The sequence below is a fragment of the Mesoplodon mirus genome (genome assembly GCF_964341445.2).
Source record: "Mesoplodon mirus genome assembly, chromosome: 2".
Classification (NCBI taxonomy): domain Eukaryota; kingdom Metazoa; phylum Chordata; class Mammalia; order Artiodactyla; family Ziphiidae; genus Mesoplodon; species Mesoplodon mirus.
In genome coordinates this window covers 29,505,679-30,659,111 of record NC_138977.1, presented here as the reverse complement: position 1 = coordinate 30,659,111, position 1,153,433 = coordinate 29,505,679, and the positions used below count along the sequence as shown (strand labels likewise).

At 34.9% G+C, this 1,153,433-nt stretch overlaps 2 protein-coding genes and 2 pseudogenes across 6 annotated transcripts; 1 reads left to right on the top strand and 3 right to left on the bottom strand.

Annotated features, from left to right (window-relative positions):
- Positions 1–189,503: 189,503 nt before the first annotated feature.
- On the bottom strand, positions 189,504–190,578 carry LOC309815655 (securin-like; annotated as a pseudogene). The gene is made up of 2 exons: positions 190,543–190,578; positions 189,504–190,028 (listed from the first exon to the last, which is right to left on the bottom strand). The product of its transcript is annotated as a securin-like (transcript).
- A 5,791-nt stretch (positions 190,579–196,369) lies between these two features.
- On the bottom strand, positions 196,370–739,252 carry FSTL5 (follistatin like 5; the record flags this gene model as incomplete). Of its 3 annotated transcripts, none has more annotated exons than XM_082611409.1 (15): positions 196,370–197,072; positions 229,834–229,958; positions 234,023–234,130; positions 255,639–255,788; positions 274,867–274,985; positions 283,981–284,007; positions 308,617–308,751; positions 313,063–313,224; positions 368,940–369,060; positions 401,083–401,249; positions 471,299–471,419; positions 484,017–484,213; positions 592,852–593,100; positions 704,966–704,999; positions 739,127–739,252. In XM_082611409.1, 15 exons carry the CDS (start codon positions 739,250–739,252, stop codon positions 196,370–196,372), a joined length of 2,544 nt encoding a protein of 847 aa, XP_082467535.1. The 3 variants fall into 3 exon arrangements, with proteins under 3 accessions (XP_082467535.1, XP_082467536.1, XP_082467537.1); XM_082611410.1 differs by having other exon boundaries at positions 704,966–704,996; XM_082611411.1 differs by lacking the exon at positions 283,981–284,007 and having other exon boundaries at positions 704,966–704,996.
- On the top strand, positions 491,679–492,305 carry LOC309798788 (AP-3 complex subunit sigma-1-like; annotated as a pseudogene). Its single transcript has one exon. The product of its transcript is annotated as an AP-3 complex subunit sigma-1-like (transcript).
- Positions 739,253–831,384: 92,132 nt separating the features above from the next.
- On the bottom strand, positions 831,385–833,394 carry LOC309795407 (splicing factor 1-like; the record flags this gene model as incomplete). Its single annotated transcript, XM_082607720.1, is given in 3 exon segments — positions 831,385–831,620; positions 831,623–831,951; positions 831,953–833,394. Coding segments are annotated over 3 exon segments (1,905 nt in total). The 5' UTR covers positions 833,293–833,394.
- Between the last annotated feature and the right edge of the window lie 320,039 nt (positions 833,395–1,153,433).

Sequence of the window (1,153,433 nt, the reverse complement as noted above, 5' to 3'; positions counted from 1 at the left end):
ATATAATATACTACTAAATATAGCTGATCAATATTTTTATAAAATAAACTGTACAAAAATGAAAGTATAGAAAATGAAACATTTCTATAAGTCGTAACAGAGCAAATCACAGCATTGCTTCCTTATTACCCACCTGGCTAGACAGGACATAGGTAAGCAGTGTAAGTGCTGGTCCTAGGGAGACGATAAAGGTGCTGTCTTCTTTCAATGGTTTGGAGCTGCAGAGCTGGGAGAGAGACAACCAAAGCTGGGATAGCAAATGCTGGTGCTGTGTTGCTCACCAGCACATACAATAGACTATTCCTGACTTTCTGGATCGCCATTACAGAGATAATAATAGGCTTAGCCAAGATTAATAACCGCTTGTCCCTGACTCCAGAGCTGGCTCTGAAATTACATCCTACTCTGCCTCTCTTATCGTGTAGCTTTATGAACACGTACATGTTACGACTGAGGGGAACTCACGCAGGAAATAAGTGGAGCCTTTCAGAATTGTAGTAGAAGAGAGAGGACAGGGCTGCTACATTCATAAAGGGATAATATTTTATCCATATAATACAATACTATGATGCTCTATAGAGTCCCAAGTTTACATTTCGTGCAATTTGTCCTTATTTCTTAATCTAAATATTTGAAAGTAAAAGTATACCTTCAACAAATTTATGGAATTTAGAATAGCTTCCTTGGGGACATTTTGCCAAACATCTCTGGGGATACTCTTGGGAAAATATTCACTTAATAGTTTTTTTGAGAAAATGAAGCAGAAAACCTTTTTTGTTCTCCCTTTGATCTCATGTTAAATATCCCTCCAGCAACTGAAAGTATTAGTGATTTGACAGCTAGTCTTTCTTTTTCTAAATTCAATGTTGTAATATCTTCTTGCATATGTTTTTGGGCAAGCCCACGTTAAGTTATATTCCTGCTTACATATGTGGTTTTAGGAAAGTCCATAGGTATAATTGGATGAGCACTGTGTGGATCTAATTAGACTTTTCAGCAAGTTGAGCGGGAAGTGCTTCTACTCTGATATGCATGTGTAATTTCCACTAAAGTGAGCAAGCATAACTAAGGATAATATTTTCCCCTCTGAGCACTTTGAATTTTGTGCACTCCAGATGCTACAGAGACTCCCTATGACTATTCCCTTATTCAAACTGTTGATTTGTTATGGCAAGAGAATTCCTTATGAAATCACTTTTGTTGGTTTTAATGAAGTTTTAGACCCCTCCAAAGTAATATAAGTTCTGGTATGGAGGCGTTAACTTTTAAGTGATGGAAGAAATATTTGCTAAGTGAAATGAAAACAGTATTTGTCAAGGCCATCATGCTTCTAGTTTGATGATTCTGGATAGGATGCTGATACTAGCTGGCAGAAAGATAGGAGCATCCCTGCAGATTAAAATGCAAATTTTATTGCAGAAAACAGCAATACGCAGAAAGGCCATAAAGCCTTTCAGCTTCTGACAGCAGCTTGCAGAGTCTGTGCACTGAATCACTCAATATCTTTAAGTGTTTATCCTGTTTTGGAACTCTCATAAACATCTGTTCACACTGTACCTGTGCCAAGTTCCAGTTTTAAGAATATACAGACTTCAAGATTAAATAACTGTTGGACTAAGCACTTTCTCTAGAGTAGATTGTGATCGAATATACTCTTAATTAAAAAGAAGAGTGTGGGGTAAAGTAAAGGGTGAGAGTATAACATCATATAGAGATCTAGGTCTTAGATATGTAATTCCTCTTCTAAAAAAATAACATGAGCTTGATTTTGCTGAATTATAATGTTATATCACATGCAAAAAATGAAGTATTTTAATTCTGCAGTGGAAAGAAGAGACACTGGGATTTATTCAACAAACACTAAGGGATTCTTAGAGACCAGAGCCTCCCCTAGGCTGAACTGATACAGAGGGAATGATAAAATAGTCTGTCCTTCAAACACTTAGAGTTCGGCAGGGCCTTAGCCTCATAAACAACTAAGTCCAGTAACCTTGCTTAAACAGCAAGTTCTATGCTCAAGATTGATTTTCTTGTAATCTCTCAATATAGAGAAGCCATCCTTTTCCAAATGGCAGAAAATCTGATTTTAAGTTGGTAATATACATTCAGAAAAAGCGGCAGTTAGTAGATGATCATGAATGACAATGCTGACAGTAATTAGTAGTTAACTTGTAATAACCAGTTGTCCTTTGGATTAGGGCTACTAAAAGCACCAAATTGGATCTTGGCCAATGTTGAAACCATAGTGATGAACATGGGGCTCCTTTTTCTACACTTCATGTTGACTTAATGTGTTAGAGTATAGACTGGGATCACTTACAGATTTATTTAGTTTTACTCAGATATTACTTCTAAAGATCACTTATCTCATTCTTTTCATTTCCCCTAATTAAATTCTTAGAAGAGGGTTTTAGTTTTATATATGTGAAATACTTTATTGTTGCCCTGTGTTCTTCAAGTAAAGTCAAATTTTGTTTTTGCCTGAACTATGCATTCTATAGTCAAGTCTGAGTCATCTGTAGACATTTAATATGTAGCATAGTTTATATTCAGTTTTCTCCTATGAACCAATATAATTTTAGGTTACTGTAAACCATCTGCATATTAACTTAATATGCCTGGGAAATGGATAATCCTGAATGTACATATGTAAAAAAAAACTTGGTATGTGTTTTGAATTTAAATTAAACAGATTAAGGAAGGTTTTGTTTTATTATTTACTTTTAAAATTTATTCATGCCTCTATTTTCCTTTATCACCTTGAATAACCTAAAGTTAATTGTATTTGCCTTATATTTAATTCCATTTAAGTGTGTTTTAATCTCATTCTTTTCTCTTCTGCTCTCTTTAACTTTGATATACGATTTTAACAGTATTTTGCACAACATAAATAATAGCTCCTAAAGCACAGTTCTGACATTTTCTCACGGTATTCTTTGTTGCGAATATTTTCGTATTCTATCGTTACTTACTCTGAATATTATGAAACCTGCATCAGATTTTACATGTGGTATAAATCATTCTATGTAGTGAATAGCCCAAATAGCGAGTAGAAAACAAATTTGCATTCACATATTGTTGTTTATTACCTAAGGATATATATCTTCTCCTTAGAGGGGGAAGTATGTATTATGAAACATGAGAGGGCTGGGTATTGACCTGTGATCTGAGAGCAGATAATGACATGAAAGAATCATTGTAAACCAGTGTTGATTTAATTTCTCATTGTGAGAGAGTTCAAGTATTAAAAATTAACTAATGCCATTCTTAGACATTGCAGAATATAGAAAGACAAATTATGCATGTATATATTAGATGGTTTCAGGATAGTCCTGCTGTTTTAATAGTTTTGACAAATACAGTTGTTGAACAAGGGGAGTGACTTTCAGCAAATGGCCCTGCAAGTCTATGAGAGCTATGCTTACTGATTGGGAGAAAAGGTCTCAAAAGGATAGTCTCTCTTCCCACAGATCCTTCTATGAAGAGAAACTGTCTCATCTTCAAGGATTAAAAATGAGAATTTGAATCCAATTTAGGGATTCACATATGTTTTCTATTTAAAAATGGTAATGTATGGAAGAAGTGTCTTCTCTCAGCTAATTACTTTTTCTTAGGAAGCCAAACTTTTATGTGTCTATTCTAATCTGTGAGTTGGAGCACACACACACACACACACACACATACTACAACACATCTACTTAAATTCTGATAGTAAGGGCTTCATTTAATATTTTTCCTTCCCCAAGTTTTATTAATGATTTTAAACTCAGTATAATGTTCTCTTTTATCCAGTTGATCAGCTTGAAAAGAGGACAGAGACCAAGCCCACCATTACTCAAGCCTTCCTGCTTCCCAGGCCACCAGAATAAGATAAGAATGGTCATATTCCACAAACTGTAATTCTCATCACACTGTTGTTACAAGTCATTGACAGGGAGTAGTGAGCTCACGGCTGACAGGTTTTGAATGATAATTCTTTCATTTTTGTTTTAGGGATCCAAAGGCAGTTTATTCCCTCTGGCAAAGCTTCCCTTACAAAATTGTGTGGCTTTAATATTTTATTTGAAACCCTATGTTATTATATTTGACATGAAATGCATTCCATATTTAAAATTGAATACGGTGGGTAGAGGTACCATTACAACATTTTATCAAAATTTTATCATAATTTTGACATATTTGATACATTTTGAAGACATAGGAATATTCATCTGATCAAAATAATCTGCAGTTGAGTTGAAAACACAAGATGAACATGGGTGTGAAAGATACATACTTATATATTTTTTTAAATGGAATGAAGAAAGAGCAATTTGTCAAAAGACAATGCATGAGTCAATTGTTATGCATAATTAATAAATAATGATACTATTTATCATATTTATATATATGTATTGTATTTGACATTTATTGAATATTTACTGTTTACCAGGCATAGGCCTAAACTCTTCATATTATTTTATCCTCTCAAAAATGTCAAAAATTAAGTAATAAGTCCTATGAGTCCAGAATGTGGAGAGATTTCCCTGTGATGAAAGACCTGAAATTACCTTTGAAAGGTGGAATATTTAAACTGTGTCCCTAAGTGTCTAGTTACTAGTACTTAAAATTTTATCATTCTAAAGTATATTAGAAGACATTATAAATAAAGAACATCATTTTGGGAAAAAGTGTGGCAGCAGATTTATGATAACATAATGTGAAAAATAAAGAGATCAGTCTGACAACTTGGAAATTGTGGCTACAATGAATGGGACTTACTATAATCTTGGAATGAGGTTTTGGAGAATTTTGTGCATTTGGCTAAGATTGCTAATCTTATTAATTGCTTAATATATGTCAGATATTGTATGAAAAGCTGTACATATAAGAAATAGAAACACATTTTATACTTACAAGAGCCATATGAGATAGTACTTTTATTATCTAGATTTTGCCTTTGACGAAACTGAAGCACAGAGTCTGACTTGCCCAAACTCACACAAGGAATGAATAGCAAAGTGATTGTCTTGTATAGGAAATGGGGAGTCATGGCATCTAAGTTGAACAGGAGAGAAATTAAAGATTTTTGGGTTTTCGGGACTAGTAAAATGGGAAAATAATATTGCCATGGTCAAAATAGGAAATCAAAAAGGGAATATAACAGGGAGGACTTAAGTGAAATAACATGCTGTCTTCTGCATTTTCAAGACATGAAGGAACGAGGATAAATTTCTCAAGGACACTATTATGAAAATTGAATCAAGACCTACTCTTTAAAAAAGAATATTACTTGACTTTCTACAAAGACAGAAGCACCACAAGGATGTTAAAAATCCTCAGAGGGATAGTTCTGGATGATATATTATCAGAAAATAGCCTATAGTTTACATGTATTTGTCAGATCTTGGTACTCTGCCAATTTATTTATATATTCTCTAGTTATAAAGTGAAAGCATGGTCTCAGGAAAGGGAGAAGAGGAAAGCCCTGGTAGTATACATACACTAAAAACAGTAGTGCCAATGACAGGTCATGTGTGTGTTATTTTTCAGTTGTTTAAAGGATCATGTGCTAGGGGATCAGGGAAGGATCCCTGCATTCAGGGATCAAGGTTATCATCTGTGGAGAGAGAAACTCTAACTTCAAGCCTGGTTCTAAGACTTACTAACTGGACACCAGACACATCTGTTTTATAATCTCAATATTGTCATTTAAAACATGAATGAACAGTTTTAGAGATTGTCAGATTATTGATTCAATTAGATAGTATGTGTAAAAGTACTTTGTAAATTAATGCATAAATGTGAAGGTTTTGTCTTATAAGCCCAGTTTCCATGGGTGACCAGTATAAGTGGCAGACAGAGCCTTTTAACAGCAGAGGAGAACACAGCAACATTGAGTTCTCTCTGCTGCATGAGGGAAACTGGTCTCATTATGCCCCAGGGTCTGTTGGATTGCCTGGGCTTTGAGTTACACATTATAGGAAGTAGATGGTATTTGTTGAATCAACAGCCAGATTTAATTTTCATTTTGAGAAAGTTTCCTAGATCATTCCATGTTTTATTTTAAAGAAAAACAATTAGAAACAATTTATCTTCTACACTGACCTAGCTATCAAAGGGGAAACCAAAACGAAAATCAAAAACATTTGTGTGTGTGAAGTTCCTGAGAGTCTACTGAATTTGTAGAATTAATTAATTAATCTAAATGAATAATAAATTAGTTCTGTAATCTCATTCTATCAGTCTGGCCACCCATTTACTTAATATTTAATTTCCTGCTATTTTTAATCTTTTACTGCAGCACATTCTGGATTAGACTTTGAAATAGTCATTTGGCTATTTTAGTAATTTCTGTCTGACTGAAAATGTTTCATTATTTATCTAATATTACTGGCCATTCAGAGCTCTTCAATTTGGAATCTCGATAATTCAGAATTAATTATAAAGCAGATATTGTAATGTTGGAACTTCAGCTTTAAAAACTCAATGCCTAGCCAGACAAGAATGCCATTGGAGAAATATCCTTGACAACTACATTATCAAGAAACCTCAGTTGGGCTGGTAAAGGTTAAGACTGACAATTACCTCTGGTTGCTGCTCAAATGGTCACTCTGTATTCTGGCATTTTATTCATCTTATTTCAATGGAAGGAGAGTTTAAGTATACAAAGTAATTACCTGAAGGCTGAACAGATTGGATTGGACATTGCATCCTCATCAGAATTCAGCAGAAGTGTAAAATAATGAAAATGAGCATAAAGTGGAGAGGAAATCAAAGACTGGCAGAGAGAGAAAAATCTATGTTGTTCCTTAATTAATATGAGGAGTAAAGAGTGTTCTTCTGACCTTAAATTTTGTTTTTCCACCACTTTTTAGGTTGGCATATGACTATAAACTTAATTGCATTGAAGATTTCCAGTTATCAATCATGCAAACTTAAAGAAGTAAGCCTGATCAGAAAGGAAACAGATGGAGAGGTCACTGCCATATACCCTTCTGTGAGCTTTGTCACACCATTGCCATTCAAAACATAGTCCACAGAATTAAAATAACATCACAAAAGGATGCACCACCCATAATAACTTAGCAATATAAACGTGTCATAAAATATAGATATATTTTTAAAAAGATCCTCAACATATTCTGTTAGGTGACTTTTTATTAAATGTAAAAGATCTCTGGAATAAACTCAGTTTATATTAAAAGAAAACAGATGTTTTATTTTATATTTACTCAGACTTGGATTGACACCTAATTATTTTACATGTCAGTCTTGAAATAAATATGTACTGCCGTTAATTTCACAGAATAAAAAAAAGAAGTTGACAAGTAAAACAAGTAATAGACATGACAACTTCTCCTTATAAGAAATGTTTTGGAGTGGTCATGAATTTCAGTTATGAGATGCTGTCACTAATTTAGAAGACCAGAAATAGTTCGGATAGATAACATTAAATGTAGCCGACTATTGGGGGAGAACTTCATGATTGAGCTAAATTAAATGTATTTTTAGAGTGTGAAATTGCTCTCTGAATATACACATAGCTGTGGGAAAAAATCAACTTGAGACATGTGGTGAGTATGGGATTCACAGAAGAGAAGCAGTGTGAAATAGAATAATAAAGTTATACTTCCTAAGGATACAGTTGCATAAAAAATGATAGAAAGATATACATGTACAATTTTTTGAGGGATTCTTGGTATTAGAATGAAAATAAAACTAAAAATGAATAAATATCCATTAAAACAAAATTCCTAAATAAACTCTCAGACTCATATAAGTTGAAGTAATATATATATATATTCTAAAATGAATGAAGGCAATTCATATGCAGTTAACATAAAAAGCTCTTTATGATATATAACTATTTTAGAATAAGTGTTTAATAAAATCTTATTTTTTTCTAAATAATAAAGGTAAATTACTAAATTTAATGATCGCAAATTTAAATATAATTTTTGGAAGAAAAAGCCAGACACTGCAATTACATCTAGGAACAAATAAGTGAGAGTAAAAGGAGTGAGGCATCTTTTAATATTTTCCTTATGCTCTTTCATTCTGTTTGAAATTATTTACATTATAAAATATTATATGTATTAAAGTAGAATAAAATGTACTTTTAAAAAAGATGACTGCTCCATCTCACTTTACCCCTAAAGTGCCCGTCTGTCCTACACCCTGGCTTCATATATCTTTGGTCATTCAAAGAATCCAAAATACTCTTTGAGGATATATTCCAAGGATTTCATATGTGGTTCTTTATATTACTTTGACAATAAACACTTTTTTGTAAGATAATTTCTATATCTAATTCACCTCATTGAGAAACGGATTTTTGGGTAAAATGTTTAGGTTCTTGTTTTAAATCAATCAGAACATGGTAATGATGTACCATTCAATTTAAATCTCTCTTGGAAAAGATGTATAATGATTTTTTAATGACTATCTTAAAAGCATTTTCAATATTCTAAATGATTTAGCTTAATATTGTTTCAAATTTAATAACCATTTTTATGATCCATATTGTAGAACACTGTGTATATAGGAAGTTGTTTATGTTTTAGATGAAATATTTAAGCAAATGGAGATATAATTAAAGTGTGTATGGATTTCCCTTTTTAGATGGAGCTGTAGTTTTCTAATTTGTTCCTCTGATTATAAGCCTTCAAGTATTTAATGATGAAGCAATAGTATTTATTGAATAGTTTCTAAATCTAAATCTATATTATATATAGAGAGAAACGTAGTTTTCAAACATTAAAAATCGCTTTGAAAAAACATTCAAATTCTAGAAAACATACCAAGCGAATGTTGTCTATCTTTTATTTATTTACTTTTCTCATAAAGATTGAGAGAACTAAGTGAGTAGCTTTATACAAGAAATTGCTACAAAAATTACAGTCAAAGTGTTAGAGATATTAAAGATGTAGAATCAAAGCACCTGGGAACTAATTTGGGTGACCCCTGCCTGACTCTTGGAAAAAGATTGATAGTGATGCATTACTTCAAAAGGGGAAGTTTGAGGGAGACTGGTTTTGAGGTTAATATATTTTACTTTGTAAATCTTAGCTTTTGAGGGCCCTGGGTAAGTGGAAACATTTATTGAATATACATAAGCAAAAAAATAAAAAGAAAAAAGAAGGAAATTGAAGTCAAGTAAAGAAAACTAGACTTGAGGTGTACTGCAGCCCTCAGTGTGTTTGGACCACACCAAGTACAGGATATAAAGGAAAGAGTAGAGGAATAAGATGACAACATTTCAAAAGCGACCCAAGAAGGGGACTAAGAAAGGAACCCAGTGAGTTTCCTCATAGAAAGTGAGAGGAGAATATTAAGAAGGTGGGGTGGACAACAATGCAAAATGCAGCAGTGGATTGTGGATATACACTAAAAATATTTGTTGATGATGTCTTTCCACAAACCTGTATTCCTGTCAAGTTTCTCTTACTAGGTAATATTTGTGATGCTCTTAGAACATTGGCTTGGCCTGTGCAGAGTAAACAACATAGAAGTTTTTGCTAAAGTTGTAGTAGGCTTAGAATTGGATCACAAGTCATCTCCATGTTACACAGATTCAGAAGTCAGATTTCAATGGACTGAGAGCTAAAAGCAGAGTTAGCAAATATGCTCTCTTCCTTCGAAAATATCCTATATAAAAAAGAAAAGAAAGAGGGGTATTTGTGGGCTAAGACTTTTAGAAACAGAAAGGACAACCTTCCTATAATCAATAAGGGGCTTCAGATCTGTTCACTTCCATCCTCCTATTTTTTCTTGAAAGGTCTGTGTGTCCCTTGTGAGGTGAGTGAAGGAGGGGATTCTCCAGTCCCACTGGTGGTAATGCATGGTCATCTTAGCCTATTCTCTGTTAAAATGGAAGTTCCTGTGTCCTCGGTTAACAGGAAGAAAGTCAAAGAAGGCCAAAAATATTTAAAATCTTTATATCTGTCTCAAACAACTGCAAATAGTAGTCTTATTTTTATGGTAGAAAAACAGATAAAAGAGATTTAATATGTAACCTAACATCAAGGTTCAGGGCACAGGCCTCCAGGGTTCCCTAATAGAGTAGTTTTCCATGCAGCCTGTATGCATAAGCTGTTTGGTAGGAAAATGAGTCACCTATGCTTTTGCAGGGTTTTTTTTGTTTGTTTCTTCTTTCAGTATTCAAAAGTTATATTGATAAGGGAATAGGAAGGAAGGAATTTTAAATACTTATAAAGCAATGATTAAAGACATTTTGGTAGTAATGAATCTTCCTTCACAGAATCTGTTTACTTAGTTTTTGATGCACTCAGTATTCATTATCTGCAACTCTTTATGATGAACGTAGAAAATAAAGGGAGAAACTCTTCCGAATCATGACTTATTACTGAGTGGAAATATAATATCAGAGACAGTTGAGGTGAAAGTGCCAGAATAGGATGGTCTTCTACCTCTCTGTTGATAGCCTGGGTTAGAAACGATGCAGTGTAACACAAATTAGACAGTATCATTAATTTAGAAGTAGTCAATAAAAGTTGCATATTACTTCATGGAAGGCTAGAATGAAATCCTATCCATGACTTCAAGGCAGAAAACCCTAGTGTGCTTCATTGTCACATTGAATACTGGGGGCACTTCTTAAAAGCCTGACCTTCCCTCAATAGATGATCTCATAGAAGAACATACATCAACCTCTCCATAACCCTGAACACGAAATGAGAAATCTTATTAAAAACAGCTGTAGCTGTTTTCTCATGAGAAGAGGAGGTGATGATGTGGGAACAGATGTTCAGCTTCTCCCTCAGTGACAAAGCATATTGGTGATTTCAGAGAGGGCTGGCATCTTGAAGAAAGCAATTAGGTGCTTTGCAAGTGATGGTGGTAAAGAAACCAAAGTAATTAGAACAGATTAAAGCAAAGAAAGAGAAATACCTTGTCCAAACAGAGGTCGAAGCTACATGACCACAATTACTTTGGCAGGAAACAAAGCAGTATATATGGTCATGGGCAGCAGTGTCTCAATATCCCAACTGTATTTCATATAACATGATTATTAAAGGCCTTTAAGATGGCATATGTGGTCACATCATGATAGTATATTTGGTAAAAATATTTTCTGATGTCTTTTAAAACCTTAAAGTGGTATATGGGTATGTTTCAAAACTGCTGTTTTTGAGATGAACGTTTACATTTTATACCATAACCACACTTAGAACAAACCCTAGGAAATAATTTACAAATTTGGAATTTATTCTCTAATTTTGTATGGATATTACATAGTTGGATTGTAGAAAGCTCATTTTTTCAAACACACTTGCCTATTTCTACATTGTCGCTGATCTGCCATCAGTATGTAGTGGACTAGAATCCTGAATAATATTTGCTTGCAAAATACAGGTACACAGGCAATAATAATTAAAATTACTCAGCATAGGTATTGCAACCAATAAATACATCTAAAAGAGTGGCTTAGTCCTAGATATTTTTTCAGTCAAGTCCTAGATATTTTTTCAGTCATCTTTAGAAACAAAATTAGAAGTGAGATTGATTCTGTGGATCTAAGATTAGAAAACTGAGGAGTTAAATAAGAAATATATAAGCTAGTATAGAAGGCACAGGTAAGAAATATATAAGCTAGTATAGAAGGCACAGGTTAATAAACAAGCCTCCTTCAACAGGGATTGAATTGCCAGCAATACTCTATCAGTCAGTTTTATGTTGATGAGAATACTTTTTACATGCCAGACAATACCTGACCCTTCTCTGCTAACATGCCCCTTCCTTCCCCACTGTTCATATGGGATGTATCTGAAGATCCTAGAAAATAATAAGTAATCCAAGGATTTAGGAGTTAATCCTGAAACTACTTAGAAAAAAGTGGACTAATAATAAAGTGATAAACAAATTTCACTGCTAATAACTCTTCTTGCTTCCCTCATCTATGCATATATTTTAGATGTTTGCACCCTTTGGAATCCTAAGAAAATAGAACAAGAATGAGGTATACATCTACTTTACCATGGGATTCAGAGGATGCCAATGTCCAAAGTTGATTCTATGAAACCACACTCAATTTATATAAATTCTAAAAATTTGTTAAGTCCTCCAGTCTCTTCCTAGCTCCATCTCCTGCTAACATCATGGCAACCTTCACAGCAACAGAGGCTAAAGGTAAGGTTTCTGATGCTGTCTATTGGAAAGCCTCTTTAATCTTTCCTTTGACAATTCACTATTCACAGTGCTTGAAAATGATTTAGTCATTGTACGCTGAATATTCCAAATTACATCTTTTTTTAGTTTTAATTTTTCAGAGTATTGAATTGAATCCAAGTAACTGAAATAAGAAAAGCATGTAAATATATAAAGCAAACATTAACAGACCTAAAGGGAGCAATAGACACTAACACAATATTTGTAGGGGACAGTAACACCCCACTTATATCAATGGATAGATCATCGAGACAGAAAATCAATAAGGAAGTTAGATCAACTGGAATTAACAGATGTATATAGCACATTCCATCCAACAGCAGCAGACTATACATTCTCCTCAAGTTCACATGGACATTCTCCAGGATAGATCATGTTAGGCCACAAAACGAGTATGAACAAAATTAAGCAGCTTGAAATCATATCAAAGGTCTTTTCTATCCACAATGGTATGAAACTAGAAATAAATTGCAAGAAAAAAACTGGAAAATCCACAAATACATAAAGATTAAATAACATGCTACTTCACAACCAACTGATCAATGAAGAAATCAAAAGCAAAATAAAAACATACCTTGAAGCTAATGGAAATGAAAATGCAGCATACCAAAACTAAAGGGATGCAACAAATGCAATTCTAAGAGAGAAGTTCATAGTGATAAATGCCTACCTCAGGAAACAAGAAAAATCTCAAGTAAACAATGTAAATTTACACAACAAGGAACTAGAAAAATAATAACAAACAAAGCCCAAAGTTAGTAGAAGAAAGGAAATAACAAATTTTGGAGCAGAAATAAATGAAATAGAGACTAAAAGATAATAGAAATGATAGTTAAAACTAAGAGTTGATTCTTTAAAAAAATTAAAATAAATTGACAAAATTTTAGCTAGATTCATCAAGAAAAAACTGTAAGGGACCAAATAAATAAAATCAGAAATGAAACAGGAGACATTACACCTGATACCACAAAAATACAAAGGATCATAAAAGACTACTACAATTATATAACAAGTTGGACAACCTAGAGAAAATGGATAAATTTCTACAAACATAAAAACTTTTATGACTGAATCATGAAGTTATAGAAAATCTGATCAGATCAATTATTAGAAAAGAGGTTGAATCACTAATTTAAAAATTCTCTACAAACAAACATCCAGGACCAGACAACTTCAATGGTGAATTCTACCAAACCTTCAAAGAAGAACAAATACCAATCCTTCTCCAAATCTTTAAAAAATTAGAAGATGAGTGAGCACATATGAACTTATGAGGCCAGCTTTACCCTGATACCAAAACTAGATAAGAGCATCACAAGAAAGGAAAATTGTAGATCACCATCCCAGATAAACATAAATGTAAAGTTCCTCAACAAAATAGTAGAAAACTGAATTCAACAATATATTAAAAGGGTCATACAACATGATCAAGTGGGATTTGCTCCAGGGATGCAAGGATGGTTCAACATCTGTAAATCAATCAACACAATACACCACATTAATAATAAAAAAATCAAGAATAAAAAAATTATATGATAATCTCAATAGCTGCAGAAAAAAAGTTTGAGAAAATTAATCATCAATCTATGATTAAAAAAAAAAACTCCCAAGAAAGTTGGTGTAGAGGGAATGCCTCAAGATACTAAAGGTCATATATGGTAAGTCCACAGCTAACATCACACTCAGTGGTGAAAAGCTGAACTTTTCCTCGAAAATCATGAACAAGACAAGGATGCCCACTCTTGCCATTTTTATTCAACAAAGTATAGGAAATCCGAGCCAGAGTAATTAGGCAAGAAAAAGACATAAAGGCATCCAAATTGGAAGTGAAGTAAACTTGTCACTATTTGCAGATGACAAGATACTATATACAGAATATCCTAAAGACACCACCAAAAACCTGTTAGAACTAATAAGTGAATTCAGTAAAGTTGCAGGACACAAAATCAATATACAGGAATCTGTGTATTTCTACACACTAATAACAAATTATCAGAAAGATAAATTAAGAAAGCAGTTCATTTACAATTGCGTCAAAAATAATAAACTACATGTGATAAAATTTAACCAAGTAGATGAAAGACCTATACAATAAAAACTATAATGCATTTATGAAAAAATTGAAGAAGACAGAAAAAAAGTGAAAGATATTTCATACTCATGGATTAGAGGAATTAATATTGTTAAGATGTCCACACTACTCAAAGCAATCTATAGATGCAATGCAATTCCTATTAAAATTCCAGTTGCATATTTTTACGTAAATAGAACAAATAATTCTAAATTGTGTAGGGAATCACAAAAGACCCTGAATATTCAAAGCAATCTAGAGAAAGAAGAACAAAGCTGGAGGCATCATGTTGTCTGATTTTAAACAATATTACAAAGCTATAGTAATTAAAACAGTACATTACTGGCTTAAAAACAGACTCATAGACAAATGAAACAGAATAGAGAGCCCAGAAGTAAGTCCACACATATATTGTCAATTAGTTTATGGCAAAAGAGCCAATGTAATGTGGAAAGAACAGTTTCTTCAATAAATTGTATTAGGAAAACTGGGCAGTCACATGCAAAAGAATGAAGCTGGACCACTACTTTATACCATACATGAAAACTAACTCAGAATGAGATTAAAGACTTGAATTTAAGACCTGAAACCATAAAATTCCTAGAAGAAAACATAGGAGGAAGCTTCTTGACATTGATCTGTCTTGGTGATGATGTTTTTGGATTTGATATCAAAAGCAAAGCCAACAAGAGTAAACATAAATAAGTGGAACTACATCATACTAATGTCTTTGTACAACAGAGAAAACCATCAACAACAAAAAAGGCAATCTACTGAATGGGAGAAAATGCTTGCAAATCATATATTTGAAAGTAAGGGGTTATTATTCAAAGAACTCAAATATCTCAATAGTAAAAGCAAACACTCCAGTTAAAAAAAATAGACAGAGGATCTGAATAGACATCTTTCCAAAGAAGACATGCAGATGGCAACAGGTACATGAAAAGATGCTCAACATCATTAATCATCCAGGAAATTCAAATCAAAACCACAATGAGATATCGTCTCACACTTATTAGAAGGGCTATTATCATAAAGGCAAGATGTAACATGTTGGCAAGAATGTGGAGAAAAAGGACCCCTTGTGCACTGTTGGTGGTAATGTAAATTGGTGCGGCCACTGTGAAAAATAATATGGAGGTTTCTCAGAAAAGTAAAAGTAGAATTACCATGTGATCTAGCATTCCCACTTCTGGGTATGTTTTCAAAGAACATGAAATCATTAACTCAAAAAGGTATGTGCTCCCCTCTATTCATTGCAGCATTATTTTCAACAGCCAAGATATGGAAACAACCTAAGAATTCATTGGCAGTGAGTCGATAAAGAAAATAAGGTGTATATACATACAATGTAATATTATTCAGCAATGAAAAGAATGAAATATTGCCATTTGCAACAATGTGGTTGGACCTTAACAGTATTATGTTATGTGAAATAAGTGATAACAGAGAAAGAAAAAAACTGTATGATATCACTTATATGTGGAATCTAAAAAAGCAAAAAGAAAAACAAAAAACTAAGCTCATAAATACAGAGAGCAGATTAGTGGTTGCCAAAGGTGGGGGTTGGATATGGACAAATGGGTGGAGGGAATCAAAAGTTCCAAACTTCCAGTTATAAAATAAATAAGCCCTGGGGAGTTAATATTAATACATCCTGGTGACTATAGTTAATATGATTGTATTGAATACTTGAAAGTTGCTAAGAGACTAGATCTTAAAACTTCTATATCACAAGAAAAAAAATTCTGTAACTATGTATGGGAACAAATGTTAACTAGACATATTGTGGTGATCATTTTGCAGTATTACAAATATCAAACTATTATGTTGTACACCTGAAACAAATATAATACTGTATGTTATTTATAGCTTAATTTAAAAAAAAAGATTAGTGTCAACCATCCTAAGACAATTTGAACATGGATTAAAAATTACACAGACATGAAATTAAGAATGAATACTATGTATTAAATGTAGAAAGGACAATAAGTTGGTCATCCTTTCAAAATATGAAATGGGTTTAATAAACAGATGATGGAAAATAGTGGATAATGTAGAAGATATTAAGAGAGAGATGAAAACATTAATTTTTATATACATTTTACTCCATATTTATTAGAAGAGAGAGTTGTGAAATGAAACTAGTATTTTTTTCAAGTCTAATGTGCATTTGTTTTATTTTAGAAATATGTGTCTTATGGTGAAATAAAGTAGGTATTAAGCTAAAAGTCTGTCCTTGTAATAAATCCATCTGCAGAAGATTAAAGCCAAGACCAGCATGGGTTGAAGTCTGAACAAAGATGAAGTAACATACATGAAGCTTCACTAAAAGAAGAAACAATTTATAAAAAAAACAAAGCACATCCACAACTCTATAGATTTTTGAAAACAAAAGTAATTTTGGTCCTCTTAATAGCAGAAATGATTCCCAAGTCAAACCACGTACTGACAAGCATCATCTAACATAGTTTACCCCAACCCTTTATAAAAATACTTCTGTAGGTAAACACAAAGATAAAAAAATTGATGTCAGTCCTCAATCTTAATTAATAGAAAACTATGAACCATATTCCAGAGGCATTTTCCACTAATTTGCAACTCATGTAGGTGGATTACAAAGCACAGTTTTGTACTAAACATATACTTTATGCTAAACTCCAAGTGGATCAATAACCTCTTAAAAGGTAGGGACTTTTTTCAAATGAACCCGTTTATATACTTTTCACTCAGGGACACAATGACTTCAATAAGTAGAAAAAAAATCTAAACAAATTGGGAGCCTTTGTCCATTTCTTATTTGCTGAGCTTGCTTGACATAATTTATACTTTATCTGTCATTCCACTGCCATCAACTTTCTGATTTTTACATTCATAGGATAACAAACAAAAAGTGCATGATCCAGGAGAAGGTAGAAGGTCAAGGGGAAATTTGAAAACATCTAAATTTCCTTGGACACTGAGTAGAAAATATTGACACTCTTTGAGCAGAACTAGGAATAACAGCAATATGGATACATGATAAGGGATATAACCTTTGAGGCAATCCATATTCCAAAGCACCCAAGATGCATGGAGAGCCTACGTGATGACAGGAGAATGGGAACTCTGATCTCAGTTCCTAGATCAGCAGTGAAAGAAGCGCGTGTTAAGCATCACAAATTAAGCCAGGTTGCTCTCCATCAATCTAATCTGATTTTAAACCCTAAGCAAATATGAAAACATTAAGCAAATATTTTATGATACTAATTTTATCATCTCAAAATGGTGTCCACAGAGAATAAAAGTTACCTGCACACATAAGTTTTTAAAAATACCTTAACCATAGTATAGAAGGTGAATAAAATGAAAGTAATTATGTATAATAAAATGTATTTAACATGCAAGCTGAAGCAGAGTCCACCAGAGCAAAGGTCTATAAACTGGAGTAGACATACCTCTGAAGATTCACAGAGACTTTCTAAAGATTTTAGTGTTTAGTTTAGAAAAAAGTTAATCATGATCCAAAATAAAATTAATAAAATTATATCTAAAGTTTAATTATGCTCTCTAAAAGATAGTCTCAAATCTAAGCATCTGATCGTTGTATGTACTCACTCAAAATTGCTGTAAAATAATGTGCATTTTGGGACTTCGCTGGTGGTCCAGCGGTTAAGACTCTGCGCTTCCACTGCAGGGGGTGCAGGTTCAATCCCTGGTTAAGTAACATGCATTTTGATATTATTCTTATTAAAAATACATTGTTTTAGCTACTCTGCATTATCACAAATTAATTAATGAAAAACAACAGTTTAATTGTTCTTATATAATGCTAAATAAGTAACTTATACAAGATCTATGTCATGTTAACCTGACAGATATCTTTGTTAGTCCATTTTATGCAATGCATTCAATAAAGATTTCCTTTCCCTTATATAACATGAGTGGTTATATTAATGCTTAAGAATACTTCATTATCTTCATTTCTGCAGAAAACTACAGTAAGGTTTATATTTTAACAGAAAGTAAGTTGTATTGGTTATTTGGTTCGAAAATGCAAACTGCGTTTTCTTTTACAGCATGTGATGGATATTTTCTGTATGCGATGTGAGCTAAATCATCAGGTCCAAGCAAAAACAATGATAAGAGCATTTTATCAAGAATATTTTTATTGGCAGAAGAAGTACATTAATAAAGAATAATTAAGTTCTCCAGCTTTTCTGAATTAGTCTAAGTGAAAGAGTGACAGGCAAAATTAATTGTTATAATTCTTGATAAAGCCTTTGGTTATGTTTCTGAGAAACAACAAAAGTAGCTCTCATACTAGTAAAAAATCCTTTGAAGTCCTGTGGTTTACAATCTTTGGTTTCAAAAGTTGAAGGAGAACATATTGAAAATGTCAGCTTAAAGATCATTAAAAATCATCAGTGCTTCTAGCTCACTTTTTGATTTTGGTGAATTCTAGGGAGTTCAAAAAATTGTGTGACATTGCTATGAGAAAGCAAGTTTCTCAAAATAATCATCCATAAAAATGCAACATAAAAAAAGAACTTATGCTAGTTTTTTTAATCAAAAGAATAATTGATAATCATCCAAGAAAACAGCTAAAATCATCTATTGAAGATATATAATTTCTACAAATTTTTTTAGTTTAATATAATAATTAGTTATCCAAATCCAAAATATATTTAAGGTGAATAGCTATCTTTATATTTAAGAATAAATAAACATAAGAAAGAGCAAATGAAAAATATACACTACAGAGATTATAAAATGTTAATATAGCATAAGGAAAAAGCAACATTGCTTGAAAATTCAAGGAAGATCATCTGTAAATTGAGATTATTTTTGTAACAAACAAAAAATAAGATAAAAGCCATGTGCTTGGTATATTCAAAGAGATGTGTTCTTATTTTTTAATTGTTTAATTGAAGTATAGTTGACTTATAATGTTGCATTAGTTTCAGGTGTACAGCAAAGTGATTCAGTTATATACATACATATATATAACTGAATTATATATAGGATTTTCAGATTCTTTTCCATTATAGGTTATTACTACATATTGAATATAGTTCCCTGTGCCAAACAGTAGGTCCTTGTTGTTTATCTATTTTATATATAGTAGTGAGTATCTGTTAATCCCAAACTCCTAATTTATCCCTCCCCACTCCTTTCCCCTTTGGTAACTAACCATAAGGTTGTTTTTTATGTCTGTGAGTCTGTTTCTGTTTTGTAAATAAGTTCATTGATACAAAGAGATGCATTATTGAATAACTTTCATGAAACAAGAGAAAGTTTCCATAATGAGGAAAAAATCTGACAAATACATTTTTACTTTCAAGCCAAAACAGAACATTAAAATGAATACATTTTTAGAGCAAAAAGAGAACAAACTATAAAGTACTTCTATTACTTATTTTTATTTATATATTAACATATATTTAATAAATATGTAAAAAGACATGAAAAAAACGTGAATTAAACTTTAAAGATATTATAATGAATAAAAACAGAGAGAATTCCTGAATCTAAAGGAAGAGGAATCTTTTCATCAATTAATGATGGAATTAGTGTAAATTACAACTCATTAGTTTTGGACAGTAGCAGCACATGGTGATCTAATGGAATGAAATAACGGGATTTTACTGGACTTAGAAAAGTTTCCCTGGAGTGATGATAGAGCTGAGAGCTGAAAGTTTAAAGCAGAAAACATAATGGGAAGAAGAACCAAGCTAGGAGAAATAGCATTTGCAGAAGTCCTATTGTGGTGACTAGATGACATGTACACAGGATTAAACAATTGAGCATCAAATGTATGATACAAAATTACTAAAAATAAACAACTGAAAATAGGAATTATTAACAGATAATTACATATAATTATTTAAATAGATATGATGTATATATCATACACACATTGTCTATCTCTATCAATCTACCTACCTATAAATAACCTGGGTATTATAATTTGAGAAATCCAGCCTTAATTTGAATCTTTCTGTTTTATGGATATACCACAGATTACACTGTGACCGGACATTTAGCTTGAAACATATAACTTGCCCCACAACACACCATTTTTATTGTAAGCTGTAGTAATAGTAAACTGTGAAGCACTCAGTTCTGGGTAAAACTTCTGGTCCTGAAATTTGTAAATATTTTTAAAATTTTTATTGGAGTATGGTTGATTTACAATGTTGTGTTAGTTTCTGCTGTAAAGTGAATCAATTACACATATAAATATATCCACTCTTTTTTAGATTCTATTCCCATATAGGCCATTATAGAGCATTGAGTAGAGTTCCCTGTGCTATACAGCAGGCCCTTATTAGTTTTCTATTTCATATATAGTAGTTTGTATATGCCAATCCCAATCTCCCAATTTATCCCGCCCCCTCCTTTCTATGTATAGGTGACATGATACTATACATAGAAAATCCTAAAGATGCTACCAGAAAATTACTAGAGCTCATCAATTAATTTGGTAAATTTGCAGGGTACAAAATTGATATGCAGAAATCTGTTACATTTCTTTCCTTTCTTTGTTTCTTTGTTTCTTTCTTTCTTTTTTTTTTGGTTGCACTGCACAGAATGCAGGATCTTAGTTCCCCAACCAGGGATTGAACCCACACTCCCTGCAATGGAAGCACAGAGACTTAACCACTGGACTGCTAGGGAAGTCCCTGTTGCATTTCTATACACTAACAATGAAAAATCAGAGAGAGAAATTAAGGAAATAACCCCATTTACCATTGCATCAAAAAGAGTAAAATACCTAGAAATAAACCTACCTAAGGAGAAGCAAGAACTATACTCAGAAAACTATACAATACTGATGAAAGAAATCAAAAATGACACAAACAGGTGGAAAGATATACCATGTTCTTGGATTGGAAGAATCAATATTGTCAAAATGTCTATATTATCCAAAGTCATCTACAATTCAATGCAATCCATATCAAATTACCAATAACATTTTTCACAGAATTAGAATAAAAAATTTTACAATTTGTATGGAAACACAAAAGACCCTAAATAACCAAAACAATCTTGAGGAAGAAAAATGGAGCTAGAAGGATCAGGTTCCCTGACTTCAGACTGTACTACAAAGATACATCATCAAAACAGTATGGTGCTGGCACAAAAACAGAAATATAGACCAATGGAACAGGATAGAAAGTCTAGAAATAATCCCATGAACCTATGGTCAATTAATCTATGACAAAGGTGGCAAGACTATACAGTGGAGGAAAGACGGTCTCTTCAATTAGTGGTGCTAGGAAAACTGGACAGCTATATGTAAAAGAGTGTAATTATTTTAACTTATTTTGAGCATTTTACTTTTTCTGTTATATTTATTTGTGTTGGTTTGGATTCCTTTTCTTCCCTATTCAAATTTTTAATTTTCAATGGTCAGAAACATCCACAAATCCAATTAATATTATTTTTATGTCTCCATTCTGGTTTTAGGTGTTAGAATAGTAACCAGCATATAGATCTAAAACCTCCAAGTGTATCACTAGAGTTTTACTTCATATACACCCAAAGGTCAGTGTTCTTAAAGCTTACCATATTTTTAAAAATATCATACTAAATAAAAGCTGGGATAATCAAAAAGTTTTCAAGAGAAAGTAGAATTTGTGTTGTGTTTCCACTTCTTGCAAAAAATTGGAATGGATTTTCATGTTAGGCATGAAAATTATCTCCAAGATATCCAGCCTATGGTGCTGAAGACAATTCTCTCTCTCTGTTTCTCTCCAGCTATGGAAAATTAAACTTGGAAACTAATAAAAGTGAGAACACCTCAGTTAAAAATGGTCAAAGTCTTGGTTTCAGTGTACATGTGATATTCGAGAGAAAATTTAAGTTATTTATTAAATGAAGTCTAATATAGAAAGATATATTTAGAGCTTGGATGAAATTACTTTTACTTTTTTTTTTTTTTTTTTTGCTTTTGACCTCAGCTAGGAAGCAATGAAAAAGAAGCACAGATGATCAAATGTACATAAAGATAGAAATGCAGGTCTCCTCATCTCTCCAGGGGATGCTTCTGAAATTCTATGGTCTCAGCAGCTAAGATGCAGAGAGACACCTGTTGAGAGAGATGAGCCCAGAAATGTCGCCACTTGCTGTTTTCTTTTCCATTTATGTCCAGATTAGGGCGGGACCCATGTCAGACTATCTAACTCAGTCTTAACATCTGAGGTTTATAATTGCTTACTGGTCCAATCCCATGACCCAGTTTGATAATGCTTACAAAATATCACATATCGCCCATCCAATGAGAACTCTGAGGTTCAGAAAGACTACAGAATTGATCTGGAGCTAACAGTTGTTTGAGTCTATTCTAGACCAAAGGTCCAAACCAGTAATCTCATTATAATTCCTGTTGTAGCTCATGTAATTCTAATACTTTATGTAATGCTAATTATTTCATTAGAAAAGTCCTTTCAGAAAGACTTTTTTGACAGTGCTGAATGTGTTCTAAGAATACCAATGATTACTTTATAATCTTATAGCTCCCATGAGCTACTTTTAAGCCTGCATCTGATTTAATAAGGATAAAGAACTATTTATAAAATCTCAGAGAAATCTTTTTACAATTAAAAGAGTGAGTAGGTTTGTACTATTCTTATTAACTAATTAAAATCAAGTGAAAAAGCATGTATTAACATAATTGGAGAAAATGTTAAGCTAAAATAATTTGATTTCATTTAAAATAATCTAGATTTACCCTGCTTATGTGATATGGCTTGGATTTAATAAATCTACCATCTCTTACAAAATGTAGAAAATTAGTTGAGAAATAAAATATTCTTTTCTTTCAAATCAGGGAGAGTCTAAGTTATTCCATATAAAATATGCACATATAGATTCATATTGAGAAAATGATCTTTCTCAGTCCTTTTCGTTTAGATCTCCATGTGGTAAACTGACAATTTTTGCTTGAGTATCTGTTCATAGAGCTGCTTTGCCAATTCCAGAAGTTCTCTATTGCTGGAGTCAGCATGCATAAAATGAAACATAGTTGACAAAAAGAAGAGCAAGTCCAAAGCACAGACTACACACTCAGAAAAAGCAGCCTGTGGAAGAGATAAGGCAAGAGAAAGAGAAGTGAATATCTATACAGAGTTCCCTGAGCTGCATAATGAATTAGTATGAGCCATTGCTGAGCATATTAAAGGTAGTCCAGGTCTTCAGCTCGCATAAAAGGGAACACGGTGATGCTGTCCTCCAGAAAGAAGAGTAGGCTTACTTTCCCATTGTTTTTCTTTAGACCCTGTTGAAGAGGTTTTGCATCTTCTAATGTCCCTTAAGTTGTTGAAACTACCAATGGAAAAGATGACAATAGGCGATAGACAAGTTGAAACCCCTGACTGTGGTTTGAACAATTCCTGGCTTCTCCACCCCCGGTCATTGGAGTAGACATTCAATCTTATGTAGCAGAGGCCTCATATTGCAGGAGAAAAGGTACATAGAAAATCTGAAATTTTGTTTTTGCTCTAAACCTTTTCTCCCTCTAAAGTATATGACTTATAAGCTAATGACTGTGTGTTAATCATATAGACAGAGTCCCGAGGTGGTTATTTCATAGCCTATATATAACAAGGACAAACGTGAACCTATACCTCTTAAATTATTGGCTTATATTTCCACACACTTTTACTCTGCTCTTTCCTCATATTCAAAAAAAATGCCTAGAATTCTATTTATCTCTTTCCCACATAATACTTATCTCTCTATACTCTCTCTCATTATCTTCTGAAAACTTTCCCCTGCCTTGATCCATAAAGGATTGCTCAGAGAACTGACAGCTTTCCTGACCCATTCAGGGAAACCACTTTTGTTTACTCCTCTAGCTGTCCCTCTTGTAAGGCACATATTCTATATCCATATATTGTATGCATGATGTTACAAAAGCACTATTCTAAGACTCCTATGAATGGGAAATAACATGGACAGGAACACAGTCAGCTGTTTGCTCCATTAGCCTATTGTTAAAAACAAAAATAAAAACTCAACACAGTGTTCAATTCTGTAAGCATACACACATGGTAGAAATCTGGCCTCTAACAGAATATTCACCACTGTCACATACTAGGTGAGAAAATTACTTTTAAAATAGCCTGAAATATTGACAAGATGGTGATGAAATAAGCTTAAATTTTGTTCTTGCCTAGTGACTTTTCATTCAAAAATTTTCTTACTTTCATCATTGGAAATTTGTACAAATAAGAACAGTGTGTGGGAAACGTGCAAAATCCATATGGTAAGTGGGATGATAGTGTATACGTTTACCTGCTTTCATTTAATTACATACTGCCTTTCCAGTGCAATAGTATTGAAAGGGGACTCTACTAACTTATAGAATAAAAAGAGAGGAGAAACATTGCATTCCATGTGAGCAATAACTTATCCCTTTAGACATTATGCATAATGTTTATTCTTTTCTGTAGTGTAGCAGAATTTTAGGAGGTACAATACAAACATTGCTAAGCTGTTGTTAATTTTTCTTCTATTCTCCTGAACATTGTTGAAGGCAGTTCACTACTGTCAGGTTGTTAAACACATACCTAAGTGCCCTCATCACTCTGAGGTGACAAAGTGCTTTTTAGATTTCGGAAGTGTTAGCTATGAGATTCCAAAGCAAGATTTATACTCAAACCTCAGTCTATTATCATAAATGAGAACCACGTAGATCTTTGTTACTCTGAGAGTTACTGATCCCTTCTTGACAATATTAAAATCAATGAATAGCTCACAAATTATTCTTTCAACAAATGGTTATTAAGACCCTACAATGTGTCAAGCCCTATTCTGGGAACTGGGATTGTAACACTGAAAAGAGAAGTTACATGCCATCAAGGGAGACAGCTTATAATTCAATAACTACATAAATGCCTACACAAGAAATTAGACTAGATGTTCAAGTGCTATATAGAAAGAGAATCAGGGTGATATGGTACAATGGCAGTGTGGACCCATTAGGCTGAACGGTTAAAAAATGCCCACTTGAAAGGGTGACACACATACTCCAAATTAGAACTATCCATGGGAAGATCGAATAGAACAATATTCCAAGCAAAGACTCTAAAATAAGAATGTGCCCCATACATTCAAGAAACCAAAAGAAGCGTGGTGTAACTAAACCACAGAAGCAAGAGAAAGAGAATTATAGGGTGAGGTCATCTTTCAGGCCTTGTGAAGGCAGATAATGTAGAGCTACTTTAGCTAGAAGAAAGTTTAGAGCTTATGTCAAGCACCAGTGGAAGACACTGAAGAATTTTATGCAACTGTATACAGAATAGTACTTAAGGGCAAAATGTAAGTCTGTAGAGACACACCAGAGGCTAATTAATTAGTCCAAGAAGGAATTATGGTGATTAGCACAATGATAGTAGAGCCAGTGCAAAGCAGAGACACTGGACATTAAGATAGATTTTGAAGACAGAGAAGACTAAGAATTACTAAGTTACTTGGGTGAGGGGAAAGTGGTAGTCAAAGACAGTGCTTCAACTTTTGACTTGAGCAACTGATGGGAAGTTATGATCTGTATTTAGCTGTGGAAATTTATGAGAGAATGAGATGGGAGTGTCAAGAGCAGGAATGAAGACATTTTTCACATGTTAAATTTGAGACTACTATAAGGAAGTCTACACAGCCATGTTGAGTAAGAAGTTGGAGGTTCAGAGAATTCAGATATAAATTAGGGATCAACAACTTACAGTCCATCTTGATGAGCCAGCTGAAATAGAGAAACTGAGTGTAAGAGAGAGTAGGAATAACTTTTTGAAAAAAAAGAAGGGAAAGATTTCTAGCAAGGATATTTCAACCATGATAGCAAGATGGCAGGCAGATAATTGTATTTGCTCTTGAAAAGAGGAAATTAGTCCATTCAAATTCTTTCTGTTTTCTCAATGAAGCATGTGTCAAGATAATTAGCTGAGAATGAAAAAAGAATAGGGAAAATGAAAAGTAAAAGGGATATAGAAAATGAGCAATAGAGATTTGAGATAGGAGGAAATGAAAGAAAGTGTAAAAATAGAGTCAGATTTTGAGTAGTATAAAGTGTTTATTTGAAATTTGAAGCCTTGAATTTTAGGTGAGATAAATCAGTTCTGATGTGTGCAGTCATGGAGAAGACAGAAAACTGAGTTTAATTAGGTATCAGGTAAAACAGATGGAGAAGGGGAAAGGGAGTTAAAAGTCTCACAAGGGTGTTATAATTATGGAGCACTGAATCTAAGTTGAGTAGGGAATGAAGTGAAAACATGGGCTGGAGAAAGAGCAGTTCATAGAAAAACATCAATTGGAGTTTTCAATAAGGTCAAAATATTGGTAGAAAAGAAACTGAACTAGAATGATAGGGAACATGTCGAGAGAGTAGTGTTTTGTTTTGTTTCATTTTGTTTAGTTTTCACCCACCTCTGAGTCCTAAATTAAGTGGTAATTAAACAAAAACATGCTCATTTGAGAGGGCTTTAGAGATAGCAGTGTTGTCAGGATATCACTGAGTTTCTGTTATAAAGAGGTAGATGACATGCAGAAACAGTTTGAAAATTTGAGAAAATTTGCTGATTATAGATGTTATCAGTAAAATATATCATATGATGGTTTTTGAGGTTGTGTAAGTATAGGGAAGTATGGCAGATTAATGGATGTGTATGATGTGAAGTGGACCTGGAGGCTTGGGTTTCTAATTGTGTGCAAGGTGAGTGATGAGGTATCTATGGTGCATGGTTTTCTAATGGTGTAAAGGGTGTAAGAGGCTCATGAAGTCCATCATGGTGGTCTCTTGAGAAAAGGCAGGAAACCTGTGCAATATGGATGGTGTGGAGTCTCTGAGCAGTTTTCATTCTAGTCCTAGGAGAGTGGTAGCCAGTGAGTGTTCCTAAGGACCTGCTTAAGGGATGACTTCTTTGGGTGACAGGCTCTCTGAGGACCTTTTTTCTTTTCTTTTTAATTTTTATTGGAGTATAGTTGCTTTACAATGTTGTGTTAGTTTCTGCTGTACAGCAAAGTGAATCAGCTATATGTATACATATATCCCCTCTTCTTTGGATTTCCTTCTCATTTAGGTCACCACAGAGAATTGAGTAGAGTTCCCTGTGCTACACAGTAGGTTCTCATTAGTTGTCTTTTTTTTTTTTTTTTTTTTTTTTTTTTGCGGTATGTGGGCCTCTCACTGTTGTGGCCTCTCCCGTTGCGGAGCACAGGCTCCGGATGCGCAGGCCCAACGGCCATGGCTCATGGGCCCAGCCGCTCCGCGGCATGTGGGATTTTCCCAGACTGGGGCACGAACCCGTGTCCCCTGCATCGGCAGGCGGACTCTCAACCACTGCGCTACCAGGGAAGCCCTAGTTGTCTATTTTATACATAGTATGAATACTGTAAAATGTCAATCCCAATCTCCCAATTCATCCCACTAGCCCCTTTCCCCCTTGGTATCCATACGTTTTTTCTCTATGTCTATGTATCTACTTCTGCTTTGTAACTAAGATCATCTATATCAATTTTTTTTCAGACTTCACATATATTCATTAATATACAATATTTGTTTTTCTCTTTCTGACTTACTTCACTCTGTATGACAGTCTCTAGGACCTTGTAATCCAACAACCTTGGTCTGTGCACACAGCTTCTCCTTCAGTAGGAGATAAGGAACTTCCTCTTCTTTAAAGTGGCAGAGTATTGTTGTGGTCAGACTGGGAGGGGCTTTTAGACACTGTTTCTCCTCTGTACAACAATGCCATAAAGAGAAATGAGTATATATATATATATATATATATATATATATATATACACACATATGTATGAGTTAACATAATTTAATGTTTGTCTATGGGTATCTTCAGGCATGGTTAGCTCACCACTTATGAACTAACAGTGGATCCCAGCTCTTTTTCATTGTGCAAAAGAGAATTAAGATGTAATATGTATACATACTTGCACAAATAAATGTACATATATTTATTATACATAAATATATTTATTTATAAATCATATGTGTGCTCATGGACCTATATATATTTTTAAAATATATACAAAAATAAATATTAAAAAAAGCAAATTAAGAATATATATAGGTAGAAATTCTTATAGTTTCCTTCCCACAAATAGCATGCCTGTCTAAGATTTTGGAGCATGGCTGTTTCATTTTGCGGAGCACTCAGAATATATAGTTTACAAAACCCACTATCAAACTTAAAACTAATTCAGAATTAGAGTCATACATTCTAAATATATATAATAAAGATATATTTCATTTTCTGAAAAGTCATAGAAAAATTCCTTAATTCACAAATAAAGTGTAAGAATGAGTCTATACCATAAAATATATATTTTTTCATGAGATTCTGCTTGCTTTCAGCCTTGTGAAACCTGATTTCTGGATTTACTGTTTAGTACAAGATTTTTTTGTTTGTTTGCCCCTGACTGCTTTCAGAGTTAGCACGTATGCAAATTTAAATGTTTTCTAATGTTCTAATTTTTACGTGTAAACATAAATCCAACATGTGTCTTAGTATGGCACCCAATTTAATTCTCCGAAGTCTTCAAATTCACTTCCTCTTTATCCCCATTGTCCCTACTTGATCTGAAATCCAGTCACCCCATATTTGGTTTGCTTCAATAGTCTTCTTTTTTGTCTAATCCTAAACCCTTTCACCTTTGACACAATCTGTGACCCACCACCACATTTCTATTCTAAATTTACTTCTTGTATTTTGTAGCTGTCATGCTTACTAAGGTGCTGTTGATGTTTATCACACTGGATTTTAATCTTTCAGCAAAATATTTATAGTACTCAAATTTTTTAAAAAAATCACCTGTTTTCTATTATCAACTTAAATTGTTCTTCTTTTATATACCAAGATAAGAACTTTATTCCAAAAGTTCAACTTCTTATTTTACCCTATATAGTTTATTTCTGTTTCTTATTCTGCATTTTGTTTGATCTTGTTCGTTCAGTCATCTCCTTTTATGACTCAATCTGTATATTATGGTAAAAGTACATCGCTGCAAATTCCTCTTTGAGAGAGCAATATAACTGTAAGAAATTAGCTTAAGTAGAACCATGAGTATTCTCAAAGACACAAAGGCAGACTTTAAAACTGTACCCATTGGAGGATGGATTCTGGAAAATGGAAGCACTTTTGTTTGAAGTGGGATAAGAACACTTAAAGGTAAGACATGGGCTCAGGCTGAGATATTCTGCATCATAAAGAGGAGAATATGAATGTCTCTGGAAAAATCCGGGGGAGAGAAAAAAAAATCTATCAAGGTTGTAACTGTATAGGAAATACGTGAGAAGAAATCTGAGTAGGGTTGTCGGATATTGGAAAATAAAAATGTCTAAGGAGATTGTGTATTAATTTATTTTGTAGAAATATATATTTTTTCCCTCTGTACACACACTAGCCATTGTCACTATTTTCTTCTTGTTTTTTAATTCACTGAACAATGATAAAGAGGATCATAGAGGTATCAGTCAGATTCTAAAAATACCACACAGAACCTAAATATTTTCTACTGAATCAATACCTATGGATTGCTACATTCCATCACTTGGTTTTACTCTCTTCCTTTCTCACAAGTTGCTCTATAGTTATAAGTCCCAGGAATGAGTTTAAAATGGATTAACATTCTTCTTAAATAATTGCTGATATGAATTGGTAGCCATTTTTCATTTTTGCCTTTAGAAGACATCTTTTAAAACAAAACATCAACAATTTTATACTAAAACTAAATTAAGCAGTAGTTATTTGAAAGTCACAATTTGGTTTAGAAGAGAAATTGATCACATTCCTAGAGAGTTGTGACATATCCTGCAACTAATAATTGTCAGATAAATGAATAATGAATTGTACACAGATACAGCTACTGATGAAAACATTCACCAGTATATATTTACTAATTATAAAAATACCTATATTATTTTCAAGTCTTCTATATCTAATAAGAGAACACAATCAATATAAAGCTCTTGAATTCCTGAGTGATGACTTTTTGATGGAAATTTTATGATTTTGATTAAAAAAGTTATTTATCACTTCTGTCAAACATTTATAAATTGCATACATATATGGGAAACACTACGTATATGTGTGTGAATGTGTGTTCTTGTCTATCTATCTATATCTATCCATAAAATCAGCAATGACTGATTTAGAAAGTGAGAGGTATTGAGTTGAATATGATAGTTTCATTACTGGCCGAATTATTCCATCATTATAGAAAACAATCAGAGTCTTTTAGAAAGACAAACAAATAAATATTTTGAAATGCTTACTATTTACTGACATTGAAATAAAATACATTGAAAAAATATGAAATTGTTCTACGTATGAACATAAAACAAAAGTCCTCAAGGCAACTGACATAACACACTGCTGATTTTGACTGTCCTATTTTTAGGCTGAACAGGCTGAAACAACCTCTAGATACCCAGGATTGATCTGGATGGATTAACCTTGGCAGCAGGTAGTAGCACTGTCACAGATCAGACACACCATCCAACGCTGTGCAGTGGAAAGTCTGCCTGAGCCACATACGTAAAAAACTGCAGCACTACTTAATGCTTTGAAATGTTAATGGTTCTATAGGCTTTGCCACCATTACATACTTCCTTCTAATTAATGCTTTTTAAAATTTGTTTTAATTTTATTTTTTAATTTTTAAATTAATTTTATTGGAATATAGTTGATTTACAATGTTGTGTTAGTTTCTGCTGTACAGCAAAGTGAATCAGTTATAAATATATATACATATATCCACCCTTTTTAGATTCTATTCCCATATAGATCATTACACAATATTGAGTAGAGTTCCCTGTGCTATACAGTAGGTCCTTATTAGTTATCTATTTTGCATATAGTAGTGTGTATATGTCAATCCCAAACTCAAAATTTATCCCCCCCTTTTCCCCCTTGGTAAACATAAGTTTGTTACAGCCACTATGTAGAACAGTATGGAGGTTCCTTAAAAAACTAAAAGTAGAGCTACCATATGATCCAGCAATCCCACTCCTGGGCATGTAACCAGAAAAACCATAATTCGAAAAGATACATGTACCCGAATGTTCATAGCAGCACTATTTACAATAACCAGGACATGGAAGCAGCCTAAATTTCCATCTACAGAAGAATGGATAAAGAAGATATGGTACATATATACAATGGAATATTACTCAGCCATAAAAAGGAATGAAATTGTGCCATTTGCAGAGGTGTGGATGGACCTAGAGACTGTCATACTGGGTGAAGTAAGTCAGAGAGAGAAAGACAAATATCATATGGTATCGCTTATATGTGGAATCTAGAAAAATGGTACAAATTAACTTATTTACAAAACAGAAATAGAGTCACAGATGTAATCAATACTTTTAATATTAGATGATAATGCTGTTTTCAGCACTGCATGCTTTATGGCCATATATTGCTATATGATACTAAAATCATTAACATTTGGAAATATTCATGTTGACTGTATTTTAAGATTATGGTGAGAAATTACCTCAGGTCAGTGTATTCTTACTGCTTTGTGACCTAATTAAATAGACAATGTCACCTTTTCCTCAATAAATAACCAGTCAGTCTCTTGTGTCTGCACATCCAATCTCCTTAACAAAAGCTGCTGCCTGTATCATTTAATTTTTTGGTAATATGCAAAGTGTCTTCTACAAAAATTGTACCCTACAATCACTCTCTCAGCGCCTTCTCATGAGTTTATGGCTTCAGTCTTCTAAGTCTATCCTGTAAGTCTTTCTAAGTATCTAGGGTTGCCTCTCCTTTTTACTCACTATGGGAAATATTAAAGTCTTCTCCAAACACTGGTGCACAAACCATATTTATTAATTAAATTAAAACTTTTTTAGCTAAAAAAAATTCTAAGTATCTAGCACAGTTTAGGCATTAAGAAAGATAATAAATACATTTAAAATCACTCCCAAATCTAAATTTACAATACTGACCTCATAAGGTTTAGCCCTACCATGTATTTTCTTGATATTTCTAACTTCTTGTCAGTGCTTTGAGTTGTTTACATATATGCATTAGCACACATCTTCTTTCTCTACAATTTTTTCTTCTTTTCCTGATATTTTAAAATTTCAAATCTAATACAAATTATTTGTCACCCTTATTTAGTAGGGGTGGGAAAATTCTATTCTACTTTAATAAAGCCTTTTACTTATTTGTTTATTTTTAAATTTTTTTGGCCACAAGCCGTGTGGGATCTTTGTTTCCTGACCAGGGGTGGAAACCGTGGCCCCTGCATTGGAAGCACAGAGCCCTAACCACTGGACAACAATTGAAGTCCCTAACAAAGTCTTTTAGAGCCACCCTCTTGCTGATCGTGCCAGTGGACAAATTCAGGCCCTCTTCTTCTCTCACCACTGGACATAATTAGACACCCCCTCAAGAGTTTCCTTGCCCTCATGCTTTTCTTGGTATAATCCATTCTAAAAACCCACCTAGAGTGCATTTGGAGTTCAAGTCACTACCTAGCACCTAGACAAGCTTATGGCAAAAGTAAATGTTTAATAAATATCTTTCTTATGATTAAACAGACTTTAATTGTTAACTTGACCACAGGGTCAATTTACACCAGCTTCATCACTGACAGGCACAGTGCTATGTACATTAACACGACAGCCTGTCTACCCCCATTGCCTACACTGTCCCTAGCCTAGACTGTCTGCATTGGCTTTTATTAGCTCACTCATATTCTCCTGGTCTTTTCCTCTCTTGACTTTTGGGACTCTAAATATACATGCTAGGCCATATCATGTCGTTCCACAGGCTAATGAGGACTTGTTCATTTTTTTCACTCTCTTTTCTTTCTCTACTTCTATTTGGATAATTTCTATTGCTATGTTCTAATTATCATTAATATTTTCTTCTGCATTGACTCTGCTAAGTCAATTCTGTGAATACACATATATATATACACACAATATCATTTGTATCTATCTATCTATCTATCTATCTATCTATCTATCATCTATCTATCTATATCTATCATCTCCAAGTTCTAAAGGCTCTATTTGTTTCTTTTTAAAAATGTCTTCCATGTCATCCCTTATCTTCTTCACAGTTTACTTTAAATCTTTATGAATATTATAACAGCTGTTTTAGAATCCTCATTTACTAATTCTACCACCTCTGACTTTTTTCTCCTTTGGATGTTTACTGTACAGCTCTGACTCAAGGAATCTGGCCTGGCTCCGGAGGCTGTGGCGGGTGTTCTGGGAGATGTAGTCCCAGATTTATGTAGAAATTGAGATTGTATGTTAACCCTGCAGCCAGAGTTCACTTTCTAGAACACAGATGTTACTCTTTCACTTAAAATTCCTTAATGAGTCCCTATCACATTCAAGGAAATTTCCAAAATGCTCGACACACCTCATGGTTGCCTCTCCAACCTCACCTATTTTGCAAAATCTTTGCTGTATTTTCTTACCCTCTATTTACTAAAACACAAATCAAACAATCTGAGACTCATAAAATGAATTTTGGGGAAAAATACAATGGGTTTAATATACATCATCAATGATCATCATCATAAAAACATATTTCTTTGGCATTCTTAGAACTATTTTAATTACATTTGCCTCACATGAGTAGTACAGAAAAGGTTGGGTTTTCAAAAGTAACTTGTTCACTTGGATTAATGAGTTTTAATAGAATTCATTAGAACCTGCCTTAGAAGTTCTGAATCTTAGTTTCTGAAAGTGGGGTTAGTTGTCCTTATTTTAATAACTCCATTAAGTAATAAGGAAACAGAGCCAGGGTGCAAATCACTGCACTGGGAGGTAGGGGGTTCTATCCCTACGTTCCTATCATCTGGCATGATGCCTGAACTTCAGTAGGCAGTCAGGAATTCTCTACTGAAGAAATTTACAAAAAAAATACAGTCTTTTTGCATTTTACATATATACAATTTACATAGCTAACATTTGCTTAAATTATATTGGCATATAAATATATTTGTTGTGACTCACTATCATTTTAAAAGGGGATCAAATCTAAAGTGGAACAATCAAGATGCCTATCCATTTGTGATGCCCAGTTTGGTGCCAATTAATTTATTTTTTCAGTAGTTTACTTGCACACAAGATACCCAATTGCATAATCTCTTACCTCAAATTCTTTGATTTTGTATAAGGGATGATGAAAACATGTTTATATGTCTTCTTATAAGTAATCATTTAGCCTGAAATATTTTTGCAAATATAAGACATTATAAAAATATTGTGAGAACTTTGTGTTTGGCTTTGTTAAATGCACATTAGCTAAGTCAACATGACCAAGTTGTCGCTAGAGAATAAATCAAGAATTATAGAACAAAATAAATATTCTCATATTTAAAAGAATACCACCATCATTACTCAAATTAAATGGTAGATATAAACCTCACTGTACTTTTGTCATCTCTTTTTATTTTAGTCTGGTGATTTGTGATGTAGACATATTATTCTAACTGATATTTTTTATTTTTATTTTATTTTGTCAGACTTGCAAGCCCTTCAGCCAGGGATTTAACCTCAAAGAAAACAGAGTTTAAGAACCAGTCATCCAACATCAAAGTACTAGGCAAGCTGTGCTATGTCTGCTTTGATAAAATGCATTTTCAGAAATTCAAAAGCTTCAAGAATAATATATTTTAGAGGTAACCATGTGTTATACACTGGATTTGGGTGACCTTGTTTTAGAAAGCCGCCCTTGCTTTACTTTCAAATGAGAAAGTCCTGCTGTATTATTTTGCATTCTTTGCCTTAGCACAGATAAATTTAATAATTTGAATGAGGGTTTTCTTGCTTTTCAGTGTTGGTTATGTTAGATCATCATCTTATAAGCTGAATTATTTCCTTCTCAATCATTCATGTTTTCCATGATCACCTGTTGGGTGCCTTCAATGTGAAATATTATTAGAGGTTATTTGAAATATTCATAATGTGGACCATGATCCTTGCCCTCCAGGAGATTTAGGGTGGTGGTAGAGAGCAATGCTACAAAAATAACCTCAGAAAGTTAACAGACAATGAATTCATCATACATTTATTCTAGTCTCTTCAAAACTATTAATTGGATATTAAGCAAAGGTGAGTAATTTAATCCTTCTGCCTCTCAACTTTCTCACCTAACGTATGGATCACTTGATCACAATTTCCTCATCTATAAAAGAGAAGGCAGGACTGACCTTTCTCACACTAAGTAGCCACAATCCTAATACATGCTGTGACCACAGTAGAATAAATTGTTGTGAAAGAGAAAACACAGTGAAGGCTTTTCTACAAGGACAGCATTTAAGATATATAGACATGCCTAGCTTCTATTTCAGATGTAATATGAAGAGAGATCCTGAATTTTATTCTGTAGCCATCACATAAAACCTTTAGTTGGAAAATTATTCTCAAAATTAGTTTTTTCTTCTATAATCGTGTCTATTCTATTCATGAATAAAGAATTCAAAAGCTAGTTAATGAAAATTACCAGTGTATGGGGTCTTTGTTAAGATAATTTGGGAATCAATTTTTGATACACAGATTGAAAACATACCCAGCTATCAACCATCATTTAAAACATTGTAAAAGAAGAATTTCTCAACCTTGGTATTACATTTATTCCAATATTTAATCTTGATATTTCAAACCTCTATCCTTTTCACTAGATACTTTCCTGGGGGTCTTCAGCCCAAATAACTGTAAACCCCTTAGCCTGGTCATATGTGTCCACCAATTATTACTGGTTAGTAATCCTTATTAATGATGGAATGAAAAATAAAATATCCCTTTTGAGGGTGGTTTCTACAGTCCCTCCCAGATGGTTTGCTCTCTGGAGCCACCCAAATCTTGTGGCCTCCACGAAAATCTCCTTCATTTTGTTCATGTGACAATGGCCTTACTAGTGAGATAAATAGAAGTTCATCTCTCCATCTGATACTAATTCACAGATGACTTGAACAAAGTATTCTGGTCCCCAAAATTGTAAAAATGCTTAGAGGAAGTGGTATTTCATTTTGCACATATGTACTGATACATGTGCATACACACACATGCACACACACACACGCTTATTGCCCCAAGTCAATTAGAGTACTTGGGGCTTTTCCATCTGGATGCATTCTGATGTAACTCATCAGTGCTACTCCCAGAAATATCAGTCTTCTCCCCAACTCCATACTCTCAGTTTTCAGGAAATTTCCAAATGGAAGTGTATCAAACACACTCTGAGGTGTTCTTCAGTGATTTGCACTTTTGTATAATTCCATCCCCTTGTATGCAGGTGGAATCTGCGATTTGCTTTTAGCCTGTAGAATATGGAAAAAGGTGAAGGTGTTTTTCAAATGTACTGAAGGTACTAAATCAATTGATTCTAAGTTATGCAAAAGGGAGAATACTCTGCCCATGTGGGCCTCATTTCATCAGATTTAATCTCTTAAAAGAGAGATTGGTCTCTCCCAACAATAGTGTATTATAGACTTTAAAGTTGTTAAGACACTGTATCTTAATTGTTCTCACACAATAAAGAAATGATAAGCGTGTGACAGGATAGAGGTTTTATCTATGCTATGGTGGTCATCCTATGGCAATATATATGTGTGTCAAGTCAATGCATTGTACATCTTAAGTTTATGTAATATTATATGTCAATTATATCTCAATAAAACTGAAAAAAAAAACACAAAACAAAAAAACCAAAGTCCTCCTCTCAGCAGACATAAGTGACTCATACTTATGGAAAGAGACAAAAGGATGGAGGGAATGGTGATGTCTGTCTCTTCTAACCAGAAGCATCTGAACCAAGATTCCTGCTCAGACAAGAGGCTGAAGAATCCTTGTTTTCTCTAGGAGAATTATTGAAAGAAAAATCATTATCAATACAAGGAAATCTAATTTTCTCTTTGTCATGCTCAGTGGAATATTTATTATTTACATAATTAACTTTTAAATGTACATGCAAAGTCCTTTACCTTTTACATATTACATTGTTATGGTAAATTAATAATTATTTACATATGATACTGTTATACTTATAATAACTACATTATTATATATTTGTGTTATAAAATTGAATTCAAGAACAGACATCTCTCATTTTAGATATATTAGTTGCTCTCGGAAAGAAATGAAAAGGGCCATATCTAAGTTAAAAATTAGTACAAAAATATCATGAAAGACTTCTTGATTCATGAATTTGACACTTTGGTGGTGTTACCTCTAAATTAAATGTAGATCTATGTATATGTTATACATATGTGATACTGATAGTCTTGTTATGTCATGCAGATATAATCTGAGAAACCCAGATAAACCTCAAATTCATTCTCACATTATTTTCAGATGACGTTTATACTTGGTTTTATGCAAATATTGTTTATATATTAATAGATTTATTCGATTTTATCCTTGGGAGGTGACCTTTTGTTACTGCACCTTTTAACAGGAAAGGAAGCAAAGGTATTTGGAAATTCAATGACTGCAGTGCATTTACACAGCTAGTAAGTAATGGAGTCAGGGTGGTTTTCTTGATATAGCCACCATATGTCACACTGCACCTGGACTTACAAGGCTTATCGCTATTATTAAAATGTGTCTTATAATCTATACAAGAATTTTATACAAAATAAAAATGTATTTTCTAAGTGTTACATATAATTATCAGTCATTTATCCATGTATCTGTCTCTTTTATAAGGCTATTTATCAATCTATCCATGAGCAATCTATTGATATTTCCTATCTATATTACTACTTAAGAAGATTGAGGTCTACTTTCATAACTATTAATTATAAATAATTATAATCATAGCTCATGCTAAAAGTGGAAAAATCAAATCTCCCAATCAATCTAGTCATTCTTGTTTTGGCACAAGTGTATCTGGACCCTGCTTCTGCCAGTTACTAGCTAACTTGGCAAATGGTTTAACCTCACTGAATCTTAGCTTCTTTTCTCTTTAATCAGTGTGAAAAGAGAACTCTATTCATTGGTTGAAAGACAATGTATAAAGAGTTTATTTAAAACAATCCTTGGAACATTGTAAACCCCGATTCAATGAGAGTTTATATAATTATCATTATTATTATTATATAGTAATATTATTATGTATTGTTATTATTAAAATGGTATTAGGTTAATTCCAGTAACTTTTGGCTTTTGGAGATCTACACAGATGTGTAACATTGGCGTCTGTAGCTGTCATCCGCTGATGCCTTTTCTTATAAATCTACTTTTCTCTCTTTCCTGAGGAAAAAAAAACTTTTTTGTCTTAGTAAATTTAAGAACAGTTCAAATTGAGTATGATATCCCTGAGACTTTACAAAATTTCATCTTGTGCAGGAGTTACTAAGTCACCAACTGATGTGAAAATTTTGAACTGGTGAGTTCTGTTCTTTCAGGTGGAGACTTTCTTACACTGAAGCAGTTGCGTGTGAACTGTAAGTGATGTCTCGAGACAGATGCAGGTGACAAAATGTGTCCTATGACTCAGGGCACACCTGGACTGACACAATAAGGGTAATGAGAAGGATACAGTAAACTTTTCTATCTTTTCTGAACGCTGAAGAGAGTATTAGAAAAGCTACACTCTGGTTTTTCCATGTGTTTAAGTCAAAGTGTTTCAATGTAGTCTTGCTCAGAAGCTCAAGCGAATTATACTATTACACACTGCACACACAAACACAAATCTTGATCAGAAAAGGGTTTCACTCATCAATATGCATGAAGGTATTGAGGTGATACGGCAGGCGCTAAGGAGCCTTTATTAGCCTTGTCTTATCATCTTCAAGAAAAATACAAATAGCTCCGAGGAGAATAGGGAAACCTGGTTAGAAGTGTCAGAGTGGAAGATATGACTGAATTTGGAAGATTAAATTCTGTCGAATTACCAGTAATTCGAAAGAAACATTCACTGAGATTCAGATATTCTGGTTCTGGTTCACTCTCTTGTGACAAATGATGTCTTTTTATTTTGACTATAACTCAGAAAAGGTTCAAGTAGCTCCAGGAAAAGTGAGTATAAGATCATCTATTTAAGTTAATAGCATATGGGAGAATAATAAAATATAACAGAGCAGATCAATTAATTATTTTCCACTCAACATTGAATACAGTTTATTTCACTTTTGATTTAGCTAAAATGCCTGGAACGAATTAGCTTTGCCATGGTTCGTTCTTCTCTTTTAATATAAAACATAGCCAAGACAATTGAAAAATTAGGAACTTGTAATTAATTCTATAAATTTAAAATGTAATAACACTCAACATTGCTCATTGTCCTGTTGATAAGTAACCCTCAATTGAAAATCAAATCAAAATTGGAGACTATGTTGTTGTTTGCATTATTATACATATTTTGGTGATATATTATTTAAACAGGTAGCAGAAGGGAATTTTGCTGATAATGGGACTTCTTTACTTACCTGAATTAATATTTTGAAAACATTAATCATTATGGAAGAACTTATGTCTCATAGGAAACTAAGAGATTCTAAACTGCAAATTATTTTGAGTTCAGAATCATTTTACTTTTGTTTGCATCATTTACAATACATGTTTTTCCTATATTTACAAATTCTTGGGGTCATTTTGAAGTTGGCAAAAAACATCTTAGCAGTATTTTTTACTCAAAATAATAAAACAAGTAAATATCCCTAAGGACTCTTTCCACAGTTAAATTATAGAAATGCATATGGGAATTTATCAGGGCATCAGGGTGGAACAATCCAGGGGAAATGAGTTACATTCCCAACTACATTGGGTCCAATTACTTAAAGTGTTCATTGGAATATCTGGGTTTTTTTCCAGGAAGAAAAGAGGTATTAAAATTGCTTGGAATGAGTAACCCCACATTGCCCAAGTATGTTTAAGTACATACTAAGTTGTGAAGCAACTTGATTTACTTGCAGAAAAACTTGGTTGGATATTCTATGTGTGCTCTAAGCAGAAGCAGTCCCCCTGACAGAAGGTAAAAGCCCAGTGAGGGTACTGGTGAGCAGATGGCAGTCATCACACACAGCTCTGGTTCACTCACTCAGGGGTGCTACTGTTCTTCCTGCTTTGTGTGCAAGTTATGTTTAATTTAGCAAACCCAAAAAAGGTAGTTCAATCAGCAGGCCAGAAAAAAAGAGATGGGAGTTATTCTTCAGTACTTTTGTTTCAAATATCATGTGATTAATTTTTTCTCTAAGTGAAGAAAGATAACGTGCTCATTTCCTTTCCTTTTATCAATAACACTAACACTAGGGCAGGGGATTTAGTGAGTTATTTCTTTCTAAGAGTGCAAATGTCACAAACTATAAGTAAGTTAAAACAATAGAAGAAGGAAAAAGGAAAGAGAATATTTTCTCATGTTTTATCCTTTCATTTCTATATTAAGCTAGTCCTTTAAAAATTATTTATATATACTAAAACAAAAATATAAATATAATATTAATTCATATATATTTTCTATGATATATAATTTCTATTTAATATATTATGAAGACTGATTTTATTCTGTGGTGTTACTGAAAATAGCAGAGTGTGTTTTCTTTGCTTTGGACATGTACCAAAATTAAATCCTTCCATTACAAGAAACTTAGTGAATTCCTGCCAACCCCAAAAGAAATCAATGATGTGTAAACTTGTAGTCATGGCTGTTAACACAAAACGCAGTGATTTAGAGAACACATGCAGTATTGCAGTAATTTATTGTTTTGAAAAGAAAATTGTTAAAAACTTTGTACTAAGGGAAAATGGATTGGCAGGGGATTTATGTTCTTCATAGACAAAGAGTTTTCAATGATTGTATAGACATTAATGCCTCTCTACCTTATGATGGGCATCTCGCAGTCCCACTCAAAAGAATAATTAATTTACATTCCCACCAACAGTGTAGGAGGGTTCTTTTTCCACTGCACCCTCTCCAGCATTTATTATTTGTAGATTTTTTGATGATGAGAATTCTGACTGGCACTAGGTGGTACCTCATTGTGGTTTTGATTTGCATTTCTCTAATAACTAGCGATGCTGAGCATCTTTTCATGTGCCTCTTGGACATCTGTATGTCTTCTTTGGTGAAATGTCTATTTAGGTCTTCCACCAAGACTTAGACATAGAGAATGGACTTGAGGACACAGCGGGGCAGGGAGGGGGAAGGTGGGGTGAAGTGAGAGTAGCAGAGACATATATACACTACTGAATGTAAAATAGCTAGTGGGAAGCAGCACCATAGCAAAGGGAGATCAGCTCAGTGCTTCGTGATGACCTAGAGGGGTGGGATAGGGAGGGTGGGAAGGAAGCTCAAGAGGGAGAGGATATGGGGATATATGTATGCATATGACTGATTCACTTTGTTGTACAACAGAAACTAACACAGTATTGTGAGGTAATTGTACTCAAGTAAAGATCTATTAAACAAAAATAAAACAAGGTGTCATGTGGACACATTAAAAAAACAATTAAATAGTGTGATAAAGATTAACTCACTCTGAGTGTTAGAAACTTTATCCTTTTAAAATTTAAATTTAGGACTTTTTAAAAGACTATTAAAACAAAGTTTTTGAAGAAGAATATTTTGCAAGCTACTTTCTACATAACCAAAGGTGTGTTGTCATATTTGACTCTATCCTAAAATGTATTTTTTCCATAATTGTCATAATTGAAAAAGTGAGACAAATATTTTCTTATGGGATATGCAACAATATTAAAAATTAGCCCTTAAGTGGTTTTGTATCATTGTTTGCATGCACGGATATATAAATTACAAAGGTGAATAAGTAGAAAACAATTACTATAATCATTTGTCTTTGTTCAAGCAACAGACTGAATCTGTGGACTATGTTGGTATTTTATCTGTTGTCAATATAATAGAGAGAGGCACATGGGTGATATATGTGACATATGATAAAATAAAGAATAATGGGTGAAGATTCAGAGCAATGCTTTGGAGACTGATTGCTTGGGATCAGATTTTAACATTTCTTGACTACATGACAGTAGACAAATTACATTCTTTACATTTCTTAGTTTCTTCAACAGAAAATGGGGCTTCAAAGGGTCCCTTTATAGCTGAATACTGTATGGAGTAATGGCTGGTGCATAGTGACCTCTCAATAAGTTTTAGATATTTATAATATCAATGTGGTATATATTTTTGGCATCAAATAGTCTTATTCCAGTCTTATGTTATTATACTTATCTATAATTAGGTGCAATGGAGTATAGAGATTTATATACACAGTGGGTCACACATATAATAGGAATTCAGATGACATGGAAATAATACCTTGCCCTTTCTGGTGTCTTTTCAACCCATTAACAATTACTTATATCATTAAAGATTCAAAATAATGATAAGACAAAAGCTGAAACAGAAAGGCAAAAATTGTTGTAAGGACGGATCAAGGAAAAAATAATTATTTGGCCCATTAAGTGTTGTGCCTTCTCCAGAGTGTAACTGAAACCAGGTTCTGCTTCTCTCTGCTCATTAGCCAATAATTCAAGAGGCAAGTTTCAGTAGAAAGGAAAGGTGCTTTAATCAGAAAAGCTGGCAAGCTGGGGAGAAGGTGGACTTGTGTACCAAACCAACTCTGAAGATCCTGCTCAGCCATGACAGTTTTTAAAGGGAAAAAAGGGGGAAAATCTCAGTGAATCATAGAGAGAGGAAGTTTGGTTCTGCATCATTCTCCATCGCATACAAGCTGGCTGACTCTTCAGATGTTATCTTGCCCAAGTGATCTGCCGGCAGGATTCCTTAGGGGGCTGTTGGGGGTAGAGAGCTAGTCATTTTTAAAGTAATTAATTCTTCATTCTTCTTTTTATCTTGGAAAAGAATCAGCAGGTTAGGCAATGGTGTGCATTCAGGAGAGCATAAAGCAGGGGTTAGTTTCAATTGCTTAGTCGTCTCATTCCTATAATTAGGTTTTTAAGGTGAGAGGGGGACAGAAATGGGTAGACAGGGAAAGGGCAAAAGAGCTGTGTTCAAGAAGACTTGAAATAGGGAAAGGGAGGTTATGATAAGAAAATGTAGCCTTTATGTTTTTAATTAATTTTTATTTGATATAGTTGCTTTACAATGTTGTGTTAGTTTCTACTGTACAGCAAAATGAATCAGCTACAGAAGTACATATATCCCCTCTTTTTTTGGATTTCCTTCCCATTTAGGTCACCACCGTGAATCAAGTAGAGTTCCCTGTGCTCTACAATATGTTCTCATTAGCTGTCTGTTTTATACATAGTATCAATAGTGTATATATTTCAATCCCAATCTCCTAATTCTTCCTACCCCCTTTCCCTCTTGTATCTATAAATTTGTTCTCTACATCTGTGTCTCTATTTATGCTTTGCAAATAAGATCATCTATACCATTTTTCTAGATTCCACATATATGTGTTAATATATGATATTTGTTTTTCTCTTTCTGACTTACTTCACTGTGTATGACAGACTCTAGGTCCATCCACGTCTACACAAATGACCAAATTTCATTCTTTTTATGGCTGAGAATATTCAATTGTATATGTGTACCACATCTTCTTTATCCATTCATCTGTTGATGGACACTTAGGTTGCTTCCATGTCCTGGCCACTGTAAATAGAGCTGCAATGAATATTGTGGTACATGACTCTTTTTGAATTATGGTTTTCTCAGGGTATATGCCCAGCAGTGGGATTGCTGGGTCGTATGGTAGTTCTATTTTTAGTTTTTTAAGGAACCTCCATACTGTTCTCCATAATGGCTGTATCAATTTACATTCAAGTTACTTACTTTAACCTTGATTTCTGCACTTTCACATGTATTTATTTGAGTGTGTGTGTGTGTTTGTACCTAGTTCTAGGCAACTTATCACATCTATTTGTTTGTGTATCCACTGCCACAGAAAATACAGAGAACAATTTCATCTTTACAAGGATCCCTCACATTACCTTTTCCTAACTGCATCTTCTTTCTCCCCACTCCTAACTCCATCCCTAATAATTGACAACAAGTAATCATGTCTGCATTTCTATATATTTTTTTCATTTCAAAAATGTTACCTAGGGCTTCCCTGGTAGCACAGTGGTTGAGAGTCCGCCTGCCGATGCAGGGGACACGGGTTCGTGCCCCGGTCTGGGAAGATCCCACATGTCGCGGAGCAGCTGGGCCCGTGAGCCATGGCCGCTGAGCCTGCACGTCCGGAGCCTGTGCTTCGCAACGAGAGAGGCCACAACAGTGAGAGGCCCGCATACCGCAAAAACAAAAACAAAACAAAAATGTTACCTAGTGAATGAATGGATAAACAAAATGTGGTATGTACATGCAATGTCATTCAGTCTTAAAAAAGAATGAGATTTAGACACATGCTAAAATGTGGATGAACATTGAAGACATTGGCACAAAGACAAATGTATAATTACATCTACATGAGGTAACTCCAGTAGTCAAGTTTATAGAGAATGAAAGTAGAGTGGTGGTTGCCAGGAGCTAGGGAGATGTAAGTGTGGGGTTTAGGGCTTAATGGTGTGTTTGCGCCATTTCAGTTAGGGAAGATGAAAACATTCTGGAGATAGCTGGTTATCATGTTTGCACAATAATGTAAATGTACTTAAAGCCACAGAACTGTACACAGTTTAATAATGGTTAAAAGGGCAAATGTTATATTATGCATATTTAACCACAATTTTTAAGATGTTACCTAAATGAAATCATATAGTATGCCAACTTTTTTTTTTTTTTTTTTTTTTTGCGGTACGCGGGCTTCTCACTGTTGTGGCCTCTCCCGTTGCGGAGGACGCGCAGGCTCTGCGACCATGGCTCATGGGCCCAGCCACTCCGCGGCATGTGGGATCTTCCCAGACCGGGGCACGAACCCGTGTCCCCTGCATCGTCAGGCAGACTCTCAACCACTGTGCCACCAGGGAAGCCCTATGCCAACTTTTGATAATGGATTTTTTCACTCAGCATAATTCTGTGGTGATGCATCCAAGTTGTGTGTATCAATAGTCCACTGATTTTTCAGTGCTGAGTAATATCCCAAGGTATTCACATAACATGGGTTTTTAACCATTTACCTATTGAAGGGCATCTGGGCTGATGCCAGTTTTTACTTATAAAGTCCCTGATAAAAAATTTATTTACAATTTTTTGTGTGGGCTGAGTTTTTATTTCTCAGGGATAAATGCTCAGTAGTAAAATTTCTGAGTTGTACAGAAGTGCACATTTATTTTTTTCAGAAACTGCTAACTGTTTTTCATAGTGGCTGTACCATTTCACATTCCTGACAGCAATGTATGAGTGATAGAGTTTCTCAGCATCTGCTCCAGGAGGATGTGTGTGTCTATGCCTGAGGGGTTTCTGGGTTGCACAGCACTGTGCCACCCAATCTAGAAATCACCCATGTGTTGTTCTTTATGTTTTGATGTCTCTGGCTAGTTCAGCTTCCTCTTTTTAAGTTTCAGAGTCTTTTTATGATTGTGTTGTATTATTTCTAGAGTATTTAGTTGTATATAGAGGGAGGGACAGGGAAAAGTGAATCTATGTCATCATTTCTTAGAACTAAAAGTTATGAATTTAACAAACTCAATTTGCTACTGCCCTTCTAGTACCATGTGGGACACTATAAATATTAGGTAGGGTCACCTGAACAAGGCTGGAACTTCTAAGAATGAGATGCTTAGGACTGGCTGCTACCACAGAAGAAACATCCTAGGAATGAGATGAGAACCAGCAGGGATACATTAACACCTGGCTCTGGGGAGATGCTCTTAGCTGAGGATGCTACAAAGGACCAGAATCTCCTGGACTCAGCTGTATCTGCTGCTGCTGGACGGGCAGTACCAAAACTAAATTGAAACAGAAAGAGTACTCTCCCTCTTCCTAATCTCCAGCACTCTGAGACTTACCTTCCTTTGGTAGGGTCACCCAGAAGCCAAATGCCAAGAACTTGTGAATAGAACATTGTGAGGGTCCTAGTTTCCAAATAATAAGTAGCATTAAATAGAAGAGTGGAAATGGGGCCCCTGAGGTCCCGAATGTAAGAAATATCTGTTCAATCATTAAACAAAACTTTTGGAGACGATGGTGCTTTCACAAGAGCTTCACAAAACTAGAATTTTAACTGTGTACCTTTTCATTCGCCATTGTTATAGAAACTCAACACAATACCATTACTTTTAAAAAAGACATAATTCAATTGATGGCTTGTCATTAGATTATTTTTTGAGAAATGGTGTAATTCTGAAAGCATTGCAAAGTAATTTTCTTTGAAAATTATTTATATATTGATGGAAAATTAGGAGAATGCATTTAAAAACATACTATGAAATGCTGTTTCATAATCTAAATTATTCTGCTTTATATGTTACTGTGTGACAAGATCTATGCAAAATGCTTTTAAGGTTAATGCTTCAGACTGTTATTACCCCCAAAAAATGTTGTGACATTAACAGTAAAACAACTTTGATTATTCTTTACTCATGAAAAAATAAAATGTGTTATTTTTTGAATTATTGATAAAAATAATATCAGATATTGAGTATTAATTCATTTATTTCTGCACTCAGAATGGAAGTACCAAAATATCAGTTGAAATTGATCAATATAAATAGAAAAAAGTAAACTATTAATTCACTTTAATATACATATGGAAATGGAAGAGATATTCATGTACTATATCTTACAGGAACATTGTTTCCAATGAATGGTGGTTCCATATGGAATGCGGATACTTGAACGGCAATGCCTCAGCAGTATGTTTGCTTAGAGGAAGTTTAATGATGCTGCACAATAGGAGACCCTTTTTTCAAATATGACTACATGCAGGAGGTGACTTCCCACTTATTGAGTCTTAAATATTTTTCTTATAGTTCAACATACAGAACAAAGCACAGTGTGCCTTAGGAGAGCCAGAGGCTGTAGCATCAGGAGACTGTAATTGTTAGCCAGTAACATGGGCATCCAGAATTTCAGAGCACACACTGGAGAGAAGAAAATTTCCTATGGAAGTCAATGTGCAGACACCTTGAACACGAAGATTCTTTTTGGGATCATAAGGGAATATCACTAATTTCAAGTCATTAGTAAAAAGGGCCAGATAAAGAGGTACCAAATAAGTATCACCCAAATAGAATCCCAAGGTTTCACTGTAAGGGGTACTTTTCTCTTGGATCAGTAGTTAAACACTATTTCGTGTTCCTTAATGAGGAGAAAATACAGATGTTTATGAGAGCCACTGTGTTTTCATTATATGTAATAAACTTATTCACAGTTCTCACAAATGCTATTTTTAACTATAATCTCAAATAAAAAAATAATCTACACAGTATGCTCATACCTGCAGATCTGCATTGGCTCTGACATTTATCTTAACCTGAGCTTATTTCTATGTAGATATGTCCAATATATGAATAAAATGTTTAATTTTTTACAGACTTCTATATTTTATATGGTTTCAGCAAATTATGAAAAAAAAGTTTTAATTACAAAAGTTTTATCAATAAGAATTAAATCATTCAAGTGTCTGCTGAGTTTTGTATCAACAGTGTATTCTTACTATAAAGATTGTAGGGTAAAAATTCAACATGTGTTAATAAAAGAGAGTGATCACAGGTGACTTTAAATTAATATCACTATGAAATACAACTGCTCTAACCATACCCAAGGCCTTGAGTAAATTCAGGATGGTGTGTATCCAGACCCAAGCAGAACTAGGTGTAAAATAGTGAAAAACTCACTTTTATTGTTCTAAGCTACTGAGAGTCCAGGGTGGTTTGTTACCTCAACTTAATCTTACCTAATCAGAAGATTAAATCCAGTAATATATTCTTTGCAAAAAATAGACTAATATACAAATTTTTGTATTATTTCATTAGGAAGATGGGGCAAAAAAAGTAAGAATGGAGATAATAATAATGTCAAGCAAATGTAAGTTCAAGTAAAAAACAATAATGAAAATAGAAAGAATATATAAGTATATTATATGTATAATAATGATGAGATGTATGATGAACATATAATGATAATAAACCTCAATGTGCATAAGATGTGAAACAAACACCTAAATCAAATATAATTAGACATTTAAGGTTATCTTAATAAAATATACTTTTATGTGAAGTAGGAGATCTCACTATCCTTGAGACCTAATAATAATAATAATAATAAATTAAAATTAAAAATTGTTATACAGAGCAGTTAATACAGTGATCAAATAGACATACAAAAATCTTTACAATATTTCAATCCAGTATAAATTTAATATCAAAATGAGGCAAATTTTTCACATGGAAAGGAAGTTTTCTGGTTTTAATATTCAATTTATACTGGATTAAAATATCTTGATTGGGTTCTGCTGGCTAAACTTTAGATTATTTTCCTTTTTATTCACGGATGCAATTTATTTTTATGTACTAATTTTATGTGAAAAAATTTGCCTATGTACTGAATGTATACCAGATATGGTTTCAAATATTGTAACATTATCTGTATGTATATTTGATTACTCTCTTAAATGCTTTGTCTTTGGTTGGAAAGAAAATATTATAAAAATATAAATTCTCAGAAAATGTCTATCCATTAAATTAAACTACACTGTATATCCCCTAAGAGTTACATTGTTATTTTTGTTTTTCTGAATTCTGTTAACTATTCTTGAATTTCATCTGAAAGAACAAATGTTTTAGTGTAGTCAAGAAAAGGATACTAAAGTATAACAATAATTGGAGAATATCTCATTAGAGGAACACACTATGGACTCACTGTAATTAAATCAATATTTATTAGACTAGCAAGAAATTAATAACCCACTAGGCCTCATTAAACAGGAGAATAATTAAAATGTGATAAGTTGATGTGAAATATATTATTTAATTAATGGTTCAGGTATATCTTGCCATCATCTGATTTTTTTTAAAAAGATAGGTACTCATCTCACAGTATTTTAAAAATAAAATTCATAGAGAAATAGTCTTAAAAAACATCAGTATGTGCACCTTAAAAATGAATAAAAATACATACACATTCCAGAAGTAGAAGATACATACTTAATCAAGACTTTAAAATCAGGAACTCAAAAACAAATTTCATTTACGTATGAATGGGTACCTAAAATTCCATACATAAATATAATATAAAAGTTAATAAAATATTATTTGGAAGTTATTATTAAAATGTATTTCTAAAGGGCAAAGATCTCTGATAACAAGCAAACATGGAAAGAAAGTACGTGCACTCCAACAGAAAAATGACTGAAAATTATAGTGTATACAAAGCAGGTAGATTTTAGTAGACATTAAAAAGTATGACTAAGTGGATTGATACATAGCACGTATGGATTTCCATCTCATGCTATGCACGAGAATAAAAAATTCCAAGAGGGCCAAAAGTTATGCAATGATATGTTATGTTTGAACACCATAACAGAAATTTCTCTCCTATATACTTATGACTGTATACCTATTTACAAATATACATGCCTCTACAGGGTTATCTGATCATAAAAATACAATTCCAAAGTATAAACATCAAGGTGTTAAGAATGAGGACAGATGTTAAGATACAGAGTGGAAGATAAGAGAGGAAAGAAAGTGGGAGTGGAGAAATAAGAAAGAAATAAGTCATTAAAAATAAAAATAACTGTTTAAAGGTAAGAATACAGTTGCATTTATGCATTTAGAAAAAGTCATGCATGGATGTGTCTTTATTTAAAACAAATTACAATTGAAGCAATTGAAAGATAAAAGGAAACTTAGCTTTAAGAAATATATGCACATACACACTGAAATTTATCTGTTTAACTTTGAAAGAAATCAAGGTTTTAGATGGAAAAGACATTGTCATGATGCCACCAAAATCACCCTTCCACGGTCCATTTTGAGCCTTTCTCTTCCACTATAATGCTCTTGCTTGCTGAAGGCAGAAACAGCCTAAAATCTTTCTTTATGTAGTGCTTCAGGTAACTAATAACAATGCACAGGTTTAATCCCTCTCAGCCCTTCTGGATTAAGGCAACTCTGACTCAAATGTCTCAGTTCTCTGAAGCAAGCTGACATGATGAGCATCAAAAGATAAAATGGGGAAAAACTTAATTTCACATCTAAAATATTTTATTTTTAATTCAGTTTTAATGAAAAATGTATCTAACCTTGGAGGAGATATTCCTCTTCTCTAAACTTTGTTATTCATAAATTCTTTCAGGTCTCTGCTGTCACACTCTGCCTTAATGATATAAAAATTAAATATTCTGTATAGTTAAGTTGATTCTCATAGTTAAGTCGAGATCTGCAACATTTTTCTCCCTTGATCATTTTATTTACGTGATTTGGCACATTATCTTTTTCCGTCCTAATAGGCCATTCTACAAAATTCAGTGTATGTTCATTATAGCACTTGATTAAAAGTACACAGAGACTCCATGAGTCCCACCGAGCCCTAGAGAAGAATCATGCAGTGTTCTACATCATTAACGTTTAGGTCACAATCTCAGATTTTTATGACTCAAGGTAAACTCCAAGCTGTGAGAACCTGATGAGAACAAGATACTAAAAATCGAAGCAGCAATATAACAAGGAACATTACATGCATTAATGAACAAACATAACCATAGAAACTTTTAGGAACCAGGAATAGATCTCCATAAAATAAAATGAAGAACCATTACAGGTAAAGACAAAGGGTTTCCAGTGGAGCTAGAATAATATAAGTACCAGTAAACTACCCAAGATTATTTGAGATTATGTTTTTAGGCCTAGTAATAAACTCAGGAGAAAAAAGAAAACTATCTCATTTGGTACCTCGTAAGTTCTGAGAGCTTGTTGTTGTTGTTTGCTTGTTTAAATTTCAATGTGTTGCATTTTGAATCTGCATATCTAGGTATGTGAAATATTTAACATATTTTAATATTTGAAAGAATGAGTTAATGGATAAAAACAAAACTACAGGGCTTCCCTGGTGGCGCAGTTGAGAGTCCGCCTGCCGATGCAGGGGACGCGGGTTCGTGCCCTGGTCAAGGAAGATCCCACATGCCGTGGAGCGGCTGGGCCCGTGAACCATGGCTGCTGAGCCTGCGCGTCCGGAGCCTGTGCTCCACAACGGGAGAGGCCACAACAGTGAGTGGTCCGCGTAACGCAAAAAAAAAAAAAAAAAAAAAAAAAAAAAATCCACAAACAGACAAAAAAAGAGGATGCTTTAAAGATGAGTGTTCTAAAGCCTTACTATTAAAAAGTACAAGGATGTCAGGGGAGATGTGATACCTCAAATATTAACTCAGGAATTTTGATGGTTATAATTGAAATTATAATTCGAAAGTAATGATAAGGTAAATAAAATATTAAACTGAATAATGGAAAAATTATATTTTCATTTTCAAACAATATTAGACTTAATCACATAGTTAGCTCATAGAATTTATAACACATCTTTACATATATTAACATACAAGTTAACATAAATTCTATATATTTATTATATATTATTAGTCTTGATTTATATTCAAGGAAACTGAAGTTTAATGTATATCTAATACTTAGTGTTGAAAACACACCCTTGGTATGACTCTGAATGCACTTCTCTTTTTATTAGACCATATTGCTATTTCCATTAGATATAAAGCCAGTTCTCATTTTTGTATTTGTAATTTGAAAAAAAGATAGGACAACTCTTAAAATATGGGCATATTAAAATGTTACACTTTTTAACACTTTGAAAAGAACATGTCTTTATTAAGAGGAAGGCAGCTCTAAGAAACATGCCAATCATTTGTCTTATGTCCGTAAGTTTGTTACAGTTGTACTTTCACAGATATATAAAATTTTAAAAAAAATTAACAGTAACAAGTAGTAAATAGTATGAAATAGAACTTTGGAAAACAGCCACAATAGTTTACCAACTATGACGTGTTTTCATAAGTACTATAGAGTACTCTTTCTAAATAACCTTCTGCCACCCTTTCGAGAAGTACTTCCTTTATACACCTGCCTATCAATGCTAGCCTCCCAGTCACCAAACATATTTAACAGTAACAATTTTTGTCTGTCTTCTGTTGAATTGACCTTTATACAGACTGTTTATCCTTTAAATTACTCTATTTCCAGGATCTGATTAGACATTCAAGTATGGCCACAGCTTTTAATGATCTTATTCCTCCCACCTCCCCAGCACTTGGTACCTCACGCTTTACCTCATAGGATCTCTGCTTCAATTATTCCTGTTTATCACAATCCAAAACCACCGCTTCTATTCTGCTACACTCTGAAAATAACTGATTCTCCCAGTTCATTGTAAAACCATTTAAAATGTCATTCTTTACATTCTCCATTCTATCCATCAATTACTTTCTAATTCCCAACTCATAGCATTCCAATTTCTGCTTTACTACACTATTGAAATTAATTTTCTCAGGCTACTCTTTTATTTCTTAATTATCTCTGCATTGTCCATATCTCAAGGTATTGTGAAAAAAAAATAAAGAACAGGCAAATGGAATGTTACTCAGGAATATGGATCTAAATAGTAGAGTTATATAAAAGATAGACATCCTTTATTTAAAAACATTTTTGGTTTTTCCAAATGAGAAACTGTATGTTTTAAATTGCTATGGACTGAGTCTAAAGCATTTTTCTATTATTTATAAGGAGGGGAAAAAAAAGTGGTGGCAATTTAGATTCAATGATCATTGTTTGATAAAAACTGAGATATTGTTATAAGACAAAAACAAAAAAGGATCTAATGTGTTAAATTTAATTAAGAGTTCAGATAATATATCAATCTAAAGATACTTAAATGTAGTTTGAATTGGTCAAATTTTACTTTGGAGAAAGCTGTGTCAACAGAGGAACTAACGGTACATACAAGTTGTTTCCATACGTGTGCTAATATATAGATTATATATCAAGTAGGTTAAAAAGTGAAATCTACCAAGAGAACACAGGATAAGTAATATTAAATTTTAGTTATGCCTCCAGCTGGGAGGGTGCTCCCCAAATGTGGTTGTGTACAATCAGGGTGAAAAAGACAATCCACTGTAAAGTAAGAAAAACTTACTCAAATTTCTATTTTTTCTACATAGAAATTAAAAAGAAAATAAGTCCAGCTTATTAAATTACATGAAACTGTTTAAAATATATAAACACCTCTGTACTTATCTCTACATATGTGTATTCATTTGATATCTACACCTGTTCATTTACTATCTGTATTTCTATAACAATAACTTCAGCTCTTTAGTGAATAGTGGTTGTTGATATTTTTATTTATTCTTTCTTAGATTTCACTGATTTCAGAAAAATTGCAGTTTATCAGTAACTGGACATTTGGATATAGATTATATTACATTGTTATTACATAAATGTAAAAGGATTATTTTAAGAAATAATTACTAAGAACACTAAGAATAAAAACACAACAAGCAACAAGCAAATAAAGGACTCAGCTTCTTCTACACTCAAATAAATTCTCCTCAACAGCTTGTGATAAGGAGAAATAATAATTATATAATTGACAATAAAGCAATAAAAATCAATATTAGAAGTAAGATTATTAAAAAACTTGCATTTTTCTTTTTTTAATTTTTATTGAAGTATAGTTGATACTTCAATAAAATGTTGCTGTAGTTTCTCGTGTACAGCAAAGAGATTCAGTTATACATACAAATATATTTATTTTTTCAAATTCTTTTCCCTTACAGATTATTACAAAATATTGAGTATAGTTCCTTATGCTGTACAGTAGGTCCTTGTTGGTTATCTATTTTATGTATAATAATGTATATCTGTTAATACCAAGCTCCTAATTTATCCCTTCCCCTCTTTCCCCTTTGGTAACCATAAGTTTGTTTTCTAAATCTGTCATTCTGTTTCTGTTTTGTATAGAAGTTCACTTGTATCATTTTTTTTTTTTTAGATACCACATATAAGCAATTTGCAGCACAATTTATAATAGCTAAGACATGGAAGCAACCTAAATGTCATTGACAGATAAATGGGTAAAGAAGATGTGGAGTATATATATATATATATATATATATATATATATATATATATATATATATTTATTTATTTATACACATATATGAACAATGGAATATTACTCAGCCATATAAAGGAATGAAATAATGTCATTTGCTGCAACATGGATGGATCTAGAGATTATCATGCTAAGTGAAGCAAGCCAGGCATTTTTTTTAACAGTGATAAACTATATGTGTATGTGGTGTTCAGGTATTAGCTTACTATGGAAATTCTATCATTTTTTTATTCATATTTTGTTTTTATTTTTTAAAACACATGACACTTTAGCATAACAGTACAGGCAGATGGTGTACAATACAAATGTTTCATATGTGTTTCTAATGCTGAAAACATTTTACTGATAATTGAGTAATATGAAAATTTGAGAGATTATTTAATTAAAGTGTTATTCTTGTTACTGTCAAATGTACAAATTCTTTTAAGAAGCACAAAGGTAATAGATGAAAAATTCAGTGAAGGCTTAACCATGTTCTTCACTGTGAAAGAGAGAGCTTGAGACCAATAAGTATCATAGATCTAATTAGCAAAAGATTTATAAACATACAATGGAAAATTTATGGCACATTCAAGAGTTTTAAAATAATTTAATTGAAATTGAATGTCTGTTTTCCCAAATTTATAGTGTGTCATTTAGAGTGCATATTGAACTGAGGGATAGACAATTTATTGATATCTTCTATGATAAGGGATTCAACTTGAATCCTCTGAGTTACAGAGCAGTGAGTCTCACATATTAAGCAAACTCACAGAATCTATAATTGAGGGAAGAGCCATGAAGTGAAAGGAAGAATTTATTAAATGACAAGGAAATGATTTTATTGAGAGAAAATCACATTTGGTATTTTTAGCAAGCTCATAGTTTTGTTAGCAAAAGTTGCAGCATAGCAAGGCGATTCTTATCCAATCCCCATTGCCCTTTCTTCCTGTCTTTGTTGGGACAGCCATGTGCCAGCTAAATAATCACTTAGCCAAACTCTTTGCAGCTAAGGATGGCTATTCCATTTTACCAATAAGATGATAAATGGGATGCTGCTGAGTAACTTTGGGAAATTATTTGTAAGATAACTTGGGGTTGAGACATCACTGATTGTTCTATATCAAACGCAGGAGAGAATCAAAAAGAATATTTTACTGATAATCATATTTTATAAAAGTTTATTGATGTACCTGGTACCATTCTTAAGTTCTTTTTTTTGGTAGGGGGTCTTTTCTTGGATTGAGAATCTATAGATTTATCAGAATTCAGTACATTCACAAGATGACAGAAATGAAGATGAAGGCCAATATTCTAAGACTGGCAGAGAGAAGAGACAAATAAACTGGTTTATTAAAGGGCTTTTTTTTACAGCAACCAGTTCCAGCTTCCATATACAGCTTCCATGTATTGTAATGTGAGATATAAAATAGATCCTTTATCTGTTTAGTCCACCAAAAGCTTACTTTTCATTACTTGCAGCTGGTTCTGTTTTAGTATGTAATAAAAGAATGGTTTATGGTAAGCACTTCATGGGAAGTATTTGCATATTCAAATAATACTCAATTTGGAGCTCTCCAATTTCTACACATTCCTAGAAAACACATGCACTAGTCACATTGAATTGTCCTGTGCTTGTCATTTAATATCCTCTTTATCATTTATATTCAATATAGCATGTCAGATTCAATATAAATCTGTTATCGATATTTTCTCCAAAGATACAAATATCATGTTTTCCTGGCTGATCATGTTTTGCTGTTGTTGCTGTTTAATGCTTATCATATTATATTCTTATTTGTTCTTTTCACCTGTAAATTCCTAAAAGGCAATATGTTGTATTTGCATATAACTTTATTACAGTTTCATAATAGTTAGTTGTAAGAAAATGTTAAAAGAATAAAGAAGTGGCACTTTCATTATTTTTATACCAGGGAGAGCTTTAGGCTTATTTTTTCTTAACTGTGAATGTGTTTAACTGAAAGAAAGACTTAGGAAAGCATCTAAAATAGATGTGAGATCAAAAGGACAAAGAACAAAAGAAAGTCAACTTCTCAAGTGCTTTTTTTCCCCCCCAAGGGCTTTTTTATACTCTGTAAATTTTCGTTTAGCAAACAGTTACATAACAATTTAGGACAGACACTTTTCTCAGAGCTTTACAAATATTAACTCATTTAATTTTTATAATAACCTTGTTATGTATATACTAATATTATCACCACTTTTCAGAAGGCAGGATGAAGGAATGAGAAGGGGGATATATAATTTTAAAAATGGTGCTCTGTCTACATGAGTCCACTGACCAGGAATACTGAATCAGTATGTAATTTAATTTCGCCTCCTCTTGACTTGATTAGTTGACTGAAACATGGACTTGGATGGAGTTCTCTAATAACGTTAAGGTATCAAACATTACGTGTTTTAATGTAGAGACATGGATAAAATGACTTAGAAAGATGGAAATGTTGCAGGGGATTTATCATGTGATCCCCTCATATTCTTTAAATTTATTCCCAAAGATGACTGGGACCATGCTATCGAGAAAGTTGATGAAGGAAACACCAGTATCATTAAAAAACATTGAAATTTCTACCTACTGAAGGTTGGAGTAATGTAGGAGATACCACTATTGATATCCACTCCTTGATTTTATTGAAAATGATGTGCTATCAGATTGGAAGAAGACAAATAATAGTTTTTTTTTTTTTAAATTTCCAGATTTAAACAACAGTGGTTCATGGCTGTGGTTAAGTGATATTGAGATGTCAATAACTAATATAACTGGATACTAGATTAAGGGACCACTTGACTTATACAGCAGAAACTAGAGGTCTTTCAAACAGATACAGTTTTGGTTGCCATGAAAATTAATGGTCCCTCCTTTGATTCCTAAACATGAGTGAAGTTCACAGATCCTGCACCTCTTAAAGAAAAATCATATGATCTCAAGGAAAGATTTTCCAATCACAAAACAAATAGGCACACACTATAAATCTTATTCCTAACCTTTCCCAAAAGGACCAAAGACTCTCTACCAGGGTAACAGGGCTCTAGCAAAAGAGAAATAAACCAACTGTAGAACTTTTTGGATCAAGTAATAAGTATGATTTATTCCAGTAATCTCTTGCAGTGATCCCAATGCATACAAAGCCGTCTTATGTATATATGTGCTGGCAGTGAATGCAGGATCAGACCAGATATACTCAGAAACTATCAGAATCCTCCCATTGGATTCCTAAAACTTTGAATGAGATTTATTATGGAAGAAAAGACCAGGTACATGGGCCAAGTGCCAATGAGTTTCAACTCCATACTAAATTTTAAGTCAAAAGCAATACCGCATCCCTAAGTGAATGACAATATTTGTCACTACCATTATCAGTCTGAAAGATTCTCATCACAGCCCCTTCTAATTTGCTTCTTTCACCTTTGCAGAACATAACTCTGTGTGTGTGTGTGTGTGTGTGTGTGTGTAGATACACACGCTGCTCTAAAAGAAAGTTTTTAGAACACTTATTGTAAAATGGAATACAGATCTTCCTCAACTTACAATGATGTTATGTCCCAATAAACCCACTCTAAGTCAACGATAGTGTAAGTTGATATTTCATGTAAAACATTTAACCTATTGAACAGTATAGCTTAACCCAGCCCACGTAGAACATGCTCAGAACACTTACATTAGCTGACTGTCGGGTAAAAATCACCTAACACAAAGCTTATTTTATAAGAAAGCATTGAATATTTCATGTAATTGATTGAATACTGTATTGAAAGTGAAAGACAAAGTGGTTGTCTGGGTACAGGATGGTTTTAAGTGTATCTATTGTTTACCCTTGTGATCGGGTGTGTCACCAGGAGCTGTGGCTGCTGCCACTGACCGACATCACAAGAGAGTATCGGACCACATATCACTAGCCCAGGAGAAGATTCAAAATTCAAAGTATGGTTTCTACTGAATGCATATGGCTTTCACACTACCATAATGTCGAAAAATTGAAAGTCAAATCAGTGAAAGTCAGGTACTATCTGTACATAAACATTGTATTTAAAAAATACTTCTTTTAAGCATGTGTTTTCAAGAAGCTAAGGACAAAACGTCAAGACTTAGAAAAGACAAACATATTCCCAAGGAAGTGTGTTAGGTAGAAAATCGCATAAAGATACTATATAAAAACTTAAAGATACAACACAGAATGGTATAAAAATAAAAGTTTAATGTGAAATCTTAGTATTCCAGACAGACAATGGATTTCATTTTAACTCAAGTATGTATGTTTTATATTATATACTGAAAACATATCTATTTTTTGATAGGGAGAAAGTAACAAAATTTTATGGAGGAAGTAGACATAATTTTAAAGACTTTGATTAAATTACAGAAATTATGTATATTTAAGAAAAAGTTAAAGATAAATTTAAGGGTGGTTCTAGCATCTTCACTGTCTAAAGCATGCACAGAGGAAATAAGTTAGAAAGAAATTATTTGGACAGAAGTTTTGCTCTGTAAAATGCTGGAACATTCTCAACCATAGAATAAGATTTAATACAAGCTATGGATATTCAAGTAACCATTATGTGAAATAGCCTAAGAAGTGCATTGTCCTTATCTTTTAGTCACAAGTTTATTATTTGCACACAAGGAAAAATACTTTGTATTATTGTGTTCTAAAATATAGTGGATAAAATAATGATTTTTTGGAATTTTGTAAAAATAAAATTACAATTTCAAAACCAAAGCATGAAAAACCGATTGCTAGGTGCTCTGTAAATATTTTTAACCATAAGAAGTTTCAAATCACAAGTAAATTCAGACTGAGACCTAATTACTTTGATTTGACTCTGATGAGACCTATGATTATAAAATGCTTTTTGTTTTTCTTATTCTTATTAATATAATTATTATTATTTAAGAGTAGTGTGTAACTATGTTACATCACATAAAACCAGGATTTGGGCCTTGTTATTCTTTTAATCTATAATATTCTATAAAACAGTCCTTTGTTGAATTTCCCACAACCAAAGTACTACATTATAATCTGATTAGAATATGCTTCCATTACCCTTCTGTTTCCTGTGATAACATCCTATTTTTTCCTCATGTTCATGTTAAGGTATGATATTGAAAAGATTGTTACACCATAGAATAAATATTTCAATTTGGAGATTTGTGTCCCCTGTGATGCTTTGTTAAGAACTAGAATATCTGGGACACATCCCTTACATCAACTCTTATTTATTAATTTCTTTATATTATTAGATATAATCTTTTGAACTCAGTTTTTATGGGTTAAATTGTTTCCCCTCAAATTCATATGCTAAAATCCTAATCCCAAGTACCTCAAAATATGACCTTATCTTAGATAAAGTCTATAGAGTTGTACATTGGCGCCTTTGAGGGATTGGTTTCAGGGCCTCAGTGGATACCAAGTCTCTTATATAAATGGTGTAGTATTTGCATATAACATGTGCACTTGCTCCCACATACATTAAATCATCTCTAAATTACTAACAATGCCCAATATAATATAAATGCTCTGTAAATAGCTGTAAATACAATGTAAGTGCTGTGAATAGTTGCCAACATGTGGCAAAATCAAGTTTTGCGTTTTGAAACTTTCTGAATTTTTTTCCAATATTTTCCATCTGCAGTTGGATGAATCTGCAGATGCAGATCCCATGGATGCAGAGGGTGGAATGTACATAGAAAATCAAGTTAAAGTGCAGTCAGTAGGTTGAGCTATATTCCAATATAACTGATGTCCTTATGGAAAGAGGAATTTGGACACAGAAAAGCACACAAGAAGAACAACATATGAAGATGAAGACAGTGATCGGGGTGGTGCTCTTACAAGTCAAGGAATGTCAAAGATTGCCAGTGTCCTATCAGAAGCATGGACCAGATTCTAACTCACAGTTTTCAGAAGGAACGAATCCTGCCCACACCTTGATCTCAGACTACCGCCTCCCAGAATGGTGAGAAGATAAATTTCTGTTGTTGAAGCCACCCAGTTTGTTCTCTGGAGTCTTTTTTATTTTATTTTATTTTTTATTAGTTTCTGCTTTATAACAAAGTGAATCAGTCATACATATACATCTGTTCCCACATCCCTTCCCTCTTGCGTCTCCCTCCCTCCCACCCTCCCTATCCCACCCCTCCAGGCGGTCACAAAGCACCGAGCTGATCTCCCTGTGCTCTGCGGCTGCTTCCCACTATCTATCTACCTTACGTTTGGTACTGTATATATGTCCATACCTCTCTTTCGCTTTGTCACAGTTTACCCTTCCCCCTCCCCATATCCTCAAGTCCATTCTCAAGTAGGTCTGTGTCTTTATTCCTGTTTTACCCCTAGGTTCTTCATGACATTTTTTTTCTTAAATTCCATATATATGTGTTAGCATACGGTATTTGTATTTCTCTTTCTGACTTACGCACAGCAAAGGAAACCATAAACAAGACCAAAAGACAACCCTCAGAATGGGAGAAAATATTTGCAAATGAAGCAACTGACAAAGGATTAATCTCCGAAATTTATAAGCAGCTCATGCAGCTCAATAGCAAAAAAAACAAACAACCCAATCCAAAAATGGGCAGAAGACTTAAATAGGCATTTCTCCAAAGAAGATATACAGACTGCCAACAAACACCCAGTTTGTTATAGCAGCCTTGGCATTTCTAGTACATTAATCTTCAGAAGATAAATTTCTCATACTATTAATCTTTATATATTTCCCTTTTTTCCTCCTGGTAATCATTACAAATCATTCCTTCCTTCATTCAACTATTTACCTAATATTTACCTACTCTTTTATGCTTGAAATATGTACAGATTCTTGAGAGACTGGTAAAATTTCTCTAAAAACATAAACTTTCCAGAATTACAAGTTAATAGAAGAATATAAAGCAAAGAAAAAAACATAAAAAAGACATGTAAAGATATAACATTAATGCTTGGTAGAGTAACAGTAGAGAATGTCTAAGTTGTGGGGAATAAAGGTACACTATGATAGGGAAACATGAGTCATAAGGTTAACTTTGCATGCTTTTCTTATTCATTTTAAAACCAGGACATGAACAAGAATGTTTAAGGGCTGGAAACGTTCAAGTTTCCACCAGAATAGAGAGAATTAATTAAGCATGTAGGTCATTTAGTAGAAGCCGCAAAAAGTCAATGCCTTGGAAGCAAGATTAAAAAGCCATAGAGTAAAACATATTAAAAGAAAAACACCTTAGAAACAAACTTTGAAGAAGTCAAAGTGATCCAGAAATTAAAAAAACAACTTCATAAAACAAAAGTCAATACTCATTAAAGACAACAAAATCCAATATACTGAATAGGAATCTAACCATACTACATATTAAGTATAAATATATGGGGCTTCCCTGGTGGTGCAGTGGTTGAGAATCTGCCTGCCAATGCAGGGGACACGGGCTCGAGCCCTGGTCCGGGAAGATCCCACATGCCGTGGAGCAGCTAATTCCATGCATCACAACTACTGAACCTGCACGTCTGGAGCCTGTGCTCCGCAACAAGAGAGGCCGCGACAGTGAGAGGTCCCCACATCACGATGAAGAGTGGCCCTCGGTCGCCGCAACTAGAGAAAGCCCTCACATAGAATCGAAGACCCAACACAGCCAAACATAAATATAAATAAAAATAACTAAATTAAAAATAAATAAATATATGAAACACACCAGTTAGAGTGCAGAGATTGCAAAACTAAATAAAAGAGTGATATTCACCAATATGCTAAATTAGAAGGATGAAAAAAGTTAACCATGCAAGGATTAATCATACAAAATTGAGCCTATATAAATATAATTTAAAGTATACTTTAGAATGAAGAATTTTAAATTGCTGTAAAGGAACATTCATAATGAGGGGCCAATTAAGTTAACAGAAAATAAAATAATACACGTGTATGTTTTTGTTGTAAAATTGAAAATACAGAAGCTGGACCTGAAAGAAAAATAGAAAAATCCATAATATATTTAGATATTTCAACAACTCTTAGAAATAGACAGTATTTAGTAAAATAAATAAATAAATTAAAAACTATTAAAAACATCAGTGTGACCTAATTGTCATGTATACTCCCGTCCACCCAATGAAAGCAGAAAAAACATTTCTTTCAATTGCACATGTGAATTTATGAAAATGCACATGACAGAACAGGTGCTTTTTCATAAAATATAAAATGATTGAAATCATTCAAGACTATTCCCTGAGCAAAAGGGAATATATTAAAAACCAATAACAAAAAAGTATCTGAAAAATACACGCATTTTTTTTACAAGTTCCCACCACTCTTTACTTATTTATTTATCTTTTTAAAAGGTTTTTTTTTTTTTTACATCTTTATTGGAGTATAATTGCTTTACAATGGTGTGTTAGTTTCTGCTTTATAACAAAGTGAATCAACTATACATATACATATATCCCCATATCTCCTCCCTCTTGCGTCTACCTGCCCCCCACCTTCCCTATCCTACCCATCCAGGTGGTCACAAAGCACAGAGCTGATCTCCCTGTTCTACGCAGCTTCTTCCCACTAGCTATCTATTTTACATTTGGTAGTGTATATATGTCCATGCCACTCTCTCGCTTTGTCACAGCTTACCCTTCCCCCTCCCCATATCCTCAAGTCCATTCTCTAGTAAGTCTGTGTCTTTATTCCTGTCTTACCCCTGGGCTCTTCATGACATTTTTTTTCTTAGATTCCATATATATGTGTTAGCATACGGTATTTGTCTTTCCCTTTCTGACTTTCTTCACTCTGTATGACAGACTCTAGGTCCATCCACTTCACTACAAATAACTCAATTTCATTTCTTTTTATGGCTGAGTAATATTCCATTGTATATATGTACCACATCTTCTTTATCCATTCATCTGATGATGGACACTTAGGTTATTTCCATCTCCTGGCTATTGTAAATAGAGCTGCAATGAACATTTTGGTAAATGACTTTTTTTGAATTATGGTTTTCTCAGGGTATATGCCCACTAGTGGGATTGCTGGGTCATATGGTAGTTCTATTTCTAGTTTTTTAAGGAACCTCCATACTGTTCTCCATAGCGGCTATACCAATTCACATTCCCACCAGCAGTGCAAGAGTGTTCCCTTTTCTCCACACCCTCTCCAACATTTATTGTTTCTAGATTTTTTGATGATGGCAATTCTGACTGGTGTGAGATGATATCTCACTGTAGTTTTGATTTGCATTTCTCTAATGATTAACCATGCTGAGCATTCTTTCATGTGTTTATTGGCAGTCTGTATGTCTTCTTTAGAGAAATGTCTATTTAGGTCTGTCCATTTTTGGATTGGGTTGTTTGTTTTTTCATTATTGAGCTGCATGAGCTGCTTATAAATTTTGGAGATTAATCCTTTGTCAGTTGCTTCATTTGCAAATATTTTCTCCCATTCTGAGGGTTGTCTTTTGGTCTTGTTTATGGTTTCCTTTGCTGTGCAAAAGCTTTGAAGTTTCATTAGGTCCCATTTGTTTATTTTTGCTTTTATTTCTATTTCTCTAGGAGGTGGTCAAAAGGATCTTGCTGTGATTTATGTCATAGAGTGTTCTGCCTATGTTTTCCTCTAAGAGTTTGATAGTTTCTGGCCTTACATTTAGGTCTTTAATCCATTTTGAGCTTATATTTGTGTATGGTGTTAGGGAGTGATCTAATCTCATACTTTTACATGTCCCTGTCCAGTTTTCCCAGCACCACTTATTGAAGAGGCTGTCCTTTCTCCACTGTACATTCCTGTCTCCTTTATCAAAGATAAGGTCACCATATGTGCGTGGGGTTATCTCTGGGCTTTCTATCCTGTTCCATTGATCTATCTTTCTGTTTTTTGTGCCAGTACTATACTGTCTTGATTACTGTACAGATTACTCTTAAAACTCAAAAATAAGAAAGCAAACAAAGAAATGGACCTTCAGGGATACCTCACAAGGGAAGGTATATAGACGTTAGTAAGCATGTGAAAAGATGTTCCCTATCATATGTCATAAGAAAAATGCAAATTAAGACAACAATGAGATTCCACTACACAGTATTAGATGGTCAAAATCTAGAACACTGACAACACCAAATGCTGGTGCAGATGTGGAGCAACAAGAATTCACATTCACTTCTGGGGGAAATGTAAAATGGTACAGCCACTTTGGAAGACAGGAAAAGGAAGAAAAACGTATATAAGTATCTAAGGAGATGGCATGAGTTTAGTTTAATTTCAGTAAATCTTGGGTACATTTACTTTTCCAGAAATCAGCATTATGGATCAGTGAATATTAGTATCCTGCTGTAAAATAAAGGAGATAATTTAGTTTTTCATCTTTGAATGATTTCAAGGTGTAATTTTATATAAAGGATATTAAAAACCTAAAGCCATTTTTAAAGCAAGGCAATTCATAAATTTCTTTTGAAAGTTAGTTGTAAACAGAGTAAAACCTCATTAATTTAAATAATTGAAGGAGAAGCTTTTTTAAAGTCAGCCTGGAAATTATGTTGGCAAAATGTTCCCTATTATAATTCCTCCTGGACTTGCTCTAATAAATAAATATGAATCATGCAATTATCACATTGTTTGTATGCAAATGAATCCTGCTAAAATGTTTTAAAATGATTAAACAAGTTCAATATTCTGTTTTTTCCCTCTGGCACTGTTGAGAACCACCTGTTAAAATTTGAAAAAGTTACACACTTTTCTGGGGCTCAGTTTACTCATTTGCAAAAGGGGCTGAAGCTTGATGATTTCTAATTCCATTTCACATCTACCCAGTTATTTTCTGTGATCTACTATATTCTTTACAATTTTAAATTACTTTGAGAAGACGTTTCAAATTACTTGAAAATAAATACTTGAGTTACTTGTCTTGTGCCATCTCCCTGCCCCCCGCCACTCCAAGGAGAATAAATAATAAGCAACCTGGGTGATGTAGTCACCTGCCATAGCATGACTCTCTGTTCATGCAGTACATATGTACTCAGCAGCTGGACTTTGTTTATTTGAGCCACCTGGCCAAGGAGGCAGCTACTGTGTTTCAAGACAAAACATGAGTCAACCTGGTACTCAGCTCTCAAGTCTTATGTTGTGTGACCTTATGGATGAACACCAGGACCATCATCAATAAAGCAAGATTGGGAGTGGTGAACAATAAAATCTACTTTACTGTTTTGTTTCAGTTTTTTTGTTTTGCACAGGTTAAAGAAAAGTGCTTTGCATCTGGATGTACTCAATGACAATTAGATTTTTTATCTGTACTCAGAAGAGTAATTCAGACACCTGAATTAGGACTTCTTGCCTCGGTATACATAAGAGAATTGAGACACTGCAATTGTTTCAATATTTCTTCTCCTATCCACTGAGAATTAGAAAAAAATAAAGGGATAAATCTAAAAAAGACTTCATCTAAGTGTTAGCTTACCAAAACCACTTTAAACCATGAAAAAATTTGAGTGTGATAACACAAGTTAATATGAAGACAAACTAGATATAGGGCATAAATATATTGCAAACATTTAAAAAATGTTACTATTCCCAGAGTATACTTATTTTATATTATTTTTACTTATTTTTTACATTGCTTTGCATCCAGGGCTTAACATAATGTCTTGCAATAAAACATATCTAATATGTATTTCTTGAATGAATAGAATGAACAAATGAATAGGTATGAGGGTAAAACAATATAGTAACATAAATTATATACAATAAGTTGATGAGACTGAGACAATGACATGATAAGAGATTTCAAATTCCAATCTTCTCATTTCAGAAGAGAAAATGAAGAGCAGAGCTTTTAATTAAGATTGCCAGGGTCACACTCAAAAATAACTACCAAATTAAAACACTGGTTTTCCAATGTCAATACTATTTTATTCATTTAATTTTATTATAAAATATTACACATATAGAAAATGCACATAAAATGTTCAGTATAATGAATAATGATGAAAGAGACATCTTTGGAATTATCAAATAAGTACAGAAATGGGATGTTGTCAGCACTTTAGAAGCCACTCATGTGTCCTATCACATATACAATACCAGCCTCCCACAAGTAACCAATATTCTACCATTTTTTCTATTACTTTCTTGTTTCCATCATAGTTTTACCAAGTATCAATGTATCCCTGAATAGCATAGATCTTTTTTTCTAGGATTTAATAGCACATAAATAGATATATACAGTATATTATTTTGTGTTTATCTTCTTTCACTCTATATTATGTATGTTTGCCAGTTTCATACATGTTTTTGCTCGCAGCTCCTATGTATACTTCCTACTTGCTGTATGTAATTCTATTATGATAAGAATCACAGATGTTTAATTCCTTCTATTGATGGGCACATGGCGATTTTCTCATTCAGGGCAATTATAAACAATGGCGCTATGAATATTTTTTCTATGTCTCTTGGCACACGCTTGCATGCATTTCTCCAGGACATATTCCTAGGAATGGAATTGCTATCACATGAGTTATTTATATATGCAAACTTACCAGATCCCCAGACAGAATCTAGCTCTTTTACAGAGTATGTATACCTATTTATACTCCTAATGGCAGTGTTTAAGAAAGTGTATTATTTTACATTATCACCAAAAATAGTATTGTAAGGTATTTTCATTGTTTTTCTGATTTGTGTATCTACACCTTATTTCTTTCTCTTTCCTCACCATGTCCTACCACATAAAATCTTTCACTGTATCCTTTTGGAATTCAACGGTCCATTAACAGCAAATAGTTCTACATCCTCAATCTTCTTGAGTTTTCTTTTCACCTGTCTTTCCCTCAAGAGAAGAGATTCCTGTTCATTTCCGGAGTGATGGCATTTTTCTGCCACAACACTTTGGCCTCTGGACTTGGATATAGCCATGTTTTTTGTTCCTAATTACTTACAATTTTCAGATCAATTTCCTCCACTCACACTAAAAAAAAAAATCTAATCTCTTATCATCAGATTAATCTACGAATCTGTCATTTATCATCCCATCTCTCAATACCTGGTCATTCCCTGGAATTTCTAAATGAATTGAACTTCTGTTCAAAGTACTGTCTAATTCCAAAATTAGTTCTTGTCTATTTCAGTGTACATATAGTCTTGCCAACAACTCGAATTTAGTTCCATAAATTCCTCCACTTAACACCAGAATCACCACAGAAGTGTCATCATTACTTATAATTGCAATGCCTTATATAGTCACATTTTCCTGCATAAGACCCTAGCCACTATCTGTTAGCTTTCCAGGTTTGTTTATGCGCTCCCTAATTCAACCAGGATGTCCAAATCATTGGCCATCTTACAATTTTATGCTCCTTCACCACTGGCGGTGATTTTCACCCTTCTCATCCTACTTCAGTTCGTGGTCAATCATTATAACTATTCCCTTGCATCTACCCTTGAGTTCTAGGCACCTGCCTCACCTTTTCCTACTATTGGCTAAACAATAACCATGGTTTAATTCAATCTCTGATTTCTTTTAGCTTGCAACCCAATGTTACTCTTTGTGATGAAAGAAAATGCACATACCTATTTAAATACATGATCGAAAAGAAAAATTGGGTTCTTAATGCTTCTGGAGGACAGTACTATATTTATCTAATCCATGTCTTCTCCTAATGTCCTAGAGTATCATTTCACACTTTATTTTCTCTCCTAAAACCTTCTACATTCTCTACCCCACCTACACTCTTATGTAAAGACCATGCTTCTGAATTCACTGGGGAAATTGAGGCACACAAAAGAATATGGACACTCTACCCAGGACATCTATTCACATACAAGCATCTGTACACATTTGAAGAAACTTTCTGCCCTTTGTGAGAAATGAACTTTTTGTTTACCTAATGCCCATTGTTCAGTCCATGTTCTTGATCCCCTCTTCTCTTCCTTGCTCAGGCATTGCTCCAACACTATTCTCTTCTCTACATCATTAAAAACTTCTCCCTCTAATTGATTATTTCAATCAGCATAGAAAACTATATATTTTTAAGTTTTTCCTTCTTAAGTAAAACTTTTTGACCCCTCTTCTCTAAAGTCCTTGGTCTCCTTTGCAGCAAAACTCTGTGGGAAATAGTTGTCAACATTCACTGTCTTGAAATGAGCATTTCACATTCTCTCCTAGGTTGAGGATTTGCCCTTGCCATTTAGTCAAAACTACTCTTCTTGCCAAGGTCACCAGTGTACTTAACGTATTACACAAAACTGCAGTACCTATAGTTGCCATTTGACACAATTAACACTCTCTCCTCTTTAATACTCTTTCTTCAGTTGGCTTATAGCATAGCCTGCCCTCTTGGATTTCCTCCTGCCTCATTGGCTATTCTCCATGATTCTTCTTTGCATCTTTCCCTCTCTTCTGTAAGACTTTACTACTGGAGTACCTTAAGAATATCACTTCTTGGTTCTCTTCTCTGCCTAAACACACCCTATAATAATCTGATCGTATGTAATGACATTAGACATAATATAGAAGATCACGTCATCAACTCAGACTCATATGAGTCAGAAATATTACCCAGTATGAAAAATTACTAATAAATGTTAAGGCATGGTTGAAGTAGACAGAGGTCCATGACCGTTAACACAGATCCGCAGTTGCTTTTATCTGCCTTGGACCTACTCTGAGCCAGTTTAACACAAGTGGTCTCTAAGCGATGCATTTGCTTGAGATCATTTACAAAGAAAGGGTTGTTTTGATCAAGAAATTAAATCATTTTATACCCATATAACTAAATAAGTTATATAACATATTCCAGGGACCACTCACATAAATTCAGATTATAGGTACACTGTAAGCAATTTTAGATCAGCTGTGTCTGTTTAAAACCACTCTAAAGGTAAAGAGTCTTCTGCTAGCAAACAATGTTTGTTTATTTACCAGTAAGATTCCAATTAGTATATTCATAAGGAGATTTGAACCTTCTTTATTTATTTATTTACCTTCTTTATTTTCCCTGGTACAAGGAAAATGATTAGAGAGCAAAATAGCTGTTTTTACACTTCCCAGAATTGTATCATATTTTTATACTAATGACTACCAATTTATATATGCAAATAGACCCACCTCCTGATGTGCATAATATTTTACCCAAGGGCATTCTCAATATCTCTATTAAGATGTTAAATAGACAGCTCATATTCAACATGTCAAAAACTTAATTCCTAATAAACTGCTCTTTCTACAATCTCCCCCGTAGCGACTGATGGCCATTCTTTACTTCAAGTTCAGGAATCATCACTTTAGGGCATCTGGGTGTAATTCAGCCCACCCCACACTTATTTTTATAAATGAAATTGACTGGAACACAGCCTCACCTTTTGTTTATATATCTTCTAAGGCTGCTTTCATGATACAACAGCAGATTTGAATTGTTTTAACAGAAACTGTAAAGCCTGGAAAGTTTAAAATGTTTATGTTAGGGATCTTTATAAAAATAGTTTGCTGATCTCTCATATACAGTGATATATAATTGTCCTTTCTTCTAATCTCATTGTTAGGTTTTCACAGAAAAGTATCACTGTCTTCAAAATTGAGTTGTGGATTGCACATTCCTTTTAACTTCTTAGGGGTAATATTGTAATTCCAAATGTCTTCCTATTTCTATTAAGGTTTTTCTTTGATACACTTAGTATCTCTAAGTTTATTTCTTATTATTCAAGTATGTGAACATGCTCAGCTAGTTACAATGTGTATAGCGAAAATATATGGTATGCTTTTAGTCCTTTGATATTTTTTAGACTTGTTTTAAAGACAAGTCTTTTTTTTTTTTCTTTTTTTCTTTTCTTTTCCTTTTTGGCCACACTGTGGTGTTCGTGGGAACTTGATTTCTCAACCAGGGATCGAACCCAGTCCCGCAGCAGTGAACCCGCCAAGTCCTAACCACTGGACCACCAGGGAATTCCCACAAGTCTTCTCTTTCTATTTATGCTTTAGTTTAGATAGTGTTGTGTCCCGATCCCCCACTTCATTAATTTTCCACTCATCTCTGTTTAATCCGCTATAAAACCCATCCATTAAGTGCTTACTTTTGATCACTGTGTTTTTGTGTATATACGTATCAGTTCATTTTTGAAATATTTATGCCTTTTAATTTAACTTTTTGAACGTTATTAAAATAACCAAGTTTAACTGTTATATCTTATAATATAGCAATCATAAATTGAATTTGTAGTTCATGTGGGACTATTTCAGTTGTCTGTGGATTCTGCTCATTCTTGACCATAATGTCTTGCTTCTTTGTGTACCTGGTCATTTTTGACTCCATACTGGACATTGTATTGGAAACATATTTCTAATTATACCTGTTTATTATTCTTTAGTGTGATTATATCTTCTCTCAGTGATGATTTGTTTTGCTTGTTTCTGATGCAACCTCAGAGCATACAAATCCAAGTTCAGAATTTATTTTTAAGTTCAAGGTTTGGAAGACAACTTAAAACAGCTGCTTTAGTTCAGTTGAAACTTAACTTTGATGGCAAAGACCTTTGGATCCAAGGTTAACATACTGGATGGTTAATCAGAATCCCAACATTTTTCAGACCATGGCTACTGTTTAGAACCTCGGACTAAAAACACAGATTATTTTGAAGGTCTTTCTTCCCTGGTATAAATGTCTTCATTACTGGGATCACATTTTTCTTTTCCCTTTCTCTCTCTTTCTTTCTTTCTTTCTTTCTTTCTTTCTTTCTTTCTCTCTTTCTTCCTTTCTTTCTTTTTCTTTCTCTCTCTCTCTCTCTCCCCCCTCCCTCCCCCCTCCATTCCTTCCTTCCTCCCTTCCTTCTTTCCTTTCTTCCTTCCTCTCTCTCTCATTCTTCCTCAGGTCATGGCCCAGAAATCCCCCATTTTATTGCTAACTCTTTCATTCTTTTAAATAATCTTTAAATTATATGTTTGCAGGTGTTTTCTTGTCCTCGAGGAGAAACTTGATCCATGTTAAATAGTCTTATCCTCCATTATATGAAGCAAGGATTACCAGCACTCCTCTGAATACATGACTACTTCAGGGAAATTATATTCACAAATACTAGGGGTCAAATCCAGGCTGCATTAATAACTGCATGGCCATAGTCAATTTTGTTAATTTCCCTGAACCTTCATATCTATCTATCTATATTTTGGCAAATAACAGTGATTTTGCAGAGTTTATTGTGAGAATACAAACAATGTATATATAGTAACTAACATACACATATGTCACATATAGTGGGTACCAAATAAATTACTCATTGATGTAACAAGTGCTACTGTGACTATTATTGTTCATTAAAATTGTAATTTAAACTAAATAAACCAGTTATCATTGTCATGTACTGATTGAATATTTGTAGAGAATACCTACATAGGAGGCAAAGTGTGGGAGAGAGAACAAGAGACAGAGAGGGAGACAGAGACCAGGAGTCAGGGGTAGGAGCAGGGAGGAAGAGAGTGTGGGAGAATGTATGGTTATATAAATATTTAATAGAATCTTAAAGTGATCTATTATACTTAGACATTTGGTGAGTAATTTTCTTCTCTTTTGGGTTTCTGATATTACAAATCTAACATGGAGACATAAAGTAGATTAAGGGGTTAGAATATAAGATTTACAAAAGAAAGTAAAGAAATGGAAACATTTTAACCTGTTTATAAAAAATATCTCTTGTCCTACACCTGAAAAAGTACAGTTCAGAGATTTATTCTTCATGTTCGCTGAGAGCAAAATAAGAAAAAGAGATTTAAGAAAAAGTGGGAGAACTTTGGAATAACCACAAAGAAATGTTTTCTGAATGTAAGTGGTGGTAAAAAATGAAACAGCAATTTGAAGAATGTTGCAGCTGCTCTTTCCCTGTAGAGTCTTCAAATATGATGGATAATCACATATTAAGGTAGTTTAGAGCCTTTTTGGAAGGTAGAAGACACATTAGATGACCTCCCTGAGGTTCTTTTAATTTAATTCTGTTTTTCAAGACCACAAAATTATAACTGTGTTCCAAGAACAAAATGGCCATTTAACGATACATCTTAGGAGTCCTCCCCACAACCCAAAAAGCTGCCTCGTACAATGATTTGAATTTTATCTACAAATATTGTCAAGCATAAGATTTGCACTATAGTATCCTAAAGAATTTGTTTTGACTCAGGACAATCCTAAACAATAAAAATTTAAGTGTACTACTTAATTAAGCTATCAGTGTTTCATCTTTCTCATTTATAAAATGGAACTAGTAATCACATAACCGATCTAAGGATTTAATAAATAAAAAATATGAATCAAACTAGCACTATGCCTAATGAGCAGTAGTTTCTTAAGAATACTAAGTTATGGGCGTTCTCAATGCAAAAACAAAAACAGGGAGTAAACTGAGAATGGACAAGCTCATGATAACATTTTGCGAGACCCCCCCTAAGTTTTGTTAAGCACAGTCAAGGAAAAGTGATCCAATGTAAAGTTGAGTAGTTAAAAAGCAAAATTATCTACTTTTGTTATCATTTCATGTGACCTTGATTTTTTACTTCCAATATTTGGCATTAGAAGCATTTTTATAAACTGCCTCAAAATCTCCTTCCTTTTCCCCTTCGTCCTACTCCTCCCCCTCTCCCTCCCCTTCCCTCTCTCTTTTTCTTTAGTTGTATTTGACTGTTTCTTTACTCTTATTTGATTTTGCAGCCTGGGGCACAAAACTACTCTGTGTCAGTGTCCTCATATTGTTGTTGTAAAGATTAAACTATTTAACACATTTCGAGCATTGAAGATAGTGCTTCACATATAGTGAAAAAATAAATCATCAGTTGTTTTCACGGTCTGGATTTTGCCTTTTATAGAAAGCAATGACTCTACTTAACCCCAGCTTAACACTGTAAAGTCTGTTCAGTCGTTATTGAAGTTGTTATAAGATATGAATGTGCTAATATTTGTGATGCATTACAGTGTCTGGCACATAGCAAGCATTAAATGTGTGGTTTTTTATTTAATTGATATACCAGCACAGTAATCATACTATAGAGTGTTATATTGCAAGAAGCCTAGCCATCTAACAAAATATGTATATATATGTTTATGTCTGTTTAAAGCAAGACATGGATGTTTGGGAAGTATTAAAATTTCACAGAATATGCTAATAATTCTAATGAAAATTCATCCTATCAGATGAACTAAGGCGTGTTTAGAAAAATAAATCTAATTCAGGAAAAAAAATTAAATCTTAATTGCTAATAAAATTTACTCCTATAAGGTTAAAACTAACAACTACACATTAAATCACCAAATTTATTATGAGTAACTTAGAATTTTTAAAAGTTATTCTTTATTTCAACTTTATATTTGTATATGACATGTCTATTGTTGCCAAGGAACAGGTGACAATCGGTAGTCAACCTAACATTTCTGGAGAGAGATGAGGCAATAATAATAGTAGTGAGTGAAATTTCTTGCATGAATTATCTGCTATATACTTAAGAGAAATCGTGCATGCTTGATTCAGTTTGATACTCATAACAGCTTTATGAGACAGGTACTATGGATTTTTATTAGTTTTCACTCTATGTAGGAGGAGACTAAGGCACAGAAAGATAAATAGTTCAAGGCAAAGGAGCTAGGAATGGCAGAGCTGGGATTCAATGTAGGAGACATGGGGATATATGTATATGTATAGCTGATTCACTTTGTTATACAGCAGAAATTAACACACCATTGTAAAGCAATTATACTCCAATGAAGATGTTAAAAAAAAAAAAAAAAGAAAAAGAAAATTCAGCTCAAAGCCAACCCAGGGGTCCAGGTTGGTAAGCAATGCTCATCTGGCACACCTCCCTTGGCCTTTTCCCTCTGCACAGAATCCATTTCTGTCAAAGGTAAACTTGACTCCATTCATGTAAGGTTAGCAAAGACCTCAAGTAGTTTTGATGTGTGCAACTTCAAGCTATTCCAATAATTCTTTGGATTAGGAAGGGTCTTTGCTGTCAATGAGAAAAATTGAAAGGAGCTCTTTCATTTCTTTCTATTTTTCTCAGCAGCAAAGAAATTGACTACCCCAGATGATTGATTTAACTCTTAAAAACAGAGAAAAAAAATGAAGATTTCAACTTACAATTCTCTTCTCTCTTGAACTCTACACAATGTATCTTCCTAATCAATATTTTAAATGTCTTTAAATCCATATATTTTAATCCATCCTTAAATACAAGCAGTTTGATTTCCCCTCTTCTGTCTAGCAAACTCTGCAAGGACAACTTTCTCAAGCATATTATAGCATTTTGTAGAATTGATCCTAATGACATGGCCATTAAGTGAGAAGAGTCCAAGTGAAAAGCATAGGAATTTGCACCTCTGGTAAGCTTCACACATTTTGTTCCTTTCCTCCACCTATGGTAACCACCAATCTCTTGTCTGTATGTGTGAGTTCATTTTTTTTTTTTAAACAACTTGACTTATTGTGATGATCATTTCACAGTATATACAAGTACCTAATCATTATGTCGTACACCTGAAAATGAATATAATTTATATGTCAATTACATCTCATTTAAAGAAAGAAGCCTCGGAAACTATTTGACACCACAAGGTACCCAATTGTTCTAAGTATCTTTGCCCATGAGAGGTAACAATTGGTTCAGTTTGGAGAATTATGACAGTTTCATTAAAGTGCTGAGGAAGTGGAACAAAATGTGGGAATTTTAAGAGGGGGGGCACAAAACTCTTTATGATATTGAGAAAAATTTTTCTAAAAGTAGGTCATTTCAGTAAATCTTACTCATGTCTTATTGGGCAGATATGGTGCCACTAAACTATTATTACAAGTGAGAATGGGATTGGCTTAGAATAATGATTTTTCTCTGGAAACTCTTGTCCACCAGGAGAGAGATAAATGAAATCATTGTTCCCCTAAGAAAGAGAGATGGAAATAGGTAGAGCTAGAGATATGAGAGAGATGGTATTAGTGGGGTAGCCAGCCAATCTCTGGATTATCTACCTCATAACATATGTAAAACATCTCAATTTATACATATGTTGTGCTCCCAGTAAGCTAGTGCTGATAGGGCCATAGCACCACATCTCTGTGAACAATTTGTCACATTTTTATTAGGAAACTTTCTAAAGAGAGTTCATTCATTCTTTTTCATCTTGAGTTCCTATTGCCTCTGGATTTCTCTATTCATAGACAATTTTTACTTCTGTACCATGGAGATTCATGCTTTGCCATTTATTTAACATATAACCCTCTTTTCAAGAAAAAATATTTTTATCCCTTTGTGTTCACAATCGCCTTAGCTAATTTCTAGCTGAGAGTATTCTTCAGGTCCTGGTGTCTGGTCCCAGGAGTACAGTTTTCTTGCCAAGTGGTCTTCTTAAGACCTTGTCTTACTCCACCTTTGGAATTTACCAGACTTCAAGCATATTGTGCTACTTCTGTAACAACAGGGCCATTCATTTCTGTTCTTTATTCTTAGTCAGCAGTGGGATATGCCAATTATGTTCCATTTCCCATTTATTTTCTCTTATATCTATAAGTGATGTTTTTTAAGTTATTAAAATATTAACTGTTTCTTAAGATTTCTCCTTGTTTGCAGGCCAAAATCTGTGGTCCTCTTTCATTTCTCTCTCTCTGATTTCAGGCACAGACATTTGTTTTCCTAAAAATCTTCCCTATATTTTTTATTGGGCATTCCTCACAGTAAAACCTATGGATTCTACAAATTCTAATTTTGATACAAACATCCATTCTTCAAACAAATATTTCCTATCCTTTCCTCCTAAGTTGGATAATTCTGCCCATGAGGTATCATTTATCCATTTATTATCTATTTCCTACAGGACACCCATCTGTTGTTCTGCTTTCCTTATGCAGAGAAAGTTCCATCTTTGCTGAGACATGACGTATACTTCTAAATCCATAAGTTTCCCTCAATGTGCAGTTTTGCCTCTTACATCAAGTCTTCGGATTTGCGTCTCTTCTAATAGCCTACGTGCATCTTATTTTGAGAACTCTGGTCTTTTCCCAGGATAGCCAACTTGATTTGGGGAATCTGTATGAGTTCTAAACTAGGAAGAGAGGGATGTGGCATTTGTCAGATAAAACATCAGTAGCCTTTTTCTTTGATGATCTATAAAATGAAAACGCATGTAGGAGTTTTCTTATGGGAGAAGTTTCTCAGGGAATAACTATAGTTTCCTCTCAGTTTTTTTTTTCTTCTTTCCTGTTTTCAAACACCTTGGAACTGTTCTCTCCTCCTGCCCGTACACTATCAAATCTCTGAGCTTCCAATTTTGCCCAGTTCCCTAATGGAGAGCAATTAGTTATGAATATTTCATTTACTCTTTTGTACATGTTTATTCTCTAAGATAAGCAAATCCCTCACTTCTCACAGTGAAATCTAAACCTATTAATTGATTGATTTTTAACATAAGGTTAATATCAGGTTAAAATAATTGAAGCTTTCAGAAAGTTGCATGAAGTAATATAGCAGATACACAGCTATCCATCCTCAAATGCTGACTTTATATCATATTTACTTCATAACACTCTTTGAATGACTCCTATTACAAATAAGGCTAAAGTCCCCATCCAACATTGTCATCGCTCTTGTGAAAGTGTTGTTTGGTGGTCCCACAAAAAATTTTCTACATTTACTATGTGTATATTTCCTGTAAGCACTATATATTGATGTTTGGGTTTCAGATGTCTTTCAAAAATAGCTTCTGACATTCATTTTGGAAATTTATTTATGTTGATATATGTTAAATGGTCTATTATTCTCAACTTCAAAATAATGTATATTCTATAAATAAATTTGTTCATCCAATTACCTCCTGAAGGAAATTTATATTATTTTCACTTTTTTTCTGTGAAAAACAACTTTACAATGAACATACATATACATATTATGTCTACTTGAACATATTTATGTCTACTTGGATACGTACATAGCTAGGATAAAGCTGAATTTTAGGTTTTCTGCATCTTGCTAGGTATTGCTGTTGGCATCAAAAATTACCAGCTTAAACTCCCACAATGTATACCATATAATTTCTTGATGTTACTAATTTATACTGGATCTCATTAGAACATTTAATTTTTGAAAAGCTGCTGATGACTAAATTATGTATTTATTTTATATGATTTATTGAGGTGCACTTTATAGACAATGTTATTTATTAGTTTTAAGTGTATAATTAGGTGAATTTTAACAATTGTGTACATTTAGCCAAAGTATATATTACAAACTATGAATTAATTAAGGTAAAAATGTAACTACCGCTAAAAACATAAGAAGTATTTCCACCATCCCAAATGTTCACTTGTGTCCCTTTCCCCACACTAGCGTTTGGCCACCACTGAGGGACTGAGGTGACCATGTCCGGGTCGTTCTCTCTCAACTGCTTTAGTGAATAAAAGAGTAGAAATATATACATATATATGCTACTGATGTTGAAAAACAAATGTATAATATTCTGTGCTTTGCTGTTTTCACCTCTCTTTCAAGTTCCTAAAAGGGGTTCTTTCACATTCTTACAGTGAATTCTTTAAAGATAAATTATCTTATTGCCAATGATATGCCCACAATTTCTAATTAATTTTTCTATGGAGGGTGGCTCGTTGGTCTAGGGGTATGATTCTTGCTTAGGGACTTATTTTAAATGAGAGCTCTTGGTATGAGGCCTTTGAGAATACCATGAAGAACAGGGTTATACTCAGTGTCAATATTATTATTAATGTTCAATAAATTTCTCCAAACCATAAAAGACTAAATGTTATTGTTTTAAGCCACTACATTTGTGGAAAATTTGTAACAGTAGAAATAGGTAACAAATGTACTAAGCACTTGCTCCACTGCCAGGTCAAGGAGGGTTTCAAGCTCTGCCAGCTGATTTTATCATTGCTATGGGCCAGGTACTGCTATATAATTTCAATTCTCCCTTTTGCCAATCTTTTTGTTTGTTTTTGTTGTCATGTTCTGGGCTCATGATTTTATATGTGTTGTGGTGGGGACAGATACCTCCTCTTTCCATCTCTAGCCTTCATGCCTTTCACTCTCAATAAATGGTCCAAATTTGGATTGAGATCACCTTTTTCTTAAACTACTTTGTTAAAAGCAGGTAGAAATAAGTAATACACATTACTATTCTGAGCTGCTTTCCAGAGAGCTACAGGCCTCGTAGGTATGAGGATGTTCTGTCAAGTGACCATAGACGACAATTTACCAAACACTTTGCTACAGCATAATAAAGGACACGAGAATTCCTAGTTTCAATATCCTTTTCCTTTCCTCTTATCATCTGTGTACTAAACAAGTAGCCCATATATTTTAGATTTCTGTGATGGAAGCACCACATTCTTGTTACAGATTTTTACTTTAGTTAGTCTAAATGTTAACCTTCCATAGCAAAGAAGTTTCCTAAGTACTCAGCAATTAAAAACATGCTTGCTTAAATTATAATAATAATAAATGAGAACATCAGGAGGAAAAAATTATTATGTTATCTAGGAAATTTAACAGAGCATAATTTCAAAAGAAACAGAATTAAAAATGTAAAAGAAAATCTAATAGACATAGAGGATGATTGTAAATGTCAAATACCTAATTAAGAGTCCCAGCATGCTAGATCTGAGACAATGGATGTCAGATATCATCCAAACTATTAATAATAACAATAATAATAATGTAATAATGATAGAAAAGTATAATATCAGTGTTTAAATGTAAAATTCTCAGAGTCATAAAGAAGATGTGGTATATATATATATATATATAATGGAATATTACTCAGCCATAAAAAAGAATGAAATAATGCCATTTGCAGCAAAATGGATGGACCTAGAGATTGTCATACTAAGTGAAGTAAGTCAGAAACAGAAAGACAAATACCTTATGATATCACTTAACTGCAGAGTCTAAAATACAACACAAATGAACCTATCTACGAAACAGAAACATACTCATGGACATAGAGAACAGACTTGTGGTTGCCAAGGGAGAGGGGGGTGGGGGAGGGATAGAATGGTATTTTGGGGTTAGCAGATGTAAAGTATTATATATAGGATGGATAAACAGCAAGGTCCTACTATATAGTATAAGGAATTATATTCAATAACCTGTGATAAACCCTAATGAAAAAGAATATGTATATATGTATAACTGAGTCATTTTGCTGTACAACAGAAATTAACACAGCATTGTAAATCACCTATACTTTAATAAAATTTTAAAAATAAGTAGGTAAAATTCCCAGAGTCCTTGGAATACTCAACAAAGAGAAGCACAATTAATATCATCATGACTTTCACAACAACGAAGAAAAAGACGATCTCCAACAAAACTTTCAGAAGTATAGAATAACAATGGCAACAAAACAATTAATTTGCTAAGCCTTCCCTTTGCCCAGGAAAGTATTCAGTTGTTCTGTTTTTTATAACTGGGTAGGTAGGCTCAATTCAAGGAAGAAATTAATAAATGGACCATCTATAATTTGGATCAAGTTGAAATACTTTAATGCAGCTTTTCCAAGAACAAAATAGGTATTCTGATTTCTATTTAATGCCTATATTTACTTCTCAATTGACTTAGAACTTAGACAGTGGAGATATAATTAATTAGAAAATTTTGACCCTATAACATAGATTTATATTTTGGATTGTTATGTAAAATAGTGATCATATGCATGGACTATTGAGTCAGAGTTCCTGAGTGTGAATCCTGGTCACACCATGTATTGACTCTGTCTTTGTGCAATTTATTTTACCTGTTTGACCTTAGTGTGCTTCTCTGAAAAATAGAAATAATAATAGTACTGACCATATAGGTTGTTATATTAAATAAGTCAATATAAGTAAAGCTCTCAAAATAGTGTCTGGGGACTAGAGTGTTCTGCATGCATTAACTGTGTTTTTTATTACAGTACCCAGGAATTGAAACTCACTTGTGTGAAGAGATGATATAATCATCTCCTGTCAGTATAATGCTAAACTTTAGGTTCATCAGATGGAAGAAGGACAATGTCTGTGCCACATAAATAGAAAATAGATCCCAAAACAGAACTATTAGTGAAAGTGATTGAAGTTTTCTTCTTGCAGTGCCTCTTTTCCCAATTTTATCAAAGAGACAAGCAATTCCTTCCTCCCCCAAGACGAGTGGTAAAAGGAAGGCATAGATGGAAGTGTGGGAGAGAGTGAAAATCGTTTCTAAAGGGGCTGACTTGGGAAAACAGGGAAAGGCAGTTGTCTGACTTGTCAGAGTCGCTTACGACCACAGAAAGAATGCTTTCCACCCTGCTCTTCCAAATCGCTATCCAGATCCACTGCCTTGGCTACAGTCTTGCTTCTTTTCCATTTCATCTTAGTAAAGTTTGAAGTGTTATCTAACAAAATCATACTCTGACATGTTTCCATCAATCTCTGATGACACTCTCATCAACAGGCAAATGATTGCATGCTAAGACACAGTATCTTACGGTATCAACTTTAAACAGCTTCTTCTTTACAGCAAATAGCAACAGCTCCCCACAGCTCTATCCAGGGAACATTTCCGATCTTTCTCCCCTTTGCACCACCACCTTCACATTTCATGACATCACTTGCAATATTTGTAGTCACCGATTTTTATTAAGTAAGTCTAGGAAATCACCCAGAAAGAAAAATGCACATCTATTTGTTTCTTCATTTGACATTTGTTATCAGTCATCATATTCTAGTACAGCTTAGTGTTCCAAACTCAGATTGTTCTCAGGCCCAGTCTCATTCTTGTAAACAGGAGGAGGGGCAGGAGGGCAGAGAGAGATGATCAGAGTTGAGGTTTTCTTTTCTTGAGTTGTTTTATACAATGCTGTTACAGCACGAAAATTCCCTAAAGTCTGGCAAATAAGACAGCTTTCTTTTTACTAATGTAACTGATTACAGCAAAGGGGAAGGGATTCTGTTCCTATCAGTGAAGCAAATTCACAGCAGCCTGGTGTCAACCTGACAGCTCTTTAATGGACATTGTCATATGTCACCAGCGCAACACTGGCATCAGCTATGGAAGCAGCGTAGCAGGCCCTGCAGGCAGCTCTGAACGCCTTTAAAACACTGAACTATTAGCTGGGGAGTTTACTGGCCTTTAGAATGAATTTTATCAAAGATAAGCAGAGTCAAAGCAGAAGACAAGATAAAAGGTGATGACGGTGTGAGTTAACAGCTGCGCTGTGATCAGAGCACCACAACCTCTGAGGATATGAAGGAATAAATAGGCAGAGGCTTGAAAGGCTCCTTTGTACAGAGACATATAACTTCCCTTAGTCACACAAATTGTGACACTGCATTTACATCCAGTTCTTAAAAAATGGGTACCGTATGCAGTATGTGTCAACTATGTCAGAGTGGTTGTGAAGACTTATACAAAATTATGCACTATGTTGATTCCAAACAAAGTATTCTACCAAAATAAAAGATTTAGTCATGCCTTTCTATTTAGATGCTACATGGGAATTATAGGATACCACCTTAGTTAATGCCATGTCTCTATCCTGAAGGTAGGTAATAAGATACAGTTCAAGAGAGTGTGGAACCTGTTCCCTTTTCTCATAAAGTAGATGGAATGGAGGAGAAATTAGAAAATCACAGACTTTATGAGTCTCTGACTTGCAAAAGTGTTTTAAAGAACCAAGCTGTCTTATGTTTGATGTATTCTCCTTTGGGGCTTGAGTAATAAACACAGATATATGGAAGGAAGAATTTTATATCAAGTTTTAATGAAAGGTTAATCACTTCACCATCAATAAGTCATCTACTAGGAAAGACATTCTAATTCATATCTGTAAGGTTTGATGTGTCTCCATTTATTAGGATGTAAGCAGAGAAAAAAATGAAAAGAACCAAACTTAAAATATAGTGATTAATTGCTTGATGTTTCTTGATGATAATAGATTCTGTCAAAGTGGAAGCTGACTCAAGATGACCTTGGTGGATGTTGACTAGTACTGAAATTCAATTAACTGCTGCATTAGAGTAGCAATGAACACATTTTATTGCAGGTTAGTAACATCCAGAGGAGACAAAACCCAAGGGTACAAGATTTTAAGTATTTCACAGGGATAGCAGAAGAGTGAAATTATATGCAAGCAACTGGAAACTTCATATAATAAATTGTTTCTAATATTATAATGAAATAGATGAAAATCTCTTGGTTCCTTTGTAAAGCCATAGAGCAGCAAGTTGCTAAGGAAATTTGCTAATAGTTTCTCTACAAATATGTTAAGGCCACTCGTGGTAGATTGAAAAAGTAGCCACAATTATTCGTGCTTTCTTACATCCATGCTCTTTGCAGAGGGCCTTTGCAGGTCTTTTTTAAAGGGGTAGAGACTCTTTCCTTACTCCTTGAATTTGAGCTGGCTTTGGCTAAAAGACAAGCAAGTGATGTGATATTACTTCCAACCTTCAGCCTCAAGAGGTCTTGCATGTCTCTGCTTGCTTTCTTGGACTCCTGAAGCCTCCATACTGTTAAAAAAAATTCAACAAAGTAAACTTGAAGATCTAATTACCTTTGTTCAAGGATTCATGAATCAGGCAACATCCCACCTAGAAACTAGAAGAGTGTTCCAAGAGGTTGTACAAAATGGAAAGTTTTTATAGGAAGAAGAGTGGGGCAAGGGAGCTATCAGCAAAAGAAGAGAAAGAACTATTTTTAAGCCAAGACATTTTATATTGGGGGGAAAGAGAATGACAAGGGTTTTATCACACAGATGACCTTTTCTTCCTCTGGGGATGGAGAGGACCCATGTGACACATGACCTCATTGGTGCTGACCAGAAAATTCCAAATGGGTTGATTAAAATTACATTTCTGGGAAGGTTAAAACCGCAATTAGGTTAGGTACTAAGTTGAGGTTTTGTATCCTGGGCTTTAGCACAAGTGACAACTTTTGAACCTGTGGTTTTCTCTTTAACAACATGAATAAGACCAGACTAGACTCCTGGAAGGTGACAGACCAAATGGAGCAGAGTCAGGGCTCAGTCAGCTGATTCATCTCAGCCAAGGTGCCACACATGTGGAAGAGCCCACGGAGAGTTAGTAAAGCCAAACCTCAGCAGTCTGTCCAGCTAACTGCTGTGGTGGGTACATAACCAAGGCCAACACTGACCTGCCAGTTTCACAGCGACTCAGTGATTCATGAGTTAAACAAGCATTTATTATTTTAAACAAACAAGTTTTGCAGTGGTGTGTTACATAGCAACAGATAACTGATGCACTAGTGATTATACTATGTTGGAAAAATGTAACAAAAACTCATTTTTAATACATTATTGTATCTTGTTTTCTTACTACTGCTATGAAAACATCCTCCAGCATTATTATATAGGCACGTCTGTCTATAAACATGCATACATATGTAATACTTTTTACCAGATTAGTATATTAATGTGTGACTGGCACAAGTGTGTGACTGGCACAGTGATATCAATAGCTGGTCGTTAGCAGGAGTGAATAGAATCAGGGGATGAAAACTTCGGATTAAAACTTAGTGTAGAAAAGGTTGGGAAATCAGCCAAGTTAGGCTGTTTAACTTATTTCACCCTCCTGTCAGTTGAGATGGCAATATATCATCAACCTTTGCTTCTCCCTTTTTCTCACAATCTAGATGAAAATCCGACAGAAGTTTGTAGGTCGGAGCAGTCTCTGAGCTTTCAGAAACTGTCTCTTCTATGTCCACTGGCCACTGCTTGATAGAGCAGCCTTATGATCACATGGCAAAGACATGCTTTGGCGGTTTTCCTAGACCAAACCACTTTCTTTTTAAGCCAAGTTTTACCAGGAAGGCCTTTCAGCCTGAACCAAATTTTAAAGTTTCATTCTTCATTTTTTAAAAAAAAATTTGTTGTAGTATAGCTGATTTACAGTCTTGTGGTAGTTTCAGGTATATAGCAAAGTGAATCAGTTATACATATACATATATCCACTCTTTTTAGATTCTTTTCCCATGTAGGTCATTATAAAATATTGAGTAGAGTTCCCTGTGCTATACAGTAGGTCCTTATTAGTTATCTATTTTATATAGAGTGTATATGTAAATCCCAATCTCCAGTTTATACCCCCCCCTTATCACCTGGTAATCATAAGTTTGTTTTCTACATCTGTGACACAGAAAGACAAATATCATATGTTTTGTTTATATGTGGAATCTAAAAAAAGAAGGATACAAATGAACTTATTTACATTTTTCATTTGTAATCCCTCAAAGGTTGATTTATAGCATCTTCCTAATATTCTTTCATAACCCCACAGCATCCCAGAAACACTTCCTCTTGTCTACCTCTCCTCATTCACTGCCCATGAAACACACACCCTAAGTACAGCATCCAAATGAATCTTTCACCTTTAATTTTTTTTTAATCTGACGAACAATGAGCCATAGGAATGTTCATGTTTCCTCTTTTCACAGAATGCTAAGAAACTCAAATATATGTTTATTATTTAAAAATTTACCCCTATATATTTTTCTTATTTGTCAAAATTAGATCACTGCTAGGAATTTGGAAAACTCCCATTTTTTTCTTAAAATAAATAGAAGCAAGAAAAGTAATCAAATAAATAAACCTTCAAAATAAGAGACACGAGGTGATTAAAAAATATTGTAGTTGGTGAAAAATATCAGTTTTGGTTGAGAAAGATGATGCTAGTTTCATGGAAAATGTATAAGGGTCTCAGATATATCTTTGTACCTGAAATGGTGTGAAGATATTGAACAAAGTGTAATGAATATGGAGTATATTTCAAGTATATGAAAGTCATGAGCTTAGTAGTGGAGGCTCCAGTTAAACAGGGACCTTACAAAAGCAGTTAGTGAGTGGTGAAAGAAAAGAATGAATAGGGTGTTTATATATTTTGGAGATTAATCCTTTGTCTGTTGCTTCATTTGCAAATATTACAGGAAGCTCAGCTCAGCGCTCTGTGATGATCTAGATGAGTGGGAAGGTGGGGGGAGGAAAGTCCAAGAGGGAGGGGATATATGTATACATATAGCTGACTCACTTCACTAGAGAAACTAATACAACATTGTAAAACAATTGTACTCCAATCATTTTTTTAAGTGAATAAAACCACTAAGAACTTTAAAAAAAAAAAAAAAAAGAAAGACTAGTGTGTAAGCAGTCCATAGTGTTGTAGCTATCAAAGACTATGGATTCAAATCCAAGTTCAGGCATCTACAAGATGTATGACCTTTGTCCTATTACTAGTGTGCCTTTTTTTTTTGATCATCTGTAAGAAAGAGTAAGTGATAGGGCTGTTATAAAGATCAAGTTAATATTTAATCTTCTAAAATCCTTTTTTCCTCATATTCTGCCACATTCACCTCCCTGCCTCATTGCATTTTGAGCCTCTGTCCTAGATCATTCTTTCAACAGATCCCCTGGTCTAGTCTACTATTTCATTCATGCCTCTTCAAACGCCAGTTCCTCAGAGTGTCCCAGAGGTGAATACCATCCATGTGAAGCCATATACATGCTGCTGTGTCCCTGCCTTTGAAGTAACAGCCTTTTTCTTTAGTCTCCCAGGCCTCCCCTGAGTCTCTAAAGGCTGCTCCAGAGTTAATGATTAGGAATGTGAAGACGTAGAAACAAAGAATAACTGTTGGGTGGAGAAACTGGTAACGATTTAGACTTTAAATCGGCCACAGAGCAGACTCACCGAACTCCCAGTTCCCTGAAAGATACAGATAAAGGCACGACACATATTCATAAGTTGTTTTTACAGGAAGCAGACCCACCAGATGAAAACTGCTGAGCACAAGTACATAGACCCTAGACCGGTTGAAACCAGAAGGATGATGATGCTTGAAACTTCACCTTGATGCCAGTCATCCCAGAACTGTGCATGAACTGATCACACACACTGCAGCCCCTCCCTCACACTGCTGTTAAAACCCCTTCCCCAGAAGCCACTGGGGAGTTGAAGTCTTTTGATTATGAGTTGTCCATTCTCCTTGCTTGGTGCCCTGCAATAAATGCTGCACTTTTCTTCACCACAACCAGTATCAGTAGTTGGCTTTCCTGCATATAGGCGAGTTGACCTAAGTTTGGTTCGGTAACACCTGCACTTAAAGTAGAACAACTTCCCACTCAACACTCTTTCTCTTCTTACTCTGCTTTATATTTCTTCATAGTGCTCATCAACATCTGACATCAGAGTCTACACTTAGCTGTTTCTTTCTTTCTTTCTACTAGAATATAATAAGTTACACAAGAGTTGAGATTTTGACTTGGTTGTTGTTCACTGATTTAAATACCTCAACCTAGAAAATAGGTGACTTATAGTTGTTTCTCCCTAAATATTTGTTCACTACATGTTGAGTAAATAAATAATGTTTAAAGACACTTCTGTTTATTCTTTCAACACAGAGTTTTTAAAAGACTAATAACAAGATTTCTTTTGTGTGCAAAACCTGTATTTCAATAAGAGTCTAGTACCTACAGAAAAAAATATTTTATTTTATTGTTATGTTTTCAAGAAAGGATAGAAGTTGTAACATGGCTATCACTTTTAGTTTTTTCATGTAATTAACTTACCAAAACACAGCCTACTTTAGATTATAATTCATACATGCTAATTCCTCAGAGCAATTTTACTTAATAGAGTAGTTTGGAAATATAAGTCTATCATGTTTCCATTAAGTAATATTTTTGAATTCCTTACACAGCACTAATACCAGCTATATTCTTTAGTTGATAGCTATCTTTGATGGATAGCTAATTGAAGCCTACATTTCAAATTTGAACAATGTTTCCAATTTGAAACATAAAGCAAAATTAATTCCTACCATTTTAAAAACAACTGCTAAGTTTTTCCAAAAAAGCATTCTTTGTGTTTTAGACCTGGTGGGTGGGGGCAGAAACCAGTGAGAGAGCATCAGGAAAGTCAGCCTGAACCGTTCTTCCCCATCTATCCTGTGGAACAAAAGTCTTAATTTCCTTGGCGGAAGGTCACAAACACTGGTCCTTAGGGTCCTGTGTAGCTGGGGCAAAGGAACTAAAATATAGAACATTGTTCTTCTAGGAGAGAGACAGGATGTATCTAGAAATAGAGCCTGAGAGTGCCAGGGCACCTAGGAGAACACCGTCCCTGACACCAGGTACCCCATGCCTGCTTACGACGTGGCTTACTCAGGAAAACAGAGAATTCTCCCTCCACTGCCCTCTATCAAAAAACACTAGGAAGTAAGAGTAGGGCACTGCTGGGGAAGGCACAGGAGGAGAACACAAACATAGGAAGTGACCTTCTCTGAGGCACCACCAGAATGAAAAACCTAAAGCTGAGGATGCCACAGCCTAAATGTCAAAAGCAATGTGGCAGGATATAGGGGATGGGTATAAAAGAGAAAAGGCTTCAAGAAGACTCACAGAAGGTGATATCATAAGTCATAAGGTACATAGAAATGGAATATGTACCTGCCCCCCCAACACCACATGGAGAGGTGGTCTGTGTCTACAGATACAGGTAGAAAAATGAGTGGAACATTTTTTTAACCTGGGAAATATGTTTCGGGAATCAGAATAGGTTATGTATTCAGAGGGTAGTTTTTCATGACCCTGACTTCTGCCAGAACAGCTTTGGTTATTTAATGTGTATGTGACGAATGTGAAACATGCTCCCTTGCACTTTCAAAGACCAAAGTTTGAGCAACTGTAATGAAGAAAGAACAACAGTCTACATGACGTTTAATGTTTACCCAAGTTACAAGCCACTGCTACTGACTGCAGCATGGTTTGAATTAAGGGCAAGATTTGGCCTAGTCCATCTCCCAGCTTAGTGACCCCACCAACTCTCTGAATGGTGTGTATTAAACAGTTCTTCATACTCTTGTATCTTCAGCACACCATGGTCTCTCAGGCTTGGACATATAAGTAATGAAAACTAAAACTTTGTAGTGGAAAAGAAAATATATTATTCAACAGAAGACCAAAGATATTAAACATATTTTAGAAATGACTAAATGATATAGATAATTCAGTATCTTTGAATGTTAATGGTCAAGGTACAGTTTTTCATTTAAAATGTTTTGAGCTTGTATAATCATAGTTTTCCTAATGGTCAAATAACACATTTTATTAAACACCTACAGAAACACTATCCAATTTCTGGAATTATAGTGTTTAATTTTGTGGGCTTTTTAAACATTATTTTTATATAAAAATAGATGGCTATAGTTTAGTTTTTATTTGGCACTATAACATATGTAATTAATTATGTGAATTATATATATTTGAAATATAATAGTAATAATTAAATTTTCAAATGAAATAAGGACCTTTAAGAAAATAGTGGTCTTTTTCTGTGACTATCAATATCAACATTTCAAAACTAAAATTAAAATATACTTGATATCCAAGATTTTTATGACTTTAATCTTTCAGCATGCCTGCTAATATAAAAATTTAAGTAACCAAACAATTAATAGGAATAGATTCCTCTGAAATTTATAGGTTTTTTTCCTACTGATAATGAAGCACATACAACACAAGGAAAAACTTTCTTCCTGTGTCAGTTTCCTGTCAACTGAAACAGAAAATTGTTTAAAGTAAAAAAGATTCAGTTGAAATCCATTATCTACATTTTACATAAAAATGGTTATCCATATTATGATTTAATAAACTAATGAATAAATTTGATATTATACTCTGAAATTGCCCTATGCTATCTACTCCCTGGGTCAGAGTAGAGATTATAGTTTATGGCAAGGGAGACAATGCAATCCTAGATTCAAACCACCTCACTTTTCAGACTCAATGGTGGTGGGACCAGGAGAGTAAACCAGAGGGGATACTGGAACCACAGGCTAAATCAGAATTGTCTCCAGCAAACTGGGACCTATGGTCACTACAGTTAAATATCTGCTATTCCAGCTCAGATATTCTACTGAGACCTCTGTTTGCTCTTCCTGTACCCACACTTTTGGAGCTCACTTGGTAGCTAGAAAGCAGAGATAATGAATATAGCTAAAGAAGCAGCAAGGAGCAAGGTAGTGAGCTTGTAATAAAAGTTACAAAGAACTGGCAAAGAATAGGAACAAAAGACTCTGAATAAGCTTTCTTTATAGACTTTACTGGCTTGGCATCTGAGATGAAATATCTCAGTGAGGGAATGAAGCACTGGCAATTTACCTTTGCACACTGCAGATTGTGGAGATTGATGGCATTGTGTTCTTCTTGTATAGCACACTGGATACATGGAAAGGGTACATGGCCTGCCTCACTACAGCAAGTTCACATCTGATTTATAAGCTGCATAGGGCTTTCCATCAAAATAACAGAAAATATTTTAGTGTTGCTTAGAATGGCATTCTGACTTTTGTCTAAGAATAAATTGTGACTTAAAGTGTATCACCTCTTTGATGGGGAAATCAAACTCCTCCTCACTGCCTACTTTACAACTTATTTCAGATAAGGCCCTCAGTCTGGTTTGTAGCAGGTATGATTTCTTCCATTTCAAAAGATTTATTTTGATTCTGACAATAGCATCGCCAAATAATGGTCTGTTCTAAAAGGGAAGGTACTTACTTTTGCCTTTGAAGACTTAACAGCTTATCAGGGGGTAATGTTGCAACTATTATAACGTACATTGCTTGACTGAGGAGGGAGCTTGCACTTAAGACTTCCCTTAACACTTGAAGAGCCTAACCAATGTAGAAAGGTATAAGAATGGCAGTCTGCCTAATTTTACGTTAAAAAAAGAAAATTGACATATAATCAGACAGGAATCTCTCAGTGTTTTCATGAATTTGACATGAATAAATGCTCTACATAGTGTTTTGAATAAGTGCTTCTTATGAGCGTACAAGTCTCAAAACTTCTTTCTAAATAAGTCCAAAAATAAAATAAATATATGTTGAAAGAAGAAAAGAAAAGAAAGGAAGAAAGAAAGAAAGAAAAAAGAAAGAAAGAAAGAAAGAAAAGAAAAGGAACCTTAAAAATCTTAAAGGAGCTTTATTCAAGATGATATCTGAGGTCTATAAAAATACGAAAAGTTGATCGACCATTTGTGGTCAGGAAATTTCAACTTAAAACTATAATGAAATACCACTGCATGCTCATCAGAAGGGTGAAGATCAAACATTCTGAAAATAGCAAGTAATAGAGAATATGTGGAGTAAGTAAACGTTCCTACACTGCTAGTGGGAATATAAAATGGTACAATTGCTTTGAAATTCAGGTATATATTAGATTTGAAGGGACACATACCCTTGATCCATCAATTCTAATTCCAGGATTATGCCCAAAACAAATGCATGTTTATGTACACCAAGCATAAACAAAAATATTCCAGGTATTATTTTTCATAATAAGCAAAATCAGAAACAAATCACATTTCTAGGAAAAGAATTGTTAATAATGCAATATAGCATACCACTGAATACCATACAATAACAGACATGAATGCAGTACAGCTACATACATAAACATGGATGGATCACAATTGTGATGCTGAGTCAAAGAAGGTAGTCCTCAAGGATATACCCGTGAATAAATACATTTAAAAAGATAATATTAATGCATGACGTTTATATAATGACAGGAAAAACAAAACTCTACTTTGAGAGATAAAAGTAGGGTTAATATTTGGCAAGGGATTAGGAGATTATGTTAGGGAATGGACAAATAAGAGTCTTCTAGGTGATGGTACTATTTTATTTCTTGATCTGGGTGGTGGTCAACCCAGGTATTTCCTTTGTGGTTATTTGTTGAACTGCATATTTACTGAGGGTGGTTCTAGTATTTATCTGGTTGTATTTTACACCTCAAAAAGTAAAACAAGTTCAGTAATACACCAAAAACCTCCATGAATAACAATGACACACTTTATCAAATCAGGCTAACTCTAGATATTCATAAGTACAGTAGAACAGATTTGACGGTGTTAGTGGATAACAACCTGCATCGAGACTACTAAAACAATCAGAGGTATAAATAAAATTGTTTGACATGGAAACAGTTTAACAGTCTTTAAGTAATGACCACCCTATATTACTCCATCTTCATTTGTGATGTGAATCAAAATTTCCCAGGTCTTTATTAAAATTAGCACAGCAAATTTGAAATGTGATGGGGAGTTTCATGAAGATGATTAGAAGATAATAGAACACTTAGAATATTATTTTAAAAAATAAATTTTGAATGAAATATTACTAAAATTATTTTATCATTTAAATAAGAACGTTGCAAAATGGAAATTTACATATAGCTATTTACATATATTTATTGTTTGTAGATTTTTTTAAAGTTTTATTTCTTTATTTACTTACTTATTTACTTATTTATGGCTGTGTCGGGTCTTCGTTTCTGTGTGAGGGCTTTCTCTAGTTGTGGCAAATGGAGGCCACTCTTCATCGCAGTTCACGGGCCTCTCACTCTCGCGGCCTCTCTTGTTGCGGAGCACAGGCTCCAGACATGCAGGCTCAGTGATTGTGGCTCACGGGCCTAGTTGCCCGGTGGTATGTGGAATCTTCCCAGACCAGGGCTCAAACCCGTGTCCCCTGCATTGGCAGGCAGATTCTCAATCACTGTGCCACCAGGGAAGCCCTGTTTGTAGATTTTTAGATGATGGCCATTCTGACCAGTGAGGTGACACCTCACTGTAGTTTTGATTTGCCTTTCTCTAATAATTAGTGATGTTGAACAACCTTTCATGTGTTTACTGGCAATCTGTATATCTTCTTTGGAGAAATGTCTGTTTAGGTTCTGCCCATTTTTGGATTGGGTTGTTTGCTTTTTTGATATTGAGCTGCATGAGCTGCTTGTATATTTTGAAGAATAATCCATTGTCAGTTGCTTGGTTTGCAAATACTTTCTCCCATTCTGAGGGTTGTCTTTTCGTCTTGTTTATGGCTTCCCTTGCTGTGCAAAACCTATTAAGTTTCATTAGTTCCCATTTGTTTATTTTTGTTTCCATTTCTCTAGGAGGTGGGTGAAACAGGATCTTGCTGTGATTTATGTCATCGAGTGTTCTGTCTATGTTTTCCACTAGGAGTTTTATAGTGTCTGGCCTTATATTTAGGACTTTAATCCATTTTGAGTTTAGTTTTGTGTATTGTGTTAAGGAGTGTTCTAATTTCATTCTTTTACATGCAGTATTCCCAGAACCATTAATTGAAGAGGCTTTCTTTTCTCCACTGTGTATTCTTGCCTCCTTTACCAAAGATAAGGTGACCATATGTGCGTGGGTTTACCTCTGGGGTTACTATCCTGTCCCATTGATCAATATTTCTGTTTCTGTGCCAGTACCATACTGTCTTGATTACTTTAGCTTTGTAGTATTGTCTGAACTCAGGGAGCCTGATTCCTCCAGCTCCATTTTTCTTCCTCAAGACTGTTTTGACTATTTGGAGTCTTTTCTGTTTCCATACAAATTGTGAAATTTTTTGTTCTAGTTCTTGTCTGTAAAATTTTAATTTCTCCCTCGACTCTGAATGAGATCCTTGCTGGCTAATCCTGGTTGTAGGTTTTTCCCTTTCATCACTTAAATATGTTTTGTCACACTCTCTGGCTTACAAAGTTTCTGCTATGAAATCAGCCATTAACCTTATGGTGATTCCCTTGTATATTATTTGTTGTTTTTCCCTTTCTGCTTTTAATATTTTTTCTTTGTATTTGATAGTTTGATCCATATGTGTCTTGGTGTGTTTCTCCTTGGATTTATCCTGTATGGGACTCTCTGTGCTTCCTGGACTTGATTGACTCTTTCCTTTTCCATATTAGGGAAGTTTTCAACTATAATCTCTTCAAATATTTTCTCAGCCCCTTTCTTTTTCTCTTCCTCTTCTGGGACCCCTATTGTTCGAATGTTGGTGCATTTAATGTTGTCCCAGAGTCTCTGAGACTGTCCTCAATTCTTCTCATTCTTTTTTCTGCTCTGTGGTAGTTATTTCTACTATTTTATCTTCCAGGTCACTTATCCGTTCTTCTGCCTCAGTTATTCTGCTACTGATTCCTTCTAGAGAATATCTAATTTCATTTATTGGTTGTTCATCATTGTTTGTTTGCTCTTTAGTTCTTCTAGGTCTTTGTTAAACGTTTCTTGTATTTTCTCCGTTCTATTTCCAAGATTTTGGGTCCTCTTTACTATCATAACTCTGAATTCTTTTTCAGGTAGACTGCCTATTTCCTTTTCATTTGTTTGGTATGGTGGTTTTTTACCTTGCTCTTTCATCTGCTGTGTATTTCCCTGTCTTCTCATTTTGCTTAATTTACTGCATTTTGGGATTTCCTTTCACAGGCTGCTGGTTCGTAGTTCCCGTTGTTTTTGGCGTCCGCCCCCAGTGGGTAAGTTTGGTTCAGTGGGTTGTGTAGGCTTCCTTGTGGAGCACACTGGTGCCTGTGTTCTGGTGGTTAAGGCTGGATCTTGTCTTTCTGGTGGGCAGGACCGAGTCCAGTGGTGTGTTTTGGGGTGTCTGTGACCTTATGATGATTTTATGCAGCCTCTCTGCTAATGGGGTTCAGCTTTGGATTTGGCCCCGCCTCTGCGTGCAGGTCACCGGAGGGCATCTGTTCTTCCCTCAGACAGGACGGGATTAAAGGAGCAGCTGCTTTGGTGGCTCTGGCTCACTCAGGCCTGGGGGAGGGAGGGGTATGGATGTGGGGGGAGCCTGCGGCGGCGGAGGGCAGCGTGACGTTGCACCAGCCCGAGGCACACCGTGCGCTCTCCCGGGGAAGTTGTCCCTGGATCGCGGGACCCTGGCAGTGGTGGCCTGCTCAGGCTCCCGGGAGGGGAGGTGTGGAGAGTGACATGTGCTCGCACACAGGCTTCTTGGTGGCGGCAGCAGCAGCCTTAGTGTCTCACGCCCGTCTCTGCAGCTCGTTTAGGTGGAGCTCTGAATCCCCTCTCCTCGCGCACCCTGAAACAGTGGTTTCTTGCCTCTTTGGCAGGTCCAGACTTTTTCCCGGACGCCCTCCCAGCTAGCCGTGGTGCACTAACCTCTACAGGCTGTGTTCACACCGCCAACCCCAGTCCTCTCCCTGCGCTCTGACCGAAGCCCGAGCCTCAGCTCCCAGCCCTGCCCGGCCCGCCCGCCCCGGCGGGTGAGCAGACAAGCCTCTTGGGCTGGTGAGTGCCGGTCGGCACCGATCCTCCGTGCGGGAATCTCTCCGCTTTGCCCTCCATGCTCCGGTGCTCTCCTCTGTGGCTCCCAAGCTTCCCCACCCCCACCTAAACCAGTGAAGTGGCTTTCTAGTGTGTGGAAACTTTTCCTCCTTCAAAAGCTCCCTCCCAGAGTTGCAGGTCCCGTCCCTATTCTTTTTTTTTTTTTTTTTTGCGGTACGCGGCCCTCTCACTGTTGTGGCCTCTCCCGTTGTGGAGCACAGGCTCCGGATGCGCAGGCTCAGTGGCCATGGCTCACGGCCCAGCCGCTCCGCGGCATGTGGGATCTTCCCGGACCGGGGTACGAATCCGTGTCCCCTGCATCAGCAGGCGGACTCTCAACCACTGAGCCACCAGGGAAGCACCGGTCCCTATTCTTTTGTCTCTGTTTTTTTCTCTTTTTTTTTGCCCGACCCAAGTACGTGGGGAGTTTCTTGCCTTTTGGGACGTCTGAGGTCTTCTGCCATCATTCAGTAGGTGTTCTGTAGGAGCTGTTCCACTCGTAGATGTATTTTTGATGTATTTTGGGGGAGGAAGGTGATCTCCACATCTTACTCCTCTGCCATTTTGAAGGTCCTCTATTGCAAGTTTCCATCCTTGACCTGTCCATTCAAGTAGCTCCTTTTTCTTTGTGTTTCCCTTTTAATTTATGATTTATTTGACTGAATTTAAAAATATATTTTTTTTGTAGTTTTGTAGATCAAAAAGAAAACTCTTCTTATATCTGTTACTTTGTCTACGAGTCCACATACAGTTGCAATTTAAAGCCATATATTTCTGCATGTTATAATTAAAAATGTGTTCATCTGAAAATAGGAATGCAGCTTATCTATATAAATCTTTTCAGGTGTTTGTTGTGGGTTCCCAATTCTCAAATGAGATTTATGGTAAAAGGTTCTTCACCCTTTACAATGTAAAGTGCATGTGTGTTAGTGGTTATGATGAGATTAAAAGAATTCCATTTTTTTAAACAGCCAATTATGGTTATATTAAGGTATAAAGATCCAGACCACAAATGGTCAGGTCTACTACATCTTAAAAACCCATTATCTGAACATTATACAGTCATTATTTATTATAACAGTTGAACAAGATAGCTTCATGAACATGATCAAATCTGTTCACTATATAGTCTTAGCTCTAATATCTATATAGGCAGCTGCTTCCAAAAGGACTGCAGGGCTAAGACTGAAGATACTATGGAGAAAGTAGCTGCCTTGTCACCTGATGTGAAGTATTCCTCTTGGAGGGGTTAGATGAAGACCATCTTAACCAGTGAGGCATGTGCCAGTTTGCAGAGCGCTACAGAACCTTGCAGATACTTGTGACTGATGATCAAGGGGGAAGAGATGGCTAAAACTTGTACAAGGGAGCCTTTGCTTAATGATTAAAAAAAATGTATTGTAAGACATTTGGTAGCATAATGTTCTGTTAACAACCGTGAGATCCAGAATTATTTAGACCAGGGCTTGAAATTCACCTCTGCTTTTTATTAACTGTGTGAACTGGGCAAAACGCCTAACTTCATTCTCCTTTTATTTTTCATTAAAATGAGAAACATAATCCTTCTCTTCTGTGCTTGTTCTGAGTATTAGGAAAAAAAGGTGAATTAAGTAAAACGAGCCTGGGAAATAATTTACATACTTAGATTAATCTATTCATTGGTTTGTCTGTACAATGATCATAAGTGTAAAGAAGTAAAACCTATAGAAATAAAACGTATTCATTTCATGGAGATTATTATGGAAATTTATTGTTATTTGCTTGGTGCTAATGAATAGTGTTAATTTTAGTTTACCTTCAGTAAAACCTGATTATTTTGTTTTGCTCAGCCAGCATTCTTCACACTAGGGGTTGATTTCCACATACGCCTCTAGTCCTGCCTCTCTCCTAAGGGGACCTGTCTTTCCTTTGTGTTCAGCCTAAATCAGTAATGTTACAAATTTCAGTCACCTGTACTAGAAATTCAGAGACACCTTCAAGTATTTCAGTATCTATATAGAAATCGTTTTTTACAAACTTCTGAAGTTTACCCAACACAGTTTTTTCTTGGACTATTCTTGCTCTATATTTACTGTTCTTATCAAGGCCCTCCTGTCTTCTCTGCAATTGTTGCCTGGTCGATAACACACCACTTTTCTCTGCCTTTCCAGTTTTGTTCTGTTGTGAATAAGCTGCCCAGACTTCTATAAAAGCTGGTGTCCACACTCATACTTTAGATTCCTTTCCCTCTCTCCTCTGAAAGGCGCAATTCTACCAGTTTTATAGTCTTTCTCCAGCAGAGTTCTACTTTTTCTCTCTAATAAATAACTCAGACTAGCTATGAATATACTAGAATTTCTCCACCATATATATATATATATATATATTTATATATTATAGATATATATATTTACTATATCTATACTATATCTATACACATACTTGCATAAACACATAGATAAATAGATTCATATCAAACTAAATATATATCTATACATGTGATGTATATATATAGATATATAAGTATACACATCTAGGTATACCTATATCAGATCTATCTACTACCTACTGATCTATCTTTCTATTTATCTATCTCTCTATCATTTTCTCTATTATTTTGCCTGTATCAGTCAGCACAGGCTGGATTATGATCTGGCATATAGGAATGCCAAAATCTCAATGAGTGGCTTAAAACAGCAAAGACTCCTTTCTGCACACACCACCTGTCTGCCACCAGTTGGGAGGTGTCTGTGCTCACTGAATTTCTTTCGGGTGATGAAGCAGTCTTCACCTTGAATGTTGCTGGTTGCTATGACAGAGCAACTGAGATCTCTGAAGAATCTCAAACCAGCAATTAAATATTTTCACTCAGAAATAATATTCATATCTTAATATCATATCTTGGGCACCACTCAGGGTTAAGGAAGCTAGGAAGTTCATCCATGTGCCCAGAAGGCAGAGTCAAAAATATCTGATGAATGCATTATTTCCACATACAATCTACCTCTTTTTTTTTTTCAGATATTTTCCATGTTAGAGGTTTTTTTCTTTTTTTAGTTGAAGTATAGTTGCGTCAATCTACCTTTCATCAATAAATATTCAGTTCTCCCTATAGGCAATATATACTCACCCGATCCCCAAAGGAGACAACCCAAAAGCTCAGTCCAGTAAAAACATCATGATATCCAATTTTAATTTCAGGAGCTCTGAAGGATGCTCAGTTATGTCTTTATCAGACCCAAGTGGTTCCCCTTGATCTAGAAACCTATGCAATAAAAGGATGAGCTCGCTTTCTCCTCATGCATTTAAATTCCATAGGTGGAATGGGGATTATATGATTACAATAAATTCCTGTATTCAGATAAGTGAAGAGGAAATTAAGCACTTGGTCTATAGTAATTCTGAGATGTCTTTGGGCGACTAAGTGGGGATGGAGGCCTCCCCTGGGATGTAGCTTCCTTGTTCCTGGAAGACCCTGACTCTGCCTTCCTGCAACTTGTCCCTTTTTTATATCCTCTTTGCTCTACCTGAAGGGATTTGTGAAATGTGTATTTTGTGGGTTCTGAAGAAATTTTTAGCCCACAGTATGGACCTAGACACCTGGGCATACAAATTTTGTTTTAGGTCTTCAATAGTTTTCTATTTTCTTTCAGGTAGTTAGAAAATATAGTCCTCTCAAAAATGTAATGAGCTTTTCGTCTGTTTAATTCAGATGGCCTCCAGGTGCTAAGAGCCCAACGAAACTGATAACATAGTAAACAGAAGGACCAGATTCAAACTATGCTGTGGGGTCCAGTGTCTGTGTTTCTGCTTACAACGCTGCAGTGACTTTGTTTCTGGACACTTAACTTTCCCACCTGTAATCATTTTAATGGGCAATGATTGCAACATCACCATATATGTAAACCTTAAAATATTTAGAACATACTAAAGGCCTATTCTTTGTATATCAAAAAGACCTAGTTTATTTTATTAAGTTTATATATCGAGGTTTTGAGATCATAGAGTATTCCAAGCTCACTCCATTTTATCAATTTTTCACTGTCACATCTTACCTAACAATCAATAATGTATCCTACAAGCGCTATTATCACCTTCAATCATGTCAACTTCCCTAATAAGGATTTTACACAATTTAAAAAAATTATAACCAGTAACATTGCCTTGGTTTTATGTTTTAGCAGCACCTCATATTGTCACGTTACTTAAAACAATGATAGTCAGTATACAAGTATTTTTGTCGTTCCCATATCCAATTCTTGTGACTAATCTTACTTTACTCTGCTCTTATATATTTACAAATACAATATTATTTTGCAGAATATGTATGTTGTTATATTGCTTATATTTTTCTGTAGCAATTGATATTTGTTTTCCACCTCTTAAAAAATGCCTTGTATCTTGATTCTGTCACTCACCAAATTGATAGCCATATCTCAGAGGTAAGAATCTTCTGCAGATTTGACCGGAATCTGCCATGTTACCAATGAGATAACTGCTAAAAATGTTAAATAGGTCAGAAATCACATAGTACAGACCTCTAAATGAAGAATTCTACATTTTGGGGGTCTGATTATTTAAGCAACAACAGAATAAGAAGCTATGATCATATGAATACTCCATGTGCAGCTTATCTTCAAAGTTAGCACTGGCTCAGAGGTATATTGCCTGGGACTGTGGTGGAGGCAAAAGGCACAAAACAGAGGCTAGAAAACCAGTGTCTCCTCAGTATTCTGATACTTACAAGCTAGGAGACGGACAGTCACCCAAGCACTACAAGTTTTAGTTTTGTGTATTGATAATAAAATGACTGTCTTACGTACATTACAGTCACATTGTAAGCATTCTTGTGCAAGGACGTTAGACATTCTATCGCAGTCATCATATTATCATCAGCTGCAATATCACGAATACCATTTATTGAGTGCTTTCTATATGAGAAAGGTACTTATTTGTTTGTTTGTTTTCTAATTTGATCTTTCCAATAAGCCTAGGGTGTAGGTACTGTTAAATGCACACTATCTTTTTAAAAAGAGAAAACAGAGGTCCAACGGAAATACACAAGTTGTTAGTTATTGACAAAGTTTAGTTTGGGAATGAGATCTAACTTGACATTATGCAATTCTGTAAAATACAATGGATTTAAAAACCCTGTGTAAAGTGTAAAATTGGTTAAATATAAAGCATTATGCTTCCGAATAGAGTGTAATTAAATAAACCTCAATAATTTGACACTAATTTTTATTAGATTACTTTACGTTTTCCTTTGTTTGTAAAAGATTATGCTTAATTCTATTAACCAATGTGAAAATCTTACTTAAATGAAAGTTCTCTGAGAAAACTAAAACTGCATTAATAAAATGAAATCTCCGGAAAAACTTATAAAGAAGCAATAGAGCAATTTTCATTAAGTAACAACAGAGTGAGAAACTGATAAAGATTTAAAAGATGCAGTAAATAGTAATAGGACTAGAAATGGCTGATGAATATAGAAAAAATGATCAACTTCATTGATACAAGCAAACATTGAAAATTAAATTACATAAGCTACAAAGTATGCAAACACTTAATAAGGATGATAAATAGTATTTTCCAGGGCAAATTAGGCAGAAATTCACATTAACCTCAGATAAAGTTGGAATAAACACAAACTTTCTTTATAGCCCGGAGATGGAAACAACCTAAGTGTCCATCATCGGATGAATCAATAAAGAAGATGTGGCACATATATACAATGGAATATTACTCAGTCATAAAAAGAAATGAAATTGAGCTATTTGTAATGAGGTGGATAGACCTAGAGTCTGCCATACAGAGTGAAGTAAGTCAGAAAGAGAAAGACAAATACTATATGCTAACACATATATATGGAATTTAAGAAAAAAATGTCATGAAGAACCTAGGGGTAAAACAGGAATAAAGACACAGACTTACTTGAGAATGGACTTGAGGATATGGGGAGGGGGAAGGGTAAGCTGTGACAAAGTGAGAGAGTGGCATGGACATATATACACTACCAGATGTAAAATAGATAGCTAGTGGGAAGCAGCCACATAGGACAGAGAGATCAGCTCGGTGCTTTGTGACCACCTAGAGGGGTGGGATAGGGAGGGTGGGAGGGAGATGCAAGAGGGAAGATATATGGGGATATATGTATACATATAGCTGATTCACTTTGTTATAAAGCAGAAACTAATAAAAAATAATAATAAATTAAAAAAATAATATATATGTTAAAAAATGTGTATATATACAATGTTCACATATCTTATTCAGTTATTTCTACTTCCAAAAAGTTAGTGAAATGATATAATATAAATTATGCTCAAAGCTATATACTTACAAATATTCATTAGATTGTTTCATGTAATACCACAAAATTTAAAACAATTAAATATTTAAAAGCATGAAAATCACATTAGGAAATTATAGTTTTCAAAAAGAATGTTATACTTCCACCTGATAATACCTTTTCTAAGAATATAGAATAACCTTGGAATATGTTCAAATTGTTAAGAATAAATGTAGAAAGCTAAGTATATAATAATGCCCATTCTTTTTTATAATTTTTTTATTTTGCAATAGTTTTAGATTTACAGAAAAGTTGAGGAGACCAGGCAGAGAATTTCCACATATCATACACCAAGTTTTCCCTGTATGAACCTTCCCCAAATACCCTATTTTTAAAAATTCCCTATATGAACTATATATGAATTTCCCCTATAATACGCTATTATGCATATTAGGCATATTCCACTGTAATGGAAAAAAGATGGTGGGAGCAAGATTTCTAACTGTTGCAGTGGTAGTTCAAAGAAAGCAAGAGGATTAGGCTAGATTCCCCTAGATCTGTGTGGTAATTGATAAGAGTTAGAGAAATCACCGTGGATTCAAGTTTAGCTGAATAAGGATATAGATAGTTTCATATAGAAATATTTACTCTGCATATATACAAAGGTTAGTATACACACAAACATCATTACTCAATCAGCTGAGAGGGCCTAGAAGCAATAACACCTCAGTAGCAAGGAACACATCTAACACTCAGATCTTGGCTTCTAATACCATTCTCCAATAAAAGGTCCAATTTTCCTTGGAAAAATGGCTGATTATGGGACTGGGGCAAGAAATATACAACATGAGCTTAGAGCAACGTATTGTCAGAAAGTGAGGAAGTCCTAAACAAATTAAATAATAAGGTTATCTCAAAAAGACTCGAGAGTCGACTGAAAGAGCACCCAATGCCAACTATGGGACAATTTGAGCAAAATAATAATAGTAGCAATAGTAAGAATAATAATGATGATGATAAAGAATTGCATCATAAACCAAAGTATAGCATATGTGAGTTCATACTGGCTTGTCTTTTCATTCTCTTAACAGAACCTTCTATATAGAGAGAGCAGACAATTTTAATTTTAATGAAGTTCAATTTATAAATCACTTCTTTCATGGACTATGCTGCTAGTGTTGTATCTGAAAACTCATCACCAAAACAAAGGTCACATAGATTTTCTCCTCTGTTTTATTCTATAAAATTTCGAGTTGTGCATTTTGCATTTGGGGCTGTAATTTCAATCAATTTTTCTGTAAATTGTAAGGCTTTGTTGATGTCAAGTTCTTTGCTTATGTACATCCAATTTTCCAAGCACCATTTGTTGAAAAGCTATTCTTTCTCTATTGAATTGTCTTTGCACATTTTTCAAAACTCAGATAACTATAGCCCTGTGGTCCATTTCTGGGCTTTCTAGTCTGTTCCTTAGAGCTATGTGTCTGTTTTTTTTTGTTCGTTCCATGTTGTCTCTATCATTGTAATTTTATGTATAGTCTTGAAATTGGGTAGGATGAGTCCTCCAACTTAGTTTTTCTTCTTTGGTATTAGGTTGACTATTCTAGGTCTTTTCCTTACCAAATGTCCATGTGGGCTTTGCAAATTTATTAATTTTTTAAATCACTGGTAAATGCCTTTCTGTATTGAGCTCATTTGCTTTGTTCACCTCACTGTATTTTCCTGTGCATTCCCGTCTGTGTTGTGATTCTTGCTCAGGCCATCCTGCTGTTTCTACTGCTATGAAGTGATCTGCTCTAAGAAGACAAATATTTCTTGCACTCTTGTTAACTTTGTTGCTCTTAGAGCTGCTACTGTAAATCACTTTCTTAATCTAGCAGGCAATCTTCCTTGTCTGATCACTTCACCGCTCCTTCTGGGAGCAACTCCAAAAACTCCATCCTGCCTTGCTGTAGCTTCAGGACTCTATTCTTAATAAAGAATATTGACAAAAGGAACTATTTCTGCCACAGGAGGGCCAATGTAATAGCGGAAAAGAAAAAGAAAGTAACATATTTCTGCCCTTTCTCTGATTACTAGATGCCATCTTTTTTTCTCTCCGATTAGTCAGAGATTAACCCATGATGGTCCTCACCCGTTGCTTTGATTTCTGTTCAATTTCAGCTAATATAGGGGTTATTTAAATGTATCTGGTTTAGTCATACTTATGTGACAGTGCAAAGCATTCATTTATTTCTCATCCGCAATAGCCTCCTTTCTGAGCTCCCAACCCCCTGCCCCTTTCATGCTGCACTGCTGAACGATGTGTTCTCTGCTTCAAAGTGATCTTCCAGGATTACCTTCCAAGACTAGGCACTTGGATTATATTAATATATCAAGAAGACACGATGTTTTCCCTGGGCTAGTTCATTTTCTACTTAGGATTGAGAAATGAACTTAAAGGACCAAATAGAATATTTACACATGTGACAAATGCTAATAGGAAACAACCAAATTACTAAATTATATAATAAAATGATGGAGTGCAACTTCTGGTCAGATAGCATTGAAGTAAAGTCCTGAAGAATATTCCTGACTAGATTTTTTTTTTTTTAAACAAGAGCCTGCATGACAAAGGCACAAGCATGAAAAAAGTCATGAATGCCGTGTCGAGAAACAAAGAAATCGTATGAAGTTTCCTTGCCCCGAGATGTAAAAAAATCTCGTGACAAACAAATAGTGGTTTTAAAATATCAGTCTGATGAAACCATTATAAATGATTAATTGAAGCACTTTTGCATTTGGGGCTTTTTTACTTCGTTTCTTCTGTGCAATGCGTATTTCTGTTCGAAGTGAAACTTGGCCAGTGTTTGCGTGAACTTAAAGAGAAAACCTGAAGTTGTGTGGGTTAAACAATTAGTTAAAGTAAGTTCAACGCTGTTAGAGATAAATCTTGACACTCACTCAGGGCCTTCGGTGAGTTAGTTCATCAATACTGAGAAGTGTGGCTGAGCCTGTCACACAGAAATTTTATTCAAGGGAGAGTCTCCTCGGTGGAGTTACCAGGAACCCAGACTGACGTTGGCTGTGTCTATTCAACATTTGACTTCTCAGATCATCTTAGATTGAAACAAAGCCAAACAAAACAATAAAAAGCATTGTCAAATGGGTGGAGAGGAAGAGGAGAAAGGAAAGAATTAAGCAAGCAGTTGTGGGAGGGACTTGGCCTGGAAGTGGATTTCATCACCTTTTCCCACATCTCATTCATTGAAAATTCAGACACATGATCACACCTAATGGCAAGGAATCATAAAATATAGTCAACTGTGTACTTAAAGGGAAATGTCTCTGACCTAATAAGCAACACTAGTTTTTTGTTGTGTTTCGTTTTGTTTGTTTGTTTTTGTCTTTAAATGCAGCTGGAATGTTTTCTGTGGCCAATAATATTTTTCAGGATATTCTGTATTAAAAAAAAGCAAAAATAAAATTTGTATGCATTCTTCTAGGTTCAGAATGTTATTAAATGTTACTCAAAATCATCAATAGATATGGAAAGAAACAGTTTATGTAAAGTGCCATGGATTAGTCATACAGACATGCTGTGTCATTACATTGTGTGACAATGAAAATATTGAGCCTGTATCATTTTTTCTTTTCCAGTATGGTTTCTTACAGGATATTTTTTTTAACCTTTTCTGAATTTTTTTTTGACTATAATAAAGACATGGTTTATTTTTGTTGGAACTACATTTTTTTTTACATCTTTATTGGAGTATAATTGCTTTTCAATGATGTGTTAGTTTCTGCTTTATAACAAAGTGAATCAGTTATACATATACATATGTTCCCATATCTCTTCCCTCTTGCATCTCCCTCCCTCCCTCCCACCCTCCCTATCCCACCCCTCTAGGTGGTCACAAAGCACCGAGCTGATCTCCCTGTGCTATGCGGCTGCTTCCCACTAGCTATCTATTTTATATGTGGTAGTGTATATATGTCCATGCCTCTCTCACAGACTTACTAGAGAATGGTCTTACAGGATATTGAATATAGTTCCCTGTGGTATACTATAGGATCTTGTTGTTTATCCATCCTACATATAATAATAGTTTGCATCAGCTATCTTTACATGTAGCTGAATTCATTTTTTGTCTCAGTTGTGAGTATCTGTGTTTGTGTGCTCACAATATTGACTCATTTGTGTTATATATAACCATAGGAATAGAAAGGTGAATATAGAGTAACTTGACAAAGGCAATTTTTCTCCTCCCTCTTTGTTTGTTTCATTGGAACAGATCTTATTGTTTACAGGTTACAAAATTTATATCAGAAAATGTACCACTAGGAAACGCTATCAAAGATCCCTAGTTGGGAGAAGGAAATAACGAGTATTATTCAGATCGCATCCCTAGCAAATACAGTTAGGTATTTCATTTCTCTTCATCAATAGTCTTGACCTGGTTTCCCGTGATATGTGAGACAGTCCAAGTGTTGTATTTAGTTGTATTTATTTATAGAAATCAAATGTGTAATTAATGTGCCTCAAGGAGGTGAAGTGTGTCAGTTTGAGCATATTAAGTGTCATGTAATCAAATTTCATGCATTAATGTTTTCAATGAGCCGTGTTTCCTGGAGGTATATTGGCTAAGGTGAAAAGTAGAGATGCAGACTAATTGAAAATCAATTTTTGGAACAGATAATGGGGTTTTAGGTAGTATCCCATTGGCAGGTAAGCAAAAGGAAAGTAATGATAAATACACAACATTCTTAGCCATCATTCATATGTAAGTCTATAATTTCACAATTATTCCTAGGCCTGTAATTATTTGTGTTTATGTTGGCAAATACATTATTTGGTTTTGAAAACTATGCTACTAATTATGAGATTTCTGAATATTTATTTTGTAGTATCTATCCAATTGTTACTATTTATCATTTGTAGTTCTGACCCTGTAAATCAGGATTTCTATATCCTCCTGGGAGTATTCTCCTTTTCATGAGACATTTACAGTGGAGGGGCATTAAGATGAAACATTTCACTGAAAGGGTCATTAAACATCTAAATTCGTAAGCAAGTCTATTTATAATACTATAACCTCATATTCATAAGTATTAGAAAAATCCTTAAAGATGTATTATTACTAGAAGTAACAAGAAATATATGTTTAAAATGAACTATTTTATTCAATGAATTAGGATGTAAGACCTGCAACAGAAACTGAAGGCCATCGAGTTTTGTAATTTTCATACCTAGTTGCACATCAGAGTATGTTGGTTCCTGGAAGGTTTTATTCAGTAAGACTCTTTTCGAGGCCAGAAATCTGTATTTCAAGTGATGACAAAAATTCTTCGGATAATTCTGACATAGCCAGTCTGTGTAATTACATTCAAGAATGGATGTTCAAGAATAAATCTTTCATTTTACCTACAAGAAAGCAATATCCAAAAAGAATAAGACCCCAGGTCAAAAATCTATTTTTAATTTCGACCAATTTCTTAAAGCTTTAGACCTGGGTAGGGGGTGGGGGCAAAGTTGGGTACCAGCTACTTCAACAGGGATGACAGCTTATATTCTAAAATATTTTAGTGTGCTACATCTTTTCTTTATATATTTGTTAAGTCAACGTTTTAAAAAAATTTACTGCTTGTTTTAAAGTTGAAAATATGCATTATTAATTTATGAACAGGTGTTTAGGGTCAAAATTATATTATTCCAACTTTACGCTTCACACTTCATCCTTTACACTCCCTACTTCACACTTCATACTCGTCAATTTTTAGTTCCAACCTCCCAGTTTTGATTTCTCAAATGAGATAATGTTCCAGGAGTATTATTCCTTTTATCTACCCTCGTATCTACATGGAAGTGTGATCCCTAGTGTTGTCATGTCTTGTATTTCCATGTGTATCATAAATCACATTTTATATTTTATTAATTTTTGGCTTCCCTGGTGGCTCAGTGGTTAAGAATCCACCTGTCAATGCGGGGGACACAGGTTCGAGCCCTGGTCCGGGAAGGTCCCACATGCCATGGAGCAACTAAGCCCCTGCACTACAACTACTGAACCTGCGTTCCAGAGCCCATGAGCCACAACTACTGAGGCAGTGCACCGCAACTACTGAAGTCCACACTCCTAGAGCCTGTGCTCAGCAACAAGAGAAGACACCGCAACGAGAAGCCCGCACACCTCAAGGAAGAGTAGCCCCTGCTCACTACAGCTAAAGAAAGCCCGCGCACAGTAATGAAGACCCATCACAACCCAAAATAAATAAATAAAATAAATAAATTTAAAAAATATATATGTTTTATTAATTTTATTTTTGTTAGTTCCTTCCTAAGAATGCTATGAAAAGAAACAAAAAATACACAGTCTTTTACAGTTACACACATACTTGAATTTCTGGCACCTTTTTTCCTTCCAGTAGATCCACATTTCTGTTTGGTCTTGTTATCCTTTAGCTGGAAAATATCTTTATCATTTCTAATGGTGCAGGTCTTTGGGCAACCGGTCCTCTTAGTTTTCATTTGTCTGAAAAGGGTTTTATTTTACCCTTGATTTCAAGAATATTTTCACTGTATATAAACCTCGGGTGGACAGAACCGGGTTTGTTTTCCTTTCTTTCTTTCAACTTTCAAAATATCATTTTATTTTCTTTAGGCCTCTATATTTCTGATAAAGAATAAGTAAGATTCTTATTATTGTTTTCCTGTATGTAATATTTCCTTTTTCTCTCTGAATGCTTTCAGATTATCTTTAAACCAGGACTCTGTTTTATTGCTGAATTATTGTTTCTTGACTGCTTTTTCTTTGTTCTTGTATTCCCTGACTTCCCTTGAGATCATGGATTACTGAGACCTATTCAAGTCCAGCACTGAGGCTGGGCTTAGATCACAAAATAGCTTAGGTCAAAATGGCTCCCCTTATGTCAAGAAAGCCATTCCTGGTTCCCTTTCTCTGGCCACCCCCTAACCTATCTGCTTGCAAAATCACTGTATCATATTTGGAAGTGAAAACTCTGTGTTGATATGTAATGTGTGGTATTAACAAACAGAAAAAATACCTAAGACTTGATTTTAGCTCTAGAAGAATGTAAAAATTGTTTTCAACTCTCTCAAAATAAAAGTAAAATTATGGCTCACATAAATTCAGGACAGAAAGAGCACAGATTTTTGTATCTTCATCTTACAAGAAGATGTCAATGGATGATGTTTACAGTTATCTAAAATTAATAATGTAATTAAAAGTCAACTGAAGTTTGAAAATAACATAACTATTCTGTATTGAGTGGAATAAAAAAGGATGTACAGAATGATTTTGATAAGATAGACTGTCATTTTTTGTTATAACAATAGTTCCCATCTAACATTGATATCAGAAACTAGAACTCTGGAATTCTTTTTCATGGAAGTAACCATGAGAGTTATTCTTCATTAACTGCTAGAATAGAATATTAGTGAAGGAAGATGGAAAAAATAAAGAGGACACTCTTGCTCTTCCTTATAATGAATTAAAATGTTATAAAACACTGTAAAAACCTATCCAACATTGTATATTGGATAAGCATAACCATTTTGGCATCCATTTATCACATAATAATTTGTTACTTCTGGGTTAGATGGTGTAAAGATACTACATTTATTTCCTATTTTATTTTTTTGAATAATTTAAAATTCTCTGGATGCATGACTTATATTTATGTTCAGAAAAAACAGAGCCACACAAATCTTAAGCACAGTGTTTGGTTTGGACTTTTTCGATCTCACTTTTTGTTCATTAGCTGTCTTTTAAGAGTGTATATACAGGATGTAGGTCTGCCCAAATGTTCCTCAACCACCCCAACACCCTAGTAAGTCACTGTCCCCAAAACACCCAAGGGCATTAAACTAATCTCTCAATGCTTCAGTCAAATACTTATTGATGACCTTTGTCTGTTTTTACTGAGGATTAAAAATTCTATGTGCTGCTAGTGAAATGAAAATGACTTCCTTGGCGTGGCATCCAACTTATATCCCCAGCTAGCTCGCGTGAGCCTCTAGACTTACTTTACATTTCCACGTTTGACTCTGGGGTTATTTTGTAAAGGGGACTCCTGGTGGCTGGCCATTGCATCTAAGAGAGTGCTATGAATCTGAGTTCCATCTTGTTTACCATAATGAATTAAAATTGACACATACAGGAAATATTGTATAATAGGTTAGTGTCTGAGGATACCATAAGTCCTCATTACTTTGGGGATACTTTCTGCATCTGAAAAAGGTGGTAAAAAGAGCATTCTCTGTGAAGATGACTTGTGATACCATCTGGAAAACGGCACGCTGAATCGTGCTTCAGAGCTCTGTGGATTGGCAATTATTCAACTACACTTGTTCTACTATAGTGTATGGTCTCTGTGCATAGATGGGATTAATTGGGGGACAGATAATTCATCCAAGAATAATGAGTTGTTTTGGAATTAAGTCTTAAGTGCTTAGTATCGCTGTGAGGAGAAAAAATATCACGATACAATAAGGTAAACATTTTTAAACTGTGTGTCCCTTTCTTCAAATGAATGTTCACTTGTAAGTTCAAAGTGTACGTCAGCTGCTTTGTCTGAAACACGGATGGGATTTCTTTTACCTTCCTCACTGCACCTCTTAAACTTTATCAGTGTTCTCTGAGCATAGTAGGACCCATAAGGGAAAGGAATCTGAAAAAGTACATATATATATATATATATATATATATATATATATATATATATAACTGAATCACTTTGCTGTACACCTGAAACTAACACATTGTAAATCAGCTATACTTCAATTTTTAAAATAAATAAATAATTTATTTTAAAAATCACGGTAGAAAAACATGAACATTAATTATTTAAATGCTCAGTTTTATTTCCATAATTTTTAATAAGGAGATAATAATAGATATTTCCTAATGTTAGAGTGAAAATTAAAATAAAAAATGAATTTTAAATGTCCTCAACAATTCCTTAAAAATAAAAAACTCTAAATAAGTGTTAGTTTTCTTCTTCATGTATTTGCTGATGTAGAAGACTGCCCATAATACAATCACACAGGATCACAAGGTAAAATATCCTCATTCACTGAAAACAATGAGGTAGACTCTAAGAAGTACGAGCTTACAGTTTCACATAGCTCCAGCAATACATTGTAGTTATTTATTTGAGCAGGTTAGACCCTTGGAAGAACTAACAGGCACTCGGTCATTCAATTATTCATTCATTTATTTATTCAGTAATTCATTCATTCAACAGCTATGTATGGAGAAACTGCTACCTGGAAGGCACTGTGTGAAGTTCTGGGGATAAAGCAGTGAACAAGGCAGACTTGCTCACCATTCATAGAAAAATGAAAAAGTAGATTAAACATACGCTTTAAAGTGTGTACTTACTAAACAAAAATAGTGTACCTCATAATTCACAATCTGATTCATGATTTTCAATTTTAAACACAAGTGGTCACATAGAAAGACAAAATTGAAATAACTCAAGTCCTTTTCTTTTGTCTTTATAATCACTGTGCTATTGCCGTTTACTTCAAATCCACTGTTTAAATGCAAGAAAATGTAGCACCACAGGGGCTAGAGGCAAAATTGAGCCTTAAGTGAGCTCAAACAAATGCAGATCTTGATGAATTTACTCTTTAAAAAATGTGTATACTTTTAGAAAAGCAAAATCTGTGTGATTCAAGCATAACTGTATAACTGACAATTTTCCACATTAACTTCCTTGAAGATTACGTGTAAAAGAGTGTTTATTAAAGCATTTATAATAAAATAAGTGTTATTTTAAAACACATACATATATATGTATGTGTTTTAAAACAACACATTTGTTTTATCACTGACTTTATTTAAAATCACCAGTTACTGACTTTATTTTATTTATTTATTTATTTATTTATTTATTTATTTATTTATTTATTTATTTGCAATATGCGGCCTTCTCACTGTTGTGGCCTCTCCCGTTGCGGAGCACAGGCTCTGGACGCGCAGGCTCAGCGGCCATGGCTCACGGGCCCAGCCGCTCCGCGGCATATGGGATCTTCCCGAACCGGGGGACGAACCCGCGTCCCCTGCATTGGCAGACGGACTCTCAACCACTGCGCCACCAGGGAAGCCCCACTGACTTTATTTAAAATCACCAGTGTATGTTGATAACATAAAGACAAGCAATGTTCAGTTGGTTTCATTTTTGTTCATGAATTTTCTATAGGATTTGTGCTATCTTGTTGCCTGAACCCAGGAAATATATCTCCCATCACCTCAGTCTTGGCATGCCACTGATGACAGGCACTTAAGAACCCCTCTTTACTGTTGAGAAAGATATGGGATTGACTGGTAAATGCTTTAGTATGTCAGCTGGACCCAATGAGCCTTAAACAGCAATAGGATTAAACTTCCCTACTGACTCTAACCCATTCCCATTAAACTGTTGTGCAGCAAAATGATTTCCTTTTCTAACCTTATCTAACACTAAATCATAATTTGATGATCTCATATTGTATCAGTGGTAAGGAAACAAACCTGGTCACGCTCCTTATTTTCTGTTTATGCTCAGGATGAAAGAAAAAAGTCTCAATTCATTCATTGTCATTTCTAGTCATTACTTTAGCATTTATTGCAAGGCTGGTCTGGTGTTCCTCAATTCTTTTAGCTTTTCCTTATCTGTAAAACTTTTGATTTTTCCATTTTGATTAATTTTGATTAATTCAGATTAATTTGAATGAAATTAATCTGGGTGGAGTATTCTTGTTTGTAGGTTCTTCCTTTTCATCACTTTAAATATATCATGCCACTCCCTTCTAGCTTGCAGAGTTTCTGCTGAGAAATCAACTGATAATCTTATGGATGTTCCCTTGTATGCTTTTTGTTGCTTTTCCCTTTAATATTTTTTCCTTGTCTTTACTTTTTGTCATTTTTGCATACTGCTTTTCAGAGTTTTCCTCCTTGGGTTTATCCTGTCTGGGACTCTCTACACTTCCTGGACTTGGGTGACTCTTTCTTTTCCCATGTTAGGGAAGTTTTCAGCTATTATTTCTTCAAATACTTTCTCAGGTCCTTTCTCTCTCTCTTCTCTTTCTTGGACCCTTATAATGTGAATGTTGGTGCACTTAACATTGTCCCAGAAGTCTCTTAGACTGTATTAATTTCTTTTCATTCTTTTTTCTTCATTCTGTTTTGTGGCAGTGATTTTTCACCATTCTGTCTTCCACGTCACTTATCTGTTCTTCTGCTTCACTTATTCTGCTATTGATTCCTTCTAGTGTATTTTTCATTTCAGTTATTGTATTGTTAATCTCTGTTTGTTTGTTCTTTACTTCTTTTAGGTCTTTGTTAAATATTTCTCACATCCTACAGATACTTGCCTCCATTGTTTTTCTGAGATCCTCGATTATCATCAGTATCGTTATTCTGAATTTTTTTTTCAGTGGGTTGCTTATCTCCACTTCACTTAGTTGTTCTTCTGGGGTTTTATCTCGTTCCTTCATCTGGGACATATTCCTCTGCCATCTCATTTTGTCTAACTTTCTGTGATTGTGGTTTCTGTTCTACAGGCTGCAGGATTGGAGTTCTTCTGGTTTCTTCTGTCTGTCCTCTGGTGGATGAGGCTATCTAAGAGTTTGTACAGGCTTCCTGATGGAAGGGACTGGTTCCTGCTCAGTGATGGGTGGAACTGGGTCTTTTCCCTCTGGTGGGCAGGACTGTGCTCACGAAGACTTTAAGCTGCTTTTCTGCAGATGAGTAGGGCTGTGTTCCCTCCGTGTTGGTTGTTTGGCCTGAAGTGGTCCAGCACTTGAGCCTACAGTCTGTTGGGTCAGGCTAATGGTGGCTTCCAGGAGGGCTTACACCAGTGAGTACTTCCCTGATCTGCTGTGACCCATGTTTTTGTCCCTGCAGTGAGTCAGAGCTGCCACCCTCCAACCTCTAATACTAGAAGGTAGGTCTGGCCTAATCACTTATGGGGTCCCCAATTTTTTTATCTGGGTCCATGTGCACACAGGTTCTTTTGTGCACACTCTAAGATTGGAGTCTCTGTTTCCCCCAGTCTTGTGTAATTCCTGCAATCAGACCCCACTTGTTTTCAAAGCCAGATTCTCTGAGAGCTTCTTCTGTTGCCAGACCCCCAGGCTGGGGAACCTGATGTGGAGATCAGAACTTTCACTTCTGTTAGAGAATTTCTATGGTATTTTGCAGTTTGTGGGTCGCCCAACCAGTGGATATGGGGTTTGATTTTATCTCAGTTGTGCCCCTCCTACCATCTTTTTGTGGCTTCTTCCTTATCTTTGGATGTAAGGTATCTTTTTTTGGTAGGTCTCAGCATTTTTTTTGTTGTTGGTTGTTCAGTGGTTAGTTGTGATTTTGGTGTTCTTGTGAGAAGAGTTGAGCTTACTTCCTTTGACTCCCAGAATTATCATTATTTTCATCTTCATCTTCACATTAGTAGCCAGAAACTAGAGAAATAAATTCCTCAGAAAACCGTGAAGTTGAAATCACATTTCTGAAGAGCAATCATACTGAGCAGACATTTATTCAAAGTCTCTGTTATTTCTTTGTCATTTATTTTTGAATAACATAAAGATTATGATGTTGTATCCCCTAAACATTCCAGTTTTGGAAACATTATCAAGCTATATATAAACAAAAGTGCAGTGTGTTGTAACAGCTATGAAACTACAGATATAAAACCGATAAAGTCTTGGTTTGTGGCAGGATGAAGTTTATTTCAATCAAAATTACAAGTTAAAATGTAGCATCTCAATATCAAGCTATATTTAGCTAAAATTTCCTAAAGATGAGTTATTATTAGGGGTTTTAAAATACTGAAATATCATAGGAGTCTTTTTTTTTATTCCACTATGGAATATGGTTGTCTTTCTAGAGCAATTTGGAAACCTAAATATCTCAGGAAAGTCCATTCTCTCTGGCCTCTTTATAGAGTTGCATAGAAATCGTTGGTCACTGTGATATTTTGTTTTATGTTTTAATAACAATTGTGAAAGCATATGTATCCCAGCTGACTTCTTGGATTACATCTTGTTAAAAAGCAAGAGTGCTTTACACCCCACTTCATGCCACAGGTAATTTCCTTTGGATCCATAGAGAGTCCAGCAATTTTACACTTTTTGCTTGAGGGAGTCACTTCTGGTGTTAAATTTAAACAAAAATAAAGCACCAACAAAAAAAGTCCACTCCTTATTTTTCAAAGTTACATCCATCCAAATACTAGCTCTGGTCAAACACAGAACAGCTGTAAAATCTAAATGAAGGGCTAGAGTCATATATTTCCTAATTGCCTGTTTTTCAATACCATCTGTTCACTTGCTGCATTTGGTTATGTGCCACTAAATATGTAAAAATAAGTTAGTTACACTATATTACTCCAAAAAGATACCATGTGTTTGTAAAGATCATGGAAACTTGTTTATATTGGCTTCCAGAAATATGTTAAAGAAATAAAAACACATTTATCTGTGAATGAATTTTAAATGCCTCCCATTTCTCTTTATTTTCTGCTTTATTTCAGTTTATTAATACGTAAAGTATTGGAAATAAGGAGGTTTACTTTGAAACACTGTACAATATATGACATTATCTATGATAGAAAAATAATCATTGACACCACTGTTGCACAATGATGCTTTATTGACCCTCAGAGGCTCTTGTAGTGTTCTGTTCATGGCTACCACTGGAAAAAAGAGTCCTTTCAGTTCAGGTGTGACCAACCCCTGACCAGTTGAAGTTGGAAAGTAAACTTGAAACTAGTGTTCGTCTCCATGCAGAAGAAATAGTTGATGCTTGAACCACTCAATTAATTCATACATCTTTGTGTGTGCATACAAACAAGTGATTAAAACAATGTTTATTCTGCCACAGAAATAATGTTTTATGTTGTACTTTTCTCAAAGTAATGAGAGATCAATTTTGTTGCAACAATCGCAGGAGACTTGTTTCCTTTTGTCTGGACTGAAATTAATTAGGGAGAGGGGAAAGCTGATAAAAATAATTGAGTGCTTACCAAATGCCAGCTGTTTATCTAATATCAGGTATAGTGCTAGAAATGTATAGAGGGATTAAACCCACAGGCTTTGGAGTTAGACACCATTCAAATTAGAGCCAACTTGTATGGTGAACTTAGGAAGTTTCTTATTCTCTACAGGCTTTATTCCCTCAAGTGTAAAATAGAAATAATACTGTCACCTGTTTTAAGTGATTTCTGTAAGAATTAAATAACATACAGAAATATTGTGTCTAAAATGTACTCAATAAAGTGTTTACTATCATTACTTCATTGTTATTTGGTTTAATTTTCACAGCTAACCTCATATACATACACACACACATACAGAGTCACACGTGTGTGTGTGTGTGTGTGTGTGTGTGTGTGTATCTTTATATACAAATTAAGGAAAGTGAAGTCCAGAAATTAAAATGACTTGACCAGGGCTTCCCTGGTGGCACAGTGGTTGAGAGTCCGCCTGCCGATGCAGGGGACACGGGTTCGTGCCCCGGTCCGGGAAGATCCCACATGCCGTGGAGCGGCTGGGCCCGTGAGCCATGGCCGCTGAGCCTGTGTGTCCGAAGCCTGTGCTCCACAACGGGAGAGGCCACAACAGTGAGAGACCCGAGTACCGGAAAAAAAAAAAAAAAAGACTTGACCATGTTATGCAGCTATAAATGATTTGAATCTGAATCTTTAAAGCCTATTGGTTTTTCATTGCATTACATGTTTGCCCACTTTTCATTTTCTGGTGTCTGTTAGGCAAGGATTGTTCTCCCCACACCACTGTGCAGCTCATTGTGTAGAAAATGAGCAGACTCTTCACAGAAGGAACATTAAGCTCACAATTTTAGTGCAGCTCACAATCAAATTATCATTTTATAGTTACTTCCTCTATCTGCTGGACACAGTATAGGAATAAAAAGAATTATCCCTACTTAATTTTTAGAACATACTGAAAAATAGATATTTTTTCTTTTTATTTTACAATGAGGATCACAGAAGGCAAGTGAGTTGTTTATGATCAGACAACCGATGTGTAGAATATCCATTACCGGAAGCCATGTCCATCATTTTATAAAGTTTATATTATAATCATGAAGCAATACTGTCCCCCATGTGGGTCAGATTTGTATTTTCAGAATTGCTTCTGCCACATGAAGTGTCACATTCAACTCGGAGAGAAATTTTACTGGTTGATACAACATAGAATTATGACTTCCAGCTTTCCTGGCTCCAGTAAAACTATTAAATAAATGGAAAGATTAAAAGACTATGTCCTTTTCTTTTATCTCATTAGGAGCAATCACAGTAAAACTGTGGCAGTTTTCTGATAGCTTTGAAGTAAACTAGCCCGAAGGATTGAGGTAAACAGCATGAAATGCTGGACTCGCACAGCTTCAGAGAAGTATTATCTATAAAAAGCAAAATCTAAGCTTATCATCTATCTATCTATCTATCTATATCTATATCTATATCTATATCTATATCTATATCTATATCTATATATATTTTTTGCGGTACGCAGACCTCTCACTGTTGTGGCCTCTCCCGTTGCGGAGCACAGGCTCCAGACGCACAGGCTCAGCGGCCATGGCTCATGGGCCCAGCTGCTCTGCGGCATGTGGGATCTTCCCGGACTGGGGCATGAACCCGTGTACACTGCATCGGCAGGCGGACTCTCAACCACTGCGCCACCAGGGATGCCCTAGGCTTCTATTTTGAGATATGATTACATACAAAGAATAAAGCAAAGATTCCAGTCCAGATACAGCCCTATGAATTCTGGATTTGTTTAGCCAGACGTCACAATTGTATATGCCAATTCCTTTCAATAAATACATGTAACATTGTAACATTGAATAACTAACTCATGCATGTCTTAAATTTCTATCCCATTAGTTCTGCTTCTCTGGTTGAATCCTTCCCAATACTCCAACCCCCTTTTTACTCAGTTGAGACTCCCTAGTTAGAAGAAGCAAATTATAAAGAAATTTGGTACAAAAGAGAGTCCTCATAGTTGTTTATTGTGTACAGAATAGTGGATGGAATTCCCAGTTGATGAACATAGATAACACCCAGACAAACTAGCTACAGATGTTATCTTCCTTTCCAAATGTCTAGTTTCCATTGGGTTATCAGCTATTCTTCTTTAATGGAGAAAACACAAAATGGACTTTCTGTTCTAAATAATCATGAAAATGTCATGCTGAATAACATGGCACATTCAATGAGAAATAATCAAAAAGAGGTAAGTTTTTTGCAATTACCAGATGTGGTGGTGTCATTTTAATTTATACCCATTACATAAAAAAATAAAGTTGACATTGTTTACAAAAGATAAACCAAAATAAAAGTTAAATTAAGTTGTAAGGAATGATTTAACATTTAAAAAGTGTTCTAAAAATGCATAGAGAAATATATAAAAGTGTAAAATCATTGTGCCTATATTCTCTCACCTTAAAATTAATCATATTATAAGAGATGAACACACACACATAGTCATATATAACTACTAGTGAGTGATGAGATCCAGTTGTCCACATTTTTTTGTCATTTAAAGTAAATTATTTAATAGTCCCCATTTTGTCAGGTATCTACATTTTTATTTTTAATTTTAAAGCAAGCATTACCCCGTTTATGTTTAGACTGTGCAGAGAATAAACTAAACATTTATTTTCATGTGTGTGTTAAACAAAAATTTTCCCATGTTGCATTTTAAATCAAAGATCCCAGAGAATTCCAATCATTTGACTACTATTTTTTATAATATTATTTTAAAATAACAACCAGAAGCTGCTTAGATCATTTACATCATCTAACATTTCTAGAATAATCTATGTAATAGGACTATCACTAGTTCATTTCCTTCTTGTTTAAAATTATTGAAAGATCATGTGGATGACAATTCATATCTAAGAAATTATTTTTAATACTCAACATAAGTATAAGCTATGTATATTACTGTTTTATTTGCATTGTTTATGTGTATTTAGTTCATGATAAGGGGAAACTGTGTATCCTACAGTAGTCTGATTTTAAGTAAGTCTTTTGATATGCTTATTATTTTCATAAAGAATTACTAGTTGGCACAGAATGAAACATCTGGAATCACCTTTGGCCCTGTGATGTTCACATTCCACCAGGTGTAAGACATTTGAATAACTTTCTCCATCAGCACACTTTTCCATGTGTGAGTCTGCAAACACAGAGATGTTGCATATTGAAAAGCATCACCCAGGGACTATTCTATTCACACTCCAGCTCCTCCTCTCTTTTCTCTTCCTACTGAGTGTTTGTATGATTTCTCTTGGGCACTTCTAACAACACTACCAGGAGAAATTTGACTGATCCATGAGAATCACTTATATAAAACTTAGAGACTTGTGAAAGGAAAGAGGTTTTCTGAGGAATACAAAATAAATCTATAAAATTTATGCATATACACTTTCCTTCTAGAAGTAGGCATCTCAGCCATAAGGAGATAGGTGGTTCATGTATCACTGGTCATTGGATAATCTTCTTTACTTCAATAAAAGCAAGAGCAAAACCAGTCTCCAAAGAATTGATGAGTACATGATACTGGTGTCCAAATAACTTGGAGTTGATGTGCCCAATAGCTAAAGCAGTCCACTGTGGCATCATATCCTGTTTATGGAGGGAAAATTAATGATCACATTCCCAAACCCCAACTCTTTACTGGATATCAAAGATTTCAGATCAAGACCATGGATGATGTTTCTTTCCACCCAAAGTCCTTGCCTTTGGGAATCCAATGGGTGAGAGTGGGGGTTATCTGGTTTCTAGTGTAGTAACCCAAGGTCAGCTAAGTACTTCCACTTTGCAATCCCTCTAAAGCTGGGGGTGCTGAGGACTGTCCCTTTGGTAGTACATTCCTGCTGTCTTGCCTTAGTCCTCACAGCAATGCTCCCCAGGGACTTGTTAATGACTTTCTTTTTTGGGGAAACACATGGGAGCCAATGGGTCTGGAAGGATACATCAGGAAATTGGATGGGCCTAAGGAAAGTTTCCAGAATGATCCTTAATGTGGGAGCTTACCAATAGCTAATTCTCTGGGACAGAGATGCAGGAAAGCTAGAGAAATAGGACCAAAACCCAAAATAGAGGTAGAATTTTTATAAGAATGGGACATATTGTTGAATATAGTAGCAGAATAGATAGTTTTTAGAAGTAATCAGCTAGGAGATTGGAAAGAGTAGTCATCTGGAGAGAATTGCCTCTTACAGATCAAAACTGCTAATTCTCATTCCAAACATCTGTCATGCAAAGTTCCTTGGACTGGAAGAAGAGTACCGTTTTATTGGCTCGGCGTAAACGTGCCAAAATAGCAGTTGAAATTATTTATTGTAACCTTTCCTGATGGCTTCTAAAGACTAATCATTGCAATCAAACATGTGGATAGAAAAGTCCACCAAAAAAGGCAATCAACACTCAGATCCTCCACCCAGACAAAATTAGAAAACTAGGTGTTTGAGAGGTGGAGACCTTGAGGAATCGTGCACTGCCCTCTCTATGATTTCATAACTGATTTTAACTTAGTAAGCAGATGGATGGTTTCCATTGCTTAGATGAAGGGCATCTAGGTGGTCACAACTTGAACAATGATTTCATTTCAGGTTGTTCCAGAGCTACTCTCTTATGTTTCTAGAGATCACATATGGTGACAACACTGTCTGTTGGGAATGAGAGAAGGTTAATAGTCAATGAGGAATAAAAGCTCAATTGCTGGTTATAAAACACTGCCAACCCCAGGAAGTGGATGGAGGATATAACATCTCTATTGCTCTATTCTTATCCTTGATTCAATTAATTATATCTCCTGATAAAAAGGGCTTATATTTGAGTATTCCTTAAGATGAAGGGTTGACTGGGCAAAGGCAAAGAGGATTTTCTGCAAGACTAATGACCATGACAATTCTCTCTGCATTGCTCAGTAAACAGTCAGCTTGTCCTGTTACCAGGAGAATCAGTAGGAAAATCTGTGAATAGTCTCAACATCCTTCAAGGTTTTCCAGTGACATCAGTGCAACGAAGGAGCATCTGGTGCCCAAGCTCAGACTGTTATTTTACCATTTTTAAGGACATTCAAGTAACTCTCTGCATAAAAATACAGAACATATTTTGGGAAACTTTCTTTCTTGGAGAACAGTGTTATTTTTAGCTCTGTCTGGTCCAAACATTCCTCTCCAAAGCATGCCAAGAGAAAAAGGAATTGTTTTCTTCATCCTGTTGGTAACTTTCTTCTTGTAATTCTAGTTTCTAAATATGACACTGAAGTGTTGTCTGAGCCCTTCCCTCAGCATGTGATAATAAATCCATCATTATATTACACAAAAATTGCGATGAATTTCTCTTAGCCTCTCAATTCATTTCTAGACAGTAAGAAGAAGGAGAATGATGATGAACAGTATAATGTATTCCCTCACACTTTTTTCATGTGCTTTGACCTTAGCAAAATGATACACATTTATAGATATCTATATATAGATACATAGATATATAGATATAGATAGATATTTCCTAGACCAGTGAGTAAAAGGATTTACATATAAAACACATTTTGTGGCTTTGAATCTGTAAACACCTACTAATGTGGTCTTTACAAATTCTTACAGTCTGAAATTTTATGTTCTAAATTAGCTCATATTTAAACAACACTAGCATAGTGATATATGTATATACCAATTCATACAATTCATAGAACATGACAATAAAAATTACTCAAATTTCTAATAGCAAATTATTTATACTAGTAACTTCATCATGATTTCCACAGCAGGTTCGCAAATCCTGGAATCCTACCATGGGGTGTACAAGTAAAAGTGCAGGTGATGAAAGGTGAGATGTGAAAGTGGAAATGTGGGAACTTGTACCTCAATGATAGCCTCGTCTTATAAAGTGGAAAGACAAGTGATGCCGGTAAATATTGACCTTAACATAATCGGGATTTCATATATATTTTAAAATCAGAAGTGTAACTAAAAGATTAATTTAAATAATATGTCATATATATTAAATACCTCTCAAAAATGAAAGTAAAAATATATATTGGACATTTAAATTTTATGGAGCATATTTTTATGTATTGATGCAATACATAAGGTAAGATCTTTTAAAGGAAATAAATATAATAGGACTTATGAAACAGATATCACCATGGATGGACCTAGAAAATATCATACTAAGACAGAGAAAGACAAGTACTATATGATATCACTTATGTGGAATCTAAAAAAATAATACAAATGAATCTATATACAAAACAGAAACAGACTCACAGACAGAAAGCAACCATATGGTTACCAAAGGGGAAAGGGAGTGGGGGAGGGATAAATTAGGAGTTTCGGATTAACAGGTACACACCACTATACATAAAATAAATAAACAACAAGAATTTACTGTATAACACAGGGAATAATATTTAGTATCTTGTAATAACCTTTAATCGAAAATAATCTGAAAAAAATACATATAAATGAATCACTTTGCTGTATACCTGAAACTAACACAATATTAACTATACTTCAATAAAAAATAGCAATGGCACATTTTTTTTTGCCCATTATACTGTAGGATATGTTTATTCTCTGTTTTTTTTTTTTTTTTTTTTTCTAATAATATTTCTCTGAACTCACTGCAGCCACTGGGAGATTTTGTTTTGTTTTGGTTTGATTTAGTTTGGCTTGGTTTTATGTAGTGATAAAATCAAACATAGTCCAATGTAAAATCCACTCTGCCTTGGTGTTCTGCTCTTCTCAAGCCTATAATTATTGATACTTTGATTCCTGGTTCAACGTGATGGCACCACACTAAATACTCTCTCAACAAAAACAGTCAAGCATAAAATAATTAGGATTTTATTTACCAGCAACAGTAAATTTTTAGATGTGTAGGAATTAGATCCCACCTTCAAAAGTGTCCACCCACTTATACAGTCAACTATTTCAGGTAGACCAGTTATTTGTCGATCAGATTCTTCGTACCTACAAATGTATCGTACAGGCCATCATGCTCATCATTTTAAATCACTCTGTGTCATAAGGATGTCACCATAAGACAAACGTCCCATTCTCAGAGAAAATGGTGTTAATGCACAGAGATAATTTGGATTTGGAAACTGAAGTTACATTTCAAATAGTCAATTTTAGTAAAGACATGAGAAAGTCTTTTTTAACTTGGCTGCCCTTTTGTGGTAATTTTTTTTTTCCAGTCCTGAAGCTCTCTTATTTCCAAACACTTGGTTATTTTCTCACCATGGGAATTTCTGTCACAATCTACATATAACAGTGACTAATTTAAATTCAGTCCTTTCATCTTTTTCTAGGCTCCTGATGTACTCCTCTAAGATCATTAAACCGTTTTGGCAAAACTACATATAGATTTCTGTTTTACTGTAACACGTTTCCACATTCTCATCCTCAATGTATCTCCAAATTAGAGAAGAACATCCTATTACCCACACTTTGAAAATATGATTTGATGGCTGGCCAACATTTTAAAATCTTCTCTACAGCCAACAAAATTGATAACCATCATTTTTGCCATCTCTTTACTTTTCTATTAAGGTGAAATTTCATTAAGTGCTTCTACATTGTCTTAAGAAAACTGAAAAGTGAGAAAGTGAAGAAAACCTTTATTAAGAAAGCCTCAGTATCCCAAATGCTACTTCTTGCTGACAGTGTTATGTACAAAGTATGCAGAATATTTAGCACGTAAGGTATTTTCATTTTATTTGTTAAGAAGTTTACAGCAAAAATGGAATTTGCCAGAATTTACATTTGCATTGTGTGCCTGCCAAACATGCAGATGGATGAACAAAGTCTAGTTTGTATTTGGACAAGATATCAACAATCTTGTGTCTCATGTTTGCTGTAGTTTTATTATAATCCTCATAGAAATCAAGATTACCTGAAACTCCACATTTCAAATCAAAGAAGCTAAAAGCAAGAGGATAACTTTTTTAAATGTCTTCCATTTTTTGGCCATGATTCAACAACAAGCCTAATAAACTCTAGGGAACATGGTTATGGGTAAGAACCTCAGAATTAGTGCTATACTGTAAAGCGCCAAAACATCGGTATGAAAATGTGTTTTGTTGCAACACAGAATGTTTGTTGCAACCTCTGAATTAGGAAATGCTACTTTACTAAATTTCTTAGATCAGTCAAGAGAACGATATGATAAATATTTATTGGTTCCTGTGGTACATCCAAACTAATTCAGCAGCCACTATTTTTGACAAGCAATTAGTATCTTTAGGGAGATGAAAAATCTTTTGATTGATTTAGAAGTGCTTTTGTTTTTCTCATCCTGGATTTGTGAGTTTCCATGTGTGCTGTCATATGCTCTGCTCCACCAGGGCCTGTGACAAGTTCTGCTCTGTAGCTTGTCTAACATGTTCTGCTGTGGTGACTTTCCTCCCTAATCCAGTGGTCTATGTCGTTCCATCTGCCGTTAGTATAACACGGTTGTTTAGTCTTCTGTTTAGTGATGTCTGAGTCATCCTGGTGTTAGTGTTGGAATCATTCATTTTGATCATCTTAACTCTTAGGAAAACGAGTCAAAATATTCATTGTTAAAATTTAATCTAGCATTCTAATGATACAAAGCATTACAGTTTATCCACAGGCTAAGTCGAAGATGAACTATTAATGCTCAAAATTTCAACACATTTCAATCGTCCATGTAGTCCTGTAATTTGGAGTGAGCAACAATTCTCATAATCCGTTGTTAGGACCCACAGCTCATGGTTTCCAACATCAGAGGTCAGGGAAAAAAGGAGTAAGAGAGACTGCAGAAGGCAGATAATCTCTGTCATATCCATTTTACACTAAGAAGAGTATTGCTTTTAGCTTCTATTTTGGGGGCAGTTATACGGCTTCTGTACTTTTCCCCCAAACTTCCAAACTCATCATCAAAAAACAGAACTTTTCAAATTCTGGAAAGGGTTTTTCCAAGATGCAGCACTTTTAGTGCAAAAAACAGGGGCAGACAAACTAGATGGTTTTTCACCCTGTGATGCTAACTTGTAGCAACTCATATAAAACAGTACATGGAACAAAGACCTTGAATAGAAAGCTAAGTGATGCACTGAAAAGGAGAAGACATAGAAACAGTATGAGGACTGGGACATGAGCATCACACACGTTTTCTGGGAAACAGAAGAGCAGTTTGTTAAAAAAAAACAAACACACGATAGTCAAAAAGATTGCCACCTGAATAAACGAGGGTCCTTATGAGTAAAGCCAGAAGAGCATGGTTATGTCTCTTTCTTTCTCTTTCTCTCTCTCTCTCTATATATATATATAATATGTGTGTGTAGGTATACATGTCTGCACACATATATACAGGTACCAAATTTATTTTCACTTATAGTTTAAATAAAATTATTATACATACATATACATATATATGCTTTTCTTACTCTTACAGTAATGCCTACCATTTAAGCCACAGGATATCACATTTGACAAATAAAAAATGTACACTCCATACTTATAATATGGACTTCTGGGAGACAGCAATATTAAAGTAAAGAGGGGTAGCCTGCCGATGCAGGGGACACGGGTTCGTGCCCTGGTCCGGGAAGATCCCACATGCCGTGGAGCGGCTGGGGCCGTGAGCCATGGCCGCTGAGCCTGCGCATCCGGAGCCTGTGATCCGCAATGGGAGAGGCCACAACAGTGAGAGGCCCGCGTACCGCAAAAAAAAAAAAAAAAATTAAATTAAAAATAAATAAATAAATAAATAAAATAAAGAAGGGTAATCGTAAGAGAGAGAAAATATAAGAGAAGAGGAGAAACCTGTTCTGAAAATCAATTTTGATTAGATGGAAAAAAATGAAAATTAGAAACAATGAAGATGTAATGATATAGTAAGTCCCCTACAGATGAACGAGTTCCATTTCGAGAGCACGTCTGTAAGTCCAAACTGTTCCTAAGTCCAACAAAGTTAGCCTAGGTACCCATTTAACAAAATCGGCTGGATAGTACTGTACTGTAATAGTTTTATAACACTTTTCACACAAATACATAAAAAACAAGCAAACACAAAAAATAAACATTTTTAATCTTATAGGACAGTATCTTGAAAAGTACAGTAGTACAGTACAACAGCTGTCATACAGGGGTTAACATTGAGTGAACAGGCAAAAAATAAAGATACTGTGCTACTGTACTCTATACAGTACAGTAAAGTACACAAAAGCACAACCACTTGTAGAGGTTGCATGCACATGACAATGCATTCCAGACACGTGAACTAACAACGTGATTAGACATGCGGTCTCATGCTTGCATCTTTGAAAGTTCGCAACTTGGAAGTTCGTATGTAGGGGACTTACTGTGTTTGAATGGAGCAAAACGAAATAACAGAATACCTTAATATTTACTAGAAAAGGCATCAGAATTACTCTGATAATTTAGTAGTTTTTATGACTGTTTTTTGTTAGTTTTAATGTGGCTTACATTTTATTAAATGTGACTTTGTTATGGTAGTTCCTTTAGATATTCTTAGTAAAGCCTGACATTTTGCAAATTAAAAAATATATATTCATATAATTATATTAATTTATATTCAAATACTTCACACATATCTATTATGGTATCAAAATATGTTTGAAAATCTTACAAGTGTAGTTGCAATCACCGTTTTCTTTACCATTAATATTATTTTTATTTGAGGAAGTAAGTGCTAGCATTTTCTATTTAGTACCTCAGAATATGTTATTTTTACATTGTTTTGTCTTTTCAGTGTAAGCACATTATGTTTTATTGGTTTTATTCATTTATGGGAATTACAAATGTCATTAATTCTTATTTTCAAAACACATAATAGTGACCTCTTGAAAATTTCTAGTAGATTAATAAATACTTTATTATTAGAACTGCATGGAATCTATTCAAAATGTTACTGCCATGCAAGTATTCACTACTACAGATTAGATATTTGCATTGCTTTAAAACATTTCTATTCTGTACCTAAGTCAGTAGTTAAAAGTTAAATGATGTCTGTATACTTTTCTAATAAATTAGTTTGTATTACAGGCACAATTTTCAGGATGTTATGTAAAATAAAGAAACCTGGTAGATATTTATAAACATTGGTGCTAAATGCATTTTTAATATAATTTATGGATCATTGTTTAATGTAATTTGCAAATATATCATGTTACGTTTTTCATAAATCATATCCTTAATGTGTGGAAAGCATAAATCCATGGTATAAGGAGAACTACGGGTGTTGCTTCTGTAGATAATACAAACAAACCTCAATACTTTGAGAGATTTATAGGCAAATATCATTGTAAAATAGAAGAGAAACCCCATGTGCGCTAAATTAGGAGTATAGTACAAACTGAAAGTGAAAACCTGCGCTTCCTTTGAGATTGGTGAGAAAGCTAGCAGGCCTAAGGAAGAGGGAAGGGGAAGGGACTTGGGATTTGGAGCACGTGATCACAGACAGGAGAGAAATCCGCAGAGATGATGTACTGAATCTTGCATGCTAATCGCACTGATCTGAATATTCAACACGCATCCAATGTCATTCTCTTTAAATGACTGCCCAAATAATTTTTCCTCAAATAGATCATAAACCTTTTCTGCTGCTTGTTTAAAATAAAGATGAGATGAACTTCTTTCTTCCTGTGCATTCTCCCTTTGTTTCCTTATTTTTTATAAGCTTTAATGTTGTGTACAAGAACTATATTAATCGGTAATGACTGATTCAAAGATGTCATGGTTTCGTTTTGTTTTAAATGTTATTTTTAAATAAAATTTGGATATATTTAAGGTGTACAACATAATGTAATGATACATATATATATATATGTATACATAGTGAAATAATCGCTACAGTCAAGCCATTAACATATCATCTCACAATTACATGTTTTCTGTGGTGAGAGCACCTGAAGCCTCCTATATTAGCAAATTTTCAGTATTCAGTACAGTATTATTAACTGTACACATCATGATATACATTAAATCTCTAGGCTTCTCCATCTTACATAACTGCAACTTTGTACTCTTAAACCAGCATCTCCCCATCTCTCCCACCTCCCCTCCCCTGATAATCACCATTCCACTCTCTGCTTCTATGTATTTTTTAGACTCATCTTATAAATGAGATCATGCAGTATTTTCTTTCTGCATCTGGCTTATTTTGCTTACTAGTCCTCCAGGTTCATCCATGTTGTTGCAAATGGCAGCCTCTCTTTGTTTTTTGAGACTGAACTAGATAGGTAGATAGATAGATAGATAGATAGATAGATAGATAGATGACAGCTAGTTAGCTAGCTAGATAATAGATAAATGATAGATAGATACATAGATAGATAGATGATAGATATAGAGAGAGACAGGATGTTTGGTTGTTTCCATGTGTTGGCTATTACAAATTGTGCTGCAATGAACATGGGGGTGCAGCTATTTCTTCAAGGTACTGATCTCATTTCATTTGGATATATAACCAGAAGTGAAATTGCTGAGTCATATGGCAGTTCTATTTTTTATTTTTTTGAGGAATCTCCATACTGTTTTCCACAGTGGTTGTTCCAGTTTACATCCCCGTCAACAATGTACAGGTTCCCTTTTCTCCACTTCCTCACCAACACTTGTTATTTCTTGTCTTTTTTTTTTTTTTTTTTTTTTTTGCAGTATGCGGGCCTCTCACTGTTGTGGCCTCTCCCGTTGCGGAGCACAGGCTCCGGACGCGCAGGCCCAGCGGCCATGGCCCACGGGCCCAGCCGCTCCGCGGCACATGGGATCCTCCCAGACCGGGGCACAAACCCATATCCCCTGCATTGGCAGGCGGACTCCCAACCACTGCGCCACCAGGGAGGCCCTCTTGTCTTTTTGATACTAGCTATCCTAGTAGGTGTGGGGTAATGTCTCACTGTGGTTTCATTTGCACTTCCCTGTTGATTAGTAATGTTGAGCACCTTTTCATGTACCTGTTGGTCATTTCTATGTCTTTTTTGCAAAATTGTCTATTCAGATCCTTCTCTGATTTTTAATTGTGCTGTTTGCTTTTTTGTGCTTGAGTCCTGTTATGTTGCTTATAATTTAAAATCTTAAATTTATTCAAATGTACTCAATTAATTTTATATGTATTTTCACATTTAATCTGATATTTAAATTACAGATAAAAATGTTCACATGATCATTCTTTATAGATAAATCACACAGCAATGACTTTCTACTGTATGAAGGGTTTCATCCTATGTTTGCAGTCACTTCTCTTTTGATAAATTGATGGAACTCACAGGTATGATTCAAAGGATGAGCATGGTGAATTTTCCCAGGGATCATTACCTTATTTCTCTCTTATTTTATTACCAATATTTATAATATGTTGTGTTTGCTTTATCATGATCTTATTTCTTTTGTAAGACCCCAAAGAAGTTAAAATGAAAAATGGGAAAAATAAGCTTTAGCTTGATTCCCTCCAGGCCTGCATTTGAAAAGGAGAGATCCTGATTCATGGGTTACATTGGGGTCTGCTGAGCAGTTTCAGCCCTGCTTTCTCTTACTGAGGGTATGTGATTCCTTTAGAGTCTCAAAATTTAAAATCTTAATCTCTGAATTTGCACAATTTAAAAAAATCTATAGAGTTAATAAAACATACAGTATCACACTACCAATATTACAGAAAACTATATATAACTCCCCAAACTATTCCCAGAACTTGGAAGGTTAGTGCATCAAGAACTCAGTACTCAGGTCTGTCAAAGGCCACAACAGAAATTCAGTGGTAATTGATTGAAAAGGGGAGAGAGAAAAATCATCCCTGAGATGTTGATCAGTCCTCTTCAAATGTCCAGAATCCATAACATCTGAACTCAAGTCAACTGGAGAGAAATCAGTAAAATACAGAGATTAATATGAACTCTCATTATACATTCACCTTGTGGGGCAGAAAATTTAGTTTTCAGTTCTTGTTTCAAAGTTTTTTTGTTTAGTGGTATTTTCTCTTTGAAATATAAGTAAACGTGAGAAGGACAATATCTCAGCCTGGAATGTGACAATCCCACGATTCCTCCAAGCTCTTTCCACCTTTTGGCTTTGTGATACAGCTAATCTCAGACTGACCTTGTGGGAACACAGGTTACAGATGTCAGAGTATATGAGTGTGTGAGACCCCAAACCCTTTGCCATGCTACTGATGAAGGCAAAATGTAAACATAGCCCTTATATATTTGGGGACCTTTTATGAAAGGACATTAACTTTTTACAACTATTACATTATTCCTTCTTCCAAATGGAAATTTTAGTAGATTTATTATATTTTTGTTCTATCCTTGTATATTGGGCAGATATGTTTATTTTTTAAAGTTATCATTGAGAAAGTAGCCACAACATGACCTGATAGAGATTACTTACTGCACATCACTAAGAGATCCTAGAAAGTGAGCTGGTTATAGTGCAGAGGGAATATGTAAAATATCTCTACTTGCGGGAAAAAAATGGAGTGCAGGAATACTAGGTTAACCAGATGGCTGATTTTTACCTATAGCCTACTGTCTGATCTTTCTTTGATTATTTATTTATCTATTTATTATTTTATTTATGTATTGAATTTCATTTCATTGAAGTATAATTGATTTATAATGTATTAGCTTCTGGTGTACAAGAAAGTGATTCAGTTATACATAATATATATATTTTTTATTTTCTTTCCATTATGGTTTATTACAAGATATTGAATATAGTTCCCTGTGCTACACAGTATTTCCTTACTGTTTATCCATTCTATATATAATAGTTTGCATCTGCTAATCCCAAACTCCCAACCAACCGTACCCCACCCCCTTCCCCCTTGGCAACCACAAGTTTGTTCTCTATGTCTGTGAGTCTATTTCTGTTTTGTAGATAAGTTCATTTGTGTCATATTTTAGATTCCACATATAAGTAATATCATATATTTATCTTTCTCTTTCTAACTTACTTCGCTTAGTATGATAATCTGTAGGTCCATCCATGTTGCTGCAAATGGTATTATTTCATTCTTTTTTATGGCTGGGTAGGATTCCACTATATATACATACTACATCTATATATAGCATAGATGTAGTACAGTTATCCATTCACCTGTCACCTAGTATCTGATCTTATATTATTTTATTTATAAAATCCCCTGAGTTGTAGTTGGTAATGTGGACATCAAAACAGAGACTACAGTTCCTGGCTGTAGATATGGCATTGTGCCTGGTGTGAGATGAAGGGAGTGAGAGGGACAGATGTGTGCTTATCCTATGTTTCCTTTTCCCATTTCCACAGACTGAGACCCAGAGCAAGAAGCCAAACATCACACTTAAGATGGCAGAACACATGTATCCAATTGGCCTTTGGAGTAAAACTCAACCTAGACATTTCTGTCCATCAACATTTGAGGAGAGAGAATGTAATTTCCACCATATTTAATTAAACTGAAAGGTACACACAAAAGTCATTTCAAATACATTGCCTGAAATTAAATAATATGGATATATCTGACTGAAAAAAGACTGAAGAACAGATTGGTGGTCGCCAAGGGCGGGCTGGTGAGAGAGAGGTCGGAGTTATGAATGAAGGAGGCCAAAGGGTACAAGCTTCTCATTTATAAGATGAATAAGTCCTGGGGATGGTGACTACAGCTTACAATATTACAGTGTATATTTGGAAGTCCCCAACAGAGTAAATTCTAAAAGTTCTCAAACACACAAAACTTGTGACTATGTGAGGTGATGGATGTGTTAACTTTATTGTGGCAATTACTTTGCAATATATACATATATCAAATTATTATGTGTACACCTTAAACGTATGCAATGTTATATGTCCATTATATCTCAACTAAGGTGGGAAAAAAAAAGATTGGGATACATAGTCAAGGATCTCCTGGTGCTATCTGCATACTTTAGAGGTTAAAATAAACCCACAAACTACGTACTCTAACATTACATGTAAAATGAAAGTTAAGTTCCCTCTTTATCTTTTTAACACATTCACTTCCTCCTACCCAGATTTAATTTCTCTATCAACATTGTTTTGTATTCTCACCATGCATTAAAATTTTTAATCAGTCCAAGCTGACAGAATAAAAAAGCAGTTCATGTATTTCTTAGATCTGTTTGAACAGATTTAGACTTGCTTTGAAATTGGCATACAAAGATATTTTGTTTGCTGTATTCCTTTACACAATGTTTTGCAGTTACTATCTTATACATGATTAATATTTTTATATAGAATTATTTCCTGCTTCTAGATGCAGTCAAATGATAAAAATACATCTGCTGAATTCCAGAAAATCTTCTAAAATACCCAGAAAATGATTTATCTGTTTTTAAATCTGTTGATCAAAACAATGGTGATGGTGTCTTTTTTTAATTAATGAAATTATAGATTATTTACTACAAACATATCAATGCTAAATCTTTACTGAAAGAAAAATTGTACATAAGTAAATATATTTAAGCCAGCAGCACCACGTAGTAAATCAGCCAGAGTATAGTTTTAGAACATTTCTAAATTGGTAAAGATATAACATTCAGATGCCTAAATAAGGAATAAGAACACTATTTAAGAAATAACCTACATAGTCTCAGAAGACTCTCAGAAGAGCCTGTTTATAAAGAGGGTTTGTAAGGCCAGTTCCTTAGTTACAGAAAAATTGACTAATATGTCTATGTGACAGCAGGACTTGGTCTACACATTTTAATTGCAAAGCTTAATAAATAAAAGGGAAAAATTATTTTTTATCCCTCAAAACATTTTTGTTTATAGCTCAAATAAGCCAATAGAAGAGGTTAATAGTCACTGATACAATGATTGCAAGAAAGATTTAACCTTGGTAATCATAATATTTTACAAAAATAATTTATTTCCCCTGACACAATAGTTCTATATAAACAGCATATACCTGGTATATAAATCATATACCTGGTAAATCATTAAATGTTAGAATAAAACATTCATAAATATTTCTGTCCAATTTTTCTTTCAATATTAAAGACAGTAAGAGAAAGAAATAAAAAACAAAGAGTTGGCTTAAAGGAGGTCTGAATGTTTTAAACTTTGTTATCACGTCTGTGTGGTCGTGAAATAACCAGGAAGCATGACACAGGCAACTTTAAAAAAGATGAGTGTAAATTTTCTTAATACAAAATCAGTAATAGCTAAATATTACAGCATTTTAAGTAGTCACATTCTAGTAAGTATAGAAAGAATGTTCATTATAATTAGACATATTACTTTAATATTTGTTTATAACCATACACAGGTAAGGATTTTGTATCGCACAGAAAATTAAATTTAAACTAGGCTCTTGGGTTCATTTGCATTTTGACCTTGGCCACATTATTGGCTTCTGTGAGACTCAGTTTTTGTTGCTGTTTTTAATGTAAAACGTAGGGAAAACAATCTCTAACCTGCAGCATTTATTTTAAAATGCTTATTATCTGCCAGATACTCTGCTAGATGCTAAGGAGATACAAAATGAAAGACTGATCCTGACTTAAAAAATATTATATCTCAGAGAGAAACTATGACTGCAGGATAATGTGACATGTGTCGCCGGATAACACTACATACTCTTCACTGTGTGTTCAGGGAGGGAAGGAAGATCTGCCATCAGACTGGGTCAAGGCGAGTCGTGGAGGAAGGTTCTTTGAAGTATAGACTGAAAGCAGTGGGATGAAGAAGGAGAGTGTATTCCAGGTACAGGAAAGAGCATAGGTAATGTCAGGGAGTTATAAAATGACATGGGACATTCTTCTGGAATGAGCAGAGAGAAAAGAAGGAGAGGTAAGGACCGATGATGGGAAAGAAAGCATAGGGAGAAGGCGCCAGCCAAATGTTGAAAGGCTTTACGTTCTAAGTCAAGCACTTAAAGATTACCATGATGGACTGCTGTTAGAATATGAAGGCATGTTTGCATTTTACAGAAATGATTTTGGTACAGTGTGGTGATTGTTTGAAAGATTGTGAAAATAAAAGCAAGAAGTGCGATTGAGAATCAAATCTGGATATTTAGGCTGAAATAGGGAGTAGAATAACAGAACTAGGGACATTGGGAAGGGAGAGACGATGAAGAAAGTGAAGTTGAACAAACAGGTGAATTATCAGACTCTGGTGGATGATCAGGCGGGGGGCAGAAGGAAGGATGGAGCTTTCTGAGTCTTTAGCTTGGCTGACTGCAGAAACAGGGCAATTCACAAACATTACAAATACAGGGAGAGTGGACATTTTGGAAGAAAGATCATCTGGCTTCAGATTTAAGTATATTTATTTTAGCTTTTAATCAGACAACTCAGTGGATATGCCAGATGGGCTTTGGCTCAGAGAACAGAATCTGATGTAGGTTTGGAGCTGTTGGGAGTTTTGGTTTATATGTGCTAATCAAAAAATCGTCCAGCTGATGTCATCCAGGATGAACATATAGAGAACGCAGAGCTCTGGGGAGGAATGGTGAATATGAGACAAGTAGAAATAATAAAAAGATTTTTTGTGATGAATATTTTTTAAAAAAACTTGGTTTATATCATAATAAAGAATAAAAGTATCCATAATTGGGCATATATGTAATTGGTATATATGAGTAAGCATAAAATACTATTAATATATAGTATATTTATTTATAATATATAAATGATATGGTGTGTGTGCCCATGCACACGTGTGTGTATGTGTGTGTATTATATATATGTTATAATTTACATATGTATAATCACTACATTGTTACAGGTCTAGAGTAACTAAAAAATGTGCTTGTAATGGTCATACTTTTTTTAAAAACAGAGAAAACTTTTTAGATGTTTCATTTTATAATGAAATATTAATTTAAAAACAAATATAAATTGTATTTGGAGAAATTATTTAGACTTGCCATTTCATTTCTTTAGTTAGCTATAGATTTGCTCTATCTTTACTCTCCTAGCCTCAAAATTATTTTGACTCACTATTCCCTTAAATGGAATTCTCCCTTTCTTCATTCCATTTCACCTACTTTAGTCATCTTTGAAATATATATTGTCGTAAACATTCCACTGATCAGAGCAACTATCAGACCAAATCAGATCTTATTTTACAGAACATAAAAGAAAAATCTGGCATAAATAGAAATTAAGTCTATTATTTGTTTGTATTTGACTTATTTTTTAAAAAGTCAAAATAATCAAAGTTTCCCAGATATCATAACATACAGTGATGAATTGTCACTACATTTGCCAAATAAATAGAACAAAAGAAAGTAGTATTATTCTATAAGTGCCTTTTATGTGCACTGAATGAAGATTTACTGCATGATGACCAACAAATGACTACTTTGTGTGTGTGTTATGATCTAATAGCCATAGACATCTGAGTGCACTGTTTCAATAACTGAGTGATAAAGGCAGATTTGCCTGAAGTCTTCAATTAAGGGAAAAAACATATCCTTCAGGTAATTTCTGGAAGAACAGAAAACTGAATTGCAATTAGACCTTTCACTTTGAGAAATAGCTCAATCTAACTTCATTTATAAATAACAAAAGGAGCAATGATAGCAAGTTATCATCCGTCTGTGCCAAGAAAATACAATGAAGAAGATGACCAGAGAGATTAAAGACAACATTGGTGTGTGTTCTAGGATGCCTAAATGAAAACCAAGTACTGCATGGGCTGTGGACACTTAGACTTAGTTTCTTTCTCATTAAAAAAAATCAAAAATTTTGAGGATACTTTTTAATGACAATATGGTATGTTACATTTACCTTTTAAAAATATATTCCTTAATTACTTTGATTTAGCAGAGATATAAAGAGATAACATGACTCATCTCGTGTGACTCTCAATTTCTGCCTCAATTTTTTTTGGTATTACTGATGTACATTTTACTTTTTACATATGTAAACACCAGTACATTACTACTGTTTTGAGTTTAGCAGTCGATTAACTTTTAGAAAGATTAAAAAATTTAAAAATAAATTTATCCCAACTTTGATTTTGCCATTCCCAGCACTTTCCATTGCTTGTGTAGATGAAGTTTCTGTCTATAATATTATCATATTAATATGATATGTTTGTAATATTCCTTCAGCCTGAAGAACTTCCATTAATTTCCTTGTAGTGTAGTGCAGGTCTGCAGGTAATGAATTCTCTCTGTTTTACTTCATTGGAAGAAGGCTGTTTTTCTCCTTCAATTTTGAAAGGTAGGAAGAAAGTGAAATATGAAAATTTGAAAGAAGAATATAGGTTGGTAGATTTTATTTTTTTTTCAATGCAAAATGGTTCAGTCCACTCTCTTCTCATATAGTTTTTAACAAGAAGACTTCTGTAATTCTTCTGCACCATTATTTTTCTATTCTTTCTGAAATTTCAGTTGCATGCATGTTAGACCATTTGATATACTGGCAGCAATATGATCTATTATTTTCATTCCTACTTTATTTTCTCTTTTGTTCTAGTTTGGGTAATGTTTATCAGCATTTCTTCAATATCACTTATTTTTCAAACTTCTTCAAGTTCCCTGATTAAGTTTATAATAATCTGAAAGAATTTCAGGAAAAGAAATTGAAAAAAAGATTGTGGCTATTCAATCTTTAAAAAAGTAGGATTGAAATTTGATGAGATACAAAGTCAAAAGAAGCAGAATATATTCCAAACAGAATATAAAATTAAAGTACACCCATACATATTTCATAGTATGTAGAATTCCAAAGACTAGCAGAAGATCTTAAAAACGTCAATATAGAAAAGAGAGATAGCATTCCAATAAAAACAAAATAGGGGAAATATTATAGAAATTATTAACAGCACTATCTCAACAGCAACAATGAGTATCTTGCCTTTTATCTCACTTCTATAATATAGATTCTAAATCTTGAGAAAGGACATTTTTGGCTTCGAAATACTAACCAAAAAAACCCCACAGAGATGAGAAAGCTAAATATATTCAAAGAAACTTTTTTCTCTCAAATCAAATTTGCTCTGACAAGACTATGTAGTACAGCTTTAAAAAATGCCATTGTAAATGGGTCTAATGTGATATGACAAGACAAGAGAAACTGGATGTAAATTTACATTTTTGAAAATGTTTGTTGCTTCGCATGATACATTTAGTGTGTACAACTCCTTTTGTAGTTTTTATTTTTACTATTTAAGTTTGGAAATGATGTCAAATTTTTGTATTTAATCAGTGTGTTTTCTTCAGTGATATATACTGCATTACACATTGATGTGTATATCAATATTTACTGATATGTGTTACACTTACTCATATAAACACATAAATAATAGGGGGTGAAAACCATAGCCTTTGCATTCTCTATAGCCTCTACAGACAGATCTGATCTTAAATGCAAACTTGTAATGTTGTGATGTACAGAAATAGAGAAGAGTATTAATACAAATTTAAGGAATTTTTAAAAACTAACTTTTGGGTCAGAAAACCTATGTTTGAAATAGCTGTGTTGATAGAATGTAAGTTGGTACATATTGCCCAAACAAACCCTCTGGGCCTCTCTATCAAAGAAGCAAGCGGAGTGATGGAGGCTGTATAAGGATGAGGTCGAATAGCTCTTCCAGGATGGACTTTAGATTCATCATGTGAAAAATGAACGTTTCTTTTCCTTTCAAACTTGCTTCTCCTTCCTTGTGAAATATTTTACAAATCTAGACAACCATTCATTTAGTCAATCAAGCTAGGGGTTTATGTAATTCACAAACTGTTCCTGTCCATTCACCTGCTCTTGGTAAATCTTAATTATTGCCCTGTCTACATGTATAATAGGTCTCAGAACTGTTTTCTCCCCCTCTCCATTTCCATGTATAGTATACTGCTTTAGTTGAGGTTCTGGTCTCTTTCAATTACCCATAGATATCTCTCTATAGTTCAATTTTCTTTCCTCAAACATTTAATCTTTATTATGCTTTCCGGGTGAGTTTTCTGAATTAAAATTTTGACCATTCAACTCACCACCATAAAATCTCTCATGGTTTTCTACTATCTACAAGATAGAATGAAAATCTGTGGCATGCTTGGGCATTTCTCTTTTATTTAGATTATTTACTGATATTCAAAATTTTAATTTCTCCCATTTTGGACTTAGTTCGTTATCCTAGAGCACTGAGTTTCCTCGTTGTGTTTTTTATTTAGAATGCACATTTTGCTGTTGTTAAATTTGAAATGAAGGTCAAACCACCATAGATAAAATTACAGAGAAGAAACCAAGTAGGTGTTAAATGAATGTAGATAAATATCTTCATTTTTCAAATGATGAAAAATGCCTGACTATATGAGCACATTTGTATGGCCATCATTAGGGACCTCTTCCAATGAGGTGCTATTTTTAGCTTTACCTTATCCATCTTTGCCTGAGGAAGTGGAGCATAAGATGGGAACTAAGACCCCTCAAAGTAGAGTCAGGATGTATAATGTTTAGGAAATGTGTTTCTGGAGTAACACTTCTGATGTTTGCCCACACCATTTATTACTTACGTGAACTTCACTGAGTTACTGAAGCTCTCCTTATACCTTTCATAACTGTGACAATAATAGTATCTGCTTCATAATGTTGTTTTGAAGATTGAATTAATACATGTAAGCAATTAGAAGGTTGCCTGGATGGTAATAATTGCTCAGTAATGTGACATATTATCATCACTATTATATTTTAAAACATTACACATAGCTACTGTATCAGTCAATTGCATGGGTAAAATAAGTGCATTTTTTTTTATGTGTGTGTGCTGTACTTGGGCCTCTCACTGTTGTGGCCTCTCCCGTTGCGGAGCACAGGCTCCGGACGCACAGGCTCAGCAGCCATGGCTCACGGGCCCAGCTGCTCTGCGGCATGTGGGATCTTCCCGGACCGGGGCAGGAACCCGTGTCCCCTGCATCGGGAGGCGGACTCTGAACCACTGCGCCACCAGGGAAGCCCCATAAGTGCATTTTTAAGATTTAAAAGGACTCAAAACAGTTCATTTCCTAAATTTATTGCAGGAAGATAATAAGGAGATGCTGCAGCAAATGACAGGATGGACCAAAAAATAAAAAATAAAAAATACTAGGATCCAGAAAAGTGTGGAACTAAACTAGAAAAGCATCCCAAATGGCAGCTGAATGACTGAGAAAATAAATATCATATTGAAGCAGAAAAATGGATGGTGAAAGGAGATTAGATTCATCCAATAGAGAAGACTCAATAGGAGTTCATTAGTTGGAAAGTTTGGGAAAATATTTGGCTATGTAGATATGTATTTCATGAAAAAGGAATGTAAATTATTAATTTTAAAAAAGTATATCAGAGAAGACATTTCTAAAATATATTACTTGGATCCATGATGAAAACTTTTTACATAAATATATTGTAAACTCTGTTTATATTTTCTTACCTTTACACTAAAACTAAAGATAAAGATATTGTTATGCTGTGTTTGAAGGGCATGATGTAAGTCACCAACCTAGAAAATATAACATTATAATATGGATTGCAGAAATTAAGAGCTGGGAGCAGGGGAACAAAGCTTAAAAAAAGAGTAGTGTTCATATTGCCCTAATCTTTCAAAATAGGGAGTCAAATGATAATTGATAGAACTTAAAATATAAATGAAACAAATTATTTAAAAATTTAAAGCAACCAATAAATAAATTAAAATAGGGATATAAATATGATCAGAAGATGGTTGGCAGGAGACAGGGTGAAAGAGAGGATAAATGAGCTAAGTTCTCATCTGTTATACCAGTAAAGTAATAGCTAGTATCTCAGATTGATAAATCAAGCACTTATGGGAAAGCATATTACTATGATATATAGTGGTAACTAACAGAAGAGTGACCTAAAATAGTCAAAAGAAGTTGGAGGGAGAACCATAGAAGGCATTGGAAAGTGATAGTAGCAGGAAATGGCTGTATCTTGTTAAAGACATTCTGTTTTTTTAATGTGACTGTATTGTATACCAAAGGATAATAAAGCAGATAATATACTAAAAAATTAACACCATATGAAAGTATATTTATTCACACCAGCAATCAAATAATTATTAAATTTAAAAATTACAGTGAGATTCTTTTTTGTATGTTTTTAAAGGTAACAAAAATTTAAATTATAATATAAATAAGGGGCTGGAAGTGATAAGATGAACATCCCCACACAATGTGGTGGAAACATGTCAAATAATCACTTTCATAAAACCTTAGTATTAAATATCAAATATTTTAAAATTACCTTTATTTAAAAATCTATCCCAAGTAAATAATAGAAACTTGAAGTCAAACTAAAGAACAAATATTAATTGGATTTTCATTTTTATTGCACTTTCAATTTTAAAATTTATGCCTTGATTTCAAAATTTTGAAATATAAAAATACACCATAGAGTAAAGGAATTCAGATTACACATTTGGAAATTGAAATATAATAAGAAGTTAATTTTAAATAGAGAAAATCCAAGTCAATTAATAATTTGTCAAATATCAGTATCATCAACTCTTCCCTCTTCATAATAGTTATAACAAAATAAATAAAACCCTATGATTCTTAAGTCATTATATTTCTTGGGATCAAGAAAGTCATTTGTGTAGATGATGGGTTTCCAGGATGTACTTAAGCCACAGCAAGTAGTTATTAAGCTACTCTTTTTATGTGGTAGAATATAATCTCATGAGGAAAGAGAATTAGTTATTCTGTTCTCTCTGCTGAACTCTCAGGATCTAGTTAAGTGTTTTCCTTGGCAGGTGTTCATTAAAGATTTGGTAAATCAATGAGTTAATTAACATATCACTTAGAACTACTTCTTATTTTTCCTTTCACACTGGGAAGAGTGTTTTAGCGACCAGAGAAACAAGGAGATGGTCATTCAATGTATACTTTACTACGGCTGCCAAATCATTAAGGACACCTATGGTACCTACAGTATTCTTTGAGTGGCTGGCTTTCTTTAGTCATTAATGTTTTAGATTCTAAGGAAACCATGAAAATGTGAGGCCCCAAGAATTTACTGAAATCTGGGGTATTAGTTGTGACACTTAGTTGACACTTCCACAATCCATGGGCTAGGTAGGAACATGAGAAAGTTACATTTACATCTACATTTGTGAATAAACAAACAAGTTGTGAATAAACAACATGGGTCTCAGGCTGGTTTTAGTTAAAAGGTGACAGAAATTTTCCAAATCTTCAGAATAATGGTCTAATAAATTAATGCATTCATTTTATTTTTTTGCCATTTAAATTCTAAACACTTCAAATGTATTTGTGGTTTTTGTGCACATTCACTTAATATATTAGCAGCTTTATGAAACTCTGTATTATGTTGAAATCAGAAAATTAAAGTAGACTCTGGAAACTGTCACAAGGAAAATTTAGAACCTGCTTAAACTGGGCAGGCTTTGTGAGATATGATGGAAAATAAGACATTTAATGTACTATATATTAATCAGTTTTATTATTTGTAGTCACATATTGCATATTTACTAAAAATCTCCATCTACGTTTACTAAAAATAAGTTGGAATATTAAAATAAATGTGATTGATGCATTTTGGATGCATGTGATATTATTTCATCATGATGCATATATATTTGAAAAGTTATAATGTCAGAACTCTGCATTTATCAGAAGACTCTTTTCATATCCTGTGGACTTTTTATTCCTTTTCCTTTTTCAAGACAGTTAATAAAAAGCAAGAGAAAATTCACAGCCAGATATATCACAGCAGCTAAGGAAAAGCAAACAGCTGGTACATAAACATGGTTATAGATTCATTAGATCATGAATATATATTCACACTTATCTGCCATTTCAAGGTGAGAAAACTTTTAGTTATTGTCAATGCCATAGTGTTGCAATAGCTCATTGGGCTGAAACTGCTTGAAATATTATAAACAAAACATCGAAGTCATCCTTACAGGGAAAAAGGAAACAACTGCAGCTGAAGCCAGGAGAAAATAAAGCTACCCATATGGCTCTAGGAAACAACTGACAAAAAAAAAAAAAATTCCCAGAAAATGTAATTTCTTTGTTATAGGGGTTGATTATTATTCTAAGTACTCTGAAAATAATTCTCCTTTATCTGGAAATGGTTTAAGAAAATACTTCTTTTTATCTGACTCAATAATAAGCCCATACTCATAGAACTTAAGTATTATATGTGCTAGAACTTAAAGAGGAGGAATAAGCATATTTAACTGAACTTAAGACAACAAGAATGAATAAATATTTACTTAAATGCCCACATATTTTTGGAAAAGTGGAAAAGACATGGTCTTTTAACATATTATGTACATATATTTTTGTATGCTAAAAATAAAACATTTTTGTTAAATCCCTAACTAATACAAGGTGTACAATGTTCATAGAAATTAATAAAGAACATAGTTTTAAATGAAAATATGAATCAGTATTAGTTGCAAATAATGATTGGATGACCCTTAGAGAAATTTATATTATAGAGTAATTTCTTGGGAAATTACTTTTTCTGACTTTCCACTATTTAACAAGAAACAAATCACAAAAATGTATGTAAGCATATTATTTTAATTTATTTTTCAATACATAGGAGGTCCCATATTTGTTTCTAAACATCTATTGATAAAATACATAACAACTTCATGATTTCTAGAAAAAATATAAAATACCATGTCATGTTTTTGGGTGAAACTAGGCTCTGTCTACAAGTTTAACTGATAAAGCTGGTCTTAATTCTACCATATCTGAAGCTACTACATATTTACTTAGGTATTTGTTTCAGTTCCCTCCATGCTTTCATTCTATTCTTTATACCATGTAAAATAGATAAATTCACTATGATCCTTATTTACTTATATTCTAAAATTGACTCCTACAGGTTTCATATTTATAATATTATAAATACAAGAGTAAGAAAGGTAATTAGTAAAAAAAATGCAGTTGTATATTGAGTGAGATTCAAGGAGAACAGTAAACAAAGATAGATAAAAAGAATGGTAAATAGGCATAGAGACTCTTGGAATAAGATAAAGAAATAAAGAGTTATTTAGGTTTAGATAAATTTGGCAGATAAAAACAAGCAAAATATAATTCTGGAGAAACAATCTCAGAGAAAAATAAGAAGTCAGTGAGAGACTACGTAGATACAGAATTGATTTACATTCATAAAGGTTAATATTTAAGTAATTGAATTTTAAAAAATTGAATATCCCTGATTATACAATTACTTTAATGCAGATTATTTCCATTTTATTTCCATTTATTGTGAGTGATCACAGCCATAAGTCTAGTAATCATCAGTCCCCATACAAAGTTATTAAAATATCATTGACCATATTCCTTATGCTGTATATTATATACCTGTGGCTTATTTATTTTGTAACTGGAGGTTTGTATTTCTTAATTCCCTTCACCTATTCCATCCCAGCCCAACTTCCTCCACCCTGGAAACCAACTTTTTGTTCTCTGTGTCTATTAATCTGTTTTCATTTTGTTTCATTTGTTTTGTTTTTTAGATTCCAAATATAAGTGAGATCATACAGTATTTATCTGTCTCTGACTTATTTCACTTAGCATAAAACCCTCTAGACCCATCCATGTTGTCACAAATGGCAAGATTTAATTTTTTATGGCTGATATTTCATTATATGTGCATAAAATATATGCACATTTTCTTTATCTATTCATCTATGGATGTACAGTTAAGTTGCTTCCATATCTTGCCAACATATCTTGGTGAAAAAATGTTACAATGATGGTTGGTTAGCATATAACTTTTTGAATTAGTGTTTTTGTTTTCTTCTGGTAAATACTCAGAAATGAAATTGTTGGATCATGCGGTAGTTCTATTTTAATTTCTTAAGGAACCTCCATGCTGTTTTCCATAGTGGCTGCACCAATGAACAATTCCACAAACAAGGGAGCGTCCCCTTTTCTGCACATTCTCACCAACATTTGTAATTGTTGCCTTTTTGATGATAGCCATTCTCACAAGTGTAAGGTGGTATCTCATTGTGGTTTTGATCTGCATTTCCCTGTTGGCTAGTGATGCTGGACATCTTTTTATGTGCCTGTTGGCCATTGGTATGTCTTCCTTGGAAAAATGTCTATTCAAACCCTCTGCCCATTTTTTAATAGGGTTGTTTGGGGTTTTTTTGTTGCTGAGTTGCATGAGTTCTTTGTATATTTTGGATATTAACCTTTATTGAAGAATTATCTGTAAATATCTTCTCCCACTTAGTAGGTTGCCTTATTGTTTTATTGATGGTTTCCTTCTTGTTCAAAACACTTTTTGTCTCTTTTATGGTTTCAGACCATACATTTAAGTTTTTAATCCATTTTTAGTTTATTTTTGTAAATGGTGTGAGAAAGTTGAGTTTGATTTTTGTGCAAGAAGCTGTCCAGTATTCCCAACACCATTAGTTGAAGAGGTTATTATTTCCCCATTGTATACTTTGCCTCCATTATCATAGGTTAATTAGCCATATACTTGTGGGTTTATTTATGGACTCTCCATTAATCTATATGTCTGTTTTTGTGCCAGTACCATACTGTTTGATTATTGTAGCATTGTAATATAGTCTGAAACCAGGGAGTGTGGTACCTCCAACTTTATTCTTATTTCTCAAGGTTGTTTTGGCTATTTGAGGTCATTAGTGGTTCCTAACAAATTTTATAATGATTTATTTTAGTTCTGTGAAAAATGACATGGGTATTTTGATAGGGATTGCATTAAATCTGTGGATTGCCTTGGGTAGTATGTACACTTTAACAATATTTTTCAATATTAACAAAGTGCTGATAGTGGGCTTCTTGTCTTGTTCCTGATCTTAGAAGAAATGTTTTTAGCTTTTTGCTATTGAGTATAATATTATCTGTGGGTTTGTCATAAATGGCTTTTATTATTTTGAGGTATGTTTCCTTCATACTCACTTTGTTGAGAATTCTTATCATAAATCCATGTTGAATTTTGTCAAAAGCTTTTCCCACATGTATTGAGATTATCAAATTCTTCAATTTGTTTATGTGGTGTACCATGTTGATTGATTTGTGGATATTGAATCATCCTAGGATTCCTGGGATAAATCTCACTTGATCATGGTATCTGATCCTTTTGATGTATTGTTGAATTCGAATTGCTAATATTTTGTTGAAACCTTTTTCATCTATGTTTTCCATCAATGTCATCAAGGATATTGGCCTATAATTTTCTTTTTTAGTGATACCTTTCTCTGATTTTGGTATCAGGATGATGCTGGCCTCATAGAATGAGTTTGGACGTGTCCCTTCCTCTTCAAATTTTTGGAATAGTTTAAGAATAGGTGTTAAGTCTTCTCTAAATGTTTGCTGGAATTCTCCTGTGAAGATTTGTGGTCCTGGACTTTTTTGTTTGGAGCTTTTTGATTACTGGTTCAATTTCACTACTAGTAATCATTCTGTTCAGATTTTCTATTTCTTCCTGATTCAATCTTGGAAGACTGTACATTTCTAGGAGTTTATCCATTTCTTCTAGGTTGTTCAACTTTTTGTGGTATAATTTTTATAGTAATATCTTATATATTTGTATTTCTGTGGTATTGGTTATAAGATTTCCCTTTTCATTTCTGATATTATTTATCTGGGTCCCCTCTCTTTTTATCTGGATGAATCTAGCTAAAGGTTTATCAATTTAGTTTATCTTTTCAAATAAAGATAACTTAGTTTAATTTATCTCTTCTATTTTTTAAGCTCCATTTCATTAATTCCCATTCTTTTCTTTATGATTTCCTTTCCTCTACTAACTTTGGGTTTTGTCTGTTCTTCTTTGAAATAAATATTTTTAAGGCAAAATGATATTTAACAGTATATTTAAAGATTACATTTTCTTTTAAAACATATATTAATTTACTTAGCTAATTCCAAAATAACTTGGACTATTTCAAAAAATAGCACATGCTGTAATGTGCTTCAGCTTATGTATCTTTGCAATTAAAAATTAAGCCACTTTGATTTGTAATATATAACAGGAATAATTATGACCTCCCAACAAATACTTGTATCTTGTGAAAAATAATAGCTTCCCCAACAACACTGCTTCACTATCATGCATCTATGATAAATTGGTTTTTTTCTTGTTTCAGAAGGAAAGGCATATACTACAGTGACCTCAGAGGGAGATAAGCACAACTGCAGTTCATACACATGACTCCTCTGTGTGCCTACAGATAAACCTCTGCCAAGGTGAAGTAGGAAGGAAATAGAAAAGGAAGAAAAAAGGCAGGAGAGACCAATTTTTCTTATCAATTCCATTAACAAAATATAAAGATCAGACTCTGAAGTCGGTAGACAGTAAATCACTTGTTAGCTAACTTCAGGCTCACAGAAGCTCTATGAAAGATTAACATACAAGAATTCCTTTTACTGCACATACACAGATTAGAGATAAAGATTTCTTCCAACACTTGCTGAAAAATTAATGAGCATCCAGATAATAAGCCCATTTTCCCTCCAAAACCAAATCAGGAAGTTATTTTCTCTCACATTAGGAATACAAATTCAAAGTGGAACCAAATATTTAAACTACAGCTATATGATTCCAATTCTGTAAGTATTCCAATAACTTTATTATTATGAGAAAAACAACAACAAAAAACCTAGGAATATCTCCTTCATATAATGTTTTGAAAACACTGTTGAATAATTGACTTCAATTCTAACTGAGGGTTAACAATTTTGGCCCTTACATTGAAATATTATGGTTGTTATAGTAAGATCAGTAATGCTTATCAATGGAGAATTAGGAATCCTAGATTTCTTAGGAAATTTAAAAAAATATATAAATGAGGTCAAGTGACATTTAAATAATATTGAAGAAATTTGAAAATAAACTCATAAGATTGTCTCCACAGCAATTGTTAAGGAAGTAGAGAAATTCATTGTTTTGAAAAATTTAAGGGGAGAAAAATATAATGTTTTGACATCTAAAACTTTGATCACTGTATTTCTCAGAAACAATTTGATATCTAATTATATGTTACATTTTTGTTACATTATAATCTTTTTACTCTTTTTGAAATATATAATTCCTTATTTTTTATCTCCTCCTTGAAACATTTGTACTTTATATATTTTAATGCTGCATTGCTCATGATAATAGTAAATATTTTAAAAGAAATTGTGTTCTAATTTGTCCAATAACATAAAGTCTAAGTCTAGATTCTTTATAGGAAGTATTATTCAAGTGACCTGATTCTTTCCCTTGCACTAGAGGTAGGCACATGATCCAAAATGGGCCTCTTGTACCTTTGGTCACAGTAAGTTTTCAGGGATTGGAATGAATTGGGTCATGGCCCAAAATAATTCTTTGTTCCTTTACAACATTTGGAAAGTGGTTCTCTCTTTTCGATCAAAGATATGAACAGAAAGATAATTCTAGACCTGATGCCAAAATATTGACCAAAATTCATCTGTACTTGAAACCAGAAAACTGGATTTTCAGTTTAACTAAGTCACTATATACTCTATTTATGTAAGCAAGATTGATTTGTCTCTTATTAATGAAAATCATTATCTAATATAAGAGGAGTTAAATGTGGAATTCCAGGATCATCAGCTGAGAAGTTGGAAAGCTAACTTTCGTGGTTTGTTTTGATTTAATAAATGGGTGTGTCTCCATCCTGAACCATCTAAATGAAGTCATCTCTATGACAGATAAAATTTTTTAACGTATTATTTTATAAAAAAACTGATTACCAAATTATCATTCCTGTTAGGCATCATCTATATTTCCATATGAGAATGCCATTGTACCTTACATATTTTGGTAAGAACAGCTTCCTTCTTAGAGAGAAAAGCAAGAAATTTTGCTCCAAGAGATCATCACGGTCCTTGCACATCTTGGCTTTTGTACAAATGCACTCTTTGTAAAAATAGCATACAAGAGACATGTTGTATATGTATCTGATTCCTCTGATCAAGAATCTTCCAAACCACTCTTCTCACATAGTGATAAATATAGTTGGTGAGCACAGTATCTTCTTTAACTTCCTGTCAGTGGATTTGCCAACCCATATGAATTGTGGTAGATTTACAGTGTATCAGTAAATGAGTATAAACGACCATCAGATGATTCATGTTTATGGGGCCGGAGTAGTTTGTTATGAAAATATAACAAAGGCCCTTGCTTGATTGCTTAATATTCACTTAGTACCAGTATGAGCTTGGTTATATACTTTACTACTAAATTTAGAGATCTCTATGTTACAATTGAGCAGACCATACCCTGTTTATACTGCTTCTACTCTCTTGCAAAAGAGCTTAATATATGGATCAATGTATTCTTAGATATTTGTTGTTTATTTCAGCTGGCAAATGCAAGCACATTTATATCATTAGAAACAAAGTTAAAATAAACATATGCATAGAAATCTCTCATTGTCCCTTAAGCATATCTGTGTAGAAAAACTTCAGGCAATAAAGCTGGAAAGAGTTAAGTGCTTTTTATTACTAAAAATATTAGGCTGTGTCAATAGCAACGGGAAGTCAAGCTATGTATATTTTGGAATTATAAAAAAAGATGAATATTCTAGGTGATTTTGTGTATAGTGATTATTTCTCACTATGCAATTCTTAGAAAGGGGAATGGATTAAAAAGAGAGATTCAAAAAAATTTAACAAGTAAATAAAGTGATAAAACATCATAAAGAAAGTGATCTGATGTTTCTGGAGCTGTCAGTCTTAACTGGAAGTTTCCTTACCATGCTTTATTGTGGAATCAAAGTGAGTTGACTTTCTGAAAATGTTGCAATTAAAGATGAAATGAGTCACTGGGACTTAAGCATCTGTGTATACAAAGAGCTTATATCAATGAAGATGTGAAGTCATTAGGATGAGGCTTATAATAGCCATGAATATAAACAGGTAAGAACAGTTCATGTATATGGTTTGGAGAGAAAATGAGATATTTTAGGTCATTAATACTATGTTTTCACTACCCCGTTTTTTTTTATCAGGATTCAGTCAAGGAAACAGAGTCACTCTGAGTGTTATGGGAGAAAGATTGTACTATACTAATTTGACCTCTCCTATTTGTGGATGGAGCTTGGACAGCACAAGCCTAGAAGGGGATGTAGGGGAACAAAAAAGATTCTAACCGGTCCATGTGAAAAGATTTCTACCCCCATATGTGGGTCAGGAATGGAGAAACTCATAGTGAGATCTATGGGAAGGTGCTGCCTCAGGGTAGCTTTATCTCTGTGGGTCCACAGCTAAGCATATGGTGGTGGGTTTGGGACCCCTGTTGGTCAGCAAGTCTAGCAGTCAGAAGGAAGGGCTGAAGAGATAATGTAGAGGCTGGAACCCATGGGTGTGTGGTAATCTTCAGTAGCGGCTCCTGCTTCACTCCTGTTTTCCAAATCTCATGCACATTTCTCTTTGGCCAACTCTCACCTAGAGTCTTCCGAGGAAGGGGCTTCTGGAAAACACACTTCCAGCTTAACCAAATAAACAGAATGCAAATTATGACTAATGTTCTGGTCTCTTAGAATATCAAGTTGTCTAAAACCCAGCCTTTAGAGCAGGAAATCAAAGAGAGTATACAACCTTGAGAAATGTATACATAATGACACATATTCAGTAGAGGAGTTATACAACATCTTAACTTGACTGAATAAAACCCATTTTGACCAATATCTTGGTGTTTATATAGGCACGGCTTTTGATTGTGACTAAGAAAGGGTGGCCCATAAAAACTGACTCCAATATAGAACAGTGTGTAACACAAGAGCAAATTACAAATGATTAAAGGGGAGCAGTTTTCCTAACTAGAGAGAGAGAAGCTCTGGCATTTAGCAGTGAAACGTAAGGGATGAGAGAACAAATACAAGGAGACTGAAATAGATGAAAGATACGATCATTAGCAATAGCAACAGGAACTAAAGAAAAGTAGCAGCCATTACAGTTTAAAGACATTAGTGCATAGGGAATCCAGGAGACCCTGGGACCAATAAACTTTTAAATATCACTGCCTCAGGAGAAAATTTCTAGCTTGGGAGGACAATAAAAATTCCAAGGACAGAATAACAAAACAGAAAATCGGGGCAGAGCAGGACATTGCCTTTAGATACTTTTTGCTAAAATGCTTGAACAGTTCTTGATAAAGAGAAATGAGCAACTCAGCAAGAGGAGGGCTATTAATATATCATAAAATAAATATGCATATTAATTAATATACATATTAATCTTTTGTTTAACATGATCATTTCATTATAGCGGTATTGCAGGTTACTTCAGAATTTGCATTTAATTGCTAAGCACAATTTAAGTCATCCATTTGTTGTTAAAATAGAAGTCCTTTCATCCAAGTGGAATCAACTATTTGGAAATAATCTTGGCATCCTTATTGGTGACTGCTCAAAAATTGGCACATTTGCAGTTTACTGAGCTGACTCTTAAAAATGAACTGGCCATAAAAGGTGTTTCTCCTAGAAAAGTTTAATTTGTGGTGCTGCATAGCATCAGTTGGAATTTGTCATACATTCTCAACTCTTCAAACCCTGACACCCCTTTATCACAGTGGTTGGAAGGCTAAAACTACATTTGTCAATCTCCCTTGAAGCTAGCGTTAACTGTTTATTTAAATTTTAGAAATAAAGAGCACTCTCATGGGATTTGAAAGTTTAGCTTAGGCCATTTTCTTCCATAATTGATGTCTAGTAAGGAAGACCTGACATATATGAATATTTGTAGCTGGTTTCATATTTTTGTATTTAGCTATAAGGTTCATGGCTGTGAAACAAAAGTATAAACCTTCAGGATTTATACCTGAAGATTCCTTACATTCTGTGTATCCAACCCTTTAACCAATATTGTAACCACAAATTCTTGAAATACCTGAAGTGGATTCTTACACTGTTTTTCACATTATACTCTGACAGGTACCAAGGTGCCTCTTAGAATCATTACTTGATCACATCTATACTAGAATCTAATAAAACACCACAGGAGAAACTGAATTATAAATTTTTAATATAACCACTTGATTAGGAAAAGAAAATATGTCTTGTTGGATTGTAAGATTGTGACTATACAGTAATACATTTTAAAAAACAGAGGGACCTGAGATCATTGACATCAGGGTTTGCCTTAAACCTTTGTGTGATCTTACCTTAATCGCTCTAAATCATCTGCACTTAAGAAATAAGATGAGGCATGTGCAAACATATTGGAGCCATCCTATCAGCAACTGAGTTACTTGTAATTATGTTTGAAGTTATATAAAAGTAATGTGATAGTACTTCACACCCTAAAAAAGTACAGCATTTTGATTCTGATTTTTTTAAAAAAGAAAACAAATAAGGAAAAAGTAGTTAAAATAAATCAGTTATTTGTGAAAAACTGATCTATCATCTGTATTTTTCTTATCCCTGTAATGTTTTATTTATGCTTAATATTAATGACTCACTCATTTTATATTGTGGATGGTCTTTTTTAAAGCAGAATATGGTATCCAAATTTGCCTTACTCCCTGGCTTTGTTCAGTTTAAATTAACCCTAACTCTATTCAATATTCTGTTATAACCTAAATGGGAAAATAATCTGAAAAAGAATGAATATGTGTATATGTATAACTGAATCTTAAGCTGTACACCTGAAACTAATACAACATTGTAAGTCAACTCTACTCCAATAAAATAAAATCTAAAAATGTCAAAAAACCCTTTATTAACTAAAGGTTCACTCTGCCCATATCCTGAATGAGGTAGTCAATACAGTGACAATGTCATACACAGCAGCTGACAGGCTCTGAAATTTGTCTTGCTGACGATCTGGTTACACATAAATGCACTGCCTTTTCCTCCTCTCCTTCATCACTGCCCCTTCTACATACATGTGGCCACATCAGCATGACTGGATTTCATCCAGCCTTGATATCCTTGCTCAGCACTTATATGCTTAAATTCTGCCACTGCACCAAGCAGAAGAAAGCTGGCTGGAGCCCTGACACACAATCCTTATTTTCCAATCTCCCCCAAATTTCATTTGTTTGGCAGCTGCACTGTTCTATGCGGGCAGATCCACCAGCTCCTCTCTAATTCCAAGCTTTGCTTGCTGCATTCTCCCTGTACCATATCTCACCCATCTTAATGGGCCTCTTTAGTTCTCTAGGACTGCCTGAACCAAGCCAGAGTTAAGCATGACCTCTTAGAAACAGCACAGCTCAGAAGTGCCATATTGTTCTGCTAGAAAGGGCCTCCTTAGTCAAGGTACCTTTATCTATCTTTTTGCTACTAAATCCAATCTACTTCAATGTCTTTTTTTTCCCCTTCTGTTAACATTGCAGTCTGAAAGCCAAGCTTTTCTTTGCTGGACATGATGAAAGCATTTTAGTTTTCCTTTTCTGTCACACTCCACAGATCTCATAAATCTTACACACTTTTAGAGCAAGATAAGTGACTTTCAAGCATATTACAATTTATTTAGGCAGGTTTTTAGTATGTGTAGCCTTTTATTCTGAAGTTTATATGAAGTTAAATAATTATCAACAGAAAATATCTGAGTATTTCACATGCTAGGATTAAAAGAAATATGGATTGAAAGGACTTCCAAGCTGTTCTACGACATGCAAACTCTTTATAGTTGTCGATTTCTCAACAAATCTTCCTGCTCTGCTATTTCAATGAAAACAGCCTCTCCAGAACTTTTACATAGATCAAAAACATGGGATAAAGAAGTGTTAGGTGTTTTCTTGTCTGTAACACCTACTTGCTTCACATATTTTTCTTTCTTAAATTATTTTTAAAGGAAACAAAACTGAAAGTTAAGAAGCCTTCCGAAAGGCTGAGCACATTTTGAATGTATTTTTTAATGGAAAATTTCCAAGAATAATTGATCTATGTAGTGGTGTGTAATGAAAAATAGATACTCTGAAATGTGAATCTTTAAACCTAAATTCTACTAACTTGAAACTTGAAGTTAAAATTCAGAAAGCATATTTATTGTTTAATCTATTTTTTATTACCATTATGACTAGGCCACCCATATATTTTATTCCTCTTCAATCCATACCTAAAAGTCAAATAAGGAAATGCATAGGTAATATAATGTAATTATCTATAACTTGGATTCTGCAGCAATCTAAAAATAAGTTAGTTTTAGGCAACAAAAGCAAAAATATCAAGTGGAACTACCTCAAACTAAAAGGCTTCTGCACAGCAAAGAAAACCATCAACAAAATGATAAGGCAACTTACTGAGAGAAACTATTTGCAAATCATATATCTGATGAGGGGTTAATATCCAAAATATATAAAGAACTCATATGACTCAATAGCAAAAATCCAAGTTGATTAAAAAATGGTCAGAGTATCTGAATAGGAATTTTTCCAAAGAAGACATACAGATGGCCAATAAGTACATGAAAAGATGCTCAATATCAGTAATCATCAGGGTAAAGCAAACCAATACCACAATAAGATATCACCTTATACCTGTTAGAATAACTAATATAAAGAGACAAGAAATAATAAGTGTTGGCAAAGATGTGGAGAAAAGGGAACACTTGTGCACTGCTGGTGGGAATGTAAATTGGTACAACCACTACGAAAAACAGTATGGGGGTTTCTCCAAAAACTAAAAATAGAACTACCAAACTACCATACAATCTAGCAATTCCACTTCTGGTTATCTATCTGAAGAAAAAGAAACACTAACTTGAAAAGTTATATGAACTGCCATGTTCATTGCAACATTATTTAAAATAACCAAGACATGGAAACAACCTATGTCCTTGAATGGATAAAGAAAATATGGTGTGGACCTTGAGGGCATGGTGCTAAGTGAAATAAGTCAGACAGGAAAAGATAAATATCATATGATCTCACTTACAGGTGGAATGTACAAACAAACAGCAAAGAAACAAAAACAAAGCTCATTGATACAGAGAACAGATTGGTCATTCCCTGAGTCAAGTGATGGGTAATATGGGTGAAGAGGGTCAAAAGGTACAAATTTTCAGTTAAACAATGAATGAGTCATGAGTATGTAATGTGCAGCATGGTCACTGTAATTAATAATATTGTATTGCATATTTCAAAGTAGCTGGGAGAGTGGATCTTGAAAGTTCTCATCACAAGAAAAAAAATTGTAACGACGTATGGTGACAAGTGTTAACTGGACTTAACAGTGGTGATCATTTTGCAGTAAGCACACATTTTGAATTATTATATTATGCATCTGAACCTAATATAATGTTATGTCTGTTATACCTCAATGAAAAATAAGCAGTAAGTACAGTACACTGTACCGTTTGCACACCTTACAATAAGCATTCATTCATGATACAACGTGTCAAATACAATGTAACAAAAAGTTAAGAAAAATGCAGACAATACTATACAATTAAAAAGAAAAAAAGTTTTTGCTGAGAAGGGGCCATGCATGGATGGAGGGGTATGAAACTTGGGATATGTAGACAAAAATCTGGTTTGGGTACCATCTCTAGTTGTCTACATGAACCTGATTATTCTTTTAAGAATAATCTTCTATAATCTCAAATCTTCTATAAAATGGGTGAGCTAGACTGAAAAATCTACATAGCCCCTTTCATCTCTAAAATTCTGAATTCCTATGAATCTAAGTCCTACAGATGCTTTGACATTACTATCTAAACCAAAAGTCATGGGACCTGATCACATGATGACATTCTGTATTCTTTTCATTTGTAAGATGTAGTTTAGGAGGTATGGTGAAGATGCCATACTGGTGTATGTGAGAAAAGTGGTAGCACCATGCCTGGAGCATAAGAAGCACTCAGCGGGGTTTCCCTGGTGGCGCAGTGGTTGAGAGTCCGCCTGCTAATGCAGGGGACACGGGTTCGTGTCCCGGTCCAGGAAGGTCCCACATGCCGCAGAGCGGCTGGGCCCATGAGCCATGGCCGCTGAGCCTGCGTGTCCAGAGCCTGTGCTCCGCTATGGGAGAGGCCACAGGGGTGAGAGGCCCACGTACCGCCAAAAAAAAAAAAAAAGCATGGTGATACTAGGAGACACTATCAAAAATTTCGTGTACTCCACACCTACTCTTTCCTACCCCCATTGTATAGTAGTTTCCCCCTTTCCCTTTGGTAATCAGAATAAATCACTTTGAGCAGTACAGTCACTCCTTTCATTGCCCACTGATTAAGAGACATGAGGATCCCAAAGTGGCCAGGTGGCAGACTTAACTTCCAGTTCAAAGGAATCATTGTTGTGTCTCTTGGTGGAAGCATTCTTTCCTTTTGAAATAATATTCCTAGACCAGAAAAGTATATATATTTGTAATTTGAAAATAATATGCCTAGGTATAACTTTTTAGACATTTATCTTGCTTAGTGTTCTCTTAGCTCCCAGTATATTGTTTAGCATCTGATGTTAATTTAGGGAAATTCTTGGTCACTATTGTTCCATTTTTTTTTCTGTTTTTTACTGTTTCTTCTCCTGGTATTCCCTTTATATGTATGCTACATGGTTTAGAATTGTCCCATGGTTCTTGGATAATCTGTTCTGCTTTTTCAGTCTTTGTTCTTTTTTACTGTTTAGTTTCAGCAGTTTCTATTGGTATATCCACAAACTCAGAAATTATTTCCTTAGCCATGCCTACTCTACTAATAATCCCATCAAAAGCATTCTTCGTTTTTGTTACAACGTTGTTGTTGTTATTTTTCTAGCATTTCTTTTTTGCTCTTTCTTAGGATTTCAATCTCTCTACTTACATTGCTCAGTTTTTCTTGCATGCTGTGTACTTTATTGATTAGAGACCTAGCATATGAATCATTGTTATTTAAAATTTTGCTCTAATAATTCCAACATCCCTGCCATATCTGGTTCTTATGCTTGTTCTGTCTCTTCAAATTGTTTTTATTTTTTGCTGTTTATATTCCTTAAACTTCTTTCTTGATAGCTGGAAATTGTGTACTGAGGAAAAGTCACTACTACAATGAGACCTATAGTAAAGTGATGGTAAGCTGTGGAAAGAGGAGAAATGGTTCTATAGTCCTATAATTAGCTTTCAGTCTTTGAGTCTATGCCTCCAGAGTGTGAATTTCACAAGAGCCTCCCAGTCTCCCTGACTCCCACTTTCTTAGAAGGAATTGAGTAGGTTGGTGCTGCGTATTTTCCTGCTCCCAGGTCAGTTATGCTTTGATAATACCTCAAATAGATTAGACCCTGGTTAACTATTTTGTCCTGAGAGCAGTGCTTTTTAAGAAAAACTGAATGCTCTGGCATATCTCACAATGGTTCCTTTTCCCCACTCCCTGCTGAAAGCATGAGATGTTTTCCCCAATGTTTACTATGAAATCTTGGTCAACCATTTGGAGGTAAACTCACAAAAATGTGGGGCCCCCTATGGCTGGGTCTCCCTGAAGGTTTTAACTCTCAGACTTGTCCTTTCTGAGCCTCCAGCAATTTGTAAATTCCAGTTCAGTTTATCCTATCCCAGCAGTGGTTCTTCAGAGTTTTTTGCTTGTAAGCTCTACTTTGGTGATACATGACTCCCTGTCTGTCTCTCCTATCTTGGGTATAGTGGTTTGCCCAGTTTCCTCACCTCCATTATAGACCCAAAAAGCAGTATTGATTTTTCAGTCTGTTCAACTTTATTATTAGAACAGAGTGGCAACTTTCAAGCACCTTACACGTGGAACTGAAAACTGGAAGCTCCTATTTGGTTTTTAAAAATTATTTTTTCCTAGATACTAATATAACCAAACCATGTTCATAGAAATTAATATTTTCAAATTTTTTATTAATCATTCTGTAACAAATGGTTCACATAGATTTGATCAATGCTGCATTCTATAACCTTACCTAAGTTATGTATATGAGATGCTACACTACAGTAGGAACACCTGCTTGAATTTTGCTACCTTAACCACAAAAAGATATTGACCATAACTATTATTACATCTTTTCAACTCTTTTTAATAGTTGAGAATTTCTGCTTCTGAATTTTTCTAGGAAAATAAACATAATCACCACATGGATATTTGAAAGTTTTGTCAAGGTTATCGATGCTGGGCAATAAGTGCTATTCAACACTTAAGGTATTTATCTCCAGTTAACTCCCCACCATGTTTTCTCCAATCTCCTTTTTTCTCTTAATATTAGCCACAAACTATTGCAGGAAAATACTGTTAGATCTTACTTTAATTGAGGCTCTGTTTTCCTATTCACAGAGTCTATTAGTCCAGTAAACATTTTATTTCTTTTTTCTCTTTAGCACAAATATGCAATCATAATCACTTTGGATCTATTGCTTTAAAATTAATCTCTTGTTCATTTTTATTTTTGATTTTCAATTTCAATGCCAATTTTATTTTTTTTTCTGAATTTTAGAGCAGTCTCTTTTAATTTAATTTTATTCATGTTAAAGTACTGTATTCCATTATCCTTCTTAGAGGACTATTTTAGTTATAATTATAATACAGACTATACAAAACTTTCAAAAATACCATATTGATTACTGTAAAACATTATATCTCCTCATCTCAAATTAAACACAACTGCTATATGTTCCTATTTATCTCTCTGGTGCACTTTTGATGTCTCCTAAAAAACAACAACAATGACAACAAAAAACAAACAAACAAAAAATCCCTCAATTTTGTCCATATAATCCTTCCACTGTTTCTGAGTATTCTTTCTTTTCACATAATTTTTATTGTGTTTAAATTCCTCTTAATTTAATGTGATTTTACATATGATATAAAATCAATAAATTTTAGCCAGACTAAGAACTTAAATATGACAAACAATATTTTAAAATCTCCCCCAAGTTTGGACCTAGGGAAGAATTTCTTAGACTTACTATACAATCATAAAAATAAAGACTGATACATTTGACTGCACTGAAGTATCTTTTTATTATAAAAAATAAATAAAATGAACATGAGCTGGAGAAAATATTTGGCTCACACATAAGCAAAAATTTTAGTACTTATATTATATTGTATTCCTACCTATTGGTAAAACACACACACACACACACACACACACACACATGCATCAAAACAAAATATTGAGGTAAAGTTATGTTCAAATATTTCACAGTAGAAAAAAATAGTTAATAAAGATAAAAATTTTCAACTTTATTATTAATCTGGAAAATACAAACTTAATACCCTTTTATTTCTACAAAATTGAAAAACAAAACAATACCCACTGAAAAAAAATGGAAAAATAAAGTTGTTAGTAAAGGATAAGGTAATCGATAGTGTAGGCAAAGTATAAATTAATATAAAGAATTTTGAAAACAATGAGGATTACAAAGTAAAGTTGCAAATATGCAATTTTTTTCCTTAAAATATTCTTCCACCTCTGTGCCAGTAGATATGCACAGAAATGCACATATTAACAATATTTCTAAGCACAAACACTACAAAGAACTCAAAGGTCTATTAGCATTTGAATGCATAAATAAGATTTTTATAGGTTCATACTACAAAATACTATTGAACAGTGAAAATTAATAAATTGCCTTTATATTGGTCAACGTATATGAATCTTCAAAACATATTTAATAAAAATATCAAGGCACAGAAGTTACATATACATTATTACATTGAAATAAAGCTTGGTGATGCAACATTTTATATTAAGTAAAGATATATTCATATGCCATAACACTATGAAACATTATCCAGATTTTTAAAATATTATTTATAATGATTTTTTGTGTGTGTGCAGGAGGAAGACAGAGGATCTTTTAGAACAGAACCAATGAGGAATTTGATTGCAATGGTAATATTCTATTTATTAAATCTGCTGGGTATTCATTTTGTTATTAAGCCTTGAAATGTTATAGGTACTTTTGGCATTCTTTTTATGTATATTCAAAAACAGAAGAAGGAGAATGAATAGAAACATTGGAGCCAGATGGACTGCGTTCAAATTCTGCCTTTGCCACTTGCAATGGTAACTCTGGGCAAGTTACTGAACTCTTCTGGGTATTTTCCTTATGTGTAAAATGGGTCATGACAACTGCTATTCTCAGAATTTTCATAAGGAATAAATGAATTAAAATATATAAAACAATTTAGAACAGTGTCTAGCAGGTAGTATGTACTGAATAAATGTCAGTTTTCATATTTAATTATGGAGGAAAAATCTCATCTATATATGTTATATCATTTATCTACAGAAACAGTAACTTGAACATAACAGAAACATAAAATCAACAGTTATTGATTTTTAATAACACTAGTTAGAACAAGAAAATAATCTACACACACACACACACACATACACACACACAAAAAAAGCCAGGGATGCTTTGTTCTTGCTTACCTCTCTGAACTCTTCAAAATAAGGACATAACCTCCTGTTAGTCCTTGAGACACAGCTTCTCTGCCTTTCCATGTGCAGCTTCATTTGTATAGTAATCTCTTCACTTAGTTTTTACATCTTTGGTTCACCTCATAGATTCATTCTAAAGAGTGTCCATTCCTAAGGCAGGTCTGCACAACATCCCTAACCAAAAAGTCAGTCTGTATGACTCTCATTACTCATAGGATTATTTGGTTATTCACAGAAATTCATAGGATTACTTTCTTGGTGTCTCCTTCCTCCCAACACACAGTTATCTAAATTTTATGGAGTCAGGAGCTATTCCATCTTGTTTACCACTATATTCCCAACACCAAGAAATGCATCTAGTACAGAGTAGGTGCTCGATATGTATTCATTAAACACATGAATGAATCTATAACAAAACAAAAGAATCATTTAATATATCCTGCTCTTGAATATTGTTAGGTATTTAACTGATGCTTTATAATTTAATTACTTAAATTGACTGATTATTTTCCCTTCAGTTCTTTAACTTATGTGCAAGTCATGGCATTTTGTTCCTGCTTTGCAAAGAATTGACAAAATATGTTGACAAATACAACAGTGATTGTGTTAGCAGAAGGTTTCCGTAGGATAGATCTAAAAGTCCTCATTCGTCTGCTTTTATGAAGCATCACAGTACTGTATTTCAGGTGAAATGTGTAATCATTTTTCTCTCTAGTTCATGAAGAGTCATTCAGAAGAATAAGAATAATTGGCACACTACAGCTTGAAGAGTGGTTCCCTACCTCAGGTATAAAACTGTTTACACAGAGACATCACTTGATATAAGCAATACTAAAGCTTTTTGCAAAAACCATATTAAAGACGTCTAGGGAAAAAAAAACTGGCAGAATAAACCTTTTGAGAAACAGTTATTAAACACAAAATGTACATTTCTAAACTACTTTTCTATGATAATCTAACTTTTAATGCGACTAGTGATCTTGAAACAAGGTTAAAACACTTAAAAGGAAGTCATGAATGTTTGTTCATATTGTAAAATTGAAAGTTTAAAGCTCCTTAAAGAAGTCAAATTTGCCTCAGTGATACAAAATTAGGGTGGAACGTGAGAAGTAGTTATAAGCTGATTCATTTTACATTACTGGCAGGTTCTGCTTTCCATATTTTCTCATCTACCTTCACTTTATTCTCAGGGAAGCTATAACTGCATTCTCCAATTACTGGAAGGTTCTGGTTTCCATATTTTCTCATCTTGCTTCACTTTATTCTCAGGGAAGCTATAACTGCATTTCCCAAGTCAGTGCTGTCCTTACAAAATTTGGATTGCAAGGGTATGAAGCACCTTCACTTATTTATAGTATCGTACACGGAATAGAAACATCTTTTCACAAGGAGGTTAAATGGAAATAGATGAGGTATAGAAGTGAAAACTAACTTTAAGATGTCATACCAAAAAGTAAGTAAATAAGAGAACCGCTTTCAGATTAAAGAATCCAATAAAAATAAAGCTACTCAACGATCTGTTCAGTCTGCCATTGTTTTATTATTTTTTTGAGACACACTTCATGGACTCTAAATAAAACTCTTCTATAGCAAACCAGTGTTTAAAGAACAAAAACAATTTGATGAATCAAAATCCTGAGTTCCAACAATCAATATAAGAAACCTTCCACACGCAGTGATTGTGTAATTTTGTCAGCTGTTTCAAATGGTCTTCTTCAAGAAATTTTGACAGCAGGACACTCAGTGGGGCACCACACCAAATGCTGGCAAATCATTCCCACTCATCTAGTGGTGAGAGCTAGTAAAATGAATCACAGCATTTAAAATGATTTGAGCTGGGTATATCCAACTTGGAAGACTATAGTTTTTAATGGCTACTTATCAATTACAAGTATCTTGAACTATCCAAAACAATTGAAGGTCATCGGACTTTTAATTTTCACTGATATTTTACAACTCATTATTTTTAGCATAAGGCAAGTATGCTTGTGGATTACAGCAATGTGGGGTGCTTATCTTTTGGTCATATCACATTATTTATATGAAATTGCATATTTATATGAAATTGCATTTCCACTTTTAATTAAGGGTTGGGCATGTATAGATTCATTTAAGGGTTATACTATAATGCTAAATGTTATAAATATTAAAACTCGTGAAAGGTTTCTATAAAAAATGCACTGATTTAAAAAAATAACAGTAGATGGCTTAAAAAACAAATTTATTTTATAAAACAATAGAGCTGTGAACCTAGCCACTCTGCAAGTGTAATGACCTCAAATAACAAAATATTTGACTGATTCGTCAACCTTACGTATAGAGCCTGCCACCCTAGGAATAAAAAAGAATAGTGCAATTTCTTGCCTTAACACATGTTCTAAAACAGAGAATTGTTGTGAGGTCTTTAGTTTGAAAAAGTATTAAAACTCCACCCACATTTTGGTGTTTAATACTGACGAAATATTGGACATGAATAAAAATGATTGGAAATGCCAGTTTGGCGTTCTCATTTAATGGGAGGCAGCATCCTATAGTGGATAATGTTTAAATAGCACAAACAACCTTAGTTTAAGAGCAGCTGCAACATTGATAAACTGACTTTTTGATCAAGTACTCTTATTTAATCTCTCCTCTCGGTGCCTTCATTTCCCCTGGTTTAAAACAAAAAAGAGGGGCTTCCCTGGTGGCACAGTGGTTGAGAGTCCGCCTGCCAATACAGGGGACACGGGTTTGTGCCCTGGTCCAGGAAGATCTCACATTCCGCAGAGCGGCTGGGCCCGTGAGCCGTGGCCACTGAGCCTGCGTGTCCGGAACATGTGCTCCGCAACGGGAGAGGCCACAACAGTGAGAGGCCCGTGTACCGCAGGAAAAAAAAAAAAAAAAGGGGTCTACTTCAAAATGTTATTTATGTAATACTACACAATGCACTTAGAGTTGAGATAGGCATCACTCTGTAGACACATATATAATGTAATAGAATTTATAATGTATATGTGTATAAGTTTATATATATGTGTGTGTGTACATACTTCTCCAGATTATGTTGAACTTTTATAATTTTGATCTTACTTAGGAGAATTTACTTTATTAATAAACTTAATACAATAGACTAAGTGTTATTGTCATGATCACATCTTTCAGATTTTCCAGGATTATCTTTATTTAAAATATTATTTTCTATCGCTCCCACACTTGTCACCATTATAGTCACACCAGTGAGATTTTTAAGTCTTGATTATTACAAACACCAGTGCTATGATGGAATAAAAATTAAAATTCAGTTGAAAAGATAACATGTAGATAAAATCAATAAGACTATAGTGTAGCCCTATTTATCTTTTCTATTACAGTTTGTAAATGGTAACATTTTGTCTTCACAGAACACTGAATCATCCAACACAAGGATTTCTAAGAGCTTTCATTTGAAACAAAAAGAGCTCCGCCTATCACGATTCTAGTGTCTAAAAAGGATTACTGGGATGAAATAAAATTAAACAGCTTGTTCCGTTGAGTATTTAAGAATGTCTATCATAGCACTGATAAGAGTTAAGTATGAATAGGAAGAAAATCTCTCAGGTAGTTTTTAGAATAAACAAGAAGGAAAGCTCTTGAGCTGCAGTACTGAATGCTATCCTAAGGGGCCTTTATTTTTGTTCAGGGACTGTCAGAAACACTTCATTCCTGCACATACGATAAGTCAGATTTAATAACACTCTTCCTATAAGAAATGAACCTAGAGAGTGAATTAAATAAAATAAAGATTGCCTATGTGCTGAAGCTGCAATGTAAGACAACACAGAAAATATCCGCATGCTTTCCTGGGTCTTCTACACCTGCATGCTTGGCAGGATATCATATATAAATGTAAATGAATATTTAAATCAAATCACAAATTGTGAACACAGTTAATTTAGTTGCTGTCATATCTGCTTCAGAAAAACATGTGGGAATGAAAGTTTCATTGTCTTGTAATTAAATAAAATTAATTGTTATAACATATTATCATGGAAACATGTTATTCTAATTATTTGTTAGTAATTGCCTTAAAAAGTGTGTGTTAGAAAACATTTCAGCTTCCACTTGAATTTTTATTTCTAATTGAGAATTATAATTTTCCATTTCTTCTTAGTTATCTATGGTTCAAAAGATGTTTTTCTCTTCTAGTTTGGGTTATACTTGAACACTCTGGGATACAACAGACATTCAAACAGAGTTGAAAATATATTTTCCACTGAGGGTTATCAACTTAAGAAAAAGGGCAGATCGTATTGCATAATAAAAAATATTTTAAAAGCCCAGAAAACTAAGTAGGGAATATAAATAGCACTCTTCCCCACCTGATCTGACTACATTTAAGTTTTAAAAAATATTTTATGACAAAATTTATGTATCAATTAGTGTAAATGTTTGAAATATTAAAATAAAATTAGAAATAAGAAAAAAATTTAATTTCTAACACATAACTTAGAAAAATTCTCTAAACAGTTCCATGTACATACTTTTTCACTTTTCTATGAATAGAGATGGCATACAAGAAAAACATAAATTTCAAATGGTCAGGTTAAATTTTGGTTGTTAGTATCAATGAGGTTATCTCCAAAAATAGTTTGCTATGTTGTATATTTGTTTTTCAAAATAGCACTTATAATAAGTGTAAATTATTAAAAATAAGCAAGTATAAAGTAATGAAAATATATAAATTTCAGTAAATAAATAAACTGAATGTAAATAAATATATTTTTACCCGCTCTCAACTTTCATTTAGGAGACTGATATTGCTTATAGTGGAATCTAAAAAAAATGATACAAATGAACTTATATACAAAACAGAAATAGGCCCACAGACAGAAAACAAAGTTATGGTTACCAATGTGGAAGGGGTGGAAGGGACAAATTAATAGTTTGGGATTAGCTTATACATGATATTATATATAAAATAGATAACCAACAAAGACCTACTGTATAGCACAGGGAACTATACCCAATATTTTATAATAACATATAAGGAAAAAGAATATATATGCATATTACAACTGAATCACTCTGCTGTACACCTGAAACTAACACAACATTGTAAATGAACTATACTTAAAAAGAAAAAAAGGATGTTTTTCTTGTGGGCCACTGGCACTATATAATGAAAAATATTAATTGTCCCTACCTAATTTTTGTGAGAGCCTAGCTTGATAAAATACATTTGAGCTTTTATATGCCTTTGAGACTTGACTGAGGACAATCTCAAAATAGGTATTCTTAAAGTACTTAGCTTAAACTCTTTGCTTTATGAATAAAATGACATCTTGTAAAGAACACTGAACTATAGAGAAAAACAGCAAGGTGAAATGCCAGAAGTGGAAACGGAGAGGGGATGTAAGAGAGTTTATGGAAGATGTCATAATTGTTCCCATCCTTCACTGCCTCTCTGTAATGATTTACACATTCACCCAACTTTTCCATCTGTCTTTGTAGTGGATACCAGTACAGTAAGCCGGGTTTCTATTACCACCCCCTTGACCATGTGACTTGCTTGGACAATAAGATGTTAACAGTTATGATATAAACAGAGGTTTTAAATGTGTTTCTTTGTTTGGCTTAGTCACTTGGGCTTCTACCACCTGCCATGAAAAGAGCATGCCTTGGGGTTAGTCCCCAGAATGAAGAAGATAAACTAAGAAGAAGCCTGGATCTAGCTGAGCCCCGCTAAGACCAAATGAGCCTAGGTGAGATCAGCCAAACTGCAGCCAACCTAAAGATCCATAAGCCAGAAAAGTTAATGTTTGTTGCTGCAAGCCATTGGGCTTTGGGATTGTTTGTTACACAATATTACCAGAGCAAGAGCTGAGTAATACAGTTTGTAAGCCTCTGCCTGTGTTTGAATTCTAACTACACTATTTTTGAATTGAGTGATATTAGTTAAATTGCTGACATTGTACATTAGGGTACTTTTTTAAGAGAGAGAAGCAATAAGGGTATCTATAAGTAAGATAGATAAACTTAGAGGATTGTTGTGGTAATGACATTGGTTAAGGCATATAATGTGTTTCAAATAATACCTGACATGTAATTGCTCATTACATGTAAATAAGTTACAATTCTTAATAAAGTCTAAAATTTCATATAATTTCACCTAGACTGGTGATCCTTATGTAAAAAAGAAAACATATATTAACCTTTATTGTGTAAACATAAATAGAAATGCTAACAGTTTTTAGATTATAAACATGTGTGTGTGAATCTCTAAATCTCAGATATAACTGCTATATAATTGAATTACCTACAATGGCTCAACATTTTAATATTTTCTGACATTATAATCTTATAGAGAACATTAAATTAGATGGCCACAAATACTTGGGTAGAGTAGGATTTTGAAAATATGAATGGAAAGGTATCCAAATCTGTATTATTTTCCTATTGCAGCTGTAATAAATCACTATACACTTAGTTGTTTAAATACTACAAATTTGTTATTTAATAGTCAGGAGGTAGAAGCCCCAAATGGGTCTGACTGGACTAAAGTCAAGGTGCCCTCAGGGTCACCTTCCTTCTGGAAGCTCTACATCAAAATCCAATTCCTTTCCATTCCATCTTTGAGAGGTGGCCTGCATCCTTTGGCTTGTGCACTCTTCCATCTTCAAAGCAGCACTCACAGCCTCCATCTTTCTTGTTCTGATTCCCTCTCCCACTTTAAGGTCCCCTGTGATTACATTGGGCTCACCTGGATATAATGCAGAATAACCTCTGTTTTAAGGTCGGTTGATTCGCAAACATAATTCCATCTGCACCTATTTGCCTTTGCCCTGTAATCTAATATTCACAGGCTCTGGAGGTTAGACGTAGATATCTTTGAGGTGGGAGACACCATTCTGCCTAACAAAAATACTCAGTTTAACTTCTAAGGATGAAATAGCAATAATATCCAATTCTACCTATTACCTGTTGTGAAAAACAAACTCATTGTCACAACAAAGTGTTCATTTTGTAGCAATATAATATTTCTCTGTGTTGCTCTATATTTAAATCTTCATATGTGATATTTTCTGAATATCTTCATACGTGTTATTTTCCATTGGTGTGCCTGTGCATATTTGTCTGAAAAAGAATGTTCCAGTGTGCAAATCTTCACATCATTTTCTACTAATAAAATCTTTCAGAAAGTAACATTATATGTTTTATGTATTTTATATATAAATACATATATATTCCTATTGAGAAAACTTCCCCACAAGAGATGTGTTTTTAAATGGCTGCCTTGGGATTAAAAACTCAGTACACAATTGGGAGATTGGAACTGACAAATATACACTATTGATACTACGTATAAAATAGATAACTAATGAGAACCTACTGTATAGCACAGGGAACTCTACTCAATGCGCTGTGGTGACCTAAATAGGAAAGAAATCCAAAAAAAAGAGGGGATATATATATATACATATAGCTGATTCACTTTGTTGTACAGTAGAAACTAACACAAATTGTAAAGCAACTATACTCCAATAAAAATTAATTAAAAATATTAGTACACATCTATTCTTTATCATGGCTGTCCTGTTATACAAGCTTGTATTTTCAATCCAATATTTTTTACCCTCTTATTCTAATACTAATCATCCTACATTGTTGTAATGAAAACCCCTTTTTTATAAACTAATTAAAATTCCATTGGGTAACTTTTGTCCAATTATGGCATTTAGAATAACCCATATGAGCTTCAGTTGAAATGTGAAATCTATTAAGAACCTACATTTTTATCCTTTTATTTTCTTATTATTAGCAAAGTTTGTGTTTTCATATAGATTTTCCCCTTTGAATTCTAGATAAAAAGTATTTTACAGAGCAAGTAGTGAAATACATTTTAATTTGTTTTTAAGACATAGTTAAATATGAAAGTAAGATACAATTATTTTTACATATATGTGATTTGCAGTTCATCAATATGCAAAGAATCAAGGAAAAATCTTAAGACATAAATCTTTGCTTTCTTTCAATCTCTTAATCTTCTTTTTAGGAATGTGTTATGGGGAAATAAAGTTATTGAAAGTTGGAGAGATCCCTTACTATCACAATCACTATTAGGCTTTTGAGTTCTGGGCACCACCTGACAGCAAGATTTTGTAACGCAAAATCCTCTTTTCCTACCCTCATGTAGATATTTTGCAACATGTCAAAAAACTATTAGATTTAATATGCAGCTACAGTATCATTTAGTTCTGAAATGCTGAGAGAACAGTTGACTAAAAATTGTTTATTAGCGTGACCATTCCAAACAATGTAAGGATAAATCCTGCTGACAAAGGGGCTTTGCTAAAGAAAATTAACAGTGCCAGCCACGTCACCTCGGAGATGAGAGACAAAGACAGGTAGCTGTGACTCTGAAGGCCATAAAACACCAGTTATCCTGAGTTTCTAACAGCCTGGGCCCCTGAAAGTGGCAAAAACAGCATGACTTAAAAAGAACGCTAAAATCACTGAGAGTAGAACAGAGCCCTTTTGAAGTCAACAGGGTTTTAATGCCTAAGGTGGCAAAATTGGGACCATTATTGCAGATTTCTGCCCTTAAGGTCATTCCACTTATTTCTTTTTAAAGGCAAAGAATAACTTTTAAAGAAGATGGCTACCAAAGTTCAACCATAACATTGTTGGTCTTCAGGTTTCAAAAGGACAGACCCATTTTAAAAATATCATAGTTCCTCAACTTGTTCTTAAAAGCAAAATGCTATAATCATTTAGGTGACTTTGAACTTATTACCATTATTTCTTTATGCAATTGTTCCTCTTTGCTATTAAGATCCTCTAAGGGAGAGCTTCCTTCCTCTGCTCTCAGCTAGTTCTGATCTATCTTGCAATTTTCAGTGTTCTCAACTTTATAGGGCTTACATTTATGGCTTTAATTTTCAGTGTCATGTTCTTCTCAAATACCAATAAAAACTAGCTTTAAAAACACAAAAGCAGGAAATGGTTGACTATGCTACTTTAACTGGCCTATCTGAAATAGAAATAAAGGAGTTACCAATAATTGCTCATTTTTGGACCAGGAAAATAATAAGAAAGAGAAATAGTTCTGATGGTAAGCTGTTCATGCTACCTCCTAATAAAATTGAAAAGATATTTTAATTCCAAATGTATCTGAAGGAAATTCAAGCTTTACGAGCAATGGCTGTCAATTAATCATATTTATTTTAATGAGAAGAGCCTGGATAAAGCAGAATGTAAAATACAATGTAGATGAAAATGAATAGTCAGAGCACAGGCTATTTTCCTGTTACTCCCTTGGGCAACCTGAAGTGAATTATGACCAAAATAACTCTCCAAACATATTATTTTGAGAATGAGAAAACACAATCGTTTGTCATTGCATGTTTTAGTTGAGAAAGTTTTGTTAGATGACATCATTTGAAATTAATAATGACAGTAACAGTAAATGAAAAGCCCTGGAGCACTCAAATTTTTCTGTAACTTTTAAATGTGCACGATCATGACAGTATTCACATGTAGAGTTGGAGGAAGGATGTATTTTGACAAAAGACAATGAAGTATCTTTGCTTTGAAACTATCCTTCAAATAATACCACTCAGGCATGCCACCTTGTATTTTTTTGAAATATATGATGAATAAAAGTTTAAGGTTTTGCACGATTTATGTCACAATATCCACACACTCTTTCCATCACTTATTTCAGTTTAAGTCCAGAACCACTCATTTCATCCTTGAGTCAACAAAGCATGTGCATGCATAATGCAAAGATAAATTTGAATAGAATTGAGTTCACTGGGTCTAAAAATATGCCTCTTATTTCACAGTTAATTCTTTAATATTTTTCTAAAATAAAAAAATCCAAACCAATTGACACATCTTAGTGTCAAACTGTATCTAGAAGGATTTTTGTTTATTCTTTCCCTGAATATTCACTTTTATTAGTCAAAGAATTATGTTGATTCTCCTGACACACTTTCTTGACTAAGGATGTAATTTATATGTCCATCAGCACTTGGTCAAAATTTCTTACTTGCCAGTTTACTTCTACAGGTGCAGCTGTTGTATCTCAAGATACAATGGCCTCAATTCTTCTATGACCAAAAACACCTTTCCAAAATCACAGGTTTTCCCTCCCAATATTATACAAGTGGTATGTTAGAAAAGCAGAAATCCCTCTCTGCAGGAAATTTGAAACTATATTATCAAATCACATATGAGTAAAAATCAATGATAATATAAATAATATAAATAAAATACATAATTAAAATAAAATAATAAAATATACTTCTTCTGTGTTACCTATGTGTTTTGTGTTCTTATATATGTTTATTTATAATCTTCCATTTTTACCTTAGCTGATTTATGGAGGTCACTGCTAGACATATGAAATTCAAAGATATATAATTTGTGGTTACATCAAAGTTATCTCTTATGATATATGTATAGGTTTAATCCAGTTTGTTATTCCATAGGTATTTTCAAATTAATCCACTCAATTACACAAATGGTTCTGATTTGTTATTTATGTGTGATACTGGGCTAGCATTGGAAATCAGTGAATAAGACCAAAATCTTGTCTTGAAGGTTAGAACTTAATGTAATTCAGATAAATAAAAAATAGTGTGCTTTGTGACCGCCTGGAGGAGTGGGATAGGGAGGGTGGGAGGGAGACGCAAAAGGGAGGGGATATGGGAACATATGTATATGTATAACTGATTAAATTTGTTATAAAGCAGAAAAAAATAGTAAGAGAATGAGGTAAACAATTGATAGATAAATATGCTTAGGCTGGAAATAGGTAATCAAGGTCTTCAAGTTTCTGTCATGGCATTACTCACTCAGAGAAAACAGAAGGTTGAATTAGTTTGGGGTACAGACAACAACTTAAGTTTTGGATATACTGTGTGGAATTATGTATTAACATTGGAAGTACTAAATGGAATTATTTTGTAGTCTCTCTGGAACTCAGAAATTGATCTTGACTGAAAATAACTATGCACCAGAAATGAGTGCAACAAGTACACAGAAAACATAACATAAAAACTTGCATAAGGAGGAGTGACCAAGATGATGGAGTACGAAGACCCTGAGTTTACCTCCTCCCATGGATACACAAAAATTACAACTATTTACAGAAGAACTATTAATGAGAAAGACCTGAAGACTAGCAGAAAAAATCTTCTACAACTAAGCATATAAAGAAGGAACCACAACAAGAGAAGTAGTATGGGAGGAGATACAGTATAGTAAAGACCCATAACTGCAGGTGAGTGACCCACAAACATAAGGATAATCACAAATGCAAAGTTTCTCACCAAGGAGGGAGGGGTCTCATCTCCACATTGGGCTCCTCAGCCCAGGATTCCTGAACCAGGAAGATGAACCCCTAGAATATTATGTTCTGAAGGCCAATGGCTTATTCTCAGGAGGACCTAATGGCTATAAGAATCAGAGACTCCAACTTAAAGGGTACACACAAAATCTTACATTTTTCATTGTTTTCTATGGCTGAGTAATATTTCATTGTGTGTATATATATATATCTCACATCTTCTTTATCTATTCATCTGTTGATGGCCATTTAGGTTGCTTCCATGTCTTGGTTGTTATAAATTATGCTGCTGTGAACATTGGGGTCCACATATCTTTTCAAATTAGAGTTTTCATGCTTTCCAGATATATGCCCAGGAATAGGATGTATGATAACTCTATTTTTAGTTGTTTTTTTTAAGAAAACTCCATACTGCTTTCCATAGTGACTGCAGTAATTTACATCCTCACCAACAGTGTAGGATGGTTCCCTTTTCTCCATACCCTCTCCAGCTTTTATTATTTGTAGACTTTTTTTTTTTTTTACAGTACACGGGCCTCTCACTGTCGTGGCCTCTCCCGTTGTGGAGCACAGGCTCTGGACGTGCAGGCTCAGCGGCCATGGCCCACGGGCCCAGCTGCTCCGCGGCATGTGGGATCTTCCCAGACCGGGGCACGAACCCGTGTCCCCTGCATCGGCAGGTGGACTCTCAACCACTGCGCCACCAGGGACGCTCCTCTACAGTATCCTTTTTAAGACGTTCTGACAATCTTTCTGTGCTTCCTGTGATATCATTTCATTTCCTTCCTTATTGAACGTGTATATGTTGACATACAGCTATGTAAAGTGGGCATACAAATAGGAGTAAGATATTGTTTTTGCTATATGCAAACTGGGAGATTTCAAACAAGTTGTTAAAATACTGTTCAATATAGAAAGAATGATGAAAACCTTGCCTTTTTCTGTGCCTACTCCATTTAAGCCTGTCACTGAAATTAGCATATGAATTTATGAGTACTATTTCCTTGATTCTTTAAGGTGCAATCTGTATTATTTGAATTTACACCCTCAAGATAGCATTTGCCTATCACATAGTACATGACCCATAAATATTAGTTACTTGACCTAATCAACCTGCAATAAAATAAGTTTCTATCTTAAATATGATGAATACATATCTTGAACGGAAAGGAGCAAAATATAGGAGAAGGTCAGTCTGTGCTGAAGGAATATTGTGTACAAAAGAGCAGTGGCTATAGGAGTATTAACAAGTTAACACTGAAGAGATATAATCTGTTAAAAACCTAAAGTAATAGTAAGGATGGCTACTATTCCAACATATTTGGAATAAATTCAACCACAGAAAACTTCAGAATATTTTTTTTCTCCAGTCTCAAAGCGTTTAACACAATTTTCTATTTCTATTTTCTTTTTGTCTCTCTTTTTTCCCTTAACAGCTTTATTGAAACATCCCTGACATATGAAAATTGTATATACATAAGGTGTACATAAGTGTATATGTTGTGAAAAGATCACCACAATCAAGCTAATTAACATATCCATCAACTATACCTAGTTACTGTTCTGAGCGCACGTGTGTGTGTGAGACATCACCACTTTCCTAAAGTATTATGCAATATATTTAATATGTCAAATGACTCTTTTATGAATTGTTTCCTCTTGTTAATGTAGGGCAGTATTCTAAAAACATTATAAGAATTACTTTGCTAAGGACAGAAAGTTTTTTTTTTCCTTAAGGAGAGACAAATTAGAATATCAAACTAATTATGGTTTAGAAAATGTAGATAATGTGAAAGTTTTGATGTATGGTGGAGAATAACTAGAAGGTTGCCTGTGATCCATAGTTGGTGTTACAAAACATGAAAAGGCAAAGAAAGAAAAACATCTTGGAATTAAGAAAAGAAATCTTCCCCCACTTTTTAGAAGGGTTTGCCATGATGGGTGAGAAGAGTTTTTGGAGGAATCTAGAGAAGATAGTATCATTCTCTGACAAATTTGGTCCTTCATGTGACATTTATGGGTATGGTGTTTAGTAAATCACCAGTAAAATTTTATTATATTAGCTAGAGAGCCTCTACCTCCATGGTACCACCATATTCTAAGAGTTAGAGATATGGGGTCAGGTGTGGGCTACAAAACAGCATGACATTTTCAGAAAACAGCATGGTGACTTCAAACCAGTTAGATTTACTAGAAAAAATTATTCAAGGTGTAAAGAGTGAGAATATAAGTCAGTTGCTTGATGGGTGTGCAATGGGTGTGCTATGGATGGGTGTGCTGTGGATCCATGTTATGTGGATGGGTGAGTTATAAGTGCATGTGCTGTGACAAGGAGTTTTGTTTAAGTTGACACTTTAACACTGGGTAGGAACTTTTCAGGAAAAGAAGATAGAGACGGGCCACATAGAGAAGTTGCCATGAAGGAGACTACAGACAACAGAAATCTTTAGTTTCTCCCAGGTTAATTTCATTTTTGGGAGTAGTCTAAAATTAATATTTTGCAAAAAAGACTAATAGCCTCCAAAATATTAGCTCATATGGTTTTCTCCATTGTTGATTGTTGTAGATACACTAAGAGCTTAAAAAATGCTACAAAGTATTTTGTTACCAACAAAGTTTTCTCTATAAAATTTTAAGCTCATTGAAGGCACAGACTCAGGCAGACTATAGCTGTTTACCCCTTACCTGACATAATATATAGTACATATTATGTACACATATATTAGTATATATCTGCTCAGTGAATAAAACAATGGCTTTTCAATGGTGAGTTAAAGAGAATATGACAAAAGTCAGTAGTGTACAGTTTGGCTGTACTTCAGTTTTGTTTTGTTTTGTTTTCTCATCTAAATCCTTGGACCTAGCCCCTGTATTTAACCTTACCTCTGCACTTACAATTCCTTATTGTAATCGTCTGTTAATTCATCTCTCTTCTATTTTAGACTCTAAACTACTTGAGGAAACCACTATACATTTTTGCTGTTGTAGTTTCTAAACAAAAGAGCTGACATTTATTGTTAAGGTAAATAAATTATAGCTAAGCAATTATAGTTTAAATCATAACTAAGTAATGGAATGAAGACAGTGAAAAGCAAATAGTTCTTAAAGGACTCTTAAGCTAAACAAATGATTTGATTTCAAAAAACATAACTTAAGGGGGGAACAGTTTTGAGAGTCCAAGGGACAGGAGATTAAATAGTTTGAGTCTTAGTGTATAGTGATCCAATCTATGCTCACATGTCGTAGCCACTGAGCATCCAGAAGTATTTGAGGAATTAGAAGAATTTATTTTTTTTATTTCCTATGAGAAAATTTAAACCAACAAATGATAGCAGGAAAAACATTACAGCAAAATTACGTGCCATTAATGCATATAAGGCCAGTCCTATGCATACAAGAACACAAGTACATGTACACAAGCACACACAATAAAAATTTCAATGAATCAGATTTCAGCTGACTCAGAGGCAGCTGGTTTTAGAAGAAGTATGGGACTTGGAGTCAGAACCTGATTTAAATTCTGGTTCTACCATTTTTTTCAACTTTATTGAGGTATGGTTAATATGCAAAAATGTGCATATTTAATGTACACATTTTGAAGATGGTTCTGTGGCTTTAGTAAGATATTTAGATATCTTGAACCTCAATTTTCTCTTCTAGAAAATGGAAATCCAAGTACTTCTTGGATATTTATGGGGATTAACTATAGCAATATAAGAAAAGTTCTAATATAGTGGTTGAGTTAAAGAAAGATCTCACTAAAAATTAATTCCAATATCTATCCTCAAATAGACCAGCCTATTAGTATTTGTAGATACAATAATTTGTTGAACAGAACTTGAAAACAACAAAATTGAAAAGTTGGTGACACGTGTCTAAGAAAACGTATCCTGATGGACCTCTTAAACTAGGCAAAGTGTGTAGACACTTGTGCACATATAAATGCCCACCAGAGGCCATCCACTGTGGAGAAGACTATCGATGTATAATGTGGCTTTAGAGGCAGGGGTGGAGGCTTTGTGTGTGAGCTTCCCTCCCTGGAGCTGTGTTGTCTACCAACACTGCTGAATGAATGCATGACCTTCCAAGGGCCAAGTCCAGCCCTGAGCTCCAGATAGGTAGCCAGGGGGCTGCCTGCTTCAAGTTGATTATAGTGAACCCCTCCTACCCCCAACCCCTTAATACCGTAGACAAATATTCCAGATAAGAATAAGTCTCCCCTTTCCACAGAGCTTCTATCAGCTTGATGATCCCTTATCCTTTGCTATATTTTCCAGGACAGAATCCTTTGTGCTCAGGAAGCATGTTGTGTGGCAAAACAACAAGGCAATCACACCGTGTTCTTAATTTCATTGACAACACATGCCCCATTACCCAGAAGCAGTAGCCTTGCTCTTGTCAGTGAAATCCCCAATTTAATGTCATGTTCCCTAATAGGCCTTGATGAATAGTATATAATGGTATAAAACATGATAATATATATAGTATCATATATAATGATATAATAATATGTATATATAATAATATATGATATTTGATATAATGTATATATAATATCAAATTATAAGTCATAAATGAAGGATTCCAATTGTACTTCTTCAGCCCTACTATTTCTTCAAACTGCAGAATGATACTTACAATACCTATTAGACATTCAAACATTTATATCTGAATGACCTACCAGCAGCCCACATTCAAAATTTTGAAGTATGAATCCAAAGGACACTGTGGAGCCACAAGGCCAAGACAGAATTATCAGCACAGGCATGAACCTCCCACTTTTCTTCCATCTGCACGTCCCAGGTACCTCTCTTTTTCTTCTTCTAGCAGCCCCAATTGAGTAAACCAGTATAAAATGAATTAAATAGACTCCTGTCTTGTAATACAGAATATTTTGATTCAGAGGGTCTCTTCCATCTAAAGATGCTTTCCAATTTCTTCTAAGAATTCAAACAGATATTTTGGGAGATGATAACACTCCAGGATCGTTTCATGTTTCTACATGGTCTGGTTCCCTGAGAAAAATGTATTAAAATCTTCCTCAGAAGCTAGAGATAGTGTCTCCTTCCAGTTCAAAGGACATTTGTTTGCTGACTAATTTAATAAAGATAGAGAATTTATTATATTTATTATATTTTATATTTTTTTCCAGGAAAGTAAAGTCTCCTTTTCCTTCTCAGAGAAAATATGTTTACCTTTCAGGGTAAAGATGCCTCTTTTTCTCATTTGTGGGGAGACTGGGTAGGTCATGGAAGCCCTAGGTAAAATCCACATTTTCTGGTTTCCGAGTTCCTCTATGTCAGGCTCCCATGGCATGTGCAGTTACCTCCTGCCCCTCACTGTGTCCCTGTATGGGGATCAGGGATTAGGAAACTGCTACCAGATATGGCCCTGGCTGCTGTTTTGATTGTGAGTTATAACTGGTCTTTGATACAAGGATTCTCAAGTTTTCTCAGGATGTGTATGCAACACTGGCAGGCTCGCAAGTTAACTTGCAAGTAAGGAGAACTCTCAGGCCCTTCACAATTTCTGACTCAATGCTCACCTTCAGGAGGCCTTCCAGATCCTTCCAGATGTCATCTTTATGCCCTTAGGATTTTGTCTCTCTTAATTCTCTAATCTCTCTCTTTTTTTTAAATTATTGTCATTAGCATACTCACCTAATGAGTATCTTAGGCTTATGGCCTGATGAAACTCTTCCAGCAACAAGCTACTGCACACAGTGTCTGGTCCTTAGGAAACATTCAGTGGGTGCTGAGTTTTATTCATTTAAATCAAAGTAGACTTTGAAATGTTTTTTAAAAGTCTGAAATTTTCTCCTACTTTGATATTTCCCTCATTTTCACATTTCTTTGAGTTTTGGGCATTCCAAGGTTATATTTCTTTATATCCAATTCTTTTCCCCCATACAGTCTGTCATACAGAGTGAAGTAAGTCAGAAAGAGAAAAACAAATACTGTATGCTAACACATATATATGGAATCTTAAAAAAAAAAGGTCATGAAGAACCTAGGGACAAGACGGGAATAAAGATGCAGACCTACTAGAGAATGGACTTGAGGATATGGGGAGGGGGAAGGGTAAGCTGGGACAAGGTAAGAGAGTGGCAATGACATATATACACTACCAAATGTAAAATAGATAGCTAGTGGGAAGCAGCCACATAGCACAGGGAGATCAGCTCGGTGCTTTGTGACCACGTAGGGGGTGGGATAGGGAGTGTGGGAGGGGGGATGGGATAGGGAGTGTGGGAGGGAGGGAGATGCAGGATGGAAGAGATATGGGGACATATGTATATGTATAACTGATTCACTTTGTTATAAAGCAGAAACTAACACACCATTGTAAAACAATTCTACTCCAATAAAGATGTTAAACAAAACAAAACAAAACAAAAAGTTTAAGAGCAAGGAGCTTTGTATTTACTAATAGTTATTCCAAAAACATCATGTTTTCCAAATATTTTCTTGTTTTAGATCAGAGTTAATGGTTTTTCATCCTAATCAGTCTTTTCTGCTGTAGCCATAATGTGGAGCTATTTTATCAAATTTTTATTGTCTAAACAGGTTATTTTTTCTGATTCATGTTTTTATGCATTGCTTATATATGTTTAAAGGTATACTGTGCATAAATATCCTCTTATTAACAAATATATTTCTATGAAAGGGTTTGAATGAGGCACCTGGAAGGATTAATACAATATTTATTGACTAAATGTTTTAGTAGTTACATCTGACCAGTAGTTTGCTTTGTATAAAAGATTATGTCATCAAGCATATCAGTTATACCACTTGCTTAGATGCACATTAGACTGGAAACCTTATGAAAAAACAAGTATGGGGCTTCCCTGGTGGCACAGTGGTTGAGAGTCTGCCTGCCGATGCAGGGGACGTGGGTTCGTGCCCCGGCCGGGAAGATCCCACATGCCACGGAGCGGCTGGGCCCGTGAGCCATGGCCACTGAGCCTGCGCATCTGGAGCCTGTACTCCACAGCGGGACAGGCCGCAGCGGTGAGAGGACCGCGTGCCACAAAAAAAAAAAAAAAAAAAAAAAAAGTATGTGTAGTTAAAAGTATTATAATTTTCTCTCAAGATACTTTTTCTTCTGTTTTAATTTTAAAGGAACCATTCTTTGTATGTTTGACTTCCTGCTGTTTAAATAGGCTGCTTAATCAAAAATTTAAAACACAATACACATACTGAAAATAAATCTGTAATAAATCTTTGAACTTCATTCCATTTATGAAATTTTATCCATGCTGTAGTTTTTTCATAAAAAACAATATCAATATTCTGAAAACGAACATATTTTAGAGTTAGAGTTTGTTGTTGTCATTTGGTTTATATATGAGAAATACATTTCACTTTAAGAACAAGTCACTAAAAACAATCCTCACATAATCTAAAAAATTACTTATTTTTGCTGGATCAAGAAAAATGTCACATTTATTAATGACACTGCAATAATAATGTTAACCCTTTATTTGGCTGGTTGTATCTTGTGACCTAATAAAACTGTCTTTTCTCTCAGCTACTTAGGCTGCTGCTGTGCCCTTGTGTCTTCTATACAAGCACTTTCTTTCCTGATGAAGTTTACCCAAGCTCAAATGTCCACTACTTCATTTTCAGAAAGAGAAATAACTTACTCTTAAAGTTCAAACTTAAAACTTACCATTAAATCCCGGGAGTTTTCACTGATTTAAATAATAATCAGATATGAGGTGTTAAATTTGGGTAAGAAAAAAGTCATCCACAATTTAATATGAATTAAATTAGTATAATTTATAAGAATAACTCACTGAAATGCTTTTGATATGAAAATTTATTATCTTACAGTATTTACTTGCTGTCTTCTCTACTATTCTCTTTGGTTTAGTTTGATGATAATATATAGATTTAAATCTCATCTAAATTAACTTTTCCACCGAGCTGCCATAGCCTTAGGCTATTTTGTTCTGTCCCATTAAGGTGTCATTCCACCCAGCATGCATCCCTTTGGCCAAGGAGTCAACATCCAACCTGCCCGCTCCCATACACCCAGCTCAAACCCATTCTCCCCCTGCTTAATTTTCCTGTTTCTATCAATAGCTCTTCTCTTAACAATATTTGAACATTTTCTAGGTTGGAAAGCTTAACTGCATCCTTATACCCTTTTTCTTAATTGAAACGTATCTTCCAAGGGCAATTTTTACTCCACCCTCCTTTGGAGTGGACATCTCTTTTCAGTCCCCTATCACAAGACCTGGAGAGACTTGCTAGCCTTATGTTAGTTTCCTGATCCATGAACACGGTGAAAGGGAAAACTCTTTTGTTTCCCCTCTATTCTCAATGCTTCACTTCTGAAACCAGATGTGTGGATTCTTCCACACATCAAGTCATTCTCTGATATCAGCTGGTTGTTTACTAATTCCTAAATTTGCCTCAGTCCATCCCTGTTGAATCCTCATTTCTAGCAACTTTACCATGAAAAACTTCTGCTCCTGTAAATATTAAAATCAAGGAAACTCCAAGAGTTAGTTTAAAAAAAAAAAAAAAAACAGAAGAAATGGTTCTGCTTTATTCTGTTGTGTTTTCTTGTACTTTTTAAATGAAACTTAATTTATCAATTCAAGAGAGGGTAGAACATAAAAGTAAAGGATGTTGCCATAAAAGTTAGAAATATATCCTTTATAACAGCTTCTGGGGCCAATATGCATAGCAAGTTCTTGGTTGTTTATTCAATATGAAAGCTAATAAATTTATTTGTGAGAACTCCTAAAAGGCAATCATTTTCAGAAGAGCGAATTCTGGTAAAAGCTATTGTTTTTGCAAATCCAAATGACAAGAGCTTTAATATGACAACATTTACAGTTCCGGGGGCACAGTACTTTTTGGAATCATAAAAGTAGCAACACATTGTGTGTAGCAAAACATACTGTGTTTAAATCTGTCCTACTGAAATGTGCTGCTAATGGTTATACACGCTATATTAAGAAGAGGAAGGATGACAAATTATAAACCAACACAGATCTAGTCATTTTGCAAGAAAATCTTTATTTTCTTTACTTATTTTTTCTTTTTATCCATCTGTTTTGGTTGCACACACCCTCCAAATTCAGTTAGAAAATCTGTCTCTCAAGAGCTTTCTCACACTGTGTTTATATTTAGAAGGTATGCTTTAGATTTTCCAATAACACTCTTCAACTTTATTGAAAGTATCGAATAAAATATAATTACTATTAAATTCAATAATTAAAATAAACATTGTATTTTTTTGCTACATGTAAAATGTAATGATTCATGATGCCTAGAAAGGTGAAATGCATTTCTATTTAATTTACTTCTCGAGTGTCTTCTGTTTGTCACTGGGATACAGGGCAACGAACATTGTGGAAAATGAAAAGTTGATAGTCTTTGCCCTGAAGCTTACAATCTTAGAGTAAAAGCTTGAGACAGGCAGAGTCAAAATAGGAAACCTGTAGCAAAGTGAAGTAAACATTGTTAGAGTTAAGGCAATAGGAAAGGAAAACAATATGCTGTGAACTTGGAAGTAGAGACAATATTGTGTTTATTTAAGAACTGCCAGTCTCTCAGGCTGCATGCTGCAAGCTGGCCCCTGTTATAGTGGGCTTAGGGTTTTTTTGTTTGTTTCTTTCTTTCTTTTAGATTTATAGAGATACTTCTGGTTTGGACTCTCTGATTACTGCCTCAATCCATACTTCAGAGAATTGCCAGGAAAACACCAAGTTTTTGAAGGAATTTCTGCACACACTGTAACCTGACTCCCTTTTCTTGTGTTATATGTCACATTTAATCTAAACCTGTCAATCAGTCTTTTAAAGTTCCCTATTAAGTGAATCCAACATTCTTTTTTTTTTTCTTTCTTTTAATTGTCACACAAACTGAAGTTTTTATTTGTAGCAAATAAGGAGAACACAGGGAATCATTTCCTAAAGCCGTGGCTCCCCAGTAAGAAAGGTTAGGTCTTTTGTTAGGGCAGCAGATGAATATTCAAGCAGGAAGGTTTTGTCAGTACAAATAAAGGCAGACATAATCTTGTTCACGCAGTTTTGGAACATGCTTCTTCATACATTGCATGTTACATTAATGGGGCTTAAGCTTCACCTGGGGAGGAGATCTTAGCACTGAAATCAAGCAGAGGTAACTTTGGGACACTGGTTTGTCTGAGTAGGCTCCACTCTTGTGGTCGAGTGTAAGGCTTAAAGCAGTTCCAGGGTGCTCTTGATGATGTATCTTCTTGGAGCTGTCCATATCATGAAAAGAAACAACTCAATAAACAGCACCAGGGACTTTCTGCACTGATGCTACCTAGGAACACAATGGCCTCTCCTGATCTTATTTTTTGCATGAGCTAGTCAAGGCCAGGGTCTGACTGATGACACTTTCCCTTCGAAATAGACTTGTGAGAACACAGTGAGACGCTATTTTCACCGAAGCACTTTTTTTTAGGAGAATTGGGATTTCTCATGACTGATGGATTTTCACAAGGGATCCTCTAGTAGAGAGATCTGTACTCATTTCAAAGAGTAAAAGAAAATGTGTCCAAGCATGAGAAATCCAGAACATTACTGCCCAGTGGACCCCTGAGGCCCTCGAGTCTTAATTTTGCTTTTCCCAGTTGAGGACACTGCTGTTCAGGAGCTGGTCATTACTTAAAGCGTCCACCTGAAATTGTGTACAAGCCCGTGTGTCCCTTTTTACTTTGAAGTAGACAGCTTTTGCTTTAGTCTCCAAGCCTCTCTTGAGTGTCTAAAGGCTGCTCTAGAGCTAATGATTAGGAATGTGAAGATGTAGAAACAAAGAATATCTGTTGGGCTGGGAAACTGGTAATGATTTAGACTATAAATCTACAGAATAGCAGAATCACCAAACTCACAGTTCCCTGAAAGATATAGAAAAAGGCCTGACACACATTCATAAGTTGTTTTTACAGGAAGTAGACCCACCAGATGAAAACTGCTGAGCACAAGAACATAGATAGACCCTAGACTGGTTGAAACCAGAAGGTTAATGAAGCATGAAACTTCACCTTGATGCCAACCAATCCGACAATTGTCCAGGAGCTGACCACACCCTTCTCCTTGAACACTATAAAACTCCTCACTACCCCTTCCAGGGCGGGTCACAGTCTTGAGGGCATTAGCCCCCTGTGGCCCCCTTTGCCCAGCAAAGCAATAAAAGCTACTTTACTTCTTTACACACCCTGCAGTCCCCTCCCTCACCCTGCCTTTAAAACCTCTTCACTGAAAGCCATAGCGGAGTTGGGGGTCTTTTGAGCATGAGCTGCCCATTCTCCTTGCTTGGCACCTGCAATAAATGCTGTACTTTCCTTCACCACAACCCAGTGTCAGTAGATTGGCTTTACTGCACACAGGTGAGCAGACCCAAGTTTAGTTCTGTAACACACACTTCCAAGCAGATATCAGGTCAGATTCCTGTGCCTCACTTTCTTGATCTGAGGTGCTCAGATTTCTCTGCTCCATCTGTTCAAATCCTAACTATCAGTGAGGTCCAGATCCACCTCTTCCACCATCCTGCTACTATGTTCTTTTACAGATCTCAGTTACTAAATTATACAGAAGTTTGCCTCTTAGACGCTCAGCTCCTGTTTCTGTTGTTCCCTCAGTTGGAAAATGTGCTGCTTGCGGAAATCTATGATGTATTACTTCCCCACATCTTTCAAAATGCCCTGAATAGAATAAGTCTTTGCTGTATTCTCAAAGCCAATCCTGTGTGATTAAATGACAAATGAGCATACTGTGTTTCTTAGACAAGTTGTTCCATCAATAAATATATTAAATATAATGATGGGTTAATAAAAGTAGGTGTGATTTAATCTACTTTAAACCTTAAAAAAAGTAGTCAGAATATAACATCTGACTCTAAGATAGATTTCCACTCTAATGCTTTTCCTAATTTTTCTCCACTCAATTCAATCCTAATTAATGTGAAGAGAAGAATGGGGTTCCTCTCCACTAATTTTCATTTGAAATAATACAAGTGAAAATAGCACATTTTCTCTTGAATACAAGCAGACACACATACACACATATTGAATTCAGCTAAAATATTTTAATGATTAACAGGCTTTTATTGGGTTATAATTAAAACAGCAATTTATCAAGCTCAGCAAACCTTTTCTCTTCATAAATGACACTCATATGCAGACAAATGATGGTATTTATTTTCTATGAACTTAAATGACAAGATAGTACTTAAGTTGATTTTGGCTTAAATTCAGTAATATTATTTGGTAAATAATACAATATAGGTTAATGAAAGTTTTCCTGGAGTAATTCTACTACTATAGCTAATGTTGTTTCAGAAATTAATACAATCTTGCAATATGAAAGGAAGAGTCACAGTTTCCCTAGGTATGTCTAAAGCAGAAAATGTTGTAAAACAGAGTTAAGATTCAAACCTTGATCTCTCTGCCTTCTAATATCATTTTTCCACTTTGCAATCTACCTTTCTGTTTTTATGTGCTCAAAGTGGTGAAGTCATAATAAAAAGTATCTTATGGATGTTGAGGAAGTTCTTACATAAAATAAAATTACCCATAAGCATTTGTTAGGTTATTTTTTTCTTACAGTGAACCTATGTTAAATAATGAATAATATTATTTATCTTTCCCTAACTCATAAGAATTATTCTTATCTCAAATATATTTCTACAGCAATTCTCACATTTCACGTAGAATACAATTCACATTCATTAGTTGTCTTTTTTATACAACTTTTCTATTGCCATCCTCAAAGGCATCCTCTACTGGACTTAAATTTCTTGCAGCTTTAAAAATGTGATCTGATCTTTCTCATCAGTCTTGTCAATCTTTTCCCATCTCTATGCCTTGGATTCTTCCTATTTTCCTCCTGATTGCTAGCTTCAAAGCTCTGCTCAAGAGTTGCCTCTATTTGCAGATGTCACGATGTACTCCTTTGCTCAGTCTAGCCTCTATCTCCTCCTCCTGGCGTCCTGAGGTCCCTGAGTACCCTCTGACACTGCACATAGTGGGCTATGATGTGGGTCATACAAAGAGGATGGGCTTAGTTATCTCTGTGGATTAGAGACTAACACAGTATTGTGAAGCGATTATACACCAATAAAGATCTATTAAAAAAACAACAACAACAACAACTGAGAGTAAGCCAGGCACTCAGCACATCAGTGAGGTTTGAGCATTTGGTTGTAGTTCCCACACCACTGCCTTGTAATCTCAATACGTCATAGAACAGAGCTCATTCTGAACCTTTTTAGCTTCTCTTTCATCTTTGACTGCTCACCGCTACAGCCCCACATCTGGTCAGGGTTACAGCAAGCCTCTTGTCTATGTTTTGAACTAATGGCATAATCCATAGAACCCAGAAGCCTCCTCCATAGTATTCCTGAAAACTCTGTTGTCTCAATATTCTCCAGAGCAGTCACCAAGGAAATGCAGTAATTCTTTCTTTTTAAAGTTTACTATAATCTAATGAGCCAGGTCCCTAAGAGGTAAGTCTTCATACTCTACCGGGAATTCTACTCACCATCATATCTCCTAATGTCTGAGTCACAGAAGAGGATCAGTTGAATCAAGATTACGTTGCTCTTCCCACCTCCACTCCTTTTATCACCCTGGTATCTTTTCACTGAGGTTTGCCCTGAATGGTCTACGGTTTCCAAAGCAAATCATCTAAACTATTCCTATGTAAGTCTGTGCAGTCAGAATACGTGACAGAGAGAAGCCCCCTTCTTCCTAAGTGATAGTGGTATAAAGTTCTTAAAAATCCTCATGTGCTCCAGGAAATAATAACATGAGAGAGAATGTTATATTATCACCAAGCTATTCAAATGAGCCATCCAAACTCAACTTTATCTCTACAAGACTAGAGCCATTGCAGCATGCAGCAGGATCAGAAGTAGGCTGTGAGCCACATCAGTGTCAGTATTGGGTAGTACTATACACCAAATGGCTACAGAGTGAGGGAGTGCACAGAACACAGGCAGGAACATGATCCTCAGTTGTCATTTGTAGCCTCCCAGGCTAATAAAGCCTAGCACTGTTACCCAGTCCAAGCTCGTACTGTTCGCCACACAGCAGGCCAATAAATCAAGAGATGAGTTGTTGGGCCATAAATAGAGACTTTATTCAGAGAGTGGCAGGCTGAAAAGATAGTGGATTCATGTCCCAAAGAACCATCTTCCCTGAGTTAGAATTCAGGCTCCTTTTATACTAAAAGGGGAGGGAGTAAAGTCAAACATTTCCTGGTTCCCATCAGCCTCCGCAGGGGATGTGTTAGTTTCTTACTTCCTGCAGTCATTGACAGGTGAGCCTGGTCAGGATGTTTCCTGTGAGCTAAACTAAGGTGTTTTATTTTAATGGTCATTACCTGGGAGTCAGGGTTCCCAGAGATGGGACATTATGTATAATTTAAGCATACAGGCGACATCCTTTTAATGAATAACTTGTAATAGAATACAGAGCTTCTTCTCTATTACAGCACAAGTGTGTTCTTGAAGTCAGAGCTGTAGAGTTACAACAAGTCTCATATTCACATGTCTCTGGGTGTCTGGCTCACAGCCCCTTAGGCAATCACATGGCCTAGGTTTACTGCTCAACACTTTAAAGTAAACTTGTTCAAAATAAGATTTTCAAACATGCCATATGTGATCAAATTATTTGTAATGACTCATTTGTGCTGCAATTTGTAAAAAATAAGTAAAGAGTGGAAAGTCATACTAGTGTCTAATGATTTTAATGAACTCGGATATGAAATTGGCACTTAGAAGATGCTCAGTGGCTCTGAGTTGTATTGAGGGCAACGTGACAAGCTTAACAAAAAGGGCTTTGTTAGCAAACCACACTTGGGTCCACTGACCCATGTGCAGTAAAACCAATCGACTGGGCTGTGGTGAAGGAAAGTGCAGCATTTATTGCAGGTGCCAGACAAGGAGAATGGGCAGTTCATGTTCAAAAGACCCCAACTCCCCAATGGCTTTCGGGGAAGGGGTTTTAATGGCAGTGTGAAGGAGGGGCCTGCAGGGTGTGTGATCAGTTCATGCACAGTCTCAGATTGGTTGGCATCAAGGTGAAGTTTCAAGCATCATCAAGCTTCTGGTTTCAATCAGAATAGGGCCTATGTGCTTGTGGTCAGCAGCTTTCATCTGGTGGGTCTGCTTCCTGGAAAAACAACTTAGGAATGTGTGCCAGGACTTTATCTGTATCTTTCAGGGAACTGGGAGTTCAGTGATGCTGCTATGTGGCTGGTTTATAGTCTGAATTGTCACCAGTTTCCCAGCCCAACAGCTGTTCTTTGTTTCTACATCTTCACATTCCTAATCATTAACTCTGGAGCAGGCTTTAGAGACTCAGGGGAGGCCTGGGAGACTAAAGCAAAAGGCTTTTACTTCAAAGGACAGGGACACAGGAGCTTGTATACGGGTTCAATCCTCCTTTTTTTGATAGTCCTCAATCCTGAGGGGAACAGGCTCTGGAAAAGAAAGGGAGTAAAGTTTTGGATAGAGAGACTAATCATAAACTCAGCAGAGGAACTTAGTTTCAGGGGGACAGAGTTTCAGCATTGGTAACTGGGTAAAAGACCTCAGGCTAGGTCTATGAAACTTCATGCCTCCTCTCTAACTAGGTTTTAACTTAACATCAGTATGTTTGTGTACATGTGACATTTCTTTCCCCCAGAAAGTCCTGTACACCGTTATTGAGAGGTGCAGTGATTAAAAGGGAGGGATGATAGAATCACCCGGAAAGGGATAACAAAGCACAGAAAACAGAAATGGGAATTGGCCAAAACACAGCTTTTGAAATCACCAAGAATAGCAGTGGGCACAGGACAAGGAGTCAAAGACTTAGGAGAGAAGAATTTCGTTCTCCTGGTTCCTTGCCTCTCCCCCCACCAGAAAGTAAGCCCCGTTTCAAGAACAGTCTTTGCTTGTTTTGTTCCTATATAACCAATACCTAGAGCAGAGCCTAAAAATACTTGGTACTTAATAAATATTTCATAAATGGATGAACCAAGGAGTAAAATGAGCATAGAAAAAGCAGAATTTGAAGATTAGAAGATCAGTGTAGCTATGAACACAGAGACCTCTTCTACTAAAAATGTCAACTTGCTAACATATGCCATGCCCATTTATTCCTAAAACAAATATTTATCAATTTGGGGAAAGCTATGTTGCTGTATAAAACACAGTAACATTACACTCATATAACACCTTCTTGGCTAGTTCCCAAACTAACAATGAAGCAAAGCACAGATGCAAATGATTGCATTGAGAAAGATAAAAAGTTGCCAAACAACAACCTAAAAATATTTGTTTTATTTGGTTGTTTAGTCCTCACAGAATTGGAAACTTCTTACGGACCACAGTAGTGTCTCATTCATCTTTGTTTCCTGGTGGTGCACGGTATCTGATTCAGAGAGCACACATTTATTAATGTAATTGAACTAAATCCCAAGATATTTTCTCAGTAAAGCAGATCAAATAAACACTGCTCTAATCTCTGCAAGCAAAGGATGCACTGTTGTTATCTCATTAAATTTCCTGCAAAACAGGGAATGCTAGGCAATTCCTCCTCTAGTTGGAAAGAACCACAGTGTTGACACTGACTTGATTTTTTAATGTTTTTCTCTCTATAATCCCATCACTTGAGGAATGCACTGCAAATCTGTCCTGTCTGACAACTTGCTGCCACCCACAGCCTGTCAGCTCTCCCAGAAGATGGAGGCTCTGAGAAAGTGCATTCACACCTCTGTGATCCCATGAATTGGTTTAGAAAAGCACCATTTCTAACACAGTATGGCTTCCACACCACAAGGGAGCCCCATTCTCTTGTCCCTTGGGCTTCAATCTGATTTGTGTTATCAATATGAACCAACTGATACGTGGAAAATGGTACACCAGGCAGTAGAGGCAGACATAAATATTTTAAATAAAACAGTAGCAGTGGGAGGTGAGATAATATACAGATACATGGGGATTTAAAGTGTTCTAATTCTTTCCTTTTAAAGATAAGTAAACCATTCCAAAGAGACAATGGACCAATCAGGATTACACAGCTAAAAAGTGGTATGAATAAGAATGTAAATGAGAAGCCATATATCCTATGTGTTGCAATAAAAGGATCGTTTCCACTAAGTTAATGGTTTCAAACTAGAACTTGGAAGAACTATTTCTGTCAAATGTGTAGACACTAGACACATGTAATTGAAACTGAGATTTAAATTAATTAAATATATTAAATTACAAATTCTATTCCTCAGTCATACTAGCCACATTTCAAGTGTCCAATGACCACAGGTGGCTTGTGGCTCTCTGTTGGACAGCAAAGATATAGAACTTTCCCTCAGTGCAGAATGTTCTTTAGGACATCACAGCTCTGAAGATCCCATTTGCTGATGGCTGCATACTCATATCAAATTCAGTATTTCTGCAAGTTTCTCCAAATTAACATATTTGACTTTGATAAGAAATTTCATTTAGAAATATGCTTTAAAATATAATGTAAATATCACAGCAACTTCTTGCCTTTGTTTCTGTTCCTCTAGGAACATGGTGACACTTCATAGCAACATTTGTTCCCAAAGTGACATCACAAAATAAGAATCCCTGGACCTGGTTTATTAACCAAGTTTTCCATAACTGGCAAATATATAGTGTATTCACCACATACATAAAATTGACATTAGCAGTATTCTATTTCAATAAAAATGTGACTTTTCATAACACTTATTTTGAAATAATTATAGGTTCACATAAAATCACAAAATATATACCAGAAAGTCTTACATACTCCTCACCCAGACTCCACCAGCTTTAACATTTTGCATGCTATAGTACAATACTGAGACAAATAAATTACCTTAATTCAAAATGTCGAATTACTTCAGATTTCAGCAGTTAAATATAGACTTGCTTGTGTGTGTATATGCAGTTCCATGCAATTTTATACATGTGTAGCTTAGTGTAACCACAATCATAAGGATATTTAATTGCACCATCACAGGCCTCCCTTGTGTTGTAGCCACATCCACTTCACCCCACCCTCTACCATTGTTACCATGTTTGAGCTCATACTGCTCTCTGCACAACAGGCCAATAAATCAAGAGACAAGTTGTTGGGACAAGGAATAGTGACTTTATTAGGAAAGTCAGCTGATCAAGAAGATGGTGGACTACCGTGCCAAAGAACCATCTTCCTCGAGTTAGAATTCAGGCTGCTTTTATACTAAAGGGAAGGGCATGTGGCTGGTTGTTGCAAACTTCTTGGTGTTGGAATCCTTTGTTCTTGCAGCCATCCATGAATGTCAGGTCAGGATGTCCCTCTAAACCTCCAGGACAGATGTTACTCTGTGTTCTGCAACTTTTTATCTCTACATGAGTGCAAAAGTGTTACACCTTTAAAGGTCAGAGCCTTGAGAATGGGCTACCCTGTATATTTCAGGCTATAGGTAACATTCTTAACTTGTAGCAAGAGCAAAGGAAAACAAAGGTTAAAGTAAAAGACACAGATCCAATATGGAGTCAGATTTGTTCTTCCCTGTTACACCATGGCCATCAAGATTCATCATCATCTCTACAATTATGTTATTTAACAAGTGTTGTATAAATGAAATCATGAAATATGTGTTTGTGATTGGCTTTTTTCACTCAGCTTAGTTTTCGTGAAGGCCACTCAAGTTGGGCATATCAGTAGTTTGATCCTTTTTATCGCTGAGGAATATTCTTCCACAGTTTGTTAAATCATTCATCCATTGAAGAATATTAAAGTTTTCTGTTTTGGGCAATTATAAATAAACCTGCTATGAACTTTCATGTATAGATGTAAAAAGCTTTCAGTTCTCTGGGATAAATGCCCAAGAGTACAATTCCTGGGTAATTTGTTATGATCATTTTTAGGTTTAAAATAAACTGTCAAATCCTTTTCCTGACTTACTGTACAATTTCACATTCAAACCAGCAATGTATGAATCATTCAATTTTGACAAATCCTTACCAGCTTTTGGGGTTATCACTATTTTTTAATTTAGCCATTCTGATAGCTGTGTAGTGATCTTATGATTTTAATTTCTATTTTCCTAAACGCTAGTGATGTTGAAGATCTTTCCATAGGCTTATTTGTCATCTGCGTATTCTCATGTTTATCTTAGACTGTTCATTTGTCTTTATTTTCTTTTGTCTCATTCTTAGTATTGCATAATCATTATGAATCTACTTTCAGTGAATGTTTTTTTAGTTACTGTACTTTTCAACTCCAGAAATTCAGCTTTTTAAAAAAATTTCTATCTCTTTATTGATATTCTGTCTTTGACAGGACATTGTTACTATCTTTTCCTTTGCTTTTTTTAAAGCATAGTTTCCCTTAGTTCTTTGATCATATTTATAATGGCTACTTTGAACTATCTGCCTGTTCAGTGCAACAGTTGGGGCCACTCAAAAACATTTTCAGTTGTTTGTTTGTCCCTCCCTATGTATCTCATTTTCATTTTTCTTTGTATGTACAATTTTTTGTTGTTTTTAAAAGCAAGGTATTTTAGGTAATATATTGTAGCAAATACATATACCCTCAACAGAACTTCTTGTTGTTTGCTTATTTATTGATTTACGACTTTATTGAACTATTAAAGTGAAACCCACACAAGTTAAAGCCTTTGATACTACTACACAGAGGATGTGGCCTTTAGCATTTCCACAATCATCCTCGGATGACACTGGTTTCAGCGGGGATCTCTTAGACTATTTCTTTGTTTAATCTCTGTGTTAATCTGTCTGTCTCCATTGTATCGCACCAGGCTATTAGGCTCTACTAATTGCTGGCTGAATTCACTATTTTTTTTTAACATCTTTATTGGAGTATAATTGCTTTACAATGGTGTGTTAGTTTCTGCTTTATAACAAAGTGAATCAGTTATACATATACATATCTCTTCCCTCTTCCCTCTTGCATCTCCCTCCCTCTCACCCTCCCTATCCCAACCCTCTAGGTGGTCACAAAGCACCGAGCTGATCTCCCTGTGCTATGTGGCTGTTTCCCACTAGCTATCTATTTTACGTTTGGTAGTGTATATATGTCCATGCCACTCTCTCACTTTGTCCCAGCTTACCCTTACCCCTCGCCGCATCCTCTATTGTTTCAACAAACCCTGGGGGCAACTTGCTCAAAAGTCTGCTCAAATTACATTCAGGGTTTTTTGCAGAGGCAGTTTCTGATGTTCATCTTTGCGATTTGCTCTGAAACCAGGAGGGCTCTTCTTAGCTGTGTCTTTCTCTGATTCTCTCTAGTAAACTTATTGGCCTACAATTTACCTTGTAAACTTTTTTTTTTTTAGGAAGAGTCTGTTAAACAAATAATTTCTTTATTAATACAAACTATTAATACATACCAACAAACTATAAAGTGCTAAGAAATTTAAATATCTAAGTATAGCAAACTGCTGGCAATTCAACATCCAGGGTCAACAGAATGCCTGAGGGAGACTGCAACAGATGAGGCATCCATGGTGGAGGAGGCATCTTCAGAGGTGAAGGGGTCCAGGTGTAACAGCTTTTCAAGTTCCCTTGCCTCACTGAGGGTCATGAGAGGAACTCCATTCAAGGGGAGGTATGTGATCTAGTGCTCTTCAGGCAGGTCAAAACTCTCAAAATCTAGTGGATTGAAGGGAAAGAATTTTTGTTTCTAGATAAGTGTCATTTGAGGTAGGAAAGGAGCTTTTTGCTTTAATGATCTTCTCAGTCATCTTTTTGGGAGAGAAGTTTGTCTATTTGTGTTTGAGGGATCCATTAGTCTTTACTGACTTTTCTGTAGGCTTGTTGACCATTCCCAAAAGCCTTTCTTGCAGCTTTAGGTAACGTCATGGAGCATCAAATATGTTGCCAACATGTGGTGTTGAAACCTGAAGTCTCCCATATAAAGTTTACTGAAGACCCAGACCTCAGCTTCACCTTGTAAGTTGTAAGTGGGGCTACCAGCCCTCACTAAATTGCTTACAATTCATAACTTCATTATTATTATTATTATTATTTCTGGTACATGGGCCTCTCACTGTTGTGGCCTCTCCCATTGCGGAGCACAGGCTCCGGAAGCGCAGGCTCAGTGGCCATGGCTCACGGGTCCAGCCGCTCCGTGGCATGTGGGATCTTCCTGGACCGGGGTACGAACCCGTGTCCCCTGCATCGGCAGTCAGACTCTCAACCACTGTGCCACCAGGGAAGCCCATATCTTCATTGTTTTTAAGAGTGCTCTTTAACCTCAATTTCCTCACACTCTGTTTCAAACAAAGTCAGTTCTTTTGTGGGTGATTTTGGAGTTATATCTGTTCTTATGGCCTCCTTCTCCTCGTGTGACAAATATGTGGTTACTTTCTGGAACTGGGGGTGGGGACAGTAACTCACCTTTCTTGAAGTGACACTAGGCTGGTGGTATGGTCTCTAGTGTTCTTGATTTTTTTTTCCTTGCCTGAAACTCCAACTTGCAAGTAAGTTGGGCCAGCATTGATCAAGGTCCCAGTATTGTCAGCTTGTCTAGATTAGGGTAGATTCTCTGCCCTATGAGTGGGCTCCTATGGACATTCAGTTCTTTTGTTCAATATATCAGACAATATCCATTTTATAATATGTAACTTATGTTGTATAGTAATTTTGTCCAGCATGGTCAAGAGTTTAGTCTCTACTTGCAGCCAGTGGCAAAGAAGAAATTACTTTTCATCTAAAGAATATTTTTCTGGCCCTATATAACATCTATATACTCAAAAACCCAGTAGGACTTATCAGAGGCTCTTCTAATACCACCTTATACTGAAACCCAGTTCTTTTATGAATCAAATGAATACCTATCCCATTCTCAATAATGCTTATTTAAGATCTTTTCCAATGATATTAAGCTCTGAAATTTAAATGTGCTTACCGTAAGGTCTATATGTTACTGTCCCTCATACCTAGATATATTCTACACACTTCCCATAATATAACTTTTCCCACAGTCCCTTGTGTTATGTGTATTTCTCCTAGACTTGGACTATTCAACATAATTTGACAGCTTTTACAAGTTAAAAGAATACATAGTAATAATAGGTCTTATGAAAAAAAAATCCTAAGAGGGTTTAAAGCAGTAAATATTTTAAAGAACAAAAATTGAGCCTAGATATTTTCTGAGAGAATTCAAAAATACAATTTCTAAATAACATACTTCAGCATTTCAAGTATAATAAGTACATGTATTTATTTTTCTATTATAATTTTCTTTAAACACTGTAACTTTTTAGGATGATGGTACTCAGTCCAAATAATTATAACTAATATTAACAAAATTAGAAACTGAGCTAATAATGGAAGGAGACGTTGAATATAGTTGGTAACATAGTGAAAAATTTATGCACAATACCTACAAATAAGATAAATCAAAGGCATATTATTTCATGTTGGATGTTGGGGTAAGCATAAATTCATCACACAGTTAATAGATATTTAAATAAAGTTGTAGATATTTTCAGCAATGAATGGTATACTTCTGATTTGATGAATTAATCTCAAAACATACATGCAGATTATCCCCAAATACACTGATATTTTGGGGGGATGCTATAGATGCAACATCTTTTATTTATTTCATATAAACATGCTTCTTGGGACAAGGTTAATATAAAATGGACAATCTGCCTCTATAAACAACTAAAACATAATGTATATTAATTTAGAGTTTAATTATATATGAAAGGGGTTAATCTTTAACATAACAAACATCATGTTTACAAAACCAATTACATTTAATTTGAGATGGCAAATGTTTAAAAGACACCATCTATCCAAATGTTCATTATGTCTATTAACTCTAATACTTTAAAGAATTAGAGAATATTAAATAGAAAACACCTGCCTGACTAGTGTTCCTTTCAGTTATCACAGTTTAATAACATTCAAGGCATACATTTTTGCCAGAATGATTTGAGATTCTCAGGAAGTTAAACATAAGCTCTACAGAGACCAAAAACTAGTGTGAGTCCAATTAAACTAGTAATCCAATCATCTCCCATATGTTTAGTTACTGCCTAATATGTGCCCACCACATACAAGTCCGTTGTGGTTTGCTCTCCTTGCTCTCATTTGGTTGCATAATGTGTATGTGTCAAATAGGGTTACATAGATAATAAACAGAAAATAAATTGTATATCATATTAGATATCAATTCAATTATGGAAATGAATATCAACAAACGTGATAGCCACATTCTGGAAATTCTGGAAATTTTAAATAGGGTATTCAGAAAATCTCACTGGCAAGCAGCCGTCTGAAGAGACATGGCCTGTGAGCCATGGCCGCTGAGCCTGCGCGTCCGGAGCCTGTGTTCCGCAACGGGAGAGGCCACAAGAGTGAGAGGCCCGCGTACCGCAAAAAAAAAAAAAAAAAAAAAAAAAAAAAAAAAAAATACGGACTAACAAATCACGCTCATATGTTAAGATTTAGTCTTCTCAGAGGATGGGGAAGGTTACCGTGACTCAAGTCTACAATCATGAATTTCTATAGCATGATTTTCAGAACAAATTTCTGTGCATGAAGATTCCAAGGGGAGATAAATGATATTAGAGTGTGTTTGGAAGAAAAGTGAAAATAGGCTTTTGATAAGGTGCTGCTTTTTTTCTCTTTACCCATTCACACAGGAACTGCTAAATGGTAGATGTATGGACAAGTGAAATTAGAAGTGGCCCCTTATGAGTTCGTAAGGTTGTAACATTGGGGTGTACATTTTCATACTATTTTAGAATTGTATTAATTTTCATGATAGCCATATTGTTCTTAATTTTTTTTCTCACTTTTAAGATATACATAATATGACAAGCTGTCAGATATGATTAAACATATCGTTTCATCATGTAAAATCTAAAATACTTAATGTAAAATCCAGTCAAGTTCACTTATTTTTTAAAAGAAAACCCTGTGAAGAACTTTTGTGTGGGAGTTTTAAAGGTGATAAGGTTCTAAAATTGCACTTTTTAAAAAGTGCTTTTACTTTACTTTTATATCATTAAACAGGAGGTGGAATAATGCCTGAAAATTGTATTGGTTTGCTACATAAACATGATGACACTACTCTGGAAATATATTCCATGTCCAGTGTTATTTAATTTGTCTTTTATCTAAATCCTCCTTCTCACACTCAAATCTGCTTCTCTTTCATGACTTTCTTATTTTTACCACTGATGTCCTATTTGAGACCTGCTGATTTGTTTCTTTTTATCATACACACTTATTCAGTTGCCATCTCAAGTCTGGTTCCTTAACACGCCCTGCCTTGTAATATATACTTTCAATTTAATTGTCATATATTAAAGATCACAAACTTACATTTTTTTGCAGTAGCCTCCCAAATGATACCTCTTTCCCTAATTTCCCTTCAGTCAAATCTTCATTCTATTAGAAAATAATGAATGTTGAAAGTGTTGTTTTCACTGTTATTTCTCTTTTTAAAAATTATTGCTGAGTTCCTACTGTCTGGATTAAGTCTAAACTCTTTAAATTCGTTTCATTCTTCACTTCCCTCCCTCTAAAATCTGATCATAACCCGTTTTTCTTGAGTTATGGGTATCACCTTCTTTACATAAATGTTTACTTTTTCTAGTCAGTTTTGCTCAAGGACCTCTCCACATCCTATTTCTGTTCTTGGTTTCACACCTTTTCTTACTTCATGCCCTTCATTGCTATCACAAAATTATCACCAGATAATTTGCAAGAAAATCAGATTATTATTATTTTTTTTGCTATCACTTCACTATTTTCTCTTGCCTATTAGAAATCTACTCTTTGAAGTTATAGCTTCTTTTTAGAGCGATGGCCTTATCATTTTTATCTTGGTTTTTCTTAACGTTCAGTTTTTACACATACCCACATTATTGATGAGATCATTATTTTCAACACACTTTTATCAAGATGTGTATAGAGTAATGCTGATGCCCTGTATGCCAGCTCTTATTCTGTTGAAGAAAGAATTATCTACTTTAGAAAATATTATATTATTGCATTTCCTTCTTTTTTAAAAGAATCACAAATGTCAATATTTTAAATATTTCATTGTTAAAAAAGAGGGCTCAGTATTTGTGTGGTTGAAAGTGTAAGGATGTTGAAAGGAAAGGATTTGAGTCTACTTTTATGTTCCATTCTGATACTCATTTCTTTAATAACAAGAAGGGATTCTAAAGACATAGACACCTTAAAAGGATAAATATCTTGCTTTACACATGAATATGAAGGCATAGAGCAACTTAGAATTGATATAATAAAGCTAAATTGTCATTCCTTGATTGGTCTCACTTTACCTGCCCTCTACCCCAACCCATCACTTTAAAAATAATGCAGAACAGTAGACTATGTTTGAAGTACAGGGAGGAAAACAAAACAAAACATGGGCATTTACATTAAAACACTGACTGAACTCTCAAGAGTTAAAATGTAAGAGGTTTATTCTCCTTTTATCAAGCAATGTCTACAGACAGAGCATCCACATGGTGTAGGCTACCAAAGAAGGATATATGAGACAGACTTAACATTAAATCATTAGGTCACAGACACTTTATGTGGATCATGATTACAAAGGAGAAAATTGCTAAAAAGGAAAACAGATAAGTAGAAACATAAGCTGATTTCTGTTGTTTATTAAATCTACCTCCCATAATGCTTCCTTAAGCTAAGAAGTAATCTACTGTATCACACAGTTCAGGATGCTATATACACATAAGATATTACACACTATAAAATTTCAGGTTTCTAAGCAGTTTCACAGAATTTAAACTTGAGTAAAATTTGTATTTAAAAAAGACCTTATTGGATTACCTTCAGGAAATGGAGGTCATTTCAACAGCTCATTAGCATTTTTAGCAACAATAAAACAAAAATAAGTAAAAAGATTCTCCAAACATGTAAGCTATTACTTTAAGCCTGGATAATTATCTGCTTATTTTAATAAACCAACTTGCTAGTTTTAATCTACTTCTACCAGCCTTTTCTTTGCCCTGAAAAAGGAAAGCAATAATTTTTACTTCTATGCAGTGTCTCAAATAAGAGGATTAGTCAGGTTTCAAACTACGGCACATAGTGAGAGAGTTGTTTAAGGATTCTGTAGGAGTCAAACAGAAGTCATTTAGGAAAGTTATTAAGGAATGAAGTCCTGTGATGGGTTACATTTAAATAGCAAAGGCAATGGAGAAGTACATCTTTCCTCACCACTGTGGTGCTATCCCCTAATTCCCAATTTCGGTTACTAATTCTCCTAAACCACTAATACTCATCAGTTCTCTAGCCAGTTTTCTCTCCCTGTTATTAATTTCCCAACATGTGGTTTACTCTAAGCAGACACAAATAATGCTTCTGTTTTAGAAATGGAAGTTCCTGCTGATGCAACACTGGACTACATGAAAAGACAAACTCTATTCCACTAATTATAGACATTTGAAGGAGTTGACATCACAAACTTGCATTAAAAATATAATGCACTCTAGTGATTGAAAGCAAAATGAGTTGAGAATACACTGCAAACATTTCACCATAATTATTTTCCTCTTTTCCTCCCCATTTTCCATAGCATGCTGCAGATTATACAGTGAGTATCAGAGTTTGTCACCTGTGTACAACCTTAGGCCAACTTATGCCTTCAAACGACATTTCATTGAGGGTTAGACAAATGGCTGAAGACTGGGCTTGTTGCAAGAGATATTCAACTTTTCTCTTTTAAATGACAAGAAATTTGCAGTGATGTGGGTGGTCAGTATGCAGCTTTTAGCCTTCCTTTTCTTCTTGTGACATTCCCTTCAAGGCACAAAAGATTATAAACAGTGGATGGGACAGAATATTCTGAATTAAGAATTTTAAGGTTCCATAACACCTTTTATTTCTGATGTAAGCATACCAAAAGGACAGAGAGAAAAATAGATAAATCACCCTCAAAATGAAATGATGCTTACAATCATTTCAAATTCCCTGCAGTTGGGTTATTTGTAAGTATTTAAATTCCTATTTTATTGGCTTAAAACATAACTATAGATCTGATTCTTGTAATTGATGTATAATAGCTTCTCATTAAATATTGTGTTAAATATTTCTAATCAACCAATATTACTAATTGTGTATTTCTTTGCCAAAAAAAGAAAAAAATCTATTTTATTTGGGCCACCCAAGTAACTTATGTTTGCCTAGGATACAAACTTGAAAAGTTAAGCAATGTAAGTTGTAAATTTAAACCACAGATTAAGTGCAGTGTACTGGAAAACTCTTCCTTTAATCATTGTTTAATAGGGCTCCTAGGCATCTCCAACCCAGACGACTGTATTTCCTTGCTCAACTTCAGTGATCTCACAGTTTAACTTATTGAGTCGTCCATCTAGTATAAAGAGAGAGTCCTTGGAAGGGGTCATCAGATATTGACCAAACAAGCCACTGTCCTGGATTTGCCTGTTCTTCCGGTTCCAAGGCCATTCCTCTGACTTGAGTGGTTCCTTAAGACTCTTTATCATCTTCACCTTCCCAGAGGCGAGCTCCACAAAAAGCACATCAGTCTGTGTGCTTGAACTACCGTAGATGTTGTACTGATGGGCTTCCGTAAAGGATGGCTGAAAGGCCACGTCAGATATGTGCAGGTTTGTGTGAATATCAAAAGCCTCTTGTATTTCTCCTTGGATGGTGATGTACTGGACCCTCACAAGACCTTTCACGTCACTGATGCTGACGACATAGTGTCCGTCTGGAGAGACATACGGAGTGCCTGTCACATCACTGTTGAACCCAATGACCGAGTCAGTTACACTGTCTACCAAGAGCTGTGGGGGAACCGCCCCAGTGCCATTGGGTTTACAGCCAACAAAATAATATCCTCCCAAGTGTGTATACGCCAGCGACTGAGGGACACACTTATAGTCCTTCAAGTTAATGGTCTTGACGTATGACATGGTTTCAAGATCAATCTTTTGTAGTACAGCTTCATCTTTATGAAGAATAAATCCAAACCTGCAAAGATGAAACCAAAGTTAGACAGGAAACTCTGGGGTGGTCACCAGAAGAAAATGCACTGTGGGCAGGTGGAAAGGGCCATCACAGCCCAGGCATGAATTGTCAGGCTATGCAGCAACTGGTGGCCCAATGGTGTTAGAATTAACTTTAAATCTTGCTGCCCTCCTCTTTTCTCTAGGTCATCCTTTCATTACAGCCGAACAGTTATAGCTCATGCTGTAGAAAGCAAAATAATTAAAAGTGATATATCTAGTTAATTGGAACAACACATCTTATTTTTACTCTAGAGGTTCAAAAAGTAAACATTATTTTGCATGTCTCTAAACCTACTGATATTGAATCAACTTTGTTTACTGCTAGAAAGCCAGCAAGAATAAAAGCCTTGAGTATATATCACTTTCACTCACTTCATTTACTTCTTATATTGTTTATGACCTTCAAATAAATCTGACAGTCATCACTATTTAGATAATTATCCCCATTTTTCTCATTTTAAGCTGCCTCTCTACCCTAATAGGTGTAGATATTTTTTCGGGAGGGGTATAAAACTATTTTCCTTCTATTTATTACATTTTAGGATCATCTTGATTAACTACCTTTATGCTTTTAACATTTATTTTATTATAAATTTCAAATACAAGTTAAATTTTTCATCATTGCCAAGCAAATACTATTATAATTTTTAATGATACACCTGCATTGTATCGGTTATTTTACATTGAACAATGATGAACTTTGGAGATTTATAGCATTTTTCTATTAAATTCAATTAAAAAAATAAATATATTTTAAAATATGTTTTGGTGACCTCTTTGATAACTTCAGTGCTTTTGGTCCTGAATGCTAGCTGTAAATTATCAAAAGTCCCTGTGACAAGGGTAAATATATTTTGTGGGGTTTTTTGTTTGGTTGGTTTTTTGCAGGGTATAAATACAGTTTGAAACACTGACCCATAACATCAGTGGCTTCCTAGCAAAAATAAGTAGGTTAAATAAGATAAAATGAGATAGAAACTACTATACACAATTATATCCAAAATGCACATTGGACAACAGAATTGTAAAGGACTTTTATTTTGTTTTTGTTAATAATATTGATTAAAACACGTCCTAATATTTCCAAAAATTCCTTAAAAATAAAGATCAGAAAAGTATTGTTATGTTACATTGACTGTACTCCTAAATGAAAAGAAATTAAGATGACTTTACTGTGAGTATTAAAACAAAGCAAAACAAAACACACTATAAAGAGTCATTTTTATTGTCACCTGTGCAATTCATTTTCAGTATACTAATTCTTACACAAAGTTTAATTTTTGTAAAAAAATTACCATTTCCACACATAATACAGAAATATGGTGCATTCAGTGTAATAATCCCTAAAATTTTTAATATAATCACATGGCAAACTCAAAATATAAATAAACACAGATCTTTAATATCATAGAAAAAATAAGGTGAATGTTTTCAAAGAATCAGTCTTATATTATGTAAGGCATGAAGTACATAAGCACAAACATTTTACTAAAATAGACATAAGACTGCAACTGATTCTATGTTATTGCATTACGTAGACTTAGGAAACTATATTATAACTTTAGATATATTTGAACATTTGTCAAGAGACTGCTGTCACCGGAGAGAGTACAAATTCTTCTATACAAAATAAAATCTACCATGTATACCTACTCCTTTAAAAAGATATCTTAAATATTTACTGAACAACCACTAAACCCAAAGAACTGGGAATATATTGGAGGTGAACATAACTTGCCCTGCTTTCAATGAGTCTAGAAATTTTGAGTGAATTGAAAAACTGTTAGTGATTAATGCTTAATTATAGTATTCTGCAATACTATTACTTAGTAACTATTACTTTATATATATATATATATATATATTTGAAATGGAATAAAGTAATCATTTTGAAAGTAATATTTCTATTGTATTTCAAAATGACATGCAACCTTCCTGGTTGACTTACGGGATCTTCATTTTTTCTTGTGTCCCTGATAACTGTGCTTGTGTCCTTTCAATAAACAAAGCTCATACTATACCTATTCAGGATACAATTTCAGTCCTGATTACAATGGTATGAAGAGAACTTTTTAACAATCACTTCTAAATTCTCCCATTAAAATATGAATACCTAGTGCAGGTTTTAAATACTACCTGAATGTTAAAGAATAAGCAAACAAACAAAAAAAAGCCCTCAAACTGAAAACTGAGTCTCATTATTTTTGTGTTATTGGCATCAAAAATATCATAAAATCCTAATTATCACTACCTACTGTCATACTTGTCTTAATAAATAATGAACTTGGGCTACTGGAAAGGGATGTACTTCCATTCATTGACAGTCATTAAGGACATATAAGTGTGGAGATGTATCATTGTGTCTGGTGTCATTTATGGAATTGTTAATTATGATGGAAGATACTGTCGTTTTTTTGTTATATATAGTATAATTGGCCAGAGGCAAAAGCAGTAATTTGCACATTTAATAAAAGCCATAAACCAGTCAAGTCTTGGCATTTCAATTCTCCTCTTAACCTGGGTTCTTCTGCTCCCTTTAGACAATGGTCTTTGAATGCTAAAGAGGAAGAAGGAGACAGGCTCTAACCACTCATGAACTAGTTTAACTCCGATACTGAAGAATGCACTCAAGTTTCCTGTGATACAATCCAGCCTCTTTTGGAGGTAAATACAATTTTTTAAAAATGGTTCCATTAAAAATGCAAAAGCCCCATGTGGGGCAATAAAATTACATCCCTTTGGCATCCATACTGTATGCTCCTTTAGGACTAGAGATCTAGCTACATAAGCAGATGCATTGAGAAAGCCTTCAATTTTTCACTACTGATTTATAGGTAGGAAGTGGTGTCTCTAATTCAAAATTTCCCCCAGTACAGATTGATATTCTGAAGTCTCCCACTATTCATTAGTCTGTGATTAATATTTACAAGGCTCTCAACTTTCATGCCTGTTTAGTATAATAAAATCCTGCATAGCACTAGGCCCAACATAGTTTGTCTAATATTTGTCAGAATGTGTGTAGGAAGTTGCAGACTATGAGAAATGAGAGAGTTAAAACTTATTCTTGAAACGACTTCGTGTATTTGGGAAATAAAGTCACTAGGAAATTGTAACCTCTCGGCACGGCATTGTGTGGATTTGTTGCCAGATTTGGTGAGGCGAGTGAGAGCCTTCTTTTCTTTACCAAATTATTTTTTTCTGAGTGTTTAATCAATCTAGTTCATTATAAATTTTATAAAAAGATTCAACTTTAATTACTGTTTTTATGCTTTAAAGTGAGGTCATGAGGTGATTCACATTCAGAGAACTTGTTTGGATGAAGTGTTTTCAATCTGAGCTGATTTAGTTTCATGACCCAGTTTTTCAGTATAATAGATATGTGACCTCATATAAAGTTCTTGACTCATATAAAGTCCTTGACTTCCATGGGTTTCAGTTTCCTCATCAGCAGGAAGAGGATAAAAGTACCTTGTTTTGAGAATGAGAATAAATGAGTGTTTATTACCAGTAAAATAGTATATTCTCGACAAATAGAACTTGTCCATGCTTTATACGTTAAGTAGCATCATTTTCCCATTATGTATCAAATATAATATTTCCTATGGGACAACAGACTATTATAATCCATGGATGGAAAAACAAAAAAAATGATTAATTTTTTTGTATAGCCAGTATTCCCACGTTAAAAATAAGCATACGGTATTACCCAAATGTGATGAGATTTATCCATTTGTGAATTCAACAGTGATCACTTTTTTAAAAATTAATTAATTAATTAATTAATTTTTGGCTGTGTTGGGTCTTCGTTTCTGTGCGAGGGCTTTCTCTAGTTGGGGCAAGCGGGGGCCACTCTTTTTTTTTGTGGTATGTGGGCCTCTCACTGTTGTGGCCTCTTCCATTGCGGAGCACAGGCTCCAGACACGCAGGCTCAACGGCCATGGCTCATGGGCCAAGCCGCTCCGCGGCATGTGGGATCCTCCCAGACTGGGGCACGAACCCGTGTCCCCTGCATCGGCAGGCGGACTCTCAACCACTGCGCCACCAGGGAAGTCCGCGGGGGCCACTCTTCATCACGGTGCACGGGCCTCTCACTATCGCGACCTCTCTTGTTGTGGAGCACAGGTTCCAGACGCGCAGGCTCAGTAGTTGTGGTGCACGGGCCTAGTTGCCCCGTGGCATGTGGGATCTTCCCAGACCAGGGCTCGAACCCGTGTCCCCTGCATTGGCAGGGAGATTGTCAACCACTGAGCCACCAGGGAAGCCCAACAGCAGTCATTTTGATAATAGAAATTCACCTTTTTATTCTTGCTTTCACTTGTGTCAACAGGATCTACGTCCAGTGCACACCTTGCCCAATCACCAAATTGCTCATGTTAGGAACAAAGGCAGCCGAGTTCACTCCATCATCTCTTAGAGATGCTGTTTCAGTTCCTAGGGAGGGTGTGGAGCAGGTGGCCATGGAGTACTGGGTGGCTTTGAATTCTGCACAAATGATGGGATTTGGAATTGATACCTGTCTTACTCAAGGACTTTCACTAAAAGTAACAGAAAATTTTGTGGCTGACTTTAGGACCTGGATCTTTAAGGACATGGAGAGGTGCAGTCAGAGTGTATGTCATGGCAATTCAGGAGAGTTGCAAGGGAAGTGATTTGGCAGAGAGGGGGAAAAGATCAGTTCCTTAGAGAGAAACATGACTGAAACATCATGAAGCCTAATAAAGATTAACTGTGCCATGACCTCCACATCCCACAAGACCAGGCTACAGTTCTTGCATTTGAGTAATGAATGACTTCCCCATATCTTTCACTACACAGCCCCCTAATAGAATCTCACAAAGCAGCTTTTAAGTCACTCACCGCACAGCATCTGCAATGATATTCTGCTCCTGTCCTGCTTTCAAATCCATGACCTGAGATGCTACTGAAGGAATCTCATAATTGTAATTAATGACCTGTATTAATTTGCCATGGTCAGTGCCAAGAGTAGTGATACCTCAAAGCTTAGAGTGAAAGATGCTCCAAAGATGTGCAGAAAAACAATTATTTTATCTCCTGAATCATAATATAGGACTGCCTCTCCCCAGAGTCCTCACAGATCCCCACCTGGACAGTTCTCATTAAAGCTGACTTCTAATACTTAACCACTAAGGACCAGTCCCCATCCTACAAGCTAGGAAGTGTTTCTTTTTATGTTTTTATTGGATTGTAGTTGACTTACAGTGTTGTGTTAGTTTCAGGTGCACAGCAAACTGAATCAGTTATACATATACATATATCCGCTCTTTTTATTTTTTTGATTCTTTTCCCACATAGGCCATTACAGAGTATTGAGTAGAGTCTCCTGTGCTATACAGTGGGTCCTTATTAGTTTTTTATTTTTTATATAGTAGTGTGTATATATTAATCTCAATCTCCCAGTTTATCCCTCTCCGCTTTCCTCCCTGACCATAAGTGTATTTTTTACATCTGTGCCTCTATTTCTGTTTTGTAAATAAGTTCATTTGTACCCCTTTTTTAGATTCCACATATAAGTGATATCATATGATATTTGTCTTTCTCTGTCTGACTTACTTCACTCAGTATGACAATCTCTAGGTCCATCTATGTTTCTGCAAATGGCATTATTTTGTTCTTTTTTATGTCTAAGTAATATTCCATTGTATAAATGTACCACATCTTCTTTATCCATTCCTCTGTTGATGGACATTTATGTTGCTTCCATGTCCTGGCTATTGTAAATAGTGCTGCAATGAACATTGGGGTGCATGTATTTTTTTGAATTATGGTTTTCTCCCTGGGAAATGTTTCTGATGCTCCCTCTCCATTCCTGTATGATCTCTTACCTCAAACTTTGTCATCTGCACCTCCCCAGATTTTAAAACTAGTCTTTCCATGTATATCAATGGATGCAAATGGAAAGCAGTAAGTGAAGATTGGGTGTATCTGAGTATTGGTTTTGCCAGACACTATGCCTTATTAAGTAAAAAAAAAAAAAAAAAAAAATTTGCTGCAATCCACATCTAAATAAAAGAATTTCCCCAAACTTTTCTGATGTCTCAATTGTAGAAAGCATATTCTTTGAAATAAAATCTCAGAACAAGAAAATTTGAACAGCCATAGGAATTTGTTGTATTGAGATTTTACTTGTGAAAATCTAAATCCAAAACATAGGATCAAGTAAATAATTAGTACTTCATAAAAAGTGACGAGCAGGATTATTAATACCTTGTTTTCCTAACTAGATGATAAGTATCCTGTTTTTCCAACTGGAAGGTAATAAATGCTTAACAGATAAGAAACTAAAATGATAATCTCCTCTCCTTGCAATTAGTATATAAACCTCCACACACAATATGCTGTTGAAATATCCCCCAATGTGTTACAGCTAGCACAGAGTTTTCATGGACACAAACCATAAAGCTGACATGAGCCATCATTCACTTGTTTGTGAATTCCTTTATATTTAGTTGTTTTCTATTATCCCAGACTGACCCTTGTAAGAAAAGATTGAATGCTGTTCCTACTCAAGTACCAGAGGATTTAGGTTTTTTTTTTTTTTTTTTTTTTTTTGCGGTATGCGGGCCTCTCACTGTTGTGGCCTCCCCCGTTGCGGAGCACAGGCTCCGGATGCGCAGGTCCAGCGGCCATGGCTCACGGGCCCAGCCGCTCCGCGGCATATGGGATCCTCCCAGACCGGGGCACGAACCCGTATCCCCTGCATCGGCAGGCGGACTCTCAACCACTGCGCCACCAGGGAGGCCCGAGGATTTAGTTTTTATCTGAATTTCACATCAACAGCTCAGTAAAATACACCTGCTCCTAAAGAGTGGTCACATTCACATTGAAAAGAGGTGAAGCACAGAAGAAGTTGAATTGACATATTTAGTAAAGATTTATAACAAGAGCAAGGACGGTTTCTGAATTGGCCTAATCCTTAGATGTGTTTGAGAAATGATAATACTTTGAAGTTTTCTGTTTTCAACACACAGGTTGAAAAGCTGAAATGAACACCAGGATGCCCTCCTTCCTGACTGTTATAAGTATATTGTGTGAATTCTGTATTAAAGATTTTAGCTACATTACTTCTTCCCTACTTTCATTTTTAATTTTTTTTCTTAAAAAATGAAGTAGAATGTATTACTGATCACTAAATCCCCTGTTGTCTTCCTTCTCTGGTATCTTATTTTTCTGTTGTGTAGGCAGTTTGGTTCTTCTAGGAAAAACTGAGACATAAATACATAACTTAATTTTATTATATTCAGGATGTCTAACCGCTTGACAGAATTAATATAGTGTCTAAAGTTCTATCACTTCTAGTGAGTAACCAGGGCATACAGAAAAAAAAACAGATTTATTAAGAATTTTGTGCACACCACATGGACTACAGACTGTATTTCAAGTACCAAAGCCCTCCACTTTTTTTCTGAAGAGCTTAACAGCTTAAGGAAAAACATGACAACTATGCATTAAGATGGCATTTTAAAAGATTGGTTGCTCTCCCTAACTTTTTTTAGAAAACAACATGAAAATCTGAAAATAGCAGTTTCCCTGAGCTTACCTGTTCTTCTGAAGAGGATGTGTTTCATGTAAGAGTTGGTAAATGGATCAGAGGTGACATAACAGAAGTGGAGTTAGTAATTAGAAGAGTGAGAAATAATTTGTGAGCACAGAGGTGGGAAGAGAAAAGGGAGATAAAACAAAGACATGAACAAATTAGAATCTTATTAATCAATCAAAAAATATTACCCAAGTGTCCATTGTGTACCTGTAAGACAGAAAAGGAAGTGAAAAACAGGTTCCCTGAGGAACCAGGTTAGGCATGATTTGGGTTCTAGAGGCTATGTGATCACATTCAGTAGTAATTCACAACCTACTGTGTGCAGTACACTTCATAAAACCTTAGGGAGGAAATGGAGAGGAAATAAATGGTTTCTATCCTTAAGGTAATTATGTCAAGTACTGGGGTGCTTATAATTATGTGCCTTGACTTGCAAAGAGTATTTGGGGAAACTCTTCAAAGAAAAGATGGGTTACAACTACTAATTTGCTACAGCTACTCACTTTTGTTATGCTAGGCTTTCAGTGGAAGAGAGAGCTCATTTCAGTCTGGATCCCAGAAGGAAAAGTGCAAATTCTAATTAGAATAAATCAAAGAGACTGTTTACAAAGCAATGTAAATTGACTACAAGTGATAGTGCAGTAATATGTGGAGAGCAACAGTAAGGCTGTTGTCACTGCTGTGACCTGGAAGGAAGGAGTCAGGTGTGGAGGTATGTCTTGTGAGGATCTGGGACTTTCCATTTTAAGAAACATCTGGTTTCCTAGAAATCAGCAGACAAGGTGCTGGGCGGGTGGGTAGTGGGGATAATACACTCTGGTCCCACCTTCTGCATGCAACCTCCAGCAACCTCCAGTCCCACTGACATTAAAAAATGATATAGCCAAGCCTAGAGTCAACGTTTCAGGGGATTACCCAAAACCATTGATACTGGGAGACTATTCACTGGAGACCATTATTATAACAATATACTATATACGGTAATGGTTCAAATGTTGTTGTTTTTCTTGACATAGCTATCTATTAGTACACAATTTATTGAATAGTCCATCACTTCCCACTGGTTTGGAATGCCGCTTGTTGGCTGACATGCATTTAGTCTATGCCTGAATGTTCTATTTACTTCATCAGCGTTTCTCTTCACATATAAGTTTTGCACTATTTTATTTATTGGGCCTATAAATACCCAAGAAAATGAATCTTTCACAATTTTTTCTCAAAATTTTTTGGCTACTTTTTTTATGTGTGGTGTTCCATAAACTTTGCAGTTTATCAAATTAAAACATGATTAGTATTTTTATCTTACAGTTTAGAATCAACTTATCTAATTTAAAAATGTTAATATTTTCAGGGGATTTATTAAATTTATACATTAATTAATTGAATTTTAACATTTGTAAAAGGAATACTGTATGTATTTCTATTTATTTGATTCATTTTAATTGCTATATCATGAAAAATTAGTCTCTTCTTGAACGTATACATAGATATTTTACCTTTTTAGATGTTAATGTTAATCAATTCTTTTTTCCATTACATCTCCTGATTGATTTTTGTTACTATATATAGAATTACTAATTTCTTTCTTTCTTTTTTTTTTTTTTTTTTTTCGGTACGCGGGCCTATCACTGTTGTGGCCTCTCCCGTTGCAGAGCACAGGCTCCGGACGCACAGGCTCAGCGGCCATGGATCACGGGCCCAGCCGCTCTGCGGCATGTGGGATCTTCCCGGACCGGGGCACGAACCCGCGTCCCCTGCATCGGCAGGCGGACTCTCAACCACTGCGCCACCAGGGAAGCCCTGTGAGGTTTTTAACAAGGTACTTTATCTGAGCTTTGGTTCTTTTCTTTGCTACACATTCTAATAATGCATAACCAGTGAGGATTACAGAAATACATGTACAACGAAGTCTGGTATATTTAGGTGCTTAGTAAATTACAGCTATTATTATTAATGGTAATTGTAAGACATCAAGAAAATATATTAAAATTACAAATAATGCAAATATCAATCATCAGTTTATTCAGTTCAAGAATTTAGATCATTTCCCTGAAAAAGGAAGATACAATTTTTCCCCTCAGCAGGTTTTTCCAGTCTGTTCATTTGTTTTTTAAAGCTGACTTAGGACTTTTGGCTTTAAAATAATTCCTTATCTTTTACCTACTGAAAAAGATGCATGTTGAATTATGAGGGCTAAATATCTAGCATATCAGAGTACCAGCTGTTAATTTGTTTTGATGTTGTTCTTTAATGTCTACAATGGGTGGGTGAGTGATGGATGGCCTGTATAAACTGTTTCTTTATTCAGAGAACTGAGCACTCAGATATTTAGAAATGCCATATGGAGAAGTATGTCTGCCTAGCACAATCAAGTATATGAGCCTATGTTTACTTTAACCTGGTTTGGTAACATTAATTTCTGCAATAGTTTTCATCCTTTTCTAACTTTCTGATTTCCTCTTCTTATGTTCTATTCAAAAAGTGACTTAGGTACTAAAAATGCATAACTGAATGTGAAACAGTCACTATTCTTAGAGCATTTATAGCCTAGGATTAATGATGTAGGCCTGGGTGACAGGCAAGCTGGTTTCAAATTCTACCACATCCTGTTTGTGTGGCCGTCAGTGATCTAGAATGCTCATCTATAAAATGAGAATAGCAATAACATCTGCTCATAGGGCTTTTGTGAAGATTGGATTAATTCATGTAACACAAACAACTGTGTCTTGCACATACTCATCGCCATATGTTTGTTAAATAAATATTTAAATGTGTACTAATGAATACATGGATTACTTTAATACAATGTATTAAGTGTTATAATTAGGTATGGAATTCCATTGGAAAATGGGCAGTTCACAGAGATTGATAGAGATCATGAAAGTCTTTCTCAAGGAAATAAAGCAACGGTTGGAAGTCAGTGGTTGGATGAATAAGGGGGAAAACCCATCTCAAATGTAGGGGACACAATAAGCAGCATCATCAGTGACCACGAGGAAAGCTGCCTTGCAATAAAAAAGTGAAGTGCATAAAGCAGAGATATTTATTTCCTTCTATTTCTCAGCTCCTTGAGAGGTGGGTGTTGAGCCAGAGTATCTGCTGTACTTGTATCTGTAACACAGCGCTTTACACATAAGAGCCACATCATCTCATGCATTATTCCTGAGATCGCTTCCTAAACTTCTTTCAAATACTCCTCTCAATCACATTCCAATCTACTTCATGTAGAGCTTCCAGGATAACCCACAGCACACACATCATCCCTCAGAAGAAGAGTAGGCAAAAGAACTTCAGGGGCTGCCTGTAACGAACGGCACTGAAGACACACATTGATGTTCCAGCACTGGCCAGATTTTTTTCATACCTTCTCTATTCAGTCCCTCTGTCCTTCCATCTCAATTATATGTATTTGCCTACACACATGAAACAAACATAATTTTTCTAACTATAACATATATATTTTTGTATTGCATTCTTTAATCTAGAGGTTAAAAAATAGTGCAATGGGAAAAGCAGGGAAAACATAAGAAAACAAAAAAGAAAATACTCCTGAAGGAAAGAGATTAAGTTCCTGAATACTGACCAGTCCTTAGTACCACATCCTTGAGGACTCACTGTGGTGAAGGATCTGTCCTTGGATTGAACTCCTATATTAGTTTCCTAACTGTTTTCCACCCCAGTCCGCTGGGGCTATAACCTCCACACCCACTACAGTGACACTTTCTCAATGAAAATCAGGATTTCATCTGATCTCATCTCTGATCAAAACTTTTAATGGCTTCTATCGCACTTAGAATAAAATGTAATTGACTCTCCTTCCCCAAACCTGTCTCCTCTCTCTAGAGTTGCAGTGGCCTGCAGACTGTACCTCAAACATGCCAGAAGGATTTCTGATCAATAACTGAGCTCACAGTTGCCTCTACCTAAAATACTTGGCTTGATTGTTCTCTCATTTTTTTCAATTAATATCTTTTCACAAATACCTGTTAAAATTCTCATTGTCAATAACTTCACATTCTATTCTTTTCCTCAATCTTTTATGCATTTTAGTGGGGTGGGCAGTGTAAGTTACTGGGATTCTGACCATCCCTGGGTACTTGTAGATACTAACCTCTAGTCCTTGAACTTAGAAGCCTGGTCCTGAATTCTGTGATCTCATCCAAGAACTGCTTGGTGAGGTTCTGCTCAGTTCCAACAGGCTGTCCTTTGGTTGGCATTATATAATTCCCATGCTTCATTCTCTATTAATGCCTATAAATTCCTTGTTTGAAGGACTATTGAGAACACTTTAAATGTATATAAGGTACCCAGTAGACTGCCTGGCAGAATACTAAAGACTATCTACTATTACTGTTATTGCTGTTCTAATTAATGACGCTCATGAGATTTCTGAACAGGAAAACAAGATTTTCCTCCGTGTTAATGAGAATTTTCTTAAGAGTCCAGAACCAATTTTCTTATTTATATTGCCAGAATATTCCAGAAACGAGCTAGATTTGGAATTACTCCAAAGAAAGTAAAGCTAGGCATCCAAGGAGGCTAAGCAAATATGTGGAGGTACCAGCATAGCTCACGGAATCTGAGCTTTTACACAGGGCCTTAGGGAAGCCTGTATTGCCTGCTCTCAATTTCCTCTAGCTGACCGTATTAAAAAAAAAAAAAAAAAGCAGGCAATCTGAGTATAGCATTCCCTGCAGGAGGCCTAGATGCTATTCTCTAAAGTGCCCTAAGGAGTTTATTTAATTTTTTGAAAAATACATCACACTATAATGCAACCTGTTTCTTTCTTAGAGAACAGAGTATGAGTTTTCATATGCACAGCTTTTTAGCCATGGTGCTGCCTTGGAAAGGACCTGTGGACTGAAAGCACATAACAGTGTGTTATAATCCAATCACAGCTTCACTTATCTACTAGGTAAGGCATTTGTATTGCACTTATTACCTACTACCTGTTAAACCTGTTTATGAAGACCACAAGGAAGAAATAATTTTTATGCTCCTTTTAGTTTAATATAAACTCAGAAACAATTTTGCTTGAACAGCTGACCTGTGAATTAATAATGAGGGACTATAATTTATTTTCACTACAGCATGTCGAGTACTTCCTTTGCATTTAAAAATTGATGAGGCCTAAAACTCCATTTCTTTTCAGGAAACAGATTTCAAAGGCCTATGGGGCAAACACCACTTTCCTCACATGGACATTTCCTTCCAAGACCATGTCTTGGCTAGTAAAAGATAAATAAATAAAAACAGTTTAGCTTTGAGTTCAGTATGACATAAAGTGTTATATTCTTTATTAAGGACTTCCTGAAAATATTCTGTGAAAAACCATGTGAAGAATAATTTCTAACCAAATAGATCATGCTTTATCTCAGAAATGCTGTCTACCTAAAGAAACAGTTAACTGAGTCTTTTCATCATGTGAATATCTTCCCAGTTGTTTTAATTGGCTCTATGTTTTTGGATTTTTGTATCTACTGTTGTTGAAGTAGAATCATTCTCTCTTCTATGTTTTTTATTCAGCGTTATCTTGAATTTGCCAAGACTAAGACATTGGTGAAATGAGCATTTCATCATTGGGATCATTGTCCAGATACATGATGAAAATACACTCTTCTCCAGATACAATGCCTTACTCCTGCACATAGATAGCTGTCATAGAGAGCTTGTTCACATATGGAAGCTGAACCAAAGTCAACTGAGGGTAAACTAAGGCAGCAAACAGGGCTTCACCTTTTCTAGTATTTTATATTGTTTATCAACAGATGGAAGTAGGAGAGGGAACAAAGATTTTGCTAAGGTTCAAAGATTGCCCAGATTATCCATGTAGTAAGAGTAATTCTTAAAGTAGTTTTAACATAATTATTTTGTCATTGGAAATAGATTGTCCATTTATTCAAACTACTTACTTTTTACTGGGGACATAGGACATGACAGTGAATGATATAAAGTCCTGAAGGGAAATAGTTCACCCTTCTTAAGGTTTTATTTTTGAGAAAAAGGGAGAATATTTCCTGAATAGTGTCTGTAGAAGACCTGCATTTTCCTTTATATAAAGAAAAGCTTATATCTCTTTTTTCTACCTTCTCTAAATTAAAAAAAACAATTATTGCTTTTATTTTGTTCTATCCCCATTCTATCTCTTTATATATTTATTTTCCTATACAAAGGGAATCTTGCTTCTTTCCTTTTTTTTTTTCCCTAGGACTCAGTAGGCAGTTAAGATTTTGTAAATATCCAGTCTCTAAATGCAGAGATTAGAAGGTAGGTCAGAAAGTGGCAAAACACTACTTTGGATTCTTGCAGATAACAATCCACAAATGAACTACAATTTTGAGAAGCTTAAAAATACAGAAAGATTATATGATGTTGGAAGAGTTTTAAAAGGCAGACACTGATATTAGAGAGAAACTATACTTGGAAAAAATATTTTTATACCATAAAATGTTGCTATCTTGATTAATGTTCAAGTTTTCTATATTTAGATATTATTTATGTCAGGGTATGAAAAATACTAAATCTAATGATCATGGGGTATATCAGCTTTTGCCTGAATGTCACCCAAACAGGCTGAGTTTATGGTTTATTTGTACTTAAGTCTCTACTTGGTAATGTGGCCAACTGAGATGTTACAGATATCATAAGCGTTTGGATGATTACGTATTGCACTTTAACAGCTATGCCGCTCCGCAGCATGTGGGATCTTCCCGGACCGGGGCACGAATCCATGTCCCCTGCATCGGCAGGCGGGTTCTCAACCACTGTGCCAACAGGGAAGCCCCATATGGTGCCTTTTAATTGTCCTTTTATCTCTTGCTTATGATAAAGAAAATAGGTTGCCCAATTAGCATCTTATATGGCTATAGAATGGTAATTTTACAATGTCCTATGAAAAAACTATTCATTAAAGTCTAAATAACACCAGGGATTATTTTTCAGTTCTCCAATTCATAAATCTAAATGAACAAAAGATAACTGTATCAAATTAAAATATATCATTACTGGACAAAGATTCAAAAGTAAAATTAAATTGATGGATCTATGTAATGAATTAACTACTATAATCCAGACGTTTGAATTTTTTACAGAATATTTAATTATCATATATGAAGCACTGTTCTGAAAGAGATAAGCATTCTACTCTGATATAATAGATTAGAAACAAAAATCTATTTTATAGTCATTCCTTTCTCTCATACATGAAATGCATCCTTTCTAAAGTTTATGCTAGTAACTTTTGATAGTGAGTACAAATATTGTTGATCACAGAGTATTTAACACACAGGCAGCTATGAAGGGAGCTCCCAGATGATGATAGAAATGAGGAAATGACTAGGCTTGTTTTCTTCTGGAAATGATTTAAGCATTGAAATCACCAGAACATAGCATGATCCAATTATTATTAAACACACCTTATAATCAATATAACTTAATTGATTCAATGTCCTGTAATATGCTATTTTTTTGCAGATTAACAATGGACATATATCCAAAAATGTTCCATAAAACACGTTTCAGAAATATATCTGATCAGGGCTTCCCTGGTGGCACAGTGGTTGAGAGCCCGCCTGCCGATGCAGGGACCACGGGTTCATGCCCCGGTCCGGGAAGATCCCACATGCCGCAGAGCGGCCGGGCCTGTGAGCCATGGCCACTGAGCCTGTGCATCCGGAGCCTGTACTCTGCAATGGTAGAGGCCACAACAGTGAGAGATTCATGTACCGAAAAAAAAAAAAAAAAGAAATATATCTGATCAAATAATAGTTTCAACATCTCTCCACAAAATAGAACAAGAAAAGTTTAGTAGTTAAACCAAGTACAGGTAAACTGTAAATAGAGGTCAGTGTGAGTATAAGTGTGTTGGGGAGTGAGTAGGTTGGGGGCTTGGAGTGCCATCAGCAGAACCAAGTGTTTAAAAACACTCGGACACAGCACTCAAACAAGACTATGTCCATATATATCCCCGTTCCAAAATTTAATAGCAGTGTGACATTGAGGAAGCCATTTAATTTCTCTGTGTCTCTCTTTCTTAATTCATGAAATGGAACTAGTACAGTTGCTATGATTAATAATAGGTTAAAACATACAGAGGATAAAACATTGCCTTGTACAATTAAACATTAATGAAGATCAATTATTTGTGAAGTGATTTAAAAAATATATGACAACTGATAGGGCAAAGGCACCAATCCATTAGAACATGTGACAACCTGTGTACACCCCTTAATACAAGCCCTGATTATTTAATACACACACATCCGTGCATATGTAAAATATATGTACATACAGGGTAAGTTGAAACCAACTGACACTTTCAAATTTGTATTACTTGAAAATTAGGTTAGACATGCACTGAGTTGTAGAGATAACCTTTTGTGCATCTAAGGATTGTGTCTGGAAAGTTCTCTAAGTAATGGCCAGAGTGAGTTGGTTCAGGTATATATTCTGTAAGTGATTGAAGATTATTGCCATATTCAGAAGCTACAGGTCCTGACAGATACAGATAATGTCAAACAGTACAATCACTGTTCATATTATTAGTCTTGGAGAAGAATAAGATGACTCTGCAGGTCATCTCACAACGATAAGTTTACTTTTTCTTTTATTTTTCCTTTTTAAGTAGAAAAAAAGAATAGCTAAATATTCCAGAGGAAGCACTGAAAACAAGCATGTCATTATTGAATGTGTAAGTGATTCACCAACATACAGATCTTTGCTCCATCCATTTTTTTTTGCAGAGAATGCAGTGAGAGTAACTGCATATCTGTACGTCTCGATAATGTATTTGTTTTCTTTCTCCCTCCACCTACAGAAAGTCTCTGATGACCTCATTTTCCAACAGAATGGGGTTCTGTCTTGTTTTCCTCATGTTGTTCTGAGTTTTCTAATAAACATCTTCTGTGCTGGTGATTTATTCATTTTGTTCAAAACACTGACCTCCTTCTGGACCTTCCAGATATCATATCTTCTTGCTTTTACCACATTTTCCTTTCAGCCTTGAGGAAATAAAAGGTCTCTATCATGTCTGTGATTTCAACCACTAATGGTTTTATTTTCAGAGTTCTGAGATGACTTACACTATAGGATTGACGTTTACAGTGGTGCACATTGATCATAACAGAAATAGCTGTGAGAAATTATTTTTTAATTTGTTTTGGGTATATACTGATATTCCTAGTAAACTGAATAATACATTTTGAGAGTGTTCAAGCATTTACCTGCTTGATACTAATTAGGAAATACGCATACAGATTTATCATTGACTACTTTGAGAGTGACATTTCAAAAATTTCTCCAGTAATCCATTTCACAGGTATTTATTTAGAATTCTTCCAAGTCATCTTTGTTACAGAATGTTTTTTCTCTAAATTTTTGTGGCTAAAGATAAGGCCTTCAACAGAGCTCATCACAGGAGTTGTGTGAGGCATCATTGCTCAAGATTGACCAAAAATCTATTCTTGGTTTTGAGCCTCCTCCTATATCCTGTTGGCTGAAGAATATGATTTGATCTCTGTACAGAAACAATATTAAAATTTCAAATTAAAATAAACAAATAAACAAGACTTCCCGAGTTTTATAAGTTCTTTAGTAAATATACCAAATGTCAACTGCAGATGGCTTTGTTCTTCATTGTGTTACAATCTCATAAATTCCATCTTTAAAAAGAATTACACTTTTTGGAGAAGTATTAGTCACGGAGTGAGTAGGGTTCTATCTTACTTATAAACCTACTAATTATTCAACATTCCTGTCAAGTAAGTTGATACTAAATTGAAACTGAGAAGCCTAATGAAATACACACTCCAATATACATTGTTTTGAACTAGATAAAAAATTAACAGAGTAAATGTCTCTAGAGCATTTGCAGAATGGCATGAAAGACTTAATCTTAAACAAACAATCTAGGAGATTTATAATGAAATCTACCAGAGAGAGAGAGAAAAAATAGAGTCTTTAAACCATAGAAGAATTGCAATATTCCCAGGGTTCAAGGTCTTGTTCAATAACAAGTTTCAATCAAATCCTAAATGACATAAAAGTTTCCCTTGGAGGAAAGTCCTAGTGAGTTTTCTCTTCTTAGCACTTAGAGAAGATGTGGATTTGTGCAAGCTGTAGAGATGGATGCCCAGATTGAATAAGCAAATAGTCCCATCTATAACTGTCGTAACTTAAGGATCTCTGAGAAAACTTCTGCAGATGGCAATCTCATAGGTTCGGTGTTACCTTGAACTGACTTAAGTCATCCAAATATCTTGAACTGTGCTGTCTCCATACCATGTTACACAAGTGGTTGATAAGTGGTAACTCTGTCTCCACAGCACCCAAGGCCACGGGGAAGTTTTCAGCAAACTACAAACTGGGACTTAGCTCAGGGCACTTTTTTCTTTTATGCGGAAACACTATGCCAGATAGAAACTCAGAGAAACATTACTAAGTGCAGTATTTTTTAACAAATATTCACGGAGTGTTAATTAGTGTAACTGCTATAGGAGATGCTATGACAAAGAAAAATTAATCATCCCAAGGGAAAAAGAAAATAGTATTTGTTAATCATGTATTGTGTGCCAGGAACTGTACAAGATCCTGCAATGAACCAAAATAGTGTGAAGTGAGTAATATGTATATTTTAGACATAAGGAAACCCAATCTCAGACTCTTTCATTTTATAATAAGATATCCAATTCAAACTTTTTTAAACAACAAAAAAATGGAGAGTTCATACAGAGGAAATTCTAAAACCAGCTAATTATAGCTGAAATTTTCTCTACAGTAATATAACAATACCTCATTTTTTCCCCTTAATCTATTGGCTCTGCCATCTCCTGTCTTGGTTTCAGATCTAAGCTTCATGTGGTGTGAAAATTACTACAGTAGCTCTAGATCCTCTAGACAAACTACACAAAAATCAGAAGTATCTTTCTCAAAAGCCCCAGCAAAATGCTTATCATAGGGGTTCTAAGTGGGTCACATGCGCATGTTTGAACTAATGATTGTGGCCAGAGAGAATTCGGGGATCTATTTGTCTAAGCCTTTGTCAGGTATTCCACCATGGCAGATAGTAAATGAAAAAATATATGCAAAACTCTGTATCTAAGAAGAGGGCAGGGTGAACTGTTTGCAGACAAATGAATGTGCTTGGAATCACAGTGTAGTAAGTGTGATTCACTAAATTTGAAACTATGTCCTTACAATTCCAAAGTATGAGTTCTTTTTAAAAAATAATTTTTAATTGTAATTAACTATATATATATATATATTGCAGTATAGGAAAATAAAGCAAAATATATCCTCAATTTCCTGTTGGAAGCTGGAATACTGTCTGGCATACAAATAGTTGATGCCTAATACAACTGTATGGAATAAATAAATAAAATATACTAACACTTGATGTGAGGTTGAATGCCCTTAACAAGAAGTAAATTCTGAGGAGAGTGCTATCATTAAATGACAAAGGAATAGAAAAAGTTGCATGAATTAGAGAGTGTTTGAGTTTAGCCAGGAGATTGACACAAATTAAGAGGATTTAAATCAGAGTCAGAAAGAGCACTTTAGACAACATGAATAGTTAGGTGGAAACTGCAAAGTACAGATCTTTCTCAACTTACAGTGGGGTTATGAGGGTAAATAATGCAAGTCAAAATGCACTGAATACACCTAACCTACGGAACAGCATACCTTAGCCTAGCCAACCTTAAATGGGCTCAGAACACTTACCTTAGCCTACAGTTGGGCAAAATCATCTAACACAGAACGTATTTTATAATAAAGTGTTGAATGTTTCATGTAATTAATTGAATACTATACTGAACATGAAAGTGGGAATGGCTGTCTGGGTGCAGAATGGTTGTGAGAGTATCGGTTGTTTACCCTCAATAATGGTGGGGTGAACTGGGAGCTTCAGCATCACAAGAGAGGATCCCACTGTGTATCACCAGCCTGGGAAAAGATCCACATTCGAACTATGGTTTCTACTGATTTCCTATCACTTTCACTCCATCTAAAGCCAAAAAATCATAAGTCAAACATTCATAAGTTAGTCTGGATAGGGGTTACTCAGGTTCCCATTGGCTGGACCATAGGATGTCTCAGGATCAGTCTTAGGAGCTAAGCGTCCTCAAGGAGGTGGGTTCAACACAGCCTGGACTTCATCTATATGCAATAGAAACTATGCTAAGGTAGTTTTTTTCTTTCCAATGCAGAGTTGTATCAACACAGCCCTCCTAAAGTTAGGAGAAATAATCCAGTGGTTCCCTGGTGAATGGAAGTATGGAAAAAATAAGAAGTATGGAGAAATAGTAAAGGGTTAGTTGTAGTAGCAAGGTGAGAGGTGAGAGGGATCAACTTAGGGCTGTGTCTAGAGAATGGAGAAGAACAGATTAATAAAGAGACACTACAAGTTAGACAAGAGCAAAGAACAAAAAACGAGTGCAGGGTCTGTTAGGACTGTAGACACACCATATTCTTCTCTGTCCTCTCAGAAATCATTTACCTTTTCTTTTTCATACTCATAGCCTAGTTTATTTCCTTGTTTAACAGAACTTACATTTCCTTACTCCATTTAAACATCTAATAAATTAAATGACTTGTATATTTGTTTCTGATCTTTTGAAAAGGTGCACAAAATTTTAATGTAATATATATCAATATCATCATGAATGACTTCAAATTTAGATTAAATCAGTTATGAAAAACATCTATGTCTAATTTGGTATCTTACAAAAATAAGGACAGACGTAAAAGTAATCTTGCAGTGGATCTAAAGGATACTGATAATGGAACTAGTAAAAACATAATATATTTAGCTGGTCTTCTTATTTATCATTTGTTGGTCTTTAAAATTTTATTTTTATTAAATTTTAATTTTATATTGGACTGTAGTTGATTTACAATGTTGTGTTAGCAGAGAATCAAACTAATCTGAATGATATTAAATACTGTGGCCCCAAGGGGCTAAAGAACTAGTTTCCAGACTAAGTCTGTGTGAAGCTCAAGGACAAGTGAAAAATGATGAAAATTCAAAACATCAAGGGGACTCCAATTAAGGAGATTATAACACATTTTTTAAAAGGTGGCTTTGAGAGAAGACTTGAAGGGTTGTTAAGTGAACAAGGAAGAAACCAGACATTTTGCAAATAAATGCAGATTGGCAAGAAATGTGTAGGTCTGTAGTGAGGAGTCACGCTTTGCTGTAGCAGAGGTACACAGAAGCGAGAGACGGGAATGCTTTAAAGGTGGCATTAGGATAATTTGTAGAGCACACTAGTTGTTAGGTTTTACCCCGAAAGTGAAAAAAGGACTTGAATACTATAATGTATTGAGCGCTAAGACACTGAATTTAGACAGAACTGAGTTTATAGCTGGTTCCAACACTTATGAGTTAAGTGATTCACCATATGTAGAATAGGGATAAAAATTTATGTAGCTGTTAGTTTTAAATGAGGCAGTGCATAAAAATTCTTAGCTCACTGTCTGGTAGAGTGTAAATGCCCAGTGTTTCTTAATTACTATTAGCATATTGTAAAATAACCATAGTAATAAGAACAAAAACTACAACTAAGCGATACAACCTGAAGAGATGTATATGATATAGCAACTCAGACTTGACTTCAGAAAATCAGACTGTAGCTTCTACATTAAAATAAAAAAAATTATAGGGGAACACTTTAAATGACTATTGTATGTAGGACAATAGGAAAGTTAGACATTACTGATGAAACTGTTAGTATGAATAAATGGTAGTGAATTTCCTGCATTTCCAGAAATTTTCTCATACCTGGTCCACTTTCCCTTAACATTCTCATTCCTTTATTTCTTGCTAAAACTTGAACTCTTGATTTATTTCTGTGCATGTCTTAGGAAATCTTCTGGAGTTTATCAAAATAAAAAGAGTGAATATTTTAAAGTTATTTATATTGTAGTCTTACAAGAAAAACTTAAGGTTACTGTTTATATTTCACTTGTATAAATGAATTCCCTGATGAAGTTGAAATTTTAATAATGCATTTATGAATCAGAAGAATAAATACAATTTATTTCCCTCCTGTGAATCCAAATATTACGGTGGTTCGAAAAGTGTTTTCAAGTGCTTTGAAATTTTACAAGATGGTAAAATGGATCACTTTGAAATTAAATAAGTGGTAGAAGTACCAAAAGGGTTATCAATGTATCTTTTTATTTAAACATAATTATTGGAGTATAATTGCTTTACAATGGTGTATTTGTTGGCAGGGCACAGATTGGATTCAGGATATAAAAAATGTATTAAATAGGTTAATGTAACTCTAGTTTCATGAGGTCACTGATAATGATGATACCCATAGAGTATATTTCTTAATTCACAGAACATAAAATATTAAATTATAAAAATAATATACATCTCAAATGACTGTTGGAAAATGGTTTATCTTCCACTCTATTTCTATTTATTAAAAAGTCATTTGTGTCCAACAAAATTTCTTTGAATTAGATTTTATTATTTCCCAGTGTGAATAAAAATTTGGATGGAAGTAGAAGTTTTTTTATGTCAAAAAATGGCAAGCAAATTAAGGCTTATGCAAGAAATCAGGAAGGCATATTCAGTCAATATTAAGATACATGTAACTATGATCTATTAAAATATTTCTTTACATCATCTTTCTACATAAACTAATAATTTATATTCAAGCCATTGTCATGTATCAATTAAATGAGTTTGGTCAAGCTTTTTTTTAATTAAAAATTATTCAGGGTTCAAATTACTCTGTGTATTTGATATAAATACAACAAAGTTTTAAAGCAGAATTTAAATAATGTATACTTTAATTAAAAACAAAAGCAATGTTTCTTTTCACTCAAATTGATGAATAATCTTGATTTACATTATTAACGAAAAAAATGTAGGTTATTTTAGGATTTTCTTGGCTTAGTGACATAAATCATCAGCTACTTCCATAGCATATGCAAACCCTGATTCCCTTTTGTTTCAAATAAACTAAAAGGTATATTTATGTATGCAAAATTACATAAGCATAAAAGTAAGTGACTACATCATGGCAAAAAACGAATTACTATAATTTTACAGTGTTTTTCTTAAAAATCAGTTGTCAATATAGAAAAAAATCTATATATTTCATTATTCCCTCTCCCTTCAAAAAAAAAAAAAAAAAGGAAAGAAAGGTAACGTTTCAATAGTATTGGAAAAAATTCAGCTAACCTCAGCCTAAACAAATATAGAGGAGATTTTAAGCATACCTAACCCAACAAATAGTTTTAAGAGTTTTTTAAGGCAACTATCATCTTTATTTCCCCTGAAGCTATTTCTATTCATTTTGTGAAGTCTCTATACCCTATATCACACTGGTGTAAACACCGAAGGATAAAACCCTGGCACTGTGATGTCTGTTGCCTAGCATTCTTAATATACTCACGGGATTATGGTGAATATGTCTACTCATGACATGACAGATTAGACTCAATAGGAGATTTCTCCATATATCTACTAATTTGGTAGGTTTTTCCACTACAGTTAAATGTAAAGGCTCTCTGACATCCTTTTCATGTACTTCAGTTTTGCTTGAACCATATCTTAAAGAACATTAAAACCTGACATGTTGCTGCATAATCGTTTTTCAAGAGATAGAACACTAACGTAACAAGTGAACATCCTTAATTTGAAGGGGAAAAAAATAGGAATCCATTTGTCTACTTATTCTTTGATTGACCCACACTAATCAATTTCTTTTTCCTACATGGGTAGCCATAGTGAGGCTACAGCTACAGATTTACAACTAAGTTAAAATGGTACAAAATATTAACTCAGGCGGATTCACAAGGAATAGTTTTTACAACCTCAAATCGCTGTAAAGACAGAGAATATCAGTGTCCCTAATGCTGTCCATCTAAAGAACCCTCACAACTATCACTAACTTTACATTTAAAATAACTTTGCTAGGGACTTCCCTGGCAGTCCAGTGGTTAAGACACCATGCTTCCACTGCAGAGGGTGCAGGTGCAATCCCTGGTTGGGGAACTAAGATCCCACATGCCATGCAGTGGAGTCAAAAAGAAAAAATAAAGTAAAATTAATTAACTTGCTTATATGGTAAGAAAAAAGAAAAGAATATGATGTATATATGACATGAGCATTTTAGCCACATTCACAGAAACTTTCTGAAATGTTCTACTGACTTCTATCATTAATTTACACATGTGTTCTCAAAGATAAAATTATTTATTTAATAGCATTGCTTTGTAGAGCTACAGTAGGAGTCTTTCATTCAAAAGGGAGGTTTATTTGGTATGATACTTGTATTTAAAATTTAAACATTTTAATAAAACATTTCTTCAAGAAAAATTCATGAATTCATAAAATTAAATGTATGGTAAAAAATATCTTCTTCCTCCAACAGAAAAATAATATATCCACTTAAAAATAGACAGAATTAGAAAGCTCAATATGCATTATTGATATCTATACACATTTTATGAGAATTAATATTGCTTTATCTGCTTGGTTCAAAATATCGCAGTGTAATCTATTGCATATACATATGGAATAGGTCCTGGCAATGTGCACATTAGATTCACGTAAGAAATTCTTTAAGTTCTCAGGATGAGCTCTGCCCCCCTCTTGTGAAGTAGTGCATTGTATAATAACTTTTGATGTATTTCTTCATGCAACTTAATTGTTATCTTAGTCTGTTTTTACTACTAAACAGAAAAAACCCAAGTAACTTAGGCGGTTATACTGTTTACTCGTTTAGGGTAAAATAAGTTTGATTTACCATTTCCATCAAAATCCCAAATCATATGTGACAGAGGGGAAAAAAGTACGTGGAAATGTGCTATGTATACACCACAGCTGTCTCCTAAGGAGAAGGCTGCCCTGTGTTTTACTGAACACTTTGGTGAGTTAGCTTAAGGACCTCTGAGGGCAGAAGCAAGAACTATTTTACTTTGCATAATAAAACTCAGGAGGCAGATCTGCAATGTAGAGTGTTTCTAAATTACATGTTATTAGTGCTTCATTGATTTCTTCAGTGAGAAATGCCATAGAATGAATCTAGTTAGAGGCTTTTATTAAATCCTAGAGCTTGGAGTCTACTAATAATACCTGTACAAACTTTTTATTTTTTAAAAATAATGAAATCCTTATATTTCAAACACAGCTTGCTTTTAAATCCACCCTTATTTCCCATACAACAAAAATATTACATAGCTAATATGGGATAGTAATCTGACCAAGTGAACATTCTGTCAAAAGAGGGGCTAGCATACTTGATTCATCCACTTTGGGCTCTTCCCTTACTAGGCTCACATAGAGCCTGTTAATACTGGGCAGAGACCAAGTGGGGAATCAGACGAGATTCTTTAACTCAAGAAATAATGAAGATAACAAACTGAACACACACACACAACACTAGGCTACAAGCAGTCGGTGATTTTCTGTCTAAGCATTTTACACTCCATGTGTGGTCTGTACCAATATGCTAAAGAAGGTGGGAAGTATTGCTTAAGATAAAAGCAAATCCAGTAACCATAATGAAAAAAGAAGAATGGCATGGACAGGTCAAAGCTTGAAAAGTATAATGTGTTTACTTCTTTAGAAATAAGATGAAGAAAGTTAGCACGTGTTATGTAGAAGAAGCTTTGCATCCTTGTAAGAATGCTGGAGGGTTTGCCAACGATGAATTGCATATGCGTGTGCATCCACACTCTTAAAAGTATATAATTTCTTTAATAAACAATCTATGACTGTCTTGTTTTTTAAGATAGTGCACTAGGCTCTGAGAATTTAGGGAACTGAGAGGTCCTGGCAGTCTAGAGTTTGTGTTTTCGCAGAGTGGAGAGGGAAGGAAGAAGCTCAGAGAAACTGGAAAAGTGAAGGTCATGGTTTCAGGATTTATAAGTGCTTCAGATATTCACTATTTAAGAGCATAGCTAGAGAGAAAAAGTTGCAACTCCTGGGATATTTAAACCCTATTTGTTTGTTAGTTTATTTCCCTGTGGGAGGAATTAGCATATAAGCATGAAGGGAGCAAAAAAATAATTGAACCTCACTGAACTGTGACTTTGCCAGATCTTTATCTAGGAACCGTGTTTGGAAACAATTTTTTTTTTTTGGAAACAATTTTAATTGCTGCTCATCATCCTGATAATATACTTTTCCTAAAAATACGTGAAACAACTCATATTTTCAATTTCTGATGTGTTTGGGCTTCACTGTAACCAGATAATTTTAGTGCTCCATCCACCTGGCCTGTCCATGAATCAAGTCACTAGTGTAGAATTGTCTTGATATATGGCCAGCCATATATGTAATTTTGCTTGAACAGATTTGATAAATTATGAGGGAGAATGATATACTTTACTAACTTTCACTTTCACGGAATGTTTATTTTTTCCCTTAGAGAAGCTTTAAGGAAACATATATCAAACCCAATCCCCTCTTAATCATTTTCTTGCTATAACTTATAAAGAAAAAGGAGTGCTAGAGACCTCTCTCCAGACTACCATGGTGCCAGCTACATGTTATTTCCTCTTTCTTCACCCCTTGAGTGGCAACATAGCCATTGGCTGTGCAGGGCTTATGGCAGATCTGACCCTGGATAATCCCTTAGCCACTTATTGCCATATTTGATTGCAATCACTCATCGACTTTTGAGGGTCCTAAAAGAGTGACTCCAGTTACCACCTTCGTCTTTTCCAGCCCACCCACATTGAAGAACAACACTGATGTCCACTTTCCATAAGATTCCTGAACTATCCAATCTGACACATTCACTGGAACCACCTTCACCTCAGGGTATGTGCTAGGGAAGAGAGGAGTATATCAGGAAGAAACTCTTGGAACATTATTTGTTTGTTTATTTGTTTGTCTTGGTTAGCAAGTCAAGCTCAGAAGAAGTCAGAGCGTGGAAACGGACATTTTCAGATTTTTATAGAAGTGCCTGTTGCTTTCAAGGTCTCCCTGTCACTGTGATTTACAGATACACTCTATTCATCTTATTGTTTATCATGTAATCATTGATTGAAACACACACACGCACACCGTTCCAACTACAACCATTAATTTTAAGACACTATACAGTCAACCAATCACCCCTAAAGAAAAATGACAATAATAAAAATATCATTTTCCCAACTGCTCCATTTTCCTCTCAAGAAAAAGGAGTACTTTAAAGGTAGATTTCTAGAGAAATGTAACCCAAAGGAACAGGAGAAGTAGTTTGAAATTCTAGACAATAAGATCAAATGTGGTGTCAAGGGTGATTTCAAGGGTAGGCAAACCTTTCAAAACATCTCAGATAGCTATAATGTTACCTAAGTTGCCATCTTCCCTTTCTATATATAGAACTAGTCCTGGGGTAGGTACGTAAATCAGAAATGATTACCTTCTTGTATTTACTATAAGCATCCTCTGTGCCAAGTTACACTGACCTACTTGAACTGGATGAGATTAAACTCCAGTTGCACTCCAATTTGAGAGTGGGCAAGAGATGAGAGAGGTGTGATTTACAGATGCTACGAGGGTCAGACTGTAAATACATCTTTTTACATCAACTGACACCCGTATTCAATTGTATCAAAGGTATTGTTTTAGTCAGTGAAAATTTTAAAGAATTTCTATTTACAGCCCTAACTAGCCCAAATGTTAGCTGTACCCTTGTATTTAGGTAAAAATATCTTGACAGTAATATTTTTTTTACCTTCCAGCTATTTTTATTCATGACAACTCGAAACCTCTAAGAAAGACTTCTGCTAACTTTTGGATTTGTTGTTGCATTACTTTGTGGCCTTCTTAGGGTCTTGCACAAAGCTTTGTCAAATCTCCCTGCTCTGAACCACACTGCCTCCTTCTAGTTCTTGCTTTCGTCCCCCCCACTACCAAAAATAAACCATTTGTGGGAGAATTATCTAAGATTTTTTGAGGGAGATCCAGTGGAATTGTTTCTTCACTCATTGCTTGACTACCTGCTACCCATGTTTCTCTTCCTATTCTGTCGATTTTCCTCACCACTCCAATCTTCATACAGAAATGTTTAAAAAATATGGTAACATGATAAATTACTGCCAAACCTATTGTTTTTCACTTCTTATAGGCAAATTCTAGCAGCACCTGCACAGAAAGTTGTAATCTTTACGTATATTACAAGAAACTGACATTTAAATTTTTCTCTCTTCAAAATGGTGTCAAAAATAAAACACAATCAATTATGTAGATGTCCGTTCCTTTTGAGATTTGATCTTTAACCCAACCATTGTAACACAACCATTTTTCTGAAAAAAATAAACTTATTTTTAAATTATTTTTAAATTTCTGGCTAGTTAAAAAATTGATAACAAAAATCATTAAATTCCCATGCACTGGTCATATCATAAAAATTTTAAGAGTAGTAGAACTATAATATTAGTCAAATATATCTATGTACATGTAATGATATAATAACTTAATTCTTTGGATTCAAATTATGAGTAAAATAATGAAACATGTTGCTTTACATTTGTAGAGCACTTTTGATTAAAAAGATAATGAATTATTTCAATTTCTATGACATTAAATAGATATAATTGACTCTTCTAAGAATTACACATGCATTTTTATTTTTAATAGTCTCTTTTAATCTTACCTATCTGGATATTTTTGTACATAGAAGATAAAATTATAAATTAAAATTCTTCTTATAAGAAATTTATATTTCTCAGGTCATTATAAAACACTCCTTTTGTAATGCATAATCTCTTCAACTTTAGAACTATGATTCATGGTTCATTAATGACTTGTTGAAATTTAAGATTTTTTCAAGAAAATTTTCTATTAACTGCCAGTCTGAAAAATGTCTGTTTAGTATACATTGCCAGTTAACTGAATGCACAATGAGTTATTAATGTGAAAAATACATCATTTATTACATATTCAATGACCTATTTTAGTTTAAAAAAGTAAGATATAAAATGTTTTATTCTTAAAAGCAAAAAGGCATATAATTTACAGTGATTTAAATCAATGTATTTCAATAAGCATCAGAAAACCATTTGTGTTATTAACTAAATTTCAAGTAATTTATATTTCCTCTAAATATTTAGGGGGTGGATTAGCCAACTCACACTCAGATGTATTAAAACTATCTAATATGGAGTTTTAATAACCTTTTAAAAATGAGTCAATGAGTATTAATCAGTCCCTTTCAGAAGCTCTGGAACTATGGGGGAGACAGGAGATCTCTCATCTTCCAGGAAGTTTAGTTTAGTTAAACTAAACTGTATTCACAGATGGAGCTAATAGACAACAGGTTTAAAGAATGGTTGCATGCTGGTCTCAAGTTTTTCTGCACCATCTCCTGGGCAAGCGGTCATATTCAAGAAAGAAACAAGGACGCCAGCTTGGTTCATTAGCCAGAGCTCAACACTTTAGTGACCATTTTGATTTAGATCAAACATATGTTGCATTGGTGTGTCTGGTTGAGCTCAGCCTAGGGCTCAAGTAATCTTCTGTTGTCTAAAGAGAAGGAATGTGTAAATATCAATAAAACCCAAAGAAGTTATTTTCATTAATAAGCTCTTATGCTATAGTATAAAATAGAAATAATGGTATGTGTCCTGGACTGTGTCACGCGGAATGGGATGGAATTCAGCTGAGGACCTGAATGAATCGGTGGTACCAGGCCATCATTCTCAGGCATTTTTAAAGTGAAAATTAATCTCCTGAAATTCAAATTCCTCAGGACACTCAGAAATGTACCTACATTAGGCTCTGAAGAATTTCTACAGTGCTGAGAACTTCAAACTGTCTTAAAAAGTGAAAAAAAAAGATTCACGTTATTTTTAAATAATGATTTAAAAATAAAATCCAAATAATGATTGATTCGTTTTTTTAAGCTACAAGTTTATCTTTTAGTATAGATATGAAGTAATTTTGTTTCTCTTAAACTCTTCAGTTTTGATTTACATTACAGACTAAACAAACCTGAAAATTATAGATAACAGAAAAAAGAAAAGAAACCAAGCAGAGGAAAAAAAAAAAACTTTTAGCAAAACTGTAGCTAATTGCAGGGTAGCCCTTTCTCCAGTGTAGATTATGAGTAGTTTTGACACTACTATTATGGTCAGCTTAATTTTCAAACGTTATGTTACTGCAGTCCCTAGAAATAATTGAAGTAAGCTGGCTTAAGTCACATTTACCAATGGCAAATGGTGCTGCTGGGGCATTCAGGCTGAGATCTGCCTAACAGGAGATATAAGTCCTTCTTCCTATTTACTGCTTCCACACACACCATTCCTGTGTGCTTGATGCCGTGCTGGCAGCCTGTCAAATCTTGTGTTAGACGCTGAGAAATCAGGTACATAAGAAATACCTTCTTCCCTCAATGCTATGTAGTCTGGTTTAGGAAAGAGTGTAACACTTCCTTCTTTATTTCCATTCTTGTGAGAAACATGAATTAAGTGCCTACCAGTTTTGAGGCACTAAGTATATAAAATCCTGATGCATGTCCAGAAGGTTTTCAGACACAGGAGATATAAATTATTTGAAATGAGAGAGTAGCAACTGTATAAATTATTTGAAATGACAGAGTAGCAATCTGAGAGAAATGCAGATTAATGTGATGAGGGGTCAGAGGAAGAAAACTAATATTAATTAAATGCATATTATGTGTCAGACCTTCTGCCTGGCCTGGAATATACACTCAACACAATAGTCAGAAAATAGTCTCAAATTCTGTTCAAGACAATTCTTAAAGAGAGCAATCTCAGGACACAAGCCACATTTAGGTAGGAAAAAATGTTCCATGAATTGGTAAGAGAAAAGACCATATCTATCCTTCAGGTTTTCCTGATGTGGAAAAGATCCCCATTATGTTAAAAATACTTTTCATATTTAACAGTTTAGTTTTTGAAACGCATGCTAATTTTTACTCTTACTTTTCACTTTAGCAGTAGGGATAATTACTGTGAAATGTAATAGGAATTATGATGACCATTCACATTCATTAAAATGGAACTCTATATGCTGGTAGAATTGCTATAATTTAATATAGAATTCTGACAAGTATTGGCAAAACACCTATACATTTGACTATATATCCCTAAAAGAAATAAAGACATTTAAAAATATCCTCAAGCATACTTTTCAGTGTTTCTCACAATATATATAAATAACTGAAATAAAATTTTGCCTTACGTGTGTTCAAATTATTTGCATGTTCCTCTAATTATTATTAGCTCCAACTTCAGCTCTGTAGTAATCATTTCGACCCTCAAGAGATGTTATGTTCTGACAGCATATTATACAATACATACAAGCCCAGAATCACACATGGTATTCACTGCATCCAGACAAAGTTAAACTCCTGCCTCTAGTAGCAAATTTACCCTAATGATCCAATTTACCTGTTATAGGGGAAAAGAAATACCTCAAATGGTATACTATTAACCATATGTGTCATAGATATAGGAATTTTGACCCAAATAATTGTGTTAATAGTGCATTTAAAAAAATAAGCAAAGTTGATAATAGTATATTAAATACAGTAATAGGGAATAGGAGAATGAGATAAATAAAAGCAAATGTTACATATTAAATTATTTATCAATAATAATTTATCAGTAACTTGAAAATAACAAAAAGATATTTATTAAACATAACACTCAATGCCAATTAAATAAAATTTTATCCTCAACAGATAAGTAAAAGAACAATATATATATATATTTTAGATATTACCTCAAGAGGAGCCATTTTCAGTTTCTCTGCTGATTTCTTCAGTCTCTTAACTATTATAGTGCTTGCACTCAGACCTAAAGATTATTACTTTTTTTTTTTTTTTTTTTTTTTTTTTTCTTTTTGCGGTATGCGGGCCTCTCACTGCTGTGGCCTCTCCCGCTGCGGAGCACAGGCTCCGGACGCGCAGGCCCAGCGGCCACGGCCCACGGGCCCAGCCGCTCCGCGGCACATGGGATCCTCCCAGACCGGGGCACGAACCCGCACCCCCCGCATCGGCAGGCGGACTCCCAACCACTGCGCCACCAGGGAGGCCCCCTAAAGATTATTACTTTAATGCAAATGTAAATACTTTTCAAATATGCTGCATTTTCAATAAGTTCTACTTATTTTCCATAAAAACATTGTGACAGTATATTATAATTTTTAATCACTTTATTGCTGAGCACGTAATAGGTGTTCTGAAAATAATAGTTGCTTGACAAATATATTAAACTCTTTGAAAACATATACTTGGCTGTCCAAAGAACAGTTTCTATATCATATCTTGACTGTGAGCCCCGATTCTAATTTATGAATCTCCCTTTTTATTTTTGCAAGTTGAATTTTTCACTCTTTCAGAATTCTTACGACTCCAACTTTTAGACAAGAAAATTTTCACGTTAATTCAAGAGAAACAAATATACACAAGAACCAAATAATGGCTCATATAACATATCTGAAGCAGTTTCCTCCCCTCCAAATTCCCTTGAAATAGAGAATAAAATATTAGTTTGGTTCAGATTCACTAACATTGCTAAGCAATACTTTAAATACTTCAATAAAGTATCAGGAGACACAGTATTAGAAATTGTGAATATCCAAAGTTTCCCCCGTTAAGTATTTAAACCACTTCTGTGAACCTTTAGAGTGATGTCATTAGGAGTTATTACTTTTTTACCTCTTGTGAACACATAGAGAGATATAACACACCCACACATTTTCTCAAAGTGCAGACCTCACACATTTCATTTCAACGTACTATACTCCCTGATACAATGCTATATTCATTTCTCTATGGGCAAAACAATACAAGAATGTTCTTATAATATGTTGAATAGATGTTGATGCGAGTGGCCTGCTTCTCTGAAAGGAACTCAGGCTAAGTTCGAACATCAGCATTTTGCAAAAGCCTAATCCGAATACCTTAAGAGCAATTTGCCAAAGTATTAACCGTAAGATTGATTTAAAAATGCAAGCATAGCTTTATAGATTCACTTCTCAATTACACATAAGAGGGAAGAAAAGACAGGAAATTCATCACTAATGTTGCTCAATAAAAGTTCATCAAGCAGACGAGACAGAGCTACAGTACAATTTTGTGTATATTTGTGGTATAACTGAATTTTTCTTTTGGCGATTTCCTGTGGCTTTCTACCAAGATTAGAGAGAAATGTACAAGTCAATGCTCGTCTGAGCACTCACCTCACGTGGGTGATGAGGAGGGTGGCGGTGGGGATGAAGAAGTCATCAGCTCGGTCGAACTGCTTTCCCACAGGCTGGGTGTGGATGGTGTGATGTGGCGCATCCCCGCTGGCCAGGGTTATCACCTAAACACAACACCACATTTAGATCTTGGCCGTGCAGGCCCTTAATGGGATCAGAGATGAAATAAATCTCTGGAAGTTGTTTGCACAGGCTCTTTGTTTTCAACCTCAAAATTAGTACATTGTTAAGCACATTGCAATTCTGCGTTTGCTTATTTCCAGTGTAAAAGTTTCTAAAAGAAAAAAATGGGAAACATCTTTTTCTTGAACAATTTCTGCCTAAAAGATAAAATAAATATACATATAGGTAACTTCTGCATTATAAAAATGTTATTGCTATAATAAGAAATATGAAATCAAGCGTACACATGACATAAATGAGATGCTGGCTTTCTTTTCTTTCTTCCTTCTTCCCTCCCTCTCTTTCTCTCTCTCCCCCTTCCTTCCTTCTTTCCTTCCGTCCTTCCATCCATCCTTCACAACTTGATTGAGGAATAAATGATATATTAAAAAAAAAACCTCCCCCTCCTATACAACAGAGTTGTAAACATAGGACAGAAAACTCTAAAATATATCATTTGAAATACTTTTGCTCTTAGAAATCTTAGAATAGATTATATATTTTAAAATTTTCCCTTTTATAAACTGAAAATGATAAATTTGAGTAAGTTTTAATCAAAGAGGTCTCTTCTAACTATTGGTCATTAATTGGTTTTTAAAACTTTCATAGTTCATTAAAGAAGAGATCACTACATTTAAGCTCTTTTATCCCTTATATCCCATTTTGCATGAAATTCTATCAGTTCTTTCTTCTGATTTCTCATACCTTCACAGCTGTCCTATTGTCCCTGCTGCACAGCCACTGTGCTGTGTTAGCTTTTTAAAGTATTTTCCTGCCTTTATTTTACCCCTTTTAAATCCTTTCTACATATGGGCACCAAATCAAACTTCTTAAACTTTTGACTGCCTAAGTTAAATAGACTTTCTTCCCTCAAAACGGAGTGTCTTCCTTTGGTTTTTAGGACAGAAGGAGATAGCATTTTTAGTTTTAGATATTTTTTTACCCTAAAAGGTTAATTTTTGTTAATTGCAATAAGCATAATTTCGTTGAGTTACATTGGGAATTGCCAAGTTCAATAAAATAGAGTAATTATTATAATAGTCAAGAAAGGCTCAGTCATGTTACAGTCACAAACCAAAACAAAGCAGAAACAAATCTTTACTTCTTTACTACTTACTTCTTTACTTTTTAATAATAAAGACTTTTGTTTCATACCTCTTACTTTCCTAGAGGGCTTTGGCAGGATATCTATTGTTTTTAGTGTTTTTAATTCCATTTTCCATGAGGAAAGAGCAGCTAACTACCTTGAATGTTTCCATTCATGAAAGACCTCTTTTGTCAAAACTAATCATATGGCCTCACCCAACCAAAAGAAGCCCCCCACCCACCATGTGTCCAGAGGAAGAGAGAACCAAAGTATGTGATAACGCTTTAAAGACACGCTACCTATTTTATTAATGAGTAACAGTGAGAAAGTCCTCACTGGATTTTAGCCATTCATAATTATGCCTATAAGACTTTAATAAAACTCAACAGGGGTAATAACAATGGAACTCCCCAAATTTTCTTCCCTTTAGGTTGTATAGAGGTACATAATTCTCAAGCTGCATGTACATGTATTTGAAATTAATAATACTTAGACTGATGGCAGCAATAATAATACTTATTGAGAGCTTGCTATGGGCCAGGTAACACACTATAATGTGTGCATTGCATCCCAAACTTACTGATGCAAAAATATTTCACGCCACTGAAGGCAGATTAACTGGACCTCTCTTCTGTGCTTGGCACCGTCCTAGGTTGTAAAAAATACAAAGCCACTTCCCCAGTTCCCTTCAGTCTGGACTTTGATGGGTTGAGGTCCTTCTTGCTGCTGGAATTGAGCAGGGAGTGGTGAATTGCCAGGTTTGGGACTGAGCTCACTGAAGGACACAGATTGATCTGTGATGCACCTCAGTCAATAAGTCCAATCTTGCAACAATTCTGAACTCATTTCTAACAGCATCCTGCTGCTGGCCTGTCATTATGTGATGCCTGCTGCAAACCCAGAGCTACCACCTCCCACTGTCACCCCATCTGGCTGGGTCCTACTTCCTGGCCAATGGAAGAACACAAGGACTTTATTCCAAGTTGCATCCTGGGGATATTTTCTTCTCTAATTGTTGTGCGTTTACAAGACATTACATACAGGTTGCAAAACTGTGCAGATGACAGACTAATGAGTTTTAGAGTTTTACAGAATTTCTTAAGCTTTCATAAGATATAAGTGCCCTTTATAAAGAAAAACATACTTATAGGCATAATTATGAATGGCTAAAAACATACTATAATTAATTAATTATAATTAATTATAAATGTCACAGAGAATAATACATATTGCTTTCATAATCGACAAAGATGTACAGATTTAATTATACTCAACAGGAAAACACAAAGGAGGGCTTTCAGATCCTTGATAAAATGTTTTGCACCTTCAAGGGTAAGAGGGTCCCATTATAAAATATAACATAGTAGGGCTAAAAAGTTACTCCTAGCCCTCAAGACCTGGCATCAATTTCTCTTTCCAGTCTAATCTTTCACCATCATGGCACAGGGACACTCTAGCAAAAATGAGAACTTGACCATGTTTTTGGTTTCAATTCAATTTCTCCAGAGGAAAATCTGTTCCTCTTTCAAACAAATCTCAAATCCCATTTCTTTCGAAGATATTTTCTGGTAATCCTGTTGGGAGACAATTATCCATAAATATCTTGACATTTCCGCAGAGTCAAGTCTCTCTGAGCAAAAAAAAACACGCCACCTTGGTTAAAGGATGATGGTGCAGCAAAAATGCCTTTGGAAGCTAGAGATAGAGTATTTCTCCTGAGAGATTTAGAGACTTAATTCCTCTGAGCCAGTTACTGAGGTGCCAGGGTACTGACCTTCCCCTCTTCTCCCTGGAGAAGATTTGCATGCTTTCCAGACTAATAATCTCTTCTCTCTCACATGAGATGGTGGGTTGAGGTGCTAGCAGTCAAAAATAACTTAGAGACACATGATTCCAGGCTCCTCCTGCAGTAGGACTGTGCTGGTCATAAAGGGTGACACTAGCCTCACCACATCACCCCATAGGGGTTGGGGTCAGAGAATAAATACTAACAGGCTGCATGGGTAAGAAACGGTCTGTTCTCTGATCCAGAGACCCTGTGTTTCCTGTCAGTCTGTCTATCATCTATGATCTATCTATCTATCTATCTATCACCTATTTATCATCTATCCATCTTATACATACATAAATACCCACACACACACTCTTCATGTAAATAAGTCTTGTTGTATGTCGTATTTTAAGAGTAATTCTCAGTTCTTACATTTTATTTTATATTTTCAGTTGTGAAACTAACCTTTCACTTCCACCCACCAAGAATTTAAAAAATTCACTAAATCTTATTAGCATAATTTTTATTAGACATTCAGAGAAAAAGAACCTGTTTTTAGATGGCTGGACAATGTGTGGGAAATTTCTCATCAACTCTACAGATAGTCAGTGTCAAAATGTGTATATATGTATATATACCTCTATCTGTCAATTTCTCATGTAAACAATTTCAAAACATAAGCCAATTTCACAAAAATGACAGTACATATTCCCAATTAGAAATGAACCTGCACTCAGATAGTAAAGTACTATGTGTTTGGAGAATACTGGGGACCTGCTTTGAGACTCTGTCTAACTCTCCTGGTCTCTTTCTCACAGGACCCACCTTCCAGGCCCCATTTAAAAGAGATGGAAACAAGGAAATTCTCATGAAAATTCGAGGGAGGTAGGAAACGTAAATCATAATATTTTTTTCTTAATGGCTTTAGCTTTGTCATCGTAGGTTATTCTTTTTGCATATAAATCTAATGTTTGGAATGTCTGAACTAAAATATTTTCCAAGAAAAGAAGTACTTGAGAATCAATATTTTTTTCCCTTACTGTGAAGATCTAGGTGGAAGAATATCATTGTTAAATGGTTATGTGTCCAATTAGATACTGAAAGGTTTAAAGATCATTATTTTCTCTAATATACTGAAATGTACTTACCTGTAGCATTGGAGAAGTCTTTTCCATGGTACCCCAGCTTAGCACCCAGACCTGATCATGTGATTTGTCGTAGTGTAGTTTAACAGGGATGGGATCTGTGCTTACTGCCTGTAATAGAAAGAAGTTGAAAAAGTTTTCAGATGGAAATATTAGTTTAAAACTAGGCCAAAAATTATAGAAAAATCCAAGAGTTTAGATGTCAGATTAAAAAGGTATGTAGCCAATTATCTAATTTTCTAAACCTTTATTTGATTAATTTGGAAATATGATACTTTACTCAAATATATTTTTGCACAATTTTATATAGTCTTACATTCATTCATTACCTATGCAAATTGTGTTTAATGGAGAAGCTATTTAGAAACTCAAGATATAAATGATTAATATGTGCATTTTAATCAACTGTTGAGTACAGGTAAGAACTATATTTATACTGTTAGATTTTTCTATCCCACTGCTGGTTATGAGATTTGACCATTTATAATGCTAAAATGCCAACAATCTGATATATGGTTGTAACTCTAATAACAGATTACCTAATTTAGTTTCCTTAATGAGAAGTCTAAAGCCACAGAAAAAGAAGCAATTTTTTGTATCGTACTTGATATGGTAAATGTATTTTTCTGCTAATATTTATAATATCTAGCATTTACTGAAAACAAAACTTCCAAAACGCACATTGCTGCCAGAAAGTTATTTCACTCACGTTAATTCCAAGCTATTTATATCATAAGCTAATACCTTTTTGAAGTAATTTCCTGTAATATTAATAGTTGCACATTTTCTAATTTAATAACATAGAACAAATTGTTTTCAATAAAACAACCTTTATCCAATATTGAAAACATTTCTTTCCAAGCTCTATTGAATATCCTTAGAGAATTTCCCAAGTCCTAGTTTATAATGTAATTCTCTTCTCAGTGGATTAAATGTAAACTATAGTTGTAGTTTATATAGAGATTCATATTTTAACTAACACTTTGGCAATTTAGTCTTACTAAAGTATTTCTTTTCTGAAATCTTGCCCTATATTTTATCTATTTAAAATTCTCAATATTCTTGGATTAGAATTAATTACTGGATTTCTGAAAAGACCTATTTAAGCATTTCTGTATTAGTGTCCTCACCCCTTTCTTTCTGGCTAACAGAGCCACGATAACATTTTGGGTTCAGGTGGGCAGTGATATTCTCAGGGAAGGTAGCCCACCTGAGGACCAGCAGAGATTTAAGACAATGACTAATCTTGTTCCCTTTTGACAAGTGTGAAATTTCCCAGACTCTCTAGAGGTGAGGGATAGTCACATGGCATATCCTAGTTTACACATTGTGAAGATTAAGGTGATGAATAATTTCTGAGAGTGAAGCATTTCCATCGAAAGAGACAATAGCAGTAGGAGACCTCCACGCACCACACTTTCTCCTTCTTCCTGCTTTGAATGCTGTCAGATGAGGATATTAAGCCTCAATTTCTAAAGCCATTTTGAGGTCATGAAACAATAAGCTTAAGAAGGAAAAAACACCACTTTGAGGATTTAGCAGGAGAAATATGAAAAGAGACTGAATTCTCCATGATAGTCTTGAATTGCTGCACAAACCTAGAATAACTATCCCGAGACTTGATGTTATTTGGGATAACTATACAGTTCTATTGCTTGAGGAATAGCTGGTCTGGTATTTGGTGAATCGTACTCAAGTGAATGCCAGACGTTTCATTTTGATTCTTCATGTACTGATCAATAATTTCAACGGGTATATAGCAAAAGAGCCATCATTAATCATTACACTAATAACAAAGCAGTAAGATTCCTTGGATTTTTCATATTTTTCCCTTTATATGTTAAACCTGATCCATGTAGGATTATAATAGCCTACTTTGCGTGCAACTTAAAATGGAATAATCTTTAGGCATTTAAAATGTTAAAGACAAAATAGTTCAATAGGCAACAAAAGCAGCAATAACAAAAAGACCTCATTGTTAATCAATTGTTAGGATATGGTTATAAAAATAGCAAAGATCCTTAGATAACTTTATAAAGTAGGGAACAATTTGAATAAACATTTTCAGTTTGCTAGCTCTCATAAATTTATTTCCTTTTCACTTGGCCCTTCATAAATATTATCTTGTAAGGACATACTACAATCCATAGGTTCTGTTAATGTCCCCATAAGACGTGATAAGAAAACTGAGACACTTATCTTACCAGTAGTCATCCAGCCAGTGAACAGCAAGCCTGGGATTTGGGTCTGTGTTCTTTCCCAAAGTGGGAACCTCCCTACCTATGAAAGACCGTTCTTCCTAGTTGACAGTTTCATTCCTGACAATGTGTGCATATGTTGCCCTCTTATTTATGCTTCATAGATAAGAAACATTCTTTTAGGTTTTTTTCTTTTGGAGGGTGAAGAGAAACCCATGGGACCCAAGGATATGCAGTATCATTTGTATAAGCAGTACAATCCCAGGGGAGAATCACTGACAGGCAGTATACACCATGCTTATGAGCATGTATTCTGAAGCTGACTTCAAATCTTAGCGTCTTCATTTAAATTTAAATAATAATAATAATAATAACAACTTGGGAACTTACTAATGTTTTCTGTGGCTCAGTTTCCTCTATAATAAAATGGAGACAGTAATAACACCTACTTCAAAGGGTCGTTGTAAATATTGGGTGAGGTAGTAAATATAAAGTGCTCAGGTATGCCTGATGAATGCTAAACATGATGGAAATACCACTGCTCCTACGGTTAGAAAAACTAACTGAACTAGAGTATTTTCATGACAGCACTATAGTGTTTTAGAGATGTAATGCCCGTATTTAGCAAATGAAGAAACTAGAAGAGGATATTTACTTTAATAATCACAGTCTCTGTCCTGGAAGAGTTTATAGGTGAGAGGGTGAAAGAAGAATTTAAAATAACTTGATGCATGTCACAAAATAAAAATAAGGGTCAAATACCTTGGAAGATCAGAGGAAGAAGTACAGAGCAGGATGGGGGAGAAGAGGAAGTGATGCTTTAATTGAGCCTTAAAGTATAAACATTTTCTTTTATAAATGGCAGGACAGAGACAATTTTTTATTTACCTTATTTTTTTTAATTGGGATATATTTGCTTTACAATGTTGTGTTAGTTTATGCTGTACAAAAGAGTGAGTCAGCTATATGTATACCTATATCCCCTTCCTCTGTGTCTCCCTTCCACCCCTCCCATCCCACCCTGCTAGGTCATCACAGAGCACCGGGCTGAGCTCCCTGTGCTACACTGCAGGTTCCCACGGCTATAACTTGACAAATGGTAGTGTATTTTTTAAAGTTAAGTTATGAGAATATATTTCAGGAGGTGTCAGAAGGCAGTTCACAATTAAATTCCTTCAAATAAGTGAAGATATACGTTTTTGAAGGAAGAAGATATCAATTTTCAAAACAACTTCAGAATTTGAAAGGAAAAATCTATTTACAAGTTTTCAAGTGTGCAGATACAAAACGTTTTACGGAGGAAATGCTGACATGGTTTTCAGCAAGGAAATCATACAACAATGACAAAAATATGTGCAAACAACCGTACTCAGGGTCATCTTTCTATAACCCAATTTTCAGTCAAAAACCAAAAATTTTCCTGGTGTATACTTAAATGGCCAATGTTTTGAAAGGGATAAATTACACGTGTTGACTTTTATAAAATATCTTCTGCTCTACTTTGGAAATTACTCTAAACGTTCAATTTAGAACATTAGCTTCTGAAAAAGAGAAAGGCACTATATTTGACACACACAAGAAATTCGTGCCACAAGTAAGCCTGTAAGCCTGTGTTATAAAACAGATCTTATTTTTGAAAAAGACTGTATAGAGTCTATTATCCTTAATGGTCCTCTTTCTCCTCTACTTCCCATCCTCACGCCCCGGCTGGACCTGCCTTCCAAACGCTGAGCCCTTTGCAGCTCCTGCCCTGCTCAGACCACACAGGGGGCCTCTATCACCTCCAACCTCATCTCCTGGTTTCCACCTTTCAACTTTCTACTCGTCCACTTTCTCGACAGATTTGTCAGAGTGCTTTGTTTTCTTTTCTTTTCTGGTGAGCATTAGGCAGATCATGGCACCAATTGGCTCAAAACACAATGTCTTCTCATTTCCCTCAGAGTAAAAGCCAAAAGCCCTTATAATGACCTGTCTCTCCAGGTCTTCTTTCTCAGATCCTTCACCTTCCAGGCTCCCCACGATGGCTCCAATCCAGATGCTGTGGCTTCCTTGCTGTTCATCCAACATGCCGATCACGCTTCTATTTTTGGAGGCTTTTCCCCAGAACCAACCTCCTTCTCCAGATAACCAAGTGTCTACTTCTTGGACACCTTTGTTGAGAACTCACCTTGTGGGCGAGGCCAGCATGACCACTCTATTTAATACTGTAACCAGCCTGCCCTTCATCTTTAACTTTCCCAATCCCACCTGGTCTGCTCTGCCATTTTACCTTTTCCAGTGGCACTGACCACTTTCCATACTGTAGAATTTACATATCATTTTTAGTATTCTTATTTTTTGTTGTTTGTCTCTATCCAGTGGGCTCTAGGTTCCAAGAAACCAGGCCTTTTGTGTTTGTTTAGCTCAATGGTATCACTTATGCACTTAGAACAGTAACTTGTAAACTGTAGTATTCAATATATAATTAATGAACATCTACATCTACTTCATTGGGAAAAGCAAATTGCAAAATTGAACAACATGACAAAAGGCATTATAAGTAAGATCATGATTATTACTTTATATAACAAAGACAACTACACTCTGCACTAGGCTTGTTATGAACAAAGTTTTTCTCTAAATATTTTACAAATACAAATTAGTTTTTTAATCTTCTTGACAGTTGTTTTGTTGACGTGTACACTATTGATATTTGTAAAGATAAAAGTAAACAAAAGACTAAGGGTGCCAATGTCCATCCCTACAGACTATAAAATTCCCACTCTCCTCTCAAGATAACTTCATACCCACCATCCAATATACAGATAAATTCAGGTCTCCAACTTTGGTCCATATGTTAAATATTTATAAAATGTAATATGATTTTTTTAAGATAAAAATTAAAATAAACAATGTCTTGGGATTCCCTTCCCACAACTAGTCATTTTTCATTGCCCTTGTGTTGCATACATTTTGTTTGGAGACCATTAGTGTAAATATTTTTTGTTTCTGCAGCCATCAAGCATTTATCAAGGAAAACGATGTAAATGTTCAAGAATATGTGATTGGGAAAAAGCATTGCACATATGCTTATCTTTCACCTCAAAATTACCTTCTGTGCATAGAATCCTCAATTAGTACTTAGTATAATTTGCATTTGAGTACCAATATTATTTTGCTAGAAAAATTGTTTTCAATCTTTGCCTTGAGAAGCTCACAGAAATGAGCCTTATTCACAGCAGGTGCTTTGAACTGCCCCATAATAGAACAAAGGGGCTCATTTTTGATCTATTGAATGATTCTGTGAGACTTTGTTTAAATAAAATTTTCTGATACTATAGTTTGGAAATTTCTCTCCATCCCATAAACACTGTAATTTTCTGTACACAGTAGCCTTTGCTTGGCCTGGTGATATTCAGATAATTAAGCCACAATCTTTCTTCCAAAGATTTATTGATTTATGAGACATATTCAGAAGTATCCTTCAAATAACTTAATATTTTGTTATTGTAATTAATAGTAGTCTAAATATTCAGATCCTAGAATATTTCTTATTTTCCCATGTAAGTACCATTTTCAGTGTTATATTATCATGATGAATTATCTTCTTATCCTATTCCTTTGTAAAAATGTGTAAAATATACTACACAATGTAATAACAAAAAGGTTTTATCTGTTGTAGCTTTATAAAGATATTGATATTTTTAAATATTTTAAAACATTGTTTCAAACACTGAATAAGGATACAACTTACTTATAGTATGAATTCTTTTTTTTTCTTTGTAGATCTATAAATTTTAACTCCCTCATAATCCCAACATACCTAGTGTGATACAAAGTTATCAGTATTAGAGACCTTCAAGATGGCAGAATAAGACATGGAAATCACCTTCCTCCCCACAAATACATCAGAAATACATCTACACGTGGAACAACTCCTACAGAACACCTACTGAAAGCTGGCAGAATTCCTCAGACCTCCCAAAAGGCAAGAAACTCCCCACGAACCTGAGGAGGGCAAAAGAAAAAAGAAAAAACAGAGACAAAAGAATAGGGACGGGACCTGCACCAGTGGGAGGGAGCCGTGAAGGAGGAAAGGTTTCCACACACTAGAAGCCCCTTCGCGGGCGAAGACTGAGGGTGGCAGAAGGGGGAAGCTTCAGAGCCACGGAGGAGAGCGCAGCCACAAGGGTGTGGAGGCCAAAGCGGAGAGATTCCCTCACAGAGGATCGGTGCCGACCAGCACTCACCAGCCCGAGAGCCTTGTCTGCTCACCTGCCGGGGCGGGCAGGGCTGGGAGCTGAGGCTCGGGCTTCGGAGGTTGGATCCCAGGGAGAGGACTGGGGTTGGATGCATGAACACAGCCTGAAGGGGCTATTTCGCCACAGCTAAATGGGAGGGAGTCCAAGAAAAAGTCTGTAACTGCCTAAGAGGCAAGAGACCATTGTTTCCTGGTGCGCGAGGAGAGGGGATTAAGAGCACCACCTAAACGAGCTCCAGAGACGGGTGCGAGCCGCAGCTATCAACGCAGACCCCAGAGACGGGCATGAGACACTAAGGCTGCTGCTGCCACCACCAAGAAGCCTGTGTGTGAGCACAGGTCACTATCCACACCACCCCTCCCGGGAGCCTGTGCAGCCCACCACTGCCAGGGTCCTGAGATCCAGGGACAACTTCCCTGGGAGAACGCACGGCACACCTCAGGCTGGTGCAACGTCACGCTGGCCTCTGCCGTCGCAGGCTCACCCCGCACTCCATACCCCTCCCTCCCCCTGGTCTGAGTGAGCCAGAGCCCCCGAATCAGCAGCTCCTTTAACCCTGTCCTGTCAGAGCGAAGAACAGACGTCCTCAGGCGACCTAATGTAGAGGCAGGGCCAGATCCAAAGCTGAACCCCAGGAGTTGTGTGAACAAAGAAGAGAAAGGGAAATCTCTCCATGCAGCCTCAGGAGCAGCAGATTAAATCTCCTTAATCAACTTGACGTACCCTGTATCTCTGGAATACCAGAATAGACAACAAATCAGTCCAAAAACTGAGGCGGTGGACTTTGGGAACAACTGTAGACTTGGGGTTTGCTTTCTGCATCTAATTTGTTTCTGGTCTTCTGTTTATCTTAATTTAGAATTTAGAGGTTATTATCACTGGTAGATTTGTTTATTGATTTGGTTGCTCTCTTCTTTATATATATATATATTTTTTTTTTCTTTTTCTCTTTTTGTGAGTGTGCATGTCTATGCTTCTTTGTGTGATTTTGTCACTATAGCTTTGCTTTTACCAGCTGTCCTAGGATATGGTCTGTCCTTTTCTTTTCTTGGTATAGTTTTTAGTGCATGTTATCATTGGTAGATTTGCTTTTTGGTTTGGTTGCTTTCTTCTTTCTTTCTCTTTTTTTTCTTTTTTTTATTATTTTTAATTCTTTAATTTTTAATATATATTTTTTATTTTAATGACTTTATTTTCTTTTTTTCTTCCTTTCTTTCTTTTTGTCTCCCTTTTTTTTCTTAGCCATGTCGCTGACAGGCTCTTGGTGCTCTGGCCAGGTGTCAGGCCTGAGCTTCTGAGGTGGGAGAGCCAAGTTCAGGATATCAGTCCACCAGAGACCTCCCAGCCCCATGTAATATCAAACAGCAAAAGCTCCCCAGAGATCTCCATGTCAATGCTAAGACCCAGCTCCACTCAACGACCAGCAAGCTACAGTGCTGGATGCATTATGCCAAACAACTAGCAAGACAGGAACACAACTCCACCCATTAGCAGAGAGGCTGCCTAAAATCATGATAATGTCACAGACACCCCAAAACACACCAGCAGACACGGTCCTGCCCACCAGAAAGACAAGATTCAGCCTCAATGACCAGAAAGACAAGATCCAGCCTCATCCACCAGAGAACAGGCACCAGTCCCCTCCACCAGGAAGCCTACACAAGCCACTGAACCAACCTTAGCCACTAGGGGTAGACACCAAAAACAATGGGAATTATGAACCTGCAGCCTGCGAAAAGGAAACCCCAAACACAGTAAGTTAAACTAAATGAGAAGACAGAGAAACACACAGCAGATGAAGGAGCAAGGTAAAACCCACCAGACTAAACAAATGAAGAGGAAAAGAGCAGTATACCTGAATAAGAATTCAGAGTAATGATAGTGAAGGTGATCCAAAATCTTGGATATAGAATGGAGAAAATAAATGTTTAACAAGGACCTAGAAGAATTAAAGAGCAAGCAAACAGTGATGAACAACACAATAAATGAAATTTAAAATACTATAGAAGGAATCAGTAGAAGAATAACTGAGGCAGAAGAATGTATAAGTGACCTGGAAGATAAAATAGTGGAAATAACTACCACAGAGCCGAATTAAGAAAAAAGAATGAAAAGAATTGAGGACAGTCTCAGAGACCTCTGGGACAAAATTAAACACACTGAAATTCAAATTATAGGTGTCCCAGAAGAAGAAAAAGAGAAAAAAAAAAGGGGACTGAGAAAATATTTGAAGAGATTATAGTTGAAAACTTCCCTGAGAAAGGAAATAGTCAATCAAGTCCAGGAAGTGCAGAGAGCCCCATACAGGATAAATCCAAGGAGAAACACGACAAGACACATATTGATCAAACTATCAAAAGTTAAATACAAAGAAAATATATTAAAAGCAGCAAGGTAAAAACAACAAATAACACACAAGGGAATCCCAATAAGGTTAACAGCTGATCTTTCAGCAGAAACTCTGAAAGCCAGAAGGGAGTGGCAGGACATATTTAAAGTGATGAAAGGGAAAAAAACTATAATCAAGATTACTCGACACAGCCAGGATCTCATTCAGATTTGATGGAGAAATTAAAATCTTTACAAACAAGCAAAAGCTAAGAGAATTCAGCACCACCAAACCAGCTTTACAACAAATGTTACAGGAACTTCTCTAGGCAGGAAATACAAGAGAAGGAAAAGACCTACAATAACAAACCCAAAATAATTAAGAAAATGGTAATAGGAACATACATATTGATGACTACCTTAAATGTAAAAGGATTAAATGCTCCAACCAAAAGATACAGACTAGCTGAATGGATACAAAAACAAGACCCATATATATGCTGTCTACAAGAGACTCACTTCAGATCTAGGCACACATACAGACTGAAAGTGAGGGGATGGAAAAAGATATTCCATGCAAATGGAAGTCAAAAGAAAGGCTGAGTAGCAATCCTCATACTAGATAAAATACACTTTAAAATAAAGACTATTACAAGAGACAAAGAAGGACACTACATAATGATCAAGGGATAAAATCAAGAAGAAGATATAACAATTGTAAATAGTTAGCACCCAACATAGGAGCACCTCAATACACAAGGCAAATGTTAACAGCCATAAAAAGGGAAATCAAGAGTAACATAATCATAGTAGGGGACTTGAACACCCAGTTTTCACCAATGGACAGATCATGCAAAATGAAAATAAATAAGGAAACACAAGCTTTAAATGATACATTGAACAAGATGGACTTAATTGATATTTGTAGGACAGTCCATCCAAAAACAACAGAATACACTTTCCTCTGAAGTGCTCATGAAACATTCTCCAGGATAGATGATATCTTGGGTCAGAAATCAAGCCTTGGTAAATTTAAGAAAATTGAAATCATATCAAGTATCTTTTCCTAACACAAAGCTATGATACTAGATATCAATTATAGGAAAAACTCTATAAAAAATACAAATACATGGAGGCTAAACAATACACTACTAAATAACCAAGAGATCACTGAAGAAACCAAAGAGGAAGTGACAAAATACCTAGAAACAAATGACAATGAAACCACAACAACCCAAAACCTATGTGATGCAGGAAAAACAGTTCTAAGAGGGAAGTTTATAGCAATACAATTCTACCTCAAGAAAAAAGAGACACCTCCAATAAACAACCTAACCCTAAACTTAAAGCAATTAGAGAAAGAAGAACAAAAAACCCACAAAGTTAGCAGAAGGAAAGAAATCATAAAGATCTGATCAGAAATAAATAAAAAAGAAATGAAGGAAATGATAGCAAAGATCAATAAAACTAAAAGCTGGTGTTTGAGAAGATAAACGAAATTGATAAACCACTAGCCAGACTCATCAAGAAAAACAGGGAGAAGACTCAAATCAACAGAATTAGAAATGAAAAAGAAGTAACAACTGACACTGCAGAAATACAAAGGATCATGAGAGATTACTACAAGCAACTATATGCCAATAAAATGGACAACCTGGAAGAAATGGACAAATTCTTAGAAAAGCACAACCTTCCGAGATGGAACCAGAAAGAAACAGAAAATATAAACAGACCAATCACAAGCACTGAAATTGAAACTGTGATTAAAATTCTTTCAACAAGGGCTTCCCTGGTGGCACAGTGGTTGAGAGTCCGCCTGCCAATGCAGGGCACATGGATTTGTGTCCCGGTCCGGGAAGATCCCACATGCCATGGAGTGACTGGGCCTGTGAGCCATGGCTGCTGAGCCTGTGCGTCCGGAGCCTGTGCTCCGCAATGGGAGAGGCCACAACAGTGAAAGGCCCGTGTACCACAAAAAGAAAAAAAAAATCAACAAACAGAAACCCAGGACCAGAGGGCTTCACTGGCGAATTCTATCAAACATTTAGAGAAAAGCTAACAGATATCCTTCTCAAACTTTTCCAAAATATAGCAGAGGGGGGTACACTCCCAAACTCATTCTACGAGGCAACCATCACCCTGATACCAAAACCAGACAAAGATGTCACAGGAAAAGAAAAAGAAAACTACAGGCCAATATCACTGATGAACATAGATGCAAAAATCCTCAACAAAATACTAGCAAACAGAATACAATAGCACAGTAAAAGCATCATACACCATGATCAAGTGGAGTTTATGCCAGGAATACAAGGATTCTTCAACATACACAAATCAATCAATGGGATAAACCATATTAGCAGATTGAAGGAGAAAAACCATATGATCATCTCAACAGATGCAGAAGAAGCTTTTGACAAAATTCAACACCAATATATGATAAAAACCCTCCAGAAAGTAGGCATAGAGGGAACTTACCTCAACATAATAAACTACATATATGACAAACCCACAGCCAACATTTTTCTCAGTTGTGAAAAACTGAAAGCATTTTCACTAAGATCAGGAACAAGACAAGGTTACCCACTCTCACCACTATTATTCAACGTAGTTTTGGAAGTTTTAGCCACAGCAATAAGAGAAGAAAAAGAAATAGAAGGAATCCAAATTGGAAAAGAAGAAGTAAAACTGTCACTGTTTTCAGATGACATGATACTATACATAGAGAATCCTAAAGATGCTACCAGAAAACTACTAGAGCTAATTAATGAATTTGGTAAAGTAGCCAGATACAAAATTAATGCACGGAAATCTCTTGCATTCCTATACACTAATGATGAAAAATCTGAAAGAGAAATTAAGGAAACACTCCCATTTACCATTTCAGCAAAAAGAATAAAATACCTAGGAATAAACCTACCTAAGGAGACAAAAGATCTGTATGCTGAAAACTATAAGACACTGATGAAAGAAATTAAAGATGACACAAAGAGATGGAGAGATATACCATGTTGTTGGACTGGAAGAATCAACACTGTAAAAATGACTATACCACCCAAAGCAATCTACAGATTCAATGCAATCCCTATCAACCTACCAATGGCATTTTTCACAGAACTAGAACAAAAAGTTTCACAATTTGTTTGGAAACACAAAAGACTGCGAATAGCAAAAGCAATCTTGAGAAAGAAAAATGGAGCTGGAGGAATCAGGCTCCCTGACTTCAGACTATACTACAAAGCTACAGTAATCAAGACAGCATGATCCTGGCACAAAAACAGAAATACAGATCAATGGAACAGGATAGAAAGCCCAGAGATAAACCCACACACATATGGTCACCTTATTTTTGGTAAAGGAGGCAAGAATATACAATGGAGAAAAGCCAGCCTATTCAATAAGTGGTTCTGGGAAAACTGGAGAGCTACATGTAAAAGAATGAAATTATAACATTCCCTAACACCATACACAAAAATAAACTCAAAATGCATTAAAGACCTAAATGTAAGGCTAGACACTCTAAAACTCTTAGAGGAAAACATAGGCAGAACACTCTGTGACATAAATCACAGCAAGATCCTTTTTGACCCACCTCCTAGAGAAATGGAAATAAAAATAAAAATAAAGAAATGGGACCTAATGAAACTTAATAGCTTTTGCACAGCAAAGGAAACCATATCAAGGCAAAAAGACAACCCTCAGAATGGGAGAAAATATTTGCAAATGAAGGAACTGACAAAGGCTTAATCTCCAAAATTTACAAGCAGCTCATTCAACTCAATGTAAAAAAAACAAACAACCCAATCCAATAATGGGCAGAAGTTCTAAATAGATATTTCTCCAAAGAAGATATACAGATTGCAACAAACACATGAAAGGATTCTCAACATCACTAAGCATTAGAGAAATGCAAATGCGAACTACACTGTGGTATCACCTCACACCAATCAGAATGGCCATCATCAAAAAATCTACAAAAAATAAATGCTGGAGAGGATGTGGAGAAAAGGGAACCCTCTTGCACTGTTGGTGGGAATGTAAATTGATACAGCCACTATGGAGAACAGTATGGTGGTTCCTTAAAAAACTACAAATAGATCTATCATATTACCCAGCAATCCCACTACTGGGTATACCCTGAGAAAACGATAATTCAAAAAGAGTCATGTACCAAAATGTTTATTGCAGCTCTATTTACAATAGCCAGGACATGGAAGCAACATAAGTGCCCATCAACATATGAATGGATAAAGAAGATGTGGCACATATATACAATGGAATATTACTCAGCCAGAAAAAGAAACGAAATTGAGTTATTTTAGTGAGGTGGATGTACCTAGAGCCTGTCATACAGAGTGAAGTAAGTCAGAAAGAGAAAAACACATACTGTATGCTAACACATATATATGGAATCTAAAAAAAACTTGTTCTGAAGAACCTAGGGGCAGGACAGGAATAAAGACGCATACTTAGAGAATGGACTTGGTGAGGGAAAAGGGTAAGCTGGGACGAAGTGAGAGAGTGGCATGGACATATATACACTACCAAATGTAAAACAGATAGGTAGTGGGAAGCAGCCACATAGCACAGGGAGATCAGCTCAGTGCTTTGTGACCACCTAGAGGGGTGGGATAGGGAGGGTGGCAGGGAGACGCAAGAGGGAGGAGATATGGGGATATACGTATACGTATAGCTGATTCATGTTGTTATAAAGCAGAAACTAACAAACCATTTTAAAGCAATTATACTGCAATAAAGTTGATGAAAAAATTTTTATCAGTATTCCTTGAGGGGGTGCACCAACTACAAATAATTTAAAACTGATTCTACACTGGTTATGGACCAGTTGTGTCAACTTATATAAAGATGGGTTATTTTGTCAGACCGAAGTAGTGAGAATACCAATAAAGATACCCTGAACTTGAAGTTTAGCCTTGACATGAAGGAGCAGTGAAACACAGCTTGTGTATCAGTCTGACAAGGAGAATACCAGCTGGCTAATTAAGTGAACCTAATTTAAACTAATGATGTAGATTCTCAGGATAATGTGCTAACGGCTAGAGGAGACTGCTGATGACACTTAACAATACCCAATGTGTTACAATAAGACACTTCTGCATCCAAGCAGAACCTGATTTTGCTCCACAGAAGACAAAATGAGGTCAGTTGTTTACTAGTTACTCTTTTATGCAGGAAATTATCACCTGCATGCCACTCTTACAAAAAAGTATTAATGGCAAGAAAAGTAATAAGCATTTGATGTTTAGAGCAACACCAAGGTGATGGATTTCATTAAAAATGTGTTATCTTTTATTTTTAAGCTGCACATAGAAATGATATTAATGTGTCCACTGAAAACAAATATACCCCTATGGTAAGAATTTATCATGAGGTTTGTAAAACATGTTGTCAAGAAAACATTTGCCATTTAAAAGTAAAATGTAACAATGTTCAAGTTTTTAAAATGTTTTGTGCTAAAATTACACACTTAATACCAATTCTCACATTCAAATATATACAAAAGAAAAAAGAAAGTCAGAAATATAATTTCATAGATAAGGTCAGTATAAAACACTAGGGATCGACTTTAATTGGACTGAAAAAGAAAACTTGAAAGAGTAAATTTAAATAAGTTTACTGTTCTTTTTTTCTCTCTTTTTTTTCTACTTTTTTTTCTGTTCAAAAAGAGGACAATTTGATTTTGGACTTCACTGTTCCATCTCTCTGTCCACCCTATAAAAAATTCTATACTAGTTTCTATCATATTTTGGAGATGATTAAATTTTGATTATAATTATTATTCTTAGTTGCCACTGTATAATATACTTAGGCTAAAATAAAGAAACAAACAGAGGTACAGCACACAACCAGGAAGTATAACTTCATTTGGATACAAAAAAGGCTGACTTGAGTTAGCCTCTGTTGAGAAAAGGTATCAGATTGAGAAAGGATGCTTTACTTTTCACAAAACTAACTTTGCACCTTGCAGGTGACTTTGAGTGTACTCCGTCCTTGCATATAAATAAAGCTTTAAATCACAAATGAAGCAGTTTACCTTTATTTTTTTAAATAGCTAGAAATATTCTTTCCTTAAATAGTTTTAAAACTTGAATTAATTGGATTATTAATTTATAAATCATAAGTCTCAACACCTACATCTGTTAAATCTATCATTTACATGTTGTTTTTAAATTAGGAAAAACTTTGAGGGAATTTAGAATTCTAAGAGATGGCCTATTTTCAAGTATAAAAGTAGAGTCATTAGGATATTCGTAATTAACCTTTAAGCATGTACTTTCAAGCATTAAAATTCACATACTCTAAGGTCATGTTAAGACAAATATAGGGATGTGTTATTTCAGCCAACAATGAGTAGACTTATGGAATTTCATCAACTAAAGAGGCTAACAGACTGAAATTATACATGGTTACAAAAAAAAGAATTTAGAGAAATTCAAAGATAGAAAACTTTAATTTTTTAAAAGCTATTTTTATGGAGTATATACGTAAAATTTTAGGTTGATATTTATAGTCAACAATAGTTCTCAGAAAATAATGTCCCTTTCAGAAAGATGGCTAGACTGAATATACCCAATATGGAAATTTTCATTTTCTAAACTAATTTGGTCTCTAAATATCTATAGAATAGATCATTGCAGAACGTCCCAAATCATTGCAGCTGCTACTTCACTCTACTTCTTTCCAGGGAGGTATTCAAGCACCCCTATAATTCAAAATGTTTCTTTTTATTGACAGAAGGGCAATATTCAATACCATCCCATACCTCCCCAGAGTTGTGTGGGCAAACCCATGACACAGTACTGCCTTTTTGATCCAAGGATTAAGTGCCCACATATTTCCTACAATAGGGAAGTCTCTGTTATGTTACTCTCCGTTGTACTATTCCCCAAATGGAAGGCAGCTATAGAAAACTGAGGCAATAATGTTGATAAATGGTGGCACGAGGCAAGATGCATGAAGACAGGGTTCAGATTTGTTTTTGATAGCTGACAATCTGAGAATATGCAGAGACTGTATATAGAGTGGGTAGAAAGGGTAAAACAGGAAGTCAGCCATCAAGACAGTGAAAATACACATTTTAAATTACTACCTCTCATCAAATTGCTTGCTAAAATGTTACTTTAAAGTTTGGAGGAACTTTCACCTCTAATTCCATCTGGGACAGAATTTTCTGTTTTAGTACTCTTAAATCAGTTCATTTGTCATAAAAGTGTTCCTTTTTGATTACTTCTTGGATTTTATGTTACTAACTTATATTATCTCTTTAATTCGTTCTTTCTCACTACATTTCCAAATTTACTACCATGACTTTTACTTTAATGCTTTCTTAGTTCCTTTTACTCTCTGCTAGCATTGTGGTTATTGTTATCTTCTTTTATTCAATTTTAATAGCATTAACCATGACTTTTGTCCTTGTTCTTTGGCAAAATTCTGTTTCCTTTTAATTAGTCTTTTTTGAATAAATCAATTTTTACCTTTTATATATTCATTTCATTGTACCTGTATCTACATATATTTTTACTTTCCTTCTTTCATTTACGGTATTGTGATTTTCTTCAGCTAAATTCTAAAATTATATAGTTAAATGTTTTATTTTCAATCTATTATTTTTTTTTCATTACAGTAACACAATTCCTTCAAAGACAGTCTTACTTGGATTCAACATGTTTAATCATGATTATCAATATTACTTGTTATTGATTTTGACATTTCAAATTTACTTTGCAGTTTTTGATAGCTTAGCACTGTGTCAGAGAATCAGTATGAAATGATTTCATTAATATTTCTTCAGGCTAAATTTATAACCCAGCATGTGTTCATTTTCAAAAATGTTTCCTTTAGTGAATGCTATAGTTTGAAGGTTTGTGTCCCCCTAGAATTCACTTGTTGTAATCCTAACCCTCAAAGATGATGGGCATCTGGGAGGTGATTAGGTCATGATGATGGAGCCCTCATGAGTGGGATTAGTGCTTTTATAAAAAAGACCCCACAGAGATTGCTTGCCCCTTCCTCCATGTGAAGACACAGTGAGATGGCAATGGCTATGAAACAGAAAGATGGCCCTCAGCAGGTCATGATCATGCTGCCACCTTGATCTTGAACTTTCCACACTCAGAACCTTGAGAAACAAATTTCTGTTGTTTATAAGCTACGCAGTGTGTTGTATTTAATTAAAGCAGGCTGAACGGTGATATGAAGTGATACTGAAAAGGTTTAGAAAGTGAAATATTTAGTAATAATGTATATTTAATTACTGCTGGATGCAAAAATTAATACATGTATCTGTTAGTTCAAGCATAGTAATAATGTTCAATTTGCATATAGTATTAATTTTGTCTGTTGACTTATCAAGAACAGAAGTATCAACTATTTCTCACTTACATCAGCTTTTTTGTTTTGCTGTTAGTATATGGCTAAATTATCTGGAACTGTCCTTAAATTTCAAATTTTATTTTTTCTTATTTTTGGGGTATATCTCATAATCTCCATATGGCTAGATTTTCATTATTTGGTCCATTACTTTTTATTATCAGCTATTCCTTTACTCCATTCTCAGTTATTATAATTATAAACATATTTGGTTTTATTCTATAATTTTGTTTAAAGCTTTTTGTCCTGATTTTTCCATTCTTACTGTTTTCTCTTTCTTAATTCTTCTTTTCCTACTGTATTTAGGAGTAAGTTGTCCATTTAGTTCTATTTTTTTCACAGACAAATACAGTACTTAAGACACAGTTTCTTGAAATATTAATAAACATACTTAATGTGCATAGGTAATCCATAATTACTCCCATTCTTAAATAATACAAGAAACCTTAATATATATATTTCAAATAATATCAGCCCTTTCCCTGCTTACATATTGTTGTACAATATTTAAACATTTTTTTTACTATTTTAGTCCTGTGTTTTCACTCTTTTAAAAATTTCAAACTTAAATTCAGGGAATATCATTATTATTGACAGTTAGTATTTTAATAGATCCTATGTTTACCAGTTTACTCGCTCTCTATACATCAAGTTGAACTGCTTAATTTTCCTTATTCCTGAAGCATATAGTTTTCAGTTTCAGTTTTGTTTAAATTTATTTTGTTGGTAAAGTCTATTTTTTTGTATCTGATACAGTAAATAAATTATATACTTTTTCCCACTGACCATATAATATCAGAGTATATTTTATTTCCACTTAGTCCTTTAATAATATTATTTCACTTTCTTTTGGTGTCCATTATAGCTATTGAGAAAATAGCTGCTGTTCTCATAGTACTTTATCTCCTATTTTTAGATCTTCCTTTTGGCTTTATGTGTGGCTGTGTCATGTTAATATATTCATGTACTGATTTATTTCCCATTTGTTTCATTGTCCTTTCTAAATCTGAGAGTTTACTGTATTATATTTTATAAGTTGTATAATAAAGAATAATACATAGTATATGTATATAATAATATATACAAATATATACTATATATAATATATTACATATACACATATGTTATATCTATTATTATATACATATACTATGTATTACTCTTTATTATATTACAGAAAATTCTCATTCATTTTGACCTAATTACCATTTCCCTTTTCTTTCTATTATCTCCTACCAGAATTTATCCTTTCTACTGTTAATGTATAAATAAAGTCTGATATTTTTAAATACATTTGCTTCTCATTATTAATGGCATTTGTTCTATAAAGTCACCACAAACACTGAATTTCTGAACACTGAACCACTGCTTCCATAGGAAATGCATAGTTAGGTTCCTATCAGTTTCTGGTCACAAGATTTTCATCATCTGATCAATACATATCCTAATTTCATGAGTGTTTCTGCACAGAGAAACGTTATTTAATACATATTGTTCATTAATTAACCGTAACATTGAGGACTTCCCTGGTGGCACAGTGGTTAAGAATCCGCCTTCTAATTCAGGGGAAACGGGTTCGAGGGCTGGTCCAGGAAGATCCCACATGCTGCAGAGCAACTAAGCCCGTGCACCACAACTACTGAGCCTGCACAGGCTCTAGAGCCCGCGAGCCACAACTACTGAAGCTCACGCTCCTAGAGCCCATGCTCTGCAACAAGAGAAGCCACCGCAATGAGAAGCCCACGCACCGCAACAAAGAGTAGTCCCCGCTCGCCACAACTAGAGAAAACACGTGCACAGCAACAAAGACCCAACACAGCCAAAACTAAATAAGTAAACAAATAAATAAATAAATAAATTTATATTAAAAAAATAAACCAGTAACATTGAACTCAGGACCATACAGCGTTAGGACTCATGACTGAATGAAGCCCACCGTTAGGCACACCACGGCCTTCCTTCACAAGCGTTTCAACACGACACTTGCAGGACGTTTTAAACAGCAAAATTGTCCTTGAAAACACAATAGTAAATAGCCCGTGAAAAAAACACTTGTTCACAGTATGAAAGCTGAACCAAAATAGTCAGGGTGTCTCCTTGTCCAACCTGAGCTGGGAACATTTACTTCAGGTCACACATTTCTCCTCACTCTGCACAAGTCCCTGAGTGTCTGCAAAACACCATATGTATTGATTTTGTGGTTCTAAATAAATTCAAGAGAGTGAGTTTTCAATACAATATCATCAAACAATGAGTATCAACTGTAATCGATTTTTCTGCAGCGAAAAAAAAAAAAAGAATAACACTAGCTCCATGCAAACAAAATGACCTCACAATTATCATGTAGCCAGACACAGACAGTGAATACTGTATATTTCCATCTCTGTAATATTCAAAATTAGGCAATACTGACTTATGGTGACAGAAAGCCACATAATGATTACCTTTGGATAGGTAATTACTAGAAGGGGTAATAAAGCATAATTATTATTTTCATAACAAGATCACATGGAAAACCCATTTGGACTGAGGCTCAATTTTCTAACTTCTAAAAATGTGTTAGATTCTTATCTGAAAATATCCACAATCATAATTATATTGTAATATTGTTTTAATATTTTAAACTTGTATAATGTCTTTTATATTCTACTATTTTATAGGCATTATAGACACTTTGAAAAATAATATAATTGATGTGATTTTTTTACCATTGCATGAATGTTTCATTATTGATATTTTCTATTAATTTTAAACTTTACTTCATTGTCTGAAGATGGAAGTTACATGAATAATAAATGATGTTAACTTTTCTCACCTTTGAATATCTAGTAGGTAGTACATATTCAGTCAGTGTAGGTTTCTAGTTTGAACACTGAATTTAAAAACCAGCCTGATTATTCCTGAAAGAACATCTAGTAGCTAACACATGCTAACTAAAGAGTCTTAATAATCCCTGACTGAATGCCTATAATTCGCTGGCCTATGTTGCAGCTGAAATCAAAGTAAAATCAACCTGGTCAAAAATCAAGCAGTCTCAAAGACAGATACATAGGAAGCAAAATAGACAGAAAAAATATGTTCTCACAGAAGATACTGGACCATTAGATTGGATGTACAGGGAACTGTGTAACCCTGGAGGCCTTAGAATTTTCTAGTAGACAGTTATTTATCCTTCTACTCATGACTCTTCTGTTCATTCTCATATTAGAAACTGAACCACTGGACTAATTATCCATTGTAAATTTGTAACCCTGGAGATATCAGAGCTTTCTAATAGAAACACTTTTGATTCTTTTATTTGTAATACCAAACATATCTTATAAAAGGCAATTAATGAATGTATACAGAATGGATAGATGGGTGGATGAATTCATGTGAAGCTGTTAAGAACTCTTAGAATGAGAGGCCCTGATTTTGAACTTCTTAACACTTTTTTTTGGTTCTAGTCAGGAATCAACATTAGAGGGACTAACAGCTACTCCAAATTCAAACCAATATTGATGCAAAAGAAAAAAAAATCTCTGTAAATATAAGAAATGGTTAGATTCCTGTGTCTGTCAGAATTTTGATAGTAAATAGCACTTCTATATTCCAGACTCTGCCACAAATGCTTTGTATGCATAAACTGGTATAATCCTTAATATAACTTTCTGAGATATGTACAGTTATTATTCCATTTAACATATTATACATATCTCACAAAACTATTTAAAGTTTGTTTCCTTTGAGCTAAGAAGCCATAGATCCTAACAGTCAAAGGCTGAGATACTGGAGCCAGACTGCCCGGGCATAAATACTGCACTGCCCCTTGATTGTTGTAAGACTGAGTTCTAGTAGACTGTCCGAGATGGACAGTCTTAGAAAGAGCAGGGCATAAAATAGGTGATGGCTCAAACCAGAATAGTTTTTCATAACCATGACCATGGCAACATGGAAAAATGACATGGCAAGGCATGTTATAGGTGTTGTCCTCTGTCATTGACCTATGCACATATTACTTGTTTTACTACTATAGTAAAACCTACTAAGTTAATATTATCCAGTAAGTCTACTATTGTCTCAGCCTTTGTTAAGAATCACATGAGAAAGATATATTACTCTTACTGTGATGGTAACTAGGAATACCTTAATTGGCCTTGGACTGGGACGCTCTTTGCTCTAGACAGAATAAACAATTGTGAGGATGTTTTTTGTGTAACTGGTCATGTGGGAATTATGAGATATTCATGGAATCTAATTGTTGAAAACAAAAGCTATTTCAATTATTTCTTTAATTCTTTAGGCTCAAGGAGCAGAATGAGAGGACAGTTTGTAGAAAATGTGTATATTTTCTAGTTATCCAAGTAATGAAACAAGTTATCAATGGCAATCAACTGGCAATGCACGAGTTACCTGGTAAAGTCTATTACATTAAGTTAAATAGTCTTCAAAGCCACTTTCAAAAGGAGGAGTCATTCATACCTGAGTAACTTTTTGAGACTGCACATCAACAAGAAGGACTCTGTCCAAAGTTGGCTGTGCTACATAAATGAACTTGTCCTTGACATTGACAGCTGTGGCCCACACACACCTCTGGACTTCATCTCCTTCAGCTTTGGGACAGACTTCATCCTGTAATTTAGAAAATAAAAATCAAATGAATATCTTAAATGATAACATGGATATAGCCATATTATGAGTAACATTAATGTTTGATGCTCTACTACTTTTAGCATCAAAAGTTTTATATATATATGTTATATATTCATATGTTACATATTTATATATTTAGATTTATGTCAAATATATAAATATATAAAGAGTTAAATCAAATAAAACAGTATATAGTGCATATTTAAATTCATTAAATTTGTATAGGAATCAGTGTGAAATAACCCTTAAAATACATTTTATTAAGCCTTTCAATGCTTATTTATAGTAACATATAGTCATTTCATTTGTCACTACCTATTCTTAGCTCAGTAACTGCAGAAGTACATAATAAGTCGACTGTTTCCTCCCAAATCCCCCCAATCTCAGACTTCTTTACCAGACATTATATGCCACACTAAAGTATATTTAGAGCTTCTCAAAACCTCAAGAGCTGCCCTCATAGCATATTCATGGACTTTTTAAAAGCTACCAAACCCACTACACAAGACTGAAGGAGTCTTCTACTTTGTGGAGAACCAGAAACTTAGAAAAATGATAATAAGGTAGTTACTCGAAATGGTTATTTTATTTTCAATTTGGTATCAAGGTCAAATTTTATAAAGTCCTTTAAGCTGCCTAAGCCCTTTTCATTCTGCTCCTTTACCCTAGAACTACCTTCTGGTTAATATTGTGTAGTTTGTGCTATATGGTCATAAAGGAGGCAAAAATTATATTCTATTTCTTCCTTCCAACATTCAGTAAGTGAATGTTGAAGGGATACGTAAGGCTTTCTGATTTGTATGTGCAGACACATGGCGATTAGAAGAAATGTCATTTAGCTTGTTATTTTTGTTTCAGGTTTTTCTTTTATTCACTGGTCTGTTGGTTTTGTAATTCTCTCAATTTATTTGTAGCTAGAGAAACCACTGAGAAGAGAGATTTCTTGAACTATACATGAACTATATGTGTAAAGATAAACACTTACTTATATAATGATAATAATAAACACTGATTCCAAATATGTCACTTGTTTTATGGTTTACGCCTGATCACTGATTATCATGTTTAATTCATTGATTTGTATACTCCAGTTAGTAACTCATGAGCTCAATTAGAATACTCTCTTTGATCTCTAATTCAAACCAAAACATTTATTTTTCAGCAGATATACCATCCACAATATATATTTAATAATCATAAAACAAAATCAACCAAATTTTCATGGTCAACACCACTTAAGCATTTCTTTCAATGAAAAGATAATACTGACAGCACATAAACCACATTTGTCTTTTAGTAACTAAAATGACTACCACAATACTCTTCTAAGGCAGCACAACCATAGTAGGTGTTTTTTCTTGCTTGCATAAAACTTGGAAAATAATGCAAAACCCAGAACACTTTGGAATGATAAGCTTAGGACGTAGTTTGCTGGGGTTTTTTCCCCCGAAACTTCAGATCTAATTCCAGAGGACCTGGAGGATCCACTCATTTTTAAGATCCAGTCCAGAAGTTACCAGATTCACTAAAATATCAGGGACATATAACACCAGGGAATTGTAGTGTTCTCTGAACAGTTCAAGTGTGACAGGCTTCCAGGACATAAGCAAAAAAAAAAAACCGGAAAACTAAACATCAGGTGTATATTTCTGGTAGTTCTGGGGGGTTTGAATGAACTGCATTTCATAGAATGCACCACAATACTACTAAGATGACCACCAGTGGTGTCCATGGCACTCGTCAGCAGGCAACACAAACCTGAAGGCAGAAATCTGTCCTCAGCACATGCCCAGAACACAGTACAATATTTTACCTTCATTCATCAATTCACTGAAACATTTTCTACACCAAACATTTTTCTTCAGAAGTATTGGGTTGGTCAAAAGGTTCGTTCAGTTTTTTTCTGTAAGATGCCTCTAGTAGCACTTAGTTGTCTTTAACTTCATTCAAAACAATTTTGTTAGATTGTACTGTGACAGCTGTCATATCAGCGTGCATTTTAAAAAAAAATCAAAATTGGCGAACTTGTGTGGAGCTGTTTTAATATTGAAGATGTAAGAAAAAAACAACATTCTTGGTATATCATGCTTTATTATTTCAAGAAAGGTAAAAACGCAACCAAAATGCAAAAAAAAAAAAAAGATTTGTGCAGTGTATAGAGAAGGTGCTGTGACTGAACGAACATGTCAAAAGTGATTTGTGAAGTTTCATGCTGGAGATTTCTTGCTGGACGACGCTCCACAGGTAGGTAGACCAGTTGAAGTTGATAGCAATCAAATCGAGACATTAATTGAGAACAATCAATGTTACAACACGCAGAAGATAGCCGACATACTCAAAATATCCAAGTCAAGTGTTAAAAATCATTTGCACCAACTTGGTTATGTGAATCGCTTTGATATTTGGTTTCCGCATAAGTTAAGCAAAAAAACCCTTCTTGATTGTATTTCTTCATGTGATTCTCTGCTGAAACGTAATGAAAACGTTCCGTTTTTAAAACAATTTTGACTGGCAATGAAAAGTGGATACTGTACAATAATGTGGAATGGAAGAGATCTTGGGGCAAGTGAAATGAACCACCACCAACCACATCAAAGGCTGCTCTTCATCCAAAGAAGGTGATGTTGTGTATATGGTGGTATTGGAAGGAAGTTCTCTATTATGAGCTCCTTCCGAAAAACCAAACAATTAATTGCAACAAGTACTGCTCCCAGTTAGACCAATGGAAAGCAGCACTCGATGAAAAGCATCCAGAATTAGTCAGCAGAAAACACATAATCTTCCATCAGGATAACACAAGACCTGATGTTTCTTTGATGACCAGGTAAAAACTGTTACAGGTTGGTTGGGAAGTTCTATTTCATCTGCCGTATTCACCAGGCATTGCACCTTTGGATTTCCATTGATTTCATTTTACAAAATTTTCTTAATGGAAAAGATTTCAATTCCCTGGAAGACTGTAAAAGACACCTACAACAGTTCTCTGCTCAAAAAGATAAAGTTTTGGGAAGATGGAATTATGAAGTTGCCTGAAAAATGGCAGAAGGTAGTGGAACAAAAGGGTGAATACGTTGTTCAATAAAGTTCTTGGTGAAAATGAAAAACGTTTTCTTTTATTTTTACTTAAAAACCAAAGGCACTTTTCGACCAACCCAATATCTTGAACATCTTTGACAAGAACCAATTTCACGAGACTCAAACACTACCTAACATAAGTACTTGAGAGGCATGAAAAGGTGGGAAAAAGTGGGACCTAAGGTTGATGAAAGGATCTGAATATAGGAAAATTGTTTACAAATTCTTTGCCGTTGTGTAAAAGCTCCTAACAAAACCTGTCAAAATAACAGAAAGCGTGAGTAACCTGACACTAAACTGTCAGTCAAAAAACAACTGAACCAGGAGAAATTTCCACCCCTCTGTTTGCTACAAAACTGTTCAACAGTAAAATAAACTGCTCTGCTGGGAATTATTTCCTATTTGTAGGCTGTCCCTATAAGATGCCCCTGACCAGACTCACAATCATTTTTACAAAGCCATTAAAATTTCCTGACAGTCACCCTGAATTTTCTTTGCTTTGCTTCAGGCCATTATTGCTGATTATAGTCTATTAGGTCCCATTTTACAATAGCACCTCTCTTTTTTCAGATTACATAGATTAGTATTTATTTCTGTGGATAGGAATAGTAGGGGAATATTTTTCACATGCATTAGGCATTCAGTGGGATAAAAGGAAACTAAAATATACAAGAGATGCAAAAGAAGATTAAGATAATACGTACTGATGAGGAAAATTGTCAGAAATTATATCAAAGAGTATCACTCAATCATTTTTATAGAAATGTATACTGCCTTTGAGAGTTAAAGGATTAATAAGATTTTAGAGCTAATGAAGATGAGTCAATAATAAAAAGGTAATTCTAGCTTATAATTAGAATTTATTTATTTCCCTTTGGGTTACTTCCATATTTCATTATGCAGTTCCTATTTATGTATTATCTTCTTCCAAAATTTTAAAGAGATTTAAGATTAATCTCTAGTGATGATGGAAGTTTTGATTTAGCAATTAAAATAGTGTTGATGCTGCCTGATTTGCTAAACAGAAGTTATAGTTCGAGTAGATGGATATATATATACTCATCTTCTATAGGACTTGGTCATTTTCATATATTGTATTGATGGCCTATTAAAAACACTTTCCCCTTAAATCTCCAATTTCCCATCTTTCTTTCCTCCTTTTCTTCATAGTCCACCTCTGTGCCATTCATGGTGAGTATGAATGAATTTGTCACAAGCACATCTGTTTACCTTGCATCCAACTCAACAAGTTTCTGTCATTATTCCTTCCTCGCATCCTTCTCTCTAATCATGGTTTGTCCACTATCTTTTGCCTGAAGACAGAATCTGCCAACATTTAAATTATAACTTTAGTTATGTCTCCAGGTGTGTTGGAACATGCACATGCCCTTGTAATTTAAGTAAACATTATTTGGATTCACCTGCTTTCCCTTTCAATAATCCAGTTAATTCTCTTTAGACTTTCAACAAGCTGTCAAGAACCTTAATTCCATTTCTTGACCTTTCACTCTAAATTGCTCATACTTCAAACTTGCTTTCCAGATCCTGTCTCTTCCAAAACAGAGTTCTTGAAGAGTCACAGAGAGCTTCAGATCTTCATTTCTTGTTGGGGAACATTTATTGAACACTTATTATGTGAAAGATATCATGCAAAGCTCTGTTTGGAAATAAAAACATGAATTTGAGTGAATGCCTGCTCTCAAGTTGCTTATAATTTCTGCCATATTTAGCTGTTTCAGACTCTTGATTCTTCCTGGAATGTTTTTTCAGTCTTGTAAGGCGAGGATCAGCAAACCATGATCCCAGGCCAAATTCAGAGCACTGCCTATTTTGGTAAATGGCCTAGGAACTACGAACACTTTTTGGTATTTTTTAACAGTTGAAAAAAAATCAAAAGAAGAGTACTATGTTGTGATGTGTAAACATTATCTGGTATTCAGGTTTCCATAAATAAAGGTTTATTGGAACACATCTGCACCCATTCGTTTAAATATTGTCTATCTCAATATCAAAAAAGCAAACAACTCAATTAAAAAGTGGGCAAAGGACCTGAATAGGCATTTTGAAAACATACAGATGGCCAACAGACACATGCGAAGATGCTCAACATCACTAATCAGCAGGGAAGTGCAAATTAAAACTACAATGAGCCATCAAATCACACCTGCCAGAATGGCTATCTTCAAAAAGACAGCAAAAACAACTGTTGGCTAGTATGTGGAAAAAAAGAGAACCCTCATGTGGCGTTGGTGGAATTGTAAGTTGATTCAGTCACTATGGAAAATCATATGAAGCTTCCTCAGAAAATTAAAAATAGAACTACCATACAATCTAGGAATTCCACTTCTGGGTATTTTTCTGAAGGAAACAAAAATTATGTTAATTTGAAAAAATATACACACCCCTAGGTTCACTTCAGCACTAAGTGCAGAAATAAGTATACAACAAATCAGGTGACCTAAGATGTACACACCCAATTTGGGTACCACATTGTGGGTTCACCCAAGGATAGTATACAGATGCTCCTAGATACAGAGTGAACTACTGCGAATGAATGTTGTGTTACAGGTGGAGAGAGAGAGGGTTTGATGTTTGATAAATATGTAAACATACCAGTAAATCTGAAAACTCCTAGACGTATTGTCAACCTGGTTCTTTCACTGATTGGGACCGGGTCATTAACTATTGAACATAAATTGGTTTCAGTAGTTCTCATTGTTTAACTTTACTGCTTCTCTACCTATCAGGTTCCTAAGACTGGCAGGAGAGTCTGCTTTCTTGGAAGTAATTGAGAATTGGGAGGAAAGAGAACTTTTGCAAAAAGGAAAAAATAAAAAATAAACCTTACTTAAAATGTATAACTGTATTCTTTGTTGTTTTCCAACAAATGGCCTGTTCTCCAGCTAGAGCGTTCTTATCAAAATTTTATTAAAAAATCAATGATTTTCCACAGCAACTAAAGAACGCATCATGCATTTTATTAATCAAATTCTTTTTAATCTACATTTGGTAGCCATATTTCCAAAACCTATATGGCTCATCCTAATTACTATGGGTCTTACTAATTTTCTTCTTGTCTGAATTTTTGTAGCATTTATATTTGGTGCCACATAATTTGGCCTTTAATCAGGTACTATCATTACTGCCTAAAAAGTTAGCCTTTGCTATTCCTGTATTTCTACATTTTATAGACATACTGGGGAAGGTACAATATTTCCTCAGTAAATACAAGTTTAAATGTCACTTATCATAGAAAAAAAAGGACAGGGGATCAAAAAGTGTATATTTCTCAAACATGTTGTTAAACACTATTCCATGTCATCCAGAATCATTGAGAAACCGAATTCTAGAGCGTCTTCAAAATATGGCCTGTGGATAGCTGCCTGTTGGCATATTGTTCCTTACCAAGCTGAGAATAGTACAGAAATGGAAAATAACCATTTAGAATCTTTTCTAACAATTTGCCATTGCCGTAATAGCCATGAGCATGATCAGTGGACCCATCTCCTTTAATAGGGTTTAGACAAGCTTGGGTGTGTCAGGCGTGCCTGGAGGGTTCTTTTCCACAAATGGTTTAAGAAGCTCTGATTTTGAGCTTTCTTTTCTTTTCTAGCTCTCTCTCTCTTTTAAATAGCTTTAAAATACATAAATATCGAAAACTGTTGCAATCTGAGTCTACTGAGATAAATAGAAAAGTGAATGAAACACTTGACAAAATAATGTTCACTTTAATAAATGCAATGTTCAGTTTATCATGAACCAAAGAAATGAAACAACGGTTCTTTGTACTGAACTGGAATGTTTAGATTACGATTTCCAGGATATTTTTTTGATAATCATGAAGAAATATATATATATATATATAAGGTTGAGCTATTTGTGAATACACTAGATATAATGTATTCTTTTAATCTTGCTTTGCAATATAAAAAAAAACCCTAGGTCTTACAATAGCACGTTAAACAATTTAATATCCATTGTTATCTCCCTTACTGGACCATTTCTTTTAAAGGCAATGAGGTTAAGTTACTTTCGTCAATTTTTAGTCAAGATCACTGCTTATAACCCAAGTGATACAACTGCTTATTTCTACAGTTAGATATATTCAATTTATCTAATTCTATTTCCCATTTCATTTATGAAAATGTCATAAAAAAATCTAGTTCATATTAGTCAAAGCATAGGTAGTCATGGAAATTTAGGGGCTGATTTGCCTTAATTTGGCCTATATAAGAAAACTGTCAAATAGTATGATTTTGATTCTAGGATATCAATGGTACAAAGACCACAGTAAAGAAATTTTCATCCTTTCTTTTAACATAAGGAGAATGCATTTATATCCTCCAGTGTTATAACAAAAATGGAGCAGATAACACTATACAATCATAAACTGAGGACTGATTTCTCTTTAGCAGCAAAATATTAGAAAGATTAAAAACACAGGCTTTGAGGTCAACCAGAATTAGATGTAATCCAGTTTTACACACATATTAGCCATGTAAATACTCCTTTTAAGCTTTGTTTATGTCACTGGTATAATATCACCAATCACATAGGATTATTATGTTTGTTAAATGAAATCATGTTTGAAAAGGTCAAATGGTCAATAAATGTTACCTGTTACTTTCCTATAGAAAATTCACTATGGGATACATTTCATGAAAACTATAATAGTCTACACATTTTTCATCCAAATATATTTTTTTTCAATTTCCCAAAATGTTTTGGAGGGAAGTTCACTGTGTATATTTAAGAATTTCAAAGAGTTTCTTTAAATACAGAATGATGGTTGCATTTGTGGTCAGGAGAACTTATTTTTCCCTTTATCACTTGGCAGTTCTATGATATTGAGCTAATTATTTGTCTTTTCTCATTTCCTTATCTAGAAATTGAGAGGATTAAATTAGAATTTGTCCATGGTTTCAATAAAAGAAAAAAACAAAAACAAAGCTATCTGAATTACTTCTACTCTGCTTAAACAGAAAATATTTTACCAGTTTATAGAAATATTATATTAAGTCAACACATGTTGTTGCAAATGGCAGAATTTCATTCTTTTTATGACTAATATTCCATCATAAAAAATATAAATATACCACATCTTCTTTATCCATTCATCTGTTGATGGGCAATTGGGTTGCTTCCATATCTTAACTATTGTAAATAATGCTACAATGAACATAGAGGTTCATATATCTTCTCAAATTAGTGTTTTCATGTTCTTTGGATAAACATCCAGAAGTGGAATTGCTGGATCATACAGTAGTTCCATTTTTAATTTTTTGAGGAGCTTCTATACCGATTTCCACAGTGGCTGCAGCTATTTACGTTCCCACCAACAGTGTAGGAAGGTTCCCTTTTCTCCATATTCTCACCGGCATTTGTTATTTGTAGACATTTTAATGATGGCCATCTTGACAGTTGTGAGGTGAATAGCCAATTTAAAAGTAAATAAATTTGTAGAGTGTTAAATTTCAAATGTCTGCAAAGCATGAGAGAAAAAAGAACTCTAGATCTTTTGTCAGTGCAGGACTGAATGATTTGTGTTTCGATTCTCCTGGTTCTTGTAAATGAGCCCGAATCCTGGCTGGGGGTTGGTCCAGGGGTCAGTGGGCACTGAGAATCCAGGGGCAGGGACTTAATGACTTTTGGAAAAGGCATAAACTTGAATAATGGCGAGACAAATTAAATATCAAGACCATAGGTTTCACATTAGGTCCAAGAACAAGTAAATAGAGTTTGGCAAAATGTCCTTTGAATTGAAAGCTAACATTAAGCACTAAAGAAATTAGACAAATATGGGGAATATCAGGAAGTGTAAATTATATGGACCCACAAGGTTCATGAAGGATCAACTCAATTAAATGGCAGTTTAGATAGTTGGAATTAAAGAATTAGTTGTGTTTAATTTCATTCCCCAACGTGTTGAAGATTTGATTTGTACAGGAGCAATGGTGATCTTTCCTAACTTTATTTAACAAAGCACAATTGGTAAGTTGGTTAGATAGGGTGAAAATTTATTATTAAAATAATCTTTTCTTATCAGATAACGCATGAAGTTAAATGACCACACAAGAAAAGAAGAAGAAGAAAAAAAGTATGTAAACCTCTCCTTAAAATGTTGAAAAGCTCATCAAAATTATGACATCACTATGAACACTGATGGATATCATGGAAAGATAGAGGTTACTTCTTTCAAATATGTTCTGTACTCTAGTTTCCTTAAGTAACAATAGAGAATATTTGCTTAAATGGTCCTTTCCAGCTATTGATTAATAGTCAAAATTAAGAGGACTACTTTAAGAAGACTGTTTGGATTAATTTACCTCGACACTTCTTCATTTGAAGCATCAAGGTAAACTAATCCAAATAGATTCATTTAAAATGAGTCATGTACCACAATATTCATTGCAGCTCTATTTACAATAGCCAGGACATGGTTGCAACCTAAGTGTCCATCAACAGATGAATGGATAAAGAAGATGTGGCACATTATATACAATGGAATATTATTCAGCCATAAAAAGAAAGGAAATTGAGTTATTTGTAGTGAGGTGGATGGACCTAGAGTCTGTCATACAGAGTGAAGTAAGTCAGAAAGAGAAAAACAAATTCCGTATGCTAACACATATATATGGAATCTAAAAAAGAAAATGGTTATGAAGAACCTAGGAGCAGGACGGGAATAAAGATGCAGACCTACTAGAGAATGGACTTGAGGACACAAGGATTGGGGAAGGGTAAGCTGGGACGAAGTGAGAGAGGGGCATGGACTTATATACATTACCAAATGTAAAATAGATAGCTAGTGGGAAGCAGCCACATAGCACAGGGAGATCAGCTTGGTGTTTTGTGGCCACCTAGAGGGGTGGGAGGGAGATGCAAGAGGGAGGAGATATGGGGATATATGTATATGTATAGCTGATTCACTGTGTTATAAAGCAGAAACTATCACACCATTGTAAAGCAATTCTACTCCAATAAAGATGTTAAAAATAAAATAAAATAAAGTGAATACTGCAAAAAAAAATAATAAATAAATAAATAAAATGTATTTTAAAAGGAAGCAATTTTGTTTTGATAGATTTCACTTCTCTATGTTCTGATCATATTACTAAAGAAAATACAGATTTTGAAATAAATAATACCAATGAAACAGATTATCAGGCAGGCAAAGAAATTACTTCTACAAGATAGGATTGAAGTTAAAACTTGAAGTTTAGTTTGGGGGGACCATAAACCACATTAACAAACTGTCATTAAACCTTTAAAGGACTTTCATGTAGATTCTATTCCTTGATTCTTTGAAAGCCTTATATTAAAATAGAGTAAATTAAATTATTTCTTATTGGTATATATCCGTAGGACACAAAGGAAACAAAGATAAACTTTTAAGGAAAAGGGTCAAACAATTTGAATGACATGGAATATCAGAAACTGTAAGTTCCCCTTTCTTTCTTTAAATTCATGAGTTTTGATAAAGCACATTTTACAGATTTCTCTTTTTGGGGACATTAGTTGAGGACCAAGAGAGGTTTTATTAATTACCTTTCTAAGAATGCGTTATGTAATCTCTTGCTCTGAATGGCTTATTCTGTCTTGTAACTTTTAAAAATGTTGACATACAGCATGAATTGAGGGAATTTTATGATTGTTGCATTCTCTATATTTGTTCAATAGAGTGTAACATCACTTAGGAATTGAACTTTTTTCATGAATTGAGGGAATTTTATGTTGTTGCATTCTCTATATTTGTACATCACTTAGGAATTGAACTTTTTTCTATGCAACATAATCTCACAATGAAGATGGCAGTCATTTTGATGGAGTTCTTCATCTTCTCATATTGTCCGGCAGAGGGCGCCTTACGTGGAAGGCAGGCTTAGTTGTTTTTTCAAGATTATTATGGACTGAAAAACATTCTCAAATGTGGTAGATTTATCTTCAAAAATTATAAGGCTCTAGAGAGGATAATTATACGCATGTGTACTTTTAAACTGTATTGTAATTCACACATTAATTTGTTCCACATAGGAACGCCTACACTGAGAATCATTACACTTTTTCAGGTCAACATTCTTTAAAAATTATTTTAGCTTGCTTTACGTCATTAACTAGTTAATTATTATTATTGCAAATGACCTTATATTCTCTTTCTTAAAGGTATGAAGTGAGCGGATTCTGGCCAAATAATTTATACACATAAGTATTTTGCTATGTTTGTATCAATTAATATAAAAACCATAAAACACACCAATTTTAAAATCATATCTTGTAAACCTTTAGAAATAAATGTTACATAAAAATAATTTACTCCTGTTCCTATCTTCTTTATAGGTAAGAAGACAGACCAAATTTACAATTTCTTTGCCCTTTTTATTTAAAACTATATATTTATTTTATTGCCTGCAGAATTACATTTTCTCTTGCCTCTTTTCACTGACAAATCTCATAGGGGTTCTGCCACACTATCCAGCTCAGAAATATCCTTGAGTAATAAAGTGAAGACAATATTGAATAAGAATTCACCAAAACTGCCTCTGTGATTTAGTTCAATGTAAATCCTTTATGTATGCAGATTATATAATCTGATATGCTATTTTTCTTTTGCATCTTTAAGCTTTCTAAATAATTTCAAAAGTAAACTATCAGACATAAGATGATATTTTGCAAAATTATATTCACAAATAACTATGCTGAAAGTTACATATTAAAGAGTGACTTTTTAAATGAAAATGATACTAGTATGTGGATTTTTAAATATGAGGAAAAAAAGGAGTTTTAATGGGCAAAAATTAGCAGCTTAAACAGTAATGGGATGAACAATAATTTTGAGGTTTGAGTTTTGTTTTCCTTGGGATTTTTATTATATAGTTGTATCTTAAATATAGATTTAAGAAATTTAGAAAACATATAACATCATTATATGATAAAGTATATGGAGAAATGCAAAACTGTTATTGCAAACGTTTAGCAATATTTAAAAAAATGTTATTCAAACATTTAATAAAATAAAATAAAGGCATTAATTTACTGTATTGTTTTCCTTCCTGCACAGCCTCTCAAATTATTCAAACTGAGATTAATGACCTATCTAAATATGAAAAAGATATTAAAAAATGATAAGCCTTCAGTATTAAATTACAATTTTGACAACTATTGTTGAAATATAAAATATAACCAATGAGAAATCAAGCAAGAGGTCAGTTAAATAGAAATTTTAAGAAAGAAAAGGAAAAGAAAAATAAGGACTAAGGTTTAAATAAATCAATAAAATCATAAATCTAATCCTCAATATAATTACAATTAATCTTGTTACAGTAACTTTTCAACATATTTAGAAAGAAGAAAATTTGGAAATTATCATTCTTCAGAGAGGAACATCACTAGAAAATATCTAATATTGATAATTCAAGAAATATCATTCCTGAGCACATTACTTAAAGTGATTAAATGTAATTGGTTGCATGAAGTCAGACTGGGGATAGTAAGGCACAGAGTAAGAAACGACTACTTCTGTATTATTTTATTTTTACCATGCTAATCTATTACCTTGAATAAGTCAACAGGTGCTTTTTTTGTGAATAAAACTCAATCTTAGACCAGAAACTGTAGTTTAAGAGCCATAGAAGCTAGATTTATGTGATTTTTGTAAGTCTCAAGTAAAATGGTTTTATGTTTAACGATATTTGTATGAATAATTTTTATGTTAAACTCTTCAATTTTACTCTTAAGAAGTTTCTCTTGAAATTCCAAATTACTATAAGTACATTTCTTTCTCAAGTACAGAAAATGTGCTCCTAGGTGTGTATAGTGAATCCTTATATTTCATTAAAAAAATGTGATGGCAAGAGATTGTTTGAGATACATACATAATTCTGGTCACATTTACCAGATAACTTGGCTGGTTCTTATTAATAATCTCTTAAAAACCTAATATGCTTTCTTAGATAAGATTACTTGGTCCAATTAATATGCTATACAACTCCATTAAGATGCTGTTGCATGATTTACATGCTCCCCGCGGCTATCCCCCTAATGTCAGCCTTGCCTACTTCAAGCGTAACAGAAGCACAATAAGAGAATTTCATGAGTGTGATTTTTAATGAAAGATTACAAAGCCCCTTTAAATCCAGGGCTTCAAAGACCAATTTCATAAATTTATTTCTTTTAAAATCAACAGCATAATCTTCTAAGGAATAGTTAGAGGTAGTTTGCATTACTCTCTTTAGGCAGCTCTTTGCAGGATATCACTGTAAGTGCAAAGGAAGCTCTTTGCAGGATATCATTGTAATGAAAGCTTAAATTTTTATCATTCTAGAACTCTTTGTAAGTTAAGCCATGTTTGAATAGAGACCCACTGAGAAAAGAATAAGTGGGGAAAAAATTCGATTACCTTTCTGAAATATACAGTGGTATTGAATTCAAAAGGTTGCTTGATGGCTTCATGGAGAAATGAATTGTCTGCATCATATAAAGCGGCTGGCGTTTTAACAATTATTTTTCTGGACAGAGTTTGGAGAAGTAGTAATTGGATTAGAAACAGAAGGAGCTGCTGAAAAGGGGGTTTGGAAGTATTAACAAGGAAATTGATAAATGCCCTTAAGGCTGCACTGCTTGAGAAGAGGGGAACGTCAGCAGAGAGAGAAGTGTGGACGCAGCAGAGAGAGCTGTGTTTCCCCATTTCTAATCTGTTTCAATTTCTTGATACCTGAGAATTCTGCACACTATGGACACAAACTCTTCTGATGTAAAACCTCCATTCTAATAGAGTACCAATCATATTGATTTATAAAGTCTAGGTAATTTTCTTATATGGAAATTCCAAGCCTAGAAAATAGACATTTTAGAGGTGATTCATATCAGAAACTATGATCCTCTGGAGTTAGCATCATTTAAGTTGCATTAAAACCAGTAACAGAATCTTTGCATCTTAAAATATAAGACCCGTGTATGTGGGACTTCCCTGGTGCTCCAGTGGTTAAGACTCTGTGCTCTCACTGCCACAGGCCCAAGCTTGATCCCTGGCTGGGGCACTAAAATCCCACAAGCCACGCAACATTGCCCCCCAACCAAAGTACACACACACACACACACACACACACATCTATATACTTAACACCCACGCATGATAAGATTTGTGTGATTTTTCTTTCAAGCTCTTCTAGTCCCCACGAAAGAATAAATAACACCATGGTATGTATGGAGAACAGCAGCTGGATCTTAACAAGCGAACAGAGAAGGAAGTGAAGTAAAAAAGCATTGAAGATTAAAAGAGTTGTGGATATGGTTGACCAAATACTTGAAAACCAAAAAGTGAAACAGTTGGTAAACTTGCAAAAGCCTAATAATTGAAACATTTTTCCAAACCCATTTTAGTTTGAGTTCTGAAGTTATAAGTCTGGGATAGAATCCTATTTGCTTGAAGTACATACTTACTGTATGTGACAAGATGAAATCATGTATACAACTAGGATAAATATAGCAAGAATCCTGTCTAGTTAGGCTGCATCACAAAAAAAGGAAAAACAATAGATGAAAGTATAAATAAAAGCATGTTCTATGAATCTTCAACCAACTCACTACCAAAAGCTGAAACCTGATGTAATCTGACATTGTACCAAAACTGAATTATTTAGAGCAAGCAAACAGCAACTTCTGAGAGATTTGATCAAAATTCTGTATTCTAAATATTTCAGGTTTTATCTAAACTTTACTAGCCAATGAGTTGTATTGGGAATTGCAATTCTCTTAATATCAACAGTGACTTTGAAAAATATTATTTTTATGTTTAATCCTTTTTTTGTGGGGAAAAAATGATGTGAAAAGACTCATTTCCACTACTCACAATCAAATGATTTATCTTCTAAAATTCAGAAGAACTAGCTTTCTTTTTTCTATAATAGAACTCTAAACTGTCTTAGACTGGGCATTTGAACAGTATATTTTGACTGTGTGATCTTGAATTAATAGACCCATGAGGTTATGTTTACCCTGAAACAATTCAGTGATTAATTATTTTATGAAACATTTTTCACAAGAACACTGTTTTGTGGGAATTGTAAAGTAAGGAGAGGTGAGGAGGGAATTAGATGTATACACCTTTAAATTCTGGCAATGCATAAAAGAATGAATAGCCTAAGGCTAAGCAATGGAGTTTTCCTTAAATTCATTTCACAAATGTTACTCGACTACTTGCCATGTGTAAGTACATTGGGAATAAAAATGCTAATCAAAGTCTTGACTAATAGAGGTAGTAAGATGTGGTGGGTTGTTTCCTATGTCAGCTTGACTATGACTAGGCTATGTCGCTCAGCTGTTGGTCAAGAACTAGTCTGATAGAGAATGGATAAACAAGACCTACTGTAAAGCACAGGGAACTATATTCAGTATCCTGGGATAAACCATAATGGAAAAGAATATGAAAAAGAATATATATATATATATATATGTATAACTGAATCACTTTGCTGTACAGCAGAAATTAATACAACATTGTAAATCAACTATACTTGAATAAAATAATAAAAAAAGAACTAGTCTGGATGTCATTGTGAAAGTATTTGTGGAGGTGATTAACATTTAAAATTAGTTGTCTTTATAGAGACACAGATGTAGAGAACAAACGTATGGACACTTAGTGGGGAAGGGTGGTGGTGGGATGAATTGGGAAATTCTGATTGACGTATATACACTATTATGTATAAAATAGATAACCAATGAGAACCTAATGTAGAGCACAGGGAACTCTACTTAATGCACTGTGGTGATCTAAATGGTAAGGAAATCTCAAAAAGAGAGGATATATGTATACGTATAACTGATTCACTTTGCTGTACAGCAGAAACTAACACAGCATTGTAAAGCAACTATACTCCAATAAAGATTAATTAAAAAGTAAATTAAATTGGTTAGCTTTAAGTAAGACAGATCATCCCCCGTAATGTAAGTAGGATTCATGCAATCAGCTTCAGGCCTTCAGATTTAAGAGTGAGGTTTCCCACGGAAGAAGGGATCCCGCCTTAAGCTTCCACACAGAAATCTGTTTGAGTTTCCAGTCTGCCTATAGATGTCAGACTCAATACCCCAGTGTTGACTTGTATCAGCACTCTGCTGGCCTAATCTGTGGATTTTGGATTCCAGAATTTCCTACTGCCTGGACTGCCCTACAGATTTCACACACTTGTGTGCCACTCCACCCACTAGTTCCGGAGACAATTCCTTAAAATAAGGAGATGGAGACAGACAGTGCTGGAGAGATATAGATCCAGATCCAGATCCAGACATGGATATAGATACTAATCCTATTGGTTCTGTTTCTCTGGAGAAAAATGTTCTCTTGACTCAACAACAACAATTCCCTCATGAAATTATTTTATAATTAGAAATGAAATCTAGTAGAATGTGGCACCAAATAGCTTACACACTCTGAAATGAACATCTTCTTGTACTTAAACAGAAATAAAATAGCTTCACATAAGAAACACATTTAATTCAACATTTATTCTCAAAGCATACTGCCGTCAATTTTTCTTTTTTTTCTACTGCTGTATACTTGTGTATCATGAAAGTGTCTGTGTATACATATTTCAATTATTTAAGCTTATCTCACGTTAAGGAATAACAAAATAACAAAGCAATATGAAGTAAAAGCTTATCTACTCTAGCCTTTATTTCATATATATGGGCTATAATAACTGCATGAAAAATATGTCTCTCTCTTTTGGTATAAACAAATGCCTGTATTCTGCATTTTACAATATAATCAGGATGTAGTTTTAGCCAATTATCCATTCTCTATATTATTCTTATTGCTTTAACAAATATATTGGTCAGCTAAAATGTATTTGTATTTTAATTTCAATTTGATAGTTTCTCTTGTCTTAAAAATACAAATCTAACTTTTCTTGTACTTTTTGCTTAGTTTTCCATTAGCATATAGAAATTTTTGTTTTATATAAGAATGCTAACTTTCTATCCTTATATTTCTTTTTATTTTGCAATATGAATTTCTAGCATAACCCCATGTGTAAGATGGCTATAAGATTTCCAAGGGCTATGATTTGAAAAATCTGATGCAGTCAATTACTAATAATCCTTGCCTTGTCATTGTTGTGGATAAGGGTTCTCAGGTTGAAGGAAATGAGTTAAGGCTGTCACCACCGATGTTTAGTTTCTATCTCCTCTTCAATTTTAATTTTTTATAGAAAAGTATACATAATTTATATATGTATGCATATAATTTCTCACTATATATATGCGTGTGCGCGTGTGTGTGTGTGTGTGTGTGTGTATATATATATATATATATATATATATAGAGAGAGAGAGAGAGAGAGAGAGAGAGAGAGAGAGAGAGACCTACTTTTTTAGGAGGAAGTCTAAGTAATCAAAAGTTTCAAAAAGAGACATTCAGGTAAGTAAACTTCACATCCCTATTTTCCAGACATGTCACAAAACTATCACATCAATTTTTCCTTGCTTTTTCAGCTTTAGATTCCAAATAGTTAGCCACAACACTGCCAATCCCATAGGAATCAGAAACACTCTTTTGTTAAATGATTTTGCTCTGATTTAAATAACTATTTTGGTGCCACATTTCCAATATCTGTGTGTTAGCCCAAATTTCTCATCCATAATATTTTTATAAAAATATACACATGCCATAAAATTGAATGACTTGCTTTATCAGAGGCAAATATTTATATTTTTATATGTGTTTCTTTACATACACACACACCTTATTCAAAATGGATTTAGTCAGCATTGATATCATCTGACTATAAAACAAAACAAAATTGCACGTACAATTTAAAGTGTTTTCATACTTGTTAAACTTATAGTTTAACAAAATGGTAATGGTTCTATTCCGTAATTTAGCCTTTAAGTGAAACATTTTTAAATTAAAAATAGTTTCTTTTGTTTTAAACACTCATAAACATATTGAGTTAAATTATTTCCTTTATTTAAAATAGGAGGTCATTAGATTGCTTTGTCCTACAGAGTGTCTGAGAGATGCTGGCCTATCTTATCTCACTCTCATATTTTTTTCCTTCTTCTCATTCTAGGACATGGCTTTAATTTGTAAATTGTTGTCTCCATAATTCAATATGTGACAACACTGGCTACTGGTAGGCTCAAAATAGGAGTTGAAAGTAAAGGATCTAAACCAGGCCATTAATATCTATTTTGCTCATACCTTGTCGCCATGCCTACCTTAAAATGAGTATCAAGACAGGGTTGCATTCTGAGGTCTACCAATATCTTACCTTATTTTGGGTGTCCGGTGCATGCCTGCACTTGTGTGGGAACACAAAGGTAACATGAGTACCTTTAGTATTACATATTTTGGTGTACACATATTTATGTGGAGATATACATAGCCATAGCAATATAAAATTAATTATTATTTCTTATTATCCTGCACAGAAGTACAGTCCCTAATATGTATAAGCAATACGCATTTTGTCATGTATTCTTCTATTTTCTGAAAGCTGAACAAAATTTTACAGAAAATAAATATTTCTGTTAAAGGTAAGTACATGTAAATAAATAAAGGTACATGAAAAAAATAAGATGTAGAATAAATGGGCATCAACATTTATAAAGCATCTAATATACCTCAACTTCCCATCAGATTATTTATAGGTTATTTTTTTTCATTATGTTAAAGTAACCATTGCCTGCCAAAATGGGAGACATTCTAAATTAAGGAATGGGTGAAGTTTTTATGCTGTGTTCAGTTTTGATATTTCACCTCTAGTGCCTTTATTTTAATTCCAAACAAGTCATTACGAATACACAATATATTATCTTCCTCTTTAAGTATAAAACCTGCATAGAGTAACAGACAATATCATAGTTTTAACACTGTCCTACCCACACGTCTCATATATGTGTAGATTTCATTGTATTTCCAAAATACAATTCTACTTAACAAAATTACTGTATAAAACTGTAAAGGAATTTTTAAAATACTTGCCTGAAATCCAAGGAGCTTTTCACTAGGCTTAATGTGCCTCTGAAATTCACATTCTATGGGTTGTATCACTTTGATTCCATCTTCATAAAAAACATAGAACATGTTCCCAATTCCCAGACCTTAGGAGTAAAAACACAAAAAAGTTCAAAATAAAATTATCAGAAACATTTACAACCAAAACTCAGTGCCCCTCACATTGCTGGTGAGAGATCAATTTGTGAAGTCCTATAATGCTAATAAAGCAAACCATGTGAGACCTTTACCATATGCCCAAGCAACTCTGCAATATTATGCAGACATTCTACTTCATCTCTCTGATCTGCAAGTCAGTGATTTCCTTAACATAATTCAAAAAATGTTTCATATATTTAAAAATAATTATAAATGGAGATAAACTCTTTGATACATAGATTATGTCTGCTACCATCCCTACTTAATTTAGGTGCTGATTAAGACATAAAAGTACTTTTTGAAGAATCATATGTATCCTATTTCTATTAGAGTTTCCTAAGGAAAATAAAATGGCATTCTTTGCAGGAATTTAGCTTATATAGAGACTTTTAGAAACAAACAGACCAAGTCCTCCAGATTTTGGAGAATATGTATTTTCCTAAAATAATGTTTGTAAATATAATCCTACTAGAGGTCTTACATATCAGTTTTCATATTGACAAAGTTTGGGGTCTATTTCTCCAGTTAAAAATTTGAATTAATTTAAGGTCTTGCAAAAATCTCATTTAAATCATACTTTTAATTACTTTTCACAGTATGGGTTTGGGTGTATGACATCTCAGAAATTCATCTCACTTATATTATACACCCACACCTCATGGATATGGGATGCTACAGATTAGACATCTGGAATGCCGTGGAGTTAACGGTGGTGGTCTGCACATGGGGACTTGTCACGTATGATTGCACACCTGTTCTCTTTGTTTCCTCTGCTTCTGCTTTGTTCCAACATGTCCAGACTAAGAGCATGTAGTTCTCCCTTTCCTGATCCTCACCTGAGTACCTCATCCAGGGGTACTGGTTTGCACAACCATATTTATTCAGTATAACTATACCACACATAATTCAGTGAGAGTCAACAGATAAACAATTATACTGAAATCTTGATAGTTTGAAAAGCAAAACAGTGTTCTTTAAAATGCTTAACTTTAAAAAAAATCTACTTTTAATTTTTACTTCAATTGAGGACAGCTGCAAGGCCCATGAAGTCAAGCCTGAGGATTACAATAAAAGTTTATTGATTTGTTAAAAAAAATTGTTTATTCAACTTAAGCCACATTTATTTTTGTTAAATATGTTCCTAGTTAATTTTAAAAGTCACCATCTATTCTTATGATTCAGAGGAAAATGTATTTGATCATAATTATCACTTTATTGCTGTTTATACAGAGTGAAATTATTTCTAATAATGCATATATATTTTAATGATCCAGATTATTTTGACACATCTTATTGTTTTATAAATATTTACAGTCCTCATATTTTAATACATGCAATCTTTATCAGTTAATTGTGCATTTTAATTCCAGAGTGCACAATGTTACAATGAGATATTCCAGAACAGTAGCAGAAGTAGCAAGAACTAAATTCAAGTTATGTTTTCATAAAATAAAATTTAAGAGTTATCAGCTACAATTTATAATTATAGCTTTGAATACAGAGGGATCAATTCCATACCAAAAGGATAAAACTTACAAAAATTGCTTATGCAAAAAACTGATTTGTATTAGCAAGCTTCTGTGTAAACATTGTCAGAAGGTTGATGTGTGCTATGTATCAGTGACTAGCAAATTAACAATACTGGTAGTTGAAACTTGGATCTGATTTTCAGTTGTGTCAGTTACATACAAAGCTAATAACATTTTTTAATGAACATCACTATATTCTCCTTCAGGTATGCACAATTCTGCTCCACAGTCAGGAGTCTGAATGTGTTTGAACTTGACAGCTACTCTAGGTCCAGACAGTTTGCAAAGTTTCTTGAAGTATTCCCTGCCCTTATTCCTATGGATATTTTTTATTGTTATTTTACTATATTCTGTGCACACTACAGTCAGTGGGATTCCATAGATGAAATTTCTTGAGCTGTATTTTCCTCTAAAACTCGCTTAATCCATCCAAATCACTTTCAAAACTGAAAGTCCATTTTCTTGCTTTTTAAAGTATGAGTTACATACACATCAGCATTTTTACAGAGTATAAGCTACTTTCCCAGTTACAAGTTATTGAGAAATACAGATAAAGTTAGGCAAGGTTTAGTTTGCTTTTGCATTTTATTGTTTTTGGTGGGAATATAACTCCCTAGTGTTTATGAAATAGCAATGCCAACAAATTATCATGTATAAATATGTTAAAATAACAAGATAAACTGAACACCTATGTATCAATCACTCCGCTATGAAATAAAACTTTATCTTCAGAGCCATCTATGTATTCCTCTCTTCCCTACCTACACGAGGGATATTTTGCATTTATTTTCTTGCTAGACATATTTTGTTCATCAATTACTACTTAGGTTTTAGCAGCAGAATTTATAATCTGAATATATGATGCAGATATATATCATTTTAAATTTGCTGCTATAATATTATAATTTATTTTGAATATACTAGGCATAGAATGATATGAATTACCTTATTCTTGAGATGTGGTAATTGAAAACACATGCTGATTTTCACTTTGGGGCGTTTGTTAGCTTAATCTGTATAGGAAGCAATAACATATCTGTGTATGTTCATTGTAACTATTAAGTTTCCATGCCCTAACCTTTATTTTGGTGTGGGAGAATATAACAAAGAGAGATAAACTTTATTTTCTTAATTCAGACAGCTCAGAGGTAAATCACGACTATAGAACTTATTGTTGTATCGTGGGATACATGTAATATCTGTGCTGTAATTTCTCCATCTCAAATTGGGAGATAATAATTAGATTTATGCAGCTATTGTAAGAAGTAAATGAGATAGACAAAGGAAAACATGTAGCAGAGTGACTTGAACTCTTACTATGAGTTCAAGAAATGTTAACTGTCTGTCTTTTTATGACTGACATTATGTCTTCTTTGAAACATCAGTGGAAAAAAAATGGTGAAATGGCACCTAACCAAAATGTGATTACTGTCCTGTTTTCCTCAAATTTACTCTGTGAGATATACTACTAGTACATTTCAGCTTTCTATGAGATTGAATTCTACGGATGTGTGAGCCTGCTAAAAGAGCAACTTGATTTTCTAGTAGAGCAGTTCTCAAAGTTGATCCTTTCAGAGGGTCTGCAAAGTCAAAACCATGTTCATAATAATGCTAAGATGTCATTTGCATTTTTCTCTCTCATTCTCACAAATTAGATGTTTCCAAATATGGAGTGTAGTTCTCAACAGGCTACTTGACATATGATGTTATGAGTGATATCAAAACAGTTCAATGCAGAAGCAAATACAGGAATCCAGCATCTTTTATTCAGCCAGATATTTTAAAAATTTGCAAAATGTACAACAGTGAGTCTCATTTTTTTAAAATATAACTTTACAAATAATGTGGTATTTATGCCTACATGTAATGGGTTATTTATTATGGTTATTTTAAACAAGTAAATAAATACGTATTTTAAAATACATATTTTAATTTTCTCTGTTTTAATTTCTTAAATGGTAAATACAAGTGGAGAGGAAACCCACATAAACAAAAGCTCTTGGAGTTGTCAATAATTTTGAGTCCCCCAAAGTCCGACAACCATGTAGGTTTCAATTACCATTCTCTCCTCATTGATGTTTTCTATTGCAGTTTATTACAAAAGCTCTTGACTTCAGTAAAAGCTTTACCACTCTAGTCACGGTAAAGATTAGGAGTATGTACTATTTTGTCTTTTTTCATCCCCTGTGAAGACAGACACAGGTACTTTGTCTTTTCCAGGTCGACTGTTAATCTAACAAAGTATAGTAGCACAAAAAAGTGATCCATAATTTGTTTTTTCTTTGTGAGCTCTTCTTCTTTGTTTTTCTTTCTATACTGAGAGGACATGGCAAGAATTACTTGCAGTCTCATAAGAGAGAAGTATTTCCCAGAGGGTTTTTCAACCAATACTGCACCTTTAAATACATGAGATGGACTGAGAAAAAAATGTACGTAATTCACATTCCTGTCTCAATCCTTTGAGGATTTCTACTCAAGAACAATAGTGTATTATGATAATATAGTTACCTTATGTATTATAAATTACATATATATTCCATAGTTTATATCAAGAATAATATTTGGTTAATGTGTGATTACTGGATGAATATTTAAGTCAATAACAAAAATATTTTGTGCTGATGTTTGCCTTCCTCTGACTTAAACCACCATTACTTTAGCATTTAAATTATGATCAATGGCAAATTATAATCCTACAAAGCACTGATTTGGTAACCAATCAAAGATAATTCAATGTTTGGTGTTAAAGTTGATTAGTTGTTGATTATTAGTTGATATTATATCATTCTTTTCCCTTTCAAGTGATCCTAAACTTACTCATATTTTTAATATAGAAGAAATCTTTTTTTTTTAGCTAAAGAAAAATATAGGCAAGAATAGATGGTCTATATTGCATCTCTCACCTTGAATAACTCAGCAGGGAGGGATTTTTGTTTCATGAATGTTCCCATTTTTGTATCTCTGTCTTTGGAATTAAAATCCTTTTCACACACATAGCAATACCAAACCATCACACCTCAATGAGATTTCTATGCTATGTTCAACTAAAATTAGACTGACTTCCTCTCTCATTCTTCTAGCAGATATTCTGGGAGTGATTGTGTTAAGCTCTTTATTAGCCACTATTAATCCAGGAAAGTGGGTACTGTCTGAACATTATATATATTGGTCAGAGTGATATTATCTAAAACCAGTCCTTTTAAGTCAGAATTCAGCTTCCTGAACTTCCAAAGATATGCTGAAAAACTTGAATGCAAATTTACGAGATTCATTTCACATTTAATAATTAACATAGCAAAGGTTATAACATAATAGAGTATTTGTCTGCTATGTAGTTAATATTAGGTGAAATCATATGTATAATTATAAATTACACATGTATATGTGTGTAATACATGCATATGTGTGTGTATACACATATATCTGAAAATGGTTATCTCTTGTCAGATTCATTTTTGACTTGAAAACAGGTTTATGAGATAATTTGAAGCGCTAAAATGTTGACATTTGTTTTCATCAGAGAAGGTAGGGAACTTGCAAATGAAAATATTGACAGCTTTCATCACTTTGGCAATGGCATTGCAGCCAGCCATTAGAAGGCGTGGTCTCTGCCTCACCCAATTATATGACACACTAAGTCTCATGAATTTAGAAGCCTTACCCTCTGAAAACTCTTTTTCATTTTAAGTATTTCACCAATATTATTGTGAGACAGTAATCTGGTCCTGAGAACCTTAGCAATTTTTTTACTCTAAAAATAATTATACAGGATGCTCAAGTAGCTCATTAAGCAGGTATGCATGCTCCTGTATTTCCAATGCTACCCGGCAGCATATAATGGTATGGACAACGAAATGTGAAAAATCTCAGGCTAAAGGAGTTAAGAGCTGACCTGTTTCCTATTATTCCTTTTTCCCCACTTTGGTGATATTATAGTTCACAAAGCTAATCAGATGATGTAATATGTAAACTTTTTTGCAAGATTTCACTGTAATGTCTACGGTGCCTGGTGTTGGTTGGTGTTAATTAGCCCAACTAATACAGAAATTTATTTGAACCATTTCTATACCATATTTATGTATGAATAGATTCATAAATATTAACAAAGAATAGAAGAGACAATTTTTACAAATATGGAAAATATCAATATACATATTTTTGCTTTCAAATCATTGGATGTCACATCAAGCCAGTATTTCCCAAAGTAGCTTCAGTTAAATATTGATTCTATAGGTATTCATCAAAATAATTTCATGTTATAATAAATTTAGAAAATTCTGTGTCATATAATGAACCACCCGACATCTCTCCTGAAAGTAGTATATTTAAAAGTTTAGCTTAATCCTGCAATGAATAAAATGTTTTAAGTTCCTTTAATTCAATGCTTATACAAACATTTATTATTGTTAGACTTTACAACATACACCCAAACTGTTGTCTACTAAATAAATACTAGGAAATACTTTATTATATTATATTTGATAACAAGATCATAAAAAATATTGTAGAAGAGACCCAATCCTACTGAATTTTTAATGTTGTATTTTGAAATCATATAGGTAGTAAAATTAGTTGACAATAAGAATGATTTAGCCCTTAATTTACTAGATTGAAAACATCTTTAGAGTAGATACTAGTTCTTATCTTTATATTTCCAGTGCTTTCAAAGTGTTCTACATACAGTAGGCTCTTTAAAATATTTGTCAGTAAATGAGTGAGATACTTCTTCTCTTTGAAAACATTGTATTTTTACACTCTTGCTAACTTGAATCACAGCTAGAAAAGAACTGAAAGGTGAACTCAGAAACAGAGGACACTGTTTCATGCTTAAATATCGTGTGATTAATAAGATAATATACACAAAATTCAGTAAAGTTGATTTAGCTCACAAAGTCCTGGGTAAGCCAGATTCTGAGGTATACATTTAAAAATAATTTTTCAGTTAAACAAAATTTTATAGATCTTACACTTGCATGTAAGTCATATGACATTATGAGAGGTATTATCATTTTAAACTCTCTTTCCATTGTTATTCATCTAAAAATGCTTGAAATTCTTCAATGGGTTCTCCCTGAGATAAATTTCTCTTGGCCATGGTAAGAAGACAAGCATACAAATAGAAAGCACTGCTAGAGTGGAAATAGAAATGGACCACAGAAAAATGTTGTTCATATTAGTTATTATCCTATCTTTTAAAAACAGAAGTGGAAAATTGCTTTGGAAACTTTCTTTATTATTTTAATTATTTTTTATGAAATAATTGTACACACAGTTGGGGTTCAGTGATTCCTCAAGCTGGTCTATTATCTCTGGCCACCATTATTATTACATGCAATCGTTTCTAATTGTAATGCCTTGCCGATAACTGTGGCATTATAAAAAGTAATTTACAGATTCCTATGAATCTGAGTCAAGTATATTATTTTCTCAAATGTATTATTTTAAATCTTTTTATTTCAAAAAACAAAGTGCTCTGATGATAACTGTACATGAAATAAAAGATTTTAAAACTTTCCCCCAAAACATTTCTTGTATAAGTCTTTAAATTATCTGCAAAATGTACTAAATAGCTATGATTTCTCAAGCACATATTCTGTGTCAAACAAAGTCATGAAGAGTAAGCACATCACTGATTGATGGAGAATAATTATTGAGAACATTCATCTTCAAAGACTAACAGAAGAAAAATTTAAATAAATAAAAATGATTTCATATAATGAATCTCAGTGTGATTTTAATTAATCTGCAGGTCTCCTATACTTTTAAGGGTTGTCTGAAGAATATTATATTATTATTACATATCAATGAGTATTATAAACTAATAATGTTAATGACTTTTATCAAGGTCAAATTATAAGGAAGAGTTGTTTCACATATTTTAAGGAGATATACACATCACAAATTTTCAAGTTGTGTCCCAAACTGTATTTCAAACATTGTTTTAGAAAAGTCTGGCTCAGAGAGGTAAAATGACTCATTCAAATTTTCCCAGCAATTAGCCAGCAAAGCTAGATCTGTGATACCCAGAGAAATATTTGTTTAATCTCAAGAAGGAAGAGAGTATAAAGAAATGTCTAACGCATATGTTAATCATGGCATATCTGTTTCAGTAATGATTGCATTTGTACGTTCAAATGTGAAATATCCAAGAGGAATAAAATGAGAAGGTAAAGTTACACTAGAACCTCTTTAGTAAACTGGAGTTTAAAGAAGCCTTTACAGGGGCTTCCCTGGTGGCGCAGTGGTTTAGAGTCCGCCTGCTGATGCAGGGGACGTGGGTTCATGCCCCGGTCCGGGAGGATCCCACATGCCGCGGAGCGGCTAGGCCCGTGAGCCATGGCTGCTGAGCCTGTGCATCCGGAGCCTGTGCTCCACAACAGGAGAGGCCACAGCAGTGAGAGGCCCGCGTACCGCAAAAACAAACAAACAAACAAACAAAAAAAACACTCTTAAAGAAGCCTTTACAAAAGATTTGAGGAGCAAGAAATACCAAGGACAAAAAAAATATAAAGTGTTATGTTCATCTTTTGGTAATTTTAATGGATCTAATATTCTAAGATACTTGGTACAGTATCTAGCACATTATAAGGGCTCAATAAATGTGTTCTGGTTACTGATATTGCTATTATTCTGCTTTAATAATTTTAGGAAGCTATAACTGGGGAAGAGAAAGTTTTTCTAGGATGGATCCTGAAGGCAGTTATTTTGGCCATTGCTTGCCAGGAGTGTAATGATGAGTTATCGATAGTTTTCTCCTAAGAATTTAACTAAAGCACTTGGGTTATTTGAATACCTGGGCAAACACATTCCTCTTGGCCTTTGTGACTAAGAAAAACAAAGACAATAATAAATGACCGTGGATGGCATTTATTAAGTGCAGACTATATTTAAGGAGTTGATAAAACAACCCTATTGAGAATTAACAACTACCCTTACTTTTGAGATGAGGAATTTGTGACATAGAAAAGCCCTAGGTTACATAGCAGTGCAGACTGGATTAGAATCCATGTCCTTCAAGTTTATAAACCATTTTCTTAAATAATTTATTATAGTCCCTTCATAAGGCAATAGTTTTTATAATTTTTCTTTTTCTAATCTAAATCACAGTTTATTACATAAATTATGTTTAAGCTTGCTTTCATTTATTTGACTAATTTTAATTTTATACTCTTAAAAGCATTTCCATATAATGTAATATAACTTCCTGATTATATACCAAAAATAAATCAAGCTGATGAGGAGTTATAAATATGTTTAATGGTAGCAGGTTTACAGAAGAATACTGATTTATGATCAAATAAAAATATTGAGTCAAAATAAAAATGAATAAGGCAATTATTAGAACTGATAGTCAATACATCTAAAAGTTAAGCAAAATAATCACAATAATATAAAAAATAATGGAATTTACTACCTTCTTCTCTCCATAATATGTTAGCTACTGCAGCATGTTTAAAAGAAAAAGGAGAAAAAGAAACAATGAGTAAAGAGTGATTCAATTACATAGTAATATAAATAACTATTAAAGAGGTCACAATCTCTAAGACAGAACATGCACATAAAAATAGTGAGGATGAACTCAACAATCTATATTAATAAAACAGTAAAATGCTGGGAGTATAATAATGTTCTATTCATGTCTTGAAATAGCCAATTCTTCTTTGGAATAAAGATTTTGTTAATAAACAAAAAAAATTTATGTATCACTGAAAATAATGGTATATTTAATTTTAATAAAATATATCTTTAGAACACACATTAGTAAAGACTTTATTTGAAAGCTTAGTTAAAAGTTAGTAATTGAAACAGTTATAATTTTAGAATTCTCATTAATTATAAGTAATGCTTCAACATAATATGCAATATTCCTGAGCAAGTTCTTGTAAACACAGGATTTTGAATGCAGAAATAGCCTATTTTTAAGTAGTATATGCTTTCACTTTTTAATCTAGCATAATAAAATATATCTAAATATATCTTGTTTATTTCAACGCACAATAATGCTTCATATTAAATTATTCCTGGACAATAGGTTTATTAAATACTGTATAGGGACTAAATCAACATAGAGTTAAAATATTAAGACAGAAATAAAGAAAAATACCAATTAAAAATATTCTCAACATAATGCCTGATTCCCTTACTAATCCAAATTTATCTAATTCTATATAATTTCTCTTTTTTTGAAGTATAGTTGATTTACAATTCTATTAGTTTCAGGTGTACTTATATACTTTCAAGCAGAATAATACTGGCGAAAAGGAAAATGTAAATAAAGGAACAGCTCATCCACATCTAATTACTTCCTGCATATATTAACCATGTTAAACATAATCACTTTTTTAAAACTAAACCCTGATCGTCAGTGTAGCAGAGCCAAAACTGGAATCTAGCACTCCTAGCTGGAGGGTGGAGGCCCAAGTCATGCAGTTTTCAGCACCTACCATAGTATAAAAAATACTTTTTTGTAGAGTGAGTGTTTTTTTTTTGAGATTCTTGGCATTTTTAATTCTTTAGGAATATTTATTCAAATATGAATTCATGGTACTTGCATCCCTTCAGCACATTTTGTGTTGCTGTTCTTGTTGCCTATGGTGTGCTTGGAATGAATATGTAAAAGGACAGATCCTAGTCACAAGGAAAGAACATGGGCCTGAGAAAGGAGAGAACCATGATAAAAATGATTATACGCATGTGATAAGTGCAATTAGAGAAACAAATATCAGGTTCGGTGGCAAAGGACAGGACGGGATAGTCCCCTTCAAGAGGCAGAAGCTGGGCAGTGGAGGGACCACTTCATTGGGCTGCTGATGCTCAAGCACGATAATGCCACCCAAGCTTACAAGGGGATGTCGGGTGCAGGAGGCATGAGATATTCAAGGTATATCAACGGGACACGTTATAACATATTCAGCGAAATTTAAGTAATTGGATATATTTGGAGGGCAAAACTGATAGAAGATACAGCTGGAGAATTTGACCCTGACAAGGTCAAGAAAGTCTTTTATATTACATGGTACACAGGAGATTAAATTTTCTTCTGTAGGCTCAGGAAAGATGGAGCCATGATTAGACTAATTTTATTTTTCCGGCTTATAAACAAAGGTAAGTAGACCTAGGTTTACTCATATCTCCACCAATGCAACTTGGTGTGCCAATCGTGTGCCAGGCATTGTATTCAGTGCTACCATACACAGAATAAAACAGACCCAGACTCTGTGCTAATCGAGTTTATACACTAGTTGAGGGGGGAAAAAAACCGGATTCAAATCATGTAATTTCAAAATTACAAATTTAATATGTTATGAAAGAAAGGAACACAGTAATGTGAATGTTTTTAATGAGTGGATTAGGCATGATCATGAAACTGGGGGAAACATCCTTAATGGTGATGGTGAAGGTGAAGTCTGAAACATGAAGAAGAGGAACCCAGGGAGGGTTGTAGGAATCAGACTCCCAGACATAGGAAAAGCATGTACAAAGCCTAGTGGGTATGTCAAAGCACTGCCATTTTATTATTACTATTATTGTTTCGTCCTTCCCCTTGTGGGATCTTAGTTCCCTGACCAGGGATTGAACCCGGCCCCTCAGCATTGAGAGCACAGAATCCTAACCACTGGGGCGCCAGGGAATTCGTAAGCACTGCTATTTTAAAGGACTAATGACAGATATTTTTAAGACATGCAATCATTTATGAGAAAGTACCAAAAATACATGGTTTGTAATATTAATACCAGATAAGGTAAAATCCAAAGCACTATATAATGAATTTAAAATTATATAAACTAAAAACATAGTATTAAAAAATGAAACAAAATTATTAGGACTAGATACAAAATTTATAAAACAACCATCATATTCTGTTTCTTTAACTCATCACCTTCGGTATTTGAAAAATGAAGGGAAAGAACACAAAGTTCAATAATACAGTTATTATGACTAAATTAGTGTTTTCATAATGAATGTTCTGTGATAAAAACAGGAAGTGTTTTCAAGTTTTCCTGAAAGATAATCAAGAGTAGTCACAAAGTAACTGGAAAATAGAAAGACTTTCTGTATTCTGTAAGTATATTCCAATAATAGTAAATTGTTAAGACACTTTCTGACAACAATAAAGTAAATATGAAAATGTATTACAAGTATTTAAACCCACTAAATCCTTCAACAAATTAAATATTTAAAAAATCAAATATAATCATAATTCATATAAAACAACAAAAATGGAAAAATAAAATTCAATATGTGGACCCAAAGACTTTTGGCCAAAAGATAATGCACAGGCTTAATCAATGCATCGCTGAACAAAATATATGAGCGAGGGAGAGAGAGAGAGAGAGGAAAAAAGTAGAAAGAGGAGGAGATGGGAAGTTGGGAAAGAGGGAAGAAAGAAGAAATGTTTGTAGCTATGATAATTTTAAATCAATGTAGAATCTTTTGGTAATAAATTTGATAATCTCTATATCATAAAAATTCCAAGGAACTATAAATATCCAAACTGAACGTAAAGAAGAAATTTGAATAAAAATAACCATGGTGCTAATTAAACCACTTTCAAAAATAGTTTCTTCCCAAGATGCTCTTAGAGTCTAAGGCTTATATAAAAAGTACTTAGTTTCAAGAATTATATAATTCCAGTTGTATTCAGTGTTGTTAGAATATAGATCAAGATAGAAATGTTCTCATTCAGTTTGTAAAGTCAGCAAAGGGATGCCAGTAAGTGATAATAATAGCAAAGCAAAGAGAATTACAGGATACTTTCACTAATGACAAAAATGACAAATAAAATACAAGTGAAATTCACCAGGATATTAAAAGTTTAATCATAGACTGGAAGCCTCTTGGAATGAAAAAAAGGATTTGGTAGAAATTTAGTTAAGAAATCAATTCATCTGATATAATATATTAGAATATCAAATGAGAATGACAAATATTATTTAAATTTAAAAACGTAATCTGATGAAATGTATCACATATTACTAAGTGTAATATACTCTTAGTAACCTGGCAAACTAAGAGTAGAGGCATATTTTATATTATTATAAATGTGTTTGTTAAATGTTAAAAATTAACTAGAAATTTATTTTGACAAACCAAACACTTTACTAAGTCCAGAAACAAATATAAATTATATAAGCACTGTAAACTTGTAAATAAAATAATCAAAATTTGAAGCTAAAATGAGTCACAAAGGTTAAATTAAAATGACACATAAAAATTGCAAGAAAATTCAGTTAGGTGACAAGACATAAGATAAATACCCCAAATTCTATATTCTTATGTAAGAATTAGAAGATACAATAGAAGATTTCATTTACAATAGCCTCAAAGTGTAATATATCAATGATTTACTAAAATATAAAAAATACAGCAAATCAAGTATAACATTCACTAAAAATACACTAGATGGGACACTATATTATCCCTAGATCAAGAGAATAAATCTTATAAAGATAAAATTTATTCTGAAAATACTTAATTTAAAAATGTCATGTATTGTTATTGTCTGTTTAGAACGTGTTTTATATATTTATTGTACAAAGTCAGAATGTGCATTACATTAAAAAAGTACTTTGAATTCAATTACACAGGTAAAATAACCAAGTCTATTTTCCTTATATGACTTTTCATTATTTTTCTAATTTTTACACAAATGTGTACATGAAAGGGGGAGTTTCTGACACAATATATAAATATGTGACAGATAAAAATTCATTTATCATAACCTGGCTAGTCCAATCTTAATCACTGTGCACTATTCCATCATATGGATTTCTACTTTTTAAAAATACAATTGTTCATTGTTTGTCAACTTAAACCTAGTACCTAAATCAAAGACTAGTATAAGTGATAGGGACTCAATAAATATTTTTGGTTGATCAGTCATATAGATGTATGCATATATACGTACGTGTATGTTTGTGTGTGCACTGCAATGACCCTCTTTCTAGCTACTTTGTTCCGTTAGCATACAGCTCTACAAGACGTCTGGCTATGTTTAAAGCCATTGACACCTGTTGCCAGGTCGATTTCCGAAAGGTTGCTGTCAGCACCACCAGCTGTCCAGGAAAGTATTCATCCCACCACACTCAAGGTGGACTATTAATGTGTATGTGTGTATGAGCATGCATGTGTGTGCAAGCTTACCAAGTGTGAACAAATATCATCTCTTACTTATATTAGTTTGCTTTTAAATTATATTGACTCTGCTTGCACATATATAAATAAAACTTTCCTCTATTTATATCCTTAATTGCTTATCTATTGGGATGTAACTTTGATAATTTTTACATTTTTAATAGCTGCTTATAGATTAGAATGACTCTATTTTGTCACATTAATTTATTCTTTATAAAATATTAACAGCAACCTATAATAAATGCAGGCTTGATGATGCCACTCATTTGCTGAAAAACATAATGCATATATCTGTGTGTTTGTGTGTGTGTGTGTGTGTGTGTGTGTGTAAGCTCAAAATCTTTAGCATAGCACATATGGTCTTCCATGATATGCCTGTGTCATCCTAAAGTCACATTCCAAACATCAAGTCATTTTGAATCTCTTCATTGTTACACATGTATTACATTTGCGTAAATAGCCTCACCAAAATTCTTCACCTAACTTGATCTTAATTGTCCTTTAAGATCCAACTTAGCTTTTACCTATAGTTAGCCAGTCTGGAACCAGGAGTTGGGTTAAATGACTCTTTTTCTCTACATTTGAGATCCTGTGAAACATCTGTGGCCTTCCATAATGTACCATACCTACATTACCTGTCCTGAAATCTTTCATTTATAATTAGATAATGAAAACCTCAAAGTTACAGACCTCCAGTATTCAATACTTATCCACAACTTAACTGAAATGTAAATTTCTTTTTGAAGATAACATATGTCTTGTAATATGTTATAATATAATATGTTATGATAATGTGGCTCAATGGAACAGATGCGTAGACACCAGGAACTTTTATTAATGCTCTTTTCATAAATTGCTTTATTTTGTAAATTAGGGACTTGCAATTATATTCAAATGATGGATGCCATATTAAGTATGCTGCCTCTATGAGAAAACACATGTGGAGGGTGAATATTGCATAAGCAAAAGCAATTACATAGTTAACTACGGAGCAGCATGCTATAGCACTGGACAGCTATTTTCCTTGGCTACTCATGTGTAAATTGCTTGGCCTTTCAACTAAATAAGTTTTTTGCTCATCCTTGTCTTTGTCTGAAAGTGTAAGGTTGGTACCAGTGCAAAACATTTTTTGATAAGCTACATTTATGTAAGTGTAACATTTTAGCTAGATGTCTTATTGACTGTTTCTCCATTTGGACTTAAAAAATTGACTTAACTTCAGAAGGCAAATGAAAAAGGGCAACGGCAAAAGAAAATATAGATAAGAATTTAATGTATCTGAAAAAATGTGTGGTTTGTGTCATGGTAGTTGAAATTTCTTTGAATGTACATATGGAGAAGGAAATGAGACATTAAAACATTCTATTTTGGGGATGGAAACTATATAAGATATGCCAAATACACTGCCTGCCATATGCCAAATTCAAAGCCACTTTTAAGTGAAACTGTCACTCTTTTAGCACTGACTGAAGACAATTCTCCCAGGACTACAGATTCCTAACCTAGTGTTTAGAATTAGCTGATTAGGCTATAGTGCCAAGCTTACATTAAATCATACAACCTGAAACTAGCCATGACTCCATGGTTTTAAATTCTATGAACTGATGACATAGATAATAATATTCTTTTGGGGGTGTAATTTGAATCAAGAAATCATGTTAGAAAGCCACGAGTACAGAGAACTGGAATTGTAAGAATGCATAGCAAAAGGCACCATGACATAGAATTAGGGCTGTGATAATTTGTGATCATGCAGATCAGGATTCAATTAGATGTGAACAGAAGGAAGACCTATGCAACGCATGGGAGAAGCAAGATTCTCAGCTGTTGTCTGACTATGTAAAGTTGGTTTCTGGGTTCTGAATGCAGACACATCTCTGACTGCTTCACATTGCCAGTTCAACGTTCACACCCATTTTAAAATAACCTATACTTAACCAAAGAGAGAGAGTCTACTCCTGGCAACAAAGTGAGTCAGATTGAAATCAAGACAATGTATGAATTATTCCCATGTCAAGAGGTAAAACTGTCATTATACACAGGTGATGTGAAAATATATATAGAAAAACCTAAAGACTCCACACAAAATACTAGAACTGATAAATGAATTCTACAAGGTAGCAGGATACAAGACTAACATACAGAAATCAGTTTCATTTCTTTACACTAACAATGAAATATAAGAAAGAGAATGTAAACAAACAATCCCTTTTACAATCACATCAAAAAAATAATAAAATAATTAGGAATGAACCTCACCAAGGAGGTGAAAGACTTATATGCTGAGAACTATAAAAACAGATAAAGGGAATTGAAGATGATTTAAAGAAATGGAAAGATATCCAGTGCTCTTGGATTGGAAGAATTAATATTGTTAAAATGGCCATATTACCCAAAGCAATCTACAGATTTAACGCAATACCTATTTTAAAAAAAACCTATGACATATTTCACAGGACTAGAACAAATACTCCTAAAATGTATATGGAACACTAAAAGACCCAGAATTGCTAAAGCAATCGTGAGCAAAAAGAACAAAACGGGAGGCATAACCATCCTAGACTTCAGACAATACTACAAAGCTACAGTAATCAAAACAGCATGGTACTGGCACAAAAACAGACATATAGATGAATGGAAGAGAATAAAGAGCCCAGAAATAAACTTACACACCTATGGACAATTAACCTTCAACAAAGGAGGCAAAAATATACAATGGAGAAAAGACAGTGTCTTCAGCAAGTGGTGTTGGGAAAGTTGGACAGCCAAATATAAATCAATCACTGAGGTTAGAACACACCTTCACACCATACATGAAAATAAACTGAAAATGGCTTTGAGACTTAAATATAAGATAAGACACCATAAAACTCCTAACAGAAAACATAGGCAAATAATTCCCCAACATAAATCATAACAATGTTTTCTTAGGTCCATCTCCCAAAGCAATAGAAATAAAAGCAAAAATAAACAAATGGACCTAATCAAACTATAAGCTTTGCACAGCAAAGGAAACCTCCAAACGAAAAGACAACCTATGGACTGGGAGAAAATATTTGCAAATGATGCAACCATCAAGGGCTTAATTTGCAAACTATACAAACAGCTCCTATAACTCAGTAACAAAAAAACAAACAAGCCAATCAAAAAATGGACAGAAGACCTAAACAGATATGTCTCCAAAGAAGACATACAGATGGCCAATAGGCACATGAAAAGATATTCATCAACACTAAATATTAGAGAAATGAAAATCAAAGCAACAATGAGGTACCACCTCACACCAGTCAGAATAGCTATCTTTTAAAAATCTATAAATAATAAATGCTGGAGAGGGTTTGGAGAAAAAGGAATCCTCTTACACTGTTAGTGGGTTTGTAAATTGTTGAAGCCACTATGGAAAACAGTATGGAGGTTCCTCAAAAAACTAAAAATAATTTTTAAAAGAATTATTCCCATGTCAAATATTTAAGCTATTGCATGAAACAAATGAAAGTGGTACCAATCTCTCCTTCCAATGCCAAACCAAGTAAGCACAGTGTCTGCAGTGGTTATAACATGATGAGTAAGAAAGTATCTCAAACTCAGCGGCTTAAAACAACAAAAAGCATTTATGTCTTTATGGAGGTTTTTTGGCCAGAGGGGGTGCTCTGGTTTGGGGTTTCTCATGAGGCTTCAGTCATCTGCAGGCTTGACTTGGGCTGGAAGATCCACTTCCATGCAGGTTCACTTGAATGGCTGGGAATTTGGTGCCAGCTGTTGGCAGGAGGTCTTAGTTTACTCCTTGGACTCACCCCAAGGCTGCTTAAGTGTCCCTCTATGCTGGCAGTTGGCTTTCTCCATAATAAGTGATCCAAGAGAGCAAGGCAGAGCCATATGCCCTTCATGAACCGTCTTCAAAAGCCATACACCTTCCCCTGTACCCTACTTTATTTATTATAGAGACCTGATCTGTTTCAATGTGGGAAGAGACTACAAGGGTGAGTGAAACAGAAGAGGAGGAACATTAGGACCATGCTGGACACCACTCAATGTTAGTGTAACAGACTGCTTACTAAGCAAACATCGAGAAAATCTAACTTCCTCTTAGCCAGATTGCCAAGACCTAAGCTTCTCTTAATATAGAAACTCTAAGCCTACTACTGTCAGGAAGCGACTCGATTTTGAGAATTCTTCACACAAATGACTGGCTGTGGTTTTTACATGATAAACAACAAACAGTGACATTATTAAACAACTGTGGGTAATTAGTTGCAGATATATAAGAGAACAACTTTGCCTTCTAATTCACTTATATACCCTGCTATTTTAGGTAGATGGCAAGCAAAGTTGCTTCCTCTTTTGCTTTGACTTCCTCATCTAGAAAATACAACACATGGTGAATTAGAGAATTTGAAAAATAAAATGATTATCACACATTTTAAGTAGTACATGGCACATAATGTTATATCTATCTATCTATCTATCTATCTATCTATCTATCTATATATATATATATATATCTCCTAAGTAGAACTCAAGATCATCGTACCTATAGAAATTAAATTAATAGAGAGGTAGCCAAAAAAAATAGTTGCATAAAAGTATATTCTAACCTATCATTAGGGCTACCAGAGGATTCTCTTTATTATCATTTGGGAGAACAAAATTATTAGAAAAATAGAAGACTACTTGGATGTTAATTAGCATATGTGCAAAGAAATAATTAAAGATGGTAGACTTTAAAGCTAGAGCAATGAATATCAGTTTTTATAAAAGGGTATTATTTCTAGCAATTTTTATCCCTCTCATATTCTGAACTCCCCACTATTTAATATGTATTCAAATATACATATTTAATATATTTATATTACATACAATGTTAACATATAGATCTAATTATATTTAAACATGGTATAAAATAAAAGATATACATTCTCTGAAGGAAACTGGCTACATTAAAAAGTTATTTATCATTCAGGTAAGTGAAGATTTTTAGATAAGTATTTTGAGAGAGAAATTACACATTACAATTACAATCCACAAATAAATTAAATATCATGATATTTAAGGCATTCTGGTTAAATATATAGTTTATAATTCGGTTACATTTGCTTATCTCTAAAGACATTATAAAACAGATATAAAACAGGGCAATGAAAGTCAGCAGACACCTTAACAGCATAATCACTGAAGTAGGCCATAACCGTAGTATTGGAAATTTCGTCACAAGATTAGTCATCACAAGATTTAAAAATATATTGGACTTTACACTGCCTGAGAAAGTGTTCATGTAGAAGATGACATAATGTCTCATAAAACAAGCTGATTATAAGTTAACAGAGGTTAACTTCTTCTTGGAACAGATTTTTAAAGAAACTGCATGACATAGAACAGAAAATCAGGCAGTATGAAGATTTTATGAGCATTCAACGAGCTAAAAATGTTCAGTTGCTTAGAACAGTGCCTGGCATGTGCACACACACACACTAATGTATGTATACACACAACACATATGTTTATATACATAAGTGCACACGTACTTTTTTGAAAATGAATATGTATTTTTGCTAAACATACATATAAACATAGCTTCAAAGATAAGAACTTTATATTATAACTCAAAAATGAAGCAACTTGCAGCAGTAATATGGCTTATATATCTTGTCTTGTAATGCAGAGAAACAGTATAACATTTGAGTGTACACAGTGTGGAGGAACAGATATTTACATGCCCCTTCAGACATTCTTTCTCAAATATGAAAAGCCTTATTAGCAGGCCAATGGCAAGTTCCATAGTAAATTCAATTTGCTTTGTAAAATTGGTTCAAGTGTTTACATTGTGTGGATTAACATGAATTCCATATTGCTTTTGATTTGCTTTTACAAAATAGTTCCAGGCTCGGCACTGTTAAACAATAATGTGAAACCTGACATTCTCAATCTGTTAAACCCCCATCCTATAGCAATAAGGTCACGTATTGTTGGATTAAAAGGATGGCTAACCCTAGAACTGAAATTTTCGTCTCCAAAGTACATTAAATATGTCTTTGTTCTCATAGAATTTTATGATAGAGAACCCAGATATATGTTGTATAGTAAGAATTTTGATGTAAAAATATTAAATGGAGAATTACAAACTAATAATGACATTCATAAAGGAATTTCAGCTTAGTCATGGAAGAACTTGTGATCTTAAATTACAAAATATCCTGATGGTTCCAAGATGAGTTAGCTGTACACAGCACATCCAACTTGTTCATTGCGTCATTTGTTGAATAGGATTAGGTCAATTCAATGTTAGCCTGATGTCTCTCTTTCTATTTTTTCTGGGATAATTTTTCTTCTATCTGACATAATTCTGAAAGTAGTATTTACTCAAAAGACGTTAGTCTCTTTGTTTTGCTCACATTAGTGGAGAGCAAATGGCAGGTCCTGCTTAAAATGACATCATAAGCTGTTAGGTTCTCAACTTTTCAGGGCATTGTCACTTATTACTCTGTTTTCCTAAAATTCTTGATGTATCCTAGTTATTAGGATTTTTTTAAAATATTTTTTTGATGTGGACCATTTTTCAAAGTCTTTATTGCATTTGTTACAATACTGCTTTATGTTTGGATTTTTGGCTGCGAGGCCTGTGGGATCTTAGCCCCCCAACCAGGGATCAGACCCTCACCCCCTGCACTGGAAGATGAAGTCTTAACCACTGGACCACCAGGGAGGTCCCTAGTTATTATAATTTACCTACCTGTTTTAAAAGCATGTTATTTAGATGAATGAAGTGAGACGCATGGTGTTTTAATTTGCAAATGATATGGCCAATTAGGGATTAATATACAACATATAAAAATAGTTCATACAACTCAACATCAAAACAAACAAACAAAAAACAAAAAGCAACCACATTAAAAAATGGGCAGAAGAACTGAATAGATAATTTTCCAAAGAAGACATGCAGGTGGCCAATAGGCACATGAAAAGATGCTCAACGACTCCAGTCATTAGGGAAATGCAAATCAAAACCACAATGAGATATTAACTCACACTTGTCAGAAAGGCTATCATCAAAAGGAACAAAAATAACAAATGTTGGCGAGGATGTGGAGAAAAGGGAACCCTTGTGCACTGCTGGTGGGAATGTAAATTGGTGCAGCCACTCTGGAAAACTGTACAGAGATTTCTCAAAACACTAAAAATAGAACTACAAAACAACCCAGCAATTCCACTCCCAGGTATATATCCAAAAGAAACAAAAAGGAATTTGAAAAGATACATGCACCCCAATGTTCACAGCACCATTATTTACAGTTGCCAAGATATGGAAGCAACCTAAGTGCCTATCAACAGCTAACTGGATGTGGTGTATATATACAATAGAACAGTACTCAGCCATAAAGAGAATGAAATTTTGTCACTTTCAGCAACACTGATGGACTTGGAAGGCATTATGCTAAGTGAAATAAGTCAGACAGAGAAAGACAAATACTGTATGATGTCACTTATATGTGGAATGTAAAAAATACAATAAACTAGTGAATATAACCAAAAAGAAGCAGACTCACAGGTATAGAGAACAAACTAGTGTTACCAGTGGGGAGAGGCAACATAGGGGTGGGGAAGTGAGACGCACAAACCATTGGGTGTAAGATAGGCTCAAGGGTGTATTGTACATCATAGGGGATATAATCAATATTTTGTAGTAACTGTAAATGGAAAGTAACCTTAAAAATTGTTAATTTTTAAAATTTGAAATAAAAAAAAGATTCAATACTGTATTTAAAAAGGGATGACAATATAGTAAAACCAGAAAAATGTTTGAAGTCATCCACAGTTTTTTGTTTGTTCGTTTTTGTTTTTTCTATGCTTCTTACGTTGTCCCATTAAAACTCCGGGTCATAATGCTACCTGATTTTATTTATTTATTTATTTATTTATTTATTTATTTTTGCGGTATGCGGGCCTCTCACTGTTGTGGCCTCTCCCATCGCGGAGCACAGGCTCCGGACACACAGGCTCAGCGGCCATGGCTCACGGGCCCTGCCGCTCCGCGGCATGTGGGATCCTCCCGGACCGGGGCACGAACCCGTGTCTCCTGCATCGGCAGGCGGACTCTCAACCACTGCGCCACCAGGGAAGCCCGCTACCTGATTTTAAATCTCTAATCTTTTAGGAGACTTCTCTGTGAGACATTGTCATCTCTGGTTTTAAATGCCTGAAGATGAGATTGAGAAACAAAATTCTACCTCATCACGTTAGAAGGGAAAATTAAAACATGAAGAAGTGACGTCAGTGTCTAAAGCCAGGTAAAGAAACCAACGCTACACATTAAGATTAGAAATTTGGAGTTAGTGCCCATATTACTTTAACATGTATCGTCCTCTTAATTTGAAACCTTATTGCTACTCCTGGGAGCTGCTACTCCAAACTGTTACACTGGAGAAACAATGGTGGAAAATCATAAAAGGAATAAACTATTTTTTAAATTGGGGTATAGTTGCTTTACAATCTGAAACTAACACAATATTGTAAATCAACTATGGTTCAATTACAAAAATGTTTTAAAAAGGAATAAACTATTCTGTTCTCCTCTAATTCTTTCCTCTCTCCCCTCCTTTCCCATCCCCACTCCCACACAACACAGATTCTGTATTAGTAAGAGAGAACAATGCCAGCTGCCTGTCTTCCTTCCATTGTCAGAACTGAAAAAAGGTCAGAACAAACAACAGTGATACTCCAGGGGCTGTAGTGACTGCAACAGAGTAAAAGAGAATGGGGTCAAAGATGCTCAGAGAGAAGTGACAGGAAGAGAAATAAACTAGGCCAAGTAGCAGTAGTGTAGCCAGCTGTGCTGTGGGAAGAGTGAACGCTGGCACTGAAACATGAGAGCATTTTCAGTTGAAGCCTTCTGATACCGCAGGGACTCCACACGTGTAACCTTTGATTATTGTTCACTCTTGAAAATAAGATGCAGTCAGGCATGACTTCCAGAATGTGATATAAAAACAGTTTCCCTATATATATGTATTAGCATACGGTATTTGTTCTTCTCTTTCTGACTTACTTCACTCTGTATGACAGACTCTAGGTTCATCCACCTCACTACAAATAACAGACACGGGGAGGGGGGAGGGTAAGCTGGGACAAAGTGAGAGAGTGGCATGGACATATATACACTACCAAACGTAAAATAGATAGCTAGTGGGAAGCAGCCGCATAGCACAGGGAGATCAGCTCGGTGCTTTGTGATCACCTAGAGGGGTGGGATAGAGAGGGTGGGAGGGAGATGCAAGAGGGAGGGGATATGGGGATATATGTATATGTATAACTGATTCACTTTGTTATAAAGCAGAAACTAACAGACCATTGTAAAGTAATTATACTCCAATAAAGATGTTTAAGAAAAATTGGTTCCCCTCCTATCTATGTATATATATTTTTTACTAACATTCCATATGAAACTTACCTTTCCCACATTCTACAAGAAAGAACATCAAAGGAAAATGATCAGATTTGAATAAAACTCTGAAATGTTTGTTCCAAGGGCATTTTTTCCAACTTGAGCATACAATTTTTCATGTGACTAGGAGATTCAAGAAGGGAATTTAGCTTCGCAGGAGTAACAGACTATGTAAGATACAAGAGTAAACAAATCGCCAGTTGCGATACATGTTAATAAAGGTATAAGCAATTCCTAAGTAAATCTGAGCCTCAAAATAGTTTGCTGTTAAAAACAAATATAAAATATTTAATCTGTAACACTTTCTTGAATAGTCCTATTCCTAGCATTTCTCACTTTTACCCATTTTTACCATTTACATAATTTTTATCCACTGTTCAACATAGTTAAGAAAAATTTAAAGCTAAAATTATTGAAGCAAAATAACAGTATCAGTAATCAGAAGCATTTACTGAGTCCTTATTATATGCTAGACATGGTGCTAAGTATCTTAGAATACAGTAGCCATTAAAATTTTATTTCTACCAATATCTCTAATTGAGTTAATTTCTCTAATAATTTTTTTTTTTTTCGGTACGTGGGCCTCTCACTGCTGTGGCCTCTCCCGTTGCGGAGCACAGGCTCCAGACCTGCAGGCTCAGCAGCCATGGCTCACGGGCCCAGCCTCTCCGTGGCATGTGGGATCTTCCCGGACCGGGGCACGAACCTGTGTCCCCTGCATTGGCAGGTGGACTCTCAACCACTGCGCCACCAGGGAAGGCCCTTCTTTAATAATTTTTAAAAAGCAATTTGCTGTACAGTGGAAACTAACACAGCATTGTAAAGCAACTACACTCCAATAAAAATTAATTTTAAAAAAGCAAAATAAAGCAAGCATATGCTAAAAATGAGTCTAATCAAATAGTCTGGAGTAGAATAATAATGTTCTAAAAACAAATTAATGAGCAGAGTATCCACTTATTTATGTATCAAGCAAAATGTTTTCAGATTAGTTTCTGTAGCCAGAATTGTGTCCTGGCCAACATTGTACCCATTGGTATGAAGTAAACATTGCTCAGGGGCCACAAAAGCATACAGTCGGCAGTAGATTATCTCTTATCTATTATTAAAATAGAATCTTTTCAGTGTTAGCTTTGCTCTAATTTAATGGATACAAATTAATAGACACAAGCAGCCTAAGGCGTAATTTTAGTCCTTGACTATTTTAATATGATTATTTATTAAAAATAATATTTTATGAATGTTTTCTTCTTAGAAGCTCAAATAGGCTGATAAATCAAGTAACACTATCTTTTGGGAAATGCCATTATGCAAAATAGTGTTCAAAAGATGAGTAGAGGAAGATGGTCCAACCTCATAATGAATGCTCACATGGGTTGTATCCAGCAGCACAAAACATATTCTGTCTTGAGATTAAATAGTCAACATAAAAGACTGTTGGTCTTATATACCATGTTGGCAATTTGAATTTGGTTAATCCTGCTCAGGTAAAAACAACAACAACAACAAAAAAAACACCTCAAATGTCTACTATATATTAATAATGAGATACACAACAAAAAATGCTTATTGTGATATTTATCTAAACACTAGATAATGACTATGTAGAAAAGAATTTTTACTTTGCAGAAATATAGCATGTAAGTGACTCCTCATTTGACTTTTTCTATTCACAAAGTTCAACACCTCCCTTAATCTGGTTCTACCCAATAATTTATTCTCACCATGTATTGCAAATTCCCAGCAAATCTTTTTATGAGTATATTACACAAAGTTAATAAAACACACCATGTGGGTTCATGACTCTTCCCTGAGTTGATATACTTTTAAGTCTCCGGCTGTAGAGGTATCGCTACAGCCACCAAATATTCGCTCAAATGTCATCACCTCAATAAAGATTATGCAATCCAGCTCAGTTGGAATTTGATGATTCTGTGGTTGCAATCCTATCCTACTTGGCTTGTATGTCTGTTACAACAATTATGTTATTCTACCATGTATTATAGTTGTCCTTTACTTCTAACTGAATTAAACTATAGTCTTTCTGAAAGTACAGAGTTGTCTTATTCAGTGCTAGCCATATGCTAGCAGCATGTTTGTTTGCGTGTTTGTTATTTCCTCAGTGAATATTTCATAGGTGAAAACACAAATGAACAAAATTATTGTCCCCTGTAGATTTTTTGTTCGCCTTACAATGAAAACTCTTAACTTTATAAATTTTGTAAATATCCTTTTTCTAACAGACATTAGAAAACAAATAAATGAGTTTGGATTAATCTTGAAATAGTATTCACGCACTTGGGAATGTAACAACTTCACACACATTTAAATTACATAAATCAAATTACAGCCATTGTAAAAAGTATTTAAATTAAGCTAGTTCAGTTACCATGGAAATACGGAAGTAATTAAAAGACAAATAAAAATGAAACTAAATTATAGCAAAATATTAAGTACATGTCAGGTTCTTCTTAAATAACTTCTGAATGTACGGCAATTCAATATTTCTCTAATACGTGTGACTGCTGGGTTCCAAGGCATATGCAAATCTGAACACAAAATGTTAAAGTGCTTTCCAAAGGGAGGTGAAACTGACACTACCTCTAGCAGTGGATAATGAGTCCTATTTTTCCAAATCACATCAAGTCTTGGTGTTTTGTCGCTTTTTAATTTTTGGTATTCTGGTAGATGTAAAATGGCATTTCTCTGTGATTATAAAGTGTGTTTCCTTGAAAACTAATGAGGATTAGCAACTTTTCATAATATATATTGGCACTTCATCTTTCTTTCTGTCTGAAAAGTCTTTTTAAAACTACTGCCTAGTTTTCTTTGGTTTGTTTCATCTATAACTATCTATCTATCTATTGATCAACCTATGATAATAAGTTCTTATTAGTTTTTTAGATAGGCAATATCTTGAGGGAAAATTCTTATGATTAGAACTTAATTTTAATCTAATCATACTTTTTTCTGATGTTTATTCTGCCTCTGAAAGATACCCCTAAAATTATATTCTAATATTAATATTAGTATAATCATAATTAAGACAAAATTGGATGTGATATATATGTATATGTATGTATATAGTCTTTACTTGAATGTCATTATAATAATTACATTAGAAAATAATACACCTTTTTTCTTTACTGTATGGTATAGTTTTAGTCTTCTGAATCCAAACTACATCTAGAAACACATTTTGACTTTCTATAAGCATATGTTTCAGACAAAAACAAATATTTTATTCACTAATAATTTATTTTCTATTCAAATTGTACTATTGTTAGGATGTTTCCAAAAGCTTTATTATTATTTATACCAGAGTTTAGTATTTATAAAGGTATGCATTAGACAGACAGTAGATCAATTTAGGGGAAAGATACTGTATTTAAATTGGCACACAATTTTACTGCATGAGTTAGAATAGTGACTTTTAAGAAATGTCATATTTAATAACATTTCAAATGTAAAGTAATATTTTGCATGTAACATAAATATGGAAATGAACACAAAGCTGGAAAATAAAGCAAAAAAGGAAGATAAACAGTAATCAAAATGTCTGACTTACTCTTTCTGGCATATTCGTACAACAATTAGTTCTTATCAGAACCGAGATATCTGGGCAAACAGAGGATAACAGGCACACGCATGTATAATCTGGGCTCTTTGTACCCAGTTGATAAAAATGTATGGCATCAATTAGATTTCAAAAAATGTTAAGAAGGCACCTCCCTTCAGCACCTCACGTGGGAGCCTGGGAATTTGAAGAGCACATTTGTTTTATTAACTCTTCACACATTGACATCATTTTCTGACAGAATCCCTATATCAGAGAACTCTAAGAAAATCATTGAGTGATAATTCTCACCTCTTCTTGAACTTAAGTACAGGTTTCCCCACTATCCAAAAGTAGAAGGTTCCTGTGAAACCTTTCACAAACCAAAATGCTATAAAGTGAAGAGGCAATTATCTTAGGACACGTCTTGCTAAGGGATGCACAAAATAAATGGAGGTAAAGCACAGATGCTCACAGACACCGTTCACAGCTATGAGGGATTAATGCTGAGATGCTGAGATGATGCTGAGTGTGGTTCCAGGGAAGGAGCTTGGCTGTGCCAGTCTTCCAGCTCAGATGCTCCTAACCTCTACAGGGCTGCTGCAAAGCGGGCTGGATGTGATTTTAGCTCTTCACCTTTCTTACTAAAAAAGAATATCCTCTTAGGATTTCTTTTGGTTAGCAAAAGCTGATACTAATGTATTTGTAGGTCTTTTGTAAAAGAAAGTGGCATAAATAGAATTTATGAAAATCGGGGGCTACCTGTCACAGCTATTTTGCAAAGGACTCACCAAGTGCAATACCTCTGGAATTCTGGATTATCAAAGTGAATCCTAACGTTTTCTCCTGAACACCACCAACAAAATATTAGTATATAGGTTTTCTAAAAGTTTCATAGAGACCTTATACTCAGCACTGTCACTGTATATAAGCTTATTTAGTCTGCATGCCTGCAGAAATATAAATAAAATATCATCATTACTTGACTATTTCTATCGTAAAATAAATTAGGCAAATTGACATGGTGTAATATGAGATGAGATATAGGAATATTCCACTGAAGGTATATAAGGTCCTGTAGACAAAATGGAGGAAATAAATCAAAATAAGAAAGCTTAGAGTCATATTTTGTTTTGTAGGCAAGGGATCCCTGATTATTGATGATTGTTGTAAACTTGTCAGTTTGATGACATTCAGATCACGTAGCATCTTGATAAATGAGAGACAGGCCTCCACTATTGGGCAAAAATGGCAATGCGTTAGAAACAGGTCTATTTAATGACACTGAAAAGCATGCTATTTTGAAAATATAACCTTCAGATATGGAAATCACAAAGCAGATCATTTCACCATGTTCTGGGTCAACAGATGAAAAGATTTATGAACAAGTTACTTAACAGGATGCGACAATGTCATTGGCCAATTTGAGAGCCTGAATATGAGAATTTAAGATAAGTAATGAAAGCTCATAAAATAATAAATGCTTATCAAGCATGATTAACCTCAACATGAGTCTGATTATTCTAAGTGTGTTTTATTTCACAATAAGCTTACTAATATGTAAATGTCTGTGACAAATATTAACTAAATAGTTTTTTGGGGTTTTCAAAAGAAATATGCATTGTTCACTCTGCTTTAAAGTTCTATTAAATAATAGGTCAGTGAATGTTAAACAAAAATTAACAATAATTTTCATTTATTGACTTATTTCATTTTTCTCAAATATCTGTTTTTATTTGGTTCTTTTTGATTCCAGCACTTAGCTTATAACTATCAGGATTAAATATCACCCTGGCTATGATGTCCACACCATATCTTTAACTATAGATTTTCCAAATTCCTATTTATTTTACCTAACTCATATTGGTTGAGTATAAAAATGATTTTTAATTGATAACTGGTGCATTTGGGTCCATCTATACCTGATAGACTATGCTATTCTTTGTTTATACTATCTTCCTAGCCTCTGTAGACATTGATAAGATCCTACATACATGATCTCATTAAACCTATACAATTGCTCTTTGGAAGTAAGTATTTTCTCTACTCTTTAAAAATAGAAAGTAAGTGAAGACTAGAAAGGTTAATTAACTTGTTCATATTACCAGAATATGTTCTATTTCAAAAGTTTGTGATATCATATTTAAACTTCCTTTAAATGTAAAAATACCATATTTTAACCTATTTTAAGACCCTTTCCTCTACTTCTAAAATAGGCAAATACTTCTTAAACATTCATATATCTTTTGAAATATTTAGGTACAAGTGGCTACATTTCACCATATTTCTAAATCCGTGTATTGTGAATTATACTCATCATATTTTTATAATACTTATTAAACTTATATGAACATTATATATTTATATAGTTTGTTCATTCTTGTAATCTCATTGCAGAGTCTAACCCATTTAAAATACTCACTTAAAGAATCATAATGAATTTTAGTTCATAACAGTCAACAAATATTAATTTATTGAAATTAATTCTAAAGTAAGGAATGTAGCAATAGCTGAATATTTCCAATGTAATACTGCCTGTGACAATTAAAAAAAGAAAAAAATACATATGTACTAGTCTAACATATTCAAATATTATATTCCAATATTTCTGAGAAGCTAGATTAAATGTATCCTTTACTAAAATCCCAGCAAGGTGTCATAAAACCTGTGCCCAGGGCTTAATGTGCATAGAGGCTTAAAAGCTTTCCAGAGAAGCCTACATTCACACTGCTTTTAATTTACCATAATTCTGAAGATAAATTGTTATCATCTGGGAATTGACTCCCCTTGGAAATGGAAGTGTATTAAGTGCTTATGCTATGTGCAAGATGTTTCCAAATAAACAATGCTCTACCTCTACCTAAAATCCCCTCACATTATTTCAAATCGTCTTCTACTCCCTGTTACAAGCACCACTCTAGGGCCCATTTCTACTGTTCTTTGCATTTAAATCCTCCCTGTATACCACTCTATTCAATCTTAGTTATCAAACCCTAAGCCTAATATAGCTGGAGATTATATTATTTTGTAGCACTTTCTTGTAGTTCAATTTGTCACATGAGAAAAATTCCAGTAGGGTTTGCCAACAAGCCTGTAACTCAAGGTTTTCCAATTCTAAGATTCAGGTAAAACAAAAATCAGCTCCCTGGCCTGTGATGCTTTGCATGATTTTTTCTCTCAACAGCATCATATTGCTGGGAAATTTAGTATAAGGAAAAAATGTGGCTGATGCCACTATCAGAACTCAATTATACAGAAAATAGCTGGATGATTTCTCTGAAGTTGTAGCCAAACAAAATCTGTGTTGTGTCATTTGACCCAAAAGTTGTAAATCTTTCCCCTTTTTTATTGTTGTCTACATGGGATTCAATACTTCTCTGCATCTTTCAAAAAGAAAACAGAAGAAAATCACCTTACAAAATAATGTTTTAGTATAATAGGAATATAAATTGACCAATGTAAAGGGGAAGTAAAGTGTAGCTTTTGCTTTGACTCTGGCAAAAGTGGACCCTGGCAAAAATATATATTATTTAAAATATCTTAATAGCTATATTAAGGGGAAAATTATACTCTTATCAGCAGAGTCAATTTTTTAGTATGAAGATATATAATATTTTATGTTTGGATATATAATATTATAGATGTCAATATACACTCACATCTCCATCTCCATCTATCTCTATACCTATATCTCTGTATATGTATCATTCATTTTGGAAACTCATTTCTAACAATTACTAGATTTTCCAGTCTTATTAAAAATGATTTGTCAATGTTTCTAGCAAGAAGTAATTATTTTCAGAAAATTAGTAAGAATCAGTATAATGTCTAGCATTATGGTGAGTGCTTTACAGTATCTATACAGAAAACCCTTAGTGAGTTAGTATTTATACTCTATTACAGATAAGGACATTAAAGCTCAGAGATGCTAACTAGTAGCTCCAAATCACAGGACTATTATGTGGTGGAGAAATTATTCTAACTCATGTCTTACTCCAATCTGCTTTTTAAATATACAGTTGACACTTGAACAACATGCGTTTGAACTGTGTGGGTCCACTTATACAGGGATTGTTTTCAATAAATACATACTACAATACTACACGATCCGCCGTTGGTTTAATCCATGTATATGGAACGACAGACACATAGGACAGACTGTAAAGTTCTACTCAGATAATCGACTGCAAAGGCGGTTGGCACTCGTAAACACTGCATTGTTCAAGAGTCAACTGTATGTTGTATCCTAACACAACTAAAAGGAAAAAAGATCTCTGAAATTATTTTGGATAAGTCAGTAATTTTTAGTATGTGTAAATAAGAAGAGTGAAGTCATCACTGATGGGTCTGTGACTGTTTTCTCTGGCTTTCTGAGAATATCTGTCAACATACAAATGTGACTTGCATAATTAATATTATTAGTCTTTTTCCATGGAATTACTAGAAGACAACCCAGAGCAATTCTTATATTAGGACTTACAAAAGGCTATAGTTTTCTCTGATGTGCTCTCCACCTGATTTTGGTACTGTTATACAGAATTCTGACAATTTATTGAGTACTAGGAAACATCCCAAGGAAAAGGAAAACTGCCTTCAACTAGACAGTCTCACATTTTCAATTCATTCTCTTTTATCACTACTAATATTCTACTCAATTAGTTTACTTATTTAGCTTTATTCTGGTTTTAATTATGTGCTTTAGTTTCTAAAAATGGCTATTTTCACATTAACAACTATATATATATATATGTTCTTAATAATGGTGTCACAAATTTGTGGAAAACAAATTTAACAAAAATTAAATTAGTTTAGGGAATTCCCTGGCAGTCCAGTGGTTAGGACTCGGCGCTTTCACTGCAGGGGCCCAGGTTTGATCCCTGTGTGGGGAACTAAGATCCCCCAAGCTGCATGACGTGTCCCCCCCCCAAAAAAGGTCAAAGTTGTAAATTTGTTATTGCAAAGAAACTGTATTTGCATGCCTACAAAATAGTAGAATATAAACATGAATTAGTGATGCTTGAGACTTCTGGGTTACAACTAAAATACTTTTTTTTTTTTTTTTTTTTGCCAAAAGCAATGTCATGAAGTTTTCCCTTATGTTTTCTTATAAGAGGTTTACATTTTCAGGTTTATATCTAAATCTTTAGAGCCCGCGAGCCACAACTACTGAGCCTGCGGGCCTAGCGCCCGTGCTCTGCAACAAGAGAAGCCACGGCAAGGAGAAGCCCTCGCACTGCAACGAAGAGTAGACTCCACTTGCTGCAACTAGAGAAAGCCCACACACTGCAACTAAGACCCAACACAGACATAAATAAATAAATAAATAAATATTTAAAATGCATTATTTTGACCTCTGAGAGTTTAAGGTGATAAGTAAAATAAACTGAAAACATGATTTCATAAACAGCTTATGATTAAACTAACACATTTATATGACAAAATTATATGAAATCTTCCAGTAAAGTGTTTCTCAGATATACATGCTGGTAGATAGTGATTCATTGATTAAAGAAGTTATAGCTAGGTGTTTCAATTTTGTAACGGAGAAATATATTGAAAACTACATGACCAATATTAAAAGAAAATTAAAATACAGAGTTGAAAGCAAAATCTGCCTCATCAGCACCATCATAAAGGACAAGGAAAACTAAAGTTTTCAATTACTTGTCACCCAAAATTAATTTTTAACAGGAAATGAATTGCAAATTGGGGTAAAGAAACTATGGTGGTCCTTATCTAGGTCATTAAATCCAGTTTTCTTTTCTCTTTTTTCACCTTAAGAATTTTATATTTAAGTATTTGCTTATAATGATGGTTGTCCTAGCCAGATGAAATATAGATACAGATATACCAGTAGTCAGGGCCTGGGTAAGACCCAACTTCCTCATTGGATCCACTCATATCTACATGCACTCACTGATTGAAAGAGAAATGAAAAGATTCCTAGGACAATGTTTTAACCTCATCCAAAAACTGGGCTCAGAGAATTGCACATGTAAATGGTTGTCAAAATATAGGGATCCCTGCAAAAACGTAGACTGACAGGAGGTACAGACAGGTGCAAGGCTTTGGAACAAGGAGAATAGCCATTCCAAGTACATCCAGACCCAATCCCAAAACAGCCATCCGTGGCACATGTGCACCAGGGGAAGAAAATGTCTGAGTGTTTGCCTATAGAGAGCTCACTTGATAAATGCTACAAGAGTACTCTGAGTTCTAAATAATTCAGCTGTAACCAAAAATCCATCTTTAGCATCCCAGGCCACCATATCCCTTTCACTAAGTACTAATTTTTAAAAAGGACAGTACATTTTTGTTAAAACTTCATGAAACAACGAGGAGACATGTACAGCAATGACAAAGGATTTCTAGCTATAAACGGAGAATAGCCCATGGGGTGGTGTTGGTGCTGGGGCGATGGGTGTCTCAAGGTGGCTTACTTCTCTGACTGCTGCAAAGAAGGGCTGATGTACAGCCATTGGGCCATGACTACAATGCAACTTCAAGAAAAAGAATGATTGATGCATTAAAACTATAGAATGCTCCTTGGCTATACTGTTGGACCTTGAATTCCAAATCATTTGGGAGAAGGATTCTGCAAAGGATTTAATTTCCTATATGAGCAAATGGGAGGACAGGACCCAACATATCTTATGTACACTTGCCAAAGAAACAAAATCATTTTAGTTGTCGTATTGAAATTTTCACAATCTTGTATTTAATCCTTAAATCTTTTAATATTTCAAGAATTCCAGCCTTCCTATATATGAAAATTGCTCTTGTTTGCTTGTTTTTTCTTTTTATGCATTGCTCTTTTCACAGCATTTTCTGATGCCTTTGTTTTTGGAACAACTTACTTGTAAAGTTGAGTATCATGTGTGTGTGTGTGTGTGTTTGTGTGTGTGTGGGTATTCAATACATACGGGTCTTTCTAGCAGAATCTTCCACAAAAAGAGAAGAAATGTCCTCATCCACTCCCGCTTCGTTTTTCGCGATACAAGTGTACGCCCCTGTGTCTTCATAGCGCACGTTGCTAATATGGACCTCGCTGCCATTTGCTGAAAACAGAAGGCAAATGCAACCTGTAAACTAAAGTTCAGTTTTGGTACAGTGATTTCTGATTACACAGTCAAACAGTTCTCTTAGCTTACCCTAATTAAACTGTTTCCCTTCATTCTTCCATGCTTTGGAGACATGCCAAATTATTCCAAATGCATTCAGGTGTTTCATAAATTGTGCTGTCACGCTATTACAGAAATCCCAATACTCTGTATCAAGTGCACACACACCATATTTTATATTCATTTCCTATTTCCTACCTTGCATAGGAAGTGTTACATATTGAAAACCATAATTCCATTTCTATATTTATTTTTAATATTCATAATCCACGTGGTCTTCAGCTTTTACAGCAGTTTTAATTAATACCAATATGGTTCATTTATAGGAGAATACTTGTGGAAAGACATGTCATAAAGGAATTAAGTGAGCTACATCATGCAAGTAGAATACAATGCCATTTAGCAAGCATATTCTTGAGTCTGAATTATATATCTGGAATTATTAGGTATAGGGGACAGAAAAAAAATAACACATGATTTTTTTTGTAAGATTTGCAGTCGTTTGCAAGAAATATACCTAAAGTAAGCAGTATTATAATATGGAAATTGATATAGTCAGTGTATAACCAAAGGGTTAAGGGAATGATTAATCCAATTTTTAAATTTTGGTAAAATAATATTTGCAGCTAAACTCTGAATGAGTTGCATTCCCCAAAGTGGAAACCAGGGAATAATTAATTATTTACTGTATGTTGGAAATACAGGAGGTGCTTTTACATATATTATTCCTTAATTATCAAATGAGGAATCTGAGACTCATGGAATTTATGCAGGTCACTCCCCTCAAAGGTAAGGGCTGGACTTCTGTTCTATCAGACCCTAAGATTCAGTGTTTTAGTGCTCATTTGTTTAGGTTTGCATCTTTTTTTTTTTACTTTCTTTTCTTTTTTTTCTGTATGACTCTGTGTGCATGTTGGTGGTGTGTTCCATGTTATCCAATCACAAGGACACCATGAACTATGCGCAGTAGAAAGGGGCACGACTCTTTGTGACAGAGAGGAGACTAAATAATCAGAGCTGCTGTTTGAGGAAGCAAGGTAGAAAACCAAGGGGAAAAGAGCATAAATGTCATCCCTAGGAGGATATGGAGAGGCAGTGAGTGTCTGGGAAAGGCTAGTCACTGAAATCACTGGAACCTCTTTCTTGATTTACAAATATCACTGCACTCCTCCATTCCCCTTATCCTTTGTTGAGAATCACTTCCCCAAAACAGTTGGCAGGTTTTTATTGGCAGGGCCGCTGAAAACGGCCAGTTGGCTTTGTGGGCTACACAATTTCTGTGCCAACTTCTCACCTCTGCCATAGCAGCATGACAGCAGCCACAGACACTATTTTTTTAAAATGAATGTGGCTGTTCTAAAAACAAGCAAAAAAATTGCTTTATTTACAAAAATAGGCAGCTTTCCAGATTTGGTCTGTGGTCCTTCATTTGCAGACCCCTGCTCTAAAAGATGAGAAGAAAACAATGTATTTAAGCCCAGATCAGCTTCTTGTTTTATGTGAAACATGGCCCTCTCCAAAGACCACATACTTAAGGTAAATTCTCTAGAACTTTTTTGAAACTTCAATTTATTCCCTCTTCAAATTCTCTCTTCTCAATATTCTTATATGTTCTTCTAACCTATGTGTCCCACTATCTTTTCCTCCTTTCCCACATAATCTAGCATATCTAGATGTTTTCTACTCTATGTCCAGAACTACCAATTTCCGGGTGCATTTATCAGCCTGACACATCTGCTTTCAGAACTAGAAAACATTCCCTGCACTTAAGTTTTTAATTAAAGTACTAGACTATTACATAAGCAAATTTACAAATTTTCAAATTCACGATCTCCAATTTTCAAGTAACAGGATGTTACTTGACCTTTACGGTTAGTTGCATTTCATACCCTACTCCACTTTTATTTCAAATCTTTAGTCTTTGTTTGATGTTTCCCGGCATAATAATAACATCTCACTCTGAGCAGGTTGTCTTGTTCTTTATATCATGAAATACATAGAAGTGATTAAAAAGTAAATCCAAATCATTTCACAATATATGTGTAAAATATCATCACCTTGTATACCTTAAGCTTACACAATTTTTTATGCCAACTGAATTTCAATAAAAGCTGGAAAAGAAGGAAATTAATCCCCAAACCTCCTGTTTCCATTTACATCTTCATTTTTATTGAATTCTCAAAGGAAATTTTGTTTCTTTCCAAGGCCAACCTCCCCTCCTTTTTTGTTTTGTATTTGTCCCTCCTTCCCCTGTTGCATTATTCATACATCTTTCTCTTTACCGATATCCTTTTGTCCAAGAAGTAAGAAATATCTTCATCAGTCCTAAACCTTCCCACCCGCAGCTACTACTGTTATTTTTTACTCTTTCAATATTTGGAAAGAGGTTTTTATACTTCTTCCCTCCTTTTCATTTCTAAGCCCACTGAGGACTGATTTTCTAAATGTCACAAGGACAAACTAATCACTAACCCATGAATATATTTTAATGATCTTCCTTGACCTTCCTATGCCCCCAGCATTGTTGAACTTATTCCCATCTCTGGCTTTCTTTTCTTCCATTCTGTAATCACCTTGTTCTCCTGCCTCTTTGCTAATTATTAGTCCCTTCGGATATTTATCTTGATTTGCCCACCAAAATATTTCTGCTTTGTTGAATTTTACTTCTCATAACCATATCATCCCATCTATTGCCACAGTTATCAATTAGTGCCTAGACTTGGACCTCATATACAAATGCTAAATAAGCATCTGAAGAATAAATGGATAATTAAATAACTATGTAATTTGGTAATATGTGATCATATACAAAGCCACATGGAATTTCACACTCCTGTGTACCCAGATTTATCTCTTAGGTTCTGCTTCCTACTTACATTTTATTACTTGTCATAGTCTCTCAAAAATTAACTTATTTTCTCTTATTTTAAAAAATGATAATAGTTATTTTACAAATGCCCCAATCTTTCAAATGTTGAGTCTAGAGTGTAACCAACTCCCCAAATTTGCCTTCCTGTATATTTCTAAAACAAAAACAAAATAAGTTAATATAATATGGTTTGTTGCTATCAAATAGGTAAGAGATGACAAAATCAGAAGCTAATTAGACTTTCATTCAAGTTAACTTCAGTTTATCAGATCAATCCTCATCTCAGATTATAGACACCATGATGTAATCAATAGACGTGAACATGTAAATTTGTTGGACCTACTTATATTAACATAGAGATTGCTAGGATTCAGCTTTGAAAGGTCAAAAATACTTTCACATGTCATTTTTCATTTGCAAAAATAAATAAGTAAATGACTTAAAAGATTTATTTTAAGATGTATACTGATAAAGTGTATTCACTCTCTAAGTTGAATAATAAGAGCAGTCTATTCTTACAGAAATAATTTTAAAAATGAAAATATAATCATTTCTAAAGTATGAAATGAAGTAATTTAAAAGCATGGAACAAGGAATGTAATGCCATGCAATAGATACTCCAGTAAAATGACTGTCCCAGGGCCACTCCTGACAATGGAATTAAGATTTTTACATTTTTTTTGCTTACTAGTATAATCAACATATATGAAACTGCTTTTGCATTATTTAGATTAGTTGACATTAGAAAGATTGCCTGGTTTGCTTTTCACATACCACTCATTTGTGATTATAATCTGTAAAATAATTGATTAATGTCTGCACATTAGACTATTAGAACATATAGAATATTGTATATATGAGAATGCAAGAATTTCATAACTGTAAAACTACATAAATGTGGAACATATTTAGTAGCATTTTGAATTTTTTCTCTTTTCATTTCATGATGCAAAACATTTCCTAAAGAATTTCTTATTATTGACACCCTCTGTAATATATATTTTAACATATGGTTTAAGCATTTAAAATTGTCTCTTCAGAAATGTATTCGATGAAGAGATCCAATTATTCTGTTCAGCATATCTGCTATAATTCAGAGGATAAGTTTTTAAAAGAAAAAATTAATATTTTACTTATGACAGAAATAATGACATAATTAATCATTATGAGAAGACTATTATTTAAAACATTAAAAATATTAAAGGACTCTACTTCAAATATTATGTCTTAGGTACAACCATATCTTTTTTCATATTCATGATATTCTTTTGCCACCAAGACTTATTTACTCTTTCTCATAATAATGTAAAATGTGTTATAAATTTTAGAATAAAATTTTTACATTGTCATTTAAGAGTAAAAATGCAAGTAAAAAGCACCTTGAAGTGTGAGTTGCTTGGACAGCTTTGGTGTAATATCAATTCCATTCTTCAGCCATCCAAGCTGAGGATTTGGTATGCCCTCAGCATGGCACCTGAGACTTGCAGTTACCCCAGGTTCTCTGGCCTGACTCTCTGGATACACCCGGATTACAGGAGGGACTAGAAGAAGAAATGGAAAAGAAAGTGAATGAGTGATCTGTATTTGCCATTTGATTTTCCAAAACAAAGAAAAATTGCAATAAGAGAAAATTACAATTATATTATTTTAATGATGATAATTCAATGAAGGATATTTCTAAAGGTTTTAGTTTGTAAATAATAGCATCCACTAAAATGTACCAGTTTCCCCTGGATAAAAGCTATTCTGAGACTGCACCAGTGGAAATATAAGCTGAGCCTGGGATATCTTGATTCAATAACTAAAGAAGTCCTTAAGGAATGACAGAAACATATCAAAAAATACAAAACCAGTTTAAAAGGGCTCTCATTCACCAAATCTGAAATAATTTGAGCATTGAGATAATTATCAATTATAAAGGAGTATAAAGAATCAAAAAAGACTCTATGAATTCAGTAACATAAATAAATGAACAAATATATAATTGGGAGAGAAGAAAAAACTTTTCCTTACTATAGCATCTTTTAGAAATTAAGATAACAATTCCACGTACAGTATAACCAAAAATAAAATATTTAGGAATAAATTTCACCAAGAAGGTGAGAGACTTTTACATTGAACAGTACAAAACATGTTGAAAGAACTTAAATAAAACCTAAATCAACAGAAAGACACCATGTGTTCATGGATTGAATAATTAATTGGTGAGATAATAAGATTTGGTAAGATGACACACAATACTGCAAAATTGATTTATAGATACAATGTAATCACTATCAAAATTCCTAACCGCATTTTTTTTTTTTGCAGAAATGGAAGAGCTAATACTCAGAGTCATATGGAATTACAAGGGGCTCCAAAGAGCTGAAACAATACTGAAAAAGTAGAATGAAACTGGAGTTCTCATATCTCCTGATTCCCAATCATATTACAAAGGTATAGTAATCAAAATAATGTGGTACTGGCAATAAGATAAAAATATACTTCTATGGAATTAGAATAAGGAGCACAGAGATAAACTCATACATCTATGGTCAATTGATTTTTGACAAGGATGCCAGGAAACAGTGTAAATACAACTGACAAAACAGGAAAATATTGCAGATGATATCTGATATGAGCCTGGTATCCAGAACATACAATGAACTCTTACAACTCAGCAACTAAAAGACAAATAGCCCCCTTCTGCACAGCAAAGGACACCAACAAAGAAGTGGAAAGGCAACTTACAGAATGGGAGAAAATATCTGTAAACCACTATCTGATAAGGAGTTAATATCCAAAATATACCAAAAAGTCATACAACTTAATAGAAAAAGAATTTTAAAATGGACAAAGGACGAAAATAGACATTTTTCCAAAGATATACAATAGCTAACAGGTTCATGACAAGGTGCTCCATGTCACTGATCGTCAGGGAAATGCAAATCAAAACCACAATGAGTTACCACTCTATATCTGTTAGGATGTGTATTATCAAAAAGATTAGAGGTAACAAATGCTGGTGAGGATGTGGAGAAAAAGGAACCCTTGTACACTGTTGGTAGGAATGTAAACAGGTGCAGCCACTATGGAGAACAGTATGGAGGTTCCTCAATAAATTAAAAATGGATCAATTTCCAAGTCAATAAATTTCCCCTTTATGCTTAAGTAAGCCTTAACTAATATGGATTCCTTCTGAACTTTAGCCTCAATATTCTCATCAGGAAAACTGAGATTTGATTTATGTCTCTTCTGGAATATGCAGCAGTTACTCTGGTGATAACGTCAGTAGCAGTACCTTTAGAGTGAAAATTATAATATATTCATAGATGTTATGGAATGTGCTGAATGCTTTGTAGCCATGTTGATTTGAAGATGAGTCACAGAGAGGTTAATGGCATCCCCAAGTCACAAAGCTTATTAGAGTCCAGAGTTGAGGCTAAAATCAAGGGAGGTCTGACTCCTGGGCCAATGATCTCTACATTTCAGTTTACCCTAAACCAACCTGGCTGATTGTGGTCTGTAACAGCCACTGAATTTAGCCAATAAGAAAGAAAATCTGATGGGTACTAAAAACAAGTATGTTCCAAATTTGACTTGTCTGCACTTCCTATGGCAAAAAAATTATATATATATATATTTATATTTATATATATATATAAATATATATATAAGATTCATAGTATACATATGAATATACTATGAATTATATATATTGATATATGAATTATTTATATAATTCATATATGTATAATTATATTCATATAATATGAATTATATATATGATTCATATTCATATATATATATATACACACATACATAAATACAAATACATATACCTTATGATCCAGTGATCCCACTTCAGGGTATATATCCAAAGGAAACAAAATTATTATCTCAAAGAGATAGCTATATGTATGAACATCTTCCTTATGTTTATAGTAACATTATTCACAGTAGCCAAAATATGGAAACAACCTACATAAGTTTCCTTCAATTGATAAGAGAAAAGAAACTATTATATATATATATATATATATATATATATATATATATATATATATATATATGAATATTAGTTAGCCTTAAAAGAAAAGGAAACCCTGGGCTTCCCTGGTGGCACAGTGGTTGAGAGTCTGCCTGCTGATGCAGGGGACATGGGTTCATGCCCTGGTCTGGGAAGATCCCACATACCATGGAGCGGCTGGGCCCGTGAGCCATGGCCGCTAAGCCTGAACGTCTGGAGCCTGTGCTCCACAACGGGAGAGGTCACAACAGTGAGAGGCCCACATACCACAAAAAAAAAAAAAAAAAAGGAAACCTTGTTATTTGCAACAACATGGATAAACCTGGAGGGCATTATCCTAAGTGAAATAAGCCAGACAGAGCAAAAAAAAATACTCCATGGTATAACTTATATGGGGAATTAAAAAAAGTTGACCTCATAGAAGCAGAGAGTAGAAAAGTGGTTGTCAGGGGCAGGGAGGTGGAGGGAATAAGGAGAGGTTGGGAAAAAGGTACAAATCATCAGTTATAGGATGAATAAGGTCTGAGGATTTAACAAATAACATGGTGACTATAGTTTATAACACTGTAGGGTATAATTGAAACTTGCTAGGAAAATAGAATTTAAATGTTTTCACTCAGGAAAAAAAAAAGGCTAAAAAAACACCACACAATCCAATTCAAATGTGGGCTAAGGACTTGAGTAGATATGTCTCCATAAAGAAGGCATGCCAATAGCCAATAAGCACATGAAAAGATATCAAAATTCACTAGTCATCACTGGAAAGGCAAATTAAAATCACAATGTGATACCACTCATACCCACTAGGATGCTATTAAACAACAAAACAAAAGGCAGAAATTGGAACATTTGCACATCCGTGGTAGGAATATAAAATGATGTAACCACTGTGGAAGACACTGGTGGTCCACACATGGAATCATCACGTGATCAAGCAATTCCAAGCCTAGGTTTGTATACATAATTGAAACAGGTTTTCCATAACAAACATGTACCTGAATGTTTATGATAACCAAAAGGTGGAAATTACCAAAACAACTATCAACTGATAAACAGAAAAATAAAATGTGGTTTATCCTTATGATAAAATATTATTTGGCAATAAAAAGAAAGAAGTACTGATATATGCTACAATATAATATGCTCAGATATTACCCTAAGTGAAAGAAGTGTGACACATAAGGCGACATATTGTATGAGTCCATTTACATGAAACATCCAGAATGGGTAAATCCACCAGGATAAAAAGTGGATTAGTGGTTTTCAGGGGCTGAGGGGAAGGAGAAATGCAAAATGACTGCTTGATGGCTATGAGGTGTATTCTGGGGTTGATGAAAATGTTTGGGGAGTAGATAGTGAGATGGTTACATAACATTTTAAATGTCCTATAAACTACAGAATGGTACACTTTAAAATTGTTCAATGTTATGTGAATTTTACCTTGATAAAAAAGAAAAGAAAGACAAAGAAAGGCTGAAGAAAGTTTCTAGCTTAAAAGACACTAAACAGGAATATTAACTGAATGCAATGTGAAATCCAGAATGGATGCTGCACCAGGAAAAATTAGTTATAAAGCTATTATTGGGAAGGTTGCCAACAAGTCAATATGGACTGTAAACTAGATAATGAGATTCTATCAATGTTATGCTTACTGATTTGATAATTGTATTTTGATTGGGTAAAAAACTTTCTTTAAAAAACACACATGCTGAATTAATTTGTGGTAAAAAGAAAATTTATCTCAAATTATACACACACACACACACACACAACATTAACTTTAAAAATGTGATGGCTTGCAAGCCCTAGCCAGGGCAATCAGAGAAGAAAAAGAAATAACAGGAATACAAATTGGAAAAGAACAAGTAAAACTGTTACTCTTTGTAGATGACAAGATACTATACATAGAAAATCCTAAAGTTGCCACCAGAAAACTACTAGATTGAATCAATGAATTTAGTAAAGTTGCAGGCTCCAAAAAAAAAAAAATACAGAAATCACTTGCATTCCTATACACTAACAACAAAAGATCAGAAAGAGCAATTAATGAAACAATCCCATTTACCTTTGCAACAAAAAGAAAAAAAAAATACCCAGGAATAAACCTACTTAAGGAGGCAAAAGGCCCGTATACAGAAAACTATAAGATACTGATGAAACAAATCAAAGATGACACAAATAGATGGAGAGATATACCATGTTCCTGGATTGGAAGAATCAATATTGTGAACATGACTATATTACCCAAATCAATCTACAGATTCAATGAAATCCCTATCAAATTACCAATGTCATTTTTCACAGAACTAGAACACAAAATTTTACAATTTGTATGGAAACACAAAAGATCCCTAGGAGCCAAAGCAAACTTGAAAAAGAAAAATGGAGCTGGAGGAATCAGGCCTCCTGACTTTAGACTATACTACAAAGCTACAGTAATGAAGACAGTATGGTACTGGCACAATAACAGAAATATAGATCAGTGGAGCAGTACATAAAGCCTAGAGCTTAACCCAAGTGACTATGGTCACCTAACCTATGACAAAGGAGGCCAGAATATACAATGGAGAAAAGGCAGCCTCTTCAATAAGTAGTGCTGGGAAAACTGGACAGCCACATGTAAAAGAATGAAATTAGAACATTCCCTAACACCATACACAAAAATAAACTCAAAATGATTGAAGACCTAAACGTAAACCTTACAGACACTATAAACAGACACTGTAAACCAGACACTATAAAACCCTTAGAGAAAAACATAGGCAGAACACTCTTTGACATACATGGCAGTAAGATCTTTTATGACTCACCTCCTAGAGTAATGAGAATAAAAACAAACAAACAAAAAAAAAACAAATGGGACCTAATTAAACTTAAAATCTTTTGCACAGCAAAGGAAACCATAAACAAGACAAAAAGACAACTCTCAGAATGGGAGAGAATATTTGCAAATGCAGCAACGGACAAAGGATTAATCTCTGAAATATACAAATAGCTCATGAAGCTCAATATTAAAAAAAAAAAAAACAACCTAATCAAAAAATGGGTGGAAGACCTAAATAGATATTTCTCCAAATAGGCCAACAAACACATGAAAAAATACTCAACACCACTAATTATTAGAGAAATGCAAATCAAAACTACGATGAGGTATCACCTCATACCAGTTAGAATGGCCATCATTACAAAATTTACAAACAATAAATGTTGGAGAAGGTGTGGACAAAAGGGAACTCTCTTGCACTGTTGGTGGGAATGTAAATTGATACAGCCACTATGGAGAACAGTATGGAGGTTCCTTAAAAAACTAAAAATAGAACTACCATTGACCCAGCAATCCCACTACTGGGCATATACTCAGAGAAAACCATAATTCAAAAAAGACACATGCACCCCACTGTTCATTGCAGCACTATTTGCAATAGCCATGACATGGAAACAACCTAAATGTCCATCAACAGAGGAATGGATAAAGAAGATGTGGTACATATATACAATGAAATATTACTCAACCATAAAAAGGAATGAAATTGTGTCATTTGTAGAGACGTGGATGAACCTAGAGAGTGTAATACAGAGTGAAGTAAGTCAGAAAGAGAAAAACAAATATGTATATTAACGCATATATGTGGAATCTGAAAATATTGGTGTAGATGATCTTATTTACAAAGCAGAAATAGAGACACAGATGTAGAGAACAAATGTATGGATAGCAAGGGGGAAGGGGGTGGGATGAATTAGACACAACAGAAGAGAGAATCAGTAAACTAAATGTGATGTCTGGATCAGTTGAGAACTTTCTGCTTCTAATAATGTTGGATATGTAATTCTTATCAATTCTGTTCAATCATCTTTCTGAAGAGAACTTAGATTTCTGGTCACCTGTATACATTATAGTGAAACTGTAGAACAACAAAGAAAAAGAGAAAAATCGTAAAAAACAATCCCAGGAAAAAAAAATGACACACAAAAGAAGGAAAGTCAGACTAACAGCTAAATTCTTACAGAAATGCTGGAAACTAATGAAAAATTATAATCAACTTCATGCTAATAAGTAACTTTAAATAAAATGAACACATTTCTAGAAACATAAACTTCTGGCCAACCTTTACAAAAAGTATTATAAAATCTAGAAAGTCTGATTACATTAGAAGAAATTAATACATTATTAAAATCCTTTTTTCAAAGAGAACTGTAGAATGACCCAATCTAAATAAGAAATAACACCAATCTTATATAAACACTTCTAGAGAACAGAAAAAGGCGTGGGGTTTCTTTGGTAGTTTAAAAATATCTGTACAAATCCACTGATACACCTCTCTTCAAAAGGTGGAGACAAATCCTCCTCATCTTACATGTGTGTTGGATTTAACAACTCACTGTTAATGAAAGGAATATGGTCAAGTGATGGTGCAAGGTATGCAATATTATAAAATGTACTGCGGCATCTTTCTAGCTCTTTGCATCACTTGCTATTGGAGAAGTTAGCTGTCATGTCTTAAAGATATGAGTATCTTTACCAGCCTTATGGAAATTCTTATATGTCAGGTGACAGAGAAAGGTCCCATGCCAACAGCCAGCAAGGAACCAACAGTCATGTGAAGGTGCCATCTTGAAAGTAAATCCTCCAGCCCTCAGCAAGCTTTCAGATCACTACAGTTCTGGTCAAAATGTTGACTACAACCTCAGAAAAGACTTCATGCCAGGGCCACCTAGCTAAGCTTTTCTCAATTTTTAAAAAATCTAATTTCTCTATTTATTACCTCATCTCTTTTTATCTCAAAAGATAATAAAGGTTTGTTGTTTAAATCCACTAAGTTTTACAGTAATTTATAATGTGCTCATAGATAAATAAAATCCCCAACAGTTGAGAGCAATATAAGCTTAATACCAAAATATGACAAGGGTATTATTTAAAAGAATATTTATTGGTCAATTTCACTTACAAAAATAGATTTTAAAAGTCTCCAGAATATACTGTCAAACAAAATCCAGCAGAATATAAAAATGATAATAAGCCATAAGATATTTGTTTTATTATAGATATTGAAAAAATCTCTCAATATAATTTACCACATAAATAGTCTAAAGGAGAAAAACTGGGTGATCTTCTCAATAGCTGCAGAAAAGTCATTTACTTTTAGCACACAAAAATGAGCAAGTATTTTCCTTATTATGACAAAGGATTTCTTAAAATATATAGCCAACATTTGTAGATGATTGAGTAAAACAAAATGCAAAAGAATCTACGGATGAATTGTCAGAACAAGTAAATTTAGTAAACTTGCATGATACAAGTTAATTATATTTGTAAGTATCAGCAACAAAGTATCTTAAATAATGTGATTTTGTAAAGCAACAAACATGTTACATATATATGAATATATCTAATCAATAAATGCTGTCCAAGTCCTTTGCAAGAAAATTCTAAAATATTCTTTGAAAAAATACTGTTAAGAAAAATGAAATAAGACCTAATTAATGGAGGAATAAAACACATCTGTAGCCCCTTTAGTTATCATCTCCTCTAGTTTTCATTATGTTGATTTCAGCCATCAGAAGTTCTTTACTCATTTGTCTCCCCATTCCTCAATCAGTTAAACCAATTTGTGTAGAAATCTTCTAAATAGCATACCTCTTACCTGAATTCTTTTATTTATTTTATTAAATAGTCATAGATAGACTACGTAATATCTGTGACAAACTGCAAAGTGATACACTGATGCAGAATGAGAAGACAAGGCTCATACTCTCAAGTATACACTGCTCGATAATGGAAACCAAGGAACAAATAACGCTAAGACAATACTTAATGTCATGCAGTCAAGCTGATAAGGATGGCTACAGAAAGACAGGAGGAATCAACACAGCACACCTTAGGAGAGTGTTTGAATTGGATTTTGAAGAGTTTTTAGGAGTATAACAAGAGGACAAGGGAATGTGGCTGTGAGGGAGGTATTTATAGCTGAGGCACAAGGGTGAATATCATATATTATTTCAATGAGTGCTTCTTGAACTTGAGTTGTGTCATGGGTAGTTAGATATATGTCATATACATTAGTTTTGAGAGTCAGTTACTCAATTTGCCGCCAACAATGCTGTGAGAGAAATTCTGCATTCATTCAATAAACATATGTGTATCGATTATCTACACTTTGTGGAAGGGTTCAGGGATTATGCAATTATTGACTATTAATTATATAATTCTCAAATGATCTTGTAACTTAGATTTTTGGGAGTTAGACGAGAATGTGAGTACATTAGGACAAATGATTTAGACACTTTAATTCTAATATGCAAAAGCATAATGTTCTTTTTAGGAGAAGCTATTAAATTAGCTCTGATATAAATATTAAATGTATTCATACCGAAAACAAGCTATTCTAGATAGGTAAATTTTCTAAATAATGGAGAGTGAACCATTTATAACACAATATTTAAGTTGTATATTTGCTTTTTATGAAACTCTCAAGTGAATTACAGACCTCATATTTGGAAACTTCTATGATAATGAAAACATTGCTTTATGTGGTGTCACTCAATGACATTTAGACTGAGACAAATAAGTTTGCATCCTCACACTGCTACTCAATATTTATATGATATTGAGCACATGCTCAAACCTTTTTGAACCTTCTTTTTCTTATATCTAAAATGGATATTGTATCATATTATAAAGGTTTTGAAAATCAAATGGAATAATAAAAGTGAAAAGATTCATATCTTGCAAATCATGTGTATATGTTTTATATATACATATGTAAAGAACCATAGCACATGGGAAAGTAATTCACAGGGTGTGTGGTACAGGTTTATCACACCTATCCCCTCTTCACACTCAGACTTTGACATTTGTTATTCAGAATGACCATGAGAGCACATGTACCTGCATTAGCCTTAGTAAGAATATGGCTTGGCAAACAAGAAAAAAGATTGCAGTTCTCAAAAGACTTTTTTGTAGGATCTATCTTAGCAAGAGACAATGGACAGAAAGGTTGTGTTCACCATGTTAAAATAAAAAACAAATGGAGACCAGTCGTGAAAACTCACTGAAAAGACAAAACCACCTTAGTCATTACAAGCAAAGTTTAATTTAACATATTTTGCAACACTAACTTGACTTGGATCATTTCTTGCTTATGCCTCTGGAAGTCATAAGCAAAACCCAAATTGTTTCCCAAGGTTGATATGAGGTAACCACTAACCAGTTCTTTATCATTTAAGAAAACTCTAATGTTATAACTAATCACTGTGAAGAATAAACAGTCACTGCTTTCTCACTATATAAGCTGCTTTATAACAATATACCCTTGAGCCTCATTCCATATTTTGGTTTGAGTGTTCCTGGTTTGCAAACTGTCTTTTTGGTGTGTGTATAATAAACTTTTACTTATTACTATGTGGGTGATCCATTCTGTTATTTCTGAACTTCTGACAGCCTACACCAACCTGCTGTTTGGTTAATGTGTATACTGTGAACTACCTGATTTATTTTGTTTTACCCATCAGAATGCCAGTCAAAGATGCAAAGTCGGTAACCAACCTGAGACTCTCCCTAGGGCCTCAAATTCAGCCCAAAGTTAATTTCACCACTCTTTCTAGTGACTGGAGGACCTATTGCACACACACATTTTATTGACTAACCAGTGAATGTCAGAATTTAAGATCTACTGAAACTATAAAAGCAATGCAAACCAAGAGACTAGTTGAAGTCACCAGATCAGAACTATCACTCTTCTGTCCCCTTAGTTCCCTTTTTTGGCTATAGATACTCTAGACATCAATAAGCCAGACTCATGTCAACTATAACACAGAGACAAGAAAGGGTGAGGGAGGGGTCCTCAGAGACCCAATAATCCTTAGATTCCACAGCTGGGACTTGACCATGTGTATTGCCTTTCATAGTCTCAGGAGTAGACAAAGAATAGACTTCCAAAGCTATGAGTACCAGAATTCTGCTACACCCCTCTTTCTTCTCATAAATATTTATAATTCAACACACACACACACACATACACCAGCATGGGCAACAACAATAGGGAGTAAAACTCAGTTCTTATTTTTTCCCTTGATGACTACTTAAATGGCTTATTTTAAAATAGCATACATATTGGTAACCACCAAAGGGGAAAGAGGGGGAAGAGATAAATTGTGAATTTGCGATTAACAGATACACACTACTATGTATAAAATAGATAAAGAAGGACCTACTGTATAGCACAGGGATCTATATTCAATATCTTGTAATAAACTATAGTGGAAAAGAATCTGATAAAGAATATATGTATATATATATATACATATATATATAGATATAGATATAGATATAGATATGGCACAAACTGAATCACTTTGCTGTACACCTGAAACACTGTAAATCAACTAAGCTTCAATAAAATAAAATAAAAAATAAATAGGGCTTCCCTGGTGGCGCAGTGGTTGAGAGTCCGCCTGCCGATGCAGGGGACACGGGTTCATGCCCCTGTCCAGGAAGATCCCACGTGCCGTGGAGCGGCTGGGCCCGTGAGCCATGGCCGCTGAGCCTGCACGTCCGGAGCCTGTGCTCCGCAGCGAGAGAGGCCACAGCAGTGAGAGGCCCGCGTACCGCAAAAACAAACAAACAAACAAACAAAAAAAAAAGAGAGAAAATAAATAAATAAAAATATAAAATAGCAAATAAAGTTTCAAAACCAACTCTCATAGTATTTCTGTACCTGCTTTACTGATGACATAGAGCATATGTTTAAGCTCTTAATATACTTAACTCTGAGTAGTTTTTGTAGCATTTTATTTTATTGGAGGTTCAAACAAATAATGTTTTAAGGAGATATTTTAATATACTCCCCAGCAAACCCACATTACTCTAAGATCTGGAGTAAAGAGACTCTATCAAAACTCAGATCGAATCCCTAATGGCTTAACAACAAGGGAGTTAAGAAATAAGCCTTTTAAAGACTTATATAGAAAGCCAAAAATGGATAAGTACTCTCAATAAATATGTAATACAAGAAAGTGTATCTTGTCAAAACCAAGGCTCAATGCTTCTTGCAACATTCTTTGGAATAGCAAAAACTTGAGACAACCTAAACATATTTGAAAATTAGATTGAAAGGAAGCACATTAACGAACTCAGTGATAACAACATACACTTCATGATTCATGTTAGAATACCCAGATATTATATGGGTCATCTATACTGTCTCTGATACTCCCTAATGGACAACTTTTCAAATCAGATGTTCAATTTCCCCCTGCATTCCGGTTTTTAGTTTATTGATACATGTGTGCATGAACTGAAAGGGAAACAGTCAATAATATTTTTTTTGTCATATAGAGGTTTTATACTCAAATAGGTAATATATACTTTGGAAAAATAATAATACTCTCATATAATATGGTTCTCATTTAGTGCACTGGTATCAAATGATGGTCTGAAAAATATCACCTATAAACTTGAAGGATAAGTGATTGGCATAACAACTATTTAACCTCAGTGACAAGCTACACATTTAAAAGTAGTTGATTTTCCTGGGATACATATTATGAAATATAAATGAGGATTGCTGGCAGCCTGAATTAAAAAGTCAGTACTCCCCCAGAGAACATTTCAAGCCATTCGCTACAATCGTTTTTAGTTAGGAAGTGCACTCTATGAACTTGTCTTTCCTTTATTTGGGCAGTGCAGGAAAACGAAATTTAGGGGGCACCAAAGGTTTCCCACATTGTATTGAGAATCCAATTTCATGCACTACCATGAAAATCCTTAAAGTTCCCCATATTTTAAACAAAAGGTAATATTTAAAGGTGTCTACTCACTGAAAATTTCCTGATGATATTGGATGTTTCACAAAAATATCTCAGCAATTTAAATGGTTGGCTTTATTTGATATCATCAGATAAAGTTAAATAATATCAATATTTAATAATATAGTATATGTATATGTATACAACATGTTAAATGGTTGAGATTATATATTGTTCAGTTTTATTCTATAACTATAACCAAATAAGTTTCTGTCATTTAAAATGGAAGGTATACAAGAAGATCCAAATATATGAATTTTGTTCAGGAATAAAATTTAAGAAAAGTACCAAATCTGACTTATTTTGAGTCTTAAGATAATAATTTACAAATATTTACTGAGCAACTTCTGAGTGTAGCACGTTGTTCTAGGTGTCATTTTCTCTCCATCTCTCACATGTTGTTTTACATATTAACATGTTGAATGAATGCTGAAACCAGGTTTGGAAATTAGCCTAATGGAACATGGGAAATAATTGGCCTAAATTGTCTTATCTGGTAGATCACAAAATAAGTGGTTCCAGAGAAGTGTCTAGTCGAATGTGACTACTTGAAATCTAAATCTAAATTCTGAATTGGGCTTCATATATTAATAGATAAGGTGTATTTGAGATCCTTGAAAAATTGTATTTTAAAATGTAAAAGTAAAAGAAATCATCAGTGCATTCAGAGTATTTTTGGAGAGGTATTAATAATTCATTTCAAATAGATGTAACTTCTCAAGGAAACTGAATTATTTCTATCACTCAGTTAAAATAACAGTATCACCATGAGACTAAATTAAACTAATATAGATAACATTTTATTTAGTTTAATAGTTATTAGGGGATAAAGTATAAATAATTGGATGCTACATATGAAGGACTAGTTACCCCAAGAATACATACATAAAGCTAATATTTTAACCAGTTATAGAAATTAGAAATGGAAATGGGGTTCTGATACTAAAAAAAATATTAAATTAAAAAACAATTTAAATAAGTTAAAGAACTAGTTTAATTATATTCCTGGAAACTCTGAGTCTACATAGAATCAGTTATAAACATTTATCAGCTCAAAACCATGAAGTATTTAATAATAATAATGGGCGTAAAACTGGGTAATAAAGGTCGATGGATATATTTCTCAAAAGTCCATAATAACTTTATTGAACTAGAATAAATCAGTGTTTTTCTCAGTATTAGCAAAGATCTAAGAGAATCTTTTTAATCTAAAAATCTTTCTAATGATAGGATCTAATGGAAAAAATACATATCTTATAATACTGAACTCTCTGCCTTTTTTCATCCTTCAACTTTCATTCTGTGATCTTTCTTTAGAAGTTGCTGCACTATAGCACATCGGAAAATATGGCACATCCCGGGTATTTTGGAAGTCTGATTTTAGAGTTAGGCAGAGATCAATGACCCAATACAGTGACTGCATTCTAACTGAAAACAAAAGTGAATTTAAGGTGAATTGTCAGGTCACAGGAATGTAAACAAATAAACGCTGGATATTTTTTTCCTTTTCTTGATGCCATTATCTTGTATTCTTTTGAAGGATTCTATCAGTGCTCTTCCACAAATTATTCACACAGCTGCACTGTTAGAAAAGGTTGTAAGAAAGCTTGCGGGTAAGAATATAAATGTCTCTGAAGTAGTGCTGACTCACAGTGGCATGTGGATTATTCTGTTTGTATTATGACTTCCTTTGTCATTAAAGCAACTTTCCGATGAAAAATTACAGACTGGGTTTAATAAATATTTTAAATGCTACTGAGCTTGTCCATTGCCTTTTTTCTCTGACATTATTAAAGCCATCAATTTCTCTTTAACTTTACCCCAAAGCAATCTTTTTATATTCATGACTTTCACACTGCCTCTTGTCAATATTACAAAACTCTCTGATCACATTATTGCAGTCTTCATAAAAGTGTAGAGGATGCAACAAATGTTAGAGGCAAAATATAAATTAACAGCAACACACTTATGGTCATAAACTTTTCTGATTTTTTTATTATTAGATCTTCCTATTTTCCTACAGTATTGTAATAAATCACAACTGTTTAAGCCATTTTGAAAGGGACAGCAGTTCATCCTAGTTTAATTAACTTAGATCTATTATACTAATCTTTAAAATTAGTGTCCCTTTTAATCCCCAATTTCAAAGTCTCAAAAGCCACCATTTTCAAAAATGCTCTCTGAAACACAAAATATAACTAAAGTATTCAAAATAATAATACATAGGATGCTGTGTTTCTAAATCTATGAAAAAAATAAAAGAGGAATTAGTGAAAAAAATTAATTTAATGCTGTCATGATGGATGCTTTTTTTCTTAGACTTTATTTTCTTTGATTTAATATATACATAATATAAATAATTTGTCCAGAGATCTCAAATTAATTATTTGAGGCAGGGACTGTACAGTGGATATATTATAGTAACCCCACCCAATCTGAAAATTTGAATGCATTTCTAACACTTACTTTATGCTCTAAGGAGTAAAATATCATTTCTGTGAGTCTCACTTTCCCCATTTAAAAAATTTGAAACCATTTCTAGGATTACATGGATTAAAGAAAACAATGTATGGCAAGTACCCAACCCACTCCTAGACCCAAGTCAGAAGGAAAATGTTAGGTGTCTAAACCCACACACTTCACTTCCCAGAAATAATTTTTTTTTGCCTGTTACAAACAGAATGACCAAAGCTTCATAGGAGAAATGGCAAATGCATATAATTTCGCTAGTCAATACCAAGTGATTGCACTTCTTGGAGATCTAAACTACAGGTAGCCTAAATCCATGTATGAGTTCGATAGAGTGAAAACTATAGTCGATCAGCAATATCTGCCAAAACTAGAGAAAAAGGAAATGAAAGCAAGACAACATTTTGCCAACCTGCTTAATGTTAAAGATGCAAATATAAACCCTATCTAAATACAATACAATTTATCCAGAAAAATTCTAAACAGATCAGGTGTATCTTCTAAGCTTTTCCTCAATCACATTTGCACCCCCTTAGTCACAGGAACTAGTAAGTGTATGTACACCCTGCAAAAAAACATTTTTTGTGTGACTGGGAAGTAAAAATCAATTGCGTTAGTTAGAGCTTAAAAAGATAAGGAAAATGTAGGTCATTCAATATAATTAAAATGTGTGGCAAAAATATATATGATTTTGGAATTTAGAAAAATTCATAATTTTTCTTACAGCTATTACTCCAGCTAGCCTTATCTTCTTCTGTCATTTGTGTAAGAAATTAAAGAATTTGAAGAATATGGTAAAATTCTAAAATATAAAGCACCTTGCATCAAACAGGATTACTCAGGAGACAGATTTTAGATCACAACTTGGAACTAACCAGCTATGTCATTTTGAGAGACTTAGTCCAACTCTTTCAGTTCCTGTTTCTTCATTTGAAAAGTGAACATTACAATAAAGTAATGTGTGATGGTACTTTAAAATATAAAATGTCTTTGCAGGTGGAGAAATGGATTCATGATAACACTGTTAGTGCAAGAGTGGATGAAAATCTTTTCAATAGAGATGATGAAAATGACAAATATTAAATAATTTTGTTCAGAGTTTTTTATTGAAAAGTAATTTATATAAAAACTTAGCTAGTCTATAATTCCATGTAAGCTATATATTTTTACTATAAGTTGAACTCCAGTTTTATCAACATGAAGTAATTTCTTAAGAAACTACCTAATTGATCTTAGAACAATTTTTATATATGCTAACATACTGAGGATTATAAATATAATTTCCTAACTGCAGGATGAGCTTTTGGAAATTGTAAATGAAAATTACCTGTAGCTGGAGATAGTCATGTAAAAGTAAGACAATGTTAATTTATTAAAAATGTGCAGATACTTCATTTGAAAAGACACTCTTGAATAAAGCAGCAGTAAACTTTGTTTTGAACAAGTATTATGTTATGTATAGTTTAACCATGACAAATGTCAAAAGAAATCCTTAAGTTACAAAATTACAAATAACACTGTAGCCTTAAAAATTATGTAAGAATCATAGTGATCATGATGCTTATTAAACAAAGAGAATATACGTGACTATTTCTTTTAAAACAAGTTATTATTTAATTTTCATCAGTTTTCTTTGTTAAGTTGAATAGGATTTTTGTTTTAATTTTTCGTGTGTAAAACAAAATCGTGGCATACATATAAATTTGCTAACTCTAAACAGAAGAAAATTATGCTCTTAGACAATGCCTTTAATAATTTTCAGAATATCCCCTAACTTAATGGACAGTGTCCTAGTTTTGTGTTGTTTATCCCCTAGTATAAACCTGTTGATTTTACCCATAGAGCCACAGTCAAACTCCATCCTTGTCTTATCCAAGTCCATGGACCACATGAAACCAGACCAATAAGGGCTGGAGGTCCACGTTCAACAATACAGCCACGTGTACCACGTGTACCTGGAAAGATCCTAAGGTTTCTGAGTCTATTTCTTCAACAATCAAATTAGCATACTAATAAAAATTACCTCCAAAGATTTTTGAGTTAAACAAACAAAAAAAAAGAGATCACATATATAGAAAAGTCATTAAAAAATGCTGAAAAATATAAATTACTCATTCATGTTAACTATAATTTATCTCTTTTTAATTTGTTCCATATTATTGATTTCCTAATGTACCACATATTTATTTTTTAAATACATAATATAGAGAAGCATGTAAAATGTTAATTGTCTCCCTCACCACAGATTTCTGATACGAACAGTTTTAACTTTCCAATGTAGTCTAAGTTTTACTTCTATCCTTATACAATATATATGCACAATTTGGTTTCCTAATATGAACTTATTCTCTAAATATTTCTTTGGATTTCTTTCACGTCAGATATCTTAGACATATTTTCGGACAATATATGTAAATTAGCTTATTATATTTACTATATTAATATTTCACATTATGACTTTATCATAATTTATTCATGAATTTTAATATTGATGATTCTGGAGTCACAGTTTTACACTATTATATGCAATTGTACACAAAGACCATCCTTCTACTTATATACTGTTGCTTTCATTTTTTTAGATTAGCTGAATCAAATAATTGCTACATTAAAAAATACATGAATTTAAAATTGGATAGCTAATGCTAGGTTACTAAACTAATGTTTGTAGGAATCCCATCTCCCAAAAGTAACCAGTATATGAGGGTTCAGTTACCACAAATCTATCTTAAGTAGATGCTAGTTTATTTTTAACATCTTTTTTGGAGTTTAATTGCTTTACAATAGTGCATTAGTTTCTGCTTTATAACAAAGTAAAGCAGCTATACATATACATGTTTCATATCCCCATATCTCCTCCCTCTTGTGTCTCCCTCCCACCCTCCTATCCCCCCCACTAGGTGGCCACAAAGCACCGAGTTGATCTCCCTGTGCTATGCAGCTGCTTCCCACTAGCTATCTATTTTACATTTGGTAGTGTATATAAGTCCATGCCACTCTCTCACTGCGTCCCAACTTACCCTTACCCCTCCCCGTGCCCTCAAGTCCATTCTCTATGTCTATGTCTTTATTCTTGCCCTGCCCCTAGGTTCTTCAGAACCCATCTTTTTTCTTTTTTTTCCTTTAGATTCTATATATATGTGTTAGCATACAGTATTTGTTTTTCTCTTCCTGACTTACTTCACTCAGTATGACAGACTTTAGGTCCATCCACCTCACTACAAATAACTCAAATTCGTTTCTTTTTATGGCTAAGTAATATACCATTTTATATATGTGCCACATCTTCTTTATCCATTCATCTGTCAATGAACACTTAGGTTGCTTCCATGTTCTGGCTATTGTGAATAGTGCTGCAATGAACCTTGCGGTACATGTCTCTTTTTGAATTATGGTTTTCTCAGGGCATATACCCAGTAGTTGGATTGTTGGGTTGTATGGTAGTTATTCTTTTAAGTAACCTCCAAACTGTACTCCATAGTGGCTGCATCAATTTACATTCCCACCAACAGTGCAAGAGGGCTCCCTTTTCCCCATATCCTCTCCAGCATTTATTGTCTGTAGATTTTTCGATGACTGCCATTTTGACTGGTGTGAGGTGATACCTCATTGTAGTTTTGATTTGCATTTCTTTAATGATTAGTGATGTGAGCATCCTTTCATGTGTTTGTTGACTATCTGTATATCTTCTTTGGAGAAATTTCTATTTAGGTCTTCTGCCTATTTTGGGATTTTTTTTTTTTTTTTGATATTGAGCTGCGTGAGCTGCTTGTATATTTTGGAGATTAATCCTTTGTCAGTTGCTTCATTTGCAAATATTTTCTCCATTCTGAGGGTTCTCTTTTTGTCTTGTTTATGGTTTCCTTTGCTGTGCAAAAAGCTTTTAAGTTTCATTAGGTCCAGTTTGTTTATTTTTGTTTTTATTTCCATTTCTCTAGGAGGTGGGTCAAAAAGGATCTTGCTGTGATTTGTGTCATAGAGTGTTCTGCCTAGGTTTTCCTCTAAGAGTTTGCTAGTGTCTGGCCTTACATTTAGGTGTTTAATCCATTCTGAGTTTATTTTTGTGTATGGTGTGAGGGAGTGTTCTAATTTTAATATTTTACATATAGCTATCCTGTTTTCCCAGCACCACTTATTGAAGAGGCTGTCTTTTCTCCATTGTGTACTCTTGTTTCCTTTATCAAAAATAAGGTGACCATATTTGAGTGGGTTTATCTCTGGGCTTTCTATTCTGTTCCATTGATCTATATTTCTGTTTTTGAGACAGGACCATAGTGTCTTGATTACTGTAGCTTTGTAGTATAGTCTGAAGTCAGGGAGCCTGCTTCCTCCAGCTCCGTTTTTCTTTCTCAAGATTGCTTTGGCTATTCGGAGTCTTTTGTGTTTCCATACAAATTGTGAAATTATTTGTTCTGGTTCTGTGAAAAATGCCAGTGGTAGTTTGTTAGGGATTGCATTCAATCTGCAGCTTGCTTTGGGTCGTATGTCATTCTCACAATGTTGACACTTCCAATCCAAGAACATGGTATATCTCTCCATCTGTTGGTATCATATTTAATTTCTTTCATCAGTGCCTTATAGTTTTCACATACAGGTCTTTTGTCTTCTTAGGTGGGTCTATTCCTAGGTATTTTACTCTTTGTGTTGCAATGGTAAATGGGAGTGTTTCTTTAATTTCCCTTTCAGATTTTTCATCATTAGTGTACAGGAATGCCAGAGATTTCCGTGCATTAATTTTGTATCCTGCTACTTTACCAAATTCATTGTTTAGTGCTAGTAGTTTTCTGGTAGCATCTTTAGGATTCTCTAGGTATAGTATCATGTAATCTGTAAATATTGACAGCTTTAGTACTTTTCCCATTTAGATTCCTGTTATTTCTTTCTCTTCTCTGATTGCTGTCGCTAAAACTTCCAAAACTATGTTGAATAATAGTGATGAGAGTGGGCAACCTTGTCTTCTTCCTGATTTTAGTGGAAATGGTTTCAGTTTTCCACTATTGAGAATGATGTTGGCTATGGGTTTGTCATATATGGCCTTTATTATGTTGAGAAAAGTTCCCTCTAGGCCTGCTTTCTGGAGGGTTTTTATCATAAATGGCTGTGTAATTTTGTGAAAAGTTTTTCCTGCATCTATTAAGATGGGTATATGGTTTTTATTCTTCAGTTTGTTAATACGGTGTATCACATTTGATTGATATGCAGATATTGAAGAATCCTTGCATTCCTGAGATAAACTCCACTTGATCATGGTGTAAGATCCTTTTAATGTGCTGTTGGATTCTGTTTGCTAATATTTTGTTGAGGATGTTTGCATCTATGTTCATCAGTGATATTGGCCTGTAGTTTTCTTTCTTTGTGACATCTTTTTCTGGTTTTGGTATAAGGGCGATGGTGGCCTCATAGAATGAGTTGGGGAGTGTCCTTCCCTCTGCTAGTTTTTGGAAGAGTCTGAGAAGGATAGGTGTTAGCTCTTCTCTAAATGTTTGATAGAATTCGCTTGCGAACATTTCTGGTCTCAGGTTTTTGTTTGTTGGAACATTTTTAATCACAGTCTCAATTTCAGTGATTGGTCTGTTCATATTTTCTATTTCTTCCTGATTCAGTCTCAGAAGGTTGTGCTTTTCTACGAATTTGTCCATTTCTTCCAGGTTGTCCATTTTATTGGCATATAACTGCTTGCAGTTGTCTCTCATGATCCTTTGTATTTCTGCAGTGTCAGTTGTTATGTCTCCGTTTTCATTTCTAATTCTATTGATTTGAGTCTTCTCCCTTTTATTCCTGATGAGTCTGGCTAATTGTTTAGCAATTTCTTTTACCTTCGCAAAGAAGCAGCTATTAGTTTTATTGATATTTCCTATTGTTTCCTTCATTTCTTTTTTTCTTTTTTTTTTTTTTTTTTTTTTTTTGCAGTATGCAGGCCTCTCACTGTTGTGGCCTCTCCCATTGCAGAGCACAGGCTCCGGACGCGCAGGCTCAGAGGCCATGGCTCACGGGCCCAGCCGCTCTGCGGCATGTGGGATCTTCCCGGACAAGGGCACGAACCCGTGTCCCCTGCATCGGCAGGCGGACTCTCAACCACTGCGCCACCAGGGAAGCCCTGTTTCCTTCATTTCTTATTCATTTATTTCTGATCTGATATTTATGATTCTTTCCCCTTGCTAATTTTTGGGGTGTTTTGTTCTTGTTTCTCTAATTGCTTTAGGTGTAAGGTTAGGTTGTTTATTTGAGATGTTTCTTGTTTCTTAAGGTAGGATTGTATTGCTGTAAACTTCCATCTTAGAACTGCTTTTGCTGCATTCCATTATTTTTAGGTTGTTGTGTTTTCACTGTCATTTGTTTCTCAGTATTTTTTGATTTCCTCTTTGATTTCTTCAGTGATCTCTTGGTTATTAAGTAGTGTATTGTTTAGCCTCCATATGTTTGTAATTTTTACAGAATTTTTCCTGTAATTGCTATCTAGTCTCATAGCATTGTGGTCAGAAAAAATACTTGATATGATTTCAATTTTTAAAAATTTATCAAGGCTTGATCTGTGACCCAATATATGATCTATCCTGGAAAATGTTCCATGAGCACTTGAGATGAAAGTACATTCTGTTGTTTTTGGATGGAATGTCCTATAAATATCAATTAAGTCCATCTTGTTTAATGTATCATTTAAAGCTTGTGTTTCCTTATTTACTTTCATTTGGAATGATCTGTCCCTTGTTGAAAGTGGGGTATTAAAGTCCCCTACTATGATTGTGTTACTGTCAATTTCCCCTTTTATGGCTGTTAGCATTTGCCTTACGTATTGAGGTACTCTGATGTTGCATGCATAAATATTTACAATTGTTCTATCGTCTTCTTGGATTGATCCCTTCATCATTATGTAGTGTCCTTCTTTGTCTCTTGTAATAGTCTTTATTTTTTTTTTTTTAATTTATTTTATTTTTTTGCTTTATAACAAATTTAATCAGTTATACATATACATATGTTTCCATATCCCCTCCCTTTTGCGTCTCCCTCCCACCCTCCCTATCCCACCCCTCCAGGCAGTCACAAAGTACCGAGCTGATCTCCCTGTGCTATGCGGCTGCTTCCCACTAGCTATCTACCTCACGTTTGGTAGTGTATATATGTCCATGCCGCTCTTTCACTTTGTCACAGCTTACCCTTCCCCCTCCCCATATCCTCAAGTCCATTCTCTAGTAGGTCTGTGTCTTTATTCCTGTCTTACCCCTATGTTCTTCATGACTTTTTTTTTTCTTAAATTCCATATATATGTGTTAGCATACAGTATTTGTCTTTCTCTTTCTGACTTACTTCACTCTGTATGACAGACTCTAGGTCTATCCACCTCATTACAAATAGCTCAATTTCATTTCTTTTTATGGCTGAGTAATATTCCATTGTATATATGTGCCACATCTTCTTTATCCATTCTTCCGATGATGGACACTTAGGTTGTTTCCATCTCCGGGCTATTGTAAATAGGGCTGCTATGAACATTTTGGTACATGTCTCTTTTTGAATTATGGTTTTCTCAGGGTATATGCCCAGTAGTGGGATTGCTGGGTCATATGGTAGTTCTATTTGTAGTTTTTTAAGGAACCTCCATACCGTTCTCCATAGCGGCTGTACCAATTCACATTCCCACCAGCAGTGCAAGAGTGTTCCCTTTTTTCCACACCCTCTCCAGCATTTATTGTTTCTAGATTTTTTGATGATGGCCATTCTGACTGGTGTGAGATGATATCTCATTGTAGTTTTGATTTGCATTTCTCTAATGAGTAAAGATGTTGAGCATCCTTTCATGTGTTTGTTGGCAGTCTGTATATCTTCTGTGGAGAAATGTCTATTTAGGTCTTCTGCCCATTTTTGGATTGGGTTGTTTGTTTTTTTGTTATTGAGCTGCATGAGCTGCTTATAAATTTTGGAGATTAATCCTTTGTCAGTTGCTTCATTTGCAAATATTTTCTCCCATTCTGAGGGTTGTCTTTTGGTCTTGTTTATGGTTTCCTTTGCTGTGCAAAAGCTTTTAAGTTTCATTAGGTCCCATGTGTTTATTTTTGTCTTTATTTCCATTTCTCTAGGAGGTGGGTCAAAAAGGATCTTGCTGTGATTTATGTCATAGAGTGTTCTGCCTATGTTTTCCTCTAAGAGTTTGATAGTGTCTGGCCTTACATTTAGGTCTTTAATCCATTTTGAGCTTATTTTTGTGTATGGTGTTAGGGAGTGATCTAATCTCATACTTTTACATGTCCCTATCCAGTTTTCCCAGCACCACTTATTGAAGAGACTGTCCTTTCTCCACTGTACATTCCTGCCTCCTTTATCAAAGATAAGGTGACCATATGTCCGTGCGTTTAACTCTGGGCTTTCTATCCTGTTCCACTGATCTATCTTTCTGTTTTTGTGCCAGTACCATACTGTCTTGATTACTGTAGCTTTGTAGTATAGTCTGAAGTCAGGGAGCCTGATTCCTCCAGCTCCATTTTTCGTTCTCAAGATTGCTTTGGCTATTCGGGGTCTTTTGTGTTTCCATACAAATTGTGAAATTTTTTGTTCTAGTTCTGTGAAAAATGCCAGTGGTAGTTTGATAGGGATTGCATTGAACCTGTAGATTGCTTTGGGTAGTAGAGTCATTTTCACAATGTTGATTCTTCCAATCCAAGAACATGGTACATCTCTCCATCTATTTGTATCATCTTTAATTTCTTTCATCAGTGTCTTATAATTTTCTGCATACAGGTCTTTTGTCTCCTTAGGTAGGTTTATTCCTAGATATTTTATTCTTTTTGTTGCAATGGTAAATGGGAGTGTTTCCTTGATTTCACTTTCAGATTTTTCATCATCAGTATATAGGAATGCCAGAGATTTCTGTGCATTAATTTTGTATCCTGCAACTTTACCAAATTCATTGATTAACTCTAGTAGTTTTCTGGTAGCATCTTTAGGATTCTCTATGTATAGTATCATGTCATCTGCAAAGAGTGACAGCTTTACTTCTTCTTTTCCAATTTGGATTCCTTTTATTTCCTTTTCTTCTCTGATTGCTGTGGCTAAAACTTCCAAAACTAGGTTGAATAAGAGTGGTGACAGTGGGCAACCTTGTCTAGTTCCTGATCTTAGTGGAAATGGTTTCAGTTTTTCACCATTGAGGACGATGCTGGCTGTGGGTTTGTCATATATGGCCTTTATTATGTTGAGGAAAGTTCCCTCTATGCCTACTTTCTGCAGGGTTTTTATCATAAATGGGTGTTGAATTTTGTCGAAAGCTTTCTCTGCATCTATTGAGATGATCATATGGTTTTTCTCCTTCAGTTTGTTAATATGGTGTATCACGTTGATTGATTTGCGTATATTGAAGAATCCTTGCATTCCTGGAATAAACCCCACTTGATCATGGTGTATGATCCTTTGAATGTGCTGTTGGATTCTGTTTGCTAGGATTTTGTTGAGGATTTTTGCATCTATGTTCATCAGTGATATTGGCCTGTAGTTTTCTTTCTTTGTGACATCCTTGCCTGGTTTTGGTATCAAGGTGATGGTGGCCTCGTAGAATGAGTTTGGGAGTGTTCCTCCCTCTGCTATATTTTGGAAGAGTTTCAGAAGGATAGGTGTTAGCTCTTCTCTAAATGTTTGATAGAATTCACCTGTGAAGCCATCTGGTCCTGGGCTTTTGTTTGTTGGAAGATTTTTTATCACAGTTTCAATTTCAGTGCTTGTGATTGGTCTGTTCATATTTTCTATTTCTTCCTGATTCAGTCTTGGCAGGTTGTGCATTTCTAAGAATTTGTCCATTTCTTCCAGGTTGTCCATTTTATTGGCATAGAGTTGCTTATAGTAATCTCTCATGATCTTTTGTATTTCTGTAGTGTCAGTTGTTACTTCTCCTTTTTCATTTCTAATTCTATTGATTTGAGTCTTCTCCCTTTTTTTCTTGATGAGTCTGGCTAATGGTTTATCAATTTTGTTTATCTTCTCAAAGAACCAGCTTTTAGTTTTATTGATCTTTGCTATCGTTTCCTTCATTTCTTTTTCATTTATTTCTGATCTGATTTTTATGATTTCTTTCCTTCTGCTAACTTTGGGATGTTTTTGTTCTTCTTTCTCTAATTGCTTTAGGTGCAAGGTTAGGTTGTTTATTCGAGATGTTTCCTGTTTCTTAAGGTGGGATTGTATTGCTATAAACTTCCCTCTTAGAACTGCTTTTGCTGCATCCCATAGGTTTTGGGTCGTCGTGTCTCCATTGTCATTTGTTTCTAGGTATTTTTTAATTTCCTCTTTGATTTCTTCAGTGATCACTTCGTTATTAAGTAGTGTATTGTTTAGCCTCCATGTGTTTGTATTTTTTACAGCTCTTTTCCTGTAATTGATATCTAGTCTCATAGCATTGTGGTCGGAAAAGATACTTGATACAATTTCAATTTTCTTAAATTTACCAAGGCTTGATTTGTGACCCAAGATATGATCTATCCTGGAGAATGTTCCATGAGCACTTGAGAAAAATGTGTATTCTGTTGTTTTTGGATGGAATGTCCTATAAATGTCAATTAAGTCCATCTTGTTTAATGTATCATTTAAAGCTTGTGTTTCCTTATTTATTTTCATTTTGGATGATCTGTCCATTGGTGAAAGTGGGGTGTTAAAGTCCCCTACTATGAGTGTGTTACTGTCGATTTCTCCTTTTATGGATGTTAGTATTTGCCTTATGTATTGAGGTGCTCCTATGTTTGGTGCATAAATATTTACAATTGTTATATCTTCTTCTTGGATCGATCCCTTGATCATTATGTAGTGTCCTTCTTTGTCTCTTCTAGTAGTCCTTATTTTAAAGTCTATTTTGTCTGATATGAGAATTGCTACTCCAGCTTTCTTTTGGTTTCCATTTGCATGGAATATCTTTTTCCATCCCCTTACTTTCAGTCTGTATGTGTCTCTAGGTCTGAAGTGGGTCTCTTGTAGACAGCATATAGATGGGTCTTGTTTTTGTATCCATTCAGCCACTCTGTGTCTTTTGGTGGGAGCATTTAGTCCATTTACATTTAAGGTAATTATCGATATGTATGTTCCTATTCCCATTTTCTTAATTGTTTTGGGTTCATTATTGTAGGTCTTTTACTTCTGTTGTGTTTCTTGCCTAGAGAAGTTCCTTTAGCATTTGTTGTAAAGCTGGTTTGGTGGTGCTGAACTCTCTCAGCTTTTGCTTGTCTGTAAACGTTTTAATTTCTCCATCAAATCTGAATGAGATCCTTGCTGGGTAGAGTAATCTTGGTTGCAGGTTTTTCTCCTTCATCACTTTAAGTATGTCCTGCCACTCCCTTCTGGCTTGTAGAGTTTCTGCTGAGAGATCAGCTGTTATCCTGATGGGGATTCCCTTGTGTGTTATTTGTTGTTTTTGCCTTGATGCTTTTAATATGATTTCTTTGTGTTTAATTTTTGACAGTTTGATTAATATGTGTCTTGGCGTATTTCTCCTTGGATTTATTCTGTATGGGACTCTCTGTGCCTCCTGGACTTGATTAACTATTTCTTTTCCCATATTAGGGAAGTTTTCAACTATAATCTCTTCAAATATTTTCTCAGTCCCTTTCTTTTTCTCTTCTTCTTCTGGAACCCCTATAATTCGAATGTTGGTGCGTTTAATGTTGTCCCAGAGGTCTCTGAGACTGTCCTCTGTTCTTTTCATTCTTTTTTCTTTATTTTGCTCTGCAGCAGTTATTTCCACTATTTTATCTTCCACCTCACTTATCCGTTCTTCTGCCTCAGTTATTCTGCTATTGATCCCATCTAGAGTATTTTTTATTTCATGTATTGTGTTTTTAATCGATGTTTGATTCATCTTTAGTTCTTCTAGGTCCTTGTTAACTGTTTCTTGCATTTTGTCTATTCTATTTCCAAGATTTTGGATCTGGGAAATAGAATCTTGGATCATCTTTACCATCATTATTCTGAATTCTTTTTCAGGTAGAGTGCCTATTACCTCTTCATTTGTTAGGTCTGGTGGGTTTTTATCTTGCTCCTTCTCCTGCTGTGTGTTTTTCTGTCTTCTCATTTTGCTTATGTTACTGTGTTTGGGGTCTCCTTTTTGCAGGCTGCAGGTTCGTAGTTCCTGTTGTTTTTGGTGTCTGTCCCCAGTGGCTAAGGTTGGTTTAGTGGGTTGTGTAGGCTTCCTGGTGGAGGGGACTAGTGCCTGTGTTCTGGTGGATGAGGCTGGATCTTGTCTTTCTGGTGGGCAGGTCCACGTCTGGTGGTGTGTTTTGGGGTGTCTGTGGACTTTTTATGATTTTAGGCCACCTCTCTGCTAATGGGTGGCGTTGTGTTCCTGTCTTGCTAGTTGTTTGGCTCAGGGTGTCCAGCACTGTAGCCTGCTGGTCGTTGAGTGAAGCTGGGTGCTGGTGTTGAGATGGAGATCTCTGGAAGATTTTCGCCGTTTGATATTATGTGGAGCTGGGAGGTCTCTTGTGGACCAGTGTCCTGAAGTTGGCTCTCCCACCTCAGAGGCACAGCACTGACTCCGGGCTCCTCAATTTGGGATGATGTGTTGTCTATTCATGTATTCCGCAGATGCAGGGTACATCAAGTTGATTGTGGAGCTTTAATCCGCTGCTTCTGAGGCTGCTGGGAGAGGTTTCCCTTTCTCTTCTTTGTTCTCACAGCTCCTGGGTCTCAGCTTTGGATTTGGCCCCGCCTCTGCGTGTAGGTAGCCGGAGGGCGTCTGTTCTTCGCTCAGATAGGACAGGGTTAAAGGAGAAGCCTCTTCGGGGACTCTGGCTCACTCAGGCCGGGCGGGAGGGAGGGGCACGGAGTGCGGGGCAAGCCTGCAGCGGCAGAGGTCGGCGTGACGTTGCACCAGCCCGAGGCGCGCCGTGCGTTCTCCCAGGGAAGCCGCCCCTGGATCCCGGGACCCCGGCAGTGGCGGGCTGCACAGGCTCCCGGAAGGGCGGTGTGGGCAGTGACCTGCGCTCGCACACAGGCTTCTTGGCGGCGGCAGCAGCAGCCCCAGCGTCCCACGCCTGTCACTGGGCTCCGCGCTTTCAGTCGCGACTCGCGCCCGTCCGTGGAGCCCCTTTAAGCAGCGCTCTTAATCCCCTCTCCTAGCGCACCAGGAAACCAAGAGGGGAGAAAAAGTCTCTTGCCTCTTCGGCAGCTCCAGAGTTTTCCCGGACTCCCTCCCGGCTAGCTGTGGCACATTAGCCCCCTTCAGGCTGAGTTCTCGCCGCCAGCCCCAGTCCTCTCCCTGCGCTCTGACCGAAGCCCGAGCCTCAGCTTCCAGCGCTGCGCGCCCCGGCGGGCGAGCAGACAAGCCTTTCGGGCTGGTGAGTGCCGCTCGGCACCGATCCTCTGTGTGCGGATCTCTCCGCTTTGCCCTACCCAGGTATGTGGGGAGTTTCTTGCCTTTTGGGAGGTCTGGGGTCTTCTGCCAGCGTTCAGTAGGTGTTCTGTAGGAGTTGTTCCACGTGTAGCTGTATTTCTGGTGTATCCGTGGGGAGGAAGGTGATCTCCGCGTCTTACTCTTCCGCCATCTTACCCGGAAGTCTCTCTTGTAATAGTCTTTAAAGTCCATTTTGTCTGATTTGAGAATTGCTACTCCAGCTTTCTTTTGATTTCCATTTGCATGGAATATCTTTTTCCATACCCTCACTTTCAGTCAGTATGTGTCCTTAGGTCTGAAGTGGGTCTCTTGTAGACAGCATATATACAGGTCTTCTTTTTGTATCCATTCAGCCAGTCTATGTCTTTTGGTTGGAGCATTTAATCTATTTACATTTAACATAATTATTGATATGTATGGTCCTATTACCATTTTCTTAATTGTTTTGGGTTTGCTATTATAGTTCTTTTCCTTTCTTTGTGTTTCCTGCCTAGAGACGTTCCTTTAGCATTTGTTTTAGAGCTGGTTTGGTGGTGGTGAATTCTCTTAGCTTTTGCTTGTCTCTAAAGGTTTTAATTTCTGCATCGAATCTGAATGAGATCCTTGCTGGGTAGAGTAATCTTGGTTGTAGGTTTTTCCCTTTCATCACTTTAAGGACGTCCTGTCTCTTCCTTCTGGCTTGCAGCATTTCTGCTATAAGATCTGCTGTTAACCTTACAATGTTTCCCTTATATGTTATTTGTTGTTTTTCACTTTCTGCTTTTAATACTTTGATTTTTTTGTATTTAATTTTTGATAGTTTTATTTATTTGTGTGTTGGCGTGTTTCTCCTTGGATTTATCCTGTATGGGACTCTCTGTGCTTCCTGGACTTGACTGACTCTTTCCTTTCCCATATTAGGGAAGTGTTCTACTGTAATCTCTTCAAATATTTTCTCAGTCCCTTTCTTTATCTCTTCTTCTTCTGAGATTGCTATAATTTGAATGTTGGTGCATTTAATGTTGTCCCAGACGTCTATGAGACTGTCCTCAATTCTTGTCATTCTTTTTTTATTCTGCTCTGCAGTAGTTTTTTCCACTATTTTATCTTCCAAGTCACTTATCCATTCTTCTGCCTCAGTTATTCTGCTATTGATTCCTTCTAGAAAATTTTTAATTTCATTTATTGTGTTGTTCATCATTGTTTGTTTACTGTTTAGTTCTTCTAGGTACTTATTAAATGTTTCTTGTATTTTCTCCATTCTATTTCCAAGATTTTGGGGCATCTTTACTATCATTACTCTGAATTCTTTTTCAGGTAGACTGCCCATTTCCTCTTCATTTTCTTGGTCTGGTGGGTTTTTACCTTGATCCTTTAGTTGATGTGTGTTTCTGTTTCTTCTCATTTTGATTAACTTACTGTGTTTGGGGTCTCCTTTTCGCAGGCTGCACATTCATAGTTCCTGTTGTTTTTTGTGTCTGCCCCCAGTGGCTAAGGTTGGTTCAGTGGGTTGTGTAGGCTTCCTCGTGGAGGGGACTGGTGCCTGTGTTCTGGAGGATGAGGCTGGATCTTGTCTTTCTGGTGGGCCGGACCACATCCAGTGGTGTGTTTTCGGGTGTCTGTTACATTATTATGATTTTAGGCAGCCTCTCTGCTATTGGGTGTGGCTGTGTTCCTGTCTTGCTAGTTATTTCACATAGGGTATCCAGCACTGTCCCTTGCTGGTCTTTGAGTGGAGTTGGTTCTTAGCATTGAGATGGAGATCTCTGGTAGAGCTTTCACCATTTTATATTACATGGGGCTGGGAGGTCTCTGGTGGACCAATGTCCTGAACTTGGTTCTCCCACCTCAGAGGCATAGGCCTGACACATGGCCAGAGCAAAAAGATCCTGTCAGCCATACAGCTCAGAAGAAAAGGGAGAAAAGAAACAAAGAAAGAAAGAAAGAAAGAAAGAAAGAAAGAAAGAAAAAATAAAATAAAATAAAATTTATTGAAATAAAAATAATTACTAAAAATAGAAAACATTAAAAAGTAGGGCTTCCCTGGTGACACAGTGGTTGAGAGTCCGCCTGCCGATGCAGGGGACACAGGTTCGTACCCTGGTCCGGGAAGATCCCACATGCCACGGAGCGGCTGGGCCCGTGAGCCATGGCTGCTGAGCCTGTGCACCCGGAGTCTGTGCTCTGCAATGGGAAATGCCACAACAGTGAGAGGCCTGCATACCACACACACACAAAAAAAAAGTAATAAAAAAATAAAAAAGAAAGAAAGAAAAATGAGGGCAACCAAACTGAAAAACGAATCCACCAATGATAACAAGTGCTAAAAACTATACTAAAAGAAGAAGAAAAAGAAAAAAAAAGGAGAGACAGAACACTAGGACCAATGGTAAAACAAAGCTATACAGACATAATCACACACAGACCCATACTCATACACACATAAAAAAAGAGAAAAAGGAAAATATATATATATATCGTTGCTCCCAAAGTCCACCTCCTCAATTTGTATATTCATACCTAAAATAATTTTACACATAACCGAATTACATCTCTTTCTGGTATTCTATCTACCCTATGAATCTATATCATATTCTTTGGTTAACGTAACTTTAAAATAAGCTTTAATATTCCTTATAACAAGTTCATTCAAACTAGTGTTAATTTTGTCAGTTCTGTTTTGGTAATTTTCCCAAATTTATTCTTTTATTGGAAGAAAGGGTAGGGGGAGAAAGAGAAAGAAAGGAGGATATGTAGGGAGGAAGAGAAGAAGACAGAAAAGAAACAAAGAGAAAAGGAAGGAGAGACAAACCCTTTGGAATTCTGGCTGAAATGGCCTTAAACTTATAATTAAAGAAGGTGTTATATTTTAATATACCCCAATCTAGGAACATGGTATATTATTTTATTTATTTACATTATTTTTAAGTCTTTCAATAACATTTTATGATTTTCTTAAGTTAGAGTCTGAATTTTTCCTAAACATTTTTTTCCTCGTACATTTTCTTTTTTTCCTGCTAAGTATGTTTTATATACACTCACAGTTATGTGGCTGAGTCCTATTTTTATTATAGTTACAGTACTTTTAGATTTTGATCTCTTGAGTTTCAGAGGTAAACCTTCACATCATCTTCAAATATATATTATTAAAATTTTTCTATTTTGTAATATGTATGTTTTTCTAATCCTAAACTATTTAAATAGTAGTGGAGAGGGATGATAAACTATAGCCTCATCTTATTTTAATGCTAAAGAAAAAACATTTATCATGTCAAAAGGATGTCCTTTATGATATTAGTTATCATTATAAAAATAAGCATTATAAAGTATAGCCTGATTCCTTTTATACCTATTTTAGAATATTTAAAATGGTATTTTAATTTTATCATACTTTCAGCATCTACTATTGTAAAATTTTTTTAACACCAATCTTATTGTGGTCAAATATATGTTGTAAAAAAAAGGGTAAAAGTACAGCACTAATGTTACAGCCATCCAGCCATCATCTGTCGGTAATCTAAATACAACCTACATACTTCAAACATACTGAATTATTAATATCTTTTTTCTTAGATTTTATTCAGTTTATCTGTCAAATTATAAGTATACATTAAAGTTCTCACCATTGTTATAGTTTTATCAGGAAATCCTTTGATTCTTAAATTTTGCTTGATGCAATTTTATTCTATACATTAGGTACCTAAAAGGTTTTGACACTTACCTGATCTGCATATGTTCATTACCATCAGAAAACATTTTTCTTTTTTCCAGCCAATAGGTTTAGCATAAATAATAGTTTAGCTAATATACAGTACCAGTGATTTTATTTTTATTTTCTACATATGCATTGACTTTATTACCAATGTATTTTTAGGCATTTTTTGTAACTCTTACACAGATTTTTTTTTTGTACAAGAGTTTTTGATTGATGCAGAAATTCCACCCATATATATCAATTGTAATAAACATATTTGTTTTAATTTTTCCATATTATTTTATACTTATAATGCATTACATACACATTGTTACTGTTTACTCCTTTTTTCTGACTTTTTCTTTACTGCACTCATAAAGTTCCTTTGTGTTCCTTCCACTTCAATTCTGCTATTGTGAACAGGAATTAAATAACAGCTACTTGCAACTCAAGATATGAAAACATCTCCATTCAAAACAGAATTTTAGAATTTCTTTGCTTCCTCATTTCTTTTTGTTCCCCATATCCACTTCTAACTTAAATGTGGGAAATGTGAAACAGGACCAGCAAAAACTCTGACTCAATTACATACTGGAGCTGAAAATACTTTTATTTTCCTGTTTTACCAAGGGCTTAGAATTTGGAGATCTACAAGTTGTCCAAGGCAGAGGCAAATATGTTACTGTACGGAGAAGTGATGAAATTTGTAATCACACTGACTTGTGTCATCCCTCACATCTCATGCTACTTACATGGTCACACCCATGGATGGAGGCTTCTATTTCTCCTTCACTCATGGAAGAGGAATTATATATTATCCTTCTGTCTTAAAATTATTGATGACTTACATATCACACCTTATGAAAATTAACTCAAAATGGATTGTAAACTTAAGTGCAGAATGTAAAACTATAAATCTTTTAAGAAAATATATAGGAAAATTTCTTCAGTATTTATGACTCAGCAAGTAATTCTTAAACTAGACACCAAAAACACTATCTATAAAAGAAAAAAATTGATAAATTGGACTTTAGAAAATTAAAATCATTTGCTCTGGAAAAGACTCTATGATGTAGATCAAAAGATAGGCTGCAGAGTGGGAGAAAATATTTATAAACCAGACATGCAACAAAAGTCTAGTATATAGAATAAAGAACTATTAAAACTCGACAGTTAAAAAAACACAACTAGTCCAGTTAGAAAATGGGCAAAAGACATGAGAGGACATTTTACTGCAAATGATATCAGATGGCAAATAATCGTATGAAAAGGTGTTTGTTTAATTAGCCATTAGGTAAGCGCAAATTAATATGAATATAAGACATCATCACACGCCTATCAGTATGGCTAAAATAGAACTAGTGATAATGCCAGATACTGCTAAGGATGCAGAGAAACTCAATCACTCATACATTGCTAGTGAGAATATACAATGGTGTGAGTGCTTTGTTAGTTTCTGAAAAACATCTAAACATGCAACTACAATATAACTCAACAACTAACCATCTGAGTCTTTATCCCAGAGAAATGAAATTTATGTTCACATAAAAAATTGTGCATGAATATTTTTTGCAGCTTTATTTGTAATAGACAACAGCTGGAATTATCCTAGATGTCCTTCAACAGGTGAATAGTTAAAGAAATTCTGGAACATGCATATCATGGACTACTATTCAGCAGTAAAAAAGAACAAATTATTGATACACACAACAATGTAGATGAATCTATAAATACACGATACCTTCACATGATTGAATGTTTAAAAGGATAGAAAAAATATACTATGAAAAGTCTCCCTCTCATGTCTATCTCTCAGGTATCGTGTTTCCCTCTCTCTAGAGGCACCTAATAAATGTTACAAGCTTCTCATGCATTCTGACAGAGATATTACATATGTGTGTGTATATATGTGTGTGTGTGTTTGTGTGTGTGTGTGTAGAGAGAGCTACTTATATATATAGATATATAATTATATACATTATATGTAGATTCTATCTATCTATCTATCTATCTATCTATCTATCTAACCTATCATCTATCTATCTATCTACCTGGATTTGTTGCAGGATTCTGACCTTACACAGTTCAATTGTATGAGCAGAGTAAAGAGGCTCTGTTAGACTGTTGTCTTCCTCTCTGATTCTGTAGCTTAAGTTCACAGGGCAGACAGTTAAGAAGGGAAGATAGATGTAAAGTGTAAGAATAGGCAAATCCATAGAAACAGAAAATAGATTAGTGGTTTTCAGGGGCTGGAAAGTTGGAGGTGAATGCCAAGTGCCTGCTAATTAGCACAGGGTTACTTTTTGGGTTGGTGAAAAAGTTGTGGAATTAGTGATGATGGTTGCACAATTCTGGTGATACCCCCAAAACATGCTAAATTGTACACTTTAGAAAGGTTAATTTTATGGTATGAGAATTATAACTCAAAAAAATAAAGAAAAAAAAAGAAGAAAAGAAAGGAAGAACAGTGAGAACAATATATTACATTTCTGTGGATAAAAAAGTAAAAAAAATATTAATAGTGGCTTCATAATATCTCAGTTTGGCTGGGCTGAACTTCATTTCCAAGAATTCCCTTTCTTGTATGTTTCCAGTTAGGATGTGGCAAAAGAGTAACTATAATTTTAGTTTTGTCCAAGGTTTGGTGGGCAGAAGCAAGCAAAGGACATTTTGAATATTGGAGCAGCACACTGTGTGATCTTTTAGCTCACACACAGGGCAGCAGAACTGGGGTGGGTGTGGCTAGTGTGGGGTAGCAGCCAGGCCTGCCACGGCTCGGCCCCCCTCAGCTTCGTTGGTTCCTGGGCATGGCGTGCATTTCGTTCTGTACAATCTCAGGACACTCACCCCATCAAGGATGGAGCAGTGAGCATTGACGCGGGTACCAGGCCAGTATCCTGGGTTCCCCTTCATGCTCACAGGTGTGTGTTTTCCTTGCTCTTCCCAACTTTACATCCATTTTACCTTCTCCAATTCTCTCAGTTCTGGTCCATTGATCTTTGTGTCTATCCTATGCCAGTATCACACCATCTTGATTATTGTAGCTTTGTAGTACCAGTATATTTTGCTCATCATACATTTCTCTGTTTAGGATAATATCTGACCAATGGCAGCAAAGTGTTTTGAGGGAAAGGCAGGTTGTACTCAATATATGGGAGGCTGGACATCAAAAATTATAGTAAACTCCTCTAGGAAGAATATATGTCATTTGTTCACTACTGGGTTCTCAGCATCCAGCATGGTATATAATAGATCTCAACCTGCAGTTATAAAGTAGATAAATTACATGCATGTGAGTCAGTGAATGAATGAGAGCTTGATATCAGCTTTATGTTCTGTCACCATCATAACATGCTGGGGGGGGGGCAGCTAATGTCACCTCAGCCTTCATTTTAATTCCTCCCTGTTAAGTCTGTGCTTGACTTTATTGTTTCTGCTCTTGTCAGTCACATTGCTTCCTCTGCTGCTGTTAATCCTTGGGCAATTGTCACCTGCAACATATAATCTGACCATACCCTAGAGGTCAGTAGTTATCAGCACTGCTTTCTGCTCCTTTCTTCTCTGTAAGCTTGTCACTTATTAGTAGATATATATTTTAACCTAACTCTTCTAAACTATTCAATTTCACCCTGATAATTTAGCCAGACAGCATATAGATTGTTCTAGTCAGTTGTACTGTATTGAGAATAGCCAATCTAATTTACGAGTTTTCCAAATAGTAGGCTATTATTATATATAATAAAATCAAAGTTATAAAGAAAAATAAATATTAAAATGGTCAGAGTGTGTCCTAAGAAGTACACATGCAAATTTTTACATCTTAAAAATATTCTGTGCATATTAAAAGAGAATAAAGACAATATTTCCTCTTTCACTACATAGGTATTTCTTGCTTAAAATTTTTAGCAGAAAATAAATATTTAATATTAAAGTTAATTTTCTTCAATGATTAAATAACAACCCAACTACATTTAAACCCATAACCAATATTTACGAACACACATATGCAAACACACATACACACATATTATTTTAACACAGTTCCAGTATTTGATGTGACACAATAATAATTTAAAATAGTCGTAACAATAAGGAATTATTATTTTTGGAGATATATATTCCAAAGTAAAAGTTTTCATTTTCTTTAAGAAGAAACTGTAGTTTTCAGTTTTATCAATAGATGGCACTACTATTTACTGTATTTTTTGGAGACACTATAACAAAACACTTGCTAAAATACATCAGTTGATTAAATAATATATTTTCTTCCTTCTGCAAAACTTACCTTCAATAAAAAATGTATTATTTCCTTGACATAATGATGTGTTATTTTAAAATATTCACTTTCAAAAGTGATACAATTTAATGTAATTTCATTTTATTTTTTTAATTAATTTTTATTGGAACACAGTTGATATATAATGTTGTGTTAGTTTCTGCTGTACAGCAAAGTGAGTCAGTTATACATATACATATATCCACTCTTTTTTAGATTATTGATACTTACAATTTTAATACATGATAATTACTGTCAAATGCATTGTTATCATCCACAAAATATGCCAGATATTTTCTAAGAATTTTTTTATTATTAATTTTTTAAGACATTCTGACTCATGGTGGCATTTGTGGGGGAAATTTCTGTTGTAGTTGTAAGAGCGGGGTTATTATTGGATGTTTTGCTTGCTTATTACTTGTTTTTATTTTCAAATAATCAATGGTCTTAAGTCAAAAGTGAGTTGGAGGAAACTCTTAAAATTTAATAGCATAACTTATCTATTAATAGCTATAGAGCACTACTGATAGTCACAAATAATATATTTTCTATTTTTAATCTACCATGCAACTACATGACAGGCAAAATTATCTGTATTTTGTCACGAAGCATACTTCCATGTCACTATTATAGTTTCCAGTATACTGTATAGCAAACTTTCTACTCTCCTTCTGGCAAAGCTTATTTAAACGAATTTGTGTTAACTGGAAATGTGGAGCTGGAAGCAAAAAGAGCTTCTCAGGCTGCCGTATTAACAATAAAATAACCAGAGCCTTCCAGTGCATGCTGGTCTCTCATTTCCTTTTGGCATACCCGGTCTGTCCTCCTTATCATATTCATCATAATTAACAACACCAATGACAACATTTTTAGCACCTGATCAATATGGAGTCTTCAGTGGCATTAACTTTTAGACGTATGCTTGCCTAGTAATCTCCACCAAATAAAAACTGCCTTGTACTTAATATAATGTCAATAAATACGTTTAAAAAATACGTATGTAGGTTTTTGAGGAAAAAATGCTATTTGTAGGACCACTCTTTCTCCCTGACTCTCACCTACAATTATCTATCTACATGAGTGGCAATCCTGGTATTAAAAGAAAATTTAAGCAAACCAGATGTCTCTTTGGCCTGCATTGAAACAGTTCTTCCTTTGCATGCAATTTTTTTTTGTGTACAAATTTTTGGATTTGCCTGACACCTGAAATTTCAAAAAGGCTGTATGGGTAAGAGCTATGTCCTTGCTTATGCCATCAGAACATTTAATTAGCGACCTAAACCGCTGTGAGATTAGTCCAATGGCTGATTTCATCACTGTGAGGGTGGCATATCTTGAGTAACAAATCTCATGGTTACAATATAGAGTGGCTGACTTTTACCAGTCAATGCACCATTTAGTTGATCATTTAATTTAGTATATTGAAACATTTTCCAGTTCAGTAAACAAAATAGATCAATAAATATGTGTTTACTTTCACTATTTGCAAAATACAAAATTATGCTTATAGAGAAAGCAAAGAATTTATGAAATATGGCTCTTGTTCTTCAGACATCTAACTACAATATTTCATATACATTAAACATCTAAAGGAAATGTACGAAAATCAAATTAATAACTTCTAATGAAAAATAACTAGTAATGCAGGATGCCTGAGGTGGAATTGATTACTGTGAGCTTCAGTGCTCATTGGTACATTCATGTAAAACATGCAACATCATTTGAGCCTTAGAAAAGGATCTGACTTAGATCAGCCAGAGAAAACGAGAGATCCCTGTCATGCTAGTACTCCTGTCTTGATGGTTTTAAGATTAATACACTACAGAGGAAACTGCATTTAAAAAGGAATAAGGAATGATCAGTAAAAGTCATGTAAATAAATTGTATATCTGCAGGAAATTAAATAAATTGTAGCATCTTCTGACAATGTCATAGGATACCACTGTTAAAATGACTTTAATAGAGCTACATTTATCAGCGTGGGTAAAGTTTCTGAAGGAAATGTTGATTTAAAAGCATGGCTCATAAAAAGAAATGAAACTGAGTTATTTGTAGTGAGCTGGATGGACCTAGAGACTGTCATACAGAGTGAAGTAAGTCACAAAGAGAAAAAAAATACCGTATGCTAACACATACGGTAGCATGGAATTAAAAAAAAAAGAAAAATGGTTCTGAAGAACCTAGAGGCAGACAGGAATAAAGACGTAGACATAGGGAATGGACTTGAGGACACGGGGAGGGGGAAGGGTAAGCTTGGACGAAGTGAGAGAGTGGCATGGACATATATACACTACCAAACGTAAAATACATAGCTATTATATATATATGCGGAAGCAGCCGCATAACACAGGGAGATCAGCTCGGTGCTCTGTGTCCACCTATAGGGGTAGGATTGGGAGGGAGACACAAGAGGGAGGGGATATGGGGATATATGTATATGTATAGCTGATTCACTTTGTTATACAGCAGAAACTAACACACCATTGTAAAGCAATTAAAGTCCAATAAAGATGTTAAATAATAAATAAATAAAAGCATGGCTCAAGTATGTATTGTACAACATGGGAATATAGCCAATATTTTATTTTAACTGTAAATGGAAAGTAACCTTTAAAAATTGTATAAAATACTTTTAAAAATTAAGAAAAAGGATAGAGGAAGATTATCGTTTCCTTTATGTACCTCTGAATTGCTTGACATGATAAAATAAATACACATTACTTAAAAACAAAAGCATGGGGTAATATACCACTTATATGAAGCTTACAAGAAATAAAGCTTATAATTATGAAAAAGTAAATTGTAATGATCACTTATGAGTATAAACAAAGCATAAAAGGTGTTAATTTGGAGAACTCATGAACACCTATATGCAGAATGTGAATGTATAATTCTTTATTTCCCAGAGCACCAGGAAACAACATACTGTTGATTGCATTGCTGCTACAAATGAATGAGTGAAATGAATGAAAAGAAATGATATTTTCTTTCATTGTTAAATTAATTTCTAAAATGTTCTTTCCATTTGGCCAAGTTTAAAAATGACACAGGTGTCAGATAATGAAATCAAATTTACTGATATACTGTATGGTGCAATAAAATGTGCTAAATGACTAAAGATTAGTTAAAAGAGTCACGTCATGACTTGTCATAACTGCCTGAATTACGCTAAGGTGTTGTTTTGCAATTTTAAAATGTTATACTATTTTAAAGTAAGCTATAACTTAAGCATAACATAGAAGAAAACAATCATAAATAATACACATTAAGTGCAAAACTCAAGAAAACACCATCACTGATAAGAGTAAAACAACACAGGGAAAGAGATTAGATAAATTCCTTAATTTAAATGAAGTAAAATGTATTTTTAGAACATATGGATTAACAAGTACACATGCAAATTGCAAAAGGTGCTTAAAACCTAATTAAGCTATTTTGAGAGTGCCCTCATGCTAAATCTTTAAGATCAAATAAGCCTCATTATCACATTAACCTTCTTTCCACTCTCTTGTTATACAAGTGTCATTACATTAATTAGTCGTTATACAGTTCTTTAAGTGCTGGCTACCTCATGAGTGTTTTGTAATATTACCCAGTCCTTGTATACACAGAAGTAGTCTAAGAAATATCAGTCCTATCGACCCATGTAAACTAGTCTAGTAAACCATGTCAGACTAATTTAAATATGCCAGTAGATATAAGCAGATTGAAATTTTATGAAGAAAAATAATTTTGCAATATCAAAAACAAGACTTAGTACATTCATTTACACCTAAAAGTACATAAGCATGTTGACTTATACCATAAAAGAATTCTGGCTTAAAGAATTTAGATCTGAGTCAATCATAAGTGAATACAAAACAACAGTATCTGAGAATGAGTCATCTACCTGAGGAATTTGCTCCGGTCAGCAAAAGACTGCACACATCTCTGCTTCATGTAGAGAGGGCAACATCTCTCCCTAGCCCTTACTAAGTCACCAAGCGGGAGGAGGACAGGATCTGCTTGGTGTGCTTTGAGAATGACTGGGCCCAGTCAGCCTATCCCTTTTCACATCGTGGGTCTGTTCTGCACTCTTGACAATAGGAGATCATCAGGGGTCTCAGCCCTGTTTCCGTGCTGAGGTCTGGAGTGGTGTTATTTACTGATCTCCTAAATGCTCCACATCTGATGCTTTAGGAAACCTTGAGAAATTCACAGAGTACGTGTGATTCACACAGTCATATGAGGAGAGATGACAGATTTTGAAATGGCTCTAGTGTGTAACTTAGCTCTGATGGTATGTGCCTTGGAGCTGATTGTTTAAAAAATATACACTAGTAAAAAAGGTGGTTTCTATATGCTGTAGCCTCAGCGGGGAGCTTTAGGTCTTAGCTTTAAATATATGGGCTAGCTGGATTTGATCCCATTGGATGACTTTATTCCATGAGTGAACAGCTGTGTTTACGCAGGAGGGCTGTGTCTCACAAACACAGACATTGGGAGGCAGGTTGCCCTGTGTATGGGCTGTCATGGTTCAACTTTGAACTGCACAGGTGCACTCTGGTCTGAAATTTCAATCACAGTGGAAGCAGGGGTAGGTCCTTTTTTATGGATCAGCAAGTGACTTTTGCTATGTTTCTCAACCAGCTCTGTAGGCAGCATTTTTGTGGGTTTTTTTCCTAATGCATAGGCAGCTAATTTCCATTAGTGTTACAAAGCATTAAGTGTAGGTTATTGCTTTAAATTATTAGTAGCAGCCCGAGGTAGGCAGTACTAAACTGTCCAAATACCATTAACTGCCTTTATTTACAAAGGAGAGCTCTTTCTTGTTGGGCTAAATTCTGTAAGGAAGGGCTTGTTCAAAGGCTCCCAAGGACCAGCCCACTACTATGTAGTAACAAGTACTCTGGTTTCCTTATTTGTATAAACTCTGGTCATGACTTTAGATTGCAGAGATCTGCAATGTGTCTTCACCCTAAGAAAAAGTATATATTCACAAACAAATACAAAGTAAAAAGTACCTATTTTAGAAAAGTAAATATCAAGGGCTGGATAGGGAAACAACTCAATGAAAGCACTAAAAACTAAAGCATAACACAGCAGTCAAAGCTTCATATCTCCACTGTGTCTAAGAAGGAGGTTTGCCCAGGGTGTCAAGGAGGACCTGATGTGGTTTAAAATACATACTTTAATGTTTCATCAGGGCACTAGTAGTAGAAACTGAAAACAAAATAAAGGAAGAAAGTGATTAAGTTGGAGAGAAAGATTTACTTAGGAGAACATCTTAGAGGACAGAGAAGCCACCAGATATGAAAAGGAAAATGAAATCTTCAAGTCCATACACACACACATACATATACACAGAAACATACACACATACATACACACACACACACACACACACACCGTGGAGAGGCAGCTCTGAGGACTAACTTCTCTTAAAGTAGGTTGTCATTAGAAAATGAAGAAATGATTTAGTTGTCTATTCAATAAAAACACTGGTGGTCTCCAGCAATCTGTCAGCAGAGGAGAGTGGACAAGTCTCAGAGAGCAAGCTAAAGTAACTCTTCAAAGGAATCCAGAACCAGGAACGAATGAGAAACAGGTATTCATCTATTAATGTGCATTCACTCAGCAAATATTTAGTGAGTCATAACTATGTTCAAGGCACAGTGTTAGATGTGTAAAAGGAGAGAGGGAGAGAGAGAGAGAGAGAAGAAATCTCCAGTGAGGGAAGAACAAAAATGAACTATAAACATATTAGATAAATATTTACCTTATTTAATTAAATCTAACATGCTATTATTTATATACAATTAACAAAGAAGAAAATGTTGCCTGTTAATAGACACATTGTTTGTATAACCATATATTGTAGAATGTATCCTTATTTCAAATATGTTGACATATGAGGAAAAAAATCAGTATTAATCGTATGCTAGGATGTACACAACTTTTTAGAAAGTAATAGTGCTGTCAGTAAATAAAACTGAGAGGGACCAAAAGTGTGGGAAGGTGAGGACTAGTCATAATCTTAAACTGTGTACTTCGAATAAGTCTTCCTTGAGAAAGGGACATTTAACCAAAGAGTTGAAAGTGGTGGAAACTAAGCCTTGTGGGGATTTGGCAAAGTGTCTTCAGGCAGGGTGAGTAGCCAACTGTGAACCGGTTTTATTTCAGGACAGAAAGGTGATGAGCATTAAGAGCGGCTGAGAGGAGTTTGCAAGAGGGAGAGGAACATGACAGGAAGACACCGCAAAGTCACAACACTTATGGTTTTGATGTGCATTCAAGAGGCTTGATTTTAATCTGAGTGACGCTGGGAGCCAATTTAGCATTTTAAGCAGAGACGGGATGTGACTTAAGTCATAAATGTGAAGCTGGGAATACACAAAAATAGGAATCATACTGTTAGGTAACGTTCCTAAAACATAAGAAAAATAGTTCATAAATCTCTATCAAGTGTTTACACAAATTGTGGAAAAATATGTTAGAAAGACAGAGGAATAGTAAAAAATTCTCCTGGCATCCCTGGATGCATTTCAAAGTGGCAGCTACTGCAGGTGCTCATGGAGCTGTCCTCTGTACTTAAGGGCACATGACCAGACAACCTTTGGAATTAGGACTCTGAGGGAAAACACAGCCAAGATGAAACATACTAAAAGGACTCTAGGGAAGATAATGATGGATCATGTCTGGGCAGAGGTTAGATACCATTCTAATGGAAGCATAGCCCCTGGGTGGGATTATTCAAATCAGTAAGGAGAAGGTGGAAAATATCTGTTTGAACTGTGAATGCTTTTGGCAGACCCAGATGCACTATTTTCAAATCTCTCATGGTGACAGATCCCCCAGGACTATATATAAAGAAATACATGAGAACAAAAGTGTGTGAGCCAGAAAGCAGAGAGCCATAAAATCGAGGGAAGACCCTTGTTTCTAGCACACTGCCCTACCAAAGGAAAAAGGAAAGAGCCAGATGAAGTGGCTGATCCCCCCTGAAAGAAATAATGGAACAATTAAGAACAAGAGAGCATGAGAAACAGGGAGAAACGTAGCAGAAATAAATACCGCACAAGGTCTCAAAACTTTCAGACTGAGGACATGAAACACTGTGGAGCTCACGGGAGGTTTAGGTCGGCAGTAGCCCCCAAAGGCACAGACTCCGAAAGAATTCATCTCATTTTTTGTTTCAGAATCAGCTAGAGGATATATGCCAGCTAAAACAGTGTGGGGCTTTGGTGCAATCCCTATGGATCTGGTTTCACAAATGAAGTAATTCCATCAGGACACTGGGTCCAAAAACGCCTGTTCCCAAGGGCAATATGATTGTCTTAACATTGTTTTTCTGAGAAAGGGGACACTGTACGGTTTGCTCTTTCCCCCAGAAAGTTTATGAGTATTGGGCTCTTGTGGCAAAATCAGGCTAGATATACACTAAATGGACTCCCTCTTCTTTCTGAGCCCAGTCCCAGTTTATCTCTCTCAGACTCCTCTACAATAGAATGTTCTAATTGTGAGTCCTGGTAAGCAGCGAAAGTACTGTCTGCTACCACAAGGCCCGCCCTATGAATCTCCGACGTGATCCTTCACATGTGGTCTCTTTCACTGTCTATTAAACACAGAGGATCCAGTGGAGGGCTCCAAGGCCTTGGGGAACTGATTCTAAAACTATCTGCAGTGCTGAAGATATTTTCCTTCTTCAATTTCTATAGTTACCAGAAAATAAGACCCCTTTCATTACTCATAATTTCTATACTTTATCTCATCACCAGGTAACAAATAGTTCACAGACTGAAGCAAGGACATTCAGTAGCACTGTCTTATATGATCTTATGGACTGCAGCAACACTGATCCTGGCTCACCGGATGGCTGCATGAAACAGATCCCCCCATAAACCTACACCTGGACTGCAGGAGAAATGAGAACAACGTGATAAATAAAGGTATTGGTTAAACTACTGGAATAAACAGAGCAACAGTACTGTCAGTGGCTTAAATAAGATATAAATCCTGATATGTGGTCATAAAGGGGTTTGGTGCCTTCGTAGTGTGGGCATGGATTAAACTGTTTTAACATAGAACCAAATACTTTGGCTTAAACAAGATATAAGGCCTTGCAGGTGGCCAGATGATGGTTGGGTACCTTGCTCTCATCACATACATGATGTATTCATTTCCTTTTGCTGCTGTAACATGTTACCATAAATTTTGTGGCGTTAAGCAACACAAATTTATTTTCTTACATTTCTAAATGTCAGAAAACCAAAATAAGTTTTACTAAGGTGCCAGTAGGGTTGGTTCATTTTGGAAGCTCTAGGGGAAACTCCACATCCTTGCAATTTCTGGTTTCTTGGGCCACTTACATTCCTTGGTCTGTTACTCACTCACCAAATCTCTCCAACTTCTTGCCTCTGCCATCACATCTCCTAATTTCTTCTTTTACTTCCTTGCCTCTCTTGTATGAGGACCTTTATAGTTACACTTAGAGCCTACCAGAATAATATCCTTATCTTGAGAACCTTAACTTAATCATGTATACAAGTCCCCTTTGCCATTTAAAGTAGCCTTCACATGTTCCAAGGATTAGGATGTGAATGGCTTTTGTTAAGACATTTTCAGCCTACCACACCCAGGCATCTTCTATTTTAGTTCTTCTGCAAACATCAAAGCATGACTTTCTCCAAATTAAAAATAGCTCCCCAAGCTACTACCACCGGATCCATATTCCAAAAAAGCAGAAACAGTTAAAAGAGGAAGGGCAGGCACATAGCTTTCCTATTTTGGTCAAAATTCAGACAGTAAATGCATTAGTTACCCTCACATTCCATTGGCCCAAAATGTGTCACAGGACAACATCTAGCTTCAAAGAGATCTGGGAAAGGTAGATTTTGGTGGTTGGCCTTAGGCCTACTAAAACTGATCTTTTATTACTAAAGAAAACTAAAGAGAATTATTTGGAAGATAAAAATCAACTTTCCTCCACATATAGTGACAAAACTAACCTATTTATGTGTGGGTTTGATCAATTAAATATAAGTTATTTAACCTTGGACAGTTGATACAGAAAGAGTCATATCTTTCCACAGCAAAACCAACTTTTTTTTTTTTTCCTGTCATTCTCCTTCCTTCATATACTACTGAATGCCTGCTCTGGTTTGGGGCTGAATTAAAGTACTGAACTCTGAGAACAAAGAAGTATTACTTGTAATTTTTAAGTTTATTTGATATTTTCTTGATGTTGTCTACCTTAACCATATCCACTAACTTTCAGAACTTTTACAAATGAGGGTCATAAGAAAACATGCCTTTAACTAATGTTACCAATCAGGTTTTTAAGAATGGTTCCTATGAGATATAAGATCATCATGGAAATTAATGAGATAACCCCTCTGCCATAGATAAACAGAATACATAGGAAACAACAGTTATCAAATATTGGAAACCAGCAGCAGAGGACTATGATTCTTGAAATAAGGCAAAAAGAAAAAAAGTGGGATGAGCTGTAGAATTGCCTCAGCTATCAGCCAAAAGGCATTTGGTTGATATTGATGCAGAGAAGGGGAATCGAAAGTTCTCAATGAACTAAAGATAAAGATATTGGAATTCAGGAAAGCTTGGCAGCTGGAATTTGCAGAACAGAGTACCAAAAGGGAGAGAAATAGGTTGAGAAAGAGCTACAGGAATCTTAATAGGGGTCTTTGGGGTCTTTGGTTCAAGGCATAGCATAAAACTTCACAAAGTCAGGCAAAATTCAATTACTATAGCAAGAAATAAAACCAGGGAGCTATAATTCTAAAAATTCCAAGAGCTTACATAGTGGTAGGTGACATATGAGTTGGATTAATCAGACTTCAGACTGGAGAGACTTAACTGAAAAACCAGATTGGAGAGCTCATAGAGACTCCAGAAATAATGCACCTTAGAAGGTTAATGAAAAAATTCTAGTATAAAGGCTACTCTAGAAATAATCAAATGGAGTTTAAAAAACTCTAAAATATAAAACTGATATACAGGTAAATTAATGTCAAAACAAAAATCAATACTTCTCAGAAGTATCCAGCAAATCTCTCTCAACAATTTTCACCATCCAATTTAAAAATACATTAACAGACATGAAGAGAGAAAATTAGACTCATATGCAAAAAAAAATTAGTCAACAGAGACAATTTCAGAGATGATGAAATTAGCAAAAATTTTTTTTTAATATCTGGTATGAAAAGATTGAAAGATTTAAAGGAAAACATGAAAAAATGGGGGATAAATGCAGATCATAAAAAATAAATGGTAGTCCTAGAGTTGAAAATACAATATCTGAAATAAATTTCAAAAATACTCTGGTTGGGATTAATAGCAGACTAGACACGTACAAAAAAGATTTGTGAACTTGAAGTCAAAGCAATAGAAACCATCTGTACTGAAGTACAGTAAGAACAAAGATTGAAGAGAAAAAATGAACAGAGTTTAGTGGTCTGTGTGAAAATAGTAAGCAATAACACATATCGGTAATTGGATTCCTAATGGAGGGAGAGACCAGAATCCGGTTTGAAAAGAATTGACAATTTATTTTTCCAAATTTGTTGAAAAATGTATACCAAAGATTCAAGTTGAGCAATCCCTGCAGGATAAATCTAAGTAGAGAAAATAAAACCAAGGCATATCATAATCAAATTGCTGAAACCCATTGAAAAGGAGAAAATTGCAAAAACAGAAGAGAAATAGAAAAAAAAAACTAGAAATAAGAGAGTTTTCATTAGAAATCATGAAAGCCTGAAGGTAATAGAATAACATGTGAAAAGTGTTGAAAGAAAACAAAAAGGAAAACTATCTGTTCCAAATTCAATATCCAGCAGAAATAATTCTTTAATGAAGAAAAAATTAAAATATCTTTAAATAACAAGGGCTGAGAAAATGTATCAGGAGCAGATCTGAATTTCACATTGTTACATAATGTTTATTAGGCTAAAGGAAAATTCAGAAATTTGGATTTACATGAAAGAATGAGGGGAATTAGAAAGGATAAATGTAAAAGTCTTGTTTTCTTGTATTTTTTAAAATTCTTTGAAAGATATTAAACTATTTAGAGCAAAAATAACACAATGTATTATGAGGTTTGTAACATATATAGAAGTAAAATGTTTGACAATATTACCACAATGAATGGAAAGAAGAGAGATCAATGTATACTGTATTAAAGTTCTTCTTTTATACGTGAAGTGGTAAAATATCTGAAGATACATGGCAATACGTTAGAGTTGTATATTGTAAACAAAGCTTTCACTTACACCTTAAAATATCAACAAAAAGCCATAGCTAATAAGTTAATAGTGGAGAAAAAACAGAATTCTAAAAGTTATGTAATCCAACAGAAGGCAGAATACAAGGAAATAATGAATAGAGAACAGATGCAACCATTTGAAAACACATAACATGATGGTACACTTAAATCCAGTGAGAATCAGCCCAGGAGAGAGATGTTGAAGTTCTCCCAAAACTATGAACTTCAAGAAACTGTTTCACTGAAAGGAAGCAAAATAAGAAATTAAGGAGGGACATGACTGTTTAGATTTTACTTGTCTTTAAGACTTTCAGACTTTCTTTAGACCTTATGTCACAAGGGCAGAAGAATTTAATTTTTGATATTAATCACTTTGGACTAATTTCATTGTAACTTTAATCTTTGAAGTGTTATTTCTCTCTGGGAATTTAATAATTAGATTATCTATTAAAATGTGAGCACATCTATGCTCTCACTATTGCGTAATTGGAGTATCTTGATATCATGATTTAATCTAATTGCAGAAGCTCTGAAGAGCTTGGTTAAACAGTGTAACTGCACATAATTTAGCATGGGAAGTAATAGAAAGAATCTTTAGGCCTTGGAGTTAGTGAGGTAATGTACTGTTCTATCATATGTAAAAACCTTCTGAAAGCAAACATATAGTGCCCACCAGTAGCTCTCAGGGGTCGAGATACAAAAGGGAAGCAACAGTCATTAAGTTAAGGACACCCCTTAAGTATGAGTGTCCCCAGATTCAGCTCTGAGAAAAGAAGTTAGGTTCAGATGGTTGATTTGGAAAGTGATCCCAGGAAGCACAAGTTAAAGAGTAGGAAAAGTACAACAGAGGAAAGAAAATTAGCACAAAAAAGGGTTAATTCCGGTGAGGACACTCTGAGGAATCAGGTACAATGCACCTGAGAACCTTCCCACTGAGGAGTGGGTGCTGGGCTTCTTACCCATTGACTCATGTCCCTCATTGGTTAAGGACTGTCCCTGGGGGCATTCAATTCCTGGCACAACTGGGCTACCTGAAATGAGGCTGATAAAGCTTCTTGTGTCAAATAAAGTCCTCAGGAGAGTGGAAGAGAGACAAACTCCTGCATGACCAGCTGTCAGGGGATGTCGACCACAGCTGAGGAGGCCCAAGTGGGGCTTGGAGCAAATCATCAAGATTGAGGGCAAAACTGATTTGATACATGTCGGATCTCAACCCCTGAAGAAACAGCCACTCCCTGAGATCCCTATATGCTTATTTTAAAGTCAAAATTAAGAGAATAAAGCTGGAGAATCTGAGGAAGGACATATACTCCTGCTTCACATGTTTCTGGGGAATCAAACTGCTGGACCAGTAGTTCTCCAACTTTATCATCAGTCAATAGGTGGGTTTATAAAACACAGATCATCCTACCTCATGACCAGATCCTCTGATTCAGTAGGTATGGGTGACCCTGAGAATTTGCATTTTAATAAAAGAGACAAATGAACTTATTTATAAAACAGAAATACACTTACAGACATAGAAAACAAACTTATGGTTGCCAAAGAGGAAAGGGGATGGGAGGGATAAATTAGGAGTTTAGGATTAACAGATACACACTACTGTATATAAAACAGATAAGCAACAAGCACCTACTGTAGAGCACAGGGAACTATACTCGATACCTTGTAATAACCTATAATGGGAAAAGAATCAAAAAAGAATATATATATGTATATATGTATAACTAAATCACTTTGCTGTACACCTGAAACTAACACATTGTAAATCAACTATATTTCAATAAAATGTTTTTAAAAAATAAAATTAAAAATAAAATAAGTTGTTCATGCTACTTGCTCAAAAACCACAGTTAGAGAATCACTGAGCCAGAGTAACCCTCAAAACTTCTCTCTCTCTCACACTTTAGTAACTCACAGTGGGAAGAAGAGAGAGGAGGCACTCGGCCTTTTGCTTCCTGCTTTCCGGACCTTACTGCCTGCAGGAAGGTTATATTCCCATTTGTGCTTTGTCCTTGCTGAAAGCTTAGCAGGGAAGGCTGCCTGAAACTGGAAGTTCAATTCTATGATGCATGAAGAAGCAGACCACTGTTGCTCCAGACTTAAGCCACTTTTTCTAAAAAGCTTTATCAGTAAGAAGATGATGCTTTGATGTCTATATGGCTAACTCCAAATGATGTTTCCAAATTCTGAAGGAGAAAAATAGAGGTGTTCTACATAGACATCCTATAGAACCAGAAATTTTGTGCAGAAGTTTCTGACATGAGTAGATAAACAAATCCACTTGATATTATCTGTGAGGTCTTAAACAATAAAGGAGGGAGAAATAACAGCATGCACATGGGTTTTTTTTTTTTTAATATGGACGAGCTTTCTGCCCAGAGGGTAGAGTAAACACTGAATTACTTTTAAAATTTCATACATTCTGTATCCTAAGCTGAAGATCTAAAGCCAATTTGCTTTATGTAAAAAGAAAAAGAAAAGCATGAAATGAATTCCACTGGTAGAGTCAAGCTCCTTTGATTTATACATAATGTTTCTTCTGACAAGGACACAGAAGCACTCTCATATTTCAATAATCTAATTTTGCATTGTTTGAAAAGAAAAAGGGCTATTGATAGACTTTTATTTGGCTCGCACCCAGGGATATTTAAATAGACTTTGCACTTCAAAAACACTCTTTAACAAATTCCAATGACTTGTGGTATTTGCAGAGCTTTTTATGGTAATCCATAATATATTTTATTTTTATAGCTAATTGACAAATTGTTAAGATAAATATGTTAACTTCCCTATGGAAGCCTGATTTTCTAAAGGTCTTTTTAACCTTTTCTGAAAAGTGGCTAGAGATTGAAAAATGAGTTAAACTAGTTTTAGAGATTTATTGGGTCCATAAATGTGCTATTTGTCTACCTAATTTGCATTTTCTCGCATGTTCATTGTATTTTTCAGTGTCACAGCTCCTTCTCAACTATTCTTTTGTTATTGGCCTATAACTGTTCTGAGTGACCTCAAGTTTACTATACTTATTTATACACAAAGCATACATTTAAAGTTATTATGCCCAATATAAAACCAAAGGAAAGGGAAACACTAAGAAAAGCGACAAATCACTTATTTAGCAAATGACTTGTAGGGCTGCTGTTTTATAGCTAACTCTACCATTTCTAAACATTTTATTATGAAGTGATAAACACAACTAGTTACCTATCCAGTACTTATTCTCACCTTCCTCCCTTCCTCCTAAATAACTGAACGTTTCATCGTTGTGAATGGCAAACCCCAAGGTCAAAGAAGCCTCTTTAGCAATCTCTGCATTTAGAGGGTCAATGGCAGTTATTGTCGGCACTTCCTTTAAAGTTCTTTAAAAAGTGGGCTCTCAGGTGTCAGGCAGTATTTTTCCTTCCTCTTGATTACTTTTTCCCTGCTGAAATGTGAAAATGATGGCTGGAATTTTCACCTCCATTTGGAAAACACTGAGAAAGGAAACAATGTTCTAACCACAAATAGTGGAGCCTAGGATAGTGATGGCACTGTGGGGCTGCCATCCTGAGCCACATCATCTGGGCTTCTTTTACACATAAGAACACCACACCGATACCTTCTTTATGCCCCTGTTATTTGGGGTGTCTGTTACAGCAGCTGAAGATAATCTCTTACCGATTCATGCATAATACATTTTCTACCCAGGTTTTTGGCTTCTTCAAATAGGTTTAAATATTAAAAATGATCCTTGAAATACACTTATTCCCTAGTTGATAAAAATGCAGTAGAACAAGTTTGGTTGTTTTTTATTGGTTGTGGTTGAATTTGATGAATTAGTGTTAGTCTATGCTTCATTTCTCCCTCTCAGCTAAGGCAAGAACTGACAAGTTAGATTTAAAAGAACAGCTGGGCTGTCTAAACATCTGTCAAATCTTAATGGTCCATATACTCCTTTATATATGCTTGAACTAAATAAAAGTATTTCTTATAAACAGATATTGCCAGATGCCTTCAGAAAATGTTTTGAGGGAAGGTTTTGCATTTCTTTCTCTCTAGTACCTCATTCTAGTAGTATTTTACCAACTTGAATACCCCAGTCAGTTTTTCACTTCGTTCCTCATTTCTCATGGTCTCACGTCTTTCCTTACCTACAACTTTCCTTACCTTACCATTTATTCTGTGTTCCATCATTATAGTCATTCTCTTGTAAATGTACTTAAACTTATAATGTCTCTCTCCTACGTACTCATGTGACAAAATAAGACGTTGGTAAAGCCAAATCTCCTCTTTCTATGATTACAAATTCGCAGCCAACCACAACAGAAAGGAAACATACTAATATATATCATCTCAAGAACACCCAAAGATGTGCCCAACATTCCAACTACATACTGCTATTTTTATAACCCTACCTCCCTACAACTTTTCTCCTCAAATCACTAAATCTCTCACTAACTGCCCACTTTCAATAGTTGGTACAGTAAGTCCCCTACATACGAACCTTCAAGTTACGAACTTTCAAAGATGTGAATGTGCATTCACACGTCCAGTCACATAAGTTAGTTCAGGTGTCTGGTGTACACTGTCACGTAAGTGCATCCTCTACAAGTAGTTGTGCTTTTGTGTACTTTACTGTACAGGACTGTATACAGTACGGTAGTACAGTATCTTTATTTCAAGATCAGGATGTCTGGAAGCAAGTTTAAAAGCAGCGGTGATGTACCTGGTACTGCTAAGAAGCACCAGGAATAGGAGGCCCAGGGAAAGGATGAAGAGAGACAAGAGGAAGAAGTAACTGAAGAACTGAAGAGATTCATGATGCAGGAAATGGCAAGGAGATTTTCTTTCTTTGAGGAAGCACTGTTAGTTTTTGAGGCACAGGATCTGAACGTAGAATGGTACATGAAGGTCGCAGCAGCCGTTCAGAATACAATCCAGTGCTACCGAGTCATCTATGACGAGAAAAAAAAGCTACCCAGACATCAATGGATTGTTTTTTCAACAGGGTAGATAGAATTGAATCCAGCAAGGAACAAGATCCTGTGCCATCAACGTCAGGTGTGAGTGAAACTGCAGCTTGCCCTCGGTCTCCTATTGCTGACGATCCTTCAGCTCTACCATCTCCCACCCTGTCCCCCCTCCAGTCAGTAACTCTTCTTGCCCGTTCACTCGATGCCAGCCCCTGGATTCCAGCTGTTGTGCTGTACTACTGTACTTTTCAAGGTGCTGTACTGTAAGATTAAAACATGTTTTCTATTTTTTGTGTTGTTTTTTATGTATTATTTGTGTGAAAAGTATTATAAACCTATAAACCTATTACAGTACGGTATTATATAGTCGATTGTGTTAGCTGGGTACCTAGGCTAACTTTATTGGACTTACAAACAAACTGGACTTATGAATGTGCTCTTGGAATGGAACTCATTTGTATGTAGGGGACTATTCCTCATGACACTGAAATAATCCAAGCAATGCAAAGAGGATTTCCTCATGCTCCCACCCTGAGCATCTGCTCCCAAACTGTCTGTCCTCCTCCCTGTTTCAACAGATTAACTATCAATCTTTCAAATAACAGCCCTTCCATCTGTGTACTAGATTGTATCAACTTTTTAAAGACCTGATTACTGCAATTTTCCGCTTTTTCTCTTATATGAGCTGCTTTTCATTTTTCCTGGATTATTCACATCGACATAAAAGATAATCACATCTGCAAAATGAAATTCCCTCTCTTGACCCCAAGTGACTCTCCACTTACTGCACAGTTCTCTACCTGTTCACTTTCAACGAACATAATATCCTTGTTTCTCTTTCCAAACCCCATCCCTTCACAAAAACTTTTATACCAAGGATTTCAAAGCAGATTAAATGTAGCAGGAGGTAATAGGAAGACATTGGTTTTACTCCCAGGTTTAGGGATCTTTGTTCCTGGGAAAAGGAAAGCACCAGTACTTAGTCTAGGCAATCACTGTTAATATTGAATTCCTCTTAATTCATAATGCTAAGCCTGAAGGTGGAGGAGAGGCAGCACTGTTTCTGAGACCTCATTATTCCTTTATTCTCATATTCCATCTTCAGAAAAACCTGAGATCAGAGCAAATAGTTAATGCACAGGACGGATGAAATAGGGACACCGCATTTCCCCAGCACCACTCAAGGCACATCTTACAACATAAATGCCTACAGTGTGGCTCAAAGCCTTCTTCCTGGGCTTTCCAGCTGGAGCATGGAAAGTGAGTGAGTTGTGTAAGAAACCTACATTGGACGTGACTGGGGAGCAGACCCTCAGAGGAGCATCCATTTAGAATGGTTCCCATGCTCTACCATGCATCATAATTACCTGAGAAGCTTATCAAAATGCAGATTTCAAATCAAATTTCCAGAGAGTGCTGTTGAAGCTCAGGTTCTAAATTTTTGATATTTTTTCCTGTGGTTCTGATGCAGGTAGAACATGGACCCTGCATTGCTCTACAAACCAGCTAGAACTCTAGTGTGGTAGGTACTTAGACTGGACAAACAAGGGCTAGAAGTGAGGATGAGAGGTAAAAGACAGAACTTTTGGTTAGCCAAGCACAAAATTGGAGAATCTTTCTCCCTAACTTAAAAAAAAAAAAAAAAAAACCCTCAAAGCATCAGTTTTGTCAATTAGGCCATTAGTCGGTAAAAATCACCGCAAAGAGGAAGACAAGGGCCAGGCTGCCTACAACCACCAGTTCGCCATGGATGCAGCACCCAGATAGGGAACATCCCACACACACTCCTGTCCTGTCCTCCCAAGACTGAGTCCTCTGGGACAGTTGCTATCTCTGAACATCTAACTCCAAACATCTGAGACCACTGGGAACAAGCCTCACCTCCTTCACACTTTGTCTGTTGTATTCACTGGTTTCTGTGAAAGCCCGTTTCCAAGCCTTGACCCATGTCTAGCTGACAAATGGATTTGCACCAGAAACCAAAACCTAAATCTCCTTCTGTAGAGTGTCAACAATACTCAAACTCTGCCAGAGCTGCCCTAAATATTTGCTCAAAACCCTCCAACCCCACTTTTAGCAGAAGTTAACATAAATCTTTAAGTTAAAGGGTCCAGAGATAAGAAAGGAAGCTGCCAACAAAAAAAACCAAATGGAACTAGCTGGGACCAAGATGGGAATAAATCTGACCTCCAACAGACCCTCAATCCCATTGTATGCTGATTTTCCTACATTAGCATATTCAGTGACACGCCTACCTGGTGGCCATGACTGGACACTAAGGACCAAAAGAAGATAAAAGGGGGGTGGCACCCCTCTCCCTCGAAAAAGCACTGCCCCTTCCCCAGTAAACTAATGCACATAACTCCCCATCATTAGTCTCATTCTTCCTCCGTTTGCCTTCACTCTTTAAAATTAAATTCCTTTTGCCAGGTAGGCAAGAAGTTGATCTGGGAACTTAGTTCCTGCTTCTCCATTCTTTGGTCTCTGAATAAAGCTTGTGCTTTGTCAATTTCAGCTGCAGCTTCATTATTGGCTGCTTGAACAAAACAGAAAAAGAACCTTCCCCTAAAGAATCCAAAAAAAGAGTGGATATATGTATATGTATAACTGATTCACTTTGCTGTACACCTGAAACTAACACAACATTGTAAATCAACTATACTCCAATAAAAATTAAAAAAAAAAAAAAGAACCCTGCCCTGCCGGGTAGGGGGAGCAGAGTCTATATGACTTAATTCAGTAACAAAACCATAAGCTCCCCAACCTTTTCAAACTTTTTTTCCACTCTCCTCTTAATTCATCCCAGTCACACTAGCCACCTTGCTGTTCCTACAGAAAGCCAAGTAAGTTTCTGCTTCCTTTTTGTAAACCATAAAGTAAATTAATGTATATATGTGTATGGAAATTAATTAGTGTGTATTAATGAATCATACATACAATCCTATTATCAATTCAACTAAATAACTAAAATGTGAATTAAGTCAGAAATAAAACAAAGCACTGATTGTAAGATTGATATCAGCCTACTTGGCCAATGCTCATAGCCATTAAATTAATTATTGAGATTATAAAACTTTGTACATAAATAAGTTTTCTATATCACTAATAAGATCAACTAAACATCTGGTCTAACTAAAATTTTTAAATGCTTAATTTTTTCAGTTTCTGAAATTTATACAGTTGCCTAATTGTTGATATTCTAAAGTTGAAAAAATAGTTTAAATTTCCTATGCTTTAATTTTCCAGTCAGAATGAGTTACTCTGTAATGTTTCATGATGAGAAAAGTGGTACAAATTTATTATATTTACTTACTCACTTTTTTTTAATTGGAAGGGTTTTACATTAACAGTAAGTCCTGAAACTCAAAATGAAGCCTTCTTAGTCAACTGTGACAGTCTTTGAATACCTACTGAAGCAAAAAGCAATTAAAACACCCCCACATTTCTTACCATTAACCTGAAAGATATGAGTCTGATAGATGTGTTCATAGCCCTCTGCATAGCAGGTGTAATTGCCCATGTGAGTTGTGGTGACCTTGGTAATATATAAGGATCCATCATCTCCAAAGTCCTATAGAAAAAAAGTAAAATTAAATAAAATTAGCTGTTTTTACTTAAAATGTATTTCAACAATTCACTTTTTTAAAACATGTATTCAGGAGCAAAGTATTTTAAAATATTATCTTTAAATTACCAAAATGATCACTGTTAGTTCTATAAAGTTGCAAGATTTTATAGGCTGTAATTAATATTTTCTCAAGACAAGTTTTGTTTAAAAAGTATTATCTCAGTATTTATTTGAAATATATGAGCTTATATAAAATAATTGAATTTTTACATATTTATTCTAATTCAGTTTACATTTTAATGAATAAAGGTATAAGTTATTTTTCTTATTTATAGCTAAAACAAATAGCTCTTAACTACATTCTTCACATTTTTGTCTATTAAGTTTTATATCCTTTAATTATATCTTTATCTAGGAAAAAATATTAAAACAGTGTGGTTTCAGACATAAAATTTATAGCTATATCAGTAGAACAGGATTTTTTAAGCCTCCCAGAAATAATCAGTACATTAGCTAAAATAACCATGGCATTTCAAATTTATGGGGGAAAATATGCATAACCGTTTTAGAAAAAAGATTTTAAAATCTTGTGCTGTTTATCAAAATCAAATCCAAGAAGCACCTCTGGAAGAGTAAAGACCAGAAAATCTTCTCTTTCATAAAGGGAATGAACACACTGGCAAAAATTGTCAGAATCAACTTATTCAGAACTTTGGAAATAGACAAAGGCTCACACCAGCGCACACAGCATTACTGGAAAAAGTGGCTGTATTTCAGCAAGGACAGCGAGGCTGGTGGCTTCCCTCTCTTCAGAGCTGCATGGAAGCCTTGGACCACCAGCTTCGTAACTCTGCTAGCAGTGAAAACTATCATCCTAGCAGACCCTGGAGAGAGAAGAACGGGTCTGAAGCTCCTCCAAGACCCCATCCTCAGAGAATCATCACAATCTGACCTACATGGCAGCTCCCTGAAAATTTCCATTTTCATGAATTCTTTTTATTTGAGCAAGACTTAGAGTTGAGTCCATATGTTTCTGACTCCATATGTTTCTGACTTTACTTATATTCACACCATGTGCATTTCTGTTAAAAATAGCTTCCCTCTAACTGATATTCACTACAGATTAATTACAATCAAAAAAATGACTAGGGGGCTATTGAATATGGACCTCAAAATAATGAAAATGTTCTCCCAGTCAAGAAAGAGAGAGACAGAAAGAAGAAGAAGAGAGAGAAAGAAACAGGGGAGAAGAAGAAGAATGAGAATAAGGAGAAGGAGAAGCAGAAGGAGGCTGGGGAGGAAAGGGGAGGGAGCTTCAGGGGGGAGGGGAAAGAGGAGGAGGGTCAGGAGGGAAGGAGAAACATACTGTATGTTCTGACCATCAGATTATTTAGCTGATGGATATTTTCTTAATGATTATAAAATAAAATAAAATTCCTCAATATCATATTATATGAGATTGATCATAACACATTTCTGCAGCTCCCAGGGGCATCTCATAGACTTAGAGGAAAAGCCTCATGCCCTGCACGATAGGGGAGAATTTGGAGATTAAATTCTAACAAGGACGTCACTGAGTGACACCAATTTGTGATAGCATCCCTTGCATCACCACGGGCTACCATTAGAAACAGGGCTCCTGGGTGAGCACTTAGGCTAGAGAACAGAAACACCAAACAGAAAGGCCAGGCTGTCCCTCAGGTTAACATAAAGGCAGGTAGTTGACACACAGCTTGGTATAATATGAGAAAAAGCCAAACCTTTGCAGAAATCATTCAGGATGATTAGAATTAAAGAAATTTTGAGAAAGACTATGAGCCAAAAATAAATCTTGATAACCTGAAATATAATAGTAAGATACCTAATGAGCACAAGGTAGACAAGCACACAGGATGTGCATGTACCAGAAAGACTCCTCACAAGCAAAACAGACCAGGGAGACCAAATCAGAACAGAGATGAATCCCCTCATGGGACAAGAATAACTGGAAATAATCATAAAAACCGAAAGTATATCTCATATTTGTAATTATATTTAAATTCATTTATGCCAAACTGCACATAGGTCTTTTAAAGTCTATTTTCAAATAATACTTTTTAAATTATTCATAAAATTTGAAATAAACAACTTTTCCATGTGTTTTCCTGTATAGCTACCTAGAAAGCTTGGCCCTTCCCAATCTACTATAATACAGATTCCTTCACCAAATGATGTGAAAATTTTCCAAGAATATAACCTTGAGAATGTTTATTAAAGTACCTTATTTTGCTATCTGTGTTATTCTGTAATATGAAATCCTTTTAATGTAAGTATGCTCTAAATTAACATATTGTGTGATCCCTTCTAATCTATATATCATTTCTTATTCTTTCCTCTTTCTTCCAAGTAGAAGCAAAATCTTCCAGCCTCAATTTCTTTCAATACACAACTTTATAATCACCTTTTCAAACAACATTTCTGAATAAGCAAGATTGTCTCACCACTTTGCATGAAGCATGGATTGTTTCACTATACTTATTATAAAACTCAATAAATATTTATTGAGCACTTAAATATGTCAGGCACTGTGATAAATAATTTAAATAAATTATCAGATTTTATCCTTTAAGCAACCTTTTTAAAATGCACTACTATTAGCCCCATTTTATATATAACAAAACTGAAATATGCTGATGTTAAGCTTGGGCTCATCTGAGGTCACCAACTGCTATGGTCTGGGTGTTTGTGTGCCCCACTCAAAGTTCACCTGTTGAAATACTAAAGCCTAATGTGATAGTGGGCCTTTGGGGGGGTGATTAGGTTGTGAGGGTGGGGCCCTTAAGAACAGGATTAGTGCCCTTATCCTACAGAGATTTGAGGACATGGGAGAAGATTCTGGCTATGAATCGAGAGGGTGGCCATCACCCAGAATATTAATGTGCTGGCACCTTGATCTTGGACTTAGCCCTAGAACTGTGAGAAATACTTTTTTGTTGTTTATACCACCAAGACTTAGTCTTTTGTTATAGCAGTCCAACACAGTAAGACACCAACCAAAGTAAGGGATCAGAAATTGGCATCCAAACAAATGCCCAGACTCCAGAACTGAACCCTTGTTATTATGCAATTCTTAAGACATCTTCATCTTTCCTGATTCTCCATTATTTTAGCCAAACATAAAACTTACCTTTTGAGGTTTTTTTTTAATATGGATACATCAGTCCTACGCCTTACCTCCATCCTGATTTAGCATTTCTAATCTTTTAATCTTTCATTTTCTCAGCATTTTTCCAATCTCAAGTAGATTAAACTAACTGTGTGATTTTGATGCTCAGCCATGGTTGAGAGTTATGTCCTTATATAACAGATGCTCCCTGAATTTGGGGACAAAATCTTGCACTTATTCGGAACCCCCATTACACCTTTATAATCTTGCTGCCAACAGATTCTCCATAAATATTTCTTCAGTGATTAAATCTTTATGAACCTCTATACCATTAAAAAGTTGCCTCAGGGCACTAATGTCTGGAAATTCAATAGAAAAAACCTAAAACCATTTATTTTGTTGAGTTGACTACTTATATTATTTTCAAAGTAGTACAAAAGGGAACTGTGGAAAAAAGGAAAATCTATAGCACACTTCTAAAATTTTGAAAATTGTATGGCTACTACTAATTGACTATAATCAGTGGTGTAAGGGTAATAATCATAATGTTTAACAACCTATAGAGGATAGGCACTGATCAGTCAGAATGTATAAGGCAGTAAACATCAGGTATGACTATACCAGAATAAAACAGCTGAATTTTAGGCATGTATTTACCCATAGGCATTTGTTATGATCCAAAAGATAAATCCCATCCATTAGAAAATGGTTAATTTCAAATTTAAGTTTATTTTCCTATTTCATATTATGTTCTTTTTCATAGCTTTAAATTACATGGTCCCAGTATTACAATACTTTAAATGAGGTTTTCTATGTAATGCACATTGCTTTGATATACACTGGCATTAATTTCCTTTCTAATTTTGATTATGCTAGTGTGCTTTTACTTTGTAATATTATGAAAGCTATTTTCCTAGCTTTATATGTGTACAAAATATATTTTCATAAAATAGCAATAAAAGTAATTTATGCATGCATCTACATATTGAAATTCACAAAAATACCATTATCTCATAATTTATGTGATTTTTTAAAAATTATGGAAGATTCTCACTAGTCTATTTTCTTAGATGTTTAACCTATCATCAATAAAAAGCACAGTGAAGTATAAAATTAAATAATATAAATCCGATTTGGTAAACTCATTACTTTTAATACCTTTTTTCCTAAAGTAAAGAATTTCATGTATCAATTTAAAGAAATACAATAGAAAAGTAAACTAATATGAATTGAAATTTTTTTCCAAATTGATAAGCAAACAAAAAGTCAAGCAACTGCATTCTTTGGTAGAAAACCAACATTATGAAAACTATGTACAACAATATTATTTGATGGTATATGTAAACAGTTAGACTATATTTTATTTCCCTTGAGAAAATAACCCTGGCAAAAGTTTCCATTAATATAATAGTGAGTAATAAAAATAAGTAAAAATATCAATCACTTTTATGGAACAACTCTTCAAAATGTTTTACATATATGCAGAGTCAGATTTGCCCAGAAGCTGAAAGAGTTTAAGTTTCAGAGCCCCTCATCTGTACAAACCCTTTCCAAGGGCCTGGAATGTGTTTATATGGTCATATATTTCTGTAAAATTTAGAAATATATTTATAATTTTCTGTGACTTCTTTTCTTATTTTAATTAATATCCTATTTTATAGCTAATTGTTATTTATAATTTGTATCCTATTTCTTAAATAGAACACCTTCAATATGTAGGTACTTTAAAACATCAAGATCTATATAACTTTGAAATATATTAATTAACCATATTATGTATATTTCGACAATATGTTTTACACACAAAGAAACAGAATTCAGAAGAGTTAACTTTTCTGTGGAGGCTAATAAGTTAATGATATAATATTCAGAACTAGGCTGTCTGGCTCTGCTTCTGAAGGTCCACGCTTACAGACCCAGGTGTTTACATGGATGGATCTCCAAGCTCAATGTCACATATATATAGAATGCAGTACAGCTCAATTTACATAAAGTTCAAAACAGGCAAAAATAAACCGTGTTTTAGAGACAAATACATTTATGGTAAGAATGAAAAGAACTGGTTAACATATGACTCATGGTAGGAATTATATCTAGAGTAGAAGGAAAATATAGTGGGGAAGAGCCTACGGGGGCTTCAAGTGTGTTTGTCATATTATAGTCTTAAATGAGTATTGAGTCTATAATTATCCACATATTATTTTCCTTTAAATTGTACCTATCTTATAGATACTCTCAGGCATGGGTAATATTGAAATATAAAAAGAAACTCAATAAAAAATCTGCTAGACATTAAATTGTGTATCTCGAAGTACATAGCTTCCCCCAAGTATATATATCAATAGAAATCTCAGTCTCTTTCTCATTACTTTAAATAGACTGGAATTGCACTTCTTAATTGAATGGTATAAAAATAAAACATTTAGATTTTAAACTATATTTTTGTGTATTTCAAAAGAGAATAAATCCTTATTTTGGTTTTCTTAAAAATATTTATAACATAGTAACCAAAGGTACCCAGAATCCTGGTAACTTTTATGGAATTGCTTAATTAATGACATGTATTACAGAGTTCTGGCTCCATTTTAGGATAGATAGATGGAAAGAGTTTTATCCAAACAAGAAGAAGCTGGACAATCTGCAAAATCACCCTGTTCTTGAACCCATTAGTGTGCTGACTTTGAAAGGCAATAATGAAAGTAAAATCTAAGGAAAGCTGGAGTGAGCCTCCAGACAGACAAGACACAGGCAATCATTCACGTCTAACACAGCACTGGAAGGAAACAAGGCGGCCGTTCAAACAGGTACAAAAGATATCAACTAACTTCTTAAGGAACTGCTAAAAGTTGAGCAGCCACAGTTGTGAGAGTACAGAGCCCTGAGAGCACAGACGCCGGCAGTCCCTTCTCCATGGACCCCACTGTTTGCTTCTGAAAAGTCTGGGGGCAGGAGAGAGCTGAGAAAGCATCCCTCAGGTAATGGCGCTGCTGAGGGAGAAAACAATTCTCACCTGGATCCTTCTCCCCAGTGGAGCAAAGTCTTAAGCTGCTGAAAAAAAGGCAGCAAATCCTTTCAGTGGGTGAAAACTGACAGAGCTTGGGAAAAGGAGAGAAGTAAGAAATCCTCCTAGTTTCAGAAAATTAAAGATCCTTTACCACTGGAGGCAGGGCAGCGTCATGGAGAAAACCTGGCTCAAAAGACTCAGAGACACATGAGCTGCCTAAGGCTGATGGTGAATGAGGAAAATGTAGAAAGCTCTGTTCCTCACTGCCCAGGCTAGCGAGGATCAAGAAACCAGCAACAGCAGACGAACAGAGGGACAAGAGCATGGAGAGACAAAGGTACAGGCTCACACGGAACACCTAAAACTGAGGGTGGATGAAGCACCACCTGGAAGATGCTCAGATATCCCATCAGTCTGGTTTTTACCCTAACCACAAGGTGACACTGAAGAAACCGAGGCTGGCGGTTCATTGAAGGTAATCACAGCAACCAATAAAACTGAAACACAGCACAGCCCCTCATTAAAGGCCAAGCAGAGAGAGAGGCATGCTTATTTCCAGACATAAATACTATCTACCTTGGTCTCTGCTACCCAACACAGAGTATGTACATTTCAATGAAAAGTTATGAGACTTATAAAATGGAAAGAAAAAATAATCTGCTGTTGAGAGACAAAACAAACAGACAGAGGATTTAAAATAACTACAATTAATATGTTACAAGCTCCAGTGGAAAGACTTGAAGACATTCATGAATAGATGGGTCATTTCAGCAGAGAAATGGAAACAATAAGCAAATGGCAAAGGGCATGCTGTAAATAAATGTACCCTCCCCACAGTAACAGAGATGAAGCATGACTCTGACAGGCTCATCAGTAGACCTGACACATCCAAGGAAGGCCTCGGTGAACTTGAACATAGGTCAATAGACAGTACTCGGATGGAAACAAAAGAGGAAATTATTGAAAACAATTTTTAAAGAACAGAGTATCCAAGGCATGTAGGCCGATATTAGTCTAAAATATATTTAATTGAAATCCCAGAAGGAAAAGGGAGAGAATGGGGAGAAAACATTTGAAAATGAATGGTCTAGAATTTTCCACAAATAAGAATTATAAAACAATCTAGAAATATATTCATACTGCTGAAGACCAAAGGTAAACAGAAGTATTAAAGTCTGTCAGAGAAAAGTACATAATCATCTTCAGGAAATGGAAAGTCTCCCAGGTTTTTGAGACCAGGTATAACCAGAGTAGAGGTATCACCATGCCTGAAAAAAATTATTTATCATTTAGAGGAGTGAATGTCTACCAAAGAGGTTAAGAAAAATCAGAGAAGGGAGGTAACACTGTCAAATCTCCAGCATAAAGTATGCTTTTGCTGGCTAGGAGAAGTTGGATCACCCAGTCATCTATAGCTTTATTGTAAAAATTAATCAATCAATTAATTGTATGAGCATATATAAATAACATGTAAATACAATTTTTTTTTACAAAAACAGTTTGATGCTACTATCATTTTATCAGTGATAAAACCTAACCATTTCTTGATATTTGTACTCAAATAATATTCATTTCTGATGACTTTCTTTTCAATAGCATTTGCTTCTTACTTTCAATGTAATTTTGATCATTATCTTTCCAATATCTTCTTAGGTAGATTTTACTATTCTGTTAAGTTGAGTTTAATATTCATTGATAATTATTTTAAATATCAGGGATTAAATTGGCAAATAATATTATGCAAAACCTACTCAGCATTACTACCATGAATCAACAGTCTCGAATCAGAAGAGCTCCGGGACCCTGAAGAAAGCAAGCAGGTCACTCCGGAACTAATCAAGAGTCAGGAGCCACACGGTAATTTGAAAATGGAAATTTTAACTGGAACTATTAACATAACAGGGAATTGTCTACCAACAAATAAAGGATACTATAAAGAACATAGGAATAACAGATTTAGGAGCAACCAGAACCCCTAGGGATGAGACTGTGAACCCAAGGGAAAGCCTCCTTTCCTTCAGTGTGGACACCCAGACCTCTTTGTAGAGGGAAGGTGGGTGTATCTCTGGCTCACTGGAGAGTAGAGAAATTCGCAGAGGCTGCAAAGCCTCCCTGGAAGTACAGAGGTGTCCTGCTGGAAACGCCCACTGAGAAGCCACTGTGGCATTGCTGGAGGAATCTGCCCACAGGGACTATCCTGAGCTGTTATAAATCAGGCACTTTTGGAGCCAAGGAACTGGAGGGTCTGTGTGCTCTGCTGAAGCCTAGGTACTAAGAAATTTGCATATAGTGCAGGAGCCTGTCTAGAAAAACACATCAGACTTGGAAGAGAAACTCCTCTCTTACTCCAGTGTCTCTGTTACCCTCTACTCACAAAGCATGCCGTCTGCCACAGGAGAAACATGCACAGGGTCCAGATATACTATTCTAAGTTATTCATTTAAGGGTGATTTGCAGCAGAGAGGTGATGTGTCAATAACTAGTACATCAAATTTTAATGTTTCTCAAGAAAAATGCCAATTTGGAAAAGGAAATGTCAGCTATCTGGTCTACTGAAAGCCACATGATTTGCACTACACACATTTTCTATTCTAATCATTTGCCAATAATAAGGGAAAAGAGATAATGCACAGAGAATAAATTCAAAAGTATCTTACAGCTGGTTACATCAGTGTTTTCAATTTCTGAAAACTCACCAAGCTGTAAACCTAAGGTTTATACACCTGTCTTTATCATTTTTATATTTCAATAAAAACTGTTAAAATAAGCCATACGTGTTGCAAAGTTTAATTTCTGATGATGTAGCTTGTACATAGCACTCCATAGAATCCATGTATTTAGCCCTATTGACACACTTATTTCTTTATGTTGTAATTGCCTATTTAACTGCAATGACTCTGAATTGAAAATAATCTTGTTTCCAGGCTCTAAATAAAGGTTTTTTCAAAAGAAATAATTGAAGAATGAACTTATTTTGGAAGTAAAGGCTTGTCATTCAAAATATGTTTTTTCTATGACTTCTTACAGGTTCCTAGTTTCTCTCTAAATGAAGGTAATTGTCATTATAAATGCATTCAGGAAGCTGATTCCAACAGTACTAATTACTTTATGTCAAAAATCAAATGCCCCCCATTTCATTCACTAAGCTCTTTTTTTAAAAAAAAGTGACATATATTTGACTTCTATTACTTTCAGGTGTACAGCATAGAAATTTAACATTTTTATAGATTACACTTCATACAAAGTTATTATAAAACATTGACTATATTCCTTGTGCTGTACATTAGATCTTTGTAACTTATTTATTTTATACATAGGAGCTGGTACCCCTTAATCCTCTTCACCCATTTTGCCCCTTCCCCCATCCCTCTTTCCTCTGGAAACCACCAGTCTGTTCTCTGTATCCGTGAGACTGTTTCTGCTTTGTTATATTTGTTCCTTTATTTAATTTGTTTAGATTCCACATATAAGTGAAATCATGCCCTTCAATGAAATTTAATTAGAGACCCAATCTTGCCCCCAAACTGAAAACTGAACTCTCTTCACCCTCCAAGGGAGAATCATTCCCTGTCTTAGAAGATAGGTCTTTCCAACAGCATTGTTAACAAATGAATCACCTTTTGTGGTAGACAGATTTCATTGATGGTCCCAATTAATTCTTTTCCAAGCCATGCCATTTGCTTTGTAACTTTCTAGTCTTCCCTTTGACTGTGGACTTTTCTATATTACATGCTCTGGCCAAAGTGATGTTAGCAAATGTGATGCAAGCAGAGAAGTGAAGAAAGAAAAGTGTACTTCTGCTTGCCCTGTTCATGACACGGCCTGCTCTCTCTTGTATCCTCACCATCAACATGAGAAGGAGTGCTCACTAGCCTGGTGGCAGGTGAGAGCCCACGTGAAGCAGAGCTGCATCATCTCAGCTGAAGCGACCAGAGGCTAGTCAGTTCAAAGCATACTCTGAAGCTTATTACACAGGAGTGGGAACACTCAGCCAAACCAGCCCGGTTCAATCCAGAGCAGCAGGCACTCCAAGCTGACCCCAAACCTTGCAAAAAATAATGAATGGTTGTGATTTTAAGTCACTAAATTTCGGAGTAATGTGTCATGGAGCAATATCTATCTACTATAACTTTTTACCTCTGGCTGAAGTTTCCTCTCTCCATGCTTTTTAGAATTTTTTTAGAATTTTGTTTCGTTTTCTTAAGAAATACTATTCATAACACTTCACTGGAGCTATTGCACAGGCAAACTAAATTGAGAATCAAAAAGAGCACTGAGATTCTTACATGAGGTGGTCACTTGGATTTCTCAATAGCTAGAGACCATTTTTCTTCATACCAGCAAGACAGATTGTGAATCCAAATTGCATTACAACTGAAATACAGAATATTACGTACCATGAACTTTTTGGGTTACCTGGGAAGAGTTAAAAGCTTAAATTTAGGGCTTCCCTGGTGGCACAGTGGTTGAGAGTCCGCCTGCCGGTGCAGGGGACACGGGTTCATGGTGCCCCAGTCCGGGAAGATCCCACATGCCGCGGAGCGGCTGAGCCTGTGAGCCATGGCCACCGAGCCTGCGCGTCTGGAGCCATGGCTGCGGATCGTGCGCGTGCGGAGCGTGAGCGTGTGGAACCTGTGCTCCGCAACGGGAGACGCCACAACAGTGAGAGGCGCGCGTACCGCAAAAGAAAAAAAAAAAAAAGCTTAAATTTAAAATCTACAAATGTTGAGTCCACAAAATTATATAATTGGTAAACAATAAGAATTATATTTTATTAATTGTTTTTGGACCTAGAAATTATCATACTAAGTGAAATAAATCAGACAAAGACAAATATTCTATGATATCACTTAATGCAGAATCTTAAAGAAGATACAAATGAACTTTTTTACAAAACAGAAACAGACTACAGGCAAGAAAACAAACTTCTGTTACCAAAGGGGAAAGGCATGGGTGGGGGGACAGGGGATAAATTATGAGTTTGGGATTAACATATATGCACTATTATATATAAAATAGATAACCAACAAGGTCCTATTGTATAGCACAGGGAACTATATTCAATATATTGTAATAACCTGAAATGGAAAAGAATCTGAAAAATTATATATATATAAATGTCCTCTTAACTAATCACAAAGAAGAAGATATAATTTATGTTGAGGAACTGAATAAAGCCAGCTGATTTTTATTCTGCTCCTCAACTTAAATAATTTTCAGCTCTCCAATTCAATGTTTGCATATGTATATGAATCACTTTGCTGTACACCTGAAATTAACAGAGCACTGTAAATTAAAGTCAATAAAATAAAATAAAATATAAATTAAAAGAAAATGAAAGGCAGCATCCTTTGGGTGCTTGTCATTGACAAAAAAAAGAAACATACAATAGGAGTGGTCTGATTTCCACATTAAGAGACATTGTTTCAAGGATTAAATAAAAGGTTTTGAAAATCATTTGGAAATGTTTTACAATAAAATAGGTGCTAATTCAATAAATGTAGGCTTACTGACTGTTTCACTAAGTGTGCATGAACTCACAGGTTGTTACTAAGGAATATAATAAGTTTGATGACTTTGTCAATTAAGCAATAATGATGAACAGCTGTACAAAAATCAGTCTCCTGGTCTGGATCATTCCAAAAACTCGGGGAAAGAACCAGTGACTTGATGAATAGTCAAGAAATATAGTTTATATGAGAAATGTGTTATAAAATATCATGAATATTTTTTCTGTGTGCAGCTAGATGATACCCCTCATGTTGGCTCAGCTGTCTTTGATGAGTCAGGAGAGAATTAGGAGTATTGTTCTGCTAATTGCATATAACACAGCTAAAACATATATCATATTCCAAAACAATGACTCTTTTATATTTGTTCTCTGTCTGTTTCAGAGATAAGAATAAATAAGAATTTAAAAAATGAAGAACTTTAAAACCTTCTCTAAGACAATTTATTTTTTCAGGAAATGTTTACTGGGCACCTCTTCTTTACCAGCCACTGTGAATCTCAAACAAAGACTGCATAACTCTCCTTTCGGATGTCTAATGGTAAGAAATTATTTCCTTTTAACTAATCACACAAAAAAAGATACAATTGATGTTAAAGATCTGAAAAAAGCCAGCTGATTTTTATCTGCTCCCAATCTTAAATAATTTTCAACTCTCCAATTCAAAGTATGCTTAGGTAGAACAAAAGATATTCACAGTATTTACAGCAGAACAATTATCATCTTTCAATATTTGTTTTTCTACCTATTTCTGTTTCCTTCAGCTCTGCTGGATGATAATGTATATCTACACGTGTATTATACTTTTCCCGTGAAAACTGAGCTTCTTAGACAAGACTTGCTCTTGCTTGTGTTAACTTTACACTTCATCCAATTATTTATTTAGGTCATCAAATTTTTGAAAAATAAAGACTTGGATTTGAAACCCAGCTTTGTCATGGATTGGTTTCAAGAAACTGGAGAAAGTTATTTCATCTCTTTAGGCCTCGATTTCCAAATATACAACATGGGAATTAAAGTATTTGCTTACTTTACCTCACAAATAGATGTAAGGAGCAAATAAAATGCACTTTTGGAAAGCACTTTGCAGTTAGAATAAAATGTGAGACATATTCTCTTAATCATAAGGAATTAATAGTTTGTACATCTGATTTTGCATGCACTGGAGATTTCTAAATGGGAATAAACTTGTTAAAGTTACAAGGACTAAAATTTTATAATTACTTCTAACAGTTCATCCCCACATCAACAATCACTATATTTTTCATGTAGTTGGTAAAAGTAAGATGTTCTGGAGTTCCTTTAGAAGTGGAGCTGGATATTCTTGCTTCCTCAGGGAAGGACTGCTTCACTAAGTGTTCCTTTTCTCTGGGCCACATGGGCTCAGATAGCTTCATTGTTCAGATGATAGTTTTACACTCAGGGAAAAATGGGAAAGAAAAGAGTAACTGGAAATAAGGCTATATTCACTATTTGGAAATTTTCTACACTTTTCTAAAATCATGAAAATGATAAAGTCATGACTATGAGTCCTAAAAGAGTAATCTAATAGGTTTCTAGAGTGAATGTATTAGAATGCCTTTCTAATAAATCGTAAATACATATCCCTTAAAAATATTTTATACCTCAGATTAACATACATAGGGGGAAAAGACGTGTGGCACAATAAAAGAAAATGTTGTAAGAGAGTTTCATTTTATTTTTTTAATTAATTTTTATTGGAATATAAACAATGTTGTGTTAGTTTCAGGTGTACAGCAAAGTGATTCAGTGATACATATACGTGTATCTATTCTTTTTCAAATTCTTTTCCCATTTAGATTATTACAGAGTATTGAGCAGAGTTCCCTATGCTATACAATAGGTCCTTTTTGGTTGTCTATTTTATATATAGTAGTGTGTATATGTCAATCCCAATCTCCCAGTTTATCCTTCCCCACCCTCTACTTTCCCCCTTAGTAACCATAAGTTTGTTGTCTACATCTGTGACTCTATTTCTGTTTTGTAAACAGGTTCATTTGTACCATATTTTAGCTTCCACATATAAGTGGTATCATATGACATTTAGGTTTCTTCCATGTCCTAGCTATTGTAAATAGTGCTGCAATGAACATGGGAAGAGTTTTAAATTTTATATCAGAAAATAATATCTGATTGCTTCTCCAGGCTTGTCTCCTGCCATAAGGCTCTGTCAAGAGAGGCCACTTTCAGAGCCTCTAGCAGCCCAGCATCCTTTCTCCCACATTGTGGTCCTCATCTCCATTGCCAGGCATACATTTTGCATAATATCACCTATGTATCCTTGAGATATTACATTAGTCTCCTGTTGGATAACATAAATTAGGTCCCCTTTGTACAATTTATCATATTACTCTAAACTCTTTTATTCTTAGTTTTTAGTATAATTGTTATTAGCTTTTAATTTTTGTGTGACTATTTGTTAATCAACTATCTCCATAGTCTTACCTATGAAGGCAGGTTCCGTGTAGTTCACTATGTAACCTACAGCATTTAGCACAGTGCCTGGCAGATAGGAAGTGTGTGATGGGCATTTGAACGAGTTAATTTTAAAAATGAGGAATTAATGAATTATAACCACTCAAAGCTCACAGGCATTTAGTTGTAAAACTATTTCTTAGAAACAACACTTTAAAAATATAGAATGCTGAAAAGTTTAATTTTACCTTTGACTAGACCTATATGAAGTGCTATATCATTAAATGTTGCCAATTAGATTTACCAGGCATCCTTAGATAACACTTCTCTGGATGTTTGTGTTTATTTGTATTATTATATCATGCTATGCTGTAGCATTCCAGTTTTAAACTAACAATTACACTGAAACATTTATTTCCTTGGATTACATAGCAAAGTTTTCATTTAAAGATGTTATCGAAATTAGATTCAACCTTGATACATCATGCAGTTAGTTTGCTGGATGAAATCAGCAAATAGTGTATTCATACTCACTAAGGAATGAAAATGTTCTATCCCTACTAACTTTTAGGATAATACCATGTAGTTCAATAACAAGTGAAAAATGAACAAGGTTTTTTTTCAGTTTCCAAAGTGTGTTTTTTCACTAAAGGAAAATAAGATTAGTGGCAGTTTAGAGGGCTAGAAAAGTCAGATTTCTCTACTTTGTCCTTCTCCAGAACTATTCTATGATTATGGTAGATTAGTTTGGCAGTTGAATTCACACTATTGTGTTCAGCCTTTGTGATATTCAGTAGCCCCTAGACTTGTAACATGATTCTCTAGATTCATTTAACAAAGATAAAACGGTGGAGATGAGAAGTATAGAAGCCACCATGCCTTTCTGAAAGCATTATTTCAATTAGGCATAAAAGTTATACGAGGCTTCAGAGGGAATTATCACTCATGAATTGATAGGCTGGCTACCATGGGGGTTAGGGATTGGAAGATGTAAGGAAAGGTGTTGAGGTGGGATCCGTAACAGAAACAAGAGTTATGTGATGAAGGCAAATCCCATAAACTCTTGTCCCAGAATTATCATCTATAAAATTGCGGTATGAGTGATAACTACCATGTTACAAGACTAAACACTTTAATTTGTAAAAAAATACTTATGAATGTGTCTGCAACACTACAATTTTAATATAAAGCCTTATTGTTGTTTTGTTATTAAAATTTTAAATAGCTTAATAATTACAGCTTAAGATTGAATACTGAAATTTAAACAAGCTTGAAGTTAATTAAGGTAGTAAATCTTTTAACCAAGCCTGAGGGGTACAATATCTATTGAACCTAAAATATAATCACAGAGTTTTTTGGAAACTAGAACTAATACATTACAGTTCACTAATGCAGCACCTAATATAATGTCCCCGACATTTACCGTGGTGGTCTAATCATGTAAGTATCAATACTTAATAGGTGGTGATCCCGATGACGTGAAAAGAAGGAACAGGAGCATGGGAGCTAGAGGACAGAGTGGGAGTAAGGGAGAAGGTCACAGGAAGACAAGAAGCCAAAATCCGTTCAAGTATTATCCTTTAAGAAAACATTCAGGTAAATCCATATGCAAAAAGTTCTATTTACATTTCAGAAATTCTCACCTGAACTTTCCTTTAAAAAGCACATTCTCTTACCATCTTTTAAATTATAAATTACAAGTTTTGTTCCACATGTAACTTTTCTGGAGCATATCTGGTCTGTGAACTGACTAACAACATAAGTATATAGAGTACAGAAAATATAATGAAGTGTGAAGGTCATGTTTAAAATATTTATTTTCTGCAAAGACTTTGATTGAAACAGACATTATAAGGTATGCAAAACATGAATTCCTAATGCAGTTCAATTATATTTAATATGTCATTGACTAATTAAAACATGTTTGTGTTTTACTTTTAATCCTTACAGCACTATATATATATACATATATATATATATATATATATATTCCCAAATTATTTTCATGTTTAAAGAAAGAAAATATCTAAACATTTAAACTTAAAAAGTGATATGAGCTTATAACGGATTATTGCTAACAAGAGTTGTGTTTCCAATTTACTTGAACTCCCTAAAGAGGGAACTTTACCGAGTGGTTTTATATTAGAAAGGACCAGTCTCTTCTGTCATACTTGATACTCTTCTTTAGTAATTCTTCTATCTCAGAATTATAAAAAATAAATCTAATAAAATTGGCGTGACTATTAAAGCTTAATTATCCCATAGGGATTCTGTTAAATTTCTCAGTCTTTTTCTATATGAACTCAGAGATCTGATGTTTAACAATGATCTGATTCTGAGACAGTAAGATGATCTCCTTGAACCTCAGTTTCCTCACCTTTAAAATAAGGTTAGGAAAACATTGCATCTGATTAAATGTTTGGGTCAGTTAATGTTCTAGTGTACTACCTGTCACAAAATAGGCATTCATTAAACCAGAAGTAACTTAGAAGGAATTTACCAAAGGGGCAAAAGCAAGGATTTTGAAATCAGAACCTTGGAAAGGATTTTGATTCCATTCTATACTTGCTGTATATGTTCACAACTGGCCTCACTGATTACCAAGAATAAAAGAATGTTTATGATATATGCATATGAAGATTCTGGTAAAGTGCAAGTAATCAGTATCATTGTCATTTATAATTATATTCCAACTATCTATTCTCATTAGTAAATCTTCCTCCTAAACTCTGATAGAAAATCATTCCTATATTCTATCCATTGTAAAATACACTATATTTAAAATAAGTTTATTCTCAGAGGCTATTTGCAATCAACAAAAAATCATCAATCCCTTTTCATCATTTGATGGTTGATAATCCCAAAAACAGTGAAGGAAAACCTTAATTTAAATATAGGACTGTAATCAGGTAACCATTATTATCTTTTATGGGATCTCAATTAGAGACATTTATTGAGATGATAGAAACTGTAATCAATTGTGGATGAAGAATGTTACCTGCCGTATCAGTAAACAAAGGATGCTGGGCCATCAAGCCCTCACTCACTGCAGTTGCCCCCAGTGATGCCCCCTGAGGGGACCCAGGATGGGAAAGGGCAGGATACTGACCCCAGAGAGTTAAGGTGCACATCAAAGGAATGAGTTCAGTGAGCCCAGACTCTTTCCTCTTCCCATATATAGAAGAGCTCTAAGCTCATTAACATGAGGTGTCTGGTTTTCTTTAATTAATAGTAACCTTTTGATGTTCTGACGACTGCTTCATTTATTTATTTATTTATTTATGCAAAAACCCCTCTGTATCCTGGCTCCTCCCTCACTTCTGTGGAGCCGTCCCTCGGAGCATCTGAGAGGCTGCCTCCTGGGCTTACATCCTCAGTATGCTGCCAAATAAAACATAATCCTCAACTTTTAGGTTCTGCATTTTTTTTTTCAGGTGACACAATCAACAAGGATCAGGTAAAATAAATAAATAAAAGATAAAATCCTCCTGAAAAATTACGAATTTATGTGGTCCACCCTCCAGATTTATATTCAAGGGCAACATAACAAAAAAGGTACCTTTATCAAGTGTTATAACTATACCTAGGGTAAAAAGAATCTGATTTTTTCGCCTCTTTAAATATCAAAATCTTGAAACGTGAAAAATACTTAGAGTTGTACGATCCCTTTGTTCTTGCATAGAAACGTTATTAATTGTTTCACTGAAGTGTATCACTCCCTGTAGCACCATAAGAAATGTTAGAGTGACAATGGGATTGAATTACCCTCAGTAGATCGAATAAACATCAAAAAGAAATGGTACAATTATTTTCCATTTCTCCCCGTGCTTCTATATTTACACTATCATTATACTTATGGTGTCATCAACATTTTCCATAATAGCATGCGTAGAAACTTTTTTATTTTATTATTATTATTATATATATATATTTTTTTGCAGTACGCGGGCTTCTCACTGTTGTGGCCTCTCCCATTGCGGAGCACAGGCTCCAGACGCACAGGCTCAGCGGCCATGGCTCACAGGACCAGCCGCTCCGTGGCACGTGGGATCTTCCCGGGCTGAGGCACGAACCCGTGTCCCCTGCATCGGAGGCGGACTTTTAACCACTGCGCCACCAGGGAAGACCTGTAGAAACTTTTTAACAGGCTATTGTAGCAATACATTTTAAAAAGGTAGCACACAAAACTTCTGTAAATAAGAAGGTTTTGAATTAGAGATATATCATGTCTTTCCAGCATCCATTCACCTAGGAAATAATAGAGTGATGGCTTAAGTGTTTCTGGGTTGCAAATCTCTGTTAGGCCAGGGATTACATTAAGGTCTCTAAACATCCTAAAATAGTAAAAATATTTAAGATCCTTCCACCTTTATTCCACAAAAAAGCTATCCGTAATACCTATTTTATCACTACATTGTTCAAATAATAGCTTCCTCTTTTATTCAGCTACAGAAAATAAAAGACACATCTTATCACATCTTATCAAATATCACACTGGCATATTAAAGAAACCTTAAATGTATGGAGCTTAAAACATAGTTGAGGAATAATTTTCAAAGGCTTAAAACACAATTCTCATACAAATATAAGGTAAGCATGAGGCAAAGTTTTATTTATCTCATTAATGAGAGAACCAGCAAGTCGGTAAAGCTAGTTCAAAGTCCATTTGAGGAGAGGAGATTTTCATAATTTGGTTCAGGCATGCTGAAATAAGTTTGTTAAGTTAAACAGAAACTGGTTAATGTCCTACAGTGTAATGAAACAAGTATTTTGTAGCTGTCTTTTCTACAGAAGTCATTTGCATCTTCTTTGGACATATATGAAATTTAACATGCATATTCACAGATTCTGTGCCTTAATCAGCAGTTAATGGACAAGCAAAGGTACATCCTAGAGAATTAAGTAATCCTTAGATGGGAGTGTTAGACCATACTCCAATACGACTTCAAAAGATATGTTGTCATTATATATATTTGTAATGTCATTGATACATCATCTCAAGCAATTGACTCTACAGCATTAGCCAGAAGTTGGCCGTTTAATTACCCTAAGCCAGAATAGGATCCAAGGTCATAATATATCATCACAACCATGTTTGTCCCAGTTTGTTTCTCTATAAAAAATAAGTTCTTGTTCACCACATACTCATGGTGGCAATCCATTGACGATTGTCTTTATTTTTGATGCCACAATATTTCTTGCCATAAGTCAAAATAAATCTTACCACTATAAACTCTAGAATTAGAGATTATAAAATATCTTTCCTGCCATAAGCCCATACAGATCTGCTGACACTTTGTAAACACTCATTGACAAAGATTTTGAAGAGGCATATTCAAATTAAATCATTAAACTTAAATATGCCATAGTGGAATAGAAATAAATAAAATAAGAGAGGGATTAATATCTTCCTTCTGAACAATAGCTGCTTTATTATTTTTAGACAAAAGTAGTAAAATTACAATGCATTTTTCCCATTGAAATATAATTTTATGAATCATGATAATGTCAGTATAAATATGTTTGAACATCTCTTATATAAATTTAAGAATGTTTACTAGAGTTATCTGTTATAAATATAATTCATTTTCAGGAAGAAAAGCAGTAATTTATAAGAAATTGCAATCAACATGCTTCACTAACATAAATTGGAGTTCTCACAACTCTGCATGAAGTTCCTTCAGTGAGCAAATAAAAAAAGTTATTATGTTTTTATTCCCTTGTCTAGCATTTGATAGTATATTCAGTTAGGAAGAAAATATAGGTCTCCAACCTTTGCCAAAACTCTGCTAATTGAAGAGAAATAAAATAACAAATCCTTGAAGGAACAACAAAACTGGATGGTACTTTAGAACTTCTTTTCTCTTTGGTTAATCATCTCTAACAGCCTTCTTAAATTTCTCTTTCTAAAACACTGAGTACTCAGAAATATAACTAGCTTACATGGATACTCTTACATCCACATAAGAGAAATCTCTATAATATTGCTTATTTTAAATGAAGCTATTAGTCTTGCTTCTTGCACAAAAGGACAAAGATAAGAAAAACGAGAATCAACAATTAACCTTAAAGTGATTGGTTGTCAGAAATCTTCCATTTTGCGTTTAATTATGCAATAAGATTTTGATTTTAAACCCTATGATTTTTGGTGGTTGTGAAGCAATTATCCCACTATAATTTTCCTTACTTTTGTTAAATGTAAATTTGTAGCAGTAATATCTCTCACAAGCTGGGCATTATTTAAAAGGTCAGGAATAAAGTTAACTGTAATTAGAAGGGCAATGAAAAGTCTCCTGTGAAATTAATGGTATATACTTTAGGGAGTTTACCTTTGAATGGTGCTTGCTAGCTTCTTTTGCTATAGAACTTAAAAATTGCTTAAAATTGTATGGATGTATTATTTGTTTAAATTATGGTTCAATCTGCATATATGGACCAAAGTGAATGGAGAAAGGTAAACTACAAAGGGAACCAAGTTATTATTGAAATTATACCATTAAAAATCAACTTAAGCATCATCCTGTATGGGTATAAATATGTTGGTTTATGTAGGTTTGTGCTGAGACGTAAATGAGTTAATACACTTTTCAAAAATCTCAACTTAGAATGGTTGGTAAATATTTAGTTTTCATCAAATGTTATCTTGTGCTATATGTTATAAATGTAAGTGTACAGTCTAAAATCAAACGCAAAAACCTGGCTTTATTTGATATATTCAAGCCTTTGCTTACTCTAAAACATAACAGAGACAGTCACATCTCTGAAGGCACCATGGTATCTCAAGCCCATGTACCCTTTCTCAAGGATACCTATCCACCACTCCTTCATCTATTGATAGCTATCATCTCAACTGCAAGACTAGTGTATTCTTAAAAGTCTTCTATGACCCTGAAAACTTAAATTTGACTTCTCTTTTCTATTATTTATATATTTGTGTACAAAATATACAAAGGTATATATTTATGACACTGTTTCATATGCATTATTAAATTTAATGCAGTTATTTTTTCTTTTGATTCCTTCTGTGAAATTTTGAAGACTGAAATGGTATCTTTTATAGGTATATCCTCATCATTTAGGTAAGTACCTTGAAAAGTGTAGCAGTTAAATCAATATTTGTGGATGCAGAAAGATCAAACAATGACCAAATATGTGTTTCTCCTCATCTTTTATTTTACCCACCTTATTGCATATGATAGGAGATTAAATTGAAACTGTAGTAAAAAATCGATATGCTTAATGAGAAATGTTATTAAAGTAATTGAATACAGAAATTGGTGAGCCGTGCTAGGTTTAAATGATTGACTGCCAATAAACATCAGTTGACTGATAATCCTTGATGTGGCTAAGTAAATAAAATCCCTAGCAAACTTTAAATATAAAAAGCCCACAAACTCAATAGTGCAAAATTACAAATATAAGACATGTCAATATGTCTTTTGTTATTTGAGCATTTAAAAATTATTATCTTCTTTGTCTGTATAGTACAAATATCATAACACACAGTTGAACAGGTAAGGGTCCTTGTGCTCAGAGCTTCTAGTCCAGGGAAGAAAGGCAAGAGTAGTCATAGTTTTATTGTGATACAATAAGTATTGTAGTTACTGGACAAAAAAGCTTAAAAACAACTCAAGTTTAGGCATGACAAGTGTTCATCTGTTATAAAGGAGAATTGGATTTAGGTAGATGCAAGGGACAAGGAAGGGTTTTCCAGATGAGAGAAGAATGTTTTTGACAGAGGTAGTAATAGCACAACACAGAGAACAGCCAGTGTTTTGGAAAGCTTGTAGTAAAGAGTGAACATGTGTGAAATGTAGGAAGAGTTAATAGATAATAGGCTTTTTAGAAAACATTAAATAATTTTAATCTTTTTTCTCCTGAAACTCACAAGAAGATATTAAAGGGTTGTAAAGAGGAAAGTGAAATGTCCAGATGTAAATTTTATGAAGCTATTATGAGTAAAAGGGCAGTCTCAGTAGACAAAGATAAAGTTTGAAGGTGATAATTGATAAGAGCTTAAACTAAGGCAGCCATAGTGGAAATGAGATGACAGAATAGATTTAAGATAAATAAAAAGTTAAATTCACAAGGTTTTGTGACATATTAGATTTGAGGGCAAAATTGAGAGAGAAATCCAACAGGAACTCAGTTGTTGACTATATTTACTTGGAATAGAAAACACACAAATGTTGTAGGTTTTAGGGTAGAAATATTGCCTTGAATTTTGCACATTCAAATGAAGAAAATATTACTCAGAAGAGAAATTGAAAGTAGAACTATAATCTGGAATGTATCAGCTTAAACATAGTAATTGAAGCCCTAGATTCAGAGATATAATAATGAAGAAAACATTGAAAAAACAAGCTTCATCACGTTAAGAATCTATATAGTTATATGGACATTGATCTTACTGAAAGGAAAAATGTCACAGTGAAGTTTTGTTTCCATATTACTATTCCTCACAAATTTATTTAAATAATGTGATCTTCTATAATTTTGAAAACTGAACCTAAAATTAAAATATATATATATATATATCAAGTACTCAACAAACTGATATGTGAATATTTGTCCACTCATTCAGACATGGACATTTTATCTTTATACATTGCTATTTGCAAGAGTAAGTTCCAAAGGAATCTGGCCAAATATATTCAAAAATGTTTTTTAAATGACTGATTTTAAGATTCTTTGAGAAGTGAATTGTAAAATGCAGTGCTCTATTATATCAGCAGAAAAAAAGTAATTTAGGAACAATATTCTTTATAAAACAGCATACTGTTAGGCAATATTTATGATCACAGGCAATTTCACCAAGTTAACAATTAGTATTGAACCTGCATAACATATATTTAAGTGAAAGATGAATGCATATTGCATGTTGTATGTGTGTGGAAGAAATTCAATGTCCTCAGCCATGTTAAAACTCCCTGCTTGATTTGGCTTGGAAGGTTTTGAATCATAAATATTCTCTGATTTCACTTGGATTTTAAGATCCACAATAGCCTCAGGCTTATGTGAAAAAAGAAATAGTGATAAAATATTACATGATTAATGATGTATTATATTACAAACATTAAATGTCTATATTTTTAGTGAAGGGGAAAAAGAAATAGATTGTTTATAGTCTAGAGAAGAAAAAAGTCAGTTTCTTTCTTTTCAAATAACTAGTTTTCAAATAGCTAATATGTCCCATAATAGAACACAACACTTTAGAGTTTTAAAAAGTTATAAAGAAAACTTACTAATTAAATTATTTTAATTGGTCTTATATAATTTGTGCTCTGTTATCAATGAATAGCCTAAAGGGTTAAATTGTCCCTTTCATATATATAAGAACTTTAAAAGTCACACAGTTAAAGGCAAAATTTGTATTTTCACACTGCTTTAGACATTAAAATTAAGTAACAGAGTCTTTTCCATCTCTGGGGAATAAATAAGATTTAGGGATTTTACTTGTAAATTTGAAGTACAGTACATATTCTGAAACATTTTTTACCAGAATAAGGTATAATATTCCTTATTAAGCATTTAATGGCTTTTAAGAATCCAGACATATAGAGAACATTTTATTTATTATGCTTTGATATGTTATCTTCCAGTGCTAGTTTTATCAGCAATGTACTAGAAAACCTAGCATTAAAAGAAACCTACTCTAGACCAGAGTAGGTTTTTTTTTTTTTCTCACAACTTATATATCTATTCTTTTTTTTCAGAGTAGGTTTTTTTTTAATGCTAGATTTTAGAGTGAAGTAAGTCAGAAAGAGAAAAACAAATACCGTATGTCAACACATATATATGGAATCTAAAAAAAAAAAAAATTGCTACTGATGAACCTAGTTGCAGGGCAGGAACAAAGAGGTAGACATAGAGAATGGACTTGAGGACTTGAGGTGGGAGGAGGAAGCTGGGGTGAAGTGAGAATAGAGTCGACATATATACACTACCGAATGTAAAATAGTTGGCTGGTGGGAAGCAGCAGCATAGCACAGGGAGATGGGCTTAGTGCTTTGGGATGACCTAGAGGGGTGGGATACGGAGGGTGGGAGGGAGGCTCAAGAGGGAGGGGATATGGGGACGTGTGTATGCATATGGCTGATTCGCTTTGTTGTACAACAGAAACTAACACAGTATTGTGAAGCAATTATACTCCAATAAAGATCTACCAAAAAAAAAGAAAGAAAAACTAATATGACAAGCTGCCACACCAACAATTGTATCCTGATTTGAATTAAAATGTTCATTTTAAATTTTTTATTTTCCATGATTTTTCTTTGCATGCTTTGCTTTAAATGGAGATCAACTGTACATGGTGAGAATCACTTCAAATAAATTTCAGGGATAGAACAATCTTAAGGGTGATCATAAGGAAAAATCATCAGACTGAATGCAAAAAAAGTTAGTAGAATATTTAAGGAAAGGGTTACAAAGCAAAACAACCAAAGAAATAAATTGAAAGCTGATACAACTACAGAAGGAACTTAAATGGTATACAGAGTTGTTCAAATTTGAATTCAGAGGGATAATCATATGTAATCAATGCAGAAAGACAGAGTGTAAGTAAAACATCTTATATCCTCTTACATGGACTTGTAAAGAGAACTGGAGATTGTTCTCCTGGTCCTCTTTTGTAACAGAAGGCTAAGCAGTATGCCCAGCTAAACAACTGTATTTACCAGCCTCCCTGGTATAGTTATTGCAATTATGGCACATCAGTGACCTATAAACAGTGTGGGACTTCCAGGAATAAGTGCCATTCATCTTTCACCTGCTTCGTACTACTATGAGCCTGAATTATAGGTTGATAGAATATAGACTAGTGACCGGAGCTCCTATGGCCCTCTTGAATCCTGAAATGCTCTTGGAGACAAAAGCCATGCTCTTGGAATGTCAGAAAAAATAGGAGGTTGAGTTCCAAATGCCTCAAGGAGCAATCATGTCAGCTGTGGACAGTATATTTTATTAAAGAATAAACTGCTATCCATTTAATCCACTGTTTTTTCCAGTCTTCTACTAGGTGCTGGACACAATTACTAATACAGGTTAGATAGATGTAGAAAACAAAAATCCCAGAACAAATACTAAAAATGAGAGAATGAAAGGAATCTACAAAGCCCGGGATTTCATTTCACATGAACTTTCAGCATTTCAAACATTTCATATCAGTGATATAAGCCACAGTAACATTTTTAGGAGAGTAGCCTAACGCCATATTCAAACCAATTTGAGTTTCATGGAAATAGAGTGCCAGACTTAACAAATAAAATATGACACCCAATTAAAGTTGAATTTCAGAGAGACAAGAATGATTTTTATATAAGTATATCCCATGTAAAGTTTGGTACATACAGTAAAAATTGATTTATCATATATCTGAAATTCAAATTAACCTGGAAGTTCTGCATTTTATCTAACAAGCCTACCTATAAAGTTGTTGAAATTCATTGTAATATTTATTACATTAGGTTATTTTCAAAGAAATAATATTTTCATGGGGCTTTGTTATTCAACATGATCAACAATGCCATATTGAATCAAGCTACTCAGTGATATGAAAATAGTGTGTATTTTATTGAGCACTTGTTATATGTCCTTGAATTTTGTAATAATCCCTTCTTTGTAGATGAAGAGACAGAAGCTTAAGCTTCAATCAGTATGTTGTGAACATACAACTAATAAGTAGCAAAACTAGGATGGGAATCTAGGTTGGTATGACATAATTTGTGTGTGTGTGTGTGTGGTACATGGGCCTCTCACTGTTGTGGTCTCTCCCGGACCGGGGCACGAACCCATGCCCCCTGCATCAACAGGCGGACTCTCAACGACTGCACCACCAGGGAAGCCCTGGAATATCTTTAAATCAGGGACTAATACAAGATTGCTAATGTGGAGATATAACAGCATGATCTTAAAGCTTCATTGAATAGAAAAAAATCTTCCAATTTCAGAGGCTATAATTGGATACAATTTTGTTCTGGCAGTTTCTGTAAGTTTTCAAACTCCCTTATTGCTATATGTGACTTACATTGAATTCACATTCTTTCAGGCACATTGGGTGTGTCTGTGCTCCATGAAACATATATTAGGAGGAAGAGAAGAAAGAGGAAGAGGGAGGAGGAGGAAGAGAAGGAGAGAGAAGAAAAAACAAAGAACCTGGTTCAACTGAACATTTACAATGTACTTCATCGAGTGTTATCAGCTGTAAAATACCTTATCTCATCAGCTCTCACACAAAAATGAGTTCATTTTATTGGTATACTCAATTCACAGATAAGGAAGCTGTGGCACAGGGAGGTTAAATAAGTTGCTCGAGGGCACATCACTCCCAAGAGACTTTATATTAATTGGAATCCAGATAGTCTGAATCCCCAGCCCATGCTGCAAACCTCTGTATAATCCTTCTTCCAGTAGTTCTGTGGTGTCCTTTTTAATCATTTGGTGCAAAACAGAAGACAGGCAAAATGAAAGTCTTCAAACATCAACTGATCATGAATCAATCCCACACAAAATAGCAGAGTATAACACATGTATTTGTAATATATAGGAGCCAGAATTATTTGGGATACATTTTACAAAAGGCAGCAGCTACAGAGCTTCTCACTTACATGCAATGGTTTAGCTCATGATGTAGAGTAAATCAGGCCATGTAAACATCCCAGGTGCACCACTTAATAGCTTACCAGCCTGCAGTGAACAACTCTCTTAGCATAAATCCCCGCATGTGTAAATGGGGACTCATTTCTTGCTTCATGGAGTTGTTTTTAGGGTTAATGAGATAATGAGGTAGTGAGGTAATAAGAACTAATATGAATATATCTTATTAAATAAACAAAATTATCTTTGCAATGCATGGGAAGGGGATTCAAAATGTACTCACAGAACTTCTTCACCTGAGAATAGGAGTAAGTGGATATAAAAGGTGAGGGGTAATTATGCTTTTTAAAAAATATGTCTATATTTAATCTTTTGCAATCAAAAGCTATTCATATATTGAGGAGGTAAATAAATACTAAATTTTATCTTATATATATTAAGTAATCAGAAAGAATATTGCAAATTGTTACTGATTCCCTTTGACTTAAAAAACACTATAAATTTAACTTTACACAATTTAATAGACATTAAACCCACTTTTGTGAAAATAGACAGTATACTAACAGGGTATAAAAACTGACTCATATCTGAATTTTTGAAAGTCTTTTTTGCTTATAAACAAAGTAAAATATATTTTACTATAGTAAGATTATCTTGATCTTTCAACATGTCATAAATCCACATAGAACAATTGAAAATACAATTTAAGGAGATATAATAACAGATATTTCTTAACATTAAATTCAAAAATATGACAACATTCATAGTGGCAAACAATAGAACATATTTTTCTAGTTTTAAGCAGGAAAGGGGTTTAATAAAGATACTAGGAAGGTCATAGAATAAGCAGGATGTCAGCATGTCAGCTTAGGGAATGAGAAGCCAGAAAAGGTGCACAAGCCACATACTGAGACTGGCCAACTGGAGACCCTGCTGAAGCTGAACACTGACCAACTGCAGAGCTTTTGTCACTGATGTCCTTGAAAGTGGGATCCTGCTGCCACAACACTCATCAGGAAGGATGGGTGGAGAGAGTGGATTCTGAAAAGCACCTGCATTCCCCTGTTCTTGCTTATAAAAGGAAATCTTGCTCAGCATCCTCTTTATTGGAGCCTTATTCACATATCGGCTTCCTAACTGGGAGAAGGTGGATTAAGTAAGATTTTGGTTTCCACCTTGGGGTTAGCAAAAATCAAAGCATTGCCAGAATATTCAAAGAGGTGTTCAAAAGGTGTTGGGTGACCAAAAATCATGTCAGATGTCCACCAGAGACAGTGCTGAATATATGTATACAATATATAGTTTATTTATATGCTGAAGTCTTTATTTTAGCGGACTTTAAGTAGAAATAAATATAAAGAAAACACCAGTGAGATTTTATAACTGTTTTATTTCACATTTTAGTTATATTGGTAAAGGCAATTAGATGTATTCCGATCATTTGACAGGTGATGGCATAGCACTTAATGAAAACACCAGAAGCATATTGGGAAGTTGAATAAATATCCCTGTTTTCAAAGACATCTTTGGATATTCTGTGCAGCTTTATTTGAAAGGCTGGTAGTTTTGTGTACACTATAGATTATGAATGATTGTTTAACTTAATTAAGTATGCCTTGAAATGAAACTGAAACTTTCTCAATATTGGAAGTGTGATTTTTTTAAGTTCTCAATATTTATCTGCTCTATGAAATGTATCCAAAATAACTTCATCCAGTATAAGTTAATTTATTGATGCCAGAATTCATCTAACATTTATATATATTTTAGAGCTCTAACTTACTTATAATCATTTTTTTCTGGAAATTTCAAGATTCTAGAACAGTCAAGAATAAGAAAGTAAGCAAAATAATTTACATGATCCATGCACATGGATCCACTTTTGCAAGTTGTCCACAGACTATATCTCTGTGAATATCATCATAAGACTTACATAGTACGTACTCCCTCTTATTCTTGAAACAATTCAAATGAACTTAATTTGAGGTATTCAAACAAAAGTATCATAGAATACGTAGGCTTCTTTAAAATAACAGTGGTAAGCTTGATAGTAAGGATGAAAATAGAAAACAAAAGATAAAATGCAGAAAGTGGTTTAAGATGGTGGCATAGAACTTACCTCTCCCCACAAGCATACCAATTCTATAGTTACATGTTGATCAATTCCCTGTGAAGAACAGCTGAAATCTAGCTGAAAAGCTTCTCCACAATAAAGGACCACCTCGAGATAGTAGAAGAGGCAGAGACAGTCTCCCACAAATGTCACACACCCAGTGCAGCAAGCCGGGAGCAGGAGGAAACTCACAATTACAGACTTCATCCTGAGGACGGAAGGGTTTGAGCCCCATCTCAGACACTCCCAACCTGGGAATGTGCACTGGAGAGATGAGCCCCCAAAAGTCCGGCTTTGAAAACCAGTGGGGCTTATGTTCAGGCGACCCAAAAGGCTCTGGGGAATGGAGAGTCTGTTTTCAAAGGGCTCACGTACAGACTCACTTACACCAGGACCCAGTGCGAAAACACCAATTTGAAAAATGCCTAGAAGACATGTGAAGGAGATTTACTAGCTAATCTCACAGTGCCTCCTGAGGTACAGGAGTTTGTTGGGGCTTCCTCTGGGGATGGAGGCACTAGTGGGTGCCATTTTTGCTCTCTCACTCCAACTTGGTATAGCCAGCACTGGTGGGCACCAGGTTCTGTACTCCCTCTATCTTGCTAGTGCTGGCTGGCTTGACCCACCTAGATACTCTCCCAAAGCCTCACTGAAGGCAATGATCTCATGCCACCCCTGAGCCTAATGTGGCCCTGCTGCAGGCAGTGGGCTTACCCCAGCCCGGCCCCCCACTAAATTCCCACTGAAGTTTGTGGCTTTGTCCCACCCACAAACTCTCCTGTGACCCTGCTGAAGCTGGCTGCTGACTCCAACCCCAGGATCCTCTGTGGCCCCACTGAAGCCAGCGGACACACACAGTCCACACAAGGGACACCCCTTGAGCATCAGGCTTGTGTGGCCAAGGGGGCCTATATTTCTGGCCGCCACAGGACTGAAACGATTGGAGGAACTGTTTTTGGCAGGCTACAAGCCCCAGGTCACAACACAGACACCCTCAGACTTTCTGTGACAAAGGTCCCTTTACTTGTCCTGGAGCTTGAGGGACAGGCTTGAGGGGGTAGGCTTCAGGTTTACCACACATGTAGAGGCTGCAAAGGAGATCTCAGAGAATGTAGGCTGGGGATGCCATCTTTGTGCTCTCCTTTGGCCTTGCTACAGCTCACTGGTACTTTCCAGAAAGGACCTTATACACTCATCTGGAGCCCTGGTTTTCTCAACTCTCTCCAAGGGAAAATCTTCAAATCACCTAATCTGGAGGCCAGCAGGGATTATGTGGTAGTCCCACAGGACTGTATATATTTGCATATTTTAAAAGCTGCTACCTGAGTGTCTAGTATTCAATTAGCCTAAAACTAGCAGCTGACAAAGATCCCTGCATGTGAAACACTGACAAGGCTTGGCATGACCTCAACAACTGAACCTATCAAGAATAAATTGGGCTGATAAGAAAGCCACAAAGGTTCTAGAGACAACCTAAAGAAACAAGAAAAATCTGAAATAAACAGTCCATTCTTAAAAGTTAAAGAACTGGAAAAAAAGGACAAACAAACTCCAAAGTTATTAGAAGGAAGGAAACAATAAAGATCAGAGCAGAAATAAACAATGTAGATACTAAAAATAAAAAAATAGAAAAGATCAATGAAACTAAGGGTTGTTTTTTGGAAAAGATAAATGAAATCAACAAACCTTCAGCCAGACTCACTTAGGGAAAAAAAGAGAAAGAGTTCAAATGAATAAAAGTATAAATGAAAGGGGAGTTGTTACAACTGATACCAGAGATATACAAAGGATCATAAAATACTACTATAAATAATGATACAACTAACAAATTGGACAACGTAGAAGACATGGATAAATTCCTAGAGACATACAAGATGAAAACAAACATAAAATCTCTCAACGGAGTGAGAATAGAGCAAATATATCTCAACACAATAAAGGCCATATGTGACCTACAGCTAACATCATACTCAACAGTGAAATGCTGAAATCTTTTCCTCTAAAGTCAGAAATAAGACAAGCATGCCCACTCTAGCCTCCTTTTTCTCAACAAACTATTGGAAATACCAGCCACAGCAACTAGGTAAGAAAAAGAAACAAAAGGAATCCAAATTGGAAAGGAAGAAGTAAAACTGCCACTATTTGTAGATCATCTGATACTATATATAGAAAATCCTATAGACTCCACTGAAAACCTGTTAGAACTAATAAATGAATGTTCTATGGTACAATGTTCTTGATATCTTGGAGAATTAAACATTATTCTCCGTATACTCTGAGGAAATTTCCCAGATGTAAGCAAATTTAGAAAAATTTTAATAGAAGTAAAAAAATCTAAAATGGAGAAGTTTTCTTTTTGGAAGCATTCAAGGACATTAAACAAGAATATTAGTAAAATGTAACAAATAAGAGTGACTCTCTTGGGCTTGTGTTTTAGGGGTTCTTTATGAAGCAGCAAAGAATTATTGGATAGGTGATGGCTTTCTTGAGTGACAGTAAAGAATATCTAAAATCTATATGCAAAGACATTATAGAACCCAAGATCACTAAGGTAAAGGATTCTCCCACCTCATTTCCACAGACAACCCATAACATACGATATTTACTTCTTTTCATTATCTAAGATGATGTTCACTTCTTCATGCTCATTTTCAACAGAAAGCATGGAAGGAAGAAATTAATTCCCTGCAGTTTGTTCAGCCTTTGTTTCACCTGTTGGGCTGTACACTCTTTGAGTTTAGATTCTGATTCTCTAGGAATAAACCTGAGTGATGAACATGTCCTTTCATTCCAGAAAAATAAATCATTTATTTGTTTTATTAAGATTCATTATTTGTAATACATTATGAAGTATTTGAAGCAGAAACTTCCTTTACCCACTTTAACACTTCATAAGCTATAGGCTGTTGCTCAACTATAATAGCAAATACGTAGAGATTCATTGTTGGTAATTATAGAAATTCTTAGAGCCAGACCTTTATGGTTTAAGTTTCTGTGATCTCACCAACACAATGGTATATAACCTGCTTACCACGCTTAAACAAGTGATTTGGATAATTTCAAATGATCTATAAGTGCCTCCCAGACAGGAGAATGGATATGAAAATGTTCCAATACTTCTCTTCAATTCTACATCTTATTTCATTAAGCTCCTCAGACTTCACAAAGTCTAGAGTATATCATGTGAAATACACAAATCATACAGTCTCTAGTTATGTACTCACATTGATGTCTTCCAAATCTAAGTTGTTTAGAATAATATTGTTGCGTTTCCAGATGATCGGAGGTCTGAGTTCTCCCTGAATGGCACAGCTCAGAACTGTACTCTGTCCCACAGTTGCTGCTGTGATGCTTAGTTTCTGATCTTCAGGCAGACTCAGCTGGATAACCTCTGTAAAGACAGTATCAGGAGTGTGGATGAGCATGTAGTTTTGTAAAGTTAATTAGTATAAAGTTTCTGAATACAAGTAATTAAGGCTTTTAATTTGTATAAGATGGAAAAAGCTTGTGATGAAATGAAAAAAGGATAAATTGTTTCCAATTAAAGGTCAGAATGACATTTCAATTTAATTGATTGACAGGCATCCTCATGAGGCAAAACACTATTAAACATGAAATGAATATCAGAAGTAGAGTTATAATAAGCCTGGCAGATTGCACCAGAAGAGAGAAAAATTATTTAACTGCCAAATCAACATGTAGTGTGTCATTGGCATTGAAATAAAAATGATGCTGTTTATTCACTGATAGATTTATATTGTGGGTGAGGTGAGATCATTGCTGGCTGGCTTCAGAGAACACTAGCATAGCTGAATGGGTAAAATGCATCACTGTGCTGGGGAACATAAACTGACTCTAAAGGAATGAGATTTATTTGAGAAGTTGAGGGAGGAAAAACTGAAGTTCACCAACCAAACAGCAAATTCCTGAAATTCTGTCAGTTGCCTTTATCAGACAGTGTGGGTCCAGTACAGTCCTTTCCTTATTCTTAAATTTTAAAGTTAAATATATTTTTAAATAACCATTAAACACATTTCTCCTAGTAATGATGCCACAGCAGGAAATATACTTTGTAATCTGGATCCGCTTTCCTGTTTCCAGACAGTCCTCACCAATCTTGGGAATGAACCATGACATTTACATGATTGTCCATGGTCACCAGAGATACCTGGGATAATCCCACCAGTCTTTACCCATGTGACAACTGCCCTTTAGTTTTCAACTGACACTCACTGACACACTATTGTTTCTATATTATGCTGGAGTCTTGCATTGTGACTTTGCTCAGTCTCAGCCAGGTGAGAAATACCAAAATCCCTATTCTCACTGAAATTTCCATATGGGTGGGTAGGCCATAATTGTCCCTTGTTCCTTTGTTGTGGTTGATGATATTTTTCATGATGGAGGGGTTGACTGTCCAAAGTGGTGGCTTTTAATTTGCAATAAATATGATCAGATACAATCAGAGCTGTATCCTCCACAAATCCCTCTTCTTCCCTTTCATCATTTGACCTTCTTTTTCTCTCTTTCTGAATCCTATCTTCCTCTTAAGGAGGAAGAGAAATGCTAATCAAATGATTTTTATAGACTCTAACTGTTCAACAAAAAGTTCTTTGAATTTTTGGTACCACCACAAACTGTAATGTCAAAAATGTCACAATTTTTTGTCTCAGAAGGCCGGGATTGAACATAGAATCCCTACATGCACTTGGTAAGTGCTGATGCTCCTCACCATTATCTGATAAAAATAAGCAGAAGGAGATTGACCCTTATATTCTGTTATACAGGATCTTGTCTTTAAAAGCCAAGTTTTTTAAGTCATCATTGGTTTGCGTTGTCAAAGGGTGGGGTAGGCAATCTTTTGAAATTTCAAAATCCTATGAGAGAGACTCAGTTCAATGTATGCTTTTGATTTTACATCACTAACAGAAATAATAGAAATGGGGAACAAAAATCTTGGTCAGTCTTTTGTATTGACAATTTAATTTTTCCTAAGGACATTTCCATATTCACATTGTATTTCAATGTTTCCTGAGTAATAAGACCACAAGGAATGTGTTCAATCTTCTTTTCTTTAATACCCATTCTGTTATATATATTTATATAAAATTACTAAAAAAATACTTGACCAATTAGGCATAGGAAATTTTTGAAATTTGCAGGCACAGTGTTTTTATATGTCTTTTTCTTTAATATTACAAACTTACGGGAAGAGAGAAAACTATAAAAGTAATAACATCATGTAGGGTACCAAATAAGAATTATTAATAATTTCCATTAACATTCCTGAATTTCAGCTTCTGTTTCCTCATAAAATCACGTACAAGATAATAAGGCATCTATTTTAAAAACACGGCATGTTAGCATTGGCTATTCTGACATTTAGAAATACAATTGGTACTAAGTCACCTTGGAATGTTTTCACTAACCTTCTGCATCTGGTATTAGGTCCCAGGCCTTTTAGAGTAGTTGTGCTTTTGGTAGTTATACATTACAATGCTAATTAGATAATATGAACATCTTAGAATAAATGCTGAGATTTGGCATAACATTATGTGGGACATCCTTGTAAAATGGACGTCCTTTGAGAGGATGCTTATTTAGAAATAAGAATTACTATTCACCCGGGAAATATTAACATGCACAGTAAAAACTTATATGTTAATTTGGAGGTTACATTTTTAAATGATTTTTTAAAAATTTTCTCAGTAATACATGCTATTAAATAATATGTATTTCAAAAAGTCTATAGAATTTTTTTCCTGCATGCTTCACCTTTTCTTTAATGTATTATATTGAGCTACATCTACAAAACCAATTACATTTACCTGTTATTCTTCAAAATCAAGTGGTCCTTTTCTCAGATAAATTTAGCTGTAAGATTTCTTTTACTTACAGAATTGTCATGCTCATCTTGACTAGTCTTTCTTATAGTTATTACCAGACTAAGATTTAGTTTCACAAAATCACAAATGTTAAACATTTTTATTCCTATATTCTAATGTCATTCAATATGCTTTAATGGATTAAATGTTTATAAAACATGTCACATTTATAAATTTCAGAGAAAAATGGTGATTATTTCTAGAGATACATTAACAACCTGGAACAATAGCTATGAATTAATCTGTAAACTAATTTAAAACTGAATTTAAGAGGTAAGATCAGTTGAATCTGAGCATTTGTGTATATTTGAGTGATCATAATTGTTAGTTTAGAAATAAGAGTTTCAAAGAAAAGTACTGAAATTTAATTCATTGTCAATTATCATTAATACACAATTTTGTAGATATACATTAAAGGTAACATATTTTATTCTATAGCACTCTATTCACAAACATCGTATGCTAGTTATGAACAGACAAATAACAGTTATGTGCAGCAAATAACACCTATCATTTTAGTACTCTATCTTTTTAGCTCCAATGATATTGTACATTTGAAGGTCTAAGTAAAAACATGTATCATATGACATCAAGAGTCATCTAATGTCCTGACCAAACGTAAAAGCATATAGGTTAGATACAACAGATACTGTTGAGTTTTTTGAAACACGTCAGTACTTCTTTTGACCTATAAATTATTCCTCTTATTGGAGGCCCTCTCAAGTATTCTAGGAAAGAAATCAGAGCTCTAGTTGTGGTGCTTCCTTTGATCTGGTATTATGAAGACTATTAATGCCATTTCCAGAGCAGCTTCTTTTGTTTGCTCACCTGGGAAAGCTAAGAGGCAAATAAAATTTTTTCTTTCTGTGGATCCCTTTTTGCACTTTCTCACCTTCACAACTTGGCTTAGAGGAATATAAAGAGTTTGTTTTCAAAGAAATGAAAAATTGTATTCTCCTCTAGCAGAATCTGAAGTTGGAGAGACAAGTGTAGTTGAATAAAATTTCAAACACTGCACATCAGTATTTATGAAGCATTTATTCCAATAGTGACTAAGTGGTGGAAATAGCAATAAAAAGTTTGGTAAAAATAGTATGTAAATTTAAAATAGAACAGAAAGGGAATAAAATATTTTGAATATTTGTGAAACTCCAGTTTATAAAAGAAGATGATTTCAGTAAATTTGTTTGAAAATCAGTTCTGTAAAATCATAAGAAAAAAATAATGTATCATAAACAGAATTCTGTTCTTCTAGATGCCTACATCTTTTCAAGTTCCAAAGTACATACTTATGTTGAATATTTTATTTAATTTATTTAAATACTAGTCTCATAATCTTGTTGATCTGATCATGCTTATAATTTCTGTTTTAGGAATGATACCTAGAAGAAATTTTATCAGTGATATTTTCAAATAACGTGTATGTTCCCTGCTCTACTCCACTAAAATGAATTACTAATTAAAAGCAGATAATAATTAAAATAAAAAGAAATACATCACAATAAAAGACACTTAGGAATGCTAGAAGGAATAAATTAATTATTCTCATAATAAGAAAATCACAATTACTTAATGACAAGCTCTTTAACCAACTGGGAAATTATGATGGTGTCTTCTGTCAAGAAATAGGTGATATCCAAATAAATGTTACATCTGAACTAAGTTAGACACACCACTATAGATACTAACTTATTATGATAAAACGTCTGGAGTTTTTTATGCTAATTGCTTATCTGTAAACTATTATATGCTTATATCATAATATGTATTATAAAAATAAAACAAAATAAATTAAAAAGAGATTTAGAAACTTCTTCAATAACAATGCAGTAGATAATTTGGACTAACTCTGCCACTGAAGAAATAAAACAACAGCAAATGATAAATAACCCTGGATTAAATACACATAATATATTTTAAAGAATAAATGAAAGAGATAGTCTTTCTCATTCTTATCTATGAAAGAGACAAGAAGACAGTAAGGAATTTCCTAGCCTATGTCCTGAAAAGAATTGTAACTTAGAGAGATGGGATTGCATCTGGAGTCACATTGCTTTGGGAATTTTTCCACCTTAAGAAAATGATTGATCAGCCTAAATGCCCTATTTGGCTTCTTATTCCTAGAGACATGGGATAGATGGGATAGGTACAGTACTAGACCACCTCCCTCTCTGTGTAGGACTTTAAAGCACCTCACTCTGCAATTGAATGTGTGGACTGCAGGCTATTTTTGTCTGGGTGTCTCATAAAACATAAGTTCTTCCTCTCTATAATAAGATAACGTCATCCTAGTTCATCTAATTATTGTTATAAAATTTTTTAAATAAAATATCCAGTACACAATGAAGGATAATATAGAAAACAAAGAGAGACAACAGCATTAAGAGAATGAGGAGAAATAACATACAACCATAACAAAGTCACCAGGATTGTAAAATTTAGGTTTATGAAAATAAAATCAGCTTAGAAATTCTAAAAAAGAACTTAAATATATAATCTATGAACATTATAAGTTTATGAAAGAGTTATATAAGTAGAAAATATGATAACTGAAATTAAGATTAAATTGATGTCATTAAGAACAGATTAGACACAGTACAAAAGAGAATTAGTAAACTGAAAGATTAAAATAAATATTATGGAATAAAAAGCAGAAGAATAAAGATTTAAAAATGCAGTTGAAGCTAACAAAAATAGGTTTATGTGAAACCCAGAAGAAGGAAACAAAGAAAATTGGGCAGAGGCCATATTTGAAGAAATAGTAGTTAAGAATTTTCCGTTAATGTTGAAAGAGACCAATCTATAAGTTTAAGATTATTAAATGTCAAGTAAAGAAAATGAAAAGCTAGAATAACCCACATCTAGACACTTAGTAGTGAAATTGAAGAAAATCAAAGACAGAGCAATCTTAAAATTATGTAAATGAAAAAATACAGCTTGCATTTGCAGTAAGGAGAGTTAAGCAACTGATATAATGAGCAAAAATAGGAAGAAAAAGCTACTGGGATTATATTTTATGTGATGAAACAAAGTAAAGTCAATCAGAATTTTATACATATACATAAATATTAAAAGAAGTATATTTTCAAAAATCAGTAAGAAAATTCATCTCTAGTAACTCGTCTTAAGATAAATTCTGAAGGATGTTCTTCAGGCAAAAGGAAAATGATCTCAGATGGAAGCTTAAAGATGCAAAAAGGAAAGGAGAGAAAAAAATGTGTTTAAATATGTGTTAAACTTTAACATTAAACATTGTTACTTCAAGAATGCTTGATAATATATGATATGTACAATTATAAACATTTATAATAATAATAAATATATTTATAATAATATATAATGGAGATATAATATCTTCATAATCTTATGGTAGAGAAATATTCTTAAAGAAGGCACAGAAAACTCACCATTACAGAAACGATTTATAAGTTTTACTACATTATAATTTAGAGTATCTCTTCCTCAAAAGATACTATTAAGAGATAAAAGATGCAAGCCACTGGGCAGGAAAAGATACTTGCCATCTACAAAGCTATCAAAGATCTTATACGTAGAATTAATAAAGATCTCCTAAAAGTAGATAAGAAAAAGACAGTTCCAAAGTACTACCAACAGGAAACTCAAACAAATGCTCCATGAATGAGTAAAACCATGTGACTAAGAAAAATCTAGAAAAGTGCTCAACTATATGTATAATCAGGAAGATGCAAATTTAAGCCAAACCTTTCAGATTGGTATGAATCACTAGGTCTAGTGTCAAGAAGAATATGAAGCAACATGAATTCTTATATGCCTTGAACAAGAGTGTAATTTCACATATAAACTTTCTGTATTGGTAAATGAAGCCTCAACTAGAGAAAATTGCCCTGTCAGCTCCTGTTTCCAAGGACCCAGTTAGCCATATGCCTTGTAGAAGCCTAGATTATGGCACAGAGATGGCAGAGTATTCAGGTGTTATAAAGACAAAGCAGAGGTAGTGATGCATACATTTTCAAGATAGCTTTAATATACTGGACAAAGGAAAAAAGAAGAGAAGTCTAAATGTGGAAAGACAAATCTGATAAGGAATAGGAAAAAGGAATCTCAAGTTTATCCTGAAGAAAATAAGCCACTAGTGAAGAAATTCTGAGAATTCAAGTGAGAATGGAATGATTTTTGTCACAAGTTCTGAAAGAAAGAAGGACTTATAATCACAAGCATAAATAAAAATATTTAGTAATTAAAACAAAAAGGTCATTTCTTCCTATGTCATTGGTGGGATTTAAAAGTTATGGGAAGAAATAAAAAGACTTTTCCATAAAAGATTTTTCTGTAAAACAATGAAGCAATATGTTCTTGTGTAAAATTACAATTTCATTTTTTATTCACCTCATAACTCTGTAATAAGGGCAATACATTATTATAGACAGGACTGTATTTTGATAATACTTCAAGCAGTTTTACAAGTTAACAATAATGAATCTCATTTTCCTTTTTATTTATTCATGATTTTGATACTCCTTCTGTGGTCTTACAAATATAATACAATTACAATTCAACATTTTGTTCCATTTAAATTAATTTCTTTCTTTCAAATAATTATATACAGTTGAATTTTAAACTGGAGTATGTGAAGAACAAGGTTATTTACTCAATGATATGTATGACACTAACAACTTGAAAAATAATTCTTTCTTTATGAAGAATAGTTTTCATTTGAAACCTGAGCTAACAAAAACTGTATCCAACAGAGAATTTGGTGGCCACCCTAAGTAGTAAGGTTAGTTTAAACTTTATGATTTGGAAAACTTCAAGAGTGCATACAACTGGATGATTTTCACATGATAGGTATATAGGCTGGAATAATAAGGTATTGATATTTCAAGGTATGTTATACCAAGTTTAATGTTTCTTTACAAGTGAATTGCTCCTTGTAGGACTAGGATAAAAGAAAACTGTCAGCATTCACTCGATGGTTAATATTTGCCAGGCATTGTTTTAAGTGGTTGATTCATTTAACCTTCACATCTAAGAGTTAGATGCTATAATGACGCTAATTTTTTTTTTCTTTTTGTGGTACTATTAGGTAAGGAAGAAGTAAATAATTGAAGTTTCACCAGACGTCTTGTGATCAGATAGGAACTTTCCCCTCAAAAGGACACAGAAAGAGGAGTTGAGGTCCTTGATCACAAATGGTGAGAAGAAAGAAAACACCCTATCATTGGATAATGTGTAAAGCAATTGTCTTAAAAAGATGCATGATACTGACAAAGAAGCCTGCATAACATGGGGATGAAAGCATGAACTATATTACCAGCAAGACTCAGATTTGAGACATGACTTGATGGCTGCCCCAGTTTGATTTCTAATGCACACTATTTAGAAGACTTTTGACAAGTGACTTAAACTCCAAGTATCAATTTTTCCATCTTTATAATAAAGATGGTACCGAACTCTTAAGAATATTGTGAAGATAAGATATGATATTTTAAAATACTTATGACTGTGTCTAGTCATTAGTAAATTCCACATAGGCTGCAGCTGCTATTACTAGTGAAGAACTATCAAAGTGCTTGTAGGTTAATATAGGCGCCAGTTCACCCAGCTTATAAATATAACCTTGTGATCACTTTGGGAAAGGTACTGCTTATATAAAATCTCATTGGTTGGGCTTCCCTGGTGGCGCAGTGGTTGAGAGTCCGCCTGGCGCTGCAGGGGACACGGATTCGTGCCCCGGTCCGGGAAGATCCCACATGCCGCGGAGCGGCTGGGCCCGTGAGCCATGGCCGCTGGGCCTGTGCATCCGGAGCCTGTGCTCCGCAACGGGAGGGGCCACGGCAGTGAGAGGCCCGCGTACCGCAAAAAAAAAAAAAAAAAAAAAAAAAAAAATCTCATTGGTTTAATTTTCATAGATATTACTTAAGCATGAGAGAAAAAATCCCAGCCTCATGACCCATTAGGCTGCTTATGCTGTAGTTTTACTTTCACCTACAAACTAAGTACCCTTGAGGTTGAACTTATATATATATGCATGTTTAAAAAAAAGAGGTTATGGAACATAATGATAATCACTCTTCTATTTATAAACAATTGTGAAGAATATCAATGAAATGTCGAAGTAATCAAGTATCTTTTCCCTGTATGATTTATTGGTATAAATATCATATGATTTGAGAACATTTGATATTGAGATCCAAATCCCTGAATGCATAAAATACTGAAGTTTCTTGCTGTCTTTAATATTTATTTTAAAGTTTCAGTATGATTACTTATATATGGAATTCAATGAGGTAATCTGGGATGAGAAATTGCATAGATATATGAAAGAGACAATCCCACATGAAGAGTTTGCTGTGAATCCTCATTTGTCAGTCCGAATAAAGCAATCAGCTAATCAATACACATTTCCTGTATGCTAACAGTGTGCTCAGTGGCCTGTTAAAAAGCTATTACAGATATGAGGAAAAAATGTTAACCTGTGTTATCTCTGGGAAACCCCTGGATGATAATGCAGGAGAAGTGAATCAGACGATGCATTATTTGCTCTGTCTTTAATAAACTGAAAAAATTTCACCATTTTTTAATATTACAGCCAGGCAGACAGAGCTAAATAAATGAACTATTCATTCCACACAGTGAAAGAGAATTTGAGCATTTCCCACTGAAAAAGACTTTAGCATTGTTTGTCTAATTAAAACAATCCAGGTAAGAAAGACTGCTATTAGTCATAATGCACTGCTATTACTGATAAAACTGAAACTGGGATCCAGAGCATTTGCCTTCACTACGAAGTTTTACAGAGTTAGAGCCTCTCTAAGATGTTACAGCAAATGGATGTGAAGGATGGGGCACTGAACGTTAGCTGTTCATTTTGGCAGCTCTTCACAGCATCTGAAGACTGGGTCTCAGCTATGGAAATCCAGAAACAAATTTAAACAATTCATCCAGAATTAATTAGACCATTGGGGATTGACTGAGCTAATCAAAACCACAGGATACTTTTGTTTATCCTGGAATACCAATTTATTCATTTACAAATGGGAAAGCCTCAGGTTTAATAAGTAGTGTCAGCTGAGAGCCTGGGAATATCCCTTGTAATGCACAGGTCAAAAAGCTTCTCAAGATTGATGAATAGAAAATTACAAAAAAGCGAGATGGCTATTCCTTATCCAGTCAAGCTCTAATCAGCTAATGAATTTCCCTTTTCAACTCTAAAGGCATTTCTGTGTAGAGAGCCTTTCTTTTTTTTGTCACTTTCAAGTTTATTCACAAATTCTTAGTTCTTGGTCTCCTTTTCATTTTTTTTTTCACACCACACATATCATCATATGTTTGCAAGTAGACCATTAACTCAGGTAGGCTGTAAAAGAGTTAAGCTATTAGAGCATTATTCAGATAAGAAAATGTTCCCATAGCTGTGGGCTTGGCAAACTACATCCATGAACCAAATCTGGCCCACCACCTGCTTTTATAAATAAAGTTGTATTAGAACTCAGCCATATCCATTCATTACTACTGTCTGTGCTATTGTCTATGGCTGATTTCTGCTATATAGGCAGAGTTAAGCAGTTGCTATAGAAAAGTTATGGTGTGCAAAGTCTAAAATATTTCTGCTGGCACTTCATAGAAAGTCGCCTACTCAGTTGAAACACTACTTTGATGGTTTTACTTTCCTTCAACATGGTTTACTTATTTAAATGTGATCTATTGGATTCTGCTCATTCTCTAGGTCAGAACAGTAGTGAGAACTAAAATATTGCCTGCCATATCAGTAAACAAAGGATGTTGCAGCCATGAAGCCATTACATGAGGGCTGCCCGGACGGTGCACCCTGAGGAAACTCAGGATGAGAAAGCACAGGATACTGGCCCCAGAGAGCTGAGGTGCACTTCAAAGGAATGATTTCAGTGAGCCCAGACTCTTGCATCTCCCCATACAGAGAAAAGTGCGAAATTCCTTAACTCAAGATGTCTGGTTTTCTTTAATTAATAGTCATCTTCTGATGTTCTGTCTACCTGGTCTTTGTTGCAAAAACTCCTGTATATCCTGGCTCTTCCCTGACCTCTTCCAAGCAGTTCTCTCAGAGCTATCTCAGAGGCTGTCGCCTGGGCTTGAAGTCCCAAGAATGTCCGCCGAATAAAACATAACTCTCAAATTTTATGTTGTGCATTTTTTTTTCAGTCGATGCTAAGCATAAAATAATTACACAGAGAATACTTGAAAAATGTGCCCATTTACAATGGGTGAGTTTGTAAAGTACCAATGTATTTTTTTATCTTTGAGTCCTCTGTAAAAAACAGAAGGATGAGTTTCTATTATAACTCCAATAGTTGATCCTTTAGAGTCCAATGCAAAATGCAAATGTGAGTTAAATTTTTCTTGTCCAAATGCAATTTCTTAGTCCCTGGTGATGGCGTCCTACTGGTCCCCAAGTTTATAAACTTCCCTAAATTTATCATGTAAAACAGTGATCATTTCTCCCCTCTTCTTCCAATCGAAATACTAACTCCCAGGGCACATTGTCAGCCAGAAGGAAAGCTATCTGATTTTCCCATGTAAGTCATTCACAGTACTAGTCCACGAACAAACTTGATTGCCAAGACAGTATTTACATTTTAATAAGGAACATTTTAATACAAATGTATTTTAACCAAAAAGATGCTTAGCAGAAATGCTTTTGAGATGAAAATCTTCCCAGGAACACTTGTCAACACTGTTACCACTTTCTTTCTAAGAAATCAGAGGGACCTAGATCTGACCAGGACTGCCTTCCCATTTTTCTCCGTTTGACTAACCTTTAGACAAAACCTGTCTGGATTATAAGCCAATGGCTTCCCTTTTCTTAAGAAAGTTGTAGTGTATATTCTTTCCCTCCCCCTTTGAGATGTAAGTCTTCTCTCAGCTTGCCGCTGGTTTTATAATCCAGGAATGTCTTTCTCTAGGACCTAGGAGCTTTCCCTTTGAAATGTAACCATCAGGGAAGATGGTACCCCAATTTCAGTCTCTGTGAGGATGTAGGAGTTTAAATGCAATAAGTGCCAATTAGCAGACAGACTTGTCCAAATCCCATTGACTAACTTCATCTCCCTCCCCGCCATTGCCCTTCAGTACTTTTCCAAATCAATATTGAGAAAGAAAAACGGAGCTGGAGGAATCAGGCTCCCTGACTTCAGACTATGCCACAAATCTACAGTAATCAAGACAACATGGTACTGGCACAAAAACAGAAATATAAGCAAATGCAACAGGATACAAAACCCAGAGTTAAACCCATGCACATATGGTCACCTTATTTTTGATAAAGGAGGCAAGAATATACAATGGAGAAAAGAAAGTCTCTTCAATACGTGGTACTTGGAAAACTGGACAGCTACATGTAAAAGAATGAAATTAGAACACTCCCTAACACCATACACAAAAATAAACTCAAAATGGATTAAAGACCTAAATGTAAGGCCAGACACTCTAAAACTCTTAGAGGAAAACATAGGCAGAACACTCTATGACATAAATCACAGCAAGATCCTTTTTGACCCACCTCCTAGAGAAATGGAAATAAAAACAAACATAAACAAATGGGACCTAATGAAACTTAAATGCTTTTGCACAGCAAAGGAAAACATAAACAAAATGAAAAGACAACCCTCAGAATGGAAGAAAATATCTGCAAAAGAAGCAACTGAGAGAGGCTTAATCTCCAAAATATACAAGCATCTTATGCACCTCAATATAAAAACAACAACAACAACAACCGAATCCAAAAATGGGCAGAAGATCTAAATAGACATTTCTCCAAAGAAGATATACGGATTGCCCACAAACACATGAAAGAATGCTCAACATCACTAATCATTAGAGAAATGCAAATCAAAACTACAATGAGGTATCACCTCACACTAGTCAGAATGGCCATCATCAAAAAATCTACAAACAATAAATGCTGGAGAGGGTGTGGAGAAAAGGGAACCCTCTTGCTCTGTTGGTGGGAATGTAAATTGATATAGCCCCTATCGGGAACAGTATGGAGGTTCCTTTAAAAACAAAAAAATTTAACTACCATACAACACAGTAATACCACTATTGGACATATACCCTGAGAAAACCATAATTCAAAAAGAGTCATGTACCAAAATGTTCATTGCAGCACTATTCACAATAGCCAGGACACGGAAGCAACCTAAGTGTCCATTGACAGATGAATGGATAAAGAAGATTTGGCACATATATTCAATGGAATATTACTCAGCCATAAAAAGAAATGAAATTGAGTTATTTGTAGTGAGGTGGATGGACCTAGAGTCTGTCATACAGAGTAATGTAAGTCAGAAAAAAAAAAAACCAAATACCTTATGGTAACACATATATATGGAATTTAAAAAAAAATGATTCTGAAGACCCTCAGGGCAGGACAGGAATAAAGACATAGAGAATGGATTTGAAGATACAGGGAATGGGATGGGTAATATGGGCCAAATTGAGAGAGTGGCATTGGCATATGTACACTACGAAATGTAAAATAGCTATTGGGAAGCAGCCGCATAGCACAGGGATATCAGCTCGGTGCTTTGTGTCCAGCTAGAGGGGTGGGATAGGGAGGTTGGGAGGGAGACACAAGAGGGCAGAGATATGGGGATGTATGTATACATATAGCTGATTCACTTTGTTATACAGCAGAAGCTAACACACCATTGTAAAGCAATTATCTTCCAATAAAGATGTTAAAAAAAAATTAGGCAACATGCAAGGACAGATAGATAATGTAAGTAAAGGGGTGGATACTCCAAAAGAATAATAATAATAAAAAAAAAGATAGTGAATCAGTTACTCATAAAGCAAGCATGGAGGTTAAAAACCAAAAGCAGTAAAAACTGAAATTGCAATATTTAGTTAAGGGATGCATGAAATAAAAAGTTGTAAAATGTGTCATCAAAGTATAAAACAAGGGTGGGGTGATAAAAGATATAGCTTTGGAATGTGTATGAATTTAAATTGCTACCACTTAAAACACACTACTTATTACAAAGGAGGCCATATGTACCACCAATGAAAAAACCTATAGTAAATATATACAAAAGAAAAAATGGGAAAGGAATTTAAACAAAATAATAAAGGAAACCACCAAAACACAAGGGAAGAGAGAAAAAGAATAAAAGAAAAAAGAGGAACTAAAAATCCAACCAGAAAACAATTTAAAAAGTGGCAATAGGGCTTCCCTGGTGGTGCAGTGGTTGAGAGTCCGCCTGCCGATGCAGGGGACACGGGTTTGTGCCCCGGTCCGGGAAGATCCCACATGCCATGGAGCAGCTGGGCCCGTGAGCCATGGCCGCTGAGCCTGCACGTCCAGAGCCTGTGCTCCGCAATGGGAGGGGCCACAACAGTGAGAGGCCCACGTACGGCAAAAAATAAAAAAAGTGGCAATAAGTGCTTAACTATCAATAATTATTATACTTTATATATAAATGGACAAAATTCACCAATCTAAAGACACAGAGAGTATGCATGGATTTTAAAAAAAGAAGACCCATCTATATGCTACTTACAGGAGACTAGCTTTGGACAAAAACACACAGACTGAAAGTAAAGGGGTGGAAAAATATATTCCATGCAAAAAATACGAAAAGAAAGCTGTAGTAGTTATACTCATAACTGACAAAATAGACTTTGAAAGAAAGACTGTAATAAAAGACAAAGGAGAGAATTACATAATGATAAAGGGGTCAATCCAACAGACACCTTTATATTTTTCTTCCTGAATTGATCTATAAGTGTAAATTTCCTTTTATTCATGTAAAATATGATTTTATAAATGTTATATATCACTTTTAAAATATAATGAAGAACCAGTCTCAATTTAGGGAATTTATATATACCTGACAGCTAATTTTGATCATAGCTATATAGTAACTAGACTTATGTTGATCATTTCACAATATATAAAAGTATCAAATCACTATATTGTACATCTGAAACTAATATAATATTGTAAGTCAATTATATGTGATAAAAAAGCATAAAAAACTACAAAATGCTCATTTCAAACTATAGAATATAGTTGTTTGAGAAATATTCATTTATTTATACCATATAACTGACATATATTGCCAACTAATAAGAAAGAAATAGAAAAAGAGAAAGAAACAGACAGGCAGACAGAGACAGACAGAATCATAGAGAGACAGAGAAATACAGAGCGCTAGCCAAAAGGGAGGCGATTAGAGAGATTGAGAGAGGAAGAGAGGGGAGGAGTTAGGGAAAGCAAGAAAGTATTAACAACGTATTGTATCTTGGGGAAAAATTTATAATCTAAGATGAAATTAATAGCTACCACTTTATAATATATTGTTTTTCTTTATTTCAAAATTATTATTCATCAGTTAACAAGTATTTAATGTGTGCCTCTTAATATCGTACATTTGGAAATGTCATCACTTCCCTTCCTGAACCTATTAGTATTCTCGGGGAGTCAGAACAGAAACAGCTACAAATTTTCTTGTGTCAGTTCTGAACTCTGGTCCCTGCAGCTCCCACGTGAGAACTGAGCAGGTGTGCCCTTTCACTAATAATCTGGAGTGTTCACTATAGTTTTCTTAAGACTAAGAAGGCTGAAATTTAATGCAAGACAAATAATAAATAAAACATGGATTTTTATAAGCAGATTGGTCAATATCTGTGTTGGATGTAAATGTATAATATATATAAGGGTTATTATATGTAATATATACCAAGTATATATAACACTATTTATAATATAAATAAATATATTATGTATATGTGTATATATATCCCACACACTTGGATATAAATCCCAGTGACCAAACTGTCCTCACGAAAATTTATTCCTCGTGGAAGGGAATATGAGGGTGATTGAAGGGAGTAATTTAAAATATACTGTTTTGTTTTTCACTCATCAAGAAAAATAGATTATTTGCAACAATCTTTGGCCCCTTTTGTTAGGCATTTGGGCTCAGAGAAATGCAACAAGGAACAATGAACCAATCTCTGTAGTTTCTAAGATCCAAGTACTTTCAGGTTTGTTTTCATCATTATTACTACTACTACTGATAATATAAATTACAGAAATAAATTATTGAAAATACAGAAAAAGGATGCTATAATTATATGAGTCAAGCTGAATCCAGAGAGGGGTCTATCATTGCATTTGATCAACAGAAAGAAGAGGGTGCATTTATCAGAACTACAGATAGATTTTCAAAATAAACTGCAAACCCAGTGGAAAGTGAGAAAAGTTTCAGAGTGATGAAAAGTGAGAAATGGGAAAACAGCAATACAGGATGAGATTTAATTTAGATAAATATAAAGTAATACACAGAAGGAATGCTGAAAGAAAGTGACAAGTTGAAGTGTACTGGTTAGAGAACACCGTTTGGAGATTAACTATATACTGCATGGGAAATAATTTTGGTACATGACTGTGAAGTAAATTCTAAATGAAATATGAGTTGTAGTATATGAAGGGTATTATTAGCTTTTGATCCATACACCTAGAGTCCATTTTTAGCAAACAATAAAACTTTAAAAACAACAATAATAACTTTAATAACTGAACATTAAGTATGAACACTAAGTATGTGCTAGATATCATACTAAATTCTTTTCTCGGCATTGAACATTCAAATATTGAAGCAAATATTATTATCCTCATTTTACAGATGTGGTATTAGATCTTAGAGAGGTTAAATAATTATTAAATAATAATTAAATAATTAAATAATTATTCAAAGTTGTACAGTTATAAGCAGGGGAGCAAGGATAATATAAATATTGAAAACTTACAGCATAAAACAAGAGAAAATTAAAGGAAGCATAAAAAAACACTAATAATATATAAGAATAAAGATTTCAGTAAAACATGATTTTCACAATAATTTCTAACACACATTAAGTACTTACTATGTGCTACACACTGTTTTCCATGCTTTATTAGGTTTTACTCACTTAATCCTCCAAAATCACATGAGTTACAATGATTATTGCATTTTAAAGTTAGGAACACTGGAACAGGGAACAATTGTGTAACTTTCCTAAGGACATATGACTATTAAATGGCAGATCTGGGGTTGGAATACAGCACTCCCCAGCCCCAGCTCCAGAAATACGGGCTCGTTATCATTATGCTACACTGGTTCTGCTGTAGCAGAGACACGCTGAGACCCCCTCATTGTGTTAGCCCTTACTCAGCCCTTAGTCGTTCCTCCCATTCAACCTGTCTCCTACAGACGGTTTTTCCTCCCCTTTCTTTCTTGCATAATTGCACTCTGATAGTGACTGCCCTCTAGCTAAAGTGGTACTATGCACCTGATGTTTACTTCTCCAAGACAACACTCCCTAGCACTCTTCCTTTGTGAGCATTCTTCATTCCAGAAAGAAGGTCACGAAAAGATAACTTCAAGGACCACCAGAACCTGTTCCGGAACTACCTGACACCAGCCCTAATGATCTTAGTGCCGCCAGGAGAAGAAGAATGCAATACAACATCAGCCCTGATCCTTACCTACAGCCCTATTTTCCACCTTGAAATTATAAGACCCCTTCCTATTTCCCAGGAAAGGGGGCACAGTCATATGATCTGCTGGGTAATATGTGTGTGTTAAGTACATTTTTGAAATGGACAGAAATAGTCCTTTCCTCACAGAACTTATATTCCAGAAAGTATAAAATAATATTATACCAAGGCCCAAATATTTACACCTTTATTCCTAATTGTATTCTTCCAGTTAATTTTGAATCAAAACGTAATTACATGATATAAAGTTAAATCCACTATTATATCAAGGATATTAAAGATGCAATTTTAACTTAAAAACTTTTCTTCACATAAATATGTTTTTATGTAAGGAGAAAATATTTTGTTAAAAATGACTATAATCCACATTTCAATTTAGGAACTGAGCTTTGAGATACAAATTAAATAGATGTGAATATGATGGAGTTAGATGTAATGTTATACATTATCCTTGTCACATCACATTCTGAGCTCTGAATCTACTTAATTAGATCAATGTTTAACCACCTACCCATCTCGTGTGCATAGTGTCCTAATTCTAAGCTGTTCTTTGTCCCTTCAAGACACTTTTTCATTCCTCAACCCTTCCACCTCCTTTGAGCTTTACATCTGCTAAGGTTTACATGAAGACATTATTTAATCTGCTTGATGAAGGGCTACCTTAAAGCTTTAACTTTTCTGCTTTTGTTTGTTTTGTTTTCATCTTTCTCTCTCTGGCATCTTCATATGGGAGGGCAAGGATGTGCTATAGACACTCACATTCCAAGTGGTGTGATTTATGCCACCTTCCTTAGAGGTCAGACTTTGTTTTTATTTTATTTATTATTATTATTATGTTCTATTATTTTATTTAATATCTTTCTTTCGATTAAATAAGGAAAATATTTAGAGAAAAAATGATGATAGAGTGTATGTTTTCAAATGTATTTCTAATTTCCCCTTGGAAAAGGAGGTATCTTGTCAAACAAGAAATTTACAAAAGATTAAGTAAAAACTTTAGGCAACACACTAACAGTGGCATTATGAAGACTTAAAAATAGGAGGTACTGAAAGATTGAAAATAGGAAGATCTTTTAATTCCATGCTTTCTAATCTATCCTGTTTGTAAGGCCCTCTGGCATAAAGAAAAATACATTAAATCATTCAGTTCAGTGAAGTGTAGCACTGAAAATGGTAATAGTATGTAGATACCATCCAGAAATCAAACTGAATTACAGAGTCCAAGAAAAAGTTTCATTATATGAGACAGTAACTATGGAAATCAATTAATGAAGCAGATAAATCCAGCCCTGGGTCATGTCAATCAAGTAAAAACAGCCTGTGTGTGTGTGTGTGTGTGTGTGTGTGTGTGTGTGATTTGAAAATGATCTTCATAAAATAGAAATGATTCCACTAAAAATGTGTAAATACTGGTATTGCAAACAAACACTTTGATGCCATTGCTTTTTTTCGGTTTTCTCTTTTATAAAAGTAAAATCTGCAATAACAAAAAACTATATCACAGAAAATATGAGAAGTATAAAATCGAATTAGGAAACAATCTAGCACATATCAGAAGCATTTTGGTACCATTTTCAAGCTATTTTCAATGAATGGATGGATGTTTGTGCGTTACAAGACATTTATGTTTATTTTCCATCCTTGTAAACAGAAGTACCTCATAAAGTGTCACATTGGCACTGACCAATCAGAAGAGGCTGTACAGGAGATACTAGTAAAACTGTCCGTGACAGATGATTATTAGCCCTGGTGATGATCAGAATTTGCACAAGAATTGATTTCTCATTCGAAATCATCATTTAAAAAATGACTAGATTTTATCATGTGGACTAGATATAATTTAATTAATTATTCTTTTTAGTGTAATAAACACAATACAATAATGTACATGTTCATGATTATATACTTTCCCCCTTATTTTATATTATCTTGTCCTAATTTCAAAAGAGGAATTAAAAGGTGAAAATTAAAAATATTTCTTAAAATTCTTGGTACATATTGTTAAATGGCTTTACAAAAGAAAAATGAATTGTCCAACTCTTATATGTATGTGTATATATACATACAAATCTGATACTACTTCTACATTTTAATGTTACATATTAAACATACTTAGTATGCAATTTTGTAATATTTGGGGGAAAATAACCAGAAAAAAAGCCTTATATATTATATAATAAAGGTCTCCCATAATTCTTCTGAAATATTTTTATGTACATATGAAATAATTATATAGTAAGATCTAAATTTTGATAAATATGTGTGTATTTTTCTGTGTATATATATATATAACATTATTATATAAACATATGCATATATATGGTAACATAAGACATACAAGTGTAATGTTGTATCTGTAGATTTGTATCCTTTTCCTCAATTATATGTTAGGTATATTTTTATATTGTTACCCATATTTCTTTATTATTTTTAGTAATTACACTGTTTTACATTGTGTCGATGTAAAATATTTATAATTTAATCAGTCTCATCATTTTGGTATCATAGTCATTTTGATCTCCATTACTATTTATTCTAAATGAATCATATCTTGTATACACTACACACTCTTTTTGAACAAATTATTTTTAGAATAAATCCTTAGAATATGTGAAACGAATTTTGTTAATAAATTTAAATTTTTCATTCATATTTGATATTTGAGCTGTCAAAATGAATACCAATTTTCAATCTAATAATTTGGACTAAGAATGTATGTTGCTCTGGCCCCTGCCAACATTATGTATTATCACTAAACAGCACACATACACACACATAAACAGACACACTTTGGCAATTAAAGAAGTAAAAATGTGTGCCTCAATTTAATTTACTTTTTTTGTAATTATTTATAACAACGAAATATTTGAAGCAAACTAAAAGTATAACGACATGCTAATGGTGAAATAAATGTATACTAAATTCATCATGATTTCGTACAATGTTTAACATTTATTTATCTGCCATACATGTCACAAATACTTTTTTATGACAGTTTATGCTATGGAGTCATATTTAATTATGTGCAGTTCAATTTAACAAATATGCTTCAGTATTTATTCCATTAGTGTTCTTACACAAAGCTTTCCAGAACTTGTGACTAAAATGTATTTATTATTTTCTGTTAGTTCACTTATTTATTTTTATCATTCGGAGCCATTTTACATTAACCTTCCCCTACGATATGAGTTAAGATTGTAAGAATGCATACTATTTTCAAATAGTTAATCACTGAAATTTTCATATCACTTTGAATAGCGTAAACACAAAAGATTTTATTCTTTCTCAGGTACTGGGGAGAAGTCTAGAATTGGTGGTTTGACAATATCACTAGAAAGCTAGGATTCTTCTATCTTCTTCACTCCTTCTGTTTTCCATCCTCAAAGCTACCTCTTGATCCAAAATAACTATTACACAGTCTTAACATTCTACACAAACTGAAAGGAAGAAAGTGGAATGAGAGAAATGAGCCTTTCTGGAAATTCCGTACCCAGTTTTAATCTTATTTTTGAAAAGTAGTCATATTTGGATTGATACTGGAATGCATTAAATTCATTAGTTAAACCCTTCCTTATAATAATACTTTTTTTTTGGCATAACAAACTATCTTAAAACTTAGTGATGAGTTTCCCTGGTGGCACAGTGGTTGAGAGTCTGCCTGCCGATGCAGGGGACACGGGTTCGTTCCCCGGTTCGGGAGGACCCCACATGCCATGGAGCGGCTGGGCCCATGAGCCATGGCTGCTGAGCCTGCACGTCCGGAGCCTGTGCTCTGCAACGGGAGAGGCCACAACAGTGAGAGGCCCGTGTACCGAAAAAAAAAAAAAAAGAAAAAAAAGAAATGATGTTTATATGGTTAATGACTAAGTTATTTTTTTAACAAATGTAAAAATTATTATGATACATTTATTAGAAGATATAAAGATGTATGAGTTGGAAAGGAGAGAATATGATCAAAGTTTAAAATTTTATGTCATTCATTAAGCTACAAATGTCTCAGTAGGATAAAAAATTTCAAAGAATAAAGATTGAAGTATGTACTACATATAATATTTCTATATAAATTAACACAGCTTATTAATGAAAATGAAACCAGTTAATATGTCTATTCCAAAATTTACTTCAAAGTTTCCTCACAAAATGTTGTTATTTCATTATCATTCTGCCAAATATAGTGATATATGAAAACATATAATTTGCTAACACATTTTGTTCTCCTGAGTTTGTAAATTTAATTTTATAACATAATGGAAAACAACCATTACTAATCATCATTTAATGGTGAAGTAAAATAAGAGAATATGTTCCACAGCACAAAGGGAGTAGATAAAAAATCTTTGACAAAATGTGCTCTCTAGACAATGTCTTTTTTCATTGATACTTGGTATCTGAACCCAATAACACTGAAACAGAAAAATATAAAAAGAAGTACAAGCATCAGGAACTAATAGATATTTATTTCCTCCACCAAAACATCTTCTAAGTTTAGTAAAGGTACAGTTTGTCGGTTGTAGAACTCTAATACCTGCCCACAAAATTCCAGATTATAGAAAGTTCATGTGAGCACATCTTACTGCCATGTAAAGGTAGGTTAGACATTTCCTATCTCCATTAAAACTTCAGCCCAGAAATTACCCAGGTCCTCTTCCCAAATTCAGAGACAAAGAAAAGACTGTAAATCTTGTCTCACCTGTAACCTGTCTAGATTTCTTCTCTATTACATTTTTTTCACCTTTGTCTACTTCAGAAAACTGCAGACCCCTCAAAGCTTAAGCTTATATAGAATAAATTAATCTTCTGCACTGTATTTCTTCTTTTACTTCGGATTTACCTAAAATAAGAGGCTCTTGTTTTATAGTTTACGTTTGCACTCAATGTTTAATAAAATAACACTGCTCCATCCTTAATGCAGAGTTGTACTTCAGTTTATTAAAAAACATTAACAAATAAAACAATGAAAATATGAAACCCACAGAAGTGTTGAGTCTTGAGTCAGAAGTATAACTATTTTATCATTGATGTTCCCTTAAAGCTCTTTTATACCATATGCATCATTTAGAGACTAAGATTTTCCAGTCTCTACTTACACCAAATAAAGTCATTATGTAAATTATTTTAAAAACTTTCCAAATAAAAAATACCATCATTTTATGTTTGTTTTCTTTCTGTGGTTATGACTTTGTTGTCTAACTTCTTCTGCGATTTCTAATGATTATGTATTTTTTAGCAACTAGAGAAAGGGAGATGAATTGTAAAATAGAAAAAAAAAAAAACAGTTCATCTTATTATTTGCCTACCAGGCATGCTGACTGGAGATCTATGGAAATATATATTAGGAATACTTCTTCTAAACATATTTTTCATATGCTGAATTTACATAAAAATGTGTACAATATTATACAGAATATTTTGAAATGTCAAATGTAAGATAATGTTAATAATTTGCTAATTTGCTTTTTCTTAGTGCAGTTTATCATAAGTGCTGTAGTCTCATTTAAATCTAAAAAATCCAGTATACATTGATTATTTATCATCTAATGTGTCACAAAAATTTGCCACTGTTTTGCCTCCAACATATCTTTTCCTGTGTTTCATAACATAGCTTGAACAATTTCAGTGGCCTGAAGCAACTTTTATTATTTTACATATACCTATTTAATTTTTAACAGATTTCAGTAAAACTTAAAAAAATCCAATTTGATACACAATTCCAAAAACATGGGTGAATTAATATAAATTTGAGGAACACATACTATTTTTAATATAATCTAATTACATCAACAGAATTGTTTAGACTATATTAGCTTCTATTTATTTAAAAGTCTTCTCGGAATATGTGTTCAGAAAAAATAAGACATCAATAAGAGATATAGTAAATTCTTAAATATATATGCTATAAATGATGATAATATTGAATCAGAAAGTAAAAATTGATTATATTTTATTGATATACTCTTGAGCTTTTAGAGTGGAACAGGAAATAGAAAACAACATTAAGTTTTTTAAAGGGAATAATAGTGAGAGTAGACATCATTTCCATATTATTTATTTCATAAATTTTTATGTCATATATTTTTTAGAATATATGAATAAATGATAATTATTTGGTTATTTTAAGAACATTAGCATACCAATATAGTTAAATAGCAAACCTAGCTCCAAATGGCTTGGACAAAATTGAGAATAAGTGCTTTCTACAAGGCAGTTCAGGACTACATCTGGTCTGGCTTTAGATGTTACTTGTTCAAAGGTTCCAAACCATGTTATCAAACCAGGTTTATTCCATCTTATGGCTCTCGCTTTTGCTGTATTATCTGCATTATCAGGCCATATCAGTAGCTCCAGGCCAATGGTATTCTTAGTATTAGAGGATTCCTCAGAGTCCTTGCCTTTCTCCCAAGGGTGCAAAATAAATCACCAAAGACCAAATAACAAAGACACAGACAAAACCTCAAGCGTCATTGGTCCTTACCAAGTCATGTTCCATCACTGTGGAGGAAGAATGTGATGCTCAAACCTGAGTTATTATATGCCCCAGAGACTAAGCGTGGGCAAAAGAGCAGTTCCCTGGAACAGTGGTTCTCAGTTTGTCTGAGAAATGCAAATTCTTAGCCACACCTCACACCTGCTCAATCAGGAACTTTAATGGTGAGAACTAAAGATCTGATTTTCAACAAGCTGTCCAGGTGATTCTGATGCCTGCTCAAGTTTGAGAACCCTAATAGGACATGGATTTTGGAACTAGAAGAAAACATAGATGGTGGATGGAAAAAGTAACAGATATCCATAATAATTTCTTCAATAAAATAGCTGTAAGATATAAATCTATGCATTTGTAGTTTTATTCTTAAATGAATAGTTTGTTAAATTAGCTGATAGTTAGATAACTGAATACTGTATTCATTTATATCAATCGTCTGCAGAGAAATATTGAACTTTATTTCTACATTATTATAACTTTAAGATAAATTCATATTACAAAAATACAAAAATTATGAAACATATTTACTTCCTTTCTTTTTGTGTTTTCCTAATTAATTTTCAAAAATGCTGCAAGAAACAAAAAACAAAAAAGCAAAACAAAAAAAAGAAAAAAAAATACTGTAAGGAACGCACTTCAGGAATAAGAGTGTGAGAATTCTATACCCCTACCTAGCAAAATAATCATAACTGGTAAACATTGTTTAAATATATATATAACATTTGGGAATTGTCCTAAGAGCATATATCAAATGGGGACACATTCATTTTAGAAGAACTACTAAATCTTAGTAAAAACAGAATCTGTGGCTTTTGAGCCAAGACCTGTTCCTCTTCCCTGACCTCATCAAGATGGAAGCTAGGTGTATGCAGAAAGAAAGGGTGCTCCCTCCTTCCCCAACTACAAGCCTAGAGCTACAGTTGCTTCCTGGGAAAAAGAGATTTCCATCATTTCTCCTCTCCTGCAGTTCCATATTATGGAGGCTCTTTTCCAGGCAAGCACTGATGAGAAGTCTGGGGTTCCTTCTTTTACCCAGTGCCCACTTGTAAGGTGCGTGAACACTGGACTCAATGGTACTCATTCCTACTTACCCAGAAGAGTCAAGACAAGAAGACTACAGGCAACAATGCTTACCCAATATACCTGTTATAGAACAGAAGTATCACACAGAGAGAAATGGGCTGCTATTCTCACCGCATGGTCCAGAACTGTGGCATAGAAATTCTGCCCAGGGGGAGAGGCAGGCCATAAGGAATAAAGATCTCCACAGCATGCCCTAACGGGACTAACATTCTTTGGAACAGATTGTGGGAAAGTTCAAGCCTAAGGGGACTGCTGAAAACAGTGGAAAGTTTTTTGGTGAACAGTTAAAATGAGGCTGGTAGCTCATGATAACAACACATGAAACTTTGTACAATCTAGACATTTAACAGAGAGGACAGGGAAAGAAATAGCTAAAAAGAGCCCTCCTAGGATAGGAGCAAGCCTCAAATAATGCATCAAAATTACTCTTGCATAATTACCGAATTTAATTGGATCAGACTAGAATAATGATTGCTCCAGAGTGTCATCAAACAACAGAACCATCACCTAACAGTTAGTGGGTAGTGCCAACTGGATGGGATGTCAATGGATGCAGACAAGTTAGAAGCTGAACAAGGTCAGGAGAAGAGACAAAGAGAAACCAAATATAACCACTGACATGCCTGCGTGGATGGGTCCAGGGTGAATGTGCATATGTGCAAGATAAGTCCTTTGAGTTGCAACATCAGAGGCTGAACATTTTCTGCAGAGAAAATAGACTTCACCAAAATATTATGGCCAAATTACTAAACAAATCATAAGCAAAAATGCAAACAACAAGAAGAAGTTCTAGAGTAGGGGAATCAGTATTCAGGTTTGCTAAAATATCGTGTCCAAAATGACCAGTTTTCTTCCCAAGTCATTCTATAAAGTCAATATTTTCCTAATGTCAACATTAGATAAAAACAACACAAAAAAGAAAAGCACGTAACAGTATCTTTTATGAATACGGATGCAAAAATTCTCAACAAAATACAAGCAAACCCAATTCAGCAATATACAAATAGGACTGCTCATTATGACCAAGTGGAATTTATCTTATAAACCTAAGTCTGGTTCAACACCTGAAAATCCATTAATGCCATACACCATATGAGTAGAATAAAGAAAAAAAATACACGATCATTTGTATAGATGCAGAAAAAGTATTTGATATATTCCAAAAATCTTTGTGATAAAAATACTCAATTTCTAGAAGTTAGAGGGTAAATTCTTACTAACCCTGATAAAGGATATCTGTGAAAATCCAGCAGCTAACAGCATGCTTAATTTGAAAGACTTAAGGCTGTCCTCCTAAGATCAGGAAAAAGAAACAATGGTTTTCAATGCTTCTTTTTGATATTATAGAGAAGGTTGAGGTCGATGTGGAGCAGCTACTAAGGGGTATGGGATTTCTTTGGGGATTTTAGAAATGTTCTAAAATCGATTGTGATGTAGGTTTCACAGCTCTGTGTATATACTAAAAAACTAATGAATTATACACTTGAAATAGGTGAATTGAATTGTAAGTATACAAATTATACTTCCATAAAAGTATTTTTAAAAAGTAATAAATATAGGACCAAGACCTGCTGTTATGTAGAAAAAAAATAAGTGCTGGTAAACACTGTTAAATTCATTTGACCATTAGGTCCACCTTCCTAGTCGTGACTGCAAGAACCATTACAGACTCACAAAGAAAATAGATGCCTTACCACAGAATTAAATCGACTGAGAGGCTTTGAAAACATTGATTTTCAAAGTGGCTGCCTGATATGAAGACACTCGGAAAATATGGTCATTTGAAAATCATACACAGTTCCCAGGTCCAAATGAACAAGTGTTCAGTAGTGTTATACATAGTTAATGAACCAAGGGGATAAGTCCAAACTTGCCCTCAACAACTATGTGGTTTAAAGGAGTACCTCTTTCTAGTCAAACTGTTGTAAATGAGAAATAACTGAACAGGAAATTATGAATAATAATAATTAATAACGTGAGGGAAAAAACCCAAAGCACCCAAATGTATTTTACACACGTGCATGTTATTAGGAGTTCTGCCTGGGTGTGTGGAGGTGTCCTTGCACAAACAGTTGAAGTGTGAAAGCTTCAAAGAGTTTCTCAGACCACATGCAGTATCATTGTTTCTGTCAACTGGCGTTTCCTGGGTAGGTACTTTAAGGAAAAGTTAGGTAATATAAGGTAAAATGTGTTTCTTTGCTCTGTGACATTACTTTGAAAAGCTAATATTCACCAAAACTTTCAATGTTTTCTTTTACAGAATACCCTTAAATTATATTAGAAAACACCTGATAAATTCTGAGTGTAAAAATAATGCCCACCTTATAAAAAGAATGAAAGAGTAATTATCACCTGAAATCCCACAAAAACACTGATGAAAACATTTGCTTATCCATTTAAAACACACACACACACACACACACACACACACACTTCCCTACATCTATCTCCACAGATATTTAAAATTTTCCATTACTTATATTATTCTCTCCATTGAGTTTCATAATTTACTTTTTCTCCTAACATTACAAAAATAGGCATAATTTCATGTAAATACATTTTCATTTACGATAGCCTTTGTTTTTTGTATACTTTATTGAACTAGTTCACTCTTGATGTGGCTTGTATTATTTTACATTTTCTGTACTTAGACCTAGAATGTTTATTAAAGGGTATGCATTTTAACTTTCTGAATTTTAATGCTAGATTGCTCCCCCAAAATATGTCCTTTTACACTCCCAAGGGATAACTTTTATCCATAAACTTGTGGGAATTGTGCTGCCACTTTTTTCAACCTATTGTATTTGTAAATATTTAAAACAATCTCATCATTTCAAATTTTCTTTCTCTATTGACTAGTGAGATGAAGAGTGTTTCCTATTGGTTGGTCACTTGCATTCCTACTTTAAAAAATTGCCCCTATTCCCAAAATATTCTTTGGGAAAATCTGTTTCAGGAGCTTCCCATCCAAAGGGGGGACCCAGGGGTCAAGCACACATTCATTAAAGTGTGTGAAATGGTCTGAGGTCACCACATGACACATTCTCACACAAAGAGGATGTAAATCACAACCTGAAATCCTTATTCAATTTACTCAGAACCAGAATGCAACGTAAGGACTTTACATTCTGAGTCCTGTTTTCTCAGCTAAAAGTGAACTCCATCTTACTTATTTCCACATTCATTCTCTACTTAATGTTCAGACATAAAACATTTCATAAACAATATACACAGTGAGGGCTATGGTGAGGAATAAAAAGGGAAAAGAAAAAACATGGGATTCCAGTCTCCTAATCCTTTAACAGATCTTCTAATCCACTCGCCTGCCTCCTGTAATGAATGCTCACTCTGTCAGTAGGATTTACTGTGCTGTTGACTGGATTCTCGCTTCCTGCCCTCAGCCTGACTGTGTCATCTGCTTAGTTTTGTAGTTATGTCAATGTTACCTTTACATACTAACCAGTCTCTTCTAGAAATAAGGAAACAGAAAAATATCAGCTCTAATATGTATTTGTTTTAGAGAAGCCATACTTTCTGCCCAGGGAGAAATAAAGTTTGATTTGTGCTTTGTTGATTATAGAGGCAAAAAGATGCAGCTTTATTTAAGTAGAAGAGTTGGGACTTTTTTTTTTTTTTTTTGGCAAAAAAGGCCTGAGGTTATTTTCTCTATCCAATGTGTACTAGGTATAAGACTCATAATTTCAATGTCAATTTAAATATATCTTTTTCATTCTAGGTTTGAAGCTAATATAATAAATTTAATGGTTTGACTAATTATATAGTAACAATATTTCATAGTAAAACAGACTAAATAAAACTTTTAAACAACTAATATTTTTTTATTATTTAAAATACTTAATGTAGTTATATTATGAATATAGCCAGAATTGCTACCATGAGAAACAAATATTTTAAGGAGTAGGATGGTGGAGAAAAGGGAAAAAAATGCACTGAGAACCTAACGCTTGTGAGACATTTAACATGTATGTAGGTTTCTCCCTCCATCTGCAAATAGAAACCGAAGTGCAGGAAGGACATTAGGCTGAGTTATGGGAAAGTGATGATGTAGGACCAGTCAAAATCCTTTTGTCTGGTGCCCAAATATTTGATAACAGTTGATCTTTCTCTCCTTATTGAAATAGTCTCTTCATTTGGCTTCTCAAATAACACGTTTTGCAATTGTTTTTTTGTTGTTGTTTCCAGTTTCACTGGCTACTTGTTCTCACTTTTTTTGCTGGATGTTTCACCTTCCTGACTTAGACAGTAGGGTGCAGAATATTCACCCTAATATGCGAGCTACTCACTCTCCATGGTCTAAAGTACCACCTATTTGTACTTCCAATGTCATTCTCTCTTCTAAGTGCCAACTTAACGTTTCTACTTGAATGTCTTTAGGTACCTAAACATAACATATACCAAATTCTCTCCTCCCATAGTCTTCCCCCATCTAGGGAAGCAACAACCCATGTGTCCAAGTGTTCTGAGAAAAATTCTGAGTCATCCTTGATTTTCCATTCTCATCCACTTGATACCTGATCAAAAGATATGCTCTAATTATGAAATATATTATGAAATATGTATCTGAATTATCTCCAGCCTGGACCAGAGCCAAAACTACCTTCCAGTCCACCACTTCCAATCTTTCCCTCTCTTATTCAGTAGACTTCTCTACTCAGCCATCAGAAAAAATCCATTAAAAAGTAAATAACTGGCTTCTTACCACATTTGGAATCAAAGCCAAAATTCTTCTCAGGTTTCTACATCACACAATGTCTGTTAATCTCCTAATGACACTCTTTCTTTCTCACCCCCTCCCAAGATAATGGAAGCTCTTGGAGACTATGTATTTTATTTACTTTTTTGTCCTCAGTGCCAAGTGATTGATATACAATCTTTGTTAACTGAATGAGTGAATGAGGAGTTTACTGCTCGTCTAGAAAAGAGATAATTCTGATTTTATTCAGGTCATAGCATTAAGGATAGACAGAAGAGGTTAGATGAAAATATCTGTGTAGCAGTTTCAATACAGACTTCAAAATGGTTTGAACATTTTTATGGCTAGAATAGAGAAAAACTACCTGGTTAAAACTGCGAATATTGTCTTTATTTTTATCTGATATTGAAATTCATTTTTTGGAACAGACTTTCCTTTTGTTTTGTAAAATTGCCTTTAGTAGAATTTTTTTTTAATTTATTTATTTATTTATGGCTGTGTTGGGTCTTCATTTCTGTGTGAGGGCTTCCTCTAGTTGCGGCAAGTGGGGGCCACTCCTCATCACGGTGCGCGGGCCTCTCATTAGTAGAATTTTTGATGCTTGGTTAAGACGTGAATGTAGTGACATGACCTGAATGTCCATTTTTCACACTGAGAAGTTAAATGGCCTTTTTATTAATGGAAATTGGTAGGTCATGTTTTCTTTAGAGATTTAATTTCCTAAACAAATATTTAAACTGTGTTGAGTCAAACCGTGGAGCTCCTACAGCTGAGTGTTTCAATAGGAAAGGCAATCACTTCCTCCATTATGAGAAACTATTACTGACTTCAGGGCAGTAACTTGTGTTTGTCCATGTAGAGCTTTGTGTGACAGCAGGCCTCACCCACTCTGGTTTGTGTCCCAGTGGACAGAGCTTCAAAGTAGACAGACATAACATCAAAAGCATACCTCTTGCGTAAATGTGTAAATGAATACATTTTCCATTATCTCCACCTCAAAACCCCCCATAGGGACAAGTAAACAAGATTGACCTCTTCAGAAAATTGGGTTCTAAGATTCTTAGAATTGTGCAAAGGGAGTCCACTTAAGGGAATTTCTTGTGATGTGTGATATGTGGGTTGTTAAAAATGATTTTTATATAAAACTGTGTAATTCTTTTATCTTAATTTAACATGAAGTTTAAAAGTGTTTTTTATTGTAAGCAAAATATATTTGTTTGGCATTTTGTTAAATTATTTCCTGATAAGGATGTAATTATAAGAAAAATATGCTTATTATGTTTCTGTATAGGTAAAACTACTTAACCAATTATATATTTACATATGTAAAGACATCAATTTTTCCCATTTAATAGGTTACATAGTTACTTAAATCATTTTTAAAATAATTTATTTGATGAATGTAATACAAAGTATGTATTATATCAATTTGATCTGTGAAATATTAATTCCAAGTATTACAGACTTTTATTATGTGTTATGGCATCTAGCAGAGAAAAATAGACATTTATTACCTGATATTTGAAATCACTGCATATTGTGCTTTTAAAAATCAACTGGTATACTGTTAAAATAATTGCCATATCTTATTTATAAAAAATGATACAAATTTTGGAAAATTCTTGCTGTTGTGTTAAAACACTTTTCTTCAAGTATAATCGATTTGACTGATCTATAATTCCATAACTGAAAAGGGAAATTGAAAATAATCTTTACCAAATTTTTATTTTATTATCAACAATATTTGAGGTCTTAGAGATATCTTTATACACTCAGTAAGGAATTCATTTAGATTAATGTCTTTTACTAATCCATGAGCAGCATCTTGGGGAAACTTGACAGAATTATTTTCATTTTTATGTTCCTCATTAAATGTTTTATCTCAAAGTTAGTATTTCCTATATTCCCCATCTCTAAATTATGGTTCTTAAGGTGTAAATTATACAATAGGCATCTATAAATAAGAGCACATTAAAGCATTAGCACTACGGCAGCTATACTCTACCAAGTAAAAATTTGAAGGGAGATATGTATCGCTTTCTTATTTTATTTCCACTGACACAGATGTTTACTTGCTATTCAAATTCGTTACTATAGTTTTGCTTTAAAAAGGAGTAACTGAGTCAACACTCTTTGAAGTACCATTGGAAGCCACTAGAAATCCACAGTTTGCATTTGGGAAATACTGACACCAATGATTCATAGACAAACCTTCATCTATAGTGACATCAAAAATAAAACACTGGAACTTTAATGTTTAAAATCTGAGCTGCTTATGCTGAGTTAGGAAGTGGAAGTCCAAGTCCCACATGCCAGGTTTTTCCCTCACTCCCTGTAACATCTCGGAGCTTTCCTTGTAAGGCATGGTCTCCCAGAATCACATTTTGAAGACTATCACCTTGTGAAGTAGGATTACAATACATTGTGCCAGAAAAATAAAGTGAGGAAAAAAAATTTTAAACAGCATCTCATACAGAAAAGCTTATCTTTGGGATAAAGCTCCTTAATAGAAAATGTTCAAACTCTCCCTTTGGTAAAGATTATACACAAAATAGTGAGTGCATTTTACAACAGTTTGCAAAGAGTTTAAAGAAGCATAATCAGGTATCATTATACTGGTGAGCCAGGGGTCAAAGTAATTGAATTTTTAAAAAGGCACAAAGGATATCTGGTGACTTAAATTATAATTAGAGTGTGGTAACATCGTATACATAATGTGAATGCAAATATAAATGAAAAAAATACTTGAAGCTGTCTTTTTCTTTCATTTCTCTGGAATAACATGCCTAGCTTCTAAGGACTATGTGCGTGCCTGAGATTAGTTCCCGGAAATGTTAATATCACTTTTTTTTCATCCTCTCACTGATGTGAAAACACAGCTGGGAAATTAAATGCAAATGCAAACATTTCCTTAACAAAAGTCTTCTACTCTTGTAAAAGTCTTTTGTATCTATTTGTTTTAATGACAAATCCTATTCAACATTTGTCACTATTAACTAACAACATGGATTTGATTCAAAAATGAATAGTCAGGTCATCTAAGTCTTTTTGGAATATTGCTTTCCAGGCTCTTCTTGGCTCTAAAATTATTGAATTTCAAATAATTTTCTCACCTACTCTGCAGATGAATTTCATTTGATGTTCAGCTCAGATTCCATATATCTCCTTTTAGTTCACTTATTTTAGGTGATTTTCCCTAACTGATATTTCCAGTTCCTTTAAATAGTCTGATGTATGTAAATTGCAATGATGTCCTTCCCTATAACAACACTGTTGATCTATCTATATGCATAACTAACCCCATGGTACTTAACTAGCTACTTCCTCCTTCTAGACAATTTCCATTTTAATCATTCTCACAACTTTTATTCACTTAAATATATTGAATTATATTCTTAGCCAAACTACTTTTTAAATGTCATATCTCATAAGGCATGATTGATTAGTTTTTCAGGCTAAATATACTAAATGTCACTAGAAGGGGATCATGGAGGCATGTTAATCCTTTTGGGCCACTAGAATGCCACAGAGGCTTCTGGGACCTGAATAGCTATTGTTAAAGCAAGTCTTTATTAAAAATACTCAGAGTTATATAAGGCTTTTTCTAAGGGTCACCCTCACATTTACGGAAGACCAGCTACAATGTTTTCTAGAGAATATTTGATTTTATAAAAACAGAAATCTGCGAGGACAAGTCATCCAAGAGGGCTGCCAGGAAGTGCATTTCTGAAACAAGAATGAATCTTTATAATTAATGTGCACATTTAAGGCATATTTTCACCTGCAGAAGTGTCATTTGTAAAGAAATGAGGAAATATAAAGACTTGTAGCTAGAAACATATTTGATAAGCAGCTTCCTCCATCTACTAAAATATGTGAAAATAATGATATCTAAACCAAAACTCAGACAATAAGCAATTTGTTGGCAGAGTATAGAGGGATTATCCACTAACTGTAATACTGATTGAGCTTGGCAAGAAAAAACAACAGTGGACAATTTATGTTTTTTTCATAAAATAAGCAATTGATTTCCTTCCCTCTCTTTTTCCTTTAAGCAGGAGGTCAAGAATCTGTACTAAACAGAATATGGGCAGGGTGAAATGCCTTTAGGGTAGCCTAAATGTTGAAACTATTCTTCCCTTTGCTCTCTACTCATCTTTCTGTATCCATTTACAGACTGTACATTTAAAAGACAACAACTGGGAATTTAGGGAGAGGAATATTAAGTGTGCACTGAATCCTTGGAGATGGAATGGCTTTAAAAAGTTAGAATAATGCCTGGCAAACTCAGATAGGATTAGAGGCATGGACCTCAATATATACACCTATTTCCCTGCAAGTAGGAGTTAAACACTAGCCATGCTCACTGCACAGGACAGATGCCTGGATTATGAAGAGCATGTTGAAGAACGAGACCAACAACAAAACAAACCAACACCGGATTTTGCAAATAGTCTATAAACAAAGAGGAAATATACCCCCCAAAAAGAAATATACATTTGAAGCTACTTCTAGAGGAAAAACGTGTTACTGTTTAGGTGGTCAATGAAATTCAAAATAATATTAAATCTACAAAGGAGAATGAAAGGCTGTGAGAAGAGTAAAGTAGTTTTGAATGGATTTAAAGGTGAAATAAAAGTAAAACTGAATGAGATTCAAAGGGATAGGCTCTTGGAAAGAAAAGATCACAAGGAAGGCAAAATAGCATTAGCAGAATTAAAAATTACAGTTGATCCTTGAGTAACCCGGGTTTGTGTTTTGAGGGTCCACTTATATATGGATAGTTTTCAGTAGTAAATACTACACAATCCATGGTTGTTTGAATCCACAGGTGCAGAGGAACTGTGGGTACGATTCAGGTGCCAACTATAAATTATGCACGATTAACTCCTGTGTTGGCCAAGGGTCAAATGTGTATTTAAGGCAGTAAGAGCAGACTAGGTAATGCAAAAATCTAATCAGAGGTGCTGAGAGAAAACTTGAGAACATTTTCCTAAGGATGTAGGAAAAATAAGATGCAAATGAATAGAGGTGTACAGAAGGACACAGAGCAGGCCACACAAATACTGTTCATGTTCTTGAGTAGATGCCAGAACAATCAAATGAGCATTGTCAGTAAATAATTTTAAATAATTTAAATAATTTTAAAATGAAGAATGGTTACTTATTCTTTTATTTTTTATATAATTTTAAAGGTTACTTTCCATTTACTATTATTACAGAATACTGGTTCTATTCCCCGTGTTGTACAATACACCCTTGAGCTTATCTTACACCCGGTAGTTTGTGCCTCCCACTCCCCACTGGTAACCACTAGTTTGTTCTTTATATCTGTAAGTCTGCTTCTTTTTGGTTATATTCACTCATTTGTTATATTTTTAGATTCCACATATAAGTGATATCATATAGTACTTGTCTTTTCTGTCTGTGCACAATGCCCTCCATTGCTTCAAATGGCAATATTTCATTCTTTTCATGGCTGAGTTGTATTTCATTGTATGTATATGTATTATATGTATATAATGTACTATATATATGAAGATGTAATATCTTTATATATATATATATATACATATATATATATATATATATCAACTTCTTTATCCATTCTTCTGTTGATGGACACTTAAGGTGCTTCCATATCTTGGTAATTGTAAATAATGCTGCTATGAATATTAGGGTGCATGTATTTCTTTGAAGTAAAGTTTTCTGGGTTTGGGGGGTTTTTTTTGGACATATACCCAGGAGTGGAATTGCTGGGTTATATGGTAGTTCTATTTTTAGTTTTTTGAGAAACCTTCATACTGTTTTCCACAGTGGTTACACCAATTTACATCCCCACCAATAGTGTAGGAAGGTTTCATTTTCTCCATATCCTCGCCAACATTTGTTATTTGTGTTCTTTTTGATGGTAGCCATTCTGACAGGTATGAGGTGATATCAAATTGTGGCTTTGATTTGCATTTTCCTGATGATTAGTGATGCTGAGCATCTTTTAATGTGCTTGTTTGTCATCTTCATTTCTTCTTTGGAAAAACGTGTATTCAGTTCCTCTGCCCAATTTTTAATCTGGTTGTTTCTTTCTTTCTTTCTTTCTTTCTTTCTTTCTTTCTTTTGATATTGAGTTGTATGAGCTGTTTATATATGGTGGATATTAATCCCTTATTAGTCATATCATTTGCAAATATCTTCTTCCATTCAGTAGGTTGTCTTTTGGTTTTGTGGGTGGTTTCCTTTGCTGTGCAAAAGCTTTTAAGTTTAAATAGGTCCCATATGTTTATTTTTGTTTTTATTTCCTTTATTTTAGGAGATGGATCCAAAAAATTATTTCTGTGATTTATGTCAGAGTGTTCTGCCTATGTTTTCCTCTAGGAGTTTTATAGTATCTGATCTTACATTTAGGTCTTTAATCTATTTTGAGTTTATTTTTGTATATGGTGTTAGAGAATGTTCTAATTTCATTATTTTTCATGTAGCTCTCCTGTTTTCCCTGTACCACTTATTGAAAAGGCTGTGTTTTGTCCATTGTATAGTCTTGTTTCTTTTGTCATAGTTTAACTGAGCATAAGTGCCAGGTTTAATTCTGGGCTCTCTATCCTGTCCCATTGATCTATATGTCTGTTTTTGTGCCAGTACCATATTGTTTTGATTACTGTAGCTATGTAGTATAGTTTGAAGACAGGGTTCTTCTTTCTCAAGATTGTTTTGGCTATTTGGGGTCTTTTGTGTTTCATATAAATTTTAAAATTATTTTTTCTAATTCTGTGAAAAATGTCACTGGCATTTTGATAAGGATTGCATTGAATCTGTACATTTCCTTGGGTAGTATGCTCATTTTAACAATACTGATTCTTCCAACCCAAGAACAGAGTGTATCTTTTTATCTGTCAGGTCTTCTTCAGTTTCTTTCATCAGTGTCTCATAGTTTTCAGAGTGCATGTCTTTGCCTCCTTAGGTAGGTTTATTCCTAGGTATTGTATTCTTTTTGACGTGATGGTAATGGGATTATTTCCTTAATTTCTCTTTCTGAAACTTCATTGTTGCTGTACAGAAATGTGATGGATTTATATATATTAATTTTGCAACTTTACCGAATTCATTGATGAGCTCTAGTAGTCTTCTGTTGGTGTCTTTAGGATTGTCTGTGTATAGTATAATGTACTTTTTATTAGGAAAAAAATAACTTCCTTTTTGGAACTGAAAAAATACCTACATACATAGATCAAGAAAGTTCATCATATTCCAGATACAATAAATGGAAAAGTTAGCTAAAAGATATCCATATACACTATAGACAAAACACACACACACATATGTATGTTTGTAAACACACATTCCTGTATATATGTGTATATATATTAATACATGTGTATATATATGAATTATTTAAAAAATTTCCTCTGGAATATAAAACATTAAAAGACATTGTAAGATGTACAGACATTGCCTACGATGCAAAAATTTTTATGTATACATGTTTGTTTGCTTTTTTTAAGTTTTTATCTGAAAACAATAAAAAGACAATCACATATGCACCTTTATTCAGAAAAGTTACTAATTAATGTCCTATCTATAAAAATTTCTTGAAGTTATATCATGGATAAATGACATGAATCAAAATTAAATGCTAAGCATTTGGGCAAAGGCATACAAACATTTTTTTTTTTTAAAGTTAGAAACATAAGATTTAACATGAAACATCTCTATGATATAGTTAACGGAAAAAAACAAACTATAGACCCATGAACATCATATTCTAACAATTCATAATTGCTTGCACATGTTTCAAATAACTGGAAATTCACTTAAGTGGTTTGTGAAATGGATGCCTCCAGGGAGGTGGATTGTTTTGGGGAAAAGGGAAAGGGCAAAACTCTTCTGTCCCGTTGAGTCTATAAATTCCTCAATATTATTTATTTTGTACCATGTGCATATGAAAATTTACTTGAAAGAGAAAATACAATATATAAATAAAATATATGAAAATATTACATAATAATAAATAAACATATTTTTGAAAAATATATTCATAAGATTTAGTGACAGCAAGCATTTTTGGTAATGTTAATTCAGTGCATCTATGAAAAGAAAAACTTCATAATATACTTCAATGTTTGGAGTCATCTGGATATTCAAGGAGAAAGATTACCTAAATCATAGGAACCACGATAAGAGTGGCTAAGTGTACTGGGCCATGTTCTAAGGACTTTATACATATCAAGACATTTAATTCCCATTACCACCCTGTGAGGTAGCTTGAATTATAATCCCCATTTCAGAGCTGAGGAAAGAATCCATTAAGTAATCTACCCAAGGTAAAAACGTGAGCAGCAGAGTCAAAATATAAACACAGGCCTTCTGACCGCACAGCGCACAAAGGAATTCTGCTTCTACAATGGACTCAAAGTAAAAAGACTATTTAGTGATATGGACAATTTTGATGTGATGATAATTGAAAGAATACTAGAATGCAACTCAAATAATCTGAACATAATTCTGAAAGAATAACTAAATGTATACTATACACACACAAATAAGCTGGAAGGAAATATGAATAGAGTTTTAAACTCTGCTGGTATCACCTATGATTATTATTATTAAATACACCACATTTTATAAAGACTAAAATGCAATGTCATTCCTTTCATTATCATAAATATTAAAAGTACACTAGTTGCACATAAGTAGTTAGCTAATTAACTAAGTAAGTATACCTATAGAACTGTTCCTCTGGGAGCTGATAGCCTCAAAATGCCGCAGATCAAGGAAGTTATTGTCAATTAAGGAATTCTAACCTACAAAGAGGTAATCAGTGCTCTGCCAAGAAATCAACCCAGAAAAAATATTTTCATGTAATTTTTATTGTTTCTGTGTCGGGATGAAGAAAAGCATTAAAGTACAATGAAAGTATAATTTATCTTTTGCATTACATATACAAGTTTTCATTTAAAAATTGAAGAGAAATGAGTTATTTTGAAGAGATATTCTGATTGTTCAGAGACATTGCCTGCCTATTATGATGCTGAGCTAGGAGTCAAATATTAATTTAATTGCTTCTTTCCTGTATCAAATGTGAAATTTATAGTGGCTGAAGATGTACCCAAGTGAGGGATCCTGTTGTTGCTGAATTTGTAAACAGATTTGAAAACTGACTTCTTCATTTACCTCATAAGACTATATTTTGAGATAATAGTGGTCTTTAGTTATTTTTGTCTCCATATATTTTAAAATGATTTGAATTATTGTTTATTCTTCACAAGCCAAAATTAGAGAGAGGTTGTGTATGAACATATCTGCTCCTGATTGAAATTCCACCAGAATCAGATATAGTTCTAGCCCCAGGTAGACACATGTGATTCTGTTTCAGTAGTTTTACTGAATAGAGAGAGGCTGGCCAATTTGCCAAGTACCATTTCACTTTATTCATTTTACTGAATGACTAACCTACCAAATTGCTGAATAGTTTTTTTGAAAGTTGTCATTTGTTATCTGAGAGCTCTGTCTCTGACTCTGGTCCTCTATCTTCGTGTGGAGCTGTGTGGAATTTTTCTCTAACCTGACATGTAGCTTACTGTGTGTTGAAAACATAAGCCTTTATCCACTTATGCTCCTCCCACTGTCCACTAGAGCGTTAGACTCTTTGTCATTAAAGTAGCAACAAATGATAATTGTAAATGTAAGAGAAGAATTTCTGAAAAAGGTGATGTTTCAGTTTTGCAAAACTTGCACTAGAGAAAGGAGAGGAAAATGTGTTCAAGGAAAAGAAAGTAGCTTTTTTAAAACCATGGTTGAAAACAAAGCAAGGCAAGTTCCAAATGTGCTGAGTCAAAATCTATGAGGATGGAAAGTGATACAAACAGGAAAACGAGGGAAGCAACTAAACTGATCTCAAAAGGGAAGCAGGGAACAGATCCCAAGAAGTCCATCTTGATCCCTGAAGCCAGAGAGAGCCATTGAGAGACTCACAGCAAGATAGCAACATTTTTAAAAGTTAGAAACATCATCTTGTTGGCAGCTTAAAGATCAGAAATTAAGGTGAGAATTTTTGAAACAGAAATATTAATTAGGAGACTTGCAATAATCTAGGCAATCAATGCTGAAGGACTAATCAATTAGTACAAATGTGGATGAAGAGGGGGCATTTTTGAGAGATATTTAGTTAAGTAGATTTGTAATGTTGATGACTAATTGTCTGTTTAAGCACGGGAAAAAGAAACGAAGTGAAAAGATTCGGGCATGGAATATTGGTGCTTAACTCATAGAGGAAATAAGAGATTGATAATAGTTTGGAAGGGATGATGGTAATGTTGGTTTATTTTTGGACTTAAGATGCCATTCAAGGGAACTTGTATGGTAATTTATCAAACTGTGTGTGTGTGTGTCTGGATTTGAGCTCAGAAGGGAGAGAGATAAAGATTGGGACTTAGTATAACTGAAGTTATATATCACACAGGAAATATGTATCAGTAAAAGAAAAATTTAACAAGTATTGGTGGAAAACGGAAGGTACATGATGGAGCCAGGGAAGAACTCACATAATTCTATCTATGTACTTTATTCTCTTCTGCTGCAAAGAATTTATTGGAAATGGCAGTTGTAACAGTCTATTACAAATACATACATATATATATGTATATATTTGATTCTCTCTGTCTTTCTCTCTTTCTCTACTTCTCAGTTAATAATCGTGGAAAGAGAAGATTTGGACAAAAGAGAACTTCAAGATACTGAAAACCTTCCACCTCTAGGAGATAAGACTTTTCACATGCTCTCTAATTGCAAATATCTTTCCTCTCCTTCTATGATTTAGCTGCATTACTGCTTAGATTTCCACAATTACAGAGTCCACATTAATCTCTATAGTGTGTCACAAGGAATGAGAAGGGTACCTAGTTGTAACAATGCCAAGGGAGGTATTAAAAAAAAAAACAGCCATTAAAAACTAGCAGACTAATGGTGAAAGTTACCAGACACTTCTTCCTAAATGGAGAGGTAGACAGCTGCTGAGGAGAGTGGGTAAACTGGCACAGGAATTAAGAAGGGAACTGACAAGAACACAATTAGCTTGTTAGACATTTCTTATCTGAAAGTCAAGGTATTACAACCTCCAAAGGATATGAATGCCACTAACTGTGGTAAGCTGTAGCAAAGGGGTCCAAGAGAGGAATGGATATTCTGTGCTGATGATATAAAGTAGTCAAAGCCTGGGATTTTAGGAAACTGTCTGCATCTGCTACCATGATGTCTAAATCTGGAAGCTCCTCTGGACATAGGCAAACTAGCGATGGGGGAGGAATCAGCAGACAAACCTACAAGCATCATGGAGGGCTCACATCGAAATGCTAAGCACAAAGCATCACTGCAGCAGATGGGACAGGCATGATTAGATGTAAAGAAGAAATCTGTCTGTAGGTAGAGTCCAAGCTGGTGGAGTGGGACCTACTGCTTACACAGTAGATGTGCAAGATACATTTAAGACTTGGATTAGAATGTTCTCTCATATCGTAGTAGGCAGAATAGTGGCTTTTCAAATATGCTTGTGACCTAATCCCCAGAACCTCTGAATATGTTATGTGGTAAAGGAGACTTTGCAGATATAATTAAGGTGCTGTCCTTAAAACAAGCAGATTATCTAGGATCCAGGTGGGCCCTATCTTTATTCACATAATTCCTAAAAAGCAGTGAACTTTCTTTAGCGGGTGTCAGAGAGATGCCTCAGAAAGAGAAGTAAGAGAGATTTGAACTATGAGAGGGACTTGGCCGGCCGTTGCTGGATTGGGACTATCTGGAAAATACAAAATGAATGCGGGCAGCTCTAGGAGCAAAGATAGACCCACACTGACAGCCAGAAAGTAAATGGAGCCCTCGGTCCTACAACTGCAAGAAACTGAATTCAGCCAACAATCTGAATGAGCTAGGAAGCAGGTTCATCCTTGGAATCTCCAGAAAAAAACACAGCATTCCCTATGCCTGATCTCAGCTTGTGAGACTCAGCCTAACAGCTCTGAACCACGACTTCTGACCTACACAATTGTGAGACAATAAATGGGCTGTTTTAAGCTGTTTCATTTATAGAAATCTGTCACGGCAGCAACAGCAAACTAATAGGTGGGTAGTAAGGTGTGATATTGCTATGAACTTAGATCACATTAATAAAATTATGATGTCAAGGTAGCACAATAGAAAATTCTTAAGTATTCCCCAAAGTCAATCTGAGGTGTATTTTATTTCATCTGCATATCCCTCTCTAAAAAAGACAGTGAGCAAAATGATGAAAAACAAAAATTCAGATGACAAAGAAATCAACCGACTTTAAACCACCTTACACATGTGATTCAGTAATATACACAAGATAACTGATTTCCTGTGAAAACTACACAATGAAATAAAAATTTTAGGTGTGACTAACATGTGAAATATAAAGACGGGTAGAACTTCTCTGTAAGTGGGCAGAATATGATAAGTCTGTGATGGTAAATAATGTCCTTTCAGATCTCCTAATAACACTTAAACGAACAGACATTATTTAAAAATTCTTCCCCAATATTATGAGATAAAATGCTGCTCAAATTCATTCATAGCTGTTCTGTGCAGCCACCCAATCATCCATCTGCAAATGACCTTGAAAATTCCAGAAACCTGCCAAAAAATGCATGGTCCACCTGTCATCACTTTTAGGAAATGGTACCCCAGAAGCCAGCATGTTAGGAGGTCGACAGAGTCTGCCTCTCCATCTCAGTTCTCAATTCAGGGAGTGGCATATATATGCCACATGTGCTTTCCTGTTGTTTAAATAACACTGAGCCCCTACTGCCTCCTTTTAAGCCAAGATATCCTGTGAGGGAGTGTGAACATAACACCAAAATCCATTTATAAAAGTTAGGTTTAAGAAAGTTTTAGTGCCTACTCTAGCCCACCCCCTCCATTTTATAACCCCCCCAAATAACTCTAATAAAATGAATGTTTTGCCCTCCTCTACCCATCACTTTCCTGTAGTGAAAGTTGAGAAGCATGGGACCAAGAAGGAGAGAGACAGCTGAGAATATTTTACGATGCTGAGCATGTCAGATTTTCAGCTTCATGGATTTTAAACACACACTTCTGAATAACTCTGCCCTCAGACCTGCTCTTTCTAGTCTAGCAGTCTTTAAAAAGATGGCAATTACCACTTCATCATGTTCAGTGATATGTGATTTGTCTCCTTTTTATTCTTGTCAGTGATTTAAGCATTTGAAAGGAAGAACAAAAATAGGTATTTTAAGCAGAGGCAATTCTGAATTATAAAAATCTACTAAAATATGCAAGAAACCATGTCTTCCCGATTTGAAATAAAAGCAAACAAAATCTTACTATTCTGTGTATAACCATTTATTTCCACAGGCATTTATGCTGAAGTTAGGGGGTAGCAGTTGGTCAACGATTAAAACTGCCTTCCAAGGACTTTCAGATATTGGATATGGCAGTGATGGATGGAGCCTCATATATTCTTTTACACAGAGTCTCAGGGGAGAAAGTAGTGATGGGCTCCCAGAGTGTGTGACCCTCCAGCAACATGGAGCATTACCTCTACTTACGTGTAGATGTAACAGTGTAGTATTTTATTTCTGTATATGTTTACTTCTTATGAGAAATTAGAAGTATTTTCAGCCTAGAATATTCTAAATCAGAATTTTTTGGAATTGTGTGTGTGTGTGTGTGTGCACCCATGTTTGTGGGTTCTATTCAGCTTTTCCAAGAGGAATGCTTTTGTTATTTTATGTCAATCTTATTCACTTCTGTTCATGCCAATTTTATTCAAATTCTGTGTTTTCTGGCTTCAATTCTTTTTCCGTGTGTTTGCACATACTGAATTATATGACAGAAGAACTTTGCATGCAACTAATATTCCTTTGAGAATTATAAAGTATTCATATTATATTGGAAACTTTGTTTCTAGACTACAATGCCAAAGGAATTATAAATGAGTATTTTTTGAGATGTTTTTCAGGTATATAGTACTTTTCTGAACCCATTTACAACAAATGAGAAATAGGAAACATCAAGTATCTAAATCTAAAACACTTTCTTAGAGAAGGTGATATATTCCATTGTATTTGTATTTTGTTTACTTATTTAATATAAAATAACTTTATTTAAAATTAATTCTAATTTTATTTTTTAAACATATTTTAAATAACTTTTTGTAAAGAATGTACTGAACCAATCAAGATTCTCCTACAGTGGTGTCCTTAATAGATGGACTCAAATCAACTCTTCACAGGAAAAGCTAGTACAGAAAGTTTGCTGCTGTCAGAATCTATCTTCAGTTGTTGACCTTTCACTTCCCCTTTCAGCCAGATTCTCACAAATCTAACCCTTTCTCTGAAATGATGCATTGGCTCATTAGCCAGAATACTGAGCCTACTGTCCATAAATTTTGAATCAACACTAATTTATATTTTCTTGCTTGCACTTGACTGTAGAAGCCACAAGAGATTTGGAAGGATTTCAGATTTGCAACTGAACACTGAATTACTCAGAATCTTATGCTAGGTAAATGAAAGTTGTTAATGAAAACACTAATAATCTCATATCAGAATAAATGGAATTTGGGGGATTTAAGTATCCATTGTAAAGAAAGCAAACAAACACATTCCTAGTGCCCAAGTGAAGGGAAAAATATGAGTACAAAAATATATGTATATTAATTTTTAAGATCATCTATTATTTTTATTGGACAATTTTTTTAGAGCTGTTTTAGGTTCACAGAAAAATTAAGATGGTATAGAGATTTCCCATAAACCGCCTGCACTTCACATGCACAGCCGTCTTCACTATCAACATTGTGCACCAGGTGGTATATCTGTTACAACTGATGAACCAATATTGACACATCACAATCCCCTAAAGTCCATAGTTGACATTAACGTTCACAGCATGTTGCACCTTCCATGGGTTTGAGATAATTTATTTTTATTATAATTAATTTTTACTTATAGTTACCAGTCACTATCAAGTGAGGTTTCTTGTCTATTACTAATATTTTCAATCAATATGTTAATTCTTACATCATTGAGATAAAATTGGTGTAGACTAAACTGCATATATTTAAATATATGATTTGTTGAGTTTTAATATACATAAATACCCATAAAACATTACTACACTCCAGATGATAAACATATCCATCACCCCAAAAGTTTTTCTGTATCCCTTTGTAATCTTTTTCTTGCATTCCCCCAATCCCAGCCCTGCACCACCCCCAGACAAAACACTGACTCTCTTTTTGCTATGGCAGATAAGTTTGCATTTTCTAGAATTTGTATAAGTGGAATCTTGTACATGATATTTTTTGTCTGGCCTCTTTTACTCAGCATAACTATTTTGATTTATCAATTTTGTTGTGTGTATCAATAGTTGGTTCATTTTTATCATTGAGGGCCATTCTATTATATGGGTGTACCACAATTTGTTCATCCATTTACCAGTCAATAGGCTTTTGAGTTGTTCACAAATTTTGACTATAACAAATAAAGCTGACATAAACCCTCATGTATAAAATTACGTACGACACATCCTTTCATTTTTATTTTGTAAATATCTAGGATGACTGTATGGCAGCTCTATGTTTAACTTTTGAAAAACTACCTGATTCCAAAGTGATTATTCTATTTTGTATTGCTATCAGCAGTGTATGTGAATTTCAATTGCTCTGTGTCTGTCAACATTTGCTATAGGCGATCTGTAATTTTAGCCATTCTAGTGGGACTGTAGTAGTATCTCATTGTGGTTTTAATTTCCATATCCCTAATGATTAATGGTGTTGAGCAGTTTTCATATGAATATTTGTCATTTGTATATCTTCTTTAGTGAAATTTCTGTTCATGTTATTGCCCATTTTCAAAATTGAGTTTTTTTGTCTTTCCATTATTAGGCTGAAATGAATTTTTATAGTTTCTAGGTAATGTCCTTTGTAGAATATATGGTTCTAAAATGTGTTCTTATTCTGTGCTTGCCTTTTCATTTTTGTAGTGGTGTTTTTTAATGAACAAAAGCTTTGATTGTTATGAAGACAAATTCAGTGATTTTTTTTCTTCTGTAGTTGATGTTTCTTAAGTATATTTAACTAAGATTTGCCAACCCAAGGTAAGTGAAATTTTATTCTATATTTCCTTTCATAAATTTGATAGTTTTATCTATAATTCATTTTGAGTTAATTTTAGTCTGTAGCATGTAGTAATGGTTAAAGTTTATTTATTTATTCATTTATTTTGCCTATGCATATCTGTTTGTTCCAGTACCATTTGTTGAAAGATTGTACTTTCCTCAGTGTACGGCCTTAACACCTTTATCAAAAATGAATCAACCTTATACATATGCTGTTTCTTGACTCTTTTTTTCTATTCCATTGTTCTGTATCTCTATATTTATGCTCACAGAATTCAGTCTTTATTCTATAGCTTTATGTTAATAATACATCTAAAACCTAGACGTAAGTCTCCAAACTTTTTTTTCTCTTTATTCAAATAATTTTGGCTATTCTAGATATTCTTTGTCTTCATATACATTTTTGATCTTAATTCAAAAGTCTCCTGGGATTTTGTTTTCCATTTTATCTATCCATAGACCAATTTTGATAGAATTACCATGTTTTGTTTCCTGAACACTATGTACTTTTCTATTCATTTAAGTCTTCTTCTTGATCTCTCATGAAAATTGTCATTCTAAGTAACTGATTTTGCACATTTTTGTCAGATTTATCCTTAACAGATTTCATGTTCTTTGTTGCTACTGTGGGCACTTAAAAAATTAATTTCCAGTTTTTCATAGCTAGTTTATTAAAAGCAGTTGAGCTTTGTATAATATAGTGGCATGATATCCTGTGTCTTTGCAAAACTCATTTATTAATTCTAGCACTTTTTTTCATATATTCATTAGTATGATAGTTTTGTTTTCAAATAAACACTTTGACTTCATTTCTAATCTGTATAACTTTCAGGTCCTTTTCTTCCCTTTTTGCACTGAGAGAACATCTAAGACAGTGTTAAATATAAGTGGAAGGAGCAGACAAGTATTTTTTCCTCAATCATAGGAGAAAACATTCAATCTTTCAACTTTAAGTATGATTGCTGAAGGTCTTTTGTAGATGTCTTTTAATAGGTGATAAAGTTCCCTCCTATTTCAAATTTGTGAAGATTTTATCAGTAATATATGTTGGAATACTTTAATTATTTTATATTTATCACTTTAGTAAAATTACCAAGCTTTGTTTCATATGTTTCCTTAATTTTGTAATTAAAATTTATGAAAACATATGATTATATTTTCTTTCATATATGGAAAATTGGTATTTCTTTTAGAAATGTAGGCAGCCACAGGAATTATCTAGACTAAGTCTATATTTAGAGATACAGATTATAATTCCCAGTTTGTTTAAATGACTGTCGCAGGGTTACTCAACGCACAAAGTAAATATATAGAATTTCCTTTTTTGTCCATTGTCTCTCTTCTTTAAAATACATGAATAATGTTTTTGAATTAAATTTTCAATCTGTTTGCTAATCTACATTGTACATTCAATGAGAAAATAGGAATAGATCTTTAAGAATTAAATAATACTATTATAAATTCATTTTAATGGATGAGAAATATTTTGTCTTTTAAACATTATATCACATATAAACACTTTCACAAGCGTGTATTTTATCATAAGTATTAATGATATTTTCAGTCAACAAAAGGAGAAGTAAAATTTAGGTGCCAATAATATAAACAAAATTATTTAGTTACTTTTACAATGACAGTAAAATATTTCTAAGTAGTTTTATTTTTTATTATTTACAATAGATACAGACAGCTAGGGCCAAGTTTCAGTGAATTAATGGCCTTTGAAACCTTGTACAACTTATCTGTTATCTCTAGGCCTTTTATTTTCTGTGTAAGTATAGGTTTTAAAATAAATGATTTTTTGATTCAAATTTTTTGTGATTTCTGATTGGTCTGACAGGTGATGAATATATATTAATTAACTTTTTGAAATGTGCTTTACTGAAGGTATCTCATTTTATGTGTATCTCAAATCAATGTGGCTATTTCAATATCTACTATATTCCCTTTGATTCTATGAGAAAATAAAATATTTTTGTTTAACAAGTAGTCAGTCTTTTGAATTGAATCTAGAAGAATCAAGTTAAATATTTAAGAATTAGGCGATTTCCCTATACTTTATTATCATCTGCTTCTTCCAAGATCAGTAAACTGAAGTCTAATTGAATCTGTTAATTTTACGCAATTTTTAGTTATGAAAATTTTCTATTTGATTCAGACTTTAAAATTTGTATAGTATAAGTAATACTTTTACTTGTTAATGTATGGATAATGTCAGCAATAATGATCAGAGGGATAATTTTAAATTACTGGTCACTGAGAATTTAATAAGAGATAATAGTTTGTGTTTACATTTAATTAAATATACAGACTTCCCAGTATAATTTATAACAAACTAATAATTTATATTGTATATTCATTCTTAGAAGGAATGTGGGTCAAAAATCTTATTTGGGGCTTCCCTGGTGGCGCAGTGGTTAAGAGTCCGCCTGCCGATGCAGGTTTGTGCCCCGGTCCGGGAAGATCCCACATGCCACGGAGCGGCTGGGCCCGTGAGCCGTGACCACTGAGCCTGCGCATGCAGAGCCTGTGCTCTGCAACGGGAGCGGCCACAACAGTGAGAGGCCAGCGTACCGAAAAAAAAAATCTTATTTGTTTCTTTCCTTAAAACTCTCTATTTTCTGTTTTTTTTAAAATATGTATTTATTTGTTTATTTTTGGCTCTGTGGGGGTATTTGTTGAGGCACACGAGATCTTTTGTTCTGGTGTGCGGGCTCTTTGTTGTAGCACATGGGCTCCTCTCTAGTTGTGGTGTGTGGGTTCCAGAGTGCGTGGGCTCGGTAGTTGTGGCACATGGGCTCTGTAGTTGTGGCACGTGGCCTCAGTAGTTGCAGTGTTTGGGCTTAGTTGCCCTGTGGCATGTGGGATCTTAATGCCCTGACCAGGGATCAAACCCCCATCCCCTGTATTGGAAGGTGGATTCTTAACCACTGGACCACCAGGGAAGTCCCCCAAACTCTCTATTTTCTAATAGAATAGTTTAATCTAGGCTTAACTTCAACACATAAAGAAAAGTAAGGAAAAATAGAAAACAGCATACTCTGAGGAAGAGATTATTTATCAGTTTTTTTTTTTTTTTTTTTTTTTTTTTTGCTGTACGCGGGCCTCTCACTGCTGTGGCCTCTCCCGCCGCGGAGCACAGGCTCCGGACACACAGGCCCCGCGGCCACGGCTCGCGGGCCCAGCCGCTCCGCGGCATGTGGGATCCTCCGGGACCGGGGCACGAACCCGTGTCCCCTGCATCGGCAGGCGGACTCTCAACCACTGCGCCACCAGGGAAGCCCCTATTTATCAGTTTTTTACTTCCACATTCAGGAAACATAAAAGCCAGATTTCCACAATTATTAGAGTAAGCTTCTCTCAGTAAGCTTAGTATTTGAGTTCATGTGATTTTGTAAAATCAAATTTAATATATTTGAACTCTCAAAAAGGAGGGAGGGAGATGCAAGAGGGAAGGGATATGGGAACAGATGTATAGCTGATTCACTTTGTTATAAAGCAGAAACTAACACACCATTGTGAAGCAATTATACTCCAATAAAGTTGTAAAAAAAAAAATTACTACCAAGACCCCCCAAAAAAAGCAATCATATCAATTTTATAACAGTACATCTGATTACAGAATGTTATTTGCTTGCACTCACCAAAATAACAATGTTTAATGCTGTAATAATCTTCAAAGAATAGTTTACTTGTGTCATCTAGTTCAGTGTTTTGCTACCATTTTGTTTTAGTAAAAAACACATTATTAAAAATGTTGTTTTCTTAAGAAAGAACATTATTAAAAATTTTGTTTTCTTAAGAAAGAACAATATTATTACATAAATTTACTGTGCAGATTAAATGGCACTCCCCAGACAGTTATCTATTTAATGGAGTGAATCTACCACTTAACAAGCAGTTTTGGCTTTATTATAACACTAACTAATATATTCTGTAGTACATAAAATGCATCTATTTCATTCCCTTCCTAGACCTTATTGATGATAACTTAGTATTGGATAATGGGATGTAACCAAAAAAGTGACCTCATGAACCCCTCCCAGGAGGCAAGTAAAGGAAATAATAATGAACATGCCAAGGAAATTCCCAGTTTTCCCTAGTGTGTAGCCAAGGAAAAGTAATTATAAGAGTTCTTTTCCTATTTCTACACAGTGGAATGCATAATCTGAACAGGGTTATGAGAGAATTTGTCCTGCAAATTAGAGCTTGGCAGTAATGTCTGTGGCTATAGGAGCCCACTGGTATCTGGTATCTGGTGTGTATGTATGTGTGTGTGTGTGTGTGTGTGTGTGTGTGTGTGTGTTGGATTAAACTATAAGTCCTGGAAAATCCACAGAATAAAGTCATAGCTGCACCTCAAGGTAATGAACAGGAAGAGGAACCTCCTCTAAGGAACCAGTATTAGCCCTGAACAATCTTGTGAAATTTAGATTGCCAAAAGCTGAGTGAAGATTGACAAAATGAACCTTAGAAGAAGGAGGAAATTTCCTAGAGAATTACTGGAGAACAGGCAGAGCAAGCAAGGTTAGTGACCAGGGAAACCCACAAAGGTTTCACTGTTAACTCTGTACAAGCTTCAGCATTGGCTATGGGAAATGTCCAATTGAAAGTTCAGGTTTTTGCTTTCTCTAATCCATCTATAATCCCCTTTAATAAATCTATCTTCTTATTATTACCTTTCATGTCCATAAAGCACCGTGTGTTAGCTCTTTGGGAACTAAAGGAAAGGGTGAGGAAAGGAAAATGAAATGTGGCTATCAGTCACCCTCTGTGATCTCACACCCAGGCAGATGAATGCAGCCATGAGATGAGCTGAAAAGGGAATTTGATCCTGCAGTGCAGCAGGAAAAGCAGGAAGGGTCAGAGAATGTGGGACAACCTTATAAGTTCATTCTGCAACAATAATATGAGACATTAATACTCTCACTATCTTTCAGAGTCTTTTTATCACCAGTTGGGCACAAGTATGAAGTAGCTCTCAAACATTATTTTTGGCATATTTTTTCATGATAAATTAAAAGAATGGAAGGAAAGTTAAGAGTCAAAGACAGCTGAACTTCCAACTAAGTGAAGTCTATATATTTATTTCCAAACTGAAAAACACCATTGACTTTTTTTTTTTATGTTTTATAACATCAACTGCTGACCTCTCTTCATTGATTGGTTTTAAAGGAAAAAGAAAAAGAGGGGGGATTTTCAGCTTTTTCTGAATGAACTACTTTATAATATGCTTTATAACTTTAAATTTGAAAATGGCTGAATATGATGCATTTAAATATAACAATTATGACTAATGTTAAAGAACAAATATTTAGAACTAATTCTTTTTAGAATTTCAGTTCTGTTCTTCTTCTGAGCATATGTTGAGCAGATGATCATATTGAATAAGACTGAATAAAAAATGAGAAAACAAGTTTTTCTGATTCTCTAAATGATAGTGGATATAATATTTTAAAGAGAAAGAATATTTTTATCTAATAATTATTATGTTACATACATACTCTTATACTGAATAAGAATGTATATATATATTATATATTATAATGTATATAAGATATATATTATAATGTATATAATATATATATTATTTCATGACTTACAAACTATGTTTTCAGGACAACACTTAATTTTCTTTTGAGTGTCAGTTTTACCTGAGAAAATAAGAGGGAGATGGTTCATTGAAAAAAATCCTTGTGTTCAAAAGTGACCATTAACATCTAAATAATTCTGTCAATGCAGCAACCTATGTTGTTAGCTTTGAAAACCAAAAAACCTTTATAATGCATGTGATTTGGCTCAATAATTGTGAAATAATCGTTCACAATATACTCAGTAATGATTTTTCTCCATGACAAAATGAGAATGGTCAAGAATGAACATGGGGAGATAGAACATTGAAGACAAGTATTATATGAATAAGAATAAAATAAAAATTAAAAAAGCTGGCATTGAAGCTGATCCAGAGACAGGATAATCAACATAATATGCTACGATCAAAATGTAGCTTGCATTATGCCAAAGCTTATCAAAATGCACAAAAATATAATAGGAACACCTAGTAGAAAGGTAACCAAATTAATTGGTGTTGATCAAACTCAAATAATAATGCTTTACCTACTCGAAATATTATATGCAAAATCAAAACTTTTTGGCTAGAAAATAAGCCTGATTATTTGCCTATTTTCTGATAATACTTAAAACACTTGACTTGTTTTTTCTGATTATTCTAATTTATTTGCATATTTTGGTTAAATCACTTGCACAATTTCCTTAATGATACAAGTTGTAATCAAGCTCTCTTATAAGTGCTCTATTCTTTTTAAAATTTACCAAGAAAAACATTTTTGTCCAAATTTCATTTAAGGCAGTATTTGTAAAGGAAAATTCCGACAACTATGCTTCATCTTATTTGTGTATGCATAATTTGTATGTTTCAGTTATTAAAAATGTGTTTGATGTGACTTCTTGTGTTATGGGTTTGTGTCCCTCCCCAAAATTCATTTGTTGAAACTTTAAACCCCAGTACCTGAGAATGTGACCTTATTTGAAAATAGGGTGATTGCAAATGCAATTAGTTGTTAAGATGAGGTCATTGGCATGAGCCTTAATCCAATATGACTGATGTTCTTATAAAAAAGGGAAATTTGGGCATAGAGACATGTGTATAGGAAAAACGCCATGTGAACATGAAGATGGCCATCTAGGAGCCAAGGAGAGAGGCCAGGAATGGATCTTTCATTCAGTCCACAGAAGGAACCAATCCTACCAAAACCTGTATTTGGACTTCTAACCTTCAGAGCTGTGAGACAATAAATTTCTGTTGTTTAAGCCACCAGGTGTGTGATAATTTGTTAAAATAATTATAGCAAATCAATACAACTTGCTTAATATCATTTTATCTCTAAATTGTTGATTACTGATTTAACTACCAAAGTTCCTAAACGGAGAGTCAAACATTTTTACAAAATTGACTTCTATGGGGAATAATTATAAATAGAAAAGAGAAAGAACAGGAGTCTCCTCAGGGGCCTGTTTGACTAAAGGCACATACCAGGACAGAGATGCAGACTGAGAGACCAACTTTCTGGATCTGGGCAGAAATAAGGTGTTCGATTGTAAATTGAAGGAAGGCCGGGAATGGGAGTAGTTTGAAACAGTGAAAGACAGCTCTGTTCTCTGTTTAAAATGTAAACATGTATTATACAGACCACTATATATAAAATTGATTAATAAGAACCGACTCTATAGCACAGGGAACTCTGCTCAATACTCTGTAATGGCCTATATGGAAAAGAATCTAAAAAAAGAGTGGATCTATGTATATGTATAACTGATTCACTTTGCTGTACACCTGAAACTAACACAACATTGTAAATCAACTAGATTCCAATAATTTTTTTTTAATCCTGAAAAACAAAAACAAAACTTCAGTAGCCTAATACACTTTTCTTTTTTTTTTTAAACACTGGGTATAATTGGGCTCCATAGAAGCAAGACAATTGTTGTCTTGTATCTCTTGTAGACTACCCTAAAATTTAAAACATCCTTAAATTTGAGTTCAAAAGACAAATCAGGGACAAATGATCCCAGATGGTAGTTCAGGTATCTGAAATAGGATAGAATATTTTCTGCTTCAATTGACAATATTCTAATTGTGTAGAGGGTTTAAGAAGAGGTTTAAAATGCACTATCTAATTTGATTTTTTGTTTTTATGGGATAAGAATAGGCCCTATTTCAACCTCCATGTTTCAAGGAGAAAACAGAGCAGCACAACACCAAAAACACCTGATTCCTAGAAAGAGAAATTAACTTTTCTCAAATCAAGAATAGGATGAAGCAGGACTGTGAAAACATTCCAGTCTCTTGCTTTTGATTTCCATCTTATTTATACAACAGCATATTGTACTAACTCACAGAGAAGTGCTATGTTTGTGCAGTGCCTTTCATAGACATTGCACAAACATTACGTTTTATACCAAAATTATCATATTGAATTTGATATCTCTTGAAATGCACTCGTTGATGATTGTCTCATTCATAAAATAGGCATTCAGAACACTTATCGACTTACTGTTGTATCCACACACACCCCCTCAAATGTCCTTATCCTAATCCCTGGAACTTGTGAATATGTTAGGTTACAGGGCAAAGAAGAATTTAGGTTACAGTAGAAATTAAGATTACTAATCAACTGACCTTGAGATGGGGAGATTATTCTGAAATATTCTGAGGGGGCAATGTAATCACAATCGCTCTTATAAGTGGAAGAGAGGAAGACAGGAAGGAAAGAACCAGAAAGATGGGAGCTTGAGAAAGCCTTGACCCAATGTTTCTGGCTTTGTAGATGGAAGACAGGAACCATGAGTCAAGTACAGTGGTGGCCTTTAGAAGCTGAAAAAGGCAAGGAAAGAACGTCTTCTCTACGACCTCCAAAGGGAATGCAGACTTGGCACTGACACCTTGATTTCAGCCCAGGGCTACTTGTGTCAGATTTCTGACCTATAGTACTCTATAATATATTTGTATTGTTTTAAGCCTATAATTTTTTGGAAATTTGTTAAGGCAGCAATAGAAAGTGAATACAGGTAATATTACTGATTGAACATATCCAAAAAACAAATAGAGAATTCCTAAAAATAAACAGGGAATTGCAGCACTGTGTGGTAAATGGTATGCTGGAGAAATATGAGTTAGTATAGGAATATTAAGCCAAGTCCACTGAAGTTCACCAGGGACTGGGAAGGAAGTAGGACATAAAGGAAGAGTGGGTTTTCATTAAGAAAATTCGGGGTTGGTGTTATGATTTAAGGTGAATGAACAGCAGGTATAAAGACCAAAAAGCAAGAAGGAATGTGGCATTTTGGGATAGTATTTTGGTATGGGAAATTTATAGCTTATGAGTAAAACAAGACAAAACAAAAAAACAACAAAAGCAAACAAACAAGCTAACAAAAACTCCAATTACTGTCAGGCTAAAGACAGACTAATTATTTGAGAGATAAACATATTAAGGAGAATGCATTTGATATCTTGAGGGGATTGGAAGGCCATTAAAATGACTTCAGGATGAGCTTTGCATTTGGGATAGAAGAAACAGATTGAGAGGGGGCAGCAAGGGGTTCAGAGAGAACACATAGAAAGCTGTTGCTTTATGTACTTAGAAATGATGGAGGCCTGAACTGGGAGACTTGTAGGGAGGAAAAGAGAATGGACCACATTTTAGACTTTTTAGAAGAAAGATTCAACATGGATTTTTAATTCCTTGAGGAACAGTGGAAAGGGGGAAGAATATATTTTTATTGCTTTAGCCACTGAGTATATGGTGATGTCATGATCTTAAACAGAAACACAGAAGTAAGAGTAGACTTTGATGTGAGATAAACAGTGAATTCAGTTTGAACAAATAGTATTGAGAATCCAAGTGACAATGTCCAGTGGGCCAAGCATGTGTTGTAGTCCTGGTGAGAAATCTAGTCTGGAGGTATTAATTGTATTATTACAGCATATAGATTATAATCACCAAAGGACAGTGGATTAGACAAGAAAAAAGTCATAGGCAGAACTTTGAGGAATTTCAACCTTCGTATGATGACTAAAGGAACTCAATAAAGGCAACTGAGGAGTGACCAGAAATAAGTAGGTTTTGAGGAAATATGGCGACTGAGAAACCAAAAAAAGCAAACATTTAAGCAGAGGGAATAAGAAGCAATTTCACAGACTTGAGGAGACACTTGGTGTACTTGTAAAATAAGGGGTAAAAACATTTCATTAGGTCTAGTGACAAGCAAGTTAATGTTGCCATTGGCAAGGACAGCTTCATTAGCATGGGAATCAGATTGTGAAGGAAGTAGAGGACCATTGAGTATAAGAAACTATAAAGTTTGGATGAGAAGGGAATACAAGTACAATGGCAATTGGAATTAAGCATGCTGTTTTGGGGGAAAGATTAGAAGTCCTTGAAATTATTAGTGTAAGGTGGTCATAATAACGTGAGAGATAAAAGGTAAACCATAGAGAAGGAATCATTTTTAGACTCAGATCTTACAGCATGTAAAAAAAAATGGATACAGAGAATGAATGTAAAAACATTACAAGGAATTAAAGGTAGACGTGTTTGCTTATACTGTAACTAGAAATAATGAAGAAAAGATGAGTGTAGTGCAGAAAAGGGGACAGATTTGTCTGAAATGTATGACCTACCTCTATTCATTCTGTGGGGAGTTTTAGCAGTGCATTAATTGATGTCAATCTCCTACAGTAAGTAAAACTGACTCATAATGAATAGCCAATTGCTTCTTGGGCACCTAGGGCAAGAGTAGATTTGGGGCAATAGTAGATATCCATTCTAATCAGTAAATAAATATTGGTAATAAAATAAATGTATCCTTCAATCGTTTGCATTTATTTTATAAAATATTTGCAGATACATTTTTTATTTGTTTAAAATTGTAATTAAATGTACCTGATGTAAAATTTACCATTTTTAAGTGTACACTTCTGCAGCATTAAGGATAGTACATTGTTGTGAAACGATCATCAGCATCCATGTTCAGAACATTTTCATCTTTTCACCTTCCCCACACTCTGTATGGATTGAATGCAAACTATCCATTTCCCCCTCTCCTAGCCCCTGACAACCACTGTTCTACTTTTTGTCTCTGTGAATTTGATGAGATATTTCATATACGTGGAATCATACAATATATGTCCTTTGTTGACTGGCCTATTTCACTTAGCATGCTGTCTTCAAGGTTCATCCATTTTGAAGGATGGGTTAGAATTTACCTGCCTTTTAATGTTGAATAATAGCCCATGGTACATATACACCGCATTTTGTTTACCCATTTATCTGTTTATGGAAACTTGGGTTGCTTCCACATTTTGCTATTGTGAAAAATGCTGCTATGAATATGGGTGCACAAATATCTCTGCAGTCCCTGCTTTCAACTAACTCTCTTGACTATATGCCCAGAAATGGAATAGCTGGATCACATGGTAATTTTGGGTTTAATTTTCTGAAGAACCATCTTCCATTTTCCACAGTAGCTGCAACATTTTACATTTCTACCAGCAATGCATGGGATTTTGATTTCTCCACATACTCACCATCAATTATTTCCTAGTTTGTTGGTACTGGCCATGCTAATTGGTTGAGGTAGTATTTCATCATGGGTTTGATTTGCATTTCCTTGATGATTAGTGATGTTGAACATCCTTTTTATGTGCCTATTGGACTTATGTATATTTTTTTTTGGAGAAATATCTATATAAAGTCCTTTGCCCATTTTTAATTGAGTTGTTGTTTTTGTTGTTGTTGAGTTGTAGGAGTTCTTTATATATGCTGGATGTTAACCCCTTATCACTCAGCTTAAAGGATCCTTCCAAATTAGATCTCACCATTCCGAATCCTTGCCAAGTGCCTTGCTTGTCACAACGTGGACTATCTCTGTTTCTCAATGTTGTATTTCAAGATCTACTCCCTATCTCCTCCTCAGCCTCTTTCTTCACTGATTTCCAGTTTGCATTTACATCTTCCTTGACTCCCGAAGTGCTTGCAATTGCCCACACCTAGGTCTTTGCTGATGTGATCTCCTTACCAGAAGAGCACCTGGTCTCTGACTTTCTTCTTAAGAACTTCTATTTGGGGATATACTTGATTCAGAAGTTACCTCTGCTCAAAATCCATCCCTGAGACTGCTCCTTTTTTTGGTGCCCTGTGCTATTTTATACATGTGTCTTTTATCCTATTCCACATTATTTTGTAATCATCTTTTACCGTTTAATTTCCTAGATTTGAGAAGAGAAACCATTTCTTATCTATCTTTATATTTGTAGTGAAGAGCCTTGTTAATGTCACATAAGAGTACAACAAATGCTGGTTGTTGTGGATCAAGTTAATAATAGTAACTTGAAATATTAATTTAAAAATGTAAAAGGATGGAATTGGATCTTTGCACAGCTGATAAATTTTAAACTACAAAATACTTAATATCAAATAGACCATACTTCTTCTTTGCCTGGCTTTCTTCTTTCTCCCTTTAAATTCTTTTCTCTCTGCTTCTCTGTTTCCCTCTCCCTCAGTCTCTCTCTCCTCCTTCCATCCAACCTAACTCTCTAACTTTTATTTTTAGTTGAAAATGTTCATACTTTTGGAATAGACAAGAACAATATATCATATAGTAAGATGTCTAATTTACTTATATATTTAATGAAGTATTATTATGATTAATAATCAATCATAGCTGCAGTCAGAAGAAACTAATCATTCAATGTTTCCTAGGCAGTCACTATAAATGTGCATTACCTCTCAAGACAATCAGTAATCCATAACTTCTGTAATGCTTTAAACATCACAGATGCTTTGCTTTAGTCCTAGCTGGTCATCAACAACAAGGGTCCATTTATATTAGTCGAATGTCTGGTAACAAGTTCACTGCAATTTGCCTCCCTAGAACAGTTTCTGGTAGGATGAGCACAATTTACGGTGAGCACATTGCAGATGATATACGGTATTCTGTGCCCCACAAAATCCTCTGTCTGGCGGCAGAATAGCGTTTGGTATGGATGCCTCCTTTCCGTTTTTGTTAAGAAATTTATTTAGCTTAAATCTATTTTTAAATTGTCACCTAAGTATATAACGAATATTCATTAAAATTTAAGATAAATCTACTTTTTTATTTTATAGGAAATTTTCATTCCAAATTTACTAAGGATGATGGCAGTGGTAGATCTTGATGAAAATGCACTCACCAAATAGCACTGCAGAGACAGAGGTCTGTTATAAATTAAGGGAGAGAGTTTGTAATTGAATTTCCTTAAGAGATGTGACTTTGTTATTGAATAAAATGGGGTAAAACAATCAAAAGACTGAGCACTACTAAATAGAGTGCCAGGCATACATACCTTAAATAGAAAATCATCACTTAATTATTTGTATAAAAGCGTGAAGATAAATGTGTATTAACATTTTATTTTGCTAATTCTTAAAATGTTTGTTAAAAACATCTCTTTTTAACAAATTTGTTACTGGTTTTGGAATATTTGTAAGAGAAATTGCCAAGAAATTATCATGCACTGAATTGCTATAAGGCATGGTAATAAGGTATTTTACATATACCTTGTTAACATGAGTACATACATATGTACATGCATTTCTTTTCACTGTGATGTCCCTGAGGCACTACAAAATATTTTGGTGATTTCTAAGCATTAAAGAATTATTAGGTTATTTTGAGTGTAGTGCATTAATTCTCCTAGGGATCTCGGAGGTTACAATAGTCTGATTCTATTTTTGAACCTCCCCAAAACTGAATATAAAACATTAATCCTGGTAGTATGTAAAGTTGTACAGGCTCCTTGAAAGTGTCACACTGCTAATTCAATCCAACGACTGAAATAACTCAGAGTAGTAACACTATTATTCCCAGAACAGGTTCTCAATGGAAGGCTTACATAATTGGTCCATTTATTTTAGATCAGAAGAAAAAATAGTCATTAGTTTTAAAATAAAATTATTAAAAATCAGAAAATATATATTTAAAGGTGTTAATTACGGGTAGGAGACATATGACTTAAATGTCAATTGATAAACAACATTTGGGAGACACTGGTAGAAGGTAGTATTGAATACATTTTAGTGAAGTCTGTTTTTAAAATAAACATCTTATTTATGTTGAGGATGTATATTTTGTCACGTAGATGATTACATTTATCCTATGTGTGTATTTTTTTGGTTTGCTGAAAAATAGATATGAACATGATTTCACATTATATTATCTACAAACCAGAATATGTGCTTAACCTCATATTTATTTATTTATTTAATTTTATTTTATTTTTTATTGAAGTACAGTTGATTTACAATGTTTTCTTAGTTTCAAGTATACAGCAAAGTGATTCAGTTATACATACACACACACATATATATAGTGTATATATATGTATTACATATATATTTATATTCTTTTTCAGATTCTTTTCCCTTATAGGTTATTACAAAATAATGAGTTGAGTTCCCTGTGCTATACAGTAGATCTTTCTGGTTTTATCTATTTTATCTGTTTTATATATAGTATTGTGTATCTGCTAATCCCAACCTCCTAATTTATCCCTCCCCTCCATCTCCTGCGTGGTAACCATAAGTTTGTTTCCTATGTCTGTGAGTTTATTTCTGCTTTGTATGTAAATTCATTTTTGTCATTTTTTTTTAGATTCGACATATAAGTGATATCATATGATATTTGTCTTTGACTTACTTCACTCTGTAATCTCTATTTAAAGTACTGGGATAAAATTTTAGATAGTCTTATTTTTAATGCTAGCTCTCCAAGATGGTAGCCCGTACTACATGTGGCTGTTAAACATTTGGAATGTGGCTAGTACCAATTGAGATGTGTTGTACATATAATATATATAGTAGATTTCAAAACTTGCTGGAAAAAAGAATTCAAATTATTCCTTAACTTTTACATTGATTATAGGTCGTGATAATAATATTTTGGATATGTTGGCGTAAAGTGTTATTAAAATCAATTTCTCTTCTTTCTTTTCCGTTCTTAATGTGACTGCTAGAAAATTTAAAACTATTAGGATGGCTAAAATATTTTGCTTGTATTATTTTTCAAATGGGCCAGTGTTAAACTCTAAGGAGAGGAATAATAGTTTGAGGATAGTAATAAAATGTCATGATTATAAGTTTTATAATTATTGTATCTTTACACAATGCAAGTCATTAAAAACATGATATTAAACTATATTTGTTGATGCTGAGATATGTTTCCAATATCTAATAATTAAAAGAAGTAACAATTAAAAAAATGTTGAATATATAAGAATAATCGTCATATATGTATATATGTAGATATCAAAGTGATTGTAACTGAATGATGTAATTAAAATTGATTCCAATTTTCTCTTGCATTCCTTTCTGTTTTATTTAACTTCTACAACAAGAAAAATAAATAATCATTGTTAAAAAAAGTTATGGAAAATGGTAGCTTATACAAGCAAAAAAGCAAAGTCTTTGGCAGACCTTTTATTAAGCTGCAATTTGGCTTAAACTTTAGGAAAATTCAAAAATCCATTTCTCTCGTTTTGATATATTTCTTCCCTTTTTTCAACAAGATACACTGGATTCAAACTAAGATACTCAATGTAAATCTTAGGATGTCTATATACATGGATAAGGCCTGTTAAAACTTTATGTTTTGTCTGGTTATAACCACAGAATTACTCCATAATAGCAGTAGAACTCACTTAACTGACAGAGTAGACCTTTAGTTGGTTAAAAATAAATGAGGCAATAATAACTATTCATTAAAATAAATTTAGCAAAAATGTATTTTCTAAGTATTAGCTTTCAAATTCTTTAAATAAATATTTTTAACAGATTAAATGCTTAAACGCATATGATTATCTGATATTATAAGTTTGAAAAGCACTTTATTTTATATTTCATAATAACACTCACTTGTTAGATAAATGCCTCTCTAAAGAATCACTTGACAGAGCAGAATCCTATAAAGAAACTTTCAACTGGAAAATTTAGATAAAATGCATTCTCTCAGAATAACCTAGAGAAGGGAATTCAGAGAACAGCTAGTAATTAAAACATGACAGATTCCATTCCAATTGTTTTAAATTGTTGAACAATTTTGGCCAGTTAAAAATTAAATCCCATTAGTACAAACTCACTTTGGGAATGTGAGATACTTTGAAATGAAGCAAAGGCTTTGGTGCCAATCTGCAGCCACTCAGTCATGTCCAAATGGCTCGGATCTGGGCAGCAGTGTCCCCTGGATCTCCACAGTAAAGCCACTATGAAGACGCCATCCGGATAGGGTTTCAGACCACACAAGGACAACTTAAGCCTCAGTTCAAGGAGTTTCTGAGAAGATGGTATTAAGAACATGGGATTAACAAAGCCAAAGTATTAGTGAATTATAGAAATGATTCTGAAAGTCCATAAACAGCCTCAGGCAAACTCCATCTCAGAATATGCTGCTGAAATCAGCGGAAAGTAATTTTAAGTCAGACACAGTAAATTATGATTGACAAGTGTGGAAAATAAGAAAGATTGGTGAGTTACCATTTTACTATTTTTTATTTCAATTTCACTTTGTCAAGCAAGTCCTTATTCTCAATATCTATATGACAAAAGAGTCAATACTTCAAGAAATAAATAGAAGTGTTTCACCTGAAATAAAAGAAGCTAAAATATCTAATTGTATCTGCTTTTAAAACTTACAAACAGGTCAACAAGCAAAATTTACCAGTGAGAGATCAGAGCGTGTAAAAATCAGAGAGTGTAGAATGCCACTGGATATAGGTAAAAAGAGAAACATAAATGTGTACCAGCTACATCAGACTAAGGTAACCTTAGCAATGGTGAGGACAAAGTTATCTTCAAATGGGAATGATTTAAGGCTCTTATTGTTTTTAAAATTATAGTTCAAATCTATATTGCCTTAACAGCTGTAATTTTATTTTTTACTTTTTTAGGTTTATTTAAAATTTTTTTAACGTCTTTATTGGAGTATAATTGCTTTAGTTTGTTGTGTTAGTTTCTGTTGTATAACAAAGTGAGTCAGCTTTATGTATATATATATCCCCATATCCCCTCCCTCTTGTTTCTCCCTCCCACCCTCTCTATCCCACCCCTCTATGTGGTCACAAAGCACCAAGCTGATCCCCAGAGTTATGAGGGTGCTTCCCACTAGCTATTTTACATTTGATAGTGTATATATGTCCATGCCACTCTCTCACTTCTTCCTAGCCCACACTTCCCCCTCCCTGTGTCCTCAAGTCCACTCTCTACGTCTGTGACTTTATTCTTGTCCTGCCCCTAAGTTCTTCAGAACTCTTTTCTTTTTTTTTTTAGATTCCATATATATGTGTTAGCATACGGTATTTGTTTTTCTCTTTCTGACTTACTTCACACTATATGACAGACTCTAGGACCATCCACTTCACTACAAAAAACTCAATTTCATTTCTCTTTAACGCTGAGTAATATTCCATTGTATATATGTGCCACATCTTCTTTATCCATTCATCTGTCAATGGACACTTAGGTTGATTCCGTGTCCTGGCTATTGTAAATAGTGCTGTAATGAATATTGTGGTACATGACTCTTTTTGAATTATGGTTTTCTCAGGGTATATGCCCAGTAGTGGCACTGCTGGGTCGTATGGTAGTTCTATTTTTAGTTTTTGAAGGAACCTCCATACTGTTCTGCATAGTGGCTGTATCAGTTTACATTCCCACCAACAGTGCAAAAGGGTTCCCTTTTCTCCACACAATCTCCAGCATTTATTGTTTGTAGATTATTTGATGATGTCCTTTCTGACCAGTGTGAGTTGATACCTCATTGTGGTTTAGATTTAAATTTCTCTAATGAGTAGTGATGTTGAGTATCCATTTTCATGTGTTTGTTGGCAATCTGTATATCTTCTTTGGAGAAATGTCTATTTAGGTCTTCTGCCCATTTTTGGATTGGGTTGTTGTTGTTTTTTTGATATTGAGTTGCATGAACTGCTTGTATATTTTGGAGATTACTCCTTTGTCAGTTCATTTTCAAGTATTTTCTCCCATTCTAAGGACTGTCTTTTCATCTTGTTTATGGCTTCCTTTGCTGTGCAAAAGCTTTTAAGTTTCATTAGGTCCCATTTGTTTATGTTTGTTTTTATTTCCATTTCTCTAGGAGGTGGGTCAAAAAGGATCTTGCTGTGATTTATGTCATAGAGTGTTCTGCCTATGTTTTCCTCTAAGAGTTTTATAGTGTCTGGCCTTATATTTAGGTCTTTAATTCATTTTGAGTTTATTTTCATGTATGGTGTTAGGGAGTGTTGTAATTTCATTCTTTTTCACATGTAGCTGTTCAGTTTTCCCAGCATCAATTATTGAAGAGGCTGTCTTTTCTCCATTGTATATTCTTGATTTCTTTATCAAAGATAAGGTGACCATATGTATCTGGGTTTATCTCTGGGCTTCCTATCCTGTTCCATTGATCTACATTTCTGTTTTTGTGCCAGTCCCATGCTGTCTTGATTCCTGTAGCTTTGTAGTGTAGTCTGAAGTCAGGGACCCTGGGTCCTCCAGCTCCATTTTTCTCAAGATTGCTTTGGCTATTTGCAGTCTTTGATGTTTCCATAAAAATTGTGAAATTTTTTGTTCTAGTTCTGTGAAAAATGCCATTGGTAGTTTGATAGGGATTTCATTGAATCTGTAGAGTGCTTTGTGTAGTACAGTCATTTTCACAATGTTCATTCTTCCAATCCAAGGACTTGGTATATCTCTCCATCTGTTTGCATCATCTTTAATTTCTTTCATCTGTGTCTTATAGTTTTCTGCATACAGCTCTTTTGTCTCCTTAGGTAGGGTTATTCCTAGGTGTTTTATTCTTTTTGTTGCAATGGTAAATGGGAGTGTTTCCTTAATTACTCTTTCAGATTTTTTGTTGTTGGTATATAGGAATACAAGAGTTTTCTGTACATTAATATTGTATCTTGCTACTTTACCAAATTCATTGATTAACTCTGTAGTTTTCTGGTAGCATCTTTAGGATTATCTCTGTATATTACCATGTCATCTGCAAGTAGTGACAGCTTTACATCTTTTTTTCCAATTTGGATTCCTTTTATTTCTTTTCCATCTCTGCTGTGGCTAAAACTTCCAAAACTATGTTGAAAAATAGTGGGGATAGTGGGCACCATTGTCTTTTTCCTGATCTTAGAGGAAATGGTTTCAGTTTTTTACTATTGAGAATGATGTTGGCTGTGGGTTTGTCATAAATGACCTTTATTATGTTGAGGTAAGCTCCCTCTGTGCCTACTTTCTGGAGAATTTTTATCATAAATGTGTGGGAAATTTTGTCGAATGCTTTTTCTGCAACTTTTGAGATTATCATGTGGATTTTATCCTTCAGTTTGTTAATATGGTGCATCACATTGATTGGTTTTGGTGTATTGAAGAATCCCTGCATTCCTGGGATAAACCCCACTTGATCATGGTTTATGATCCTTTTAATGTGCTGCCGGATTCTGTTTGCTAGTATTTTGTTGAGGATTTTTGCATCTATGTTCATCAGTGATATTGGCCTGTAGTTTTCTTTCTTTGTGACATCTTTGTCTGGTTTTCGTATCAGAATGATGGTGGCCTCATAGAATGAGTTTGGGAGTTTTCCTCCCTCTGCTATATTTTGGAAGAATTTGAGAAGGATATGTGTTAGCTCTTCTCTAAATGTTTGATAGAATTCGCCAGTGAAGCCCTCTGGTCGTGGGCTTTTGTTTGTTGGAAGATATTTTTTTTCTTTTTTCTTTTTTTGGTGCGGTACGCGGACCTCTCACTGTTGTGGCCTCTCCTGTTGCGGATCACAGCCTCCAGACGTGCAGGCTCAGTGGCCATAGCCCATGGGCCCAGCTACTCCGTGGCATGTGGGATCTTCCCAGACCGGGGCACGAACCCATGTCCCCTGCATCGGCAGGCGGACTCTCAACAACTGTGCCACCAGGGAAGCCCTAGTATTTCTTTTAAATATTCAAACCTATGTCTGATCTCACTTAAGACTTATTGGATCCCATTGCATAGATTTCCAAGTTTGTTAATCAAACAAGGCATGATTTGAGATATTTGATGCTTGCAGTGACGATTTATTTTAAATATCCTAGTAAAAATCAAATGATTTTTGAATAATGTCAAAAATTCCTGAGAAAAATTAAGAATGTTATCTGATGCTTACTGTAAAATAATAAAATAATTCATCTTATCCAAAATGAAAAAAAATACTATTTTATGGAAAACTTTATAAGTACTAAAATAACACCCTAATCATGTAATAACAGTTGATAATGTGCTGGTTCTTTTTTCTTTACCATTAACATTTTCCTGTTTGCAAAGTACCCTTTACTTTCTTCCACGTTGTGTGGCGGCAGAAAGAATAATAAAATGGAACTCAAGAAATCTGTTTATCTTTGTATCTACCAGTAAATAAAGACTGGATAAAGACAAGTTCCTTGACTTCTCTGGCCATAGTTTATTCTTCTAGATTCTATTTATTTAGGGACTTTTTAGTTTTCTGAGCTTCCTCCTCTCTGGGGGAATGAATTCTGGGTGGAAACACTGATTACTTTTTATCCTTACTATATCTGTCCTTTTTATCATTATCTGTCTGAGATGATGCATTCTAAAGGAAAGGAAACTTACCTTTTCAAGTTGCTTTAACTGTCACAGCAGTCTATACACATAGGTACTTCATATTTACTTTTAAAATAGATTGTCTTTTCACAATTGTTATATATTTTTATTCATGATACTAATATTTTATAATAGAGTGACTTTCTAACATCATGTCATTATACAACGCCTGTCACTAAACTTCACAAAACGGAGGTGGGTTTAGTCGTGAAGTATTTTAACAGAAGGAGAGAAAGAAATAGACGTATGTTTCCTATTCACATATAAGTATAAATACATCTTGCTGATACAATCCATACAAGTTAGTTTTGCTCTGTCTAGAGGGTCATTCTAGAGCTTGTTACCCTGTTTAATAATGGTGAAACACTGAAAATATATTGCAGAAAACTGCTTGGTGAGACCACAATGAATATTAAAACACCCCCAGATAATTCCAGCATTACTTAAAAACATTACCTTTTTTAAATGATTATGTTAACATCATTTCATCATAGTTAAGGAAAAATTTTGTGATTATTCAAAAAGATAAAACCTCATAATATGATTGCTGATTGACAAGTGTTTTCGTTATCAAATATCACTTTATGATTCAAAATATTAAAAATGCAGACCTTTTGCATTATACATAATTTTGACAGAATGGCAGAATCATTACAATCTTCATTAAACTTCATTGCATTTACTATAAATAATTTCAATAAAATTGCTATCATATTACCTTCCAGTTGTTAACAGAATCATATAGATTTACTTCTCTCCAAATTCAATAGTTTGTACTACACTGTAGCTCCTTTAAAAACAATGTTTCACTATGTCTCTATTGAAGTTTGTATTGATGATTCAGATTTCTGAATTGAAAATTATATTTTTCTTTACAACATACTGATCTACCTTGCCTTCCTTAGCAATATCAAATCGTATCCCAAACACAGCATCATTTCCCCCTTGATAGGTGCAGGTAGCAGTATTCTAGGGAAGATTCTTTTGTACTGATATTGCCAGGGATCATTATTCAGTCTTTGCTGTGTTACCATAAAAATAAAATATTACTCACACGTTATTTTCATTGTATTTATTAGTTTCTAGCTCCACTATTCCACCATTAACAATATTTTGAATAAAAATCCTATGTAAACATACAATTTAATTCTTATTGATGCTTGATAGTTTGTATACCATTAAAAATATTTTCTGCTATTGCTATAGATTTCAACTACTTTTATTTAGCCATATCCATGTATCTTCATATTATGGGAGTGGAGGATAGGAGTTGGTAGATTAGACTGCTTGTTTAATAAAATAAGTTAGTAAAATAGTAATGATAATTGATATATTTCCATAGACTTTCAGACCTGGAAGAGATCATCTGGTTGGACTAGTTTCTCTAAATACTCTGGTGTATCATGCAGTAGAGATTTTATTTATGCCGATGTAGGGGAACAAAACTGCCACCCCAAAATTTGTCTTTGGTATTAATATTATTTCAAGCTGAAAACAATCAAAGCCCAAAAGACTTGGAGAGTAACTTCAACTTTCCCCCAACTGCCTAAAAGAAAGAGGACAGAGGACCTCTTCCAGGAAGGGAGCTATCACCACAGTTTACCATAGTATGAACTAGGGGTGTGGACATAAAAGAACTCAGCAAAGTCTGCTTCTTAAAATTTCTCTCTGTGTCCCATTGTTTGTGCAGGGCTGAGAGAACATTCATTTACCAAACACTTTTCCATCTCCATGTGTATTGCTTTCCTCCCCTTTGAAGCACAAAACCCCTACCTCAACATCCTCTTTTGTCTTTAGCTGAAAATGGTATTTAAGGTGAGGGTTTCAGCCATTTTGGTGAGTTACCCAGTTTTCCTGGGTCTCTCCCATGTATACATGTTATTAAATTTTGATTTTCTCCTGCTAATCTGCCTTATGTGAACTTGATTCTTAGACCAGCCAAAAGGACCCAGAAGGGTAGAGAAAAATTTCTTCCTCCCTGATACTCTTCTCTTTGTCCATCTTCCATCTCTCATCCCCTAAAGTCCAAATCCACTCATCCTGAAGACCCATTCAATTGCTACTACTTTCATAAACTCTCCTTGATTCCCAGTGCTGGAGGTTATATTCTTAGTTCACTTTATATTTTATGTAGGCCTTCCTATGACATTCATCCCCTTGTATCTTACATGATAGTATATAATATAATACAATATAATGTAAACAATTTTTCCTCATAAACCATAATATTCCTGTCATCCTAAGCACACAAAACAATGCCTACTACAGGGTGAAGTTTAGTGGCAAACACATAGACTTCTTAACTGGTTTGGCATAGGTCTGATAATAAACTCAGCCACTTGGTTCTTAACTTCTCTGTGTTTCAGTTTCTTCATATAATCATTGAATGATAATGCTGCTTTCTTGTTATCTTTGAAAAGTTGTCTAGCCTTGTGACACACTTTAAAGGATTAACTGTTTACCGAGATATCCCATCTTGTACTCTGCTTGCAATTTAAAGTGGAAATGCAGTCTAATTAAATCTGAAGAGCATACTGACATCTTGCCTTATAGCTTTGTAACATGCAACTATTTCACATTTATTTCTTTGCTAGTATCAAATATTACATAAAATATAATTCAGTGTTTTAATATAAAATGATCATGTGGTAACTACTATCCTTATTTATATGAATTTTCAGAGATTTAAGTAATTTTTCCAATATCAGAAAACTGATGGACGACAGAGGCATAACCCAAAAAGTATATTTTTACACCAAGTACATATCTTATTTCCTGCCTTTTTGGAAAAAAGAAATATATACATATGTATATATTTGGAAAGTCCTATATATGTGAGTGCATATAAAAATATTGAGGTCTTCCCGGGTGGCGCAGTGGTTGAGAGTATGCCTGCCGATGCAGGGGACACGGGTTCGTGCCCCCGTCCGGGAAGATCCCACATGCCGCGGAGCAGCTGGGCCCGTGAGCCATGGCCGCTGAGCCTGTGCATCCGGAGGCTGTGATCTGCAACCGGAGAGGCCACAACAGTGAGAGGTCTGCGTACCGCAAAAAAAAAAAAAAAATATATATATATATATATATATATATATATATAAGATTATCCATCTATCTATCATCTATCTATCTATCTATCTATCTATCTATCTATCTATCTATCTAAAATCTCATTTAACTTTGATTACTTGGTGATTTTCAAATACCAAACAGTTAATTTAGTATTTTTTTCTCTTTCTGTTACACACAGCTCCAAAACTTTCCCTTCTGTTTTTTGCCTCTTAGTCTTTTTTCTTTGAATTAGTATTATTTTTTTAATAAACATAATATTTTTTAAATTTATTTATTTATTTATTTATTTTTGGCTGTGTTGGGTCTTCGTTGCTCTGCATGGGCTTTCTCCAGTTGCGGCAAGCGGGGGCCACTCTTCATCGCGGCGCGCGGGCCTCTCACTGTCACGGCCTCTCTTGTTGCGGAGCACAGGCTCCAGACGTGCAGGCTCAGTAGTTGTGGCTCATGGGCCCAGTTGCTCCGTGGCATGCGGGATCTTCCCAGACCAGGTCTCGAACCCGTGTCCCCTGCATCGGCAGGCAGATTCTCAACCACTGCACCACCAGGGAAGCCCCTCTTTGAATTATTTTTAATGAATAACCTGTCATACAACTTTTTTAAAAAAAATTTTTTTATGGTATGTGGGCCTCTCACTGTTGTGGCCTCTCCCGTTTCAGAGCACAGGCTCTGGACGCGCAGGCTCAGCGGCCATGGCTCACGGCCTCAGCCACTCCGCGGCATGCGGGACCCTCCAGGACCAGGGCACGAACCCGTGTCCCCTGCATCAGCAGGCGGACTCTCAACCACTGCGCCACCAGGGAAGCCCTGTCATACAACTTTTTAAACCAAATCATCTTTACAACTTTGCTCTATAAAGTATACTAAATTTTAAGAAGCGTTTAAGCATTTCAAACATATATAATTGATTCCAAAGTATCTTAACATAAATATAATTTTCAGTTCTTATGCTAATTATTGTTGTTAACGTATATGCAAACGTTATCTATTAATCAACTTTGGTTTTTCTATAAAATAAAAAAAAATTGCCATTATGTAAATAATTAGTTTTTGATATATGGTGACAGTGAAGTGCTGTTCCTACTCTAAAATAACCTTGGAAGCATCATTGTGGAATTAATATCTTAAACTAGAATCAATAGGAACTGATAGCAAATGTTATCAAACATTTCCAGCTCTGTATTTTAGAACTATAACTCCCTTAGCTTTTACATTCGTTTCAATACAGCCACACACTTAAATTATCTGTTATATCACTTCTCTTAAGAAATAGTCTGTACTTTGAGATCAAGCAAACACACCATATTGGGTAAAGAAACAGGAAAAAGTACAAAGAGGAATTAGAGAATGAATCTTATACTCACGGAATGTTCTATAAAATTCTTCAAGAGCCAGGTGCTTGTCTGAGTTAAAATCATCATATTTCAGTAGATCATACAAAGTACAATCAGAAAGGTCCTTGCCAAGTTCTTCCTGTTTTATCACCTGACAAGAAAATTAAATTCATGCAATTATATCTGTCTTAACATTTCTACAGTATAATTAATTATATGTAAATCACTTAATAGGTAATTTAAATCTGTAGCTGGGCAAAGAACTGAACCTATGAGAAACCTGGGTTTTCAGTTACTGGACATTTATTTTCAACTGTTTCAAAGATATACTTATAAATTTGACTTAGTTGCTTTGACGTTAAGATACGTACTTAGAATTTAGCCTAAATTTTCTAATACAAATATCTCCCAGTAGGACCCAGAAAATCTGAACACTAAAAGGACAATTTTGTATTTCAGTCATTTCCTTTGCTCCACTTATATTGACTCAAGGAAATACCTGCACATGAAAATTTCCTCCAATGTCTCAGTGACCCATGTCAAAATAGAACAGCTCTTCTCCAACAAAAAGAGTGAGAAAATTTGGTCCAACTTTCATCTTCCTATTATTTGTAAAAAATGAAGTTAGTATTTTTTTTCTCTTCTGCCTAAACTCCTCCCCAGCTGGAAATGAAGGCATTTGGTGTTCTGAATTAACTCCCTGGGTCACAAAGGAGCTATTCAACAAATGACTGTTTCCAGGAGCCAGATAGAATTAATGCACCAATTGATGATGGAAACCTACCCAAGCATGGGTGAGGAAAATCACCAGACTGCTTTTCTATTCTGTGCTCTGTTCCATGGACTGGGGCAGTAGCTTTTTTATACTCTGTTTTTTACCAGACAGATATAGCCTGTCTGGTAAAAGAGGTCTGCAAGATTTTTCAAACATTCCTTTTCATTCTGGGTAGCTGCATAGCTGTGTCCACGGTCTTTCATATTTGTCCACAGAGGGATTGGTTCATATTGCTTGGAGCTTTGCTTCCCCGTGTTGTTTTTTTTTTTTAAGTTGGTGCAATCACGAAACACAGACTCTGAAGTCAGCCAGCTAGGGGGGTTCAGACCATGCCAAGGCCACTTAATAGTTCTATAATATCTGGCAAATCACTCAACCTTTTCTCAATCAGAAATTAAAGATAGTAACCTCTATCTATCCTGGTTGTTGTGCAGACTTATAAAAACACGTATATGCTTATACACACACATATCATCAAGTGCAAGATATACAGTATACATTCAGACCTAATCAAAGTTAAAAATAATGATTTTTTTTAATGTGCTTCTTATTATAATAATTCACTGCAGATTTCCACACCAGCTTGTGCACATTATAGTTGTATATTCATGATGCTTTATTATTTCTTTTGGTAGAGCAGGATGATTCAAGCTTTGTCACAGCAATGGCGGATTGGTGATAGGAATTTCTAAAGAGCTATTTTTGACCTTTTATGGAACATCCATAAGTTAGAAGTTGTTATGCCTGCGCTTGGATGAGCTGCAGAGACAGCTCTGAGGATGGAGCTTAGCCGTTGAATCACTAGAAGCTCCAGCCCCTCCTGTAGCCACCTGAGTGGTGACATGCAATGATAGCACTTGCACTGCTAAATACGACTTTTACACATTATGTGTTCTCTCTTCTTTTTTACTGGATTCAAATTTCATTGGCTAAGCTGGCATTTGCTGCCTTAGAAGGGGGGAAAAGTGAATGATTTATCTGCTTTCCATATAAATGCTTATTGTCAACAGTGTGGATTAAAGCCCTAGGCTTTAGCACTAAGGATTAACAAAACTATCTAATGTCTGAAGCTATCTCTCCTATAAGCCTGATGGGGAAACAAGTACTGCGTTTCTGTTTAGAAAGCAACGGAGCTCTCAGCCACTCTCCATCTCTTATTTGTTAGATAATGGGAAGTGAATTTTCCCAGGTAGCGGAGGGACAGTGTGTTTGATCTTACCTCATTATACACTTCCTAAAGACCTGCAGTGCCAGCACTGCAGTAATTTTTAGGATGCAGTGACACCAGGATTTGGTCAGATATTTTAATACTATTTTTAGTGACTTTTAGTCAAGTACCTGTTTGTGAAACGATGGAACAGAAAGTTGGGGGAGAAGCTTTCATCATTGTAGTGTATGTCTCATATTTATTTCTGTTCTAATATTTCACTCAAGTTAAATCATGTATAGACCAAGAGAACAGACTCCTACTTTTTTCCTTGAAACTGGCTTTGGCATAAGACTAGCTTGCTTTTGATTTGATCTTGAACTTGATTTGATCATGATTACAAAACTCAAGCTGGATATGTTGTTTTAATGAGTGTGCTTTAGAAAAGTGCATGGTCCTGGCTAGTGAGCTTTTTATAAAAATCCTTGTTCACTGACACTTGGCCATGCCCATGCACAGGGGAGAGGTGATTCACTCCCTCATTCTTCCATATTTTAAATACACGTTTTCCTCATTTAGTCCATTTTTGGTCAATGAAATAGCTTACTTAAGACATGCTTCCTAGTAACTTTTTCTCTCCTTTGTTTCTTGATGGGAGCATTGGCACACTCTGGGGTGTTCCAAATGCGGAAGATACTTTCCTATAAACCTTTTAACCAGCCTGGGAAAATTGCTTCAGATATTCGGAGTTCTGATAGCCTTAACAAGCTGAATGTGTGACTCGGGGAAAGAAAGTATAAAACAGAATAGAAGTAGTAATACATTAAGCACTCTTGTGCTGGGGATCCAAACTTGTAGGACATTTATTTCATTTACCTTCTGGCTCTGGTTCCAAAGACTTCCCACTGGAGCTTCCTCAAAATGCACGTGTTACATCTGAACTAGAGATTCTTGACAAGGCCAGACTCACTGAATATATTGTCATTGAAGTATCTTAGGTTGAAATTTTAGTCTAGGAGGCCAGGCATAATTTCATTTGCAAAGTATTTTTTTAATTCAGGTAAGTATATTGTTTTTTTAAACATAATGCTATTGCACACTTACTAAAGTATTGTGTAGTGTAAACAAATTTATATGCACTAGGAAACAAACAAACGAAAAGTATGTGACTTGCTTTATTGCGGTATTGTGGTAGTCTGGAACCAAACTGCAATATCTCTGAGACATGCCTGTACACTACACAGAATCTCAGATGACAATAACTTATCTAAAGATAAATAAAACTGGAAAGAGAAATAGAAAGTGCCAGCGGTAGATGTAGAGGATTGTCTCCCTGCTAAGAGATGTATGGTTATTAGATTTCTGGGGATAAGGCATGACTTGGACATCCAAGGTTATTATATTCACTCTCATAAAAGCAATAAGATACATGTAGTTGATTTTGATGGTCTCAAGTCAGGTCATGGTGATGAGACCATCTGTGTAGGGGGTAGGAAGACAGAGGAGTCTAATCTTCCAGTTTTGTGTCTTGTTCTTTCCTCTCCTTGGTGGAGTAGGAGAAAAGATGAACTCATGAAATATACCACTCATACTGACAACTACTAACGGGCACTTGCCATCTGCCTCTACAAGGATGAAATCATGCGCTGCTGCAGCTGCTGACCTTCAACACCCCCTGAAGGGAGTTCAGGTGGAGATCAGAAATGAGGCCCTCTGTGCTCTGCGAAAAACTGGCAGAACAGGTCTCCAAATAGTTACATATTTTCAGGAGCCGATTTTATGAGCTCAATTCTTGCATCTCCTCATATCTAGAAAAGCACTAAAATCCTTTGTAGTGACATCTGCTCCTCATGACGAGTGACCTTCACGAGACCAGCAGAAACCTTCTGCAAAAAATATGTGCTTGATTACATGTACTCCCTCTTCACCAAAGTCACATGTATACTGACCTGTCCCCCAAAATCTTTGGAGCAGTTTCTCAGAGCTGTCTGAAATGCTGTCTTCCGGGCTATAGTCCTCATTTTGCCCCAAATAAAACTTAACTCACAGCTCTCACGTTGTGCATTTTTTTTCAGTTGATAATATGTTCAAGTAATCTGAGCTCTTCTTCATCCTTTGAAACTATTTTTCTCAAACTAATCATGCCCGTGTCAGAATCACAATGGTCTTAGTAGAGTTAGAGCTCAGTGATCCTCTATTTTAAAGAAAGTCCATCACGTTTGTGAAGTTAAGAAGAGGTAGATATATTCAGTCCTTTACTTGACAAATGTGTAGATTACATTCCAAGGCTCAGAAAATAAATATACTCCTGTGGTAACAATACACATCTCAAGGCACTGGCTTTTAAGTTTCTCCCACATCAATATAGGTTGGCTTTTCTATTACTTGGTCCTCCAGACTACTTCTTATCCACTTTCTTCCTTTCTCCCTCTCTCCCTTCCTCCATCCCTCTTTCTTTCCTTTCTTTACAAACACCATATGCCAAGAATAGTTCTAGGGACTGGAGATTAATTAGGAAGTAAGAATGACTCCCTTATGGAGTTAATATTCTAGAAACGGTGAGTGGGAACATGTAATCAATTGAAAAAACAAGATAATTATGGATGTTCAACAGCACTTAAAAATAAATAATGTGAAAGGACAGAGGGTAAATAATTAATATTACAAATTATAATGGTTTAATCATATATAACTGATGCTACCCTGCAACTGGTGTATTAAAAGAAAAGAATTGCATAAAATAATCATATCTTCTAAGTTTCCTTTTAGGTTTTGTAATACGCTTAACACATTAGAAGAAATTTAAAAAATCATTAGGGCCAACATTAATTTTGAAAGACTAGCTGAAGAGATAAAATTATTAAACCATTGGTGGGATGAAAACTATTTTAGTTTTAAGGCATTCTATATGGCTCACAGGGATTCTCTGAACATGAATGCCAACATTTTAAATATACTTTGACATTCTAAAGGAAAGATGCTACAAACAATATATTAAAAAAATTTTTAAAACAATTTTAATTTTCAAGTTGTCTTATGATACTATGAAGAGTTAAAGCAAAAAAAAAAAGAATATTTGAAACTACTTACTAAGGTTTCCAGCTACAATTGAAATTACTGTTTATTAATTGGAGCCCTGAGCTACACCTAACCCAACAATACATGTCTTACCTTTCTGTTTTAAGTGCTAATTGTTGCTGTTATGATCTACCTACTGGCATTGCCAATGCCATTTTAACACCTGGTTTCTGCTGCCTTATTTTGTATACCTGACAGGTTTATGGGGTTTGTAAATGTTGAATAGGATTAATTACCATGGCACTCCCAGACAGTCCTCACTTATCTCCTCCTCTACCCAAACAAATGCTTATTTATTTGCATTTAGTTTGTTTCCACTAAAATAGCATTTTATCTATGGGGTAAAACAATTCTTACCAATCTCATTATACATAAATATGTTGACTAGCTACAAGAACCCTTTTAAAAATCTTTAAAATTGTAATAGGCTTAACAACTCAAAATAAAGACTAACTGTCCATTCCTTATGTAACAGTTCTAATAAATTTTAAAGAAAATGGATATGTACAAAGTCTGCAAAGACATGAGCACCATGCTTATCCTGTTAGCTTAAAAATATCTAGCGTTATTTATTCTTGCTTTTTTAATTTTGTAAATGAATTCACATAAGGTAGTCATTGAGCAAATGGCTCTTTAAGTCAAATATATATAACATAATAATCTAAATCCTGAGAACAAGTAGTTCTTTTTATTATTTTAATAAACTGTTGTCATGTGTGCACATTAAGGAAATATTTCATTCTAATATGTATTCCTAATGTGAATCAGCTTATTAAGATGACAGAATCTAAATGAAGAAAAAAGCTAAATCAATATACTCAATACAGCTGCTAGTTTAAACTCAGAGTCACAAGGGAATGACTTTGCATACTTAAACTCCATGGGTGGTTATTTTATGAAATGGGGAGAAGGCTGAGGAACACATTTGCCAAGCCATTAGCACCATTTCACTTCAAGAACTCTATGTAGGCTGCTCTTAAATTAAACAAGGAGAATTTTAAGCTGAGGTTGGCTCTAGTGCCTTGGCACATACAATACAACCAACTCCTAAACCTGTAAATGCCTCAAGGTTATGAAATCAAAACCTAAGGACAACCAAGCACAAACGACTAGGCTTTAATCTGTAGCCAATTAGGACTTTCCTTACTTTGCTTTCACCTCCTCTCTATAAAAGTTTTCCCTAGCTCCCCTCCACAGAATGCTTCTAACCACTTTTGGTATGGTGTTGCCAGATTTGAATGGATTTTTGCTCAGATAAACTCAACATCTTAATATGCTTCAGTTTATCTTTTAATATTGCTAATAAACTCAAGGGTGCCATTCTGCTGAGTGAAGTCTGTGTATGTATCCCCTCATTTTACTCTGAGGAACCATGATGCAAGAAGTAGTTGTCCTTTCTCAAAGGGACAATTTATACAAATTCCCTTGTGCTTCAAACCCTGGTTTACCTCTGTGACCCTATAAAATCCAAGTCTTCCCATATTGCTCTGCACACTTCCCAATCTGACCTAATCTCATTTCCTTTCCAACTAAAACCCATTATAGTATCCTCTGTAAATCCTGCTCTCTGATCAGAAAATTCTCTTTTGGCTTCTATTTCTTAAGGAAACATGTTCTTCACCATGCTGACTTTAAGAAAATCTGGCTACTCCTTAAGAAAACCATTTGTCCAATAATTTTAACAATTGGAGACTAATTTTTTTCTCACGTCCATTCTACCTCAATGGGAGGAAGATGGTCAAAAATTAAATGCTTCCCTATTGGCACTTCTGGATTTCTTCCTCCTCCCAAATGAGTTTTCTTTCATCAGATAGATAGATAGATAGATGATAGATAGATAGGTAGATAGACAGACGGATGGATGATAAATAGAAGCTACTCCTTTGAATGTCAGGTCATTCAGTTACATAATTCTTTCCTATTCTCTCCCCATAATTCACCAATAATTTACCCCTCAATTCACAAAATTTCTATCTACCTTAATCTTTATCAATATCCCCAGAAACTTCAAAATGCATATGAATAAACCACCAGGAAGAGTTCTATGCTTCTTTTCATAGCAAATGATCATTAACCTTCTCTCTTCCAATGACCTTTTCCTACATGCCAGCCTGCCAAAAGGAATGTGATCATACCTTATGTCACTTCATCCTGAAATCCTTATTTCAAGCATTACAGGTCTGTTTTGGAATAACATATGTTCTTAAAACCATAAATGTGTTACTGTGTAGCTGAGTGCCTGACCACACTAGTCACATACACAATACTTAGGGGAGAAACCCTGTTTGTTATTATGTTTCAAATAAAGTCTATACTTTACATTTGTTAAGGCTTTTTCAGTGAGCTATTATCCTGTGAGACATACATTTGAATATTAAGCAAATTTGGAGCATATTGCTACAAGGACAATTTTCACTGAAGCAAGATTAGCAAAGCTCAGATTTCACCATAGACCCAAAGAGAGCCCTGAATTCTTGCTGTTGGAGAAGGCAATTTAAGAGAAGCAGGAGAGAGATACAGATAATAGAGATGAACCTCAGACACTTGTTTAGATTTGGGGAATGGAACTAAGAGAGAACACCAAACAAGCAAGTTTTCACACCATCAGCCTGGTCTTTGGGAAGAGCCAGAACATTTGATTTTGCCTTTAGTGCATAGAACTGGTTACTGGCTGAGACCACTCAGTTCTACCAGCTCATTCTGAATAGGATCCAGGCAGTATAGCACAGATTTAAGAAAAGATACAGGGCTGCCTAGACCAAAGTAAATTAAATGTCCATTTACCATTGTCAATAAAGAGAGAATAGACATTTTAAAACAAAAATGCTCAACAAATACTTTAAATGTGATTGAAATATTACCTTTGTCATATAGTAATTAAGACACGTATATGGGAGAGGAGAGAGTGATGAACTGTTCTGTTCCTGTAAAAATGCTCCCACACTCTCCCCTGTCATCCAACCCCATGTCCCTCAGGAAGACAAAAATGCTCACCAAGGGTGAAAATGAACATCATACACACTTGAGGAAAGAGATAGATGTGGGATTTCACTTGGCTCTGAGAGTATAAAAAATAAGGCAGAAGGTAGAAGATAAGAATTTCTACTAGTCTCAGGGATTGAAGACTTATTTGCCAAAGGAAAGACTGTGCCAGATATTGCCTTATTTTTTTTTTTACCATCTTTATTGGAGTACAATTGCTTTACAATGGTGTGTTAGTTTCTGCCATATAACAAAGTGAATCAGCTATACGTATACATATATCCCCATATCTCCTCCCTCTTGCAGATATCGGTTTTTGATGTTGGTGTTATTATATTCTATAACTTGCCATTAGTTTTTAAGAAAGTCACATAGATGTTGGTAACTATTGAAAGTGATGTATTTGGTTATACACATTTAGGGGGAGAATATAAATAAAACAGAACTATATTGTTTTGAGTGATAAGGAATTTGGAGCCCCAGGGAAAATTAAGGAGTTGAAACTGAGAGATAGACTTGGGTCCTGTATCTGTGGTACAGAAAATGCAAGGCATGATCTGAACAGAGCACAAGGAAAGGAAAAGTGTACAAAGTGCTTCATCTAAACTGGATTTCAATGTGTGATTTGTGTAATATGTGATATAATCCCATCCTCTACCACCCTATACATCTTCAGTCATTCAACCAAGTACATATTGCTTTTTGCAAATGGGTTGTGTGTGTGTGTGTGTGCATGCATGTGTGTGTGTAGCTCAAAGAGAAATGCAAAGGGAATGACAGACATCTGGATTATAGAAACGTAATAGTATTATTACAATTACTACTACCATTATCATTACTCAGTTACTGTACTATACTGAGGACTTATATATTTTTAAAAATATTTAAATTGTAAAATATAGTCAATTAAAGCATATTGTTTCTTTCATAACACATCTATGTCTGTCTTAATCAAGATATTGCTTTCAATTATTTCTTATAACTTGGTTTTATGGGCAATAAAAAACTGCACAAAACTAGGTATTTTACAGTTTGACAGGTAAGGATATTTTAGTATAATATATATCAGCATCTTAAAAACAAAATATATATGATATTTATTTTAAGTTTAGTTCAATTTAACATCATATCTGTAAAGACAGGGGCACTATATACTCTGGAGAAAAATGCCCAACATCACAGTGGTTGCAGAATGATGCCATGTACTTGTCTCTAGCCTAGAACTCAGGATTTAACAACATTCATACTAGCTACATGAGATAAGCAGATGAGTACTTCAAATGATATGAGCAAAATAAATAAATGAATAAATAAATAAAACATGCTACCATTTATTTTTCCTAATTTCTTGGAATAACCAAACTATTTTTCTTTTTTTGTAAGAAACATTTTTTCATTGTGAAAATTGGTATTAAAATGCTTGCATATTTAATAATGTGTACATAGATTTCTGGGTTATAATGGTCGATTTGTTCTCACCTATCAGCCGATTGTAAACATTAAAAAATGCAAAGGATGAACTGGATGGAAATATTGATCAGTTGCTCATCCACTAACTCAAGCATGTGTGCCCTTTTTATATTTCCATTATCTTCCACAGTATGCACAGGAAACTTAGATTGGAAAATTTAATTAGAGCTAACAATTACATCATGTTTTCTATGTGCTAGTTATGTTTCTAAGAAGTCTACATTTTCAAAATAATATCAATATCACATCCAGCTTACATACTAGGTGTTATTATCATTGTCAATACGTAGAAAGGGAAGTTGGGACACAGAGAGTTTGGGTCATTTTCTAAAGGTTGCACAGGAATTAAGTAGTATATATGAGTCCAGGTTCTATAATCAAAGTTCTTAAACTGTGATACTATAGATCTTACCCCCTTTAACTATTGCTTTTTATTATCTCTTTCTTCTCTCAACTACCTCTAGTTTCTAATTTACTTGAAACTCTGCAAGAGAAGCTTTAGAATATATATTCATTATGTGGAGTATGAACAGAACATGGGCACCCAGATTTTATGCTGAATTTATAAAACCTCAAAGCCAAATTATGTTTGTTAATTTTTACTTGTCATTGGCAGTATCTTGGAATTACAGATTACATTTCTGCTAATAATAGCTTGTAAATTATTAGAAGAACACCATTAAGATCCATTCCCCTTTTTCTCTTTTAATTTAAATTATTTTGAAACTTGATATTAAGTGATGATATTATATGTTTCCAAGCTGATTTTTAAAGTCATATGTATTATTGACTTTAATATTATAATACTTGGAATACAAGTTCTTTAAAAGCACCTGTAACCTAAAAAGACACAAGTCAAAAACAATATTTATGCTCGTAAGAGCTAGAGATGTATTATATATTTTCCATGGCGTCAGTTACAACCTTCTGGTTTTTTCATAGCTGATTGCTGACAGATGAGATGCTAACATTTCCAATCTATAAAGCTGAAGGAAGTACTGGGGCATGTCTTCAGGGGTTAGTAAATATTACTTCTCCAGATCCTTCCTTGCCTGTACCTTGTGGATGGTCAACATATAAATAGGATTCTGAAGATCCTTTCTGTTCTCACATGATAACTTTCAGATGAACTGGAAGGGCACTTTTCAGATGCAAAAGCAAATCCAAATCAAAGGTAACAGGAAAAACAAAACGAAATGCTGTAGCAGATGACTTTATTATGGGTTGCACTCTGTCCTCCCCAAATATATGTTCAAGTCTTAACCCTGAGGACTTCAGAATGTAAACTTTTTTGGAAATAGGGTCATTGAAGATGTAATTAGATACTGTAAGATGTGGTCCTGCTAGAGTAGGGTGGACCCTCAGTCCAATATGACTGGTATCCTTTGAAGAAGGGACAAAATGATGTGAAAACAAATACACAGAGAGAAGCTATTTGACTGCAGAAGAAGGGACTGGAGTGATGCACCTACAAGCCAAGGAATGCCTGGCGCTACCGGCAGCTTAAAGGGGCAAGAAAAGACTCTCCCCCCTGCAAGAGGCTTCAGATAGAGCATAGCCCTGCCAACACCTCCATCTCAGACGTTGAGCCTCCAGAACTGACAGGTTGTCTGAGCCACCCAGTTTGGGGTACTTTCTTATGGCCACCCTAGGAAACTAATATAAACTTAGATGTAGCAGAAACTTGAAACAATTATAGGTGAGTGCTGTCAATGCCATTTTCCAGTGATGAGCAATTTTCTCTTTGGACTCAGAAGGGGGTCCTAGATTTGGTCAGATCATGTGTCATACCCAACCAGTGGTTAAAGTAGTGTAGACATGTTAATGAAAACTAAAAACTATTATAAAATTAAAAAGTAAGAAACAAAACCAAAAACACAATATATTTGAATATGTCAAACATGCATAGATCCAAGTGACATGCCTTAATTATAAATCCATTTTAACTGAATTACATCATTTCTTTACTAGAAATGTAAAATTCTGAAGAGTTTCATTCTTGAAAAATAAATTATGACAGGTATGACAACATGAATATCTTAATTAAAAGTTTTCTAACTTTACCTTAAAATTCCAGAGTTTCATTCCTTGAATCCCAGGGCCTGGGACTTAGTAACTACTCATTAAATGTAAGCTGAATTAAAGAAGATAATGAAAACGGTGTGTTTTTTAATTACCTAGAATGACAAGTCAATTTGCTCACAAGGTCACTTTGATATGAAGTCTCTAAACTAAGTTACACTATCCTAAAACTTGAAATACTTGCATAATAAGACCGATATTCCACATTGTTGGATATTTTAAGTAAGCCATAAAATTAAATATGAAATATGAAGGGCATGATGTTGTGGAAATAGACAACTGATTTTTTTTTGAAAACTATATTTCCTGTTAAGCACAGCAGCAAAATCCACCTTAAGATCCACTATAGGAATTACCATGGACTCAGCAACACTCCTCAGGGTTATCACCAATTTCCTAGTCGCCCTGGAGTGGCTTCTTCTCTCCTTTGCTCCCTAAAAACCTATATATATTTGTGGAGAAATCTTATGTCCATCATTTTACATTTCCATCACTATCCACAACTAATTTATGTTCTTAAATCTGGGTATTTCAATTTCCTTCAGCAGTCTGTCTCAGTAACACACACATTAAAATATTTCTATTTTTCCAAAATGGCTCACATAAAGAACTTTTGTGTATTAAAATATTCTCTTCTCTTTAATAACAATTTGTCTATATGTATCATTTTGGTGGCAATTTTCAAAGAAATGAACTTTAATAATGTTGACATAATATTAAAATCAGATTTAATATACCTGATCTTTGATAATTAAAAAAGTACTGGAGTAGGTCAATAATTGAATACCTTCTTAAATCACTTATTTACAATATGTTATAGATGTACTCAATTGCTCTTCAGTAATGCCCTTGAATACCAGATAAACAAGCTTCCATTGACTGATAGAAAATTAAACATTACAAGAGCTCCAGGATATATCTGGAGATATTTTATAAATTCTATAAGAGAGAACTGGCAATTCCTTTAGGTATTTAAGGTATAGAAACCTGTCAAATTAGGTATCTCTTTTAAATTGTACAACATCATATAAATGTTACTTAAAATTAATACTGCTGATAGAGTAGTCAATTTTTTCTCTTAAAAATATTTTATGTCTATAATCAAGTTATATGAATAAAATATTTTTTATTTATATAGCATACATTCACACAAATGTAAATATATTGCATATGCTATACTTAAATTAGCTTGTTAATTTAGTCATTAATCTTACCTGAGTTAGTTCATTGATATTTACAAGTCCATTACTGTCAGCATCAAAATATTTAAACATTTGATCCACCAGCAACTTCTTCCGAAATACGTCGTCACCGTTAGGGTTTTCATTGTCTTGTGTAACATATTTTTGATTTTGTAAATCTAAAAGCATGCTTTTCATCTTGCTGTATTCAGTGGCCTTGCAGTTATCTCCTGTAACAAAAGAACTAAGTTATTTTCAAAACAATATTATTAGAAAGGAATCATTTATTTTATTAAAGTTTTAAGCTGATCTCTAGTAGGTAACATACTTTGTACATAATATTTATGTTTCTATTGCATACTTTACTACTTGCACAAGGAAAAAAGAATGGGCTATTTACATGAGAGGATAGAAAATTTTCATTAGTATCAAATCCAATAACGACACAAATACTGTGTGTTTTCTCGATGACAAGGTCATTGATTCTATGAATGTACATAGAAAAACATGATAGCTTCAATTGGCTCCAATGTTTAAATACACTACCTTAGTTTAACTCCTCACTATACATGTCTATAGTGATAATTTCACAGGTTTTGAACATGAGGTTCAGGGAGATGAAATGACTCACCCAAACAAAGGGTTAGATTGTGCTGGATTTTGTGCTTAAACTGATATATATATATAGATAGATAGATAGATAGATAGATAGATAGATATAGATATAGATATATATATAATCTGGCTCCAAAAGAGTATAGCAAGTTTTTAATTGGAAATATATATATTTTTTACATTTGGATTTGTTTTGAAGAAGTTTGTGTGTGTGTGTATTTACACTTTTTCTTGATTCTATTTTTAATGATGCTAAGCTCATATTTGTTTTCTTCCAAAAGTTTATTTATTAACTTATTTTTCTGATATTCATCTATTTCTCTGTTTAGAGTCTTGGTGTATAATATGAAATATGTTTCCATTTTGTATCTTAAAGTCTTAACCTGTCAATTTCATTTCCACAGCTAAAGTATGAGCTTACTGAAGTAATACACATTACAGATTTTCAGTATCTCCCATAAAATAACCAGCAGAATACTGGGAACTTCATAGTTAATGGAAATAGTTGCTTGGCTTAATATCTTCAAAAATAACTGCAATTGCTCTAATATCTTTACATCATTATTTTACAAAGGATTTTTCTTACAGTAGTCCCCATGCTGATGTCTTTATAACACATTGAAATGAAATGTGCTTACTATTGATAATAAATGTGATATAAAATGTATACAGAAAATACAATGTGTAATTTAATTTATAAATGAAAATGTAGGCATTATATTAGCTGAGAATTTTCACAATATATTTTTTAGGAAAAAACCTAACTTTACAGTTGTGGTTCATTTTGACAATTAAGCTGTGACAGAATCTACAATATTTCTAAAGATGTTAAAATATATGTCTGAGAAGCATGGGGTTGAGGTCTCATTCCTTTTCCCGACAAGATGGAAAACAATCTCTTCCAGAGAGATGAGAGACTATCTTGTTTTTCAAAGACAGTGAAATGGCTTCTGTTTTTCAGCAATTTTAGTGTTTAGCAATCCTGTCAAGAACTTCTTTTTTACAAGATGTAAACTTTGTACCACAAATTAAGTGAATTTTGCACTATTCTGTTCTCAGTAAAGAATAATAATAAGAATATGTTTTCATAATAGAACAGAAATCACTGACAAAAGAGAAAAGTAATCAAGTCCAGAGGGATAGGTAACAATTTTGGTGTCTGTGAACGATGCATAAGAGGAAGGCTCCAAATACGTGTGCGTGTGTGTGTGCAGCAGGAAGAGGGAGAAAACCATTCCAACTGCCCTCCCTGGGATTTCTGTATTTGACCTTGGACCTGCCTGTCCTTTCATTTGACTGACAGGAAGGAGGATGGAGTCTGGGGGAAGTGACCTGTGTCCATCCATGATGAGCAGGTGAGAACATGGGAAATAGAATTTAAGTGCTGAACACCTTTTAACTAATATTTGAAATTTGGTGTGAGGAGATACAATTTTAGGTTGTTACACTCTAATTTTGATCAAATCAAGTAATACAATCATCATCATGCTCTCTCTATAGATACTTTTTCCCAAATTGTAAATTCCCTGGCAAGTCCAGGTATTGAGGTAGCTGCTGGAAATCCAAAGAAAACAAAAATAAAAACATTGCAGTTAAGGCATTCACATTCTATGGAAATGTGAAATAAACAGTCCTAAAATTATGTAAAGTTTTGTAGAATTTAGAGATTTTAAATAATCACTGTTACAGATTTTTTTTTTAGTAATAAATAGATACATCTATTATTAATATACAGATTACATGTAATGCAGGCTTTCTATGTGCCAGGAACTTTTTATGTATTAAATTACTTAACTCTCATGACAATCCAACAAGAAAGACTTTATAATTATCACTATTTTAAAGATGAAGAACTAAGACACAGAGAGATTAAATAACTTGTTCAAAATTACAGAGCTAGAAAGGAGCACAATGATTTTTACACCCAGGCAATATCTCTTTTAGCCTTTATTCTCTACTTTTCTCATCTTCAGAACTGAGTTTAAAATCAACTTATACATGGATTCAGTAAATTTGTCCAAGGATTATTTGAAAAGTGAAAAACAAATATAATAATAAACTCCAGGCAGTATCATTGCTTAAATTGCAGGTAGAGAAAAAAGAACTTGCAAAGGGAGAGAGAGAAAAAGAAAAGGACTCTCTGAGAAATAGCAAGAAAACTGTAAGTATTGAAGAGGAAGCTAACGAGAAAAGAACTTTTCAAGAAAGAGGGTGTGATGAAATGTTAAATGTTTCAGAGTAAAAATAAGATAAGAAATGAAACATGCTCATTAGATTCCTTAAGTTGGAGGTAATTGATGACAATAAAGGGAAATTTTAGTGAATAAATGGAAAAGTCCTATTACAATGGGTTAAAATGAGTAAAAACATAATGATGATTTGGAAATATTAAATGTTTACTACCCTTTTAATAAGGATCAATATAAAAATATATAGAATTAATGAAAAAGAATAGATATTTAGAAATAAACATCAATGTATATTAAGAAATCATGGCCTCATCCAAGAATAATTTCAAGAAGGAAGTTAAAAAATTTTAGTTTGTTGATTTGTTTGCTTTGGTAGGATTCCTATCTCAATACTTAATCAACTGATGGTGTTAGGAAAAGAAACCTGACACCTGTTGGTGTTAAGCAGCGAAAGGAAAGAAAACTTCTCCTGGACTCACTTGGTGCTCTTGGAGACCAGTAAGAGATCACCTCTGCTGTGCCTGTTCTAGACACTGAGGACAAGAGGAATGAGGTCGCCACCTGATGGTACCTATACCATCCTCCTGCCCATGAATGCAGATTCCAGGGCTGTGCTGACTCTGGACTCAGAGTGATTCTAGGGCAGTTAAAATCCACCTAGACTTGTGTGGTCTGGAAGAAGGCAGAATCTCTGACTTTCTTTTTTTTTTTTTTGCTTTTTTTCTCATTTAAGTAATAGATTCATAATTTTATTCCAACTAAACTATTTTGTGAAACAAAAAACATGCTTGATAACGCCACATGGCCAAAACATGCATGATATTCCTGTATTCTTATTATGTGCACAAGTTCTCACTTGTTTTGATTTTTTTTTTTTTTTTTTTTGCGGTATGCGGGCCTCTCACTGTTGTGGCCTCTCCCGTTGCGGAGCACAGGCTCCGGATGCGCAGGCCCAGCGGCCATGGCTCACGGGCCCAGCCGCTCCGCGGCATATGGGATCCTCCCAGACCGGGGCACGAACCCATATCCCCTGCATCGGCAGGCGGACTCTCAACCACTGCGCCACCAGGGAGGCCCTGTTTTGATTTTTTAAATTAATTTTTATCAGAGTATACTTGATTTACAATGTTGTGTTAGTTTCTGCTGTACAGCAAAGTGAACCAGTCATACATATATACATATCCACTCTTTTTTAGATTCTGTTCCCATATAGGTCATTACAGAGTATTGAGTAGAGTACCCCATGCTGTACAGCAGGTTATTGTTGGTTATCTATTTTATATATAGCAGTGTGTATATGTCAATCCCAATTTCCCAATTAATCCCTCCCCCCTCCCCTGCTCTCCCCCTTGGTAACCATAAGTTTTTTTTTCTACATTTGTGGCTCTGTTTCTGTTTTGTAAATAGGTTCATGTGTACCCTTTTTTTTAGATTCCACATGTAAGTGATATCCTGTGAGATTCATGTTTCTCATTCTGACTCTCTGACTTTCAAATGGTCTCACCTGTGTATTGGCAAGGCTTCTCCAAGACTCTACTGAACTGAGGATAATTACGTTTTATATATCTGATAGTACCACCATCAGTTTTGAGTACATGATAAGTGCTCAAAATTATAGCTTCTATGAATTATGCTTAACGCTACTTTTTCAAAGCCTGTAATTTGTACTTATCTCTTTGAAATTACACTGTTATCCTTCCCTTCCATCCATCATTAAGAAGTACCATTTCTTTTCAACATAAAAATAATCAAATATAAGTATATAAGAATATTACTTCTCTTTTTAGCATTTATATTTCAAATTTTATTAATTTGATCCTAATATAAGCTGAAATCTTAGAAATTAAAAGGATACAAATTAAATGTTTTTATTTTAGCATCAATTCTTTTCATGTATTAGTATGCATACTGGAATTGTTTTTTCCTCAAACTATTAAACAATTGCTAAAAGAAAACGTTTACACCTTTTTAATATGTAAACATTTTTTAAAATGTAAATATTTTCTAAAATGTGTTTTAGAAAAATACTTTGCATTTATAACATAAGGAATGTATGAAAACTTCAGTATGTTGATTTAATATGCATCTATGAATAAATTCAACATGGCAAACTATTATATTTAAATTCTTTTTTTTTTTTTTTTTTTTTTTTTTTTTTTGCGGTATGCGGGCCTCTCACTGTTGTGGCCTCCCCCGTTGCGGAGCACAGGCTCCGGATGCGCAGGCCCAGCGGCCATGGCTCACGGGCCCAGCCGCTCCGCGGCATATGGGATCCTCCCAGACCGGGGCACGAACCCGTGTCCCCTGCATCGGCAGGCGGACTCTCAACCACTGCGCCACCAGGGAGGCCCCTAAATTCATTTTTAAATTCATTGTTAAACTGTGTGTTTGAAGGAATTAAAATTATCTTGGTTAAAAGTAGTCTGAACAAAATTAAAATAAACTTTAACTGGAGTATCTACTAAAATATGGAAAATCTAATGGTGTAAATTTTTTTATATTACATAAACTTTACTTAAAAGTTCTTATTAAAACATGTTTACAGTTACACATAAGATTAATGTAAAACTGTTATGTTTCAGATACTATTCTATTTCTGGAAATTTACTAACACAAGCACACCTACACACCACTTCACAACTTTCTACATTTAAAGAGCCATGATTTCCTCATGGAGAGGGAATTTTTTTTTAAGCAATAGACTTTACTTTTCAGAGCAGTTTTATTTTCATAGAAAGATTGAGCAGAAAATACAGATTTTCCATGTACTCTTTGCCCCCCCATATGCACAGACTCCCCCACTATCAACATCCCCACAAAAATTGATGAACTTACAGTGATGTCATTGTCACAAAAAAACCCTATATTAGAGTTCATTAGTACATAGGGTTCTTGGTGTTATATACTCCATGGATTTTAACAAATGTATAATGACACGTGTGCACCTGTATCTACAGAGTGGTTTCACTGCCCTAAAGGTCCTCTATGCTCTCTGCCTATTCATCTCTCCATCCTCCTTAACCCCTGACAAACACTGACTTTTTTACTGTCTCCATAGTTTTGCCTTTTCCAGACTGTCATAGATTTGGAATTGTATACAATATGTAGACTTCTCAGATTGGCTTCTGAGAAGTCAATTCATTTAAGATTCCTTTGTGTCATGGCTTGTTAGCTCATTTCTTTTTATCACTGAATAACGTTCCACTGTCTGCATGGACCACAGTTTATTTATCCACTTACCTACTGAAGGGTATCTTTATTGCTTCCAAGTTTTGGCAATTTTGAGTAAAGCTGTTGTAAACATCCATGTTTAGGTATCTGTGTGGACTTAAATTTTCAAATCCTTATCCTAAGGAGCATAATTACTGGATTGTATGTAAGATTATGTTTAGTTGTGTATAAAATCACCAAACTGTCTTCCAAAATGGCTGTACATTAGCAGTAGATGAGAGCTCCTGTTGCTCCAAACCCTCACCAGCACTTGGTGTTGTCAGTGTTTTGGACTCACCATTACAATAAGTGTGTAGTGGTGTCGTGCTGTCTTACAGAGAAGTTTTTAAATGAATGAGGGACTATATTTTACAAGAAACATTGGTTCCATAACATTTCCCCCACTCTCTGCACACACACAATGTGATTTGGCTTAATTTAACATCTCCTTAAACGTTGTTGACTAGTTAAATGAAAATGATTAAAAACACAGTTAATTCAATTGACATGCTTACTGATTAATTTTGGGAATTAGTCTTACTGGAAATAAAAGGAAAATATTGTGAGTTAAATATTAATTCTCCAAACACTTTGTTCCTTATGATGTAACTTTTTTCAATTATATGCCACATGGTCATTGACAACTGCCTACATCTATACAAGCAGTATTAAAAAGGGGTTTGATTTTCTAGCTTGGCAAATGTGATATTATAATTTCAATAAAGGTGTTCTAGTAACCAGATCACTTTTTTCTCTTTACCCTGAAAGAACATTAATTAAAATGCTTTTGAGGGACGAGATTAGGCATCCCATGCTCTGTTTTCAATTATATTCTTCAAAGGTGACACACTTTGGAGCAAGTAGGCAGCTTAGTTCTTACTATCCCCACCCTCTCTCATCATCCTCACAAACAGAATCACATATTATAAAGATGCAGAGAATTCTGGCAGAAAACACAACAAAATAAAACAGAGCACAATACAATGATGATGGTTATCTAGAATGCTTGGGAACCTTAGTGAAAAATGTATATTTATCTTACCTGAAATAAATTCAACTTGTAATATAATTATCACAATTACTCAAGGGTGTGAGTTTAATGTTTAGTGAATTAACAGTCTTTAAGTCATTATCTTTATAGTTAAAACCAAGAAAATATAGTATGCTTCATATGAAAAGGCATACCTCCTATAGAATATGTGATAAGTAGCTAATGATGTCAAACAGTTTATGAAATAAGTTTTTCCTAATTAATTATTGTTTGTTTTCTGGCAACCTTTCTACAAATATTTTGTACACAATATGAAGGCCTTTCATCTTTTCACATTTTTGAAATTGCTGTTAAAGTATGAGTGCATATTGCCTTAAAAATTATACTATACAGTTCTTACAGTTCTCATTGTGGTAGTCTGTGTTTTATAGAGGTTTTTAATTTTGATTTATATTATCTGGATTTATAATATTTCAAGGAGTAAAGATATATAAAAGATATTCTTGAATTTTTAAAAAAATTGATGAAAGTAATTTAAAAAATAATCAGGTTATGAAAGAGTGTCTATCCCTAAATCAAGTAGAGTCAAAACTAAGACTTGGCACGCGCGTGTGCGGGAGGGGGCGGGTGGGGAAGGATCGCCAGCGAGATCCCGAGGCGAGGCTTGTGCGTCCGCCCGTCCTCGCCCTGGCCCCTAGCTCCCACCGGGTCGGCCCGGCTCAGCCATGATCAAGGCAATCCTCATCTTTAACAACCACGGGAAGCCGCGGCTCTCCAAGTTCTACCAGCCCTACAGTGAAGATACAACAGCAAATCATCAGGGAGACATTCCATTTGGTATCTAAGAGAGATGAAAATGTTTGTAATTTCCTAGAAGGAGGATTATTAATTGGAGGATCTGACAACAAACTGATTTATAGACATTATGCAACATTATATTTTGTCTTCTGTGTGGATTCTTCAGAAAGTGAACTTGACATTTTAGATCTAATTCAAGTATTTGTGGAAACATTAGACAAGTGTTTTGAAAACGTCTGTGAACTGGATTTAATTTTCCATGTAGACAAGGTTCACAATATTCTTGCAGAAATGGTGATGGGGAAAAATGGTATTGGAGACCAACATGAATGAGATTGTTACACAAATTGATGCACAAAATAAACTGGAGAAATCTGAGGCTGGCTTAGTGCGAGCTCCAGGCCATGCTGTATCAGCTGTAAAGAATATGAATCTTCCTGAGATCCCAAGAAATATTAACATTGGTGACATCAGTATAAAAGTGCCAAACCTGCCCTCTTTTAAATAAAAAATTTTAAAGGCCACTCCCAGGTAAAATCCGGGAGAAAAGTCATCTAAGTTTACCATGCAGTTGTTTACCAAAAATAGAGGAGGAGAGTCTTAACTTTTGCTCTTGGATTTAAGTCAAGGTGCTGTATAGAAGTTATGTAAAATCAGTATGGAAGTTCATTGTTGCTTTTCTTGCTCAGTGATTTTGGAGAAATTGATTAGTTACAGCGTGATTTATTTCTTTATTTTCTAAACTGCATTCCTATGACCACCTAAGGCATGCCTCTATGTATTGGCTACTACAGTATTTTGAAAAGTGTTTGGGACATTTCTTTAAATTACGTATAACGCAAAATGTTGGTGTTTTGTATGGATCACAAATACAGCATTCCTTAATTCTTTCTGTTATTTGTCAGAATTGTTATTTAAAGAACAAAGTATGTATTGCATGAAAACATTATGACTTTTTCTCTTAGTTTAAATAAACTCCAAGGTAACTGGACTTCTAAAGCAAAAAAGAAAAAAAAAGAACAACAAAAAAAACTAAGACTCATGTAACTCCATTAAGAGCAGGACTCTTACTACTTCTGAACACTAAATAATCTTGTCCAATAATTTTATCATAGTACCCAATATGTGGTTTTCAATGAAAATTGTATTGTTTGCATTGATCTTACAGAAGGTATGCTATTCATATCTGTGAAGCCATAGGCATATAATGATTTTAATCCAATATATACACAGCAATTATTGTGTGCTGGCACTGTTCTAAGTATTTTACAGACAGCTCATTTAATCTTTAAAATGATCCTGTGAAGTAAGGACAATTACTATACCATCTCCTTGAAACATAATAAGCCCAATAACAGGCTTGACATTTGACTTTACATGAAAGATTAAGAAAATTCTGACCCAATAATTGTAAGCGCATCATACTAGTTAACTCAGACATTTCTCATGAGGTACACAGGACTCACAAGTTGCATCTATTTGTCTCTTGAGAAGATAGAGAAGCTTTAATTATTCTTTCTTTTATGTTACTCTACAAATTTGTGTGAAATTCTGTCAAGAATTTACAGTTTTCTGAGGACTGCCTGCATATATATATTCATGTATATGAATATACATATTCAATAATAAATCATGTGTCTTTTCTCTGCTACACTGAGAGAGACAGAGGTCTTTTTGTTGGTAGGATTTTTAATTTCCCCAACAATCATTAGGAATGCTGCGTAATATTGACAGAAATGACTCTCCAAGCCCGTCTAAACAACATAACTTCAAAAATATGAATCAAATGGAGATATTAACAGGCAAACTTGATAAACCACAATGATAGAGAACACTGTAATAATTCTAGATGGGGAATGTAGATCAAGCAGCCATTAAGCATAGTGCCTTGGTGTGGAGCAAACCCAGAAATATACTCTTACAGGAATATAGTACTCTTCTATATGCATCAGGTTTAATGCTAAATTTATATACAGTAGAAGGTTGAGGTTGAGTTACTTTCTTCCTGAAGTTTATAGTTTGGTGTTAAGTTTCCAAGTTATGAGCATAAGCATATGTCTTTTTCTGATCACTGAATATCTTATTCAGTCAAGAGTTCATACATGTCTTGTCTCAGAATATCTCAGTTACTCTTTGTCTTATTTATTACAGAAAAATACAAAAATGATAGTAAAAAACAGGATTTCTTCTATGGTTTCTACTTTATATATTTTCTATATAGCCTATTCATTATTTTCCATCAAGCAAACAAAAGAGAAAATAGTCATGAATGGGCATCAACCCCCAGCTATGTCTTTATCCCATTAAATTTAACATAAAGAAATATTCTTTCTAAAGTACATCTAATTCTAAGCAACAGTAAATATTCAAATACCGTTATACACTAAACATCACAACAGTAACATTTATAGTATTGTTGTTCTTTCGTTTTATGATAAATACTTTCATACAGGCTCAGCGTTGAAGTGGGATAGTATATGTAACAATTTATAGCTTGGATTTGGGAAGAGATCTTTTGTATATATTGTATGTGTGGGGGGCAATATCACTTTATTGGATTTTTTATCTTGATACAATGATCATGTACAAATAATTTATTTGAATAAATGTAACCTGTAAAAAACCATGTCCCTGGGGTAGTCACTATGTATTGTCATTACTTCTTTTAAGAACAGCTGACCTTCAGGAGACACTGTTCAATGAGAATCCTTTGATATTTCACATTTCAGTTGGTCATAGCATGGATGCTAGCACTAACTGCCTCCTCATTGACCCCAAACCAACCAATTAAACACAAATGATTCTACCAATTTGTGTCTCTCTGTATAAAAGGATCACCCAATGCTCTCAAGAGTCCTGGTAGCTGCAGTTAAACAGTTCAGTCATCGACAGAAGACTTCTTCAACTGGACTGCCATTCTGTACTATATAATGATTCTATGGAATATTTCCAAAGTGGATCCCTATTTTTGTCTGAAATTGCAATAACATAAAATACTATATATTAAGAACATGTGGTCATATACTGCCTACATGCAACATCTATTGTTTTGTTTTCTGGGAGACTATAAATGTTATCTGTTCAATTCCTCAGTGTACATATATCATAGAAATATGATACTATTTGACATTCTATTTTAATGTACACATAGTCACACACAATAAGTAACAAATATTTATTTAGTCCTACACTTTCTTATGGGTATGCATCATGTTTAACAATAGCTCATCATGACCTTGACCAAAGATTTATAAGAGATAGCAAAGGCAGAGGACAAATGATATAAGGGATGTGAATAGGAGGACATGGGGTAATTAATACTGGAAAGATTCTACATTAAGTATAAACTGTGTGTGTGTTCTGTAGAAATTGGGCTTATGGGACAGTGAGTAAATAAATATAGGGGAAATGATAAATTAATCTTTTTTAAAAAATAGAACAATTTTATTCTTTCATTATAGTTCTTTGGAGATATTTTCAACAAAACATAGTAAATATTCCACATATTAGAGAAAACAAACATTTCCTGATATTAATAATAGAAAAAAAATTGAAAACAAATTTTTCACCAACAAAAACTGAAAAAGTCATATTTTTGACAGAAAATAGGTCAGATTTGATTCATGGGCAGTTGATGACTTCCTAGTTAAGTCAATGGCAAACATTTTCCATAAATTTATAGCTTAATTTTGTTCATTAAGGTGAAAATTATATTGAGAGTACATGATATGATAAAAGCATTTTATCCCAAATATGGTAGTGGCAAAGGTGTATTGAAATTAATAATAGTTCCCAATGTTTTTGAACATGTATAATAAATAAGGTACCACAAGTAACAACTATAATTAATAGCCATTTAATCAGTCTTGATAAAATATACTTTGAAAGTCTCCCAGAAATTGAGAAAATGCATAGTCCTAGAGACTGAATAACAGGTACTTTGGTAAGTTGAGTGTTTTCCCCAGCCCTCTAAATTATTGGCTTTCAAAAAGAAAAAAAAAAAAATGGAGAACTGAAGCAGAACCTAATCAAATTGTCAGCTAATTATCAATTTAAAAATAATTTATAACACTGGATCACTGTGTAATTTTTAGCCCATAAACTGGAAGGAGTTCAAAGAATCGATTGACCTGTTATGTCAGACAGAGTCCAGTCAAAAAGCAAAACCAAGCTAGATATTTCAAGCAGGAGACAATATAGGGAGCTGGTTTCCCTGTTGTTAAAGAATTAGGTGAAAAATAAAAAACAAAACAATCTTGAAGTAACTCAGAGACAACTGTAGGAAGTAGCTACACCCTCAAGAGCTGGGGGAATTAGCTTTTAAATGAGATGAATTTGAGGTAATTGTGAGATGCTGGTAGAAGCCTCAGTGAGGGAAAAGAAAACATATTCAGTTAAGAAGCTCTGTGGTCTAAGAAGAAAGGAACAGTGTGATTAATTGGCTTTGTGTCATTGGTGCATGCATGGAAGCTGAAGTCTGATTGTTAAGGGACGGCGTGTGTAAATGTGAAGTAAAGTTGTTCCTGGTCAAAACATGACTGTGTGCATTTTTAAGGAATATTAAGACACTGCTGACTTAAAAAGAGACCACAAAAACGTTGTCTAGTTTGGTGGAAGAAGGAATAAAGATAGATTTATCACACATCTTTATATGCTAAGGCCCATTCCTTGAAAAGGGAAAAATATCAGCTAACTGTAATTGAAAGTAGGGGTATGGCTGCTCACTGCTCAAAAGCAATTAAAAAGGCAAGGTTGGTGAAAAGGAAAGTGTGTTTTATTTTGGAGGCAAGCAATGCAGTGGGGAGGACTCCTGTCCAAAGGCCAACTCACCCCCACAGACAACCAGTGGGTGAGAAATTTTATAGATGGAGGGAGGGGGCTACATGCAGAAACAGCACAGTCAGCTCTGATGGTCATCTTGAAATTGGTCATGCAGTAGTCTGACCAGTGTCATCTTGTCATCTTGATGGTTTTAAGTACAGTTAGTTTTTAGTTCCAGGGTCGGTTTGTTACCATTTCTTTGAGGTTAGTTCTTGGAACTGTGGCAGCTTATGTCATGGCTACAGCCTGGTCATCATGTAGTTAAATTCATTTACCTGGCGGGGGTTTCAGTATCTACAACACAGCTCACAGGATATGGCTCAGAATATTATCGTAGCCCTTGAGGAGGAATTAAAAGTCCTTGACTTTGCTTAACGACTGAACTGTTATTATTATTTGGTCTCATTTGACGGTTTTCCTTTGTTCTGCTTTTTCTCACTTCTCTTATTAAACTTATTCTTTGGCTAAAAGATTTCTACAGACAAAAGGCAGGCTGAGGACGTGGGGTTCAAGGACCACAGTGTCCTGCTCCATTTCATAACTGCTGAAAAGTAGATAGAAGAATATGAGGTGTGAAATTTTTTGTTCTAGTTCTGTGAAAAATTCCATTGGTAGTTTGATAGGGATTTCATTGAATCTGTGGATTGCTTTGGGTAGTATAGTCATTTTCACAATGTTGATTCTTCCAAACCAAGAACATGGTATATCTGTTCCTAGGTTTGTATCGGCTTTTATTTCTTTCATCAGTGTCTTATAGTTTTCTGCATACAGGTCTTTTGTCTCCTTAGGTAGGTTTATTCCTAGGTATTTTATTCCTAGGTATTTTATTCTTTTTGTTGCAATGGTAAATGGGAGTGTTTCCTTATTTTCTCTTTCAGATTTTTCATCATTCGTGTGTAGGAATATGAGAGATTTCTGTGCATTAGTATTGTATCCTGTTACTTTACCAGATTCATTGATTAGCTCTAGTAGTTTTCTGGTAGCATGTTTAGGATTCTCTAGGTATAGTATCATGTCATCTGCAAACAGTGACAGATTTATTTCTTCTTTTCTGATTTGGATTCTGTTAATTTATTTTTCTTCTCTGATTGCCATGGCTATAACCTCCAAATCTATGTTGAATAATAGTGGTGAGAGTGGGCGCTCTTGTCTCACTCCTGATCTGTTTACTGTAGAAATATTTTTAATCCTTTTCTGTGTCTGAGAAATTTCAAATTCTTTTCATTAATGGCCCAAATCTTTTATGGCATTATGCTTTCACACTCACTTTATAAGAGTCTTAAGGAGGTAAGGAGATAAATGCTTAATCTCAGTTGGCTTTCTTCCATCCTGGCTTCTTAATGTCTTTTGTACTTCTCTATCCCTACTAACAGTAGGTAAATTAACTCAGGGCTCCTTTGTCATTCATCTGAATCTTACATTCCTTTCCTAACTGCCTAACTTTTAACTTTCTTTGCTTTCAATCTTGCCAACTTCAATCTAATTACTGTTAAAGCAACCTACAAATTAATATTTTCAGATGTCTTTTCTGCTTTAAACCTTTAAATGGCTCACCATTTCTTTCTAAATTAAGTCCAAACAGAAACATGTGACACAGTCCTTCGGACAAGCTGCTAACTCTTCATTTCTAGTGTAGTTACTTTGGATACTTTGAAATTTCTGAGAGCTGACTTTTCATTGGCTGCTCTACTTCTTTTAGCAAAGATTTCATACTGTCTATTTAGCAGGGTCATGGTACAAAAAGCATACTGAAGCTGCATAGTAAGCATTATATTTTACTCAAATTGTTTAAACGTCCATACACATATTAAATTATTACAAATTAATCACTATAACATTCTGGGAACTGCTTAATGATATTCAGCACAGCACTTAATTTTCCTAGAACAGTTTGTTTATGTTAGTTTGGTTTTAATCATGTAAAATGCTACTTTCTACCACACTGGCACTATTAGCTATTCTAGTAGGAACATGACAAGTCTTCTCCAAAATTAGGAACTGAAGTAAATATTCAGCTAAACAATTGATCCATTCTGATGATTATATTTCAATTATAAAGTACATGGAACACTATTAGAAAAATTGGACTTTAAATCAAAAGGTGGACTCTGTATGCTGTTTTATATGTACTGTGTTTATCAAATAATTTCAAATACATTTTTTAATGAATGCAGCACTCTCAAGAACAGGAAATTACTTTTCTCATAAGTAGCAAAGCCTATTTGTTGCTTTACTAATGTGGTATTTTTGAAGGTTTTTCTATTGGAAATATTTCAGTTATAAGCTTCCAGGAATATTATAGTTAAATTAAAAATATAAAAGCAGTGCAAAACATATTAAGCTGAGATTTGAATTTCATTTTGACTCTTGATGGTTATGCCCATTATATATATTATCAGTCAATAAACCCTCCAAGCAAAAGATTTTACATTATGCAAAGCATAATCTCATCATCAAATAAAAGCTCAAACTCGTATATCCCTCACTGTGTATATTTTTAAATGTCATATATATGTATATATGCATATATATAGATATATATGATAATAAAACTACATAATGGGATAGATGCTAGTATTATTTTCCTCTTTTATTTTTATTTTTTATTTATTTTTAATTTTTTTTTTTTTTTGTGGTACATGGGCCTCTCACTGCTGTGGCCTCTCCCGCTGCGGAGCACAGGCTCCGGATGCTTAGGCTCAGCGGCCATGACTCACGGGCCCAGCCACTCCGCGGCATGTGGGATCTTCCCGGACCAGGGCACGAACCCGTGTCCCCCGCAGTGGCAGGTGGACTCTCAACCACTGCGCCACCAGGGAAGCCCTATTTTCCTCTTTTAGATCAGGAAACCATGGCACATGGAAGCTATCTAATTTCATCAGAGTGACAGATTTAAGAAATGGTAGAGCTGAAATTTGAATTTCAGGTAGTTTGGCTAAGAGTCTGCCACTTTATAGTCTGCTCAGTGATAGTGATCAACCTTAGATAATTATAACTAACAAACTTGACTACAGCCTCCTGTTTCACAAATAATTTGTCTAGTCTATGAAATATGGAAACATATCTAAAAAATGGAAAAGAAAAATAGTCTTAAAATCAAAACTTTATCAACCCAAAAACTAGTAGAGATATTTTACTAGTTAGAATTTTGTCAAGGGTTAAAAATAAAAAAAAACAATGGTCATAATAATTTAAAAAGTACTTAGCATTCATGGGAATACAGCAATTGAAGGCATTTTTAAAATGTACTGTGTTAGTCTGCACCAGTGGTCTCACGTTATAGCTCAATTGCAAATTCTCAGCCCCAATCAGTACTTAATGAATCAGAAACTCTAGGTGTATGACCGAATCATTTGTGCTTTATTTAACAAGCACTTCAGGTGATTCAGATGAACACTCAAGTTTGGCAACTTGTTGTGTTCAAGTGCTGTGTTGTTTTATGCACAACAATATGATTCAGTGATGGGGCCCATTCAGAAACATAAAAAACACACAAAGTTTAAGTAGTTTAGAGATGAGCAGAGTCTCATTTTTAGCATGGCCTGGCATGTCAAATGGACGGGTGTTTGTTTTAATAATCTGAGTTAATAAAAAAATGTAAGTATTTGAACTTCTAAACTGTGTGAAGTGGAAAGAAAAGTGGAAATTGTAGAGTTGGGAAGGGGGGTGGAATTTAGACAGACCAGAGAGAAAGGGGAAATTATGATGGGCTATGAAGGCATTATAGGAAAATCTAATGGAAGTTCAAAAGATGAACACTAAATTAGCTTAGATATTGAGACCATATTACCAAAAGCCAAGGCGCCCAGGTTAAGAACCTAACTCCAATGTATAAATACTCGTTGTGAATGCGTTAGTGAATCACTGGATCTTTCTGGGCCTTAGTGTTCTTATTTAATACAGTGATATCAAAACCTAATTCACACATTTTGAAAAGATTAAGTTATATGTGAAGAGCTCACCATAGTTTATGGCACATAACTAAACCCACCCTCCATTAGATTCTCCTTTTAATGTAAACAGAACCCATCCCTCATAGTGATGAGTGAGGTATTAGAAATCAAATAACGATATTTATACTCTACTTACAAATGTTTGGGTTTAGATATTAGTGATATTAATTTAGTTTGAGGATATTATTTTTAAATGTTCTGATGTTTCCAAACGTAAAATACATGAAAAAATATAAAAGTTTTTTTGCCTGAAGTCTTTTGATAGTGGAAGCAGAGATATTTGACTCAAATTGCTTTACTGTCTATCCTTATTCTCCACTTGACATCTGTTCACATAGTCTATACTTTAGTAGAATGTATGGCTTGCCTGATTCCAAAATGGAAATGTAGAAGCAAGACCTAATGTATACATGAATGACAACAACTAATGTAATTGAATATTCACTGTATTATAGGATCCAAAGCTGAGTATTAACACAGTTAATCCCTGCAACTCTATTAGGAGATAACTTTTATGTCTATTTCATAGGCGGGTAAACTATGGCAATAGGGAGTTAAGTCTCCAAAAAAGATACAGTCAGTGAGTATTGGAGCTGGGTTATAAAATCAGGCAGTTAATCTCCAGAATCTGTGTATTTAACCACTGTGCCATGATTCAAGACACTTGAAATAAGGATGTTTACAAAGTAATATTGATTCATAGCCATAATAACAATGCAAATATTGACATAATATTCAGGACATCTGTTCAAATTTAGATTTCTATATCATACAGATGTAGTACAGAATGCTAGAGGCAGGCTAAGATTAGACTTGGCTAACTGATTATTGAAATAGTGATGTCTCATCTTAAAGAGCTAATTATACGTTTTATTTTATCACTGAAATAAAAATCCCATTCCCATTTTCATTCCGACTGTTTGTTTCTGAGCTTTAATTTTTAGATGTAATCTCTGAGGAGCTGAAAAATGTTGACCATTAACCATTTACTTATTTTTAAGTAAATGGTTCACAAGAAAATTTATGTTATAAATCTTGCCTCTCTCTAATGGTTAATTTCATAAAATGGGTTAAATATAGTAAATAATACACAAAACCAGTCCAACTGGAGAGATGAACCTCTTAAAGAAGAGGCTGAAAGGAACATTTCCATAGTGACTTTTATCTCCTCTTTTATAATGTAGGCACTAGATCAACACCCACCATCAGTGTCTTTCCTACATTGCCTGGCCAATTTTTACCTTTCAATATTTATGTCAAAGGACATTTCAGAGGCTTCATGTAGACTAAATTTAAATTGTAAAACAATCTTATAAAAGAAAATGTTTCTCAAGCTGGCAGATGGAAATGAATATACAAAATGAATATACAAAGATCTTTTTTTTTTTTTTCCTCAATTGGGACAGAATTGCCCTCATTTCTTTACCTCTCAAGTAATGCTAACTTTTAATGTAAATTTTGTTGGGCTAAAACTTTGATAAATTAGCACTTTTAAGTGACTGAAATAGTAAACGGAAATTTAAAGAAGTTCATTTCTATTAAGTTTCAGTCATAATTTAAATCAGAAAATGCCATGAAAAATACTAGTCTTTAAAAAGGTGAGCAATAAACTGTGTAAGCATGACTGTAAAGGGCTATTCTTCAGGTAGAATGAATATCTTTAATATAAACAACTATTTTATTTAATTTTCATGAGATCCCAAACAATCCCCCGCAAAATAAATCAGTGACTATTGTGAAATATATTGTGGTATATATTTAAGTAGTTGATAAGTTTATCAAAGTTTATGTGAATACATTGTTTAGTTTCTCTTGATAGGAGTTTGGAAATACTGAAAAAACATTAGAAAATAATGATAAATGACAGTGGATAAGTTTCATTAAGCAACTGCAGGGATTGGTATTAGGTGAGGAAAAATGATACGCTTGTAATATTATGGAGATGAAAAATTTAAAAAGCAGCATTTTTGCAGTCCCAGTTTAAAAGAAAATTTTTTTGTAAATATCTTAGTTTTTAGATTTTTGTTATCCATGCTTTTTTTTTTTTTTTGTAGGAGGGAAAGTGTTTCTGGGAGGACAAGACTGATGCATAAATTATATAATTCCTCTATGAACTGTATTATTCCTTCTTCTTAATATTTTCATGGCTAGTCTGCAGCATCGCTGGCAAATAGTAGGGGTGCCATTTGGCTTTATGTATTCACTCAATGCACATTTACTTTGTGGAGAAATAAATGGGGTCTGACCATCTTTCTCTCATTTTTATGTTTTCTGGGGTCTGGAATTTTCTTTAGAGGAGATCTCCTCAAAGAAATATGAGAAATAAATCATTTCTGCAATACCAAGAGATCCTTCTGTTTTATCCCTCTATGTTCCTGATGGGAAAGCAAAATCCTTCCCTCCTTCCAGACTTTCTAGGGCTCAGATTTCAAATCTCTTATCCAGGACAGTCTTTAGTTTCAAACATAGTGTAATCAAAATTTTCAATGTGACTGATACATTCTTGTGAAACTGTAGTTGAGTATATCACTTTATGACTGTGTTATATAAATATTTATAAGTATCTTACCTAGCTGATATGGTATGTATAATAACAATAAAAAAGCCTTTTGAGAAAAATGCCTCTACATAGTGGCATTCCATCAAGTTTCTTGAACACGTGATGAGCTTTGATTGAAATGTCTGAAGGACAGATTAAAAAGAGATTCCTGTTGTGCCTCTCTTGCTCATGTCTTCCTTATCCCAGCAAATAAACTGAAGGATATGGCATTTTTGAAGATCTTTCTCCTTGTGTGCACAATATTCAAGGGTAGAATCTTACTTTGTGGTGGTACTCCATCTATGACAGGAATAAAATCATGCAGTCATCCAAATGCCTCGTGTGTACACTTTAAAAAATATTTAGATAGTGTGCTATTCTTTAGATATAAAGGAGACTCTTTGGGTCAATCTTCAGGGTTTTCTTGATTAGGAAAATAATGGAGTCTTTGGATTCTCCCTTCACATGTGCTTAGAATGCAACTACATTTGTTTCTGTTTGTTACATGAATAAAATAGGGCTGTTTTGGTCACAAAATGGAAGATGTTTAACTGGCTCCAAAAATTAGTCATAGGATATTGATTGTAGTCACATTAGTCTAAGAATTGCTAAAACCAGGTAGTATAAAAGTACTCTGTGTGTGTGTGTGTCTGCGTGTGTGTGTGTACTGATAATATTTTCTAAATCTAACACAGCGAAGCCATTTATAATTTTCTAAACCAGAGGATTTTGGCAAATAATGAGTGAGGCAGTGCTGTCAGGGGAAATGATGTGGAGCTCTCACTTTGCTCTACTCTGAGGCCCATCCATCTAGTTAGGTAAAAAGGTAATAAACTTTACTGTGTGAGCAGTTTTCCTAAGCCTATATGTTCCATCCTTCCAAATCATGGTATTAATTATCTTTATTATCAGATCAATACCTAGGATGCTCTGCTGTATATTAAAAAATATTTAAAGGCTGGCAGGTGTTATGTTTCAAAAAGTGTCTTTAATTCATGTCTTGCTGCTGGTAAAGTACAGATGACAAATAACACAAATGCTGTTATTAAAAAGAGGAACTCCATTCATATGTGGATGGGAAGACTAAAAAAACTCATTCTATACCATCTCTAATGATTTTCATGGCATTACTGAAGGATGGCAGAAGGATGCCTCCTGAATCCATTCTTAAAGATAGCTGAGCTGTATATATTTTGTGGCAATAGCTTTAAAATAATTTTTGAAACTTAATAATTCACTATCTGTGAAAGGTTATTTTATCTTATTCTTTATACTAAGAATCCACAGAGAGAATTAAGGTATAAGACACATACATTGAGCTTTGATATCCTAGTATCTAGTATATTTTATACTTGTTGGTTTACAAATCCAAAAGTGAATAAATTTGCAGCTGTACTGAAGAGAATGCTGCATGAGTTCTGCATAAGGTATTCCAAAAATCACTTAAACCTTTATTCTATTTCTGTGCCTGGGAGTGCTCAGTGTTTATCACTGACTTTGTGATTGATTAACTGGGTAAAATTAATCATCTAGCATAACAAGCTTCAGAGTCATGCTTGAAATCCATATAAAAAGAATTCATAAAAATAAAACATTGGAACTTAATAGGTTGTAACTTTTTGAAGAGAGGTAATATATAATATACAAAAGACAATATGTGTATTGTCTTTTAATATCTATGATCCTGTGAAACACTGATGATCAAATATTCTGTCACTGACTCTTCATAATGGTCAAACTTCAAAGTTTCAAGTTTCAAAATATTCAAAAACACTCATGGTGGTGATGATCACTTTTAAATATAACAACTAAGTTTGCATGAACAGATGCTCTTCTCCATGCAAAGCTAGTGATCAATAATTTATACAAAAATTATACTAATAATATTTTAATAATTTCCAATTGCTGCCCTAACAAATTATTACTAATTTAGCCAGTATAAAACAACTCAATTTACCATTCCACAGTTTCTCTAGGTCAGATGTCCGAGTCTAGTATAGTTCAGCTGGGTCCTCTGCTATGAGTTTCTCAAGGCTTAAATCAAGGTGTCAGCTGGGTTGCAGTCCTATCTAAAGGCTCTATGGATAAATCTACTTCCAAGCTCATGCAGGCTGTTGGCCAAATTCAGTCCTTGAAATTGTAGGACTGAAGTTTCCTTGCTGTCACTTTTAGCTCCAAAGATCTCTCTGTTCTCAGCATGCAGAAATGGCATTTCAAGTCCTTCTGATGCTTCATATATCTCTGAGTTCCCTTCTGCTGCTTCTCTCTGACCTCTGGATTAAAAGCCCTTATGACTAGTTAACCCCATCCAGATAACACAGGGTACTCTCTCTACTTTTTGGACCCTAATTATAACTATATTGGCAGTATTCATTTTGCTGTTTAATATAACTTATTAACAGAGTCCATGGATCGGATGTGGATGTCTTTGGGGGTGAGGGATAGTTTCTTCCTACCACAGAATTTGGGGGGTTATTTTACATATCCAATTTTTTACAATTGAATTATTTCAATCGTATTTTATTTTCAAATTCCAGTTACTCATTGAAGTTTATCCAAAAAAAATGTGCCAAAATATATAGTGAGCAGTTCCTCTTATGAGCAGATATTTTCTGCACAATTATCCTTTTTCTTCAAAGTGAAAAACAGCTATCATACTTTTGGTATTTGTGAGATAATTCTTAAAAATATGGGTGGATTTTTATTATTTTTTAAATAAAAATTAATAGATAATAAAGATTTGTTGAGTGGCACAGATGGCTGGAGGATCATGAAGAGGTGTGCTTAATGTAAATTGCAAAACTCAAACCAGGTTCTTAATAGAGAAAAAGGTTCATTGTTTACTTGGGTAAATACCAGAAGAGACTGGAAGAGAAAACATAGTTAATTTAAAAATTGTCTAAATATAGAAATCTAAGATCCATTGACACTGAGGTGGTCAAAGGAAGGTTCCAGAGGTCATTCCTAAACTTTATAGTTTATAAGTTTGCTACGTGAACAACACTATTTTAGCACTTTACACATATTAACTCATTTAATCCTAAATTTTAATCCTATAAGGTAGGTGTAATTATTAAACTAAATTTTATAGATGAGAAACTAAGCCAAAGAGAAGTTAGTTTTATACAAGTTAGACAATAAGTAATGGTAGCACTTGGATAAACACTCAGCTTTAAGTCATGTAAAATGTTTCTGTGGGTATGTTTGTGTTTGTGTCCATCTCTCCCACTGCTGTACCACCATAGGCCATGTTAGTCCATCAAGGACTCTAAGAAGGGCCATGAGTAGATAGAGGAAAACGTTGAATGTATCAGTCCGAGTAAGGACGGCTTGAAAAGAAAAGTGTCCGACAGTGAAAGGCAGATATTATGAGGAAAAGACTAAAAATGGTTGACAGACATAGCAAGAATCACATCAGTGATGACCTTAAAAATGCCTTGGAATAGTGGGAATAAAATCAAATTGAAGCTGGTTGACCCCTGAGTACATTAGAGGTGGTAAAAACAGTTGGGAGTGGCTATAAAAGGGATTTTTTTAAAAAAGTTTAGTAGTCAAGAGAGAGAAGTGTTTAAGGGTGGTCTCATAAATATTTTATATTCCACAGACTAGATAGATAGATAGACGCATGATAGACACATTAATATGTTTGATTTTTAATTGGAAGAAGAGTAGAATAAATTTAAGTAGGGGTTCCAGGAAGGGATGAGCTGGTATATAGGTAGAAAGATTATACTTCAGTTAGAGGACTATTTTCTATTATAATAGGAGGTAATCAGAAGCAAGGAGTCTTGATATAGGTTAATCAGTTGGTTTATAGGCATAAAATTAATAACAATGATGTTCACTCTGAATGATAAATCAAGGCCATTTACTAAGAGTGTATGAAGAAAAAGGAGACAATTTGAAATAGTTGCTGTGGAATATGAAACCAGAGATAACTTGCAAAATGTAGAAGCATTGCTGCTGGGCAGAATTAATACTCAAACTGTGGCTGAATTTGTGATGTGGATATTTTGTGAGATTTTTGATACTGTAAAGTCAGGGGTCAGCAGACATTTCTATCGGAGTAATATAGTAAATATTTTATGATTTGTGGGTCATAGGTCTCTGTAGCAACTACTCAATTATTGTTTTAACATGAAAGCAACCATAGAAAATACAGGAATAAATGGGCATGGCTGTGTTCCCATAAAACTTTATCTGCAAAAACAAGTGGTGGGCTAGATTTAGCCTATAAGCCATAGTTTACAGACCTTTGCTCGGCAGGAATGTATATCCATTTGGTTGTAAACAAGGAAGCAGAATCTTGTATTGCACCTGAGCAGAGTGTGCCAGTCAGTGGACAGGATGGGAAATAAGACATGGGGGCTGAGAATATAGGCAAAATTGTGCTAAAAGTGTTGACCATGTTGAATGGACTGTGTTGGAAATAAGAGCTAATTAAATCAGGGGCTTATATACAGGGAGAAATTAAAGGAACCAAAAATCAAAGGGGACACATAACATGTGTATTGTGTGTTATTGGGTAGAAGAAAGGGAAACAAAAGGCTACATGAAATAGAATACAGTAAAATCAGGCTACAACAATTTTCTATCTATGTGATTGATGAAACAATTATTGTTTTGGCAGTGTAGTGAAGAAAAAAAATAATCTAAGTGTTATAACTTCCAGAGAAAAGGATTGATGGGAAATTAAAATAATGCAGGTAGAAAATAAAAAATAGTGATAAATAGATGAAAGATAGATAGATTGAAGTGTATGAGAGCAATGTAAAATAGTTATATAAAGTTTCCTCCAAAATTTAAGCATCAAATTACCGTATGATTCAGCAATTTCATTTCTAGGCATGTACTCAAAGGAAACGAAAGCAGGAACATGAACGGATATCTGTACAGCCATGTTCATAGAAGCTTATTCACAATAGCCAAAAGATGGAAACAGCTGAAGTGTCCATCAATAGATAAATGGATAAACAAGATGAACTATTATGTCATATACAAAAAATTAACACCAAATGGATCAAAGACCTACAACTATAAAACTCAGAAGAAAACATTGGGGAAAAACTTCACAACTTTGGATTCGGCAGTGATTTTTTGGATATGACAACAAAAGCACAGGCAAAAAAGTAAAAATAGATGAATTGGACTATATCAAAATTAAAAGTGTGCACATCAAATAACACAATCAACAGAGCAGAAAGCAAACTTACAGAATGTGAGAAAATATTTGCAAATCATATATCTGATATGGCATTAATATCCAGAATTTATAAAGAACTCCTACAACTCAGTAACAAAAGTGAAAATAACCCTGTTAAAATGGACAAAGGACGTGAAGAGGTATATTCCCAAAGATGATAAACAGATGCCAACAAGCATATGAAAAAATGCTCAACAAACTAATCATTAGGGAAATGCAAATCAAAACCACAATATGGCACCTCACTCCCATTAGAATGGCTACTATATATGCACACACACACACATACACACACAACAACCAAAGTTTTGGCTAGGATGTGGAGAAATTGGGACATGTGTAAACTATTGGTGGGAATGTAAACTGGTACAGCCACTATGGAAAGCAGTATGGATTTTTCTCCAAAAATTAAAAATAGAACTATCATATGATCTGGCAATTCTACTTCTGGGTGTATATTCAAAATAATTGAAAGCAGGGCTTCAAAGAGATATTTGTCGCATTACTTACAATAGTTAAGAGGTGGAAGCAGCTCAAGTGTCCATAGATGGATTTACAGATAAACAAAATTTTGTCTGTACATAGAATGGGATATTAGCATAAAAAAGAAAGAAATTCTGACACATGCTATGATGTGGATGAACTTTGAAAACATTCTAAGTGAAATAAGCCAGAACAAAGGACAAATGTTACATGATTCCACTTAAATGTAGTAACTAGAGTGGTCATATTTATAGGAAAAGGAAGTAAAATGGTGGTTGCCAGGGGCTGAGGACAGAGGGAAATGGGGAATTAGTGTCTAATTGGCACAGATTGGGGAAGATGAAAAATTCTGGAGATGGATGGTGAGCATGATCGCACAATAATGTGGATGTGCTTATGAACTATAACTGTACACTAAAAATGGTTAAAGTGGTAAATTTTATGTTTTCTATATTTTATAACAAAAAAAAAGAATTCTAAAGAGTCTAAATATTTTGGTCACTGACTAATAGGCTCTGAAGTTAGGAGATGTAAGTTTGAGTCAAAATATCATTGCTTACAGATTGGTGAACCTGGACAAGTCAATTAGCCTAAGTCCCAGTTACCATATTTATAAATGAGAATAATATTAAGACATAAACCACGATGTTGTTGTGAATGAAATAGAATGAGATAATACATTTGAAGTACTTAGCACAGCATGTGGCACATGGAAAGAAATCAATACAAATTAATTATTATTGGTTATTATTACTATTATTTCAAGCTCCTGAGACTAAGATGTGTACACTGTTGATAAAACTACTAAAATACTTAGAAAATGCAAGAGAAGAAAAATGAATGTTATGCAGAATAGGGATGCATTCTTTTTTGAACAGCCAAAAAAAGAAAGCTGTAGAGATTTCTAAAAGGAAATTGGGAACTCAGAACCAGGTGTGAGAGAAAGTTCCTGACCAGAGACATTAATTTGGCAGCTGTTATGGTAAAATGTTTCCATTTCCTAAAAAGCTACATTGTATAAATAGAAATAAATAGATTAAGACTTCTAATTCTACTACCAATGTGACCTTGAGTATTTACTTAAAATCCTAGTGACAGAGAAAAAACTTAATAGCTTTGTTATAAAATTAATTTATATACTTAATTATTAAAATACTAATCAAAATATAATTTATATAATATAATGGTAATTTATTTAAACCCCTTAACATACAGAAGGTACTTAGATGTAGCTATAACAAAAATAATAACTGTTGACACAAGCACTTGATAAGCATCCAATAATAATAACAAAACAACAACAGCAACAAAATAAAAACATCACCACCAAGAGGGGCTACCATCTGAAAGCATGAAGCACTCATTGTGTAACTGTGTTAGTCCTGTCCTAAAGATTTCTCATAAATTTTCTCCTTTAATCTACAAAAACCTCTGTGACCTATTTTTACTCTCCTCCATCATTTTTTTTTTTTTTTTTTTTTTTTTTTGCGGTATGCAGGCCTCTCACTGTTGTGGCCTCTCCCATTGCGGAGCACAGGCTCCGGATGCGCAGGCTCAGCGGCCATGGCTCACGGGCCCAGCCCCTCTGCGGCATGTGGGATCTCCCCAGACCGGGGCACGAACCCATGTCCCCTGCATCGGCAGGCGGACTCTCAACCACTGCACCACAAGGGAAGCCCCTCCCCCCATCATTTTTATGAACAGGTAATACAAAGTGACTAAATAGAGAGGGGATGAGAAACACGAGTGGTGTCCTGAGAAAGGAACAGTAAGAGAAGTAAGAGGATTTGAAGAAGGAACAGCTTCACTGTCCAAAGGAGGATTGAACAAGAGCAACCTCACCGACTCAAACTAGGAGAGAGTTAAAAATCTATAAACCATATAATTTTTTGTAGGATAACCAAAATATAACATTATTTTATAATGAGATGTTTAAAATGTTTTCCTTTCATGTAGATGCCAAACACTTGAACTATTGAGTGAGTTGTACATTGTGACAGCATTTTAATGGACTTTCTGTATACATGATAATTGAATCTCAATTTCCCTCACTCAGCTTTCACTGTAAAAAGCTACGGAGTTAATCTTAAAATAACTCTACTGAGAAAGGAGTGAATTTTGTGTACAACATGTCTGAAAGCATAGAGATGAAATCACAAATGAAACGTTGACCTCAAATTTTACTTGATGTTCAAATCAAGACATGGCTTGAAAAAATAAAAATATGCCATTAATCATGGCTAATCTTTGAAACCATGGAGAGCAGAATAAAGATGTCATTATTCGGTTGTAAATCAGCAAATTTCATGCACAACAATTTATATAAATATTTAATATTTCACACAATGTGCCGTAGCATCAAATATTTATCTTAGGAATTAAAAATAAACACTGAATTTATCTAAAATAAATAATTATTTCCAATTGGCCCTCAGGGCTGCCTCATTGAATACAAGTTAAATGCTCTGAGGATCACTATTTGTAAAGCTAGGTCTACCCTGTGAGTATTTATTTCATTTTTTAAAATTTATTTTATTCAAGTATAGTTGATTTATAATCTGTTAATTTCTGCTATACAGCTAAAAGATTCAGTTATACATATATATATGTATATATATATATATATATATATATATATATACATATATATATAATATATATATATATATATATATATATACATTCTTTTTCATATTCTTTTCCATTATGGTTTATCCCAGGATACTGAATATAGTTCCATGTGCTCTACAGTAGGACCTTATTTTTTATCCATTCTATATAGAATAGTTTGCATCTGCTAGCCTCCCAATCCATCCCTCCCTATGAGTATTTCTAACTAACCGGTTAAGTATTAAAGTAATACTTGACAACAGTCCCTGGGAAATGTTTGACTATAACAAAGACTAATAAGAAATATTCCTCTCAGAATCCTAGAACCTCTGTTTTCTTTTTCTTTTTTTACAACTTTATTGGAGTATAATTGCTTCACAATGGTGTATTAGTTTCTGCTATATAACAAAGTGAACCAGTTATACATATACATCTGTTCCCATATCCCTTCCCTCTTGCGTCTCCCTCCCTCCCACACTCTCTATCCCACCCCTCCAGTGGGTCACAAAGCACCGAGCTGATCTCCCTGTGCTCTGCGGCTGCTTCCCACTAGCTATCTACCTCACGTTTGGTAGTGTATATATGTCCATACCTCTCTCTCACTTTGTCACAGCTTACCCTTCCCCCTCCCCATATCCTAAAGTCCATTCTCAAGTAGGTCTGTATCTTTATTCCTGTTTTATCCCTAGGTTCTTCATGACTTTTTTTTTCTTAAATTCCATATATATGTGTTAACATATGGTATTTGTCTTTCTCTTTCTGACTTACTTCACTCTGTATGACAGACTCTAGGAATATCCACCTCATTACAAATAGCTCAATTTCATTTATTTTTATGGCTGAGTAATATTCCATGTATATATGTGTCACATCTTCTTTATCCATTCATCAGCTGATGGACACTTAGGTTGTTTCCATCTCCGGGCTATTGTAAATAGAGCTGCAATGAACATTTGGTACATGACTCTTTTTGAATTATGGTTTTCTCAGGGGATATGCCCAGTAGTGGGATTGCTGGGTCATATGGTAGTTCTGTTTGTAGTTTTTTAAGGAACCTCCATACCGTTCTCCATAGTGGCTGTACCAATTCACATTCCTACCAGCAGTGCAAGAGTAGAACCTCTGTTTTGATAAAACAGCAATGTAGCTGAAAATTCAATAGATGTTATAGAGAAATTTGTTACCAAACTGTGTTTTAGGCAACATTAGTTCTATAAAATACTAAAAGAGGTTTCATTAAAGAAATAGTTTGTGGGACAGATATATTTGGGAAATAATGAAGCAAACATCCTCAAAGGGATTTTTTTAGACCTTTTAAAAAAGGACTGTGAGTTTTCAAGTGAGGATCATATAGATGCTGTTTTCACCATTTTCCTTGGTCACAGAGCTGGTGTACATGTACTGTGATGTGTGGCTAAGAGCTGAACCCTGGGACCATGATGAGTTGAGACAAAACCCAGCCCTACCATTTTTTAGGTATAAGACTGCAGATTGCTTAACCTCTCTTTCTCTAAATTTTCTCCTAAAATTAAGGAAAAAGTCCATACAAATCAGTCAAACAAAACTATCACATGAGGTTCTAATGAAGACGGAAAATTATATTTTGAGGATTTAAAGTATGATCTGGCACATAGGATACCCCCATTAAGATTTGGTTCTTGTTACAATGGGCTAGGAATTGAATGTCTGTATCCTCCCTCCCCCACATTCATGCACTGAAACTCTAATCTCCAATGTGATGTTATTTGGAGGTGTGACCTTGGAGAGGTAATTAGGTCATGAGGGTGGAGTCCTCATGAATGAGATTAGCTCCCTTATAAAAAGAGAAAAAGACCTCTCTGTCTCTCTCCTCTTCCTCTCTCTCTTTCTCTCTCTCTGTCTCCCTCCCTCCCTCCACAATGTCAGGCTATAGTTAAGTAGGTGGCTACCTGCAAACCAGAAAGAGGACCCTCACCAGACACCAAATCTGCTCACATTTTGATCTCGGACTTCCATCCTCAGAACTGTGAGGAATAAATATTTGTTGTTTAAACCACCCAGTCTTGGTATTTTTGTCATAGCAGCCCAAAAGAAGACACGGATTCCTGGGAGCATCTCTGAGGAGCAGTGCACCAAAGTACACATTCTGTTTGATCACATTTCACCAATGTACTATTCTACATTTTCAACTATATTAGCCCAGCCTTTGTTACCACTTAAGCTGCCCTTGGTGGATCCTTGAATGGATGATTTAAGGAGTGATCATAGATGTGAATCTTTAGGTACAAGGGAATAATTTAATCCAAATAAGATACCAAATCTCACCAAAAAGGATTCTGTTCCAGAAGTAGGAAGAGCCACTAAGAAAGTTTTCTCAGGTCAGAGATCCTGTTTAGATGAGTCATCGACTCTAACAGGTATTTTGACAAGATTAGGGGAGTGGGGATATGAGATTATAGGTGATTCTTTAGAATCACACAAGACCACGCCAAGGCCACATTTAATAAATACAATAAACTGTGAACAATTAAACAGCTTACATGTAATAAAATGTTACTAGAAGCAGCATGTTGTAGTAGAAAGAGAATGCAGAACCCAGAATCAGCCACTTACTTATGAAGTGATTGTGAGAATGTTTTCTTATTTCTTTGAATTCTAACTTTCATTTTGAGTTTGTTGTGAGAATGTCTAGTTGGTCTTTCCCCTCTGTGAACCCTCAGCATTTTGTGGGTTACATACTGGTACATTGCATAGCACAAGCTGACTTTTCAAAGACAGAGCTCCTCTGGAGACTGCAGTGTTTGTTTTTTGCATTTTAAAAATATGACCTCCTTAAAAAACACTGCTACCAGAGTGTAAATAAGATAGTGTATTATAATTATACATAACAATTATTATGATTTTTTTTATTATTCTAGATCAGGTATTGTGAATTAAAGAAAAAGTTCTGGGCAAGATCCCTGGCCCTTACAAAACTAGAGATAAAAAAATAGTTCAAGTACAAGACATGCTTTAGTTCAGACTCTTATTCAATTTTAGTTAAATAGAAAATGCAAATTTTTTCTAAAGAACCCAGTCAATAATGAAATTTGTCTCTATGTCATGAAGTGGTAATGGAACACACAAAAAAATAAAAACAGATCAGCAAGTGTTTGGGTAAAGGAAGGTGGGCAGAGAGCAACAGAGAAAAAGTAAATGATGCCGAAAGCAAGCAAGTAAGCAAGAGAAGGAAAGAGAATGAAAAGTTTGGGAAAGAGAAAGACAGATGGGTGAAGACATAAATATTCACTGAGAGGAGAAGATAGAGAAGGGTAAGAACCAGGAAATTACAGAGAAAATCAGCATGTCCAGAAGGCATCTGTGCATTTTCTGTTCCATGAAAGTCTGTATAAATAATCCTGTAGCCTTTAATCTCCAGTCGTTAGTTTACAAAAAGTTCTTCATCTAAGCTCTAGCCAAGAATATACTGCTATGATTTATGGATTCATGGATTAAATCCAGAGAAAGGATCAAACTGGCCTAAAAAGAAGGCTATTTAGCTCATTTCTGAATGGATTATTGTTTCATGGATGTTTAAATATTTGGACTGATTGTTCTCATTACTGAACCAAATTTGGGTCTGCTCACCTCCCACACAGTAAAGCCAATTTACGGATACCGATTATGGTGAAGCCTTTATTGCAGGTGCCAAGCATGGAGTTCAGGATGGCTCGTGCTCAGAAAGACTGAACTCCCCAATGGGTTTCAGCAAAGCATTTTTAAAGGCCAGGTGAAGGAGGAGGTCTCAGGGTATGTGATCAGCTCTTGCACAATTCTCTGATTGGTTGATGGTGAGGTAACCGGGCAGGATCACAGGGGTTAACATTATCAATCCTTTGGTTTCAGTAGGTCTGGGAGCTATGTACTTGTGGTCATCAAGTAGTTAATTTCTTCCATTGGCTGGTGGTTTTAGCATCTATAAAACAACTCAAGAAATGTGCATCAGATAGTATTATCTAGGTCCTTCAGAGAGGAGCTATGGCAGAGGATATGGGGGAAGGGTCTGTCCTGCTAGGTTACATTCTGGCATCACATAATACTTTAGATGTGTACTAGGTGCAAGTTAACCTTAACTCCAGGTAGCATTTCTAGATAGTAACCTGGAAACAGGAGAAAACTTCTCACCATTCATGTTAGGTTGCAATGGAAAGTGCAATTGAAACATTTGCATTGTATAAAGGAATTTTGCACTGCACGTGGCTTTGGTTCCAACCTCTGGCTTAAAATGGTAAAATGTTTCCCACCTCCAAAGCATTTATACATTTATATTTAGTGCAATTGCTTATGCTCTGGTGACAAAAAAAAATGTAGAGGTTTGAGCCAATTACATAATTTTTATTTTATCCACTTTATGAGTTAGACCTTTATTAGTTCTCTAAGATGTGATAGTATTTCCCTAATACTATGAGTTTATAATATTTACCTTGTGTAGAACTAGTATACATCCCAGCACAGATACCAACTATACATTTGTAGGATAATATAGTGTTGTTTTAATTTTATATTGAAAATTTATGATCAATAGTTGCAGATGATCATGACTGTTGTGAAAATAAATGAAGGAAAACCTCATGAAAAATGGAGTCAGGAAGCCCTATAGAGGGAGCTCTCAGGCAGGTACCACTCAACACCCCTCCATCACCAATGGGGAGAAGGGAGATGAGAATTATTTTAACAAGGTCTCTTTGTGTACAGTTCTTTGTATAAAATTCTCTTCGTCTCAATCCTTGATGATAAGAATGTCACTTTTCTTCTGGTCCAAAGGAGGACATTTTTTCACAGGGAAATTTCATCTCCTGCTTTTAAGAAAAGGAAGGAAGATGCCTCCCTGTCCCAGCTACAATGCTGTAGCCACCACTTGCTTGCAGTCAATAAGAAACCACCACAAGTTTGAACTCTTGTTCTTCTCCAGTGAACAACAACCCTTCCCAATTTTCTCCTAAAATTTAATGAAAGTTGATCTTCCCTTTGTCTCTTCAGGCTTGCCTGTCCTGACTTGCAATTCTCTGCTCTTCCTGAATAAATCCATTTGCTGGTAAAATAGCTGTTTGTTTTTGAGGTTGACACTATCATCTAATAAATAAATTAAAAGATAATTTAAAAATTATTTGTTTGAAACAGTTGTAGATTATGTCTGAAGATTTATCTTTTCAAATTGTCCATATTAACCATCAAGATTAAAAAGTCTGTGTCCTGTCTAAGCTTTCAAAGCTATTAAATTTTAAATATAATTTATATGTATTTAAAATGTAATTTTAAAAGATATTTTTATTTATTTATTCTTAAATAAACATTATAGTATTGTAAATATTGTATACCTTATATATAATGATATAAATAGAATACTGTTGATGATATCATGATAGATAAGAATAATTTCAGCTAATGTTTATTACATATATCTGGAAGATAGTATGTTGCCTTTTTTCATTGAAGACATATCAACTTGGAGATAAAGATAATATTTAATTATGCAAATATTTATATCCTAAGTATAAAAATTACCGTATTAATATATATTGTACTATATACAGCAAATATTTGTCTAGAATTTTAACCTCATGAATACTGACAGCCATTTATTGCATTTTTTTTTTACAAATAATAAAACTCTGGCAATTTGATTGTCCCAAAACAAGATCTATTTATCACTTCTATTCATCATAATACAAGTGACTATTTATTCAGCTCCCCAAATAAATTGTCAGTATAGTTTCCAATTAGGATTATTAAAAATAATTTCCTAACTAGGAGTCATTTTGTAGTACCTTATTGTTTCAAATCTGAATGGTTTCAACATTGTTGAATAACTGATATATGCAGCAAATTATTTAGTATATTTCTTGTTAATGCATTTTTATACATAGTTTTAGACAATTACTGAATTTCATTATGTTATTGGTTTTGCTACAATTACTTCACATATTTATGGAATGGAAATTTGTTAAATGTATCATTTTAAGTAATAGAAAATCAGTCAAATGAAATCTTCTCTCCACTTACACCAAGAACTTAGAAATAAGGGAAAAAAATGTTGTCTTAAAAGCAGGTACTTTTGCTGAAACAGCAACTTATATGGAACACAAACACATGGAACGTTAGCAAACTGGCATGAGTCCTGTGGGCTAGATTAATGGGAATAATTTTCGTATAGATGAACCCACTGGGATGTGGTCCTAAATCAGACAAATGAAGGCTCAGGGTGGACTCAACTCTGGATCCTGCAAATGAACTGAGGTGATGGCATGAGTCAGGCTATCACTCACCTCTGCCCTGATACAGGTATTTATCACCATGCAGGTTGAGATGGGTATCATGTGACATTTTTTCCATATTTGGGCCTTATAGAATATTTAATTTAAACACTATTTAATTTTAATTTTAAACACTATACATTTAATCATACATGTCTTTATTGAGTATAACCACATCATGTTTAAATAAGTTTCTGTCACTAATGTGTAAAACTTAATTTCCATAGTTACATATCTTTATGTTGTAAAAATTCAAGTAGCAATGGAAGTGTTCATCCATTATACAGGAGTATGTCCACAATCAGAGGAGAGCCTTCTTTCAAATGTATTTTTTGGTTTACAGTTACAAATTTACAATTGTCACATATATTACAATTTGGTTTACATTTTTACTACAAACTAAAGATGATACCATCCTGCTCACCTGGTTCCAGATGAAGCATGGGACAAAATTCAAAGGGCAATGACTAGGCTTCAGACCTTGAGGGAGGCTAAGTTATTCTTTGAGGTATTTTTATATAGAGGTTAATGAGGGGTCTAACACTGTGACTATTATATTTCATGTAATTAAGCTGAGTCTATCCACTTACCCTCCTCCACCCTCCAAGTCATAGTGTCCATAGAGTGCTGAGCACTGTACATAAATTCTGACTGATTGGCTTTTCATAGAGAAGGACAATATTAAAATAATTAATTTTATATATCAAGTATATTGCAAAATCAAAATAAGTCACTTGACACATCACCTATATTAGCAATAATTAATTTTAAAGGCTCTAAATTTCCCAGGATTATGCTTTAACTTTGCTGATATCCAACTCTGAGTAATCATGTAAGAAGACAGGCCAAAATTATAATATCATACTAGTGGAGTAATCAGAGCAAAATAGGGTGTGTCTTTGTTATAACCAAGAGTTCAAAGGTCACACATATGGAACAAGTTGAAGAGTTCGATCAAAGGTATAGATCATAACAAAGAAGACACAATATATTGCAGGCCAAAGTTGGAGTTGGAAAAAAACAATGTGGAAGATTAAATTGAAAGCCAGGAACCAATTTGGAGCCCATAAGCTAATTTGAAAAGGCATTTCTTGATCTGTTCTTTCAAAGGCTCTCAATAATACTGGTGTAGAGGACACACAAATGTTACCGTGCGTTGTAACCTCAGGGAAGGAAATTTAATAGCTTGTTGGGATAAGTGAAAAGACCTATTCAAGGATTAGGCTTGAGATAAAAAAAATAAGTATGCAGAAATATGGCTTAGGTAAAAAAAATAGTGGAAAATGTTTTTTAAAAAGGAGGCTTTAGGGGAGAAAATAAAGTACAATATATAACTTTGTAACTAGGGAAAGCCAGCCTAGAACAATGGAGATGCAGCAGGAAACGTTTAATAATAGCCTGGGTTGAGCCTCTGCTGGATTCTACAGTGATGAAATGAGGCAGTTGACTGGGATTTGTAAACAGGAAGATAATCTGTACTCTTATTTTGCAAAATATCCTCAACACTTTTAGCAGTTTTTTTATTGTGTTTAATAGTATTTTAAAAACAATTTTCAAATTTTATAGAAATTTAAATGGTGATGGCTGCACAATATACCTGGAAATTGAATGTAAAGGACTCTGTGTGTATGTGTGTACTTTCAACTAAAAGGGTCTGGGATCATAAGTACTTTTAAATTATTTCAATTCTCTTAAATAATTAGATCTTAGTTTGCATTGGAAATCTTAGAATAACACATGACTTTTCTAGTCAAGGAAAAATCCCTTTTCCTTTCAGGGCTTTCTAAAATTTCAGTGTATTTTGAGCTAATGGGAATTGCCCCAGAACTAAATAACATCTGCTCAGTAATTACAACGCCTTTGCTGTATGATTTTTGTGTCTATGGATGGCTGCCTTTTTAATCTGTTTACCTATTGCTTTTGCTGGATATATTTGGTTTCTGAAGAAAACTGTAGCTTGCTTAAATGCTCAGATTTTAATTTTTGAAGGGAAACACCTTGAATAATTATTTTGCTCCTCACATTCTTAAGGCTTAATAAAAACTTTAGTGATGAAAAGTAAAAAGAGATGTATATGTTGAAATAAAGAACAATTTATAGTACAATTTAACTATTCCAAATATTAATGTTATGCCTTATATGAATTCATCTCCTTATTGCAATAAAATATACTATTAACCTTAAAGTTCTATACCTTAATATGGGAACTAATGTGTTTATCTAATAATAATTACAAAGTTAATGATATTTTTGGTCAAATACGTTTCTTTGTGCTTCATTATAAGTACTGAAAGACTAGAATTTTTCAATATTCAAAGAGAGCTAAAAAAATGTCTATTAAAAATGAGCAATAGCTTTCTCTGTCAAATAACTTACTCAGCAAACAACAGGCAATTTGAGCTGGTTCCTTTTATTTTATGCAGTAATAGTCAAAATACTTCCCTGACATTTTGTTTTGTATAACTAACATAAAGAAGGCTTAGAGTTTCTCAAATTTAATCTTTAGTTTCCAGTTTTCATCATCTACCTGTCTTTCTCTGTGGATTTCCATCATTCTAAAATGAAGTATTTGCATTTTGTGATATACATAGAATGTGACCTTTTTAGAAAAACTACATCAGTCAGATATACTGTAATTTCTTTTCAAGCCATTGCATCAAACAGGAGGAAATTATGAACTAGAAAAAAATCCAAAATTAGTTTTGCTCATTTCAAAATACATTTTAACTATAGTAAGCTCCTTAGAAATTTATGTAAAAATGGCATATTCTAATAAAGTTGGCATGATAAATATGTGATTAAACCATAGTCCTCAATAATCCTAATTCAGAGGAAAATTTAGTTCCCATCTTCTGAGTCAATTTGTTTTCAAAATATTATGTCTATACCAAAAATTGATGATATTTTGGAGTTTTTTGTCATAATATGATGGAAAAAAGTAAAAAAGTCATGGAAGTACTTTTAAAAAAATGTATATAGCGATTTTCTCTAAAGGCCATTGAAGACTCTTTAGTTCCATTAAATTGCTGGAATAATCTTTTACTCTATTATGGTATGTTTTTAAAGTGGAAAAGTAATATTTGTTTCCTGATGCTTTCCAAAACTTGTTCTCAATAATACAAAGGAGCAAACCATTTACAAAAATTTACCAAAATTTCCTCTTACACTGCCTACAATTTCAAGTAATATCAATTGATAGAAACATTTTCTAGCTTAAAAAAAAATAAGATTAGAAAGCATCATTGGCAGATAAAGATTACAGGAAGTGATTTATTACATAATTTTCCCCTAGATTCCAGGAAGAACACTAATGGAAACAATGAGATGAGAAAAAAAAAATTCAAAATCACCATTAAGAACTTTTGGGGATTCTCAGGATTCAAATAGATGTATTTTAACGATGAATTCCAACATACGGCAATCTAATACCACGTATATACATGCGTGTGCACACACATACATACTAATTTTAATTGCAAAATAGGTAATAGCTGTTCACCAAACCCATTTTTTTTCTTCCTGAATTCACTGTTGTGTGCAGTTTTTCAAGTTTCCTGTAGTGGGTGTGGTTGAGTGACAGCTGACGGGAAATGAATAGAGATGTTCATGGTGATTCTAGAGGCAGACCCTAAAAGCTGACCCCCCGCCCCTGGGTGGTTTCCTTTGCGTGTTACTTTCATAGACCAGCTGCAGATGAAAAGGGGGCACTTAGAAGTCATGCTGAAGATAATGAAGCCCTAAGATGGAAGAAACCTGAGTCCTTGAAATACCACTGGGAGGAAAACAAGTAGCCCTTCAGAAACGTGTTTTTGATTTTATATAAGCAAGAAAAAAAATGTGTATCATATTTAATCCATCACAATTTTTTATTTGTTACAATGCCCTAGTGTCATTTAATTAACCTTTCAAGGACTCTTAATTATTAGAATTCAAAGGGTCATTTACAAAAATACAAAGATTTTACAAATGGAAAATGCGTATATTTGTAAACACTCCTGAATAATGATATTTGATTAAACACAGGTTTAATTAAAGGACAATGAAGAATTAGATGATGAAGATTTCCTAGGTTCTTTTGGGCATGTTAAGATGCACATTTTTAAAAGGGATGTTTTATTTGGGAGAAGGATATTTTTAAACTATGAAAAAGGCATTAATTTTTGAGAAAAGTTATCTGACAATTTTAGAATCTGTGATTTCTTTCGCTAGACTATATTTTCTTTGAGAGTAAAGTCATATAGCGTTAATCTTTCTAGGCCAGAGTTAAGTTATATTTAGCAATTGATAGATGTTCAATACATTTTATTGAAAGATTGAATAAAAGTATGTATTTTGTATCCAATTTTACTTTAGCAGTTATGATATTTATTGTGAATCATTAGTACACCACATGTTTGCTAGATTTTACAGTATCTTATAAATGTGATATGCATGAAAACAGAAAGGAAGATCAACAGAGAGAGAGAGAGAGACAAATATTTTGATTCGGTCTAGCTAGGGACAGGGGCCAGTTCTATTAAACTCAAGAGTATGTCAAAGGCTGGAGTAGTAGAAGCAGAACATGAGAACCTATCCTTCACCAGGTCTTTTGGAACTGCATTTGGAAGTTGTCAGTGGTGGGGAATTTAGAATACTTGAGAAATAGATTAACTCCAAAGAGGAAATATTGGAAGTTTAAAACTTTCAGTCACAAAGCACTGAGCTGATCTCCCTGTGCTTGCAGCTGCTTCCCACTAGTTATCTATTTTACATTTAGTAGTGTATATATGTCAATGCTACTCTCTCACTTTGTGACCACCTAGAGGGGTGGGAGAGGGAGGGTGGGAGGGAGACGTAAGAGGGAGGGGATATGGGGATATATGTATACGTATAGCTGATTCACTTTGTTATACAGCAGAAACTAACACACCATTGTAAAGCAATTATACTCCAATAAAGATCCTAAAAAAAACAAAAAACACTTTCAGTCACATTAGACATCACGAGAAGGAGGAAAGTGGATTCCACCTCCAGGAACAGAGTTCTTGTTTTTGTGCATTTTAAATTATTTCTTTGCTTATGAAACTTCTGACTAGTGCATTAATGAAAAAATCCTTATAATATAGGTAGGCATTACATGTATCATATTTATAATACTATACATTTTATATGTAAACACTAGCATGTGAGTATATATATATATATATATATATATATATATATATATATAAAGTTCTGGTATTTAAAGGCAAAAGCTCTTTAACATATTAGTTTTAACTCAAAAACAAGCATAGGAAAATATTACAATTTTCCATTTTGGGTGAGAGCTAAAGGAAAAACGAAGCAAATAATCATTTTCAGGATTGTCAGTGAATAGAAAGAATTCTGCCTAAACAATAGAAAATCAAAAGATAAACCAAGAGAGAACTAGATTTTTAAGCTGAAAATCAACACAAATCACATTATGATGAATGTGTACAATTAACTATGATAGTATGCAATTCAAATTTATACTGATTTTTCTTCAAAATGATCTCATTTTAAGCATTTCTTATGAATGAAAAATAATTTACAGTTTTGTTTTGAGCCATCATATAACAAACACCTTGTAAATGAGAAGGAAACCAGAATCCATTTGGCTACTGGGCCAGGATAGACCCTAACAGCAGGGGATTACAATAAAAACCACCTTGATTTTATATAGTTAATATCTGTGCTTTCTAAATGGTAAAGTAAATGAACACAATGGATATAGTTTTGGATTCACATTTTGCCACCTGCCTTTACATAAGCGTATGCAGTGTCTTCAAACCACAGAGCCAAAATCTCAGATACATCCTGCCAATTTTCCCTTAAAAGAGTGTATGCATCAATGACAAGGAACAAACACGTTTTGCAATTTTGTTCACAAGGGAAAAACAATAATTAAGTTTACAACAGTGAGAGACTAGAATCAGAAGCATTTTTTGAGATGAATAAAGACAGAAAAGCAAAGATCCAGTAGAATACCAGAATCAGCTTATTGTTTTAAGTGGTTTTTAAAATATATATAATATAAATATAACAGATTTAAATAACAACAAATATCAGTGGACCTTTTGGCTGATGTAATAACATGCATAGGGATTTAACTTAGATAAACATATTTGCTATTGTGCAAGCAGAATTCTCTTTGTGGTTACGACCACAGTACAGAGAAAAGTTGGCTACTCATCTTCAGACACATTTTTTTTGCCTTTTGGAACACCCAGGGTACCCCAAGTTGTGTATTTTGAAAGTAAGTAAACATGCTGCCAACTATTTCCAGAGATTTTGTTGTCTGCTAGGATATACTTTCCTAGTTCTTAAGGGGATAGTAAGAATTCATAAAGATATCCATAATTTGATTTTTTAAATTTGACTGCTTATCAATTTTGTCCATAACATTTAACTTGACCAAAATTACTTTTCCCCACTTAAGTTAAATATTTTGATAGAACTGAAATTGTATTTGCAGGCATACTTTTGTAGAGGCAGAGTGTTTGATTCTGAAGGAGGTATATCCTATCTTCTCTGTTTACTTGTTTTGTGGCCTAGAGACCTTCTTAAAGTCCCTGGTCTTGAGATTCTCTGTCTACAAAATGAAGGTATCAGTATCGAACTCAAGATGATCCTGTGTGCTTCAAACATATGAAATTAAAGTATTCCTTGATAAAATGCTTGGAAAATAATCATTCTCTAGCCTCTCAACAAAGAGACCCTACCAACCTCAGAATATTAAGGACTTCAAGAAATCTTGAAAAAAAAAAAAAAACCTAAATAAATAGATAGACAATAAATCTGCATTTCCTCAAGTTGACCAGGGTACTTCCATAAATTGGGATGTGGGAAGTAGGATTAGAACATGTGTTAACATCTCTCTGACCCCTAGGATGCCGCATTGTTATTTTGAGGGGAAAAGTAGTATAGGATGACATATGGGTTCCCATCAGCAATAAACTGCTATGATGTTGAACTTATTTGATAATCACAATTCTTACATGCTCTTCATAGGTCAAATGAGATTTTCATGACTTAGCATAAGGAAATATTTTGGCTCTTGGAGTCATTCACAAATATTGAAATCGATAGAAATATTGCAAATTCTTGTTTGGACATTTAAATTCAATTTTTCCTCATTGAAATATAGCTCATATCATGTACCTGAAAAGACAAGCAAGCACCATCTACCCAATTTTTAAAGTGACATATTCATCACCTGAATGCTTTCTTTTGGGCTATTGTGAGGAGGAAATAATACAAACTTTGGAAATAAAATGGAAAGTTTTAAATTTCCAAAGGCTACTCGCTATTTTGTTTGGAAGTATATAAATCATATAAAAACTTAAAAAGTGTTATCATTTAGTTCCCAATTTCAAAAGTTTACATTACAATATATTTGAGATTAAAAGATAATTAACTGGGCTTCCCTGGTGGCCAGTGGTTAAGAATCCGCCTGCCAATGCAGGGGACACGTGTTCAAGCCCTGGTCCAGGAAGATCCCACATGCCGCGGAGCAACGAAGCCCATGCGCCACAACTACTGAGCCTGCGCTCTACAGCCTGAGAGTCACAACTACTCAAGCCCGCGTGCCTAGAGCTCGTGCTCCGCAACAAGAGAAGCCCGCACACCACAATGAAGAGTAGTCCCTGCTCACCGCAACTAGAGGAAGCCCACGTACAGCAACAGACCCAATGCAGCCAAAAATAAATAAATTTATTTTAAAAAAGATAATTAACTACAGTTTTTTCTTTCTTTCAAATTCAATATAGTATTTTATTCTAATGTGTATTTCCACGAGATTTTAGTTTTGAAAAGTAAGAACTGTTTAGAAATATCTCTTAAAGTAATGTCATTCACTAAGTAACTTCTATTTTACTGTAATATGCATACTTATGAATAGCACATCAGTGCATCATATATATTTATATATAATATATACATTATATACAAATAATGCCATTCTGAAAATTCAAAAATATATTCCTAGGGCTTTAGAGACAATTTGCTGAAAAACATATTTTAAAAGACTGATAAAAGTAATGACTTGTGACTTCATTAACTTATTAAGTGGTTTGAGTAATAGCAAAGGACATGGCCCAATTAAGACCATTAATTCATTCAACAGATACTTATTGCCACCTGCTTGGTATGTACAAGGAAAGTTAATACAGAGTTGAAAGATGACTGATAGTAAAGCTAGTGCAGAATTCCTATGCATAAACAGACCGCTATAATACAACATGGGGAGTGGATGACAGTTTTATGCACGGTATACTTTTTCAAGGTGATGAGGGGATGACTAACCAATCATTGACTCAGGACAAGGACAAAGGAAGAATTCACAGATGGTATGAAAACTGAGCTAAAAAAATGAGCTGCACAATAGAACAAGGTGCTGGTGAATTTTGTGAGGAGAGATGTTTATTCCAGAGAGCCAGAACATGAGTAGAGATGCACGGAGTTGGTAATGAGTAAGAACTATTCCTACACCTGCATATAGTGTGTCATCCCTGAGGATGTCCGGTGGGTAATGAGCTGTTCACAGAGACTCCTGTATGTTCCTCCAAGGATTTTGGACTATATTAGGGAGTCTATTTTAAGCAAAGCTACTGTATGATCAAATTTGGATATTAGAAAGGGCACTCTGGAAGCACTGTTGAGAATAGACTGTTGAGAAGCAATTTGGAATATTTTGAAATTTTGGATTTTTAAAATTTATTTTTCAGATATTAAAATAAAGATTGAGTATGCACATATAAGAAAAGGAGATATATTTAACAGATCATGAATTTTTAAAAAACAAATTTGGAATATCTCCCTATTTCTTGATTTGAATAGTCAAGTAGATGTTGATTTCATTTTTTGAGACACAAAAAAGAAAAAAGGAGGGGCAGTTTTTGTGAAACAGTAATGAGTCAGTTCTGGATCCTTTGAGTTGGAGACACATCTGTGTGAACACAAATTCAGGTGCTACATGTGTAGCTGAACCTGTGAATCTGGAAGCTCAGGATACATTTTCAACTCAAGAATTAATTAAAATGTAGGTGATAGTTGAAGCCACGGGGGAGAGTATCATTTATCTGCTAATAGGGTGTAAAATGATTAAAAATTTCTTCAGAACTCAACAGAGATGATGAGGTCATCCAAAGAGAGAGTATATTGTGGAAAGAAGGAGCACTAAATAAGGGATTCGAGAAAGACCCTTCCTCAAGACCGAAGGGGGAGAAAGGGGAGCCCGTGAATGAGACTAAAAGATGTTGTTTAAATGTTGAGGGAAATTTAGAAAATAATACTATTGAGAATTTCTAGATATATAAAGTGCTCAAAAATCTCAAATAATCTGAAAAGTTATATCCAACCAATCCTGGAAATGCCTATTTTATTTGGTAACTAAGTAGGATGACTGAAATTAGGCAAAGAAGTTTCAGTGGATTTGGGGGAGCAGATGTCATTGTATTAGTTTGAGGTGAAGAGATAGCAAGGAATTGAAATAATGAACTTAGACAAGATATTTGTCTAAAGATATGAAACACTTGAATACCATTAGTCAAATGAAAAGATTATACTATTTTATCAGTGAGGTCCCATCCATCTTTGTATATGTATGATTTATGAAGAAAGGAGTCTAATTATACAACAAACTCTCATATTTAAAATACCATAAAGAAAAACACAAACACTTTGTAAGAGTTAACTTTAATACAGCCTTGAATAAGGTTAAAAATACATTCTATGGCTTATGAGGTAGATGCATCTTCTGTGTTATGCATTTAATACCGTTTAATCTACCCATATAAGCAATGCTGACTCACTTGAAATTATGAATACCTCTTCATCTATAAAATACATATACTTTTGACTTTCAGGGTCAATAAAACAAATACTAATATATCATTGTGGAAGTCACAGAATGTTAACCATTTGACTTGATCATTTTATATGCTTAAAAGATTTGTCTTTTTAACATGATTTTAATATTCTCTGTGTTATTTTTTATTTTGGCAAGTAGGGGTGAATTCAATCAAATCTATCCAAGATGTACACACATGTGCACACACACAAACTGGTAACAGTAGTAAATTATCTTATGTGGGTTATGGATCCACTACCAGAGTCAAGATAAGAAACAGATCCAATCCTGCAAGAATCCATCGTGTTTCACTTTTATATCCACACTCAGTTCCCTCCAGCTTCTCCTGGCACCCACCTAGCCTTTGGCAGCCCACTACTAAACTTTCTTCCATTTCTAAAATAGCACACATTTTAAACATGTTGTATAAATGGAAACATGCAGCATGTAGCATTCAGGATTTTTTTATACCTTGGTGATTAATCTCAAGCTTACTTCTTTATTTATTGATGAGTAGTGGTCCATGTATGTGTAGACCACACTTGGTTTCCCCATTCACCTGTTGAAGGGCATCTGGGTGGATTCCAATTGGTAATTGTTATAAATAAAGCTGAAATAAGTATTTGTGTATAGCTTTTTCATTTCTCTAGAATAAATGACCAGCAATACAATTGCTAGGTTACATGATAGGTTCGTTGGCTAAAGCTGCCATAATAAAATGCCACAAACTCTGTGGTTTAAACACAAAAATTTATCTACTCACATTCCTGGAGGCTGAAAGTACAAGGTCGAGGTAGTGCAGGGTTGGTGTCTAGTGAGAACTCTCCCCATGGGTTGCAGATGTTCATCTGCTCTCCACATGCTCACAAGTGTGTGTGTAGAAATAGCAAGCTGTCTAGTGTCTCTTCTTATAAGGACAGTGATCCTATTGGGTCAGAACCCCACTTTTATGACTTAATTTAACATTAATGGCTTCTTTAGAGATGTCATCTCCAAAGACAGCCACACTGGGGATTAGGGCTTCAACAAAGAAATTTGGGAAGGACAAAAACTTTCAGTCCATAAAGTATGGTAATTGGATATTTTGTTTCATAAGAAACTGACAAGCTGCTTTCTAAAAGGCTGTACCATTTTATATTCCCACAAACAATGTATAAGTGATCCAGTTTTCTTGCACCTTCACCAGAATTGGATGTTATCACTATTTTTAATTTTCATCATTCTGATATGTGTGGAGTGATATATCCTTGTCTTTTTAACTTACACTGCCCTGATGACTAATAATGCTTAAAATCTTTCCATGTATTTGTCAGTTGTATATCTTCTTTTGCAAAAGTCTGTTCATGTTTTTGCCCACTTTAAAATTTGATTTGATAGTTTATATTTATTGTTAAGTTTTGAAAATTTTCTATTTCTAAATGCTAGTCCTTTATTGGATATGCAATTTGCAAATATATTCTTGTACTCTGTAACTTGTCATTTCATCCTGGTCCAATAAGCTTTCCTAGAACAAATATTTATAATTTTGATGACATTCAATTTATCACTTTTTTTCTTTTCTGAATCATGACTTTGTTCTGATTCTAAGAAATCTTTATCAAATCCTAAATCCTAAATATTTTTGTCTATTTTTAGATTAAGTTCTGTCTCTCTCTCTTTTTTTTTTTTTTTTTTTTGGCCTATGGCTGTCCTTGCTCCAGTACCATGTGTTGAAAAGGCTGTCTTTCCTGGATTGCCTTTGCCTTTTTCTGGCACTATTTATGGGTTCTCTATTCTGTTCCATTGGTCTATGTGTCTATCTCTCTACTAATACCACACTGTCTTAATTTCAGGTAAGATAATCTTCCCAATTTATTCTTTTTATAAAAATTGTTTTTGCTATTATGAGATTTGTTACACAGGAAGATTATGTGTTATTCTTAGTTATAGAGAAAAAATGGATATTTAAATGTTTATACGAGGATGAAAAATAGGTTTAAACTCAGTGATATAATTCCATCTTAAGGAGCTAGAATTAAAGATAAAATTAACCCAAAGTGTATGAAATGAATTAAATAATAAAGATAAAAGTAAATATCAACAAAATAGGGATCATATAAGTAATTTAAAAGCCCCAAAATCAATAAATAAAAGCTCATAGATACAGAAAATAGACTGGTGGTTACCAGAGGCAGCAGGTGGCAGTGGGCAAAGTGGGTGAAGGGGTCAAAAGCTACAAACTTTCAGTTATAAAATAAATAAGGTGTGGGGATGTAATGACAGCATGGAGACTATAGTTAATACTTCTGTATTGTATATATGAAAGTTGCTAAGAATGTAGATCTTATTAATCCTCATCACAAGAAAAAAACACAACTGTGCATGGTGATGGATGGTAACTAGGCTTATTGTGATCATTTCACAATATATACAAATACAGAATCATTATGTTGTACACCTGAAACTAATATAATGTTATATGTCAATTATACTTCAATTTAAAAAGTCAGTAGTTCTTTCTTTTGAAACATTAATCAAATGATTAAACCCCTAACAAAACTGACCAGAGAGAGAGAGAGAGAGAGAACACAAATCACCACTATTTAGGAATGAAATATAACATTGGCTGAGAAAGGAGGCTTAACGAGAAAGGGGTATGAAGTCTTTTCTGGAGTGTTGCGCATATTATATATCTTAATTGGAGTGGTGATCACACAGTATATGCATTTGTCAAGGAGCACTTAAGTATGTCATTGTATGTAAATTTTACATCAATAATAAACATTTTAAAAGAAAACATAAAGCTGAATGAGCTTGCTTCAAGAGAGCATTTAGACAGAAAAGCATGGGACAAGGCCTGGAATTTTGAATAACAAGTAGGCTACTTGGAAATTTTCAGAGTTTGGAGTGTAATTATAAGAAAACTGCCCTATTACAAAAGCTAAGGGGCTGCATATCTTTAATATTGTTGATAATTATTTTTTTATTGTTCAGGAGTGTTATTTGTAGGAGTCTCTTTAGGTCATTGCTGAACAGTACCCACTTATCAGCAGGTATTGGCTGATCTAAGAGAAAGTGATTCTATGTATTCTTTGGAGCACAAATGAAATAAGAGAGAATTGATGTTGAGTAAGGATAATAAGGGGATGTTTTTGTTTTTAAGATGTTTAAATGACATGGAAAAGGGCTTCCCTGGTGGAACAGTGTTTGAGTCCGCCTGCCGATGCAGGGCACATGGGTTCATGCCCCAGTCCAGGAAGATCCCACATGCCATGGAGCAGCTGGGCCCATGAGCCATGTTCGCTGGGCCTGCAGGTCCGGAGCCTGTGCTCCGCATCAGGAGAGGCCAGAGCAGTGATAGGCCCACGTACCGAAGAAAAAAAAAAAAGACATGGAAAAGAGGCCGAAATTAAAAACAAACAAACAAACAATAAAACTAGGGTTTTAAAAACGTTCAGAAAAGATTGTGTTGGATCCTATATTGACATATTCAAGGTAACTATTATATTCTGTTCAGAATTTATGTGATAATGTTACTTTTTCAGTGTGTAATAAAATTTTCTTTAACTTGGATGAAGGAAAATGGAACAGCATAAATAAAAGATCTTCATTCAAGACTAAGCCTCAGTTAGTATTCTCAAGCCATGTTGATATCAGCAGAAGTCGACAGTAGTAAAAAGAACTGTCTAGTTAATCCCTAAATTTAACTTTAGCCACTCTATCTCCTACTGGGTAATTCCTTTAAAGGAATATCACTCCAACCTAATCTGAGTTATCTGGCCAATCACATTTTACCAATTACCCCATAAACATTGTTAAAATTATTGTGCAAGATAAACTGGGTAACTAATATCTTAATCGCCCATTTGGATCATATTTCCTATGCTTGTTCTCTCTTTCCCTGTCCAGATCCTCTCTTGAATTCTATGGATGACTTCAAGAAGCTGCCTTGACTTTTGATTTCTGGTGGGGTTCCAAAAATGAGGAATACAGGCAAGAAATCAAAGGAGAAGGGACACTGAGACTGGGAATAGATAAATACAGATGAACAACTAGCTAGCTAGAATACAGATTAGATATAGATACAGATATACACATAGATGTGGATGTAGATACAGATGTAGATGTAAGTGTAGGTATAGATGTAGATGTAGGTGTAGGTGTAGGTGTAGACGTAGACGTAGGTGTATGTGTAGGTATAGATGTAGGTATAGGTGTAGATGTACGTGTAGGTGTAGGTGTAGGTATAGATTTAGGTGTAGGTGTAGGTGTAGATGTAGATGTAGGTGTAGGTGTAGATGTAGATGTAGGTATAGGTGTAGATATACGTGTAGGTGTAGATGTACGTGTAGGTATAGATGTAGGTGTAGATATAGGTGTAGGTGTAGATGTAGGTGTAGATGTAGGTGTAGGTGTAGATGTAGGTGTAGGTGTAGATGTAGGTGTAGGTGTAGGTGTATGTGTAGATGTAGATGTAGGTGTAGGTGTAGGTATACATGTAGGTATAGATGTAGGTGTAGGTGTAGGAGTAGATGTAGTTGTAGATGTAGATGTAGGTGTAGGTGTAGGTGTAGGAGTAGATGTAGTTGTAGATGTAGATGTAGGTGTAGGTGTAGGTGTAGGTGGAGATGTAGATGTGGATGTGGATAGAGATCCCTTCTCCTCCCCATCACTTGTGGAATCAGTGGGATTCAGCTACATCCCTCAACCTAACATCACAGCTCTTGTCAGGGGCACTCTGCACATGGCTCTTTTCCTGGTAACAGCTGCTATCTCTTTGCCTTTGAGTCCTAAAATTGAGAAGGGGAACTTGCTTTTACTAGGTCCTTCCAAGCTTCTATAAACAGCTCATTAATTAAACTCCCTTCAAATTGCCCCAAGTGCATGTGTCATTTGTTTCCTGTCAGAATTCTGATTGCTTTGCCTCTTTTATTGATAAAATTATAAATGAAAGGGAAAGAGAAATGATTAACAGTACTGCTACAATTTTTTACTCACATCTTATATAAAATATTGTATAAAATATATTGATACCATATATTTGTAGGGCCCAAGTGGCCCAGGTGTTTGAAGTGGGCATGAAGAGATTCCAACTTCTGCCATAAACAAATTATGAGGGCTGGATATGTTATCTGAATATGTATTTCAGTCTTTTATGAATGAAAACTTTCAAAGTTTCAGTTACCAGATAATCGTCTAATTATTCTAAAACAAAACAGAAAATACAGTAGACTGTATACATCTTCATCTGATATTAAAGTTATTTTAAAAACTCAGTTCCATTTTGAATATACAAAATGTGTTCTAAAGTATTATTTTGTAATATTTGGGAGCAAAAGTCCATAGATGAACATGTGAGATGATTTTTATTGACTCAATAGATATTTATAGGGCAGCTTTCTGTGAGATGGAGGTAAATTGTTAAATGAAGAGATAAGATCATTGTGCTCATAGAGTTTATATTTAGGTGAGAGGATATAGATGATAAATAAACAGATAAAGAAATAGATTAAAATCTTATGTAGTATTAACTACTGTTTCTAGTTCTTTAAGGGAGTTACTTTAAGAGGAGAAACGTGACCAATGTAGTAGAAGCATAGTGAGTAAGAGGATGTTTAATATTTTAGAGTTTATTCTTCAAGTTGGCTCTGCAATAACTGTTTTTGATGCTAATGAGGCTTTGGTATACACTCAATGGGTTTGAAGATCTACTCCCAGCTGGGCTGCAGGTTGGTTCAAATTTGAGTGTGTATTGGTTCAGATTTGAGTCTGTCTTTACCCTGAGCTTCCGGGAAACACTAAGGGGCTTTTGCATGCTGTCAACTCCATGAAGGACTCCAGCAAAGCTAGGACACCTTGTGACATCAATATAAATAGCTGCAAATAGAGAGCTGGTACCGAGTAATCAAAAACAGGTGGCTAAATGTGAACTGAAATGTGATGGTGATTATTGTAATTTGAAGGTACAGTCTGTGAATCTTCCTGTGTATAATCAGGATAGCTCCTTGTGTTATAAATGCTATAGGCTTATTGCAACCCCTGTCTATGCTTTCACCACATTAGATTACATATCTGCTTATATAATTTCAAGCATCTGGGTTTTTTTTATAAATTTCATTTATACGAATATGGAGAACCAACTATGATCCTGAAAGTGGTCACCTAAAAAGGAACACCAGTGTAATTGTTCTTTCAGGTTATTTCTGAAGTTACAAATGATACAAAATAAAATGCAAATATTCTCACTTAAAATGAAATTTGTATCTCTTTATATTTGATAAATGGGCTACATAAGAATATGCTGCTTAATAATTACCATCTATCTATCTCAAATCTATCATCTGTTTTAAGTTTAACTTCAAACTTACTCCTAGTTGTCACTAAAATAAACCACAGTATATATCTTTAACAATATACTATGTCTAAAAAACTCTTTGAAAAGTTTCTACTAACAAAATGTTATCCTATCAAAGAGAAACAACAATCAGCTATTATTGATTTTTGACAAATCCAAGTGGTTTCTTGATATCATTTATTTTTCCACTAAGCGATTACAACCAGCCATTCTGTTAATTCTTCTTCTAACTTTCCTGCTCTAAAGTTCAAATAACATTATCATAAAGCATAGACACATCATAAAACATGACGATCTTTTAAGACCTTAGTCACTTTATCTATCATGAGTTCTCCATCAGATTCACTAATGTTCTCAATTATTCTTTATCTACTACCCTAAGGAGAGCAGAAGGATTTGAGTACATGTGTGTTAACTTGATTGTGTTTGCTCTACTGTATATTTTTAACAGTTTTGATCATTTCATGTGATTGAATATTTCTTTCTTAAATTATTAAGATGGTGCAATATAAACTCAATTCTTTTTTTCAGCTTTATTGAGATATTCCTGACATATATATTACTTTACAACATACAGTGTGATAATTTAATACATGTATATACTGAGAAATGATCATCACAATAAGGTTAGTTAATACCTCCATCCTCTCACTTTACTACCGTGTGTGTGTGTGTGTGTGTGTGCGTCTGTGTGTGGTGATAACATTTAAGATCTATCCTCTTAGCAACCTTAACGTATGTAATAGAGTATTGTTAACAATAGTCACCATGATGCACATTAGGTCTGCAGAACTTATTCACCCTATAGCTGGAAGTTTGTACCTTTTGACCACCATCCCTCTATTTTCCCCATCTCCCACCTCCTGGAAACCATCATTGTACTCTCCATTTCTATGAGTTTAACCTTTTTAGATCACACAAGTGAGGGCGTAAAGTATTTGTCTTTGTATGACTTATTTCGCTTAGCATAATGCCCTCAAGGTCCATTCATGTTGTTACAGAAGACATGTTTTTCTTCCTTGTTTATGGCTGAATAATATTTCATTATATATTTAGATATATAGATATATAGTTATAGATATAGATCTCACATTTTCTTTATCTACTTATCCACAGATGGACACTTAGGTTGTTCCCATGCTTTGGCTATTGTGGATAACGCTGCAGTGAACATGGGGGTGGAGATTTCTCTTCCAGATAGTGATTTCACATTCTTCAGATGAATTATGAGAAGTGGTATAACTGAATCATATGGCAGTTCTATTTTTAATTTTTTGAGGAACCTCCAAACTGTTTTACATAGTGACTGTACCAGTTTACATTCCCACCAACAGTGCCCAAGGGATCCTTTTCTCCACATCCTCACCAACACTTGTTAACTCTCAGTTTTTAGTAATAGCCATTCTAACAAATATGAGGATATATCTCATTGCTGTTTTGGTTTGGATTTCCTTGGTGATTAGTGATGTTGAGTATCTTTTCATGTACTTGTTGGGCATTTGTATGTCTTCTGTAGAAAAATGTCTATTCAAATCCTTTCCCCATTTTTTAATCAGATTTTTTTGCTGAGTTGTATGAGTTCTTTATGTATTTTGGATATTAATCCCTTATTAAATAGTTTGCAAATATTTTCTCCCATTCTGTAGATAGCCTTTTCATTTTGCTGATTGTTTCCTTAGTTGTGCAGAAGGCTTTGTTTTTCTTTTCTTTTTTTTTTTTTTTTGATTCAGTGCCACTTTATTTTTGTTTTCCTTGCTTGTGCATTTGGTGTCATATACAAAAAAATTGTGTAAAGACCAATGTCAAGGAACTTTCTATGTTTTCTTTTAGCAGTTTTACAGTTTTGAGTCTTATATTTAAGTTTTTAGTCTATTTTGATTTAATCTTTGTGAGTGGTTTAAGATAGGGGTCTGATTTCATTTGCATGCAAATATCCAGTTTTCCCAACACCATTTATTGATGAGACTGTCATTTCCCTACTGAGTATTCTTGGTTCCCTTATCAGATATTAGCTGACCATTCATGTGTTGGCTTATTTCCAGGATCTCAGTTCTGTTCCATTGGTCTACGTGTCTGTTTCTGTTCCAATACATACTGTTTTGATTAGAATAGCTTTGCAATAAAGTTTGAAATAAGGAAGTGTGATGCCTTCAGCCTTGTTCTTCTTTCTTAGGATTGATAAGCCCAATTCTTTATTTGCTGAGCAGTACCATTTTTTCAGAAACCTCCTTTAAAGATTTTGTGGATATCCACTTAAATGGCTGAATAACCATCTTATTATTTATATAAACTCCATTGTATTACTTTTATTCTCCTTGCCTTGGGTTATTAAGAATTAGATGATAATAATGTACCTGGAAGTTTGTTGCTTCATTTGTATTATGGAATATAATTAAAATAAAAAAAAGAACCAAAGACAATAGCAAACACTGTTCTTAGGGGTTCAGTCATACTACATACATTATTTCTTTCCTGAGTTTAATGCACATGTCTTCAAATTGCATGTCTGAGAAACTATTTAATGTACTTTAGTAGTACAAGCTCTGAGATTAAGGTACTTTATGAATTATAATAATTGATTCCTAAATATCTTTAAAGCCAAGTAAAATCATTTTTGCTTTTGAGTTTTGCTTTAACTCAGGCTGTTGCTTCTCTTTATTCATGCTATCTATCCTGATGCAAGAAGGTAATGTGCTCTTAAAACAAGCACGACTATTGTGTGTCTTTTCAAGCTTCAGAGTACTTAGGAGCTGTCTTGCAGACTAGGAGAATCAATCTCACTCTTTAGTAGACAAATTGCATTTGTGACTGCAAATGATATTATCAAGGTTGATTGCCCATCTTATTCACCAGACATGAAAGGGTTCTACTTTAAATAAAACAAATTTACCACCACTGAATATATGGGAAACTTTTGCTTTATAATACAAATGCAGTTGCGAAACAGAAACTCAAGATATTTTTTCAGAAATGTCAATATCTTTAGATTTTCATTTGATAATTGAAGTATATTAGGTCATAATATGGCCCACTATTTCATTACTTCAAAAATTTGTAATGTTATTCTTTGAAGGTGTCTTTAAGTATTTTATCTGATATGAAGTACTGTGTGTATGTGTGTGTGTATTTTTGTGTGTGTATTTGGGTGTGTGTGTGTGTACTGAGAAAAAGGACAAGTAAATGCTAGTCCACAGTGTTATTTTTGGGGTAATTTTTAAATTAGTTCCTGTAATCAAGTGAAAAATTTAAAAATAGATATATTTAAAATCAGTCTGTATATCCAAAGTACCTTTTTCGTTCAAAATTGTGAGATTTTACCGTATATTAAAATGCTGCTTATAATCCTAGAAGCAGCAATTTGGTATTTAAGTTTGTGGTACACACTTTTGTCATTGATTATATCATAAACAATATAGAACTAAATTCATACTCTTGAATATAAATTTATTTTACTTTACTAGTTAAGATGTAATGCATTTGTAGGTTTTCATTAGTATGGAAGTAATAGTAACAATGATTTCAAATGCTATATACTACTTATTAACACTATTTGGAAACTAAATTCCTCCATAGATATCTATGAAGATAATTCACAATGGTTAACCAACCACAATCCATTCTGTCCAGCCTTTATTTTCATTATTTCTTTTTATTTGTAAAACCACAATATCAAGTAGTTTTTTTTATTGATGTATATTTTGTTTACAATGTTGTGCCAATCTCTGCTGTATGTTACTGACGTTGCACAGATAAAGAAACTGAGGTACTGAAAGTTTATTTACCTAGGTCATTAGCTATTCAAAACTGAATGGAGAATTAGAACCTAAGCACTCTCTTCTCCATGACTAATCCCAGTTCACTATACAATCATGAAGTCAAGTATTATTGAGTTCAGAGTCTACTGTGATTTTTTGGGTAATTGATTAAGAAAAAAATTGAAATGATTTTTGATAAAAATATGTTACTGTGTGCATCTATCACTTGGAACATATAGCTAACCCTTAAACCTAGATCTAAAGTGATATTTGAGTGTTCTAATAATCTGTATTAGACATAGCTATTATTTCAAAGAACTGGTAGGAGGTATTTTTCAGCATAATAGAATTATACCTTTAAAATCACACAATCTTTAAAACTGAGGAATATAAATATTTAAAGTCAGAAAAGTTACATTACTTTTATTGGTGTTCGGTTCACATAATATACATATTTGATGGAATATTTAGAAAACATCAATATCAAGGGAAAAAACCCCAAAATATTTGTACAACATTTTATTAGAGAATCATTACAAAGAAAGGATGAATTAGTAACCCTTCTTATGGTTACAATAAATAACTTTTATTGAGTGATTCCAATGTGCAAGCTATTATTCTAAACATTTTTCATGGATCAGCTCAATTAATACAACTCTTTTATGAGGGAGCTACTTTTACTACCCTCATTTCACAAATGAAGAAGCACACAGAGCATGGTTAAGGAACTCACTCGAGGTCACACAGGTATTTAAGTGGGAGAGCTGAGATTGAATGCCAGTCAGCAGGGCTCCAGGGCTGCCCTACCAAGCACCATAGTTTATTTACTCTTTAGAGCTAAGACGCCACTAGGATCACTGATGGTTGTTTTTCCAGAAAGCAGGGTTTTGTTTGTTTGTTTTGTTATGTTTTAAATTTTGTTTTCTCTCTTTCTCTAAGTGGAATTAGAGTAAAAACCAAAATAACTCCCAGGCTTACTTTAGTATTTGTAGCTATCACTTTAACATTTTAATTTTAGCATAAACTTAAAATCATTTGTACTTTAATATTAGACAACGCATACAATTTTACTTTTTCTTGATGTTTTGTTTTAAGAAAAGACAATAGTTGGTACTATTGCAAAATTACAGTAATGTTAATGTATTAAAATGACTACCATTTATCATAAATGTACCACCTTCCAAGAATAATCCATAAAAATGATCTCAGGTATAATTAGGCTTTTCAGAAATATAATACACAGCTACAACAAAAGGTTCATCAGCCTTGTAATTTTCAGGATCCTGACCTCTTGATTACTTTAGCTTTGATTTAGGAGACAGAAGGTTATTGTCATTTTAAAAATAATTTCACTATTTAAGTTTTTCATAATTATTCTAATTTAATAGTATGCCAAATTCATTTTCTATAATGGGAACTATAAAAAAGGGAGTCCCATCATAATTTTTAAAACATATTGGATAAACATTGCTCAATGAATTCTTAGTATTTAATATGCTAGCATGTGTTGTGTAATTTCAAAAATTAATATAGTATGTTATATATTTGCATATTATATATATAACATTATTTCATTATGATATAGTCAGGAATAGATAAGGTTTTCTGCAGTGCAAAACAATCAGAAAAGCCCTTGTTACATGTTCACAGTGTATTGGCTGAAACTATTTGGGGGTCCAGTTTTGTGGTCCTGTCTCTAACTGGAAATTTTCTGGTCCTTGAAAAAAAAAGAAAAAGAAAAACAAAGAGCAAAAAAAAAAAAAAAAAAAGCCAGAGAGAAAAGGGTCTTGCCAAGCATGAATCAGTTCTTAATGTCTGAAAAGTGACACATATATCACTTTTGCTTTCATTAACTTGATCAAAGTAAGTTACATAGCTATTCTGAGTTTATTAGGATGGGGAAGGGATATGAAGAATAAGCATGACCTCTATGGGGGGGCGGGTTAGGGACAAACCTGGACCTAACTGAACATAGTAGTTGCTAAATAAATGTTTTTGAATAAATGTTAAAGTAAAATTGTTTCTGCATTAAGACACTTTCTTGGGCAGATCTTTAGAAAATCTGAGTAAACTCGAGATAAAGCTGACTATTTCCTCAGAAGGAAGCCCTGATAACCACGAGCAACAGGATTGCATTGCTTGGGTCTCTGCCTCCTAGACTATCCAGCAGTTATGAGCTATCAGATCCTACGTGCTCTGATCTCCTTGACTCCTTAGCTCTACACAGGATATTATTTCTTAGTTACCCACAGAATAGTATTAAAATTATCCTACTGATTATAGTTATATGGAAGAAACAAACAAACAAACCTCTGAGGCTTATGTATGTCTTCTAGATTAGGAGTATCTGTACTTGATGAACACAAAATTACTTCAAAGTTTCATCAGTGCCTTCAAAGCTATAACACACACACACTCACACACACACACACACACACACACAGAGGATTCTCAAACTTTATTGGATATTTTCTCTCTGTCTCCTCTATTTCCTTCTTTGCTAATCAAGAATAACTCTATTACACAAGGCAAAATACTAATACAAATTACATAAGCTCTTTTATATACATTATAGGAATAAAAATGCTACAAGTAGGGAATAAGTAAGAGAAAAGAAAAAACCAACTTTTAATAGTGTAAAATATTCATGGTCAATGTCTTTAGTGACACTGTTGGCCTACTTATATTTAAACAACATTGCCTGTAAGTGTCTAGGACTTTTTTCTTTTCATAGTCATAAAATTGTTATTTCTATTTTCTTTGACATGAGCCCTGCTGTTATAGATTATCCCTAGGCAAAGGCAGCCCTTCTAGGTCTTAATATGACAAAATCAAGAAAGGCAATTTCTGTGTCAAAAATATGTACTATTATTATTCCATTAAAGTTGAATTGTTTGATAATTGTCCATGAAAGTTGCTATAGTATTAATACCCTGTAATGTCTGTTGAAAATATATATTGTACAAAAGTGGGCTGTAATTATGAGTATCTTTCAGCATGTAAACTCTTAGACAGTTTCAACAATGCCACATGTATTTCATCATAGTAGTCTATAACTGAGGGAAAGGGATAATATGGTTTCAGGAAATTTTAGCCAGAAAATTATAGAAGTTGCTACTTACAGATATTAATAGTAATGTGTTTTAGAATCAGCACCATGGGATGAAGATTACAGTGTCTGAAGAGAGGAAAACTAAAATGCATTGATTGTATTATTGTGTACTGTCATGGATTTTTAAAATATTAGCCCATTTATGTACCAGGGTGAACCCTCAATGTGATAGAACAAGATGGAGAGAATAGCTTTTTCACACAATTGAGTTATCTCATGCAAAGGATAGTGAGAACCTGTGCTAGGGGAGCACAGAGCTAGTGAGTCTGGGACACTCTTCCCAGTGGAGTAGAATCCTGGGTCTGGCTCAAAGTCATACAGAAGGCATGGAGGAAGAGGCAATGGTCACCGGATGACAATAAGGAATTGGTGTTCAAATCTGAGGAGGGGTGATTATGCACCAAATACAGTGACCTGTCTCTCCATTAACCCACAGATCCTCATGGGTTCACTGGAAAAAGAAAAGCTAAGACCTGTGTATTCATATGGGAGGAAACAAACATGATCGTAAGCAAATAAAATGAGAAATTTGTATAAATTTGGAGAGGAACAAGGATATGAGTTTGGGGGTTTGAATTAATTTCATCCATATCTGCAAGGGCAAGAATGACTCAAGCAAAAATCTGGTCTACTGTAGGAGTGTTTATTCCCATTAATTACATATGACAAAGTTGAAACTTAGAAAACTTAAATTCCTGCTAACAGTAAATAATTTAGGAAGCAAATGAGAGAGCTTGGATTTGAAAGTTGATCCATAGTTCTTTTTCACATGGAACATATAGAAATGTAGAAGCTACCCTCATAAAATGTTTATGACATAAATATATGTGAATTTTTAGTGTAGTCTGTGTTGTTATTATCGCGCCACTATTAAACTTATCTGTTCGGAGTAGAGAACCTTCAGTTTTCACTAGTTAGGTACTGACCACACAAGTACAGGTGCACATAATCGCAAGCAATTTTAGAAACACTGTTTCAATATGTCTTTCTTAATGACAAATTGCCAAAACAAAAGGTATGTGTGTATATACACATACATCTATACAAATATATGCATATGATATGTGTATATCTAATTCATAATATTATTATATATTTCTATGATTTTCCCACATCAGAAATAATTTAATTCTAGATGTCAGTATAAATATTATTAGAATATTTAAATGTTAGAAAATATTTTATAGTAACTCAGAAAACAAATGAAATGTATGAGTCATATATATTCCATGTAACCTTTGAATATATTTTGTTTTGCGTGTTATACCATTTATAACTTTGGCTTCTCTCAAAGTTATGTAAGTTAGGGATAGTTTTTCTTTATTACAACCATCTTAAATGATAAGGAAAATAGTACAAAGGAAAATCCAATTTATCTCACACACACACATACACACACACACACACACACAACAGAACACATGATTTTTCAAAGCATTTGATTTACTTTAATTGTACCTTGGTTTTATTAGTATTTTCTCTTTATGACAGTTTGGTTACTTTGTTAAGCTATAAAATTATCAGAAAATGCATTGTAAATTGGTTAATTTATGCCACCTTTCAGACTTATCTAAGAAATGTATTTTAAGAATTACCATAGTTTCTCACTTTGTTAAATGAGGTTATAACTTGATGCTCATCCTTTCAGAATGCTCACTGAATTCACTTTTTAAACAAAGGTAGTTGTAAAATATATACATGTATTAGAAATTATACATACAAGTTCTAAAGCAAAATGACTGCCAAATATTAAAATAACTAATTTGAAGATAATGGAATTGAAAACTAAAGAAAAATTAACAAAAATAAAAAAAACAACAACAAAAATTCAGCATACATCCTACCCTTTAGAATAAAGGTGAAATAATTTCTTGTTCTTTTCTCATATTTATATCACTTATGTATTATTTCTATCATTGAAATGAGAGAAAAAATTGGTTTCCTAAAGCTTCCCTGATGAATTCCATCAAATTTTGTCTCGTTTCTTTTAGCCCATCCATTTTCTATCATATCAGTAGAATACAATTCACCTTTAAGGAAGTTGTAATGAAAACGGTACAACTTAATCACAGAGATGAATAAGGGTTAAGTGACTTGTTTTTTAAAAAATGCATATTTCACTTCTAAAAAAGAAAGACTTAAACTTTCCTAAAAGTTAGTCACGTTTTTGTTGCTTTTTCTTGGGTATATGCCAACTTTTGCTAGCATTTTTACACTTTAAATAGTTACCGTTATTGACCTAGTCAAGGCAGCATTGTTATTTCTTCATGGGTAGGTGTTTCTCCTCTTCATCTTGGTCAGAAAAATACAGTAAAACTGATTCTAAGTGTTCCTATGCATTTTAATGTGATTTATCCAGAGTCTGACAGAAAACAGATCAGGGGACATTAGGATTCTGGAGTAGATAAGACTCTCCACTCACTTGCAATGTATCCTTAGATAAGCTACAAATTTTGAGACTCACTTTCCTCGCCAAAACAATGAAAGTAATTTCTACCTTCCAGGTTCAAGATGAGGGTTCACTAAAATTGTCCACGCAAAAGACAGTAAATAAGAAAACTAAGTCCCATAAAAATACATATTTATAAAAATAGATCATGACTTGTATACATTTCTTTGTAGTGCTAACCTTAAAGTTAAACACAAACTTATGCAGTTGGGTTAGGGTGGGGCTGGCTAGGAGAAAGCCTTTTACGGGAATTCTAGGAAGAATTCCTAGAATTGATGGGAGAAACTCAGGAAGAGTTGGGCAGTTATACTTTGAATTATAAAGAGAAAAAAATGATTAATATTCACTTCCCAGTTGAAAAGAACCACTGTTCAAAGGAGTCCACTCAGTCCTTAGAAGGAGCTTCTGGTCTGGAATGAATCTTCCAGTGGACAATTTCAGCACTCAGCACAGAGGCTGCTTGCACAGGAAGGAGTAGTATTCGTTCTTTGGATGAATGGCATGAGTGCCATGAACGACTGGGGAGTCCCTACCCTACACAATCATTCCTCTTGACAAGGGTTTTGATTATAAGCATTTGTATACATTGGGCACGATTACGGTAAGTCCCCTACATACAAACCTTCAAGTTGTAAACTTTCAAAGATTGGACATGCGTTTGCATGTCCAATCACGTAAGTTAATTCACGTGTCTGGCGTAAATTGTCAAGTGCATGCATTCTCTACAAGTGGTTGTGCTTCTGTGTACTTTACTGTACAAAACTGTAGAGAGTGCAGTAGTATCATATCTTTATTTCAAGCCCAGCACATCCTGAAGCAAGTGTACAAACAGCAGTATATGGCCGATTGTGTTAGTTGGGTACCTCAGCTAACTTTGTTGGACTTATGAACAAGTTGGGCTTACGAACGCACTCTCGGAATGGAACTTGTTTGTATGTAGGGGACATACTGTACATGCCTCTTCAATGGCTTAAGAGAACAAAAGATATTTGATTTCACAGTGGGTGATAGCGGTTTTATTTCTCCATGGGAATTACTAATGTTATTTCAACAAAAACATCAATTTTATAGACAAGCACATACTTCTTGAGTCAGAGAGTGTGACTCAAATGAGAAATACTAGGAATAAATGAATTAGGTTAAGCTATTGCGTAAAATAGTAGCTGGCTTTCTTAAGAACAGAGGTGTCATGAGAATTTTTTTTTATAAAATATGTCACAATGAACTATATAAAATATAATAAATAAAATTCAAAATTTGCTATATAAAATAAATGTCTATGTTAAAAATAATTTCAAAATAGATCTATATTTATCATATGGTAAACATTCAAACATATTACTGAAAATCAAAAGGTTATTTTTTTAAAATTCCAAACAAAAACATGCCAAATCATTTTCCTAAATCTAAACCTGATAATAATTACCATGTAAATAACAGTGTAACTATACCTATCTTCACATTTCTTCTGAGGAATATATTTGTGAGTTCTGTTTTTTTTTTTTTTTTTTTTTCATTCTAGTCTTATTACCACTAAGTTCTACAGCTTGGAAGGAAAGATTGAGAATGTTCTCAAGAATCTGACTCAAGGCAGTAATATTAAAGAGAAGAGAGTCTTGATTAAGCCCTAATTATGCTATTTGGAGTAAATTAATTATATTGCAAAAAATATAAAGATTAAGATTAGCAAAGTTTTATGCCCTGGGCTATGTAAACATAGGGAGGCATTGCCATAAGGCATCTTTGGAGAGCTTTCTAACTGGTATCTTCAGAGCTATTCTATATTCCCTTGAAATTTCACAGTTGAAGAAAACTATATATTCATGTCTATAAGGAGTACATGGAAAGGAAACAAACTTCTCCTTTGAGCATAAACAGACTTCTTTTTCAATATAATGGCAGTGTGCATTTTTGCAATCAGAGTGCCGACTCACATTTGTTGTAGGATATATAGTTAGACTGGAAATATACAGAAACTCAGAGAAATGTGCTCCTAGTTTTTCATTACATCAACGCCAAAATATACAGGAAGCGCAGGAAGAAGATAGTGAAGTATGTATGATGTTTGGTCCTAGGACTATAATACTGTTTACTAGTTTGCTTGTTTTCTGGTCACATAGCAACTTATCATCTCACTATTAGAGACACCAATCATATTACACTGAAATTAATTTAATAACATTTAATTTCCTCACTTAGAATGGTAAGATAAACACCTCAACTTTAAATGCAATCTCAGTTCATTGGATATTTTTTCCAAAATGTACATATTAAAGTGTGCATAATTTTGGCTGGTTTGGGAAGAACGATTCAACACAGGGGAGGAAAAGACAATAAAGAAAGAGCATCTGGGTCTGAACAAGAAATAATGCTCAACAAGAAGAATGAAAGCAAGATATTTCAAACCATGCTATTTTTTTTTTGTTTGGTTCGTTTGCTTATTTTGTTTTTAAATGCTTATATACATCATGCCATTAAATAGCTTATAGTCTTACATAGATACAATATAAACCACAAATCTATAATATATAAAGGCCGTATAAACATACAGTAAAAACCACATGTATATAATACAGAATACTAATTAGTGAAAGCAGGGGGAAATATGTTGATGCTGAGGGAACGGTAAACTACTTCCATTTGGAAAAAGGGGAAAGTTCTCACATATCATAAAGAATATAAATTTTCCTAAAAAGATAATTCAGGCCAAATTTCTTGATTAAGAAATGAGAAGGAACAGCATGAAGAAAGGCATGATGGAGGGAGAACATGTGTGCATAAGAGGAAGGAGAGTATTGTAACCAAATAGCTTGTTGTTTTCAAAGATATTCTTAAAGGGAAATATTAAAAATATATTTAAGTATAAAATTAATGATTTTAGGAAGGCCTACATAGCATCAAAGTGTAGTCATTAAAAAAGAAGCCATTTTGAATATGTGTAAATGTATAACTGTATCACTTTGCTGTACACCTGAAACTAACACAACATTGTAAGTCAACTACACTTCAATAAAATTAAAATTAAAAAAAAGAAGCCATTTTGAAACACCCTGTGGTTTTCCTATATGCAATCATCAAACATTTATGGAGCATATACTAGGTTAGATACTGCTCTTGATCTGGAGAAACAAGAGTGAACAAGACAGCCAAATTCTCATCTCTCTTTGAGGAATGTATATTCTAACAAGAAAGGAAGAGGATTTCTATTTATATCTGTGCCTCTATTGTTTATTTGCATGCTGATATATGTATGCATGTGTATGTGTCTATACCCACTCAGGTAAGCAAGTAAGTAGGTAATGTAAATTCAAATATTAACAAGTATCCTGAAGAATAAAACCCAGGTGGGGGATAGAAAGTTTGGCTGAGACTTAAAGATTGAAGACATGAATGCATCCCGAGACCTGAATGATGAACAGAAATGAGGCTTTGGAAGACCTAAGGGGAGAGGATTTAGGCAGAGTACTCAAGAACTCACAGCCCTGGGGCCAGAAGGAGTTTTGTGTGCTGAAGGAAGGGAAAAGTAGGCCATGTGGACTCAAGTAGAGTAAACCTGCGGATAGAATGATGAGATGAGGGCCAAGATGGATGGAGAAGCTGGATGTACCATCCTGGTAGATTCCTGTGTGAAGTTTGGAATTCACTCTAAGCACTGCTGGGGATTCATTGACTGAGATGTTCAAAAGCAGCAGTGGCTTGATCTGACTTGCCTTTTTACCAGGTCATTCTGATTGCAAAAATCATTCTGATTGGAAGCAGAGAAGTGGTGTTTAAAAACCCACTGCTGTAGTGGAGGTGAGAGGTAGAAGTGACATGGACTAGGTGGTAGTGGAGGACAGATGAGATTTGACCAGTTTCTCAAAGCAGATACGTATTGTGAAGATGTCGGCTACAGGACCCGCTGACAAATGGAATGTGAGATGTGAGAGAAAGTGGAGTAACCAATATTTTCTGTGTTTTTGTCTGAACACCTCAGTAAAAACATATTTCAATCCATTTAGAATTATTTTTTTTCTAACAAGTCCAGAAGACAATGCTTGGGAGCAATTATTTATAATATTAAGTTATTAAATTTAAGTTAGCCTTAACGGCTGCATTATACCCATCTGCCTGGAGTGTTACCCCTCCCAGCCCATCCTCCATCCCTTTCATCAATCTAATTGCTATTCTGCTACTCATTATTTATTATTCAGTATCTTTCTAGAGATTGTTTCTCTGCAAGCCTACATATCTTTTAACACATTTATCTCAATTTTAATTACTTAATTTTTCATTTAATAATTTAAGGTTTCCATCCCTACTATGAAAGTTCCAGGAAGGCAGGGACTGTGTCTGTTATATTCACAGATTATTCTCAATACTAAGACCTTGCCAGCAGTGACATGTCAATAAATATTTATTGAGTGAGTAAACAATTCTCTTTCTTGTCTCTCCTAATTTTTTTTCCCAGTCCTTTATATGGGAGCTCCTGCTGTCTTTTTCTATCACTTTTTACCTCTTCTTATTGCTGTCAACTACCAATCAGCTAAGTGTTGTGTGGGGAAGAGGCTTTTAGCCTACTTTTAGCTAACTACCAAATCCAAAGTCCTGGGCAACCATTCATACCCGACTTTGAAAGCCCCTGACTTACTTCCATAATTCACTTTCATAAAAGGTATATTGAGAGAGCCCATCAGGCAAATGAAGTTCTGATGGAAGAGACAAATACTAATCAAACAATCCCATTAAATACCCTGACCTCCAGTCCATGTTAGCCACCCTCTACCACAGACACTGCCTTGAACTGCTCCACTTCTATTGTAATTCTAGTCCTGATTCCTAGACCACAAATCAGATCTCTCCACCCTTTTCATTCTGCTTGTCCGGCTCTGTGCCTAGGTTGAGACATCTGGGACATGACCTCGGCTTTTACCCTAGGTGATTGATTTGTTCGTGGGTTTACTCCCTGCTTCTTCTTCCCTTAATATCCCCTGGCTCTTCTTTCTTTCCTGAAGCTTTATCTTCTTCAACTCTGCTTTAAGCCACAGATTCTTGGTAAGCCCTAATCTGTAATATATTTATATATTTTTCATTCTCTAATTCTGTGAGAGCAGTTGAACTTTGCTGGGGAAAATCCCATAAAAATTTTAATGAGTGGCTTTGCAAATTTGTGTTTTCCCATCTCCATCAGGACCAGTGTTGTTCAGTAGATTTGTTATGTGCTCCTCGACAGGTCTCTCTGATTTCTACTCTTTCCAGGAATCTTTCTTAACACTGTTTCCTAGCCTCTTAGCAGATCATATTGCTTTACATTTTTGGAACATTTGGTCTATCAAAAGTAGACCCTTAACTTACTGCTCTGGTGCCGGCACATTTATCTACAGCCACAAAGGTTCCCACTGCCTTCATTTCTACCCTAGAGTAATGGGTGGGGACTTCTCACTCTCACATCCTATCACCATTCTTATAGTTTACACAAATGCTAATTTACAAACCTCCGGAATGGTCTCTCTGCTCTTGAACTTTTCTTTTTGAATCATCACGCATTGTATCACTAGATTAACCTTAGTAAAATATATTTCATTGGGTTCCATCCATATACAAAAACTCCCAGAAATTTCTTTAAGCCTTTAGTATCTTTCCCAATCTCTTCATCTGTTTACTTAAAACTCTGTAACCTAACTCCATGATAACTAATGCTGCTTTCTACAACTCTCAATCGACATATGGACTCCCAATTCACAGGGCCTTTGTTTTTTCCCCAACACTCTTGTATTTTTTTATTAGTTAAAAAACTATACTTCTTCAATTTCAAAAACTTGGGAAGTGAATTCCAGTCAAGAAGTCAACTATATTAAAGACATAGCACTAACTGCTGGGAATAAAATAATAAATGAAGTGGCCTGTTCCTTACCATTATTAGGCTCACAGCCCATTTGAAGGAGCAGATGCTTACATGCCATCAATTAAATGCTATTATATGATGTTGTGGGATCTGTGGACCATGTAGAAGGAAATGGTACCCAGAGTGAGGAGTTAAGGTGGGATGCCAAGGAAGGCTTTGAACATTACCAATTACATTAAGGGCTACAGGATGAGAAGCATGTATTAAATAAAAGACATGGTAGGGAGGAAACAACGATGTGTGCCATGCTTTTCTGAGATAATAAAGAGTACGTATAGAATTTAAAACCTAGTTTGGGTGAAATGCAGAGCTAAAGGTGAAGGTGGGTGACAGACGGAGTTGAACAAGTAATTTTGTTATTGTTGCCTGTTAAGAAGGTTGGATATTGTAATAAAAGCATAGGGAGGCTTGAAGAATTAATAAGGTTAGATTTGATTTTTATATCAGTCTGTCTCTATTTTGGCTTCAGGGAAGAAAAAGTGTCCAAGAGTATAAAAATGCAGGCAGAAAGCTGAACTCAGAGGCACTCATGTAAAAGGTAATGGCAGCATAAATCAGGGTAGAGGCATTGGGTCCCTAAAATACTCTACCCTGTGGATATATAGAAATTAACTTAACCATTCCCCTAGTTTTGCACATTTATATTCTGCCTGGTGAACCCCTAAGAAGAGAATAAAATGTATAACATTTCTTACATGTATTTGCCTCCGTTTTTCCCAAAGAACGTCTCATAACACTATATTTATGAGGCTCACACTACAAGAAACTCTGACAGAGTGTTGTTTAGCAGTGGATAAATGCTTATGCATACACCCACAACAACAAAATTACTTGTTTCAAGCCCAAGAGACCGTGGATGGATAGTATATATATTACTACAATCAAAATGTAGTATATTATATTTCTCAAATAAAGCATCTAAGTCAATATTACAACCAAATATGCTTAAGTATCATTTCTTTGTTCAGTGTATTGTGTGTTATATTTGTAAATATTTGTGTTGCTATGAAATCATCCCTTTTACTGGTTCTGCTAGAGAGTATTCTCTTTTCTTGTCAGAAATGTTAAATGATAGTTAGGTGGCATCTCTCAAATGAGCAGAATTATTCTGGCATTGATTCTCATTCAAACATGGTACAAAAATTCAACAAGCCAATTTTTGGAAAAAAGTTCAGTTAGTATTATATTTTTCATGGGTAGAGGTTTTCTCTTCCTTCTGGACTCTTCCTAGGGAAGCAGCTGAAGGATTTAGTGAGAAAACTTCAATTCATCTCAAGCAGTCTCTGGAAGCTGCTTTCTCACTTTAATTCTCCAATAATAAATGCAGTATAATAATAGTTGACAGCAAGATGGAAAGAAAATATATAAATATATAGAATAAACTACTCACAGAAAATCTGATCAATGCATGTGTCTGTGGCTAAGAAATCATTTCTCCCTTGATGCAAATTTAGTTCATTCTGTCCCACTGAAAAGTAATCTAACAACATTAGTCTTTCCTCACCTGGTAAAACTGACATAGACTATGCAAGGGAATTGAATTTCCTTCTTTAGGAGGAACTGTAATACAGAGATCACATTAACACGCAAAGGGAATGCATTCTTTATGAAAATACTTCCTGTTTGTTAAATACTGCAGAAAAACATTTTAAAACACTCACTTGATTACATATAGATAAAATAAGTGTCTTTGATAACCTTATAAAATATATTATTTTTTTATAGTGGCATTTTGGAATATGGCAAAGAGAAAAAATAGATAAGTATTTCACTCTTGGGTAAATATAAAGATAGGCTTGACTCTATAGTTATTGGGCAATTTTTATCTAGTAAGAGAAGTTCAGAATTTTCTATTACAATATCAATTTTAAAGAAGCATTTAGTACCTTAATATCAGAAAAAGAATGATCTATAAGTCAGTGTAAGAGATATGAAAATTGTAAAGAACTTAAGTGATTGTCCCTTCTCTCTTTTCTCAAAATATGTAAAGAATTTACAAATATGCTTTTACTGTAATTCAAATTATCTGAAAAACAAAAGTGGTAAGGCTATGAATGAATGAAGAAAGTGTGTGTCATTAATTCTCCATTGAGTACAAACTATTCTCTGTACCAAGTGTCTGTGATAACACTACAATTTTATTTGATTAAACTTGCCCTCAATTGTCATAATCCCTAAATACACATAAAGCTCATTTTGTGAAAATCCCTACTACTCAAAAATAAACAAATGAGACCTAATGAAACTTAAAAGCTTTTGCACAGCAAAGGAAACCATAAACAAGATGAAAAGGCAACCCTCAGAATGGGAGAAAATATTTGCAAATGAAGCAACTGACAAATGATTAATTTCCAAAATATACAAGAAACTCATGCAGCTCAATATCAACAAAACAAACAACCCAATCCAAAAATGGGCAGAAGACCTAAATAGACATTTCTCCAAAGAAGACATACAGATGGCCAACAAACACATGGAAGGATGCTCAACATCACTAATCATTAGAGAAATGCAAATCAAAACCATAATGATGTATCACCTCGCACCAGTCAGAAAGGCCATCATCAAAAAATCTACAAACAATAAATACTGGAGAGGGTGTGGAGAAAAGGGAACCCTCTTGCACTGTTGGTGGGAATGTAATTGATATAGCCACTATGGAGTACAGTATGGAGGTTCCTTAAAAAACTAAAAATAGAACTACCATACGACCCAGAAATCCCACTACTGGGCATATGCTCTGAGAAAACCATAATTCAAAAAGAGTCATGTACCACAGTGTTCATGGCAGCTCTATTTACAATAGCTAGGACATGGAAGCAACCTAAGTGTCCATTGACAGATGCATGGATAAAGAGGATGTGGTGCATATATACAATGGAATATTACTCAGCCATAAAAGGAAACGAAATTGAGTTATTTGTAGTGAGGTGGATGGACCTAGAGTCTGTCATACAGAGTGAAGTCAGAAAGATAAACAAAGATACCATATGCTAACACATATTTATGTAATCTAAAAAAAAAAAAAAAGTGGTTCTGGTGAATGTAGGGGAAGGACAAGAATAAAGACACAGAGGTAGAGAATGGACCTGAGGACATGGGGAGGGTAAGCTGAGACTAAGTGAAAGAGTAGTATTGGCATATATACACTATCAAATGTAAAATAGCTAGTGGGAAACAGCTGCATAGCACAGGGAGATCAGCTCAGTGCTTTGTGACCACCTAGAGGGGTGGGAGGGAGATAGAAGAGGGAGGGGATATGGGGATATATGTATATGTACATCTGATTCACTTTGTTATACAGCAGCAAGTAACACAGCATTGTAAAGCACTTATACTCTAATAAAGATTGTAAAAAATAAATAAAATAAAATAAGGTGATTAAGAGTGTTTAATTCCTCAGTAAGACCAATCATGGAAATCACTATGGGGAGAAGCTTATATATCCTTCATCTAATTTAAAATTAATTGGTATTTTAAAGATTATTGGACAATTCGTAAACTGGCTACAAAATTATTTGGTGCAAATCATAGGTTAAAGAATAAAAACACATATATTACATATGAAAATAAATAGAAACATGCATTCAGTGATGTATATGAAAGCACATACAATTTTTTCACTTTTATTAATCAAATGGTAAACTCAGTAAATTATTTTAAAGCATTTTTTATTATAATACATCAGTATGTCAGGAGTCATGATAAGATACAGAACCACTGAAATATTGCCTTGTTATTTTAATGTTACAATATCCTAATCTGTTTTCTTCACAAGATACTTCCGTACTCTTTCAAGCATCATGAACCTGGTCTGCTCTAATTTGAACCACAAGTGCAAAAAGTAGGCTCTTTTGACCTATGAGGATGCACTTTCTGTTTAGTTGCTGTACTAAATTGAAACCTAACATCTCCAATCAGCAGTTCTAAAACTCAAGTTCCTTTGCTGCTATAGACTGAAGCACATTTAACATGAATAGGAAATCTTTCCCAAGAACAGCTGATGGACCTTTATCTTAAACTACTGCACATCTCGCTTCTAGCCCACAGTGTGAAAGAGATTTTTTTTTTTGCTCACAATGTGTGATTCAGAGAAAATAATTTAGAGAAAGGGCAGCGAGCTGCTCACTGAGGCAAATTGTTTTAAGCATTCTAAGTACTTCCGGTAGTGCTGGCTACTGGAATAACGGTGTCCTTCTAGTTCATATAGAACCTAAAGAAGATTACAGAGTCAGGATTAGTTTATCCCTGGCCTGATGGTTCCCTCTAAAAAACTACATTCCAGACCTTTTCAAGTCCCGTATGTAATATGGCTCCAACATTTCCCACGCTATTTTGTCTAGGATATCAGTCCGTTTTTGTGGATTTTCTTTCTGGAACTTTACCAGAATAATTCATTTCTAAAAATAATTAAACACAAAAATATCCTGCCTTCTGCTTAAAACTCATTCTCGTCTGGGCTTCTGTGACACATGCCTTCCCTGATTTTCCTGTTTTCTCTCTGCAGACCCAGATACTATAGCTGCTATGCCCATTTGGATGTTTTATAGGTGTGTCGGTTTTCCATTTGGATGTTTCATAGTGTTCAAAAATGAACACTTATTTTTTCCCTATTTCAATAAAGGATATCACATTCTTATTTGCACATAAGAGAAATTATGGAGTTTTTACTCACTTTCTCCCCTTCTTATTCTTACATAAAATCAGAGTTCTGTCATCTCTGATCTCCACCAACCTGGTTCAAATCTCCATAATCTCTTACTTCGTTTTCAATGGGTTTCTAACTAGTCCCCCTAGTTTTACAATTTTCTTTCTTAGGTTCTTCCAACTTCTTCTGCAACCTAATATTAGTGTTCTTTGTTTAAAAAAAATCAATTTTCTCATTGAAAATATTTCAGTCTTTGCTGATTGCACTTAGGATAATATTTTAAATTGCTTCCCTGATGTAGCAGGCGCTTTATGATTTTGTCCTTGCCTATTTCTACAACTTTAATGCAAACGTCTTAGCTCACTTCAGTTGCACTGTTGTGTGTGTGTTTTGTTTCTATTCAGATCTGTTGCCTCAGGTTCGTTCTATAGTATCAACTCCTTAAGACAGACACTGGGCTTGTTCAAAATTTTGACACTCAGCATGTATTATCTAAACAGTGAGTGCATTAGTCAGTGTAGCCTTAACATCAGTTACAATTTAATGAAATAATATTTTTGATGATAAAATGTAGTGATCAAATCAAAATCTAAAATATATTTAGTTACATATACATTTTTCTTCCTATGTATTAAAGTGTTTTTCTATAACTTTCTAAAATCAAGTTGTTATTTTCTTCCACGTAGGACTAATACAGTATCAACTCATTTTGCAATATAGTGCAGATAGGGAAATAAAGGAACAAAAAGAAGTCTGAGGAAATGGTGAATTTCACATTTATTAATTTGTGTTATGAAATTAAATGGCAACTTTTTTCACTTTATCTTTAAGCTCTTTCTGGAAGAGAAGACAATGAAAGAAAGTGTCAAATGTGATTTATACGAGGTTAATAAAATGACTTCTCTCTCTTGCTTGCCTCTGGAAATATTTGTTTATATTTAATTCAGAAGAAGAGAGACAGAAATAGAATTAGGTATACTGGGCTACAGTTCCAATCCCGACCCATTGCTTTATCATTTGCTTTATCATTAGAGGGCATTTTATCAAGCGCCCTCCGTTCCATACATATACATTTTATATTTGTATACATATACATTGTGTATTATGTACAATATTATTATATTTTCATTATATTTTCATCCTACTTGATATCTTGATATCTTGAAATTGTCTTTTAATTATAATATGTTTTCCTAAGTAGATCATACACTCTTTTAATATTAATGCCCTAAGTAGTACAAGGTATTAATAATATATTTAATTTGCCAATGTCTCAAATCATTAAAATTGTAATATTTGGAAAATGGAAAACATTCATACAGCTTTTGGCATTTCTCTTAACTAGGAATTTTCTTTTCTTGTCTGTTTGTTTGTTATTTTACACTTATTCATCCCAATGGTATTATTTTAGAAACCCAGAATGAACATTTCAACCTAATGATATTATCTATAAATCCAAAGTGATCATGACAGTTCTTTGTTAAGGAAACATAAAAGCTTTAAATAACTATGAACAAGAATACTTTATCTAGGAAATTTCTTATTTAGATAGATCAAAAAGGTTAATCGAAAATAGAAAGGATTTTAAAGTATGTTTTATCTTCATTTATTTTCTCTACACACTTTCATTTCCATTTAGTGGAATAACCATTTTACAAAACTCGAGTTATCTTTCCCATTGAAGCTATAGACTCTTTACATGGTAGAATAGGCAGGATTATCAGTAGAATACTCTGGTCATCCATGTATGAGGCTTACTGCTAAATGGTTCATTGAAACGTATAAACAGTTTGGTTTCATTTTGCCTCCAAAATACACCCCTCCAAAATGTCAATGTATTATCCCACTTGGGTCAATAGGGAATAATTGATTTTCAGTGAGATCATTGCTGAAGAACATACATCTCCTCTATTTGTGGGTAAAGTCCATTAAAGGTATATTTTAGATGTTTGAAAAGCAGGTGATATTTTCCCTGCCTAGAAAACAGTATTGTAGTTTGAAAACAAGAGGTAAAAGATAAACTTTAAAACAGTATATATGGACTTCTGGTTTCCAGTTCCTCATGTAAAGAATTTGGAAGTTACCACTGTGTTCTAACAATAAGTAAAAAGCTGAACAGATTAAAAAGTTAGCAACGGTCCTTCAGTTCATTAGAGAAGGGAGGATACAAGGCAAACTGCTGTCTCTAGGTTGGACAGACAAGTGAATACAGGGAGATAGGGTTTACCAAAGCAGAGTGGAAATTGCAGTGGGGACCTGCGCTGGAAATAAAACCTAAACTATAATTGCTGAATTGCTGAGGATCAGTGTGGACAAGGCTGAGAGTTAAAAACTTCAGGCGTACCCAGTCATGGGGGGACCAGCATACTTCTGTGAGTTTTACTTCCAGAAGCTTGACCAGATATTTGCAGTAAATATGAGAGAAAATTCCCCTTATGCTTTCAGCTACAGGAGGGGAAAAGGAACCACTTTAAAGTATGAGACAGCATTTTGTTCTAAAGGAGGCTTGCCCCAGGGAAAACCTTGAAGAAGAGTCTAACCTGTTGGTATTCTATCAGAGCCTACTTGACCTGGAGGGAAAGAAATACCTAACTCTAGCCAGCGATAGCCATCCAGCCCCATGTAAGGGAGGGGGAAGAATGGAGAAGCACATGTGAAGTTCACAGTCCAGAAGCACAGGCGCAGTAAAAGTTTGAAACCCAATCACAGAACTATAGAATACTTTATTTCCCCCAGATCTCACACCACATTACTAAACACCTAATTATAGCAGTTCCTTTTACCTGGTACTTCATGTGTGGTTATCAAGAAAAATTCACATGATACTAAAAGGAAAAAGAAATATCCCACACTCTTTTAAGAGACGGGGCAAGTATTATAATCACACATGGAAGGGATGTTGGAATTATCAGACTGGAAATTAAACCAATTATGATGAATATGCTAAAGACTCTAATGGATAAAGTAGACAGCATGCAAGAACAGATAGGTAATGTAAGCAGAGAGATAGAAATTATGAGAAAGAAACAAAATTAAATTCTGGAGATGAAAAACACTGCAACAGGAATAAAAAACTTCCTTTGATGGGCTTATTAATATACTGGACATGGCTGGGAAAAGAATCTTTAAACTAGAGGGCATATTAGTAGAATCCTCAAAAATTGAAAAGAAACACAAATGATGATAAAAAAAAAAAGCATAACAGAATATCCAAGACTGTGGGACAACTACAAAATGTGTAATATACATGTAATAGGAATACCAGATACAGAAGAAAGAGAGAAAGGAATAGAATATTTCAAACAATAAATGACTGAGAATCTCCTCAAATCAATGACAGACATAAAATTACAGATCCAGGAAATGAAGAACAGCAAGCAAGATAAATTAAAAACACATAAACAAAAACAAAAAAGCCCTATACCTATGCATTATTTTCAAACTACAGGAAATCAAAGATAAAGGAAAAATCCTGAGAGAAGCCAGAGAGAGAATAAACACCTTACCTATAGAGAAACAAATACAAGAATTATATCTGACAGTGTCTCAGAAACCATGCAAGCAAGAAAAGAGTGAAGTGAAATATTTAAAGAGATGAGAGAAAAAAACCTACCAACCTAGAATTCTGTACCCTACAAAATTATCTTTCAAAAGTGAAGAAGGGGGCTTCCCTGGTGGCGCAGTGGTTGAGAGTCCGCCTGCCAATGCAGGGGACATGGGTTCGTGCCCCTCTCCGGGAAGATCCCACATACCACAGACCAGCTGGGCCAGTGAGACATGGCCGCTGAGCCTGCGCATCTGGAGCCTGTGCTCCGCAACGGGAGAGGCCACAGCAGTGAGGGGCCCACGTACCGCAAAAAAAAAAAAAAAAAAAAAAAAAAAAAAAAAAAGTGAAGGAGGAAATAAAGACTTTCTCACACAAATAAAAATTGAGGAAATTTGTTGTCATTAGATCTGCTTTGCAAGAAATATTAAAGTTCTGTATTATAAGGAATATAATACAGGTCAGAAACTTGGATCTACAAAGAGAAAGAAAAGTGTCAAAGAAGGAATAAGTAAAGAAAAAATAAAAACATTTATATTTGGATTCTTAATTTATCTAACAGATAACAGTTTGGTCAAAATAATAATACCAACAAACCATTTGATTGTGAATGTTTAGATACATATATGTCATGTATATGTACATAAACCTATATATGCATATATACATATAAGGAAATGACAGCAATAAAACAAAATATAGGAGGGAGGAATTAGGATGATTTCATTACTATAACTTACACTACTCATGAAGCGATATAGTGTTATTTGAAAGAGCACTTAGGTTGGCTGTAAATGTATATTGCTAACTCTAGGGCAACCACTACAAAAAGTAAGAAAATAAAAAATAAATATAAATAAATACATACATAGTATAACCTAAATACTAAAAATGAGAAAAATAATAAAATTGTATAAAATGATTATATAAAGGCAGGAAAAGAGTGAAAAACAAAAGGACATAGGGCATAGTTGAACTCAACAGCACCATCAACTGGATATAATTGACATCTATAGATTATTTCATCCCAAAACAGCAGAATATGTATCCTTCTTAAGCTCACATGGCACATTCATCAAGGCAGATCACACTCAGGTCCATAAAATACACCTTAACAAATTTAAAAGCACAGAACTCATATCATGTTGGCTCTCAGACCACAGTGGAATTAAACTAGAAATCAATAACAGGAAGACAACTGGAAAAACCCCAAATATGTGGAGATTAACAATGTAAGAACATATGAGTCAAAGAGGAAATCTCAAAACAAATTAAAAAAATATTTTGTACTAAATGAAAATGAAAACACAGCTTATCAATATGTTGGGATGTAGTTAAAAGTGCTTAGAGGGATCCTCCCCCAGCTTTATTGAGATATATCAGACACATAACATTGTATAAGCTTAAGGTATACAATATAATGATTTGATGCATGTATATATTATGAAATGTTTACCACAATAAGGTTAGTTAACACATCCATCACCTAAGTACAATTTTATTTTACAGTGAGAACACTTAATATAGTCTCTCTCAGGAACTTTCAAGTATATACGACAGAAAGGTTAACTACAGTCGCCATGCTGAAAATTAGATCCTCAGAGCTAATCCATCATATAACTGGAAGTTTGTACATTTCCTCATCATCTTCCCACACACCCTTTCCCCAGCCCCTGGCAACCATCAATCTACTCTGTTTCTAAAAGTTGGCTTTTTGTTATTTTCGATTCCACATGTGGTATCATACAGTATTTGTCTTTCTCTATCTGTCTTATTTCACTAAGCATAATGTCATCAAGGTCCATCCATACTGTCATAAATGGCAGGATTTCCTTCTTTCTCATAGCTTAATAAAGAAAATGTGTGTAGATATAATTCATTCATCTATCAATACACGATTAGGTTGATTCCATGTTTTGGTTATTGTAAATAGTGCTGCAATTAGCTTTCCGATGGAGATAATCTCGTGACTTCATTTTCTTTGAAGTAGGTTTGCTGGATCATATGATAGTTCTATTTTATTTTTTTGAGGAACCTCCATACTTTTTCCACAGTGGCTGTAACAATTTACATTTGCACCAACAATGCACGGAGGTTCCCTTGCCTCCGCATCCTTGCCAACAATTGTAATCTCCTTTTTGATGATATTCATTCTAACAGGTGTGAGGTGATATCTTGTGGTTTTGATTTGCATTTCCCTGATGATTAGTGTTGTTGAGCACGTTTTCATTAAACTTTTGGCCATCTGTAGGTCTTCTTTGGAATAATGTCTATTTAAATTCTCTGTCCATTTAAATAATCAGATTATTATTATTTTTTTGCTAATGAGTTATATGAGTTTCTTATATATTTTGGATATTAGTCACTTATCTGATAAATGATTTGCAAATAATTTCTCCCATTCCTTAGGTTGCCTCTTCTTCTTGTTTATTGTTTCTTTTGTTATGCAGAAGCTTTTTGATTTGATGTATTTCTACTTGTTTATTTTTTATTTTTTTGCTTGTCCATTTGTCATCTTGTCCAAAAAATTTTGCCAAGGTAATGTTAAGGGGCTTTCCCCCTATGTTTTCTTCTAGGAATTTTATGACTTCATTTCTTATGTTTAAATCTTTAAGCTATTTTGAGTTAATTTGTGTCAGTCGTGTAAGATAGGCATCCAATTTCATTCTTTTGCATATGGATCCCAATTTTCCCAGCAACATTTATTGAAGGGGCTATCCTTCCCCATTGAATATCCTTGGCTGTTGCATCAAATATTATTTGACTGTATAGGTATGGATTTATTTCTGAGATCTCAATTCTGTTCCACTGGTCAATGTGTCTGTTTTAATGACAATACTATTCTCTTTTGACCACTACAACTCTGTAATATAGGTTGAAATCAGGAAGTGTGATGCTTCCAGCTATGCTCCTAATTTTCAAGATTGCTTTGGCTATTTGAGGTCTTTTGTGATTCCATATAAGTTTTAGAATTATTTTTTCCATTTCTGTGAAAAATGTCCCTGGAATTTTGATACGGATTGCACTGAATCTAGGAATGGCTTTGGGTAGTATGGATATTTTATCAATATTAATTCTTCTGGTATGTGAACATGGGAAATTTTTCCATTTATCTGTGTCCTCTTCAGTTTCTTTCATCCATATCTTATAGTTTTCAGCATACATCTTTCACCTCCTTGGCTAATATTATTCCTAAGCATTTTATTGTTTTTAATGCTACTACAAATGAGATTATTTTCTTTCTGATAGTTCACCATTTGTATATAGAAGCACAGCTGATTTTGTATGCTGATTTTTGTATCTTGCAACTTTACTGAATCCATTTATTAGTTCTAACACCAGAAAACTTAGATGACCTTAGCTATGGCAATAACTTATTAGTTAAAACACAACGGGCACAATCCATGAAAGAAATAATTGAGAAGCTGAATTTAATTAAAATTATAAGTTTCTGCTCCTCAAAAAGCAACATCAGGAGAATGAGAAGCTACAAACTGGGAGTAAATATTTGGAAAATAAATACCTGATACAGATGTAAATAACTTTTTTCTGCTCTTATTTCTTATGTGTATGGCCGTAATCCAGCCAGTTGAAAAATACGATTTTCCACACTTCCTACTGCTTTCTCCAGTAGACTTTCCATGCCACTTCTCTCCAATAACCATGAGATTTTTTAATAAAAGTAAATTAAGAACTTAGTTGATTGTTTTCATTGTAATGAAATTATCATCTTATGTCATAATTTTGAAAAACATTAGCAGATCAGAAAGTCCATGCCAATAACACAGATATTGAAGGGGAGATTCCAGCTGTCTGATATGGTTCTCAGTCATGTAACATTTACAAAATTAATACCTCTCCATTTGTATTCCTCTTTGCTCTCTGTGTTAGTAAATGGAAATAAATTCATCTATATAACATGTTTAAAATATGTTTTGATGAACTTCACTAAGGTTTAAAGCTAAGGAAGTTCACATGCCACAATTTTTCTGACACCTGATAAATGCCCTTAGTAAGCTATAAGTTGATAGCATGTTGAATTTTAGATGTTAAGATGATGTCAAATATCACAAATTCAAGTTTGAATGGATCTTAATATAAGCCCCATTTTTTATTGACTATTAATGTGAAATAAATCATCTTTTATACAATTTATTTATTAAAATTGTAGAAAGATTCATATTAGAAGAAATATTAATATGCACTATTGGTGTCCCTTTGTCTTTTTCTGTCTGTCTCCTTTGGTTAAACAATGAAACCGTATGCTGCGTTTTTAACTACAAAGCCACTGGTATCAACTAGGGACCCTGATAATGCTGAGTTTATACATAAATTAGCTCATGCTTCCTCCCCTAGAACCTGATGTATGCATGAGTCTAAAATACTATAGTTTCTTAATTGTTTTACTCAATTTGATTTTTCATCTTCATAACTATGAATCCATCAGTTTTTGTATTTTCAGTTATCAATTCTGTTCCTGGCTGCTTCTGAAGTATCTAGTATTCACTTTTTATTTATACTATTTGATCCTCATTTGTTTTATTTGGTCAAAAATCTTCCTTTATGCCATTCCTGAAAAACTCACTCTTTTTTTAAGAATTTTATTGTTTTGGTTTTACTATTGTTCTTTTACACGCCCAGAATAGAATTAAGAAAATTCAGAAAGCTCTGTTCTCTTCTTTAAAGACAAAATTAGTTATTCTATTTGCAGGAATATCTGGGCAACCTTAGAAAAGACCACTTAGTTGCTAAGATAAATAATCTGGCATAGCAATAATAATAAGAATCAAAACACATTGGATTTCAAATCTCCTTTTCTCTATTCTAGTTACTAGCTGGTAATCTTGTCAAAGTAATTGATCTCTTATAAATAGAATATAACCTTTCATAAGTAAAATATGGATAAACCCCCTAGCCTATGACGATGTTTTGACTTTTAGGCAAAATTACATTCAATAGCATATAGTTAGTAATCAATAAATTATAGATGTATTTCAAGTTTTTTTGGGGAAAATTTTGAAAAACAATTCCTTCCTTATGTTACTCATATTATGATTGAATTAGCAGGATACTAATATCACACAATTTATCCAGTCTGGGAATTCAGTATGTCCAACTTTTAAAGCACTACCTTTGGTAATGTTACAGATATCCAAATGTGTCCTAATGATTACAGACCTTTTTCGTCCAGCAAGAAGAAAAAATGGACTTACCCCTTCTCCTATTTACCTTCTGAACTACTCACTTCCTTCACATGCCTTGAGGCTTAGGATATTATCCTTTCTCTTCCCAACAAGTTTCTGCCCTCAGAGAAGCACATGTGAATGACCAACTATAACTGACAGCATAGCTTCAATTTTCTCTGACCTTCACGTATCTGCAAAGTTCTACTTCCGGTCCCCATCAGTGGTCCTTGTTCAGGGGTGCATCTAGGATTTTGTTGTCCTTAAATGTCTTACATTCCAGTACCCTGTGATTATAAATCACTGTGCTTTCATTTCAATCATGTCATTATTTGAATAACTACCAGCTTAGACCACAGTGTGACCAGTACCTTTCTCATTTCTACTAACTTTGCAACTTAAATCTGCTTTCATTGGCTTCCCTTTTTAGTGACAGTTCTATACAAGCTGAATGTTCATTTTGTTATGCAGGAATAAAATCCACTAGTCACATTATTTCAGTTACTAAAATAATTCAAAATACATTGATTTTTTTTCCCCATTACTCTATACTTTTTTAGTCTTGGTTTCAAAAAACAGGGACAAAAGTTTGTAAGTTTGTTGAATATTTTGTAATTCTCATTTTATACTCATTACCCTAGGACAACACCAAAGTTTTTTTCTTTGCCACAGAAATTTTAACCCTAGCTGTCTTTAAATATATAAACCTTGTAGAAGTCTATAGGTTCAAATATCTATTGAATATATCTATGCACATATTTTCTACAGCTTTTCACATTTGAAAAATTACCCCCAAATTAACTCAAAATATTTCAGATAAACTCATAAGAAATCTCATACCACATTATAAGCTTATTTACTAACTTTCACATGTGAAATATTGTTAATCATGTATAGCAAATTAAAATACTTCTGAATATCATGATTTCTGAAGCTATCTCTAATATTTTAAAGTAATAGTTATAGGAGAATATAGCAAGTAGAAATTCTTCAGGTTTTCTTTTGAAAAATATATCAGGAATTGCATAACATTTTATGCCAATATTTTATGCTTTACTTAACTTTTAATTAGAAGTATTATTCATATATTTAAGTACATATTATAAAAATGTTTGCCATAATGTTGTATTCTCATGCTGCATATATTTGAATCTTTTTCTTTCAATAAACAAAGAAAAAGTATTTTTAGTGTGATACAAGTCTGTGTTTTCCCACCACAGCTAACATTTCTGGTTTAGCACTTTTAGTCACACAGTAACAAAGATGGATGTAATCCCTGTACAGACATTTGCCATCTGGTTAAGCAAATACACTTAAAGACACTTCTGCAATTGTGATCAAGCAACAGCAGATCTAAGAGCAGATAGAGCTCGGACTCTAAAATGATGACTGTACAGCTGTAGTTGGCATCATTAGAGACCAATAAAATCCTTATGTTCCGTCTGAATGGTAAGGACCTTATCAAAGAGAAGCTCAAATTGCTAAATAACAAAGAAATGACCCATTTAGCAGTTGTTTTAAATTTAAGACAGATAATAGAACTTCTAAGTCATAATTAGCATATAGCACTGGAAAGACTGTTTTCAAGTTCTATCTTCCATTCTAATATTTTAAACTTCTCATCTTACCATAATTCTTTGACTATGGTTTTGCTTCATTTTTCTAATGTCGCCATCAATGTTGGTTAAAGGCATCACATAATCCTCAACAGCTGTCACTGGATTATCAGAATGCTTTCATACTATTTCCAATTACATACAGAATAGAAAAAAAAATTCACTAAATGTCTTTTGTCTAGCAAAAAATAAGCAGACATACACTTTTGTTTTCTTATCAGGTAATTAGAAGCTGTTTCTAAACATTGGATATTTATTATGTATTCTGGTAACAGGGTAATTCCTAAATAGCTATATAAGGTCTATTAATATAGAACACATGAGCATTGCACACTGCTGACTGATTTGCAGTATTAGCAGTAATTCCTTAGAAATCATTCTTAAGAGTTTTCAGAACTCTAAATTGACATCAGCAATTTTTATTAATTGATATATTTTTTTTCTCTAGAGATTCAATCATCTTGGTGCCTATATATTTTAATCATGTTCCAGACTAGAGGGGAAAACCTACTTTTTATTTCTGCAAACTTAAATATTAGTCAGACTTTCCTAGGGAATGCCTGAAGAGCTTAAATTCTATCCATCATAGAAAAATATAGGTATGTTTTTAATCCTATATCTATAGGCTATATTATAAAATTATCCAATTTAGGAGCTCACATACAGTCTCAGCTTCTGAATTTTACATGAAGAGGATATTACCATTCATCTAACTCAACGTTATGTCCATGGATAAGGAAATGTAAGTCTGAGATGAGTGTTTGGATAAAGTCACACAGTAAGAGGTGGAACACAGGTTACTGTCAGGCCTTCCTGACTCGAGACCCACTTCCTCTCCATTACACTATGGAACTATTATCCTAGTTTAGAAAAATCAGGTCTCTTCTTACATGCTCACATAACTACAGGAACACTACCAATATCAATGTTAATGTAGTATTTGGTCAATTCAAACAAACAAACAACTGTTTGGGTCATTTTAATGTATCTGCCTGTGAACAAAGAAACTTGTGCTTCTTCCAAATATACTTATGCAGACACATATGCATACACAGAAATTAATCTGTGTGGTGCAGATTTATACTCTATCCCATGTTGGACATGAAGTTTCTATAAGGCAGACAATTATTTTCAAGAGTGTGCTCATTATTTAGTTAAGCTCTCCTGGCTCTATCAGTGCAGTGCTTGTCAAAAGTAAATCAAAGCTTAGAGAAATCAACCATAACACTAGCTCACGTGTACAGGGCACTTGCTATGTGACAAGTGTGATCGAGCAGAACCTTTGTATTGTATTACAAGTTATGTTGCCTATAAGCTTAAATTATACATAATGACCCATCTTTGGGAACCCTGCCTCCCATGTAATGAGCATTAAGCTAAAACACCTTCATTTAGCTCTTAGAAAACATCCTGACCAGGCCACCTGTGAATGACTGCAGGAAGGAAGAAATTAACAAATCCACTGCAGAGTCTGACCCGAACCAGGACTCCCCTTTTAACATAAAAGAATTCTGAGTTCTAACTTAGGGATGATGGCTCTCTGAGACACTAGTCCACCATTTTCTTGGTCCACTGGCTTTCCAAAGAAAACTGCTATTCCTTGTCCCAAAAACTTGTCTCTTGATTTATTGGCCAGTCATGAGCAAGCAGTACGACCTTGGTTTCAGAAAGACAGGCACTGTGCTTTGAGAGTTACAGTTATGTTCTTTATAGTGTTCAATCAGCACAACAACCCTTTGGGGTAGGTATTGTCCTTACCTCCATTTTGCAGATAAGAAAATGCAGACATGAATATCTGGCTAACTTGCCCAAGATCTCATAGCTAATAATAAGTATAATAAGTAGCAGAAGCACAACAAGCAGATATAATCTGACTCCAATGCCTGTTCTCCCAACCACTTGGCCACATTGTGGTAAATTATTATATTTCAAAATTATATTAGAAATGCCCTTTTCTGCATGAATAAAAAAATCTATTGTTATAGTTCTTTCTACATTTCAAAGAAGCAATAATTTAAAGAAAAATGCTATTATGCTTCATTTCCTTTTATTTGGAAGCAGCTTTAAATGAGGCTTATGATTCACAGTTAACTGAGGAGCTCAATTAAATAGGAGGACTTTCCACACAGTTAGTAATTAGCAAAGACAGAAATTAAGCCCAATCTTCCGATTTTAAGTCCAGAGCTATTTCAATTAGAGAAATATGAAGGTGAATTTATACAGACATTTTGAATTTGCCTGAGCTACTATCCATAGCAGTTGTAACTGTGATATTATATATGAGAGTTTAGAGCAGCAAGAATCTGCAAATAAAATAATAAGGTTAATTATTTTAATTTATTTTAGAGTGCACTTAACTTTGTGCCAGCCACTGTGATAAAGGTATAAAGGTTTTTGTAAATCATGCTGTTTAATTCTCACTTAAGATTATTAGAATTATTTTTTACAGGTCACAATCGTTTTTGCCTGTCCTAGTCATTGACCAGAGGACCGTTGGATTCTAGGTGGCAGTGGTGGGATTTAGAACAAGTATTCCGTACTCCAGAGGCTGCACTTTTTAGTAACCACAAACAAGAATACAGAGGAGCATTTCTACTGCTTTCCTTTCTATGTTATTTTCCCTCAGATATATGACAATAGTGGGTTTTATCAATGCCACCTGGGCCACAAGAGACTAATAGTTTCCTCCTCCACCTATATATGGAAATATACAGTTGATACACAGGATCTGTACTTGTCTAGGTAATTAATCTATCATGTATTAGTTTAGCCTTAATCTTTTTGATATGTTGTCATGACCTCTGAATTCCATAATGATGCTAAACTCTCAAAAATACTGCCAGTAATAATTAGGCATTTTTTGTATCTTTGTTGTTTTGGTACCTGATTGTTTCTTTCCTTAATTAAGGGTAAAATTGATAGATTAAATGTCTTGTAATTATTGAATTACATACAAATATATTTTGATTTTCAATGATTGAAATACACAAAATTATTTTGTAGGTAAAAATGATTGCATATTAGCAATTTCTAATGCTTCAAACTGATAATATTTTCTTATTTCCTAAAATGTTCATACTAAACTTGGTTATTTGGTAATAATTTCTTTAATTTTCCTCCACCAATGTATTAATGCTTTGTGAGATTTTTAATTTAAACGCTGAAGAGATGTTTACCACCTCCTTGCAACACACGCATACAGATTAGACAGAATTAAAGCAGCTTAATGCAACTGGGAAAAGTTCATATCTTCCATTTTGTTTTATATAATATTAGGAATTATTTCTTATTTATCAATAAATATTAACAGTTATAATATATATAATGGAGTTTGTATCTAATAAAGTTGCAGCTGAGGAAGCTGATATATTTTAATATCTTAAACCTGAAAAACTATTACATTTTTCTAATTAGGTAATCAGGCATTTACATAATTTCATGAGAAGAATTTTATAAAAATTAAAAATTGTGTTTTTATTCTCTAAGACCTTTTGGATTATAGAAAATTGAATTTTGAATACTTACATTCTACACTTATATTTTCAGTGTGAAAGCATCAATCAATCAATCATACATTCTGTGAAATGTATTGATTTTTTTCATTAGATGATTAAGGATTCTACTGACATATATGTGTACATATATATATAACTATACATAAATATACTTTTAAAAATAGTAAATATATATATTAATATTTTGTATTTTTAAATTAAGACACCAAATATTTGAATTCACCTGGATCATGCTGTTTATGAATAAAAATATTATTAAAAGAATAAATTACACATTTCATTCCATTTATTTGTAATAGGCAATTAGGAGAATATTATGTATTACCTATTAAATAAATAAGATAAATATAAATATAATTAACACTATATTAAAATTTAATTTATAAATTACATTCATATTTATATTGCATATACTTATGTATTTATTGTATGGATTTGCCACTCTTTATTTATCCATTCACCTATTGAAGGGCATCTTGTTTGTTTCCAGGTTGGGACAATTTTGAATAAAGCTGCTATAAACATTTGTGTGTAGGTTTTTTTTTGTTTTGCACCTAAGTTTTCAACAACCTAGGAATATGTTTACTGGATCATATGGTAAAACAATGTTTAGCTTTGTAAGAAACTGCCAAACTGTTAAATATTGGTTTCAGAGGAATTACTCAATTTTTGAAGCAGAGGAAATTATAACAGTTGGGGACACTTCTGACTATTCTTAATTAATGCTTTTAAAACCTGCATCTATCAAACCAAAGTACACTTTCTTACTTTCTCAAAATTAAGCATTCGTTCTCAGGAGACTTTCAACAACTATTAATACGTGTTTAAAGTTTTCAATATTTAGAGTGCTAATCTATGATTGAATATCATTACCAGCAATAAATCAGGTCTGTGGTATCTACACAGATACACCAAGTAAACAATTCAATCTTCTTATAGTAGAATGCAGGGAAGTATAATTCAGTCCTGAGATTATAATTACAACAAACTCTCAAATGAAAAGTGTCATTCTTATATTTTTAAACAGCCAGAATGTAAAAGTCACTAGGTGGCAGCAAGCAAACTGAAGAGTTCAATTTTATGTGGAATTCAAGTTTGCATCAAGTTTTTTGGAAAAAACAAAACAAACAAACAAACAAATAAAACCCAAAAAAACCCACACCATTTGGTATTGTCAGTTTGGGGATTTCTTTTAACCTATCTAATAGTTACATAATAGTATCTAATTGTCATTTATATTTACAATTCCCATATGAAAACTGATGTTGAGTCTCTTTCCATACACATGTTTGCATCTGTTTATCTTCTTTAGTGAAGTGTCCATCACTGCTCAGTCTCTATTACCCTTTTTCAGGTAACAACCCTACAGTTTTCTTTCAGGAAGATACTTTCCCTCCATCCCTTATCCTCTTGGATGGAGTCATTCCATCTTCAATATTTGAAACAGGCCTGGCATAAGAGTCAGTTGGTGGGCAAAGAAATAGAGAGGGGCAGGTGACACAACTGTCAGTCACGGGATTCTAATGGGAATTTGTGTGAGAGAGAGGCTGTTTTCATTGGATGGGAAACTGGGGAAAGTAAGTCCCATGGTGCTGCAGACTCTCGAGAAAATCTGCTTTCTGCCACCCAGGTCTGCAGAGCTGATGCAGAGGAGATCAGAGTCAGGCGCGGACAGAGGACACCTTCATGGGAATGCATTTGAGCCCTGGCATGCAGCTTTACTCTACCCTTGCAATTTTAATTGTACATACAACTAAATGTCCTACTTTTTGCTTAATCCAATTCATTGGATTTTTTTGTCACTTAACAATTTCAAAGCTGCAAACAGATACATTCACACAGAGGTGTCATGAAAAGTCCTAAAATTCTTCTGCAGAACTTCTAGGAAGCTTCTCTCTTCCTATTTATTCAGGCTTTTAAGCTATTTCTTATTTACAGGACATCTACTAACTGTCAGATTCTGTTCTAGGATTTGAGGATACAGTGATGAAAACCCAAATAATGTCCCTGTCTTTAAGGAATGTCATTCCAGTGGGGAGGAAACAGAGAAAACCAGACAGTATATACAGACAAGTAAATAAACCAAAGACAGGTAAACTCCTTCTCCAGAGCAGCCAGGTGTCTGTGAAGAGAACAGGAAGGATCCTGCATGGAAGACGTTGCATATTTAGAGAACATGTTACCAGCGCTACCAAGAAAGCTCTGACCCCAGGACAGCAAAGTGAGACTGTTTTTATATTTATGTTTATATTCATATGTAAATATATATATATATATGTATGTGTGTATATATATATATATATATATATATATATATATATATATATATATATACACACATACATATATATATATTTGCGGTACGCAGGCCTCTCACTGTTGTGGCCTCTCCCGTTGCGGAGCACAGGCTCCAGACGCGCAGGCTCAGCATCCATGGCTCACGGGCCCAGCCGCTCTGCGGCACGTGGGATCTTCCCGGACCGGGGCACGGACACGTGTCCCCGGCATCGACAGGCGGACTTTCAATGACTGCGCCACCAGGGAAGCCCTTAAATATATATTTTAATATAACTACTTTTAACAGTGGTTCAAGGCAAGTGAGCATAATCAAGGAACTGGTTTATGAAGCAGATGGTCAAAACCAGCCTTCAAATAGAGGCTGAAGAACATTATTGGAACAGAAGGCATCTAATCGGAGGGAGTGACCAATGATGAAGTGAACAGAAACTAAAAAGAGAAAACAATGAAGTGCAGAGAGCAGCAGGAACGACAAGAGGAGCGAACAAGAAATGAAAGAACAGAAAACCTTTAATAATCACAGCAGTATGTGGACACTAAGCCACTGCGAAGGCGTCTGTGAGCACCTTGAACCCCGAGAAGATGCACACACATCCCAGCAGTAGAGCTGTGGCCCTGGTCTGGTCCTACTCGGTCAGTAAGTAGTGACCAGTTCTCATTTGTAAAGAGGTTATAGCAAGAGTTAAACATGTTTGAGATTGTTTGTACTATCAAAATCTTTAGAAACCTGTTAGTAATGTATTCTTACTCTGAAATTGTGTTTCTAAACCACTTTTATTGTTATCCTTCAAGATGTCTGAAGGGATATGTTTGAATATTCATTCTTTTATTTATTCCTTCACTTATTTACCACATAGTTACTGAGCTGTTACCTCAATTCTAGACTTGGCAAAGATGGTTTATAAGAAAGAAAATGTCCCTGCTCTCCCTGAGTTTACATTTTAATAAGAAAGCCTGTCAAAAACCAGAAGTCATAAATTGCTAGTATCATTTCTATAATGTTACTAAGGCATATTTAATGTATTTTGTACTTAAAAATTAAGTATAGAATACTTAATGTATTTTGAAGAAAAATATCGAAAGATATTTTATAAAGATGTCTTATGTGGAGGTGACACATGAGAGTTGGAGGAGTGAGGGAATAAGCCATGTGCAGACCTGAGGAACAGCCTTCCCAGCCGTGCAAGGATGGGAACACAAAGGCCCTTGTGTGGGAGTGAGCTCCCCGTGTTTCAGTATCAGTGAAAAGGGACATGAGACCGAATGAATGAGCAGTTAGGGAGAGTTATAAAAAGCATGCCTGGGCTTCCCTGGTGGCGCAGTTGTTGAGAGTCCTCCTGCCCATTCAGGGGACACGGGTTCGTGCCCCGGTCTGGGAAGATCCCACATGCCGTGGAGCGGCTGGGCCCGTGAGCCATGGCCGCTGAGCCTGCGCGTCCGGAGCCTGCGCGTCCGGAGCCTGTGCTCCACAACGGGAGAGGCCACAACAGTGAGAGGCCCACGTACCGAGAAAAAAAAAAAAAAAAAAAAAGGCATGCCTAAGGTATGGATCCTGTGAAACCTAGATTATGACTAAGACTGCATTCTGCTTGGGGTATTAAAGAGCTTTTGAGGTGTTTTGAGAAGGAGAGCAACATAATCTTATTTGTCTTCTATAAATTTCATTCTAATCTTTGAAATAGATATGTAGTTAGAAAAAAAAAAAACTAGCATAAGGCTGGGTTTACATCAATTAAACCCCAAATAAAGATGGTATCTATGTGCATTTTCAATCTCTTTTTTCTTCTTAATTTCTTTGTCTAAATATACTTTGTTATATGTACTCTGATAAGTTTCATTGCTCAGTTCTTTAAAATACTTACCAACTTAATATTGTTACCAATTATATGTTATATATAGCAATATTTTGCCTAGTTTTAATAAGTTTAATGAAGATCAAAACTACATAAAAACACTCTGTAGGGACTTTCCTGGCTGTCCAGTGGTTAAGACTCCACACTTCCACTGCAGGGGGTGCCCGTTCCATCCCTGGTTGGGGAACTAAGATCCTGCAGGCCTTGCGGTGTAGCCAAAAAATAAAATAAACACTCTGTAAAATCAATTTAATATGTAAAATCATATGATATTTAATCTGATATGTAAACATTTATTCTTTTAATTTCACTAAATGAAGACAGATTCTCTTAGACCTGCTTTTATGTACTAATAATCCTTAGCCAAATTAACTTTCTTAGTATTATAGCCATTGAGACAGGTGTTTTATTTTTTTTAATACATAATATTTTAAATGATCTGGCAAGGGAACATACAGATATTTAAATAATAGACAAAGGCAATAGGGCTAAGTTTGAATATAGTAGTGTTTCTCTTTATTTTCTTAATCTGTGAATTTGTGTCATTAAAGATAAAAGGAATTAAAATGTAAAGCTTTATAAAAATAATTTCCCAAAGAATATTTTTTGTGGATATATTTAATCCTTGCTACTCTCATATCTTCTCTCCTACCTTTTGCTAGCTTTCCCACCAATATTAAGACTTTGATAGCTGCTTTTAGATATTTGAAGGGTGATGTCTAATTAATCATCAAAGTCAGGCTACTCACCCTAGCAATAGTTGACAGTAGACTATATTAAACACCTTATCAGGATTTTTATTATAGGATTTTTTAATAGGTGTTATTCCTACAGGATATCAAATCCCAAGCTCTAACACTTATTTTTTCATGAACTTCATTCATTTTGTTTGATCAGGTTATTAAGTCTTCTATAAGTTTCTCTTATTTTATGTACCACCACTTTTAACAAAGTTTAAAGGATGCTATTGATGTGACTGGCCCCAAGGGTTCTATTCAAACATAATTTTCATTTCCTTTTGGCATAAAGGGATAATTTTTAAAAACCTTTCTTTTCTAGACCCCTCAAAACTATTACACCTTGTCCCATAAAAACAGAAAAATGAGGAACAATTGTTCATTCATTTCTTCAATTTTTATTACTTGAAACCATCCTTTCATTTTTTTCTCCACTGCTATTCCTAGGTGTAAATTATTAAAACATCCTTGTTATAACTATATTATAATTTTAGTAAAATGTATTTTATAACAATTGCTGACATACAACATAAATCTTAGGTATCTCAGGACTTTTAAAAATAATTCTTATCAAAAGCCTGATAGCTCAATTATTGAAGTCACATTGAATTTTCCCTAAAATTAGACATCGATATTTCACTGAGGATGGAGCATTTTTAATGCTTCACTATAGACAATAAGACCCTCTTGGGGAAATAGTATGTGGATTTTCCAAAGTATATTTAGTCTTTTTTCTCCAAAAGCATACGATGCAGAGATCCATCACTAATTAACAGAAATTCAGATACTTCGTGTCCTCGGCCACCCAAATGCTTTCTGTGTTACTCTGGTCCCCTCCTTATTCTTCCAAGTCTCCAGTCCTTCCTTCAATCATGTAAAGATTGAAGGTAAACGGCAACATTATGACAAAGACAGAAAGAGTATTACTAGAAAAAATCAAGGGCCGAGCTCATGGGAGAAAATCAGGGAAAAGAAAAATTTCCTGTATGTCGCAAAATGCATTAGAATAGTCCTATAAGGAAAAAAAAAAACACTCCTTTTTTCTATAACCTCAAATTCTAAAACTTTAAGAAATATGATTTTTTCAACTCCAACTAGGATTTCCAGATTTAACTTAGGTATTCACAAACAAACACAATTCTGATAAATTCTATCACTTCCAAACTTACAGACCTTGGCACATAAATACCAATCCTAGCGTGATTCGCAGGTGCACAACATAAATGTGGTGATGCCTTGTCTTAAAATAATTAAAGAATCAAGAGGATTGTTTCTTAAGCTAGCTCACAATTCAGTTTATTCAAGTGCTTTAGGATTTGATAATTAGAAATAGAAAGTTTATTTTCTCAAAACTCAATTCATTATTGATTAATGATGAGAGCTAATTGTTTTAAACATCCCATTCATCTTTTTCTCATAAAATGAAACTTATTGTTGAAGCTTTACTTTAGTCTAAATAATTTATGTTAAACAATACTGATAGTGTTCCACTTATGTAAAATTACTTTTTCTTAAAGAGTAAGGGTATGTTTGGCATTCAGCAGAAACTAGACAGTAGAAGATGCTCTTTATGCTATCCTTAGAAAATCAAAAACCGCAAAACACACACATTTTCACATAATAAAGAAAAAAGTGTTAAAAGTAATAATGATTTGAGTACCAATACCAACATTAATATACCTGTACATTTTGTTGGTTATTTTATATTAAAAATCGCTGGATCCTCAGCCAGTTAATTATTGAGGCATATCTGTACACACTAATGCCAGTCTTTAAAAAAACTCATTATTTTATTGTTAAAATGTGTGGGAAAATAGAGATTAGCATTATTACTGTAAATATCAAAATTTCAGATCAATGTATACATGTATGTACATATATATTACTACTTTAAAATTCATATTTGAATTACTTAATTCTTGCCTACTATTATGAATTTATCACAGGCCGTATCACAGTAACAGGCAGTTGGGTGATATGGTGCCTTAACAAACCCAATATATAAAAATTCACTTTTAATAAACTATGAAAAAAATATCTTTTTTGTCAAGTAATTTTCATTTTACAGGAGATATTCCTTCCAATTGTAGTTCCTTTAAATTTTTTTAAATGATTCAAATTAGACATAATTATCATAGAAATTCTTGTGGACAATAAAATTCACCTGCAATGCAATTTTTGTGTTCCCAGGGTGCTTGGTCAGGAATAACTGAATTTTGTATGTTTACCTAGAGATGCTACACCATGTCCCAGACGTTCGTTCCATGCCCAGGAAAGAGTCTGTTGAATGGCCTTTTTGTAGACTATGAATACAAAGCAAATGATCCACATTTATTTTGAGAGGAGATTATGATCAAAGTTCATGAATATGTATGGTCAAGGTAAAGCAAAAAACCAACAAGAAGCTTTTTCTTGTGTTTAGGTGAAGGCTCTGGGGATGCACTGGTAGGTAATAATGAAAAATATAATTTTGACCCTGATGTTCAAAATGAGGGAAACATGGTGCAGCAGGCTGGCAGAGTCCTGGCTGAGATTTACTGACCACAGAGAACCCTGAGCAAAGTGCAACCAAGCAGAAAAGAAGGAGAATGGAGAAGTTTCAGAGTGAGGCTTTCTTCAGAGGCAGAAAGTAGCTGAGCCTGGAATCTTCTGGGGGACCCACCTTTGGACAATGTTTTAACCTATGATTTTGGCACATGAACTCCGAAATTAGAGCCCAACCTGTGGAAACCTGTGATAACTTCAAAGAGTAAAAACTTCCAGAATCCTGAGACTATATAAGAGATTTTGCGATAGAAGAATGGAAAAGACACTTGAGTTTCCTGAAGAGGAGACATAACTAAGTGCCCCAAGAAATGGCAAGAAATCAACTCGAGTGAAACCCTATGAATGCTCACTGATATCATGAATAACAACCAGGGTTCCTTCTGTATTACTAGTTGCTGGTGAAGAGACTGCCCAGCATTCACGAGTAGGAAAAGACAGCAGCAGACCAAGACAAAGAGATTTGGGTCAAGTACTTTGGTGAAAAGAAGACAGGTTTATGAAATAGCTCAAGGCTCTAGCTCAAATTGATCCATTCACTCTAATTTGATTGGAAATAAGGTTGGAATAGAGCTTGCTTTTTATGCACTTAACACTTTGGTCCTCCTGGGCTGTTCTTAGGAAACAGGGTCAAGAGATGGGGTTGTAAATGGGGGCAGTGCCTTGGCCTCTTCCAAAAGCCACACTGTAATGACTGATTTCTCTCAAGGTCACTGCTTTCCAGTCTCAGAGGGCAATGGGATGGTCCGTGTTGGGACAGGGGAGTGAGGAGGACTGCGAGAGGGGTGAGGTGAAAAGAGGCTTTGCCTCTGAGTAACAAACAATTTTCTGATTCTGCAAGTAAAATTTCCAAATATTTAGGATGACCTAGAGTCAAATACAGCAACCTGTTGCTCTCTACTACTTGTAAGATAATGTCTCGATGTCTAAATATGATTTTTATTTATTAATTTATTTTGTATACTATTCTAATGGTGAAATAATTAGAATTCCATAGAAAGGACATGGCATCTTCCTTCTCTCATCTATTTAAAGATATGTTTAAATGAAACTCCACGCCTGCTACTTCCAGTAGATGTAGACACAGCAGTAACACATTTATACAGGAGTCGGTGTGCAAGTTTACTGTGGAATTAATGAACAAAGCTGTCGCTATGTTGTGTATGAGCTGTTTCTGAGCTATGGAGATCGTGCCAACGTGTCATGTAAATGTTTCCACTTCCTAAGATTTTTAAAGGCCAAAACATGTGCTGTATTATTCAAGCATACTTTTCTTCAGGATCTGAAAGTAATTTTGACATAAATTTAATTAAACCCCAACCCCACTTTATGTTTTGTAGAATGCCATCATAGCTAAATGCCATAGTTATTATTATTCTGAGTACTGGAAAACACACCCAATACCAACCGGCATGTTCTTTTCTATTTCACCAAAAGTGCAGTTGATGTGGGCCTATTAGTATCTTTCAAGTGAAAAATTAAACAACGGTCAGTTTTATTGTCTATATAATTAATTTACACCCATGTATCTGTTTTGAAAATAAGTAAATCTGGGGATCCAAAAAATGAATTATGGGTTTTGATAAGGCATGGAAACTCCACCCAAAGCTAGAGCTCTAATGTCAATATTCTGTGCTTGTTTGGAAGTAGATGGATATCCAGTGACTAGATAGATACAATGCAAATGAACAGTTCAAAAAATCGTTCTCCTCCTTATAATATTCCCTTAGTCAAAACAGGCAACGCACTACATACAGGACATCAGGCTGTCTGAGTTTTTATACATATGAATTAGCTTCAGCACTCACTACATCACAACACTTTTACTGGTACTCATCTGAAATTCAAGTGAATGACCTGTATCTCCTAGGTTGACAGAGTGAACAGAATAGGTTAAAGATGTGAATTCTTACAAAAGAAGACTCCCTTCTTATTAAAAGAATGGGCAGTGACTTTCAAAGCCGCATGAGTTAACACACGGGATAAGAAGGTGGAATTTGTTCTCAACACGTTCCTTCTGAGTTCGAAATTCCCTGCTGTTTTCTGAATGTGACTGTCTCATTTTTTTCTGAATATTGTTCTCAAGCATCCCTCCTTTCCTCTTTTAATTTGGACCTCATACTCAGTAATAATAAACTGCCAAGAGAACAAACAAAAAGTATATGGCCATAAATAATGTTTGGATGTAATGTGACACATTTACACTGATTAAAAAATGTTTCACTTAAACAAAGGGTAGATAGGTTGTTTTGACACAGAATGATTTCAGCATATCTATCAGGTACAGATGCTAATCTAACATAACATGAGATTTTCTGGCAATGGGGAAAAATATCAATGGGCATTTATCAAATGAACTAGCCACTCATTACCACTAATTTGGCAAAAGTAGGAACTGTGTCATCTTCATCTTTGGATAGTGCCTTTAAAATGGGTCAGCCACAGGATTAGGTGACAATAAACGATCATCACCGAACAGTCAAAAACTTATATTTGCTCATGCATACCTATCCATGGTATACATATGCATATATATTTTCTGTAGATACTTTTATTAATTATTACCTGAAGCCTTTTGACAGGCATGTGACACTTTGAACACTTATAAATTTAATTAAGCATATGTAATATTGTTCCTTTCAATTAATTACACTAATGCTTAATTAGATTCATCAAAAGCTCATGCATCTCTCTCAATTTTTATTAGCGCTTTCTTCCCTTTTAAGAAAAAAAATGTTTCAAAAAGTGAATTAGGCTTCCCTGGTGGCTCAGTGGTTGAGAGTCTGCCTGTCAGTGCAGGGGGGATGGGTTCGAGCCCTGGTCCAGGAAGGTCCCACATGCCACGAAACAACTAAGCCCATGTGCCACGACTTCTGAGCCTGTGCTCTGGAGCCCACAAGCCACAACTACTGAAGCCCGTGCACCTAGAGCCCATGCTCTGCAACAGGAGAAGCCACCGCAATGAGAGGCCTGTGCATCACAACAAAGAGTAGCCCCCACTCTCTGCAACTAGAGAAAAGCCCACGCATAGTAACGGAGACCCAACACAGCCAAAAATAAATAAATTAAATTAATAAATTTATTTTTAAAAAGGTGAATTAAATGTCAAAAACCCTAGAAACATCCACATTAAGTCAATCTATATTCCAACATGATTGGGAGCCAGATTGATTAAAACATATTGAATAAATTAAATGTTTAAATGAAGAAATATTAGATAGAAAATGTTTGAGCTGCCACAAACTTTCAGATAATTTGCGTAATCAAATAAAGCAGTTTCATTTGTCAAAGTATATCCTCAGCACAATGACTGTTCTCGATAACATTGTCTTATAGCTTGCTGATGGAATTAATAATAAAATGCTATTATCTTAGATATATGTCAAGATAATTGCCCATCCGCTTTCTGTTTTTTGAGAGTTATCGGTCAACAGTTCTTTTTTCCTAAATAAAAATAGTTTGTGTGTGACACAAATAGTTACACATAATGGTGACTGCTAATTCATCAGAGAGATGGAAAGCCATTGAAATAAAATAGCTATTGTAGACTTACATGCTTTCCAAATACTTTGGAAAGGTATGTCTTGGCTAACTAGTCTAAACAGATTTCATTATTGCAAGTTTTAACTAAGAGGCACAAATGTAAACTGTATGTTAGCATTAGGAAGTTAACCCAAAATATGTAATAGAATTTCCAGGATTTAGAGATGGTTGGGAATCCATTTTGTTCTATACACAAGCTGAGGCAAAAGGTACTCACCAGGAGAGCTCTGGATACAGAGTAGATATGCACAATAAAGCAAAGATAACATAATCATTCTGCCCCTGAGAGAGGTGGAAAATATGGCTTTGGACTCTTTCTTCCTATGTAATTCTTTCCTGGAAAAATTAAAATCCTGGTTCAACCCCATTCCTTATCTTCTCAATGCCTTACTCTAAGCAGCTGACTATATTTGTATCAGTAGAATAATACACAGCCATGGAAGACTGCTCTGACTTTAAATTAATGAGCAAAATATATCACATGGTTTGTCAGCACCACCCAACACCCTATTACCTCCCCTGGTGATTTCTCTCTGTTTCCTTGTTTACTGTTTCACAAATTTTTTTCTTTGTTCTCAAATCCCCGAAACTTTCTTCTCTGCCACTTTTAACTCATGCTTCCTTTTTATTTCATTAAGAAATTATAAGCACCCAGATGAGAACCACATACATCTATAGTATTAAGTATGTCCAGCTACCAGCACCAGAAAGGGCCTGTTTTTTCCCTTCCTTCTTGTTAATGGTTGAAGAATCCGTGCTCTCATCTAAAGCCAAATCTGGCCCTTGTGCACTGGGTCCCATTCTCTCTAGCTGATCCAAAGGCTCTGCTCTGTCAAGGGACCCTCTTTCTCTTGTCTCAGAAATTTTCCCTTCTCCGTTTCACTACCCCACTTACATGTCTCCCTTCTGATCACCATATATAGAGGTGAGAGACAGAGAGATAGGGAATCTCTACATGGATCTGCTCTTCTTTAGAGAAACACTCTTCCAGTGAGCTTTCTGTACTTTATCTCTCACCTTCTCAGCTCCTGTTTTCTCTCTTACCAAAGTGACGCTTGGACTTAATCTTTCCAAACCTGTGGTCATTTCCCGATCCTCATCAGACTTGACCTTAGCCACATTTATTTCAGCTCACCATTCTGGCCACCATGAAAAACTTTCTTAGCTTCTGTTTAACTATACTCTCTAAGTTTTCCTCCTATATCACTGTCAACTATGTGTCTGTCTTCTTTGTTTGCTTTTCTCCACTTTCTGACTGCTGAAGGTTGTTGACGTACAGCAAGGTTCTGTCCTCAGCTCTCTTGCTTCCCAGTATACACTCATTCATTCTCCAGTATATCTCAACCATAGAGTTCTTTGGTCTTGATACTTACAATTCTTAAATGTATGTCTCGTGCTCCAAAATCTTCCTTGATTTGCAACGTGATTCTCTCCAAATTTGTTTCTACATAACTCTCTGGATGATAATCACATGCAAAACTTCTCACTTTTCCTATTTGGCTTTAATTTTTATTATTATCAGGTTTTCAAATGTTCTCTGAAATATCTATAGGAACTCCCACAGAAAGGATTTTCAAAGTGAAACATAGATCAGACTAATGGAGAATAATTTCCAACTGCATTTTCTAGAACATTTTATCCCCAATTACATATGCCGAGTGTAATCAATGGAAAGTTTTTTGTTATCTGTTTTTTGCCAAGAAATATCAGAGAGGAAAAATCAACTACACCGGAAAATAATAGTTGTAAAAATGTTCTTCACTTCGTAAGTTGCAGAAATATCACATTTAACATTTGAGAATCAGATAGTAAGAAAATGAACACCATAAGTGTAGGTGTCAGTGAGAGGTAATGACTGCTACAATATTTTAACAGCTTCAAGACAGAAGAAAAATTATTTGAACTAATAAATTGTTCTCATCTTTTCTCTCATTGTTGAATACTGTGCTCTATTGATAAATACTCATAAATCCATGGAAAACATGAAATAAAATATTAAAATAAAATATTAAAATAAAATATTTTTTATAACTTGACACCAAAAAAATGATAAAAATAAAAATGTACAAAAACAAGTTAAGACTATCCGTGTATTTGAAAGTTAAATTTAGCTCCTATATGTCACAAAAAGAGGAAAATTTGACAAAGATTAAATACAATAAGAAGTCCACTTAGTCTCTAAATTTATATGGGGGGGTAGGGGAGTAAAATCACATTGTTATACATCTAACAGTTATTCTATTTATAGTATACGGTAAGCAAAATAAGCCTATAAGTCAGTGAGAAAGGTGACTATGAGATAGATGTTCAATTACAAGAAACTAATAATAAATATGTTACTAAACTTGGGTTATTTTTTCTTTAAGTAGTCTTATTTACAATTGGAAAACTTATTACCTTCAATGTGTTTATTATGATCTGACAGATTTGGTTCTGTAATAATTTGACCAGAGTCTTTTACACAAGACTGATGTAAACCTAAAAGAAACTGTGTGTGGCTTCCCAGACTCAAGGGTGAAAATTTATTTCCATCAAGTGTTCATAGTTATTGAAGTACCAGTCTTTTAAACCCGGTAATTATCTCTAACTTCTTTTGCCCAAGAACTGTGTTAAATGCATTATTTAATCCTTACAAATACCACAGTGAGAAACATTGTTTCTAAATAATGTAAAATAGTCACATGGAAATTACTATAAAAAATAAACGTTTAAAAATCAAAGGCAAGTAAGCTATTATGGCATTAGAGACTTAAGTGGAATGATTTGAAGCATACATGCACTAAAAGAGAGGCCAGAAGCCCTTGGTTCTTATCCAAGTAGCTTTAACTTACCGTGTGAATGTTGGCAGCCATTTAAAAAATCTTAGGCTTATTGCCTTATGGCTTGTTATTATAATGAATTAATAATAGCTGTGAAAGCGTTTTGACATAAATAATACCCAATATTTCTCAGTTCTCTCTGATAATATTTTAATACATTTGTTGGGTGGTCCTAACATTTAAATCCTCCCCTTTTGGGGCTTTTCATATTATATGTAAAATCTATAACATATCTACTATCTATAAATGGAAGATAAACACATACACTATGTAATGTTTACAAAATCCCTTACAGTTTTGAAAAATCAGGGGAGAAGTAAACATTTGGTATGATTTTAGTAGCCAATAGTGCATTTACAAGTGTACACCTAACAACGATTCCTAAAGTATGTTATATAGTGGGTTATACATAGGATTCTGAAGGTCACAGTTTGATTAGAGAGGAGAGTGACAACAAAACTATATTATTAACACTGATTAAAATTTCAGTGCAAAATAGATATGAAAACTGAAACACAGCTCAGTTGATTTTGTCATCAAATCAGAAAAATTTAATGTACATCTAATGAAATTCAGGGGACTAATAAAATTTGTTTTGAGGTTGTGGGTACAGGATGCATTCAGAGGAACTGGAACTTCTGAGTGTCAGCATTTTGTCCAAGTTATTAATTTCACCACCAATCTGTAATTCCATTTGGCTAATAATGACTAAAAACAGAATAGAACAGAACAAACAAACCAACATCTGGGTACCATTTTCCAAAGTTTATATTATCAACATAATTATTTTTCATGAAATGGTAAACAAGCCTGTTTCAACATAAAATAGAAGCTTTACCAACATGCCCTTTCCCAAAAAATAAGGCAATCTAAAAGCCCAGTGGGATTATCACAGGGCATTTTATTGGTCTATTTTAAAATATCATTGGCAGCCCAGTTTTCTAGCCTAAGTTCTAGAAGTTCTGTCTTAAAAAAATAATAATAATCAGGAAAGAGAATCAATTAAACATGAAATATGAATGTCTCTCCAGATTATACCAAAGAAAAAGAACACTATGTCAGATCTCATTAAAATAGCTGTAAAAAAACATATTTCCCAAGTTGTTACTCTTTGTGATGCACATTTAGATGCACAGAACATTTGCATTTATAGCAGTTTTATAATCAGTGCAGTAAATGGCCAAAGTGTTTCTGTTCAATTGACTTTCTCATAAAAGGTTTAATTCCCTACTCCTCTTGGCAGAGGTTATATCTTGAGCTTCTTACTCCAGCTTACATCTATACTCTGAGTGTAAATTCTGCTGGGTGACCCGGTGTCTGACAGACTGACCCGGCGTCAGGTGAGAGGACCTTTTATTTGTTATGTGTAACCACGTGTATTGCAGCAGTTAGAAAGCCATTTGTGGGTGAGGGATGGGAAATTAAAGCAAAACTCTCATCACAGTGAATAACAAGGAATTATATAAAATGGAAAGTTTGATTCTATGGTAAAGATCATCATAAAGTATTTGATGCCAATAAACAAATACTATAATATTCTATATCCTATTGTAGACAGTTTCTTCATAATCAAATAAATGTGAATAGAAATAAATTAGAAAAAATTTGTGTTCACAGATGTATGTTTTCCCTATAGTTTCAGAAATCATAAATCACTAAAGAAAATTCTTAGTGAATTCATGTCTATGTTTATGAGTCCATAGTAGTAAATGCTGAGTATACTACAGAGGCATTTAAATATGTAACACAAATAATAATAAGAAGATATATAGATATAGGTTAGATATAAGTATAGATATATGTATTGATACAGAGATAAATATAGATATAAATGTTTTTAATCTGGACTCTAATCTTAATTTTTTTAAATTTATTTTTATTTTTTTAATTTTTTTAATTTTTTATTTTTTGCTTTATAACAAATTTAATCAGTTATACATATAGATATGTTCCCATATCCCCTCCCTTTTGCGTCTCCCTCCCACCCTCCCTATCCCACCCCTCCAGGCGGTCACAAAGCACCGAGCTGATCACCCTGTGCTATGCGGCTGCTTCCCACTAGCTATCTACCTTACGTTTGGTAGTGTATATATGTCCATGCCGCTCTTTCACTTTGTCACAGCTTACCCTTCCCCCTCCCCATATCCTCAAGTCCATTCTCTAGTAGGTCTGTGTCTTTATTCCTGTCTTACCCCTATGTTCTTCATGACATTTTTTTTCTTAAATTCCATATATATGTGTCAGCATACGGTATTTGTCTTTCTCTTTCTGACTTACTTCACTCTGTATGACAGACTCTAGGTCCATCCACCTCATTACAAATAGCTCAATTTCATTTCTTTTTATGGCTGAGTAATATTCCATTGTATATATGTGCCACATCTTCTTTACCCATTCATCCGATGATGGACACTTAGGTTGTTTCCATCTCTGGGCTATTGTAAATAGGGCTGCTATGAACATTTTGGTACATGTCTCTTTTTGAATTATGGTTTTCTCAGGGTATATGCCCAGTAGTGGGATTGCTGGGTCATATGGTAGTTCTATTTTTAGTTTTTTAAGGAACCTCCATACTGTTCTCCATAGTGGCTGTACCAATTCACATTCCCACCAGCAGTGCAAGAGTGTTCCCTTTTTTCCACACCCTCTCCAGCATTTATTGTTTCTAGATTTTTTGATGATGGCCATTCTGACTGGTGTGAGATGATATCTAATGGTAGTTTTGATTTGCATTTCTCTAATGAGCAAAGATGTTGAGCATCCTTTCATGTGTTTGTTGGCAGTCTGTATATCTTCTGTGGAGAAATGTCTATTTAGGTCTTCTGCCCATTTTTGGATTGGGTTGTTTGTTTTTTTGTTATTGAGCTGCATGAGCTGCTTATAAATTTTGGAGATTAATCCTTTGTCAGTTGCTTCATTTACAAATATTTTCTCCCATTCTGAGGGTTGTCTTTTGGTCTTGTTTATGGTTTCCTTTGCTGTGCAAAAGCTTTTAAGTTTCATTAGGTCCCATGTGTTTATTTTTGTCTTTATTTCCATTTCTCTAGGAGGTGGGTCAAAAAGGATCTTGCTGTGATTTATGTCATAGAGTGTTCTGCCTATGTTTTCCTCTAAGAGTTTGATAGTGTCTGGCCTTACATTTAGGTCTTTAATCCATTTTGAGCTTATTTTTGTGTATGGTGTTAGGGAGTGATCTAATCTCATACTTTTACATGTCCCTATCCAGTTTTCCCAGCACCACTTATTGAAGAGACTGTCCTTTCTCCACTGTACATTCCTGCCTCCTTTATCAAAGATAAGGTGACCATATGTCCGTGGGTTTATCTCTGGGCTTTCTATCCTGTTCCATTGATCTATCTTTCTGTTTTTGTGCCAGTACCATACTGTCTTGATTACTGTAGCTTTGTAGTATAGTCTGAAGTCAGAGAGCCTGATTCCTCCAGCTCCATTTTTCGTTCTCAGGATTGCTTTGGCTATTCGGGGTCTTTTGTGTTTCCATACAAATTGTGAAATTTTTTGCTCTAGTTCTGTGAAAAATGCCAGTGGTAGTTTGATAGGGATTGCATTGAATCTGTAGATTGCTTTGGGTAGTAGAGTCATTTTCACAATGTTGATTCTTCCAATCCAAGAACATGGTACATCTCTCCATCTATTTGTATCATCTTTAATTTCTTTCATCAGTGTCTTATAATTTTCTGCATACAGGTCTTTTGTCTCCTTAGGTAGGTTTATTCCTAGATATTTTATTCTTTTTGTTGCAGTGGGAAATGGGGGTGTTTTCTTGATTTCACTTTCAGATTTTTCATCATTAGTATATAGGAATGCCAGAGATTTCTGTGCATTAATTTTGTATCCTGCTACTTTACCAAATTCAGTGATTAGCTCTAGTAGTTTTCTGGTAGCATCTTTAGGATTCTCTATGTATAGTATCATGTCATCTGCAAACAGTGACAGCTTTACTTCTTTTCTGATTTGGATTCATTTTATTTCCTTTTCTTCTCTGATTGCTGTGGCTAAAACTTCCAAAACTAGGTTGAATAAGAGTGGTGAGAGTGGTCAACCTTGTCTTGTTCCTGACCTTAGTGGAAATGGTTTCAGTTTTTCACCATTGAGGACGATGCTGGCTGTGGGTTTGTCATATATGGCCTTGATTAGGTTGAGGAAAGTTCCCTCTATGCCTACTTTCTGCAGGGTTTTTATCATAAATGGGTGTTGAATTTTGTCGAAAGCTTTCTCTGCATCTATTGAGATGATCATATGGTTTTTCTCCTTCAATTTGTTAATATGGTGTATCATGTTGATTGATTTGCGTATATTGAAGAATCCTTGCATTCCTGGAATAAACCCCACTTGATCATGGTGTATGATCCTTTTAATGTGCTGTTGGATTCTGTTTGCTAGGATTTTGTTGAGGATTTTTGCATCTATGTTCATCAGTGATATTGGCCTGTAGTTTTCTTTCTTTGTGGCATCCTTGTCTGGTTTTGGTATCAAGGTGATGGTGGCCTCGTAGAATGAGTTTGGGAGTGTTCCTCCCTCTGCTATATTTTGGAAGAGTTTGAGAAGGATAGGTGTTAGCTCTTCTCTAAATGCTTGATAGAATTTGCCTGTGAAGCCATCTGGTCCTGGGCTTTTGTTTGTTGGAAGATTTTAACCACAATCTCAATTTCAGTGCTTGTGATTGGTCTGTTTATATTTTCTATTTCTTGCTGGTTCAGTCTCAGAAGGTTGTGCTTTTCTAAGAATTTGTCCGTTTCTTCCAGGTTGTCCATTTTATTGGCATATATAGTTGCTGGTAGTCATCTCTCATGATCCTTTGTATTTCTGCAGTGTCAGTTGTTACTTCTCCTTTTTCATTTCTAATTCTATTGATTTGAGTCTTCTCCCTTTTTTTCTTGATGAGTCTGGCTAATGGTTTATCAATTTTGTTTATCTTCTCAAAGAACCATCTTTTAGTTTTATTGATCTTTGCTATCGTTTCCTTCATTTCTTTTTCATTTATTTCTGATCTGATCTTTATGATTTCTTTCCTTCTGCTAACTTTGGGATGTTTTTGTTCTTCTTTCTCTAATTGCTTTAGGTGCAAGGTTAGGTTGTTTATTCGAGATGTTTCCTGTTTCTTAAGGTGGGATTGTATTGCTATAAACTTCCCTCTTAGAACTGCTTTTGCTGCATCCCATAGGTTTTGGGTCATCGTGTCTGCATTGTCATTTGTTTCTAGGTATTTTTTAGTTTCCTCTTTGATTTCTTCACTGATCACTTTGTTATTAAGTAGTGTATTGTTTAGCCTCCATGTGTTTGTATTTTTTACAGCTCTTTTCCTGTAATTGATATCTAGTCTCATAGCATTGTGGTCGGAAAAGATACTTGATACAATTTCAATTTTCTTAAATTTACCAAGGCTTGATTTGTGACCCAAGATATGATCTATCCTGGAGAATGTTCCATGAGCACTTGAGAAAAATGTGTATTCTGTTGTTTTTGGATGGAATGTCCTATAAATATCAATTAAGTCCATCTTGTTTAATGTATCATTTAAAGCTTGTGTTTCCTTATTTATTTTCATTTTGGATGATCTGTCCATTGGTGAAAGTGGGGTGTTAAAGTCCCCTACTATGATTGTGTTACTGTCGATTTCTCCTTTTATGGCTGTTAGTATTTGCCTTATGTATTGAGGTGCTCCTATGTTGGGTGCATAAATATTTACAATTGTTATATCTTCTTCTTGGATCGATCACTTGATCATTAGGTAGTGTCCTTCTTTGTCTCTTCTAGTAGTCTTTATTTTAAAGTCTATTTTGTCTGATATGAGAATTGCTACTCCAGCTTTCTTTTGGTTTCCATTTGCATGGAATATCTTTTTCCATCCCCTTACTTTCAGTCTGTATGTGTCTCTAGGTCTGAAGTGGGTCTCTTGTAGACAGTATATATATGGGTCTTGTTTTTGTATCCATTCAGCCAATCTGTGTCTTTTGGTGGGGGCATTTAGTCCATTTACATTTAAGGTAATTATTGATATGTATGTTCCTATTCCCATTTTCTTAATTGTTTTGGGTTCGTTATTGTAGGTCTTTTCCTTCTGTTGTGTTTCTTGCCTAGAGAAGTTCCTTTAGCATTTGTTGTAAAGCTGGTTTGGTGGTGCTGAACTCTCTCAGCTTTTGCTTGTCTGTAAACGTTTTAATTTCTCCATCAAATCTGAATGAGATCCTTGCTGGGTAGAGTAATCTTGGTTGCAGGTTTTTCTCCTTCATCACTTTAATTATGTCCTGCCACTCCCTTCTGGCTTGTAGAGTTTCTGCTGAGAGATCAGCTGTTATCCTGATGGGGATTCCCTTGTGTGTTATTTGTTGTTTTTGCCTTGCTGCTTTTAATATGATTTCTTTGTGTTTAATTTTTGACAGTTTGATTAATATGTGTCTTGGCGTATTTCTCCTTGGATTTATTCTGTATGGGACTCTCTGTGCCTCCTGGACTTGATTAACTATTTCCTTTCCCATATTAGGGAAGTTTTCAACTATAATCTCTTCAAATATTTTCTCAGTCCCTTTCTTTTTCTCTTCTTCTTCTGGAACCCCTATAATTCGAATGTTGGTGCATTTAATGTTGTCCCAGAGGTCTCTGAGACTGTCCTCTGTTCTTTTCATTCTTTTTTCTTTATTTTGCTCTGCAGCAGTTATTTCCACTATTTTATCTTCCACCTCACTTATCCGTTCTTCTGCCTCAGTTATTCTGCTATTGATCCCATCTAGAGTATTTTTTATTTCATGTATTGTGTTTTTAATCGATGCTTGATTCATCTTTAGTTCTTCTAGGTCCTTGTTAACTGTTTCTTGCATTTTGTCTATTCTATTTCCAAGATTTTGGATCTGGGAAATAGAATCTTGGATCATCTTTACCATCATTATTCTGAATTCTTTTTCAGGTAGACTGCCTATTACCTCTTCATTTGTTAGGTCTGGTGGGTTTTTATCTTGCTCCTTCTCCTGCTGTGTGTTTTTCTGTCTTCTCATTTTGCTTATGTTACTGTGTTTGGGGTCTCCTTTTTGCAGGCTGCCGGTTCGTAGTTCCCGTTGTTTTTGGTGTCTGTCCCCAGTGGCTAAGGTTGGTTTAGTGGGTTGTGTAGGCTTCCTGGTGGAGGGGACTAGTGCCTGTGTTCTGGTGGGTGAGGCTGGATCTTGTCTTTCTGGTGGGCAGATCCACGTCTGGTGGTGTGTTTTGGGGTGTCTGCAGACTTTTTATGATTTTAGGCCACCTCTCTGCTAATGGGTGGCATTGTGTTCCTGTCTTGCTAGTTGTTTGGCATAGGGTGTCCAGCACTGTAGCTTGCTGGTCGTTGAGTGAAGCTGGGTGCTGGTGTTGAGATGGAGATCTCTGGAAGATTTTCGCCGTTTGATATTATGTAGAGCTGGGAGGTCTCTTGTGGACCAGTGTCCTGAAGTTGGCTCTCCCACCTCAGAGGCACAGCACTGACTCCTGGCTCCTCAATTTGGGATGATTTGTTGTCCATTCATGTATTCCACAGATGCAGGGTACATCGAGTTGATTGTGGAGCTTTAATCCGCTGCTTCTGAGGCTGCTGGGAGAGGTTTCCCTTTCTGTTCTTTGTCCTCACAGCTCCTGGGTCTCAGGTTTGGATTTGGCCCTGCCTCTGCGTGTAGGTCACCGGAGGGCGTCTGTTCTTCGCTCAGACAGGACAGGGTTAAAGGAGCAGCCTCTTCGGGGACTCTGGCTCACTGAGGCCGGGCGGGAGGGAGGGGCACGGAGTGCGGGGCGAGCCTGCAGCGGCAGAGGTCGGCGTGACGTTGCACCAGCCCGAGGCGCGCCGCACGTCCTCCCAGGGAAGCCGCCCCTGGATCCCGGGACCCTGGCAGTGGCGGGCCGCACAGGCTCCCAGAAGGGCAGCGTAGACAGTGACCCGCGCTCGCACACAGGCCCCTTGGCGGCTGCAGCAGCAGCCCCTGCGTCCAACGCCCACCACTGGGCTCCGCGCTTTCAGTCATGACTCGCGCCCGTCTGTGGAGCCCCTCCAAGCAGCGCTCTTAATCCCCTCTCCTCGCGCACCAGGAAACCAAGAGGGAAGAAAAAGTCTCTTGCCTCTTCGGCAGCTCCAGAGTTTTCCCGGACTCCCTCCCAGCTAGCTGTGGCTCATTAGCCCCCTTCCGGCTGAGTTCTCGCCGCCAGCCCCAGTCCTCTCCCTGCGCTCTGACCGAAGCCCGAGCCTCAGCTTCCAGCGCCGCCTGCCCCGGCGGGCGAGCAGACAAGCCTCTCGGGCTGGTGAGTGCCGCTCGGCACCGATCCTCTGTGTGCGGGAATCTCTCCACTTTGCCCTACCCAGGTATGTGGGGGAGTTTCTTGCCTTTTGGGAGGTCTGGGGTCTTCTGCCAGCGTTCAGTAGGTGTTCTGTAGGAGTTGTTCCACGTGTAGCTGTATTTCTGGTGTATCCGTGGGGAGGACGGTAATCTCCGCGTCTTACTCTTCCGCCATCTTACCCAGAAGTCCCCTAATCTTAATTTTAAAATGATGAATAAATATACAGGTTTAATTATAAATACTAAACATAAATCTGATAAATTTATGATATGTGAAACAAAGAGGACTTTGTTTAAAGTTCAAGTCATTAATGAATAATGCAAATCTTCCTTTCTTTAACTATCTAAAAAGTTTTTGTTATTACTTTTTCAGTACTTTTTAAATTAACCTCTTTTATTTTATAATAATTATATAGTCATCTGCAATTGAAGAAGTAATACAGAGAGATCCCATGCATCCTTTACTCATTTCTACCAATGGTAGGTAACGTTTTGCAAAACTATAGTACAATATCATTAACAGGATACCAACTTTGACCCTATCCACTGATCTTACTCAGATTTTCTGTTTCACTTCTATCCACTTGTGTGTGGGTATATGTGTTGTGTTCTAGTCAATTTTACCACACACATAGGTCCCTGTATTCACCACCCTAGCCAAAAAGATAGGATAATAAAGATCTGAGAATATGTTTAAAATTGATTTTAAGGCATTAGTAATCTTTTAAATCAGAAGTTAACAAACTTTTACTGAAAAGATGCAGATAAAGCATTTTTTAGGCTTTGCAGGCCATACTGTCTCTGTTGTAATGACTCAATTCTCCTTTTGTAGCTCAAAAGCACCCAACGACAATTCCTAAACTAATAGTGTGGCCATATTCCACTTAAACTTTGCTTAAAAAAAAAAATAAGCAGTGACCTGGATTTGGCCTATAGGTTCCTGTTTGTTGATTTCTATAAGGTTTTCTTAAACACCTTTCATTAGATCTAAAAGTAGAAAAAAAATTTTAAGGAGGAAAACATTCCTGTTATTTTGCTTGTTTTGATTTGTTCTATTTGAAAATATTTAATTAAACATAATATTTTAGCAGTTCTTGAACATAATATTTTGACTTGCTTCTTCCTTTGGGCCATTATTTGAAACAGTATAAATTGCTGAAGTTCCACAGAAAGAATAATCCACAAGCACAAGAATTAATTTTATCCATCACAGTATTAGGCCTTCGGCTCCATAGAACCTTCTTTTATGTCCAAAATTTGGCCAATTGCACACTAATAAGACAAGCAATTTATCATTTTATTATATATAATTTACTTCCTTTCTGCTGAAATAAAATCCTCTTATGAGATACGTACATATTTATATTAGGCAAAACACCAAGACAAATAAACAAACAGAAGACCCACAAATTCTGAGACCTGGGAAATGTGTTAACCCCTGGTAACTCACCCAGTTAATATAAATTAAATTGTAATACTATGTATGATGACAAAGTATTTTGGAAGCAATCATAGATCTAATAAATATTCTTAGTATGTCTGAAGGACAAAGGATTTTTAAATCATGGTTTTATGAAGTAACTCATAAGGAAGGCAACATTACATGCTATATCCACTTCATTTATTTCCACACTGATTTGCATACTGCATTGCATTATGCCTAAGCCTCCAGCAATAGAGCAGAGCATTAAATAATCCAGATTCTTTTCCTCACAAGATAATTATCATATATTTCCATATAATCAATCAGCTGGGCCAAACCTCAATATTAGAATATAATTCTAAGTTAATCACAAACTATTTACATAGTTTTATGATACTATACATCAATAGAATAGTAAAATTTTCACTATACCATTTCAGATCAAAATGACAGAAAAATATTATTTTATGACTATTAAAGCACAATGTTAATACAGTTAATTTTAGCTATTTATAAGATAGATTAGATAGAAGAGGATAAGAAACAGAACTTGAAGCCAAAGCATCTGTTATTCTTTCAGTAAAAGAAAATCTAATGTCATCAATTTCTTCAATACGTGTAATCAAGGTGCACAGATTCACTCCGGTAAAGAAATTATTCTTGTAATTTATCTCATTTATATCAAAGGGCTTCTAGTAGACACAATGACTACAGAGCCTTCCATCTTAATTCACTTGAAAAACTGTGTGTCTTTTTTTAAATCGCTTGGAAAATAATACTTTATTCTACCAAGTTTGAAAAAGAAAACTTAATCGGTGGGCAAATGAACAACACTGTATGTTACCATACATTTAAGCTAAGAATTAAAATATCACATGAACTTTTAAGTGTAAAAATACTTCAGCAACCTTCTGAGAGCTAGGGATGTAGAACCAATTGAAGATTAGAAATCAAGCTGATCACTGACCTGTTAGAATGATGGAAGTTCTATATATTTAACACTTTAGAATTTCAGTCTGTGTTATGACTATTAATAAAATAATATTGTTTCCAGCATAAATAAATAAACAAGAAATATGTTTATAAATAAATCAAAGGCATTAAAGATGTTTAATTATTTATTTATCCAGCATGTTAAAACAATTTGTCAAATTACTAATTCAGCAGTACTTTTCATATAAACAGTTACCACTGATTTTGAGCACCATGGAAGTAAATACTGCTAATTTTTAAATTTTTAATTATTGTCATCTCAGATTTACTAATTGGGTTTAGCATGAGTTCATAGTTATTTCAGTGGGCATTTACAGGTTCCATATAATTTGAATTATGTGGTACTAGCTGAAGGCATCATTTTTAATCAGGAAGAAATGAGATGCTCTCACAGCATGGCTTGGCATTCATTCTTCTCTCAATTTCACTCCAGGTACATTTCAATGGGTGGAATTGGCTTGTTGACTGAATTGGCCACTCTGTGTCCCTCAGAAAACTGCCATGATTGGGAAGCCATATGGCGCAATGCTGTAAGCTATATTAAATTCTGAGTCATATTTTGGCCAGCTTTGTTCTCATGACTGAGATTCAGAATTGTATCCATGTAAATTTCTATCCACTTGCTGCTCACAAGTGTCATTAAGCTCACATTTTTTTCTATATTTTTTTAGACACTTGCTATATAAAGTGGTGCTAGAGTTTACACTTAAAGGCACTAGTTGAGAAGATGGAAGAAACAGAGAAAGGTGACCCTTTAGGCTCACCCTGTATTTACCTTTGAAGAAGCAGTCTTCATTGTGGACAATGGTAATCTTGTGTTTTTTCAGGCAAGCAGCTCTGTGCACCTCACAGTGGTTTTCATAGAATTCTCCATCAGATCCACACACAGGTTTGTAGTGCCGATTGCAAAGTTCCATGCAGGCACATTCCGCTTGCCCTGTCTCTCTGCTGAGAACACAGTGCCTTCCCAAACCACAGTATTTGTTTTCACAAGATCCAAAAGGGCCATCCTGAATCAGGAATCCTGAGGACAAAGAACAGAAAATCACTTAGATTAATATGTCCAAATAAAATGCTGATGTCAAAGTTTAAAGGGAAAAGGAAAAAAATAATCTAAGAGAAATATAATATAATCAGAGTTCAGTTGTTCTCAGTGGAGAATGGACTTGTATTAGAACCAGCAGGTGAACTTTTTCAAAATACCCTTAACATACTCCCCTTCTTTCCCATTTCTCCTTGAACTCTCACCTCCCTACCCAATAAGTATTACAGTCCTTAAGGACAAGGGCTCTAAAGTTAAAATGCCTGAACTCAAATTCTCTACCAATTATTAGCTTTATGTCCTTGGATAAATTGCTTCTCTGTGCTAAGTTGTCCTATCTGTAATACGAGGTTGATAGTATAGATGATCTCCTACAGTTGTAAGGAATAGTACATATACTGGTCCACAGAAAGCACAGCCTTGCCACATAGCAAATGTTTAACAAATGTCAACCTTTACATTAGCAGAATTCTGGTAGGAGAAAATAAATGTATGTATATAATGTAGGAAATAGGAGAGAACAGGAATAAGAAACAGCGTCTTGAAAACTTCTTTCTGGGTTCTAACATCTGATCCTTTCTTGTTTTGACCTTTGCCACTTGGCAATTACTGATGAATTTCATGACTAAATGAACAAATCATGAAGAATTTGATTGTCTTCTTACTTGTTCAGTCTAACAATCTACATTTGCATCAGAAAAGTATAGGTGGATCTAGCAGTCTTGTACTAAAACCAAACTAAGCAACTTCAATACTCAGGCTTTTATAGGTAAATCTGGCTTTTCTTCTTTGAGAACATTATCTGACTGAAAAGTAAAAAATGTCAGTAAACACATACATATAGAAATATATATATATATATATATATATATATATATATACACACATATATATATGTATATATGTATATATATATATATATAGAGAGAGAGAGAGAGAGAGAAATATATATACATGTATCTCAAGGAATAATATATATTCATATATATACACATGCATAAATGTGTGTGTACATATATTTACCATTGGTGACACTTATATACTGCAAAAAATAAAGTTTTGAGAGGTTATAAACTTAAATAACAGTAATTTTATTAGATACTTAGTGTATATTTTCAGCTGGTTGGTTTAAAACCATCTCCCTAAATGATTGCATCATAATGATTAAGAACATGGTTTCTGATCCAGAGTTTAAATCATAGCTCCACCAGTTACAAACTTCAGGACCTTGGGTGGGTAGCTAACATATCTATAACTTAGTTTCCTCATCTGTAAAATAGGACTAATAGTATCCTCAAATGGTTACCAAGATTAAAGGGTTTGTGAGGGAGAGATCAAGATGGCAGAGTAGAAGGAGGCTGGGCTCAACTCCCTTCACAAACACATCAAACTACAAATCCATGTAGAGTGACACTCACTGAAATCTACCTGCGACTAATACAACAGGTCTTCTACACCAAGGCTATAAATAAAGATCCACAGAGCATCTGATAGGAAGGGAGGAAAGTGATCAGGCATGGACCCACACCCCTAGCAGGGGACACAGAAGAGGAATGAGTATCACAGGCTTGGACATTCTCCCTGGGAGCAAGGGATTCAAGTGACATATTAGGTGCCTCAGCCTGGGGCGTCCAACACCAGGAAGGTGAGTCCTCTTAGATGGTTTGAAAACCAGTGGGGCTTACCAGAGGGCTGTAAGAACCCAAGATTCCATTCTTAAAAGAGCACACACACAGACCTACTTCCAGTCACATCATGGAGGCAGAAGATTGAAATTCCCTGGGGCTCTGGTCAGCCTGCCAGGACATCCTCTGCACACATCCAGCCTGCATGGCCTCCTGCTCCAGCCCATCTTGCTCCAGTGCTACTCCCCAGTAAGGCAGAGGCTGTCATTGCCAATGAGACTGCACACACTTGGAGGGAATGGAGCTGGCTGAGACGCCAGCACAGCCTCTGTCCAGTGTGGAGGTAGACACTGCCAGCTCATGAGTCCCTGTGCACACCTGAGAGTGGACAGGGTCAGTTCAGTGGTGTGGCACTGCCTCTGCAGCACGAAGCCAGCCTCTAAAGACAGTGTGCACACCAGGGGGGAAAGTGAAACCAGCACAGAAGTGCAGGCGCAAGCACTCAAGCCCTGGCTACATTCCAAATCAAGGTGGAGACTACCAACACACTGGGGTGAAAGCCAAATACCTCAGGGCTCTTGCTCTAGCTCCTCAAGCCTCATCCCTGCCCCAGATAGGGCAGTAATGGTTACTGAGCATAGACGATGTCCTGACCTTCACCTGGCTCTGGTTGTGGCCCAACTACACCAGCGCCACCACCCACCAAAGCGGGACACCCAAAGGAAGGACACAGCCTGTGCTCTCTTCACATCCAGCTCTCCCGCCAGAGCCACTGAACGAACATACGCAGAGTGTATAGGGACACTCCCACACAAGGACACACCATCAAGCCTGGGATAGGCAACTGTTTCACCTAGTTTCATAGAGAAAAAGAAAGTTAAACACAATGAGAAGACAGAGGAATATATTTCAAATGAAAGAATAACAGCAAAAACAAAGGAAAAAACAAAAATTCCTGAAAAAAACCCCTAGTGAAATAGAGGAAAATAATTTACCTGATAGAGTTCAAAGTAATAATAGTAAGAATGCTAACTGAACTGGGGGGCGTGGGGGGGGAAATAGATGAACACAGTCAAATGTTAACAAAGAACTAGAAAATATAAAAAAGAACCAGTGAGAGCTGAAGAAAACCATAAGTAAAATTAAACAAAAAAAACACACTAGAGGGAATTAACAGCAGACTAAGTATACAGAAGAACACATAAGTGATCTGGAAGATAGGTAATGGAAATTGCCCAAACAGAGCAGAAAAAATAAAGATTTTGTTTTTTTTAAATGGGTAGTTTAAAGGACCTCTGGGACAACATCAAGTGTATTAAAATTTGCATTGTAGGTGTTGAGAAGGAGAAGAGAGAGAGGAAAAGGTGGAAAGTGTATTTGATGTAATTATGGCTGAACGTCCTGAACCTGAGGAAAGAAACAAATATACAGATCAGGAAGCATAGCGGGTCCCAAACAAGATGAACCCAAAGAGACCCACACCAAAACATATCATAAATGGCATAGAGAAAAAGAAAGAGTCACACAGAAGGGAACCCCCAAAAAGCTATCAGCTCATTTCTCTGCAGAAACTTTTCAGGCCAGAATGGAACAGCCTGATATATGCAAAGTGGTGAAAGCAGAAACCTAGGATACTCTACCCAGTAATGTTATCATTCAGAATTGAGGCAGAGATAAAGAACTTCTCAGAAAGCAAAAGCTAGAAGAATTGATCAATATTAAACTGACTTTATAAGAAGTGTTAAAGAGTCTTCTTTAAGTGAAAATAAAAGGTTACAACAAGAAATAAGAAATTATAGGGTGGAAAAATTCCCACTAGAAAAGGCAAGTACAGGGCTTCCCTGGTGGCGCAGTGGTTGAGAGTCCGCCTGCCGATGCAGGGGACACGGGTTCGTGCCCCGATCCCGGAAGATCCCACATACCGCGGAGCGGCTGGGCCCGCGAGCCATGGCCGCGGAGCCTGTGTGTCCGGAGCCTGTGCTCCGCAACGGGAGAGGCCACAGCAGTGAGAGGCCCGCGTACAGCAAAAAAAAAAAAAAAAAAAAAAAAAAGAAAAGGCAAGTACATAGTAAAGACTGTGGATCAATTACTTCAATAATCTAGTATAAAGGTTAAAAGACAAAAATTATAAAATCAACTATAGGTACAATAAACAGTTAAGGGTTAGACATTAAGATGTAAAATATGAAATCAAAAATATAAAATGTGGTGGGGGAGTAAGAAATATACAGATTTTAGAACGTGTTTGTACTTTTTGTACTTAAACGACTATCAGGTTAAATCAAGCAGATGTACTTATAGGTCAACATATATGAACTTCATGGTAACTGAAAAACAAAAACCTACAATAGATATACAAAACCTAGAGAGAAGGAAACACAAATATAACGCTGAAGAAAATCATCAAAAAACAAAGAAAATACTAAAAAGAAAAAAAGAAAACAGACATAAACTAAAACAAAAACAAAAGCCAGTAAACAAATAACAAAATGGCAGTAAGTACATACCTATCAATAATCACTTTAAATGTCAAAGGACTAAATGCTCCAATCAGAAGACATAGGGTAGCAGATTGGATTAAAACACAAAAAACGAACAAACAAAAAACAGGACCTAGCTATATGCTGCTTACAAGAGAATCACTTTAGAGCTAAAGACACACACAGACTGAAGGTGTGGGATGGAAAAGGATACTCCATGGAAATGGAAACAAAAGTAAGCTGGGTAGGCTTTTTATTTTAAAGATTTTAAAACAAAGTCTATAATAAAAGACAAAGAAGGACATCATATTATGATAAAGAGATCAATACAATAAAAGGATATAGCATTTTTAAACATAAATGCACCTAATATAGGAGTACTTAAATATATAAAGCAACAATTAATGGGCATAAAGGGAGAAACTGACAATAATCCAGTAATAGTAGGGGATTTTAACACCATACTTTTATCCAGATAGAAAATTAATAAGGAAACAATGGCCTTAAATGACACATTATAACAGTTGGATTTTATATATATATACATCTCTTACATTTAAAGGAATTAGAAAAAAGAACAAACAAAGCCTAAAGTCAGCACAAGGAAGGAAGTGATAAAGATCACATAGAAAAATAGAGACCAAAAAAATAGAAAAGATCAATGAAACCAAAGCTTTTTTTTAAAAAAGATAAACAAAGCTGAGTTAGGTTCATTAAGAAGAAGAAAAAAAAAAAGACCCACATAAAATAAAAAATGAAAGAGGAGAAATTACAACTGTTATGACAAAAATACAATAAGAGATTTTATGAACAATATGCCAACAAATTGGACAACCTAGAATTGGATACATTCCTAGAAACATACAATTGTTCACGACTGAATCAGAAGAAATAGATATTCTGAACAGACTGATTATTAGAATTGAAATTGAATCAGTAATCAAAACACTACTGACAACTGTAAGTCCAGGACTGGGTGGCTTCACAGGAAAATTCTATTGAACATGTAAAAAATAGTTAGTACCTATCTTTCTCAAACTATTCCAAAAAAGTGAAGAGGAGGGAACACTCCCAAATTCAGTCTGGGAAGCCACTATTACCCTGATACCACGATAAAATGAAAATTATATGCCAATATTCCTGAAGAATATAGATTGAAAAATCCTCAACAAAATAAAAACAAACTCAATTCAACAATATATAAAAAGGATCATTCAGTATGATCAAGTGGGATTTAATTCAAGGATGTGAGCTTGGTTCATAACTGCAAATCAATGTGATACATCCCATTAAAAATACAAAGGATAAAAAGCACATAATCATCTTGATAGACACAAAAAAAGAATTTTATCAAATTCAACACACATTCGTCCTAAAAATTCTCAACAAACTGGTATAGAATAAATATTTCTTAAGCATAATAAAGACCATTATAAAAAAACCACAGCTAGCATCATACTCAACTGTTAAAACCTGAAAGCTTTTCCTCTAAAATCAGGAACAAGACAAGGATAGCCACTCTCACCATTTCTATTTAACATAATATTTGAAGTCCTAGCCACCAAAATGAAACAAGAAGAAGAATGAAAAGGCATCCAAATTGAAAGGGAAGACATGAAACTGTCACTATTTGCAGAGGATAGGATACTATAATAGAAAATCCTAAGGTCTCCACCAAAAAACTATTAGAACTAATAAATGAATACAGTAAAGCTGCAAGATTCAAGATAAAATACAGAAATCTGTTGCTTTTTATCCACTAGTAATAAACTATCAAAAAGAGAAAGCAAGAAAATAGTCCCATTTACAATAGCATTAAAATTAATAAAATACATAGGAATAAACTTAAAAGAAGGAGGTGAAGACCTACACTCTGAAAACTATGAGACAAAGATGAAGGAAACTGAAGATGATACAGTGAAATTGAAAGATATCCTGTGTTCATGTACTGGAAGAATTAATACTGTTGAAGTGTCCATAAAGCAATCAACAAATTTAGTGCAATCCTTATCAATATACCCATGACTTTTTTCACAGAACTAGAAAAAACAATCCTAAAGTTTATATGGAAGCACAAATGACCCCAAATAGCCAAAGCAATCTTGAGAAAAAAGAACAAGACTGGAGGTATCACGCCACCTGACTTCAGACACTACAAAACTAAAGTGATCAGAACAATATGGCACTGGCACAAAAACAGATGCATAGGTCAATGGAACAGAACAGAGAGCCCAGAAACAAACTCATGCACATGTGGTCAATTAAACTATATCAAAGGAGGCAAAAATATATAATGGGGAAAATACAGCCTCTTCAATACTGGTGATGGAAAATTGGAACTCTACATATAGAAGAATGGCATTAGAACATTTTCTCTCACCTTATACAACAATAAACTCAAAATGGAGTAAAGACCTAAATGTAAGATATGAAACCATAAAACTCCTAGGGCAAAAAAAGTCAGCACACTCACATACATATTAGCAATAATTTTTTAGATCTCTCTCCTCATGCAAGGGAAACAAAAGCAAAAATAAACAAATGGCACCTAATTAAATGTAAAAGTTTTTTCACAGCAAAGAAAACCATCAACAAAATGAAACAACCACCAACTGAATGGAAGAAGATATTTGCAAAGGATATGGCTAATAAGGGATTAATATCCAAAATATATAAACACCTCATGGAACTCAATATCAAAAAAATAAACAATCCAGTTAAAAAATGGGCAGAAGACCTGGTAGACATTTTTCCAAAGACATACAGATGGCCAAGAGAACATGAAAAAATGTTCAACATCACTAATCATGAGGAAAATGAAAATCAAAACCAAAATGAAGTATCACCTCACACCTGCCAGAATGGTTATTGTCAAGAGCACAACAAATAATAAATGTTGTGAGATGTGGAGAAAAAGTAATAATAGTTTGCCCCAGCAATTCTACTCCTGGGTATATATCCAGGGAAAATGAAAAAAAAAACTAATTCAAAAAGACACAGGCACCCCAGTCTTCAGAGCAACACTATTTACAACAGCCAAGATATGGAAGCAACCTCAGTGTCCATCAACAGATGAATGGATAAAGAAGATGTGGTGTATATACACAATGGAATATTACTCAGCCATAAAAAGGATAACATTTTGCTATTTGCAGCAACATGGATAGACCTGAAGAGTATTATACTTAGTGAAGTAAGTCAGACAGAGAAAGAAGAATGTTATATGTTTTCATTTATATGTAGAATCTAAAAAATAAAACAAACTCATGAATATAACAAAACAGAAACAGACTCATAGACAAGTGAACAAACTAGTAGTTACCAGTGTGGAGAGGGGTGGAGAAGGAAGCAAGTTAGGAGAAGGAGAGTAAGAGGTACACACTATTAGGTGGAATATAAATAAGATACAGGATGTGATGTACAGCACACGGAATATAGCCAATATGCTATAATAACTTTAAATGTAGTATAACCTATAAAAATATCTAATCACAGTGCTGCACACCTGAGACTAATATAACATTGTAAATCACCTATACCTCATTTGAAAACAAAATTAAAAGTCTTGGCACATGTAAAACTCCATTTAAATGTTAGTTATTATTATTATTTTTTAAGTAATTAATTTTGATAAGAACAGATATACAAATAAAAAAGTATTTAAATAATCAACTTGTTTTTATAAATAAAACCCATTAGGCATTTTGATATTCATATAATGCATGTATTTCCATGTGGAATTTAGAAAAATTGAAATAAAAAATAGGACCAAGACTATCAATAGTATCATTTAAAAAATAATTTATATTTTTGATAGAACTGTAAATTGGAACTGTTCTTCAAAGCAACTTAAAATTATTGGCAGTCTTTGATACCATATTATAATCTTTGTGAAACACTCTAAAACATTTAGAACAAAAAATAAGAAAAAAAACAATAAAATTTATTGAATCAAGCTTTCCAATGTAGTGTTACTTTAAATAATTGATAATTACTATGAAATATTTACTAGATTTTGGAAAATATATTTAATGCAGTAGTTCTTGAAGTATGGCACTTTAGAATGGCCTACAGAAGTTTTATAGCATAGATTCAGCCTTCACTTTACCCTAGAGTTTCTGACTCAGTAGATCTAGAATTGAACCCCAAATTTATATTTCTAATTTCCCAGGTGATGATGTTATTTTGGTTTCTGGTATTAAACTTTTGGGCCTTTGACTTAATGAAATCCTAATTGCTAATTAAAATAAATATGACAAAAACAAAAAGACTAGGTAAACAATTATGAAATATTCTTAAGTGGAAAAGTGAGAACTTTATGTTATGATTAAAACCAGATGAAATCAAGCGAGTATTTGAATGAAACTAAGAAAGGATATGGAAAAATGAATACAATTGATTAGCTAATTGGATATGATATTGGGCAAATTTTTCTACTTTTACATAATTGCTTTTTTAGTGTTCAATACAATACATTAATAAAAGAAATTCCATAATTGTGTCAATTACAACTGTAAAATAATGACTGATTTCATTTTGGAAAATCTTTTTCTTCATTTTTCTACTTATGCCTATTGTTGATCTTATGTTTATAGGGTCCAAAATGGGGCTGCCATTATAGCACAGGGATTTGACTCATATAGTTGTATTTTGTACAGTTTTATACCTTATATTTTCCTAATTTCCTTAATATCTTACTAACAACTAGTTTCTTGCTATCAAATAGTTTAAAATTTATGGAGTATTTTATTTTATTTTTTTTATTATCTAAGAATGAGTTTAAGATCAACTGAGTCGAGATTATTTTACATTTTGGTCACAAACTGAGGTGGCTAATGAAATCAGTACAATTTCTAAAATAGAAGGAATGCTTTGCTATAAAATGAGGTCATTTATGGTATATTTATGTCAACGAGTATCTTTCCTTGATTCTCTCTTCTTCAATTTTTCCTCTTTTTGCTTGTACTCCAGTTCAGAGATTTGTATTAGAGTGGCCAATAAGCCATTTTCTAGAAGTTAAGGAACTATTTTACACTAGCTAGAAGCCGTGTGTTTCATATAGCTGCTACAATTAAAGGAAATTTAATTAATTCATATGCAATCCAAAAGAAAGCTCATATTATGTAAATGAATAACTAGAACATATCCTTTCTGACAGTAATTATCCATGACTAATGCTGAACTTAAGTATCAGCTGAGATTAACTCAATTTAATCTGATCAACATGTCAAAGCTTTCTTTTAAGTATACTCAGATAATACACTAAATGAATTTTAATCAAGAACTTCTCTCTTGCTATCTTGCAACTTGATAAAATAACATGTGTTCCCACAAAAGTGCTATGTATTTAACAAGCACATTATTTTATAACTTCTATGCCTTCAGAGCATTACAAAGATTCCTCAAATTTAAAATAAACAAAGAACTGAAACAAAAGATGAAAGACACCAAGTCATAAACAAAATCATTCTATATAATTCTAAAGATAGTCCTCTCAGACTCTCAATGATGATGCAATTCTCTTCAAGTGGTTTATGTATATATACTTTATCAAATAGGTACTTCATATAGAGTGGATCTAATTTGAAATAAACTTTAATAAAATGTATTATTTTTGTGTGCAAGGTACTATACTAGATAGTTTTAAATAGATCAAAAGAGCAGTCACTGATACTTTTTCTAGTAGCTTAAAAAGGGCATAAGGCAGGCCTTGGGCCCATGGAGAGTTAAAAATTTAGGGACGTATTTAGGAGCACAAAGGAGCATGAGATGAATAATATCAGGTAAGACCTCACAAGTATTATATCATGTCATGGCTGAGGTTTATGTTCCAGGAATGGGTTAGGAGTTCAGAAGGCTGATATATGGAATAGACAAGGCTTTAACCACCTCCTGTCTGAGCAGGGAACAGATGCATTAGGGCAACCTACATGCAGAGGTGGGGCCAAAACCAAAGCTGAACCCCGGGAGCTGTGTGAACAAAGAAGAGAAAGGGAAATCTCTCCCAGCAGCCTCAGGAGCAGTGGATTAAATCTCCACAATCAATGTGATGTACCATGCATCTGTGGAATACCTGAATAGACAAGAAATAATCCCACCAATGAAAACAACAACTAAAATCTACACTAACATAAACATAAAACCAAAAACAGATAAAACACAGAAAGCAAACCCCAAGTCTACAGTTGCTCCCAAAGTCCACCACATCAATTTTGGGATTATTTCTTAGGGCTCTGTTTCTCACTCAGGCCAGGGGGGAGGGAGGGGCACGGTAGTCAAATTTGGAATGTGGGGAGAACCTGAGGCGGCAGAGGCCGGCATGACATTGCACCAGCCTGAGGCACGCCGTGTGTTCTTCCAGGGAAGTTGTCCCTGGATCAAGGGACCCTGGCAGTGGTGGGCTGCACAGCCTCCCTGGGGGGTGTGGGTAGTGACCTGGGCTTGCACACAGGATTATTGGTGGTGGGAGCAGCAGCAGTAGTGGTCTGTGCCCACCTCTGGGGTCCGACATGATAGCTGCAGCTTGCGCCCATCTCTGGAGCTCACTTAGGCGGCACTCTGCCATCTGTGGGTGCATGGAGCAGGAAGCCTCTCTCCTCGCGCACCACAAAACCATGGTCTCTTGCCTCTCCAGCAGGTCAACCATTTCCCGGACTCCCTCCTGGCTAGCCGTGATGCACTAGCCCCCTTCAGGCTGTGTTCACGCCGCCAACTCCAGTCCTCTCCCTGGGATCTGACCTCTGAAGCCTGAGCCTCAGCTCCCAGCCCCTGCCCGCCCCAGCAGGTGAGCAGACAAGCCTCTCGGGCTGGTGAGTGCCGGTCGGCACCGATCCTCTGTGCGGGAATCTCTCCCTCTCTCATTGGTGGGTTTGTTTATTGGTTTGGTTGCTTTTTCTTTTTTTCTTTTTCTTTTTTCTCTTTTTGTGATTGTGTGTGTGTGTTTCTTTGTGAGATTTTGTCAGTTTAGCTTTGCATTTACCATTTGCCTTGGGGTTCTGTATGTTCATAATATGTTCATTTTTTGTTTTTGTTTTTATGAGTGTGTGTGTATGTTTCTGTGTGTGATTTTGTATGTTTAGTTTTGCTTTTACCATTTTTTTTGGAGTTCTGTTTGTTCTTTTTTTTTTTCTTTTTCTTCCTTTCTTCTGTGCCATGCAGCTGGCAGGGTCTTGGTGCTCTGGCTGGGTGTCGGGCCTGAGTCTTTGAAGTGGAAAAGCCAAGTCCAGGATATTGAAATACCAGAGACCACCCAGCCCCATGTAATATTAATTGGAGAGAGCTCTCCCAGAGATCTCTGTCTCAACACTAAGACCCAGCTCCACCAAATGGCCAGCAAACCCCAGTGCAGGAAGCCCCATGACAAACAACTGGCAAGACAAGAACACAACCCCACCCATTAGAAGACAGCCTGCCTAAAGTCACACTAAGCTCACAGACACCCCAAAACACACCACCAGACACAGCCCAGCTCACCAGAGGACCAAACCCAGCTCCATCCAGCAGAACACAGGCACCAGTCCTGCCCACCAGGAAGCCTGTACTAGCCCTGAACCAAACTCATGCACTGGTGACAGACATCAAAAATAACAGGAAATACAAACCTGCAGCCTGCGAAAAGGAGACCCTGAACACTGTAGGTTAAACAAAACGAGAAGACAGAGAAATATGCAGCATATGAAGGAGCAAAGTGAAAACCCACCAGACCAAACAAATAAAGAGGAAATAGGCAGTATACCTGAAAAAGAATTCAGAGTAATGACAGTAAAGATGATCCAAAATCTCAGAAGTAGAATGGAGAAAACTCTAGAAATGTTTAACAAGGACCTAGAAGAACTAAAGAGCAAAGAAGCAATGATGAACAACACATATAAATGAAATTAAAAATACTCTAGAAGGAATCAATAGCAGAATAACTGAAGCAGAAGAATGGATAAGGGACCTGGAAGATAGAATACTGAAAATAACTGCCACAGAGCAGAATAAAGAAAAAAGAATGAAAAGAAATGAGGACAGTCTCAGAGACCTCTGGGACAACATTAAATGAACCAACATTTGAATTATAGGAGTCCCAGGAGAAGAAGAGGAAAAGAAAAGTTTTGAGAATATATTTGAAGAGATTATATTTGAAAACTTCCCTAATATGAGGAAGTAAATACTCAGTCAAGTCCAGGAAGTATAGTGAGTCCCATACAGGACAAATCCAAGGAGAAATATGCCAAGACACATATTAATAAAACTAACAAAAATTAAATTTTGAGAAAAAATATTAAAAGCTGCAAAGGAAAAGCAACAAATAACATACAAGGGAAACCCCATAAGGTTAACAGCTGAGATTTCAGCAGAAACTCTGCAAGAAAGAAGGGAGGGTCAGGACATATTCAAAGTGCTGAAAGGGGAAAACCTGCAACCAAGATACCTCTACCCAGCAAGGATCTCATTCAGATTCAATGGAAAAATTAAAACATTTAAAGACAAGCAAAAGCTAAGAGAATTCAGCACCACTAAACCAGCATACAACAAATGCTAAAGGAACCTCTCTAGGCAGGAAATACAAGAAAAGGAAAATACCTACAATAATAAACCCAAAATAATTAACAAAATGGTAACAGAAACATACACATCGATAATTACCTTAAATGTAAATGGATTAAATGCTCCAACCAAAAGACACAGACTGGCTGAATGGATACAACAAAAAGACCCGTACACATGCTGTCTACAAGAGACTCACTTCAGACCTAGACACATACAGACTGAAAGTGAGGGGGTGGAAAAAGATATTCCATGCAAATGGAAATCAAAAGAAAGCTGGAGTAGCAATAATCAGACAAAATAGACTATAAAATAAAGACTATTACAAGAGACAAAGAAGGACACTACATAATCATCAAGGGATCAATCAAAGAAGAATATATAACAATTGTAAATATTTATATACCCAACGTAGGAGGACTTCAATACATAAGGCAAATGCTATTAGCCATAAAAGGAGAAATCAACAGTAACACAATCATAATAGGGGATTTTAACACCCCACATTCACCAATGGACAGATCATCCAAAGTGAAAATAAATAAGGAAACACAAGCTTAAAATGACACATTAGACCTGATGGACTTAATTGCTATTTATAGGACATTCCATCCAAAAACAACAGAATAAACCTTCTTCTCAAGTGCTCATGGAACATTCTCCAGGATAGATCATATCTTGGGTCACCAAAGCAAGCTTTGGTAAATTTAAGAAAATTGAAATCATATCAAGCCTCTTTTCTGAAAACAACACTATGAGACTAGCTATCAATTACAGGAAAAAATATCTGTAAAAGATACAAACACAAGGAGGCTAAAAAACTCACAACTAAATAACCAATAGATCACTGAAGAAACCAAATAGGAAATCAATAAATCCCTAGAAACAAATGGCAATGAGAACACGATGACCCAAAATCTATGGGTCACAGCAAAACAGTTCTAAGAGGGAATTTTATAGTAACACAAGGAACAAGAAAACTCTCAAATAAAAAACCTAACCTAAAACAGTTAGAGAAAGAAGAACAACAACAACAACAAAAAACTCCAAAGTTAGCAGAAGGAAAGAAATCATAAAGATCAGATCAGTAATAAATTAAAAAGAAATGAAGGAAACAGAAGCAAAGATCAATAAAACTAAAAGCTGGTTCTTTCAGAAGATAAACAAAATTCATAAATCATTAGCCAGACTCATCAAGAAAAAGGGAGAAGGCTCAAATCAACAGAATTAGAAATGAAAAGGGGAAGTAACAACTGACACTGCAGAAATACATAGGATCATGAGATACTACTGCAAGGAATTATATGCCAATAAAGTGGACAACCTGGAAGAAATGAACAAATTCTTAGAAAAGTACAAACTTCCAAGACTGAACCAGGAAAGAAGAGATAATATGAACAGAGCAATCACAAGCACTGAAATTGAAACTGTGATTAAAAATCTTCCAACAAACAAAAGCCCAGGACCAGAGAGGTTCACAGGAGATATCGATCAAACATTTACAGAAGAGCTAACACCAATCCTTCTCAATCTCTTCCACAATATAGCAGAGGGAGGAACACGGCCAAACTCACTCTATGAGGCCACAATCACCCGATACCAAGATGAGACAAAGATGTCATAAAAAAAAGAAAACTACAGGCCAATATCACTGATGAACATAGATGCAAAAATCCTCAACAAAATTCTAGCAAACAGAATGAAATAGCACACTAAAAGGATCATACACCAAGAGGAAGTGGGGTTTATCCCAGGAATGCAAGGACTCTTCAATATATGCAAATTAAACAAAGTGATAAAGCATATTAACAAATTGATGGATAAAAACCATATAATAATCTCAATAGATGCAGAAAAAGCTTTCAACAAATTTCAATACTCATTTATGATAAAAACTTTCCAGAAAGTAGGCATAGAGGGAACCCACCTCAACAAAATTAAGATCTAACATGACAAACCCACAGCCAACATCATTCTCAATGGTGAAAAACTGAACACATTTGCTCTAAGATAAGGAAAAAGACGAGGGTGCCCAATCTCACCACTATTATTCAACATAACTTAGGAAGTTTTAGCCATGGCAATCAGAGAAGAAAAAGAAATAAAAGGAATCCAAATCAGAAACAAAGAAGTAAAGCTGCCACTGTTTGCAGATGACATGATACTATACATAGAGAATCCTAAAGATGTTACCAGAAAACTACTAGAGCTAATCAATAAATTTGGTAAGGTTGCAGGATACAAAATTAATGCACAGAAATCTCTTGCATTCTTATACACTAATGATGAAAAATCTGGAAGAGAAATTAAGGAAACACTCCCATTTACTACTGCAACAAAAAGAATAAAATACCTAGGAATAAACCTACCTAAGGAGACAAAAGACCTGTATGCAGAAAACTATAAGACACAAATGAAAGAAATCAAAGACGATACAAACAGATGGAGAGATATCCCATGTACCTGGATTGGAAGAATCAAGATTGTGAAAATGACTATACTACTCAAAGCAATCTACAGATTCAATGCAATCCCTATCAAACTACCAATGGCATTTTTCACAGAACTAAAACAAAAAATTTCACAATTTGTATGGAAACACAAAACCCCCGAACAACCAAAGCAATCTTGAGAAAGAAAAACAGAGCTGTAGGAATCAGGCTCCCTGACTTCAGACTATACTATAAAGCTACAGTAATCAAGACAGTATGGTACTGGCACAAAAGCAAAAATATAGATAAATGGAACAGGATAGAAAGCCCAGAGATAAACCCACGCACCTATGGTCACCTTATCTTTCATGAAGGAGGCAAGAATATACAATGGAGAAAAGACAGCCTCTTCAATAAGTGGTAATGTGAAAACTGGACAGCTAGATGTAACAGGATGAAATTAGAACACTCCCTAACACCATACAGAAAAATAAACTCAAAATGGATTAGAGACCTAAATGTAAGACCGGACACTATAAAACTCTTAGAGGAAAACATAGGCAGAACACTCTACAGCATAAATCAAAGCAAGATCCTTCTTTTGACCCACCTCCTAGAGAAATGGAAATAAAGACAAAAATAAACAAATGGGACGTAATGAAACTTAAAAGCTTTTGCACAGCAAAGGGACCATAAACAAGACAAAAAGACAACCCTCAGAATGGGAGAAAATATTTGCAAACAAAGCAGCTGACAAAGGATTAATTTCCAATATATATAAGCATTCGTGCAGCTCAATATCGAAAAAGCAAACAACCAATCCAAAACTGGGCAGAAGACCTAAAAAGACATTTCTCCAAAGAAGATATACAGATTGCCAACAAACACAAGAAAGGATGCTCAACGTCACTAATCATTAGAGAAATGCAAATAAAAAACACAATGAGGTATCACCTTGCACCAGTCAGAATGGCCATCATCCAAAAATCTAGAAACAATAAATGCTGGAGAGGGTGTGGAGAAAAGGGAACCCTCTTGTACTGTTGGTGGGGATGTAAATTGATACAGCCACTATGGAGAACAGTATGGAGGTTCCTTAAAAAACTAAAAGTAGAATTACCATACAACCCAGCAATCCCACTACTGGGCATATACCCTGAGAAAACCATAATTCAAAAAGAGTCATGTACCACAGTGTTCATTGCACCTCTATTTACAATAGCCAGGACATGGAAACAACCTAAGTGTTCATAGACAGATGAATGGATGAAGAAGAAATGGCACATATATGCAATGGAATATTACTGAGCCATAAAAGGAAATGAAATTGAGTTATTTGTAGTGAGGTGGATGGACCTAGAGTCTGTCATATAGAGTGAAGTAAGTCAGAAAGAGAAAAACAAATACCTTATGCTAACACATATATACGGAATCTAAAAGAAAAAAAAAAGATTCTGAAGAACCTAGGGACAGGACAGGAATAAAGACACAGATGTAGAGAATGGAAATCAAATGGTTTTTAATGACTTGATTTTATGCTTTCAATTAAGGGACTTAATGGGGTTTTCTTTTGAGAATTTTTAGGTTCACAGCAAAAATGAGTGGAAAGTACAGAAAGTTTCATAAACCAGGCACAGAAAAGACAAATACGGTATGATTCCACATATGTGAGCTACTTAGAATAGTCAAAATCATACAAAATCATAAAGTAGAATGGTAGTTTGACAGGGATCAGGGGAGAGGGGAATAGGGAATTATTGTTTAATAGGTATAGAGTTTCAGTTTTGCAAGATGAAAAGATTTCTGGAGATGGATGGTGGTGATGGTTGCACAACAGTTATGAATGTACTTAATGCCACTGAACTGTACACATAAAACAGTTAAGATAGATTTTATGTTATATGCATTTTTCCACAAAAAAAAATTGGAAAAAAAAGTAAGGTGCAGAGTTCCTACATATCTCCTCCTTCCAAAAACATACAGCCTTTACCACCATCAACCAACTTAAGCATCTACTATTTTCAAAAAAGAGACCTTTATATATTTCCTAAGAATCAAATTATTACCACATCTGAAACACCATACTTCTATAAATAAATTATAAAACTTCAATCTCAGTCATTTTTGAGGCTTTTCTTTCACTTTTGAGGGTTTAGGCCTATGTTTCAGAGTGTAAACTGAAATAGCAAGGCATGGTAGATAAATATATTGACCTCAGGTTCAGACCACACAGTTCATTACTGATTCAATTCTGGGTTTTTATTCTCAGGGTCACTCAAGTACTTTGAGCATTAAAAAGAAAAATTAAGACAAAAAGTACTCTCTCCAGGCTCATCAACTCATTTCCTTCAAACTCCCATTTCTGTCCTCCACCATCTGTGGTTTAAACAATTTCATGTCTAATTTATCCAAAAACTTTACTCATTCTCTGAATCCTCTCCATTCCCCCAGATTAGGTGTCTGGAATAAAAGCAGGTTTTTTCAGCTTTTCATTGACTTACCTTCCCTGAAGTAAGAGACACAAATTCAATCCATTGATTAAACTGGACAAAGGTTAAGTTTATTCATGCTCTTGTCTTCAAATGAACAAATCATATTAAGTTTCTGACTGACAAACTCCCAGTCAAATGTTATTTTTCAGAAATCTAATGGTTATGGAGTTATAGAGTAGGTATGCATGCATGTATGTGCTTAGAGACATTTAATAATTTAGGTTAGGCTACTGCTTTTTTGCGGACAGCTTTAAGACACCCACTTATCCTGTAACACAAGCACAAGTCTCTGTAGAAGATGTGATACTCACTTGCCAAGAAATAAACCAGGTGGATCATTGTAGGTGTGTCTTTTTACTTCTGCCCCTTTTCTTACTGAAATCAGAGCCCCACGCTGAAGTTAATTTCTTTTTAAAATTCTGTAAGCCAGCACATACGGATAATACAATGCTACCTGAAATGTATTATGTCACCACCATAACAAACGACCACTTAACCCAGTCTAGTAAGGTTCTGGAAGGCAGTCCAGAGGAGAACAAGCTGGTACTGTACAGGAATTAGTCACGTAGAGAAGAGAATCATCAGAGGAGACTTGCGCCAACGTGTGAATTTATGTGCAAAGTGATTGAGTGTTGCCAAAGTGTAGTGATTATGGCTGAGATTGTTAGAAAATGTGGTTAACAAATTAGGGAAATTATAATAGACATCCTAAAGTCTATACTAAGGTTATGTTACTGAGGTTGTGGAAGTTACTACTTAATAGGTTTAAGGAGTGTCTGTAGACTCTAAAAAAGAAACAACAGGAGTTAGGAAGCTACCACCCTAGTCTAGGTGAAAATAACCTGTCAGAACAAGGAGAGAACTATAAGAAAATCAATTTTTGGAGCAACATGAAATGAATTAAAAAGGGAGGGGGCAAAAAGTGTAGCTTTTAACATAAAGGAAGGAGTCAAAGGTGGTTATAAATAAAGATAATTGTGTGAATAGCCTTGTCAGCGGTCAAAGGAATTCTTAACTAATATTCTTGAATAATAATAACAACAGTAAGTACAAGAACAATAAATAATTGGCTGTGGATTAAAGTGACACAACTGAAGGTGGAAACCAAATACCTTTCATTGCACTAATCTGCAAAGTCATATTGTGTTTCATCAATACTCAGCCATCTCACAAGGAAGAGTGGAGCTATAAGATTATGGCACTATTCAGAGTAATGTTCCTCCATGTTCCATGTGTTGGAAGGATTTGAATGGATGAGAAGCAACACAGAAGAAAGTACTGCTCACAGGGTACAAGGAACAGGGTACAAATAGGGGAAACAAGGCAAAGTTTCCTAAACTCTTGCCTTGTAAATTGTTTTGTACTTTAAGATCACTTATGGTCAAGGAGTTAAGTCCAACATAGTCTGTTCAGCTGAAATGACAATATCTTGAATTTAAGAAGTTGTTAAATTACTATATTCCCTCCACCTCACATTCCTGAGAGAATTCATTCAGGACACAACTGCATGGAGTGTGAAGACCAGTGAAGGCTTCCTCTGCCCCACTGCCCTCTCTTCCAGCACCTGCACAAATGCCAACATTCATGGACACAGCCTTCAGGCAGATGACTCGAAGACTTTTTCTGCAGAATCTGTAACCTCATATTGGGGGATCCCTATAAACGGTCCACCCAGGTCACCCACAGTGAAGTTTACAGTTGAAAGCCTTACCCAGTGCTCAGAAATTCCAAGTTAGCTTTTTTTTTAATTTAATCTTTTTGTTTATTTTTCCAAGTCAGCTTTTTGATATCCCTGTCTTAATCAAAAGCAGAAAGCCAATATTAACTAGACATCTGAGTAAACAGTGTAACATGGAAAATAAGGCCAAACAGATAAAACAATATGGAATGAGAATATGCAGAGAGAAAAATACTACAAAAACAAAAGAAAACCTATAATTTATATCCTCAAATAAATAAAAGATAATAGTGAATCCAGGAATTGAGAGTAAGAAGAAACTTTCTAAAACCAAAAGAGGTATTAGGATTTAAAAACCTGATTGTTAAATAAAAAACATCAAGAGACAGTCTGGAAAATAAAGTTAAGAAAATCTTACAGACAATAAATAAATAGAAAAAATAACACATAGGAAAGAATATACAAAACAACATAGATATCACTTCCAGAATTCTGAAGTACAAATAATAGAATGTCCAGATGGAGGGGGAAGAAAAACAGATGGTAGGAAATAATTAATAAAATTATTAGACTATTTTCCAGAACTGAAGCACAAGAATCACCAAATTGGGAGAGTTCACCCAGCGCCCAGTAAAATAAATTAGAATAGATTCATGCCATGACATATCGTGAAATTTATAAATATTGAAAACAAAGACAATTTTCTACAAGCTTCCAAACAGAAAAATAAAATGTTCAGGCACACAAAATAGATTAAGAATCAGAATTTCTTTTGACTTCTCAATAGCAGTGGGGCAAGCCCAAAGGCCACAAAGCTGCACAGCGTTCTGAAGGGAAAGGACCTTGTGCCGATGTGTTTGTGCTCCTGCTCTCCCCTTCATGCCCTTCTCCTGAGGACACTTAGTCCTCTCCAGAGAGGTCTTTCTGCTTTGGCGGACTCCTGAGAGTTGTAGATAGGGAATGTGAAATTTAGAGGTGAAAAGAATTCAGACCTGTCTCTCTGCCCATACATCTGCTGTACTTTAGTACCTGGTTTACAGCACAGCCCTGCCAGTTTGCCCTACCTGTTACAGGCTTCCAGGTCTTAAGGGCATCCTAATATAGCGACTGCTCCGAAATCATCTCACCTCCCCACTGACAAACTTGTTCTCTTTGTCTAACTCCCATTCATCCTAGGTTTCCTGTGATGTGTCTTCCCATCTAAGAGGCTTCACTTACTCGCTTCCCTTCACTTACCCTCTTCCTTTCCACACTTCCTTACATTACTTTACTTCTGAAGTGTCAATGCACTTTTGTAGAATTCAGTGTTTTTCTCCATAACACCCAAACAAAATTGTGATTATAGGAATACTTATTTGAGTATTTGTTTAATGTCTATGTCTCAATAAATATGGGTTCCAAGAGAGCAAAGATGTCTGTTAGTTCAACGAGTGTCTCCTCAGGGGCTAGCAGATTCCCTGATGAATCTTGATAAGTGAATAAGTGAATGCTTGATATACTAGTTGATACTGTATTGTATGCAAAAAGATCAAAATGTATCATCAAATGGTATTACATTGTGAAATGTTTTTAAAAGATGCACACATGCACACACAAACATATATCATTTAAAAAGCAATATTCAGCAAAAATGATTCTTTTAAAATTCCATAAATTGGGCACAGATTTTTAACCTCTGAGAAATATTATATGAGAACATTTGGCATATGAAAGACTGTGCACGTCTTCATCTTTTATGTACCATGGGTCATTAAAATGTATGGTTGGTAGGTTAGAGTAGTAAAATATCCAATTTTGAAATATAATAAATTGATTAAATAAGGCTGACAAAAATGTGACATAACTAAAGAAATATCACAATGTATATTACATATCAAAATGTTCGTCCTTGATCTCCATTTAGTCTGAGAACTTTAGATGTAAGATCCTTTTAATAATTTAATAGCTGTATTCTTATGAAAAAGCATTATATTTATTTAAAACTTTGATCTATAACAAATAGGCTATTCTTAAACTTAAGTTTTCTTTTATTGGTGATGTAAGTCATTGAAAAGTTTTCCAATGATTAATTTTAACTTGAATCAATAACTTAAAGATTTATATTTGTTGTTCCAGTCCTCAACAAACAGAACAGTTAGTAACATAAGAATATATTAAGAAATTGTAGCCACAGGAAAAAGGAATGACAGTGAGCATAGTATAACACTTTCCTAGTGTTAACTGAGACCCTTAATTACATCATCTAAGAGATGCAAAAGACATTGATGAAATAATTTAATTTTTGTACTGTACAAAGTGTTGCCATTTTATGCAGCAGAAAATTGCTGAAATATTTAATAATAAGAAAGGTGTATATGAAAAATAAATTGATTTTATTTGCTTAGAATAAATATAAGAAAACTACGTTTCCATGTATTAAGTTGGAACAGGGTACAGAAGTCATAATGAAGTCCTAAGATACATATTGTTGGTAACATTGGCATACCTATAACTTGAAATTATATGATAAATATTGGTAATATGAGAAGCTTTTTTTTTTCCTCTTTTCCACAAGTCCTCAGGCAGATGGTTGTCTTTCTTTTTTCTACTGCCTTGAGTTGATGGGTGGAAGTTTGGAGCTTTTTTGGTTTTTTTTTAACATGCAGAAAAGCAACTTAAGTAGCTAGTCTGTCCGCAGGGTTATGGCTTCTAGTTTCCAATGTTCTGAGGTGTATATTAGTCGCTTCTTTCCTTGCAATGTTGATGCTCAGCCTCTAACTTCTATCTTCATGTGGAACTCTGTTGGGTTCACTACCATCAGCTTGTATTTCATCTGAAATTTTATATATTTATATCTAGAGGTTGCTTGTTGATAACAACGTAGTTTACCATTTTGCAAGACGATCCTAGAATTTAAATATTTTTATCATTATACCAATACATCCTAATATCAACTGCCAATAATCTTCTGTGTTGGTTCCAGAACACATGTTGAAATATTTTTGCCAGTATAAAAGACAACTGTCTTTTTTACATTTAAAATTAAAAATTGAAAGGCAATTTAGAAAGCTAAAACTTTATTGTCTTATGTTATTTCAAAAAATGAGACATATTTGACATCATGAAAATAATATAATGGTTAATTGATTAATTACTGTTGGCTAATTAGAAAAGAATAGAAACAGATATAGAGAATGTATTATGTATTTTATTGAAGCAAGGCCAAACGATGTCATAGAATGCTATAATAGTAAGCATTACACTGTCATATAAATAGAGAAACTGGATGAAAACTTTGCAATATAAAAAGTACATATACATATTTTAAACTCAGAATCATCATTATAGTAGTGTGTATCATACATACACTGAAAATTATTATTTAGTTTTAGAAAAATAATATCTATTAAGTTAAATCAAAATATGATACTGGTTTTATAGTTTGGTAGTATTTAATTTATAATACTCTTTATGTTTTATAAATGTAAAGAAGCTATTAATATATAAAGTTTATAACTAGTTATGGATATATATTGATAAAATAATTAAGTGAACATTTGTAATTTGCAAAGTCCCCTCTTTAATACTTTAAATATGAAGTAATATTCACATTTAACTTTCAGTTTGAGAAAACCCACCTAGAGAACATTTAGAATTGGATAATCTCAGGTATAATGTGAGAATAGAAGGATTCATACACTACATATGTTATAATCTCAGATAGTAGTAAATAGTAGATGGATTAAAGGTGAAAAATAAGAGTCTGAATCTACAATGTTATCTATTTTAGTTTTATTTGCACAGGTCATCAGCTTAATCAGGGGAAAACATTTTTCATATCCTGCCTACATCCTTCTTCCAGGGTCCAGACTACAGATTTTCCTAGGTCTTACAATGGCATTACATCCAAATAAACCCAGTGTAAAGTCAAAACATCATAAGTCAAAAATGCATTTAACACACCTAACATATTGAAGATAAGAGTCTAGCCCAACTTACCTTAAACATGCTCAGAACACTTCCATTAGCCTATAGTTGGGTAAAAGCATCTAACGCAAATCGTATTTTATAATAAACTGTAGAACATCTCATGTAATTTATTGAATAAGGTACTGAAAGTGTAAAACAGAATTGCTGTCTGGGTCGAGGATGGTTTGTGAGAGCGCGGGTTGTTTACCCCCATGACCACGTGGCTGATAGGGGGCCACAGCTGCTGCCACTGCCCAGCATCAGGAGAGGATTATATTGTATGTCACTAGTCCAGGAAAAGATCAAAATTCAACGTGTGGTTTCTACTCAATGCTTGTTGCTTTCACACAATCCTAAAGTCAAAAAAATCATAAGTCGAACCATTGTAAGTAGAGACCATCTGTAATACTACAATTTATACTGCATATCAGGTTAATTATTTGTGAATTAATCTTCACATGGGTTTAAGGACAATTTCTACAGTTGTTTCATGAAAACATGTGTTACAGGTTTCAGGTTAAATTTTAGAATACTGTATATAACTTAAGGACTGACTGCATGTAAAGATTCCATATTATGGTAGATTCTCTCTAGATCCTTCTGTCAGGGTGGCATGACAGAGAATGTATGCTTACACTAAATGTGTCCATATACATATATATACTGTTACCTACCATATGATCCAGCAATCCCACTCCTGGGCATATATTTGAAGAAAACCATCATTTGAAAAGATACATGCACCCCTATGTTCATAGCAGCACTATTCACAATAGCCAATACATGGAAGCAACTTAAATGTCCATCAACAGAGGAGTGGTTAAAGAAGGCTGGTACATATATACAGTGGAATATTATTCAGCAATAAAAAAGAATGAAATAATTCCATCTGCAGCAACATGGATGGACCTAGAGATTATCATACTAAGTGAAGTAAGTCAGACAAGGACAAATATCATATGATATCACTTATATGTGGAATCTTAAAAAATGATACAAACAAACATTTACAAAACAGAAATGGACTCACAGACATAGAAAGCAAACTTATGGTTAACAAAGGGGAAATGTCAAGGGGAGAGATAAATTAGGAATTTGGAATTAACATATATACACTACAATATATAAATGGATAAACAACAAGGACCTACTGTATAGCACAGGCAACCATGCTCAATGTTCTGTAATAATCTAAATGGGAAAAGAATCTGAAAAAGACACCTGAGAAACAGCAGATGCAGGAAGGGCTCTATGACATACCCTTTTCTACCTAAAAGTAGGCCATAAAATTTCCCATGAGAAAGTCAGAGTCCCTATAACAGGAAGACGATATCCTTATCACTGGAGACTGGGAATCAACGCTGAAATGGGTCTGTACAAAGAAACTAAAATAGCCCTTATTTCCCGGCACTGTCCCCCTTACATCTCCTAGTCACTTCTCCATAATTTATTGCTCCTGGCCCAATCCTTTTGTCTTAAAACATTTCTTCACAAATATATTGTTCCTTTGTCTAAAATATGTAAAAGTCTTCTGCTTCTCTGGTTGCTTCCTCAAGACTTCATTTTTCATGAAAGCACCCATGTACAAATAAAATGTTAATAAAACTTGTATGCTTTCCTTCTGTCAATCGGTTTTTTATAACTCAGCCAGAGAACCTAAGAGGGTAGAGGAGAATGTTCCTCCCCTTATAGGGTATTCATTCTCCATGATACATAATAATGAGTTGCCACAAAAGTTATATAGTATAGCTACTCCCCATATCAGGACACAAAATTCAGTGAAGGAGAATTAGAACAGAGAAAAATTACCTAGTTCAAAGTGAAAAAAAAAATTAATTTTGAAGTTTATTCCTCTGACAGAGAATAAAAAGTAAAAGCAAAAAGGACCCTAGTGTAAAGGCCATAGTCCAATGGAGCAACAGCATGAAAAAACACACAGGTAATACATTTCTAAGTGCCAATCTCTACATCTAGACTGTATCAGTCAAATCAAAAATATTTTAATATTTTATATTCTATAATGTATGTTCTATAAATATATCTTACATGAATTTTACTTTATAGAATATTTTGTATATCCTAGGTTCATTGCCCAGCTCTTCTTCCCCAAGTTATTTTAAGATTATCTATGTTTATCACCTGTGCTAAATAGGATAGATGAAAAAATAAAAGTTTATGTTTGCCTGTGAAAAGGATCAAAATATACCACCCCAAAATACGTCTCTTGGGCATATTGGTTACCTTGAGATAGTCATTTTTAATAAACTGCAAAGACAAGAGAAATTCTGAAAACTGAGTAGAAGTTATCCTTTGTAAGAGACATTTGCATTTTTAAGGTAAATCTCCATTTGTAGGGTGACGCCCTCTCTCTACTAGGAAGACAAGGATGACTCTAAAGCTCTAGAAACACTTACAGTGAAGACAAGAACTTAAATCTGCAAAACGATCTTAGTCTTGTTTACTGTGCTTTTCCTGGTCACCCCCCAAAACTGGCCCAGCATCTTTTTATTTTCTGTCTTTAGCTGGAGATGGTATTTAAGGTGGTAACTTGGGTCATTTCAGGGAGTTACTCAGTTTTCTGGGGTCTCCCCCATGTATACAGGAGGTGCACATGTTATTAAACTTCTGTTTGTTTTAATCTGTCTTTTATTAAAGGGGGGGGTGTCTCAGCTAGGGACCTAGAAGGAGAGATGGGAATTTATCTTTCCTCCCCTGCACTTGCTTATTTACTTATTTTTTTCTTCGTTTTACCATTTGGGGATCAAAGCAGATAGGGAAACAAGAGTGTCTGTGCAAGCTAGGTACCAGCAGCAGGGAAATAATGTAGAAGTTCCCCGACACTCAGGGGTTGTGAAACCAAGTAGGACCCTGTGGGGCGCCTGGGCACAGAAGCCCTCCACGCCCCCACCCCATTTCTTGTTTGTAGGTCAAGAGATACACCTAACAATATCTTTGAGCTCTTCTGCAGAACTAAAATTCCTAAAAAATGGAAGGTGCTAACTACTTGTTGAAGCATTCTTCAGAGAAGATCAGGAGACCATCTGAGGACAGATTAAAGGAATGCAGGTCCTGCACACACCCTGATCCTTATTAATCATCCTACTTTGAACGATTGCTATAAAACTCCTCACCAAATTCCCCCGGGTGGGGACACACAGTTTTCAAGGGCAGGAGCCCACGGTGACCCCCTTTGCCTGGCAAAGCAATAAAGCTATTCTTTTCTACTTCACCCAAAACTCTGTCTCTGAGATTCAAATGGGCACTGGTGCACAGAGGTCAAGTTTTTGGCGTCAGTCAAATTGTAGAATTGAGGGCAGTCCTATCTTTCCATGGTGTTTCTCTCGGATGATGATTTCATTTGTACATTAGAAGAACTTTAGTCTCTCTTTCATGGAGATATTTGTTGTTGCTGTTAAAATAATCTGGTAAAGACTGAAGGCTTCTGATTAATCAAAGGATGTCAACTGTTACAGTGTTTTCCAAAGCCAAATATTATATGTAGAGCTGGACTCTTTTCCTCCTAGAATCCACCCAGAGTCAAACAACAAAATTGTTAGTTTTTAGATCCCCTTTATATGAGGAAGAATTCTATCCACATTTCTTTCCCCTTTCCTAATTCCATAAACTATTGATGAGGCATGAAGAAATCCTGGGGCAGGATGGAGCAACACTCTTAAGTTTGGAATCAGAGAAAACTAAGAACAAAAAAATAGAATTCTGAGAGGAGGCCTCGGAGAGGAGTAACAGAGAGAGAGACAGGCAGACGGAGACAGACACAGAGAGTTAAAGACATTTTAAAACTGCATAACACTTTCATATTATAATTCTAAATTAAAATTTTGCTAATGCTCTTTTCCTATTCTATCAAGGCTACCAAAATCACCTATTTATATGGATAAAATAATTTTTACACATATTTACACATAAAGTATATAACCCAGGCTTACCAATGGTTTTTTTTATAGATTCATCATGTATTTCTTTCTGTACACTATAAGCCATATTTCAAATTCCTGTGTCAGAATTAGGTATAAACCAGTCTAGTTTGTTCATTCATTACCTTATTTTTCAAATGACATTTCTAAATTTTATGATCTCCATCTTTGCCTGGTCATTTTTGAACTTTGAGTCATGTCATTAATTTTGTATCCATTAATCACTGTCCTTCTCTCACCTCCTCCTATTAAATGACTTCAGAAGCTACAAAACTTTAAAAAGATTGTTAAATAACATAGAATTCTGGTGAGAACATTCACATAATGTATGTTGTTAAATTAATTAAACAAGGAGACCTTTAGACTGAGGTGGCTTTAATGCCATGGCAGCTTACATAAAAAAAGAAAAATCTAAGTCTGAAAATTCCTTAAAGTTATGAAATCAGAATGCAAAGGGCAACCAATCACAAACAGCCAACTAGGCTTTAATCTAGAGCCAATCAAATAATTTACTTTTTTTGTTTCCACATTTTCTCTATATAATTATTTCCCTTGGCTTGCTGTGGCTGAGCATTCTGAATCAATTTTTACTTAAATAAACCCTCACAATTTTTAATATTCCACTGTTTATCTTTTAAACAATGTGTCCCATTTGTTTCTGTGGTGACCTAGCTGGAAAACACAGAGTTGGTATAAAGATTATTTTAAGCTGAAGACATTTGAAATTCAACAGAAACAGAAAGAAATCTTCTCTAAGCTTCCCTTGAATGACTAAAATCAGCAATTTCAGGGAAAGGAGGCTGCCATAAATTCTCTTTTCAAGGTGGGTCTACTTGCCCAAGGAAGAACAAGAGTAAACCTACCAGAAATCCGTCAAGAAAATCGGAAGACCACTCACACCTGTGTAGAGAAACAGTATAAAGACTTTTTCTCCCCTGCCTTCTAAAAACCCATGTGTCTTTTCTAAAGAAGCATCTCTGTTCTTCCTATAAGAGCCTTTTTCCCCTCCTTCCCTTTTCCCTACTACCTTAGGTATTTAGACTTCGAACTTGAATTATTTAACCAGCCAGCTACTTCTTTTGTTGGCTCCAGGGCACATAACATGCATATATATAAACTTTCTTCTCCTGCTAATCTCTCTTTTATCAATTTAATTTGCAGGCCCCAGGTACTGAAGTAAGAGGCAGAAGAAATATTTTCCTCTTTCCATTTCAAAGCAGTACTACTATGATTTTATGCTACTCTCATAAAAGACCCTGTGTTTTTTTTAAGTGATTTTTCTATTACAGAATATTTGTTGGATTTCAGAAATTTCAATGAAATCAGATTGTTAGTTCAAATTAGTTAGTTGTATATGTTTTGGAATATTGCAATTATAACTGAATCGTATCATAATAATTTTGAAGAACACCTGAGAAGATCAAGTAATTCAAATAACTAGGATCTATCCTTTAATCTTTGATTCTTTTTTTCATTCTAAACTTAAAATACTACTAATTGAAAATTCACAACACTAAGTAAAAAGAAAAAAATTATAGCTGACTATGAATCATGTTAGCATATCTTCTGTGGCATCCTCAAAGAAGACAGCCATGAGTCCTTTCACCTGTTTGCTGGTTAGTGTTTACTATGCACGTCTGCAAACGAGAGCAAGTATGTGGACTGTGCTATTTACATAAAGTTTTAACCAATCTTTGAATTTTGAACTCTGCATTTGATGGAACCCTTAGTGTGGAACCAATATTTCAGAACCTAGCACAAACAAGGTTTTCAAATAAATAACTACGAAATAAAAATCTCCCTTTGTTCTACCAAGTTCATATAGAGTCACCCTCAATACACAAAAACGTTCTTTATTAAAATGATACATTTTAAATCCCCCATATATTGTATACACTTGCAAGAAGAGTATTTTTAAGAAGATGGTTTTGAATTTTTAAGAAATAAATCAAAACAAAACATTCACAGCTAGTTTCCTCATTTGCAGGGTTCTTTATTGTGCATAATGCTTGCAAAACTGAAATACTACAGTAGCCTGGTTCCTCCTTAGATAATTTAAGTCCGCTCTTATACATTTCCAATTTAAAAAGACTCAAACACTTGAAAGTAACAAATCAGGATAAATGCTTGAACACTCATATAAACAAAATCATAGTAAAATATGGGATTTATTTAAACCATATTCTTCTATGAACTGTCCGTTTCTAATGTCTGACCTTTAAGTGAGGAATTGATGTCATTTGGTAGAAAGAATTCCTTAGATTTACATTTTACAACTACTGTTGTTTTCAACATAATGTGCATACTTGTTATGAGCAATGAATGGCCTTGCCTAAGTATTAACATGATATTATGCTATGTTGAACAAATTCCAAAAGCATTTTTCCTGCCCATGCCTGACACGTGTCTAATGGTAAAATATACTGAGAAGTGATTTAAATAATTTCTAAACCTACCAAAACACTTTGGAAATTGGTCGTCATAGAGATATTATGAGAGTACTTGTATTTACTATATATCTCCATGAATTCTGAATTTTATACAGCTTTGTATTACTGGCAAAAAGGATTTCAGAATAGATAATAAAGAATAATTGTAAGTAATATCCTTTTTCTCTATTTTCATTTAAACTTTATGAATGTCAAATACTAAGTATTCACACTTGCAGTGATTTGGGCCCCTGTGGAATTCTAATGTGACCCTGGACTATGGTAGCTGTGAATAAAGACACCACATTGAAGGTGGTCTTCATTGTAATTTGAAGACTATCTCTGAGCATGTGTTCTGGATTGGCAGTCATCTAACTGAGGTGGAAAATTTCAAGTCAGATTTCACCTCTAGAAGAAAATGACATCTTCACACTTCAGCTCACTGATATTTGTTTTTGATTATTTAATTAACAACCAATTTATTAAATTCTCTGTTAGATTCTACAGAGCTTCACAGCAGCTCCTTAAACATAGTTGACAAATTACATGTAGATTGTTACAGTTTTCTTCTCAAAACCACATAGGAGAGTCAAGCTACATTATGAGGAATTATATGCAGAATACAAAGTTTTAGCTAAAATTCTAAGGAGTAGCTGTTTGTTATTTACCTCGGGAAATCTCAGGCTCTTGCATGTAGTAAAGCAGGCAAATTAATAACATCAAAGGTTAACTATTTTAAACACCTTCTGTGGTTTTTCTTTTTCTGCTTCTATAGGAAATCACCTGCCAGATTTTTGGTCCATTTATTGTGCTCTTCTATGAAAACAGGTAATATTTAATTTTTAAGGTTTACATTATTCTTACTCTATAAATATTAATAGCTTCCTGTGTTTGCCTTCTAGGATGCAGCATGACAATATTAGAAATTTTCAAAACATGATTTTTGACTTCTAGTTATAACTGTTATATTTTGGAATAAAATACTTCCTAAACACATATGGTCACAATTCTTTAGAATTTTTTTTCCTGAGCTCCAAGAAAAACAATAATTTCTTTGTAACAAATAAAACCCTCTTTAATTGTTGGTTCACCATTATTTTGCTTCATTTTATTCTAGAGCAGGATAACGTTTATTTAAGAAGAAAATATTGAGTTGATATAAAACTGTTAAAATGTCTTCTAAAACAGTATTATAACTAAAGGAGAACTGATTATTAGTAAACATACATTAATTTTTTGAATATTTTTTGTAAAACACGTGTTATTCATGAGAATTTTGAATTTTACATTATACCTTAATCCTTCATAGAAACAACACAAATAGTCTGCTTCCAGATACCCTCAAATAATTAGCAAAAGAGAACAGAAGGAAAGAAAAGAAAAAGGACAAGGAAAGGAAAGAAATTAAAGGAAGGACAAAAAAGAAAAAGAGAACCCTTAAGGAGAGGAAGGTAAAAAGCAGGATGGTTCTACATCTAAGTAAAAGAAAAAAAAAGGTTTGATTACAGAAAGTAACTTTGTAAGTTGTTGATTTGTTAAATGATGTGTAGATATGAGACAACCACAGCATGCAGTTATAACAGACAAGACACAACAGACAAAAAACATGTTCACACTAATATTTGGGAATCATAGTTTGTGCTAAGTCAACATTTCTTTTTAAAAATCATTAATTATTGGAAGCAGTGGGTTTAAAAAGCCTCCTGATTTAAGTGTCTATTCTGAAAAACAATGTTAAAGAAATACCTTCTTCCAGACAAATCTTAATAAAGAGAATATTTTATGCTCAAAATAAGGAATTTTCCCAAGAAACAGTTTGCCTTTAAACATTTTCTATGCTTATGGATGTTTCAAGAAAAAAAAAATGTTTCTTTCTTTGTTGTTTGTTTGTTTTAAATATACTGTAGTTGATAAGAACAAGTGTTTGGTGTATTTCTGATTTTTAAAAATACCCTGATTTCTCTCTTATTAATTTTGCAACTATGGTAATTAGTTTATTACCCTGAACATCAGTATTCTCATCTGTTTTCTCATATTTTTTTTAAGTTGAATATATGATACAAACAATGTTTAGTGTCTGGTACAAATGTTACACAAAATAAGTTAAGGGAGAAATATACCCTACTTATTAGTTAAGTGGAGAAAGTGAAATACAAGTGTAAAATGTAAATGCATCCTTTTTGAGAACGTGTCATCCTTACCTTTGAAATATGTTATATTGCCTCTAAAAGAGACATGAACACAAATAGTTGAAAAGCAGTGTATTTATAAATCAAATATTTACATTATCTCATATATGTAGCACCACACATTCCTTATATGGAGAAATATAAAAGAAAATATGTGATTTTTCTCAGAGAAGGAATTTAGAGCAGAAATTTCCCACTGAATATTTGAACTAGCCATTTGGGAAAAAGGATATTAAAAAATAGGTAATCCGGGGTTTACAAGGGCCCTCTGAGACATTCTATGACAACCATTCATTTGATATTTTAATCTCCTCAAAATCATCTTAGCCGAGAAGCCATTCCATCTATGTTTGAACACCTGTTGGGACAAGCATCACCACATACTGCCTGCCAAGACTGTCCCCAAATCCCCATTATTTAAAGGTAATATTTAGCTCATATGGAGCCAAATACATTTACTTTAGCCTCGACTTATTAATCCTTGTGGACATAAAAGAGAGAAAAAATGCCTCTTGTCATAACAGACTTTAAATAAGCAAAGATGATTATTATGCTTCCCACTAACACCCATAACAATGTGTACACACACACGCACAAGACTTGCTCTTCTTCCAGTGAAATACGTAAGGACCAGAAACTTATGAGTTGACTGTGAAACTTTTTACCAAGGGCATCCTCTGTACAAGTTCCAAGGTGGGGCAGGGGTAGGGGACTTTATTGCTTGGAAGTGTAGACCCACTTATATATGGAAAAAATACTCCATGTTGAGTTCTTGTAGAGTGCAGTTATCAATATGTCTATTCTGTCATATGACTTATTAATATGGATAAGTAAGTTTAATTCATATATTTTTTCTGACACTTTAATGTTCTGTTTCTCTTCCCTCCTCTTCTCAAGTTGTTTTTTCTAGGCAAGTGTTGGAACTAACTATTTTAACTGGTTTTACTAAAACTCTTTGCCAAGATGTTGACAGGATTGAGATTACAAAATATTTACCTAGTTTTCTGTCAGAATTTTGTGATATACACAAATTTGTCAAGCACTTCTTCTGCAAGCTAAAAAGATACAGTAATACAGAGTCACAGACATCTAAATACAATTCATTTTACTTTTACTTTGAAAGGAATGCATTTATAAGAAATTATTTTAATGTATTTGGGTCATATTTATTATTGAGAGAGTTGGACCAAAGCCGTAAATATAGAAGATGTGTAGTTGAATAACACAGTTAGTCCTCTCAAGATACTCAGCCCCTAGGAGACAAAAGAATAACATTTACACAGAAGACATATTTCAAAGTATCAAAATAGCACATGGTTGAAGACATAAAGAGGAACATCTGACACAGGACACTGTCGATAGAGACATTGGTAAAGTAGAATAAGCCGTGGAAGTTTGAGAAAACGATTGTTACATCTTATGAATATCTTCTCTCTAATAACAAAGGCTACCTTAGAGCAGTGGTGCGTCACTCAATTGGAATATAGAGTAAAATGATAACAAGTAAGATTATGTTAATAGTCTATAGAGCAGTGTGTTCAAAAGGCAGAGAATAAGACCAAAACAATAGATTTCCATCCCCAAAGAAATTAACAATCAACAAAAGACTAACCAATGATATTTGTTTGTGATTTTCAGCATTTAGGGGCAGGTAAAAATTAAGATCAAGGCTATATAAGTGAAGGCAGAAATCTGTCGATAGAATCACATAAAATAATTAGGTTGTAGAAGGATAAACCACAGAATTTAAGGAGCACATAATGATCAAAATGTCAATTTAAGTATTTCATTTTAGAAGAAATCAAGTTATTGTACTTCCCACTCATTAAAAAGGAAAATACAGTGACACAAAGTATTCCTCAAGGTATAAAATGACCTCTTCCTCTATTTCACTGAATCTAAAATACACCCAAGTGTATGACAATGTCACACCTTTATTTCTAGCGCAAATAAGAAAGATAACACCTGTTATTATAGATGTAATGTAAGATGACATAGGGAAATAGAAGAGGATAACTTAGTCTCAGGATGAGTAAGGACTTCTTGTTGTGGGATTGATTCATGAGCCCAATCTCATAAAACAAAACACAAACAAATAGGGGGAATGAATAAGGAATGGGAGGTGATGTTAATAAGTACAGAGGAAATGAGGGAGGATTAGAGGAAATGAAGGGGATGGTGTATGCTTAAAAAACTGCAAATAGTTTTTTACTCATTCAGGATAGCTTTAATGTGGAGAGAGAGAGAGAGAGAGAGAGAGAGAGACTATTAGCTGAATAGGCTGGTGGGGACCAGACTCCTGTGTTCCAGGCTAAGACATATGAACTGGATTTGATGGAAATTCAGGGAAAATATGTGACTAAAAAATAGGAAGAGTTGCATTAATGTGGAAGATGTTTTGAGTAGGGAAGAGTGAAATAAAAGACTGTTTTCCACTATGACAATAGTCCAGATGGAGATCACAAGGACCTCAGGCAAGATCACGGTAGTAGGAATAAAGGGGTTAAGAATAGATTTTAAAAACACTAAGAATTTACACTCACAGAGTCTATTCTATATTTAGCAAGTTTATCTTGACTATATCGATAACATTTTCCAGGATTGTAAGAGATCCTTTGCAGTTTGGAAATACCTTAATTGATTTTGAATAGCAATGAGTTTGGATTTAGGAAGAAAAGAGTAATGAGAATAATACAGATTTATGAACTATAATGTTTTGAAATACAATACTGCAGTTAAAACTGAAGTTTCACTAGGGTACATTACATATCCTTCAAGACAAAATTTTTTTAAAATATTTAATTCACATAATATTACATTATTTAATTTTTCAGGAATCTGGTGTCCAGATTGAACTAAAGGAAAAAAGCAAAGCTTCATCTTATGGGGAAGGCATCTGTCCGGTGAGAAACAGATTTTTTCCACCCTGTACAAAAACTCTCTCAGGCTGGAATATTGAGCAGAAAGTTTTCTAAAAGGCACAAAATTTTAAACCTGGTTTAAGAAAGAGGCCATTAAAACAGAATATTAGAAATAAAACGGGTTTCCCTGGTGGCGCAGTGGTTGAGAGTCCGCCTGCCGATGCAGGGGACACGGGTTCGTTCCCCAGTCCGGGAAGATCCCACATGCCGTGGAGCGGCTGGGCCCGTGAGCCATGGCTGTTGAGCCTGCGCGTCTGGAGGCTGTGCTCCACAACGGGAGAGGCCACAACAGTGAGAGGCCCGCGTACCGCAAAAAAATAAATAAATAAAATAAAAGAAAAAGAAATAAAACCCCCATGTTAAAGCATTCAAATAATCAAAAAATAGCTTCTGAAGTGCAAATAGAATAATATGATTGCAATAGATTATTGGAAATTAATTTATATTCTAAGCAACTCTGACTGTATCAGTTATATTTGAACAATGAAATTGAAGTGAATCATGTAGAAGTTAAAGTTGATACCTGGTATAGATTCTATTTCATTTGTGTACTCTATGTAAGAAATGTAATTACATAAAAGGGAGCTGGTTCATTATTAAGAAATGACTTTTCCATCTGGGCCTGTGAATTATTTTACTAGGAAACAATAAAACTTTCGTACTAATGCATGTGTCAATTACTGCCATAATATCATAATAGAAATGGCAGATATTAAATGCTTATTTACTTTTTATCTTCTTTGATATAAAATGACTCAGACTGGAGATTTCATGAGATAAATAGAGAGGTGTTCTTAAATCAGATAGCAGATTGTCAATCACTTCTGATAATGTAGTTTCACATTGAACCATATGAATTGCTATTCTTATTTATTTATTTATTTATTTTGTGGTACGTGGGCCTCTCACTGTTGTGGCCTCTCCTGTTGCGGAGCACAGGCTCCGGACGCGCAGGCTCAGCAGCCATGGCTCACGGGCCTAGCTGCTCCGTGGCATGTGGGATCTTCCCGGACCAAGGCACGAACCCATGTCCCCTGCATCAGCAGGTGGACTCTCAACCAGTGCGCCAACAGGGAAGCCCTGAATTGCTATTTTTAATAGGTCATAAACTATGAAATATCATACTTCATATAGTTCTACTTTAAAATATGAGAAATTAATTTTACAAATCCCATATTAAAGTATTCCTGAACTACTTTTTAAGGGTTCTAGCATATTTCATATAGTATTGGATGACTTAAGTTTTACCTATTAATTATATTCACAACTCCCCTCTCTAACAAACCCAGAGAACCATCCTCATACATGAATAACTATTAGGTGGCAGTCAGTACACATGGAATAAGAATTGTGATTGCCTCAACATTCTTAGGGAAAACATTTAAATCAATAATATGGGTTTCCTCTTTGAAAACTATAAATTTCCTGAGTTTAAATATGAGAACAAAAAGGCATCACAGTCTATCAATTGACATGAATGATGCAAAAAACCCAGATATAAACTGCACATCTCAGATTTTAAAAAAACCCTGAACAGTAATATAAACACTGATTTATGTCTCAGAAATGCTAACATCATTCCTTCAACTGTTTGTTAAATATTCTTTTTTTTTTTTTTTTTTTTGCGGTATGTGGGCCTTGCGCTGTTGTGGCCTCTCTCATTGCGGAGCACAGGCTCTGGACGCGCAGGCTCAACAGCCATGGCTCACGGGCCCAGCCGCTCTGCGGCATGTGGGATCTTCCTGGACCGGGGCATGAACCCGTGTCCCCTGCATCAGCAGGCGGGCTCTCAACCACTGCGCCACCAGGGAAGCCCAAATATTCTTGAAGTCATTCTCTCACCGTTACCTTATCCAATCCATTATCTAGTTGATGATATTTTCTAATTATCTAAATCATCTTTCTATACTATCTTCCATCACTAGTTGCTACATCAAGTCAGTTACTATGGTGTACAGCCTCCAAGGTGGTCCTCAGTGATCCCTGCCGGCCAGTGTTCACTCACTCGTATAATTCCTCTTGTCTGCCCCCCACCCATCCCTTCCTGACTGAGGGAGGAAGCTGTGACTTGCTTCTTAAGGACAGAATGTGGGGAAGCAACCTGTGTCAATCAACAGGTGAATGGATAAAGAAGATGTGATACACACACACACACACACACACACAAATGTACAATGGAATATTACTCAGCCATAAAAAAATGAAATGCCATCTGCAGCAACATGAATAGACCTAGAGATGATCATACTAAGTGAAGTAAGTCAGACACAGAAAGACAAATATATGATATCACTTATATGTGGAATCTAAAAAGATGATGCAAATGAACTTATTTACAAAGCAGAAACAGACTCACAGACATAGAAAACAAACGTGTTACCAAAGAGTAGAAAAGGGCAGCGAGGGATAAATTAGGAGTGTGGGATTAACATATACACACTACTATATATAAAATAGATAATCAACAAGGATCTACTGTATAGCTCAAAGAACTACATTCAATATCTTATACTTCAGTTTCTTCACTAGCAATGAGGAATTCTTCATTAGCAATGTAAATAATATTTTATGTTATATTTATATATGACCTATAAGTTTATATTGAAGATTAAATGAGTTTATGCTTGGAAAGCACTTAGTTTTATGCTTATTACAGAGTAAATATTCAAAAACATTTTAAAAAGTGTTCAAAAAATATAATTCAGTACAATGCAAAGTACTCCCACTTAGTCCCATAGTTTTAGGAGACTTAGAGCACTGAGGAGGGACCTTCCCTTCAATTCTGATAAAAGAGTGGGGGGTAGGATTTGAACTGCTTGTGTTGTATTGAGATCCAAGTTCTACCACTGAACAATCAGAGAAAGGCAGGGGCCAAACTGGAATCACTAAATGATTACTTCTGTGAATTTTATCTTCATGCACATTCATCTCAAGTGGAAAATCGCAGACCATGAACAGATTCTCCTTTGGAATAAAGATGGGAAAATACATCTAATCATGAAGGACTCTCTTTGATAGTCTTTGTATAGAGTGATTAATTCAAAATAGGTATAAGGGCTAGTAAAGGAAAAATGGAGTAAAGTGGTTCTCCTATATAAACATCTAAATTTATTGGTATAGGACCTAGGTGTGAGTAGTATTTTAATGTTTACAAGGTGATTTTAAGGTGAAGTTAGTTTTCAAAAGTTTGCATGAGTCTAGTTAACACCGAGGAACCTTTAGAACAGAAGAAAAATGTCTTTGAGATATATGAGAATTACAAATTCATTCAACACTAAGTTTCCAAGATTCAAACTATCAAGATAGCCAATCTTCCCTGGAAATAGACAACCATCTTTTTTTGTTTTCATTGGTGATTATTATGGCTATCTTCATTTTATTCACTCACAGAAGCACAATTATAAAGTCCTAAAGTTATAAAGTCTCAGTCATAAGTGAACCCATCATTCCTTTACAGTGGACCACAATTCACCAAAACAGAATTAGGCAGATCAGAATGTTCCTTTGATATAATATTCTTTATTAACCTGTATCTTAATTATGGATTGAGAATCCATAGAGTTTATACATCTGTTTACATTACCACAAAGAACTACCATAAAATTCTATGTTATTTTGATGTTCTCATAAAAATGCAGAATCCATTAATCACTCATGTTATTGTGCTGACAGTATCGAAATGAAACTAATAGTGTTGGCCTTTCGACTTTCACTTAAGTTGTAAACGTCCAAAGGCAACCTACTGTGCCTGTTTAATGTAGTCTGTGTATAACACTCATTGAAAATAATGGTTAATGAGTTTTTATTAACAATACACAAATCATGATAATTTGCTAGAAATAAATTATATTATTCATGTCTCATTTAAGTAAATTAGAATACCAAATATTCAAATATATATTTATATGCATACACTCTATCCTGTGAATCTATTGATTATAAAATGTTAATGTTCTCTAAAGTGTTAAAATAACCTTCAATAATAAAAAGAAAAAAACTTTTAGTGGACACTTATGGCTATTCAGAGATACTTATTTGTTTTTTCTCAATCACATGAAGCTGATTGATATGTTTATTTTCATACAAAAGATGTGTCACTCATTTTATTTATTATTCACACTCTCAGAACATTTTAAATTTCAACAATGCCCTATTCTATCTGTGTGTCTATTTATCTATCATCTATCCATCCATATTCTACCTATCTATGCATTTGAAGGTAAGCCAAAGATGTTATGAACTTTACATCTGAATATTTCAGCATGAATCTCCTAAGGACAGACTTCTATATAATACAGCATTATTGTAACACTATATAAAATTGTTATTAATTTAATAATATCATGTAATTGTATAGTCCCTACTTGTTTTCCAATTTATCCATGATTTTTTTTTGATCTAGGAACTAATCAACCTTTATACCTTGCATTTGTTTGTATGACTTCTTAGGTTTTTTATTTATTTCCTGTAGAAGAGCATCACTGAATTTCAGTATGTGTTTCGAAGAGTAGAGTATATGCCACTTGTCTTCTAGAATATTTTACATCCATATTTGCCTACTGTTTCTCATAATTAAATTTACTTTTTTAGATAATATTACTATGCAGGTGATGTTGTGCATCATATTAGGAGATACATGATATCTGTTTGTTTGTAATGACTGATGATTTTGCTTTATCTCTTTTTTTTAAACTTTAGTAACAATGTGATAGTTTCCAGTGTACAGCAAAGTGATTCAGTTATGCATATACATGTATCTATTCTTTTTCAAATTCTTTTCTCATTTAGGTTGTTACATAATATTAGGCAGAGTTCCTTGTGCTGTGCAGTAGGTCCTTGTTGGTTATCCATTTTAAATATAGCAGCACTGCAACTAAGAAGTCCGCATGCCACAACTAAGTGCTGGAACAACCAAAATAAATAAGTAAATAAATAAATATTTAAGAAAATATAGCAGTGTGTACATGTCAATCCCAAACTCCCTGACTATCCCTTCCCCCCACTCTTACCCCTGTAACCGTAAGTTCCTTCTCTAAGCCTATATGAGTCTGTTTCTTTTTTTTTAAGTTCATTTGTATCATTTCTTTTTAGATTCTGCTTATAAGCATTATCATATGATATTTCTCTTTCTCTGTCTGACTTATTTCACTCTATGATAATCTCTAGGTCCACCCATGTTCCTGCAAATGGCATTATTTCACTGTTTTTAATGGCTGAGTAATATTCCATTGTATATCTGGTCCATTCGGACCATGTTATTCTCAGGGTGTATGCTCAGGAGTGGGATTGCTGGATCATATGGTAGCTCTGTTTTCAGTTTTATAAGGAACCTCCATACTGTTCTCCATAGTGTCTGTACCAATTTGCATTCCCACCAACAGTGTAGGAGGTTTCCCTTCTCTCCACACCCTCTCCAGCACTTATTATTTGTAGATTTTTTGATGATGGCCATTTTGACTGGTGTGAGGTGATATCTCACTGTAGTTTTGCTTTGCATTTCTCTAATAATTAGAGATGTTGACCATCTTTTCATGTGCCTCTTGGTAATCTGTATATCTTCTTTGGAGAAATGTCTATTTAGGTCTTCTGCCCATTTTTTAATTGGGTTGTTTATTTTGATGATATTAAGCTGCATGAGCTATTTGTAAATTTTGGTTGTTTTATCTCTTAATTTAAATGGTGACTGCAATATCTCATCATTCAATAGACATATTATTTTTATCTCTGAACCAAAAAAGTAATCTGTATTGTAATATTTGAATATGAATACCCTGATGTTCAACAAACTTTCAGACTATCAATTAGATAGATCTATCTAATCAGTGATAGATTAAATCATGGGACAAATATTCATTGCTTCTTTTTGGGTCTGTACTTGGTCATGTGGCTTAATTTGGCCACAGAGATGTCAATGGAGGTGATGAAATCACTCTCCAATGTCCTTGCTCAGTTGGGCTTATTCTTTTGCACTCTTGCCTTTCACCATCAGAAGAATGTGACTGGAATTGTCCCTGGTCCAGGACAAAGAGAAACACATGAGATTGTTCTGAACCCAATATGCAGCCTGGAGTAACTATACAGGAAGAAGAAATAAATGTTCTTTGTACCTGCTACAACATAAGACTGTATACGAATGGAATATAGCATACATTGATGATTTTTACTTGACTTAGTAACTTTGGGTCTTGAAAAACAATGATTCTCTAATTTTTTTTCCATCCATGTTTATTACCTTGCCTTAAATAAATCTATCTCTCTCTTTCTCTCTCCTTGTTCTTTTTTTTAATGAGTCATTAGGGATACAGTTTTTTTATTCAATAGGTTATAATTTATTTAGAGCATTATTCTTTTTAAATTTAAATTATATCAAACTGTACAAGGGAATATCCTTAACACTATTATGTTCTTTGGACATGACTCTGTTGTCTCTGGGCACTTCTTTGCTTTCTGTAATAAGAGCATATTCAATGCTGCAATAAGAGCATATTCAATGCTGCCCAGATGTGGGATCACCCATTTCTCAAGGATCTCTTATCCAAGTTAGTGGGAATCGTACTGAAAAATCAAGATATGGGCTCTATGTATTTTCAGTCTTACTCTAAGTGATTGCTTCTAGTCCTATTGGAAAGCTAAGGAATATATACATATATATATTTTTTATTCATGATTTCATATAAAGGCCTCAAATGCAAATCTGACATTATGCATTTTTTATATCTAAGGCCAAACTTTTTCTAGAGAAATATACTTCAGTTATTTCCAACCAAAAAAAGAAAGAAAGAAAGAACATTTAAGGAGCTGAATACATTATCAAGAGGCAGATGGATTTAAAAACAAACATTGGGATAGAAGAAGCAGCTGCTCAAGACCAAAGAACAAATGACAAGTTATATCCACAGGCACCTGTTCTTTTGTTTTCTTTATTCCTAAACATGACAGTTTTTTTCCTCCCATTTGTCTCTTTCTTTGCTCATTATAACTCTTTCCCTACATTTTCATCTTCTCTGTCTTCTCTTTTTTTCCTTATAGTCTTCAGCTTAATTTTTTGTCTCTCATTTGTCATCTGTATCATGTGGAAATTAGAGAAAAGTGAGTGGTATTTTTATACTCTAGCTTGTTCTCTAAATTTATCTATTCAAGGCACCAATCCCTTCTCTTAAAAAAAAGAAGCATAAAATGAATTTAATAATAAGCACAACATGGTTGTACTTTCTTCAAGTAATTTTTGCAAAACTTAGCATGTATAAAATCTTTGCTCCTTTTTTCTGCCAAAGCAAAAAAAAAAAAAAAAAAACACTTTATAGTTCTAAGATACATATTTTCTGAAAATCAGTGTAGGAAAAGATTTGATGAGAGAACCAACATGTGTTATCTCTTTACTAAAATACAGATATAAAATCCTAGCTTCCTCAATTGAAATTCGCTCTCATGCACAGCACACATTTTAAACCAGAAGTTAGATCCATTAAAAGATAATGAAAATGCTTTACTGTTATAATGATCATTTTGCATTTTATAGTGTTTCCAATAAGAAATCAGAGTAGTGTAAAGACTTCCAGAGATTACCTAGCAAAGCCCTTTGCCTTTTGATATACTACAAAAAAAATGTAAAACTTTCATACTCTCAGGACATTGTTTAATTCAGAATTATTTATTTAATTCAGGAGGTGTAGGTAACTGTTACCAAATACCAATTATACTATATATATATATATATATATATATATATATATATATATAATATTTTCCCCATATTTTCTTCCTTTATTCTAGTGATATGCCATTATACTTCTTGTTATTTCCATAATGACATGTAATTACAGTCTCACCTCAGAGCACGTGACTAGTTCATCCTGATAATACTTTGTAGCAAATATAGGTTTGGATTTCCCCCTCTCAGTTCTCTGGAATTGATCTTCAACTTGGTATTTTAGTGTTTAGATATATTCTTTATGTTGAAAATTTATGGAAACTTTGAATTCTTGATGTTAAAATAATCTATTAATTAATATACCCTTTAAATGTATACATTTAAATTGAACATTTATATAACAATGGTGAATGAAATTGATTTATATAAAAATCTGTAGAGACCTAAAAGTTGTTATGATTTTTGCACATCTCTTTCTCTTAGAATATAAAATGTTTGCAAGTAGGGAATGAAACCCATCACAGTTGTAACCTTAGTGTTTACTGAAGATCATGGTATTTGTAAAACTTAAAAAAACATTTGTTTAAAGAATAAATAGTGAAAGAAGCTAGAGGAATAAATGTATGGATTAAATGAGTTTTTAAAATTAATAATTGGGGGACTTCAGAATTGTTTCCAATGTGGAAACAACTTTGTTTAAATCTTAGTTTCTAGAATGAGATGACTGCATGGAGAGGGGAAGCCAGATTTTTCGCCTCAAAAGCTTTCTGAAAAGTAGGCATGAGGTGATGGAGACACAGAACACAGGAAGAAGGGTGGCTGCAGGTACCGTGCATTCACGGCTTCAGTCTGCCTTTGGCTGTTCCTGTTTAAATAACTGCTGAAGACAAGAGTCAGATTTAATTAACACTAGGAATCTGGGGAACTTAACCACAGATCAGTCAATCATCTGTCAAAAATCATAAGTTTTGACAGATGACTCCTAAAAATATGATATTTGAAAACTACAAGTTATGAAATTGGCTTTGATGCCCAAGGGAAGGAGGAACCTAAACCTGTAGTGATTCCGGGGAAGACACACATCCCACCCCTAGTTTTTCCTTATTAAATCTAATCCATTAACTGTCATGTAGAGGAAACCTGATTTAAAAACAATCCCAATTCCTTTTTTATTACTTATATCTTTCTGTGTTATGGCTCACAGAGGTTTTGCTGTGGTAATGATTGTTTTTATTTGTGTTCACAAAAACACTTCTTAATCCAAATGAATGTAACTCTTCTGGTGGGTTTTTGGAAACAGTAACAAAGCAGTGAGAAAGATATTTTGGGATGGTAGGGAAAGGAGAAAAACTTTCTAAATACAAGAGTAGGCTTATAATTCTTAAGGAACAGTTTAAATACTATATAAAATGAGAATTCAGTGAGTTTACCAAGCCTAATAGAGGAAGTCAGAGTCAGGAGGGTTATTCCTACGCAAGGGCTCCAACAGATTGTAATTGCAGGCTTAGAGATGTCAGTGAAGGACTTCATACCGGAGCACACCATCAATTTCATGACCTCGGTGCAAGAGACTAGCAACGTTCAGCTGGGCTTTGAGAGATCAGTAAGGGTCAAACTACCGATCATAATAAAATTTAGGGTTTTTCTAGTCTAACTTCATCATTTTACAGACTCAAAAAGTGAATCTCAGAGACGTAAAGAAACTTACTCTATTTCAGTTTGAAATTTTAAACTAAAGGTACAAAGAGGGTACTATAAATTTTGTTGAGACTACTTGACTGAATCAAAAACCACTAAAAGAGCAACTTAAGAAACTCATGAGAGTTGAAAGATGCTTCCAGTATCAGAAAAGCTGTAGCGTTTCTTTGATTTCACAAAATTGGAACAGTAAATAGAATTTAGGGAAAGTACAGAGGTTTGGCTTCATGAGGTAATTAATAAGATTTCTCTATTTGAATAGCCTGAACCACAAAACATGGGGTTTAAAATAAGGAAATCACAGGTAGCCAAGCAGACAAAGCCAATCCCATTGTATTTCAGTTAACAGAATCACTGAAAACAGATGATGGATCATTACAAAAGGTGATATAGAGCAAAACAACAACAAAAAATCCAGAATATGTGCAAATAAATTATAGTGATAGTCAATCCTTCTCAAAGAGATGCTAAATCTCAAAAAGAAGAAAATTCTATAGAAGATAAAGCTTGAAAATTATTTATCAATTAAAAACTGACATATTATAATTTTCAGTGGAAGCTAGTTGGCTTTATTAAAATATGAGAAACACCCAGGAAGACAAACTCCTTCACTGCATACACTTTTGAAATTAACAAAACCAGGACTATGATGAAAATATTGAAACTTTGTTTCCATATATACATCTGACATTTTATGAACAAAGAGGTTATTTCTTAGACATTTTAATTTTTTCCCTTTTCTGGCGATTTATTTTAAATTAAATGATGTAAAATGCTAAGTCAGTTTAAAGTTGCAGCAGAACTAATTCAAATAATGAAATAACCCCTTACAGCAAGTCTTTGAATCATTAGAGGATTTTCAGATAATTTCTTGTGAATGCAAACAAGATAATCATACAAATGCACATATCAAGTAGCCCTTTCTTCAAACACTAATGGTCATGCATATTCAACAGAATGCAAATATTGACTTTTCTGATAGATTGGATCAGATTGAAAAGTGTCTGAGAGGAAAGTATAATCATTTTGTGGAATGTGGCAATGACCTTCATGCTCTCAATGCCAAGGATGTATTCCACTTGAATCTCTGATTCTGCTAACCTTTAAACAGTTTCCACAACTTGAGAAATAATATAGACATCTGGGAAAGGGCAGTCTTTGCCAGTACAATAAAGGCTTGGAAGAAATAAACAGGCCTCGTGTCTCATGATGTTTCTCAGGAGACCCAGACTAACAAAGCCTAAGGTTACAACTGACTTCTCAAAAAGACAAGCCAGCGCATGAAAATCTTCCTCCCTCTGAATAAACTGAGGAGAGAATAGAAAAGGTCAGCCGACTGTATACTAAATAATCAATATATTCTGGAAATATAATACTCAAAATAGCTTGAAGTATTTAATGTTTCAAGGAGAAAAATATCCTAGTACCTTTCAACCAAGATACTGTTAAAAATATTACAACAGGTTTTACATATATTGAACATAGACTGACGATGCTCCAAATACCAGTTAAAGCACAGCCATAGGATCAAAACTTAAAAAAATATGGCTAACTATATATTGACTTTTATACATGTACTCTAATAACTTAAAAACGAATGCTACCTTATTGAAATATTAAATGCATTAGATAGTGATGTCAGTCTAATGTCAAAAGGTTACAAACTGCATGATTTCATTCATATGTCACTCTGGAAAAGGTGAAAGTATATGGACAGAAATCAAATCAGCAGGGAAGGTTTGACTGTGGAGGAAAAGCATTAGGGAGTATTACTGATTGATTGATGGATCTGTCTAGTATCTTGATTTTTGTAGTAATTACAAAATGCTAAACAGGTCTTAAAACTCACAGATCTGTGGGCTTTCTATTCTGTTCCATTGATCTATATTTCTGTTTTTGTGCCAGTACAATACTGTTTTCATTACTGTAGCTTTGTAGTATAGTCTGAAGTCAGGGAGTCTGATTCCTCCAGCTTTGTTTTTCTTTCTCAAGATTGCTTTAGCTATTCAGTGTTTTGTGTTTCCATATAAATTGGAAAATTTTTTGTTCTAGTTCTGTGAAAAACGCCATTGGTAATTTGATAGGAGTTGCACTGAATGTGTAGATTGCCTTGGGTAGTATAGTAATTTTCACAAAATTGATTCTTCCAATCAAAGAACATGATATACCTCTCCAGCTGTTTGTGTCATCTTTGGTTTCTTTCATCAGTATCTTACAGTTTTCTGCATACAGGTCTTTTGCCTCCTTAGGTAGGTTTATTCCTAGATATTTTATTATCTTTGTTGCAGTGGTAAACGGGATTGTTTCCTTAACACCTATGTTCACCTAATCTATGATAAACGAGGCAAGAATATACAAAGGAGAAAGCACAGCCTCTTCAATAAGTGGTGCTGGGAAAACTGGACAGCTACATGTCTAAGTATGAAATTAGAACACTCCCTACACAAAAATAAATCCAAAATGGATTAAGGACCTAAATGTAAGGCCAGACACTATAAAACTCTTAGAGAAAACATAGGCAGAACACTCTTTGATGTAAATTGCAGCAAGATCTATTTTGACCTACCTCCTAGAGTAATAAGAATAAAACCAAAAATAAACAAATGGGACCTAATTAAATTTAAAAGCTTTTGCAGAGCAAAGGAAACCATAAACAAGATGAAAAGACAACCCCCAGCATGGGAGAAAATATTTCCAAATGAAGGAACAGACAAAGGATTAATCTCCAAAATATGGAAACAACTCATGCAGCTCAATCTCAAAAAAACAAATAACCCAATCCAAAAATAGGCAGAAAACCTAAATAGACATTTCTCCAAAGAAGACATACAGGTGGCCAAGAGGCTCATGAAAAGATGTTCAACATCACTAATTATTAGAGAAATGCAAATCAAAACTACAATGAAGTATCACCTCACACCAGTCAGAATAGTCATCATCAAATATTCTACAAACAATAAATGCTGGAAAGGGTGTGGAGAAAAGTAACCTTCCTGCACTGTGGGAGGGAATGTAAATTGATACAGCCACTATGGAGAACAATACTGAGGTTCCTTAGAAAACTAAAAATAGAACTACCATATGACCCAGCAATCCCACTACTGGGCATTTACCCAGAGAAAGCCATAATTCAAAAATATACATGCACCCCAATGTTCATAGCAGCACAATTTACAATAGCCAGAACATGGAAGCAACCTAAATGTCCATCAACAGAGGAATGGATAAAGAAGACATAGTACATATATACAATGGAATATTACTCAGACATAAAAAAGGAACCAAATTGGTCATTTGTAGAGATGCAGATGGACCTAGAGACTGTCATACAGAGTGAAGTAAGTCAGGAAGAGAAAAACAAATATCGCATATTAATGCACATGTGTGGAATCTAGAAAAATGGTGTAGATGATCTTATTTGCAAAGCAAAAATAGAGACACAGACTTAGAGAACAAATGTATTGATCCCAAGGGGGAAAGGGGGGTGGTGGTGAGAGGAATTGGGAGATTGGGATTGACATATATACACTATTGATATTATGTAGGAAATAGATAACTAATGAGAACCTACTGTATAGCACAAGGAACTCTACTCAATGCTCTGTGGTGACCTAAATGGAAAGGAAATCAAAAAAAAAAAAAAAAACAGGAATATAAGTATACACATAGCTGAGATACTTTGCTGGACAGTAAAAGCTAACACAATATTGTAAAGCAACTATACTCCAATAAAAATTAATTTAAAAAATAAAAGTTATAAACAACAACAAAAAACTCACAGATCTGTGCATGAAAATAAGAAATTAAAATTTCACACGTAAGTGTGTGGATAGAGATATAGAAATAGGTATAGGGATTGATATAAAAGTAGACAGATATTTATTCATATATCTCTTGATTATGTGGATAATGGTTGTATGTGTCAATATGTTGTCAAGCTCATGGGACAAAACCTGCCCCCAGATGTTTACAGAAGCTTTATTCATAATTGCCAAAACTTGGAAGTAACCATTATGTCCTTCAGTAGGTGAATGGACAAATAAACTGTGGTCCATCCAGACAATGGAATATTATTCAGCACTAAGAAGAAATAAACTATAAAGCCATGAAAATGCATGGAGGAATTTAAATGTATGTAACTAAGTAAAAGAAGTCAATCTGAAAAGCCTAGGTACTGTGTGATTCTAACCATATAAACCTGGAAAAGGCAAAACTATGGAGACACTAAAAAGGTTAGTGGTGGTCAAGGGTTAGAGGGGAGGGAAGAATGAATAGGCAGGAATGAATGCAAAGGAATTTTAGGGCAGTGAAAATACTCTCTACGATACTATAAAGGTAGATACATATAATAATAATTTTTAAAATCTCATACAACCCCTATAATTGAATTATACCTCAATAAATAGTTAAAAGTCATTTTAAATAAATGTAGATATACAGGAAATAACTTTAGAGAAGCTATTTCCATCATTTTAAATTAAAGCCAAATTTAAATATTCAAAATAAAACAAGGTAAAATTCAGATGCTACACAGTCTAGTGGATTGTGTTCAAAGTAGTGAGGCTGAGTCCATGTTTAGTCAACTCTGTTTTAAGAATTTAGGCTATATGATCAATATTAAAGCAGTTTCTATGTGACTGTCATATCATGATAAGAATTTAATATGTTGGTTTTGGGGCAAGAAAGATATATTGGATTATATACAAAATGCCTTCTTTATCAAAACACTCTTAAAAGTACTTAATTTTGTTTATATTTTTAGGTTCTTTTGATGCATTTTCAAAGAAAATGATATTGTAAAATCATGATCAATAAATTTACTTAAATTTTAAACACTTTTAAATATGAATAAATTATTAACACTACCTTGTTATGAAATATGTATAATAAAAATGTGTTAATATAATAAATAAAATGTAATAAAATATACCAATTCTTCTTCTTTTATAACTTTAACATTAATTCACGTACATATAAATTATATTACCATTATGTGAATTTCTTTCTTTTCCAACTCATTAAGAAATACAGGGAGAAATATAAATAGATATGAAAATTCATAGGATGATATGATAGGTACTACACTGAAAGGCTATTTAGTTTTTAGCTTAAAATATAATCTTATTCTTTTCCTAAGTAAACATTTTAAATTTAATTTCCTATGAATCATCATAACCTTAGTTGAAAATGAATTGAATAATACACTCACTCCTGAACACTTTCCAGTGAATGAAATATGTGAGGCATGACACACAAAGTTTTAAAATTGAATCATAGCTAACAAATAATTATTCTCTCTAGCTAGGTGTTAGATGTACATGCCCAAACTTGCTGTCTTCAGTCACCTGGAGATCAGAATATAGCAGCTACTAGCAGGATGTTAGCAATGGAATCCAGGAAGTGGGTGAATAGAAATAGACTTTGTAAAAAAAAAAAAAATTCTCTAGATGTGGATCAAGTTGCCAACACTGATTTCCCAACAAAATTTATTACACTGTTACTGATTTGGAAATACCATCAAGGCACAAAAGTAAAAGAGCTATTAATATATTCAAATTGGAAATACCATGTTTTAATTTCATATAATTTTATCTTAATGTAAATTAATTCACATAATGTATTGTTTTCTCTCATATCTACTGAATAACCAATGCCAATTCATAATCTGCATCTAATTTTATCCCTAGGATAATTGAGCTTTGGGAAAGCAGAAAAACTGAGTTCCTGGAGAACTAGGAGTATCAAAGTTGTACACCTATTTTGGTGGCTCCATCATGAACTATCCTCAACTCTGCATGTTCTTTCTCTTACTTAGTTCAATATTTCGGTTGGAAGATAATTATTTGTAGAAACTTTTTTCATGTATTCTATCAAATATTTTAAGATAGAACTGCTAGTCAAGCTCCTGCATTATTAACTCATTAAAAATATTTATCAAAGATCTACTACATACTAATATTCTATAGATAGGGCATACAGAAGCAACCCCAAAAGATGGAAACCCTGTCCTCATGTAAGTCACATTTTAGTGAAGGAAGCAGACATTAACAGGATAAACAAATAAAAGATATAGTTCATTAAAAGTTTATAAGGCCACAATAAAAGAGAAAGTAGGGTTAGAGGAGAGGAAGTACTAGAATGGAAAGTTCCAGTTTTTAATAGAAGGGTCAGAGTAGACCTCAAGGAGAAGTTGGCCTTTAAGCATGGACAGACATCAATGATATAAAAGAATAAACCATGTGGACAAGTAAGGAAGTAAGGAAGAGTGTTTCAGAAAGAGGGAGAATGGAGTGCAAAGACCCCAGGAAGAGACTGTCTGATATGTTCTTGCTCAAGAAGCAGCAAGGAGAGTGAGGCAGGAGCAACAGGAGTGAAAAGAAAGTGATACTGGCTGAGGTCAGAGATGTAGAGGCAGGAACACATTTCACAGGGCCATGTGAGTAAGTTTAGGTCTTTGGCCTTTAGGCAGATAGAGAGCCATAAGAGTGGTTTGAGCAGAGTGACTCTATAGGAATCCTTCTGGCTGCTGGACTGAGAAGAGTTTGAAGGGAAGAAAATGCAGGCAGGTAGTGAGTAATTGGGATAAACTTCTAAGCAGAGATACAAAAGCAGTAGAAACAGAGGTGTGGGGCATCTTAGAGCTTTGATATAGAGAGAGTGACCTAGTGAAAGAGAGGATTCAAAGTTGATGCAAGATTTGACTGAGCACATGGAAGGAAAGAGAAGCAAATTGAGAAGATGAAGATACCAAGAGAAGGAAGAAGTATTCTGGGTTGGATAGGATAAGTTTGAGATGTCTTAGGTATTCATGTATAGATATGTTTCAATATGTCTCACAGTTTGTGTGTGTTTTGTTTTCTTTTGTTTTCTAGAAATAAGGCATTATGATGCCTTATTTGATATCAAGTGGTGACTCTATGGCTTGAATGTCAAATGTACACCAAGATTTCAAAAAAATTGTCAAGAAATTTTTTCAATAATTCAGTGATGTGGTTGATGTAAAATTGAAAAAAAAAGTCATGATACTCTTATATAAATGAACTCATTTCCAAAGGCTCTTGGTAGATTATGCTTTAAAAAAAGAAAATTGAATGGTTTATGAGTTAACTTTATTACTGAATACAACAATATCAACTAAAAAGGAACAAGAAAAATTATGTAAGTTGCATATGAGGCATTTGATAAATTGTGTGATTTCTTTGAAAAGTTATAATATAATTTATAACTGGGAAATAGTGTCCTTTTCAAAAGTATGAAATGAATTTTACCTTTGCATATGTTTTAATCATAATGAAAATTACTCAAAAGTAAATGGAAAACCAGTATACATTTTTTTTTTTGCTCTTGGTGTATACAGAAATCAAAGATTTTAAAGTTGTGTGATTATAGGACTTTCTCACACCTTATTACAGGCTCACAAAAGAACAACTCTTTTCAAGGAATCTGGCTTTTGAATTAAGAATACTCTACCAAGTGACCCAGCAATCCCATTACTGGGCATATACCCAGAGAAAACCGTAATTCAAAAAGACACATGCATCCCAATGTTCACTGCAGTACTATTTACGATAGCCAGGATACGGAAGCAACCTAAATGTCCATCAACAGAGGAATGAATAATGAAGACGTGGTAAATATATACAATGGAATATTACTCAACCATAAACAGGAATGAAATTGAGTCAATTGTAGAGATACAGATGGACCTAGAGACTGTCATACAGAGTGAAGTAAGTCAGAAAGAGAAAAACAAATATTGTATATTAACGTATATATGTGGAATCTGAAAAACTGGTATAGACAATCTTATTTACAAAGCAGAAATAGAGACACAGATGTAGAGAAGAAACATATGGATACCAAAGGGGAAGGGGGTGGGGTGGGATGAATTAGGAGATTGGGATTGACATATATACACTATTGATGCTATGTATAAAAGAGACAACTAATGAGAATCTACTGTATAGCACAGGGAACTCTACTCAGTGCTCTGTGGTGACCTAAATGAGAAGGAAATCCAAAAAAGAGGGGATATATGTATACATATAGCTGATTCACTTTGCTGTACAGTATAGACTAACACAATATTGTAAAGCAACTATACTCCAATAAAAATTTTTAAAAAAAGAAATAAAGCTAGAGAAATAAACCAGGGAAAAAAAGGTATGCTTACACTATACAGTAATGTATTAAATGTGCAATAGGAGAACTTCCGTGGTGATCCAGTGGTTAAGAATCTGCCTTCCAATGCAGGGGGTGAGGGTTCAATCCTTGGTTGGGGAACTAAGATCCCACAGGTCGTGGAGCAACTGAGCCTGCAAACTGCAACTACTGAGCCTGAGCCCTCTGGAGCCCATGCGCCACAACTAGAGAGACTGTGTGCTGCAGCTACTGAGCCCACATGCTCCAGAGCCCATGCACCACAACTAGAGAGAAGCCCACATGCCACAACTAGAGAAACCTGCATGCTGCAACAAAAGATCCTGCATGCTGCAACAAAGATCTTATGTGCCACAACTAAGACCCAATGAGGACAAATAAATAAATATTTTTTAAAAAAAGAATACCTTAGTGGAATGCCTTTTTGTGGCAAGGGGGAGGAGTAGTGAATAAAACTAACACTAAATTTATTTTCACATGATTTTTGGTTTCTGTGAACATGTATGTGTGTGTGTGTGGGTGTGTGTATGCTATGCACATGTTTGTGTGTAAGACAGTTGTTTTACTTGGAATATATAATTGATTCAAATATTAACAATATGTGTAATAAGATTACAGGTTATTAAACGTGGCCAAGATAGTGGAGTAGGAAGACTCTGAGCCCCCCTCTCCCATGGGCACACCAAAATTACAACAATTTACAGAGCAACTGTCTATGAAAATGACATGAAGGCCAGCAGAAAACACTTTCCACAAACAAAGGTATAAAGAAGGAATGACAAAGAGATGGGTGGGAGTGTCAGAGACCACATATAGACCACCCACAGGTAGACAGCCCACAAACAAACAGGAGGATAATCACAACTGCAGAGATTCTCCTCGGGGAGAAAGGGGTCCGAGCCCCACATCAGGCTCCATGGCTTAGGAAACCTGCAATCAGGAAGCATATCCGGCTTTGAAGGCCAGTGTTGCTTGTGCATGGGAGCTGGGGGGCTGTAGGAAACAGAGACATTGCTCTTAAAAGGTGCACTAAAAATCTCATATACTCCAAGTCAGACTGCAGAGGCTGTAATTTGAAAGGAACCTGGGTCAGACACACTGGTTGATCTTGGAGAGCTTCCCAGAGAAGCAGGAGACAATTGGGATGCTACCTGAGGGCACAGACTCTGTAGAGAGCTGTTTTATGGAGCTCCTTCTTCCACGAGGACAGTGGTGCCGGCAAGCACCATTCTGGAGTCCTTACTGTAGCCTATTAGTGTCTGGGGATCAGCGGCCCAACAGAAATCTATATCAGCCTAGGGACCCCAAGGACCCTGCTGCCAACCACGCTAGGACACAGCCATGCCCACCAGTGGGCAGCACCAGCTCTGGGACTCCCTACGCTATGCAGCCAACCATGCCAGGACTAGGTCCCATCCACCAATGGGCTGACAGCCACCAAAGACAGCAGGGCTGAAAGTCAACCAGACCAGTGTGCCCACCTTCCTCAGCCCCACCACAACAGAATGGCTCACACAGTCCATGTGAAGGGCACCCCTAGAGCATACAGTTCTCAGGATCAGAGGGGAGAGTGTTGCTAGGCCCCAAAGGACATATCCAAAACAAGGTTACTTCACCACGATTGACTGGGAAACATAACCAACCTATCTGATATGTAGAAACAAACATAATGAGTTAGGCAAAATAATAAGAAAGAGGAATATGCTCCAAATGAAGAAATAAGACAAGACTGCAGAAAAAATAAATAAACAAAGAAGAGATAAGCAACCTACTTGATAAAGAGTTCAAGCAAGTGACCATAAAGTTGCTTAACAAATTTGGCAGAAGAATGGATGAACACAGGAGAATTTTAATAAAGATTTAAAAAATATAATGAAAAACCAAATAGAGCTGAAGAAGAGAGTAACATAAATATAAAAAATACACTAGAAGAAATCAACAATAGACAAGATGGTACAGAGGAATGATCAGTAAACTGGAAGACAAATTAGTAGGTATCACCCAAACTGAACAGAAGGAGAAAAAATAACTTTAAAAAATGAGGATAGCTTAAGAGACCTCTGTGATGACATCAAACATGCTAACATTTGCATTATAGGGGTCCCAGAAGTAGAAGAGAAAAGAAGAAAATGTGAGAGAATTTATTTGAAAAAAATAATAAATAAAAACTTCCCAAACCTGGGGAAGGAAACAGACATCAGATTCAGGAAGCACAGAGAGACCTAAACAAGATGAACACAAAGAGGACCACAACAAGATACATTATAATTTAAATGGCAGAAATTATAAAGAAAGAGAGAATATTAAAAGTAACAAGAGAAATTCAACTAGATACTTAAAAGGGAACTCTCTGACTTTGCAGAAAATTTGAAGGCCATAAGGGATTGTAATAACATAGCCAAAATGATGAAAGAAAAAACCTTCAACCAGGAATATTGTATGTGGCAAGGCTATCATTCAGATTTGACAGAGAGATAAAGAGTTTTACAGACAAACAGAAGCTAAGAGTTCAGTGCCACTCACCTGGATTTACAAGAAAGGTGAAAGGGACCTTCCTAAGTGGAATAAAAAGACCACAATTTTAATGATCTAATCAAAATACATAGAGTGGCTGAATGAATTAAAAAAAAACAAAAACAAGACTCATATTTATGCTGCCTACAGGAGACTCTCTTCAGTTCTAAAGACACACAGACTGAAAGTAATAGGATGGAAAATGATATTCTGTGCAAATGGAAATGAAAAGAAAGCTGGGGAAACAATACTTATATTAGACAAAACAGAATTTAAAACAAAGACTTTAATAAGAAAAAAAGATGGACATTACACAATGATAAAGGGACTAATCCAACAAGAGAATATAACATGAGTATAAATGCACCCAAAATAGGAACACCTAATTACATAAAGCAAAAGTTAACAATCATAAAATGAGAGATTGACAGTAACAGAATAAGAATAAGGGACTTTTAACACTCTACTTACATCAATGGACAGATCAACTAGACCAAAAATCAATAAGGAATAACTGGCCTTAAGCACACATTATACAAAATGTACTAAATAAATACACACAGGACATTTTACCCCCCAACAGAAGGATACACATTCTTTTCAAGTGCACATGAAACACTGTCCAGGATAGATCATATCCTGGGCCACAATACATGTCTCGGTAAATTTAAAAAGACTGAAATCATATCAAGCATCTTCTTTGACCACAATGGTATGAGACTAGAAATCAATTAAAGGAAAAACACTTCAGAAAAGGCAAACAAAAAGAGGGTTAACCATATGCTAATAAACAACCAGTGGGTCAAGAAGAAATCAAAGGAAAAATTTAAAAAATAACCAGAGACAAATGAAAATGGAAACATAATGATCCAAAATCTATGGGATGCAGTAAAAATACTTCTAAGAGGGAAGTACATAGTGACACAAGCCTACCTGAGGAAACAACAAAAAAAAATCTTAAGTAAAAAATCTAACCTTACAGCTAAAGGAACTATAAAAAGAACAAAGCCCAAAGGTAGTAGAAGGAAAAAGATAATAAAGATCAGAGCAGAAATAAATGAAATAGAGAAAAAATAGAGTCTATCAATGAAACTAACAACTGTTACAAAAAAACAAAAACAAAATTTATAAGCTTTTAGCCAGACTTACCCAGAAAAAAAGAGATTGTCCAAATCAATAATATCAAATGAAAAGAAATTAAACACACAGAAATCCAAAGGATTATAAGTGATTTCTGTGAACAATTATACACCAAAAAGTAGATAGCCTAGAAGAAATGGATAAATTCCTAGAAAAATACAATGAAGAATGAATCAAGAAGAAATAGAAAGCATGTACAGATTACCAGTAATAAAATGAAATCAGTAATCAAAAATCTCCCAACAAACAAAAGCCTAGGACCTGATGGCTTAATAGGTTAATACTACAAAATACTTAAAGAAGAGTTAACATCTATCTTTCCCAAAGTATTCCAAAAAGTTCAAGAGGAGGGAACACTTCCAAACTCATTTTATGAGGCAAACATCATCATGATACTAAAAAAAGACAAAGACACCATAAAAAAAAATAGGCCAACATCACTGATAAACAGAGGCAAAAGTCCTCAACAAGATATCAGCAAACTTAATTCAATATTACATAAAAGAGTCATACAACATGAGCAAGTATGATTTATCCCAGGTATGTAAATATTTGCAAATCAAACATGATATACCATATTAGCAAATTTAAGAATAAAAATCATATGATCATCTCAATAGTTGCAGAAAAAGCTTTTGACAAAATTTAACATACATTTATGATAAAAACTCTCAGCAAAGTGAGTATAGAGGAATTATACCTCAACTTAATAAAGGCCACATATGTCAAACCTACAGCTAATATCATACTCAATGGTGAAAAGCTGATGGAATTTCCTCTAATATCAGAAACAAGACAAGGATACCCATTCTCCTCACTTTTATTCAGCACAGGATTGGAAGTCTTAGCAACAGAAATCAGTCAAGGAAAAGAAATAAAAGGAACCCAATTTGAAAAGAAGGATGTAAAACTATGTCTCTTTACACATGACATGAAACTATGTATAGAAAATTCCTACAGCACCAGCAAAATACTATTAGAACTAATAAATAAATTCACTAAAGTTGCAGGATACAAAATTAATGTACAGAAATCTGTTCATTTCCATACACCAACAATGTTACCAAAAAGAAATTAAGAAAACAATTCCATTTACAATTGCATCAAAAAAGATAAATTACATAGGGATAAATCTAACCAAGGAGGTAAAACACTTGAATTCAGAAAACTACTACCATATTGGTAAAATAAATTGAAGATGACACAAATAAATGGAAAGATATACTGAGATCATGGATTGGAAGAATTAATATTGTTCAAATGATCTTAATCCCCAAGGCAATCTACACATTCAAAGTATGTCCTATCAAACTTCCAAAGGAAATTTTCACAGAACTAGAATGAAGAATTCTAAAATAGGTATGGGAACAAAACGAGCCTGAGTAGCCAAAACAATATTGAGAAAGAAGACCAAAAACTTGAGGTGTCACGTTTTTCTAACTTCAGACTATACTACAGAGCTACAGTAGTCAAAACAGTATGATACTGGCACAAAAACAGACACATAGGTCAATGGAACAGAATAATGAGACCAGAAATGAACCACACTTAGACTGTAAACTAATTTATGACAAAGGAGGGAGGACTATACAATGAGGAAAAGGCAGTCTCTTTGATAAACTGTGTTGGAACACTGGATAGCTATATATAAAAGAATCAAACTGGACTATTTCCTCACACCATATACAACAGTAAATTCAAAATGGCTTAAACATTTAAATGTAAGACCTGAAATCATAAAACTCCTAGGAGAAAACATAGGCAGTACACTCTTTGACATCAGTCTTAGCAATATTATTTTGGATATGCCTCCTCAGGCAAGGAAAATAAAAGTAAAAATAAAAAATTGGGACCTAATTAAACTTAGAAGTTTTTGCACAATGAAGGAAACTATCAACAAAATTAAAAAGGAGTCTACTGAATGGGAGAAGATACTTGCAAATGTTATAACTAATAAGGTGTTAATATCCAAAATATACAAAGAACTCAGGTAACTCAACATCAAAAATAAACAAATAAAGAAAAACCATTTAAAAAATGGGCAGAAGACCTGAATGGACAAAAACGATGTACAGATGGCCAACAGACACATGAAAAGATGTTCCGCTTCACTAATCATTAGGGAAATGCAAATCAAAACCATGAGATACCACCTCACAGCTGTCAGAATGGTTATCATCAAAAAGACAACAAATAACAAGTCTTGGTGAGGATGTGGAGAAAAGGAGCCCTTGTGCCTGTTGGTGTGAAAGTAATTGGTGCAGCCTCTCTGGAAAACAGTGTGGAGATTCCTCAAAAAATTAAAAATAGAACTGCCATGTGATCCAGCAATTTAACTTCTGGATATTTACACAAAGGAAAAAAAAAGACACTAATCGGAAAAGATATATGAACCCCTATGTTCATCGCAGCCTTATTTACAATAACTAATATATGGAAGCAACCTAAGTGCCCATCCATAGCCAAGTAGATAAGGAAGATGTGATATATGTATATATATGTATATATGTATGTGTATCTATATATATATATATATATATATATATATATATATAGAGAGAGAGAGAGAGAGAGAGAGAGAGAGAGAGGATATATATATAGGATAGGACTGTGCACACTTAGCATTGGTTACTCATAACAACTCCATCAGATAAATTTGAAATTATTTCCTGTTGCAAAGAAAAAAAGTGACTTGCCCAACTTCACAGAGTGAGGAAGCAAAGGAATCAGGATTCCATATCAGACAGTCTGTCACTAGAGACTGTACTTGGCTTGCTATTATTGTGTCAAATCTTTATGTATCAACAACATCCTTTATGTACCAATCTTCCCTGAAAAACTGCTCTCTTAGTACCCAAAGGGAAGATTGTTCTTATCAGCCTTAAGCAGATGGACTAGAGTAATTCACTTGTCAGCACCTAGAATGCAATAATTAGCACTCTGATCAGTACTTTTGTACGAAAGATAGTGTATCACATGAAGAATGTAAGTTAGGATACAGACCATTAGGTTGTTAATGCATTATTAATTTATATTCTCTAAATATTTCTCTAAATATATTGGCAGTTTCCCAAATATCTATTAATATGTAATGTGCTTTTTCTGTTGGATTAATATTCATGCTAATATCTAATGAAAATGTACTGCTTGTCTGAGTTAGCCAGAACTCTCTGGGGGCCCATACCACTCTTCAGATCTCCTCAGAGTCTAAGGCCTTTTGCTCTCCCTAAAAGACTGTCTACTACTCAGTTACCTCATGGATGTAAAACCATTTTATTAGCAAGATGGGAATTAATGCAGTAACAGGATTATTTGTTAAAGCCCCAAAACACCAGAGAGGTAAAGCCTTGTGCCTAGGAAAAGGAAACTTTTGCTACTGAATTCAATCCTGAGAATAGTTGTATGAACTAGTGATTACAGGCTCCATCAAACATCAAGGGAACTAAGATTCAAAGATATTAAATACGTTGTCCAAGGTAATATAACCTGCATATGGCCAAGCCACACTTTAACCATGTATTAGCTGACTTCAGTGAGTGGCCTTCAGGTGCCTTGAACTAAGGCTGCTCACCAGTGAAATCTCAATGAAATTACACTCCAGAACTTGCTTTTCTTTCCAGATCCATCATCACAATGCTTGGCAAATATCCAGGCACCTGTAAGTCATCTACAGCATCTCTTCCTGTCCTTTCACATCCAAATATTCACCATGGACTCTAAATGCTTCATCAGTCTTCAGCTCTCTCCCTCTGCTCAAACTTCATTGCTACTGCCATAACTTAGGCATTCATATTTCACACAACTGTTCCCTCACCTGCTTTCCCTGTCTCTGTTTAGTCCATGCTCTACACAGCTACTGGCATATAAAATAACATATAAAAATAATCATATTAAAAATAATTTAATAACCTTTTCCTACAGCATCATGTTTTTTCTTGCATCCAAATGCATCCTGTTTCTACCACCTGGTGTGTTCTCTCCCCACTTTGGAACCATTGGCCCAGATTATTTTTTGATAAATAGGCCATCTTTACTTGCTTCCTACTATTATCACACTATATAGCTGTATTTTTTTTTTTTTTTTTTGCAGTACACGGGCCTCTCACTGTTGTGGCCTCTCCTGTTGCGGAGTACAGACTCCAGACACGCAGGCTCAGCGGCCATGCCTCACGGGCCCAGCCGCTCCGCAGCATGTGGGATCTTCCCAGACCGACCGGGGCACGAACCTGTGTTCCCTGCATCGGCAGGCGGACTCTCAACCACTGCACCACCAGGGAAGCCCTATAGCTGTATTTTTGCCTGACTTGAAGGTTTGATTATAAATAAGGAATACACATTTACTTTGAGAAGAATATCTTTTGCTAATTAGAAAATATTTTTAACATCACAAAAATCACTCTCTTGGGATAGATGTTATGACAGGGGAATCATTTTTACAGTTAAAAATATGTACCATGTTTTAGTAGGCAATTATTTTTAAAGTGTGAAGTCACCACTCCAATAAAAGTTATGTGAATATAGTCAAAACACATGCTAATTAGATCTTTCATGGGATGGGTCAGACAGATGTATTTTGTGTTTTTATTTTATAGTTTTACAATGTTTTATTTAACTTTTTATTATTACCTTGGTGAGGAGCAAATGAAGTAGCTATATTAATTTCTTAGAATTATTTTGAACTAATAAGGTCCTCATAGATTTAAAATATATTTAGAAACATAATTTTCATAACATAACTTATTTGATGAATTAAACACAATATATTTTGCATATAAAACTTTTATGTTTTAATAGATTTTTCCTTATTTTTTTAGAATATTTCTTAAGATGTGTAGCATACATGCATACAGTTGACAGAGAATAACTTACAGGGGTCATTGAGGAGGGAATGCAGGATGAACACATATCTGATATAAATGTCTAAAGAACTTAAGTAACCTTTGTAAAATTCCTAAATATCTTCTGCATATATAGCAGTACTGTAGATAATAGTTATTATATACATGCTCCTTACAATGGAAATTTCCTTCAATTGAAGGCAAGTCAAATATACTTTAATACAAATGACAAATATTTTTTATTTCACATGTATGTGTATATATGTGTGTACACACATGTGTGTGCATGTATATGTAAGTGTGTGAACGTGAGTGTGGATCACAGGGTCTAAATCACCCTTAACAGTTAAGATTGAAGCAGCAATGGCCACAAGTAGAAGCCACAAGACCTCCAGTTAGAACTATACAAGAAACAGAGTTGGATGGCTATAACAATCCTTCATCTATCTAAAGCTACTCAAAGGAAGAAACTCTGTCTACCCTTTGCGTAAGAATTTCCACAATGTTCCGTACATCTTTGTGAACAAGATGGCTTTAACATTCCTGTATGCATGATGAATTTTAGACAGGTTTTTCCCTGCATATAGGCCTCTGACCACCCTTTTCTTGCAGAATTACTTTAGAAAACTTTCAATTATAATTTCTTTCTCTTCCACTTTGATATGTAAATCTCCAATCCAGAAATGTCATTCTTAAGGACCTGGTAATCATCTCTTTGAAATGTAATCAAGAAAGATTGTCCCCTTATCTCCCAGTCTCATGTTCTTTTCCATTACCTCACTCCACCATTTAAAATCCTTTTGTTTAGATGGAGTTGAGTTCAGTCTCTCTCACTTTTTGAAACAGGTTTTGACTCCTATTGAAATAGTCTGTAATAGAGGCTTGCCACTTTTAACAAGTATCCATAGCAATTTTTCTTTACAATAAATGTACAAGTATATAGCTGAAAGGTGATTTGATTGAATTGCTTTTGGATTAATAATCAGCCAATTCAGACAATTGATTCATTCATGCAAATGGGACCTTAAATAGTTAGGTCTTTGGCTTTTGTACTATATAAAATAAATTGCATGGAGAGATTTAATAATAAACTTGTTTTTGGAGGGTCAATTAGTTAAGTTTTATATATATATATATATATATATATATATATGTGTGTATATACACACACACATTCTTTATTCTGGAAAATAAATATATACTACTGTATTCATATATTAAAAAAATAGTTTTCTTACAAAAGAATATAAAGATTTAAAAAATGATTTGTCAAATGATCAACTGACTAAACCTAAACAAAAGTACTATAGAGCAATATTATTCCATTGCTTTCAAAGTTCAAGACTTATATTTTCAAATATTATGAAATTGGTCTTTAGCAAAGAAGGTAAATGCTGACGGAGTGGCATACTGGAAAATAATTGTGTGAATTCAAATTTTATGAATATAAGTGAAATAAGTACTTTTTAGTATATTAGTAAAGGAAAGAAATTATAACAGTCTAATTGTTAAGGGGAAATATATATGAAAAAATATTAAACTCTAAATTTATATTTATATTGCTCCTGCTTTACAGATAAATTTTGAAATAAATGCTGTTGCTTTATTTTATAGAAAATTTACTTTTTTTTTTTTTTTTTTTTTGTGGTACACGGGCCTCTTACTGTTGTGTCCTCTCCCGTTGCAGAGCACAGGCTCCAGACGTGCAGGCTCAGTGGCCATGGCTCATGGGCCCAGCTGCTCCATGGCATGTGGGATCTTCCCAGACCAGGGCACGAACCCATGTCCCCTGCATCGGCAGGCGGACTCTCAACCACTGCACCACCAGGGAAGCCCAGAAAATTTACTTTTAAACATAATACCTAGAAATATTTCCCACCCCAAGTGTCGTGTATTATTTAATACACCACATTCACAATCTGAAGAATAAAAACCATATGATCATCTCAATAGATGGAGAAAAAGCTTTTGATAAAATTCAAAATTCATTTATGATAAAAAGTCTCCAGGAAGTGGACATAGAGGGAACATGCCTCAAAATACTAGAGGTCATATATGACAAACCCTCTGCTAACCTAGTACTCAATGGTGAAAAGCTGAAAGCATTTCCTCTGAGATCAGGAATAAGACAAGGACACCCACTCTCACCAGTTTATTCAACATAGTTTTGGAAGTTCTAGCCACAGCAATCAGAGAAGAAAAAGAAATAAAAAGAATTCAAATTAAAAAGGAAGAAGTAAAACTGCCACTGTCTGTAGATGACACGATATTATACATAGAAAATCCTAAAGACAACACCAGAAAAATAATAGAGCTCAGCAATGAATTTGGTAGTTTCAGGATACAAAATTAATACACAGAAATGTCTTGCACTGCTACACACTAACAATGAAGCATCAGAAAAAGAAATTAGGAAAACAATCCCATTTACCATTGAATCAAAAAGAATAAAATAGGTAGGAATAAACATACCTAAGACGATGAAGGACCTGTACTCCAAAAACTATAAAACACTGATGAAAGAAATAGAAAATGACACAAACTAATGGAAAAATATACTGTGCTCTTGGATTGGAAGAATCAATAGTGATAAAATGACTATATTACCCAAGACAATCTGTAGGGATTCAATGCAATCCCTACCAAAATACCAATGGCATTTTTTTTTACAGAAGTAGAACAGATGATTTTAAAATTTGTATGGAGACACAAATGATTCCAAATAGCCAAAACAATCTTGAGGAAGAAGAACAGAGCTGAAGGAATCAGGATCCCTGACTTCAGACTATACTACAAAGCTACAGTAATCAAAACAGTATGGTACAGCCACAAAACAGACCCATAGATCAATGAACCAGGATAGAAATCCCAGAAATAAACACACACTTATTGTTAATTAATCTATGAAAAATGAGGTAAGAATATACAATGGAGAAAAGTCTCTTCAATAAGTGGTGCTGGGAAAACTGGACAGCTACATGTAAAAGAATGAAATTAAAACATTATCTAACACCATATGCAAAAATAAACTCAAAATGGATTAAAGACCTAAATGTAAGACCAGATACTATAAAACTTCTAGAGGAAAATATACAATACTCTTTGACATAAATCACAGCAATATCTTTTTGGATTCATCTTCTACAGTAATGGAAATAAAAACAAAAATAAACAGTGAGATCTAATTAAACTTATAAGTTTTTGCACAGCAAAGGAAACCATCAACAAAATGAAAAGACAATCAACTGAATAGGAGAAAATATTTGCAAGTGATATGAACTGATAAGGGATTAATATCCAACATGTATAAACAACTCATAAAACTGAACATCAAAAAACAAACAACCTAATTAAAAGATTGGCAGAGGGCTTCCCTGGTGGCGCAGTGGTTGAGAGTCTGCCTGCTGATGCAGGGGACACGGGTTCGTGCCCCGATCCAGGAAGATCCCACAAGCAGCTGGGCCCATGAGTCATGGCTGCTTAGCCTGCACGTCCAGAGCTCATGTTCCACAACGGGAGAGGCCACAACAGTGAGAGGCCCGCATACCGCAAAAAAAAATAATAATAAATAAATAAATAATAAAATTGGCAGAAGAACTGAATAGACAGTTTTCCAAAGGGGAAATGTGGATGGTCAACAGGGACACGAAAAGATGCACAACATCATTAATCATCAGGGAAATGTAAATCAAAACCCCAATGAGATATCACCCCACACTTGGCAGAATGGCCATCATCAAAAAGAACACAAACAACAAATGTTGGCAAGGATGTGAAGAAAAGGGAACACTTGTACACTGTTAGTGGGAATGTAAATTGGTACAGCCACTGTGCAAAACAGTATGGAGGCTTCTCAAAAAACTAAACATAGAACTAAATTATAACCCAGCAATTCAACTCCTGGGTATATATCCAAAACAACCAAAAACACTAATTTGAAAAGATACATGCACCTCGATGTTCATAGCAGCATTATTTACAATTGCCAAGATATGCAAGCACCCTAAATGTCCTCAACAGATGAATGGATAAAGAAGACTGATGTGTGTATATATATATATAGAGAGAGGGATAGATATAGATATAGATGTATAAATATACATATCTCTCTCTCTCTCTCTCTCTCTCTATATATATATATATATAAGAAGCCCCCACAAAACTGATCACAAAAATAACACTTAAAAATACGTCATCATCATTCGCACATGGATTCCAACCATGACCAATGACATGAAAACCCATCACTGTCATTCAACTATAAGAACATCAGTGACTAACATCTGAAAAACTCACCCACTGATAAATATCATCAACAATACATTTATCGACCTCCCAACCCCATCAAACATCTCATCATGATAACTTTGGCTCTTTACTAGGCATCTGCCTGATCCTACAAATCCTAACAGGCCTATTCCTAGCAATACACTAGACACAACACCAGACACAACAACTGCCTTCTCATCAGTAGCACACATCTGTCGAGACATCAACTACGGATGAATCATTTGATACATGCATGCAAACGGAGCTTCCATGTTCTTTATCTGCCTTTACATTCACGTAGGACATGGCCTACCTTATGGATCCTATGCCTTTCAAGAAACATGAAACATTGGAATTATTCTACTGCTTACAGTCATAGCCACTGCATTCATAGGCTATGCACTACCATGAGAACAGATATCATTCGGAGGAGCAACAGTTATTGCAAACCTGCTCTCAGCAATCCCATACATTGGAACCACTCTTGTTGAATGGATCTGAGGCGGCTTTTCCACAGACAAAGCAACACTCACACGATTCTTCACTTTTCACTTCATTTTCCCCTTCATCAATACAGCACAGCAGCTGTCCACCTACTATTCCTCCACGAAACGATCCAACAACCCCACAGGAATCCCATTCGACACAGACAAAATTCCATTCCATACCTATTATACAACCAAAGACATCCTAGGTGTCCTACTACTAATCCTAGCGTCACTAATACTAGTCCTATTCTCAGCTGACTTGCTAGGTGACTCCTACAGCTACACCCCGACAAACCCACTCAACACACCACCACACATCAAACCAGAGTGACATTTTCTATTCACATATGCAATTCTATGATCAATCCCCAACAAACTAGGAGGAGTCTTAGCCCTATTCCTCTCAATACTGATTCTAGCATTCATCCCAATACTCCACACATCCAAAGAGCGAAGCATAATATTCCGACCTCTCAGCCAGTTCTTATGTTGAGGGCTAGTGGCAGATCTATTAACACTAACATGGGTTGAAGGACAACCCGTAGAATACCCCTTCATCATTATCAGACAACTCACATCTATTTTATGCTTTATTTTCATTCTAGTGCTAATGCCAGTAACTAGCATCATTGAAAACAATTTTCTGAAATGAAGAGTGTTTGTAGTATAACACATTTCCCTGGTCTTGTAAACCAGAAAAGGAGAACAACAGACCTCCCTAAGACTCAAGGAAGAAGCCCTAAACTTCACTGCCAGCACCGAAAGCTGAAATTCTACTTAAACTATCCCCTGAAATTATATTATAAGACATTTACAAAATTATTAAGTACTATGTCAGTATTAAAACAGTCCATTTTATCACATACTACTATGTACATCATGCATATTTGCACCACCACATTAATGAGTACATACATCTTATACATCCATATTACATTATATGTATAATCATATATTACATTATTTACCCCATGCTTATAAGCATGTACATTATATTATTAGCATTGCATAGTACACACAGGTTATTAATTATACGTAGTGCATTAAGTCAAATCAATTCCAGTCAACATGCATATCCAGTCCATTAGATCACAAGCTTAATCACCAGGCCTCGTGAAACCATCAACCCGCTTGGCAGGTGCCCCTCTTCTCGCTCTGGGCCCATAACTTTTGGGGGTTTCTATTGATGAACTTTATCAGACATCTGGTTCTTACTTCAGGGCCATCTCACCTAAAATCGCCCACTCTTTCCCCTTAAATAAGACATCTTGATGGACTAATGACTAATCATCGCATGCTCACGCATAACTGCGATTTCATACATTTGGTATTTTTTAATTTTTAGGGGGGATGCTTGGACTCAGCTATGACCTTAAAGGGTCTTAACACAGTCAAACAAATTGTAGCTGGACTTTAATTGAAGATTATTTAGCAGCATCAACAATCCATGGTGTGCAATTCAGTCAGTGGTCACAGGATATAACGATGTTATACATGTACATATGTGCAATAGACATAGCATTCCACTCTCCCCCCACCCCATCTAAAACAATACTCATCAAAACAAATCAGCCTCAGAACGCCCCCATCATACCAATAATCTACTTAGATATTCACCACCCATATAGACAGACATCTCCCTAGATTCATCAGCCATTTTATCAAAAATTTAATACTAAATCTGACACAAACCTCACAATACAGCCATACAAACACCACCTATATATAACAAGTTGATGTAGCTTAAACAACCTCTAAAGCAAGGCACTGAAAATGCCTAGATGGGCTTACTAACCCCATAAACACACAGGTTTGGTCCCAGCCTTTCGATTAGTGTTTAATAGAATTACACATGCAAGTATCTGCCCTCCAGTGAGAATGCCCTCTAAATCACTAAGATTAAAAGGAGCAGGTATCAAGCACACTATACCAGTAGCTCACAACACCTTGCTCAACCACTCCCCCACGGGAGACAGCAGTAATGAGAATTAAGCCATAAATGAAAGTTCAAATAAACCATATTAATTAAGGTTGGTAAATTTTGTGCCAGCCACCACGGTCATACGAATGACCCAAATTAATAGAATTATGGCGTAAAGTGTGTTAAAGAATAATACAAAATAAAGTTAAATCTTGATTAAGCTGTAAAAAGCCATAATTAAAGTAAAAATAGACTATGAAAGAGACTTTAACATACCCTGACTATATGATAACTAAGACCCAAACTGGGATTAGATACCCCACTATGCTTAGCCGTAAACCCAAACAATCATAGGAAGCAGATTATCCACCAGAGTACTATTAGCAACAGCTTAAAACTCAAAGGACTTGGTGGTGCTTCACACCCCTCTAGAGGAGCCTGTTCTATAATCGATAAACCCAAATAAACCTCAGCAGCCCTTGCTAATTCAGTCTATATATCGCCATCTTCAGCAAACCCTAAAAAGGAGCAAAAGTAAGCAAAGTACACTTACATTGAAAGTAAAATATGTACAATGGAATACTACTCAGCCATTAAAAAGAACAAAACACTACCATTTCAGCAACATGGATGGACTTGGAGGGCATTATGCTAAGTGAAATGTCAGACAGGAACTTCAAATACTGTGTGATATCACTTACATGTGAAATCTAAAAAACACAACAAATTAGTGAATATAAGAAAAAAGAAGCCAACTCACAGATATAGGGAACAAACTGGTGTTTACCAGTGGGGAGGGGAGGAGGGGCAATATAGGGGTGGGAGAGTAGGGAGTAAAAACCATTGGGTGTAAGATAGGCTCAAGGGTGTATTGTACAACAGGCAGAATATAGCCAATATTTTGTAATAACTGTAAATGGAAAGTAACCTTTAAAATGTATAAAAATAAAAAAAGTTTAATGAAAATAAATTAAATAAACAAACAAATAAATAATTATTGAGATAAGGTGGTAGATGATCTATGGCATTTTGAATGTTGATCCTGGCTTTACTCATAATTTGTATTTTTTCTTAGGTCAAATATCTCCAATGTTTTCTGTGAATAACCCTATTTTTAAGTGCAGCATCCTATAAGTGATAGGATTTTGTGACCTCTAGTCTGGAGTATAAGTTTATTACCACAGCGTTATATAATTAGATGAAACTTCCAGCAGGCTATATAATCCAAGATAGGCATTTAAAAAATCATTTACATGTAAAAAGTATTTTCAAATACTCTATTTCTTCTGGCCATCTTAATTTTAGGAAAAAAATTTAAAACATTAACAACATAGCAATGAGAGTAAAATATAAGTGATAGTTCCGATGCAAAGCAGATGTGAAGTATTTGAAAAAAAATCTTTAGAGAGCAATGTAAGAAAATAAATGAGGCTACAGTTATACTGAAAATATTGTCAAGCTCTTGGCTTTGAAGTTTTCCTACTTAGTCTCTGAAATAACCCAAGTTACATGAGTTATAACCCTTCATGGAACTGGTAACCATAAGGGATGACACAGCCTGTGATGATTGTGTTACCATAAACTACCTTCATTAAAGGAATTAGACCTCCTATCTAGTGAATTATTCAGATGTTGGAGGAAGAAACTAACATGGGCTGAAAATATTGTTTAAATGACAAACGGTGATGTTTTCAGAAATGCCTGGAATAATGTCAAAGATAGAAAAGAGGCCATATCCTTGAGATAATTATGGTGTTTAAGAAAATGAATGAATATAAAATATGTTGAAAGAGAACTTCAAAGAGCATATGTGTTTTTAATACTGTTTACAAAAAATAGGTGACATATTGATCAAAATGAACTATGAGAATTCTATAAAAACATGTCCAATACTTAAGTTATCAATAAAAAATTTTTATTACATTTCAGGTTTTTAGAACTGTTCAAGTTTTAACAAAGATTGCTTATAAAGACATTAATTTGTTTTACTTCCACAATGAAAGAAATATGAAGTTAGCTATTTAAGATAAAGACCACATGCTGTAATAAAGAATACATTATCTGACTATGCAGATAACCCTGAAAGTAAAGTTAAACATTGAAAATGGAATATTAACTTTATTCTGGTAACATAAATTAATATTGATGAGAAAACAAAATTGCTTTGAAATTATATCCTTTTGTGGATAGTAAATATCTTTCTAATTAACTATGTATAGTAAACACTTCATGGTGTCACTTAGGTATTTGTACTCATCAGCAAATAGATTGCCTTAAAAAAGTCTAATAAGAAGAGAATAACCCTCTTCTGGGAAAATGACAATGCGTTATGAATGCACAAATGATCATTTGGATATGATGTTTTAATGTGGCTGAATTACCACCATGAGAGCCAACAAATCTCACTTATGCCTCAATTATATCTTAATTTTAGAAATGAAAATATCAAGTATAATCCATAAGTCTTAAAAATTTGATAGCCTACATAAAATAATGATATAAAAATCACATTCCTTGTAATTCTTCCTTAGACAATTCACATGAAAACCATCAAAGTCATCACTAAGTCTAGTCAAAAGTCAAAAAAGTTTTCTGAGGTCAAATTCAGCTCTGATTTCACAGGTAAAACACAAGTAGATTTTTAAACACAAGTAACCCATTTTTGCTGGATTCTTCAGGCACTATAAGGTCAGCCTGAACTAACTGATTGAAGACTGAAATTGATTCTGATGAGCTGATCTGAGATATTGTATTTGAAGTTCTTTTGCTTAAGGTCTATCAGAAGAACAGATGTCAAAAGGTTGGACTTCTAGCAGCATTGGCCAAAATCTCTGTGTTTACATTTCTGCCTGCCAGGCACAAAGACTCAAGTATCCATAGGGTGAATAATTCATGCTTTAAAATTGAAGGTTGAATATTTTCTTTTTTTAATGTACCACTTATAGACTTAAAAGAACAGAAAAGCCTATATTTCTTACACATTTTTAAAAAATTTAAACTTCTGAGAAATAAAATAGTAAAGTTAAAGTAGTATTTTTGGATGATTGGGCAAAATTACCTCTGTACAATGACTTTTCTAATCTAATGGGAGATTGAGAAATTGTGTTACTAAAATAAATGCTATTATTTTTTAAAGAGGTCATAATTATAAAGTATCTTACGGCGGGGGTGGACGTAATGTAAAATAGGAATTGCAGGAATATCAGTCCTTGGTACAAAATAAGGAAACAAGAAAATAAAGGGAGAGAGAGACAGAATATGCCTGGGAATGTTTGGCAAGGTAGTAATACTGTAAGTGTTGGAAATAGATTATTAAAAGTACCATATGATTATATATAAGCAATGAAATTTCATATACTATGAATTTAGATTTATTAGAAACTATAAGTGGATGAGCAAACACAATTTTAAATTTGAATTCCAAAAAATATCCAAACAATAACAAGAAGTCCTGAGATTTTGTGATTTTGATTTAGTTTCATAATAACAAACAAATAAGAATTATCAGTTACCAATTATAATCTACCTGCCATGGGCCAGGAATCGAATACAGTACCTACCCCCTTCCATGGGGAATTTATTCTGAGACACCCAGGGATGCCTGAAACTGCACAAAGTACCGAATCCTTCATATACTATGTCTTTTCCCATACTAACTGGCATGGAATGTGTATAGGGTACATATGCTGGTCAAAGGGATGATTCATGACCCCAGAGGGACAGAGCTGGTGGGTGTGAGATTTCATCACACTACTGAAAATGGCATGGAATTTAAAATTTATGAATTGCTTGTTTCTGGAAGTTTCTATTTAATATTTTCAGACCGTGGTTGACCCTGGTTAACTGAAACTGTGGAATGCAAAACCTCAGATAAGGAGGGAGAGGCTGCTGTACTGTATTTATATCTTTATCTCATTCAGATTGTTAAAAGAGGGAAACTCCTCAGCAAATTCTTCAGTGTATTGTATACAGTGCAAGATGGAAAACCGGATAAGATACTGAACATGTTGTATTCCCTTTAGGGAGAAAAAGTCAGTATTTTATAAGTGCGTGTGTCTGCGCATCACATTCATTTTTATGATATGCTTGTAAGGCAGTTGGGACAACTTTCTCTTGTATAGGTGAAGAACATCATATATATGGAGTGGAATTGAGGTGATATTTAGCAGCTAGTAAGGACTGTGAAAAGAAGGCATCATTGAATAGAAGTTAAGAATCTCATGGTCATGAGTTCAAATCACAACTAAGTCACTTGCTGGCCATTATATCTTAGACACATTGCATTGTTTCTGTGAGTTTTAGTTTTCCTCGTTGTATATGAAGGGTCTGGTAGTAAACACATTTATATGTTGTGAGCTGTTAATTGGATAATGTACACAAGGCTCCTTCTGCTAAGGATATATGCCTGTGTGTGTACCTTGTACTGTGCTGTTGTACACACATACATATGCACATGCATAACATTCAAATAGTGTGAGTGCACGTATTTATTACTTCAAGAAATGATAGTGCTCTCTTACTGTTAGCACCAGGATTCAAGCCCAGGGTTATTTTTACACCAAAACCCACATTGTCTCTGCATTAGTGCCAAAACCACAAACTTCTCATTCTCTTGCTTCTTTAATGCAGATTAAGAAAAATGATTTATTCTCCTTTACTTTATTTTTACTTAAAATTCTATACCTGATTGGAGGTCTTGTTTCAGACACTGTGGCTAGGTAAAGAGAAACTGTAGGTAAAGAGAAACTGCCTATCCATTAGGGCAGTGTTTTTACATTACAAGGGCAATCATAATATTATAAGTTTGCAAGATAGAGTTGAAATTGCCTACTGTTTTCTTTAAAATTTATTATTATTTTGTTTGATCGAGTTAGAAATTTAGCATTTCATATAGGAATATTGTACCTAAATTGATGATATGCAAAAATTTTACATTTGGACCAATACTGCTATAAACTCAAAGAGATTGATATTTTATGATTTTATGTGCAGCTTTTATAACATATATCTGCTTCATTGCACAGCTTTAACTAGCACACTAACACAGAACTATTGTTTCAAAATACTTTCAGAGGGAAAGATCTACTTTAAAATCAGCAAAATTATTTGCCCCAATCCAGCCTGCCATCCCAGGTTAACTCGTGTTCCTATATCAGGTATCAGATTAGTGGTTGCTTTGTCTAGTAAACCCTCCAGGAATCCAACCACAGCACAGGGCTCCATAAGGCAGAGACTGCATCTAGGTGTGTCCATTTCATGTTGTCTTGTCCTGTCAATTATTCAATTACAGTTGTTATTTTCAGTTTGTTAAACTATGAGATTATACCTACTTTGTTGATGATCCTATTGACTAAACAAATGGCTACAAATGCAAAAATCCAATGTATTGAGGTTTGCTTCAGGATTCTAGTTCTAGTCACCAGATTCTAGTTCTATACACATAAAGAGACTTAATAGAATAAGATAAAATACTGGCAATCTACCACATAGACCCAAATATACTTATTTTATGTGAAGTCTTTCCTTATTACATAAGAGAGTTTTCTTCTATCTTACTGCAGTATTTTGCTACATTGGTAATCAAATACCACATTATTATTACAGTTATTTGTTTCATGTCTAACTGCTTTTCTTCTGTAGACCTTGGGTTATTAAAGGTTATTAGCAGGGGTCATCCATCATCTTGTCTTATCTATCACAATATCTGGCGAGGAGTAATATTTTGCTACATTTACATTTACTGTGGGCCAGATGTTGGTCAGTCTATGTGCTTTAGTGATTTCATTTTCCATCAACACTATAAGGTAGGAACTGCCATTTCCACTTTGGAGATGGGAAACTAAGGCATAATGACCAAAGACATTCAGAATTTACATTCAGATGATTGGCTTTGAAATTTGAACTCTAAATTGTTATAGTATGTTATCTTAGCAGATTCGGTACTAAATAAATGAATGCTTAGAGAAGACAGGAAGGAAAAGAAAGGAAAAAAAGAAAAGAAGAAAAAAAAAAGACAGCAAGTCAATCAGGAAGAAAGGAAGGTAGGGAGGAAGGAACAGTATCTAACTTACAATGAATTAAATGATGAAGACAGAATGAATGGTATGCTACGATCCATAAGAATGACCTATTTAATATATATACATATATAACATAAATGTAACATGCAGAAATTAATAAAATATTATTTCATTAAATGATATATATGCAAACTATATATAATGTTCTATTCATTTAACACTTTATATGAATAAATTTCCTTTTCACATATTGCTTCATTTTTTACTACCTTACTGTTTAGGCTAGGGCATCTTATTTCATATTCTCCTGCCCTTTCAGAATGAATTACACCACTGGATTTCCAGGTTGCAGGCAGCATGTCATGGGACTTCTCAGCCTCTATAATTGTGTAAGCCAGTTTCTCATAATAAAGCTAGCTCTTCCTCTCTTTGTCATAGCTATATATCTACATATATCTCTCTATCTCTTATATATACTGTTTCTCTGGAGAACCCTAATACAAATTTTGGAAACAAGAGTGTTTCTAGAGAAATATTGATAAAATTTAATGATGAGAGAATGAATTTTCTGAATTTGTTCTCGGGTTTCTGGAATAGTTTCCTCAGTCTTATTAGATTTAAAGACACTGAGGACTATACTTCCATTAATAAAGAGGACACTGATTGTCCATGATATGAACTGTTTATAGAGATATGCAAAATATATGCTTATTTTACACTATACTTCTAATTACTTATCAGAAACAAGGAGCTAAGCGAATGTATATGATTCTTTTGAACATTTTTGGAAAACTGATGAATATAATGATTGGTTGCTATGTCACTGGATAAAGTGGTTAAAGAAAAGGATGAGTTCAGGGTTTAGAATTCCCAGATCAAGCACCACATAAATAACCCAAGAGCTTCTATGAGTGTACCACTGAAGGAAACCCTTGTCTCCTGTAGCTGCAGGGTTAAAATTGTTAAAAATCAAAAGCAGAACTTTATCCTGTGAATGGCTGAATTAAAATGCAAGTGGAACTCTCAGCCTTGCAGGGTGTCTACTGCTAAAGTGAGAGTATTGATCGGGAAGGAATAGGATCCCATAGGTTGAGATGGGGACATATGGTAAGACCCTTACGAAGGTGGGAATATCAAGTCCCTAAATTCTGATGAGTCTTCCTTGCTAGTGGAAGAGGTGGGAATCACCACCATTTCATTATTCAAGTCCTTGCTACCCACAGTGGCAGTAGCACCCCTACCCTTAGTGATATTGCCTTCTCCACTTCCTTCTGAGGAGATTAACCCTGCGTTGCCTTAGAAAACTCTAATAGTCTTCCCTGAGGAAGCTGACATACAAGACAATCTTAATTCTCCTTAGTACCCATCCCAACACCCTCTTTGCTTCTAGACCTGTAATTAGACTCATTTTCCAGCAGGCCCTAAAGGTGAGGTACAAAGTGTGACCCATGAGGAGCCGTGCTACAGTCCAAAGTAACAGCTTCAATTTCCTAATTTTTACAGAAAAATATCTGGGAAACTTCTGGGAATGGATATTAAGGGTGTGGGGTAATGGGTGAAGGAACATAAAGTTGCATCAGCCTGAATTTATTGATATGAGCTCAACAAAAAGAGATTGGGCATTTAATGCTGCAGTTGTAACAGAACTGGAAAGAGCTTTAAATCTAAGTTTGGTTGGTTCGTTGACTGAAACAGAACCAATAGGGGGCCCACTGTGAGTGAACTGGAATTGCTGGATGTGCCTTAGTTTAATTGAGAGGAAGAGGTTCAAAGGCTTAGAGAGATTGAAATGTTACAATGGAGAGGGTCCAGAAGGCATATCTTTCATGGATACTGGGAGGAATCGATTTGTGAGGGGAGCCCTGGTCTCCTTAGAGAGCACTGTGATCACTCTTCTCTGTAGGACAGACCTTACAGTGGGGATTGCAGTCACCGAATTGGGAAACCTAAACATCAGGGGAGTAATTCATCCCTGGGGTGACAGGGGCCAAGTGGCAGCACTTAACTGCCAAAGGCAAGGTGGCCATGATTATCATAATGGACAGCAGAGTCAAAGCAGCAATCAGAATAGTCTGATTTGTGCAGATCAGTGGTTAGTTGATGATGATATTCCTGGAAGTGAAATAGATAGAAACCTTGTTAAACTCTTACTATATTTGTAAAAGCAGAAAAATTTCAGGTTCAGTGAACACAAGTCCAGCCTGAATATTGAAAAACAGAGAGTCATAAGACATCAATCAAATCCTAGACTTGAGCCCATTTATAGCCCCAAAGCCCACTGAATAAAGGAGAGATCAGGTCCCTTGAGGAAGAACACTACTGAAATATTTTACTATTAATCTTCCTCCAACCCTTTCCCTAAAGAAGCTCTAGTCTTCTACTAGAATAACTATACTTTGGGGAAAAGGAAATACTCAGAACTTTTAGGGATAATTGGACTCTAGCTCTGTACTGACACTAATTCCAGGAGACCCAAAATGTCCAAGTGGCCCACCAGTCAGAGTATGGGCTTATGGAGGGCAGGTAATTGATGGATTATCTGAGATCAGATCTACCTCACAATGGGTTAGCTCAGATCTACCTCACAATGGGTTCAGTGGGCCCATGAATCCATCTTGTGGTTATTTTCCCAGTTCCAGAATGCATAATTTGAATATACATACATAGACACTGGCAGAATCCCCACATTCGTTCCCTGAGCTGTGGAATAAAAACTATTATGGTAGGAAAGGACAAGTGGAAGCCTTTAGAACTCCACTACCTAGGAAAATAGTAAACCAAAATCAATACTACATCCCCTGAGGGACTGCAGAGATTAGGACCACCATCAAGGACTTGAATAATGAAATGGTGGTGATTCCCACCACATCCTTCTTCAACTGTCCAATTTGGCCTGTACAGAAGACAGTGGATCTTGGAGAATAACAGTGAATTACAGAAGATTTAACCAGGTGATGATTCTAATTGCAGGTACTGTACCAAATGTGGCTTCATTGTTTCAGAAGTTTAACACATCCCCTGGTACCTGGTATGCAGCTTTTGATCTGGCAAATACCTTTTTCTCTACACATGCTCATAAGATTCACCAGAAGCAGCTTACTTTCAGCTGGCAAAGACCAGAAATTCACCTCCATTTTTCTACCTCTGGGGTATGTCAACTCTCCAGGCCTATGTCATAGTTTAGTTCTCAGGGACCTTGATCACCTTTCCCTTCCACAAGACATCACATTGGTCTATTATATCAATGACATTATACTGATTGGACCTAGTATGCAAGGAGTAACAACTACTCTAGACCTACTGATAAGACATTTGTGTGTTAGAGGGTAGGAAATAAATCCAAAATTCATGAGTTTTCTACCTAGTGAAATTTCTGGAGGTCCAGTGGTGTGGTCCATATTAAGGTATCCCTTCTAAGGTGCCTTGGGCCATGTAACTGAGCAGATCCAATGGTGCTTGATGTGTCAATGGCAGATGGAGGTGCTGTTTGGAGTCTTTGGGAAGCCCCTATAGGTGAATCATAGTACAGGACTTTAAGATTTTAGTGCAGTACTCCTTTCTGGGGCATCTTTGAAGGATAGTAGTGAAGTGGAATCTTCCCAGTGGACAAAACTTTGAGCAATGCACCTGGCTGTTCACTTTATTGGAAAGAAAAGTGGCCAGACATATGATTATATAGCAGCTCATGAACTGTGGCTAATGATTTGGCTGGATGGTCAGAGACTTGAAAGGATTATGATTAAAAAACTGGTGACAAAAAATGGGGGGAGTGATATGTGGATGGACCTCCCTGAATGGGCAAAAAAATGAGGACATTTGTGTCCCATGTAATGCTCACTAAAGGGTGACCTTAGCAGAGGAGGATTTTAAGAATCAAGTGGATAAGACAACCCATTCTGTGGATACCAGTCAGCCTCTTTCCTCTGCCATCTCTGCCATTGCCCAATGGGCTCTGAACAAAGTGGTCATGGTGGCAGCAATGGAGGTGATGCATGGGCTCAGCCACACGGACTTATGATCATCAAGGCTGACTTGTCTCTGACCACAACTGAGTGAATACCCAAGCTACCAACAGCAAAGACCAACACTGAGGCACCACATGGCACCATTCTCTGGGGTGATCAGCCAGCTATCTGGTGGCAGATTGATTACATTGGAGCACCTCCATCATGGTAGGGACAGCATTTTGTTCTTAGTATTTAGAAGAGCCACTTATTCTGGATAAGAATTTCCCTTCTTTACATGCAGTGCATCTGCCCAAACTACCATCAGTGGACTTATCCACCACCATGGTTTTCAACAAATCCCTGTTTCTGATCAAGGAACCCACCTCACAGCAAAAAAGTGCAGCAACGGGCTCATGCTAATGGAGTTCACTGGTATTACCATAGTTCCCACCATCCTTATGCAGTTGCCTTGACAGAATGGTAGCATGGCCTTTTGAGGACTCAGATACAGCATCATCTAGGTAACACTATCTTGCTGATCTAGGGAAAGCTTCTTCAAAAGCTGTTTCTGCTGTGTATAAGCTTCCAATATATGGTGTTGTTTCTCCCAGAACCACGATTTACGGGTCCAGGAGTCAAGGGAGTGGCACCACACACCACTATCCCTAATAAACCCTTAGCCAAATTTTTGCTTCCAGTTTCCATGACTTTGTGCTCTGCAGGCCTAGAGGTCTTAGTTTCAGAAGGAGAAAGGCTTCCACCAGGAGACACAAGAAAGATTCTATTGAACTGGAAGTAAAAACTGCCATCATGCCCCTTTAGGCTCCTCATATCTCTGAAACAACAGGCAAAGGAGGGAGTTATGGTGTTGGCTGGGGTGACTGATCCTGATAGTGAAGGGGACTACTACTCCCCAATGGCGATAAGAAAGAATATGACTAGAATACAGGAGATCTCTTAGGGCCTATCTTATTATCCATACTCCGTTATTAAGGCCAATGGAAAACTACAACAACCCAACCCAGGCAGGACTATTAATGGACTAGACTTTGCAGGAATGAAGTTTTGGGTCACCCCATGAGGTAAAAGAGCCACAACCAGCTGATGGGCTCACTGAAGGTAAAGGGAATACAGAATGGATAATGGAACATGGAAGTTATAAATACCAGCTACAACCATGTGATCAGTCGGAGAAACAAGAACTGTAATTGTCATGAGTATTTCCTCCTTATTTTACTATGAATATATTTATGTGTTTATCTATCTATCCATCTATCTATCTATGTATCATCTATCTTCGCTTTGTTTTGTCTCTTATTACATCATCCCACAGTATAAAATGTATTGATTTTATATCATAGTATTTAAGTTACAGGATATTAAGGAGAAGAGCAAAAATCACTCAATGATTTCTACTTATCTTCTAGGGAAGAAGTTAGTGTGTGTTTTGGCTGAATGCAAGGTAGTTGTCACATTAGGTGTAATTATAACCTTATTTTTGTCTTTATTTGTAGATTGAATATGGTTTGAGATGCATATGGCTGCCGAGTTGACAAGGGGTAAACCTTAGGTGGCTAATTTTATGCAAGAGCTTGACCCGCTATATGATGCCCAGATTAAATATTATTTCCAGGTGTGTCTGTCAGGGTGTCTTCCAGATGAGATTAACATTGAATCGGTGGACTCAGTGAAGTTGATGCTATTATAGATGAGACTGTTTCCTGAATTCACCTTTCTGAAAGTTCATTGTTCGTACATAGATTTCATAGTGTATAGTGCAACTGATTTTTATATATTGATTCTGTATATTGCAACATTACCAAATTCATTTATTCTAGAGTTTTTTCTGTGTATATTATTCTATATATAATACCATGTATCTGCAAATAGAAACAATTTTACTTCTTCCTTTCTGACTTGGATGCCTTTATCTGTTTTCCTCTTTGTTGCCTAATTGCTCTGGCTAGAACTTCCAGTACTGTGTTGAATGAAAGTGGCAAGAATGGGCATCCTTGTCTTGTTCCTGATGTCATAGCTTTCAATTTTTCATCATTGATATTAGCTGTGGGCTTCTCATATATGGCCTTTATTATGTTGAGGTAGGTTCCTTATGCATCCTTCATACAACTTTTAAATATATATTTCCCAGAGAGCATTCCATTTTCTGACTAAGACCCTTGTGTCTAGGTTTAGTGTTTCCATAACACCCTCTGTTTATATGTTTGTTTTCTGTCTTTATTTCCAAACCATAACTTACATGAGTCAAGTTCTATCTATCACTGTATCCTTGGTAGTCTCCTCCTTTCTATATCACTGCATTATTTAATGCATCATTGAATAGATAAATTGTAGATAAAATCACGTGATTAAGATCGGCAGAGAGGGAATTAAGTGAGAAGCCCATTGAGATGCCAGTGGGATCTCAAGACTTCAGAGCTTGAAAGGAATGTAAAGCCAGTGAAAGAGAAGGGGGAGAAATAGAGAAAACAATGGAGTCGGGGAGGTGGGAGGGAATACTACAAACATCTGCTCTTTCTTGTTTCAGCTCCATCACCTCATCTACTGTGTGAAGGTGAGGAACGGATATGGGTAAGTTCCCAGCACAATTCTAACCCCTTTCTATACGTGAATACGTTTAACCCTCATTATGACACTGTGGGATAGGTTCTATTTACACCTCCACCAGGGCAGAGAGAGACTCAGTAACTGCCCTGAGGAAACACGTTCCGTAAGTGGATTTAAACACAGAAACCCACTCTCTAACTCCTCTGCATACTGCTTCTTCCCTGACTGCATAAAAATGGTACTTCCCAAGTTGTGTTGTTTTCAAATTTTGGTCCTCAGTTGTGTGTATGCACACACACATCCACCCTACACACAAAGTTAAATGGCAGCAGCTATATATACAGCTTCAGCATTACTAGTTTTCATTGCATAAATCAAGTTTAACACAGGCTTTTATCTTTGAATAATGTAAATGAAGACTGTAAAAGATAGTAAGATACTGTAGTGCCCTAATATAAAGGCTAAAGTTATAGTTGCATATAATTTATAACTGGGTGGATTACTGCAGCTTTTACCACATTGAATTTTATTATTGGTAATATTTACATCCCCAATATGTGATTTTTAAAGTTTTCCCTCATTTAATCTAAACATAATTAATGACCTAGATGCCCTGTAAATTCTGGAAAAAGTGGAAGAAATTAGGATAATAGAATTTTAAAAATAATTTTCTGACCTTCATTTAGAAAGTTAAACTGGTAAATGCCCAGGCATTGTGGTGCTTAAAAAATGAGAACCAAATAAATACATTATATAAAAAATTAGACATGTTCTCTGCGTTTTCTGTGAAAAAAATTGTATATGTTGTTATTATACAAGTAAAATATTTTGTGATTAATGTCAAGTTTTCTGTATTTCTACAGTAGAATGAATTTTCATGGATTACAACTAGTATGCTTTTGTTAACAAGAATGAAATCTTATTTCCTAAGTTCCAGCATTATTTGTTGTTCTAAGAGGCTTAATCATAAGCCAACACAACTTCTTTTGTTTTGCCACGCTCGTGTTATTTTCCAAGTATATTTCCTGCTTTGAAAATTATTCAATTCCCATGGATCCTATTGAACATTACAATTTTCTACGTTTTATGGTAGATTTATTTCAAATAATGCAGTGGCAAAAACAGTCTCATGGCTGTGGGAAGGGATTCCCCAAGTCTTAAAATTACTAGATCAGTAAATTTTATTTTTAAACTAAAAAAATAATAGATACATAAGCCATCTGGTAACATCCCAAGTCAGTTCTTGGGATATTTTGACTTTCTGATAGCCAATAAGAATTTTATTTTCATACGGTGAGGCACTGAGAGATTTAAGGATGAGTCCCCATTTATCTGTAACTTGTTGCCAGATGCACAATTAACCATCAAGAGGTTATCAGTGGTTGACAATATATGAGTTATTATAAAGACAAAAGATATAAGATAAATTTACCACTCAACATTCTGAAGTTATTAATATGGAGAGGCTATAAAGAACCATGGTAGGGCCTCCCTGGTGGTGCAGTGGTTGAGAGTCCACCTGCCGATGCAGGGGATACGGGTTCGTGCCCCGGTCCGGGAGGATCCCATATGCTGCGGAGTGGCTGGGCCCGTGAGCCATGGCCGCTGAGCCTGCGCATCCGGAGCCTATGCTCCGCAACGGGAGAGGCCACAACAGTGAGAGGCCCGCGTACCGCAGGAAAAAAAAAAAGAACCATGGTATATGGAAGCATAACACATACTGAAATATTTTAAAATCAAGAAAGTATATTTTTCAAATATAAATTGTGATATAGAGTAGGTTCTTATTAGTTGTCTATTTTATAGTGTGTATATGTCACACTACTACGTATAAAATAGACAGTTAATAAGAATCTACTCTATAGCACAGGGAACTCTACTCAATACTCTGTAATGACCTATATGGGAAAAGTATCTTAAAAAGAGTGGATATATGTATATGTATAACTGATTAAGTTTGCTGTATAGCAGAAACTAACACAGCATTTTAAATCAACTATGCTCCAATAAAAATTAATATAAAAATTGTGATATAGAGACAAGTACAATAAAAAATGTGTAAGAACACACTCACCTTTTGAATGCTTAGATTTCTATGAAAAATATAAGAACTGAAACATTTTATATGGTTGGGTAAATTTTGTATTGTGTTTATGTATATATCTCCATGTGTTAACTTTGCAAAGCCTGGAACACAATCTTTCACCATATTCCAGTTATTTTGAAAAATAAAGTGTAGTAGAAATAGTACAGGCTCAAAAGACAGGCAAAGTTGGGATTGACCCCCTGCTTTGTAATTAGTCAACCACTGGTCTGCAGCACAAGGGGTAACTGCATTGTGGTATATTCTTACAGTGGAATAGTATATAACAATAAAAATGAACAAACCACAGCTTCAAGCAACCTGTTATAAAGGTCTTAAAGCGTTCAACACAAAATATTTAAATTATTTCATTTATGTATCATTAGAGCAGGTAAATTAAACTGATTTTCAGAAGTCACCTTCATGGCTAAATTTTGAAGTTGCAAGTGACTGGGCAGCGGGTGGCAGAAGAGGGAGAAACTTCGGAGGGCTTGGTAACATTCAGTTTAGTGATATGGTATATATCAAATCTTATACTTGCAATTTGTTTATTTTCTTATGTGAACTATACTATCATAAAGCATTATTTAAATTTCTATTTATAGAAATGTCATAAGTAGTGTATTGTTAACATTCTGAAATTTAAACTCTGATCACCTGGATTTATATAATGACCATGAATGAGATAACAATTTTGCCAACTAGTCCTCACTGTGATTTTTACAAAACTAAACACTTTATAAAACTAAAACATTTAGTATAAAATAAAGCAAATATAGATGTTCTATGTGGTGATGGTGATCAAATAATCAAAGAACAGTAGAGCCAGGATAGGGCTGAAGCACAGTAGAAGGAGTTAGGAACATAACCTTAAGATGCATGACATTTTCCAACAGCATCTTTTAATACTTTAGAGTATTTAAGTTGACCTAATTTTGGTAAAGAGAGTGCTATTGGAGAAACCATGGTTGTTTGATTAAGGATGGTTCTGTAGGAAAGTCATCTTTTTACATTTTTAAAAATCTAGAAATGGTTTATAACTCACTACTCTCCTGACAGGGACAGAAAGATCTTATTTGATGTTCCAGTTCTAGAAACAATTGCATAATCACTGTGATGTTTGCTCATATTACACAGGAATAAACAATGAGTTATTAAATGCAATTTTCATATGTGTTCCAGGAGATAGACACCATTACCCCAAAGACAATGAAATAGATCGAAAAAATGCTGGGCTCTGATCTCTTTTAACATGAATGACTTTAGGATATTCCTTTTTAAAAAAATATTTAATATGGAGGATGAATTGCTTAAACTTGGGCTTGATTCACACATTCCTCTAGGATAGTAATTTGCATTGCAGTATTTTAAATTAAACAGGCTTAGTTACTCAAGAAGCTATTAAAATGCAAGAATTTTTCTCTTCTATTAAGCTTACATAAAGGGGTTTGATTTCATAGAGAAATTAACCTAAAAGAAAAAATAAATAAAAGGGGGAACATTAAAAAAAAACTGATCTTTGATTGACAGAAGCTTCCAACATCCTACAAAAACTAGCCAATAATTACATACATTTAAACCACTAGTTAACAATAGATGCACCTCTTTTGGCAAAGCCTTCTTTGAAGTGCCATTGCTTTAACAGTAATCAGAACTGACAGCCTGATCCACCTTTTATGATAATATGGAATGCAGCCTTGTTAATCTGACCCGCTGATATAAATGAAAAATGTACTCATGCTCCAGTGTAATTGTCGGCAGCAGAATTTTAGCAGGCTTTGATTTGCACTTTCCTGTAATATCTCTTCTTAAGTCTGATGGAAACGTTAACCAGAGCTGGCACTGTTCATCGCAAGCTTGGATCTGGGGTAGGAGCAAACCAAAGCTCGTGGAGTGAACCAGAACATGACCTTAATTGTCAAGGAAATGCAGCAGTTCTTTGGAAAGGTAAAAGCACAAAATGATACAATAATTGCTTCATTAAGAACCTGCATAATGCTAAAGGCTACCATTATAAAATATGCCACATAAATAAGCACTCATTGGATTCATATTTCAAGGTTATATGAGCTCTAATTGTCCTTTAAATTACCAGGAGACAAGAGAAAATAATACATCTTAATATATAATTAATAATATTTAAAAGCATTAACTCATAGACTTGAAGGTAATAGGTGGCATAAAAATAAAAATAATAAAACTGCTATACACAGAGAATAAGGATTATTATTTTTATTCCTCCATTATTCTGTGCATGCATAAAAATTTCAATATCATTTAGTATTTTGTGTTTTTTCCTATGTACATTACATAAGTAATCTTTCAACTCAATATATTTCTGACCATTTTCTACGAATCAGGTGTAGTAGTAACAAACTATAAAGATGAAAAGTAGCATGCTATTTTTGGTGTTTGGTTTTTGATGTGAAACTTTAAACAAACTTTTTTGGTATTTTTTGTTTACTTTTGTTTTTGTTTTAAGAAATTGAACCTATTGCATCTTTTGACTATTTTACTATCTTTTTACTAGTACAGAATATAAGCATAAGTGGTGAGATTCTGAACCATTTCTTGATGCTTTGTTCCTACTCGTAGGTTAATTTGCTGTTTTTTTGTTTTTTTGTTTTTTTTTTTTGCGGTACGTGGGCTTCTCCCGTTGCGGAGCACAGGCTCCGGACGCGTAGGCTCAACGGCCATGGCTCACAGGCCCAACCGCTCCGCAGCATGTGGGATCTTCCCGGACCGGGGCACGAACCCGTGTCCCCTGCATCGGCAGGCGGACTCTCAACCACTGCACCACCAGGGAAGTCCTGGTTAGTTTGCTTTTTATAGAGTTCAACACACTGAGCTTAGGAGCTTAGCAGACAACACTATTTCAAAATAACAAGGTTGTATTATGCAATATATCTCAAACCATTTTTTTTCCATTTTCTAATGCACTTGTATGCCAATAAAATTATAAATCTGTCATAGCACCGTGGGGTGGCAATGCATTATTGCTAAAGATCATAGGCAAGTTAAATAGGATGTAGAGTCCTGAATAATAATATGCTTTTCATCCTAAGGAAGAAAAATGAAAGAGGAACATGCGAGAAACAATTCACATGCCGTACATTCACCCATTTAAAGTGTACAATTTAATGACTTTTAGTGTATTCACAGGGTTGTACAACAATCACTGCAATCTAATTTAGGAACATTTCCATCACCCCCAAAAGAAGCCACACATCCAGTTAACAGTCAGATTTCATCTTTCCCCTTACCCCTCCTGCCCTCGTCAACCTTAACACACTTTCTGTATTTATAGATTGGCCAAGCTGGACATTTCATATAAATGCAACCATATAAGCTTTTTGTGTCTGGCTTCTTTCATTAGTATAATGTTGTTAAGATTCATCTATCCGTGTTGTAGTATGTATTGGTACTTCATTCATTTTTTATTACTGAATACTATTCCACTGCCTTATACTAGATTTGTTCATCTATTCATCAGTTGATGGGGATTTATTTCTCTTGGGTATATACCTAGGAGTTGCATTGCTGGGCCATATGGTAACTCAGTGTTTAAGCTAATTAGATATTGAGGAATTCTATATAGTACAGTAAAAGACAGGAACACCAGAACAGTTTATAGATCCCCCCCAGAAAGAAAGAACACATCTGTTTCACTGCCTTCTTTCTTGGCTATCATGTTATAGAAAATACACGTGACAGTGAGAAGCAGGGGGCAATGCTGCCTGGGAGATTAGGCTCAGAGTTAGGGGAACTCTCAAGCCAGATATTCAGTGCTCCTCTTGTGCTGGGACATTGTTCTTTTTATAATCAAACCTTAAGATTTAAGATTTCCATCCCCAGGCTGACATACCTGGGTTACATGCCAAAGATCTGACTTGAATTTTTCTGGAATAATGTCCCCACACATTGGCTCCTAGTCCAGAGACCAGATTTCCCAAGTAAAACCAGAACATATGGTTGACATATGGGCTAACAGCAGGACAGAATATTTAAAATCATAGTTTCCCCAAAATTTGGACATATAATTCCTCCTGTGTTTCCAGCCTTCCCTCTGTCCAGCCCTCTCAGTGAACCTGTGCTTGTCATTTTACTCTCTTAACTTAGATTTACTATAAGTTGTGTTGTTTGCTTGGAACATGGGTCCCTTTTATGAATACTTTTCAAGCCTTGTGCATTTTTCAAGCACTGTATCAAATCTCACTCTTCCAAAAGCCTTCCTAAATCTGTTATTTGTTATTTTTCTCTAGAGTCTGTTTATTCTGTTATGACATTTCTCCCCCTGTGTGTTTTTGACTTATCTAGTGGAGCACAAGCATATAGAAGACAGGCAAAAATAGTTTATGAGTTTGCATCTTTGGTGTGTCTAGGGTAATACTTTGCACACACTCAGATGTTTAATAAACATGTAGATTCTAAAGCCCTGTGTGATGCCAGAATTGCATTGCCTAGGACACAACAAACGTTGATATACAACTTACAGGAACCCTCTGTGGAGGTATCTCTGGAAGGCAACAGATTGAAATGAGACATAAACTCCAATATCACCTTTCAAGTTAGAATAAGGGAAAAATATATTATCCTCAAGGACATGATACCCACAGAAATCTTGATGATATTCCAGGGGTAAAAGTACTGAATTGTAATAAGCGTTATCCCAACACTTCAGAATATCAGCACAAGATTCTCTTGCCTTGATGCAATCTGAGATACCTGAATAGAATTACAATTCTTCAAGTGACCATGGATTATTAGTAAAACAGAAAATCACGGTTAAAAATTAAATGATGTAACCCAAATTTTGTTTCAACCATAACTCAAAACATTCCAATTATTTCTTCAATCAATGAAATCTGTGGCCAAATATCAATTAAAAGAAAATTAAAAGAAAACAGTTCTAAGCATATAAATTTTAATCTCTACCCTGCTGATGAATTTTGGTAGAAAAAAAATATTATAGAAAGCTTCATTTTATCTTTTATGTAATCATATAGGAAAAATTTAAATATATCAAATGTATTTTAAGTTAATATCAAATATCTGAGTAGTTAATCATATTAAATTGGGGATTTATAATAGATTTATTTTTCCAGAATGGTTGGAGAATCATGTTTTTCACCCCCTTCCTCTGTATGATATTATATTTCATTAGAATTTTTGAATCTTATAGTATTATGAATTGTATTCACTAAAATGTAACCTCTTAGAATAGTTTCACAAGAGTGTATTATAGTCTAAACATTCCCTGCAACCACTTCAACATTCAGTCTGCTCCCCTGGGATTTGGGGAAGGACAGTGCTGAGGATCAGGGCATAGAGATGATGAGGAGGAAGGTCCTTCCCAGGGAGGAACTATATTAATATAACACATGCAGCTCCTGGTTTCTTTCTGTTTTCCTACATCAGTCCTTTGGGAGAAGGTCAGACTTATGGAAAAGGTGAATTTGGGAGAAAAACTGGGCTTGTTCTGTTTAGTTCCTGGTTTTTGTTTTGTTTTGTTTTGTTTTTTTGAAGTTTATTCCCTACTCTCCATGATTTAGGCTTTGCAGGTTGGGCTCATGGCACATGGCTCTATTTCAGGCATTAGTAAACAAGAGTCTTATGTTTCTTATGCTTGTTTTTGTAGAGGCTTAGATTAGGTTATGTAAATGAATTTTAAGTTGTCAACAGCCTTAAATCAAACATTTGTGATTTTTCTGTTGGGACTGGTCACCGCAGCTTATGAAGGACTGCCATGGGCAACTTTTAAAAGAGATGTAAAGACTTACCTGCAGGGTGTGGGAGGGATCAATTAGGAGTTTGGGATTGACATATATACACTACTGTATATAAAATAGATAACCAACAAGGACCTACTCTAAAGCACAGGGAATTCTACTCAATGCCTTGTAATAATGGAAAAGAATCTGAAAAGCAATATCTATCTCTATCTGCCTCTCTATACACACACATGCACGTATATAACTGAATCACTTTGCAGTACACCTGGAGCAAACACAACATTGTAAATCAACTATACTTCAATAAAAATTTTTAAAAAAGAGACATACCTGCAAACATCAGGCCTTAAGCAAAGGTGCACTGACTTTTATAAAGACACTGGGCATCCCAGATTCAAGCAAAATAGAAGCCACATGGATCTCAGAAACTGTATGTGGGCAGAAAATTCTGCAGTACACTAAAAACCTCACAGGTCTTGGGAAAGGGGTGATTCCAGTGAGTCCTGGCTCTGAGTGTCTGTGGCAGCTTGATTGCAGTGCCCTCCATACATGTGTGAAGGCAGCAGTGCCTCGGTAGATACCGTGGGCTATAGAGGCACAAGTAATCGGATTTAACTGAAGCAAGAGCTCAATTGTATGGAAAAGGGAATCTTTCTATACACCTACCATTTAGTCTTTACAGAGCAGAACGGTTATTTCCATCTGTGCCATGCTTTTCAGCCTGTCTGCAGGGAATGACTTTTTATAGTACAAGGCAGCTGGATTCCAAGCACACTACATAACACTAAAGAGGTTCAGTTTTTAAATTATTATTGTCAGCCTGAGGTTTAATGCTTCAAATGTCATCGTACATTCAGGGCTAAAGAGGAAACTGTGGAAGAACTAAGCTTGAAGTCATGGAGTTAGCCCACAAGCCTGAGATTTGAAAAGTAATAAACAATGTTAGGTAATGAAGTTACATTTAATTAACTATCCAGGAATTTGCTGGGCTTTGAGAGAACATGTTTGATAAAGTTGTGGAATTGAGACCATACAAGAAAGCATAGCAAAAAATAGGCACATGACAGGAAGGCAGATGGGATGAAGATAAATTCAGTCCATGCTGTGGTTCAATGGCAATATCTCCTGGGTGGGATTGTCCAAGCCACGGAAATGAAGGTATATAAGATTTGTTTGAACAGTGGATGAATCTGGCAGACTCAGAACAAGCAAGCTAAATATTAATACTCTGGATGGAAACACAAGGATGGTAAAAGGAGCAAGGCATTTGGATCCAGGAAATTATTATCTCTTTACACTGTGGAAAAGAGAAGAGACCAACTTTATAAACAGGTCACAATAGCTTTTCTAAAGAGAGAAGAGAAAGAGTATGAAAATAAAACAACAGAAGTTGTCTTCCATTATTGCATGAAAAATGTCTACTAGAAATACCACTCAAGATCTGTAAAGAATATGTGGTAGATATACACAATAGACTATTACTCAGCCATAAAAAAGAATGGAATTTTGTCATTTGCAGCAACATGGATGGACCTGGAGGGTACTATGGTAAGTGAAATAAGTCAGAGAAAGACAAATACTGTATGTTTTCACTTATAAATGGAACCTAAAAAATACAAGAAACAAATGAATATAACAAAAGAGAAACAGACTCACAGATACAGAGAACAAACTAGAGGTTACCAATGGAGAGAAGGGGGAGGGGCAAAGTAGGAGTAGGGGATTAAGAGGTACAAACTACTGTGTATAAAATTCATAAGCTGCAAGGGTGCAATGTGCAGCACAGGGGATAGAGCCAACCAATATTTTATAATAACTATAAATGGAGTATAATGCATAAAAATTTTGAGTCACTATGGTGTACACCTGGAATTAATATAATATTGTCAATCTACAATACTTTAATAACAAAAATGTCTAAAACATTCAAAATATGAGGAGCAACAGTGACTTGAAAAATTCTTGGCTGTATTCTCACTGTCCTTTCTTTTTTTCTTTTTTTTTTTTTTTTTTTTTTGCGATACGCGGGCCTCTCACCATTGCGGATCCTCCCGTTGCGGAGCACAGGCCCCGGACGCACAAGCTCAGTGGCCATGGCTCACGGGCCTAGCCTCTCCACGACATGTGGGATCTTCCCGGACCGGGGCACGAACCCGCGTCCCCTGCATTGGCAGGCGGACTCTCAACCACTGCGCACCAGGGAAGCCCGGGAAGCCCTCTCACTGTCCTTAGTGCAAACTTTTTGAAGCACTGATGGAAGGTTAGAGTCAGGAATATTTTGAGAGGGATGTTAGAAAAAAAGAGGGAGTAAAACCTTCCCCAGGATGCAGGATGTAGGATGCATAGGTCAGTTCCAGAGGAGCAAGCAGAACAATGAGCCTCTCATGGCCAGACATCGTAAATGAAAGAAAGGATGGAGGCTCGGCTACTGAAAAGAGCCACCTTCACTGTGGCACTGGTGGGCCACAAACACAGGGCTCACAGAAAAGGGAAAAGTCCTGGATTCAGTTTTATTCGTTGCTCCGGATCTGCCTACTTGACTTACTTCCCGAACAAATGCCTCAAACAACAATTTATCTGTTATCCTGAGTCAAGGAGCCAGTTGCCACTGCCCTCAGTGTAGACTTGGTGACTCTCTCATCTCCCACGTTCACAGACTTGCTTCACGCACTGCACACGGAGGCCCCAGGGGCAGCTCAGCACACGTGCATGCACGACCCTTAGTGCTTGTCTGGAAAGCTTTGATATATGAGTATGTAGGTGATCAATGAACTCAGGTAAGTTCTGCCTTCTTTCCCACGGATGGACTGTTTGTGGATGGAGAAGCTTCATATGGTTTCACTAAAAATATCCAGTGAGACTAAGTAACCTGTTTGTCATGAAGGACAGTTTTTAAGAGCTCTGCATCCATGGTCTCCAATATTCTCTTTTTTCCTACATTATTCTTTCCCTCTCAATCCTTAGGGATGAACTCACCATAAAATGTCAGCACATAAGACTTTCTAAAGACTCTGCTTTTAGGAGAAATTCAGTTAAGATAGAAAATTAGAAGATTTTAATATGCTGGATGAGAAAGAAAACTACATAATTTAACACTTGCCAAAGCCATTTTATTGTACATTTCAGGACTCCAAAAGAAGCTGGTCTTGTCTCAACAGCCATTATCTGAGAAAGCAGAGTGTTCATAAGAGATTACTTTCTTCTCAGTTACAGTAAACTCTGCGCTGTAATTAACCTCTTGATAAGAGTCTTCTTCTGGTTGAAATTACCTTCAAAGATCATGGACTGGTGTAGATGAACTGGTGTCCTGGAGTGGCTGAAACAAAGCCCATTTTTACTGTATGACCTACTTTCCTTGGATAGCACTGAGTTTCTGTTTTGGTCTCTGCCAAACCCAAATCCTGGGTTCTGAAAACATCATTCTGAGTGGAATAACTTTGGGTTCTAGAAATGAGCTTCTTTACAAAATTTCTTGGATGAGAATACAGACTTCGATCATCTTCGGACTCTCTAAAAGAGTGGCACACCAGACTCGATCTAATGGAGATTCTGAGCTTGTGGGAGAGCCACCTCAAAGTTGTGGCACACGGACCCTCAGGCTGCTGCTGCTGCAAGAGGCTGTGTCCCAGCCATGCTCATGCTGATCAGGAAAAGCAATGGGGGGGGGAGAGGAATTCTATTTTCTTTAGATTCAAAAGGGCTGGATAATTGATTTTTTTGAGTTTTAATTCCTTTGGCTTCTAGTGTCTTTGGATTTTTACTGACAAGGGGACTTATTCTTCTGATTAAATTTCTTTAATGGCTTCCCCAGGCTTCAAATAAGAATGAGATTCATAACTGTATTTGAGGTATTTCTATCTTCTTGGCACTTCTGGAGTATCCTTCAAAAGTTATATAATCTCAATATGGAACTTTGGATGAAATATAGTTCACAACATGGCTGTGCTTAATTTGGGAAGGAAAAGAGAATAGGAATGGGTTTTCAGATTTGGAGGGAGTAGTCTTAGAGCTAAAGCTATTTTTTTCTGATCCATTTCAGCATCTTTTGGGGACAAAATCTACAGTAGCTGTCAGAACATTAGTGGCTCTGGTAGATACTGAGTTTGTGACTTCATGAAGTCTTATAACTGTCTCAATAAATTCCAGGGATGATGCTCACATTGCCAACTGAACATAGACTTAGTAATTTAGCTCAGTGGTTTAAAAGTCAGTTTAAAAAAATCTGGATGGAGGGGTTGGAAGTCCTCTCTGTTCTTATTCTCTAGTAAATTTCACTTGGAGTCAGTTTATGGGAGTGCCTGTGTGGTTATCGTGTGCATGTTCCTCCCACTGTGATTTTTATCTTAGGGCCTGTGGCGCACAGACCACATGCCAGATTGGCTGCATGCTACCATCCTCTAGATTATCTGCCAGCATGTTCTTTAGAGAATGACCAGACAATAGCCAAACTCTTTGCAACTTCTCTCATCTCTCTCTGAGCTCGTTCTTGTTTTTTTCAGATCAATTCACTAAAGGCTCAGAGCCCTAAGACAAAAGTGAAAGCATTTTTCTCTAATAAAGTGTCTTCTGATACCTCCAAATTCTATTACATCACACTAAAACCATTACAAAAGATATCTGTTACCAAAGACATGACCATGTAAAAGGGAAGTTGTGTTGGACGGGCAGGGGAGGCACTGAGATACAAAGTATGATTTCTATGGCCATTTTTGAAGAGCAGTTTGAAGCAGGCTAATCTTAGAATACCTACAGCAGCCGTCTGCTGGAAGGCACATGGTTTTCTTCACTTTTTGGGTATTAGTTTATTTTCATACTTCCAGCAGGCCACTTAACTAAGTCAGCATCATTGGATCAACAGAGAGGATGTGGTCAACAAGAACGGTAAAATATGTTAGAGAAGGAGACAATGGTGGATAGTACCTTTTCCTAATATACAAAGATTTGATAACAAGTTCATGAAACTCAAATTTTTCAAAACGGGGTTGTATCTCATGTAAACCATTGCTCTTCCAAATACAGTCCCCTTTTTTAAGCTTCCCCTAATGCAAATCTCCCTACTCATTGGACCTTCCTTAAGTGGTATTTTCCAGCTCATTACAGCTTCTAAACAGTATTAAATGGGTTAGGCAGCTGGGTTCCCACCTTGAGCCCCTGGTTTTGGAGGATGGCCTGGAGCCCTCCTTTGACTGTTCCCCTCTTGGCAAGGCAAGAAGTTCAAGCAAGGGACTAAGTCAAAGTCTGTGCCTTGCTACCCTTTGGGCCTTCTTCAGGGGGAATGGACCCTAGAATTCCCTAACCCTGGACCTGCACAGGGCAGACTGTTTTGTTTTCTTTTTTGTTTTTAATTTTCAGAAGAGGTAAAGGGGTGGAATGGTCATGCTGGTAGGTGTGAGAGAAGAGGGCAGACCAAGGTGTATGGGGAGTGGGTGAAGTGTTCTATTTGTACTCTTGGTCCAGGACCCAAAAATGTTAGAATTGGGCCTGTTTAAAACAGGTGTTTATATCCAGAAAAGACCAAAACTCTAATCTGAAAAGATACATGGACCCCAATGTTCATAGCAGCACTATTTACAATAGCCAAGACAGGCAAACAACCTAAATGTCCATTGACAGATGAGTGGATAAAGAAGATGTTATACATATATACAATGGAATGTTACTCAGACATAAAAAGAATGAAATAATGCCATTTTCAGCAACATGAACAGACCTAGAGATTATCATACTAAGTGAAGTCAGACAGAGAAAGAAAAGTATCATAAAATCACTTATATGTGGAATCTAAAAAAATGATACAAATGAACTTATTTACAAAATGAATATAGACTCACAGACATAGAAAAAAATGTATGGTTATAAAATGAGAAAGGGAGGAGAGGGATAAATTAGGAATTTGGGATTAACAGATATATATTACTACACATAAAACAGATAAACAATAAGGACCTACTGTATAGCACAGGGAACTATATTCAATACTTTATAATAACCTGTGATGGAAAAGAATCTGAAAAAGAATATATATATGTGTGTATATATATATATATATATATATATATATATATATATATATATCTGAATCACTATGCTGTACACCTGAAACATTGTAAATCAATTATACTTCAATAAAAAATGTTATACAAAACAAAAATATACATTAAATAAGACCTTGCAAGTGAATAAAAGTTGAACTAAACTTCATAGATTTTACATTGTTAGATTTTGCTTTCCATTTAAATTCTCAACATCCTATTGGCATTTAACATTGTAGTTGATTGGTGATAGTAATTTGATAATTGTTTTATATGTGCAAGAGTTTTATTTAGCAGTATATTGGGTGGAGCTAACTCTTTTATATTTATGAGATGTTCTTGCTTAGTGCATATACTTAGTGCATTGTGGAAACCACAATGCAGCTTAGATTATTTCTCCCTTCATGATTCTTGACACTGAACCCTACTTACTTTAATTTCTTTTTTGTAGACCTGTATAATATTTGTGTTTTACGTTTCTTTAATTTAAAAAAAAAAAGATCAGTGCCATCTGCCCACTCAGTGTTCCTTCTCAACTTCCAGAAAACTCGACAAAACCTTCTCAGTAAGCTCAGACATAGTTCCTGTTCTCCGGGACCCACAGCTAACAGTTACTGAGGGAGCTGCACAGCCCCCTTCCTTATACTTCAATCTGTACAGATCTGTCTTCTTCACTTACTGTCCCCATCCATTCCGTGCTGAATAATATGTTTAATAATAAAGCATGGAAAAAAGTAAACAATCTGTTAAAAGTCTAAATGGCCCACATAGTATTTATTGTGTGGGTGCAGTAACTGATCCACTGACATCTAAACCTAATCAGAGACTAAACTTTCTGTTGTTGGCTCTGTGGCTCTTTGATGATATTACTCAAATTATTTTGGCTCGTACATTTGATTTTGCCAGTCAGCCATGAAGAATGCTTTTTCTCTCTGCATATGAAATTTGGTACTTTTTATGATATGGCACATATTTTTCCCCATTTGAGGAAAATAGAATTTTGGTGATCCATGTATAATCCCTAAAGTGTCTTATAAAACAAAAACAATTTGAGCAGATCACAAATTTATGTATCTTACTCATTAAAAATTTAGCAAAGCATAACATATGATCCAAATATCAATTTGTTTTTAAACTCATAATGAAAATACATGATTCGACATTTGCAAACTTCAACTCTTGAAATTAAATGAAAATTTTATGTATGTCAGTAAATGTAAAAAGTTAATAATAGACTACACTACATTGTTTTTCTAGATTGTACATGTTAACAGATGACTGAAAAGGGAATATATTTGCTATTGTTTAAATATAGAACACTGGTAATAGTAATTAACTTTGAGGAAAAAAATAATGTCACATTTCTACTTAGAAAGAGTCTAAATAATTCATCGTGGATTGCATTAAGTGCTTTTCTGTGAAAGTATACTGACATTTGTAACTGAATGTGTCTTCTAGCTCATTCATAATATATTCACAAATATTTTTGGAATAGCTTCTATGAAGAACCCACTTGCCAGGGTTATAAGAGATACAAATCTGGGTAAGTCCTGATTTTAACCATAAAGAATCTGGCTGTGTGTTTGTGTGTGTGTGTGTGTGTGTGTGTAATAACGCATAGTATCTTTTCAAAAGGTGGAAAGTGATTTAATTTTATATCTTTATGTATCTAAGTATATATGTATATTTATAAAGTTATTTCAAATATATTTCATTTATATATGAGCTTATGGAAATTATTATTAATTATATATGATATTTAATACTATTTATAATATGGACATATATATGTGTACATGCCTACATATATTCATAAACTGTAACTTGATTTAGTTTTAATAAACATTAATTGAATACCTATGAGTTTCCAGGTAATGTGTTAAGTACTTCTCATATATATTATTAGATTCGCCATCTTATTTGGTCCTAAAAAGAAAAACTTTTTAAAAATCCTAAATTATAAATGAGAAATGTAAAGAGAAATGAAAAAATTATACAATTTAAACTTTTTTTTCAATTTGAATAAATAACACTGCACACTGATGTCTTGATTAACCAGGGTCATGGGACACAAGTCCTATGGATAAACTCACACTGTGAATAATACTAATGACTTAAATTATTGAAAATACAGATTTAAAACAAATCTGTTTAGTGAAAATGAATCCAGTGTTTCGAAAAATGATGATTAAGCTCAGTGCTGTGAATGATACTGATGTTAAAAGATTTCCTTTTCCTTACAACAGATATTTTCTGGTCCCACCCAAGATAACTCATGATATAGTTATTAGACAATTCTCCAAAGCTTAATTCATATGTCAAATCACTCAGTAAATTATAATAATAGTATTTAAGCCAACCATTTTTTGAGTATTAAATATGTGCTGAAACTATTCCAAACACTTCTATCTGCAACCACAGTTAACGCTCACAACAGAACAAGCAGGTGGATGCTATTAGTTGTCTGTCATTTAGGGCAGAGAAAGTCAAGGCTCAGGCTAATGAGTGGCTTATCTGCAGTCTCATGGCCAGTGAATGCCTAAGCCAGGATCCCACCCATGCATTTGATCCTTGATCTCACTGCACTATGATTTGCTTCTGCCTAACCGGGCAGAAGAGGATTAAGTCACTTCACACTCAATTAAAACAACAACAACAACAAAGAACAAATAAACAAAAAAGCATTTCAAATAAATTTATGTTTTTTCAGCACATATATCATGTGCTCTTTGCTGATTGAACCAAATGATTATTGCCTTATCAGACCCCTCATAAGAGGTAATTTAATGTTTTAATTTTATTTGTTTATTTTATAATTGAAATTTAAGTAAATAAAATTAATCTTACACTTGTTTAAATCACAGATGATTTTTTTTTTATTTTAAGGCAAAATTTAAAGTTTTTCTCCTATTTAACCTGTTCACATTTGTATTGGTTAGGAAGCATTAATTTTTCACACGGATTCTGACATTTCAATAATTAAACTATTCAAGTTTTGAAGGGATAGCACTTTTCTATCTTACAATGGACGCAATGTAATTTTTATTGGTTACTAGGCAGCTTCAAACAATGAACACATTCTCACACTTAGACTTACACAAAATAGAAAGATTTCACTGTATTACACATGCAATAGGATGTTTGAGGACACTTGTTAGAATGGCAATCCAAGTAAAAGCAGTAAGTTTATTTTAAATGAAGTTTCAAGCATTTATTAGCTGTATAATTTTGCATGAGCTATTTAATGTTCAAGATTCATCTTCCTTACATATGAACTTCTGTCTACTTCTCAGGGTTTTTTGATAGTTATAATAAGCTAAAGAAATAAATATATGAATAGATATGTGGTACATGGTAAGAGATTGATATATATTAGTTCTCCTTTTAAGTCTTTACAACAAACACAAAACAAATGCAGAAAATAAATCACATCTATAATAACCTAAAGTTGTTACTGTATTAATTTTATTATTTGCATAAATTTTATTATATGATCTACCATATAGATTATATAATTTACATTATATATTATTATGTATTATATATTAATAAATGTATATATTAACATTTTGTATTAACACTATATATATATAATTTATATAATGTCCTTTATACTAAGATTTTTTAAGGAGAAGCTTTAAATACTTTTTTATTAAAAATTATAATAGGATAATAATATTCAATAATGCCTTTGATAGGAGATATTTGCATAATAGAGCAGAAGGATTACTACATAGAAAACCAAGAAACGTGGTGATACTTCTAGAGGTGAACTATAAGCCTGTGTGTTCTAGGTCATCTTATCAAAGCACTGCTGCTTCATTACCCTGAGAAAATAAATTGATGAAGACCAAACAGGACCAAGAAATGATGTAGAGTCCTTTCCTTTTATGGATTCATGGGAATTACATCCTGAAAATTACCATTTAATTCCCATGATTCAGAACCACTAGGAAGAGATTTGAAGGCAAGATTAGGAGACATATATTTTGCAGAATCAGAAACTATTTCTACTGTAAGGTTTGAAGGTTTGGTGGGCGAGATATTTCGAGGTATCGGTAGTGTAAACTCTCAGGGATGGAGTTTATCCTTTCATTGTATGTCTGTGCTTTTCATGGGATTTTAGAAGGTTTTTTTGTTTGTTTGTTTGTTTTTTAGAAAATAGCGACTATCCTTCCTGTGGCAGGGGCAGATTTACTAGGAGCTGCAGTCTAAAATCCCGGAAGACAAGATATTTGTCCTGTTTTGTCCACTACAGTATCTCCATGGCCAGGTCTGTGATTGGTACAGAGTTGATACTCAACACAAAAGTTTGAATAAGTGACTGTATGAGCCATCATTATATCTGACTTAAGAATGTCCTACTGTTATGCTTGCCAGATAGATAGGACCAGCTGGTTTTACATTTGCCTGAACAATGTATGTGTTTGCTCTGCAATTTGATTTTAACAACTTGTGCCTCCTGGCCGTCATTGCCTGCGTCAGCTTGGCAGATAGGTTTGCTCCTGGAGTCTTGCCTGAAGATCTGGTAAATAGATCTCTGATAAACCCATGGCTATCTACTTTTTCCGTACCAGATACCCTAGTTGTAGTCCCAGAGTAGACTTGTCAATGAAAAAATGTTGCCTCCCATATCAGTAAACAAAGGTTGTTGCAGCTATTAAGCCATCTCATTACAGCTGCCCTGACGGTGAGCCCTGAGGGAACTCAGGATAGAAACAGGGTGCCCACCATCCATCAGTCAGCTGCTGCGGCCACCATCCCCGCCATGGTGCTCCCTGAGGAGACTCAGGATGAGAAAACAAAGGATACTGACCCCAGATAGCTGAGGTGCATATCAAAGGAATGATTTCTGTGAGCCCAGATTCTTGTATTTTCCCTTACCTAGAAAAGCACTAAATTCCTTAACTTGAGATGTCTGGTTTTCTTTAATTAATAGAAATCTTTTGATGTTCCTACCACCTTGTCTTTGTTGCAAAAACTCCTGTATACCCTGGCTCCTCTCTGACCTCTTCCGAGCAGTCCCTCAGAGCTACTGAGATGTTGCGTCCCAGGCTTTAGTCCTCAGAATGTCTGACGAAAAAAACATACTCTCAAATTTAAGTTGTGTATTTTTTTTTTCAGTCGACAGACTTTGCATTGATCAAGGCTCTTTGTTACAGACAATAGAATCTGCACTAATTTAATTTAGGTTACAGATATTTGTGAAAGAACATAGAAAACTGTTCACAGGACTGAAGAGAAGGGATGTATACTAAGCTGTTAGAAGTAACTTCTAGAACTCACCACAGAACTGGAATATAAAAGGGTTACTGCCTTTACTATAGTCAGGACTAACCACATAAGGAAGTTATCATCCTAGTTGCTGGGTTCAGAACTACAATGTCTTTGCCGTTACATGTGAAAGGAAAATGTCTTTCCCCCAAACTGTGCTTATTTCTCCAACAAGAATTTCATAATTCATGCTTGCATGAATCTGACTGTAGAAACCTAAAACACATACAGAAGGCTAACTGCAAGGGAATCCGGGAAATGTATCTTTTCATTTACTAGACGCTGTAAAAAAATCTATAAGAAGCAAGCTAATTGGTGTTTGAAATGGTTGTTGAGTGAACCAATTTACAGTATCTACTGCAATCCTTTGCAACTTTTGAGAAAAAAGGATATACATGAACACTTCCAAAAGGAGAATACTGAAAGTTATTTTGCAGAAATAGATGCACATGTAAGAAATTTCTGAATCCACATATACCAAAATGTTAATGATGGTCATTTATAGATAGATACATTGCCAATATAATTTACTCTTTTGTTAGTATATAATATTCTTCTGAGGGTTATATAAGATAATACATGGAAGGCACTTAGCAGAAGATTTGGCAGTAAAGAAGTAATGTTAACTATTCATATTTATATATATATAACTATATATATATTCATAACAACATATAGTTACCTGCACAGTAACATTCCAACACTGATCTATATATATATAGTTATATATGTATAACTATATATATTCAAATAGATGTGTATATATATATTCATATATACACATATATACTTTATATATACATATGTGTATATATATATATATACACACACACACACACACACACACACACACACATAGAAATCAAGATAAAGCAACTGAAGCACATTACATAGAGACATAGGGCCTGGCACTTATTAATTACACAGAAACTGTGAATTACTTTAATTATTCTTTTTAAGTTTCTGAATTTGTTTGACTTTTAAAATAACCACACATTAACACTGTGGAGAGAAATAATATGATATATGTATTTCTCTATGCATCTATCTACATTGACTTGCACTCCAGAGGATAATCAAGAAAAAGAAAAAAAAAAAACTGTCTGAATGATGATGTTCGTGGTGGTGTTGGCATTTATGAAGGTTTATTGAGTAGATAGTTTGTGCTGCTACTACTCTAAATGCTCTGAGGGTCAATCCCCTACGGTCTCTTGCATTTCTGTGTGTCTTGAGAGAAGAGATACTGACTGTATTTTATTCCAGACTTTTCTTCTCAGGAATTTTCTATAGTGAATATCTTTAGAAAATAGAAAGAGCACCACCCTCTGGAGCCAGGGGTAAGTATGGTTCCCTGTCAAGTGTAACAGTCAAATGTTAGGTGTGCTTCCTGTCCATTATAAAATATTTGGTTTTCCTAAGCGGAGCAAGCAGAGGGAGTGGTCCTCTCCTATAATACAAACCGATGCACATGCATGCATCCTGAGGGCCTCTTCCCATCGCCCTGGGGGATCAGTACAGGTACTGGTACACTGGCAACTGCTATGGCTGTGAGGAAGAAACTTTGCCTCTGACACAGGAGCCTCCTGTCTTCTGCCATAATCCAGAAAACTGTGAGGCTCCCATGTTGGTTTGGGAAGAGGGTAAAATCTCAGACTGTATTTGACAAGTTCTCTGTATTTAATAACTTGTTTAATCATCAAAAACAACCTATCAAGAAGGAACCATCATTACCCACTTTTTACACATGGGGACATTAATCCACCAAGTTCAGGTCATTTTCCACTGTCACACAGATATTTAGTGGTAGACTCAGGACTGGAAGTTACTCTGGTTCTGAAGCCTGAGTGTTAAACCACCAAACAAAACTGATTTTATGATCATCGTGTAGTTCTCAGGTTTTTGTCCTGTTTGTTGAAAGGAAAAAAAAAAGGAAGAATAATTTCAGAAGAACTTGCAGCTTATCAAATTGGAAAACTGTTGAGCTTGTACCCAATATTTCTCAATGCTATACCTATTCATCAATATCAGCCTTCTGTCTAGCCTGGACAATCTCATCACACTAGCATTATTCTGTTATCCAATTTGCTACTGATACTTTCCTAGTTTTAAATTCCTCTATGAATCCATTCCACTCTGTACTGATTTCCCCTTTGCTTCTCATCAACCTCACATTAATATGTAAATGTGTATTTCACTAATGCCACACGAAATGGAATAATCTCCCTTATTCTTCACCTCTCTGATTCCTCCTTGCTCTTCTAGACAAGATCTTGTCTCCCTATAAAAAGAAAAGGTGAACGTTTTCCAAAAGTCCATTCCCAGAACCCCTTCCTACCCCTCACCTTACCCCATGCTTGCAGAGCATTCTGGCCTTTGTCTCTTAAAGAATCTACCACACTTTTTTGGCAACTGTGTTTATCAGTCCTAGGTCCCATCTCCCAAACTCACAGCCAGTATCACCTGACTCACAACTTTGTCCTTAATTTCTCTGGCATCTAACTTTGTTTCTAATATTGAAATTAATAAATGTTGGTTGAACTAGGCTTTATTATAGAATGCAGTTGAACTGATATCTTCTTTTCTGAATTATTTGGACAGGCTAACATTACCACAAAATTTCTGACATAGCAGCACTTTCTAAATGAAACAGTAGCTAACTTATAAGTCAGTGGGTTAAATTAGCTTTTTAAAATTCCTCATCCCACATGCCGCCGTAAAGGTGCTGCATGCCACCACAAGGACCCCACGTGCCGCAACTAAGACCCGGCACAATCAATACAAATAAATAAATAGATAAATAAATAAACAAATAAATAAATATTTTTTAAAAGTAAAAATAACATTTTTCATAAATTTCTTCAAATTTAATATAAGCCACTAAGACATCAAATTAGTACTCTCAGTATAATACTTTACTTTCCAAAGAATAATCTTCTGTTTATGTTTACATGCAAAGCAGTGTCCACTGCACTGTACTGTTTTTTTTTTTTTTCCCCATGGAGCTGAACGCCTCATGCTAAGGATCTGATAAGAATGTCAGCCTAAGAATAAATATCACAGGATACCTAGAGATTATTTTATATCAATAGGTTAGATATCTCAAGTATGGAAAATCTGTGGATTATAATTTAGAATTATGTAAAATAATGAGGTCAAGTCAATGTGTGTTGACCTCTAATCTTAGCATTTTATGAAATTGAACATTATATTTTTCATAAATATGTGTCTACCACTGATAGATTAAAAAATGATTATAGACATTTCAAAACATGTTGAAATAAGAACTCACATAAACCAAGAGCTTTTCACTCCACTCAAAAGGTTTCTATACCTTATTTAATCCTAACAACAGCACTTTGTGGTATATTATACTTACATTACAGATAAGAAAAGGAGATTAAGAGTCCTTAAGTGGGGGGATAAATAATTGAGCTTAAGTATGCTGAGGCTAAACCCCATGATATATCTTGAAAAGTGTTATATAACTCAGTGCTTCTCAGAATGTGGTTCTTGTAACTCTAGTGCTTTGAATGATAATAGCTGTTTCCTGAAAGATGGCCAATGGGGGAAAAGAAATCTTTGGTCAAATACAATTGTAAATGCTTAGTAAAGCAAAGGTAAGCATCACTAAAGGATTATCTAAAAATTTCACAATATCACAGTGCATATTTGACCAGAGTTTTTCCATATTTGCCAATGTCCAGTGGATAAGGAATTGATGCACCAGCTTAAGAAACAATTATATTAACTTTAGTAGAGTGATATGCATTATTTTCCAGTAAAAACATTTACATCTTTTTATCTAAGCAATTATTACCCACATAATGAGTTAAAACTATGAAATGCTGCTTAAAAATATTTAAAAGCAAAATTATTTGGTCTTTGACATAATAGGTAAAACTCCAAATTAACTAATCCATCATAGTTAGACAAAGAAATGTATGTCTACTTTGCCTCATAGAAGTCACTGAGTACAATATCACTTACAGAGTTATAAATCCTTCTTATATAAAATGTATATCCTTCATAATTAAATAAAACAAAACAATTTACAAAATACTTAAATATTACTACATTAAATGTTAGGTTAAGACTTTGTGAAAAAAAAGAAATATATATTTTAAAAATCCAAGTAAATATGGTTTATTAAGTAAAATCAAATTTTATGTTTAAAGTACCAGGGGAGGCAAAGCCAAAAGGAAAAACTGATAGACTATATAGTTTTTCATTAGAGGATAAGACAGTGTCTTCTGCAAAAAAAAAGAAAAATATGTTACGTTCATATGACCATTTCAAGAACCCCTGTTTCACAAAGGCTAACCATTGCAAGTAAGTGAAGTTACTGTTTCCAGCTAAATAAATGAAGCCATCAAACACAGTTTGGTTAATATTACTTGACGTTTCTTGAGACATGACGTTCAATTATTTCAGGAGACTGTGTGGGAACTTTTTTTTAAAAACATACTTAGGAAACCACTGAGCACTGTTAAAAGTCTAAAATATCTTTATTTATTGGTAATTGAAAGGAAGATCTGTGTTGGGATGTTACTGTGCAGGTAAAAAATAATAATAAAAAACTATGTAAAGAAAAGCCTGAACAATATTCATTTGATACTCCATGCATAATGAAATCATTATTTACTAGAGAAAAATTAAATCCAGTTATTCTGGGTTGTTTTCCCAACAATCTATTACACCTCAATTTCTTTTAGATAGCACTGCCTCCTGGTGGGCAAAGTGAACTGCAAAATTAATCATCCTGAAACCAAAATAAATGACCCATTGAATGAGATGATTTATGAATATCTTTTAGAAAGCTAGTGAATGTGTGCAAAATGGAGGGGGAAAGATGATGTGTTTGGCATAATATAAATTGAGCCTTTCTTGGCATAAATGAGAAACACAATCATATACTTTTGAAACCTCTTCTGGTTGATGAGAATAGCATCATTAGGTAGAGGTGGATGTCTGTCTTCCTGCTGCTGGGGCAGGAGGACATTCACCAGGATCATCTAAAATTGGACCAAGCTGTTTAAATGAATCTTTTTAAGAGTGGAGGATGAATATTACCTTAATTCACAGAGAAAAGTTATCACTGACATTGAAATCTTTACTACTAAAAAGTTATGTAGGCAATCATTTGGGGGCATTATTTAGAATATTTGCAGTGAATATATTTCTATTAATTAATTTTTCTTTTATGAAGATATACGTTAGAACTTAAATTGCTATATGTTTGAAAGTTTGTCAAAGTAACAATTATTATCTTATGTATACAATGGCTTCCAGAAGTTGCATCTATGTGTTATCATTTTTGTTTCCAAACCTCATTCACTTTAAAACAAAAACTCACATCACTCACATAAAGAGATATGATCACTTTGTTTAAGTGAAAGATCAGAAATAGAACAATTTTCAGCTAATGAAATCAGAGAAGACTGCCAATGTGTTTATAATAATTGAAAATTTCATTTTTAATTGATTTATCACTGAACAATCAATTTATATTGTTAAGTGTAAAATGAAATGGATTGAAATATTTGAGGTTCTCATATAAGCAATTAAAGAGTTGCTAGTCAATCATACACTATTAAGTTGTGCATACAGGACATTGATACTTTGCTGCAAGGTAATCGATAATTACTTATGAGAATACATTTTGCCCCCATTTAATTTCAAAAGTCCATTTTAAGTAAACAGAGTGCAAAGAGAATTGTTCTGCTATAATGCAATTGTTATGGCGTTAAATGTATACAAAACAAATATTGTTCCTTCACATTCCTTTACAGCATTTACTTTTTAAGATTATTATCACAAGTCTGCCATAAGTACACTTGTCTGGGGCTTATCCAGCATTGCTCTTTGTCAAAAACAAAAAAATAAACAAACCTATGGATCATATGACATATTCTAGAGGTGAGTTTTCTTATCTTTTGGTGCTTGGACTTTCTAAGGATTATAACTATTGACTATGATAGAAAGAACCCCACAGTTTTCATAAATCCTACAAATGATTATTTCTCTCAGCAATAGCTTTCTCAACTGAATACCAAAGAAGTTAACATTCATAATGTATGATGTTGTAATCCGTTAAAAATATAGTGACTCTGATATTGAGATCCATGAGCTGTTTGGAGATTAATTGTTTGTCTGTTGTTTCATTTGCAAATATTTTCTCCCATTTTGAGGGTTGTCTTTTTTGTCTTGTTTATGTAGTGAGGTGGATGGACCTAGAGTCTGTCATACAGAGTGAGGTAAGTCAGAAAGAGAAAAACAAATACCGTATGCTAACATATATATTTGGACTCTAAAACAAACAAACAAAAAAAAATTGTACTGATGAACCTAGTTGCAGGGCAGGAATAAAGAGGTAGACATAGAGAATGGACTTGAGGACATGGGGTGGGAGGGCGAAGCTGGGATGAAGTGAGAGTAGCATCGACATACATACACTATGGAATTTAAAACAGTTGGCTGGTGGGAAGCAGCAGCATAGTACAGGGTATGGGCTTGTTGCTTTGCAATAATCTAGAGGGGTGGGATAGGGAGCGTGGGAGGGAGGCTCAAGAGGGAGGGGATATGGGGACACATGTATGCATATGGCTAATTTGCTTTGTTGTGCAACAAAAATTAACAGTATTGTGAAGCAATTATTAATAAAGATCTATTTAAAAGAAATATAGTAACTCTGTATTTCAGTTAATGGTAAGAGTATCCATTTCAGGTATTACTAATTGTGCTGGCTATATTTTGTTTCCTAAACATACAGAAATGCAACAATTAGACAAAACAGTCTCATAAAGGGCTCATATACATGAATGACTGTCTTTCAGTTTTACATGATATTTTCATTTGTTAATGTAATATATCCAATGTCCTTTATGAATAAGAATTTGAAGGTCAATTTCTATCCACTCACTGTTCCTGACTAGCTACCTGAGCTTGAAGAAGTGAGCTGACCTCAGGAACTCTGTGAAATTATTCTAATGAAGGAGCTCTGAATATTCAGGCAGCCCAAATGAGGAGTTTAGCATTCCAATCTCATAGCAATGCCCCTTCAGCCTGACTGAGATAGAATTCCTGTATATATCAGATTATTTTTAGTGTTCTCAGTTACTAATTTTGTGATGTAGGAAATAAAGGAGAATCTGAACCCATGAGTGTTTAAAAATAAATAGAAGGTAGCTTGTATGTGCATTTGTGTGTATAAAGACTGCAGGCTTCATAGTTCTTTAATAGCATTTACTGTCCCAAACACACTCTTTTAATTCAATCAAGTATGGTCTTGACATAATGTTTTCTGTTATTGCTCAATGTATGTAAGAAGTTATGTACCACAGGAAGAGCAATTGCGCAGCTTACTTTTTTCATATACACAAATGTGTATGACATATTTGCCATCTAGAACCTATTGAGTCATAGACTTTTGCATCATAAGTGCTTGTAATAATAACATTGTGCAATGTCCTTATAGAGGTATAAGCCTTAGAGTTTCAGACATGTAAAGGACTTTTGATATCACAAGGTATGTTTTACTAATATTTACCATAAAAGAGAAACTACTTCTGGAGAGGTTAAGTCACTTGTAAAAGATCATAAGTATTTAGTGAACAAGTTTGCATAATTCTTACATGTCCCTTAGAATATTACTACGTTGCATTTACCACTATTTTTTTCTTAAAGTTACAAAGCACTGAGCAGATTTTATATAAATTAGCAGGAAAATATTTGTGACCATGATGTTAAAGAAAAATAATGCATAAATAATAAAATTCATATGTATCAAATCCATGAAAATGTAAAAAACATTGCTAATAACAGTATGCTGAATTTACCTAACATAAGTTGGTGATTGGGTAAATAAACTATGATCCCTTTTAAAATAGAATGAGAATGATAATATTGATATGAATTATTTACTTTGGATGTGATTTCTCAAAATGCGGGCATATTTGGATTCTAAATCTTAACTAATAATGCGTGTTTGACTATTAAAGTGAGATAATATATGTAAAAAGCACAGTGTCTGATATCAATTAGACATTTAACAAAACAGAGAGGATAATAATATAACATGTAAACAATTATTAGGGAACGGATTTTAGTCCTCAGTCTCCCCCAAATGAAGAGTCTTAAAAAATATAACTAGTAATGAAAGGGGAACATACTTTATTTTTAACCCTTCTGAATGGGAAGAGCCAAGAATATGCACTTCAGAAGAGAGGAGGGGGGAAACTGTGTGTTGAAAGCAATCGGATCTCTTTGGTGAATGGACATTCTTTTATTGACAGAAGAGGGTGAAGCCAATACTGAGGAGCATGCCACAGCATAACCACGTGCAAACTTTCCACAGTGATTTCATCCTTCTGGTTATAGTAAAACTTCACACTATTTTGGAGCAGTAAAAACTTGATAGAATTTTTAAGCTATTTGTCAAGCATGGCTTGTTTAAATTTTCCTCAAAAACTGTTACTGTTTTATCACTAAGAACTCTAGAGAGATGCTCTAAAATAGACACAAATAAACCAGTCACAAATAAAAATACTTACCTGAGAAATACTGGCAGATGATAATTGATTTGTTGTGATCCTTATAGTAGAAATTATTTCTTGATAATATTTACAAAATTCTCAACGGGTTTTAAACACATAATGTGCTCTGTTTAATTTAGCTGTAATGTCACTGGAGAACAGTGTGAAAGATGGTTTCCTGAATAGTTGATCTTTCTTTCAAACCTGTGTAACTGTGTTTATTTCTCTGCTATAATCTTTAATGTAACTTTAAGGAAGGACATCTTAATTGTAATCCTCAAAATTGTGAACTAAATAGAGGTTAGTCTTTGTCTCATTTAACTACAGGCAATATAAAGATGAAAATTAGTTGAGAATCCATACTAACTATTGAACCGAAATTCATCTTGTCAGTTGAATTCCATATAGATATAATTTTAGAATATGTAAAATATGGATTTGTATGACATTCCAAAATAATATTAGAATAAGAGCATGTGTCAAATAATCAATTAGAGATGGAACTGCAAGTTTCCAAACATTTCAATATATGTCTCTATGTACACAGAAAAATGAGAGATTGGTTCTCATTGTGCTTTGTGAATTAATGTAATTTGAGGTCACTGATATCATGAGGTTGGGATTGTTGTTTCAAGCAGAAACAGGAACCGAATGCAAGAAATTAGAAGATAAAAGACTCTGTGTATACATTCTTGACAATGTAATAAATGGGTTCTGGCAAATAAGGTTACCAATTAGTCAGGACGTCAGAGAATTACTAGCTGAGAATTGTTTGCTAAGATCAAATGAGGCCATAGCTCACACTTCAACTATTAGTGACCAAGAAATGTATTTACTATTCAGAATTTTTGTTATTTAATAATGAGTAAGGGGCTTCCCTGGTGGCGCAGTGGTTGAGAGTCCGCCTGCCAATGCAGGGGACACGGGTTCGTGCCCTGGTCTGGGAAGATCCCGCATGCTGCAGAGCGGCTGGGCCCATGTGCCACAACTACTGAGCCTGCGCTCTAGAGCCCACAGGCCACAACCACTGAGTCTGTGTGCTGCAACTACTGAAACCCATGCACCTAGAGCCCGTGCTCCACAGCAAGAGAAGCCATCACAGTGAGAAGCACGTACACTGCAATGAAGAGTAGCCCCCACTCACTGCGACTAGAGAAAAGCCCTCGTGCAGCAACGAAGACCCAACACAGCCAAAAATTAAATAAATTTAAAACAAAATAATAATAATAATAATAATGAGTAAGCTATTGCTTCTATGACAATTTTTTTCTTCTTAATATAGATTTTAAAATACTTAAATGACCATTCATAAGTTCCAGTAAGATAATATTGTAAGATGATTCCTATAAGTATTCAAGAAAAAATGTAGAGTTCCTCTAAGCAGAGCTAGGCAACAAGTCCTGAGGTAACCATATATCTACTTAAAATTCAGTAGTCTAGCAGACATTATGTCAAGGTTCTGAACCATGTGTCAGTCAATAACAATGAAAGAAGTGGCAAGCATCATCTTGAAAATTTTATTACATTATAAAACGAAAACATGTTCCCAGTCAATAGTTGGAAAAAAACCTAATTTCTACTATTTCAGATGTTAAAATTTATGTACTGCAAGGCAATAAAGCATCAAAAAGAAAGGTATACTAAACTTATTTCAACTATAACAGAATTATAAATATGATTTAAGATTATTCTGAAACACTGGGTCCCTCCATAAGAAGGAAGATGTGCACTCAGTATGCTTAAAATGCAAATATCATTTAAATGAACATCACACATCACCTCTTAGAATAGAAATTCCCTTTTGCAACACAAAAGTACAAAACTTTGAGTTAATATGAGTATTTTGAGGAAAAATAAATGTAATAATTTCATATATAAAATAACAAGACGTACTTTAGTTTGCTGAAAAAGAACATCGTTTGGGAATCCCTCAAAGGGCAGTTTTACATAATTCATTTGAATAAAATATACCAAGCAATATTTTTTAAAGTATGTCTTTTCATATTCTTCAGTAATATAGACGCTTATAGATGACAAAACAAGGAAAAAATTGTGTCGGTCAGTTGTGCGAAAACGTGCAGAGAAGATTATATTTGGACTTAAGTAAGCAAAATTGCTATCATCAATCTAGCCACCCTCAAAAGTGTAACAATCCTTTCATCATTTCAGGAGTACATGTAATCTTTGTAGCTTTCTCCACAGTTATATTTTAAAATTTATTTCTGTATAACTCCAAAAAACTCTAAAAAAAAAATTTCCTGTGCCAAAAGAATGGAATCAAACAGGACAATTGTCAACAGGCACAAGAAAAATACTCAATCTCACTAATAATTAGAGAAATGCAAATCAAAACTACAATGAGACACCACCAAACGTGGGTCAGAATGGAAATCATTAAAAAGACTACAAACAACAAATGCTGGAGAGGGTGTGTAGAAAAGGGAATCCTGCTATACTGTTGGTAAGGATGTAAAGTGGTGCAGCCACTATGAAGAATAGTATGGAGGTTCCCCAAAAAACTAAAAATAGAGCTGCCATATTATCTGGCAATCCCATGGTTGGGCATATATCCGGACAAAGCTGTAATTCAAAGCAATACATGCACTCCTATGTTAATAGCAGCACTACTACAAGGGCCAAGACATGAAAACCACCTAAATGCCCATCGACAGATGAATGGATAAAGAACATGTGATATATATATATATATATATATATATATATATATATATATGTAAAATGGAATATTACTCAGCCATAAAAAGAATAATGCAATTTGCAGCAACATGGATGGACCTGGAGATTATCATACTAAGTGAAATAAGTCAGATAGAGAAAGACAAATACCATATGATATCACTTATATGTGGAATCTAAAATATAACACAAATAAACATCTACAAAACAGAAACAGGCTCACAGAGATGTGGTTGCCAAGGGGGAGAGGGGTGGGCAAAGGGATAAGTTAGGAATTTGGGATTATCAGATAGAAACTACTACATACCAAACAGATAAACAAGGTCCTAAAGTGTAGCACAGGCTAATATACTGAATATCCTGTGATAAACTATATGGAAAAGAAAATGAAAAAGAATGTGTATGTATATATATATATATATATATATATATATATATATATATATATATATATAAAACTGAATCACTTTGCTGTACAGCAGAAATTAACACAACATAGTCAACAACTATACTTCAATAAAATAAATTAAAACAAAACAAAACAAGGCAATTGTGCTTTACTCCATTGTCGGGCTTGGGACTACTACACCTTGGGGAAGGGATAGGTGGGAAAGGATGCCCAAAACATAGAATAAGAGTGGAGAGACCAGAAGGACTAACCCTGGAAAAATCTGTGAAGTTCTATCATGATCAGCAGCAGCACACACTGATGGAAACATCTGGTTGAAGTGTTACAATCTACTCAGGGTAATTTATTATCTCAGTGAATGCATTTCAAAACTGAAGATGGTCTTTATGGTGTAAAGAACCTTCCTATGTCTGACTAGGATTGACTATGCCATACAAAAAGCTATCACCAACTTTTAATATATAAATACATATTTTCTTGCTTTTTCAGAGAACAAAGTGAGATAGCAGCGACTAAATAGTTCAGTCTCTACAAAACATATTTTGAAAAGGTTCATCTGCTAAATCATAGATGTGACAGAACACCAACTCTTTTTTTTTAAAATTTTCTTCCCTCTAGTTTATTTATTTTTAAACATCTTTGTTGGAGTATAATTGCTTTACAATGGTGTGTTAGTTTCTGCTTTATAACAAAGTGAATCAGCTATACCTACACATATATCCCCATATCTCCTCCCGCTTGAATCTCCCTCCCACCCTCCCTATCCCACCCCTCTAGGTGGACACAAAGCACCGAGCTGATCTCCCTGTGCTATGCGGCTGCTTCTCACTAGCTATCTATTTTACACTTGGTAGTATATACAAGTCCATGTCACTCTCTCACTTCTCCCCAGCTCATGCTTCCCCTTCCCTGAGTCCTCAAGTCCATGGACAATGGTTGGTGGAGGAATTCAATGAGAACAACTCAGGGAATAAACAGAAAATTGTGTCGAAGTTTCCAAAAGCACTACTGAAGAAAGGAAATCTTGATAGAGAATCTTCAATGGCCTTGGGGAATTCCCAAAGGGTTCACAATGGTTTTAAAATCATGTTGAAGATTTTGAAGTCCCATGTTTTCTCATTTTTAACTATAATTTCAAAGTAGCATCGTCTTTTTTTTCCTTCTCCTATACTTACATAAATGTATAAAACTATGATCGTAAAATAGTCACTCCTTACCTTTGATTCTTGAACGTTCTTGACTTTTTTCCTGCTGGAAATAAACAAAAATAGTTCAAAATTTGTAAGTATTTTACCAACAGGCTGATATAAAGTATCACTATGTTAAATCTTTTATCAAAGCAGTAATCATTCTTAATGGACATAAATTTTTCTAAGAAACCAATACATTGTAAGAATATGGATTTATAAATAAATGCCTAATAAATAATAAATAAATTATTATGCCCTAAAAAGGTCTTGGTTCATTCCATTTAATTCCAATGACATCTTCAGAATTTGCTTTCAATGTTTCTATGTTAATCATAAAATTTTAGTGAGAAAAAAGGTTTAAGGGCAAACGGATAACTCATTAAAAATAAAAATAAAAAAACACGAGATGTTTCAACAGTCTTTCCTTCAGTTTAGCTTAGAATTTGCCCCTGTCTCGCTTCTCTGAGGTTAAAGTTGACAACAATTCTATTATTTATTCAAGGCTGCTTCAGTCAGACCTGTCTTTCAATTTGACATACTCCTTATTAGTTACCAGGCAACCCCAGAAGAATTAGCTTGCTTTCAAGTTTTTAAGCAGAAATTGTGCACTCTATAACTTCTCGATTCATATTCAAGCACAGTTTACTCTGTCTAAAAGTTTCAGGGTATCATACTAAAAATAATTTTGAAATATGTTCCTAACAAAATGTCTCACACATACACAGAGAACTGCAGAATTGTATGAATGCCAATAAATTTTGGTAAAATTTATAACACATTAAAAAATATAAAGAACTTATTTTGCAGCAAGCACTTATCCCAGAGTCAAATTATGATAATAAATATGCATATTGACAAATGTATATTTACTGAAACAGCCAACCCTATGTATAACTCTATTAGACTAAAACTTTGTACTCTGTCTCTTATTCTAACACACCCAGGCTTTATGATTAAATTATGTACTGTCCTTTGTTAATTAATTGATTTTTTTCAGTTCTGATGTATTTTTAATTTAGAGTACTTGTTCATTTAAACTAAAATTTAAATATGAAATACAAATGTATGTATATTATATAAATAAATATAAATTACTTGCTTTAAAAGTACATTATTTTTTCAAAATTTTAGGTCAAGTTGGTTTAAATTTTCCAAGTGGGTATTGAGGAAGAGAAAAATCTGTGTCTCTCTCTCTCCTAATCTTTTGCCATTTTCTCATTCATTTAATCATTCACTCTTTCAACAAATTTGCATAGATCACTTCTGTGTGCCAGACACTGCTCCAAGTGATAAGACTATGAAGGATGAAAAAACCAACGAAAAATTATGCCCTTTTGGAACCTAATTATTACATAAATGGTAATAAATTATATTTAGAAAAAGATATACCCTAAAAGGAGTTATTTTGTAGTGAATGACTGCAATTTTATACAGGTGTATAACGTTAAATAATTTTTGAATAAAATTCTGAGTGAGATGAGATGATATAACTGGGGAAAACATGTTTTAGGAGAGAAAAACAACTGCAAACTTCCTGAGATACAGGAGGTCTTGGCATTGTCAGAAATACCAAGGAGACCTGTGCAACAGGGCAGGCTGAGTGAGGGGAGTTTTGTAGGAAGTTCAATCAAGGAGGCAACAGGGGCAGAGAGACTAGCACTGAGGTCCCTGGTTATTTCTTTGGTTTTTGCACTGAGAGAGCTGAGAAAAACATTGAGAGTTTCTTCTCAGAGGACTAACATTATCTGAGTTACATTTCAGTAGAATCATTCTGGCTATTGAGAATAGTTTGAACAAGGGAAGGACAAAATTAGAGGGACCAGTAGAGAAGGCATTGCAGGAATCCTGGTGGGAGGTGATAATGGCTCAGAAAGGTGTGGTGCCAGTGGAGTTGGAATATCAGTTAGAGCTGGAAAGGTTTGTTGATAGAATAAGTGTTGGGTGTGAGATACGGTGCACAAAAGGGTGATCTCAAGTGTCTAAGCCAGTAGAAGAATGGCATTACCTCTAAGATAAGGAAGATGGCCAAATAAGAAACACTTTTATCCCTTCTTGGCTTGCCTTCTGGTAGTGTCCCGCTTTGTTCATTTTTCTCTTGTCTGGCTACCCCTGTTCTATCTCCTGTACTGATTCCTTCTTGTCTCCTCAATTTCTAACTACTAGTTTCCTAGACACTGAGCCCTTATCTTTCTTCTATACACCTCATTCCTTTGGTGATCTTTTCTACTCTTCTGGCCTTAAGTGCCATACTTTTCCTAAGGACTCTCAAATTTATATCACTAGCTAATCCTCAACATTGTACTTCAGATTCAAAGATTCGGCTTTACTTATTTATTTTGTTAACATCTTTATTACAGTATAATTGCTTTACAATGGTGTGTTAGTTTCGGCTTTATAACAAAGTGAATCAGCTATACATATACATATATCCCCATATCTCCTCCCTCTTGCGTCTCCCTCCCACCCTCCCTATCCCACCCCGCTAGGTGGTCACAATGCACCGAGCTGACCTCCCTGTGCTATGCAGCTGCTTCCCACTAGCTATCTATTTTACATTTTGTAGTATATATAAGTCCATGCAACTCTCTCACTTCATCCCAGCTTACCCTTCCCCCTTCCTGTGGAAACTAAAAAGAAAAAAAAATGTTTATGAAGAACCTAGGGGCAGGACAGGAATAAAGATGCAGAGGTAGAGAATGGACTTAAGGACTCAGCTTTATTTTTAACATTTCTACTTGATTATCTAATAAGAGCTTACCTATCATGTCTAAAACTAAACTTCTGATCTTCCCTGACTTCTTTGATCACCTTTCTCATCTTCTTCATCTCTCCATCTTCCTTGCTGTTTAGACACTTACAATAATCCTTCTCTGTTTCTTAAGAGTAAAGAGCCTGACATTTTCATGGGTTTGTTATTTGACTCTGACTTTGCTTCGAATATCACACTGAGGATGCAAAGTAGGATGAAGGTCAAAATACCTGTAACTTATGGGAGATATTTTAACAAGTTGCATAAATTTTAGAAATCACCAGCCTATGTATAAATCATCAGTACTGCATCTGGAGAACATGTAATAGAGTTGAATGATCTAGAACTGAATATTGTAAACAATATAAGAAAAATTATAAAGTCGAATTAGCCAACAAAAGAGAATGGAAAGATAGACAAATTATAGGAGAACAAACAGGAGAGCATGGAATCATGGAATACTAGGGAATATATTATGTAAGTGGGAAATTTTCAATAGTATAGAATTATTATGACTGCTCTAGTAAAATTAGATCTAAGGCAATGCCCTTCAGATGAACTGACATATATGGAATCACTGATTTAAAAGAAAGCACATTTTTGATGGTGCTTGGGCTTGGAAGTAAAACTGAAGTTATTCATTGAAGGAGAGGGTAATTGAGAAATATACAAAGTGGTAAAAATGGAATGAGAGAAACACAGCTGGGAAAGAAAGGTCTAGGATGGCGTGTAGCTGAAGAGTGAAGGGAGGTCCACAGAGGTATAGTGTTTGTTTTGCTCACTTGTCTTTTTGTTTTATTTTGTATAAATGTATAATATATTATTTACATAAGTGAGAATTGAGAAAGTCTAAATGATAGGAGATACATAGTAGAAATGGAGAGGATTAAGATAAAAGGGAGAGATGATTAGACTAACTTTACAAGGTTATTGAAAAAATAGATGTGATACAGAACATAAGTGGGGACAAAATTTAGTTACAAAGACCACCAGTTCCTCTAATGTAACCAGTGGGCATAGGAAGGCATGGTTATAAATGCAGGAGTTCTGTAGGTTTGCTATGATGAATTAAACATGTTCAATCTGTGATGATTTATTTTCTTTATGAAATAGAAGGAAAGTCTGCTGAGTGGTGAAGTAGGATGGCTTGTCAGAAATTTGTGGAGATAGCGTAGATTTTAAATGTACTGGTTTTTGTGAGGTTAATTGAGTAAAACACCTTGGTGTTTTTGAAATCCTAACTGAGTTTTGCCATCATAAATATATAGTGACTTATTTTAACTATAGTCAAATAGGCTTAGCACTCACTGATATTATATTTTATTTTATTATTTTCTTAACACTCAATTCTCTATTTGTACAACTGTATGTAATTATAAATTACCAATGAAACATCCTTAAAATTTTTACAAATGGTAAATGTTTAAGGAGCCTGCATTTACAGATGATAAATTAATTATTAATTTAATTTATGGACTGGGAAGAGTAGGAACAGACTTATAATGTAGGAAGGTAAAAGGGATAAACTACCTCATTTATTCTTAAACTTGTATTAGAACCCTGTCACTGTGTGTGTGTGTGTGTATGTATACACATATATGTATAATTTAGGATTTTCAAAGTAATAACTGTTCCAATTTGTTTCTATCACTAAAATATTGCATTATTCACTAAGCAATATGTATTATCCACAACTTTATTTTACAAACTATCACTTTATATTTTAAATGTTAATTTTTAAATGAGGAAATGTTAAGAAGAAAACTATAATTATTTAATTATGCAATAAGTCTTAAGAGGTCAGAAATTTTTTTTACCCTGTCTGCATGATACTTTTGAGAACTATTCTTATGTTATGAAAACTTAGGTCTTGTCCATAATAGAAGAAGTGCCAATCTCTTGGTATATCTCAATTTTAATATTCTTCCAAAAGGTTTTCTGACAAAGTGGTCTTATCTTAAAATAAGAAATATATATTTGGCTACATATCAAAGCTAAATCAAAGCAGACAATTCATGATTTACTTCATACCACACCATTTCTTGGAAGAATCCCAAAGTGTTATCTTTATTACATAAATAGACTAGATGAAATCCAGCTCAATAGTAGAAATGGGTAAACAGATCTTTTCAGACAGTATGTTAAAGATTAGCAAAGACAATCTGGACAGAAGTATGGATTCAGAAGAAATACATGATTGTAAGATATGATTTCTTAAATATTAAACAAAATACAACATAATGAGTGGAACATAGCTAAGCCAGGGTAAAATTAAGTCAAGTTGGAAGCAGTAATTTTTAAAATGAGATGTGGTGGTCCTAAAATATCTAAGCAAATTAAAATATAGCCAAATAACATCAATGCACAGCAACCTGTGCAGAATTTAAATGGGCAGAATGATATCACTCTAGAAGATATTATTAAGAACGTTTCTTATCTAGTATTTGGATTTTGGTATGACATTTATTAACATCTGATGATGGCTGTATCATAAAAACGTATGTCTTATGATCAAACACTAAAACTAAACATCTGACTATGACAACTTCAAACATAATTTATCTTGTTTCTTCCTTCTGGCTGTGAATCACTTGCTCTCTGGGAAGAGAAGAAACCACCTGAATCCTGAGTGCATCATGTCCATCATAACAGCAGAGTTATAATCATCACACTATCAGTGAATTGTCCTCCCATTCCGTGTTATAAAGCTTAAATCACTTTAAGGAAAAGGCATGAAGCCTATACAGGTAATACCCATGGATACCTTTTTTTTTAATTGCATATGTATGATATTAGAATAATGAGACTCCTTATATGCCCTTTGGTCAATACTAGGAATCCCACAGGCTTCCCTTCACACAGAGGGGTGTAGAATGAAACAGGTGCAGCTAGAATTAAATTGGTTCCTTAGAAAAGTAAACAGATTGTCTCTCTGTCTCACTTAATCTTTCATTGGAATACACATGATAATAACCAGTCTATACTATCAATACATGAAGGAATTAGGGGTCATCAAGGGTGTAAAATGCAAGAGTCTTCCCTCCTTTAATACAAGAGTAATGAAGAAAAGATTTCTGGGTTGCTATAGTTTTTCCTCAGCCCCATGTGACTCAGTTTGCATTTGGCCATTAATTAGAAGCTATGGTATCCCATGCTACCTAGATAATTAACATGATAATATTAGAAAGTTGTTGTCTTCTTAAGAAGACCGCTTTGTTTCAAACATGATGTTTCCTTTGGTTGAATTGGTGGCATAGGCTAAGAGAATATAGACTTCACCTCTTTAAAGTTAGGAGAGAGAAAAGGTATTTTTATTTATTTATTTTTCTTTGCCAATAGTTTGTAATGAAGCACATTCAAACTGTGTTTAGGTTGGTCATGTGCTGCAAAAAGTAACTTCTGTCATGGGATGTTAAGACAAATCAAATTTATGGAAGAGTTTTCCAGGCATATTGAATAAAGCCCACAATGAATCAATTAACTTAAAATTTAAAAATTAACAAATGATACAGCGAAGTCTGTAGTAACCAAAAGTGATGTGTCCTAGATGAAGTAATCTTCCTCCCAGTTCATATGATCCACACTTGTTCTTGAAGTAAATTGATGTCATAATTCACCAAAGGTGGCTTTATGTATATGCACAGTAGTGCTATACAAGCTCAGGTAAACGTATGCAATTCTAAACTCATGACTAAAGGTCAATAGATTCTAACAGTGAAAACAGTCAATGGATGGAAAGGAAGCATATATAAATATAAATTTTGGTGACAAACATACATAAAGATTATTAATTTTAGAAGGCCGCCTAGTTTAAATTCCTTCTCAGAACTCTTCCCTTCTCTTTGATGTAAATAATAATCGTTTCCCAGAAAAATACCAACAAACAAAATTTGTGAATTGCTAATTTGCAGTAGAGTACTCATGTTCAATATATATTTAACATTTCCATGTGCTAGGTGATAAAAATATGAAATATTAAATTTTTATGATATTTATTAGAGCTATTCAGTAATATAGATTGTAAATTCATGGAAATTGGGAACAGAAGACTTTCAGTGGAGCTGGTCCACCACAATCTTGTAACAAATCTCTTCCATGCCATTCTGATGCATGCATACCCATGAACACACTAGCTCTCTCCCCCAGGCCTTCAATGCACACACTCACACACACACACACATATGTACATACATTCCCTCAAACATATTTTGTTGGGGCAATTTAATTATAAAATGTCTGGAAAATAAGAGATATCACAATCATAATGCAGTGTATCTAGCCTCCTAAATCTTGGGTTTATCAATGTATTTTTAATAAACTGTAATGGTGAATTTTCAGTCTTACTACGTTTAATCACAATCTTCTTATCTTTTATTTAAGATCGTTCCCTTTGGAATTTAAGCCATGATTCTGATTTACTTTTTTAAGTTTTTTAAAATTAATTTTTATTGGATATAGTTGCTTTACAGTGTTGGATTAGTTTCTACTGTACAGCAAAGTGAATCAGCTATACGTATACATATATCCCCTCTTTTTTGGATTTCCTTCCCATTTAGGTCACTACAGAGAATTGAGTAGAGTTCCCTGTGCTATACAGTAGGTTCTTATTAGTTATCTGTTTTATACATAGTATCAATAGTGTACATATGTCAATCCCCATCTCCCAATTCATCCCAACCCCCGTTTACCCCCTTGGTGTCTATACATTCTTTCTCTATGTCTGTAACTCTATTTCTGCTTTGCGAATAAGATCATCTGTACCATTTTTCAAGATTCCACATGTTTCTGATTTAATATCACCTTTGCAACAAGCCCCAATCCCTATCCATTCTTTCTAAAACAACACCCCCATTATTATTTGATTTTCTTAACTTTTTTGTTCATTTTTCACATAAGTTATCCCTTCCTGGGATGATATGTATTTATTTGCACATGATATGTTCCTGTTACTGGAGTATACTTCCCACACATCTTAACTAGTATATCCACAGTATCTAGAAAAGTATCTACAAGAGAGTGGGCACCATTCCTAATACAGTGTCTGAACTCTAGAGTTTAACAGCCTAGTGAAGAAGAAACAGGTAAAGCACAACATGTGAAATAAAACGTGACATTCAATAGTGTAACTGTGTATAAAATCTAGAGGGAAAGGTCAAGGGAGCAATGTATTTTGTCTTAACTGAGGCAGGTGAAGGGAAGCTTTGTGAGTGTGGAGAACTAGGGATATACAGAGAGAAGAAGAGGTTGTAAGAATAATTACAGAATTATTAATTAAGAATAATTGCTGTAGCTGATCTCTACAGCAAAGGGAAGGAGAAGATTCTGTGCAGAAGACATAGCACAAAAGAAGTTAAGGATCCATGAGGTTGCATGGTAAGACTGCAAAACTGCAGACAGTGTTTGTGGTAGTGAAGAGTTGGTATGGTAAACATTAAATAGAGTTGGGCAACTAGTAATTTTCAGCTTTTTATGACATGAAAGTAATTTTCTTAATTTTTTAAAGAAATGTCATCAGATATATTAATAGTCTAACAAACATATAACATGTTAAACATATGTTAAATTTGATGTTAATAGTCTAACATATAATGTATGTTTAACATATGTTAAAATTTGATAAAATATTTGCTATGATTATATATATATATATATATATATATATATATATATATATATATATATATGAGAGAGAGAGATCTAGCTCTATATAGACATTCACAGTACAAGCTATAAACGCTATAGACTGTCAATCTACAGCTGTTTCTCTTTTGGCTTAATTTGTTGGTGTGATGTCATTAGTTCTGAAGTCAAAGAATAGAAATATAGATAACTGAATCACTTTGCTGTACACCTGAAATTAACACAACATTGTAAATCAACTATACTCCAATATGAAATAAAAAGTTAAAAAAACTGTAGTTGCTTCTTATTGTAGGTTCATATTATATTTTATATTTTTATGGGATTTTAAGGAAAAAAGATAGAGAACTTGTTATTGGATTGATGGATAGCAATATAAAACTTAGAAAGACTGCCAATTAATAACTACCATTTATTATTGAGAATATACTTTGTCAATAAACTATATCCTGCAATGAAGAAACTATAAATACTTATAGCCAGGTATCCCAGGTAACCCCAAACTAATATGAGATACTCTTGGCACAGGTAACCATGGGGCGTTTTGAGGAAGATAAGAACAGTGGTCAGTAACATGGAGTCTAAGTATCAACACACCAGTTGACTCCCAATAGGCAGAGAGACCATTTGCAAGTGTCAGTGAAAAGAAGATTGAGGCTTGAGGAGTGCAAGGAGAAGAAGGAGAATTAGTAGGAGGAGGAGAAGAAAATGGAGAGGAAGAGGAGGAATAGGAGGAGGAGGAGAAGCTGGGAGATTAAAACACTCATATCAGTTTTACTAGGTGGCAAGCAATTTTTAAGTCGTTTCCGTATATTATCTCATCTGAGGTGACCAAAAGTCACAGTCTAGCTTCCCCTACTTGCATTTTCAAACTGTAAATTCATGAAGTTCTCTAGAGGGTGATGACCATGACACGTACAGAAGTATTTTCAAGCAAATATGATTACTTGAGGCCTGAGCCCAAACCTGAGTTAAACTGCCCTTATAAAAAGATGAGCTGCCCAACTGGGATCTTCCTAGAAAATACAGTTTTATAAGTATACGTACACATAAGACTTAGTCATCATGAGGTAGGAGATAGATGGGCCTCTGGGCTGCACAGCTAGTGTTTGTCAAGTGGAGTAACACTGAAGATTTGTTCTCACCCAGACACGCCAAGGACAAAGACAGTGGCAGAAGCTAAGCTCTGCTGAAGTAGAGATAAGGTGCCCACCCTAAGGTCCAGGAAAATTTCCCCAACTGCACATGCACAGGAAGGCTCCTTGGGGGTCAAAAAGGGAGGGGAGGCCACCCCATAATAGGTATGGGCATGCACACACAGCCCTCCGTGGTGAGATCCATCTTAGAAAACTGTTGTGCACGCATCTTGGGGAGGGTCCTAAGACTAGTCAGGTGTGAAAAAAGAAACAAGGTAATTGGCCAAATGTGATCAAAGACCCGAAGAACTGTCCTATATGAGTGACTTAAATCCCCTCTTCACGGTGCTCCTCATTCAGTTGCCCACCCTCCTCTCTGGGTGTGTATTTCTGCTTTAAATAAATAAACTGTTTCTCTGTGTGCTCTCCCATATGTTGTGCTGAGTCTCTAATAATAAACTTTGTACCTGTTTTGCAGCTTTTCCTCCTTGAAACATTTTTACTTTCAAACGGGATAAGAATCAGGGAACTTGGCTTCTAGCCTCTAGCCCCTGGTGGACTGTCAGCTAGGTTCAATCCCTGGACAGGGGAATAAGAGCCTTCCTCACGACTACTGTCCCTCTGAGAACAATCGAACACATTAAAAAGGCTGAAATAATGGAAAGAGTTAGAGGATGAGGATAAAAAGAATTGATGGAATGGTGGATAAATGATTGGTAGATGCATAGATGACAGATAGATAGATAGATACATACATACATACATACACTCACAGATACATATACACACATATACATAGACATAGATAAAAATAAAACAGATAATTCATGTCACCAGTTGATGATAACAGGTACTTAACATGCGTTAACTGTCTTGTATGTAATTCAAACGGGATATCTATCTATCTATCTATCTATCTATCTATCTATATATAGATAGATAGATATAGATATATCTATATATATATAAATTTTCTAAAATAACATTTTTGTCAAATAGAAGCAACAAGGGAATGTGCCGTTTCTAGGCTGAACTCTAGCTGGGGAGAAGATAATTCCCTTCGTATGTGTAACATTAGGCATGTCCTCATAAGGATTTGGATTGCAGGTTTATACTAATGATATGACCATAAAAACTCAAGAAATAAACTTAAAATGTCTGTACTTTGGTAGTGCTTTAAGGTCATTTACAGCCAAGAGGTTTTCATATCTGGAGACTTGTGTTCTTGACTCGTGATTTCCAAGGTTCTCAGGGACAGGAATGAAAAGAACACAGCCTCAGAAGCCGAAAGGACAATTACAGCACATGCGAATTCTCAGGAGAGGCGGCAGTGGGCCAGCTATGCTGCCCTACGTTTCAAACACCGAGATTACTGCATGTGGAATATGAAGAGATTAGAATGTTCACAGATTCAGAGAATTAGGCACATCTAAGTAAGTTGTGAGACCCTTTAAACACACAACTACGATAGTTCAAAATAACCTAACTGGTTAACATGTTGAACAGCACCAAGCTGAACAATTGGACTGGAAGACAAATCTGAACAGGTCAACCAAAGAACCTGGAATCAACACAGGTGACTGTCACCGGACCATCAGAAATACTATTGTTTGAGGACACTTCTAGAGTCATTTGTGAATATCAACTACACTTGGATACGCAGATATCCTATGAGATGGAAACCCACTTTTGATAATGTATCCTAGAGTAATTTCTGCATTTGTGATCTTGGAAAAATGTATAAGAATGCTCCTAAGCAGCACGGTTTGTAATAAAAATTTGAAACACTTCACATGGTGAGTATGGCGTATTTACAAGTGAGGATTAATCATAGAGGAAATAAATAAATTGAAGCTATTGGAATCATAATGAATAAATAAAATATTGTAATTTATAACATTTTATAATATGTAAATCACTATTTATTGTTTGTCATCATATCCATATGTATTAAACTTACAAAGAATATAATGGGAGTGATAAACACAAAATTCAAGAATAACATTTTCTTCTAAAGAGGTGGTCAAGTAAGAAATATGGTTGGTAAGTTATACAGAGGGGCTTAAAGAATATTTTCAATATCTTATTTCTTACTTTGGTGTTGGATTCATAGGGGTTTATTAAATTATTTTATATGTTATTGTATATCAGAAATATTTTCAAATAAATTGTGGGAAAACAGTTTACTTAAATGCCAAATTCCAAAAAACTAGAATAAAAAGACAACTTAAAACATCTGTTATTTTCATTATCATACAGAAAAATATGTTGATACATGGAGACATTTGATATTGTGTGTCTGCAGAGGCATATGATTTAAACTGCTGCTTAATATAAAAAGATGTGTGCAGCAGGTTGTAAATAGGTCCTGAGGGGATGGAACAACCCAGTTGGAATGGGTGGCCCACCTGCCTGATTAGCACCATGGTTGAAAGGGGCTGACAAGCAGCTTCTATTTTTATCTAATCTTTAAATTCCAGGAACCTCATTTCACTAAATCATAGCTTTCTATAGGACTGTAAAAGCTTTCCCTCTGCTTATTCCTTTTTAATCTGGATTTCCCTCAAGAGCACTACTCATAGATGGTTACTATCCTGATAAACTCTCCATATCCTCTGCCATTACGTTATTGGGAAAAAAACAAAACAAAACAAAAACAAACAAACAAAAAACTCCCCTGAGCTGAGATTAAAGCAAAAAAAAAAAATCTAGAAATAATTTAGAAATTATACATACTATTAAAACTAATTTTAAGAAGATTTAAGAATTAATAAAATGCTATTATTTTTAGTGTTTTTGCCTTATGCATAACATAGACCAGTATGCAAACTTAAATATATTTACAACTACTTGGACCATTTTGCTTAAAGAAACAATAAAAATGCACCCATGAATTTATTAAACATTCCTACAATTGCTCTTTAAATGTTAGTTTTAATTTTACTTTATATTCAATACATTTTTATATTGGAAGATACAATGCTGGGGTATTGGCTATGACAGGGTAGTATGCCACAAACATATTCTGAAATTGTGTGATGTGAGAAAATTTAGTATTTAGCCTATTACACATGTTTATGCATTCTTAATTGAGTCCATTCATAGTTATAAAGTAGATAAGGTATAATAGATATTCTGATTGTGAGAATTGGTATAGATAATGAGATACATGAGGATGAGGATGGTGACAGATGAGGAACCCATATGTTTTGTTCTTTGACATCAGTGATGAGGAAGTTTTTCCAAGAGTTAAGGACAAGGCTGGATTGGAAATATGAAGGGTTCATCCAAATCATTGGCCTTAAAATAAAGAAAGGGTATGAAATGACAGGGAAATAGATCAGATTTTTATGCCCGTTTTCCAAAAGTGAGAATAATTCATCAACTTTAGATTTTCAGCTTCTTATCTATTACTCAATTAGAATAATTTTTATGTTGACACACATTTTAACAGAGTTAGATTTCTAAATACAAAGAGGACATAATACATGCTTGTGTCAAAGAGTAAAGTCAAAAGAAGATGTGGTATATTCACACTATTCACTAAATTAAGAGAGGAAAAAATCAATTAGCCTACAGGCTTTCAAGGATGCAATTCATCATTACATCCAAAACAATGGCATAATTGTATTGGAAAGCAAGTTCACCAATTTTTGCCCTTTGAACAGGTGTGATTCTATCAATTTCAAATTTAAGAAATAACATTTTAAAATAATTGAGGAAATCTTTTAAAAATAAGGTAAAATTCTTATAACATTTAAACTTATTAAATAGTTGGAGGGCTATATGCATAAATTTTAAATAATAGTCAAAATTTAAGAGAAAGTATCAGAAGAAGTCTGAGACAATTTTCAACTCTTTGATATTTAAACCCCAACAGGTGCTGAGCGGCTAATACTTGTGATACAACAAAAGGGAGAGAGGAAACAGAAAACCCACGAATCATGTGTTAATTTCTCATACTTATCGATAGTCAAAATTTTTGAGTTTTTCAGAACTGAAATATTACCCACAGAACATCATGCATAGTAGAAATCATACATTCTTACATATTTGTGCTATGGTTGGGTTAAAGTATTCAAATTGCAAACTTTTTGAAAGTCAAATAAATATTAAGTTGCAATAGAATGATACTGTTAGATTTGACAATTTACATTTTTGCCTCATATTGGAAATTGAGAATAAAATGGAAAAAGACATAATATCAAATACTGTTTATTTATTATTAGGTCCATGTAACATCATCAGTATTTTCAGCACAATGTGAAAACCACATTCTGTTTCAGATCACCATTAATATCATATTAGTCTGTCAAGTCAGTGCACAAACAATCACAAAGGTCAGGAAAAGTCTAGAGTCACAGTGGAATGGGAAAGCTAATAATAGGCTGTAAATAGCATAATCTATAACTCAGACAAATGAGAAATGGTTATGTCTATAAACATGAGGAAAACAGGGCAGAATCATGCTCAAAATTTAAGCGGAATGTGGGGAAAGATGGGCTGCAAAGAAGATCAAGTTTAAGAAATCAGAAACATATACACAGATGTCTGAATTCTGGATAAAGGTCACAGGTCTGGAAAAAGTTTCATATTTCTCAAATTATAGTGTGCATCAGAATCACTGGGGAACTTGTTAAACTGAAGGCTTCTTTGGATTCCACTTTAAGAGAAGTGAATTGATTCAATATGTTTTGTCTAAAATATTTTTAAAATAAGTTCCTCATAGGAGACTTTTCTTATAATTTCTCTCAAAATGATATTGGAAATGTGGAATAAAAACACATCAGAATTGAAGGTTACACTCAGTTGGCTTGTGTTTATTGGGGGATTCAATTAATTCCTTATATTCAGTTCTACTAGTTGTTTCTTGCCCCTAAATATTTTTCATTCCATAACTTTCTTAAAAATTGTATTTGAAAAAATTTTTTGTAAAATTTTAGAACAGTGGTCTCATACTAGATTGATACTTGAATCGGTGGATCAATGGCTGAAACTGAAAACATCATATTGCAGCAGACCCTCTAGACTCAGTATCTTCTTTGAGTTTTAGAATGGTGATTGGATTTTTCTAATATAATTTTAGAAGCAGCTAGCTTTATTATGTGCATGTCTTCTAAAATCGTTATTAAACCCTTTTTTAGATAACCCCCATTTATTTAGATAACCCCCTTCAGTTTTTATACTGTGATATTTGTCTTTTTCATATTTGAGTTATATCTGACGTCATGTCAGGTTTCAATAAGCATTGTTCTTCTGAGCTGTCCTCCCGTCATAAAGACAGGATAGTATGGGCTATTTAGCAGAGCTACCTAACACTGTGACTCCCTATGTCAGAAAATGACTATAAGAAATTCTACAGGTATCATGGGGAGTCTTCAATCATAAAACACGTTTCCAACTGGCTAGGATCCCATATTCGGCCACATTGAGACACTGAACTCGAAAAATTCCTACAATGCAATGGAAATACCCCTCTGGCCACTTTTTCTAAAATATGCAGGATTGAAATACTCCTTTTACAGCATCAATATTGGAAAATGTGATAATTAGTTATGATTATTCTTCCTGCTTGATATGAAATGACTTCATTTTTAATCGATAGCTATAAAGTAATTGTTTTGAGCCACTGATTTTCAATGTCCCAAACAAAAACAAAAATAGAACCTGTGGCCATATGCTATACAAGTTTTCCATTCTACCCTATCCCATCTTGACTAATTTCGTTTTTGAAAAGAATTTCTTCCTGATCTTGGAGTTTCTCAGCTGACACTCTAATGCTCTTATTTTATTTCTTAAACCAGCTTCTGGCCCTAGCTTTTCTTCTCAGGCTATGAGAACTCTGGGTGCTACTTTTGTTTTTGTACAGCCTACAGACCTTCCTCCTATTTCATTGTTGAAATCCTCCGGATTGGGATTGGATTTTTATCAGTTTTGCTTTTTTAAAATGTACTATTGCCTGTTTTCTCCATTTATAAGATGCTTCATCAAGAGATATGTCATGTATCTTGTTTAAAACCTTTGACATATTTTGAAAAGATTTATTTAAAAACATTTTTCAACATATCTGACCACACTTTAACATTATGAAAGATAAGTGCTTTTATTGATAAAATTAAAATTATCTAAATGTAATAAATTTCTGAAAGAGATAGTCTTGCCTCAAGAAAGCCACAACAAATTTCTCAGAAGCTCTCTACTCAGTACTCTGTAATGGCCTATATGTTAAAATAATCTCAAAAAGAGTGGATATATGTATATGTATAACTGATTCACTTTGCTGTATACCTGAAACTAACACAACATTGTAAATCAACTAAAAGTAAATAAATAACTTTTGCATCAGATACTAGAAAGAATAAAATATTTCACTTCATATCTGTAAACCTATGATTTTTTCTATTGGTGATCTATTTTAAAATAAGGGCCAGTTCACATCATAATAAAAAGTCTTTTCCACTTTTTTCTTCCTGTGTTCCTTTCCCTCCTCTCTATGTTGGCATGTGTAATAGATTGGAGTGTGTCCCCCCCAAAATGATATATGTTGAAGTCCCAACCCCCAGTACCTCAGAATGTGACTTTTAATTGGAAATAGAGTCTTGACAGAGTTAATGAAGTTAAAATGGAGTCATCATGGGCCCTAATGCAATATGACTGGTGTCCTTGTAAAAAGGGGAAATTTGGATACAGACAGACATGTACAGAGGAAATACGATATGAAGGCACAGAGAGAATGCCATCTACAAGGAATGCAAAAGATTGCCAGCAAACCTCCAGAGAAAGGAGAAAGGCCTGGAAAAGATCTTCCTTCACGGCTCTCAGAAGAAACCAACCCTGCAGATGCCTTGATCTTAGACCTCTAGCCTGCAGAACTGCTGGATTATACACTGCTGTTTTTCTAAGCCACCCAGTTTGTAGTATTTTGTTATGGTGGTCCTAGTATACTCACATAGTATATGGTCATTTTTATCAAGTGGAACATTTGTTTATTTGAATCATATCTATTGTGCGGTACCAATATATTGTCACAGAAAAAAAACCTAACAATTTCTGGCATAAATATTACTGAGAGTTGACACATTCCCCTTTTAATTACTCATAAACTAACTATTGGTTTATATTTATCTAGGGAAACATTTAAAATTCAATGTATGGCTCTGTAACAAAATAACTTTTCAGTGACTGAATTGGGTCTTGAGTATTTTTGAAGATGGGTACAATGTTCCTCCACTTCTGAATATGTATTGCACCTGAGTTTATATGCTTTGGTGGGTTTGAGTTGTTATTTTGTTTGCTTGTTTGTTTATTTGCTGGAAGTAAAATGAAGGGTTCTGGTTCAAGATAAAAGGCAAGTTCTAATATCAAAAGTTTTTTGAGAAACCTCCGTACTGTTTTCCACAGTGGCTGCACCAATGTACATTCCCACTAACAGTGTACAAGGGTTCCCTTTTCTCCACACCCTCGCCAACATTTGTTATTTGTAGACTTTTTGAAGACGGCCATTCTGACGGGGGTGAGGTAATATCTCACTGGTTTTGATTTGTATTTCTCTGCTGACCCAGCAATTCCATTCCTGGGTATATATCCGACAAAAAAATAAAAACACTAATTTGAAAAGATACATATACCATAATGTTCATAGCAGCACTATTTACAATAGCCAAGATATGGAAGCAACCTAAGTCTTCATCAGCAAATGACTGGATAAAGATGATGTAATATATATGTGTGTGTGTGTGTGTGTGTGTGTGTGTGTGTGTGTGTATGCATGTATATATATGTATATGCATGAATATATATAATGGAATATTAGTCATTAAAAACAATGGACTTTTGCCATTTGCAGCAACATGGATGGACTTGGAGGACACTATGCTAAGTGAAATAAATCAGACTGAAAATGATAAATACTGTATGATATCGCTTATATGTGGAAGGTAAAAAATACAACAAACTAATGAATATAACATAGAAGAAGCAGACTCACAGATATCGAGAACAAACCAGTGGTTACCATTGGGGGAGGGGCAATATAGGGGTGGGGAGTGGGAGGTACAAACTACTGGGTGTAAGATAGGCTCACGGATGTATTATGAAACACAGGGACTATAGCCAATATTTTGTAACCACTGTGAATGGAAAGTAACCTTTAAAAATCGTATAAAAATAAAAAATAATAAAAGATAAGAAAATGCTAGGACAAAAAACAAGGAAAAAAAATTAAAGAAACACACGAAGAGGACAATAAAAGAATAAAGTAGTGGCTGAGGTAATGAAGGAAATGTGACCGAGGCCTCGTGGCTGCCCAGCTCCCAGGGAGAAACAAAAGAAATGATGAACTCAAAGGTGCCGCTTTGAGGAGTGATTTTCTGAGGCTCTGCTTTGGAGCACAGGTGACCGGTGCAAGGAGTCATTCTCTCCCTTCCAGGTCAATGGGCAAGAAGCCTCAGGCACCCAGCGTGCTGCAAAGTGATGTGGGGAGCCGCTTCAATTATATCCTTCTTCCTGACACATGTGCGCTCTGGGAAAGGCAAAAGCTGCAGAGAATGCACACCAGAGGCTCTGCCACCCTAGGACTCCCTGAAATAAATGAAGGAAATATCTGTGGCCCTGAGATAGGATCAGCTACAGAATTTGCAGGGCTTAGTGCAACATGAAAATACAAGGCCCCTTATTCAAAAATTATGAAGAATTTCAAGATAGTGGAAGCATAGTTTAAACTCAAACATGCAGCCCTACTAAGCACGGGGTCTCGCTCAATTGCCTAGGTCACATGCCAATAAAACCTGCCCTACCTGGATATGATTTATGCAGAGGCAGATAGGGTAGCAACTGATACGAGATAGTATTATTAACATAATGGGATTATGGTTAAGCACATATATCAATTTCCTATAATTCCTCCATTTACTAAGTATGATAGCTATTTGAAATCTTAAAATTTTAATTTTCTGCTTTTTAACTGCTTTAAAAATTAAAACGGTGAATATGCTAAGAGTATCTGACTCAGCAATATATTTTGAAGTATTAAACAAATAAATGGCTTACTAGTTTGAGAGTTTACTTTCTACATTTTTTTAATTAAAATGATCAAGAAGTGTTTTCTAAATTCTATTAGAATTAGGTGCATGAAGTAAAAATATCTTCCTCATTTATATATGGCACATACTATTTCTGATTAGCAACATGAATACAAAGTTTGTGATATTTTCATTATAGATCAAGAATATAGTCTAAATTTCATCTCATCATGCATTTACTATTCTCCTTGACATGGATTTCTAAATAACAGTTGAGTAGTCTAATTTGAAGTGTGAATATATACTAGCCAGGTAGTCTTACAAACAAAATGAGGAATTCTTAACACTCCTGCTTGTTCACAGATTCAGGATATTTATGTTGCTTTTTGTTTAGTTCAATTCCTACTACAATTTCCTAAAATAAAATGATAACTTCTCTTCTCAGCACCTGCTTTACCTTCCTGAGAAAGTGCAGATAATACATACACTACATTTTTTTTCTCTTCTATGTTTCTTCTTGGAACAATTTTTACACATTCATACACTTGACATTTCCTATCCTCATTTCATATGGATACAGCTTCTAAGTAAGAAATCAATTTGGGATTGATTATTAATTGTTATAATTAAATATTAAATAATATTTTGTCTTCCTCATGTTCCCCTTTGCAACTAGAAGGTAGGTTACAATAAAGTTTACTTCAAGAATGTTTAAAAAATATATTTTTACTCACACAGCTTAGTTGGGTATCTGAGCTTTTCTGCCTACACTGAACTACATTTTCAAATTTTTCATGTTTTCCAAAACAAGAACAATAACAATGATAATATAAGTCATACAATTCTCTTCTTATAAATTTGCAAATGGTCCACAAACCAAATTCTCCCTAAACAAAACATTGCCCTATTGAACTCTCTCCAGTTTTTTATACATGATAATGATAATATCCTGCCTTAAATTTGCATATCTATTTATTATGTGTACTATATGCTACTTTAAATTGTGTTTTTTCCTTTTTCTGTTCAAATATACCCAGCATGCCCTCTCTTGTGATCCTATTGAGTCCTCCAATTGCATTGTTACATCTCAACATTATTTAATCTCCCATGTGTCCTTAACTCTTCTGAGATTGTTCTTTTAACTACCCTGTGATTATTACGATTATTTGCTTTGCTATTTTGCTCCATTATTTTACCTCCCTTCTCCTTTTTCTCACCTGTAAATTATGAACTATTTTTGAAGTACTGGTTTTCTGTATTTATCCTTAAATATACTTAGTTTTAAATAACATAGCCTCTTTCCAATGCAGTTGTTATAAACTTCTTTTATATAAGAGAATTTTCATATTCCTGCTTTCCACATACAAAACAATGATTGCATTTAAATTTCAAAAATCCTGCTTTAATGGTTTCCTGAGTTTTACTGATACCCTGTATTGATCAATGTGTTGTATCAACTAAAACTCTGTAATGAAATGAAAGAACACAGTAAAATCACCCTTCTGAATCTTATACTGCACAGTAAAAATGCTGAACTTAGATGCTAATTTCTAAAAGAAAAACAATATGTATCATTATATATGAGAATTAGCTATCTAAATTTGGCCTGGACAGTTGTCATTGAATTTCTTTTTTTTTTTTTTTCTAAAATCTTGTTGATTTGTTATTGTTTGATCAAACCAACTGCCATCTATTTTAAAAAAATCAGTTTCTGTCCTATTCTAAAATGATAAATGCCTTACTTTGAAAGATTTGAATTTGGACAACTGTGCTTCAATTCATCTCTCTGGAATTAACCAAGGTTCCCATTTCATGAGACTTTTCTAGGAAGTTATTCTTATTACTTATTCACTTACTTATGAAGTGAATTCTTAGAAATTGAGCTTATCCTTTAAAGTGTTTTTCTGCCCTGTGTTCTTCTTACCAGAAACTTGTATAAACTTTGTAAAGCCACATTTCATTCTGTAGATTCAATGAAAAATAGACTAAGAAATTAAGAAATACATTTTCTTCCCTTTCTCTTGCCCAGTATTTACCATAATTACGTTTTCTATATTTTCTTTCTGTCTTAAGAGTTCAGCTATTTCCACATAGGTTAGGATGGTATAATCATCCACAAAAAATTAGGTGAGTATTGGCCTCAGTTATGATGAACTGGCATGGATACTTAGATATTATATATGCTGTTGGTATAACATTAATATCTACAACAAGTGATCAAGGAATTTTTGATGCAAAGAATCTTAATAGATGGAGGGAATATGCGGGAGTCTTAAGTCAAATAGCCTGTATTTGTAATTATTTTTCTCAATAATGTTAGTTTAGTTGACATTAGTTCAACAGATTAAACAAGGCATAGTTAATAAAGGACATCTAATCAGAGCTCACAATATTACTTCAAAGTGTAAGTGCTTATTTATTAAATTATATCCTTTTTTTCCCACCACTGACATAGAGGGAATAAGGATAAAATCTTACCAAGATAATTCCAATTATTGTTAATCTTCCAAAATATAAAGTATATTTAAAATGTTGAAATAAAATATATAATTAATTTAAAAAGAGGATAACCTTGCTCTGAAATCTGTAAGGAATCAAAAAGGGATAAGCTCTTATATTAACAAATGAATTCAAAAGTAATTTTTCACCTATTTATTACTAATTCAATGACTAAATACATGATTTTGTTTCTAGGTATGAAATTAGTTCTTAAAACAGAGTCAAGTTTAATAGTCGTAGGACAAATATAGTGAAAACAATTTTAACAGTGTAATTGCATTCTGATACAAAAGCAAACACTTGTGTGTAATGTAATACAGTTGAGGTCTAAGATATATTCAATTACAACATAGTTGACATTTTTAAGTTTAGTATGTGGGATGGTTAAATTTATGTGTAAACTTGACTGGGCCAATGGGTGTCCAGATATTTGGTCCAACATTATTATGGGTGTTTCTATGAAGATGCTTTTTGGGGAAAACAAACACTTCAATAGGTAGAGCCAGTAAAGCAGATTGCCCTCTCTATTGTAGGTGGACCTCATCCAATCAGTTGAAGTACTGAATAGAACAAAATGTTGACTCTCTTCAAGGAAGAAAGAATTCCTCCTGCTTCAGTCCCTTGGATCTAGGATACTGGTTTTTTCCTGTCTTTGGATTTGAACTGAAATTTTGGCTCTTCCTGGTTCTCAAGACAGCCCACCTCCAGGCCAGAACCACACCATCAGTTCTCCTGAGTCTCCTGTTTGCTGACCCACCCTGCAGAGCTCCGTTATTATCTGTCCCCATAAGAATGTACATCAATTCCTTGTAAGAAATCTCTTTCAAAATACATGTACATAGATTGGGAGCTTGGGATTGACATGTACACACTGCTATACGTAAAATGGATAACCAAAAAGGACCTACAGTATAGCACAGGGAACTCTGCTCAGTACTCTGTAATAACCTAAATGTGAAAATAATTTGAAAAAGAATAGATACATGTATATGTATAATTGAATCACTGTGCTGTACACTTGAAACTAACACAATATTGTTAATCAACTATACTCTAATATAAAATAGAAATTTAAAAAACAATACAATAAACATATACAATGAAGAAAAAACAAAACAAAACAAAATAATATATATGTACATCCTATTGCTTCTATTTCTCTGGAGAAGCCTGACTAATACAGAATGTACAAATGTTTGTTATTAATGAATTGCTGTTAATCACTATACCACTGTGTGTCTGTGTGTGTGTTTTATGATATAAACTCAATATAATGATATACTTTTGATTAAAAAAGAGTAACTTTACATTGACCATTTTCAGAAACATTTGTCTTTCTTTTTTGTTTCTTTTAGTAAATTAATCTGATTGATTATATTGCAAATGTCACACTAAAACTGTTTATATGAAGGCAAACTGATATATTTATTTATGCTATGCCTTTAATCTTTGCAAAGATAGAAAATTTCTACATCAAGAAATATCTCAAGAAGCAGCAAAACAAACAGCTATACTTTGAAAATATGCTTCTGATTAAGAAGTATTTAGATGATATTCGACTGCAATAGCAAATGTAAAACATGAATATTTGTTGTATTATAGTTTGCTTTGGTGAATTAATTTTTGTTGGGAAAATATATAGTGGGCATTATAGGGAAATTAATGGTTATAAATAAAAACTATACTTATTCTAGTACACTTTTATGTAAAATTGAATATTCCTGCTGTACTCCTCTTTTACAGAATTAAGTTAGGATAGATCAGGCAATGTTTTCAGGGTTTGCAACTTTTGCCAAAGCAATACAGACGCTATTTTTTGAGAATTCTGAGATTCTCGAGCCAATGAATTTTAAAAATAAATTGAACAATGTATGTTATATTTGTTACCTTGTAAATGGTGAATCTTATAAGCTAAAATATACCTTTCACTTGCATTTCTACATTTCTCAGGTAGTTCCATGCTTATGAAAACCCTTATTCTACCAAAAAAGGAAATTAGTTCAGCACAATTAGCCCTTCACAAAGTCAGATGGATTATGCACAGCTACTTTCCAATTTTAGGTGATTCTAAATTGTTGCCTTTGGTGACTTTAAGTGATTCCCCAGGCACAAGTATTTGCTCACCACTTAGTAATTTACAGATGTATTATTTCCCTCTTCCTAAGGAGATTTACAAATCTTTTTTCCTGTCAACTACATTTATTATTTTTAAATTCATGATTGTGCAGTTTCCTTTGAATATTTATTACTGTTTAATGGATGGTATTCTTAATGCTTGCTAAGTTTTCTTTATTTTTACTTTGAATCTTTTGTTACCTTCTAAATTTACCCATATGGATATTATAACTGTGACCAAAGGATTTTCTTCTGTAAGACTGAAAATTTCAGTATGGAATACCAAGGGCAATATGTACTGTGGGTTTAATAAATATCTGTTGAATTGATATTTAATACATATATTACCTTAATTGTTAATATACATAAAATATGACAGACTGAATTGGTCTTCCTACTATGCACCCCTTTGTATAATCTTTGGAATTAGTATCTATCTTACCATTATATGAACTTCATATAAACAAGTCCCATATATTTTTCCTTTTATTATTCTGTATGCTACTACAATGGTGGATACAGGTTATTATGCATGTGTCAAAATCCATAAAGTGTAGAACACCAAGAGTGAACGCTAAGGCAAACCATGGACTTCAGGTAATAATGATTTGTCACTGTAGGTTCATGAATTGTAACAAAAGTACCATGTGGTGCAGGATGATGATAGTGGGGGAAGCTTATAGATGTGATGCCAGGAAGTATATGGGCACTCTCTAGACTCTCTACTCAATTGTGCTGTGAATGTAAAAGTGCTATAATAGTCTATTTAAAAATTGGGAAAGAGAAAATAAGCCCCTTAGGAGAAAATAAAACCACACTGCCACCATTGATGATAGCATATGTAAGTATCCTTCTGACAGGATGTTGAAAATAGACATTTTTTGTTGGAGGATTATACCAATTGGTAGTATAATGACTGACAGCCCAATCTTTGAATGGGCCATTTGTTTAACACACACAACTGATAAACTCCCAATCACTTTCAGACAGCCTGGTGGCTAGTTCAAACTGTGTGATCTTCAGTAAAGACCTTTGCCTCTCAGGCACTCACTTTTCCCATCTGTATTATATGCTTTTAAATATGGATTGAATATTTTCTACTATTTTATAGCTCTAAAACCACTATCTCTCAGCTCATATACAGGGAACCCGATGCCAGAAATAAGCAGTAAGCAATATTAGTTAAAACTAATCCTATTCTTTTCAACTGTGATCTGTACACCATAGGGTTTTTATGCCTTAAACATGTTGAATGTCAAGCTCATAAATCAGGATATTTCTTTTCATTTATAATACAGAGCTCTGCTAACTGAATTCACAATAGAATTTTAATAATGGAAGATGTACAAAACAACTTATATTTAGTTTACACATTGAAGTAGTGAATATAAATATTAGGTTGTGGTATATTAATTTACGTCACTTGCCTGTTCTTAACTCATAAGCCCTTCTTCTACATGTACATGTTTAGAGTAACCACACTGAACCCTGTTATAAACTATGACACATATATATTTTTTTGAACAGGAGGTAGTATAATGTGCTTAATTAGTGGTAGATCTGAGTATATGAGTAGTTTGTTTTCTTTAGCAAACTGATGTGTACTAGCACATTCTTTCCACAGAAATGAGGAGAAAAATACAACTATATCTAAAGAGAAGAAGGCTTTGGAAATCAATCAAAAGTCAATCAAAATGAACAGTAATGACAAACCTGTTTAACCACATCTAGGTCCTAATATTCTGGTGCTTCTTGATCAGTAAAACAATCAATAACTGTTCAGGGAAACAGGGATAAAGCCACTGTTTTTCAGCTATCTATCTATCTGTCTATCTATCTATCTGTCTATATAAATTTTTTAAATTACTGAGTTGGGTAAGAGAAAGCATTGTGGCTCAGGTCACTTGAAATTCATCCCACAGTGGTAAAAAAACATCGTAAGTGCCCAAGACTAGTGCATAAACAGAGCTTTCTGGAATCCTGACAAGCGTGGTTCTAATATACTATATGAATTTGATTTATTTGATTACTTTGTTATATTTTATTGAATAGATGTAAGTAGAATGCTAATGCATCCCATTTTTAACATTTCAAAACCTCAAATCTTCAAACGAAAGCAGTTATAACTACTACTTTCAAATTTTTACAAAAAATATTTTAATGTAGGGTCATAGAGGTATAAAGGGACAGACTATGTATATCACCCTACACATCTGTAATAATAGTACTGCTTTGAGAATTCATTCTCAAAAGGATCAAATGACTAGTAGGTTCTTATCTTGAAGATTTTAAAAGTTAGATATATCCCTTTATTGACTTATTTTTGGTAAGGCAAGTGATTTAGTCAACCACATGCTGATTTTCCCCAGATTAGCAAATATGTCCTGGTGTAAATGAATAAATATGAAAGCAACACATTCGAAGGTTGACAAAACATTTTTTTCCCTAAAGTTCTAAAAAGGACAAAATTAAGCAGTAAAAGGTAGGATGAAGTTATACCTATGCACTTGGTTTGCAAATCAACTTTGAAATACACATCATTAGCTTAGGCCTTAGATACACCCGATGGTGACTCTGACCTCCTGATACAGGTGGTACTCCCCTTGTGTCTTGGGAGACAATCCTCCTCATGTTTTTGCACATCTCCTGAGCAGAGACACTGACTGTCATTTGCTCTGGAATCTATTCAAGGATGTTTGTACAGCAAGCAGCTTTGAAACACAGAGATAATGTCCACTTCCGGAGCAAAGGCAAGTGTATATACAGCCTTAGAAGACAGAGATTGTATCTCTAATTGCAAAGGACAAGACTACCTACTGTCCAGTATCCTAAAGATAATGTCTTCTTCTGGTGCAAAGAACAGTCCATATGGTATCCTTCAACGCACAGATCTTCTATATCCTATGGTGTATGCTGCTGTAACCTAGCCCTCTTTGCATAGTCCTGTGGAAACTAAGCTCCAGGCACTAGCTCAATTAATATCAGAACTTCATTTATCAGAAAAAACAGTCCTCCTTTTTCAAACATAATTTTTGTATTAAAAAAAATCTGAGTTGCATTCTCTAATAACTAGCAATGCTGAGCATCTTTTCATGAGCCTTTTGGCCATCGTTGTCTTCTTTGGAGAAAAGTCTATTTAGATTTTCTGCTCATTTGGATTGGATTGTTTATATATATATATATATATATATATATATATATATATAGAGAGAGAGAGAGAGAGAGAGAGAGAGGGGGAGGGAGAGAGGGAGAGAGAGAGGGAGCTGTATGAGCAGTTTCTATCCTTTGGAGATTAATCACTTGTCAGTTGCATCATTTGAAAATATTTTCTCCCATTTTATAGGTTGTCTTTTCATTTTGTTTCTGGTTTCTTTTGCTGTGCAAAAGCTTTTAAGTTTAATTAGGTCCCATTTGTTCATTTTTTGTTTTTATTTCCATTACTCTAGGAGATGAATCCAAAAAGATATTGCTGCAATGGATGTCAAAGAGTGTTCTGCCTACATTTTTCTAGAGGAGTTTTATAGCATCTGGTCTTACATTTAGGTCTTTAATCCATTTTCAGTTTATCATTGTGTATGGTGTTACAGAATGTTCTAATTTCATTCTTTTAGGTACAGCTATCCAGTTTTCCCAGCACCACTTATTGAAGAGAGTGTCTTTTCTCCACTGTATATTCTTGCCTTTTATTTGTAGATTAACTGATCATAGGTGCATGGGTTCATTTCTAGGCTTTCTATCCTGTTCCATTGATCTATATTTCTGTTTTTGTGCTGGTACCATACTGTTTTGATTGCTGTAGCTTTGCAGTATACTCTGAAGTCAGGGATAGTGATTCCTCCAGCTCCATTCTTCTTTCTCAAGATTGCTTTGGCTATTAGGGGTCTTTTGTGTTTCCATACAAATTTAATTTTTTTTGTTCTAGTTATGTGAAAAATGCCAAGAAATGCAAATCAAAACTACAATAAGGTGTCGCCTCACACCAGTCAGAATGGCCATCATCAAAAAGTCTACAACTAATAATAACTAATAAGTGCTACAGAGGGTGTGGAGAAAAAGGAACCCTCCTACACTGTTGGTGGGAATGTAAATTTGTACAGCCAGTATGGAGAACGGTATGGAAGTTCCTTAAAAAACTAAAAATAGAGCTACCATATGATCCTGCAATTCCACTCCCGGCCATATATCTTGAGAAAAACATAATTCAAAAATATACATGCACTCCAATGTTCATAGCAGCACTATTTATAACAGCCAAGACATGGAACAACCTAAATGTACATCGCCAGATGAATGAATAGAAAAGATGTGGTATATTTATACAATGAAATATTACTCAGCCATAAAAAGAATGAAATAATGCCATATGCAGCAACATGGATGGGCCTATAGATTATCATACTAAGTGAAGTAAGCCAGACAGAGAAGGATGAATATCATATGATATTTTTTATATGTGGAATCTAAAAAAAATGATACAAACAAACTTATAGACAAAACAGAAATAGACTCACAGACATAGAAAACACTTATGGTCACTAATGGGGAAAGGTGGGGAAAGATAAATGTGGAGTTTGGGCGTAACAGATATACACTATTATATATAAAACAGATAAATAAGGACCCACTGTATAGTGCAGGGAAATATATTCAATATTTTGTAATAACCTATAAGGGAAAATAAGATATATATGTATATGTATAACTGAATCACTTTGCTGTGCACCTGAAACTAACACAAAATGGTAAATCAACTATACTTCAATAAAAAAATAAAACATCAAAAGTCAGAGATTAATAATAATCAATCACTAAGATATATATGGAATAAATATATATATATATATTAATTAATTAATTCCTTAACATTTACTTAATTAATCATTCCACCATGATGTCTTTACTTCCCTCATCACGACCATTTTTGCTCTTACATAATGGTCCAAATTGATTCTTGACCTCTGCAAAATACATTAACATTTTAAAGGGCCTTCCCTTGAACATGCTGGAAGCAGTAAGATATTTCAGATGGAATAGCACAATTTTTAGTCAGTCAGGAAATAATGCTCCTGGGTTTGCCTGAAGGTTTCTATCCTCTGAGCAGTCATGGTTTTGATGTGTTGTTTAATGTTTTTCTCCTTCCCTAGAGTTCTCTCCTGCCACTCTTCACCAATCCACATCTATCAATCTTTTAATACCAAAAGTAAAACATCACCTCCCACAAACGGCTTCTTAGAATTATAGTGCCCTGCCATGCATAGCAACACTCTCTGGACTTATAAAATTATGCAAACTCTTTGCTCCATTTGCACAGTAACTACTTTCATAGACTAACATTTTGATTTAGGAAGTAAAGGGATAGTAATGCAATTTTGGTTTGCTCTGCACTATAAAGCTGGGCATCACACTCTCTGGCCACACAAACATGTAAGCTATTTAATATATTTCAGTGGTCCCACTAGGTATACTCAAAGAGAACTCCTTACTGTCCTCATAAGATCTTCCCTCTGGCTTGGCTTTGATTACCAGAATCAGCAAACAATGTAGCAGTGTGATCAGTGCTGTAGGTAAGGAAAAGGATGTAAGATAAGGCACGGACCCTGACAGGATTTACAGTGAACTGACTAGGGTAATATGCTGTAATATTAGTACATACATATTACAGGTTTGTGACTACAACAGGAGTTTTAATTGTGATAGGAAATTATGACTCAGCAGGAAACAGAGAGAAGAAAGAAATACTGGATGAAAAAGAGGAAGAAAGGTATAGGAATGGAAATGAAAAAAAAAATACCAAGACAGTAGAGGAAAAGGAGCCCAGAATTTGTGGTTAGGTGATAGGAGTTTACGTTCTAGTTCTCTCTTTATTGGTGAGAACAGGCTATGGTTATGCTGAGATAGCAAACAACTCCCAAGTCTCAGTGGTTTAAAACAGAAGATTTTCCCCTCATTTCATATTGCAATTTTAATAATATCATTTGGATAAACAGGAATAATACTCCCTGCATTGCTGGATTATTGTAAATTAAATTACAACAATGTATATGAAAGTACGTAGTGCAATATAAGTATGCAATGTTCACTAATTGCCAGTGTGTTTCACTCATCCTAGTTGATTTAGACAATTAGGATGATTTAAGCAGACACCGCCTTGATCAGATGCTGTTTGTCATGCTAGAAGAAAAAGAGAATTCAGGAAGATTTTACAATTGGGATCAAATGTTCAGCCCAGATGCATTTCATGTCACTTCTTACAATTCATTAGCCAGAAGTAGACACATAGTCACATCAACCACAAAGGGACCAAGACATAAAATCGTGCCTTACTACTATGTGATCGGAATGCAGAGAGAACAGGAAATACACAGCACACAGATCAAATTACTACAAAAATTACTCACTGTGGAATGGGCATTAATATATATAGACTCTGCATTAAATCCTAAATCCTGCTTCCTAACATTATAAGGGTGTTGTATTAAACAATTACTAAACATTTTTGAAGCCCAATTTTCTCATTTATCAAATGGTAATAAAACCACTTAAGACATGAAAATCTTCATATAATTAAACCAATGTATAGAATAAAGCTAACAGAGTACCTGGTATATAGTCAATGCCCTGTGAGACTAAGTTCTGTATGGGCTGCTCTGAGTATTCAAATTCTGGAGATGGCTTAAAATTTGGGAGACTATAGGGAATTTTCTCACAAATGCACATGGCAGCCAATAGTTACTACTATGCTCAACACCCAGATTCCTAGCAACAGACCAGCAGTTAGGGTGGTGACTATTGCTTCCTAGTGAGACTTCATTGGGAGATTGGCCTAAACCAGAGCTACAGCAACCTTCAGAAGAAGGCATTCAATCTGGCCAAGAAAATGGAGGTGGGAACACTGTGGTTGTGCTTATGGAAGGGCAGGAGGAACAATCTGAACGAACATGAGATGTTTCTCGTTGAAGTTAGTGTCACGTTGCTTTACTACCATCATCATCTTTATGCTTTTCTGGTCCTTCTTCCCCATCTGTGGTCTACCTATGCTTTTATCTACCTCTTACTAATCTCATTGATTCTATCCATTCCCCTCTCTTCTCCTTGGGAAACTAACTTTTCCTCTCTGATTTTAATAATATCATTTGGATAAACAGGAATAATATTCCCTGCATCCCAGGATTATTGTAGAATTAAATTACAACCATTAACGTATATGAAAGTATACAGTGCAATATAAGTATGCAATGGTTATTTTAAAATAATAATGAAGGAAGAGCCACTATTTGGATTTGCATTTTGTAAGTGTATTTTACAATTTTACAGTGCTAATGAATTCCTACTCTTAAGTTCAATACATACTTGTTGGGTAAATACATTGGATGAAACACAGGATCAGCTCCCTTAGATACATACTATGGACTATAATTAAGATTCTATAATTAGCATGATGGATTAATGTTACTCATTTTTATCTTGAGACAAATATATTTGTAATCGCATTTGTGTGTATATAGAGTTGTAAATGATATAACTATGTACATATATGTTTATAATTATATCTACACTATTTCTATCTAACATGACAAATAATTCTCACATTTCAGTTTTTGCTCCCAAAAGGGGATTCATTATACAGTTAACACACAAATATTTGATAAAAATGAATTCTGTATATACATTTGTCCAGATTCAAAGTACAGACACCTCTCTGGGGAAAATGTGGAGATTGGCTAATCAGAACTCAGTATCTATCATATCTATTATCTTATAGTTTTGTAGTTGATAATATTTAATACTAGTGACACCTATCCAAAGGTTTACAAATGTTACTATTCTTTGTAATTTAAATAAAACTATGTAGGTTAAAAAATAACAAATAAGAGGAAATCAATTTATGTAATGCTATCAAAATAATGTATTTAAAAATTTATTAAGTATAGCTCTATTGATTTTACTCTGGTAAAATGGTAGAAAAAGAAATTATTTCTGACTTACTAATTATAATAATATGATATAATTATATATGTATGTCATCTTGATTTAAGCTTTATTCTAGCCAACAGATGGAATCATTCATTCTACATATATTTGTTTCTTGTTTACCATGTGCCACATACTGTTCTAGGTGCTGTGTTATAGCAAGATGAATAGTAGCTTATATCATAATGGAAAGAAACATTCAATAAACTAATAAGTAATTAAAATAGATATCTTGCAAATAGTGATGTATTCTATGAGTGGAAATAAGAAATAGAGACACAGACGTAGAGAACAAATGTATGGATACCAAGGGGGGAAGGGGAGGTGGGATGAACTAGGAGTTAGGGATTGACATATATACACTATTGATACTATGTATAAAATAGATAACTGATGAGAACCTACTGTATAGCACAGGGAACTCTACTCAATGTACTGTGATGACCTAATGGGAAGTAAATCCAAAAAAGAGGAGATATGTGTGTATGTATAGCTGATTCACTTTGTTGTAGTGTAGAAACTAACACAACATTATAAAGTAACTATACTCCAATAAAAATTTAAAAATAAACAAATAAATAAATATGAGAGAAGAGTACAGAAGAAAATGTTTTACAAAACTATTTAGAATATCAGTAAGAAGACTAAAAAATGTCCTTCTTATTTAAGACCCACCCAAAAAAATGGACATAAAAAGTTTAGAACCTCTGGGACTAATTAATAAAAGCTTATTTCCCAGCAAAAAAAAAAAAGAAAAGAAAAAAAGGAAAAAAAGAAATCAAACAGGGGATCTAGGGAATGTCTATGTTTGTCCCATTTTCAATTATGGTTTGAGAAAGCCTAACAAAGTAGCATGTGAACCTAACTGGAATGAAAGCAGTGGAAAAAGGATGACCAGGTATCCGTGGGATTCAAACAGTGACTGATATTTAAACAAAAATAAATAGTACAATGAGATTAGTCTTCAAGGTCTTGGGGAAGGAAAAGTAGATCCCAGTGGCTGGGTCAGGGGTTGATAGTGTGTGGAAAGTATCTGGTGGGACTTTGCAGGAACTTGCACAGCTCAGGGTGCTTCTTTATTCCTGTCAAATACACATGTTTACACACACACACACAAAGTCACAGAATGCCTCTTATAGCTTCATGTCACCTCTGTCTCACATCATTTGAAAGTTAGGTATTACATAGCATTCTCTGCTCTCTGCTTCTACATACTAGCAATCATGTATTATTTCTAATTATTTCGGGCTAAAGACACAGAGATGGAAAAGATTGGGAGGTGACTTTGATCATTTTGGGTGGGTATTAGTCTTTCTAAAACAGGTTTAACTTATTGTGTTGTTTCATTTCCTTAAAGGTTTCTTAAATCACACAGCAGTGCAGGATAAGAAATTTATCTTCAACGTCCAAATTTAATTCAAAATTATTTATAAATAATACATAAAAATCTGTGGTTTATATTTAGCAGGGGAACAGTCAAAACTCCTAGTTATGCATTCTACCTGTCATTTTTCTGCCATCGATTCAATTAAACAGTATCTACTATATTCATGGCACCAGGAATGAAAAGACTAGAAAGGCACAGTTTCTGACCTAAAGACACATAACATAGGGCAGACACAAAGCATGGAATAAAATATTCACTGGGTCTGTAACAGTATGAGTCAAACGTTGAATTAATAATGTGTTTTGAGAGCATTCATAAAGGAGTTATTATTTCTAAGTTTGGGGCAGTGATAAAACTTATTGTTAGTCCATGAAGTAGGGGAAACAAATGATATTTGAAAGATAGTGGAACGAGGCCAATTCTCCAATTGTATTTATCCAGAGTGAACACTTTAATAATTTATTTACTTTTACGTGAGACTAAATTTCTACAATGATTTTTGACATTGAAGTATATTTTATATTTTACTTATTTTCTCTTTTATTCCTATCAAATCTATCCTGCATGTTATATCCTAGCCTATTGATATATTTAATAAATATATGCATTCAGAAAAATCCTTTAACATTCTAAGAATTTTTATTTCTCATCTATAGAATGAAAATAGATACGTCTTCATCAGTTTGTTCTGAAGATTAAATAAAATAATAAATTTAACAGCTTAGCCTAGTGTCTGGCACATAAAAATCCCAGTAAAGTTTAGCAATTTTATCAAAATACAATAATGTGATGAAAGAATTTCAGCAAAAATAAATGCTACTAGCATGTATTGAATGTAACAGAGGAAATCAATATAGTTATGTTTATTTCAAGTGTTTTTTAAAAGACAAGTAGCATAAGAAATTTTAAAATACATATATTCTTTTCAAAATCAGCATTTTTGTCTTTTCTCAGTTCTCTAGGAAAACAAAAATGTATTGTAAACTTATTTGATTGAATAAAATGTTGCTTTAGTATCTTATTTGCAGTATCATGATCTGTTATTAAAATAAAAGCACTAGCTTAATTTACTGTAAGTATATAATCTATAGAATTTATAGAATTCCTAAATGTCAACTTATTTTTTTCTTGAAAATATTTAACATAAAGTATTTTCTCAACATTAGACAACACAAAATTATGATTTTTGATGAACTTAATGTCTAATGATTTTTATAAAAACAAAAACTTTGCCAAACTATATATCTCTAGATGGTACAGACATCCTTTTCTGTTTATCTTTATGAGAAAATCAAGAACATAACAGTATTGCTTTATTTTGAAAAGTTCTAAACTTAAAATTAATATCAAAATAATAGAAAGCATCTGGGTGATTAGGTCTTAACATATTTACTGATCTTTATAAATCCTTTACTATTACTTCACGTGAACTTTTAATGACATATTTTTAAAATAGCCCATCTCTATAATTTGTTAAAAAGTATTTAATTCCCAAAGTTGTAAGCTTCCAAAAGTACTACCACTTCATGTTTTAAAATGTGATTTTTATGTAAATTATATTCTGAAAGCATATTCTGAAATAAGTGCTCCTAAGTGAGTAGTAAACCAGACAACCAATAGTTTAGTTCATAACGTCTAGACACTAGCAGCAAGTCCAGATGGGTACTGTACCTTGTGTCGCAATCTTATTAGAGGCTGATAAGATTTAAGGCCATATCCTGCTTCTTTGGTTGGCCTTCCTTCTGACTCCAGAAAAATGAATCCAAGAATCAAAACAGCTGACCAGCACTTAAACATCCTTATTGCTTTTCACCTGTGAAAATTAACATTACAAATAATCAGAAAATACATTCTATATTGAATAAATGTATCAAGAAATATTCAATAGCAAATAGAAATCTTAATAGATCTAATCAAAACCTGGCAGCAGTCGCCAACTGAATCCATAATAGATAAGCATCTATGAATAAAGATTATTATCTTCTTGATCATAACAAATATTGTTTGTTTTACTCATACAGCTTTACACAACATTGAATAAGTAGAAATTTAGGGGCCAATAAAAATGTATTGAGGAACAATTAATAAACACCTGTTGAAAGAAAAATTTTTTAAAAGAGATAAAACATTAAACAATGATAAATTTTCTAAGTATCCATACAGAATACAATTATCAACATATTTTTAAATCTCAAACTCCTCTTTGAGTATATTTGATGAATAATGCTTAATAAAACTATAGCTATTATAATTTACTGGTAAATATTGGTGTGAGGTTGATAAGATAGTCTTCTATGGTAAGTACTTAATAAACTGAGATACAACAGAAATTATACAGATAGGCTATATCGAGTTATGAAAGCATTTTACCAGTAGCACCTAAGAGGATGTTTCCTAGAAAATTGCTTTTTAAGTGCTTTAAACTAAAAGTCCTATGGCTCTTTCCACAGCTCTATATTCTTGGCTATAGCAGAGTAATTGTAAAATTGCATAAATTTATCATCATATAAACTCTCTAAGCCCTCTTCCAAACAAACTAATCTATGCTTTGACCTCAACTATATTCCACTTTACCACTTTCACATCTTTGTCACTATTGTGACCATAGGAGGAGATTTTTCTCCTCCTGTCCAATCCAATCTGGTTATCTGGCTTGAGAAACTTAGCCAACTGATTAACCCTGCTATTTAGTGTATTTAAACTCTGTCTCTAAAGGATTTTCTTCCATCTTTAAATGTGTTCAAATCATCCATGGTTTAAGATAATTTCTCTTCACTCCTTCTGAATTTTTGGAAGGAACTGTATATCTCATTCTATCCATTTTCTGACCAATCATGATTCTATCCTCATCATTCTATCAAAATAACATTTCTTTGTTTCAAAAAATGGTCACTTTACTTGATGTCTATGACATCTATCTCTTCTGTGTCTATAGAGTTTGTAAAAACGTCTTCTCAGTCCTTTTGCAAGTCATCCTACTCCTTTATTTTGTCATTAAATATTACGTTATCCCATTAGCCATGTATCCTACTCCATTCACTCAACCAGACATTCAACATAGTCTATGGTTTTAATTATATGTAGTGCTTCTCATTCAGTCTCCAGATTGGTATGATTAGCCTGCTTAACAGCTCTGCTTTCATGTTTCAAAAGTAACTCCTCATAGTATACACATCCCTACATAAAGCCATGCTTTTGCAGACTTTCATTCATCCCTTTACTCAAGCCAGAAACAAAGGAGACATTTTTTGACATCTTAGTCTCCCTTACTCTCCATATTAAACCCATCTATAAGTTCTATTAGTTCTACCTTCATATATATATATACATATATATATATATATATATATATATATATATATATATATATATATATATATCTCAAACATCAGTCCCTTTCCAAATCTACAGCCACAACCCTAGTTCAAGCTGTAGGTACCACTTCTCCCTTCAAATGCTCCAATCCCATCCTTCCTCGCCTTCCACACTTATGCACCTTCAATCCCTTCTCCACTCAACAGCCTGATCAATCATGTTGAATCTAAACATCATGATGTTATTGCCTTTGCTAGTAACTTTGGGATATATACATTTATCCTTAAGATAAAAAACAAAGCCACTGGTTCTTACAAGTTCCTACACCATCGAGGCTCTGCATGTCTTACTCTTCTTTAAATAACTGTTCTCCAGCCTGACTAATTTCATGCAGTTATTTGAACTTGTTTTGTCCATTCCTACTATAAGGCTTTTGTGTACTATTTTCTCCAATTGAAATACAATTATTTTCCCATTTATCACCCAAAGACCATCACACATCAAAAATGTCCCCTAGAATCCTTCCCCATAATACAAAGCCTGAGTTACATTTCTTAGTTACTCTGCTCATAGATCAGTATTCTTTCATTTCAGAGCATCTCTTTGTAATTATACAACATTAATATGATTACTTAAAAATGTACTCACAAGACTATATATCTGTCTCCTTCAAACTTCGTGGTTGCTGGAATCTGTTTTGTTTTGTTTTGTTTCCCCATCATTATATCATCTGGACCTACCAAATTGCCTGTCACCTACTGGACATACAGTGAACGAATGCATAAATGAATGTCATCTTTCATGCAAGGGAAACAAGAAAGGGCATGTTTTCCTGCATTCTGACAATTCTGAATGCAATTCCCATTTCCACTACTGTTACAAAACATCTGAAAACTAACCTGAGAAAACTAAATATTTTCATTTGCAATCCTTCCTTCTGCTGTCATTCTGACGTATAGTCTAATCCTTCTCCCCAAGGTAAATATTTGTTTATAAGACAACTGGATGGAATATTTCAAATTCAAGATAGAAACCGAGAATAAAGCAAACAGTTCAGGTGAAGGGGTATTTTTTCAGAGCTCTGAATACTATGTTCCTTCTGTTGTGAAGCAGGAGAAGGAGGAAAGAGGCATGGCAACAATCCTGTAGCATTATGATTCTGGGTGAAGGTGAGGTCATAAATTTCCTAAAAGTGCTCACTTAAGTGTTTGTCTTTCTCTACCCTCCTTCATTTCCCCTCCTAACCTCCCTCTAATTCTCTTTTTGTGTGTGTGTGTGTGTGTGTGTGTATACAAACACACAAAAAAAATACATATATATATATATATATATATATATATATATATATATATATATCCCACATGGAAAAGAGTTCATCTAATATAAAATATAGAACAAATGAACAGTTAATTAGGTGAATAAATATCTCATAAATTTTGGGTGAGTGAACTTCTACACATTGATAATTAGATCAACAATCTGCTGAAATATATTTTCTGCCAAAAGGCAACAGGACAGGAATATCTACTTTAAGAAATTTCATTAGTTGAGAAAAATAAGTCAGTGTGTAAATCTTTGGTGTAGTATTGATATATGCAACCTATTTATAATATTTTAATCTATTTTTCTGATGCTTTTAACTGTGATTCATTTTTTCTTCAGTGGTAGTCATGATTTTCAAGTCTAAAATTTCTTTAAAATACCAAGTTATACAAAAATAAGAATGTTTTATCTTATCAAAAGCTGTCATACATCTGGAGTGATTTACTTGGTATTACAGATAAAGTAAAAAAGATTTAATATTAAAAGTCAGATAACATTTTTTAGGAGATCTCTGATTTCTATTGCAGATAGACATTTGAGCTCAGCAGTGGAGAGTTAGACAAAGGACAAAGACTAGTTTCTGTGTTTATCTTCTATGAATGGTACCTCATAAGATTTTCTCCATTGAAATATCACTAAGAAAAATACTTGAATTCAATTATATAGTTATCAAATGGCAACCTAAACATAAAGATGGCTCTTCTCAAAGGATACTCAGAAAATAATTATTAGCTTCTTATTTCTCTTCGTCTATAGAATCCAAAGGCATTATTATTGCATTTTTAAAAGTTCACTTGTCCACAGAAGCTGTTCTGGAAAATTTAAATCAGCAATAATTGATCCCCTGATATACTGACTCATGAGCTCACTTTCTCGGTATAGTAACCTCTGACAACCTGTTAGGTTTTCATAATTAATTGGCAGTTTGTTGACAGCTCAGTAAGAACACTGAAAAGCATGTGACAAAAACAAACCAGGTGGAGCAGATGGTGTGATAATGATCCTATGACATCTCCTTCTAACCTCAACATTTATATGGAAGCATCAGAAAACAACCTATTAACTTAGAGAAAACAAAATGCATGTTACCTAAAAGGTATCTGCCTAATATCATAGGTAACAAAGTTGGACTTAAAAATGGTAAGGGGGAAAGTTTGTTTCGGGAGGAGCTTCAAGATGGCAGAAGAGTAAGACGTGGAGATCACCTTCCTCCCCACAGATACATCAGAAATTCATCTACACGTGGAACAACTCCTACAGAACACATACTGAATGCTGGCAGAAGACCTCAGACCTCCCAAAAGGCAAGAAACTCCCCACGTACCTGAGAAGGGCAAAAGGAAAAAGAAAACAGAGACAAAAGAATAGGGATGGGACCCGCACCAGTGGGAAGGAGCTGTGAAGGAGGAAAGGTTTCCACACACTAGAAGCCCCTTCACTGGTGGAGACGGGGGGTGGGGGGGGAAGCTTCGGAGCTGGGGAGGAGAGCACAGCAACAGGGGTGCGGAGGGCAAAGCGGAGAGATTCCCGCACAGAGGATTGGTGCCGACCAGCACTCACCAGCCCGAGAAGCTTGTCTGCTCACGCGCCGGGGCGGGCGGGGCTGGAAGCTGAGGCTCGGGCTTCGGTCGGAGCGCAGGGAGAGGACTGGGGTTGGCGGCGTGAACACGGCCTGAAGGGGGCTAGTGCGCCACGGCTGGCTGGGAGGGAGTCCGGGAAAATGTCTGGAGCTGCCGAACAGGCAAGAGACATTTTCTTGCCTCTTTGTTTCCTGGTGCGTGAGGAGAGGGGATTCAGAGTGCTGCTTAAAGGAGCTCCAGAGACGGGCGCGAGCCGCTGCTAAAAGCGCGGACCCCAGAGACGGGCGAGGGACGTTAAGGCTGCTGCTGCCGCCACCAAGAAGCCTGTGTGCGAACACAGGTCACTAACCACAGGTCACTAACCACACCTCTCCTCCCGGGAGCATGTGCAGCCCGCCACTGCCACGGCCCAGTGACCCAAGGACAAATTTCCCGGGAGAACGCACGGCGTACCTCAGGCTGCGCTGCTGCAACGTCACGCCGCCTTTGACGCCGCAGGTTCGCCCCACCTCCGTGCCCCTCCCTCCCCCCCGCCTGAGTGAGCCGCAGCCCGCGAAGCAGCTGCTCCTTTAACCCCGTCCTGTCTGAACGAAGAACAGACACCCTCCGTCGACCTACCCACAGAGGCGGGACCAAATCCAAAGCTGAACCCCGGGAGCCTTTCAAACAAAGAAGAGAAACGGAAATCTCTCCCAGAAGCCTCAGGAGCAGCGGATTAAATCTCCACAATCAACGTGATGTACCCTGCATCTGTGGAATACCTGAATAAACAACGAATCATCCCAAATTGAGGAGGTGGACTTTGGGAGCAAAGACACATATTTTTTGTCCCCTTGTTCTCTTTTTGTGAGTGTGTATGTATATGCTTCTGTGTGTAATTTTGTCTGTATAGCTTTGCTTTCACCATTTGTCCTAAGGTTCTATCTGTCCGGTTTTTTTTAATTACTTTAAAAAATGTTTTTAATAATTATTTTTTTATTTTAATAACTATTTTATTTTATTTTATTTTATTTTATTTTATTTTATCTTCTTTCTTTCTTTCTTTCTTTCTTTCTTTCTTTCCTCCCTTTTATTCTGAGCCGTGTGGATGAAAGGCTCTTGGTGCTGCAGCCAGGAGTCAGTGCTGTGCCACTGAGTTGGGAGAGCCAAGTTCAGGACACTGGTCCACAAGAGACCTCCCAGCTCCATGTAATATCAAATGGTGAAAATCTCCCAGAGATCTCCACCTCAATGCCAAGACCCAGCTCCACTCAACGACCAGCAAGCTACAGTGCTGCACACCCTATGCCAAACAACGAGCAAGACAGGCACACAACCCCATCCATTAGCACAGAGGCTGCCTAAAATCATAATAAGGCCACCGACACCCCAAAACACAGCACCAGAAGTGGACATGCCCACCAGAAAGACAAGATCCAGCCTCATCCACCAGAACACAGGCACTAGTTCCCTCCACCAGGAAGCCTACATAACCCACCAACCTTAGTCTCTGGGGACAGACACCAAAAACAACGGAAACTACGAACCTGCAGCCTGTGAAAAGGAGACCCCAAACACAGTTAAGCAAAATGAGAAGACAGAGAAACATACAGCAGATGAATGAGCAAGGCAAAAACCCACCAGACCTAACAAATGAAGAGGAAATAGGCAGTCTACCTGAAAAAGAATTCAGAATAATAAGAGTAAAATGATCCAAAATCTTGGAAATAGAATGGAGAAAATAGAAGAAACGTTTAACAAGGACCTGGAAGAACTACAGAACAAACAAACAGAGATGAACAACACAATAAATGAAATTAAAAATTCTCTAAAAGGGATCAATAGCAGAATAACTGAGGCAGAAGAACGGATAAGTGACCTGGAAGATGAAATGGTGGAAATAACTACTGCAGAGCAGAATAAAGAAAAGAGAATGAAAAGAATTGAGGACAGTCTCAGAGACCTCTGGGACAACATCAAACACACCAACATTCGAATTGTAGGGGTCTCAGAAGAAGAAGAGAAAAGCAAGGGACTGAGAAAATATTTGAAGAGATTATAGTTGAAAATTTCCCTAATATGGGAAAGGAAATAATTTATCAAGTCCAGGAAGCACAAAAAGTCCCATACAGGATAAATCCAAGGAGAGACACACCAAGACATATATTAATAAAACTATCAAAAATTAAATACAAAGAAAACATATTAAAAGCCGCAAGGGAAAAACAACAAGTAACACATAAGGGAATCCCCATAAGGTTAACAGCTGATCTTTCAGCAGAAACTGTGCAAACCAGAGGGGAGTGGCAGGACATATTTAAAGTGATGAAAGAGAAAAACCTACAACCAACATTACTCTACCCAGCAAGGATCTCATTCAGATTTGATGGAGAAATTAAAAGCTTTACAGACAAGCAAAAGCTAAGAGAGTTCAGCACCACCAAACCAGCTTTACAACAAATGCTAAAGGAACTTCTCTAGGCAGGAAACACAAAAAAAGGAAAAGACCTACATAATAAACCCAAAACAATTAAGAAAATGGTAATAGGAACATACATACTGATAATTACCTTAAATGTAAATGGATTAAATGCTCCAACCAAAAGACATAGACTGGCTGAATGGATACAAAAACAAGACCCACATATATGCTGTCTACAAGAAACCCACTTCAGACCTAGGGACACATACAGACTGAAAGTGAGGGGATGGAAAAAGATATTCCATGCAAATGGAAATCAAAAGAAAGCTGGAGTAGCAATTCTCATATCAGACAAAATAGACTTTAAAACAAAGACTACTACAAGAGACAAAGAAGGACACTACATAATGATCAAAGGATAAATCCAAGAAGAAGATATAACAATTGTAAATATTTATGCATCCAACATAGGAGCACCTCAATCCATAAGGCAAATACTAACAGCCATAAAAGGGGAAATCGACAGTAACACAATCATAGTAGGGGATTTTAACACCCCACTTTCACCAATGGACAGATCATCCAAAATGAAACTAAATAAGGAAACACAAGCTTTAAATGATACATTAAACAAGATGGACTTAATTGATATCTATAGGACATTCCATCCAAAAACAACAGAATACACATTCTTCTCAAGTGCTCGTGGAACATTCTCCAGGATAGATCATATCTTGGGTCACATATCAAGCCTTGGTAAATTTAAGAAAATTGAAATCGTATCAAGTATCTCTTCCAACCACAATGCTGTGAGACTAGATATCAATTGCAGGAAAAAATCTGTAAGAAATACAAACACATGGAGGCTAAACAACACACTACTTTATAACCAAAAGATCACTGAAGTAATCAAAGAGGAAATCAAAGAATACCTAGAAACAAATGACAATGAAAACACAATGACCTATGGGATACAGCAAAAGCAGTCCTAAGAGGGAAGTTTATAGCTGTACAAGCCTACCTTAGGAAACAAGAAACATCTCAAATAAACAACCTAACTTTACACCTAAAGCAGTTAGAGAAACAAGAACAAAAAAAAAAACCCCAAAGTTAGAAGAAGGAAAGAAATCATAAAGATCAGATCAGAAGTAAATGAAAAAGAAATGAAGAAAACGATAGCAAAGATCAATAAAACTAAAAGCTGGTTCTTTGAGAAGATAAACAAAATTTATAAACCATTAGTCAGACTTATCAAGAAAAAAAGGGAGAAGACTCAAATCAATTGAATTAGAAATGAAAAACAAGTAACAACTGACATTGCCAAAATACAAAGGATCATGAGAGATTACTACAAGCAACTCTATGCCAATAAAATGGACCACCTGGAAGAAATGGACAAATTCTTAGAAATGCACAACCTTCTGAGACTGAACCAGGAAGAAATAGAAAATATGAACAGACCAATCACAAGCTCTGAAATTGAAACTGTGATTTAAAATCTTCCAACAAACAAAAGCCCAGGACCAGATGGCTTCACAGGCGAATTCTATCAAAGATTAAGAGAAGAGCTAACACCTATCTTTCTCAAACTCTTCCAAAATAGAGCAGAGGGAGGAACACTCCCAAACTCATTCTACGAGGCCACCATCACTCTGATACAAAAACCAGACAAAGATGTCACAAAGAAAGAAAACTACAGGCCAATATTACTAATGAACATGATGCAAAAATCCTCAACAAAATACTAGCAAACAGAATCCAACAGCACATTAAAGGAATCATACATTATGATCAAGTGGGGTTTATCCCAGGAATGCAAGGATTCTTCAATATACACAAATCAAACAGCATGATACACCATATTAACAAGTTAAAGGAGAAAAACCATTTGATCATCTCAATAGATGCAGAGAAAGCTTTCAACAAAATTCAACCCCCATTTATGATAAAAACCCTCCAGAAAGTAGACATAGAGGGAACTTTCCTCAACATAATAAAGGTCATATATGACAAACCCACAGCCATGTGCGTGGGTTTATCCCTGGGTTTTCTATTCTGTTCCATTGATCTATATTTCTGTTTTTGTGCCAGTAACATACTGCCTTGATTACCGTAGCTTTGCAGTATAGTCTGAAGTCAGGGAGCCTGCTTCCTCCAGTTTTGTTTTTCTTTCTCAAGATTGCTTTGGCTATTCGGGGTCTTTTGTGTTTCCATTCAAATTGTGTACTTGAGTAAGATATTCAAGTACAACATACAACAGATAACAGAACTGAAAAATATAGTAGGGACCTAGTGTAACCATTTCTTTTTATTTGTGATGAATATGTGAACCAGTTAGAATAAGATTTGCCTATGAGGAAAGTAGAAGTGGGCGGGAATACAGCTGTCCTGATTCCAGGTACACAGATATTATTTTTTCTAATACTAAAACACACCCGGTAGAATCCTTTCACTATGGAAGAAAAGGACACACAGGTATCAATGAGGTTTTGTTTAGAAACGGCATCTCTGTGAACCCCAGCATCCTTTTATTTGCTACTTGCTAGAGTTTCCAGAATCCAGCTGGCAGGCCACCAGAGTCACCATCTCTAGAGAATCGTGTTGTTTGAATAGAATGTTTGGAAAACCTTTCTCTTGTTCCTTTGTTCTGCACAATAATCTTCACTGCACAATAATGTAGTTGTGGTTAAAGTTATACATAGATGGTTACAGCTGTCCTCATATAACTGCAATTACACAGTAGTTTCATATACACAATATATACCATATATATATATATATATATATATATACACACACACACACATATATATACATATGGTGTGGTTTATGTAGTTATATAACTATGTGGATGTCCATAGGTATACATAGGTGGCTATATATAATACATGATACATAGATTTGTAAAGAATGAACTTTGTATCTAGCTGACTTAACCCAGGAAATGTTGTAAATTGTATAATATTACAGTAGGCTGGACTTCCAACTGTATATACCAGCACCTCAAATTTAGGCAGAAAAAAAAAATACAACCTTCAGTGACTCATTTTCAGTCTCTCAAAAGAAGTCCCTGGACTTTATAATACATATATGATTCAGTAGTCAAAAAGTGTATTATGCGTAGCCTGAAGTTAAATTAATTCCCTATGTCCATTTTTATGATGACCTCGGTAGACAATACTTAAAAAAATAAATGTATTCACTTCTTTGTGTTCAGCTTATTAAATCATGGATCGTCAGTTTCTTCTTCACAATGAATAATCTCAGTTACTTAGAGAAAATTTGATCATAATATTCTGCATTAAATATCTTAGTATGTGCACATAATGGACCACCAGTATCACCTTGCTGAGAGCTGTGGTCCATGACATGGTGAAACATAACAGGTCACAATCCTGTTCTAACACGGCCAAGGTGATGCGACCCAGCTCATCTGCTCTTAGCTTTACTCTATGCCCACCCGTCTTATGTGTGACTAGTTCAAAAATAAGAAGCCACTATAATATCATTCCTCTATTTTACATATAATTTATTACACGTTAAATTTCTGAATTTTAGTTCATTTTCCCAGAAGTCTGACATCAGACAGGCACTTTTTCTTCTGGTGGATGATAAACTGAAGGTATTTATTTCTACAAACCTTACAAAAGTCCTTTCAATACTGAGCAGCAGCACGCTATAGTGGAAATAACAGGAGGCTAAAAGTCGAAAGAGATGGATTCTATTTGTGGCTGTGTTTATAAACATTTTTTTAACACTGCTTTAGAGTTCTCAACCCAGGGTGTCTCCCCACTAGTCCACTGAAACTGCCTCCAGAAGTGAGGTCTTTATTGACACTTTCACTTCCATCACACAATATTGTCATGATTTCATTTCATATTTCTAGCCATCCTTCTGCAGTCTCTTTCCCCACTTTTCTTTATTCCCCTGATCTACTCACCTGATTCATAAAAGACAAATTTAATCAGAATAATAAAGTTCACTTTCCCTTTGCCTTTTTATTTTTATTTTCAATAATATATCCAAAATATTAAGGAACAACATCTGTATGTCATGGACATAAAAACTGAAAGTTATAAAAAATACTTTCATTCTTTTCAAAGCAAGTACCAGCTGGAAGGGATCATGCAAATTAAAACTAGCCAACCACAATGATCTTGGTTTTTCTCTTTTTTTCTCTGAAACACAATGGATGTAACTTATTGCACATTGCAAAATATTACCTAAAGATTAACAATTGCCTATATGTTTTGTGTGAAAGACCTATCCTCCTACTTTGTATCTAAGCATAATAAGTTTGACTGATATGATATGAAAAAATGATGCTTCAAAAGTTTAAAAATAATAATATGTTATATGACCTTGAAGATATTGCCCTGGTTCAAGAGAAGAGAACATCATTATAGGCTCTGTCTTCTGAATTCATTGCCTTCTACCTTGATAGGCACTTAAAATGTAAATTAAGGAAGAATACAGCTCATAGGATTGACTATGCCTAAAACCCCAAAGGTACTATGTTACAGATTTTATTTGCTATTAAAAGAAATCATTGCAATTTTGTCAATGTCAGACATTTTAAATTCAACCTATTCCATACCAAGCTTTCTAGCAGCCTATGTTCCTTAAATCTGGGACTACACTTAGTACACAAGGAAAAAATCTGTCAGTTTAGCAATGAAGTGCTGCACAGGGAACAACTTAAATTCCTCTGTATTTAAAGCTAAAATGCCATGGGGAAAACTTGCCCATTCATTCAGGTCCAGCTGAGTCTCAGAGGTATCCTAGTTCATATTCAGGGAGGTATGGGGAGAGTCCAAGGATAGAGCCCCGAAATCAGTTGTAGAATTCAATGGGACCCAGGATATTTGCCAGGATGACCTCATGCCTCCCCAGAAGGAGAGATCTGAGCATTTTCTCAGAATCAAAACATCCATGTTTTCATGAGAGATATGAAAAGCAGAGAGCCAACTGGGCATATAGACCAACTTCAGCTGAGTCAACTGAAGATGAGCACATTCCTGGCGATCTGAACCCAAGCAGACAAGGGGAGTGGAAACTTTCCAAGAAACTCTTAACAGGAATTAACAAGAACTGTAGTAGCTAGTTATGTGGTCAGTGGTGACCAGTGATCAAAACAAAAGTAATTAGCAAAAACACAGCGAAAGTCAAGTTGGGTTTCAGCAAGTGACATAAGAGAGCTTGCACTTTATTTTATACCAGTATTTTTCAAAATTCAGAAATAAACATCTGTAAAAGCTTGGATTTTTTTACATATGTACACATTATTTTTTAATATTCTTTTCACTATGTTTTATCACATTTTTATTACGTTGTTAACCATATTGACTATGGTTCCCTGTGCTATACAGTAGGACCTTGTTGTTTATCCAACCTATATGTAATAGTTTGCATCTGCTGACCCCAAACTCCCAATCCATCTCTTTCCTACCGCCCTCCCCTTTGGCAACCACGAGTCTGTTCTCTATGTCTGTGAGTAGCTTGAATTTTTTTTAAAACACACTTTATCAGTTTGGGAAAGAAAGAAGCCTGAAAAAAGATGAAAAACAAAATCAGTAATTTAATGTTTTATAATATAATAATAAAAAGTACTTTTTGGATATTTCATCCAGGCACAAGTATACCATGTGCTTTCACATTTTTGATAACAATCTATAAACACAAAATCCACTAATTTAGGTAGACCAGATATGTGAGTCCAGTCAATATATCCATAACAATTTACTAGATTATACAATCTAGAAGAAAATGCTTCTAGGAGAAAATAAAGGCAAGGCACAGGTACCAGTGTGCCCCCTACAGTGGAAGGACAGACTTCTAAGCACTGGACCACCAGGGAAGTCCCTATTGGATTTATAATTCTATCTTGGTTAAATGTTGGGATTCCCTGTACATGTGGTTATGTTTTTTAATTCGCTATTTGCTTCCATTAATTTATCTATACCTAGGCAGTTATCACAGATTGTAATTACTAGAGTTTGATAATAATTCTTGATATTCAGTAGGGAAAACCCTTGATCTTTTTCTCTTCCATATCCATTTTAGAATGAGCACATAAAGTCCTTTATCAGAGCTTGCTGTGGTGCATATTTAAATTGCATTTCTTTTTAATCCTTTAGTGCAATTTACTTTGGGTGTTTAATATATAAGCAGCATATGAAATATTTAAGCCATTATGAAAATCTCTTTTATAGGTTAATATAACTTTTTACATTTATTAAGATTGCAGATATATTTTAACATATTTCTGCATTAGTTTTATTTTTTCTCATGTGTACTGTTTTTTTTTAACCATTTACTACCTTTGATTCTTTTGTTTCCTTTCTTACATTCTATTGGATTGATGTATTTTCAATACATTATCTCTGCACTTTCTTCTTGGTGAATTTTTCAGTAATATTTTACAATTCATCATTTATTTCTTTTTGTGTATAATCTAATGTGTAATCTGTCCACTTAATTTTTTTTAATTGAAGTATAGTTGATTTCCAATTTTATGTTAGTTTCTGGTGTACAACAAAGTGATTCAGTTATACATAAATATATGCATATATATATATTCTTTTTCATATTCTTTTCCATTATGGTTTATTACAGGATATAGTTCCATGTGCTATACAATAGGACCTTGTAGTTTATCCATTTAACTTTTATTTAAATGTCTATAGGTATAAATTGTTTAGTCTTTAAAAAATATCCAATTATTTTAATTTAATTTTTTCTGACTTCATTTCATAAAGTCTTCTTATTTTTGGACATTATACCTTCTTTTACTTATTTGATGATCCTAAATATATTAATTAATTTTTTTTTCAATTTCTTCTGGAACATATCTTCAATTATGTATTTGCTTATTTATTTGTAGCATCAGTGGCTCTGTGGGGGGGGTGGTGTTTAAGGCAGGATGGGTGTTTGTCTGTGTTTCACCTTACCTCCCTGGTCTTATATTGGCAGCTTTGGACTTCTGCCACGTTACTCTGCTGAAAGCATTGCAGAGTCAAGCTTGAGGCTAATTTTCCTGATCACAAGAATTTTTTTTTTTTAAGTAACCATCTCTCTCTACATAATACTTTATTTAAGTTGCAGCAATGACCAGCCTTTTTTCTCCATCTCAGATCAGTACTATTCCAGTCCCTGGATTCAGTTTGGTTCTGGCACCTCCCATGAATTTTACAGAAAGTTCTGTATCCCATTAACCCCAAGGAACTAATTCTCCAGACAGCCTTACCTGCTTCTCTGTGTATCCTTGGCTCTTGCCACCAACTCCTCCTGCTTTCCTGCAAGGTCATGCTTCTTACATTTCCCCTTTTATGTTTTATCTATTATTATTATATGTTTTATGCTTAGGAATATCCTCAAAGGATAAATAGGGAAATAAGTTTTGTTTTGCTTTGCTTTGGGATTGTACTGTCAGGGCTGTGCTCACACTATAGCCCGTCCAAGTTATTGGACCAAATATTAACTATTTATCAGATAGATAAAAAATAAATAAACTTGTGTTAAGAATTCAAAAAAAAGTGGACCTCATGGAAATGCCATTTGCTGGTCATTTAGTGAGTATATAATTGCTTTTTGAGTTTAATTAGATAAATTAATAGAATTTTCATGAACTTTATGATAAAAGTTAAGTGGACAACGTTTTTGCATTTATAAGCTCCTTAAAGTACAAATGTGGATACAAAATGCTAAAATATATACTATTAAGATATAACTTGGCCTTCATTGTAAAAATCTGGAGAAAAGTAGAAAATGTCAACCTGAACATGGGGTCTTTTATTAATATTACTCAAAAGTAGACATATTATTATTCAGTTTATAAACTAATTTTCTCTTAGGTGGAGAAAATTGATAATATTTGAAAGTCATTAATTTATTGGATCTACAACCATGGAAATATTTCAAATGATGTACTGAGAATATCTTTTTACATTAAAAAAATATACATCCATCTTTTCATAGTGATTTTCAGAAACTACAGAGCAAGTAATTAATATGTTAAATTTAATTTAATGCCAACATAAATTCAATGAAACATGAATTTTATAAAATTTGGTAAAACAAAAATTTTATATTTGAAAGACCTCTTAGAATTTATGTAGTCCAAAGTCATTTCTCCACAGATGAGGAACAAAAATCAGTATAATGAGCTGAAATCTGATGGTACTTAGCTAAGAGCTTCTAGCAATACATCTAGAATATTTCTAGACATATATGTAGGAATATGTCTAAACACAAAATTTCCTAATACCTAGAGTTCTTTCTAAGTTTTTATTGGAGTTTTTAATTGAATTCATCCATATGATTATCCTAATATTATAAAATATGTAGGAAAAAGATGTCTAGAGTAAGGTAACAGGATAAAACTACCGGTATTTTCTTGGTCCTGTTCTAACAATGTGTTTGGTTATTTAGCATGCATACTTCTGTAACAGTGTTTGTAAATGACAACTTTTCTCATTGTGAAAATGACTTTATGTACAAGAGATCTGTCACATTGTGGCAATGTGTTATCCCCAGATTAAATTTAACTTTGATACTGCATTGCTTGACACTTTATTTTTATGTTTAATTAATTGATTTGTTTTATGAAAATCCACATCTTATATGAAGTAGAATGCTTTGAATATTGTAGTGTAAATTATTATCTTTTGTATTTTAAGTTTTAAGAAAATTTCTTTCAGGGAACACAGCTGGAATTTAATATTTCCAAATAAAATCTGAAAGTTTTCATATTCTTTACAAAAATAACAAGTGAAAGAATAACCACTTTGATGGTAAAGTTGATGTTATATAGTGAATTCTTAATTAAAACCTAATAATCAAAAGTCACTTAATAATCAAAAATATCAAGATAACATTATTTTCATTCTTCCCCTGAGAAGAACAAAATGCTCTATAATTGTGAAAACTTTCAAAATTGGCACTGAGCTGTATCATGGAAGTATTATATTAATAAAGAAGGTGTATCTCAGCTCCATGTTGAAAACAAAATAAAATGAAAACAGAACAAAAACCCTGTTATATTTGACTCAAATATCAATTTAATGCAAAGTAAATAATCCATTTTTATATGAAAAGCTTAGGCAAATGCTAAATTTAAATAAATAATAAAACACATTTTTCCAAATATTATACCTATAGAGATAGTACTCAGAAATACATCTGCTATGAAGGGAAGAGAGGAAGAACCTATTCTAACAAAACCACCAAATTCTTTTAGATTTACTCATCACAGGATTTAAAATGTGTCATTTTTTAAGAGGCAACATGGTAGCACTATAAATATATTTTACAAAGACAATACAGTGAGATTACCAATATGAAGCAATAGAATTCTAAGGACCTAGAGGCATAAAATCCACAAAGGTATCGAACATTTTTCATTTTCTGAAATCACCCTGCCATTTTAAGCAACAAACTGAAGGTCTTGTAAAAATGACTTTATTCTGCTATCCCTGAACACTTGACAAAGAGTTTAGGGAAAATCGTCTGTGTCTGGTCTTTGAAAAACTCTCACTTTGTTTTCTGTTTTCACTGCCTATATGTGTTCACTCTTAGGAAGGAGGAGTATTCCGAGATTCATGAGTTCAGAGCTACCTGTATAAAATGTTCCATGTCAACTATAAATTCCCCCCTCATCAAGTGCACAATAAATAGGTTCATGGATTTGAAAATTATAGTCTTTTAAAATGAGCTCAATCAAGCCTGAACACTGTAAGCACTTCCTATGCAACTGATTAAGAAAGGGTATGAATAAAATATCTAAGACCTATGTAAAAAGAAGCTTATTATCCTTACAATCATACCTTTTCAAATGACTGATAACTACGTTAAATAAGAAAAAGTTCCAAGTGAGTGTGATTTTTTTTCTTCCTAGGTTTTTGTACTTATACAAGCTACATTAGTGCAAAGAGAACTATAGATAAAGCTCTTCTAGATATGTCAAGGCCTACAGAGTCAAAACAATATAATAACAACAGCAAAAAATAACAAAATATTAGTTCACCTTATCAACATTTCCATAATGTAGATGTTGTATGAAGTATTAAATATGGTCAATGATTATGACTTGAACATATTTCTATGCTTATTTACATGATGTATCCGCTTAGGCATATATATTATTCCTTGTGAATATGTAAATGTCAATCCTAATGGTGGTACCTTTAAGCCACATTGCTCATTAGATATATGAATAATATTAAATGGAAAAGAAAATTACTTTGAAACCTCTATTATTTTAGAGACCCACATAGTCTAGCCCAAAGACTTATAGGCCATGTACACATATCATTTGATTTAGAATACAACTTGCATTATACTCATTGCAAATGTGGTGATCCAGTGGGTTTACATATCTTTGTCTACTGAGTTAATCAAAATGCAATCCCATTAGAAGACTTAAGAATATACTTAAACTAGCAGGACCACATTACTCCACAGTCACCCCTTAAATTAAATAGAATTAGAATTCAGATATCATTTGGGTGATTTGAGTGATCATAGGCCATGATTTCTCATTGGAAAGATTTTATATTATTCATTATTTGTGGGTTAATAAAGCTCTATTAACATTTTATACTAAACAAACAAATCCACTACACTATCTGTTAGCATTCACACAGTGAAAAAAAATATGGATTGTGGTTATAACAAGGTCACAACTGTTTAATATCAAAAACAACTAAATTTTACAATGTGGGGACCCTTTGGCCACTTAGGGACAAGTTCATTGATCTCTCAAAGTGGCCACCTGTTGGTCTCATTTCAAATGGAAGTCATGTTCCAAATGATGCACTCTGATCTCTGGAAGACATGGCTAAGCCATTCAACTCTCTTTACAGAGATTATAGTAATCAAATGTCACAATGATATAAAATTATTCCGTGGAACTGGAGAGTTTCTTCTATGGCAGTGGCTTCTCACTGAGAGAAGATTCCCTGGGCTGGATGGACACGAGCTGCATCAGAATGAAAGTCAAAGCTTCCACACAAGGAGAGGGCCTAGTGGTAACCCTGCTCTGTGCCCTTATTGCCCCACTGACTTTTCCTTCTTCTCTGCCTTTGCTTTCTCTGCACTGAGACCAGCAGACCTGACACTGTTCCCATGGTTATCAGATTTTAGTGGGCAAGAGAACGTTGAATAGAGAGCGTTGGTTAAAACTTCCTAGGCCCAACCAAAGAGATTCCGATTTCAGAGTTTTTGGATGAGATCCAAGAATCTGCACATTAAGCAGGCATCCTAGGTGACTCTGAGACAGGAGATGGACGGGCCCCAGGCTGAGCAGCTGGAGTCTGTCCCCTTGTGGACAGATACTCCAAGATGAAGACAATAGCAGGAAGATAATAGGAGGAGCTGAGTCCTGCCCAGATAAAAGGCAAAAAGTCCACACGTTTCTCATTCTCATGGTCGAGGAGATCTTCCTGACTACACATGCGCAGAAAGGCTCCCTGGAGGTAAAAAGGGAGGGGCGCCACCCCATAGTAGGTGATGTCAACCTACTCACGGGCCTCTTCCCGAGAATCCATCTTGACTAAGAGATGTGCCCGTACACAGGAGAGGACGCTGAGTTAAATCAAATACGGACTCAGAACCAGGCAAAGCAGGATGATTGGCCAGAGGAAACCCAGAAGAACTGCCCCATATAAGTGAATTGAACTACAGTGAGGGCACGACTCTCTCTCTGAGCCTGCCCGTGGGAGTCTATTCACACATTCTCTTTTTCCTCCTAAGAAACACTTTACTTGTTTCACTACTTTCCATCTCTCTGTGGAAATTCATTTCTACAAAGCTGGCGCTGGGGCCTTATCACTGGTCACTGGCCCTGGGGTACAGTGGTTAGAATTCGGCGCTCTCACTGCCCTGGCCTGACTTCAATCTCTGGCCAGGAACAGAAATCCTGCTTCAAGCCGCTGCAGGCCGAGGCCACCCGAGATCACCTCCAGTACGGGGACGGTAAGCCCCATACTTGGGAAACACTGCTCTACACTACATACTATACTCACCTAAGAAACAGATTCACCTCAAAGCACATGAATTCAACTTGCATGCCAAGGTCTAGCAAAATATTTGCAGGCAATTATTTGCTTTTTTGAGGAAACTGAGTGTGGGATTTCAGTTGCTGAATGCTGGTTTTGTTCTTTCTAATAGAGGCAGAACTGCATCTATGTAAGTACCCCCATTTACAAGATTGGGGCCAGAAAATATATGATGCTCCATCAGAGGCAATATATTGCACACTTTAGAATTTTTAAAATTTAATCTTTCCACCCTGAAATGAACTTGTTAGTGGCATTAAAAATACCTACCCTGCAAGTTGTTCCTCAGAGTCTGACAATAAGGCATCTTTGTGTGAGATATGAAATCAAGTTCAGAAGTGTGAAAAAATTGCAATCAAGAAAATTGCAGGCATTTATATTTCTCTTGAGGATTTTGCTATCTGCTCTCTCTAGGAGGAACTAATTCCATCTTATCTTCTAGGGTAGGAACTTGTTTGATCCCCAGAGATTGTCAACCTGTGAACTCTTGTTTGCTATTAAGTTATAGCAACTAATTATTTTAAAATCTGACTTTTGCATAATTACTAGAAATAGATCAAAACTGTTTTAGTATGTAGCGAAGAAGTTGTAGTAATATAATTCTAATAGTCGTTCAGAAGCATAGAGAGTTGAGGTTAATCTAAGTATTTTCATATGCATTTGAGCTTTTAACAATATTTGTGGTTCTCAAAAACCCTGCAAGAAAGGAAGGAATGAAAGTCTGGTCTGCAGTACACAATTAAGCAACTGAGGCAGAGCAGGTAAGTACCTTTCCAAAGGTCATACAGAGAGTAAGTTAGAAGATCGCCCTGAATCTAGCTCTACGGTTCCAACTCTGGTTTCTTCAGCACGCAAAGCACAAGAGGGAGACTACACTGCTGTTCACTGATGAAACGTTTTGTCTTCAAGTCCCTGTGCCTTTTTTTTCCTTCTTATTCTTCCTTCTTCTCACCCTCATCTTTTCCTTTTTTGGCCATCCATGTAACATCTTATTTTAATATAAATACTGACCACATTCAGATACTTTAAAATGAAGCCCTTCTCTCAGGTCAGATCAGTGTTTCAGCTGGTGCCGGGTATATGGTAGACTTAACAAATATTTGAAAAGTGAAGACGTCAAGATCTATCAGAAGTAGTTCTCTTGAAATTATGAATCTTCCTAAATTTGTGGTAATTAGTGCCATAATGAGATGCTTCATTTCTTGTGTTTCAGCCTTTAAGAAACATTAAGTAAGCAGCTCTAAAATACAAAGGACAGGGATCGTGATGTGCATGTACCCGCTTCTTGTCAGTCAGGACTCATTTTTACCTAGTGCCACCGCTGCCATCCCAGGTTATCTGAGGCTCTCTGACTTTTGCCTCTCTCTAAATGAACTGGACTCATGGTGCTTGCATTGGAAGCACACCTAATACTAAAAGCCAGAGAACTTATGATCTGGACCCAACTTTGTCTCATGTTGGGTAAATCACTAAATATATATGTGTATTTTTTTGTCAATCATGGGGGCTTGAATGAATGATCTTCATGGTTTCTTAAACCTCAGAATTCTGATTTCAAATCCATAGCTTCCATTATTCTCCCTCTTTCTGCATACAGTTTATTTTATCTGACATTTACCTCTAGGCCATTGCATTGTAAAATGTTGATAAATAAGAATAATTTTAAGCACAGTGGTATCTCAGGCCATGGAGGCTTCATGGAAGTGTGCTGAGGGAGAATAATTTTAGTCAGGTGACCTAGAAGTGTGTTCAGTAATGCAAAATAATCAATTTTAAAGTATGTGATTACACTGCCCCTGAAGTTTCCCATCTTGCAAGGTATATTTTAATCCGTAATTGGTTGATGGGCTTCAGGCTAGCAATTACACACTCTTTTCTGTTAAATGTCATGGGAGACCACCTGAGAATATTTCAGAAATGTTTTAATTTGTTTGGAAAGGTATCTGAGAGGAAAAAAAAAAAAGGATTTAGAAGCTCATTGGTTTCCAAGGTGTATTTTTTAACAATGCAATAATGTTGGAAGAAACTAACAATTTAACCCCTTCTGATTTTGCTGCTAGAGACTGTGATCTCACATGCTGGAGGGAAGGCAGAACAACAAAGTTATTAGCTTACAAAGGCCTCGGGGGTGTTGTTTTAATAGAATGGAATCATGGCTGTGGATCGCATTTTCCCATACATGTTCACAGCTCAATCTGGTGGAATGGCTGTGTTTACCACCACTGATACTTATAATCAGTGTTAACATAGGGAATTTAGACAGCCAGCCAGGCAGTCCTTTTCTTCTCTTGTTAACTGGGCTTGTTATTACTGTTTCCTCAATTTCCTAGAGGATTCATGTGCATAATCATGTCAGCTGCTAAACTGGTGGGAATTGAAGCCATTCTACATTTTGAAAGCATTAGCACGTGCCGACTTAGTAGCTACATAAATTAATGCTCTGCTTTCCACTTTTTAAAAACTTCTAGCAGCTCAAGCAGCTCTAGATTTTGGTGGATGTGTGTTGTCAGCATAGAAAAAGTTGAGTTTGGGCAATTATCTGCATAATTATATCATTTTGGAGCCAATCAAAATAATGCAGTCTTCAAAATAGAGGTACTCAGGTTTTGCTATTGTTAGTATTTGTTTGAATCATTTTATTAAACTCTTTGTGTTTTTCATATTATTCAGATAAACGTTATGCCTCCATTTCATTCATATTTAAAATGTAATTAATAATAATTAATTAGAACAGAGTAGCTCATTTTTTTCTTTTTTAATAATATATTTTTTGTTATAAAAAAGGATGTATCTCATTGTAGGCATTTATAAAATACATATGAGAAAAATACAATAAAAATTACTTGTAACTCCAGAGTCAATGATGGTTAATACATTGGTGCATTTCAGTATTTTCCTTATGAATATAATCTAAAATAAATGTTACAGCATAGTTCAACCCATTTCAATATGGCTTTTCCCCCCACTACTCCAGAAAAGTTATCTCACTGAGCCTTTTGTATCTTCGTTGTTGTTAAATTTAGTAAAAACCTCTAAATACATTTTTATCTGCCTTGGCTTTCCCTAAATAATTGAGTATCATTATATATTTCAGTCTCTCTGAGATCAGGAGTGGTACCTTTCTTATTTATCTTTGCAGTACTAGCACAGTAACTGGCACATGGTATGGCTCCTTTGATATTTTGTTGAATAAATAAATGATGATGTCCTTCACCTTCAAACAATCTCTTCATTTTATAGTATGGCAATAAACTTTGTCTACTTTCCACTATTTGTGTGAAAGAGTGCTCAAAATCCCTTTTATTTTTCTCTTGTTCCTTGCTACATTCAATGCTAGTGACTTTCTTCTCTACATCTTCATCTTTCACAATCTACCTGACTCTCCACACACTCTTGTTATTTCAATTGTCATCTGGATGGCTATCTTTCCTAAACCAAAATCCATTATAGATCTTCTCTTTCCAGATTCATAAATGTGACTGTCTACTGTCGTTTTCCACTTTGACACACACATCTCAGAAACATCTTAAGCCAAAAAGAAAAAGAAAAAAAAAAAACCCTCACCTCCCCCAAAATAACTTCATCTCTCTGTGAGGTCTTTTGGAATGATCTGACAAAAATGGGCTTGACTGTGGGGAATGATGAGACCCCAGTTGTAGGTGAAAAAAGAGAGGAATTGAAGACAATCTGGAGGAATAAGTGCCCATGATGGTTACTTTTGAGATAAATGCATCAGCAAACTAAACTGTTTATTAAGAGTGTGTCAATTTAGGTTTTACATTTCAAGATTTGGGGCAGTGTGGACACAAAGGTTCCTGTGAAATGGATTGGGATTCAGAGACTTGGTTAGGGTATTAACCAAGAAACCTAGACAGAACTCCATAGCTGTAGACTGGATTAATAAGCCAAACTAGTTAGAAAAAAGCTATAACTCTGTTCCGGAAAGTCCAACCTGTGAATATAGCCACTTATACACCAAAAGAAAGTCTTATTGCAAAATTATGTTTTTCTTAACTAAAACTATATTTTCCAAAATGCATCCTGCAGAACACTAGTGATTTACTAGCTGGATTTATACAGAAAGGGAACGGACTTAGATAGTCAAATTAATTTAGGAAAGCTGGGATAAAAAATAATTTTATGAAAGAATTGTCAGAGACTTCAGTATGATAATATGTATTGGAAACTCCAAGAGGAAGCTGTAGTGTGCAGGGTTTCCTAAATATATTTAACAGCCATAGTTCATTATCTGAGTCTATTTCTATATTGCAAATAAATTTGTTTGTATCATTTATTTTTAGAATCCTCATATAAACAATATCATATGATATTTGTATTTGTCTGACTTACTTCACTCAGTATGATAATCTCCAGGCCCATCCATGTTGCTACAAATGGCATTATTTTTTTCTTTTTTATGGCTGAGTAATTTTCCATTGTATATATGTACCACATCTTCTTTATCCATTCACCTGTTGATGGACATTTAGGTTGCTTCCATGTCTTGGTTATTGTAAACAGCACTAAACAGATTCACAGACTTAGAGAATGAACTTATGGTTACCGGGGGGGAAGGGTGTGGGAGGGATAGTTAGGGAGTTTGGGATTGACACGTATATACTGCTATATTTTAAATGGATAACCAACAAGGATCTACTGTATAGCACAGGGAACTCTGCTCAATATTCTGCAATCACCTAAATGGGAAAAGAATTTTAAAAACAATAGATACATGCATATGTATAACTGAATCACTCTGTTGTACACCTGAAACTAACACATTGTAAATCAACTATACTCCAATAAAAAACAAAAATTAAAAAATATATATATATATTTAAGAGCAATTCCTATTGTTTAAAAGAAGAATATACCAAGGAATAAAGAGACTTGTGAATAAGCTTTGAAATATACTACTAAAAATAGTTGCAGGAACCCAGTTGCATATCCACGGTACTAAGTAAAACAAGATTTTTAAAAATGCAGTGTACTGGGCTTCCCTGGTGGTGCAGTGGTTGAGAATCTGCCTGCCAATGCAGGGGACATGGGTTCGAGCCCTGGTCTGGGAAGATCCCACATGCCATGGAGCAACTAAGCCCGTGTGCCACAGCTACTGAGCCTGCGCGTCTGGAGCCTGTGCTCCGCAACAAGAGAGGCCGCGACAGTGAGAGGCCCACGCACTGCGATGAAGAGTGGCCCCTGCTCGCCATAACTAGAGAAAGCCCTCACACAGAAACGAAGACCCAACACAGCCAAAAATAAATAAATAAATTTATTTTTTTTAAAAATGCAGTATACTAAACAATGAAAAAAAAAAAGTGTGTAAAGTATATTCTAACTTTTTCTCAGCTATTTTTCTATGTTGGCAATAAATCAATAGTTATCATCATAGTTCTCCCAGCAAAAATAAATAAAAGCTGATGGTTATTTTCTACATAATGAAAAATTATAATATGTGCTCCAAATTTCGACATGTGTATTTAATTGTTCACAAATACCGAATCTCTATCAAGCATCCTCTGGGTCACAGTCTACCAAAGTCCATTAAAGTAAAGTCTGAAGACTATATATATATATATATATATATATATATATATACACACACACACAGAGAGTAGATATACAAATAAATAAATAAAGTATAAACCTCTCTCTTAAGTGTGCTAAGAGATTGTAGTTCAACAACCAGCTCTAATCCAAATATGAAACAGTTTTTTTCAGAAAGCAGTGAGATGGAAAGAACACTTCAGAATTACAGAAATGTCCGTTAAGTAATTAACTGAAGTAATTTGATTAGTATTTATTGTAACTTATCCAATTTACAGATTAAAGGACAGGGATACTAATACAGAATTCATAGTATATGCAGATATAATTCCCTTAATTACATTTAAAATAATGTACGATTATAAACTCTTAGCAAACAAAAAATAGGGACCTACTAAACCTAAAAAAAGGACATTTATTTTAAAAAATTAAAAGAAAAAATATTAAGACCAACATACTTATTAAAATAATCCTTAATAAGACCAGAAATTTTAAAAAAGTTTGCTATTTTCAATTCTATTAGGATTGTACTGGAGTCCTAGTCAGTGTAGTTGAAAAAATTAAAAAATAAAATCTATGATTGGAAAGGTGAGCAAAACTCTTTGTTTTTAATGACATGATTGTCTATATAGAAAGTTCCACGTACAGTTTTGTTATTAGAATAAATAAGGGTGACTCAACCAAAAGAAGAGGTTGACATATGACACACAACCATAATTCTTTAGGCCAAAACGTTTGGTTAGAAAATGTATTTTTTTTAATTAACATTTAAAATGTCAATAAAAATATATTAAAGCCCTTTTTAGGATAAATTATGTTGCTGAAAACATTAAACAATTTAAAATAAATGGTGACCTTGACTGTACTTTGGAGAGAATTCTCTATCATAAATATATCAGTGTTCCCCAAACTAAGCAATCAAATCAGTGCAATTCCAATCCAAATCCCAACGGGGTTTTTTTTATAGAACCTGATAAGTTGATTTTAAATTGCATATGGAAGAAAAAAGAACCAAGATGTATGAGAGATCCCAGAGGAAGAACTAGGTGGGGAAATTGGCGAATGAAGAAAATGTTTGCTGTGATAGAATCTAGCAAATCATCTAACAGTTCAAGCAAACTGAGACTAAAAGTTGAGTAATGTTATGCAGTAAAAGCAGAACATCACTGACATCACCATAGATCTCAGGGACTGGTGAGACCCGTGCAGGTGAGGATGTATTTGAAGAGAGGAATTTGGGAGAGTGCATAGAGATTACTTTTTGAGGAATTTTGAACCATACAAAGGAGAGAAATAGAGTGATAGCTGAAGGATAATTGCAGTCAAAAGAATTGTGCTTGTTTCTTGGGTTTTAAGATGGGAAAACAAGAGCATTTTTTTCTGCTGATGAAAATAAACCAGGAAAGCAGAACCAATTGATGGAAGAGGGGAGAAAACCCTTGGACCAATGCCCTTGAGTAGCTAAGAGAAGATATGATAGAGTAGTTGATATATTCCAAAGTTTTTGTTTGTTTCTTTGTTTATTTTTAAGTAGAAAATGACAGAACAAGCATGCTCTGTCATATGCATGTATACCTGCAGGAACTTTATTGTGATTTTTGTCAATTATAAGCAAAATGATTTTAGACAATTTATTTACACTTGAATTCAGCTTTCACCTGTGCATTCCTTCTTGTGAGGCTGTTGAATGAATTAAGCATGATAATATATGTATAACACCTAACAATTTATTTTCAAATAAAACAGTTAGGCTCTCAAATAATGACAAGTATTAGTTTTCCGATTTTTAAATGATAACATCAATTCCTTCATCCTTGAAATATTTCTGATTGTTATCATCATTCAAAGTCTCAAATGTAATGTCTATAGTTGTTTAGTTGTATCTTAAAATAGAATATATTCTGCTAAGAAAGATCACCACTGGTATCCAATGATAGATAACATTAGAAATATTATCTCAAACAACAGCTACACTTCTTTTAATACACAACAATCTGCAATTTATACTTAGTTGGGTCATTTTGTTTCTAGTGTAGGTATTAAACTCTAATGTCCGAAAAATTACTTTAAAAAGTTGTTAACTATAGCTTGATCTGTATTAAGACATTTGTATATACTTGCTAAATTTAGGTTAAATCAAATTTAATTTATTTTTTTACTTTAAAATTGTAATTATAAATTCACATTATCACTTACAAGTGTCCTTAGAATTTAAATCTGAGAGCGGATGATCATCTCTCAAGATCAGAATTTGTACCAAAGACATTTTTGCCTGTGTTTAGTGGTCAGCATAATAGTTAATGCTCCTAACTAATTGGATATATAAGTGGCATCATTATTAATTTAAGTGTCTAAAGCATATTATTTTCTTCCCATTTTTCTCTTTTTAGTGCAAGCGCTCCTTGGCCTCCACAATTATTATAAGTTGCACATTATTGAGTATCTGGATCATCACACACATTTTAAAATTCCAACAGCTAAAGTGACATTATAACTGAATTTTAACACACACACACTCACACACACACACACACACACACAAGGAGACACATGTTTTTACAGTTTCTAAGCAGAATTTTCAAAAGCTTTTTGTTTTCTTTCAAGATTACACAACTGGAGTGTGAACATTACTGTTCTCAAGATATTGCATATTTTAGAGTCAAAATGATTTACTGAGAAAATTCAAGACATTGATATTCCCATGGTGGTGCCCCAATTACAGAGCTTCCATAATTATGTCTGAAACAAAACCTGCCAGCAGAGTTGAAAGCTTTAGTGATAGTATTTGAATGCAATGAAGAGCAGTGAAGAGCCTTCATCGGCCTCAGTGGGGAAAAACTTGTCTAGTGACTGGTGTGTGGGAGATAAACAAAACGTATTCTAATGTGATCCAAAGTTAATGAATTTTCAAGCATGCACAGAAAGAACAAAATTCAAATGCACACATCAGTGATTTATAGAGCTATAACTTAATTATTTGGGAAGAATTTCCATTTGTGTTATATATTCTATTATCAATGTAACTCAATTGGATTGCCTTCTTATATTTGCATTTTAATGCACTAAGAGGATTTAATTTGAACTTTTCTCCCACAAGGCTATTCCAAATGGAAATTTATTTCTAGGTTGCTATTTGATCTGTATTTCATTCATTATAATCAAACATGTCAGAGTATGCTATGTTGCATACAATCACTCAGAGTATGTGATTAGTATGGAATCAAGCTCAACTTAAATTTTTAAGTAACTTTGTCAGCTCTGGAGAATGACACCAAATCCAAAGTTGTGTTTCTTCGTGATGAGTTTGTAAATATAAAGGACATCATGGTCATTTTGAAAATTTATATTATCATTATACAAATATAATGATCAGTGAGAAAAGAGTGAATTTATATTACATCAAGGAGGCAGTACAGAAAAGCAAAAAGAATTAAGAAATATCCAATATACACACATTATTGTGATCTGGTATGTTAAATGGACATTTTTAAAAACCTATTTTTTGTTTTGGAATTTCCTTATACAATGCTTATAAAGGTGTCCATTTTAGAATGTGAAGCTTGTTCTAAACAGTAGATATTCACATAAAATTATTGTTATAGGTTGTAAATTAAGAAGTGAGAACCCTCAAAAATGAAACAAACAGGGCCTCCCTGGTGGCGCAGTGGTTGAGAGTCCGCCTGCCGATGCAGGGGATGAGGGTTCGTGCCCCGGTCTGGGAGGATCCCATATGCCGCGGAGCGGCTGGGCCCGTGAGCCATGGCCGCTGGGCCTGCGCGTCCGGAGCCTGTGCTCCGCAACGGGAGAGGCCACAACAGTGAGAGGCCCGCATACCGCAAAAAGAAAAAAAAAAAAAAAATGAAACAAACATAAGTTTCTATATAATACAATAGCATTTTAAATAAACATGTATCCAATACCATTATGCACACACACACACACACTAATGCAAATTCCTACAAGCATGCAGATTTACGTGTAGAGAGAATTATAAACTTATAAAATATAAAATTTATTTTTTTTTACAAATAACGGAAGAGAAATCTTATAATAATCTCAACTTCTTTAATGGAATTTAAGATGTAAAAATAAAAACAAATATTTAGAAACATATAGGGCAAAATGCCTATGCAATATTACAAGTAGGTATGATAAAAATAAAACTTTCTTTTCAAAATATCTATAAAAATAAAGTTTATAAATGTTTTATGCAGTTTAGAGTCAAGATTGTCTCGGTTACATAACAAACAATTCGAAAATCTCAGGAACCTATTATTTTATTATTACTTTTTTTTTGCAGTACGTGGGCCTCTCACTATTGTGGCCTCTCCCATTGCGGAGCACAGGCTCCGGACGAGCAGGCTCAGTGGCCATGGCTCACGGGCCCAGCCGCTCCGCGGCATGTCGGATCTTCCCAGACCGGGGCACGAACCCGCGTCCCCTGCATCGGCAGGCGGACACTCAACCACTGCGCCACCAGGGAAGCCCAGGAACCTATTTTTTTATTGCATGTTTTTGCCTGTGCTATGCACTCACTCACGGTTGGCAGGAAAAAAGTATTTTCCTGGAGTCACTAAAAAAAAGGAACTGATGGAGAGTCCCCAGTGTTATGACATTGTTATCTCATCAGGATGTGCCATAGAGGGGAACGAAACAGAAAGAATGGGGCACCTGCTCTTCAATGCTTCCAGAGAGGAGTGACCCTGGTGTATCTACTCTCAAATCACATGACCAGAGCTCACTTTAAGGGGATAAGACCGTGTAATCTCTGTGTGCTCAGAAGGTGAAGAGAATAAAGAATTGGTGAGAAATAATAATTTCTACCACACTACAGGACCTTTCATATTGTAAAGCTTACACTATCCTGAATGTGTATTATGATTCTCCAAAGCTGTATTGAAGTTCCTTAAACTTTCTGAACAAGCGACTTATTTTTTTGTGGGATATTTTTGCACTAAATTTCTATGAACTTACCTTTAAATAATAGTTTATGCTGTATTTCAACTCTGTGACAGATAAACAGACAAAAAGGTTTTCATAATTGCACTTTAGCAATTAAAATCTTGAAGTTCTTTTATTACTAAAATATATCTAATCATAATAATTTCTTACTCATATAGCTTGATAGGGAAGGAAATAATAATGAATTTCTGGAAACCAGACCTTAACCCATTAAACACCCAATATTATTTTCTTTCTAACTCTTGGATGAGGATGTCTACATACTTAATAACACCCATATATCTTTACCTGTATGTATCTATGTATCAATCGATTTATGTATTAATCTATCATCTATCTCTCTAGAAAAAGAATACTTCTTCTTTAATTGAAATACCTGTGAAGCTTTGGGGTGAATCTATTTTAATGAAGGGTCAAATATAGAATTTCCTTTCTAGAATAAATTCCTTAATAATGACTTTGTGTCATAATTTCTGCACTCCTTATACAAGGGAGTATTAAAATATGTTCAAATCTATGATTTTCTGTATAGCAAAAAAATATTGATTATCCAAAAGTAAATCACTTATTAATAAATAAGTTATCTATAGATTAACTAGGTTTCTTATCACATTTGCTTTGTTTCCAGCTCATTTTTAAACATTTTTATAGCTTTTTTTAAGTTTAGATTCACAGAAAAGTTTCAAAGATAGTATATATACTGTGCTAGATCATAACTATATACCTAACACCTAGTATCCCCACTGTAAACATCTTATTACTATGATACGTTACCAACACCAATATATTATTATTAACTAAAATCTGTACTATATTTTGATAGTTTTAGTTTTACCGAATGTCCCTTTTCTTTCCCAAGATCTCTTTAAAGACATAACATTACATTTGGTGATACTGTTTCTGTATGGTCCTCTTAACTATGATCTTGCTAGTCTTCTAATCTTTTTTTTCCCAAAATTTTGTGAATATTTTTATCTGGGAATCAGTTTCTAAACTTATCTATTTCTTTTTAGGTCACTCTCCCTAGCTTAACACAGAAATGTTGCTTTTCAAATAATGCCAATCAAGTCCAAATTCAAGAAGCATTTCACAAGAAACTGTTTTCACAACAGGCAAAAACTGGATTTTAAATCTACAACAATTATTTGATGCTTGGCATTTCCAAGTGTGTCTTATAAAAAAGCTGTAAGATGTCTTTGTTGTACAGAATTATACATTCGCTTTATTATCATGAGAAAATATTGGGTGTGTCAATATTTTCATTCAGGTTTTTCTGTAAGATCTTATGGAAAAACCTGATCGAAATTCCTGGCCAACCCAATACAAAATAGAGTGATAAATCCAAATTGGATTCACATTTCTGTACACCATTTAAGTTAAAATTCTACTGGAGATCAATTCACTATTCTTTCTCTGAAGAAGCTTTCTAGAAGCATTTTTTAAAATTGTTTGTGTGTCATTTATTTAGTTTGCCTATTTGCTTAGGTAAATGACAGGCATAAATGACTGATCCACCTTCATTACCTAAATCACAGTCTGAGTTACCTAGAATCTGGCAGGTTGTTGGTTAACATTTAGTGAAGTTTGATATCTAAAACCAATAAATAAATACTTAAACAGTGAAGCTGTCCGAACCTTCACATATTAGATGAGTTTGTGAACAAATTATACTATTCCCTACTGGGTGATCAGTTCTTCCCTTTGATACCCACAACTAGTTTATCATTAAAAAAATCTTCAAGCGTAATCCAAATTAATGTGAGATCAAAGACACTACTGATATTTTTTAGTGTGTTAATTATTGTGTCACCCTAAATTCTGTTCTGCCTTGAATTTGGTATTTTACTGCATTTTCAACCGTTATATCTAGTATATACATGATTCTAACAGGACTTCAACTTTTAATATGTCAACATAATACTCTATCGAAAATGTAGTTATCTACATATTAATAATCATAAAAATTCCAACTGATATGAGAGTTTTAGAGGCTATATATATATCAGATGGTATAAAAATAAAATATTACGTATTTCAAGTTAAACATGATTAGAGTATTCACTGTCAATAATAAATTATCATATGTGTAGTTCACTCCCAAAAAGATAATTGTGTTCATCTTAAACATGTAAAAAGTATTATACAATGTAGCTCAAAAAATGATATAAACTTCTTGAAGTCCATGTGATTTATTACCATACTTTTATTTTCTGAGTCAGGCATTATTAAATTGCATTACAAAAAGAATGATCCCACAAACTATTTTATAAATGAATACACCTTATATAATTTGAAATGAATTTTAAGTGCTATAATGCTTACAAAGGGGTAAACTCTTGAGAAGTAACATATTTAGTACTCAGCCTGAAAATACACATAAAAATGGAAAACAATCAAACAAAGCAATGTTTGACATTACTTTTTCCAAGTTTGTAAGGAAAAATATTGCAAAGTCCAAATCAAATCCTTTTGTTTGTATCCTTCACCATTTATATGATCATAGCTATGAGGCTTATAAATGGAGTTCTAGTATTCAAAACTTATTACAATAACAATCCCCCCAAATTAAGTAGCTGAATATTTCTGAATGGATATAAGGACTATACACAAAAATATGGAAGTGCAGAGTGACAAAATGAGGCCCATACATAGTTGAGTCCAATTACAATTAAAATAAAATGGCTTAATCTTATTTTTCTTATTATTGAATCTGATGAAAATAAAGATTCCATCACTGAAAACTCAATGTGGATTCAGTCAAAAAGTCTATATATTTATATCTATATTAATATATATATGCATATATTTAATTTTATTGGAAAAATAAGATGATTTTAAAAGTATTTTTGTTCCTGGTGAAAATGATACCTTGTGATTTTACTTAATTTGTAAGTCAGTTTCAATATTATGTTCAGTTTGTCATTTGTTTTTTTGTTTGTTTTTTGGCCACACCTTGCAACATGCATGTGGAACTTCCTTGACCAAGGATCGAACCTGTGCCCCCTGGCATGGAGTCTTATCCACTGGAACACTAGGGAAGTCCTTTTATCTGTTTTTAAGATACAATATTTAGAGTGTGCCAGAAATAGAAAATTGGATATTCCACCATTTACTGATACGACTTGAATGAAAAACAGAGATAAAATTGTATTAACAAAACTAGTTTTATTTTCCCTGTAATTTAGGGAAAGTTTTAATTCATAGTGCTTTTCCCTTTTGTAAAATTGAGAAATTTAGAAGTTTTCAATTAAAAAATAATGGATAATCAGGATTGCATTGGAATAAAATATCTTTGTTAAGAATTTTAGACATGCAAGAGATGAGTTGTTCTGTAGAAATACTTACTTACTTGAGAAATCCAAGTGCTCACTAGAAAAAATGCTGAACCTGGTGCAGTTTTATTGAAAACTTTAGACATTGAAAAAAATCAGCTTGCCTGGAAAATATGAACTAAAACTTCAGTGTTCTTCATATACAGATATTGGGCCTTTAACTTCCCAAGAAGCCTTGGGCTCAGCCTCAGTTCTACCTTAAAAGCTCTTTACAGCTTTAGTAAAATAATTTATATGGTGTCTAAAATTGTGCTTGAAACCCAATACTTGCTCAATAAATTATTATTATTATGTCATACAATCCAATTTTCACTGTAAAATCAAGTTTCTCTTAGATTAACAGTCAAAGAACATACAGGAAGATTTACAGCAAAAGAATTATTTCTAAGAGGTATATTAAAACACCATATTCACTAATAAGCAATTGTAAATAAAAGCTCACACTTAAGGAGGTAGATGAAAGAAATGAACAGAAGTAAGACAACAATAAATATATCTTGAATTTTAAAAGATCTAGAAAATTCAATTTTCATTATTAGTTTAAGAAAATCACAACACACAACACTATGGTCAAATATCTCAAACATTACTAGCATAAATGCATTGATGTAATCATTTTAGAAAATAATATGACATAGGTATCTCTAATCTTAAAAATGACAAGTGATTTTACTAAGTAATTTAACCTCTGGGAAATTTTATAACAATAAAAGCTTTGGATGGATTTCAAATATACATTTCAAGAGTATGTAGATTGCTTAATGTTCATATGAAAACTGCATGACATTTAGGTCTTTAATCCATTTTGAGTTTATTTTTGTGTATGTTGTTAGGAAGTGTTCTAATTTCATTCTTTTACATGTAGTTGTCCAGTTTTCCCAGCACCACTTACTGAAGAGGCTGTCTTTTCTCCACTGTATATTCTTGCCTACTTTGTCATAGAGTAGGTGACCATAGGTGCATGGGTTTATCTCTGGGCTTTCTATCCTGTTCCATTGAACTATATTTCTGTTTTTGTGCCATACCCTACTGTTTGGATTACTGTAACTTTGTAGTATAGTCTGAAGTCAGGGAGCCTGATTCCTCCAACTCCATTTTTCTTTCTGAAGATTGCTTGGCTATTTGGGGTCTTTTGTGCTTCCATACAAATTGTAAAATTTTTTGTCCTAATTCTGTGAAAAATGCCATTGGTAATTTGATATGGATTAAAGACCTAAATGTAAGGCTGGATACTATAAAACTCTTAGAGGAAAACATAGGCAGAACACACTTTGGCATAAATCGCAGCAAGATCTTTTTTGATCCATCTCCTAGGGTAATGAAAATAAAAACAAAAATAAACAAATGGGATCTAATTAAACTTAAAATCTTTTGAACAGCAAAGGAAACCATAAACAAAACAAAAAGATAACACTCAAAATGAAAGAAAATATTTGCAAATGAAGTAAGACAAAAGAGTAATCTCCAAAGTATACAAACAGTGCATGCAGTTCAATATCAAAAAAAAACAAACCCAATCAAAAAATGGGTGGAAGATCTAAATAGACATTTCTCCAAAGAATACATACAGATGTCCAAAAAGCACATGAAAAGATGTTCAACATCACTAATTATTAGAGAAATGCAAATCAAAACAACACTGAGACATCACCTCACACCAGTCAGAATTGCCATCATCAAAAAATCTACATACAATAAATGCTGGAGAGGGTGTGGAGAGAAGAGATCCCTTCTACACTGTTGGTGGGAATGTAAATTGCTGCAGCCACTATGGAGAACAGTATGGAGTTTCCTTATAAAATTAAAAATAAAACTATCATATGACCCAGCAATCCCACTCCTGGGCAGATACCCGAGAAAAAACATAATTCAAAAAGACACATGAACCACAACGTTCATTGCAGCACTATTTACAATAGCCAGGACATGGAAGCAATCTAATTGTCCATCAACAGAAGAATGGATAAAGAAGATCTGGTACACATATACAATGGAATATGACTCAGCCATAAAAAAGAACAAAATAATTTAATTTATGGCAACATTGATGGACCTAGATATTTTCATACTGAGTGAAGTAAGACAGACACAGGAAGACACATATCATATGATATTGCTTGTATATGAAATCTTAAAAAAAGGGGGGGTACAAATGAAATTATTTACAAAACAGAAGTAGTCACAGATATAGAAAACAAACTTATGGTTACCAGGGATTAAGGGGTGGGGGGAGCGATAAATTGGGAGATTGAGATTGACATATACACACTACTATATGTAAAATAGATAACTAATAAGAACCTGCTATATAGCACAAGGAACTCTACTTGATACTCTGTAATGGCTTATATGGGAAAAGAATCTTAAAAAAAATAAAAGTGGATATATGTATATGTATAACTGATTCACTTTGCTATACACCTGAAACTAACACAACAACTGTAATCCAATAAAAATTTTAAAGAAGAATAAAAAATAAGTAAAGCATGACAAAGAATAGTAAATAGTAAATTTACAAATAGTAAATAGTAAATAAGTATAAATTTTACTAAAATGAAAGTTTATTACTTCATATATGCTACTACTAAATTTAAATGTCCTATAGAAAAAAGCAATTAATTATTAAAACGTCATCAGGCAAGGAAAGAATCTATTAATTTAGTATTAAATCAGGACTAATAATACTATCACTGTGAAACCATGTTAAGAAATTATTAGTAATAATATTTATTTCCTTTACAAGAATGCTGTTATGTCATAGCTCATTCTTACATCTTGGTTAGGTTTTCAATTGAAATATTCAGATATATTTAATACTCTCTGATCCATAGAAAAATATAAAATTTTAATTTCGAAAAAATTTAATTAAAAAATTTTATATTTGCAGCAGAACTTTGAAAAATCATGTAAGGAAGTCCCACTCAAAAATAACCCCAAATAGGTGCTACTTCCAAATTTATAAACTTTATAAATATGAGACATGGCTCTTGGTATGAAGTTGCTAATTAAAAACAGTCTGTTTAAGGTTTTCTGGGGACTGATGTCCCTTAGCTTTGTGCCAGTTTTTAAACATTTGGGAGGATGATGTTACAAGTGCTGGGTTAGAACAAAATTCCAGTGTATTTAGGCAGACCGGTACAATTTTAGGATATGGCCTGCCATATTCTTAGGACTATCACAGATTTAATTTAAGACTACTGATGTTTCATAAAAGTCCCTTGAAAATTAGGCTTCTAGTGTTCATGTTCTCTTTCCTGGGTCAAGAACCCTGTACGAAGATCTAAAACCTGATGCAGTAAAAGCCTGGAGATTAGATCAGGGTCCTCATTGTTTTCCAATACTTTACAAATCAAACCCATTTACCTTCTGTACTAAATAGCACAAAGAAATTTAAAGAGAAATAGTGCAGCTTTGTTAATTATTTAAATAATTGTGAATTTCCCAACTTCAAAAAATTACTTTGCACTTAAGAAATCTTTATTTCCCATACGTGAAGAAGATGGTTTTTGAGGAAAAGCATATGACATTAGGAAACTAGTATCAAAATATCCTCACTGCCTTCTTGAGCTCCTTCTCCTGATTTTCAGACAGTTGTTAACCTAACTGAAATGTTCAACAAAACATACATAATTAACAAGACGTCCAGCTGAGTGCTAGCATCCAGAACCATTTTCACACACATTTCTACTCCAGACATTACCAGTGAAGCTGTACATTTTGTGCACAGACAGGGAAACAAACTCTGAACGCTCTTTCCCTTCCTCAGGCCTCAGGAAACTTGGGAAATAAGACACTTGCCAAAAGAAAATAAACAGTTGTAGAAGATAATTATTTGAATTCTTTGTTATCATGAATTGTAAACACGTAGACTTAAAATGCAAAGAATTTTCTAGAAATGTTTCTCTTCACTTTTTTTTTCTAGCTCAATTAATTATGGCTTCATGAGAAAGCTCACCAAAGGAAATAAGTCAGGCAAAGCACTGGCACAATTTGTGCAAGTTCTTTCAAGCCTTACTTTTTTGTAAACATATTATTTTCTGAGCCTCTGCCAAAGATTTGAGATATTGTGCACCTAATTGTTACGTTTATTTTGTTAAATTGTGTCTGCATTTTTATTACATTTATTTTATTTTGCTTTTTCCTTACATGGCTCCATGCTGTCACACTTTTTGGTAAAAAGAACATAATTACATAATACACACAATGGTTTCTCAAGCCTGTGCAAAAACCCAAAAGACATTCTAAGCATTTCTCTTTCCCTAATAATGCCATAGTGTCTGGGATAATGTATCATTTGATAGAAGTACTAGCCCACTGGATCACTGATTCAAAGGAACACAATTTTAGAGCACTTAAGTTTTCTATGAAAAAATATGAAGTTCTGAACAAATAAACTGTACAATGCACAAAGAGTACAAACTAATTTTTAGATTCACTTTAAGTCCCAGGATTTAGATGCAAAACACTCTGTATAGTGTGTTTAAAAGTGGAAAGAAAAATTGATCTAAATAACAGTTTAAATATATTGTAGAACCAAACAAAGAAGGAAGCTCATTTTCATTAATGAGAAAATCACAAATAAAAAGAAGAAATTTTTTTTTACGGTGACAACCTTTGAGTTTTTGCCTATGATTTGATATTAAGAATGAGAGAGAGAAACCCTCCTACACTGTTGGTGGGAATGTAAATGGTGCAGCCACTATCAAGAACCACATGGTGTTTCTTTAAAAAACTAATAGAGTTACCATATGATCCCACAATCCCACACTTGGGCCTATATACAGAAAAAGATTATAATTTGAAGATACATGCATCCCAATGCTCATTGCAGCACTATTTACAAATAGCCAGGACATGGTAGCAACGTAAATGTCCATTGATAGATGAATGGAAAGAAGATGTGGTACATATATACAATGGAATATTACTCAGCCATAAAAAAAGAATGAAATCATTCTATGTGCAGCAACATGGATGGACCTAGAGATTGTCATACTAAGTGAAGTAAGCCAGACGAGGAAGACAAATATCATATGATATTGCTTATATATGGAATCTAAAAAAAAAAAATACAAAAGAACTTATTTACAAAACAGAAATAGACCCACAGACATAGAAAACACAAAGGTGAAAGGAGGAGGAGGGATAACCTAGGAGTTAGGGATTAACATATGCATATTACTATATATAAATTAGATAAACAACAGGTCCTACTGTATAGTACAGGGAACTTTATTCAATACTTTGTATTGAAATTATAAGGAAAAGAATCTGAGAAAGAATATATATATATTCAGATATATATATATATATATATATATATATATATATATATATATGAATCACTTTGCTGTATACCTGAAGTTAACACAACATTGTAAATCAACTATACTTCAATTTAAAAAAAAAGAAAAAAGAATAAGAGAGATATTCCAAAGAAGACATTTAAAGGATCAAAATGTACACAAATAAATGAGATGCTTAACATCATTAATCATCAGGAAGATGCAAATCAAAGGTACAAAGAGATCACCTCACACCTTCTAGGATGGTTAGTATCAAAAAGACAACAAATAACGAGTTCTGGGGAGGATGTGGAGAAAAGGTTAATCCTTGTGCACTGTTGAAAGAAATGGAAACTGGTGCAACCACTTTGTAAAACAGTATGGAGGCTCCTTAAAAAATTTAAAATAAAACTGCCATGTAATCCATCACTCCTACTTCAGGGTATTTATCCAAAAGAATTGAAAAAGATATGTGCACACCCAAGCTCATTGCAGTCTTATTCACAATAGCCTTGAGTGATGTTAACTTATCAGAAACTACCTAATGACTATCTTAGAACAGCAGAGTTGGCTCCTATGCTGACCCCTATCTTAGGCAGCACTCTTAGCCCTTAGTAATCTTTTCCCTGTTGTCCTTTTTATCATAACATTGGTCAATGCCAGATATTATCCTTTGTCTTTACTGGTTTGCTTGTCATCTATCTTACCACAGAAAGGGTAGAGCAAGAACTTTGTCTCTCATTCCTGCTCAACCCCCAGAAACTGAAAGGGCATCTGAACCATAGTAGGTACATAATCAATATTATTGAATTAATAGTTTATTTTATAATAAATATGATCTTAATGTTTTAAGAAAATTATTGTTTATTAAAATTAAAAATTGAATTTACATACTAATTTCCTTTAGCTTTTGTCAAAATAAAATTACCTTAATTATATACAAACTATAAAATGTATAAGTCCAATGAAATTTTTCTGTTTAATTAATGTTTGTAAAAGTAATTGTGTGATTGTTTACCAATCTTCAGACCAAATAAGCAAGAACAAAATTATTGGTACCATATGTGTGACATTCTTTTAAATTGTGAAATTTTTCTTTCAAAGTATATATAAAATAAATTTCTTGCATTTTTCCTAAATAGCAAATGGAAACATTTTCACCTTTTATGTAAGGTCTATATCATCTGTAAAGCATAATATTAAGTATAAATTCCTGAGTTTTCATGGAAACATCCCATGTTGCATGAAATAAGATAATAATAAAAAACGCTTTGTGTGGTTTTTCAATTAGCCAGAGATCAAAGACAAAAACATGAAAACAGAGCAGAATACCTAAATCTAAAATCTAGAAATATTAACCAATTCATGAGCATAAATCTGTTACAGTCTCAGGTGTGCAAAACACAGTACCAATTTATTATAATCTTACATGTATAAAAACACTACATAATAGAAGCAAATGTAAAAAGAATTAACTTAAATGAAGATTAACTAATAATGTGTGTTTGAGATAATTGTAAACCACTAAGTTTTATACACATGGTAGGAACTCCTAAGCTTCTCTTTTAAAAATAGATTAAGATTAATTGGATAGAACAGCCTAAGACAGATTTAAAATCCCCAAACAATGCCAAACTGTCCACTGCATATAATACGGGTCATACCTACCAGGGAGGAGAAAGAAGGACTCAGAGGCGTCACAATAATGAGGAAAGACTAAAGTTCAATAGAACTTGAACTAAGCACAGTAGACAGAATTCTAGCATGAATCCCAATGACCCACATTCTTGAATAAAAACCTCATCTTATGTGTAAGCAGAACCTTTAACATGCTTTTGACCAACAGAATATGGCAAAGGTGATGTGATATTGCTCTTTTGGTTATGTTCTATGGCAAAGAGGATAGATCTTAAGAAGCAGTTAAGGTTTCAAATCCGTTCATTTTATGTATGTCAAAAAGGAGATTTTTCTCTCTTGACCTGATCCAATGAGGTTTCTTTTAAAGAAAAGCAATTCTAGAGGTCAGACCAAAGAAGTCAGTGAGATGCTTTCTAGCCTCGAAGAAGCAACCTCCCATGAGTTCTGAGCTGCAAAGGAATAAATCCTACCAACAGCCTGGAGGAGGAATCTGAGCCTCAAATAAGAGCCCAGCCCTGGATGAAACCTAGATGTGAGATCCTGAGCAAAGGATCCAGCTAGCCTGTACCCAGACTTGTGACCCATGAAAACTGTGAGATAATAACAGTTTAAGCCAATAAGATTATGGTAATTTTTATGCAAAAATCTAAAACAAATACATACCAAAAAATTGACATCTTGGTGATATCCAGGGTGACAGTGACATGTCATTTGTTGCAACAAAAACTACAGAGACTGAAAAGTACACATGAGCACAATATGCTCTTATACTGTGAGAAAACTTGGCTGGAAACAGGAGTGGGTTATAGGCTGGGATTATTGAAAATACAGCAGTCCAGAAAAGACATCGTGCTTATATACTGGGAAGGAATCATACTTTATATTTGGACTTTTCTCTGTTTTACAAATGTGCATTGCACATATGAGAAAACTGAAAATCAGATTGATTGCTTGCAGAGTGTAGAGCCAATTAGAAGGATCTTAAAAACAAGCAGAGAATTTCAACTTAATACAGGAAAAATTAGAGATCTACTGATGATTTCAGAACACAGTGACATTTGAAAGCTTACTTTAATCAAGAGGAATCTAGGAGAGGTAAGAATTCTGTATCCACAGAGCATAATGATTATGATCATGCAGCTGTTTCAGACAGAGCTTGGCTTGGTCTGAGTCCCAGCTCTGTGGGCAACATAACTCTTGAAGCTTTGGTCTCTCAGTGTCTACCTCATAGGGTGCTGTGCATATGAAATGAAATAATGTTTATAAATACTTAACACCTTTCATGGCATGTTATGAATCATCAAAAAATTTACTTACCATTATAATCATTAATTATTATAACTGCAGGAAGAACCAAGAATTAGAAAGATCAATGTAGAAAATGTCAAAATAATTCTGGTTGACATGGGACAGTCTGGGTTACCTTATCAAGGTAAAAGTGATAAGAGGAGAGAATAGAAAATAGAGAATTAGGTAAAGTTACAAGACAAAAGGAAGAATGTCAAAACTTGGAGACTCACTGCATATAATAGGATAGGATAGAATAGAATTGAATTTAATTGAATATGAATGATGTAAGTTTAAAATGTGTATGAATTTTCAGGCCTAGGTAAATGGAAAAAAAAATATGTCATTAACTGACAGGCAGAAAAAATAGGATGGGGGACCATGTTAGGAATGAGATGATGAGTTCATGGAGTTTGTCCTGTCACCATGAAAGCAGAGTTAAAAACTCTGGCAGACTTTTGTAAATATTTACATATATGGAGTTCAAATGTGGGCCAGAGCTATGTATTTGGAAGATATTTGTGAAGAGAGAATAATTGTAGCTTTTGGGGTGAATAGCCTTCCTGTAGGGCTCCCGAGAGAATGAGGAACAGTGAATAGTATACAGAATGGTGTAGAAATTTCAAGATTAAAAACTTTTATGCCAGGCTTCATTTCAGAAGTAAAACACTGGGTATTGCTAATCAGCATGTAAAATATTTAATAAAATCCCTATAAATCTTTCCACTTTTAAGTTAAACTTTTTCCACAAATCAAACTTTTCTATCTCCTTTGGGATCCACTTAATAAGGACAACCCAAACTCAGATAACGAGGATTCACTAGGGGATCTGATGCAACTGTGTGGTCCTCCTGGGAGGGCCACCAGCACTTCCCACTTCTACTCAGTCATCCTAAAAGCCATGTGAAAGCAAAGAGCATCAGTTACTGGCCAGCACTTCCCTTTATATACCTCAAATAGAAGAAACAATAGAATGAAGTACTGAATGTTTCCTGAGTGTTCAAGAGCCCACTTTAGACTACCTCTCTTTGTGTTGTGCTTCAAAACTACTAATTTTATTTTGATTATTTTATTTCATCTCATAGACTATTTGAAATATTAGCAGCTAACTAGTCTGAAAGTTTAAATGTGAGTAGCAGTTTATAACACAAGTGGTGATTGCTTGAAGTAGGTGATTGAACTTCAGTTCAAGATGTATTTGGATTTGAATTTTGTATCCAGGAGGACATTTTAGAGAATGAAACAAACAAACAAGCAAACAAACAAACAAAAAACTTGAGCTCTTAGGGAAGAGCTCTATTATATTGTTTCTTATTCTATTTGAGATATAAAGGGAAATATTGTGTTGCTAGTATTATAGTCTATGAGATTGAATAATGTAACACCTCTAACATTAAATACAGAGGAAAAACTCCCTAAGACCTTTGGTACTGTACATTCTAAAGTTTGTATACTAGAGAATATATGACATAAAATCATTTCAACATAACTTAATAATTAAGGGAAAGACTTGGGGCAAGAAGGGAAAATGGCATTCCCATTAAATAAAGAAAGTATCACCAAAAAAAAAAAATCCTAGCTTTAAATAAGACACACCCACTTGGATATTTGACCTAAACAGATGTGCTAAAACTGGAGAGTAGATGCAAGATGGATGAGCTAAGCTCGATTGCCTAATCCACCTATTCCTAGATGTGGGACCATGGGCTGGAGAGGTAGAAAGCTTTCACCTGTTTGCTTTCTCATATCTAAAATGAAGATAACAGAAACTTCTACTTGATTATGTAAACGAAAAATGTCTTAATATGGATAAAGTGATAATATGAATAAAATGTATATGTACACAAATTAATACTTTAAAATAGCATTTTTTCCTATATTCTCTCTCTTCCTGTGTAGGCGAATCTAGCTTCACAGACCATATGCTCAGATGTCAATAGGTAATCTATCATGAGACAGAAAAAGTGTTTACTACTAGTAGCTCACTGGCCCTCTTTCTTTGGAAAGATGAATGAGACCACTTCCTTACTCCTAAATGAGGTAGTCCAGAGTCTGGTTGACATCAGGGCCACAGCAACACTTGTGTCTTTGAGAAAAAGGTGCACATAACCACAAAGGGCATGGGAGAAAAGATGCACATAACCACAAAGAAAAAGGTGCACAAAACCACAGAGGGCATGGGGGTATTTTTCATTTCATATGTGTAAGAACCTTACTTTGAAGGCTTTAGAAACTAGAAAAAATAAGACCTTGGTGGTCATTAAAACACTATCTAATATGTTTGGTGGAAGTGGAAGGGAAGATTATTTTCATTTAATCATCATCTTTGGGGAACATAGTTCAGACTTGTATGTTTTATTCGCTACTGTATGTATGTTTTAATTGGTACATTGGTACTTCTTGTGCGGGGAAGATATATCACTAAAGTAAGTTTCTCTTAACTGTCAATTATAATGAATATATTTAAATAAAACTCAATGAAAAAAGGATTTTCAAATCTTCTGCATTGTGCTTTAGGGTTGTTAGCCGTGCTATGAACCAGTTATGAGTTGGAATAATAGTCTCTGCATTGACAGGCAACTGAATTCACTAAGCAACTACTTTGCTTTAGAGATTTATATAATTTGATACCAAAACCACATTAAATTAATATTAATAATTTGGTTTTAAAGCAAGAACGTTCAGAGTTGAGCTGCTCTTCTTCCCACATTTCACCACATCTATGTATGAAAACATTGATATACAAACAGCAAAAACATTTTAGGTGTAGGGTTATCCAGGCTCTGTTCCTTAGAAGTTCATGTTTATTACCTGAAGATGTATAAGAAGTAAACCTCATGTGCCTCTTTTAGAGATAATAACTTTCAAATTATTTATCATTACTCACACTTTTTGCTGAATCAGTGTAGCGCTGTAGTCATTTTATTATTCACACATTCATTCTGTTTCTTATTCCTGCCAATTTTTTGTTTCCAATTTTTCCTTCCCTTGCCAATCAACATGAGAGCTTCTGAATGACATTTTCATGTCAAGAAAAAACAAAAGCAAAAACAAAAGCTTGTGTGTGCAGAGCATACTAGCCTAAATAAAAACTAACAATAATTAGAAGACACTTTTGCCACTACAAATTATATACTGTATTATACATTAATATGTAAATTATTTTTATATTAAGTAGCATTTCTTGAACTTGCATGTTTCAGATGATTCCCATCCCATTGCATGTTTATGGTAGAGTAGAATTTACCAAAAAAAAAAAATATATATATATATATATATATTTATTTATTTAGATAGGTAGATAGCATATATATATATACATATTTATGTATAGTACATTCATATATATACATTCACACACTCAGAATAAGCATTATACTATTGTTTAATTCTTATTCTTTTAGAAAATCCATATTAAGACTCATTAGAATTCTGAATGTATCAAAAGCCTATCTCATCTCTTAATATATCTCATAACATAAAATATTAACTTCTTCAATACCAAGGTGATTAAGGAACAAAGGGACCAGTTGTTTTCTTGTGTGGTGACCAATTTAATGAGGAAATTGGGATTTTCCACAAGGGAATCTACAGCTCACCTTAAGTAGACTAAGCCCAAAGGACATTGGAGGTGTTGGAGCAGAAGGTGATTAAGTTTGTTCTGAAGAAAATAATTGGTCACATGGCTGTTACAATGATGTTAATAACAAGAAGTATTTTTCTAGCTTATTAGTTCACAAACATCTTCTGAACTTCTTATAAAGTATATTATATATTCTATTAAGTATACTTTATAAAGTATATCATATAAAATATATTATATAGTAAGTAATAAAAATACTAGAGATTGTATGTCAATTTAGGGCAAATATAAAGGATTCATAGGAACATATTATTCAAAGTCCTTTGGTTTCATGGATAAATGAGTATTAAACACGAGAACCGGCCATCATTCAAAGAAAATTCTCAACAAACTATTAGATATAATTTAAAATTTAATTTAAAATAAGTCAGTTAGAGTAAACTTTTCAACATATTTCACATTTTATCATTACTTTCTTGATTTCTCTACTGTACATGTTAATTAATTTTTTAAAAGATAGCAATATATAGTCTTGATAACATAAAATCCAAATTGTTCATCTTTATCTTAAATTCCTCCAGTCATACATAGTCATTAATATTATTTTTAAGGGAAAAAAGACATATATCAAGAAATATCATCTTTTAAATTATTATCTAGATCAATGTGCTTTAAGAATTTGAGAAACAAGAAAGAAAACAATTTGAACATATGTGACATTAAATTATTTCAATAATTTGTCTATATACTTTCTAAAAGTTCATTATCTTGAAATAAAAAGTACTTTATACAATTTCAGTGCCTATGAAATGAAATGAATTAATGGCTGAGCAGGCTATCTGCTGCTATGGTATTGATTAGTCCCTTGAATTTCACATGGACAAGTTATAACTTCAAAATATGGTCATTTCTTTGTGGACCTAGAATTAATGAAATACCACCACTTGTGAATATCTTTACTAGAAGTCTTCAAAGTTGGCAGTTTTATTTGTTTACAGTTAGAATTCAATTCTGATCAAATAGTATCTCCTATGTGCTAATTTTGGGCTTATTATGGTCACCTAATTTTACCTTACTTCAGAACTAATATATAAAAGCTTAACATGTAAAAAAAAAATCAGGGGAAAATGCTTTTAGTATTTTAAGTTTGCAATCTCATTGAACTTTCCTTACTGGTTTCATTACTACCAATAACACATTTTAATTTTAGTGTTTCACCATTTCATTGTGACAACTCTAAACTTCACTAAAAGAATTCTGGATACTGGTAGTTCAAGCTTTACTGTTTCTACCCAAACAAAGACATACATCTAGGAAAACTTTATGGAAAAAAAAAGTCAATGGGATACTCATTTGGGTGAATATGGTGTTTATATATGTTACTACTTTTAGAGTAAGTTATAAAATTAAAATATATGTTTATGTTTCCATATAATAAATAAAACTAAAATTTTAAAGCCATAAATCTGTTTAAAATTCCACAGTCTGAATATTTATACCAATATGATTAAAGAGAACGTTTCAAAATATACAGAAGAAAGGAATGATTCTCCTCTATACAATTAAAAGAGGCTGGTATAAGCCTCATGGCCCAGTGTTCCATAGACTGTAGTTTGCTTTTCTACCTGCTTAGTTCTTAAAAATTTGTATCACTGTTTAAGGTAAGATAGCATGACTTACAGGAATCCTGCAAAGAACACCTGCTTAGGGTAAAACATGAGAACAGATAAAGAGGCTTACATTTGATCTCTAGTGTTTGCAATAATATCCATTTCTTTTAACAATCACTCTCATGTAGGATTGTGCTGTTAATAAAATGCAAAATCTTTACCCAGAGGAATTATTTTAAACAATAAATTCTAAACCTAAGTTCATCTTTGTATGTATAATGCAACTATAGTAGAAATTTTTATGATAATTAAAAATATACAAATATTTAAACTTAGTGTACTTTTTAGTTGCTGAAAAACATAGCCCTAGTCAGTTGAATGGTATTTATTGTCTGAAATAGCTCATATTTTACCCATTCCTATTAATAAAGGACATCTAGTTGCAACCTGAACTCTCTTCCTGGAATGTAAAGAACCTCCTCCCCATGTTTCCCCGGCCGTCGTTTATACTTAATCTGATGTCACTAAATGACATAAATGAAAGAACATAATATCCTTTATCAGACAAACTATCATGCCTATCTAAAAAAGTCATGAATAGTAATAGAAATACATAAAGCACCAGCTAACTTCTATCATTTAATAATTCTTCATTATGAGAAGTACTGTTCAGTGGTTTTCTGCACTGAATTCTCTATACATACACACTCAAAACACACTGCCAATTGACAAAAGGAACGTAGCTTCAAAAGAAAATCTCCCAAGTAGAGAAAAGCTCTCTGTTAAGCATACAAGAGGTTAAATTTTGCTGAAATAAGGAGACATTTTCCCAACCCATGCTTCCCAGTTCCATGCAATTACCAACAGCAGTAGCAACTATAATACAAGCTAATACTGTATTATTAAATCAGAGCTTCCTATTTACATCCACCTCTGACCTGAGGGGGGCAGGGAGGGGACGACATTCACTAGTCAAGCAGAACAAACAGCTCCCAACTTGGAAATACACATGACCTTGGGGTGCAGAATTCTGAGAGACCGAGTTTCACAAGTTTTATTTGGATCTACTGTATAACACATCTAAATGAACCCAGCATGGTATAAATGCTCCTATCCCTACCACCTCCCCTCCAGAATAATGTGAAGAGAGCTCTGCACTTTGCGGTCTAAGCTTTAGATACCATAGGCAATATTGATTAATCAGAGATTAGTCCATTCACATATTTTTAAGGTTACATTTATTTTAAACAACTTGTTGGTTGATTATTTAATGCAATTTACTAACATATTTGAGGACTTGCAGTGAATGGTTCCTGTTCCTTGAGCCATGCAAGAAGTGTTGCTCTACAAAATTTATATTTATAAAGCAAAATGTAACATGATGACATTAACTTCACACACATAAAAAAAAGCAGAGCCCTCAACTTCCCCTCTAGAATTCAGTGCCTAATCAGCAATCATTATTCTTGTAATAGTAATGACAACAGTAATTAGTAAAATAATTGTTGCAATCATTGCCAACTGTCCCGTTTCAAATTATAAAAATAATCATAACTTGGTCTTAAATTTTTGTATGACAGTCTGCATTGCTCCCCCATTTGTAAAAATGTTATAATAATGTTCTTTTTCTTACCTTATTTCAACAGTTACAAAGTCTCCCAGAAAGATTCTTAAACGGCGTGTATATGTAAATCACAATAATAATAATAATTAAAAAAAAAAGCTAAAAAGATGGTCTTAGCCTGGAAACGATGGAAATAGTTTGGTCTGAAACTATAGAAATCCCCGAAGTCACGCCTGAAGGGGCGTCCAGGTGGCGAACGCAGGACTCTCTCCCACGTCCGATACCACACTCCTTTGTCAAGTTGATAGGGTCCAGCTGGTGAAGAGGGTCCCGCAGGGCACAGAGGGTGCGAGAGGGCGTCGCCCGGACGAGCGGGACAGCGGCCCGGGTTCAGCACCGTCAGCGCCGTGGACAGCACCCGCTCTTCTCGCCTCCAGTTTGTCTCAGTCACTGAACCAGGCTGATTCTCGCGCCTCCTCCCCGAGCGAGGGCTGCTGCCACTCAACCCGGGAGCGCCCCGCCCCACCGTGTGACGTAACGATTTTGCATCTCAGCTCCCCGGGAGTTGCGGGGCCGCCCCCTGGACTGGGCTTCTGCTGCGGTCAGCTGAGGCAGTGGAGGCGACGGAATCCAGGCTGAAGATCGGCGTGGGCATCACTGGACTTCACGATCCATCACAACCAGCCCTGAAGAAACCGAATGCTTTCGGCGCTGCTTGAGCTTTGCCTTCGCTGGGACCGCCGCTCCTGTGCACTCCGGAGACCTCAGCTAGCAGCTCCGGAAGGAGACGGGGCGGAGGGGACAGTGGAGCAGAGGACAGGCTAGGGGCCGGTGGAGAAGGACGGGGGATCAGGGGACCGAAGGAATCCGTGCAACCGGTCAGAAAAAAAAAAAAAAGTCCTTTTGATCTTCCTGGCCAAACTTCCCTCTTTCTCCCTGCCATTTGTTTACTGGAAAGGATGTGTTCGGTGTTCCGTTTTCTTTCTTCGGTTCAGGAAACTGCTAGAGGGAGTCACTGCAGCAGAAACTTGTTCTGGAGGGGGGAAAAATGCTTTGAGCACTTGGAGAAAATGTGAAAGCTTGCAATACTTATCATTCGTAAACAATGCTGTCTTAATTTTTCTTATATGAGTTCTGTGTAGCATATATCAGACTTCATATGTGTTCCTATAAAATCTGTGGAACCCTCTCTCTCATTGACATGATTTAAATACATTGTCAAGTTAAATGGATTTGGAGATTCCAGGGTTAAAAACATCACTTAATAATGAAAAAAGTGAGAATTCTAAAATTCAATTTCCACTGCCAAAATCCTGAAGGTTATGCAATGTTTATTATGTCTAATATATCAATTGTTCTATGGAAGATGGGGTAGGCTGGAAGCATTTCATAGCCTTTAGCAATTCTCAGTGTATGTGATGCTTCTTGTCCCAGTGAGGCTCTAAGGCCCTTGACAGAAAGAGAACCCGGGGTGGGGGGTGGTGGAGGGGACCACGCCAGATTTCTGACTGCTTAACCTTGTAAACAAACACTTTTTGTGAACTGAAATGATCAATCATCCCAAAGGGTCATTATTCACATACTATCCCATGTCCCACCTACAGCCATCAGGACTTACTTTTACAAAGAAATGAGCAAATAAAATTAAGCCTAAGTTTTCTTAAGTTGGATAAAACATTTTTCATAAAAAGATGTTTATTCAAGAAATTTCATAACATTCAACACATCATTTTTCATCCAAATGCATACATCTATGTGTCATCATATTCCTGAAGCCTAAAATAATTTTGTGTTGGACTCACTCCTGAGTGTTTTCAGGGACTCTGGTGGAATGAATTCACTTGTTTATTTTCCTATCAGGAAAAATAAATAATAAATTTGATTTTCTGCAATGTTTAAGAAATTATTTCAAGAAGCTTATTTACTGTGTGGGCATATATACTCAAATACCCTCTTAATAGCTATTTAAACAGCAGCAAAATTGAGCGAAAAGAATATATTATTTTTGCTTCTGAGGGACCTTTCTTTTTTCTACTCTGTATCCAATTTATTCCCAAATTTGTCAGTTTCTTTCCCAAATATTCAAGTTCCTGGGAATATCCTTCCAACACATCTAGACCATAATGTTTGTATTCCAGGTAATCTGCAATGTTTTATTTTCCTGTGACGACTACTGATTTTATGTAAATATATAAACACCAAGCGTCATGCCTTCTTGCACTGCTCCCTACACACACACTCACGTATACACACACATATTCTGAAAGCCCCTCAATTCTCAAAGTGATTTTAATAATGGCTTCTGACACTATAGTAGGGCATGAAAGATGACATTTGGGAGCAGAGGGTCATTCTACAATTGTAATTACAATGGAACCATTTGAATAGCTTGTTTTTTTGTTTTTTGTTTTTTGCTTTTTGTGGTATGTGGGCCTCTCACTGTTGCGGCCTCTCCTGTTGCGGAGCACAGGCTCCAGACGCGCAGGCTCAGCGGCCATGGCTCACGGGCCCAGCCGCTCCCATGTGGGATCTTCCCGGACTGGGGCTCAAATCCGTGTCCCCTGCATCAGCAGGCGGACTCTCAACCACTGTGCCACCAGGGAAGCCCGAATAGCTTGTTTTAAGGCTGATCAAAGCACATGTGTTTTACTTCTTTGGAAATGTCACATGACATATTTTGGTCTGCTTCATGCCAACCAGCCAAAATGTCAGAGAAGACTTAAAAGTTCACTGTGGAGATATATAGAGTACATTATAAAAAACTCTTATATAATTCCACCAAAGCCTGTGTCATGTGTTGTTTAATAGACACTATTTTTCAGTTCATTTCAGTGATGATATTGCTTTTGGCTATGAATTCAATTAAAAACCTGAGGGGATGAAACTGGAAAACAAACCTATGTTTCAAATGTGGAAACAAAAAACAGACCATTTTTCTCATTGTCTCTAAAAGAGAGAGAAAGAAACAAGAAAAGAAACAGAAAAAAAATAGAACTATTTTGGTATGCATGCACAGAGATGTATGCATGCAGAAAAGTAATGGGAGGACTGTACTCTTCTAGAGGATTCTAGCTTTTGTTCTGTTCCAATTGGCTGTGTGACCAAGAGCGAGTTATTCTTTCATCATACTCATCACTGGTAAAATCTGGGTATTGTACTAAGTTATCTTTAAAGTCCTCTACATAGCCACCATTATGGGATTCTATATTAGAATTCAAAAACTTCAGAAATTTTAATATTGGAATTCAATATCTTAAGAACTTTCCCCATAGGTGGGAAAAATTGACAACTGTTGCTAAGACTATGAAAATAATACCTTAGGGTAATTAGTTTGGGGGGTGTGGAAAGGGGATGAGTGACTACGACCAAGGATGAGGCTAAGAGGTCAGAAAATAAATTTTCCCTATCCAAGATGAAACTAAGAGAGGACTGAATGGGTTTGTTAAAGTAGTCACTTATTTTTATATAAGCAATATTATAATATACTCATATAGTCACATATAATTCCTGTTTAGGATATTCAAGGCAGTTGTAGAACAACAATAAGATGCAAGGCATGCAGAAAGTGATTACATGGATTTTCAGTTGTAAATTGTCACTGGAAAGATGACTAAAATATCAAGTAAATACGCTCAAGGAAAATGTCTTAAGGGCTCAATGGCCAACATCTACTAAAGGATTTTAATTTAAGTAATTTACATGAGCATATTAAAATGTGATACACAGAAATCATGAAGCTCATTGTGTTGTTGTCTTGTGAGTGTGTATTTATACTTGTATGACAGATTTACCTTTTAATCATACTGCTTTTCAGTTCTCTATTTTTGGACTCCTGTAGTGTCATCAAATTTTACAAGCTCCTTTTCAAATTATAATTATTCTAATGTATTTGTAGTACATTAGAATTATAAGTACTCTAACGATAATAACAGTGTGTGTTGTTAATTTTTCTTTTTGAATCAATTATGTGAAGGTTTGCTGAGAATTAAGAACATGCTTTTTTGAAAAGCAAAGATTCACTACTTTGCGGTAGGTAATTATCCCTCTTAATTTCGGGGAATGATAAAAAACCAGGCATAGTGACCAAACCTTCTTTAACTAAAGAGATCAGCAAGCTTACAACATAAGCACATAGAAACCTCCAATTTTCTGCAATGTGGAATTCTATATGATTGTGCTTTCTCCTGATACACGTTCTAAAGAGTCGATGCTGCCTTCAACAATTAGTTCTCAGGAAAATAAAGAATTTCTGAAATGTACCCTTACTTTTTGGCCTTGAAATTCAATTCCACATGCCAAATATACAGAGTTTTGTAATATTGTTTGACTATTTGACACCTAAAAATATATTTTCCTTTCCTTACCTCCTCTTTTGTTTTTCTTATTTTTGTTATTTCCTTTCCTCCCCCTTCCTAACTCTTGCTCCCTTAGGGCCTTAAATGCAATTTGTGTATGGGGTGTGGGACGAGGTGTGCACTGAAGAGGATTTTCAAATGTGTTTCTTTAAAATGTAGACGTAAGACTTGGGATACATATAAGAATCAAAACCTCAATACCAATACATAAAGCTACAGACTGAAGACCACTTGAGTTACACATACATATTTTCTACCTAAGCGTTACTTCTGATCAACTACATAGTTTTCATGAGGTTTTATTAGTTTACTTTTTAAAACTCTCATTATGTATTGAAAATTGAGATTATGTTAACTTTTTGGTCTCCATTCTCTACCATAGTGCAGGCATTGTGTTGATTTTGGATAAGAGATTTTTACATTTATCATGAGTAATATGGAAGATAGTTCCTTTCTTACTAGTGTTAACTGTAACACACAAGGAGATACACTAAGAAAGACTATTTTTACAAATTTTAATCTGAACTCACCAACAAAATGGTATATCTCATAAATGATTATAGACCTTTTTCAGAAATATTATGCTAAAGCTTGTATATAGCTCCTTATCCCTCAAACTCTCAGATCGATGCCCTTGTGAAATCTTTAATTCCCACTGTGTAAATGGGCTTTACAAATTCAACAAGAACCTGGGCCATTGTATAACATGAGTAAAAGTTACACGTTTAAGAAATTGGTTGACCTCAATCTATATTGAGGTAATATTAAATAGAAAAACGATAGAACGTTTCAAGAAAGGCTGTGAAGCTAAAAAGCTAAAACCTAGAGCATTTAACAGAGTGATCTATTTGGGGCTTAAAGGAATAAATTTGTTCACTGTGGTCAATAACCTAAGGTTCACTATTGCCAATAATTAACATCAATAATATGGGGTCAAATTCAGATTCTGAATTTGAATCCAAAATTAAATACTGATGGACATTAAAAGGATCACTGTGGCCTACAAGGAAAGGTATGTGCCAGAGGTGCTGAGTGTGGAAAAACCTGTAAACCTAATATTTCCCTCTTGATAGACATGGTTACTTGACTTTATAAGTTTTATATTTTAAACTGAAGGGGAAAATGCAACTACCTCTTTATATAAGCACATCAAGGGGAATGAACATTGACAAACAGATCTGCCAGACTCTGGTTTGTGTTATTTACTCTAGTGTTCAAGCTTTCCTGTACTTTTATCTTCCTAATTTAATGGCTCCTTTATAGACGTGCTTCCTCTGACTTCCAAGGGGTATAACCATGAATTTCTCCCATAGCTGTATTTTTCTTTTCTGTTTTGGTGTGGTAAAACAGAACTTTGTATATCTTAGTCTGGGAAAACAATGGGAATAAAACAATGGGAATAAAATTTCAATAAGAACTATCATCCACCAATATGTCCATGCACAGAATTCTAAGGCTCACAGGAATGGTGTCAAAACGTGTTGCTTTCTAAAGGAGAGTGTAAAACGAAATGATGGATTAAGAAAATATTTTTATAATAATGGTAATTGAATAAGTTAAAGATTATTTTTATATGGCCCACACATCTATACAATTTCAGATAAATTCCTTAGGAGGATGACACATAAGGATATAAGCCTAGAAGAAAATCATTTAGTCCTTGGCTTAGTAAAAAAAATTTAGGAGTAATTGAGTAATTTTTTATAAACTAAAGGTAGAGAGAAAACAACATAGTTCTATTTTCCCAGTTTTATATAACAAATGTATCTGTGTAACATTTTTTTTCTATAAGTAAACTTTAATGTTAAAAAACCTAGAAGGAGAGATCTATAATTAAAATAACTTCCACTAGTAGACCTTGAAGAACACTACTCTAATAACTATTATAGAAAATAATAGAAATTGTAGTAAAATCAGAAAAATCCAAATATGTGAGATAATACAAGCAAATGCTTTAGAACTCACCCTAATCTTCTTCTATGATTAAGTTAAGCTTAGAGTTATATTTACTCACTATACTGTTGGCCACATTGATTTAAATTAGAAGCAATCAATTTTAATGGATCATACGTATCGCTATCTTCACTGTAGTTTTAAAAATCAATCCTGGAAACGTTTCCTTTTCTTCGATCATTTTAATAATCAAAGTTTAAGGAGGTGATTTGAAATTTGGGAATCCGAAGAGCCTTTGAAATCTAAAAATATTGTGCCATTTCACGAGTGTAATTGAACTATGAAAATAAAGTATAAGAGCTTACTGATGCTCAAACAGATGATTTTAATTTTTAGAGTTCTTGTGTTTAGGAGATCTCTTAGGGCATCTACTGGCCAATGTTAGTATTGCATATGAGAATTTGAGTACAGCAGTCTGAACCCTAGAGTTCTTTGTATCAAAACAATTATTTGAATGCATGTTGATAAAGAGATTTATGACAGAAATGTTTAATGTTTATTGCTGGATTTAAAGTATTAAACAAATAGATGAAAACAAATATGGTATGGGAGTTGATCTTATAAAACTTTTATAATACTATATTTACATTTCAACATTTTCCAAATTTATGTTGTCTCTTAGAATCTATGTCACTGTTTGAATTAGCTGCCATCAGTATTTTATTTAAACTTGTGATTTTTTTACGAGTATCAAAATAACTGTCTTTTCAAATTTCAAAAGAGGCACACACAGTAACATTTTTTACATTATAGTCTTTGAGAGCCGAATGTAAAAGGATGTTGAAAATATGACTGTAAGTCTCAAGTTCAGAAAGATTGTAAAGTGTAAGGAAATATACTGCTAGAAGTGGAAATAGTCTATGTATCTGGACAGATAGAAAGTTCATTTTGTCAAACATCACAGCTAGTTGCTAGACATTAGGCCCAGCAATGAGAATGGATGGGAAAGTCTAGCATCTGTGTGTATATAATATATAATACAACTATATTACGTAGTAAATAATCAGTAAATTAATAACTCTATAACTAAAATTATGATATAATTAAGATAGAAAAATATTACAAGGATATATAAAATATCACAAGTAAAAATTAGTAAAATGTCACAGGTACAAAGTAATAAGTTGAACGAGAAGTAAAGAAGCATTTGGTGAAATGAGCAATTACTACTGATTTTTCTTGCTCTTTTTAGCCTTCACCGTGTATAAGATCGCTCCAGAGCATATGGACCAGAGCATCTGTCCCAGTTTGTTCCCAAGAATGGTGTTAGTGCTGTCTTAGAGGAGCTGCGCTAGGGACCAAAAGAGACATATATGTTCCTTTTCTTGCAGACTCCTTCTGTTAATGTGTATTGCTTTTTGAACTTCAAAAAGCAAAAGCTGCCAATAAAGAAACTTGAAAACAATTCTGTGTAACAAATTAGGATTTCACACTATACTTGTTTTGTATTTACTACTGCTACTCACCACACCCTTCCTCCTGTGACTGTGTTTCAGTCTCAATTCATGGTCTCCGATGGTTGAGTGGAGCCACTTCTGTACAAAGAACTATGAATAGAAGTGACACATGTCACTTCTGGGCTGAGAACTTAGCAATATCCTGCAGCACCCTTTTCTATCAAAGAAATGGGCAACATTTGAGACAGTGGCTGCTCCAGTTACCCTAGACTCCTGGGGGACATGAGGATCTGAGTGGTCTTTACTGACTATGATGGTCAAGTTTATGTGTCACCCTGACCGGGCTAAGGAATGCTCAGACAGCTGGTCAAACATTATATCTGGGTGTGTCTGTGAGGGTGTTTCGGGGGAGGTTAAGAGTTGAATTGAACTGGTAGACTGAGTAAAGAAGATGGCCCTCACCAGCATGAATGGGCATCATCCAAACCACAGAAGGCCTGAATAGAACAAATAGGCAGAGGAAGGGCAAATTCAACCCTGAGCTGGGTCATCTATTTTCTCTTGGCCTCAGACACCCACACTCCAGCTTCTTGGGCTTTTGAACTCAAAACAGGACTTACACCATTTCCTCCCCCACCTCCGACCCCCCATTTCTCAGGTCTCTGGACTTGGACTGAATTACGCCAGGAGCTTTTCTCCTTAACCAGCTGGCAGATGGTAGATCTTGGAATTTCTTGGTCTCTCATTGTGTAAGCCAATTCCTATAACAAATATCTCCCTGTCTATTTCTCTCTCTCTCTCTCTCTCTCTCTCTCCCTCTCTCTCTCGTATGTGCCTAAATCCTATTGGTGCTGTTTCTTGGGAAAACCTGTTAAATCATGGTGGACATGGAGTACTAGCAAGAAATAAACCTTGGTTGTTTTAGGTCACTGAGATTTGAAGATTATTCATCTGTTATCACAGCATAAATAACTTAAACCAGTTGATAAATATCAGCAACTGAGTTGATTTTGAAATAATTGTATCTGCATCAATCTCTCACAACACCTGTTACACACAACTGATGTCTCTGGCTTCCTACACGAAAGATATCATCGATCCCCTCAGATATAGGCTTGTTTTTTCTCTTGGTTTTGCATTTATCTGGAATTAAACAGAATGAATCTCATCCTCTTAATATCCATCCTAAAATAAGCTTAGGTTAGGCTGGCAAAATAAGATTCTTCTGTAGTGACCTGAGCCAAGATAACTTGTCTATCATTCGGACCTGCATACATTACTTTAGAGCTATGTGTTGGGCTTCTATTCTAGACTTTTTGTAATGGCTCACTATCTTTCAGTTAAGGATTTCATTTCCTCTTACCCACATGTACCCAGAGTAAGAACCAAGCCACTTCTTTTCCAAGTGTTCCTTCAACACATGAAAATCAGGTTCCTATTCTGAAACAGATATGCTGGAGGTTATGAGATACAAAGATAAATAATATATAATGCCGTAAACAAAACCCAACTAAACCATTACAATACAATGTAATAAGTACTAGAATAGGGTAATGTGCCTAGAATCATCCCAGTGCAGTATGAACCTTATGTCTGTTTCTACTAGGAACGAAATTTCTGCCTTTAGGACTCATTCAGAATCACTGACTGGTACTTTCCAAGGACACTGCTCCTTGATATAAAATATCTGATCTCCACATTTCCAAGTATTGTCAGCCTGTATTCTCTATTTGCTAACTCCACTCACTTAGGTGAGCAACAGCTAGTTAAATGCGTATTATCCTATACTATCTACCTAAAACTGATGACAAATTACTTGCTTCTTTGTGTATTGTGCTTTGCCCAAACTGCTGAATTTCAGAATTGGCCTCCTTGCTTTTCTAAAGTAGTAGTCTGGTTTTGTCAAGCCCTCTGCTTCCTTCCCCAACTCATGCTAGGCCTAAACTGTTATGATGAAAGTAACTACTTAAAAAATTTCCAAGGAATGTCACAATTGGCCACTGGAATTTCAAAAGAATTATACAAACTCCATGGAATTTAACTTCAGCAAGGTATGAATAATATCCCATGTGACAACTTCCTTCAAAAAATCAAGACTTGTATTGAAGACAAAGTAGAAGAAGAAATAAAACACCACCACCATCACCAATAACAAAAAAACCTTTAAGGAGTTACTTTTGTCTAGTAAATTAAATGAAAACTCCTGGTTTTGCCTTAATTCCTCTCTAACCTCCCACACAATTAAAATTGGACAGCACAGGTCTCACTGAACTTTTTGGTTTATTTATCACTGCTACACACCTTATTCCAACCTACCATCATCTATGGCCTATGAACATCTATATTAGGTATCACCTATCATCTATGATTATCTGGTTGTCTAACTGATCTCTTTACTTACTCTCTTAACTCAAAGTGCATTTCCCAACATCAGCTATAGCTATTTTTAAAAATATATATGTCACATTACGTCCCTTCTTTGCTTAAAACTTTGTATTCCATTTTGTATTTAAAAATACCTAAATCCCTTACTGTTGTCCACAAGCCCTCCTATCACTGGGCACACACATCTTCCAGGTCAGAAACTACTCCTTCCCTTATCTTCACCGAGTTTCAATCACTGTAGCATTCTTGTTCTCTTTCAACATATGAAGCTCATACCCATTTTAATGCCTTTACACTTGATGCCTCTTCTTCCCAAATTCTGTTCCCCAGATTTCCTTATGGGTGAGTCTTTAACATTCATCCCTATGGAATTACCTTTTTCTGCTTAGCAACCCTCTACACTACCAACTCTTAACCTTTATACATCTACTTTTTTCATGGAATATATTAATATTTGAAGATATATTATTTATTCATTCATTCGTCAACATTATGTCTTCTCAAACTCGAATGGTAGCTCATTGACTATAAGACCCAACTTGTTCATACTTGTATTCTGTGAACTCAGATAACTGCCTTTAGTGTAAGTGTTCAATACATTTACTGAACAAATGCATTCATGTATTTAGCAATGCATTCATTTGCTGTACCTTTTAACATTTTCAAAATCTACCCATCCGTTAAGAGCAGATTGAATGTTACTCCTTTCATAAACTTTATCTGATTTGCAAACTTGTGACACGTCTTTTCTTTGAACCAGTGTAGAAATCTATCATGAAGCTCATTCTGACTCTATTCAAAGTTTTTTTTTTTTAATTCCTCTGTCTGATCACTAGATAATTATCACCTCAAAGAAAACGACTAGGCTATACAATTTCGATATCCAGAATGTAATGTGAATTTCTGATTCACAGTATACACAATCTAGAAACATATATATTTACTTATTTATGTATTTGTTGTCTATCCCTAAAGGAGAGTTCGACCTTTTTTTGCTCACTGCTATATCCTCATCTCCTTGACAGGAACTGGCAAGTAAGAGAAGCCCAATGAAGAATAGCTGCTGAAAGAATGAAAAAGTCTGAACATTTTCTCACTAAATTTGACATATCCTAAAATATTCTTTTACCTTGACAGTCAAAGTATTAGCATCACCATCATCTGGTAAATTTATTACAAGCCTGCTATATTCTGTTATAATCACTTAAATTGCTTACATGATCAAGCAGTGTTTTAAGATTAGTAGGATTTTAACTATGCTTAATTATTTATCCAACAAATGGTTAATTTAAAATTTTATGAATGGTTAAGGAATAAAAATGATATATCATCTTCTAGGAATAGTGTGGATAGAAAATGTGTGATCTGAGAGTAAGCAGTATACCCCTTGATTCATAAGTTTCAACTTCCTGACATGAACTTAGATGTCTTACCTTACTCCGTAAAGTATTTTACTGATTCTCAGTCTATACTTATCCTCGGTAAGTGTAGGAGAGAGGGATGCAAACCAAGATAACTTAAGAATACATACTTCAAACTTTGATTAGAGTTTAGAAATTTTAAACCAAATTTACACTGACAAAATAATACTTGTTATTCTTACATGGATACATATTCAGTTCCCCTTTGCCACTGTTTTATTCATGACAGAAACACAACTTATAAGATTTCAAAAAATTAAGAAAATATAGACCCAAGTTTCCAGGCTGATATACAAAATATGGCTATTACATAGAAGCTGTTTATATGCCCATTTTAAACAACGAAACAGCAGTGTTTGTGTTGAGTAATCTATCAAATACGTAATCACTAGCAACTATTGGTGAGTTTACTATATTTGTTGATCGGTTTTACTGAGGAGCAACAAAGAAACTGCCAAAGTAGTTTTTATCAATGCGATCTTCCCTCCTGTCAGTTAAAAAATTATAATATCTTGCTTTATGAAGAAAAACAATCAACAGACGCTAATTGATATAGTTAAGGAATCTTTCGTCTATTAACAGGAGAAAACTGGTGGCAAATAGAATAAATATTTCTGTACTATGGGATTTAAATATTATGTACAGAATAAGCTAATGTAATTATCATAGACACAGAAATTTAGAACACATACACTATAGTTATACGTGAAAACAATTATACTTAAGTTATCTTCAATGGTGCATATCAATTATGAATAACAATACAATATTACTAAATTTTGTATAAAACTGTAGCCGAAAAGCTTAATAATATTATTTATTTTACAGAATACTGCTTAAATTACTGAAAATAGTTCTATGAGGACATTTTACACTGAATAAATAAAAGTATTGTTAGCCAGTGAAATATAAGAAAGAAATGAAAAGTTACAAACAAAGAAATAACACATTTTAAAATGAGTCTTAAAGATTAACATGTTCTATTCGCTGTGTTTACTATTGAGCATAAAATATGAAGAAAAACTAGTAAAGAAAATTTATGAAAAAACATTAAAGTAATCAGATACATTTGACTGAAGCAACAACTCAGTGCACACATAATGCAATGTTTTATTTGGTTATTTATTTATTTTTACTCCAAATCTGGACCTATTACTGGCACAGCATTTTATATACTTACTCCAGGCAAGTGACAATTTCACTCAGTTGTACAATATATGTCTCAGAATAATATTGGTTGACTTCATAGAGCTGTTTCCTCAGTTTCAGGTCATAGACAACCTGCCTTATTACCTATCTTTGTGTACAATTAATAGTTCCAGTCCCTTTGTTTCATTATCATTTTAACATCTAATCAATCCTAATTAAACCGGAGCTGAGGATTCTCAACACTCTCCACCTCATCTATTACAGAAGTTCCTATTTTTTTCCTACAAATGTCATTACATTTGTCCCAACCTTAATATTTTCATGAGATATGACAAAAATGGATGACTGGATACTAATTCAACTTTAACCAAGCTTCAAGTCCATTTGCAAATATGAAAGAGAAAATCTTACTTAACTTGCTTCTGAGTTACAGTTGTATCTGCCTGAAACACACACATGAATTAGATTGACCTGTATTGTCATATAAATGAAGCTAAAATAAGCAAATTTTAGAGGAAGAGTTTTGTATGAAATGTGAAGGTGAAGTTTTATTATTTGATATGTTTATAATTTTAATAATTACAGAAATATATTTTGAGCATCTCTTTGGGTCAGGTGATATAATAGGCAAGGAGGATGTGGTAGTGATAGAAGAGAAAATACACACCACAGTAACAGAATAAAGGACAAAAACCATAGGGTTATCCCAATTTATGTAGAAAAAGCATTTGACAATATTAAATATGCTTTCATGATAAAAACTCACAAAAAACTAGAAATAGTAGGAAACTGCATCAATATAATAAAGACCATACACAAAAGTCATAGGTAACATCATACTTAATGGTTAAAGACTGAAAGTTTTTCTCTAAGATCAAGAATAAGGCAAGGATGTCCATTCTTGACACTTATACTGAAGGTATTACTGGAAGTCCTAGCCAGAGAAATTAGTCAAGAAAAAAAATAAATAAAACACCCAAATTGGAAAGGAAGAAGCAAACTTACCTCTCTTCACAGATGATGTGATTTTATATGTAGAAAGACCTAAATTTCAAAAAAAGTAAAATCCTATTAGAACAAATTCAACAAATTTGCAGGATACAAAGTCAACATACAAAAATAAGTTTGTTTCTATAAACAATGAATAATCTGAAAATAAATTATAAAATCAATCTCATTTACAATAACACCAAAAACAATAAAATACTTTGGAATGAACTTAACCAGAGAGGCAAAAGACTTGTCCACTGAAAACTACAAAACACTGATGAAAGAAATTAAGATAGATACAAGAAAGAAAAAAATCCTATGCTTATGAATTAGAAGACTTAATTTTGTTAAAAATATCCATATTACCCCAAAGATCTACAGAGTCAATGTAATCCCTATCATTTACTCTTATACTTTAACTATGGATAATTTAAACTGGAATCAAGAAAATGATTATTTTGGATAGGTGTATATATAATTTGTTGAGGTATATACTGTTGTCCTTATAACTTTGGGATAGGCACACACATAATACTATTTTCAACAGCCTAGTGTTTATAAGATTAAAATGTAAATTTTTATTAAAATTAAGTTATATCATCACTTTTTTTAAAGAATTTACAATTTGGCTCTTGAATTATCTTGTAATTAAGTATGGCATTTGATGTCTCCTTCATCAAACAATTACAAACATGTTAATTTATATTTTGATTAGCAAGAAAAAAAAATACACCACTAAAGGAATATCTCTGGCATGTGTCAGAAGGATATTCTGCTACTTATTCTATAATCAATTCATTATTTCATTAATAGATTTATTGAAGTCTCCAATGAAATATGTTTGATGTAATTTCAGTTATATTATCACTATGCTGTGAATCTGGTTTATATTCAGACATCATTCTCCACAGGTTAAAATCAAGTTAGTAAGAATCTGTTTCCTGTATTTCAATTTATCAAGTTAAATTTGGCCTTTTTTCATCTTTCCTTGTTTCCTTAGATAATTGATACAGCAGAATAAAACTGCTTATAGTATCTTATTTTTCTCTTTTTAATTTTTATCTCAATATGTCCTTATTGGTGGAGCATTAATTCACAATGATCTTACAGTTCTATATCTTTGTAGATAAAAGGTAAATGTATTTTGTTTATTATTTCTATTATATTTTATGTTTATGATTAGTAAACTGTACAGTAATATTTTAATTTTGTAAGATTTACTTACCATTATTCATCTCATGATGGATATTCTCCCTCAAATATTCATACAAAATTATAAATAGGTGTATTTCATATGTATTATTTATAAACTGTACCAAACATTAGAACCCACTCAAAAATGTAATTTGCTTCACTAGAGTAACATATAATCTACCATAAATTCCTTGCAAAATCTCTGATACTGCATATGTAGACAATTTTTTCTATTACTCTTTCAGAGATTGAAGTTTTAATATACTGGAATGCTCTTACCAATGTACATTTGAGCCATTTGAACACTATATCCAGTCTGTTTTAAATGCTATTTATTTGTTTAGAACCTTCTCTTTTTTATTTTCTTTTTGCAGTACGTGGGCCTCTCACTGCTGTGGCCTCTCCCGTTGCGGAGCACAGGCTCCGGACGCGCAGGCTCAGCTGCCATGGCTCACGGGCCCAGCCGCTCTGCGGAATGTGGGATCTTCCCGGACCGGGGCACGAACTCCTGTCACCTGCATCGGCAGGTGGACTCTCAACCACTGCGCCACCAGGGAAGCCCACTTTACATGTTTTGGATACAGGTTCCCTGATAGAAATGCCATCCTTCCCATTCTCCACAGCATAACTCAGTTATTAATCCTGGACAAATGTTCTTCACTCTTTTAGGTGGAATGATTTGCTTGTGTCTGTGTTTCTTTGGAAATATTTATAATCATTTACTAAAACAATTAAAAATATTTACATGGTCATGTATTTCACTGTTGAACTGTAATTTTCTCTAGGAAATATTTCATTCCTAGTGAAGCCACTGGGTGGCTTTTTGGGGGGCTCTGAGGTGCGCCAGTTCTCTATGTCTCAGTGCAGAAAGAATTCAGTGAGAGACAATGATAGACAAGAAGTGACTTACTAGCACAGGACTCTGTGAGGCTTACAAGTGGGCAGGTGAGAAGTTGCCATACCAAGAACTTAGTGGGCGACAGTTTTATAATCAAAGGAAAAGTGGGGAGGGGGATAAGACCTTCTTCTCCCTCATCCTTGAGAAGACGTCAAGCTTCCATCATCACCTCCTCCTCCATGTCAGGCAGGGGAGTTTTCTTGTCCCTACATGGTCAAACCAGGACTGTCATGGTGCTATGGAAAAATTATTTCAGGTCTCAGTACAATGAGGCTCTTTCAGTTAGAAGTGTCATCTTCCCATAATTATTGTTTTCTATGTGTACAGAGCAAATGTCCTAGAGGTCATTAACTTACTGAGCTCACTGAGCAGGATGTGGGTTTCATGCTGCCTTGTTTTATTGTTTTGGGGCGTGTCTCATGCTACTGTTGTATGGTTTTGTTGCTAAGCAAGCCTGCTTGGCTTTGTGGTTAAGGAAACCACTTTCTTGAGTGATCATTAACTTACAGGGGTCTCCCATATTTTTCCTTTACTTACAATCCCCTGGTGAGATTAACTACTTAATTACCTAATTTGCCCCTTTACTCTGTCCCAGTCACTAGCACTTAGCTAAGTATCTGGCACAAAATACTATCCAATAAAGTTTATTAAATCAATTAATGAGTGGCATTCTCCATGTATTTCATATGCATTGTGTAGGCTGATCATATATATAGGTACTTAGCACTTTGAAATAAATACTCATGTATAATTTAAGAACATATTCTAGAAGATTAAAGGTAATTGTATAAATAGTATAATATCCTATAATTTAACATTTGTTAAGTATTATTTAAATTTTAACATTAAATTTAATCTTTAGATCATTAACTATATCCATCTCATTAACATTAATGAATTTTTTAAAGTCTTGAATATTTTTCTCAGTTTTAACTTGAAATGGCATATGTTTGCATAAATAATATTGAACTTCTTATTGGAATTGTCTAGGGAAGCAAAAAGCTTTCTAATCTAAATAAGATACATTAACACCTAACTATAAACAGAGGTTAAGAAAAGCCACAGAAAGATAATTGCACTTTGTTACTAATTTAACCGTCTTTCCTGCTCTAATTAAGGAGGAAATAAATGATCCCATGAGAGAATGACTCATAGCATTAATAGTGCAAATGCCTAATTTAAATTATTTAGATATATGCTTTATTCCATACCATATTAAAGGATCGTCACAAGTTTAGACATTCTCTAAATATGCTTAGGAAAATCACACACAAAAGGTAAATATGGTGTACTGTTGATATTAAGGGGGAAAAAAGAAAACGAGATGAGTAAATTATATGAAAAATTTAAGCTATCTCCTGTTCCTAATCTAACTAACGATGAGAAAAAGAATGAAACAAATAGAACAGGAACACAATTTGTCAAATGTTTCATCAACAAGAATAGAAAGTGATACAAGGACATTCTTGAGATAATCAACCAAATGTCAGCTATGGGAGGACCATGGCAAGTCTCGCTGCTGCATTGTGCAATTGATTTTCAGGACTCTGCAGGGAATTGCTCTGCACAAGGGGAATACAAATTAGATCTCTCCACAGTTCAGACATGTACAAGCCCATGTGTCGTGTGAATTTGAAAATATCTTTGAGCTTTTATTTCATTCTTTGCTATACAGTGTAGCAAAGCAGGGAAACATTCCCAGCACCTGGAGCAGGTAAATAAAATGATAACTGTGGGTGAGGCTTAGAGAGGAAATTAGAATGATGAGAGAGACACTGGTAAACAGTGCATAATGGGGATAAGAATCACCAGGATTCCAGGAAAATAAACAGTAACTGGAAGAAAATGCGGAACTCTAATGTGACTTTATTGTTTACAGACCCAGTTGTTTTCCCTCTAGCCTAAAAGTTAGATGTGTGAGGGAGAGACCAATAAAAAAAATAATCGGCACTCTCCTGAACAGCTGTTCCTTTCACTCGTGTACACCATAGAGAAAAGTATTAGAGAAAGTATGCCCTGAGGTGATTCTCTTGGTGCATTAAAGACAGTAGGGTCCTATTGATCGCTCTAACAAAACCTATAATTGAAAGCAATTAGGACTGTTGGAAAAGGTGTGGTGATCCAGAGAGGGAGCCAGAGTTCATGAATGCCACCACATCCTGCACATTCCTGGGATATTTTGTTTTCTCAGTGTTGTTAATAATATTAGAGAAATTGAGGAAAGCTTGTTGTTAAAATTTTAAATGGTTTTGACTCATATGTGCACATTTCCTCTATGTACGATTTAGGATAGTAGCAGAAGATTTGAACACTAATTCCATGATTAACTGGCTGTGGATCCACCTAACTTTATGGAACTCAATGTCTTCATTGATAAAACAAAGATGCTAAACTCCTGCCTCATACCTGCATTAGCTTAGGTGAAGTGACATTTGTAAAGGACAGTAACCTGCCTGGCTTATTGCTATCATTCAAAAAATATTAGAGCCCTTTATGGCTTCACCTAAACCCTAAGGCTGTACAGCACCATCCTGTAGATGACGGAGCCTTCCAACGTTCAGAAGCTGTTTAAAATGTATGTGCTACACTTTGTTAAATTCAAAGATCATTACATAATCCAGTAGATTAAAAAGGAAAAGAAAACCCTATTAATTTAAGAAAGAAGAATATCGAAAGTACAGACAAGAAACATTGAGACTAGTAGTAAAGCCACCAGGTCTGGAAGAAGAAAGTTTCACAGTTGTGTTAGTACAACTGATGATAATTAATGTTGTGACTGTTATTATTATCTTAGTAATAATGATTTTAATTTAGAGGAGGTATTTGTATTTATTAATGACAAGGGAAGATAAGCAACACTTCTGAACCAAGGATAAGAAAGGGATATTTCTCTGTATGTATTTCAAGATGCAGGCATGATGGGACCCAATGGTTAGCTATGCATTGATTCTGAAGAGGTAGGTCACTTATTCAGAACTCATTTATTTTTTAATATTTTATTAATTTACAAAAGTAGTATAACATTAACCAAAACTTATTGTAAAATATTAAGAATTATATATGTTGCACATTTTCAATTGTTTTGATTTTTAATGGCTCCATAATTATTATGGAGTGCTATTATTGGAAATCCGGGTTACTATCTATTTTAATTATAAAAGTTTACATATTATGTATAAAATAATATAGTACTTTGATAGTATTAACTATATCAGGTGGAGACTACCCAATCTTCATCATTATATTTTCCTAAACTGTATTTTATTAATATATGGCTGTTTGTGCTTTCTATCCTGTTCTCTAGACAAAGCTCACAAAGTCTTCCTGTTTTTTGATGCATTTTTATAAAAACCTGAATTTAGTTGTGTTCATTATAATTTTCCTTATTTTACGTGCTTATTTCTGATTTTATCTTTGTCACATCGTATTTTCCATTGGGTTGTTTTTCTATTCCATTTGCAGTATTATAGTTGTCCACTATGTTTATTTAAAGTTTCTTTTTGAAGATCATTTGTAACTGAAATTCCTTATGAATTCTCACTTGTCTAAGTCTCATATGTGGCCATATCACATTATCATTTATATTATTTTCTAAGTTTTCCATTTTTGTGCTTTTAATTTCTTCTTTGATTTACATGTTATATAAAATAATATTTTGTTTTAATTTTTTTACTAATTCTATTTTTTGACACAAAGGTTCAGAATTTAAAATTTTGATTTCTCAACACTTTTTTTTTTACAATTTATTTTTAGAGATAAATCATGAAATTGTAAATGTGTTCTACTTTAACTTTTGTTATATATTGTGTATATTGAATTTACCCTATTCATTTCAATTTTCAGTTTATTCAATTTTACCTATGAAATTTGGTTAAAGAATAATTTCCTTTCCATAAAATTTGAATTTTAAATAGCTTTAAATATTTTATTCTGTGATTATTTATAAGTTTATGGGTATCCCTTATATTCTGCAAGCTTTTTGATGTTAGGGACGATGTTAATTTCTTTTTTTTTTTTTTTTTTTTTTTGCTGTACACAGGCCTCTCACTGTTGTGGCCTCTCCCGCTGTGGAGCACAGGCTCCAGACGCACAGGTTCAGCGGCCATGGCTCACGGGTCCAGACGCTCCGTGGCATGTGGGATCTTCCCGGACTGGGGTACGAACTCGTGTCCCCCGCATCGGCAGGTGGACTCTCAACCACTGCGCCACCAGGGAAGCCCAATGTTAATTTCTTATTCTAAACATAAATTCTCATTAATGTATGCTGAATAACTAAATGAATATGAATTTTAAGCTTTAAATTACAGGAATACATTTGTTTTAAACTTTTTAAAATTAAAAGAAAATAAGAGAAATTTTAGAAAATAATGTCAATATAAACACTACATAACAGCTTATAAAACACATATATCAAGTAAGAAATTCCCAGAGGCACTTTGTTATTTTTGTTTAAAGAGGAAGCACTAAGTAAATAAATGGGTCAACCCCAAAACATGGAAATGGAATGAAAACTAAAAATTAAAAAAGAAGGAACATATGATAAATAGAATTGTTTACCTTTTTATTTTCCTTTTCTATAAATTTGACTAAATGATATCTTTACTTTTAGTCTGTCTATATATTCACCTTTAGGTGGCTCTTAAATGAGATATTAAGATGTATATTTGTTTTATATCTTTATTAAATCTAAAGTTTTGTCTACCCCAAATCTCATAGTTCCAAAGCTGTACAGTCCTTTAGAGGAAATATTGGAAATTTTAAGTGAGACCCTTCATGTGCAGTAAGTGATTCACTTATACCTCCTCAATAATGAGCATGGAAATATAATAGCCAGTTTATATTAGAACCTAGAGTAGCAGGCTGTCCTTCTCCCTTTAGCCCAACTGTACCCTTATGTGAATTTCAACTTTCTCCTTAAATAAGGTGAAGGGGATTGGGACATGCAGCACTCTTCCTCAGCTCCCTTTATCTCACGTAATATTATGATGCCATGTCGCATTCACCACAGTGCCATGAATCTTGAGTTTTCTTTGTAAGAAATTATGGATTGTTTGTGTCTGTGTGTGTGTGTATGTGTGTGCATTTGTGAATATGAAACGTATTTCATTTGTGTCAGTTTTAAGTATAGTTTTTTTCTAACATTTTATTCATTGCATATATATTGCTCATATTTATCTCACAGTGGTGTTTATAGAACTATTTTATTAACATTACAGTAACTGTAGGTTCTATAGTAGTGTTATCTTTCTAAATACTAGTATCATTTATGTACTAGTTTAAGTATATCTTCTCTATCCATTTCTTGACTTGTTTCTATAGATATATCAACTTTAGTTTCAAAAACCACCTTTTGATTTAGCAATTCTCTGTAGTGTGTTTCTTCTATTAATTTCTTCTATTGATTCTATTATTTTATTCTTTCCACACTTTTACTTTAATTTGCTATTTATTTTTCTAAATTCTAAGGAGAATACTTGGTTCATTGATTTTCTGTCTTGTTTTCTATTATACACTTTAAAGAGATTATCATTGCATTAAGATTATCTAGCTGCATCAGTAGAGGTTTGACATGAAATATTTTTAACACTGTTTCAAAGTGTTATTTAATACCCATTGTGACTTGTTCTTTGACCCATAAATTATATAGGAGTGTATTGCTTAATTTCCAAGCACTGAATATTTTCTAGGTTTTTTGTTTTTGCTTGTTTCTGGTTTCTAGTTTACTTCTACTGCAAAGACACACTCTGTATGCATTGTATCCTTTGAAATTGGTTGAGAAAATAAACTTTAGAAAACAAAATTCAATGGAAACAGTAAGCTTGAATCTTGACTTCTCAACAGAAGAAAACAAAGTATAGCACTTTTAAAATGCTGAAAGAAAATAAGCTCTTATCCCAGAACTCTAGTTCCAGTGCAAAGATCCTTCAGAAAAATGAAAACTGAAAAAAAAAATTGTAAATGATAAGCCCACACCAAAGTAAATTCTAGAGAGAGTACTACAGATAAAAGAATCAGTACCTTTCAGAGTGCCTGATTCATTGAAAGTTGCATGTTTTCCAAATGTTTTTGCTGTACCTATGTCTGGCATTTGTTTAATGGGTAATAAGGCCCTACATGTCTTAATTTTATGCTTTATTCTTTTGCAAACTATTGGAAACAGATTGACGAGATGGTGGCTTAACAATCAGCTTGCCTCTGAATGATATTGCTGCGTAGAGCCTCCATGATGCCATTGTTTAATAGCTTTGGCAATCATATTCCTTTCCCCTAAACTTAATATTTTCATAAGATAATAAAAAGTTTTATGTAAGGAATATAATCGCTGGGTTCATGTTTCTTTTTGCAATTATCAGTGACTTCATGTTTTCTCTTTTTTTAATGTAGAATGTTTCAGTGGTTCATACTTAATACACTCTTCTCTGCATTATTTTATGCTTTCTTTCTTTTTCAAAAAATATGTTAAATGTTTCAGTGGTACCTGTTTAATACTCTTTTCTCTGACATTTTTAATGGTCTCTTTCTTTTCTTTTGCAGATCCCAAGTGAATGGATCACAAGGAGGATGATGTTGAAGACTTGTTCATATTGTTCACTTAATGATCGAGTGAAGAAACTCTAGATTTAATAGTTACATAGTGGATGCATCAATCCTGGGCTATAACTGGAAAATGATGAGACCAAGACACTAAAGAAAGACTATTTCCTTTGTGTTTATATGCCTGAGACTTTTGTCTGTTTCACAGGTAAAGGCAATTTGTCCTGCAAAATTTTTTGATTGTTTTGAACATAAGAAATAAACTAACCCCGTTTCCTACTTCTTGTTGCTTATATCAGTTAGACTTTGTTCCAAGAATCAAAACCATTCTAGGTATTTTAAACAGGAAAACCTTTAATCCACAAATTTTACAAAATAATTGGAAAGGCCAAATGAGTGAGCATCAGGCCATTGCTGAACCTGCTGGTCTAGGGATAAAAAAGCCAGGATGAGAAGGCTGTCTTGAATCTGCAATTGCCTTAAGTATCCAGGAAGATATTGACTGAAGTAAGGAGACACGCGTGTCCTCATAGACTTTTCTTGCTAGATAAAAGAGCAAAACACCACTAAGTTGGCCTTGGCTTCCTTTCTGCCTTATAAATCTTTTAAGTTCATAAACTTAGTAAAGCCTAATTTTTATCTAGGACTTGCAGAAGAGATTCTGGGAAATGTAGTTTTCAGATCTAGACCAAGGCACACAGGAGGAGCAAATGGATATTGAGAATTAAGCAAACATATCTAACATGATCAAAACGTCTCACTTTTAATGACTACTTTCCTTTTTAAAGTGTTGTTAGGTTTCTTTTTTTTTTTTCTTTTTCTCCATTTTGGAGGATAACAGCTTACTTGAGGGTGAGGATTTCTCTATTTTGTTAATCACCAGTAAGGTCACTGACCAAAATCTTGCCTTGGATACGCACTGGAATTTGGTCTAAATGTCTGGTACATTTTTATTATATCCTGGTTGCAATATATAATTTTTTTTCTGAAAATCCAATGAGTGTTTTTATGAACAATAAAGAAAGGGTTTATGTGATTTACTGTCTTACTTTACTCGTTTCCTTATAACCCATAACCCATCTTGCTGGTTTTCAGGCAATTAGTTGGATGACTTCATGGATTTGATAGCTAAGGACATAGAAAGACAGAGTACATCATTTAGAGGACAGGTTGAGCCATTGTGCTTGATAATGATGTGAAACACTCCTAAGAACGTCCACTGTTAACTGGGCTCTATGACTTTTCCAGATAGTTAGAAAATGTTTCTCCATCTCAGCCTTTCAAGGATTCATTTTGATCTAGGTAGGAAGCTTTATGAAATAAAGGTTATAGCTTTTGGGATTACTGGGCCCCACTAAGGAAAAGTGGCATAGGGTCAGGCTAAAATTTCCCATGGTATAACTTCACCTGAGCCTTTCATCACAGTTCTATACTTTATCCACCTCCATGAATTCTGAGAAGGGGACTGGGATAAGGGGCTAGCTTTCAATTGACTTTCCTAATTTATAAATTGCTCGTGATCATACATTGTTTAATAATATTGCATTAGCATATTTCCCACATGAGCAGTTTTATAATAATATTACAAAAGAAATAAAAGAAGAAATAATATTCTTCCCCCAACTTATAATGTGCCAGAATATGCCAGGAATATTATTTGGAACACTTCGTTTTACTTGATGTATTCCTCTTACATATTCCTTATCACGTTAGGTTCCTTCTTTGGCTTTCTATCCTACACTAATGATAAATGACAGGAGAAGGTAGTAATGGAAATCTGGCCATGACTGTGAATGCACGCATCAACCTGGACAAAAGTAATGTGAAGTGACTGAATTAGGGTTGTAATGAGGATGCTATAATTTAATACTATTTCCTAGCCTTGTTAAAAGATACAGATTTTGTACCATACTTAGCTTATTATAATTTTTGTCATAAAATGATTCACTGAATAGTAGTGTCTAAAACATACCCTGTTTTTGAATTATACATATATTGCATGCTGTCCCATCTTCAAGTTTAAAATAAAATACCTGGTTGATGTGCAAATAATTCTATATAATTTAAGTAATTGAGAATAGATTTCCTGGGCACAAAATTCCAACTTATATATTTGCTTTAAGAAATCTTCACGCTTTTAAAAAATTAAATTTGATTGAAATGACTTGAAGTGTAGTTTTCCACCTACTTTTCGAAATCTATTTTAAAATACATGCAGCAAGATACCTGTAATTTCTCAGAAGTTGAATATAGTCTGTATTATTATATTTTTTTGTATTTTGCCATTTTTATGTTTAACAGAGGATGTCTTGTGATTTTTGATATTTGGAAAGATGAGAGAGAAGACTTTCTGGAACAAATATCTCAAATTATAGGCAAAGTTTTACAGATGATTAACCTTCCCCCTATTTAGGCTACTAGTTGCTATGGTGATGAAAGGCGCTAAATCCTTTAAAGTTTGTAAATTAGAACAATAGTATGAGGTTGTTTTCTAATTTATATAAAAATCATTAAAAAGATATACTTTAAAGTAAAGCTAAGGAAATTAAATAACTTCTTCTACCTACGGAGGAAGAGGTCCCAATATAAAAATATATATTAGACAACCAATAATTGGGTGCTAGTAAAGTGTCATATTAAAACATATTATGAATTATTAATAAAGCAGAAGATACAAGAATGAATAAATGTATGTTTGTCCAACCACCTTTCTACCCAATGTAGTCTTCAAATGAGTGGGAATAAATAGCGGAAAAGCAAACGAAGCAGTAGTTTATAAGCTGAGGCTCCAGAGCCAAACCTTAATTACCAAAATATAAAAATATCTGAGTCATGAGTATGGTTCAGTAGGTTCTCTTTCTTGAACTCATAATTGCCACAATGAAGAATAAATCAATTCAAGCAATATAATTTAACATTTCAGTGGCATGAAAAAGTATATTCACCAATAGTCAGCAAGAAAATAAAAGAAAAAAATCAAGCAACAAAAATAATATCTGTCCTTGGTGCCTACCACAGAATGGGCTGATACTGTGTGCTCTAGACCAGTGCTCAGATCATTAGCATAAGTCCTTTGTCTTGATGCTAAAGAGTAAGTATAAAACATTTATTCACAGAGAAATCACCCTAAATGAGTAGCAGTGATCCTTTATAATTTTCATCATAAAAAAGCAGGAGAGTTAATGGAACCAGTCTCATAAACAATGACAGTCTAGCCTTGCTAAAACTTTTCATACTCAGACAATAGAATGTCCTTCAAAATTATGATCCATTCATAATAACCCCTCTTTTTTGTGGATAGAGGAATGATATGGCAAGAGACACATAAGATCTCTTTTCCTTAAGCTCAATTATCTAGCACTCACTTTCTGTTAGCTAAACAGACAGATATACTAAGTCCTGTAAATGTGTTGAGAAAAACAGACAGATTTCTAATTGTACAAGAAGGCATATTGCAGTGAATGCTGTAGCAGAAATGGAATGTTAACAATGCTGATATTTCCATTCCAATTCAGAATTGTTGTGTTCCTTGTGCTGTGGATGCATACTAATATTTCAAGAGTTGTGTCAGCTGAAGGTAATAACAACAACCTTAAGATCAAAATTGTATTTTCAGTTGATGATACACTTCCAGCAGTTTAACACCTAGAGAGTTTTATTTGGACAGCACTCAGTTGTCAGAAATCTGAAGTATTTTGTTTTCTCCTTGTCAAAATCTGATTGCCCACTCCAGAATTCATCTCCGAAGCCCATATATTTAGTAACCTTGACCAATTTTAAGCTTGTTGCATATATCACTCACTGAGGGTGGAATCAAAAAGATGAATGGTAGGTAAGAACCCACTGAAGCTGATAGGAATCATTTATCTTACGAGCATGATCGCATAATCACATCCTGATAGGACATATCAGATTCTAGAAGATGACTTTAAGGACAAAGTTCAGGAAGACTGATACTTTCTAAACTCAAGGACCCTCTTAAACTTGTAAAAGTTTTCTCCAAATAGTTGATGTTCCTTCTTTGGAAATATATAAACAATCCTTTGTGCCCAATGACATCTGGGTATGGAGTATTTCACAGAAGTTAACTCTGTAATATGCGGTAATGAAGATTATATGCCATAATGTTCTTCCAAGGTAAGCAATGTGGTGTATAGGGACTCTACATATATCCATGTTTACAGTAGTATTTTCTGCCAAAATTCTATACTATTTTTTCTTTTTACTTTTTGTTTCTTTGTCTATAGAGCATTATAATTCATGTTACAAAATGTGCATTATGTTAAGTACATAAAATAATCATATCAGTAAAAGGTTATATTTAATTTACCAAGGTATTTCCAATATAAATTACTTTTGTAACATTCTTACAGTCAAATTATTTGGTCCCAGTCATTTAAATGTGCAGAAGCATGTGACTATCCCACTTAAAATAGCAAATTTTGTTTTTATGAACTGAAGAGCAAATAAATAGAGAAATAGGTAAACATTTAGAAGTGGTGTATAATTAAGTCAAGAGAAGTGAATATTTAAAAGCTTTAAACACTAGAACTGTTTTACACAGTCTCTCATAAATTAGCAAGCTTTGTGGGTAAGTGTTCATAAATGCAGTGTTGTTTTTTTTTTACTTTGGATAAATTTGTTGTTCAATGCCTCTTTGGTTCTTTATTGGTATCAGTTATTTTGAACAGATGTAAATTATATAACATGGCAAAATAGACTCTGATTTTTAAAATATTCTCATTTAAATTTGTATCTTTTGTTGAGAAAAGAATTCGTAGTATGTAATCAGAAAGATTTTTGTTTTCTTTTTTCCTCTCCTAACCTAACTTCCAAATGCATAATGTGGAGCAAGTTCTTCTTCTTCCCTTAGTTGAAGACTCTGCCCTTCTCTGGTCACTCCTGATTAGTACAAAGTGGTTTATGATCACTCTAAGACATAGATATGGATCTGATTCAGTCTTTAGAGTTCAGTCACACTTACTATTCAAGGTTACAATCTTATATGACTGTAGCTACTCCTGCTCGTGTAACTGGAGCTTGTCTCAGGCAAGAAAATTTTAGAAGACTTCTTTGGTCCATCTAGTTTCCTTACTGAATCACTTTCCCCCTTCCTCCCTCATTTGGCTTCTCAAAGTCCATGAAACTTCTGGGATAGAGAATGGGAGAGGAAAGATAAGGGGAAGTTTAGTAATTAAAAGTACTAAAATAATCAGGAAAACATCTTTTTATGCCAACAAAAGAGGTGAAAGGAATGGAAATGTATTTTGTTAAAGAAAAAAAATAATTTTGTCCTAAACTGATAAAAGGAGAGAGAGAGAGAGAAACATGACAAAATCTGAATGTCAAAAAGGAAGTTATAGAATGTTTATGGAAAAGAAACCCTGAAAAAATAGTCTTATTAATGGTCAGGACTGGCTAAGATTACCATAAGTTTAATTAAGTAAATGAATTTTGATATTAAAAGTGAGCTGATGTAAAACTAGAATTTGATTTTCTCTATTAGAAAACAAAGTTTTCTTGGATGATTGATCTGTTTTTCATAACAGGTTATAAAACTTCTTTAACTTTTAATTAATCTGTTGCAACTTTCTGTATTTGCATTTGAAACCTTTTATTGTCTCTTTGGTTAAGTGAACAAATATTCCTTCATAGTGACCTATAATCCTATTTGACCAAATGTTTTAAGACCTTTTGATATCTTTCCCCAAATCAGATTTTAAATAAAGTTTTTTTCACCTCTCGCTAACTTTGGGATGCTTCAGAGGGTCCCGCAAAATTTTCAAAGAGAGATATTAAACTAATTAGGCTTACTTAGTATGTTACATGGAAAGCATTATCAAGTGAGTGATGAAAAACCTTCTGAGGTTATACATTATGGGTAAATGTTATTAATATAAATGTTCTTGAAATTATATGAGGTCTCAAAAGTTGTATATGTCTGGGTATAGTGTTATAATTTTAGCTACTGTCTTAAAATATTGTGTGTTGCAGATATAACCAAATTTATTTGTCAGTTGCATTGTAGTCAGATTTTTAACCATGGCATTTTAAGTCTTTTGTCATTTATAGACAGTTATTGTTTTACTCTAACTCTTTTACAAAAATGAAAATCTTCAAGAATATTCATAAAAGGGGCTTTTTGACAAATAAATATTTCTGATAACTTTTAGATCATATCACTAAGTTGGGTAAGAAATTACAGTACTCTAATGGAAAATCTGATGGCTTCATAAACTGCTAACAAAAGAGCAAGATCAACAGGAATTAGTTACACAGAACTGAATAAACTGATGAATATGGTTATAATTTTTATGTTTTTTGTTAATCTTTATTTTCCAGTTATGAAAAACCTTTCCCTTAGTCTAACAATGACTTTTATAAACAAAGAAAATTTTCTTTTTTTCTGACCCTTTTTGGCTATTCGGGGTCTTTTGTGTTTCTATACAAATTGTAAAATTTTTGGTCTAATTCTGTGAAGAATGCCATTGGTAGTTTGATAGGGACTGCATTGAAACTGTAGATTGCTTTTGGTAGTATAGTCATTTTCACAATGTTGATTCTTTCAATCCAAGAACATGGTATATTTCTTCATCTGTTTATGCCATCTTTGATTTCTTTTATCAGTCTTTTATAGTTTTCTGAGCACAAGTCTTTCACCTCCTTAGGTAGGTTTATTCATAGGTATTTTATTCTTTTTGTTGTGATGGTAAATGCGATTGTTTCTTTAATTTCTCTTTCTAATCTTTTGTTATTAGTGTATAAGAATGCCAGATTTCTGTGCATTAATTTTGTATCCTGTAACCATACCAAATTCATTGATTACTTCTAGTAGTTTTCTGGTGGCATCTTTAGGATATTCTCTATATAGTATCATGTCATCTGCAGACAGTGACAGTTTTATCTCTTCTTTTCCAATTAGTATTCCTTTTATTTCTTTATTTTCTCTGATTGCTGTGGCTAGGACTTCCAAAACTATGCTGAATAAGAGTGGTGAGAGTGGACACCCTTGTCTTGTTCCTGACCTTACTGGAAATGCTTTCACTTTTTCACCATTGAGTATGATGTTGGCTGTGTGTTTGTCATATATGATCTTTATTATGTTGAGGTAGGTTCCCTCTATGCCCATTTTCTGGAGAGTTTTTATCAAAAATGGTGTTGAATTTTGTCAAAAGCTTTTTCTGCATCTATTGAGAAGATCATATGGATTTTATTCCTTGATTTGTTAATATTGATTGATTTGCGTATATTGAAGAATCCTTGCGTCCCTGGGATAAATCCCACTAGACCATGGTGTATCATCCTTTTAATACATTGTTGGATTCTGTTTGCTAGTATTTTGTTCAGGATTATGCATCTAAGTTCATCAGTGATATTGGTCTGCAATTTTCTTTTTTTGTGATATCTTTTTGTGGTTTCGGTGTCAGGGTGATGGTGCCTTCTTAGAATGAATTTGGGAGTGTTCTTCCCTCTGCAATTATCTGGAAGAGTTTGAGAAGGATTGATGTTAGCTCTTCTCTAAATGTTTGATAGAATTCACCTGTGAAGCCATCTGGTCTTGAACTTTTGTTTCTTGGAAGATTTTTAATTACAGTTTCAATTTCATTACTTGTGATAGGTCTATTTATATTTTCTAATTCTTCCTGCTTCAGTATTGGGCAATTGTACCTTTCCAAGCATTTGTTCATTTCTTCATGGTTGTCCGTTTTATTGGCATATAGTTGTTTGTAGTAGTCTCTTATAATCCTTTGTATTTCTGCAGTGTCAGTTGTGATTTCTCCTTTTTCATTTCTAATTTTATTGATTTTTGTCCTCTCCCTTATTTTCTTGATGAGTCTGGCTAAGGGTTTATCAATATTGTTTATCTTCTCAAAGAACCAGCTCTTAGTTTTATTGATCTTTGCTACTGTCTTCTTCGTTTCTATTTCATTTATTTCTGCTCTGACATTTATGATTTCTTTCCTTCTACTGACTTTGGGCTTTCTTTGTTCTTCTTTCTGTAGTTGCTTTAGGTGTAGAGTTAGACGGTTTGAGATTTTTCTTATTTCTTGAGGTGAGATTGAACTGCTATAAACTTCCCTCTTACAACTGCTTTTGCTGTGTCCCATAGGTTTTGGGTAGTCATTTTTTCATTTTCAATTGTTTCTATGTATTTTTAAATTTTTTCTTTGATTTCTTCAGTGATCTCTTGGTTATTTAGCAGTGCAATGTTTAACATCCATGTATTTGTGGGTTTTTTTTTTTTTACTGTTTTCTTCCTGTAATTGATTTTCAATTTCATAGCATTGTGGTCAGAAAAGATGCTTGATATGATTTCAGTTTTCTTAAAATTTCCAAGGTCTGACTTGTGAACCAAGATATAATCTATTCTGGAGAATGTTGCATGTGCACTTGAGAAGAAAGTGTATTTTGCAACTTTCGGGTGGAAAGTTCTATAAATATCAATTAAATCTACTTGTCTATTGCATCATTTAAAGAATGTGTTTCCTTTTCATTTTGTGTTTGGATGCTCTGTCCATTGGTTTAAGTGGGGTGTTAAAGTCCCCTACTATTATTGCTTTACTGTCAATTTCCCCTTTCATGGTTGTTAGTACTTGCCTTATGTACTGAGGTGTTCCTATGTTGGGTGGATAAATATTTATAATTGTTATATCTTCTTCTTGGATTGATCCCTTTATCATTATGTAGTGTCCTTCCTTATCTCTTGTACCAGTCTTTATTTTAATGTCTATTTTGTCTGAAATGAGTATTGTTACTCCAGCTTTCTTTTGCTTTCCATTTGCATGGAATATCTTTTTCCATGCCTTCACTTTCAGTCTGTATTGTCCCTAGGTCTGAAGTGGGTCTCTTGTAGACAGCATATATATGGGTCTTGTGTTTGTATCCATTTAGCAGGTCTGCATCTTTTGGTTGCGGCATTCAACCATTTACATTCAAGGTCATTATCGATATGTATGCTCCTATTACCATTTTCTTAATTGTTTCAGGTTTGTTTATGTGGGTGTTCCCTCTTCTATTTTTCCCTCTTAGAGAAGATTCTTTAGCATTCGTTGTAAAGCCCTCTTGGTGGTGCTGAATTCTCTTAGCTCTTGTGTCTGAAAGCTTTTGATTTCTCCATCGAATCTGAATGAGATCCTTGCTAGGTAGAGTAATCTTGGTTGTAGGTTTTTCTCTTTCATCACTTTAAGTATATCCTGCCACTCCCTTCTGGCCATTCCTTTGTATGTTATATTTTGTTTTTCCCTTGCTGCTTTTAATATTTTTTCTTTGAATTTAATTTTTGTTAGTTTCATTAATATGTGTCTTGGTATGTGTCTGCTAGGGTTTAACCTGTATGGGACTCTCTGTGATTCCTGGACTTGGGTGACTATTTCCTTTCCCATGTTAGGGAAGTTTTCCACTATTTTCTCAGACCCTTTCTTCTTCTCTTCTTCTTCTGGGGCCCCTTTAATTCAAATGTTGGTGCATTTAGTGTTGTCCCAGAGGTCTCTGAGATTGTCTTCAATTCTTTTTTCTTTATTTGGCTCCTTGGCAGTTATTTTACCATTTTGTATTCCAGCTCACTTATTCGTTCTTCTGCCTCAGTTACTCTGTTTTTCATTCCTTCTAGTTTATTTTTCATTTCAGTTATTGTGTTGTTCTTCTTTGTTTGGTTTTTCTTTAGTTCTTCTATGTCTTTGTTAAACATTTCTTGTATTTTCTCAATCTGTGCCTCCATTCTATTTCCACGATTCTGGATCATCTGTACTATCATTACTCTGAATCCTTTTTCAGGTAGATTGCCTATTTCCTCTTAATTTGTTTGTTCTTGTAGCTTTTTACTTTGCTCCTTCATCTGTGACATATTATTTTGCCATTCCATTATTATTATTTTTTTTTGATGAGTGAGATTGTTCCTGTCTTACTGGTTGTTTGGCCTGAGGCTTTCAACACTGGAATTTGTAGGCTGTTGGGTAAAGCTGGATCTTTTTGCCAAGATGAGAATCTCCGGGAGACCTCACTTTGATAAATATTCCCTGGGGTTTGAGGTTTTCTGTCAGTACAGTGTTTCAGACTCAGAGGTCCTACCACAGGAGCTTCAGCCTGACCCATGGTTCATGAGCCAATATCCCACAAGTTGCACGAGGTGGCAAAAAAAGAAAAAACAGAAAAATAACAAAGAGTAAAAAATAAAATTAGACTAGGAAACTAACAGATATGTTAGAAATAAAGTAAAAATAAAAAAGTAGATGAAACAATAACTGGAAGGTAAAACAGAACCACAAGAGTAAAAAAGAGAAGAAAAAAAACCTGGAAAAGGCCTTGGCTGTGGAAGGTGTGGCCTATTTTTAGGACCCACAGGGCTGGAAAAGGCCCTGGGGGTGTGTGGGGAGTGGGGGTTAGGCTCAATGGAACAGACGGAGCCCAGGCTTGCCTCTGGTCTCAGAGGGTTGGGGACCCCACTGGGGAGCCCAGCAGGCTTCCTGAGCCCAAGTGTGTGGGGCATATGCCCTTTGCTCCTCTCCCACTCCGCCCATGCTGGGGGTCCCCTCCTGCCTGCCTTTCCTGTTCTCCCCTGGCCTCCCTCCTATGCCCCGAGGACCAACCAAGTCTGGATGGGGCCTCTGGGGGTGTAGGATCCGGTCCCAGATCCAGGCAGACTTCTGACAATTGGGCAGGGGAAATGTTCATCACCCTCCTCCCATCCGAGCCTCAGAAGGTCCCTCCAGGTGGGAACCCCTGTCCCCTCTCAGCCACCCTTCAGGGGTGCCTGTCCTTTCCAGCTTCCACTTCTCCTTCCCCCTCAGTCCCCCCACGTCCTACTAGTTCACTTAGGGGTTCCTCCCATCTCCTTGGACATCAAGTTCCCCCACTAGCATCCAGCAGGCACCCTAGCTGTGGGGAATCAAGAACTCTGTGTCTTCCCATGTGGCCATCTTGACTCCGCCCCCAATCTCATTTTAAAACCAAATGATTCAGAAGTTTAATTCCTTAGGCAATGTTAATTCCCCTTTGCCATGTAACCTAAAATATTCACATATGTGGGGATTAGGATATAGGTGTCTTTGGCGGTGTGGGGGGCAACTATTCTGCCTAGAAGAATATCCCAGCTTCTTCACCCCTGTGATGGTACACCTCTAAGATCTGATCTTCACTGTTTTCATATGTTACAAGTGGGACTGAGCCCCACTTGATCTTATTCATATGCTCAGTGTTGTCAAGTCAGTGTTTAAAATCTTCTTTTTCCTGTTATTGAGATGAAGAGCTTGCCTAAGACAATTAGTAGCATAAGTGTCCTTGGAATAGACTCTTACAACGGAATTCTACAACTAGAGTACTCACTGGTCCTATGATTAGCTAGAAATCCATTGCCTGTTGAAACCAGGGTGATAATTATCCCTAATATACATAAGCATCACAAATTATTAATATTTTTACTTGAGAATGGGAGTAAAAGGCAGAAAGGATGGACTGTTTCGTGCAGTAGATTGAGAACTAGAAGGTGAAGGGAGGAATGGTAATGATAAGGATTGAGAGGTTGTCTGACAGTTGTTAATGGCCATAAAAACTTTGAAAAAATAACAGTCTGAGGTTAGCAAACACTTGATCCAAGGCACAGTGTGAAAGTTAAAAGGCTGTCATTGCACTGTTTAAAGGGACACTCATCTCCTACTGGCAAATTCAAACTGTGATGGAAATCAGGCCCAAGGTTTGGTAGCAAAAGCAGTGGAATTATAAAGCAAGCTACAGTTCAATCACTGGCTCCCATGCTAAAATATTATGAAAAGAGGGGAACTCAGAGACCTGGGATTGGTATTTTGGGGTAAGTGCTAGAGAAATCTGAACCCAAATCTTCTAAATGTTCTGGGTTGGCAGAAATGGCTCCTTTCCTTTTTGCTAGAGGAATGCAGTCTCTCATTACCTGACCATAAAAAGCTCTCAGCTGAGAAAGATGTTTTGCATGGTTATGCTTAACCTCTTCCAGATCTTCCACGGTCTCCCTTCATTGTTTCTATATCAACAGCAAGAGTCATACCTCAGCATCATAGAGCCTAAAGGACTGTCCCTGCTGTGAAAAGAAAAAGTATTCACCAAGGAGCTGAGAAATGTTAGCATACACTGGCAGCAATTGCAAGATAATGCCTGAGTGTGCATCTTGATGGGGCTGGAACAGTGAAGGAAGGATAAATGAATGGAAGGGAAAGTTTGTCAATATGGGGGAATTCTCTCAGGACTCAAAATTTAACATATTGGCAAGGATGCCTGAAATTATATGTATGTAGAACAGCTATGGTTTATAGTAAATGAATTAGACCTGTCATAACTCTCTCAACAAAGTACAGATTTTCAGTTCAAATGGCTCTGAAATGTGGGCATATTGGAATGAATGTTATCTAAGACCTGAGAACCTGGTGACTGAAAATGATCCCCAGGATGATCCAGAAAGCACTCCTTCACACACAGAGAGATAAGAAATGTACTAGTGAGGGAGGCATTGGCATATCTGAGAAAGTTAGTGGTGGCTGTCCTTTGTGAGCAAGGAATGATGGTAAGATATTCAGCTTTGATTTGTCTACCTAATGTCAATGGAGAGGTCAGGATTCTTGAATAGCAGACATAGGGTGTCTTCATATAACCATTAGGTGCACGATGACTGGCAATCCGTACGCACTTTAACCATAGGCATCACTGACGGTGGCAAGAGACCAGGTGGTTTCTGCCTAGAAGCAAAATAGGTGGGCAGTCAATTAATTTGTTGCTTGACATAAGTAACCAGAAAATATCAAGAGTGAATGATTGTTAAACAAAAGAAGGCTGATGTTAAATGTCACAGTGAACAGTCACAGTACATTGAAAGTTTTCCAGACTTGAGATATTTCTCAGCCTAGAGTACATTGATTAAACTGGAGGCCAGGTACTCTTGAGGAAGTACAAAATGTCACAGCAAGTATGTACAATCATTATTTTTCTCTCAAAGGGACTTGAGCCCATTTATGAGAGTAGATATCTATTGGGAAAGGAAAATATACAGAATTTCATGGACTGCTTGATGCAGGATATTAGTTGACATTAATGTCATGGGGATCAAAATAACACAATGCTCTTTCCCTATAAAGCCCAGGTGACAGAATCAATGCCGAAACTCATCTCATCATAGGTCCAATGGTCTACTGAATAATTCTAAAACTATTTCTCCACACTTGATTTTATCATAAGAATAAATAGACAGCAATGGAATCCTCACATGGGTTCTCTGACCTGTGAAGTCATTCACATTATAATTTAAAAAAAGACCAAGTGAACATTTCTGAAACTGTACCTCTTCCTCCACCCCAGACTGGGACAAAATAATAAACCAGAAACAATATCATATTCCATTTGAAATGGCAAAGATCAGAGCCATGTTCAAAGAATTAAAGGATGTAAAAGTGCTAGCCACCATCACATCACTATTTAATTTATAGCTTTGATATATACAGAAACAAGAAGAATCATAGGCAGGTAACATGAACCTAAATTTAACCAAGTGATAATTCCAGTCTTAGCTGCTGTCCAAAGTTAGTATACTTTTTTTTTTATTAATAAAAATGATTAACTCAGACTCTGGAATTTTCTGCTAATCTAATAACAGGGTTCTTTTTGATTTCCATGAGAAAGGATAATCAGAAAGAACATTTGCCTGAGAGGCACAGCAATGTATATTCACACTATTTGCCCAGGTTAAGGTCACTTTTCTGCTCTGCCACATTATCAAGTTGGGTAGTTGCAACATAGCCTTTACTGCCCAAAGTATACTATTTGGACCTTTTCAAAGAAAGCTTTTGCCCTTGTCTAGTGTATGCTAGAACATCCCTTCTAATGTAATGAAAAATTATTTCATCTTGCACATCCTACCACTGAAAAGACCATGAAGCTCTCTAAGCCCCTTTGCCTTTTGAAGGTAATATATAAACCATTTAGTCATACTACTACAACCCACTTATCAGGTGAATCATAAAGTTTCAAATTTTAAATGGGCCTAAGCAAGAGAGTGTTCTGTATGACATTCAGACTGATGTTCAAATGACTGCAATTTAGTTCATAGGACCCAGCCGATGCCAGAACATAAAAGGAATAAAGGATAGGATAATGTGTGGACTCTCTAGCAAGTATAAATAAAAGTCATCAAAATTTTAAAATTTTCATGAAGAAAAAATGCATGTACAAAATGAAGAAACAAATACAAAACTTGTGAAAACTTGCAACTTATAACAAAGGACTGATTTCCACAACTAGTTAAAAAATAAGAAAAAAAATAATAAAGATTAACAATCCAAAGAAATTTGACAAAGGATGTGAAGTTAGTTCACAAACCAAGAAATTAAAATGAAAATTCAATGTTATTTATAATAAGAAAAAACGTAGATTAGTATTTTTTGTCCTTTAGTTTATAATGTATTTAAAATTTTTTTAAATTTTATATTGGAGTATAGTTGATTTACAATATTGTGTTGACTTCAGGCATATAGCAGAATGATTCAGTCATACAGATACATGTATCTATTCTTTTAAAAATTCTTTTCCCATTTAGGTTATTACAGAATATTGAGCAGAGTTCTCTGTGCTATATAGTAGGTCCTTGTTGGTTATCTATTTTAAATATAGCAGTGTGTACATGCCAACCCCAAACCCCTAATCTATCCCTCCCCCCTCTCATCCCCCTTGGTAACCTTAAGTTCGTTCTCTAAGTCTGTGAGTCTGTTTCTGTTTTGTAAATAAGTTCATTTGTATCATTATTTTTAGATTCCACATATAAGTGATATCATATGATACTTGCCTTTCTCTGTCTGACTTCACTTAGTTTGATAATCACTTAGTTTGATAATCACCTGGTCCATCCATGTTGTTGCAAATGGATTATTTCATTGGTTTTAATGGCTGAGTAATGTCCCACTGTATATCCGTACCACATCCTCTTTCTCCATTCACCTGTTGATGGATGTTTAGGTTGCCTCCATGTCTTGGCTATTGTAAACAGTGCTGTAATGAATATTGGGGTGCATGTATCCTTTCGAACCATGTTTTTCTCCAGAGATATGCCCAGGAGTGGGATTGCTGAATCATATGATAGCTCTATTTTTAGTTTCTTAAGGACCCTCCATATTGTTCTCCATAGTGGCTGTATCAATTTACATTCCCACCAAGAGTGTAAGAGGGTTCCCTTTTCTCCACATCCTCGCCAGAATTTATTGTTTGTAGACTCTTTGATGATGACCATTCTCACTGCTATGAGGTGACATCTCATTGTAGTTTGATTTGCATTTCTCTAATAATAAGCCACATAGATTAGTTTTTAATCCCTCAAGTGATCAAAGTTTCCAAAGGTGGATAACACACTATGTCAGAAGATCTGGGGGTGGGGGGGGTTCAATATTTTCATACACTGTTGGTAGAAAAGTAAATTAGTATGATCACTGTGGGGACAATTTTGTATTTGTGAGTGTGTGTGTACATACACATATATACTTATATTTGCAACCGTACAAAAAACCAAACAAAACATATACATGGTTATTTATTGCATCATTATATATAGTGGCAAAAGATTAGATCAAGTCAACCAGATTTTTCTGGAGGATTAGTTATATAAATCATAAAGTCATTAAACAAAAGAGGCAGTCCTTTTAATATGGAGGAATTTCCAAGATACATTTTTTGGTGAAATAATTAAGTAGAAAAGGGTGAGGAATATGCTACTACTTGTGTAGTAAATAAAGGAATTTTAAACATATTGCCTTGTGTATGCATAGAATATTTCTGGAAGCACACAGGCACTCTTAACAATTTTCACCTTTGCAGTGGTAAATTGACTCTGTTCATCTTCAGAGTCAGGAATAGAAAAATATTTACTTTGTACCCTGATACCATTTTTTACCCTTTAAATTTTTATCCCTGGGTATATACTACTTTATAAGTATGGAACATTTAAACATAAATTAATAGAAAATACAACAAATCTGACTTAGACAAAATGGCATAGTTAAATAACAGTAAGTTACCAGTAGTCTTCTCCCTGTTTCTACTGGACTACCACTCACACGTAACATCAGAACCCATGAGATGCTGTCCTACATTGAGATGGAGACATGTTCAGGTGCTATACAGTGGTAACAACAATTTGTGGCAGAATGTCAAAAAGATACACAACTAAATTTGTCTTTTAAAGAAAGAATATAACTCTGTCTCAAAAGTCTCAGCAAACATCTCAATTTCTCATGGTCTTTGCTTAGAAAGCATGCCTGTTTGGATCTCTCTACACTGAGTGGTTAGGACCCATTACTGCCCTCCAGGGTAACAGCAGGATGGGAAAAAGCACGCAGATCAAACAGGTGGTTTCCCAAGGGCAATTCTGGAAACTCTTTAACCAAAATTAGTTTAGGATATTAGCAATTTATTGTTAACGCATTTATATAGGATGTATAGTTTTGAGAAATAATGGTATTTATAAAGAAATGTTTGAAAAAGATTCAGTAAACATCTACATTGTAATTTAACCAGGCCAACAGAGAGCTTAGATTTTGCCATTTATGATTGCCCTTTGGAAATGGTTTTATGGAACGAGTCTCATTAACATTTTTTTGAGGGAAGTTAGAAGAAAAATTTTGATGTTTACTAAACTCCTGCTTTTAAAGGCATTGCTAATTACACTGGTGTAATTTTTACAGGGAACTTTGGGATAAAATTAATTTTTCACCATAAGATGAGCAATTGGTTTGCTTCTATTTTTTTGTTATTGTGCAATATCAATCTACTTAATTCCTCATTTCATTTTCATTTCCAAAGCTTTCAGCCAGATCTATGGCCCATTGTTTGTTTATACTGGACTTATACATTTTTGTGGTCCTAATTGATTCCCCGTTATAAATCCCTACTCCTCTTTTTATGATCACCTTATGTTCCCTACATTTTTCTCATATTTTATGATAAACTTTATAGGGGAAAGCAGGATGGAAGAACACAGTTAAAAGTATAGGCTGTTTGAAATCCAAGATATTTTGTTGAATTTGGGCTCAGTTTAGGCTATATTTTGATACATATATCATTCTGGGACACATCATCTTCCGTCATAACTCAGAGGCTGACTAATTACTCCTGGTCTCTGTGACTAACTCAAGATAATGGCATGCCAATTTAGTAAGAACATATGTTTTCTCATGAATCTAAGTATTCTAAAAGCCCTGCAGTGTGTTCTTTCCCTAAGAATTTTTACAAAAGACACAAGCTAAAAATAATGAAAAAGCCAAGGCCTTCAAATTTATTTCCAAACTAACATTATTTGTTTCTCACAGATTTGGCATTATATGAAATTTATAAAAATGTGCTTTCAGGACGGAGTTCGCCATCAAAAGAGAGGAACTTACCAAGGGGATGGAAAGAAACTTGAAAGTAGAGAACACACGCGGGAGGGGTACATGAGAAGAAGGAAAAATTTTTTTAAATAGAAGACTAATATTTTAAAAAACCACAAATAAGTAATAAATATATATGTATATAACCCTTCCACACAATGGAAATTTCAATGTTTCAGTAGGTATCATAAAATCAGGTTTGTAAAATTGTCCCATTGAAGTCTCCTGTTTCCATATTGATTTTCTGTCTAGACGATATATCCATTGATTTAAATATATATATATATATATATATATATATATATTAGGATTTAAAAGAGAAAAAATTCAAACAAAAAAGGTATGTCCAGGAAAACAGAGAGTCTGTATTTATATTTTCCCCAATCCATCACTCTTGTTTATATTCTCAAGTGCCACAGCACTCTTTCACTTTAATTATTTTTGTTACTCTTCTTCACAGCATCTTTTCTTCTTTATATTAAACAGAATTGTATTGAGGTATAATAAACATACTATAAAATTTAGTTACGTGTCTACATAATTCTAGAAAATTTTCAGAGTTGTGCTATCATCAAAACAGTTCAGTTTGACATTTTCTTCATTTCAAAGGGATTATTTTCTGCTCATTTGCAGACAATCCTTCTCACCTCCTTCACCAGGAAACCACTCATCTACTTTCTACCTCTGTAGGCAGATCTTTCATATAAATGGAACCATGAATTATATGATATTTTAAATCTGGTTTCTCCCTATTAGCATAGTATTTTGAAATTTATCCATGCTTTATTATATATGTCTGTAGCACATTTATTTTTGTGCCTGAATGGTGTTTCATTGTACTACATTGTGTTGGTTTTCTATGGCTGTCAGAGACATTCTCTCACAGTTCTGGAGGCAAGAAACCTAAATCAAGGTGTTGGTAGAGCCACCCTCTCTCTGAAGATTCTAGGGAAGAATTTTGCCTCATCCTAACTTCTGGTGATTGCTAGAAATCCCTGGTGTTCCAGGGTTTGTAAAGACATCACTCCAATCTCTGTCCCCATCATCACATGAGGTTCTTCTTTTTGTCTATGTTTTTCCTCTATTTTCTTTTAGTATAAAAATACCAATCATTGGATTAGGATCCAACTTAATTCAACATGAACTTGTTTAACTAATTACATCTGCAAATACTTCCAAATAAGGTCATATTCCAAGGTTCCAAATGGACATGGATATATGGGACACAATATACAGCCAGTATACATATTTTATCATTCATCAGTTGATGGAAATGTAGATATTTCCAGCTTTTGTTTATTATGAGTAACACTGCTATGAATATTTGCATGCATTTGGTTATGTAAACATAGTTTTCATTTCCCTTATGTAGATATCTAGGTGTGGAATTGTTGTGTAGGATGAGAAATTTAAATTTTACATTAAAATTTTAAGGTATGGAAAGAGCATTTAACTATAAAATATATCATACTGGCAATATGCTAAGCCCCTATGTGTATTATCTCATTTAATTCCTATGGAAACCACATGCAATAGACTGTTGATTGATAAGAGGCATCAGCCAAGTTCTCTCATCATAGTCCAGCAAAAGAAGAGGCTGAACCACAGGGAGGGAAACTAAGGCAAAAAGGTCAGGCAACTTTCATAGGTCTGAGCAAGTTGAGGTAGAGAGTTATATATAAAGCATCAGTGAGAAGGAGGAAGCAAAGTCAGCTCTGACTCAAGCTAAGTGAATGTTTCATATTCTCTTTAAAAAGACCCAGAGCCCAGAAGTTTATGCTTGCTTCATTTTCAAATAACCTCACATTAATGATTTCCTGCTGATTATGATAGGCTTGAGAAGTACCAGGAGGTTCTTATCATATTTGTCTAAGCTTCCTGGAGACCAGCAGAAAAATTAATGGAAAATTTTTAAAAAGCTAGATTGACTGTACAGTCTGGTGCCACAGGATATAGTCAGGTACCTGATTCATAATACCCTTTGTTTGAACACTTTATGCATGTGCTCCTACTATAAAAAATAATCAATTTTATGTTATATGATGGCCTTTTATGCTGAAGTTCTAAGATTTCCATTTTCTTGCATAACCTACCTACGATTTCAGCATCATGATTTCTATCTGCATACAATATCTTCATGTTGAAAAGTAGAGAACAAAAGCAAATAAGAACTTTTCATACATTTAATATCAAAATTCACTGTTGTTTAGGTTTCTCTTATATTAATAAAGTATTTTATTTATTTTATTCTCAAGTTCACCACGCTAAATAGATTGATTAAAGTTACAATTTGAATGTCAAGAGATAGATTTCCCACCTTTTATTAATGGAACAGAGACATGCAGCAAAAAAAAAAAAAAAAACCTAGAAAAACATTTAAAAATTGCAATAATGTCCAGTAGTAGCCTCTTTTTCAAGTTGTCATAGCTTCCCTACAGTCACAAGGGTAACCTTGATTAATCTGATGGAAAAAGTTAAATAATACTTGACTTTAAAATTCTAATTTCATGTTAACTAGTGTTTAAAACATCATGTCTGGCTTAACTTTTTTACTCCAATACCTAAAACCTATAAATCTTTTCTTTTCTGTGTTACATTCCTGGCCAGAAAAACCTAGGTGTCCCTCTGATGACAGCATGACCTATACCTGATCGCCGAGCTCCAATACCCTCAGCCTTATCTCTGCTTCTTATTACCAAAAGGCCTGTGTCCCAAGACCCCAGTGCTTTTTCACTTGGCACACGTATTTGACTCAGCATCATTTCTCCTCTCATATTGTGAACTGGTTTTATATTGTAAAATCCCTTTTTCATTCTCTGTACTTATGGATGACTTTTACATGAACCCGCTTTAAATCATTCCACAGAATTCTCCCTCTATTCATATATATTCTTTAAGCCAATATACTACTTGTTAACTGCTAGGACAAGTAATGCTAAAATGTAACTCAACATAGGGAATTTCTTACAGATCAATCAATGCTCAATCATGAACAAATATAGGGATTGCCATATGATCTTTACCTTTTGGAAGATTATGTGTAAAAGAACTTCACAAATTGAAATAATCCATTTATTCATTGGTTGTAAAAATAAATAGAACAGTAATGATATGTTCCACCAGGCAGAAAATCTACTGAATGAAGCCTACGGTTTTGGGTTCCACTTCAACACATTCTGGAAAATTACATTACAGACCTGTCAAATACAAATTCCAACCAAAATGTCATGTCTGTACAATACAAAAGCAACAATCTGAAGGACAAAGTGAATCTTGCCTTACCCTAGAAGCCCCAAGGCCATGCTTCCTGTGATTTAACTGTAGTTTTTCAGGGATGAATCCGCTTTCTTAGTAATTTTAACCTTCTCTGACACAAGGAAGAAATAAATACTCGTACCATGTCATTGATAACTCAGTAGAAAACATAGAGTTGGCAGATTTTACTATTTTCTATAATGGCAATTAAAACTAAATCAAGAGTTCCTTCTCAGCAAAGAAGTAAACTATCTAGAATAACTGATTTCTAAAAGTTGGCTTGAAGGAAGAATGTGTACAAGATTTTTTTGTTGTTTTGTTTTTTTGTTTTGTTTTTTTTGAAAACCACACTGCTCTTTTATTCAATGGAACATTCCCCTTTAATACAGTGTTGAATCATACACCAAAAATTTTAAAAAGCCCAGAGAAATTTCTGCAGATAAACCAGTGAAGAGAACGCACACTATACATTATTGTCAACACAATCACTCCATGAAGAGGAAGGAGGAAAAAAAGGAAGCAGAACGGAAAACAAAGGGCTCAAACCCCTAGACACTGCAAAACACTGACATTTGGGACTAAAATAAATTTGAAAAGGAAGCCTTCCAGGAAAGAGAAGAACAAATGGAATCTGAGGCAGCTCAGGTGCTCAGGGGCGTGGAAAGGGTGCTGCTGGCTGGCAGACAAGCCCAGGCAGCGTAGGTGGCCCCGAATGCTGGCAGGGACGCCAGGATGGATATGGACCCTGGACCTGGGGGTCAACCTGCTAGTCTACAAAGGTGGCAGAGACAAAACCCCACGTTTAAAATTAGGAAAAAAAAATCTCAGGGCGACTATGGCACCTTGAAAATCTTAGAACCAAAGGAACCCCCCACTAGCCTGACACTGATGGCCAAAAGCCTTTGCCTAAGAGCCATTTGTTCCTCTCTCCTTAGAAAGAGAAGAACGAGGAATGAAAAAGGGAAAGGAATCTAATTGCAGCAGAAGACCGGGGAGAGCATCTCCTTGGACAGAGTCTGAAGAAAGGAAAAGATAAGGAAATAACAAAGGAAAAAAATAATAATAAAAAAATTTCACAATATGGAGCCAGTGTGTTCCGATTCCGTCCATAAAAATAACTCAGGCTGCTTTGCCGAACCATCCTGTCCACCAGGGGCGCTGCTGAGGCTGTCTGCCTGGAAGGGTCACCAATGGGTGCTGAAAGTCCTCACTCTCATGTCTCGGGCCATTGCCGCCACGGGGAGGGATCCTGGCGGCCCGGTTTGGGGAGAGGCAAAGGGATTTGGGTGAGGAGAGAAAGAAGACAAAGAAGACACTCGATGCTACGGGGCGCCAGGAGAGCCCAAGCAGGCGCTCCTACTACCACCTGCCCATTCCTAAGCAAGGCCTCGGTCGCTTGGCCCAGCCCAGTGCGTGCACACACACACGTGTGCACCCAATCACATGCGTGTGTCCCAATGTCTGGTTCCATATGGTGAGGTTCGGCATGTGTTTAAACGAGACCAGTTCTCTCTATATATAATATATATTTTCTTAAAAACCGAGTCTAGTTCTGTGGTGGAGGCGGTGGGGGAGCTGGAGGCATCCTGAAGGGTGGCATGCCCGCCACCCCCATGCCCATCATGGTGACAAAGTTAGAAGGGTCCATGGGAGGCGGAGGAGGAGGGGGCTGGGCATACATCATGCCGGCGGAACCAGGCAGCGGAGGCGGCGGAGGGGGAGGGGCCCTGGGCGGCAGAGGCGGCTGGACCCCTGGGGGCAGGGGCACCATAGTGGGTTGTCTTGCATCTGAGGGGCTCCTGGAGAAGCTGTGGCAGCCACCTGCTGCTGTTGCCATGGCGGGATGGACCCTGTGCCAGTGCTCGTGGTGGTAGTCGTCGTAGTTTGCTGCCATGGCAAAGGGGAACCGGAAGCCATACTGCTGCTGGGCGGAGGGGGTGGCGGAGGCTGCTGTTGCTGCTGCTGCCATAGAGGAAGAGGACCAGAGGGAGGGGGTGGAGGCTGCCCACTGGGAGGCGGCAGCGGCATCATGCCCATAGGTGACGGCGGCATCATACCTTTTCCTTGATGCAGGCGATAGACCCCAGAGCCCACAGGTGTATTTCCCAGGTACCACTGGAGGAGGGCCATGGCGCCCAGGTGGGTGGGGGCCCTGGTTCATCGGTGGTGGCGGCGGCTGCATCCAAGGAGGAGGGGGTCCATTCGTGTTGTGCTGCATGGGATGTCCACCGTGCCCGCCCGTCAGGCTGGGTAATGGGTGTGGGAAGCTGTGCGGGCCACCTCCGGGCCCACCAGGGCCACCTCCGTGCATGCCATGGTAGGGCTGACTCTCTGACAGGCCAGAATTCATCCAGGGTGGGTGGCTCTGGGTAGTGGACATGAGAGACGGTGGAGGTGGATTGCTGGTGGGAGCAGCGGGCTGAGGCGCACTGGCCAGGGGTGTGGTGGCAGGCCCAGAGGTGGAGCCCACAGATGCGGGCACAGGTGCCTCCCCCAGTTCGGCCATGAGGGATAAGTATTCTTTATCCATCTGCGCTTTATCCTGAGCTGACTGGGGGTCACCAGGCCTTTGGCATTTGCAATCGGAAGCAATGTGGCCAGCCCCTCCACACTTGGTACACACTGTGGTATTGGTAATGCTGCGGGTCTCCGAGCTCTGCCAGGGTCTTAAGATCCTGTTATCGTCTTCCCGAAGGGTCCCATTCAAACGAGCCAACTCTCGAAGCTGCATCTTCCGTGGATCGTTCTGGTCCTCAGGAGTCTCGATACCCTGCTTCAGAGTGTTTCTTATCTGTTCTACTGCTTTCTTCACATTCTCCATGGTATTGGCAGTAACCAGGGCATGAAGCGGCTCATCTTCTCCTGGCAGCATCTGGCCATCTTTGCGCCCGACTTTCCCTTCTTTCACAGAGCCTTTCCCCTGGATCATGATCTTGGCATTACACTCCTTCTCTATGTTCTTCAAGGTGTTCCCTCTGGGCCCAATCAGCAGCCCCACAAAGTTGATTTCTGGATACTCATCTTGTGGAATCATTACTTTATCGCTCACACGTGTTGCTGGAGGTTTGTAATCTGCAGGTGGCTTGAAATCAGGGTTGAGGGCAACCATTTCCGTGATGAGGTTATGCCGCTCCTCTTCAAGCTTTTTGCGGGTGCGGAACTCGCGAGTGTTAATCCGCTTCCCCTCGCTATTGTAGATGGGCTCAGGGGAAGGGGACCTGTCCTCAGGGTTAGGGGGGATGCCCAAGTCTCCTGTGCACAGTTTACGAGTCAGGTCTTCTATCTGCAGTTGCACTATATAAGCTCTTTCTTGTTCCCGAGTAAGTCCAGGGGGGATAACTGTAGGCATTCCTGGAATCACCGTCTTCTGTTCCACTGTGTCTTGGTTCCAGCGGCTCCTCTTCCGCTTCTTACTGGGAAAGTCCAGCGGCGTGACGTTAGCTCCAGTCGCCATGGCGCCCCCCCAGGGACCGGCACCAACGGCTCCTCTTCGGTGGCGGCGGCGGTTTCTCCTTCGCGAATCTTCTGGGGGAGGGGACCTAACTGTACTGCCACTGAGCACGCAGAGCCCGTCCTCTCACGGCGGCGGCGCGAGACGCACAAAGAGGGAGGAGAGAGGGCGCCGCGGGGACGGGGCGGGGACGACGGGGCCGGAGCCTGGATTGGGCCGGGCCGAGGTAAGGGGTCGAAATAGGCGGCCTCCGATTGGCGGAGCCTTAGCCCTTCTCAATGCGCGCTGGGATTGGCCGGACTGTTAGACCAGGCGAGGAAATGGTGGCTGAGCCTGGAGGGCTGGGAGGTGTCGCAGCGTGCACTTCATTTGTTCGTGTACAAGTTTTTTATTCCACTTTTAAGCATGCCAACCTAATCGTCCCCTTGCCAGACAGCTGCTTCAATCATCTAGGAAGCTTCACAGTAAGCCATGTTTTGCTCTGCATTTTCATCCATTGATGGCACAGGCCACCTAGTGTTCCTTACTTCCCCCAAGTTCATTATTCCTGTTGGTACAGAACTCATTCCGCTTTTATTGGGCTCCATCATGGATAATCTTTAGGTGCTGACTGTGATGCTTATTTGAGTTAGACTCCTGTCTGCTCCTTCCTGCATAAGCTCTCTTTGCATAAGATTGGTTTAAATCCCCTAAAACTCACTCAAACTTTCTATACCCAATCTCCTGATTTCTTATTACTTATAAACCCAGATTCATAAGATAATAAAAATAAAATATCTTTGCAGCACTTTAAGGGCAGAGATTTTTGTACACTTTATTCTCTGCTTTATCCCCAGTGTGTAGAAAAGTGCCTGGCACATGGATACTTGTCTATAAATATTTGTTTAATAAATGTATTAATCCATTTTCTAGATTTAGTTACTGCCTCCACATAAATACATTCCTGCCAAACATGATATGTGCAAAATTTACCCCATAATGTCCAATTCTTTCCTCAGCTATACTTGGCTTGGTTCATAGTAGCCCAACATCATTTGTTATGGACATAGTAGGATAAAATTGTTTTCTAAGTGTAAAATACTAGCTTAAAAATAATGAAAGACACTAAAGTTCCAAAACTTTGACCGTAAAACTTAAAATTGAAGAAAATAAAATAAATCACAGAAGAGGAATTCTTGGTGAAGATTCAGGGTATACTTTTAGTAAGAGGTATGAATGTATCTTCTTATAAATTAGCATTTTATCAGAGGGTTTACATTGAGAGGTTAATTTGGAAACAAAAATAGTTCACTTTAGTATTACAGGAACTAAAATCAATGTGAAGTTCTTTTACCTAAAAATTGAATTGCAACTTATCTGGGGATTTAGATATCCATCCTTTCTGTATCCCGATGACATGGATGATCATGTGTTTTATAAAAGGAAGGGATGTTTTTCAGAGATGAATATAAAAAGGAGGTCTGTGATAATTAACCTTTATAGTCAAGACCATGCACACTTGCAGTGCCTTGGAAGTTTTCATGGATAAACACTGGTTTGGCTTAAGTAATATTTTCCTAGCTCAACTTAATGGGATTCTCATTTTATGTGTCAAAGGAGATTTTATTTCTCTCTTCAGTGCTGATGACTTTACCTCTTTTGTAATTATTCTGTATCTGAGAAAGGAAACAGAGCCAAACAAACTAACAAAATGCTTATCAGGGCAGTTTATACTGACTCCCCCTTTCTCCTTCAGAAACCTCGAGATTGGTCTACTTACTCTTATTTGGTCAGTGTCTCCGAAGCTTGAATACGGTTTGAAGTTATGGTTACTTATGTCTCACTTTTCATTTATCTCTTTTTTTTCTTACCTACAATAAGCATCATTTTTAAAAATTGTGTGTTGATAAAAACAAGTACTGTCAACAATTATTTATATTAATGTTTATGTGAGTTTCATCCCTGTACTAACTCATTTAGTTTTCATCAGATCAATGTATACTTTCTATCTTACAGAAGAAAACATTAGAATAAGAAAGTGACTTTTTTTTTCCAAATCACTCATGTAGTAAGAAAAGCTGGACTTGAATCCACTCAGGCTTTGAACTCTTCTGTCCTTCTGTATACAAGAGTTAGCACAGTGCCCAGTGTGAAAGAAGAGATTAAATCCATGGTTGAGTAAATGATTAAATAGATGTGTGGTTGAGTAAGTATTTCTGAAGTTGGTACTTTTTTTCAATAAAACATGGTGCATGTCTTTGTATTGCACATACTTGCAGAGATTCATTAGATATGTAAGTGATCAATTTTGTTAGTGTATATTAGAACAGAAAGAGTAAGTAAGTAGAAACTCTGAAAAACAATTTTAACTCAAAAGACTTTGTCATTTTACCACCATTAATCTGTTTACCATATTGACTGATACTTAATGCTGACATTACTATGTTATTCACTAGTATGCTAAGGACCAACTTTATCGGATGAAATATATGCTTGCTATGATTTTATTTGATTTGATTTATTTATGTTAGTTTTACTTATAATAGCACCAAATAATTTAAAGAAGTACAGGCATACACTGGAAACGTTGCAAGTTTGGTTCCAGATCACTGCAATAAAATAAAGCCAACAATAAAGTGAGTCACACAAATTTCTTGGGTTCCCAGTGCATATAAAAGTTATGTTTACACTACTATAGGACAAGTGTAGTCTACAGTCTAACTGCAGTAGTGTTGTGTCTAAAAAAGCAATGTAGATATCTTAACTTAAAAATACTTTGCTAACAATGCTAACCATCATCTGAGCTCTCAGTGAGTCATAATCTTTTTGCTGGTGGAGCCTGTTGCCTTGATGTTGATGGCTGCTGGCTGATCAGGGTGGTGGTTGCTGAAGGTTGGGATGGTTGTGGTATTTCTTAAAATAAGACAGCTTGCCCCTCTCCTTGGTTATGGCATCCTGGTACTACTAGTACTTGGACAGCAGGTCGTTCAGGCTGCTCTCAGCCTGGGTGACCTTTATCTCATCCAGTCCTCGCCTGAGCACCAGTGCAGGAAGGCCTTGTTCTGGACATGATTGTGAACTGCTCAGAGATATGCCTGAACAGCTCCTGGGTGGCCGGGCTGTTACCAATGAAGGTGGTGGACTTTCTTAGCCCCTGGGGTGGCATGTCATAGACAGCTGCTTTCACATAGTTGGGGATCTACTTGACAAAATAGCTGCTGTTCTTTCTTTTTATTTTATTTTTTTATTGACGTATAGTTGGTTTACAATGTTTCAGGTGTATAGAAAAGTGAATCACACACACATATATATATATATAAACATATATATATACATATTTATGTACATATTCTTTTTCAGATTCTTTTCCACTATAGGTTATTACAAGATATTAGATATAGTCCCCTGTGCTATACAGTAGGTCCTTGTTGTTTATCTGCTTTATATATAGTACTGAGAATATTCTAATCCCAAATTCCTAATTTATCCCTCACCTTTCTTTCCCCTTTGTAAACATAAGTTTGTTTTCTATGTCTGTGGGCCTATTTCTGTTTTGTAAATAATAGCTCCTGTTCTTGTTTTGGAGTTAGGCATGTGCTCATCCACCTCCTGCCTGGACAAGCAGCCTTCGAACTTGGCAGCCACAGTCAGGTAGGACCATAGCAGGGGTCGTAGGAGGCCATGATGTTCTTGGAGTGGAACGTCTGCTGGGTAAGCTCTGGCACCTTGAAGACCCGGTACTGCTGGCTCCCCTGCTGGACAGTGGGGTGAAGATGGGCATGAAGAAAGGCAGGCAAGGGAAGAGCACCCTGTTCACATCCAGCTCACAGAGATCAGCATTGAGCTGGCCCGAGGAGCACGGGTGGTGTGGTCAGCTTGAGGGTTCCATAGAAGATGAGCCTTGTTATCAATGCAATAGGTCTCATCTGCGTTTTCTAAGAGCTGGTGGAATGAGAGGGTAAGTTGTAGGGCTCCACCACTTGTGGGACACCTTGTGAGAGGGCTGATCACAGATGACCGTAACAAATATGATAACAGAAAAGGTTGAAATATTGTGAGAATTACCAAAATCTGACACAGAGACAATGAGCCAATGCTGTTGGAAAAATGGTCAATGCCAAAAACTTTCAATTTGTAAAAACAAAGACCAAAAACCAAAATACAACAGTGTCTGTGAAGCACAATAAAGAGGTATGTAGCATGTATTATATAAGCCAATGGAAGGAGTGAAAAGTGAAAGAATATTATTTATTTGAAATTCTGTAAGTTTTATAAATGATAATGAATTCAAATTAATTTGCCACTGTCTTTAGAATTATTCTTAGCTCAGAGAACCCAGCTGAATATTGTAGATGATGTCCTGTGGGTGTACTATTTAAATGAACGATGACAAATGTTAGTCATTAATAAGATTATACCTATGGGAAAATTGGCTCTACATAATAGATTACTGAATGAATGTACTTTTTATGTTTTAAATTTAAAAACAATGTTAATGATATATAGTATAATTTTGTTAATGATCTTCTGCTAGAGTCGGCGCTTTACCTTAACCAGCCAAATATTGATCCCAATGAACATGAAGCAATAATGTCTAATAACATACATAAATTAGATTATGAGAGGCAAGGTTTAAGATAAAACAGAGTACTGGAAATAGGGAACCCATTTAGGAGACTTTACTGTTACAGAATAAGAACTACTGTTGTGCTTTAAAAATTTAGTAGAATCAGATATATGATGTAAGGACGTGAGATCATATTAGATGATCTCTTGGGGACAGCTGTGAGTCTGTAAGCACAGGAAAGCAAACAACAACTATTCTACTGTGGTATATAAAATAGTGTCCAACCAAAAATGTCTTTTTTCTTTGAGAAAAGTCATAAAAAAATCTGGAAAGACTGCGTAGGAGAATGGAATCAGCCTTAAGTAGGAAAACTAGAAAGCAAGGCGTTTGTGCATAAATGTATAAGTCAGACACTATTGTCAAATGTCTATCTGTTCTGCTCCTGGCAAAGCAATAGGTAAAGAATTAAGACCAGCTGTTAATCCATTAAGGTAAAATTCCATGTACGATCAAATCAGACTGTGCTTTGTTTATTCATATTTGGCATATTACTCTGTTGTTTTATCTGTTGTTTAAGGTAATGAAGTAAGGATATTCTTATCAACAGATCCTGTTACTCCTTATTCCTACAACTGCTATTCCTATATTTCCCAGAATTCTCTTTATCCTAGTAGGAAATCATGTTACTAGTTAACGGTAGTCTAATCTTTATATTAAATGTTCCTTTTTCAAACTACTCTGTGAGTTCTGTTACTGAATGGACTCAGATCGTTACAAAAATGTACATTCTTTGTTACCAATGAAATCAATACACGAGGCCAGTCTCAGAATTTTAGCATGATGGATTTCACCTCACTATAAGTTGTTGAGCTGTTATTCCACAAAAAGTTCTTTCAAATACTAAAACAGCATTAACTACAAAAAGAGTTCTTTATATTGCATTGTTACATTAAAAACATCTTCCTAAATTAGATTTACATGTAAATAATATGATAGTATATTTATTATGCAATTTTCACTTATATGAACTTCATTGAGATATGAATTGCATATGGTAAACTGCATACATTTAACACTAACATACACAGATCCCTTTCAGTGATTTCAACCAAAACTTAAATTTTCAATCAACCCTGAAGCATGTATTTATTCACCACCAAATGATTTTACTGAAAGTAATTTATCTTTTAGTTCATAAATATAATATATACTCAAATATTTATGAATGAAATAATATGATGTTTAGGATTTAGTTTAAAACAATACAGGAGAGGGGGAGAGTTGAAGGGTTTAAAGGAGACACAGTAGGTCATGAAAAGTTAATTGCTGAAGATAGAACACTTAGGTACCTTACACTAGTTTATATTATTCATCTATATTTAAATTTCCATAGCAAAATATGTAGATAATTCAGACACACATAAATGTCTGTTATATCATGTTATATACTCATCGGATATAAAGAACAAGGAAAAAAGAATTAAAACGAAAGAATGAAGTAACATAAAAATTAATACATTATCTGGACCTTGAAAAAAGTAAGAATTTGATCTGTTTGCATAAGTCATAAAGGATAAAAAGATGAACCGATGCATATCATGTGGATAAAGGCAATACGGTAATAATGTAAAAATGAAGCTTGAGGGTCAGTATTAACTTATTCGTGTAAAACAGCTTTTCTATTTATTTATTTATTCATTCATTCATTCAATTTACTTAAAATAAAACAAAAAAGTTCACCTATTTCTCCCATCCCTCCCACCCCCTTCCTCTGGCAATCACCGATTTGTTTTCTGTATCAATGAGCTTGGTTATTTATTTATTTATTTAGATTTCACATAGAAGACAGATCATACAGTATTTATCTTTCTCTGTATGACTTATTTTACTTAGCGTAATGCCTTCTAGGTCCATCCATGTTGTCATAAAAGGCAAGATTTCATTCTTTTTTATGGCTGAATAACATTCCATTACATATACATGGCAGTTTCCTTATTCATTCACTCATGGATAGACAGTTAATTATAGCCACATCTTGGCTACTGTAAATAATGCTACATTGAATGTGGGGGCACCTACATTTTTTTGAGTTAGTGCTTTTGTTACCTTTGGATAAATACCCAGAAGTGGAATTGCTGGTTCATGTTAGTTCTATTTTTAATTTTTTGAGGAAACTCCATACTATTTTCCATAGTGGCTGCACCAATTTACATTCTCACTGACAGTGCACAAGAGTTTCCTTTTCTCCATATCCTTGCCAACATTTGTTATTTCGTATCTTTGTTAATACCCATTCTGACAGGTGTGAGGTGGTATCTCATGGTGGTTTTGATTTGCATTTCCCTGATGATCAGTGATGTTGTGTAACTTTTCATGTTCCTCTTGGCCGTCTGCATGTCCTCTTTGGAAAAACATCTATTCAGATCTGCCAATTTTTAAATAAAATGGCTTGGTTTGGGGTTTTTTTTTGCTTTTGAATTGTATGAGTTCTTTATATATTTTGGATATTAGCCCCTTATTACATATATCATTTTCTCCCACTTAGTTGGCTATCTTTTCATTTTGATGATGGTTTCCTTAACTGTGCATAAGCTTTTTAGTTTAATGTGGTCCTACTTATTTGTGTTTGCTTTTGTTGATTTTTCTTTTGGTCTCAGAATCAAGAAAGCATATCCAAGACCAATGTCAACAAGTCTACTACCTATGTTTTCTTCTAGAATTTACATAGTTTCAGGTCTTACATCCAATTTATTGATCCATTTTGAGTTAATTTTTCTTTATGGTGTAAGATAGCAGTCCAGTTTCATTCTTTTGTATGTAGCTGTCCAATTTTCCCACCACCATTTATTAAAGAGACTTCATTTCCCCATTGTATATTCTTGGCTCCTTTATCATAAATTAATTGACATATATATATATATATATATATATATATATATATGGGTTTATTTCTGGGCTTTCTATTCTATTCCATTGATTTATGTGTCTGTTTTTATGTCAATAAAGTGTTGTTTTAATTACTATAGCTTTGTAAGATAGTCTGAAATCAGAGAATGTAATGCCTCTACCTTTGTTCTTTCTCAAGATTGCTTTGGCTACTCAGGGTCATTTTTTGTTCCATACAAATTTTAGGATTGTTTGTTTACTTCTGTGAAAAATGCCATTGGAATTTGATAGGGATTGCATTGAATGTTAAATGTACATTAAATGTACTATGGGCATTTAATAATATTGATTCTTCTAATCCATGAGCAATATCTTTCCATTTATTTGGGTCTTCTTCAATTTATTTCTTTAATATCTTGTAGTTTTAAATATGCTGGTCTTTCAGCTCCTGAATTTCTAGGTGCAATTGTAAATGAGATTGTTTTCTTTTTGATGCAATTGTAAATTAGATTGTTTTCTTTCTGATAGTTCATTATTAGTGTATAAAAATACAACTCACTTTTGCATATTACTTTTGTTTCCTTCAATTTTACTGAGTTTGATTATTAGTTTTAACAGTTGTGATGGAGTCTTTAGTGTTTTCTATATATGGTATCATGTCATCTGCAAATAGTGACAGTTTTACTTCTTCCTTTCCACTTTGAATGCCTTTTATTTTTTGTGCCTGATTGCTCTGGATAGGACTTTCAATACTTCATTGAATAATAGTGGTGAGAGTGAGTTTTCTTGTCTTGTTCCTAATTCTAAAGGGAAAGCTTTCAAGTTTTCTGTTAGCTGTTGGCTTGTCTTACATGGCCTTTTTATGTTGAGCACTTTCCCTCTCTACCCACTTTATTGAGAATATTTATCTCAAAATACTGAATTTTTTAAAATTTTTTTCTGCCTTTATTTAGATGATCATATGATTATTTTCTTTCCTTTTGTTAATGTGATGTATCACACTGATTGATTTGCAGACTTTGCTTCCCTGGAGTAAATCCCACTTGATCATGGTGTATGATCTTCTTAATGTATAGTTGGATTTGATTTGTTAATATTTTGCTGAGGATTTTTGCTTCTATGTTCATCAGGGATATTTGCCTGTAATTTTCTTTTCTTGTGACATTCTTGTCTGGCTAGTATCATTTTTAATGATTAAAAACTGAATATATTCCCTCTACTATTGGAAACAGGACAAAGTTGGCCACTCTCTCCACTCTTATTCAACATAGTTTTGGAGGTCTAGAAATTGAAATGAGGCAAGAAAAATAAATTTTAACAATACAGATTGGAAGAGAAGAAATGCAACTATATATGTAGATATAAAGATCTGTGTCGAGCATAACAATGATCTTACCAGACATACATACATAAATAAATAAATAAATAAATAAATAAATAAATAAATAGGAGGCCTAGAAAAATTGTTAGTTCAATTGGTTGCAGGATACATGATCAACACACAATCAATCACGTTTCTTTATACTAACAATGAACACACAGAAACTAAAATTAAGGACATAATAAACAATTGCACCACAAAAATGAAACGCTTAGTCATACATTTAACAGCACATATACAAAATCTGTATACTGATGATTACAAAAGGCTGAGGAAAGAAATCAAAGATCTAGGTTAATGGGGAGGCACACAGTATTCATGGATTAGAAGACTGAACATAGTAAAGATGTCAAATTGGTCTATAGGTTTAATGTAATACCTACCAATAGCCTAACAAAGACTGTTATACACATAGACAAGCTTACCCTAGAATAGCTATAATGATCTTCATCTTGACAAAAAGAGTGGGAGAACTCACTGTACATAATATTAAGGCTTACAGTAAAAAAGCCTGTGTGGTACTGTTAGAGGGATAGAAACATATATCAATGGAACATAATATATTATTTGGAAATACACCCAAACAAATATGCTCAAATGACTTTTGACAAAAAAGAAAACTACAAAAGCAATTCAATAGAAGAAGAATAGTGTTTTCAAAAAAAAAAAAAAGGCTCTAGAGCAATTGGACACCCAAAGTGTAAAAAAAACAGAAAACAACTCAGTATAAATCTTACACCTTATACAAAAATTAACCCAAAAGAGGTCTGGGACTTAAATGGAAAATACTAAAGTATAAAACTTTTAGGAAAAAAAACAAAAAAAAAACACAAGAGAAAAATCTTTGAGGTATAGGCCTATGCAAAACATTCTTACACTTGATACCAAAAGTGTGATCCATAAAAGAAAAATAATGAACTGAATTGAATTAAAATGGTCATTTGTCTAAATGTAATCATGTAAAACTTACTGTGGTCGCCTTAAAAGATAAAAAACATAGACAAAACAAAACAAAAAACTGCAAACCACATTGCTGGAGAACGTGGCCTTTGCTGCTGTCACAGTCACACAGGAGACCCTTCAGCTGCCCCCGAGTCACCACACCTGCCAGCTTCGTTGGCAAGTGGACCCTGTCAAGGCCAGAGCAAACGCATCATCACTCATCTTAACCCAAACCCTGTCAGGTCCCTGAGGGCAAAGAGCAGTTGTCTGTTAGCAGTAGAGTGTTTTCTGTAAACATTGCTTTTCTAAAAAGCTGAGGCTAGTGTCTTCAAGAGCCACATTGGGGATTCCACAGATTAGCTGCAGAATATGTGATTTACATACCTCACTGCCTGCAGAATAACATGGTTTGTGAAAATTGATGTGAAAAGGATAAAAAGAGTAGCTTTAACTGGGAGAAAATGTGTGCAAACCACGTACTCAACAAAGCACTATTACCTAGACTATATTAAAAACTATCAAAACTCAACAGTTATGAAAAAAATCCAGTTAAAAACTGAGCAATAAAACATGAACAATATTTCACTGAAAATGATATACGAATGACAAATGAGCACATGAAAAGATTTTCAACACCAGTATCCATCAGGTAAATGCAAACAAAAACCACAGTGAGATATTATACACCAAACAGAAAGGTTAAAAAAGTAATGCAAACCCCCAAATATCAGAAAGATTATGGAGAAAATAGATGACACATACATTACTATTGGGAAGGTAAAGTTGTATGGCCACCGTGGGAAACGGTCTGGAAGTTTCTTATAAAATTAAAGCTGCAATTCCCATACAACCCAGAAATTTTACTCTTGAGCATTCATCCCAGAGACATGAAACATATGTTCACACAAAGCTTGTACACCAAAGCTCATGGCAGCTTTATTTATAATAGCAAAACTGGAAAGAGTTCAGATGTTTTTCAATAGGTGAATAAGCTGGTGTTTAAGTAAACGGTTATGGATATATAGTAAAGAATACTACTCTAAAATAATAAAAAAAAAAACGAAAGGAATCGACACACACAACACCTTGGATGAATCTTGAGACAGGGTGTGGGAGAGCAACACAAAAGATTACATAATGTGAAATTCTACTTATATAATATTGTTGCAATGACACAGTCTGAGAAATGTTGAACAGAGTAGTGGATTTCAGCAGGTAGGGACAGAGAGAGGGTGTTAGGGTAGATGTGATTAGAAAAGAGCTACTTGAGAGATCCTTTTGGTGATGGAACGGTTCAGTGTCTTGACGGTGGATATATGGACCTAAATATATGATAGAATTGCACAGGACTTACACAAACATATACACACACATACACAAACACAAGAGAGTACAGGTAAAAGGGGGAAGCTTGAATAAGTCAGTAGAATGTATCAATGTCAATATATTGTCTGTGATACTATATTATAGTTTTGCAAATTTCATTGGTGAAAACTGTATATGCAGGATCTCTTTGTATAACTTACAATCGCCTGTTAATCTACAATTGTTTCTAAAAATTTCAATTAAATATATACAATCATTCCTTAATATATATAAAACATTTAATGAAATGCTGGTACTTTGTCCAGAAATCAACATCTATTCATTAGAGCCCAGAAATTATGAATTTCTTTACAAAGTTACCCAAGAAAACCTCCCTTTATTAAACAAGGAGTGCATATTATCTTAATGAATGTACATATACACACACTCACTTTGAGCACTCAATTTAGGGAAATTCTTCTCCCATTAAAATTCCACAACTACACAAATCTTGACCATTATAGACTACAGAAAAGTAAACAAATGGGTGGTCTTTGCTACCATCTATTTAATAATAGTAAAATGTCCTAAAAAAACAAGCAGTTATCTTTATTAAACAAGCTTCTTGTCTATGCAGTAGTTTAGAAAAACTCCTTTAAAAGAAAGGACTTATTCTGGGTTGTAAGATAAAGAAAGAGACTTCTAGTTTTTTATCTAAGTTATACAGTCCTACAAGTTTTCCCATGTATTTGAATACTTCCCAAGCCTCCAGTTGCTTCTGTGAGTTACCTAATAGCTATTAATAAATCCTTGCTGGGCTTTATGTAGGGACTATGTGCTGGCCTTGTTGCTCTAACTGCATTTGAGAGTGTAAAGAAGGAAAATGAGAACTTCAGAGTGCAATGGTCAGAAAGAAAGAATGCCTGTAAAATTTCTAATTAATTTTTTTTTCTCATACAAGCTCAGGGCCGATGCATGGGCTGAAAGTTTGTGTCCCCCCCAAATTCATATGTGGAAGCCCTAATCCTCAATACAATGGTAGTTGGAGGTGGGGCTTTTGGGAGGTGGGGCTCTCAAAATAAGATTAATATCCTTGGAAGAAGCAGAAGAAACAGGAAAACTCTCCTTCTCTCTCTCTCTCCCCAGTACATTCACCAAGAAAGGCCATGTGAGAAGGTAAGAAGAAGACGGCCACGTGCAGACCAGGTAGAGGGCCCTCAATAGACACCAAGTTGGCTGGCACCTTGATCTTGGACTTCTCAACCTCCAGAACTGTGAGAAATAAATATTTGTTGTTTAATCCATCTAGTCTATGGTATTTGTTATAGTAACCTGAAGAGAATAAGCCAATATAATCCATATAGCCAAATTTCAAATAGGCCAGTCCTACAATATGCTGAATTTAAAAATTCTGGCCCAAGAATAATGAAGGGAATTTCCTGATTAGTAAATTAGGACACAATGAGTATTGTTCAGATCAGCTTCTCATAAATTTTCTTTCTTGAGTGGTACTACTTTCACATTTTGCTTCTCAAGTCAAGGTTTGGGAGAATCTCGTTGGAGGTCTGATAATGATGGGAACCCACAGTTGGTGACTTATTTATTTGGCACCTTCCAAATGTCCCAGACAGCAAAAGGATCACAGGTATTTTCCACTCTATATGGAGAATGTATATGTTATATTGTAGTCTGAAAGTATTAGACCAGGCTGTATTTGTGGGGAAAGTAGCTAATAAAAGAAACCTGGATTCTCAAACGGTCTGGTATTCACTTATTTGGTTGACTAGCACTTGGACTTGATGTCGGCCTATGGTAAAATCTAATTTGGATGTTAATATTTAATTTTCATTATGTAATGGGAATAATCAAAGGAGCTAGAAACATTAGAGAAGCTGTCATCCGACTCCTCTTCCATCATCTACGATCTCTCTACTGATAGTCCTCATAGGATACCTCTCTGAAAACTGTATTGGTGAGGAGAATAGCAATATGAGAAAACTTACTTTTAGTAGTTGTTATATGTAGTCTGAGGATATGGAGGGGTGATTATGCCACTGAATAGGGTTTCCTGATTTCAATGAAAATGATAAGATTCTCAGGTGGCAGAGATCAAATAATTACAATTATACACAAGAGGCAATGCAAAAGACAAAAAAGGTGATAAAAATCGTCTAATCATAGGAACTTTTAAGAGAGTGTTGGTGGCATCTCTGGAAAAACTACTTCTAGATGTATAAATCGAGAAAACTATAAGTCTGGGGATTTGAAGCCTGACTAAAGCCACTACAACAGATAGTTAGAGCCTTTCTTTGTTTTTCAGATGTGAACTACAAACACTGAATGCCCTTGGAGGGAAGTGGAGTCTGCATACTGGCCAGGAAGGACCCTGCTCTCAGATCTCATATACACATGATGGTATACTAATAAGTGTATTTAGAGTCTGAGTCTGCCTCTTGGTCAGAACTGTGGGACCCCATCCAAAGAATGTTTAACTTTCAACTTCTAAGCATGCAGTTGGAATAGGTATTTGAAGACAATATAGAATCCATTCATTGGTTCCATTATCCTGATAATATCACCGTTTAGCCTACCTATTTGGACTCTGAAAAAGACAGATGGGTCTTAAAAGTAAAAGGGAATGGTTATAAAATTAATAAGGTTTCAAATTGAAAATTTTGTCAATTATTCTCTCTTTATTGGAGTAGAGAGCATATGCCTTAACACCTGATATACAGTCATCTATTGGAAATCACTCAGCAACAAACAAAAGAAAAGCCTACTTTGTCCTGGAAAGAATAGCAATGTACATTCTCTATCCTGCCTCAAGGATATGCCAATTCTCTATATGTGTCCCACAATTCAGTTGAAGTAGATAGTGATTCTCATCCATCTACAGGACTTCCCACTGTCTCACTCATAAAGTATATACCTCAGCATAGCTGGGACACACAGTAACATCCTTGATCATAAGGTAGAGGTGTGGGGAGAAGGATGATCTTCACACAGGGTCCAAAGGATCACATTAGTTCCATGCATTCCCAGGGTGCCTATTCCCACCTCACAGCTATAATTCCCTCGATTCCCTTCTAGGGTCTTGTCGAGAAATTATTACCTGTGTTGACTGAGGATGAATAAAACTGATGACAATTATTAATTATTAATAATAATTATTATTATTATTAATTTTAAAACAAGTAGATCTGCATAATATATTGTCAGCAGCCAGAAAGGAAGAATTCCAGACCTGTTCAGTGGTGGCTTGAAGGGGAGTGGAGAAGATACATTATTATAGGGAATTTAGTTGCATTTCATTGTCTAATTTGTTTGAGAAGGTGACAACCTAAGGAATTTTTAGACACTAAGCTCCACTCCTATTGGAGACTTTCCTAAATATATTGATTTTGTCATCTTATCTTCAAGAAGTATAGATGGAAATAATATTAAATATGGTCAATTTATGTATTGAGTTGATACTATAAAGTGGATTATAGGCAATGCTATACTGAAAATGTAGATTTGGTTACACTTTTTATTATTACAGCAGGTTTTAACCTTTGGTATTTACTGAAAAAATCAAACTATGTTTAATTTTAGCAATTTTATTTAGCATATATGTGAAAAGAATGCCATTTTAAAATTGTTCTTCACCTGTTATAAAAGAAAGAGAAACATATTAAATATTATTTAAATCTTAAATATTTTTAATATTTGATGTTACTTGCAGTGTGAAGTACAAGTATAAAATAAATAAAGCCAGATAATGAGAGTTGACAAAGGCATAACTTTACCTGATTATAATACTGTAGGTTTAAAAGAATATGAGAGAACAATTGTTTTTAAGAAGGTGATCCAATATAGGAAAAGAAATACACCAATTCATTACTCTGCTTTAATACCATTCACTCTTGTTCAATACTGGCAACAATTTTTAGAATTTTATACCAAAAAACACTCTTTCAATTCTCAGTGTGAAAAAGAGAATTATTTGTCCTTATTAAACTTGGGTTGTTAAGACAGAATTATTCACAGAACATTATTGTAATGCACCTCAGGGGCATCTCTGACACACAAGCAAAGGATAAACTGATTCTGCTTGCTTCCGGCTTCTTTGTTATGTTCCCATAGAGGCACATAAAAAGCTTTCAAATCACTTGCTTTTCAGAACTTATTCAGCCTATTTTATTTTTTTATTTTTATTATTCAACCTATTTATTTTTCATAAATCACATGTAAGAGGCCTGATACTTTTAAATTCATGAAGGAAAATCCTTTCATGGGTGTTCTTAGAGCCCGGAAGGAATCTATTAGTGCCCTAAGTGAATATTTGTTTTATTCCTTTCACATAACTCTGCTCTCACACTAATGATGAAGGTAGGACTAAACACAGGTTTCAATTCCAAAAGCCTCATATTCAAGTTCTACATTTGGTCAAAGCATAACTTCAGTTTAAACAAACAATAATGGAAATCCCTGAGAGAAGGAGGTAGGGCATGATTTTTCAGTGAGCAAGCTTTGGAGATAGAATTCCTTCCTGCTGCCCATCTGTGCTCACTGCCAACTAGCTTCATAGCTCAGGGAAGGCATTTATCCTTTCCATCTTAATCTCCTCTTCTGTAAACTAGGAGAACAATAGTCCCACATCAAGTGGTTGTTTTAAGTATTGAATGAGATGATGTATAGTCACAACCTGAGTCAGAGGTCAATACGTATTAGAAATCTCGTTTTCCATTACATTTTGTAGAATGAGATACAAAGGAAAAAAAAACTATATTTTAAAGAAATATCAATAGTAAAAAACAGTAAATTTTTCAGCATGCTACCTAAGAATCCTGATATTGATATAATAAATTGCCACTTCCTTACTAAGATTTTCTGAAAAAGGTAACATTTAAAGTTCTTTTTACTGTTTATAAGCATTCATGGTTAAAAATACACTGAATTATTCATGATACTTGAAATTGTTGATACTTTGTTAAAATTTGAATACATCGTAGTTTTACAATAATAAGTACAGCTTTTGTTAATTATTAATTTACCTTTGTAAAATGACAAAGTTTTGGCCTAATTGTGCAAATAAATCGAAACAAGAAAAACTAAATTATAGATAATACATAATGTCATGTTCCTCAAGACCACAATTACCAAAATATCACTACATTTATAAAGACAGACTCCATTGTCATTTGTTTTCTGTGTTTGTTTCCAGGTCATCTGGAATGTACGTGCCAAACCTTGAAGTGAAAGAGGTGTATAGCAGCCATGAACGCAGTTACACCTCCAGACAGATAGAAAGAGTTTAATGGATTGATAATATCATGAACTGCTATTCTACTTTACCTCTGCCTAATTCTGGACTCACTTTACATTAAGGAAAAAAAGGAATATTTAAAAGTTTAAATTCCTATTATGGAGTTTTCTGGTATAAGCAATTTATATCTTATTTTCTTTTCCTCTTTCTTCCAAATGCCTATTTCTACACCTCTCTTTCATAGGGATCAATCTAGTGTGTCCAGCGTATGTCCTTAACATGCAAATGCTATTACAAGATATTACTTATTATTTCATGAATGTGTTATTTTAATTTATACAATGGCATTAAGCTTTAAGACCTATTTACTGTTTTTCTCATTCATCTACAGATTTTGGGGATCTACCCATGGTGCTATACGTATTTTAGTCTCTTTCTTCTTACTGCATCTAGCTGTCCATAGTAGTTTCCCATTTCCTATCTATACATACTCAGAGATAGACGCCCTGCCATGACAAAGAAAGTTCCCATAAGTACCTTGTCATTGTCTTCTCAGGCCCTTTGAGAAATTTTTCCCCCTTTGGGAATGCATTGCTCTGGAGTAGGATCAAAGTTTAGTTTGCCTAAGTGCTGTCAGGGATTTCCTTTCTTCATAACCTCATCACCAGTAGATTATATCCATTTTTCTAAATTTTTTCAGTCTGATATTTTAATTCTCCTTTTTTCTGGTTACTTAAGAAATTTGCACAGCCATTGGGCTACAACACTTACAAATTTGCTGTTCACTTCTTTGTCAATTTTGCTGTTGAAATATTTTCTTTTTATTGTTCTGTAATTAGAACAATTATTAGCTATTAATAATTTATATTATTAATCTTTTTTTAGTTTTAGAATTCAGAAGATATTTAGAAATACCTTTCACTTATTGTTTATCTGATTTTGGTTGCAGAGACTGTCAGTGAAGGTAATTTGTGTGTGTGTGTGTGTGTGTTGTCGTCTGTTTTTCTATTTTTTGTGCTTTTTATATCTCATTCAAGAAGTTTTTCTCACCCCTTGGCAACAAAAATGTTCTCAGTTGTGTTCTATTATCTTTATACTTTTTCTTTTCTTGTACCGTTAGTGTATTAATACATTTTGATTGCATCATTATTTGTAATAAAGTAGTGATATAGCTGTGCTCTTCTTTATAGAGTTGTTAGTTTTCTCAACACTGACAGCTAAATAAACCATACATTCCCCAGTTCTCATTTATATATATATATATATATATATATATATATATATATATATATTTCTGTGCCTTCTATTTAGTTCTCTGAGTCAAACTCCTTGTTCTTGTGCCAGTTTAGTACAATGGTTTCTTAATACATAGCAATATTTGTCAGTGATGGTACTCTTAGAGTCTTTATTAAAGTTGACTTAGACATCTCTACAACTGAACATTTTCATTTCCATTTTAGAATAAGATTGTTAAATGTCTCAGAATGCTCATCTGGAAATTTCACATTGATTGTATTTATAATATGTCTTACTTTGGAGGAAATTGACATTTAAGGCATATAAATGTAGCTATTCATTCTTGTATTTAAATCTACTTTTTACTTAATTTTATTTACATTTTATTACTATGTTATAGTTACAATTTACTCTATAAAATGTTAGTTCTTTATGTTGGTTCCTAGGTATTTTAAATTTTGGTTATTATGAGTAATATTTGTTTAATATAATATTTATGGGTTTGTTGCTGCTGCTACAGAGAAGTGCTATTGATGTCCATAAGCTGATCTTTATCCAGCCACCTTGATGAACTTTCTCATCTGTTGATTCTCTTGAGCTGTCTGTTTATATTATTATATCACATTTTAAAAATATCTTCTCTTCAAATCCCCATGCTTCTTATGCATTTTCTTTATGGTGTTACCCATCCCTTCCAGTAATGTTAAATGTTAGAAGTGATAGAAAGTATCACTGATAATGTACTGAGTTTCATTTATTAATAGGAATAGCCTATAATCTATTGAGTGCATTATTTGCTGTTTCTGTCAGTGACATACCTTTTACAAAAGTGGATGAGATACCATATACTCCTAATATTCATAAATTACATGATCTTTTTTTTTCTTTATACTTAACTGGCTAATAAAATCAGTGGAGCAGTTTTTCTATTTCTCATTTTTCCTATAATTAGTTCAGCTCCTTTTACAAGATAATGATTATCTGTTCATTACAAATATTAAAGATTTTACCTCTAATGTCATGTATAATGAATAATATAGCCCCTAAATATTAAAGAAATGATAAAATATTAAACTACGCTTGTTACTTCTCTTAGAAGTTGATATGATGTAGACATTAAGTAAACCAAAATACATAAAATTTGAATAATCCAAGTATAAAACTCTAATAACTATATATAAAGCTACATGCATCTAAACAGAAAATGCACATTTATATTAAACCCTGATGGAAATTTTTAAATGTTTACAATGAAATAATGTACAAAAATGTATTTTTCTCAAAGAATGAAGAGCATACAAAATGTGCTCTCCATTCACAATGCAATAAAATAGAAATTAATAATTTTTAAAAATATGACAAAATAAACGTCATTTTTTTCATTTTAAATAAAATATAACTTACTGAATATTTGATTAAAACTGGAAATTATAAAAGAAATTTTAAAAACTCAGAGTTGAATGCCAATGAAAACATTAGAGGCCAAAATTTTCAAGGTACAGGAAAGACAGAAATTTATAGCTTAGATATTTGAGAAAGAAAAATGAGAGAAATAAAACTACTGAGCTAACAACCATTTCAAGAAGTTTGAAAAGAATAGAGAAAACCGAAAAAGGATTAAAAATAAGAATAAAAATACTATAGAAAACAAAGAATATATAAGTAAAACTTAGAGAACCAACAGCAGGTTTTTGGAAAAGATCTACAAGTAGGTAAGACTTCTAGTGGTGCCAACCAAGAAGAAAGAAGGGGAAAATATGTGAATTAAAGTGTTAAATACGTACTAACACAGTAAAAGTTTAAAATAATAATTACAGAATAGTATGTATATCTATGTGCTAATTAATTTCATAACATAAACAAACGGAGGAATTTTTATTTAATACACTAGAATTGGGCAAAGAAGAATTAAGAAATTTGACTATACAGATGTATAATGAAGAATCTGAAATGAAATAAAAGATCCTTCTCTTTACTTTCTTTAAACAAATATGGCAAACGTGACCCATGGTAGGCAGAATAAATGCTTCCCAAAGATGTCCAAGACCTTGTCCCTGGAACCTGTGTATATGTTACTTTAGCCATCAGAAAGGAATTAAGTTGCTCATCAGCTGACCTGCAAAGGAGAGAACCCTTGATTATCCAGGTGGAACAAATGAAATCAAATGAGCCCAGGAAAGCAGAAGGGGAGGCAGAAGAGTCGATCAAAGACGTGACAATGGAAGAAGAGGCAGAGAGATTCTGAGTGTACAGGAACTTGGTCCACCATTGCTGCTCTGAAACTGAAGAAAGGAGGTCACGAGCCAATGACTGCAGGCAACCTCTGGATCTGACAACGATCCAGGAAACAGAGACAACAGTCCTACCACAGCAAGACATGGAAACCTGCCAACAATCTAAATGAGTAGGGGCATGAACCCCCCAGAGCAATCCCCAAAGGGAAGGAGCACTGCCAACTCTTGGAGTTAGCCTCAGTGTCAGACTTCTGAACTGTAGAATTAGAAGATAATTAATCTGTTTGTAATAATATTTTACAGCAGCCATAACAAGCTAATATATAATCTGAACTTATTTCAGCCTTTATTTCCTGCTTCTCCTCAAAACTCCTGTCCTCCAACTATATTAATTTACTTTCAGTTTCACAGTCACTTCATAAATAATGAATTTTAAGCTTGGACACTTTTTAGGCAAACTTTTCTCTAGAATTCTCTTCCCAAGAAGTCCTACTTAATTAGCAAACAGAATAAACGTTCTTCTTTGTAAAGACTTCTCTGGCTCCTTTCTCTTCAACTTTACTGCATTTCTTCTCTACTCTTTGGTAAAAATAGTAAGACTCTGAGTTTGATAGGACAAGGACTTGTACCTTGTTTAACTCTAAATTTCTGGCTCAGAATCTCACAAATAGGAAGAAGTAACAAATAGTTGTTTTATAAATGAATAGCCCATTGGCAGGAAAGCCCTTGACTTCATAAATCTAGAGAGCCAATCAGCGTACAAAACAGGAACTAAATTTCAGGGTACACAGAGTTTGAGAGAAACATAGAAATAAAGCTTTGGAAACATAACTACCCAACATGGAAAAAAAGTCAGAAAGGATAATGCTGTGATGTGCATTTCCCCCTTGGAAATTGTCTTTCTGTTGATGCAGGCTTCAGTCAATTCACTTTGACTAATAGCCTGCTACATCAACAGTGACATATCACTAAACTCTGGTGCACACTTTGGATGAGAGGAAACATCTTTGAAATTATTTTCAGGATTGCCTGACTGCCGACATGTCCTCATCTTTTAAATATTTTATTTTTGGTGTCAGCACAAATGTTATCTATCTCTAAATGAAAATTCTCAAAGGTGAACACCAGGTCTATATTTGATTTACTTCTCAGTACTTTTTTTTTTATAACATGTAGCAGAATACTCTGCACCTTGTATGCATTCAAATGATATAAATCTTTTATTTTTAATTTCATTTTCTAAAATGTAAACATGATTTCACTCCTCACTGGATTCTTCCTTACTAGCCAAGGGAGTCAAGCTGCCTCTCTCTGTGCCTGTCCTGGGCACACAAACCAAAAATCATTGTTCAATACTCAATACACTCCAGATGGCTTTCCAGTCCTGAAACCAGGCTTCTGATCTAGCTTATCTCTTGCTTACACTTGATTCTGGGCTGCTGAGATATTCAAATGACTGAATGCCACACAAGTACACCTGGATATGTATCATGTACTCTATTTTTAATAATTTCATGCCATTTGTTGAAAATAATATCCTATTTGGCATAGGGAAGAATCAATATTAAGTTGAAAATTATCTTAATTTCTTCCTCCAAGTAATTTTTCTCAGATCATTCATAAAGATTTTTTTAAATAGCTGTTTACATGAGTTGGATAAATCACTGAAGAATGGACAAATTAAAAAATCTATTTTTAATGTTAAATGTGGGAAAATGAATTGAAAACAAAGTACTACTGATTTCAAATGAAACTGCCCATCTGAAGCAATGTATTACATTAAAGAAAAAACATCATATTTCAGAACTTTCCAAAATAAGACCAGATACAAACTCAGAGTTCAGTACAACATTGATTAATATTTGACTTTTTCCAAGGTGTTTCACAATCTTGAATCAAAAAAAATACACTAATTTACATAAAATGCAAATATTTATTTTGCCTCTTTATGTCAGTATCATGAAAAAGCAATATTATAAAAATCATTAAAAGCATTTTAAATTAGTTGCTATTATTTATCTTTTGGAAGTGGGAAAACTGAGGCTTACAGAGGTTAATTATTTTAAAATAACGTACTTTATCTCAGAGTCAGAATTCAAATTCTTATCTATTTACCCCAAAACCAAATAACATAGCTACTATCCTGTATTTCCCTTTTCTCAAATTGATAAAAATAAATGTGACTGTCTTTTATTTAACAGATGTAAGTTTCAGAGAATAGTAAATCTTTTACACATAACATATTCTTCATTCTTTACAGCAATCTTGTACATGATTGTTCCCTACAGAAAGTACTGAATACAGTACCTGCTGCAATTAGCATTCAGTGGTAGCTTCTCAAGTTACTAGTATTATTGTTATTAATGTTATCATCTCTATTTTAGATATTTGATAACATTGAACTCTAGAGCCAAGTAATTTCCCCCAAGTTCATAACAGATGGTACGTGGCTGAGTAAAAATTTGAAAGCAGATTTGTTTCTTGCTCTATTTAGTAGTATCTTCTAAACCAAATCTGCCAGCTGCTATGCATGCAAATCCAAATAGTAGCATCCTGAAACATTCTTGTTTCTCAGATCTTCAGCATCCTGGTAACAACATAGGAAATCACCCTAATGATGTGTTTGCTGTTTGCCTCTTAATGAAATCTTTTGACATGGTTTAAAACAAGTTCCTCCCTTATCTAATTAGATTTCACAATTAACCGAATAACCCCAATAGCTTTGTTTCTGGGCATATGATTTACTTTTATATATTCACTATGTCACCAGAAATATGTAAGATTCAAATAATAATATCAATTTTCATCTGTACAAAATACTGAGTGGCTTTCAAAATATGCTGCTATTTGCATATAAATTCTCATTGAATATTTATAGCAACCATCTGAAAAATCCTGTGAAATAGGACAAAAAATTTTTATAGCATTTGTCGATTAAATAAAATAAGCTTACAGAAAGAAGATGGTCAATATGCAAAATTACGTAGCTAGGAAGAGGCAGAGCAGATACTGGTATCAGATTTTTCACATGTGATTCCCCTGGTGTTTTCATCTCATCATGTCCCCCTGATCTTCTCACTATTCCTACTTCACTCCTGTCCCTTAACCTGTAGCATCTAGATTCAAAAAATTCACTGAAGTTGCTCATAAACAGATGATGGAGTTCTACAGATATTTAACACTGTCTTCTTCTTAAATAGTTTTCTTTTAATTTCTCTTTTAATAAGGGAACACATTTACAATAGCCAAGACCTGGAAGCAACCTAAATGTCCATTGATAGATAAGTGGATAAAGAAGATGTGGGACATATATATATATATATATATATATATATATATATATATATATATATATATATATACACACACACACAATGGAATATTACTCAGCCATAAAAATAATGAAATACTGCCTCTTGCAGCAACATGGATGGACCTAGAGATTATCATACTAAGTGAAGTAAATAAAAAACAAATATCATATGATATCACTTATATGTGGAATCTAATAAAAAATGATACAAATGAACTTATTTACAAAACAGACTCACAGACATAGAAAAGAAACTTATGGCTACCAAAGGGGAAAGGGGGAGTGATAAATCAGGAGTTTAAGATTAACATATACACACTACTATGTGTAAGATAGATAACCAACAAGGACCTACTGTATAGCACAGGGAACTATACTCAATATTTTGTAATAATATATAAGGGAAAAGAATCTAATATATATATTTATAAATATACATATATTATTTATATATATATATATATATATATATATATAAAACTGAATCACTTTGCTGTACACCTGAAACTAACACATTATAAATCAGCTATACTTCAATAAAAAATTTTTAAAAATAAAAAAGAAACACGAACACATTAAATATTGCAGAATGAATAAAAATATTCGAATAGCTCTTTTTTGTTGTTAGTCATTTATTTCACAGTCATTGCAAAATAAAAATTTAGTAAAACATTTAAATTTTGATGAGAAAGATCACTTCTATGAAGTAATATTAGCAACTGTGGAAACTGCTGGTATAGTTTCCTTTTGATGTATATCCTTTTCCCCCTGTAATGTTAAATATGGGAACACAGTATTTTGTTCATTTCATAGTGGTATTAAAAGTAAAATTGCTAAAGAAAATGATATCCAGTTTTCATTACTAACTTGTGTTCCTTTAGACCTCTTACTTCACCACCATTGAATCTATTAGTCTTAATTTCAGAACTATTGACATTTTTCGCTTTGCATTTTAGTAGATTGAAACTCTTACCTTCAAATGAAGAGCATAAGACTTAAACTAAGTATAATGCCATTTGTCTTTTATATTGAAACTCATATTAACCACATCTGTATGGAATGGGAAAGAAATATTGTGTATGTCAATTTGTTACTGCTTTACTAATTCCCATCTATTTAAAATGTCAAAAGTAGAGGAAGCAGTTAATCTAAAGCACAAGGTTAAGGTCAAGAACCTAAGGAACTATGGCGTGACATTATTTAGAAAAATGTTTTATTTTATAAATCTATAAAAGTTTCTGCCATGATTTTAAAACATTTACTCTAAAATTTATAATGCTTTAATTTCCTTAATACTTGGGTGATAACTTTTTTTAAAAAATCAAAATCTTTTTCTAACAATAAAAAAGCATTTTAGTTTCCTTTTGCCCAGCCTCTAAAATCAGTTATCCAAGAATGTATGTGAGTCCACGTAGATTGACTACCTGTTCTTTACCATGTGTAGTATCTGTCCTATTCCATGCTATGGCTTCGAGTCTGAGCACACATTTGATTCTTGAACTTCTAACTATCTGTGATTCAAGACTGAGAATTAAACTGTCACTGGGCTCTGATTTGGTTGTACCATTTTTTATTTTGTTATTGTTATGGTAAAACAACTAATAATGCCTTGTGGCCTTTTTGCATCTTTGAGGCAACATATAATTTATTTAGGCACACTCCCATAGTCCATTTTTGAGTAACCTGAGAAGCAGACGGTTTTGAGGGGTTCCAAAAACAAGAGAGTCTCTGCTTTAGTTCTAGATTGTCATGAAAGCTGCTTGGCCCCTTGGACTATATGACTCAGTAGATTCAATGCTGCCTGAAATTTCTATGACAGACAGAAATGCCATGGAGCCTTTGGAAAGACACTGCAGGTGAATCACAGCACAGCACAGACCCTTAAGGTTTTGGAACAAAGTGACCCATCTTCTTCAGTTAACTTTTCTCCTTTTGAGAAGGCTTAATACTAGATCTTAGTCGAGACTAAATACTTGGTCAGGTGAGAACAAGCTACAAGGCAACCGGAGTTGCCCATCATGAAAAAGTGGTACCTTACCCAACAAACCATAAATTTGGGTATACACAGCAGATACCCTTATTTAATGAAGACCGACTGTATGAGAACAGCATCAAGTATGACCTGAATAGAAAGGTAAGTCCTATGACCAAGTGACATGGATGTGATTCAACAGGTAAGAAATGCATCCCCCAAATTCACATATTTGGTTGTGATATTGGCAGCAATCATTTTGGTATGTTGTCGTAGTTTACCACATTTTAGAATTAAATGACCAAGTTCACATGACATCTCAACACAAATCTAGTAAGCAGTATAGTTGGAATTTGAAATAAGTTTGCCTTACTGAAAAGCCTCTATTATTAATGATTATACCAAAACTACCTCTGTGTTAATACAAGCTAAGGTTTAGAACTGAGATCATTGTTATGACACTCTCACAATTTATATCCCATTTTTTGGCTTCAAGATTATTTTGATATTTATATTTAGTTGTAAAATTTATATTTAATTGTAAAAGTATTAATTGGATTATATTGGCTATAAGCAATCATTTTTTGTACTGTCACCCCTGCCCTATTCTTAAAGTGTAAATTTTAATCCATCTCTCAGCCAGCTTATATATGTATGTATGTATGTATGTATGTATGTATGCTTATATATAATTTATTTTCCTGCTTTAAAAATATAAAAGCATGTATGATAAAATTTCTGAATCATTAATTATCTGAATAAGTATTTACATTCATTAGAAACTGAATTTTTAACCCCAAATTCTCTGGCTCGAATTTCTCTACCTTAAAAGTTTATAATAATATTTGATCAATTATAGAAAGACCTCTAATTTTGTTATTATGTGTTTGTTTAGTGTTTGGGGTTTTTTGAGGCTCAGTGATTGCAGAATTTGTTCATTATTATTGTAATTTTAAAACTTTTCTTTATAGGACAGTTCTTGATTGTTTAATTTTCTATTTATTTTTGCTGTAATGTGGTGACACTTTTTTATACATCTCAGTTTTTTAGCACTATCAGTATACATTTTCCTTTTACAATTTTATTGTCCATGCAATTCTTCCTTTTGTAATCCTGTTATCTTTTTGCCTCAGTACATCATCTTCAGCTTTCATTTTTCTTATGACTTTCTGTTTTTTTAAATAAAATTAATTTTTTTTTGGTTTTGATTGTAAATGATTTCCAGAGTTATGACTTTCAACTGACACAGTACCACTGTGTTTTCAGGATGACATGCTGACCCTACTTCTGCCGTATTTTTTCTGTAAACCACATGCTTGGAAATAATCTGCCCAGAATCAGCATTTCAACAGAAAGGAAATGTGGGAAATCACACATTTTTGGTCTCCTAACCTATCTGCTTGAGTGATGTTTTAATTCACTTCTTAGATCTACAGTTTGATGCATACAATTCTCATTAACGAGTCATCACTTATCAAGCATGATCTAGTTTCCCTGAGATGAGATCTTTGCATCTTCACAGTATCTGCATGTCTGTCAGGGAGAATGATAGATTTTTGGTGGAACAAATAACCCCAGAATTGTATGAATCCTGCTGCATTTTCTTTTTATAGCTTGCTCACAGCACTTTGCTCAGGTGGAGGGGATGTGGTAGATTAAATACATAGAGTGTGCCCTTGGCAGTGCCCTTACTCCTCTTTGTGGCATGACTGTTTTGATCTTAAAAAAATTCTTAATAAAGAACAGAGGTAATTATTGTATTTACCTCAGAATCAAAACCTATGAATTAAGACATTTTGTACATTTTCTGGTTGCAACACCTAAGTCTAGAGACAGGGTGAATAGCATGCAGGTAGCGGAGTGGACAAGAAATAGCTTTATGTTCTTTCAGTTGTACAGGTTTTCATACATTTTATCAAAATGGAATCTATCATTCCATCATTATAGCATTAAATCATCTCATAGAGATTTATGGTCATTGAAATTACTCTTAGATCCTGACAATAGAACACAGGCTAATATAATTGTCAGTCCCAGTCATGTCATTTGAAATTTCAGCAGCATTTGTAACAGGAGATTGAAAACTTACTCTTGAAACCCCCCTTTTTTTAAAGTTAGATTCTGGAATACCTCTTTCTCAATTTTCACACCTCATTTATCATTCCTTTTCAGTCTATTTTTCTCTGTCACCTCATTTTCATTATGTCTTAATTCTGGATGTCACCAGGGTTTGTCTTCATAGCATTTCTCTTCTCTCTGTAACTCAACTCTTAATGTGATCTTATCTTGCCTCGTGGGTCTAATATTACTATGCAACCCATAAAGCAGAATGAAATTTTATACATATATTCTAGTTTTATTTTATACCCTGTACTCTTCATTTACATATTTTTAAAAGTTCTACACAACTCTACATCTAAGTGTCATCTAAGAATGGCTAGTAAGATTTCCAAAGCCTAAGTTTTGTTATAAACTTTCAGTTTGGATAAAGGGCAACTACATATTTTGGCTTAGATTAAGACTCTTAAGGTCATCCTTTTCCTTTTTCAGAACTCACACCCCCATTCAATATACCAGTAAATACTCATAGTACTACCTTCAAGATGTATCCAGCATCTACCATTTCCCATCATCTTAAACATTACTACCCTGTGCCAAGCTGCCTTTCACATAAATCACTGTAATAACCTCGTGTGTGTTTGTGTGTGTGTGTGTGTGTGTGTGTGTGTCCCTTATCTCCAGGGAATTAATTATCCACCTGGCAGCATAAGTTTTGTTTTCTTTTAATGTAAGCCACAATATATCAATTCTCTGATAAAACTCACCAATTACTTTCCATCTCTGTGTATTATAATATATACGTGTGGCTTATAATAGTTTCCTGGTACCAACATTTCATCACTTCCAGTCAAGGGTGGAAATCTCACTTCCATTTAAGTCCTTTTACTTGCTACAGTTTTAAATGCTGTCTTGAGGATCACATGGCCTTTTATTTTAATTTCAGTAATCAAATATAACTTATAAATCATATATCTACATGCTCATATATAAACTTAGGAGTATTTTATATAAGTACTCATATAAAAGCTCAAGAAGGAGTCTACTGTATGCAATACAACTCAAAGAACTCCTTTAACTAGTTTTTAAGGGTAGGGCTGCTATTCACAAATTCTCTTAATTTTTCTTTGTAAGAAAATGCTTTTTCTTTCACTCCTGAAAGATAATTTCACCAAATATAGAACTCATGGTTGACAATTATTTTATTTCAGCACATAAAAAATATCATCACTTTCTTCTGGCCTCCTTGGATTCAGATGAGAAATCAGATTTCAGTTGAAATGGCTTTCTCCTACAAATAATATATTATTTATCTCTGACTGCTTTCAAGGTTTTATTTTTGTCATTAGTTTTCAAAAGTGTAATTATGACATGTTCTAGTATGGTTTTCTTTGAGTTTATCTTGTTTGTTGAATAAATGAAGAAGATGTAACAGCTAGGGGACTACAGATTTATATAATGTAGGAGCACAATTGGTTTGATAGGAATAAGGTAATGAAAATGGTAATGGAGAGGTCAAAAAGGATGTCTGAGGCAATTTAATATAAAATTTTAATAAATTCCACATGAGATAGAGTAAATTGCTATAGATCAAGAGGTATTTTTAAATTACTGGCTAAAGGAGAAATTTGAAAAAGAAAGGCTAAACAAAAGAAAGAAGTGGCATGGACAGATTTTCTATTGTATAATAAAGAGTTTGGTTGGTCTTTGTTTCCTGGGAGGGAGCCTCTAAACTTGGGGGATTTCTCTAGTGATAGAAGTGTCTTTGTTATTCATGGTCTGTTCTATTAATTTATGTTAATGAGGTGACTCTGGATGGACACTTAGATAGTTTATTCTAATAAAATGACTCAGGATGGGGACTGGCCAAGCCAGCAAGATCACATGATTATAAGGTTGGGACTTTGAGCCACTTGATATCAGCACAACATCCAGAGAATAAAAGGGAATATAGACGGAGTTCAGTGACACAGCCAAAGATTTGATCAGTCATGTCTACATAATGCAACCCCAATAAAATCTCTAGAAGAGACACCTGGTGCATCTCCTCTTTTGGTTGATTATGATTTGTGTCCTTGTTGTTACAGTGAAACTGCATTTGTAAGTATAGTGCTGTCAGCAAATTCTGAGAGTCATCCTAGTGAATTATTGAACCCAAGAGGTAGCAGGAACTCCCAAATTTGTAGCCAGCTGGCCAGGACTGTGGGTGTCTGGGAATCCCCAACCTTCCAGCTGTTGTCTGAAGTGAAGGCAGTCTTGTGGAGGAAGCTTGTGTTCTTAACTTGTGAAGTTCAGGCTAAGTCCAGGTAGAGACCTAAGTCATCGTGACTTAGTTGTTGATGATATTTTTGTCAATGCTATTAGGATAAATGATGAGGTCAGATTTTTCCATATTCCTCTCTGCAGGTCAAGAAACATCTCATAGGAATGAATATTTTTTAGTTTATTTTGCATTATAACATGTACTTTTTAATTTTCTATTTTTAAGGAAATTGGCCTTAAAATGTTGATAGTGAGTGCAACAATCAATGAATAAATTGTATCTGTAACAATCCTTATGATGTATTTCATAATTTATAGTACATGCTATTTTTGTTTTTTTCAATTAAGGTAAAGTTTTCGATGGTGGTAAAAGAACACAATAGCTATCTTAATTTGATTTTGAAGATCTGTTTTCATGAAATAAACTGGATTATAAGATACACAAGCTTTTGATCTTTAATTAATTAATTAATCTATTTAGTTTTGTGTGGTATGTTCCACACTGCCTTACCTTATTTCTCTTTTTTTTCTTAATCAATATTGTCTTTTGGGGAGAATAACATATTTCAATTCAGTACTCATCACAATAATTTGGAATAGGACTCTGTAAAAGGTTATTCTTTATGCAAATTAATTGTAATTGTGTAGGAGGTTGCCAGCACTCACCAGTTGATTTAAAGCAGAATTTGAAGATGTATTATGACCTGCTACACCTAAGAGCTTTTTGTATTAAGGTCATGATCGGAGCTGGAATGCTGAGGTTTGTTATCACAGCATAATCCCTAATGGATTCATGCTCGAGAGCGATAGAAAAAAAAGTACAAGATAAAGTCAAATGAAACAAAACAAATACAGGAAGGAATGTCTGCCTAAAACTATGTAAGCACGTTACTTGTCATAAGTTCTTCTTCTGAATGTCTCTAAATCTAAGAGAATGTATTATCGAAGGAAAGGTGCCTTCTCCTGCACTTTGCCAGCAGTAGAGCAAAACAGCTTTAGACCCGCTGCTGCCTCGGGCCATTTCTAGGGGTGCACAGAAGGGACAACAGCTGTAGCGGCAACAGAGACACCACGATACTCAGCACGGTAGCAGCAGAATCAGTCAAAATCTGCTCCTCCTAAGGCAGCATCAGTACTGCCTAACAGCACAGTGAAGATGTTGATCAGGATAAAAGTGCTCAGGATGGCTCCAGCTCTGTCAGTAAGAACACTGCAGTGCCTGCTGAAGAACGGTTGAACTGCCGGGAAGAACTGCACCCAGCAGGATAGATGTGCATGGAAAAGGCAAATAAGACACCTCTTGGGGCCCCCAAAAACTCCTTGGGCATCAATGATAAAGAAATATTTGTGGGGAAATACGAAGGATCCTAAGGACCTCCATGACAAGGTGCATGTAATTGCCCATGGATCTCAAGTGAATATTGTTAATGAAAACCACAGGCAGTTGATACCTGGCAAAATTAAGCTCTTGTGTAGGTAACACTTTTTAAACTGTATTTTTGCTACTAGATAGTAAACTTGTAATTGCAAAAGAATGGATGGTTTATTACACAAAATATATTTAAGGAGTTCAATAATTTTCTGAGGAGCTGTTATTGCTGACACAAATTCTGAAATACATTTTAAAGCATAACTGGGAATATTTTAAGTTATATTATGGAGATGAAGCAAAAACTTTGCCATTACTTTAAAATTTCAGCTTTGCCCAGGGAAAATGATGAATAATTTATCTGGACTAAATCCAACAATTTTCTATGATGTACATAAAACACTCTTAAGAAAATACGTTCTCCTTCAGGGAGAAGACACTTTTCCTTTCTTTTTCATGAAACACGAATGCTTTTGAGACACGATTCTGAAAAATATTGCCAAGAGCTTGTCTTTGATAAACAGAGTCCTCATGTTGTAAATGAGCTGTGCACCAAGAGTTCTTGTTCATTCAATTCTCTTCGCTTGTTTGAGCTTAGATGTGCCCGCTCCTGTAGAATTAATGTTATGAAGAAGACACATGATTTCGGTGCAGAACAATACCTCTGCCCAATTTTACAATTCCTGAGAGGAGTCAACTATTATTTGGTTGTAACAGAACAATGGAACGATTAAAGGGGGAAAATGAGAATAAGGACCATCGTATTCCCTTCCCTTGTTAACTCCACGGACCACCATATTGATTACTTGGACTCCATCATATTTCTTCATTCACCAGCTTTAATATCATTATTAAAACTTTTCATGCCCTCCCAACCAAGGTCCACTTGGCACTCTGAATACAGTGGTAAATCCAGCCTTGACCACATGGAATTGACAGTCGAATGAGAGAGATAAACACATAATCATCCAAAAATAAAATAAGTGAGGATCTAATTAGGGCAGGTGCATGATGCTATGGGAACACTTGGAGACCTCTTAGAAGGCATGAATGTATGTCTGACAGTTGAGTCTGTAGGATGACTAGGAAATAATTACAGGTGGAGCGTGGAGGAAAGCTTTACAAGTAGAGGGACTGCCAGAACAAAGTCTGTGCAGAACCCCGGGAACTGGAAGCACTAAGGACTAAGCACTGTGCAAAGCCCTAGAATGATTTGAACGTGAATCAATGAGGTAGGAGGGAAGAAAGATGGACAGGATTGCATTTATATTTCAAAAATAGCATCTGGCTACTAATGAGTGGATGCAGATAAGACTTGGGACAGGAACAATGGTTATTTAAGTGTCCACTGCAAGAGATGATGGTAGCTTGGATTAGGATGAAATGAGCAAGATGAAGAGATGTGAGTGAATTCTGGAGGTTTTAGGAGATATATGATTTAGTCTTGGGATGGATCCAACGCAGGTAATAGGAAGTAAAGTTGTGAAAAATCGCTATTAGATGTAAACCCTCCAGACCAGAATTTCACAATTGCACAGGAACACCAATGCATATATAGGAGAGAACAGAGAGAGCTCTCTTGAAGTATTTTGGCTCACATATGGCATGGACTTCATCAAAATGACACCACTTGCCAAAGAGTAAAACAGAAATATTCTGAAAGTGTGAAACCAGAGTGACAACCAATTAGTCACAAATCACAGCGTGCAGAATAACACAGTCAAAATCTGGGACAATGAAAGGGCACAGCTGAAATATCTCGAGATCCCCTACATCACAGGGTGATTGGGGTCAAGAACGTAGAAAAAGACTGCTAAACTAATCTGTTATCAAGCATGCTTAGTGTCCCCAGCTGTGACTCAGACATAATTAACTTGGAGGCATGCAGCACTCAGATTCTGTACCCTGGTGGACAATCTTTAAGTGTTACTTAACTCTATTATGCTTCTGAATTTTTTAAATAGTGACCTCAATTTGCCTGTGATGTTTTTGGTGCTTCTTTTAGTTTAAAAAAATAAATTTAATTATCACTGGAAACGTTTGCAATTAAATATAGAGATGGTTAAGTAACTCAGATAAATAATACTAATCTTACTCAATATGTTTACTTACTTACTTACTCAAAACAATCTGTGCATGTTAAAATGTGCACCATGTTTGTTAAAAATTTACACAAAAATATAACAAATGTTATAGATTACCATAATACATTCTAATTGCATTATAATGCAATTTATAATGCAATTTAATTATGTTATAGTTCATGTTGCTCTTTTAATTTTAATCAAGAATAAGAGAATTTATATAGCTTTTAATACAGTGTTGTGCAAGAAAATTTAAAATTCACTATTATTTTTTAAATTTTACTTTCAAGAATGATATTTCTGACTATGATTGTTAAGCTTTTAAGCATGCCCCAGGGGTCAGAGTGAGTCCTCAAGGAGGGAGATAGAGAACTCTGAGTTGGGAGTCAGTATATGCAGGAACCCACTGAAGCTTCAGTTGAATCCAGAATAGAATGTGGTGATACAAGCCAGGCTCCAATAGCATCAATACAGCCTATGTATTACATAAGTCAGATCCATTCCTGTTCCACTTGAAGTTCAATCTGTCTTCTCTGGAGGAGGCCAAAATGACAAGCTGATAGTCATAACTTTAGGATCTGTGCAAATTCTACCATATAAACTGGTGGAGTCATTTCATTCTTGGGATCAGGACATATAATCCAACAAAGTTGTGGCTGAAAGCATACATTTCTTTAAGTGGTGCTTGGGAATAATGGTGAGGAGAGCCCATCCTACTTTCACTCTGGTTTCTGGACCCATATTCCAGATTGTTGAGATATAGCATCTTATGATGGCTGTATATTCAATGTATACACCACATCTGGAAATACACCCCAGCCCCTTACAGGATGTGAATCCAGAGTTGGTGCCTTCTTTATATATGTTTAAAAGGTCACTGCAGTATTCTCTCTGACCTGTAATTTCTGGGTAATATGGTATAAAATAGGGCAAACAGATCCATGCTGTGTGCTTAGCATTGGTCCCTGCTAATGACGTGTCAGACATTCAGTAGCTGGGTTAAAACTGGTCACAACGATCTGCTCCCCTGGTCTCCACTACCAGATCCAGCCACAAGTCTATCACCCCAGAATTTCTTGTATATGATCTTCTTCTCTTTCACCTTCCAAGACGGCAGTCATCCTTCCATGTCGTTTGTCACTGTCCAGAATTCTATACATACATTTGCTTTAACAACTTTTCCTTCCACTGGATGCCCAAGTGTGTGGCTCAAGATTCTAGGGAATGGAAGGATTTCAATTCACTATTGCCTTGAGGGCCACCTCGAATTTGGATTGTAATATAGTAGAAGTTCAGCGTTTTTGGTAGAACCACTTTATCTAGCTGATCCATTCTTGATCCAGGCCCAAGATAATTCTTCTACACCAGCAACTCATAGGGGATCTGTCCCTCATCCCCCGTGACACCATAGGGATGAGGTTGAGGAGAGGTGTCAGTGCAGCAAAGAGATATGACACAGACACACACAATTATTTGTATTACTTATTTATACCCTCTACATTTGGTTAGACTCCATCAGTACCTGATTTAGGAGTTGGAATGTCTGACATCTCAAGTTCACAAGGGTCAACTCTGATCCCATAGTCATGCACTGTTCCATTATCAGGTGTACATCATCTACTGGGACCTAGAGGCATGTCAAAAGCTGCTAGGGGCTTCCCTGGTGGCGCAGTGGTTGAGAGTCCACTTGCCGATGCAGGGGACACGGGTTCGTGCCCCGGTCTGGGAAGATCCCACATGCCACGGAGTGGCTGGGCCCATGAGCCATGGCCGCTGAGCCTGCGTGTCCAGAGCCTGTGCTCCACAACAGGAGAGGCCACAACAGTGAGAGGCCCACGTTCTGCAAAAAAAAAAAAAAAAAAAAAAAAAATGCTGCTAGTTTCTGCTATGTAAATTACAACCTTTCTCCAAAACATAGGAGTCTTCACTGTTATTCCCCTATTATTGTTTCCAGAAACTCCACATAACATGCTCATTTACCTTCCGCACCTTTGGGTCTATCAGATAAAAAGACTGAGCTGAAAAACAGCTTTTACCAGAGTCTAGACCTACTGCAGAGCCCTAGCTTGCTCTGGCTCCACTAAAAGTTGGCAGCCTTTGAATTATCTAAAAATAGATTGAATAAGTATTCCAAAAAGAGCTATGCTCTGCTTCAAAATCAAAAAATGCCTACAGAGTGCTGTTCCCTTTACTAGCGTTAGGAGAGGTAAAATGTAATAATTTGTCCTTCCGTTGAAGGAATGTCCTTGCATCTCCAGACAATAGAGCCCTTACAAACTCACCCATGTTACAGGTCCCTGGATCATCACAGGATTTATTTTCTACTCTGTCGCACGTGAATCTTAGCAGGGAAGTGAAAGTACTTGTTTATTTCTAGTCACTGGTTCCCCTTAATGTCATTCATCAATAGAGAATCTGCTCTAGGGAACATCAAGATGACCAAATTTTCTTTGACTTTATTCATTTTTTAAAAATTATTTTTTGGGGCTTCCCTGGTGGTGCAGTGGTTGGGAGTCTGCCTGCCGATGCAGGGGACACGGGTTTGTGCCCCGGTCCGGGAAGATCCCACATGCCGCGGAGTGGTTGGGCCCGTGAGACATGGACGCTGAGCCTGCGCATCTGGAGCCTGTGCTCCGCAATGGGAGAGGCCACAACAGTGAGAGACCCGCATACAGCAAAAAAAAAAAAAAAAAATTATTTTTTGGCTGAGTCAGGTCTTAGTTGCGGCATGCGGGATCTTCTTTACGGCATGTGGGATATTTCGTTGCAGCGTGCAGGCTCTTCGTTGTAGTCCATGGGCTTCTCTCTAGTTGTGGAGTTCAGGTTTTCTCTCTCTAGTTGAGGCATGCAAACTCAGTAGTTGTGGCACATGGGCTTAGTTGCCCCGCAGCATGTAGGATCACAGTTCCCTGACTAGGGATCAAACTCGCATCCCCTGTGTTGAAAGGCGGATTCTTTATCACTGGACCACCAGGGAAGTCCCTGACTCTATTTAAAACTGTGTAAGAAGGTTATCATAGCTCTGGGGCAAGGCACTGAGTGTGTCCTGGTTTGGGTCATCTTTCCTTATGGAGACTGAAAACAGCAGGTCACCAGATCCTTAGCTATATACTATTTCCAGAACTGATTAAATCTTTTCTAATAAATATATCCTACCTCTCACAGCAGCTACGTTTGCTACTACCACTTTATTATGTTTAAGTGGTCCACTGTCTTCTGTATTTTTACAGTGGCCATATTGGTGAATTAAATAAAATGCGATGAGAATTTGTAACACTGCACGCATTAAGACACTAGTCTTTGCCATTCCACGTGGGACATGACACTGATGCTGATAATCTTCTCTATGTAGAGGGGGATGTTTCAGAGACTTCTGTCTGGCTTTTCCTACCATAATGGCTCTCATTCCCTGGACTAAGACACCATTGCAATAGTTCTGCCATCACACCAATTATACATTTAGGGACTATAGAAATAACCACAAGTTTGGTCTGCAGGGCTGTAAGACACCCAGGGGGTGGACTTGTGACAGCATGTCATGGATCACCTAGCTTGCTTTTATCTCTACACCAAGTGGGGAGGGGCCCTGATGGTGTTTTGTGTCAGCTGAACCCCACAGCTTTCAAAAGATCTTGGTTTCTTTTATCCATAAGTATAGTAAATTTAACAAAAAATTAATTGCTTTTAGGGAAGAGTTGGGCTGATATTTATTTTAAATGTTTGTTATGACATTGAAGGGCTCTTCCTCAAGGGAACCTGGCTCCTTTTTAATCAACGAGCTTTAAGTCTGAAAACCAGTTAGATCTGGAAACTGAGAGACTAGGAGTTTCCATTATAGCAGCTGGTATCAGTATTTTGTTCACCTACTCTTGTTTTTTTTGTGCTATAAATTAAGTAATATCTTCATGGGTTGCCAGTGTACTCTGTCCTAGGAACATCATGGTCTATTAAGCACGATCTCAGATCCCTGCAGGTAAGTAAACCCATCTTACATCTGAGGATTTAATGCCACCACTTATTCTCTGCTTTTCCAGGATAGCATTCTACCCTATTTTCCTTCCCATGCCTCCTTCCTCAACACACACAAATCTTCAGAAGAAAGTCAAGTGGCCAATATAATTGTCCTCTGGCCATGGAATATAATCTCACCTGAGAATAATACTCTTGATATTTTTCATAGCCAATCACTCAACACCTACAGATTTCAGTGGAGGGGTGGTCCTCAACTGCAGTTTCTGGGCAAAATGTGGTCTAGGTATATGCTGAAAGGAATATGATATTGGAATTTTCTAAAACTTTTTCAGTATATTGTTTGGAAATTGGAAGAGATGCCAAGTGATGTCTTAAAGGGTATTGAACGTTTTACATTTTAAAAGAGGATTGCAATTTGTATTGTGTTCCTACGAGTTCAGAAATTAAACGTTAGGATGTCATTGTTTTTCTACCAGTACACTTAATTATGAATTAAGTATTTCGTGGTCTCTATGTCACATCAGTAGGAAGTATATAATTAATTATTCCATAATTAAATCGAAATATTGTATCTGTGACAGCTTCAAGGTGCTCTACAGAAGGAAATAAGAACCTGAATAGATAGTCTGCTGCCTAATAAAGAGATCCCAATTGTTATATTTGAATTGCACATCACATAGGTTTGAAAATGGGTCCCAGTGGCAAATGTTTTAAACCCTAGGAAGATGTATGATTCACAGTGTAGTCCACTCATTATATGACTAAGACTGAGAATCACTGGAAAGTAAGGATACTTCACCAGCTGTCACAAATATCACCTCAGCAGAAGAAATTATTAGATATATGCCATTATACTGGAAGTAGAGAAAAACAAGCAGAAAAAAGGAGTTGGTTCAATGGAAAGTAATAATTTTGTACATACTAAGATGCAGCCACAGTGATGGTAGAGTTTTTGAGATGAAAATACCCTAGTTGGTAAACTGGAGACTATGAAGCAGAAGATATTTTCTCTAATAGGAGTTTGTGATAAATATGGTCAAAGAAAAACCAACAGACAAACAAATATCCCAGTGGCCTATAACAACAAAAGTTTATTGCTCACTTACATTTCATGCCTATTCCCAGGTAAAAGGCATTGTGAGCATGGAAGGGATTCACATTCTCAAGTTATCCTTTCACTGGACCCAGCTCTCTATCTGAAGCACTTCACTCAGTAGAGCATGGAGAAAGAGAAAATGTGCCGTGCAAACCACAGATGTTAAAACATCTTCCTGGATTTGATATTCACATTTTGTTGGCTAAAGGCAATAACATATCAAAGTCTGGTTTTAGTAAGGGAAGGGAAAATAAGCACCACCTCCAGAGTAAGGAAGTAGGTATTTATAAACAGTAATAAAATTTACCGCAGTGGACATTGGAACATATTTCATTATTGCCGCTAGAGTGAGGGTCATAGGCTCCCTTAGATATGAAGTTTGTGTCAGTTGCTGTGGCCAATTACTGCAAATATCAGTTGGAAAAATCATGTTTAGAAATGTTTTTCTTACAAGTCAAAGGTAGAAAGTTGCGGATATCAATAAATTAACAGTATCGAATGTCTCTCAGCTCAGGATTTTTTGCATCCTGAGGAGAACTGATAAACATTATAAATTTGGATCCGATTTTATTCTAAAATAACCAACAGGTGAAGCAACAGTGGTCCCCAGGATGAACCCCACCATAAACCAAGATGCTATTTCTCATCTGTAACTTTAGATAAAAACACATATGCTACACACTATTTACAATAGCCAAGACATGGCAACAACCTAAATATCCACCAACACATGAATGGATAAAGAAGATATGGTATATATATATATACAATGGAATTCTACTCAGCTGTAAAAAAGAACAAAATAATGCCGTTTGCAGCAACATGGATGGACCTAGTGATTATCATACATATATGAAGTAAGTCAGACAGAGAAAGACAAATACCATATGATATCTCATATGTGGAGTCTAAAATATGAACTTATCTACATAAGTGAACTTATTTACAAAAGAGAAATAGACTCACAGAAATAGAGAACAAAGTTGTGGTGGAGGGGGTAGGGGAGGGATGGATTGGGAGTTTGGGATTAGCAGATGCAAACTATGATAAACAACAAGGTCCTACTGTATAGCACAGGGAACTATGTTCAATACCTTGTGAAAAACCATAATGGAAAATAAAATGAAAAAAAAAAATATATATATATATATATATATATATTTGTACAACTGAATCACTTTGTGTACAGTAAAAATTAACACATTATAAATCAACCATATTTCAATAAAATATTATTTTTTTAATATGTTACTGGAGCAAAAGTGAAGGAATGAAAAAGTAAATGCAGAAACAAAAAAAGTGATACTAGGTAATCTATTTAAAATAAAATATTATTGAAGATAAACATAAAAGGGATTATGAAAATGATAGTTTATAAACAGATAATCCCTACTGCCAACTCTAATGGACTTGAAAGTCTGATCTGAAAAAAATGTCAGAGGGTCATCTAATTCGTTATTTGTTTTATACCTTCCCATATTAGAGCATGGTTCTTAGGACAACCAAGAATTGCTGACCATCTAAGCAAGTGCTAACTAGATCTGACATCATATCCATCAATAACTTGGGAAGGGAAGTTGTTTCTTCTTAAAGAAACATCAAGAAGTTTGAGCTATTGTGAAGCAGGCCCCCAGGGATGCCATGTCCTTCTACCTTAGGCCAAGAATGGGAAAAAGGGTGGTTGAGATATGATATGACACTTCCTCTGTGGAGCTGACTCCAAACCACCTGTGATTAGTACTGAAGACAGAAAATTACAAATTCTTGGACATCTGAGGTTGGCAGTTTATCATACAAACTTCCAACTTGGGAATAACTGATTAAATGACAACTATAGTGAGTTTGATGTGACTGCCAAGTACACTGATTATTTTGAAGTAAACAGAGAAACAGGGTTCTACCACACAGCTCAGATGAAAACAATTCCCTTGTGAATATGAATGTTTTTGTTCATCAAGCCTCCAGTGTATGATTTGTTTGGGTTTCTGTTGAAAGATCTAAATCAGGTGAAGACTCTGTAACCTTTAACCAATTTAGTCTTCAATGACACCTTCAGAGTCATTGTCACATTGTCATGTGACCCTCTTATAGTCACAAGGGTAGGAAAATTGGGGGTTCTTTATAGGCTTAGTGTTTCTGCACCTTATTGCACCCAGAGAGTCCTTGCACAATGTAGAGTCCAGCTCTCTCACAAATTAAGAGTTGGATTTTCAACCACAGAAATATGTAGGTTGTGCTCTGGATAATAAATAAGTTTTCTAAAACAGAAATGTGTTCTTTGGGAAATAGTTATTATATGAAAATGTGAACTACCCTTTTGTCCTTACCTTCATCCCTCAGTCTAAAGAGGGATGGTCACAGTCAAGGACTTCATCAGGGACATGGCAGTGTTAGTTACAAAGGTCATTCTTCCAATGGCATGAAAAAGAACTCTACCCCCACCCCAATTTTAGTATTTACCTTAAATCCTCAAGGAAATAGATAGCTTTAGATTGAAACAAATTTAAATGTTATATCAAAATGTCTTTATGTGAATCTTATGTAACATACACTATCTTTCAACATAGTTTTTCAATATATGTTCTTCTATACTAGTTATTCATACAAATTTCCAAATCCTGAGTTAAGCACAATATTATAGCAAAATCAAACACCATATCCAATTTTTTTTTTCTGAAGAGGAGGTTGGTGGGGAGGAAGTGATATATTAGGAGCAATCATTCAAGAACTGTTTATGGGGAACAAAATATGTTCCAGATACAGTTCTTGGTAGTTGATATCATTCCTGAAACAAACACCCCTTCCCTCGTGGAGCTAGAAGAATATTTATGCCAGTGTTTGTTGTTCTGTAAGCAAATATGGACTATATTTATTCAATCACATACCTATATATATGCAAATATATTCAAGATACAACTATCAGTGGACTGTGTCAACAAAGTAATACAACTTAGGCAGCAAAAAGAGAAAAAAATTTTTTATTTTGATGAAAGAATATTGAAACTAAATGAAAGTCCCTTTTCACATTATAATTAAGAGTTGCAAGATAGATTGCTATTCACAGAAAGTTAGAAAATATTACTTTAGGGTATACAATTCTAATTTTTATTTAATCATTCTTATCCTCTTCATTTATTTGAAGTAAGGAGTATCCTGCTGTTTTACATTTTCTGTGTATCTATAAAATGTTGGCAAAGGAATGGAGTTCAAAAACAAAATTTCTTTTAAATTCAAAATAGTGATTAGACCAGAAATAATAATAGAAAGCTACTACTAGTATTACTACTACTAAAACAGTATATCAGCCAGAAATGCCTTATGCTAGAGCACAGTGTTTCCCTTCTTCCCTGAAGGGGATGATGAGCATACCACCTTTTAGAGATAGAAGATATGGAGAGAGGGAACTCCACTGAGATAATTCTCATTACTTTCACCACTGCCTGTGTACCATCAATGGTTATGTGACTTAAATACACCCAGGATATCAGACATATCCATGATACATTTCAAATCAACTTCTTCAAGGATGTAAAATGAAAATATTATGTCCATTCTCCTCACAAAATTTTAAGTGAAATATGCTTATGCGGATTTAATTTCTTACCCCACCACATTTTGTTGTTGTAAGAGTGTGTGGAGGAAGAGGAAGGTGAGTGCATACAGAAAACAAGTCAGGGTAATTTGAGCCAAGATACAGGAACCTAACTCTATACTAGATTATGGAAGCGCCCCTGCCAGGAGCTAGGGAGCACTTGAAACAACAGTTTCAAGCTACTGAATATGTGATTTTGGAGCAAGGGGATTGACTAGGAATTCTAATACATTGAAGTGCAGAACAATATTGCTATAGGCCATGAAAAGCGTTCTAGAAAGACGGGGGTCACAGAAAAAATGAATATTATGGCAAAATAAGCAATACATATTTTTTATATGATGTGATTTGATAGAACAAAATAAAAATTAGAATTGGAAAACTCTGAAATGGGGTCATTTAAATAAAAGGAAAACATCATTTTGGAAATGAAGACTAAACTAGAAATAAACAGGCATGAATAAGCATACAGATAAGTATGTAGCTCAGAAGAAAAAACTTAAAAAGTTATAATAAGAAGATTCCTTAAAGAAGAAGAAAAGAAGATCAAATCAATGGAGACAAATGCTAAAGTCTATAACTCAAAGAAGTCCCCACCCTCAAAAAAATAAATAAATAAAAGATTTAAAAGTACGTTTGGAAAAGCTTTTACCTGATATTTTTGACCCAGAAAAACCAACAAGATGAATTATAGTATAATTATCAGATTTTAAAAAAGAGAAAGAGGTGGGCTTCTCTGGTGGTGCAGTGGTTGAGAGTCCAACACAGGGGACGCGGGTTCGTGCCCCGGTCCGGGAAGTTCCCACATGCCGCAGAGCAGCTGGGCCCATGAGCCATGGCCACTGAACCTGCACATCCGGAGCCTGTGCTCCGCAACGGGAGGGGCCACAACAGTGAGAGACCCACGTACTGAAAAAAAAAAAAAAAAAAGAGGGAGAGAGAGAAAAATAAGAGGAAGCAAGGAAGAAGGAGGAAGAGGAGGAAACAGGGAGGAAGGGAAGGGGGCACAGGGAGGAAGATGAGGAGATAGAGAGATGTCTTTTTTTTTTTTTTTTTGCGGTATGCGGGCCTCTCACTGCTGTGGCCTCTCCCATTGCGGAGCACAGGCTCCAGACACGCAGGCTCAGCAGCCATGGCTCACGGGCCCAGCTGCTCCGCAGCATATGGGATCCTCCCGGACCAGGGCACGAACCCGTATCCCCTGCATCGCCAGGCGGACTCTCAACCACTGCGCCACCAGGGAGGCCCGAGAGATGTCTTTTAAATACCCAAGTAAAAAGATCAAATCACTCTTATGAGATGAAAAACAAAACAAAAGAAAAATAACCAGATTGGAATTGTTATCAGAATTTTAGATAGCAATGTGTTTTGCCAAAATAAATATATTTGGGATTGCAAGAAATGAAAATGTGAACCAAGGATTTTATGAAACTAAACTGCTTTTCAAGCGTATAAGCTATGGACAGTTTGGAAGAGGAATCTAGTAGAGTTTAGATCTCAGAGAAACAAAATGACTAGTCAGGCACTGACATAAAGACTCATTGTGAGCAGTAGATAAAGATTTGCATTTAGTACAAAAACTAAGCAAGGGTTTTAAAACAGAGTCACTATGTGTATAGCCCATATGCTCTGATAATGTAGATATAAAACATTTAAAAATGGAGTGAAATGACAAAAAATACATAATTTTTTTAATCATAGTGGTTGTAGTAGTATTGGTATTGTTAAATGAGCATACCGCACATGAAATGTAGAATTAAACCAGTGAATAATTATGTGAAATTCTATCATCTTCTCTATCCTTGGAAGCTAGACTCTTCATTGTGAATAGAGAGATACAGATGTATCTGGAGCAGAACATAAAAGTCTAGAATATCGTTTCAGAGCTCAAGGCAGGGAAACCATCAAAGTCTAACGTTGTATCAAAGATACCTAAAGTCAAGAGGCATGTTGAAAGTTTGGGAACAGATAGCATATCACTTTATTTCACAGATCTTCAGCTTGAGTTTAAGTAATCAAGAAGTAAAATGGAAGAATCAACGTAGGGCAGCCAACCTATAGTAACGGTCACAGTTGGTCAGCAAAGATACAAAATGCAAACATGAATGAAGAGTCACATGTTATAAAAGAGTTTTCTTGTTTTGTAATACAATTTAAACAACCTAGCCGATTTCCAATCCATATCCATATCTTCTTCTTGTAGGACCAAGAGTGATAAAAAAAAATTTAGTCATCAATATAGCAGAAACACCAGACCATCAGTACCAAGTGTAATACCAAGGGTGTCACATGGGCAGACTGGCTCAGAATCCACCTTGTAGATGTTTAGGAACACACCAAGCTAAAACTCATGCTCAGAAAGGACAGTTTGAGAAGGTAACTCATTAGTATCCAGTAAATATCTCATAATACAATTTTGTGGACACCTATCATGCTCTAGACACTATGGTAAGCATTTGAAATATATTACCTCTAATCCACCAATCACATAACAGAAATAGTCTCTCTCTCTTTTTTTCCACCATAAAATACTTTTCCACTCTAAGAATACCAAAGTACTTTTCTTTGAATAAAACCTTTTTTTATTTATTAAGACCTCATTAAGATTATCCAACTCATTTCCTGATATTTTTATTAAAATAACGTGTTGATCTTTCTTCAGAGTATTAAAATAACAATATATTGTCACCATGTTGTATTAAATAGATTTTAATGTGGTAAATAATACCATATAGCTATTAGTTCCATTTTGAATCAGTTAGGAATCTAAATTGCAAACTACATAAAACCATCTCTCTCTGATCACAGAAGAAATGTTTCTGAAAATGGATTTTAGTTCCCATAACTGCCAGAGTAACTAGAAAATTAAGTTTGAGGCTACACAGACAGGAAGATCACATCCAAATTTGCACTGTGAGTAGTCACCTGAGAACATAATTGCCAAGGTGGTAAGATGACAAATACTGTAACAGGTACGGCCAATTCTATATTTCTGGACACCGATGCTGCCACCAATGCCCAGGAAGCTACTTTCCGAGAGAGTGCCTCAGGTCATGTGTGTGACACTAGATTCCCACTTTAATGCTGGGGAATTCAATTAATATAATTAATTAAATTTAATTAATTCTGGCGTTTCCTTGGCACAGCTTGGCTCATGTGCCTGCATCTTTGCTGTGAGGGACGGAGGGAAAGTGAATCCCTCATTTTCCACTTCTCTAGCAGCTGACACACTCTGCCTTCTGCACAACTCACATGGCAGGGAAGACTCAAAATGTCAAAGAATGTTCAGATGCTTTCTCACCAAAAGGTGACAGATCACCACCACGTCCACATTTCCTACATTTTCAACGACATTGGTCTTCCTGATGCTGCTACATTTTTTTGTTTAATCACTTTACTGTGGATAGCTGTAACTAAACTGTTCTAAAAGTAATTTGTAAACTAATTCCTTGTTATTTCCATATATGTGTAGGAAGATAACTTTTTCACTAGATGAAGAAAATACAACTTCCTTTGTTTTAATTAGTAGAATACTTTCTCTCAGTTCAATTCTTTATGCTATGGGACCAAATATTTAACTGCAAAGGAATGCTAATTTCACAATATACCAGGAGCAGCAGAGAGCTGAGGGCTATTTCCCCTCAAAATTTCCAGGAGCTTAAATCTATGCATGCCGAAGGGTGCCCTTTTCTTTTCATATCTCACAAAGCAATTTCAAGCAGAAGCCACCACTGTGCTAATTAGATTATTTTGTATTTATAAGGAGTGGCAGGGGATGAGCTGTAGTTGCTTTAGATATGATGCACATCTTCAACTTAATTAAAGAAATAAAATGACTTCATATTTATGAAGCACCTTTGATCTAGAGAGATCAAAATAGTTTAAGGCTTTCATCTCCAGAACTTCTACAGAACTCTTTAAGTTAAGCAGGAGTAATTATGACTTTATTTATTTTACTGTTGAAGAGTATAAAATATAGAAAAGATAAGTATGAAAGTTTGACTTATCACAAATATCAATTCAGAGGTAGAGGAGGAGACAGAGGCAAGGTCCCCTCACTGTCACTGACCCTTTTCTAATCAAAATTTAATTTTGGAGAATGATTTTCCTCACTTTCACTAATAAAATAAAATCCAGAGACATGTCTTGAACTCATACAAGCTAACTGTTAGTAGCGTAATACCCATGCATTGCTGATATACAATTCTTGACTGAGTATAATTTAATGAACAGAAAAATATTAAGGTGAAAACCATTTCCTAGTATTACAGCAGATTTAAATCATGAAAAATATAGTAGCTGAGACTTGAAATCACCTTTTTTTCCAAATATAAGACCTAAAACCAGGTGTGTTTGTCCATTTCCTTCAGGCATTCCAACTTCACGGTGGTTGGCACTGAGGAAACAAACTCAAATGCCCCAGAGGAGTGGGAGGTTAAGTGATGCTTGAAACACCAACTAACAGAGCAGCCACAAACTGTGGCATGACAACCTGGGTTCTGTTTTCTTCTTTTTGTTTTTTAGTGTTAGGCAAATACACGGAGAAATAAAATATTTTCATGCATTCAAATGATATCATTTTTTAATCTCCAGGTTTGAATCCATCTTCATAAAGGCAGAGAGCTGCCTCCAAATGGTTAGATGGTTATTGGAGATGATCCCTGTGTTCACTTCTCTCCTCTGCGTTTCAGAAAGAACAGGTATTTTTCCTTTGTGTAATAAAAATAATATTTATATTTTCCCTTATACATAAAATGATTTCTAAAATTACTTAAAAGTTTTTCCACACAGGTATAAGGGAATACGTGTCCTCTAATCATTTTCTCATAGTTTCAATTGTGATGTATAATTTTAAGCAACTGACTAGCTTGCTTTACTCATTGACTTATTGTCCTTATTTGGATGAAAATTCTTCTCATGGAGCGTTTTTGACTGATGTGTATGGATATGACATAGAAATGATTACAGGCTAATTTAGATTCAAAGAGAAATATTAATTCTAGTACTTTTCAACTTTTCATAGAGGCATTTTTCATTTCATCCAACATTAGCTCCTTTTCCAGGCCATGACTCAGGTGCCATCTAATAGGAAAATAGCCAGCAGGTAGATGGAAAGAGGGAGAAGGGGTGGGGGGAAGTATGGGCAAATCATAAAATGGATAATTAACCCTTGGGTTAATCAAAAGTTGACAGCTGTGAATAAATGAGGGAAACTTCTTAAAATCAGAGACACTAAACAATTCAAGAATTCAATAAATAATTTAGGTTCCTTTTTTTGCATGATATTTCAAGAATAACTATTCAAGCACACTGCAGGCAGTGTTTGATGTTAGTAAAATATTCATATCTATTCAATTGTGACTTAATAATTGCACAGACTTTAATATTGTATTTAAGAAAGAAGCAATTCAACTTCTACACTTAAAAGACTCTAATTCTCCTACAGAGGCAGCATGTATTTCTGATTTTCCCAATTTGAAGGGAGTTTTTCCATTTATTTAAATTGTAATATTGGCATTCTGCCCCTCTAGAAAGTCAAGTGAAAATTCAGAAAGAAATGGAATTTACTCTGATCAGAATTGCACAGAAGTAGAAAATGAAAAAAAAAATAAAGAACGAATAAAAATGTGTCATGGTGTTCGTATATTTGAAATACTAACAGTAACCATTGTGTATTCTATTATATATATTTTGGATGCATAACACAGTGGTTTATAAAATTTTTTCAATGTGGGAAATTATTTTTACTTATTTCTTTACATCACTTAAGTTGAGGAAGTTAAGGTATAGTAACTTCTGACCTTCTTATATTTCCCTTCCACACTAACGTGAAGGAAAATCTGGAAGCAAGCATCCATGCCTTATTAGTTTGTTACAGAGAGGTCATATTATGCTCACAGATCACCCTGCTTCTCATGTGGGACTCAGGAGCATGCAAGAGAACAGCTGATACCATGATAAGAAGTGTATAATAATTTTTAATGTTATTTTATATTATTTTTATTGTATTCTTTCACATTTCTCAACTTCTCTTACATATTTAATGTATGCCTGGGCAGCACAGAATAGAGGGCCTTGCTGTCAGTAGTAATTCTCAGTAGTAGTTAAATGAAATATAAGAAATGTTATGAGACATGCTTATCAAAATGTTTTTTAAATCATTATTCTTCCACTATTGATGAATAGATCAAGGACTACTGTTATGAGTTGAGATGCTGGGTTCTTGATTTCACTGGCAGTTTCAAAATCCTAACAGGCATGGGGGGAAGCTGAGAAAGGAAGAACTCTCCTAATTTCTTCTTTGTGACCCTGGGTGGCAATAGCTGCCCAAGGTCCACACACCCCAACATGGGGCATCAGCAGCCATGGAGAAATGACAGGTTGATGTGGGTTAGGTAGAGCATCCATGCTGCCAGTGGTGTTGAGGCAGAAGTGACCAGAAAAAAGACATGGTAGTACCTGCTTTGACTTCAGCAGCCACTGGATGCTCAGGTGGGACACATGATAACTGCACATAGTTAACTAGAAAGACAGCAGAACAGAATGGACACTAATCACAGGAGATTCCTTTGTCCCCATGTGGCCAAGCATCAAGTGGTCTCGTGTAATAAGAATTAAAAGAGAGATTCTTCAAGTCTGAGCATTTAGACAAGTTACAGAGTGGAAGAGAATTTACCTGCGAAGCTTAACCTCTGTTCTCTTCAGTCCTGACTCTAACCCTCTCTGCTCCCCAGAATAAGTAACACTGCAGAGCAGCATATCACAGTGAATAAGTAATAGGCTCTGGAGTTTCCAGCTGAACACAGAAGATTAACCATGTGTATTTCTCTTTTCCTATCCACAAAATGACAATATAGAATTTAAGATATGAAACTACAAGTTCAAATAAAATAGAAGAGGCGATTTAAGTGGGTAGGAGATATTAACTATTTTTTGGGGATGGAAAGGAGACAGGCTGGTAAAATGATAAGCACAGCAGAAAAAAGAGGTAAACTGGAGTTTTAAAGAAAATACTAAATGAGAGTCATGAGTTACAAAAAGACAGGCATTGTAGGAGTTTGGGCTAAAGTGCTCCACCTACAGGCATGAGACTAGTAGTTTATTCTCTACAGAAATTGAACAGTATATTCTCCCCTTTCAGGCACATCAGAAATGGCAGATGGAAGGAGTTATGGAGTGGAAAATAGGAGATTAATTAAATTTTTCACACCCAACACTGGGAACCCCAGGTTTCTCCCTTCCAACTCACAGAATGTTTCTAGCCAAGTATAGGCTCCTGGGAGAAAATGGAAAATTATTCTTGAAAAGTGCCTTAAAAGCCCTCTGGATATTTGCAGTTAAAAATAGCTTTAAAAAGTAGCTGTGTAACTGAGCAATTTTTTACATCAAAATCCATCCATTCATCATCCCCAGCAATGCAGTTTCCACTGAGCTTTTTTTATTCTTAAATTGGAATTTAAGTATCACCAGACATTTGTGGAATGCTTCCCATAGTATAGACACTAATTTAAATAAAAAATGTAAATGGTAAAAAAGGTACAATTCAGTAAACAGGAGCTAAACACAAGTAAAAATTTTAACAATTAAATTTCCTGGAAAAAATATGTCACCTATAAAATAATGGGAAGCTGTAAAGAAGAGCAATCTGAGATCAGAAAACAACTATTAGAAATGAACAATATCATACCTAAAATGAAGAAAGCAATAAAATGATCAGAGGAGAAGATTAAGAAAAGTTCCTAAGTGTACAATCAAAATAAAAAGAAATGAAAAACAGCCTAGAAAATCAAATTTAAAAAAGAGCATCAGGGCTTCCCTGGTGGCGCAGTGGTTGAGAGTCCACCTGCCGATGCAGGGGACACGGGTTCGTGCCCTGGTCCGGGAAGATCCCACATGCCGCGGAGCAGCTGGGCCTGTGAGCGACGGCTGCTAAGCCTGCGCGTCTGGAGCCCATGCTCCGCAACGGGAGAGGCCACAACAGTGATAGGCCCGTGTACCTCAAAAATAATGATAATAATATTTTTTTATAAAAAAGAGCATCAGTCTAAGAATACCGCTGATGGAATAACAGAGGTTCTAGAAAGTGTTGGCAGAGAGAATAAAAGGAGAACTTTATCAGGGAAATACAAAAGAAGGGGCTTCAGCCAAGTTTACTCAGGAAAGGAGAAGCCATTCTTGATATTCCAAGTAGGAAGTTTTTGAATACAAAAAGTGAGAGACGCATACACCCTTGTAATGGCTGAAAATACAAAAGTATAGGAAACTGTGACTAGGAGGTGATACCTGGGAGCTCTCCAGGCACCCGATTCAAGTCTCAGAATCATCATGGGCACCAACCACTTCTGCTATCCACTGCCTCAAATACTGAGGCTGGAGATTTTCAAAAAATATCTGGCATCTGAGAGGCTCAAAGGAAGACAGTGCTCACAGACTCAACTGCAAAGTCAATGATTCTCAGAAGCTTTGCCTGGCAGCTACTGTAAATCAAGAATCTTGGGGAAGGTGGATCACTGCTATTGATTTTAGTGCTTGCAATCCTGCATCAAACGTTTGTCATTTGCCCAATGTGTGCATACAGCAGTCCTTGGAGTACCTCTTGTTGACAAATTCTCACAATTGTTTGGGAAGGGGATTTTGATAATTCTCTTTTCCCATGCAGAGGATACAGGAGGTGCTTATGATGATATTGCTTTGACTACAAAGAACCAAGCACAAAACTATCCGGAGCAGAGGAGCATCCTTTTCCAAACTGAAAGTGGCTGAGTATTTCCCCAGCACACAGGCGAGATAGAAGATACAACAAGCTTCCAAAGAGGAAGAAAGAAACCCCCAAAAATAAACAAGAGAGAGAATCTGAATGATAGTATAATTCTCAGAAGCAGCAATAGGCAAGTGAGGAAAGCATTTAAAATTCTGGCAAAAGGGCTTCCCTGGTGGCGCAGTGGTTGAGTGTACGCCTGCCGATGCAGGGGACACGGGTTCGTGCCCCGGTCCGAGGAGATCCCACGTGCCATGGAGCGGCTGGGCCCGTGAGCCATGGCCGCTGAGCCTGCGCGTCCGGAGCCTGTGCTTAGCAACGGAAGAGGCCACAACAGCGAGAGGCCCACATACCGCAAAAAAAAAAAAAAAAAAAAAAAAAAAAAGTGTATGGTGATGAAGAACATGATTAAGTTTGTTTTAATAAGCTAAAGAATCATTAAAAATCATCCACGGATCTATGATGAAATAATAAGAAAGATTAGAATATAAATTTTACTCTCAAAACCATAATAAAGAGTTAATTGATTCTTTTTCAAGAATATTTTATGATAAGCTAGATTTTCTCAATTTTATTCTAAGGTCTGAAATATAGATCAGAGTGTTTAGCAGCCCATGGTGATGCTGTTTTTTCCTTGCTTTTGATGTCCTGATGTTTGTTTATGTGGTGCTATGAGAAGCTGTAGGCAAAAAATAATATGAATTTAAATTGTTTTAAACTTTATTGATCTCTGAGTGAATTGCTTTATATCAAATTATATGTCTTATTTTCAAAAATCTTTTTGTCTTCCCTGTAAAATATTAGTCTGATTTTCTCTTTCCTGGAATCTATTTTGAATTTAATTTGAATGCAAATCAGTTGGTTTTCTAAGTTTTAATGCAAATTTAAGTCCTGGGTCTCAACCGCCCTCCTTCTCAGTCTTCCTTTATCTATCTTCCTTGGTCTGAATCCTCCTGTGTTGGATTCCTAACTATTCATGTTGACACCTGACCCTGCTCCTTCCACCTTCTACTTTTCCAAATATTTTCTAAATATCTGCACAAGGGCTCCCCACAGCATCCAAACTCATCATAAACTAAATCAGACTTCTTGTGTGGAATGTAAAACAAGGGGTGTCTGCCAAATCCATTTCACTGCCTATTTTTGCATGAGCTAAACCTGTTTTTTTCATTTTCACATGGTTGAGAAAAGGATTAAAAGAAAAAAAATAGTGTTTCATGGTGCTTTCGAGAAAATTATATACAATTCATATGTTAGTGTCTGTACATAAAAGGTTTATTGGAAAATATATAGTCTGATGTGTTTAATTATTGCCTTTGGCTGATCTAGTGCTACTAAGATAAAGACTTTATATCCAGCAAAGCCTAAATATGTGCTATCTAGTCTTTTACAGAAGATATTTGGTCACCCCTGATGTAGAATACAAGGTACATAAGGGCAAGGATTTCTCTGCCTTATTCATCACTGTATTCCCCATACAGTAGACAGAGGACAACAGAGTACAATCGACAGAGGACATTATACTTGTGTGCTCTCAAGAATACTGATTCAAAGAAAAAAATAGGTACAAAGAATATTATTTTCTGTCTAATTTCTCTACATTATTAATTTAACAATCTAATCTACTATTCTCCTACCTATTATTAAATCTATTTTTTAAACTTCAATTCTTGCACAGGTGTTGTTAGTTTTATTTCTACATTCTGTGTCACAGTTTTCCCTTCAACTGTCCATTTCCACCACCCTTGTTTTAGCCAGGCCAGCATTGCAACACATCTCTAATGGCCTCACCAAACACCACTGCATACATTTGCTACCACCGTCAAGCCACCCTTCATAATGTTGTTCTCTAATATTCTGTTGCTAACTACTACACAATTTACTGCACTCAAAAAGCATAAGATGGAAGAGAAAAGGAATAAGTAGCAATTGCGGGAAGGAAGGAGGTGGAGATAGAGATCTGCTATTCCTGTATCCCTTACTGAGTACTGGTCATTTTCTCTGGCTCTCACAAAGATGCTACATGAGACAGGTAGAAAAGAAAACTGTTGATAAGAAAAATTGTCATTTGCTAAATATTGCATACCATATAAACAAACATGTTCACAATTCATACTCACTCCAAAGCCTTTATTTATTTTTACTTTAAAAACAGACAGAACCTAATGAGAAGACACCACTTATATTTGAAATACGCTAATTATTGGAAGAATCACAGACAGTGAGGGGCAGGGCAATTACTTCCAGGTTTCACAGAGTCAGCAGCAAAAATTCAGGGGGACAATGAAACATGACCTCTAGGAGGGATGGAATGGAATGTGCTTTGCATACTCTGACGACATTCAAATCAAAGGTCACAGACACTGCCAGCAAAGGGCATCATTGTATATTCAAGGACAAGAGAGAGAAAGAAAAACATGTTTACACAGCCATAGGAAAGCCTGTGAGAAATATACAACATAACATATTATCGCAGATAAACAAGAATGCCCAATTAACAGAAAGAGCAAATGGAAACTTTTCAATAATCATAACAATTCACCTCTGGTGTTTTTCTGTGTTCCATCTAATCACATGCTGTTCAAGTTTCAATAAATATGATTAGAGGCTATTAAATTACAGTTTATTTGCTCATTTGGCCAACTTTCCTAATATCCTTATACACCTTTTAATATCCATAAAATGCTGGTGTTTAAATAACTGTTTTATAAGACAGCCTCAAGTACTTCCTTCAGTAATTTTATGGGTTTTGAAATACTGATGTTAATAACTGTTTTGTATGGTAAAGAAAACAATTGTTATGTATATAGTAAACCTAGAATTCTGTGTGTTTGTGAAAGAAATTGGATTGTGATATATATGGGTGTGTATATATTTACTAAACATATATTTTATTTTATCAGCTATATGCAAAATAGTATGGTAAAATCTGTAGATGTAACCATTCTATCAAATTGCTTCATAATTTTTCTTGTCAAATAAATGGCATAATGCTATGAATGAGCAGCATTATAAGTTAATTTGGTCTAGACTGCAATTTGGTAGGCTGTAGTTTTACATAAGAAAATTTAATAAATGCCTGAAACAAAATTATTTTATTGCTATAACATGAGCAACTTTCTTTCTCCTATTTTTATTTGTTTCCCAAAGCTAAGAAGTAATAGGTAGGAGTACAAATACACAAATTTTCCCCTCAATATCTTGGAGGGTAAGCATTTGGCTAACATATAAGATGTTTCATCTAGTCTTTTGCAATTAGAGTAGAATCACTTGCCTCAGTTCAAGTCTAGCCTGATTCTGTGAGGTTGGAAAGTGATCAATTATGTCTTTGTGAAATGGTATTTGAAATAAACTCTGAAATTGATATACTAACTATTTCTGCACATAGAGGAACAAGTGATTTTAAAGTCAGTTCTATGTGCACATTATATGACTTGACTAGGAAAGATATAGAAAGTAAGATATCAACAATTATCAAATATTAACAAACAAAATTATGTATAACATTTTGATTAATGTGCAATAGTAATGTCTTTTATATACTGTGTGATCTCACTTATATGTAAAATCTGAAAAAGTTGAACTCATTAAATCAGAGAGTAAGTAGAATGGTGGTCACCAGGGGTTGGAGGGGGTGGGAGAAATGGGGAGATGTTGGTCAAATGTACAAGCTTTCAGTTTTAAGATGACTAAGATCTGGGGATGTAATGTCCAAGGTTGTAATCAGAGTTAATACTGTACTCTAAATGTGAAATTTGCTAAGGGAGTAGATCTTAACTGTTCTCATCAGACACACATCAGACATAAATCACTATGTGAGGTGATGGATGTGTTAATTAACTTGATTATGGTAATCATTTTACAAGATATATGTATATTAAATAATCACATTGTATATCTTAAAAATCACATTGTACAGCTTAGATATACAAAATTTTGTCAATTATACCTTAATAAAGTTGGGACAAAATAAAAATAAAACGGAGTAATACCCTCCCAAAAATAATTTTTTTCAACTATGTTTTAAGAATCATTTAGGGAATACTACTCAGGCATAAAAAAGAATGAAATTATACCACTTGCAGCAACATGGATGCAAGCAGAGATTATCATACTAAGTGAAGTAAGTCAGAAAGAGAAAGACAAATATCATATGATATCACTAAAATATGACACAATTGAACTTTTATGAAACAGACTCACAGACATAGAGAATAGACTTGTGGTTGCCAAGGGGGGTGGCGGGTGGGAGAGGGCTGGACTGGGAGTTTGGGGTTAGCAGATACAAACTATTGTATAGAGAATGGTTAAACATTAAGGTCTTACTGTATAGCACAGGGAACTATATTCAGTAGCCTGTGATAAAACATAATGGAAAAAATATATAAAAAGAACAATGTGTATGTATGTATAACTGAATCAATTTCCTGGACAGCAGAGATTAACATAACATTGTAAATCAACTATATTTCAATAAAAAATTTAAAAATAAAAATCATTTAGCATAATAACTGAAAAGCATATCAAAAATCATAAGTGTAGGGCTTCCCTGGTGGAGCAGTGGTTGAGAGTCCGCCTGCCGAGGCAGGGGACACGGGTTCGTGCCCCGGTACAGGAAGATCCCACATGCCGCAGAGCAGCTAGGCCCGTGAGCCGTGGCCACTGAGCCTGCGCGTCCGGAGCCTGTGCTCCACAATGGGAGAGGCCACAGCAGTGAGAGGCCCGCGTACCGCAAAAAAAAAGAAAAAAAAAGAAAAAAAATCATAAATGTACTAATGAATTATCTTTACTACTCCCATCTAAATTTTTCCCCTAACCTCTTAACCCATAAGTGATAAGCATTTTCACATCACGCTATAAATGATGTTTGTCAAATTTTCACCTCTCAGAAGTAAATGTTTTCAAATAAAAAATTTCTTGACGTGTTTCATTAAGACTGTTTATTAAATATTCTACTTTTTGTGTCTGTGCTAGACATTTGCAGTCTAGTTTAAGAGGCAAATGTATAATTAAAAACATACAAATACAGTGTTCTAGGTATTACAATAAATCCAGTGTTGTGAAAGCACAATGACACACACCAGAGTCAATTAAACGTTGTTGTTTGTTGTGTGTGTTTTTTCAATTTTCTAAACTATCCTGAAAAATATAATGCTGTTTCAAGCTAGACAGTTCAGGTCAGCATTCTCACCTGGAAGGCTACCTGAGCAGGAGGTGTGTGTAAGGATAACTGATAAGATTTTTATTCTACATACAACTGACTTGTTCACAAATCCTAATCCTTTTCACCCTCACACACTCCAGGGGTGTGAAGTTTGCCTAAATTGTCTTATGTGTTTTTAAATAAGATGGCCCTTGGCTGAGCACAATTACCTTGTACTAGAAATAAAGAATGAAATGTCTTGGACTTGAAGGATAGAAAATTATTTGCTGTTGATGCTCTAAGGCATAAAGCTAATAGTATCCATTCATTTTTCCTTTCATTTAATATACCATGTGCTCAAAACTCTGCCTTAGCCTCACGTTGTGCTGTTTTACATTGCAATTACCTAGAAGGGAAAATCTCATTATTTGTCCACATCTTTTTTTTTTTTTTTTTTTTTTTTTTGCCGTACTCGGGCCTCTCACTGCTGTGGCCTCTCCTGTTACGAAGCACAGGCTCTGGACGCGCAGGCCCAATGGCCATGGTTCACAGGCCCAGCCGCTCCGTGGCATGTGGGATCCTCCTGGACTGGGGCACAAACCTGTGTCCCCTGCATTGGCAGGCAGACTCTCAACTACTGCGCCACCAGGGAAGCCCTGTAGATTTTTTGATGATGGCCATTCTTACTGGCATGTGGTGATACCTCATTGTAGTTTTGATTTTCATTTCTCTAATAATTAACAATGTTGAGCATCTTTTCATGTGGCTTTTGGCCATCTGTGTGTCTTCTTTGGAGGAATGTCTGTTTAGATCTTCTGCCTATTTTTTGTTTGGGTTGTTTGTTTTTTTTGATATTGATCTGTATGAGCTGTTTATATATTTTGGAGATTAATTGCTTATTTGTTGCATCATTTGTGAATATTTTCTCCCATTCTGTTGGTTGTCTTTTTGTTTTGTTTATTGTTTCCTTTGTTGTTCAAAAGCCTTTAAATTTAATTAGGTCCCCTTTGTTTATTTTTGTTTTTATTTCCATTATTCTAAGAGATGGATCCAAAAAAGTATTGCCATGATTTATGTCAAAGACTGTTACGTCTATGTTTTCCTCTAGGAGTTTTATATTACCCAGTCTTACACTTAGGTCTTTCATCCGTTTTGAGTTTATTTTTGTATATGGTATTAGAGAATGTTCTAATTTCATTCTTTAACATGTAGCTGTCCAATTTTGCTAACACCACTTATTGAAGAGACTCTCTTTTCTCTATTGTATATTCTTCCCTCCTTTGCCATAGATTAATTAACTATTAGTTTGTGGGCTTATTTCTGGGCTTTCTATTCTGATCCATTCATCTATATGTCTGTTTTTGTGCTAGTACCATAATGTTTTGCTTACTGTAGCTTTGTAATATAGTCTGAAGTCAGGGAACCTGATTCCTCCAGCTCCATTTTTCTTTCTCAAGATTGCTTTGACTATTCGAGATCTTTTGTTTCCATGCAAATTAAAAAAAATTTTTTGATCTAGTTCTATAAAGAATGACATGGCCAATTTGATAGGGATTGCATTGAATCTGTAGGTTTCCTTGGGTAGTCTGGTCTTTTTAACAATATTGATTCTTCCAATCCAAGAACACAGTACGTCTTTTCATCTGTTTGTGTTCAATTTCTTTCATCAGTGTCTTATATTTTTTGGACTACAAGTCTTTGGCCTCCTTAAGTAGATTTATTCCTAGGTATTTTATTATTTTGGATGTGATGGTAAATGGAGTTGTTTCCTTAATTTCTCTTGCTGATATTTTGTTATTAGTGTATAGAAATGCAAGAGATTTCTGTGTATTAATTTTGTATCCTGCAACTTTTCCAAATTCATTGATGAGCTCTAGTAGTTTTCTGTTAGCATCTTTAGGATTTTCTTTGTATAGTATCATGTCATTTGCAAACAGTGACAAAATACTAGCAAACCAAATCCAAAAGTACTTTAAGAGGATAATACACCATGATCAAGTGGGATTTATCCCAGGGATGCAAAGGTTTTTCAAAATCTGCAAATCAATCAGTATGATACACCACATTAACAAACTGAAGAATAAAAACGAAATGATCATCTTTATGGATGCAGAAAAAAGATTTTGATAACATTCAACATCCATTTATGATAAAACCTCTCCAGAAAGTGAGATAGAGGGAATATATCTCAACATAATAGATGTCATATATGACAAACCCATAGCTAACATCATACTTAATGGTGAAAAACTGAAAGCATTTCCTCTGAGATCAGGAACAAGACAAGGATGCCCACTCTTGCCACTTTTCTTCAACATAGTTTTGGAAGTCCTAGCCATGGCTATCAGAGAAGAAAAAGAAATAAAAGGAATCCAAATTGGAAAAGAAGTAGTAAAACTGTCACTGTTCATCATCATTCCTTTTAAGAACATGCAGTCATTCCTATTAAATGTTAGAGTATAAAGATAACTTCCTCTACAAAGAGCTTACAAATCATTATTTAATATATTCAGTACAAATCAGTTTCACAATATAATTTGTTAAATAAAAAAAAGAATATTTAGGGGATAAATTTTAATGAGTGAAAGAGACATGTTTGATACTGAAAGAATAAAACATACAAAGATTAATTAATAAAAACATATCCAACAGGATTTGAACAAAGCTAAATAGATTGTTAAGTGTTTAACAAAAAACGAAAATTAAATTATTTTATTCTTGTGAGAGAATCCTTGTGAATAAAGGGGAAGACTTTGCATATTAGGCTAAACAATGATACATATAAAAGCTATTGAACTCAAGCTATTTCCCATTTGGCCCTTTGATCTATTTGAAGGAAAATATAGCCATCACCTTTGCCACATGCTCTTAAATACCATGGCATAGCAAAAGGAAACACTCTAAGAGTCCTCCAACTACCCATGGCTACTGTCATCAGTCACTGACTTGGCTTGCAGCTACTAACCATGCCTACGAAGTAGAATGAAGTACATAATGAAATATTGTTTACTTACAGTATGAATCAAGTACATATAAATTGTGATGGGCTGAGAATAAGATAACTTTGGTTTTAGTATACTGCATGGTAGGTAATAGGACAAGTTTAAAATTCAATGGTTTTAGTATACTGCATGGTAGGTGATAGGACAAGTTTAAAATTCAATGGTTTTATTATACTGCATGGTAGGTAATAGGACAAGTTTAAAATTCAAAAGACCTGGCTTTGAATCTAGATTCTACCCCTTAGTAGTTTTGTGAGCTTATACCATGTTCCTTAAGAAGCTTTCAAAAACTTGTGTTTCTTTAACTATAAATTGGGGATAAAAATACCTTACAGTGTGGTGGCAAAAACAAAATACGATGAAGTGATGGGTTAAGCATAGGCCTGGCATACATTAAATGATGGCTAAGTGCTAGCCATGTGATAGATGGGGCTCATCTTCCTGTGAGCTGTAACTCTGAGTACTTAACAATACATCCATTATTACCCTCTACACATGGTAGAAAACCTGGAACACGGGTTTTAAGTTTTGCTCCAAATCTACACGGACATGGTCCTACTAATGTTAACAAGTAGTAGATAAAGAAGCATATCTGCTAAATTTTCCAATGACTGTCATCTTCATATTAGACGTGAAATCCTACAACACCTTCCTTCTTCTCAACAGCCCTGTGAGGAAGGAGCATGGTATTGTACCCATTTACCAATGAGGAAATGGAAGCAGGATGTTAAGTGGTTTGCTGAATCTCACACACTGAAAAATGGTTGAGTTAAGACATGAAATCAATTCCTGTGACTATACAGCGTTTGCTCTTTCATGAATATCAGGTTATCTTCCATGCATGAAAATACTGTTTTAGTTACTATCTTTTACTGTAAGAAAATTATCTGGATCTTATTTTACAAGATTTCCTAGAAATGTCTCAGGAGTTAAAAAATATATCTCCAAAGGCCTTTTAGTTTCCTTGTTCCCCATTTCTGCCTGGATGGCAAAATGTTTTCTAAATGAGCCAATTGTCTGCAGTAGCTAAATAGGGCAGCAGCCATTCCAATATAGACAGAGCAATGCACACTCTGTCTCCATCCTACAAGAGCAAACTTGCATGGGCTATGAAGTGGTAAATGTTGCAGTAAAATGAAAAAGAAAGTGATGACAAAAAAAAGTGTCAAAATTTCTCAGCAAAACATTATTTTCAGAAGAACAGTTTCAGGGGTATAGGAATATTTTATCAACTAAGTTGAATATGTTTCATCTAAGTGAAATATTTAGATTCTAATATTAAGAAGCTATTATGTCAATCATATCCAAAAGGGTACCATATGAATGAATAGTGGGAAAAGTTGTAAGTGTAAAAAGAAATGACAAGAGAAGTATATAGTCAAGGAACATTTGTGAAACAAATGTAATTGAAATTATCATAAGTAAAATAATACACTTTTAATTTGATTCAATGAAAAGACAACTACAATTAAACCTTAGTATTGTGTTTGGTAGAGATATTATCTAAACAAGAGAGGAAAAATATATACTTATGTAAAAGTGCAAATCATTAATAATTTAAAATACCAGTGTGCTATTGAAGCTATTTGGAAGAGTTTTAATGGAATTCAAAATGACAGTTCTTATTGATATAACTCAAATTGTCCAATTAGCTCCAACACTTTTGCCAACTCAAGGGTCCAAGTTACTATTGTCTTTGGCAGGGATAACATAACAGCCTTCTAATTAGTCTCCAGTCATTCAGCTTTCTCCTCCTGCAATCTATACTGCAGTCATCTTTTCAAAATGCAAATACAATCACATCAATTCTTCCTAAAACCTTGCATTGGTTTCCAATTTCTCTTTGGGAAAGAGACAAAAATAAATCCTCAATGTGGTCTATCAGGCTCTGCTGCCTACCTGCTTCTATTTCCCTATTCTCATACCAAACACAACCTATCTATGCACCAGCTAGACATGACTTCTTCAGATATGTAAAATCTCATGTTCCCTCCCATCCCAGGATTTTTTGTGTAATTGTTGCCCTTTGTTTGGTATACTGTTACTGTTATACTTGGTCATGTAACAGTATATATTTATACATACTTTAAAATTCTCCATTTTCAGATCTCACTAGAAACATAATCTCACGGATGCTTTTGTTATTCTTCCAGGTTAATCCTTTCCCCCTTGTTGTTGCTGTTGTCACATGCTCTTATTGATTTATGTCCCTCTGTTGAGTATGTATGTATCTCAGTTTCTAACTATACATTCATTTGTATTCATTTGATTAATGTCTGTCTCCTGTCCCCATATTAAATTTAAATATTCCTAAGATCTTAAAATCTATGACTGTTTATTTTTTGTTCACCATTATACCTTCATCTCTAGTCATAGTTCTGAACACATCATGGGCATTCAGTAGATATTTATATAACAACTGACAGAAAGCTTTAACAAAAAAATGATATAAAATATATACAAAGATAATTCTTATGTCCCTTCCTCCTTCTGGTTATACAGGTGCAATGAGCGCTCTCCCTTCTGGACTTCCTGACTCCATTTTAAACAAGGTTTTCATATATATATATATATATATATATATATATATATATATATATATACACACACACACACACACACACACACACACACATATATGTGCATACACACACACACACACACTCAAACAGGCCTGACCCATTTATCCTGGGAAAGCTGTCTCCTTCAGCTGTTCTCTACTTCAGTTCCTGGTCAATGTTATTTAGAGGTCTTCAGCACTTGTGTAGGACTGATGTGAAGTGGAAACTTCTTTAGCTGTGAGAGGTGTACCTATGACTGGAGACTGAAATTGGGCGGCCATCTGGGTCTCTTCCAAAGATATTTAAGGGCAGTCTTTGTTCTTGCTCATTACAAATCAGAAGTGTGGGAGAAAATTGGAGACATTTGGTTTTGGAGATTTGTACTCAGATATTTGATAAAACTAGAAGAGTTTAGGATCAAATCCAGCTTATAGGTGTAAAACAAAACCTTAAAGACAATTAACAGTTCAAGAATCTATATCTATAAAGATGAAAACATAATTTCTCTCTCCATAATTATCCCCCTTTTTATCAAAGATAATCATATTAAAACTAATTTGTTTAAATTAAATTTGACCTGATTGTTTGTATAAATGCAACAAGGATAGTGATTGACCATTTAAGCACTTTTTTACATTACTTTTCTGGAACATTGTAAACAAGGTACTAGGTTGATTTTTCCAAGCAGTTCCTAAAATTTTCTCATCATATGAGTCTATGTATATCTCTGTTAAATATGATGTTCCAGTTAAAGCTTTGGTAATGTAGCCAGTACTTCCAATTGTATTCTGTTATAAGGAGAACAGATTTTCATTGAACTCATGCAAATAACTATTTTATCATAAAAAGAATACTTAAGAGTTTCTGAATTCTGGGCAGATCAGGTAGGGAGAAAAATATTTGTTTACAGAAGTGTAATTTATCAAATTGCTGCACATAATAAATGCTTAAAAGAAAAGATTTCCTTAAATTTGGAAAAGTAAAACATGTGCATAAGAAGGCATAAAATTATAATCACCCTTATTAGTTCTTTGAGTCTCCTGTAGTTAATTCTTTTTGATATTGAGTTTGTGTTGGTAGCTTTTTGTTTCATTAAAGTTTTAGACATTTTTACCCAGTTCAGAGTTATGATCTTAAAGTTATCAGAAACCTGTATTCTGGAGTATTTGTCAAGGTATTTTCTATGAATCTCCTTAAAGCTAAAATTTTGTAGGAACATTTTGCAAAGCATCAGAATAAAACAATAACTGAGTAACAAAAGACAAAAATACTAATGGTTAAATATCAAAGTTCACTATAGTGCAATTAACAAGGAAATTTGGTTATTTATGTGATATACAATATTTTAAGATAACACCTGGGATTATGAATGATAATATTTTATCAGGACATGCCAGATTTATAGGAATGTCATATAATTTCTGAAACATTTATAACATATACCTGTACAGATGCCAACATAAACAAGGCTTAGTATTAATTACTTGACAATGCTTCCATGTAATTTAACATATCCAATAAGCATATTTAGTGTAACATCTCTCTTTTTATATGGAGAGAGAACAAATCTTTTGAGATGTTACAGGGAACTTCTGGAAAACCCCCAAATTATTTTGAGGTCAAAAGTCTTCATTTAGAATTTTATTTTGTCTTTTTATGGTGGGGAAGTTTATCAAAAATATCAAAAGGTTTCAAAATACTTGGTCAGATAGGATGATAGGTCACTGTAAAGCAATACTTAGTTATCTAGATAGCCAAAGTAACAAAGACTTCACAGGCAAATGTAAAATATAGAAGGTTACATAGTTCTGAGCAAAACTTAGCTCATTTAATGTCTAAAGGACTAGTTTTTTTTTAAGTAATCAAAGACTGTGTAGACAATTAAAAGCACAGTTGATAAAACATAAAATCTTTGCTTTCAAGCAGATTACTTTAAAAATGTAAGGAAAAACTTTTCATATTCTCATATTGAGAGCAGACCAATAGTTTAAACAAACTTTGTCTTTTTAGCTGATGATAGAAAATTAAGTTCCAGTTTTACATAAGTATACTATTGATATTAAAGCTTAATTTTAAAAGCTTATAAAAAATTTATTCAATCTTACCCAGCTTGATCACACATAAGTCTTTCCAAAGATTCCTTTTCCACAAACCTTCTACAACTTTCTATATCCATTTAGGTTTTGTCCTCTATCTTTTTCTTTTCTTATTCTGGAACAAGAATTTTATTTTAAGACAAAATTATTTTCTTTTTTTTCCTCCCTTACCAAAAATGCATGTCCATTCTTCATACCTGAAAATACATGATGTACTTTGCATATACACCCTTTTTTTTTTATTCTTACTATTTCTAGTAGTTATGGGGGGGAAGCACAGCTATTTATAAATCAGGTTTGTATTTTTTAAATTTGTCTTTTTTTCTCTGTCAATTTCAAAGTTATTAGTTTAAATTTTAGTTTCTCAATTTCAAAAGCTTACAAACTTATCTAGAAAAGCAATGATTCAAGGCAGTTGTTCCAGAATAATTACAGATTTACTCTTAGAGAGTAGCATAATTGCCTATGCATTACATTAAATGCATATAAACTCCTACAAAATGTAGTTAAAATATCATACACTTCTTGGAAATTACAGTATGAGATTCAATCATGTCTGTAGGCTTGTCCTGACATGGCTCTGCTAGACTGGGAATGATAGAAAAAGAAGAGTTAGTAGGATACCCACATTACTGCTAAGAAGTTTGTTATAATTTGAGTAAGCAGTCTAAAGATTTGAAAGACGGGACAACAATTTCTAAACTGATAGCATAGCTATAAATATCTGGAAGCCACCACCAGAATTTCCAGCCTTGCAAGTAGTTGTAAGAAATGGGAAACTTTCTTTTATTTAAATAAAGATTGCTGCTTGGCTGCAAATCTGAGAAGACAAGGCAACAAAATATAAGCCTGTTAGAGAGTGAGTACAGTCTGGCCTTGGGGAGTTATCACTATGCATACCAGACAAAAAGGGTGGTTGTTCTTTCTTTCTTTTGGCTGCATTGGGTCTTTGTTGCTGCACGTGGGCTTTCTCTAGTAGTGGTGAGTGGGAGCCATTCTTCGTTGTGGTGCATGGGCTTCTCATTGGGGTGGCTTCTCTTGTTGCAGAGCACAGGCTCTAGGTGCATGGGCTTCAGTAGTTGTAGCATGCAGGCTCAGTAGTTGCGGCTCACAGGCTCTAGGGCGCAGGCTCAGTAGTCGTAGCTCACGGGCTTAGTTGCTCTGCGGCATGTGGGACCTTCCCGGGCCAGGGCTCAAACCCGTGTTCCCTTCATTGGCAGGTAGATTCTTAACTCCTGCACCACCAGGGAAGTCCCAGGGTGGTTGTTCTTTATCAGACTTTCAGCTGGCTGAACAAACCCTTTTGTTGCTCAATTCACTGTGATACAAGAGCAGTGGCTTTCAAACATGTTGTATCATTCCTCAGTAAGAACTATAGTGTATATATATATCCCTACATAATTATAAATATAAAACCATATAAATAACTGAAATTAAAGTTTATTAAATTGGCATGTTTTCCTATTTTTTGTATATGCTGTAAATATATTCTATTTTGTACTTTATGAAATTACACTTTTATTTATATATGGATAATAAGTAAATCTATCTATAATTGACAAATAAAATTGAAAATACATAATATCCATTTATCTATATAGACATATATAGATTATATGCACATTCACTATTTAAATAAATGTTTATCATAATTCACCGAAAGTCTGTGACTGCAGTTTGAAAAACAAGAAGTTACAGTAAATCCTCCCACAGTAGGAGAAATCTTTCATGGGAATCTCACTGCTTCTTATCTTCTAAAGGGGTGCTTGCTAGTTTGGTTGCATTCTCTCAGCATCAATGCATAAAGTTTGTGTAGGGTTAATTTACACTTATTACACAAGTGTTTTTTCTTTTTGATTCATCTTATATTCTCAGATCTTTTTCCAACCTTTTCAACTATTTGTAATCTTTGCTTTCCAGTCAAAACAAGGAAACAGGAAATTGTGACCTATATATAATATATTAGCATCCTGCAGTAGATTAGCAAACTTACAAACACATTTCAAATTTTTAGAAGTATATTCTTCTTCATAATATTTTTCATTGTGCCTTAAAACATGTTTATTAATAGACCAAAATATCCTTATCTCTGAAAAAATTAAAAAGCCCAAACTAAGCAAACTATGTTTAGAAATAAATGTATCAGTTTACCATTGTATCTGGAAATGACTTAGATATTCAATGAATATTCATTATTTAGATTAACTTATGAACTTCTATTTATATTTATTTAAAACCCTTGTTTTTAACAATTATGTTTTGATTATACAGTAAATAACCATCATCTTAAGTTATTTTTCTTTTTGAAAAAATTTGAAGACATGCCAACTTTTATTAAACCAACAAACTTAAACTAGGTTTCATTTATCAAAGATTATCACAGATAATGTGAACTTGAAACACATTTGGGTTACTTTCTGTATTTCGGACAGTATACTTGATTTACATAACTTTTAAGCCAATTAAATAGAGCTCTTTACAAATTAATTTTGGAAATACCATCCAGAGGTAGAAAAATTTTATATAATTATAACATACACTTATAGACATACATAATATACAGGCAGACACAGAGATGTTTGTGGGTTTTGTTTTTTAAAATTTTAGCCATGTCTCATGTAGAAAACTCAAAATAGTTGGATCCAACTTGTGTTTTTGGCAGATGGAGTAAGTTAATGTTACTTGCTCGGATGGCAAAAGCTTTTTTACTGAAGATGTTTTATTTGCATGCTGAAAATCATTTCAATTTTTAGAAGCTTATGCATATCAATCAAAGAATGCATTCCATTCTCTCTGAGAATTTTGAGATCCTCTTTTTAAGGGCACCCCTTAATGTGGACTTATCTAAACAAAGTTTCTCCAGACTGGCCATTATAATTCTAAATTATCTAAAAGTTCACTCATTTTGCCAGAAAGGCACAACTTCACTTTCCAAGAACTAGGTGAAATCTATCTTGTGTTTGAATTCCCTAAAACATCTTAATTATTAGGGGCTCTGTTTTCTAAAACACTAGGAATCATGTTATTCCGTCTTTTGAACAGAATGGATGCAGGAATCTTCGTAAAAGCAGACTGAAGCACAAAGACAGCAGAGCTTGAATACACAAAGAGAGCAGTAAGTCAACCTCAAAAATAAAATAGCCAGTTATTTTACCAGCAAAATGGGTTTATTCAGAAATAGTAGAGAATTGCAATTCAGGACAGGCAAACTATAGTGAATCATAGGCAAATTCAAAGAGACAAAAGGAAGGTCAGCTCTTATTAGATTTTAGGAGGAAATTGGAGAGGGTTGTTTGGAATAAATTTTTATTGGGGAAAAACTCTTATTGGCTGCAAGCAGTGCTTAGTTCTTAGTGCTTAGTGCTTTGCTTGGGCAGGGAGAAATTTTCCTTCTTTTTCTTAAAATCAGGAGATGAAATCGCTGTGTGAAAAATGTCTTCCCTTTAGAAGAAAAGTAACATTTTTATCATCGGGGATAGGAAGTTGAAACCGAGAGAACTTTATACAAAGAAATCTACACAAAGATACCATCTTAAAATAATTCTTATCTTAAGTCTTCTTGCCGGCTATGCAGGTGCCTGAGAGCTCTCCGTTCAGAGCTTCCTGTCTCCATTTTACATGAGGTTTTCCTTTCTTTATTTTCACAGTGTATATGTGTGAGTCTATTTCTGGATACTCTCTTTTGTCCTGTTGAAATATTTTTTAACCGTGGGCCAATGCAACTCTATCTTGATTACTGTAACTTTATAATAATTCTTGAATTATAGTAATGAATATCCTAACATTGTTTTACTAATTCAAGGTTATTTTCTTGAAGTATTTTTATACCCCTAGACATTTTAGATTCAGCATGTTAGAAATTTTAATTAGGATTGTATCAAATCTGTAGATCAATTTAAGGAAGACTGGAATCTTAGCAATACTGAGTTTTCCACTATGTGAATGAACAAGCTTTATATCTTTCTGTCCTCTCTTACACAGTTGGTGGGTCAGGAAATCATTAAGTCACTGTAGGGAAAAAACAATTGATGGCATCTAATGAGTTAAAAATATCCATACGCTGTAGATAGTTTCCTGAGGATATACCTAAATCAAACATGTAGTATTTTCCCCCAAAGTTATATCTTAGAAATTTTTGTCATATTAGCCTAAATACTTACAAAGGTGAACAGCTTAATTTATATCAATGATAAAATATATATTTAACTTGTGATATATTCTTAAAATAGAGTATTATACAACAATAAAAACAAATAAAGCATGGCTCCATCTAAGAGAATAGTTGAATCTCTCAAATACACTATTGAGTGAAAGATTAACTATAAAAGGATAAATATTTACACAGTTATATAACGTTAAGTTAAAATAAGCAAAAAAAAAAAGTGATCTTTGGTTTTCAAAGTCAAAATAATGTTACCTGTTGGGAGGATCGAAGGTATAGTCATCTTGAGGAGACATGGATGTTTCTGCTATGAATGATATTTTATTATGGTGGCTTGGTAGTTGTTAAAAAATGGGTTAATTTTGTCATAATCCATTGCTACCTCCACTTAGAATGTGTAAATCTTTATTTTTGGTCTACACTAATATAAATATTTGTTTTAAGAAAAAAATATGTATTTAAAAATCTGTCTGTTATGGACACCTGTGCAGGTCTCCTGGAGAAGAGTGTTTCGGGCTCCAGTCACACCTGGCTCTGCTCACCACTCTCCTTGACCCCATGTCTGCACCTCTTACACCCTTGTTTTCCTCAATACATAAAAGATTTGAAACTTGGAAAAATACACAGGCTTTTGATAGTTGGATTTTTTTTTCCTTTGTGGAAATGGGACTGGATATCATCTAAATGAAGAGTTCTTAGAAGATGATATAGTCTGATAGATTATTCACAAGAAAGGGATCATTTAAGTTTTTAGATCTTTGCTGTTTTCCATCTCCTCTTTATGTTTCTTTTTAAAAACTCATGTGTATTTCATACATTTGTTTTTTCCTTTCCCTATGCATATCATTTTCTCAGTCTCAAACATATTTCTCTCTCTGCTTTCGACTTTCCCCTCTTTGCAGATTATCTTTCTTTGTAGTTACTATACTATTCTTTCTCTCTTTCAAATACTGTACAAAGATTCTATATCTTCCTAAATCATCATTCTTATTTTAATACTGACATTAACACATCTAATTTAGTTCCTCTACTTCTCTTATCCTCCTTTGTCATTCTCAAAATTCATTTTCCCTTTATTGGGTTTTAATTTATTTGGTAATTAATCTTCCATTATGCATAATTTACTTCTAACAATTCTAATTTCCTTATGCTTGGTAAGGTCTGCTACATAGAAAGGAAGGTCTTTTCTTAAAACTCCAATTGCTTATGAAATTCTCTTGTCACACACACACACACACACACACACACACACATACACACAAGCTGCAAGCCATGCTGGTAATATGGTCATTTTCACATCACTTAAAGGAAATATCCCTAATATTCCATCCTGAGTTATTAGAACTTATGAATCTACTGGTTATCACTATCTTTCTCCTGTATTTCAAAATATTAAATTTTCATACCCTGAAATATATCATCCTAACAATGTTAGGTTATTTTTATAGGTTTACTAATATGTATACTTGCTTTTTGTTTTACTTGTTACTGACTGTTGATTCGTGAAGTTTGTGGTGTTTACTTTCATGCCTTAATAGAAATCCTTCATTATGTACTAAATGTCAGTTGTTATACACACACACACATACACACGTAATGTACAATGGGAATTGTTCTCTTTTTTTATTATTATTGTCTCTCATGTTCAGATTGTTGTATTTTATACCCACAGCTTAATCATTATTTTTATATTGTTTATTAACTGTCACCTACCTTTTTGAATTTGTATGACATTCAGGCAATAATTCACTTTGATGTATTTGTTATATGTCAATTCTGATTTTTGCTTATGACTCTGATATTGTTATTGTTCTCTGCAAGTTTATGACTTCAATAATGCATCTCTGGTTACTCTCTCTTTCATTCCTGCTTGATGTATTTTCAGCTCTCATTTCACACATTCCCTACCTTGAAGTCTCACTGTTGTTGTATTACTTCTCTTTATTGCCACTTGCTTCTTCTCCCGAATTTCAGAACAGAAATAAAACAGCTTCCAGATGATTTTCTGCTTGCTTCTTTTGCCTTTTTAAAACTCAGTATTTCTAGCAATGAACTTTTGTCTTGTTTCTTGTTATTTTTCTCCTCCCCCTGATTTCTCTCCTGCTGATTAGGTTTCTTTTATCGTTCACCTACAATTATTCTGAAATATATTCTTTTTTTTTACACATCTATCTTAATATATTATTTCCATATTTTCAGTGTTATCTAAATATATTACCTGCATTATTATTTCATAGAAAGTGGCAGAAGGATTCTAATCTTTCCCCTATAAACTAAAACTGCTCAGCCTTTAATAAATTATTTGACCTCTTAGTCGTGCTCTTTTAAAAAGTGTGATAATCACATCACTTGCATAAGTGGGTGACAGGATGTGAGGATTAAATATTTTAACATGTGTTAAGGGCTTAGCACACTATCTAACATTGTTCAGAACTTTAAAAATACTAGTTCTGTTTGTTGGTAATATTTTAACTCATTTTATTTTTAAATAAAGACTTAGACAAGAGATTAGAGATCTTAACATTCTTGAAAGGCAGAATGGGTATAAAATTATCCACATAATTTTACTTCTTTAATTCATTTTTTAATAGTTTAGTTATTATTGAAATAACTCATACATGTGATACTTAAAAAGGCAAATGTTCAAAAGAGTGGTTGATGAAAAGTAAAAATAAGCCTTAATTTCCATCCCGGTTCCCTTCATGAGAACAGTAACTCTTAGCAGTTTATTTTGTATCACACCATATATATTCCATGTGTACACAAATATTTATATCCAATTCTCTGTCTCATGTAATGAATTATATATGTAATAATACATATTATATCTTTTATGATACATGCACACGTATATATATACATATTATATGTGTGTGTTATATATGTTAATATGTTTACCAACTCTTCTTCCGAATATAGGTGCAATATTTCCAAATAATCCTATAGACATTCCTTGCTAACGTACCATTAGAAGGTGGATCAGGGCTCAGAATATAGTCTTAGAGTCTATTAACACTTTCATATGCACATTTTTGAGAAGTAAGTTTAATTTTAACCAGAATTAGTAATCAGTAAATAATAAATATGCTAAGACAAGAAAATATGGTATCCTGCACCAATTAACACAGGCAAAATATCTTCTATTTTCACAGGAAATACTATTGTACAAAAGTGTAATAAAAGAACACACATAAGCGCACACTGCTAAACACCACATAAAATACTTAAAAGTAACAGATTTCAGAAAATGATATTAGTTCAATCCTACTTTCACCAGTGTTTATAAATATACATGAAAACTGCTCATAAAATCACTCTTTGTAGTAGTAAATCTGGCAATAATTTGAATCTTTGGAAATAGAAAAGTACATAAAGCATAACATATTTGTATTATAGGTACAATAGAACCACTATAAGGATGAAAGAGGTGTTACATACTGAAAAAGAAAGCGCTGTTTTGTAAAAGAGGATAGAGACATAGATGTAAGTATCTACATAAGTAATGTACACATATATACATACATATATATCATTGCATGGATAGAAAATTTTTTCAAAGGTGACACCTTCACACTATTAACATTTGCCATCTAAATACAATGGACAGTCATTTGAATACATGGGATGTGGGCTTGGGAGTGTGGGATGTCATCAATTTTAATTTATGTACTACTTATGATTTTTACAAGTATTATAAAGTATTATATTATGAGTATTATAAAGGATTATCACTATTATAACTTCAGTAAGAAACATGATCTTTTGAGTTTTCTCTCATACAATGTAATATCCTCTTCTCCTGTTGTTATGCATAATTTTTTACAAATGATGCATCATTAGGTTTATACCTCTTGTGTACAATGACATTGTCACCTTCCTTCTCACTGTTGGAACATACTTCATCCCTTATCATGATCAAGCACACAATTTGACCTGATAATTATGTCATATTTCATCATGAAAATGGAAACTGTCAGAAACATTTCAATCTTCTCAAGACTAAGCCTATGACCTTACCAATGTCTGCTTCTGTTTTTATACTTTCCTCTTTACTAAGAAGTGCAAGAGGCATGTCTTATTTTTCAGTATCAGTCCCTTCATGTGTGAACTGAATTCTCTCAGTTTATCAAGAGTTTACACCTTCATTATCCTTTCTTGATCTTTGATCAAATATCTTACCTTCTTAAAGACAACTTATTTTAGCATAAACTGTCTGAAAATTTTGTACTCCTTGAAAAATAAGAAAGAGAAGTATCCTCTGATGGCTAGTAATATTACTAGAAAGTGTCTTCTTTTTTACTCTTTAGAACCAACTTTCCCATATAGATACTGTGCCTTTTCAATGTAAGACGGATTTTCTTCATGGGAAAATTTTAGCTGTCTCTAAACAGTAGCCAGGAAGGAATGTAGCTGTCTTTCTAGCCTTCTCATTCTATCTTACACAAACTCTTTCTCTTTCTACTCTCCCAGTGTCTTTGTATGAATGTTATGCCCATTCTCTCTCCTAGGCATGTTTGAATGAATTTGATTTTTCTAGACCAGCTATTCACAAGAGTTTCCTGTTGAGGTGAGATTGGGCCCGATGAGCCTTCATGTGAAGCTTTTCATGACAAGAGTTGTCCCTCTGTTGTTACACTGACATATTTGAAAGGCTATACCTCTTATGCTTCTAAGAATTACCAGGTTTAAGAAGTGTTCTTTTGCCAGCTCTGAGCTCCTTCAGTTCCTGAAAAAGACAGTACCAAGAGGCTAATCCCCTGCCTTCCAAAGTAATACATTTCCTTTTAGAAGGTGTATTTATTTGATGGTATTTTTGTTGTTGTTGTTGTTGTTTCTCTTCTCCTATGGGCTTCCCTAAGCACTTTTTACTTTGCTGCTCAGCTTCTACAGTTTTCATATACTGTTTGGTCTTAGCCCTAATCATAGCAATTTCCATTCAGATGGTTTCTTCTTTGAGAAAACTGATTCAAAAATCTGGCTTCGTTAGACCCTTCTGTACTGGCCATCCTTTTTTGCTATTTTTTTGCAACTTGTTGTGGGGCCCACTACATACCCTGATTATCTGAATTGCTTTGGGGAATACTTACATATAAACTACAATTTGAGATTTCCTCAGACTCCTAGTTTTCCTAAGAAATAATTAATATTTTCTTCATTGTATTGCATCGTTTCCAGGAAAAGAAAGGTGATTCAGAACTAATTGCCCACTATGTTTCCAACGGTAATGCATTAGTATAAATTTGAACACAATCCTGCGTGAGGACAGGCAAGTTCTTATAAATCTTTGAAAAAAAAAAACAAAAAACTTCTTTTTTCCACCTGGAGAAAGAGCTAAGGCTGACAAGTTTCTGAGGTTTTGCTTTGTGTTTTAAATGGTGGATTGTTTCTATACTTTCTTTACACTCAGTGTCCTAGTTTTTTCAGGGATTTTAGTTCTAACCTCTCTCTTTCAATAACTCAAGGGAATGAACCCTGTCTCTACTGTTCATTAAAATCAAAATTACCTAGATATACAGGCTAGCCTCTAGGACAACTAAACTGTTCACAACAGCAAATCACTCTGAGTTTCAATGTCGTCTTTATTTTTGACCGCTAATGATGAATGATGTCTCTACTTTTCTGCAAAGTTGGATATTCCATTTTAAAATTATTTTTATTGAGGAATAATTGACATGTAAAATTATATTAGTTTCAGGTATACAACATAATGATTCAGTGCATGTGTAAATTTTGAAATGATCACCATGGATGTTCATTTTTCAAACGTTAATTTTTTTTTTGGCTGTGTGTGCCCGTGGCATGTGGGATCTTAGTTCCTGGACCAGGGATCTAACCTGTGCCCCCTGCAGTGGAAGCGTGGAGTCTTAACCACTGGACCGCCAGGGAATTCCTTTTAAATGTTATTTTGGGGGCTTTTCTAAGTTTTTGTAGCTATTAGTTTTTAATATTGAATTCTCCATATTATTAAAAAGAAAAAATTCTCCAAATCCTTTCAATCTGGATTCAGTCCCAATCACTGGAAAAGTGACATTATACTTTTCACAATCATTTATGATCTTCATTTTATCACATCAAATACTTAAAATCCCTCCCATCTTCTTAATTGTAGCTTTCTTTTATTGTGGCTTTTGTGGGAAAAACAAATAAGCACACTAAAGTCCTATGCTTTTCCTAATACACTTGGTCAATTCTCACTTTCATTTGGAAAAATCTATCTAGACTTTTTAGGGCTAATAGGTAACCCCTGTACACTGTCTCTGGAAGTAATCACTTCATTCTCTTAGATTTAAATAAACATAAACACTTATTTTAATGTGTTTCCTATATTTTCTAAATTGGGTAGAAATAATATATTTTTGTATAGTAAGGTAATGGCATTTTTATAGTAAATTTTTATATTTAATAAATATCTTTCTTATACTACATGAAACTTTGAGCCTTTAGTATAAGAATCTATAAAATATATTGTTTCTAATTTTAAGTCTTCATATTTTATTATGTGTTTCCTATTGTCTGAAAACAACAAATAAATAATCCAATACAGCAGTCTACTTACCTTAGGTCTCAGAAAATGTGTGAGCAATTCTACTGCCTCAGTGTTTTTCTCTATTCCACTTGGGTCTATACTGCAAGTATGCATACTTCTCCCTTTAGTTATTCTGTGTTTCATTTATGCATAAGAGTATACTTATTCTTCATCTTTAACACAATCTTAGATGCTTTCAAAAAAAGAAAGTATTTAACAGGGAAAACCAGTATTAGCTTCCTATGCTTGTGTTATACTGCTTATTAAGTGTCAGAATATTTGAAATATAAATATACCTGAATATATAAAACTATAAATATATTTGAAATATGAATTAATTTTATAAAGGTAACACATTCTACAAGTTTTTTAAAGGTTATGAGTGGGTGCCATGAAATAAAACCCAGTAATTTACTGACATGTAAGTGAATCATAGTTAATATAATACAATATAAGCTTACTTAGCTTAGCTGATTGCTATAATATGTCTCCCTGACACTTCACAAAATTCAGCAGTAATGTAAATATTTAAATACAAGAAACTCAAAAGTGTCATGTTTTCAAGATCTAGAAATCACCCACACATGACATCATTGTCAGGGCCCTTAAATCACAGTTTCTCATATGAGAAAGAAGTCCATAAACATACTTGTAGGGGTTATCTAAGCTCCAAAACAGTCAAGTTGAAAAGGGAGTTGTTAAAGAACAATTTTATTTTAATAACAACAGCAAAAGCCCAGAAGTCAGGCAGAATATGACTAATTCCTAGGACAACAAGCCGCTATGTCTCTCACCCTTTCTGCATCCACCATGCTTTACTTTCTATGTAGATTTAGGCAGGTGTGTGGAACGTGAATCACAGGAAACCCAGACAAAGATATATCATATTACTTTTTTATAACTGAACTTGATTTCTGATTATGAGTCTACGTTCTTCAAGGGTGCAAGAAAAATGAAAAGTCAACTTAGCTGCCTCTGGGATTTTGCCACCATTATGGTGTCTTTTCTAATTTCAGCTCTTAAGCAGTAGTGATGGGAGTAGGTTACTAACCTACATTTTAATTTTTATGGGTTTACCTTTCTGGTCCAATTGTTCTGTAGTGCTGCCAACCTATACTTCAGACACAGAATCTTCAACGCTGTAATTTTGCATATGGCTCTGTAGACCTGGGTATGACACTAGGGTCATGCTGCCTCTCAGGAGTGGTGCTGGCGTGTCTGTGACAAGTAGCCTATATTTTTTCTTTCCATCCACCCGTGCTTCTCTTTCTCTCAGCTTGAGGAAATCTATTACTCTTATGGGGAAAGTGCTTTTTTCCAAAACAACAATTCTTATTCTTGTGGATGCCCAACCTCCTATGAGGTTGAACAGCAGAAAAGACATCTGTCTCACTACTGCTCCCTCTGTTCAATGCATCACAAACTTGCCAAAAGCTAATAACTAAGTACAGAGTCGACATTGCTATTGGGTTGGCCAAAAGATTCGTTCTTTTCTTTTTTTTCCCCAGAAGATGGTTCTAGTAGCACTTAGTTGTCTTTACCTTCATTCAAAACAATTTTGTTAAATAATATGTGACTGCTGTCATATCAAGAGTGCATTTTAAAAAAGACATCAAAATTGGTGAATTTTTGTGTAGCCATTTTAATATTGAAGGTCGAAGATAAAAAGCAACATTTTCAGCATATTATGCTTTATTATTTCAAGAAAGGTGAAGATGCAACTGAAACACAAAAACAGATTTGTGAGGTGTATGGAGAAGGTTCTGTCACTGATCTAATGTGTCAAAAGTGGTTTGTGAAGTTTCGTGCTGGAAATTTCTTTCTGGACGATACTCCATGGGCGGATAGACAAGTTGAAGTTGAAAGCGATCAAATTGAGACATTAGTTGAGAACAATCAACATTATACCACATAGGAAATAGCTGACATACTCAAAATATCCAAATCAAGCATTGAAAATCATTTGCACCAGCTTCGTTATGTTAATCGCTTTGATGTTCAGGTTCCACAAGATGTAAGCAAAAAAAAAAAAAAAAATCTTCTTAACCGTAATTCTACATATGATTATCTAATTAAACATAGTGAAAACGTTCTGTTTTTAAAACAATTTTTGACAGCAATGAAAAGTGGATACTGCACAATAATGTGGAATGGAAGAGATCGTGGGGCAAGTGATGAACCATCACCAACCACACCAAAGGCTGGTCTTCATCCAAAGAAGGTGATGTTGTGTATATGGTGGGATTAGAAGGGAGGCCTCTATTGTGAGCTCCTTCTGGAAAACCAAACAATTAATTCCAACAAGTACTGCTCCTAATTACACCAATTGAAAGCAGCATGACACGAAAAGCATCTAGAATTAGTCAACAGAAAACGCATAATCTTCTAACAGGATAACACAAGACTGCATGTTTATTTGATGACCAGGCAAAAAACTGTTACAGCTTGGCTGGGAAGGTCTGATTCATTCTCTGTATTCACTAGACTTTGCAACTTTGGATTTCCATTTATTTAGGTCGTTACAAAATTCTCTTAATGTAAAAAAGTTCAGTTCCCTAGAAGACTGAAAAAGGCACCTGGAACAGTTCTTTGCTCAAAAAGATAAAAAGTTTTGGGGAGATGGAATTATGAAGTTGCCTGGAAAATGGCAGAAGGTAGTGGAACAAAAGGGTGAATACATTGTTCAATTAAGTTCTTAACAAAAGTGAAATGTTTCTTTTACTTTTACTTAAAAATTGAAGGCAGTTTTTGGCCAACCCAATATGTTTTATATATTCTACAGTAGTGTGGGTTTGGACTGCACAGTTTTCTTTTTGTTTTCAAGAGGGAAAATTTCACATCCAGATTTGTAGATTCTCTTGGAAAATAAGAAGCTCTCAAAATTCTGGACCTCCTTTCTGCTTCAATATTATTCACAAAAAATTGGAGTTAAATACAGATAGTATAGACCCGGTTGCCATAGTTCCCACATCTGTTTTTCAACTCAACTTTCAAACAATTGCACTTAATTACATTATATAGCTGGTTCCTATAGTGATTTTAATCATTACACTAGGAAAGATATACATGTGTGTGCATGTATATTAGCCTCACATATATTAAAAGAAAAATAAACAATATTAATTTGGCAGTGCTGAATATATTCAAATGTGTTATTGGAAAAAATCTGGCCCTTTTATATCATTTTGGATTAAGGATTAATGATGGAAGACGGTTATTTAGAGACACTGGTCTGCTATCTTCTCAGTCTGCTGGCTTTCTGAATAAAGTCCTAGTCCTTGCCTCAACACCTCATCTCTGATTTATTGGCCTGTCATGCAGTGAGAATAGCGAGCTTGGACTCAGTAACATATCTACTGAACTTAAGCTATATTGTTTGAATGTACCAGCACTTATTTCTCTAGTCTTCTATGGATGGACCTTTAAGTTGTTTACAGTGGTCTGCTATTACAAAAATTTTACAATGGATATCTTTGGATATATGCATCCATGTGGCTGACAGGGTCTTGGCTCTCTGGTCAGGTGTCAGGCCTGAGCATCTGACCTGGGAGACCCAAGTTCAAGACATTGGACCACCAGAGACCTCCTGGGCCCACATAATATCAATGGTGAGAGCTCCCTCAGAGATCTCCATCACAATGCTAAGACCCAGCTCCATTTGACAACCAGCAAGCTCCAGTGCTGGACACCCTATGCCAAAAACTATCAAGACAGGAACACAACACCACCCATTAGCAGAGAGGCTGCCTAAAATCATAATAAATTCACAGACACCCCAAAACACACCATTGGAAGTGGTCCACCAACCAGAAAGAAAAAATGCAACCTCATCAACCAGAACATAGGCACCAGTCCATCCACCACGAAGCCTACACAAGCCACTGAACAAAACTCACCCACTGGGGGCAGACACCAAAAAAAAATGGGAACTATGGGCCTGCAGTCTGTGAAAAGCAGACCCCAAACACAGTAAGTTAAGCAAAATGAGAAGACAGAGAAATACACAACAGATGAAGGACCAAGGAAAAAACTTATCAGACCAAACAAATGAAGAGGAAATAGGCAGTATATCTGAAAAAGAATTCAGTAATGATAGTAAAGATGATCCAAAAATCTTGGAAATAGAATGGAGGAAATACAAGTAACGTTTAACAAGGACATAGAAGAACCAAAGAGCAAACAAACAAAGATGAAAAACACAATAAATGAAATTAAAAATTCTCTACAAGGAATCAATAGTAGAATAACTGAGGCAGAAGAAAGGATAAGTGACTTGGAAGTGCAAATAGTGGAAATAACTACCACAGAGCAGAATAAAGAAAAAAAATGTAAAGAATTGAGGACAGATTTAAAGACCTCTGGGACAACATTAAATGCACAAACATTCGAATTATAGGGGTCCCAGAAGAAGAAGAGATAAAGAAAGGGGCTGAGAAAATATTTGAAGAGATTATAGTTGTAAACTTCCTTATTATGGGAAAGGAAATAATCAATCAAGTCCAGGAAGCGCAGAGAGTCCCATACAGCATAAATCCAAGGAGAAACACTCCAAGACACATATTAATCAAACTATCAAAAATTAAATGCAAAGACAAAATATTAAAAGCAGCAAAGGAAAAGCAACAAATAATATACAAGGGAATCCCCATAAGGTTAACAGCTGATCTTTCAGCAGAAACTCTGCAGGCGAGAAGGGAGGGACAGAACATATTTAAAATGATGAAAGGGAAAGACCTACAACTAAGATTACTCTACCCAGCAAGGACCTAATTCAGATTTGATGGACAAATTAAGGCATTTAAAAACAAGCAAAAGTAAAGATAAGTCATCAACACCACCAAACCAGCTTTACAACAAATGCTAAAGGAACTTCTCTAGGTAGGAAACACAAGAGGAGGAAAAAACCTGCAATAAGAAACCCAAAACAATTAAGAAAATGGGAATAGGAACATACATATTGATAATTATCTTAAATGTAAATGGATTAAATGCTCCAACCAAAAGACATAGACTGGCTGAATGGATACAATAACAAGACCCATATATATGCTGTCTACAAGAGACCCACTTCAGATCTAGAGACACATACAGACTGAAAGTGAGGGGTTGGAAAAAGATATTCCATACAAATAGAAATCAAAATAAAGCTGGAGTAGCAATTCTCATATCAGACAAGATAAATTTTAAAATAAAGACTATTAAAAGAGACAAAGAAGGACACTAAATAATGATCAAGGGATCAATCCAAGAAGAAGATATAACAATTGAAAATATTTATGCACCCAACATAGGAGCACCTCAATACATAAGTCAAATGATAACATCCTTAAAAGGGGAAATCAACAGTAACACAAGAGTGGTACAGACTTTAACACTGAAATTTCACTGGACAGAGCAACCACAATGAAAATAAATAAGGAAACACAAGCTTTAAATGATACATTGAACAAGATGGGCTTAATTGATATTTACAGGACATTCCATCCAAAAAAAACAGAATATACTTTCTTCTCAAGTGCTCATGGAACATTTTCCAGGATAGATGACATCTTGGGTCACAAATCAAGCCTTGGTAAATTTAATAAAATTGAAATTGTATCAGGTTTCTTTTCTGACCACAACGCTATGAGACTAGATATCAATTACAGGAAAAGAACTGGAAAAAATACAAACACATGGAGGCTAAAAATACTCTACTAAATAACCAAGAGATCACTGAGGAAATCAAAAATTACCTAGAAACAAATTACAGTGAAAACACAATGACCCAAAACCTACAGGAAACAGCAAAAGCAGTTCTAAGAGGGAAGTTTATAACAATATAATCCTCCTCAAGGAACAAGAAAATCTCAAATAAACAACCTAAACTTACACTTAAAGCAATTAGAGAAAGAAGAAAAAAAAACCCAGTTACCAGAAGGAAAGAAATCATAAAGATCAGATCAGAAATAAATGAGAAAGAATGAAGGAAATTGTAGGAAATATCAATAAAACTAAAAGCTGGTACTTTGAGAAGATACACAAAATTGATAAACCATTAGCTGGATTCAACAGGAAAAAAAGGGAGAAGACTCAAATTAGAAATTAGAATTAGAAATGAAAAAGAAGTAACAACTGACACTACAGAAGTGCAAAGGGCCATGAGAGATAGCTACAAGCAACTAATGCCAATAAAATGGACAACCTGGAAGAAATGGAAAAATTCTTAGAAAAGCACAACCTTTCAAGACAGAACCAGGAAGAAATAGGAAATATAAAAGGACCAGTCACAAGTACTGAAATTGAAATTGTGATTAAAAATCTTCCAACAACAAAAGCCCAGGACCATATGGCTTCACAGGCGAATTCTATCAAACATTTAGAGAAGAGCTAACCCCTGTCATTCTCAAGCTCTTGCAAAATATAACAAAGGGAAGAACACTCCCAAACACATTCTATGAGGCCACCATCACCCTGAAAGCAGACAAAGATTTTACAAAAAAACAAAACTACAGGTCAATATCACTGATGAACATAGATGCAAAAATCCTCAACAAAATACTAGCAAACAGAATCCAACAGCACATTTAAAGAATCATACACCATGATCAAGTGGGGTTAATTCCAGGAATGCAAGGATTCTTTGATGTATACAAATCAATGTGATACACCATATTAACAAACTGAAGGATAAAAACCATATGATAATCTCAATAGATGCAGAAAAATCTTTTGACAAAATTCAACAACATTTATGATAAAAACCCTCCAGAAAGTAAGCATAGAGAGAACTTACCTCAACATAATAAAGGCCATATATGACAAACCCAGAGCCAACTTCATTCTCAATGGTGAAAAACTGAAATCATTTCCACTAAGATCAGGAACAGGACAAGACTGCCCACTCTCACCACTATTATTCAACATAGTTTTGGAAGTTTCAGCCACAGCAGAGATGAAAAAGAAATAAAAGTAATCCAAATTGGAAAAGAAGAAATAAAACTGTTACTGTTTTCAGATGACATGATACTATACATAGAGAACCCTAAAGCTGCTACCAGAAAACTACTAGAGCTAATCAATGAATTTGGTAAAGTAGTAGGATACAAAATTAATGCACAGAAATCTCTTGCATTCTTATATAGTAATTATGAAAAATCTGAAAGAGAAATTAAGGAAACATTCCCATTTACCATTTCAAGAAAAAGAATAAAATACCTAAGAATAAACCTACCTAAGGAAACAAAAGCCCTGTATGCAGAAAACTATAAGACACTGATGGAAGTAATTAAAGATGATACAAACAGATGGAGAGAGATAATATGTTCTTGGACTGGAAGAATCAACACTGTGAAAGTGACTATACTACCCAAAGCTATCTACAGATTTAATGCAGTCCTTATCAAACTACCAATGACATTTTTCACAGAACTAGAACAAAAATTTTCACAATTTGTATGGAAACACAAAAGACCTCTAATAGCCAAAGCAATATTGAGAAAGCAAAACTAAGCTGGAGGAATCAGGCTCCCTGATTTCAGACTATACTACAAAGCTACAGTAATCAAGAGAGTACAGTACTGGCACAAAAACAGAAATATAGATCAATGGAACACAATAGAAAGCCCAGAGATAAACCCACACACATATGGTCACCTTATCTTTGATAAAGGAGGCAGGAGTATACAATGGAGAAAAGACAGCCTCTGCAATAAGTGGTGCTGGGAAAACTGGACAGCTACACATAAAAGGATGAAATTGTAACACTCCCTAACACCATACACAAAAAGAAAATCAAGGGGCTTCCCTGGTGGCACAGTGGTTGAGAGTCCACCTGCCGATGCAGGGGACGTGGGTTTGTGCCCTGGTCTGGGAGGATCCCACATGCCACGGAGTGGCTAGGCCCATGAGCCATAGCCGCTGAGCCTACATGTCCGGAGCCTGTGCTCTGCAACGGGAGAGGCCACAACAGTGAGAGGCCCGTTTACCACAAAAAGAAACTCAAAATGGATTAAAGACCTAAATGTAAGGACAGACACTGCAAATCTCTTAGAGGAAAACATAGGCAGAACACTCTTTGACATAAACAACAGCAAGATCCTTTTTGACCCACCTCCTAGAAAAATGGAAATAAAAACAAAAATAAACAAATGAGACCTAATGAAACTTAAAAGCTTTTGCACAGAAAAGGAAACCATATCAAGATGAAAAGACAACCCTCAGAATGGGAGAAAATATTTGCAAACGAATCAAGAGACAAAGGGTTAATCTCCAAAATACACCAGCAGATCATGAAGCTCAATACCAAAAAAACAAACAACCCAATCTAAAAAAGGGCAGAAGACCTAAATAGACATTTCTCCAAAGAAGATACACAGATTGCCAACAAACACATGAAAGCATGTTCAACATCACTAATCATTAGAGAAATGCAAATTGAAACTACAATGAGATCACCTTACACCGGTCAGAATGGGCATCATAAAAAAAATCTACAAACAATAAATGATGGAGAGGGTGTGGAGAAAAGGGAATCCTCTTGCACTGTTGGTGGGAATGTAAAGTGATAGAGCCACTATGGAGGTTCCTTAAAAAACTAGAAATAGAACTACCATATGACCCAGCATTCCCATTACTGGGTATATACCCTGAAAAAAACATAATTCAAAAAAAGTCATGCACCAAAATGTTCATTGCAGTTCTATTTACAATAGCCAGGACATGGAGGCAACCTAAGTGTCCATCGACAGACAAATGGATACAGAAGATGTGGCAAATATATACAATGGAATATTACTCAGCCATAAAAAGAAATGAAATTGAGTTATTTGTAGTGAGGTGTATGGACTTATAGTCTGTCATACAAAGTGAAGTAAGTCAGAAAGAAAAAAACAAATACCGTATGCTTACACATATATATGGAATCTAAAAAAAAAAAAAAAAAAAAAGGTCATGAAAAACCTAAGGGCAAGACGGGAATAAAGACGCAGACCTACTAGAGAATGGATTTGAGGATATGGGGCGGGTGAAGGGTAAGTTGGGACAAAGTGAGAGAGTGGCATGGACATATGCACACTGCCTAACATAAAATAGATAGCTAGTGGAAAGCAGCTACATAGCACAGGGAGATCAGCTCTGTGCTTTGTGACCACCTAGAGGGGTGGGTTAGAGAGGGTGGGAAGGAGACGCAAGAGGGAGAGGATATGGGGATATATGTATACGTATAGCTGATTCACTTTGTTATACAGCATCAATTAACACAACAATGTAAAGCAATTATACTCCAATAATGATGTTTAAAAATAAAAGAATTAACTGTGGCTACTAAGGAGCTGCACAAGTAGGACAGTCAGTCTGAAATGCCAACCTGATCCACAAACTGGAAACACTGTTTGCTGTTCTTCTGCCGAACAATATGGGCAGTTTCACATGCATACTCTCTCACAGTGCAGCCAATGTTAACGTACAGAGAAGTAGGAACGTGCCCTACAACTCATTAGCGTCAGCTAAGTGGGCTTCAGGAAGAAAACTAAAATGCAGGGTAACACAGTAGAGATGCTGCACTTACAAACTATTCTGAAATGCCGTATTGAAGTCAGTGTAACAAGTGCTTAGTTACCATGAAGATTTTTTAAAAATAATTAACAATAAAATGCAATTCTTAAGAATATAAGAACAAAACATCTAGCATGTATTTAGAATTTAGACCCATGTATCTCCTGCTTAATTCTCATTGTCTATTTTTTTTTCTTATTCTAGGTGCTTATTCTCCTCAAAATTCTAGAAAAGTCATTTCCAAAGTGTGTGTTGGTATACATCATTGTGTAATGAAATAAATGTGGGGTAATGAAATCAATAGGGTAGAGTATAATAGAAACAATTACAACACATCACATGGTCTCTTAGAAACAACTGTGTACTTTGCAAAAATGGGTCATGATATGAAACGTATTTCTTACTATATATTTTTAAAAGTTTGTAAAGAATAAAAGCAGTAAATGTAAGATTCTATTTTAGAAATCTATGTGCATAAGACAAATACCTTAAGAAGAGAGTGATCATTGCTGTCTGAGGTTTTTTTCTCCTACCCTAAATAAAAATGACAATAGGCCTTCTACTTCAAGACACACATCACTTTTGTCTTTTTTATTTTTCTTTCTTTTATAGAATATCTCACTCAAAAATTAATTTAATTCTAAAATGACTAAATATGACTATATAAATACTGCAGTCTTCCTTAAAAAATTAAAATATCTTAAATGACTTTTAAAAAATTGATTTTAAGCACATGCCTCATTATAGAATTATCAGAGAATATAATAAATCAAAATATAAATAAGAATTTCTCTTTTTAAATTTCTGATTTATCTTTTCTGTAAATTTAGAATCTAAATCCTTTTTTAATGGGAATTTTGTCCCCTGCACTTACCTCTCTCCCATCACAATCCTCACCATCAAATCTATTTCCAGAAATGTAAACAGATTTACAGCAACTAATATAAAGCTAGGCACTTAGTGGACACTCCATAAATATTTGTTGATGATTATAACTTTGTCTTGACCAGATTGCTCAGATAATTGCTTTATATCTCATGTGGCAATTTAGTTACACTGTGTGGAATTTGGCATGTCAATTAGAAACACCCTTCCCAAATTTGCATATAGGCAGATGATGCTTTCATCAAATTAATTTAGGTCCTTTTAAAAAAGACCCTGATAGTATTTTGAGATCCAAAATAAACCCAGTACTAAGTATAAAAATATTGAAATACATCATAGCTAATGTTAACTATGCCATAAACCCTTATTATGTTACATCTGCATCTGGAGTATTCTAAGTTTGAGAATATTAAATCAATAAATTCATGATTCCATCTGTCAAAAGTCTCTAAAGCCTAAAAATGCTGCCAACTATGTTATTAAAAATAGACTTCCAAAGGCTGCCTATATTAACAAGGAGATAACTGAGCAGACAATGTAAAGTCACTCAGGATTCACTTTTCCTTCAGTGAATTTTGTTCTTTCTTTAAACATAGATACCATATATTCTTAACTTTAAAATTCTCTCTGCATCTTCTGGGAATTTGTGTAACAAATAATATAACCTGCAGTATTATAGTTTCTTTTTCTCCCAGACACATGCAATTACAATCTTTTTTCATTTTTTTGAAAACCAAAGAGGGTGCCTGAATAAATAAGTGTAACTGCACTTTTAAAAATAAAAAAAAATGACAGAAACATAATAAAACATACATTAAACACATAGGAATTTACCTAGACTCTCAATTGTCAAACTTCCAAATATGGGATAATTTTATAATCCTTTTTTAATGTGGGATTCTTCTATGGAGCCCATTAATTAAAATCTCATTTTTAAGAATCCTCCAGGTGTCCCAATTACCTCTCTCAGAAAATTATAATTAATTTCATGATTTTACTTTCCATCTCTATTGGTATTTTGTTGATAAATGAAGAACTGGAGGGAACATTACCTCTGTGAAATACTTTTCCCAACAAAACAGACCTTCTTTAGAGGCCAAATTAATTCTGTTATCAAAACAGCCCAGCCACCACAAGGCAGGAATATCTGTATATTGAAACAGATTCTGGGAGGGCCATTTCGGAAGTCTGGTGACACTGAATCATTCCTCATTCTATCCTGAGTTCAAAGGAGGGCAGACCAGATCTGCATCACCCACTGGAGTGCCCTCAGAGCCAGAGGATGCTCTGCTTCTGAATGAACTTACTTTGACCGCAGTACTGCATACACTGTAGCCAACAAAATATCCTCTGGCTCATGGGCTTCCACAGCCAACACAGAACTTCCTGTAGTCAGTGTTGATACATTGCTTGGGTAAAATTTTCCTGATCTTCATAAATATTTCATTCTGTTTTGCCTATGTCAAAAATCTAAAAATGTTTATCTTGAAACTGAGAAAAATATTTTCTTCATCTGAGGTTTTCTCAATTCAAAAGTACTCTATTATTTATCTTTTTAATTCATTCTCCTTTAAAAATTAAAACTACTTATTTTTATAGAGTTGTAATCATTTTAGTTCTATTTAAAGCAGTTAAAAACAAAATCACGTTGGACACATTGCAATCTTATTTCTTTAGATGTCATTGCAAACATCAGATTATTTTGATCTCTTTCTGTGTGTGTATATGTTGTAAATTTCTTGTTACTTTTCCCCATTAAAACTTCAAAATCTCTTTTGTTTGCTATGCATTTTATTTTAGATGTTGACTTACTTTGTTGCCTTATCTTTCTGGTTTTCAATTTTTGTTCAACATGGGGGTAAAATCTAAGAATGGCATAATTCTGTTTCTTTCATAATGTACTACAATAGGGACTAATTACATCTCTACCGCCCCTCAAAAACAATAGAGTGAATGGAAATAAAGTGAAGTGATGCACTCAGAATTTACGTTGACCCTCTTTGAAGCATGTCTTCACTCATCAAATATTATATAGCACAGTTGAACGTGGTGAGTTCTAGGTACTAACAAGTTAAGAATACAGATTACTCCAAAAATATATGAACGTGCTTCAACAATACAATGAAATGACTTAAGCCAAATTTGACTCCTCAAATCAACAGAATCAGGAGACCTAGGTTCTGCCCCTGGATGTATGTTTCTGGACCTCAGTCTCCACTTGAAATTGAAAGGGTTGACTTCTGAATAGATTCTGAAGTTCCTATGTTTTGCATAAATTAATGCTTCCTATTTCTGTTATCAATATTGTCAAGCTAACATTCTCTTTAATCTTGAGCTATATAAAAATGATCAAACACGTCAAAATAATTGCTAAACTGAGAATTACAATAAATGCTTATAATGCACATGTTTTTATATTATGTATTTCTTATAATAAAACACTTTTACGATTATTTGCAGTAAAGTGCTCTGTCACCAAAGCTGTCAATCTCTCTCATACTTGTCTTTCAAATTCAGCCTATTCTTTCCATCCACCTGTCACTACTTAGGTCTAGGTCCTCATCATTTCTCCCTTGGACGATTATAATAATAGCTCTAATTCTCTCAACTGACACCCCATTTCTCCTTCACTCTAGTTTACTCTCTCTATAGCTGTCATTTATCTTTCTAAAGGCAAAATAGTTCATGCCACCCAGCTGCTGAAGTACTTTATTATATACAATATAAAATCCAAATCTCATACCTTGGCACAATCTATCCTCAACAAATTTTCCTGTTCTCGTCTTATACCAACTCCTTTCAGACTCCTACTGCAGTGATCTTTCTTGAATTTTCTGCACATTAGAGCCTTTGTTACAAACCATTGCCTCATGGGTGTCTGGCTTATGGTAAATACTCAGTAACTATTTCTTGACTAAGTGAGTGAATGAATGAATTTACATGCTGTTGCTTTCACTTGGTGTATACAATTTTTCATATATTTTTCCAGTCAAAGTCATATTTTAAGTTCAGTTTAAATATCACTTCTGCATTCTCCCCCAATTTACTCACTCAAGAAGTTGTTCCATTTTCTATTTTTCCACAGAATTGCAGTGTTATCATCAATAGTACTAATATATATTCTCAGTTATCTGTTTATACTTAAATTAGAAATTTCTATGAAAATTATGGTATCTTATTACAAATTACATATATATATATATATATATATATATATATATATATATATATATTCAGTACTTAGTATCTCCCAGGGTCATAGTAAAAACTCAGTAAATGTTAGATCAATGAAATACATATAAATACTCTAAGAAATAAAAAATATATCTGTATTAAATTATAACTGACAGAGCAGTTTCTCATTATCTATGAGAAATCATAATGAATGATTATTTCAAAAGCAGGCATTAAAATATTTAATTTAAGCATATGATTCTATAAGGATTAGTCTACTATAAAGGACAAAATAGGGTGAGTGCGATATGAGAAAAAATAAATCCATGTAAATGTCTGTCAAGGACTCATGAAAATAGTCATTGAAATGGTAGAAAAATGATTATTCTGATAACTGTAGTAACAAAGATTTCTTGAATTAAAAGTTTAGGATATTTGAAGATATTTAAAATATATTGGTGAAAATCACATTATATTTTATAGTAAGTTTAAATTATACAGAATCATGACACTGAAGTATTTTAATTAATAATACTTATTATAAAGTAAAATATATATCTGTTTTTGGTAAACAAGATTTAAAATTAAAGTTATAGGGCTTCCCTACAGCGCAGTGGTTGAGAGTCCGCCTGCCGATGCAGGGGACGCGGGTTCGTGCCCCGGTCCGGGAAGATCCCACATGCAGTGGAGCAGCTGGGCCGGTGAGCCATGGCCACTGAGCCTGTGTGTCCGGAGCCTGTGCTCCACAATGGGAGAGGCCACAACAGTGACAGGCCCGTGTACCGCAAAAAAAAAAAAAAAAAAAAAAAAAAAAATTAAAGTTGTAGCCACATCTAGCATGAAAATTTATGAAAATGGAGGTATATAAAATTATTTGAATTCAGGGATTTTGATGGTATCTTGTGGTTTAATAAAGGGTTTAACAACAAATTCTCAATCTCACTACCTATGACCATTTTAAAAAAATTGTAATATGTCTCAAGAGGTGACAAGTGCCTTTAAAACATTGGCTTAAACTACCCTTCAATCAGAAATATATATATATATATATATATCTTTTTTTAAGTAACAGGTTTCACCAAAATGGAACAAAAAATTTCACTAAACCTTTGTTTCTATGTCAGCATCAATAATCACTTTGCTTATTCTACTTGTGATCACAAAATTTCATTATTTTTAAAAATCAATTTTTTATTGAAGTATAATTGACTTGCAATATTATATTAGTTTCATCTGTACAGCATATTGATTCCATATTTTTATACATTGCCAGGATAAGTCTAGTTACCGTCTGTCACCATGCAAAGTTATCACAATATTATTGATTATATTCCATATTATGTATAGTACATCTCTGTGACATTTATTTTATAACTGGAAGTTTGTAACTCTTAATCCCCTTTGCCTATTTTGCCCAACTCCTTATCCCCTCCCCTCTGACAAAAACCAGTTCTTTTCTCTGTATCTATGACTATGTTTTTGTTTTGTTATGTTTGTTCATTTGTTTTGATTTTTAGATTCCACATATAAGTGAAAAAATATGGCATTTGTCTTTCTCTGACCTATTTCACTTAGCATAATACACTCAGTTTAGCTATGTTGTCACAAATGGCAAGATTCCATTATTTTTGGTGGCTAATATTCCATTATACACACACACACACACACACACACACATTTATCTCACATTATCATATTTTCTTCATCCATGGACACAGGTTGCTTCCATATCTTGACTATTGAGAACAATGTTGCAATAAACATTGGGATGCATGTATCTTTTTGAATCAGTGTTTTTCTTTTCTTTGAGTAAAGTTCCATTTTTAATTTTTTGAGGAATCTCCATACTGTTTTCCATAGTAAACATATACCACCAACAGTGCACAAGAGTTCCCTTTTCTCTACATCCTTGCCAACACTTCTTATTTCTTGTCTTTTTGATAATATTCATTTTGACAAGTTTGAGGTATCTCACTGTGCTTCTGATTTGCATTGCCCTGATGATAAGTGATTATGAGAATCATTTTTATATGCCTCTTGCCATCTGTATGCCTTCTTTTAAAAAAATGTCTATTTAGGTTCTCTGTCCATTTTTTTTATCAGAGTGTTTGTTTTATTATGGTTGAGTTGTGTGAATTCTTTATATATTTTGGATATTAACCCCTGTTGGACATATCATCCACACATATCCTCTCTCACTCAGTAGACAGCTTTTCATATTCTTGATAGTTTCTTCTGCTGTGCAAAAGCTGTTTAGTTTGATGTAGTCTCATTTCTTTATTTTATTTTTTGTTTGCCTTTCCTGAGGAGACAGATTCAAAAATATATTGCTAAGACTAATGTCAAAGATTGTACTGCCTATGTTTTCTTCTATGAGTTTTATGTTTTCAGACCTTACATTTAAGTCTTTAATCCATTTTAAGTTTATTTTTGTACATGGTATAAGAAAGTGGTCTAGTTGCATTATTTTGCTTGTAGCTGTCCAGTTGTTGACACCATTTATTGAAGAGACTATTTTCCACATTGTATATTCTCACCTTATATATCATAGATTAATTTACCATATAAGTATTGAAAAAACAATAACTGAAATTTTAAAAAATACAGTAGTGGGAATCAGCAAATTTGATGATACAGAAGAACAAATCAGCAATCTGGGAGTCAGAATAGTGGAAATCACCCAATCAGAACAGCAGATATAAAAAAAGAATTTTTAAATATGAGGATAGTTTAAGGGACCTCTGAGACAATGTCAAGCTTATTAACACTCACATTATAGGGGCCCCAGAAGGAGAAGAAAAACCAACAAATTCTAACCATTCTGAAAATACTCTGATATGATTTATGAATTAGTTTCATGTCAAATATTAATATTTATTTGACTTTAAAGCCTACATATATATATATATATATATATATATATATATATGAATAAGTCTAAAACTATCAGTACTGTTTTCTTTATGATTTGAGGTTTATGTAAGTTTTTTTTAGCATGCATTGTAGACAAATTCATTAAGTATCAAAAACCAAAGAGTAAAATTATGGTTAATAATATTTTGCTCAATAAATGAAATAAATATTTGTTGAAGGCTATGTTATATGCTATAAGGTTGACCTTATATTTGCTTCCAGTATAGCAGGTGCATAATATAAGAAATGCAATGAGGAAAGATCTAATCAAATTTTAACAGGAATTCAAATGAGGAGGAGATTATACACAATTGGAGAGAGAGAGAGAGGTTCAGAATTAGGAGGGGAGGAAAATCCTATGGAGATAAATAAGATTTCTTACAACAGACAAGGAGAAAGAGATTATGCTAAATGTGCATAACAGAATTTAAAAGAGCATGGGATACAAATGCCTTTTTTAAGTGCCTAAACTAACGTGGTTGACTTAGGTAGTGGCCAAAGAAATGAATATGAAAATATTAGTAAGACTAATGTTTCCAGTAAGGTTGGATACGTGAAAATAGTGCATCTAGTTACCTAATAAAAGATACATCAAAAAGAACAGATCTCTAGTTTTTTTCATTGTTCGTAGAACAGTGAATAAGAGGTCTGTCTGTAGTGGTTTGGTTTGACAGTGAAGTTCTTACATTTGGAATTTCTATGAATGCCTAGGTTTCTGACATTATGTGGTCTCTGAATAATTCGTGTCCAGGAACCATTAGGTTGGATGGCATCATGTCAGTTTTTACCCCTCATTTCTACCCTCCTCATTTCCTTTTAAAAACCAGTATTGGAGGTATCGTTAAGGGTGTTCATTCTACTTTTAGGAGAGAAGAGAGATCTACTTGGTAAAGAAATGAAGGGAGTGAAAGTAACAAAGTTGGAGGAATGGTCACATCATTTTAGTTCCTTTCCCATGCTTGTTTTTGAAACACCGGATGCAAGGGGGAAATGTGAGAAAGAAAGTGATACACAGCAATAATTTTAAAAGCATCAGTAATCCGCCATATGCCATCGTACCCCTCCACCCTTATTTTAAAAAGATAAGGAAGAACTCTCTAAAAGACACAACTGTTGAACTAAGGATGAGCAGCTTTGAAAATAGTGAGTTTTCTGTTCCTGAAAGTGTGTAAATAGAGGCCCAATAACCACGTGGTCAGGATGATATCGGAGGAATTCAGTCTGGCTCCGTGCTCATGATCTGGCCATTTGCAGAGGATCCCATGCTCAGAAGGGCCCTGGGATTAGTTTAATATTCTGCAGTCAGTGTCTTGAAATTCTTAATTTTTTGGACCAGAAACCCCACATTTGCACGTAACACTGAATTCTACAAGTTATATAGACACTGCTAGGTATCAGACCAATAATATGAATAACATACCCTTAAACACCCTTCTGACACTGAATTCCTTTGATTCAGTGGGCTTACTTTGGGAATTCAGAATGAGAAACAATCTTTGAAAAATAATCTTGAATGAAATCTTATGTGGATATGAGGATTAGTCGCAAGAAATATGAAAAAAAAAGTAAATCAACCTGTGTTTATCCAGTCAATTATGATGACATAAATAGAAGAATATGACTTGAGCAAAATGGGATAGTCTTAAATTCTTTCATTGAAATTAAAGAAACAAAATAGGACAGTTGTGGAGGAAAATGGGCAGATTCTAATTATTTCTGTGATATCTGTACAAATTGAAACAGCCAAATAAGCAATTAATGATGCTACTAGTAATGGCAATGCAGGACATTATGGACTAGGTAAAGCAAGCAATTACTTTTGCAGATGCCTGAGGTGAAATAATCTATTAGCTGTGTACATAATCCTCTTGAAACTGTTAATTGTAGTAGATATTGTATTTTTTTATCTTATCAAAATTGGATTATTTTTCATCCTACAGCTACATTAAATCCTTCAAAAGTCTCATTAATATATAATAACTTTTTTTCAACCCTCAGTAAAAGTTAGTTTTCACATATTTTCATCACATATCTTCAGAGCAGGGTCTAAGCTAAAGACATCTCGGAAAACACTGACATTAGTATTGTCTGATCCTCCTCTTTAGGTGCCTCAAACATTCTCCACAGTGGGTGTGAGACGTTTATTTCCCTCGACTCTTGTAAAATCCTCATTTGTACGTAATACAGTGAAATCTGGAAAGCCCATATGGCTCAATGCAATTTTCTCATAGAAAACTCCTGCTGGTAACACTTTCTCTTCAGTCCCTGGGTGAGAGGCAAAGCTCCTTTATCATCAGAGGTGGAGAAAAATGAAAAGGAAGGGAGCAAAGCCATTTAAGAACTAAGGAGGACTTTAGACAAACACCTCAACTTTTAGTTGCAAATTTAACCTTTTAGTTTAAATAAAGTTGCAGGTAACATTTGTAACTCAAATAAAAATAATTTAACATTTACATGTGTGTGAGATATTAATCATCTTACTAAAATATGAAGATTAGAAAAGTTGGCTTTAAGGAAATTGAAATAGAGCCAACAGGAGATATATATAGATAGACATAGATATAGATAGATATGTATATAATTTTGTATATTTATATATATTTTATTATATATTTAACGCCTATTTTGTTGTATGTTATATATTATAGTATATGCATTTATCTATGTCATGTAAAAAATATTACTTTTTATGTTTTATTTTCTTCTATTTCTTGCTACTAAGAGAGAGAGAGAGAGAGAGAAAGAGAGATTTTAAGGAATTGAGTCATATAATAATACAGGCTTGGCAAATCCAAAATTTTTACCATAGGCCAGCAGGCTAGAGACCAAGGGAAACATTGCAGAGTTCAAAGACAGCCTGCTGGCAGAATTCCTTCTTTCTGTGGAGAGGTCACTGTTTGTTTTGTTAAAGTTTTCAACATATAGGGTGAGGACTAACCTAATATAAGGACTGCTTTACTCAAAGTCCATCAACTTAAATGTTAATGCCATCCAAAAAATGCCTTCACAGAAACATCCACCGTAATGTTTGACCAACTGTCTGGGCACCATTGCCCAAGCAAATTAACAAATAAAATTAACCATCGTGCTTCCTTTGAAGAGTTTGTGGTTACTGGCACACATTTTTTAATGAAGTAAATATTCAAAATAAGTCACAAGTATGAATGACAATGTACATATACTGCAGCAGTAGCTATATTTCTGTATAATCTATCATAATAGAGAACTGTATGTAGAAAAAACCCATTAACTTCTCAATTCAAAAAACGTTTATATTAAAAAAAGTCACAGATTTTTAAATCTCTTTCCTTATTTTTTCTCTGAAGGAAAATCTTTTTTCAGATCCTTTGTCATGGCACTTAGATTCTTTATTTTTGAAATAAGTTGGTTCACCCTATGTAAAAATTAAGAAAAACCAATTAAACAAACATCTAAGTACAGCAGAACAGGAACAAATGACACCACATTTCATAGGGCACAGACTCATAAAAATAACAATAAATAATATTCAATTGTATGTATAGTTGAAAATAGAATACAATGTAAATTGAATCTCCAGTTGATGAATACTGAATAAAATACTATCAAATCTAATGGCAAGAAATATTTGTCATGCTAGATTGTCTAGGGAAAACCCCAAGGATTATGACTACATTATGAGGATCCACTGGCTTATAGGCTGAGACCTGATTCTTAGCTCTCAAAGGATAAATGAATGCAGAGCATCTCAAGAAATTTAAATCTTATAAAGGACACAGCAATACTGTTCCCAAACATCTCTACTTTACTTCTAAAGATACAGAAAAGAGTGAGTTAAACTTTGCTTCAAATATCAATTTTTGAGATATAAATGTGTGTGTGTGTGTGTGTGTGTGTGTGTGTATATATATATATATATATATATATATATATATACTCTTTGTGTAGGGGAATTACTTGATCATAATGAAAAAATTAAAATTCAGAGAATTGTATTATGGGAGTGAGGTGTAGGTGATTTGAGTAACAATTTTTAAAGCCCATGCTAAGTGTATCTAAAAATATTAAAGTCTGTAATTTGAAGGTTTTGTGTCTCTGGGAATGTAGTTAGGTCTACAGGCAGGGATTAAAATAAAAATGTTTTCTTATTAGAAAAGAGTCTCTGAATAAATAATACAACAGTAGCTTTACTAACTATAAGGAAATATTTCTAGATGCATCTCTATTTAAATTTCATGCAGCATAAACCATGTCCAATCATTCCCCTCTTTCGTCTGAGAAGATGTGTTCCAGGTCAGGATGTTAACTCACATAAGTGAATTAGTTCTAGATTTATGCTGAGGCTTGGATTTGCCCAAAGCATATCATATAAAAAGCAAAACTTGAAGCATGGAGAATTACACAAGAAAATGTTCAAATGTTCAGAGTCTACGATGTATGTTATTGGAATGTGCTATTTGAGTGCTATTTTACTGTATTTAACTAGCTGTGAGCTGATGCTTTACTTCACCACTCTGGGATACTGTTTCCACTTCCTTATGAAATTAAGGCTTTGATATAAATCATCTTTAACCTACAAAGCTCTTTAATCTATAAAACTAAGAACACAAAACTATGAAAGCCAAGAGCTTCTAAATGCATTTTGATTCTAGAAAAGAAGTGTGTCATGAAATTAAAACCATTCATGCTTACCCTGGAGATTTATCCCCCAATAGATTTATGTTAGAATAAAAGATTTATAAATACATGTACACCATTGTACTTGTACCAAAAGTACTATAATGTTATTTCAGTTGTGAGACAGAGAAAGGATAATGAAACAATTTGTTATTCTTTATAGCTTTTTTGTATTAAAACCAAAATTATCAAAAATAGTCTGCATATAGATTAGACATTTGATATGAAACTGCAAAGTACAATTGAAGAGACAAATTCCATTATGTGACAGATACTTCTTTAGACATCAAGCGCAGCATTTCTGTTTACAGGAAGCAAGCCCTGAAGTTCCTCAATCAAAAGTAATATAGTAAATCAAAAGTGCCTGGTTTATTTTGAAGTGTCTTTGCTTGGATTTGAACAACCGTCTTGCTACTTTTTTATGAAGAGAGAATTGAGGGGTTTTTTCTCTCCTTTTTAAACGGGAGAACTTTAACTTTAGAGTGTTCTCCTTTGGAAATGACATACTCGTGTATTCTGTATATTCCATGCATGTGTCATGCTGGAATCGGTTTAGTTTCTGTTATTGTTGTCTATGACGTGGGCCCTGAAGGGTGAGAAATAAGACAGAGAGTAGAAGACAATTTATTGTGAAACTGGTGCTGAGCAGTTCAGTGACATGGAAGACATCATGAGTGAGAATCACTGAGTTATTGATCTATAATGTATTACTGTCATACCTTCATGCCACTTACACTCAAATCAAAAGGTGAAGATGGTGATATTGCTCTAAATTAGAAAACATATTAAAAGAAAGAAATGTTAAATTGGGTTTTCAAAGTATTGGAGAACTGTGTGTACATAGTCTAACATTAGAAAAAAGAAAAAACTCCAAAGAAATCTTAGATACTATTGCATGAATTATTATGTTTTCAGCTATTTTTCTAATTTATTAAACAATAGATAGGCAAAAATATGTCTACATATTATTTACAAACCAAGGAAATTGATACTTTTATTCATTAATTTATTCATAATTTACATAAATATAATTCATAGATTTTAACTATAATGCTTGATGAATTTTAACAAATGAATGTACCCATGTAACTCACATCCAAATTAATAAAAAGACATAATCGTTATCACCACAAGGTCTCTTATATCCGTTTCTAATTAATGATCCTCCTCACCCAGGAAACCGGAGTTCTAACTTCTACTGTAGCTCAGTGTAACCTTTTATTGAACTTAATATAAATATAAATCTGGACACTGTGGTAGATGCATCATTAGATGGTTTCTGTTATCTTCTCCAAGGAAGTACCGAGTTTTATCCTAGCAAATAACTGAATTGTAATCGATAACCTTGAACTTGTGGACTTTGTTTTGATGAGCTTAGTTCATTTGTGTCATTAATCCCAGGATGAACTCCTTACTTTTTGACTCTCCAGGCATGACCCTTTTGGGTGTTTTGAGACAGGCTGGGACCTGGGACCTGGGATGCTTTGCTGCAGTGCTTGAACCTGGACAAAGGTCTCCTCAAGGAATAAAATACAAAGAAACTATAATGGACTAAAAATAACTGCATGCATGCAGATTTGGGGTAAATTATGGACAAGATACAAGGAGACCAAAAATCCAACTGCCACTTCCGAAGAGCCGAGAGAAAAAACAGGGTGTCGGGAGCAAAAACAGGGCACTGTGCATGCACCCTGTATGCAACACCACCAAAGGGGTGGGCAAACCATCTAAGCTGCCCCTCTGGTCCAACCTTGGGACCTGCCCGCACCCTCACTCTATATAAGGAACCAGCTCGCGCCACCTTGGGGAGTGAACTAGGGAAACTGTTACTTGTTTTTGCTCCCCTCTTTTGCAGCAGGAGCCCCAATAAAGCCTTGCCTGAATTTCTTGTCAGGCCTCTGATCAATTTCTATTGATTACCGAGGTCCAAGAATCCTGGTCAGTAACATTTGAGGGCAGAGCCCAACTTCTGTACCAATGCCCTCAAAGTGAGTAGGATTCAAATTGTAAGAGTCTCCTTTCATTGTGCAGCAGCTGAAAGATGGACTCTTCCCATTAAGCACTCCATCTGTGGTTCCCCCCGGACTCCTTGATGTCTTGCTTACATACATAGCCCACTGCTCAACTCTGATTTGAAAAGAGGTTATACAAGCTGTTGGGTTACTGTTCCGTTTCTCCCTCCTTTTTAGATCTCCCTCAATTTCCATGTACAATGTCAGCCCCAAAGGTCTCCTCTGACAGCATCTCCAGTGAGGCCGAGGCTTTCTGCTTGAGTTCTATTCACTGTGGACACCTGCATAATTCCCGCAATGTGGATCCTTTCCACAGAGGGTAAATTCACCCGTTTCTGAATGCTTTTGTTCACCCGCCAGTGTCTTCAAATAGTTCTTGTTAAAATTTTGGCAGTAGTTTGTAACTATTTTTATAAAAACTATAGGGATTTATCCTAAATCCCTAACAGTATCTATTCCTCTATAGACATACATGTGCTATGGTCTTAATGTTTCTTTCCCCCCACCCCAAATTAATATGTTGAAAACCTAATGCCCAGGATGATGGTATGGGGATGTGGTGGGCCTTTGAGTGATGCTTAGACCATGAGGGTGGGTTCCTCATGAGTGGAATTAATGACTTAGAAAAGTGGCCCCAGAGAGATTGCTCACTCCATTCACCAGTTGAAGACACAGTGACAAGTCATCAGCTATAAACCAGGAAGAGAACCCTCACCAGAATGCAACCTTGTTCGTGTCTTGATCTTGACTTCCTAGCCTCCAGAACTCTGAGCAATAAATTTCTGCTATTTATAAGCCCAAAAAACAAACCAAAAAAACCCCAAAAACTATTCTGCTCTATCAGAGCCAAGCTCCCGTTCTAAAATAACTTGAAATTTTATTGAATAGAAGTACTGTGTTCACACTTGTTATACCAAAGACCTTATCACATGGATTACTTGATTAAATAAATAATAATATATATAAACATGTAACTTTAAAATGTAAAATGTTTCCGAAAGAAAAACAGATTTGTGAGAGAAAATACAAGAAGCAAATAATTTGGATTGGATTTCATAAGTACCTCTTGGGACATCTGTAGGATAAAGATTTGTCAGATAATAGGAGGTGGAGAGAGGTTTTCAAAGATAGAGGAGAGCATCTGTGCAAGAGAAAAGAGCTTATTTCACATAGGAAACTGAAAGTAGGCCAGAGCGACTTAGCTATGGGACGCAAAAGAGAAATAGCAGAAACTAGGCAGGGACGTACCACTTAGGATTTTGTACAAATGCTTGTAAAATACACTTGTATGCCAAATACAATGGGAGGCTGTCAACAGTTTTTCATCAAGGTAGTGACATGATTTTGACTACAGTATGGAGTCATATACTTTAGCTAAAATATGGAAGATGATTGGATTATGTCAATTCCAATTGATAAATGAAAGACTGTGGGAACCAGGTAGGAATAGTAAAGGAGAAATTAGAAGAATCAAGATGTGTTTTATGGGAGAACAATGGAAAATTTGAAAACATTGTCTTTAATTTTTAAAACATTATTTCATTATTTAAAATCGGTAGTAGCTCATAACAGATTTGAAAAAAAAACCTTTTTCAGCAATTATTACATTTTTCTGACATTCATAAATCTATTTTAATTTATTAAATAACATATGACATAACATACATTATTGCTTAAAAATGTACAGTTATAAAAACAATCTTCGAGATCATCTAGTCCAATTCCCACAACTTAAAAAAAAAACACATCTAGCTCATTACTTTTTAGGGACCTATTTAAATCTGGAAAATCATAGAGGCTGAAAATTATGACTTCTAATAAAATGAAATCTGCCTCTTAATTTTTACTTAAAGTTACTTAATGATTAAGATGAGTAATGCTCACTTTACACTAATGAACCTTCTTAAATCTCAGATCTTTGGCATATGGTTTAAAATGTTTGGTATTTTTTGTTGCTGTTGTTAATATGACAACCTAGAATGATATTCTCAATTTCTAGGCATTAGGTCACTTCTCCTGTCCTTGCCTAGTTTTCTCCACTTTTGATCTTTCTGATAAAAGTTTATACAAATCAATCAGTGTTTGACTCATATACTTCTTACATACTTAAATTTTAGACTATTTACAAGTCATCTACTAGTATTTATGTCCTAGCTCTGAAACAGTTTAATGGACAATAGTAAAATCATTAGACTACTTTGTGTTTCTTGTCAGTGTCTGTTATACTTAAACACCAACATTTTTTGGTGTCCTCTCTCATTTTCTTCTTTTCTTATTTCAATCTTAATCCAAATGTTTTCCAGCAGTCTTCTTTCCTTAAGTTCATGTATATATACTCTGGACATAACATATCATGCCAGTACTTAGTTTATCTGCCATGTTTAGGCATTTCTAATTACAATTTGTTCTTCGGTGGTACATCCTGCACTACGCCATACTCTGCCAGTATTTTTGTGTTAGGATATACTTAACTCTCTATTGTTGCATGTTAAGGCCATTTCATACCTGCCTTCTTAAATATAAATGAAGGAAAGGTAGTTCCTTAAAAAGTTAAGGTTATTGTTTCTGCTAATAATTTATTCAAAATCTTTTCCTATTCTGAACAAATTAAAACTCCTTTATAAATTAGTTCAATGTTTCTTCACTAGCTTTAATGTCATCACACACATGTAGATGTATGTACATGTAATATGTAATACAGATTCATATGTAAAATTTAAAATCAACATTTGGTGACTGTTTTTCGTATGTAATTCTACCCACTCTGGTCATAATAACCATGAATAATTCACTAGGACATTATAAATAAAACCTATCAGGGTCCTTTAATTCCAACCTTTATATAACAACAAATTGAGACTTTTCTTTGAAGCTCTAAGAAATGAGAACCATGTAGATATTAGTGCAGATCTTTCTATACATATATACAAAAATATAAATGATGCATAGAGTCTGGATACAAACTTTTAGGCTCTTTTCACTGAGGAATTGCTGTTCAGATGTGATCTGGATTTTTCTTTTGTTTTCACTGTAAAGCTATGAGAGATTCATTTTCATCCTCTCTACCATTACATTACCACATTCTACCCCCATTTGACTGCAATTTCCAGTAAACTAGAGGCCTTGCTTCTCTCTACATTTGACTGGATCCCCAATGCCAATCCAATGTCAAATATACAATTCTTAAAACTAAATATTTTCGGGCTTCCCTGGTGGCGCAGTGGTTGCGAGTCCGCCTGCCGATGCAGGGGACATGGGTTCGTGCCCCGCTCCGGGAGGATCCCACGTGCCTCAGAGCGGCTGGGCCCGTGAGCCATGGCTGCTGGGCCTGCGCATCCGGAGCCTGTGCTCTACAGAGGGGGAGGCCACAACAGTGAGAGGCCCGCATACCGCAAAAAACAAAACAAAACAAAACAAAAACTAAATATTTTCAATAATATTGGTAAACAAATGAATGAAATATTCTTTATGAGGCCTCTTATTCCATCCTTGTACCAAGAACTTTACTTCTATTTGCACCCAAGTGCTTAGACTGCATTAGTAAATTCATAATGTTCATTTCATACATCAAGTTTTTATTGCCTGACTATTAATGAGGCAATGTCTAAATGCTCAATAACCTCTTTTTTGTAACCCTTTTATAGCACTCTTCATTTTCCAACTTTGTAATAAAGTTAGTTTATATACACTCTTGGGGTTTCCAGTAGATTGGCTTAAAAAAAGGCAGGCACCTGTGTTAGTTATTATGGTAGGACCATACCTTTTTTGTATCCTCTTTGATATTTAGCATAACTATGTGACTTGGCTTGGACAATAAAAGGTGTGCAGCAGTGAATGGTCTGATTTCCGAATAAAAGTTTTAACAGCCAGTGCACTTGTCAATGTGTCCCATACTCTAGTGACAGTGAATGTTGAAACTTGTACTGAGATGTAGCCCACAATTCTTAACGGGTTTTCTTTGAAAATATTTGTTTCCTTTTTGTTAAAAAATGTTCCCCTCTATCTGAAAAGAAAGGACAAAGATTTAGCATAGTAGAATATGGCGTATATACAGTAAAAAAAAATTATCAGAATGGGAATTTAGAAATGGAATTTGGGCTTTTTAATAGTGTTTATTTTGGGGGGTCCTAAGACTAGAGTGTTACTAATTCTGAACTAACTACTATGCTTTGGGGTCTACACAATACAAAAAGAGCTTTACTGACAGTGTTATTAGCCTTCTAAAAATCCATTCTTCCTTTTTCTTTATTATAAGAAGCTTGATATTTACAGAGCAGAAACATGTCCAGTTAAAATATTTGGTTTTTCAAGGTCTTAGAAAACTAGCTACTTAACATTTTAGGAAAATAATTTGTTATTAATTTACTGAAAACCTTCTATTCTAAACTAAATAACACTCATTTATAAGTTCCTTAAGTGTTTCCTCACATGGTTTTTCTGTGTAGCATGTGGCCATGACATGCAGTCCGGTGCTGGGCTTCGGATGAGCTATTTAAGAGAGGGCACTTTGCTGACTTCTCCATGTACTCTGTTCTTCCTCATTTGCCTTCCTCCTGGCTACCTGCCTGGGGGACAGATGGAGTGACCAGAAGGGGAGCAGCCAGATTACAACTGTGAGGGGAAACAATCAAATGCTAAAAATGACAGAGAAAGGTGGATACACCATTTCTAAACTATTTTCCCTTGTAGTTACTATTTCTCTATGAAAATATCTCCTCATGTAAGTAAATGAATCAAGTTGTTGTATATCTGTTACAGTGCAGCCAAACGCAATGAACAACTTGCTAACTATTCTCTGCATATCTTGGGAGATGATAATCATAGGTTTAAACTGATCAAATTAATAATATATCTTAAAATTCTTGGGATTAAAAATAAACAATATCCTGTACTCTTCACCCCTCCATCTCCCCACTCCTCTTTTCATTTTTCACTGCTTGCGGCAATGAAAGTTTAATCTACAGTTTGTTCTACACTGAAGTAGATAGCTACAGTGTAGAACAAAGTTCTAGATTCCATAACAAACACAAACTATATTTAATACATACACACTGCTATATTTAAAGTGGATAACCAACAAGGACCTACTGTATAGCACAGGGAACTCTGCTCAATACTATGTAACAATCTAAATGGGAATAGAAATTGAAAAAGAATGGATACATATATATGTATACCTGAATCACTTTACCATACACCTGAAACTATCACAACATTGTTATTCAACTATACTCCAATATAAAATAAAAAGTTTAAAAATACATATTAAAGAATTTAAAGATATGTTATACAAAGTCTTTTGGTAGAAAACATAGTTGATGGTCATTATGCCATAGAATGAAAACTGGATTGTGATAGTGGGTATTCTGTTTGGTTACTGTATATTCTTAGGCAAGTTGTTTAAACTTTTTAAACTTCTGCACCCTCATCTATAAAATGGTAATAAAAATACTTATTTTATAGAGTTATTATAATGATTAGTGATCATAATTTCACAATGAATGCTCAATAAGTAGTGTATGTTAATTTTTTTGTATGTTTTCAGGCATGAGTATTGTTAAAGACACAATATTTGCTAGAGATCCCAGCTTTGTCCAGGGCATGGAGGATTAATTTGATTTTTTTTAAAGTGATTTTTTAAAAATTTATTTATTTATTTTTGGCTGCGCTGGGTTTTCGTTGCTGTGCGCGGACTTTCTCTAGTTGAGGTCAGCAGGGACTACTCTTCATTGCGGTGCACGGGCTTCTCATTGCGGTGGCTTCTCTTGTTGCAGAGCACAGGCTCTAGGCACACGGGTTTTGGTATTTGTGGCACGTGGGCTCAGTAGTTGTGGCTCGCGGGCTCTAGAGCACAGGCTCAGTAGTTGTGGTGCATGGATTTAGTTGCCCCACGGCATGTGGGATCTTCCCAGGCCAGGGATTGAACCCATATCTCCTGCATTGGCAGGCAGACTCCTAACCACTGCACCACCAGGGACGTCCCTATTAATTTGATTTTTGCACAATTAATCCCTTTAACAAGTTGATAATTCTTCAGGGAGGGAGATTATTATTTTTTTCTACAAAGAATTTTAAAATCTATCTTTATTGAGTGTGCTACTATGAAAAGGAAGTAAGCAAAACGTGGGGTATATTTTACCTAACTCTAGAGCAATGCACAGAAGGGAGATCATCATGGAGAAAGATAGAGGCTGTAGAGAGAGGATCACTTGCTTGAAACAGAAGTAAGCTTCATGTTTCCTATGATGATTGCCATTTTGCATCCATGCTTGACAGCTTCTAGAGTCTGCAAGGTCTGGAAAATGAACACTACATTTCTCATAAGCTCTTTATAGGTAGGCTTCTTGATGTGTATTAGGAACTGCTGTTTGTATGCCCTTACTTGAGATGTAAAATGTGGAAATAAAACAGAAGTCCTCCTTCATTTATTTTCGGATACTTTTTGTTTGCAATACTGTATGGATATGGGAATTTTCTACAGTATCACTAAAGTCCAATCTCTGGCTCCACAGGTGTTTAGAGGCTATTGTGTTGACAGCTGCAGTAATTCCATCTTTCATATTGGTAAATCACAAATTCAGTGAATGTTTAAACTCAAAAGTTTCTGTGATGCTTTCTGATACCTTCTTAGTTGTGTCTCAGGTAGAAGCTCCTCCACTGGTCAGTTTTAAAAGTTCTGGGAGTCCTTCCAAGGAGGACCTGGAAGGGAGACTAAAACTCTCCCTGGCATATATGGCATTTTCAGAAGATGACGTGGTTCTCAAGTGAGTTACTGGTATTTTACATCAGCAAAATACTCGATTTTACAGGTTACAAACAAAAAAAATCTGTTTCTCTTTATGCATTTTATTATTTTAAAATAAAATAGGTACATATTGCTGTAATAAAATTGTCTTTAATCACTTAACAAGCCTAAACTTGACTAAAGCAGTGAATACCTGGAAACATAATAAATGAAAAAAGCTAGTATTTTTATAACATAAAACAGTATCATTTATAGCTTGTCAATCTCATATTGTCAACAAGCAAAAATAGAAAGCCCGGTAGAGAATTAAGTTATTTTCGTACCTGCTAATGATGGATGCTAGTTTTGTTAAGACTGTCAGAATTTACTAACCAAAATTATGACATATAGTCCAAAGAATGTAGTAAACTCTTTATCATGTTAATTAATTGTTCTCTTTTGAAGATCTATTGTGTTGACTAATTGAACAATAATTCAAGTAGAGTGTCCCAGAAAAATAAAAAACACTTGGGTTCCCTCTTTGGAGTCTGGCTGGTGGCTCTGAGCATTGTCAATGGCCCCGACTCACTCCGACTTTGTATCCTCATTTAGAGGCCTCGTCTTCTGCACATGGCTTCCTTCCCTGTGGTCTGGAAACAACCTGGAGTTGTGTTCTGTTTGGCAGTTGTCGGGCCAGGGCCTTTTGAACAGTACTGTCCCAATGAAGTACTAGATATTATTTATGTAAGAATGAGCTTTTTTTTTTTTAACAATAGTATCCTTTCAGAAATTTCTAACTATTTTGTAACTGCATGACTTAACCTGGTGATAAAAGCAGTTATTAACAGTCTACCTTTTCCAAAGCTTAAAAAAAAACAAATAAAAATTTTTAAAACTCTCCCTAACAAGTTGCAATGAATTTGTGAGCACCAAATTTCAGGAGTTAAATATGTTTTCTGTTTAAAGTTATCTAGAGGGGTTTGGTTTTCTCTATTGAACCCCAAGGGAGATGACCTGAAACCAAGAAAGCACTTTTAAATTCAATTCTTTTTTTCTTAAAAATTAAGGACTTTCTTCTTCTCCTTTCCACACTTGGTCTATTTAGTACCACTATCTGACCACTATCCATTAAAGTTTTGTTTCAAAACATTGTTAAAGTGGTTCTCTACGGAATGGACACTTTAAAAATTTTGTATCTCTGCTCCTACACTCCTTACCCTAATGTGCTCACTTTATCTGGAACAACTGTTTTTCTCTAATAAACAAGTATATTTTGATTCTAAAGAGATGCTTCTCTAGCAAATAAAAGTTGTCATGGATTGACTAAAGGTAAATCAGAAATCCAGAAGGGCTCTTACTATAGATATTGTCCTCTGTGATAAGAAGACTATTTTGTCAGTGAATCATAAACACAGTTTTCTCTGACATTTTATTTCCCAAAGTTTTAATAATATCCCAATCAAGAAATTTTTAAAAATTAACATATTTATATGTATACAGGCATTTCACTTTTGTTTGGTTGTGCCAGGTGTAGATAGGAAGGAAAGAAGGAAGGAAGGAAGAAAGGAAGGGAAACATATGGAGTAGAAATATAGAAAAAGTGTATTTGCAATTACAGAAGTAGAAATATTGCACTTGGCATAAGAATAAAATAATAAGTATGAACAGAATATATATAAATACATAACCCACCCCCAAGATGCATCTCTCTGTTCCTACTGGTATTCTTACCACCATGGTGTAGCCCTTTCCCAAATTACACCAGGATAGGTCCATGTGACCAGGAGACTAATTGAATTAATAGGTCACTTTGAGGTCAGGTTATAAGGACTATAGGGAATTCTCTTGTGGGCTCCCTGTTTGCTTGTGCTCTCATTTCTCTCTCTTCCTTTCCTCACTCACTCTGAGGAGGCCAGCATCCCCATGATGTGAGCAGCGCTATGGAGAGGCCCACACAGCAAGGAATCGAAGCCCCTTGCACTCAGCTTCTGAACGAGTGTGAAGTAGATTGTCTGGAACCTTCATGAGACTGTGGCCACACAGACAACTTGAGTGCAACTCCTGAGAGACACTGAGTCGGAAGCACCCACTAAGGCATATTGGGAGTCCTGACCCTCAGAGAGTGTGTGAAATAACACACATTTGTCCCTAAGTTTTCAGGTGTTTTGTTACACAACAGATATCTAATACAACATATAAATATGAAAATAGATGTATGTTTATGTATATGCATGTGTGTATATATACAAATATATATATGCATATATATTTACCTTTAACTTTGATAAATGTTGCTGATTAAAGTTAAATACAACTATTTAAAATCAACATTGATTTCAGCTCAGCATTGCAACAGATGGTCAAATGCCTTAAAGTAACTTAAAATATAAATACCTACTGCCATCTATTGGTGATTTTAATAACTTCCATGCTTATTTAGTGATGTTTATTTTTTTAGGGTGAGCTATATTTGAAATATACACAAATATATTCAAGCTCTTGAATATGAGCTGTTTTATCCAGCAAAATATTTTATTATTCATATTATCTAGTTAGATAAAAACTTATCTTAAGGAAAATATACATTCATTATAATGTCAAAACTTCTTAAAAAGTATTTTCGCTATGCATATTTATATTTTAAGTTAAAAGTCTCCTTAGATAAAGTATTTAATTTGATTTTTATTTAATTTTATGATAACCCTTTTACACATCATTAATAAAAACAAACTTATTTTCAACATAACTTTAGTGTAAAGTGCATTGCATTTTCCCCTAAATCTTATTAAAGTTTGATAAGTTGACAATGACTATGAGTAATGAAGAGATTGTTCATTAACTAAATTGCATTATTCTAAACAACTGTTAATTAACAGCTTTTTTTTCTATTGGGTAAATTAAAATATAATTTATGGCTTGTGGTATTTATAAATTACTAATAAGAACCCTTAAACATGAAAATGTAGAGTTCACATTAACAGCTGGAAAAATATTAGACAGCTCTTTCACAAAACTTTCTGAAGATAAGGAATGGAGAAGCATCAGGACTCCCATTACATTCCCTGCCTCAACTGTCTTAAGTAATAGAAAGCAATGGTCAACCTTCGCTCAACCTCTCATGCAGAACTCTTCTCTTCCAGAACAACTGCTCTGGTGACACCTAATAAATGTTTAGATTTCATAGTATCAAATTACTCTCAGTTGCTGGGGTTTTTTCCCATACATTATCTTCTATATTTCTTTTATTCTGTACATTGCTTATCACATTTTGAGTAGTTGCTAAGTGTTTAATAATGATGATAATGAGTATCTCAGAAAGAACAAAGCAAGATATAATTGTATAACAGCAAGATGATGGATGGATGGATAGATAGATAGATAGATAATAGAGAGATAGATAGATAGATGATAGATAGATAGATAGATAGATATTCCACTTGCAAAGATTAGGATAAAGACTCTAAAAGCTATACTAAGTCCAACTCAGGCAACTCAAATTTATTCTTTTGTTAGGCTGGCTTCTCCCACCTATAAATCTTTCTGTCCCAGTGGGCTAGTCATTAGAGATAATTGGTTAGTGTGTTATTTCCACGCTGAGTGGAATAGCTATGTTACTGAGAGCATTTTTTTATAGGCCGTATATTGACACTTGGATAATTTAAGAAAAAAAATGAATCTCATAAAACACCTGGTATTCATTATCTATGTATATCATCCTGTTCAATATTTTGATCACTTACCCCCTTCTGTGTAGATGACAGAAAAAATCTCTTTCATAAGAGAGAATTTATATCTGTATGAGCTGCACATACAGTGCAATGCAGCACATTTATTTGCCAACTGTTCCCTTTTAGTGCAGAAGATGAGGTAGAGCTACTGAAGTATGTAAGAAAGTGTTGATTGTGAAGAAATTTATGAGAATCCAATCGACATTATCTCATTTTTGACTTACTTTTTTGCCAACTAATGGGAATTGTGGCTGAATCTGTCAGAAAGAAATTAACAAAGACTAGAGGAAAATTCATAATGTACAATTAATGAGCAATTTTCTTTGATGGCTCATTTATAAATGTTGGATACTATAGGAAATTATCCACAAAGGACAGTCCATTCTCCTGTTTATAATTAATTTTGACTTTGTTAACAAATATTTTCTTGCAACTATACTGACCTTATAAACTTGTGTTTGAAAACCAGGAAGAAATATTTTAACAACGGTTTATTTTGCACTTCTCAGGTGCCAAATGGCACAAATATAGTCATTTTTGACATGATACTGGTTTTCTAAAATTTCTTATGTTAAAATGAAATGTGAAGGTAATTAACTATAATAGATATTTTATTACAAATTATACAAAGGAATGCAAAATTTTATAAAGAGAAATCAATAGAAATTATGTCTATATATTGTATCAGTTATCATATTTAGTGACTCAAATTAGCCAACTACTTTGGTACCAGTAGTACATATTGGTAAATGTTTACATCTAGTCTTTTAGTTTATTCTAATTGTTAATTGTTACTGTATACTGTCAACTAATGTGTATTTAGAAGAAAAATAGTAGAAATTGATGTTGATTATGGAAACAACAGCTCCAATTTAATCTGTATTAATTACTAATAGGTCAGACTGTGCCAGAGACAAACGTCTACACAGTGAATGCCTTAGTAGACTGAACACATCGACCAATAATTGCTTAATATATTTCTCCAGAAAATGGAAGCTGGTCTTAGCTTAGTCTATGGAAATAGACTAAACTACAAAGATGGAGTTAAGAGAATCTTTGGTAGCATGGAAGACTTCCTGTGATCATAAAATGAGAGCAAAAGCAAAAAAAAGCTAAATGAGATGGAGGAAAAAAGAGGACAACTACAAAGTCATCACATTTAGAAAGTGGAAATGGAAGAGAGATGTTTCCAAAATATATTGATATATATCTTACTTTGTGAATCCTATGGGGTAAAGACTTGTTAGGTGACTGAAAGGACTAGAGAATGCCCGTGGAACCAGTTTATGGACTGAGTTCTTCGGAGGTGGACTGATTTCTTGACACTCACTTGCTCATTCAATTCTTCATTCATTCAGTCATGAGTATGAATTTAGCACTTTCCATATTCTAGACACAGTTCTAGGTACTGAGTATTCCACAATGAACAAAACAGATATCTGCCCCCTCTTGAGTTTGAAGTTTGGTCCGGTATTGCTATATGCTGGAAGAGTTTCACTTGTCAGGTGTGATTCATTGTTTACCTTACAAAGGTAATGAGGGAGAATTCCCCCCATGGGAGTGGGCTTAGATGCAGTATCATTACAACAATCCACTCCTGACTGATACTTGAAGATTGGCCTCCAAACTCGGTTCGTTAAATTAGTTACAATATTCCTTTTTACTTTGAGATACCTGATAGCACAACACCTTAGTAGTCTGCTTGTCAATTTAGTTTGGGGACATCTTCTAGTATTAGGTATCCTTCAGGCAGACTGCTCCCCGGATAAATAAGTCTGACATTTTCCCTTAATGAATGTCTCTGTGTTACTGTTGTTCATCCTCATTTTTCTCCTGGAAATGGCCTTGATCTCAGAACAGATGAACAATGATACCCAATAGAGGATCAGAAGAATGGCAGTCTTCAATGATCTCATAAAGCTGACGTGACGGTCCACGTTACATAGCAACCCCACCCTCAAAGTGGAAGAATCTTCACCTTGAGGAAATGGGGAGAGAAATCTAGTGTAAAATTTTGGAATTACCTGGGGGTATAGATTCCCCAGTTACAGGATCACTCTCCTATGTTTCTAATTCCCTTGACCTAATGACATGATACATACTACTGCAAGTCTAAATATATAACTTCCAGAATCATCTGGGTAAAATGACTCTTGCCTCTATTTCCTAGTCCTAAATTTAGTAATACTGATAATATTGAACTTGACTACAAAACAGTGATAGTTAAGAAATATATCCAACATTTTGCTTTCTGCCTGCCTCCACCACAACCATTTTGTGTTCTGGGAAATGGCTTACTGCAAAGAACCAACCGTCTTTCCCCATATGATGTAGGTAAGACTCACTCTTCACTCTCTCTCAGGACTTTCATAAGACCAACTTTGATACCCTTGTTTGTCTATGATAAGTCCAAACACAGACATTTTTCCCTTCTGCCTGAACCTGCTGTCAAGGTCAGACACAGGTTGTCAAACTCCCTGTACTTTGATGAATGATTAACTGAGATTAGAACTTTTTCCCTTGAAACTAATTGGACACAGAGATGAACATTTCCTGTAAAGCTAACTGGCCAGGACTTCCTCTTTTTGAAAAGCAATTCCAACTCTAAACCACAACACCTGTAACGTCTCTGCTCACCCCATAAAGCCTAAGCTGAAGTCACCTGCTGAGACACCATGATCTCAGATCTAGGGCACCCTCCCTTTGCAATAGCCTGAATGACATCAATGCCTTTACCTGTTTGATTTTTGTCTCTGACATGTATTTGGACCAAGCTCTATTAGCCTGTATAAGCTGTGGATGTTACTTAAGATAATTGTTAGTGCTAAATGTACTGTACACCAATAACCTTATTTCTCCATGTGCAACTCCAAGAATGATAAGGTATACCTGATCCAGTAAGGTGATCTCTATCTTGCATCTAGGCAGTGCTGTATGTTTATGGCTAGACCTGAGGACTGCAGAAGGGCAAATATACTTCCTTTATTTAAACATTATCACCCAAAACTGTGTTCCTTTTAGAATATAGCTAATCTCCCTATTGGTTATCTTAATGGTGCTGATTTCCTTCTACAGCCCTCATATAAACATTTCTTTAAAAAAAAAACACTCTTGTTTATGTCTGAATTTCAGTTCAAATCATGGGTACCATTGGTGTTTGTCAATGTAGTAGTTGAACCCCATCCTTGGGGAGTATTTAGTGGAAAAGCTGACAATAGAGAACTGTCTCCTCATTTCTGCAAATTGCATGAGCAATCTGTTTATTTGGCCTTCAGCAACCTAAGGCTAAATGCAGAAATGATTCAAGTAACAGGGATACAAAATTGTGTAATTTTTCCTAATAGCACTGAGGTTGTTGACCTGGAACCAGAATTTCTCTGCCTTCTGCTGTATTATCATCAAGGCAAGAAGAAGTAAGCAACACACTCTAACATAGTTACACTCAGTTGTCCTCAAGTTTCCAGAAAGCACCCTCCTCTTCTGGGTTAATGTGTTCGAGGCTGTGAGAGACAATAGGAAAGATTTGAGGTGCTCCATGCCTACGAAGAACTAACAGTTCCTCATCCCACATACTGCCTCCACAACTAAGTCTACGTTATCATTAAGAATCTGCTTCTTATAACCACAATTCCTAAAAAGGTGGTTTTGAAAGTGCAATGATAAAATGTAAGTATATTCTATACAGGAATAGTGCCTGGCATATAGTACCTTCCAAACAAATGTTTAGTTCTATACATACTACTACTACTACACACACACACACACACACACACACACAAGCACACACACACAGTCTCTCTGGTCCCTGACTTTACTTTTATTTATTTATTTATCTTTTTTTTAATTTAATTTAATTTATTTTTATACCTGACTTTACTTTTAAAATCAAAATAATGTCTCTGCTGTCATTAGCTTTACTTTATCTATGCTTTTAAACATTCCATGTAGCATCTGTCTGTTTTCCTCCACTTTAACAATCTCAAAAAGGTCATTTGATATTAATAAATTATATCCATAGGGCAAAGGGAAAGACATTTACTTTGACTTATTAGCTCATGTTTATCCAAGTCACAGTCAGATGCAGTCCTTTCTACAAGTCATTGACATTTCTAGATAAATGAGATAACACATTTCCATGAATACAGGAAAAGTCAATTCACCAGAGGCTAGAGTGAGGGATTATGGGGAAATTCATTTCCCTTGCCTGTTGTCCTTCATTAACAAAAATGAGGAACTGAGATCATTAAAGAGCTGGTTGAGAATTAAAGAGGAAAATAACAGTTGCCATTAAAGCAACTCTTGAGGAATAATAATAGGATAAATAATGTAATACTCTATAGGCCTATTTCTTCTGATTCCCATTAAAGCACAAATCTTAGCACTGAGAGTTCAAGCAAGATATCTGGCAGGACAACTACTGATTGATATTCTAGCTAACATGTCTTTTGAATTCAGACATATTTGCCTTATATTTTAAAGAACATGCTGAGAAAACATGGTACTATATACACTGTTTCTCAGGGAGACACTCAAGAGAAAGGGCTTACCAGAATACTTTACAATACTACCATTCAGTCTTATCTTGTAATGTCAACACATAGGGAGAAAGGACTCGTGAATAAAATATGCTTTGTTTCTTCAAACCACAAGAGAATAACCTGCCTTGTGTCACTTGGTTGAGACCTCCTCCAGTAAATTGCAAATCCCTCATTGTTTGTAATAGTCTTCCTAAATCTACAAAAAAGGATAAAAGAATTTTAAAATTCAGTATTGTTTTAAACCATAAAGCCTAGTGAATTCTTCCTAGTAGCTCAGATCACAATAATAAGATTTGAGTGACAGGTTTTAGAAAACTCTATAAATTAAATTAATGGACATATTCTAGCATACTTTTTTTTTTTTTTTTTTGCGGTACGTGGGCCTCTCACCGCTGTGGCCTCTCCCGTTGAGGAGCACAGGCTCCGGACGCACAGGCTCAGTGGCCATGTCTCACGCGCCTAGCCGTTCCGCGGCATGTGGGATCTTCCTGGACCGGGGCACGAACCCGTGTCCCCTGCATCGGCAGGCGGACTCTCAACCACTGCGCCGCCAGGGAAGCCCTCTAGCATACTTTTAATTCATGATGATTAATGACAAGACTTTATAAGATTAACATTAATCAGTAAATAATAGTCATATTCTGCACATCTTGTGTGTTTTCTGGCGTTCATGTTTAAGTATGACATAACATGAGGTTTTGCTATTCAAATTCCCTAGCATTAATAAATGTATCTACAGATTTTGGAAATAAAGGTAATCCTTGCAAAAGAAACAAATAAGCAGCACATAACAGATTTAATTAGGTATTTTGGTAAGTTACTCTAAGAATGCCTGTAAATGTGTTATTGAGTAGTTTAACAAAGGCTTTAATTAGAACAGATGAAGAAACTATAAAATATTAATTGAAGTCAGAATAGAGTTGTTTTGAATAAGATTTATTTAATGAAAAGATGTTGCAAAAAAAGAGTATGCTGTCTTCATATAATATACGAAAAGAAGAACTTGTAAGTACATACACTTAAAATTTTTCTATCATGTCCAGGAAACAGAAAGGGAAATACGTAGTTCAGGAACCAGTAGCTGAGTACTTGAAATGCCCTCGGAAGACTCTGAAAACCTGGGCAGAATTCATATCTCTTCAACTACCACGTCCGTTTTGCTGACTCCTGTCCTCTGAAGTCAACTTTTTACCAAAACTTGGAATTTCCAAGTAATAGGATGATAGAATCCTATTACTTGGATTAGGACCAAATTAGGATGGTCTTTAATTTGATTTCTTCAAAGAACATTTGCTGAACATCTAACCTACTATACGCCAGACAGTGATAAAACAAAAATTAATCAGAATCAGAATTAATCTTTGTAATTTTAGGGTTTTTAAAAATTAAAATATATATAATTAGAATTGGAGTATATATGTATACAAACATATATGCATACATACATGTATGCTCTTCTTATATGTATGTATATATGGTACGTGTGTGTGTATTAGTCTTAAGCAGCTGATGATATAACAGGAGTTTCCCAAAGAAGAGTATTTGCCCAGAGATTTTCTGCCTTCCACAGGGGCAGATTAACCAGCATGCTAACTTTTTTTTTCTTAATTCTTTGAAATTTTTTTGAAATTCCAACTATAAGAACACATAATGTAATTTTAAAAATCAGAACTGAATTTTTGAATAACAGATGGAGATAATGAGAATAGAGAAGTTCCTCTCGGTATAAAAATATCATTCAAATATTGGTTGTTACATGATCCCTTAACCGTCTGGGTTTTATACACTGACTCCTGGGACAGAAAGTGTGTCTTCTCAGGCTGGCAGTGCACAAGCTAAGGAAGTGTCTACTCTCTTACTCATTAAATAAGGAAAATATCAGCAGTGCCGTTGAGCTCAATTAATCATTACAAAGACAAACATGATATAAATCATTTGAAGTAACTGCTAAGGCAAACTTCAAAAGTATAAATGCCAGGGCTTCCCTGGTGGCGCAGTGGTTGAGAGTCCGCCTGCCGATGCAGGGGACACGGGTTTGTGCCCCGGTCCGGGAAGAAGATCCCACGTGCCGCGGAGCCGCTAGGCCCGTTAGCCATGGCCGCTGAGCCTGCACGTCCAGAGCCTGTGCTCCGCAATGGGAGAGGCCACAACAGTGAGAGGCCCGTGTACCGCAAAAAAAAAAAAAAAAAAGTGTTTTCCATAGGAGAGAGTAGAAAAGAGCGAGGAAAACCAAAGACAAGTAGAGTTAAATCTTCTCTTTCTTTGAGGTGAATTTATTTTTTTATTTTATTTATTTAAAAATTTTTCATTTTATATTGTAGTATAGCTGATTTACAATGTTGTGTAAGTTTCAGGTGTACAGCAAAGTGATTCAGTTATACAAATATATATCTATTCATTTTCAGATTATTTTCCCATGTAGGTTATTTCAGAATATTGAGTAGAGTTCCCTGTGTTATATAGTAGGTCCTTGTAGATTATCTATTTTATACACAGCAGTGTGTATATGTAAAGCCCAACGTCCTAATTTATCCCTCCCCCCACCTTTCTTCTTTGTAACCATAAGTTTGTACTCAGAGTATTTATAGGTCAGTTTCCCTGCTGGCTACTTTTAATGCTGTCATACAGTGTATGATGAGGATTTATTCTCTTTCTCTTTAGCATTAGGTAAAATCCTCAGAGGTAGCAAAACCTTAACTTTTTGAGGTGTGATAATGACTGGGTGATTACTTTTTTTTTTCAAGTACTCATCAAAGGAAGTTTAAGTGGAAAACAACATGTTCTAAAGTGTGACATCAGCTGGGCAGCCTACTTCACACCACGGCCACCTCACGAACTGTGTGTGTCCTGATTGCTTACTGGGTCCTTGAGGGAACCACATTCTGGGCTGTCCACCATTCTCGCCACTGCTGGATGGGCCACAAGTTTCTTAGAAGGTTTGAGTTTTGTAACTTAGGGCATCTTATGAGATATAGGGGCCTGGACACTGAGTGTGTCATGATACAAAATTACCCCATACATCTACTATTTTGTTATGTTTTGCCTGTATGATACCTATGCCTTAGAAATAAGTAAATAAATATTTCCTAAGATCTATTTCTTCCAGTAAGTTTTTTCTTAATTCCACAATTAGACCCACTGTAGTGGTGGTATTATACCACACAGATGGAGGGTAATGGTGGATTGAGAAAATGCAGAATGATACTATTCTACATAATATTTTCTTCATTTTATTAGTCTCAATACTTCAATGAATAGAAACTTACCCTCATTAGCTGCTTGATTATCCAGGCTTAAAGCTTATTTAGGAAAGACAGGCTAAAGACTGATTTCCTCAATTTTCAAAAACGACTTATTTTCATAGCATAATCCAGTAGTGACAAATCAGTGTTTGGTTTAAGTATAGTTATAAACTCATTAAAATATTTGCTATGTTTAAGTTCATTGCAACTGTTATCATTATTGATATAAAAATTGTCCCAACTACTTTTAGTGGAAGGTTTCAAGTTGATTCCTGAGTCCTTTGAAACACCAATAGCCTTTTTATTGAGGTATAATTGATAAATAAAAATTGTATATTATAAATTATACTTCTTCTCTTGATTTAATCACCACAATCAAAATAATAAATATATCCATGACTCATATAATTACTATTACTATTATCTTTTTTTATGTGTGACGGGAATACTTAAGATCCATTACTTAGTAAATTTCAAATATACAATACAGTATTGTTAACTATAGTCACATTGTTATAAATTGAATCTCCAGAATTTGTTCATAACTAAAATTTTGTACCCCTTGACCAACATCTCCCCATTTTCCATTCTCCCCAGGTCCTGAATAATGTTCTGGTGTGTGTGTGTGTGTGTGTGTATACATATATATATAATATTTTCTTTATCCTTTTTTTTGTCAATGGACATTTATGTTGTTTTCATATCTTGACTATTGTCAATAGTGCTGCAATTAAAATGAGAGTACAGATATCCCTTCAAAATACTCATTTTATTTCATCTGAATATGTATCCAAAAGTGGAATTGCTGGATCATATGGCAGTTCTATTTTTTTTTTTTTGAGGAATATCCATAGTGTTTTCAATAATGGCTGTTCCAGTTTACATACTTACCAACAGTGTACAATGGATCCATTTTCTCCACATCCTAGTCAACATTTACTTCTTGTATTTTCAATAATAATCATTCTAACAGATATGAGGTGATATTTCATTGTAGTTTTGACTTGTATTTCCCTGATGATCAGTAAATTTAGACGTCTTTGTATATAGTGGACGTCTAGTGTATATAGTGGATCTGTACTAATTTTTCTTTGAATGTTTGGTAGAATTCATTTATGATGGCATTTGTTCCTGGGCTTCTCTTTGCTTGGAGGCCTTTGATTACTGACTAGGTCACATAGTTTTAATAGCTTCTTTTCTGTCTGGTGTGACAAGATGTTGCAGATTCTTCTTATACATTTTCTAGACCATACTTGGAGTCAGCCATTCCCTAAATTATATTTGGAGACCGCAGCCTTAGCAAAAGGGATATTCATTGAAACTTAATTGGCCTTTTCAGATGATACAGCTAGTAGAACACTTTAAGACAAAATATGCCATGTGTTCACACTTACAATTAAACTCAGGACTCAGGGGTGTAACATCATTTTCTGTTATAATCTGAATCTCCCTTCTCCCATTCCTTAACATGATTCAAAGAAAAACCAAGGATGAGAGGCATATAATATCACACAATTACTGATTTGCTTTATTGTGTATTACATATACCACAAAGTGAGAATAAAAATATTAACATTACAACTCAACAGTATTAGTGATAAGCATTTTCTCTGCACATCTTTTTTTCTTATTATATATATGTATATATATATATGTGAATATATATATATATATATATATATATATATATATGTCTCAACTTTTACTTTTTTACTTAAAATATGTAACTGGAGTTCTGTATCTGGTAAGAGCAAAGCAAGTAAGTTCTTACTGGACTGACTCTCCCACAAGTAAAAACTATAAAAGTTCACAAAATGAAGAAAAATACCTGAAAGAAATAAAAAGTGAATAAATGAAGGCATAATATGGAGGAAAAAATGACAAATGGTAGACAGAAATGAGAAGTTTGATTTTCTTAATGTTTTGGCTTTTAGTCTTGAGGATGGGTTGCAGATAGCCAGATTATTTCTTATGTTAAGGACAGAGGTCATATTTAAAGGTAACCACAGCAATTGAACAATAGGAGGGTACTTCTACAAGGGAGTGAGCTAAAATGAATGTCCCAAATTCTGCTTATAAATTATGTCAAAATTTCCCTCTGAAAAACAAAACAAAACACTGCTGTCTTTGTGCCATCCCCAAAATGTCAGCTATATTCACAATGTTCAGAATACAAACCAGCATTTCTTGACAAATAAAGATATAGAAAAATACAACATATTCTGAAAAGAAAAGATAATCAAGGGAGAACACATCTGAGATGATGCAGATTAAGCAGCTATTATAGCACTTCTTAATGAGATAAAGGAAAAATTGCTAAAAATAAATGAAAATATAGGAAATCAGCAGAGAAACATAAACTATAACAGAAACCAAATGGAAATTATAATATTGAAGAAAAATATATTTTAAGAATAATGAGATTACTTAACAGCCTAAATGTGATAACAGAGATAAATCAATAAGCTTGGAGAGATATATCAATAGATACTATAATATGAAGAACAGTGAAAAATGCTTTAAAAGAAATGAACAAAACTTAGGGACCTGTGGGATTATTTTAGGAGGTCTAATATATGTGTGCTTAGAATCCAAGAGGAAAAGACAAACATTGTTCAGAAAAAATATTTGAAGAAATAATGGCTGATAATTTTCCAAATTTGTTGACAGGTATAAATATACTGATTTGAAAAGCTGTGTGAACACCAAGAAAGATTAATGTGAAGAAAACAATGCCTAGACACATTAGTGTCAAACAGTTGAAATCAACATATAAATTCTTATAACAAACCACAGAGAAGGCATACTTTGCATACAGTCAAGAACTATTCAAATGATCACTGACTGTCCTGTCAGGAGTTATAAAAGGCAGTGGAGCAACTCCTTTAAATATTGAAAACAAATAAAAAGCCAAGTGAGACTTCTAAAATGAACAAAAATATCCTTCAAAGTTGAAGGCAAAATATATTCTCAGATAATAAAATCTAAGATAATTTAGTGACAGAAATCCTAAAGAAAGTTATGACAGTTATACCTCTAGCTAGATTGTTATGGTTTTATTGTCACACAGTTATTGTTTTATGAAAAAGTTATTTCTCTTTTATTATTTCAAGACATTTTTCCTGGGTAAAATATTCTATGACTGGTGGAATTCTTAGCAACCTCTCAGCAATATCAGTGCTACAGTATGCAAGGGACTTTGTGTACTACATCTAACATCAATGGTGCACTCCTCAGTGCCACCCAGTCAGCGAGTGTTAACTTAATACTCTCACCTTAGAGTCTGCATTCCTGATCCACACTTGGTAATAAAACAACGTTGGATTTCTTAGAAGCAGTACATTTATTTTGTGAGTGCTCTCAGAAGAGCAGTGAGGCAAATAGAGTAAAGCCGGGGAGAAAAGCTAGGCAAAACTGGGATCTCAGTTGCAGCCTTTCTTTCCACTTCAAGATTTTAGAGGACAAAATGCACCACTGATTTAGTCTCATCTTGAGGCAAGGGAGCTGGCTTACTACCTCCATGCCAGTTATTCACTGACTGAGGTCAAAGAGGTTTCTAAGGCTTATATTGGTGAATTAAAACTTCACAAGCATATCTGTAGTTGTGATTATTATTCTAGTTTGTCACTAGTTGAGACTTTCATTGACAATTTGTATTTTCCTTGGCTCTGAGAATTTGACAGAATTGTAACTTTGATTATTTTTCCCACTCAATTCTCTCTGTTGCTCTTTTTAAGGACATTTGGTAGAAAATCATTAAACTTTCCTGATTAGTCTTTTTTTTTTTTTTTTTTTTTTTTGCAGTACGTGGGTATCTCACTGTTGTGGCCTCTCCCATTGCGGAGCACAGGCTCCGGACGCACAGGCTCAGTGGCCATGGCCCACGGGCCCAACCGCTCCGCGGCATGTGGGATCTTCCCGGACCGGGGCACGAACCCGTGTCCCCTGCATCGGCAGGCGGACTCTCAACCACTGTGCCACCAGGGAAGCCCTAGCCTTCCATTTTTTGATAAGTTCTCTTTATTGTTCTTTTGTTTATGTTTTGTAGACCCCCCTGTAACGTCATACACATCCTTTCCACTGAAATTCTCATCATCTACGTTTTTAAAAATTGTCTCAATTTCTTCCTTGCTCTCTAGCTGCTATTTTCTTGATCATTTTGGGCTGAGTTATCATTCAAATCTTTCTGATAAAAATGCATAACTTAATTTCCTCTTCTACTGTCTTTATTCATTAAGCAGATATTTATTTAGTGACCACGATTATCCAGATACTCTTCTAGGACCTCAGGATATGTTAATACAATTTGGCATGGTCCCTCTCCTCATGAAAGTTAATAGTCTAAATTCCTGAATGATATTTGCTACTTCCAGTTTCAATTTCTCAACTTGTTCATCTTTGTCCTCTTCTTCTATTCTGTTTGCTTTATTCAGGTTTCAACTTGTTACCCAACCAAACTTGAGTGCATTTCCCAGATACACAGCAAAGCCAATCTAGTGACACCAGCTTGTGGTGAAGGGAAGTACAGCATTCATGGCAAGTCCAAGCAAGGAGAACAGGCAGCTCATGCTCAGCTCATGTTATTTGTGTATATGTGCATTATATATAATATATGTGTTTACATATTTGTGTTCATGTGTATATTTTAGCACAAAAAATTATCTGTCTCATTATTTTATTTGTTCTAAAAAGTATTTCTTAGGATTGGGACATAATATTTAATTTTTTAAAAGTTCTGCTTTTCGGGCTTCCCTGGTGGCACAGTGGTTGAGGGTCTGCCTGCCGATGCAGGGGACGCGGGTTCATGCCCCGGTCTGGGAGGATCCCACATGCCATGGAGCGGCTGGGCCCGTGCGTCCGGAGCCTGTGCTCCGCGGCGGGAGAGGCAACAGCGGTGAGAGGCCCACGTACCGCAAAAAAAAAAAAAAAAAGTTCTGCTTTGCTAAATTCCCCTAGAGTAACCTAAAAAAAAGGGGGGGGGGGGACATGAACCTGTTTCTATTATTTCTTTCTACAACCACACAGTGGCAGTAAAGGATAAGAGTAAATGCATAGAGCCACTGAAGAATATAAAGGAAAAATTGAAACCTCTAAGCACTATAAATAACAAGTTACATAACAACAAGTTATATAACAAATATAAATAACTTCACAATTAAGAGCAGTCTTATGGTATAAAAGCAATTTATATTATATGGTTTTACAAAATATTAACTATTGAAATTCAAAGTTTTTTTTTTTAATGAAGCATAGTTGACTCACAATATATATTAGCTTATGGTCATTCTTTTTTTTTCTTTTTTTGTGGTGCGCGGGCCTCTTACTGTTGTGGCCTCTCCCGTTGCCGAGCACAGGCTCCAGACGCACAGGCTCAGTGGCCATGGCTCATGGGCCCAGCCGCTCCACGGCATGTGGAATCCTCCCAGACCAGGGCATGAACCCATGTCCCCTGCATCGGCAGGTTAACTCTCAATCACTGCACCACCAGGGAAGCCCCACAATGTATATTAGTTGCAGGTGTACAGCATAGTGATTCTGTTATTTTATTATTATTATTATTTTCTGATTGTATTCCATTATAGGTTATTATAAGTTATTGAATATAATTCCCTGTTCTATACTGTAAATCCTTGTATCTATTTTATGTATAGTAGTTTGCATCTGTTCATTCCATACTCCTAATTTGTCCCTCCCCTTCCTTCTCTTTTGTAATCCTAAGTTTGTTTTCTATGCCTGTGAGTCTGTGTCTGTCTTGTATATACATTCATTTGCATTATTTTTTATATTCCACATATAAGAGATATCACAGAGTATTTGTCTTTGTCTGACTTACTTCACTAAATTTAATATTCTGTAGGTCCACCTGTGTTGCTGCAAAGGTCAATATTTCATTCATTTTTAATGGCAGAGTAATATTCCATTGCACACATACATATCACATCTTCTTAAGCCAATCATCTGTTGATGGGCACGTGGGTTGCTTCCATGTCTTCGTTACTGTAAAATTTCTTGGTATCTTTAATTCTAATGGGTCAACAGCATAGCTATCTGTGGTTTCCATGTTGGCCCTACAACTCACTTTATCCATACATTTGGACCTGTACTATAAAAGTGGTTCCCAGATTCTTAGCCATCCATTACATTATTTTCAACTCTTCTCTACATACAGATGTATTTTCCCCACTTCTTATTATTATAGTCATAAACATAAAGACTTTCGATATATATAGAGAGATATCTCTATACAGGTGTACATATATAATATATTTATATATATATTATATAAATTTCCTCTTCTTATTTGTGATGCCTTTAAATATAACTTTTAAAATGCATTTTATTTCTTTCCATATGGTGTATTCATTAGATGCCAAACTCTGGGGCTTCCACTCAGAATTCAGGAACTTCTGGCCCCTGACAACTGTTGAAATTACAGCTGCCCTACACTATAAAGTTTGTGGTAGGATAATAGCGCTGATGTCTGACCACTGAAAAATTCAAATCTGAAAAAGTCCACCCTTCAACTACTGGGAAAAATGGTCTCTATTTTCTTCCTTTAAATGTATGTACAATATATTTAATTGGTAGTAAAAGAATGAATATACAAACAGACAAAGTGTAAACCATATATACAGATAGAACTCTAAAGCACAACTTTCAGAAATCTGCCCAGGAACCGAACTCTTTATTTACAGTAAACAGCTCAGAAAGTCTTTCATCTATAAGTCAGATTTTCAGGAAGTCAGACTGCTATCTCTACTGACAATCAGGAAGCTAAATGATAACTTTTGTGACAATTAGGCTAAATGGCCATGACCTGCTTAATAACTGAAAGCTTTTCTCATATTTCCCCATTCCCAATCTTGGACTAAGAAAGAAAATCAATCATGCACCTCTAACCAATCACACAGGATGCTCTGCTTCTGGTTAGCCTTCCTCTGGCTTCCCTGTGCCAACAGCCTCCAATCAGGACACATCTGAACCTTCCCTTTTCTCTACTTTCTACAAAGCTAGAGTAATCAAAGCTGTTTGGTACCAGCACAAAAACAGACCCATAGATCAATGGAACAGGATAGAGAGCCCAGAAATAAACCCATATTTACATGTTCAGCTAATTTATGATAGAGGAGACAAGAATTTACAGTGTGGAAAAGACAGTCACATCAATGACTAGTGCTGGGGAAACTGAAAGGCTAAATGCAAAAGGGTGTAATGGACAACTTTCTTACACTGTATACAAAATAAACTCAAAGAGATTAAAGGCTTAAATATAAGACCTGAAACCATAAAATTCCTAGAAGAAAACATAGGCAGTACACTCTTTAATATTGATCTTACCTTTTTTTTTTTTTTTTGATCTCTCTCCTCAAGCAAGAGAAACGAAAGCAAAAATAAACAAATGGGACCACGTCAAACTAAAAAGCTCTTGAACAGTGAAGAAAACCATTGACAAAACAAAAAGACAACCTACTAAATGGGCGAAATATTTGTAAATCATATTACTGGTAAGGAGTTAATATCCAGAATATATAAATAACTCACAAAACTCAATATCAAAAAAAAATTCTGATTTAAGACGAAAAGACAACACTCAGAATGGGAGAAAATATTTGCAAATGAAGCAACTGGATTAATCTCTGAAATATACAAGCAGCTCATGCAGCTCAATATCCGAAAAACAAACAACCCAATCCAAATATAGGCAGAAGACCTAAACACATTTCTCCAAAGAACATATACAGATTGCCAACAAACACATGAAAAGATGCTCAACATCACTAATCATTAGAGAAATACAAATCAAAACCATAATGAGGTCTCACCTCACACTGGTCAGAATAGCCATCATAAAAAATCTACAAGCAATAAATGCTGGAGAAAGGGTGAGGAGAAAAGGGAACCCTCTTGCACTGTTGGTGGGAATGTGAATTGATACAGCCACTATGGAGAACACTATGGAGGATCCTTAAAAACCTAAAAATAGAACTACCATATGATCCAGCAATCCCACTACTGGACATATACCCTGAGACAACCATAACTCAAAAAGGGTCATGCACCACAATGTTCATTGCAGCACTATTTACAATAGACAGGACATGGAAGCAACCTAAATGTCCATCGACAGATGAATGGATAAAGAAGATGTGGCACATATATAGAGTGGAATACTACTCAGTCATAAAAAGTAAAGAAATTGACTTATTTGTAGTGAAATAAGTTAGAAAGAGAAGAACAAATACTGTATGCTAACACATATATATGGAATCTGAAAAAAAAAGGGTTCTGAAGAACCTAGGGGCAGGACAGGGATAAAGATGCAGACATATAGAACGGACTTGAGGACATGCAGAGGGGGAAGGGTAAGCTGGGACGAAGTGAGAGAGTGGAATGGACATATATACACTACCAAATGTAAAATAGATAACTAGTGGGAGGAAACAGCATAGCACAGGGAGATCAGTTCGATGCTTTGTGTCCACCTAGAGGGGTGGGATAGGGAGGGTGGGAGGGAGACGCAAGAGGGAGAATATATGGGGATATATGTATATGTATAGCTGATTCACTTTATGATACAGCAGAATCAGACACACCATTGTAAAGCAATTATACTCCATTAAAGATGTTTAAAAAACTAAATAAATAAATTTTAAAAACGTAGCAGAGGAATTGAATAGACATTTTACCAAGCAAGACATACAGATGGCCAATAGACTTATGGAAAGATGCTCAATATCACTAATCTTCCAGGAAATACAAGTCAAAACCATAGTGAGATATTCCCTCAAACCTTGTGGAATAACGATTGTCAAAAAGATAAGAAATAACGGGGCCTCCCTGGTGGCGCAGTGGTTGGGAGTCCGCCTGCCGATGCGGGGGATACGGGTTCGTGCCCCGGTCTGGGAGGATCCCATATGCCGCGGAGCGGCTGGGCCCGTGAGCCATGGCCGCTGGGCCTGCGCGTCCGGAGCCTGTGCTCCGCAACGGGAGAGGCCACAACAGTGAGAGGCCCGCATACAGCAAAAAAAAAAAAAAAAAAAAAAAAAAAGAAATAACGAGTATTGGTGAGGATGTGGAGAAAACAGAACACTTCTGCATTGTCAGTGTAAATGTAAATTTGTGCAGCCACTAAGGAAACCATATGAAGATTCCTCAAAAAATCAAAAATAAGGGGTGGGATGAATTGCGTGATTTGGGTTGACATATATACACTAATATGTATAAAATAGATAACTATTAAGAACCTGCTGTATAGCACAGGGACCTCTACCTCACTTCACTGTACAGTAGAAACTAACACGACATTGTAAAACAACTCTACCCCAATAAAAAAAAATTAAAATAGAAATACCATACGATTCAGCAATTCCACTCCTGGATATTTATCCAAAGAACACAAAAGCACTAATTTGAAAGGATTTATGCACCTCTATGTTCATTGCAGCATTATTTGAAATAGCCAAGATATGAAAGCAACCTAAATGTCCATTGATAGAGGAATAGATAAAGAAAATAAAAATAAAAAGATAATATGGAAATGTTAGAGGAAAAATAAAGGATAATAGTTAATTTATATGTAGGTATAAATGCAAACAGCCATGAAGTCCTAGTCAGTAATTATAATTTTATTTTTCATAATCCATTATATGCTCTCTTTTTCTTCAGTCTGATCTCCTGCTGGCTGTGGTTCTATAACTGGGGTGGGGGGAACTAAACTTTAAATCTTGAATGTATTAGTGACTTTGCCTACATATTATAACTTTCATTAAATTTACCACTAGCAATGGAAGTACTAGGAGGCAATCTAGATGATTCCCTGGGCTTCAGACATATTTTATTCCATTTATTTTAATATGTAATAGCAGTACTAATTTCTCCTGATAATCAAGACCGGTTATCTCAGCCAATATTGTAATCCCTTCTGAGCCTGCGGGCAGTAGTCTCTATGCCCATCTCGATGCCCACTTTGAGACACTGCTATTGTATTCTCTTGTATGTATGTTTTTCTTTGCACTCTAAACAAGCAATGTCCACAGTAGTAGGATTAATGAGCAATTATTTTGTAGGTGGATCATCAAGGGTAATAGTGAGAAAAGGCATTTCTAATCCTAATCCTTGATTTCCAGACCACTGAGGCTGGCTTATTAATGAATGTTACATGCCAACGGATATACAACCTGGTCAGCTAGAACACTTTACTATGTTTGAAGCTGGGCACTGTACAAAGAAATGAACAGAAATTTATCTCCCCTCCAGGTGTGTACACGATAAATGTTGATCACAATTTTCAAGACCCTGATGTAGGATAATCATAAACATGCATTGTCAGAAATTGTTTAATGATTACTGAAACCTGTTTAACTCTATGTTATGATCCCAGACTGCTCTATATATCCTGAGAAAACCTGTCTTAGACGTCTGGAAAGGAAACATTTCTTCTCAGTCTGGGAAACTACTTAAAACTTAATTATTACTAATTCTACATATCCTTCAGAATAAAAACAATTATTAACTAATTCTGTAATGCATGCATTTAATTATTTAATTTTATTGCAATGCATGTATTCAATTTTTTTAAATGTTAAGGCACAAGGAAATTGGAACTGCAGAAATGTTTAAGGTTCAATTTAAGACATATAAAGGTGAAAAAACAGAAGCGAAGAAGGGAAAAATAAGTAATATTTTACTATATTTCTAAACTGTATTTCAAAATCTACTGTAAATGTCTTCTATGAACTAGCACCCTACTGTTACATTGTGACCTATTTCAGCCTCAGAGATATTAAGTAATTAGGCAAGATCAACAGCATATAATTAGAAGTGACAGGGTAATCAAATCAACACTGGATTATTTTCTGTTTTCTGGATGATGGGAGGTTTTCCATGTATGTGTGTTTTTCAATAGCAAAATATTAAAACTATTTTCAATGTGTCATGAAAAAAATTTAAAACATACTATATTTCACTAATTATGATGGAATCATAGAGATGCATCTAGAATAAACTCAGTCTCATTCCATAGCACTCAGTTGTACAGACTGCATCTTTGGACATAGGATTAGCTGGGCCAGAGTCAACTGAAATCTCCAGGGATTTTTCACTGGGTTAAGTGTTGCTCTCACAAAAGTGCCTTCACTAAATTGCCAAGACCACTTTCACTTCACTTACTTGTTCTTTACAACCTTACTTTAGGTAGTGACCTAAATTTACCTGGTTCGGCTTTTGAAAACCATGTGATGTGCTTGCAAAATCAACATAAAAAAGAGTCTCTAAGATCTAGGTTTTCAACAAGGTGTAGGAATATAAGATAAAGATGATGGTGATGATGATGACAACTCATGATAAAGTCACCACTTTCAGTTTAATGCAACACCCATCAAAGAAAAGTTAGTGCCTTACCCAAATTTATTAATTTACTCATTAAGTAAAAAAAAAAAAAAAAAAACTTATTATGGGCCAATAACTGGGACAAATATTAAAATAAATTAATGGAACAAAATTATTTTGTTACTTTTTTTTCCGACTTTTTGTTTCTCAGTGAATGTTTTAAAGTATACTGTTTATTTATGTTTTAACTCACTCTTCATTTGTTTATGAAAAGTAATGCTTTAAGAGCCATTCTTGAAAGTTCTGGCAATAATCAAGTAGTTTAGTTCACAAAACTACTTGTGTGTTATGTAAAATAACATTAATTACTAAATCATATTTTATAAATAGAATATTATTTAATTACCTCCTAAGGAGATAAGAACTACATCGCAGGTGATTAAACTATGCTTTTTTTAAATTTGGGGGATATATAAACACATTGCATGCAATAATATATACCCCATGTTGGAAAATTAATTTTTGTACAAAAAAATAGGTACCAAAAAGATAAGAGATAAAGAAAATGATAGAAATAATGATATATGTTCATATGGACATGGTCCAGAAGAAACTGTTTTATACAACTATTGAATAGATAAAAACAGGATTAGGATTAGAAATGCCTTTTCTCACTGTTACCCTTGATGATCCACCTACAAACTATTGAATAGATAAAAACAGGATTAGGATTAGAAATGCCTTTTCTCACTATTACCCTTGGTGATTCACCTACAAACTATTGAATAGACTGTAATCCAAATACACATTGCTCAGTTATATAATTATTATAGCACAAGAATTATTTGCATATCAATTCTTGGGGAATTATAATATTTTTTTCATAAGAACAATACCATAAATAATCATCAGTTTCACTGGATAGTCCATGAAATCTTTTGAAGTATCAAACTAACAAAGTAAAGTTTATACAGTACATTGCCAGCAGAACGGTTTGAAAAAATGCCATTGCTTACAGTACTGAAGTTTGATGAGCAGTGTTATAAACATTTCTAGGAGCACGAAATTAAATTTACATAGACACACTTAACATCAGTGGTATGATTTAGAATCCGAACATAAGCTAAAGTCGTTGTTTCAGGAAGTAAGTAATATAATAGTCAAAAGTCTAAATGAGAATATAGCAGATATCTCAGCACTTGGGCCGGGCTGGCTATGAATTAGGTAGGCTAATTAATAATTAGCTAGTTCTGAGGTCTTAGCTACAAGGAAAAAAAAAAAAAAACTCCAAATCTAACCCAAAAGGACAATGCCAAACCAGTAAGTGCCAACCAAAACACTGACTTGTAAGTTAAGATTCTTACTAAACTTAACACACCTCCTTAGGCTGATGTCCTCTGAATTAAAATTAAAATAGTGCATAAATCTAATACATCATCTTGGTCACATCCAGTTTTTGATGATTAAGAATAAAGCTGCTATAAATATCCATGTGCAGTTGGGAGTGGGTAAGTTTTCAAATTAGTTGGGAAAATACCTAGAAGCACATATGTTGGATCATAGGGTACGACTATCTTTAACATTATAAAAATTGCCGGGGCTTCCCTGGTGGCGCAGTGGTTGAGAATCCGCCTGCCGATGCAGGGGACGCGGGTTCGTGCCCCGGTCTGGGAAGATCCCACATGCGGCTGGGCCCGTGAGCCATGGCCGTTGAGCCTGCGCGTCCGGAGCCTGTGCTCCGCAACGGGAGAGGCCACAACAGTGAGAGGCCCGCGTACCGCAAAAAAAAAAAAAAAAAAAAAAAAAAAAAGATTAGCCCCAGCTCGCCGCAACTAGAGAAAACCCGCGCGCAACAACGAAGAACCAACACAGCCAAAAATAAATAAATAAATAAGTTTAAAAAAAAATAAAATAAAATAAAATAAAATAAAAATTGCCAACATTGCAAACAGGCGAGTTTTATGATTTGGGTATTGTTAGTTTTGTATTTAGTCATTCCAATAGGTATGTAGTGCTATCTCATTACTGTTTTAATTTTCAACTCCCTGATAAACAATGTTGAACATATTTATATGTGCTTATTTGTCATCTGTATATATTCTTTGGTGAAGTCTATTAAGACTTCTTGCGCATTTTTCTTTACATTGCATTGTTTGCTTTCTTATTGTTAAGTTTTGAGTTCTTTATATATTTTAGAAGCAAGAGCTTTATCAGATATGTGTTTTGTAAATATGTTTTCCCAATCTGTGGTTTGTCTTCATTATCTTAATAGTTTATTTCACAGAGCAGGGGTTTTTTTAGTAGTTCCAATTTATCAATTTTTTTTTTAATGGATCTTGTTTTTGGTGTGGATCTAAAAAATTCATTGCCAAACCTAAGGTTATATAGATTTTCTTCTATGTTTTTTTCCAGCAGTTTTATCATTTTGCATTTACATTTAATTTGATAATCCATTTTGAGTTAAATTTTGTGAAAGGTGTAAGATTTTCTTGTTTGTTTTGCATATGTGTCTGATTGCTCCAGAATTATTTGTTGAAAATTCCATTCTTCCTCCACTGATTTCTTTACTCCTTCATCAAAGATCATTTGACTATATGACTGTAGGGGTTTTTTTTATGGCCTGTCTATCTGTTCCATTGATCTGTCTGTTCTTTCACCAACACCACATTGTCTTGATTACTGTAGCTTTACAGTAAGTCTTGATATCAGGTATTATAAGTCCTCCAACTTTGTTCTGCACAATTGTGTTGGTTCTTCTAAGTCTTTTGTCTTTCCATGTAAACTTTAGAAACAGCTTGTCAATATCTACAAAGTAGGTTCCTTGGATTTTTATTGGGATTGTGTTTAATTTATAGATAAATTGGGACAAACTGACATCTTAATATTGAATCTTCCAATTTATGACCATGGAATATCACTCATCTTTTTTAGATATTCTTTACTTATTTTATTACCTTTTTATTGTTTTCCACTTACATTTCCTGTATGTATTTTTTTAGATTTATGACTAAGTGTTTCATATTTTTGTGCTGTTATTAGTTGCATATATTGTAAGACTTCAAATTCCATTATTTATTACTAGTAAATAGGAAAGTAATTAACTTCTGCATATTAATCTTATATCTTGTAACTTTGATATACTCACTTATTAGTTCACAATATAGATGTTGAAGGTAGAGATTACATGATTTGCCACTGGGTTTGTTGTTATAAGAGAAAGAAGTGTCACAGCTTTGGATCTGGGTAAATGCACTCAGTGATTAGCATAATGTAATAGAGAGCCAGAGGGGGGGCTTAGGGAGTTTGATTTGGGAAATTCAATATTGAATTACCCATCACTCATCAAGTGGAGATGCCAGGTAGCCAGCTGAATACACAAATCTGGAGTTCATGGAAGAAATCTGGCTTGGGGCACACATTTGGTATTAATTATCATGTGTATATATTCTTAGACTATGGGATTGAATGAAAAAACTTAGGTAATAAAGGTAGTTAAAAAAAGAATATGTTCATGGACTGAGGCCTGAAACATGTCAAAATTCAAAGGTCTGGAAGATGAGAAGAATTCAGCTGGGAGGTGAAAATGGGTTTCCAAATACGTAAATGCAGAACCAAAAGAGGGTATGACCTTTAGATATAAGTGAAGACATTATTTCAATAAAAAGGGCAACCAACTACATCTAGTGCAGCCGATAACTCATTCATACAGGCTCTGAGAAATGACCACTGAATTGGCAACATGGATGTCATCAGTTGTCCTAAGAGCTATTTCACTGGAGCAATAGGGAAATAAATTGCCTGTTTGAAGAGGGCCCAAGAAAAAACAAAAATATACAAAATGAGTACAGTTTGCATTAACAACTCTTCAAGAAAGTTTTGCTATAAAGGGAAGTAGACAGGTGGGGTAGATTGATTATTTCTAAAGAAGGAAGATAATTTAGTTTGTATATGTTGATGGAAATAACCTAGTAATTTAATCATGCAAGAGAAAGAGGAGACATTTACAGAGGAACATCTTTGAAAATTAAGACGTGGTTGGATCAAATGCATGATTATAGGTGACTGGCAATAAGGGTAGCACCAACACAAATTCACATAACAGCAGTGAAGTCAGAGCAGACAGAGGGGCCGTGCAGTAAGCTGATGTTGGTTATGGTCTATGTGAATACATTAAACAAAGGATCTTGCACACATAGTCGTAATGTCATTTCCCACAGACACATAAAAGGAAATCTAAATTATATTTTATGTTGACAGTTGAATTATACAACAACACCTCTGCTTGCATGTGTGAGTTTAAAACTACAATGTGTTACTTAACACTTAGAAATAAGCCATCAATAAAGATATTCACTATTAATTAGGTCATAGTTCAATATGTAAGAAATCTATACAAGTTTATGACAAAATTAGCTCTAAATGAATATATACATATATATTTGTATACACACATGCAGAGAAAAGAAACCGACCTTGGTTAGTAAAATTATGAAAAAATATCCGCCCTCACAATAGTCAAAGAAATGCAAGTAAAGAAAATGTGAAAAGTGAATCAACAAACAAAATTTAACTCACAAGTTCAGGCATTATTAAGATGTGCATTCAAAACCACTGGACTTTTTTAAGAATTTAATTTAGAAATAAATATGAAAAGTGTTATGTACAATTTTAAGTAAAGTAATAGAATACAAACATAGCACAAGGCGTTATGACAAGTTTGTTAACAGCTGAGGTGGAATCTCATCCGATTATAAACAAGGATTATTTAAAGATGGTAGGATGAGTGACTATTTTGTTCCATTTTTTGCCTATTTTGTTCCATTTTTTGAATTTTTCAGATTTTATAAAATTAGCACTTTTAATGATCAGAAAGTAATTAATAAAAGATTCAAAATTTAGTCATTATATTGATAATACAATATTATGAATTGCAATCTGAATCTCTAATGATAGGGGAATGGTGCCTTATGGTTTGAACAGTTCATGTTTGGTGATATGTCATAAGAATTATTTAAAAATAGGGAAATAGTCAAAGTATAATTCTAGGAAATAAAAAGATCATCTCTGGTATATTACTATGTTCACATCCATGTCAGTTAGTACTGAAGAGAGAGAGACAGAGACAAAGAGACATAGCAGAAGAGTGTCTTAATGAAGACAGGAGCCTTATCTGGTGTATTGTGCAGGCTCAATGCCTGGGCCTAGGTTAGTGTCTGGCACAAAGTAGACACCAGTATCTATTTGTGAAAAGAATGTATGCATGCAAAGATTAATATATTTAGACTCAAGGAAATATACTAAAATACTATACACATTAATGTTGACTTTGGGTAGTGGAATAATAGGTGACAGATGATTTTTGGGAAAATGTTTTACATTTTTATATATATTACCTAACATTTCTATAATAATTATGCAGTATATATCTTATTTCTTATCCTGATCTAAACTACCACAAAGAAAACATCAAATACATGTCAATGTGATTTTAGGCAGATGAAGAAAAGATAAATTGAAAATAACATTTTTATTCTCACCAAAAAATATTTTACTTTTTTGGAAAACAGTGAAACAGCTATTCTGATTAAAATAAAATAAATAATATCCTTCATTCAGTAGCAACTTCTTATACAATATCACTGTGAAAATCACTGCTGATGGTTAATTATTGTCATAGTTGAAATTAGTATTCCAGCTACCGACTCTTTAAGGAGACCTTAGTGCCAGAGAAAAGAAGCAGCAGATGTTCAGATGGCTGCAATTTGGTCCTCAGCAAAGGTTATAATCAGGTTCATAATATAAGCCTCGATGAGGAAGGAGCGTACTCCAGAAGAAAAGTACATTGGGAAAAAACTCATAAAGATGAGCTCAAAATTAGTCTTTATCACTTAGTAATTATGAGTTTGATTCATCCTTAACTGTTGTAAGCCCCAATTGCTTCAATTATATAATAGAGATCATAATAACTGTCTTACTTACTCATTTCAAGTATAGTTTAGAATATTTGTCAGATTTCGAAGAACTTCTTGTGTCTTTTATTTTTTTTTTTTTTTGGCTGGGAATCAGTCACTTACTTTCCCTCCCCTACCCATCAAATCACATACCATCAAAATCACTGCATTTCAAAGAAAAAAATAAGATCAACTATGGTGGAACAAGTAGCCAATATCACAGACATAACTATTAGAAAAATATTTTGAGATGTGTGTTTGCTTTACTTAAAATACAGATTTTTAAAAGTATACTATAGCACCAAATAAAATATGGCCTTTTTCATATTTTTCACTTAATTTTACTTTAACGTTGGTGTGGCTAAAAATAGTGTAAGATTATAGATCTTGACATTTACACATGGCCAGAATAAGAGCCTCCTGTAGGCTGTAGATTCTGCAGTTTCTGAGTCAACCATGCCTTCATCCAATAGTCTCTCTGGATATTAAGCAAAGTACCCACATTTCTTAAAGAAACTTCTAAAATATTTTTACAGGTCTCTTCTCCCCTAAGTGCTCCTTCCTGCTGATGCTCCATCACACCATCATCCCAGGAGCATCTGAATTTTCTTGAGACTATATGCATCCCTCTTCACTTCCTCTTCCCTTGGTCCTTTAGACCTCTATCTTTGTAATCAGTAAACCCCTTATATCCTCAGCTTTTTCAACTTACCTTCCACCTCAAGGTTCCCTAAGTGACCATGGTTTTGCTAGTTTTGAAGTGACAAGTGTTATACTTACATATTTTCTAATGTTCCTGGCAAGAGAGAGAATAAACAATTGATAGGATAGCACACTGGTGTCCTCAATGAGTAGTCTGGCTTCAGTTAGAGTGAAGAGGCAGAGAGAATCCAGACCCTTCCACCATGTGAGTTACAGCAAGGAGTCTACAACAGGAAGAGGGCCATCACCCTACCACGCTGTCATCCTGATCTTGAACTTCCAGGCACCAGGACTATGAGAAATACATTCATGTCATTTATAAGCCACCGGGTATGTGATGTTTTGTTATAGTAGCTGCAAAGAACTGAGATATGGTGTGAAATAGTCATTTTAGGGGATAGGAAAATGAATTTACAAGGAAAGTAAGGTAGATTAGTCTCTCTTTGTTGAACATCCACTTTTAATTTTTGCTCATAAGTTTTAAGTGAGTATAGTGAGTGTTGTGGTATGCTTCTGTCAATGCTCAGCTGCTTTAACTGAATTATAATGCAGATAGTTGGGTTTGGCAAAGTTTAGTTTTGCCAGATGTGAGTGACAGAGGAGGAGAGGAACAAGGGAAGTAAGAATATTTGTGATGGAACTGTTATAGTGCTGGGCCATGGAATCTTGTTTGGGTGAAAGATATGAAGTCATATAGGAGATAAAAGATGACTAAAATAGTGAAAAAATGGTATGTTCACTGAATTGGGTGTCTTAATGAGGTCAAAGACTTTTGGAGTGGGATCACAAGTGTAAGTAGAACAGCAAGTGATGATGAATTGTGGTAGTTGGGATCAAGGTATAAGGTCACGTCAGGGTCTAGGATATGAACGTGTAAGTGCACAGCTGTAGCAGCTTCTCTGTTGTGGTCGTAGGGAATGGAGACGGCAGAGAGGCAGTGCTGGATCATCACAGAAATGACTTCAAGATAGGCCTTATAGCTGTTACTCTTTTCCTCTAAAATTAACTCTAACTGATCACTGCAAGGAGAATGAGGTGTTCAGCAAACAAACCAGAACACGACCACACTCTCAGCTTACAACTAGTCCTTGTCTCTCATTGTTCTTAGATAAAGAGCACAATTCTCAATATTTCTGTATTGACCAGTCTTCACCTACCTTGCCAGCCTCATCTTCACCAAGTGCCCCTTCCTGGCTTTGTTCTGGGTTCGAGCTATGCTGTGCTCTTAGGATTCTCAATCTAAGAATCAGCTCCCTTGCTTCCTTCAGAGGTCAGCTCAGTTAACCTTTCCTTGGAAAAACCTTCCCTGACCTTCTGAACTATCATAATACCAATCTCCCTGCCTTGAGAGTCCAGAAAAGCAAATTAAATAATGAAGATGATGTTCCACATTTCAAAAAAATTAAAATGTCACAATGTCCCATTTTAGTGAGGATATGGGAAAATATGTGTTCTTACATATTGCTGATGAAAATATATATAAGCCCCAATTCTGGTTGGATATACCATTAAGTGAAAAAAGCACATAAGATACAGGAGCACCATGAAGCAAATTCTGTAATAGTGTTAATATCAATACTAATGAAAGTGTAATTCTGGTATATGTTACCGGAAAAAAAAAAGATAGGTAGATAAAAACCACTGTTTCAATGGTGTGTTTTAGTGGTAGCATAATGCATACTCAGGAACTATGCACTTTAAGTATTATGCTATATTAAGGCAATTCACATCATTGTTAGACTGATTGAAAAATTCACAAAAATGCTTAGAGTAAATATTTTTGTGGATGAGTTTTGGGTAGAGAAACTTCAAATTAGTTTCTGGAAAATGAATTATTTGCGTTGAGTAGAATTAGACCACAGACACTCACTAAAAGCCTAGACCTATTTTCTGGAAATTTCCGTCAACTGAAACTAATTCAGCCACTTACTCCAATGCTATGTTTAGTTGTTCCCTGTCACCATTCAGTTGTTTTCCTCTGGCATATCATGTGTGCTCACCCTCTCAGAGCTGGGCTGTTCCAGGAAATTGCCTGTCAGACTTCTGAACATCTACTGTTCTGGGGGCAATCTGGCTTTTTCCTGTATTAGTGAAGTCAGCAAAGAGATTTTTGCCTTAAAGAGAAAAAATATTTTAACTAAAATATCAAAGTTTTTTTTTCTAGAATAAATAAGGGTCATATTAAAGCTTGAAACATAAAAAATTAGAAAACTAGAATGAATACACATTTTGCATCTTAATATTCACCCAGAAAAATAATTAATAAAAGTATAATACTTTTTAAATGGGAAAAAATCTAAAATCAGGAAAAACAAACACACAAAAAAATCAGACCTGACTTTTTTCATTCTAGTCTGGATCCTGAGAACAAGTTTGTTTGTTTGTTTGTTTTCTAGACTTGGGTGTGGAGACTAAAGAGGAAGAATCATAATGTATTACAGAAAAAGCTTGCGCTTTGTCTTTTATCACCTTGGGCTTTGTCTTTTATCACCTTGGTGTCAGATACCTACGAACTGTATGTTCCCAGGTAGATCACTACCTGCCTCTAATTCTTTGTTTCCCCTGCATGGAAAGTGGAGATAATGTAAACACTTGTTCTCTATGCTTGCAGGGTAAAATGGGTACAGTGTGTTGACGTATGTGGGAATTCTTTCCAGACTTCCATGTGACTGCACATCATGTTATCATTGTTCTGCCAGTGGGTGAGGTCCTCCACGTCTCCACAAAAACTGATGCCACAAAGATGTATGAACACTATTCTTGTGGAAGAGGAAAAGGAGAGAACGCGGCACGCTTCACCAGAGGACATTTCATCAGAATTGTCTGATGGCAATTCTGATTGTAAGGGACTATTTCTCCCAGGCGCTATGAATGAGGAAAAAGAAGCTTGCGCACAAGTCCCCACCTCTGAGAACTACTCCATCTGGTTAGGCCAACACAGAAGAAGAGCGAGATTAAAAGTGTTTGCAAAAGAGAGGACAGGTAAAATCTATAATATTGATCTCTTGTGGGAAGTATCATATTTTTAGTTTGCATAAAGTGCAATGTTTTCATTACAACTCTCCATTTTAGAGTATGAATAAATAAGTGGTAAACAAGTGTGAAAATTCAATGATTCCAGACAAAGTATTCAAAATACACAAATGACGAGAATTTATCCTGAAGCTCATCAAAACAGAATCTACCAGTCATCATCTTTATTTTTAGGTATTAGCCATAAAATAGCCATGGCTATTTGCTTTATGCAGTAAAGGAATCTTACAAGTATTATCTATCCTTGAGGTTGAAACTTAGCAAGACACTGATTAAAGACTTAGGGATAATTCAAAGGACAACATTCTTTGGATTGGTTCGGAAGCATTTAAATTTAATTCTCTGGGATGCCTGTCATTATTTATTAGAGATAGAGAAACAGAAAATACTAAGTAGAACAAAAATAATTAAAGACAACAGAGAAGGGAAATAATAAGCAGTGTATACCTGTCTTGTAAGAAAAGGCCAAATTCAAATCATCCTCTTGATTTCCATAGCACTCTTTTCCTATCCTGTTCCCCATAGGGATAAAATGAATACTGAGTTCCATTACAAGTGGGTTATAAACGAGCTCAATATAGATGTGGTAAAATGCATATTAACCCCAAAGCATATAATTGCCTTCCACATCATGCAGTGATAATAGCAATAGGAAGGGAAATTTTCAAAACTTCTTTCATTTTATGCTAACGCAATGCAAGTAACTATGACAACATTTCCTGACAGTCATAATTTAAATAGTACATTCTGAAAAAAATTCCAGATTGACTCCATAAAGGAAATGGACTCGTCAATGTCTACATAAATCTAATTTAAAGAAATGCTTCATACGACAATGGAAAGGTTTTATCCAAATTATAATAAAATACATTTTAGTTTTGTGTTCAACCTTGGCAATGATTTATTTACTTTCAAATGTATTTATTCATCATGATTCTTAGGTAACAATCAAAGGATGTCTATCATTTTTCTACTCACTAGAACGTATGCAATGATGGTATGCCTCTAGGACATAAAATTTTAGTATATTAAAAATAAAAGCTGTGACCAAATTCACAAGTTTGTTTGTTTGTTTGTTTGTTTGTTTTCTGTATGTGGGCCTCTCACTGTTGTGGCCTCTCCCGTTGCGGAGCACAGGCTCCGGACGCGCAGGCCCAGCGGCCATGGCTCACGGGCCCAGCCGCTCCACAGCATGTGGGATCCTCCCGGACCGGGGCACGAACCCGCATCCCCTGCATCAGTAGGCGGACTCTCAACCACTGCGCCACCAGGGAAGCCCTCACAACAGTTTTGAAATGAGAATTCTAAGTAACTCAAATAGCCAGTTACTGCTGACACAGCAGTGTCCTAATTCCCTATGTCCACAAAAACAGGCACTATGGAGTTATGCATTTACACAGAAGATATTTTCACAAATTCATATATATATATATATATATATATATATATTATTTTTTAGACACAAAAGTAAATATTTAGAATGAGAGAAAGAAATCACAAGAAATTAAATATTTTTAAAAACTGATAAGTGCCATAAATATCACAAAATCTAGAAACATTATATAATAGTTTATTTGCCTGACACACTTCACATTATATTTTTTCCATTTCATTTTTGAGCTATGTAAGAATATGTTTATAAAATGTAAGTTATAACATTTTCTATAGAGAGAATAGATAATTCAGTATTTCTTTTAGCATGGTTGATCCAAATTTCTTTTCTAAGCAACTTTTAAAATATAGAAGACTTTTAGATTTACAGAAGTTGTGAAGGTAGTACAGAGTTCCTGTGTACCCCTCACTCATTTTCTGCTATTGTGTATTTGTTACAACAAATGAATCAATTTTGAAGCATCTTTTTTTTTATTTTTATTGGAGTATAGTTGATTTACAATGTTGTGTTAGTTTCACGTGTACAGCAAGGTGAATCAGTTATACATATACGTGTATTCACTCTTTTAAAAATTCTTTATCTGTGTGTATATTTTATATTTTGGCTCCAAATTCACATAGGTTCTCTCATCCTATTGGGCTGGACTCAGGCATAAGCTCATTTTGACTGTTTCAAATAAAGAGATTATGTTTGAGTCAGACACTTTTGGTCTCCTTTCTTGTTCTTATTTGTCCTTACAAGCCAGAGGCAAATTCTTAGGCTGAATCTCATCACAATAAAATAGGAAGAGCACAAATGAGAGATAATTTTCCTAAGCACATTTAATTTTAATGCTTTCTTTCAGAACTACAATGGCTACTGCTGACACCACCCTATCATCAATGAGTCTGTCTAGTATGTCTTTGTATAATATGTCAGCGTTCTGTTTTTTGGAAGAGAGAAGTGGCAAGCGACATCCTTGAATTTCTCTTGACAGTTATATTTCACTAAAAATATGGATGACTGCACCTTGTGGACTAATATTTAAAATAATGTTTTATTTTAAATCCTTATGTATATTACAAGCATCTTTAATCAGAGACTAGGTGTATAAAAAAGTAAATATGAGAAATGTGACAACAGATCATTCCAAAGAATAGTATGAGTGTTAATCAAATGAAGGAATGAAGGGATAGATTATCTTCTGCTGAGTCCAGCTAAGTTCTTCAGACTCTCTCAAGCCTATACTATATGGCTAATCAAGAGTGAAGGAAAAAGACATTCTGAAATGTCTACCTCCTTATTTCATACATATTGGCCCACGCTTCCTGATAGCAACTAAAGAAACTTAAACCCTGTCGTCATATGCAACTATTTTCAGAGCTTAGTAAAAATGGCCTTGAATGGAACAACTACTCTGACTAGTTGAGGAAAGTTGATTCATTTCATTTCACTTCATTTCAATGGTGTTCACTTCACTTGCTTTAATCAATCCCGCCATTTAGGCACAGTTGAGAGCAGCTATCAAAAACACTGTCATTTCTTTCAAGGTTTCACAAAATTTAAAAACAACACAAACTTTCATAGTATACTGTATAAATAAAACATTAAAAATTTTAAATATGTGTATTTCACATAAAGTAACTTATGCTACTATCATAGTACTATGTTCAAGGGCCCATTAGGCAATTACATTATAAGCCTGTATCAGTAGAATCATTTTTATTGTTTTCTATAGTATGTGACACATTTTTTATATTACAGTGAGATCTAAATGTATTATTATTCTTTAAAACTGTTTTTTACAATATTACACATTTTCAAAGAAACCCTCAAGAGAATTCATAGAACACTGATTTTTCATGGAAGTTGATTGGTGCTTTAGCACCAAAAGCAAAATTATTTATCATATTCTATAAAATGTGTTGCCTCCATCATGTATTTAATTTGGTTTAAAAAAATCCAACTGATCCATGCTACATATTCCTTTGTGTTAAATATAATTTCTTAGAACCTAAGTGTTTTAGTGGTACATTTATTATCTTATTCAAATGCAAGAAGTCCTAAAATTTTCTGAGAATAGCACAACCAAAATTTGACACATTGTGCAAATTTGTACTAGAAGTATAATTACAAGTATTCTATTTTTGTCAGTGCTTTGACACTGCTGGTGGTTATCTTGCCATGTACTGCATACTTAATAAAAGTTTTTCTTGTTTTGGTTTTTGGTTTCTAGGTTAGGCTATTGTAACTACAAAATTTAAATAAGAGCATTAATAAAGTTTTCAGTTAGATATCCATGTTATTACAAGAAATAGACCATTTGATGATGATGATCCAACTGCCACTCAGTTTGTCTAATATGACTTCAACTCAAGTGTATGCAATCTGGATGAGTAACACTTGCCCAATATTCAAATTGAACAGTAAAAGAAACTATTAGAAAAAAGGTTAAATTTCAGTTTAGGTGGTCATTTATGGTGCCGGTAAAATAATCACCACTCTATAGTTTTTCCAAATGGTTACCATCTGCTCTAAAATTAAGAGCCTCTGGTAAAATATAGAGACCAGCTAAGAAAGTATCTGTAATATCTGAGCATACAGTCCTTATTCTTAAATAAGTGCCAAATGCCACGGAACAGAGGCTCCATCATAGACTTATTTCAAAAAGACAGGGAGGCAAATTTCAAACCTCTCTTGACATTCATAATCCCTGGACTCGAACCTGTGTTTGACAGCCCCAAAGTATAAATCTGTCTGTGGGTTTATCTGATCTACCCAGAGTCATTTTTAAATACAACATGGGGGAAGTGGTTTCTGAGACTTTACAATCAATGGCCTCTGGATATCAACCAGGGCCTACCATAACCCAACCAATCCACATAGTGACTTTGAGAAAAATAGTAAAAGTGTCCCATAAAAGTAAGCCAGTGGGCCCAGAGCAGGGCTGGTAGGGCCAAGACTGGATTTCAGGGGCCCTCACTTGGCCCCTTCTGGTCATTTTAGGCAATTTGGGGTTTTGTAGAGGCCAACACCTAGAATAAAACCCTCAGCTATTGGGAAAAACGGGGACTTTATTTTATTTCAGTTTTGTTGAGATACAATTGACATACAACACCATATAAATTTAAGGTGTACAACATAATGACTTATGTAAATTGCAAAATGATCACCACAGTAAGTTTTGTTAGCATCCGTCATCTCACATAGATTTAAAAAAAGGAAAAATGTGTTCCTTTCCTTGTGGTGAGAGCTCTTAGGGTTTACTCTCTTAGCCACTTTCAGATGTGCCATAGAGCGATATTACTAGGGTCAGCATGGAATAGTTTACATTCCCAGTACTTACTATCTTCCAACTGGAAGTTCGTACCTTTTCACAAAAGGGGGGCTTTTTAGTCTCCTTGAGAAGACCTTGAATAATACTATTAGTCTGTAGATATATGTATAGATATATACATATAAAGGTGTGGTCATGGACAATTCGAAGTAATCTCTGCATTTTACGATGCTGTAAATGTAGTAAGGCAATGGGCATAGACGCTTGCCCTAAAGGATAGGACAGGGTATACAGCTGTGTGGGGGAAAGGATGTACCAGGTGAGGGTACATGGGATGGAAATGGGAATATTGAGGGCTATTGAGAAAAAACCTGGATAAGCTTCTGAATTTGCTCCCTTCAGGAAGGTGCTGAAATCTTATTGAGAGAAATTAGCAACAAATAAAACAAAACAAAAACAAAAATGAAATCAAAACTGGGATTTCTATGTGAAGCATAGCTGACAAAGTAAATGCAGAAGCAAGTCAGTTTCCATCATAGATCTCAACCAGGGACAGCCTGGAGGGGAAAGGGCCGCAGCTCCCCCTGTGGTGGACAGACCTGACAGCAGCCCCCGCATGCGGACCCTTTGGGAGGGCTTGGTTGCCGCAGCACTGGGATTTGTAAGGAGAAGAGTACCATCACCCCCTTCACTTGAAGCCCAGGAGGCCATGTGGGGATGTAGTGGAAAATGGACCATACTCAAAGCTCCAGGTCTTTGAACTAAAAGCTTTGGTGCAAGTTGCATGGCTATAGCTCTTGGGCAAGAATAAAAATAAACTACTTTTTGCCCTTTACTACTTTATAATCAATATAGGATTACATTATAATCCTATAATGTTGGGAAATGATAGTCTGAAAAATAACATTTACACTCTAGTTCCTGCTGGTATTTATTTGCAATACATGATACAGCTTTATGACAATTACGACAATCTAAAAGTCATAGATTACCTCTAACTGTCCATGACCATACATTTACATGTATGTGTGTGTATATATAAATACTAATGGTATTATTCAGCTCTGCTGAAGTTTGGGAGAGTGATGTATACAACTATTAGAATTCATGGACCTTCTTTAAAAAGAGGCAGGTTTGAAATACATGAACATGCACATTTTTAGTAAAGTATATAAACTTTATCTCTCTTATCCTTATTCACAATTTCAAAGTTTTTGTACATCCTCAATGAGTTAATCATGTTTAAGGCTTTTAATTGCCAGAAGAATTTGTGTTTGTTTTGGGCCTGCTAACTTCTTTTTCAGCACAAATTTTTTTTACCCAGGCACAAGTCCTACTCATAACTACAAATGATTTCTTTGAGATAGAACTGCTTCCAAAAAAATATAGTAATTTCCACTTTAATAGGCACGGTAGAGATTGTAGCCCTTAATCTCTAAATTGTCATCTGGAAAGTCTTTCGATTATCTCAACTTTTTGAGGAATTTTAAACTGGAAAAAAATATTTTATTTCTTTCATTAAAGCTGAAATTCCAGTAGTTAGGTAGTTATGGTTCAGATAAATGTGACATCTTCCAAGGTATTCACCAAATCACCTAGCTTCAGGCCTGTGACATGTGTACCTCTGTGGGTGCATTGAGAGTCACTGGTGGAAGTTGAAAGGACTTTGTCTCCAGATACCTCTCTGGTACACCCAGCAGGATAGCTACCCATGTACACCAGAGGGCTGGAAAAAGACAGAAGCCAGAGGCAGTGCCAAAAAAAGACATCTTTTAGATTCTAAGAACTCAGAATTCTTCTGTGTTCGGGTCTATTTTAATTTGTTCAATCACTTTTATACTTGGTCTGTCCCATTATCCAAGTAATCTGAAATCTTGTTGGGTTTTTTCTTGTTTGTTTGTTTTTGGCATTCTGTTCCCAAATGCCTGTACTGAAAGTCATAACTAAATCTCCTTCATCCCCCGGGGGAGGAGGAGGGAAGCTATCCATCAAGTATCAGGATCCATTGGCATCCCAGAAGTGTACCTCCTTGGATGAGAATTCTGCAGCAAGTATGGATCCCTTGGTAAACCACAAAAATGCCTCCAGAACCCCCTTCCTGAAAATGAGATTACTTGTCAACAAAGTGTGAAATAAAATTCATATTTTATAGCAAGACAAAAAAAATTTAAGCATAAAATTTTATCTGCCCTGTGGCCTCCTCTCTCCCCTCACTATGCATTGTGTATCTGCATTATGCATTGACCAAACCTTCCCCATCGACAGAAATACCTGTTCAACCATAAAGAGCAAAATTCTAGCACCTACAAGACAGTTCTTTAAAGGTAACATCTCTTCTTGATAAGGGACCACATGGCACTTAGATCTAGATTGTGTAAACTGTCAATTATACATCATTTAATGTACAGCCCACTGTCTCAAAAAACGTATATAACTGTGCCTTGAATTCTAACCGGTAGAACAGTTCTCAGAGCTTTCTGAGATGCTGTTCCTGGGTCATGATCCCCAAATTTGCCTTGAATAAAATTTTCTATTTCTATTTTAGATCAACTGATTAATTTTTCATCAACAAAAGGAAAACTCTTCTCAGGTTGTAGCATGCCTTCATGCCCGATATGATTGGAGGGTTGTTCCCTGTTTAGTTCTAACAGAAGCCTCTACCGATGTTTTGGTTAATTAGCCCAGGATACTGTGGCTACTCATGCAGCTGCAACTGAGATTCTGCATTCAAGCTGGTCCCTTCCTGCTTCTACAAGTGAATCTAGATCAGACTGATGCAAGCTTGTGGCAAGCATGGCTCTAGTTCTACTGCTGCTGCCAATCACTGGTCGGAAAGGTCTGACTTGGTTTTAAATACACTTTGTGTAAATATGCTTCAAATGTTGGTCTCTGTTTGCCTTAATCTGTAAGATGACTATCTTCTGACTAATATCTGGCTTCTTTTTACTTTAATTCTAGCCTTATGATTTCTTCCCTTTGTACAGTCAAATTGTTGACTGATCTTGACTGGGATCCTGATAGAATGCTTTTATCTATATGACCTGTGCGAGTCTGTGTGTTTCCCAAACCCAAAAGCTTTTCCTTCATTCACAAGTGAATTGTGACCCACATTCTAAGCCCCTCATGATCAGCTCTAGGAATAACTAGAGCATTTCAGTGTTTTCTATCACCTGCTCATCAATTACAATTATCTTATCCTAGGACACTTGGCTTGAACTTCAAGCAAATGCTTGCCATTATCACAAATGTTTACTTTCTTGTAGTCTTCAGACTACCAGAACTGATAAGGTTTACATGATTACATTTATCTGAATTAAAATTTTTCTCTCCATGACCTCATAAATATTATTTTCCATGTTAGGCAAAAGACAAGAATGATCTTAATATTAATTATTTTAGTTTGTACCAATTATACATTTCTTAGCAGTGTTTTGTAATTGTTACACTCTTAAAATTGTTTATGCCATAAATTTATTATTAAAATTTCCACTAAAGGAAACAAAATGTTACATGTTTAAAATTTTGTCTATCATTCCTTTTCTCCAACTGAAAAATATGTTTTATAACATGTATTTTATAATATATATAATGTAAAATGATATATTATTTATAAGAAATAAAGATATCAAATTATGATAGAGAAAATTATGTTTTGTTTAAGGAAACTACTTAATTTTCTGTTCTTCCCTTGGTCCTCTAAAATCCTCAAGTGTGGTCCACTGCAGCTCTTGCTGTCTTAACCCAGAATTGTCCTCTCCAAATGTTTGCTGAGGTCATTCCTTAACATACTTTAGACCTCTGCACAAACAGCACTTTTCAATGAGGTATTCCCCAACTATTACTATGAGTTTATTTTAAATCTCAGCTTTATTTCTCAATTCTCCTCTTCCTTTTTTCCCCGGTTTTGTCCTACCTGACAGCAATATATGTTTTATTTATTTATTAATCTGTCATTAAAAATGTAGCCCATTGAAATATATCCAGTAGGGTATAAAAATATAAATCCTTTCCCTTAAGAGCAGAATATCACTGGAGATATTTACTTACCCCTCAACAAAACAGCCTGTGAGGAAATTATTTCTAACTACCCTTGTGGATGGAGATGATCATGTGATCAAGTACTGACCAGTGGAATGTAAGGGGCAGATGGAACTCTCATTAAATCTCTTTAAAACAGGATGGGATCAATTTTGCCCTTTATTTTCCATTTCATCTTGCCTAGAGTGAGTATTTAATGCTGGAAATGGAACAACTAACTTTTACCCATTAGGTGATAAGTATGAGGACAAAGCCACATGTTAAGAATGGCTGGGCAGAAGGATTGGACCTAAATCACTGATGACATTGGCACTACTCTTCCTTTATCCAGACTCCCTTGTTATGTGAGGATAAGTGTCCCTTGAGACAGCAGAAACAAGAAGAAAAACAAACCATAACCAAGGCAAATAACCAAGGCAATCGTGAGGGAAAAATACAGAGCTGGAGGAATCAGGCTCTCTGACTTCAAACTATGCTACAAAGCTACAGTAATCAAGACAATATGGTACTGACACAAAAACAGAAATATAGATCAATGGAACAGGATAGAAAGCCCAGAGATAAACCCACACAACTATGATCAACTAATCTATGAAAAAGGATGCAAGGATATACAATGGAGAAAAGACAGTCTCTTCAATAAGTGGTGCTGGGAAAACTAGACAGCTACATGTAAAAGAATGAAATTAGAACACTCCCTAACACCATACACAAAAATAAACTCAAAATGGATTAAAGAACTAAGTGTAAGATGGGGCACTATAAAACTCTTAGAGGAAAACATAGGAAGTACACTCTTCGACATAAGTCACAGCAAGATCTTTTTTGACCCACCTCCTAGAGTAATGAAAATAGAAACAAAAATAAACAAATGGGATCTAATGAAACAAAAGCTTTTGCACAGCAAAGGAAACTATAAATAAGACAAAAAGACAACTCCCAGAATGGGAGAAAATTTTTGCACACAAATTAACAGACAAAGGATTAATCTCCAAAATATATAAACAGCTCATGCAGCTCAATATTAAAAAATGAACAACCCAATCAAAAAATGGGAAGAAGACCTAAATAGACATTTCTTCAAAGAAGACATACATATGGCCAAGAGGCACATGAAAAGCTGATAAACATCACTAATTATTAGAGAAATGTGAATCAAAACTACAATGAGGTATCACCTCACAAAGGTTAGAATGGGCATCATCAGAAAATCTACAAACAACAAATGATGGAGATAGTCTGGAGAAAATGGAACACTCTTGCACTGTTGGTGGGAATGTAAATTGATACAGCCACTATGGAGAACAGTATGGAGGTTCCTTAAAAAACTAAAAATAGAATTACCATATGACCCAGCAATCCCATTACTGGGCATATACCCAGAGAAAACCATAATTTAAAAAGACACATGCACCCCAATGTTCATTGAAGCAGTATGTACAATAGCCAGGTCATGGAAGCCACCTAAATGCCCATCGACAGATGAATGGATAAAGATGTGATATACATATACAATGGAATATTACTTAGCCATAAAAAGGAACGAGGGCTTCCCTGGTGGCTCAGTGGTTGAGACTCTGCCTGCCAATGCAGGGGGCACAGTCGTGCCCCGATCCGGGAAGATCCCACATGCCGTGGAGCGGCTGGGTCCGTGAGCCATGGCTGCTGAGCCTGTGCGTCTGGAGCCTGTGCTCCACAATAGGAGAGACCACAACAGTGAGAAGCCCGCGTACCACACAAAAACAAGAACAAAAAAAAAACAAAGGAACGAAATTGGGTCATTTGTAGAGATGTGGATGGACCTAGAGACTGTCATACAGAGTGAAGTAAGTCAGAAAGAGAAAAACAAATATCGTATATTTACGCATATATGTGGAATCTAGAAAAATTGTACAGATGAACTGGTTTGCAAGGTAGAAATAGAGACACAGATGTAGAGAATTTGGAGATTGGGATTGACATATATACACTAATATGTATAAAATAGGTAACTAAGAACCTACTGTATTAAAAAAAATGAGTCTCTCACCTGATTAAGTCACTGTTATTTGTGTTGTCTATTACAGGCAGTCAGACACACATCCTGACTAATGAAAACCTAAAAACTCCTCACAAAGTTATTCTTCTTGAATTCCAAATGATCTTCTGCCTGAGAGTTGCACTCTAGAATTATAATTTATACAAATTTACATATAAAATATATCTCACAATAGTATGAGTTTTATTTTATGATCAATTTTTTTAATGGATTGTGGTAAAGCTGCATAATTTGCTGAAAAGAGCAAGACCTGAAGATTAAGATTTGGACATTTTATCCAAAATTTGCTAGTGAGCAGTCTGGGACTGCAAGATGATTATATAAAATCTCTAGGTCTCAGTCTCCTGATCTGTCAAATTACAAGACTGAACATGAATCCCTCTGAAGACTCTTCTACTTCTAATACTACATGTCTGTTTCTGGGCTGTTTGACACCTTGTGCTGTGGATGATTATTGTAAAGTTCTGCATTAAGAGAAATGCTGTAGTCAAATTAGCCTAGAGTAAATTAGCCCAACTTTAAATTAGATAATTATGGCTACCCTTCTCCCCCACAAAACACAGTGTGAAGGCTGTATGTCAGATATCTGTTTTATTCACCAAGTTAGGGAGCTGTTGTAACACTTCCTAATGACACCTGCTGTCTTCTCAGTGATTTTCTAAACTAGAGCTGGAGATTAGATTGTACTTGTTACATCTATTTCTAGTGCATGGTCAGATTGACCTGGTGCAACATCTTTGTTGGTGAGAGTGAAAAGTTAATGAGACAGTATTGGCAGATTGAAGAAAAACTGAGAAAATCTAACTGGAAACATTTTATAAAGCAAATACTCTGAATCACTCCGGACTCTGCATTTCCATATACCATTCTAGAACATTCATGCCATCCCTTATGAAGTGGCAGTTTTCCTGCTGGAAAATGAACTCCAAAGAGCAAGTATGTCTATCTCTTTGCACACTGCTCCATCCCAAGGACACTGTGTAGCATAGATTAGACATCCAAGAAATAGTTTTTGAATTGAGCTTAATAGAAATGGTTTAGTTCTTAGTATTGCCTCTTTGGAAGAAAATTGGCTGTATTTATGGCAGATAATTTCCAAATTTAAAAACCAACAACCCATTTGTATTGCTAAGCAGAAAGTGTCTTCCCATGAGACATAAAATACATGTTTTGAGAATATATTAAATATGTTTTTCTGATTTTTGTTCAAGTTACGGTGACTGGGAGTGAAGTCAATGTCATAACAAATTTTTTTTTTTTTTTTTTGCGGTATGCGGGCCTCTCACTGTTGTGGCCTCCCCCGTTGCGGAGCACAGGTTCCGGATGCGCAGGCCCAGCGGCCATGGCTCACGGGCCCAGCCGCTCCGCGGCATATGGGATCCTCCCAGACCGGGGCACGAACCCGTATCCCCTGCATCGGCAGGCGGACTCTCAACCACTGCGCCACCAGGGAGGCCCATAACAAATTTTAAAATACATAAATATTAAATGCGTAAATTGTACTCTCTTCATTTGCTAAGTATACACATACTAACATAAAGGATTTGGCTCAAATACATGGGCATGAATGGGAGAGTATGAGGAAGAGCTAGATCAGGTTTCCCAGTGTCTGTCAGAACAAGGGTATCATTGCTATCAGGGTGCTGGTTGCTGATTCTAATCAGGAAGGCAGTAAACATAATGAGTGTATATTGCTGATAATGAGGGTATATTGCTGAGATGCGATACAGCTTAGCCAATTCTGTGAGCAAAAAGAGCATAGAAGTAAGACGCTCACTGGAAGGCTTTCTTTCAAGTTAAGCTTTGATTACAATAAACATCATATAGTGAAATAACGCTGTCCTATATTGAAATTTAGTAAAATAAACATAAAAGGAAGCTACTATAGGCTGCATTTTCCCATTATTCCAGGGGGCATCAACTACTATTGAAGTATGGTTTGATATATTATTAATTCTAGAGGATCTAGACTTGTTACTTTCTCTATAATGGAAAGAGATTAAATTTGCTGACCTTGTGTACTTGAAAATCTTTATCTGTAGGAATTCTAGCAGATGTTTCGTGATAAAATGCCCCAAACCTGTTTTTTTAATCCCATGTTTGAAATTAAAAATAGTAACATACTCACAAATGTATGATACTTATAACAATTTTTACACTTTAAATCTACCGATAAGAGGAAAGGATGGAAACTCATCCTGTTTGAAGGGTTAGTTTGAGGGTTTGGGGGGTGGAAAATTGAGACTGGGCAGCAAGAGAAATGTGGATTTCTAAACTCTTTGGGGGAATTTCTGCCATATCAGCACTATTGCTTGTCTGTGGTGGATATGCCCCTACTTACTTTGGTCCCATCTATCCCTGTAACTTCCTCTCCCACCTTCTCTCCCTCCAGCCACCCTGGCTTTCCTGATGCTCTTGGACATCACACTTTCACTTTATGGTGTTTTCATCTTTGTTCTCCGGCGAGAATGGTATTCAGCCATTTATCCTCATAATTTACTCCCCCGTGTAATTCTAGTCTATCCTTAAATATCACCATATTAGTAAAGGTTTCACCTACAACCATATGTCAAGTAGCATTGTCTCTCACTTTGGATCCCCTGGTTTGACTTTGCTATTCTTATCAATGCCACATATTATGTATTACCTTACTTCTGACTGTTTTTGCCTCTAGAATATAAGCTGCATGAGGGTTACATTCGTTTTCTTCACTGCATATCCACAACACCTAGAAGAATGCCTGGCATGTAGTGGCTGCTCCTGAAATGCCTGTTGGATAAATAAATGTGTTGCTTCAATGTCAGCCTACACAAAACATGCTGCATTTCTGAGATAAACCAGCCACTTTTTCAGCCTTAATAGCCATGGTGTTAGGTGACTAAGATCTTTCCAAATAAATATTTCTGTTTAGATCGTTTTCTGCCATTTCAGTGTTTCCTTCGTTCACCTCTCTACTCAGTTTTGGAATTCAAGTCCAGTATAATGAAGAACTCAGGTTCAAAGTTTTGTCCTATAAGACATGCTGGAGCTTACCTAAGTTAATTGAGGTTTTAGGCTGCCATAAAAAGAGTATAATGCCTTTTTTTTTCTAAATTTATATCAACTGTACTTTCAAAACTATGTCTCACTGTCAGCTTCTGCTGGTAAACTCCCTCGTCTGCAGATCTTAACAACCTACTGCAGGCTTTCCACTCAAATGTTACACCTCCTGTGTTTTCCAAGTATCAAACAGGACATTTCCCTGGAATGCTAGGTGTCTGTGGACAGGGATCAGGGAAGATAGTTTTATGGATCTGTGCTGAATTTTGACACTCTATTACCTTCTCTCTAGCCTTCCATACAAGCTTGTGTGAGCATTTTTTTGTTTGTTTTTCCTTTGATAGCTATGGTATCAGAAATAACAGTTGACATTGATCTTAAAGTGCTTTACGGATCTGTGTATCAAAGGATGAAGAAAAGAAAATTTTGAATAATGCAAACATGAATGATATTCCTAATTCCTCTACTTACTAGATGAGAGAATTTTAAGAAAACCACTTAGTGTACCCAAAATGGTTTTCTTCATCTGGTAAATTCTAGTCACACTATTTAATAGGAATTTTGCAATAATTATATGAAATGATGTATGTAAAGTGCCTGGAACATAGTTGATGTCCAGTGAGTGTTGCCTATTAATAGCATATTAATCTAACCAGTAAGGTTATTAAGTGTTGTGAAGATGAGGAGAAAAGAAGAGGAAACTCAAAAACAAGAGTGATAGTAAATGAAAGAGGCAAAAAAGAAAAACATAGCAAAATAAGAGGAAGGCAAATTCACATACACAGATGAAAGCCATGAGCAGGAGAATGGGGTCAGGAAGCCACTGAATTATCTGTATGATAAAGTACATTAAAACCCTTACATTTTCCAACTCAAGAACTCAAGAATTCTATGTGATAGTAGCTGCCTTTTGAGGCAATTAAAGCATATGGGGACACTGCTCTTAGCCACAAAATTAAATTCACAAAGTCAGTTTTGGAAATCATTGAACACGTGATCATGAATCAATTGTTTTTATGGATTAGTATGAATTATGATGAATTATTTTTATAATTGTTATTATGAATCAATCTATACTTATTAAAGTAGAGATGGTATAAATAATCATTTCATTGGGATAAATATTACTCCCTTGAAGTATCCGTAACATTTTCGAAGGAGGAAACTGTTATCCTCTAAAAGTCTTAGGAATTATGTAAACAGTTTACCTAAGCAAACTTTAAAAAAATATATTAACAAACACAATGCTTTTATAAAAGCAAACAACAACAAAACACACAATAGTGTATTAATTCACTTGAACTTTGCGTTAATCTTCTTGAAACTCTTCACTGACCCCTGGTTAATTTTCTTACTTCATTTATTTCTATAGCCCCTCATTACAAATTAAATTCTATTTGCACTGAACTTCTTTCTGTTCCCCTAATGGACCATTCTCATTTTCTTCAGTATATGGGAATGCTCAGGGATCATGTGTTAAACACATTCTTCAGGAAGCTTTCCTTGACCTCGGTAACGTGGATTATTTGCCTTCCTTAACCACTCTCACAGAACCAACATTCAGGACTTCCTTAACCCCAAATTTAGGAAATTGTAATTGCTTATTTAGTACATACACTCTTTTCACCCTCAAAGACAACAAACCCTAAAAGGCCAAGGACCAATTAGAACACCTGTATCTGGCTCAATAAATATAATATAATATATATATATATATATATATATATATAAACTTGTGTAGAAAAGGGAAACAGACAGATATGTTTATAGAATAACAAATTCTAATATATACACACATTTGTCTACAAATTTGGAAAAGTGTTTTTGGTAATGTAATAAAAAATATTTTGTCACTTCAGCTTGCCTTTTCATCAAGCTCAATGAAGTTTTTCTTAGGAGGTTTGTGGGTAGAGCATACAACTGACATTTCTAGTACAGCTATATCATCATACAAGCATAATCTTTCTTCTTTTCACAAGTACCCTTTGTGAGTTGATCGGGGAGGGCACAGTCCTTGCTTACATAACAACAGCGATGAAACTTGAAACCAGGATAAATACAAACTGAATACAGCAATAAAGTACAGAATTAATTCATACATTTTAAGGAAATGTAACACATGATAGGGTAGTACTCAGAGGGATATAACATTAAGTAACGTTATTTTGACCAAAATATTTACTGAGAGTATCTCTGTGCAAGGCCCTCTGCTAGAGTTGAGCAGAACAACTAAATCTTCAAACAGAACACAAATCCGTGTGCAGACATATGTGCATGCACACATTTATGCTGCCACACAGGATGAAATATATGTCTTAAGAAGCATGTAATTGTCCTTATGAGTGCAGAGAATGGGATGATTAATTCCTGCTGGAAAGATCAGAATAGATGCATCCTCATTAGATGTGTGGCTTTAGTGATGCTAGGACAATAAGTGAATAGTCTGTGAAAAGTGCAGCTAAAATACAAATTGTGATAATGGGAAAACCGGGAAGGTTGAAGATATCAACATATTTGGGAAATCTGAAAGGTGTAGGGGTCATGCAGAAATATGAAAAATAAGCCATAAATACAAGTTTGATCTGATACAGGGACAGTTCTGAATAACAGGGTAAGGATTTTGGATGCAGTGTGACATTTTGAACAGAGAAGGGATGTGATAAGAGATTTTTTAATGAGAGTTTTTCTTTGGAAAAATTTTGTTTTTAAGGCAGAAAAAAGAATTAGAAAGTAACAACAAGATGTTTAAACAAGTGCTTCTGATAAATACCCATGACTTGTAAAAACGGTGGGAAAAGGGTTAAAATCTCAAGTAGAACAATATCAGATGCAAACACATCATTATATCAACCACATTAGAGATGGATCACGTACCATGTAAATGGAAAAACAGGGTTTATTCTAATCTTAGTCATCTCACTCATCTGTAGCTTTCCTCTCTGACTCCTACCAACAACTCTCAATTTATTTACTTGTTCAACTCCCATTTAGATGTAAAGCAGTTACTGAATTGTTAACCCATACCACCATGAGAAACAAATTTTCCAATTTGAGGTCAGTGTTTATGTATAGTTCCTTTAGGCTTTAGCCTGACAGGTTCCAGTCAAAACACCATTTTCCAAAGTTATGAGTACTTTTTAATGACTACTAATAAAGCTAGAATTAATATTTGTCTTCAGGTTTTGGTATAAACATAAGTTTTCAAAGAAAATGAGGCATTTACAAAAATGGCAAATGCTTAACCAGGAGGGCTGAGAGATCTAGGAACATGGTACTTTATTAGTTTGAATTAGATTTTGGTTGCAAGAGAGAAAAATCCTTAAATAATTCTGTAAGCCACACACAAATTGATTTTTCTTTCATGTCAAATTCTGGAGATGGTGGTCCCAGGGTTGGTGTGCTCTCAGAATCAGGCCTCTTTTTTCTTATTGATCAGGTCTCTTTGGTTAAGTGACCACAGATGCCCCCAAAGCTGCTTCAGTTCCAGACTTCACATGATCATTGTAGCTAGCAAGAAGAAGGAAAGAAAATAAGAATTTTCCTATTTAGGAAAATTCCCAGAATTTGCACATATCACTTTCATGGACATCTCAGGGGCCACAACCTAGTCACATGGACACATCCAGCTCCGAAGTCACCTGGGAATATTAGTTGTACTCTTGTCATCCATATGTCTGCTTAAAATTTGGCAAGTTTATCACTACTAAAGAGGAAAGAATGATTTTTTTCTCTTTTTCTGGTAGCTACAACATAAACAGGATAGCTGAAGCTTGTATCAATAAATTTGTCCATAAAGGGAATTTAGGAAGAGAAGCTCCCACAATGGTTTCTATGAGACACAAGGATGGAACTATAAGACACAAGGTATCAGTCCATGATTGAGCACTTCCAGGGCACTTCTCAAGACAGAAATTACCTTCTGTCTCTTGTATGCTATTGTTATTTTATGCTTTCTGTCAAAGACAAACCTAGTCTTAAGTAATAGAGAGAAAAGTCAGAGGTTTCTTTCACAATACCATCATTCAAATTACTACCACAGTAGAGAGACTTTTTTTTTTTCTTTGCGGTACGTGGCCCTCTCACTGTTGTGGACTCTCCTGTTGAGGAGCACAGGCTCCGGACGCTCAGGCTCAGTGGCCATGGCTCACGGGCCTAGGTGCTCCGCGGCATGTGGGATCTTCCCGGACCAGGGCACGAACCCGTGTCCCCTGCCTCGGCAGGCAGACTCTCAACCACTGCGCCACCAGGGAAGCCTGAGAGACTTGTTTGCAAAGCTTCCAAAAATAAAATTAGGACTATCTGGTGAATATACAAATAAACAGATATCATATCATAGATTGCTTACTGGATTTCTACCATGTACCAGACACTGTGCTAGATAATCAGGGGTAGAGTTTGAGCTGATATTAACATGGCTCTGCCTTCCTGAAATTTTCTGTTGACTTAAGGGTAAATATTTTAATAAGGCAATTTTACCCAAAAAAGTTTATGTATAATTTTGGAAAATTATATGAAAGAAAGGGAGAGAAAGAACTTTCAGGCCAATTTGCCCATATGTGAAACCGGCTACTTTCATCACTATTTATTGCTGGTTTTTAGGCACAAACTGGATGACAGCTTAGGAATGTGGTAGAGAAAATTTGTGTGTGGAAAACAGACCTCCGGAAGTTGAAGGTCCCACACAAATCATGCATAGGTCCTATGATATGAAATCTTATAGAAATGATGCTATAAATCCTAAGGCTTTTTAAAGGTTATATTCTAAATGCTGTTTCAGATGATATGTATTGCATTAAATGTGTTTGTGTTCTGGTTGATGAATACTTTGATATATTTCATGGTATTAAAAGGATCATATTTAATTCCAAATGCATCCTTCAGCCTCCTCAGGAGTTAGGATGCCTTTTATCTTCCTCCCTGAGGTTTGACTCAGGGGTGGCATGCATTAACTGTTTGACGGTTATATGTTGCTGAGTAACTCATTTGGTCTCAAGCTGATGATCCTCAATTAAACCTCTAAGAAACCAGATAGTTCCAAAAAAGACATTAGTTCCTGATTCATAATGTAAATGATTTGGAGAATTTAAAGTATAACAATTTCATAAGGTAATTGTCTTAGTAATCCTGTAAGGTTTCTCATTCTATTGAAAATAGCACAGATCGTCACAAGCAGCTAATTTTTAAAAAAGCATTCTGCTGCAACGGTAGAATAGAGATATATACTGATGTGTTCTTATTAATTCTGAAGTTAGTGTGTTTGCTCTCCTTAGGCAATCTAATTATTTCACATTGTAAAGCTATTTGAAATTTAGGTTGGCAGTTAAAAGTAGCTTAAAATTAATCTCTAGTTTTATCTTCAGAAGCAATGTTTATCATTAAATGTCTTCCTGTAGCATTTCAGCACTTTCTCCAAGTAGTATTTTCTCTCTCTTCACTAACTACCAAATCCAAAAAAAGAAAAAAAAATGTGACAATGTGATTAGTTGACTTATAAAATAAGTTCTAATGCTTAAAAACAAATTAAGTGGAAAAATTATATTAGAAGCTTAAGAGCACCTGACAGTATACATATTTCTGAAAGCAAAACACAGTCCAAGTTAAAAATATCCCAAATTTGAGGATTCATGATGGCAGTGTAGTAAGATCCTAATCTCATCCCCTCTCATGGATGCAACAAATCTACAATGACATATGGAATAATTCCCTCAGAAAGGGACCGAAAACTGAATGAATAAAGCCTCCACAACAAAGGGGACTAGTACAGCATTAATACTTGTAAGAGAGGCAGAGAGACAGTCTTGTCAAGGAAAAAGCCACACTCCATTCAGTGATCCACACTTGAGAAGGATCACGAAGATTTGGATCTTTTTCCTAAGGAGCAAAGGATGTAGCCTCCACATGAAGCACCCCAACCCCTAGATCCTGCACAGGAGAGACAAGCCTCTAAAAACACCTGGCTTCGGAAACCAACTGGGAATACATCTAGGAAAGCTATAGAACTGAAGGGAATGAAAAATCTGCTCACAAAGGGCCTACATGCCGAGTATCTTGACTCAAAACTAGCACAAAAACACCAAATTAAAAGATGCACATATATGGAATCTAAATAAATGGTACTGATGAACCTAGTGGCAAGGCAGGAATAAAGACGCAGATGTAGAGAATGGACCTGAGGACACAGTGGGGAAGGGGAAGCTGGAATGAAGTGAGAGAGTGGCATGGACATATATACACTACCAAATGTAAAATAGATAGCTAGTGGGAAGCAGCCACACAGCACAGGGAGATCAGCTCCGTGCTTTGTGACCAGCTAGAGGGGTGGGATAGGGAGGGTGGGAGGGAGGGAGATGCAAGAGGGAAGAGATATGAGAACATACGTATATGTATACCTGATTCACCTTGTTATAAAGCAGAAACTAACACACCATTGTAAAGCAATTATACTCCAATAAATATGTTAAAAAAAGACATATGGATAGCCAACAGGCACATGAAAAGATGTTCAACATCATTAATTATTAGGAAAATGCAAATCAAAAGCATGATGAAATATCACTTCATATGTGATAGAATAGCTATTATTAAAAAGACAATAAATAACAAATATTGGAGAGGATGTGGAGAAAAGGGTACCCTCATAAAGTTGCCACTATACTGGTGCAGCCACTATGGAAAACAGTATGGAGATTGCTCAGAAAATTAAGAATAGAACTATCATATGACTTAGTTATTCTATTTCTAGATATTTATCTGAAGAACATGAAAACATTAATTTGAAGACATAGGCACCCCTATATTCATTGCAACATTGTTTATAACTGCCAAGATATGGAAGAAACCTACCTGTACATTGATGGATGAATGAATAAAGAAGATGAGGTATATATACAAAATGAAATACTACTCAGCCATAAAAATGACTGAAATCCTTTCATTTAGGACATAGATGTATCTTGAAGGTATTATGCTATATGAAATAAGTCACATGGAAAAAGACAAATACTGTCCGATTTCACTCATATGTCAAATCTAAAAGAAAACAAAAGAAAACAAAGCATAGATACAGATATCAGATTAGTGTTTATCAGAGGAGGAGAGGGCTGGGGGGGCGAGCAAAATGGGTGAAGAGAGTCAACTGTATGACAATGGATGATAACTAGACTTGTGGGGTGATCAGTTTATAGTGCACACAGTTGTCAAATTATAATGTTGTACACCTGAAACTTTAATAATAATAATAAAATAATATTTCCACAGAAATCATCAAGGTGTTGTTTTCAACTAAATCTCCTAAAATAGGAATGTGTGAGTGAACATCTCAGACGTAGCATTAATGGACAGAAACTAAAGATAAGGGAAACTCAGTGAAGCAGATAGGTGACTAATCTCACACAGTGTTTTCCAAGGATCCCTAGCTATCCGGGATAGTAGTATGTAATACACATAGCAACAAAATACTTTGTGATCACAACACTTTGGGAAGTGCTAGGTGACAGAGTATAAAATCTTTTTGTAACAAAAACCTTAGTGTTCTTTGTTTTTGCTGAGTGATTCATGTGACAAATTTTGAATGAATCAACCAAAATGAAGCAAGTTTTACTTCATTTTATGAATTTGGGGCCTGAATTTATGGGTTTAAGTTTCTCCAATGATGGAATTGCACACAATATTACACAAATAGGAAGTTATTGTGGAAAAAGCTGTGTAATAAACTAGACATGAGTTCAAATCTTTTACTGCCATTTACTAGTTACATGACCTTGAGCTGTTTAAACTTTATGAATTTTAGTAATCTCATTGGTAAGAAATTTTTTTTTACTCTACCTACATTTATCTAAAGAGTTATAAACATAAAAAATAAGGTAAGTAATAGCTATGATGAACTTTTTAATCTATAATTTATCAAAAAAAATCTTAGTCACTGAATACATTATGTAACTTAAAAAGATGTCATATCTGATTCTGATAAGCTTTCCAAGTGCATTAAAAGATTATAGAATTATAGAGTCCTGGGTTTACAACTCCATTCTAAATGAATCAAAAGTTATGACTTATTTTTGTGTAAAATACAATTAAACCTATGTTGAATCAGTAAGTAACAAAAGAAAAACAATTATTTAGGCAAGTTTCTGAGTTAGAAAAAAAGGTTCAGATGGGGTGATCTTGGTACAGAATGATTCATATATGAAACTATAAAGCACAAGATTTTAAAAATGATTTTTAATGTTTACTTTAGAGAGAAAAAATGAGAGGTCCCCGATCAATAAAGAGAAAATCTAAAGGGAAGAAGGGCAGCCATTTAGAGACATTGAGAAGAAAAAGCATAATGGATTTGAGCCATTTGGGGAAAAAATGAACATAGCTTTTAAAAACCAAAAAGGACTCGGGAAATTGAGAGCTTCAAAGTGATTTTTCTGTGTGTGAAATGACTATAACTGCTCACTGAGACATTATTCCAGTAATGGGATCAACTGCAGATTCCCACATATGGTTCTCGACAAGAATCACCTTTGTTAATACTATATTCATAGTTGCACTGAATTTTGAACTTTAAACGTAGCATGGATACATCACTTAAGAGTTGCTTTAGGACACTTATTCAATTTACTACAGAACCGGTCCGTAGAGAAGATTAATTTATAATGAATTTGAACTTTAACAAATAAAATACCTACCTCTGAAGGAAGATAATGATTCTAAAGAAAAATTTCCCCTGTGCCAGTTACCTACTGATTAATTCAAGATTTCAAGACACAGATTGAATGTTCTTTCTCTGTAAAACATTTTTTTTAATTTCCACAATGGAAATATTTAATTTTCTCATGTTTTAACATAAATTTTTAAACATCTTTATTGGAGTATAATTGCTTTAGAACAGTGAGTTACTTTCTGCTTTATAAAAAAGTGAATCAGCTATACATATACATATATCCCCATATCTCCTCCCTCTGGTGCCTCCCTTCCATCCTCCCTATCCCACCCCTCTAGGTGGTCACAAAGCACCGAGCTGATCTCCCTGTGCTATGCGCTGCATCCCACTAGCTACTTATTTTACATTTGGTAGTATATATAAGTCCATGCCACTCTCTCACTTCGTCTCAGCATACACTTCCCCCTCCCTTGTCCTCAATTCATTCTCTACACCTGCTTCTTTATTCCTGTCCTGCCCCTAGGTTCTTCAGAACCACTTTTTTTTTGATTCCATATATATGTGTTAGCATACGGTATTTGTTTTTCTCGTTCTGACTTACTTCACTCTGTCTGACAGACTCGACCACCTCACTACAAATAACTCAATTTCATTTCTTTTTATGGTTGAGTAATATTCCATTGTACATATGTGCCACATCTTCTTTATCCTTTCATCTGTCAGTGGACACTTAGGTTGCTTCCATGTCCTGGCTATTTTAAATAGCACTGCAATGAACAGTGTGGTACATGACACTTTTTGAATAATGGTTTTCTCTGGGTATATGCCCAGTAGTAGGATTGCTGAGTCCTATGGTAGTTTTATTTTTAGTTTTTTAAGGAACCTCCATACTGTTCTCCATAGAGGCTGTATCAATTTATATTCCCAACAACACTACAAGAGGGTTCCCTTTTCTCCACACCCTACTCAGCATTTATTGTTTGTAAATTTTTTGATGATGGCCATTCTGACAAGAGTGAGGTGATATTTCATTGTAGTTTTGATGTGCATTTCTCTAATGATTAGTGATGTTGAGCATTCTTTCATGTGTTTGTTGGCAATCTGTATATCTTCTTTTGAGAAATGTCTATTTAGGTCTTCTGCCCATTGTTGGATTAGGTTGTTTGTTTTTTTGATACTGAGCTGCATGAGCTGCCTGTAAATTTTGGAGGTTAGTCCTTTGTCAGTTGCTTCGTTTGCAAAGATTTTCTCCCATTCTGAAAGTTGTCCTTTTATGTATAAACCTTTTCATAAATTAATTGGTTTCTTCTTTTCATAGGAGGACATGTTCAACTATTGAATCTCCTTATACTCTATATGTTCTACATTTGGTAACACTCAAAAGAGACACAAGAAATAGATCTTTCTTTGGGCCAAATTAAAAAATCTAGATAATTAAGAAACTGTTTCCTACATAATTTGAAAAGTGTGTTTTGGCACCTTTCAATAAACTGTCAGGCAAATTATACCATTACTGAAATATTGAGAAAAACTTACCTGAGCCACCTAAGCATATTTTTCCAGAATTTTAGAAGTGGATATATTTATCATTGAAGAACTTGCACATTTAAAAAAATTTCAGTGGTTACATTCTTCCATGTTCATTGTGTTAGAAAAATGTAAATTTAATATATTAAATTATTCATGCAGGTATGTGTATCAGTCAGGGTACATATGTATATGTATATATACATGTTACATTTGTATATATATTATCTCCTCTTATTGTTGCAAATTGAAATCAAAGAGGAATTATGAATTAGAATTTTTTTCTAGATAAGTAGAACATAGGACAATTTAATGGTCTGAAAAGGACAAGAAGATTAAAATTCTTAGGTAAACAAAGTTAGAGAAGTAGAGGATAAATAAAAATTTTTTCTATCAGTAGCTCCAGAAAAGTAAACACAGAGAACAGAGGTGACAAAATAATAAAAGAATTAACAAGGGGAAACTTTCCCCATGGTAAGGGAATATAAATCTATGAATAGCCAAATTATGTATAAAATGTAGTAGTTATTTCCCAGACATTCCAAAAAAAAAAACACCAGGGACTTCGCTCGTGGTCCAGTGGTTAAGAGTCTGCACTTCCACTGCCAGGGGTGTGGGTTTGATCCCTGTTCGGGGATCTAAGATCCCACAAGCCACACGACCAAACAAAACAAAACAAAGCAAAACAAAAAACACTTTAAAGTTAAGAATGGAAGTATTTGGACCAGCCTGTGAAGATATTATTCAGAAAAAAAAAAAAGTTCAAAGTTTTTATTGTAGAACACCATTAAGAGTTTTGATGGATCTTCACTATTATCAGGAAGGAGGTAAAGAGAAGAATAAACTAGAAAATAAAGTTTTTTTAAACTTCTAAGTGTACTCTAATACTATTTCTTAAGTTATCTTTCATTTTGTTATTATGCAGTTGTATATCCATTTATTCAACAAATAAATGAAGTGGCTTCTAGAAAAATATAACATAAAATAAAAAATATTTGAAAATAAGGAAAGAGCAGATGAAGTCAGTAGGAATATCTTTTAACAGTGAAACCTGTACTTGAATGTTTTATTGATAAATATGGGCAGAAAATTCCTAAGTTTTCAAGGCAAAGTAAACACACAAATAGAATCACAAAATTCTAGGATAGAAGTTGTACAGTGACAAAAACTTGAACAGATTACATGAAATTAGAAAGTGCTCAAAGATAAAAATCTTTAAAAAAATGTCATTTTTCCCCTACAAACAAGAGGCAAAAATATATCCTTAGGTCATTTACTTTCACTGTAGTCTATAAAAATAATGTCTATAAATTTCACTTTAAAAATTGATCTCATGGCAGTAACAAGAGGCAATAAAAATATATTTCTACTAGTGGATGAAAAGAAGAGAAGCACACCAAAGGAAAAATGCTCATGTAGGCTGTTTATACATGGGAACTTCCATATTCTTTTTAAGGGACCTCCATATTCTTCTTCATAGTAGCTGTATCAATTTATATTCCCATGAACACTGCCAGAGGGTTCCCTTTTCTCCACACCCTCTCCAGCATTTATTGTTTGTAGAGTTTTTATGATGGCCATTCTGACTGGTGTGAGGTGATACCTCATTGTGGTTTTGATTTGCAACAAATTAAAGAACAAAAACCATATGATCATCTCAATAGATGCAGAAAAACTTTTGAAAAAATGCAACACCCATTTATGATAAAAAAAAAACTCTCCAGAAAGTGGGCATAGAGGTAACTTACCTCAACATAATAAAAGTCATATATGACAGACCCACAGCAAACATCATTCTCAATGGTGAAAAACTGAAAGCATTTCCTTTAAGATCAGGAGCAAGACAAGGATGTCAACTCCCACTTCTATTATTCAAGATAGTATTGGAAGTCCTAGACACAGCAATCAGAGAAGAAAAAGAAATAAAAGTGATACAAATTGAAAAAGAAGTAAAACTGTCACTGACTGCAGATGACATGATACTATACATAGAAAATCCTAAAGATGCCACCAGAAAACTACTAGAACTAATCAATGAATCTGGTAGGTTTGCAGGATATAATATTAATGCACAGAAATCTCTTGCATTACTATACACTAACAATGAAAGATCAGAAAGCGAAATTAAGGAAACAATCCCATTTACCATATCAACAAAAAAATAAAATACTTAGGATTAAAACTACCTAAGGAGGCAAAAGACCTGTACTAAGAAAACTATAAAACACTGATGAAAGAAATCAAAGATGACATAAACAGATGGAGAGATATACTATGCTCCTAGATTGGAAGAATCAATATTGTGAAAATGAGTATACTACTCAAAGCAATCTACAGGTTCAATGCAATCCCTATCAAATTACCAATGGCATTTTTCACATAACTAGAACAAGAAATTTTACAATTTGTATGGAAACACAAAAGACCCCAAATAGCCAAAGCAATCTTGAGAAAGAAAAATGGAGCTGGAGGAATCAGGCTCACTGACTTCAGACTATGCTACAAAGCTACAGTAATCAAAACATTATGGTACTGGCATAGAAACAGAAATATAGATCAATGGAACAGGATAGAAAGCCGGAGATAAACCCAAGTACATATGGTCACCTTATCTTTGACAAAGGTGGCAAGAATATACAATGGGAGAAAAGACAGCCTCTTCAATAAATGATTCTGGGAAAACTGGACAGCTACATGTAAAAGAATGATATTAGAACACACCCTAACACCATACGCAAAAAATAAACTCAGAATGGATTAATGACATAAATGTAAGGCCAGACACTGTAAAACTCTTAGAGGAAAACATAGGCAAAACACTCTATGACATAATTCACAGAAAGATCCTTTTTGACCCACCTCCTAGAGAAATGGAAATAAAAGCAAAAATAGAAAAATGGGACCTAATGAAACTTAAAAACTTTTGCACAGCAAAGGAAACCATAAACAAGATGAAAAGACAACCCTCAGAATGGGAGAAAATATTTGCAAACAAAGCAACTGACAAAGGATTAATCTCCAACTTCTGAAATAATTGTGATAGATAGATGATAGATAGATAGATAGATAGATAGATAGATAGATAGATAGATAGATGATAGGTAGATAGATAGGTAGTTTTCATCAAGCAAAATTTATTTGTGGTATCCTTTCAAAAACATCATTATGAGTATAAAAGAATATTGTTTCACCTAATGCAAAACCATTTCTAAATAATTTCCTGCTCAATAAAGATGTTTTTCTTGCAAAATTTAATGCACGTCATTTTGGCCAAAGCAACAGTGGAAGCTGATTACATGTCGGCTACATTAGACAGTGTGTCCTGCTTTATAATTGCTACGCTGGTCTGAAAATCCTGGAGTAAGATTACATGACAGCTGTTTCCCTGTTTGTCCATAAAATTGAGATGTTTGTTTCATAAAGCAATCCCTGTGACCGAGATTGTTTTTAATATGCAACTAATATCTTTATTGAAATAAGGGAAAATACAAAATGGTTAACTCTCATTGTTTATACATTTGTTTGGTAATAACTCTGTGTGTATAGCTTGCATATGTACTTGTGTTTGTAGAAACATTCTTATATAGTATGTATAAATTTGTGCATAAAGGTATATATATATTTCTGATATGACAATAAAAAGATAGAAAGATAGAAAGAGGCCATAGGGAAAAATGATAGAATAGGGAATATAATCCACTATATATATCCATTATATGGACACTTTATTTGCTTTCTATAACATTCAGAAAGTATATTTCTCTAAAATGCAAAATTGTAACATATACATTTTAAATCAATTATACCATTAATCTAGACATTTAATTTTCAGTCTATAGAAGAAATTCAGTAAAATATTTTAAAAGAAGTATTTGGCAGCATTTTCCCACGTGATGAAGTCCTGTCTCTCTCTTTCCGTTCCTACCTTACCTTTTTATATTATCATGCATCATATTGTGTTATTTTAAAATTTTTATATAATTCAGACTTTTTTATATTTGTCAGCTGATGAAGTATTTGTTTCTTTTACTAAATGAAGTGTTTCAAGGATAAGATCATCTCTTTCTCCATCCTCGCATTTCCAGCACCTGAAATTTGTATATACTTGTCTTAAATCAAGAAAGAGTCCTGGTTGAAGATGCCCTCATGCATATAGATGGTATTTAATTGGATAAGATCATCAAGACATGAAAAAATTAATTGGTGAGATTAATTGGAAGCAGCAAAGAAAACTGAACGAAATCTTCCAGCACATTCATAAAGATAACATCCAAAAGTGCATGTTGGATCAAAAGAAGAGTTTTGTATTGCTTACGTTTTTCACGTGAGAGAAAAAGAAGAAAGAGAGGTCAGAACTGAGTTTTTCCTTAGTATGTGTCTCAGCATATAAGCAACTCACATATAACAAAGAAATCCTGGGAAACTGTTTGCATGGTTTATCACTGAATGCTCATGACAAAAAAGTAGAACGTTTTGTTTTGATTACTGATTATTTTGAGATCAGTGGGATAGACAGGAAAAGAAATATTGGGATCAATATTGATGTATGGCCTATGATGTATGTAACAGGATGGCATTTTGACAACACGTGCATGCCAATGTCTGTCTGTCTTACTCACCAGAAACATCTTGTAATCATACATTTCCTGATCTTGTTTTTGTATTGGAGAAAACAATGGCAAAATACAAAAGCTATCACATCGCTCCCAATTGTTATACGTAGAAATCTTTGTATGGTCTACAAAAATACTTCTCAATCGTTTTCATCATTTTTACTTTAACATTTAAACACACACCAATGAATCCACCATAGTTTTACATAATTTTCATGCTATGAATTATAAATCCATCTTTTACTTTCTCCTAAAGAATGTGTATAGAATGAAAGTGCTTGAAAGTGACATAATTGTTAGTTTAATCTAAGTTTACTTCACATAATAAAAATAATAAACCAAATTGTATATCATATGGCATAAACTGCAAGTTAGGAGACTGCAAACTGTAGCCACCATGCTAGAGCCAGTTCAATAAATATATTCTGAGAATTTTATAGCAAAACACAACAGACCCAGAATTTTAAGTGTAAAGAGAGTTTGACAACACATTTTTGTCTATTAAAATGTTATAAACCTAAGATGATATACAATGACTTTTCAAACTAAAATGTTTTTTATAGTCTATTAATATTTTTTGTACAACAACTTTTAACAGACATCAAATAATCCCACATTGCTCAGTGAATATGAAAGAGAAGAGGACCAAAGATGAAAAAACTAGAACCTAACAGATGAAATAGATTGTAGCTGTTCACTGCTAAATAGCTTTAGACAAATTATTGAATTGTAAAATTACAAACAATACTGGTGATTATTTGTGCTGACAGAAAATTCATCCTGAAAAACAAAAGCAACAAGAATATGTTTTTCAAATCCTAAAGGCCATCTCAGAATATTGTTCTGTTTTGTTAATTCCTTGAGGAAGGAAAATGAATTTTTAAATATTTGAGCATAAACTGGTGAAGGCTAAATATGGAGACACTGAGAAATAAGATAGTTGTATAAGTACATAATACAGTTGTTACCATCGTCACTCACAAATGATAATGCAGATTAAAATCATGTCACACACAGCATTGAACCAAACTACGGTGCATGATAGGCTAAGTTTCTTATGAGTGGTCTGCTATATAATTAATAGCTACTTTGGATTAGTCAGTCCTTATCAATACCACCAAATTAAAAACAAAAAATAGCTGCAAAACCCAAAACAGAAATAGATTTTTATTAATTGTAGCATTTATAAGCAGTTTAATATTTATTTTGTTTTTTCCCCTCTATCATAACAATTTACTTGATATAAAATTTACTTGATATAAGGGTCATAAGACCCTTAAAGCTAAATTTAGGCTCCTCAAACCTGTACAAAATTTAATTTGATATCAATTTAAGGATTTGAGGAATAAGCAAATAACCATATTACAGTTGAATTTTTTTAAACATCTTTTTTTTTTTTTTTTTTTTTTTTGCAGTACGCGGGCCTCTCACTGTTGTGGCCTCTCCCGTTGCAGAGCACGGGCTCCGGATGTGCAGGCTCAGCGGCCATGGCTCACAGGCCTAGCCGCTCCGCGGCATGTGGGATCTTCCCGGACCAGGGAACGAACCCGTGTCCCCCGCATCGGCAGACAGACTCTCAACCACTGCGCCACCAGGTAAGCTCTAAGATTTTTTTTTTAAGCATTCTTTTCTTTAAAAAAAAATTTTTTTAAGTAAAGCACACTGATATGTTTTCATGCTTTGGAGAGGAAAACTTTGGAGGCTGCCTTTAGGGCAAGGACACAGCTCTCCAGATGGGGTACCCCTCCTGTCCACCACACTTTTCCTTCTTAACTTTATGACACTGCTCTTGCCCTGATTGTTTTCCTATTCAGTCAGATTTTTGTTTCATATTTTTAACTCTTTATTGTCCATTGCCCATTTTTATATACCTATGTTGTGTGTTTGGAATTGGGATTTCTTTATTTTGGAAGTGCTGGTATCTATGTCATGACTTTCTCAGCCAGCTCTCCCTCAGAAGTGTCACCTATTATATATTAATATACATAATTTATTATATGTATAATATAATAATACAATATAATATAATATATACAATATATATTATGTTAAATAATATATAGTATATAAGATATTATAATATAATATTACATTATAATATTAATATATTATTAATTATATTATTATATTATAATATGTTATTGTACATATAATTATATATGACATTGCATAACACAATATATATTCTTATATTAATATATTACATTATATTATAATTAATATATTATATTATTATAATATAACATAATATATTCTGTGTTATAATATATAATATATATTTATATTATAAATATATTATATATTAATATATTAAATATATATTTTCCTTAAACTAATAAAATTGTAAAAAATATAAATAAATGTGTGTGTATATATACCTATATATACACACACACATATATATATAAAACTGTTGAAGAAATTATCTAATCATGTTATATAAAAAGTTTAAGATAGTTAGAACTGTAAGTATTGCCTAGTAGCTCTATCCCGGCTCTTGGGAAAGTTATTTACCATCTCTAGATTTTGTTTTCCTTAGCTGCAAAATGTGTGTGATTTAATATTTTTAAGACTATAAACATGGTTGATGTAAGCTGTCACAAGGTAGATACTTAATTTTTTTTTTTCATTTTCCAGCATGAGTAAATTTAAATTTCTATGAAAAGCTGAGAAAATATAGGTACTGTGCAAAAGTAAGTTATTAACTAACACATTATAGTCTTTTACCTTTTCATTCCTACTGCTATTACTCTTGTTTAGACACCATTCTTTTCCCCCTGGGCTATTATAATAGACTTCAAATTCCAATGTTCACAATGGCCTTCCAATATCATGTTTCTGCCATCTGTAATTAAACTCCCAAAGACTACTATTAAGGAATGTTATCTTGAAACATAACTCTAAATAACATACTTCTCAGTGAATTTTCTGAGCTTGCAGGATGTCACAATCTTTTGTCTGTATTCAAGGTCTTCATATCCTGACCACAACTAATTTTTCCATCTTCATTTACAGATATTTTCTATCATGCACTTAAGATTCACTCTAACATCTCTGCTTCTTTCATTGCATTTTCTATGTTTGAAATACCCTTAGTTCCCTACAAAAAGAAAGCTTACCTATTTTTCCAGGTTTACTTAAAATACTAAGTCTACTGAAAAGTCTTCCCTAAGAACATCCTCAAACACAGCGATAATATGCTTCATTCCATACTCTCATGAGCAGCGGAAACTTTCCTTTTTGCATTAAAGCTATGTTTTTTACATGTATAAGCATTCTGTCTAGTTCCCACAAATTTTCCATCCAAATCTAAGACTGTTGGCTTCTTAGAACAACAATATTTTTTCTTTATTTTTGTTGCATTCAATGTATTGTTTGCCACGTGTGCTTTTTTGATGGTAGATCAAACACTCTGCCATTGAGAGTGTATTTTGTTCTCAAATTCCTTGTCTAAATGTATAATGGAAACACCTTTGCATTAAGTTTACTTTGTATAATAATCTGCTCTGGTATATTTAGGTTTTATTCACTGTTTTTGCTATAATTTATATAATCTATATCATAATGCTCTTAATCCTATAGTGGCAGTAGGAGACTTTTACCCCCAGCCATAGACTTAATTTTGTATGCCTCAAGAAAATCAAATCAGAATGTCAGCATATATGTACAGAAGGTAATATATGTATAGTCAGACAAATACATACATACATATGAAATTTTATGTGAGATGGTTTACAATGAGATGTAATTTTTATCACCTTATAATAAGGTAAATATCTATCTTTGTATATATGGACAAATAGATATTCTGTTTAAAATATGGTTACTCTTATCTAACATAAAATAACAGGGCCAGAGTAACTCTGAAAAGAGTAAATATTACAATCAACCCAGAGAGATGTTAATTAGCCTTTTGTTTGTTTGTTTTTTGCCTGTCCCGTGAGGCATGAGAGATCTTAGTTCCCTGACCAGGGATCAAACATGCACCCACTGCAGTGGAAGCACAGTGTCTTAACCACTGGACCACCAGGGAAGTCCCTGATGCTAATTATCCTTCTAAGGAACATGATTGCATGTAACTCTTGGTGACCTCTGAATAAGATTCCTTCTAAGTGAAACTCTCCTCTGTATGCTATTTTTCTAAAAAGTAAAACGCCATGGTTGAGCTTTCCCCAAAATTCATATTTAAATTATACTTATGATTCTCAGATGGTATAGAAAACCTGCTGATCTTAACATAATTTTTCCTTACCCAGTAGAATGTATAACAAATAAAAAATATCTTTTAGGACTATAGAAAAAAATGCTTCTTTATGTTGGAGATGATCTGACAATTTTGTACAACTCTTCTAAATTCAGAATCTTTCACCCTACACTGAAGAATTTTCCTTAAGAATTTCTTGGCAGTGTACCAATCAGACAACTAAACGTGATTTTAAAAACATGACTTAGAGATTTTGTTACACAAAAGATTTATTACATAATCTTTGACTTTGGTAATAGAAGGCAGGTCACTTAGGCAGTAGCAATAAATTTATCCAATTCACTCCCTTTATTTTATTTTTATGCTTGAATTTACACCTTTGAATTCAGGATTCGCCTTATCTTGTTTATTAAGTTGAGGCAAGTATCCAAGTCCTTTTAAAACTAGGTCAGCAGAAAACTTCTGCTTCTAGCTAAGGCAGAGTAGAGTGTAAGCAAATAATCCTTCCATGAAATGATCTAGAAATCTAGAAAAATTGCAAATTTATTTATTTACTAATTTGAGGGTTTAATTTTTTTTTAATTTAAAGGCAGCAGAATGTTGCTGAAGTAATAAAGAAAGCCCTACATTCCATAGAGGAGGAGTGAGGAGAGGTGAGCAGATGTAGGACAGCTACTCCTTTTAGGATATTTCTGCTTCTGTGTGTATGGAAAGAGGCTTGGGTGGTTGGCATAGGGCTTGAGAAGAGGACTGCAGTTGAGAGTCAGAGAAACCAGCAAGTGTTTTGAATTGTTGTGTAACTGAAGACATGAACTTTGGAGACAGGAGTGAGCAAGGTTCTGATAGAAAGGAGGGTCAGAGAACTGAGCATAAATGCAGACAATTTTTCAATCAGGATGTTTTGAAAATTATAAATGATGTAGGTAAGAGGTGAAGAAAGTGAGCCAAAACTTTCTGAGAAGTAAAACAGAGTTTTCCCTTGTCTCACTTTATAGACAAAGATTATAAAGTTCAGAACCCACTGGGCACCAACCTCAATGAAAAACTCAGGCTCTCAGCTGGAATCACTGCAGGGACATGCTGAGAAGTGGGGATAAAAAACAAATAGACATATTATTAGTGCAACTCTAACCCATCTCATACTCAACAAGTTCATAATTAGATTCAGTTCATCAGTTACTTGCTCTATATTCCTAGCAGAGGAAGGTGTAAACATTTAATGGAAAATGGCATAATTTAGAACATCTACTATTCAAACCACATCAGATATTTAATAAAATTACTAGGGTTGTCAAAAGATAAAACCAAATGACCAAAACACAAGAGAAAATTCAGTCAATAGAAGTAAACTACTACATAATCTAAATATATAATCTACATAATAGGCACAGGTGAGCAAACACTGTCATCTGGACCCGTTGAGACTGTACTCCTGCTTTCTCACCCTGAAGCCTGGTTTCTCCCACTGCCAGCCATTTTCTCAGCCCAGCAGTTATTGATATGCTGGGATAGGAGGGCATTCACAGACCACTGGGGAAATGAGGAAAAGTACAGCATGAAAATACCAACTGAAAAGGCACTCACTGGAAGTCAAAACAATCCACTAGTGGTAGCAATAAAAAAGAAAGTTGGTGAAATCTTGGATGGGGAGGGACAGGGAACATACACTGAGAGGAGCTCTTTGCTTTCTCTCAATTAATGGAAGGTAATTCAATGGAACCAGGAGCAAACTAGATTGATCATATATCTATTGCTGGGCAAAGCTTGGGTTGCCCACAGTTTAGTTTCTCAGAAATTTCCTGAGAAATTTTACATAAAGGTCTGTTGTTGAAATGAAGAAAGATGCTGGGAATGGGCTTTCTCATCCTCCTCTGTTGTCAGGTTGGTTTCACTACCCAGGGGCCCACCGTGCCTCTCCCCATTGCTGGGTTTCAATGCGCTTTTCATTCTCTTGGCTGCTTGAGCAAACAGCCATCACTGTTTCCATTGTGAGCTCTTCTCTGTCTGGATCCAAGCCCAAGTTCAGAGAACATGCGCTTGCGACCAACATTTGGCAGCCTGGGTCCCCACTTGGAGTGACTCTCTACCTTTGCCTTTTTCCCATTAAGACAGTTCCTGAATCTGGAGACTGAAGAGCAGGACTGAACATGCTTAGATCTAAAAGCTCGTTCCTCATCCTGCTAGCTCACTGAGATGAGGGACAAAGAATTCACAAAATTCACACCAAAATCCAGAGCAGTCTCTTCATTGGAGACAATCTTTCCCTTAGCCTGATATTTTCTAGTAAAAAAATTTAGTTAGGGTAAATTCTTGACCTATGTCTTTATTCCATGTTAACTTCTTAAAGGAAAGAGTGAATTTTGTGGCTGGTAAATGGGGTAGGAAGGATTCTAAGGCGGCCCCAAAGATTCCCATCCCCCAGTGTTAATACTCTCCACAATATCCCATTTTTGTAGGAAGAACCTATAGATATGGTAGAATGCACTCTCATGATGATGTTGCATTCAATGGCAAAGGTGAAGGCATTTTGCAGATACAAGTAAAATCTTTCATCAGTTTGACATTGAATTAGCCAAAAGGAAAGTTATTCGGGGTAGGCCTGACCTTACCAGGTGAATCCTTAAAAGACTGTTTAGGCTCTTGTTGAGATCAGCAAGATGATCTACCTGGTCTTGAATAAGCAAGCTCCCATGTGTTCAACAGCAGCAAGAAAATGAACTCTGTCCACAGTCACATGAACTGGGGAGAGGACCTTGAGCCTCAGCGCAGGCCAACATGACACTGTGAGGTGTGGCTCCTTGCACCCAGGGCCCACAAGAGACATGCCTGGACTTCTGACCTACCTGTGAGGTAATACATGAGTGTTGGTTTAAGCTGATAAGTCTGTGGTGATGTTTGTGCAGTGACAAAAAGTTAATATAGTAAGTTTGGAATAAGTTAGTGATAAAATATTGTAATAGTTTATTATCTGGGAGCTGCCTGACCACAAGCTGCATGGGATGATTCTTTTATGGAAATCCTGTAATTTTTCTAGTTGTGGCCCTAACTAGGTTGGTTAATAAACCCAAATCGGGGATAAGTAGTAGCAAGTTCTCTTCACACATATAAAATCATGCTCTTCACTCAACTTTATTAATAAGAAAGGTAAAATTTGGGTATTAATCAATCTAAATCCTGATTCTTTCTCCCATTTGGTTCTGAATTAGTTTGGGGAAAAGAAATACACTTTCTTTGTTAGATGTTTACAAACCCTGAAATCTACAATATTTTCACTTGTCATACAATAATAATGCATTACCAACATTGCACATCATTACTGCTAACCAAGGCAACTGAAAGAGAAATGCAGCAACCAGAAAAATAAAGTGCATCATGGGGAAAATGACATTTCTCTAAAAAATCTAAAGCAATTTCAATGCTATCATCTAAACAACCACCCCTGAGCTTCATTATTTTCTTCCTGATGTTAAATGGGTTGAAAATATAACTTTTCTTTTTTAGATGCACAATTACAAAGATGGTCACAGTAGAAGCAAATCTTTATGAACACCGTGTCCTTGAATGATGTCAGAGTTGTTGTTGGAAATGAATTTGCATAACTGCCAGCCTTGAGTTTCCTAAACGTCTTTGGCAGAAATAGTGTCCCAATTGTTTTCTCCAGAACCAAGATGACAACGTTCTTAAATAAAATTGTCATTAAATTTCCTTTTGAATTCTGACTGCATGATTGAATAAATATTATCTGCTGAAACTCGCTGTGAAGATAAGTATTTCATGACAGATAATATATTTCATATGCAAATGTTTTGGCCTCTCTCTATATTGGAAGCATGGAAAAAATACACTTGCTATCTATTTAATTTAGAATGTAATATCAAATCAGATGCATAGGTTCCTGAAATCAAATAGCTATTTTATTGTACCATTTTATTAAAATGACACATTTTGCACTGAGGACAATTCAGTGATAATATGCTGATTTCCGTATGTATGAAGTATTACCAGAAAGAAATACATCTTCTTAAATATAAATTATTCAAGTAAAATGTGAAGTTTTTACAATATGTATCTATGAACTTTTTACATATATATGTATGTGTGTATATATATATATATATATATATATATATATATGTTTCCAAATTTCATCTGAATTTCTCCGCACAATTAAATTATCATATATTTTGCCATAAATATCCTTGGATTACTTGTACCATTAAAGAAATATATATTGCTTCTTCTATTCATGAAACATCTCTGTTTAGATTATTTTGAATTAACCCTCACCTGATTTACTGTGTATATAGTTTGCTTAATATCATAATTTATTCCTCAAATTTAAAAAAAAGTCATTTGTTTAAAGATTCATAGGACTTATTTTTCCAGAGACTAGAAGTTTTAGGTCTAATAACCATTTTAAATTAAAAGTATGCTGGATGAGAAATACATTCATATTTGTAATTTAAAAATATGTGAATTATTTCTCATTCCTTGAAAGCTGTTCCATATTTACTAATTCAAAAATACCATACATTCATGTTTTCTTAATATCAATTGCCCTCTTTCCTAGACAGAGAGGCATTGGGTTTTGATGTTATTTGTACAAGTAATGAATAGTCTTTGTAAAAATTCCCACTCTTCTTTATGTGTGTAATTTTGTTATTATCCCATTTTATGGTCGGCCTACTTTGACTCTTCCCCAAATTCCCCTTTTGTGTGAGTTGCTAGCCCCCTTCCTAATTAGTGCTGTGATTGTTGCTTTCTTAAAAGTGCACCAATATATCTTCTCTTGTAAAATACAATTGCTTTTTATATTTCTGGAACTAAAAACAGATGATTCTAAAAACACAGCAACACAGAAAAAAATATTTGAATTATTAGAAACACTAAATCTCTGAAAGAAAGAATAAGTAGGAAAATAAAAGGCCAAGGATCCAGAGGTGGGGAAAGACTCAGAATTAAGAGACAGAAAGTGGAAGGAGGGGGTGAAAAAATGAGGTGTTTGATGCAAGAGGACAGAATAATAACCTTGTGTCCTGTGATAGAAAATAAAGGTGAAAAAGGACCATAAAGCTTCGTGAATGTTGAGAAGTATGAAAAAGAAGACATGAAAGTTACAGTGAACAAAATGACCCCATTGTATTTGGAAAGAAAAAAGCATTTTCTGCAAACTTGTAGACAAGAAAATTAAATCACATGGAGACTGAACAAATATTTAATCTATTATCTCAAATTTAGTCTCAATTATGTTTATTCCTATGGAAAATAAACTAATGTTTTAATACTTATTTTTCTGTTCTGTAAAAAACCAAAAGGATAAGTTTTGTGATTTTCTAATAAATTACATACTTATTTCTATATCACTCTATTATCAGATAGTCACAATATTCTGTATTAATATCTTAAACACAGAAAATGAAAACTATTTTTAATCTAGAGTGCAATATCAACCTGAAACTTTTGCCCAGGTTCCACAGCTGTTAAACTACTAAGAATTCTGTTCATACACACAAACAAATAAACCTGTCCAGAATAATTCCAAGGAACAGATACTTGGCATATAGGATAGGTCCCTGAAAAGAAACTGTGGTAAACATGGCTTTCAGGAAATTGCAAAGCCCTCTATTTTTTCCTCTTCTTATTATATCCAAAACAGATATTTACCATATCTGCATCAAAAGATATAAGAAAATACTGTTATATATAAACGTTATATGTATTTCTTTTTTTTTTTTTTAGTAAATTTATTTATTTTTTTTTTATTTAATTTTGGCTGTGTTGGGTCTGTTGCTGCACGTGGGCTTTCTCTAGTTGCGGCGGGCGGGAGCTACTCTTCGTTGTGGTGCGCGGTTTTCTCATTGCGGTAGCTTCTCTTGTTGCAGAGCACGATCTCTAGGCATGCAGGCTCAGTAGTTGTGGCACGTGAGCTCAGTAGTTGTGGCTCATGGGCTCTAGAGTGCAAGCTCGGTAGTTGTGGTGCACGGGGCTTAGGTGCTCCGTGGCATGTGGGATCTTCCCGGACCAGGGCTCGAACGCGTGTCCCTTGCATTGGCAGGCGGATGCTTAACCACTGCGCCTCCAAGGAAGTCCCAGCATTATATATATTTCTAAAGTATGCTCTGTATGCTGTGTGAGGTAATGCTAAGGAACAACATTAGCTAAAATATTATGTATAACATAAAAGCCAAGACAGTGGCCGGAGAATGCTTCATCCATCTAAGCAGAGCCTAGAGAACATAGAAGATAGTTGAGAACACCCAAAACTCACTGGTGAGTGAGACTCCTCCCTTGGGGGGACCCAACAGCTGGAATTAATGATTAGGTGTCAGTTTTTCAGATCATACATCGGACTTATTCCAGTTTGAGAAAAATACCTCGAGCAAACCAAAGCAAAGTGAATAACTTCACATCCAGCTTCTACCTAGAATCCTGCAGGGGGGTCCACTCTCTGACCATTTCTCCAGAGAAGTTAATTCTCAGACTGCCCCTGCATCAAGAGCAAAGTGCTCTTGCTCTCAGGTCCCAGCATTTGGTAAGAGAGCATTTCCCTCCCTTCTCTCAATATCCATTTTATTTCCAGCTGTAACAACATAGAGGTATGTAGGAGAGGGACAGAGATAGTTGAAACATTCCTTTAAGAACACTGCCTCTTTCTTTTGTCTTAGTATCTATATAGAGTAGTCTTTGAAATAGAGCCATTTGTCACATAATTAGGGTTGTTGAAATCAAAGCAAAACACAGAAATAACAAATAAAATGGACACTACTATTTTCACACTCAGACTCCTAGAGAACATATATTACATTATAGAGCACACATATTCAGTCATTTCCTTATGGAGCACTACCAAATCTTTGCATATTGAAAACCCCACTTCATGACCTATTTCCTTTCACAGCACACAAATTAACTGTTGAATTAATCATCACAGATGTTTTGGAAAAAATATCACTGAAGACAACAGCTAGCTTTTTTTAAAGCCCTATCCTCTGCTCCAAATTAAACATGAAAGTGATACGTGCTCACAATAAAAGTTTATCCCAGCCTACTTCAAAGGACAAACAAAACAAGATTTAAAAAGGAAAACATTTCACTCCCTTTTGTTCGCAGATCTAGGTGAAAGTTCTCCAAACAGCTTGGGACTTAATGATGACAGAGACCAGCAGAGAAGATCCATCATCTCTTTCTTCTGATTATGAATAGTACAACAAGCCTTAAGTGGACTGATGCTGTAATAAGGAAAAACCATCTCTAGCCACCCTCCTTTGCTGGCTGGTGTCTTTAAGAGTGGCATGACATTTCACCAGAATATGTTTTACTCAGTCGCACTTCTAAATAAAAGAAATTATATGCATGCTGTCATTTTAACATATTAGGAAGTATTAAATTAATTAAATGAGGAGGCTATTAGGTTGAGGTGGGTACCAAAGTGAAAAAAAAAAAACACTTCAAGTTTAGAAAATTGAAACCTAAGGACAACCAATCACAGCCAACTAGACTATAATTTGTCACCAATCAGTAATTTCCTTACTTTTCTTCAGTCTTTTCTCTATAGAAGTCTCTCCCACCAGACCCTGTCAGTGGAATGCTCCTAACCACTTCCCATTGACGCTACCTGATTGAAATGAATTTTTGCTCAAATAAACTCAAAATTTTTAATATGATTATTAAATAAGGTAAATAAGGTGATATAAGCCCTTGCTTCTGGTATTCTGATAAATACTGCTATCACAAATACTACTAATATTACAACCCTTTTTAGGAAGACAAAAAAGCTAGTGATACTTCTTTGCCAGAAATTTGAAATAAAAATTTTAGAAATAAAGAAGGCTAAGTTGGGCTTCCCTGGTGGTGCAGTGGTTGAGAGTCCGCCTGCCGATGCAGGGGACACGGGTTCGTGCCCCAGTCCGGGAGGATCCCACGTGCCGCGGAGCGACTGGGCCCGTGCACCATGGCTGCAGAGCCTGCGCGTCCGGAGCCTGTGCTCTGCGGTGGGAGAGGTCACAACGGTGAGAGGCCCGCATACCACACACACACAAAAAAAAGAAGACTAAGTAATTCTACCAAATGAGGTTGCAGTATATATCACTAAATATTAACTAAAGTTTTAAGAGTATGTATCAAAAAAAGGATTCATTCATATTTGAGTGCTTTAGAAGAAACAGAAGAATCTTCAGCTTGAGGAGAAAGGGATGGCATGGGTGGAAAAGGAGGAGAGAGGAAAGGAAGGGAAGGGAAGGAAGAGGAGGGAATGATGGACAGAGAAGTTTTGAGAGTAGAAACCTATCAAAGGAACCAAACTATTCCCTGTGATTTGATTATTGATTTTTCATAGCAAAAATTGTAATTCTGTTCTAATTTTTTTTATAGAATTCCTGCAGCATTAACACTAACTGGGAAAAATTCAGAGACAAAAGCAATAGGCTTCACAGAGCATTCTACAGCAGTGCACAGGGATATGGGCAACAGGGCTGGATATCAGACTCTAGGCATAAAACCCTTGGCTATTGGGCTTTTAAGGTGCACAAGTAAGGAAACACTAGCTTTTTCCCTGGTGAAATTGAGTACAGAGCACAAGCAATATGATATGGGGGAAAAAAAACTGTGCTTTAGCCAATCATCCCATCTCAGGCTTTACATCTGTTGGGAAAACAGTCTCTCCCTTAGGCTTATCACAAGCCAGTGTCTGGGGCTCACAGCTGCAGCTCAGTGGCCTGGTAAAACATGTCTGTGTTCATAGTGGAAGAATCACTGAGCTCCATCCAGGTGGGTTGGGGCTTGGATCCAAACGTTGCTGTTGACTTGGTCTGACTTTCTGAAGCACAGGGCTCTGGCTAGTTTCTCTGGAGGTTTTCAGAAAGTCAGGTCTCTTATGGGAGGTCAGCCAGAAGGGAAACGATCTTACATAACTTTCTCTCTCACTACTTTGTTAGTTTTAGAGGAAGCAGCTGCTATCTCATGTTTCTCATTCTGCTTCAATCTGCCATTCACACTATTCTTTCAAAGGTAACGGTAAGACACCTCCAGATTGGCAAACACATGGTCATCTTTAACTCATTAATAACTTTAATGTTCTGATGTTTATGAAATAGTTCACCCCTGTGCCTTTTTAAAATAAATGTAAACTTTAAAAAAAATTCTGACTAAGAATGTATGCCTCTGGTATTCTGTTTCCTCCCTCAAATAGGGACACTGAGGTTTACATTATAAATATTCTACAAATAATCAGATCTTAAATTTAAAAAAATCAAATTATCTGCCATCTGTTTCAGAAATCATTTTATAATTATTGATTTATTTTCTTTTCCGTAATTACATGATTTTTTTCCAAATTTTTAATTTGTACATTGATTTTTCATTCTGACAAATTTTATTTTTTATCTTTAAAAAATTTATGGTATAAGTTACAAGTGTAAAGTTCAGTGATTCACAATTTTTAAAGGTTATAGTCCATTTATAGTTTTTATACAATATTGGCTATATTCTGTGCACTGTACAATATATCCTTGTAGCTTTTTTCCCTTGTAGCTTATTTTATACCTAATAGTAATCCCCACCCCTATATTTAAACGAAAAAAAATATTTTTATAGACAATAGTTAAACATCAATGTATTTTATGATTTATCTGATTCTGTTAAAAATTGTACATCATACTTCTTTTAGTCTACAACCTGACTTTCAAACAGTTATTATGAGTGGCGTATGCTGTGAGTCCTTAATGTCTGAAGTGACTCACTTGTATCATCAGTTTTGATAAGTGTTTTTATCCTGAGAATACAGGACTAGGTTGACAGTAATGGAGGCTTAGAAGGTTGAAAATAGTATTCCACAGTCTTCTGGCATTTATTGTTAATGATGAACATTTTGCTGTCAAGCTTTCTGCTTTTCCTTTGCAGAAAATCCTCTCTCTCTCCCTGTCTCTCTGAAAACTTAAAAATTTTCACTTTCTCGTTGATGCTAAAATTTTACCATAACCTATTTTTAAAATTTTTTTAATTGGAGTACAGTTGATTTATAATGTCATTGTTAGTTTCAGGTGTACAGCAAAGTGAATCAGTTATACATATACATATATCCACTCCTTATTTAGATTCTTTTCCCATATAGGTCATTACAGAGTATTGAGCAGAGTTCCCTGTGCTATACAGTACCTTCTTATTAGGTATCTATTTTATATATAGTAGTGTGTATATGTCAATCCCAAGCATATATTTATTTTATTTATCCTTGTCTGCATGTAATCTAACAATTTTATTTTATTCAATTCTGGAAGAGCCTTAGCCATTTGTTTTTTAAAATATTTTTATGTCAATTCTTCTGAATTTGATATAGCTCAGTCAATAGATAGACATTCATATATATCTTATATTTGTGTATGTATATCTTATAGAGATCTATCTATCTATTATCGATCATCTTTCTGTTTACCTATTTAGTTATCATCTATTTGTCTACCTAATAATCAATTTGTTCATCTCTCTTTTTCTAGGAAAACTATTCATTAAATCTGAGATCTGTGCTTCATAGCACTCAATGCCCCCCACCCCCCAATTTCTTCCTTGTCTCCTCTTTCCTCTTCTCTGAAATTAAACTATATTTTGAACTTTGACTATGCAGTGTTGATTTTGTTTTCCATAGCAATGATACTGCTTTTACTGTAATATCTACAGTTGGATATTCTGGGGTTTTTTTCTTAGTTCTTTCTGTGACATTTTCAGAGGGTTTCTGTTTTTGTTGTTGTTGTTGCTATTGTTTATAAATATTTATATCTTGTTTAGAAGTATTTTATTAAAGATGAAAAGTAGTTGATTAACATTTTTGCTTATTACTTAGGGAAATTACTTCTTAAAATATGCTCATTTTAAATTATTTTTGCATGCTATATTTACATGCTTCTGTTATTGCAAAATGTTTCATAAGTAGCTTTCATTTTTTAATCTGTTAGGTAATTAGAAATCAAGATAACTCTAAACTGGTCTTTGATTTTCACCAAAATAATGTGAGTGAAGTTTACTTGGTTTTTCTCCATGTTTATTTGGGCAACATTAGGCCCCTGTAATATAATCTTGATGATCAGAAAATAAAATTTATATTCATCTCAGTAACTGATGGAAATAAGAAGCTAGTATTCCTGTTGTAGGTCCTAGCCTGTGCGCAGTATTTGTGTTTGGACACCTGAGTGCAGCCATGTACCATTTACAACTGCAGCAAGATTTGAGAGCAGGCTTTCTATCCATACCGGGGTTCCATTTTGATTTCGAATCGCTCCCCTGATTGGGAAATAACTGGCCACAGTAGTGCAAAGGTTTATAATATTGAGCTGCATGTTTGGTTTTGTTTTCAGTTTAGTGAGACTGCATGTATCTTCTTTTGTAAAATCAGTGCGGAAGTGTCTTCAGGAGTATCCACCATTTCTATGGCTGCATCATTTGACTGACTCTGTACTGCAGTTCTACTCATGTCTGATGTCACTAGTACTTTTCCTACAGCCTTGTAAGTTAGGCTGCAGATTACTATCAATTGTGTATAAAGGGAGCTTCCAATGCATTGGACCCAATATCATTTAGATTTTACCCACAATTCCAGACACATTCCTTACAATTGGGTGAGGTACAGATGATTTGTCAGAATTCCTTCTTCTTAAATATCAAAATACTCTACCTTTCTCTCTGGGAGGCAGTTGTATCTTGAATTATGATGTTCTATTTCATTTTGCTCTGAATTTTACATACATGGCACAAATTGCCTGCAATTTCTACCAAATGATTGGCATTACACCCTAATTTTAATACTGAGTTTTTCCTCAAGGTAAGTGTAAGTAGCACTTCAAGGCTTCCCCATTCTCTGACGGTGAGTGAGATTGAAGTTTTGTTAATATCCAGAACTATCTCTATCCTTTTACTAAAGTAAATGACTTTCTGTGCCCAAAATTTCCTCTCTCCACATTCTTTTGAGGTTACTTAAGGAGGCGCACAATTGTTTGTTTATCCCACTTTGCCCTTACTCAATACCTATAGACTACTAGCGGGGTAGAACTAATTTTCTGTTCTATTGTCTGTATAATATTCACCTTAAGTTGTTTAATATTTTCATTTTTACTCAGGACTCTATTTAAGCAATAAGTTATTTGGCAACAAGTTACTTACTATTCCAAACATGCATTGCTCATTGATGCTGTATATTCACTTACCCTTTCTCAAATATAAATAAAACATTTGTATTTTAAAACTGTACAAACTGTATTTATTGCTCTTATTTAATCTTTAGAGAGTGCAATTCCTACTCTATTTTTATATATTCTGAGTCCTTTAAGTCAAGTTTCACAATTAAAGAATTGGTCCCTGATAATATCTTTCTGTCTATCTGTCTGTCTCTGTCTCTCTGTCTGTCTCTGTCTCTCTCTCTCTCACACACACACCCACTCATGAAGTATGTTGTTAACTTTAGTTGCCTCAATCACTAAAATTCCCAGAGCTATGCTACCACCATAACTTTTACTGTTGCTGCCCACAGCATTCCAGATCTGGAAACCCATCTTGTAGTGGGGTTTTTGCTAGGTATAAGTGTCCTCAGTTTAACTTCACGGTAAAGATCTGCTGATCCCAAAGGCACAGGTGTTTCCACCAAGTGAGTTCCCTTCTTCTGTGTGATGTATGATCATGTGAGCCTCACGATGGGGAAGACTGCCTGAGCCCAAGTGTTACAGCTTTCTGATGGTGGTATGTTTTCAACCCACACACAATCTGTCATTTTCTGCAAACCCTATGGAAGCCCTGAGTTTCTGGGTTGGGTTGGATTCTGAGGTCCCTGTAGTTTGAGTGAGATAAAAATATGCTGGATCAGATTCATTTCATCTTTATGATAATTTCCTTCTCCAAATATCTTTATCAATTCCCATAAAAATCCTTAGTAAAGACCATCTTGTGAAGGTAGGGACTATATATATGGATTTTGTTATCTCAAGAAATTAACATAGTTCGAGGAATATTATATATCTGTTTATGCATTTGCTCTCTCAAGCTTATTCCCCAAAACCTTAACAGCAAGGATCACGTCTTTTATAGTAAGCACTGTATTACCTGTTCTCAGTGCAGTGCCTGGGAAGTGGGAGATACTCAGTAATGATGGCTGAATAAATATTTGTCTGATTGGTGGATGCATAGTCAGACTTCAGGTTGCCAGCCCTCCTACCCTCCACTTCCTTATTAATTCAGATAGATATATTGGAAATAGAGCAATGGGTGAGAAGACAAAAGTATGCCTTTAAAAAATCTTGAAGCTAGACCCCAGGTTCAGGAAAATACTGTAAAATGTGTCCCTTTTGGTCATTTCAGCCAGTTCGAGAAAGGCATCAAGGGAGAAATCTGGAGAAGATTTTAAGCCTGTTATTATATTACTGTCTTCTCAGGGAACTCTCATTTTCTATCCTTGAATCTAGCTTTATCTACTTTGGTTTCTATGATATATATATATATCATATATACATATATCATATATATATACGATATATATATATATTATATATTATATTATATATATATATATATATATTCTAGGCTTTCTTCTTATAATTTCAGACTTTTTTCTTCTCAAGATTGTGTGATAGTTTTTTTTTCCATGGCACCATCCTCAGACTTCCTTACTTCTTCTTGTACATAATCTCTCAATAATCACCTGCTGAGCACATCACTGGATATCCCTCAGGTACCTAAACCTATCTCAAACCAAATGCATTGCATGTTTCCCAAATATTTTTCCTGGTTTCTATTTCAGTAAATAACACTTCAAACTTTTCCCTAACCAAGGAACCTTTCTATTTACCAATTATTCAACCTATTTTTTAGACATAGGGATAAAAGACCCATTTATTTAATATCTACTATATTCCAGGGACTGTGATAGACTCTAAAAATACAGAATCAAATAAAACCTAGTTCCTGAACTTAGTTAGAGAGAAAAGTAAGTAAACAACTAAGATACAGTTGACGAATGCTATGATACATCTATGCATACAGAAATATAGGACCATATATGTGCCATCTAAATCTGATTAGACATTCAAAAAAGACTTTAAATTTTTTTAATATCTTTATTGTAGTATAATTGCTTTATAATGTTGTGTTACTTTCTGCTTTATAACAAAGTGAGACAGCTATACATATACATATATCCCTATATCTCCTCCTTCTTGCCTCTCCCTCCCACCCTCCCTATCCCACCCCTCTAGGTCATCACAAAGCATGGAGCTGATCTCCCTGTGCTATGCAACAGCTTCCCACTAGCCATCCACTTTACATTTGGTAGTGTATATGTGTCAATGCTACTTTCTCACACCCTCCCAGCTTCTCCTTCCCCCTCTGTGCCCTCAAGTCTTTTCTCTATGTCTTCATCTTTATTCCTGCCCTGCCACTAGGTTCATCATTACCATTTTTTTAGATTCCATATATGTGCATACAGTATTTGTTTTTCTCCTTCTGACTTACTTCACTCTGTATGACAGACTCGAGGTCCATCCACCTCATTACAAAAAAATTCAATTTCATTTCTTTTTATGGCTGAGTAATATTCCATTGTATATATGTGCCACATCTTCTTTATCCATTCATCCCTCAGTGGACATTTAGGTTGCTTCCATGTCCTGGCTATTGTAAATAGTGCTGCAATGAACATTGTGGTACATGTATCCAAAAAATCCTTTTAAATGAGAAGAGTTTTTGAAGGAAATGTAGAAGTTTTCTGCATGAGAAAATGTAAGTGCTCTATCTAGTCAAAGAGAAAGTAATGTGTTAAGACATATAAATATGAGCTATAAGAAGTGGAGAGGAGTAAACAATGGAAGGTCTATGGGTGTAAGGATGATGGCACAAGGAGAATAAGGCTAGAAAGATAGATGGAACTGTTCAACAAAGACTTTATAGACACACTGCCGGAAAAGTGTGTGTGTAAGTGTGTGTGTGTGTGTACGTGTGTGTGTTTCAGAATTAGCAGATTATTGGTGAAAAGGACAGTTTTCTGAAATAATAGCAGTAAAAATAAAAGTTCAGTGGTTTCAAGAATGAATTGAAGGTAAGAACGTGGAGGAATTGAAATTGAACCTACACTGATTTTTCTGGAAGCTTGATTTTCAATGAAGAACGTATAGAACAGAATGTAGAGGACATTTATAGTGAGCACTGTGGAGTAAAGACTAGAAGGATTTGAAGGCTTTATACGCTGAAGGGAGAGATAGTAGTGATGCAGGAGAGGCAGAAGGCCCACGACAGGACAGCTGACTTATAAGCCAGGCACCCTGTGGAGGCGGGAGGGGCTGGGATCTTGAACACTACGGTACCAGCCAGACAGGAGGGGGCGTGAGCCGCCGTGCATTTTCCTTATCCGCTGGCCTCAGAAATACCGAGCAGGTTATTCTCAGACTTCTTTAGTTAGCAATGTATACCCTCCTTCACCGAACAGTTTAAAGATACCAACTCCACTCTCTAGGTTGTATTATGAATTATCAAGGACATCACTTGCTCAAAGCTTTCCATTGTGCCCCACACTCACCACCAATCCGTAAGGATTTTTTTCTTTCTTTATTATTTTTTTATTAACGTAGAGTTGCTTTACAATGTTGTGTTAGTTTCTGCTGTACAGCAAAGTGAATCAGCCATACGTATATACATATATCCCCTCTCTTTTAGATTTCGTTCCCATTTAGGTCACCACAGAGCACTGAGTAGAGTTCCCTGTGCTATACAGTAGGTTCACATTAGTTATCTGTTTTTTACGTAGTCGTGTATATATGTCAATCCGCATCTCCCAGTTCATCCCAACTCTCCCCTCCTCCTTTGGTGTCCATACGTCTGTTCTCTACATCTGTGTCTCTATTTCTGCTTTGCAAATAATTTCATCTGTGCCATTTTTCTAGATTCCACATATATACAATAATATATGATATTTGTTTTTCTCTTTTTGACTTACTTCACTCTGTATGACAGTCTCTAGGTCCATCCACATCTCTGTAAATGGCACAATTTTGTGCCTTTTTATGACTATATTCCATTGTATATATGTACCACATCTTCTTTATCCGTTCATCTCTCAGTGGATATTTAGGTTGTTTCCATGTCCTGGCTATTGTAAATAGTGCTGCAATGAACATTGTGGTACATGTATTTTTTGAATTATGGGTTTCTCCTGGTATATGTCCAGTAGTGTGATTGCTGCATCATATGGTAGTTCTATTTTTACATTTTTAAGGAACCTCCATACTGTTCTTCATACTGGCTGTACCAATTTACATTCCCACCAACAGTGTAGGAGTTCCCTTCTCTCAACATTCTCTCCAGCATTTATTGTTTGTAGATTTTTTGGTTATGGCCATTCTGACAGGTGTGAGGCAATACCACTTTTTCTTACTTATAAACATTAAGGACAGTAAGTTATATTTGATTTTCAAAGCAGTTGCCTAAAAAGAATTAGGATTCTCTTTCTACACCAGATGGCTGTCTTTGTACTATCTAAAGTCTTGTGCTTTCACTGGAGTGTTAAAAACACTCTGAACTGTAAAATATTTTTTTCCAAAAACTATAAACTCTTCAGGAGTCAAAAGAGGACAATAAATGTCTTACAAAAGATAAAAACTCCTTTACAAAAATAATCAGGGAACTCGAAATAAGTTGTAAAACTACTAAAATTCAAATTGAGTTTCACATTTCACTTTTGTCTGCACATTTTATCTGAGATGATTTATAATAGTAGCTGACAAGACAATTAAATAGATATCAGATACACTAAATGTGTTATGAAGACTGATGTCTTACAGTAACTAACAATGACTTTTATTATTCAATATTATTCATCTCAAATAATTTATAAATTCTAGTCAATCCCATCAAATTCATCTCTGTTCTACTGGAAAGCAAGCTCATCATTGATCTCTCCTTTGAAGGCTTAGACAATTTATATGGCAAATTTAGTGTAATTAAACCAGTTAAAAATTGTTTAGCATGCATTTAAAAAATATTATTCAAAAGAACAGTGCTTAATTGGAGAAACACAGTAAAATAGATGTTTTATAATCTATCTTTCTAAATAATATCTATTTTGTCAATTGCCATTTATAAATACAGTGATTTGGATGAGTTTAAAGAAAGATACCAAACATATTTTCACGTGCCTGTTGGTCATTTGTATGTCTTCTTTGGGAAAATGTCTATTTAGCTCCTCTGCCCATTTTTTTATCAGGTTTTTTTTATTGTTGTTAAGTTGTATGTGTTCTTTATATTTTTTTGGATACTAACCCCTATCAGATATATTCTTTATAAATATCCTCTCTCATTGAGTAGGCTGCCTTTTCATCTTGTTGATAATTTCTTTCACTCTGTGGAAGCTTTTTAGTTTGATGTAGTCTTATTTGTTTATTTTTGCTTTTGTTTCCCTTGCCTGAAGAGATATATCCAGAAAGATATCACAAAGACTGATGTCAAATATTTTCATAGAGTATAATGTCTATGTTTTTCTTCTGGGAGTTTTATGGTTTGGGGGCTTATATTCAAGTCTTTACTCCATTTTGAGTTGGTTTTTTATGTATGGTGTGAGATTAGAAATTCAACAGATTTTTATATGTTGATATTATACCCATCAATTTTACTGTATTCATTTATTAATTTGAATAGATTTTTGGTGGAATCTTTAGGGATTTCTATATATAAAATCATGTCATCTGAAAATAGTGATAGTTTTACTTCTTCCTTTCAAATTTGGATGACTTTATTTCTTTTTCTTGCCTAATTGCTCTGGCTAGGACTTCCAATACTGTGTTGAATAAAAGTGGTAAGAGTGGGAATCCTTGTCTTGTTCCTGATTCTAGAGGGACAGCTTTCAGTTTTTCACCATTAAACATGATGTTAGCTGTGATTTGTCATATGGGGTCTTTGTTACATTGAGGTATGTTTCTTCTATACCCATTTTATTGAGAATTTTTATTATAAATAAGTGTGAAATCTTGTGAAATGCTTTTTCAGCATCTCTTGAGATGATCGTGTGGCTTTTATCCTTCATTTTGTTAATGTGGTGTATCACCTTGATTGATTTGTAGATGTTGAACCACTCTTGCCTCCTTGGGATAAATCCCACTTGATCCTGGTGTATGATCCTTTTAATGTACTGTTTTATTTGGTTTGCTAATATTTTGATGAGGATTTTCACATCTATGTGCATCAGAGATATTGGTCTGTGATTTCTATTTTCGTTTTGTCCTTGTCTGGTTTTATATCAGGGTAAGGTTGGCCTTGTAAAATGACTTAGGGAGTATTCCTTCCTCTTCAAATTTTTGAAAGTTTGAGAAGGATAGGTATTAAATCTTACAATGTAGAATTCACTGGTGAAGCTATCTGCTCCTGGATTTTTGTTTTGGGGAGGTTTTTGATTATTGTTTCAATCTTTTACTAATGTTTGGTCTATTTCAAATTTTCTATTTCTTCATGATTCAGTCTTGGAAGGTTGTATGATTCTAAGAATTTGTCTGTTTTTTCTAGGTTGTCCAATTTGTTGGTGTATAGCTGTTCATAACATTGTCTTATAATCCTTTAAATTTCCATGGTACCTGTTGTTACCTTTCCTCTTTTTTTCTGATTTAATTTATTAGAATCCTCCCTCTTTTTTTAATGAGTCTAGCTAAAAGTTTGTTAATTATGTTTATCTTTTCAAAGAACCAACTCTTAGTTTTATTGGTCTTTTCTATTGTCCTTTTAGTCTGTATTTTATTAACTTCTGCTGTGATATTTATTTTTTCCTTTCATCTAATAACTTTGGGTTTTACATGTTCTTCTTTTTCTAGTCCTTTTAGGTGTGAGGTTAGTTTATTTGAGATTCTTAATTTTTCTTGAGGTAGACCTGTACTGCTATAAATCTCCCACTTAGTACCACTTTTGCTGCATTCTATAGACTTTGCATGTTGTATTTTCATTTGCATTTGTCTTCAGGTAATTTGTGATTTCCCCTTGGACTTCTTTGTTGACCTAATAGTTATTCAGTAGATGTTGCTCAGTGTCCTCATATCTGTGATTTCTTTCAAACTTCTTTTTGTAGCTGGTTTCTAGGTTTATACTATTGTGATTGGAAAAGATGCTTATATGATGTCAATCTTCTTAAATTTATTGAGACTTGTTTTTTGTAATTTATTAAGGAAATGAAAATCAAAACCACAATGACATCATCTCAAACCTGTGAGATTGGTTCTTATCAAAAAGGCAAGAAATAACAAGAGTTGGTGAGAATGTGGAGAAAAAGAAACCTTCATTGACTTAGCTTTTCCACTTCTGGGTATTTATCCAAATATTATGAAAAAATTTTTTTGGAAAAAATATGTGCACCCCTATGTTCACCATGGCATTATTTAAGATAGCCAAGATATGGAAACAACTTAAGTGCTCATCAGTGGATGAATGGAAAAAAGATGTGGTATATCTATATAATAGAGTACTACTTCACCATAGAAAAAAGATGAAATCCTGCCATTTGTGATGACATGCATGGACATAGAGGGGCTTATGCTAAATGAAATAAATCAGACAAAGACAAATACAGCATGATTTCACTCATTTGTGGAATATAAAAAACAAACAAGCAAAAACAAAATAAATAAACAAAACAAAACCAAACAAAAACAAGCACAGGGAACAGAGTAGCAGTTACCTGAAGAAAAGGGGTGTTCATCGGGGAGGCGGGTGAAATGCATAGAGGGGATCAACTGTAGGGTTATAGATGGAGACTAAATTTTTGGTGTATAACATTGTATACATGAGATTATATAATGTTATAAACCAATGTCACTTCAACAAAAAATAAATTTAAATAAAGATACTGAAGGTATCAAAGTCAAAAGGATTAATTGCTAGTTTGACCAATCATTGACCCTTGGCTGTCGGTATTTAGAGAGAAGCCAGGCAAATTATTTTTTAAATTTCACTTTTATCATCAGAGACAAATTGAATTGAAACTCTATTAATTCTATTTTGCATTAACTATTTCATAGTAATAAAAATTCTTAACAATTTTGACTCACTATACGTTTTTCCCCCAGTTATAACTTAAAGAAGGTGCTTCTTCCCAATCCTATAGAGTTACCTGTTTAAAACCAAAATTCCAGAAGAACTGAAAGCAAAATAGAGTTAAAGAAATGGCGATACATGAAAATTCTAAACAATATGTTATAGAGACTCCAGTCTATGAGACCAGGTTTATGTGTACAACATTTTTGTTAAACTCTTTGGATGGAGTTTAAAGCAGAAATTCTTTTGAACTCAACCTTGTGTAATCAGAACTACAATCAATGACAATATAAGGGACTTCTTACCATTTAATTTTTATTACTTATTTTTGCTTTGATTTGTTTACTAACACTTCAGCCATCATTCAACATCAAGGGAATGGGATGGATAAAAGAATTTTATAAAGGTAGATATTGTGTGTTGATAATGCATATTCACACACATAATTGTAAAAGTTACCTTCTCACAGTATAAAATGTGTTAATATAATCTAAATGTTTGAAGCCTTGATCTATTGCCACTTAAAAAAAAATTGCTTTTAAGCAAGTACTCTTCACTTTCTCTTGCATGCACAGGTCTCTTGGATTACCAGGCCAAGGCAATGAGTAGGAATTTCATAAGAGCAACTTCAAAGGAAGTGTCATATTTGTAAAGTAAATTTTTTGACAACGTTTTAATCTCAGAATTATTTGTCATAAGAAGACATATCCTGGGCTATTTTTCAAGCATTTGGCCAGAGTACTTTATGAAACTTTCAATCTGATTTTTTTCCAAGGGAGGAAAACAGAAGATTCCTATTAATTTTATGCTATGACTTCTCCTAGAAAATAGCTTCCAATTTCCTACATTTCTATCTATAGAAAAAATCGTATATAATTAATATGAGTCTTTATTAAGTTAGAATTTGTTGGTGTATTAGCCACTGAATCAACATAAAAATAAGTTCTTCAGAAAGCTACATCAATTACACAGACATCTAAATAGCCCTTGAGAGATTATCATGCTATTCAATAAATGCCATTCTGTGATAAATTTACCACTTTATATTTCTCTTTTAAAGTCCAAAACATTTTTTGGTATAAATTTCATACAGAAATCATTTGACCAAATGTGTCGATTGATCATTTATATTTATAGACTCTCCCCTCCTTTTCATTTCTGGAGTATTCATAATGCAGTAAACGTTTTAGAGATTATTGAAAGTAATAGAAAGACCAAATATAGTGTGGACAGATAAAGAGGAACTAAAAATAAAGACATAGTATTAGCTGAGTCTATAAAAAATCTGAGGAAAACCTTGATTGTCTGATACTCAGATAATCCAAAATAACACATTTTATAAGACAATAATCAATTTTCATAAATTTGTGTTTTTAATATTGAATGCAGCATTGCTTATTTATGTATTAATTACATTTCTTTCCTCCCACAATGAGCTATTCCTGTATTCTTCTTTCAGGATTCCTCTGCAACCTCATACCTTGCATCTTGCCTCTAGATACATTAATTAGGAGTCACCTTGAGTTCTGCACTTGGACACACTGTGGACAGCTCTTCATTTGTGTGCCTGTAATTAACTTTGCTTACAAAGTATCATCACCATCACCAAGTCAGCTGGATAAACTTTTGACTCTCCTAATCCATGATTCCTTCACTTACCTCTGGCTTCACCTAATAAAATAGTTAATTCCCTGCCCTCTAACAACTAAGTGTTTTTCTATGACCATATTATATGTAACCCATTGTCTTGCCTTTATTTGTTACACATTTATTTTCCTTACCAAAATAGATAAGTAACTGTGTTTTATTCAGTTGGTGTCTGTACTAACCAGTTTATTGTCTGCATAAATGTTGCTGAGCTAAAATAAAATATGTCAGACGGAAATAATCTAGTTTAATTAATAGTGACTAGAAAAGAGTCTTTAAATTCCCAAGAGATAAGTAGTGCTGTACCAGCTCTCTTAAAGCATGTCTTTCTGCCTATGTGTCCTCTGTTCCTTCCAACCCCACAAGGCTTCAGGGGAGGGAGAGGAAAGCATATGACAGAGGGCCTTGCTCCCTACCCTTTTTCTCTTAGTCATGGATCATCTTAATAATTTTCTCTCTAGAATGTGTGATCTCTCATAAATCTTCATCATCTAAGAGTTTGAAGTACTCCCTACTTTGTCAATCAGATCACTTGTGAAAGTTACAAAAACGACTCACTTGTGAATTCACCTAGGATATCATTAGGCCACACTTGACTTGCAGTTGTTGTAAAGCTCAGTCTGCAGTCCATTTGCCATTTTAGACAAAAGGAAATTACAATCTTCTGACTTCCTTTGAAAATGTTGTTTTGATCTTCATCATAGTAAATTCCAAATTTATGTAACCAGTGCCTTTTTTTTTTAATAAAGACTATCCTGACCAAATCTTGTCACCCATGCTATGCAGTCCAGACCCCGGGTGCAGAAACTGTTTTTAAACCAACAGGCTAGTTGTGTTTTATCAACAGTATGCCACAAAGGCTGCAACAAAACCAGATTGGACAGGCTAGATCCAAGATGGTGGGCAACGTACACTAAGGGTCACCATTTTCCTTGCCGTGTTGATCTCTGTGTTTGTTTCAAAAGCACCTGGTGTTTGGCAGAGATGCTTTGCAGCTGTACTTTGAGAGATACACAGTGGTCATCCACCCCGACAAACTCTGGCTTAACCACAGGAATGCACCTGCACAGATGAGACCAGAGTTGCCTTTGTTTCATTGCCACAGTGAGATCTCCACCCCAAGGGGGGATTTGTACTCTGTTAAGTGCAATTAGTGCCATGTCAGGGGAGCCTGAGGGACTGTGCATGTGCCGGCTGTTCCTGGAAATCTCCACCCTTTTCCCCAGTTTCTGATGATGCATCTGCCTCTTACCCCTTAAAGCACCCAACTTTCCTCCCTTAAGGGAGAAGATGTTTTTAGAGCATGAGCTCCCCTTCTCTATTCTCTGGCCATTGAATAAAAGTCTGTCTTGTTTGCACTAAACTCAGTTTCATTACTGGCAGTATGAATCCAAGTGGGAAAGAGCTTCCTGACCTACCAGGGGGGCTTTGGTTCAGCCAGGACATCAAGAGGGTGGCCTCACATCTAATTTGGTAACACTTTTACAAACTTTTGAAAACTGTTTGGAAGTGATATTGGAAATTTATGTATTTTATTTTAATTCCTCTTTGCCTTTTATTTTTAGAGTATGGATGATTTCATTTATCAATTAGATAATTTCCTGTTTTATAGTTGGGAACAATTGCCAGTGTTTCATAATCCCATTAAATTTCAGGAACAATCATCATGCTTTATTTATGATTTTAGCTATCATTCATTTTTTTTAAGCAAGGCCTTATTGGGTCTCATGCTGTAGAACAAGAGAGTGAAAGCAGTGGAATACTACTCAGCCATAAAAAGGAATGAAATAATGTCATTTGCAGCAACATGGATGGACCCAGAGATTATCATACTCAGTGAAGTAAGTCAGACAGAGAAATATCAATATCATATGATATCACTTATATGTTGAATCTATGATACAAATGAATTAATTTACAAAACAAATAGACACACAGACTTCAAAAACAAACTTATGGTTACCTAAGGGGGATGGCAGGGGGAGGGATAAATTAGGAATTCAGATTAACAGATACACACTACTATATATAAAATAGATAAACAACAAGGACTTACCGTATAGCACAGGGAACTATATTCAAATCTTCTAGTAACCTATAATGGAAAAGAATCCGAAAAAAAATATGTATACATATGCATAACTGACTCACTTTGTTGTATACCTGAAACAGTGTAAATCAATTATACTTCAATACGAAAAATAAACCTGAAAAAAATATAATTCACTATGTTCATACAGAGTCATTAATCAATATTGGACCCCAAAAATGGAATATAACAAGTAACTGGGTGTGATTCACATAATTCAGTGGTGTGATTCATTTAAATATAATTTCTTCATTCTAATACAGTCACAGGGACACAACCCCCTCTCATATTTATTCACACCATTCCTTCCATCTGACATCTTTGACTGATGTCTTAACTAAACTTGATGAGAGCAAATTGAGAATGATGATGATGGTCATCAGGACACAAAGAAAGAAGAGAAGGATGAAGAGCAGCCTCACAGAACACTTTGCCTTTTATAAAGTCGTTTCAAAGGCAGCTTGCACTTTACTCTCACAGCAGCTCAAGAGGTGGTATCATTCTTCTCACTTCCCAGCTCACACAACATAATTTCAGAAAGTTTGTGATGCTTTTCTGAGTATGAAGTATTAGATGCAGAATCTGAATAGAAGTATGAGCTTTTTTCTCCAAACTCCATGGTTCTTGTTACTTCAGAGTTAAACAATAAATGACTGTTTCATGCCATTTTGAATGCACTTACTTGTAGCCCTCATGACACTTCACCACTAAGTATTTCAGCATCTGCTAAGAATGAAGGTGTTCTCCTACATAGCAAAATTACATGCATCTCTTCAGGGAATTTAACAATAATATAATACAAATACCTAACACAGAGTTCAAATTAAAATTTCTCTAATTGCTCAAGGAATATTCTTTATTGCCTTATCTTCTAAAATCTAGGATCCAACAAGAAGCACACATTGCTTAATGTTGTTATATTTCTTTAGTCTCCATTAATTCAGCACAGGTATTCAATTATGTTTGATTTTCATTACATTGTCATTTTTTTAAGAGTACAGTCCAGCAGCTCTATTGTATAATCCTTAATCTAAGCTTTCTTTATTTTATCTGATGTTAAATACAAATTTTAATTAGTAACAAGAGAGTAAAGTTGAATCTCAGACATTCCCTTTTCCACCCAAGAAAATGAAAAAAGAAAAACTGTTTTTGTGTATGGCAGGGGCTGGAAGGATAGTAAAAAAGTTCAGTCTCATACAATAAGTATCACAAATGGCAGCCACAGAAATGAGTCCAGAGAGTAAGGTCTGCTCCTACTCTACACCAACTCTGAAAAAAGGAAGAAAAGTCACAATATCCTGTGAATTTTTGATAGTATCTTCAATTTGTAGGAAAAAAAAAGACTGTGGATTATTTAAACAGCCTAGGGGAAAAAAACGTAATTCTAAAAACAGCTGAGCAAGACTATTTTTTAGATGTTTGAACATCAGAAGAAATAAAACAAAATCAGACTATTGTGGGAAAACATAAAGTAAGGGATTGCTGCTCTTCATCTCTATGTAATTTTATTTTATCCTTAAAATCAGGTGTATTATTTTAGGAAAAATGAAAAAAATCAGAAAATATTCTGGAGAATTTTGGAAGACACAAAGAGATTATTATCCATAACTGATATCAACATTTTCTTATACATTCTTCACTTTCATTCTCTTTACTTTCCATTCTCTCTGGAAACGTTTTGTCAGCAGGACCTCCATCCACAATTTCCCTGAAATGCAAGTATCCAAATCATTTCTCTAATTGAATCACTTCACTTTCTACAAATATCGTAAGTTGAGTTGAACTATTCTTGTTGCTGAATGACTTTAATTTTCCTTTTGGATCTGTCCTGTTCTTTGCTCCCAATATTGAATCCTGAATTTCTACTAAATGAGGGACGTGGGGGTCTGGCCACCATGGTAGCTTGGGGTGTGGTGATAACAGACAGTAAGAAGAAGCTAAAACCACCAGCTTCATCACCTCCAGGCCCCCACTACCCTCCAGCCACTAGGAACCGCTTTTGCTCAGTCTGTATCGCAGAACACGCAGAATTGCTCTTGCAGAGATAATTTGGAGATGGCAGTCTCTAAACCCTTTCATGTTCACGACTTTGCTACTTGAAACAAGCACTAACGATAAACTATCACACACACTGGAACAGAAGCAGCTCAGAGGGCTCTAACCACACAGCAGAAAGGCAGAGAGGTCAGAAGAGATTTTCTGCAGGTGACTCTCTTGAAGCTGAAACTTAAAGGATGTGCAGCAGTTAGTTAGGAATACAGGCAAGAAAACTCATTCCAGAGAAAGGAATCAGAGGTCAACAGGGTGCTTGGCTGGTATGTAGTGAGACAGGAAGGAAGTGGGCAGGGCACAACCATTAAAAGAATGACACAACTGTTAAGAAGAAGAGGATACCACAAAAACTGGTTAGAACCAACTGGGCCCAAGATGGCAGAAGATTTGACTTCCATTTGACCTTGAACCTCATTATGTGCTCATTGTAATACATTAGCATATGCTAAATGCACACCCACCAGCACCATGACAGTTCCAAGGCTGACCATAAAAGGTCAAAAAGTGGGTGGTGACTCAATTTCTGGAAATCCCCTCCCCTTCTCCAAGAGAGTTAGAATATTCCTTCCACTCAGCCTATGCAATTACCCAGCCCATAAAAACTAACCACTCCCTCGGCTTGGGGCAGGTCTCACTTTTTGAGACCACCCCATGCCCTGCGGCCACCTCTCGCCTTCTGAGATGGCCCACGCTCTCTCCATGGAGTGTGTATCTCCCTTAATAAATCTGCTTTCACTTTACTGTGGCTCACTCTTGAATTCTTTCCTGTGTGAAGCCAAGGACCCTCACCTGGCAGACCATCCCAGGGACTCACCCGAGACCTGGGACATGACCATCTTGCACTCCAGTTTTCCTACAACAGTAGGAGGAGAAAGAACTTGGTAGGAGTGTGTATGGGAGGGCACCAGAGACATGGGTAGCCATTGGTCCTAAAGGGACTTGTACACTAGGTTAAGGATTTAGGTTCTCTTCTGAAACCAAAGGAAATGTTTGTATCTGCTTTACGGTAAAATCAATGAACTCAGAGGCTCTCTCTAGTAAACATATTTATACCATTGTCAAGGCAGCATAATACAAATCCCATGTTAATTTACCCTTAAGTTACCTAGCATGAGATTATAGATGAGCAAATAATTTTTTTTTCTGGCTGCATGCATTTCAATGAAATAGAAAGGCATCGTATTTTTAGTTGTTATTATTTGGGGAGAAACATCCCTTTATCTTTCCAATTTTCTCCAAAATACACCAATATGTTTGTTTGCAATACATTTCCCTAGATGAATGCTGAAAATAAACACCCAAAATTGAAGAGAAACTCTGAGGAACAAGCCAAGTCTGTTCCTGGCACAACCTCTTCTCCTTTCCAGCAAATTTTCTCTCTCACAATCATGGCTACTCAATGTGATTTTTTTTTCATGCATTTTCTTATTTTGCAATTCTGAATCATGGTATCTAGTGGCCATTGAGAAATATTATACTTTCTGGGAAAAGGTTTAGTTTTGCCTTCCCTAAAGGCGGAAGGCATTCTCAGTTTAATTAATAAGTAAACAAGAGTTCCTTTGATATAAAACCAGAACATAGATGGTGGGTATTAATGTACTTAGACATGAAAAGGAACTCTTGTCTCCCTCTGATGCTCACATTTTTGATCTGGCCTTCCAAGAGCCTAAATATTCTTATGGGCTCACTTAGGTTGGAGAGCACATCTGGTGCCTTAGAGTTCTCTAGAAAAATGTGCCTAAGAATGCATTAAAATGCTAAGTCTTTATTTGTGAATTACAAGCCCAAGGCAATGAAAGTGAGGGAAAAGGAAGTGAGGCCAGGAAAGATGCAAATCAAAACGAAGTGATGTTTTACAACACTAGTTACTGCTTCACAAGCTGCTTTATTGACATACCACAGGTGACTCAGCACTTCTGTGCAGCAGTACAAGGAACTTCATTGGAAGGGCTGCAAAAAGATCCACACCTTGAAGGGGGGAAAGAAAAGGGGACTTATCCATTTTTACCCTTCTGTGTTACACTTCTCATTGGACAAGATTCACCCCATGAGTGACTCAACTCTCTTCATCTGACTAATCACTCCAGAAGCCATGTTCCACAAACTCCAGTTTGGTATTTTATGCAAGTCTGGCATTGGATTTATGATTCTACAAGGGACTGATGCATCAAAGAGAAAGAAAAATGAAGGTGGTGAAGGAATCTGTAAGGATATATGAGCTTTTTGTCAAATAGAGGTAGGGTGCTCTGAGGGGATTTAGATAGGAAGACATACACCTATATAATTTTGTACAGAAAATGCATAAGTCACACTTTATGTGGCAAGATCATATGTTAAATGTTATTTTTTTCTATGCATTTCTTTCCTGATTTTCTTACATCAATACCCCGAAGGCTGTTTTTTGACCCTGACACTCTTCAAGGCAAAAACCAGAGATTCAGAGATAAACATTGAAGGAAATTTTCATCCGAATGCCAGGAAAAAGAACCTTGGAAGTATACAGACTAATAAATGTCTTTTTTTTCTTTTATTCAGAAACTATTGTAATAGAGAAAAACATCTGACTCCATATTAGATCTGTCTCTTTTACTTTAAGCTATGTGTTCTCTTGCTTTTGCTACAAATTAATCACTAAAGAAATGTTGCCTATACCTTACAGTGTACATAATGGCCCATCTTTGGGAACCCTGACTCCCATGCCTGAGCCTTAAGCTAAAATACCTGTGTTTAAACTCACAGGAAACATCCTGAACAGGCCCACCTGTGAATGGCTGCAGGAAAGAAGAAATTAACACATCCCCTCTGGAGTCTGGCCTGAACCAGGAAATATTTGCAACAACTTATGGCCTTTTTACTTTACCTCCTCACTTCCCTCCCCCTTTTGCTCTATAAAAGAACCTAACATCCCAATATGGGCAAGATGGTTCTTTGGGACACTAGTCCACCATCTTCTTGGTCTGCTGGCTTTCCACATAAAGTGGCTATTCCTTGTCCCAACAACTCGTCTCTTGATTTACTGGACTGTTGTGTCTCGAGCAGTACAAGCTTGGACTTGGTAACACTACTAAATCAGGAACTGTGCAACCTAACAAGATAACCTACATCAGTTTCATAGATGCTGGCAGAAGATGCAAAACCACTGACAGCCCAGCAAGTAATGTCAACTTCATGTTTGCATCAGTTCCAAGTCCCACAGTGGAGAGGCAGAGCAGCCGAGGTAGATGCTTCTCATGCAGTGGGTTTGCATCACAGTTGAGGAAACCCCCAAACATATAATGGGGCTGCTAGCACATCTGACCAACCCCTGCACTATGGAAGACATTATCTTTATTATCTTGTCCATCTAACAAGAAGAGAGACACTATTTGTCTTCCAAAGCTGATAGCTGTGCTAACATATTTGAAAAAAAAAGGGAAAAAATCTACCAGTGCTTCTTGCTCAGAAGACCTGGAGAAACAAGAAAGTCATGGTGAAACACCTCTCAACAAAGGGCAGAAAGTTTAATTTGGAAGAAAAGCCCATTTGGCCTCAAATATTCTCCAGATCAGGTTTTTGTTTGTTTGTTTGTTTGTTATAATGTAAGTGTTTAATCTGCATACCTACATTTATCCCTCAGCTGTATTGAAAATTGAAGAAAGAAAGCAAAAGGGGTTATTTTCTTGCTTCCAAACTCCACCAAAAAAATTACTGTTTAAATCAGATGAAAATGTTGTCAAGTTTATATTTACAAGTAGCTGGTAAGTGTTGCGGATTTTAAAATAAGCCAACTGCTAAATCTTGTATAGATATGAAAAAAATAGCATGTATAAGAAAATAGTCACATCCTGAGCTTTGTCTTTCTAAAAATGTGGACTTCCTCAAATAAGCAGATAAATGCCAACTTTATCAAGATACAAAATACTCCCTATACATTTGTTTTAGTATCTTGGACTTTGACTATACCTTTGACTAATTTGTGGAGATAGAAGAACATTTGTGCTAGGGCAAATCCTATGTTAAAAAAAAGAAAAAAAAACTATTGGTTAAATCTTAGGTATTGACCTATTTCCTTTTACTCTAAGGCCCCGTTTTCCAGTGAGAGTCAGTGAGAAAACGTCAGATCTCTAAAATCAAATACCTTTGCTTCTAGGCCACCTAGCTCAGCATGAAAGAAAACAGTAGTTGGTCCATGGGTCTGTCCTCTTTCAGTGCAGCTGTAACTAAGTTCTCTGCATGGAACTGGAGGATCAGGCCTAGAACGTGACACCTTGGACAAAGCCATCCAGTGCCCAGGGGCTGGGGAAGCCAGTCCTGCTGTCCCTGCCACTGCCACATGAGTGCAGTAGCCATGCAGAGTCTATATCTTTACTTTTTTTTTTTTTTTTCCGGTACGCGGGCCTCTCACTGTTGTGGCCTCTCCCATTGCGGAGCACAGGCTCTGGACACACAGGCTCAGCAGCCATGGCTCATGGGCCCAGCCACTCCGCGGCATGTGGGATCTTCCTGGACCGGGGCACGAACCCGTGTCCCCTGCATCAGCAGGCTGACTCTCAACCACTCTGCCACCAGGGAAGCCCTATATCTTTACTTTTTATAGTAAAGTGTGGACACTGGCCCAGAGCAAACCTGTCATGTGGCTTCAGGTTTCCTTTGATATCTGTGACCTCATTATTGCTTGTTCTTTATCGACATACATGAATTCATCTATCAAATGCTTGCCCAGTGATTTTATTCTCTACCCCCAACCCCTCCTCAAAAACTACATGCAGGAAATATTTTATATGGGTATTTCCATGAATGTGTAAATGACTGACAAGTTTTAACATGTCAACCTTACATTGGTGCATTTGTATTTGAATAGATGGGAAATTTAAACCAAGGATCAGTCAACAAGTAGCAAAGCTTTAGAAGAGAAAAATAGGAACTGACTCTTACTGAGCTCTTCGTGTGACCTGTATTATCCTAAACGATGTATTAGCCATGATAACTCCCATCATCCTCCCAACACTTCTGTGAGGGAGGTACTGAAACCACACTCCTCCTCAGCTAGGACTCAAACCCAGCCAAACCTCACATTGTGAATTAAACCCATGATCCCTGACTTAGGAGGGGACTTGAACCCACTATCTTTTGATTGAAACCACTCACCTGGTATCAGGACTTACTGAAGCTCAGTTTCTTTGTCTTGATGCAGAAAGAATTCAGCTTGAGGCAAAGTGTTAGGCAAAGGGTGAGTTCATTAGCACAGGATGCTTATGAGAGGTACAAACAGGCAGGCAGTGGAGCGCAGCTCTGAGAACAAAGAGGGCTACATGTTTATAATCAGAGAAAAAGGGAGAGGGAGAAGACCACCTTCATCCTCATTCTTGGGTAGACGTCAAGGCTTACATCACTAGTTCCTCCTTTAACCCTATATGGTCTAACTAGGATTGTCATGGCATTATTTAAATCACATGTATATTAGCAAAAGGTGGTGACGTATACAAAAATTTGGTATTTCATCTCACGTTTTGCTATAATGTCCCCTTTCACCTAGTTTCTTTCCCCTTTCACCTATATTCCTGTCTTGGCTACATGCAGAAATGCTACTCTTCAAGCACCATTAACTCCCTGACTTCATGTAATAAGATTCAGACCCCATGTCTATTTTCCTTTACTTTAACTACATATGTAGGTTGTTGCTTTGTTACTGGATTCTTTTCTTCAGTGGTCACTAGCTTACAACAGTCTCCCAAACTCCCTTAAAATTCCCTTTCTGTTTTTAATCCCCTAGTGGGATTTCTAACTAACTATTTAATTATCTTACTCTATCCCTATCAATACTACAATAGGTATTCACATTTTCAAATATCAATAGATACGATTCACATATGAGGAAACCATGGCACAGAGAAGTTAAATAATTTGTTGAAGATTCTTTCCACAGATACTTAATGCCTGCACTAGAATTTTAATCCACTTTCCTCAGCATCTGTATACACAATCACTACAATACACTGATGCTGAGGAGGCAAGACGAAGAAAAATGAAAATAAGTTTTTCTGGCTTCTGCAGAAATCATACCATGTAAGCACTGCATTACCTGTCTACTTCTAATGCCAGCCCAACCAGCCATGTGGGAGTACATGAAGGTTTCTGTGTTCATATTAGGAAACACAGGAAGCCAGTCTTCACATCCCTTGCTTATACGGACCATCACCCAGCAGAATTGATCAGCACCGAGGTGTCAAAACACCTGCAATAAAATTTGCCTACCTTATTAACATGTACTAAAGCTAACTGGAGAATAATTGGATACAATCATGAATTATGAAAGGCATTTACAGGTTGAAAGTCATTATTTTAGTTCTCTCGACGGCAATGATCCCCTCCGAGATTCCTTCCCCTACTTTCTCAAAGAATATTCTCTCATTATTTAGCTGCACTTGGTACAGAATGGAAGTTTGTTCTAAAAATCAACAGTGAAAAATCCCCCAAAAGAATGCACAGTAGCACTGCAAACAAATAGGCTGTGCTATTTGAATCATTTGTATCGCACTTATTTTCTAAAAAGTCCCACCATTTTCTGAAATAAAATATGCACTTATTGTGTGAGCAGCTCTTAGAATGTGCCTCTATTGTGGAATTTGTAGAAAAAAATATTATTAAAATAACTTAACTGAATGTAAAGGATGTAAGCTATATTTAAAATTTTGACTTGAAGCCTCTATATATAATTTTTCACTATTCTTTAGCTAGAAGTGAAAGCACCAGAAAAGTAATTATTAGGTAAATACAGAAAAAGCTAATATTGTATAACTAGGAACCAAATCTTTAATATGTTTGTCCACAGAGATAATCAGATTATCTCTGAGAGTATTAGTTCTTCACTAAAACAACTGAGGAACTTATGTGATGATAAGTATTCATAATAACCATTCTGGCATTTCCTTCTTTCTTCTTTGTATTCTCATGAAAATAGTGCTTGCATAGATATATATAAATAGTCAAATTTTATGTGTAAGTATTAGACCAAGGGCCAGAACTCTGGCTGATAATCAGAGTCATTTTCAAGTTGTTTTAAAATACAGAATCTCAGGATCTCTTCCACTCATGCTGAATCAGAATTCCAGCATTAGGCCCAGAAAAGAACCCTCTGTAGAGGAATCTGTTGATCAGCAGAATTGGAAGTCTCTCTGTATCTAGGCTGATATACTTAAGAGTAATTGTTTAATTCAATTCATGTTTATACTTCAATTATAAGAATATACATTTAGGGCTTTCCTGGTGGCGCAGTGGTTGAGAGTCCGCCTGCCGATGCAGGGGACGCGGGTTCGTGCCACGGTCCAGGAAGATCCCACATGCCGCTGAGCGGCTGGGCCCGTGAGCCATGGCTGCTGAGCCTGCGTGTCCAGAGCCTGTGCTCCGCAATGGGAGAGGCCACAGAAGTGAGAGGCCCGCGTACCGCAAAAAAAAAAAAAAAAAAAAAAAAAGAATATACATTTACCTCTTTATTGTTATTCCCTAAAAAGACATGCAAAGTTTGCCACTGTGATGTCAAATATAAATACAAAAGGCCTTGAATGATAGGGCCCCACGTCTGCCTTACTCACTGTTAGTTATAACTGTAGCAAGGAGCACAGAGCCAAAGACCTAATAGATAATCAATAAAGGTTTGTTTAGAGAATACATTTAGTCAATGCTATTCGATACTCTGGCTTTCTATTATCTAGATACACCTTGATTCAATGTGCTGTCCTCATCAAAGGAAAAACTGGAAGGACTGAGTTAACCATCAATAAAAATATTCATTAGATTTAGTGACAAAGTTAATTACGCATCTGTAGTGTAGCTAGACAGCATCCTGTAATGCTACTTTTCAGAGCTAGCTATATATATATCATAGAAACATCCCTTGTCGTTATTTTATTAAGTTTGCAGACTTCCAATTTAGGATCTATCAGCATCATCACCATTGTTTAAAAATGTATTGATATTGCATTACCTAAAATGATCCTGTGATGATCTAGCTGTCTTACTTTCTCTGACTGTTCAATGAGTCATATTGTATTTCCTTTCAAAATCTTTCATCTCATTTTTACTAACCAAATGCTTAAATAACTGGCATTATTTATGGAAATGGAAACATGGTGAAAGTGAGTTGAAAGTTAGTATAAACCTAGCCAATTTTATAAGGTACAAATATTTAAGAGGAAATCACAACAGTATTATGTCAATAGGAAGAATTATTTCATCTTCTTACTTAATATAGTAGTGTTCTCTCTCTCTATGTATATAAATATCTGTATGTATATATGTATATAAATATCTATGTATATAAATATCTGAGTGTGTTTTATATATATCTTTATAAAAAACACACACATATATATTTACTATATATGTATATATATACACACACACACGCCTATGGGCATAATCACATTTTCAAAATAAAAATAATATTTTCTTTCTTTTAACATCCACTCTGAAAGCTCTACAAACTGTTATATCTCTTTATAAACACTGAACCTATTCTTTGACTTGAAAGAATATCTATTCTCATTTTGCTCTTTGTAACTATCAGCTGTAAATCTTAGTGCCCAATTTTCTTTCATTTATCTTAGGTCAATTTACCTTATAACAGCTGGCTTATGGAATCCCACAGAAAATTTCAAAGTTTATTGCATCTGAAATAGAATCATTTTCCAGAACTTCATAGTTACAGTTGCAGCTAACCACTTAGAGTTACATATAGATTATGGTTTAGATTTGCTTGTGAGGACTGCTCAAGAAACGGGAATCAAAAGAAATGTCAAAAGCAGATCTAAATGTATTTGGTATGTACAAATTAAGTCCTAATTTAGTCTCTAGACCATTGATTTGTTCCAGTGATAGAAGCCACATCATCATCATGTTTTGCTGTTAGCGCAAAAAGCATGCTGACATACAATTTGATTTTCTATTCTGTCAATTCTTTTTTGGCCACTATTTAACAAAATTCTCAATTAGGAATGAAAGTATAAGTTTTAGCTTGTATTTCTCCATGAAATGTATCTACCCAGTCTAGTTCAGTTTACTTTACTTCGCTTGTTCTTAAGGTGTATCAATGATTCATTTACAACTAAAAAAGTGATCTTTGCAGGTTCTACTGTGTGAAATATAAGACTGTAAGGGTCATCCATGCTGATCTAAAAAAGCTGTGAGGGTGAAATTACCAGCTTTATTGGAAATTGTTCCAAAAGATCAAAAATATGTTCAACTGAGCAACAAAGTCTCCCATTTTTGAAAGAATTAATGATTTAATAATTTGAATGAGTAATACATTTGTAGCATGGACATATCATGTATATCATTGATACAAAGTAGTGGTGTCATAGATTTTGTGTCTATTTTTACTATTTCTGACATGGCCATAGTGTCACCTGACCCACCTTAGGATGTCAGCAGTCAGAGTCAGTAATGGAATTCTCTGGAGTTTAAAGACAAAGACTGTTTTATCTCAGGAAGAGAAAATATTTTTTAGAGGATATATTAAGATGAAAATAAAATTATCGGTGAAATTACATATACTTAGTGATATATAAATCATCAAAAGCCTATTCTCACATGCATTGACCTGTACCTTCCTAAAATTTACCATATTAAACAGACTTAGTTTTATTTATCACAAATAAACTTCTACATTTAAAATCTCTATTTTGTGATCATTCCCATATTTAGGTGGGTAAAGATTGGAAATTGAGGAACTCTAATGGGAAGGCACCTGTTTTGGTGTTATGTGATGGTGAATTCCTGGAATAATGTGTGCAAACCACATATAAAAGTTGGAAGTTTTGTACTTGCTAATTGTCTAAGATCAAGCACCATGTGATTGAAAATTCCTATGTGTAAAAACTGTTGACCCTAGAGTCTTTGGGCTTCCTTTGTGGCCCCTCTTTTTGAACTGGCTTATAGGTGCCAAGGCTTGAGTCTCCTTGGAGCATCTTAGCTAAAGACTTTATCAAACTCCAGAGCAAATAAAACAATCAAAAGTGGAAATAGCTTATCTCATCTCTGTTAACCAAGTGGTGAGATACTCAAACTACTAAAATTTGACCCACAAAACCTTAGAAAGTAACATATGTATTCAGATTACAGTGATTAGACAAAATAACAGAATGCAGCCTTGGGTTCCCATCTAACCCCCATGCCCACTCTCCACTCCTCCTCACAAAAAGTCCACCCAGCTCAGTGCTTCCTGATGGCTACTTAGTAGCAAACAGCCAAAGTCCAGTTCCTCTGTCAGTCATTGTTAGAGAGCACTGACTTTGGAACTTTCTTGTCCTTTAGGTTTCCCCACAATGGACTATCTAGATATATTAATCCATGGCCCCCTTAGCACAAGATATCCGTCAAGTTTTTTTTTTCCATCCAATATACCATCATCTGTCACAAAACATTCTAAGGCATAAGTAACACATTTTCATGATTATGATTTTACTGACAACAGTGTACAAAACATCCTGTATGGTCTAGTTAGTAAATTTCAGTATAAGCAACATCATTATTTGGAAGATACTCCTCAAAATAGTTTATACCATGAATCTTTTCATAGCTTACTTGCCTATTAAATTATTTCTTTTTTATCTAAGGCTAAGTAAAACTAAAGACAAAACAGATAAGTCTTTTTCTTTAGATTTGGCATGCATGTAGGATTTAGCCACAAGATATTATATAATTAAATATATCAAACTAAGTCAACCGCTTCATATTTTATAGAAATGTTATTACAAATCTCTTGAACATGACAGCAGTCCATCCACACTTATGATCTGCATAATCCCTAAAGTTAATTACCGAGGGTGTACTTATCTTAAAAATGTAATCTTAGAAACAGCACAGTACACTTTAAAATTATGTTAGGTACAAACTAATACAAACTATGCAAACCTGACAATTAATAATGTATTATATTTTAATATCAATAAAGATTGCATTTAAAATCTAATAATTCTCTAAAGCAGTTTGAGTTAAATGATCCTTACAAAATGTAGTAATTTTCATTTCAAACGGAGCTTTTGTACCTTAAGGCTATGAGAGCCTATCTGCAATTAAACTTGATTAGAGTGAGATAAACTATATAAAATGGAGCAGTGTTAATGTTTACTTAATGCCTGCAGAGGAAAACAACCACATAATATCCCTATAGTGTAGTAAAAGCAATTGCTTGTAGATTTGTTCAACGTGATTTTTATTTAGACAGTGAGGGATTAATAAAAAAGACTTCGAAGTTTCTTATGATGACAGCTTTAGAGACAAAGGCTAACATTTGGATACATTTGACTCAGGAAAAAAAAAGACCAAAAAGATTTATTGACTAGAATTTTTTAATACATATCAAATTAGATTTTAAATCATCAGATCAAAATGCGCAACTGGATTCCTGGCCCAGAACAACCATCAAAATGAAAACACAGTTTCATTCAGCTAACATCTGTATCAAATCTAGGGACACAGAGTTTTATAATTTGCATTTTTATGGATGTAAAATTCCATACATTTGAATAACTTTAACATTTCAAAACAGATTTGACTTCCAGTTTTTAAAATAAAGTGAGATGAACTAAGAATTTATATTAAAATTAAATATATTCACCTCCATTGAAAGCGGTGGAAAAAATAGCTACCCATGAAGTAAGAAACAGCTTTTTAGAAGCTGAATGCTGCAACAGGAAAGTGTGACTAATAATTCATAATCTTCAACTGGGTCACTAAGATGCAGTGCCCAGCTAGTATCTGGAAATCCTGAGTGCATTTTTTCCAATTCTCCCCAGAGCTTCTCACAAATCTTCACCAATATAGCTATATATGATCCACACCTCTCAGCATATGACCATTTTCTTGACTTCTGTGAGAAAATATAGTCCATCAGATATGAAACCCCACACCTCTCTCTTAATATCATTCTAATTTGACTTCATCACTTTCTTTTTCCTTCTGACTTATTAATCTCTTAAGGGCCAATCACCCTACACATGCCCTCAGTTTCTTTATCTCCTGCCGGTGCAGTGGACATCCTCCAAAAATTACTTCTCTTCCCTGCATATTATCTTCACCATCTTCCTCCAGATTGGTTTCTTAAACTCAGTATGTAGGTATGTTCACATCTTAATATGAGTGTTAAATAATGAACTTTTCTTATGCCTGCATCTCCCTACATCTAGTCCCACGTGTACACTTACCTACCCTTACATTCGTCATCGTGGCTCCACTTGGACTAATTCATATAGTTTATATTCTGGGTTCAGACTTCCTCACCTCACCCTTTCATACCCCTATGTTTTGTTTTTAGTCTTTCATCTAAAATTCCTTTGCCAGAGTTATTAATGAGGCCTGATTGCCAAGTGCAAAATTTGTATAATCCTTTTTTCATGTCACCTTCCTGCATTGAAAAATCCATCTTATCCTTGAAATTCCACTTTCCTCTACCTTCAGCAATTACACTTTCTTCTGGTTTTCCAGCTACTGTTACAAAAACACTTTCCTAACATCCCCTTTCTCTGACTACCTCTTAAAGGGTAGTGTTCCCCAGGGTTCCACTCTTAACCATTTGTATTCTAATTTAATTCTGTATCTCCTCCACAAGTGATCATATTCACACCCATCACTTTAACTAAGCTTAATAACTAAAGTTGAACCCCTCACTCAACTAATTATAAGAGTGATTGCTATGTTCTCTATGGCTAAATATTAGAGATTACTAAAATACTAAAATACCATCAATTAATGTATAAGATACTTGATTATTCTGTCATTCTCAACTTCCAGGTGACTAGTAAAAACTGAGTGTAATATATACATTTGTGCATGTGTGTGCATAAAAGTTACATAAATTTAAGGGCAATCTGGTGTAGGACAAACCTGGGTTAAAATCTTAGGTCTGCCATATAGTAGTTGAGTGGCTTGGGCCTCAGCTTAAGCTTCATTCAGTTTTAATTCCTTCATTTGTAAAATGAGTCTAAATAGTAATATCTACTCTACGGTGTTGTTGTGGAGGTTATATAAGTATAATAAAGCCCTTGGTATTTAATAAATTTTCAAAAAAAAGTTAAAAAGAAAAGCTGCTAACATTTTCATCCATAATTTTATCAAGCAAATTTAGCACTTGGCATAATTACATTAGCTATGCCCTGAAATTAATAAAGTTGAATTTGATGGCACTTTGAAAATGAAAGAGAATTGGAGAAAGCCTTCACTCCACTAATCGGCTGCAGTCTTGGAGATTCCCTTGTCAAACAAAAGACCAATTCAGACCAAAAGGAGAGATTTTATTCGAAAAGACTGTTGGAATAAGGGAAAAGTGACTACAACCATAGAGAAAATGCTCCGACATAAGTCTTGTACGTTTTTCAAAGATGAGGCAGAAAAGGATTTTCTTTTATAAGGAAAAGTAGACAAGAACAGAAAACGCCATGTTTTCTGCGGGTGATAAAAGAAATTTTCACATATGGAGCTATAGGGAAGTCATTCTGGCTTATACATGAGTTAACGTGAAGTTGATGCTAACTAAAACAGCCTGTTTGTGGCCTATTAAACATACATTGTACATTTGCTTTAATTATTAAAGAAACAGGTGCATTGACCAGAAGTAAAGAATGTCCATGTTAAAAATAAGACTCCCTTCCCAGGTGCCAAGGCCATACGTACATGTGCTGGTCTGTTTTTTTGAAACCTTGAAGAAATGTATCCCTGACTTAATGTTCTTCGTTCTGATAAGATACAAAACTGTGCTGAAAACATGCTTCTCTGAAGCAGTTTCTCAGAGTCATCTAGAAACTAGGCTAGTCCTCAGTTTGGCTTAAATAAAACTCTTTTCTATTCTTATTATTGATTATTTTCATTGACGGGGAGTGGGATGGGAAGGTGGCATGACTGGGTAGTTGAGCAGGAAGTGTCTGCTTTGCTGTCAGCCAATTCTCAGGAGAGGCCTTTGAGAGTGGGGAGGGTCTTTCTCAGTCCAGTATCTCCTTGAGCTCCCAAAACTTGCTTAAACTTTAGGGTGGATCAAAGTTCAGGACCTGGGAAGAGAGAAGCCTGGCCAGTATTCAGTAATGTCAAGCGAAGAGGAATTTTGTCCAGATTGGTCAGCTATTCACTGATGAGACAAAGGAGGGGATGTGTATCCAGCCTGTCCAAGGTACACAAGAGGGCCGCCCCAAAGTCCCACCTAGGTCATACGGGGCAAGTGTGGTTCTTTGCAATAAGTCCTTTCCTGGAACACCCAGAGTTGGGGGATTTCTTAACCATCCCTGCTTTCCTGAAGTAGAGGGATTAGGTAAAGTTCAACATCTACCTAACATGTACCAAAACGTGTTATGTTTGGTAGAATTCATTCCACCCATATGGTTAGTGGCTGACGCAGGTAGGGTGGGGAATCTCGTTTCACATGGTCACTGGACACAGGGTGATAGAGATAAGGCATGCATTCTGCAAGAACTTATACAATTTTTATTTTGAAAGATTTTACCATCTAAATGTTGGGTCTTTGTTGTTGTTGTTGTTTTGGTGTGGGGGACTCTCAATTATCTGCCTCAGATACCTGTTGCTGTTGTTACCTTTTCATGTGTCCTTCTTCTGTCTTCTAATTGCTAGACTTGTCACCAGCCTCAAGTACACTGGGAAAGAAAACTGCCTCTAGACATGCTCTACTTGATGTTAAGACTTGACCATTATGAGAATAGGTTTTTCCTTGAGAACATATATTCTGCAGATCCTTACAGAGAAATAATGATGACTTTCATTAAAAGGATTCATGCATAGTTTATAAAAAATCTGTTTGGCTCTTAGGCCTTCTATCATTCCTGTTAGGGTTCTGCCATATTAACAATTATGCTATCACTTTTTTCTATTTTTCAAAATTGGTTTAACATTTTGTACCCCTCCCTCCAAAAAAGGACTAATTAATGTAACTAAGTGATACATAATAGAAATAACTATTGTGTTTTGTGAGCTCGTTGGTAATTAATCAGCATTTTTTAGAGCTGTGATCAACCACACTCCAGATGTCCAGATGTGTTACTTACATACACAAGAGCTGTGTGATTTTTCCTGGAGATCTTTGCTTTTAAGGCCTCGACACTTCCGTTCTAATCTAGACTGCCCCTCCCTTACCTGCCATGTGGCTGTCCTCCTGTGAATTCTCTTCATCCTCTTGTGTTTGGTATATGGTTTCCTCATCATTCATATCTTTCCTTTCTGAATTTAATCCTTAGTTTTGATGGAACACATCTTCTAATAGGTTCCTCTTTATCCCAACTGTTATAGGTTTATAACTATTTTTTTCCTTTAGTTAGTAGGTGGAAAGGAAAAGGACACCCATGTGATCAATCCCTATTTTTAACACTTTTTCTCTCATAAATAATATTTTGAAAGAAATATGCAAAACAGGCCTAAGTGGTAAGACTAATACTGATTACATTCATCATCAAATTAAAAGTACAGAAAATCCTACAAATTCAAAACTAATTGCATCTATTAAACATTATCTTTTCAACCTAGGAATAATATGTGCATTATCTTATGAATCTAAGAATAAAAATATTTGAGGTGCCAGTATTTGGAATAAAAAAAGGAAAGGAATCTGGGAGTTTCTATAAGGAAAAAAAATGAAATAAGCTGTTGATCAATTCCAAAGGAATGGGCATTTTAATTCCAACTATTATGAACCTGGTTTCTAATTACAACACAGGATGGCCAGAACTGTTGAGAAAGACAGGCTTTGAAAACTGAAAAATGTTATTTTATTTTCCATCCCAGTTTTAATCTTTTCATGCGTAACTTTCTTAACTAGATAAATGACAACACCTTTTTCCTTTCTTCATTTATCTTTAACAGACATGTGTACCAATACTTCCCAGATGGCTGAATAGAGATTGGAAAGAAGCATATATGACAGATGAGATCAGCATCTACACTAGTTCTTGGTTGACTTTATTGAAAGCCAAGAATAAATAAAATAGCAACAATAATAATCCTATTCATAAGCTATTCAAACTGTCATGAATAAAAGTAGTTAAAAAAGAGGCCCTGTCTGCCTTGCTCACTGTTCAGTCTCAGAATTCACTTGAGTGACCAGTGCCTAAAAGTCAGTCATAAATATTTGCAGCTGAATGAATACCCTTTTTATTAGCTTTCAAAATCATTGCTGTCATCTGAAGATTCTACATTATGTAAGCTCATTTTCTGTCCAATTCCCTTTATTGTTTCTTTATACCTCTAGAATCAGTTTTTCCCCACTAATCTTAGAATCGTGGCTTAGTCCCAACCTGGGCATTACTTCTTGATATAACTCTAACAATAAATACTGCTGCTGCTGCTATTTGTAACAGTCTTACTAAGAATTTTACAACTGCTCGTGTCGTTATTATATATTACCATGATGTTAATAAAGGATGTTGCTGCTGATGATGATAATAATGAGAATGATGATTATGAAGGTGACATAACAACATCACATTCTTCTTAAACCCAAGGTCGTTGCATCCTTCTCAGGTACTTTCATGGAGGGTTAGCTGCACCTTTGATAAACGAAAAGCCCCTCACCATCCGCTTTGCAGTCTTTCACGTAGACACGTGCAAACCATCTCAATTCATTGTTTTCTATTCAAAAGCCTTCTGTCTCATGCTTTTTCTTCAATCTCCCACTGGGACAGCCAATACATTCTTTTTTTTACATCTTTGGGTGGATTCCAACAGGAAAGAGATGGTATAGGAAAATTGGGGTCTTTTGAACAGTATATATTTACAAAGAGACTAATATCAAAAAATAAGGAGGATTAAAGGAAGCACAAAAAATAAGGAGGAAACAGAGGCCAACAGTAGCAGAGCTGCCATTGTTCCTACACGCTAAGGAGCAAGGACAGGAAAAGGAAGAATAGAGTGGGGCCTTGGAAGAACCAGGCACCTTCAACAAAGGGCCACGACCAAACTAAGGCAAACTCTCAGGACAGGAACCAGAGAAATAAGCAGAAAATAACCAGAGAAATACCTTCCCCTCACCCTTTTCCCTCCTTCTGATCTTGGCCAGGGTTTCCCTCTAGTTTAACCCAAACAGATGCCAGACTGCACAGGAGCTTGTGATGTGATCAACGGGGATTAAGATCCTGGAGGAGAGAGCAGGGTGGAAGGGTAGAGACTGACTGTGGAGTAGAAGGCTGTCTAGTGGAGTCTACACTCTCCTTTCCTCAGCATCCATTCTCCTGCTCCATCCTGCTTAAATCCTGAAAGGCAGGACAGCGTGTCCTACAGACTGAAACTGTTTCAGGGTCCTTTCCTGCTTTGGGACCCATTTAAAAGTGAAATACATGTCACCTGATAAAAAGATTGGAACACCACGTCCAAATGTCACATATGTTGCTTCTGAAACTCAAAAGGCTTCCCAGGCATGGTGTCACTTTCCTTCATGATGGGACATTACATGTGCCTTCTCATCTCTCATCTTAGAAGAGCTCATCTTGATTCCAGCAGTGGAATGGCTTAAAGAAGGACCTCGGTCTTGTCTTCTTTGAAGAAAGAATTCAGCAAAGAGACCAAGATTGTGAAATAGAGACAGCATTTATTAGAAGCAAAGTATGTGTGGCGGAGCACACGGGTGAATTTGGAGTGAGTTTGCATGCAATAGGGCAGCTTAGGTTGTTTACATGAGGGCATTTTTCCAGGTTGTCTCTGGTCTGTCATCTCACTTATGCCCATACTTGGTCTGTCAAAGGGCAGCAGGAAACCAAATGCAGCTGTGCAGCCTGGGACCTATCTATCTCCTACCTCAACCTGACAAGCACCAGGTTATGGACTCCTACAAACTTCACTGACAGATTCGGTTTCTGAATTTTTCCAGAGTTTATTTTCAACCCCAAAAGCAGAAATGTCTTACTAAGGCATAGAGCGTACCTCCTGATCACTAGATCTTAGTAACATAAAGCCATCAATGACATGATGTCATGAGCTAGTGTGATGTTTTGTGGGATATCAAGTTAATCAAGGTTCCTCTAGACTATATCATAAAAGAGACCAAAAGAACAGGCATAAACAGGACAGGGAAGGAAAGAGGAAGTATTGTCAGTGCTATGTACATGCAGACTAATTCTGATTTTGTGTACTGACTGCGATAGAAAGGAACATATTTGACATGTAAATAGCTAAATATCCAAAACCAGGGATCGTGTTGAATTGTGCTACTAAAAATAACACATCTGTAACCGTGGTTGTAAATTGCGTCATTACTTGGTTTAAATCATGACAACCTGATGAAATGCATCTGGATTTTTTGCTGACCAAACTGATACAGAAAGTGAGTACATGTTAAGAATAACCATCCCTGCATCTATAGACTTTGACAGCGTCCCTGAATTCTGTACTTATTTCAGGAATATGGTATTGTTTTCAGTACATTCTCTCTGATTGTAAAGATCTGGGGGCTTTACCTTGTAGTATAATAGCCCTTACTTTATTATTCAGATAATCAAATTTAATATTCTACTAGTTACTAAAAATATTCATTCCAGCTATACCTTCTGAGATAGTGGACATAATAACATGATTGAACTATAGTCAAACCCTCACATACTGTATCCATTCCAATATTCCCAGTTCCCTCTGTTTTCAGTTTCCTTATTCTATAATATGAAAACATATCTGGCTTGTTGATTCCATTAAGTGTAGGCCACTGTTGAGTCTGATTCTGGCATGTTTTTAGTATATTAAATTCTGAATCCTAATTTGGTTCACTGTTGTCAATAAATTTGAGCTGTCTGAGATTTACATTATTTCCTCCTTTGTCTAATATTCATACAGCCTTCAGCTACCATGTTCCTTGAGACCCTGCCAATAAAGATTTTGATTGTCTTGTGATTCTCTTAATGTACAGGTTATATGTCTCCTCCTATACTGTGTTTTATACCCCTTGGTCACTGTAGACAATGTTGGGTTCAAACTCAAGTATTGCCCTGTAGAAAAAGAAAAGAAGGTAGTTCATAGAGAATTGGTATGGGTTTGGGAAACCACTGACACAGGAGAGCTTTAATTCAGAGGTGGAATAAGATCCCTCAGATAGGAGAGTATCTTGCTACAGCATGAACATTTAATGGAAATTTGGATATTCAGGTTTCTCAACCTCAATTCTATCTGCCCAAATGTCTCCAGCCAATGTCCTAGGGCCTCATTCATTTCCCATCAGCATCATTACTGTAGTGTAAGAAAGTTGTTAGGATAGAGAGTATAATCTGTGCTGTTACTTTGAGACCCTCACAAAGCCAGGCTGATTCCCAGCTGAATCTACCCTGTGACTACTAGAGACAAGAAATTTCAAAACTGCTATGGAGACTTTTAGTCTTTGCCAGTGTTCTTAATTTAGAGTCCTAGTTTTCAATTTGTCTTTGTTTTCTTATATATGTCCTCTAGGGTGTTAAGAAGTAATCAGGTAATTTCACAATCATTGTAAGGTATTTTTGTTACCATGTGAGTTGAGGAACCCCCAAACCACCCCCTGGTTCAGTGATTTTCAAGGAGCATTACAGGACTCACATAGTCTTATGAATGCTATGATTTATCACAACTAAAGGTTACAAAGCAAAATCAGCAAAGGGAAAAGCACATTGGGTAAAGTACAGAGGAAACCAGGCACAAGCTCTTAGAAGTCCTTTCCCTGTGGAATCACAGAGGACCTGCTTAATTCCTCCAGCGAGAGTTTGTGGCAAAACATATACAATATCTCTCACAGGAGCACATTGGAGACTCAGTTCCCAGGAGTTTTACTGAGGGCTGGTCATGTAGGTACTCGCTGCAAGTACCAAAATTCCAGACTCCCAACTTTTTGTTGCAGGTGTTCAACATAAAGCACATTGTTTGGTACATCAAAACATCACACTGTATACCTTAAATACATACAGTTTTTATTTGTCAATTACTGGGGGGAAACACATTTTAGAAACAGTTTAGGCACAGAGAGACAATCTGAGTGGTTCTGGGAATTGTAAGAACCCTCCCAAATCCAAATTCCCAGATGCCAGCCAAGAGCTTGTCTTGTAAGCTGTCCTTGTGAAGGGTGAGGGTCTCGGGCCTCCTGCGGGGACAGTAACTCATTGCATGGACCCCAGTTCTCCCAAGACCTTGCTCTCTGAACACACTTTATCCCACGTCCATCTGGTGATAATTTGAAGAGTCATGATTTTTTTTCACTTGCTATGAATTACTCATGTCTTATGTTCCCCTTCAATGGGAGTTATCTATGTATTCCTTAAATCTATGACAAACAGAAGTCCAGAATCCATTTCAAAGACCTTTTTACTAAGACCACTTCCAGTGGCAGTTACTGTATCCATCAGCGGTCCAGCAGAAAACAAACAAAATAATAAAAACTGAGATATATCAAAGGGGAAGTGTTTATAAAGGGCATAATTCCAAAGTCAGAGTAGGGAGACCACACAGAATTATACAGAAACACAGGACCACCATCAGCAGAGATTCCAACCATCAAGGCACTAAGGGAGATTGGAAGGAGAGTTTTCTGAGCCCAGGAAGAGAAAGGGTTGCAACCTTAGGAGGAGCAGTAGATATGTTTCTTGGAGATGGTTATGTGATAACTCAGGACAGCTTAATATCTTGTCTAAGACAAAGATGTAGATATAGAAAGCAATTATACTCCAATAAAGATGTTAGAAAAAAAAAGAAAACTTACCAAAAATAAAGAAGAATCATTGATATTTAGACATAACTAAAGCCATGGAAATGGGTAAGATCTAAATCTGTATACTGCATGTTTTGAGTGGACAAAAGCATAAATTCTGGCATCAGATCAAAGTGCTGATAGATTTGAATCTTTATCCTAACACTCATCAACTGAATTAGCTTGAATAAGTTTATTAACTCATGTCTAGTATCCTCATTTTTAAAAGGAAGTAAGGATAGTGGACTCCTTATGGAGATATCGAGAGTATATCATTAGTTAAAATATACTAAGTGCATAGGATAGCACCTGGCAGAAAAGCATGTGCTCAATAAATGTTAGATTACTATCATCATCATCATTATTATCATCTCCTAAAAGAGTACTGAATGAAAAGAAGTTCAGGACAGAGTTATGAGAAGCTTTAAACTTTAACAATCAGGAAAGAAAAATAAAGATTGTGAAGAGAAGCCAGAAAGCATGAAGCCAGAAGAGACCTGAAAAAATGCCCACTAGACTTAATAGCATGAAGATAATTTTTTACCTCAAGGACATCTAAGCAAAATGGCGAGAGTAAAAATCCAATGATTGTGTTTGAGGTGTTGACAAGAGGTAATCAAATGGAGAGTATACGAACTTTTTCAAGAAGTTACCTGTGAAAGGCTGGAATGAAAGTGGGAGAGGCAAAAAAGTTAAATACAGATAGGAATATTCTAATAATAATGGAGATATTGAAGATGGGAAAGTGAGAGGGGGTCATGGAAAGATAATGAATAATCAGTCTCTGGAATAGAAAAATGAGGCTGTGCTCAAGTACCAGTAGGGCAACTGGGGAGGGACTATAGATTTAGCTGAAAAGAAATATAACTCCCTCCTTGTAATAGAAGAATAGAGAAAAGAAAAAGTTAATATTTAGGATAATTTATAAACTTGGTTGTTAAAAATGAGGTATTTTCTCTCTAATCATCTTTCTGCTCTCACTAAAACTAGGAGACAAAGATGACTCAAGTTTGAAGTTTGAGAATATTAGGGAGATTTTGTTATAAGAAAATACAGAAAATTGAAGTGAGAATCAGACACAGATATTTAGTTGATTATAAAGAGATAATGACTACAATTCCGAGATTAATGATCATTAATTAATGATCATAAATTTTTTGTAGCATCATTTTGTCCTAATATATAAGATTCTCCAGTTTCGCTTAGCTATTTGGGTGAACACATGGATAAGGTGGCCAATTTTATTCATCCACAGTTGTGATTTTTTGATAAGTGTTAAATAATTACAGAGGACTTAGGAAATATAGGTTTAGGCATTTATTCATGGAATCTAACTTGTATTACAAAGGAAGTGATGTAAGGAAGATTCTGATGGATAGGGAGAAATAAGAAGGGTTGGTAAGCTGGCATTCTCCATGGGCTCAGAAGATGGAGATGACAGATTTAATAAGTGAATAATCTGTAAAGAGAATGTGTTGTATTAAGACAGTGGGATTTCAAGGATAATGTTTGGAGAGGACTAATAGATTTGAGTGATATAAAGGTACTTTGTATGGTCCTGGGGCCAGAGCCCCATTAGCAGAGCAAGCCTTCCCATCAATTCAGCCTGCATGGATTTCAGCCCTTGATCACCCACTTGTTGGTGTTTTTGCATAGTTTACACGCTGCACAGCCTGCCTCCTGGAGTACGGTCAGTAGTGGTGAAGTGGGAAGATTACTGTAGTTGAGAAACACTGAGGAACTAGTGTGAGGAACTGGCCATCTATGGATTTCATAGATCAGAGTGATGACAGGACTTGAAAGTAAAAGGAAGATTTTAATGTGGGTACCAAAGTATCATGAGGAAAGATGAGTGACTAGATGCTCATCTGTAACATGGGGACCAAGTGGATTCCTCAGGTAATATGAGACTTGGTTTTCCTGAGACAAACACCAACGTGTCCTCCCCACACAGAGGTAGCTAGGCCCTTATCTGATTTTTATTCAGTGAACATTTACATAACACTGTATCTCACAAAACGTTCTAACCTCTTCAGAAATATTAACATGTTTAATCCTCATAAAAATCTGGTGAGGACATTGTCATACTTGAAACTGCACTCCTTCAGGTAGGACTCGAACCCACAATCCCTGACTTAAGAGGGAACTTGAACAGATTGTCTTTTAACTGAAGTGACTCACCTGGTATCAGGATTTACTGAAGCTCAGGATCTTTTGTCTCGGGGCAGAAAGAATTCAGCTCGAGGCAAAGTGCTGGGCAAAGAGCAGGTTTATTAGCACAGGACTCTTGTGAGAGGTACAAGCAGACAGGCAGGGGAGCACAGTCCCAACAAAGAGGGCTACATTTTTATAATCAAAGATACGTCATTAGTTTCTCTTTTAACCCTATGTGGTCTAACTGGGACTGTCATGGTGCTATTCAAATCATATGTACGTCAGTAGAAGGGTGGTAACATATACTAAAGCATGGTAATCCACCTCAGGTTTCAGTATAATGCCCCCTTTTTCTAGCTTCTTTCCCCTTTCACCTATATTCCTGTCTTGGCTATAGGCAGGAATGCAGTTTTTCTCAAGGTCTGTTATCTTATAGACCTCCCAAGGCCAAATACAGGTCTTGGAACCATTTTTCTGTGTTAGTGGCCTAAGTAAGTCTGTTTAGTTTCAAAGTGTTTTGATTGTTGCTTAGCTGCCAGATGTTCTGGGCATTTTCTGGTTGGTGTCTAGCTTACTGTGATCTCCTGAAGTTCCTCTCTATCTATCTTTCCCTAGTGGGATTTCTAGCTGTGTAACTATCTTATTCTATCCCTATCATACTCATTTAACAGATTAAGATATGTAAGCCCCTAAAGTTAGGTAAGTTGTCTAAAGTGATGTAGCTAGTAAATAGCGGAACTGAGATTCAACCCACTTGGTGAGAGAGGGAGGGAGGGAGAGAGGGAGAGAGAGAGAGACAGAGAGAGAGAGAAGCCACTCCTTAATTAGACTACAGGGATTGTGGAAGGTAGAGGAAGGTATTTGTGTTTAATATAAATAAACATTGAGTGATTAGAAAGATGATGAAGAGACAGGTCCAGATAAAGATTATGGGAGAAAAATCAGAAATAAAAGGCTGGCTTTAGAAAAGTAATCTGATTCTGGAGTAAGAGCAAAAAGGACAAATGTCTCCAAGAAAAATAAAAAATAACGCACTCTAAATTGTGTTTGAACAATCCTTTGATAGAAAGTGAAAGTTAAAAGAGACATGTTTGTGCCATGATCTGAAACAGGGTTTGGAGTTGCTGTGTTTGGTCGCGGCTTTTCCCTCCATGCCACAAGAGGCTGATACAAACAATTCCTATTCCAAGACGAGAGTGGCAGCCTTGTGGTCCAGCACGCAAGCAGGGAGTCTGGGTGCTGGACTGCAGTTGGAACTAACCACGTCATTGATCGTCCATCCATCACAGCAAAGGGCACTTTCTCGTGGCCCCATTCACCACCCTCTGCAGTAATGTATCTTTGCTAGTATGTACATTATGTTCCACGATAAGTGGGTGGTAAATTTCCATTATTTTCAACACACTGAAAATGATTAAACCACATTGCTTTCTGTTTCTCAAGTTTCTGGGTGTTTGGGAGAAGGGACTGCCAGGCAGTTGTTAAATAAGGTTCTTAAGAACCTTAATAAGAGCTAAGCCTCAAGCTGTCTCAGTGACTAATCAAATACAAGAGATTAGAGACACCACTGCAGGGACACTCTGAACCAGGCCAATACTTAGCGAAAATTTTAATTTTTCATGAAGAAGGATTCAGACTTCCCACTGCTAACCTCAGATCCAGATTGTTTCTTTTTTTTCTTTTTTTTTCTTTTTTTTTTTTAGTAAAGCAATAAATGTCACTGGGAAAAAAGAGACACCAAGGGAGAAAGCATTTATAAAAGAGCTAAAGCAAAACTTAGGACTCACAGAATAAAAGACCCTGGGAATCATCTAATCAGAAAAGTGCAGGGCAGTCATATGACATTTACTCTTTTCATAGCCATGGCAGACCTCCAAGAGTAACCCTAGTGATCTTCCTACTGATCACAAATCTAACCCTAAAAAACTAAAAAAGGAGCTTCAGATAGCACCAGAAAATTAATGTATAGAGCTGGTATACATTTTGACATGAATTTGCCCTCCTCGGTGAGGTATTATCTCTTTATCTAAGAGAAAAGGAAACTGAGAAAAGGAAAAGATGCCAAGTGACCAGTATAAGTCCAAGTTAGTGAGGGAACAAGTCAGACTAGAACTCAGATTTGGCCACTGTCAATCTTGTGCTCTGCAGACCATCCCCAGTTCATCCATGCAGTAGCTGACCTATCTTTTGTTGAGGGAAGAAGATATGTGTGTTATATAGGAGTTTACCTAATAAGAGGAACAAATGAAGTATTTCGTGCTGAGTTCCCTGTTCTGTTCATTGATTGGCAGAACCCATCGCAGGAATGTAGAGCCAGTAGACTGTTCCACAGATGAGATATGAGTCTCAGTAGCATGAGTCCAATACTCTCCTCTAAAGTGCCACCTCCAATAATTAAAGGTGGACCTTTTGCTTAGGGTAGAGCATTTTTTATCAGCTTTACTGAGTTACAGCTGATAAAATTATATTATACTTAAAGTATACAACGTGTGGATTTGATATGTGTATACATTGTGAAGCATTCCTACTACTGAGTTAACTGACACGTTTTTGACTATAGTTGATAATACTGTATTTTGTAATTGAAATTTTCTAAGACTATAACATAAATGTTCTCACCAAGAATAAAAAAGAATAAAAATGGCTAGAGCAATATTTTAAACTTCATAGACTAAGACTTACTAAGGTTTCAACAATTAGTTGAAAGCATGGTCTTTGTGAGGGCAGGAAATGTATATTTCCTGGTGAGAAAAGAGAAATAAAATGGAAAGGAAAAAATATGGCACTTTGGCATTTTGCTTCATTGTTTTGCCATGCCCAGACCCTACTGTCAGGAATCCCCTTATGCTTATTCCTAGGAGCATATGGAATGGTACCAAAATGTCTCTTAGGATTGAGACTCTCACAATTGAAGTGACATTAATTTTCTTTCAGAATAGTGTAATATCAGATTGTGACAATTTCAGTGATTTGGCATTCATTTTATTTTAGGACAGTGTACATCTTAACCCACAGCTTTCCCCATTCTTGACTGTCAGCCTTATAGAAAACGTTATTTTTTTCCCTTTCTCATTGTCACTCTGAACTGCGCTTAAAATGGACTCTAAAAACAGGATTCTGTCTTTGCCAACTCTCTATTTTCTAGCATGTAATTTGTTCCAAATAATGCAAGCGTTCCCCTGTACCTTAGGAATAACCTAGAGGTAATAAGCTATTCAAACCCTGTAACTGTATCTCCTCAGATTTTCTTCTAATTTTCTTATATTTATATTTTCTTTTTTCTATTCCACTATGTGCATTATGGTTGCAAGAAGTCTCAAATCCTTTGGGATTTAAGGGTGAGGGGGATAAATACTGCCTTCTTTCCAAAAGATTCTTGTCACCCTTAGACTATCTCTGAATCATGAATATTTAAGAATAATTGAAATGCCTGCTAATACTTAATTGACAGGTAGGAAAAGATTTTTTAATTACCTATACTCTTTTGTAAATTTTGAAATTTAAAAATATTTTTTACATATAACAAAGAGCTTAATAAATTGGACAATATTGAAAACCAGTGAGATTTAAAGTTGAATACAGAGGGTAGAAGTTGTTGATCAGTATAATCTAATGGTCCACATTCTCCTTGTGAGCTGCTCATGTCTCTAATATATTCTCACTCTCAAGGGCTAGCGATCTTGCTGATCTCAATGTATAAGCAAGACCTTTTAATTTTGTACCTAGAGTTTGGAATAAAAGGAAATGGGCCCTCCCTCCCTTGGCTACTTTAGAGCTGATAGGTCATTTATTATTGGAACTGAAATGGTATAAACAATTCTCTTTTTTCCCTTGTTAACAGCAACTTTCATTGTTAGAGAGAAGAGAGTGAGAGAAGCCTCGTTGGTTGGTTCATGAAGCCTTCACCTAGAAGTGAAGCTGCTGAACAAACCGTGAGAAGAATCATCTCTTGCTTCCATCTGCTGCTGGATAGAAACTAATCAGAGAGAGAGAGGCGGAAGACGGAGAAGGAGGGCATCCAGGGCTTTCCCGATCACAAATCTCACCTCCGCCCCAACTCTTTTTATACTTTTCTTGCAAAAGTAATAATAGAAATAAGGAGGTGGTGGGGTTTCCAAAAACAAAAATCATAACCTTCAACCATCTGGGGAAGGCAAAAATCCCATCCGCCGCAGCTCTCAGTTCGAATGTAAAGTTGTACCACACACCATCAGGATGTTCCTTAAGAGTGCTCTTAAAAGAACACATGGTGTGTGGTTGACAGGGTCTTGGTGCTCTGGCCAGGTGTCAGGCCTGAGCCTCTGAGGTGGGAGAGCCGAGTTCAGGACACTGGTCCACCAGAGACCTCCCAGCTCCATGTAATATCAAAAGGCGAAAATCTCCAAGAGATCTCCGTCTAAACGCTAAGACCCACCTCTACTCACCTAAGTGTCGATTGACAGATGAATGGATAAAGAAGATGTGACACATATATACAATGGAATAGTACTCAGCCATAAAAAGAAACGAAATTGAGTTATTTGTAGCAAGGTGGATGGACCTAGAGTCTGTCATAGAGAGTGAAGTAAGTCAGAAAAAGAAAAACAAATACCGTATGCTAACACATTTATATGGAATCTAAAAAAACAGTACTGATGAACTTAGTGGCAGGGTAGGAATAAAGACACAAATGTAGAGAACGGACTTGAGGACACAGGGAGGGGGAAGGGTAAGCTGGGACCAAGTGAGACAGTGGCATGGACATATATACACTGCCAAATGTAAAATAGATAGCTAGTGGGAAGCAAATGCATAGCACAGGTAGATCAGCTCGGTGCCTTGTGACCACTTAGAGGGGTGGAATAGGGAGGGTGGGAGGGAGACGCAAGAGGGAGAGGTTATGGGGATATACGTATTCGTATAGCCAATTCACTTTGTTATACAGCAGCAACTAACACAACAATGTAAAGCAATTATACTCCAATAAAGATGTTAAAAAAAAAAAAGGAAATGGGTCACAGAGTGTCACAGAGCATATTAACCTTTTAATGCTTTCCATTAAAATTCCTTTTCCTTTCTCTAATTGTGAAGAAAATTATCCTTGGCTTAAGTTTCCATTTTCCTTAAAAATTCTGCTCTCCTACCACCAAAATTCAATTAATTTGTTCAACAACTTTTTCGATCCTTATTCAGCAAAACTTTTCTTGGAACTACTATAGCTCTTAAATTTTGTGCAAAGTGCTATCAACTCACAGATAAACCAGCCACTGCGCCGTGTAATGTATCTCAGAGACCGGTGTAGGAAAAACTAACAGTTGAATGTAGAAAGTAGAACATTCAGGTCAGAATTTTTCTTAATGGCCAGAAATTGTAAGTAATCTCAAAAATCGCAATTGCAGAAGGAACAATTATAGCACGGCACAGTCACGTACTAGAAAACCAGGCAACAATGAAAATAAAGGAACTGCAGCTACAGCTACATGCAGCAACATGGGTGAATCTTAGAGAAAATGTTAAATGAAAAAAAGCCGCAGGAAAAAATTGCATACTATGTAATTCCCCTTTATGTGTATTTCAAAATTTGACAGAACAAAACTATAAATCTGAGGAAGGTAAACCTAAATGTTAAAAGGGCAAAGTCAGGAAACTATGACTCATAAATGTTACAGTAGTGGTAACTTTTGAGAAAAAAGGAGACTATAAAACTTAAAATGTTTATAAAGTAAGACGCGGAGCCCTTGTTCATGTGTCCAGATGTTTGTTTTATACTAGTTTATGAGGTTGTGCATATTGTTTTATTTTAGGTGTGTGTTATTTTTCAAAATAAAAATATTTTTACAACATATCCTAAAAAATGACATATGTGATTGCTTATTACATGTTTTTCATAATAGAGTCTATGTTCTGTTTCAGTGGAAATGGCTTTGTTCAGCCTTGGATACACAATGCCCAGCACTTAGCATGTGACGTTGAATAAATGAACAAGTAGACATACTGGCAGGTGATAAAAATTGTGTGCACCTCAAGATCTTTCAGTATGCATTGTTCATTATGGATAAAATTATGGAGGGTTTAAAATATTAAATATTTATTATGTTATATATTATCATGTATATTATATATTAAATATTTAGCTTTCTCGTTAACTTAATAGTTGAATTGAAGATAGTGAAGAGAGAAAAAGTGGCAACACAGCATTGAGAGATAATCCTCTATGGGTCTCTCACATTTCTTCATGTCTTGAAAGTAGAGACACTGCTACCTTTGCTCCAAACTATCTTCTAAGAGATGTTTATCTCCCTCCAGAACCAAGGGTAGATTTGCTTACAGCCCATTGTGAAAGATTTGGGTTCCCTAAGCTTGGGATTCCTCTTCTATAATGCAACCTGCTGCATGTGCAGGCAGTCCCTGGTCCTCTAACCATTGCTTTGTGGATAATGGCACTTGGGTAACCAACAGAAATGTTGATATTCTGGCTACTGCCTTTGCCATGAGTAATGAACTGTCTTTTGTCTCTAAAACAGAAGGCTTGTGTCTTCCGCAGCATCTATAGAACTGTGGCAGGCTAACTTGTAGAGAGAAAAATCAGCCCCTTCCCAGCTCCTGACACACAGATGTTACCTTAAGGAACTGCAAGGACACTAGAAAATCCCAATGGAACAGATCAACACCTATAGCTTATTTTGAAAATACATTTTTAATAGGAAATCACCTGAAGTTCTGGCAGTTTATTTTATTTTTTTATTTTTATTTTTTAACATCTTTATTGAAGTATAAAAGCTTTACAATGGTGTGTTAGTTTCTGCTTTATAACAAAGTGAATCAGCTATACAAATACATATATCTGCTTATTTCTTCCCTCTCACATCTCCCTCCCACCCTCCCTATCCCACCCCTCTAAGTGGTCACAAAGCACCGAGCTGATCTCCCTGTGCTACATGGCTGCTTCCCACTAGCTATCTATTTTACATTTGGTAGTGTATATATGTCCGTGACCACCCTCTCACTTCGTCCCAGCTTACCCTTCCCCCTCCCCGTGTCCTCAAGTCCATTCTCTACGTCTGCATCTTTATCCCTGTCCTTCCCTTAGGTTCTTGAGAACGTTGTTTTTTTTTTTTTAGATTCCATATATATATGTTAGCATACAGTATTTGTTTTTTCTTTCTGACTTACTTCACTCACATATATACAATGGAATATTACTCAGCCATAAAAAAAACCAAAATTGATTTAGCTGTAGTGAGGTGGATGGACCTAGAGTCTGTCATACAGTGTGGCAGTTTATTTTAATGAATAATTGTACTTACTATTTCTAAGGAAGTGTTTCAAGTTGTCACGTTAAAATTGAGCTTCCCTTTACCCCAAACAAACAAGAGTTTTCAATGAAATGGAATGCTAAAGTGAAAAGGAATATCAGAAGCATTTCTTCATAACGTTCTTGTTTATTTATGAAGTGTTAGATTTTTCCCTCACTTACTGGGCATATTTAACTAACTATTGAAAAAACATTCAAGAGTTTTATTCCTTAAGTGAAGTCCTGAAAAATAATATTTCTCTATGCACCAGATGCTAAAATTGTTTTCACAGCTAATGCCTCACAAAATATGGCACAGCTGAATGTGACCTACAGCATATTACACAGTAGGGTCTTTGGATATAAAATGTCAGAACAACAGGACACCAAAATGCAAACACTTTTACTTTACTTTCTGAAAAGGAAAATGACTTGAAAATGAATACAAATACTACTTAGAAACACTTAAAACTGTCAAAATAGCTTCCATGAGAATTATTGATGTTCCCATTTTCCTCAGTGCCATTAAATACTCAGTATCTAATTAGCTATTGCCAATGGGATTTTCTCTTAATTTTGTTAGATGACCCATTTGTTTCATGCCATAATACTTTCATATTAGAAAAGTCACTACAAATTATGAAACTGCTCCCTATTTGCCGAGCTCTTATGCCTTACATGTCTTATGCTACTTAATCTCTAAGCCTGCATAAGACCATTAGGTATTAATACTATGCCAGAGATATTAAGAGATTATCACATCCTTAAATCATATTTTTCGAATTACACTTTTCTGTGTTCATTGTCACTGTTGTGTAGAAAATTGTGCTTATAATCCCAAGCTCATGGAACTGCCTTCATGTGGGTCAGGAGGACTTGCTGCCCGCCATGAGCAGACATTTCTGTCAAATAGCCATGGCTCTTCATGGACGGGGTAAGAGAGAGATTACATTGTCATTACTGGGAAAGCTATCCAGAAATGCCCCCCAAGTTTGAGATGGTATCATCACCTCCACTCTTGAGGGACAGCTCAATTTTTTAAGTCTATAACATGGAGTCCTTTTAAATAAGATTTACCCTTCATTTGCAGATATATCATAAATTATTAAATGGTACCATCAGTTTCCTCTGTTTATGGCTTCATCATCATCACAATCGTTATTTATTAAAACAAATGCTGTGACAGACATTTATTTACTGTTGTCTCATTAAACAGTCACAATCAACCTTTGTGGTATTAAGATCCCCATTTTATAGGCTATAAAACTAAAGCTTAGAAAGACCAGGCGTTGCTCCTGTTGGGGAAGCTAGTAAAATAGTCTTGTTCAGGCTTCAGAGGCAACGATAGGCCTCTGACTAAACAAAGACCCTGAAAGAACTACATGCCGAGCTGCTAAACTACATGCAGGTCAGCAGAAATGGTGCTAGCAAGTCTTGGGAACCAACAGATAAAGAAGGGAATTAGTCACGAAGCTCTCTGTGCCTCAGGAATCTGGCCAGTTCCCAGGGATCAGCAAACATTCTGAAGTATCAAAGCATTTATGATAATAGCCAGAGCTGCATATTGGCACGCAAGCTGATGATTATCAGCTTGCGGCTTGGCGTTAAAAGCAGGACTCCTGGGCTTCCCTGGTGGCGCAGCGGTTGGGAGTCTGCCTGCTAATGCAGGGGACACGGGTTCGAGCCCTGGTCTGGGAAGATCCCACATGCTGCAGAGCGACTGGGCCCGTGAGCCACAACTGCTGAGCCTGCGCGTCTGGAGCCTGTGCTCCGCAACAGGAGAGGCCACGACAGTGAGAGGCCCGCGCACCGCGATGAAGAGCGGACCCCGCTTGCCACAACTGCAGGGAGCCCTCGCACAGAGGCGAAGACCCAACACAGCCAAAAATAAATAAATAAATAAATAAATAAATAAATAAATAAATAAAAAGCAGGACTCCTTTGAGCGGCACTCTGAAGTCTCACCCGTGGGGTGGATGCGGGACCTTCCCAGCTGGGGCTCCAGATTGCTGTTCCAGGGACTTCCTAGCTGCTGCTTGGACCTGGAAGTAGGTGTCGGCCCAATTCGGTGATGCATGCTCTGTTATATACTCTGTTAATATTCTTATTCCTTTCCTTTTAATGATTGTATATTGAAATTAAGTTAAATCACCTTCTATTAAAGATTTGATTGAAGCTGTTTATTTGTGTGAGAGAGTGGTTATTTTGCCAGAGAACCCAACGAACCTTAAAACCGAAAACAGGTTTTCAGCAAACCAGCTCCCAAGGCCATATGTCTGTTGAGTGGATATCAAAGCAGACTGGAATTTAGACATTTTCAACCCCAAGAACTGCTTCCATTTTAGCATATTTCATAGTGGAACCAATAGGATTAGATGTATATTGGTCTGTTTATTTATCAAATATTGATAGGGTATGTACTGCATGCCAGACTATGATTTAGGCACTGGTATTTCAGTAGGAAGCAATCCGAACAATGTCTCTGCCTTCCTGGTGTTCACACATGGGAGACAGATAACACATTTAAATAAAAGGGTAATTTCAGCTGGTGTTTAGCGCTGTACTTCAGTGATCAATTACTGCGTAATGAACCACTCCAACACTAAGGGGCTTAAAACAACAATTATTTTGTGTGTGTGTCACAGGTCTGTGTGTAGAATGGAGAGATCTGCTGGTCTTAACTGGGATCACCCAGGCTGGTCCCCTGACTCACAGTTCTGGGTCTCGGTACCAGCTGTTGTCTGGCCTTATCCAGACAATGTAGTCCTCTCATTATAATCTAGCCTGTACCCCCTGACATAAGAGACAGAGCAAGAGGGGAAAAGCAGAAAGTTGTGATGCTGGCCAGCCGCTTCTGAGGTGTTTCAACCTCCCTTGCAACTCCATTACCTTTTGTCTTTCTAAGTCCAATTAAAAATTACAATTCCGTGAAAGCTACTTGGTGGGAATTAAGGAAGGAAAGAAACCAGGAGGGACACAGTGCAGCAGCCTGAGAGGTAAAGTCACCCCACATAAAGCGCTACAGATGGGATTCAGGCAGTGGGAAACAGGGATTACAGCTCCACATGCAACAGACTCACCCACAGAGTCGGGGTCCAAGAGTGTAGCCAGAAAAAGATCCCAGCAACGACCATGCAGATTTAAGCCTGCCTGCCTGTGAGGGGCAGGATAACAGCCATGACACAGCTCCATCATTCACCCATTACACTCGGGACACTCTAGAAGCATGCATGTGGGCAAAGAATCAGGACAGAGGAACTAGACTGTGGAAGGAAGGGAACAGCACTCAATATCTTAAATCACAAAAACAAAAACAAAACCTCTTCCTTACCTAGTAAGAGACAGAGGTGCTCATTTCTCACACGTTTTTCAATACCTCTTCTTTCAGACATCCAGGATGCGTGCATACAGACTGCCATAAGTTTTATGACACAGAGAAGGACACTGAATTGTTGAGTTCCTGGCAAAGAAGAATAGGCGTGCTAAATTCTGAATAGAAAATGTCGGAAGAACAATTCTGCAAAAGAATTGTCTTGAGAATTGATTTATGCTTAAAATCTTACATGTGTTGGTGAAGTGATAAAAAATGAATTTCATCTCTGAATACAGCTTGATTCACATAGAATTCTAGATAGCTCATATATACTATTTTTTTTCTTTGGTAATTTAAAAAACCTGCTAAAGTCACTCTAATCAGAATCCCCCCAAGCCCCCAGCCAACGCAAACATATGCACTAAACAAAACAGGGAGGGGAATTTCCTTTAATTTTTGGTGAGAAACTGCAATTGGGTTTGGCAATTCCCTAGGAAACCAAGAACTCATTTTTGCATAATTTCGAATAGACAGTCCTTTTAACAAAAAGTGTGAGGGGTTTCATTAGAGACAACTGTCATTTAACCAGTAAATGTGTATATACATTTGAGAATGTTAATTAGAAGTATTATATAATATAATATATTATATATATTATATGATATATTATATCATCTATTTTAGGGACTCATTTACTTTTGGGATTCAGTTTGGTTGCAGGTAAATTTTCATTGGTAAATTTGATTATAAATTGGAAAAGTTTATTTGTAGAAGTAAACAGATATTTCTTTTTTTTTTTACAACTTTATTGGAGTATAATTGCTTCACAATGGTGTGTTAGTTTCTGCTTTATAACAAAGTGAATCAGTTATACATATACATCTGTTCCCATATCCCTTCCCTCTTGCATCTCCCTCCCTCCCACCCTCCCTATTCCACCCCTCCAGGCGGTCACAAAGCACCGAGCTGATCTCCCTGTGCTATGAGGCTACTTCCCACTAGCTATCTATTTTACGTTTGGTAGTGTATATAAGTCCATGACTCTCTCGCTTTGTCACAGCTTACCCTTCCCCCTCCCCATGTCCTCAAGTCCATTCTCAAGTAGGTCTGTGTCTTTATTCCTGTTTTACCCCTAGTTTCATCAGAACCTTTTTTTTTTTTTTTAGATTCCATATATACGTGTTAGCATATGGTATTTGTTTTTCTCTTTCTGACTTAACCTCATTCCATATGACAGACTCTAGGTCCATCCACTTCACTACAAATAACTCAATTTCATTTCTTTTTATGGCTGGGTAATACTCCATTGTATATATGTACCACATCTTCTTTATCCATTCATCCGATGATGGACACTTAGGTTGCTTCCATGTCCTGTCTATTGTAAATAGAGCTGCAATGAACATTTTGGTACATGACTCTTTTTGAATTATGGTTTTCTCAGGGTATATGCCCAGTAGTGGGATTGCTGGGTCATATGGTAGTTCTATTTTTAGTTTTTTAAGGACCCTCCATGCTATGGAGGACATTTTTTATATCCAAGAGAGTTATATGAAGTAGAGCATAAAGAGTTGGTACAGTACACAGCAAATAATAAGCATTTCATCAATAGTACCTACAGGGGTAATTTTTTTACAGTTTTATTTATCTATTTATTTATTGCTGCTGTCTTGAATTTAAATATTTTAGGGTAGACTGGCAGGCTGGAAAGTCAGGCAGGAGCTGATATTACAGTCTTCTTATTCTCCGGGAAACCTCAGTATTGCTCTAAAGGCCTCCACTGATGGGATGAGCCTCACTCTCACTATTGAGGTTCATCTCCTTTACGTGAAGTCAGTTGACTATAAATGTGAACCACAACTTCAACATACCTACATTAATGTTTGATTAAACAACTGAATACTATAGCCTACTGAAGTTAACACATGAAACTAACCATCACATAATGCTAAAGCAGCCATAGACAGTATGTAAACAAATGGATGTGTAGATGTTACTATTTTCCAGTAAAATTGATTTCGTTTGAATTTCGTATACTTTTCACATGTCACACATTATAATTCTTTCATTTCTTCCTGAAACACTTCAAAATATAAAAACCACGTTTAGCTCATGGATAAGCCATACAAAACCAGATGGTGGGCTTGATCCAGAGGCTCTAGTTGCTGACCCCCTGCTCCAGGACAATGTGTTGCATGTGTTAGCTATGTTAATGATAAATACTGTAATTTTATTTTTAATCACATTGAGCAACATTAAGAGAGGTTTTGATAATATGTCCAAACTCAGCAGTGTAATGTACAAATTAGAGTATGGTTTTGGTGTCCAAAATAGACTATACTCTTGAACCAGGATTTGTTAGCTGAGAATTTTAAAGCAATAGTCTAACCTCTTTAAGCCTCAGTAAATGTTTGTACATTTTCCCTATGAACTAAATGATATAAAAAAAGAAAAAATTAAAACGGAGTCTATAGACAGAATTAGCACCAAGCAAATGATAAGTTACTGTTATCATCAGTGCTGGCATTTTTTTGGCCTTATTATGGCCAAAACACTGATTATGTAATTATCAGTGTCAGCAATTTAATGACCCTGACAATGCAAGAGAAACACTACTGAGAAAGAAAAGTAGTGTTCCATACAGAAGACTTAATCGAGTATGTTCTTAAATTGGCACATCATTTTGTAACTGAACAAACAATATTTTCAAAGTATAAAAGAAAAGACCTTTATTAGAAGTGTCTTCATTTTTTACGTATATCCATTGAATTCTCCAAAGTCTCTTAAAATCTAAAAAAATCTTAAATACATATATTTTTTTGCCCTTCCTGACCTTTACCTGTCCTCCAGCATTTCCTTGCTTCTACACGTTTATAATCTTTAGGTAGTAATTCCCCACCCCTTGTGCTCACCCCATGCAGTGGGCCAGCTCTTTCCTTGAAAATACCTGTGAGGGGAAAATAAACTGCCTTCCACTGGCAGTTTAAAATGAAATCCCACGTGCACATATTCATAATAAATGCCTTCTCACATAACTAAGTTTTTCTACATACTTAAACAATCATTTTCTTCATCCATAAATTTGACCATTTCAGCACTCACAATTTTAGGTAAATAGTGTCCTATATGATATTTGAATGAACTATCATGGGCTTTTAACATCCATTTTTAGTGACTCTCTTATTCACTTGCATTTTTCTGTGTATGAGAGAGTCGTAATTTCCTCTTAGCCCTCTTAACCTCCTGAGACGTTGCACATTGAATTTCTCCTTCTGAAATGAATGACAGTTTGGTACTGACAGCGACACTCCATAATCTGTGTCTTCTACGATGGCCTTGAACTGCAGCAGCTGCTATAGACCTCAGCACCTTCTCTGTGCTTCTCTTCATCTTCCTTCCCATCACATTGTACCTAAGATAAGATTTACCCCAGGCTTGAAAAAAGTTAACCATGATTCATTAAACAAAGACCTGCTGCTACCAAGCCCTGAGTCAAGCTCAACTGAGTTGCCACCTACGAGGATTAACTCAGCTGTCACTCAGCAACCACAGAGTAAAGCACCTGCACTTTTCACATTTTAAAGGGTCATATCCAAAATTACTGTTTGTTTTCTCTTTCTGGGGCATCTAATACATATGCCATGCTTCTATCAACCCACAGTCTCATGGGACTGTTACCAGTCCTTGTCTTCAAGTTCTTCCGAGGTCATTTAAAGTACATTTTATGTTACGCAACAAGTGTCAGTCCACCCCAAACAAATACTCTAAAGGTGATGGCAATCATGTCAGATTTAACTGCTCCAGGGGAGAGGGGTGAATGTTTAAGCCCTCTTTTACCTACTAGTATTATTCTATTTACTCGAGTTTGGATAAATGTCATCTCCACCTATCACCTTGCTATCTTTATATTTAAGAGATTAACCAGACTTCCCCAAAGTGCATTTCATATACATCATATAGTCTATACATGCCCCCCATTTGGGGCAAATATTCACACGTTGTTCAAAAATGATGGAATATTAGGAGACAGTGATTCTTTTTTCGCAGTTGACCTTGAACAAACTGGGTTTGGACTGTGCAAGTGCATCTACATGTGGATATTTTCAATAGTAAATACTAGAGCACTACATGGCCCAAAGTATACTTGGATTAATGCTTGCATTGTTCAAGGGTCAACTGCACATATAAATTATTGGGTACTGAATAAATCAAGTGTAATTGAATAAAAATATAGTTACTTTCACTTCCATTATTTGTTGTTATTGGCAAAATAAAATGTATTTTACTGTGGACACAAATATAATATTAGCTTTTTAACTGCTTTATCATATTTCTATATGTTTTTCTAGCAATTTCCTTAGATTCTCCCCTCAGCCACTCTTTCTTAACTCCTTATGGTCTTTTCATTTTGTCTTAATTTTAACCTGGAATTTTCCACAGATTTTTTAAAAATCTAAATATTTTGCTTTTATATTTACCCTATATGTTCCTTGCAACCTACAATTTCACAGTGATTTAAAATCTTATAATGTGTATACACATTACTATATATAAAATAAATAACTAATAAGGACCTACTGTATAGCACAGGGAACTCTACTGTATACCCTGTAATGACCTATATGGGAAAAGAATCTAAAAAGGAATGGATACATGTATATGTATAACTGATTCACTTTGCTGTACACCTGGAATGAACATGACATTGCAAACGAACTGTACTTCAATAAAAATTTTTTTTTTAATCTTATAATAGGGCTTCCCTGGTGGTGCAGTGGTTGAGAGTCCGCCTGCCGATGCAGGGGACACGGGTTCGTGCCCCAGTCCAGGAAGATCCCACATGCCGCAGAGCGGCTGGGCCCGTGAGCCATGGCCACTGAGCCTGCGCATCCGGAGCCTGTGCTCCGCAACGGGAGAGGCCACAGCAGTGAGAGGCCCGCGTACCGAAAAAAAAAAAAAATCTTATAATAATGAAAACTGTGTTATAAACATTATGAAATGTGTTACACACAGAGACACATGTATTAGATTAACCAAAGAATTATTACTCTATCTAGCCTAAAAATATATTGTAATGATTCGTTTAATCTAGAAAATAAAACAAAACATTTTGGAAACAGACTTTTCCGTGATACCAAAGCAAGGATTATTTTTATCAATTTATTTGGACTCATATTATTAAATCAATGCTGATTTTTCCAAAGCAGAGTTGTCAAATCACCCTGATTTAAAGTGAGAATGACACTTAAATGCAGAACCAAAGTTGAGAAACTCCCAGAATTTGTGTGCCGCAGAGAAGCCCTCATAATTCAGTTTGGAAATATATGGTGGTGACTGTATGAAATGAATTGTCAAAAGGCAATCCGGGATTCTGGGAAAAATCCATTTAGCTCACATAATAAATGAGTTTCATTATTGCCAGATCTCCCCACCAAGTCAGAAAGCAAAGCAAAGCAAATCCATTTATTTGTATGTATGCTCCTTCTTAAAATACTAAATATTATAAACACTTTATAAACATTAATATTTCAATAGAATAAAAGACATTAACTTACATAAACAATTTTCAAATGTTTTGTATTGACTTTGCATATCCCTTGATATACTAACTAAAATGGTGATTATTAAAAGAAGAATCGCCGAGAAGTTCTACCTGCCAACATTCTTAAGAGTTAAGAAATGTTATGGATATAATTGTAGACTTCTCATTAATTCAGAATATTACCCTCTGAATATTTTTCCTAATATCAGAATATTTTTTATACTAAACAAATTCTATTCATGGGCTTTATCTCCAATCATTCTTTAAATGTAAAATATCAAGGTGATTTATTCTTGAAGAGAGGAGACGAGCCTATTACATATATTAGCTCACCGTTTTCTTTAGAGGTAGAGGACTACCTGATTAAATGGCATAAAAAATTGAAAATAATCACTGAAAGGTATTGATTGAAAATTGCAAACAATTATAGAAAACCAGTCTTTTACTTAGGTGGTTCTCCTATCCCAGGCTTTATGTTTGCATTGAATAAAAGCCCAGGCAAATTAGTGTAAAAAATAAATGTAAGCAGATTTTCTGATGATGGCCATTCTGACCGGTGTGAGGTGGTACCTCAATGTAGTTTTGATTTGCATTTCTCTAATGATTAGTGATGTTGAGCATTCTTTCATGTGTTTGTTGGCAATCTGTATATCTTCTTTGGAGAAATGTCTATTGAGGTTTTCTGCCCATTTTTGGATTGGGTTGTTTGTTTTTTTGTTATTGAACTGCTTGTAAATCTTGGAGATTAATCCTTTGTCAGTTGCTTCATTTGCAAATGTTTTCTCCCATTCTGAGGGTTGTATTTTGGTCTTGTTTATGGTTTCCTTTGCTGTGCAAAAGCTTTTAAGTTTCATTAGGTCCCATGTGTTTATTTTTGTTCTTATTTCCATTTCTCTAGGACTTGGGTCAAAAAGGATCTTGCCAGGACATGGAACCAACCTAAGTGTACATCATTGGATGAATGGATAAAGAAGATGTGGCACATATATACAATGGAATATTACTCAGCCATAGAAAGAAACGAAATTGAGATATTTATAGTGAGGTAGATGGACCTAGAGTCTGTCATACAGAGTGAAGTAAGTCAGAAAGAGAAAAACAAATACCGTATGCTAACACATATATATGGAATCTATGAAAAAAAAAAAGGTCATGAAGAACCTAGGGGTAAGACGGGAATAAAGACACAGACCTACTAGAGAATGGACTTGAGGATATGGGGAGGGGGAAGGGTAAGCTGTGACAAAGTGAGAGAGTGGCAATGACATATATACACTACCAAACGTAAAATAGATAGCTAGTCGGAAGCAGCCACATAGCACAGGGAGATCAGCTCAGTGCTTTGTGACCACCTAGAGGGGTGGGATAGGGAGGATGGGAGGGAAGGAGATGCAAGAGGGAAGAGATATGGGAACATATGTATATGTATAACTAATTCACTTTGTTATAAAGCAGAAACTAACACACCATTGTAAAGCAGTTATACTTCAATAAAGATGTTAAAAATAAATAAATAAAAATAAATGTAAGCATGTAACACATAACAGGCGCGTGCAGTGCCCCCTCCTGACCCCCTTGCTCCACCAGGTCTCAGCACAGCTGCTGTGAACTGTTCCAGGAACGTTGCCAGCCTCCCAGCTCTGTGTCTACTCCCCACAGTGAAGGCAAGCCACCCAGCCTACACAGCAGAACCCAGAGTGCAGGTGATAGGTGCCCCCAGGACAAAGCCTGCCGAGGGATACAGGACTAGCTGGGTCATTGCCTTAGCTTCCTGGTCTTTGGTGAAAAGCTCTGAAGTATGTATGGGCTCCTCAGAAGGCCCCTGAAGGAAGTAAATGCCATTTGCCACAGTGGGATCCAGCTTACAATCCTCCCTTAACAGCTCTTCCCTTCTTTGTCTCATTCTCCTCTTTAATTCCACTTCCTGGAATCACTCCCCAAATAAGCTACCTGTGTTGAAGACCATGTTTCAGGCTTTGCTTTCAGTGAAGTCTGAGGATTCAGGACGCAGAACTCACTCCCAAATTCTAGCAGGTTCTCATAGGGTTTGAAAGGGTGCCAAGAATGTAGTAATCTCTCAAAAGCATTCTCTCTTATATCCACTGGGGAAAAAAAAGCACAAGTTAAAAGTTGAGAATTATGTTTTATTCAGCAGACACGCTGAGGATTCAAGCCCAGGATACATCCTCTCAGATGCTCTGAGGGATGGCTCGGAAGAGGTCGGAGCAGCCAGGATATGTAGGGGTTTTTTGCAACAAAAACCAGGTGGTGGGAACATCAAAAGCTTACAGTTAATTAAAGAAAACCAGACGTCCCAAGTTAATGAGTTTAGCTCTTTTCTATGTATGGGAAGATGCAAGAGTCTGGACTCACTGAAATATTCCTTTGAGATGCACCTCAGCTCTCTGGGGCCTGTATCCTGCTCTTTCCCATCCTGAGTCTCCTCAGGGGGCACTGTTGGGGGCAGCTGAGTGGTTGATGACTTGATGGCCCAGCATCCCCTGTTTACTGATCTGGCGGGAAACATTCTTAGTCTACACTTATACCTCCTTTTCTTGAGGGTCTCTCTCTCTCTTCTCTGTCTTTCTTTCTCTCTCTCATTTGTTCCAAAGCTGAGCAGTTTAATTCTCTTTTTGGCTTATCTTCTGTAAGTCCATACAATCAAGGTTTCTTCGTCTAGCCCAAGCAGCTTATAAACATGTTGTTTATAAACATGTTGTCATAAACAGAGACAATTTTGTCCATGAGAAGAATTTTGGTTAACTTTTAATTTTTTAATATGTTCATAAATAAGTAGAATTCTTAGGGTAGAAATTGTTTATATTTTTCAGATATGTCTTTATTCCCTTCCTACTCTTATGTTAATTCCAGGAAATAAATGCCATATTTTTAAAATTATTTATGTGTGGTTTGATTGTAAGTTCAGTGTTAAGAGCTATTATTTATCATGTATTAAAGAAAAGGAATGTTAAGGATTAAGGATTAATATTACTCAGCCATAAAAGAGAATGAAATAATGCCATTAGCAGCAACATGGATGCACCTAGAGATTATCATACTAAATGAAGTAAGCCAGAGAAAGACAAATACCATATAATATCTTATACATGGAATCTAAAAAAATGATACAAATGAACTTATGTACAAAAGAGAAACAGACTCACAGACGTAGAAAACAAACTTATGATTACCAAAGGGAAAGGGGGAAGGGATAAATTAGGAGTTTGGGATTAAGACACACACACTACTATATATGAAATAGATAAACAACAAGGACCTACTGTATAGCACAGGGAACTCTACTCAGTATCTTGTAATAACTTATAATGAAAAAGAATCTGAAAAAGAATATAAATATAGCTGAATAACTTTGTTGTACACTTGAAATAACACAACACTGTAAATTAACTATACTTCAATTAAAGAGTTTCAACTTCAGAAACACTTTTTAAATAATAGGAGATATATTTAGTTGATATATATATGTATACGAATGTTTGTCATGTTGGAGCATAGTAAGCTGATTTATTTTTCCCTATGGCATTAAATAAAAGTTTTCCTATGTTTGTACTCTTTAGAAAAATATCACCAACAGTTCTTCATTTTTCTTCCCCTAAATACTGCATATCATTTTTGACAGCATTCTTTCTGTACAAGTCAGTAAGGTGTTAACAAATTTTTACCTTGGACATTTATTTTTACATATTTAGACTTTTGAATTTTTAACTAGGGGCCATCAATTTTAAGGAAAGATTATTTTAAATTGTTTATTAACTATCAATCATAGCCCCATCCTCCAAAGATCCAATATGGAAAGCCCTCCAGGCATTTAAGAGCCAACAGCCCTGATATGGGGTTTAATTCAGCTGCCAACCATAGGCCACACCAACAGAATGATTCAGTGTGGCATCTTCCATCTGACTACTGGCCCTGGGACCCAGAGTCTAACGTTTACTATCACCACCCGTGCAATGAGTTCTCATACTCTTCGTTTAGTACACAAAACTCCGTGATTGTCAAGGCTTTGATGCCTTCCACGCCATGCTTAGAGACCTAGACTTTGGCCAAATCACTCTCCCTGCTAAGAGGTTTCAACGAGCTCTCTAATTCCAGCTCACTGCTGCCACCTTCTGGTCCTGAATATTAATTCTGACTTCCCCCAACCCACCCATCCCATCTGGGCTTTAGCCCTTAAAATTAGTTTTGTAAAACTCAGATGGAAGCCTTTCCAGGGCTTCCCTGGTGATGCAGTGGTTAAGACTCTGCCTGCCAATGCAGGGGACACGTGTTCGAGCCCTGGTCCAGGAAGATCCCACATGCCGCGGAGCAACTAAGCCAGTGTGCCACAACTACTGAGCCTGTGCTCTACAGCCCGCGAGCCACAACTGCTGAACCCCGTGAGCCTGTAGCCTCCGGACGAAGAGTTGACCCGATCACTGAAACTAGAGAAAACCCGCACACAGCAACAAAGACCTAACGCAGCCAAAAATAAATAAAAATTAAATTAAGTAAATTATACTGACCTTAAAAAAAAAAAAAACTCGGATCAAAAAGAGATTTATTTGATTTTGCATTTAAAGCTTGAATCTTTAACAGGGCCACATGTCCCTGATTATCTTGCCATGTTGTTATATCTAAAGATTATTTTAAGCTTCACTACACTAACTGGCACAATGTAGTCATAACAACACAGCTTTCTTCCTTGTCTCATCTTGATAGGCAACTATTCCGAAGTAAATATTGCTGACTTCATTTCTAGATTATTGTACCTACTGTTCCAGTTAAATTTACATTCTGTACCAAAGACTTAAAATTGGCTGAGTAATGATGACGTGTCAGTGGGACGTTAGAACAATGCAGTTTGATGTGGACAAGCATTTCCTGAAGCAAGGGCACCAGCATGGATCTAATATTCCTTGAATGGCTCATGGGCTCAGGGCCAAGGACAGATGTGATGGGGGTGGACGGCTAGTGAAGGAGTCTAGGCTCAGTCTCGAGCATCCCACTCACTCCGTGAACGCAGCAAAGTGTTACTGATAGAACCGTGGTGGTTATTACATCAAAAGTGTGCAAAAACATGGAAGGATAAGACCAAAAAGCATCAATAATGTCAGAAGGACTCTTAAGATTTTCATTCAAGAGTCAAACAGTGAATCTAAGCTAAGGAGAATATTTTCTTCTTTGTGACACAAGTACTGATCCCTTGTAAAATGATGAAAATCCAAGAATACTGTCAGATGAACCTTAGGTTCTCTAACAGAACTGCGGACCCAGTGGTGCCCTCCCTATACCAAAAGCAGAACCTCGGTTCCATCACCGAGGGTGGAAGACAGGAAGGGACTCATTTCCTTCTCCAGTGAGAGGTCGAGGCTTGGCCCAATCCCAGCTACAAAGATCAGGATGTAGGACCGGCGACTGCTTTTCAAGGTCAAGAGCAAATTGGTTAAAGCAGGGCTTGTAGGGGTTTCCCTGGTGGTGCAGTGGTTGAGAATCTGCCTGCCAATGCAGGAGACACGGGTTCGAGCCCTGGTCTGGGAAGATCCCACATGCCGCGGAGAAACAAGCCCCGTGAGCCACAATTACTGAGCCTGCGCGTCTGGAGCCTGTGCTCCGCAGCAAGAGAGGCCACGATAGTGAGAGGCCCGTGCACCGCGATGAGGAGTGGCCCCCACTTCCCGCAACTAGAGAAAGCCCTAGCACAGAAACGAATATCCAACAAAGCCATAAATAAATCAATAAATAAATAAATAATAAAGTTTAAAAAAAAAAAAAAGCAGCGCTTGTAAACTTCAGTGCCTGGAGGGTCTAAGCTGGTAAGCTAATCAAGGAAGCAATTTATACTATGAAATTGAGCTGAAAAATGGTAGTAAAAATGGTAAATGACCTGAGGCCTCCATGTTGAAGGAACGATATAGAGTGATGGTCAGTAATTGTCACTAGTGAAAGAAATCATTACCTGAGTGAGCAACCCCAAATCTTGCCATCAAAAAATGTGGGCCTGGTATACCAGAAGTTTTTTTTTTTTGTCAACAAAAGTCATCAATTTGACTCTTTAGGTGAATTCTCCTGGAGTTAAATAAGGCAATTTTCTAAACCAGTGTGAGAATCCCAAAGAGCTGTCTGACAACTGGTAACTCTTGGAATAGAGGCTGTTGTGTACATACATCATCACCTTCCTAGGGTTGTGTTCATTTCGTGTTTGCTCTGTGGTTCCACTTGGATTCTCTTAACTTTTGAGCTCCTCTCTCTGAAGGTCTGATGCAACTGGGTTTAATTCCAGTTTAGAATGGATCACCAGCCTCAGGAAACCTGGGCAGGTGTAAAGGAGGCACTACCTGAAACCAACACAGCTCTTCAGAAAACTGGACTGGGATTTGGGCCAAAGCCTTACAGACCCCATAATTTTCCCCCAAATGCCTTCTTAACTGAGGCAAAAGTAGTCAGCTGGTAATAAGTCAATGATACCTTCCCGTCAGTCATTTTTAGTCTTTTTTTCATTTTGCATCTGCAAAATATAATATCAAAATCCTATAAGACCAACAAAAAATTATTATAGACAATTGTTTTCCATACCCTGTGTTGATAGTAATATCTACATGTGCCAGATTTATGACAGAGATTGTGATTATGACACACTCATGTCAAAACACCATGTACTGCTGGTCTCACACATCTGTGCTTCACCACGGACCATGTTAACTGTCTGTTGGGACATGTTTCTCCATGGATTTCTTGTGTTTCCACATGGCCTGTTAGTGAGGCATTGACTGTCCTTTTTTGTGGATAGACCATCATGGATAATTGTATAGTGAACAGCCTTGGAAGATAGAGACTGTATCTCCGTCTGGAACAAAGGCTGAGCATACTTCTGCCCATTGTAAGAAATGGGTGTTCCCAAGTTCAACACACTGAAGTGTTGAGCTGACATCTACTGGGCCCATTCACATCACCTCTGCGAGTCTGGAGGCCAAAGAAAACTGACCCAAATATGTTGATATTGATGCTGCTGGCTGTGTCCTAAGTGATGAAAACTGACCCAAATATGTTGATTTTTTTTTTTTTTTTTTTTTTTGCAGTATGCAGGCCTCTCTCTGTTGTGGCCTCTCCCATTGTGGAGCACAGGCTCTGGACGCGCAGGCTCAGTGGCCATGGCTCACAGGCCCAGTCACTCCGCAGCATGTGGGATCCTCCCGGACCGGGGCACGAACCCGTGTTCCCTGCATCGGCAGGCAGACTCTCAACCACTGCGCCACCGGGGAAGCCCCCAAATATGTTTATATTGATGCTGCTGGCTGTGTCCTGAGTGGTAGAGTTCCCTGTGCCTGACCTGAAGTCTTGTGTCTGCTATCAGCATCCATGATATTTTTGCTGTCCACCTTCACAGCTTCCAAGGAAGGAAGAATCTCAGACACTTCCCAGTGCTGGGCAGTGCCACGCCTGTAGCAGAATGTTGGCTTGTTACATGCAGCAGGCCCTTTCCACTTGTCTGACGTGGGATCCCGTTATTGTTCTGCAAGCTAGACCTTAGTGTCCTCTGCCCATCTGCCATACTAGAGGACTTTACTTAATGTCATTCTCTATTTTTGTTAACTCTTCATGGTAGTGGCAGATGGCAGGTACTGTGGGTCACTACAGAGGCTGAAACAGCACATACCTTTTCATTCTTCAGCAAATCTCTAGAATAATTTAGTACCCCCAAGTACACAATTAACGATAGTTCTCATTTGTTTATAATCCAGATAGCAACTAAGCTCTCCTTGCTGCTAATGACCAAGATGAGGTTATCCCAACAAACTTGCCTTTCGCTGTTTGCAGAAAATCCAAACGACGTTCTTCCAAAATTTTCTCTGAGTCTTCAAGTATCTTGTGTCCTTCTCTGACTTTGCTGTCTTATTTTCTCTCCTAAGTCTTGCAGTGGTTTCTTTATCACTGTCCTTGCATTAACTCAAATATGACACTGAGCCCCTTATCATGGTTTTCACAGAGGGTAAAATATACCATATGAGATCAATGTCCATGTATAAGATTTATTAAAGATTTGAAGAAAGTTTATGCCACATCAAAGACATAGGGTTTAGGAGATTGTCTTGCCCTTCCTGTTATGGAGTGAACATGTAATACCCACTCTCTAGGACAGTGAGTGTGGTGTCTATTCTCAATCTGTGTCACCCTTAAGTTTGCACTCTGCTTCTCTCTGGTGTGTTCTGAGCCCCAGGACCCTGAGAGCTGCCACACTAAGGTCCATGTGTCCAGTAGGAGGCAAAGCCAGAGGTCAGAGCTTAGTAGAGACAGGGAAGATTCTCTCTCTTGCTCTCTCTCTACCTCACCATTGTCTGGCTGAAGCCACATTCCTCTACCAAGGACCACAGTTCCTGTCCAGCCCTTGTAGGCAGAGGGTGCCAATGGCTTAGTGCCACTGCTACACTGTCCACTGCCTCACCACCTCTGTTGATTTCCTGCCCAAAGTTCTGAAAATAGTCCCCCACTAAGCCACCAGTAGTTAATTTTTTGAGTGTATCATCTCTTTCCTTCCAGTAATACACCTGATACATCCAAGCACTGAAAACACATTACTTCTAATCCCAGTTTTCCAGGGAAGAAGCTAAAGCTCGAGGGCATTAGTGAATAGCCCAAGCTCACTCAACCCCCAAGGGGAAGATCCAGGATATAATTATGAATGGGTTGTTTCTAAATCCTGCCCTGCTTTTTTTTTACCATGTCAGGCTCCCTCTCCAACGGTGCTCTATAATTCAGCTGATTGGTTTCACTCACAGATATGCTATAATAGCAAGCATGCTCTAAAATACTTTTCTAAACATGGTTCTACTGCTTCTGCAAACTTCTTGATGTTTACAAGTTGAATAACAATGAAAGCTCCATATGAAGTGTCTGAAGTCTTGAAGGATATACATGGTTTATACTGAATAATAAATAAAAGAATAAATAAGTAAATAAGCTGTTTAAAAAATATAGTCTAGATGGCATTCAATTATTGCTTCCCCATAAAGCATTTATTTCTCATCCTGAATGAAGCAGAATCTAAAGGCAGGATTCTACAAAGCCTTCTCAGTTACTAACCAGAATTTAGATCAAAAACCTTTTATTCATAATTATCTCTGCCCATCACTTTACTAAGAAAAAAAATGGAGAGACAAGTGTAAGATTTAAAGTAAGAAAAACAAGTACTAGAGTGTCAATACAAGATACTCTTGAGGATTATTTTAGGTTTGCTTTTATTAGAACCTGCCAAGGAAGTCTTGGACAATCCAGAGAAAAACTATAAAGGTTGATTTCAGGAGGATGAAATTAAGTTTGGTTTCATTAGTTGTTGAGGAACACAGACTAGGTCACTGTTCTCTGCATAACTAGTGAACAAATGGATGTCTTTGCTGGCAGACTGACAGATACCACAGATGTCTTATGGAAATTTAAAGCCAGTTCCTTCTGATTTTCTCAATCATATTCAGTCTATCCCTCCGTGTATTAATGTCTGTGTTTTTCTCTAACTCCTAAGCCTAATTTTACTTAAAATAATTTTCTTTTAGAAATTCAGTTGATAACTTGGCCATTTTATAAGACATTTTATTATGTCCCTTTTTATCCTTTGCACATATAGCATGAAAATATTGTTTCCTAACATATTTGGAGGATAAAGCGACTCCCTCTCTTTTGGTGGCAGTGCCAGTGAGATATACATATATACATTCCAATAGATACAAATACCTATGAAATTTCACCTGGCTAGAATGATTCAAATAGCATCCCCAGATTACACAGTCAGTTCCCTAGAGATGAGTGACTTTTAGATGTTTGTTTTCAATAAATATATTTTTTCAGATATTTTGAGAAAAATAGAATTTTATGGCTAAATAACTGGGTTTTGTTGACTTTTCTGCCACATCTGACAAGAGGTCTGTAAACCAAAATGTTCAACAATAACAATAATGAAAGCATGTTCAATAATAAACGGTCAAAAGACATGGTATATGCGGGCAACATAAAAAGGTTACTTCAAGTACCATTAAAGAACCATAAAGTATCTGTGCCAAGAGCAGCAGGACCCAAAACAAAGAAATTACTGGACTTCTTAAGCACAGTCTCAGGAACTCGAGTGAGTGATAGCCGGGTCCATCTTGAAGCCCATCTTGCCCTGCCCAGCATATGTTATTCTGACTTCAAGCAGCTAAGCCTTACAGTGGGGCTCAACAAGGTGGAGATGCATCAGGTCAATGTGACAGGAAGGAAAAGCATTCCTTTTAGAGGACAACCAGCTCTCTCTTTTCCAGGTTTGTTGCTCCTAACAGGACTAAAGGTTTCACTGTTCCTTCCAAACAAATACCCACAGACTGTTCTTAATCATTTCTCTGAGCTTCAGTCATCATCACTGCTTTCTTGTTAGAGCACAAAATGATCCTTCCCTTTTCTTTCATCCTGTGAGTGGACAGCTATCTGTGTGCCTTTGTACAGGAGAAAGTGAGCAAGAGTGCCTATAGATGTACATAGTGTAGAGATATATTTTTGTGCCAGATAGATAGATGATGGATAGATGGATAGATAGGGAGATAGAGAGATAGACGATAGATAGATATTCCCTTCAAAAAATTGAAAATATGAATAGATTTCAATATATTTTCAGAAGCTCTAGTTTATACACAAGATTTTTCCTCCAATTAATATGTATAAGCCGTTCCAAAAGCAGTCTTTATTTTTATTTTTTTGTTAGTGTCAAATTCATTTTCTACTTCTCAGCTCTCACTTCATTTCTTCCTAGTTATAAGATACATCCTGCAGTTCTTTATTTTTCTCAGGAAATTGAGAACTTTCATATATTTCAAAGTATAAAAATAATCACTGTTATAAAACTGGGAAATCAAGTAAGAGAACAAAACACAGAACATAGCTTTCCTTCAAAAAGTGACATTATGGAATAAACTGTGAAATATAATTTGTTAAATTATTTCTTTAGATCCCACTGTCACTAAAAAAAGAGGTTTACTTCATATTTTACTAGAGCAAACTGTCAGACTATGGTTACCAGTGGGGAAAGATGGAGGGGAAGGATATTTAGGGAGTTTGGGATTGACATGTACAAGCTGCTATATTTAAAATGAATAACCTAAAAGGACCTACGGTATAGCACAGGGAACTCTGCTCAATATTATGTAACAATTTAAATGGGAAAATAATTTGAAAAAGAATAGACACATGTGTATGTATAACTGATTCACTGTGCTGTACACCTGAAACTAACACAACATAGTTAATCAACTATACTCCAATGTAAAATAAAAAGTAAAAATTAAACAAAAAAATATCAGATTAGGAGATAAAAATAAAATAAAAGAGATTAGGCAAATGAGTGCTAAAAAATAAAAATGTTGGATCAAAATAAAACAAAACAAAACAAAACACTGCCAGAATATTTCTCAGGATTCCAAAACAATGTTTAAGAAAAGTCTATGGGGTACTTTACATAATCTTGGTATTCAAAAATTGCTTGTTGCATTTTATTGCAAGAATGGAAGAAATAATAAACACAAATACACATGGGATTGAAGTTATGGCTTTTCATATAGAAAATGAAAGCCCACACAGACATTTTAAACTAAATTAATTATTTGAATTCCATCTTGAACAAGAATAATATCCTTTGGGATTCACTTCAAAAGTTGAAAAGGTTTCTTAGAACTTTAGAAAGGGACCCTTGAGATCAGCTAGTCTATTGCTTCCTTAGGTACTAAAATTTTGGCTCAGTTGAAATCTTACCCAGAACCATAAACAAATAAAAATATGTCTGACTTATTTGAAGTGGGTTCTGGGGACCTGTAATACTGTCAAATGTAGTCTTCATCACCCTTTCCACAAAACCACCAATAAGGAAGTCTCTCAGAAGATTCAAAAAATAAAACAAAGATGAGCAAAACCCTCCAAATGTAAAAGCTCTGTTTGAAACCCACTGATCTAGACCACTTTCCTCATATCATGATCTCATAGAAGAAGATATTGACTTGGCAGAATATGTTTAAAACCTTAGCTAATTAATATCGAGGTCAGGGCTTCAGGCTCATTTGTTCAGTCCTTTTTATTTTTATTTAACTAACTTTACTTTCATATTTAAATGCCAATCCTCACTTAATACTCATTTTATGGATTCTCATTTGTTTAAAATATTTAGTTAAAAATATTGTCCACTGAGAATAGGCATCTTTACTTAATTTTGTTATACTATAATAAGAGCTGACTTTACATAGTAGGAAAGTTCATTAAAGAGTTAAAAGATAAAGTCAGTAGCAAAATTAATCACAATCTGAGTACCTATCTTTCATCTTTATCCTTTCACCCTCTGACCCTTGATAATAATCTCTCTGGAATAGCTCTCAACCCCTGAACAGCTCCACAATTTCTAAAGAAGACAGTCATCAAGCTGGCAATTTATTTGGAAGTGAGAACAGCCAAGAAAATGTTTTATTCAGATCTCAGTTGTATTATGGAAGGCATGGAGAGAGGAGTGATGAAGACTAGGGGATGCCAATCCTTAATGATTCCACTTTCTGATCCTCTGACCTCCTTTCATTATGCAATTTCCATCATTACTCTTCATAGCAGTTCTTGTGGTTCTATCTTAGTACTTTTTCCTCCCTTACCTTGTGGTCACATAAAGTAAGGAGTCCTTTGATGTTTTCTTCCTCCAATATCTTATTCAGATTTTTTATTTTCTTTTTGTGGAAGACTTGGTCTGAAAAACTTAGTCAACTATTTCCCAAGAAGACCAAACCAACATTTACCTCTCAATTTTTACCCCTTGATGACTGCTTATCAAGGATATCTGCTCCACACACTTATATTCTGTCAAAAGTTTTAGTTAAGGTCTTCATGGTTGGGTGGAGTCATCTATAATTCTAGGAAGAATAGAAAATATTGACATTTTCTGTAAAGAATTTAATATTGATTGAGTGAAAAGATTGCTGGGATATGTGGGGAAAAAATGAGTAAGACATTTCAGTTTGTTTTGGAACAAACAGGAAGGCTTTCCTGCAGCAATGTTGGCAACTCAGAAATGGAGGCATAAGGTTCAAAGGTATATTTTACCTAGGGCAGATGATTGACAAACAAAAGATTCAGAAGTGAGAATACTCTTAATGTACAGGTCTACAGTAGTAAGGCAGGAAGGTGGAATTAAAAAGAAAGTGACAGCCTATGAATAGGAGAAACTTGAAAGCCAAATATCAAAGAGAAAATTTAATAGTGACAAGTGTATGAGAAATAATGAAGGAAGGAGGAGATTTTTCAAGTCCATAACCCTATAGACAATGAAGAGCCATTTTTAACAAGATACAACAGGAAAGCTGTTCCTGGTGTGACTGAATAGAAAAGATCACTGGAGAAGGAAGGCTGAGGCTCTGTGAAGAAATTTTGATTTTTTTTAATGCTAACATTTTTTTTCTTAAAAAATCATAATCAGAATTAATATTTTGATAAAATTTCAGACGTCTTCTGGTGATGGTTAAATGTATAGGCCAACTTGACTAGCCACAGTGTCCCAAGGTTAAATATTATTTCTGGGTATCTAGGATGGTGTTTCAGTGGACTCGGTAAAATAAGTTGCCCTTCTCAATAGAAAGGAGTATTAGCCAATCCATTGAGGGCCTGCATAGAACAAAAAGCAGAAGAAAAAGGATTTTGCTTTGTTTTTTCCTGACTCATTAATTTAGCTGGAATACCTCATCTAGCATCTCCAGCCATCAGACTGGGATTTACACCATCAGGTGTCCAGGTCCTGAAGCCTTCAAATTTGGAGTGACTGAATTACACCACCGGGTCTCCTGGGTTCTAGTTTGCAGTTGGTAGATCATGGAACTTCTCAGCCTTCATAATTGTGTGAGCCAATTCCTCATACTCAAATCAATCAATCAATCAACCATCTCCTACCAGTTCTGTTTCTCTTAGAACACTTGACTAATATATTTCTTGTATATCATAAACCTAATTTTTTTTTTTTTTTTTTTTTTTTTTTTGCGGTACTCGGGCTTCTCACTGTTGTGGCCTCTCCCGCTGTGGAGCACAGGCTCCAGACGTGCAGGCCCTGAGGCCATGGCTCACAGGCCCAGCTGCTCCGTGGCATGTGGGATCTTCCCAGACTGGGGCACGAACCCGTGTCCCCTGCATCGGCAGGCAGACTCTCAACCACTACGCCACCAGGGAAGCCCCATAAACCTAATTTTTGAAAGAAGTATATTGCTTCAGCAGACTATTGCTCTTTACTACTCAACCATTTTGACATTTAACCAAAATATTTATGTTTTCACCTTCACCTTAGGGCTAAATGGTGTACACAAACATCATGCAGGCATCTGGATCATACAGATATTCTTCCCTCAGTGGTTAGTTATCTTCTATCAGTGTTTTGCAAAATGAGGTAAATAGATAAGAAATGCATACCTCATGTGTGAAAGGCTTGGTAATTTTCATTGGTGGATAGGCTTTATAAAATTTTAATTTTATTTATTTAATGCATATTAGAAAAAAATGACTGGCACCTCAAATCCATAATTTCACTGCTTAGATATTCATGCTTTTAACTAGAAATACCAAATCTACTTAAATAAACAATATTACAGTTCAAATACAGTTAAACAAAAATGACAAAAGCAGTAAATGACTGAGTTAAATTTGGAATAGTGAATTACATACTATTGACTCCTAAAAAGTCATTTTTGCTCTGACCTAGATCTGGCCCAAAATTAAAGTCTTTCTTTAATATATGGAGGAAAAAATGTATTTAGTTCCTCAAGAAAAATACATGCCCAGTGTAGATTATGTGGACTATATTATAAAGAAGATGGTTTAGTATATGAATTTTAACCAACTACCCTTGTGATTCTTCTCTTGTATCTAAAGTTGAAAAATCTCTCTCTCTCTCTCTCTCTCTCTCTCTCTCTCTCTCTCTCACACACACACACACACACACACACACACACACAAAACATAAATAGAAGTTTAAAAGCTTCTATGGCAAGAAGAGTAGAAAACTACATCTGGGAGCTGTTATATGTATATAATGCACTTGTCAAGTAACATGTCCAATTTTGAGTAAGGACCAAAGTTAAAAGACAAAATAAATTATCTTACCTCATTTTTAATTCCTCGGAGCAGAAGAAAGAATCTTTCTATTTAACTACATATTACCATACATTTTAGGATAGTGCTTTATCCTTTTCAAACCACTTTATCATATATTATTTCAGAGAAGAGAGTGTAGTGGAAGGATAATGAACTTAGACTTTGAAGCAAGATACCAACATACTTGGTGAAAATTTTTGAACTGAAATTGTTTAGCCTGTTTCCCCATTAGCTCCAAACCAGAGCTAATAGTAATACCTCCTTATGAATGTTATTGAGAGATTTAAACATTATAACATATAAAGTGTCACATGCGTTTTGTTGATTATTCATATATTCATTCGTCCCTTCACTGCTTCATTCAATAAGTGCTTATTCAGTACATACAGTGTTCAAGCATTATATTGGTTTTTGGCAATATGTCAGTGAACAATACAGAAAGAAACAATTATTGCCTTTTCGAAGACTGAATTCTAGTGTGGGGAGAGAGGAAATTAAATATAAATAGATTATCATATTGAAGGATAAAAGGTGATAAGTGTTATGGAGACGAGGGGATGAGGAGTGTGAGGGGCACTCGGTCACACTGGTTAATGAGGAAAGGAAACAATAAACAAAACAAAAAGACAACCCACAGAATGGGAGAAAATATTTGCAAATGATGAGACCGATGAGGGATTCATTGACAAAATATACAAACAGCTCATACAGGTCAATATCAAAAACAAACAAGCAAACAAACAAACAACCCAATCAAAAAATGGGCAGAAGACCTAGATAGACATTTCTCCAAAGACATACTGATGGCTAATAGGCACATGAAACGATTCTCAACGTCACTAATTATTAGAGAAATGCAAATCAAAACTATAATGTGGTATCACCTCACACCAGCCAGAAAGGCAATCATCAAAAAGTCTACAAACAATAAATGCTGGAGATAGTGTGGAGAACAGGGAATGGTCCTATACTGTTGGTGGGAATGTAAAGTGGTACAGCCACTCTAAAGAACAGTATGGAGGTTCCTTAAAAACCTAAAAAGAGAGTCACTATATGATCCAGGGATTCCACTCCTGGGCATATATCCAGAGAAAACTATAATTCGAAAAGAAACATGCACCCCTATGTTCATAGCAGAACTAGTTACAATAGCCAAGACATGAGAGGAACCTAAGTGTCCATCAACAGGTGAATGGATAAAGAAGATGTGATATATATACACAGTGGAATACTACTCAGTCATAAAAAGGAATGAAATAATGCCATTTGCAGCAACATGGATTATCATACTAAGTGGAGTAAGTCAGACAGAGAAAGGCAAATATATGATATCACTTATATGTGGAATCTAAAAACAAATGATATAAATGAACTTATTTACAAAACAGGAATAGTCTCACAGACATAGAAAACAAACTTATAGTTACCAAAGGGGGAAGGGGGAGAGGAATAAATTAGGAGTTTGGGATTAGAATATACTCATTATTATACATAAAATAGATAAACAACAAGGACCTACTGAGTAGCACAGGGAACTATACTCAGTATCTTATAATAACCTCTAATGGAAAAGAATCTAGAAAAGAATATACACATATATATGACTGAAATTGAATACATATATATATATATTTACATATATGTACACATATATATGAATGAAACTGAATCACTTTGCTATACACCTGAAACTAACACAACATTGTAAATCAACTATATTTCAATAAAAATTTGTTTTAAATGGCTTCACCAAGAACATGAGAATTGAGCAGAAATATCAAAAAGGTGAGAGTAAGCCACGTGGGTTCCATAAGGTGAGTATCTCAGGCAGTGGAAGCACAAGAGCAAAGACCCAAGGGTGAAGGACACCTGGTCTACCTGCAGGCGATGTGAGAGAGAATTGAAGGGCGGAGCAGGGATCCACGGAGAGCCAGCATGAAGAGTCCTGCTGAAAGGCCATTGTAAGGACCATGACTTTTACTTTGAATAAGGTGGGAAACTATTGAACAGTCTTGAGCACAAAACTGATGGGATCTGATTCATATTTTTAAAGGTGGGATGTAGGTAAGGGTGCAAGAAGGGAGACCAATGCAATAACTCAGATATGAGATGAGGGTGCTTGTACCAGGATGACAACAGGAAAGGTGGCTCACAATAAAAAATGAAAATCTGAAAATATTTTAGTAATAGTGCATCATAATTTGCTGACAGATTTTATGTGAAGTATGATAGAAAGCAAGAAAAATAGGAATGAAGAATTCTTCTGTATTTTCAAAGAGACTAGTTAAAATTATCAGTTTACAATCCCTACTTAAAAGTGAAGGAAACTAAAATCTAAGTAGATTAAAGAGACTTGGCAATGAAGTACAATTAGTCTGTTGTGCAACCAGAATCCAGGCATCCAGACGCAAAATCTACATTTCTTTTCACTATACCTCCATTGCTTCTCAGTGCAATGTTTATGCCATTTAACCTTAAATCATGAGCACTTGCCCAATCCAAGCATATGAAATCAGAATTTCTGGAAGTCAGCTGAGTAACAGCTGCCTTCTGCAGTTTACTGTTTTTGTGTGAGATAGTGTAAGATTATCAAAGGGTTCACAGATCTGATAGGAAGCAATTTCACAACTTATAATTCATTTGCTCAATTGCTGAGGCTGAGGAATGACTGTTATGATAAACTGTGAATGAACTAATCCTTTCTGGAATGAAAAGAACAATTCTGGGTGAAAATGCTTTCATTTTTCTCCTCACTTTTTATAAGCTCCTTGGCCATGGGAAGCAAATGAAAAATGCTGTGGAAAAGCTGAGACAACTCTTTTAATTCAGGTGTGTGAATTTTTGTACAAATAGCTCCCTATCCAGCTCCTTCTCCTTGAGAGGGTAAAACTTCTCATTTTATACCAGAAATCAATTTGTCCTAAGAGTTCTTGAATTAAACCTTCATAATAAAAGGAAGTTCAGACATTATTTCATGAGTTTTAGAAGCAATGCAAGCCACACTCTCAGGTCTATGTCAGTTGATGTGGCAATAAATTCCCAAGAGCTCTTTCCCATGGTGACCTTTGATTGCAGGCAGCATTCAGAGCTGAAGGATGATGACACACAAGAGCTATAAGCATCCCAGAAGGATATGGGGTAAGCTGTTGGCAGCAAACTGCGCCCACCTTGTTCAGTTCATGATGAGTTGGCTGAACCCACTTAAGGCTTTCTATACTTGAGTTTAGCAGGAAAAATGATACATTGAAGTGAGTTCCAGGAAAACAGCCAGGTCCAAAATTAAAGCAATCCTTTGGACTTATGTCTTGTAAGTTAACCAATAGTGTTTTCCTAACCTGGATTTTTCATATACAACCCTTAGATCATAAGGTCTAAATATACCTATAATTATAAGAAAACCCTATACAGCCTCTATAAATACTTATATAACCATGGAACACATACTAAGAAGAAGGAATAATTTTTTGGTGGTGAGAATGAGACAGTGGTAGAAAAGTAATGATTGGTTTTTATATGGCATTTATGAAGATCTATCACATCAACTTATGGCTATGCCTCGTACACATCTGTTTTGTAGACAATCTAGATGGCTGAAAAGTGAACGAGGATTGCCAAGAATAGAAAAAATGAATATAAAACTTAAAGCTGTTTCTAAAACACTACTGAGGAGAATTAGATTGCCAGATAAACTACAGGATGCTCAGTTCAACTTGAATTTCAGACGGACAATAGATAATTTTTAGTATAAATATGTTGTAAGTATTGCAGTTTTTAATTTGTTAGATATTGTATATTTTAGTGTTTAGTATTACATAGCATGTAGTATTACTTATTGCATATTTTAGTATTTAAGTCTGTCTTAAATATTGCATGAAGCATAGTTAAATGAAAAAATTAGTTGATATCTATATGAAATTCAAATTTAACTAAACACACTGTGTTTTGGCCTGCTAAATCTGGCAAACCTAGATAGAAAGAAGGCATTCTGGATAAACCAGCAAGGTTTGGGGGAGAATACATTTTCCAAGAATTTGGGAAATTGAGTCTCTAATCATCTGTGTGATCTTGAGCTTGTATGAATCTCAGTTTTCAGCTGTCAGTTAAATCAATTAAACTATTACTGGTTTCAATTTCATGATGTATAAATATTCAAAACTAAAACGTCCTGTTATATGAAAACGGTCACTCTGAATTATCAAGCTAAATACCACTAATGACCACTATTTGAGACTTTATCAGGAACCAGGCAAAGCACTATATTTATAGGGTGTTAACCACTTGACCCCTATATAATCTAATAACACAATAACATTGGTGGAATTATGCCCCATTTTACAGGTGAGGAAAATCCGTTTCAAAGTCTAAATAGCTTGCTTTGAGAACACAAAGCTATTAAGTGGCAGATCCAGGATTTAAACAGAGATCTTGACCACAGGAATGCTCACATTCGGAAACACTGTACTGTCTTCTTTTCAGTGATGCTTAAATTGGATCAGATAACTATTCAGCCTTTTTCATTGCCTTAAATTTATTTTATATATAGCCAACTTTGGATGTATTTATTTGTATGAAAAACAAAAACAAAGTTAAAACAATCATTTTTACCATGTGTATACACAGAAAATGTAGATCAACTGCCATTTTGCCAACTTGCCCTGAATTCCCACAGCCTTTTTTCCTTGGTAGTTTCATTTCCTCAGAGCCCTCACTTCAAAAGAAAATTACCAGCCACTTTGAAGAGCCTAAACTAGCTTCAGTTGACTGGCAAAGCATCTGTTAAAAGACCACAGACTCACATTCTGAGTCAATAAAAATACAGCACATGCTGTGGTGCCCAACTATTTGCAATGTGGCTGGAGAATAGGAAATGTCAAGTGTATGTTAGGAAATGCAATCAAATTAGTCCAGTGATAAAACCATTAATGGTAAAATAAGTGATATGATGCCAAGTCATTGAAGATTGAAAGCAATTTTTATTCAGTCTTCTAAGCATCATACACAAATGTTGTTTGATGAATTGCCTTGTCTATAAGATGACAGGCAAAATAAGAAACTATTCCAAAAGTAGTATGCTATCCAAATATAACATAAATTACTTTATAAAGTCATTAAAATGTCAGCACAACTTTATTAAAATATAAAGTTATTTTTAACATGTTATGGTCCTTCCTGGAATGAGAAGAATATTAACTGATGTGTAGCAAATGTAATAAGAAAGAAAATCACATTTGAGGTGAATCTGATCCAATTCTGCTATAAGTAAAATGGAGATGCAGGGAATGAGGCCATGGGTTTCCAGCAGGAGGAAGATGGATGAGAATGATGCTGCTGCTTGTTGAAAGAGGAAAAGAGAGCTTTTAATTCATTCCCTACCACCACATGGTGCTAGTAACCAAGAACGGAGTGGACAAAATGGCCATGCCATCCACCTTGGCCCTTGATTAAGGAAGTCTGACTCCCTTAAAAGAATTTCTAATGTGTCAGGAGTATACAGAAACAACAAGGGGGTGTAAATAACCATGACTGGCTTCTCAGGAATGTGGCTGCTCTGAAGAAAACAGTATGAAGAGTCAACAATAACAAAACTGCAGCTCTGGCAGCACCAGGGACTTGGACACCAGCCTCATCGGGATGGACGATAACCATCTCATCTTCATGGGAAATGAGAGAACAAGTAGAACAGGAAGAACAGCAGCAGGGTGTGAGTGGGGTTCCCTGGGAGTCTGCCCTCTAACGGAACCCCAGTCCTACAATGAATGGAACTAGAGCAATGGCAAATCGGTCCTTTGGAGCCTGGCTATAAAACATTAGGTCTTATCTCAGCCCTAACACTTTCAGCTGCTGAGGTCTCGACAAGAACTGACTAATGGGCACCCCTGAATGAATCATTTCAGTAAATAGAAGAAACCCACGTAGGAATCAATGATATGTGTTATTTGCCTTCAGGTCTAGAGACCTAAAGTCATAATGCATTTTGATGGGAAAATAACATTCCACAGGCTAAGTCAGCTATTTAACCTGTGTTGTCTGACCTAGCAGTGGACAAAATAGTATGAAAAAACAAAACAAACAAGCAAAAAACTAGCAAAAACCACTAACCACTATGGAATTTCAGTTTAATATCTAAACAAGATTCTGTGCTTCCAGAATTAGACTATTCTCTCTTTTAAAGCCATAAATGAGACACAAGCTGGACTTAATTCATAATTAATGACTTTCTTTGGTTCCCATTTTAATGTTAATTATCTACTTATACTGCTATGTTTTTCATAATTATCTCTAAAAGTTATTGGACAGTAGTTGCAGAGAACAGAAATTGCTCCAGCCGATATATACAAGAAATTATTAAAGAAGATTAAGTGTCTTGCAAAATTATGAGGAGAAATGAAGAAACAACCTTCGGTATGAGCTTCCAGAAAGAACTTCCACCAACAGGAAGCCACCCTGTGAATCTGTTACCACAGCTGATCTGCACCAGCAAAACGGACCCCATGTATCCTGCCTCTCTCCTTGCCTGGTTCCAGTCCAAGTGTTAGGACACTGTGCATTTGATTGGCATACCTGTCATCAACCACACCAGCAGCAAAGAGATCTGAGAAAAGTATCATTTGCCTTTCTGATCTCTGGCTGATAGTCAGTAGGAATACATGTTGAGCTAAGTAATTCACAAATTTACTGTAACCACCCAATACTTTTACAAATACAAATGCTTTTATGACTTGGCAAGTTCCTAAATGGGTAAACACAATTACATGCCTATTTTATCTGATATATAAAGGTGACATTGATTTAAAATGCTTTTTTTAGATAATTGAACATACAAAGATCTCACCTAAGAACCTCACTGACAATTGAATGATCAACTGCTGTGATAAATGTAAGACTTTCTGGAAATAAATTTAAAATATACAACAGGGCTTCCCTGGTGATGCAGTGGTTGAGAGTCTGCCTGCCGATGCAGGAGACACGAGTTCGTGCCCCGGTCTGGGAAGATCCCACATGCCACGGAGTGGCTGGGCCTGTGAGCCATGGCCACTGAGCCTGTGCGTCTGGAGCCTGTGCTCCACAACGGAAGAGGCCACAACAGTGAGAGGCCCGCATACCGCAAAAAAAAAAAATTTTTTTTAAAGAAAAATATACAACATATATCATTTTGTACATATATACAGGAAGAGAAAGAAAGAACTGAATCATTTGATAACCTTCATGGAAAAAGAATTGATTGACTCATTCTGTTATTAAAATAGACAAGTTCTTAAAGTTATTTAAACACATCAAGACTAATTCCCAAGTTTGACCTTTCCCATTCTTTCCTGAAAGAAACATAGCAAAACACTCGTAATGAATTTGGAAATGTTTTTTCAAATAGGAGTGAGCCTAGATTCTTATGTGGGAAGAATAAAAGAACCATAATAGTATTATGTTGATTGGATACAGTTGTTAGTGTTTTAAACTAAAAATTTATTTTTCTAGAATTTTGTGCATATACTTCACAAAGTTATTAAAATGTCCTACATAAATCTCAATACATATACCAAACTCTTATGAAAGTTAAACAATGTACTCATAACTTTCTTGTGTTTATTCCATGTGTATATTTTTAGATATTCTCTTAATAATACCAAAAACTTTACCTATTAATTGTATTGTTCCTATTACTTTTAACTTTTTTTTTTTTTTTTTTTTTTTTTTTGCTGTACGCGGGCCTCTCACTGTCGTGGCCTCTCCCGTTGCGGAGCACAGGCTCCGGACGCACAGGCTCAGCGGCCATGGCTCACGGGCCCAGCCGCTCCGCGGCATATGGGATCCTCCCAGACCGGGGCACGAACCCGTATCCCCTGCATCGGCAGGCGGACTCTCAACCACTGCGCCACCAGGGAGGCCCTACTTTTAACTTTATCTCAATAACTTATTTCATGAAGCTTTTAAAATTAAGTACAATAGACTATTTTTCTCTGTGGATTTAAGATCTGCTATTTTGACATGCAGTACTGTGGAGTTTAACTAAAACTCAAAGGTAACATTAGAGTTGCGCTCAAAAATGTCCCACATTAGCCAGGCAGAAAAAGTGGGAAAACCACACGTAAAAATCATATGAAAATCATAAGCTACGTTGGTACTATAGGATGTGGTGTACTGGACCACCCGTAGTTCATCATGGTACAAGTGTCCAGGGTGTGTAGGGATGTGATGGTGGACCACGCTGGAAAGGCAAAGAGGGGGCAGATAGTGGAGGTTTGAATTTGTCCTGCTTACATTTTGAATATTACCATGAAAACAAAGGGAAACATTGAAAACTATTCAACTGAGGGAAAAGGTATCATCAGAGGTGTAAACTAACTAGTTTTGTGCTTTCTAAATATCACTGTTTAGCAGTGATGGAATGATTTCAGAGGTGCTAAGGGGAAAACAAGAACAGCAGCTAATTGATTCGATTGGAAATGATAGGGCTTAAAACTAGGAGAGGAGCAATAAGATGAAGAATGTCAAAATTCAAGAGATACATAGGAAAAAAAGAGACAGGACTAGTAAATAATTGTATATGGATGACAAAGATAAGGTAAAATGAGTCTCAAATTTATACATTGATTGAGTAGATGGTGGGGTAATCATTTTGAGATGTCAGATTAGTAGATCATTCTGCTATCCTCACAGATCAGGTTTTTATCTCTCTCTCAAAAAACAAACAAATACCTTTCTACTAATAATTATTAAATTCTAAAAAGTGGGGTAGAGTGAAGAAACTATATTAATTGGTCCCTATAAAACTCAGGAGTCAACTGGGCTCATACAACCCAAAAAGATCTAGGTAAGTTTTATTTGAACACTTATTCCATTTTCTGTGTAAAGTTTATTCCCATACTGTACATTTTTATAAATTCCTAGACTTCCAATTGCCCCCATGGTCACCATCGACTTCAGGTTTCTGTCTGCAGAATTCCTTTTTTCTTCTATACATCTTGTTTCTAACACCAACTATACATCAACTCAATTCTGGGCATGGGAGAGGGGAAGGAATATATATATATTTACTATATAAAAAATATATATATATTTACTATGTATATATATCATTACTGAATTTTAGTTATCTTTTATGATTTATATCACAGAAATTTCAAAACTGAATATTCAACATTTCAGTTTTTAAAGGTCTTTCAGTGGCTGAGCCATGTTTCTTGTTCAGTTATTCATTCTCCATCCTTTTCTCCTGCTTTTGTTCCTTCCCTTCCAGGAATAGAAACCCACAAATTAATCCAATTTTCTTGTGGTGAACAAATCAGCTCTCTCCAGCTCATACTCTAAAACCCATGGTCTAATCTCCCTTCCCACATCCAAAGACTGGGACGAGATGAGAAATTACAGTCATCAAGAGGTTAGTTTCTCATACAAGGGCCACATTTCTTCCTGTTTATTCTATGATTGGAAATGCGTTATGTGCTGGGAGGGATCATCTCCTCTTCCAGATATTTCTATTGCTTCATCTTTTGCTTATTTTTTACAATACAAAATACACATGTGGAAATTTGTGTTATACTAGTCAAGTGCTTTTTAAATTTAGCTTTACAAAAAACTTCAGAGCAAAGAAGGTGAAGAAATAAGTAACACTTTAAATGTGAACAGTTCTAAACTAAAATGGAAGTTCCACAAGAATAGGAAACTTGTTTTAACCTTGTTCACTGCTGTAGCTCCCGTATCCAGAATTCTGCTTGGCATGTGGCAGAAACTTATATATTTGGATGATTGAATACATTATACTTAAAAATAGACCTAGCAGCTACTACATCTGATCTCTCCTCCTACAGATATCTTATAGTTATCTAAAGGGAAAAAGCTTTTTCATCATGTATAGTGTTCAAATTTAGTGAATGTATTTTATCATACTGTAGGACTCTCTTGGCATTTCTTGTATGGTAAGTACTTCTGAATTGAAACAGAGTCTTCTATTTTCCCTGCAGTCATTAGACTACTCAACATGTCTTCTGAGCTTTGCTAGTGTGACCCTGACATGCTCTTCTCTAGAGGACTCTCATTCTTTGTGGCTCACAGACCAACAGTTCTAGCACTTTTCTCATCCACTTTAACAGCATCAATATGTTTTCAAGCAAGTCCACAATTCATGCTTCTTTGTGACCAGAAGAATGTTAAATCAATCCATTGCACTAAGCAGATGGAAGGTGTAAATAAAATATTTACATAAATAAAATGTCCAAACATAAAATCAGTGAGCTTGCTGCAGCATGGCACTGCCTACCATCTCACTCATTGACCCACCTACTCTCAAGATTAATGGTTCGAGTTATTCAGCTTTGTTTACTTGCCCAGGACGGCTGTGAAAAATTGCCGCAAACTTAGTGGTTTTAAATAGCAGAAACTTATTCCCCATTAGTTCTGGAAGCCAGAGGTCTGAAATCAAGGTGTCAGCAGGGCCATTTTCCTTCTGAAATTTCCAGGGGACAAACTGTTCCTTGCCTCTCTCAGCTTCAAAAAGCTCTAGGCATTTCCATGTCTGCCTCTGTGTTCTCATTGCTTCTTTTCTCTCTCTCTTTCTTCCTTGTGTCTCTTATAAGGATACTTGTCATTGGATTTAGTGCCTATCTAGATAATCCATGATGCTTTTCTCATATAAAAATCTTTATCTTGATTACACCTGCAAAAACTACCTCATCACTACTCCTGACTTGTAACTTTCAGGGTCCCAGCACAAATTTATGAGATACTGTATGTATATATAAATGCATATACATTTATATGCAGGAAGGTTGGACTGAGTACATGATCCAGCATTTTCCAACATCAAACATTCACATGTTAATTTATAAATTATTATAGAGATTACTAAGACAGCACAATAAAATGGTATATTTGTAGATATATTTTATCTACATAAGCTATAAGACATAAGTGGGTGGAATAATAAAATAGTCAGTTTTAAGTTCTCATCTTTGTAAGAGTGTATATAAATGATTAACTGCAGCAATAAGCAAATTGTTATATAAAAATTATAACCATTTTATATATAAAAGTGGATGAGGATATTTACATTTGGGAAGACATAAATCATGAAGAAATACTCAGGTTGCAAATTAGAAACTGTCAACTGAGTCATGCTTTAATTGGATTTTTCCTGAAACCAGCCCAGATTTCTCTTAATTTGTATTATCCAATAAAACTCTGAATTATGATTAGTCTACAGAGTAGGCAGTCTCTTTCTCAGTCAGCATTGCTTTTACTGTTAGTCAACCTATTTAAATCAATTTTGAATTGAGGGGAAAACACATCAAATTGAAAGAGAACAAATAAAGCACAGCTTCTTTCTTGCAAATGACTGAGATATTAAAAAACCTTCTCTAAGCATGTTATCATTCATTTAAAAGTTTGGACAAATGTGGAAATGAACGTGCTCCTCAGTGTATTGTATTATTTCATTTGAACTTAGAAACGGCCAAGCTGATATTTCCACTTTTTTCCTCCAAAACCATCTTGAGGGAGACCATCCCTCTCGACTTCCCAGTGAAAGAGGAAGAGCTTATTTTGATCATGGATAACCAGGGACTGCTTCAGACATTATCCTGACTTGTTCTGAAGCACCTGTGGCCCTCAGTTCTCTCACCAAAGAAGTAGATGAGATTAAGTGACACCGAAGATGACTTAAATTATAAGATTCTGTGATATAATTTTTAAACATCACATGCAAGCCTTAAAGGAATAAGGACTACAAATAAAAAGAAATATATCTGCTATTCTTGAGTTATTTGTAATAAATTATTCAAAAGCCACTTCAGTATGATATGTTTGACATTTGGAAATAATAATGACTGAAAATAACTGAGCTATTAATATGTCCAAGACAAAGAACTTAGTACTTTACATAAATTGTCATATTTAATCTTCATAACATTACTAGTAGGTAGAAATGTAATACTTGTACATGTATAAAAATATGTCAGCTTGTGTGTGTGTGTGTGTGTAGAAAGAGAGAGAGGGAGAGAGAGAGAAAATCTGAAAATAAAAATAATTTGAACCATGTTTGTTTAATTGCCATATACCTCCTTTAGTTCTGGGGAAAACATACCACAGAAGTGATCAATTGCAAATATTGATTCCTACCATGTGCTAAGCCTGGAAGGTGAGAAAGTTTCTCCAAGCTTCCTCAACCATTGAAGCAGCGGAGCAGAAAATCAAATGTTGATTTCCCTGGCACAGAAATCAAGTGACTATATTGTTATGTTATACTGCTTTTTACTCAGTTTCAAGATAGTAGATACTTTACATATACATTTCTGACTGTATTTCCTTTCCTAAATATAAAAACATAAAAAATCTAGTTAAAAAATAAGGTCAATAACAGACTGTAGTATATCTGTAAAGTTTAATTTAGTTTTAAGCCAACTCTACAAATATAGGTTAAATCAACAAAAACTTAATGCCTACTTTAAGTAAGAAATAAGTCCAATAGCTACTGTTCAAGCTGGTGAAATAATCCAACCTGATCCCAGGAATATCAGATACCTCGTCTAAGTGAGCTGTTTTACTGCCTAGGCTTTCTGATTACTTGTCCTCTATATACATTGAATCTAAAAATATGGTTATAGTCTAATTAAGAGCTCTGCATCCTGGCTGGGAAATAAGCAGGAAGGAGCTACTCACTTTTTTTTTTTTTTTTTTTTTTTTTTTGGAACATGAATGCCAAAAATCTTAGAGTCAAAAATGTTTTTCAGATAGGTCGGTGCCAAATTATCATTTACAAATGGTCTATCCTGAACCATGTTCTAAACAGAAAATTTACACCTCAAACCAGAAGTTGAATTGAAATGTATCATCATATAGAGAAAATATATTAGTCAGAAGCAAAATGTGCTACACTGCAAATGTAAATATGTAATATCTTTCCAGTGAAGATATTAAAAGTCACCTTCAATAACATCCAAAAGGAGTGTGTTGCAGTTATATAGTGGTTGTTTTCTTCTCAACCCCCATCATCACATTGCTCAGGACTGTTTGTTTACAAATGAAATCAAGCTAAAATGAACAGCCAGGGTAGACTCAATGGTGTGGAGGGAGGATTTCTGAAAAACTCATTATGAAGGGTATAAATTAAGAGAAAAAACTGTTCCCATTTTGCCTTAGAGCATTGTTTCTCATCTCTGCACCACTGACATTTTGTTCTCGATAATTCTTTGTTATGGTGGCCTGTCCTGGTCACTGTGGGATGTTTAGCATCATTCTTGCTTCTGCCCACTGGTTGCTAATTCCAATTCCCCACCCCTAATTGTGACAAACAAAAGTGTTTCCAGACATTGACAAATATTCCCTGATTGAGAACCTTGCCTTAGAGGAAAGGATTAGTGGCTGACTGTTATGAAAAAGAGCAATATATCTAGGTCTGTTATTGATGGCTGGTTAATGAAACTGGGGATCCAACATCTTACAAAGGTCCTTGCTACTTTTCCCTTTTGCACTTTTATTCCCAACTCATTTCCCCTGTATATGAGGGAGCCATTAAAGACGTTTCCTGATTTTATGAAAACTAATCTTTTCTTATCCCATGGATTTAAAATACCAATCTTAGTGCATATATGTATCTTAAATACTCGTTCCACACTTTGGCCACCGTATGTCTTTTCTCATTTTCCCTGATTTGTTTCCCCATGGTGACATGTCAAGTAAATGCTTTGAGGAGCTATCTATGTAAAAGATATTTTTTAATGGTAGGAGGAAATAGAATTATTATAAAACTATATATTGGGCATGGAGATTAAAACAAGCAGACCAAAGTGTTCTATAGAGTCATATAGATAGCAGATAAAATTAAGGAATACTAGTAATTTGAATATTTTAAAAATCAACTACTTTAATTCATATTATAACTCCAAATTATTTTGAAGAGATCTGACTTTATGTTTGTGGTCAATATAATAGAAAAGAGAAATTTAACTAGGTAGATTTTTTTTTTCCAGTGCTAATGTGAACATATATTAAGCACCTTGGGAACAGTCATTACTCTGAAGTAAATAATGTTCCACTAAAGGAATACTTTATGAAAGTATCATTTATGATAAAATTAAAAATGACAAAACGCAACTCATGATTTAGTGTTAGTAATTTTTTTTAAATGTATACTGACTATAAGCAGTATTATCATTGAATTGTAAAATGTTATAAAAATGTGTGCTATGGGGCTTCCCTGGTGGCGCAGTGGTTGAGAGTCTGCCTGCCGATGCAGGGGACATGGGTTTGTGTCCCGGTCCAGGAGGATCCCACGTGCCGCAGAGCAGCTGGGCCTGTGAGCCATGGCTGCTGAGCCTGCGCGTCCAGAGCCTGTGCTCCGTAACGGGAGAGGCCACAACAGTGAGAGGCCCGCGTACCACAAAAAAAAAAAAAAATGTGTGCTATGACATTTTTATCAATTGTAGAACTCATAGGTTGACTCTCGCATGTATTTGAGAAAAACAAAATGTAGAATGATCATTCCTTCCCTAGGAACTCAGATTGAATGTGTCATAAACTAGTTTTCCAATATGTTGCAGAACAAACTAAAAAAATTGGACCCTACAGACAGCTCTAAAGAGTCAAACCATTTTTCAAGAAGACACATCTCTCTCTTACTGACTGAAAATGAAATTTGGAGCTTACCTAACCTTGAAGGCTCCCTTAGGCACTTGAGAATTAGATCCAGGCTTACTCACAGTTAGAGCCGTTCCCTGTGGGTTAAGACACCAGCGGTTCACATCAATACACTATTTGAATTTTCTGTTTCAGTTATGTATGCAGGTTGAGTTTTTATAAATGCAATTTTTAAGTGAGCAATGATACAAAAACACTAATTTATTCAAGAAGGCTTTAGAGCATGGAAATAAATATTATTTATTTTATGTATTATTTTACTTCAAAATATGATTTTTTTCTCTTGGTGTATGTGGGTTGTTTCTCAACAGATTACCTTATATACCACTTCACAGTGAAATTAAAGCTGTTAGGCTCAATCATTAAGCTGCCCCCATTCATCTTTTACCATACAAATAATGCATCATCACCACATTTTTTCCTTCTCTCAGAAGACATAATTTATCTGTCCCATAGCTCCATCCTTTTGCAAGAGTTCCACACATGCTTGCCTCATTCACAAAGAGTGAACACTGATGTGAGCTATGGATTTAGTTAATAACAATGACTCAGTACTGGCTCATCAATGGTAACACACCATATGAATACCAAAAAGATACTAATCAACCTCTTGGATGTAATTCGCATTTTAAGAAAAATCCACACAACACATTATCTTCAAGTGCACATAGAGTAGTCACTGAGTTATACTATATTTTGACTATAAAATGAATCTCAGTGAAGAGATTTAAAATTAATACAAAATATGTTTTCTAACCACAAGCTATTAAACTGAAATCCATAACAGAAAGATATCTAGAAAGTTCCAAAATGTTTGGAAATTAAAGAACACACTTCTAAGTAATCCATGAGTGAATAAAGAAATCCCAAGGAAAATTCAAAAACATTTTGAACTTCATGACAATGAAAATGGACTAGATCACAACTTGCAGGAAACAGCTACAGCAGAGCTTGGAGGGAAATTTATAATTTAAAATGCTTATATTAGAGGAAAACAGCCTAAAATAAATGATTTTTGCCATACCCACTCCAGGAATCTGGTAAAAGAAAATCAAACCCAAAATAAGCAGAGGAAACATGTAACAAAGACAAAAATCAGTGAAATTCAAAACAAAACAAAAACTAAAACCAGTAGATAAGTATCAAAGAAACCAGCAGTTAGTTTTTTGAAAAGATTATCAAATGTTCCTGGCCTGAATATAAGTTAAGAAAGATTTTTAAATAATCAGGAAAAGTAATCAACATAATTCTTTGCCTACACTTGGGATGTGTAACATTTGGGGGTCATGAATCCCTTTGTTCCACTTATCAGTGTACTGCCTCTCAGCTTCTGATTTGGTCTTCATTGCCTGCTTTGTAAGAATGGAGTCAGACACAGTATATATTTCTCCTTTGCCAGATGGCACAATAGCAAGCTTTGCCAGTAGAGGGTAATGGAGGAAACACTCTCCTGGGTCAGGTGTGCTTGTCTAGGCAAATTCCTTCAGCCCATGCAACTTTCCCAGGAGTTCAGCCTTATAGCATATGTGGCTTCTGCAGTGTCCAGCAGAGATTTCCTGGCATCCACCTCAGTGGCTTCCCAAAGGATCGTCACTGTCTCAGCATCGGCCATGAACTGCTGCTTCTCATTACCGTCTTGGAGAATTCTGCAGCAGAGTGCTGCCACTCATGAATGGCTTCCCTAGAACCTAAAGTAGCTTCACAGTGGAGTGTCAACAGCCTACACAGCATCTTCCAACAGACAGTTTCCCCCAGGATCCCCTTGTACAACTTCACAGTCTCTGTGAGTTTCATGATACAGTGTCCTCTCCAGCCATGTCTAGACTTCAGCCCTGGCCAAGGATCGAGGGCAGGAAGGAGTCACTTCTTCCTTGGAGCTCTGTCTCAACCCTAGGATTGGTGAATATTTTCTATTTATAGTTTCTTTAGAATTTTATTTACTCCTTATTAGCCAATTCTTTACTGCTCCAATTCCTTCTTATAGTTAATAATTCTTTATATTTAACTTTCCCTGTTTGATGCATCAGTTGATCTTGTCTCCTTATCGACCCTTGACTGATACACCTTATGCAGCCTGGTGAAGCCAACAGACCCCATTTCATAGTGATGTTTCAAAATGCATTAACTAAAGTACATGGAAAATAAAAAATATATGAAATATGAAAATCAAATAAAAATATTTAAAAATACTTTTTGTGGTATGATAATATATGAGCTTCTTAATACTACACTAAAGACATACTGTAATTTCAAAGTTATGAGATGTTTAAATAATATTTCAAAAACTCTTTGTCAGCTCTAACGTGATAAGAACATAGCTTTAATTTTTGTTGTGATGAGTTGGAAAAAAAACAGCCCTCCTGTGTCTCTCCTTTACTCTCACGCTACTACCATACTCAATACATTTCTGACACGAGATGTGTGGGGTTCTCTGTACATCTGAGACCAACTGAGGGCCTTATTATGCAATTAAGTTCTGACACTAACTGGAGTTAATGCAGACCCCACAGGTTAAGGGTTCACTCCTATGAGACTGTCCCCCACTTCAGATACCAGTTGCAAGTAGTGGGTTCCCAAGTTGCCTACAATTTCTGCCTGACTTAGTTATGAGTCAGAGGTTCCCACGACCTTCCTCCTTGGATTCACTTGCTAGAACAGCTCACAGAACTCAGGGGAGCACTTACATATGTTTACCAGTCTATTATATAATAGAGGATATGGATAAAGGATACAGATAAGCAGACAGATGAAGAGATACATAGGGTTAGATCTCAAAGGGTCCTGAGTGTAGGAGCTTCTGTCCCCAGGGACTTGGGGTGAACCACCCTCCCAGTATGTGGTTATGTTCATCACTTGGAAGCTCTCTGAACACACCCAGTATTGGGATTTTTACTGAGGCTTCATCATGTAAGCATGATCCATCTTAACTCCATTTCCAGCCTCCCTCTTCTCCTCAGAGAATGGGAGCGGAGCTGAAAGTGCCAAGCTTCTAATCATGGCTTGATTTTCTGGGGACCAGCCCCCAGCCAGGAGCCATCCAGGAGCACATCCTGAGTCACCTCATTAGAACAAAAAATACCCCTATCACCCAGGAAATTCCAAGAGGTTTAAGAGCTCTGTGTCAGGAACCAGGGTCAAAGACCAAATATTAAAACAAAAGATGGTCCTAGTGCTCCTATCTATCACTTAGGAAATTACAAGAGGTTTAGGAGCTCTGTGCCAGGAACTGGGCTTGGAGACCAATACTGATATATATTTTCTATATTTCACATGTGACAAAATCACAAGTAATATTAGCACCACTGTGGTGTGTTACCTATATATGTAAGTAAAGAAAATGCTAATTGCTTATTAGAAGTTAATGGTAATTTATATGTATTTTTTTCACATCCGAACTTAAGGACATGAGTTCTGAACACGGTCTCCTTCTCTAGAAGTCTTAAGTAGTAATTGTTTCAATCGACAGTGAGATTTGTGTTTCCAGTAATGATAATTTAAGCCAACGATCATGCCAAAAAAATAATAAGTTCAGCTAAGTATAAAAACCATCTGCAGAAGGGCACTGGGCAGTTAATAAGACAGTGAAGAAACATGGGGTAAAAACTGGGAGGAAAAAAGAAACCCATAGAGGTGGGTGAGCCCAATAGTTGAGGCTGCATTGCCCTACAATTTTCTGCCAATGATAAAAGAGGTACCAAAGTGGACAAGAAAATGACCAGTTTTTGACTGGCCTATGACTCCAGGGGGACAAAATAGGAGTTCAGGGACTTCTAAGAAAGAGATTATAGCAAAATACTGAGGCTTTGGGTTGTGACCCTAAGAGATTAAACTTATGAGTAAGAGTGAACAGGAAGCAGAATACCTTATTGCTTTATAGGGAGTAAACCCACATTTGAGTCAAATAATCCCTGATTGGATTAAATTGGTCAGGAATTGCTAGTGTCTAGCTAATGTAGATGCTGGCCAAAAGCAAAACAAAATCTTCTCTTTGGGAGAAAAAGATCTTTTGTATACTCTAGGTATCTCTAGAATTTTTCAAAATCTGCATAACTTAGTCCTTTTACCTCACCAATGAGCAAGGTAAGCTGACACTTTCACAAAGACAGGCTACCATTTTGGGCTCTTGAGGAAGTAATGCCTTGAATGGAGAAAGGTAGAGCTTCAACAGAAACTGTGGAATTTCTAAGTATAAGTATTTTCATATTAAATACTCTTGTAATTTCTATTTAAAACAGAGAAATGTCTTGATGGATGATGAAAATTAATACAAGAAAACCTGAAAGAAATATATGCAGGAGGAGATAGTATGTATGGAGTTAGGTAGTCATAGAGGTGAGAACACAGATAAGTACATTTGCAAAACACACACACACACACACACACACATTCTGGAGAAAGAGAGCAGAATAAATGACGTGAACACAGAAATCTAAGCAAGAGACACCATTGCCATGTGTCACCTTTATGATGTGAAACCCAAGCTAAGCTTCAATAAAAGGAAGAGAATTGGTTGATAGAGTGACATGGGATAGGCAAGTAGCAAGGGCAGCAACTTGAAGAAGTTGAAGAAGACGAGTTTAGCAGTAAGATGCTTGAGGGCTTTAATAGGAGTGAGTGTACATGTAACGCACAAAATGTAGAAAGTCCTGCATGTGTCCATCCGGACAGCTGAAGGGACGATCCAGTATCATATTAGAATCATATGGTTTCTCCTACAGTTTGTAAACTTTATCATTATTTAATCACCATTTTATTCATATGAGTTAACATATCCCTACCATCTGACTGACTTCAAAATGTATGAAATAAGAAACATTACCCAATGAAAGTAAAGAGCTTTATTTTCAGAAAACTGCATATATACTCCAACAGGTAGAAGAAATACAACACCCTATATAAAATTATAAATTTGATTTCTTTCTGTGATTGAGAGAGAGCTTTCTTCTCTTCTCCCAAAACAGAAAATCAAATTAAATTGAAGAGAATTCAATTCCCACTAGTTTAGATTCCAGTCTCCTATCCATTCAGTGGACTAATTACAATTTATGATTTCTGTATTCTTCATTAAAAAAAGAAAATGAAGCATCCCTCCTTATCTAATGAAAATGCAAGAAGATATATACAACATCACAAATTCTTAATGAGAATTTGTGGTAACCAGCCCTGTCTTGGCTTATTATTCAAATAGATACATAAATTTGAATGCCTTTTAAAATTTATTGTGCTATACTCATGGTGCACCCTTGGCTGATGGAGAACAGGGGACAATGGGTAAAGGTTTCCTCCTTTTTATCCTTCACGAGACAGTTCACAGATATGTTTCACAAGGCTCCTTAGAAGGAAGATCCTACAGGATTAACACCAGTCACCTCAAGGGTGAACAATCTGACTGTGCAATTTTATGTGCCTTTCTTCCTTCCCCATTTAATGTTTCAGTACCTCAAAACTACTTCCTGGAAGCACACTCCTAAATGAACTCCTGTCACCAAAGCTCTGCTTTTAGAGGAACGTGCGAGTTCACTTTCATTGGGGATCCTCCATGACCTGGTCACAGGCTGCCTGGTCAAATCTTCACCAGTTCCTTGAATCACTTTAGTAAATGTTCTACAGTTTGTCCACCTTCCAGGCAGGCTTCGTTTACAGCCCCACCAATGTTTCTGCTTAGATCGTTTACTGTATTCTTTACCTTGGTCCCTTTTTAAAAAAAAAAAAAAAAAAAAAACGTAAGTCCCTTTCTCTGCCATTTAAGAGTCCCCATTAAAGACACTGTCTCCCTTTACTGATATTGGGTCTGCATCTAACCAGGGAGATGAATCTTCTGACCAGCTGGCTTCCCACACACCACCTAAGAGCAGCGCTCTCCCACCATGCTGACTCAAATTGCATCATGCTTACCAGGCCAGTTCTGCTCCCTAAATGACATCCCCTGCTAGGGGCAAACCATAACCTACTCTTGTTCAAAAGAAAAGCAAGAACAAGACTGAAGTCTATTCTTCAGTTTCTTTTCTTTGAAGCCTATTTTAGTTTCTCTTTTTTTTCCCTCTTCTACCCACAATTTTGACATACCACATTAAAAAGATGATTAAAAGAGTTGTATTTAATTTGAATATCTAAATTTCTAGGTCCCTTCTTAACAGTCACATCTGTTCTTTAAAACCCGAGGCCTCAAGATTTTGCCAGGCAAAAATTAAATATGTAACACATCTGTAACAATTGTGACTTGCAAATCTCTTTTGCATATGTAATCTTATTTGATTCTCACAACGTCATAACCATAAGAGAGATGGTTACAGGCAAGAACATCTCTATTTTATAAATGAAGACATTGAAATTCAGAGAACAGGATTGCCTGTGACCACAATCATCAGGCTGGTAGTAAATATTGAAGACGGGATGTGAACTCAAGTCTTCTGATTTCCTGGTCAAATGCTCTCTCCACATACAAGACAGATGACTGTTCAGCTGGTGAAATCCAATGTTATAGTGGGGTACACAATCCAAACTCACTTCTTCCTCCAGGAAAAATATGGCAAGAAAAAAATTCATCAGTCATCTTCCTCCTGAAGCAGGGGGAGCATGAAACAGAAATACAGTCAGTTTTGTGAGCAATGCTGTCATCTTTGTTGATGGTTAAAGGCAGCATTTTAAAATAATCAGAAGTCAGTATCCTCTCTCCAAGAGCTTTGTTTATTGGCAAGTTTCTATGCTATGCTGGAGGTATAACAGATGCCTGGAGTGTCTGTAATGAACTTTGCATACATCAGTGTGCTTTGTGATTAGAATTGCCTGCAGGTCCTCACAGATGACTTTTGTTCCCTCTTTTTTCTTGATACATTTCACTTTCATGGTGAAAATTTAATAGTGGCACCCCTACCTGGAGCAGGTTATCAGCACTCAGTGTTTGACAAGACAGAACAATCAAATTATAATCTGTGATAAAAAAAAGAAAAATAGTGCCATTTGTGGCAACATGGATGGACCTAGAGATTATCATACTAAGTGAAGTAAGTCAGACAAAGACAAATATCATATGGTGTCACCTGGATGTGGAATCTTTAAAAATGATACAAATGAACTTATTTACAAAACAGGAATAGTCTCACAGACATAGAAAACAAACTTATGGTTACCTAAGGGAAAGGGGGGGAGGGATAAATTAGGAATTTGGGATTAAAAGGTACCCACTACTATACACAAAATAGATAACCAACAAGGACCTACGGAATAGCACAGGAAACTATACTCAATATCTTGTAATAACCTATAAGGGAAGAGAATGTAGAAAAAGGAATATATATTTAGTTATACACATTCATATATATATGAATATGTATATATGAATATATATAACTAAATCACTTTGCTATACACCTGAAACTAATACAGCATTGTAAATCAACTATATTACAATAAGAAAACAAAAAATATATAATCCGCATAGCAGCTACACAGAGCCCCACTACCCTTGCCTGGGAGAATGGGAAGGAAGGGAATTCAGAGACTAGCAAACACTCTCATTGGCCTGGAATGAATGCACACAGATGAATTGGTTTCTATGGCATCACTGAATCATGTGCCTTCAAAGATGAGTGAAATCAAATTGTTTTTGTTGTTGTTGTTTTTTAAATATTTTTTTTGGCTGTGTTGGGTCTTCGTTTCTGTGCCAGGGCTTTCTCTAGTTGCAATGAGCGGGGGCCACTCTTCCTCACGGTGCACGGGCCTCTCACTATCGCGGCCTCTCTTGTTGCAGAGCACAGGCTCCGGACGCGCAGGCTCAGCAGCCATGGCTCACGGGCCTAGTTGCTCCACGGCATGTGGGATCTTCCCAGACCAGGGCTCAAACCCGTGTCCCCTGCATTGGCAGGCAGATTCTCAACCACTGAGCCACCAGGGAAGCCCTCAAATTGTTTTTTTTAAATCAAGAATTTAGCTTTCATGTAATTCCTCAGCTAGAGGAACATTGCAAAATGGAATTCCTAAAGTCACCATGAAAAAAATACAAGACATATTCTTTTAGTTTCTAAAAATCTGGATGTAATTTTAAAACTTTTTGGTTTCTGGTCAGTTTGATTTCTTAGGTTGCAAACTAAAAGTCATCTTTAATTTATACACTTAATTTTCCATATCTCAACAGTATAAGACCTATTGATTTATTCTTCAAAAGACTTTCTATTCTTGCCACCCTCATAGATTGCATCCTTATTTACCCCTGACAGCTAGCTAGAACAGTGCCACGGAAAAGATAAACATTTATGAAAGAAAGCCTGAACTAATGTTGGAGGTTGTATTTCTAAACAACTACATAGTAAGACAAATTGCCAATGGAAAGAATAAAATCTTAGAGAAAATATAGTTTTAGAAGATTAAAATTTTAAGTGGCATTAACTATAATTGGGAAGCACAGGAAAGTGAAATTCTAGAAGGCATTGGTTTTCAAAACAAACCATATTCATCAGTTTTATCACCCTCTTCTGGTAGATACCTTTCACTAGTACTGACCCTCTGCAGTTCTTCAGGTCAGCCCTTTGTCAAGCACCAGGGAGACAAAGAGGCAGACTGGTGACATACTGGTAACAGGCTGATGACAGGCTGGTTGCTGACTTCTTCCTCAGCAGCAAATGTTCTCTGGTGGGCATTAATTTGAGACTCAAAGATCTGCTCACTTTATAAGTCCAGCCGCAAGTCTGTTCCCCCAGACATTCTTATCTTTGTCTTCCAATATTGCTCATTCCTGACACAATAAATGTTTGTTGGTTTTTTTTTTTAATCTGACAAGTTTGGAGGTTATTTGTTGTGTCACAATAGATAATTAATACAAGGAGTAAAGAAATTTCCTTATTAATATTGTAACAGGGAAGAAGAACAAATCTGACTCCATATTGGATCTATTTCTTTTATTTTAACCCTTGTGTTCTATTGCTTCTGCTACAAGTTAATTACTAAAAGCCTACAGCTAGAGGCTAAAGCTTAAAGTATACATAATGGCCCATCTCTGGAAACCCTGCCTTCGATGCCTGAGCTTAAGCTAAGATACCTTTGTTTAGCTCACAGGAAACATCCTGACCAGGCCCACCTATGAATGGCTGCAGGAAGGAAGAAATTAACACATCCCCTCCAGAGTCTGGCTAGAACAAAGAAGTAGTTGCAACTTAACCCCTTTTTACTTTACCTCCTCACCTACCCCTCTTTGCTCTATAAAATAAACTAGGGGCTTCCCTGGTGGCGCAGTGGTTGAGAGTCCGCCTGCCGACACAGGGGACACGGGTTCGTTCCCCGGTCCAGGAAGATCCCACGTGCCTCAGAGCGGCTGGGCCCGTGAGCCATGGCAGATGAGCCTGCATGTAAAAAAAGAAACTAGTATCCAAACCTGGGCAAGATGGTTTTTTGGGACACTAGTCCACCATCTTCTCAGTCCGTTGGCTTTCTGAATAAAGTCACTATTCCTTGATGATAATTCATCTTTCCATTTATTGGCCTATTGTGCAGTGAGCAGTATGAGGTTGGACTCATCTTCAGTCCCCTTACCTGACCCAGCATAAACCAACATGTCTACTGGAACAGTGACTATTAGCAGAAAAAAGTTCCCTTCCCTCACAGAAGGAGATATAAATCAAATAAATAACTAGGTTAAATGTTTATTTTTTTGAGATATAATTGACATAAAACATTATATTAGTTTCAGGTTTACAACATAGTGATTCAATAGGATGAAAATGATCACCACAAGAAGTCTAGCTAACATCAATCATCACACACAATTACAATTTTTTTCTTGTGATGAGAGCTTTTAAGATGTATTGTCTTAGCAACTTTCAAATATACAATATAGTATTATTGAGTATAGTCACCATACAGTACATTACATTCCCAGGACTTATTTTATAACTGGAAGTTTGTACCTTTTGACCCTCTTCACCCACTCTGCCCACCCCTCCTCAAAATAAGTTTATGTTTTTGCTATTTATTGAGCTCATGGCTGAATACGATTCTCTAATTTTTTCTTTGAAATGCTTTAAACATCCTTGACTGAATAAATGCTAGTTTCAGTAAATTAGATCCCTTTAGTCAAAACAAGTTATGGAGAGATAATCCACACCCTGATACAAGACACAAAGAAATGTAGAAAACAAGGCATGTTCTAACACACTGTCCAACTTTAACACAGCTAGCAAATCTTAGAGGAAAGAATCAATTCTGCAGTTGAGAAGAGGCAGGAGGAAGTCACCACTATTCTTTTTTTTTTCAAGTAAAAAGTTTCAACTTTATTTAAATACTTGGTTTAATTTTTAACATTTGTTAACTATAAATTTTTTTATGTGGATTGTAAGGTATTTATTTTATTTATTTATTTTTTCCTTTTCGGCTCAAAGATAATTTTTTTTTTATTAGTTTCTGCTTTGTAACAAAGTGAATCAGTTATACATATACATCTGTTCCCACATCCCTTCCCTCATGCATCTCCCTCCCTCCCACCCTCCCCATCCCACCCCTCCAGGCGGTCACAAAGCACCGAGCTGATCTCCCTGTGCTCTGCGGCTGCTGAGGAAGTCACCACTATTCTTAATCACGTAATTTCTGAGAGTCTGGAGGGCCTTTGTCATTTGTTTCAGATTACTCCTGACTAAAGAAGAGAGATTTCTTTCTTTAACTTTTTTTTTCAGTTTCTTGTGTTTATGGAAGCGCCAATTAAACCTTTGAAAAACGTTCACCACAGAAAATAACAAAGACTCCTCAGAGCTGCTCTTGAAAAACAAGAAGAAGGATTGCCTATTGTGCTTTACTGAAAGAGACTTAAAGGATACGGGCCTCAGCAGGGCAGCTTGGAGAACTGACTGCTCTCTAGAGGGAAAGGACAATTCTGTGTAGTAAGTTAGAGTTTTCCCTGAAGGATTATTTAGGGGAAAATATGGAATAAACAAACATTTTATATAAAGGGACTTAATGTAGAAAGCACTAAGCAAATAATAGAAAATAATTTGTTTAGTTTAATTTTTTATGGAAGTATAGTTGATATACAATGCTGTGCTAATCTCTGCTGTACAGCAAAGTGACTCAGTTATACACAGAGATGTTCTTTTTTTAATATTCTTTTCCATTATGGTTTATCACAGGATATTGAATATAGTTCCCTGTGCTATACAGTAGGACCTTGTTGTTTATCCATCCTATAAGTAATAGTTTACATCTGATGATCCCACATTCCCAGTCCTTCCCTCCCCACCCCTCTCCCCCTTGGCAACCACAAGTCTGTTCTCTATGTCTGTGAATCTGTTTCTGTTCTGTAGATAGGTTCATTTGTGCCATATTTGCAAATGATGCAACAGACAAGGGCTTAATCTCCAAAATATAAAAACAGCTCATACAACTCAACAACAAAAAAGCAAACAACCCAATCAAAAACTGGGCAGAAGACCTTAATAGACATTTCTCCAAAGAAGACATACAGATGGCCAGTAGGCACATCAAAAGATGCTCAACATCACTAATAATTAGAGAAATGCAAATCAAAACTACAATGAGGTACCACCTCACACAAGTCAGAATGGCCATCACTAAAAAGTCTACGAATAACAAATGCTGGCGAGGGTGTGGAGAAAAGGGAACCCTCCTACACTGTTGCTGGGAATGTAAGTTGGTACAGCCACTATGGAAAACAGTGAGGAGGTTCCTCAAAAGACTAAAAATAGAACTATCATATGATCCATCAACAGCCAAAACATGGAACCAAACTATATGTCTATTGACAGATGAATGGATAAAGAAGATATGGTATATGCAGGGACATGGATGGACCTAGAGACTGCCATACAGAGTGAAGTAAGTCAGAAAGAGAAAAACAAATATCCTATATTAACACATATATGTGGAATCTGAAAAAATTGGTATAGACGATCTTATTTACAAAACAGAAATAGAGACACAGATGTAGAGAATAAACATATAAACCAAGGGGGAAAGGGGTGAGTGGGATGAATTGGGAGATTGGGAGATTGGAATTGACATATATACACTATTGATACTATGTATAAAATAGATAACTAATGAGAACCTACTGTATAGCACAGGGAACCCTATTCAATACTCTGTGATTACCTAAATGAGAAGGAAATCCAAAAAAGAGGGGATATATGTATACATATAGCTAATTCACTTTGCTGTACAGTATAAACTAACACAATATTGTAAAGCAACTGTACTCCAATAAAAATTTTTAAAAAATAAAGAGATGTTGTGTGTATGTATATACTATGGAATATTAGCCAGCCATAAAGAAGAATAAATTAATGTCATTTGCAGCAACATGGATGCAACTATAGATGATCATCCTAAGTGAAGTAAGTCAGAAAAAGAGACAAATACCATAGAAAAGAATTTTATTCAAGGAGTTAATAATAAAACTTCAGAGAAATCACTTAGAAAAGAAAATAATAATGTCGAGTATGACATTCGGAAATCATCTGTGCCAGTGACATCAAAGAATAGACAACAGCGAAATGGAGAAAGAAATTCTGCACAAACAGATGTGTAACACAAAGTTTCATTTAAAGAGTGATCTGTAACTAAAGGATTTCCATATGTTTTCTCCAATTGTATTCTTATAAAAATACTGTGAGGTAGGATAAGCTGGTAGAATTTTACTACAGATGAGAAAAAGTGAGATCCTCTGAGGCTGAGCACCTTGCCTAAGAAAGAATAAATAAGATTTCTTGGTATTAGTCCTTTATTAGATTTTTTTCTACATTATTTATTATGACACTAAATTCTATTAAACTTCTATTTAAGGGCCTCATGGAATTATGTCATTTATGACTTTCTTTTCAAAAGTGGAATTTAGAAAGAGAAGAATTTAGAAGAAGTGACAGTCATAAAACCTTCTCTAGGAAATTTTAGGCTGTTCTGCAAAGCTTTGCATTTCTTCAGGAAGTCAGAAATGGGTTTTCAGAGACATTTTAGAACAAGACCATTGCTTTCAAATAGTTTAATCCCCCATCAGTTTCTCCAGCATGTCCTGCATATCTTCTCCACTCTAGCAGTTAAAAAAGAGGCCCAAAATACAGTAGAAGGGGATATTTTTTAAACAAGAACAGAAAACAAAAACTTCAACGCTAACTTCTCAGAAGAGTGTGACCAAATTCTATACCTACATTTCCAAAGAACATTATACAAAATATTAATCCCTTTTCTTCTTACTAGAATCTTCTTCTTTTTTCTTAAAAATAGACTCATTATTCATTCCAGTTACAAATATGCTTTATAATAGAGTGACTATATCTTTAGATGTGAATTAAACACAGGTGGGTTAATTCATTGTACCACTGGGTTACCTCTAAGTCTATGCGTGCTTCAGTATTATAAACAGATTTTAGAGTCAGAATAGATTCAGTTCTTGACATTGCTTCACTAGGGACACCAGTAAGCCCTTTCAACTTTTCTTTAGAAAATCTTCTTTCTTCAGATCATTATACAAAACCTACTCCAAAGTAATAATTTTATTAAATTGTACTTTCCTCGTTTTTATATGCTTGAATATGACCATCCTGGATACTACCCTAGGACTTATTCAATATCTTGTCCTTTTACAATTTAATTTTAAAGTAACATCCAGTTTCTTAACCACCCTACTTCAAACTGGTACATATCCCGCTCAACCAAGAAATTGGTGTACAAGTGTTAATCCTATCTTTGCAAACTCTTGCATGCAAGAAATGTCACAGTAATCTATTTTTTAATCAAATAAGATAAGGCTCTGAGCCTATCTCTCCCACACTAGTAGGCAATTCAATCCCAGTTCTGAATACCATCTCTGCCCACTCACCTCCACCGAATGGAGCAGATGGCTTGGCCTAATTTTTGAAATTTGAAACAAAAACTAGAGATGTACAAAACACAAACACTGCTGTATTAACGTTCCCCAAACCTAACTTTTCTTTTAATAACTGACTCAATTTATTTGTTTCATGATGCTGGAATCAGAGGCATGATCAGTTTACTTCAAGTAATATAAAAAAATACACTATTGTATTATTGTAAAAAATACACTAATATATGGTCAATAAAAATCATTTAAAAATAATAAAAGTGCTAGGTTTAATGTTTTCTAGTAGATACGAGCAGGTCATTTTGTCATCCTGGAATGTGAGGATATCCATTGGTCCTTATCTATAGACAGAGATAATCCCATGCCACAGTTTTTCTAATGCTCTGTTTCATCCATTGTCTCCTGGCAAACAATCAATCTCTCTCTCTCTTTCTCTCTGTCTCTCTGTCTCTCTGTCTTTCTCTCTCTCTCATTCAAACTCTCTAAGAAGATGGATCTAATTGAGTCAGTCACTAATATGGGGTACCACTTCAGTGCAGAGATGTGACAGGTAACCTGACAGACTATTGATACCTTTTGTGTTCACCATGTAAATGACCAACTTTGAACCAGGTACTGATGTTGAGTCCACTCATTCTTGCTCCACAAAGAAAATTGCAACTTAACAAGTCAGAAATCTCCCATGACTGCTTTGGTTCAAAATGGGTCAAAGAAACTAGAAATTACTTTTAGGCTTCAAAATTGGTCAATGTAAAAACATAACATCACAGAAGTGGAAAAAGCATATTTGAAGATATATTGTATCCTCAGAATGAGTGGCTAAATAGAACCTACTTAAATGGAAAAGGAGAAAAATATGGTAGAAAGTAAAATGGACTCATCCTCCAGCTTTCCAGGTCCTCCTAGTGTGGAATCTTATGCAAACTTTCCATAAGAAGTTGTGACATTTAATATTTCCAGTTTTATGTTCTCACCTTTAAATTTTATGCATCTTAGGTCTTATTACATTGTTCTCACCTTTAAATTTTATGCATCTTAGGTACTATTACTAAGACATTCAAACATTTACTAACCAATCAAAAACCAAAATATAATACAGGATTAATAAATAATTGTGGCTTAATGGGTTAATATTCCCATGTTTATTTTTTTTGAGGAATTCAATGACTGAACCCAAATACTGTAATAACATTACACACTGTAATGGAGATTGAAGACATGCTATGTTGATGGGAGACCATTCCAATCACATAATATCACTTGAGTTGTAGTATTATTACCTTGTGAGTTGTATGGTGATGTTAATAATGACAATGCTCCCACTTTTTTAGTCAATGGTATAAACACCTTCAATATCACCACAATTACAATATAAATCCAATACTAACATTGCATATCACCATAAGATTTTAGCTCTTTCAAAACCCTCACATATTATGTTTCCCAATTTTATTTCACAGGGTTAATAGGAAATAAAATATGCTAAAGCACTAAGCACAGTCTCTGGCACATACGATAAATCAGTATATATTAGAAGACTTAGAATCTGAAAAATCTGAGACTGAAAGTAATGAAGTTAATCTACCAAGCTTATACAGCCAGACAATGGGAAATCTGAAAGAATCAATGCCTCTAAAACATTTGCTGCACAGTTCTTTCTGCTTTACCATGCTGCATTTCATTAGCCCAAAGCTATTACTTCCTGCCTGACTCCCCCATATATTGCAGTATAGTCCTGGTTTGTTTACTAATACTCCTAATTTTTTGAGTACTAAATGTCTTCCATATTGAGAAAAATGATTGCTTTCAAAAATTATACTTCTATTTATTAAACAGCTTTTATCTTTAACCTAGTCAAAGTGAAGCTTTCAAAATGTTTCATGAAAAGATAAACAAACCAGAAATGCAGCACTTCTATTTTAATAAAGTATTACCCTATTAACTTGCTCTTGCTGTGCATAAATTTTAGATAAACATAAGCCCAAAGTTTTGACATTAACTTGATACTTGAGGTCAGTTCAACAAATAGATCAATGACCTTTTTACCTATATGCCATGGTATATAAGCAAAAGTTAAAGAAAATAGTAAGAGGAAAAATAAGAGATAATAGAGAGTAAGAAAAGAAGTAATTTCTCTCACGAGAATATTAAAAAAATTTTTTGAACTAATTGAAAATGAAAACACTACTTAATGAAATTTGCTGGATACAGCAAAAACTTTACTTGGAGGTTTATAACATTAAATGCATATGTTAGAAAATAAGAAAGCTCTAAAAAAAAAAAAAAACCCACTGAGCTTTCCCTTTAGTAAACTAGAATAAGAAGAATTTATCCCTAAATAAGCAGAAGAGAATTTTAAAACAGAGCAGGAATCAATGTAGTTGAAAAGAGGAAGGCAATAGATAAAATCAAAATAATCAAAAGCTGATTCTCTGAAAAGATCAATAAATTTGACAAAACTCTCACCAGACTGACTAAAAAAAAAAAAAAAAAGATACAACTTACCAATATCAGAAATGAAAGTGTCTCCATTGACTCCATGAACATGAAAAGGAAAATAACAAAATACCATGAACACCTCTATGCCCACAAATTTGCTATCTTAGATGAAATGGACCGATTCCTTAAAAGGCACGAGGTACCAAACCTCATGCAAGAAGAATGAGCTCTATAACTATTAAAAATATTGAAGCAGGGCTTCCCTGGTGGCGCAGTGGTTGAGAGTCTGCCTGCCGATGCAGGGAACACGGGTTCGTGCCCCGGTCCGGGAAGATCCCACATGCCGCGGAACGGCTAGGCCCGTGAGCCGTGGCTGCTGAGCCTGCGTGTCTGGAGCCTGTGCTCCGCAATGGGAGAGGCCACAGCAGTGAGAGGACCCAGAGCATTTAGATACTACATCTGTGGTGCCCTCAAACTGTCCAACACACACATAGACTCAAAAACAAGCCATGTGTTTATCAAAACATTCGTAAGACAATCTATAACTAGATCTTAATGGCTGCCTGGAGATATTATGGAAATATCACATATCCAAAAAGCTTGATTTTGCTGATTTCTGCTACTGCTGCTAAAGACCTACTTGCTTCTGGGTATAGTTAATTCGTTTTCCCCTCAGATCTACAACATTTGAGTTTGTAATATAGGGCTTATTTACATAGATAAAGTAAAGCTAGCTCAACCTTTACATTAATGAACATACCTAGGAAACAATAACATGCTTTATGTAAAAAAAAAAAAAAGTAAGCTAAAAATTCACAAACAAACAGGTGAGCCTGGAGTCTGAGGGGTTCAATTACTGCATGAAAAAGTCAGTGGTGCTTTCTTAAAGGTAAGATCAAATAGACTATATAAAACTTCTTCAGAAAAAGTAGTTTACAATTAACTCCTGCTCAAAACATGAGATATTTCTATCTAATGAACAAAAGAAAAAAGATAAAACTAAAATAAAAGTAAATATTAAATTAGTATCTTAAGAAAACAGCAAAAATGCCAGACAGATAAATGTTTTCTGCTTCTCTTTTAATTATTAATTAATTCATTGTTTCTGGCCATGTTTCTTGTCAGATGAATAGACAAGTGGACCTTTTGACTTAATTTATTAGGAATACATAAATTCCTAAAAGATATTAAGTTATTATTCATTCAATAACATTTCTTGAGCCCCTACAATGATTCTGACATTGAAAATGTAGAAATAGGTAAAACACAGAACTCACTGCCCAAACGGGACACCAGAGGTACAACCTAGCAACTAGCAGGTTATGCAATATGGTATATCAAGTCCTCCTTACCACCCACACAGCCACCTTCTATGGCACCAGGATGTTATTCCATGCCTCTCTCTCCCTAGTACAATCGCTTTCAGAGAGAAGGACTGCTTGTCTGAATACTACACTTATTAGTACAGCAACTGGTATATAGCAACAGTTAATAGATGTATATGGAATGACTTAAATCCTGAAACCTGTGGTTCTGAACAGTTCCACAGAGAGTGACATAGGAATTTCCTTGGAAGAAAAAGGGGGAAATTACATGTTCAAAACTGTGGTAGAATAAAAGTTTGAAGACTACGTGGGAAACCAACTAATCCAACATGACAAGATGAAAGCATGACTTGGAAGAAATGGCACCTCTTAGGAGGAAGAGATCGGTGAAGTTCAGATGGTGAATCAGCTGGTGTGCTGTGCTACGGAGTTCAACTTCTTCCTATAGACAACAGGCAGTCACTGAATGTGAGAGTGATGCTTCTATAAGCAAAGCACACTGTCTATTTGCTTATTATTATGCTATGGGAAAATGGTCAGTATATCTTCACCAAGTTTAGGGCGTACAGTTAGGATGTTCTATGAAAATGTAGACTTTATCCCATACTCAAAATTAGGAGAGGAGGGGTACTTCTGAGGGCTTCCTAAATAGAATAGTTTAAAACTGAGTTATGACATGAACCCCATTATATTCTAATATGGGGAGATACGGCATATCTATCAAGATGTGATAGAGAGGGAGATTTTGCTTCAGATATAAGCCTTAAACTGAAAATCATAAAGACATAGTACCTTAGCAGGTAGTCTAGGTCTTGATCTTCCAACAGCTGGTCCTTGAAGCTAGGTTCAAGATAAGATGTTAAAATAAGATCATCAAATATCATGATTCAGATGAAGGAGGAAAGTATGGGCATGCTCCTACCAGGAAAAGTTCAGAAATAAAGGGTCATATACAAAATATAGAAAGATGACATAAAAAAGCATTAGCTGAGACTGAAATATGGCATGGAAAGAAAACACAAAAATCACCTTTTATTTATACTTAAAAAAAGAACAACAATCAGCAATGCATAGGGCAATTCTATTCCACTCATGGTATATTGACTTAGCCCAAAGCATTATTACCTAAATTTTATTACGCTACCATTCTTCTTTGACAATAAAATCCTTAGCAGGCTTACAAATAGCACACTAACAGTGAAAATAGGAAATTAAAAGTCTGAGGTTGATAGTACAAGTGATCACCTAACTACTCTAAATGAAATATTTTTTTGTGAAACAGAATGTGCAGTACCCAGCACAAGACAGACACCAAATGAATGAAGATCAATGAGAGGAAGTAAAAAAGATTTCAGCAAAACAAAGCAAACTCTCTAATAACGACACATTAGCTTGTAGGTGGGACTGCCTGCTTTCACTCAGGATTTCCCCCAAAGTGAAGATGGTCACTTGAAAGGTGAATGACTTCTTAGTGATGATGCTGCAAAAGAGAGCTGTGTGTCCAGCTCTGAGACTGGTTCTGTCAGCCCCTGACTCTAGATGTGCAGGGTTTAAATCAATTGTACCAAAATTTTAGGTTAACTGAATATATTTCTCCTTCAGTAATTAAGATTATGGGCCAAGTATATATAAACCAATAAAGACATTTATTATGGTATATTTAGTTTTTAATGTATTTGTTCATTCATTCACCTAACAAATTATAAAGTTATCTAGATAATTAACAAATGTTAAATTATTTCTACCATGTGAAGTACATAATACCAGGCACGAAAAGATCAAAATTAATTTCATAGTAGAAAGAAGATACATAAACAAATATCCAAACACAAGTAACATGCAAGTCTTACAAGACACAAAGAGTGTGCGTTTAGTTAGAAAAGAAAATATTTTTGGAGCAGCTGGAATTTGAGCTGGGTCTTAAGGATGTGTATCTTCCAGTGGATCTGGTGGTGAAACATGTGGGAGAAGAGACCAGTAAAAGCAAAGGAAGGAGAGAAATAGCTAATTTTACTGAACATCACGTACAAGTTGGAAATAAGGCTGAAATATCATTCCTATCCAGACAAAAGAGTTATTCTAATTCTGGGCTCATAGGTAGTGGAGTTCTCGTTCAGGAGAGGGTCTTGGTTGGACAGTCCTTTTTGTTTTTTGTTTTTTTGTTTTTCTGGCCACATCACGCGGTTTGTGAGGTCTTAGTTCCCTGACCAGGGATTTAACCTGGGACCTTGGCAGTCAAAGTGCGGAGTCCTAACCACTGGAACGCCAAGGAATTACCAGGACAGCGCTTTTTGCAGGTTAATATATTTACAAATCGACAGATGAGAAAAGCAGCTTTTTGTTATCTCTTTAGATTCAGAGGAAGAACAGAAAAGCCTGAAGGTCTGACACTAACTGTTATGTTGCCTGCATTATCCCATTTTGTCCTAACCACCTGTGAGTATTCTACTATCCACGTTTTACAGAAGAGGAAACTGAGGTTCAGAAATGCTAGGTCACTTCCTAGGGATACACAGTTGGTATTCGGCTGAGTCAGGATTTGAATTGATATCTAACTTAAGATTCGGTTTCTTAAGCACTACTTCATACTTCCAAAAGCAGTAACAGTGAGAATGAAAAGGAGGGTAAAGGTAAGCAAAACATTTCTGAAGGGAATATCCAGAAAACAGCTCTGAATGGTGAGAGGAGGAATTAAGAGAAAAGTATACCAACAATTGGAGAGTCGCTATGCCACCTGAATAAAAACCTTTCAAAGATAGAAGTGATTTTTTTAATAAACAGTTAGAAATTATCCTTAAGTGGGATGTACATAACTCTGACTTTTGCTTTTCTATAAACAAAAATTTCTCTAGAGAGACTGGATTTAGCTTAATGAGCATACACTTCTTATTTAGTATTTTTATATGAACCCATTTGTAATAAAAACTAGTTCCCAATGGACTGTCCTTATCCAATATCTTAATTAGTTCTCTGCATAGTGAATGTGTAATAGAGGCTGACCCTCTCATCTCTGAACTTTAGAGGTTCAAACTAAGTATGAAGAATATGACCTAGTGCCTTTGTCAAAAATCTCTCCTAATGGTACAAATGAACCAGTTTGCAAGGCAGAAATAGAGACACAGATGTAGAGAACAAACATATGAACACCAAGGGGGGGTGGAAAATGGCCGGGGGTGGTGGTCGTGGGATGAATTGGGAGATTGGGATTGACATGTATACACTGATGTCTATAAAATGGATAACTAATAAGAACCTGGTGTATAAAAAAATAAATAGAATAAAATTCAAGAATAAAAAAGAAACTTACATAAACAAAAACCAAATGTACCATACTAATGTTAGATGTTAATAATAGCAGAAATTGAGTGTGGGGTTTATGGAAATTCTGCAATTTTTCTGTAAATATAAAACTGTTCTAAAAAATAAACTTAAAAACATCTTAAACTTAAAAAACTTCATAAACTTAAAAAAAAATCTCTCCTAAGACAGAGTTTATAAACTGAGGATTTATAGCCAATGCCCTAGCAGCACCCATATTTTCCAGTCATCCATCAGTCAAGTTCACAGGGAAAAAGATTAAGTGGAAAGTTGCGAGCTGTTATTTTTCCCCTGGGGCAAGAGACAGAGTAAGAGAACACAGGAGTAAAGTAGATGCATGGAAGATATCTGTAACAAATGTTCCTTCACTAAGTCCTCTCCCTCAACATTTGTCTCCCCTCAAAACCAGATAACACAGCATCTTACTTAAGAACTCAATCATGGAAGGAAGAAGATGTTATGCCAGAACTCAGTACACTTGCAACATTCTATCCTTTATGTTCAAATATTTGTAATATATAGCCACGACACACACACACACACACACACACACACATGCACAGATTATTGGCATTGTGGTCTCTTCCCACAAGCTCATCAATAGATCTGACATCAGTAGGACCTTATAATAAAACCCAAACTGTTACTTCAGTACACACTGAGGACGTCACTAGAGAATAATATAATATCAAATATGTTAACTGTTTTGTCAATATAAATGTAAAAAAGAATGCAATGCATGCTTCTTTTATCAAATGCATAGAATGCAAAAAATCACCAGAAATCCTTGTACCTGAGAACCTGCTGTTAATAGTTTGGGTCCTTGTTTTTCCTTGTCCTTTAAAAATAAAGACCATGGGGTTTCCCTGGCAGTCCAGTGATTAAGACTCCGAGCTTCTAATGCAGGGGGCAGGGGTTCAATCCCTAGTTGGGGAGCTAAGATCCCACATGGCGCAGCCTAAATAAATAAATAAACAATAAAAATAATTATTAAAAGAAATAAAGACCACAACTCTCTGGAAGACTGTGAGGGTTTTCCTGATGAACCATGAACATCTTGCCTTCAGAATGAATGAATTATGAGAAATTCCATGGATTTTGCTTTTGCTATGGCAAAGAGCTCTTTGCTATTAATATACTAAGTGAATTACTAAGAATTACTAAAAGTGAATAGTGGTTAACATTTATTGAGGGCTTTCTGTATGTCAGGCATTGTGCACTTGACTGTTAACTAATTTTTCTCACAACAACTGGGATACAGGCACCATCCCTCCTAGTTTACTGGTGCACAGGAGGCTGGGTCACCACACCTGCCACACAGCTGTAAACCATGGAGCCAGGATTCAAACCCACAGAGTCTAACTCTAGAACCCTTAGTATTGCCTCTCAGTGGCACTGAACCCTTTACACACAAACATAGGAAATGCATTTTAGAAAATTTAAGTAAAATGTAAAGACTAAAGAGTTTAAATTTTTTTTCTGACAGTGTTACTGAGTCTAAGCTCATACTGCTCACCGCACGACAGGCCAATAATCGAGAGATGAATTGTTGGGACAAGGAATGGCCCACAGACCAGGAGGATGGTGGACTTATTTGAAAAGCCCACAGACCAAGAAGATGGTGGACTCGTGTTCCAAAGAACCATCTTCCCAGAGTTAGAATTCAGGACCCTTTTATACTAAAAGGGGAGGGAGTAAAGTCAAACACTTCCTGGTTCCCATCAGCCCCTGGAGGAGATGTATTAATTTCTTCCTTCCTGCAGTCATTAACAGGGGAGCCTGGTCGGGATGTTTCCTGTGAGCTAAACAAAGGTAGTTTAGCTTAATGCTCATTACCTGGGAAGCAGGGTTTCCAGAGATGGGCCATTATATATAATTTAAGCTTTTAGGCAACATCCCTTCAGTGATTAACTTATAATACAATACAAAGTTTCTTCCCTATTACAACAGTAAAAGTCAGTGCTACCTTATCATACCAGAGAAAGTATCTTGGTGTCACCAATGGATTGGCATGGACACTGGATTCACAGACCCAGATTAAAAGAAAAAGAGACGTGTGGATACTGGGGGGCAAGTGGGCGTGGAGTATTTTTTAGCCGTTCAACAGGCATATTTCTCCTTCCTGGCACAGAGCAAGGCTACATTTTTCAGCATCTCTCAAGGTTAAGTTTGACCATGTAAAAACTTCTCAGCAACAGGACATGCACAGAAGAGAGGGTGTCACAGCAGTGGTGAAGATAGTTAAGGAGAAGCATGCCTTCTCTACTGTCTTTAACCCAGTCTCGATGTAGTGAGCAGAGAAACCTTGAGAGACACAGTTTGAGGAGAGCAGAGGCATAAAATAGAATAAGCCTGAGCCATGAATCACTACTTGGAAGAGAGGCCTATAATTCCATGACTGAACCAAACTTGGGTCTGCTCGCCTGTGCAGACTAAAGCCAGTCTACTGACACCAGGTTGTGGTGAAGGGTAGCGCAGCATTTATTTCAGGTGCCAAGCAAGGCGTCCAGGACAGCTAGTGCTGAAAAACCCCAAACTCCCCGATGGGTTTCAGGAAAGCATTTTTAATGGCAGTGTGAGGGAGGGGGGTGTGATCAGCTGGTGCACAGTTCTCTGATTGGTTGATGGTGAGGTAACAGGGTGGTGTCACAAGGGTTAACATTGTCAATCCTTAGGTGCCAGTAGGTCTGGGGGCTACGTGTTCAAGATCATCAGGTGGTTAGTTTCTTCCATTTGGTGTGGGTTTTAGCATCTGTAAAACAACTCAGGAAATGGGCATCCGATACTATTATCTAGGTCCTTCAGAGGAGCTACAGCAGAGGGTATGTGGGAAGGGTCTGTCCTGGGAAGGCCCCATAGGGTCCTGCTTGGTTACAATTCAGCAGCACTTGTTATGAATTTAGATGCACGAGAAATAACCATTTATTGTATTTAAGCCATTGCACGTATTGATTGTTTCTTACGGCAGCCGACATTACCCTAGCTAACACCTCATTTATAAGGTTCTTTATTACAGTCCTGTTAAACATAAACAGTATTGCTGGGGTTTCAATTCTAGCTTCACCACACATGCTGTGTGATCTAGGAAACTCAGATAAATTCTTTGAGCTTAAATTTCTTCATTTGTTAGAAAAAGAGAGAGAGAGAGAGAGAGACTCAAATAAGCTATTTATTCATTTCACAGTGTCCTCTAATTCAATTATATAAACTTTAGCTTATCCACATTAGTAGCATTTCTAAAGAAAAACAAAACAAAACCCCTGAGCTTTTGATTAAAATCTGGCGGATCAAATGTTCAACGTCCCTTTCACTCTCTCCCACCATCTACAAAAATTACTGAAAAAGGAATTTAAAAAGGTTTAAAAAGATTTTAAACCTTTAAAAAGGTTTCTCTTTAAAAGAAACCATAAAGCCACAAAAATACAAATTGAATAGAAAAGAGACAACAATAAAATTTTAATGTCTGAAAAACAAATGGATGGGTAACTAACCTGTAATCCAGCAGCGTGGAAATCAGAGACTCGGCCCATCAACACTGTGGAATCTCAGGGGCCTAGCACCAGCTACCGCTGGAATGGGACAACGGAAAACAGCAGGACTGGTTAAAGACTCTAGGAACCTTCAGATTCTTAAATAGCCTTCCTACTCTGTGTATCTGAATAAAGTCTTCCACCCCACACGGAGGCAGAAGCCCGAAGAGTTATATTCTAGAGAGATTAAAATAGAGGATCAGGGACTTCCCTGATGGCACAGTGCTTAAGAATCCACCTGCCCATGCAGAGGACACGGGTTCGAGCACTGTTCTGGGAAGATACCACATGCTGTGGAGCAACTAAGCCCGTGTGCCTCAACTACTGAAGCCCGCGGACCTAGAGCTTGTGCTCCACAACAAGAGAAGCCACCACAATGAGAAGCCCGTGCACCACAACAAAGAGTAACCCCCTCTCGCCGCAACTAGACAAAGCCCGCACACTGCAGCAAAGACCCAACACAGCCAAAAAAATAATTTAAAAAATTTTTAAAAAAAGAACAGAGGATCGCAGCACTGGGGACTATCAGCCATAGTTGACAGAAAAACACAAAACGATTACCAAGGAAACATAGAGACCTCCATGAACTAGATGCCCAGAACTGATATCCAGAATTCTGGCCACCAGGCTTGTACCAGCTCCCACAGCAGATCAGAGATAAGAATATGACCAGACTGTTGTTGCCAAAATTCTTCCTCTGTACACCGGGGCTGGATTAAATCTCAGAGACAGAGTTTTGGGTGAAGTAGAAAGAAATAGTTTTATTGCTTTGCCAGGCAAAGGGGGCCGCAGTGGGCTAATTCCCTCAAGACTGTGTGTCCCACCCTGAAAGGGTAGTGAGGAGTCTTACAGGGTTCAAGGAGCAGGGAATGGTCAGCTCATGGACATTCTTCTAATTGGTCAGAGGTGAGGTAATCGGGAGCCAGCATCATTAACCTTCTGGTTCCAACAGGTCTGGGGTCTACTTGCTTGTGGGCAGCACACAGTTAACTTCTTCCACCTGGTGGGGTTTCAGTATCTGCAAAAGAGCTCAAAGCAGCTCAGAATATTATCTATATTCCTTGAGGAAGAACGGAAGGTCCTTGACTTTGTTTAATGGCTAAAGTATTATTATTTTGTCTTGCTTGACAGTCGCTTGACTGTTTTCTTTCTGCATTTTCTCACTTCTCTGATTAAATGTATTCTTTGACTACAGTTTTTCTACAGCCAAAAGGCAGGCAGAGGACACGGTAGGGGAGTATATTCTGGGAAGGCCTTGTAGGGTCCTGCCCAGTTACACCATGAGAGCAGCATCTAAAGATAATGAAATTGGGAGATAGTCAATGAACCAGCCAGTCTGACTACCTTTTGATAAAAACCCAGTCAATATGCACACAATCAGGCCTCAATCAGCTTTTTATTCTCTCATGCATAAATATAAGCAGAAAATAAAATAGTACCAGATATTTGAAGAAAACCTTTAACATGCAGAGAACAACAACAACAAAAAAAAACAGTTGGAGAAGCAGAAACTAAAGAGGAAGAGGGAAATTTCAAATATATATATTATATATATATATATATATAATATATATATAATATATATATATCACCTTCAAAAATATGTTATTTAACCACTAAACAAGAAAAATGTGATTTAAAGCAAAAAGTAAGAATTTAGGGAATAAGAAAACAATGCTAGTATTAATTTTGATAGACAAAAAATTAAAATTCAACAAAAGATTTGGAAAGAAATATAGATTTCTAAGGAAATCTCTCAGAAATGTAATAAAGAGATAAAGAAAGACAAGGAAATTATGAGAGTGATTTTAAAATAGAATAATATTCCAGAAGGTGCCAAAAATGCATTTCAAGAGTTTCAAAATAAGATAACAGCAAAATGAAGAAATTAATAATGAAATAATGCAAGAAACATTTTCAGAACTACTTCAATTTTCAGATAGACAGGGCTCACTAATGGCCCTGCAAATGGATTAAACTAGAACCAAACCAGTAAACATCATTATAAATCTTCAGAACGTTAGATCAAAGTGAAAATCTTTAAAATCTCCAAAAAGGAAAATGTAGGTTTTAGAACAAGATTAAAATTAATAATATAATTAGATATAAGAACAGCAATAAGAGCTAGGAGGCAGTGGAACACTATCTTCAAAATCTAGGAAAAAATTATTGCCAAATCAGAATTCTATATTAAGCCAATTTATTAATTGAAAGTTATAGCAGAAAGAAGACATTTTCAGACATGGAAAATCTCAGTTAACACCAGAAAAAATGCCTATCACGAAGTCTTTCTCAGGATGCTCCAGGAAGAAATCCTCCATTAAAATGGGGAATTTAAGAAAGAGGAAAGCCTGAAATCCAGGAAACAAAGAAACCAAGAAAAGATAGTGCTACAGAGACTCCCTAGCATGATGTTGAAGGGGTGCCTAAAACAATATCTGTGTAGCTGCCTTAAATCAGCTATTTCAGATTAGCGTAATCAGAGGTGATAAAGCATTCAATTCAATTAAATTCAGTTAAATGAAGTTAAATTCTGTGTAAAAGAACAAGATGGCTAGAAGAAATTTATATTCCAAACATTAAAGAAAGTTAAGTAAACATGGATCTAACATTTATGGGGGTTTCTTCTATTTTATTTTAAATGTCAAACCAGTCTTAATGAGTTTCTACCAACATACGTTTTCTTTAATCCTCATTAAATTTTAGTAATAAAAACATTGGCATCAGGCCTTTCATTTTCAAATCTAAATAATACTAAATCATCCAGCCTCTCTTCAAACTAAATTTATACAGATATTTCATTAGCAAACAATTCTATTAATTAAAAGTATTTTTCTGTAATGGAGTTAAAAACTGCTTTTCTGGGGCTTCCCTGGTGGCGCAGTGGTTGAGAGTCCCCCTGCCGATGCAGGGGACACAGGTTCGTGCCCCGGTCCGGGAAGATCCCACATGCCACGGAACGGCTGGGCCCGTGAGCTGTGGCCACTGAGCCTGCGCGTCCAGAGCCTGTGCTCTGCAACGGGAGAGGCCACAACAGTGAGAGGCCCGCGTAGATCTTCTCACGTGTTTATGGGCCATTTGCTTTCTGAACCACTTACTCATAATGCTTAAGTTTACTATTGGGTTGCTTTTCTTTACCTCATTAATATGTAGAAGTTTTTATATATTTGGGACACCAACCATTTGTCATTTGTACATAAAGCAAAGATCATTCACTTTGAAGCCTGTCATTTCACTCCTTTTATGGTGTCTTTTGATAGAAGCTCTGTTTTAATGAGCTCATTTATGAATCTTAGCTTTTATGGTTTATACTTTTGTGCATTAAGAATAATTGGTTTTTCTTTGTTATTCAATACATAATAATTACTGTCATTATTCTCTTTTTGGTGCTCAAATTATCAAATTTGTCAGGTGGAGACCACTGCCAGATGCGTCTTGTGTCATTTTTTGTACTACCTCATTTACTTTTGGGCTCTTTCTGGCACAAGTTGTCTCAGCCACACTGTGTGCTTTCCTGTTTCAGGTCTGGAATCAGCCAATTCTCTAAGTCCTAGTTGCTTTTTATGAGCAATTATACTGTACTTAGAAACCAAGATCTGGGTAATGGCTATGCTAACTACCACCAAGCTGTCCTCTTAAGCCTTTATTAGTGAAGAAAAAAAATTATAAAATATATATTTTAACAAGCCTAAGACCTCACTAATATTTCCAATTCAAAATCAAAATCAGAGAGGGTTTTCTTTCTTATATTCTTTTAAATTCATATATCCTTTTTCCTGCTGTGAAAAATTCTAATTCTTAATAACGTCAATACATTAGCTTATTTGACAGTATTCTATCATATATACAGAGGACTCTCAAAATCACATTACCAACATTGATATTAACAATAAATCCATAAGTACCCCATAAGTAACGTTTAACATATTTCTTGCAGTACTTTTGTCCTGAGACTATATCTTACTAAGGATGTGCAGTCAGAGCAGTTTTTTTCAGACATCACCAAAAATATTCGTTTTCTCCACATGGTTGTGCTATCAATGTAATATGCATATACACTGGTTTGTATTTCATTTTAGGAGCGACTTTCACCCTTTTATTTTTTTTTTTTTAAGAAATTTACCTATTTATTTATTTAATTTTGGCTGTGTTGGATCTTCGTTGCTGTGCGCAGGCTTTCTCTCTAGTTGTGGCGAGTGGGGGCTACTCTTTGTTGTGGTGCAAGGGTTACTCATTGTGGTAGTTTCTCTTTGTTGCAGAGCATGAGCTTTAGGTGCATGGGCTCAGTAGCTGTGGCCCACGGGCTTAGTTGCTCCACGGCATGTGGGATCTTCCCGGACCAGGGCTCGAACCCATGTTCCCTGCATTGGCAAGCGGATTCTTAACCACTCTGCCACCAGGGAAGTACCTCATCCTTTCTGGATACAAATTTATCTTTGAATGTGTAATATTCAAGAGTGAAAATTGCTTAATGCTTGTTTGGGAAAACACTGAGTTTTTCCAATACCATTTACATAATTGAGCATGATGAAAACTTGTCTTTGCTTATACACAGTATCATCAACAGGAAACCTTACCCAGCTGAACCTACTGGAGTAAGAATCCATAAAAGCAGACATACACACAGCTGAAACATCCACCTACTGCTTCAGCTGACAGCATGTTACAAGCCCCATTCATCCACATCTGCTGGTACTACTTTCCTCCATCCCTCCCTCCCCATCTCACAATAATTCACATGCTGCAACCCCTCTGAGGGCCACTTTCACTTGCAAACTTTTGGTCTGTTTCATGATACAGTGCAATGTTTATTGTAATATTTATGTATTTCTTAAACATTTAACATGTGTATAACTGTGTTACCACTTTTATTGTATTCCTACCTTTTTTTCTTAATATGTAACTAATGAAGATTTTGAGTATTGTGCCTCTAACCTTGAAACAGAGCAGGACCCTGTGAGGCTCCTTGGTATATATCCTTTCCATGTCCCCCATTTCCTGTTTGTAGGAAATAGTCTTCATTCAGCCTCCTTGACCTTCCCTGAGTTCCAAAGAGCAGATCAAACAGTTGCTTATCAGGGAAGGGAAGGAATGCAGAAACAAAGGAGAAGCAGCCAAGAAGCAATAGTGCAGCCTTGGGGCAGGGTGTGTTCTTCCTCAAGGAATATGCATAACAAAATACCTTTTCGTTCTTCTGCAGGGACTAAGGCCCCCATCCAGGTGGAGGATGGTAACTTCATGCTGAGCACAAGATTCCTGGAGCACTGCCCTGTTACCTCACCACCAACCAATCAGAAGGAAGCCACACACCCTGCAGCCCACACCTCAAATTTTGCCTATAAAAACTTCTCCCCCAGGGCCTCCCTGGTGGCGCAGTGGTTGAGAGTCCGCCTGCCGATGCAGGGGATACGGGTTCGTGCCCCGGTCTGGGAGGATCCCATATGCCGCGGAGCAGCTGGGCCCATGAGCCATGGCCGCTGAGCCTGCGCATCCGGAGCCTGTGCTCCGCAACGGGAGAGGCCACAACAGTGAGAGGCCCGCATACCGCAAAAAAAAAAAAAAAAAAAAAAACTTCTCCCCCAGAACCATCAGGGAGTTTGGGTTTTCTGAGCATGAGTCTCCCATTCTCCTTGCTTAGCCCTGCAATAAACTTTCTCTGCTCCAAAATCCAGTGTTTCAGTTTGCTTGGCCTCAATGGGCATGGGGCACACAAACCTGTGTTCAGTAACAACCTTGTATTTCCCACAAGCCCTGTGGGATTTATTATGCAATTTGGTATAATACAGTGATATTTTTGGAATGCATATGACTTATTATAGCAGAACTAACAAGAACACAGGCTCTCATTCCCATCCCCTTTACTTATTCTTATCAACCTCTTGTAGGTAACATTTTCAGTAGGTCCTGGTCTAGATTCTGGTTTATCCTTCCATGTTTCCTTTTCAGAAATGAGCAATTAATAATTAGATAGTGGATAGATGCATAGATATTCTTATTTCCCCTTCTGTCTTACCAAAACTCAGTTGCACTGCTCCTTGAATTTTTTTCACTTAACAATGTGTCATGAACATCACTACCTATAAATCATAGAGATTTTTCTCTCTTTTTTTCACAGCTTCACAGAATTCCAACGTGAGACTGTACCACAGTCCATTGAACCAACCTCCTGTTGATGAATATTTGTGCTATTAATCATTTGTTATTCTAATTAATGCTGCAATAAGTAATTTTGTACACATGTCATTTTGTATTTGTGGAGGTAAATCTTCAAGGTAGATATAGAGAAGTGTGATTTTTGTGATCAAAAATAAAAGTATGTGCAATGTTGTTGATTATTCATTTTGCATCAGTACCAGTAAAATATGGGAGTGCCTATTTCTTCATAATCTTGCCCTCACAGTGGGTTGACAAGCCATTTTTGTTTGCCAATATTATATATGAGTATATAACCAACATGTTAATCTACATATGGATCTTTACAGTTTTTTTAAATCTACTTTTATGTCTCGTGTGTTGTAAAGAACTCCTTGGGCAGGTTTTGCCACTGTTTAAGCTTATTCCTAAGTATTCTGTCCTTCTGTCATTATTGTAACTGCAATCTACTCATATATTTTATTGGTTATTATTAATGCATATGAAGACTATTGCATTTTGTATGTTAATTTTTTATCTTGCTCCCTTGCTGTATTTTCTTATTGTTTGTATAAGCTTTAACATTGATCCTGTTGAGTTTTTCAGGTACAGTATCAGGTTAATTACAAATTACTCTTCTGTTCCAATTTCCAAACATGAAACTGTTGTCTCTTGTCACTTTGTATTAACCAATACTCTAATACAATGGCAAAGAGTAATAGAGAAAGTAGATATTCCTTTTTTATTCCTGATTTTAGAAGAAGTGCCTTTGTTTTTTTTCCCATTGGTTTAGCATTGAGACTGAGGTTGTTTAGCTTTGAGATTGAAGCATATCAAATAAGGAATTATCCATCAGTTCCTGTAAATATGTGTTACTGTCAGAAATAGGGATTGAATTTTGTTGAAGGGTTCTTCTGCAACTGTGGAGATGATCATGTGATTTTTCTCCTTAGATGTCTTAATAGGATGAATTGTATTAATGTAATTCTTAATATTGAATTATTCGTATACTCCTGGAATAAACCCTACTTAATTGTGATGTATATTTTTAAAAATATGCTGATGGATTCTCTTTTCTAATTGTATTTGCCAGGCTTCAACCAGAGAAAGAGATGCATGTGCATGTGTGTGTGTGTGTGTGTGTATACATCCACATACATACATATATATATATGTACTCATACATATGTATGTATACCTAGATAGAGATGGATGAAAAGATAGATAAATATATAAATAGATATAGAGAGAAAGATTTATTACAAGAAATTGGCTCATACAATTATGGGGGTTGGCTAAGCAAGTCCACTGTACAGCGCAGCCAGTCAGGAAGAAGAAATCCTAACCAGACTGGCAGGCTGAACCCTCAGGGCCTGAGCTGTGGAGAGCCTCTGGGCTCAGGGAAGGCCTGATCCCTCTTTCACAAAACTCTACTGCTTAGATCAGACCCCTCTGGCAGAATTTTCCTTTGTATTACCTTAAAATCACCTGAGTAGGGATTTAAATCACAGATGCAAATTCCTTTCACAGCAACACCTAGACTAGTAGGATTGGATAACTGGTAAAAGTGTTTCACCGTAGCCAATCCTAGTAAGGTTCATATTTTTGTTCTAGGGGCAACGTTTATACAAATCACTTTCTTTGATGTTCATAGTATTTTTTTCCCTTGATTTGGCTTCTCCTCTCCTTTGACTCCCAGCTATTCTCTGCAGAGCCATAAAAGAGGGTATTCTACTCTCTCTATTCTTTCTCTTGTTTCTCCTTTCAAGTTCTTAATTGTGTTATTTTGCTTTGTCATAGCCATAACATTTGCATACTATATTTCCACCCATACCCCTATCTTTGTTTTAATCTTAGATCTGCTATTAAATGTATTCAGTTCTCCTGGGCCAATTTCCCCAATCATTTTGGGGGCCAATTTCCCCAATCACTTTGGGGGTTAATGAAGTTTGTCCTTTAATAGATTCCTCACAAATGGTTTATATGTGCAAAAATTCTTAAATTTTATTTACCTGTTTGCAATTTACATTGTCTTTCTGTAGTCTTGAACCATCAAAAGAGCTGGGCCAGATTTAAACTCCGTGGCTCCTACTTACTTTTTTTGGATTTCTAGAAAATTTTGCTCCACTGTTGTTTTGCTTTGTATGTTGCTAACAAGAAGTTTCAGCCAAACAGATATTTTTTTCCCACAAAGAAATCTGGTATTTTTTTTCTTAGATGCCCGGAGAATATTAATAACTTTTTATCATCAAAAATAGTCAAAAGTAAAATAAATTATATCCTATCTGGGACTCATTTGTAAATGTCACAAAGGATACATTCTGTTTTATTTCTTAGTGAGCAGTCTCCCATGCATTTCTTTAGGTTCTTAAAATTTTATTAATTATGCATAATTAAAAATCTATTGAGAGCTCTAACACATTTTCACTTACATTGTTAAGTTTGAATTTTTTTAATCTTAATACCAGTCTGATATGGCTATTTGTTTATGTTGGTAACAACCTAGTCCTTTGGGCTTCTAAGGACTAAAATGGGCTTCATGAAAGCTGAACAGCTTTTGTCCCCTAATTGAGTTTTTAATCTCATCCTAAAGAATTGTCTGGAAGTCATTATGCTTGGAATATAAATACTCTTAGATTCCAGCAGTCAACTATGATTGTGAATTAACCATGCTAATGAAACATCCAGCCTTTTTCAAAAGCATAAAAGTTTCCAAGAGATTAGCCTGAATTTTTTTTCTCTTTTAATTATTTCCATTTATGACTAAAGGGCAGGCTAAAGTACTGGCAGGATGTAAAGGAAAAATTTTATTTTAAAAGTAAATCAAAATAAAGCCCTCTTGCTTATTGAACTAAGCTTTGAGGCAAAATAAGCCACTATCTGGTAACTGTCAAAGGAAGAGCAGGGGAAAAATAATAAATCTTGAAATTAGGAAGGTTTTGAAGCATTTGATTAATGAAGTTATTTTAAGCAGAATATTTTAAAAGTATGCAGCTTACATGAGTATTACTCACTTATATGTACCATCAGTAGGTAAGATGAGAACTATTTGAAGACATATCAATATATCTTCAGTGTTATAAACTCATTAATGTGAATGCTACCTTAGTATACTTTTTATTCCCAATTTTGAATTCTTATTTTAGAAGGTTTGGTAGATAAGGATGGGTTATCTTTCAGTCATTAGTTTCAGCAAACAGAATGAAAATAGACATTGCTCACCGACCTTAAAGTAGAAAGTCTCTAGCACCACTCTTCCATCTATGCCATTAAAACTGGGGAGATCAAGATGGTGGAGTAGGAGGCCATGGAACTCACCTCCCCCCAGGAATACATCAAAAGTACATCTACGTGTGGAGCAATTTTCACTGAAAAATAACTGGTAACTAACAGAAAGTCTCCTATACATTCAAGGCTGTAAAAAGATACACATAGAATCAGATAATAAGGGAGGTAACAGGTCAGGACTGGTAACAGGTCAGGACTTGTGTCCCAGGAAAGGGACTCAGAAGAGAAGTGATGTTACATGGATGGAGATCTTCCCTGGGGAGTGAGTGGTTTGAGCCACACATTGGGTGCCCCAGCCCTGGGGTCTGACACCAGGAAGACTAGACCCCTGGGTTGATTAGGGCATCAGTGGAACTAACAGGAGGGCTGTGGGAAACCTGTACTCTGCTCATGAGAAGCACATACATACGTGCTTATTGTCAAAATAGGGTGGAGAGGGCAGCTTGAAACTGCAATTGTTTCCTGAAACCACTCCAGCCCTGCTTGCTTCACAACGCAGCTCCACACTGGGGTGAGGGCTACCACAGCCAAGGAGAAATCTCAGCTGTGAGACACAAAAGCAGCTCAGACCCAAAGTGGCATCTGAGCAGGGTGGGAACAGCCATTACCAGCACTTACGCAAACAGCCTATCAGAAGCAATCCCAATGTCTGTCTGCAGCCTGCCCCCAGACCCAAGCTAAGTGCTCTCACTAGCCCTTCTTTCCCCAGCACTGCTCAGGGCTTCTGCTTTAACAACTCAGGACGCAACCCCACCCCCAGTAGGGTGATGTTGGCCACTGAGCAGAGGAGAAGCCCCAGCTCACACCTGGCTCTGGCTCCAGCCCCTCCATCTCCAGCCCCACCTCCTACCAAGGTAACAGCTGCCAGCACATCTGGGAAAAGATGTGGCTTGTGTTCATGTCAGATTCAGCTCTTCCACCAAAGCCACTGGACACATGCACTATGTATAGGGATGCTCCTACACAAGGACACTCCTTCAAGATCACAATAATAGGTAACTGTTTCACTGAATTTCATAAAGACAGAGAAACTTAAGCAAAATTAGAAGACAAAGGAATTTGTTTCAATTGAAAAAGCAAGGAAAAACCCCTGAGAGAACAACTAGTGAAGCAGAAATAAACAATTTACCAGATCAAGAGCTCAAAGCATTAGTAATAAAAATGTTAACTGAATTAGGGGAAAGAATAAATAAACACAGTGAAAATTTTAACAAGGAACTAGAAAATATAAAAAGAACCAAGTAGAACTGAAGAATAAAATAACAGATATGAAAAACAGCAGACAAGATGATATAGAAGTCATAAGTGATCTGGAAGATAGAATAATAGAAATCACCCAATCAGAGAAGTAAGAAGGAAAAAGAATGAGAACAGTTTAAGAGACCTCTGGTACAACATCAAACCTACCAACATTATTATAAAGGTCCCAGAAGGAGAAGAGAGAGAGAAGAGGGTTGAAAATGCACTTAATGATATTATGGTTGTAAACTTCCCAAACATGAAGAAGGAGATAGATGTCCAGGAACAAGAAACACAGAGGGTTCCAAACAAGGTGAACACAAAGAGACCTACACCAAAACATATAATTAAAATGACAAAAGTTAAAGAGAGAATTCTAAAAGCAGCAGGAGAAAAACAGATTCACAATGGAGGGAAACCCCATAAGACCATCAGCTGTTTTTTTCTGTAGAAACTTTTCAGGACAGAAGGGAGTGGCATGTTATATTCAAAGTTCTGACAGGGAAAAACCTGCAACCTAGGATGCTCTACACAGCAAGATTATCATTTAAAATTGAAGGAGATATAAAGAACTTCTCAGGCAAGCAAGAACTAAAGGAGTTCATCAATACTAAACATACCCTAAAAGAAATGTTAAAAATCTTCTTTAAGTGGAAAAGAAAAGGCTTTAAGAATGAAGAATCTACCAGAGTATTTGGGTAGTGGCTACATGGTAGTTTACCAACTATTCAGTACACTGTAGACAACTAGGGATCTTTAAAAATCATGATGCCTGGTTCCCACACCAGGATATACTGACTTAATTGTTTTGTCATGTGACATAAACATTAGGCATTCTTAAAGCTACCCAGGCGATTCTAATGTGCTGCAATGTTGGTGAAACTTTGAGCTGCAGTAAGGGTCCAGGTTGGGAGAGGGAGCCATGGGCCATTGGCTAATCTGAAGAATCAGTCATCCTATTCAAGAAAAAATTCACTCTATGGTAGATGGTGATAAGTAGTGTCCTGGGGCAATCTTACACAATTGCTGAATAGTTTGTAAAAATGTGCAGATGGAGCCATTTATTGGCCAAGGCATCCAGTGCTAAGATGACCACCTGAAGCTTGGCTAACTGTGCTGATGTTTGGATCCAGTCCTTTATCAGGGACATCCAAGTTCAAGGATGGAAAGCAGCAACATTCCACTGAATGTTGCCTCAGTACATATATGAAGATGATATCATCATAAAGTATAAGAACTCCCCCCATTTTTGTTCACTCAGATGAACCCAAGGGACTCCCCAAGTAAACGATGGGTCTGGGAGAGGGGTGCCCTCCTCCAGCTTTGTGCCATCTGGCAAGAGTTTGAAGACAGGGAAGCCACCCCTCCTTCAGATCCAGGTATGGCTCCATTATACTGTAACAAGCTTGTGGGGTGTGCCTTCCATGACCTAAGACATAGGGACAGCTGGGTATAGAGGGTCACAGGGTCAAGGTCTATAAGATCTTCTATTTCCAGGAGAGGACAGAATGTGGCCAGCAACTGCTGTTCTAATTGTGTACAGTACAGGGTCTAGGAGTATAGTTTCTTGCATCAGAAGCCCATTGGCAATTTGCCAACATAGGTGGTCCAGAGACTCCAAGAGGCAAGAGAGGAAGTTCCTAAAGCCTCTACAGTGCAGGCATCTCAGAAGGCACTAACAGGAGTGCCCTTTGATTTCAAATTGGACTGATTCTGGAGGCTTTTGTTGGAGGGTGAGCTTATTTCTAAATTACAGTATCAGGGAGATTAAGTGACAGTTGTAAATAAGGAATATGTTGACTACATAACCCAACAAAGGCTAAAAGATATTGGACTTGTATCAACATTACCGGTGCTAAGAAGGTCAAGAGCTGTTTGTTCTGACAGTGTAAACAATGGAGAAGCCCTCAATTTACCAAATAATTTTCAGTAATTTAAGAGAGGTAGTGGGACCTTTAACTCTGTATGAGGCAATAGCCATCCCCTTTTTGTAAGCCCGTTTGTGACTATTTGTATGGTTTTTTTGGTTTTTAAATTTTAGTATAGATTTACAATGTTTTAGGTGTACATCAAAATGATACAGTTTTATATGTGTATTATTTTTTCAGATTATTTTCTATTATTGTTTATTACAAGATATTGAATATAGTTCCCTGTGTTGTACAATAGGTCCTTGTCATTTATCTATTTTACATAGAGTAGTGTATATCTGTTAATACCAAACTCCCAATTTATCCCTTCCCCACTTTCCCTTTTGGTAACCATAAGTTTGTTTTCTAGGTCTGTGAGTCTATTTGTTTTGTAATTAAGTTCATTTTTATCTTTTATTTTTTGCTTCCACATATCAGTGACATCATATAATATTTTTCTTTCTCTGTCAGACTTACTTTACTTACTATTTTATGATAATCTCTAGATCCATCCATGTTGCTGCAAATGGCATTATTTCACTCTTTTTATTGCTGAGTAATATTCCATTGTATGTGTGTGTATATATATATACACACACACCACATCTTCTTTATCCATTCATCTGTTGATGGACATTTAGGTTGCTACCATGTCTTGGTTATTGTAAATAGTGCTGCTATAAGCAGTGGAGTGCATGTATCTTTTTGAATTAGAGGTTTTGTTTTTTCCATATATATGCCCAGGAGTGGGATTGCTGGATTACATAGCAACTATATTTTTGTTCTCTAAGGAACATCCATACTGATCTCCATGATGGCTGCAACAATTTACATCCCCTCTAACAATGTAGGAGGGTTTCCTTTTCTTCACACCCTCTCCAGAATTTACTATTTGCAGATTTTTTATGATGGCCATTCTGATCAGTGTCAGGTGATACCTCATTGTACTTTTGATTTACTTTTCTCTAATAATTAGTGATGTTGAGCATCTTTTCATGTGTTTATTGGTCGTCTGTATGTTTTCTTTAGGGAAATGTGTATTTAGATCTTCTACCCATTTTTTTGAGTTAGGTTGTTTTTTTTATATATATTGAGCTGTATAAGCTGTTTGTATATTTTGGAGATAATCCCTTGTTAGTCTCATAGTATGCAAGTATTTTCTCCCATTTCATAGATTGTTTTTTCATTTTTTTATTATTTCTTTGCTGTGCAAAAGCTTTTAAATTTAGGGCTTCCCTGGTGGTGCAGTGGTTGAGAAGAAATTGGACTTATGAATGGCCTCTCAGAATGGAACTCGTTTGTATGTAGCGGACCTACTGTATAAGAGCTAGAGATAAGGCTAGAAAGAGCTGGGTGTGGGCTAGTGTGTGGCATGATTGTAATGGGAAAGTTGATCAGAAAATGTCTCCCCTCATGGTCAACTGATTCTTAGGAGGGGCCATGAAGGAGAGACTATGTTACCTTAGGCTGGGTCAAAGGTCAGGGTCATGGGGGTTGTAAAGGAGCAAATTTGGTCAAGTCAGTTAATAAGCAGTTTATTTAAATTGATCAGTGGAGACAAACATTTCAGCTAATGGGTTATGAAAAAAGAATGGGAATTTGGAAGGTCTTTGTCTGGTCTTATCAGAGATAACTAAAGGGGAGGCATGAATCTTATCTAAGTCCGAGGGGGAAGGGTAGTTTCTTTTTTTTTTTTTTTTTTTTTTTTTTTTTTTTTTTGCTGTACGCGGGCCTCTCACTGCTGTGGCCTCTCCCGTTGCGGAGCACAGGCTCCGGACACACAGGTTCCGCGGCCATGGCTCGCGGGCCCAGCCGCTCCGGCGGCATGTGGGATCTTCCGGGATCGGGGCACGAACCCGTGTCCCCTGCATCGGCAGGCGGACTCTCAACCACTGCGCCACCAGGGAAGCCCAGGGGGAAGGGTAGTTTCTTGCAGTAAGCCATCTCCTGAAACACAGAAGAAGAGAGGGATTTTGTAACCATTATTGTTTCCCAGGAGCACAGGACTCAGGTAAAGCTTAACTTTGTCAACAGATATTTGCATCCATTAAAACAGAAGTATCTCCAGTTCATCATCTCCATTTGTTATCTCCATTCCCTTGTGTTCTTATCTCCATTTCCTTTGTATTTTCTAAACATTTCTTTGATTATTTGCCCTCATTTTCATAAATATCTCCCTTTCTAATGAATTATTTCCAAAAACTCACAATCATGCCTAGGTATAGCCAATCTGAAAACAAATCAAGATGAATAAACCGCCTCATCATCGCTCTTCAGCCCACTGGCTATGTCCATATTTCTCCTCTCCCCTAACCACACAGGCTAGCAATGTTCCTTCCTCTCATCCTCATTTTCCAACACACTACAATACGGAGCTTGTCCTTCTCCTTAGCCTGAAATCACCAATGACCTCGATGTTACCATTAACAATAGAGATTTTTTTATTTTCACAGCTTTCTGTACCTCTCAGCAGGACTGGACACAGGTAACTATTCCTTTCTTCTTGAAATATTCTTTATCCCACCTTCCAATACAGCACATTTTAATCTAATTTATCCAACTGAGACAGGAAGGGGACAGGGCACAACCTTTCAAAGAATGACAGCCATTGAGTACATGACATACACTGGTTAGAACCAACTAGGTCCAAGATGGGGGACGAGTTGACTTCCAGTATATGCTCACTGTAACACATCAGCAAGTTAAATGACACACCCACAGGCGCCATGACAGTTCCAAGGTTGACCATAAAATGCCAAAAAGTGGACGGGGGCCCAATTCCAGGAAATCCCACCTCTTTCTCAAAACAGTTGGAATAATCCTCCGACTCATTGGCCTATGAAATTACCCAGCCTTATAAAAACAGACAACCCCATACGCTGGGGCCTCTTGCCTTCTGAGATGGCCCACACTCTGTCTATGGAGTGTGTATCTCCCTGAATAAACCTTCTTTCTATTTACTATGGCTCACTCTTGAATTCTTTCCTGCTTGAAGCCAAGAACCCACACTTGGCGGCCGTCCCAGGGACTTGCCTGAGACCTGGGACGTGACCATCCTCTCATGCTCCACCAATCTTTCCTGCAACACAACCTCACTAGAAGCTTGTTTTCATTCTTCACTGTTGACTCCTTTCCTACACAACTTCCAAATATTGAATCTTCAGGAATTTTTCAAGACCTCTTCCATTCTTATCCTATTGCTCCCTTGATGATTTCATCCATTCCCAAGGTTTTAAATGCCATCTGTATCCTACTGATTTCAAAATTAGTACTTTCAACCAAGATGTCTTCCAAGAGCTCTAGACTCACAGACACAAATTCCAAGTTGACATCTCTATTTGGATAGCAGATGTTAAGAGAACTTCTTAAACCACGTGACCTGGTTCTGCTGCTACTTCCACAGATGATGCCACCATTCTAGGAACTTTCAGACACCCTGCCAATGTGACCCATTACATCACAAGATGACTTTCAAAACCATTCTAGAGCTTAACTTATAAGAATATTGCAGATGACAATAAATGGAAGAACATGAAAAAGGACCCTGCTTCTACTGTGTTAATTCCCAGTTGAGAGAAGCATGTTACCTTGCTAGGTGACACCTGTTGAACTGATTGAGTTCCTACCTGCATGACAGTCAAAATGAATTCTGTGACTCAATTGTCAAATGTATAAAAATGTTTTTCTTCAGAGAGTACAGCCAATTTGTTGAAATTGGGAGAAGGTAGGCCTGCAATCAGCTGACAAAGTTTGCATGGAGTTGCAAACAAAATTTCAAAAAAGATGACTAAGAAACAATGAAAATGCCCAAAGTCGAAAACTAGAAATTCAACTCTTTCTTAGTGTTTCATAAGTCAACACGATCTTTGTAAGACAGAAAATGACTAATTCATATTTGTAGTTTAGGCGCTTATGTTCTACAAAACCAAGAATTCACACATTTGGGGAAACATCCATGGTTTTTCTATTCTTTGGTGGTGTTGATATTTACCTCTTCTGCCTTATTTCTGGCTATTGGTTCATTCTTGCTGTTCTTTCATCGATCTTTTAATTTAGGAATCTAAGTTGGTCCAGCTTTCTCACTCTTCTTCAATTTTGCATAACTTCCTCTCCTTCTAGGTTTTACTTTAACAAGCTTAAACCTTTGTTCTATTTTTAAAGAGTTAGGAATAGCTGCCAAAAATTGATAGGGTTAAAAAACACTGGTCACTTTGAAGTCTAGCATCTAATTAGAGCTGTTTCAAGACCAGGTATTAGTTTCCCTGAAGTTTGACAAAGACAATGCCTTGAAAGCCACCACCATTATTTTTTGGAGCACAGGCTCCAGACGGGCAGGCTCAGCGGCCATGGCTCACTGGCCCGGCCGCTCCGTGGCATGTGGGATCCTTCCGGACCGGGGCATGAACCCGTGTCCCCTGCATCGGCAGGTAGACTCTCAACCACTGCGCCAGCAGGGAAGCCCCCACCACCATTATTGATTAACCAGCCAGATCCTTTCATTATCTGCTCTTCTTCCCTATTACTTCCTAAAGACTATGGTTGGAAGACACAGGCATGGTAAGTACAAGTTCTTGGTCTCATTACTGGTACCCACAGAAAATGTGAACATTCTAGGCACTTTTCCAGTCCTAAGGTTCACATTGCCTGAGAAATCCTGACCTAACTGACCTTAGACATTTTTTTACTCTGTAGTTATTTATATAATTTTGCTCTGCTTTAAAGAATAAAATTCAGACCCATTAAAGCCTAGTACAGAAGGCTCTCTATTTTCCAGTTTTGTCTTCCAGTTTTCTTACATGAACCTTTGCTCCCACAGGCTGTTGGAACCCTCTCTCTTAATTAACACTTGCTGTTCAGTGATACTCAATGTCCCTTGAAAAGTATAGTATGTTGTTAGTGATTTATTGCTCCAGGTCATTCTTTTCTTTGTTGCTTCTGGAATACAAATTAGATACGCTTTTTTCTCTTGTAACCCAAACCATAACATCAGAATAATTATCCACTAATCAGATGAAACATAAGAAAACAGAAGTATTACTTCTTCTCCAATTTCTGATTAGCCACAAATATAAACCATGCTCTCTGAATTCTATGAATTAATGTCTCACACACATCATCCCCAAAGGGACCTGTATTTTCCTTTCAGAATGGTTGTACTTCTGAAGGCAAGGATCTCTGTCTCCAGCAAAAGCAGAATACTTAACACACATAAGAGCTTCTTAAATTTTTGTGGAACGAATGAATGAAAATGTTTGTATTCATTGTTGCAAGTAACAAATGGAAAAACTAGGATTTACTGGAATGATAACAAATATTTGTAAGGTCTAAGAGAAGGAATGAAACAAGGCCCAAGGATAGAAGTGGAATTGGGATTGCTCAGAGAGTCTTTATACTTAATTTCTACTTCTTTCTTCCAATATGCTTCATTTTACTTTACCCCTGATTCTTTCTCTCCCTCTCTTTTTATTCTCTCTCCCTTTCCCTTTGATCCAGCTTTTGCTTATCCTATCCACATGACATGATCCCATATCTCTCCAATTGCTTTTTGCAATCCGTATTCAAAAATATAAAAACTGATCTGCCCCTCTAAGGTCAAGCATCCATCCCAGAAATAACTATGACCAATGGGCCAGATGCACATGATACAAATATAGTTAGAATCATGCAGATGGAGGAGGAAAATAGTTAAATTCTAAAAATAGGTAGTAGGCACACAATGAAACAGGCCTAAGAGGAATCTACTATACAATGAATGACATAAATGAGTTGTTAGGGGAAATAATGGAATAATTTTTATTTAGACATCAAATATTGATTCCTAGACAATCTCTTAGGATATGCCAAGAAACTCGACTTTCCATTTTTCAAGTATGGTTTGAATATTCTAAGGATCTCATCAAATATTGTCCTTGTTCCTGTTTGATCCCCAGTCTGTCTTTGTGATTATAAGGAACCTCAAAGTCTGTGATATTGTTACCAAACCAAACTTGGGACTGCTCACTTGTGTGCAGTAAAGCCAATCTACTGGCAAACATAATCACCAGGCTGTGGTGAAGGAACGTGCGGCATTTATTGTAAGGTGCCATACAAGAGTGCAGGGCAGTTAGTGCTCAAAAAAGCCCAAAGGATTTTTAAAGGCCAGGCAAGGGAGGGGAATCCCAGAGCATGTGTTCAGCTCCTGCACAATTCTCTGATTGATTGATGGTGAGGTAAAATAAAAAGTCAGTTAAGTTGTTGCAAATATTTCCTGGTTCTGGCCAGACTCCAGAGGGGATGTGCTAATTTCTTCCATTTGTTTGGGTATCCTGGCATCTGCAAAACCACTTCAGGAAATGTGCATCAGATACTATTATCTAGGTCCTTCAGAGAGGGGCTAAAGTAGAGGGTATGCGGGAGGGGGTCTGTTCCAGGGAGGCCCCATAGGGTCCTGCTTGGTTACAATATCATCGCTTTCCTGCCTCACCATTTTCCAGGTTAACTTAAAGACTCTTTCCAACCAAACAATTCATATTAAAGTTTGGCTTTTCTTCCCTCTCCCATGGCTCCAAATCTATAATGTAATGGCTTGAAAACACTGTTACTCTACCATCTCCTCTACCCCCGGCTCCCTGTTTCCACCCCTACAAGTCCTGAAGCTGTATTCTTCTATTTCCCAACCTTGAGAATAAACCTAATTTCACCATGGAAAATAACAAGCTGCTTTGAAGTACTAGCTGGTTTTGCCCAGCTCTTTGAAATACCTGTCTTTGAAACTCAGGTCATTGTTATTGTCCCAGCTCTTCAGAAACAGTCATATTTAGGCCATTCTAGTTGTTTCACATTAGCAGGAAGGTTTTTGAATGACTTATGAGTGTTTTGGTCCTCTTTTAACCAAAGTTTTTGTTCTTCCTTACTTTCTATGTTATATTTCCTTCCTCCAGGTTCAGCATCTGTTCATCTCCTGGGAACTTTTATAAAATAGAGTAGCCACCTGGTTTCTGCTGTTTTCCCTGGACCTTATAAATGAATCTATTAGTACTTAAGACAAGCGAAGTTTTAAGTATTCAATAATTATCTCACTTTTCATGCTTACGTGTGATCACTATTTTATGAAAATACAATTTACAAAGCTAGCAGTGGATAAAGGTAATGAGGTACTTCCTATGTGCCCATTACCTTGCATGCACTTCATGGACATCATCTCAATCCTTCCCAATGCCAACATCATATAGTTAGAAAACTCCTCAATTCAAGGGGGGAAAACTGAGGCTCATAAGTTTCCTAAGGTCATATGACCAGTAAGTGAAGAAAATCATCTTCAAACATAGATCTGGGTCACTCCAAAGCCTGTACAGTTTCTAGAACAATACATTTTCAATAGATTGTACCTTCCCTTCCGTGATTACATATTAATATATGCTCTGTTCTCTAATTTCCTTGCTCATCTCTTACTCTTATTTTTTTAACAAAGTAATATTAGACCATAAAAACTTACAGACATGAAACATTGATGTTGTTTTCTTAAAAATGGGTATATGAGTATCCAATTACTGCTGTAACAAATTACTAGAAATTTAGTGTCTTAAAACAATAAAAATGTAATATCTTATAGTTCTAGAGGTCAGAATTCCAGAAATGGGTTTCACTGGTTACTATATATAGAATAGATGAACAACAAGGTCCTACTGTATAGCACAGAGGACTATAGTCAATATCCTATGATAAACCATAATAGAAAGAATATTTTTTAAAATGAATGTATATATATATATATATATATATATATATAAAACTGAATCACTTTGCTGTACCACAGAAATTAACACAACATTGTAAGTCAACTATACTTCAAGTAAAAAAAAACAGTAAAACAAAATAAACACAGTCAGCAGGGTTGTGTTCCTTCTGCAGTCTCTAAGGGAGAATTCATTTTTCATTCCAAGCTAAGCTTCTCATGGGATGCAGACACCTGGGTAATTTATGCAGCCAGAGGAAGAGCTGAAAAACCAAGGCGGGGCTAGGGCAAGGCTGGAGCCAAGGTTTAGAAACCACTGAGACAAGAAATCACTCTAAGAATACAGTTCCGAGGACCTGTAATGTAATAGAACATTTTCTGTTCATCATCTTATATTTTTCTCACAAGTGTATGATTTAAATAGTTTTAGCTCCATTTTGCAGATTAGAAAATTAAGGCCTCCAAAGATTAATAAATTGTCTAAAGTATTTGAAGTAATAAAATTGAGAGCTAAGATTTTAAGCCAAATCTTATCATCTCAACTTCTATGCTCTTTTCACGATATCATTTTTTTCCACACCAAAATCCAGGAAAAGGAGGAAATGGCATTTATGTCCAATTTTCTTTAAAAATATACAAAACATGTGACAATGTTCTCATTCACTCATGCCAATGGGCCAAGTGATTCTATGATTTCCACTTTCCTGTTTGTGACTGTTTCTCCCCACAACTGATTCCATAGCTTTGAATACATCCTACACCTATGTAATGAATCCAATAGCATGGAAATAATATATGTTCAATCTTCATAGATATATTCAGACTGAAGTATTCAGCATTGCTTCATCAGTGCAAGTTAAACAAGCTAGCTGCATGTTTAGGCCTGAAAACAAAAAAATAAGAGATGTCAGTAGATTTTTAAAGGTAAGTTTCAATTAGAGTATTATATGTAAGCATACTACAACACTGATACATTTAAAAGTGTTATTAGGCCAGACTATATTAAAACAAACCCAACCTGACAAATTTTGTATTGTTTATATAGCACCTCACTGACACGACATTTCTGAAAACAAGACCATTTGAGATGGCTCAGCAGTAAGAATTATAAACCACAACATGTAGGTGCTGTTAGCAAATACAGTCCTAAAGGGAATAGTGTTTCCAAAGATCATTAATTTTGAGGAAAGCTCATGTTAGAGATATAGTTCAGAAATGCAATTTTTAAAAATTGAAAAAGGATCAACTATATAAATATAAAAAATTTTGGTGCCCATCTTGATCTATGTCTTTCATTTTCTTCTGACAGCAGTGCCAAGCTCAGAAATCCCAGAATCTACCATGAATAAGCATCAACACTGGCCACGTTAACAATTCCCGGCTTCAGGTTGGCATTTCATCTATAAGCTTGGGGAGAGAGGATTCCTTACTTTCTAGTGCAGTGGCCTAGTTTAACTTCCTCCTTGTTAAAGTGCACGCACCCACACAGATGCATGGGCATGGACACACAAAGGAACAACAAACAATTATTTCAAGCTGTGAAATTCAAATCCCAATTTGTGAGCTATTAACAATGACATTGGATGACTCAGTGGATACAAGATAAGATTTATGTAATTTCAAAGAGCAAAATCATTAACCAAAGTGAAGATGTGATTTTGAATATATTGCATTTACTTAAGTATATTCTCCTGACAAAAATTTGCATTGTGTTTGATTATCTAAGCTTAACAAATAACTTTACATTCAAAATGAGATAGGAGCACCAGAGCCTGAGAGGTTCTATGTGCTGCAGGCACAGAAGGACAAGTGTTACCCAAGTGGCCTCAAGCCCTCCCACTTCCTGAGTGCCTTCTTTTTTTCAAAATAAAGTAGTTTAATGCTTCTTCATCCCAAGTACTCTAAGAAGTGTACCACTGCCCCAATTATTTCTGAAGTTCAGGAAGGAGGAGCTTTAGTACTTTTTTGTCACCTTTATGCCCAGACATAAATTCCAATGATTACTGAGTGGTTAGACCCCTGTCTACCAACTCACTGCCTGTAGCATCTTTCTTCTCTCCCTGTATCATCCCTTGTTCTTCCTCTCAAATATCCATTAGAATATTTTGGTGTCACCAACTTTGACTCAAGGCTGTAGCAGAATGATGGGACACTAGCTGAGTACATAAAAGAAAGCAATTTTAAACTTATTACTAGATATCAGTGCCATTAGTGGTATTGGTCCATCACCACCATACAAAACTTCCCTCCAGCTGCCTTTATTCTAATCCTGATTGTTTGCTTATTTTTAAATTTTTTGTGTTATTATCTCCTCTAACCAGAACTTTCTCCCATTACATACTCTTCATATTGTCCAGCAAAGAGCTCAAAACTCAAAATTTCTCTTATTGTATTAAGCAATTAAGAACAGGAATTTAGTTCTCTCAACTTCCTTGTCTTTCATGCCAAAAAGGTCATTAAAATGTTTCCCTAAACAAAAGGTCTGCCACCTGTGATCTCCAACTTAAGACACACACAAACAGAAAACTGAAACTGAAGTTTTCCTTTCGTATAAGATGAAATCCATGCACAGCAAACTCTCTCCCACACATAGTCTCTGAAAGTGTAAAGGAAGCTTTGGGAAAATGACTCTTTTGTGTACTGGGAAAATCTGAATCATGATTGGTTGGTTGATTATTTCTTACAACTTAACACAAAATTAAATTAGGGGCATTAGCCTTCTTGATTCTGAACTGGGGCTCTAGAAGAAGTCCAATTGTAAAAATACTTTGGAGTGGATTTACAACAAAAATACAAGGAAGACACTGGATTTATTTAGAGAGAGGACTTCTATCTGTTTTTCCTCTGGTTCCCTCAAATGCCCACCTTTTCACACACACTTTCTGCATTTTGAGGCCAGTCTCAGGGCTGCTGGTATGGTGGGTGTTGTACAAAACCAATAAGAGATTCCTCCCCAAATTAGTCCGGGTGTTGTAGAGTCCCTGCAGCCTGTATCAGCAAGCTCAAGAATAGCAGCCCTTTCTGAATGATTCCCAGGTTCACCCAAACATAGGCTTTAACATTTTGTTTTTCAAGAAACTGCCTTATTTTTCTTTAACAGTAGGAAAAAAACAAATTCCTATTTCCTCATCCCATAAAATATACAGCAGTGCTAGAGAAAATGGGGCAAATGAGAACAAGGCATCTCTTTCCATCCTTCCCATCACTTCTTGCTGAGCTGCACAAGGCAAGGATGACACTTCAATCTGCTGGGAGCAGCAGAGTTCCGGGCTGGGACCCAAAAATTGTATATTAGATTCTGCCTCCCAGCCTGGGTTTTATGAAAGTACACCCTAGGAATGTGCCGTCGATGCATTTCCCTTCATAAGTTGAAGTGCAGAGATTCTAAGTCCAAGAATCCTCTTCACCACCGTCTTAACAAATGTCTTTTGGGCCTTTGAAATATTTAGGACTGGAACTCCTCCTTAGCTTCTTTGATTAGTCTTTTCTATTTGCATATTTCTTTATTACTTTTTACCAATTTACATTTTCTTTTCATTGTTCTCTTTCAATTGCTGATATGGAAAACAAAAGATGTGGGACTTAATATACTGTAACTTTACAAATTCAAAGGTTATTGTGGTTGCTATTATACTAGAAAAATTGAATTTTTATTTTAGACTAGGTTCTAGTCAAGCCCTTCATTTTATAGAATAGGAAACTGAAATCTAAGAGATTAAGAAGGACTTGCCTAGAGTTTCTCAGTTAGATTTTGTTAAAACTGGAATCCATCTCTCTTATCTCCAGGCCAGGGCTTTTTACAATATGCCATGCTGCCTCTGTCCCTATGGTACATTTAATTTGTCACACTCAATAACAACTAATATGTTGTATTGGATTAGTTACTATTATTTTATGTTTATTATGATTGTCTAAACTGCTGAATTATAAGTTTCCTGAGGGCACAGCTTATGTCTGATTCCCTGGTATGCCTGGAAGCTAGTATATGACAGTGCTGCACACATTTCTGGCACTGTTTACACTTGCTGAGTAATTTTAACACATTTTTTTCTCCAAGTACCTTTGAAACCGAGTAGGACCTTGTGGGGTTCCTGGGCATGGAAGCCTTTCCTTGTCCTCCATTTCTTGTTTGTAGGAAATAGACTGCAGCCTCCATGACCTTCCCTGAGTCCCAAAGGGCAGATTCGAAAAGCTGCTAATCAGGGAACGGAGGGGACGCAGAGAAAATGGAGAAGCAGCCAAGAAACAATAGTGCAGCCTTGGGGCAGGGTCCTGGTTCCTTTTTAAGGGATACACATAACAATATCTTTGAGCTCTTTACAGATCCTAAAACCCCCAACAAATGGAGTTAGCATTCTTCATTCCAGAGAAGACCATCAGAGGACAGATTAAAGAAACCAGAGAAGTTCATCAAGAGACCATCTGAAGCCAGATTAAAGGAGTACAGGCCCTACACACACCCTATCAGCAACCCCACCTTGAACCATTGTTATAAAATTCCTCACCAAATCCTTCTGGGTTGGGACACACAGTTTTTCAGGGACATGAGCCCGCTGTGTCCCCCTTTGCCTAGCAAATCAATAAAGCTATTGTTTTCTACTTCACCTAAAACTCTGTCTCCGAGATCGGATTCAGTACAGGTGCACAGAGGCTGAGATTTTAGCATCATTTTTCAAGGCTTCATTCTCTCTGAATTGAGTGAATGATGTTAAAACAAAGATCAAATTAACTTCAGGGGTGAGTCATAAGTCTTGTTCTATCTCACCTCTAATGGTAATGTGAGAAAATGTTGCTAGATCAAATGAAGTCTTGAGGGAAGAACTATAATGCTCTAGGTGCTGATGTTCCCTTATGGAGGGCACTCCATTAGAGGAACACTCTGGCCTCTTTTCCCTGATAATCCTCACCTCTACAAAGGAAGGTAAAGAAACCATCCCACTCAGGATAGGACTTCTGTTTCCACAGCCCCATGGAGAGAGCACTTACACTGTAGTCTACTTGGTAGACTCTCTGGTGAAATATTAGTGAATCTGGCCCTTCTCTAAGGGGTCTAATTTTATTCAGAGAGGTTATTTTTTCCTTGCTCTCAGCAAAGGAAACTCAACAGGGCATAGTCCTATAGTTGGAAGGAATACATTTAATTATAAGGAGCAACATTAGCAAAACCACTTGTCTGCAAATCTAGGCTATATTCACACAGCTTCCTCAGAAATAAAGCTGATACTTTTGACTCCCATGTCATTTGGTTCCAAATTTAGGTGCCAGGAAAGTGGATTTATTTATTTAGTGAGCCCCCTTAAATGTCAAGAATGGTTGCCTCTTTTTGTAAATTGCTTCAAAAGCCTTGTAAGAGGACAGCAGATATATCTTAGCTGTTAGCTGTCTGAATGTCCTAGAAGGTAAATATAGGTGCCCACTGATTGTAGAAAGATAAATGAAGTGTTATCTGCCTTCTGTCTCATTTTTTAGTACAGTAGAAGGCAATAAACTTAACTTTTATATTTTTACTCTTTCTGTATTTCTAGCATTACGAAGACTTGTACAGAACAGTATAGTGATTCATTTTATTCAAGTTAATGTTCTGGCAGAACTGGAAGCTACAGTTTTTCACATGCAGGATCTTTAAACAGACGGTCAGAAGAAACACTTTGTCCACCTGGGACATTGCTGAACTAATGTGATACAGTGTGTCAAGCTTTGCCAAGTTTGTCACTTGCTACTATAATGTAATGAAAAATCATTGGGTTAATTAATTAGCTGGCATAATTAGTTAGAAACACTCACCAAAAATCAGTTGACTTACTTTTAGTAAGAATAGAATGGGTACTAGATACCTCCCAAGAGAAAATGGAAAAATGGACTCTAATGGTAGACAAAGTAGTCAAAATAACATTACCAGGGTATAGGGTAATTTCTCAGTTGCCTTCCCAGGGAAGCCTCTTTCTAAAATTTCAGGCTGATACCCTGACATTTTATATGCCCCTTCTCTGCTTTTCTTTTCTCCTGGGTACTTATCACTGATTAAAATACTATGTATTTTGTTTACCTTTTCCCCCAAAAATATACACTCCATGATGACAGGGATCGTTTGCTCACTTCTGTGTCTCCAGATCTTAACAACAATGCCTGACGCATATGAGGCCATCAATAATGTTTGTTAAATGAATGAACAAATACATCAGGGACAAAATTCTGAAGAATTCCTTTAATTTTCTCTTCCTGGCAGTGAAGAAAATTGCCTTTTCTGTTTTTCCCTGCTGCAGCCTTGTCCCTGCAGAGTCCCTTAACTTCACTCCATCACACTTGTCTACATCTTCTCCAATAAAAACAGTGCAGATGCTTAGAAGAGCATGGTATTTTGTACCTAAAAACATATATTTGTTTTACTTCTAACACTTAGGAGCTGTTTAATGTGAGCCTGTTATCTCACCTGTGAAGTGGGAACACAAATACAAATACATTCACAAAGATGTAGAAAAGATTAAATTAGCATTGGAAAGTGCTTTGTGAACCTCAAAAACCTATATAAACATTTACAATTACAGGCCAGCTGTCACAGAGCTTTTTCTTCTCCTTCCTGCCAAGTAATATTTATCCTCCGGTCCCACATCTATATGTTTAATTGTAAATGAAACCATTCCATGAACTCTTTCTTCTGGAATAAACAGAAAGGTAGTCTAGTGGCTTCTATGCTGCTTGTTATAGAGGCAAAGGCCATCATTGTCCATCATTTGTGTGACAGCTGCCTCTTATGGACTTCCAACAACCAGATGTAAGCCAATGAGCCAACAGAAAAGATAACTTATTAAAGGGTCCAACAACCAGAGAGCAAAATATCAGACAAAGCAAACGAAGTACGTGCATGGTAAATAACAGCAGAAGTGGTGGGTAATATAATTAGAAAGGCGCTGGAAAGATCTTTCCTCATTTGTTGTGGACTCTGAAATTACAAAATGTGGTATTGATTTCTTTGTTCTATGACATTTCTCCTCAGAAGTCTTCTATTAGTGAGTCACTGCCACCTGAGAGAGACATAAAAACCAGCATCAATCTTCAATATCTTTGCATAAATTAGGTTTTAGATAGCTAGCTCTCTCATTGGAAGGCAGAGAACAAAGGCCCAGTGGAATGAGACGCTTATTAAGATAGTTGCAATGCTAGGAAATGAAAGTCCCAGAATAATTCTTAAGAAGAGTATGTTAACCTATAGCAAGGGTCAGCAGATTTCTTCTGTAAAGTGTCAGAGATGAATATTTTAGGCTTTGCAGGTGATTTGGTGTCTACTACAACTACTCAATTCTGACATTGCAGAGCAAAAGCAGTATGTCACTAAAGATTTTCTACTTAATTTCATTTGGGCAAACGTAGGAATAAGCTTCACGACTGTGATTTGAGGAAATGAAAGTAAATGCTTTTAAAAAATTACCTAAATGTATCATAATATAACTAATTTGTATTTTTAAAATTTTCTTCTTTTTCAGTTTCACTCTTTCTTGTTCCTTTCACTTTTCTTATTCTCTTCCAACTTGGTGTCTTTTCTCTTTGTAAAAAAGTATGTGACACTGAGCTATTTAAAAGTAAATATCATCATTCTTATTTAAAAGGAATATGGTAACCATAATTTCAACTTAATGTTTTTTTTGTTTGTTTGTTTGCTTTTTTATGGCTGTGTTGGGTCTTCGTTTCTGTGAGAGGGCTTTCTCCAGTTGTGGCAAGCAGGGGCCACTCCTCATCGCGGTGCACGGGCCTCTCACTACTGCGGCCCCTCTTGCTGCGGAGCACAGCCTCAGTAGTTATGGCTCACGGGCCCAGTTGCTCCACGGCATGTGGGATCTTCCCAGACCAGGGTTCGAACCCGTGTCCCCTGCATTGGCAGGCAGATTCTCAACCACTGCACCACCAGGGAAGCCCTCAACTTAATGTTTTTATTAGTCATTAAATAGAAGTCTATTTTTGAGTTAAATGTCAGCAACTGAATATGGATAATAAACAGAGAAAATTGGTCATTATTTCCACAATTTTTAAATAAACCTGGGTTTCTGTAACTGTGATTTCAAGATTAATTTTAAATGAAAACTATAAATAATCTGTTTAATTTTCTCCTACATCATATAAAATAACAGAAAAAATGTCTTCATTAATCTTACCCAAACATTCCGTATCTAGTTATCTCTGTCAACAATTCTAAAATTTTACCATAATTAACCCATATTAGCTATGAACTGACTACCACAGCAATGCTCGGAAATAGAGCACATCACGTTTATTTCCCTAACTCACTTTTAATGAGTTCTGACCCCCTTTCCTGCCAAATTGGTAAGAATTTTGTGCTCGGTCTTTATTGGGATCGTGTTCTTTCTCTGAGGGCTTACAGAATAAAGGTCACTGGGCAGATGGCACAGCCCTTGTGAGTGTGAAAATTTGATGTCTCCCTACCCCCCTTGAGCACAAGTTGTGTGTGTGTGTGTGTGTGTGTGTGTGTGTTGAAAGGATGTGCTCTGACACCTCCTCTTTGTGGTTCTTCAAAGTCAGTGGGTGCAGGGCTCTGGTCCCTGACACCACTTATCCTGCTATGAGGCTCGTATATGAACTGACTGAATCTGGTATCCAAGGCAGTCTGAACAATACAAGAATTATTTGTAAAATGCTCCTCATGTTAATATTTTCACTTTATTGAAAGATGATTTCCTAAGCATCTAAAATCAACAAGCAGCTGAATTTTAAATAACTGCAGCTTTCTAGAATACAATCTCAAAAATCCAGTGGTTCCCCTGGGCTGGGGACTGGTTTCTAAGGTCTGACTCAGCATAACAAGACTTCTGAGCCACGCGGCTGCTTCTCCTGGGAAGAGGAATCCTCCATCTCCCTGGGGTGCTCCACCTTCTAAACGTGGAGTGTTCCCTTTGTGCTCTTCAAAAGACTCATGATATTACAGCCACCTGGCAAATTCTATAGCAAAGAGAAAGGAAAAAACAGCAAGGAGAGAACAATTGTCTGAGAAAAACAACTTCTCAAATAACATGACTGATGTGTCTATGTATCTTGTGTCTATGTATAAGTTATATTATACAATATTTGTTTTTCTCTTTTTGACTTCCTCCATTCTGTATGACAGTTACTAGGTCCATCCACATCTCTGCAAATGGCACTATTTAGTTCCTTTTTATGGCTGAGTAATATTCCATTGTGTATATGTACTACATCTTCTTTATCCAATCCTCTGTTGATGGACATTTAGGTTGCTTCCGTGTTCTGGTCTACCTACCTATTTTTAATCTTATATCACAATATTTATCATGATGCATGGACTCTAAAACTCCCTGCTCATCCACCAAAACACCCCACACTCTCTTCCTACTCTTCAGCTTTGCTCCTGTCAGGAATGACCTCACCTGTTCAAATCACATCCTCCTCCAGGCTTTTATAGAAACTCCCAATCACCCAATGAGACACGGTCTCTTAGTGCTCACAACTCCCAAAACTCTGCTTTCAATATATTTCCTTGAGCCTCATTCCTCTAATTGTTTGTGTATTTGTGAAGTGAATGAGAATTGTAATTATCAGTGTACCTCATGTCTGTCACTGTATTTTAGTTTCATTTAACTTGCACAACAAGATCTCTGTCTTAGCGTTCTCCAAACACTTGGCACAGTTTTTAACATAATAGATGAGGAATTGTTTTAGAAGGGCTTTTCACCAAAAGTGAAAGGAACATCTTTCTTCTTTTGGGAGAAAAAAAAAGACGAATAAATTTGCTTTGTAAATAATATAAAAGGTTGAGAATTCTGAGAGAGATTTTAGTAAAAAAGCGTTCTTTTAGTAATACATTTTTAGCTTCTACTCAAGTTGACAATAGATGGAAACCAGATATTGCCTCCCTGGTTTCTCACTTAATAGTGAGGTGTTTTAAAGGTCTATGTAAGGATTCAAGAAGTGTTCCATGAGGCAAGCCAGAAGACTGTAGTTTGTCATTAAGCACCATGGAAAAAAATCTGGTCAAAGCTATTCTCCTGACTTGACATTTCTCTCTTCTTTTTATTCAGTATGGTTGACAGGAATGACATAATCAGAACTTTTCCTTTCTCATTTTTGGGCTTTCAGAGAACACTTCCTCTACTCCATAAAAGACATATTATAAGGTAGCAAGCATGCAAAAATATCTTAAAACAAATGATGATGCAAAAATATCATATAACAATTGACGATACAAAAAGTTAAGAAGTATCCTACATTTCTTTAGTTAATCCTTTGCTATTTTAACTTAAATAAGCTATATCATAAGTGATATCATATGATATTTGTCTTCCTTTGACTTACTTCACTTAATATGATAAAGATCTTGGTTTCTAATACCATTCTTCAATCAAAAGAACCAAGTCTTTTTAAAGAAATGCTGATCTTAGAAATAAGGTAGGACATATACGAGATGAGCCCGAAGAATTTTGTATTGACGGAAAGTAAGAAATTGATCAAAAAAAGAAAAACCCCACAAGGATGGTAGTATGACAAAGGGACACAAGCACTGACTGAAAGAGTTCCCAATAGCCAGAGCTGGAGAAATTTGAGCAAAAAAATAAAGTAGTCCTGGATTATAACCCAAAGTATAAAATAAATGTCCATGAGTAAATAATGATATAAATTACTGACTGAATACATCAATAAGTGGGGAAGAAGGGACAAATCTCCCATGTAAAAGAATGTAATGTTCTCCTGCGGAGGTGATCTCACCCAGAGCAAGAATGTAGCTCCATCTCCCATAAAGGTATCAAGTTTGCTTTCTGAACCATGCCCAGTTTAAAGATTTCAAAATGATAGCAAGAAGTGACATTGAATAAATCACTGAGACTGATTCTTAACTTTCTATTGACACTTACTTGATAAGGGCTCCCCATCACACTTTGACAGTTTAAAACCTGTGCTCTGGTTTTACTTACAGAAGGACCTGCTGGAACACTATGCATCCTTCCTGGCCTTATTCCAATAAATACTGTAAATATACAGTATTTTCATAGACCTGTATACATTAGGTATCACACAGAATTTAGTTCAAAATAATATTGGCTATTGTATATCATGCAGTAAATCCAGCTACTTTCTCACTTCCTTACCTTTTTTACTGTCATTCTTTTACTACCGTTTCTCCAATTTGGAGAAATCATTGAGTAATCTTACCAGACACATTTTAACCATGTCTCTTTGCCTGCTCCCAATTCCTTAATGGCAAATGTTTGCTAATCAATAATACATGATATGATGCAGACACAAGCTCAGGTCCTAAACCTCAAATTCAGGTTTTGCTTGGGCTGCTGAGATCGATACCTCTGAATAAGACAGTCTGGGTAAAACCATTTTCTTATGAAAATGTTTCTGTATAAACAGCCTGGCTTAGTTATTTAGGCACTTAGAAAAAAAACACCAAACCTGAGTTCCACCTTTTTCATAGAAGCACCTCTTGGCCAGTAACTGACTCTGAAGGGAATGACTGCAACCCAGCTCTTGTCCCTGTGAGAACTGCGAGGTCCTGTCACCACAGAATGTCCTGGCCCTGGGAACACAGCAGCTGCTGCGGCAGATTACAGAGATGCTGCTCTCCAGGCTGGGAGGATGTGGAAGTGCAGAAGAAACCTCCTCTCCACCAGAGGGAACCTGTGGGCCCAGTTTTTCCCTCAGTCACCACCACCTGGCAACACTGGCAGATTTACTTCCACAGATTTCTAGCTCACTCAGACCCTAAGGGTTGGGGCCAAAAGCATGTTAACCCAGTTTGAGGGACAGCTGAGATTTTGTCTGTCAGATTTCACCACTGAAATTTACTCTTCCTTCCTCCCTCCTCCATACTGTACTTTTTAGAAGAAAGTGTAATGGGGAGCCTTTATCGAGTAAGAGTCAATAGAAAGTTAATCAGTCTCAGTGATTTTTTCAATGTCACTTCTTGCCGTCATTTTGAAATCGTTAAACTGGGCATAGTTCAGAAAGCAAACTTGATACCTTTATGGG